This window comes from Bos javanicus, chromosome 8 (assembly GCF_032452875.1).
Source record: "Bos javanicus breed banteng chromosome 8, ARS-OSU_banteng_1.0, whole genome shotgun sequence".
Taxonomy (NCBI): Eukaryota; Metazoa; Chordata; class Mammalia; order Artiodactyla; family Bovidae; genus Bos; species Bos javanicus.
In genome coordinates this window covers 52421630-53575062 of record NC_083875.1, presented here as the reverse complement: position 1 = coordinate 53575062, position 1153433 = coordinate 52421630, and the positions used below count along the sequence as shown (strand labels likewise).

The 1153433-nt window shown below is 40.4% G+C and overlaps 4 protein-coding genes, 1 long non-coding RNA gene, 1 other non-coding gene and 1 pseudogene across 16 annotated transcripts; 3 read left to right on the top strand and 4 right to left on the bottom strand.

The window, feature by feature from the left end:
* Positions 1-46641: 46641 nt before the first annotated feature.
* PRUNE2 (prune homolog 2 with BCH domain) lies at positions 46642-340862 on the top strand. Of its 6 annotated transcripts, none has more exons than XM_061425570.1 (19): positions 46646-46872; positions 100472-100576; positions 104708-104910; positions 107244-107407; positions 124954-125106; positions 127981-128075; positions 239865-240023; positions 244091-250670; positions 251017-251770; positions 294037-294116; positions 297903-298103; positions 304972-305145; positions 318815-318917; positions 319572-319703; positions 320768-320854; positions 325294-325392; positions 329284-329322; positions 333814-333861; positions 340439-340862. In XM_061425570.1, exons 1-19 carry the CDS (start codon positions 46837-46839, stop codon positions 340467-340469), a joined length of 9243 nt encoding a protein of 3080 aa, XP_061281554.1. In that variant the 5' UTR covers positions 46646-46836; the 3' UTR covers positions 340470-340862. The 6 variants fall into 6 exon arrangements, with proteins under 6 accessions (XP_061281560.1, XP_061281554.1, XP_061281556.1 ...); XM_061425572.1 differs by lacking the exon at positions 329284-329322 and adding an exon at positions 328702-328737; XM_061425573.1 differs by lacking the exon at positions 329284-329322.
* LOC133252721 (uncharacterized) lies at positions 315405-340445 on the bottom strand. The gene is made up of 2 exons (XR_009738058.1): positions 326839-340445; positions 315405-325914 (listed from the first exon to the last, which is right to left on the bottom strand). It is a non-coding gene; the product is annotated as an uncharacterized LOC133252721 (long non-coding RNA).
* A 108423-nt stretch (positions 340863-449285) lies between the features above and the next one.
* Positions 449286-495199, bottom strand: GCNT1 (glucosaminyl (N-acetyl) transferase 1). 3 transcript variants are annotated; one of them, XM_061425577.1, is made up of 5 exons: positions 495076-495194; positions 494110-494232; positions 470436-470632; positions 454935-455070; positions 449286-453695 (listed from the first exon to the last, which is right to left on the bottom strand). In XM_061425577.1, exon 5 carries the CDS (start codon positions 453553-453555, stop codon positions 452269-452271), a length of 1287 nt encoding a protein of 428 aa, XP_061281561.1. In that variant the 5' UTR covers positions 453556-453695; positions 454935-455070; positions 470436-470632; positions 494110-494232; positions 495076-495194; the 3' UTR covers positions 449286-452268. The 3 variants fall into 3 exon arrangements, with proteins under 3 accessions (XP_061281561.1, XP_061281562.1, XP_061281563.1); XM_061425578.1 differs by having other exon boundaries at positions 470512-470632; XM_061425579.1 differs by lacking the exon at positions 470436-470632 and having other exon boundaries at positions 495076-495199.
* A 62767-nt stretch (positions 495200-557966) lies between these two features.
* On the top strand, positions 557967-564699 carry RFK (riboflavin kinase; the record flags this gene model as incomplete). The annotated part of the gene is made up of 4 exons (XM_061425569.1): positions 557967-558603; positions 559525-559676; positions 561735-561837; positions 562594-564699. Coding segments are annotated over 4 exons (1023 nt in total), but the record flags the coding sequence as incomplete, so codon positions are not given.
* A 21715-nt stretch (positions 564700-586414) lies between these two features.
* PCSK5 (proprotein convertase subtilisin/kexin type 5) lies at positions 586415-1103047 on the bottom strand. 4 transcript variants are annotated; one of them, XM_061425568.1, is made up of 38 exons: positions 1102393-1103047; positions 1057686-1057790; positions 1006924-1007037; positions 962771-962914; positions 957283-957359; positions 920512-920600; positions 917180-917352; positions 883802-884014; positions 870432-870532; positions 826306-826409; positions 802813-802930; positions 794044-794232; positions 780955-781091; positions 769429-769572; positions 764971-765073; positions 762936-763129; positions 749605-749689; positions 745821-745918; positions 744647-744776; positions 744109-744224; positions 695311-695413; positions 686588-686724; positions 678570-678776; positions 677177-677245; positions 638771-638813; positions 635087-635223; positions 633874-634074; positions 628802-628882; positions 625750-625833; positions 622864-623059; positions 617684-617901; positions 616138-616374; positions 613505-613735; positions 611009-611186; positions 608673-608890; positions 598464-598564; positions 594683-594869; positions 586415-589421 (listed from the first exon to the last, which is right to left on the bottom strand). In XM_061425568.1, the coding sequence occupies exons 1-38, from the start codon at positions 1102582-1102584 to the stop codon at positions 589021-589023; spliced, it is 5655 nt and encodes a 1884-aa protein (XP_061281552.1). In that variant the 5' UTR covers positions 1102585-1103047; the 3' UTR covers positions 586415-589020. The 4 variants fall into 4 exon arrangements, with proteins under 4 accessions (XP_061281552.1, XP_061281549.1, XP_061281550.1 ...); XM_061425565.1 differs by lacking the exon at positions 628802-628882 and having other exon boundaries at positions 1102393-1103046; XM_061425566.1 differs by lacking the exons at positions 586415-589421; positions 594683-594869; positions 598464-598564; ... (13 more) ...; positions 686588-686724; positions 695311-695413 and adding an exon at positions 739768-742383 and having other exon boundaries at positions 1102393-1103007.
* On the top strand, positions 776218-776289 carry TRNAS-GGA (transfer RNA serine (anticodon GGA)). Its single transcript has one exon. It is a non-coding gene; the product is annotated as a tRNA-Ser (tRNA).
* On the bottom strand, positions 924493-924622 carry LOC133253563 (U2 spliceosomal RNA; annotated as a pseudogene).
* Positions 1103048-1153433: the final 50386 nt, after the last annotated feature.

Sequence of the window (1153433 nt, the reverse complement as noted above, 5' to 3'; positions counted from 1 at the left end):
TGGGTCTTAGTTTCCACATGTGGGATCTTTTGTTTACACATAGCTTTTTATTTTGAAATAATTATAGATTCACAGGAAGTTTGAAAAAATGTAAAGTGGAGTCCTATATATCTTTCACCTAGTTTTCTCCCATGGCAACATCTTGCATAATGCTAATAAAATAATAAAATAAAAATAAAGCAAAAATTCATCAACGTCAATACAACCCACAGAACTTATTCAAATCTCACCACTTTCACATGCACTCGTGTGTGTGTGCATGTATGTGTGCCTATATATTTAAAACATTCAAGAAAGTTAATAATGTATTAATAATATAATAGCCTTTTGAAACTGGCTTTTTTTTCACTCAGCATAATTCCCATGAAATCCATTCCAGTTTTTTGTATCAACAGATGTTTTTGCTGAACAGTATTCCATAGTGTGAAAATGCCAGTTTAACCCTTTACCCATGGAAAAACATCTGTTTGCATTTTTGTTTTCTCAGTTTTCCAGGCTATCACAAATAAAGCTGCTATAAACATTCATGGTTTTGTTATGTGGTTTTGTAACTGATATGCAAACATAAGTTTTTCTCTGCGATGAATGCCTAAGTGTCCAAATGCTGGGCTAAATGGTAAGTCTAGAGTAGTTCTGTTAAGAAACTACTTCCCAGAGTGGCTGTACCAATTCACATTTCCACAGCGATTGATGAGTGATCCAGTTTCTCTGTGTCCCAGCCAGCATTTGGTGTTACTACTATTTTTAATTTTAGCCATTTTAATCGGTGTGTAGTGATATCTTACTGTGGTCTTAATTTTCATTTCTCTTTAATTTTTGTAAACATGGTTAATGGTATTGAATAACTTTTCATGTGCTTATTTGGCATATATCCTCTTTGATGAAGTATCTTTTCATGTCTTTGATGAAACATCTCGCCCAGTCTCTATTTGGATTATTTGTTGACTACTGAATTTCAAGAGTTCTTTGTAAAATACAAGGCATGTCTTTTCATACTCTTCACAGAGTCTTTGGTGGAGCAAAAGTTTTGAATTTTGATAGAAGTTTCTCTCCTATATATTTAACTTAAATGTTTAGCCTTTTTTTTAAATCTAGCCTTTTCTATTGCACATTTTCCCTTAGTGCATCATGGTACATCTATCTTGAGAAATGCATCTACCCTGAAGCATGTTTCTTTTCCTGTTGTTATATCAGCTAACACTGCCATAGTTTAGCCCCAAAGAGACACCTGAAAGTCATCCTTGGCTCCTCTGATCCTTTAATTTCTATTCTAACCACCCACCCAAATCCTGTCTAAACTTACTAAACATTTCTCAGTTTCACTCTATATCATATTTTTATCCTCAGTGCTATAGTCTTAATTCAGTGCTGTTGTCTTAAATCCTTATTATTTCTTGTCGGAATCATTGCACTGAGTTTCTAATTATACTGCTGGCTTCCAGTCTTGCCTAACCTAAAGCCGTTTCTATATTGCTACAGAATGATCTATCCCAAATGCAGCCCAACCATGTTATTCTCCTGCTCAGAAAAAATCCTTAAACACCCTTAAATAGCTTACTATCATATCCAGAGTAAGTTTAAATTTTTACACATGATGTACGGTGGCTCTGTGGTAAAGAATTTGCCTGAAATGCAGGAGATAAGGGAGATGCGGGTTTGAATCTTGGGTTGGGAAGATCCCTTGGAAAAGGATTCAGTTATTCAATTGCTGGGCTGAATGGTAAGTCTAGAGTAGTTCTGTTAAGTAACTATTTCCTGGAGTGGCTGTACCACTTCACATTTCCACATCCAGTTTCTCTGTATCCTGACCAGCATTTGGTGTTACTACTGTTTTTAATTTGGAGGAGGAAACAGCAACCCACCCCAGTATTCTTGCCTGGAAAATCCCATGGACAGAGGAGATTGGTGGGCTATAGTTCATTCATAGCATCCCACAGCGTCAGACACAACTGAGCACTTGAATACTGTACTGCCTCATATCCCACTGCTCCCTCACACCTAGACGTTGGCTCCAGCCATTCTGGTTTATTTCAGTTTCTTAAATGCATTGCGATTTCTTGATTCTTATGCTCAGAATGTTTTCCCATGCTTCTTTGCTTGAGGCCTCTGATCTATATTCAAGATTCAACAGATGGGCAGGTCCTCCAAGGAGACTTCCCTGATGACCCTAGGTAGGTTTACCTCCTCTTTGCTCATATCAATCAAGGCAGGGACTGTATCTGTACATATGTATTTATTCCTAGGGTTTAACAATGTACTCGGTATATAGCCTACAAAATTACAGAAGAAATGAGTGAATCTTAGTCATTAGATCTCCTCAGTTTTGAAAGTACCCATTTCTCTATCTTCACTGGATAGTAATCACTTGAGGGCTGGAACTGTCCCTAGTCTCTATTCAGAGCATGTGCAGAATGCCCAGCTCACAGGAAATTCTCAGTATTTGTTGGATAAATCAATGAAGGGCAGTGTGGTAGACTCTAAGTTAATTTTTTTCCCTTTGCTTATCCTCAGAGGTGGGCACTGAGCCTAATAGTAAAATTGTTTTTTACTTTAAAATTGTGTGGAAAAGAACAGAAATTATTGATGGCTTAAATTACTCATATGTCTGAGTGAGTACTTCTGGTTCAGGTACAGTTGTATCTGCCCTGAACAGCTACAGGAAGGCAGAAAGCTACTTTTGTTGTTCATAATTTAACAAGTACATACTGACCTTTCTGCCACTGGACAGCCACTGAGTAACAACAAGGATCTATTCTCATATAGCTTGAAGTCGGATCCTGTTGTGAGATATTGTTGGTACAAAAAGAGAAGTTAACCTTTTGTATAATCCTTTCTGAAATAGATAAGGTTCTTTGTGGTCTTATTAAAAGAACTCATGATGATAAAATAAAATTTATCTGACTAATTTTAGATTATTCTCTCTCTTTGATGCATGCTGAGATTCAGTGTACAGTATGTAAAAATTAGCCAGGGCTGATTCTAAGAGAACACTTAGAAAGCCTCCCTCATTTCCCTCATTCATCCATTTCCTCTATAAACTCTCTTACTGCTCTTGCAGAAGGGCCCCTCACCACCTTCTCACTCCCCAGGTTCCCACTGCCACAACTCAGCAGCACACCTAACCCTAGCATCCTGGATTAAATGGGACCTGTTATGCATTTATATACCGTAGGGGTGTCATCTCATGTCCTAAAAACAGTTCAGTTCAGTTCAGTTGCTCAGCTGTGTCTGACTCTTTGTGACCCTATGGACTGCAGCACGCCAGGCCTCCCTGTCCATCACCAACTCCCAGAGTTTACTCAAAACTGATGTCCACTGAGTCAGTGATGCCAACCAACCATCTCATCCTCTGTCATCCCCTTCTCCCACCATCAATCTTTCCCAGCGTCACAGTCTTTTTAAGAGTCAGTTCTTTGCATCAGGTGGCCAAAGTGTTGCATCAGTCCTTCCAATGAATATTCAGGAGTGATTTCCATTAGGATGGACTGGTTTGATCTCCTTTTAGTCCAAGGGACTCTCAAGAGTCTTCTCTAACACCACAGTTTAAAAGCATCAATTCTTTGGCACTCAGCTTTCTTTATAGTCAAATTCTCACATCTAAACATGACCACTGGAAAAACCATAGCTTTGACTAGATGGACCTTTGTTGGCAAAGTAATGTCTCTGTTTTTTAATATGCTGTCTAGGTTGGTCATAGCTTTTCTTCCAAGGACCAAGCGTCTTTTAATTTCATGGCTGCAGTCACCATCTGCAGCGATTTTGGAGCCCAAGAAAATAAAGTCTGCCACTGTTCCCATTGTTTCCGCAACTATTTGCCATGAAGTGATGGCACTGGATGCCATGATCTTAGTTCTCTGAATGTTGAGTTTTAAGCCAACTTTTTCACTCTCCTCTTTCACTTTCACAAGAGGCTCTTTAGTTCTTCTTTGCTTTCTGCCATAAGGGTAGTGTCATCAGCATATTTGAGGATATTGATATTTCTCCCGGCAATCTTGATTCCAGCTTGTGCTTCTTCCAGCCCAGCATTTCTCATGATGTACTCTGCATATAAGTTAAATAAGCAGGGTAAAAATATACAGCCTTGATGTACTCCTTTTCCGATTTGGAACCAGTCTGTTGTTCCACGTCCAGTTCTGACTGTTGCTTCCTGACCTGCATACAGATTTCTCAAGAGGCAGGTCTGGTGGTCTGGTATTCCCATCTCTTTCAGAATTTTCCACAGTTCGTTGTGATCCACACAATCAAAGGCTTTGGCATAGTCAACAAAGCAGAAATAGATGTGTTTCTGGAACTCTCTTGCTTCTTCAATGACCCAACGGATGTTGGCAATTTGATCTGTACTTCTGCCTTTTCTAAATCCAGCTTGAGCATCTGGAAGTTCATGGTTCATGTACTGTTGAAGCCTGGCTTGGAGAATTTTGAGCATTACTTTACTAGTGTGTGAGATGAGTGCAATTGTGCGATAGTTTGAGCATTCTTTGGCATTACCTTTCTTTGGGATTGGAAAGAAGACTGACCTTTTCCAGTCCTGTGGCCACTGCTGAGTTTTCCAAATTTGCTGGCATATTGAGTGCAACACTTTCACAGCATCATCTTTTAGGATTTGAAATGGCTCAACTGAATTCCATCTCCTCCACTAGTTTTGTTTGTAGTGATGCTTTCTAAGGTCCACTTGACTTCCAGGATGTCTGGCTCTAGGTGAATGATCACACTATTGTGATTATCTGGGTCATGAAGATCTTTTTTGTATAGCTCTTCTCTGTATTCTTGCCACTTCTTAATATCTTCTGCTTCTGTTAGGTCCATACCATTTCTGTCCTTTATTGTGCCCATCTTTGCATGAAATGTTCCCTTGGTATCTCTAATTTTCTTGAAAAGATTTCTAGTCTTTCCCATTCTATTTTTTCCCTCCATTTCTTTGCATTGATCACTGAGGAAGGCTTTTTTTTTTATCTCTCCTTACTATTCTTTGGAACTCTGCATTCAGATGGATATATCTTTCCTGTTCAACTTTTCCTTTCACTTCTCTTCTTTTCACAGCTATTTGTAAGGCCTCCTCATACAGCCATCTTGCCTTTTCACATTTCTTTTCCATGGGGATGGTCTTGATCCCTGTCTCCTGTACAATGTCATGAACCTCTGTCTATAGTTTTTCAGGCACTCTATCAGATCTAATCCCTTGAATTTATTTCTTACTTCCACTGTATAATCATAAGGGATTTGATTTAGGTCATACCTGAATGGTCTAGTGGTTTTCCCCACTTTCTTCAATTTAAGTCTGAATTTCTCAATAAGGAGTTCATGATCTGAGCCACAGTCAGTTCCGTCTTGTTTTTGCTGACTGTATAGAGCTTCTGCATCTTTGGCTGCAAAGAATATAATCGATCTGATTTTGATGTTGACCATCTGGTGATGTCCATGTGTAGAGCCTTCTCTTGTGTTGTTGGAAGAGGGTGTTTGCTATGCCCAGTGCGTTCTCTTGGCGAAACTCTGTTAGCCTTTGCCCTGCTTCCTTTTGTACTCCAAGGTCAAATTTGCCTGTTACTCCAGATATTTCCTGACTTCCTACTTCCTAAAAGCAGTATTCATTTGTTTTTAAGTAAAATGATTGTGGAGCATCTCAGAATGTAAGAACCAAGAAGAGGCTTCATGGTTCTTGCTCTGCCCAGCATACATCAGAACTGCTTTTTTTTCTTTTTCCCCCTCAAAGATGACCAGTTAAGAAGGACAAGCTGTCAGGGTTAACCTTGGGTCTCTTGTGATCATTCACTTTAATGATTAGTAACTTCATTCCTGTCTAGCCACCTAGTCCCACAGTCACACCTTGAACCTTGTCATTGCCAGAAACGCCTCCATCTGAAGTTTCAACTTTGGATATCCTGCTGTCTTACCACAACCTCTGCCTTTCTCCTTTGCTTGCTCAGGTACCAAAGGATATAATCCTTTGATGGTATTTCCATAGCCAATCCACTGATCCCATCTCTTTTCTCTCCTTTTGTTTTCCTCTTCTCCAAGTAGATTCCATCATTCCAGGAATAATCACTCCTTCGCAAATAGTGTCAAATTTCCTGCAGTTTCTCTGTGATACTTATCAAATCCCCAGCCTTGCAAGAATCCTACAGTCTGTCTCTCTGGGTCTCCATTTGAGCAGTTCAGTGCTGCTAGACAGTCACATGAGCTTGTGGACTGGTTTCACTGGAAATACATGATCTTAAGCCTCAAATTGGCATTAATCTAACACTGCTTTCTTCTTCCTGGTAGTCTTTTTTTTTCTTTACATGTCCCATGACCCTTTCCATCATCACTCTCAGCTGGTACCTCACCCTTAAAGTTTCTTATCTTCCCTGTTCATTAAAACTGGCAAAACAACAACAACAATAAGATATAACCATCATTCAGTTTCAAAAATTAACATTTTTATATCTTATTTAATTTACCTCTCTTATTTTTTTAAAAAGAATTCCATACCAAATCTCAAAATCTTATGTTTTTCATTCTTTTGCATGCTTAATTATGCAGCTCTAATCAACAAGGACTTGGGGGAAAAAAACCTGCTCACTGTGCTGTTATCATATCTTCTACAATTAATTGCGTAATATTATCTAATAGTGGGTTTCTCAACCTTGGCACTATTGAAATTTGGGGCAAGATGATTCTCTGTTTTGAGGAAAGCTGTTCTGTGCATTGTAGGATGTCCAGGAGCACTTCTCCTCTCTGTCAATAGATGTTAGTTACCCCCACGGTAACAGCTAAAAGTATCTCCAGACTGGGAGGCAAAGTTAACCCTAGTTGATGAACCATGGATCTAATATGAGTTTATATTTCAGTTTCCATACTTTCTCAACATGTCTTTTGTAGGTTGGTTTATTTGAATGAGGATGCAGAGAACAGTGATCATTATGCTTATCACTACCTTTTATGCAAGAGAAGACGGATGGGAAATAGGCCCAGGAAGAAAGGACTATAAGAGGAGAGGGCAGCAGTGGAGATGCTAAAGTTTTGAAGGTAGAAGAGAAGATATTCTTGGTGTAATTTTAGGGAGATTCTAGTGGTAAAGAGGGTTGACATCTAACAAGACAGCTGTGCCAAGTGCTCAGCAGCAGAGGGACTTGTCCATAGGCTGTGACTGTGACTATCTGGTCAGGAGAGTCAGGGCTGTGCTCTGGAAGACTGGCAGAACTTGGCAGGAATGGGAGCCTTCATTCATCCAGACAGTACACCGTTCTTAGATCCTAACTGGTAGTATGTCCTGCTTCTCTCTCCTAGTCACCAGAAGAAGACTGAGGAAATCAGAAAATATCCACATTTGAGAGAGAATCTCAAATTCAAATCTGAGCCCACCATACAAGATCATTAAATATTTAGAGAAAACAAATGCTATGCAAGAGATCTGATGACTGAAATGAACAAAATAACAAATCTGGAGGAAATAAAAATCAAAAGGAAACTTTGAAAGGTACATACTAAAATGCTTACAAAGAGTCAGAAGTAAATCCAATAATCACAAAAATTGACTCTTGGACAAGGTAAAAATTAAAATGAAATGTAATTGTATGCTGTTAACAAAAAGCATGCCTGAAAACAGCATATAAGATAACATATACAGAGAAAATATGCTGGAAAAGTACAAGTTAAAAAGCAAATATTGTAATAGTAATAGCAGTTCAAATGGAATCTAAGGCCAAAAAACAGCAAATGAGTCAAATAAAAATATTTAATATTGATACCATGTACAACTCACTAACATTTGATACTCTTGAAAACTTTGTTACCCAAAGTAATGATTCACACTATAGGAACACAAACTGTTTAAAATACTAGGATAGATAAATTCCAACTATTAAGGGAGATTCCAGAAACTAACAGATTGAGTAAACAAATAATTAAGATTTGAGTGCTTTTAGTAATAGAGCTAACGAGGTATGTATATATAAATTTATCTATGTATGTATATTTCTGTGTTTATAAGGTTTTGTATCTACTGAAAAAAGCTTTAAAAAAAAAAATCAGATGGGGCATTCACAAATATTTACCAGAAAATATTTATCAGAAAAAACCCCAAATATATATCAATATATATTTCAAGAAATAAAATTATTCCATCTATTTATGATGTAGTTATGTAGTTATGTAGCTACTAGTTATGATGTAAAAAGTTAGAAATGAGTATAAAACAAAAATCTATTCACTTGATAATAATATTGTGCCTCTTTCTCTTATGAAATAATAAATATTGTTTATTTCAGAAAAATAATAAAATGAGTAAAATTTTGGCATATATAATCAAGAAAAAAAGTTCTTGTATAAATAGCCTTGAGAATAAGAAAGAAAATCTGACCACAGATTTGGAGAACATAAAAAATATTTTATGATTCATTTCTTCATTCAGTTAATATCTATCAATCTCCTATATTAATATACTATTTATACAATAAACTTAAGCATTTACACAATTTTTCTAAAAAAAATTAAACAAAATTCACTCAAGCAATATAAAATCTGAATAGCAAAAATTGAAGAAGTTGCAAATATAGCCAAAGATCTATCTCTTAAAATTTTTATCAGTCCCAGAAGTTTTTAAGTATTGATTGATATCTACTAAATTTTTATGGAACAGACAATTCCTATGTTATAAGAACTGCTCTAGAGAATCTATGGGGAGGGAAATGGCAACCCACTCCAGTATTCTTGCCTGGAGAATCCCACGGACAGAGGAGCCTGGCTGGCCATGGTCCATGGGGTCGCAGAGAGTCGGACAGAACTGAAGTGACTAAGCACGTACTAGAGAATCTAAAAGCTGGAAAACAATGCTAACTCATTCTGTGATGCTAAGGTGACCCTTGTGCTAAAATTTAACAAGATTTGTGCACACAGAAGAGAAACCACAGGCAAAGTCACTAATAAAGTTGACATGCAGGACTCCTATATAAAAGCTAACAATCAAAATCATACCTACATTAAAGTGATAGTATATTGTGATCAAGTAGACCTAACCTGACAGTAGAAACACAAGGAAGTTTCAATGTTAAACTACTAATCTAAATCACTAGTTAAAAGTTCAGAGAAAAAAATCATATTATGTCAATAGATGTTGAAAATATATTTGACAAAATTCAACACCAATTCAAGTTTCCCTGGTGGCTCAGTGGCAAAGAATCCACTTCCCAATGTGGAAAACACAGGTTCGATCCCTGGTCATTGAAGATCCCACATGCCGAGGAGCAACTAAGCCTGTGTGCCACAATTACTGAGCCTGTACTCTAGAGCCCAGGAACTGCAGCTGCTGAGCCCGAGCACTCTACAGCCTGTGCTCTGCAACAAGAGAAGCCACCGCAGTGAGAAGCCTGTGCACCACTAGAGAGTGTCCCCCACTCTCTGCAACTAGAGAAAAGCTTGCAAAGCAATGAAGACCCAGCACAGCCAAAAATAATACATAAACAAACATTAAAAAGAAATTCAACACCAGTTCAAGTTAAAAACAAGGAATGAAAGGAAACCTTCTTATAAGGAGTTTCTCTTAGAAACCTACAGCAAAAGTCATATATAATGATGAAGCATTGGAAGCATTCTTTTCATCTATGGATAAAGCACAAGGATACTAATCACTAGTGCTTGTATTGGAGGTTTTGACCCATACAATAACACACAAAAATAAATAGGCAAATGTTTGAAAGGAAGAAAACATTTATTTCATTTGCTGATAACATTGTTATCGTTGACCCAAGGAAATAAAATGGCATGCTGATAGAACTGTACACTGCTACAGACCAACTACCATAGCAGCAATAGAAAAAAGTGTCAAAGAATTAATCCTACTCAAAGCATTTGTTTTCACCACTGCTCCATCTACACCAAGAGCTCAAATTTATGGTCTTTATTGCTCCACCTGGCACAAGGAGAGAATTCCTTGGCTTCTATTTTGTATTATCAACTCCTGACCTGGGTGCATTCTGAGTGACAGAGCCAGGTCACATGCTTGTGCCCTCGCTGCAAGAGAAGCTGGCAAAGTCAGTATCTAGCATTTTCACCTTCTTTACAAAAGATAAGTTCTGCCTTCCATGATTCATAAGGTGGATAGTTCCCTCAACCTAGAAAAGGATTTAGATGCTCTGCACTGAAAACAATGACACGTGTCCACTAGAAGCATCCCTATTCTCACTAATAATGATTCTTCAGTTATTCTGGAATTACCAGTAAGCAAAATGAAAAAAAAAGAAAAAAAGAGGCAAAAATAGACATAGAAATAAAGTTGGAGATTAAATTATTGCTATTATATATGGAGCTGGTTTGATTATTCTCCTAGAAAATACATGAGAAACAACTAAAATGTTTTCACAAACAATAGAATTCATCCAGTTGTCTGGCACAAAATTAATAAATAGATATATCTTTATGTGGCTTGCTAGATTACCTAATATAAAAAAACATGGCACTTACAATAGCAAGAAACATGAGCACTCAATATAAAACTTGAATAGGCTTCTGAGGGATGTAAAAAGAAGACACGAATAGAAAGGCATGCCATGCTTTGGGGCAAGAAATCAAAAATCCTGAGCATGTTATTGATATTTCTCCATAAATTAATCTATACATTTAACATGATCACCCTCCAAAAATTTTCAGTAGCAATTTTATTGGAACTTGATCAGTTCAGTTCAGTTCAGTTCAGTGGCTCAGTCGTGTCCAACTCTTTGTGACCCCATGAACTGCAGCATGCCAGGCCTCCCTGTCCATCACCAACTCCCAGAGTTCATTCAAACCCATGTCCATTGAGTCGGTGATGCCATCCAACAATCTCATCCTCTGTTGTCCCCTTCTCCTGCCTTCAATCTATCCCAGCATCACAGTCTTTTCCAGTGAGTCAGTTCTTTGCATCAGGTGGCCAAAGTGTTGTATCAGTCCTTCCAATGAATATTCAAGAGTGATTTCCATTAGGATGGACTTATTTGATCTCCTTTCAGTCCAAGAGACTCTCAAGAGTCTTCTCTAACACCATAGTTTAAAAACATCAATTCTTGGGCACTCAGCTTTCCTTATAGTCCAACCCTCACATCCATACATGACTACTGGAAAAACCATAGCCTTGACTAGATGGACTTTGTTGGCAAAGTAATGTCTCTGCTTTTTAATATGCTGTCTAGGTTGGTCATAGCTTTTCTTCCAAGGACCAAGCGTCTTTTAATTTCATGGCTGCAGTCACCATCTGCAGTGATTTTGGAGCCCCCAAAAATAAAGTCTGCCACTGTTTCCCCCTCTATTTGCCATGAAGTGATGGGACCGGATGCCATGATCTTAGTTTTCTGAATGTTGAGTTTTAAGCCAAATTTTTCACTCTCCTCTTTCACTTTCACAAGAGGCTCTTTCGTTCTTCTATGCTTTTTGTGATAAGGGTGGTCATCTGCATATATGAGCTTATTGCTGTTTCTCCCGGCAATCTTGATTCCAGCTTGTGCTTCATCCAGCACAACGTTTCTCATGATGTACTCTGCATATAAGTTAAAAAGCAGGGTGACAATATACAGCGTTGACGTACTCCTTTTCTGATTTGGAACCAGTCTGTTGTTCCATGTCCAGTTCTAACTGCTGCTTCCAGATGTGCATACAGATTTCTCAAGAGGCAGATCAGGTGGTCTGGTATTCCCACCTCTTGAAGAATTTTCCACAGTTTGTTGTGATCCACAAAGTCAAAGGCTTTGGCATAGTCAATAAAGCAGAAATAGATGTTTTTCTGGAACTCTCTTGCTTTTTTGATGATCCAGATGATGAACCAGACAATTTGATCTCTGGTTCCTCTGCCTTTTTGAAATCCAGCTTGAACATCTGGAAGTTCATGGTTCACGTATTGCTGAAGCCTGGCTTGGAGAATTTTGAGCATTACTTTACTAGCATGCAAGATGAGTACAATTGTGCGGTAGTTTGAGCATTCTTTGGCATTGCCTTTCTTTGGGATTGGAATGAAAACTGACCTTTTCCAGTCCTGTGGTCACTGCTGAGTTTTCCAAATTTGCTGGCATATTGAGTGCAGCACTTTCACAGCATCATCTTTCAGGATTTGATATAGCTCAACTGGAATTCCGTCACCTCCACTAGCTTTGTTCGTAGTGATACTTCCCAAGGTCCACTTGACTTCACATTCCAGGATGTCAGGCTCTAAGTGAGTGATCACGCCATCGTGATTATCTGGGTTGTGAAGATCTTTTTTGTATAGTTCTTCTGTGTATTCCTGCCACCTCTTCTTAATATCTTCTGCTTCTGTTAGGTCCATACCATTTCTGTCCTTTATCGAGCCCATCTTTGCATGACACGTTCCCTTGGTATCTCTAATTTTCTTGAAGAGATCTCTAGTCTCTCCTGTTCTATTGTTTTCTTCTATTTCTTTGCATTGATCTCTGAGGAAGGCTTTCTTATCTTTCCTTGCTATTCTTTGGAACTCTGCATTCAGATGCTTATATCTTTCCTTTTCTCCTTTGCTTTTTGCTTCTCTTCTTTTCACAGCTATTTGTAAGGCCTCCTCAGATGGCCATTTTGCTTTTTGCATTTCTTTTCCTTGGGGATGGTCTTGATCCCAGTCTCCTGTACAATGTCACGAAGCTCCGTCCATAGTTCACCAGGCACTCTGTCTATCAGATCTAGTCCCTTAAATCTATTTCTCACTTCCACTGTAGAATCATAAGGGATTTGATTTAGGTCATACCTGAATGGTCTAGTGGTTTTCCCCACTTTCTTCAATTTAATTTTGAATTTGGCAATAAGGAGTTCATGATCTGACCCACAGTCAGCTCCCTGTCTTGTTTTTGCTGACTGTATAGAGCTTCTCCATCTTTGGCTGCAAAGAATATAATCAATCTGATTTCAGTGTTGACCATCTGGTGATGTCCATGTGTAGAGTCTTCTCTTGTGTTGTTAGAAGCGGGTGTTTGCTATGACCAGTGCATTCTTTTGGTGAAACTCTGTTAGCCTTTGCCCTGCTTCCTTCTGTACTCCAAGGTCAAATTTGCCTGTTACTCCAGGTGTTTCCTGACTTCCTACTTTTGCATTCCAGTCCCCTATAATGAAAAGGACATCTTTTTTTGGGTGTTAGTTCTAGAAGGTCTTGTAGGTCTTCATAGAACCATTCAACTTCAGCTTCTTGAGCATTACTGGTCGGGGCATAGACTTAAGATTACCATGATACTGAATGGTTTGCCTTGGAAATGAACAGAGATCATTCTGTCATTTTTGAGATTGCATCCAAGTACTGCATTTCAGACGCTTGTTTACTATGGTGGCTACTCCATTTCTTCTCAGGGATTCCTGCCACAGTAGTAGATATAATGGTCATCTGAGTTAAATTCACCCATTCCAGTCCATTTTAGTTCGCTGATTCCTAAAATGTCGATGTTCACTCTTGCCATCTCCTGTTCGACCACTTCCAATTTGCCTTGATTCATGGACCTAACATTCCAGGTTCCTATGCAATATTGCTCTTTATAACATTGGACCTTGCTTCCAACACCAGTCATATCCACAACTGGGTGTTGTTTTTGCTTTGGTTCCGTCCCTTCATTCTTTCTGGAGTTATTTCTCCACTGATCTCCAGTAGCATATTGGGCACCTACCGACCTGGGGAGTTCACCTTTCAGTGTCCTATCTTTTTGCCTTTTCATACTGTTCATGGGGTTCTCAAAGCAAGACTACTGAAGTGGTTTGCCATTCCCTTCTTCAGTGGACCTCATTTTGTCAGACCTCTCCACCATGACCCATCTGTCTTGGTTGGCCCTACATGGCATGGCTCACAGTTTCACTGAGTTAGACAAGGCTGTGGTCCATGTGATTAGATTGGTTAGTTTTCTGTGATTGTAGTTTCAGTTTGTCCTCTGATGCCCTCTCCCAGCGCCTACCATCTTACTGGGGTTTCTCTGACCTTGGACGTGGGGTATCTCCTCTTGGCCGCTTGCTGCTCCAGTGCTGCACAGCTGCTACGGACAATGTGGAAAAATAAATAAGCTAGAATAATTAGCAAAAATTCTAGAAAAGAATGATGGAATGTATTTGTCTTTTCCCCCCAACTTTACCAAGAAAAATTGACCAATATAATTGTGTGACCAATACACAATATAATTGTGTATATTTAACGTGCTTAAGATGTACTCTCAGGGACTTTCAAGTATATAATACTTTATTATTAACTGTAGTCACCATGCTGTGCATTACAGCCTTCAAATTTACTCTTCTTATAACTGAACGTTTGTATTCTTTGACCTATATTTCCCTATTTCCCTCTTCCCAGCCCCTGGCAAGGGAGGGGTTTTTCTTGGTAAGCCTTAAAACAAACAAAAACACCAAAAGGATAAGATACGGCTCTTGAATATATACAGTCATTTGATATGTGGTAAAGATGAAGTTACAGATCATTGGGAAGTTATAGAATTGCTCTTTTGATTGGCAAAGATTAAAGATTACTAATATTCAATGGCGGAGAAGATGTGGATAAATGTATAGATATGTAAATAGGCATGAGGTTTATGGGGAACATTTTCTTAGTATCTCTTTTGGAAATATATGTATGCCTTAACTTAATAATTCCACATTTAGAGATTAATCCCAAATAAATCTTTACATTTGTCCACAGAGGCCTTAGGGAGTCATTTTTAATAGGAGAAAATAGATTATGAGTATTCTTATAAGTAAATTAAAGAATCATGTGTCTATGGGAGCTTCCCTGTGGCTCAGTGGTAAATGAGGAGACACAGTGGTAAATGCAGGAGACGTGGGTTCAGTCCCTGGCTTGGGAAGATCCCCTGGAGAAGGAAATGGCAACCCACTGCAGTATTCTTGCCTGGGAAATCCCATGGACAGAGGAGCCTGGAGGGCCACAGTCCATAGGGTCACGAAAGAGTCAGACATGACTTAGTGACTAAGCAACAAAATATATCTATACTGTACAATATAATGCAGCAGTCAAAACAAATGAGGTAAAAATGAGAAAGTTCACATAAAGTGATATGTGGCATTTCAAAGACTAAAATTTTATCCCTCCCCTGACCCCTTTCATCTTTGGTAACCATAAGTTTGTTTTTTAAGCCTGTAAGACTTTCTGTTTTGTAAATAAGTTCATTTGTATCATATTTTAGATTCTACATATAAGTGATATCATATGGTATTTGGCTTTCTCTAACTTACTTCTCTTAGTATGACAATCTCTAGGTCCATCCACGTTGCTGAAAATGGCATTATTTCATTCTTTTTATGGCTGAGTAGTATTCCAGTGTGTGTGTGTGTGTGTGTGTGTGTGTGTGTGTGTGTTTATTTCAGCCTTCCCAGGTGGCACTAGTGGTAAAGAATCCACCTGCCAATGCAGGAGACCCTGGAAATGCGTGTTTGATCCCTGGGTCGGGAAAATCCTGTGGAGCAAGAAATGGCGATCGACTCCAATATTCTTGCCTGAAAAATTCCATGGACAGAAGAGCCTGGCGGGCTATAGTCCATGGAGTCACAAAGAGATGGACATGAGTGAGCACATACAGGTATATAGGTGTATATATGTGTGTGTGTGTGTGTGTGTATATGTATATAAGTAGACACACACACATATCTACACACGCACACATATACATATGGGCTTCCCATGTGGCTCAGCAATAAAGAATCTGCCTCCAAAGCAGGAAACACAGGTTTGATCCTTGGTGGGGAAGATCCCCTGGAGGAGGGCATGGCAACCCACTCCAGTACTCTTTCCTGGAGATCCCTGGCAAGGGACAGGGGAGCCTGGCAGGATAGTCCATAGTGTTACAGGAGTTGGACATGACTGAAGTGACTGAGCATGCACACATGCACGTGCACACACACACACACACCCACATCTTTATCCATTCATCTGTCCATGGACATTTGGGTTGCTTCCATGTTTTGGCTCTTGTAAATAGTGTTTCTATGAACACAGGGGTGCATTATTATTTCAAATTAGAGTTTTCTCCAGGTATATTCCCAGTAGTGGGATTGCTAGATCATATGGTGACTCTGTTTTAGGTTTTTAAAGGAAATTCTGCACCGTTTCCCATATACATTGGCAATTTATGAAGCTACTCGTCTCTTGCCATTTGTGGAGCTTATTGGAGAACTCTGGTCCTGGAAGGCCTCTGTAAGCCCTCTCTCTACAGCTGTATAAAGATTAAGACAGCACAAGAACTAGGGGAAGGACTGCCTGAGACAGTTCCTGGGGTTGAGTCTTTACTTGATTTTTCTCTCTTTGAAAAGCCTTTGCATGTTTGTATGCTAGTTTTTATTCATTCCTGCCCTGACTCTCCATGACAGTTTTACAGAATAATTATATATTCTTAAAAATAGATCATCTTATTAGATTGAAATAAAGGATCCCTGGATGGCAGTGGGTATGCAAAGCCCATCTCAACATCCATCTTTTGAGATATTAAATCTCTGTGCCCAGTCAAAGCAGGCACTCCATCAAGCTGCTGTCTTCTTTCTCAAGGCCCAGGCTCCTGGGATATCCCAAATCTCAGCCTAAATAAGACACAGAATGAAGACATGTCTTGGCTATTAGAAGGAGCAAATGTATGTATGAAGGTTAGCTCTCATTGATTATAAAAAAGCATAGCTAGTTCTCTTCAGAGGATGTGCTTCTGTGAGAATGAATGGAATTGCCTAAACTGTATGGAAATATTTCTTTGAGCAAAGTTGTCTTCTCCAGAGGAACTGGAGGAGGGGTTTCTGGTTGACAATGAAGCCTAGATCTCAAAAGATGGAGATGGCATTCTGAGGCTCCTGGCATCCTTTGCGCATGTCCTGGATATGCACACAGGCTCCCTGGGGGCATGGAAGGAGGATGACATGGCTATAGTTGTTAATTCTGAGTTTTAAAGATTTTACTGGGATGTCTGTCTCTCTCTCTGATCTGCCTATCTCTGTCTAGAAAATTCGCAATTTGAATTAAAAAAAAAAAGACACGTATTTCTCTGATAAAAAGGTGAGAATTAATATAAAATTATAACCAAGAAAAAAAGAGCACATTTATCACAGGCTTCATTGTAAAGCTGCAAGTAATTCTAATACAGAGTCCAGTTTTAAAAACAGATTTTATGAGGTTTTCATTTCTATGAGTTTAAAGACTGGCTGCTTTGAAATGCCCCACAAAATACCTAAATGATGGATGCATTAGAACAAATGTAGTTTAAATTCAGTAATAAACTCAATCAGTCCTAAATTTTAAAACACAAAAACAGGTAAAATACGGCTGACACTAGAGTGTGAGAAGCACAGTTACTTACTCCAGAGCTGATCTGGGGGTTGGGATCTGGCAGCAACCCATGCTATTCCACCATCTTTCAAGAAGAGAAGCTTCTTTGAATTCTTTTGTGTCTCATTCAACCTGCTGCATGAAAGTACAATCAATGGTCTTTACTATTATTATCAACAAAGTGTTCTATAAATGTATTTCTCTTCAAGGACATCATTCCACTGTATGAAGATTTCATGTTTCTTAAATTCCTAGTGTAGAAGTTCTAGCAGCTGTCTGGCATTATTTTTTCTTGTGGATAAATAAGGCCATCTGAGTAAATATTGTAATTAGGACCATAATGGCTCGTTTTGATTGCTTTTAATAAATAACACCAACCAGAACTGTCTCTTAGATGTGACACTAATGATCATTAATGGACAAGCGGTTAGATTTACATTAGAATTTCTTGGCTGAAAATCTTTCTGAATGCAAACTACAATGCTGTTAAAGGAAAAAATATGCAAAACTTTCTGCAAATGTTTCATTATCTTATAATAATCTGCAGGAACTCAGAATAGAAAAATGCAAGAAACTAGGACCTGGTGTAACTCAGCAGGTGTTTTGTGCAGAAAATATAGGTAAAACTGAGATAAAGAGAGCAGGATTGGACCATTGTAAGCAGGTCTAGGATCTGTTCAGTCTTCATTTTAGAAAAGGTTGGTAAAATTTGGTTAAAAATAAAAAGTCATTTGGTTAAAAATTAAAAAATTAAAAATTTGGTTTAAAAATAAACTGTACAGTGTTAAAATCTGAAATGTTCTAGCCCACTGGAAACCTTAAGATTATAGAATTTTACTTTCTGATTACCTAAATGGTCAGATAAAGATGGCTCACGGTGACATCACAAGCCTGTGATTCTTTTTGCAGTTACATCAAGTTGCAATTATATCTTTATGAAATTTAAAACAGATGACAACACCTTCATTTATTTGAAATTTGCTCTTTCACTCTCCTTCCTAAAAATTAGTCTTTCTATTTCTCTCATCTTCTTAACAGTCATTGATTATAAACAGATTCTTTAGAAACTTAAAGTTTATTTTAGCTTTCTTTAAAAAAGTAAAGAAAAAGGAATTAGGATTTTTTAAATTAAAAATGGCAAAAGTGAGCTCTGTAGGAGTTCCCAAGAAATCGCTGTCGTGACACTGGTAAGCATGTTCCAAGCAGAAGGTGAGTCTGAGCTCCAGATAGCTGCCAGCAGTAGCACACGCCCTGTAGCACCAGAATCTGGGATCTGTCCTTTCTAGTGAGCCAAACTGCTGCCATTCCTTTGGACAAAGTAGGCTTTGGAAATATTGAGAAGGAAGCTACTTGTCGTCAGTACCCTCTCCTCGTCGCCCCATTTCTGTCACCATCACTTTGCAGATGGAGCACCTTATCCTATGTCATAACTCTCTGAAGCCCACTTTCCACCAGCCAGGACACCCCACCTGGGTCTGTGCATTCGTTCACCCGATTGTATGCAGGTTGACTGTGTACCAGTCATTGTCCTCACCCCACAATAAAAATGTGATATTGAACTGGGTCTTGAGAAACAAACAAACAAACAAAAAACCCTATGAGATAGACATGTAGACAGGGTTGTTCTAGTTGGAGAGAAGAGTGTGAAGAAAGTCATGGAGGTTTACAGCTGCCTGACTTATTGAGAGAAAGGCAGGTAGTCCAATGTAACTAGAAGCAGGTTATGTGGCACGTGGAAGCTGGTTTGGGGGTAGAAAGAGGAAGGGGTGTAGGTGTCAGCTAGACTATGAAGGGGTTGAGCACTAGGTAGAGAAGACAACACCAGTTAGCCTGGTGAGAATTTTAGGGTAAGTCGGAGTGGGCATGGTGAGGTTTGCAGTGGGGTTTGGCAAACCAGAGCCTGTGGACCAAATTTAACCTACTGCCTGCTTTTGTACAGCCCAGGAATATTTAGGAATAGTGTTACATTTTAAAATCAAAAGTCAGGCATTGGAATTTCATAAAAACTCAAATTTAAGTATCCACAAAGTTTTATTGGAACACAGCCATGCTCATTTGTTACTCATTGACTACTTTTGTGCTACAAGGATGGGATTGAGTAGTTGGGACAGAAACCATATGACTCACCAACCCTGTAGCATTTGCTAGCTGGCTCTGTTTAGAAAGGGCTTCCCTGATAGCAGTCGGTAAAGAATCCGCCTGCAATGCAGGAGACCCCGGTTTGATTCCTGGGTTGGGAAGATCTGCTGGAGAAGGGATAGGTTACACTCTCCAATATTCTTGGGGTTCCCTGGTGGCTCAGCTGGTAAAGAATCCATCTGCAATGGGGGAGACCTGGGTTCAACCCCTGGGTTGGGAAGATCCCCTGGAGAAGGGAACAGCTACCCACTCCACTATTCTGGCCTGAAGAATTCCATGGACTGTATAGTCCATGGGGTCCCAAAGAGTTGGATATGACTGAGCAATTTTCACTTTCTTTTGCTTAGAAGTTACATTGGGTCCTGTCCTAAGCCTTTCCAAAACAAAAGAGTAGAATATGAGTGAGGAAACCAGAGCAAGATGAGCCCTGCACAGATAGTGGAAGTTTTAGGGGACTTGGTTTAACTCATTTATTAATTCCAGTGATGTGATTTCCCCAGCACTTATTCTCTTGTAACATAGTTGGAAGTTGTAGCACATCATGTTTTCTTTAGTATGAGATACATGGGTTAAATTTTGGAAGAGGGGGTTTAAATTAAAAAAAAAATTCAATATGATTTCTGGGAAATCTGGAAGCCTATGTTGGCAGTTGTGGGTGACATGCATTTTCAGAAGCATTCACATGGTTGAAAAGTCATATGGAAAAGTATCTTTAAGAATCAGGCATCTAAATGAATAAAGGAAATTGCTGAAAGCTTTTCTAACCTTTAAAAAATCCATCTCTCTTTGTGAGAGCAGTAATGCCAATCATATTTCTCCTTCAGTGTGGGTAATTTTTAAATTCTTTTTATAAGGCTAAGAGACATTACCTTATACAATGTCTTTAAATTTTTTTAAAGCAATCCTTACTTGCCAGACCCTCCAAAATTATAATGACATAGTGTTCCAGTTAGAGGAAAAATAATAATTGAGAAAGTCCAGTTAAAGAAAGAGTAAAGCAGCCATAGGAGAGATAAATTGGTAGGTTGTGAGACCAAGGTCAAGCTGCCTGTGGGCTGTCGTACCTGATCTCAGAACATCCAGTGCTCCCAGCTGAGAACTTCTGCCTCCTCTGGGGTGATAAGAATAGAGGTTGTATCAACCGAAGATCAATTATAGCAAAGGAGAAACATTTCTAGTTCTTTTAGGCAGAAGGAGTTGTAATAGTGAGAGCTGCTTAGGAAATAAATGGGAGCCTGAGGAGCAGGGTTTATATGGGCCTTTGGGAAGAATTCTCAAGCACAGAAGAGTTTAGCAGCCAGGGGAACAACTATTTCTTCCACAAAGGTGGGGAGTCAGTAGCCTGAAGTTGGATCAGAAATCTTCATTTGCTTCCTCTGCTACCGACTCTCATGCCTAGTGCTTTATTTGCTTGGGCTCCAAAATCGCTGCAGATGGTGACTGCAGCCATGAAATTAAAAGACACTCATTCCTTGGAAGAAAAGCTATGACAAACCTAGACAGCTTATTAAAAAAAGAGACATCACTTTGCCAACAAAGGTCGTTTAGTAAAAGCAATGGTTTTTCCAGTAGTCATGTATGGATGTGAGAGTTGGACCATAACGAAAGCTGAGCACCGAAGAACTGATAATTTTGAACTGTGGTGTTGGAGAAGACTCTTGTGGTCTCTTGCATGGCAAGAGATTGAACCAGTCAATCCTAAAGGAAATCAACCCTGAGTATTCATTGGAAAGACTGATGCTGAAACTGAAGCGCCAATATTTTGGCCACCTGATGCAAATAGCTGACTCATTGGAAAAGACCCTGATGCTAGGAAAGATTGAGGGCAGGGGGAGAAGGGGATCATAAAGGATGGGGTGGTTGGATGGCATCACCAACTCAATGGACATGAGCTTGAGCAAACTCCGGGAAATAGTAAAGGACAGGGAAGTCTGGTGTGCTACAGTCCCTGTGGTCACAAAGAGTCAGATACGACTGAGCAACTGAACAACAAGCCTGGTCCTGCTGTAGACATACATCTCCACAACTGTCTTCCAGTGACATTTAGCCAAAGCAGCCAAAAACCTCACTTTCATGTTCCAAAGTGTGCCCATTTTGGCTTAAATATTTTGGATTAAGTATGTGATCAGAAGTATGTGATATTAAGAAGAGATGGCAAGAATACACAGAAGAACTGTACAAAAAAGATCTTCATGACTCAGATAATCATGATGGTGTGATCACTGACCTAGAGTCAGACATCCTGGAATGTGCAGTCAAGTGGGCCTTAGAAAGCATCACTACCAACAAAACTAGTGGAGGTGATGGAATTCCAGTTGAGCTATTTCAAATCCTGAAAGATGATGCTGTGAAAGTGCTGCACTCAATATGCCAGCAAATTTGGAAAACTCAGCAGTGGCCACAGGACTGGAAAAGGTCAGTTTTCATTCCAATCCCAAAGAAAGGGAATGTGAAAGAATGCTCAAACTACTGCACAATTGCACTCATCTCACATGCTAGTAAAGTAATGCTCAAAATTCTCCAAGACAGGCTTCAGAAATACGTGAACCATGAACTTCCAGATGTTCAAGCTGGTTTTAGGAAAGGCAGAGGAACCAGAGATCAAATTGCCAACATCCACTGGTTCATCGAAAAAGCAAGAGAGTTCCAGAAAAACATCTATTTCTGCTTTATTGACTACGCCAAAGCCTTTGACTGTGTGGATCACAATAAACTGTGGAAAATTCAATAAACTGTGGAATACGAGACCACCTGATCTGCCTCTTGAGAAACCTATATGCAGGTCAGGAAGCAACAGTTAGAACTGGACATGGAACAACAGACTGGTTCCAAATAGGAAAAGGAGTTCATCAAGGTTGTATATTGTCACCCTGCTTATTTAACTTATATGCAGAGTACATCATGAGAAATGCTGGGCTGGATGAAGCACAAGCTGGAATCAAGATTGCCAGGAGAAATATCAATAACCTCACATATGCAGATGGCACCACCCTTATGGCAGAAAGTGAAGAGGAGCTAAAGAGCCTCTTGATGAAAGTGAAAGAGGAGAGTGAAAAAGTTGGCTTAAAGCTCAACATTCAGAAAACAAAGATCATGGCATCTGGTCCCATCACTTCATGGGAAATAGATGGGGAAACAGTGTCAGACTTTATTTTTGGGGGCTCCAAAATCACTGCAGATGGTGATTGCAGCCATGAAATTAAAAGATGCTTACTCCTTGGAAGAAAAGTTATGACTAACCTAGATAGCATATTCAAAAGCAGAGACATTACTTTGCCAACAAAGGTTCGTCTAGTCAAGGCTATGGTTTTTCCAGTGGTCATGTATGGATGTGAGAGTTGGACTGTGAAGAATGCTGAGTGCTGAAGAATTGATGCTTTTGAACTCTGGTGCTAGAGAAGACTCTTGAGAGTCCACTGGACTGCAAGGAGATCCAACCAGTCCACCCTAAAGGAGACCAGTCCTGGGTGTTCACTGAAGGACTGATGTTGAGGCTGAAACTGCAATACTTTGGATGCTGGGAGGGATTGGGGGCAGGAGGAAAAGGGGACAACAGAGGATGAGATGGCTGGATGGCATCACAGACTCGATGGACATGAGTTTGAGTGAACTCCGGGAGTTTGTGATGGACAAGGAGGCCTGGCGTGCTGCAATTCATGGGGTTGCAAAGAGTCGGACACGACTAAGTGACTGAATTGAATTGAACTGAACTGATATGATCAGAACCCCAGCTGCAAGGAATTCTGGGAAATGTAGGTTTCAGGTTTCTATCCTCTAAGTAGGGAGGCATACTGGAAGGAAGTGAGAGAGAACGTGGAGGCTCATCATTTGTGTTCATTTCCTATTGCTGCTGTAGCAAATTACAGCCAAACAACATAGATTTCAGTTCAGTTCAGTTCAGTTCAGTCACTCAGTCATGTCCGACTCTTTGCGACCCCATGAATCGCAGCACGCCAGGCCTCCCTGTCTATCACCAACTCCCGGAGTTCACCCAGACTCACGTCCATTGAGTCAGTGATGCCATCCAGCCATCTCATCCTCTGTCAACCCCTTCTCCTCCTGCCCCCAATCCCTCCCAGCATCAGAGTCTTTTCCAATGAGTCAACTCTTCACATGAGGTGGCCAAAGTATTGGAGTTTCAGCTTTAGCATCATTCCTTCCAAAGAAATCCCAGGGCTGATCTCCTTCAGAATGGACTGGTTGGATCTCCTTGCAGTCCAAGGGACTCTCAAGAGTCTTCTCCAACACCACAGTTCAAAAGCATCAATTCTTCCGCACTCAGCCTTCTTCACAGTCCAACTCTCACATCCATACATGACCACTGGAAAAACCATAGCCTTGACTAGACGAACCTTTGTGGGCAAAGTAATGTCTCTGCTTTTGAATATGCTATCTAGGTTGGTCATAACTTTTCTTCCAAGGAGTAAGCATCTTTTAATTTCATGGCTGCAATCACCATCTGCAGTGATTTTGGAGCCCCCCCAAATAGTCTGACACTATTTCCACTGTTTCCCCATCTATTTCCCATGAAGTGGTGGGACCAGATGCCATGATCTTTGTTTTCTGAATGTTGAGTTTTAAGCCAACTTTTTCACTCTCCTCTTTCACTTTCATCAAGAGGCTTTTTAGTTCCTCTTCACTTCCTGCCATAAGGGTGGTGTCATCTGCATATGTGAGGTTATCGATATTTCTCCTGGCAATCTTGATTCCAGCTTGTGCTTCATCCAGCCCAGCATTTCTCATGATGTACTCTGCATAGAAGTTAAATAAGCAGGGTGACAATATACAGCCTTGACGTACTCCTTTTCCTATTTGGAACCAGTCTGTTGTCCATGTCCAGTTCTAACTGTTGCTTCCTGACCTGCATATAGGTTTCTCAAGAGGCAGGTCAGGTGGTCTCGTATTCCACAGTTTATTGAATTTTCCACTATTGTGATCCACACAGTCAAAGGCTTTGGCATAGTCAATAAAGCAGAAATAGATGTTTTTTCTGGAACTCTCTTGTTTTTTCAATGATCCAGCAGACGTTCGCAATTTGATCTCTGGATCCTCTGCCTTTTCTAAAACCAGCATACATTTATTATCATACAATTCTGGAGGTCAGAAGTCCGATGTGGGTTTTCTAGGGCTAAGATCAAGGCATCAGTAGAGCTGTGTTCCTTCTGGAGCTCCGGGATAATCCATCCATTCCTTGCCATTCTCAACTTCTAGAGGCTGCCCACTTGGTGGCTCAGTGTTAAAGAATCTTCCTTCCAATGCAGGAGATGTGGGTTTGATCCCTGGGATCCCTGGGTCGGGAAGATGCCCTGCAAAAGGAAATTGCAGCCCACTCCAGTATTCTTGCCTGGGAAATCCTGTGGACAGTGGAGTGGAGCCTGGTGTGTTGCAGTCCATGGGGTCACAAAGACTTGGATGCGATTTCGCAACTAAACAACAGCAAGAGGCTGCCCTTACATCTTGGCTCATGGCCTTTTCACACCATTATCTGCTTTCATCATCACCTTCTCAGTCTCTAACCTGAAAGTATCCTTCTTACAAGGACTCTTGTGAGTATACTGGGCCCACCAAGAGTCTTAATTTAGTCACATCTGCAAAATCCCTTTTTCCATGTAAGGTAACACATTCACAGGAATTAGGATGTCACCATCTTCTGGAGGGGAGAGAATTATTCAGCCTAATTATTCAAATTAGTGAGGAAGGAAAATGATGTTTATTGAGTATCTGCCATGTTCCAAGAATGTTATATATTGTACATTATCTCATCAAACATTCACAACAACCCTTCAAGGTAGGCTCTATTATTCCCACTACAGATGAGAAAATGATATTAATAGAATTTCAGGAACTGGCCCATCATTTAGTTATAAAAAGAAGTGAGCTATGAAAAGACATTGAAGAATTCCAAGTGAATATTACTAATTGAGAGGAGCTAGTCTGAAAATCCTGCATGATTTCAAGTATATGACGTTCTGGAAAAGACAAATTATGGAGACAATAAAAAGATCAGTAGTTGCCTGGAGTTAGAGGAAAGAATGGATGAATAGGCAGAGCACAGATCATTTTTAGGGCAGTGAAACTATTCTGTATGATGCTATAATGGTAGATACATGTCATGATGCATGTGGAAAAGCCCATAGAACTGTACTATACCAAGAGTGAACTCTACATGATAAATTCATTAATAATAATTTATCAGTGTTGATTCATCAACTGTAACAAATATACCAGACTAATGCAAAAATGTTAATAATAGGGGACACTCTGGAACTGGGGAGGGAGTATATGAGAACTGTGTTTTCTCTTCAATTTTTATGTAAACCTAAATTGCTCTAAGAAATCAAACACATTAATTAAATTAACAACAACAAAAATTAGCCCAGCTGGCATGTGGCAGTGCTAGTAGTTAATCTCAGAAATGTTTGGTTCTGAGAATGCATGTGATTCAAGTGATCCTGCGAATTCTGGAGGTCCTGGTGCCCTCAGAATTTCCTAACTGGAGAATCTAGAGGCTGACAGCGATGCTGTCATCACAGGAGTCACAGTGTGCTTCTTCCTTTGTCACTGTCGATAGTTTTGACAGTATTGAGAGTGTCAGTGGGATTTAATGTGTTTCCTGCCTGGTCTTGGCTTACTGATAGGGGACTGTTAATTCCATTGTCTTTAAGTAGTCAGTTACAGGTTTCTCATGGCTATCATACACCATCTACCCATGAAATCTGCTTCTTCCAGAGGTGAATGAAGTGCTCTCCACATAGACTGGTCCTACTTGCCTGATGACATCTTAACAACAAAAAAGCATTGTTTTAAGTCTGAACTTTGGGGGAAACATTTGTTGGTAAGAATAAAAATTTGGCCAGTGGTGGCTCAGATGGTAAAGCGTCTGCCTACAATGCAGGAGACCCGGGTTCAATCCCTGGGTTGGGAAGATCTCCTGGAGAAGGAAATGGCAATCCACTCCAGTACTCTTGCTTGGAAAATCCCATGGATGGAAGAGCCTCGTAGGCTACAGTCCATGGGGTCACAAGGAGTCGGACACGACTGAGTGACTTTAATTCATTCATTCATTAAACTAAGAACTACCCTTTTCACTATTCACTCTTCACCTTCTCTTTGAGAGGAGGGAATGGTGTTGATGCACTGAAGCACTTGAAACTCTAGTTTTTCTGCCCTTTGTATAATGCATGCCCTTTGTATTTATATCTTTAGTGAGATCCTTTTATCAAAAGTCTTAACTATGAATTCTCTCCCTTCCTTTGCATGTGCCTGCGTGCTAAGTCGCCTCAGTCGTATCAGACTCTTTTGTGACCCCATGGACTTAAACCTGCCAGGCTCCTCTGTCCATGGGATTCTCCAGGCAAGAATACTGGAGTGGGTTGCTATGACCTCCTTCAGGGGCTCTTCCTGACTCAGGGATTGAACCCGTGTCTCCTATGTCTCCTGCATTGGCAGGGGAGTTCTTTACCAGCTGAGCCACCTGGGAAGTCCTTTATCCCTTCATCTTGTACCGAGTGAAATATATATATTTTGGTAGAGCATAGAGATTAGAAAATATAGGTGAATAAAAAGACAATAAAACCATGAAACTGTTATCTCTAGAGATAACTACTGTCAACTCAGGTGTATATACTTTTATATCACAATTAGGTTTATCTCATAAACTAACTCTGAAGATAAACTGTCCGGGGACCCAGGATCCCCTGATTTTGTTGTTCCCTTATTCTGTATGCAGGTTTCCAACTAAGTCTATGAAGGATACCTGATCTCAAACCATAATATCTATTCCAGGCTGCAGCAATGGGGAAGGGGATGGGGTGAAGAAAACACACCACTCCTTTTAGCACTTAAGAATCTGCCTACAATGCAGGAGCAGCAGGAGATGTGGATTCAGTCCCTCAGTTAGGAAGATTCCCTGGAGGAGGGCATGGCAACCTACTCCAGTATTCTTGCCTGGAGAATCCCATGGATAAAGGAGCCTGGTGGTCTACAGTCCATAGGGTCACAAAAAGTCGGACATGACTGAAGCGACCTAGAACACACACACACATACAACCTACTGGTCACAATTTAGTCATGTTAGCTACAAGGGAGGTGGGGAAATATTTTCTTTATGTGGCCCTTAGCCCAATTAGCCATCAGAAATAGTATTAACTAAGAAGGAGAGAAAATAGATACTGGTAGATGACAATTTTTGCCAAACACTCATTTATGAAAAAAGCAAACAAAAAATAGAATCATAACATTTTAAAAATTAAATTATTTTTGGCTGTGCTGTATCTCTGTTGCTACTCTGGCTTTCCTCTAGTTGAGGAGTTTGGTGGCTACTCTCTAATTGCAGTACACGGGCTTCTCCTCTTGTGGAGCATGGGCTCTAGAGCACAGGCTCAACAGTTGTGTGCAAGCTTAGTTGTTCTGTTGCATGTGGGAATCTTCCCAGACCAAGGATCAAACCCATGTCTTCTGCATTGGCATGTGGAGGATCATGTTTTTACTATATTCCTAACATGATTTTTTCCTTATTACAGTGTAATGTTCATGTCTTCCAGAGCTCTATGTATGTATATGTGCATGTGTGTACATGCTAAGTCGCTTCAGCCGTGTGCAACTCTGTGCAACCCTATGGAGAGTAGCCTGCTCCCAGTGGGATTCTCCAAGCAAGAATACTGGAGTGGGTTGCCATGCCCTTCTCCAGGGGATCTTCCAGACCCAGGGCTTGAACCTGTCTCTCATATATACCTGCAAATGTTTTTTTTAATGAAATTATTTTACTTTATGAGCAATGAGTTTCTTCAAATTTTTGATGTTATAAACAAGTTTGTGGCAAATATTCCTGCATATACCTCTCTTCAGATTTCTTTTACTCTTTCTGAGAATACATTCCTAAGAGTAGACTTTCTGAGTCAGATAGAAGGCACATTGTAAACATCTTTCATGTACATTTTTAGAAAAGTCTGGTGGCTGGAGCCAGCATGTAGCAACTCCTGACTGTCAATTGTCTGCATTTCTTTCCAACTTCCTGTTCGTTGATGTCATGGTGGTATCTTGAAATTAGCCACAGTGGGAGCATTTACACCATGGAAAATAGCAAGTACTGCACATCAGAGCCATTTTTTTTTTCTTTTGGAGAATCAACTTTTAAACATTTACTAACACACTACTGGAAAGTAGGTATACAAATCTCCAGTCCTCACAGTTTATAAGGATTCATTATTTTCACCTCAAAATCCATACTAGTGCTTAAACAGTAATTATTCTAACTGTAGTATGTATATTCTAATATTGATAATTCAGGATATCTGTTGTTATCTCTGGCTTTTCTATTTATAAGTTGTTTAGAGAGCAAAAACAATTTGGGGTATACTTGGATAAATTTTGTATTCAACCAGATCGGTATGGTCCATTAAGGGCAACCAAGTTTTGCAGAGACTTGGCATAATTGTGTGATAACTCCAAAAAGTGTCTGTACTTTAGAAAGTTGTTATTTCTAAAACCCTTTTAAATAATTGCATTGGCACTCATTGTCGATTTGTAAGGAACATCAAGCTTGGTGACTCATAGAGAGAAAAAGAGGAGAAAGTGATTGGAATTCCAGGAGGGCATTATCTAACTTTCCATGGCCCTCCCCTACCCTCTACTTAAGCCCACAGGTGAGGTTCATCCAGACCTTGACCCCTGCCCCACCTGAGTAGATGGCAAGCCACTCTACTAATGAGGTTATATAACCTATGTTGCAGTGGAATAAAAGTTTGAGTCACTGGGTAATCTAGTCCTAAGAAGCTACTAGAATTCTATGAGAAATTATAAATGAAGGGGAGGCAGCCTAGCATAATGAAAATAGTACTAATTTGAGAGTTAAGGTCTCCAGGATTCTAGGCCCCACTCTGCCATTGGGCCATGCAGAGTCTGATGACTTTCTCTACCATGTTTCTGCTCCACAGATTTCATTTACTTATCTAGCCAACTAGATTGGTGCTTCATTTTTCCTCACCACTCGTACATGTTTCCTGTGCTGCTGTGCTTAGTCACTCAGTGGTGTCTGACTCTTTGTGACCCTATGGACTGTAGCCTGCCAGGCTCTTCTGTCTACGGGAATTCTCCAGGCAAAAATACTGGAGTGGGTTGCCATGCCCTCCTCCAGGGGATCTTCCCAACCCAGGGGTCAAATTCAGGTCTCCTGCCTTGCAGGTGGATTCTTTACCACCTGAGCTACCAGGGAAGCCCATGTGTGTCTGACAAGCACCTACAAGGAGCTACTCAAGAAATTCCCATGTGTAAGCAGAGTAGTTTTCCACCCAATACATGCATGGGGTAATGACTTAACCTCTAGCTGACCATATGGTCTTAGACAAGCCTCAGTTTTCTCATCAGAATGGGATTGTGGGAGGATTGGATTCAATTTGAGATCTGAAGTTTAATGAGTCTATGAAACCAATTAATCTGCATAACAAATGTCGGGGAATCAAAGTAGCCTCACCAATAGAAACTAAACTCCCTTTTAAAGGCATTTGATCTAGCTTCCACAGAGTGCTCTATGATGCTAAGATTGTATTTTATATATGCTATAATTTGGTTCTCACTGGAAGAGTACAGCAGTGATGCAAGAGGCTGTTTGTAAACTTATGCCATTGGGGAATGCTTGTGCCTTGTGATTGTAAGGCCTATAACTCACTTACACACAGACATCAATATTGCTTCAAAGTCATTGGGGAAATTCCAATTATCTTAACAGCCATCTATAAGATATGTATCTTTTACTAAGTAATATGAATATGAAGTAAGATCAGGTTCTGGATCTGAGCTGCCCTCCATAGTGATCACCTATGGAGCATTTCAAATGATATTGTCTCTGCAGTTCTCTCTTTTCTCTTATCAGAGGCAGTAGCCCATCCAATCCAAGTTGGGTGGTGCAAATGAAATTATCATACACTGCCAAATATTTCTTCCACCAACACTTTTGAAATGTTTGTCATTTGAGATGGTATTTCTAGGTTTCTATCTCTACCATTCACTTGGTAAGAATGTTGTAATATACATTGATCACTGACACTTGCCTAAGATGGACAACGCAGTTGCCAAGGGTGTCAGTTTTCTAGGGTTAGTGTAAAAACCTGCCATAAACTTGGCGGCTTAAAACTACAGAAATGTATCCTGTCATGCTTCTGGAGGCCAGAAGTTCAAAACCAAGATGTAGGCAGGATTGCTTCTTCTGAAGGTTCTAAGGGAGAATCCGTCCATGCCTTTCTTCTAGCTTCTGGTGGGTGCCAGAAATTCTTGGTGTTTCTTGATGTGGAGATGCATCACTTCTGTCTCTGTCTTCACATTGCCTTCTTTCTGTCGCTGTATCTCAAATCACCCCCTGCCTTTCTCTTACAAGAACACCTGGTATTAGATTTAGGGCCCGCCCTTAAATCCAGGAGCTTCCCTGGTGGCTCAGACGGGAAAGCGTCTGCCTGCAATGTGGGAGACCCAGGTTCGATCCTTGGGTTGGGAAGATCCCATGGAGAAGGAAATGGCAACCCGCTCCAGTACTCTTGCTTGGAAAAATGATCTCATCTCAAAATCCTTAACGTAATTACATCTGCAGAAACCCTGTTCTCAAATAAAGTCTCCTTCATAGGTTCCAGGAATTCGGACATGAACATACCTTTTGGAGGGAGAGGGGGCACCATTTATCTCACTTTACCAGAGGAAACCATGACAAAAAAAGAACCTAGGATAATAAATTTTGACCGGAAAAGATGGTTAAAAGATTTAAATGGTGGTATTAAGATATTAAGTTGAAATTGGGGATAAGGTTGGGGATGGGAAAAGGAGAAGTAGTTTCCATTTTACCGGATGCACATTCTGAAAAGGGAGCTAATAAAGTATGAAGAAAACCTTGTCTTTGGTCTCTCCCTGCCAACTGAGTTCCTTGGCTGAAAAATCATTGGCTTTCACGCTGCTGGTACCAACTGAGAACCTGGAGGTGTGACTAGGACTGAACCATTATGTGTGTGTTGTTTTTTGGCTCTTTTATAAATTTGTTTATCATTCATCCATTTCACAAACCTTTAATGGGCACTTACTGTGTTCCAGGACATGGTGGCCTACCTCCTTCCCAAGTGCCCTGTTGGCATCTTCTGTCTCTATCTGTTGGCTGGGTTCAGGGTTCTGTGGAGTTGCAAATGTCAAATCAGTCACTAACATTACAGTCAAATACAGTTAAAATTACCCTAAAAAATTCCTTAAGACATCTAGGAAGTATACTCACATGGTTCTCTCTCTGTCTGAATAACTGGTTCAGACATAACAAGCAATCACAATAGGGAGACGAGCTTTCTTCCTCTAACATTATTTCAATTGTTTTATTTTTTCCTTTGCCAAGCTTACAGAATAAAATTTGTGAAAATTATACAGGTATTTCATGTGACTCTAGCTAAAACCACATGAGTAAGCTGGTGGAGATGTAATAATGGAAACTTTCAAAACTGTGTGAGCCAGAGAAAACCATAGGGATATTTTATTTGCTTATTTAGAAGTCATTATTGTGTGGTTGGAAGAGACATGGACTTGGGGGGTCAGACAGGTCTGTGTTTGAGAACTGTTTGATTACTGTTTGATTACTCTTTTCTGTGTGAAACAAAATTCCATAAGAGAGTTATGAAACCTACAAAAAACTTAATTGCCTCATGTTTATTTAATGGTGTCTCAGAAAGGGAACACCAGTCAGGTATCCCCCCAAACACAGAAAACAGCTGAAATCTTTACTGAAGATGTTCCACAGTAGAAGTCTGTCTATGCATATAGTACACTTTCTTAAAATTTCTTCTCTCACACCCTTTTTCCAGTATTTCACACATCACAGATGGCATTTAAAATTCCCATTTTTCATTCACTTAAATTTTGCAGATTCTCCCCAAATTGTCTACTCTGGCTTCTCTCTATTCCCTTCATCTGGCTTTCCTGATCTCAACTTCCTGTCCTTCTAAAGGAATATCTATGAGGTGGTTTTAGCTTTTTTTCAGTTCTCTTGACCACATTTTTCTCCCCAGTTAGATCCAAAAAACACAAAGCAAACCTACGCAGAAAATTTTGGATTAAGTGGGATTTGAACCCAGTAGTCTGATTTTGCTACTTTTTAGCTATGTGACCTTGGACAACTCAACCTGATTCTGATCCTCCTTTTTTTCTTCTCTCTTAATTTTTAAAGTAAAGATTTACCAACTCGGTAAAGGTGATTTGAAGATGAAGTGAAATAAAATTATTTTTAGATTTCCTATCACAATACTATTTCAAATCCTAAAAGATGATGCTGTTAAAGTGCTGCACTCAACATGCCAGCAAAGTTAGAAAACTCAGCAATGGCCACAGGGCTGGAAAAGTTCAGTGTTCATTCTAATCCCAAAGAAAGGCAATGCCAAAGAATGTTCAAACTTCTGTACAATTGTGCTCATTTCACATGCTAGCAAAGTAATGCTCAAAACCCTTCAAGGCTTTAACAGTACATGAACCAAGAACTTCAAGATGTATAAGCTGGATTTAGAACAGGCAGAGGAACCAGAGCTTAAATTGCCAACATCCATTGGATCATAGAAAAAGCAAGGGAATTCCACAAAAACATCTACTTCTGCTTCCTTGACTACGCTAAAGCCTTTGACTGTGTGGATCACAACAAACTGGGAAAATTCTTAAAGAGATGGGAGTACCAGACCACCTTACCTGTCTCTTGAGAAATCTGTATGCAGGTCAAGGAGCAACAGTTAGAACTGGACATGGAACAATGGACTGGTTCAAAATTAGGAAAGGAGTGTGTCAAGGCTGTATATTTCATTAATTGAAAGGAGATCCAACCAGTCCATCCAAAAGGAGATCAGTCCTGGGTGTTCATTGGAAGGACTGACGTTGAAGCTGAAACTCCAATACTTTGGCCACCTGATTCGAAGAGCTGACTCATTTGAAAAGACCCTGATGCTGGGGAAGATTGAGGGCAGGAGGTGAAGGGGACGACAGAGGATAAGATGGTTGGATGGCATCACTGACTCAATGGACATGGGTTTGGGTGGACTCTGGGAGTTGGTGATGGACAGGGAGGCCTGGCGTGCTGTGGTTCATGGGATCGCAAAGAGTCAGACACAACTGAGTGACTGAACTGATATTCAGAGCACATGATGTGAAATGCTGGGCTGGATGAATCACAAGTTGGAATCAAGATTGCTGGGAAAAATATCAACAACCTCAGATATGCAAATGATACCACTCTAATGACCAAAAAGTGAAGAGGAACTAAAGAGTGTCTTGATGAGGATGAAAGAAGAGAGTGAAAAAGCTGGCTTAAAACTCAACATTCAAAAAATGAAGATCATGGCATCCGGTCCCATCACTTTATGGCAAATAGATGGGGAAAAAAATGGAAACAGTGGCAGATTTTATTTTCTTGGCTTCCCAAATCATTGTGGACAGTTACTGAAGCCATGAAATTAAATGATGTTTCCTCCTTGGAAGAAAAGCTATTACAAACCTAGACAGCATCTTAAAAAGCAGAAACCACTTTGCTGATAAAGGTCAGCTTAGTCAAAGCTATGTCTTTTCCAGTAGTCATGTATGGATCTGAGAGTTGGACCATAAGGAAGGCTGAGCACTGAAGAATTGATGCTTTTGAATTGTGGTGCTGAAGAAGACTCTTGACAATGCCTTGGACAACAAGGAAATCAAGCCAGTCAATCCTAAAAGAAATCAACCCTGAATGTTTTTTGTAAGGACTGATGCTAAAGCCGAAGTTCCAATACTTTGGCCACCTGATGCGAAGAGTCGACTCATTGGAAAAGACCCTGATGCTGGGAAAGATTAAGGGCAGGAGGAGAAGGGGGTAACAGAGGACAAGATGGATGGATGGTATCATCAACTCAGTGGACATGAGTTTGAGCAAACTCCATGAGATATTGAAGGACAGGGAAGCTGGGTGCTGTAGTCCATGGGGTCACAAAGAGTTGGATACGACTTAGTGACTAAACAATAAATCACAATGTTAGCTGGTCTTCGGCAATCAAGAATATGCCATCTTTCTCTTTACTCTATAGACAGACCTTTGTGAAGAGACAAATCATAGTCAAAGGCTGCCTGGTCAGTGTGGAATCAGATCCAATGAATGAAAGCTCTGTGCATGTTATATTAATTAACTGATAAATCCATGCCACCACTAGGATTGTTTTGCAATGGCAACTACAGGCCAGGGGTCTGCTTCCGACCAATAATTTGTTTTTGGACAAGTTCCCAAAATAAAGGAAGAATGTTCAAATACTAGCCCATCAAGATATTTCCAATGTCTGCTACATTAAATCATTTTTATTTGGTCTTTTTCTTCTCTTTCTGTAGATTCTTTTTTGTGAAATTAGTTGTAATTACTCTCACTGTTGGTACATTTCACAAGATTGGAAAATGCTCAATTAGTACAATGTATTAGAGCAGTACTAATGTCATAGTAAAGCATTAGAAGTATTTAGTCAATTAATAGGTTTTGGATTTATTCTACTTTCGTCTTGGCTTCACCTTCAAAATATATTATTACTGCTATTGTTATTGTTGTTTTGATCTCCTTTTCTCCTTCCCCACTGCTACATTACTTGATATAAGCCATCACCATCTTCTGTGTAGATGACAGGCTCAATCATTAAGATGTCTGTAACTCTTCCTCCCTATATAGCAGGATTGCTATCCACATAGCATTTGGAGTGGCCATGAGGCCATGTCACTCCTCTGATGGTTATCCACCTGTTATTTTATCTGGAATCAAACTCTAACCTCCTACAATGACCTCCAGTGCCCTAATGAAATGGTTTTGCCTCTGTAAGTCATCTCTTGCTTCTCTATTGATGCTGATGTTGGAGCCATGCTGGCCTGACATCTGCTAACACATTTTCCCTCAGGTTCCCTCTGCCTAGAGTGCCTTCCCTCCATCTTTACATGGCAGCTTCTTATCATTCAGATCTCTGTAGAAACTCCTTGGCCACTTCATGTTGAGTTGACCTGGCCCTCCCCCAATCATATCATTCTACTTTTCCTTCCTGCTATCCACTACCCTCTGATATTTTGAATTGATTATATAATCACTTATTGTCTGTCTTCCTACAACTGAAGTCTCTAAGAGATAACATGCGTACATGTATCTCCAGTGCCTAAGATAGTGCCTGGAACATAATAGGAGCTTGATAAACACTGTCCCTCTCTATACAGAGATTTACCATGGACTTATGTGTGAAAACCAAACAAATCCTTGGTTCTTTTCCCTCCTTGTCAGAGTCTTGTCCTTATTTGGGAGTGTCCCTTTCCAGAGCTGCGGGGGCTCTGGGTCTTCACTAGGCTTCCTTATCACAAAGGGAAGAAATCCAGGTTTTCTGCATCCTCCTCCTCCTCCAGTCAGTTTTCTTTCTCCAGGCTGCTTCTGCTGTGTGTAGAGTTCAACTATCTGCCTCAATTTTAATTATTCAGTGTTGAATGGGCATATTTGCATATGCAAATATTTGAGGAATTGAAAGGGCAATTAACAGATGTATATTTGAGATTATTTAGAAGTATCTTTGTGTCTTCTGCTTTCTTTACTTCAGTGGCCCAGTAGTAATTCTGTTTTTAGTGATTCTGTGTTTCTCCATCCATCATATTTTCAGATCTATGCTAATCTGAGTCAGAGTTCTGGAAGATATTGTCTTAGAGTACAGTTGAAAACTACTGTTTCAATGCCTTTCCAGAACCTAATAAAATATTTCAAAAGTACTTCCATTTTCCCCTATTTCTACCTGGTTAATGATTCTCTCTTCAAACTGATCAATAATTATTATTATAATTATTTAAAGACCTATATAAATGGGCACTATGTTGGATGCAGTGGCAGATACAGAGAGTAATAAGACCAAAGCCTAGCCCTCTGGCACCTTATAGCCCCACAGGAGGCAGGTGACGTGGAGACTAATTACCTTCAAGTTGGTGTTTGGAGGATGACATAGCATCTAGCATAAAACATTTGCCATCCCCCAAAGCTACCAATTGGGACTGGTTTTGGTGATTTCCCTGACATTTCCCGGAAAACAACGACTTCCCTCTTGTGGTTTGTACACAAATTTTTTCAACTAACTACACTATTGAAGGAAAATGGACCTATATCATTTTATTGTTTAAATAAGCAAATGACCAAATTAAGTTCTTATTCTATTTCAGACTCATTAATAGAGCAGGCTTTCCCCAGCTGCTGACTCCACATTCTAAAAAAATTTTTAGAGCTTTTTTTCCCTTTCATTCACAGAAAATAAAGTCTTGGTGGGTGGGGGCATGGGAGAAGGAATCTAGAATCCAGAAAAGGTAGTGTCTGTTCCTGACTGCAATTTCTGAGCTAAGTGTAGTGGAATATTCCCCTGAATCCTTGAGAGGAGACAGAGCACTTAGATGGCAGCAATTCCCAAGGGTACTTAATTGCCCGTGGTATAACCTAGGGAATGGGTGAAGGAGACCTTGAGAGCGTCTGTTGGGAAGCAAGTCCTTTGCTGCAGTGCTCAGGCTGAAGAAAATATAGCCAAGAAGTTGATGCTGCAGCTGGGCACTAGGGCTCCATGTTAATGGGATTGAATTTTATTCTTCCTTTCCTTTTGGAACTCCAGTAGTCTTGTGATGCAGAAATTTAGAGTAGGGAATTGCAGAGTGAATAACTTTTTGCCCTCATTTAAACTGACAGTTTGTAGGACTTCTTAAAATACCAATTTTTATTTTTCTACTCTCTATACATTATTGCTAGAAACACATTGAACACTGAATTTCTTTTTTCTGAGTGACATATCACCACTGTATGAGAACAATCAATAGTCTTTGTTAAACAACAATTTAGCAGCATCCTTTAACCTGAAATTTGAGTCTTTTTCAGGCTTTGTGTCATGAATAGATAATTCTGCTGATATCTGCCTTCGAAGTCTAAGAAACCAGATAACTTTAATCAATCCTGATACTTAATTTTTCTTTTTCCAAACCTTTTGGTTTACATTTCTTCATTATTGAGCTATAAATTGATACTCTTTAAAGCACATTATTATTATTAATTTTTTTTTGCAGGTAAACCTTTTAATGCAATATTAACATAATTCATCTGAGTTTTATACAAATAAATGAAGCTACAAAAATATTCAAAGACTTTTTATTGAGAGTAACACTTAGGTTTTCCTCATGTTTTTTCATGTTCCTAATGGATCTATAGTGATTCTTTGATTTAGTTTTATAACTAGAATTTTAAAGTTGGAGACATCCACTCAAATCTTTCAATTTTCCTAAGAAACAATGACCTGGAGATGCTAAAATCACTATCCAAAGGACTAAACCTCAAGCCTTTGACCATCAGTACATTGTGTTTTCCATTTAATTGAAGGGGGCTGGGTGAAAAAAAATGACTGTTTAGCTGAGTCATAATCCGTGGTAGGAATTTTTAATAATTTATGATTCCCAGGCTTTTGCAACATTTACCTCTTTCCTTCTGGTGAATTTGCTAGTGTATCTGCGAAGAGCAGGTGTGAGAGCTGTGTGGTCAAGTGTATTGGGTGGGTGAGAGTGTGACTTCGAGAAGGCGATGGCACCCCACTCCAGTACTCTTGCCTGGAAAATCCCATGGACGGAGGAGCCTGGTGGGCTGCAGTCCATGAGGTGGCTAAGAGTTGGACATGACTGAGTGATTTCACTTTCACTTTTCACTTTCATGCATTGGAGAAGGAAATGGCAACCCACTCCAGTGTTCTTGCCTGGAGAATCCCAGGGACGGGGGAGCCTGGTGGGCTGCTGTCTGTGGGGTCGCACAGAATCGGACATGACTGAAGCGACTTAGCATCTGCATAGAGTGTGACTAATCTCATTCTTAAGTGTAGTGGAAGAGCAATTGAAATAATAGCAGATGAGTACTTATTTCTTGTCCAGGCTCCATGTTAGTATTTTCAGGTGTACATTTCTGGACATTGTCATTTGAATTGGAGTCCTGGTTTGGCCATGTCCGAATTGGATGACTTTAACCAAATTACATTTTTGTACCACAGTTGGCACATCTTTAGAATGAGTATAATAATAGTTCCTACTTTATACTTTATCCCTCCCCCTAGTCTCCCCACCTGCCCACGTCCCTCCCCTCATAACCATAAGTTCACTCTGTAAGCCTGTGCATTTGTTAATATTTTATAAGTAAGTTCATTCGTATCATTTTTTAAGATTGTACATATAAGCAATATCATATGATATTCATCTTTCTCTGACTTATTTCACTTAGTATGATAATCTCCATGTCCATCCACATGTCCATCCTCCATGTTGCTGCAAATGTCATTATTTCCTTCTTCTTAATGGCTGAGTAATATTCCACGATATGTGTATACATCAGTGGAATATTACATCTATATCCATTCATCTGTTGATAGACATTTAGTTTGTCTTGGCTATTGTAAACAGTGCTGCAATGAACATTGGGATACATTTGTTTAATGAAAAGTAAAATGCTAGTAATATTAGTATAAGATTAAAGTGATATTTCATGCTTGTAAACATTGGCCTTTTAATAAAAAGGGCTTGGAATTTTTAAAGTCTGTTTTTTTATTCTCTATGGTGTACAGTAAGGTTTGGAGATTTTAATTCAGTGTCGGGATTTTGTTGGACATGTTGATAAACAATGTGGGCCTCAGTTTTGCTATCTCTAAAATAGAGTCAGTTGTAGTCTCTGTTTATCTGGACCTTGTAGGATGTTGCAAGGATGAGAGATCATGTAGGTAGATGCTCAAGACTTGGAAATGATTATTACTCATCCCCCTTGCCAAATGCTTTCCCAGTGGAAAGGCATGATCCATCATGCATAAGTTAAAATTTATATTGTAACTTCTGAAACATAAAGGATTGTTTTGAAGGAAACTAAGATATCTATGTGCAGGAGGAGAGTGAGTAAAACTTGAACCACCTGCCCTGAATAGTGTAGGTTGGGAAGAAGTGGTGACAGGAGGACCATCACCCCACGTCTTGCAGCAGCCTACAGATCCAAAAGCTCGGCCACTGCCTCGTTATCCTGATGACTCACAGAGCCAGAGTACTTTCCCTCTCCTCTGCTGTCCTTTTAAATTAAATTCATCGTTCTACAAGATGTCTGCGGTTCCCAGAAATGACGCAAGCTGTATGTGCCCTATTCGAAGTCCGGACATTTGACTCTCAGGACGTTCTCCCAAGAGACCTGGATCCTGCCACTCACCACTCCAGCTGCTGACATTTCCAGTAACTGCTCTTCTTCCTTCACAGAAGCTTAGAGAGGATTATGAATAGATGGATTTCTTTTTAAAAAGTCTTGCAAAGCCTACCTTTAAATTTTTGGATATCTTTGCTAAAATAGAAAGAAAAAAGTCAATTCCTTTGATATTAGTTGCCCAAATGGGTAATATTTGACAGCCTAGAGAGTGCAAAGCAGGCATTTTACAGTAGTTTAAAAGCTAAAGGAGAGGTAATAATTAACACATTAATTAACCAGTTAATGCACATTGGTTCTCGTTCAGCCTCTCGTCCTTGAAACAGGCTCAAAAAGCTTTTAAGTCTTGTAAAAATGGGAGGCACACTTTCTTGAGCATCTTTTGTAACATGGAATAATTTAAAAACAGCAAGCATAACACATCCGCTCTGAGACCACACTTATCGGAAGTGTGGTTGGTCAGTAGGGAAGCTGTCCTGGAAATGTGCCCAAATAGTGAGTCAGCAGCTGCCATTCCAACCACATCCCAACTTTAAAGGATGGCGTTTGCTATGTAGTTCTTTTGTTTTGTTTTGTTTTTAATTTACTTATTTTTAATTGAATGATAATTGTTTTTCAATATTGTGTTGGTTTCTGCTATACATCCACATGAATCAGCCATAGGTATACATACCTATTGTGCCCTCCTTCTCACCTCCCACCCCTCTAGGCTGTCACAGAGAACTGGTTTGAGCTCCCTGAGTCATATAGCAAATTCCCACTGGCTATCTATTTTACATATGGTAGTGTATATGTTTCCATGTTGGGCTTCCCTGGTGGCTCAGATGCCTGCAATGCAGGAGACCTGGGTTTGATTCCTGGGTTGGGAAGATCTCCTGGAGAAGGAAATGGCTACCCACTCCAGTATTCTTGCCTGGGAAAACCATGGACAGAGAAACCTGGTGGGCTATATAGTCCATGGATCACAGAAGAGTTGGACTCGACTGAGTGACTAACACTCTCACTTCACTTTCCACTCCATTGCTGCCCTGCTAATAGGTTCATCAGTACCATCTTTTTTTAACCAAACAAAAAGATTGCCTTGTTATTCTCCCTTCCATTGTTAGCATTTTCCAATATAACCAGGGATGTTAGCATTTGACATTGTACAACAGTCCTGTAAAGTACTAAGGGCAGGCATTATTTTCCCCATTTCACAGATGATCAGAGGGGTCAATGACTTTGACCAAAAGCACACATCCAGCACATAGAACTGGCTCTGACATGGAGGACTTCAGATGCCCTCACCGTGGCACTGAATGCAATCAGAGCCCCTTGAGGTGGATGCAAAACTGTGGTGAGAGGCTGTCAAGGGAAGACCCAGAGCTCTGGGGGGTGGGGAGTGGTAATTTGGGAATATTAAAACGTACACACTCTGCTGTAAGGACCTCCCATTGCATCAGTGAGCAGTGCAGGTGAATGCGTTACTGCAGAGAAGCATCCCTGTATCCGGAGCATCTGCAGTGTCTGTCTCTGAAACAGACAGCTCACTGCATGAAGACCAGGTTTCCAAAAGAGTGTAACCTTTAGAAGGTGGTGCTTGATGTAGAATATACACAAATTGTAGTACAAATTATATTATAAAATATATAATAAATATACATAATAAATACATTATGCTTATATAATATAATAATTTCACATTTTTAGTGACTGCTGATCCATCCGCGGTTGACCCCTCTTTTGAGTTCTCTTCATAGAGGTCTTGTCTCTGCTTCAAGCTAGTGGATTAAGTTTTTCTTTTTTTTGTTAGGCCCTTTGTAAAAACCAGTGGCCGCCCCAGGCCAGGAATAGGGCACTTTGCCTGTATTATTGTGTTTAACTTTCACAATAACTCTACTTTTTAAATCTATTTTATGGATGAAGACACTGAAGCTTGAAAAGATAACTTGCCCAAAGTTACGTATGATGTTACAGGTCAGATGTTCTGGTTATCTATTGCTGTATGACACATTGCCCAGGAATTTGATGGCTTATCATAACAATTGTTCTATTGTGGGTCAAGAATTTGGGCAGGGCTTAACAGAGAGAGCTTAACTCTGTTGCACATGGCATTGGCTGGGTGGTTTGACTGGGGCTAGAAAATCTTATTTCCAGGATGGCTGACCACATGACTGTGCTGTTAGTCAGGGTCCTTAGTCCTTCTCCATGTGGCTGCTATGTGGCTAGGTTCCAAGAGTGTGTACTCCAGAAGACAGAAAATGGAAGCTGTCAGTCTCTTAAAGCCACATCATAGAAACGGTCATGATGATTCTTCTGCTGTATTTTATTGCTGAGAAAGTCATGGAGCTGTCCAAGACTCAGAGAAAGGGAACATAGACCCAACTTCTTATTGGGAGGAATGTCAAAGAATTTGCATGTTCAGTCTACCACAGCAAGGATGAGAATCCAGACTGTAGTCACTAGGCCATATAGCATCTCAACTAGTACAATACCCTATGCTTTTCTCAATCACTGCATCTCTTTGTATGACAGTGACTAGACTGTAAGCTCTTTGAGGGCAGGGATCTTGCCTTATACATTTCAGTTTGGGCATAATATCTACCTGAGCATAGTTAATGATCCATAAATGCTGAAGGAATGAACAATGGAGAACTGAGCTTCAATCCTGGCTCTGCTTCTATGTAGCTCTCTTAGCCCAAGAGGATATTGAACTACTCTAGGACTTGGCTACCTATTCAGTAAAATAAGGGTATGGCATTAGATGATCCTTAAAGCCTTCCTTTTCCCAGCACTACTGCTGTATTAGTCTGCTTGTGCTTCTATACAGAATACCATCAACTGGGCAATTTAAACATCACATGGTTATTTTTCATAGTACTGGAGGCTGGGGACTCCAGTATCAAGATGCTGTTCCATTTGGTTCCTGGTGGGAGCCCTCTTCTTGGCTTGCAGGTGGTCACTTCTTACTATATTCTCACATGGTGGAGAGACAGAGAGAGAGGGAGAGAGTGAGCACTCTGGTCTCTTCCTCTTTTTATAAGGCTACTAATCCTGTCAAGAAGGCTCTACTGTCATGACCTCATCTAAACCTAGTTAACTCCCCAAGGCCCCACATCTTAATGCCTTCACTTTGGGGGTTAAAGCTTCAATATGTGGAAGGCATGCAGTCCATAACAACCATTCTACTAATCTACTCAAATAATTTCAAATGAAGAGTGCTCAGAAACCTGAGCAGGAATCAAGTAACCTGAGAGTGAAAAGAGTATAGGAAATGGGAGTGTTCTACAGACAAGTGCAGAGAGGCCTCTGGAGAGAAGGGCCTTTAGGCTCAGATCTGATACTTGAGTTACAATAATGGCACTTGGAATAGAAAGAAAGTTGGAGGAGGCTTTTTCAAAGGTTGAAGACACTGGACTTGGGAATTAATTGGCCGCGAGGGGTAGGAGAAAGTTGTAAATCAAACTGAGCACCTCATTTTGTACTTGGGTGACTGGGGGAATGCAAATTTATCTAACAGCAGTGGTCCCCACTGAAGTACTCTTGGGCTTCCATTGTGGCTCAGCTAGTAAAGAATCTGCCTACAGTGTGGGAGACCTGGGTTTGATCCCTGGGTTGGGAAGATCCCCTGGAGAAGGAAAGGCTACCTACTCCAGTATTCTGTACAGTCCATGGGATTGCAAAGAGTTGGACACAACTGAGCAACTTTCACTTTCACTGGTCCCCAACTTTGAATATACAGAGGATTACCTGATGTGCCTGGATTCCTCTCAAGACCACTCAGATTAGAATTTCTAGAGATGGGCTGGAACATCAATATTTTTTCAAAGTCCCTCAGATGGTACCATTGTGTAGCCAGGGTCAATGATTTCTAATATAGAGTTAAAGGCACTAGATTTCTAGATGCTATGGAATGATAAGAAACTGAGGATCAAAGACTAATAACTCCCAAATAATTTGGGGAATAAGTTGTATAGTATGTAGAATAATGGCTTCCCAAAGATGACCATGGAGCTTCCCTGGTGGCTCAGTGGCAAAGAATCTGCTTGCCAATGCAGGAGACACAGGTTCAATCCCTGGATCAGGAAGATCTCCTGGAGGAGGGCATGGAAATCCAGTCCAGTATTCTTGTCTGGAGAATCTTATGGATGGAGGGGTCTGGCAGGCTACAGTCCATGGGTTCACAAAAGAGTCAGACATGACTTAGTGACTCAACAACAAAAGATGACTACATACTAATCCTCAGAACCTGTTAATATGTTTTTACATGGCAAAGGGGGGTTTAAGGTAGCTAATCAACTGACCTTAACATGGGGAAATTATCCTGGATTATCTAGGTAGATCCAGTGTAATAAGGGTTCTTTAAAAAGTGGTAGAGAGAGATAGAAGGAGAGAGACAGAGGCATATGTGCCATGGAAAGATAACCAGGGAGAGGCAACATTATTGTCTTTGTACATAGAGGAAGGCAACCATGAATCAATGAATGTGAGCTGCTGCTAGAAACTGGAGAAGGAGAAAAAATCGAGGATATTCTAGAGACTCCAGAAAGGAATGAACTCTGTTGACACCTTGAATTCTTGAATTTGACCTGATGAGACCTGTGTCAAACTAATGGCCCACAGAACTGTAAGATAATAAATTCGTGTAGCTTTGTGCTTTGTGCTCAGTCATGACTGACTCTTTGTGACCCCATGGACTGTAGCCTGCCAGGCTCCTCTGTCCATGGGAATTCTCCAGGCAAGAATATTGGAGTGGGTTGCCATACCCTTCTCCAGGGGATCTTCCCAACCCAGAGATCAAACCCAAGTATCCTGCATTGCAGACAGATTCTTTACTATCTGAGTCACCAGGGTTGTTTTAAGCCACTGGATTTGTGGTAATTTGTTTCATCAGCCTCAGGAAACTAATATAAGTGATTAGTTCAAGAAGGCTTCCTGGAGGAGGTAAATCTTGATAAACTTGTTTTGCAGAAACATTGTTGGTGGAGAAAAACTCAGGGAGATAGGTGTTATACATTTGAGTCCATAAGAAGAAAAAGTCAAGAAAACTCAAGGCTATATAATACCTACCCAAAGTGGTTAAAATAAAAATTCAGAGGAATGAGTGATTGTCACTAAATTCCCCAATGGAGTCAGAGGCAAAGCATTCTCAGGAATTTTTCTCAGGAATGTTACTTGAATTGTGATTAACTTCACAGCTTTAAAGGCTGACAAGACACTTGCTTTACCTGGATGGTTTTAAATTACTTAAGTCAGCAAAGAAAGCTGATAGAATCTGCAGCTTCCATACAGCTCATCGCCTGAATGTAAATCAGAGCTTAACATTCCCATCATTCTCTCTTAATCAGATCTGTAGACTCAACTGATTTCTTTTTATTGGGTCCTCCTGAATAAAACAAAAAACAAAAAACAAACAAACAAAAAAAAACAGTTGGATAATCACATACACACACAAGATGAAAGAGAGAAAGAGAGAAACCTTTCATATGTACATTTATTCATTAAGATATATTTATTGAAATTTATGTATGAAATGAACTGTGTTAGGGATACATCAATGAATGAGATAGGCAATGTCCTTGTTCCCATAGAACTCACAGCCTGGTGGAGAACAGACAAATAATCAGGCAATTTCTAGTATAGTAGGTTGCTGTGAGAGAACATGAAAGGGGCAACTGACTCAGTATGGGGGTGGAAAGGGAGAAGTAGATCAGAGGAGGCTTCCTGGAGGAAGATGACTTCTAAGCAGCATCAGTTAATAGTTAAGATAGTTAAGAATGGAAATTCTCAGGCTTTTTAAACAGATCTATTAAGCCTGAAATTCTCTGAGTGAGGCACAAAATATGTTTTAGTATATCTCTGGGTGGTTCAGATATACACTAAAGTTTGTGTACCAGATGATCATACCTGGCCTGCATGTGGGAATCACTTGGAGCATTTTTATACCAGACTGATGCAGTCTCCCTGCTCTTAGAGCAACTGATTCTATTGGTCTGGAATATAGCCTGTGAAGCAGTATTTTTTTAAAGCCCTGGGTGATATTAATGTGGTTTTGAAGTGTAGTTAGTGTTGAGGTCACTCCTCTAAGCTGACAGCTGAAGCACGAGTTAGCCAGGCAGTGGGGCTGGTGGGAGGGCAGGAAGGACATTACAGGCAAGTGTGCCAAAGCCCAGATATATGTGGGCCCCTGATAAGGCAGGCTAGAGAGTCCACATGACAATATTCTGTGGCTTAAAATAAGGTTCATGGGTATGAGTTTAAGTGTTTATTGCAGTACTTCTTAAACTTTAATGTACAGAGAAATGATCTGAAGATCTTGTACAAACACAGACCCTTATGCAGGAAGGAGGTTCGGTCTCCCTCACTGTTGCTGAGCACACATGTCAGAGTGGATGGGGACTGCGACTGCAGAAGGATGTATGTATCCATAGCCCCAGGGCCAACATAAGGGTACCCAATTAGGGTGAACTGCAGAGGTCTGTTGCTGGGCAGGTATGTTTTGAGAGCAAGGAGGAAAGATGCAACCTACCACAACCTCCTAGCCTGCTCTTCCTATTATTTTCCATCAAGGTCGTACTGCGCTTAGCTGAGCAGTAACCCCCTCCACCCCACAATCTAGCTGAGTGTGTCCCCTGGCCAGGCCAGCAGAGCCGGCTCATTAAGTGACCATTGGAGCTCTCTGTAACTTGCCAGCCAGCCAGGAAGGCGCTGGCCGAGGAGGGGAGCTCTCTGGGGGCCTCTCTTCCCTCTTTCCACCTCCCCTGGCTGATAGCGGCGGTGCCTGCGGCAGAACCTCCCTCTGCAGCAGCCCCTTGCACTTGGCTCGCACTTCTGGGCGCTGTCCATGGTTGCAGCATCTTTCGGCGCGCCACGTCAGGAGGCCGCAGCGGGGCCCTGCGATTGGCGGAGGAGCCCCTCGCCATCCGCCAACACTCCCGCCCCCGCGCCCCAGCCCCGGAGCTCCGGCCCCACAGGCGCGTGCCAGCCAGCGTGCCAGGAGCGCCCTGGGGCTCCCGGGCGTCACACCCACTTTCCTTATTAGGGGAGAGTCGGACGCTCCGAGCGGGCGGCGGGGCTCGGGGTGGGGTGGGGAGCCCTGGGAGGCGACAGCCGAGAGCTCAGCCACAACCTCAGCCGCCTCCGAGCGGTAGGAGGGAGCAGCTGGTCGCTGCGTCCCAGGCGGCCACTTTCCGGGGACCCGGCTCCTCTCGCCCGGGAGCAGATAGTCCTCTGCGCCCTCCGGGTATCTCCGGTCCATACCTTTCTCAACGACATGGAAGAATTTTTGCAGCGCGCCAAGTCTAAATTGGTAAGTTGAGGGCGCAAAGCTGTGTGCGTTGGTTCGCGCGCGCGCGTGTTGATGGGTGGGCATTACAGCAGAGGAGGAAGAAACAACTTTGCCACTTAGTTGTCAGGGAGTGCGGGCTGTCCTCTGGAAAGAATCTCTGCGACTCTGGGGGCTTACACCAGGCAGTCTGTCTCCATAATCCGCCCCCAGAGGCAAAGCGCCGGGTGGGGTGGTGGTGACCTGGTCGAAGCTGGGCGCTGTGTGTCCAGCTCTGATCTCTTTGGCTTGTAGTTGGAGAGACGCATATCCAGTCAAATCAACAGTTTGCCCCAGAAGGCTAGAGGATAAATGGATGTGGTGGTCCTTGCGATAAAAGAGCCCAGACTTCTGCAGATGCAGTACGCTTAAGTGTAAAGGGAAGCTGTGCTTTAGCTGAAGGGGATGACAAAACCTAAATGAGGAAGTGGTAATGCCGACCTAGAGGAATGTGTGAGAATAGCAGTTTACCCGAGCATCCCTTACATGGGGCTTGCTCCTTCCTGGATCGAGTCTCTCTGGGCCCTATCTGTCTCTTGTGGCAGAAGCAGAAGGGGAAAACCTCAACTGTTGCTGTTGCTTTGGGGTTTTCCAGATTATCTGTCTCCTGGAAGCAGACCAGCGTGTTGGCTGACTCTGTTTTACTGTACTGCTGTCCAAACAGTGAAGGGTAATTTCTCAGTGTATACTGACAGTTGCTGTACATTCTGAAACAACAGAGTCTAGCAGTTTCCTGATTCCAAATTGTTTTGGCTCTCCAGCATTGCAGTAATGAGCATAATGGAAATGTTTCTCTTTTGGCACTTAACAAAAAAGCTTTTGCCCATTTGGAAGCAATATCTTTAATGAACACTGAAAGCACCTTTTATAGGCCTGGCATAGGAGGAATTGCATAATTTATGTTGCCTTTAACCTTTAAACCTTCATAAAAGCCAAAATACAAAGTCTGCATTAAGATGACGTCTTAATCACAAGGCACAGTATTTGCAGGGTTTTTTTTTTTTTCTGTAACTCATTTACCCTTGCACAACAAAGGGAGTGAAGATGAATGTGTGATTCTTACAGAGATTTAACTGTAAGTACCCTTTAAAAGACTATTAAAGTTGATTCTTACAGAGATTTAACTGTAAGTATCCTTTAAGAGACCTTTAAAGTTGACTAATGCTAATATAAATACTTTGTTTTCTACCTTAAGCCTCCCAGAGACTGATAATCTGTGGGGATTTCAGAATAGAGGAGGTTTGTGATTGTTTCTGTGTTTACTGCTGACCCTCTTGTGGGTTTACTTGAGCACATGAAGGAAAAAACTGAAATACTTGCATTTCTTTTTTTCTTTTTTTGCATTTCTGATAGTATAACTATGCTCTTTGTTCTTTTTCTAACATTAAGTGAGAAATGATCAAAAAAGATCAATTTTGGCAACTTACTCATTTTTTCCATGGATAAAAAAATGTTGCTCAATCATCACGCAGTTGTAAACTGCACCTGTGTTCCACTCCTGTAACATTTATTTTAATAATAAACATTTAGATTGTGGGGTCTGATGTGAGCAAGCGGTTTGTCTCATTTCCGAAGAGCAATTGCTGAGGTGAAAAATTCCCTGTTTCAGATTAATTAGGTTAAAGTCATGCTTAAGTTTATTTACTGAGTCCTTTCATTAGAGGAACAGTTGCTCTTCATCATTAAAAAAAAGATGACAGGAAAAAGAAGTGATTGTTTGTAATACTATTCCCAGTTTCCTGCTTTAGCTGGAAGACTAATTACTGCTAATTTTATCTTTTTTCTTGTAATAGGTTTTTTGTTAGCGATCACAAGTAATCTTTCATCTTTCGCCACAGTAAAGGTGGTTTGGTCACTTTTAGTGTCACATTTCCCCCCACAAATTATATTTTCTAGATAAATCAAAGTTTTACTTAATATACAACATTCAACTATAGTAGTAGGTAAACCTTTTACTTTAGAGGAGATATATATGTATATATATATTCACTCTTTGTTTAGGAGAAAAAAATTAAGTCAGTAATTATGGCATTCATTTGTGAGAGGTTTATTCACAACAGAATTGTAGGGTTTTAAAAAATTAGGTTAATCCTTTGGGAAACACTTTAGGAAGAAGAAAATTATCATGCTGGTTCTCACCTAGACTTTATTAGACCAGAACTAGATTGAATTTGGTGTTATCTTTAAGCCATTTTCCATCAGAAGTTGATGTAGATTTCTCTCTATGAAACCTAAAAAAATGTCTAATGGGCAGGGATTATTTCCTACCTATTTGACTTCTTTCTTTGATATTCTGTACATATGATATATATCTTTTAATGATTTGAAATAACCAATTCCCTTTTAAAGTCTTAATGTTACCAAACCAAACTTGGGTTGGCTTCCCTGGAAATAGAACTGCATTTTCTTGTACCATAACCCAGTGTCAGTAGATTGGCTTTACTGAGTACAGGGAAGCCAACCCAAGTTTGGTTTGGTAACATTAAGACTTTGAAAGGGAATAAACATGTATAATATCATATAAGAAGTGAATCACCAGTCCAGGTTCGATGCAGGATACAGGAAGCTTGGGGCTGGTGCACTGGGATGACCCAGAGGGATGGTATGGGGAAGGAGGTGGGAGGGGGGTTCAGGATGGGGAACACGTGTACACCAGTGGCGGATCCATGTTGATGTATGGCAAAACCAATACAATATTGTAAAGTAAAAAATAATAATAATAATAATAATTAAAAAAAAAAAACAAATGCAATGTTTATTTCAGGTTCCAAACAAGGAGTCCAGTATTTAGTACTCAAAAGGCCTGAACTCCCCAATAACTTTTAGGGAAAGGTTTTAAAAGTCATGGTGAGGGACAGGGGCATTGTAGGGTACACGATCAACTCATGAGCATTCTTCTGATTGGTTGGTGATGAGGTAATTGGGACCTCACCAGTTTCAGACCTTCTCTGGTTCCAGCCACTCTGGGACCTATGTGCTTGTGGGCAGCATATAGTTAACTTCTACCTGATGGGGGTTTCAGTGTCTGAAAAAGAGCTCAAAGGATATAGCTCAGAATATTATCTATAACTCTTAAGAAGTCCTTGACTTTTTTTAATGGCTAAATTCTTATGATTTTGTCTTGTTTTTCTTTCTTTCTGCATTTTTTTCACTTCCCTGATCAAATTTATTCTTTGGAGCTCAAGGAAGGCCGAGGAGGTTAAAGTTTTTCCTGCAGAGGCAGATGGAGAACGCGGGAGGGGAGGAGTCTGCTCCAGGCAGGCCCTGTAGGGTCTTGTTGTGTTGCATTAACATAACCTCTTCATCACTGGAGCTAGCTAGTTTCAAAGACCAAAGAAATTTTAAATTGTAAAATGGAATTACTGTTAGCCGTAGATAAAATCTCCAATAACCAAAACTTTGGAGAAATTGTTTGTATGCCCTTTCTTCTGACTAGGAGCATTTATTATTCATCTGTCATTGTGAGGAGAGAAGCTCTGCTGTTCTAGGCCAGGCCCTTGGGTGGAGCAGAAATCTTTGAAGTAGAAGGAAGGTTTTTCATTTTTAATCAGGTAGCTTGAAGCTTATTTCTATTGAAATTGGGAGAGTGGTCTCCTAATTCTTTTTTCACCTCAGTTCTGCTAGTCCTCAAACTGAGGCAGATTCAGTTACTTAATCCCATCCGACTTTTCCTTAAATTTACCCTTCTGATACTTCCCCTTCATTCGTGAGAATATGTGGTATTTATGAGAAATGACAAAAGTAAACCTCAAGTATGGCCTAAGAGAGATCACTCTCTTCTGAAGCTCAAATGCTTCTCAAGGGGGCCTGCCTCCTGCCTGGTAAGAACTGGCTTGGGTACCTGCAGTTTCTCTGTAAAACACCTTAGCTGAAGGTGGAGGACAGCAAGGGAAATAGTCACTCCTTCCAAGCACAGTCTCTAGAAGTGGTGCCTTCTTGACAAATAGGGAACTGATTCAGTTATTTTTAAAACAATCAAGACAGTAGAATTAGCACCAGGAGAGCAAGACCCCCCAAGGCAGTAGGGATGGAAATCAAAGGATGATGCTTGTTACCTGGGTTCCCTTCCCCTTAGGAGAACTCAGCTATGTTTCTTTTTCTTTTTTAAAACCAGTATTTATTTTATTATACAGGAGGATGAATATATCTTCCTGTTTTTACTGACCATTTAGAATTTTTTCCCAGTCTATTGAGAATTGTTTTGCAAAGCAAAAGATGATTGTTTTGCAGAGAATTATTTTTCAAAGTGATCCTTCAGTCGCTGTGGTTTATTCCTTTCTAAGTTTCGGCCATCGCAGATCAGCCTGAACAAGTCATTTCTGAGGGATAACCACACATCAGTTCAGTTCAGTCACTCAGTCGTGTCCGACTCTTTGCGACCCCATGAATCGCAGCACGCCAGGCCTCCCTGTCCATCATGCTGCTGCTAAGTCGCTTCAGTCATGTCCAACTCTATGCGACCCCATAGACGGCAGCCCACCAGGCTCCCCCGTCCCTGGGATTCTCCAGGCAAGAACACTGGACTGGGTTGCCATTTCCTTCTCTAATACATGAAAGTGAAAAGTGAAAGTGAAGTCGCTCAGTCGTGTCCAACTCTTCTCGACCCCATGGACTGCAGCCTACCAGGCTCCTCGGTCCATGGGATTTTCCAGGCAAGAGTACTGGAGTGGGGTGCCATTGCCTTAGGTAACCCTTATTTTGAAAAAGTCATTATTTGATCCTCCAGCTATGTTTCTGATCTGGATACTCACTGCTCGAACTAGAAATAAGAGCAAAAACACATTTTCTTTTTCTCCTGCCAGTGCCCTCTTGACTTTTCCACCTGCCCATTCTGAGCTGAAATAGGGACAGGGATCAAATTCCATAGTTCCAGATCTATCTTTACATTTTAGCTGCACTTTCCATTTTCAGTTATACCATTTCTGTAGTGGTATCTTAGTCATTCTTAGACTCTTTCTGTGGTAAGAGAAATTGAAGATGGGGAGGGAATGAGGGCTTTGAGCCCTACCCTGTGATTTGGCAAATGTCCTCCAATGTCATAGTGGTTAGCTCAAAAAAGTGTTCAGGCCAAGACAGCCTTATGATGTCAGTTAATGGTCCAAGTTCCCATGAACTTTGGAGAAAAAGAGGAGCTAAATGAGGAATGAGACCCCTGGAATTCTGACTGGCAGGAAGCCAGGGTCTCTACCCGGGGCAGCCTGGCCGCTGAGCCTCTCCCACTGCCAGACCACACCAGCTGATACAAGTCAAGGGGTGCTCAGGGCTGGGTGTAGCTGCAGCCCTCGTGCCCTAGAGCTGGGTCATGAGCCAGCATTGGGGGAAGTGTCAGCTGCAAGCAGAAGGATACAGGGCACATCAGTATCCCAGAAATGCTGTGGGGAGAGGGTCACTGTCACCGCCAGAGTCTGGGGAATGCATCTGCCCTCGAGCAGTGCCGGCTGCAGGTGAAAGGCTCATTTCTGCAGTGGAAACTGGTCCATATGTGGACTTCTGTAGTAGAAAAATCCTGGGTGACCCTAAATGTCAACTGACACTCTGCTGTGTGGCATAGGGACAAGAAAGCACATTCAGAACTCCAAAGGACCAACCACATCAGAGTTGATAGAGGAGATGAGGTTTCAAAAAAAGAAAAACACTGCAGTGTGTCTGCAGAGGAATCATCTTGATTGGAAATTGAGAAATATATCCTTCCTGACTTCCTTTATAGAAACAAGGTCATATGTATCAATAAAAAGCATCTTTAAAATGAATGTTCCATGCCTTTTAAAGGGCCATGGTGGTAAGGACTAAGAAGGATGGAGATGCTGGTAGAGCAGTTTCATTTGGAAAGCTGAGCTCATTCTGATCACAGACTGCAGGATCAGCTCCCTCCCCATCATAAGCCTGGGCTGGCGCACTTGAGACTGTGCCTCCTGTCAGAGCATTCCCAAGCCTGAAACTCAGGAATCCAAAACACTTTTGCGAATGTGGTGTCACCGCCTTAGGGGCTGATGAGAAAAGAGCCCTTGATTGCCTTAGTCCTAGAGTCAGCTCCATTTCTCACTGCCTGAACTTTCAAATTGGAGAGCTGTGGTTTGTTCTGGCCCCGGGGCCAGAGAATGAGACTTTTTCCGGGTAAATCTCAGAGTAGATTGGTCTTCTCAAAGATAAAGAATTGGTGACTGCTGTTCAGACAGCACCTCGGGTCTGAGAAGGTGCAATCAGGTGAGCAAGGACACTCTTTAATCAGGAATTTGGGGAATATTTTATAACTAGCTAAAAAAGCGACAGCTTTTGTATAACTTGTTTGTTTCTCTGTAGCATTAATTTGGGCAGATATTAGCAATGTTTTAGATTTGGTATATCCCCCTGGGGAGCTCTTGTAAGCAATAGTGGTCTAATGATGGATGGGTCACTCTTCCTTTACATCTACTTCTCCTTAGGGTCCTAGATGAGCAGAGAAAAGGGTGAGGGGTAAACACCTGGGTCTGAGTGAAGGCTGCAAAAGAGGAAAGAAGCTCTGGGACCAGAGAGGTCAAGTGCATGGTGTTGCCTTGGTCACTGATTCTTTTTGAACCCTAGAGTCATGGAGCTTGGAGTCTTTCTTTGAAAAGAAACTGGGAAGGGGCAGGGCTGATGTATTCAGGAGGCAGAATTCACAGGAACTTTGATATGACTGGTGTCCTCTGGGTTTGTGCAATATGCAATCACACATTGCATTATGATTGTAATTGTATTATTACAATATTACATTTGTGCACATTGTAATTATGCACAATCACACATGGCCACCCTGCCACGGGTCCCAGAGTAACCTACTCAAAGTCTCTGGCAACGTTCCAAATCCATTTCTATCTGAGCTCTGTGGCCTTGGGCTTTGGTTTCTAAGGAAAAGTCATCTTTCTTCTTAAGAGCTCTTGGGAGGCTAATTGGGCACTAGATCGCCCTGAAAAATTAGATCCACAAAGGTTGGGTCAGAAAAATTAAGCTGATATTACAGCCTTGGGTTTTTAATCTGAAAAATGAGATAATGATACCAGCTTTGCAGCCTTATCAGAAAGCCAAAATAATGTACCTACAGCCCTCGGCACAGAGCTTGAAACAATGGCTACTTTTGTCCCTTTGCCCCCAAGGTGTCCTTTCCTGCAGTTCCTTGTCTCAGTGAATGTCATTAGTATTTGTCTGGTTTCTCCAACTGGGATCTTCCTTTTCCTCTATCCCTTCCCCACCCACAGTATCTCAGACATCCAGATGATTCCAATGGCCAGCTAGCCAATTGATCCCCTGCAGACTGCTCTCCTTCCCATTGCTGCCAGCCAATGTGAAAGTGTCTTTTATTTCTGTCACATCACTCCCTTAAATCCTTCTTATTACTTCCCATTGCTCTTAGGAGAATAGACAACTCTCTTACCCTGACCCTAGGATCTGACTCATCTGCTGCCCAGCTTCTGCTGGCTCCTTCTCCTGGTTTAAATAACCCCTAACTCTTCTTCAGATCAGGGGAAGATGAAGGGAAAACTTTGCTGAATGACTCCTTTCCACCCAACCTCCCAGTTCATGAGTCTAAGTCAAGGTTTTGGGTGATGTTTTTAGATCATTTATCGTAGCTTGTTATTATATCTCTATTGGGCATGTGTGTTTGATTAATGAGAGTAGGGACCAAGGTCTCTGTATGGATTTGTTCCAGAGACCTGTACTCCAGAACCTGGTGCAGTGCCTGAAGCTCAGTAAATGGCCTTTGTTTGTTTGTGAGAAGCTTTTTTTGGGCAATTAATCATTCCTCATTATCTTTAATTAAGCCCTACGTGAGGGCTAAGTTGCTTCAGTTGTGTCCAACTCTTTGCCACCCTGTGGACTGTAGCCCACCAGGCTCCTCTGTCCCTGGGATTCTCCAGGCAAGAATACTGGAGTGGGTTGACATGCCCTCCTCTAGGGGATCTTCCTGACCCAGGGACTGAATCCATGTCTCTTACATCTCCTGTATTGGCAGATGGATTCTTTACCAATACCACCACCTTGGAAGCCCAGTTAAGCCCAAAGACCTTTCCAATCATATTTCCTAGAGATCATTTGACGCACTGCTCTCTTTAGCTGCCAATCTCTTGTCTCTGTGTTCAGCAATGGTTAGACAGATACTTTTTTCTCAGAAAAGAAATCCATGGTTTGTTGCCTTTGCAATAACAAAAATGTTGGAGAATGGGGAGGCAATGATGCTGCTGTTGGCGTCTTTCACATGAACCACACCAAGAGGACTAGGTTGTCTCTTTCTGTTGGTGATCGCAGCAGAAGATTGTTCAGTTCTTCCCACGGTAGTGACTCTGGTCACCATATACAGGTTACCAGTATCAAACTTGTTGAAATCAGTCATCTTGCCAGATTTGAAATCAATCTCAGTGGAGTCATTCATTTTGGAAGGGAATCAGGATAGTGGATGATACAAGCATCATGGGTCACCAGATGAGGGATTTTTGGTGCTACAAAGATCTTTCTTACTTTGCACAAATTGTACTTGGCTCCTCAGGTATAATTCAGTGAACAACAAAGCCACCCTTGTGTTGCAAATCAGACAGAAGTTTTCCCCTTTCTTGCCAATGCTGGTGACATCCTTAAAGCCAGCAGGTGGGCTGTATCAATTTGGACCTTGCCATCAGTCTTAATGAGCCATTGCATGCAGATCTTCTTTACTTCATTTCCTGTCAGCAAATACTTAATCTGTTCCTTAGTAAAAGATGAGGGGAAGGTACCCTCTCAGCTCGTGGGGACCAGTTGATGGATGAGGAGCAAATGCCCTGGTCAGTTTACTCAGCATTGGATGCTTTGGAGCTGCTCCAGCCTTCAGGGGCTTCTTGGGGCCACGAGTCATGACTGCATGTGTCCCAGTCTTTGAGACCTCATGGACTGTAGCCCATGAGGCTCTTCTGTCCATGGAATTTTCCAGGCAAGAATATTGGAGTGGGTTGTCATTTCTTACTTCAGGGGATCTTCCCAACCCAAGGATCAAATCCTTGTCTCCTGTGTCTCTTGCATTGGCAGGCAGATTCTTTACCACTGAGCCACCAGGGAAGCCCTGAGCCATGACTGTGCTAAGCACAAAAAGGTGGAAGTGTTTTTAGAATGAATGGAACCATAAGATAAAAGCCTTGCAGAACTCATAAGACACTATAGTGGCCAAAAAATGAATAAATGGATAAGCAGATGCAGACTTTTAGAGACCTGAATCTGGAGAAGGGCTGGCCATAGTATATGGGAATTCGGGTTGGTTTACTAGAAGGAGATGAGAAATGTTAAGGTCGAGGAGTGCCATACAGTGATTTTATGTGGTACACACTTTGTACAAAATGTTACTGTAAAATAATGAGCCTAGTTTTTATGCTAATTGCTTGGAATCCGTAAGAATTGGTGGATTAAAGCATGGATGGATTGGAGAGAGGCAAGGAAGGGTATGGGCACTCTGCAAAACCACACTGGGCATCAGTAGACAGAGTGGAACTACTGGAGCCTTAGATCTTCCACTATGTGGTCCAAAGGGGAAAAATTAGACCCCCAATCCCAGCCATTTCACCAAGCTGGCCCAGCTTGTTCTACTGCTTCTGGGCCAGCACTAATGTCATGAGACTAGCAGGGAAGATTTTTCAGTCCTTGATAGGAAAGTTGAAGGCCTTCCAGACTGGCCTCATCAGTCAAATGACATTAAGGCTGTTGCAGGTGTGTATGTACTAAGACAAGAATATCTCTTTCATCCACAGTAATAAAAACACGAAAATGATCACGGTGAATAGGAGAGCCAGGAAGCCCTATTTACATTTTATAGAAACAGGGATGATTTTAATTTGACTGAAATTTGTTGATTATCTGTCTTATCCCTAAGAAATATATTTTTCCGCTTAATACTCAAAACAGCCTTGTGAGGTAGCTATTATTTCCTTTTGCAGTTGAGGAAACTGAGGTTCAGGTGGGCAAGAAGTTTGCCCAAGTTTTCAAGTCAGTAGAGAACAGAGCCAGTGTTTGCTCCCAGGTCATCTGACTACCATTCCAGGACCCACTCCCACATCTGTGTCTTCCCACCAATATCCTGAAACATTTCATTTTCTTTAAATAAAATGCAAGCAACTTGGCAGGTTTATGGGAGTGTTGGGTAGTGAGTTAACTTTGACCCAAGAGAGGTTCATTTCTCTGTTTTTGATTATTTTATATTAAAATATCCTTGGATAATTGACTAATCAATCAATATTATTGAGAACCTACTATGAGAAAGTTATGGTGTGGGACTATCTATGATTTGGTTGAATAAATTGGGAGACTGTTTCACTGTATGCCCAAGTGAAAGAAAAATAAAAGACCAATAAACTACTTGGAAGATAGGGCCTGTGACTAGCTTTTAGAGTGACTGGAAATATTGTGGGTATTTAGTGAATTTTTGATAATGAGAATGGATTTTTTAAAAAGTTAGAATTTGCCCCTTAGTTGCTATCAAAGTTGTGAGTACAATTTTTGGTTTTCCAGATTCCTCATTTTTTTTGAACAAACAACTGAGTTTTTAATGTCCTACAGTAAGCTTCCTTCTGCTTTTTAGATTTCTTATGTTAAGAACTGATACATGAAAATATGTGCAAACATTATTTCAATTTAGAAACTTATTTAGATTTAGTAGTATTATATATAATATTAAAGGACACTTGCTCCTTGGAAGAAAAGCTATGACAAACCTAGACAGAGTATTAAAAAGCAGAGACACCACTTTGCTGACAAAGGTCCATATAGTCAAAGCTATGGCTTTTCCAGCAGTCATGTATGGATGTGAGAGTTGGGCCATAAAGAAGGCTGAGTGCCAAAGAATTGATGCTTTCAAACTGTGCTGCTAGAGAAGACTCTTGAGAGTCCCTTGGACAGCAAGGAGATCAAGTCAGTCAATCCTCAAAATCAAATCAGAAATCAACCCTGAATATTCATTGGAAGGACTGATGCTGATGCTGAAGCTCCAATACTTTGGCCACCCAATGGGAAGAGCTGACTAGTTGGAAAAGATCCTGATGCCGAGAAAGAGTGAGGACAGGAGAAGGGGGTGACAGAGCATGAGATGGTTGAATGGCATCACCGACTCAATGGCCATGAGTCTGAGCAAACTTCAGGAAATAGTGAAGGACAGGGAAGCCTGGCGTGCTGCAGTCCATGGGGCCACAAAGAGTCGGATACGACTGAGTGACGAGCAACAATAACAACAATATAGTGAAGTTCTCAAAAATGCATTTTGAGCCAAACCTTTTTCCTCTGTAATTTTATCATTACCATTTCATTTATGAATAATGTACAATTAAATGTGAGCTCCAGTTCAAATCCCAGGTTCTGAATATAGTCAAAAGAATTCTTTTAAACTCACTATTAACCATAATTTCCATATCATTATTAAACATATTCATACACATTATCTTTTTAATTGGAGTATGGTTGATTCACAGACATTCACAACTTAGTGTTGTGTTTGTTTCAGGTGTATAGCATAGCGATTCCATTTCATAGATATGTGTATATATATTCTTTTTCAGATTCTTTTCTGTTATTGGTTATCAATTATTGAGTATAGTTCTCTATGCTATACAGTAGGTCCTCGCTGGTTATCTATTTTATATATCAGATCAGATCAGATCAGTTGCTCAGTCGTGTCTGACTCTCTGCGACCCCATGAATCGCAGCAGGCCAGGCCTCCCTGTCCATCACCAATTCCCGGAGTTCACTCAGACTCACGTCCATCGAGTCAGTGATGCCATCCAGCCATCTCATCCGCTGTCGTCCCCTTCTCCTCCCACCCTCAATCCCTCCCAGCATCAGAGTCTTTTCCAGTGAGTCAACTCTTCGCATGAGGTGGCCAAAGTACTGGAGTTTCAGCTTTAGCATCATTCCTTCCAAAGAAATCCCAGGGCCGATCTCTTTCAGAATGGACTGGTTGGATCTCCTTGCAGTCCAAGGGACTCTCAAGAGTCTTCTCCAACACCACAGTTCAAAAGCATCAGTTCTTTGGCGCTCAGCCTTCTTCACAGTCCAACTCTCACAAGCATACATGACCACAGGAAAAACCATAGCCTTGACTAGAGGAACCTTTGTTGGCAAAGTAATGTCTCTGCTTTTGAATATGCTATCTAGGTTGGTCATAACTTTCCTTCCAAGGAGTAAGCGTCTTTTAATTTCATGGCTGCAGTCACCATCTGTAGTGATTTTGGAGCCCAGAAAAATAAAGTCTGACACTGTTTCCACTGTTTCCCCATCTATTTCCCATGAAGTGGTGGGATCGGATGCCATGATCTTCGTTTTCTGAATGTTGAGCTTTAAGCCAATTTTTTCACTCTCCACTTTCACTTTCATCAAGAGGCTTTTGAGTTCCTCTTCACTTTCTGCCATAAGGGTGGTGTCATCTGCATATCTGAGGTTATTGATATTTCTCCCGGCAATCTTGATTCCAGTTTGTGTTTCTTCCAGTCCAGCGTTTCTCATGATGTACTCTGCATATAAGTTATGTGGTGTGTATATGTTAATCCCAAACTCCTTATTTGTTTTTCCCCTCCTTTCACTTTTGGTCACCATAAGTTTGTTTTCCATATCTATGGATTTATTTCTGATTTGTAAATAAGGTCATTTGTACCTTTTTTCCCTTCATTATTGTCACTCTCTTGCTGGAGACAGATAAGTTGGATTTGGCTGAGTGAGTAAGTATGGATAGAGTGAGCACAGCCTGGGTGTCACAGCTGGCAAGAAGAGCTGAGGTTAGGAGTTAAGATTTCTGCTATTTGCTTCACTTCTGCTCTCCAGACTGCCAACTTAGCAATGGTGCAGAAGACTACTGGATGTACTAGGGACCCACACATGGGAGTGAAGGAAAAGAGGGAGAAAGGAAAGAAGGGTGGGGATGGAATTGGAAAGGAAGTAGGAGAAAAGCAAAGAAAAACAGCATTCGAGGGGAGGAAAGTTTGAAAAGTGGTGAGACATAGAAGAAAATCTTTCCAAAAGCTCAGGATGAGTTATCTGCAAGAGTAAGAGCTCATTCATGTGTCTGGAGTTCAAAGTTTCCAGAAAACTGAAAATTACACAAAGGCAGCCTTCCTTCAGACAACTGCCATTGAGTATTAAAAACCTACCTTGAGAATTAGTTCTTTTCTCACAGGAAAATCCCCTAAATTGTCTTTCTGAGCTGATTGGTATGATGATATCTGAAAGTCATGAGAATGATGGGAATGCAGCAGACTCACAAATGCTGGCACCGATTTTATGTCATCCTCATTATTTAAGCTGGGCTTTGACAGGATTTGTTTCTCTGAGTGGGGTGTGGGAGGAGTGGGAGCCAGAGGTTGCCATTGCTGGTAACGTACAATAGGGAACTGCACAAACAAAACAGGCAAACAGACTTCCAAGAAGTGGGCCCAGATGCTCAGCAGGTGGCATTCCATCTGATGTAGGGTAAGCAGTCCTGAACACCTGCACAGACTCTGGCGGCCATAACATCAATGGCAGAAAGTTCACAGTAATGACCCTGAATAGTCAAGGAAGAAAAATTATTTAAGCTTGGTGTCCTGTTTAAGAGAAGGTGGGGGTATGTAAGCAATTTCATAAAAAAAATCCAACTCAGATAATTAATGTTAAAAAAAAAAATAGAACAGCAGTTGTTACATGGAGGGTAAGCTTCAGTTGTCTGCAAAAGTCCCTTGCATGGCTGAGCTCGTTCTTAAGTGAAGCCAGATATGTGAAATGTCATGGTTTATAGCAAGTGATCATGAGTCAGGATGGAGAGTGATGATGGTGCTATAAATGTGAGCCTGATGTGGGAAAGCATAAATAGGCCCATGGCACATATGAGATGTGAGAAGCCCCACTCTACACTCCCATTCTGAATCAAGAACTTTACTCTGGTTCTGGGCTCCATAAAGAAGTTGCAGCAATGACCTTGGGCCTGTAAAATAAGATCCCTAAGAACAACTGGAGAGGGAGGGGCTTCCTGCGGATGGATTTTCTATTATTTGGAAAGTTTTAATGAAAGATTTCCCCATTGTAGGACCCATTTCTTTCTTTCAGTTGGAAACAACAGGACTTTAAGAATTAAAGTGGCTTTTTTGGTTTACTGTATAGGACAGGGAACTATATGCAATATTTTATAATAATGGGAAAATAATTTGAAAACAAATTTACATGTGACTGAGTCACTTTGCTGTACACCTGAAAAATAACACATTATAAATCAACTATACTTCAATAAAAATTAAAAAAATAAAGAAGAATAAGTGGCTTATTTTTAAAGAAGACCAACAGTTCAATTAGGTCTTTTTTTGCTGTGAAAAAATGATCTGTTGGAGCTTCCCTGGTGGCTCAGTGGTAAAGAATCTGCCTGCCAATGTAGGAGACACAGGTTTGATTCTTGATCCAGGCAGATCCCACGTGCTGTGCAGCAACTAAGGTCATTCGTCATGACTATTGAGCCAGTGCTCTAGAGCCCAGGAGCTGCAACTACTGAACCCATGTGCCACAACTACCAAAGCCCCAGTGCCCTAGGGCCCGTGCTCTGCAACAAGGGAAACCACCACAATGAGAAGCCTTCGCACCCCAAAGAGAGAGTAGCCCCCGCTCAGTGCAACTAGAGAAGAGCCTGCATAGCAAGACCCAGCACAGCCGTAAATAAATACATTAAATTATCTATTAATTGAAGGGGCAAAAGAGAGATGTACCTGTTTGCTTCTTGCTTTCCACAATGGAAAAGAAGGAAGGGCCCAGGGAAGAAGCTCAGCCTGATGGAGGAGTGTTTTGCTTGTCTCACACTCTTCATACACATTTTCTCTAGCAAGTGGCCCATGTTTCTGGCCAGACCAGCACCTTTCCCTGAGAGGACAGAAGTGTGTGACAGGTGGGGAGATTAGCTGCCCCTGCCACTGGTATGTCTGAGAGGACACGTGCTCAGTTGCTTCTCTGGGACAGCAGTGTCCCCAAGTCCCTCTCCAGGAAGGCTGAGGGCAGGTCGCTCTCTGGCCTCCATCCTCTGCTTTGTTAACACTTTCATCTCTTCTCTGCCCTTAGCAACCTGGTTTGGTTTGCATGCAGCATCTCCCAAATGAAATATCAGGTACAATTCTCTCATCCTTCGGCAGCTACCATATAAATGGACTCCCAAAGCCATTGACTTGGGGAGGCCTGGATTTTTTCAAAGAAAGGTGAACAGAATTTTGACCAATCCTTGTGCTTTAAGATCAAACCAGTCTATCCTAAAGGAAATCAGTCCTGAATATTCATTGGAAGGACTGATGCTGAAGCTGAAGCTCCAATACTTTGGCCACCTGATGTGAAGAACTGACTGATTGGAAAAGACCCTGATGCTGGAAAAGACTGAAGGGAGGAGGAGAAGGGAACAACAGAGGATGAGATGGTTGGATGGTATCACTGATTTGATGAACATGAGTTTGAGCAAGCTCTGGGAGTTGGTGGTAGACAGGGAGGCCTGGCGTGCTACAGTCCATGGGGTCACAGAGAGTCAGACATGACTGAGCGACTGAACTGAACTGACTGTGGTTTAATCTAATATTCATTTTCGATTTTTACTGTGATCATCGGGAGAACTTTTTTTTCTTTTTAGATTGTAGGCAAATTGAAAACATGGTCTTAGGAAATGTATACAGGTCATATATATAGTCTTGGTCACTCAGCTGGTATCCGACTCTTGGCAACCCCATAGACTGTAGCCCACCAGGCTCCTCTGTCCATGGAATTTCCCAGGCAAGAATACTGGAGTGGGTTGCCGTTTCCTTCTCCAGGGGATCTTCCTAACCCAGGAATCAAACTCGAGTCTCCTGCTTGGCAGGTAGTTCTTTTCTGTCTGAGCCACCAGGGAACAGGTCATAGAAAAACATAAACCAGAGGGAGAATTTTATCCTATAGCTGAATTTTTGTGAATCTGACATAAAGCCGTGCAGAAAGCAAAGCCACCTCATTGGTGTGCAACTCGTCATGAGCTTGTCACTTGGCTGCCTACCCTTGGACCTTGGCCTGAAGCTCCATCACTCTTTTTTCCAGTCTCCAAAAAATCCAGACATAAACTCACTGTGGTGGATGCAGACCAAAATGCCATTCCAGAACTGGCTTTTAAAACATTTTGAAAAGTTCATTAGCTCTCCATACTGTTATATCACTCTGAGCCTAATGATGGGGAAATGTATTTTTCACATCTGTGGGATTATTCCATGTCAAAACAGCCTGCTGACCAAGCATGACATCGCTGTAAAAATCAGTTCACACACACACAGGGTTTCATAGACTGGCGTTTACATAGACTGCTCTGATGTATCTCATAAACATGGAGTCATGCTTCTGACTACTGGCCTCTTCATTGGACTTTTGCTCTCAGAAAGATTTATATGCATCCACCCTGATTGCTGTGTTACACTGGACACACCCTGGCCCGTCACTTCTGGGAGTGCTGTGGGAACAGGCATTGAGATTCTGTATGTTTAAACAGCATTCTGTAGCTGTAAACTTTTATTAGTGATTTCTTGCTTTGACACTATGGGTTATTTTAATCACAGACCTTTACATTTGAGACTGTGATACAAGGCTAGATCCTTAACACTGCAATAGGTGACTTTAGACTGTCTATTTTAACCTCCTAATATTATGTTTTATGCTTTGTTTATTTATAAAATTATAAACATTAAAGCAAATTTGGGAAATAGAGGAAAGCTGAAAATGAACTGTAAACAATGGGAAAAAGCTTAAAAATGACTCATTTTCATTGGAGCATGGCTATTGGCAATATTATGGCAAGGAGTTTTCTTATTCTTTCCTGTGTGGATTAAAATAGGATATTAATACATTTTGGGCTTCCCTAGTGGCTCAGCGGTAAAGAAGGTAAAGAACCGTACCCCCCCAACCCCCGCCCCTGGCCCCTGCCAATGCAGGAGACACAGGTTGGACCCCTGGGTTGGAAAGATCCCCTGGAGAAGGAAACGGCAACCCACTCCAGTATTCTTGCCTGGGAAATTCCATGGACAGAGGAGCCTGGTGGGCTACAGTCTATGGGGTTGCCAAGAGTCAGATACCAGCTGAGTGACCAAGACTATATATATGACCTGTATACATTTCCTAAGACCATGTTTTCAATTTGCCTACAATCTAAAAAGAAAAAAAAGTTCTCCCGATGATCACAGTAAAAATCGAAAATGAATATTAGATTAAACCACAGTCAGTTCAGTTCAGTCGCTCAGTCATGTCTGACTCTCTGTGACCCCATGGACTGTAGCACGCCAGGCCTCCCTGTCTACCACCAACTCCCAGAGCTTGCTCAAACTCATGTGGACATTACGTTCTGTCCATGGGGTCATAAAAGAGTCGGTTATGACTTAGCAACTAAACAACATTCATACATTGGGTACCCTGATTTTTATTTTACTTAACATAGCTTATTAAATATTTCCCTATGTAATAACATAGCATTCTGAGTCAACATTTTAAATGATAGCATATATTTTTATAAAAAATATACTGTGGTTGAACATTTTGATTGTCTTCTTTCTGCTGTTAATTATACTATAACAAATATCTTTGTACCTAAACATGTTGTACTGTTTAGGATTAAGTCCTTAAAACAGTTTTTCAAATATGTAATTATTGGAGCAAAAGATATAAACAGTCTCAAGTTTCTTGCTAAATCTTTCCAAATTGATTTCTGAGTGAAACCCACCAAATTTTAAGACTTAGACTCAGAAAGGTTAAATTGTTCCACAGAACATTGTGAAAGAGTCAAATAAAATTTTCAGGTCTCTTGACACCTAGGTCTGTGCTCTTGACAAATTTGAGAGACTGTGCAGTACTACACTAATTTAAAAAACATGAGTCTGATCAAATACTCTGAAGCTGCCATGCTGTTAAATTAAGACAATCATAATACAATCTATGCCGCGTCAGTTACACATGTTGCCTGGGACTAAGAAGCAGAATCTGCCACTTTCTCTTTTTCTTTTGACTTCCTCTCTGAATTATTAGAAGGCAATGGCACCCCACTCCAGTACTCTTGCCTGGAAAATCCCATGGACGGAGGAGCCTGGTAGGCTGCAGTCCATGGGGTCGCGAAGAGTTGGACACGACTGAGCGACTTCCCTTTTACTTTTCACTTTCATGCATTGGAGAAGGAACTGGCAACCCAGTCCAGTGTTCTTGCCTGGAGAATCCCAGGGACGGGGGAGCCTGGTGGGCTGCCGTCTATGGGGTCGCACAGAGTCGGACATGACTGAAGCGACTTAGCAGCACCAGCAGCAGCAGCTGAATTATTAAAAACAAAATAAAACAAGCCTGAGCCTTATGGAGCAGTCAAGCTAGTTGCTGTTATACTTGGTATGGTAATTCAAGCCATAGTATTACACTTCATAACTGCCTCCACCTATGTGATCTTATTTGATAAACCTTTGGTAGGACATGTTATTATATCTACATCACAGAGGAGAAGAAAAAGGCCAGAGGTGAAATCCAGCCTTGCCCAAGGACATGCAGCCAGTTAAGTGGCAGAGCTGAGTAGAGAGTGTCTTCTGAGTTCCATGCCTTTGCTTCCAATCTTATCAGTAGGTACAAAAACTGGTCTACACTTTCAAAAGGTAGTCTAAAGGTTTCAGTTGGAGTTTGCTTGCTTGGTTCCATCTCCATAAGAGAAAATGACTGAGTAAAAACGTAGAGCCCATGTCTAAGAGGGGAATATCCAATGATGAAACACATTCGGACTGAAGTCATGTTGCAGGAAGCAAGGCAATGGCAATGGCACCCCACTCCAGTACTCTTGCCTGGAAAATCCCATGGACGGAGGAGCCTGGTAGGCTGCAGTCCATGGGGTCGCGAAGAGTCGGACACGACTGAGCGACTTCCCTTTTACTTTTCACTTTCATGCAAAGCAAGCCAGCTGAGCTTTGCAGTATTGTGAGATGGCCTCTGATGAACAGTTTGCAGATATGAGATTCGTGGGTGTGTCATTGGTGGAAGTGTGCTGAGCCCCCCAGGCTCTGGAGACCAGGTGTCACCTGTGACAGAAGAGAGGGACCTGAGAGGCAGGTCTCTGGAGGGCCTGTGGACAGCATCCTTCATACCGCGGTGGGGCGCCAGGTGCCTGGATATCGCTTATGTCAATTTTGGCTGAGAGATCTTTGTAATGAGGGGAAGGGAATTTAATTGACTGTAACAGGAGCTCTTTCCTTCTTATGAAGGAAGTGTCATTTTGTCAAATTCTCTCTCTCCATCCACCTTACACTATTTCTCCATTTGGGTCATATTCGTTAACAGGCCAAAAACTTAAGCGCACCCCATATTGATGCAATAGAGTAATTTTGCTGCTGCGGCTGCTCAGTCGCTTCAGTCGTGTCCAACTCTGTGTGACCCCAGAGATGGCAGCCCACCAGGCTCCCCTATCCCTGGGATTCTCCAGGCAAGAACACTGGAGTGGGTTGCCAGTTCCTTCTCCAATGCATGAAAGTGAAAAGTGAAAGGGAAGTTGCTGAGTCGTGTCCGACTCCTAGTGACCCCATGGACTGCAGCCTACCAGGCTCCTCTGTCCATGGGATTTTCCAGGCAAGAGTACTGGAGTGGGTTGCCATTGCCTTCTCCAATAGAGTAATTTTAGTTTACTGCAATTTAATGTAGTTTAAGCTGAATTCTTCTCTTTCAAAAGACTTGCACTAAGAAACACATAGATCTCCAGACTAACATTTCTTATCTCCATTGCATTACAGAGGCCACATGGTTGCTAAATTTAATATGCACAAAGATTAAGATGCATCGGACACATTAGCCCTTGAATAGAGGGCCTGGGTTGCCTGTATCTTTCTTAAGAGTTTGATTCATTGATAGTGGTGAAAAAAATGAAACACCCAAACTGAACTGAAAGGAAATTTAGGGAGATAGAGCTCAAAGTTAGTCTGGGCTTGAAATTCTGTAATTAATGAAATTTTCAGGTTTATAGGACACCAGTTTTACTAAAAACCTAATATGACTTTTTAAAAAGGAGGAATCTATTCTCTAACAGGATGAGTCATATATGGTACAGTACTTTATTTATAGATATTGTGTTGGGAAGCTTTAATATATGCTAGGGAAATATACTTGGGTTGATATTTTCCTGTAAGCGTTGGGATGCAAGTGGAAATCACTGACTCTGAGAGACTTGGCTGTGTAGTTGTTAAATTATGCACATCTGCTAAATAATTAGCATGCCTGTGGGGGAGGAGGTGCTTGAAGTAAATCCTTGTGTGCCATGACTTCTAGCATCCAGCTTCTTTCTGAATACACTACTGTTTTTCTGAAGATAGAGGGCAGAGAACAAGGAGGACCAGATAAGAGTATTCAAGTTAAGCTAGTATCTTCCCATCAACAGTCTCCCTTGCCTGGCCTTCTCTTTGCCCTCATTTCCTCAAAACATCTTTCGCCTGCTTCTTACCCTCACCACTCACCCCTCACCCCTCAGAAAAACCTCCTTATGGCCAGCAAGTAATAGAACTGACATCTATCAGTATTTACTCTGCAGCTTACATATGTTATTTCATTTGGCCTTCACATCAGTCTTTTAAGAAAGGTATCATCAAAGAAAATAAGATTTTGTTTGTAAAAAAAAAACCTCATTAAATCATTATAAAGAACTAAAAAAAAAAAAAAAGGAAAGGTATCATGGTGCTCAGTCTATAGAGGGGGAAACTGAAGCTCAGGGAAAGTCAAGTGACTTGTTTAAGGGTGCATAACTAATGAACATTGGAGCTAAATTTCTGTATGCATACCTGAGAGTCTTAACCTATGTTTCCAGTTTAACATACATCAGGGGCATAATACACTTACTTTGGGAAGAGTGGTCATTATGGCAGCACTTACTAAGCTTTCCTGTGTTGGAAAGTCATCCTGGAATTGTAGTACAGTGCAGATTCTGAGTTACTGCAGATTGGGGTGGGACCTGGGATTCTGCTCTTGTCACAAGCTCAGGTGATGCTGATGCTGCCAGCAGCCCACCCTCCTCCCCACCATAATTTCAGCAGTGAGGTCCCAGGGCGTTGATTCACTGGAGGCAGAAGGCACCATTCATGGCCCCTTTAAAGTGTGTGTCAATCCTGAATATTCATTGGAAGGATGGATGCTGAAACTGAAGCTCCAGTACTTTGGCTACCTGCTGTGAAGAGCCAGCTCATTGGAAAAGAACCAATTGCTGGGAAAGATTGAGGGCAGGAGGAGAAGTGGGTGATAGAGGATTAGATGGTTGGATGGCAATACCAATGGACTTGAGTTTGAGCAAACTCAGGGAGATGGTGAAGGACAGGGAAGCCTGGCATGCTGCAGTCCATGGGGTCACAGAAAGCTGGACACGACTGAGGGACTGAACAACAACAGAAGCTGGAGGTGCCTGCCCCCAGTTGAAATGGAAATGTTTCCCAGAGGACAGGCTGCCTTACTGCACTTTCCCTTAGAGCAGGGGACTTGATGGAGCAAACACAATGTTGGGGTCCAACTTTTTTTTCTCTTAAAACTTCACGGTTCCTCTCACCACTGTTTGGTCCCTCTCTTTTCTAGTCCTTATCTGTCTTTCAGGCAGCCCTTTGGCATCTGGATGCTCTGCTACTTTCTGTTTCTCCCTCCTCCCTGGTGTTAGTGGTGCACGCTTGTATGTGCTGCTTTGCTATGGATGGAGTTCCTTTATTATTTATGCCCTTTTGTTGTTGGCTGTTGCTTTGTCTCTCTGCTTCTCCGATGTGTTCTTTGTTCACAGTTTTGTACAGCCTACTTTGCCCGTTCCAATTCCTTTTCCCTTAAGCACAATTCTGCTTCTCTTGACCCTGTGGGAAGCCCAGAAAGGCTTTCAGGATGTCAGGTTCTGTGGGATGATCAGCAGCCACCTTAGAATTTTTAGGAGTCATTTTAGATACTGCTTTGCATCTGTCAGCTTTCACCAGGTTGTGTTCTGGTGGCAAAAATCCTCAGTGTCAGTGACTTTCAGCAGATAAGGCATATTTCACACTTGGGTTACAAGTTGCTGAGGGTCAGCGGTGACTCCAAGCCCGTCTTCATTCTGGGATGTAGGCTAAAGGAGCAACGGTGGCTTGGGATTGGCTGCTCTTGGGGCAGAAGAAAAGTAAGATTGCTGGTAGGTTCAGCAATGGTTCTAAGAGCTTCCGCTCAGAACTGAAATAAAGTTCTGCTTCTGTTCCATTTATCACGTGAAGCTTTCTTTCTCTGTTGCCCCCTTTATCACACCAGGCTGGAAGATAGTATGCCATCTCATAAAACAACCTCCAAGTTAAAAGAATGGTGGCACAAGTCAGCATTCTTCCCGCTACAGCATTCTATCCCCTTATGGAAATCCTTAATCCCAGTAACACGTGAATCATTTTTACATGTATTTTTAAAACTACTTTGAATGTCATCTGTCTTTAAATAGTTCTTAATTTTTTTCCCCTTTATGTGGTGTCAGAAACTTCTCTTGGAGTAAATAATCACTTAGCCAAAAGGTGTGGCACATACAGAGCAGCTGCTGTGAAGATTTTAAATACATGGTAAACCTCTTCTATGGTTGTTGCCTTAATTCTGTCTCCTGCTGGTGGCTTCGTTCCAAAGTGTCCCTGTAGCTAGGGCATGTTCTAGAGGCAGAATTTTGTATGGAAAATAAAATGGTTACAGGGAATGAGAAGACCTGAATTGTAGTGATTTTCCTTTTACATGGGAGCAGTGTGGCCTTGGCAAATCCTTGATTCTTTCTGAGTTTCTGCTTCTTCAATTGCAAATGAGGAGCTGGGACTAGTTCAACAGTTCCAAACCAGGAGCTTTAGTACTTTGAGATCTCCTAAGTCAAGGATTCATTTTAGCATTTCAAAACTAATACTATTACATGATAAATAAAAACTCTCGAAACATGGAGTCTACAAACGAAAGAGAAGGTTAAAGGGATTCTATTATTAAAAGATTGAGGAACAAGAATCAGTTCTTATTTAACTTTCTTATACCACTTTCCACAAAATTGGGCAAATTATTCATATCTTCAAACCTCAGTTTTCTCATCTGTAAAATGGGGACAATTTACAGTCTGTCCCAGGGGGTTCAGAGGGTTGCTGTGAAGATTAAATGAGACTGTGCATGTGAAGCACTTCGACAGTGACACTCAATAAATTGTTTCTGTTTTCCTGTTTCTTCAATGTAGGTTCAAAATTACCCAACGAGAATATTTTTGATTAAACTAGCCCAACTAGATTATGTTGTAAATGTCTTTACCTTCAGGGTGAACCTGGAGTTGTAGTGAACCCAAGGTTGGCTGGATTGATTACTTTCTTGGAAACTGTAACCCATATGTATTTTGTGTAAGCTCTTTATCTGGTTATGCCATCTATCAACTGATAGCATCTGGACCCAGCCAGAAGATGAGTGGGGAGAGGAGAAAAGACACGAGGGAAACATATGAAAACCAAAATTCCTGGAACAGAGAGCAGCATGCCTGTTATATGCTGTTTATACTATATGTACTCTGAATGATCATTGTTACCACTTAACGATGACTTATGTGCCTGGCCCTGTGCTAAGTACATTGCACACGCTGTCTCTTTTAACTTTCTTACCCACCCTATGAGCTCTTTCATTTTCTGGCTAAAGCAAGTCACAAGGCCAGTCCAGATTCAAGGGTGGGGGAGAGATAGACCCACCTCTCTTCTTGATGGAAGAAGCTGCAATTTTGTAGGTGTGTGGATAAAAAGAGGGACCATTTTTGCAATCAGTTTGCAACAGCCTTTGTAGTATAAATAGTACAGAAGATCATGCATTTCCCTGGAGTAAGATACGTGCCCAAGAAAAGGGGAGTCAGGTGCCAAGGGCCTCCTAGCGTCATTCTCTTCATTACAGATAGTATCCAAGAGGCAAATGAAACTGAAATGTGATCCGATTGTTTGGTGCATTCTGGAGCCTGGGAAATCAGAGATAATAAATATACCCTTAAAAGAATATGTGAAGATGAATAGTTAATTAAAAGTAAATATATAAGGAGTGAAGCACCCGCAATCCATATTACAGTGAGGATGAACCTTGAAAACATTATGTGAAGTAAAAGAAGCCTGTCAAAAAAGGCCACATATTATTGATTCAATCTATATAAAGTGTCTAAGATAGGTAAATCCCTATATACAGACTGCAGATTGGTGGTTGCCAGGGGCTGGGGATACAAGTGGACAAAGAGAAGGATCTGTTTAACGTGTGCTGGGTTTCTTTTTGGGATGATGAAAACGTTTTAAAACTAGGTAGTGTGATGGTTGCCCAACATTCTGAATGTACTGAATGCCATTGAATTGCTCACCTAAAAATAGTTAATGTGTTATTTGAACTTCAATCAAAAAAGTCCCAAATGTAGGGCTTCCCTGGTGGCTCAGTGGTAAAGAATCCACCTGCTGATGCAGGAGACATGGGTTCAATCGCTGATCTGGGAAGATCCCATATGCCACAGGGCAGATGAGCCTGTGCAGCACAACTATTGAGCCTGTGCTGTAGAGCCAGGGAGCTGGAACTACAGAGCTACAGAGCCTGTGTGCCACAACTACTGAAGCCCGAAAGCTCTATAGAGCCTGTGCTCCAAAACAACCGAAACCATTGCAGTGAGAAGCTCACACGCCACAACTAGAGAGGAGCCTCCACTTGCCGCATCTAGAGAAAAGCCCGTGCGGCAACAAAGACCCAGAAGAGCCAAAAAAAAACCTCAAATATATAATACGTGTATGTATTTACTCATATATGTGCCCATGCATGGTAGTTTTGCTCTTTTATTAGTATAATGTTTCTCAGAGTTCCTAGTCTAAGGACCCTTTACACTCTTAAAAATGATTGAAGATGGCAAAAGCTTCTGTTTATGTATGTTACATTTATCAATATTTACCATGTCAGCAATTGAACTGGAAAAAATTTAACATCAATTTATTCATTAAAAATAACATAAATCCACTACATGTTAACAAAATAATGTATTTTATTAAAAATAACTATATTTTCCCAAACAAAAATATATAGTGAGAAGTAGCTAATCAGCTACTTATATGCAGAGTACATCATGCAAAATGCCAGGCTGGATGAAGCACAAGCTGGAATCAAGATTGCCCGGAGAAATATCAATAACCTCAGATATGTAGATGATACCACCCTTATGGCAGAAAGCGAAGAAGAACTATAGAACCTCTTCATGAAAGTGAAAGAGGAGAGTGAAAAAGGTGGCTTAAAACTCAACATTCAGAAAACTAAGATCATGGCATCTGGTCCCATCACTTCATGGCAAATAGATGGGGAAACAATGGAAACAGTGTCAGACTTTATTTTCTTGGGCTCCAAAATCACTGCAGATGGTGACTATACCCATGAAATTAAGAGACACTTGCTCCTTAGAAGAAAAGCTATGACCCATCTAGACAACTTATTAAAAAGCAGAGACGTTACTTTGCCCACAAAGGTCCATCTAGTTAGAACTATGGTTTTTCCAGTAGTCTTGTGTGGATGTGAGTTGGACTATAAAGAAGCTGAGTGCTGAAGAACTGATGCTTTTGAACTGTGGTGTTGGTGAAGACTCTTGAGAGTCCCTTGGACTGAAAAGAGATCAATCCTGAATATTCATTGGAAGGACTGATGCTGAAGCTGAAACTGCAATACTTTGGTCACTTGATGTGAAGAACTGACTCCTTAGAAATGACTCTGATGCTGAGAAAGATTGAAGGCAGGAGGAGAAGGTGTGACAGAGGATGAGATGGTTGGATGGCATCACCGACTCCATGGACATGAGTTTGAGCAAGCTTCAAGTGTTGGTGAAGGATAGGGAAGCCTGGCATGCTGCAGTCCATGGGGTCACAAAGAGTCAGACATGACTGAGCGACTGAACTGAACTGAGTTAATCAGCTCATAATTTAATTGCACAACTCCTTTTCCTTCTTGACAACCATTGGTCTTCAGAATGCATCAGAAATATTTTATGCATATGCCTTATTTTTACCACAGAGTATTAAAAGATGTGTTTACTCCAGGTTTGAGATTTAACTAACTTAGTGTTTTCTTTAACAGTTTCGTCAAGGACATTTGTAAATTAAACCAGTAGTAATTGTCCTGCAGGGTTGTGGCAGGGAAGAATGCAGCGCCTACTGGTCTACCTTAGTGCCACTGCTTTGATTCTTGCTAAGGTCCTGGCAGTTTTACCCACCATTGCTTTTGTTCCACTGTGCCCATGTCTGCTCAGCTAAAAGGGCAAGTAATGTCTTCTCATTAATGAAAATAGATTTGACTTCACAGACTCTCCTGAAAGTGTCCCAAGAATCCCTAGGGAAAGCGTCTGAAAACCCACAAATGCAAGACTCTGGGTCCTTACAGTAAAGTATAAGACTCATGAATTATGTGTACTTAAAACATGCATGGCTTTTATTTTTTATTATTATTATTATTTTAAATTGGAGGATAATTGCTTTACAATGTTGTGTTGGTTTCTGCCAGACAACAATGAGAATCAGTCATAATTATGTATATATCTCCTCCCTCTTGAGACCCCCTCCCTCCAACCCACCTCCCATCCCACCCCTTTAGGTCATCACAGAGTGCCAGGCTGGGATCCCTGTCTTATAGTGCGGCTTCTCACTAGCTGTACACAGTAGTATATATATATATCAATGCTACTTTTTCAATTCATCCCACCCTCTTCTTCCCCTGCATGTGTGGCTTTTAAAAATGTTAGACCTGTTTCTTAAAAGACTGACTAATCTCTACAGTAGAAATAAAAAACAGGGCCATGTTTTAATCAAATTTGAATCTTTCTTTCTGATACAGTCCCGCCTATGGACTTTTCCTGTGCTGTTTGCCCAGACTGCTTCTTTTCCAGATATGTGATAATTCCTCTCTCACCTCCTTTGGGGCTTTACTTAGCTATCACCTCAGAAACCTTCTTTGGCCATTTCCTCCAAAACATTGTCCCTTCCCCAGCATGCAGACAGACAGACAGACACACACAGAGTTATTAATACATTTCCTGTTTTTTTTCTTTTTAATATTTATCCCTATTTTATTTATTATTAATTTTTAAATTTTATTTTCCCCATTAAAATATAGGCTACATAAAAGCAAGGATTTCCTTCTTTGTTAATAGCTCCTAGAGCAGTGTCTGGCACATTGAGGATCAGCAAACCTTTGTCAGATGTTGTTGAATACAAAATAGCTAAAATGCAACTGTAGATATTTACCATGTCTTAGCAAAACGATAATGCAGGGGCAGTCCCAACATGAATTCCATAAGATGTGCAATGGGAAAAGGGTTTTGTGATACAATAAGTTTGTAAAATATTCTCTCGCTCTCTCTCTCCCCTCCCCCACATGGAGATTTGTAATGAACTAACATGAAGAGTCTGAAGGGCGTTATGATACATATGTTTAAACATTGTTAAACTCAGAGTTTTCCAAACTTTTTGCTAGTGTTCTCTGTAGCTCTAGTTCCCTGGGGAATACTTTCCAATACACAGCCTCCCTAACTTTTCAGCATGACTGTGATGGTCAATGGGAATAAAAGCTAGGGATTTGCCTAATATGCCTTGGGGAGTGATTTCAATGTAAGATACTATCATTAGGTCATCCATGTGGAAATAAAATGTTTCATTTCATAATTCTTGATTTTATGTGCTGGTGAAACATTTTGGTGGTACAGAAGACTGAAAGTGAATCTGTATGTATCCATGTATTTTAAAATATATATGTAAGATAAGAGTAATGCCTAGTAGTTCAGATTGCTTTTGGGTGGGTGAGAAGGTGGGGGTTAATTAGAACAAATAGTTGGACTTTTTATAATTTTAGAAGAGAGCTTGAGAAATGCTCTAATCTAATGATGCCTATCATGGAATAAATTAAATTGCTCAGAGGAATGAATACTAAAGGAAGAAAAATCCCTGCAGACTATTTAATAATCTTTTTCCTCATAAGAAATCTTTACTGTGCACCTTATCACTTTTCTTTTTAAACTTTTCTAAAGTCTTTTTATTGAATTTGTTACAACATTGTTTCTGTCCTGTGTTTAGATTTTTTGGCCACAAGGCATGTGTAATCCTAGCTTCCCCACCAGGAATCAAACCTGCACCCTCTGCTTTGGAAGGTGAAGTCTTAACCATTGGATTGCCAGGGAAGCCCCATGCCTTCTTACTTCTCTTTTTTTAAAATATAAATTTATTTCAATTGGAGGCTAATTACTTTACAATATTGTATTGGTTTTGCCATACATCAACATGAATCCACCACAGTGTACACGTGTTCCCCATCCTGAACCCCTCCCACCTTCCTCCCCATACCATCCCTCTGGGTCATCCCAGTGCACCAGCCCCGAGCATCCTGTATCATGCCTCGAACCTGGACTGGCAATTCGTTTCACATATGATATCATACATGTTTCAATGTGATTCTCCCAGATCATCCCACCCTTGCCCTCTCCCACAGAGTCCAATAGACTGTTCTATACATCTGTGTCTCTTTTGCTGTCTCACATACAGGGTTATCATTATCATCTTTCTAAATTCCATATAAATGCGTTAGTATACTGTATTGGTGTTTTTCTTTCTGGCTTACTTCACTCTGTATAATAGGCTCCAGTTTCATCCACCTCATTAGAACTGATTCAAATGTATTCTTTTAAATGGCTGAGTTCCATTGTGTATATGTACCACAGCTTTCTTATCCATTCGTCTGCTGATGAATATCTAGGTTGCTTCCATGTCCTGGCTATTATTTTATTTATTTTTTTTTTATGTCCTGGCTATTATAAACAGTGCTGCAATGAACACTGGGGTACATGTGTCTCTTTCAATTCTAATTTCCTCGGTGTGTATGCCCAGCAGTGGGATTGCTGGGTCGTATGGTAGTTCTATTTCCAGTTTTTTAAGGAATCTCCACACTGTTCTCCGTAGTGGCTGAACTAGTTTGCATTCACACCAACAGTGTAAGAGGGTTCCTTTTTAATCCACACCCTCTCCAGCATTTATTGCTTGTAGACTTTTGGATCGCAGCCATTCTGACCGGCATGAAATGATACCTCATTGTGGTTTTGATTTGCATTTCTCTGATAATGAGTGATGTTGAGCATCTTTTCATGTGTTTGTTAGCCATCTGTATGTCTTCTTTGGAGAAATGTCTGTTTAGTTCTTTGGCCCATTTTTTGATTGGGTCGTTTATTTTTCTGGAATTGAGCTGCAGGAGTTGCTTGTATATTTTTGACATTAGTCACTTGCTTCATTTGCTATTATTTTCTCCCATTCTGAAGGCTGTCTTTTCACCTTTCTTATAGTTTCCTTTGTTATGCAGAAGCTTTTAATTTTAATTAGGTCCCATTTGTTTATTTTTGCATTTATTTCCAATATTCTGGGAGGTGAAGTGGGTGATCTAGTCAACCAAGTGTTGTTCTAGGGGTTCAAGAACCCTAGATACTGGCTCATTTCTGGTCCTCTCTAAGTAACTTTTTATTATGCAGCCAGAAGCTCAACTTGACTGTGAATGAGAAAAACCAAGCTGAGGGGGCAGTGGCTTCTTCTTAAGAATGGTGTGGTTTACTTTCTTGCTCAGGACCATCTTGCTTGGTATTATTTTTCAGTCTCTAAGTTGTGTCTGACTCTTTGCTACCCCGTGGACTACATCATTACAGGCTTCTCTGTCCCTTCACTATCTCCCAGAGTTTGCTCAATCTCATGTCCATTGATTCGGTCATGCCATCCAACCATCTCACCCTCTGTCACCCCCTTCTCCTCCTCCCCTCAATCTTGCTCCTCTCCTCCGAAAGATTGCCACCTTCAAATCTCTTACACGTGCATGTGCTTTAAGAGTAGAGACTGCTCCACTGCTGTTACCTTTCCTTTCTTCTCTTCTTCAGTAGAATTTAAAGAGGAAATTCAGTGCTCTAATTGGCTGCACTGTCCTTGAGGTCAGTCTGCATTCTTGCACTCAGAGTCATTGATGCCTTGCATCTCCAGTGGCCTTGGGGACCATCTGATTGACCATAGTGCTGACCTTTCTTTTGTGGAAAGGTTTTTCTGAGAAATCAGCAGGACCTGGCTTGTCTTGCTAATGTGGCTATTGATTCCTACTCCTGCTTTGCTGAACAGCTTGATCAGCCTCAGAATCTGTCAATAACAGCACCACTCCAAAACCCTCACTTCCTGCTGGGTCTGGATCATACTAAGGGTCATAGTATATCTTTATACTATACCTGAGTGGATTTTATTTTCTGTCTTGAGTAAGTGTATCCTCTAGACAGATATTCTTCCCAAGTCCCAGTGTTTGGAAGTGATATTATAAGAGGTAGCAGTTGCTTGTTCCTCTAAAAGCCTTTAATTGTGCATTATTTATAACCAAAATTTCCTTCCCTAAATACTAGATTATTTATTTGCCCATACTTGGTTTCTATACCCTACTGTACATTTAAGCATTAATCAAACAAACTCAAGAGAAAGTCAGCAGCCAAAGGAGATCTCTTTTGAGCAGTATGATTGGAGGGATCCCTAAAAGGTCACCTTTAAGTCTTGAGTGCAGCCATACTTGGAATTCCCGCATTGGAAAGTCATTCCTTTGATTTTTTAAAATGAAAAATGTGTAAGTTCTCTTTTAAATTGCAAGTGCCTCTTTTACATCTACCTTCTTTTGTAGACTTGTTATAGATCATTAAAACTGAAAGGAATCTTAGCAATCATGTGCTCCAACCTCCTTATGTTGTTGTTGTGGTTCAATCAGTAAGTTGTGTCCGACTCTTTGTGGCCCCATGAACTGCCACGTTCCTTATGTTAGAGATGAAGAATCAGAAGCAGAGAAGACAGGAGTTCTGGAACGAGCATTCCCAGCTAATTAGTAGTAAAGTTAGAATCAGTACCCTGTGTCTCTTGCCTTTTTGCCTGGAAGCGTGTTGTATCCTATGGTATCCTGAGAAGACAAGTTTCTTTTATGTGTCAACCTATATTAAATTCCATTCCTAAAATAATTTCATGTAAAGCAGTTTGATTAGCATTTCTCTGGAGGTCACCATAATTCTAGAGATGGCAGGCATTGGGATAACCGTGTATAAAACTTCCTCTTGGGTTTAAGTCACTTCTGAGATCCAGTGGTTATTTTTAAATAAAGTGGCATGTTTGGGTAGCAGTGATATTAGAAAGGTAAGTGCTAGAAAGATGGGCAGGCACTGAGGGTCTATTTGTCAATTTCACTAAAAATGGTGGGATGGCCACTGGCCCGACCCCCACCCTCCACCACCAAATGTAATTGGTGGTGTCTGTGCGTGAGGGGAGGAGCCCTGGTTAGCACAGAAAGGGGAGATAGAGCAAATGAAGGCGAGTGAAACTTTAAAAGACAGTTGTTCATGTAGGTGTCTCCATGGAATCAGCATCACCCATTGTCTACTGTGGAAAAATCCTGAAAAGTTCAAAGGAAACTGGCCCCAAAGAGGGGCAGTGATGTGTCCAGGAGGAACCTTACCCCTAATCCCTCTGGCAGTGTGGGTCAGGGACATGGAGCGTTCATATTCCTCAGCAGAATAAGCTATTCCTTGCATTTATGAACTATCTTTAACTGTTTTCTGTAATTCACCTTGGCCAAATCCAAATGAGATTTTGAGTTCTGAGTATTAATTGTATATTTCTATTTCTGCTTAACCATTTAAATTGTTTATTTCTAAAACCCAAGACTGCTGCTCTGTGTCCATTGAAACAGGTTTTGCAAGGAGAGTTTTGGAAGTGATTTCTTCTACTTCAGGGAAAGAGGAATTTCTAGTAGTAATGTATCATAGAGCCATGGTTCTTAAATTTCAGTGGGCATCATCTTCACTTGGAGAGCTTGCTGAAAACACAGGCCTGGGCCCCATTTCAGATCTACCTGATGAGACTATAGCAGATGGGACCAAGACTGTGTGTTATTAAAAATCCTTCTTCATGCCTCTGCATGGCCCTGTGATTTTGATGTTCTCCCATTTAGGTATTTGTCAGAGGGATGTGGGGCTTCCTAGGTGGCTCATTGGTAAAGAATCTGCCTGCAATGCAGGAGTTGCAGGAGACACAGGTTTGATCCCTGGGTTGGGAAGATCCCCTGGAGGAGGGCATGGAAACCCACTCCTGTGTTCTTGCTTGGAGAATCATATGGACAGAGGAACCTGGAGGACTACAGTCCATGGGGTTGCAGAGTTGGACATGACTGAAGCGACTTAGCACGCACGCACACACAGAGGGACATAGATAGGAAAGAAGGATGGTTGGCGGTGATACAGTTTTAACTGCTGGGAGAATCCCTGTGCCCAAGTTCCTAATTCATTCATTTATAATATTTATTGATGTGCACACATTTGGGACTTACCCAGATCATAAAAATAAATTTCATGCACATGGAATTAATGTTTTTAAATTGGTTACTAACCTTTTAGTGTTAATTTATTATTAATTAATGCAGCCCCCAGACACTACAGTGCTCCCACAGTCCCTCTTTCTAATCTCATCTTGTGAGAAGAGTTAATACACTCCTTCAGCTATAAGCTCTTTCTACTGTTTTCCTTTATCTCTTCTTTTATATTTCTCATATACACTGATTCTGAGGTATTGCTTGAGTCTGCAGTTCTAGCATTATTCCTGTGATGTTTGAGCCAGTTTATTAGAATTTATATGTCTGGTACCTTTAGACGTTAATTCTAAATTAAGCAATAATGCCAAGTGAGGCTCCAGTGACAGGATAGAAAATGTCGACTGTCTTTTACCAATTAGATTGACCTAGGAGAATAAGTCACATTTAAAAAATCATTTTCATTTCTCTTTAATGTCATAAAAATTTATTAAAGCCCTCTTTAGATTTTTAAAGTAATGACCAGCAGAGTCAGTCTTGATAATTGCTTATTTTGTGTTATATTCATGTGTTCTCTCCATCAGTAACAATAAAAAAAAATACTTGACTCTGGCTCAACACATTATACTTCCCAATGTTCTTTTTATTTATTTGCTTTGAAATTTCGGCTGCACTGGGTCTTTGTTGCAGCCTGTGGACTTTCTCTAGTTGTGGCATGCAAACTCAGTTGCCCTGTGGTTTGTGGGATCTTAGTTCCATGACCAGGGATCGAACCTTCATTCCTTGCATCAGAAGGCAGATTCTTAGCCACTGGACCACCAGGAAAGTACCCTCCAATGTTGTTTTGCCCTCATCCCTGCACTTTGTAAATGGTTTTGCTTGGAATCCTGTGAGTTGCAAAGAACATTATTCTTTTCCTTGTGTAACAGGTGAGACAACCGAGACCCAGCCTGACTAACAATTTGCTGTAGTGATTCAATTTTTGATGTTTAATGTAATTGTTACCACATGTGATTCTGGAGGCAGTAGGCTCTCCTTCCATTTAAAACTCCAAATGATGCCACAACCAAATCAGAAGCTTTATATGCTGGTGTTGCCTTTTGGTAGTCATAATTAAGATAGCATTTATTGGTGCTAATAATTCAGGATTACGTCTCCCTAATAGATGTACTGAGCAAGCACCACGGTGACAAGATAAGTTGCCCTGTTTTGTTCCATATGTCTGTGTTCTAAGTATTCCATAGTTTTAATTGGTTCCCTGCAGAATAACATTTACAAGCATATGGTATGGAAAATGCTGACTGCTTTTGTTACCATGTATTTTAGTACTTGTGGTGGCCCTGGTTCACTGGGCCTTTAAATGTAATTATGAGGTTATTTAATTCACTTCCTGGTATATTTTTTCTTAACCTGTCCACCACGTGTTAAATGCTATCAATATAGTGTATCTGGTAGCCTGTGCACATTTGGGCAGAAAACTAATTCACAAAAGCTTTCTCTGTGGATCTGTGCTGCAAGACGCCTTCTCCCACCTCGCCTCATGTGCGGTTTATAAAGGCACTGCAAGGCTGCCTGCAATTATGCTTCAGCAGAGGATGCGCTGTTTGGAGCCCAGAAGAGCCAGGAGCTCTCTGGCGCCTTGTTTGGGAGATTTACCAGCAATTCGTTGAAAAGGGATTGCAGATGTGAAATTAGACTCAAGGACTGAAGAGGGGACCAGCTGTATTTTTGGATATCTGAGCTCCTTTGGTACTTGGGTGTTTTCCTTAGGGAGTGCTGTAGCAGAGTGCAGCTGAATTATTAATATTTCTGAGACTATGTACAAGCCATCTTTTTTTTCAACCTTTGTATTATGGAAAATTTCAAACATATACAAAAATGGAAAGCATTGCATAATGAACCCTCAGTGGACCTAGGATTTAGTGTGTTTGTTTCCCAGGCTGCCAGCACAGATTACCTACAACTGAGTAGTTTAAACAATAGAAATTTATTGCCTGACAGTTCTGGAGGTTGGAAGTTTGAGATCTAAGTGTCCCAGGGCCACGTTCCCTCTGAGGGCACAAAGGAAGGGTCTGTCTCAGGCCTCTCTTCTAACGTCTCGAGGACTCAGATCTGTTCTTTGACTCATAGATGGCCTTCTCCCTGTGTCTTCATCTTGTCTTCCTTCTATACGTATTTCTGTGCCCAGATTCCCCCTGTGTACAAGGACACAGTCATCTTGGATTAGAGCCCACCCAAATGACCTCATCCAGCTTAACTAATTACATCTGCAACAACTCCGTTTCCAAATAAGTTCAGAGACACTGGAGTTTTAGAACCCCAACATAGGGATTTTGAGTGGGTGAAACTCAACTCATAACACTTATCAGGAATTACCAGTGCTTTGCCAATCTGTTTCATCTCTTTCCACAGCATCTTCCCTTGCTTCTTTTTCAGTTGCTACAGTCATGTCTAACTCTTAGCGACCCTATGGACCGTAGCCCTCCAGGCTCCTCTGTCCATGGGATTTCCCAGGCAAGAATACTGGAGTGGGTTTCCATGCCCTCTTCCAGGGTAGCTTCCCGACCCAGGGATTGAACCCAAGACTCTTATGTCTCCTGCATTGGCAGGCAGGTTCTTTACCACTAGCATCACTGTACATTTTTGCTTCCTGGGGGATTTGAAAGCAAATCACAGACATCATGCCATTTCACCTGTAAACTCTCATTTTACTTGAATCTCCAGCTAGTAAGGAGTTTGTAGGGGTATATGTGTGTGTGTGTGGATTTCCCATAAATATTGTGCCCAGTCATTTTTGACTTATGAGAAGCATGGAAAGAAAGTAGAGGCTTCTGCTGCTTCTCAGTCTGGGAACCTCTCACCTCTCTTTTCTGGAAGAAAGATTTTCTCAAGAAGCTTCTTGACACTTTAGGGAAGCTAATGCTCCTGTTCTCTGTGCTCCCACACTGTTTTTTCAGTGACCTGTGACATATGAATAATCTTATTGTTTTTGTAGCAGGGTGCAGAAGAAATGAAAACAGACTGTTTGCTTATACCTCATTGCTCTGTTCCCCTCCCCTATTCCCTAGAAAGAGAGATTTTCCTAAGAGCTCATGGGGATCAAAGAGCTGAGAAGAAACCCATGGAGGGTGGGCTGAGAGAAGGGTCTAAAATGTGCCACTGAAGCTGTGTTAGTGGTGCGGCTGGCTGATGCTGTGCTCTCAGTGGAGATGATTGCAAGTAAGCATCAGTTCTCCAAAGGACCAATCTTCCAGTTGACAAGGACTCAAATGGGTATGACATGGTGTCCATTGTTTCCAGGTGGGGCCAAACAATGGAAACTTTCTAAATATGCCGTTGTCTGTGCTAATCTGTATAAAAGTTTATAGCTTTTACTTATTACAGTGGAATTACCTATATCATTATTGTTGCTGTTCAGTCACTAAGTCATGTCCGACTCTTTGTGACCCCATGAACTGCAGCACACCAGCTTTCCCTGTCCTTTGCTATCTCCTGGAGTTTGCTCAAACTCATGTCCATTGAGTCGGTGATGCTTTCCAACCATCTCATCCTCTGTTGTCCCCTTCTCCTCCCGCCTTCAGTCTTTCCCAGCATCAGGGTCTTTTCCAATGATTCAGCTCTTCACATCAGGTGGCCAAAGTATTAGAGCTTCAGGTTCAGTTAGCACCTGTCCTTCCAATGAATATTCAGGGTTGATTTCCTTTAGGATTGACTGGTTTGATCTCCTATATTGTAATTACCAAATACCATACTACCATAGTAATTCATGTTTGTTGGGTTTGCCTGAGATAATAAAAAGTTGACCATGATCATTTTAAAACTTAAATGAAACAACCTAGGAGGCAGAGGGAGATAGGGCTGTGCAGAGTCTTGGAGGCACCACATTACTAGAAACAGTCCCCACTGCAGTCAGCCCATGGGCAGGGAAGCTGTCAAATGCATGGCTTTGGAAATACCAGCCCTGGGGCAATTACCTCCTGTGATCTCTGCTCACCAGATTTAACTTGGGAATACTAAAGGATCTTCCATCCAGGATTCTGAGAATTTTGTGAAATGATGCCAGGATCAGAGAAACTGCAGCAGTGGCTCTGCAGTTGTCCTGGAGGCACCATTCACCTTGAATGCATGTGAATGGCGGCGCCTGGGCACAGTTCTGTGAGATGTAAATGGTGCCCCCTGGAGTAGTGAGACAGTGAGGTGCTCTCTGCTGTCACTGTTGTTACTAACTGGTTGTTGCCTCTTGAGTTTTTGTCTCTGGTTAGCTGGGGTTTGCTTACCAAGCAAGTGGAAAGAGAGGACCATCTCCCCCATCCAATGGTCCCACATTCTCTCCATCTTTTCTTGCTCTCATCCCTCATAGTACTGGCACCTTCCTATTACCTCAGCCAGAAGCTTAAAAACATTTTCTCCCCTTTTTTCCACCCTGAGATTTTAAAGATTTTAAGACATGGCTGAATTAAGAAGTCATACACCACACACATGCGTGCACACACACACACACACATTACACGTTGAGGAGTCTCGCTCTCTTTTTTCTTTGATGAAAATTTGTATGTTATATGATCTAAGGGCTCTTAGTTGCTATAGCCTTCTGAAATACAGTCAAACAAACCAACAACAAAAAAGCTTGGGAGGGGAGCATACAGTAGGACTGATTTGTGAAGATAAACAATACTCTATTAAACAGTTGAAGGTCACTGCTAAGATGCAATGACTCCTTTGGGTCTCCAAACCACAGATTCACTTCTCCAGTTGTTGTTCGGTGAGTAATTGACAAGTATTCCTAATAAGACTATTTGTTTTTACATTAGTATCTATACATAGGGCAGTGGGGTTGCAGTTGTCATAAGGCAGAAGTGTTAGCTTATAGTTTCAAATATTTGGAATTTTCAGAGCAGATACCACAGTATTAAGAAACTAAGATGTAATATTCAGATTGTTATTGGAATTTTTAACTTCTGCTAAATACATTACTCAGAAAAAAATACTCTCTTAAGAAAAATAAAATGGTAAGAAAATTCAAGTCTTTAATTAAAAGTTTTACATAATTCATCATTGAATATAGCCAGTAGCCCAAAATGAACAAAGTTATATTTTATAGGATTAGTGAAATATTTTAAAAGCTGATGTCGTCCACTTTACAACTACTTACTATGGTGAAAAGTTTGGTGGTTATTATGTATTGTTAAGGTTGCCAAATATTTTTAAACCTTCATTTGTCATTCTTTGGATATGTATTTTTTGTATTGAAAGTTCAGTGTGACACTTATTTAAAAATTAAATAACAAAATCTTCCTCTAATACAGAAGGTTTCTTTTTTATGACTAATTTATTTAAAACAAGGCAGAAAGCTTTGTTCAAATATTTTATATTAAAGGTAACTTTTTCATAATGAATTTAATTGATGATGCCCCTTAAAATGTCAAAAATAAAATTCAAATGAACATACTGAAATTTTTTCATATTGAGGGGCTATGTTTGGACTCTCCAAACCTCTCAATAGAAGAGAGTTGTTTACTACGGGCAAAATGTATGGGCAACTGAAACACAGGTCATTTAGTACTTAGAATCATAAAAGCATATTATCCTAGGTTTGGAAGGAGCTGATGCTTAGAAAACTGGAAACTTTTCATTGGAAAAGCTTGTTCTCAGAGGGTGATACTTAATTTGTTTCTGCTTTTAAAACATATGAAACAGTACTTATGCACATATTTCTGTATCTATCTCATCTGTATCTATCTCCTATGGCAGTATTCTGTGTCACCAGACAGGTATTTTAATAAATCTTTATTAATACCCAACTACTGTGTGCTGGCTGCAGTTTAATTTTAAAATGAGTTTTGTATTTTGCAAAATATTGAAAGAGTGAATGAGAGGTCCCCGGGAAGGTGAGAGTTCTTCTTTCAATGAAAAACACACAGTGTAATAAATAATGGCATCATTAAAATTGTCATCTTTGCAAAGTACAGTCATTGCCCTGCATATCCCTTGTACACGGTCCCCCCAACCTGCATCACCACATCTTGCTGGAAGTGCAGCCTCTCCTTCTGCCTGCTCCCAGCCGCTGGTCGATTCATTACTGTCATCTCTGAGAGGCTTTCAGACATTCCAGGTGTGTGGTGTCACCTGCTCGACATCCCTTCCAAATACAGACGTTCACTCGCGTGAGTATTAAAGCAATAGATCTTTCTTATGACAACAAATAGCTGACTGCAGCAAAGCAAAGCTTCTGGGAAAAGCCTTCCGAGTACATCTTGGCTTGTTCATGGGGAGAAAAAACCTGACTAATTAGCTTCAGCCCTCCAGTCTGAGGGAGGAGAACTAATGAACAGATCAGAGCAGCCTGTGCCACACAGTGAGAGGCTGACTCTGGAAGAGGCAGCAGGTTAAGAGGACTTGATCTGAGGAAAGACTCACGAAAGAAGGTTCTGAGAACTTAGTGTAGTGAACGAAGCCTTTTGTTCTTTTCCATGAGGACCAACTAAAGAAAAGTTAAAATACTTATGAATCACAATTTTTCCAGTAAAAAAGGAAATACTTTTTTTTCCCCCACATGGCCCAGCGTGTGGGATCCTAGTTCCCTGACCAGGGATTGAGCTCACGTCCCCTGCGCTGGGAATGTGGAGTCTTAACCATTGGACCACCAGGGAAGTCCCAAAGGAAATACTTTTTTTTTTTTTAGGAAATACTTTTTTTTTTTTTTCTTCCAATTTTATTTTATTTTTAAACTTTACATAATTGTATTAGTTTTGCCAAATATCAAAATGAATCCGCCACAGGCATACATGTGTTCCCCATCCCGAACCCTCCTCCCTCCTCCCTCCCCATACCCTCCCTCTGGGCCGTCCCAGTGCACCAGCCCCAAGCATCCAGCATCATACATTGAACCTGGACTGGCAACTCGTTTCCCACATGATTCTTTACATGTTTCATTGCCATTCTCCCACATCTTCCCACCCTCTCCCTCTCCCACAGAGTCCATAAGACTGTTCTATACATCAGTGTCTCTTTTGCTGTCTCGTACACCGGGTTATTGTTACCATCTTTCTAAATTCCATATATATGCGTTAGTATACTGTATTTATGTTTTTCCTTCTGGCTTACTTCACTCTGTATAATAGGCTCCAGTTTCATCCACCTCATTAGAACTGATTCAAATGTATTCTTTTTAATGGCTGAGTAATACTCCATTGTGTATATGTACCAATACTTTTAATCGAGGAAAAAAAGTAAATTCATACAACTTATAAAAACTTTAAAGATGGGAAAAGTAGCAACAAAAATTAGGGCTGTTACTTATTAAATATTACTCTTCAGGGCAAATTTGAGAAGTAGTAGCATAAGAACAGCTTTCTAGTCTTTTATTTTCTGACTAATATTGTGTTTTGAAGCTCATTGGGTTGGGTGTTGCCTGCCTATCCCTGGGGAAAGGCTTTGTCCTAGAGATGCTTCTGCAAGTTGCTCCAGCTTGTATCAATGACCCCTATGGGCAGGCTTTCATTTTATAGAATTCCCTTGGTCCCTATCTATCCTCTGGTGCAGCTACTGGGGAAGAGGGTGGTTAAACTAAAAGGGTTTTAGCTTCTCAGTTTCTACATAGGTGTTAACAGTAATGTCGCTTCCTCATTATTCCCATGTGCTCCTCATTCAAGGGGTTACTCACAGCAATGGACTTGATCAAACTGAGCAGGCCTGGGAGTGTGTGTGTGTGGATATATGCTATAGAACCATCAACACCTGTCTGCACCCAGATATACATCCTATTTTCAGAAGGCTCTGTATTCTTAGCAGAGAGCCTTGAAACTGTGTTTAGATGGGTAGAAAATGACAGGTAAAGTGAAATAGTTCAAAAGTCATCATACCTTTTGTTATTTTGGATCTTCTCCCTCTGTTTTCGTATAAAGTATTTACTACAAAAATTTTGCAGAAACAGTACATGTCATATATTTACTGAGTCAATCTAAGTTTCCCATGATCTATTGATAAAAAACAGTTTATAAAGACCCCCACACTCTTGGCACCCACCTCTTGTTCAAAGTGCGTTTCTTCCTTCGGTAGATGAGGAGAGTAAAAGAGCAGGGAAGCAGATCTGAGTGCTTTAGTGAATCATGATTGAAATCAATTGGGCGCTATTTTTCCACCTCTTAAAAATTATTTTAACTTATTGCAGGCAGGATAAACATTCAGATACGTGCACATAGGAGTGTAGGAATAACATTAGACTGCCAAGATGAAGAGGGAAGAAAAGCAAACCCACAAAAGTAAAGCAAAGTGAAGGCTCTCAGTTCTTTATTTTCCTCCAGTAATTTTCCTGATGCAGATTTAACCTGACAGCCCTTGAAAGTCTCACTGGTTTAGCCCTCTAAATCCTAGTTCCACTGCAAACATTTTCTTTGTTCAATTACATCACAGAAGATTCCATTGGAATTATGTCAGGATCCTCTATGGACTGGCTTTCTCAGGTCTAAGGCAGTTTGGTTTTCCAGTGCTGTGTGTGGATGGTATCATAAAAGCTGCTGTTCTTCTCTACCTCTACCTCTAACACAGAGATGAAAAAGAGTGTCCAAAAGGGCATAGGGTGTGTGTGAGCGCTTGTGAGAGTGAGTGGGATGAGGAAGGTTAAGGGCTGAGGAGCAGGCAGACACATCACCTTCCTGGTCTGCTCTGTTGGTCTCAGTCTAAGCCCATGAGCTCAGAATTTGGGGTTCTTATTTATTGCTTCAGTCCATCCTTTCAACTGATATTTAATTGAATGTTTTTACCAAGTACAATTCTAACTGCTGAGTCACCCCTAAGGATGGAAACCAAGACATACTCTGACTAGCTGCGCAGAGTGTGAACGGCCCAGGCTTTTCCCAAAACCTGATGAAAAGGGGTTTCTCTCCATGCTCCCCTTCTTCCTTCTCTCTCTCTTTCCCTTCCTCCCTCCCTCTCTTTTTTCTTTCCTTTCTCTTCCTTCTTTCCTGAAAACCTCTTTGCTCTCTTGTCTCAGTTTCTCATTTACTTTTAACTATGTTTTTGAACACACACCACAGAGAGGCCAGAGAAAACACAGATTCATCATCCAACTTGAGAAATTATCAACATTTTGTGAAAAGGGCATTCTGAACTTGAACACTTAATCTTCTGCTTTGGGGAAAGCAGATGTATGTCTTATCCTATTTGTGAGTAGACAGTAGGAAGTAACTTGAACTTTATGACACATTTTCCACATTTTGTCAACCAAAAGGAATAGGACATAACTGCAAAATAGAAGTGCACACATGAAGTTTTGAAATTCCTTGGAAAAATAGTGCCTTGGGGCAACAACCTCACTAGCTCTGATTGTTAATACGATAAACACCCCTTTTGTCTTGAAATCACGCAAACTAGAATTTTAAAATTACTCTGCACTGGACATCCATTAACCACTTAAGTGCTGGAGCTGCAGCTGAGTAACACCTGGTAACTAATTATAGTGAAACCTGTCTGTGGGGGTTAATGGATCAGGGCCCAGCATTGGGCCTGCTTCACACACACACACACACACACACACGCACACACACACACACGCACACACACACACACAGATAGCAAGTCATGTTTTCGTAGAATTCCACAGTGTATTATTCTCCCCTGCTTGAGACATTTAAAAACAAAATTACTATAACAGTTATATCTTCAGAATAATGAATAAATTAGAATGTGTAATAGAGTCAGAAGTCAAGTGTTTAAAATCCTAAGAAGAAAAGGGAAATATGTGATAATATGTGATAAATAATAGTCATAAAATCTGTTACTATAAAAAATCAATTTAAAGCATTTTTTGAACGTAACCCCATGAAGTAGACAGAATGAGTATGTCATAGTCTGGAGTGTGTATGTGTGTGTGTGTGTGTGTGTATGTGTATGTGTGTATGTATGTGTGTGTATGTTGTGGGGGAGAAATTCAGAGAGAGACCCCACTATGAAATGAGAGTCTTATACTTGAGAGAAGTATGATTACTTGCAGTCTGTAATATAATTTTTAACTTTGGGGCTATTAACAAAGTGTTAGTCCATACTACTGTTGTTTTACAAGAACATGATAGATATAAAAATTAAAAACCCTCTTCTGCCTAACTGTTATATCCAACCATTGTTTTCACTAACAAATGCTGCTTCGAGCATCTGCTGTGTGCAGAGCACTCACTGCTTTAGGAACTCTGGGGGATACCAAGTTCAAGATGTGGCCAGGGCTTGCAAGGAGCTATTGATCTAGTAAAACTGAATCTCTGATACTTGAATAGCTGACCCCCCAATGCATGGATTACTAGGAACTAAAGATTGCACACACCAACAAATGAAGAGATGTACTGCTTATTTTAATTTGTGTTTTTGACTTTTATTTCTCCATACTCCACAGCAGAAGTAGAATATTGCACCAAAGAGGAAGCCTGGTGGACTTTAGATGGAGGCTGAAGTTATTACTTCCTCTCCTCTTTATTTCTCAGTTCTTAGTTTGTCCTCTATAAAAAATGGTCTATTTTTTTCTTATACAAAAACATTAGTAGAAGTCTTTTGAGTTCATTCTCTCAAGACGTATATTTATTTCTGAATTCTGTTCATGTATTACTAGACTAGGATATGACACATCATAAAATATAGTTTTAATAAAACAGAAAACTTCAAAGGATGAGATAAATAGGAGTTTATGTGGTTTATTTTTTCTCACTTTGGAAACTATTGATGGGTTTCAACTGGGTGAACCCACGTCCTTTTCTAACTATAGCCTTGAGTAAATCTAACTTTAGTAAATCTAACAACACCAGTAGTTCCCTTTGAAACTGTATTTAATCTAGGATAACTCGAGCAGTCCTTTTCAAAACCCAAATGCAGATTTGTTCTGCTGTTGACAAAAGCCAGATGGTCCTTGGGAGCTTAATCTTGGGTCCTCTTTAAGGCCATGGCTTCCAAACATGTCACATTATTCTTAGACTTTCCTGCAGACCTACTAATTCTGAGTATCAGGGACGGGCTCAGTAATCTGCATTACAAACAATGTCCTAGTAGGTGATCCCAGTGCAATCAGCAAGATGTTACTGTCACCATAGCAGCATTCTTTTCTTCTGAGAAGCAGGACCCAGAAAGAAAGAGGCAGCCATGTGAAGTAGTGGGGAAAATATTGGAATACATCTTTGCAGGTCTTTATAGTGATCTAACTCATTTGTCTGATAATAGGTGCTATGGATAGTCTATAATTTATCAAACGATTCCTTGGTTGTTATACATTGATGTTGTTTCTTATTTGTTTGTTTTTTCCTTTTGCTTCTGTTACAAATATCTGCTTCGACAAATATTTCTCAGGATTTTATTGAATATCCATATTTAACAATGGATTTTGAATTACAATGAGGAATTTAAAATACCCATATTTATTGGTGATTTTATTTTTATAGAATAGATACCTAGAAATGAAATAAATGTTGGATCAAGAAGGGTCAACATTCTGCATCTTAAAGGGTACTGTCAAATTAGTCCTACATTGGGGACTAATTGGTTGTAGTATTCCTTACTACTGCCTGCAATCTAACCAGCAGTGGGTGTGAGCATTCCCAATTTTTTTGCCAATTTGATGGGCAAAAAAATTAAATTATTGTTGATCTAATTTGCATTTCCATGACTACTAATGAGACTGAATTTCCTTTCATTTATTCATTTTTTTCTTCTATTAATTGCCTATTCTCACTTCTACTGATAATTTCGTTGGTTGTCTTTTTCTCAATCAACGTGTAGAAACTTTTTTTGTGATAGAAATATTGCCCTTTTAATAGCAAGATGGTACAAATATTATGCAAATATTATCTCCTACTCTTTATTTTTTATCATTTTCCCCACAGAATTAAGTAGCCAAATCACATGTTATATGTATGTATTTTTATTGGGATGTACTTTACATGTAATACTGTGTTATATTATACTGTATTCTCAGGAGTATAACATTGATTCAATATTTGTATTGAATATTTGGGAAAATTTGTATTGATCATGGGGAAATGATCATTACAATAAATCTAATTAACATCCATCACCATAATAATTATAATTTTTTCTTTGTGATGAGAACTTTCAAGATCTAGTCTCTCAGTTCTGTCATTCTTTTAGGCCTATCAAAATTTCACTGCTTTTAAAGATACCTAATAGTGAATGATACATTCAACACCTTAGATTTAAATTTAAATTGCATCATCATTTTTATATGGGTCTAACTATAAGAGAAGTAAATGGATTTCAGTCAAAGCAAGAAACTAAGGCAGAGTCTGACCTGTATTATTGCAACGATTTTCAGAAAACATAGTAGGTAGATTGAGAATAAGATGGTAAGATAGTACAAAATGTATCATTCATTGCTCTTTAGTGCTTGAAAAGATAATGTCATATTAAATAATGTATGCTTATTGCATACTTAATGCAACTTATTGAACAAGCTGTTCCATAGATGCCCGAGGCCAGAGAACAAAGTAATATCTTATTGATGTTTCCAGAGTTGAATTTGTTAATAATACAGTATTTTAATTCAGCAGTGAGGATAGAATAAACATCCTAAAATGATATGCAGTGAAAAATTCACAAAAAAATATGTCCATATGAAGACACCAGTGTCCATAGGAAAAAAATGACCTAAAGCACTTATAAGTATAATAAATATACTATTAAAGTACTATTTTGCCTAGCAATAAGATAATGCTTAAACAGAGCCGAAGATTTGAAAATCAGTTATTTCTGTAGGTGAAAATGTAAATTTCTAGTTTTCTAGTAGGCATTAAAATATTTACATTCTACACTACCTACGTTACCCAGAAATATAAAATTCAGAAGTATATCTTGAAGAAATAACTAGAGATGGGCATAAGAATACTATGTTCCTAATATTCCTTGCAGTCTCTTACTTATATTATCAAAAAATTAAATATTAAGTTAATTTAAGGTTAACTTAGAGCCACCCATAGACTGGGTGACTTAAACACCATAAATTTATTTCTCACAGTTCTGAAGACTGGAAGTCCAAGATCAGGGTACTGGCATGGTTGGGTCCTGGTGAGAACCACCTTCTGGAATTACAGAAAGCCTCCTTCTTCTGATCTCACACAATGGAGAGAGATAGAAAGAGGGAAATAGACAGCACAAACACTCTGCTGTTTTATAAGAGCACTAATTTCATCTTGAGAGCCCTACCCTCATGAATAAATCTATACTCAATTATTTTTCAAAGATCTCGTCTCCAAATACCACCACATTGGGGATTCGGGCTTCGACATTTGAGTTTTGAGGTGTGCAATTCAGTTCACAGCAAGATCTAAGCATAGCAAAGAGGTTAAAGACAGCAGAAGGTCAGAAAGCTGTGTGGACCCAGATGTACATCTACATGAGGCTAGATGGAAAAGACTACAGTTCTAAAGTCTGAAAAGAGGAAGGTTGAGAGATTATTAAAATCTGTGAAACCATGGAGGACAGACTTCTGGGATGGGGCATCTATTTAAGCTGAAAGGAAGCAGTACTGAAAGGAAATTAAAGGGCTACCCCACCAAGTTGGTAATAAATGTATGGACACAGTTCCCCCAAAAGTGGAATGGCTGAAAATGATAAGATGTAGGACAATTCCTAAAGGAGCTCTTTAGAAAAGGTGAGGATTTTGGGGGGATCATCCTTGACCTTTTCTGGTTGAAGCTGTGGAGGAAAAATAATAATGTTTTCCCCCAAAATTGTCCTTTGGGACATTGTCAGTAAGAGGATCTTGAACAAAAATATAAAAAATTAAATGCCTTAAGTAAAATAACAATTACAGCCCAAATCATTATTATGATTGAGGAAGTATGAAAACCATATATGAAGTCATTTCTTTTGAGAACATTGTATTTGCAAGATGGGTAGCAAACAGGTTGAGGAAGACGGATTCAGCTGAGAACAACAATGAATGTTTGAGTCAGTGTCAAATGCCCCAGCTAAAGGGATCCTGACCCCAAGGGCACTGGGGACCCAGATGCCCACCCAAGAAGAAGGGCCTTGTGCAGTAATAGCTGAGTGTAGCTTTTGGCTCCCCCCGTGCCTTCTCACAATGGCCTCTACGTTGGACCATCTAGAAGGGGTACAGATGCGCAGTCTGAGCCACTTATAGCTGAATTTGCTCAGATCGACTCTTGTCCCTTATTTTCCCCAAATGAGAGATAGTAAAAGAGGGCCTTCAGCATGTCAAAGAGAGGCTGAAGGAAAATGTTACTGAGGTCAGGTGGGAGGGCGGTGAGCAGGGAGGTTATAGACTATGCTTCTCAGACTTGATTAAGTTTCAGTTTTGTCAGTACTGACTGAGACAATTCAATTATGTCAAAATCATTTGAGTTTCGTCATTGAAAGCTTTTTGCCTTTTCCTAATTTGCTGGTTTATATTCATCTAGTACGTCACCAATTAAATTTGGACATCTATGAGAAAATCAAATATAAACAGTCTATGTCCTGAATTTGTAGATTCTGGTAAATGTTTTTGTTTTTACACATAACCTGAGGTACAGCTCTCGGAAGAAATCAGTTACAGCCTCCCAGTCACTTATTATTATTTATTAACTAACCGTTAGAATGAAACTGGACTAAATGAGGTAGCCAGTGGGCCAGAGTATCCTATTTGGCAATATCATAGAGATTTTAAAAAAGCACATATGATGATTCAAGGAATTCTATATATATAACCAACTCCCACACCCTTCCTTCATACCTAGAGATGTATCCTCACAATTGATACCATTAAGCCAGAAAGAATGAAGAATATCTGTAGTTTGGATCATGGAAAGAGGTCCATAGTATACTGTTAAGTGAAAATAGGAAGTCTCTAAAGACTGGGAATAGAAGCACTCCATTTAAAAAAAGAAAATATTTTTAGTTGAAGGATAATTGCTTTATAATATTGTGTTGGTTTCTGCCATACATCAACATGAACCAGTTATAAGTATACATATATCCCCTCCCTCTTGAGCTTCCCTCCCATCTCCCACCCCATCCCACCCCTTTAGGTTATTACAGAGCCCTGGTTTGAGGTTTTCTTTTTTTTGTCTTTCTGACTTACTTCACTCTGTATAATAGGCTATAGGTTCATCCACCTCATTAGAACTGACTCAAATGCATTCCTTTTTATGGCTGAGTGATATTCCATTGTATACATGTACCACAGTTTCTTATTTATCTGTTGATGGACATCTGAGTTGCTTTCATGTCCTAGCTATTGTAAGTAGAGAAGAACCCTGTTTTTGTAAAGTATATGTGTCAGTATACTTGTGTAAATTTAAAATGTGGAATATTCAACAATATGTTAACAGTGGTTATCTTTGTTTTAATTTTTGTTGTGTCTGACTTTATAATGACCTGTATTTCTTTCCTTACCAGAAAAAGAAACAAAAATAAAGAATAAAATACAAAAGTTTCAGTTGGTGGAGGAAATTCCTATGTTTTGGGGACTTTGCATAGAGTGATAAGTTTTCTTCTTTGCTTTTTTAAACTTTTAATTAATGTCACGCTGTTCCCTCCAGCCTGTGCTCCCTCTGAGTCCCAACCTTTTCTCAGATAGTGGTAAGATTATGAGATGTTCAGGAGGTCAGAAGTTCTATACATCATCTTAAACCCAAGGCCAATAACACAAGGCATCTTGCTCATTTACCAAACAAACAAAGAATGTGACTTTATCCACATCTGCCAGAGATGATCAGGGGCTTTCGTCCTTGCGTTTGGAGGACCAGGTTGCTCTGGACTCTTTTGTCCCTGCTGCTCATTTGGCTGTGGTTCGTTATGCATCCCTCCCTCCTGGCTTTCCTGGTGACTGTGACTGGCCTGGAGATAGGGACTGAAAGGAACATTAGTAGCATGTAAGATTTCTTCTTGCCCATCTGTGAGTCTCCTGATTTAGAATCATGGCAGCCTTCAGTACACAGGGTTCTTCTGGGGAGAAACTGAGCCCTTTTCTGTGCCACCCGAGCCAGCCTCCAGGAAGGAAGACCCCTCATTGACTTGGAGTTAGAAGTAGTCAACTGCCAACTGTTTCTGTTCCTGGATTTCCTTGGAGATACCATCCAGTAAATTCAAATGACTTCTTTTTCTCTGGCATCTTCGTTTGCTGGTTAAAGATGAGGGACTAAGAAATAGGCTCTGCATCGGTGTGCGATGAGGGGACTCTCCAACTTCTGTAGGCTTTGTCTATAATGATCATTTCAATTCATTATTTTTGAAAACATTTGCCTGGGATTTTTAAGAAAAGAGAGTAGAGTAGGATGGGTATGGAGAAACCATAGTAAAACTGTGTTGCAAGGGCTTGTTGACTAAGGTTAGTTGTGGGGCTGTGGATGTAAAGTACCAGGTGGAACAGCTCTGTTTCTCAGAGGGTGGAGTTATTAAAAAAAAAAAGCGAAAACAATGGAGGGGCCTGAGCTAATGACAGGGCTCTGGAAGCCCTCTCTCTGATCAATGCTGTTTTGATCAGAGTGTGTTTGAAAGTGCTTTTGCCTGACAAGTACAATTTGCTTTCATGGGTGGTTGAATCTTAATGCTTAGATATTTCTGTGCTTTTAAAAAGAGGTAAGAAACTTCATGAAGAAATCTCATTATAGTGATGTATAGGATTACACTTTGAAAGCATATGAAGATTGTGATCTGGAATACTGGCATATTCAATATATTTTCTTTTATATGTTGATTATGAAGAGATTCTGTCCATCTATTCAGAAGTTCAAGGTATAGTATAAGTTGAGTACAGTATCTATTTCAACCCATTATGAAGATTCCATTTTGTTTTGGGCTTGCTCAGCACTGGATGTAGATAGGAGATGATAAATCTCTGTCTCCTGAGATTCCTTAATGCTTGGTGTGCTTATATCAAGATCAGGGGATGGCTGTTTTCCTGCCAAATCTACTCTCTCCTAGCTGGGAGTTTATAAAGTCACATTTTGAAAATGTATATGCTAGGCAATAACTATTTGTTGGAACATTCTGGGCATTGTCTTACTTTGTACCTTGGCCTGAGATAACTGGAGGTCCCTTTTCTTCACTTTAGATCTTTATTAATATCACCTTCTCAATGAACCTCATCCCAGGGCACCCTAGCCTTCTGCTGCTAAGTCACTTCAGTCATGTCCGACTCTGTGCGACCCCATAGACGGCAGCCCACCAGGTGCCCCTGTACCTCAGATTCTCCAGGCAAGAACACTGGAGTGGGTTGCCATTTCCTTCTCCAATGCATGAAAGTGAAAAGTGAAAGTGAAGTCGTTCAGTCATGTCTGACTCTTAGCGACCCCATAGACTGCAGCCCACCAGGCTCCTCCATCCATGGAATTTTCCAGGCAAGAGTACTGGAGTGGGGTGCCATTGCCTTCTCCAAGCCTTCTATTCATCCTTATCTAATTATTGGCTCTTTTTATCTCCTTGCACTAAAATGCAAGTGCCATGGGGGCTGGGATTTTTGTCTGCTTGGTTCAGTGCTGAATCCTTAGAGATTAGTATAGTGCCTGGGACACAAACAGGATTTTATTAGTTGAATGACAATAATTAATTGAATTGGTAAAATTGTACATATGTCACTTTTATTTGGGCATAATTTGTCTGTTTGCAAATACTCTAGACCCCAATTTGAATTGTGTCAAGGGTCATAGACTTTAAGATTGAGCATCTATGAGTCTGTGAATATATGGGGATGTGACACAGGAAGGGCCCACAGGCCTGCTGTGAGGAGTGCAGGGTGTCATTGTGGTCAGGAGACTCTTCTCAGTTCTGTGAACCAGTTTCATGGTTGCCCCTGTGTGGAGCCACTGATGCAAAGTGGACCAAGTACCTTAAGGATACCCTGTTACCAGCCCCAGACGCCTGAACTCAGTCCCAGACTTTTCTGACTTTCTTTGACCCCTGTTTTAACTCTGATCATACGGCCAAGGTCATTTGCGGTAGGAAGCTTGAAAGTGGGACCCGTATTCTCTGGCTGTTGACCTCTGTTTTGAAAAGCCAAATCCTGCACATTCCTTGGGTTCACCTACTGGTTGAATTTATGTAACTAATTTCATGTTTTATTCCTCCAAGCAAGCAGAAATCTGTCTAAGCTTGGTTTCTACAATACTTGACTTTTGCTACCCTTTAATTATATCTTAGTGGGTTTGGGTAGGAATCAGGCTCTTAAGAACATCTGGAATGTTTTTTGAGGTTGAGTCTACTATTTTAAGGGTCACCAAAGGAACCTTCTGATTTTGATGTCCCTTTTCTTTAGTCTAACAATTTTAGCCAGCCTGAAATTTCTAGTCATCCTTTTGGATTGTGGCATAATTCCTGGAAGGTCTCTTTAAAACGAAAGTATGTTACCTTGGTGAGTAACACATTAACCTGGGAGTACTCATTGGCGTGGATTCGCTATGGAATTGCTAGTGAAGGGGCAGATAGATCCCTGGTAGGATGGCCACCAGAATGATGGAGGTGGGAAGATAGTGTTGGAGCCTGGGAACTGGGGCGTTGACTGGAGATGGCAGACATAGTAAATGATGCTGGAAGAAGTCATGACTTTGAAGGAACTTGATACATGGGAAGAAGGGGATTCAGGAAACAAATAAGAAAACATGAAGACAGGGATGTGGGCACCAAAAAAAAAAAAAAAAACAACTCTCGAAGGTTTGTGTTGGGATCTTCTACAGCCTGACCTGCAAGTTGATACATGCTTTTTTCTCTTTAAATGAAGAAGGATGAATAAATCCTAATCTTAGAAGATTCCCCAGTTGTGAGAATTGGCCCATTATGTTTGGGCTAACAATTTTATTTAGCTCCTTTCTCTTTCTAATTAATAATTGGTTTGGACTTGGAAATGCATTGACTCCCAAGTCGTCTTATTTTCCCCCATGTCTTCTTTGATGCAAGCTGAAAGTTGAATGCAGAGCTGTGCTGAGGAATTACCAAACCTAGACAAGGAGGCAGATAGATCAGCTTTGGAGTAATTTTAATGCTATACTTTTATGAAGCCTTGCTGTATTTAACAGGCGTATTTAACATTCTCTTTGCCCCCTCGATCCCCATCCCTGCTCATTTTGTAGATACTGAAGTCATTATGGCATTATTGTGTGATTAGTGCAGGGCAGAAGAGACAGAGCTCTTTGTACCGGGTCATGGGCTCTGAGAACAATCCTAGTCCTCTAACAGCCTCTACTGACCTATAAAAAGTGTTGTGAATCTTCTTACTGTCTGCCTTCCAAGAGATATGGGAGGAGAAATGACGTAATGTCTACTTAGACCTTCGAGCTTCTCGGAAGAACAGTCTACAGTAATATGATTTCTTAATGCATTTATTTGTGTTGTAATGGAGTATAATTGCATTTATCCCAATTTCTTTCTATACCTCTAAATCTGACAGTCTCGCACAGGGGAAGCAGTCTGGCTTTGGGAGTAAGAACTGGGTCTAGACTAGAATCCTCCAAAAGTACAAGTGTACTAGCTATAAAGTTATGAGGTTGAGGGAAGGAGGGTGGGAGAGGAAGGAGTGGGAGCTACAGGTGGTGATGCGGGGGAGGCAGTGGTTATAATTATCTTCAGAGTGTTTATAACATTTTAAAATCCTATTATTTTTCTAAAGATCAACATGTCAATATATTTTAAAATATACCTATTTGTTTTAATTTACAATATTGCATACTGGACAACTTATATGCAATATTGATCCTGCCATCATTCTCTGTGCTCATAGGCTCTTTGATTGAGCCTCCTCCAAGATTTCCCTTATTATGTTCCTCGGGTCACAGTTTGGTTGTTGAATAACTAATTTCTGAGTCTGATATGGTAGTTCTCTACAAATACCAACACGTTTATAGATTCAGTTGTAAGAGGCCTAGTAAGTTACTAAATAATCCTTTTTCTTTGTTCTGTAGAAAAAGGAATAACAAGTGTTTTTTTTTTAATTGAAATAATCAATTAAACAAAATCAAATAACCGATTGAACAGTGGATTTTTTGAGTAGCTTTTTGAGCAGTATTACAATTGAGTTGGCTTTCTAGTAAGTCGTGAAAAGAGAAATTAAAACAAAAGATGAAAAGCTGAGGAAGTATACATAAGCATCATCCCTGACATTCCATAAATATGTCAGTTTAGGTTACCCTTATCGTTATTGGACAGTTTTGTTGTGGAATTTTCTGGTTGTGATTGGTTCTTTAGCACTTCTAATCCAGTGTTTTATAAGGAGGTCAGCCTTATATAAAGAATTTTAAGCAACTGTTGAGTTAACCAGGAAAGAAAACAGTATGTATATCTTCTCTTTCAGAGAGGTGACAGTATACACTCTAATAGCAACTGATTTGTATTTTTGGAGCAATAATACTGATCATATTACTTTCTATGGAGGGAAGAAAAGCATTACAACCATTTTTATTTGTTAAATTATAGAATATAATGCAGAGAGCATATCCTGTCACTCAAAATGTGGCATGAAAAAAATAAATTTCTACCAAATAGTGTTGCACACCAGGGACATATGAAAAAAGTCATTTTTTCTCTCAAAGTGAGAAGAACATCTTGTGTAAAGAAATGATATAAAATACTAGGGAACTGTTCTTTAGACAAAAATAATCTTTTACTAAAAAGTGTTGACTTGGAGATATAGTTCATGTCAGGTTACTTTGTGGATGATCTTAATACAACCACATTTTTGTTGGAGGAGGTCATTGAGAGCAGTGACTACCAGTTGACCTGAGAGCTAGACTCTGGCAATTGGAGGTTCCTCTTCCCCTCCCCATCCTTGAAATGTACAATCTGCCCATCAATCCCACAGCAGGAACTATTTTTACGGACACAGCCTTGAGTGAACAATGTGTTGTTGAGATCATGTGTCACAGAAGCCAGTTAAGGCCTCTACATAAACTTTAAAGATTCTGGTGGGCAGGTGTGGAGATACACCTGTCTTGTGGCTGCCCAAGGCAAGCCTTGTAAGTAGGTTCCCTTGCTTATTGAACCTGCCACCCACCCATCTGGAGTGGGCTGCATCTTCTTCAGTCTCCCCTTGTTCTCTGTATATGGGGGCCAGTTTCAGGTTTCACCCAGGAAAGTTCCCAAGGTTGTGAACCGATAATTTTCTGTTCTTGACAACTAACTAAAATTTTAATGAGCATTTCTGAATGTTAAACATGTTGTACCATTTTAGGCCCTTATATAAAACAGTTATGAGTTTTTGCAATTGTGTCTGAATATAGCTAAGGCATACATACTTTAAAAAGTTGAAAAATATCCACTTATGTTAATCTGTTGTTAAATTGTGATGTTTTATTTGAATTTGTTTCAGAATCGAAGCAAACGTTTGGAGAAGGTCCATGTGGTTATTGGACACAAATCCTGTGATTTGGATTCTCTCATTTCTGCCTTCACATATGCTTACTTTCTAGACAAGGTGAGTGGAAAGAAGGTCATGTATTTTTTAAGAAATTACTTATGTATTTTTTATTTTCAGCTGTGCTGGTCTTTCTCTAGTTGCAGGGAGCAGGGGCTCCTCTAGTTGCGGTGCATGGGCTTCTTACTGTGCTGGCTTCTCTTGTTGAGGAGCACAGGCTCTAGGGTGCTGGCTTCTCTTGTTGAGGAGCACAGGCTCTAGGGTACTTGGGCTTCAGTAGCTGTAGCTCCTGGACTCTAGAGAACAGGCTTAATAGTTGTGGTGCACGGGCTTAGTTGCTCCATGGTATCTTCCCAGATCAGGGATTGAACCTCTGTCTCCTGCACTGGTGGGTGGATTCTTTGCTACTGAGCCACCAGGGAACCCCAAGATTATGCTTTTTATATTTGGATTATGATGTAACTTTTATAAACAGATGTTTTCCAGAAAAACAAGGAAGCTACTAACTTAATTTTTCATGTTCTGGTTTATTGTTGCAAAGAATAATGTATTATAATTAATTAATCAACAAATATTTATTGGTCACTTACTACATGTTAGGCATTGTTCTAATTATTTCTTACTGAGTCTCTGCATAAATATTTATTTCAATAGGATCGATTTTTTTCAAATAAAAAGTTTAAAAATGTTATAATTGTTGATTACTTTTGTGGAAATTCAGAGAACTGACAAAAGTAAGTGTCAGAATTTCTTGTTTGCCTTTGTCATTCTTGTTGGATAATCTTGCCTTTGGGAGTAGAAAAATATGTGCAAAATAATCTGTGAAGATTACATGAAGTATAGAGCACACTGGCTGAAATTTTCAGTAATAGAGGTGTTACCTTCCACATCTGTATTCTGTTTTTGCCTCTTAGCCTGACTTTGTACAGCAAGGTCATTCTCAGTTAACAATAATCTCCCTTGAGTCAGAGTCTTCGTACTCTGTGAAGCCATACTATAACATGCCAGTGGAGGTGGAAAAGACCTTTCTTTAAGTAAATTGTTTAAAAATATCCATTCCATAAATTCATCAACCCATATTGAAGCATCACTTTAAAGCCTAAAAAAGTATATTATGAGTGTCTTGGTGCTATGTCTAATTTGACACAATTTTTAGTTTTCTGGAGTGCAATTTGTTTTACTCCAATTTTGTTTGGATCCTTGACTCTGATGGTGTGCATAGCTGATCTACAATGATTTACATTCCCATGAAACCTAGCCTTCCAGAATGAGCCGTAGGTGGCAAGAATGACTTTAAGGCAGCAGCTGACGAAGTGCCAGGTAAAATATTCCGATGTCGACATATGACTTTCTGTCATATTTATCTTAAAATTTGCTAAACTTTACAAGGGAGATTAATTGGTATGAAGAGAGAAATGTGCCTGTGTCAAGACATGCATTTAAATACTAATCTTATTAACGGGATTTTTTTTCTTATTTATTTTGTATTGACGTATAGTTAATTTTCAGTATTGTGTTCAAGAGTAGAGCAAAGTGATTCAGTTACTTTGCTGTACACTTGATTTTCAGATTCTTTTCCATTATGTCACAAGATATTAAGTATAATTCCCTGTGCTATGCAGTAGGTCCTTGTTGACTACCTATTATATATATATTAATATGTATCTGTTAATCCAAAACTCCTAATTTATCTCCCCCAAGTCCTGCCCACCCTTAAGTGGGTTTTTTGACTTCTAGGAAAAAAGCATTGCTTGTCTTGAGAACATTAGAGTTGCCTGAACCAGACTGGTTTTTAGACTGATCATGGCATGGATTCTTTTTTTTTTTTCCTTAATGGGATCGGAGAGGTTGCTTTAGGTTGTAGAGTTGTTGCTCAAAATCTCACAACTTTGTCCAGAGGAAAGTTTTTTTCTCATTTTCTATGCCACAGTGAACCACTGATACCCTTGTGCAGTCATTAGAATGCGTGTGTGCACACACATACACCTACCCACTAACTCCCCCCACACATAGAATCCTTCGCAGGGACAGATCTTAAGTCTTCAAGGAACTACAGTTTATACCTACTTAAAGGAGGAAAAGTTTTCCTAAATTCATCCTTCTGTCTATGAAATGAACATGTCAGATTACCATGTCATGGACTCTTCGGAAGTCATATAATAGTAATGACAGCACTGCCACTAACTTTGATGTCTTGAATGAATATAATAACATCCAGCAAAAGGAGTGGGCAAAGTAGTTGTCATAGTACAATAAGGAGATGTGTGGCCTCTTTCCTCCTTCCAAGACTCACGACTAAGCATGGGGACAAATATGGAATTACTGAAGAGTCACATACTGGGAGCTTGTTAAGCTCTGTGTCTTCCTCTTAATTTGCTGCACCCTGCTCCCATCACGGGTCTGCATCTTCATTTTAATTTTTCCGAAGAACCTGGCTACTCCCTCTCAAAGTATGAACACATAGAAGGACAGGGTTTGCAGCTTTGCATGTCTGACTCTGTTTAATTACTTTTCACTCTGGTAGGTAAGCCCCATTCTATGGAGGGGAAAACTGAGACTCAGAGAGGAAAATGGCTTTCTCAAAGTCAGACAGAAGAGTTGAGTTAGTTTTTCTGACCCCCACTCCAGAATAGGTCCTGCCAGAACAGGCTCAGACTGCATAGCTCTTGACTTAAGTTTCAGTATCAGGAGTGCAGTATAACTCTCGCAATTAATAAGGAAAAACATCTTGTTGTGCATAAACTGGTAATGATTATTACATGGTTGTGATTCTGTATTAGCCTGATAGGTGGGATAAAACCCATCTTGTTGGAATGTCTTTGTATACCATAGTAGTAGGTGATTCATTTATTTCACTCAACAAATATGTATTGTGCCAATATGTATTTGTGCCAATACAGATTGGCACAAATCTGTTTTGTGCCAGACCATTTTATGCACTTAGAAACATGAACAAAACTGACAAAAATCCCTGCTAGGAAGGGGAGATGGATGATAAAGATGTTAAGACTGTGTAATAAACACTGTGCTTGTGAAAGAGCTAGTGATGATGTGAGAACAAAGGCCATTTAGTTTAGGCAAAAATCCAGTCTTTCCAAACCCCACATTCTCTCAGTGATATTTAGGGTTTATTGCTATAGAGTTAATAGTAATTTTTTAAAGCACCTTCATTTTCAAAATTCTCATGGAAAAATAAGTTTATTATTGTGAATCTGAAATTCTCTAACGTCTACCCATCTCCAGTTTCCCCCATCATTACAGTTTTTTTTAAAAGAGGTTTGTTAACATAATATTTTTTTAAAGATATAAAACATTAATAGAAATCACAATCTGGTAGTCTGTGAGCCAAATCTCGAGTTTTCACTAACCTACACAGTATTTTTAATTAAAAGGTTTATTGTGACATTGTAACAATTAAACATCACAGATAACACCCCCACATCTAGATTTCTAGCTTCTCTTGAGTAATTGAAGGATTTGCCTATCCTGGAATGGAATTTTTTGCATGGAATCAATTGACTGGAGCTGAGTGGGAGGCATCCCATATAGATGTGACATCTGGGTCTTTCTGTGTCAGTGAAGTTTTTACCTGGAGCTTCCCTGTTGGCTCAGCTGGTAAAGAAGCCACCTGCCAAAGAAGAAGACACAAGAGATACCAGTTTGATCTCTGGGTTAGGAAGCTCCCCTGGAGAAGGAAATGGCAACCCACTCCAGTATTCTTGCCTAGAAATTTCCATGGACAGGAGAGCCTGGCGGGCTATGGTCCACAGGGTCACAAAGAGTCGGACATGACAGAGCACACACGCACACACACACAGTCTTCCCCTGCCCTGTGGTCATCATTCTCATTTTTTGCTGATTCCATAAAATGGGCAGATTTGTTTCCTATGAAGAAGAAAATGTATATATTTTAAAATTGTGGAGACGGTGAAATGAGACATAAAAAATTTCAAGAAAGGCAAGAGAAGTTTCATGTGGAGTAACAAGAGATTAACAAAAATTAGGGACCACTTAATCCATGGAAAATGCTCTGCTCATTGGGTTCATGAAAAACTGGTTATGAATGTAAAGTGGTTTAGCGAGACCAAAGGACCTTCATTCCCTTCCCAGTTACCCTCTGGCTTGAGAAAATGTAGTTGTATTTTATCCTCCTGCTGCTGTCAGTGATTCAGCCAACTTTTTTCTTGGTAGGTCAGCCCACCAGGGGTTCTCTGTTTGCCCGTGCTGAACATACCGAGAACTGAATTCAATTACTTCACTGAAACAAGGTTTATTTTAGAAGAGCTAAATATCTCTGAATCATCCCACATATTCCGAGATGAAATTAATCTGCATCAGCTAAATAATGAAGGGAAGTTATCTCTAACACTTGTTGGCAGCAACGTACTGGCAAGGTAAGGCTCTGGAAGGAGGTTTGATATTTTATAAAAGATTTTTCTGTGCCAGGTATTACCTTGTTCAGGTTTTTTGTGATTTGGAAAGATGTATTAAAGGCAGATGACATTTCGAAGAAAGGGAATGTGTTTTTTCTCTTATAGCAAAATTGCACTTTGCCAAGCCTCTGTTTTCACTTTGGCATTTCAGATATGACATCTTTGGGTGGAAAATACTTATAAAATAGACCAAAATTTTAATTTTAAATCATTTCAAACACTTTCTTATAGCAACGCGACAGTCCTTTATACTGATGCTGAAAATGTATAATGAAGATTGAAATTAACACTAAATAAAACTGAAAATTCTTAAGAAAGAAATCTTGGTGGTGAAATGGAAAATTATGTACATGGGCTAGGAAAGCCATTCAATCATTGGCTCCTTTAGTCATAGCATTTACTATAAAAGCAGGATGGATTCTATAAAGTTCATGTAATTTGAACTCCTTATTTTATGGACAAGAAATGTGAAACCCATTCGCAAATGACTTGCCCAAAGTAGCACATGCAGTTAATAGAAGAGTTTGGATGAGAACACAGATCTGTTTCCTTCAGTAAGTACTTAGGAGTTGCTAACTGGTGCATGGATCTACAGATATTATACATAAAGAGGAATAAGACAAATTTCCTGCCTTCACAGTTCTTACAACCCATCACAAAGAGTCCCATTTCAATAAGCTCTCTGTTGCTAGTGAGTGAAGAGTCCCCAGTTAAACATCTCAGCCCTCTGAGGTGATAGTTTTTTGCGACTTTGCCCATTTGCTAATCATTGATATGGCATTCACCCGTGGACATTGACCTTAGTATGCATGAAATAAAATGTACAAGTATCTGATTTTTTATCTAACTTTCTTAAGGAAGCATATTTAGGTATGAATACATTGTATTGTCAGTTGTGAAGTTCATTCAGTTATAAAGAGTTTGGAAAATGATCTGCCTCTGTAGGGTTGTTTTTATCCCCATGATACTCAAAACACTCAAAATTCTTTTGAATAATACTTATTAATTAGTTGTTAACTTGCTGAGAGTTATTCATAGGTTATTTGACTGACTTCCATTATCATTGTTCAGGTTGATCATGTGCTTGACTAAATTTATGTGTTAACTTTTTCAAACTAACTATAACACAAGGAGATACGGAAAGAAGCAATGCAAGATGCCGGAGAAGGGAACTATGAAATTTGTGTCAGTTAAGATTTTAGGAAGAGTTTTGTTACTGATTAAAATGGAAACATTTATTCTGGTTTTGACACTGAAGTTGTGAAGCCTTGCTTTGGGATTGTTTATGAAATAGAATGTTTTTCAAAAATAAACTGCAATTTTCATTTCCTTCATTGCCATTCTTTGAGTTTTGGCAGACAGAATCAGGTCAGTTTTATCAACCTCTGTCTTCCTGCCTTTGATAAAAGCCAACTATATCTCATATAAAAAGAATGATGTAGAAATAAATAAGCTAGAAGTATTTTTTCCAGCAACATAACTGAATGTGTAAGTTTTGGATCCAGATAGTTAAGAGTTTAAATGTAAGTAGTCTACTTACTAGGGCTTCCCAGGTGGCTCAGTGGTAAAAAATCTACACACCAAGCAGGAGATGTGGGTTTGATCCCTGGGTTGGGAAGATCCCCTGGAGAAGGAAATGGCAACCCATGCCAGTTCTTGCCTGGAAAATGCCATGGACAGAAGAGCCTGGCTGGCTATAGTCCATAGGGTTGCAAAGCGTCAGATTAAATAGCAAGAGCAGCAGTAGCAGTCTTACTAGCTGTGTGGCCTTGGTCACTGTTATTTAATTTTATTTTTACACAATATTTAAAGGTTACAATCCATTTACAGTTTTTACAAAGTATTGGCCATATTCCCTGTGTTTGTAATGGTCACAGTTCTTAACCTTTTCGTGCCTTTTTTTCCCACCTACAAAAATAAGAATCTTAATAGAACCCATTGAGTAGAGTCAGTTTATAGTATAAAATGTAATAATATTGAGAAAGTATTTATTACAGTGTCCAGCCTGTAGTGGAAACTCAATAAATGTTAGCTATAGCAATGATTATTATTGTTGTTATTATTATTTTCCAACAGCCAAACAAGAGATGGAAGTGCTAAGGTGTGAAGGTCTTCAAAGACTTTTGGGGATGTAATTAATTAAAATGAAATGTGAAAACACATAAAGAATAAGTCATGTGAACTCATTTTTGGTTATTAAGAGGAAGTCATCTGTGTGGAAACAGAGATTAAATCATTCCAGAAAGTAAGAAAATATGCCCTCTTTCTCCTCCTCTCCTCCATTTGCTTTCCAGTGAGGACAAAACTTTAGAATCAGCAGTTGTCAAGGTCATTAATCCGGTGGAGCAGGGCGACGCCGGCTTAGAGTTCCGAGAGTCTTCGTCGTCTCTGGTGGTGAAAGAGATTCTCCAGGAGGCTCCCGAGCTCATCACCGAGCAGCTGGCTCATCTGCTCAGAGGTAAGAGATGACTCTTTCCATTAAATACTGGAAGGCTTAATGGAGTGTCTCTAGACTCACTCATGCATAAAGAGTGTGATCCATTCTTGGGTTAACAGTCCCTTTCAAGACCACGGGAAGCTTCAGCAGAAAGGCAGGGAGTAAAGAGTTTGTTAAAGAGTAGCATTATATTGAATATTAAAAATGTACATTTAGAAATAGGCATGAAGGATCTTTGCTGTTTCACTAGACAGGAATATTAAATGTTCCCACTCCACAACAGCATGGATATGGGCTGGAATTCCACATTCCTTCATTGAAATGTCTCCTGGTACTGATCCATGCTCGTTTATATAATGCTACCTGGATGGCAAAGTCACCTACCCTCCTTTTGATGATACTGTGCAGGACTTTTATGGTTAAACTGCCACTTCTTTCTCTCCCCATCAGGTAGTGTTTTCCATCTTCACCCAGTTAGCTTTAAGCACTGTGTTCTCAGCACCCTGTCATCAATTACCCTCCTCATCTCTTTTTCATCTTCCTCAGTGGGGTCTATTACTTCTAAACAGTGGTTTATAAGCTGGAAATTGTCCATTGACTTTGGTGCCACAAAATTACCACAAAAATTCCATAATGTCTCATGTAGGACAGTTTGGGGTTTTATATAAAGCTGTTTTTCCTCCTTTCAACAATCCATCTTGAACATGATAGACTAAGTTTTTCTCAGGAGTATTTGACACAGGGAGTGAAAAACAGTGATTAACAGGCTGAAACAACTAAAAAAAGAAAGAGAAGTCCAAGAATATGGTGACAACTCCTTTAAGGCTTTTCCCCCACTTTTTCCTTTGCTTCCTCTGCCTCTACCAGAATTTGGAGGGAAAAGGATCCAGGACTTCTATAGTTCCTATAAATGTCTTAGAACCAATGGCCCCAGTCAACCTGTTTTAAATACTTTTCTGGCTATGGACATCTGTAAAACTGTTCTCTGGGAAACTGTGCCTTCAACTAAACTAAGTAACCACAATCATTTATCTCTGACAGAACAGAAGGGAAATAAAGGCAACTGGGGATCTTGGCCAAAAGGGAAGTTGTTTGACAGTGCAAGTATGTGGTGCAGGCAAACACTAGAGAATATGTTTTTAAATTATTTTGAAACTAAGAAGTTTTGTTTATTGTTCAAAAAGATACATGTGTCATTTAGTAGGGAAAAATGTATTCAATGAACAGTTCAGCATGATTTTCCATAAGTAATAAGGTAATATCAAACTGTAGTACTTGGAACAAAGATATGGCTTTGTTGCTGATGATGACAATGATAACGATGATAATAATAGTGACATTCAGATTTAGGGAATTAGAATATTGTGGCTCAGATGGTAAAGAATCTGCCTGCAATGCAGGAGACACAGGTTCTATCCTTGGGTCAGGAAGATCCTCTGGAGAAGGGAACAGCTACCCACTCTACTATTCTTGTCTGGAGAATTTCACAGACAGAGAAGTGTGGCGGACTACAGTCTGTGGGGTTGCCAAGAATTGGACGTGACATGTCCAACTGACATGAGGAACCAAGCCTTTGATGGATATTACACTTTAGATGCTTCTTGTTAGTTACCTTAGTTTTAGTTTGCAGAGTTGCCAAGAATTAGAACTATGGTAAAGGACCTTGTTTTTTTTTTTTTCATCATCAGAGATTTTTCATAACTTTGGGTTTGAAGGGGCCTTGGGAAGCTGGCAGAATAAGACTGTCACTTCCTTGTTGCTTGGAAATTGGAATTTGGACAGACACAGTCCCTTTCCCTGTGAAGACTGCCAGCACAGACACTGTCATGAGAAAGCCAAGGTTGCTGAAGCCTGGCGGTAGAAGACATGGGTGGTTTAACATAGTAGAAAGAGAGCTCTGGAGACCTTTGACTGAAGTGTGGCACGTGCTTATGCGTGTGTACATTATGTGGAGGGGAGGTGGAGCATTTCGGAATAGTTTGGTCAAGATGAACTGAAGAATGATGATCCCGTGAGTTTGACTTTAAAAGGGTAGCTTAAGTGTTTGGAGCAAGAAGGGCAGTGGCCACTTTTTAAAAGCTCCTGACTTTAATAAATATAGGAAAGAAATCAAGTTGAATTTTGCTATACTCACTAAACTGAAAATTAGATTTTATGGCTTTCTAATCATGTATTAACACCAAACCTAAAGGAGTGTTTTAAAGGGAAGTCTTTTTTATATGCCTATACATAATTTTAGGATTCATTATTTTCATAATGTAATTCTTTCTAAAGTGTTTTCTGTAGAAACAGCTATGATTTATTTTGCATTTTGGGGTGTTCAAGATGATCATTAATTTGACACACATTTCTAGACCATGTATTATGCATTCTTCTAGGTCTTGAAGGGGTGCAAATTTCTACACACACTTTTGCCATAAAGAATTTTGAAAAATGTCTGTTTCCAGATGTCATGATGTTAAATATTTAGTTAAGATTTGACTTGCTATACACTGAAGCAAATACATCGCTGGTTTGGAGACTTGCATGTCATCCATGCCTTCTTAGGGACAGCATGTTTGTATAATATTAGAGGTCCTTTTCTACTGTTTTCATGAGAAAAGTGCCGAGTAACCAAAATATTTTTGCAAACTCTTAAAGTAATCATGAGGCAAAAAAAAATTTTAGTCAAGACTTGAAATAGTCCTTGAAAGCATCATAACTGGACCTCTATGGAAGATATGTTATTATAAACTTTGTGCCAAAAAACCTGAATATACTCCGAACTAAGTACTTTGTCAGTCTAACTGTTCTTTGCCTTTCGTTCTCATGGTCACACCCTAAAATCCATCATGCTGAGGCTGGTGTGCTGTAAATGGATTTCTTGAGCCAAGATATTGATCCTCTCAGTCCTTGGAGAGGACCTTTAGTATGCCTCTTAGCCTGGTATACTGAAAAAAAAACACAAAAAAACCCTGTGATTTTCAGTGTATTCCTTAATGTGCAAAAAGGTTGGGCCTATTCTTTTTTAGTATTGCTTGTTAGTTCCTTCTCTTCTGCTCAACTTCTAAGTATTGCAGTACCCTAGAACTTTGTCCTGGGGGCATTTTTTATCTGTACAGTACTTAGATTGCCTCATTTAGTTCCAAAATCTCACATGTAACACACAGGCTGCGACTCCTGTATCTCTAACCATGACCTCTCTTTAGAAGAGCAGGTTCATTTCCAGTGCCCATTTAACATCTTCACTTGCACGTCTAATTAGCACCACTACTTCAACAGGGCTATCATGGAACCCTTTGGTTCCCTGTACCTCCAAACCTACTTTTATCCCAGTTCCCTAATAGTAGTAAAAGGTACTGACAGCCACCCAATTACTCAAGCCATTCAAGCTAAAAGTGATGCTTGATTCTTTCTTTTACCTTTCCTCCCTCATTGATGCTTGGACAAGTCCTGCTGACTCTACATCTAAAACATAACCTGCATCCATCCACTTTTCTCATGATAACTACTAGTATTTCAATCCAAGTTACTCTCTTTGACTAATGCCATAGCTGCCTGACTGTTGCCCTATTTCCTTCATAAAATCTATTACTTACAAAGTGATCATAAAAGTATAAACCAGTCAAGTCAATCCCCTGCATAATATCCATCATACTCAAAATCCACACATTCCACCCTTACAATCCACAACACAATCTTGCCCCTGCCAATTCCAATATCATCTCATGCTCTTTTCCCATTTTCCCATTGTGTGTTCTAGGAATAGAGGCCTTTCATCCTTTCAAATATGCCAGACTCTTCCACTCTTGAGGATTTACATAAACTGTACCTTCCTTCTGAAATGCTTGTTTCTACCCATCTACTTAGCTTTATCACTGTATCTTCTTCTTCTTCTTGGTCCTTTATTCCAGAATATAAGCTTCATGAATAAGAGACCATACATGTTTTATTCACTGCTCCATTGTAGAAGAAATGGAGTAGCCATCATAGTCAATACTTGGATGCAATCTCAAAAACAACAGAATGCTCTCTGTTCATTTCCAAGGCAAACCATTGAATATCACAGTAATCCAAGTCTATGCCCTGACCAGTAACGCTGAAGAAGCTGAAGTCGAATGGTTCTGTGAAGACCTACAAGACCTTATAGAACTAACACCCAAAAAAGATGTCCTTTTCATTATAGGGGACTGGAATACAAAAGTAGGAAGTCAAGAAATACCTGGAGTAACAGGCAAATTTGGCCTTGGAGTACGGAAGGAAGCAGGGCAAAAGCTAATAGAGTTTTGCCAAGAGAACGCACTGGTCATAGCAAACACCCTCTTCCAACAACACAAGAGAAGACTCTACACATGGACATCACCAGATGGACAACACTGAAATCAGATTGATTATATTCTTTGCAGCCAAATATGGAGATGCTCTAAACAGTCAGCAAAAACAAGACCCAGAGCTGACTGTGGCTCAGATCATGAACTCCTTATTGCCAAATTCAGACTTAGATTGAAGAAAGTAGGGAAAGCCACTAGACCATTCAGGTATGACTTAAATCAAATCACTTATGATTATACAGTGGAAGTGAGAAATAGATTTAAGGGACTAGATCTGATAGACAGAGTGCCTGATGAACTATGGACGGAGGTTCATGACATTGTACAGGAGACAGGGATCAAGACCATCCCCAAGAAAAATAAATGCAAAAAAGCAAAATGGCTGTCTGAGGTGGCCTTACAAATAGCTGTGCAAAGAAGAGAAGCCCAAAAGCAAAGGAGAAAAGGAAAGATATACCCATTTGAATCCAGAGTTCCGAAGAACAGCAAGGAGAAATAAGAAAGCCTTCCTCAGCAATCAATGCAAAGAAATAGAGGAAAACAATAGAACAGGAAAAACTAGAGATCTCTTCAAGAAAATTAGAGATACCAAGGGAACATTTCATGCAAAGATAGGATCGATAAAGGACAGAAATGGTATGGACCTAACAGAAGCAGAAGATACTAAGAAGAGGTGGCAAGAATACACAGAAGAACTGTACAAAAAGATCTTCACAACCCAGATAATCATGATGGCGTGATCACTCACCTAGAGCCAGACATTCTGGAATGTGAAGTCAAGTGAACCTTGGGAAGTATCACTACGAACAAAGCTAGTGGAGGTGATGGAATTCCAGTTGAGCTATTTCAAATCCTAAAAGATGATGCTGTTAAAATGCTGCACTCAATATGCCAGCAAATTTGGAAAACTCAGCAGTGGCCACAGGATTGGAAAAGGTCAGTTTTCATTCCAATCCCAAAGAAAGGCAATGCCAAAGAATGCTCAAACTACCGCACAATCTCGCTCTCATCTCTTGCACTCATCTCCCATGCTAGTAGGGTAATGCTCAAAATTCTCCAAGACAGCCTTCTGCAATACATGCACCATGAACTTCCAGATGTTCAAGCTGGTTTTAAAAAAGGCAGAGGAACCAGAGATCAAATTGCCAACATCTGCTGGATCATCAAAAAAGCAAGAGAGTTCCAGAAAAACATCTATTTCTGCTTTATTGACTATGCCAAAGCCTTTGACCATGTGGATCACAATAAACTGGAAAATTCTGAAAGAGATGGAAATACCAGACCACCTGACCTACCTCTTGAGAAATCTGTATGCAGGTCAGGAAGCAACAGTTAGAACTAGACATGGAACAACAGACTGGTTCCAAATAGGAAAAGGAATACATCAAGGCTGTATATTGTCACCCTGCTTATTTAACTTATATGCAGAGTGCATCATGAGAAACGCTGGGCTGGAAGAAGCACAAGCTGGAATCAAGATTGCCAGGAGAAATATCAATAACCTCAGATATGCAGATAACACCACCCATATGACAGAAAGTGAAGAGGAACTAAAAAGCCTCTTGATGAAAGTGAAAGAGGAGAGGGAAAAAGTTGGCTTAAAGCTCAACATTCAGAAAACGAAGATCATGGCATCTGGTCCCATCACTTCATGGCAAATAGATGGGCAGTGGAAACAGTGGCTGACTTTATTTTTCTAGGCTGAAAAATCACTGCTGATAGTGATTGCAGCCCAAAACTAAAAGACGCTTACTCCTTGGAAGGAAAGTTATGACCAACCTAGATAGCATATTAAAAAGCAGAGACATTACTTTGTCAACAAAGGTCCATCTAGTCAAGGCTATGGTTTTCCAGTGATCATGTATGGATATGAGAGTTGGACTATAAGGAAAGCTGAGCGCCGAAGAATTGATGCTTTTGAACTGTGGTGTTGGAGAAGACTCTTGAGAGTCCCTTAGACTGCAAGGAGATCCAACCAGTCCATCCTAAAGGAGATTAGTCCTGGGTGTTCGTTGGAAGGACTGATGTTGAAGCTGAAACTCCAAATCTTTGGCCACCTGATGCAAAGAGCTGACTCATTTGAAATGACTCTGATGCTGGGAGGGATTGGGGGCAGGAGGAGAAGGGGACGACAGAGGATGAGATAGTTAGATGGCATCACTGCCTCAATGGACATGAGTTTGGGTATACTCTGGGAGTTGGTGATGGACAGGGAGGCCTGGCGTGCTGGGGTTCATGGGGTGGCAAACAGTCGGACTTGACAGAGCCACTGAACTAAACTGAACCACTGTTCTTTTCTCTGGTGCTGCAACAGTGCCTATCATATAATAGACCCTCAGTGAATCCTGTCATGAAATGAATTTTGCAAGATTTTTTTATATCCTTCTGTTTTATGATTATGTTGATTTAGTTGGTACTATGATATTGTATTAATAATTTCCATTTCATTCCAGCCCATCCCTCCAATATTCTTAATGTCCAGAATTTGAACATTGTTCCTTCCAATAATATCCTCACCCCTTTTTTTGCTTTTAGAAATCTTTGTTTTGGTATTTTTCAAGTGTTTGTTTCTGTTTTCATCTTTATATATTATCTTTTATATACATATATATATATATATATATATATATAATATTAGCCTTTCATGGAATATAATACATGTCAGTTCAGTTCAGTCGCTCAGTCGTGTCCGACTCTTTGCGACCCCATGAATCGCAGCACACCAGGCCTCCCTGTCCATCACCAACAAGAATATAAAACATAAATATAAAAATATAAATATACAGCTCAGTGAAATATCAGAAAAGGGACATCTTTTTAACAATTAATCAGGTAAAACGTGGAACAAGATAACCTCCTTGTGCCTCTCCCCATCACAGCTCTCTCCCTCTCTAAGTAAAGATAACCAATATTTTGATCTTTACAGCACATACCTTCCTGCTTTTCTTTAAATTTTACCACCCCTATGTGTTCCCCATAACCCTAGAGATTGGTTTTTGTCTCTTTGGTGTATTATATAAATGGTATCATATAGTGTACACTCGTCATTTTTATCATATCCCTGCTTTTATATTAAATGTAGTATCTATTTGCACAGGTCAGTCATCTATCTATCCATTTATTATTTATATTATTTTTTGTGTCCTTTATTTTTCCATAGAATATTTGAGGTGGCTTACAAAAATGCGTGTAAATATAATAAAGCAGAAAAAAGAGTCAGGGTCAGGAAACATACCAATAAATAAACTTAGAGGAGTAAAAGTGTGTTCTGTTTGAAAGTTTGAATATGAGCCTCCTGGATCAAGAAAAAAATAGGAATATAATTAACTGTGAAATTCATATTATTAGTGAAACAAACACATATACCAGTTCCTTATTAAAAGAATATCTAGGTCTGAAGGTTTTTCATTACATCATCCTTTTTGAAAGGACACCTAATATTCATAGACATTCTCCAACTCTTACATACATAATAGCGTTTTATACAGGTACTGGGCAGTGTATCGCACACTTTTCTGCTCCTCAATCAGCATGTGAGGATTGTTCTAATCAGCTTGACCTTTAGTCTAGTAAAGACTAGACTGTTCCTGTTCCAAGCCTCTTTTTCTATACAGGCTGGTGTTTTTTCTCTAAATATAGGAAATTAATACTTAAAATTAGTCATATTGGAATCTTTTGTAGTCTTAGTCTTATACTCACTGCTCTAGCTATATGTCAGAATGTTTGTATGATGGGATAATATTATATTCAAATATGGGGTAGAACCTGATTAATATGGATGCTGTTAAAGGATCATTTGTATACCAATTAAAAGTAGGTGTCAAGCTGCCAGTGAAGAAATAACCTGCTGTGTTTATCTAATCATCTCCCCTGTCACTCTATCCTCTGGACCTTGGCAGGACAGTTATGGATAAATGCCAACAGGTGACACAGCCATGGCTAATGTGTGTTCAGGCTCTTTAGGGCATTTGACAAAGTTGACATAATTTGCATTTTCTTGAATTAATACTTCTTACAATAGTTAAATCTTGCTGCTGTCTTTTAGTAGGACATATCTCAAACTTAGAAATTTCAGGATGCAGCTCATGAGCATCAGTTTCATCTGAAAAGGCATAGACTGACTTATGGAGATTGCTTTCTAATTACTTGTCTAAGAAATTATCTGAAAAGAGAATGTGCTCATTCAGATGAGATCATAAATGACCTTGATTTTTGGAAATCTGTCCTTTCACTTCTTCATCCCCTCCCCATCAATGTTTTTGCTGTTGTGGTTCTTGTTCTTTGTTTTATTTCTTTTCTCCTGACTTTTCATCTCCTCTTCCTCTTCTTATTTTCTTCCTCCTACTATTTGCTTCTAAGGCTTATTATTATTTTCAAACAAGTTACCATCTGTTCTGTCTAAAAGTCACATACAGTCATGGTGGCCTAAAGTTGGTGTTTGGTTACGCCCTGAGTTTGTACCAAAAGCAAACAATTATAGACCTGTGAGACTCCTCAACCTGTATTCATTTTCTGCAGAAATGTTTACTAGAGGGCTGTTGTCAAATTTAATGTCCATTAAATTGCTGAATCATCGCACTGAGGATTTGTGTGCCCACACGTGTATTTGTGTGCCCACTTGTGTCTTTGTGTGTGTGTGTGTGTGTGTGTGCGCTTTCTAGAACTAGCTGGCAATGATGAGACTGCAATCACTGATTACCAGGCAGGTTTCCATCAAAACCACAGCTCACTGGACCTTTCATGTTTCTTTTCTTTGCACAAGGCCTTGACAGAGCCACAACTTGAATAGTGAAACAAATAACAGCAATTGCTCTTAGCTGAAGAAGTGGAAAAACTATGCCCTAGGTTTTAAAGAAATAATTCTCTCCTTCTGTCGGTTGTTCTATTTGAATGTTAATAAAGAATTGTTGCTTGCTATTTTCGTAGCCTGGATTAACAGCTTCAAAAAGATCCTTTTAAGGAGATCTAATAGGAGAGGAACAGAGCCAGACCTTTTTTTTCCTCTCTTGCCCAAAGAGTGAATCATTCATCTCCCAAAATGGTTACAAAGTCCAGAAGGAATTACACGGCTGTTTTCCTTAGGAAGAGGGATGGCCTGAGTTGGGGGAAGGGGATAGAAATTATTTTTTCTGCTAGATATAAAATCAGAACAATTCCTCAACCTTAGAGTGTTATTTCTTTTGCCTTATAAAGATGAATTTTATTCTTAAATTTAGGCATTTTAAATTTATAAGATTACTAAGCATTTGAATAACTTGTTCCCTCTCCTTTGCAGTCAAAAGTACAAATTGTATTTTCCATTTTTTTCTCCTTCTTTCTCCCGCCCCCTCCCCCTCTCCATTATTTGTCCTTTAATTTTTTTTGTTTCAGCATGAAAAAAATGATCCCAAGTGAAACAGGAAAGAGGTTTAAATCCCTTCTTTTCTGCAAAGAATTTATCATGCAGAATATGCCTTGACTGTGGTGAATGTTTTCCCCAAACAACTTCTGACTTGATTAGTTCATGTTTAATATTAACGCACTGCAATTGCTTTTGGGAAGAGGTCCTTCACTTCTCCATTCTTTTGAACAAAGAATATGTGGTTGATTTTTTTTCTCTAATGGAATGAAATATTTACTATTTTATTATAATTGCTTTCTTTGTTACTCGTTGGTAATTTATCATGGTCTTTGAAGAGCTGGGACACTTTTGTATACATGTATATGAATTTAAGGATTTTTTTAGTTCTGCAGATTTAACTGGAAGTTGTCAACTCCTATGTCAAAAATAGGTTTGATTTTGCTAAGAGGTGCTTTTGGCTACTCTACATCCTGCTACTGATATTTAACTTAAGTATGTTACTAAATGGGCCTCTAGAGTGAAGTAGAAAAATTTGCTATAGATGAATCCCTTGAATAAAGTTGGGCCATAGCCTTTCTTCTGCAGTAAAAACAACTCAGAGTATGGTGAGCATCTTTTTTACTTATTTTTTTTTCCTGCTTACATCAGAACATCATCTCTTTCTTAATTGTCAAGTCAAAATTATAATGTCAGAAGTTCCTTTTCACTGAATTATTCTGTAGGATACTGTTTAGTGCAATACCTGTTAGATTAATTTCTGAATACTGCCTTTTTCTGTATTTTAAAATTAAACTCGTTAAACTGAAGAAATTGGAATCTTGGTTTGACTGTAAGCCAGGCATATTTTTGTGAAATTTATTACTAAATATTTATATTTTGATGCCATTACAGTTTAATTTAGATTTGATTTTCTAATTGCTAAAGATTGTTTATAGAAATACAAGAGTTTGTATTACTGACATTATACCCAGCAGCCTTGCTAAATTTATGTACTGTCTTAAGTTAATTTGCATTATTAATTAGTTAATTCATTTGTTAATGAATAATTAATTTATTTGTATTTTCATTTTTAAGTTGATACACATATCATCTGTGAAGAAGTCAGTTTTTATTTCTTCTTTTTCTTTCTTTACACTTTCACCCTTTTTTGTTCTTGCACTTTTACTTCTTGTACCTGTCTTATTTCTCTGGTTAGGATTCACACTGCAGTGTTAAATAGAAATAGCATGCATCTTTGTCTAATTCCTCATTTGAGGTGGAGGTCTTTCATAATTCACAGTTAAGGATAATGTTTGCTTTTCTTATTTGTTTTTTTTTTTTCCTCTTTCTTTTTAAATTGTTTTATTTTTCAATGTTTACAATATTGTGTTGGTTTCTGCCATACAACAATGTGAATTAGCCATAACCTTACTTGGTTTTTATAAATGCCCTTCATCAAATTAAGAAAGCTGTCTTTTATTTCTACTTAGCTGAGATTGAATAGGATTAAATCTTGGATTTTATCAAGTAGTTTCACAACTAGATCTTTACTGAGGTGGCCATTTGATATTTCTCTTCTACTAGGGCGCTGAATTACGTTAATGTTGGAATGTTAACTTGGGCCTTTAATTCCTAAAAAGTCCCTATTTGGTGACAATTCAATATCCTATTATATATTGCTATCTTGATTTGGGGCTAGCTTTAAAAAATTTTTTTGCAACTATACTTATGAGAAAGATCTGCCTCTGTTTCTTTTCTTGTACTGTTTCTACTGAGTATTGGTATGAAGATTATGCTGGATTTAGAAAATAAATTGGGAAGTATTTTCTCTTTCTAATCTTTGGGAGAATTTGTATAAAATTACTGTATTGTTTTCTTAGATGTGTGGAACTATGGATATTAAACTGTGGATTCATTTTAAAATAAATGGGAAACCATCCCAATTTTAAAGTTCTTTCCTATCAGTTTGGCAAGTTGAGTTTTTCCAGAAATGTCCATTTCCTCTAAAATTTAAAATCTAATAAGATTATATTTATCTTTTAAAAATGTTTATTTATTTGGCTGAGCCAGGTCTTAGTTGGTAAACGCAGGATCTTTAGTTGTGGCATGTGGGACCTAATTCCCTGACCAGGGATTGAACCCTGGCCCCGTGCATTGGGAGTGTGGAGTCTTAACCACTGGATCACTAGGGAAGTCCCCTATACTTATCTTTTAAAGTCATTAGAATCTATACTATGTCACTATTTCATTTTTAATATTGGAAAATTATACCTTCTATCATTTTGTTTTTTTAATCATTTTCAAAAACCATATTAGTTTTTTCCAAGAATCAGTATTTTGTTTTATTTTCCTTATATGTGTTTCTTTTTTATGTTTTTAAGTTTTGCTCTTATCTTTATTATATCCTTCCTTCTACATTTTTTTAGTTGAGGTGTTTTTTTTTTTTTTAACATCTCATGCTTTTGAGGTTATAAAATTTCCTCAGCACAGCTCTAGTTGCATCTTACAAGTTTAAATGTAGTATTTTCATATCATTCAATTAAAATATATTCTAATTTATGTTGTGATTTTTCCTTTTACCGTGATTTGGAAGTATATTGTTTATTTTTCAAACATTTGGAAATTTCCTAGTTTTGTTTTATTATCGATTTTTAGACTATTTTCATGATGGCTATAGATGATAGCTCATTGTAATCCTCTGAAATTTGTTGAAGTTTGTCTTAACAAGTGGCCAATTTTGGTTAATGTCTCATTTGTGTTAGAAGATAAAATATAGTCTGATGTTGTTGATAATGCTAAATTTATGTCAGATCAACTTTTTTACTCATGTTGCTCAAATAATCTATATATTTACTGATTTTTTTTCCTGCTGGTTCTTAGAGTTGCTGAGAGATGTGTACTAAAATTTCCCACTGAGATTGTGTATTTATCTCATTCTTCATCCAGTTCTGTCAATTTTTGCTTTACATATTGGGAAGCTATTAGGTAATGTTATTAGTAATGTTATTAGTTCATGTAAAGTTGGATTGATGTATCTACCTGAAGGTTGATTCTTTAATAATAAGCACATATTTGTCTTAATCTCAAGTAATTCTTCTTGTCTTAGAGTATCTAATATTAGTATAATATACCAATGTTACGTCTTTTTCTACTCTTTTACTTTCAGTCTTTCAATATCATTATTTATCTAAGGTGTGCTCATGTAAAAAGTATATTGCTATTGTAGTTTTAAAATTCAGTTTGATCATTTTTGTCTTTTAGTTGAAGTAGCCCAGCTGGTAAAGAATCTGCCTGCAATGCAGGAGACCCCAGTTCGATTCCTGGGTCGGAAAGATCCACTGGAGAAGGGATAGGCTTCCCACTCTAGTATTCTTGGGCTTCTCTGGTAGCTGAGCTGGGAAAGAAACTTCCTGCAAAGTAGGAGAACTGGGTTTGATCCCTGGGTTGGAAAGATACCCTGGAGTAGGGAACAGCTACCCACTCTGCCATTTTGGCCTGGAGAATTCCATGGACTGTATAGTCCATGGGGTCACAAAGAGTCAAACACAACTTAGTAAATGAAAAACGAGCAACAACAAAAAAACATAACATCAAATTTACCAACTTAAACATTTTTAAGTGTGCAGTTCAATAAAAAGTATACCCACATTGTTGTGCAGCAGAGCTCTAGAACTTGTTCGTCTTGCAACACTGAAACTCTGTACCCACTGAACATTCATTGTCTCTTTCAGTTCAGTTCAATTCAGTCGCTCAGTCGTGTCCAACTCTTTGCGACCCCGTGAATCGCAGCATGCCAGGCCTCCCTGTCCATCACCAACTCCCGGAGTTCACTCAGACTCACGTCCATCGAGTCAGTAATGCCGCCAGCCATCTCATCCTCTGTCGTCCCCTTCTCCTCCTGCCCCCAATCCCTCCCAGCATCACAGTCTTTTCCAATGAGTCAACTCTTCGCATGAGGTGGCCAAAGTACTGGAGTTTCAGCCTCAGCATCATTCCTTCCAAAGAAATCCCAGGGCTGATCTCCTTCAGAATGGACTGGTTGGATCTCCTTGCAGTCCAAGGGACTCTCAAGAGTCTTCTCCAACACCACAGTTCAAACGTATCAATTGTTCGGCGGTCAGCCTTCTTCACAGTCCAACTCTCACATCCATACATGACCACAGGAAAAACCACAGCCTTGACTAGACGGACCTTTGTTGGCAAAGTAATGTCTCTGCTTTTGAATATGCTATCTAGATTGGTCATAACTTTCCTTCTAAGGGGTAAGCGTCTTTTAATTCCATGGCTGCAGTCACCATCTGCAGTGATTTTGGAGCCCAGAAAAATAAAGTCTGACACCGTTCCACTGTTTCCCCATCTATTTCCCATGAAGTGATGGGACTGGATGTCATGATCTTCGTTTTCTGAATGTTGAGCTTTAAGCCAACTTTTTCACTCTCCTCTTTCACTTTCATCAAGAGGCTTTTTAGTTCCTCTTCACTTTCTGCCATAAGGGTGGTGTCATCTGCATATCTGAGGTGATTGATATTTCTCCCGGCAATCTTGATTCCAGCTTGTGTATCTTCCAGCCCAGCGTTTCTCATGATGTACTCTGCATATAAGTTAAATAAGCAGGGTGACAATATACAGCCTTGACACACTCCTTTTCCTATTTGGAACCAGTCTGTTGTTCCATGTCCCGTTCTAACTGTTGCTTCCTGACCTGCATACAGATTTCTTAAGAGGCAGGTCAGGTGGTCTGGTGTTCCCATCTCTTTCAGAATTTTCCACAGTTTATTGTGATGTAATTGCTCTTACATTTGGGCTTAATATGTTGTTTTGCTATTTGTTTTCTACTTGTCTCAGATTTTCCCCTTTTCTCTATCTTTTTTACTGTTATTACACTAAATAAGGATTTTTACTATTACATTTTCCTTCATTAGCTTATTAGTTATGAATTCCTTTTTAGAAAATTATTTTAGTAGTAATTAAGATTACAAAATACCATTAATTTATCTTATAAATCAATATTTTTACCACTTGCCTGATAATCCAAGAACCTTAGAGAAATTTGTTTCTACTTGAAGTTCTAAACTGAAGTTCAATCTTCAATTTGTTACTGTTGAAATGTATTTTAATTACACATATATTTTAAACTCCACATTATAAATGTTTTATACAGTGAACATTTATTTATTCTTACTCTTATATTTATATTCTCCAATACTTTTTCCTTTCTGTTTTTTTTTTTTTGCTACCATCTATAATAATTTTCTTCTCCCTTTAATGTTTTTTGAGTATGAATTCTTCTTTTGACAAATACTTCCAATTTATATTTCTAAAAATGTCTTTATTTTGCCTTCATTTTTTCTTATATTTCAGTATGTATGTATGTGAAAGTCACTCAGTCATATCCAATTCTTTACGACTTCATGGACTATAGAGTCCATGGAATTCTCCAGGCCAGAATACTGGAGTGGGTAGCCTATCTTTTCTCCAGCGGATCTTCCTGACCCAGGAACCAAACCAGAGTCTCCTGCATTGCAGGCAGATTCTTTACCACCTGAGCTATCAGGGAAGAATTCAATATCGGCAATTTTTTTATATCAGCACTTTGAAACTGGAATTTCAGTGTCTTTTGACTTTCATCATTTTAGATAAGATTAGGGCTCAGTTTTATTGTAGTTCCTTTGACAGGAATATATTTCTTTTTCTCTGATATATACTTTTTCCTCTGTGAATTTTAGCAGTTTTACTGTCATGTGCCTAGAGGTAGTTTCTTTGTATTTATTCTGTTTTGGATTCATAATTTACTTTGAATATTAGAATAATCTCCTTCGTTAATTTTGAAAAATTATTTGCTACTCTTTTCAAATATTGTTCCGTCTCCTTTTCTCTCTCCTTTCCAAGGGGAACCCTATTACACTTATCTTAGACCTTTTATCTATGTCATCTATGTTTCTTATGGTCATCTCTGTTTTTTGATCATTTTATTACTGGTTAGTTCTAATCCATTACTTTCCATGCCTTGAACGGGCCAAATCTCCCCTCACCTCAGTGCCTGTACACGTGCTCTGTCTGGGTCACGGTCTCCCTTTACCTTGCCTTTGCCTTAAGTCACTTCTTATTCAAGTCTCGGCTTAGCTTTACTCTCTCTAGGAAACCTTTTATGACCCCTAAATTCTTGTCCAGATTCAGAGTACTGTGTTTTTCCTCAGTGATATTTCTTATCCCCCTCATATTCAAAATGTATGTGGGACTTTCCTGGTGGCCCCGTGGATAGGAGTCCACCTGCCAATGCAGTGGACGTGAACGAGTTCGCTTCTGGTCTGGGAAGATCCCGCATGCCTGAGCGCAGCTAAGCTCGTGCACCACGACTACTGATCCAGCACTCTAGAGTCTGTGAGCCACAACTGCCGAGCCTGCGTGTCGGGACTACTGAAGCTCAGGCACCTAGAGCCTGTGCTCTGCAACAGGAGAAGCCGCCACAAGGAGTGGTGCACTGCAACTAGAGAGTAGCCCCTGCTTGCCACAACTAGAGAAAGGTTTGAGCACCAGCAAAGATCCAGCACAGCCACAAATAAATAAAATAAACTTTTAAAAACCAAAAGAAAATTTATGTGTTTACTTATTTGTAGCCCCTGAACAACTATAAGCTTCAAGCGGCAAGGCTTGCATTATTCCAGCCATGAATCATTAGCATCTAGCACGGCACTTGGCTCATAATAGGTGCTCAGCAGTTCTTTGCTAAAGGAATGAATGAATGAATAAGATGCTTTAAATGTATTTGGCAGTATTTATTTTTCATGATGATGTTTACATTTATTGACATTTTAGTATATGACCTTATACGCTGGTAAAATAGCATTATTTCTGTTTTTAAAATAAGCAAATAGAAACAGAGAGGCCAGATGACTTGCTTGGGGCTTTTCCAGGATTTTCAATGGTGAATGTGTATCTAATCTCTATGTACTGTAGATTTCCAGGTAGATGTCAAGATTATGTACCAAAGTTTTCTCCCACTCACTACTTCATTTCTCCTTTTACATTTTTACCACTGTAATTATCATTTGGGCTACACTGAAAGCTAGAGAGATGTATCACCCTGATTAATCAGTAATTTTGAGGATTTTTAGAGAGTTTAATCATTCATCACTAAGCAAAGCCTCCTTTCCCCCCTGACTCTGTGTTAGTCTGGGCCCAGGGTATAGGAAAAGGGCATGTGACAGGTGGTAGCTCTTCCCTTTTAAGGTGAGATTATGTATAGAAATTCTAGAAGATTGTGAGAGGTTAGTCATTCATATTATCAAAGTGCTTTGTAATAGAAACCTGTGAGTTAGACCCAGCTTATGAATCATTATAGTTAGATGTTAGTAAACAATTTCAAAACTGTGTGTTTTACCTGGAAGATTGGGGATGGATTCAAGATTCACTACTTTATCAGATTCTTCTGCTGCTGACACTTTGGCTAGGAAATCCTTTAATTGTTAAAAGGAGAGAGTTCTTATATAAAATCAGTAACGTGATGAATGAAATGATCTTCTCTGTGATCTCTTAAAGGTATTCTTAAATAGAAATATTAAGTCATATTTAATATTTTTAAATAGTTTATCATTAACTTCTATCCTGAGAAAGTTTAAAACTAATGTGTATCATTTTTGTTTATTTGTGTGGGATGGGGGAAACATTTTATTTCTTTATCTGTAACTGTGCCATAGAGTGTACCATACTCAATTCAGTTGTTGAGATTACTACTCGAAGAACAGTGAGGCAAGACAGACAATATCTGAAGGGTTTTCTAAAAACTGCCTCTTGAATGTTACACAGCGGAGGCCTCTGGTTCAGGCAGGAATCTGGAAGTGGAAGCAGAGTTCGAGAGACCAGAAGACACTGACTTTCCTGAGCCCCATCCTAGCTTGACTAGAAAGTTTAAGGGTGATTTTATTCATGCCTTTCAGGTAGCATCCTTTTTAAGTGGATGGCCATGGAGCCCAAGAAGATCTCAGAAAAGCAGGAGGAAATTCTTTCTATGCTGGAAGAAAAATTTCCCAGCTTACCTCCAAGAGAGGACATTATCAACATCCTGCAGGAGACCCAGTCCAGTGCTCAGGGTGAGTGACTCTGTCCCCCAGCTGTGTCGTAGCTGCCAAGGGGGGTTTGGGGTGTGGATTGTTGCTGGGCCCCAGGAGGTGCACTTGTGTGTGCCTTCACTTTCTTCCCTAATGTTCATGCTTGGGCAAAGTTTTTAGGAACATTGTGTTGGCTCACCTGGAAGCAGACAGTTCGCGCTGCAGGCCTTCCTCTGAGGCCTTCGTACCTGGATGCGTGGTTAATTCATGCATCTAATAGGCACCCCGGATGCATCGTTACAGGAAATCCCTGTGCTGGGAGGGCTGTATTTTGAGAATATGACATGAACAATGTCAAGCGCAATGGGATTTCATAAATGAATTTGAGAAAAAAATAAGAGAAGACTCTTAAGCAGATAAAATTATTCTGTAAGTCTAGGCTTTGTCAAGAGAGTGGATTCCCTGCTTCAGTTGTTTAACAATAGTAATAATAACAGCAACAGTTCATTAAGTGTCTAGTATACATGAGGTTCTGATGGTACAGCTTTGTATGAATTTTCATACTGAGTCCTCATGACAACCCTGCCAGGTGGAATTATTATCCCGAATTTTCAGATGAAAACACTGAAGCACAGAAAGGCATCTTTGCTTTCGCATCATCACACACACAGCTGGCAGGTGGCCAGGCCAGGATTTAAACCCAGGATTTAAACTTTAAAGTGTACAGCTTTCTCCCTTAGTTTGGAATCCTGCAGGGGCAGAGCCTGAAGCAAAGCAATATATCTGGGAGGCGATCCCAGGAAACACTGATAGGGCTTGGAGCACTTTAACCAGCAAGTTATCTTTGTGGGATATCAGGCCTTTATCCCACTAAGGAACTCTGGAAAAGAGTGTAAAATTTCATGGCAGAGTTTTCCTACCCGAGGGGTACAGTGGCGTGTTGGAACTTGTTTATTGGAGCTCCAAGAGCTGACTGTTAAATTTTCAGGTATTTTGTGAGTGGGTTGATGTTGGGTTGGCAGGTTGAAGTCAGCCACAGTAGTATTGACACACAGAAATTAACGCCATGAATCAGGTTTTGTTAGGAGTATACCACTTGGAATGTTGAGGGTTATTAGTTGCAGGGACTGTTAATTTTCCTGGGGTGGGCTTTGATGGCCAGAGAAAGCCCTCAGGAAAAGAGATGCAGGTGCCAGTGGTTGAGTAACTTGCTGGGGCCTGAAAGTCAGAGGAAATGTGGGCGGGGCACCGACACGCCTGACACACCTTCTGTTACATATGCACATGTGCGGATATGTGTGCACGTGTAGCATGGTGATATGCATTTTGTCATTCATTTTCAAAACTAGATCGAACTTTTCATGTCACTATATAGTATATAAATCATTTTATGCTGTAGTATGACAGATGGCAGCTTTTCAATCTTTGAGTGGAAAAGAAATATTTAGTAGCTGTCTGTTTCCCCATACTGCTCTGATTGATAGTGTTATAAGTTGAGAGGGCAAATATTAATAATTGGCAAATAATAGTTGACTCTGCCGACTTAATGTACATCTGAGAAGGAGATACATGCTTTACTGGGCTTTAGTATAGGTCTTCTCAAGAGTTTAGACCTGCTCTGTTGTAAAAATGTAGGGTTAGAATTCAGTATTAAGCCAGATCCTTTCCTGTTTTCCATGATAGATTTTATTGAAGCACATTGGTCTGCTGACTAAAATTATGCAGTTCTAGATAATTTATCCCTTCTGGATTATTCTCCCATCATTTAAGAATCCCATAGCTCCTATTGCCAGAGCCTATTACAAGGGTGGCCAACTTAATTATAATAGATTTATGGGTCATATTTATAAAGTGCATTGTGAGTAAAATTACAATTGAAAACATGGAGGCTTTCCTAAATGCATCCTGAAAGCAAATTTTGGCCTTCCTATTATTTGGTTATTTACATGGTTATGTTGGTTTTTCTTGGAGAAGGCAACGGCACCCCACTCCAGTACTCTTGCCTGGAAAAGTCCATGGATGGAGGAGTCTGGTAGGCTACAGTCCATGGGGTTGCAGAGAGTTGGACACGACTGAGTGACATCACTTTCTTTCTTTTGACAGTTCCTTTTGGAGAAGGACATGGCAACCCACTCCAGTGTTCTTGCCTGGAGAATCCCATGGATAGAGGGGCCTGGTGGGCTGCAGTCTATGGGGTTGCAGAGAGTCAGACACGACTGAGCAACTAACACACACACACACACATTGGTTTTTCTTACCTACTCCGCTTCTCTTCTCTGCTTCTGTCTGTTGTGGGTTTTTAGTCTGACCTCTGAGTATTTAATCTTCTGGGCTCCCCTGAAGATTACTGGTTTCAGCTGGATTTGCTCCACAGAAGAGTTAGAGATATATGGGGCATAGGAGTCAAAAGAAGGGGAAGAGACAGTTGTATTTCTTCCCTGCTCCCTTCCTGTTTTCGTGCTTAGTTTCTGGCAACCCCTCTTCTACCATTTCAGATATCTGTTTCTTTCACTTGAACTTCTGCTAGTATCTGGATGCCTCTTTTATTAATTTTCTCAGTCCCACCCACATCTCTGTAAGTGTCCTTCCATTAAAGAATCTTCTTTGGCATCCGGAGGGGTGAATTCTGTTTCCTGCTGGGATCCTCACTGATGCAAATATCACTATGTGATTTTTTGCCTTCATGTGTGTGTATTATGGTTAAAAGAGATAAGAGAGGGGAAATACTGAAATTAAGAGGGTGACATCTTCAAATAAGGAGGGAGGAGGGTTCAGGATGGGGAACACATGTATACCTGTGGTGGATTCATTTTGATCTATGGCAAAACCAATACAATATTGTAAAGTTAAAAAATAAAATAAAATAAATATTACCAAAAATCTCCCTCAAATATAATGTTTTTTTCTCACCCACAGGTTTAGGTATTGAACAGACAATGCTGAAGAATCTAAAGGAACTTTCAGATGGAGAAATAAAAGTGGCCATTAGCACTGTGAACATGACCCTGGAGGTAAGGGTGGGAAAGCTTTTTTGGCAATGACGGATTTTACACAACTGCATTTTGAGCAACTGGAACTGTTCTCTCTATTGCATAGTTAGTGTTAATCTTTTGCTGCAAATACTTCCTTATGATGTATTTGACTAGAAATGTGCCTTGTTATTTTGGATGAAAACACTGTGCTAAACCAATGAAAGATGCCAAACAAACCTGGACTCCCGAGATGAGTGCCATTTCATTCATCTCAGAATAAAACAAACATCTCAGAAAAACAAAACAGACCCACATGTGTATACATGTATGTGTATTTGTATGTATGTAACCTATTTAGCAACAGTGATTATCTGTGTGTTTGGAGAAGGAAGTTTAGATTCACTTCCTTTATCTGTGCCCCACCCTGCATTATCCGTAGATCTTTTCTAAGAAACTAAGTTGTTCTTTGGATTCTGTAAGCTCTTTGGATCCATGTCATTTTGATAATCAATGATGAGAACTCTAGAATTAATAAGATCCTCCTTCCAATCTGTTAAATGAATGATCCAGAGTGAATATAGCTCTTGATTTTGTGTATTTCCTTGGTAAATTGTCTTTTGTCTACTTTGGGGCTTTTCAGTGACTTGCATGTTAATCCTAACTAGCCTAACTAATGGAATTATATTTTACAGAGGCACATTTGTGTGGTGTAGAAGTCTGAGTTTTGTTTTTTTTTTTTGTTTTTTGTTTTTTTTTACTGTTACATTGCCTTGATCAAGTGATTCATCTTTAATTGAGGCACTGAACTCTCAAGTCAAGTTTATGGGGTTAAAAATGGCTGAATAGGACTTGGTGTTTTAGGTTTTAGAACTGTATATTGCTATTCCTTTTATTTGTTTCATGGTAATGATTACCATATCACTGTGTATATTTCTAGGGCATGTGTAGGGCCATGCCTCAGAAAAACCAAGAACATACCAGGCTCTTTTTTTGTGAGTTCTTTGTAAAATTATTTCTATTGTTTTGATAATGTAGTTTGACTTGTGGATCCATATGAGTACCAGGAGGTAGAGTGTTGTCACTAAAGACACTCACATGTAATGGTGATGTAGTGCCTCATAGTATATAGTACACATTCTCATTGCATGTAGAAACTCAACTGTTTCTATGGACTTTTGCATTGATAAATGCTCCCTATAATTAGACGAAGATGTGATTCAATGCAGGAAATACATGCAATTTGGGATGTAGTAACCAGATAATCACCTTCAATTAGAAATCTGCTTTGTGTCTAGAAATGCAAGGAAGACATGGATCTTGCAAGGGTCAGTAGCTCTGAGAATCATTTCTCCCAGTTCAAGCCTTAGGGTTTGCTTTCTCTTTCCCTCCTCCCCTGTCTCCCTTCATTTAATGGCAACTTATTAGGTTTTAAATGCCTTGTTTGGAATTCCTTTCTAAATTAACATAGAGCATCTTGTAATTGCTTAGGGAACTGTCTATAGTTGGCAAAGTATTTTAAGGCTATTATTATTCTTATACACTTACTGTAGCTTTAAGGTACCTTCATTTATAATATAGGTGTATACAAATAGCTTTGTCAGATATGTTAAACTGTAAATGTTTGTCAAGGTGAGTAAGTGATAAAAAGATCATCTTAATCTTGAGAGTAATTTACATAGAGGTCCAGTAATTAATCAGGCCAATAAATACATCTCTGGAAGAGCTATATGATCTTCTGGGAGGAGGGAGAAAGATTTTATACATATAAGAAGGTACGCAGATTAAACTCTAATCAACTGAATGAGAGCTTTTCACTTTTGCATGGATATTAAGGATGACTGAGCAATGGAGAAGGAACTCCTTAGTATCATAGTGTATCTTCTTTGAAAGGGAAAATGTACACTGTTTATTTAAGCTTTTAGTTGGAAAAATCCCCAAGCTAAGGGCAGAGTTTGGTTTTCTCCATAAATCAAGCTGTGATACAGTGGCGTTTTCACAATCTGTCTGTGTTTGATTATATTTCAGCATTCCTTTCCTATCTGCATTTAAAAAATCATGATAGAATCCCACCATCTTATTTTGTGTATTTTGGAACAACTGTCTAATTGCCCTTTAAATCTAGATATAGTCTCAAAGAAATGTCCTTAGTTGCTATGGATTTCTAAATCTCATTTGTCCTCCAAAACATGGTTGAGACCTAGCTACTTCCTGATGACTCCTGGAAATTCTCCATTTCCTATTACCACTTGCAAAATTGACCAACTTAGGACTTAAAAATATACTGTATCTTCCATTAATTTTGAACTTGTTTTAAATATTTAGTCATAGTTAGACAATATTTTAAGTTAACTGGAGATAAAGATGGTATTGTTGAGTTCTATCTCGCTTTAATTTCCTGGCAAAATGCTGGAGACATAGTAGGTACTTGGTAAACACAAATCCATGTTGATGTCTGCCCTTTGTTCCTTTGATATCTGATTTTTATTTCCTTTTAAATTTAAGTAAGTCAGCTAGGAAAGCAAAGCCATCTATCTCTGCATCGAAAACAACTTACTTTGTTTCCTTCCAGTCAGTTTCAACGATAGCTGAAGGCTGAGATCAGATAGGTAAAATATAGGCCATATATTTGTCAGTAGAACTGCTTCTCCACTTCTTCAAAAATTGGTTACTTGTCCCTGGAAAGAATCACCTAGAAGTTCTGTGTGATACCAGGGCAATAAAAAAGAGGATTCCTTACATTTTCAATGGCCCTTTGCAATGCTGCAGCTCCACAGTTGTATGTGTCATGACCTTTATCTGCCTGGTGACCCAGTTAATTTTTTTGGGTGGAAATATTGAGAAAATGAGAAAAATTTGTCTCCTTGCGACACACATAGCATGTTCGTTGGAGGCAGCACTGGTTTGGGCTTTAGAAACCACTGCCTTTAACAGATGGGTTAATTCTACCACATAAAGAGAAAGCTGCTAAACCTTTTGCCTCTCATTTGTATTGTAGTACATCTCACAAATGATAGTTGTTCTAATTAAGGTTATATAGGTTACTGAAGGGGCTTCCCTGGTAGCTTAGCTGGTAAAGAATCTGCCTGCAATGCAGGAGACCCCATTTTGGTTCCTGGGTCGGGAAGATCCACTAGAGAAGGGATAGGCTACCCACTTCAGTGTTCTTGGGCTTTCCTGGTGACTCAGACGGTAAAGAATCTGCCTGCAATGCGAGAGACCTGGGTTCAACCCCTGGGTTGGGAAGATCCCCTGAAGGAGGGCATGGCAACCCACTCCAGTATTCTTGCCTGGTGAATCCCCATGGACGGAGGAGCCTGGTGTGTCACAATCCATGGGATCACAAAGCATCAGATGTGACTGAATGACTAAGCACAGCACAGCACAGGTTACAGAAAAATCTACCCTTCAAAGTAAATAATTACAATAATACTCTTTCAGTGCTTTGTTCAATATATGAGGTCAGAATGAGTATGACTTTGAAAAGCAGTAGATAAAATGGTCTCATCAGAAGCATGGCCAGAGTGCTGGTTCTTGCAAAGAGTGTTGGAAGCTAGGACAGTGGAAAAGATACTGTTGTCCCATTTCACATGGTTTCCAGTTCATTATGAGTCTGAATACAACACACATCTTGTGGGGTGTATACTCCACATATTGGAATCTATTTCATTCATTATGGTTGTGCCTGATCTTTTGTGACCTTTTCATTGTTTGTCAACTAGATTATCAGAAAAGAGACATGGATGGTTTTGATTTTGTTCCAATCCTTCATTTTAATGGAGGAACCAGTAGAGAGAAATGAAGGTTATCAAAAACAAAAATCTATGTTGAAAACTTTAAATAATAAACCTTAGGGGAAAAAAGAAGGGAATTTATGGATATTAAAGAGTGTGCTTAACTGGGAGAAACTTGGCCTTTATGCTGTTGTCAGCAGAATGGAGTGATTATAAATCTTGGACCTACTTTACTCCTAGTAAAGCAGTATATCTAGATGTTAAGGGAAGGGAACAAAATTTTCCAGTCCAGTCCAGTGCCACTGCAGCAAATGAGATTGCTCATGGCAATACCACATGAATAGTTCCCTTGCCAACACCAAGTATTATTACATCTCCATTAAGCATCTCCCAAAAGGCTGTGAGTCATTACCATGTTTCTTCAGGAAGAACAATAACCAGGCACTGACTTGATCACTTTTGCTATGACTGATCACATTATGAATTATCCCATAAATATACTGTATCAGTCTACTGCCATAACAGAGCACCACAAACTGTGTGACTTAAACAATATAACCTTATTATGTCACGGTCTGGAGGCTAGAAGTCCAAGATCTGCTATTGGCAGAATAAGTTCCTCCTGAAAGCTGAGAGAATCTGATCTAGCTTCTGGTGGTTTGCCGGCAGTCTTTGGTGTCCTTCAGCTTGTAGAGGCATCACTTTGGTCTCTGCCTTTGTTGTCACATTATCGTCCCTCTGTGTATGTCTCCAAATTTTACCTTTTTAAGGCATATTGGATTAGGGCCCAAGTATAATGACCTTATCTTAACTATTATATCAACAATAACTTTATTTCCAAATAAGGTCACGTTCTGAAATGCTGAAGGTCAGGACTTCAACATGTAATAAAACTGTGAATGAACCTACTGTCTGTTAAGCACGTTTCATCTGTCACTCACACGTGTTTTTATCTTAAATCAGTTTCCTTTAAATGAGAAACAGTGGGAATTTCCAATTCTTGAAGTTTTGTCTCCTTTATTTGGAACTGGAGTCCGAGGGAATAGCTCCAACTCGTTTTCTCTCTGGGGCCCCCTCATGACCAGACTCTGTGCTATTTGAAACCTGGAATAGAACACATGGGATGCATTCTGGTAAAGTGACTCAGACCTCTGACTCATTCTGCCCTGCACAGAGATTGCCAGAAGAGCTGCACCTTGGAACACTGCAGAGGGAAAGATAGCAGCCTTTTCCCTTAGCATTCAGAACACAAACCAGAAATTATTCCCAATTCCCAATAAATTCCTTCCTAGTAAAAGTTGAACATCTACTCAGACTGCAGTGAAGTATCTTTGCACCATTGTAACTGGTGATTTCAGACTGAAAGAACCAGTCTGAAACCTGGTTTACCAATTTTAAGCATCAAATATGATTTTTCATTGTTTGAGCTTGGAGTTTTTTTGGAGTTTGGGATGAAATCACCTTGAATATTTACCTACCTTATTCTGTCATAAAATGTGTAGTGATATTTGAGGAAGTAGATATTACTTTTGATTAGCATATTCTTTAAAATGCCAAACACTTATGCTGGAGGTGATTTTTCAAATCTGTTCAGCAAATCAGTGGAACTATGTGTAACCACTGCCTTTGTTTCCTTTTGGGTCCAGGGCTTCCAACTCCTACTTGTTGAGAAGGAGTTGACATTTGATGATGCATGCTCATGATATATCAGGCAGTGAACTTGCAAGCATTGTCCTATTTAATCCTCATAGCAACCCCATGGTAGAGGGGATATGATTACCTCTGTATTGGTTAAGGTAACTCTAACAGCAGCAACAGATGAACCCCACATCTCAATACATAAGACTCAATACATAACTTATCCATTTTTGGTTATGCAGCAAAATCCAGTTTAGTGTTTCGGGTTGGGTGGCCGGGGTGATTCAGATACCATCTTTTAATACGTAGCTCCCAAGGTTGCCTGAGACATCTCCATCCTATCTCTTCAAGATGGAGAAGAACTTGGAGGGCCAAAATTGGAAGGTTTTATGGATCTTGTCAGAACATAGCATCTGTCACTTCTCACATTACATTGGCCCAGTCACGTGGTTACATCTGACTGCAGGGAGGCTGAGAAATGCAGTCTAGTTACTTGCCAAGAAGGAGAACCAGTTTGATGAACAATCAGCCAGTCTCTGCCACAGTCTCCATCTTGGAAGTGAGGGTTTTGGAATCTGGGAAGGTTAAATCATTTGTCTAAAGCAGAGCTGAGACCAAAATCTGGGTCTGTTCTGTCCAAGCACTGTGTTTATTACGTGGGGTATGATGCCCACTCAGGGGCTCACTGGTAAGTCACCAGGTGTCAGTCATTGTCTGAACTCCAGGTGTCAGACAGCCTAGATAGACATCCTCAAGCAATCCTTGGTTGGAACTCTTATTCTCCATACTCTTGGTACCAAGCCTCTTCCTCTTTATGTTCATATCTTTGCTTCTTTAAAAAATCATTTTAATTTTTGACCTTGTGAAGTGAAGTGAATACCATGTGAAGTGAAGTAAAAGTTGCTTAGTCATTTCCGACTCTTTGTGACCCCATGGACCATACTGTCCATGCCATTCTCCAGGCCAGAATACTGGAGTGCGTAGCCTTTCCCTTCTCCAGGGGATCTTCCCAACCCAGGTCTCCTGCATTGCAGGTGGATTTTTTTTTAACAACTGAGCTATCAGGGAATCCACGTAAGTTCTAAGAATTCATAGTAAATATAATTATCAGCTCCTCAGATAGAGGAGATTTGGAAAAATAAGTCAAATAGATAATAATAATAATAATAAATAGTACTATGAGGTGAAGGATAGGACATGATGTAGGAAGGAAGGAATTCTGATGTTTTTTGGCTGCCTGCCTCTAGAATTCAGGGACATGGGTATTCTGGTTTACCTGCTTGAGATATAACTTTTTCAAATCTGTGTTCAAAATAGAGAGCAGCCCAATCAGTGGAAATTTTTAGTGGTAGAGATTAAAAAGAAAATGAAACAGTGTTACTTTTGAGCACTGTTGTAACTCCTAAAAGGAAATTCTGAGCAGTTGAGGTGTTAGGAGTTCTCAGTTCAAATCTGACTGAAGAGTCCAAAGGTGTTTAAAGCAAATGACAAGCACAGTTAGGTGGCTTTCATTGTGTGAATTTAACAATCAGTGTGTGCGTGTCATTTGAAGTGTAAATTACAATATGAAACTAATTCAGAGCTAATAATTCATAGCTTCTTGAGGACAATGGCATAATGAAAAAGTGATACCTGAAATTAGAGTGTGGACGTGTGTTCCTACTCTGAGCTATGAGCAGTTCTTGGTAACCAGACATAACTGAAATGAGGGACTTGAAATTCCCTATTTAAAAAATGGTTTATCGTATCAGTGGCAACAGTACTTTGTCTGAAAAAATGTCCTCAGCACCAGAAGCGTTTAAAATTTAGAATCCTTATAATTTGTAGGTAGGTAGCTCCTTTTACAGATGACCAAAAATATTTCAAGATACCAGATGACATCTACAAACTAGTCTCTCTAGAGTACATTATGAAATTCCTGTTTTATTTCTACAGTAAACTGAAATTAAAAGGCAACTTGATGTTTTCATTGTTTTTACCTATTGTCCACTTTCAGATGGATTCTCAAAACTTGACCTAGCTAACCATACTTCTCTATATTTATTTCTTTCAGTGGTACAAAATAATACTTATCATTTAGAGATCAGACATTTCCTCGTTATGTGCTGTGCTGTCTTTGCTATGGGATGGCATCCTGGACCTTTCTCCTTCTCCTCTGAAATGCTATAGAAATGTATCCATATGGAGGGGGTAGAAAAGAAGGAACATAGAAAACATAGAGCCTGGGGACTTCTCTGGTGGTTCAGTGGTTAAGAATCTGCCTTCAAATGTGGGGGAATTGGGTTTGATCCCTGGTCAGGTAACTAAGATCCCACATGCCATGAGGCAGCTAAGCCTGTTCCTATGTGCCACAACAAAGAGCCAGAGCAGCCAAAAATACTTTCAAAAAGAGAAAGAAAGAAAACAGAGGCTGCTCCAGGCATAAACTCTTCTCAGGACCCAGGAATTCCCACTGACTTCCTGGGCAACTGTGCAGTGGGAATGAGATAATAAGATCAGATGCTCTGAAGACACTGCCCCATCAAGAGGCTGTGTGGAATTTAAGGGATGCTAACTTGGAATACAGAATGAAGCAGGGCAAAGACTAATAGAGTTTTGTCAAGAAAATGCACTGATCATAACAAGGCCTCTTCCAACAACACAAGAGAAGACTCTACACATGGACATCACCAGATGGTCAACACTGAAATCAGATTGATTATATTCTTTGCAGCCAAAGCTGGAGAAGCTCTATACAGTCAGCAAAAACAAGACCAGGAGCTGACTGTGGCTCAGATCATGAACTCCTTATTGCCAAATTCAGACTTAAATTGAAAAAAGTAAGGAAAACCACTAGACCATTCAGGTATGACCTAAATCAAATCCCTTATGATTCTACAGTGGAAGTGAGAAATAGATTTAAGGGCCTAGATCTGATAGATATAGTGCCTGATGAACTATGGACGGAGGTTCGTGACATTGTACAGGAGACAGAGATCAAGACCATCCCCATGGAAAAGAAATGCAAAAAAGCAAAATGGCTGTCTGGGGAGGCCTTACAAATAGCTGTGAAAAGAAGAGAAGCGAAAAGCAAAGGAGAAAAGGAAAGATATAAGCATCTGAATGCAGAGTTCCAAAGAATAGCAAGAAGAGATAAGAAAGCCTTCTTCAGCAACCAATGCAAAGAAATAGAGGAAAACAACAGACTGGGAAAGACTAGAGATCTCTTCAAGAAAATTAGAGATACCAAGGGAACGTTTCATGCAAAGATGGGCTCGATAAAGGACAGAAATGGTATGGACCTAACAGAAGCAGAAGATATTAAGAAGAGATGGCAAGAATACACAGAAGAACTGTACAAAAAAGATCTTCATGACCAAGATAATCACGATGGTGTGATCACTGACCTAGAGCCAGACATCCTGGAATGTGAAGTCAAGTGGGCCTTAGAAAGCATCACTACGAACAAAGTTAGTGGAGGTGATGGAATTACAGGTGAGCTATTTCAAATCCTGAAAGATGATGCTGTGAAAGTGCTGCACTCAATATGCCAGCAAATTTGGAAAACTCAGGAGTGGCCACAGGACTGGAAAAGGTCAGTTTTTGTTCCAATCCCAAAGAAAGGCAATGCCAAAGAATGCTCAAACTACTGCACAGTTGCACTTATCTCACACGCTAGTAAAGTAATGCTCAAAATTCTCCAAGCCAGGCTTCAGCAATACATGAACCGTGATTTCCTTCAAGCTGGTTTTAGAAAAGGCAGAGGAACCAGAGATCAAATTGCCAACATCTGCTGGATCATGGAAAAAGCAAGAGAGTTCCAGAAAAACATCTATTTCTGCTTTATTGACTATGCCAAAGCCTTTGACACTGTGGATCACAATAAACTGTGGAAAATTCTGAAAGAGATGGGAACACCAGACCACCTGATCTGCCTCTTGAGAAATCTGTATGCAGGTCAGGAAGCAACAGTTGGAACTGGACATGGAACAACAGACTGGTTCCAAATAGGAAAAGGAGTTCATCAAGGCTGTATATTGTCACCCTGCTTATTTAACTTATATACAGAGTACATCATGAGAAACGCTGGGCTGGAAGAAGCACAAGCTGGAATCAAGATTGCTGGGAGAAATATCAATCACCTCAGATATGCAGATGACACCACCCTTATGGCAGAAAGTGAAGAGGAACTAAAAAGCTTCTTGATGAAAGTGAAAGAGGAGAGTGAAAAAGTTGGCTTAAAGCTCAACATTCAGAAAACGAAGATCATGGCATCCAGTCCCATCACTTCATGGGAAATAGATGGGGAAACAGTGGAAACAGTGTCAGACTTTATTTTTCTGGGCTCCAAACTCACTGCAGATGGTGACTGCAGCCATGAAATTAAAAGACGCTTACTCCTTGGTAGGAAAGTTATGACCAACCTAGATAGCATATTCAAAAGCAGAGACATTACTTTGCCAACAAAGATCCGTCTAGTCAAGGCTATGGTTTTTCCAGTGGTCATGTATGGGTGTGAGAGTTGGACTGTGAAGGAGGCTGAGCGCCGAAGAACTGATGCATTTGAACTGTGGTGTTGGAGAAGACTCTTGAGAGTCCCTTGGACTGCAAGGAGATCCAACCAGTCTATTCTGAAGGAGATCAGCCCTGGGATTTCTTTGGAAGGAATGATGCTAAAGCTGAAACTCCAGTACTTTGGCCACATCATGCGAAGAGTTGACTCATTGGAAAAGACTCTGATGTTGGGAGGGATTGGGGGCAAAAGGAGAAGGGGACGACAGAGGATGAGATGGCTGGATGGCATCACTGACTCGATGGACGTGAGTCTGAGTGAACTCCGGGAGTTGGTGATGGACAGGGAGGCTTGGCGTGCTGCGATTCATGGGGTCGCAAAGAGTCGAACACAACTGAGCGACTGAACTGAACTGAACTGAACCTCAAACATGACTATTGGACATGGGTGCAGAGGCAGAGAGAAAGAAGGCACTGGGAGGAACTACATGCCACTCCAGGAAGCCCAGGTAAGTTGATTGCTGGTGAATGAACAGGGTAGAGTCAGTGTCCCAATTGTTGGTATTTTACTTGCTGCATCTCTGGTGGATACTTTGATTCAAATTTGTATGAAAATATGTATTATTTATAGCCATTCTTTCTTTTTATTACATCCCCACTCCCAACATATCCATACATCTACTTTGCACCAAGGACATGGAAGAAGAGGGTTGGACACTCCAGCTTAGCATTCCTGAGGTGTTGAGTCCACCTGGCTCCCCACTCACTGGCTTCTTCTTAAAGTAAAATGGTGTTCCAATTATCTACTGCTCTTTAACAAGCCATCACCAGAGCCTAGAGACTTAAAATATTATCTCTTATAGTTCTTTGGGTTTGGGGGGTTCAGATGAGTAGTGTTTACTCAGGGTTTCTCATGCAGTTGTAGTCAGATGGTAATTACCTGTGAGGTTGTTTAGGACTCAGTGGGCATGGGCTTCTCATAGACTGACACTAAGATTCCAAGAGAGAGCCATAGGAGTGAGCTTTCTAAGATGCAGATGGAAGCTCCAATTCTTGTTACGTAATTTGAAATATCTCAGAATATCACTTTTGTCATTTTTTATTGGTCATGCAGTTCCCTAAGGTCAGCCCAGATAGATGATAAAATAGAATTAGCAGTGGTGGCTGGCAAATGTTTAACAGTGGGCTCTCTGCAGGGCGGGGGAGGGGGGGGTAAATATATATATGTGTATGTATATCCACACATATTACTGGTATGCAGGATATATGGCACACAATTTACAAATGATATACTCTTTATTGTAAATTCTATAGTATTAGTTGATTCCTACAGTATGAGTTAATTAATTTTAATGCAACTCTTGTATTACCAATTGATAAACCAGTATAGTTCCAACAAGAATGTGGTTAATGTTTTTGGCTTTTTAACAAAAAAGTGAAACAATGAAGACTGTTTTTCTGAACTGTGCCTGTAACAACATGAATGACCTCTTCGCCAACTTAAAGAATAGTTTTCAAATACTGGAATAACGTGTCCTCAGAATTTTTTTTGTGTGTGTGCTATTCACAATGTGATGGCTAGAAACACAATCCATTTTTTTTTTCACAATCCATTTTTAAGTGTGTAATTATTAACAACTTTTCCTCCATTACTTTCTTAAGACAGGCACAGAAAAGGCACAGCTCTTTTCTGAAAAGAGCTAGATAGTAAATATTTTAAATTTTGCCAAAAAGAAAAATTGAGGACTTTATGTGGGAACTTATATAACAACTGAAAAGCGTTTAGCTCATTGGCATACGGAAACAAGCAGTGGGCTGAGTTTGGCCTGTGGGCTATAATTTGCCAACATCTGCTGTAGAAAATCAATAAAACAATTAAGCTAGCTTTGATTTGTAGTGTTTGCCAATTTTCATAACGTAAATACTCTTACCATGGGCAATTTCAAGGTACCAATGTGATATCGTCAAAACACGGTTAGGGGGACTTCCTTGGTGGTCCAGTGGCTAAGACTCTGACCTCCCAGTGCTGGGGGCCTGGGTTCGATCCCTGGTCAGGGAACTAGATCCCACATGCCGAAACTAAAAGAGGCCATGTGCTGCAACTAAGACCCAGCACAGCCAAATAAATAGATGAATATTTTTTTTAAAAACACGGTTGGCTAAAAGAGCAGATCTGAGGTAGTATCCCAAAAAAGAAAAGAAGAACAGATCATCATGTTATACACTTCCCAATCTGTTTTTTTTTTTTTTTTGCAAATAAAATGGTAATGCAGTTAAAGTGTATAACAGATGCAATAGATGTAAATAATCTCAAGCACATAGATAATGTAGTAGAATAATTAGGAAGCGATGAGTTTTGAGAATTTATGACTTGTTTTTAGTATGATTTATATAATGTGTAATATTTAATTTTTATAATGGCTGTGTTTAATTTATAAATGGTGGGTTTGCAAATTTCCTGAAAATTTTACAGTCATCTGTTACCAACCTGTACAAGTCAGTGAAAGCACACACACCGCTGGGAATTAGACCCCAATTCTTTTTTTGTATATTTTTTTCATTCATTTTATTGAAGTGTAATTGATTTAAAATATTGTGTTAATTTCTACTGTACAGCAAAGTGATTCAGTTTTATACACTTATAAATTCTTTTTCATATAATTTTCCATTATGGTTTTTCATATGATTTATCATTATGGAACTTCCCTGATGCCTCAGATGGTAAAGAATCTGCCTGCAATGCAGGACACCCGGGTTTGATCCCTGGATTGGGAAGATCCCTTAGAGAAGGGAATGGCAATCCACTCCAGTGCTCTTGCCTGGAGAAGTCCATGGACAGAGGAGCCCACCAGGCTACAGTCCATGGGGTCGCAAAGGGCTGAACATGACTGAACGACTAAAGCAACACATTGAATATAGCTCCCTGTGCTATACAGTAGGAACTTGTTGTTTATCCATTCTGTATATACCAGTTTGCATCTGCTAATCCCAAACTCCCAACCCATCCCTCCCCCTTGCCCTTCCTCCTTGGTAACCACAAGTCTGATCTCTATCTATGAGTCTGTTTTACTTTCATAGATAAGTTCATTTGTGTCATATTTTAGATTCCACGTATAAATGATATCATGTGGTATTTGTCTCTGTCTGACCTACCTCACGTAGTATGATAATCTCTAGGTGCATCCATGCTGCTGCAAATGACATCATGCCATTATTTTTTACGGTTTAATATTTCATTGTATATATGTACCACATCTTCATTCTTTCATCTGTTGGTGGACATTTAGTTTGCTTCTACGGCCCAGCTGTTGTAAATAGTGCTGCAGTGAACGTTGGATACATGTAACTTTGGGAATTAGTTTTCTCTGAATATATGCTGAGGAATTGATTTCCAGGATTACATGACAACTCTGTTTTTAGGTTTCTGAGGAAGCTCTATACTGTTTTCCACAGTAAGTGTACCAACTTACATTCTAACTAACACTGTAAGAGGGTTCCCTTTTCTCCACACCCTTTCCAGCATTTATTTGTAGACAGAATGATGGCCATTCTGACTGGTGTAGCTACTACCTCATTGTCGTTTTGATTTATTTCTGTAATAATTAGTCCAACCAGTCCATCCTAAAGGAGATCAGTCTTGGGTGTTCTTTGGAAGGACTGATGCTGAGGCTGAAACTCCAGTATTTTGGCCACCTCATGCGAAGAGTTGACTCATTGGAAAAGACCCTGATGCTGGGAGGGATTGGGGGCAGGAGGAGAAGGGGACAACAGAGGATGAGATGGCTGGATGGCATCACTGACTCGATGGACGTGAGTCTGAGTGAACTCCGGGAGTTGGTGACGGACAGGGAGGCCTGATGTGTTGCGATTCATGGGGTCGCAAAGAGTCGGACATGACTGAGCGACTGAACTGAACTGAATAATTAGTGATGTTGAGCATATTTTCATATGTTTTTTGGCCATCTATATGTCTTCTTTGGAGACATGTCTATTTAGATCTTCTGCCCATTGGGGGCTTTCCAGGTGGCTCTAGTGGTAAAGAACCCATCTGTCAATGCAGGAGACATAAGAGACATGGGTTTAATCCCTGGTTTGGGAAGATCCCCTGGAGGAGGGCATGGCAACCCACTCCAGTGTTCTTGCCTGGAGAATCCCATGGACAGAAGAGCCTGGCGGGTTACAGTCCATAGGGTCACAAAGAGTCACACACGACTGAAATGACCTAGCATGCACACCCATTTTTGATCAAGTTGTTTTTTTTTTTTTTTTTGATATTGAGCTACATGAGCTGTTTATATATTTTGGAGATTAAGCCCTTGTAGGTTATTTCATTTACAAATATTTTTTCCCATTCTGAGGGTTGTCTTTTTGTTTTTTTCTTTGTTTCCTTTGCCTTTTTGGCTTTTATTTATATTGCTTTGGGAGACTGACCTAAGAAAACATTGGTACAGTTTATGTCAGAGAGTATTTTGCCTATGTTCTCTTATAAGAATTTTAAAAAATTATTTGTTTGTTTATTTATTTTTTGGTTGCATGAGGTCTTCATTGCTGTATGTGGACTTTCTAGTTGCAGCAAGCAGGGGCTGCTCTTTGTTGCAGTGCATGGGCTTCTCATTGAGATGGCTTCTCTTGTAGGGAACATGGGTTCTAGGCACTCAGGCTTCAGTAGTTGGGCTCATGCACTCTAGAATGCAGGCTCAGTAGTCGTGGAACATGAGCTTAGTTGATCTTAGGAATGTAGAATCTTCCCAGACCAGGGATTGAACCTATGTTCTCTGCATTGGCTGGCAGATTCTTATCCACTGTACTAACAGGGAAGTCCTTCTTGGAGTTTTGAGGTGTCAAATCCTATATTTAAGTCTTTAAGCCAGGTAGAGTTTATTTTGTGTATAATGTGAGGGTTTGTTCTAATTTCATTGATATACATGCCACTATCCAACTTTCCCAGTACCACCTGCTGAAGAGACTATCTTTTCTCCATTGTATATTCTTGCTTCCTTTGTCAAAGATTAATTAACTTAGGTGTGTGAGTTTGTTTCTGGGTTCTCTGTTCTATTCTGTTGATCCATATGTCTGTTTTTGTGCCAATGCCATGCTGTTTTGATTACTGTAGCTCTGTAGTAGTGTCTGACATCTGGGAGGCTTATGCCTCCTGCTTTGTTCTTTTTCCTCAGGTTTGTTTTAGCAATTTTGGGTCTTCTGTGTTTCCATCTAAAGTTTAGGATTATTTGTTCTTGTTCTGTGAAAAATGTCATGGGTAATTTGCTATGGATCACTTTGGGTAGTATAACCATTTTAACAATGTTAACTATCCCAATTCAAGAGCATTGGACCCCAGTTCTTGATGTGAGGTGAAGTGTACGCCCTTAGGGAGGGAAGGAATTGAACGTGGCCAACTTTGGAGACCATTTACCAAAGAAAGGGATTGCTCCTGGTACCCAAGACTGTGTAATCAGGTTCTAGGCTTTCTTCTGTGAATCAAGAAAAATTAGGATCTCTAGATGGGTAAGATGGGGAGGGAGGTGGGAGTGATGTTCAAGTGGAAAGGGACATGCATAAAACTATGGCCAGTTAATGGTGATGTTTGGTAAAACCAACACTACTGTAAGGCAATTATCCTTCAATTAAAAATAAATGTAAAAAAAAGAAAAAGTAGGATCTTAATTTATGATTCCTTGTTTACTTATCTGATTTTATGCACTTCAGTCAGTTAATAATCTTGGCCTAGTTTAAGAGTGGGTAGGGCCATGCTGCAGCTAGAGATAATGGGTCATGTGCACAGTACTGAACAGCACTGGGTAATTAGTCTTTAGAGTCCTCAGTTCAGTTCAGTTCAGTTGCTTAGTCATGTCTGACTCTTTGCAACCTCACGGACTGCAGAATGCCAGGCTTCCCTATCCATCACCAACTCCCAGAGCTTGCTCAAACTCATGTCCATGGAGTTGGTGATGCCATCCAACCATCTCATCCTCTGTCATCCCCTTCTCCTCCTGCCTTCAATCTTTCCTAGCATCAGGGTCTTTTCCAGTGAGTCAGTTCTTCACATCAGATGGCCAAAGTATTGGAGTTTCAACTTCAGCATCAGTCCTTCCAATGAATATTCAGGATTGATTTCCTTTAGGATTGACTGGTTTTGATTTCCTTGTAGTTCAAGGGACTCTCCTCCAACACCACAGTTCAAAAGCATCAATTCTTCAGTGCTCAGCTTTCTTTACAGTCAAACTCTCACATCCATACATGACTACTGGAAAAATCATAGCTTTGACTAGACAGACCTTTGTTGGCAAAGTAATGTCTCTGCTTTTTAATAGGCTGTCTAATCTGGTCATAGCTTTTCTTCCAAGGTGTAAGCATCTTTTAATTTCAGATGGCTGCAGTCACCATCTGCAGTGATTTTGGAGCCCAAGAAAATAAAGTCTGTCACTGTTTCCATTGTTTCCCCATCTATTTGCCATGAAGTGATGGGACCGGATGCCATGATCTTCGGTTTTTGAATGTTGAGTTTTAAGCCACCCTTTTCACTCTCCTCTTTCACTTTTATCAAGAGGCTGTTTCGTTCCTCTTCACTTTCTGCCATAAGGGTGGTGCCATCTGCATATTTGATATTTTTCCCGGCAATCTTGATTCCAGCTTGTGCTTCATCCAGCCTGGCATTTTGTATGATGTACTCTTCATAGAAGTTAAATAAGCAGGGTGACAATATACAGCCTTGACATACTCCTTTCTTGATTTGGAACTAGTCTGTTGTTCCATTTCTGGTTCTCCTGTTGCTTCTTGACCTGCACACAGATATCTCAGGAAACAGGTAATGTGGTCTGGTATTCTCATCTCTTGAAGAAGTTTCCACAATTTGTTTAGAGTCCTACTTGGATACAAACATCACAGCTACCCCTGCCTCTACTCATTAGTCACCTCCCATGCTGGGGACCAAGGCTCTTGTCCCAAAAGCCTTGTCTTCCCCCTCTGGTCTCTTCTATTCAGCTAAAGACATTCAGTAATGTATCCTGGTTTGTCACCAGTTTCCTCCCAGGTTTTACCATCATGGGCTGAGCTAGTGAGATCTCATAACATTCTTTGAACTACATTTTTCACAAATCTTTTTTTCCCAGTCACTTCCTGTCTTTCCTATTATTTATAGGTTTCATAGTTTTTCCTTTTCCATATGACCCCTGCTCCTTTTCAGAAACCCTGATCCATTCTTCACTGCCACTTCTCCTACCTACATATTACCACACTTTCTTCCAGTAACTTCTTAATTATTTGTAATTAAAAAGTCAATAAAAAATCTTTCTATATATCATCAAAATGTCTAAGGCTCTTCACTTAAATGTGATATTTCTGGTACTCCTGTCACCTTATTTGGGAATCTCTCTTGTAAGTTCATGATCACTTTGGGAAATGGGCATATTACAAGAAGGCATTTTGAATAAATTAATGTATCACTGCAACTTATGATAAATAAAAATTATACATTCTTAGACCTTCAAAAGTAATAAGCAGGCAATTCTGTTTTACTGAAATCCTTCAGTAGGAGCAGTAAGCTGAACCTTGCCTTGTGAAGGAAATGGAGCATCCATGCCCACCTTCCTGAGAAATGAGCTCCATGATATGCTAGAATTCGGCACCTCTCTTCTTAAGACCATTTAATAAATGTTGGTGTTTGGAGAGCTAATAGGTGTGCTTTGGTTCTAGTCCTTGTAACTTCCCATAAAATGACAAAGAATCCAGAACATAGCCTGTTAAATTAATTCATTCTCAACCTCAGCACTGCTGAGGGAATTAAGAAATAGCATTTCACAAAATATATTGGTGACAATTTGAACTTTGTATAGAATAATATCTAATTCTCTTTTGCATGTTTCTTTACAAGAAGGGAAACCCTCAGGACATAGCAATATGCTAGGATGACTGCTCCTTCACTCTGTAAATACATTTTTAAAGTGTACTGTTATGTCATTTTGATGGTTTAGTTTCTGGAAGGATTTGGCTAATTACATTTCTAGGAATGTACTCAGACCAGTTTTAGCTGCCCAGCATTACTTTTAATAGCAGCTGTTACTTACCTTTTCTCTCACTTATTTTCCTCCCTCACCTGCTTTTGAAGTTATTTTGCAGATTTGGAGACCTGACCTTGGTTTAAATTAGTTTGTCTGTAACACTCCTGTGAATCATCTGCAATATTTTAATGGTTAATTACTGCCTTGTATCAACTTGTCAGAGAAAAGCAGGCAGGAAAATTGTTCCTTTTTTTGTGTGACAAAAGAAACTTGTTCAAAAGAGAAGCAGTGAAGTGGGCTGGTGGATGCCCCTTTCCCATCTGTGTAGGTAAATGCTGAATTGATTCCTTAAGTTATAAGACTTGGTACATACTGAGCTGAAATAATAAATTTACACCAAATAGCCAGTGGCAATTTAAATAAATAAGAAGACTCAAACAAAAGAATAATTTAGGATTCTTTCCAGAATAGACACCTTGTTCCTTAATCAACAGTGATTGCAAAGATTTGTTGTGTGGAATTTGTGGGGAAAGAGTGGGTTATGGTAGGTTGGTGGTGTCACCTAGTGGCAGAAAAGGTAAAACAGAATAAGGTGCAAGAACTAGGATTTGGTAATTGTCTTCTTTTAGTCTTTAATGGCACCCCACTCCAGTACTCTTGCCTGGAAAATCCCATGGATGGAGGAGCCTAGTAGGCTACAGTCCATGGGGGTCGCTAAGAGTTGGACACGACTGAGCGACTTCACTTTCACTTTTCACTTTCATGCATTGGAGAAGGAAATGGCAACCCACTCCAGTGTTCTTGCCTGGAGAATCCCAGGGACGGGGGAGCCTGGTGGGCTGCCGTCTATGGGGTCGCACAGAGTCAGACACGACTGAAGTGACTTAGCAGCAGCAGTCCTTCAAAAGAATAATTTAATGCTCCTTGTATTCATAGGGTAGCACTAGTCAATACCTCAAATATTTCAAAATTTAAAAATAGATATAGTAGTATCCAGCATTTGTTGAGTGTTTCAGATCAGTTCAGTCGCTCAGTGTTGTCCAAATCTTTGCAACCACATGGACTGCAGCACGCCAGGCTTCCCTGTCCATCATCAACTCCCAGGGCTTGCTCAAACTCATGTCCATCGAGTTGGTGATGCCATCCAACCATCTCATCGTCTGTCATCCCCTTCTCCTCCTGCCTTCAATCTTTCCTAGCATCAAGGTCTTTTCCAGTGAGGAGTCAGTTCTTCGCATCAGATGGCCAAAGTGTTAGAGCTTCACCTTCAGCATCAGTCCTTCCAATGAATATTCAGGATTGATTTCCTTTAGGATTGACTGGTTTGATCTCCTTGCTGTCTAAGGGACTCTCAAGAGTCTTCTCCAACACCACAGTTCAAAAGCATCAATTCTTTGGAGCTCAGCTTTCTTTATAGTACAACTCTCACATCCATACATGACTACTGGAAAAACCCATAGCTTCGACTAGACAGACCTTTTTTGGCAAAGTAATGTCTCTACTTTTTAATATGCTGTCTAATCTGGTCATAGCTTTTCTTCCAAGGAACAAGTGTCTTAATTTCAGATGGCTGCAGTCACCATCTGCAGTGATTTTGGAGCCCAAGAAAATAAAGTCTGTCACTGTTTCTATTGTTTCCCCATCTATTTGCCATGAAGTGTTGGGACCAGATGCCATGATCTTCGTTTTTTGAATGTTGAGTTTTAAGCCAACTTTTTCACTCTCCTCTTTCACTTTTATCAAGAGGCTGTTTAGTTCCTCTTTGCTTTCCTCAGCTCCCATGGGAGCAGGTATAACGGTGGTGTCACCTGCATATCTGAGGGTATTGATATTTCTCCCAGCAATCTTGATTCCAGGTTGTACTTCATCCAGTCCAGCATTTCTCGTGATGTACTCTGCATATAAGTTAAACAAGCAGGGTGACAATATACAGCCTTGATGAACTCCTTTTCCTATTTGGAACCAGTCTGTTGTTCCATGTCTTACTGTTGCTTCTTGACCTGCATACAGATTTCTCAGGAGGCAGGTAAGGTGGTCTGGGATACCCATGTCTTTAAGAATTTTCCACAGTTTGTTGTGATCCACACAGTCAAAGGATCTGGCATAGTCAATAAAGCAGAAATAGATGTTTTTCTGGAACTCTCTTGCTTTTTTGATGATCCAGTGGATGTTGGTAATTTGATCTCTGGTTCCTCTGCCTTTTCTAAATCCAGCTTGAACATCTGGAAGTTCACGGTTCACGTATTGCTGAAGCCTGGCTTGGAGAATTTTGACATTACTTTACTAGCGTGTGAGATGAGTGCAATTGTGCGGTAGTTTGAGCATTCTTTGGCATTGTCTTTCTTTGGGATTGGAATGAAAACTGACCTTTTCCAGTCCTGTGGTCACTGCTGAGTTTTCCAAACTTGCTGGCATATTGAGTGCAGCACTTTCACAGCATCATCTTTCAGGATTTGGAATAGCTCAACTGGAATTCCATCACCTCCACTAGCTTTGTTGGTAGTGATGCTTTCTAAGACCCACTTGATTTTGCATTCCAAGGTGTCTGGCTCTAGGTGAGTGATCACACCATCATGGTTATCTGGGTCATTAAGATCTTTTTTGTATAGTTCTTCTGGGTATTTTTGCCACTTCTCCTTAATATCTTCTGCTTCTGTTAGGTCTATACCATTTCTGTCCTTTATTGTGCCCATCTTTGCATGAAATGTTCCCTTGGTATCTCTAATTTTCTTGAAGAGATCTCTAGTCTTTCCCATTCTGTTGATGTCCTCTATTTCTTCGCACTAATCGCTGAGGAAGGCTTTCTTATCTCTCTTTGCTATTCTTTGGAACTCTGCATATATATGGGTATATCTTTCTTTTTCTCCTTTGCCTTTAGCTATACCATACATTTTATTTTTATTTTCTCAAACCTCCATGACTGCCCTTTGAAATAGGCCCATTATTATCTTCAGTTTGTAAATTAACTATAAAAGACTACTCTAGAAATGGTAGTTCATGACATGAAGTATTTGTGGCTGTCTTTGGCCTTCCAACATATTAGACTAGCATTCTTTTCATGATGCCATTATGAAATCTAATTTTCAGTGTCTTTATAATGCCTGTTCCAAGAACATCTGCTGGTGATGCTCCATTGTTTTGGTTTCTAAGTGTGCTTTCATTTTAACCAAAACCAAATAGGTCATCTTGTACCTACCCGCCCATGGAGCCCTAACAGTGAGGCTCCCAACCTACACTACAGTAACTGACATACCAGCTCAGCTTATAACACATCAGGCTAGCTGATCTGGATTGAAGAGGAGGGTTTGAAAGCATGTATTCATCTCACCCATTCATTTAATCACCCACTAACATAATTGTTTGTCATCAAACAGTTTTATTGAGTAGCTAGTATATGATGAAATATGGACTAGATACTATAGTAAAAGCTTATGAGTGATTGGTAATTTTAATTGGCTTTAATGGGCCAATACAGACACCAAAGTTTCTGACTCAGTAGCTCTGGATTGAGTCTGATAACTTGTGTGTCCAATAAGTTCCCTAAGATGCTAATGTTGGCTGTTCCAGAGACCACATTTTGAGTACCGTTGACTTAGAGCCACTTGATTCAGGTTCCAACTTTTGGACACGTACTCTTGCCTGGAAAATCCCATGGACGGAGGAGCCTGATAGGCTGCAGTCAATGGGGTTGCTAAGAGTCGGACACGACTAGGCGACTTCACTTTCACTTTTCACTTTCATGCATTGGAGAAGGAAATGGCAACCCACTCCAGTGTTCTTGCCTGGAGAATCCCAGGGACGGGGGAGCCTGGTGGGCTACCGTCTATGGGGTCACACAGAGTCGGACACGACTGAAGTGACTTAGCATAGCATAGCATACACAGATACTGAGGAAGAGAAGTGGCATTCATCAGACTTCTAGCACTATGTTAGCTGCTTTATATTAGTTATCTTTTAAAATCCTGATGCTTTCCTTATGATGTACATCAGTCATTCTTATATTTATTTTACAGGTGATTAAACTGACTCAGAAGAGGGAAATAAACTACAGAGTGGGCATTCCAATCCAGGGACATCTGATTCCAAAGTTCTCAGTCTTTCCTAATTGTTCTTTGTTGGGTCACAAAGGAGGAAGCTAATTGTTAATATCAATGATTACCTCGTCTGTATCTTTCTGGAACTGTCTTACTGAGTTAGCTGGCTGTGGACATAATTCATGAGAGATAAGTTCTGGTATGAGAGATAAGAAAGTTCATGTTTCCCCAAAACTTAGTGGCTTGAAAGAGCAACAATTTATCATTTCACATAATTCTACTGGTCTTGTCTGAACTTACTCCTGTGGTTACAGTCAGCTCATAGCTCTGCTGAACTGGTTGATCTAGGGTGGCCTCGTTCATGTAGGTGGAGTCTCAGCTGGGAAGGCTGGAATGAATAGCTAGATGGCTGAACCTCTCTCTAAATGTGGTTGTTCAGATCAGATTTCTTCACTTGAGAGCAGAAGCCTTCCAAGATGGTAGAAGCAAGAACTTTGGGCTCTTGAAGTTCAACAAGGTCCTGCCACATTCTCTTGATCAAAACAAGTCATGATATGGGGCCAGGCCACACAGAATGAGGAAAGAGACTCCACCTTCAAATGGGAGGAGCTGGAAATAATCTGTTAAGCATTTAAAATCCACCGGAACCTCCAGACAAGACTCTCTTATGTTTCTCAAGTAACATTTTTGTGGTTTTAATTGTCTTAGATTTTATTCAGAAGAAGGCCATCCTATCAGATGTTCTTAATAAGGCCATTGCAAGAGTCAAGTTACCAATGAACATTGGGAGAGGACAGTCAGGAAGTGAAGTTCTTGCTTTATAACTGATCTAGCTGATAAATCTGCTTCCTACAATGTGACTAGGCTTCAGGGCTTCCAGATTTCTTTTCAGGCTTAACGGTCTCCAGTAGTAGAGAAGGTTTTATGAACTTCTTTTTTTTTAAGTTTATAAAGATCTGCTTTGAATTTTCAAGAATTCATAAAAACAGGAAATTTTAAAGAGTAAAAAGACAGGATGATCAGGTTCAGTTCAGTTCAGTTAAGTTCAGTTCAGTCACTCAGTCATGTCCAACTCTTTGCAACCCCATGAATTGCAGCACGCCAGGCCTCCCTGTCCATCACCAACTCCCGGAGTTCACTCAGACTCACGTCCATCGAGTCAGTGATGCCATCCAGCCATCTCATCCTCTGTCGTCCCCTTCTCCTCTTGCCCCCAATCCCTCCCAGCATCAGAGTCTTTTCCAATGAGTCAACTCTTCGCATGAGGTGGCCAAAGTACTGGAGTTTCAGCTTTAGCATCATTCCTTCCAAAGAAATCCCAGGGCTGATCTCCTTCAGAATAGACTGGTTGGATCTCCTTGCAGTCCAAGGGACTCTCAAGAGTCTTCTCCAACACCACAGTTCAAAAGCATTAATTCTTCGGCACTCAGCTTTCTTCATAGTCCAACTCTCACATCCATACATGACCACTGGAAAAACCATAGCCTTGACTAGACAGACTTTTGTTGGCGAAGTAATGTCTCTGTTTTTCAATATGCTATCTAGGTTGGTCATAAAACCCTTAAGCTTAACACAGGGAACCCAGCTTGGCACTCTGTGATGACCTAGAGGGATGGAACAGGGGGAGGGGAAGAAGGCTCAAGAAGGAGGTGATACAGCTTATTTGCATTGTTGTACAGCAGAAACCTGTACAACATTGTAAAGCAATTTTCTTCCGATTAAAAATAAATAAATACTTGGGGGAAAAATCCTAAGCAATATGAAACTGGGCAAGTTCATATTTGTCTATGACATAATTTAGTTTGAAAAATATGTTTGTACATCTCAAGCTTCATACTTGTAACAAAATAGTATCAGGCTCAGCAGAAACAGGTGGCCCATTCAATTAATATAATTTGAGGTCTAATAAAGTGAGTTGTTTTATTAGGTGAAGGCAGAGTGAGGGATACTGCTAGGAAGAGGTTCGTGAGCCTGAAAGGAAAGGGAAGGGAGAAGTTTCTAGAACCTGGAAGGAGAAGGTTGACAAGATAGGGCTATCTCAGAAAGAGCCTTTGGTCAAGGAGTGTCCAAGTTCAAAGTGACTCCAAACGAAAGGAAATAGAAGACTATACTCGCTGCCATCACTCTCCTCCCTCCTTCCCAGCACCTGTTTGGGTTTTCCATTGGCTGAAGCCAACAGGAAACCAGAGTCTAGAGGAGACTCTTGATGCTGTCCAGAAGGTCATTGTGTGAGTACTGGCAGAGAGCAGAGTGGAGCAGGAGGGAGACCCACTCTGCAGGGACCAAAGGAAGATGACTTGCAGGGAAACATTCAATTAAATGTTCAACTGATGGATGGAGACAATAGATAATCCTCTCCAAAGTCATCTGTGAGACCTGTTACAAAATTTTCAAAAGTAGATGAAATCTGATTTTGAGGCTTTTGAGGTTCTTACCGTCTTAGAAGGAATAAAAGGATTTGAATTTGGAAATATAAAAGAGGAGACTTTTGAGATAGGAGTGTCCCATGTGATTGGTGGGGGTCATCAGTCCCTTCCCTGGAGCCTGGGCAGTATGTTTTGAAAGGCCATCCAGAGAGACTCATAGATACCCCTTTCAGTTTGGGAGACATGGTGGGCATGTTTTCATTCTTGCCTGGAAAATCTAAAGGACAAAAATGTGCTGACACCTACGTTGACAGTGGTACATAGAATAGGTGGCCGCATGCAGTCACCTTCACCCCAAGAAAATTGTTGGGAGTAGTGAGTGCAGAGATATTTATGCTAGGCCAGATCTGGGCTATGTGTGCAAGAGAGCCAGCGTGCATTATTTTTAATAGATATTGTACAAGTGGGCTGACTTGCTGGGGTCAGAGCGAGCTTCTTCAGGGCTGGGGGACATGAGAAGTGGATTCCATCCATCCAGGAGCACAGGGAGACAGGAGATGAGCGCAAGTATAGACCCACAGGGAGCCCATGAAGGTGACCCACCTGTGAAGTGCAGAGAACTCTAAAATATAGGTACACAGAAAAGTACTATTAGTCTCCCCAGTCACATCTGACTCTTTGCAACCCTATGGACTATAAACTTCCAGGCTCCTCTGTCCATGGCACTCACTCCTCTGTCCAACTCCTCTGGACTCCTCTGTCCAACCCACTCCAGACAAGAATACTAGAGTGGGTTGCCATTCTCTTCTCCACGGGGATCTCCCGACCCAGGGATTGAACCCTGGTCTCTTGTATTGCAGGCAGATTCTTTACCATCTGAGCCACCAGGGAAGCCCACACTGGAAAGTAACAGCCAAGTAATAACTTTCCTGCTTGTCTGACTTCATCTTACTTTCTTCATGCTCCATTTCCAAAGTGGTCAGAAACTACAGTTGGCAAGATGAATGAGGAGTCGAAGGGAAGGTGGGGAAAGAATGAACTGATCACGCTCCCTCCCACCAGTACCTGGCCTTGCTAGGGGAGGTAGAAATTTAACTCTACTAAAGATTGCAATTTTGGCTTCTCAGCTTAGGCTTCAAATTGCAAGTGAAATGCCTGAGAAGCTTTGTTACCTAAGACCATGCAGAAAAATCTTGAGGTTTGCCTTTTTTTTTTTTTTTTTTTAACATAGGATCAAGGCAAGAACTAACCCCACAGCATGAACTAACTGCATGTTTTTAGTTCTGCTTGCACTGCATATCTATACATATAGAGAAAGCCGAGCTACTGTTTCCTCTAAGATAAGGTGGTCTTGTCCCTCCCCCATTTCATACGTTCCTATATGCCAGGTATTAGTTCCTTTGTGAGTTCTTTCTTCTTAAAAAACCATCTCAATTTTAACTATATGAGAATCTGTTGGGAGTTAGATGGAGAAAGCAGCGAAGGAGGTGGCAAACTGTGTTTTTGCTTATCTTCTAAGGATATCCCTGGGCTTCCCTGGGGGCTCAGCTGGTGAAGAATCTGCCTGCAATGCAGGAGACTCCGGTTCTATTCTTGGGTTGGGAACATACCCCAGAGAAGGGAACGGCTACCCACTCCAGCATTCTGGCTTGGAGAATCCCAGGGATTGTATAGACTGACTGAGAGACTTTCTCTAAGGATATCCCTGGGCCTGCAACATTTTGTGTATATGAACCTGAAGCAAAGTGATTCAAAACTGAACCATACTTGATAGGAAAGTATATTGATGTCAAGATGAATATTAAAAGCTAATATGTGCAGCACCAAGTTGGGGGTCATATTTAACCAAGTGACATAAAGAGAAGAAAAAAAGCTTCTTTCTTTGAAAGAGTAAGAATCCACTGTTAGAACTTTCCGATTATGAGTGTATATATTTGCAGACAAGTTTCAAGTATATGATGCTTTCTCCTTTGCATTTAATTAAGATTTATTTACAAGTGTGAACTTTTGATAGACATCCTTTGTTTGATTTTAGGTTTTGTTGTTTGCCAACTCTTCCATTTTATATTCATGTGTGTGTCAGGCACCACAATGGTACATGAATTTGTTTTTGTTGCTAAAGAAGCAAGTAAACATGTTAACATTTAATCTTCCAGTAATGGAATCGGAAACAAAAATCTCAGCAACTTATAATGCTGTTCAGAGATATTTTTCCGCTGCCTGTTGTGAGAAGTTAGGGTATGTAAAATAAATGATGTATGGAACTGTAGGAATGCGACTTTTCCAGACTACCTTATGTCTAAGGAACATTAAACATAGGGTTCTCGTTTAGCAAATAAATAACCATTCATTTCAATGGCTGCATAGTCTGGACTTTCGTGCATATTTTTGCAAAGATAAGGAGAGGCCATTAGGGATTTAATATAAAATAAATCGCCAAGGGGTCTTCTTGTAGTCCTAGTCTCTCTGCCACATGGTGTGTTACTAATGTGCATAAATGGGCTTAAATGAATTTGTTATCTGTATTACATTTGCAGTATGTATATATTTATATATTATTTTTTAATTGTGTTTAAAAATAAAACATTAAATACATCATTTTGGAGAGTTGAAAACGTAGAATAACGTAAATCAATCAGCTTCAATTAGTATTAAAAATGTCAGTCTATTAGATTTGCCTATGGGTGTATTTACCCCACAGAGTTTAATATATCTTAGTTTTGTCATCCATGAGGTAGTCATATGGTTAATTTGTCACCTTATAAGAATAGACTGTTACAATCTAAGCTCGATTAATGACATAACGTTTATGCACCATTGAAAGGGTCCTTGTCTTGGTTGTTTTATTGATGCCTTAGGTCAGATTCTGAACATCGACTCTACCGGGTTCTGATGGCTTTGACTAACTGAGGAGCTTTACTGGTTTAATCTTATTTCCAGTACCACATTTACAGAAAGAAAGTGGCAGGATATGTTTTGTATCATACTAAATGATTTGATCATATTTATTATTGGATCCATCTGTAACTCACTCCAGTATTCTTGGCTGGAGAATCCCATGGATAAAGAAGCCTGGCAGGCCAGTCCATAAGGTTGCAAAGAGTCGGACGCAACTGAAGCAACTTAGCAGGCAGGCATCCATCTGGTAGTTACTGTAAGAGTTTACCTTTAGACTTTCTCTATTTTTTACATTGGTAAGAGGAAATTGTATTTTAAAGTGATAAATGAAAATTATTTCCATTATGGTTAATAACTTATAATCTGGTGAGATTTAAAAGATAGATATGGTCTTCTTTAGATTAGATTCTGGAATGCTTCCAATTCATTTAAATATTACATGTTTTAAAATGTAGTAACTCATCTCATAAGGAAAGCTTTGATGTCTGCTCAGTAGAAATAGCTCTGATTAAAGAAATCATCATTTTAAGAAATTAGTTACTTAGTGATGCCAATTAGTTTTTATTGCTTTTCATTAATAACCTGCTAAGTGATGGTGAGTTGTATCCATGCTAAAATTTCTATATCTTTTTCATATTGCAAATGTAGACTCTGGTATAAGTATATTCTAGTGTTCTTCTGCTAATCAATTTTATTTGTGACTACTTTTTTCAAAGAAAGCAAAAATTGTTTTCTGAAAGGTATGCAGTTAGTGTTTCCTTTTTAAGCAGTCTTAGTGTAATATTATCATATGTAGAAATGTTCAATTAAAATATTTATTAGCTAACTACTAGAGCTTGGTTAATATCTTTTACTCATGTTTGTTTCTGAATACAAGTGAAATCACTGTTTTATGATCTACTACATGAAGAAAGGCAGTTGGGAGCATGTGCATGTAACCTTTGCATTTGATTCTTGAGGAAAATGCTGCTTATTTTGACTTCTCTAAATTTGACCAATTTATCATGTGAAGATTGTTATCCTTGCTTTTATCACTGCTTTACTGATGATGTTTATGGGGCATGGGCTTTAACAGCAGGAGGTGTTTTTTGAAAAATGTTAAGTGTAAAATATATCTTGTAATTTATTCATATGTTATCCAGTATTGGTTTCCACTCTATGACAATGTATGCACACAATCCAATATTACAAGTAATCTTAAAGAGATTAAAATTGCTCTTGGTTCTCTATCAATCCAGGTGAACAAACAGAGGGCCTGAGGCTCAGTGCAGGGATGAGTCTGTGTGCAGAAGACTTGGGTTCAGTGTCCTCCTTTTTCTGAAGCACTAACGGATACAAAAGTTATTTAACCTCGTAGAGGTTAGCAATCCATTGCCAAAAACATGCTACAGTGCTTTGGGCTAACAATTAAAGGTTAAAAAGATGAATTGGAATTTGGATATTTTAAATTTAAAATAATAACACCCATAAATGACAGTAAAAAAACAAGAACCTCATATGCATTTTGCTCTGCTATTTCCAAATAAATGATCAATCATGTCTCTGATAGTCCTAATCTAAATTGATCTCTTAGCTACTGCTGTTGCACATTTTAGGGGGCTATTTGCCACATAGGGGACATTTCAAGAAAATAAACTTTAGGGCAATGGTTCTCATCTCTTTTGTGGCCATTGAATGCTTTTTAGGTTTTTTGGTTGGTGTCACATGTGAGAATCAATAAATTACAAAGTACTCTAAGTCAATATTGATTTCAACACAATTGTTACTGCACAAAACAGAGTTTATGGTATCAATGAAGGGGTCCAGAGTGATCACACAATTTCCTGTTTGCCCTTGCAATTGTGGACCAGAACTTTTGCCATCCTGACCACTCTGGCTGAATGTGCTCATGGGTCAGAGTTCTTTAATGTTCTGATAGTCTGATACACAGGTGTACTTTGTCTAGGGCCAGCGTGGTGCAACATGACTCCTCCTATTTTTAACTTAGAAAAAGTTACACCTCGCCCTACCCCTACTCTGAATCTCACAGGCTCCCTGTTCACTATTCTATTAAGACTCTGTTGTAGCAATCTGTATGCCCAATTGAGGCAAAAATAAATTTTACACACGGATCAAAATTTGGCAACATACCTCTGGCTTGCTCCTGGTACAGTCATTGAAAGTACTGATCTTAAGTTTTGATATCACCGTCCTGCATATGAAGTCTTCTAGCCTGGTGACGGGGACTGGATCCTGTGTGACGCTCTAAGGAGTTCTTTTGTTGAAGTTAGCTCCAGGCAGGACAATAGAGTGGAGAAGTGCCTTTCCTCAGTGCCTCTCCTGACAGTGGCCTGAATCTTACGATTTTCAGTTTGCAAGAGTCAGAGAAAGTCAAGTCCAAGGAAAGAGAGATTTTCACACCATCCATTTACTACAAAAACCTTTCGCTCCTAGATCTGTAGCCTAGTCGTGTGCTTGAGGACTCTCTCAGGATGGTAGAGATAAAGAGGAAGCCTTGAACTTTCTGTGACTGTTTGAGGTGCCCGGTGTAGGTCCCTGAGAACTTCAGATGCTTAATCTTTAGGCTTTTTCTTCTTGGTAAGAACTTCATACTTAAAAATATGCAATTATTCACCCATGTTCATACTAGCACTATTCACAGTAGCCAAGAGGTAGAAGCAATCCGTGTCCATCCACACAAGCAAAATTGATATCTGCATACAATGGAATATTTTTTCAGCTTAAAAAAATAGGACATTCTGACACAGTTCTTTTACAGAATCGTTTCTGTTTCCTGCCCTCTTACGATGCTTGTTTCTTTGCACATCCTTCACGAGAGTCCCTGTTCTCTGTGGCCACTTCTCCCTGCTGTACCCTGACACTTGGCATCCTTCTCTGCCCTTTATCTCTGATCCTCTTGACCTTCTACCAAGTTCTTTTCGAGCATCCATAAAGTCCTATCACCTCTATCTCCCGAAGACTCACAAAGCCCTCACCTCCTCCTAGGCCCAATGCTTCTACCTTAGTTCACGCTCTTGCTCTTCATCCTTTGAACTGTATTGCAGACGCTCCTTTCTGCTCTGCACCCCCTGCCTTAGATGCACCCCTCTCTAATTCCTCCTCTTCACTTTCTAGATTTCGAGTTGGGTCATACTGTTCATCTGCTCAAAACCCTTCTGTGCCTCTCCATCACCTGCTGAATCAAGTCTTGCTCCCATTTTACTTCGGCTGCACTTTCTACCCTCCTTCCTGCTCTTCATTCCTGCCGCGGGAATGACGCACAGGTGATGTTGAGGGTTCTGTGTCCTCTAGTGGCCTGCGCTCACACCAGAACACATCTCTCACCACCACTGCTTTTCCTCCTCCTGCTTCCCTACGGGGGCTTCCCAGGTGACGCTAGTGGTAAAAAACATGCCTGCCAATGCAGGAGACATAAGAGACGCGGCTTCCATCCCTAGGTCTGGAAGATCCCCTAGAGAAAGCATGGCTATCCACTCCAGTATTCTTGGCTAGAGAATCCTATGGACAGAGGATCCTGGCAGGCTACGGCCTATAGAGTCACAGAGAGTCAGACATGACTGAAGGAATGTAAAGCATACATGCCTGCCTGCTGACTCCTAAGCCCTTGAGACTCAGAACCTGCTTCTCTCGAGATACTTGAGCAAGAATTGGGATACTTAAAAATATGCAATGGGATATGCCTCTTTGCTCTTCCAGTTCTGTTTATATTATTCTATCAGAGTGTTTATCCCTTTGTTGTAAAACTTCTGGTTTGCTTAACTGTCTCCCTCCTCTAGACTGAGACTCTGAGTATGGAAATTTTGTCTTCTTGCTCTTCCTGTGAATTCCCAGCCTATAGCACAGCGCCCGCACTGAGTTGTCCCCTGTGAATTCAGTCCTAGTGAATCCATCAATCTCTTAATCCTCTGCCAGCTCCAGTTCTGTCTTCTAAATTTCCTTATTTTCCTCATTCAGATCCTTTTCCCTGCATTTATTTCTATCATTTTCACCATTCCTTTCCTGCTTTTCCTGAGTGTAAGGGGAGCCATTATAGTGAAGTTTTACTTTATTAATAATAGTCCTTGTCATTCAATGATATTGTTCTTATTTTTGGTCTTTGAGTCAATCAGTCCATGACAGCTTCTGCAGACCCTCTTCTTAGTTGTTTAAAATATTCTTTGGGGGTTGGCAGAATTTGTAGCTTGGGTCACTGTTAGAAGAGTATCATGCTTTCTTTGTCAATGTATGTGGCACAATTTTATTAATGACCCCCATATCTTTTGAATAGGATTTTTACACAAATTATACACATAATATTAGAATCGGGATTAAACAAAATGAGGCATCTATGAAGTGTTGGAATAGTTCTAACCAATAGTTCCAAATAGTTCCAACTTATAAATCAAAGTTCCCTTTGATTTATAATATTCTGCAATTGTTTTACAATAGTTTCTTCATCTCAATATCAATTTATTTGAGAAATTCTCTCAATATGAAAAGTCAGAGTCCAGGCAGAAGTGAGTAATTCAATACCAAATTAGTTCTGGTCATTTAATTAAAAAGTTATATATGATTTTTATGTACTCCCAAGATTTTGAATTAATGGGATATAATCATCATGAGTTATAAAAAATGGGATATATGACTCACTAAAAGTCCCATATTTGGATGGTATTAATGAAAGTCTGGTTTTTAACATGAATGAAATATTTATACTTCTTTGTCTTTCCTTCATCTGCCCTTTTTTGTCCTTCCTCATGCCGTCTCTCTTTCTCAAACTTGTTTACAAGAAATCATAGGATAGAGATAATGGGGACACGTCTCTTCTGGAGAACTTACCCTGGCTCTCTCAGGGGCCATCACAACTCAAAATTAGGTTGGATTACAAACCAAGACAAGTTGAGTCCTGAACTCCCTGTGGATTGAGGGTTGTCTTGTCTGTTTCAAGATCCAGTGGTATCTGATAAGATGTAATTTACAGAATGACCTTGGAGGGACCAGTAAGGCAGAATTTTTTCCAAAGGCAGGAGTTTGTGTCAAGTGCTTGATTCCTCTCAACATTAGTCTGGGTCTTACCAGTTTGGTGACTGTAAAGTTAGGGTGCTTTGATAGTATGCAAATGTCCTTGAAGACCCCCACCATTGATGGTGGCATTATCCAGGAGAACGTAGACTTGATTTTAGGTCACCTGTGTGCCTGTAGCTGAGTCCTACACTGAATACATAAATATTATTTACATAGTTTATATAAATTCGTCATGTAGGTTGGACAGTGCTCCTTCTCTGCATCCAGCAGCTAGAGCCCAGCCACCTGGGCCAGTGTTGTTCACTTACACCCCCATTCACAGGTAAGGACTGTCTGCTGTCCCTGACCATATGTTAGAGCAGCCAGGGTCCATAACCTCCTCCTGCCTTACTTCATGGCAGGCAGAAGAGTGTTAGGGGGATTTTTTCTTTCTGTTAGGTCTAGATCAACATACCAAATCATTTGGGGAATAGTAATAATCATTGGTATCATGTATCAAATGATGTGTGTGTTCCAGACACTGTGTTTCAAACTTAATGTAATTTGTCCCATTTAATTCTTATGGCCACTCAATGAAGTGGTTACTGTTAATAATCCCGTTTTATGGAGCAGATGTCTTAGACTTACAGAGGGTATATGGATGTGTTAGTCGCTCCAGGCTTCTCTCTGTCCATGGGATTTCCCAGCCAAGAATACTGGAGTGGGTAGCCATTCTCTTCTCCAGGGCATCTTCTGGACCCAGGATTTGAACCTGGGTCTCCCGCATTGCAGGCAGAGTCTTTATCATCTGGGCCACCAAGGAGCTAATGAGTACCTTGTTTACAGAGGGTATATGTTAATAATCTCCTCAAGGTTACTCAGCCTCAGGTGGTGGAGGAACTAAAATTTAAGCCCCAGCAATCCATGTCTAGAGGCTGAGCATGTGTTGCCTGTGGTGCCTCCCAAGTGATAAGGCATATGGCCTGAGTCTGAGTTCCTGCCTCTGCCTTTCGCTTTGTGAGCACATTTATTTATTTTCTCAAAACCATGGTATCTCATCTGTGGGAAAGAAATTTTAAAATCTACTTCATATAATTGTTTTGATGATTTAGTATGTGTAAAATATTTGGTAGTTGTGTATATGTATGAAGTGCTCAATGATAGTGACTGTCTTATTTAAAACAAAAAAGAAAGAAACTTGCCTTGCTCTAGACAAAGCAATGCTTGTTAAGAAGCCAGAGGGTATCTGTGGTTGCCTAAGTCCTTACTGGGTAGCTTCATCATGTCTTTAAAGGCTCATTCCTTTTTGAAAGTCAGATTGGAAGGAATATCAGATTTGCTAAAATTCTATATATGGAACAAGGAACTACCAAGTAGAAAGAAAAAGACTGAAATTCTAGACCTAGATTTTCAATATCCTGACTAGGTAAGCTTAAGCTAACCATGTCACCACCTCTGAGCTTTGTTTGTTTTAAGAATAGTCAAGGGCTGTGTGTGGGAATAGGGGATAGTAAATTCGTTGTGCTTTACAGACTTTGAGTAAAAAATTCTATATTCCAAATATAAGCTAATTCAAACTAGTGATATTATAGTGGTTGAATAAATAATACCTAGAGTTCCTGCTCTCTTCTTGTTCTCTTCTTGTCTGAATGGAGCTACATAGAGGTAAGGGACTCACCATCCCAAGCCACTTCCAGGAAGCTCAGAGGTAAGGGATTCACCATCCCAAGGCACTTCCAGGAAGCTCAGAAGTTAGGGATTCACCATCCCAAGGCACTTCCAAGACGCTCACAGACAATATGTATTGCCATCAGAGGTTCTAATGATATGGTCCCTTGATTGGCAGGGATGACCTTACCTTAGCTGGAGTGATTTCATTGTTCTCATTAGTCGTTGAGGACCCTTTCTACCGAACATGTGTCAACCTTCTGCCCTCCTTATAGAACACATTTATAACTTTTGCCTGTATTCCCTCTCTTGGAGTAATAACTATCATGTTTATTGTTTACTGTATGCAGTATGACTTACATTATTTACTTTATTCTTTGTATACCTATCACATTGTGTTTCAACGAGTATCCTTTTAGTCCACTAATTTTCAGCCCCTTCCACTAGTTTTCAACCCCTTCACCCCCTCTCAATGGCCTGAAAGTTCCATCTGCATTCTCCCTTATCTGTATGTTATCCATGCAGATGTAGCAAACCCCGCCTGGTGAAATACCTTGGATTTGAGCAATTCGTTTCACTAACACTTTATCTTTGGACAAGTTACTTAGCCATAGGCATCAGTGTTAATGTCTGTAAAATGAAGAAGATAACTTTTCAGGGACATCATGGGGATTAAAGAGAATGTCACTGCAATGAAGTACAAGCCAGCACACAATGAATGCTAGCATTCCGTGGGTAGCTAACCTAATAATGCCCAAATCTAGAAAGGGGAAAAAACCCTTTACATTAAAAAAGCAAAGTAAAAACAGAGTTGAGGAAATATTTACTAATTATTCACAGATTGTAGTATTATTAATAAAGAGTGATTACAAAGTATTAAGAAAATAGCCAAGTTCCTAATTTAAAAGATGAACTAAGGACCCAAACTAGTAAAGATGCTTAACCTTGTGCTGTGCTAAGTTGCTTCAGTCATGTCCAACTCTGTGTGACCCTATGGACTGTAGCCCACCAGGCTCCTCTGTCCATGGGGCTTTTCAGGCAAGAATACTGGAATAGGTTGCCATTTCCTTCTCCAGGGGATCTTTCCAACCTAGAGTTCAAACCCAAGACTCTTCATTGGCAGTCAGGTTCTTTACCATTAGTGCTACCCTGTGTATTTAAACCCTAATATATACTTTTTCTGATAAGATTATTCTTTTTTTTTTTGGAATAATGATGGCAAGATTCGATTCCAAGCATCAGGCCTATTTCTGTCTGCCCAAACCATGCCCCTTTGGGGAATGTGGGGAAGACTCCTGCTGCCCCTCATCCTTCTCACCTGCTCTCTGTGAGGCTATGGTCCTTATCTCCTCTGCACCCCACATCTGTACAGCCTCTGCCCTTGAGCCATGCAGGGAGTTGGCATCCTGCTCTTGGCTACTTTCTCGCGCCCTCTTCGGGAAGTGGACGCAGGTCAGCGCTGCTCCTGGAGGCTCCAGCCTATCTCAAGTGTTCAACCCGGCTCCTTCCACCTTCCTCCTTCCCAGCCCCAGCTCAGCCCTTTTCCCGGGTCCTGTCCACATCTTCCTTGAGGTCTCCCTGCATTGAAGCTTTCTTCCTTCTCTTTCTGATTCTTTCTGCTTCCTTCAGTTAGATGCTTCAGAGCTCTTCTAGAGGCAGAGCGGTCTGGTTCTTTTTCTTTTTTCCAATCCATCATCTATTCCTTGAGTCCTTTCGCCATTACTTAACAGTATGGATGCCCCATGATCTAACTTCTATGAGATAGAAACCAGAAAGTTAAATGAAATCTTGGGAATGAAAAGCACACTGTTTGCTATACTTAATATTTTGGGGACTTCCCTAACAGTCTAATTTTTAAGGCTTCACTTTCCAATGCAGGGGGTGCTGGTTCAATCCCTGGTCCAGGAGATAGGATTCCATATGTCTTGTGGCCAGAAAACCAAAACATAAAACAGAAGCAATATTGTAACAAATTCAATAAGGATCTTAAAAATAGTCCATGTCAAAAAAAATCTTTTCAAAAATTTATTATCTCCTACTTCTCATGTGTGTACTGTGGGACAAAGACCATATGGAGCAGGGCTTGCCTACATTTGGCTCTAGCTAAAAGGTTTTAGACTAACTCATATTCACAGGTCATCAAGGAGAAATGGGTTTCCTCTTTTCAGGTCAGGCTCACTGGCCAACCTGGGGTAATGGATTTTAGAACCCACAAAATGAAGGCAAGAAACAGTGGCTGTCAAGGACATTTTGACTCCAAAGATGAGTTATGAATATCCACTAATTGAAGAGTGAGGAGAAGGCAGAAGTGAAGAAAGAGAAGATTTAACTGAGCACCTGCCTCTGGCCAGTACTGTGACTGGGTTTTCACGTGGGATCCTGTTGAATCCTTGTGAGGATGCTGGACAGTAGATCCATATTTTCACCCCCATTTTGTGGATAAAGAAATAAAGGCTTGCAAAAGGTCAGGGATTTCTTATGCAGGGAGGAACGTGTCCAAACCAGGATCCAAACCAGGTTCGTGGAAAGCAGAAAAATGGTACTGAAAGGAAACGTATCCAGCATTGCAGTTTGTTGGTCTTGGTTGTGAAGTCTTCGGAGTCTGAACTTTCCACAAAAACAAGGAGCAGTCTCCTGACAGAGGTAAAGGGGCGGGACACTTTTGGCTTCTCTCCTGAGTTGTTCATTTAGAAAAACAACTAAAGCAAAACAAACAAAACCCAAAACAAAAACCCCAAATACCAAGAAAGAAAAAAAACAAAACAAACTATTTTGTGTCAGAGAGAAAAGTCTCTAGATCTAAGACAAAAGAAACCTTGGTTCTCTAAATATTTGTCCTAATAGATTTTGACAGTCTCCTCCCGACCTCTGCTTTCTATTCTACTTCACGGTAATAACAATAGACAAGTGAAAGAATCAGTCTTAAACTTGAACTCCAAATTAAAAAACCGTACTGTTCTTGACCTCAGAAAGTTTGGTCGTGCGCTGTCTTTCACTGGACTTGGGAGCCTTATTGGGTTTCTAACCATGTTGTGTCTTGGATCTTGCTGAATATGATGACACTCAAAATAAACTGAGCAGAATTAATTCGAGGATATGAAAATAATTTCTACTTGTGTGTCTCAGTCTGATATTTGCCATATGGGAAGCTCAGCATCCTTCTCGCAGCAGGCCTAATTTATGGCAAACACAAATCCACAGTCAGTGAACATGGGAAAACATAGCCCTTCTCCTCTTTATTTTTATAAGATCGACTGTGGACTTCTTACTTTGCTTTGCCTGCACTGATTCTGATTTGATTAAATGCAGATTTCCTGGCAATAGGGGTGGGAAGTAGGTTGCTGCTGATGAGTACAAGAATATCAACAACATCATTGCTTAATCAATTCAGGCTGCTGTAACAGAATGCCATAGACTGGGTGGCTTATAATCAACAGAAATTCATTTTTCACAGCTTTAAAGGCTAGGAAGTCCAAATTCAAGGCGCTGGCAGATTTGGTGTTCTCTGAGGGCCTGATTCTTAGTCTTCTTGCTATGTCCTCACGTGCCAGAAGGGGCAAGGGAAGCTCTCCAGGGTCTCTGTTATAACTGTGTTCATCCCATTCATGAGGGCTCAAAACCTTAATCACCTCCCAAAATACCATCACAGTGGGGATTAGGCTTCAACAGATGAATTTTGTGGTGGTTGGGGTTGGGGGGAGGGTGTTGTTGGACACAGACATTTGGTCTGTAACAACCAAAGTTAAGGTGAAGTTTTCTGATTTTTGTATTAGCTCAAGATGGCAATGTACTTATAAAGGGGCTTATCTTGAAGCTGTGCATTCAAAGCATTCCCTGCAGAAATGTAAAAAATTTATTGTCTACCTGAAAATATGAAGATGGAGCCTGAAGGAAATTCTGTGGAAGACTTAAGCTCCTACTTGGCCCTTTTTTGAGTCTTCCCAGGAGAGAATGACTCTCAGGAGTTTTTACTTGCTCTCCCCAGTAAGTCAGGACAGCTACTGTAACTCCATCCTGAGGCTCATGTACACATCTTTTCCTGAGACTCAAAACAACAAAACAGGGACTTAGATTTGGAAACTGACTTGGTCTGATGAACCAGACCTGTCTGAGCCTGCATGCCAGGGACTGATCAGCTCCTCTGTACCTGCAAATCTAAGTTTTGCTCTTTCCTTATAAGATGTGTGATCCCTGCAGTCTCTAATCCCCAGATGGAGGCCCACTCAGGTTATCATCATCTTCAGATGGGGCTTCCCAGGTGACGCTAGTGGTAAAGAACCAGCCTGCCAATGCAGGAGACGTAAGAGACATGAGTTCAATCCCTGGCTGGAAAAGATCCCCTGGAGAAGGAAATGGCAACCCATTCCAGTATTCTTGCCTGGAAAATCCCATGGACATAGGAGCCTGGTGGGCGCAGAGTGGGAGATGACTGAAGTGACTAAGCATAGCAGTCAGAATGGGCAGGTCATAATAACTAATACATCAAAGTGCTTCAGATGTGTGAAACACTGTTCTGAGAGCTTTCTCTGCATTTTTTTAATACAACAGGATATCATCACCATAGTCATCAACATCCCCATTTTACAGATGAGAAAGGTTGAGTTTTATCCCAAGGACGCATGACTAGTCTGGCTCTAAAAACATTTGACCACTTCATCTCTGGAAGGTTTACAAAGGGATAATGAGTGCTTTGTGAGTTGAGTTTAAGGTCCAGTATAATAACTATCAGTTAGATTCACAGAATGTTTTTAATATTTTTTAAAAATACATTTACTTGTGCTAAGTGTACGCATGGTAAGACATGTGTTGCTTTTGATTGGAATAGATCTGGTTAGCAAGTTAATATTGATGACTTCTTCCTGTTCTGATTCTTATACCTTCAGTAGAACTAAGGAAATGATTACTTAGGAAATGCTTTGTCCTTAGAAGACAAAAATTTTCAAAGAGTAGGGTACTGTGAGTTCTGAGGCTCTCGTGGTCTGTTACACAAATATTTTAAAACCAGATGAGGGCACAGAGAACTTAGTTGATGATGCTTTCAGAAGCAAGTGACTCTTGAAAAGACTCAAAGGATGAAGAAAAGACAGGTAGAAGAAGGCATCCTAGACAGAGAATGTTGTGAGGGCACCTATGAAAAAGGAAGCATGGTGACTGGGAATGGCGAGAAGCTGGGTGTAGCTACAGGATAGTGTTGGCCTGAAACCAACAGACTGCCAGTTATTTCTCCAGCAAGGATGGGTTTATTGGGATCAGCAGGGAACTGCAGTTAGGGGTGGAGAAGGCAATGGCACCCCACTCCAGTACTCTTGCCTGGAAAATCCCATGGGTGGAGGAGTCTGGTAGGCTGCAGTTCATGGGGTCGCTAAGAGTCGGACAGACTGAGCGACTCTGCTTTCACTTTTCACTTTCATACATTGGAGGAGGAAATGGCACCCCACTCCAGTGTTCTTGCCTGGAAAATCTCAGGGACAGGGGAGCCTGGTGGGCTGCCGTCTATGGGGTCGCACAGAGTCGGACACCACTGAAGCGACTTAGCAGCAGCAGCAGCAGTTAGGGGTCTGTGGCTACATACAAATCCCTGCATGGAGGGAAGGAGATCACATTTATAGAAGGAAAAGAAGTCTGGGATGGCTAAAATAAGCAAAGTCCATGGCTTTTCATTGGCTGAGTTTTTGCCAGGAAAGAAGAGGAATCTTTCTACTTCCTGATTGGTCCCGCCATCATCACAGGATGTGAGAACTCCTCCTTGGTCTCCCAATTCTATTTAATTGAGGTTTCTATGAATTATTTTTTTATAATAGGAAAAGTAGAAATCTGTAGTCAGAGGTGAATAGATAAGGAGAAGCTGGCCTGTGAAGGACGTTAGGTACCATGTTACTAGATCTGGCTTTCTCTTCTGAGCAGTTGGAGATTAGAGTCCAGGAGAGTCTAATGACCATGGGTGCATTGCAGAGGTTGTTGGCATAAACAGGCCAGGATGGAGCTCCTGAAGTTCTGAATCAAAGAAATGCTTTTGAGTATGGAGAAAAAGGGATGAAAGTATGAAATATGTGGAATTTTCTGCCTCAAAAAAGGAAGGAACAGAAATTAGTAAGAATGAAATATATACAAGTATATACAAAAAAGATAGTAAACGTGGCACGTGATTAAATTCTTTAAAGTCAGCAATAAGGATAAATGTATACTAAATTGAATAAATTGATACTTGAGAATAAAATAGTAATATATATTATAATGATGTAATCTAATAATAGAATAAAAAATACTTTGTTGAGAAGAGAGTAAGAAAAATTTTAACAAAGAATCCAAGTGATCTAGTATACCAAAACATTGTAAGAAAGAGTCATTTGGAATTAGGATTTTTGAAAAAAAAAATTTCAGCAAGTTTAACAAATTAATAGGACAGATAAAAGTATGAGTTCCCAGTGGCAGTTCTCAGATGTAGCAAATTCTGTGACTCCTTGGTAGACCAGGGAGGTAGGGAGGGCTCAAGGGGGCAGGCAGCATCTGAGATCTTTCTCCTGATGGTTGTGAAGGTCCAAGAGAGATCTCCTATCTCCAAACAGTGCAATCAACCATACATCCTGCTTCTGTGACTGTCTCCCCTCAGACCTTGCATGCGAGTACTACAAGGAGCCACTGGGTTTTTAATTTGCATGACTCCATTGAGGATTGTGCTCTTAAGTGCAATCAGTAAAAAAATGAAAAGGAGACCATCTAGGAGGCAAAAGAAAGAGGGGAAGATAATGAGCTTGATTTGGAATGTTTTGAGTTTGAAGTAACCTGAAGTTCAACTAAGGTAATATACTCAGTAAGCATCTGGGCGTTCAGCTTAGTGGTTGGGAGGGAAATCAAGTTGTGTTGTTGTTTAGTTGCTAAGTCATGTCCAACTCTTTTGCGACCCCATGGACTGTAGACTGCCAGGCTCATTTGAGCATGGGACTTTCCAGGCAAAGATATTGGAGTGGATGGCCATTTTCTTCTCCAGGGAATCTTCCTGACCCAGGGATCGAACTCACCTGCTTGGCAGGTGGATTCTTTACCACTGAGCCAGCTGGAAAGCCCATGGAAATCAAGACTTGAGAATTTTTGTTGTTCCTGGGGAGAAGGACCAAGTGACTGAAGAAAGGATTAGTCAGTAATGTGCTGGAAGTAAAGATAAAAACAGGGAAGCAAAAGCTAGAAGCTAACGTACATCAAAAAATAAAAGAAGCCAGAGATGGTCGGAAGCTAGTATCAGTATTAGGAGAATTAAACTCATGACATTGGGCTGATAGACAGAATCCCTGTGCTCGACCCTGCTGTTGACTGGGGCTTATAGAGACAAGGACAGTGATTTCTCAAAGTCCTTTGTACCCTTGTTTCTGTTGACCAGTGTAAGCTTAAATCTAATATTTTTCTGATCTCTGCTGTTGGTATCATTTAAAATTCTTTTTTTTTTTTATTCTTCATGAGCATCAGTTCAAAGATAACCTTTATTCATTGGACCATCAATGAGCAAGGAGGGATGGAAGTTCAGAGCTATCTGTGGGAGCACCTGAGCTGCCTGAATCCTCTCCAAGCCTAGTAAATGAGTCCTAAAAGATGAGAGGATTCAAAATCTGGCTTCCGCTGAGAATTGAATATTCCTCCAAAGTGCCTGATGCACAGCCCCAGCTGGGACCTAATGCAAGTATTTTGCTTAAGAGAACTTGCAAATGCGAGGTGCTTCTAACAATATGTGTCAAGCAGTGTGGAGCCGATGGTAGGAGTTAGATTTATGCATATTGTGGTTGTCCATTTCCAGCTGCTTTTGTGAAGTCAAACTTTTTTTATGTTAACGGATCACATTATTATCACATTTAGTGGAGAATAATGAGATATGATGGTGATACATCATTGGCAGCTCATAACGCCATTTGAAAACATGCTTGTTTTTAAGTCTGCAATAATGGGTCAGAGAGAGAGAGGCAGTCTGACGTGCACACAGTCACAACACAGCTCTGAACAGCTAGTCCTGAGTAGCTCTTTGTAAGTGTTTTTTTTTGCCAGGAGGGAACCTCAATAGTGGCTCACAAGAGCGCCCTATTTCTCTCAATTAAGGGGATAAAGATATCTCAAAGTTGAGATAAGTGACCTATGGGATTTGCTAAAATTCTGGAGAGCACTCCATATAGAATGAAATGGATAGAGGCTACCTCTGGGGATTAGCATTGCATGGATTCTGTAAAAAGTTTGTTTGATTTTGTAAAAAAACAAACATTCAGCTCACCCAGAGGCTACAGGAGTCAGAGGAGAACACAACACTTGCCATCCTGGACTGCCAGAGCCTTCTCTGCAACCAGTAGGCTGTTCTCCCCTCTGTGTCTCTCCTTCTTCATTCTCTGTCTCTGTTTTATCCTTGGAGGAGGAGTATGGACGGAAAGAGAAATGGAGTATATTATATAGAATGATATAAAGTTCTCTGTCTTGGCCCCACTCCCAAAGCCTAGGGGCATGCCCCCACAAAATTCCCTATGTGGCTCTTGTATCCCATCCCATAAATTTAACTAAACCTTTTGGAATCAAGCATTTCCTCCCAGCATTTACTATTTCATTGATAATAAATCCCATAAGTGTCCTTATTTTTTGTGAGGTAAGATAGTCTCGTTATTGGGTTGGCCAAAAAATTCATTCGGATTTTTCCATAGCATCTTATGGAAAAACCCAAATGAAAACCCAAATGAACTTTTTGGCCAGCCCTATATTAAAAACTTTACGTCTTTCAAGATTTAGAAGGCGAGGAAAAGCCTCTTAGAGAGAACAATGTATGACTGATTTGTCTGGAGAATTAAAAATTGGAGAGATTTTGTTTGAGCACGTGAGAGGAGGTGATGGTGATGACTAATGAGGCTGAGATGGAGAGAGGCAAAGACATGGAGAAGCTCAGTGCAAGGCTAAGCATTTGAACTTTATGCTGGAAAGAAACAGAGGGGAGGGATAAAGGACTCAATCATCTTTGGGTTGTAAAATACCAATAGTATACCTCAGGAGTTTTCTAGTTCCAGCAGTGATTATTTAAAACAACATTTGCATAGGGATGTGGAAGAGAGAATATGTAATTAAATTCCCATAGCTTCATGTGGCATAGAATTCTACAGTTTAAAAAAAAAAAAAAGGTTGATTTGATAGGCTTAATTGGAACAACATTTTGAGCTTGGAAATGGACACAAAAGTGAAAAGTTAATTTCATTGTGGACAAAGGCACTTAGGACGTTTGTGCTCAGATAACTCACTCCATATTCATCATCATGTGTGTGCTATTGAATATAGCCTTGGGAAGGGCCTGAGACTCAATGGAAGACAGTTTATCAATGCACTGTGCCAGTACTCTACTTTAGGAAAAACTGTCAATAAAATATTAGTCAACAACATGAACATATTCGGTCTTTGAACCAAATAGAGAATTTTATCCTACCAGTGTAGAAAGGCCACCACATTGCAGACCTGGAAACTAAACCTTGAAAATTAACATGAGTAGATTGACAGAGAATGTTGGAACCAGAAGGGGCCTTAGAGATCAAGTGTTGTCATGCTTTTATTTTGCAGGTTAGGAGATGGAGGCTAGGAAATAGAGATGGCTTGGTCATGGACAGGCAGCGGGGCTAGAACCCTGCCCTTGTAACCTGTGATTATTTCCTTCCCTGCGTGTTCACCTCACTGTCAGCACAGTATTTGGTTTGGTTTGTTACACGTCTTGTGACTCCATCTTGCCTATTTCTCTCATTGGTAATGCTCACTTAGTGACTACATTTCAAATCCTGAATCATTTTTCAAATAAACATGCATAACGGGATCTATTTCCTTGTTTCCGCATTAAGGAGCACATCAATTTATGTTCTAATGTTCTTCCCCGACAAGCAAGGCATAGGGCAAAACTTGTTGATGTCCCAAGACGACGGCAGGGTGCCTCTTTCTGAGATGTGGGAGAGTGAAGAACAAACACCCAAGGATAAGAAAGGAGCCAAAGTAAGGATCTTAGACTCTGTGAGATAAATCCAAGAGCTCCAGACAGACCATAGGAGCCAGGCACAGAGAATGGACAGTACATCCCGGGAGGCCAGCGACTAGGCAGGATAGAAATGAGCAGAGGATGCCGAGGCCGTTAAGAATTTTTGAGGAGGAAATCCCATGCTCAGTGTTGCTTTATAAAGTTGCTTTATAAAGTTGCTATTTCTGTGCTTCCTTTTGTATTTGTGTGTGGAGTATCTAAAAGGGCAGAAAACGTGCAAAATCATGTCTCTTCAGATATTACACTTTCATCTTGCTGTTTTCCGTGACAACAGTTATCTCAGCTGCACCGGATGTGTGGCCTCTGTCAGTTGAGTCATCAGCACCTCTTGTTTTCCTCCTGGAAACGTAGGCCACCGTGAAAGGTGACAAATGACAGATATCAGTACTCCCTGACCTTTTGTTGGGAACTATACATGAGTTGTCAGCCTCTGGGCCTCACCAGCACTCTCTCTGTTGCTTCATAGAGTGCATAGAATGTTATTACCTGTCTCACTGGGTTGTTGGCGGGAACATGAAATAACCTTTGTAAAGCTTCTCTCGCAGTACCTGGCACATATCTGGTGCCCCACGCTTGCCATTCTCCTGAGCTCCCCTCCACAGATCCCACAGGTCATAGGACTTCTGGTTAGAAAATGCACAATCAAATACGGTTGATGTTTGTTAGTGATCTCCTTTGCTTTGGGCTCTGTGCCTCTGTTTAATTGCCATATCTTCTGTATGCACTGCTTTGGGCTTTTAAAAAGAAACTAAGGAAATGTAAGACACATAATGTGAGAGGTTAAGAAAGATGTTGAGGTTCTCTAATTCAAAGTTCTTGTTTCATAGACAGTAATCTAAGACCTAGAATATCTGCTGAGGTTACACAACTAAGTAATTGAAGGACTGTGGCTAAAAGCCATGACTTCTGGCTTCTGGTCTGGTCCTCATTCTGTCGTGTAACTCATGCCAGCCATCAAGACATCCAGTAGTCTTTGGTGCGCTAAGAAAAATAGTGCAATGATTCCAGAAATGCATCACCACTGAGACCCAGAGTGGACTAGCTCTTTGGTTATTGATCTTGGTATTTACTGGTATTTACTTGGTATTCACTAAGTATGTGTTATCAGTCTTGTTGTGGTGAAGGGGTTTGTTTAATTTAGTGAAGCTATGAGCCATGCCATGCATGTGTTATATTTCATTAAGCTATAAAGCATATAGTACCCAAGGAAATATCTCCAAAGATATACTGCTTGTAACTCCAAAATTTTACTTTTATTTGATATATTTATATAGAACTTAACACATGTACTTAACACATGTACTTAACACAGGTACTCTCCTATAGGTTTTACAAAAATTAACTCAGTTAATCCTCATGATGATCCTGGGAAGAAGTTTTATTGTTATGCTCATTTTTCAAATAAAGAGAATAAAGCACAGAGATAATAAGAAATTTCCCAAGGTCATCTAAATATGAGGAAATAGAGTCTGGCTCCAGAGTTCATGGTCTTAACCACTCCACTGTATTGCCTCTCTAAAATGATGTATTGCCTCTCATAAAAATGCAGAATGTTTCTCCCAGCAAAGGCATTCACTCACTCTCTCCCTCTCTGGAAGTTCTGCTGTCTCACTTCTTCTCTAAGGGGTCTGAAGTACATTTGAGCTTTCCCAACACTGTCTAGGTTTCTGTGTCTCCGATTATCTTACCGACCGACATCCTACATCCAACATCCTACCATCCAACATCTCCATGGTAAAACCAAGTAAGCCATTTTAATTGACTCCTTCATCCATTCAGTATGCTGTGTGCTAGGTACTGGGGATAGAAGGAGATCAAAAATACACGGTTTTTATCCTCAGGGAGCTTTCAGTCTAGTGGGAGAGCTAGACATTAAACAAATAAGCACACAAATAAATGTGTATTTCAAACTAATTTAAGTGGTGTGAAGAAAAGCATCCTGGAGAAGGGAATGGCTACCAACTCCAATATTCTTGCCTGGAAAATTCCATGGACACAGGAGCCTTGTGGGCTACAGTCCATGGGATCACATAGAGTCAGACATGACTGAGTGACTAACACTGTTATAAAGAAAAGCATAGGGTGCTGCTGTGAGAAAATGTAACAGCAATATAACCGCCTTTACATTACATGGGGAGGTTGTGTAAAACTTCCTCGAAAAGGTCATTTTTAGGCTTATAAATCAAGGTACACCAGAGTAGGAGATTAGGGTTAACAGCATTGCAGGCAAAGGGAACAGCAGTGCAAAGGCTCTGAAATAGGAGATCAGATCAGATCAGATCATTCAGTCGTGTGAGATAGACCGACACATTCAGAAAATTGACAGAACATCCTTTAGGAACTGAATGGGTCATAGTGCATATGGGGAGGAGAATGGCATGACTTGGCTGGAGAAGTGGTCAAGTCAGATCCTCCAGTGCCTCACAGTAAACAGTGGATTTGTGAGATTTTCTTCTAAGTCCAATGGAAGCTAGTGTAAGACTCTAAGAAGGTAGGGACATGGTGAAGTACAGTGGGAAGGAGGTAAGGACACACACAGATGAAATAGAGGTTTCCATTACAGACCAGGGGGGAGGTGACAATGTTTGGAAGCAGGATGAGGGGCAGTGGAGCTGTGGTAGACGAATTTAAGGTATACTTTTGAGTTATAACTAACAGTATATGTTGATGGACTGAGTACGGTGATTAAAGAGAAATATAATGCCTTAGATAATTCTCAGGTGTGTTGAGGGATACACTGCATTTGCTGAGGTGGGAAACCCTGGAGGTCAAGGTAGCAAGCACAGCCCCAGCTTTGCAGTGCAGTCTGTGTGGCCCTGGGCAAATCCACAGAGATCACCTGATGCCCAAGCCTAAAAAACCATCTTGTTTTAGCCTCATCTTGCTTCTTGGTTTTAAATGAATCTTGAATACAGGTGGCCAAATTGGTCTCACAACTTTTCTTCCAGTTTAGGATTTTTGATATTTGATACTTCTTACTTTTTTCAGTGAAAATTTAAGTCTGAATTAGTGGTCATGGTAGGAGATTATTACTTCATTATTGCTTTGCTGGCTGATAACCAAATAAAGGTAGAAAATATTAATATAATTGGATCTTGTAGTTATTACTAGCTAGTTTAAAAAGACTTTGGAGGGATATTGTATAGGCCTGATGATTTAATTGCACCACTTTGGGAATCTCTTTTTATGCCTCTGTTGAATTAAAAGCTAACAAAGATAATTCCTTAAGAAAATACCATTATTTTTCCTAACTGTGTAACCAACAGTCCTTGTCCCCAAATGGATTTTACAAGTTATGAGAATCTACCTATCCTCTGGATTAGTTTTTGTCCTTTCCTGTAATAAACTTGTATTTTATCACATGATTTCTTTGTGAAAAATATTTCTCTGCATAGAAGAAAGTTTATCATTTGGAATGTTAAATGCAATTATATTGACATATGGTGATAATGGGATAAAGCATACGGGTTAAAGGTTGCAGGAACCATGGCTTGGCAATTAGCGATGTAAATGAAACATTCATTATCCATCATGCTGAGAAGTTGATGAACTGTACAGTAAATCTGAGCCCACAGTCAGGACTGAGATAAGTCATTTCAGACAATACAGTGAGTATTTATGAGCATCAGGGACACTGTTCCAGATTCCTGTTATACAGATTTCTTTACATATTGATTTATATTGAATAAAGACCTTACAAAGTCCAAATCACAGTGCTTTCCTTCCACAAGAATATATATGAGAATCTAAAACCTTCTCTTAAGAGGAAGTATTTTGAGAGCTGAAAGTGACTAGATATTGACAATTAATATTTTCCATAAAAGTCCATTCCAGAAAAAAAAAGATGTTCAGTAGATTACTTGTCTTGAAGTACACCCACGACATATTTCACAATAGAACCTTGATTTTTAAGGAAAATTATACATTTAGAGATCTCAGTCTTTAGAACCTTAATCTTGCAGGTTTGATTATGCACAAGTAACTGCTATTTTTCCATTCTCTACCACATAATTAAAGGACATTAAGATACTTCAAAAAATAATGTTTAAACTTTTTACTTTACCTATTGCCCATTTAATTATCTTGTACACATTCCGAAGTATTTCCTGTGAACATGAGTATTACCCATCCAGAAAGTTTAAATCTGATTTTATATTTTACTGAAATCTATTCTTTCAAAATTTTTATCATATAAAATTGTGCCTTCAAAAGTGAGAAGAAATCACTGAGGAAATATTAAAATATCTTTTATTTAAGATAATTCGTGACTTATCTGAAAAACTCAAGAGGTCATCTAGGAAAAACATATTGTACAGCCATGGTACTTAGTCTTTGCCCAGAACCAGAAATGCCTTTGTTAATAGCTTCACTTTTTTTTTTTTAATTGGAGTATAGTTGCTTTAGGGCTTCACAGGTGGTACTAGTGGTAAAGAACCTCCTGTCAATGCATGAGATATAAGAGGAACAGGTTCAATCCCTGGGTTGGGAAGACCCCCTGGAGGAGGGCATGGCAACCCATTCCAGTATTCTTGCCTGGAGAATCACATGGACAAAGGAGCCTGGTGGCCTACAGTCTATAGGGTCGCAAAGAGGTGGACACGACTGAAGCAATTTAGCACAGCACAGTGCGTAGTTGCTTTAGGGGCTTCCCTGTTGGTTCAGTGGTAGAGAACCCACCTGCCAACGCAGGAGACATGGGTTCAGTCCCGGGGTAGGGAAGATCCCCTGGAGAAGGAAATGGCAACCCACTCCAAAATATTCTTGCTTGGGAAATCCTGTGGACCAAGGAGCCTGGTGGCTATAGTCCATGGAGTTGCAAAAGACCAGACATGACTTAATGACTAAAAAACAACACAGTTGCCTTACAATGTTGTGTTAGTTTCTGTTGTACAGCAAAGTAAATCAGCTGCACATATACAAATACTCCCTCTTCATTGGATCTCCTTCACGTTTAGGTCACCACAGAGCATTAGTAGAGTTTCCTGTGCTACCAGTGTGTTCTCAATAGTTATCTATTTTATATATAGTACCAATAGTGTGTATATGCCAATCCCAATCTCCAATTCATCTCACCCCTCCTTTTCCCCCTTGGATCCATACCATTGTTCTCTATGTCTGTATTTCTCTTTCTAATAACCCAAAGAAGATCGTATTATCACCCCACTTTACAGATGAGGACCCTGAGGCTCAGAAGTGAGAATTGACCATCTAGTGATCCAAGTTCACACAACCAGTAAACATACGGGCTGAGCCTCAGACACCACCCTCTCAACCCCAAGTCTTCATCAAACCACTTTGCTACTGAGCTTACTCTGAACTAATGTCCCCCCACCTCTGACTGTTCCTTCATTCCAGGCTTGCTCCAGTTTGGGAGCCTTCTTCTCGTTATCATCAGGCGTCCAGTGCTTTCCACTTTAATCATCTCCCCGTATCAAACCAGAAACAATTAGCTTTTAAGACTGTAGGAAGGCTTCCCTGGTGGTTCAGTCGTGGAGTCCCCCTGCCAATGCAGGAGACATAGGTTCAATTCCTAATCTTGGAAGGCTCCATGTGCCATGGAGCAAATAAGTCCATGTTCCACGACAATTGAGCCTGTGCTCTAGAGGCCAGGAGCCACAACTGTCGAGCCCACGTGCCACAGCTACTTAAGCCCACGTGGCCTAGAGCCCGTTCTCTGCAAGAAGAGAACCCACCACAGTGAGAAGCCTGTACACCACAACTAGAGAGTAGCCTGTCCAGCAATGAAGACCCAGCACAGACCCCCCAAAAAGAGACTCAGAGAAAATTATCCATGCCAATGAGCTAATTCATTGTTCCATATCTTTCTGGGATGGAAGTCCACATTTCTGCCTCGAGAGAATGTGGGCTGTCTAGAGAAACAAGAGAATGAGAAATATGAGAGTTTTATATGAGGAAAAAAATCTATAAACCCTATGGAAATTATAGATGCTTGTGAAGAACAGAGGAAAAATAAAATTTGACTTACTGGCTAAAATTAGTATCATTTTTTGAGTTACTTAACATTTCTTTTTAACTTCCAGGTGCTCGCTTTATAATTTTCTATTTTGGTAACTATGTTGTATTTGATTACAACAGGGAAATATATTCAGTCATCATAGAATGTGGCTTATTCAGGGGATCTTTGGTCTATCACATAAAAAAACTCACAACAATGACCAGGAAGATGAAGGTCCTAGTATTTTGACCAGTAACCCAGTCTAAACTGAATGTCTGGAAGGGAACACTTATAAGGCCTTACTGATTATACATACCTTTATGCTCCTTGTAAAACAGCCCTAGATATTTGACTGAAATCAAAGTTCACTTGTGTTTACTGAATTATTAATTTTTTCTCATGAGTTGATTACTCTGGAAAACTGAAAATTGGTTTTTATAGTTATAAAGAATGAATATTTAGAAATAAAGTCAGTATTCTTTAACCTGTCTTTTCCAAAATCTGATACCTGAAAACTGATTTGAATTCATTGAAAGCAAACCAGAAACTGTAGAGGGCTTCTCTGGTGGCTCAGTGGTAAAGAATCTGCCTTCCAGTGCAGGAGACATGGGTTTGATGCCTGGTGCGGGAAGCTCCCACATGCCACAAAGCAGGTAAGGCTTTGAGTCTCAACTATTGAGACTGCTCTAGAGCCCATGCTCCACAACAAGAGAAGCCAGTGCCATGAGAAGCCCATGTACTGCAAAGAAGAGTAGCCCCTGCCTGCCGCAACTAGAGAAAAGCCACAGAGCAGCGAAGACCCAGCACAGCCAAAAATAAATAAAATTATTAGGAAAAAAAAGGTAAACTATAGAACCAGGAATGTTCCTTAGGAATGGAGATGATAGGATTGGAGAGTAATGACAGCAGTTACAATAGAAAGGCTAGGACCTGGTGTTGTGTTGAGCCAAGAGCAAGAGAGTTGGGGTCAGAAATATAGTTGTGTCACTGGCCTGAGGACCAGGTGAGCAGTCCCTGTGCATTTTTCAGAGGGTGTAAGACATAGGAGGATTGGGCTGAAATGGGATGTTGTAAAATCAAGTTTACCCTCAAGAAAACTTGAGGAGTTCTAGGACAAACATAAAGAGATAACAGTCTTTCCATACCTGAAATATGGGTAGAGAAAGAAAATGCTTTTTAAAATGAAAAAATAAAACAGCAGTATTGTTCTCCTTTGACATCAATTTCAAAGAGATGTATGTGAGCTGGCTGTTTTCATCTACAGTCCCAGTATCATAAGATTTTTCTGTTTAGTCATTAGATCTTTCACACAAGTGTTTAATGAACAAGGGTGTGTTTTTCCCATGCATACCTGATTTTCTGTCTAATCCTACTCAGCTCAGTTTGGCAAGTGACAGGGAGACTTTTCTTCCTCTTTGGGATTGAAGTATTGTTTTATAATTCACGGAGTGATCCCAGTATGCTAAGAACTTGACATAAATGATCTCTGATTTTTACAACCTCTCTGTGGAGTCAACATTCGGGTTCCCATTTTATAGATGAGGAAATTGAGGCTCGGGGACAAAAGGTTATTCACAGCTGCTAATAGAATTTGCACTTACATTTTGCTGTCCCTAAAATCTGCAACCTCTTCACTGTCCACAGGCTCTAGATCTCAATTGGCCCCTCCATTTTTAACTTAAAAAATTTTTAAATTTCTCTCTGATTTAGAGAAGTGAGCGTATTCCTTTCCCTGTACTCTGCCCAAGGTTTTAAATAGATAATCTAGTTGTTATTTGAAACAATCCAATTAAGTTTAAAAATACCTGTCCTTTCCTAGCCCTGTAGACTTAAAATAGATCTGCTGTCTCCTACACAGTCATTTCATTTTGTTTTCATTTGCTCCTTCTCTTTATAGTTCCCATTTCTCTACTTGTTTTAGTTCATCAATTGCATTCCACCCTCTTTTTGTGGGGTTATATCTGCCAAAACTAATTAACACACAAGGTCTCCTAAGTAAGTTTTCTTATTGTTAAATTCTCTTTGTCAACCAGTTGTAACATAGGAGCAGGCAAGCTAAGATTCAACATGATTATTGTACACATTTGTTTAAGACATATTGAATAGTTTGTATGTGATGTGATGGCAGGATGAGTGCATGACAATTAAAAAAGTCAGGTAACATGAACAAAGACTAGATTGTCCAACATAAATAAATTTTTCTTTCAGTTTGTTCATTCTGGTATCCTCCCAGTGTTTAAAAAGCTTTCTAATTCTTCAATAGAGAAGGTTAGGGAGTACTGTGGCTTGTCTATTTCAATCCTGCCCAATTGGTGCATATATGGATTCCAAGTTTTCCCTTGAGCTGCATGAATTCCAGTGGTAACAGCAAAGTCCACTTTGGTAAAGTAAAAATGTGTTAGGAAAAATAAGTGTGTATAAAGTAATAGGAAATAGAAGAAGTGGTGGAATCTCAGGTAAGAAATTCCAAAGTAAGAAATTGTATTGTTTACTTGCTTTGATTTGTTTTTTATTCTTGCTATAAATTATTCCTTTTCTCAGACAGAAAGATTTTGGAGCAAATATGAACTTTTCCAGTTAACAGAAAAGAGCAAAAAGTGACCTGGTTGTGCTTCTCATCTTTGTTAGACTGCTAGTTTTTGTTTTCTTCTTGAAGTATAATTGATTTACAGTGTTGTATCAGTTTCAAGTATAGGGCAAAGTGATTCAGTTAGACATATATGTATACATATGTGTGTGTATATATATAAGAATATATATTAACATATAAATATATATGTTAAGAAAAGCTATTACCAACCTCTACAGCATATTAAAAAGCAGAGACATTACTTTGCCGAAAAAGGTCCATCTAGTCAAAGCTATGGTTGTTCCAGTAGTCATGTGTGGATATGAGAGTTGGACTACAAAGAAAGCTGAATGCTGAAGAACTGATGCTTTTGAACTGTGATGTTGGAGAAGACTCTTGAGAGTACCTTGGACTACAAGAAGATCAAACCAGTCCATCCTAAAGGAGACCAGTCCTGAATATTCATTGGAAGGACTGATGCTGAAGCTGAAACTCCAATACTTTGGCCACCTGATGTGAACTGACTCATTGGAAAAGACCCTGATGTTGGGAAAGATTGAAGGTGGGAGGAGAAGGGGACGACAGAGGACGAGACGGTTGGATGGCATCACCGACTCGATGGACATGAGTTTGAGTAAACTCCGGGAGTTGATGATGGACAGGAAGGCCTGGCGTGCTGCAGTTCATGGGGTCGCAAAGAGTCGGACACGACTGAGCAACTGAACTGAACTGAACTGAATGTCCTTCTTCAGCTTCTTTTTCATTATGGATTATGACAATAACCCATAGTAACCCAGTTACAAGATATAGAAAATATTCCCCTGTGCTATATTCAGATTCTTTTCAGCATCTTATCCATTACGGGTTATAACAAGATACTGAGTATAGTTCCCTGTGATGTACAGTAGGTCTTTGTTGTTTATTTATTTTATGTATCGTGGTGGTGGTTTAGTTGCTAAGTCATGTCCAACTCTTGCGGCCCTGTGGACTGTAGCCCGCCAGGCTCCTCTGTCCATGGGATTTTCCAGGCAAGAATACTGAAGTAGATTGCCATTTCCTTCTCCAGGGGATTTTCCTGACCCAGGAATCGAACCCGGGTCTCCCGCACTGCAGGCAGATTCTTTACTGATTGAGCTATGAGGGAAGCCCATTTTATATATAGTTGTGTGTATCTGTTAATCTCAAACTCCTAGTTTATCCCTCTGTCCTTTTTCCTTTGATCACCATAAATTTGTTTTCTGTGTCTGTGAGTCTGTTTCTGTTCTGTAAATAAATTCATTTGTATCTTTTGTTTAGATTTCACATATAAGTGATATCATATGATATTTGTCTTTCTCTGACTTACTTCTCTAAGGATGATAATCTCTAGGTCCTCCTGTGTTGCTACAAATGAACTTTTGTTTTAGTTCAATTGCTCAGTCATGTCCGACTTTTTGTGACCCAAAGAATAGCAGCATGCCACGCTTCCCTGTCCTTCACCATGAGCTTGCTCAAACTCATGTCCATTGAGTCAGTGATGCCATCCAACCATCTCCTCCTCTGTCATTCCCTTCTCCTCCTGCCTTCAATCTTTCCCAGCATTGGGATCTTTTCTAATGAGTTGACTCTTTGCATCAGGTGGCCAAAGTATTAGAGCTTCAGCTCAGCTTCAACATCAGTTCTTCTAATGAATATTCGGAATTGATTTCCTTTAGGATTGACAGGTTTGATCTCCTTGCAGTCCAAAGGACTCTCAAGAGTCTTCTCCAAAACCAAAGCTCAAAAGCATCACTTCTTCAGTGTTCAGCTTTCTTTATAGTCTAACTGTCACATCCATACCTGACTACTGGAAAAACCATAGCTTTGACTAGATGGACCTTTGTTAGCAAAGTAATGTCTCTGATTTTTAGTATGCTATCTAGGTTTGTCATACCTTTTCTTCCAAGGAGCAAGCACTTTTTAATTTCATGGTGGCTGAATAATATTCCATTGTATATACAGGTATATATCTCACATCTTTATCCATTTATCTGTCATAGGCCACCTAGTTTTTGAAATCCATGTGTATGACTGCCTATCAATAATTTGAGTGCATGTGTGCTAAGTTGCTTCAGTCATGTCTGACTCTTTGCAACCCCATGGACAATACCTTCCAGGCTCCTCCATTCATGGGATTCTCCAGGCAAGAATACTGGGGTGTGTTCCCATGCCCTTCTCCAAGGGATCTTCCCCACACAGTGATCAAACCTGCATCTCCTGCAGCTCCTGCACTGCAGATGGATTCTTTACCACTGAGCCAATGGGGAAGTCCATCAATAGTTTACGTTGTCAAAACTTGCAGTTAGCCCTTCTCCAGGTAAGAAGACTTTTGCAAAGTCACAGAGGCTGTCCTTGGTTTTTCTTTAAGAATTAGCTAGAGCTTGGAGACAAATAATTCCCAGAGTCTAAAGACATATGTAGGAACCATAACAAGTGATTGGGTAGTATCAGACTATGTCTTGCTGTGTTTGCTGTGGCCCAAAATGACTAGTGTAGGTTTTTTAAACAACTAAATAAGTATTTTTGACAAAATGATTGTGAACATTGAACTGAAAAATCCATCTCTCAGAGAGCCTTTATATATCAATAGCTGAAAAGCCATGGCAACTCTGTAACTTCTGTCTGTAGAAATCCATCTCTCAGAGAGCCTTTATATATCAATAGCTGAAAAGCCATGGCAACTCTGTAACTTCTGTCTGTAGTGGGCAATGGTGTCTGCAAGGGAGAAGCACTGCATTTTGGCACTCAGTTCAGTTCAATTGCTCAGTTGTGTCCGACTCTCTGCGACCCCATGAATCGCAACACATCAGGCCTCCCTGTCCATCACCAACTCCCGGAGTTCACCCAAACTCATGTGCATCGAGTCGGTGATGCCATCCAGCCATCTCATCCTCTGCCGTCCCATTCTCCTCATGCCCCCAGTCGCTCCCAGCATCAGGGTCTTTTCCAATCAGTCAACTCTTCACATCAGGTGGCCAAAGTATTGGAGTTTCAGCCTCAGCATCAGTCCTTCCAATGAACACCCAGGACTGGTCTCCTTTAGGATGGACTGGGTGGATCTCCTTGCAGTCCAAGGGACTCTGAAGAGTCTTCTCCAACACCACAGTTCAAAAGCATCAATTTGTCAGCGCTCAGCTTTCTTCACAGTCCAACTCTCACATCCATACATGACCACTGGAAAAACCATAGCCTTGACTAGACGGACCTTTGTTGGCAAAGTAATATCTCTGCTTTTTAATATGCTATCTAGGTTGGTCATAGCTTTCCTTCCAAGGAGTAAGCATCTTTTAATTTCATGGCTGCAATCACCATCTACAGTGATTTTGGAGCCCCCAAAAATAAAGTCTGACACTGTTTCCACTGTTTCCCCATCTATTTCCCATGAAGTGATGGGACCAGATGCCATGATCTTAGTTTTCTGAATGTTGAGCTTTAAGCCAACTTTTTCACTCTCTTCTTTCACTTTCATCAAAAGGCATTTTAGTTCCTCTTCACTTTCTGCCATAAGGGTGGTGTCATCTGCATATCTGAGTATGCAGAGTTAGGTATGACGTAAATCAAATCCCTTATGATTATACAGTGGAAGTGAGAAATAGATTTAAGGGACTAGATCTGATAGACAGAGTGCCAGATGAACTATGGACGGAGGTTCGTGACATTGTACAGGAGACAGGGATCAAGACTATCCCCATGGAAAAGAAATGCAAAAAAGCAAAATGGCTGTTTGGGGAGGCTTTACAAATAGCTGTGAAAAGAAGAGAAGCAAAAAGCAAAGAAGGAAAGGAAAGATATTCCCATTTGAATCCAGAGTTCCGAAGAATAGCAAGGAGAGATAAGAAAGCTGTCCTCAGCGATCAATGCAAAGAAATAGAGGAAAACAACAGAATGGGAAAGACTAGAGATCTCTTCAAGAAAATTAGAGATACCAAGGGAACATTTAATGCAAAGATGGGCTCGATAAAGGACAGAAATGGTATGGACCTAACTGAAGCAGAAGATATTAAGAAGAGGTGGCAAGATTACACAGAAGAACTATACAAAAAAGATCTTCATGACCCAGATAATCACAATGGTGTGATCACTGACCTAGAGCCAGACATCCTGGAATGTGAAGTCAAGTGGGCCTTAGAAAGCATCACTACGAACAAAGCTAGTGGAGGTGATGGCATTCCAGTTGAGCTATTTCAAATCCTAAAAGATGATGCTGTGAAAGTGCTGCACTCAATATGCCAGCAAGTTTGGAAAACTCAGCAGTGGCCACAGGACTGGAAAAGGTCAGTTTTCATTCCAATCCCAAAGAAAGGCAATGCCAAAGAATACTCACACTACCGCACAATTGCACTCATCTCATACGCTAGTAAAGTAATGCTCAAGCCAGGCTTCAGCAATACATGAACTGTGAACTTCCAGATGTTCAAGTTGGTTTTAGAAAAGGCAGAGGAACCAGAGATCAAATTGCCAACATCTGCTGGATCATCAAAAAAGCAAGAGAGTTCCAGAAAAACATCTATTTCTGCTTTATTGACTATGCCAAAGCCTTTGACTGTGTGGATCACAATAAACTGTGGAAAATTCTGAAAGAGATGGGAATCCCAGACCACCTGACCTGTCTCTTGAGAAACCTATATGCAGGTCAGGAAGCACCAGTTAGAACTGGACATGGAACAACAGACTGGTTCCAAATAGGAAAAGGAGTATGTCAAGGCTGTATATTGTCACGCTGCTTATTTAACTTCTATGCAGAGTACAGCATGAGAAAGGCTGGGCTGGAAGAAGCACAAGCTGGAATAAGATTGCTGGGAGAAATATCAATAACCTCAGATATGCAGATTTTGAAACTAGAATAGGTTAAAAACAAAAACCAAGCAACAAACACAGAAATCTTTTTTCCTTTAGCAGCCTAGGGAGCAGAGGTTTTCTTGTTTTCCTTTGTCTTTGGAGACCTTTTGCAGTTGACTCCATAGTCTAAAAGCCTGGCATGGAGTTCAGGGATTTGTGAATTGAAAGGCAGCTTTGTATGGGAACAAGTATGCTGTTCTCTGACTTGTGTGGCCAGTTTGCTGCAATGTTGCTTTGTATCTGGCATCAGTAATGTGGAAGCATCTTAATGAACCCACTGAGTGGCATGCTGTTCATGTTGGCCTTATCACAAAGGAGCATTTATGTTGTCATTTGATGGAGTAAGCTGGAGTGGTTTTTCCTGCCTCACTCAGCATACTGTCTGCAAAACACACTTGACTGGTCTGTGGTCTTCATGGGCAGTACAAAGATTATGGTGACTTCTTCCTTGGGAAATGCTTGAAAATAAAAGCAGAATGCATTAGCAGATTCTCTGATCTACTCTTCAGCCAGAATGACATTTAGGTTCGGTTTTCCCATTTTCTGGTTCTTGCTGAATTTTCTAAAAATCAATGTGCGGAATGAATATTTAGCAAATTTTTAAAAATGTCAATTACCAAAAACTGTTTTTCATGTATACATTTTACAGTCATTCAGAACTCTGTTCAGTGTTACTAGAACACCATCTTTAAACTCTCTATTTAAACTTACCATTCTCACTCTGCCACCCAGCGAGCCCTCACCCCAACTCCATCTTACTTTTCTTCATTGCACTTATCTTCCCGTGACCTTGTTCTGGTTTGGGTATGTCTCTGGCTAGTATGGAGGATCCTGTGAGCTGGGACTTGGTTCACTTCTACAGTCTCACACCTAAAGAGTGCCCAGCACATAACAGGACTTCAAACAATCTTTATTGACGATTTGAATAAGTAATACATATTTAGCAGCTTTGGAGGATTTGACTTGTTAAAACTTATTACTTCTATAATTAAAATTGTTGATAAAGTTAAATGTTTTTGGTAGTAGGAATTATTCAAAGTGAAGACCTATAAGTTCTTTTTTAAAAACATGTAGCATAAAATAGAGATGTTAGTTCTAATCTAGAGGGTGAGCAGCTTTCTAGGGAAGAAACCCATACCTGTGTGATCCTTCTCTTTAGGCAGCAGTGCTGGGCTGGCAAGGGCAGAGGTGGAGGAGCAGGAGGAGATGGGAACACCTCTGACCTGCTGTGATACATGTAGCTGGAGAGCAACTTCCAAATCATGGAAGGAAGAATGCAGAGGGTCATAAAAATGTGACTGTACAACTCATCACCACCTCTAGCCCCTCTTGCTCTTTTGGGAGCCTGAGCAAGGAGCCCAGAGGATTAAAAGGACAGTGAAGATGAGAATAGCAGACAAGGGACCTGAGAGGTAGATGGGAGAGGCGACTGAATGAATACAGGAGCCAGTGTCTTCTTCCACTAGCTGAGCTTTTAAACCACTGGCAGAATTGTACTGGGAAGGCTGGTTTCATTTAAAGACTCATGATGGAGCATTTAACACATATAGAGGGAGCCGATGAGTCTTTCCTATGTTGCTGCTAAGTCACTTCAGTCGTGTCCAACTCTGTGCGACCCCAGAGATGGCAGCCCACCAGGCTGCCCCGTCTCTGGGATTCTCCAGGCAAGAACACTGGAGTGCGTTGCCATTTCCTTCTCCAATGCATGAAAATGGAAAGTGAAAGTGAAGTCGCTCAGTCGTGTCCGACTCTTAGCGACCCCATGGCCTGCAGCCTTCCAGGCTCCTCCTTCCATGGGATTTTCCAGGCAAGAGTACTGGAGTGGGGTCCCATTGCCTTCTCTTTTCCTATGTTAGGAGAGGAGAAAGAAGAGAAGTCAGCAAAGGAAGCAGGGAAAGAATAACAAGAGTGTTGTCATGCTGTCATAGAAGCTGAGGTTCTGGATAATTGCTTTAGAAAAATAAAAGAGATGATCACTCTATGGCACAGGCAACTAAACTCAGTGCTCTGTGGTGACCTAAATGGGAAGAAAATCTAGAAAAGAGGGGATCTATGCATAGCTGATTTATTATGCTATACAGCAGAAACTAAGACAACATTGTAAAGCAAATATACTCCAATAAAAATTCATTTAAAAAAAAGAGACAATCAATGGGATCAAGAGCAATTAAGCAGTGGAAAATGAGAAGAAAAGCCATACTGTTTGAGTGGGTTGTTAATTACTATAGTCAACAGTTTTAGTAGAGGGGAGGGTTTATGCCTTTGTTCAACAAATATTTATCCATCACCAAGTATGTCTGAACACCAAAGAATATTCAAACTACCACATAATTGTACTCATCTCACACACTAGCAAAGTAATGCTCCAAATTCTCCAAGACAGGCTCCAACAATACATGAACCATGAACTTCCAGATGTTCAAGAGGGATTTCGAAAAGGCAGAAGAAGCAGAGGTCAAATTACCAACATCTGTTGGATCATCAAAAAAGCAAGCGAGTTCCAGAAAAACCTCTGCTTCTGCATTATTGACTATGCCAAAGCCTTTTACTGTGTGGGTCACAATAAACTATGGAAAATTCTTAAAGAGATGGGAATACTAGACCACCTAACCTGCCTCCTGAGAAATCTGTATGCAGCTCAAGAAGCAACAGTCAGAACTGAACATGGAACAACAGACTCGTTCCAAATTGGGAAAAGCGTACATCAAGGCTGTATATTGTCACTCTGCTTATTTAACTTATATGCAGAGTACATTATGCGAAATGCCAGGCTGGATGAAGCACAAGCTGGAATCAAGATTGCTGGGAGAAATATCAATAACCTCAGATACGCAGATGATACCACCCTTATGGCAGACAGTGAAGAAGAACTAAAGAGCCTCTTGATGAAAGTGAAAGAGGAGAGTGAAAAAGCTGGCTTAAAACTCAACATTCAGAAAACTAAGATCATGGCATCTGGTCCCATCACTTCATGGCAAATAGATGGGGAAACAAAGGAAACAGTGACAGACTTTATTTTTGGGGGGCTCCAAAATCACTGCAGATGGTGACTGCAGCCATGAAATTAAAAGACACTTGCTCGTTGAAAGAAAAGCTATGACCAACCTAGACAGCATATTAAAAAAGCAGAGACATTACTTTGCCAAAAAAGGTCCATCTAGTCAAAGCTATGGTTTTTCCAGTAGTCATGTGTGGATATGAGAGTTGGACTACAAAGAAAGCTGAGTGTTGAAGAATTGATGTTTTTGAACTGTGGCGTTAGAGAAGACTCTTGAGCGTACCTTGGACTGCAAGGAGATCAAACCAGTCCATCCTAAAGGAAACCAGTCCTGAATATTCTTTGGAAGGACTAATGCTGAAGCTGAAACTCTGACACTTTGACCACCTGATGTGAAGAATTGACTCACTGGAAAAGACCCTGATGCTGGGAAAGATTGAAGGCAGAAGGAGAAGGGGATGACAGAGGATGAGATGGTTGGATGGCATCACCGACTCGATGGACATGAGTTTGAGTAAACTCCTGGAGTTGGTGATGGACAGGGAGGCCTGGTGTGCTGCAGTCCATGGGGTCACAAAGAGTCGGATACAACTGAGCAACTGAACTGAACTGAAGTATGTCTGAGGGCTTCCCAGGTGTCGCTAGTGGTAAAGAACCTGCCTGCCAGTGTAGGAGACTTAAGAGACACGGGGTCAATCCCTGGGTCAGGAAGATCCCCTGGAGCAGGGCACAACAATGCACTCTAGTATTCTTGCCTGAAGAATCCCATGGGCAGAGGAGCCTATCGGGCTACAGTCCATAGGGTCACAAAGAGTCAGATGTGACTAAAATGACTTAGCATGCATGCAAGTATGTCTGAGACACCATCCTAGATAGTGGGGAATGTGGCCAAGAATAAGACAGATGAGACTATGATTTCATGGAGCTTACTTCTACTTGGAGTAGGGGGTGAAGCAGCTGTGATATTGGTGATGGTGGAGAAGATGATAAATAATAAATAAGGGAAATGAGAGAACTTTAAATACTGATAATTTGAGTGTGTGTATGTGTGGGGGTGGGCATGAACAGATAGTGACAGTGGTAAGATGGTGAAGGATAATACTTCGATTGATTTAGAGAAGAAGTCCTCACAGAAGAAGTGATATCTGAACTCCCTGTAGAACAAGAAGAAGCCCCAAAGAAAAAAGGCTAGGAATAGCACATTTTAGGTTGAAATGGGGCAAATGCAAAGATGCAAAAGCAGGAACAAGAGTGATGTATTCAAGAACAAGAAGGCCGGTGTGACTGGCCATCCGAGAGTGAGGGAAAGTGGTACAAAATGAAATGAGAGAGGTGTGTAGGACCCAAACCATGTGAATGAAAGCAAGATTCCCCAAAGAAATGGATGGGAAGATGCATTGTCTGTGAACACGATCCCATTGTCTAAGAAGTTTCATTTAGCAGAGAGAAATAAAATGTTAACTGGTTCAGATGCAGAACCTAGTAACACGTATTTTATTTTAAATAAAGGAGAATTGAGCATCCTTAAAGACAAAAAGGGAAGAATCCACAAGCAAAGAGAGAATTGACTCCTTTTCCTTCAGTGACCATTAGTAATATATTCTCCCCCCAAAGCACACAGCCACCCACTAAATGTTGGCATTAATCTCATACAGATAGGCTTTGCCTGGAGAGTGAACATATGGCATCCCCTGAAACTTTCAACTCTGCTTAGAGCTCATTTGTAAAATCTAAGAATGACACTGTACTTACATGGGACATTTAAAACTCCTAAAGAATAGACACTGGGAAAAAACAGAAAAGAATAGACACTGGGTCAAGGATTCTAAAGCTAGATGTTAGAAACCATCTAGTCTAACCTCTCTGTTTTGGGTGAAGGAGGAGACTGGGGCACAAAAGTATATTGGTTAGACCACGTTCAGAAAGCTAGACATTGATGGTGGAGACCTGATTCTGTCTCCTAATTCCTGATACAAATGTCTTCTCACTAGATAAGGCTGTGCCTTCAACATTAACGTCTGAAAGTCCAAGGATGGATAGATGGATGGATCCATGCATGGGTTATTCATTTATCTATACAAGAAAGATTGAGCAACCACCCAATCAAGCAGTGTGCTAATGGCTAGAATTGCAAGTATGAGAGCTGTTTATAGTGCCTTTCGCCACTTCATGCCCTTTCTTTCCTCAGTCTATTCTAGGCAGGTTTATAATCCTGCCATTCTATTAGGATTTCTCTGATCAAGGTTATTTAAAACCTCTGTTGTCAAATTTAGGAGTAATTTACCTGTTCATATCTTTCTTGGTATCTCAGCAGCATTCAAACCAATTGATTGCTTCCCGCTTCATGACAACAATTTTGTTTTGGTTTATAAGACATAATTTTGTTCCGCCTTCTTCCTCCCATCTTCTAGAAGTTCCTTTTCTATTTCTTTTGCTGACTTCTACTCTTCAGCTTAACTATTAAATGTTGGAGTTCCCAGCTTGATTCCAGCTCATCTTCTTTTCTGCAACTCCATGCCCACTGTAGGTGATTGTACGTCAGTGATCCCTAAATGAACATCTGCTGCTCACCTCAAAACTTGCATCTCTCACTGGCCTGTTTGGCACCTCCATTTAAATGTCTGATAGGTAACTCACATTTAACATGTCCTAAACAGAACTTTTGACTTTTTCTTTAACTCTGCTTTGCACCATTTTCGTCCCTTTTTCTCATTAAATTCATTTTTAGCAAGTGTTTTCTATGTACCAGATTCTATTCTAGATATTGGGTATAAAGTCATGAGCGAAACAGACAAAACCCCCTGTGGTCCAGTAGTTTATGTGCCAGTGGAGGGAGAATGATCTCAAGGAAGCCAAGCTGATGATGACTTGTTTAGTCCAAAAAGTACCTTATGTTGCTTGTCTGGAGCAAACTAAGTTGCTGGCACCCAAGTGTATCCATTTAGACTCCTCACATGTCAACAGTCAAGTTCATGGAGAAGGGCCCTGCTCTGCAGCTCAGTCTGATTCTGTCTTCAGCTGCTATGTACCCACACACGAGAATGAGGAGTAAAGGATGTGTAATCGGTCATTCTGCATGGCATACATTTTGAAAACATAAAAGAAATGGGGTAAACTTGGAGACTTTGGAAATGGATGGGCAGAGGATGGGATTAAAATTATAACAAATATCTTAAAACCTCTCTCTGATTTTGTTAAGAGATAAAATGAACATTTATGAAACCTGTGGGCTGATACAGAACAACTGGGAAAACTGGAAAAAGTGAATTTTAAAGGTGGGTTTTCTCCAGAAAGCTCAAGCCAAGCAGACAACGTCTTTGCACAGTCAGTCTCTCTCTCCCTATGTTTCTCCACCCAACACTCTTACCTCCTTTATTAACAGGTTATCCAGAGATGGCTTTGAATGACTTTTTCCTATATGAACCCACACTATAATGTGTTTGGAAACACATTAAATCCTTGCAGAACTCAGATGCAACACTGTATGGGTGACCTGAACATAGCACAGTGAATTACAACACCAATATGGCAACCTCCAATTTGGCTAAAAGATCCTTGTTCCAACAGTCCTTTTTGCTTAAAGTTATCTGGTCCCATCACTTCATGGGAAATAGATGGGGAAACAGTGGAAACAGTGTCAGACTTTATTTTTCTGGGCTCCAAAATCACTGCAGATGGTGACTGCAGCCATGAAATTAAAAGACGCCTACTCCTTGGAAGGAAAGTTATGACCAACCTAGATAGCATATTCAAAAGCAGAGACATTACTTTGCCAACAAAGGTTCATCTAGTCAAGGCTATGGTTTTTCCTGTGGTCATGTATGGATGTGAGAGTTGGACCGTGAAGAAGGCTGAGCACTGAAGAATTGATGCTTTTGAACTGTGGTGTTGCAGAAGACTCTTGAGAGTCCCTTGGACTGGAAGGAGATCCAACCAGTCCATTCTGAAGGAGATCAGCCCTGGGATTTCTTTGGAAGGAATGATGCTAAAGCTGAAACTCCAGTACTTTGGCCACCTCATGTGAAGAGTTGACTCATTGGAAAAGACTCTGATGCTGGGAGGGACTGGGGGCAAGAGGAGAAGAGGACGACAGAGGATGAGATAGCTGGATGGCATCACTGACTCGATGGACGTGAGTCTGAGTGAACTCCGGGAGTTGGTGATGGACAGGGAGGCCTGGCGTGCTGGGATTCATGGGGTCGCAAAGAGTCGGACACGACTGAGCGACTGATCTGATCTGATCTGATCAACCTTAAAAATGATCAAGGAATTTGTCCCAGACCTTCCAGGTCTGTTGATGTATAGTTTGGAAATATTTTAAAGCAATGAAAGTTCTACGACAGTATTTTGAAAAATATGATAGACCTGATTGACACAGGTGGTCCCCAACTTACCATGGTTCAACTTACAACTTTTCAACTTTATGAGTGTGAAAGCAATACACATTCAGTAGACATCATACTTCGAATTTTGATATTTTCTCAGGCTAATGGTATGTGGTATGATACTCTCTGGTGATAGTGAGCAGTGGCAGCAAGCCATAGCTCCCAGACAGCCATGAGATCTTGAGAGTAAAGACTGATACACTAATAACCATTCTGCTCCCCCCAAAAGTTCTGTTTTTCTTTTACTGTCCGGTATTCAATAAATTGCATGAGATAGCACCTTATTGTAATAGGTTATGGGTGAGATGATTTTGCCCAACTATAGGCAAGTGTTCTAAGCACTTTTAAGGTAGGCCAGGCTAAGCTATGAGACTCACTAGATTAGGTATACTGAAAGCATTTTCACCTTATGATATTTTCAGTGCATGATGGGATTATCAGGATGTTGAGGAAGATCTGTAACATTATTTGAATCATAATTTATGAGTCATTTAAAAATTGCATGTATAACCAATACAATAGCTCATGCTCAGTCACTAAGTCATGTCCAGCTCTTTGCCTTGTAGCCTACCAGGCTTCTCTGTCCATGGGATTTCCCAGGCAAGAATACTGGACTGGGTTGCCATTTCCTTCTCCAACAATAGCCATAAATGTCATGTAATGCTATAAATAATGTATTCTGAAAGCTAGATAGGGTAAATGAACTAACACATTGCCATTTGGAGCTTATGGTTTCTTTTTTTTTTTTTTTACTTTGATCAGTGTTCTTAAGTAAAAAAAAAAAAATTAAAGACATATTTTTAAATTATTTAGTGAAAATTGTGTATTTTCATCAGTCTTTTAATGACTTGTTTTCCAGTGGAAATTCAGAGCCATCTAGTGACCAAAAATAAAATGTTTAAAATAAACATAACCAAAAAATATATAAATAAATCCTCCCAAGAAGGAGAAAATCAGTTACTTAGCCCTGGTCTTTGAGGCCCAAAGATAAAATTATATCCAGCTCATGCCTACAAAATCAGAGTTCCCAAATTCAATAAAATAAATCTTTGGGTCCTTTGGGGCCCAAAGACTACAAACAAGACTTGGAACATGTCTTACTAATTTGTGCAGTGTTTGAATGCAAATATCACCTTATCAAATGAGATCTGTGTGACCTACACAAATAAAAGTTACTCTTCCTCACAGACTCTTTTGTTTTAAAGAGATTAAAAATTATACATTTATTGTTTTATTTAATTCAAATAATTTATTTTTGGCTGCACTGGGTTTTCATTGCTGCATGAGGGCCTCCTCTAGCTGTGGCAGACGGAGGCAGCGCTCTAGCTGTGGCGCACGGGTTTCCCATTGTGATGGCTTCTCTTGTCGTGGAGTGTGGGTCCTAGGGCTCATGGCCTCAGTAGCTGTGGCATGTGGAATCTTCCCAGACCAGGGATCGAGCCTGTGTCCTCTGCGTTGGCAAGCGGATTCCTAACCACTGGACCACAGGGAAGCCCTCCTCATATATTCTTATCCCTTTTCTTGATGATGTGTTCTACTCTTGAGCAGTTTATGTATTTTCTTTCTGGAGAAAAGAGAAGCTGTGGGTGTCTTTCAGGAGGTGAAGCTGATGGTGGAAGGAGTGAGGAAGTGTGGGGTGGTGCTCAGCTCAGTTCCCAACTGAGGATTCTATTTATAGTCATTTTGACCAGAAGGATTTGGGCAGTTCTGTTCATTCAGTGAAGCTCTGTTGAATCTTGTTAAGTACAGGTTTCTTGCTAGGCACAGATGCGGTAAATCTATGATGTGCTTGGGGAGCCAGCATGTTCAGCTTGGCTGGTGGAGAGCAAGTCTGAAAAGACACAATAGGAGGTGAGGGTGGCGAGGTAAAACATAGCCATGATGTAGAACACTGGGACACTTACATTTTACTTTTGGGGGACTTTGACTAACTTCATGGTAATATTTAAGAAGATTAATGTGATTACCGCATGCTGGGTAAAGAAATGACGGGAAGAGCAGTTAGGTTGTTCTGATAGTCTGGGACAGAAATCATAAGCATACAACCTAGAATTATTACAGTCAGAAACAGTGGTCAGAGAAAAGATGAATCTTTGGTACTGATATGGGGGAAGAATGGGTGGTCCTGTAAAGGGTCAATGCAAAATTTCTGTCCTAGATGATAAGGAAAAGAAAGATAATACCAGTGATAGAAATAAAGACCCCCAGGGAAGTAGCTGATGTGTCATGGGGAGAGTATGAGTTTGGTTCACAGAAAAATGTTCCGTGTACCTGCTATGTGGACACTGTGGCTGCTGTGACAATAGGCTCCAATAGCCAGTGACCCAGGGAAGAGCAAGTTAGTTCCCCTTCTACACCTGGGGGTCAGATTAGATGCAACTGATCAGCTCTTTCCCAGGTGCATCATTTTATTATAACTAATTTATTTAAAATCCAAACAACTCTGAGAGGTAGCTATTAATATGTGAATTATATCAAGGAGACAACAGAAAGTCAAAGAGAGGTAACAATGAATTCACAGTCACACAAGAACGCTGTGACGGAGGTGACTTTGGATGCACCGTTTCCAGGACACCTCCCTAAATTGTCTCCAGCAAGACCCAGACAAAGAGGTGAGCAAGGCCCCTAGGGTTGAGAATGCTGCCTGCACCACTGCCGGTGCCCTCTAGCCAAAGGGCTTGTTTCTTTTGATCTGGAGTCTGTGTCTCCAGCCTTACCTTGCACTGCAGCAAGTTCTTGTCCCATTTGCCACCTTCTGATCTTCTCCTTCCTGAGCCCTCTGAGCCCTCCCAGGCTTCACTGCCTGATCTGGATCCCTGGTCAGGGGTGGCCATGGCACAGAGAAGGGTCAGAGACTTGACTTTGAGTTCTTAGCCATTTGCTGTTTTTTGTTTGTCTGTTTTCTGGACTAGTCACAGAAACTCCTTGGAGCCTCAGTCTTCTCTTCTGTAAAGTGGGAGAAATGCTACCTGCCTATCAGGATGGCAGGGGTTAAATGAGATAACGTAGATATAAGCACTTTTGTGGATTATGAAGTTTGCCAACAAAGGTCCGTCTAGTCAAAGCTATGGTTTTTCCAGTGGTCATGTATGGATGTGAGATTTGGACTGTGAAGAAAGCTGAGCGCTGAAGAATGGATGCTTTTGAACTGTGGTGTTGCAGAAGACTCTTGAGAGTCCCTTGGCCTGCAAGGAGATCCAACCAGTCCATCCTAAAGGAGATCAGTCCTGGGTGTTCATTGGAAGGATTGATGCTGAAGCTGAAACTCCAATACTTTGGCCACCTCATGTGAAGTGTTAACTCATTGGAAAAGACTCTGATGCTGGGAGGGATTGGGGGCAGGAGGAGAAGGGGACAGCAGAGGATGAGATGGCTGGATGGCATCACAGACTCGATGGACATGAGTTTGAGTGAACTCCGGGAGTTGGTGATGGACAGGAAGGCATGGCATGCTGCGATTCATGGGGTCGAAAGAGTCGGACATGACTGAGCGACTGAACTGAACTGAACTGATGACATGTAAGATGCCTGCATTCGTTTTGATACCCCAACTCAACAGGGCCATCATTTCCTCTCCTTGTTATGCTTACTTGATTCTTTGTCAACTCCACAGCACTAACCCAGAAGACCCATCAGAGCCTGCCAGACTGAGATTTATGCATGCAGATGCCTCTGAATCTGAATCACTAGTGGCTAGACAGGACTGAGGGTTCAATCCTACTTCTCAGTTTCAATAATCCAATGTTTAAGTAAGGTCTATACGGTTTGCCCTGAAAGCCTTAGTACAGTTTTACACATTAATAGTGTCAGATGTATATAAACTATAAACTTAAAAAGAACTTCTTTTGGAAGTGTAATTATTTTTCCTTTTTTTACATTTATCTAGTTTTGTAAGTTTTGAGTAATTTTTTATTATTGGAGATTAATTGCTTTACAAATGCTGTGATAGTTTCTGCTGTGCAATAAAGTGAATCAGCTATATGTATATATATATCCCTTCTCTCTTGAACCTCAAGAGTTTTGAGTAATTTTGAAACTTCATATTTTCTTTTAAAATCTCCTGATTGAAGATAACAAATGTTCACTGGAAACAGAAAATTATAGCTGAAAATTATTTTTTTCCAAATTTACAAAACTGAATAAGTAGAAGAAGAATAAAAGTAAGCTTTCAAATCGTGTTTTATGTACTTTTTAAACCATGTATACTTCTGAAGTCATTAAAGCTTAAAACTTCACTAAGACTTTTGGGATAGTTTTATAAACTAATGCTATTTTTCTCAGATTTTCTCAGAGTGTGGTCCGTGGATGACAGGCACCAGAATCTTGTGGAGTGCTTGTTAAAATGTGAATTCCTGGCTCCTGCCTCAAATCTCTGGGGTAGGGGCCAGGAATCCACATTTTAAACGCATTCCTTATGTGATTCCTCATGAACTCATGAACTAATATTTATTTTCATTGCTATAATCTCTTAACCATTCCACAAGAAACAAAGCTTTGGGTTTCATTGATATATTCTTCCTCACCCTGATTATTATCACAATTATTAATACCAATCAGGCCATTTTTGGCCATGATTTATGGGCATTTTCTAATACTAGTCATCTCCAATAGAAAAACTCAGAATAGCTTATGGATCATTTTGTTTCAAAAATCTCAGCCTTGTAAAGTAAATCAGACACAGAGGAAGAAATATCCTATGCCATCCCTTATATGTGGAATCTAAAAAGAAATGATACAAATGAACTTACAAAACAGAAAGAGTCTCACAGACTTAGAAAACACACTTACAGTTGCTGGGGGAGGGATAGTTAGGGAGTTTGGGAAGGTCTTGTCAGTTCAGTTCAGTTCAGTTCAGTTCAGTCGCTCAGTCGTGTCCCACTCTTTGCGACCCCATGAATCGCAGCACACCAGGCCTCCCTGTCCATCGCCAACTCCCGGAGTTCACTCAGACTCACGTCCATCGAGTCAGTGATGCCATCCAGCCATCTCATCCTCTGTCGTCCCCTTCTCCTCCTGCCCCCAATCCCTCCCAGCATCAGAGTCTTTTCCAATAAGTCAACTCTTCGCATGAGGTGGCCAAAGTACTGGAGTTTCAGCTTTAGCATCATTCCTTCCAAAGAAATCCCAGGGCTGATCTCCTTCAGAATGGACTGGTTGGATCTCCTTGCAGTCCAAGGGACTCTCAAGAGTCTTCTCCAACACCACAGTTCAAAAGCATCAATTCTTTGGCGCTCAGCTTTCTTCACAGTCCAACTCTCACATCCATACATGACCACTGGAAAAACCATAGCCTTGACTAGACGGACCTTTGTTGGCAAAGTAATGTCTCTGCTTTTGAATATGCTATCTAGGTTGCTCATAACTTTTCTTCCAAGGAGTAAGCGTCTTTTAATTTCACGGCTGCAGTCACCATCTGCAGTGATTTTGGAGCCCAGAAAATAAAGTCTTACACTGTTTCCACTGTTTCCCCATCTATTTCCTATGAAGTGATGGGACCGGATGCCATGATCTTTGTTTTCTGAATGTTGAGCTTTAAGCCAACTTTTTCACTCTCCTCTTTCACCTTCATCAAGAGGCTTTTTAGTTCCTCTTCACTTTCTGCCATAAGGGTGGTGTCATCTGCATATCTGAGGTTATTGGTATTTCTCCTGGCAATCTTGATTCCAGCTTGTGTTTCTTCCAGCCCAGCCTTTCTCATGATGTACTCTGCATATAAGTTAAATAAGCAGGGTGACAATATATAGCCTTGATGTACTCCTTTTCCTATTTGGAACCAGTCTGTTGTTCCATGTCCAGTTCTAACGGTTGCTTCCTGACCTGCATACAAATTTCTCAAGAGGCAGGTCAGGTGGTCTGGGAAGGTCTTGTACACACTGCTATATCCAAAATGGATAACCAACAAGGACCTACTGTGTAGGACATGGAACTCTACTCAGTGTTATGTGGCAGCCTAGATGGGAGGGGGTTTTGTGGGAGAATGGCTACGTATATATGTATGTATATGAGTCCCTTCACTCTTCACCTGAAACTACCACAACATTGTTAATCAGCTCTACCCCAATAAAAAATAAAAGGTTTAAAGTCTAAAAAAAAAAAAAAAAAGACTCAGACTTAATCCTTCTCTAGAGCCATTACTACTCTACATAAACGACAGTTTTTGACAACTCACATCACTCAGAATGTATCCAAGCAATCAGTGGAAGCTTCTCTTTGATTTGGCCGGTTGACAGTGTTTATTCTGGCAGTAGTTAGTATATCTAAATATTAACTAATTAATCTAGCTTGTAATATTCACTGCTGGTTTCGTTGAATGAGGTGGGAGTAGGTCAAAGCTGCAGACCATTCGCTGTCTCCAAATGCAAACAAAGTAGCATTTGTTTGTAGGTGGAACCAAATGATTATAAATGAACAAGCTGGCCGTCTCCTGGGATTGGACAAAAAGGTCCTGTAAACGGAGAATTGTATCAACAAACAGCTGTTGGGAAAATACTATTATGCTGTAATAGCTGCTATTAAAATCCATTAGCAATCTTGATGGCCTGTTTGAATTTGATGCATCATTTGCTCTGAATAGCATTTTTTTCCTAAAGTTTTCTAGTAGAATTTATGCAGATTGATAGGCAAGTGCAGTGACATTCTGGGAGATTAATACCGATTATACACTTTGCCTGCACTGGCTAATCCAGCTCTGAGAATACTGCAAGTACTACAGTTTAATTATCACTGGGGGAAGAATACACAGCATCCAAAAACATCCCCAGGGTCTACTCACACTTAGTGTGAAGCATCCGATTTGTTTCTATGACAAACGTTTTATCAATAGGCAGGTCCCCTGTTTCCCACTCTTAACAACCCGGCTTTTCCTCATTCTAGACTCTAGGGAGTTCTCCAGGGAGGACGCAGTGCTCTTGGCACACATGCCTGCCCGAAAACATTATATATCTAATGAGATTTTAAAAAGCACATGTGTTGGCAAACAGAAGGCAGCTGTTGGAAGGTGGAGGGCGCGTCTAAAGGTTGGGATGAAACTCAAGGCGGCTGAGCTGCCGGGAAGAGTAGGGAAGTAGCGCCACCTGGCTGGTGAGCGAATCAAAAAGCTTCCAGGTGTTTGATTAACCCAGAGAGGAGAACGGTCAGGCCCTGGTCTGTGCCAAATTCCCGGTTCCGCTGCGTCCCATGGGATCAAGGATATACTTCGCGCAGATTAGAAGAGACACCAGGGTAAATGTCCTATCCATATTGGGAGAATTAAATCACAACGTAATTTTGTATCTGAAAAAGTACTTCTTTCTGACAAATGCATCAATTTGCAAGATCTCTCATCAACTGGAGGATTTCCAGGTTTTCACCCTAAAGGTTCTGTAAAGACCTGCCTTTTAATAAGACTCTGGGTGTTTGAATGCATTTTCAAGTTGAAAAAGCAAGATTGGAGAGGACAGAGCAGTTATCTGGATTACCTTTTCTTCAGTGAAGGTACAAAATCTTAGGTAGGTCCCATATAACTTTTTCTTTAAGCAAACTCTCATATGACTGTCACTTACATTATATTTATCAATGTTTTGTGTGAGGATAGAAAACCATTGATTTAAAATACAGATTTACTTGAAATTCTGTATGATCAATGTTGTAAGTACTTTTAATTAGATCTTATGCACATCTTGAATCAGTTCCTTCCCCAAATTTTGGACTCTGGGACTTCAAGGTTTAGAATCTAATATTTAATAGGTTGAGAATTTTAGTTGGTTTAATGAATGAAAAATTTTAAATGGCCATTTTAGAAGTTCATCCTTTCTGTTCCTAAAAACTGAGTTCTCTTTTTAAAAAATCCCCTTTACCCTATGGTCCAATAATATCTGCTCAGGTTATAAGTGAAACAGCAAGCTGGCAGTTGTGTTATGGGGCTGGAGATAGTGGGAGTTCATTGTTTTTAAATTACGTTTTATATTTAGACTACTATTCAGAGGTACTTTGTTGATTATTCTGGCCTAAGGAATATTGAGTGATAAGAAATGGTCCCAACAACTTGAAGTACCAGCTAGTCCTGGAATTTCATATGTTAGGTTGAAAGGCCACAGGGAGGTAGGAGGGCAAGATATCTCTCTAAATCATTAACTTTGTGTTGTCAGCTGTTTGATACTTCATATTATTGCACTTTAAATATTTTTGTGACAGGTATTTTTTATTGAACACTTATAGTCAGCTCTGCTGTTATGCTGGTTCTGGAAATGTGGATTTATTTCAGTACAACTAATATATTAGGGAACAGCTTCAGCATAATACAAATTTCATATTTAATTGTGCATGATTTTGTCCTTGAGAAATACCAGGCGAATGCAGAAAATACCACCTAACTGAATGGAGCCCAGTAGGAAGATACAAAATACATGTGCATCACACACAGACATCCCTCAAATGTGGACCAGCTCCTTCAGTTCACAGCATGTGTTATAACCCGCACCCATCCTTGTCTGGTGTTAGAACTTTCAGTCTGATTTCAGATGACCCTCCTTCAACCACTTCACAGTAACCCCCCAAGTTATAACTCTTCCCAGTGCCCATTTTGGAAAGCAAACTGTAAGTCTTCTCAAAGTGTTGTATTTATTATAGTATTTATTAGTCACTTACCATGTACAAAACTGCTACTATTTTTACTGGACTCCTTTCTTTTTATTAATGTGTCACTAACGAAGTCTTTGTGGATTGTGCCCCGTCCTTGTGTTTCCAATAACCTCTGTAGTTTTTAATGTGCACTTTCGCATAGGAATTTTTTAGCCGGCTTGTGCCACATTCTAGCAGAACTAACTGTACTGTATGACTAGTGCTTCATATATATTAATGTATTTATTCCTAGCTGTGACTCAATGAAGTAATTACTTTTTTAAATCCTCATTTTACTGATGAGGAAACTGAGGATGAAGTTCAGTAAACTGTTCAAAGTCAGTTACTGGCATTTAAAGTTTCATTTCAACCCACAGTGGGCTTCCCTGGTGGCTCTGGTAAAGAATTGGTCTGCAGTGCAGGAGACTCAGGTTTGATACCTGGGTTGGGAAGATCCCCTGGAGAAGGGAATGGCAACCCACTCCAGTATTCCTGCCTGGAGAATTCCATGGACAGAGGAGCCTGGCGGGCTACAGTCTATGGGGTTGCAAACAGTTGGACACAACAGAGTAAGTTTCACTTTGAAACCACAGTGGGTATTTTCTATTGGCAAACGTTGTTGCTGTTTAGTTGCTAAGCTGTGTCTGACTCTTTTGTGATCCTGTGGACTATAGCCTGACAGGCTCCTCTGTTCATGGGATTTCCAGGCAAGGATACTGGAGTGGGTTGCCAGCATATCCTGGTCATAAGACAGATGAAGTCACTGCTGAGCATCAATCTGTGGGTGAACTCTGTTTGGAATATTATTCTGAACTCTCCAATTCTGTCTGTTCCTCATTGCTCAGAGTCCTGCCCTTTGCTATCTCTTCTTCCCATTGTAAATGTCAGCCCTGCTTGGCCACTGGGTGAATTCCCTACCTCCTTTACATCCCAACTCAAATGCCAGCTTCAGCAGGGATCCTTCCCTGACTTCTCCAGGCAAGCTTGTGGATTCCTTCCCCTCAGTTCCCGACCAGGCTTCCCAGGTGGCGCTAGTGGTAAAGAACCTGCCAGCCAATGCAGGAGTCATAACAGACGCAAGTTTGATCCCTGGGTCTGGAGGAGCCCCTGGAGGAGGGCACGGCAACCCACTCCAGTATTCTTGTCTGGAGAATCCCATGGACAGGGGAGCCTTGTGGGGCTACGGTCCATAGAGCTGCAAAGAGTCAGACACGACTGAGATGACTTGGCACACACACGTGCATTTCCCAATTAATGCTCTTTGTTCATACCTCCATGGAACAACTTAGAATCTACTGTTCTCAGTTGCAGTAGGATTGCAAACTCCTTTAAGGTAGGAAACTTAACACATTTTTTGTATCTCCAGAGTCAGGCACTTGATATTCCCTTCTCGAACCATCTATCCATCCATCCACTTCTTTATTCATTCATCCATCCAATCATTTATTCACTCACTCACTCACTTATTTATTCAGTAAATATTTATTGAACATATACCATGGGCCAGACAGTGCTTTCGCTATCAAGGACACAATATGAACATGATAAAATCTCTGCTGTCATGGACCTAACATTCTGTCAAAGGAAAGGGAGATGAACAATAAAGCAAGCAAGTAAATATAGAGTATGATTTCGGGTCTTGAAAAATGCCTTGAAGAATAAGAAATCAGTGTCAGGGAATATAGCAGACCTTTACTACATATCTGTTTAATAAGTAGTTGAATGAATAAAAAATATTTAACAAGGTAGAAAAGAGTGAAAAGGAAAGCTGTCTTTAACAAAATTTTAAGAACCAAAGTGATGGATTTATGAAATGTCCTATATACTTGATCAAGTGGAAAGCAAGTGCATAAATTGCCAGAATACCTCTGCAAGCATCTGAAGAAAGAAAATCGGAGGAGTTTGGCATGTAAAATCCAGCAAGAAGTTGAGTTAATGTTAGAACTACTTGAAAGTACTTTTATAAAAAATGATGTTCATGCTTACCCATATAAAAAAGTGAATTAGTAGGAGATTTGTTAGGCTATGGTAGAATGTTTTCTGTGGAACTGGTGAGTTTGGGATGTCCTGGAACATTTAAAAAATTTTTTACTTATTTATTTATTTTTGGCTGTGTTCGGTCTTCATTGCTGCATGCGGGCTTTCTCTAGTTGCGATGAATGGACACTACTCTAGCTGTGGTGTGTGGGCTTCTCACTGCTCCCTGGCTTCTCTTGTGGAACACAGGCTCTAGGTGCACAGGCTGTAGCATTGTGCCACTGGGGCTCTGGGGTGGGGGCTCAGTCGTTGTGGTGCACGGGCTCAGTTGTCCCACAGCATGTGTAATCTTCTCAGACTAGGGATTGAACCTGTGTCCCCTGTATTGGCAGGCAGATTCCTAACCACTGGACCATCAGGGAAGTCTGTCCCGGAACATTTTAATTCATGAGAAAGAGAGTAAATGCAGAGATGGGCAGTGCTAACATGTCATAGATTGGCTGGCAAAAATATTTGTTGGAAACGATTCCAGACTGTTGAGTCATGAGACCTGAGGTCTGGTCTTTTGCCTCCTGACAGCCATGTGACCTTTTACAAGTTTACAATCTGAAACATGACAGATTTTGACCAGATCCATGGTTATCAACTTTGAGGACAAATTGGCATCATTTAGGCAACTTTAAAATTATAGTATTAATACTTTGGAGTCAGAATGCCTGACTCCTAATCCTTTTAGAATGTGTGGTCTTGGGAAATTTATTTAATTCTTCTGTGCCTCAGTGTTCCATCTCTGTAAATTGGAAATGATATTAATATCTATATTTACCTATCCAAAAGGATTATCTTGAATAATAAATAAATGAATCTATGTAATATGCTCAGAGCAGTGCCTGCCATGTTGTAAACACTCAACTACTCATTGTTATTATCAATATCCAATTAGGGAGAGTCAAAATAGATAGGAAAAAAGCTTAAGGAGACAATTTTGCCTCCATATAAGGAAAAAAATGTTCTAATGAACCTATTCAGAAATGAAGTGAACCATCTCAAGTGGTCATGACTTTTCCTATCTGTAGAAATGTTCTATCCCAGATTTTATAACCACTTGGCAGAATGAGGTATAAGAAATTCAATATTTAATACTTGGGTGGGTGATTGAACTAAACAACCTTTACAGCCCATCTCAAACCAGCATTCAATCTTATTCTCACTTTAATTTTAAAATTATATGATTTTATGAAGAACGTAACTAATCTGTCTCTCTTGAGAAGAAATTTCGAAGGATAACCCTTTGAAGGATGTCTTGGGTTTTCTTGAGATCTGGATGTGGTAGTTCTCCACATTTAAATCGAGTTGTAGAAAAGTTCACTGCTTTGAAAGTCATCACTAGTTTTGTATAGCATATGATCTGGATATTCCCTATTTCCTTTCTATCACAATAACTAGTCAAATCTATTTAGGTATTCACATTGGCTTGAAGTTGGCTGGATTAGTGAGACTTTCTAGTAATATTTTCTATAAGAATTTTTTTCCAAACTTGATCATTTCAACAAACCAAACAAACATTCTGCCACATTCCATTATGGATTTGTCTGCTCTGCTTCTCAAGAAGATACATATTTAGAGTTCTTGTCCTTCCACCGGCAAGGGCAGAAAGGGATCTGAGATATAGAGAACAGTCATTTAATGATCTGATTGTGATAAAGGATTTCTTATTCTTTAAAAGTGAAGTATAAAATGGAAAGTGGTTTTGTTCATAGCAACTATCCAAAGTGAAAACCTTAATGGAACCTGGAAGAAATGCTAACTTAAGTGTGTTTTTCATTCCAGGACTTTTTCTGACTCTAAGTGTCTCAATTTAAGTAACTTCATTGATGAGTATCAGTGTTATTGAACTTACTGAGGTTTCGTGTGTGTGTGTGTGTGTGTGTGTGTGTGTGTGTGTGTACCCTAGGGAATTGCTGCCATCTGTCAGTGAAGAATATCTAGCATTCTTGCAATGAACAGCTGTTTGTATCCATCCAGACTGCTTAGCAGAGTGTATGAGAAGAGGCAATTTATGAGGCAAAGGCGAGTTCAACTTCTTTTGCATTATTTGTATGTTAACGGTTCAGATTTAGGTGGGCTCATGTGTGGAGCCAAAGAGCTTGGCAAATTGATATAGCAGGGACCTTCTGTTGAACATTAATCATTTCTTTTCTTAAACTTTATACTTGTCTCCTAGTACAGCTCAGTAAATAACAATGCATTTCTATGCCGTTTGCATTTTGCAGCAGAGACCCAATATCAGTCCACATTCCCACCAACTATCCTTTGGTTATACGTTAGCAACTTCCAAATTCTGACTTTAGACATGGCCTTCAATTCATTTGTAGAGAGGGAAACATCTCTCAAGAGATATCATATAGCTCTCTTGGTTTTCATACAAGTACCTCAAACTCACAAGGCAAATGTGAACTTGTTCCCTAGTTTCTAATCCCAATGCTACTACCTTCATTCAAGGCTTCATCGTGTTTCACCCAGAATATAGCGACCAAGACAGCAATGAGCCCATGGGCGCCTTTGTGCAAATTAGGGCAAGATCCTTTTCTTCTATTGACAGTGCCCCAGTCCCCAAAAATGGCTTTGTGAGTGGATCATGGCCTGGATAGTGGAGGTTATTTCAGCCCCGCTCTCCCCTCTTGTTGGATACTTGAGCTCAGAGCACAGCCTACAAGTGGCAGCCCTGCCAGTGAGACTCTTACAGGCCCCATCTCTTTTAATGGCTTTCCTATCTTGAATACAAATCATCTGCAGTCTGCCCTTCACAATGAAATGTAAATCTAACCATATCCTGCTCCCTTCTTACAATGTTCATGGCTCTCCAGACATTCTGACTCAAGTGGAACTGCCCTGCATGGGAGATAAAGACTTTGAGCTTCTGATCCTTGTACCAACCTGCACTCCTTCAAATAATATCAAGATTTCTTTTCATTATCTTTGGAGAAGGAGGCCTTCCTAGGGATGGGAAATGTCTGAACTTTGGCCAGAATTCCTAGTAGAACAAAAGTGGAGAGAACCAAGGGAGAGAGTGGAAATGAAGGAATAAAAGAGCTATTTTCAAAAAGAAGAGATTCCCCAAAGAGATCTGTCGCCATCCTGAAGCAGTATTGCTTCAAAAATTCCTTCAGGGACACATTTCTTAAGGGGACCAGGTGATTTTCATCCTTTGAGTTGTCTTTCCACATCCAGGAAGCAGTTGCTGAACAGAAGTCCAGGTAGTGAAGCAGAGGGCAGAACTTTGGGGTCCAGTAGAACTGGGTGTGAACTGAGGCTCCTCCTCTGACTACCTGTGTGACATTCGGCAAGTCGCTGCCCCTCTGAGCCTCAGTCTCCTTACCACCAAAACGGGTAAGGTAATAGGATTATTGTGGAAGATAAATGAAAATGAGATGATGTGTCTAGACTAGTACAATTGCCGACACAGAGAAGAATCAGTAAATGTCTACTTTTACGTTAGTTGTGTGTGTATTCAGTCACTCAATCATGTCTGACTCTTTGCAACCTTATGGACTGCAGTCTACCAGGCTCCTCTGTCCATGGAATTTTCCAGGCAAGTATACTGGAGTGGGTTGCCATTTCCTCCTCCAGAGGATCTTCCCGACCCAGGGATCGAACCTGTGTCTCCTGTGTCTCCTGCATTGGCAGGCAGATTCATTACCATTGAGCAAAAGACAAAAACCCACTTGACACTAGTTAACCACCCCCTCGCCAAAGCAGGAAGAAAAAAAAAAAAGGAAAGGTTTCACTGGCTCATATTACTAACCAAGGACTCTCCACCTCTTAGCTTTGCTTCCCTCTGCGTCTCTCTTGTTCTGTCCTTCATAGGACAGGGGCTGTCTGAAGTTTCACTGTCAGAGACGACAAGCTTCTCTAAGCTTGGAAGGACATTGACTGATGCTTGTAGGGACACACCCCCCTTCCCGTTACTTGTCCCCAAGGGTACTGAGAGTCAGGTACTATGATTAGTCCCACCTGGACCAGCTGCCCATCCCTCTGGCCAAAGAAAAGGATCTGTTAACAGGAGAGTAAAGTTCTGGTTGGACAAAAGCAATGGGCAGCTACTACTGGTTTTCTTTCTCCTTTGCTGGAAGGTAAAAATCAGGACCCACTGAAGCAATAGCTGCGTGATCTTCGTCAGACAAGACCGTTGTTTTCTTGCCCTCTGTATACCCGCTGCTTGATCAGTCTCTGCTTCACCTACCCCCTCCTCACCTGAATGACCTTCTCACAGCGCCTAATCAGTAAAATGACTCCATACTTGCTCCAGGCCCCAGCTAATGGTTGTTCTAATCTTTAGATCAAAATGTCTCCACTGTGATAGCTTATCAAAGGGGCCTGGTGAGGGGTGTGCTTCTCTGCTGGTTTCCTTGGTAACTGATGAGCCAACCTGATGTCAATTCCCCATATAACTGGTCACTTCCCTCCCCCTACCCAAGCAAAGGCTGCTGCTGTGGCATTCTGGCTGCTGTCTGCTGTCTGCAGTGGGGGTGCCGCCCCAGGACCTGGCTTCAGATGTGTAAGTGCCCCCATCCATGACACATGGATGTCTCTGTAGCTGACTCTGGGCCCTTTCCTCAGTCTTGAGGCTGGGCAAGTACAGGGCTTGCAGGACTCTGGGGTGCAACCCCACAGGCAACTTGGTGCTGAGAGTGCGTTTGACCTGAGGCATCCTGCTGGAGCAGCGGTCCCCCCCTTTTGGACACCCGGGACCAGTTTTGTGGAAAACTGTTCTTCCTTGGACTGGCGGCGGGGGCGACAGGGGGGCAGCGGGGGGTAGGGGAAGTCTGTTCAGGCAGTAATGGGAGCACTGGAGAGCAGTAGATGAAGCTTTCCTTGCTTACTCTTGGCTTACCTCTTGTTGTGCGGCTCGGTCCTAATGGGACAGACCGATAGTGATCTTTCGCTCAGAGGTCGGGGACCCCTGTGCTGAAGAACGGCTACTTCTGGGTAAAGCCTACCCAGCTGTGAGGAGCCAAGTAAAGATGCTCATCAAGGCATGAAATGGTTGACAGTGTCCTTTGATCTGGTCCCTAAAACTAGGTCCAAGATATGGAACCCTGGCAGATAAGTGAGGCACAGCCATGGTGAATGAAGGTGAGAGCTACAGTTTACATTGGCTAAGACTCAGGAGTCAGGGCTTCTGTTTCGAGGAGGATTAAACTAAGGCATTCATGGTGGGGTTAGAAGAGGAAGAGAGAGATTGTCTACCATGGGAGGAACATTGCACAAGCTTGGAAGGCAGTGCTGGGGTATGCCTTTGTAAAGCAGATGAGCAAGTTCGGCAAGTTCATGTTGTCCCACACCCGGATGTTTAGAGTGGGGTGGGTGTGGAGGCTGCCTGGGTTTAAGGCTGAGAATGCAAGAGGGGTGGAGAGGCATGGACATGAGGTGGGAGCAGACAGCTCCACCCTTGGGGTCAACAAAACCTTGGTCTGTGTGGTCCTCCAAGTCTCTGCACACCTTGTCACTGAGCCCCTCATCGGGGAGGTATCTCCCCACTAAAGGAAGTCTTCTGTGATCCACCCTTTATCCTAGAAGGAACTTCCCCTAATCACTCATCTAGTGCTTTAACTTCAACCCCCTTTATTGCTTTGACCTTGGAATGTTTGGTTAGCCTAATTTAAATCTTATAAGGATAGTTGTCAACTGAATAGAGGGTTAAAATAGCACAGACTCAACGTGGCGTAGGAGATGCATCTGCAGAGTATTTTCTTGTTTGGGTGGATAATGACTTGCATTTTGTTCAGAAAGAACTGACTGTTTAACAAATGAGTTGCTGAAGGCGCCTCAGTTAACTCTCATAACCACAAGTGCTTATTAGCGCACTTGGACCAACTTGAGCATTTTACCCCAATGCTCTACAGTCTAAACCAAAGACAAGCTCATGGTTCTTTTTATTAGTCTCTCATTTTCTTTTTATTGTATTTTTAAAATTCCAGATATATACATGTTTGTTTTATTAAGAAAATGAGGTAAGATACATAATGAAACATGTAAATTATCCTGCACTCCCATATCTTCTATTACCTTTCCCCAAGGTAATTAATCTTAACAAATTCTGTTTACACAATTGCATACTGATGAATATACATATATATGGGATTATGGAATATGTAATTATGTTAACAATAAGATCATACTATATATATTATTCTGGAATTTTCTTTTTTCTCTTCGTAGTATGTCAAGTAAAGATCTATACCTAACTCAGTCTTTTAATATTAAGTGATCTTTCTTTCTGTGGTTGAATGGGACATGACTGTCCTTTTAAGGAAGAGAGACTATACTCACAGAGGGACAAACTGTTTCCAACTTTTTGCTGCCACAAAACAATGCTACATTAACTATCCTTGTACATATATCTTTATATCATATTTCTTTTATTAAATAGAATAGTTTTGCAAAACTATTGTTGATTCTTAAGTTATTTTTAATATTAATAATGTCAAGATATTTTCTAAAATTTTGTTGTAATCGAAGTTCTTTCCAGTTATATTAGAGAACTGCTTTCCTGTACCTTGAACACCTCTGGCCTTTTTCTCCCTTTAAAATGTGAGACATCTTGATAGAAAAAATGGTATCACATGTGTGTTTAATTTGCTTTTTCCTTTGTTACTTGTGAGATTGGACTTTTTTTTTCCACATGTTTGTTGACCATTTATTTTTCTTCAATTGTAAGTTTATTGCTTTTGTTTTAAATTGAGTGGTCTGCCTTTATTATTATTATTATTATTGGCATTTTGGAAGGTTCTGTGTGTCAGGGATTAATAGTTGTTTTGTCATAAGTGCTACAGATAATTTTTCCAGTCCATTATTTGTCTTTTATTTTGTGATGTGTTAAAACACCACTTTTAATTTTTTTAAAATTTTATAAAGGAAAAGAGTCTTCTTTCTTTCATGGTCTTTGAGTTGTTGGGTGTTCTTCAAAAGCTCTCCCACGTATAGGGTTATGTAAGTAGTATCCTTGATTTTCTTCAAATAGTTTACTTTTTAACTTTTTATACTTACATCTTTAATCTAGAAAGAATTTAAGTTTAGCATTCTTTCTTCAGATGTGTACCATTTACATTGACATCATTGATAAATCAAAATACTCATTTCCCAATGAGTTTGAAACACCAGCTTTGTTATATAATAGGCTTCCTGGACTTTTTATTCTGGCTCATGAATCTATAGCTGATATTTCAGTCAGTCAGTTCAGCCGCTCAGTCGTGTCCGACTCTTTGCAACACCATAAATTGCAGCACGCCAGGCCTCCCTGTCCATCACCAACTCCCGGAGTTCACAAAGACTCATGTCCATCGAGTCCATGACGCCATCCAGCCATCTCATTCTCTGTCGTCTCCTTCTCTTCCCGCCCCCAATCCCTCCCAGCATCAGAGTCATTTCCAATGAGTCAACTCTTCGCATCAGGTGGCCAAAGTATTGGAGTTTCAGCTTTAGCACCAATCCTTCCAATGAACACCCAGGACTGATCTCCTTTAGAATGGACTGATTGGATCTCCTTGCAGTCCAAGGGACTCTCAAGAGTCTTCTCCAACACCACAGTTCAAAAGCATCAATTCATCAGCACTTAGCTTTCTTCACAGTCCATTGCTCACATCCATACATGACTACTGGAAAAACCCATAGCCTTGACTAGACGGACCTTTGTTGGCAAAGTAATGTCTCTGCTTTTGAATATGCTATCTAGGTTGGTCATAACTTTCCTTCCAAGGAGTAAGTGTTTTTTAATTTCATGGCTGCAATCACAATCTGCAGTGGTTTTGGAGCCCCCTAGAATGAAGTCTGACACTGTTTCCACTGTTTCCCTATCTATTTCCCATGAAGTGATGGGACCAGATGCCATGATCTTTGTTTTCTGAATTTTGAGCTTTAAGCCAACTTTTTCACTCTCCTCTTTCACTTTCATCAAGAGGCTTTTTAGTTCCTCTTCACTTTCTGCCATAAGGGAAGAAGACACACTGGTCATAAGGGAAGAGAATGCACTGGTCATAGCAAACACCCTCTTCCATCAACACAAGAGAAGACTCTACACATGGCCGTCACCAGATGGTCAACACCAAAATCAGATGGATTATATTCTTTGCAGCCAAAGATGGAGAAGCTCTATACAGTCAGCAAAAACAAGACTGGGAGCTGACGGTGGCTCAGATCATGAACTCCTTATTGCCAAATTCAGATTTAAATTGAAGAAAGTAAGGAAAACCACTAGACCATTCAGGTATAACCGAAATCAAGTTCCTTATGATTATACAGTGGAAGTGAGAAATAGATTTAAGAAACTAGATCTGATAGATAAAGTACCTGATGAGCTATGGAATGAGGTTCATGACATTGTACAGGAGACAGAGATCAAGACCATCCCCATGGAAAAGAAATGCAAAAAAGCAAAATGGCTGTCTGGGGAGGCCTTACAAATAGCTGTGAAAAGAAGAGAAGCAAAAAGCAAAGGAGAAAAGGAAAGATATAAGCATCTGAATGCAGAGTTCTGAAGAACAGCAAGGAGAGATAAGAAAGCCTTCCTCAGCAATCAGTGCAAAGAAATAGAGGAAAACAACAGAATGGGAAAGACTAGAGATCTCTTCAAGAAAATTGGAGATTCCAAGCGAACATTCCATGCAAAGATGGGCTCAATTAAGGACAGAAATGGTATGGACCTAACAGAAGCAGAAGATATTAAGAAGAGGTGGCAAAAATACACAGAAGAACTGTACAAAAAAGATCTTCATGACCAAGATAATCACGATGGTGTGATCACTCACCTAGAGCCAGACATCCTGGAATGTGTAGTCAAGTGGGCTTTAGAAAGCATCACTACGAACAAAGCTAGTGGAGGTGATGGAATTCCAGTTGAGCTATTTCAAATCCTGAAAGATGATGCTGTGAAAGTGCTGCACGCAATATGCCAGCAAGTTTGGAAAACTCAGCAGTGACCACAGGACTGGAAAAGGTCAGTTTTCATTCCAATCCCAAAGAAAGGCAATGCCAAAGAATGCTCAAACTACCACACAATTGCACTCTCTCACACACTAATAAAGTAATGCTCAAAATTTTCCAAGCCAGGCTTCAGCAATACATGAACCGTGAACTTCCAGATGTTCAAGCTGGTTTTAGAAAAGGCAGAGGAACCAGAGATCAAATTGCCGACATCTGCTGGATCATGGAAAAAAGCAAGAGAGTTCTAGAAAAACATCTGCTTTATTGATTATGCCAAAGCCTTTGACTGCGTGGATCACAATAAACTGGAAAATTCTGAAAGAGATGGGAATACCAGACCACCTGACCTGCCTCTTGAGAAACCTGTGTGCAGGTCAGGAAGCAACAGTTAGAACTGGACATGGAACAACAGACTGGTTCCAAATAGGAAAAGGAGTACGTCAAGGCTGTATATTGTCACCCTGCTTATTTAACTTCTATGCAGAGTACATCATGGGAAACGCTGGGCTGGAAGAAGCACAAGCTGGAATCAAGATTGCCAGGAGAAATATCAATAACCTCAGCTGATGTTTAGTTGGCATCTATTCCTTGACAGTATTTTCGTGATTATACCAAACATATCTTTAGCATCATGAGAGATCACAACTTAATTTTGTAGTTTAGGGAGGAATCACATAAAAAAAGCTTCCCTGGTAGCTCAGATGGTAAAGTGTCTGCCTATAATGCGAGAGACCTGGGTTCCATCCCTGGGTCTGGAAGATCTGCTGGATAAGGAAATGGCAACCCACTCCAGTACTCTTGCCTGGAAAATCCCCTGGACTGAGAAGGCTGGTAGGCTACAGTCCATGGGGTTACAGAGTCAGACACGACTGAGTGACTTCACTTCACATAAAGAAAAAGAGTCTTCTGATATTTGAGAACACTGTTAGTGTGTTTGATCTAAAAACTCAACTGTTGGAGAAATAAATACTACCTACAGCTACGATGCATCTATAGACCATATTTTTTTATTAATCAGCAAATGTATTATACTTAAGGGAATTTTTTGGTTCATATGCATAAATAAGTTACTTTAAAATTTTTTATGGGTATAACCTGAGCCATTAAGGCTTGGCTAGAAATTCTCTTTGAAATCTTTATTTGGCCCCAACTCTAGGAAAGAATTCATCTGGTATGGAGTTCAAACCTTATTCCTTTAGATAAATGCAAGAAAAGTCAAAATAAATGAGATGTGATTACTTTTTATTTTTGTATAACTCATTGTTTAGTTTTGGTTATGATGGGTCCTTGTTGCTGTGTGTGCGCTTTCTCTAGTTGCTGCAAGCAGGGTTACTCTTCCTTGTGATGAATGGGCTTCTCGTTGCGGTGGCTTCTCTTGTTGCAGAATACAGGTTCTAGGCACATGGGCTTAGTTGCTCTGCAACGTGTGGAATCCTCCTGGACCAGGGATCAAACTCATGTCCCCTGCATTGGCAGTTGGATTCTTAACCCACTGTACCACCAGGGAAGTCCCTAGAAATTATTTTTTAATTAAAAATGTTTTCTAACTTCTGGAAACATAAAAACTTGAGTCAGACAACAGATAACCTAACTAGAGGAAATTTGGCTATCTACCTTAATCACTGAGAAATTTCTACTTAAATATAAAAATTTTAATTTTAAATAAAATGTTGAGTTAAATAGAAAGGTTTTATAAGTTATTCTAAAGCAAGTAAAGCATTTCTCTTGCAGTGTGTGGGAGCCACTAAATGTCTTCATTGAGAAAGTAAATTTGGGACAGTCCATCATTTGAATTAGAGTTTATATTAATGAGATTTCACTTTAATACCTTCTGGCTCTCTCCATTGACTCATGTTGGTGGTCAGTCAGATGACCTCTCAATGGCTAATTCTAAATTTGTCAGCATATAATTGGATTGCTGCTCTTTTTCACTGAGCAATGGATAGTCAATTTTTAACATCAAATTGGTGACTCAAATTAGTAAAGAATCTGCCTTCAATGCGGGAGACCAGGGTTTGATCCCTGGCTTGGGAAGATCCTCTGAAGAAGGGGATGGCTAACCACTTCAGTATTCTTGCCTGGAGTATCCCATGGACAGAGGAGCCTGGCGGGCTACAGTTCACAGTTTTGCAAAGTTGGACATGACTGAGCAACTAACACTTTCACTTTCTTTCTACATCTGTAAGGGCTTCCCTAGTAGCTCAGTTGGTAAAGAATCTGCCTGTAATGCAGGAGTTCCAAGTTTGATCCCTGGTCTGGAAGGATCCCCTGGAGAGGGAAATAGCAACCCACTCCAGTATTCTTGCCTGAGAAATCCCATGGACAGAGGAGCCTGGCAGGCTACAGTCCATGGGGTCACAACAATTGGACACAACTTAGCGACTAAATCACCAACCACCACCATCACCACTACATCTATGATTCCTTATCTGCTATTCTGAAATCCAAAAACTCTTTGGCAGTAAACTCTGACCTGATATTTATAGTCTTTATCCCACTTTATATATTTCATTGCATAAATATTTGTGTGTTTTTAGCAACAAATTGTGCCCTAGCATAATTTCCATTATGTGCTGCATATTACCTTTCTCAAATAAGACATAAATCATGAATTACAAAATACTGGTATTTGGGGAAAGGCTCAGTTACCTATATTAATGAAGGCATTAAAGAATATTAGTAACATCATTTATTGAGTACTTACTGAGTATAAAGGCACTGGTTTAAACTGTGAGCTTGAGTCTTCACATGGAGACACTTAAAGACAGAGTTATGTTGGATACAACTGCTATCCCAATCAGGAATGCTGGCATTTATTCTCACTTCTTCTGTAAATTTGCCCATGAGATATTTCATTTCTGCAAGGTGGTGTTCTGTGTGGAAAATAGGGTTGTAAAAAAGTCACATCTTACCACAGCGACCCACAAGATTCTTGTTAAAGGCAAAGAGATGGATGGCTTGGCTCTTGGTCCCTCAAAGCACTTTGAAGCATTCATTTTCCCCCTGGGTGAGAGTAATGGAATGTGCTAAGGAATCCACTCATCATGTCCTTTGGTCAAGGTCCTTAAACCCTTAGCTCCTCTTTGCCTCAGTTTCCTCACTTATCAAATGAGCTCAAAAGCCACCTTTGCCCATTTCACAGGGTGATTGTGAAGCTCTGATGAGGTAACATATGGAAAGGGCTGTGAAAGGTAAAGAAAAAAAAAAGTGGTCTGTGACACAGTCCCTTTCACTTCATCCTTCTCATCTTCACCAAAGTATCTTGAATTCTAAAATACAACAGTCAGAAGTCCTTATCGTTCAGAGTTCTAAATGTAGGTTACCTCGAGTTGGGTTCTCAATAGAAGGAAAGCAATGAAAACCAGGATGATGCTGAGTACTCACTGAAATACATGCCCCTCAACAGCCATAGTTTTGAGGCTAAAGTTATGTCTTAGAAACCTGCCATCTTCAGAGTGCCAGTGAGCTTGCAGACCCGCAGTGGTTAAATCAATAGTTAATGATGTTCGTCATGTAATTTGAGCCTCTAGTTTGTTTATGCTAGACCAACTTTATCCATACTCCAAACAAATTATCTCTTATAATTACCAGCCCGAAGATAAATCTCTAAATGTTTTTCTGATGATAGTGCTGTGGTTGGCAGGTGTTAAAAGTGCCTCCCAGGGACAAAGATTGAAGATGAGCTTGTTTCCGCAAATCCTTCAGGCGAGGATGTTGCGCTTTCTAGCCTGCCATGTGCAAAGGCGCCTTGTATGGTGCCCTGTTAATGAAATCTAATAGGCAAAGGTCGTATATCTTTACAAAGAAAAATGCAAAGCTGGGATGTGATAAATGGGCTCCGTGGGGCTCAGTGGATGAGGTTTGGTGAGAAAACCCATGTTTGAACAGTCGGCATGGTTTCTCTGTAATGTTTATGCCTTAAATATCACCCTGTAGTGATTCTTCTCACCTGGTAGAATGATTAAAATAAATACAAAAATAAGAAATCTCTGTGTCTTTAGTGCTTTGAACCATAGTGACTGGTCATCCAATGTTAACATTAAACATTATCCACCAGAACAGTTTGCCTTAGAGAAAAGCTGGAGATCTTTAAAGAAATCCTTTTGTAAACCTACCTATTAGTAATGTATCAATGTTTCTTAAATGCAGAAGTCTTATAATCTATATATGTTGATGAGCATTATCAAAATAGTAAGTAATGCAAGCAGGTGTGCAGGGCTATATCCAACAATTTACGCTGTTTGGAAGTAGATTGAAAATCAACATGCTTGATTTTCATCATGCTACAATGCAAGAATAAGTTAAATTTGGAATTATAAAGAGTTAAATAAATCAGATATCATTGAATTGAATCACTGCTGGTTTTAGGAGAAGTTACTAGTTCATTTGCTGTAGTTGTACTGCTGAGCTAAGAGACAGTTCAATAAATCAACTCAAGCTTGATGGATTCTTCAATTCATTGAAATGAGTGCGTGGAAGAGAAAAGAAATCTCTTAGTATTCCCTCTTTGACAAAAGGGTATGCAAAGAGCCTGAATGGATGAATGGTTGATTAATTTTGCCAGAAATTTTCTTGACAGCAGGAAATGTGTTTTTGCATTACTCTGTTTGCCTGGGATTTATTTGGTAGAATATGAATTATTGCATGTAAATTTGTACCTGAGGCTATGTTGCTGAAGTAGATGGCTCCTGGTGAGGTTTCTGACTATGAGACCTATAGTATTTTTTTTATGGTTTTGCACTCTGCCCCCTTAGGGGTTGCCCTATAGCAGTTTGTATAAATGTCTGCTCTCACTGACACTAGTAGTAAAGTCAAGCACTGACAATGATTCAATATTGAGCTTGGTTTGGGTGATCATCTATGGCCCTCCTAAGGAAGGATGGGGCTGGAGGCAACCAACTGCCGATGTTTGATAATTTCTAGACTCATCAACTGGCAGTTTACTTAGGCACTTACCTTTACGGAAGAGAAGACACAGGTATCTCCTTGTGCTTCTGCTTACAGTAAGCCTACAAATAAATATGTTTCTTAGTTTTATCTCATCAAGAAGAGGTACAACCACATATGGAAAGACCTAGGCTGCTATTAATGACACTGAACTTAGTGAGACTAGAACTAGGAGTAGCCTCCTACTTACCGCTTTCATACCCTTCCCATAAAGGTCAGTGTTCTGCTGCACATCATTTTCTGGATCACTGTGGAGGGTAGGAAAGCTTGTGGTTCTTAGGACTCTCCTGGGGATGTAGGTGATGCTATAATTGCTTCCATTGAGAACTCCTCGGCTGCCATATTCAGATGTGGGAATATTGGAAAGCCCAAGGATGAGTCTACTTATGAATTATTTAGCAAATATCCTGTTCATTTTGTCATCCTTCTAGGGGTAATACAGAACTTCCTCTTTCTTTTATGTACTAGACCAGAACTTATCTATAGTACATGGCACATCATATAATGCTTTGCCTAATTTTGCAGTCTGTATATGTTTTGTTTGCATACTGACACCATTTCTCAAATGCCTGTCACCATGGTGCTAATACTATCTCTGAAAATAAATGTATAGAGAAATTCTTTTTTATGGAAGTATAGTTCATTTATAGTGTTGTTAGTTTCAGGTGTACAGCACAGTGATTCAGATATATATATATATAATTATATATATATATATCCTTTTTAAGATTCTTTACCTTTATAGGTTATTACAAAATATGGAATATAGTTCCCTGTGCTATACAGTAGGTCCTTATTGGTTATCTATTTTATATATAGTAGTGTTTGTGTTAATCCCAAACTCCTAATTTATCTGCCCCCTCTACTTTCCCTTTTGGTAACCACAAGTTTTCTGTCTGTGGGTCTATTTCTGTTTCGTAAATAAGTTCGTTTGTATCATTTTTTTAGATTCCACATATAAGTGATATCTTATATTTGTCTTTCTCTGTCTGAACTTCACTTAGTATGAATATCTCTAGGTTCCTTCCATGTTGCTGCAAATGGCATTAGAAAAATTCTCTTAAAATAGGTTTACACACAGACACACACACACACAGATACAAACCCTACTAGACCACGAGGCTGCAAAATAATTTCAACCTACTATCCAAATTTGACTTTTGATATTTTCTGCTTAGATTACAATAAAAGAATGAAAAGTGATTAAAAGACAACTAACTTAAGTTCCCTTTTGTGTCCATATCAGATATGGCACTCAGAGTGAAATAAAGACAGATAGCATATAAAAATGTACTAAAACAAAACTCAAACTTGGGTTTTAGTCACTGCTCTACCATCAATTAACTACATGTGATACTAGGACTATTCCTGAAGCTTCTTGAACCTCATTACTCTTATCTGTTAAGTAACTATGGCTATTTTTTTTCTTGCTACTAGCTAGAGAATTGATAAACATCAACTAAGATTACTTTGATCTTATGTAGAAAATCCAACATTGCTCTATAAACGTAAAAGTTTACTTTCCCTTGAAGTGTCAGTACACCTTTAGGTTTTGATTCCTTTGTTCAGTAATAGGCTGCACCAGCCTAGGAAGCTAATAAGTGACCTAAAATCTCTTGTGGTCAGCCTTCTAGTTACTTTTGCTAATTCCCTGTCCTTGGTTACTAGGAGTCCAGCTGGTAGACTCCCCAAATTCTTTAGATCCCTTGATGACTTAATTTTCAGCCACTGAAGGGCTAGCCACTAGCTGTGATTAATGAGGAGAAAAACCTCTCTTCTTTCTTTCTGAAATGTAAAAGAGTAATGCTTTAGAAGAAAGGATTTTCTCTTGAAGTGGCCTCTCCTCCTGCAAATGTTGACTTCTTTTATTATCATTTATCAGGTTTTCATAAGTTATCGACTCATCTGTCTCTCTCTGTAGTTCTTTGATTGTGACAGAAACTCAACTCAGATTTGCTTTAAGGAAAACAGGGAACTAACTGCTCTAGTAAATGATAATCCCAGGTGGACCAAGCTTCTGGTACTCTTGGACTTGGAGCCAAACTGTGTCATCAGGGCTTGTCTCTTTTTCTCTGCCTCTCGCCTCTTTGTTGGCTTCTGTCTCAGGTAGCTCTCCATGATTCCCCGCGATGGCCGAGGGAGCTTCAAACAAATGTGATCCTTAGATCTCAGAGGAAAGAAGAAAGAGCTTCACATAACTCCTGTGAAGGCTCTGACTGACCAGCTCAGGTCATATATTTTCCTGGAACCAAGTGGGTGATATAGCCAAGTGGGTGAAGTACAGGTTGGCTGGGCCTGAGTCACGCGCCACACCGAGCTCAGTTTAGGAGTAAGGACAGCCCCACACAGCCGCACCGCGTGACAAGAGGTCCTCCCCAAAGGAAGGAATGATGGACAGAAAAAGTGCATGTGTCTATGGCAAACTAAGAGCTTACCTTGTGGCTCAGCTGGTAAAGAATCCACCTGCAACACGGGAGACCTGGGTTTGATCCCTGGGTTGGGAAGATCCCCTGGAGCAGCGAAAGGTTACCCACTCTAGTATTCTGGCCTAGAGAATTCCATGGATTGTATACACCATGAGTTCACAAAGAGTCTGACTCAACTGAGCAACTTTCACTTTCATGGCAAACTGCTGCTGCTGCTGCTGCTGCTGAGTCGCTCCAGTTGTGTCCGACTCTGGGCAGTCCCATAGACGGCAGCTCATCAGGCTCCCCCATCCCTGGGATTCTCCAGGCAAGAATACTGGAGTGGGTTGCCATTTCCTTCTCCAATGCATGAAAGTGAAAAGTGAAAGTGAAGTTGCTCAGTCGTGTCCGACTCTGTGCAACCCCATGGACTGCAGCCTACCAGACTCCTCCATCTATGGGATTTTCCAGGCAAGAGTACTGGAGTGGGTTGCCATTGACTTCTTCATCATGGCAAACTAAATTCCTCTAAAACCTAGTATTTATTATTTATAATATTCTAAGCACTGTGCTAGGATCTTATATTAACTATCTCATTTAGTCCTCTATAAATTATGAATTAGGTATTATTATCCCCATTTTGGATGCAGAAATTAAGGCTTTGAGGCTAAGTAAATGACCCTAAATCATGTAACTATAAATAGCATAGCTCAGAATTAGAGTCTGTCTCATTCACAGCCAAGGGTCTTTATTGCTTCATGTATTATATTTTCTCTTGTAAGTTCAATAATAGTAAAATTTACACATTTTTTTGGTCTTTGTCACCTTCCCCACTGTCCCTGATAACCCCTAGCTTCTGAATACCCTTTCATCTTAGGATTGTTAAATCACTGAATATCAAAACTCGAAGGGAACTTACAAACGCCTGCCCACATCCCATCATTTCAGTGTAAGGAGAACATTTGGGGACAGAGAAAAACCAACTTGTTCTCTTGTTGCCCAGACTTGATATGCCATTCCACCCAATAGTGCTTAACCTGAATCTTCTAAATAAAAGGATTCCAATAAATATTCTTTTTTTGATAATCAAACTATCTTTTAGCTACAGAATTCTTTAAATCATTAATATTATCTACACTTCAGAAAGAGAAAACCTAAAACTTTTTATAAGCAGATCACTTAAAAAATCATTTCATGGATCACAAAATAACAACTCTAAAAGAGCAAAATGATACTGTGTTTTATGGTGTGTCATCGAAAATCATGTCAAAATAAGGACAATTCAATGAAGTCTCTGACCTCTGGTGTTGTAAAGAGTTCATAGGATGTTCTGAAACCTTGTAGGTGAGGATTTTAATTATCTGTTTTATCCACTTTTTTTTAAACCCCCTTTTATCCACTTCAAATCTTAAATATCTAAGGAAATATCTGTGGTTCTAGGATGATTCCCAAGAAACTGCATAGTCAAAGAATGAAGACAGAGGCATCTGGTTTGGAACAAGTTCTGTTGGTCAGGAATGTCATTTATAAGTACAACTTAAGATGCTGCTGTCTGTCTTTCAGACGTTGCTATTGTGTGTATCTGTTGGGATGGGACTGGGGGGAGGTTAAACCCAATGACACAAGGGGTGAGTAACTTGCTTCTTTTCCCCTCTTAAGGACTCACACCTGTGGCAGACTCAGTCGGGTAGCAGAGTGGCCTTTTTCAGCAGCTAAAAAAAATAAATGACTCTACTATTAGTTTCCCAGCTTCCCAGGTGGCTCAGTGGTTAAAAAAAAATCCACCTGCAATGCAGAAGACTATGGTTTGATCTCTGGGTCAGGAAGATCCCCTGGAGAAGGAAATGGCCACCCACTCCAGGATTCCATGGATAGAGAAACCTAGTGGGCTACAAGTCCATGGGGTTGCAAAGACTCAGATGTGACTGTGTGACTAAACAGCAAGGTGATTTCCCCAGCTATCCTGCTGCCTAACCACTTGCAAAATTAAGGTCCTACTGTATAACACAGGGACCTATATTCAATATCTTGTAATAAACCTTAATAGAAAAGAATATTAAAATGTATATGTATAACTGAAGCACTGTATAGCAGAAATTAATACAACGTTGTATTGGGTTGGTCAAAAGGTTTGTTCAGGCCCACCCCAGACCTACTAAATTAGAATCTGCATGTTAACAAGTCTCCAAGGTGATTTGTATTAAAGTTAGGCTCTGGGTTAACATCTTGTGACTCAGAAGTCCTTAGTTTTGTGGGGTGGGGAGGTAGAGTTGTATACCCTGCCTCTCCTAATAAAAGCTCTCTCGATCTTCCTATCCATCTCATGCAGAACTAGACACGTTCTCCGTTTGGCTCCAATATCTAGTAATGATAACCTCGACTGAATGCTCCCCATTCACTGACAAGTCTTTACAATGCATGGGGGCATGTGTACCCTTTAACCGAATCCAATGTTTACCAAGAGTCAGCTGTGTTTGCTCTCAAACCTGTTGGTACCAGTTGTACTAGTTCATATAATTACACAATTTAAAGAAACTGATGAAATAGGAGTGGAAAAAGATAGTTATTTCTCAGATGAATGCTTTGGAAACACTCAGTGAAATGAAATGTGCTCTCTGAAAATATGCTCTCAAATTTGGGTGAAACAGCTATAAAAAATTGAGAGGGGATGATAAAAATGCACAAGGAATCCACATTCAGTTTCACATATGTCTAAGTTTTTATTCCACATTAATGAAACTGAAACTAGAAATGGCAAATTATGTGTATGGTCTTTGCAACAAAGAGAATGGGAAGCTCCTATAGACCCATGCTCATAAAATATCTAAAAGGTCCTGGCTCTATATGAAAAAAAAAATAAACACATGCATAATTTTAAATTCAAAATCATATAAAATTGCTATTTTATTTTATAATAGGACATTATAAATGTTGGTGATGGACAGGGAGGCCTGGCGTGCTTCGATTCATGGGGTCGCAAAGAGTCGGACACGACTGAGCGACTGAACTGAATTGAATATTACACTGTGTATATACTGTATAACTTTATTTTTAAAGAGTTAAGTAGAAGCGAAGAGTGATATTGTCTTCATGGACTCTTCCTTTTTAAGATTAGGAATTTGAGGTCCAGAAAGGTGAAGTATCTTGCTTTGGCTTCCCAGGTGGCACTAGTGGTAAAGAATCTGCCTGCCAAATCGGAGACATAAGAGACGTGAGTTTGATCCCTAGGTCAGGAAGATTCCCTGGAGTCGGAAATGACAACCCCTCTCAAGTATTCTTGCCTGGAGAATCCCATGGACAGAGGAGCCTGGTGGGCTATAGGGTCGCAAAGAGTCAGACACGACTGAAGCAACTTAGCATGCGTGCATGCATGTGGGTCTCAAAGTGTAGTCCCCAGAGCAGCTCTATCAACATCACTCAGGAGCTTACTAGCAATCATGATTCTGGGTGGACCCAAGACCTACCAAACCCTGAGAGTGGGACCCAGGTGTTTGTTTCCAGAAGCTCTCTAGGTGAATCTGATACAGCTTAAGTTTGAGACCCATCGGACTTGAGAAATAGAACCTGGAGAAGAACCTGTTTCTCCATCAGTCTGGCCATTACAGTATCTGGCTGATTTGTCAGGTACTTTCTCTGAACCTGACAGTTCTTTCCCTCAGAAATTTTAGAGTTTATATAGTTTAAACAATGGGCTGCAACAGAAAACTCTCAGACGGAAGAAAGATTCTTTTCAACATACAAAGAGTAAAAAGAAATGCTAAACTGTACCTAAGGATCAGAAATTTCTAATGAACTAATTGACAGATAAACTTACTGTTAATACAGCTGTGGCTGCTTTTCTTGCTGCTGCTGTCATAGGGTTACAACGTTTTGAGGGCTGACTCTGAGAGATACGAGGCTAAGTGTTTTACAGACTGTTTCATTTTGTAAAGGAGATTATTATCTTCATTTTTCCGGATGAAAGAATTGAAGCTTAACATGATCAAGTATCTTGCCTGAAGGTGCAGGGGAAACAGGATGTGGAATTAGGATTTGAATCATGGACTGTCAGATTTCAAAACCCATGCATTTAAGCACTTGCACATTTGGGGAGGAGTTAGAATTGCATTTTTAAAAATGAAGTTGCGAGCATCTGTTTTTGGGATTTGTGTTTTCTCCCTGACTCTGAAAGTTCACTCAATAACTATAGAGTAGAAATAAGAACTATTGATATAGTAACTATGTCTAAACAGCATGAATTAAAAACTGTTTCTTTTATCTGTGTATAACACTGTTCTTCATCTTAGCTGCACATTAGAATAATAGCTGGAATCCTCTGAAAAATATTCTGATGCCCTGGCCCTACCCTTTGCTGTTGCTGTTGTTGCTGCGTCACCTCAGTCCTGTCCGACTCTGTGCGACCCCATGGACTGCAGCCTACCAGGCTTCTCCGTCCATGCGATTCTCCAGGCAAGAACACTGGAGTGGGTTGCCATTTCCTTCTCCAGCCCTGCCCTTAGGCAATCAAATTTAAATTTCATAGTGTGGGGTCTGAGTGTTTTTTTTTTTTTTTAACAGCTCCCTGGGTTATCAGCTCCCTAAGGTATAGCCATGGTTGAGAACCAGTATGATATACAGATTCAGATAATTCAGGCTGAGAAATAAATTTTGATGAGTCTTCCCTTGTAGCCTGTTATCAGTCAAGGATGCTAGCCATTCACCGAAAGCTCAAGATGCCCCAGTCAGATTGCATTGCCCTCCAGTATCTGCTGTTTTCTAGGGTTACTATGTTTGAGCAAATGGCAACCCACTCCAGTATTCTCACCTGGAAAGTTCCATGGAAAGAGGAGCCTTCATGGGGTCACAAAGAGTTGGACACGACAGAGCGCAGCAACAACAACATGCATATTATTGTCAGGAATCTCAAATAGAAAATTCGATTTAAAAAAATCCCCTATTTACCCTTAACTGACCTGGATTAATACAGTTTTTCTAGACTTAAACTCTGGGAAATACCTAGGAAAACATGTTTTTCCTGGCACAGGAAGTAGATGCTTTAGTACAATCCTGGCTCTGACTTTTAAATCATCCTGCTTTTTCTTTTGTTTAAGAGAATGAATATGCTGTTTATTTTATAAGCTTGCCAGTATAAACTCAAAGACAATTGATGAGAATTTAAAAATTTTACCAGCCTAGAAAAGGGAAATATTTGGCCAGTTAGTACAGAGTATTTGTGTAAAAGTTTCCTATCTAATTTTTTTCAAGTCCTCTTGCCTCTTAAACCAGAGAGAATTACTGAGGTATCCTGCTTATGCAATAATATTTCTGAAAGAGTTGAAGGGGATTTGAATTATTTAAGTTTGCAAGATTCTTCTATTATTCTCTGTTTTTCTTAGGTAGGGTGTTTTGGTCCTGCAGGTGACATTTGACAATGTCTGGAAACGTATTTGATTGTCACACCCAGAAGACAGAGTTTAGCTACTGGCATCTAGTGAGTGGAGGCCAGTGATGTGGCTAAACATCCAACAATTCACAGAACAACCCCCACAGCAAAGAATGATCAAGCGAGGTCAAGCGAGAAACCCTGCTCTAAAGTTACTACTTTCTACCTGTTATGAATTTAGATCTCCCACCCCTGCCCTTGGGGTATTTGGCCTGCTTTGAGCCTTTCTATAAATAGCTCTTATATAATATAAAATGATAACATAGAAAACAACTCTTGTCCCACCAGATTTAGCCCAAATACTCGCTGCCTCTTGGGTAGGGCCTGAAGATAATTTCTGACTTGTATTTAAAGCATTTTGATGCCCTGCACATATAGTGCAAATAGCAATGGAAGTTTGACAGTTAAAGGGGAGACTGAGCAGGAGCCAAAAAGAGTATCCCTCACCATGACCTGAAAGAATAGAGATTGAGGAGGCTTGGCCTCTTTATCCTGGATTGCATACATAGTATTATGTATTTTTGATTGATTAAGCATAATTTTCATTTTATAAGTAACAGTTACATGTAATATGTTACATTTTATATGTAACAGTTACATAGATTTTTTTGATCACTCTTTATAATACCTCTCTTAACTGAGATATAAACTTGCATGAAATGAAAGTTAACTAAGGTTATCTCTCCCAGCATCATGTGTCTTCCTATAACTTGTGCTTGGTTGGCTGGAAATAAAACAGGGATTTGGGGAATAATGTGTATCTGTAGGTTTGTACAGATGTGTGTGTATGACAGCGAGAGATTGGGTAGCTCTTTGTGCCTGATATCTAGGGTGCCCACCTAAAGGTTTATCTGCTCACCACCACAGCCCCCACACCCCACACCCCCCTGCCAAGGAAAAGTATTTTATCTTATCACTCTTGCTCTGACAGGTACCATACCTGTATTATGTGGTTTTTCTAATCCACCTCAATTGCTAGGTATCCAGCCCAAGTGGGAGCAACCAGGATTCTTCCAGGGTTTTCAAACTCAAGATCAAGAGGGAGTGAGTCCTGAATAAATTTGAAAGGTCTACCCTGGAGCCGCTACCACCCACGTTTCCTGCCACAAGGAGGATGCTAACTGGTGGCAGGAGAGGAGAATGAAGCCAGGAGAAGAGGATGGAGAAGCTGAGTGGCCCCCACATCCCTAGCAACCCTTTCTCTCTTCCCAGCTTGTCCTCCACTTCTTCCTTTGCTTTTTTAGAACACTCACCATATCTTTGTGAAGTTTGAGTGAAAAACACCAGTTTGAGTGCAGTTTCTGTGACGTGAGGCCAAGAGAGTCACAGCAATACTGTGTTCTTACCTGAAAATGAATTCCTCAAGCTCCCCACACACAGACGTCTCCAAATGAAAATGAAACCACAAACCCTGGAGTGTTATCTGTTTGCAGGAGGGGGTTTCTGGTAATTAGATTAGAATTGCAACAAATGGCACACACAGACTGTTGGCTCTGCATGTGTGCTCTAAGATTGGTGTTTACCCTATTATATTCCAATTTAAGAATGTCATAAAGTTTATCACTGAGCAAATGGAAACTAGCAAGAGCAAATATGGATGGTGAGAGGTGTGTACCTTGATATATAGATATTGCAGACTCCGAAAGAAATCACTTCTGTTGGGTTGATAGCAAAGGGGACACAACCATATTCCCCACTTAAACTTGGTGGTGGTTGGGTATTTTTAGCAAATGAGTTGTCAGCAGAAAGGCTTCATTAGACCCATCAGGATATCTGCCCATGAAGAACGAATCCCAAACTGTACTGACAGTTTCCTTGAGCCAAAATGATGAAGCACCTCTGACAAGAGCCATATTGTGCTCCCCATGTGAGGAGCAGGAGGAACAAAAGAGACAGTTTGATCTTCATTTGGTCAGGTTAATATTGACACAGCTTAGAGAAATCAGACGTGTGTGCAGTGTACATGTGCAGTAACGGCTCTGGGGGCTTGACTGGTGGTGTCTATAAATCAGAAAGGGGTACCCAGAGAGGAAGGAAGGCTTCCTGCTTTCTTGAAATATTGTTCAAACGAGATGATTTATTTTTACCAAGAAAAATAAATAAAGCCGTGTTTAAGCTCATGGTTTAAAACAAGCTAATGGGTTTTTTAAAAAACATCTTTACATAATTATGGAAATAATTTATTATTATTTGGTAGCCAGTGTGTTTCCCAGGTTCTGACATTGTAAAAATAAAGGATGCCTCATGAGTGGATTTCTTTGGAGAAGGAAATGGCAAACACTCCAATATTCTTGCCTAGAAAATCCCATGGACAGAGGAGCCTGGTGGGCTACAGTCCATGGGGTCACAGAGTCAGACATAACTGAGCACACGTGCATGAGTGGATTTTCCATTATGCATAGGTCCTGAGCTGTTCAGTCCCATACAGAAATCCTTATAAACATACAAAATGTGGTCCACTGGAGAAGGCAATGGCAAACCACTTCAGTATTCTTGCCTCCAGAACCCCATGAACAGTATGAAAAGGCAAAAAGATAGGACACTGAAAGATGAACTCCCCAGGTCGGTAGGTACCCAATATGCTACTGGAGATCAGTGCAGAAATAACTCCAGAAAGAATGAAGAGACAGAGCCAAAGCAAAAACAACACCCAGTTGTGGATGTGACTGGTGATAGAAGCAAGGTCTGATGCTGTAAAGAGCAGTATTGCATAGGAACCTAGAATGTTAGATCCATGAAGCAAGGCAAATTGTAAGTGGTCAAACAGGAGATGGCAAGAGTGAACGTCGACATTTTAGGAATCAGCAAAATAAAATGGACTGGAATGAGTGAATTTAACTCAGATGACCATTATATCTACTACTGTGGGCAAGAACCCTTTAGAAGAAATGGAGTAACTATCATAGTCTATGAGAGTCCAAAATGCAGTACTTGGATGCAATCTCAAAAACAACAGAATGATCTCTGTTCATTTCCAAGGCAAGCCATTCAATATCATGGTAATCCAAGTCTATGCCCTGACCAGTAACTGAGGAAGCTCAAGTTGAATGGTTCCATGAAGACCTACAAGACCTTACAGAACTAACACCCAAAAAAAGATGTTCTTTTCATTATAGGGGACTGGAATGCAAGAGTAGGAAGTCAGAAAACACCTGGAGTAACAGGCAAATTTGGCCTTGAAGTACAGAATGAAGCAGGACAAAGGCTAATAGAATTTTGCCAAGAGAGCGCACTGGTCATAGCAAACACTCTCTTCTAAAAACATAAGAGAAGCCTCTACACATGGACATCACCAGATGGTCAATACCAAAATCAGATTGATTATATTCTTTGCAGCCAAAAATGGAGAAGCTCTATACAGTCAGCAAAAACAAGACTGAGTGCTGACTGTGGTTCAGATCATGAACTCCTTATTGCCAAATTCAGATTTAAATTGAAGAAAGCAGAGAAACCACTAGACCATTCATGTATGACCTAAATCAAATCCCTTACAATTATGCAGTGGAAGTGAGAAATAGATTTAAGAAACTAGATCTGATAGAGTGCCTGATAAACTATGGACAGAGGTCCCTGACATTGTACAGGAGACAGGGATCAAGACCATGCCCATGAAAAAGAAATGCAAAAAAGCAAAATGGCTGTCTGGGGAGGCCTTACAAATAGCTGTGAAAAGAAGAGAAACAAAATGCAAAGGAGAAAAGGAAAGATATACCCATTTGAATGCAGAGTTCCAAAGAATAGCAAGGAGAGATAAGAAAGCCTTCCTCAGCAATCAGTGCAAAGAAATAGAGGCAAACAATAGAATGGGAAAGACTAGAGATCTCTTCAAGGAAATTAGAGATACCAAGGGAACATTTCATGCAAAGATGGGCTCAGTTAAGGACAGAAATGGTATGAACCTAACAGAAGCAGAAGATATTAAGAAGAGGTGGCAAGAATACACAGAAGAACTGTACAAAAAAGATCTTCACTACCCAGATAATCACAATGGTGTGATCACTCACCTAGAACCAGACATCCTGGAATGTGAAGTCAAGTGGGCCTTAGAAAGCATCACTATAAACAAAGCTAGTGGAGGTTATGGAATTCCAGTTGAGCTATTTCAAATCGTAAAAGATGATGCTGTAAAAGTGCTGCACTCAGTATGCCAGCAAATTTGGAAAACTCAGCAGTGACCACAGGACTGGAAAAGGTCAGTTTTCATTCCAATCCCAAAGAAAGGCAATGCCAAAGAATGCTCAAACTACCGCACAATTGTACTCATCTCACACGCTAGTAAAGTAATGCTCAAAATTCTCCAAGCCAGGCTTCAGCAATACATGAACCATGAACTTCCAGATGTTCAAGCTGGTTTTAGGAAAGGCAGAGGAACCAGAGATCAAATTGCCAACATCTGCTGGATCTTCAAAAAAGCAAGAGAGTTCCAGAAAAACATCTATTTCTGCTTTATTGATTATGCCAAAGGCTTTGACTGTGTGGATCACAATAAACTGTGGAAAATTCTGAGAGAGATGGGAATACCAGACCACCTGGCCTGCCTCTTGAGAAATTTGTATGCAGGTCAGGAAGCAACAGTTAGAACTGGACATGGAACAACAGACTGGTTCCAAATAGGAAAAGGACATCAAGGCTGTGTATTGTCACCCTGCTTATTTAACTTATATGCAGAGTACATCATGCGAAACTCTGGGCTGGATGAAGCACAAACTGGAATCAAGATTGCCGGGAGAAATATCAATAACCTCAGATATGCAGATGACACCACCCTTATGGCAGAAAGTGAAGAACTAAAAATCCTCTTGATGAAGGTGAAAGAGGAGAGTAAAAAAGTTGGCTTAAAGCTCAACATTCAGAAAACGAAGATCATAGCATCTGGTCCCATCACTTCATGGCAAATAAATGGGGAAACAGTGGCAGACTTTATTTTTTGTGTGTGCTCCAAAATCACTGCAGATGGTGACTGCAGCCATGAAAATTAAAAGATGCTTACTCCTTGGAAGGAAAGTTTTGACCTACCTAGACAGCATATTAAAAAGCAGACATTACTTTGCCAGCAAAGGTCCATCTAGTCAAAGCTATGGTTTTTCCAGTAGTCATGTGTGGATGTGAGAGTTGGACTATAAAGAAAGCTGAGCACCGAAGAATTAATGCTTTTGAACTGTGGTGTTGGAGAAGACTCTTGAGAGTTCCTTGGACTACAAGGAGATCCACCAGTCCATCCTAAAGGAAATCAGTCCTGAGTGTTCACTGGAAGAACTGATGCTGAAGTTGAAACTCCAGTACTTTGGCCACCTGATGCAAAGAGCTGACTCATTTGAAAAGACCCTGATGCTGGCAAAGATTGAAGGTGGGAGCTGAAGGGGACGACAGAGGATGAGAAGGGGATGTCAGAGGATGAGTTGGTTGGATTGCATCACCGACTCAATGGACATGAGTTTGGGTAAACTCCAAGAGTTGGTGATGGACAGGGATGCCTGACGTGCTGCAGCCATGGGGTCACAAAGAATCGGACATGACTGAGTGAACTGAACTGACTAAGTGAAGTGGAGCCACAGTCTAGCTCTTTTCTCACTGAGCCCTTGAATCCATACTGTGTTGAAAGTTTTGATGATTATGGGTATGTCCTTAAAGGAAATGTAAATTATGCTGAGCTTGTAAATAAGGTGATGACATATTCATCTTTAATTGGTTGTGAACCTTCCCACATCCAAGTATTCTATTATTAACTAGCTGTGAGAGACTGCCTAGGACCATCCTTTTATGAAGTAGAGCATATAAGCATCTTTTTCCAGGGCAACTCTGTTGGACTAAGATTGGTTCTCTCCTGATGGGGATGGTGAGCATGAGGCAGGATGCCAGCGTGCTTAGTTTCAGGTTGATCCCGGCTTGTAAAATCCTGTTCTTATTCTTTGAAGCATATTGTATACTTCCCTGATGGGATGGATGGTTTTGTAAATGAAGGGATATGTAAACTTGCTACTATACTTCAACACCATCAGTAGTCACTGTGAACCCTGAAAAAGAGTGTGGCGATTTGTTTGTGCCTTAAAGGAGGAATCAGAACTACAACGTGCAACTTTGTGGGGACCGCATAGGTTCATTAACTGACCTACAGCTAAACTGTGCTGTGCTTGTGCGTCTGTTCATTGTTTCCAGAGTTTCAAGACGTCCGGACACTACTGCCAACACTTTGCTGTGCGTTAACCTCTACATATGAAACCTAACAGTTGCTGAACTTTGTAAATATGTGAAATTTTAAATTTAGGTAGATGCAGTTTTTGTCTGTTTACTGCTCTTCTCAGCTTTATTTGATAAACTTGCATTTTGAGGGTTGTCTTGGCAGTTTTAACTTTAAAAAAAAATCAAGGTTGTGGCTTGCTTGTGTATACTGACAAGGGAGACTTGTTAATAATAATAAACAGAAGTAAATGGAGTAGCAAAACTTTTATGAAATTAAAAGTGGCATTAGTAGTATCTTTGAAGAATTTTCTCACTTGGGGAAAACAAGGGTTAGAACCTGGGCTCTGCAGTCAGATGCGCCTGGGAGCAAGTCCCGTTTTCACATGTGTGAGCGCTGCGAGACATCAGTTACTTGTTTTCTCAGTGCAAAACAGAAACGCTACCCACGTCATCTGGGCACTTTAAAGCTTAAATGAGATGATGCAAAGCACGTAACAGAGCTTAATGCAGAAATGGTCTGATTAAATTGTTTTAGGCAATATACCTTTGGGTTAAATGAAAATTATGTTCATATGTACATGTATATGTTCATTTATATATTGCAGTTAATTTTCACAAAATCTTTTTACAAAAGGGCTCTTTTTTTAATGATAATATGTGCTGTTTGGCTCTATTTTCAAAATATGATGCATAATATAGTTTAAATAGATCAGTGAAGTTTTTACTACTAAAATGAGTTGGCTAGCTTCTGGGAATAAGAACAATAGAGTTTTTTTTTTTTTAATGACATGTGGTAAAAACGTGGTGAATATCTTTGCCTACCAATTAAAGTGTGTACGAAAAACAGAATAAATAAAATCTCTTTAATTTATGCATTTTGTGCTCTCATAAATCATTTTCCTGTCAAAATTATCAGACTTTATTATTGCTGAATATTTTAAACATCATAATGAAATATTGGTAGCATAAATCATGAAGCTTTCAGTAAGAACGTTTGTGTACATACCTCAGCATTTTTCATATATCTTGATTTAAAAAAAAAATAGTCCTCAATCTACAAGTAAATCCACACAGTATAAATGTCAAACCATCCTCTTAAATTTCAGTAACTCAGCAATCCATGCTAACCATTGTGCTTACAAGGTAGTTATGGATTGTCATATTATGTTTCTAAGACTCATTCTTCTCAAAGATGAAACTGTGTGAGCTTGTATTTTAGTCTTGGTAATGATTTCTATATAAGCTTCCTATCTACAGATTCTATCTACTCACTTTTCCTATTTCCTGCAAGAAGAAAAAAAATTCAGACATGATAAATCTATAACTTGTTCTTGACATTAGAAAATGATTTATTTTTATTTTATTTAATAAAAGCATTACTCAGTAAATTTCATCTGTGATTTGCAAGAGAGACAACTGTTTTGGATTAAGTGTGTAGTCTAGAGTATTAGATCTAAATGGAAGGTACTAGCATGAGGAGTGAACTCCATTGAAGGTGATACCAACCAGGGCTCTTGGCCTTCCTTAAGCAATAGAAATTGGTAAGAGGCAAGCTTTTATTGGGGCCCCTGCTGCAGCAGTGGGGGGCAAAAACAAGTAGCAGTTTCCCTTGCTTACTCCCCTGACTGGGGTGTGACGAGCTAGTTCCTTAAAGGAGTGAATGAGGGGTGTATCCAGGGATCCGGGCAAAGCGGTGGCTTAGGTGGTTGGCCCATGCCTTTGGTGGTGAGTGCAGGGGACACTCACTCTTGCCTAGAAAATCCCATGGACGGAGGAGCCTGGTAGGCTGCAGTCCATGAGGTCACTAAGAGTCGGACACGACTGAGCGACTTCACTTTCACTTTTCACTTTCATGCATTGGAGAAGGAAATGGCAACCCACTCCAGTGTTCTTGCCTGGAGAATCCCAGGGACGGGGGAGCCTGGTGGGCTGCCGTCTATGGGGTCACACAGAGTCAGACATGACTGAAACAACTTAGCAGCAGCAGCAGCAACAGGGGGCATGCATGATACCTGATTTTGCTCCCAACACCTTGTTTTTCTCCCTGCTCTTCAGAAGTGGCAATTGAATTTTGTGGTCTTTTTGTGTTGTCTTGTCCATAATTTGCCCCAACTGCCCATAGGTGTATTTATTTTTTAGTCCCTTATCATTTCTTTGTATTTTGTGGCTTAAGGATACATTTGTCCAGGTGCAAGCATGCAGCAATTGGTCCAGGTCCCAGCCTGGCACAAAGGTAGTATGGCACTTGGAACGATGCAAAAGACTCTATCCATGGTGCTTTGGCTGAAGAAAAAATCACTGTACATGTTTTTGTTTTATTTGTGTAGTGGCAAACTGAAGCTCGTTCATTGACTTTAACCTAGAATTAAGATAAAGCATCCATTAATGAGAAACACTGCCTGATCCAGAGTTTTTATGTTATTTTACTTTTTAAAATGACTTTGCTTCAGGTGTAACTTCCTCTGTAATCTCTCATCTAGGAATTTTACATGTGATTCACTTCAGTGACTTGTGTGTGACTATGATTGCGAAGTTCACAGTATTAGAATATAAGGCAAGAAATTGTAATATGAATAATCAGTTGCTGTACCAAGAATTTGTGAAATACTTTCTATGAATCTAATTATTCCCGTGAGTCCTAAGCATGACCTTTGCTGCTGCTGCTGCTGCCAAGTCACTTCAGTTGTGTCCGACTCTGTGCGACCCCATAGACGGCAGCCCACCAGGCTCCCCCATCCCTGGGATTCTCCAGGCAAGAACACTGGAGTGGGTTGCCATTTAGAGATTTAATGTTTATTGTCCATTATATGCCAGGCATTGGGCCTGCTTTTTGATACACATTAAGTTCTTAGTAATCTTAACAGTTTTATGAGGTGAGGGCTTACAGATGAGGACTTTAGAGAAATTAAGTAAACTCACTTAACACACTCAGCTAGTGAATGGCAAAGCCAGTTAGCCTCCAAAGACTTTACCAGGAGCTTCGGAGAAAGTACCCCAAGTTAATAGAGAGACACAATGTCCACTTTAATATCAAGATTCTTAATACCCATTGTATTTTAATTTCAATATATATTATTTGCATACATATAGAAGTGACATTCTAATTTTATATGATTATAGAAATTATTTTCTACTTTACACTATGTCCGATGTTTTCTTGTGTTATTAAGTATTCTTTGATAGTGTGGTTTTTAATACCAACATAACATTCTTTTATGTTACGATTCCATAATTTATTGAACTATTTCTCTATTGTAGGACATTTAGATTGTTTCAAAGTTTTAGTTATTATAGTAATCTAGTGAATAGCTTTGTCCATAAAACTTTCATGTGCATATATAATTATTTCTTTGGAATATATTTCTAACAATGTATAAGAATGCCCATTCAGCCGTATTTACCAATTATAGGAAAAGAGAACATAAAACATTATCAAAGGATTTCTTTGATTATTAATGATTTCAGGTATTTCAGTTGTGAATTATGTTCACCAACTGTTTTTTTTCTATTGCTATGTCTACTTTTTTGCATTGGTTTATAAGAACTCAGTTTCAAGGACATTAAACCTTTCTCTTCCCTGTTTTTTTTTTTTAAAAAAAGAAAAAAATAGTAAATATTTGCATTGAGAAACTCTTGAGTGAGTTTTAAGCTCACAAGTATCATGGTTTTGGCTACATTTTTCAAAGCTCTGTCTTGGTCTTGTGTGAAGAACTAGTCATAGGGAAAGGAGATGAGCCACTTCAGAGAGACCAGTTGGGAGACTGTCACCCAAGTTCAGGGGAGAGATGATGGTGACTGTGGCCATGACAGTAATAGAGATGGAAAGAAGTGAGAGAAGTGTTTGGACTTGAGATATGTTTCAGAGGGAAAGTTAATAAGAGTTGCTGATGGATTATGTGAGGAATGAAGGGGAAAAGAGGATAAAGAATAATTCCTAGATGTTTGATTTGAGGAACTGGGCGAATGGTGGTACCATTTCATGCTATGGAGGAAACTGGGGTGGAGGTAGGTTGTACTTTATTTGAGACACTTATGAGATATTGATGTGATGATATCACATAGGTAAATCAGGTTAGCATTCAGGTGGATGTGATTTGGTTGTCATTGGCAGATAGATGATTTGAAAGCCATGTGACTGGATGAAATCACTAAGGAGAAAGTGTGAACAAGAAAGAGGTTAGAAACATGTAAAAGTTGACTAGGGGAGAAGCAGCAGCAAAGATGACGGAGGAGTAGCCAATGAGTTGAGAGAAAGTGTAATGACGGGGAAGTGAAGGAATTAAGTGTTTCAAGAAAGAGGGAAAATCAACCTCATGAAATTATTGGGAGAAGTCAATTAAAGTAAGAAGAGGAAATAGATTTTTGGATTTGGTGACCTGGAAATGATTGATACTTTTGAGAAGAGCAGTTTCAGTGGAATGATTGGAGGGGCAGAAATCTGACAGGAGGGATTCAGAAGACAATAGAATATGTACATATGGGTGTTGTAAGGAGAGTGGTTTTTCTCTCAAAGAATGTGCACATTTAAGGACTCAGTTGTTTATAAGACATTATTTAGATCACTTATTTCATGTGATGTACTAAAGCTAATAGGCATATAGAATAAAAACTAAAATTTTCAGAGTAATGGGTTAAGAACTAAAATGGGATTTTGTGAGAGAATAGAATTTTCCATTGCATTTGTAATGGGTTAAGAACTAAAATGGGATTTTGTGAGAGAATGGAATTTTCCATTGCATTTTTCCAAGTACTTTCAACTACAAAAGTAGTACGTCTTTTGGACACTATCACTATCTTGGTTTTTATATTAGTTAGAATATAGCCCTGCCATTTCTGTTTGCCTGCCTTTTGTCCTTATGATCTATCACCAACCTCTTCTGAGGGCCCTTGACATCTACACCTTGGCTTTTGGCCAAGAAATAGCAAGACCTTTCTCTCCCTACATTTTCAGGCTTTCTACTAATTTCAAAACCGGGAATTGCTCAAGCAAAATAACTCATGACCTCTAAAAGTCTCTAACGATCTAATCTCTAGATCCATGAGGGACAAAAGACTGCGGCTGGGACCACTTGCCTTTCTTCCTAACTGATATGTTGAAATAGTCTGGGCTTTCACCAATTTTCAGGTTTAACAATTAGTAATATAACTTCCTAAATCTCATGCAACAATCTCAGGCTGGGGTCATATTTCAAATATGGAGGGTTGGATGATGGGTGTAGAGGTGGTAAATGAAGGTTGTATTCCTCTGTTTTCTAAACCTTTGGCAAATTGGGATATATATATGCATATAATTTTAACTTCAGGTGGGGAAAACATTTTGGAGATATTTGAGCAGATTAACAAATAATATTTGTATACATGTAACTAAAACAGTAATTTATCAGGTAGAAGGCAGATGGGGGGAATAAAATGCCAACCTGTATCTACAGTGGGTTGTGTTCATGATGAAGTGGTATTTATTCAGGGCCAGCCTAGCTTGTCAGCAACATAAGAGGTGTCGCAGCACATGACTCCTTGTGTAGCTAGAAGACAATAATAAATTATCTCCTATGCAAACAGCACCAGCATAAAAGCAGAACAAACAAACCCTGCCTCCCGGATTCCTGAAGAATCTTACTCTTTTGCTTGTTTGATTCTGTTTTAAACATGAAATTCCTGGCATTATCCTAAAGCCAGTGAGATTGAATCTGGCTTGGGCGATTTTATTAGGGTGGATAGGACATAGTAGTTGACGATCTCTGTTTTGGGGTTACTGTAAAAGATAAGTATTTTGTTTCTTGGGTTCACATAAGTCTTTGTTTTATCAATACTCTGTGATCCTGTGGAATTCAGGGCCACCCAGAGGAAAACTGGGGAATTATACAAAGGAGCTTGATTCTAAGAATCACTTGAGGTACATAATGAAATTACAGATTCTTGGACCCAATCCTGGGCTGCTAAATGAGAACCTCTGACAAAGTAGCCTAAAAGTACACATCCCATGGTGATGTTAATCATGAGGCTGGAATGAACAGCAGGGAGCTGAGGGCCTGAGTCAGTAAAAGGCCCATGACAGCACTGAGTGCAAAGGGTTGGTTCACAGGAAAATATATAAATTAAAAATGGCTCCCCAGAGCAGTGCTTTTCAGATTTCCATGTGCATTTGAATTGCCTAGGATTTGTGGGAAACACAGATTCTGCTTCAGTAGGTCTGGAGTGTGACCTGAGACCCTTCGTTTCTAACAAGATGCCTGATGGTGCCAGTGCTGCTGGATTAGAGTTTAGCAAGATCTTGGGGCCATCATTTTAATACAAAGTCCAGAGAGATTGGAGCTAAGCCATCTTTTTTGAATAGCACATATTCCACAAGTAGGGCTTTGAACAATGCTGATTCTCTTGAGTGCTAATCTTGCACTCAGGTACCAGGAAAACCTGCTTTCTCTTGTGTGAGGGACCCAGCTAGAAGTGTCATGGTAATTACTATTGTGTGTCAGAATCTTTTAGAAGTGGTGTGTCTTCTTTCAAGGGTTTATAAATATGTTGGGGGAAATGAGTTTATGCACATCATGAAAAAAATATTTTGAAAGGAAAATTCTAAGTCTTTTTATGCCAAAGCCTTTAGTCATTGGAGATAAGATGTACATGGTTGTTGTCCATTATTGTTTTCCTTTAGGACCTCATCTTTTTTTGCAATTCATAATAGCAAGAAGCTCAGCATTGAGATTCTTGATAGTTAACACCAATAATGATTTGAAATAATTTTATCTATTGAATGCCCATTGTGTATAAGGTCCAATTAAAAAAACTCATTCTAAAAATCTACTTTTGTGAGTGAATTAATTTTTGAAGTACTTATTTAAAGATTATTATTATGACACTTGGACAATAAATTAAATGCATGAAAGCTGACTGTGTGCATACTTCCAAAAGCTATTGTATTTGAGCATCATACATTTCATTACCAGGTCCATACGGTAGACCCTTTGTATTCATCAGCAATGTATCCTGAGATCTTTGTGAATTCCCATGTGCACTTCCTTGTAACCAAAAGTGAAAGTAGCCTCATGAGATAGCTAATGAGAGTAGTGGCCACAGGAGTAGACAGCAAGGCTCCTAGAGGCAGGGAAGCCACTGATGGGTTGGATCCACCCAATGGCCAGGTTTCTCGTTTTCTCTCTCGGTGACCTCATCAACCTTGACATTCAGCTCAGCAGAATTACAGAATACATGTATTATGGGATATTTCAAGTGGCTAAATAGTCTAAGCTACGAATATCGAATCCACAAGTGTTAAAGAGCTACCATATACAAACATTCATCTGGACATGAAAAAAGTCTGCACCCAAATGTGCTGCACTGTTTAGCTCTTCATAATGGTTATTTGAGGTGGAGGTGTGTGGTATTTCCACTTCCTATGGGCTGCTTTTCTGTACTGCTTTAATGTTTTACCAGTGCCATGCATAATTCTGATGACTTTGTAATCAGGAAAAAATTAACAGAATTCTTTATATCTCTTGAATGCACATTAAGATGATTTCCATTGAGTAGAGCTATGGATTATCAGGTGAAGATTATGTGATTGTCATTTACAGGTGTTATTAATATTATATATATATATACACACACTATGATAAAGGATTATGTAGCACAGGTTGATTTTCTGTGTCTCTCCATTCATTCAACAAACTTTTCTTGAGCAACTAGTATATGCCAGGCATTATGCTAGGGGGTAACATATGGTATTCAGTGTATTGTTTTAGGGAGAAGGCAATGGCACCCCACTCCAGTACTCTTGCCTGAAAAATCCCATGGACGGAGGAGCCTGGTGGGCTGCAGTCCATGGGGTCGCTAGGAGTCGGACACTACTGAGCTACTTCCCTTTCACTTTTCACTTTCATGCATTGGAGAAGGAAATGGCAACCCACTCCAGTGTTCTTGCCTGGAGAATCCCAGGGATGGGGAAGCCTGGTGGGCTGTGTCTATGGTGTCGCACAGAGTCAGACACGACTGAAGTGACTTAGCAGTATTGTTTTAAGAAAGAGAGATAACCATGCAGACAAAAAGTGGGTCTCATTGTAGTTAATACAATTCAAAAAGGCCAGAACATTCCCACAGATGATGTGAGCCACAGGTCTGGGTATACTCTGATGATGGGTCCCTTTTCCAGTTATTCCTTCCTCTTTAGATATCACATAGAAAGAGCAAGCAGATCTGACATTACATCCCTGACACAAATCTCCTAGATTTCTACGTTGGAATAAAAAGAATTTGGTAAACTCAGCTGAGTATATCCTCAGGAATTCTGCTTGGAGTTAATAATCATTAGAAAATAATTACAGAAAAAAAACAATAACTTCCTCCTACTTTTCTAGTGGGTTGTAATAATAATCTACAGACATTCCTATGTCATGTGAACAATAAAAGGAAAAGTATGTTTTACAAAGTCAAACATTTTAGGGAAAAAATGGTAAGCTATTTGTTCCTCTCTAAACTGTTCTTAATGGTAACAGCAATGATGCCTTCCTTTCTTGGTTTAGGAAAACAAAACAAAACAAGGAATGTATATTTCAAGCCATAGTATGAAAAATTTGCAAACTTTCTCAAAGCAAAATATTTATTTCATTTGTATCTAATAATAAGTATCATTGGTAATACATCTTAAGACTGGACAAATTTGTGGCATGATTCACCAGAGCCGAGCAGCTTGATGTTAATATCAAATTGCCTGTTGTTTCAGAACTGTACATTTCACAGCAATATCACCAGTGATTTGAAAGCATTCACAGACAAGTTTGGTTTTGATGTCCTCATCCTCCTGGCCAGTTACCTGTCAGAGGAGCAGCAGCCCAGACAACAGATCGCTGTGTATTCTGAGAACCTAGAGCTGTGCAGTCAGGTAAGAACTTCCTTGACCCAACGATTTCACGAATCCCCATCTGCTGGCTCTCAGAACATGGGGTAGAAGATGGCAATGGACCGGTGGCTTAGAGAAATTAGCCCAAGAGATAAGGTCCTAGAATTTGAGTTTTAAGAAATGTTGGAGGCTGGGTTTCCCTGGTGGCTCAGTGGTAAAGAATCTACCTGCCAATGCAGGAGACACTGGTTCAATCCCTGATCTGGGAAGATGCCACATGCAGGGGAGAAACGAAGCCTATGTGTTACAACTATTGAGCCTGTGCTCTGGAGCCTGGAAGCTCCAACTACTGAGCTCACGTGTGACAACTACTGCAGCCCATGTGCTCTAGAGCCTGTGCTCCACAACAGGAGAAACCACCACAGTGAGAAGCCCATGCACCGCAACTAGAGAGTAACCCCTGCTTGGTGCAACTAAAGGAAAGCCCAGCGAAGACCCAGCACAGCCCAAAACAAATAAATAAATAAATTGATGGTAGCTTAAATGTTACTTTAAAAGAAGAAATGTTGGGGGCACTTTGCACATTTGGCTAGTTATTTCTCAAATTTTTAGTTTTGATGGTATAAATTAACTAATTAATTAATTAGTGTTAAGTGCTTTAATTCAGTTTTTAAGTTTTTAGCTGTTATGCTCTGTTACTAACCAGAATTGGCAGTGAGGTAAATGTTGGCTTTTTTTTCATTTTTTAATTGAGGTATAATTGACAGATAGCCTTATATTAATTTCAAGTGTACAACATAATGATTCAATGCTTGTATATGTTGCAAAATGATCACCACATTAAGTCTAGTTAACATCCATCATATATATAATGATATTTTTGTATAATTATATATTTTTTATAATATATAATTTTTTTTCTTGCAATGAGAACTACTCTCTACTCTCTTGTGTGCAAGCTAAATCCCTTTAGTTCTGTCCAACTCTGTGCAACCCTATGGATAGTAGCCCGCCAGGCTCCTCTGTCCATGGGACTCTCCAGGCCAGAATACTGGAGTGGGTTGCCATTCTCTTCTCCAGGGGATCTTCCCAACCCAGGGATCAAACCTGAGTCTCTTATGTCTCCTGCATTGGCAGTCAGGTTCTTTATCACTTGTGCCACCTGGGAAGCCCTTCTACTGTCTTGGCAACTTTCAAATATGCAATACAGCGTTGTTAACTATAGTCACCAAGCTGTACATGACATCCTCGTGACTTATTTGTAACTGGAAGTTTGTACCTTTTGACTCCCTTCATCCATATAGGGACTTTAAAAGAGCCCCATAACCATTTCTTTTCTTGGCTGAATCCATAAAGAGAAAGATCATATCTTTTTCACCCAAATAAAAGTCATCATCCTTTGGGTGCTGTTTGCTTTGAGGATTGCTACCTGGTAATAACTAACAAAATTTATTCCCTGACTAAATACCTGTTTGGTTCCCAATGCTTAATAACTGATCTGAAGCTTTAATCAAAGTTAGTATTTTGACACAGCCACTAATCAAATACCTTGGACACCTTGGACATGTCGGAGAAAAACATACATTTTTCAAAAAAAGTTTTCCTCCAGGTACTATAATAAAATTCTGTTTGGGTAATCAGTCAAACCATCTTGGTTGAGAGCTGAGTCTTTTAACCCAACGTTTTCATAATATAAGAAGTAGACAAAATTAGGACTTCCCTGATGGTGCAATGGATAAGAATCTGCCTGTCAATGCAGGGGGCATGGGTTTAATCCCTGGTTTGGGAAGATTCCATGTGCCATTGAGCAACTAAGACCCCCATGCGCTACAGCTACTGAGCCCGTATTCTAGAGCCCATGAGCCACAACTGTTGAGGCTGCATGCTGCAATTACTGAAACCCAAACGCCTAGAGCCTGTGCTCTGCAGCAAAAGAAGCCACCACAGTGAGAAGCCCATGCACCGCCGTGAAGAGTAGTACCCCTGCTCACCACAACTAGAGAAAGCCCACACAGCAACAAGGACCCAGTGCATCCAAAATAAATAAGTAAATTTTTTTAAAAAAACAACATTCCTTTTTTAAAAAGTCAGTGAAAATAGGCCAGTGATATACCAAATCAGGCATATTTAATAACTAATATGGGACTATACATAATTCATTATAATATGGATGACACAGACATAGAACCATTTCATCACTTATCTTTCCTCACTAATGGCTTAGACACCTGGTCTACTCACAGATGGCTAGAGGTGAAGTCTCAACTCCCTTCTTTTCAACATCCTCACTTTCTGTCCCCCAAGAGATCCATTTCTTGACACTCTCCAGGTTCTCTGTGCCCTTAAATCCAAGTGTGAACAAGCCCCCTTCTCTTGCTGCAGATGCATCTGATACCCTTCTGACCCATCTGTGAATTGCATCACCAGCCTGTGGCTTTTTCAGTACTTTGTTCCACACAGTTTCAAAGCTTTTGTTATGTCTTATAAATAAAATTTTATTTTATCTTTGGTCACTGGTTTCCTAGGGACGGGACTAAAGTCTCCTAAGCCTCTAAAACAGTGGTTTCAAATCACTTTTTGTAGCAAACTGATTTAAATGTTGGTTAATCTAAAACAGACAGAAGTAGAAGATAGATGAAGGGATTAGAAGCCCTTGAGTTGACTCCACCCTGTCTCTCCTCACCAGCCCTCCCCATCTATCACTTAAGAGACATCTCCTTGAGATCTTAAGCAACACAAAGTCAGGACTGTTCTAGAGGAATCCTTCTTTGACCATGTGGTCACAATTGGTTAAGGGTCAGCCTCTATAGCTCAGTTGCCTGAGTTCAAAAATGTGGCTCCATCCATTGATACCTGCGTGTTGTTGGTCAAATTATTTAAACTTTCTGTGTCTCTATTTCCTCACTGAAAAAATGGGGATAACAGGAGGGCTACTACGGGGCTTCCCTGGTGGCTCAGTGGTAAAGTATCCACCTGCCAGTGTAAGACACCCAGGTTCGATCCTTGATCCAGGAAGATTTCACATGCTGCAGAGCAAATGAGCTTATTGTGCCATAACTAATGGGCCTGAGTCTGGGAGCCACAACTGTTGAAGCCTGCATGCCCTAGAGCCCCTGCTTTGTAACAAGAGAAGCCACCTCAATGAGAAGCCCACACACCTCGACGAAGAGTACCCTCAGTTGCTGCAACTAGAGAAGAGCCCAAGCAGCAGTGGAACCCCAGTACAGTCAAAAATAAATAAAAAATAATTTTTGGAAAACTTTCTACCTTGTAGAATTATTGTGAGGATTAAAGGAGATATTGCACATAAAATCCTTAGAACTGTGCCTGGCATATGAAAGCAGTCAATGAATGTTAATTATTATTATTATTGTCTATGTGAGCTCTGTATTTATAACTGTTTTTGTTGTTATTACCTCCACTTATCCTCTGGGGCCATTTCAAAGGCCCAGTGTGCAAAATGTCCTCAGCATTTCCCAGGAAGTCATAGAGCTACAGCGCAGTTTTGGCCTCACATCCGCCTACTTTCCACGGAAGCTCTGTCTATTCTGGGCTCTGTCAGTGCTTCTGGGGGCAGGAAGAGAAGGCTGGAGCCTGAGTGCTGTTGAGAAAGCTGCCCCTGGAAACTGCTTCCTCTTCCTACTTTCTCCTTTACCTTAAAGCAGGTCTCAGCTGCCTATGACAAACAGGAGTCTTCCTTCTGCATCATTTTCCCTAGTCCAATATTTTCCCCCCAGTTTTGTCTACAACTAGCATTATCTCTGCCTTTTGCAAAGCTGAATTTTGCTCCTGTTGGATGATGGCATTAAGTTACACTGAGGAAAGGATTTAAGTAGTTTTATCTCTCTTTACCTATAACTTTTTAGAGCCAGCAAAACTGAGCAACTGGATTTGGGGTTCAACAAAAAGCCAGTTTGGTTGGATTAGAGAATGTGGTGGTAAATTAAGTTGAATTTGGTGTGTTTTTCATTCTACTATTCTCAGTTCTGTCTTTTTTTCTAGACAGATGAACACAGATTAATTTTATATTACAAAAAATTAAGAAAGACAAATTGCAAAGGGCAAAAAGAACCTGAGTGCTCACACAAATCCCTGTTCCTCCCCAACAGATCTGCTGTGAACTGGAAGAGTGCCAGAACCCTTGCCTGGAGCTGGAACCCTTTGAGTGTGGCTGTGATGAGATCCTGGTGTACCAGCAGGAGAACCCTTCGGTGACTTGTGATCAGGTGGTTCTCCTTGTCAAGGAAGTCATCAATAGGAGGTGTCCGGAGATGGCCTCCAACAGCCGGACATCCTCCACAGAAGCGGTGGCAGGCAGTGCCCCCCTCTCCCAGGGATCTTCAGGGATTATGGAGTTGTATGGTTCTGATGTAGAGCCACAGCCCAGCTCTGTGAATTTCTTGGAAAATCCTCCTGATCTCGGCGATTCTAACCAGGCCCAGGTGGATGTCAATGCGGACCTGGTGAGCCCAGACAGTGGGCTGGCCACCATCAGGAGCAGCCGCTCATCCAAGGAGAGCTCCGTGTTCCTCAGTGACGACAGCCCTGTGGGAGAAGGGGCGGGGCCTCACCACAGCCTCCTCCCAGGGTTTGACTCCTACAGTCCCATCCCCGAAGGAGCAGTAGCGGAGGAGCATGCCCGCTCTGGAGAACATGGTCAATCATTCGACCTTTTCAACTTTGACCCAGCACCCAGGGTTTCTGGGCAGTCCCAACCATCCTCCCGTTCTGCAGACTACTCCCCAACAGATGACTTCTTCCCCAACAGCGATTCCTCAGAAGGACAGCTCACCATGGGGTCTAAAGAACTTGACAGGAGGGGGATGGACATGCCTAATTATTCATCCAGTTCTCTCTTGTCAGGGGCTGGCAAAGAGAGCCTCGTGGAATTTGATGAGGAGTTTGTCCAGAGACAAGAAAGTCCTGGGGATAATTCTGAAAGAAATTTGAGCCTGACAGGTTTTATGCAAGATGAATCTCCTTCTCCAGAAAGTCTAAAAACTGTTGGAAAGAGGATCCCACCAACACCTATGAACAGCTTTGTGGAAAGTTCACCATCCACTGAAGAACCAGCTCTGCTCTGTTCAGAAGACGTGACCCCCAAGACAGTCAACACAGGCCACCCAGGGCCACCTCTAACCCGGGCGCGATGCAGCAGCTGGTGGGATGGTTTGGAAATCGACTCTAAAAATATCGTGGATGCATGGAGTTCCAGCAAGCAGGAATCTGTCTTCCAGAGCCCTGAGTCCTGGAAAGATCATAAGCCAAGCCCAGCTGATAGAAGAGCCTCAGACTCTATATTTCAACCCAAGAATCTTGACTTCCCAAAGTCAAGTCCCTGGGAGTCAGAATTTGGTCAATCTGGGCTGGGCAACAAGAATATTCAAGACTCAGATGAGAAAAACTTCCAGTTTCAGGACATGCCCCCTGAGAAATCACGTTTGCTGAATGTTTCTCCTCACGGAACAAACCACCTGATAGAAGACTTCGCTGCCCTGTGGCGTTCTGACCGCTCTCCCACAGCCATGCCTGAGCCGTGGGGAAACCCCACAGAGGATGAGGAACCAGCTGCTGCAGCGTCATTCCCAGCCTGGAGTGCATTTGGTGAAGAAGGTGATGCCAAAGCTTTGAAAAATACTTGGAATCTGCACCCAACGAGCAGCGAGACACCTTCTGTGAGAGACCCAAACGAGTGGGCCATGGCCAAAAGTGGGATCGCTTTCCCTTCAGAAGACCTCGTGGACAGTTCACCCAGTGAGGCAAATAATGAAGCGGTTCAAAAAATCTGGGGCAAGAAAAACCATGACCCCAGGGATGATATTCTCATATCTGGAAATCCCACATCTGATCTGGATCATCCATGGAATAGTTCTAAGCCAGCAAAGGACCATCAGAACAGTGTGGTGGACCCAACAATTAGGGGCAAAATGTACAAAAATGTAGATTCTTGGAATCTTTTCGAGGAGAGTAACAAGGAAGGAGGTTCAGATGTCCCAGCACCTTGGGAGGACTCCTTCTTATCCTATAAATGTTCTGACTACAGTGCATCCAATGTCAGGGAAGACTCAATGCCCTCCCCCTTAGATACCAACTACTCCACCTCTGACTCTTATACTTCACCAACATTGGCCAAAGAGGAGAAAGAAACCAAAGACAAGCCACTCACTAAAGAGGAGGGTTTTGAGTCACAAGATGCTAATTGTACTGCAGGGGGCGCTGACATGCCTCCTCAGTCCCCGCAGCAGCCACCAAGAAATAGAATGAGTTCAGGTCCCGGGAACCTGGAAATGTGGGCTTCATCTCAGGCAGATGGTGGCACAGAAATAAATGCCACCCATAGCCCAGATAAAGATCTACTCCAAGTAGAGCCCACGGATGATCAGAATGTCTCCTTTGAGGATGACATGGGGGAAAGCAGCCAGTCCAGTTATGACGACCCCAGCATGATGCAGCTGTACAATGAGACGAACCGACAGCTCACACTTCTGCACAGCAGTGCTGACGCCCGGCAGGCAGCCCCTGACAGCCTCGACACGTGGAACAGAGTGATTCTGGAGGACACTCAGTCTACTGCAACCATCTCGGATATGGACAATGACTTGGACTGGGATGACTGCAGTGCGGGCGTGGCCATCACTGGTGAAGGTCAGGCACAAGGGTACATGGCGGAAGGTAGCGAACCTGAAACCCGATTTTCAGTGAGACAGGTAGAACCCTGGGGCGTGGAGTATCAGGAGGCAAATCAGGCAGACTGGGAACTCCCTGCCTCTTCTGAGCACAGCCTGGACATGGCTCCTGATGAATACCACGTGCTGAATGAGAAAAGTGGGCAGCTGATCGCGAATAGTATTTGGGATTCTGTCATGAGAGATAATGCCATGTCATCATTAATATTACCTAGCCCATCGTATGCTACAGATACAGAACAGAGCAGATCACCTCCTGAAACAACCAGCTCATTAGAAAAAATTCAGGATAGTCACATTGCAGACGTGCTGGAAGCCTCTGAAGCCAGTGAGTCTGAAACAATCGATCCTGACAAGCAGGACACATGCAGAGGAACCCTGCCAAGTGATTCGGCATATTTGGTGACCAGACTTGAGAATCCAGAGCATTTTGCATGCTCAGATTCCTGGAAGGGTCCTAGCTATGGACAAAAGGAAAGTGAGAAGGAATTCCACGGAGCTGCTGATAGGGAGAATTCCAGTGATGAGCTAATGGATGGAACCTCAGAACCTTCTGGAAAAGGGCAAGGTAGCCAGGAATGCCCATCCCCAGCTGCATCTGATCATCAAGAAATCTCCAATGAACCAGGCAAAATCAGAAATTTTTCAGTGACTTCCAGTCCTCAGACCAAGGAACCCCAGGAAGTATTAGAGCAGGAGAAGGGGTCTTACACTCCAGACCCCTGTGATGTGCAAACAGAGGTGTCCGAAGATCACTTGCCAGCAAGAGAGACCTGTGAAGAGCACCTCATAAGCCCCAGAAGAAATTCAAGTGAAACTACTGAAATTCCAGGTAGGCTGAATTCCACAAAAAGTGTGTGTCTACCTCAAGTGGATGTGGAGAAAGCTGAAGAATGTGACATTCTGGAGCCAGAGAAAATTGACCAAGAGCCACCTGATGAATGTCCCCAAGGCCTTGACTCTTGGGATGGCCCTAAAGACAGTGATGTGCTGGTTAGTGGTGCAAGTTCTGAGATAACTATGAATCTCGAAGTTAGGAATACTGAAAACAGCCCTCCAAGAGCCAATTTATCAGGAAATGATGACAGAGATAGTATTTCTAGTGAGTATACACTTTCAAGTGCATCCAGTCCTGACATAAATGATTCTTCGTCTACATTGCCTTCCTGGGACCAAGGACTCAATACTGGGCATCAGAAGGAAAATCAAAATGATTGGAGTACACAGAATCGCCAAGAATCTGAACTAATGACTACTGATGGTCATGCAGAAGTAGTTGCTGAAATGCAGGGTTTGGAGAAAAACAGAATGGACAGGTTTGAAAGGAGCTTAGATCACAAGGTTCCTAAATTTTTAGAGTTTTGGGGTGACTCAATAGATGGTGATTCCTTTTCTTCTTTATCCAGCCCAGAAACAGGTAGATATTCTGAATATTCAGATGCGTATCAGGAAAGAAAGCTAGTGGTCAGCCATCAGGAGAAAAATGAACGTGATCTTCCTGAAACTGTACAGCCAGAGGACACCAGCTTCATTTCAACAAGCTCAGGTTCTGATGATGAAGGTGAAGGCTATGAAGAGTCAGTGGAGAAAGAGATCCATTCGGATACTTGTCAAGTGGCTCTGAGTGAACTCAGAGCTTGGGATTCATTGAATAAATCTAATAAGTCCTTGGCCACAGCAGATCCTGAATCTGAGCAATGTTCTGTCTATAGAGGCAGTCCAGAGCAAGCAGAGAATGAGAATAAGTCAAACCCATCCTGTGATGATCAACAAAGCAGCCCTGATCACTGGAATTTCTCACCAGTAAGGAAGACTGAATTACAGGTAACATCAGTCGATAAGGAGACAAGGTCTTCTCCAGAAATAGGGAGGACAGGAGATGTCATATGGCAAATATCTCCCAAAGCTGAACCAAATAATGAAAATTACTCTAAATTGGAAATGGCTGACTTCTCAACTGAGAGCACGGAGTGGTGGAAGCCCTCCCTACAGGAAGGGCGACCAATCGAGAGTGCATTTGAAGGAGAATTATCTAACTCAAGTGCTGTGCTAGAAATGAATTCCTCAGTGTGCGAAAACATGGGTCCTTGGGGAGTGCCCATTCAGGGTGATACTGAATCCCTGGCACTACATGGTACCAATCCTTTCAATGATAACCATCAGTCACCCTTTCTAGATCATAATGGGGAGAATGCCCACGAGCAGCTTTGGAACATTCAACCAAGGCAGCCAGACCCAGAAGCTGATCAGCTTAACCAACTTGTAATATTGGAACAAATTAAAGACACAGATTCCAGAGAACAAACCTTCATGTCTTCTGCCGGTGACGAACTCTCCTCTGAAGTGCCTACGCAAGAACAGTGTCAGAATTCAGTGCTGTCTGCCTGGGACCAGCCAGACTCGTCTTGTACTTACGCAAATGAAAATGGATGCATTGTATCTGGTGTAGCAACAACTGAGTGTCAAGAAACAAATTGGTGGGAAGAAGAAAAATCACACCCAAGTGAAATGACAAATTCAAACATGACCTCTGAAGATTTCCCTGCTGTCAGTTCTCCCACGCGGATGATGAACAAGTCAGGCTCTGAATGGAGTGACTCTACCCCTACTGAGGGCCCCCAGGGCACGTTTGTTCCAGATATTTTACACGGCAACTTCCAAGAGGGTGGGCACCTGGCCTCATCTTCGCCCGACTTGTGGATGGGTGTGAAACAGCCCTTCAGTGTGAAGACAGATGGTGAGAATCCTGATATACTGACTCACTGTGACCACGACAGCAATTCCCAGGCTTCCAACAGCCCTGATGTTTGTCATGATTATGAAGTAAAGCCAGAGACTAAGCAGCACATGGATGCTGGGCTGGGACCTGAAAGGGAAGCCAGTGAGTTATATCTCACCGAGCCAGAGATAGATGAAGAATCCAGACAGGAGCCTGGGCAGGAATTTGTCCCTTATACTTCAGAACTGTCCTCTGAAAATGTCATTCCACTGCCTCCAGTCAGCGAGCAGACAAACACAAATGACTCATCTCAGCCTTCCTCTCACGAGTGTTTTCCTGAGCCTTCTGAAATTAATGGTGAAAACAATGCAGGCTTAAAAGCATCAGAACAAGGAGCCAACCCAGATATGGCACCAGTTTTGGAACCTGTTGACAGAACAATCTCAATGATTGAAAATGTGGAAACTGGTATTTGTGCAACTTACCAAGAGACAACTGTGGACGACAGTAGATCTTCGATATCAGAAGACTTTCTTCCTCAGAGGCAGACCGATGCAGGGGACTTGTTGGACCGTGAGCAGCCCTCTGTTACTGAGAATCCTGCCACGGTTCCTGATGCTTTGCTAGCCTCGGACACTTGTCTGGATGTCAGTGAAGCTGCCTTCGACCACAGTCTCAGCGATGCCTCGGGTCTCAACACATCCACGGGAACAATAGATGACATGAGTAAGTTGACATTATCAGAAGGCATTCCTGAAACGCCATTTGATGGGGAGACAGGGAAGCATGATATCTGTTCCTCTGAAGCCTCGTGGGGTGACTTTGAGTATGATGTCATGGGCCAAAATATTGATGAAGACTTAATGAAAGAGCCTGAACACTTTGTCTATGGTGTTGACCCTCCCTTGGAAGAAGATGCCCTGAAGCATGAGTTGGTACCTTACACACCTCCCTTTGATTTATCCTATCTCACGGAACCTACTCCTGGCATCAAAACCACAGAGGAATCTGGGACTCCAGAGGATGAGTCTCTGGGGAGCGAAGCAGCAGAGATACTGCTTTCTGCCCTTCCTGATGAAAGAAACCAGGAAAACCATGCTGAGACCACAGACAGACAGCCCGAAGGCCAGCCAGTTGTACTGCACATTCACGAAGACCCTGAGTCTGTTCCTTTGCCTGTCGGAATTGATGCCAACCCTGAGTTGTCTCCATCACACATTGACTGGGAAGTAGAAACAGATCGTTCAGATTCACCAGCAGGTGGAGACATAGGACCACCAAGTGGTAAGAAGCCTTTCATTCCTCCAGGCTTGAGAAATTGAGCTTTCATTCAATTTGTAAAATGTACTCTTCCTACCAATGTTGGTACAGAGGAACTAACTACATTTGCAGTGCATGCTTAACCAAGTCTTGACTTACTGCAGTAATATCTACTGCTTATATAATAACTATCCTTGAGAGTGCATGCAAATTAAACAGCTCTACAAAATAAAAGTATTTTTTTTTTTACAAAATAAAAGTATTTTTTAAACTCTCTCTCTTTAGATAGATCATTTGCAAAGATCACAAGTCACATAATGTGTTAATGAAGCCTTGTTCTCTCCTTCTCACCTTCATTTTTCACTTCTAGGTGCCAGTGAGGGAATATTAGAGTTGGAAGAAGAAAAAATAATTCCTACCAAAGAGCCTGAGCAGGTAAAATCAGAACATGGGGAGGAAAGGAACACTGAGAAGAAAGAAGATCGTCATGCATTGCACATGGATTACATACTTGTAAACCATGAAGAAAATTCACTGCCAGAGCCAGAGGCCTGTGAAGCTAGAGAAATCACATTGGAATTAGAAGAGCTTCACGTAGATTCCGAGGAAAAAGGGCTGCCAGAAACTCAGTTAGCCAGCTCCCCGGACACAGGTCAACCAGCTTCCTTAAATGAAAGAAATCATCTATCTACAGAAAGAATGTCTTCCAAAGATGATAAGAGATCATCTTCTGAAAGCCCTGGGCAAGACCAGAGTTGGATGGTCTTGGGCCGTAGTGAGGTTAGTGATCCATCATCAGAGACCATGGACTCAGGACCTGGATGGTCTGGTGAGGCTGTGGAGCCAGCCTCTGATCACAGCTTGGGCCAGAGCCCCCAAATACAGATTCTGGAAGAAATGAAGCCTCTAGAATCTTTAGCACTAGGGGAAGCCTCTGATCTGGGCAGCCAATCACGGAGGAGCAAGAGCCGAGGCAAAGCTGGCCCTGATGCAGTTATGTTGCAGCCTGTCACCCATGACAATGAATGGGAAATGCTTTCACCACAAAACATAATCCCTGAAATGGAAATGGAGGAGGAGACAGAGTTTCTTGAGCCCAGAACAAGGAAACCAAGACGGAATGGGTAAGCAAAAAAACATTTATTTTTTTCCTGGAAACTATTTTGTTAGGGACTGGGGAACCTGTGAGGGATTATGGAGTATGAAGAATATCTAGATGATAGGAGCTTTGCTTACATGTATTGCAAAGCATAACATCAGTGAAAGCAGCTGCTAGATAACCATAAGGATAATGAGATTTGTGTACATTTTCAGCCAAAAAAGGCACTTTAGTTTCCATCCACAGTCTTACACTTACCTTTCTGATTTCATCTAACTTACCTAACTTCCTTCATCTACTCAATACCTGTTTTACTTTTAAATAGTTAATTGGTACTGGAGGGGAATAGATACACATTTATTCATAGTGCAAGGCAGTTTGCACACATTATCTTACTTAATTCTTACAACAGCCCTCAGGTGGTAGGTTTTAATTTTTATACATACTGGTGGAGGGTGGGGAGTTGGGGCTCAGAAAGTTTCTACAGCTTGCCGAGAATTAAGTAACCAGAGTGGGCGCTCTGAGATTCAGTTTTCCACCCCCAAAACCTGTGTTTTCCAGCATATAGAAAAGGTGATTCTGTTTTTATGTGAGTGGGAATGAGGAGACTCCATAGCAGGCTTAAAATCTTAATGTGAAACGTGCATTCCTTAATTGACTGAAAATTTGCAAATAACCATCAAACCAGTAATTCATTCATTCATTTGCTGTTTGGATTTTGAGAGTCTGCTCTGGCCAAGTTTCTGGGTAGCCAGTGGACATCATTCTTGCTCTCAAGTTTCCAGGCCCTGCTGAAACTGTTTAGGGTGGTTCATTTCTCTTCACTTGCTCTGATAAAGCACCCCTACTTCCAGGGACAAAAGGACATGTTGTGAAAAGTATCTTAAGTTACATGTTTCCTCCTTAAAGTAGTGGAGAAAAAAGTACCTTTTTCTTACTCATTTTTTTAAGTTTAGTTTTTAGCTTATATTGGAGTACAGTTGACTTACAGTGTTATGTTAGTTTCAGTTGTATGCAAAATGATCCACTTATATATACACATAAATCCATTCTTTTCCAGATTCTTTTCCCATATAGGTCATTATGGAGTATTGAGTAGAGTTTCCTGTGCTATACAGTAGTCCTTGTTGATTATCTATTTTTATATACTGTAGCATGTATATGCGGAGAAGGCAATGGCACCCCACTCCAGTGCTCTTGCCTGGAAAATCCCATGGACAGAGGATCCTGGTGGGCTGCAGTCCATGGGGTCACTAAGAGTAGGACATGACTGAGCTACTTCACTTTCACTTTTCATTTTCACTTTTCACTTTCATGCATTGGAGAAGGAAATGGCAACCCACTCCAGTGTTCTTGCCTGGAGAATCCCAGGGATGAGGGAGCCTGGTGGGCTGCTGTCTATGGGGTCACCCAGAGTCGGACATGACTGAAGCGACTTAGCAGCAGCAGCAGCATGTATATGTTAATCCCAAACTTCTAATTTCTTCCCCCACAACATTTCCCTTTTGGTAACCATAAATTTGTTGTTGAAGTCTGTGAGTCGGTTTCTGTTTTATAAATAAGTTCACTTATATAATTTATTTTTAGATTTCACATGTAAGCGATACTATATGATATTTGTCTTTTCTGACTCACCTCATTTCATATGATAATCTCTAGGTGCATCCATGTTGCTGCAAATGGCATTGTTCTTTAATAGCTGAGTAATATTCCATTGTCCGTGTGTACCACATCTTCTTTATCCATTCCTCTGCTGATGGACATTTAGGTATGTTTCTCCTAATTATTTTAGGAGCATAAAGGGCTTTATACACCCATATGCTCTCTGCATGTCAAGGCAGCTGGATTTCAGCCTGGTTCTACCACTGCCAATTACGTGTTTTAATTAACCCTAGATTTAAGTTTCCTCATCCATAAAATTGGTGGGTTGGGCTGGAGGATCTCAAGTCTTCCTTCAATACTGAATCCTGCAACTTTAATTTGTGTATCAATAGAAAATGTCCAGAGAACTTTGACATTCACATTTCTCCATGAAAGGAACAGAGAAATCAGAAAGAACAGTGGAGGAATGTTGAAGGTTAGCAAAGTGCTATCAAGAGTTAAAAGCTGTGCCCTGTTCAAGTGCAGCTTCATAAATCCAGACATTTTCAGTTGGCCTAATCTTTCTTTCTTCCTGTCAAGCTGTTTCCTTCCAGAGAGACCTAAGATCCGTTATCAGAAAGAGAGTAGCAGATGGATCCCAGCGGCCCTGCTGGCACTGTTATAGATTGAGCTCAGAACACAGGCAGCCTTGAGTTGGCTGAGCTATTGTTTGGCTTCTTGTCTGCATTTTGCACATGCCGCTGAAATCCAGCAGATGATAGTGTTCAGTGGTGCCACTTCCCCCTTTTAATGAGATTTCTTTGCTCATCTCTTTCTGCTCAGCCCCTGCAGGAATGAACATTTTCTCACAACTGGGGAAGGGGACAGATTTTCCCACTGGGATTTGTTTCTCCTTTTACCTAAATAATTTACTCTGAAGTATTTGAAAGCTTTTCTCTGTGCTAGATTTTGGAAGGATGTAGAATTATCTAAAACAGTGGTTTTCTGAATGGGGCCCTAAAACCAGCAGGCCCTAGCATCATCTAGTACTTGCTAGGAAGGTATATTACTTGCTCTACCCCATACCTCCTCAATCAGGAACTTCACTCCTCTGTTTCAGTACCTCCTCCAGGGCATTCTGATGCACAGTAGTTTGAGAACTGCTGGTCTGAAACTTAGTCCCATCCCTCTAGGAGTTATTTGATAAAAGAGTTCAATGTAAATGAAAAGGTAGATAATAGTGTGATATTTAAATCAAGATAGTTGATGGCCAGTGTCTGTTTAAATATAATTAGCTACCAGTTATGGATATTTGCCCTGGACCAGGTTCTAAGCATTGTATATGCAGTCACATGTTACCATGGCAACCGCATGAGGTAAGGCTTATACAAGGTAGGAAACTGATGTTTAGGAAGTTTGAATTGCTTTTCTGGTTTATAGTTAAAAAGAGAAGAAGCAAGGATTTGAAAGAGCCTCTTTATGTCTGGAGTATGTGTTAATGCTAGTAAATTAAGAGAGAGGCATTTGTGTAGATACTTTTTTTTTTAATGGGAGGATAATTTATTTACAGTGTTGTGATACAACGTGAATCAGCTATATGTGTACATATATCGCCTCCCTCGCAGCCCCCTCAACCCATCCCATCTGTCTAGGTCATCACAGAGCACAGAGCTGAGCCCCCTGTGCTATGCAGCTCTTCCCACTAGCTAGCTGTTTTACACATGGTAGTGTATTAATGTCAGTGCTCCTCTCTCCATGGGCGCCACCCTCTCCTTCCCCCACTGGGTCCACAAGTCTTTTCTTTATATCTGCATCTCCAGGTTCATCAGTACTATTTTTTAGACTTTATATATATGTGTGTGTGTTAATTGTGTAGAATACTTTTATGGAGGAGGAACAAGGATGGCTTATTATCCAGCTACATCAGGAGGCAGGGTGCCCAGGACCCATGACACTTTAAAAGGCCCATGAGAAGTTTTTAACTTTCTTTTCAAATCAAAAGAAAAAGTGATTGTATTCCTATGTGATTTATATTCTGGTGTGGATTATATTTCTTTATACCAATGCAGATGTGAAACAAAGTTTTAGGGTTTTGTTTTGTTTTAGTAAGAGAAGGAGCCCATGGAAGCAAAATGCAAAAGACCTACAGAAGTCATGTTGCGGTCCTGAGAGGTGCAATTTGAGACAGGCATTAAAGGAAGGTCATAGTCTGGAAAGGTGAAGAAATGGGTGAGAGGCTACTGAGTTAACTGGGGGAGAGCAGCATAAAGGAAATCTGGAGACTGGAAGGCGATCACAGAAGCAATGAGAAGATAGCCATATTTTTCACACCAAAAACCTGGAGATGTCTGACGCATCATCTAATCATAGGCCAAAACCAAGACTATCTAGAAAAAAATATATTAAAATCTGATCTTCAGAAATAAAAGTAGGCTGATAGTATACGTAAGATGATATACCAACTGCAAACTGACTTCTTGCCCTCACATCATCCAGCCACACCCTCTCTGAGCTCCCACACTGTTTGGAGAGCAGTAAACCATATTTTCAGAATCTGAGAGAGCATTGGAAAGATACGTTTTCTCATTATACCCCACCTACTGTCTCTTGTTAACAAAACTTATTGTGAGTGCTGGGAAATAAAAGTCTCCCTTGATATCTTCACCATTGTGTTCTAGTTCCTAGGATTCATCTTCCCAGATGCATTTGCCAACAGCTTGGTCATCTTCCAGTTGTAGACCCACCCGGGATTGCACGCCAGTTCCCCTGAGAGTGAAGCATATGCCTGGTCTTTCCTTTGTGGCCACAGAGAGCATCTGCAGAGTAATCTGTGGCACACAGGCTTTTCTTAAAGCAAAGAACCATGTATATGTTTATTTTAAGGAAGGTGTGGTTGCAAGAATGTCATGTGAAGAAAGGGTAAATGGTATTAGTGTTCTCCAGAGAAACAGAACCTATAGGAGCAATATATATGTATGAGAGAGGGAGAAGGGAGGGAGGGGAACTTGTTCTAAGGAATTGGAATTGGTTCATACTGTTTTAGAGGCTGACAGGTTTGAATTCTGTAGGTCAGGCTAACAGGCTAGAAACTCAGGCAAGAGTTGTTGCAGTCTTGAGTCAGAATTCTGCAGGGCAGCAGGTTGGAAACAGGTAGAGTCTCTTTGTGGTAGATCTGAAGAGTGTTCCTCTCTTTTCAGGAAACTTCAGACTTTGCTCTTAAGGCCTTCAACTGATTAGATGAGGCCCACCCCCATTCCAGAGGGTAATCTCCCTTACTCAAAGTCTACTGACTTCAGTGTTGATCATATCTAAAACATATCTTCACAGCAACATCTGGACTCGTGTTTGACCAAACAACTGGGTACCATAGCCTGTCCAACTTGCCTCCTAGCATTATCAGAGGTTATATTCAGGAATCTGAACTATATACTAACAGCATGGAACTAAGAGAGGATGGAACGTTTGTAAATTCACCATCGGAATTATGTAAAAATGGGATGATTGCTATACAACTCTGTTGGCTTTCTATAGGTGTGGGGCAAGGATATAGCTGTGTGGGATGATAAAAGGAAATAATTTTCAAGAAGACTAGGAAAGCTGATAATACTTGCTGAGTCTTTTGTAGATTAATGCAGCAGAGGGCAGTGGGTGAGAAAGCGAGGAGAGGGATGGAAAAGAGGGGGAGCTGTTGTCACGTGTCCTTTTGAAACAGAATGTTTAGAAGTAACCTAAGAAGGCAATGGCACCCCACTCCAGTACTGTTGCCTGGAAAATCCCATGGACGGAGGAGCCTGGTGGGCCTCAGTCCATGGGGTCGCTAAGAGTCGGACACGACTGAGCGACTTTACTTTCACTTTTCACTTTCATGCATTGGAGAAGGAAATGGCAACCCGCTCCAGTGTTCTTGCGTGGAGAATCCCATGGACGGAGAAGCCTGGTGGGCTGCAGTCCATGGGGTCGCACAGAGTCGGACACGACTGAAGCGACTGAGCAGCAACAGCAGCAATCCTTATATTTATGAAGCTGTATCTTTCAGTTTGGGGTATGGTTGGTTTAGAGTTAATGTTAGTTTCAGGTGTATAGCAAAGTGAATCAATTATACATGTATCCATGCTTTAGATTCTTTTCCCATGTATAATAGAGTATTGAGTAGAGATCCCTCTGTTATATAGTAGGTTCTTATTATCTATTTATATTAATATATAGTAGTATATTTGTCAATCCCATTGTCTCCTAGCCCTGTGAGGTGAGTTATTTGATACTCCCTAAAATAAGAAGGCAATGGCACCCCACTCCAGTACTTTGCCTGGAAAATCCCATGAACGGAGGAGCCTGGTGGGCTGCAGTCCATGGGGTGGCTAAGAGTCGGATACAACTGAGTGACTTCACTTTCACTTTTCACTTTCATGCATTGGAGAAGGAAATGGCAACCCACTCCAGTGTTCTTGCCTGGAGAATCCCAGGGACGGGGGAGCCTGGTGGGCTGCCATCTATGGGGTCACACAGAATCGGACACGACTGAAGTGACTTAGCAGCAGCAAAATAAGAAAAGGACTTCCCTGATAGCTCAGTTGGTAAAGAATCCGCCTGCAATGCAGGAGACCCTGGTTCGATTCCTGGGTCAGGAAGATCCACTGGAGAAGGGATAGGCCTCCCACTTCAGTATTCTTTGGCTTCTCTTGTGGCTCAGCTGATAAAGAATCTGTCTGCAATGTGGGAGACCTGGTTTGATCCCTGGGTTGGGAAGATCCCCTGGTGAAGGGAAAGGCAACCCACTCCAGTATTCTGGCCTGGAGAATTCCATGGACTCTATAGTCCATGGGGTCGCAAAGAGTCAGACACGACTGAGTGACTTTCACTTTTTAAAATAAGAAAGACCTTTTAAATACAATATATTTCATATTCCCCATGACCTGCTTCTTACGGTGATCTCTGTGCTTTCTTTTTTCTTTTTAAACTAGTGCTTTGGGGCCCTTTTTTCCCTAACAAGACTATGGGAAAGAATTTGTCTTTCTCCTTTTAAGTGACACCATTAGATCTTTTTACATTTTTTTCATGAGACCTTCTGAAATAAACATTTTCTGTCTATGACTTCTGGTTGAGAAGTTAGTACATTGGGTCTTACACCCATGTAAATGTTGAAAATGAAAAACGGGCAAAGGAATAATCCGTCCATTCTCTCTCAAGGCTGGTTAATGATCTGTTTGGGCTTTCAGAAGAATCAGGCTCTTTGAGCTCATACTGCCTCCTCTCTAGGTCTTGCTGTTTGAATGGGCTCTATCCCAGTTCTAAACATTTGCCCTTTCTCCAAGGTAAATTGATACTCTGTAAACTACAGTGTTCCCTTGTTTATTTACTGTTTTCTGGTTTTGCCCTGAACCAAACCTGGAAGACCAAAGTTGGCACTGACTCTGTTCATTTATTTTTGTAATTATATTTTATCACTTGGTGTGTTATATTTGGTGACCTGGTGGTGATAATTAAGTGTCATTTAATGTCCTTTAAATTGGCACTTCATTCAGGCCTTAGTCTCTCTCTCTCTCTCTCTTTTTTTTTTTTTTTTTTTAGTTATTTTGGTGTCTCCCCCACCTCCATTCCACTTCTGCCCCAGCCACCTCTGCACTTCTGGCCAGCCCGTCCCAGAGTAGACTTCCAATAAGTGCTGGCAGATAGACAAATATATTTTCTTTAGTCCATCCAGTTTCCATTTGCAATAGACATGGCAAGTTTTATTATCCCAATTTCATAGACAAAAAAATTGATTCAATAAGAGAGCTGTTTAATGTCATCCAGAAATGAGAAAATGGTAAAGTTAAGACTTGAACTTAAGTCTTCTCCCTTCTAGCTCAGTGCTTGTGAAATGAGACAGAGAGTAACCTTTTTCTATAGATTCAATTTCTATAGATTGATGTATTTATTCCTATTCTCCTGTTGTCCCATGGAAAGTTTCAAGTTCAAGAGCCAAAGTTTCCAAAGGGAGAGTTTGAGGATAACTGAGTCAGAACTCACCTCTGACTTTTCACACTGTCATGTGACCAGTTACTGGGCTCTTTTCACACTTGAGCACTTACTTCCTGCCTCAGCAAATCCATCATGGCTACTGCCATGTCAGTGAGCTGCTTCTCATCTGTGAGGTGTGGCACCAACTCCAGTGGCTGGAGGCCAGAGGGAGGTGAGAGAATCAGACCCTTTGGTGTAAATATCTATATCTGTACATATATATATATATATTTAATATTCTATTTATTTGGCTGCACTGGGTCTTAGTTGTGGAACACAGGATCTTTAGTTGTGGCATGCTAATAACTCTTAGTAGCTGGCATGTAGGATCTAATTCCCTGACCAGGGATCGAACTTGGGCCCCCTGCATTAGGGGCGAGGAGTCTTAGCCACTGGACCACCAGGTAAGTCCCAGATGTGGTATTTTGTGGTGAGGAATTTTATAGTGAGAGAAAACCACGGGCACTAAGATGAGGTGATACAACCCAGCTGTCTCGTGGGAGAAACACCCACAGAGGAGCCCTTTTGTGCTGTGTTGGCTTCTAACTTGAGGAGAAATCCAAGGATCCAAGGTACTTCTCTGGCTGAAATGGGCAAAAGGTCAAACCTGAGGTCAGAAAAAAAGACCTCCTCCATGATAATTGATGGCTTTGAGGAAGACAAGAAGTCATGTCTTTTGAAAGCAAAATGTACTAGTGTATCAGGGACTCAGCAGGAAAGAGATGACACATTCGAATAAAGATAATTGAAAAATACTTAATAAAGGGAGTATTTACAAAGACAGTGGCAACTTTTGAGGAACTCACAAGGAATCGTGGGGTAACCCAGGAATAGTAACAGAACAGCTGTTGTTATTCCTAGGCCTCAGGAGTGAGGGGAAGCGGTGAGTCCCAGACCCAGAATGAGAACTTTGGGTAGAAAGGGCCATTCAACAAGGAGCAGGGCATGGTCAGCCTGAGGCATTCTGGAAGAAGGAGGCCTCCTTCCTTCTTCCTCTGATCTCCCTCCAGTGGCCCTCATGGGTCAAAACCAAGTGGAATTTAGAGAGTGAAGGGAGGGAGCCTTCCAGGGAGAAAAGCAAGGTAGAACACGTTGGAAAGTGGACCTGAAGAAGCAAAGAGAAGCTAGGCAGCATAACTGGCTTAATTGGAGAGTGATGGAAGCCTAGGTTCTGAAAAGTGGGCTGAGTTACATATACGTACAGGATCAGTTTGGTATACCTCCAGTGCATTGGAGGATTTGTTTTCAAGATACTTATGGGAGTTCCTTTAAGACAAAGGCTGTCAAAAAGTCACTCTAGGATTAGGTCACCCTTTGTAGAAATCCAGGCTATACCAATGGAGGGAATTAAAATATTTTCCCTTCATTTTAACTGTTGGCTAAAGGATATGGCTTTTTAAAATTGTTGATATAAGAGAGTTTGGTTCTAGGTAATGGCTGGGAGTGGGTTTTTTTTTTAATTTTTAAATGTATTTTATTGAAATATAGTTGATTGATAGGGTTAATTTACAGTATTAACTACTGTATAGTAGAGTGATTCAGTTATACATGTATATACATTCTTTTTTACATTTTCTATTATGGTTTATCATGGGATATTGAATACAGTTCCCTGTGTTACAGTAGGCCCTTCTTGTTTATCCATTCTATATATAAGAGTTTGCATCTGCTAATCCCAAACTCCCAATCCATCCCTCCTACACCCTCTCTCCCCCTTGGCAACGACCGGTCTGTTCTCTATATTCATGAGTCTGCTTCTGTTTCATAGATAGGCTCGTTTGTGTCAAATTTAAACTGTACATATACGTGGTAATATGTCATATTTGTCTTTCTCTTTCTGACTTCGCTTAATACGATAGTCTCTAGGTCCATCCATGCTGCTGTAAGTGGCATTATTTCATTGTTTTTTCATGGCTGAGTAGTACTCCATTATATGTATGTATCACATCTTTATCCATCCGTCGATGGACATTTAGATTGTTTCCGTGTCTTGGCTACTGTGAATAGTACTGCTATTAACAGAGGTGCATGTATCTTTGCAAGTTATAGTTTTGTCCAGATGTATGTCCAGGAGTAGGATTGCTGGATCATATGGCAACCCTATTTTTGTTTTTTTGAGGAAGCTTTGCACTGTTTTCCATGATGACTGTACCAGTTCACACTCCCACCAATAGTGTAGGAGGGTTCCCTTTCCCCTACATCCTCTCTAGAGTTTGGTATTCGAAGACTTTTTAATGATGGCCATTTTGACTGGTGTGAGGTGGCACTTCATTGCAGTGTTGATTTCCATCTCTCTAGTAATTAGCAGGAGAAGGCAATGGCACCCCACTCCAGTACTCTTGCCTGGAAAATCCCATGGACGGAGGAACCTGGTAGGTTGCAGTCCATGGGGTCGCTGAGAGTCAGGCACGACTGAGCGACTTCACTTTCACTTTTCATGCATTGGAGAAGGAAATGGCAACCCACTCCAGTATTCTTGCCTGGCGAATCCCAGGGACAGAGGAGCCTGGTGGGCTGCCGTGTGTGGGGTCGCACAGAGTCGGACATGACTGAAGCGACTTAGAAGCAGCAGCAGCAGTAATTAGCAATGATGAGCATCTTTTCATGTGCCTATTGACCATCTGTATGTTTTCTTTGCAGAAAGGTCTATTTAGGTCTTTTGCTCATTTTTAGATTGATTTGTTTATTTTATTTTCTTTTTTTGAGCTGTATGAACTGTTTGTACATTTTGGAAATTAAGCCCTTCTTGGGAACACCATTGGCAAATATTTTCTTTCAGTCCATAGGTTGTCTTTCATTTTGTTCATGGTTTCTATTGCTGTGAAAAAGCTTATAAGTTTACATTCATTTTGTTTATTTTGCTTTCATTTCTATTGCCATGGGAGACAGATCTAAGAAAACATTGGTATGATTTATGTCAGAGAATGTTTTGCTTGTGTTCTCTTCTAGGAGTTTTATGGTGTCGTGTTTTACATTTAAGACTTTAGGCCACTTTGAGTTTATTTTTACATGATGTGAGGGTGTGTTTTAACTTCACCGATTTACATGTGGCTGTTCAGCTTCCAGGGAGTAAAATTTTTAATTCACTTACTTAAACTATTTGAAATGTTGATCAACTGAGAATTAGAATTTATGTTAGACTGAGTGAAAAATACGTCACGCATATGGTCCTTTATGTGTTCCAAACCATACCCTGGATTAAGCCCAGCCAGCTGAGAACTATGTACCTTATCGTATTTCAGAGGATCACACACAGTTTCTTTATCCTGTTTTTTTTTTTTTTTTTAATTGGAATATAATTGCTTTACAATGCTGTGATACTTTCTGCTGTACAACAAAGTGAATCAGCTATATGTATACATACATCCCCTCTCTCAGACCTCCCTCTCACCTACCCCCACCCCCACCATCCATCTAGGTCATCACAGAGCACTGAGCAGAGCTCCCTGTGCTTTATAGCAAGTTCCTACTAGCTATCTGTCTTACACATAGTAGTGTATTTATGTCAAACCTAACCTTCCAGTTGTCCCACCCTCCACTTCCCCCCTGTATCTATATGTTCACTCATTCGTTCTCTATGTCTGTATCTCTATTCCTGCTCTGGAACTAGGTTCATCTGTACCATTTTTTATAGACTCCACATGCGTTCATTAATAAGTCTCCCAGTTACTGCTTACATCTCTGATCACCAAGACCACTCCCTCCATCAGCCCTCAGTCCTTCACATCACACTCTTCCAGTTTGGTGACTTCGTGCCAGCCCTACTCTCAATCTAGAACTCTCCTAACATGGCTGGCTTATTCTTGTCATTTGTGGTTCTCCAGAGAAACCTCCTATAACTGCTCCATCTAGAGTAGAAATAACTGTATACAACCAAGTTATTCTAGTTCTCAGTCAGGGGCACTTTTGCCCCTCGCACCTAGGGGACACCTAGCAATATCTGGAGACATTTTTGGTTGCCACAACTGGGGCCAGTACTACTGTCATCTAATGAGTAGAGGTCACACATGCTGCTAACTTCCTACAGTGGACAAGAGAGCCCCCCACAACAAGGGTTATCCAACCCCAAGGGCCAGCAGTGCCCGGGTTGAGAGCCATGCTCTATCCCACCGCCCTGCTCTGTTTTCTTCCTACCACTGTTCCTTCTCTGGAAAGGTCTTCTGTTTAGCTAATTGATTTTGTTGTGTCTGTCCCCACCTTGAGAATGGACCCTCTAGAAAAGCACACATTTGATTTGCTTGTTCATTACTATACCCCTGGTGCTTAGAGCAGCACTTGCCACATATTTAGGGGCCCCATAAATACACCCAATGAAAGAATGGAAAAGAAAGTCAAGTCTGTCCAACATAATTTGCTTTTAATGAAGAAGATAATTACTAGTGTTTGCTGCTTCCCTTTCCAAAGGAGACATGCTCAATTTAGTTTGGCAGTGACGTAGTTCAGGTTGCCGTAACAAATTACCATAGATTGACTGGGTGGCTTATAAACAACGCAAATTTCTTTCTCAAAGTCCTAGAGGCTGGAAATTCAAAGTCAGAATGCCAGCGTAGTTGTGTTCTGGTGAGAGCCCTCTTCCAGGTTTCGTACTTCCAACTTCTCATTGAATCCTCATGTAGTAGAAAGAGTGAGAGAGCTCCTACTCATGTCACTCTCATGACCTCACCTAATCCTAATTCCTTTCCGAAAGTCCCTTCTCCTAAAAGCATCATACAGGGCAAGGTTTAGGATTTCAACTGAAGAATATCTAGGAGATATTCAGTTCATAATAGGAATATGCATCTTTTCTAATGTTGCAAAAATCCATCTTTCTTTTGAGACCATAGTTACCTATTTTTGATATTCTCATACTTTTTATTATAGTTCTTCCAAGATTCTTACAGCTTTTCTGTTTGCTTAGAGTCCTGTTACCCATTTCATTCAGTCAGCCTCATGGAGAAAAACAGGTGTGCCTGTTGAGTTTTTGTTTTTGTTTCTGCTTTTGTTATCCATTGCCTATACCAGTTTAAATCTCCAGGGGGAAAATTAGTCTATTTACTTAGTCATCTGTTACATCATCAACTCAAGTAGTACTTGGCAATATATCATCTTCAAAGACCTTTCATATTATTGCTTTTTCAAACTTCAATTCATTAAATAATAATTTGAAAGTGTTAGGCTCTCAAAGAATAACTAAAAGTCCCCAGGATTGACATCTACTATGTCCTTTTCATCTATATAATAATCAGGAAGCTACTTATTACATTTAAGCAGCAATTCTTTTTTTTTTTAAATAATTGTAATTGCTCCAGTGAAGTGAGCAAGACAGTATATATCCTCAGATGCCCAGCGGTCACTGAGCTAGGGCTGTTTTGCCTTGACACAGTCTGAGAGAAGATCCTGCAAGACAAGAGGAAACACTGTTGTTTGTAACAGATGTCCCATACTTCCCCATTTAATGAAGTGCTACTTAATGTTTTAAAGGTATCTATGATGGACCTGATAACAATAACTTAATCATTTTCCATGTCAACTGTTGACTTTTTTTAAATTTACTTTTAATTGGAGAATAATTGCTTTACAATGTTGTGTTGTTTTCTGCCGTACAACAGCATGAATCAGCTATATGTATATATATAGCTCTTGAGACTCCCTCGCACTCCCCTATCCACCCCTTTAGGTTGTCACACAGCACCCAGCTAGCTCCATGTGCTATACAGCAGCTCCCACTACTATCTAGCTACACATGGCAGTGTATATTGTTAGATATTGAGGACAGGTTCACTTACAGTGTCTGTTCTACAACATGAACTCCTCTTTCTGCAGCTCCAACCACTACGTTTTTCCACCTGAGGAGGGGCCCCCCTAATGAGCCAGCACTTCACAAAGCAGAGACCCCATTTTTAGGCCTCACCCTGGATACCCAGGGTACAGCTGGTTCTGGAGCCATCTCTTCTCTGGTGACTTCTGGCTCAGCTTGACTTTGGAAACTGCACTGGTTTTTCGCTGAACCCTGCAAAGTCATGACCCCCTAGGGGCCCCACCTCCAATTCTCCATAACTAAACAATAGAAAGCATATGAGAAATTATTTTCATAACTGCTCATCACTTGGGAGAATTTTTGTAGGCTTTTAGTTTAAGTAGAGGTATAAAAATTCACTTCTTCCTCTTCTGCCTTCCCTACTGCCCTCTTACCGCCCCCAGCAGCTGTGGGAAAGACATGAAATGTCCTTCATTTTTAAGACTAGGAGCTAACATTTCTTAAATATTTACTATGGCCAGGTCTTCCATTGAGTAATTCACTTTCCTCTTTTATTGGAGTTAGCTCAATTGGAGAGGACCCCAAACTGCCCTATTCTACCATAGCACCCTCCCCAACTCACCTACCCACTATCTCCCACAAGAAACAAAAAGATGATGTAAATGGGACTTCTGACAACCTAGTTCTGAAGTAACCTGTAGTTACTTTGCACATTGATATGTTGCCTGATTGTGATCAGAAGTCTTAGTTTGATTTGTCTGACAATATATGTTTCCTTTGAAGATGATACTAATGAATGTATGCTTTTCATTCATATTTCATTTGACATAACTCCATCAAATATTTCTGTTGGCATTTTTAGAATTAATAAATTATTAGTAGCTAATAAATTCTTTTAACCCAGGCTCTCTGAAATCTCTACCTGGATTATCTTGCTTTAAAGTAACAGTACTGTTATTATCCATTTGTGAGTCAGCAGTCTGTAGTTTAGTAACTACTGGTCCAAAGTTGCTAATAAGTAGTGGAAATTAGATTTCAAACTCAGGACCTCTGACTCCAGGGTCTAAGTGCTTACTGGTCACGTGCCTTTGTTTCTCAATAACCAAAGCTGTATTGATCTTGGGCAAACATCCTAACTTTCTCTAGAACCTCTAGTTGGATTTCTTTATGTATCTCACTATGCCTCCATAGTCCATTTTTATTATGGTTTTTTTTTTTTTTTCATTTTTATTATGGTTTTGACCACTGTCTGTGAAATGAAAATAACGACACTATTATCTTACTGTATGTGCTGTGTAGCCGAAGGATTTTTTTTTTTTCTTTTTTTAAGAGGTTTCGGGGGAACTGTATTGCTTCCAGTCTGTGCTCTGAGCCCATTCACATTCAGTCTTATTTAGGAACAGGAGTGACAACAGTATTTCTGAGCAGACACAAAAATCAAGAGAGGGGCATTTCTGACTCCATACCCTGACTGATGTAGTCTATATTCCCAAATGAAACTCATCACAGCCCCAGCTCCTTCCCCTCACAGAAGCAGGCAGCGGTGGTGAGGGCTCACTGGGAGATCTGGCAGACCGGTGATCCTCCGTATTTAGATGTGCCCATGATCACGTGACCAGAAAATGGAGGCGACTCTGTATTCCCAGTTAACTGCTCCAGACAGGGGATGCTGAGGAGCCTTAACCGAGCATCCTTCTCACTCTGCAGCCTCCTCTGTCCTCAGAAGGTAGGTGTGGGTCCTGGTACGGCTTTAGGAGGGTCGTTGAAGGCGGTCGGGTTGCAATGGAGAGTGATACGCTCACAGACTGGGCTATTGCAGCTTGGAAGTTGGAGGGGCAAGAAGGGAGGGAGTGACAGGATGCAGAGCTCTGCCCAGTCCCTTGCAAGTGACAGCTGGCAGCTGTGTTTCATTCCATATCAACTCATACTGGAAGGGCTTATGGTCCTGCACGCTATCTCCTACCCCTCCCTTGACAATCAGGTAATTAGGTAAATAGACTCTGCACAGCTATAAAGATTTTTTATTCGTGTCTGTGATGAAAATGGAGATAGAAAATCAAAAGAAATGACAGTTTGGAAACTGTTTAGGACTCTAACCTAATGGGTATTGAAATGTTATTTGGATTATTTGACAAGCAGAGTGGCCCTGATATGATGGCATTTTAATTTTTTATGTAATTACTAATAGTTATTGAAGCTAGTAACATGCACTTCTTTTTATTTCTGATAGATCTTGTAACCTTTAAATCTTACCCAAGTTCTAAGCTGCAGAAATAGGTCATCTTTAAAAATGGGCTTATGTTGTTCTCTATTGCTTTTTTTCAAAATCAAGACAGAAAATGATACTTAGAGAATATCAGTATTTCACTGAAAAGCTAAGTTATGTTAGAAACTAAAAAAAGTTATCCCCTGGTTAATTTCAAACAAGAAATGCATAGGTTATGAATTTCCTATGTGGAAACCAAAAAACTAGACTCCCATCTAAAAGGAGTGGTTTAAAGTGTGATTCTGCCTGAGATCAGAATACTGGTCATAGTGACTTAAAGGGTGGAGGACATGATTTCTATAAACTGCCACCCCGCCATACCTCGCTTCTTTCATAGGAGCTGTTAATGTTGTGTGGATCTTATGTAAATTGCTATTTGGGCACAGCTTCTGGGCTCATTTCCCACCAGATGGTCCCCCCCACCCCGACCCCCTCCTAGAGAGAAAAATAGAAGGCATCACTGAATGAGTCCATTTCAAAATGTTCATTTGAGAGTTTTCTTAAAATCATGATTGATCACATTCACACATTGTAAAAACTGGAATCATTAGATTAAACTTCCTTGTAATAAAAAAAAAAAACATGACCCATGATCTTTCTCTTAATTTAAAGAGACAGGTTATCTGGCAGGCAGAAAGTGCCTTTCTGGAAGTGTCTGTATCAGTAAATTACACTTATGCGGGCCAGTAGAAGCTCTGTAGTTAAAAGCAGCTTGGACTTCACTCTGCAACTCAAAGACAAATAAATAATATTAGGCTGTTGGCTGTTGTTATTCACAGTCAGCAACACTTGAAACATCCTCAGGAGATTTCTTTGTAATGCAAAGTTACCCTTTGCATCCTAAATAAGATCTGAAGCTTTGTAGGTGCTTAAGGGTAATGAGCCAGTTTCTCCTTCCTATTAACCAGAAGTCAAATTAACTTTTTCCCAATGGTTAGGGCTCTCTTTGGTACTTTCCAGTGAATTTCCATTGGATTTTCATTCTTTAATATTTTTGTACTCAGGGAAGGATTTATCTCATATTAAATAAAGGATCACAGTACTTTTTTTGACCTTTAGACTTCATATTTTCTAGCTAGCTAGAAGACAGTGGAGGGTTTGTACATAAGTTCAGGTACTCAATATAGGTTATGACAAGAAAGCTTGAGTTCACCTATAGCAAATAAAAGCTTGTTTTTTCTTATTACCTAGCCTGGAATTGCTTTGCCTTGCCAAGATTTTGCAGACAGAGGCTTTACTCGAATCAACTTCCTGCTAGAGCAGTATTTGAATTTGGGATGGGTTCTCAATTCCTCATCCAGTCTAGTCAGTAGGGTAGCTGGGGGAGAGGGGAAGGGATAAGAGGGGGCAGACGGAAAAGTAGTGAAGGACAGACTCTGTGCCTGGTATCCTGCCTGCATCAGAATTAACAAACAATATTTGGTTGCAGCTTTGTTTCTGGATTAATAATGGCAGGAATCATAGGGTATGGTGGATAGGTATACAAACATAGCAGGAGAAGAGGCAGGAGTGGACTCCCCTGTCTGAACATGATGATCATGTGAGGGCTCAGTGAAGCCAATTTGCCTGTGATTTTGATGCGTGATTCTCCATATTATTCTTCCCTCCTGAGTTTCGATTGCTAAGATAATATGAGCTGAAAAAAATCATAGAATTCATTTTTTACTCACTTCCTCACTTTATAAGCAAGCAAGTGAGCTCTAGTTGGAGTGAGGGACTGGCTCAAGATCACAGTCAGTGACTGTGCCAGGATCAGAACTCAGGTGGCCTAGCTCTTTTAAATATTCTATTTATTTGGCTGCGCTGGCTGTGGCACTCAGGATCTTTAGTTGCAGCATGCGAAGTCCCAGTTGTGACATGCTGGATCTAGTTCCCTGACCTGGGATGGATCCCGGGCCCCCTGGATTGGGGGCGTGGAGTCTTAGCTACTGGACCACCAGGGAAGCTCCCCGGGGGGCCGGCTCTTGATCTTTCCTTTCATCCCAGGGCCTTTGAGAAGCCCTTAGTTAAATCTGAGTTTACCTGGTAGCTCAGATGGTGAAGAATCTGCCTGCAGTGTAGGAGACCTGTGTTCAATCCCTGGGTTAGGAATATCCCTTAGAGAAGGAAATGGCAACCCACTCCAGTATTCTTGCCTGGAGAATCCCATGGACAGAGAAGTCTGGCGGGCTACAGTCCATGGGGTGGCAAAGAGTCAGACACAACTAAGTGACTAACACTTTGCTAAAGCTCGTCCTTGTATTTACATTTCTCAGAATTAAAAAACAAAACAAAAACAAAAAAATTCTACTGCTCTTCTATTTTAAGGGTAAGGTGGCATTTCCTAATTCCTTTACAATCCTTAGAAATTTGGGAGAAAGGAGACTGAACTCTCTTCTCAGAGCTTGTGCATTTATTATGAACAAGATGCTATCTACCCCTAAAGACTCCATGTGATGCAAAAGCAAAACTAATGGCTCTCAAAGGGTAGTGAATGAATGAGACCTAAGTCACTTCAGTCATGTCCAACTCTGTGTAACCCCATGGCCTGTAGCCCACCTTAAAGTCAATTCCCTAACAGGTGGAACTGAGGGGCCCTGGGCCCTCAAATGAGGGAGAGCCTCACTCCTTCTCTTTGGTTGTGGAGGAACAGATACAGGATTCATGGTGGCTTAGTTGGGGGAAGAAGCATTTCAGCAGAAAGGAATATAAACCATGACAGTTTATATAAATCAAGACAGTTCTTGAGAACTGTCTATAAGACTTGGGAGCCTAGAAGCTCATGTCATCCGAAAGGTAGAACATTTGGAGATGCTAATGGTGGGTTAATCTAAATGGTGGAAAGTCCTGAGGGCCAAAGAAATTTGCATCAAATTGGGAAGCCAGTGCTTTTTTTCTTTTTGAGTAGGGAGTTGTGATTGGCAATAGACTGGCAGTGGTGTGGAAGAGATGGGAGGCAAGATGGGAAGTTGGTAGTCCATGTGAAATAAAATGGACTGAAACTGCCTAGGATGGAAAGAAGATAGGCAATTATAGAACTGCAGACATGGAAGAAAGGCATAGTACTTGAAAATGGAGGAAGATATGAACCTTCTGGTGAGGTGCCTCATGAAGAACCAGCATACCCTGTGATAGGTTATCACGTCATTCCTCGTGATTGAGAATCTGCAGCCTTGCTGCCCTCAGTACAAGTTAATAAAAGTGAGCTGAAGAAAGCGTGAGGCTCTCTCATCTGAACAGTATAGAGTCAACTCTGGCAGAAGCACTTTCAGAAAGCTAAATCTACATCTGATTAGTCAGCCTTAGGTCATGGTCCCAATATTGGGCCGTGGTTTCTATGACAACACTTCCATTGTTAGCAAGAGCAAGCTTCTATCTAGATCTACAGAGGTGGACCGGTTGGAGTGGGATGTAAGGAAGATGGTGCCTTTTGCTTCCAGTTGTCCCCTTCCTTCATGGGCAGTGGCAGTTTGAAGACAGGGATCAGGCCAAATGGTGCCCCTCACAAGCTCCAAGTAGATTCTGACTCCTAGAGTAGAACAGAATAAGTCTTGATAGTGGGCATGGGGGTTGGGGACAAAGAAGGGAGGAAAGAAACAGGAGAGCTCAAATGTCACCTATCACCATTCCATCTCCAGCCTATCCACAAGATCCAGTCCCAATATCTCTTGTGTGGAGACTTCTAGGTTCATCTACTCAGCCCACATGTGGAGGAACTACTCCTGTCTCTGAAATTCCATGATTATTGCGCATGGATTTTACCCTACTGTTTTGTGTGAACTTGCATGTCTTTTCCTTCTTAGTCTCCTAGCTTTTAAATTCTTAGACACACAGAGAATGTGTGTCTGAATCATTCTCTTTGTAATATACCCTCCTCCAGACTAACACGTTCCACGTGGTTCTAGAACTGAAACATTTGTTAAATTCCTACCCCGAAAGAATAATAGCCTGAGAAACAAACAGTGAGGACCAGAGAAGCTATTGTACATCCATCAGGGCTTATGGGAAACTGGTTTGGAAGCCCTACGTGGATAATCAGATTTGGTTAGGGGTAGTTATGCCTTGAGACAGAGATCTTTCCAAGTCCCTCCAATCCAAAAATTCAGAACTGAACATAGGCTTCCTATATGGTGGCCTGTAAAGGCCTGTAAAACAGGTTTTAGTGTTGTCCAAATCTAATATGGAAACCCCATTCATAAAGCTACCATTGCCCATGAAGCAAGAGAAGAATACAAATTTTGCCACTTAAGCAGTTACATTTTTCTATGTTCAACTCCCAAAAATACCCAGGAAAGGTTGATGAAGTTGAAAGTTTATAAATAGCTCTTTCTAAAATAGGAGTAACACCTGTGATCTCAGGAGAGCAGCTGTGCACAAGATCTGTTAGGAGGGCAGGTAAAATGGAGATGAGAGGAGAGCTAGAGAGATTATTGAGTATGGAAATGTCAGTATCGATAACTGAAAGAAGGATAGCTTGGCATGGAGTAAAGCCCCACTCCTGGGCTGAGCGAGGGGAAGTTTTCTTTGTTGATTAGAGTAAGTTCAGGGGTGATCAAAGGCCTTGATATAAGGCCTGAGACTGAATTTCCCAGGAGAAGCCTCTAATCAAAATTTTCATGCACTTAACAGTTCATAGACTCGAGGCTTGCTTTTGACTTGCTTGGTCATAAGTGGCTGGTCTTAAGCTGTTAATTTTATTTCCCAGCACTAACTTATTTATCAGCAGGGACTTGGTAATTAGAAACTGTGAGTCATATACCAGACAGAGTCTTGGAATCCTGTATACTGCTATAAATCTGTGAACAACAATTATTTAAAAACATAAGCACATTTTTTCCCTCTAAATGGGTATCTATATGTATACAATGAAGACATACCCATGTTAAAAAAAAAATAGCTAAAAGAATCAGCTCTCCCCTTGACATTGGCATAGCTATATGATTACTAAATATATCCCTCAGGAGAGTAGGAAATTAATCAAGTCTCATAAATTAGCTTCACAGAATGTGATTATACTGTACAGTGGGACATGTGTAAGTAAAGGTGAAGGCTTTTTTCTCTCAGCCATGAGGGACCTCACGTGGGCTTCTCTCCTCACCTCTAGATCTGTCAGATAGCAGTAGAAGGGCTTTCTAGTTACAGGAAGGACAGAAGGACTGATACACCCCTCCTTGAAACCCATGCTAATAAAGATCAGATACTGTATTCATTTGCTTGAGCTGCCATAACAAATGACCGCAGACTTGTTCAGTCACTCAGTCATGTCCAACTGTTTGCGACCCCATGGACTGCAGCACACCAGACTTCCCTGTCCTTCACCATTTCCCAGAGCTTGCTCACACTCATATCCATTGAATCAGTGATGCCATCCAGCCATCTTATTCTCTGTTGTCCCCTTCTCCTCCTGCCTTTAATCTTTCCCAGCATCAGGGTCTTTTCTAATGAGTCAGTTCTTCACATCAGATGGCCAAAATATTGGCGCTTCAGTTTCAGCATCAGTCTTTCCAATGAATATTCATGGTTGATTTCCTTTAGGATGGACTGGTTTGATCTCCTTGCTGTTCAAGTGACTCAAGAATCTGCTCCAATCTGTTCAAAAGCATTAATTCTTCTGTGCTCAGCCCTTCTTTATGGTCCAACTCTCACATACGTACATGGCTACTGGAAAAACCATAGCTTTGACTAGACGGTCCTTTGTTGGCAAAGTTATTTCTCTGCTTTTTAAAACCCTGTCTAGGTTTGTCATAGCTTTTCTTCCAAGGAGCAAGAGTCCTTTAATTTTATGCCTGCAGTCACCATCTGCAGTGACTTTGGAGGCCAAGAAAATAAAGTCTGTCACTGTTTCCATTGTTTCCCCATCTATTTACCATGAAGTGATGGGACTGGATGCCATGATCTTCATTTTTGAATGTCGAGTTTTAAGCCAACTTTTTTACTCTCCTCTTTCACCTTCATCAAAAGGCTCTTTAGTTCCTCTTTTCTTTCTGCCATAAGGGTGGTGGCATCTGCATATCTGAGGTTATTGATATTTATCCCAGAAATCTTGATTCCAGCTTGTGCTTCATCCAGCCCGACATTTTGCATGATGTACTCTCATATAAGTTAAATAAGCAGGGTGACAATATACAGCCTTGATATACTCCTCTCCCAATTTGGAACCAGTCCATTGTTCCATATTCAGTTCTAACTGTTGCTTCTTCCCTGAATACAGGTTTTGCAGGAGGCAGGTATGGTGGTCTGGTATTCCCATCTCTTTAAGAATTTTCCACAGTTTTTTGTGATCCACACAGTCAAAGGCTTTGGCATAGTCAATGAAGCAGAAGTAGACATATTCCTGGAATTCTCTTGCTTTTTCTGTGATCCAGTGGATATTGGCAATTTGATCTCTGGTTCCTTGGACTTTTCTAAATCCAGCTTGAGCATCTGGAAGTTCTCGGTTCACATACTGTTGAAGCATAGCTTGGAGAATTTTGAGCATTACTTTGCTAGTGTATGAGATGAGTACAATGGTGCGGTAGTTTGAACATTCCTTGGTATTGCCTTTCTCTGGGATTGGAATGAAAATTGACTTTTTCCAGTCCTGTGGCCACTGCTGAGTTTTCCAAATTTCCTGGCATATTGAGTGCAGCACTTTTACAGCATCATCTTTTAGGATTTGAAATAGCTCAGCTGAAATTCTATCACCCCCACTAGCTTTGTTTGTAGTAATACTTCCTAAGACCCACTTGACTTCATGCTCCAGGATGTCTGGTTCTAGGTAAGTGACCACACCATCCTGCTTGTCTGGGTCATTATGATCTTTTTTTTATAGTTCTTCTGTGTATTCTTGCCTCTTCTTAATATCTTCTGCTTCTGTTAGGTCCATAGTATTTCTATCCTTTATTGTGCCCATCTTTGCATGAAATGTTCCCTTGGTATCTCTAATTTTCTTGAAGATATCTCTAGTATTTTCCATTCTATTGTTTTCACAGACTGGATAGCTTAAATAGCAGAAATGTATTTTTTTCCCAAATTCGGAAGGCTAAAATTCCGCTATCAAGGTGTTGGCAGGATTGACTTCCTCTGAGACCTCTTTTCTTGGTTCATAGATGGCTGTCTTTACCTGTGTCTTTATGTGGTCTTTCAATGGGTGTCTCTCTCCTAATCTCCTCTTACAAAGACACTAGTCATATCAGATTAGGGCCCACCTCAATGACCTCACTTTAACTTAATCACCTCTTTAAAGATCTTATCTCCAGTTATGCTCACATTCTGAGGTTAGGATTTCAACACATGAATTTGAGAGAGGGGTGGGCATTCAGCCCATAATGGTTACCTTAGGAACATGGCAGCAGATGGGCCGGGAGTTCCTGCTGGTTCTGTGATTTGTGACTGACCACACACTCGATTTGTCATTCTTCAGTGTTGAGTCAAGGGTCACTTCAGGGGTTCCATAACCACCTTGAAGATTCAATGAATGTGGCAGGCTTAGTTGAGCCCCAAATCTTCTAATAATAATAAGCATAGTATTCAACAATATAATAGAACTTTTACCAAATTCCTTATTCATTATCTCTGAGATCTCACACTAATCCTCCTATCATACTCATTTGGCAGATGAAGAAACTAAGTCTTAGAGTGGTCAACTAACTTTACCACAGTGACACGGTTATTAAGAGGTGGGCATGGAGTGTGTTGATCGTAATAACTCTTCATGATAGATCGCCTCTCTGTGAGCACTGGTTTTTCTGAGTTATCTGTGGGCTGAGAGCCTAAAAAGGAACTCCTTGTAGGAGAATGACTCTGGGGACAGAGGTATGAAGGATCTTTTTACAGCTTTGAGTTGGGGATCTAAAGTAAGGGAGGCCATAGTCCTCAAAGAACACTGAAACCGTAAGTGTGATTCAGAACTTTCCCACTGCTAAGAGATCAGCTAAACCTAGATCTGTTACACCCTAACCCCTGGGAAGATGGAGGAAATGAGAACCAGAGGCAGGGATGGGAATTAGGGACTTTGGACATGGGAGCTCAACCCTGGGGTTGAGCGTGTGTCAGCTTCTCCTCCAATTCGATGTTGTCCTATTTATCCGGTTTCGCTTTTGCTGTCTGTGCTTTTGGTGTCACATTCAAGAAATCATGGCCAAATCCAATGTCGTGAAGCCTTCCCCCTATGTTTTTTTCTAGGAGTTTTATAGTTTTAGGTCTTACTTTTAGGTATTTAATCCATCTTGAGTTAATTTTTATACATGGGGTAAGGTAAACATCCACCCTTGTTCTTTTGCATGTGGATATCTTGTTTGCCCAGTGCCTGTTTCTTGAAGAAACTGTCCTTGCCCCACTGAATGGTCTTGGTATGTTTGTCAAAAGTCGTTTGACCATTTATGTGTGGGTTTATTTTTGGTCTCTCTATTCCGTTGGTCTTTGCTTCTGCCTTTACGCTGGTACCACTCTGTATTGATCTCTATAGCTTTGTAATAAGTTTTGAAGCGAAGAAGTATGAGATTTTAAACTTTGTTCTTTCAAGAATTGTTTTGGTTATTTGAGATTCCTTGACATTCCATATATTTTAGGATGGATTTTTCTATTTCTGCAAAAAATACTCTTGTGATCTGAAGCACCTGCCTTTGTAAACCACTTTTCTATTTTAATTTTTAACAAAATTACTGCAATAATAACCACAGCAACGTCTAACTTTTCTGCAGCATCACCAAAGTTGTGCCAGGCAGTGTTCTCTATCCTTACTTAAACCAACTCATTTAATCCTTACAACAGCCCTTGACATAACTATTGATAATTTCCCCATTTGCAGATGAGAAAACTGAAACGCAAAGGGGAATTCTGCATCTTAACTGAGGTCATGCATTTAAAAAGTTCAGAGTAGGATTCAAGTGCAGGTGGTCTGACTCCAGAGTCTCAGGTGTTAGTCGCTGTTCTGTACTTTCCCTGGAAGAAGAAAAAATAGCATACAGGAGTTCAGGCTGCATTGGCTAGACTCTTGGCAGGTGTAGTCCAATTCGTGCAGATGTATTGAGAGGCCCACACATCTCACTGGGTTATGTCTCACAGCTGTGCTTTCCAAATTTTGTTCTGCATTAACACATTATGAAAAGGTGTGGGGGAGGAAGGGAGGAAGAGAGGGAAGGAGGAGGAAAGGAAGGGAGAGGGAAACAAGAGAAAAGAAAAAAGGTTCCTTGGTAAAAAATCAAGTAAGCAAAATCAAACATTTTATTTTCTATAGAACAGCTCAGACTCTATGACAGGGATCACATGCATTAAAAGTCCCCAAAGTGTTAGTCGCTCAGTCATGTCCCACTCTTTGCAACCCCTTGGACTGTGGCTCACTAGGTTCCTCTGTCCATGGGATTCTCCAGATAAGAATACTGGAGTCAGTTGCCATTTCCTTCTCCAGAGCATCTTCCTGAACCAGGGATCAAACCCGGGTCTCCTGCATTGCAGGCAGATTCGTTACCATCTGAGCTACCAGGGAAGCCCAGTGTCCCCAAAGGAGGCTATAATAGATGGTGTTTCCCAAACTCACTGGGCACAGAGCCCTACAGCAGGGATCTGTAGAACCTCTCCTCTGGGACAGGCTTTGGGAAACGCTGGCTTAAACAAATGTCTGGACGCACCCCTTCTGTGTGTCTTTTGCCAGCAGGACTGTTTGGAAAACTCAGACACAAGTCCTCCTCATGTGTCTGTTTCTGTGTTTATCCCTGTCAGTCACAAGCCTCAGTACATGGGGAGCTGATGGAGAGAGTAGATTTCAGAAATCTGCCCATATCTTGCAGCAGCCTGCTTCCTGGGGTCCCAGGGGTCTGATAGGTGACTCCATTTTCAACCATAGCCAGTGACTCTGTGAGAATAAAAAGATAAAGAAACTTTATGCTAGAGGAAAGCAAGGAACAATTGGGCCACTAGGAAGGAAATACCAAAAATAAAAATAGGGTGGTATTACCAAAGGCATAGAGTGCTCAAGCTTCCACCATGTGTATGTTCAACAAAAGCTCACTGGATACTGGCTGCCAGACATTGCTGCCAGGCCCCCAGGGTCTCTGTGGGGCACAGGATGCCAGCGGACCCTTTAGGACCCAACCATTGGCCCATCCAGATGGAAGTGTTTTTATTTTCGGCCCCAATTTCTTCATCTGGCAAACGAAACAGACAATGATACCCTAAAAGGATGTTATCAAAAAAGTTTTAATTTTAATTATATAAAATATAAAGACAGAGAGATACTACATAAAACCAAGGAGTTGTTTTTTTCTTTAAAGAAAAAAAGAATAGTAAAATTTTCAAAATCCAGAAAAAAAAATTTAAGAACAAAATTCAAAACTGAAAAACAAAAAGCAGCAAATCTAAAAAAATAGGGAGGTAGTAAGAGGAACCAAAATGAAAAGAACAGATAATTGGAAAAGAGAAACGGTTATGAGATAGAGTACAGCTATAGACTGCAAAACAATTAGATAAATTTTAAAACAACCCACTGCAAAAGAGAATCAGCAGTCACCATGTGGAGCAGATAGTGGCTGTGGCTTATTTATTTTAATATCCCCACTGGCTTGCAGAGATCAGACCTTCAGACAGTACTGGTGAGGATGAATGGATATGATAGACAAGTGGCCAGGGGGGCAGCAGGCCCTCTGCCAAAATCAGCTTATCAAAGGCTTGACTTCTCTGCCTTTTTTCAGTCATGTTAATATTCAGTTTTCTATGTGCTTTCTGGGCCTGCTGCGTCGTACTTTAATTTGGAAAACATCAAAACCCTGATAATACGACAGTGGGCTGTGACAGTCTACTATTGATACTGAGACACAACTGAAATTACTACTATCTAAGCACTTATTTCTAATATCAATGAATTTGTTCAAATGAGAATTTCTAGAAACTCTTAGGGAATCTTATTATATTTAAATTCATCTTTAAAGTGTTGCCCATGTTGGTGTTTTAAAAATTGAAACAACATAGAAAAGTAAATAAATAAAAAGTAAGAAGTCCCTTTCTCCCTGTATTACTCCATGTGCATGCTGCTGCTGCTGCTAAGTCGCTTCAGTTGTGTCCAACTCTGTGCGACCCCATAGACAGCAGCCCACCAGGCTCCCCCGTCCCTGGAATTCTCCAGGCAAGAACACTGGAGTGGGTTGCCATTTCCTTCTCCAATGCATGAAAGTGAAAAGTGAAAGGGAAATCACTCAGTCATGTCCGACTCTTAGTGATCCCATGGACTGCAGCCCACCAGGCTCCTCCATCCATGGGATTTTCCAGGCAAGAGTACTGGAGTGGGTGCCATTGCCTTCTCCGACTCCATGTGCATAGCCACTACTAATAGTATATTTCTATTTCTTCTAGATATTGTCTATGCCTAAAAATATGTATAAATGTGCATGACTTTATATAAATTATATCATTCTAAACAAATACCACCTAGTGATTTATTTATTAAATATATCTTAGTTACCATTCCTGTCAGTACATTTAGAAAGTTTTTGCATTGATTTGCAGTGATGACTTTCATGCTATATTTAATCACTCACCTGTTAAATGTTTAGATTATCCTTTATATGTTTTCAAAAAGAACTGAGTAGAAAAATTCCTTTAGTGAAGTACTAATTAGACTATGGGCTTCCCAGGCGGCGCAGTGGTAAAGCATCTGCCTGTCAATGCAGGAGATGCAAGAGATGTGGGATTGATCCCTGGGTCAGGAAGATCCCCTCGAGAAGGAAATGACAACCCACTCCAGTATTCTTGCCTGGAAAATCCCATAGACAGAGGAAGCTTGGCAGCCTACAATCCATGAGGTCACAAAGGGTTGGACATGACTATATTTAGACTTTATTGACTTCAGTCTATTTGGTGGAAAAGACAACTCAGGTTCAAAGCTGAGGGCAAAATGGTACAAAGTACTCAATCTCCCTGAGACAGAAATGGCAAGAAACTCTCCATGATTGGATTAGATACTTCTCCCAAGGTGCCTGTGTGTTTTTCTTTTAGTTGAGGTATAGTTGATTTGTGTATAGCAGAGTGACTCATATATGTGTGTTAGTTGCGCTCAGTTGTGTCCGACTCTTTGCAATCTCATGGCTTGTCCATGGAATCCTCTAGGCAAGAATACTGGAGTTGGTTGCCATTCCCTTCTCTGGGGGGACCTTCCCAACCAAGGGATAGAACTGGGTCTCCTGCATTGCAGGCAGATTCTTTACCATCTGAGCTACCAGGGAGGCCCAAGAGAAGGAAAATGAGTATTCCTTATTAGATTCTTTCCTATTATAGATTATTATAAGATATTGAATATAGTTTGCTGTGCTTGCTATACAGGTCCTTGTTACTTATCTATTTCATATATAGTAATAAGTATCTGTTAACCCAAATTCCTAATTTACCCCAACCCCCTTCCTTTCCTATTTGGTAACCATAAGTCTGTTTTCTATGTCTATTAGGCTGTCTCTGTTTTGAAAGTAAGTTCATTTGTATCATGTTTTAAGATTCCACGTATAAATGATATCGTATGATATTTTTCCTTCTCTGTCTGTCTTCACTTAGTATGATAATCTCTAGCTGCATCCATATTGCTGCAAATGACATTATTTCACTCATTTTTAGTGCTAAGATTCCATTGTTTATATTTATCACATCTTCTTTATCCATTCATCTTTTGATGGGCATTTGAATTGTTTCCATGTCTTAGCATTGTAAACGGTGCTGCTATGAACAGTGGGGTTCATGTATCTTTTTAAATAAGAGTTTCTGTCTTTTCTGGATATATCCCAGGAGTGGGATTGCTGGACCATATGCTAACTCTATTTTAGTTGTTTTTTGGAAATTGAGGTACAGTTTATTTACAGTGTTGTGTTTGTTAGTTACTGCTGCTGCTGCTAAGTCACTTCAGTTGTGTCCAACTCTGTGCAACCCCACAGACAGCAGCCTACCAGGCTCCTCTGTCCCTGGGATTCTCCAGGCAAGAGTAGTAGAGTGGGTTGCCATTTCCTTCTCCTTGTTAGTTACTACTGTATTGCAAATGATTCAATTTTACACTTACATTCAATTTATACATTCTCTTTTATATTCTTTTCATTACGGTTTATCATAGAATGTTGAATATAGTTTTGTACTATACAATAGGACCTTGTTGTTTATCCAGTTTACATGTAAAAGCTTACATCTGCTAACCCCAATCTCCAATTCCACCCCTTCCTCAAGCTCCTCCCCCTTGAAGACTACCAATCTGTTCTCTGTCTGTGATTCTATTTCTCTTTTACAGATATGTTCATTTGTGTCATTATTTTAGATTCCACATATAAATGATATCACATATTATTTGTCTTTTTCTTTCTGACTTGCTTCATTCAGTATGATAATCTCTAGTTGCATCCATGTTACTGCAAATGTTATTATTTTGTCCTTTTATGGCTGAGTAGTATTCCATTATATATGTGTACCACATCTTCTTTATCCCTTCATCTGTTGATGGGCATTTAGATTGTTTCCATGTCTCGGCTATTGTGAATAGTGCGTCTATGAACATAGAAGTGCATGTATCTTTTTGAGTTATAGTTTTGTGTGGATACATGCCCAGGAGTGAGATTGTTGGATCAAGTGGTAATTCTATTTTTAGTTTTCTGAAGAATCTCCATACTTGTTTCCACAGTGGCTGCACCAACTTACCTTCTCACCAACAGTGTAAAGGGTTCCCTTTTCCCCACACCCTCTTTAGCATTTGTTATCTGTAGACTTTTTAATGATGGCCATTCAGACTGGTGTGAGGTGGTACTTCATGGTAGTTTTGATTTGCATTTCTCTAGTAATTAGTGCGGAGAAGGCAATGGCACCCCACTCCAGTACTCTTGCCTGGAAAATCCCATGGATGGAGGAGCCTGGTGGGCTACAGTCCATGGGGTCGCTAAGAATCAGACAAGACTGAGCGACTTCACTTTCACTTTTCACTGTCATGCATTGGAGAAGGAAATGACAACCCACTCCAGTGTTCTTGCCTGGAAAATCCCAGGGACGGGGGAGTCTGGTGGGCTGCCGTCTATGGGGTCGCACAGAGTTGGACATGATTGAAGCGACTTAGCAGCAGCAGCAGCAGTAGTAATTAGTGATGATGAACATCTTTTCATATGCCTTTTGGCCATCTGTAGAAATGTTATTCTTAGTTTTTTAAGAAACCTTCATGCTATTCTCCCTAGTGGCTGCATCGGTTTACATTCCCACCAACAGTGTAGGAGTGTTCCCTTTTGAGAAATGAAATTTTATTCAAGTTGTTTTCATATAGAATGAGGGTCAGCAAACTATGGCCTCCAGGCCAAATCTAGTTGGGCACCTATTTTTCTACCTAGTTTTATTGGAACACAGCCACGCCCCTTCATTTGCATGTTTTATGGCTATTTTTGTGCTACAGCACAGTTGAGTAGTTGTGACACAGACTGTATGACCTGCAAAACCTAACAAATTTAGTATCTGGACCTTGACAGGAATTTTGCTGACCCTAGCTCTGGAGAAGTCAAAGACTTAATTCCCCTGCCACACCCTAGGGATCAACAAATATAACTGCTTGAGCAGCAGTTGAAAGAGTATCTCTTTGGGCTCCTGTTGTTCATATTTCTGGGGCCAGACTGTCCACACTCCTGAGTGACTAAGGGGAAGTAAAACCAAGGCAGTGAGGCCATTGCATTGCACTGCTGGGGAGAGGAATCCTTGTGAACAGGTTTCCTCAAGCGGGAGGGTAGCGTAGGGGAGGCATTTACAGACTCATTTGCACAAACCAGAAATCCCAGGTGGTGCCGAGCTGCTGGTGAGGAGGACGGGCAGGGTTTCTGGAGTCAGTGCTCAGACTCTGGACACTTACTTGGTCAACCTCCAGAAGCTGCTGACTGCATTTCTGAAGACAAACAGAAATTTCCATTTCTCTTCCTCTTCATTTCACAAAACCCTCATCCTTATTTAGCATGCCCGCCCCCCGCCCCAACCTTCCCCCTACCCCAGGGTGCTCCTAATAGCATCAGAGAGGTATTTTTATCACTGTGGGAGAAAGCACTGTAAACTGTACACTGGCTGAGCTTCACCTGATTATGTTTAGAGCAATTGCTCTTCTGCGATCATCACTTTTTTAAGAATCACCCAGATTTCTGAGTTGTGTTTTTGTGTTTAAATTTTTAAAAAATTGCTTTATAATATTGTGTACATCCATTGTACTAGTTATCTAGAGGGGTGAGATGGGGTGGGAGGAAGGCTTAAGAGGAAGGGGATATATGTATACATTTGTCTGAATTATGTTTTGAAGAAAGTTTAACTTGTTATGGAAAGTGATTTGTTGGTAGAGAATTTTGGTGGTCAAGTTCCATTACGTGATAAGACTTTATGAGGAACTCTTTGCTAGAAGAGCAGGGCATCCTCACATCTCTAAATAAGGGTGTTTATTCAGCAGCTAGTTATTCACCTCCACCACATGCTAGGCCCTTTGCCAATTACACATGCTAAGCACTGGGAGAACCTGCCCTCATGGACCTCTGTGTGTAAGTGTGGAGGTGGGGAACAAGAGTGGTCATGAGTGTGGGAGGTAGGGCAGACAAGCTAGGAAGAGATTGTTGTAAATCATGAAGAATATCTATTTGATGTGAGCTCAGGGTACTGTGGAACTTGACCTAACTGTGCAGGTTGGGGATGAGCCCTGTGGCCGAGATGTCTAAGCTGAGTTGTAGATTGTACTTGGCCCTAAGCGAGGGCCAAGTAGGGAATGGGCACTGGCCAACGTAGGGAGTGTCTGAGGGGAGAGTAAGCTTGGGTGTATCCTGGGAAGCCAGACCGTGAAGTCTGGTGAGCCACACTCTGGAGCCAGGCCCCTTCCTTTGGGGCAATGGGGATGTGAAAGGACTGAAACAAGGTTAGATTGAGAAGGTTGGATACTGAGCAATGTGGAGGGGTGGGGAGTGAAAACAGAAACAGGTTTCTGCTAGGAAGAAAATGAACTAAGATCGTAGCAGTGAAAGTAAAGAGGAGAAGATGAGGCCAGTGTATAAGACTGGATTGTCAGGATGGTCAACTGGATTGGGAAGAAATGGTAGAAAAAGAAGGAAAAGAAGAATGAATGCTCATTTTGGGGATTGGGAGCTCAGCGACATTCACCGGGATGGGAAGATGTTAGCTGACTATTACCATGTAATAAATTGTCTCAAAATTTACCTTAAAACAACAAACATTTATACTCTCATGGTTTCTGTATCAGGAACTAAAGAGCAGATTAGATAGTGGTTCTGACTCGGGGTCTCTTACGAAGTTGCTGTTGAGACATCAGTCATCTGAAGACTTGACTGGGGCTGGAAGACCTGCTTCCAAGGTGAGCCCCTCACATGGCTGTTGGCAGGAGGCCTCAGTTTCTGCCTGGATTTTTATAGGAAGCCTCAGTTCCTTACTACATGCTTGAGCATCCTCTGGATGTGGTGGCAGCAGGCTTCTCCCAGGGTGAGTAATCCGAGAGAGACCAAAGAGGAAGCAAGGCACGTGCTTCTTGGGACCTAGTCTTAGAAGTCACACACTGTCACTTCTACCTCATTCCATTCTTTAAAAGCAAGTAACTAAGTTCGGTCTATGCTTAAGGAAAGGAGGATTAGGCTCCAACTTCTGAGGGGAATGTCAGAGAATTCATGGACATTTTTTAAAACCATCGCAGGGAATGTAGGCTGTAGCAGACCTGTGTAAAAGAAAGCGCTGAATTCAGTCTTATACATGTTGAATTCAAAGTGCTTATGAGTCATCCAAGTTGTGAACTGTATATTGGCTTCAGAAACAAGTATATGCCCCTCTGCAATGTGATATTACATCATTTAATTTAATCTTCTTAACAACAAATACATTATTGATGTCTTAAGGTCTTAGAAAAAAATGTGGGACTAATATATACCCTGCAGGCAAGAGGTAGAATTCTCCATGCAGCCCTGTTCACAGCCAAGGATCTAATTATTATCTGAAAAGCAAAGGGTTTAAATGATATTTAGGCTTTCCTTCTATCCCTCCTCAGTGTTCCTTAAATGGTAGTGCTCATAAGGCTACTACAAAGGATTTTATACAGAGCGACATATGCTATCATTCAAGGGTCGTTTGGATGACAAGCGATTTTTGCTACTTGGCTATTCTGAGAATTCAACTCTGAGTAAGGAGACTATATTATGTCTCTCTCCTCTGAGAATCGGAGAACAGATGGCTGTGGTTTGTGGGGTTTTGCAAAATCCCTAGAGAAGGTAGTAACTGGGTGAGTGCCAAGTGCTTATCTTCTATTTGTTTTCTGTCTTCTCCTTTCCCTGTTCTCCCTTCCTTATCTGCCCTCAGCTGACTGGCTTATAGGAGTCACCACACTTATGTGTTCTGGGGTGAGTGAGGTCCCATGGGGTAGCCAGTTGTTGGCAAGAACCTCATTTCATGAGCTCAGACTCAGCTTCCTAAGCTCCCATCCTCTCCTGATATCAGCTTGATTAAGCTGTGTGTGATCCCCAGTACAGCCTGTTTTACCCCCAGTTGAGTAATGTGGTAAGAGCTCTGGAGCTTACAGAGTAGCATGTACCCTTACCTTAAATTGTGCTGCCCACTTTATCAGATTTCCCTGATAATTCAGTTGGTAAAGAAACTGCCTGCAATGGAGGAGACTCTGGTTTGATTCCTGGGTCGGGAAGATTCCCCTGGAGAATGAATAGGCTACCCACTCCAGTATTCCTGGGCTTCCCTTGGCTCTCAGTTGGTAAAGAATCCACCTACAATGCGGGAGACCTGGGTTCAATCCCTGGGTTGGGAAGATCCCCTGGAGAAGGGAAAGGCTACCCACTCCAGTATTCTGGTATGGAGAATTCCATGAACCATATAGTCCATGGAGGCACAAAGAGTTGGACACGACTGAACAACTTTCACTTCACTTCACTTTATCAGACAGGGATCCTAAAATGGAAACTCTCCAACCCTTGGTCTTTAAGGGGCTAATTTATGTATTTAACAAAGGCAGGCAAGCACCTGGTGAAAGATTTTCTTCTTTTTTCATTTTATCTCCATGCCTAGAGGAAGCAACCTTACCAGTCCAGTGTGTCTTATTTGACTAGAAGAAAATCAGGAGAATTTTAGGAACTCTGTCATGAAAGAACTTTCTCTTTATGTAATCATTTCCCAAAATAAATAAGCATAACTATCCAGTATTTTTTTAAGAACAATTAACATGCTTAGCCTGCTACCCTATTTCTATGGAGCTGTATTTCTTAATGGTCAGTCTTATAAAAATGATTATTCCCTGGAAATGGTGTTGTCAGCTGCTGAGTGTGCACACCTGTCAGGAAACATGAGCATCTAGAAGTGCTGTGTGTGTGTGTGTGTGTGTGTGTGTGTGTGTGTCTTGGTTCACTGCTCATTTGCTGTTAAGAAGACCCTGATCCTGGACAGGGCTAATCCTACAACAATTAAATCCCTCCAGCTTCAGAAATGCTGGAAGGATATACAATGTAGAACGGGCTTACCTTTGTACCTGGTCTAAAGGCAAAAGGGTGGATTTAACCAGGTACCAAAGTTTTGCTGTCGTGATTAGTCTTTTACTCTGTGGTGTCAGGACTGCCATGCTACAGCATGCTGGTTTCTTTATGAAGACACGTAAGTACCAGAAACACAAAATCTGGTAATAGAAATTCTTCTAATAGAAATGAGATCCATTCTCAAATGGAAGAATTCCATTTATATCACTGGCCCCCACTTGGTGCTGTTTGTGATGAGATAGGTGCCCACATTTAGTATAAATAGCATGAAGTTACCTAAGGGCATGGTTCTTTTTCTAACTTCCTGGATTGAGTTGAGCCCTAAGCTAATTCATTCATTTTATTTTCTAATATTTGAGTTCAAGGCTATTTATTTTACTCTAGGAATTTCTTTAGCTACTTTCACAAGTTTTGGTATGTCATACTTTATTGTTCAACAACTTACAAATATGTTTTCCAGTTTCCAGTCTTTTTATGATTGATTTCTTATATGTCATCCTGAAGTCAGAAAATAAAGTACATGCAGTATAGTGGCTCAGATGGTAAAGAATCTGCCTACAATGCGGGAGACCTGGGTTTGATCCCTAGGTCAGGAAGATCTGCTGGAGAAGGGAATGGCTACCCACTCCAGTATACTTGCCTGGAGAATTTCATGGGAAGAGGAGCCTAGTAGGCTATAGCCAATGGGCTCACAAAGAGTCAGACATGACTGAGTGACTAACACTAACTAAGATTGACTTTTGGTATTTTACATGACATTTTATACAATTTTCAAGAGTTTAAAAAAAAATGTGTAATTTTCTTGAATGTAGATCTCTCCATTAGATTAAGTTGTGTTAGTACTTTGTTCAGATCTTCTGTATCTTTATGCATTTTTTTTCAGATTTATAAATTCTTGAGACATATTCAAGTTCCCACCCATGAAATCAATTTCTCCTTATAATTGACTTTTTTCCGCCTATGTTGTTAAAAGCATATTGACTCTGGATCAATATACCTTCTGAGAAATTCCTCCTTTTATCATAAAGTATTAACTTTCTTAACCCTTAATAATGCTTTTCTGCCCAAAGTCTATTTTGTTTGATACTAATTTTGTGACACTTGCTTCTTGTGGCTAATGTTTTTCTGATATTTCTTTTTATAACACTTTATCATAAACACTTCTGCATTATTATTTTTAGATGTTCCTTTTTTAAGCAGCATGGCTTCTCAGGGTAAATGACATTACCTGCTATGACCGACAACCCAAATCTCAGTGCTTCAACACCATGAAGATTTTAATTCAGTTCTGTTCAGTCGCTCAGTCATGTCCGACTCTTTGTGACCCCATGAATCGCAGCACGCCAGGCCTCCCTGTCCATCACCAACTCCCGGAGTTCACCCAGACTCACGTCCATCGAGTCAGTGATGCCATCCAGCCATCTCATCCTCTGTCGTCCACTTCTCCTCCTGCCTCCAATCCCTCCCAGCATCAGGGTCTTTTCCAAGGAGTCAGCTCTTCACATGAGGTGGCCAAAGTACTGGAGTTTCAGCTTTAGCATCAGTCCTTCCAAAGAACATCCAGGACTGACCACCTTTAGAATGGACTAGTTGGATCTCCTTGCAGTCCAAGGGACTCTCAAGAGTCTTCTCCAACACCACAGTTCAAAGCATCAGTTCTTTGGCGCTCAGCCTTCTTCACAGTCCAACTCTCACATGCATACATGACCACTGGAAAAACCATAGCCTTGCCTAGATGGACCTTTGTTGGCAAAGTAATGTCTCTGCTTTTCAATATGCTATCTAGGTTGGTCATAACTTTCCTTCCAAGGAGTAAGCATCTTTTAATTTCATGGCTGCAATCACCATCTGCAGTGATTTTGGAGCCCAGAAAAATGAAGTCTGACACTGTTTCCACTGTTTCCCCATCTATTTCCCATGAAGTGATAGGACCGGATGCCACGATCTTCGTTTTCTGAATGTTGAGCTTTAAGCCAACTTTTTCACTCTCCACTTTCACTTTCATCAAGAGGCTTTTTAGTTCCTCTTCACTTTCTGCCATAAGGGTGGTGTCATCTGCATATCTGAGGTTACTGATATTTCTCCCGGCAATCTTGATTCCAGCTTATGCTTCTTCCAGTCCAGCATTTCTCATGATGTATGCTGCATATAAGTTAAATAAGCAGGGTGACAATATACAGCCTTGATGTACTCCTTTTCCTATTTGGAACCAGTCTGTTGTTCCATGTCCAGTTCTAACTGTTGCTTCCTGACCTGCATATAGGTTTCTCAAGAGGCAGATCAGGTGGTCTGGTATTCCCATCTCGTTCAGAATTTTCCACAGTTTATTGTGATCCAGACAGTCAAAGGCTTTGGCATAGTCAATAAAGCAGTAGATGTTTTTTTGGAACTCTCTTTTTCAATGATCCAGCAGATGTTGGCAATTTGATCTCTGGTTCCTCTGCCTTTTCTAAAACCAGCTTGAACATCTGGAAGTTCATGGTTCATGTATTGCTGAAGCTTGGCTTGGAGAATTTTGAGCATTACTCTACTAGCATGGGAGATGAGTGCAATTGTGTGGTAGTTTGAGCATTCTTTGGCATTGCCTTTCTTGGTGATTAGAATGAAAACTGACTTTTTCCAGTCCTGTGGCCACTGCTGAGTTTTCCAAATTTGCTGGCATATTGAGTGCACTTTCACAGCATCATCTTTCAGGATTTGAAATAGCTTGACTGGAATTCCATCACCTCCACTAGCTTTGTTCGTAGTGATGCTTTCTAAGGCCCACTTGACTTCACATTCCAGGATGTCTGGCTCTAGGTAATTATTATAATCTCATATTATTTGTTCATTAAATGGCTTTTATTACCAGTTCTTCTGTTTACAGCATCTGCTGGCAATCTTTCATAATGTTTTTCCCTAGTGTAATTTGTAGCTTAGGGGGTGTGGGTTGGGGGTGTTGGTGTGAGGTCATCTTTTAGAGGGTTTTTAACTTTCTCCTAAGTGGGTTTCCAGTGAATCCTAGTTAGTGCAAGTAGCACTGCCAAGTGGTTTCATATTTGATTCTTCTGGAACCTTGGGAATCTTGGCTTTTAATGGTCCTAGGTGAATTTTAATTTTAATTTCTTGACTTGTGTTTGCTACATCATTCAGGTAATATAAATCAGACACACTTGGCATACAAATAGTGTGTCTAATTCTCACTGGTTGCTTTTTATTTTCTACCCAAGATTCCAGGCAGACTATGCTTTCTGAAGCCAGAGGATAGAGTTTGTTCTCACTCTCTTTTCATTAAGAGGGCGGTTCTTTAGGGACCATGGCCTTATGTGGATGTTCAAATCTAGGTCTTTCTTCTAGCACCTGGAGGTCTCTTCTCCTGTGGGGCCCTAAGGCCTATGTCCAGTCAAGAATGCTCCAGACTACCTTTCTTCAGCTTTCTAGAATAACTGTTCATTTCTGGCACCTGGAATTTCCCTTGGTCTCTCTCAAGTTTGGAAATGTATTGATTACTTTTAGGGTGTTCTGTCTTACATAGCATTTCTTTGCATTTATAACGATAAATGATATTACACCTTGTCAGACACTTTCTAATCTCTTCTTTTCAGCAAATAAAGTCTCAAAGTGACAGCTCAAGGGTTTCTACCTTGAATGTAATAGCATTGTTTTATTTTGATTAAACTTATGCAACTATTTCTTTTAGGCAAGTGATTCTAAGTTTCCATGTATAGTGATACAAATCTTTGAGAGCAAACTTGAAAAAAATAAGTCAATTGAAATAAAAGTATTAAGTAAACTGACAAGGGCTAGGTGACTGTGACAAACCCATAAAGGTAGTATATTAATATTCAAGTTTATAAATACTTGAAAGCCTTTGATGCTCTTCTGAGCTTTGTCCTCATCTTTTAAAGTGTTCTTTTATGTTTTAACAACCTAGACAGGAAGATGTGTACATCAGCCTGAGCCTGGGCTGAGAGTGTAGGAAATCAGCGCATAGTGTGAGTCAGATACTCCCTTCAAAACAAGCAATAAAGATCGGAATATACAGTAGTACTACTCAGAATGGGTTGGATTAGCATGTTTGAACAAAGAAACCCAATATCTCTGGGTAAGACAAAACAAAAAATTCTTTCTTGCTCATATATCCAGTGAGCTTTGTTTAGAAGGCAATGGCACCCCAGTCCAGTACTCTTGCCTGGAAAATCCCATGGATGGAGGAGCCTGGAAGGCTGCAGTCCATGGGGTCGCTGAGGGTCGGACACGACTGAGCGACTTCACTTTCACTTTTCACTTTCATGCATTAGAGAAGGAAATGGCAACCCACTCCAGTGTTCCTGCCTGGAGAATCCCAGGGACGGGGGAGCCTGGTGGGCTGCCGTCTATGGGGTCGCACAGAGTCGGACACGACTGAAGTGACTTAGCAGCTGCTCCCCGTAGCCGTCGGGCTGAGCTCCTCCATAGGCACCAGGGTGGGGAACAACACGTGGCACCCATGCTTTCTCCTAATTCTTCTTCCCAGAAGTGAAACCTGCCACTTCAGCCACCATTTCATTTGTCAAAGCAAGTCGCATGCCCACCTTAATTTCAGAGGAGGACAGGGAGGTACACTTGTACCACGTGTGCAAAAAGTGGAGAGCCAGAACCGTTTGGTGAAGATCAGTGATGTTTATAAAACTGCCCAGCAAACAAACAATTCCAGATCCATCCTCTAGATGGAGATGTGGAGCTAAGCATCTTTTGGAGAGGATGGCCACAGTAGAGTCAGTCTTGTGTTTACAACTCCCCCCAACCTGTTTGGTACCTCCGTGCTGTATACAGAAAACCCCAAATTAAGTAGTGACTACCGATGGATATGGTAAAATACTTACCTTCACGATGGATTGATTAGTTACCCAACCGGTCCTGAGAGGCGTCCATTACTGATGTAAAACTCCATGCTATTTCCTTGCCAATTATTCTGTTTGGCTGCTTTATTTCTACAAATATTTATCGGCCTAATGTATGAATGTGGTAGTATTGACGATGGCTGCAACTTGGGTTTCTCCCAGGTTTGCCTCTGGTCTATTCTGGTTCAGTGTTCCTTCTCTCTTTCCTGGAGTTTCCTAAAAAAGTCCGCATGGCCTTCTGTAATATCTGTGGGTTTGTGGGTCCCTGGCTTCTGATCACTGCCCGATCACAGCTTCAGTTCTTCTCTTCCCTCAGGTATGTCACTTTTGCTTTTCTAGCACCTCCTTAACAGGGTCTCTGCTCTGTGTTGCAAAAAGACATTGAGAGACAAAGGCTCTATTTACTAACTTCAGTGCATCCGGGGCACTTACAGTCTCTACGGAGATCTGTTTAGCGCTGAAACTTACCCTTACCTGGGCTAATACTCAAATTTTAGGAAACTTAATTATGTTTTGTCTAACCACGACACACACTTCAGTTAAATTACTGATCCTGCATTATGTTTAAAGTGAGGGGACATAATACCTTAAACTTACTTAGTCAGTGCTTTATAATTTTCAGAGCACTTCCTTATTCTGTTTATTCTCCACAGTCCCTGTAATGTTGGGTATTTATTATCTTCCTTTAAAATCACAAAGATAATTAATTTTCTCAAGGTTAATCAGCTTGTCAGTACTAACAGTAGAACTATAACCCATAACTAGACCCTCATATCTAGGACTCTTTGAATTACTCCATGATGTTGCCCATAGCTTAGAAACATCAACAAAACCTGCAAAAATTTAAGATGGATACTATCTGTTTTTAAACTTCGTATTGGGCCTATGGCCAGCACCCTTATGTGCTCTCTGAAGCAAGTAGATATGATGCCTTTTTTTTTTTTTAAGGTTGACTTATAGGCAACTAGGGAAAATCATGTATGTGTGCATTTAGGGAAGTTCAAGTTCAGTAATTCAATCCAACACATATTTATCGAGTGTTTATACCAGGTGCTGGAGATGTAATAGTGAAGAAGACAGACATGGTTTCTGTCCTCATGAAGCTTCAAGGCTAATGGAGAAAGCAGTTACAATAGACAGCAAAAGGAACTTCAATAAAGGAGACAGCATTTTTTTCTTTCGATATTATTTTTAGGCATTGCACAGTCTTTTTTTATTGGTGAGGGAATGGAGACAGAAAGATTAGATAATTTGCCATATGACACAGTAAGGGATGGAGCTAGGATTTGAATGTAACTCCTCTCAGCAGCATTTCGCTGTGTCACAGGTACTACAGGGTTGATGTCAAGGAGAACACAGACAGATGACAAGGCATCATTGCAGGGAGATCTGAAAAACTGCAGCAGTATAGGAAACCCAGACAACTATCCCTCTGGGTTCCAAGTCTTTCAAAACTGGGGCCCCTGGAAGGCCTTCTCTTTGCCCACCACTCCCACCTCCACTGCTGGACAGTTCAGTTTGCTGCCTCCCAATGCAGTGTGTCTCTGGCAGGAGTTATCTTATTCCTGCCATTACATTATTGTCTTTGGCTCACATGCTGACCCCTCACTCTTTTCGACTAAGCTGCAGGACTCATTTCAGAGAACATACACAGCAGAAGCCATAGCAAGTGTATGGAGAAAGAAACTCCGTATGTTTTTGAAGAGGTGTGTAGGGTTGACAGGTAAGGATGAAGGCATTTACTTCTCTCAGGAGCAGCTCTGAGTTTTTGGTAACAGTCATTATTATTTTAACTCCATCATCCCATTTTCACGACAAGAATGAGACTGGTCTATTTCAGTCTTCTGTATCCTTAGCACAGAGTAGACACACAGTACATATTTATTGAATAAGTGAAGCAAGTTGTTATCACTAGGGACATAGGATTCTGTTTACATCATAGGCTTTATTGACAGTAAGGGGTTTAACTTGGATCCTGAAAATATTGATCATCCAGGTAAGCAAACTTCAAATGTTTGGTAGACCTGGATTGAGGTGGAGAGGAGTCGCAATAAGAGAGGGAGGGGGAGAGGGAGGGATTAAATTTAGGACTTTAACACAAAGGTTTATAATGTTTAAATTTAGAAGGGTGCCTACATCAGAGGTATTTACCCTAGATGAGAGAAATTACATGAAAGCGCCCAAGAATAAAAATATATAATTGTGACAAATGGGGATGTACTGAATGAAGGTCAGGAGATAAAAATAAGTCAAGGGGAATTTATTGTGAACAGTGGTTCAATTCAGTTCAGTTGCTCAGTCATGTCTGACTCTTTGCAACCCCATGGACTGCAGCATGCCAGGCCTCTATCACCAACTCCCAGAGTTTACTCAAACTCATGTCCATCGAGTTGGTGATGCCATCCAACCATCTCATCCTCTGTTGTCTCCTTTTCCTCCTGCCTTCCATCTTTCCAAGCATCAGGGTCTTTTCAAATGAGTCAGTTCTTTGCATCAGGTGGCCAAAGTATTGGAGTTTCAACTTCAGCATCAGTCCTTCCAATGAATATTCAGGACTGATTTCCTTTAGGATGAACTGGTTGGCACTCCTAGCTGTCCAAGGGACTCTCAAGAGTCTTCTCCACCACCACAGAACAGTGGTTAGCTTCCTACAAAAGCACGTGAATTTGCCACAGTTTCCTCAGTATTTGTCTGTTCCCTTCCACTAGTCTTACCAAGTGGGCTAATATAAACAGTCCCAGGTTCAAAACTGATTAGAAAAGATAGTAACTCATGACCAAAACCATCTTCATCAATGTGTAATTCACAATGAATTTTTAAATATTCAAAGGAAAGAAAATATTAATAGTTGGTACCTCCTCAGGGATGCCAAGCACTTTACATTCATTGCTTAATCTTTCAACAGCTCAGTGAGGTAGGTGGTATATCCCTATTTTACAGAGAGAGACCAGCAGAGTATGCTTTCCTGTACCCATAGTTTAGGTAGTATGCTCAAATTTACACAGAGGAAGAGATACATACAAAGTCAGCTCTGTCCTTACTCCAGAGCATGTATTACATCTCTTGTTGGAAAGAAACAAAGTTACATGTCTCCTTAAATATATTTTATTAATTATTTACTTTTCCTGTTTTTGAATTTCTCGAGGTGTGTTTACTTGTGTGAGCTGACAGAAGTGACTGTCTATGTGCACAGAGTAAAAGCTGTGTCTGTGGTTCTCATTCACAGTAACTGCAGAAAGTCTGTTTTCTAAGTTGGGGCCACTTCCAGTGAATTCAGTACGTGTACTAGGTTTATTGAAAATACTATCCTGGAATCTTGGGGTTTCCTTTTCAAAGAAAATGAAATCCCATGCAGTGTTTTACACCATTTGCTTTTTTTCTTTTTTCCAGACTGCTGTCAGAGGATGTGGGAATGGACATCCACTCTGAGGAGGGGATGCTGAGTCCCACTGCTGCAGACATGAGGCCAGGTGAGAGAGTGTTCGTTCATTTCTTTCAGCGGTGTTCTATATCCAAACGTGTTCATTATTCAGTGAGAGAACCATTTCCTGTGCATCCAACTTGTGATTTCAGTGATAGAGGTGAAGAGAGTGAGGAAGGTGTTAGGCTTGATGTAGTTAATTACAGAGTCGACTTGAATAACCAACAAACGCAGGCTACCCTTTGTCTCCCAAGCCGTGCCTAGATCTGCCAAAATGTTTTCAGTTCCTGTGATAATGGTTGCTTTTTATCATAATACCAAATTCTAACCAACATCTAAGTTCACCAAATTTATACTTAAGTGTGAAAATATTTAAAACTAGTGATTTACAGAGAAATGCAAATCAAAATCACGAGGTACCATCTCACGCTGGTCAGAATGGCTGCTATCCAAAAGTCTACAAACAATAAATACTGGAGAGGGTGTGGAGAAAAGGGAACCTTCTTACACTGTTGGTGGGAATGCAAACTAGTACAGCCACTATGGAGAACAGTGTGGAGATTCCTTAAAAAACTGGAAACAGAACTGCCATACGACCCAGCAATCCCACTGCTGGGCATACACACCAAGGAAACCAGAATTGAAAGAGACACGTGTACCCCAATGTTCATCGCAGCACTGTTTACAATAGCCAGGACATGGAAGCAACCTAGATGTCCATCAGCAGATGAATGGATAAAGAAAGCTGTGGTACATATACACAATGGAGTATTACTCAGCCATTAAAAAGAATACATTTGAATCAGTTCTAATGAGGTGGATGAAACTGGAGCCTATTATACAGAGTGAAGTAAGCCAGAAAGAAAAACACCAATACAGTATACTAACGCATGTATACTGTATACTGTATTGGTGTTTTTCTTTCTGGCTTACTTCACTCTGTATAATAGGCTCCAGTTTCATCCACCTCATTAGAACTGATTGGGAGAAGGCAATGGCACCCCACTCCAGTACTATTGCCCAGAAAATCCCATGGATGGAGGAGCCTGGTAGGCTGCAGTCCATGGGGTCGCTAAGAGTCAGACATGACTGAGAAACTTCACTTTCACTTTCCACTTTCATGCATTGGAGAAGGAAATGGCAACCCACTCCAGTGTTCTTGCCTGGAGAATCCCATGGATGGAGAAGCCTGGTAGGCTGCAGTCCATGGGGTTGCACAGAGTCAGACAAGACTGAAGCGACTTACCAGCAGCAACACATGTATAATGGAATTTAGAAACATGGTAACGATGACCCTGTATGCAAGACAGCAAAAGAGACACAGATGTATAGAACAGTCTTTTGGACTCTGGGAGAAGGCCAGGGTGGGATGACTTGAGAGAATAGCATTGAAACATGTATATTATCATATGTGAAATAGATCTCCAGTCCAGGTTTGATGCATGAGAGAGGGTGCTCAGAGCTGGTGCAGCGGGATGATCCTGAGAGATGGGATGGGGAGGGAAGTGGGAGGGGGGTTTAGGATGGGGAACACATGTACACCCATGGTTGATTCGTGTCAATGTATGGCAAAAACCACTACAATATTGTAAAGTAATTAGCCTCCAGTTAAAATAAATTAATTAATTAAATAATAAAATTAGTGATTTAATATTAAGAATGCTTAGTATCCTGATTATTAAAAAAAAGAAAAACCCTAAACTACACTCTAAGTTATGACCCAAGGCGTACACAAAATGGAATTTAAAGTTTTTAGTTGCAACCTGTATGACTCCCACTTTGTACTAGGCTCTCTCCTTTGCACTATACCAGCTATAGGATCTTACCTAGATCCTGAACTCTTGAGATTATTAGTCGAGCCTAGATTTGAAAAAGAAGGGAGTCAACTTTTTCTGTCCAAGTATTTAAAGTATATTCTTCAAAGTACTAATCACGTGACATAACTATTCTTAAGTGTTCTATGGCAGAGTAAGCATGGTAGCCACTGCTCCACTCTACTCCACTCTTCAGATTCACAGTTCTCTCTCTTTTCTCTTTTTTTAAATTTTGGCCATGCTGTGTGGCTTGTGGGATCTTAGTTCCCTTACCAGGGATCAAATCCTGGTCTCCTTCGGTGGAGGTGCAGAGCCCTAACCACTGGACCATCAAGGAATTCCCACAATTTGCCTTTTAAATTTAATTTTTATTTTATATTAGAGTGTAGTTGATTTACAATGTTGTGTTAGTTTCAGGTATATAGCAAAGTGATTGTTATGCATAAACATAATCCATTCTTTTTCGGATTCTTTTCCCACGTAAGTTATTCAGAATATTGAATAGAATTCCCTGTGCTATATAGTAGATCTTTGTTAATTACCTGTTTTATATATAGTAGTGTGTACATGTTAATCTCAATCCCACAATTCACTTTTGAGTAATAAAGGTGCTAAAGCTTTCATTATCCTGTAGGGTAGCTGTTAGCCACTTGTGGCTATTAAAGTTAATTAAAATTTAAAATCAACTTGAAACGTACAGTTTGTCAATTGCACTGACTTCATTTCAAGTGCCTAGAAGCCACATATATAACATTTCTATCATCATAAAAAATTTTTTTTGGACAGCACACCTCTGAGAATCCCTGTGGAATCCCAATGTTTTACAAACTTACTAGTCAACAAGTGTGTTAATCAGTCAGTCATGTCCGACTTTTTCTGATTCCATGGACTGTAGCTTGTCAGGCTCCTCTCTCCATAGGATTCTTTAGGCAAGAATACTGGAGTGGGTTGCCATTTCCTTCCCCAGGGGATCTTCCCGACCTCGGGATCAAATGCTGTCTCCTGCATTGCAGGCATATTCTTTACCATCTGAGCCACCAGGGAAGCCCCTCAATGTTTTACAAACTTACTGGTCAATAGAAACTTTTTTCCCAAGTAATACATAAAGATAGTACATGCAACACAGTTTGGGTGTTGTTCTATACAGAAAAAAAATCTTAATGACAAAGAAACAGTGTTAGCTTCCTTGGGACAAGACCAGAGTTAGAACTGCAGAATTGATCGGTATACTACATGGCCTTCAAACCTTTTGTTACAGGGAATCCTGAAATGTTTACTGTTACTGTGTCTCTGTACCATTGTTTAGCTGGGATCAACTTGGTTAAAGATTACTTCTCCAGCTCTGCTTCTGATAAGTGAAAGGCACTTGAGCAACAAGATGCATATTACAGGGAGCTAATTCCATGAGCCTTACATGAGGAGACTATCACTATGGTACAAGAACCAGTTTCAGGCAGTATTGTTATAAGAAGTAATGACTGCTTGACCAAGGAATGTAATCTGGGAGGATACCTCAGTTTTTTTGAAAAAACAAAGAATGCCAGCCAAGGAAAGTTCATAACAGAGTTGTCAAGAACTAAAGAGATGTATGTGGGGAGTATCTGTAAACATAACAGATAAAGTTCATATCCTCTCACAGGAATAAAGTCTACTTGAATCATTATGATAAGTTATGTGTAAAGCTTAATTGTATCTCTTAATATGCATCATAAAAAATGTAATCCAATATTGTCAGTGTCAGGTTTTCAAACCCGAACAGGGCAGTTCTAAAGACTAGATCTCTGCCCATTTAGCACTGACTCCCACTTCCTATTTCTGCATGACCAGAACTGATGTGGCTGGAGCAAGCCAGTACTGAGGCCTACTGGTCACGAAGGGGTCCAGACCCTAAGTAAGGACTTTTAGCAGGTGGAGCCTTCACTGAAAGGGCCTTCAAATTGTTTTCCACTGGGGCCACACCCACTGTTGGCAGTCCTGTGTATGATGGTCTAACACTTACTGCTGCTCTTGATCTTCTTTAGAACCGCCTAATTCTCTGGATCTTGATAGCACTCATCCTCGGAAAATCAAACTCACAGCCCCAAATATCAATCTGTCTCTGGATCAAAGTGAAGGGTCTGTTCTCTCTGATGATAACTTGGACAGTCCAGATGAGATTGATATCAATGTGGATGAACTTGAGACTCCCGATGAAGCAGATTCTTTTGAGTACACTGGCCATGGTAAGTTGCCAAGTTGGCAGGCGGAAGTTAAGTGAAAGATTATCTAATCATATCTAATGGCATCTAAGTGGCATTAGGAACAAACCTCCCATTGTGTTGCTGCTGGCTGCTTTCTTGTGCTGTCTAGAAGCTTCTGTTTGTATCTCAGGTCATAAGTGGTCATGATTGATGGTTTAGATCTGGACAGAACAGGTATGGTTCACAGAGGTCATACACAACCATCACGCCTTTGTCAAACCCCTACGCTATGCCAGGCCTTGTGTTTGGCTGAGATTGGAAGTAAACTGTTACATGCTGTGTCATAAGAAAATTGGGACTGGGTTTGCAGAGAAAGAGAATTTAATCTGGAAGATAAAACTTGAAGTGGAAAAATTAGAGCTTACCAATTTCTCTGTACAACCTCTCATGGTCTGGAATGTTCTTTCCCACACATTCTACATGGGTGGTTCCTTGTTTTTATTCGGATCTTTATCAGATGTGACCTCCTCAGAGAGGCCTTCCTTGACCTCTGTAATCAAAGGTATCCACGCCACCCCCACCATCTAGTCACACTCTCCCTCAGTATTAATTTTATTTTCCATGTGTCACACTAATTGAAATCATATAATTTAACTGTTTGCATCTCACTTATCTTTCTCTTCCCATTAGAATGTCTGCTCCATAAGGCCAGAGACTTTCTTATGCTTGGTGCTATATCAGCAATAAAGTAGGAAGGAAGGAGGGATGGGGTAAGGTGTGGTGGAGGGAGAATAAAAAGTCAGAAGATTAAAAACTTGCTTATCAAACCTGGACATTCCTGATATGATTACCAGTCTTATTATATGATTTAATATATTATATCATATTATATGATTACCAGTTCTTTCTCTTGCTCAATGAAATTGCTTTTGTTAAGAAATATATACACAGTATTTGCTTTAAAAAATGGCATCATGTAGTTTCAGCTTTACAGGGTGGCATTCTTTGACTTTATAAGTTTGAATTTGAAAGTAAGAGAATCTACTATATCTATATCTATATCTACTGCTTTGATATATTGTGAAAATTAGTAAAAAGAGAAATACCACAATTGAACAGATGCCCTGACTTTTAGAGCCATACTGATTCCAGCAGTTTCCTTCATAGAAAAACGTAACTAGGAAATTAGGAGAGTAACATCAAATTACTTAATTAACTCAACCAATGGTCATTGAGCAGCCAGGGCTACAGCCACAACCAGCCCTAGACTCAGACCCTGCTTTCACAGTGTGGAAAGCTTTATTTCCTCAAGCTAAGAGAACAGGATGTAGCTAAACTACTTGTATTATAGTTTATTATGTTTAAGTAGAGATTTGATATTGCATTTTATCATGTTCTTAGATTCATATAGTTATCAGGATATCTGTCCCTGTGAGTTGAAATACACGAATAGGAGGTGAAAGGTCTTGACTTCATATTCTTTTCTGCCATCTCAGACACTCTTCCTCAGCCACGCCATCCTTTCCAGCTGCTCCCAGCTGTCCCAGTCCCTTTCGTGCTAATAAACCTTCAAGTGTAAAAATCATGCATTGACTTAAAATCTCAGAGAAGACAGCTGTGGCATGACCCTGCAGGTCCCACCCTCTCCTCCCCCTGTACTTCTCTGTTGCCCTGGAGAACCGTGTCACCCCACATCTGAACCTTTTATTTTTATAAATAGTAAAACTGTCAAGCCAAGTGGTGGTGGCTGAGCGAACTGGTAATTAGAGCTGCCACTTGCTGACATAGTTCTTTTTATTTAGTTGACATAGTTATGTTGAAAGAACCAGTTTAACAGCCACAACCCTGCTTTTAGGTCTTAAGAGAATTTTAGTGTAAGTTGAATTTTAAAGTCCACCTTGATTTTCACATGAAAGGAGTATGTTCAGTCACCATTTTAAGTAAACAACAGCATTAAATGTTGAAAACACTAAGTATATCTGAATAGCTATATTTTATAATGCAGACATAGATAACTTTCTATAAAAGAGTAATGTATATTAGAGTCTCAAAGTATGAAAGTAATGCTTGAAAGCTGCACAGTTTTGTTGTTTTTGTTTCTTATGTGAGTGTTCTAACTAGGCATATACATTCTAAACAAAACTGGAGTTTTTAAGTCACAGGGTTTAAAAAGTGTTTGGTCAGTAATTAATTTTATTTAATGAACACTTCGTAGTGCTTGCTGTGTATCAAGGATCTGTGCTAGCTGCTTTATAAATATTAACTGTATTAATCCTCATGTCAACTCTGTGAACAGGTATTATGTTACCCCCAGAGGTTTAGTGATCCACCTAAAGTCACATAGCTAGTAAATGTCAGAGCCAGCACAAAACCTGAGTTGTTGTCTACAACTCCTGGGCCATGCTCCTTTTCTACAAATACACTGACAGTGAACGGGAGGGTCTCTTTCTGCGTTAGGATAGCATACCTGAAGTCAAGCCTAATGACCCACCTTCACATTTACATGCTCTTTTAATCCCTCCATTTTGGGGTGACTTGAGGGCCCTTAGTTTCCCAAGTGCTTGAAGGATGTTCACACCATTTGCCTGTTTTAGTCAGTAGCTCATGACCAAGCATTGATGCCAGATTATTTGTCCACGGTGTGATTTTGCTTATGGAAAAAATTCCGAAGCTCATTATCAAAAGATGTTAAGTTGGTCATCCCTTCCAAGCAACGTTCTTTAATAATTGTGTCCGAACTGTTGGAAAATACCATTCAAAGGATGATATAATGGAGGCTTGATGTCCTTTGATATGTATAAATGCCAAAGATATCAGAAATATGTAGATAGTGAAGGATTTAACAGATTAGTCTTTTTTTTTTTTTTACTAAGGGAGCTCAGATTTTTTAAAGATACTTTATTTAACTAATTCTATAAACTTAAAAATATCCAAAGGTCATCAAAAATTATGATGACCTATTTCTGTTTTCAAACTGACCACAGAATTATTTTTACCATAATTCAGATCTTAGCAAAGGCATTTTGTAAGGGAAATGGAAAAAATGATAAAGAATTTTAGCCAGAATATTTCTGGTAAGAATGCTGTAAGAAACATTCATGTGCTCATGTATGTTTTCTTCCTAGGCTCCTAGCAGTGTTTAGTGACCTCGTTTATCTTTTCTAAAACTAACCCCTAATGACGGACAGTTTCCTATGTGAATAAGGTAGCCTCACATTTTTTCCAGATAATCAGGTAGTCACTTCATATAACTTCCATTTCTGTGGTCATTATTTTCACAGCCTGTAGGCAACCAGCTTATGAAATCAACTCCCTGTTTTAACTCTGCTTATAAACCAGTCAAGTGTGGAGCTTATTCTGTTTTACCCACAAGCAGCCTTACATGATAATGGTGATGTGGTCTGAAAAGACGATTTTTCCTTATATTTTTGTGTGCTGAGTTTTCACATTCCAATTAACTACATACCTGTTCTAAAGAACTTTAAAGACTTTCTTAATTGTGTATAGGATGTCTTTCTTCTAACCAAAAGTTCAAATGGAGTGGGGGGCAGGGGGTGGAGTATGAAAAGATGAAAGTGGGAAGACCATCAGAAAGTTACTCTTGTCACCTGGGAAAAAGATGTGCTTAGGACTCTAGCCGGAGAAGGCAATGGCACCCCACTCCAGTACTCTTGCCTGGAAAATCCCATGGACGGAGGAGCCTGGTAGGCTGTGGTCCATGGGGTCGCTAAGAGTTGGACACGACTGAGCAACTTCACTTTCACAACTCCAGCAATAGCAAGGAGACTGGAGAAAGCCCATTTGAATCCTAGCTCTGCCCTTTCCAACTGGACTGAAACATACTTCGACAGGAAAAAAGTATTTTCTCAGTTTGTGATACTGACAGAAGATGAAGCTTCATTCTGTCAGGAAAAGTCTGTAGAGATATGTTCATATGCTTTTGAACAATTTGGAAAAAAAAAAAGATTATTTTTCTTAAAAAGCTCCCTCCCCCTAAAATTATATAAGCTTCTAACTCAACAAAACCTGAATACACATTGGATACTAAGTAGCAATAAAAGGGAGAGATGAAAGGTATATTAAGAATGAAAATTAAAAACTAGTTAATAAATCTACTTGAGTATTTAGCATAATATTAAACATGTCTGGAATGATGAAGTGTCATTTAGGAAGCACTCCTACAAATTAAATGAGTAACATTCAACCTATTCTCTAGGTCAACAGTCTAGATTAATACATAGTATGTTCAAGATTTATATATTAATAACTATGGCTATGTTAGTGATCAAATATGTCATGAATAATAATATCTAAACTCATTTTCTTCCTGGGAGTGATTTCTAAAGAGAATACATTTGGGGAGGGGGGGCTCTTTGGCTTAAAAAAATTAGAAGTTCAAACATAATGAATGTCTTTGAAGGCATTTTCAGATTATTCCCATTGTCAGTGCAAGGGCACAGCATAGAGACCAAGTCCCCTTTACAGATCTATGTCCCTACTGGAGGCCACAGCTGACCTCATCTTCCAATGGTTCATATGATCATCGACGGTAGAGTTCTCACTGTGATCTTTCAGCACAGGGTATTCAGAGCCTGTGTACTAAATCATCTCATCAAAGACAAAAGGGAATGTTCAAGTTGACTTCTCCCTTGTGTACCAGTGCTAATTGACTTCAACAGCAAGCAGCAAGGGAGAAAAGCTTGTTATTCAGAAAAGAAGACAAAGAAAATCAAGCATTTCTTAGTGATGAGAGCATGAGACTGAACATTAAATTTGGAGGGCCTAGGGACAGAGATTTAAATGAGACCTGAAACTTTTGCAAATAGTGAGAAAATGATGGCAGGGGGAAAGATGGTAATTTATAGTTGTAGAAAAAGAATTATTAAGATCAGGAAGATACTGTTAATTCAAGGGAGTAGAACAACTTACCTTTACTTCCTACTAGCTTATATTGTTGACTTTTAGAATTCAACACCTTAGGAGAGTGTACTGTACTCCTAGCTATTTCTTTATTTAATTTACATCAATCAAAAGAGGTAGGGAAAGGAGGTCCCAAACAGGGTAAAAGGGTGTTGGCGATGATGCCTACAATGTAGATAAGAGCAGGTGTATACTGGAACCTCAGAAGACAAACCCACATCTGAGCCCAGAGGTCTGAGAGAACAGAGACAAGTGGGAAAACAGGGTCCTGGGAAGGGGAGCTGTGAGGGGCATCCAAGGGCCCTAACTCAAGTGGGAGGGGGAGAGCTGGAAGGGATCTCAGATAGGGAGTCCAGAGCAGATGGATGGATTTGGACAAGTGACACAGTGCTTAATCTGAAGCCAAGGTTGCTAGTTTCCTGTCCTGAGTAAGCAGTGAGCGCTGGTGGGAATACAGAGAAAGGCAGAGTGAGGCCAGGCTCTGTAGGCGGTGGTAGCTACTGGTGTTGGCAGAAGCGGCTAGGACTGCTTCCCAACTGGGCTTCACTTTGCTATTCTAAGTCACAGGTAATTAGACATGTTTGAATCTGTCTTGTGACATCTTCTGGAACATAATTGTCCTGTTGTGGCTCCCTTACAGATTACCTATATTTCCAGGAACTTGTCCAAGCTTTATTTACTCACTCACCTTCCCAAATTCTACTGAAAACTCTGTGCAGGTTTCCAAGCTAAGTGTGAAGTGGGTTGGTGGAGGCAGATATTAAAGATGAAATTGGCATGATTCCTTAGCCCAAGGAACTCACTGCATTATAGTAAAATAAATGAGACCGAGACAATTACACATTCAGGGTGCAGTATGATAGCTTAGAAGAGTAGAAAAGGTAAGGGTTTGATTATATTTCCTTCCTGATTCTGTGATCTGAGGTAATTACTTCAGAGTTTTTGCATTGGTATCACATCTTCCACTACATCTTCTCTGCCTGCTAATTTGGTAGATGCTTAATAAATATTGCTGTTACTGTTATCAAAGTGCCATTAAAAGAATGCAAGTGTGGTGTAAATCAAAGGCAATTTCTTATGAAATGGAAAGTTAAGAATGATAACACCTCACAGAATTATTGTGAAAACTATAAATAAGCCTTTATTACCAAATTACATAAACATACAAAGAATAACCATTGTGAAATTCTACTAGTACTTGAAGTAAAAAGCGAAACAATTATTGCTTATTATTTAAAAAAACTAAATATAGTTGCCTTTTTTTTTTTTTTTTTTGATGCACAAGAGTGAGTAGTAAATTTTTCCCCAAGAATGCTCAGTGGGCTTTTTCATTACCTTGGGCACCCACAAGTAAGAGTCCTGTGAATTTGGGGGCTTGGAGCACTTCTGGTTTATAAGGTTGTTTCTTACTTACTGTAAAATCTTTGTGTAGCATGTTTTGAAAAACTTATAAGAAGTTATATCAAATTAATCTCCAGATGTGCTCCCAATAGAGGAGGTTCAAGCCCATTGTTAGAGTCTTAGAATGCAGGTCTAGGCTGGCAGTATCATCAAGCTACCGAGCTGAGGGGCCCCAGAACACTCTGGGCACTCAGGTTACACCAATATATGTGGCACAAGGAAAATAAGGCCTGATGAATAATAGCTTTTCACACCATCAGAAAGACCACAGACCACAACCCGTATGATCAAGGGAGGAGTTAGCACGCAGTCTATCCCCATCTTGGACCACTACAGACACAAGACAGCTCCAGCCCTTTTACTGTCCCCACCCTCAGCTTAGCCTTACCAATGGATTGGTCATTCAGTCTGTCAATTAGGAAGACCTCACTGAGTGTCCTCGATGAAGTCAGGATGGTGTCAAGCTCGCTCCAAGCTGTACAGAACAAGGAGTTCATCAGGTTGAGCCTGCCGGGAGGTAGCTAGTTGTTGAACTGCCTCACCTGTGGAGGTCCTACCCATTCATCCTTGCTCTGTGCTTCATTTACAGAGGATTCCACAGGCAACAAAGATTCTGGCCAAGAGTCAGAGTCTATTCCAGAATATACGGCAGAAGAGGAGCGGGAGGACAACCGGCTGTGGAGGACCGTGGTGATCGGAGAACAGGAGCAGCGGATTGACATGAAGGTCATCGAGCCCTATAGGAGAGTCATTTCTCACGGAGGTAGTGGAGCTCTGCAAATCTGGGAAGCCGGGGGCCCATATTCTGTTTTTTTTTTTTTTAATTAGAAAACCAAACTAGGGTTCTCTGCAGCATGACATCCCTATCAATGCTGATGCTACTAGACAGTCAACATTCAGGGCACTGTAGAGCTGTGTGTATTATTCATATGCAATTCAGTGAACACCGGAAAGCCTACTATACAAAAGTAACTTTCCAAGGTGAAAGATGCCTTTCACACCACATATGATAGCTGTCATCTGTGCAAAGTTCTTGAAAGCCACAGTTGTCAATTCAATAGCATCTGTATGGAATTCCTATGGATTTCTTGTAGGGTTTTAACTGAATTGTTTTCAAGTCTGTTTTCGACATGGCCTGCAGTAAGAGGTGCTTTTAATTCCAGAACAATCTTTTGAATCCTCTTCAGAAGCTTTAGGAAATCTTTTGAGACTCAGGCTGGTCCCTTCCCCACCCCACCCCACTTAAAGTTTGCTTTTCTATAAACTCCATTACCTTTGTGCCTGACAGTAGCTCGCTCTAGCCACAGCCTCCACCTGCTTCATGAGGGACAAGGGAGAGAAAAAGCTCTGTTTTATATTTTCACTGCTGTCTTGGAACTACAGGAGCCTGAATTTTGGGTTCACAAAAAAATAAATAACATAAGCACAAATGACACATTGAACATTGTCAACTTCAGAAAATATAAGTGGCTTTGGGGGCTTTTTTTTTTTTTTTTTTTTTGCTGCTGCATGCACAACTCTCTTGCAGCCCTAAGGCACCACCCTAACTGTTCTAGGAAAAGTAAGCTGACAAGGCAATTGTTCTGTCTTCCTTAACAAGGACAGGGGAATAAATGTCTTGGCACTGCATTAAACCTCAAGCTTTGGTTTCCTATCAAGCAGAAGGATGTTTTGCTTTTTCCTTCCAAGTCCCCTTCACCACAGATTTCCCACTTTCTGCCCCATGCGTTGCTCCCTCCTTGTAAGTATCAAGACCACCCAGGGCTCCCACCCATGACAGAGAAGGGAAACGCCTATGGGTGTTCCTGGCCCCGACCTTCCTTTTTCCCTATTTGAGCTGAAATGGTAACATGGCTCAGTGAGAGCTCCTCTAAGAAAGATCTTTCCCACAGGCCTTTGGAATGAGAACAGGCTTAATCTTGCTGAAAATGACAGGCAGCTGGCCATAGAGTCAGTCCTGTTGTTGTTCTAATGAAAACAACAATCGGAATTTACCTAGATTTTCCCAGAAGATCCTTTACACCACCCGTCAGGTATTTTTGATTTGTTTGCGTTTTAGAAAAAAAAAAAAAAAAAAAACAAAGGCTAATATAAACTAGCCTGTGTACATTGTAAAAAGTATAAGAAACGTAGAAAAGTCTGTCAAAGTAAACCGAAGTCGCCCAGTGATATGCCCTGTACATTTTTACCATTCAGGTCATAAGTTAGTAGTCCCTTTGTTGTAAAGAAGGCAGGCTCATGGCTCCTGTGCTTTTATAAGGCCAAGTTCTCATTAGCTCAGCAGACTGGCCTGCTTACTCCCTCAACCACAGTGAGGTTGGGTGGATGGAGCCCATGGTTCTATTCCCTGAATCAGGATAGAGTGATTATCGTCAGCACACTGGAGTCCAAAAAAGCGACTGCTTCTGCCCATCATGTTCTTTGCAAAGACACCTGCTAGCTCAGGGATAACCTGGTTTGCTGTGCCCTTCCTCCCTGCCACCCCTCCCACTGGCACTGCCCCTCTCCGTTCTGTTCCGTGTTGTGAGCTCCTTATCTGTCTGTGTGACCGTCTGGTTTGTTGGAGAGAGAAGGCCACCTTCCCTCTCTGCCTGGCTCTGCCTCGGCCTCCTCTAGGCGCCGGCCTGCATGATGTGCCTCTGGCTGCACCCAGCAGATCATGAGCAAGATGCCACCTCTTCCTCCACCCTGACCAGCCTTTTGCTCTGTAGGTAAAGACAGTTCACACGTTACTTCTGAATTTGCCAAAGCTTTGCTGTCTTGGAAACTCATATCACTTTCTTAGACCTTAATGATGACACTCCCTAGTTCTCAGTCTATTGGGTTTGTCACCCTGGCTTCTGATGAGCATTTAAAAAGCAGCACCCAGAGCGAACAGAGATGTCATTTTGGTGTCTGGCACTTTGCTATGAGAACATTTTTCTCACTCAGGCCAGAAAGAAAGTGCCAGCTGTCTGGTGCTCTGGACAGCTAGCTGGGAGTGACTAAAAGCTCTGCTGAGGTCTGCTGCAAAGCCAGGCCCTGCAAGTGTCTGCACCAGTTGGGAACATCTGTGTGTGAGAGCAGTATTTGAACAAATAACTCAGCCTCCAGCTTTGGTGACTTCATATGAGCTGTGGCCGGAGTCCCTGTACACAGTGTAGAAGAACAGAGTTCAAGATCTATCTTGACCACCACTCACACTGTGACCGTGGTCATCACTTGACTCTCTTGGGCCTTGGTTGCTTCCTCAGTAAGAAAAGGGTGAGCTCGAAGCCGGTGTCACCTCCTGCGAGCCCACGAGTAACATTCCCGCTATCTGCTTATACAGAAAAGCAAGGAGAGGTCTGGGTGGTTTGGATTAGCCCACAGTGTGGGGTCACTTTGAGGCTAGAACTGGCATGTTGGAACCTGAAGCAGGGAACACAATGAAATAGCCAAGGGCACTCATGCCAACGCGTTGTAACGAGGAGTGTCCTGTCTTGTGTTTTTACTTCTCATTTCATTATAGGAGACTCAGGTAACCCTCTGCAGTGTTGCTGGACAAATGACCCTGGAAAGGCTGAGGAGAAGAGTTGCAGGCTGGTGTGTGTGTGTGTATGTTTTGGTTGCGCCTGTGGCATCTTTCCTTCTCTCTCCATTCCATTTGCTGGCCAGCAAACTTGTGTTCCGTCCCTTTCATGCCTCTCTGTCCTGCCTCAGGTAAGGTTTGCATCGTTGCTTACGAGGGTCCCAGGAGACACCACGGTGGGATAGCTCACACACCTCAGCACATACACTCTGAACTCAGTTACTGAAAAGAGAGTCTGATAAAATACATGGTCTAAAGAGCCAAACTTCACTTGAACTCTGCACTCACTGACGGGGAACTTCACTTGAGTAAGCTGCATATTTAGCACAGAAACTGGGTTAGCTGACCTCCTTGGAGGCATTGGCAAAGAACAAAATTCAAATGGTCCTATTCATTCACGTTATTACACTTTGCCAGCAGTTGCTGTCTGGAATAGCTCCAAAGCCTGACAGTGACGGCATGGCTCTTGATTTAAAAGGAAAACTTTCATGACAAAATCTATCTTTTTCTCTTTCCTTCCTTACACACTACATCTCTTCATTGCCTTCTCTTTCTTTTGCCTCTTCTCTTCCTACAAATCCTCTGCCCACAAATGCAAAATCCATCATTTGTCAATTTCAGTGATTTCTATAGAAAGAGCCATTCCCAACTTGGTCACTGATCAGGACATGGTAAGTTGACCATTCAATATTCCTTTGGCTAAATAAACTCAAGCAAATGCATTACTACAACATTCCAAGGACAGACAGCAGTGACACAAAGAGATGAATTGACATTTAAGATGACTTCTGAAGTAGTTTATAAACCTGTCTTTCCTTAAAAAAAAAAAAAAAAGACAGACAGACATTCTTAGAAATTCTCTAGAAATAGAAAAAGAAATCAAACAAACTGAGCAGTCATGATCTCGAAATTATCCTGACACTCTGGAGCCTGACATCTACATTTAAAGTTTTTAAATTTAATTTTTATTTTTATTAGAGTATAGTTGATTTACAACGTTGTGTTAATTTCAGGTGTATAGCAAAGTGATTCAGTTATACATATTCTTTTTCAGATTCTTTTCCCATATGGGTACATGGGAATATCTACAGAATATTGAGTAGAGTTCCCTGTGCCAGACAGTAGGTCTTCGTTGGTTGTCTGTTTTAAATATAGCAGTGTGTACATGTCAATTTCTCCTTTTATGGCTGTTGGCATTTGCCTTATATATTGAGTTGCTCATGCATTTGGTGTATATATAGTTACAACTGTTACCTCTTCTTCTTGGATTGATCCCTTGATCATTATGTATTGTCCTTCTTTCTCTCATAACAGTCTATTTTGTCTATCAGTATTGCCGCTCTAGCGTTCTTTTGATTTTCATTTGCATAGAATACCTTTTCCCATCCCCTCATTTTCAGTCTGTCTGTGTCCTCAAGAGCTGAAGTAGCTCTGTTGTAGACAACATTTATACATGTTTTGCTTTTGTATACATTCAGCCAGTCTATGTCTTTGGGTTGGAGCATTTAATCCATTTACATTTAAAATTATTATTGACATGTATGTTCTTATTGCCATCTTGTTAATTGCTTTAGATTTGTTTTTGTAGGTTTTCTTTCCTTTTTTGTTCTCTTGTGATTAGATTACTATCTTTAGTATTGTATTTGGATTACTTTTTCTTTTTTTGTGTGTTAATCTATTGTAGATTTTTGGTTTGCAGTTACTATGAGGTTTTGATATAGCAGTCTCTATATATATACATACATACACAAGATTGGTTTAAGTTGCTAGTCTCTTAATTTCAAATGCATTTCCAATATCCTGCATTTGTACTCTCCTTACAATTGCTGGTTTTGTTATATTATTTGTGTATGGATTATTTCATACCTTTACTGCATGTTTGCCTTTACCAGTGAGCTTTTCCATTTGTAATTTTCTTGTTTCTTGTATTGGCTTTTTCTTTTCTGCCTGGAGAAGTTCCTTTAGCATTTGTTGTAACATGGGTTTGGTGGTGGTGAATTTTCTCAACTTTTGCTTGTCTATAAAACTTCTGATTTCTCTACTCAATCTGAACAAGCCTTGCTGGGTATATTCTTTGTTGTAGATTTTGCCTTATACCACTGCAAATAATCCTGCCAGTTCCTTCTAGATTGCAGTTTCTGCTGAAAGATCAGCTGATAACCTTATGGGGATTCCCTTGTATTTTATTTATTGCTTTTCCCTTGTTGCTTTTAATATTTTCTCTGTCTTTAATTTTTTTTTTTTTTTGGACTGGCAACTCGTTTCCTACATGATATTTTACATGTTTCATTGCCATTCTCCCAAATCTTCCCACCCTCTCCCTCTCCCACAGAGTCCATAAGACTGTTCTATACATCAGTGTCTCTTTTGCTGTCTCGTACACCGGGTTATTGTTACCATCTTTCTAAATTCCATATATATGCGTTAGTATACTGTATTTATGTTTTTCCTTCTGGCTTATTTCACTCTGTATAATAGGCTCCAGTTTTATCCACCTCATCAGAACTGATTCAAATGTATTCTTTTTAATGGCTGAGTAATACTCCATTGTGTATATGTACCACAGCTTTTTTATCCATTCATCTGCTGATGGACATCTAGGTTGCTTCCATGTCTTGGCTATTATAAACAGTGCTGCAATGAACATTGGGGTACACGTGTCTCTTTCCCTTCTGGTTTCCTCAGTGTGTATGCCCAGCAGTGGGGTTGCTGGATCATAAGGCAGTTCTATTTCCAGTTTTTTAAGGAATCTCCACACTGTTCTCCATAGTGGCTGTACTAGTTTGCATTCCCACCAACAGTGTAAAAGGGTTCCCTTTTCTCCACACCCTCTCCAGCATTTATTATTTGCAGACTTTTGGATTGCAGCCATTCTGACTGGTGTGAAATGGTACCTCATAGTGGTTTTGATTTGCATTTCTCTGATAATGAGTGATGTTGAGCATCTTTTCATGTGTTTGTTAGCCATCTGTATGTCTTTGTTGGAGAAATGTCTATTTAGTTCTTTGGCCCATTTTTTGATTGGGTCGTTTATTTTTCTGGAGTTGAGCTGTAGGAGTTGCTTGTATATTTTTGAGATTAGTTGTTTGTCGGTTGCTTCATTTGCTATTATTTTCTCCCATTCTGAAGGCTGTCTTTTCACCTTGCTAATAGTTTCCTTTGATGTGCAGAAGCTTTTAAGGTTAATTAGGTCCCATTTGTTTATTTTTGCTTTTATTTCCAATATTCTGGGCGGTAGGTCATAGAGGATCCTGCTGTGATGTATGTCGGAGAGTGTTTTGCCTATGTTCTCCTCTAGGAGTTTTATAGTTTCTGGTCTTACGTTTAGATCTTTAATCCATTTTGAGTTTATTTTTGTGTATGGTGTTAGAAAGTGGTCCAGTTTCATTCTTTTACAAGTGGTTGACCAGATTTCCCAGCACCACTTGTTAAAGAGATTGTCTTTAGTCCATTGTATATTCTTGCCTCCTTTGTCGAAGATAAGGTGTCCATATGTGCGTGGATTTATCTCTGGGCTTTCTATTTTATTCCATTGATCAATATTTCTGTCTTTGTGCCAGTACCATACTGTCTTGATAACTGTGGCTTTGTAGTAGAGCCTGAAGTCAGGTAGGTTGATTCCTCCAGTTCCATTCTTCTTTCTCAAGATCGCTTTGGCTATTCGAGGTTTTTTGTATTTCCATACAAATTGTGAAATTATTTGTTCTAGCTCTTTGAAGAATACCGTTGGTAGCTTGATAGGGATTGCGTTGAATCTATAAATTGCTTTGGGTAGTATACTCATTTTCACTATATTGATTCTTCCAATCCATGAACATGGTATATTTCTCCATCTATTAGTGTCCTCTTTGATTTCTTTCACCAGTGTTTTATAGTTTTCTATATATAGGTCTTTAGTTTCTTTAGGTAGATATATTCCTAAGTATTTTATTCTTTCCGTTGCAATGGTGAATGGAATTGTTTCCTTAATTTCTCTTTCTGTTTTCTCATTATTAGTGTATAGGAATGCAAGGGATTTCTGTGTGTTGATTTTATATCCTGCAACTTTACTATAGTCATTGATTATTTCTAGTAATTTTCTGGTGGATTCTTTAGGGTTTTCTATGTAGAGGATCATGTCATCTGCAAATAGTGAGAGTTTTACTTCTTCTTTTCCAATTTGGATTCCTTTTATTTCTTTTTCTGCTCTGATTGCTGTGGCCAAAACTTCCAAAACTATGTTGAATAGTAATGGTGAAAGTGGGCACCCTTGTCTTGTTCCTGATTTTAGAGGAAATGCTTTCAATTTTTCACCATTGAGGATAATGTTTGCTGTGGGTTTGTCATATATAGCTTTTATTATGTTGAGGTATGTTCCTTCTATTCCTGCTTTCTGGAGAGTTTTTATCATAAATGGATGTTGAATTTTGTCAAAGGCTTTCTCTGCATCTATTGAGATAATCATATGGTTTTTATTTTTCAATTTGTTAATGTGGTGTATTACATTGATTGATTTGCGGATATTGAAGAATCCTTGCATCCCTGGGATAAAGCCCACTTGATCATGGTGTATGATCTTTTTAATGTGTTGTTGGATTCTGATTGCTAGAATTTTGTTAAGGATTTTTGCATCTATGTTCATCAGTGATATTGGCCTGTAGTTTTCTTTTTTTGTGGGATCTTTGTCAGGTTTTGGTATTAGGGTGATGGTGGCCTCATAGAATGAGTTTGGAAGTTTACCTTCCTCTGCAATTTTCTGGAAGAGTTTGAGCAGGATAGGTGTCAGCTCTTCTCTAAATTTTTGGTAGAATTCAGCTGTGAAGCCGTCTGGACCAGGGCTTTTGTTTGCTGGAAGATTTTTGATTACAGTTTCAATTTCCATGCTTGTGATGGGTCTGTTAAGATTTTCTATTTCTTCCTGGTCCAGTTTTGGAAAGTTGTACTTTTCTAAGAATTTGTCCATTTCTTCCACATTGTCCATTTTATTGGCATATAATTGTTGATAGTAGTCTCTTATGATCCTTTGTATTTCTGTGTTGTCTGTTGTGATCTCTCCATTTTCGTTTCTAATTTTGTTGATTTGATTTTTCTCCCTTTGTTTCTTGATGAGTCTGGCTAATGGTTTGTCAATTTTATTTATCCTTTCAAAGAACCAGCTTTTGGTTTTGTTGATTTTTGCTATGGTCTCTTTTGTTTCTTTTGCATTTATTTCTGCTCTAATTTTTAAGATTTCTTTCCTTCTACTAACCCTGGGGTTCTTCATTTCTTCCTTTTCTAGTTGCTTTAGGTGTAGAGTTAGGTTATTTATTTGACTTTTTTCTTGTTTCTTGAGGTGTGCCTGTATTGCTATGAACTTTCCCCTTAGGACTGCTTTTACCGTGTCCCACAGGTTTTGGGTTGTTGTGTTTTCATTTTCATTCGTTTCTATGCAAATTTTGATTTCTTTTTTGATTTCTTCTGTGATTTGTTGGTTATTCAGCAGCGTGTTGTTCAGCCTCCATATGTTGGAATTTTTAATAGTTTTTCTCCTGTAATTGAGATGTAATCTTACTGCATTGTGGTCAGAAAAAATGCTTGGAATGATTTCTATTTTTTTGAATTTACCAAGGCTAGCTTTATGGCCCAGCATGTGATCTATCCTGGAGAAGGTTCCATGTGCGCTTGAGAAAAAGGTGAAATTCATTGTTTTGGGATGAAATGACCTATAGATATCAATTAGGTCTAACTGGTCTATTGTATCGTTTAAAGTTTGTGTTTCCTTGTTAATTTTCTGTTTAGTTGATCTATCCATAGGTGTAAGTGGGGTATTAAAGTCTCCCACTATTATTGTGTTATTGTTAATTTCTCCTTTCATACTTGTTAGCATTTGTCTTACGTACTGTGGTGCTCCCGTGTTGGGTGCATATATATTTATAATTGTTATATCTTCTTCTTGGATTGATCCTTTGATCATTATGTAGTGACCTTCTTTGTCTCTTTTCACAGCCTTTGTTTTAAAGTCTATTTTATCTGATATGAGTATTGCTACTCCTGCTTTCTTTTGGTCCCTATTTGCATGGAAAATCTTTTTCCAGCCCTTCACTTTCAGTCTGTATGTGTCCCCTGTTTTGAGGTGGGTCTCTTGTAGACAACATATGTAGGGGTCTTGTTTTTGTATCCATTCAGCCAGTCTTTGTCTTTTGGTTGGGGCATTCAACCCATTTACATTTAAGGTAATTACTGATAAGTATGTTCCCGTTGCCATTTACTTTATTGTTTTGGGTTCGAGTTTATACACCGTTTTTGTGTTTCCTGTCTAGAGAATATCCTTTAGTATTTGTTGGAGAGCTGGTTTGGTGGTGCAGAATTCTCTCAGCTTTTGCTTGTCTGAAAAGCTTTTGATTTCTCCTTCATACTTGAATGAGATCCTTGCTGGGTACAATAATCTGGGCTGTAGGTTATTTTCTTTCATCATTTTAAGTATGTCTTGCCATTCCCTCCTGGCTTGAAGAGTTTCTATTGAAAGATCAGCTGTTATCCTTATGGGAATTCCCTTGTGTGTTATTTGTTGTTTTTCCCTTGCTGCTTTTAATATTTGTTCTTTGTGTTTGATCTTTGTTAATTTGATTAATATGTGTCTTGGGGTGTTTCTCCTTGGGTTTATCTTGTTTGGTACTCTCTGGGTTTCTTGGACTTGGGTGATTATTTCCTTCCCCATTTTAGGGAAGTTTTCCACTATTATCTCCTCAAGTATTTTCTCATGGTCTTTCTTTTTGTCTTCTTCTTCTGGAACCCCTATGATTCGAATGTTGTAGCGTTTAATATTGTCCTGGAGGTCTCTGAGATTGTCCTCATTTCTTTTAATTCGTTTTTCTTTTATCCTCTCTGATTCATTTATTTCTACCATTCTATCTTCTAATTCACTAATCCTGTCTTCTGCCTCTGTTATTCTACTATTTGTTGCCTCCAGAGTGTTTTTAATTTCACTTATTGCATTATTCATTATATATTGACTCTTTTTTATTTCTTCTAGGTCCTTGTTAAACCTTTCTTGCATCTTCTCAATCCTTGTCTCCAGGCTATTTATCTGTGATTCCATTTTAGTTTCAAGATTTTGGATCAATTTCACTATCATTATTCGGAATTCTTTATCAGGTAGATTCCCTATCTCTTCCTCTTTTGTTTGGTTTGGTGGGCATTTATCCTGTTCCTTTATCTGCTGAGTATTCCTCTGTCTCTTCATCTTGTTTAAATTGCTGAGTTTGGGGTGTCCTTTCTGTATTCTGGCAGTTTGTGGAGTTCTCTTTATTGTGGCGTTTCCTCACTGTGTGTGGGTTTGTACAGGTGGCTTGTCAAGGTTTCCTGGTTAGGGAAGCTTGTGTCGGTGTTCTGGTGGGTGGAGCTGTATTTCTTCTCTCTCCTTTCGAAGAGTTGGGTTGCTTTTCTGGGTGCCTGATGTCCTCTGCCGGCATTCAGAAGTTGTTTTGTGGAATTTACTCGACGTTTAAATGCTCTTTTTCTCTGTCTTTAATTTTTGTCAATTGGATTAATATGTGTCTTTGAGTGTTCCTTCTTGGGTTTATCATGTATGAGACTCTCTGCACGTCCTGGACTCTAAGTGTTTCCTTTTTCATGTTAGGGAAATTTGGGGTTATTTTCTCTTCAAATATTTTCTCAGGCCCTCTCTCTCTCTCTCTTCTCCTTCTGGGACCCCTGTCATGTGAAAAGTGTTTGTCACTCAATTGTGTCCAACTCTTTGCAACCCCATGGACTGTAGCCTGCTAGGCTTCTCTGTCCATGGAATTCTCTAGGTGAGAATACTGGATTGGGTAGCCATTCCCCCCTTCTCTAGGGAATTTTTCTGAACCAGGGATCAAACCTGGGTCTCCTGCATTGTAGGCAGATTCTTTATCTGAGCCACCAGGGACGCCTAATAATGTGAATGTTGGTGTGTTTAATGAATGGCAACCCACTCCAGTATTCTTGCTTGGAGAATTCCATGGACAAAGGAACCAGGTGGGCTACTGTCCTCATTTCTTTTAATTCTTCTTTCTTTCTTATGTTCCACAGCAGTGATGTCTACCATTCTGTCTTCCAGCTTGCTTATGCGTTCTTCCTCATTTACTCTGCTGTTGATTCCTTCTAGTGAACTTTTCATTTTACTTATTGTTCATCTGTGTTTGTTCTTTAAAGCTTCTAGCTCTTTATTAAACATTTCTTGTATCCTCTCTGTACCTCCATTCTTTTTCCGAGATCTTGGATCATCTTTACTATTACTACTTCAAATTCTTTTTCAGGTAGACTGCCTATCTCCACTTCATTTAGTTGTTCTGGTGTTTTACCTTGTTCCTTTGTTTGGAAGATATTTGTCTGTTTTTGTGGTCATCTCCATTCCTCCATCTGAGCCACCAGGGAAGCCCCTATTCCAGATGCAAGACTGCAATTCTTGGTTCTGGTGTCTGTCCCCTGGTGGGTGAGGTTGGTCCAGGGACTTGTGCAGGCTTCCTGGTGGGAGGGATTGGTGCCTGCCCACTGGTGGGTAGAGTTAGGTTTTGTCCCTCTGGTGGGCAGGGCCATGTTAAGGGGTACATTTTTAGCTCACTACTTGCTGGTGGGAGGGGCTATGTTTCCACTCTGTTGGTTGTTTGGCCTGAGCATGCAGGTTGCTTAGTGGGCCCAGGTCTCAGTTCCAAAATGGTAACCTCCAGGAGCGCTCATACCAATGGGTATTCCCTGGGATGTCCACCACCAGTGTCCTTTCCCACAGTGAGCTACTTCCAACCATGCCTCCCCAGGAGACCCTCCAAGACCTGTAGGTAGGTGCTTTGCCCTGGGCCCCAATGCACATTAAACCATGTGTGTCCTCCCAGAGTGGAGTCTCTGTGTCCCCTAGTACTATGGAACTGCTGTACTGAAGCACCCCTGGCCTTCCAAGCAAAATGCTCTAAAGGCTCCTCCTCCCAATACCAGACCCCAAGCTGGGGAGTCTGATGTGAGGCTCCCACAGGCTACTCTTACTCCTGTGGGAGAACCTCTGCAATATAATTATTTTCTAGTATGTGGTTCACACACCCAGGAGGTCTGACATTTGATTATATTGTGAAAGAGTCCCTTCTACTGTTTCTTGAGGCTTCTTCTTTGTCTTTGGGTATAAAATATCTTTTTTTTGGGGGGGGAGGGTGTAGATAGGCCCTGCTCCAGTACTCTTGGCTGGAAAATCCCATGGACAGAGGAGCCTGGTAGGCTGCAGTCCATGGGGTCGTGAAGAGTCAGACATGACTGAGCGACTTCACTTTCACTTTTCACTTTCATGCGCTGGAGAAGGAAATGGCAACCCACTCCAGTGTTCTTGCCTGGAGAATCCCAGGGCCGGGGGAGCCTGATGGGCTGCCGTCTATGGGGTCGCACAGAGTCGGACACGACTGAAGCGACTTAGCAGCAGCAGCAGCAGCAGATAGGATTGAGTCTTTTTTGTTGATGGTTGTTCAGCAGTTAGTTGTGATTCTGGTGTTTTCATTGAGAGGAGGTGAGCTCAAGTCCTTCTACTCTGCTATCTTGTCTTTGCCTTTCCTGATGTCTTCAAAAGGATGCTTTTGTACTTGTATTTAAGATGGATTCATTATGTCATTTTTTCTTTTAATGAACTCTCTTTTTCATTGCACTGAGCCTTAATTGCATATTTTAGTGGAGTTAGGATTAATGTCATTAAGCCACCCTATCCTTTGTGGATTTCTATTCAGTTATGAATCTTCCTAAATGAAATTATTTGTGGAACAAACACTTCTTGTATGAAAATATATCTCCTTATGCCATTTTCCTTCATACCACCTTCTTTAAAAAGTTGGCAAAATACCTACATATTGGAAAAGATGGGACTAAAGCAAAAAATCCAGAGGGAAGCTACTGCGGTCCTGTTTTGCAAACATGTTGCATCAGGTATACACTTACATAGGTAGCATCTTCTAAGATATGTAGCATTATCTGCAGCAGCCTCAAATTAGTAATATACACAAACCCATAATTTGATGTATTTTTAGTTGGTATCACTTTCTTCCCCCACCTCTTTTGTGGCAGAGTCATACTCTCTATCCTTGTAGAAAACATCTCATTAAACTGCTTTTCGAGAGTTAAGCCCATCCAAATCTATATCTAGCCAGTATTTTACTGCCTTGTAATCACCAGAGGGGTATTTAGAGTTCTGAAAAAGTGAAACACGCCAAATTCTGATCAGGCTTGAGGGTGTGTTCTGTCCTCCTACTCAAAGCTTTGAGGAAATCTCTAATGTTTCTAAAGCCTAGAACTATGTTATATGATACAATCACAAATATTTTTAAATGGATGTTAAAAAATGAAAGTACAGTGCATTGCTTCCATTTTTTAAGTCTGGAAGACACGTGAGATTCTATAGACAAATTTGTAGAGACTTGACCAACGTCTGCCACGTGTTTCAAAGATGAGTTTTCAAGGAACACAGAGTTTACTACAACTAGGAAATACTAAACAGAATCAAATAGAACCTCTCTCTTAGCAATTAAAGGAAAGAGTGTTATACAGATTAGCTTTTTTATTATATAAATTAGAAGCCCTTAAGTCAAAATGTGTTGCCTCACCATCCTTTGTTTTTAAGTTGAATATTTATAACCCACTTACATGACTATGTACAATACATATAATCATCCATAATACTTGGGTGCCCTATATATGCAAATATATTCACACTATGTATTGTATCTTAACCACTGCAAGACAATTATATGTGTATATACTTACAGAAGTATATCGTCTTTATAATAGTCACTTAAAGATATATCTAATACATCCACACACATACACTTGCCAAGGCTTCCAGATTTATCCTTTAGGTTAAATAGTATCTTGTTAAGAGTTTCAGTTGGTTACAAATGTCTTTTTGTTTGTCCCCCAGGATACTATGGGGACGGCCTAAATGCCATCATTGTGTTTGCCGCCTGTTTTCTGCCAGACAGCAGTCGGGCGGACTACCATTATGTCATGGAAAATCTTTTCCTGTGAGTGATGCTTACAATAAAATGTTTTGAGTTAATGTCTGTGGGGATGCAATGGCAGAACATCTTTAATAAAAGGAAACAGATGATGTACAATTTGATGTAGAATTTTCTAAGCCTTTGATTAAAAGTCAATGAAATATGTATCAAGGAAAATTGCTCAAGAGACTGAAAGCTTCAGAGGAGCTGTTTTGTCAGGAGAATGCACTGAAAACAAAATGAACACAGTTTGGCCCATATTTTTAAATTTTGTAACGTTTTTTTTGGGTGAAGTGTTATTTTGGTTTCCTGATAACATGTTCTTAGTCAACTGATAATAACCTGACTTCATTTATATCTGCCTTTATTTAATCTGACTTGTCCTTTAGTGTACAATAGCATTGCTGATATTTTTGAAAGTTGGGTTTCTAACCCACAGACTTTTCAAGTGTACCTGCATTAAAAAAAAAAAAAAAAGATAACTGTGCAAATAAATGAGTAATACTCTCAGAGAAGTGATCTTAGGTAACTGCATTCTTCTCAAGAAGAAGAGGTAATATGTGCAACCATTCTTAAATGTTATGCACCCTGTAATTTAAATATTATATAATTATGGTGAAATAAGATGAACTCTATCATGTGGGAACTTAAAACACTTCTCTTCCTTCCTGTGATCAGATATGTAATAAGTACTTTAGAGTTGATGGTAGCTGAAGACTATATGATTGTGTACTTGAATGGTGCAACCCCAAGACGGAAGATGCCAGGGTTAGGCTGGATGAAGAAATGTTACCAGATGATTGACAGACGGTATGTGGGGCTCTATTAGCTAATCACTATTTTGACTTCCTCAATAACTCCCATCTCCAGTGACCTTTTAGTTTACCAAAAATGCAGTCACAATTTAGGAACATTGAATTAATGCTGATTTGAGATAATAAATTTTAAAATATTAAAGTATCACTCAAATTTTAAATAAAGCGAATCTTCCTCAGATTTTGTTAAATGTTACTAATCTCAAACTTAGTGACAAGCATTTTAAAGTATGCTCATGCTTTTGCCATATGGAGGTGCAATTTGAGCTGATAAATCAAAGTCCACGATTCTTCACTGGTATCATGCGGCCTTACTGCCCTTTTTGTGCACTAGCATTATTGTGACTCAGGCAACCCACGTGCCCTTATTTCAACATTCACTGTTAATTCCAGCCTGTTTGGTGACTGTGTGTGCCCCTTCCTCAAGATACATCACGTCTATTCATACTGGTTTTATTAGAACCAAACACATTGTTGCCATCTACAGGAAAACTCATAATAAGCATACAAATTTATGATGTTTTCTATAGCATGGCTTACTCTCGGATGTGGCTCCCTGCAAAGCAACGTGCGAGTGCCCCGATATAGTAACTAAAATCCGTTCATCATCCAAACATACATACAGTAGCACTGCTAACGCTGAAAAATATGCCAGGATATCCAAAACGTTAATCTGAAGGCCAGATAACCACATGCTTTCATTATACACAGGAAGAAACCCAGGCTCAGTAGAACAGGGTATTCATTTCAAAATATTAAAAATAATGCTGACAAAAATGAATAGCATCGTCAAACAAAAATATGCCATGATGGTTATAGATTTTTGCACTCCAAGAGTATGACCATTCTATTTTACATTTATTTCTGTGGGAAAATTAGGTTTGAATTATGCAAGTTTCAAATTATATCTCATTGCATTCTATACCTGCCTACCAGATGACAGTAACTTACACAAGAATTCCCTAATATTTATATAAATATATATATACACACACACACAAATACTTTAATTCCCATTCAAAATAGGTTATGAGTAATTTTTTTTCTTTTTCAAAATAGGTTGAGGAAGAATTTAAAATCATTCATCATTGTTCATCCATCTTGGTTCATCCGAACAATCCTTGCAGTTACACGACCTTTTATAAGGTATAGTCATTATTACAGTAAAAGTACTAGTTTTTTAAAGTATGTAATTCATTGTTCCTCTACACAAAAATTCATAAACCAAGAGAGTATTTAGGATAATATGTTTTGCCTCTGCCTTTCCTGAAAATATACTTTGGACTGCCCAGCAAGAGACTCTAAGAGTGAGTATATTTTCATAGTGATTATTTTTCCCCTATAATTATAAAACATGATCTCTATATTGCTTGCTGTAAACACAGAAAATGAAATAGTGAGGTTTCTGTATAGATAGTACTATTAAAGCAATAAGGGCTTCCTTGATAGCTCAGTTGGTAAAGAATCCACCTGCAATGCAGGAGACATGGGTTCAATCCCTGGGTTAGGAAGATGCCCTGGAGAAGGGAAAAGCTACCCCACTCCAGTATTCTGGCCTGGAGAATTCCAGGCTGTGTAGTCCACGTATAGTCCATGGGGTCTCAATGAGTCAGACACGACTGAGCGACTTTCACACACATTAAAGAAATATGGTATTTTGTAAAGAATCAAAGAGGTAGAGTATACCATGACAATGGAAATCAAAGACACATCAAGGACAGAAACATAAGTCAGACCTTAATTATTTTGTTTCTTCTGAACAAATACCATGGAGGTCACCTAAAGTGGGTTAAGAGTCTGTGCCGCCATTTTGAGAGCTTTGTTTTGATCATCCATGAGCCTTCTAGGTTTAAATTCACTTCAAATCAGTAAATATTTGTTCATCATCTATTTTATGTTAGATGCTATATAACCTTACATTTTCGGGATGAAAAGAAAAGTAAGATATGCCTCTTACATAGTAAAACTGAGACAGTTAAATGAAAGGGACACTATAGATTTTCTAGAAAGCTTTAAAAAATAGAATAGGGAGGGGCAAGATAGGGGTATCAGATTAAGAGGTACAAACTACTAGGTATAAAATAAATAAGCTACAAAGATATAGTGTACAGCACAGGGAAAATATGCACCATTTTATAATAACTTCAATGGAGGATAGTCTATAAAAATAATGAATCACTAAGTTGTATGCCTGAAACTAATATAATATTGTGAATCAACTATATATCAGCTAACTAGAACTTGCCTAACATCAGAATACAAATTATATAAACTGAAATTTTTGTCTCAGTGTTATTAATGAATCTGTAAGAAAAATTCTGATCACTTTACTTCTGGAGAAAAAATTAAAGGTTAAAATCTTTTATATTTTTGAATTACTATATATATATTTTATTGAAGTATAGTTCGTTAACCATGTTTCAGGTGCACAGCAAGGTGATTCAATTATACATATACACATAATTACTTTACAAATTATTTTCCATTATAGGTTATTGCAAAATATTGACTATAATTCCCTGTGCTATACAGTAAACCTTTGTTGCTTGTTTCATATCTATTTTTTTAAGTTAGAAATTGAGCGTTCTGTGCCTTCCAGAATCTCCTTTTTTTGTCTGTGTTCACTTATATTTATTTAGCATTCCCATCCACTACTTCCAACAACTGGGTAGCAGGATTCAACTAGTTTTCCTCTGGCAGGAGAGCTCTTTAAATTACTTTAAAGCATAATACAAGCCTTTAAGATATATTTTTAAAAAGCTACTAATTTTAAGATTAGCAGAAAATGCTTTGACAGGCACTAGGAATAAATGTACAATGAAGAGCTTATACAAACTTTTAATGAGTAAAAAAGCAAACATTAGAATTGATATTGATTCACTGATGTTTGTTTAATAATTCAGTTTCTATTTTAAAATAAATATATTTCTCCTTGGTAAATATTTATTATGGCAAGAGTATGAGAAAGAATTCTAATTCAACATTTATTGAAGGGAGTTTCAAGATAATAATAATTCCCTTCTCTAGGGGATCTTCCCAATCCAGGGATCAAACCCAGGTCTCCCACATTGCAGGTGAATTCTTTACCAGCTGAGCCACAAGGGAAGCCCCAATAATTAAAACAAAAATAATTAAATTATGGCAAGTAGTGTTGTGGTAAATTACATGTAATAATGGTTTACATTTATTGAGTACTTACATGCATTATTTTATTTAATCCTAATGATGGTCTGAAGGAGGCACTGTTTACCATTTCTGTATTGTAGCAAAAAAACCCTAAGGTTAAATGAGGTCAAATAAATTGTTCAAACCAGGAGCCAGCAAACCATTCTGTAGAGAGTCAGATATTAAATATTTTAAATGTTATGGGCCATACAGTTTCAGTCACCACTACTTAGCTCTGCCATGGTAGGACAAAAGCCATAGATAATGTGTAAATAAATAAGTGTCCCTGTGTTCCAATATAACTTGATTTATGAACACTGAAGTTGAATTTTCTGAAATGTTTTACATGTCACGAAATAGTTTTATTTTAATCATTTTTCAACCATTAAAAAAAATGCAAAACCAGTCTTAGCGCAAAGATATAAAAAACCAGTAATAAGTTGGCTTTGGCTCACAGGCCATAGTTTACCAACCCCAGGTCTGTGGTAACATAGCCAAGAAATGATAAACTCAGGCTCTGAACCCAGTGTCCACCTAATTCTAAAGAACACATATTTCAAGTACTTATGTTCTACAGTTTCAGCATATAAAACCCTTTTGAAAGATCCCTGTGAATCAATCTATGTTAGTGTAACAGATTTTTTGACCTGAAAAAAGAGGTCACTAAAATGTATTATAGGTCTTTTCACTGCTAAAGGGTAACACCTATGACAGAGGTATATAGCAAATTCTTTTTTTTAATTCATGTATTTTTAAACTGAAGTATAATTAATTTACAATGTTGTGTTAATTTCTGGTGTACAGCAAAGTGATTCAGTTTCTTGTATTCAGATACATATTTGTAACTAAATACGAAAAAGAGTATTTTTTTCAGTTACGTATTCTTTTTCATATTCTTTTCCATTATGGTTTATTGCAGGATACTGACTATAGTTCCCGTGCTGTAGAGTAGGACCTTGTTGTTTACCTGTTTATTTTAATATAGTAGTTGGTATCTGCTAATCCCATCCTTCTAATTTATCCCTCCCTCCTCAAGTTCATTTTTTTTAAATGAACTGTCTGTCTGTGTCAAGCACTGGGTTAGGTGCTGCAGGTTGAGAAATTAAATAGCTCAATTGATTTCCTCAAAGAGGTCACAGCCTGACAGCTGACACAGGTAGACAAGAAAGCAGCTGCAATAGAGGGAACAAAGGAAGCTGGAGGGTGATAACTCAGAGTGAGGGTGAGTTTTAAGGTAACAGGTGAAGCGTGAAGACAGAGAGTCTGCATCGAGAGAGGCTTTCCAGAAGAATGCATCCTCAAGGTGAGTTTTGAAGAATAGGATTGGCTAGTTAAAGCCAGGTAGAGGACATAGCAGGTACCAATACACCAAGAAGAAAAAATATTCTTTTTCATATTCAGTTACAAATACATATCTGAATATGAGAAACTGAATCACTTTGCTGTTTAGAAAACTGTACATTCCAGTGTGGAGGTGTCCTCCTGGCATGACTTCTTCTGCCTTCTTATTCTACCCCCTCCATTTTTTAAATCAAAATCTGAATTTAGCTCAGAAATTCCAGAGGAAGGAAGTGGCCTAATGTGGCTTATCGTTAGTAGTGTGTGTTCACCCAAGGCTTATCAGGACTTGAAGTGACTGTTCGCAAGCCACAGCCAGTAGCCCACAGTCAAAACTGCAAGTAAAATGTGAAAGCTGGATGTATGCAGAAGTGACCTTGAGAGCATCTTCTCAGTAGACTGGGGAGGCCTTTTCATTCGAGACCATTCAAGGGAGTTTGATGCCTGATCAAGTTCCCTTTCAAATGGAATGATATATTTTTAGAATTAGTTTGCTATTACACTAGTAATACAAAAATGTCACCTTCTTATAAAACAGCCAATCATTATAGGTAAGTGGCACCTTCTGCCACTGACTGAAGGTGAAATCTGGGCAAATACATAACTCTTTATGTCTAAATTTCCTTATCTTTAAAAAGAGAATGATAACAGTACCTACCTCATTAGGCTATCACAGAAAATGAGTTAATATGTGTCTGTGTTAGTTGCTCAGTTGTGTATGACTCTTTGTGACTCCATGGACTGTAGCCTGCCAGGCTCCTCTGTCCATGTAATTCTCCAGGCAAGAATACTGGAGTGGGTAGCCATTCCCTTCTCCAGGGGATCTTCCCAATTCAGTGAATGAACCTGGGTTTCCTGTATTGCAGGCAGATTCTTTACCATCTGAACCACCAGGAAAATCCCCAGAGTTAATATATATTAACCAATTAGAACAGAGTCTGGCACATAGTAACTACTCAAATAATATAGCTATTCTTCTAAGTCAGAGTGCTGGGGGCAAGGTGATAAGGATTTTCAAGAAGAGGCAGAAGTCTGAGGGATGGAGGAGTGACTGAAATCTTTCTTCTTTTCTTTTTTTCAAGTTCCAAATTCAGCAGTAAAATTAAATACGTTAGTAGTTTAGCAGAACTCAGTGGACTGATCCCAATGGATTGCATCCATATTCCAGAGAGCATCATCAAGTAAGTCCTGATGGTTTTGAAGATTTGGTAAGAAATACTGCATGTCTGGAGAAGGAGATGAGAAAATAACTCACTCCTGGAATATGGGGAAATGCTTATCTTTTGTTTTACATTTAAAACAAATAATAAATATTCTCCAATAAATATATTTCTTTTCTTATAACCTAGAGATAACTGTTCTGTTCTTGTAGATCTACTTTCACATGATCTTCTATGGTGTTATTGAGATTTGCTCACTTTCACCTTGAATTTACTACCATTTTGGGGAAAGCATAAATTTAACACTAATCAGTGTATTTGTTACTTCTGTCTTGCATGCCACACAAAAGGTAGATTTTGTACACAGCCTGGATTTCTTCATTGCCTTATATAAAGTAATTTATCTGCTTGACCCAAGGAAAAGAGACAAAAGTTACCCCTTTCTCTGATTTCTTCATGGTTGCCTCCAGGTGAAAGATAAAGCAGAGTGGTGGGTGGTGCAGTCAGGAATGACTTCCTTACTCGGGACCTGGTAAATAAAGCCTGTAGGTAGAAAGCATGGATACTTAAAATTGTAGGATTATACTGCAAAAATAGTAAAAAGTCAACTGCTTGGAGCTGGGGCTTAAAAATGTGATGCTGGAAAATGAACCCTCCTAACTGGTTAATTGTTGCAAAGAACTATCGTTTATTGTCGATCATGTTTTTCTTTCACTATGTCTAATTTACTGGCTTTCTGTGTGATTAAAAGTGGGAGGAAGGTAACCATCAACTCAAAGAAAACAGTCAAGGATACCCTATCTTCCTCCATAAGATGGAGAGCAGAATGGACCTCCCAATTCAGGCTTCCAAAAAAAGAGTTCCCTCACTTAAAAAAGGCACAGAAACTGGAAGGAAAAGACTCCCATTTAATGCATGTCTCCTGTTCTGGGTACAAGAAATGCTTTATTTATATCCTTTATTTAATCCTCAGAGTAAACGCCCTGTTTACATATAAGAAATGTCACTTAGGAAGGGGATGGTTACTTATGCAAAGTAGAAGCAGGAACAAGGAAGAGATGGAACTAGAATTTAAATCCAGGTGAGCCTGGAATCAAAATTCCCAGATTTCTTTACCTCCTGTAAAATATCCATCTAAATAATGGGTATATTTAGATAAATATAAGGGGTATATTTAGATAAAATATCCATCTAAATAAATACCCATACCCTTCTGGGTCACAGCTCAGAAGTAGCTGCAAGTTTGGTTTTCCTGCATCCCAATATCAGGTGTGAACAGAAGATACAGATTGGGTTGATAACTGCCAGTTGGCTTAGCTGAATCAAGCTGAGCGTGCATAAGCTCCTGATGGTGGATGTAATCCTCACTGGCTTTATAGAGTCCCCAGACCAGCACAACTCACAGCTCTGGCCTGCTGCCTCAAAAAGAAGACACCCCATCTCCAAAAAAAGTACTAGCACACCCACCTCCTATTATGCAAAAGATGACAAGGATATTCCATCTTCAAGTGGACATGACCACTGGCCACTTTCTAAGTGAGTATGCTCCCTGCCAGTGTGGCACTGGGAACAAGAGAAGAGAATGTGCTTTGGAGGATCAGCATTAGATTTGAACCTTCTTCCCACTTTGCCTCTCTGAGACTTCAGGAATCCTATTTAGAACTCTCTGAGTCTCAGCCTCAGCATCTGTGAAATGAGAAAACAAGGAGCAATTAATTCATGGCAAGGTCCTGAGAACAGAATGAGAACCATGAACATAAAGCACTGAGGAGCCACCTGGCACAAAGTTGACAAGCCAGAATGTTATTTATTGTAATTGTGTTGCTTTTCAGTTCAGTTCAGTTCACTCACTCAGTTGAGTCCGACTCTTTGCCATCCCATGAATCGCAGCACGCCAGGCCTCCCTGTTCATCACCAACTCCCGGAGTTTACCCAAACTCATGTCCATCGAGTCGGTGATACCATCCAGCCATCTCATCTTCTGTCATCCCGTTCTCCTCCCGCCCCCAATCCCTCCCAGCAGCAGGGTGTTTTCCAATGAGTCAACTCTTCGCATGAGGTGGCCAAAGTATTGCAGCTTCAGCATCAGTCCTTCCAAATTTACTGTTCACACAGGGAAGTTCAGTTGAGAAGTTAAACTTGCCTGAGGTGCTTTTCATTCATCTACAAGTCAGGTTTTCTATTTGGGAAAAGTTTCCTCCAAAGGAAGGTTCTATTTGGAAAGATTTTCTTCTGGAGGAAGAAACTTACAACCGTGCATATCCTCCCCATGTGTCCTGTCTTTCGTAATCCATCTCCTTTGGCTGTCCTTTCTCTCATTTCTGTAACTGACCCTTGTTGCATCATTTTCATATTATGCCATTTTCAAACTGGTAACAAACCATAACTCTTTCCCATTACACAAGAGCAGGATCTCATCCAATCCCAAGGCCAATATTCAGCTGGGATAGAATGCATCAAAGGGCTTAAAGGAAAGAAAATTGAGCCCAATCTGAAATCAGGTTTATAATCACTGATTACAGTCAGTTCTTGTTATTTGTGGCAGTGATGTTCTTACAGATCTAAATAACATACTGAACCATTGTTTTCAGGGGGAACACGGGGCTAAGTTTCTGTGAGTGCTTGGTCACAGCATTCTCCTTTGCCAATTAGCATACAACCTTGTTTTATGTCCATTTCTGTTTAAAGATACCTTACTTGATCTGTATTGTTGATTCACTAACTTTGAACTCAGGGCCAACAACACTATAACCTGTGCCTGAACAAAGCTTATCTAACACACACATACCTCCCTAAGGCCCATCACAGCCATCCTGTACTCAGGAATACTAGATGATACTTAAGCATAATGTTTGGGGAACATTCTTAAAGAGATCACCAGCAAAAAAAAAGCACAAAAATAATAAAAATAAACATGCCATGACACAGACTGTAAAAGGCCATTTGTTTGCAGCGTGAGAGCTGAGACGAGAAGGCAGAGCCCCACTGGGCTCCACCTCAGCTGGGAACCCACACAGCAGGTGACTGAAATTTCTGGGCACTCTGTTAAAGTCCACAAGTGACCATGAAAGTGCCAAAGTATTGCTTAGGAGGTTGCAACTATGGTTTAGCAAGTAGGTGAGTTTGTGAACACTCCATCTGCAAATCATGAGGATTGGCTGTATATAACTATAAATTCAAAATAATTGATTGTATTGAATATAAATAGGTTTCCTCCCCAAAGGCAATTTGACTATCATTTAGGTTCGTCTCTCACGTTTTGACTGTCCTGTCATTTTTTCCATCTGTCCACTCATTTTCCTCATTGCATTCGTTTTTTTATCCTGTAAGGTACGATGAAGAAAGATCTTATAAGAGAAGTGTGAGGTAAACGTCTCCTGTTCTTCAGTTCACGCTGGATCCTTTGTGTGTGTGTACACCAGTGTCTTACTTGTGGGTGACCTCAACAGGCTACCAGAGGAAGAGGTCCTGGTATCAGTCCCTTGTAGTGTATCATTTCCAGTCTTTGTCGTGTGTCTAAAGCTGTTGAGGTCAACCTAATTTGCAACTGAAACCTACTAAACCAGATACATCCCAGACTTGGCCCAGGCTGCAAGCTAATTTTAACTAGCCCTGACAACTGCTGTGGCTGTTTTCAGCTTTATTTCAGCCAGCATGCTTCCAGTCTCCTTGCAAGTTTTGTATCTCCCTTTATGAAGGACTTTGCAAAGGAAACGTACATAAACACAGACTTGGGAGTTCCTAAAACACCATATGTAATTGAAGGCATGTGTCTTAGGCTCCAAAGGTTGGTTTTTAAAAGCACATACGCTCCACTTTCATTTGGCTCTGCTTTGACTTCTTTTTTGTGACTCTCTCACGCTCTGCTTGCTTCTTGTTTCTTTTCTACACTGATAATTTTTGCTCATGCAGACTGGATGAAGATCTGAGGGAAGCATCTGAAGCAGCTAAGTAAGACTTGGTTTCCATTCAGCAGCTGGCAGTGATGTTGGCTTGCATTTCAGGAATGAATTGGGAGAACCTGCATGCCTGGTGTTTTATTCTTGCATCCTGATAATAGTGCTGCCCTTTTAAAGTTTCCTTTGTTCCATGATAGATGTAATTTCTCTTATTTGTACTACAATCTGTTTGTCCCCCTAATGATCGTGGTTATCTTGTTAAACATTTTTTTAAAATATATATGCAATTTTAGGCACCACAGCAAAAGAAACACATCACAGGCAGTGCCATGAATAGTGTAACAGCCAGATGATCACTTGCATCATCTGACTAAGGCAATAAAACCTCACTAACTCATACTAATGCAGAAAAATGGTAGCAACGTGAAATACTTCTATAGAACCAAATTCCTGAATTTCCAATATTTTTTAAAAAACTACTATTCAGTGACTGGGAAATATAGCTTAACTAACAGCTTCTGACTTATTTGCATGAGTACAAAAAATATTGCTCACTATTATTATAGTTTTAAAAATAGCAAAATCATAACTTTAATGCAAATATAAAATGAATACATGCCAATAATTTTATTCAACTAATTACTTAATCAAGGAACCAGGAAGCTGTTAAAAACCAGTTCAAAGAGTATTTGAAAAGCTAGATATCTATAAGCAATTTATAAAGGAATATTAGGATAAAAATGTTGGTTTAGATACAAAATTGATTAATGTTCAACAGGGCAATAAACTGTACCTCAGGGTGATCTTTTCCACTGGACAGAAACTATTGCATCTCTGCTCAGTAAAAATCTGCAAGTTAATATCTGCCTCTACAGAGCTGTAAGATCAATAGGAAGTCAACTCAACAGTTCTTCTAAAGAACATCCAGTAATTTTATTTCCAGTTCACAAATAATTTTTCTGACACTGTTAAATATAAACAAGAATATTTGCTGCATCAAGCTTCTCCATTGCAAAAGTTGCTTACACTGTTAATTTTTATAACTTGTTCCTATTTTAATAGATAGTGCAAAAGCAGAAAGCCTGGACAATGTCTAAACAACTACAAATTCTGAATAAGTAAGATCTAAGTTAGTGAAGCTTTTCCTATATAGATATAAATGCCAGTTCGTCATGAAAACAATCCATTAAAATATTTTTCCCTACATTTTTGTAGCAGGTAATCTGTAGAATTATTTACCTAAAGCATGGATCTTTTGGGTTAAAAATTCAAGGAAAGGTTTTTGCGTAGAAAGCTTAGCATTAGTGTAGATTACCGTTAAATGTGCCTATATAGTGGTACAGTGTACCCTGTTAGCATTTATCTGTGCTCAAATTGCACTGTCATGAGATTCCCCAAAGAGATAGTGAGCAATTAGTTTCCCTTTCAAATTCTTTTTTTTTTTTTTTTTTTAGGATAACAGATTTATTAAATTAAGAAGCTGTTTTCAAGACAAAAATATAGGGAGGGAACATCAGTAACTTTCCAGCCAAACCCACTATGGAGTCATAGTCATGTGCTCTCATTATTACCCTAAAATCTTGCCTCCTTCAATAGATACCTTCCCTCTATATTTCTACTCTTCCTGCTTAGCTACCATAAGAGAATGTTTATCACTTTTGGCTTAGTTGTGTAGCTTTCTTTTTTCTCTCAAATTCTTCATGGTTTACTTATCTACCTCCACAGACCCTCTCCCCAAAGATCTAAATGGTCTTGGCTGGTCCTGAGATGTCTTGATCGCCTTCCTAAAGGAAGCAGCAAGCTCATGCCTAGTACATAGTAGATGCTCAATAAATTTCTGCTTCATCAATTGGTGAATGTGCATAAGACTAAGATCACTGCTGAGGCAGTGCTTCTCAAACTTAACAGCACATCAGAATCACCTACAGTGTCCTGGGCCTCACCCCCAAAGTTTCTGATCAGCAGGCCTGAAAATCTGTATTGCTAACAAGTTCCCAGTAATGCCAATACTGCCAGTCTCAGGACCTTGCTTGGAGAGTCTGGCTGAATAAAACTAATCAGATTTGTCCTCAGAAGTCGATGCTCTTGCTTTGAATTCAATGGGTAAGCCATCTGTCTGAATTCCCCATTAATTTTACTTCTTCTGATGGTGACATTATAGCTATGAGGAACTGAAAATGTGGAAGGAGAAAGAATTTTACTGTTGACCCCACAGATCGAAATCCCACAGAATCCTACCATTTCCGCACGCTAACTATATCTTCTTAACTACCTTTGAGCCTCTGAAGTGGTCCCCCAATCCTTGGACAGACTGTAGATGATGACTTGCAGTTCAGAAAACATAATCACTGCAGATCTATGGTTACAGGTTCCTCTTATGAACAGATGCCCCCTGACTTTCCACGTGACCTTAACTAGAAAGCTTCAGGCTGTTTCTAACAAAAGCAAACATATACCCTGTCAGGGAACAAAGCCTATCTGTTCAGTGTTTGGCTTTAGTCCTGTTAGTGTTTTTAAACATTCACCCTTTCCCCGTTAGGGATACCACCTTCACCTCTAACTGACTTTCAGAAGGAGATTCCCTCAGCCAGTCTTATTTTTTCCTTAAACCTTAAATTCTGAACAGGAAAGAAAAATATTTTAAAAAGGATAAATTGTACATAGAGAGTCATTCTTATTTTGCAGAAGGGGAGGAATCTATCTGTTGCCTTTGGAGTGACAGTAGTACATGAACTGTAAATTGCTCTTTGCTTTGGAAGGATTGCTGCTGCCGCTAAGTCGCTTCAGTCGTGTCCGACTCTCTGCGACCCCAGAGACGGCAGCCCACCAGGCTGCCCCGTCCCTGGGATTCTCCAGGCAAGAACACTGGAGTGGGTTGCCATTGCCTTCTCCAATGCATGAAAGTGAAAAGTGAAAGTGAAGGCGCTCAGTTCTGTCCAACTCTTAGCGACTCCATGGACTGCAGCCTACCAGGCTCCTCTGTCTATGGGATTTTCCAGGCAAGAGTACTGGAGTGGGTTAGGGTTAGGGTTAGGGTTATGCAAAGTTAAAAAGCAGAAACGCTAGGTTTAGAAGACTGCCTGCCTTTTCTTGATTCCATTTCAGCTTTACTAGGTTTTTCTAGCACACTGTCAATGCTTGCCTGACTGTTCCCGTTCACTAGAGTTGCCAACTATCTTCTATAAAAATACCACCACCAGAGAGAAGGGTAGGGAGTGAGGGGGAAAAGCCTTCTGACTTTCTCAAGGAACTAGCCTTTTGCCATTTGCAAAATACCTAACGTTAATAACCACACCTCTTATGTGTAGACAGAAACCTTTGCTTGTGAAATTATCACATTACAGAAGGAGCTCTCACGTATAAAAAGGAGCGCTATGCTGTGCTGTGCTTAGTCGTTCAGTCCTGTCCAACTCTTTGTGACCCCATGGACTGTAGCCCGCTAGGCTCCTCTGTCCACGGGGATTCTCCAGGCAAGAATACTGGAGTGGGTTGCCATGCCTTCCTCCAGGGGATCCTCCCAAATCAGGGATCAAACCCAGGTCTCCCGCAATACAGGCGAATTCTTTACCGTCTGAGCCACCAGGGAAGTGCAGAATCTCTTAATATAGTGTTTCTTTGCTGAAAATAAAATATTTACCAGAGGGGGGAAAAGTAAAAAGTTGAAGTGTTAAGTATAATTGGAAATTAAAGCAACTTTGAAATTTGCTAACAGAGGAATCTCACAGAATATCAAAAGCAGCTTAATATTACACAAACAAGCATAAACATGTTCATACACAGTAATAAAACTCTCCTTATTTTATGGTTACATGTTTCTTTCTGGACATGATCAGTTTCGGTTAATGTCAGGACTGGCTTGTTTGACCAGAACACAGCTGAGCTGTGTCACATTTTTTGTGACAATACCGAGGAAAGCTGACACTGGCATTTTCCCTTTTAGTGTCTTGGAAAATCTTCATTGTTGTGAAAACTGCAAGTTAACTGGGTTCATATATGAATAAAATTAGAGGGATTGTCCTTTGTGCATAAAATATTATATTATGTGGGTTACAAATAAAAATTTGTAATACTCTGTTCACCAAACACTATAGATTTAAAAGTCAGGAAGAAAATAACAAGGATAGAAGAGACATGGAGGTCTTGGGAGTTTTCAATCTTCCTTTTATGTTTCTGAATCAGGAGCAATTACTGTTTGCAAAACTGACGGTAAAAGAATCAGAGCTTAGTCTCATCGTCTGTTCAGGCGTAGATTAGACGTGTTCAGTAGTAGCAATGGGACCACATTAATCAGTTTCAGTTCAGTTCCATCACTCAGTCGTGTCTGACTCTTTGCAACCCCATGGACTACAGCACGCCAGGCTTCCCTATCCATCACCAACTCCTGGACCTTGCTCAAACTCAAGTCCATCGAGTTGGTGATGCCATCCAACCGTCTTATCCTCTGTTGTCTAACCGGTTTAAAAAGTTCAAATCTGTCCTGTTTATAAAGTGGTAACAGTAGAGAGAATGTTTACTGCTTCCTTTTTTTTCCCCTTGCGCTCAGAACTAGCTGCCTTTACAATGATCCAGAAATGTCTTCTATGGAGAAGGAGTAAGAATTCACCGTCAATAACAATTATGTGGTTACTCATTGTATTGTATGGCTGGGCTCTGAAAGACAAAAATACATTGAGGATTGGGTAAACACCATTTAGATGTTCAGCTTTCACGTTCTCTATGCCTGAAATTATAAACTTAAAAAAAAATGTGTCAGCTTAACACCATCTCATTCATGATCACCCTTAGATGTCTTAAGGAAAACCCAAGTCTTTACTTGGTGTTCTATTTTTCCAGCCCCAAAATGAGGAGAAAATGAATATTAGAGCCAGATGTAAAAGCATTTGGGCAAGAAGAATCCAACTGTTTTCTGAATTACATCATCCATATTTTAATTAGTGAAAGTAGGGACTTCCATTTGAAATTATTATTTTGGTGGGTGGGAGAGAAAACATCCTTATTTAGAAAATTCAAGAGGCAGCTCGGCCTGGATGGAACTTTAGAAATGATCTTGTCCATCTAGTCTCATCCTGTGAGAAATAAAAATTGAGCATGTGTTTACCATGTGCCAAGTTCTAAGTAAAAAGCTGCACCCACCCTATCTCATTTTTATCCTCAAAACAAGCCAAGGAAGTACACTGTACAGATAAGGAAAGAGCAGCATAGAGAGATAAGCTGTTCAACTTGAAGAATGGCCCGGAGCTGGGACTGGAGCCTTTGCAGTGCAGTTCCAGACCCAGTGGTTGTGGTTTTAAAGTCAGAGACAGGTGGCCTTGATGCTGGAATGGGTGTTCAACCTCTGATCTAACCAGGGAGGACAAAATTTAAGCCTAAAACAAAAGGGTTCACTGCTGTCCCGTCAGTTTCAGGGAATAAGCTGTGATCACTATCATGTTCTCAGAGAGAACTTGGCCCTCCAATCACGGGCTCTTAATTGGGTGTGGGTTGTGGAGAATTTAACATTGTCCTCCTCCACAGGAATCCAGAAGGAGGGGCAAAGATCCGCATTTAAATATATCCGCTATTGTCACCTTGTGTTCTCTTGTGACCTCCTTTTCCCTGGAGGAGGTCTGAGGGGAAACTGGAAAATCCCGGTGCACTGGCTCGGGAGTTGCCACGGTGACCTTATAAGGAAGTTTATGCACAAAAACTCAAGGGAAGGTCTTTACTGACAAAGAACAAAAGCCTTAAAGAAGACCTTTGAAATCGCACAGCTACTTTTCTGAAGGTTTTACTGGTCCCACCTTTTTGAGATGAAGACAGCAATTGCTTCGAGCAAACTGCCACTCGAAAATTCTACAAAACAAAAATACCATAGTCCATCTAAAAAAAATATTTTTTTTTGGCAAATCATCCCTCTCTCAGCAAAGCAGCGCCCCCTAGAGCAGAGTCCTGCACCTACAGCTAACGAGCTGCGTGGGCAGAAGGTCCCTCACTAACCTACAGCTGCTACATCTGCGGGCTTACCCACTCCTCTGCTTGCCTTGTCTGTTTTGCTCCCCATCTGTATATGAGGCTGTCTGGGTTGGGAAGAGGGCAAAACACCGCTTCTGGTTGGGCTTCATTCCAGGGCATGGGGATGGGGGTGGGGGGGATGCAAATTGTTAATGTTACTTGCCATTTCTTAGAAAATATTAGTCTCCCTGCTTCCCCTTTCATCAGCCCTCTCTTTCCTAAGCTCTTTCTTACCAGGCACATGATCACAGTGTGGAGGATGAGATCTGGGATGAGGGGCCAGAGTGGCCAAGATTTTTTTTTGCTGACTTCCTGCTCTGGATTTCTGGCTTTATTTAGCATCAGACTAAGAGGCTTCATTTACCTTCTAGTTTCTGAGTGGAAGCATTTTACACCTTCTATAGCTAGTATTAAATGGATAAGCTGAAAAATGGGCAAAGACTCTTCCAAGGAGCTCAATTAGGCCAAGAATAAGACGTACAGTGTGCTGATGCTGTCATGGCCTCTCATTTCCTCAGAGAGAGAAGGGAAGGTTAAGTCCATCTCCCACTTTTCCTATAGAAAACAGGTTTATCATTAAACAATGTTGTCTGATACTTTGTAAAAAACAAAGAACAAAAAAACCTCATTTAACACATATTAGGAGCCAAAAATAGCCTATAGAAAATTATCAAAAAGTTACTATGTCTCACTGGAAAATTAGGTTATAGAAAGTGAAGCCCATCTGCCCAGTGAGGAATGCTCCTTTCATGTTTGAATTCTGATTAAAAGTTAAGTTTTTTTTCCAAAGCATACTATTTTGAAAAGTAATCCAGATGTTTGTCTCCTTCACACTCAGGTTAGGATTTTATTTTTTTCATTCATCTCCTAAAACCTGCAACATGACTTTTTATATTTTTACATAAAAAGTGTACATGGTCCAGAAGTGGGTCTATGCGGGGAGGCTTAAATTAATAGTGTTGTCCATAGCTTCATTAGCTCCACAAGACCACTGCTGCCTTGTCATCTTCAGGTGGTTTCCTGGATTTACTTAAAAAGCATCCACTTTTGACTATCTTCTTGCTCTTTCCATAAACTCGATGATTAAATTTCAGTCTCTCAGCATTTGTGTACCAAAAACTGAAGGGATAAATTAAACCCTAAAAGGTTTACAAAAAAGTCAGTATGAAAAATGAAGTGCTTCAAAATGGTCTGTTGTTTTCAGATTTTTATCAGGTGCCTTGATGGTGAAACAAAGTGACCATGTATACTTTAAACTTTTAAAGATGCTTTCAAGTATTTTGACCCAGATTCTACTTTTCAGACAGTGTGCTCCAAATTTTGATTTAATAAATATTCTCTTGGTCTATGAAAGACACTGAGCCACCACCATGTAAATACCAATAAAATTCCAATCATCAGTCAAACTTAATATATTCTTTTGGGAATAACTGCAGCTGGGAAACACATTTTTGAAGCAAAAACAAAAGGACCTGTTTTTTGGAAAAGCATATTAGAAAAAGATTGATGGGTCAGAGTGGATAAAAAGAAGACAGACACCTTTTTGGTAAAAACCCTGTTGATAAGGAAACAAGTCAGATCCTTGAGGGCATAAAAAAGAGATTAATATGCATGACAACCTGGCCTCTCCTAATAGTCAGTATGGCTGGGTTTGAAAACTCCCAAAGGACAGAAGATTATTGCAAGTAGAGTAATTAAGCAGTGAGATATGGTTTTCTCATTTCAGAGACACTGAACTGCTACTATTACTTACTCTACTGCTGCTGCTACTGCTAAGTTGCTTCAGTCGTGTCCAACTCTGTGCGACCCCATAGACGGCAGCCCACCAGGCTCCCCTGTCCCTGGGATTCTCCAGGCAAGAACACTGGAGGGGGTTGCCATTTCCTTCTCCAATGCATGAAAGTGAAAAGTGAAAGTGAAGTCATTCAGTCATGTCCGACTCTTAGCGACCCCATGGACTACAGCCTACCAGGCTCCTCTGTCCATGGGATTTTCCAGGCAAGAGTACTGGAGTGGGGTGCCATTGCCTTCTCCACTTACTACTGAACTAATATTACTGCTACTAATAATAGACATGTACTGTATGTTCATTATGTATAATTGAAAACACTTTAGACTAATCCTTAGCAAGCTATTCTATTTTGCAGATATAGAAATGGAGACTTAGAAAAGACAGGTAGCCTGGCCAAGGCCCCAGGGCTAAGAAATGGTAGAATTGCTGAGGGTACCTCAAAGGAGTATGCCTTACTGCTGTACTCTGGATGGGTTAGCTTTATTTGCAGAACTATGAGAATGAACAGGGCTCATTTGCTGCAGATTCCACAAGTAAAGCACAGTAACCTTTGCAACATATAAATGTAAGGCCTCCCTCCCTCCAGAGAGAGGAAGGGCAGATCTAAGCGAAATCCGCACATACTTCCCAAATTGCCCGATTCAAACAGAACATTTTTCTTTCGTTTCCTCCTCTGCGTGTTCACTGGCTGTAGTCAGTTTCTCTGGTAGGTGTCAGAAAACTGTGATATGTTCACAAGAGGTAGAAGAAAGACTCAAGTGGCCCAAAGACATTTTCGGCTTATTCCCTAGATATTTGGAAACTCAACAGACATTCTCTTTCCTTTTTTTCATATATTTTTTTTTAATTGAAGTATAGTTGATTTACAATGTTGTGTCAGTGTAAGGTGTATAGTAGTGATTCAGTGTGTGTGTGTGTGTGTGTGTGTGTGTGTATACATATTCAGATTATTTTCACTTGACCTAGAGATTATCATACTAAATCAGATGAATATCATATGATACCACTTATATATGGAGTCTAAAAAAAATGATACAAATGAACTTATATACAAAATAGAAATAGACTCTCAGAGAAAACATTTATTACATTTTGGTCACCAAACTCAGGAGACATTCTTTAAAAACAAGTTTTTCTTAGGTTATAAGAATCCATCTCATTAAGGTAGCTGTGCCCTTTTCAGGCAAATCCTTTGGCTTTAGAAAGTGTTGGAGGGTGAGAGTGAAAACAGTGGAGTCACAGCCAACAAGTCCCCAACATGTACCCTGGAGGTGAAAGCCAGTCCCTCACACCCAGGGACATGTTACACACACTCTTCAGAAGCACGCAGAACCCAGCATGTGCGGTCATGGAAATCACAGATGATTCGGGAGCAAGGTGGCCTCTGCCTGTGGGGAGGGATGGGTGGCCCAGGGTAATGCTTGCACTTGGCTTATTAGGTTTTTTTTTTTTTTCCCTAAAATATGATAAAATACAGCTAACACAAAATATACTATCTTAACCATTTTCAAGTATACAATTCAGTAATATTAAGTACATTCATGTTGGGCAATCAATCTCCATAACTTTTCGGTCTTGCAAAACGAAAACTCTGTTCCCATTACATCACAACTCCCACCCCACTACACACCACCCCTTCTACTGTCTGTCTTTATAAATTTGCTCTAGTGGAATTGCATGATATTTGTCTTTTTACAACTGGCTTCTTTCACTTGCCATAATGTCCTCAAGGTTCATCTATGTTCTAGTTTCCTTCCTTTTAAAGGCTGAATAATATTCATTATCCTGGAGGAGGAAATGGCAACCTATCATTATAGGTATACACCAAATTTTGCTATCCATTCATCCATCAGTGGACACTTAGGTGGCTTCCTCTTTCTAGCTTTTGTGAACATTGCTGTTATGAACGTGGGTGTAAAAATATCTGTTCGAGTCCCCATTTTCCGTTATTTTAAATATATATCTAGAGAAGTAGAATTCTGGGTTATATGGGAGTTCTATTTTTAATTTTTTGAGGAACTTCTATATTATTTCCCTTAATAGCTGCACTAATTTACATTCCTAACAACAGTACACAAGGGTTTCCTTTTCTCAGCATCTTCGTTAGCACTTTTTTCCTATTTTTTTAGATCATAGCCATGTTCATGGCTGTGAGGTAGTACCTCAATGTGATTTTGAGTTGTGCTTTTTAAAAACAGCTTTATTAAGATAAAATTTACTCATTTAAACTACACAGTTCAGTGGCTCAACAGTGTCACTGAGTTGTGCAAGCAACACCACAATCAATTTTAGAACATTTTCCTCACTTGAAAATTACTCTGTCACTCCCATTTCCCTTCACCTCAAGTCCCTGACAACCAGCAGCCTACTTCCTGACTATATCTGCCTGTTCTGGGCCTTTCCTATGAATGCAGTCACATGAGCTTTAGGGCTGGCTTCTTTCGTTTAGCCTCATGTTTCCAGGGTCATACACGTAGTAGCAAGGTTATAACTTTTCACGTTAGAAATGTACTTTTGATGAATTTAACATACAATTTTTAAAACTCCAAGACACTTTATCTGGGAGGAAGCATCAAAGGTGCTACGCATGAAAAAATGTCAACAGTGGTTTTATTTGGATGATGGCCCAACAAGTAACTTTAAAATTTTATTTTTCTTCATCGTTTTCTGTAATTTTCAGAAATAGAAAAATAAACATGTGCTTCTTTTATAATGAGGAAAAAATGTATTATATGTCTTTCAATGTATCCAGTCTTTTGTCTTTGATTTTATCATTTATTTACTTGACTGTGCCAGGTCCTAGCTGCAGCGTGGAATCTAGTTCCCTGACCAGAGGTTGAACCCTGGCTGCCTGCATTGGAAGTGCAGAGTCTTAACCACTGGACCACCAGGAAAGTCCTGGAAAAAAAAATTTTTTTTTTTAAGAAAATACTGGAGGGTTTTTTGCCATTGTTTTATTGTTTACCACTGTCATAATTTAGCACTTGTCATATATTCCTTATATCAGGCAGATCATTTATTTGCCTCTCAAGAAACAGTCATTTACAAAAAAGGAAAGGTGGATTTCCAAAATGCAATAATATTCCTTAACCCATTTAAAAATGAGCTGGCACAAGTCTTTTGCCCTCTAGATCATTTTGAAAGGTGTAAAATGCTTCTAGAAACAGTTTGGCAAAAATAAACAGACTCCATCTTTTAGAGAAAGCCTTGGCAACTCGGGGAAAACTGTGTTTTTACCAGATTGGTCTAGTATAAGAAATGTGCATGAATTATTTTCAATAAGTCCTCAGGAAAAAAAGCAACAAGCACAGGCTCCCTGAATCGTTACTGTTTCTTATTCAGTTTTTCATGTTGCTCATTTTTTTTTCTTCCTTTCTTTTCAAAGTATTAATCTGAAGCTGAAAGAAAAGCCCTAGTTGGCCACATCTGGATGAAGGGGCTGCTTTTCTGCTTCGTGGTTCTGTTGAAACATACCTACCTGGAAGAGAGAGCACTGATGGTACTCTGTTTCCACTTTGCACTACCTGCTGCCATTCTAAATTTCTAAGGGGAAAAACAGTAAGAGAATCTGTTTACTCTTAACATGTTTTATGGAATTGTGTGTATTTTCTTATTTTGCCAATTATGTGCCTCAAAGATTTTAGTTGAACCTTAGCAAGAAAGTAGGACCTTCCATTTCAATATTTCATTAACCCTTGGTACAGTGGTATTTCGTCTCTTTGTTGACTGTTGTTGACCACTGAGGTAACTGCAGTCCGCTATTCACTGTGAGTGGGTTTCTCCTTGGTGATCACTTCAAGTTTAAAATACACAGGACTTAACAGTCCCTAGGAAAGTTGGCCCCACATAAACTCCACCTTTCAAACCCTAAGCTTGCTTAAGACAGCCATACATAGACACAGGTGTGAGACCACGTCAGTTAAGCATCCACTTGGTTCTTGTCCACATTTATTCTAACATCTCCAAAGGAAGCCAGGTTTCCTAATTCACACCAATTTCGTTTTAGTTATCAAAATGGGCATTGTGTTTTCTGTGAATTTGGTTTTTTAAAAAAGTCATTTCTTCAGTGAATGTTGAGGACCTCCAAACTGAGAAACTTAAGGATCAATGTTCACATTTCTGGTAGCTGTCTTTGATTCAAGCCATGAACTTAGTTCAAGATGTCACACTTTAAGTGCTAAGGATACTGTGGAAGGCAGCCCCTCAGAAATTCATTCTTTGGTAACACTGAGTTATCTGAATCTCTCTCATATGCATTATAAAACATAATCTGCTTTAACACACTCACAGGCTTAAAATTAAATATGAGTATGTACTATCCTTTGCAAAATAGTTCTTTATAGTCTTCATATGTTTTTTAAAATACCAGCATGGTTTAGAACTCATGGGCCTCTAGAGGAGGGAGGGGTTGGTAAATCTAGCACCCCGACCTGTTTCCACATGGCCTTCAAGAACGGTTTTCATGCTTTGGGTTGAAAAAAATTTTTTAATATGTCATGACATAAGAAAACTATCAAATTTCAGTCCCCATAAATAATGTCTGATTGAAACATGGCCACACAAATTTGTTGACAGACTCTCTGCAGCTACTTTCGTCTTACAGCAGCAGAATGCAGTAACTGCCACAGACCATGTGGCCCATGGGGCCTAAAACATTGACTCTCTATAGACAGCATTTGCTGAGCCCTGTGCCAGCCCATGCAACCTTCCTCGGCCTCCCATTTATACTCAGATGCTGGTTTCTCTAACAGTACGCACAAATTAGGCTGCAAACTAATTTCCTCTTAAAAAAGTAAACTTTTGGCATCCACAAATCAGTAAGACTCACACCTGCTGACAAAGGCAAGGAGTCCTAGCCATGAACACATGGCTCAGGTTGTGTTTACACAACCCAAAGTGAAACCTGCTTAGAAGGCTTCTGGCTGTTCAGAGGTGTTTCTGAGGTCCTGTCCTTACCCTGGAAACTATTCACAGACTCCACTATCACATATTGTTAACAAGCTCTTCAAAATTAAACTGTAGTGGAGACCAGGGTTCCACCATAGTCTGAGGGTGATAACTGTCTCTGGGAGAGCTTTCAGGGACATGTCGAGCCCTGGGTATCATAAGCTTTGAAGTAGACATCTTTGCACAGGTTTCTGAATTTCACTGCCTTCATCTGCTTCATGTCTGTCCTGCACCCACCTGCCAGACATGCCTTCATACACACAGGTCAGCTCTCTCTCCTCCATAAGCCATAGTTACTATGTCCCCTTCTCAATCCCTTTCCACTTGGTATCCTACTAGATCATTCTTCTGGGTCTCCACCCTCATAACATCTGGCTTGTCTGATAGAAAAACCCTGGAGCACGTCTTCTTCCACAGCCCACCTCCACCTTTGGCAGCCCAAATTGTGCCTTTCCCAGAACTTAGCATGGACATAAGCGCAATGACCTGGTTTCCCAACTTGTTCACCCAGTTTGCTCACTGTTGCCCTGGCATCATTATTAATAATGCTCTCTCACTCAGTAAAGTCCCATTTTGGAAGATGAATTATGTGGGCCCCTTAGCCACAGGAAGTAATGAAGAATTCAGTGTTCAGCTTAGAGGTATGAACTGGAGGACATACAGCTGTCCATAAAAGGTTCTTGTGACAGTCAACCAGACACAACAACAGCCTTAGCATTTACATTGTCTTTGAACTTGTCCAGCCTGTTCATGGAAGGCTACTCAGGTGGTATTCTGTTTGGAGTTTTATCTTCCTATGTGGAAATTATGAGCATCTTTCCTGATCAATGATTTTGTTTGGACTGTTCAATGGGCTGCATAACCATTCTGATAGTTAGGCATCTGCTATTTTATTATCTTAAAAAGAAAATTTAATTGCACGTGCTAGATAAAAGCTACCATGTAAATTCAAATCAAGTGAATAGAAGCCTAGAAGAATTCTGAAAAAAATAACCCTTCAGCAAATAAGTAGACAGATGTAAACATTCACACCATTAGCTATCTAGCTTTTGCATTCTGAGCATTCTTGCTTTGGTTCTGACTTCTGGGAACTGTTTGCACTTTTCCTGTAGATTTGTTGTTAAGGGAACCAAGGGGTCACTGGGGCCAAAGTATTGTTTTCCCAAAGTGTCAACTGCTATTCACTTAGCTCCTTGATTAAGAGAAAGAACAAAAATCTGCACAGAAGATATTGTCAAGGAGTAAGAAAGTCTGTCTGAGGGCAATAGCTAAGGGTGGAAGAAAACCCAGAAGTTCCTGTTGAAGCCATACAATGTTTTACGGGATTATCTTCTAAGACATAATACCGACATATGTGAGGAAGTCACTACTCCAGGCCTTTGTGTTATTAAGGTCTCGTTTTAAGTATTCAGTTATGGTACTGATTTTGCAACTCTCATCTAATTAATCATAATGCCTCTGTAGTTTGCTCCCTTAGAAATATTTAGATGTGCACAAATGAATCTTTTATATGTTTAAAGGTTTTTTTCTACCATGTATTGGATTGCTCAGAATAAAGTATCTATTAGGTCTTTGTTTTAGTAAATAAATTCTATCTAAATAGTGTGAATTGATAATATAAAAATATGTAACAACACTATATATATATATATATATATATATAAAACCTCTCTGTATAATTCAGAAATAAAAAAAAATGATTCCACAAGTGATGGCATTCTTTCTCTGAGTCAGTAAGAATCTATTTCCAGCTTCACTTTGCAGGAGGTCTTATCTGGATGTCAGTCTAGCTGGGCCCTCAGCTACAGGCATTCTAGTCACCCAAACTTTATTCCCTTTTCATTTTTGTTTTCCATGCCTCAAACAGCTACACTTTCAAAATGTGTTGTTTGCTTCCTGAGAAAGCAATTTCTCACTTTGGAAGCATCTCTCAGTTTCATGGTTACTTGATTTTGTCAACTTTTCCTTTCTCTGTCCCTTATCATTCCAGAGCAGAGGTTTATTTTTTAATTAAAATGGATTAAATACCATTTTAAATTTAGGTTCTTTAATTTTTACTTTCACAACCATCAAACAGCACTGGGAATTACCACTGAGATTTTTTTTTTTAACCTTATAAACAAATGTGTGCCTCTGCCTCTCAGAAGGTTGTTGGAATAACCAAATGAGAAGTTGCTTTACAAAAAGTGAGACACTTCATGTCTTCGTGATCTAAGATTTAGTGCTGGTGAATACTGTCCTCTACCTACCTAAGAGAAGAAGGACAAGAGAAGACTGAGAGGTACTGACAGGCAAATGAAGGGCACGATATTACAAGGTGGTGGTTACGTTCATTCTGCTCCCATCACCTAACTATGGTTGTGGGGATGGGAGGCAGGTTAGGCATCCAGCACTAGGGGAAAGGATGGGTGAAATGTGGAGGATACACACATGGTATTGACACAGCTACCAGAAGCAAATTATACACTGAGAGAGCAACACTTCAATCATGGGGCAGAGTGGAAAAATAAGAACTCAGTATTTATAGTCAAGTGTCATTTATGTAAATTCTAACCCCCCCACACACAATATTCTACAAAGCCCGTGCACAGTTAATGACTTGGCATGCTCATTAGAGTGAGTACGGGGGTAAGGGTAGGAGTGGGGACCCAGAATGAAGCTAGAAGTCTAATTAAAAATCAAAAGAAAGAATAAGCTTTTTAATTGGCTGAAGTTAAAGTAACTAAAATGAAAATACCTTAAACTTTCAGCCATAGATCATAGAAAAGCCGTGTTAAGGTGCTTTGGGACATCAAGGGGCTGTTCCCTTCTACTGCTTCTCCTGTGGTTTTAACATTTCTCTGCATTGGCTGCATCAGTGCTCTGCAGCTGCCAGAAGCCTGTCCTGGGCTACCCAACCCTGAACAGTCATGGAGATTTTAATAAAACTGGTGCCTTCTTACACATCAATCCTCACACAGTTGTAGGCTTTATAAAGCAAGGAGATTGCTCTGTGAAGCTAATTTTCCTAGAGTTTCATTCACATCCATTCAAAACAATTCTCTTTAGTCAAGCAAAATTATTTATTTTCAATATATAGCCATTTTAGTGATACTCAGATGACAGACACCAATAATTGCCATCCACTAACTCTTGTCTTACCCTCAGTGAGACACCTACACCCTCGATGCTTAATCATGCCCTCCTTGTGAAACTCTTCTCCCATAGATTGGTGAATTGAATTGTCCTTTCTCTCCCCATATTTGTTATCTATTGGTACTTAACAAATTACAGTGAATTCTCATTATTTGAGGAAGTTACATCCTATTAAGGCAAAGAGAATATTGAATCAGTGCATACTGAACCACCGCTACTACAGGAAAACAGGGTTAGGTTCCTGTGAGCCTCTGGTCACATTTCCATCAAGTGATCAATAACTAATCTTATTTTATATGTGCTTCTTTTTACAGACGCTTTCTTTAATGGTATCTTGTTGAGTCACATTAACATTGAACTCACAGCCACATTGAATTCACAGCCAAATCCTGAATATAACTCACGCCTGAATGAAGATCATCTGTTACATGAATTTTCTCTGTAAGGCACATTTCCTTGCACTTAGGAACATTAGACAGTACTTCAGCTCTATGCTTGGAGACTAAATAGTAAAATTAGCAAGAAAAATCACAAAATTCCAAAAACATTACACTAAATAGACTATGAAAAAGTTGTGTATTTACAGTGTGAGAACTGGAACCAGAAAGGTGAGTTTTGCTTTGTTCAACCTCATCTGGGAACATGTGCATCAGATAAGTCAACTTTCACCTTTCTGTATATGTCTGTAAATGATCATGAAAACAAGATGAACATGGATTTGGGGTTAAAATAAATTTTAGTGAATAGGGGAATTTGCAGTTATGGGAATTCTTAAATAATGAAAATCAACTGTGTATGCCAAGACTTAGCAGCCTGAACATCACACATTTATTATCTCATTTTCTATAAATTGGAAATCCTGATACATCTTAGCTAGGTCCTCTACTTTAAGGCATCTCACAGGCTGGCAACCACAGTGTTGGCTCAAGGTCTCTCACAAGACTGATGTCATCAAGATGCTGACAAAGTTTATGGCTCCCTCTTGCAAGAGGTTCAACTGGGAAAGAATCTGCCAAGTTCATTCACATGGCTGTTGGCAAGATTCAGTTTTTGGAAGGTTGTTGAACTGAGGGCCTCATTCCTTGTTGGCAGTTAGATGGAGGCTACCCTCAGTTCTCTGCCTCACGGACCTCTGCAACATGGCACCTTGTTTCCCTGACAACAAGAAGAGAGAATTTGCTAACAAGAGGGAGGGGGCCATTTTTATAACCTTATCACAGAAGTGACATCCTGCCAATTTTGCTGCATTCCATTGATTAGAAGCAAGTCACCAGATCCAGCCCCACCCAAGGGGAGAGGATTGCACACGATGTGAACCCTGGGGAGCTGGGACCATCGGGCGCCTTCTTTGACGTCATCCTATCACGCCCCCTTAGCCTTCTGCAAGCTCCTCTTTGTGCTCTTCTCACTGTAAATGATGGTGTTTCTCAATGTTTCTCTTCTTTACGGTTCTACCCTTTCCCCAATGACTTCAACTAGCACGTCTTTTCAAATTATTCAAGATCCAGTTTCAATCCCAACCTCCAAACCCCCACCATCATTTTCTCACTCAGTCTCTGGGCTCCCTCCATTCTCTGGGGAAAAAATTAAATTATTCCTCTTCTATAACCTGTTAGGACCATTTCTCTACTATCCCATTCTCACTGAAATTACACATACTGGGATTTAAATCCTGCTTCTGTTACCAGTTATATTATTTTGGACTACTCAACTTCTTTGAACCTTAGTTTATTCATTTAAAAAATGTGGATAAAACTCTTATCTTACAAACTTATGTAAGAGCTAAATGGGATTTAAATGTCCAGCCTAATACTTAATAATAGAAGGCATTCAATAAATATTAGTTTTCCCCCACCCTGTTCTTCATCTTTGCACTCACTCAATCTTTTGTCTGTTAACTTGCCAACTCCTCCCAAACCAGTGCCAACCCCACCTAACCATGTTAGCCTCTTGTTTTCTCTCCCACTTCCTTTTTTAAATAGACTAATTCTCTTTAATCCTCTTCCTCTTCTCTCAGATATAGCCATTTTATGCCACTTCTGTCTTATTCTACCTCTGCTGCTGCTGCTAAGTCGCTTCAGTTGTGTCCAACTCTGTGCGACCCCATAGACGGCAGCCCACCAGGCTCCCCCGTCCCTGGGATTCTCCAGGCAAGAACACTGGAGTGGGTTGCCATTTCCTTCTCCAATGCATGAAAGTGAAAAGTGAAAGTGAAGTCGCTCAGTCGTGTCCAACTCTTTGCGACTCCATGGACTGCAGCCTACCAGGCTCCTCCGTCCATGGGATTTTCCAGGCAAGAATACTGGAGTGGGGTGCCATTGCATGCTACCTCTAGCTCCTTCCAACTTTTCCATCTCTTATTTTTGCTCAGTTTACTTCTGGTTTTTACTTTTTATTTGGAAACCATCTCAAACTTGCAAGAACAGAAGAAAAAAATTACTTTTCCTGAAATATTTGAGAATAAGTTGTCTACATAATGCCTCCTCACCTCTAGATGTTTAGTATACTTCCTACAATCAAGGACATTCTTCTCATAACCTAATACAACTATCAAAGCCAGGAAATTAACACTGAAAAATTACTATGATCTAATGCCATTCAGATGCCATTCAAGTTTCACCTGTTCAAATTTATCCTTTAAAGTAAAAGGATCCAGTTTGTAGGAGACAGGAAGAATAAAAGAAAAGCAGGCCCCAGCAAGGGCCGCAAAAGAAATTTATAATTATTGATAAACTGGATGCTATAAGGTATGAGACTCTTGGAACAAGTCCAGAGGGAACAGTTCATAATCTTGAAAACAAGATATGATCCTGGGGTCGGAAAACTGACCCCAGACTGTTTCTCAACTGGCGTCTCAGAGCCACATGTTTTACGTATCTGATGGAAAATCTATAGATAAGAATATTAGTCTTAGTTACTGATTTGTTATTGATTACTGTTTCCTAATTACTCAATGGTTAATGATCATTTTGTTCTTTGGCCCTGAAGTCCACATGAGTTATAATTTAACTCCCTGCACATTCTTTCATTCACGGCTGGAAGTCTAATAAAGCTGCTTGGATTCAGTTTCGGGACCTTCACCTTGGAGCGGTGTTGGTTCCCTGATCCTCGCTTTTCTCTGAATTCTAGTGTCTCGTTTCTCATTCTCTCGCCGTATCACACTTGCGGAAACCCCGCTTGTCGAGCTGGTCTCGACACCAGTTCAGAACCACATGTGATATTTAGTTGTCACATGTCTCTAGTTTCCTTCAATCTAGAACAATTCTTTAGTCTTTCTTTGACTGGAAAGACTAGTTTTGAAAAACACTGACACTTAAGATCTCTCACAGTATTCTGTAGAATGTGTCTTGATTTGGGATTCTTTGTTGGATTCAGGTTATTCATCTTCTTCGGCATTTATAACTCACAACTGATTTGTATTTTTCTCATTGTATCCTGGTGATATTCATTTGAACACCTGAAGAAGATTCTGTCTATACGGCTTTTGATGGGGATGTGTCAAAAAATACAGAGCTTGAAGGGGCTCCCACTGGTCAGATTTGGGACAGTTTGAGGATCAAAATAAATAATCATGCTAATAGATTATAATCTGTTGAATAAAATACGATTCCATGAATTTATATCATACTGAACAACAAGATAGTTATATACACTCACAGCAACTCCCCAATACTTATTAATTGTGAAAGGAAAAAAAAGTACTTTTTTTGAGCAAAGGACTCATAAAAAGGCTTTCCTATTTGAAAACTCAATAGAGGAGGAATTTCCAATATAAAAAACATCTGTGGGGACTTCCCCGGTGGTCCATTGGCTAAGACTCCTCGCTCCCAATGCAGAGGGTCCTGATTTGGGTTTCCCTGTTGGATTCATGTTATTCCTCTGGCATCCATCCATCCCTGGTCAGGGAAGGAACTACATCCCACACGCCGCAACTTAAGAGTGCGCATGCTTCAACTAAAACGTCCTTTATGCTACAGTGAAGACCTGGTGCAGCTAAATACATACATAAAAACATCTTTACATTCTGTTTAAAATTATTTCCTCACCAGAATAATAATTTCCAAACGTCCATACTGGTTTGCACCCTTTTCTTATAAAGAGAATGAACGAATTTTGTATAGTTTCATATTGGTTATTTGCCATCATTAAAAGTGATTCATGATCATTTTCTAAAAACTGGAAAATACAGAAGAATAGGAAAGGAAAACGGTCTCTCCTGGTATCACCACCGGAATGCAAGCACAAGTAACATCCTGGTAGGAACTCGATGTTTATGTGACATACTCAAGATCACACAGCTGGTGAGTCAGCACTGGAACAAAAACACAGACCAGTGGTCCTTGCATATTGGAATTGTCCTGATGCTGGTCACTGATACCTCTTGTTCTAATTGATTTTCTCAACATATAAAATAAAATAGCTTCATTTTCTGTTTCAGGAAAAATACATGCTTATTGAAAAATAAATAATATAGAAAGTACAGAGTAGAGAGTAAAATCACCCAGTCTTACTTACCATTCAATCACATCACTGTTTATTAATACATGATAATGCATTTATCTGGAAAATCTTTCCATATATATCATCATAAATTTTTTATGTATGTAGGGAGAAGGCAATGGCACCCCACTCCAGTACTCTTGCCTAGAAAATCCCATGGACAGAGGAGCCTGGTGGGCTGCAGTCCATGGGATCACTAAGAGTTGGACACGACTGAGCGATTTCACTTTCACTTTTCACTTTAATGCACTGGAGAAGGAAATGGCAACCCACTCCAGTGTCCTTGCCTGGAGAATCCCAGGGACAGGGGAGCCTGGTGGGCTGCCGTCTGTGGGGTTGCACAGAGTCGGATATAACTGAAGCGACTTAGTAGCAGCAGCAGAGAGAAAGAGAGGCAGAGTTTGTGTTCTGATTATCTCTCCATGTCCAAAATTCTTTTTGATAATTTCCTAGAAGTAGTATACCTCAGCTGAAAAAAATTTAAATTGTTGACAAACACTGCTAAACCACCTAAGGAATAATTACATTAATTTAGACTGTCACTGTATGAGACACTGCATTTCTCCACATGCTGTCAGAGATTAACAGAACTAGATATTAGTTAAAATGGCTAAGGACAGATTTTAACAAGAAATATGTTATTGCAATGGGGAAGGAGGTTCGGTGTAAACTGAAGTCAGCTTTGATCGGTACAGAGGTAACTGGGTATTTTAAAGAGAAAATGAAGGAGAAGAGAGGAAGGTGAACCGGGGCTCAGCAGAGTAAGGGAAGTGAAAAATCAGAGTGTGTCAGTGTCAGTGCTGATTATGACAGCTGTGTTTGCCAGCTGGCAGTTACTGAAACCAGGAGTCACCCCCCTCACAGAGACTGGGAAACAGGCCCCAGCCTTCCTGATGAATGCATTTTAGTGGAATGGGTTTCAGGTCCTTTAGAAAGACACTCCTGAATTGTAGGGGATAGGCTATATCTCAAAGGGACAGAGGTAGGATTCACAGTTGTAAGGCCTTTTTACTAAATGCTCCAAGAAAGGGGGTTCAGGGGTCAAGAGTCAGGTGTTGGCTAGAACCAACAGAAAACTCTTTTGACAGCCTTGACTTTACTCAGGCAGGCAATTTAAGCGGAACTTGGGTCATCCTAGGGATGTGACCTGGAGCAGTTAGAAATTGTCAGTGCTGAAGTCTTTTAATGTGGGGGCAGAGGGGTTGACAAAACCATTTTTGTTGATAATTTGTAGTTTTCATAGGCCAAGGTTGGGAGCTAGTCAAGAAGAGGGCTCAGAGGAGCCTGGCTAGAATCTAGTCAAGGAAACAAAACCTTTGTCAATACTTGTCGATACTAGGCTTTGATATGTTTTTAATTTTGACCATTCTGAAAGCAAGAAAAAGTTACCATTTTTTTTCTTTTTTTGATACCATTGTTTTTATATTTTTTTTATTTTATTTTTAAACTTTACAATATTGTATTGGTTTTGCCAAATATCGAAATGAATCTGCCACAGAAAGATATGGTACATATACACAATGGAGTATTACTCAGCCATTAAAAAGAATACATTTGAATCAGTTCTAATGAGGTGGATGAAACTGGAGCCTATTATATAGAATGAAGTAAGCCAGAAAGAAAAACACCAATACAGTATACTAATGCATATATATGGAATTTAGAAAGATGATACCATTGTTTTTAATTGCATTTTCTTGAAATTAGTAAAACTGAACTCCTTTATATATATATTTATCTTCTGTTATCCATATTTCTTCTTCTGTGGATTGACTGTTTATATCCTTTACCATTTTTTTAAGTTGAGATACTTATTTTTCTACCTACTGATTTGCAAGAGAGTGTTTTAGTTTGAAAATCTGAGAATTTTTCTTAATCCACTTGGCATTTAATAACCTGTCCTAGGCCACACTGCCCTGAAGACACTCAAACACTATTCCTGTGGCTGTAAGGATCAAATCAAGAGATGTTTCACCAATAAACTCAGTCAGTTGCCCTACTATCTACCCCCACGTTTTGTCCCTGAGGTTCTCTGAAAGAAGAAGGCCACGATGGGGCTCCCAGCTCCTGAAGGCATGTATATGTCTCTGGATTGTAGATCAGACTCATAAGTTCAACAAGGTATGCTTCTCTGACCTCTGATAAAGCCTAAAAATCCTGACTACAAGCCTCTTTCTCTCCCTGCACCTTTCCCTCCTCCCAGGCTATACAGGGCACAGAACAATCCATAATATATAGAATGCTGTGATAGAATGCAAGTCCATCTCAAAAAAAAAAAAGCTGTCAACTTCCTGTTTTTCTGGTTGACTAGTTAATAATGTTATGGACGGAATGACCTAGAGTCTGGTTTGCAGATATATTAATTCAATGGATTGACAGCCATGAAGAATAAAGAAAGGATATATTTAAGGACTGATCTGGCCCACTTCTGTCTCATACTAAAGAGATGAGAAGTCTTCAAGCTCATGAGAAGGATGGAGACACCAAAGGCCAGCCTTCTGAAAATGCAGCTCCCTCTAAGGTCACAAGGAATGTTGACATTCTCAAGTCACTCCTGAGGAATACTGGAATGACCAATGGGCTCAGAAGAAAAAGAAGCCTCACTCCCAGATCAGATCAGTCGCTCAGTCATGTCCGATTCTTTGTAACCCCATGAATCGCAGCACACCAGGCTTCCCTGTCCATCACCAACTCCCGGAGTTCACTCAGACTCACATCCATCAAGTCAGTGATGCCATCCAGCCATCTCATCCTCTGTCATCCCCTTCTCCTCTTGCCCCCAATCCCTCCCAGAATCAGAGTCTTTTCCAATGAGTCAACTCTTTGCATGAGGTGGCCAAAGTACTGGAGTTTCAGCTTTAGCATCATTCCTTCCAAAGAAATCCCAGGGCTGATCTCCTTCAGAATGGACTAGTTGGATCTCTTTGCAGTCCAAGGGACTCTCAAGAGTCTTCTCCAACACCACAGTTCAAAAGCATTAATTCTTTGGTGCTCAGCCTTCTTCACAGTCCAACTCTCAAAAACCACAGCCTTGACTAGATGAAACTTTGTTGGCAAAGTAATGTCTCTGCTTTTCAATATGCTATCTAGGTTGGTCATAACTTTCCTTCCAAGAAGTAAGTGTCTTTTAATTTCATGGCTGCAGTCACCATCTGTAGTGATTTTGGAGCCCAGAAAAATAAAGTCTGACACTGTTTCCACTGTTTCCCCATCTATTTCCCATGAAGTGACGGGACCGGATGCCATGATCTTCATTTTCTGAATGTTGAGCTTTAAGCCAACTTTTTCACTCTCCTCTTTCACTTTCATCAAGAGGCTTTTTAGTTCCTCTTCACTTTCTGCCATAAGGGTGGTGTCATCTGCATATCTGAGGTTATTGATATTTCTCCCGGCAATCTTGATTCCAGCTTGTGCTTCCTCCAGTCCAGCGTTTCTCATGATGTACTCTGCATATAAGTTAAATAAGCAGGGTGACAATGTACAGCCTTGATGTACTCCTTTTCCTATTTGGAACCAGTCTGTTGTTCCATGTCCAGTTCTAACTGTTGCTTCCTGACCTGCATACAGATTTCTCAAGAGGCAAGTCAGGTGGTCTGGTATTCCCATTTCTTGAAGATTTTTCCACAGTTTATTGTGATCCACACAGTCAAAGGCTTTGGCATAGTCAATAAAGCAGAAATAGGTGTTTTACTGGAACTCTCTTGCTTTTTCCATGATTCAGCGGATGTTGGCAATTTGATCTCTGGTTCCTCTGCCTTTTCTAAAACCAGCTCGAACATCAGGAAGTTCATGGTTCACATATTGCTGAAGCCTGGCTTGGAGAATTTTGAGCATTACTTTACTAGCGTGTGAGATGAGTGCAATTGTGAGGTAGTTTGAGCATTCTTTGGCATTGCCTTTCTTTGGGATTGGAATGAAAACTGACCTTTTCCAGTCCTGTGGCCACTGCTGAGTTTTCCAAATGTGCTGGCATATTGAGTGCAGCACTTTCACAGCATCATCTTTCAGGATTTGGAATAGCTCAACTGGAATTCCATCACCTCCACTAGCTTTGTTCGTAGTGATGCTTTCTAAGGCCCACTTGACTTCACATTCCAGATGTCTGGCTCTAGGTCAGTGATCACACCATTGTGATTATCTGGGTTGTGAAGATCTTTTTGTACAGTTCTTCTGTGTATTCTTGCCGTCTCTTCTTAATCTCTCTGCTTCTGTTAGGTCCATACCATTTCTGTCCTTTATCGAGCCCATCTTTGCATGAAATGTTCCTTTGGTATCTCTGATTTTCTTGAAGAGATCTCTAGTCTTTCCCATTCTGTTGTTTTCCTCTATTTCTTTGCATTGATCGTTGAAGAAGGCTTTCTTATCTCTTCTTGCTATTCTTTGGAACCCTGCATTCAGATGTTTATATCTTTTCTTTTCTCCTTTGCTTTTTGCTTCTCTTGTTTTCACAGCTATTTGTAAGGCCTCACCAGACAGTCTCCACCTTAAATAAGTAGAGATGCCTCATAAATGAAAAATATTATGCAGGAAAAGACGTTCTCCAAACTAAGAACGGGAGTCAAGGGTCTACCCTTTGGGCCACTGGCCCAAAGTTTAGAGAATGTGGTGTGAGTAGAGAAGCATTGATCAAGCAGGAAAGAAAGTGATCCACAGGTTCAGCACTTGATGTGCTGTGCTTAGTTACTCAGTCATGTCCAAGACCCCAATGACTGTAGCCTGCCAGGCTTCTCTGTCCATGGGGATTCTCCAGGCAAGAATACTGGAGTGGGTTGCCATGCCCTCCTCCAGGGGATCTTCTCAACCCAGGGACTGAACTCAGGTCTCCCACAAGGTAGGAGGATTTTTTACCATCTGAGCCACCAGAGAAGCCCACAGCACTTGCCAGTATTAATATTTACTTTCTTTATAATCTGTATGTGGCTTCCATCTTTCCTTTTCTTTTCTCTCCAGTATGAGAAGATCTAAGAGGTCAAGAGTTACTGTCATAACAGTCTTTGATGAAGAAATGCCTTTTGACCCCTAGATGACGTGGAAATTAGATCTCACATAAGGATATATGTAATGGAAGCACAAACAGAAACTCCTGCTATATTTTTAATTTTAATCTTCCCCCCAAAATTAAAAAAAAAAAAAGGTAACAGCTGTTGTAAAAATTTCAGCAAAGATATATTTAAAGGAATGTCCCCTGTATCATTTATTTTATATTACAAATGACTTCTCTTGTGTTGTTGGAAGACGGTGTTTGCTATGACCAGTGCATTTTCTTGGCAAAATTCTATTAGTCTTTGCCCTGCCCTTGGACTGCAAGGAGATCCAACCAGTCCATTCTAAAGGAGATCAGCCCTGGGATTTCTTTGGAAGGAATGATGCTAAAGCTGAAACTCCAGTACTTTGGCCACCTCATGCAAAGAGTTGACTCATTGGAAAAGACTCTGATGCTGGGAGGGATTGGGGGCAGGAGGAGAAGGGGATGACAGAGGATGAGATGGCTGGATGGCATCACTGACTCGATGGACGTGAGTCTCGGTGAACTCTGGGAGTTGACGGACAGGGAGGCCTGGCGTGCTGCGATTCATGGGATCACAAAGAGGCAGACATGACTGAGCAACTGAACTGAACTGAACAAATGACTTCAAAACAATAATTTACTCACTTTGCTCATTAATCTACACTTTGGGTAGGACTTTGTAGGGATAGCTTATCCCTGTTCCACATAGGATCTGCCAGGGCAGCTTGGCCGGAGGCTGGGGTATCCACTCACAAGTCTGACTCAACTGGATGTCAAGTTGTTTAAAAAGTCAGACAGATTTAAAGCTACAATTCTCATGAGGATATATTACCCAGATGGTTTTTAAAGAAAAATGAGAATCATAAATAAAAAGAACAAAGTAGTCTCCTCCTACTTGTTAAATATTTTGAATTTAATATATATTTAAAATATAATATTTTAAAGTTAAAAACTTGACTTTCACAGAACTATAAAGTGAATAGGTGCCAAAGATTTATTCAACTCATTAATTAATTACATTAATTATTAAATAAGATGTTAAGACTGACTAAATGGATTAAAAACCAGTAATGTATATAGCAAGAAAAAGCAAGAGAGTTCCAGAAAAACATCTATTTCTGCTTTATTGACTATGCCAAAGCCTTTGAGTGTGTGGATCACAATAAACTGCAGAAAATTCGGAGAGATGGGAATACCAGACCACCTGACTTGCCTCTTGCATATGACCATCCATATGCAAGTCAGGAAGCAACAGTTAGAACTGGACATGGAACAACAGACTGGTTCCAAATGGGAAAAGGAGTACGTCAAGGCTGTATATTGTCACCCTGCTTATTTAACTTATATGCAGAGTACATCATGAGAAATGCTGGGCTGGAAGAAGCACAAGCTGGAATCAAGATTGCCAGGAGAAATATCAATAACCTCAGATATGCAGATGACACCATCTTTATGGCAGAAAGTGAAGAAGAACTAAAGAGGCTCTTGATAAAGGTGAAAGAGGAAAGTGAAAAAGTTGACTTAAAGCTCAACAATCAGAAAATTAAGATCATGGCATCCGGTCCTATCACTTTATGGCAAATATATGGGGAAACAGTGGGAACAGTGGCTGACTTTATGTTTTCAGCTCCAAAATCATTGCAGATGGTGACTGCAGCCATGAAATTAAAAGACACTTACTCCTTGGAAGGAATGTTATGACCAACCTAGATAGCATATTCAAAAGCAGAGACATTACTTTGCCAACAAAGGTTCGTCTAGTCAAGGCTATGGTTTTTCCAGTAATCATGTATGGATGTGAGAGTTGGACTGTGAAGAAAGCTGAGCGCCAAAGAATTGATGCTTTTGAACTGTGGTGTTGGAGAAGACTCGAGAGTCCCTTGGACTGCAAGGAGATCCAATCAGTCCATTCTAAAGGAGATCAGTCCTGGGTGTTCATTGGAAGGACTGATGTGGTAGCTGAAACGCCAATACTTTGGCCACCTGATGCCAAGAGCTGACTCATTTGCAAAGACCCTGATGCTGGAAAAGATTGAGGGCAGGAGGAGAAGGGGATGACAAAGGATGAAATGGTTGGATGGCATCATCAACTCGATGGACATGGGTTTGGGTAGACCCCAGGAATTGGTGATGGACAGGGAGGCCTGGCGTGCTGAGGTTCATGGGGTCGCAAAGAGTCGGACATGACTGAGTGACTGAACTGAACTGAACTGAACTGAATGTATAAAGCATATCAGGAATGATCAAATTTATTTTCTAATAGAGTCTTAATCAGTTACTATCCAAAGATGCAACAAAATGACATGTTTGGAGTTATCATTTCTACTGGAAGAGTCAATTGTATCTCTACTGAATAATGCTCATTTCTGGGGAAATGACTTCCATTGCTCAGTCTCGGTTGATGTACAGAACAAACCATCCCTCCAAAATCCCATTGTCCAAGACAGGCATGTGCCCCAGGCCAAGTCAAAAGGAGCATTGCATTCTCTGTGAGAGATGCAGACACAAATGTGTCCCCCAACCGGGGGCTGAAAGACATAGTCAGACTTGGCTGGGACTTTTGTAGGAGCCACTGCATTTTCAGGGGCACTTGATCCTGGAAGGTTTATGGTCTGAACCTGCTGCCAGGTGTCCTGGTATTACATAAAGCCTGAAAGGCAGAAGTACATGAGGATGGAGACAGACAAGAGAGGACAATGGCATCTTGATGACTTGAATTGCACCCTGGATACCTGCTGCCTGACTACAGCCCTAATCCAAGACTTCTCAGTTATAGTCAATATACTTCCATTCTTTGGTTAGTTTAAGCCAAGTAAATGGATTCCTCACAATAGACTTCTCCAGTCCTGGCTTCTCCTTCTATGCTAGCCCCCTAAACATATATTCATATTCACTTCTCTGTGCTTCAATTTCCCTTCTATCAAAAGAATAAACAATACAAAGAATTGTCAAGATTAAATACATAATAAACCCAAATATACTTTTACAAATGCTAAAGCAAAAGAAATATCACATAACTTTTCCTAAATTAAATTCTATCTAGTATTGTTCATTACTACAACATGAACCCTCCCAATATCAGTCATTATTGGGTGTTCTTTAACTCTTGAGTGTTACAGTCTGTCAAAAAATTACCTAGGAAAGACTGTTTGGTCTTTGATATATACCATGGTTGCTACCGGGATGTTTGTTATCCAAGACCATGCATGCTACACCCAGGCAGGTGGCTCCACAACCTCTTTGTCATCTAGGGGATTAAGCAAATTTCACACAGCTCCTGAGACTAAAGTGCCAATCACAGAGCTGTACCAAGTATGTCAGCTCATCCATCAGGAGTCCTACTGGCTGCTAGGACACTTGCATACAAGACATGTATCCTTGTAGATTCCTCTGCCCACTTTTCCTCATGCCCCTGGAGCCACTGCTAATCTTGAGCAATTCCCTCTCTTTCAACCCAGTGACTCCATCTCCAGGTCATCTCTGCCCGCTGAGGAACACCCGGCTAAATTCACCTCCCACATAAGAGCCTGGATCACATTCTATAACAGATGCCCTGTAACTTCTGATCTGGGCAGGGAAACACACAAAGAAATTAACAACCGGTGGTAGGCAGCCTCCAAGAGGACTCCCCGTGGTCCCCACCTCCTGGTCCTCACACACCTGTGTAATCCTCTCCCCTTAAGGGTGGGCTAGACCTAGTGACTCACTCCTAACAAACAGAATACAGCAGAAGTGATAGAATGACGCCTCCAAAATTAGCTTAAAACAGCAAGAACGTCTAGTCTTGTTTGATCTTACTCTCCCTCACTGCTCTGAGGGAAGCCAGAGGCCAAACTATGAACTTCCCCAAAGAGGATCCCACGTGGCAAGGAACTAATATCTAGGACCACAGCCAGAGAGAACCCAAGGCTTGCCAAAAGCCACGTGAATGAACTTGGAAGCAGATGGATTCTCCCCAAGATTCGCCTTGAGATGACTATAACCCTGGCCAAAGCCTGGAGTGCAGCCTCAAGAGGGACCCTGAGCCAGCTACACAGCTGACTCCTGACTGACAGAGACTGTGAGATCAGAAATGGTGCTCGTTTTAAGACTTACTAAGATTTCAGATAATTTGGTACACAGTATCGTATTACTAATACACCACTTTCAGGATCAGAAGTCTAGAATTGCCTAGAAAAGCAAGTGAATTTACATTTTCCTTTCTTTGAAAGTCTATTCAGACAGGGACTAGGGCACAGCAATTAATAGCTTGGTAACTTATCCCATGACAACCACAAGCAAATTACTTGAAATGATACAAGAGGGCTAACAAGAAGCTCTACCAAGGGAAATTACCACCTTCTGGCAATGACAGTCCAAACTTCATCCCACAGTGAAGATAATCAGCACGGTTCTAAGCCCCTCCAATGGAAGGAAGAAACAAGAGCCTGAGGCTCAGGGGAAGGGCAGGGAGGCAGGGGCTACAAGCCCCTTCAGCTGCTCACTGGGATCCCTCAACAAACCCAGACCTTTTCCTGTGTCTGTGAGAAAATAACAAGTTTCAGTCTAGGTGCTCAAGGTTAATGGAATTTCTAGATAAAAGTCCTCAAAGGCTAGAACTCCTATCCCTAAAAGAGAACCCTGTCCTAAATGGGAAGATTCTTGAGCAGTCCTGAGAATAAAAGTCTGCCATGAAGACTGCTTCCAGGAACAGGAGCCCCTTAGACAACTCTGGACACAGAGGGAGTATCTGTGGGTCCAAGAGGTGGGATTATGGGACTTAGCCATGGTGTCCACCACCATGAATCAGAACATTCATGCACAGGGTGTGGGGCAGGCTTGGCTCCCCCACTGCCTTGGTGCTCAATGTCAGGGGTTCCTACAGAAACCCAACCGTATACAAGACTAATCATGGAGCCTAGACTGGCACCACACTTTGAGCCCTGAATGTGGACAGAATGCATCTGAAAAGGTTTTCTGGTCAAATATGTTCTTAGCGCTCCACCATTATTCAGTCAACAGCTTTCCTGCTTGTGTGAGCCCTCCTGTTTATCCACGTGCGCAACAATCAGGATAGGGAAGGGAAACCCAGTGCTGGAAGCAGAACGAGACTGAGGTATCTCTCCTGGATGCTTCTGCCTTGCCACCTGCGACAGGTCTTGTACTGTCCCCTGGAGGATGGAAATCCTGATTGCAGCGAGAAGCAAAGATTGGGATCCAGTAATGACTTCCTCAGGGCCAGCGTCTGAGGTGTTTTAAGCCACTGCCTCACCTTCGGTGAGCATCTGGTATATGAGAAAGATCACCGACATGAGTCACATCCCCTGAGTTCTCCAGTCATGGCTTTTCTACCTAATGGATGGGTGACCGAACATCTCTGAACTTCAACTGAAAAAATCAAATTAAATGAGAACACTTCTGGTTTCTAGTCCAGAATGTAAGAAACTTCAGAGTTGTCTCTCCTGTCTACACACACACACACAAAGATGAACAAACTGCAGACTAGTAACCCTTATCTCCCCAAAGAACTGAGGTCACAGGCCAAACATCTGCCTCCCCAAACTGAAGAGACCAACAAACAGATACAGAAAATCATAATTTTTTGGAACAGAAATCCAAGAGCAGAAACCTTGGAGAGAATCAGAACCCAGGTAGGGAAACCTAAATATAACTAACAAATTTCTGGAGACTCAGTGTGAACAAGTCTGAGAGTTAGAGATCCTCACCTTTTGTAAGTTTTATGTCCAGGAGCCCCACTAACTTTTCACAGTGAAGATCAGAGAAAAATTCCCTAGTGCTTCCAGCAGGAAGGGAAAATGGCTGTTTTTATTTATGCCCAGAACATGTTGTTCTGCAAAGCACTGCCTTTAAGAGTTTTACTAGACCCTAACCTACTGGGATTTTACCAGAGCCTGGAGATGGAAAATATTCAAATCCAGTCCCCTCTAAGCCTTCCTGTCTTAGCTAACAGAGAAAAACAAAATGAAACTGAGAAGCATTGGCAAAGGTCAGCACAGGCTCACTAAAGACTGAGACCTAATCATAGGAGCACAGAGCACTTCCTCCCTCCCCTCATCCACCCTACCCCGACCCCCCTCGCATCACAGGGCTCCTGTACGATAGGGGAACACGATGGAAAGAACTGTGTGTCTCAGGAAAGAGTTAAGAAGTCTCTAGGGAAACTCAGGGACAATGAAGGAGACAAAAATAAGGATGTCAGTGGACAAGGAGCCTCTCACAGCTCCAGCAAACAGTAAACACAGCTTAATGCCTGGCCAGATCAACATAAATTCTAATTCAGCTCGTTTTACTCAGTACATCATGCCCAGTTTTCAACCCAAACTTGTAAAACATCCTAAAAGACAAGTGAAATGATGGATGTGCAGTACTATAGACTAGATTATCTAAAGCAGAAACGAATTTTTCTTTTTTTTTAGAAACGAATTTTTCTATACCTTAAGCTAGTTTGCTCTCTAAGCCTGCCCCACCTGACAGGAACTAAAGGTTGCTTTTCTAGGGGCATTTTGCAGAAGCCAGAGTAGGTGAATAGCCTGGGAGAGCCAGGATGAGCTGTACTGCCCTAACTTCTCCACTCCTCTGGAGCATAAATGGCAGTGTTAGTATACCAGATAGCGCCAGTGGCTTGTTTGTGATACATTCAGGCTATGGACCTGAAGGTTGGCCTTTGGCTTGACCTGGAGCTTGAGACCTAAGTCCACCTGCCCACAACCTGGAATCAGCACCCCAGACTCTAGCCAGCCTGGCTCCAAGAGGCCTCAGTGGTCCTGGTGAGATAGGCCTGGGATCGGGGTTCATGAGTTGGTACTTAGGCCAGGGTGATTTGTTTTGCCCAAGGGTCAGCAGCTAGGTTCATGTTCTTCTACAGCCAAGTCTGCAGCCCTCCAGGTTGGGGAAACAAAGGGAAACCCACGGCAGTACTGGGAGGCTGTCCATGCTGGGCCCTTCCCCTTGCCCTCCTGCTGCTTGCTGAATAATAAATAGAACTGTGTTCTTTAAAAAAGTTTTTTTAGGTGGGAGATTGACAACCTGATAAGATGAAGTAAGATGAGAAGACGCAGTCAGGAACCAAGTTTAACTGGGTAACTCTATGTAGTGTCTGAATGATTTGTGTATAGATAAGAAAGGACATGTCATCAGAGTAGGAAACAGACCACTAAAAAATTGAAACACAGTGGCAGACAGATGCCCCCTTTGGTGAGGGTGAATAAAAGGACACTGATAGGGTGGGTACAACATAAAAGGGTAGTGACCGGAGATGAGAATGTCAAGGTTAGAGAAGAAGCTGGATGTCCCAGGGGGACCCATCAGGAATGGTGTCTTCCACCAGTTTCCACAACACAGGAAGTTTAGCTCCCCTGGGTGTTGGGCGGCACCCCTGGCTGCAGTGAGCTTGATGGAAAGTCTGCATAAAGCTGTCTTCAACAGGGAGTTACCAAGGTGGCCAATGGAAACAGAAAGGACCACCTGCAGCCAGAAGCGCTGCAGGGAGCAAGACAGCAGCCAAATCCACGTGCTCCCACGTCCCCATGCCATTACAGGCCTTCACACTCACCCCAAGGCATTCTTTCACCCCGTCCTCCCTGGAAGTCTCTCTCCTCCGTTCATCCAGGTTCTACTGGATTGTACAAGAGGCCCTGGGTAGCACAAGCTGTGCTGGGAAGAAGGATACAGGAAGGAAGGGAAGAGATTAATCACCATTTCCACAGAGACAGTGAGTCCTGGTTCAGGTCAGCCACTTTCAGGCATGTTTCCAAGATGGGAAATAAGAGCCCAGGTGACATGGGGTGAAGACCAAAACAAAGGGATCCCACAGGAGGCTAAATAGCCCTTTAGGGAAAGATTCTCCAACCCCATGAAGTGCTGACTCACCCAGCTGTCATCTGCACCCCTACCCTCTCCGCTTCACTTCTGACAGCCTCACTTTAACTCAGACTCAATGGGACTTGATTTCAATCCTCCCCAGACAGTCCCAGGTGGCTTCCTCTGTCCCTACAGTCACAGGTGTGATGTTCAGCCTTCCCTGGAGGCGTAGATGTGGTCCACCCCCTTATCCACTGCCTCTTCCTCCAACAGGAGCTTGTTTCTCTCCATTCACCAGAGCCTCTCTTGAGGAGGCCCTACAAGCAGCATGAGGAAGCTTCTAGACTCTCTCCTCCACCTTGATGAACAGGAGCACCTGGAGAGAAGAGTCATCAATGGAGACAGTTTCCAAATTTAGGAGAATGAGACAAGGTCGGGCTGAGGTCAGGCCACCCATTAAGGTCTGGGAACATCTTGGAGACACTTGTTGACAACAGGACACCACAGTCATGTCATCCAGCCCTTTGGGACCAGTGAAGGTAAATGAGTATCCCACCCATAGGCTGCAAGAGCAGCAGGCAAGGAGCCAGTTCTTCCAGGGTGTCCTTGTCTGCTCAGTGAGTCTGGGTGACAACTATCCTGTTCTTTGGTGGTTTTTTCCCATTGGAGTCCCTTCTGTCTTACTCAGGGGGACATCTCATGGCCCCTCAGTCCTAGCACAGGCTAGGGGATTCCCACTCCTTCCCTGCCCAGAGCCTGTCCAACCCCAAGGTCCCAGAAGTCACTGTAGGAAGAGTAGGGAAGAGATGAGAAGAGACACACAAGAGCAGTTCTCCTGAGCCAGGCCACAGATGAACGACAGATCTGTTATAGACAAAGCTATATGGACGGAAAAAGCTAGACAGGGAGACAGAGAAAGACAGAGTATATACCATCAAATATGTAACCTTGTTACTTACATGTTAGAAGTATTGACAGGTTAATAGAAATGGTATAAACAATAGGGATTTTGTTGAGAAGCTGGAAAGTAGGAGGGAAGATTTAGCAAACCCTTTATAGAGAAAGCAACCATAGTGTGAATAAAAACAAACAAAAGATATTTCTGCATACAACTGCAATTACTCCCTTAAGAGGACTGATTATGATAAAAGAAGGTCTCATGTGTCATATTAGGATAGCACAGATGTACAGGTTGATAGTGATTTGGGAGAAATGAATTGTGCTGTAAAAAATGAAAGAGGAATGGGAGTGGTGGTGAGATAGAATTCACAGCACTTAGCCCAAGAGAGAATCTGCAATAAAACAATCACGGACAGAGTTTAAATTTGATTGTGGGGAGGGCTCACACCTCTTTGTTACTGTCTTTGTTACCCTGACAGTTTCTTTAAGAAAGAGCACTTTGCGTAGAAGTGGATTCTTTGGGGTAAACTTACAAAGAGTCCTGTGGCTAGCTTGATGTAAGGTCAAAAAAGGTCACATGGGGAAGTTGTCCTTGAGGACAGCAGAGGATATAAATGTAATTTCCTGGGAATTTTCAAAAAATCCTGGGAAAACGTCAAACTTGAAGACTGTGGAATTCGTAAAGATCACCAATTGGTAAAGCTAGACCCTGATATAATCAGGGTTATATGTGGAATAAGTAGAATACTGCACTAAAGTAAAATGAATATAATGGTGAAAAGTTGAAAGCCTTTCCACTAAGATCTGGAACAAGACAAGGATGCCCACTCTTACCTCTTCTATTCAACACAGTATTTATTGGAAGTCCCAGCCATAGCAATCAGAAAAGAAAAAAATAAATAAATAAAAGGTATCCAAATTGGAAAGGAAAAGGTAAAATTGTTCATGATACTATAGATAGAAAACCTAAAGGTTCTACACAAAACTACTAGAACTGATAAACAAATTTAGCAAAATAGCAGGATACAAGATTAAAATACAGAAATCAGTTGTACTTCTTTAAACTAACAATGAAATACCAGAAAAGGAATGCAAACAGTCTGTTTTAAAACTGAATTCCAAAAAATAAAATACTTAGGAATGAACCTGACCAAGGAGGTGAAAAACATACACACTGAGAACTATAAAACATTAATAAAGGAAATTGAAGATGATTCAAAGAAATGGAAATATATTCCATGCTCTTTGATTAGAAGAATTAATATTGTTAAAATTGTCAAACAACCGAAAGCAATCTACAGATTTAAGGTGATCCCTCTCAAATTACCCAGGACATTTTTCATAGAACTAGAAAAAATAATCCTAAAATTCACATGAAACTAGAAAAGTCCAGAATTGCCAAAGTAATCCTGAGGAGGGAGGAAAAAACAGCAGGAGGCATAACTGTCTCAGACTTCAGACAATATTACAAAGCTACAAAAATCAAAACAGTGTGGTAGTGAAACAAAGCCAAAAATAAGCATGAATGGAATGGAATAGACAACCCAGAAATAATCCCCTGCACTTATGGTCAATTAATCTTCTACAAAGGAGGCAAGAATATACAATGGGAAAAAGTCTCTACCACAAGTGGTGTTGGGAAAGCTGGACAGCCACATGTAAATCAATGAGTTAGAACACAGCCTCACACCATACATAAAAATAAACTCAAAATGGCTTAAAGACTTAAACATAAGACATGACATCGTAAAACTCCTAGAAGAGACCATAGGCAATACATTCTTTGTAATAAATTGTACCAATGTTTTCTCAGATTAGTCTCTCAAGGTAATAGAAATAAAAACAAAAATAAACCATGGGATTTAATCAAACTTACAAGCTTTTGCACAGAAAAGGATACCACAAAGAAAATGAAAAGACAGAATGTGAAAAAATATTTGTAAATGATGTGATAGACAAGGACTTAATTTCCAAAATATACAAGCAGCTCATACAATTGAAGAACAGCAAAAACACAAACAACCCAATCCAAAAATGGGCTGCTGCTGCTGCTGCTAAGTCACTTCAGTCGTGTCCGACTCCTAGAGACCCCATGGACTGCAGCCCACCAGGCTCCTCCATCCATGGGATTTTCCAGGCAAGAGTACTGGAGTGGGGTGCCATTGCCTTCTCCGCAAAAATGGGCAGAAGACCTAAATAGACATTTCTCCAAAGAAGACCAATAGGCTTATGAAAAGATGCTCAATATTGCTAATTATTAGAGGAATGCAAATCAAAACTCAATGAGGTATCATCTCATACCAGTCAGAATGCTCATCATTTAAAAAGTCTACAAATAACAAATGCTGGAGAGGGTGTGGAGAAAAGAGAATCCTCCTACACTGTTGGTAGAAATGTAAGTTGGTAGAGTCACTATGGAAAACAGTACGTAGGTTGCTCGGAAAACTAAAACTAAAATTACCATTTGATCTGCCGATCCCACTCCTGGTCATATATCCAGACAAAACTATAATTCACAAAGATACAAGCACCCCACTATGTTCATAGCAGCACTATTCACAATAGCCCAGACATGGGAGCAACCCAAATGTCCATTGACAGATTAATGGATAAAGAAGATGTGGAACATTGGTTCCCTGGCAGTTCAGGTCAACCTCTAACTACAGCAGAGGAGGGATGGACCACTGGTTCAGCTCCAGCATCTGCAGAGAGCAAGAAGATTTAGAGGAGGGGGTTGCCTTTTGAATTTCTGGCTGGGAAGAACTACCATCCACATTCTATAAGATAAGGAAACTAAAGTATATGAGCAAAAATACCACATATCAAATTAGACAATTATTAAGACATAAAGATAATGTTTCCCTTTCTCTTATGTATTCCTTTAAGGAACCCCTAAGATCACAGAAAGGACTAGCAGGTGGTAGTGTCTGCAATTGAACCCAGATCTGCCTGGCTTCAAAACCTGGCTCCAGACTCTCATTTTCTCAAAATGTGGCCTGGAACATGAGCATCACCTAAGGGCAGGGCCAGCTCTATAATACGTACGGCTCAGTACAAAACCAAAATGTGAGCCCTTTGTTCAAAAAGCAGGAAAAACATACCATGACAGGTACTGAAGATACAGTTTTTTCTTTCCTCCACAGCCCCTCAAATTGTTGCAGTGTTTTATATTTGCTATTTAATGTCATTCTAAGTACAGACACTTTAAGATTTTACATTTCTAGCATGGATTTCCCATTTATCCTTTTATCATGTAATGCCGGTTTTAAATGGAGAAGTAAAGATAATTCATATGTGGAATCATACAATTTGTATTTTGTAATTGTACACACAGATGAATTTTGTTCTTCACAGAACAGTGGAAACACTGAATATATCAACTGTTATTCTACCTCTTAATAAGCACGTATTCTATGAACAATCTGTACCTTCTCTTTCCTGATGAGTAAGGAAGGAGTGAAAGGAAATGAAACTTTCCCTTTCTTTCTGCAGCATCATTTTTAGCATAAGTGGCTGGCTTAATAAAGAGAAGCAACATAAAAGGGTATGAAATGGTTCCTTGGCTATTCATGTATCTTAGCACATCATTTCCTTCTAATTGGTTCACAGCATACTCTGGTTCCAAGCCTGTCAGTGCTCCTAACCTTCCTGTCTTGACATAACACATTCCCCTCTACTTGCTTTGAGACCTGCGGAACTCCCACCAGAATTCATACTCATGGGTCATTTCCCATTGCAGTACCCAATGATGGTGTCATAGCAAGAAGCTGGACAAGCATATTCATACTGCACTGCACGCATCTGCTCCATTCTCACACAGGCCACACTGGACCATCCAGCTTTACCTTCAAAACACAAGTTCAAATTGAAGATTATTAACAATTTCAAGAGGGTGACAGCAGACCATGAAACCAAGCTCAGCTCCCTTCTGAGCACAGGGCCTTGTGAAACTACACAGGTTTCAGCCCTTGATGCTGGCTTTGGCTGGGAGCTTGCTAGAAATGCAGGTTCTCAGGCTTCCCCCAAACTTACTGACTCCACCTGCACTTCAGTAAGATCCTCAGGTGGTCTGTGGGTGTGTGCAAATCTAGTCTAGAAGACTCTGTCTCTCTGGCTGCATGCTGACCTCATGGTAAGTGGAAATGTTTTCTCTGGTCTGCCCCATCCTTCTGTCTTCTCCCCTTTGGGCCAACCTGCAGCTCCCCCAGGATGTTATCAACCTGATGGTCTGCTAGCTCTTCTGAAAACTTATGTATGAGGCTCTGCTGAAATCCCAGGTTTCATCTGCCTTCATCTAAGACCTGTGTACATTCATGAATCCCTGAGGCAAGAAAGAAACCACAAAATCATATTTCAGGGGCTGAGCCGAAGTGGCACTCTCCCAAAAGATGAAAAGTCTTATTAATTTATATCTCAGTGTGTAATTGAGATGTCTTTATTATTGAGAATTCAAAAGTGAAAATCCTGTTTTCTCCCATGTTTGCTATTTCATTCCATTTATTTCCCTACTTTTGCTATTTTTAAATTTTCCTAGAGTGTATGAGGATTTACTATACTTCTCTTTTTACTTTTGCTTGAGATTTCCTCATGATCAAAAGTCAGAGAAATAGTAATAACCTTCCAGAAAATCTTTAAAAGAAGAAAAAAGGGAGAGAAGAGAATGGAAAATGTAATTCTCTTTAACACTGAACGTGTTTCTAAAAATAATAATTTTTAAAAAAGAACTTAAATCAGAATTAGGAAGCTTTATCTTCTTGTTTCACTTTCAACCCCAGAAGTAAAATAGAATCACTCTTCAGCTAAAATAGAATCACCCCTAGGCTTAGGAGCAGAGCTTCACTGCACTTCTGCGTTGTAAACCAATATGGGATTTTCTTACACAACAGTGGCTCCTCTCCATCTGTGTGGGAGAGCAGTTTTTTTGTTTTTTGTTTTTGTTTTTTTAAAAAAGGAAACACAAAAGGAGAAAGAGAAAAGAGAAGAGGGAAAAGGAGAAGTTTTGAAGACATCCATTATTCCTTTGATAGGAATGGCCTCTGATCCCCCCAGAACTTCATAGTTAAGCCCACCAGAAAATATCCTCCAATGGCCAAGCTTGTCAGAAGTCAATACTGGCTCAGTAGCTGCTCATAATCTTTCAGTACCTTTCTGACATCTAGACACCTGAATTTAAAAACCAAGCTTGAGTGTTGCCTGACCAGAACTGGAAAAGGCATACAGAGAGGTGGCACCCCTACCCTAGGGTTAGGAGTGAGGAAGCAGCACAGAGGCAGTGAGGGAGCAAGATCTGGATCCACAGAGAGAGTGGGGAGCATTCCTTGGACTCCTGAAGGCCTTGGGCTTCTCAACAGTGCCACTCCTCCCCTCCCCCCACCCCCAACCAAGGCTGGAGCAACTAAGAAACAGCTCCTTGGAGTTGGATTTTTGCTGTATATGTATGCTATGAAGTATTTCCTTATACACTTTCCTGCTCGCACAATGGTTGCATTCTCTTTTGGATCACTACCTCAGGACATTTAGTAGCATGAGTGACAGGGACATTTTAAATTCATGGGAAATACAAAACCCTCTTTGTGGGCATTGGTTTCAGCTGCCGCCTCAGGTAACAAAGGTTGAGCTAAGTTTTCCTTCGTTTTCTTTCCTTATACACTGATTCCCTAGCCAAGATGCTATCAAGTAGCCTGCTGACCCACAGACCAGGGGAGAGGAGGAGATGGAAAGCAAGTTAATTCACCAGATGGAGAGCTGGATATCTGGATCAGGAGACAGTTGCACTTCCAAAGCCAGATCAAAGTCAAGTTTAAATAGTTAAGTCCTGCTTCAAAAGCTGTAGGCAGAGAAATATGAGTGGATCTGAGCTGGACTCAGAAGTGAGGAACTCTCATTTTCCGTCCTCCATTTTTCCAGGATCTGGAGCTAGCAGGTTCTAGGATGGAAGTCCCCACCATCTGCAGTGCAGGCCCTCCAGTGAGTCAGACCTTGGTTCAGATCTTGTGATTGCTCTTGGGCAAGTTAACTTCTCTGAACTTCATCCATAAGATAGGGACAATACGATCATATATCTCCTTGACTTTCTGGGAGGAACCAATGAAAAAATAGATGCAGCTGCTGAACAGACTACATAGAGCTTAGTAACAAACAAACAACTAGAGGTAGTTGTTGTTTTTAAAGGGAAGCTACTGCCCAGAATCACAGCCTCCTGTGTTTACAAAGAACACAGTGAAAGGCTCATCAGGAGCTGGTAAGGCCCTGAGTTACTCATTTTCCACGTAACTAACCCAAGGTCTGGCGGCAAGCTACAGGCCCAGGTCATAAGCAGGTGGATCCACACCACTGCCTTCATGAGCAACAGCTTCTCTTCCTTTTTGCATGATTTCCTGCTCCCTCTTCTACCCATGTCTATCTCTTTTTTCTTCCCCAAAGGCTCCATCAGTCCCCTCTTTCCTGACAGAGTAGTTGATGGTGCTGAGCCCACCTGCTTTCTCAGAAACAATGGAGACAACGGACCAGATGCTCTTAATCTCTTTGGAAACCCACATTCCACAATTATCCATTCCTCTTCCCTCTTCCCTCTTCATTGCCCTTCAGCCTTCAAACTCCTGTGAGAAAAATTCTAACTGGTTGAGGTTGAGTTAGAAGTTGCTAGGAGGTATAGCAATGTGAGAGAAAGAATTCCCCAGGGATCTCGGGCTTCCTTACTAGGAAAGCAGGACTGGGTTTCCAAGTCCCACCACCACTGCATGATTTGTGGAAGAGGAAGAGGTAATGCCTCGAAAGAAATCAGAAAGGAAAAATAGACATTGGAGCTGGGATGACACAAGAAGAAAGAACTACTATAGACACTGTGGAGAAAGAATAAAATCGGCTGCATGTTTCTTTTCCATTCAAAAGTTTATTTATTAACGAATTCATGTATTCACTTTTGAGAGTCTAGACCACTGGCGAGACAAGCTTAATCTGAATCTCAGGTATTTAGAAAGGGTCATATTGAAAAGTTCATGAAAATATTTTGTGGTAAATGAATAATATAGGATCCCCTCAAAAAGTAGAGTGGATCCCAAGTACTAATTGAATTTATCCTCAAGGTTGACCACATCCTTAAGGGATGGCTATATAAGACCTATGAAGGCATAACATCCAGAGGGCCCCTGGGATATGAACCAGTCCTCTAGTTTTCAACCTGGGGTGATTTTTGCCCCACCCCCGACCCCAGAGATATGGAAGGGGAGGAAGTGCTGCTACTGGCACCTACTCAGTAGAGACCAGGACACTGCTACACATTCTGCAAGACAGCTCTCCACAACAAAGAATGATTCTGCTCCAAACGTCAATAGTGCCAAAGTTGAAAAATCCACAGCAGATAAACAAGGGGCGGGCCTTTCAGCCCAACAATCTTGATGCCTTCTTTTGAGTCTGAGACCCTTCTCTTCATAAGAGCTTTTTGTAGTCATAATCTAGTTTACTCAACCGGTTGGTGACTCTTCAATTGAGGAAGTCAATGGGCCGCTGAAGGATCTTGGCCCCATATCCTTCCTCTTTCCTCTCTTGTATCGTGAAAGAGCAGACAGAACCAAGCTCATCCAATTCAAACTTTCTACAGAACTTTGAATGTTAAGCTAAATATTTCAATATAAAAGAAACAAAGTTTTCTAGCAATTAGGCACGTCTGATGTAAAATTCCTGCTGATGTGAAATTCCTGCTTCTAAGTCTCCCACCAGGGGCTTCCCTGGTGGCTCAGATGGTAAAGAATCATCCAGCAATGCAGGAAACCCAGGCTTGATCCCTGGGTATAGAAGATCCCCTGGAGGAGGAAATGGCAACTTACTCCAGTATTCTTGCCTGGAGAATTCCATGGACAGCGGAGCCTGGTGGGCTAAAGTCCATGGGGTTACAAAGAGTCAGACATGACTGAGTGACTAACACTTTCACTTTTTCACACTTCAAGGCTCCTTTTAGCTGACTCATCAGTTTTAAATCTACTTTCCCAGTTTCTCTTGGATTTTCTGAGCTACACCATATTGTTTCAGTAAATTACCTTTTTGTTTCAATTAGCTAGTCAGTTTATTTTGCCTGCAACTAACTGAGAAAAGAAAATTTCAAATCCCTTTAATGACTTCCAAACTTTACACAAACATCCCAAGGATATCTCATCCAAGAAATACAGGACCCCAAAATATCCTGACACACAACCTGCCTCTCTGGGATCTGCCATTTGATCACTCAACCAACCAAGGATCAATGGGTATTGAATGACACCCATATGTTTTAAACAATGCCAGCCTAAGGAAAAGTCAAATAGAGAAGAGGGACTAATAGTTGTTGGGTGCCTATGTAGCCAGGTACAGTGCTAAGGTCTTTATATCTAGAATCTTAGCCTTGTCACTATACTAGCTGTGGGTTTTACTATCCCATTTTACATTCAAGAGAAATGAGAATTGGAGAGGTTAACTAACCTCCAGAAGACCATGTATCTAGAGTTTCCCTGGTGGCTCAGTAGTAAGGAATCTGCCTGCCAGTGCAGGATCAATGGGTTTGATCCCTGATCTGGGAAATCCCACATGCTATGGAGCAAATAAGCCGGTGCACCACAACTATTGAGCCTGTGCTCTACAGCTGGGGAATGACAACTACTGAGCCCATATGCCACAACTACTGAAGCCCACAGGCCCTAGAGCCCATGCATGGTCCACAACAAGAGAAGATATCTCAATGAGAAGCCCTCACCTCATAAGTACATAGTAGTCCCCGCTCAGCACAACTAAAGAAAAGTCCTTGCAGCAACGAAGACCCAGAGCAGCCAAAAGTAAAAATAACAGATAAATAATTTTTTAAGACCATATATCTAGGAGCCATTAGAGCTAGGACTAGAGTTCATGTGTCTCCCCATAGACTTGAATTTTTTTAACCTCTCTACAACCAGAGTTGACAAACGGTGGCCATAGGCCATATTTTGCCCACCATCACCTATTTTTGTAGGTTAAGTTTTATTCTAACAGCCACAACCATTCTTTGGCTCTATAATGGCAAAAAGCCCTACTGTGTCGCCTGCAGCTGGTCTTCAGGGCTGCCTGGCAGCTCCCTTCCTTCTGTTTATGTCTCTCCAGATCCCCCGTGTCTGGGTGAAGACCTAGGGGTGCCATGAGGACTTCTACCAGCACATCTCTCCCCTGTCACCCTGTGAGGAGTCAGATGTTCTTCCCTTTGATTCACTCTTCGTGCTTTCTAGAAACGCTTCTTGTATAACTGGTTTAAGATGTTGTATAACTTGGGAATAATTCTATGTTAGCCAGGACCAGAGCTTTTGATCCACTGACTCCTCACTGGAAGGGGAACCCAGACAGAATGGTCTCAGGATGAGGAAGGCCTGTCATTCAGCTCCTTGGTGAGAGGCTCTGGGCCAAATGGAGATGCTGCGTGAGAGGAACAAAAATATAGCTATCACTCATGGGTTGAGGGCTGCTTCAGCACAAAGAGCAGACTCCACACAACTGCCAAGCACCCACCCCATCTTCCTCCTGCACCTGGCGCCACAGGCCCATGCACTTTCACTTTCAAAACATACAGATCTCCAAAGACATACAGATGGCCAGCAGGCACATGAAAAGATGCTCGGCACCGCTAATTATTAGAGAAATGAAAATCAAAACTAAATTGAGGTTATCACCTCATACCAGTCAGAATGCCACCACTTAATAAGTCTACAAATACCAAATGCTAGAGAAGTTCGGAAAGAAGGGAAACCTCTCATACCATTCAGTTCAGTTCAGTCGCTCAGTCGTGTCCGACTCTTTGCGACCCCATGAAACGCAGCACGCCAGGCCTCCCTGTCCATCACCAACTCCCGGAGTTCACTCAGACTCACGTCCATCGAGTCAGTGATGCCATCCAGCCATCTCATCCTCTATCGTCCCCTTCTCCTCCTGCCCCCAATCCCTCCCAGCATCAGAGTCTTTTCCAATGAGTCAACTCTTTGCATGAGGTGGCCAAAGTACTGGAGTTTCAGCTTTATTAGTGGGAATATAAATTGGTGTAGCCACTATGGAGAACAGTATGGGGGCCTTGCTTAAAAAAAAAAAAAAAACTAAAAATAGAACTACCATCTGATTCAGCAGTCTCACTCCTGGGCATATACCAGAGAAAACCATAATTCAAAATGACACATGTACCCCAAGGTTCATAGCAGCACTGTTCACAATAGTCAAGACATGGGAACAGCCTAAATGTCCATCAGCAGATCAATGGATAAAGAATATGTGAGATTTATATATATATATATATATAAATATATATATATAATGGAGTATTTCTCAGCCATGCTGCTGCTGCTGCTGCTAAGTCACTTCAGTCGTGTCTGACTCTGTGTGACCCCATAGACGGCAGCCCACCAGGCTCCCCCATCCCTGGGATTCTCCAGGCAAGAACACTGGAGTTGGTTGCCATTTCCTTCTCCAATGCAGGAAAGTGAAAAGTGAAAGTGAAGTCGCTCAGTTGTGCCCGACTCTTAGCGACCCCATGGACTGCAGCCTTCCAGGCTCCTCCATCCATGGGATTTTCCAGGCAAGAGTACTGGAGTGGGGTGCCACTGCCTTCTCCATTCTCAGACATAAAAAGAATGAAATAACGCCATTTGCGGCAACATGGATGGACCCAGATATCTTAAGAGAATGAAGTCAGACAGAGAAAGATAAATATCATATCACTTATACATAGAATCTAAAAAAAAAAATGATACAAATGAACTTATTTACAAAACAGAAATAGACTCACACACATAGAACAATATTATGATTACCAAAGGGGATAGTGGGGGGCAGGGGGTGGTGATAAATGAAGAATTTGGGATTAACATATACACACCACTATATATGAGCTTCCCAGGTGGCACTAGTGGTAAAGAACCTGCCTGCCAATGCAGGAGACATAAAAGATATGGGTTCAATCCCTGGGTCAGGAAGATCCCTTACAGGAGGGCATGGCTACTCACTCCAGTATTCTTGCCTAGGGAATCCCATGGAGAGAGGCGCCTGGAAGGCCTGGAGGGCTACAGTCTACAGGATCGAAAGAGTCGGACATGACCAAAGTGACTTAGCACATACAAGAATTCTGAAGGCCTTGAGCACTTAAGTTGCTATTTTTCAAACAGATGGAAAAACAACCACACTTCATATCAGAATGAGATTAACATATACACACACTACAGTGTGTAAAAGATGTAAACAGCAAAGACCTACTATAAAGCACAGGGAACTGTACTCAATATTGTGTAATAACCTACAATGGAAAAGAAGCTGGAAAAGTGTGTGTGTGTATACATACAATCACTTTGCTGTTTACTTGAAGCTAGCAACACTATAAATTAACTATACTTCAGTTTTTTTAAAAAAGACACAGAGATAGGCAATGGTTGTTTGCCTTTTCTCTACATGGACTATGGAGACCTCTGAAGATATCCTTCTTTAGGTGAAACTGCCCTGAGTCTTTCAATGATGCCTGGGCTCCTGTAGAAAATCATCCGACCTCACTGGCAAGATAAGCCTGGCCTGGGCACCCTTCCAGCCCCATTCCTGGCCCTTTTCCTGCTCACACCCTTTAGTGCAGCCATCTCAGGATATTTTGGTTTCCCCTTTGTGGTCCCGTCCGCTGTTCTTGCTGGAAACGTCCTTCCTTCTGCAGCATCCAGCTGGCCCTCTGCACACGTTTCCTCATGCCCTCTGCCAGCCTGTTTGTTTTAGGGCCACTTGGATGCCCTTACCCTACTGGGCAGAGTCTATCCTGCTCTTTCCCGCTGCACAATAAGCATTTCCCTTCCTGGCTGACTTTTCCCTTGGACTGTATCTCCTTACAACAGCAGGGACTGGCACTAATCCTGTATCCAGTACCCACTGAGTGGCATCTAGTGTAGGTAGGAGCCAGACAGCCCAGTATTTCAGCTTTCTGTTTAGTGAAACAGGCACATACACACACACACACACAAACACACACCCGTTTTGTGCGTTCGGTCTTATTCTTATGGCACAATATTACTTCCATGCATAAGCAGGGCAGAAAAATTACCATAATATAGACTGTAATTAAAAAAAAATGTTGTTTGGCTCTCTGAATCATTAGAGGATTCCCTCTGATGTCTAGTGGCTCAGGCTTCCTGCTCATTTAAAAGTATGCTCTGGAAAGAGCTGAGAGCGTGACTGAGGCCTATCCACAGCAGCTCCCCTGCAGTGAGACACAGCTGGGCTATTTTTCTAAAGAACATCCACTCTCAGAATGGGTCTCAGTTTCAGTTCAGTTCAGTTCAGTCGCTCAGTCGTGTCTGACTCTTTGTGACTCCATGAATCGCAGCATGCCAGGCCTCCCTGTCCATCACCAACTCCCGGAGTTTACTCAAACTCATGTCCATTGAGTCGGTGATGCCATCCAGCCATCTCATCCTCTGTCGTCCCCTTCTCCTCCTGCCCCCAATCCCTCCCAGCATGAGTCTTTTCCAATGAGTCAACTCTTCACATGAGGTGGCCAAAGTACTGGAGTTTCAGCTTTAGCATCAGTCCTTCCAATGAACACCCAGGACTGATCTCCTATAGAATGGACTGGTTGGATCTCCTTGCAGTCTAAGGGACTCGCAAGAGTCTTCTCCAACACCACAGTTCAAAAGCATCAATTCTTTGGTGCTCAGCTTTCTTCACAGTCCAACTTTCATATCCATACATGACTACTGGAAAAACCATAGCCTTGACTAAACGGACCTTTGTTGGCAAAGTAATGTCTGTTCTTTTGAATATGCTATCTAGGTTGGTCCTAACTTTCCTTCCAAGGAGCAAGCATCTTTTAATTTCATGGCTGCAATCACCATCTGCAGTGATTTTGGAGCCCAGAAAAATAAAGTCTGACACTGTTTCCACTGTTTCTCCATCTATTTCCCATGAAGTGATGGGACCAGACCCCATGATCTTCATTTTCTGAATGTTGAGCTTTAAGCCAACTTTTTCACTCTCCTCTTTCACTTTCATCAAGAGGCTTTTTAGTTCCTCTTCACTTTCTGCCATAAGGGTGGTGTCATCTTCATATCTGAGGTTATTGATATTTCTCCCAGCAATCTTGATTCCAGCTTGTGCTTCTTCCATTGCAGCGTTTCTCATGATGTACTCTGCATAGAAGTTAAATAAGCAGGGTGACAATATACATCCTTGACATACTCCTTTTCCTATTTGGAACCAGTCTGTTGTTCCATGTCCAGTTCTAAATGTTGCTTCCTGGGTCTTAGTTTAGGTTCCCCCAAAGGAGACCCAGGGACAAGGAGCTGAGTACAGTAAATGAATTTCAAGGTAATCAGAGGAACATTCAAAAAGTTAAGATCATGGCATCCAGTTTCATCACTCCATGGCAAATAGATGGGGGAAAAGTAGAAGCAGTGACAGATCTTATTTTCTTGGGCTCCAAAAGCACTGCAGATGGTGACTATAGTAACAAAATTAAAAGACACTTGCTTCTTGGAAGAAACACTATAACAAATTTAGACAATGTATTAAAAAGCAGAGACATCACTTAGCAAAGGTCCATTTAGTCAAAGCTATGGTTTTTCCAGTAGTCATGTATGGATGTGAAAGTTGGACCATAAAGAAGGCTGAGCACTGAAGAATTGATGCTTTGAACTGTGGAGCTGGAGAAGACTCTTGAGAGTCCTTTAGACAGCAAGGAGATCAAACCAGTTAACTGAAAGGAAATCAACCCTGAATATTCATTGGAAGGACTGATGCTGAAGCTGAAGCTCTAATACTTTGGCCACCTGATGCAAAGAGCTGACTCATTGGAAAAGACCCTGATGCTGGGAAAGACTGAGGGCAGGAGGAGAAGGGAAGTAACAGAGGATGAGATGGTTGGATTGCATCACTGACTCAGTGGACATGAGTTTGAGCAAACTCCAGCAGACAGTGAGGGGCAAGGAAGCCTGGTGTGCTGCAGTTCATGGGGTCACAGTTGGACAAGACTGAGCGACTGAGCAACAAAGCAGAGAAGTGAGACAGGAGAAGAAGGTCATCCACGGTGAGCAAACTCAGTGTTCTGAGAAACTTGAGTCCCCATGGGTCCTGCAGCTCAGGGTTGTCTACCCAGTGAAAGAGCCAGGCAACTGGGCTCTTTATCCACCAACTGCAAGGACATGGGTTCCCGCATTTCTGGCTGGGATGTGCAGGCTGAGAAGCACATTCTCCCCGAGAGAGTTGCAGGCATTTGCAGGAACCCATCTTCATGCGCAAAAGTGACGTTGGGAGATAGCAGGGTCTGCCAGGGTTTGCCTGGGGCTCTGTAGGTCTTCTCCTAGGCTATCCTGGGCTGAGTGTTCCCCTCTCCAACCTGAGGTTAGCAGACCAGCTGCCATTCTGGGATCTGAGTGAGGGAAGGGACTGGGGTCTGAGTATTTCCTGTTAGCTTTCACTTGGCCATCCTCTTTTCAGTATGGGAACTCCTTGACTGCGCCCTTGCTCCAGAGTCCCCCTTGGTTCACATTCTCTAGAGCAATGCTATGCAACAGAAACATACTGGGAACCATGGAAATCACCTTAAATTTTCTCTCAGCATATAAAAAAAAAGTGTTTTAAAAAGAGGAAAATGAATTTAATCATATGTTTTCTTATGTAACCCAACATATCAAAAGCACTATTGTTTCAGTTGAGCTATTCCAAATCCTGAAAGATGATGCTGTGAAAGTGCTGCACTCAATATGCCAGCACATTTGGAAAACTCAGCAGTGGCCACAGGACTGGAAAAAGTCAGTTTTCATTCCAATCCCAAAGAAAGGCAATGCCAAAGAATGCTCAAACTACCGCACAATTGCACTCATCTCACATGCTAGTAAAGTAATGCTTAAAATTCTCCAAGCCAGGCTTCAGCAATATGTGAACCATGAACTTCCTGATGTTCAAGGTGGTTTTAGAAAAGGCAGAGGAACCAGAGATCAAATTGCCAACATCTGCTGGATCATAGAAAAAGCAAGAGAGTTCCAGAAAAGCATCCATTTCTGCTTTATAGACTATGCCAAAGCCTTTGACTGTGTGGATCACAATAAACCATGGAAAATTCTGAAAGAGATGGGAATACCAGACCACCTGATCTGCCTCTTGAGAAATTTGTATGCAGGTCAGGAAGCAACAGTTAGAACTGGACATGGAACAACAGACTGGTTCCAAATAGGAAAAGGAGTACGTCAAGGCTGTATATTGTCACCCTGCTTATTTAACTTATATGCAGAGTACATCATGAGAAATGCTGCGCTGGAAGAAACACAAGCTGGAATCAAGATTGCCAGGAGAAATATCAATAACCTCAGATATGCAGATGACACCACCCTTATGGCAGAAAGTGAAGAGGAACTAAAAAGCCTCTTGATGAAAGTGAAAGTGGAGAGTGAAAAAGTTGGTTTAAAGCTCAACATGCAGAAAACGAAGATCATGGCATCCAGTCCCACCACTTCATGGGAAATAGATGGGGAAACAGTGGAAACAGTGTCAGACTTTATTTTTCTGGGCTCCAAAATCACTGCAGATGGTGATTGCAGCCATGAAATTAAAAGACACTTACTCCTTGGAAGGAAAGTTAGGACCAACCTAGATAGCATATTGAAAAGCAGAGACATTACTTTGCCAACAAAGGTTCGTCTAGTCAAGGCTATGCTTTTTCCTGTGGTCATGTATGGATGTGAGAGTTGGACTGTGAAGAAGGCTGAGCGCCGAAGAATTGATGCTTTTGAACTGTGGTGTTGGAGAAGACTCTTGAGAGTCCCTTGGACTGCAAGGAGATCCAACCAGTCCATTCTGAAGGAGATCAGCCCTGGGATTTCTTTGGAAGGAATGATGCTAAAGCTGAAACTCCAGTACTTTGGCCACCTCATGCCAAGAGTTGACTCATTGGAAAAGATTCTGATGCTGGGAGGGATTGGGGGCAGGAGGAGAAGGGGACGACAGAGGATGAGATGGCTGGATGGCATCACTGACTCGATGGACGTGAGTCTGGGTGAACTCCGGGAGTTGGTGATGGACAGGGAGGCCTGGCGTGCTGCAATTTATGGGGTCACAAAGAGTTGGACATGACTGAGCGACTGATCTGATCTGATCTGATTGTTTCAATGTGGAATCAACATATTTTTTTAAATATCAAGAGATTATTTCATATTCTTTTTTATTGTGCTAAGTCTTCAAATCCGGTGTATATTTCACACGTACAGCACACCTTGATTCAGAAGAGCCACATTTCAAGCGCTCAGAAAACCACAATGTGCTGAGTGGCCACTGTGTCTGGCCGCACAGCTCTTTAGACGAACCTTCAATCCTGTGCAAAGGTAGGGAAGCAACCCTCGCCTGTAGGACATTGAGAAGGGAGCTGGGGGTCTAATAGCTTCTCAAAAACATTTTCAACCTGTTTTCTTCCCCATTTTAGAGAGACCTGGTGTCACAGATTTCTGAGCATTTCTGGGACCTGTGGTGCAAAACGGAGGACTCCCTTTCCACCACAGTCCCCTTAGGATTTCACTTCTTTGAGTTGGCTACGTCAGTTCCCACTCATCTACTGGCTTTCCATCTTGCCTTCTTTCCTGTGGTTTCTTCTACTCTCTGTTCTGATGCACCTGTGCTTTGAAGTAAAGGTCACTGTTATTTGTAATGGAGTCTTTCAAGAAAACCAAGATAAATATATGTGTCCAGGCCACCACCTCTAACTAATACGTTTTCGATATTATTGGAAGTTTAGGTGTTGCTTTCTTTAAAAATAAAAAAATAATAAAAAAAAAAAACAACAACTTAGTCTATACATTTTTATTGTGTGTCTGGTATTTTTGGTTTAAACCACTTGACAACCCTATGTATGTAATAACTACTCCCTAAAGGAATGAATGGATGAATGAAGAAATATACATGAAATTAGCTTAATGTTCAGAGGTCATCCAATCCAGCTGAAACCAGTGCCATATAGTGAGACCCTCTGGGTCACCCTGTAGAGAGTCTGTTCCTCCTCCCATTCACTCTCCAGCTGTTACCTACATGGCTCTCATCTGCTGAGCTAAGAAATACCTGGCAGTTACAACATACCTACAGAAATAACTAAAAATGTGTAATGACACTTGGCAGCCCACCAAATGAAAGAGAAGCCCATGAGTCAGTGGTTTTCATCTCCTTTCAACCTTGCTGCCCACTCTCTGCTAGAGCTGACCACTTCCTTGCAATGTTTATGCTGTTTTTAGCTTTCTCAAATGAGGGGATTTCTCAACTCTGCCTTTCCTAAAATTTGCCCACATTTCTCCTTTTGAACATACTTAATTTTTCTTGGGGTTTTTCTAGAATCTTAAAAAAATAAAACCCAAGCCCCTCTAACAGAAAGTAACATTAGAAGCCAGTCTTTACTTGTAATCTATACGGGTTGGTGGCCTCAGGGCCCTTTTCTGGTTTAGTTGTATGTATTAATTCATCATCCTAGCATTCAAAACTAAGTGAAAAGTAATTTAAATGTGTATTAGAATCACTTATAAAAATGCCAGAGAGGGGTTCTGTTCATAATATTCTTAAATTCTTTCTTTTTGCATAAATGGAAGCTTTGGGGATCAAGGAATTTTCGGATTCAGAGACCTCCCATTGAGTTGGCTTCTTTTGTTGAAACAGAAGATAGTTCACTTACACACCACACACATGGTAAACAGTAATGAAAACAGGAAGTTGTAGAGGCAACTACAAGAGTATCAGTACACAGGAAATTTCCACAGAAAAGACAGGGAAGTAAACTCGGGGGCTGAAGTATCATTGAAGAAAATAATCTTGCTCTTAGAAAGATTATAATAAAACAACTGATAAATATGCAACTGAATTAAATTGGAAGTTCTTCAAAGCTCTTCCAAAATTTACAAGTTTCTGGTTTCAGCAAGATCTAGCACATGCTGCCTCTACCCCTACCCAGAGTCCCATATTTTATTTCCCCAGCACACATTTCCAGCTCTGCATATTTGGGTATATCAAAGAAAATGGGATATTTCCCTGCTAAAACTTTTGTATTAAATTAGTGTTTCCTGATGAAATATTTTTCTTATAAAAAATATCATATATGCATAGGTTTCTATAGTTTTCAAAACATTTCAGAATGTTTTACCTCAATTCATATTCACACCACTATCTCTACTTCATATGTGCAGAAAAAGGATTCCTACTGGGCATTTTACCTATCGATCATTTTGCTTCTTTATCACCCCATTTATACCAAGGGCTAGAGGTGGAACAGGATTCCCACCCCTGATAAAGTGCAGACTCAGGACTAGAGGCCAGGCCTCCTAACATCTAGCCTGGTGCCCTGTCTGCTGAAGCTCTTAATCACCCAGATTTTCAACTCTGTGCCCAGAGATGGTCTCCAAAATAAACTCGATCAGAAGCATAGAATCTGACAAGTCGACCTGGGGTTTGTCATAGTGATGATTGAGGGCTGTGAGGTTTCTGCACTTAATTCCAATGTGTGGGGGGATTGTGCCCATAACACCAAGCAATTTACAGACACCAGCTGGGTGTTCTACAATTCAATTCAATTCTGACACCATCTACCTAGAGACAGAATGAGATACCACAGGATAAGGGCTCAGTCCCACAAGACTATCCTCCTCTCAGATGCCAATCACAAGTCCAAGTTGCTACCTGTGCTTCTGAGCCACTGGTTCTCAACTGGAGGTCCCACCATCCCCTCCTTGGGTCTGATTCATTTGCTAGAAAGGCTGACAGGACTTAGGAAATCAATCTTATTTACTTATTAGATGCAAGTTTATAATAGAAGATATCAAAGGACACAAATCAACAACCAGAGAAGATGATACAGGGTGAGGTCGCAAACAGAGGAGCCTCTGTCCTTGCAGAGTCTGGGGTCTGGCACAGTGGCATATACAGGCACCTGGTTCAGCAACTGAGAAGCTCTCTGAACCTACTCCTTTCAGGTTTCTATGGAGGCTTCACTACACAGGCATCATAGATAAAATCATTGGTCATAGGTGACTGATTCAATCTCCAGCCCCTCTGCCCTCCTCAGAAATCAGGGGGTTGGACTGAAAGATCTAACCCTCGAGTCATAGTTGATTCCTCTTCTGCCAGTGCCCAGCCTTAGGTGCTTTCCAAAAATTAACATAAGCCCAGTTGTGGTGGAAAGGGATTTGTTTTAACAGATTTCAGGAATTGAGAACAAGAGACCAATATAAAAGTAACGGTCCCTTTACTCTTGTTGCTTGGGAAATTACAAGGATTCGGGCAGCTGTGAGCCAGGAACCATGGATGAAGACCAAATATATATGAGAAAAATATTTTGGTCATCAGAATCACCAAATACACACACACACACACACACACGCACACGCACACATCACAATATTGCAGGCTAAGAAAGACAGTTTCTCGTCTTCTTCTTCCTCTTCTTTCCCCCTTTCCCACTAGAACAATGCAGCCCTAAAACCAATTAGTGAGGCGGAGAAGGTTGAGGACCAGTTCTAGAAGAGGTGGTGGTGGCCCAGAGCAGGGTGGCTAGCCAGAACTCAGTGAGTCATGATCCTTTGGGAGAGTGAGGCACAGGTTCTATCAGGGCCTAGGTAGCCAAGGGGGCCCTCGTGTAAGAGACGCCCATGCTGGGTATGGGATTCCCAGCACAGTGAAGACAGCACTGCCATGCAAAGATGGCTTAGCATAGATGTAGAGTCCAAACAGGGTGAGAAGGGTCAGTGGGGAGAGGGGAGGCGGATTTTTCCTCTACTCTTTTAGGTCCTTGTCTGAGAAACCTCTACTAAAGGACAGATTAACAAGAGAAAAATGGGGCTTCCCTGGTGGCTCAGTGGTAAACGATCTGTATGTAGGAGACATGAGTTTGATTCCTGGTCTAGGAAGATCCACGTACTCCAGAACAACTAAGTCCCTGTGCCACAACTATTGAGCCTGCGCTCCACAGCCTGGGAGTCATAACTACTAGGCCCACATGCCACGAGTACTGAAGCCCGTGCACCCTAGAGCCTGTGCTCTGTCACAAGAGAAGCCACGACAAGGAGAAGCCCAAGCAGTGCAACTAGAGGGCAGCCCCTGCTCACTGCAACTAGAGAAAAGCCCATGCAGCAACAAAGACCCAGTACAGCCAAAATAAATAAAATTTAAAAAATGAAATAAAATTTAGTCCAAAAGACTGTGTACTATAATGGTATAGTTGGCCAATATAAACCACAAGTCCTTAGATTTACATGGCATCTTTTTGAGCATTGCTGCTGCAACAAGAAGCCCATGCAGCAATGAAGATCCAGCACAGCCAAAGTAAATAAATAAAATTATTTTAAAAAATTCATAGGAGACATTAACAGGAGAAATCACATAAAAGTTTAATAACATGTACACATGGGAGAGAGCCAGAAGAACTGAGTAACTCACCAAAATGGCTGAAACCCTCACCTTAAATACCATTTTCAGCTAAGGACAAAAGAGGATGTTGAGGGTTTGGAATTTCAGCGGGAAGGAAGGTAATGCACAGGAAGATGGAAAAGCAAGTGTCTGGTAAACAAATGTTTTATGGGTCTTGCAGAGACCATGAGACACAGTGAGGAATTTTAACAGACTTCACTTGGACCCTCCCTGCATGACACACACAGTTCATACCATAGTTAGCTATGGCGCTAGTTCCTTTCCTGGAATAGGTTCTCTACCTACTTTCTTTTAGGCAACTAAGGGAAAGGGCAAAGTTTCTTTCTGAGTCTTTTGGGCCTTGATTTGTTTTCAGTTCCAAATAATCTACATAGCAGAGAGACACTCTGAGATGGCAATTTTTGTTCCCCTATAATTAATAAATATACAAATATAGGTGAAAATGTATATAAATATATATATAATATTTTATTTATTTATTTTTATATTTATGTGTGTGTATGTAAGTCATTCAGTCATGTCCAATTCCTTGCAACTCCATGAACTATAGCCCACCAGGCTCCTCTGTCCATGGAATTCTCCAGGCAAGAATACTGGAGTGGGTTGCCATTCCCTTCTCCAGGGGATCTTCTCAACCCAGGGATTGACCCAGGTCTCCCATACTGCAGGCAGATTCTTGACTGTCCGAACCATCAAGGAAGCCCATTTTCAGAGAAAGTTATGAAATACATGTACATAAAAATTTATATAGGTATATACATATACCCTGCTAAGATAGCCTTTAAAAGCAATCAACACAGTCTAGATCTTACACTCTTGAAATCATCCTCTACTTCCTGAGAAAATGGCTGATTGCAAGACTGAGGAAAGGAATTTAGAGGATGAACTTTGAACCAGAAAGCAAGGAAATAATAGGGACATATCAAAAGAACACAGATGCTAGCTTCAACATGGAGATATATCATCATTATAATGGATGATAACTTCTTGAATAAAATAGAAAACCATGAGACCTAAGCAATATAAATAGACAGATACACTGAAAGTTTAATGAAGAATGGGATATTTACACAGAAATTTCCTGACAAAATATATATTAATGACAGCAGGAAAAGAGTAACTTCCTAGTGGAAATGGAGGCAGACACTACCTTAATCAAGTGATCAAAATTAATATCATTGGTAACAGAGAAAACTGAAGTTGTATACTCCTGATTGGATGCAATGAGAATAAAGCAGCACTTGAGAAATTCCTGTCAAAGATGCATAAACTAAATTTTGTATCAGAAGGACCCAGATTGAGTGATGTCTATAAAACAATGGGCCTAGATACATGCACCTAAATGTCCATCAACAGACAAATGGATAAAGAACTTGTGGTACATATACACAATGGAATATTACTCAACCATAAAAAAGAATGAAATAAGGCCATTTGCAGCAACATGGATGGACCTTCTTAGATTATCTTACTAAGGGAAGAAAGCTAGAGACAGAAAGACATATACATGATATCACTTTAGGCAGAATCTAAAAAAATGATACAAATGAATTTATTTTCAAAACACAAATAGACTCATAGACATAGAAAACAAACTTATAATTATCAAAGGGGAAAGGAAGGAGAGAGGGTTAAATTAGGAGTCTGGGATTAACAGATACACTCTACTATATATAAAATGGATAAACAACAAAATAATGAGGACCTACTAGATAGCACAGGGAGCTATATTCAATATCTTGTAAAAATCTATTGGAAAAGAATCTGGAAAAGAATATATATAATATATACTATACAAGAATATATATATTATACAAGAATATAATAATATAATTATAAAAGAATATATATATATATATATATATATAAAAGACTGAATCACTTTGCTATATACCTGAAACTAACACAACATTTTAAATCAACTCTACTTCAATTTTTTTTAAATGGGTCTTGAGAAGGTGAAAGAGACTGATAACTAAATGCAACAAAGGGTTCTGAAGTGGATTCTTTTGCTATAATGTACTCAAGAAGATAAACACTTCAGTGGGGTCTGGAGTTGTAATGTAACAATGTTGATCTGCAGCTCTTAATGAACGTATTTGCACTTTTGTAAAAGGATGTCTTTGTTTTTAAGAAATACCTGCTGACACAATGGGGAAGGAGAAGGATACTGTACCACATAGTCAACTTAGCATCTTATGGTTCAAGGGAAAAAAAATTCTTTGTATAGTTCTTGCAGTTTCTGTGAGTTTGAGATTGTTTAAAATAAAATGCATTTGAAACCAAAATTAGTTGTCAGTGTTAGTAAGAACAACAGCAACAGAAGAAAAGACTATATAACATCCAGAGATGCAAGACTATGATGACAGGAAAATGTTAAACTGTAAGATTCCCACGTGGATGCCTTTCCCGGCAAACAGAATGCCCTTTCCAATAAGTTACCCACTCAGGTGGAACAAGGTAAAGTTACGCCCATTCCAAACAAAACAATCCAGAAGCTTTTCTTTTTCCATAACCACAGACAAGCCCCAGAGAGACTATACAAAAGCAAGTTCCAGGAAAAACAAAAGGTCACATTCCCCCTCCCAATATTACCAACAAGGTGATGTGACTTAATTGTTTTTATAAATTCCACATTTTAATTGGTAAAATTAATCTTCTCCTTTAATTCAAAGAAAAATGGCATCCCAATGAAAAGGTCATTTGAAGCAGGACAAAGTTTCTTCCAGCACAGTTTTAGAAAATAGAGAAAAATACAAACTACACCACAGACACAATGACTAGTATGCACTTCATATGCTCCTTTGAATCTTTTTATGTGCCATCTTCCAACAGCTGTAACCCTAGCATACAATTGTTTTCTGAATGTAGAACAGAGATTACGCACAGCCTTTGAAGCTGACTGACCGAGTTCTAGACCTGGCCCCTGGCACTCAGTCTGACTCTGTGTTATTTTCTAAACTGCTATAAGCCCCAGTTTCCTTCTGTATCAAACAGGGTTAATATTCTCCCTTATCTTAGGATTTACGAGAGGAGTAAAGATAACAAATGTAAAGCAGTTTGGTATATTGCACATTTCATGTATTTGGTAAATAACATCAAATTATAAGTACTTTTTGATTTTTAAAATCATCATCATTACAATTATTATTGGCTGATATTAAACAGATACTCACCTTACCTGCTGCTGCTAAGTCGCTTCAGTCGTGTCCGACTCTGTGTGACCCCGTAGACGGCAGTCCACCAGGCTCCCTGTCCCTGGGATTCTCCAGGCAAGAACACTGGAGTGGGTTGCCATTTCCTTCTCCAATGCATGAAAGTGAAAAGTGAAAGTGAAGTCGCTCAGTCGTGTCCAACTCTTAGCGACCCCTACCTCCCGAGAAATCTGTATGCAGGTCAAGAAGCAGACATGAAACACCTGACTGGTTCAAAATTGGGGAAGGAGTATGACAAGGCTGTATACTGTCACCCTGCTTATTTAACTTATACACAGAGCACATCATGCAAAATGCTGGGCTGGATGAAGCACAAGCTGGAATCAAGACTGCTGGGGAAAATAGCAATAACCTCAGACATGCAGATGATACCACTCTAATGGTCAAAGTGAAGAAGAACTAAAGAGCCTCTTGATGAGGGTGAAAGAGGAGAGTGAAAAAGCTGGCTTAAAACTCAACATTAAAGAAACTAAGATCATGGCATAGTCCCATAACTTCATGGCAAAGAGAAGAGGAAAAAGTGGAAGCAGTGACAGATTTTCTTTTCTTGGGCTCCAAAATCACAGCATACAGTGACTGAAGCCATCAGGTTAAAAGACTTGCTCCCTGGAAGGAAAGCTATGACAAACCTAGACAGCATATTGAAAAGCAGAGACATCACTTTGCTGTCATAGGTCTGTATAGTCAAAGCTATAGTTTTTCCAGTAGTTACGTATGGATGTGAGAATTGGACTATAAAGAAGGCTGAGTGCTGAAGAACTTAGGCTTTTGAATTGTGGCATTAATATCTTTTAAATAAAATATTAATAAATACTTTTAATAAAAATATTAATATCTTTTTCAGGGGTTGGTGTGGCAGAGTCCATTAGCTGTCCTGCAAAATAAGTTTTCTTTGCTTCCTGAGCACACAGCTGGATATTTCCCCACACCCCTGCAGTTAGACATGTTCTGTAACTGAGTTCTAGCAAGTAGAATGTGAGTGGAAGCTGTGTGTGCCACTGGCGCTCCCTGAGACTGCAGTACACCATCTCGACAGTGTAGTTTGAGACATACTATTTTGAAAATGACAAAGCCAACATTTGATGAAGTCCTACAAGTCTGCAGAGACCTTCCTCTGACGACCAGAAACCCCATTCTGGACTGTAAATGAACGAGAAGTGAAATTTTACTGTGTTTAAGTTATTACCCATTCTTGTTGACCTTTGTTACAGGAGCCAGTGTTACCCTAATATGAATTGCTTGGGCACAGTTCCAAAAGAAAACACTGAAGGACTCTGAAACATTTTGAACCTCTCCTCTAAATTCTGGGAAAAGAAACAACAGAAAAGACAGTTCCTCTATGGCAGTCCAGAAACCATATGCTCTCTCTGGAGCAGGTTTCTGAAGTGGTTTACTTACAATGCTAAGCTGTGCTTAAGTGATTTTGAAACTTCTTTGAGCAATTTTCAAAAGGTTGGTGGAGAAGCGGTGAAGTGGTGGTATCACAGAACAAGGTCAGATCCTAACTCTGCCATTACTTGGGGTTTCAGCGTCCTAGCGCTATCTGCCTCACAGGACTGAGGTCAAGAAACAGGGAGGTCACGTACACACAGTGCATAATAAAGAGCCTGGTCTGGAGAATGGCATTGAATACACATGTGCTTGTCTCGTTTCACCCCTAAACGTCACAGTTTCTGAAGCATGTTTCAGCAGCAATCATCCCATGATGTATTCTCTTAACTATACCTTAAAAAAAGGGTTCATGGTCAAAAAATACTGCAACTGGTCAGAACTGTGACCAGCTGTTGCAGCGCTCCCATTAGTACTGGAAATTAGAGAAGACGTCCTGCAGTTAACTTCTTTCATTTTTCTTTGAACCAACTAACTATAAAGTCAGCTTTCCCATAACACAACTATTAGTACCCAGTTAACCCAGCTAATGTTCTGCAGGACAAACTGCAAGAAATGGGCACAGTGCTTGGCACATGGGGAATAATCACCAAATGTCTACCCAATGTGAAGTGACTGACAGAAGGAATAAGGGAGCTCCCTGCCTTCTTACCCTCCTCAGCGAAACGGCTGCAGGAGTCTATAGCATATGAGGTGCAAGCAACTTTTAGGGGCTGGGACAAGAAATATACGCAGATGTCTCACCACCATCAGAGGACAGCTGCCTAGACCACAGCGCAAGCACCAGGTGAGGATCAGAAAGGGCATCCTGACCAGAGCCTGGCGGGGGATTGAAACTTGCCACATGAATGTGTCCATTCATCCTGAGGCACAAGATGCTGAAAAATCAGGCCATGCACCAGTTGGGTTTTCTCTGCTCCCAAGTCTGAGCAAATGTAAGAAGATGAAAGGGGTTAAAGAAGTTTCCTCTGGGTTCCTCAGCAGGAACTGGCACCTGCCTGCCTTGAAACAACCATGGAACAGAGATCAGGTTTTCTGTACCCAACTGCGGATACTCAGACTACTAGAGCTCATCCCCAACAGGCAGCAAAAAAAAAAAAAATACAACCCATCTGAAGAGACCAGCAGTAAGAGACATGAAGATGGACACGAACAAGCAGAAGACATACATAGAGAAACAGCACTGCTATAGGAGGAAGATCATATCTTAAATACGAAAATAGTTTAAAGTGCTTAGATTCAAGTGTAGCACACAAAGCACTCTGGTCTCTAAGTGAAATAATTTCAGAACAAACAAAATCAGTAAACAAGCGGAAGGACATCGCTGAGGCCAAACCGGACAAAGCACAAGAACACATCCCCACCCAGGCCTTCACAATGTCCCCACCTTGCTACACGAACGCACTTCCTTTCTTCTGGTTTTTCTGGCTGAAACGTGGGTTCCTTAACTGAGGTCAGCCCTGCCACTTGTGGCTAGATTTCTCAGCTACACAGTGGTGTTGCTCTGGAACTTGGCTCCATCTTGCTGCTGCAGCATCAATTTTTTTCTCTTCCCTGCCTATGCTGTAATATTCCCCCGATTCATAAAAGAAAGATTCTCCATTCACTTCCTCATGTCACTGCCCCATTTCTCTGCTGTTCTTCCCACTAAAACTGCCCACTTTTCTACACAAATATTCCAAAGGGAATCTCAGAGGATCACAGTATGTCTTGTAGTTGGTTCTGTGAAGTGTGTTTGTGGGTGTCTTCAATAGCTGCTTTATTTGTTTGTTTTATTCATAGTTGTTAAATTTAAATTAGCAGAAGTTACCTACCAGGGTATGATTAGGTTTCAGTATTAAGAAATATAACAACCTTTTTATTTGAAGTGCCAATAATAGGAAAAATGCTTAATCCCTTATTCACTTCTCTCTTGAATCAACACCAGCCAAGCTTTCATCACCACCCCTGCAGCCAAACAGTTTTCATCAGCTTCACCAGCGACTTCCATCTCAGCAAATCCAACGGTCCCTTCTCCAATTCAACTTACTCCATCTCAGCTGCCCCTGACCAAACTCAGCATTCCCTCCTTCTGGAGGCGCTGCCTTCACTGGGCTTTAGGTCACCCATCTCTCTCAGTTCTCCTCACATCTCACAGACTGCCTTCTCTCAGCTTCCTTTGCTTTTTCGTTCTCATTTTCCAGCCTTAAATCTCTTCTTATCTATACAGCACTCATTCCTTAGGTAACCTCATTCAGTATCGTGAGTTTTTTTTTTTTTCAGTTTTATTGAGGTATAATCCACAACATTGTAAGATATTTAAAGTGTACATTGTGGTGATTTGACTGAATGTACACCCGTACATCGTGAAAAGATTCCCTCCCTTGAGTTAATTAACACACCTATCACTTCATGTATTTATTTTTCTGTGTGAGAACATTTAACTTCTGCTCTTAGCAAATCTCAGTTATACAATATGGCATTATCAGCTATGGCCACCATAGCACATAGTTCCTCAGACCTTATTCATCTTATAGCTAAAAGTTTCTACCCTTTTACCAACCTCTTCCTATTTCCTCTACCCCCAAGTCCCTGGAAACTACTTTGTACTTTCCGTTTCTTTAAGTCCAACTTTTTTTTTAGATTCCACATATAAGTGATACCATATAGCATTTGTCTTCACTGTCTGGCTTGCTTCACTTAGCACATGCCCTCTATGTTCATCTCTGTTGTTACAAACGACAAAACTTCCATCTTTTTAAATGCTGAATAATATTCCACTGTGTATGTGCTGTGTGTACGTATATATATATACATACATACAGTATCATGATTTTAAGTACTATCTATCTGCTAATAATTCCCAAATTTCTTATTACCAGCCAACACTTTTCCTTTGAATTTCAGCAGAGAGATCCAACTGCTTACTCAATATTCCAATTAGGATAGTTAAAAGAAATTTCACATTTACCATGTTAAAAGTAGAACCCTTAATTTTACTCTCAAACTATGTCTCCTGCAGTCATCTTAATATCAGTAAATGATTCAATTCATCCAATTTCTGAGGATAATGACCTTAGAGTTTTCCTATATTCCTTTTTCTCTTTACCACAGTCAATCTAATGGCAAATTCTCTTCATTCTATTTGTTGACTTACAATTCACCATTATCCCCATGACCCCAAAATGTTCACCATTCACCTAGGTTATTGTACTGATCATAGATTCTTAACTGGACAACTTACTTCAAAGTCTCATTTTCTTATAGTCTATGGATTTGTTAAAAATGTAATTCAGAGTTTTGAGGATTTTTTCATTCTTTCATTCAGTCCTAAATATCTCATTGCCATTGTATATTAAGGTCATAAAGTACATTTTCCAATTCCTGATGAAACATAAAGAACATATTCCTTTGGTGAACATCATTAACCATGATCAATGTGGACCTCATTGTTTGTTGATGTGATGTGATCATTACTGTTGCTAATGTGATCACTGATGAAAAAAGAAATCCAGAAAACACTAGAAAGTCATGGGTTCAAATATCTAACACAAGCATATAGCACACAATAGCCACAATAAAAAGGCAAATAACCCAATTAAAAATATACCACTTGAATAAACATTTCTCCAAAGACATACAAATAGTCAACATATGTATGAAGACATGTTCAACATCATTAGTCATTAAGGAAAGGCAGTATTGTGAGAAAAGACACATTTTAGCCAAATTTCAATGAAAGTCTTGAATTCTAAGGATAAGGAGAAGATTTTGCAAGCTTTCAGGTAGAATGAACACATTACCTACACTCAGAAAATAATCAGAACAGGTATCACATTAGACCACAAAGCTGGAAGCCAGAAAACAGTAAAGTATTATTATATAGAACTGAGAGAAATTCCATACCCAGGCATTATCTCATCAGTCTGTGAGAGTGAAAGGAAATATATACGAGGAAGGACAGGCAAGCTTTCAGAGAGCACATCAGTATACCTCTGAGGTGCCCTGAGGAAAATACTCAGAAAAAGACTAAACAAACATCAAATAAACCAGAATATAAATCTCAATATGGGAAAAGATATTAATAAAAAAAGAAGAGTAACTGGTAAGCAATGCGTTTTTATACATGTATGTATACACATATATCAAATAGATAGAAAGACTCAAAGACTCTACTCTTTGAGTAGAGATAGGTAAGTTCAAATGAGGGCTCTTGAAAGATTTAAAAGATTCATAAGAATAATTCAAATGACAACATAAAATTAAAGCACTAAATTATATCAGAAAAATCTAGGTACTTAAAGTTGGGTGGGAAAGAGAAGGGAAATACAAATGTTTAACAACTTACCAGGCAAGAATTTCTAACTGAATTTTATCTAATCCTTAAAGTAAATATTAATTTTATTTAAACTACTCTGAGCCATAGAAAAGGATACAAAGACTCCAATTCATTTTATAAAGTCAAAATAAACTTAAAGCTGATAAAGATAAAACTAAAAATTAAAGAAAACTTCAAGTATAGATTTGCAAAATCTAAATAAAACATTAACAGGTAGAATAAGTCATATACCAAAAAACAAACAAAAACCAGATCATGACTTCTTCCACGAAGTCAAGGGTGGTTCAGTAACAGGAAGTTTAAACACAATCTACTATATCAGTCTTTTGAAGGCGGAAAACCATATGATCATATTTTTAGATGTTTAAAATGTATTTAGTAAAGTGGCAGCCATTCCCATGAGTAAAATAAGAATTAAAGAAATTAGTTAATATGCAAAGGTTATTTATCAAACTGATGACAGATAATATCCTAATGTGCAAAATGCTAAAACCATTTCAATTAAACAGAAACTACATAGGGATGCTCACCATCATCATTATGACTAAAAACTGCCTTGGAAGAGACCCCAAACTTATTAACACAACAAAATTAAATATAAAATTATATAAATTACATAAAGAAGGAAGGCTTAAATGCAAACTTAAAACAAACAAAAAAAAAATACTACAAGAAAACGTAGGGCATATACCATGTAAAGATGAGCAATATCTTAACTGGGACTGGAATCCCAAAACATATTTTTAAAGACTCAGACATACTTAAACATAAATAAATGAAAAACTCAAATCTCGAAAATGTGCCAAGTAAAAACCAACTGACAAAAAATACAGTTCAAAGAAATGAGTGATGCCAACGCCAGGTATTAGGGTTTCTACCATACAAAGAGCTCTTGCAAATGGGCAGGAATGAGACAAATAACCCATTAAAACCAGAGTGCACTGCTTGGCCGTCAGTGGCTCCATTTTTCCATCTTCGTATCTCTAAGAGAGGTTGGTTCATCCTTGGGCAGAATTTTCAGAGCTCTAAAATACTATTATTTTTATAATTTCATAGCTGTCAGAACCAAGTGAATGATGACTTTGCTGGTGACTAATATGAAAATGGTTATCTGTTCTTGCCAGTAAGAGAATCAAATATTTTTTCACTTCTGTCTGACGCTGTTTAAACTGAAAGAAGAATGTCCTTATTCATTTGGTTTCTTTCTCTTTCTCTCTGCTAGAGATCACCTAAAAGTTTCCATGATGAGCTAAGTTTGGGGGTTGTTTTTAATGAACCTAATGTTATTTTGCTTTGCAGAGTGATTCTCCCCACTGAATTTTAGATTTTAAGGTTGGGTATTTTGTTTGCTGCAATATGTCAACTTTTCCCCTCTTCTTTTATTCAGTAAGCTTATGCTAAACTTGAAAAGAAAGAAAATAATGACCCAAAGTTGGCAAAATGTGAGGAAAATAGAACCTCAGCTTGTGCCTAAGACTGTAGACTCACTTACTTGTTACACCCAAAAAAGAACTTTCTATTTTGAGTCAAACTCTCTCTCCTTCCAAAACATAAATCCAGACTGAAGACATCATGTGTTCATCATGTATTGCAGGCAAATCTCTATTGAAATCACGTCTAGAATCTATAGACATTCTAGATGACATTTGTGGTGACAAGGGTCAGAAAAAGACACAAATATTCTTCAGGGAAACAATATGATGGGAGGAAATATGGAGTTCTATGTAGTGCAGAACATCAGCCCTAAAAAAAAAAAAAGAACATCAGCCCTAGAGTCATACATGCCTCAGTCTGAGTTCTTACTGTTTCATACTAAGCCTCCATTTCCTTATCTGTAAAACTGGAAGGAAAAGAGTATCTGGTGCTCAAGGTTGTTTTAGAAATTAAATTGCACAATTAAGGTAAAAGCCTGGCATACAGTAAGACATCAAATGTTCATCATTATTATTTTGTGTTTAGGTACAGCCCCTGAGCCCTACATTAGGAGGATGGCTGTATGTCCATCTCTCTTCTGGGAGGCACTGGCCTCTGCTAGACAAGGTGGAGGCCAAGGAGCAGAGGTTTTCCAATTCTGCTCCTCACAGCCTTGAAACTCCGGAGGGCCTTTGAGGGTTGTGGAGGCATGCGCAAGAGGCTGTGATAATGTGTGAAACTCCTACCCTAGCTTTGTTTTGTTTTTCTGTTTTATGTAAAAGGAACCTACCTAACATTTCACCTCAAAAACCACTGGTGCTCATAATCTGCAAGGCAATTACAATTCTGTTAGTCAACGGGTTATTCCTCCTTTTAAACGACTTTTCCCGACTTTTTAGTAATCCCTGTCTTCGTTATCCATCTGTAGCTATCTGATCCCTCCTGAGAGAAAGAAAACATTCGAGAAGCCCCATGTGTTTCAGTCTGGGTTGCTTTGATGTATTATGCCTTCTGAAAGGTGCCTGCATTTTCAAAGTCTAAACAAGAAGAGAACAAAAAAAAGATTGCTTTTCTGTTCACAGAAATTCTGGCACTGCAAGGAAGACACTTATGGGGGGAGGCAGATTTTGTAGACTTACTAAAATGCCAGCTCTAACCACTGCCTTAATGAAATAATAATGATGGGCATTTGTGAGGAGAGTCGGGTTTACACAACAATCTCAGCTCCACTCTCTCAGCTGATGAACAACAGCTTCCTGTGATGTGCTACTTTTTTTTCCCATTTGCCTTTCCAAGATGAGGACATAGAGGCTCTGGGTGGCTCAGTGACTGGTCTCAGTTGGCAGAGTCAGACCCTGACTCTGAGTCTTGGGCTGCTCCCCGGGCTTCTCTGACACCTCCGCCCATCAGGGCAGCCAGGCCCACCAATTACCCACAAGGCCCAGACTCTCCAACAATGCCTGTGCAGAATTGGCACAAGCCTGCCAGCTGGTTTTTCTGATGCTTTCTCCATGGGAGTAAAGGAATGGCTGAAGTAGGTCTGTCAGCTCTCAATGAGCTCTTTGTGAAATAAATTCCAGAGTTTTTATGAACGATGATGGCAATGGAGGCCACTTTTCCCCCAAGTAGTCAGAAAGTTGATGCTTCAGCCGTGCTTGGCATCCCTCCAGAAAACTTTTGGCCATATGCACTGCAAGTTGCAGACTCCTGGATGAGTGAACTCAAGAGACTGGATAAAAAGAGACATAAAAAGCTGAGGGCAAACCAAGAAGTCCTCATTTTTAATGGGCAAAATTTTCTTTCTCTGTCAAAATCCCTGGTGACACAACTTTCTAAATTTCAAAAATGTAAGCATGAAAGGCATCAAATCAGTAGAGGAAAAGACTATCTTTTTTCTATCATATTTACACAGAGCACAGTTGTCTGATTTGTATTTATACATTCATATCAGGAATGGCTGATATGAAGGCAGATGTGTAGTAAGATCTTGATACATATTTATTGAATGGCTGAATGAATGAATATGTCCTTTAATTTGGGGCTAAGAAATTATGATAGCAGAAATAATATAACCTCCTCTGATTATCTTTCATTATGACTACTCCTTGGAAATGCCAGCAAATAGCTCTGAAGTCATTTTTTACTGTATTCAGGAAGACTGTCACCTTGATAGAGTCTTAGCAGCATCTCTGGGTTGGGAGAATCAAGTTAAAGTACTGAATATTTATGAGGTGTTGAGGTCCGACTGAAGGCAGGTCTTTCAATGCAGGATTGTGATATAATAGTTTAGGACTGGGAGACACAGCAATGTGAGGGTTTTGCAATACATTTTGAAGAGTCTTAGAAAACCAGCATATGATGCTATTCAATGAAAAGTTCAGCAGTTGAATGTTCACTCAATTGAGTCTTTCCAAAGCTATTTGCAACTTTTATTATCTTGAGCTATTATCTTGAGCAAGAATTTCCTGGAATAGAAAAGTCATGGTGATGAAGACAGTGGAATTGCAAGGTCACGTTAATGAAGATAGCAGAATTTTACAGTCACGGTCATCTAGATCAAACCTGGTCTGTGACCTGTTTTTGAAAATAACATTTTATTGGAATACAGCCATGTTCATTCCTTTAAGTACTGCCTCTGGCTGTTTTCACACTACAAACACAGTTCAAATACTGTGATGCAGATTGTATGGCCATCAAGTCTGGAATAGTTACTGTTTGGCTCTTTACGGGAAAAGTCTGCAACCCCTGATACAGACAGTAAGCTGTGTGGAAATAGATGGCTTCATTTCTCATTGCATCTATTCATTCATCTAGTATTCATTAAGCACCTACTGTGTGCATGCTGCCTTCATAGTGCTGGAAATACAGCACACAAAAGACAAATCTAGCTTTCATGGAAACAAATCTGTAAGTAATGTAAATGAGAGTGATAGTGCCCTAAAGGAAAACAAATATGCAAAGAAGACAGAGAGGTTACAGGGTTGGTAGACGGGATTGAAAGGGACTCTTTGTGATGTGGTAGTCAAGGAAGTCTTCACTTATGAGGTAACATGTGAGTAAGACTCTAAATGAAGTGGACTGACTATGTAAAGATATGGGATAGGGCTTCAGGGAGAGATTTCCACACAGAGGGTACAGAAATGAGAATATCTGGAGCTGGAACAAACTTGGTGTGTTCACAAGAGCAAGCAGACCAGTGCAGCTAGAGAGCCCAAGCAAAAGGCAGAATCAAGAGAGCTGAGATTGGAGAGGCAGTAAGGGCCAGAGGAAGCAGGAAAGCCTCATGGGAGGTGGCAGGGTTTGAATTTTATTCCCAATATGATAAGCTAATGGGGGGGGGTGGTTAAGCAAGGGAATGACCGAATATGATTTCTATCATAAAGACTTACTCTGGCTGCATGTAGAGAACCGACTGCAGAGGAATAGAGTGGAGGCAAGGATGCCACCATAGAGAGAAATCAAGCTTATGTAACAGAGCAGGGATTGGAGATGAACGCACAACAGTGTGATCTGGAAAGAATTTTAAAAACATAGCTAATTAGCCCTGCCAATGAGTTGCATGTGAGGTATAAGAGAAAGAGAGAGTTAGGAATGATTCTGAGGGTTTAGAACTGAGTGACCAGGTGAATGATGATGCCATGTACTGAGATGGTAGACGATGTGAAGGGAAGTGGGGATGAAATCAAATGTACTGTTTTATTCTTGTTAAACTTCACATGCCTATTAGACATCCAAATGAAGATGTCAAGTTGGCAGTTGGATATGAATATGTGCAAATGGATAAACTGGGCATAAGATCTAATTTAGGATTCATCAGCATGGAGGTGGCATTTAAAGACATGGAATGTGAGGAGATCACCTAGGAGATGACTACCAAAAAAAAAAAAAGTTTGATTAAATTCTAAAGCTATGGGTGAGCTGCTGGTGAGAGTTGATTAAGTGCATCTCTTCCCAGATCCTCATTCCGTAACATGATGCAAACAGCCTGAAATCAGCCATCATGGAGATATTTGCATCATGAAAATTGGCAAAAACCACACATCAAGGCTTTTTTTCCCCCATAGAGTCAGATATTAAACATTTACCAGCATATCACTAGGAGAAGGCAATGGCACCCCACTCCAGTACCCTTGCCTGGAAAATCCCATGGATGGAGGAGCCTGGTAGGCTGCAGTCCATGGGATCGCTGAGGGTCGGACACGACTGAGAGACTTCACTTTCACTTTTCACTTTCATGCATTGGAGAAGGAAATGGCAACCCACTCCAGTGTTCTTGCCTGGAGAATCCCAGGGACAGGGGAGCCTGGTGGGCTGCCATCTATGGGGTTGCACACAGTCAGACACAACTGAAGCGACTTAGCAGCAGCAACATATCAATATCTGGAAACCCTCACATTTAGAGGTCAAGAAAATCAAGAAGAAACAATACAAGAGATTGAGAAGGAATGGAGCATGAATTAGGTAGGAGGAAAACCAAAAGAGCATTTTTGCCCTTGTCCAAGATTATCACATAATACTATGTCTTGTCAAAAACTCAAGTAACTACTATATGGTCTTTTTCTCCTCTCCCTTTACAAAAGCTTTCAGTACTTAAGAGTTGCTAGAACATATCAATACAGAATACAAATCTTTTTGCTTAACTCTCCAATCTATTCTTCACCTCATAAATTTAACTCATCCTGTAAACCCTGATGCTCTCAAAGCTATTATATGAAAAAAAAATTTCCATGAATTTTAATGAGAAGAATTATGATGTATTCTAGCTCAAATAACCCAAGCAAGATACATAAGTGATTTCCAAATACAGAAAATAAACAATTGGAGATAACTTTAAATAACAGAGGATAAGTTGAAAGTAAATAAAGACTAACCATAAAACATAAACTAGTGAAAACGTAAACTAGTCATCAACAGAGGAAAACAGTCTTGAGAATGGATGGTGGGTGGTAGAAGAAGGTAAATGGGAAACATCCTTTGGGATGTATGTTTTGTGTTTTTTTACACTGTTTTCAACTTCTGTGGCTTATAGATATCTTACACTCAAATGCACTTAAGACTGTAACATGGAAAAACAATTTAGAGACTGCTTTGAAACATATGCTAATAATATATATGCATAACAGGCATGAAGAGTCTAAGAAGATGCTCCCCATTCATCCTTCTTGCCCATCTCACATATGCAAAGCAAAATATATGAGTTTGTTCACACATGGCACACAATAATGTTCTCTTAGTAGAAACTATTGTGTCAAGTGAATTGGTGAGCATGGCTTTGCCCAAAACCATAACATCAAATTAGTAGTTCTTACAGACTCTATAGCTACTGTGTTTGGGGGTGCCCCCTTGGGCTCTGACACTCTCTACTCTGCCACACTTTCTCTTCCACTTCACCTTTATGTTTTGCCTTAAGAAAGAAAAGCTCAGCCAATTTCAAGAAATCTGCACATTCTGCTCCATGGAATTCTAAACACAGAACTTGAGACTTCACTGGTGGTCCTGTTAAGACTCCAAGCTTCCATTGCAGGGGAACCAAGGTGCGATCCCTGGTCAGGGAACTAAGATCCCACATGCCACAAAGGACTAAAAAGTCGCCTGACTGGGTTCAGAAGTCTCAAACAGGAAGTAGACACCATGGTTCTTTGCCTTTCCCAATCCTATCAACAACACAAATAATATTATCTCTTCCAACAACAAGGATTACTGTTAGTAGTATTATATCTGCTTTAAAAAAAATATATATATATATATATTTAATTTTATCTTTATTTATTTGGCCACACCAGGACTTAGCTGCAGCATGTGGGATCTAGTTCCCTGACCAGGAATTGAACCTGGGCTACAATGGCACCCCACTCCAGTACTCTTGCCTGGAAAATCTCATGGATGGAGGAGCCTGGTAGGCCACAGTCCATGGGGTCGCTAAGAGTTGGACACGACTGAGCGACTTCCCTTTCACTTTTCACTTTCACGCATTGCAGAGGGAAATGGCAACCCACTCCAGTGTTCTTGCCTGGGACGGGGGAGCCTGGTGGGCTGCCGTCTATGAGGTCGCACAGAGTCGGACACGACTGAAGCGACTTAGCAGTAGCCGCAGCAGCACCTGCGTTGGGACTGTGGAGCCCTAGCTACTGGACCACCAGGGAAGTTCCCATCTTCTGCTTTGACAAAAGGGTAATTCAGGCCATCTGAGAGTTAACGTCTTCATTTGCTCTGTATGATTTGCCCTTGTCCTCCCAGCCACTAGTTCTCAGCAAGTGGGGAGAAGTGCTGACAAACAGCAGTTGCACAAGAAAAAGGAAATCTATATGTTCATGTCATTTCAAAAGTTTGTGTGATCTGTGGGTTCCCCTCAGTTTGGGGCTGAGTCTTTATATTTTCTTCTATCCACTCTCACCACCCAGCTTGTTTCCCTGTGCCACAATGCCCAATTTACTGTCTTCTCTACACTAGAAGACTCAGAGGTGGCAACACAAGGCTTTCCAGGACAGAATACCCAGAGGATACCCTAGACAAAATCAAAGTCAGAGTCGGCAGGTGCAAGCTACTGTCCACTGGCCTCAACAGCCTCACCCACTGGGAGAGGAGCCCATAGGAGGGAGCCTTCAGCACAAAACCCATCATGCTGGAAGGACATCCATTCCTACCCTGTGAGGATGCTACGGAATGTGGTGAAGACAGAGTAAGACAATAGACAGTAAGGTCTGAAACACCCACGTTTTAATCCTACCCTTTTCACTTTGATTATTACATTCTTTTGTTTATTCATTCACTCAGTAAATATTTGAGCACCTACTACATGCCAAGCATTGTTTTACATTTCAAAGATATAATGAACAAAAAAATTTCCCTGTTCTTGAGAAGGCTAAGATAAAGAATATACCTGATGTGTGATGTTGGTCAATTCACTTAAACTCTTTGAAGGATAAAAAATACTTACCTCACAGGTAAAGATTAAAGTGAAATAATAGGTGCTGGGGACATGGTAGCAGAAGATAAATTGTAGCTATTATTACTAGGTATATATTTCCTGGCCCCAATCCATTTCCCTGGTGCCCAAGTTCCTCCTTCAATGAAGCCAAATACTTCTTAAAATGCCTTTAACTCTAACAAGCAATAGTATTTCAGATTTAGTGTCTGTGGTCCTGTGATTTTAAAGGCATAAGTACTTACTGGAACTAGGCTGGAAGAATTCTCTAACGTCTGAACCCCAAGTACACTGAGGCCATGCTTCAAATCTCCCATCAGGGTAGAAAATCAACAGTGGAGTAGAGGAAATTGGAAAGGAGTTTAAATTGTCTGGGGTGAAGATTTTGTTACCAAGTAGGGGCCTGTGTGCCTGTCATGCAAAAAGTCAACTCTGACAGCAGGTGTTTGCAGCAAAGTAAGGCTTTATTTGGAGAGTGCAAAACAAGGTTTAAAATTCAACATTCAAAAAAACTAAGATCACGGCATTCGGTCCCATCACTTCATGGCAAATAAATGAGGAAACAATGGAAAAAGTGACAGACTTTATTTTCTTGGGCTCCAAAATCACTGCAGATGGTGACTACAGCCATGAAAGTAAGACACTTGCTCCTTGGAAGAAAAGCTATGACCAACCTAGACAGCATATTAAAAAGCAGAGACATTACTTTGCCAACAAAGGCCCATCTAGTCAAAGGTATGGTTTTTCCAATAGACATGTAAGGATGTGAGAGTTGGACCATAAAGAAAGCTGAGTGCCGAAGAATTGATGCTTTAGAACTGTGGTGTTGGAGAAGACTCTTGAGAGTCCCTTGGACTGCAAGGAGATCAAACCAATCAATCCTAAAGGAAATCAACCCTGAATATTCACTGGAGAGACTGATGCTGAGGCTGAAGCTTCAATACTTTGGCCACCTGATGCGAAGATCCAATTCATTACAAAAGACTCTGATGCTGGGAAAGATCAAAGGCCCAAGGAAAAGGGGATGACAGAGGATGAGATGGTTGGATGGCATCACTGACTCAATGGACATGAGTTTGAGCAAGCTCTGGAAGATGGTGAAGGACAGGGAAGCCTAAGGTGGTGTAGTCCACGGGGTTGCAAAAAGTCAGACATGAGTGAGTGACTGAACAACAACAACAAAGCAAGGAGAATGGGCAGCTCATGCTCAAAAGACCTGAACTCCCCAGTGGCTTTCCGGGAAGGGATTATTAAGACAAGGATTTATTGTATAGCACAGGGAACTCTACTCAATATCTTGTGATAACCTAAATGGGAAAAGAATTTGAAAAAAAGAACAGATATATGTGTATAGATATAAATGAATCACTTGGCTGTACACATGAAACTAACACAACATTGTAAATCAACACTCCAATATACAATAAAAAAAATTTTTTTTAAGTGTTAGGGGAGAGGTTCATAGGGTGGGTGATCAGTTTGTAGACTTTCTGATTGATGAGTGGCAAGATAACAGTGATCTTTTGGGGATCTCAATCATCAACCTTCTGGTTCCAACCAGTTTGGGATCTATGTGCTTGTGGCCTGAAGATAGTCAGCATTTTCTACCATGGGTTGGGGTCTGGGCTCCTGCAGAACAACTCAAGATATGCATCAGATTGCTATATCCCTTCAGGAAGAACCAAAAATATGCGACTCTATTGTTCTAATCATCAACTGCTTGAACCTGCTCTTTGGAACTTGGGACGATCAAGGAGACTAAAGCCTTTTTTTTTTTTTTTTTTAAAACAAACAAGAAACTGGGGACACTAAGCAGCTTTTATACCTTTTAAACCCTGCTTGATTTCAGTGCCCTGTTTTCCTTGATACTCCTCAATCCTGAGGGCAACAGGGGCAGGAAAAGAAAGAGAATAAAGTTTTGGATAGAGAGGTTCATCAGAAGCCCAGTAGGGGAACTTGGTTTCTGGGGGAATTGGTTTCAACATCATGAAATTTAACCACAGTTATACAAAGTTATTCAAATGTCTCAAACGTATAGGGTAATCTAGAAGAGAGACACTATATATTTTTATAATATTCTTATGCTCTGTTTTAAGTCATTTGAAATGAGATGCCTCTCAGACTTACTATAAAATTCAGCAAATGCTTAGCAGCTGTGTCCATCAAAGCTGAAATTTCCCAGTTTCTACTAACTTGTGGCATGACCTTAAGTTTAAGTAAATGTTTATGTGTAAGCTTCCAGAAGTCAGCTGGCATAGAAATAACTCTCGACGTAGAAAAGGGGAATTTTTATTCTAAGCTAAAAAACAGATTGTGGAGTTGGTCTTTTTGTTGTGGGTTGTACCCCTGTCCCCCTCACTACTTCTTCAAATATTCTTGCTGTAGTTGTGAAACAAACATGCCTTTATATCTACCAGTTGAATAATCTGATCCTCAGCCAAAAAAAATGTAACTGGCTCCTAATAAGCAGGTATGATGTAAAGAATGTACCTAAAGGGTTACTCTACACATAGGTTACTCTACACATCAATGGGGTGGTTGTGTGAGTCCCATGAATTTTTCAATAAAGAAAACAACCAAAGGAAAAAGAAGTTTTTGCAGCAGAAACCTCTGACCAAGTTAGAAACAGATCAGTTTGATACTGCATTCATCTGGGGAATTGTCTAGTCAAATCCAGTATATTCTTATTTCATGAGGACCTGCAGAGTATATCACTCGGGACATTCCTACATAAAAAGCAACACAGGGCAGAAGGCAAGACCCTCTTCATGTGCCAAGACACTACACAACCCCACAGACCAGCTGATGACATTAACCTCTGTTTACTTGAGGTAAACTTTTAAAATGCAATTTCTCTTTCTAAGGTGTGTGAAATGTCTTCATTTTCTGATAGTTAGAAGTGTGACTCCTGAACCAAAATTATAAATTGTGAGTTGACAGAAACTGAGTTTGTAAATTGCTTTGGAGGTTTAAGAATCTGGTGAAACAGGGCAAGTGCCAAGAAACAGTATCTGGCAACAAAATTCCTTTCTTATCTTCAAAGATTTTAACTCTGAGAATCCACCAAACTACATTTAGAGACCTTTCGTTTATGGCTGACATAATGAATTAGCTGGGACCATAATGAATTAGCTGAGTACAGTATGTAAAATTTTAAATAGTGTCAGTGTGGTGATACTACATTGGTGATTATAAGCATTCTCTTTGTTTTGTCAGATTAATTATCTATTAATGTCCATCTGAAATACAGAACTGATTTCTTTTTCCTAAGTCAAGTAGTTATTATCAGCGGTTTCTGTTCCTGTTTCCACTGCCTATCTCCAAAAGGAAACCAACAGATTTTCTTTTAGTGCCTCCTAATTGGAGAGCAACAGAAGATTTATGTTTACATGAATATCTGTGTTCCTTCATTCATTTATGTTTACATGAATATCTGTGTTACTTGGGCAAAATGGCATGTTTTCATTAACTAGAACCCCAAAGTATGGAAAGACAAAGAATTCATCATCAAAGAAAAAAATGTCAGGAGATGTAACAAGCTCTGCTGCTTGCTATTTAATAATATTTAGTCTTCCTCCATTCCTAACTAAGAGATCCATATCTTGCTTAGATCTCTATCCATTAGAGAGGGTGGCTCTATTCCTAGCTCAAGATTAAATCTGACACTGCAAACTTTTTAGACTGTAACTCAAAGTAAGAAACAAATATCACACAGCAACCCAGGACACATATGCATTCTATGTGATTTTACAGAAAATTGAAAAGAAAGCTTAATAGAATATCTATTTTTATAATGTGCATTATGCTTTGATATGCTTCTTCAATTATATTTCTTTTCAAATGATAACTCTGACCCACTAAATGTGACTTCTGAACCCGCTAATAAGTCAAGAGGCAAATTTCAAAACACTGGTCTAAGCTGTCATGTCAATCCTACTCCTCTTGACAATGACTGGCTTTGGGCTTAGTGACCCACTCAAGTTCATGAGACAAGAGGAAGTCTTCCAGAAACTTTTCTTGAAAAATTTCCTCACTCTTAGTGTGAATTAGAGTGCATTAATTTGGAAAGTATGCATTATACTGAGTCCATGGATTAGAACTAAATATTGTTAAAATGTCAATTCTCTCCAAATTGATCTATAGCTTCAACATAGTCTTAAGTCTCAGAAAGAAAGATTTTTCTTCTTTTGTAAAGACTGAGAAGCTGACTCTAAAAAATAACAGACTCATACTACTTGACTTTGAGATTTACCATTATAAAGCTACAGTAATCAAGAAAATTTGGTATTGGTGAAAGAACAGACACTCAGGCAAACAGAATAGAGAGTTCAGAAACTAACCCAAACAAACAAAGTCAACAAATTTTGACCAAGGGACACAGGCAATTCAAAAATGAAAAGACAGTGTTTTCAACAAATGGTGTTAAAAAATTGGACATCACTATGTTAAAAAAAAAAAAAAAGAACCTCAATCTGTGCCTCTCACTTGGTACAAAAAATAACTTAAAGTGGATCACAAATATAAATGGGAAACTATAGAATTTTTTTTCACTCTCCTCTTTCACTTTCATCAAGAGGCACATTAGTTCTTCTTCACGTTCTGCCATAAGGGTGGTGTCATCTGCATATCTGAGGTTATTGATATTTCTCCTGGCAATATTGCTTCCAGCTAGTGCTTTATCCAGCCCAGCGTTTCTCATGATGTCCTCTGCATATAAGTTAAATAATCAGGGTGACAATATACAGTCTTGACGTACTCCTTTCCTAAGATCATGGCATCCGGTCCTGTCACTTCATGGGAAATAGATGAGGAAACAGTGAAAACAGTGTCAGACTTTATTTTGGGAGGCTCCAAAATCACTGCAGATGGTGACTGCAGCCATGAAATTAAAAGACACTTACTCCTTGGAAGGAAAGTTATGACCAACCTAGATAGCATATTCAAAAGCAGAGACAGCAACCCAGGACACATATGCATTCTATGTGATTTTACAGAAAATTGAAAAGAAAGCTTAATAGAATATCTATTTTTATAATGTGCATTATGCTTTGATATGCTTCTTCAATTATATTTCTTTTTCAAATGATAACTCTGACCCACTAAATGTGACTTCTGAACCCACTAATAAGTCAAGAGGCAAATTTCAAAACACTGGTCTAAGCTGTCATGTCAATCCTACTCCTCTTGACATATTGAAAAGCAGAGACATTAGTTTGCCAACAAAGGTCCATCTAGTCAAGGCTATGGTTTTTCCAGTAGTCATATATGGGTATGAGAGTTGGACTAGAAAGAAAGCTGAGCGCCAAAGAATTGATGCTTTTGAACTGTGGTGCTGGAGAAGACTCTTGAGTCCCTTGGACTGCAAGGAGGTTCAACCAGTCCATCCTGAGGGAAATCAGTCCTGAGTGTTCAGTCCTCAGTGTTGGAAAGACTGATGTTGAAGCTGAAATTCCAATAACTTTGGCCACCTGATGCAAAGGGCTGACTCACTGGAAAAGACTCTGATGTGGGAAAGATTGAGGGAAGGAGGAGAAGGGGATGATGGAAGATGAGATGGTTGGATGGCATCACTGACTCAATGGACATGAGTTTGGGTGGACTCTGGGAGTTGGTGATGGACAGGGAGGCCTGGTGTGCTGCAGTCCATGGGGTCGCAAAGAGTCAGACACAACTGAGTGACTGAACTGACTGATAGAACTTTTAGAACATAGAAAAATATCTTTGTAAGCCTGGGTTATACAAAGACTTGTTACATATGACACTAAAACTATAATCATTGAAAGAGAAAATTGGTAATTGGACTCCCTCACAATTAAAATCTTTTGCTTCACAAAATAGAGCAGTAGAAGAATTGAAAGACAATCCACAGGCTTTGGAGGATATACCGGCAAAACGTACACAAGAAAGAACTTCTACCTAGAATATATAAAGAACTCTCAAAACTCAATAGTAAGAATAAAAACACAAAAACGTGGACAAAGATTTGAACAGAATCTTCACTATAGAGGATATACAGATGGCAAATAAGCACATGAAAAATTCTAAAATCATTATGCTTTATGGGAATGCAAATAAAAGCCATAATGATACATCACCACACGTATTAGAAAGGCCAGGACAAAGAAGATATCAATCGTTGCCAGATTTAGGGATGGGTACGGCACAGACACATACAAAAGTGGGGGTTAATGAAAGTGTTCTGTATCTTGACTGTGGGCGTGATGACGTGAGTATGTGTTTGTCAAAACTCAAAGAACTGCAATGATAAATAGTGAATTTTATGTAAATTTAACTATTTTGAAAGAAACACAAAGGAAGACATGGTTTCTTTTTGCTCAGTGGAGGGCTGCATGTGACTTGTGGCAGGAGGACAGCCATTTTGTTACCATGGCTGAGCCAGAATGAAGATAAAATTGACACATGCAGGTGGGAGATGGAAAAATGAAAGAAGTCGGGTATTCAGAGATGTTATCAAGCTAACTGTTCATTCAAACCTGAAACCAATCCACCTTGAATCTTATTATATAAAATAATGATAATTTTCTTTGCTTAAGCCATTTTGAATTGGGTTCTCTGTTATTTGAAGCCAAACGTATCCTGCACAGAAAGTCTCGTTAACTTTGTTTCAAACCCTGCATCATCTCCATCATTAAAAAAATAGAATTTAGCAATCTTTTGAATGTTTTGAGTAATCTGAGACTACGTTCCAGATGGAGGCAGGAGATAGATGGGCCCCAGGCTGAGCACCTGGAATTTGTTCCTACGGAACAAACTACGGAATACCAGGAGAGAGGAATCTGGGCCCTGCCCAGATAAGAGATAGAGAGACCACAAATTCCTCATTCCAGAAGTCAAGGAGACATTCCTGACTCCACATGTGCAGAAAGGCTCCTTGAAGGTCAAAAGGGAGGGGGTGCCACCCCATAGTAAGTGGTATCAATACCCATTCTAGCAATGGGTATTTCTAGAATCCATCTTGGCTAAGAGATGCGCGCACACACATGGGACGACCTTGAGACATACCAAATACAGACTCAGTCAGTCAGTTCAGTCGCTCAGTCATGTCCGACTCTTTGTGACCCCATGAATCGCAGCACGCCAGGCCTCCCTGTCCATCACCAACTCCCAGAGTTCACCCAAACCCATGTGCATCAAGTCAGAGATGCCATCCAGCCATCTCATCCTCTGTCATCCCCTTCTCCTCTTGCCCCCAATCCTTCCCAGCATCAGGGTCTTTTCCAATGAGTCAACTCTTTGCATGAGGTGGCCAAAGTACTGAAGTTTCAGCTTTAGCATCATTCCTTCCAAAGAACACCCAGGACTGATCTTTAGGATGGACTGGTAGGATCTCCTTGCAGTCCAAGGGACTCTCAAGAGTCTTCTCCAACACCACAGTTCAAAAGCATCAATTCTTCACAGTCAAACTCTCACATCCACATGACTACTGGAAAAACCATAGCCTTGACTAGATGGACCTTTGTTGGCAAAGTAATATCTCTGCTTTTTAATATGCTATCTAGGTTGGTCATAACTTTCCTTCCAAGGAGTAAGCGTCTTTTAATTTCATGGCTGCAATCACCACTTTGCTCTTGTGACGAGCAACCCTATATCCAAGGAGTGGTGGCTGCATGGGCGCAGGAGGGCTGAGAGGAGCTACCCCATGTTCAAGGTCAGGAGGGATGACCTCATCCAAGGTAAGGAGCAGTGGCTGCACTTTGCTGGAGCAGCTGTGAAGAGACACCCCACATCCAAGGTAAGAGAAATCCAAGTAACACGGTAGGTATTGCAAGAGGTCATCAGAGGGCCAACACGCTGAAACCATAATCACAGAAAACTAGCCAATCTGATCACACAGACCACAGCCTTGTCTAACTCTGAAACTAAGCCATGCTGTGTGGGGCCACCCAAGACGGACAGGTCATGGTGGAGAGGTCTGAAAGCATGTGGTCCACTGGAGAAGGGAATGGTAAACCACCTCAGTATTCCTGCCTTGAGAACCCCATGAACAGTATGAAAAGGCAAAATGATAAGATACTGAAAGAGGAACTCCCCAGGTCGGTAGGTGCCCAATATGCTACAGGAGATCAGTGGAAAAATAACTCCAGAAAGAATGAAGGAATGGAGCCAAAGCAAAAACAATACTCAGTTGTGGATGTGACCAGTGATAGAAGCAAGGCCTGATGCTGTAAAGAGCAATATTGCATAGGAAGCTGGAATGTTAGGTCCATGAATCAAGGCAAATTGGAAGTGGTCAAACAAGAAATAAGAGTGAACATCGACATTCTAGGAATCAGCAAACTAAAATGGACTGGAATGGGTGAATTTAACTCAGATGACCATTATATCTACAACTGTGGGCAGGAATCCCTTAGAAGAAATGGAGTAGCCATCATGGTCAACAAAAGAGTCTGAAATGCAGTACTTGGATGCAATCTCAAAAATGACAGAATGATCTCTGTTTGTTTCCAAGGTAAACCATTCAATGTCACGGTGATCCAAGCCTATGCCCAAACCAGTAACGCTGAAGAAAGCTCAAGTTGAATGGTTCTATGAAGACCTACAAGACCTTTTAGAACTAACACCCAAAAAAGATGTCCTTTTCATTATAGGGGACTGGAATGCAAAAGTAGGAAGTCAAGAAACACATGGAGTAACAGGCAAATTTGGCCTTGGAATATGGAATGAAGCAGGGCAAGGCTAATAGAGTTTTGCCAAGAGAACACACGTAAACACCCTCTTCCAACAACACAGGAGAAGACTGCACATGGACATCACCAGATGGTCAACACCAAAATCAGACTGATTATATTCTTTGCAGCCAAAGATGGAGAAGCTCTACAAAGTCAGCAAAAACAAGACCAGGAGCTGACTGTGGCTCAGATCATGAATTCCTTGTTGCCAAATTCAGACTTAAATTGAAGAAAGTAGGGAAAACCACTAGACCATTCAGGTATGACCTAAAATACAGACTCAGAACTGGGCAAAGCAAGATGACTGGCCAAAGGAAATCTAGAAGAAATACTCCCTGAGAGTGATTCAACCTATGAGTGTGCAACTCTCTCTGAGCCTGTCTGTGTGTCTATCCATACATATTCTTTTTCCTCCTAATAAACACTTTACTTATTTCTCTACTTTCCATCTCTATGTGAAAATTTATTTCTACACAGATGATGCGCAGAGTCTTGTCACTGGCCACTGGTCCCTGGCTGTCTATTGACTAGGATTCCATGCTCTCACTGCCAAGGCCTGATCTCTATTCCTGACCGGGAACTGGAACTCTTGCTTCAAGCTTCTGCAGGCCAAGCCACCCTTGTATATTAACATTTCTACAAGGAAAAAAACACATGAGCTTTCACAGTTATATCTCCCCAACTTATATAAAGAATTCTTAAATCATGTTCTTTATTTAGCATTGTATAAAAGACTATCCTGTGACTTCTGAAAAGAAAAGTGAGTGAAATATGTGTTGGGATTGGCTGGTGCCACAGACTAGGAGGAGGCAGTCAACCCTGACCCGTGGTCATCTATTTCTCTTCACAAGTACCTCAAGCACCTTAACTCTTTTTCACCATAGTTAAAGTGCATTCATCATGATAAAAAAAAAAAAAAAAGAATGTTACATATGAATTTAAGAATGAATAATTTTGGAACCAAAGAGAAAATAAAGTTCAGTATATTTCCTTGGCATATACTTAATGTCAGACACTATGAGTTGTAGTCATCAACACTGGCAGTGAGCCGGACAGGACAAATAGAAATTAAATGGGTAATTCCAAATGTGACAAGTGTTATAAACAAAAGTAAGGACAGGACGTTGTGGGAACATATAACGAAAGTATGGAAATCACCTTGAACATCCCAAGAATGCCCCAGGAAGGCACACTCAGGCTGAGATCTGAGGAAGGAGTCATCAAGACCAAGGGTGGGAGTTTATGTACTCATGAACTTAATTTTAAAATGTAAATAGAGTGGGAAGGGGAAAAATAGAGGGAAGGCTACTTTGATCCAAGTGACCCATAATAACCATGACTAGGATGAAGCAAAGACATTTTGATATGGCTCTTTTCATTTAGGGAATATTTTGAAACTGGAGCTTTGGAAAAAGATATCTTGATTTTAAAATCATTCTTCTTATTACCAGGTATGTGTCCAATAGCATATCCTTACCTAACTCTTTGGTTCTCAGTGAGGAGTTTTGTCCCCCAGGGGACAGGTGGCAAAATCTGGGGGCATTCTGGTTGTCACAACTGGAGGTGGGGAGTTCTACCAGCATCTGGTGGTAGAGGCCAGGGTTGCTGCTCACTGTCCCACAATGCAGTGGGCAGCCCCCACCACAAAAAATTATCCAGTCTCAGGTCATTTGTGCTCAAGTTGAGAAATCCGTCTCTAAGTGCCTTCCCCTGCATAATTTTTCTCTTAGGAACTGAAATGATTATTTCCCACCTTCTTATGTTCTGTGTTGTTTGAATTATTTATGAATGAACATATAGTACTTTCAAAGAATAGTTTGAAAATTTTTTTAATCTAATAGATTCTAAAATTAGCTTCTTCTAAAAGTAGGTTGTTTGTAATCCAGCAATCCTGCTCCTTGGCATATATCTGTGGAAAACCACAATTCAAATAGATACATGTACCTCAATGCTCACTGGAGCACTATTTACAATTGCCTGGACATGGAAGCAACCTAAATGTCCATCAACAAAGGAATGGACAAAAAATATATGCTACATATATACAATCGAATATTAGCCATAAAAAAGAACCAAATAATGCCATTTGCAGCAATGTGGACGGACCTAGAGATTGTCTTACTGAGGGAAGTCAGACACAGAAAACAGGTATCATACAATATCACTCATATGTGGAATCTAAAAAAAAAAAAGGTAAACGAACTTATTTACAAAACATAAGTAAAGTTACAGATGTAGAAAACAACTTATGCTTACCAGGGGATAAAGGCATGATGGGGCAAATTGGGAGATTGGGATTGACATATGCATACTATTTAAAATAGATAACTAATAAGAACCTGCTGTATTACATGGGGAACTCTGCTTAATACTCTATAATGGTCTATATGGGAAAGAGTCCTAAAAAAAAAAAAAAAAAGAGTGGATATATGTATACCTCATTCAATTTGCTATATACCTGAAACTAATATAATATTGTAAATCAACTATACTCCAATAAAGTTTTTTAAAGTAAGTTATTTTTCCCTCAAAACAATTATTTATAAAAGCCTGTAAACAATTTTGATGAATAGACATTACTTAGCTAAAAGAAAATCATAAGAAATTTAGTTGAACATTCTTTTTTTTTCTTATCAGAATGTTATCATTTTTAGCCAAAATTTCCTTCTCTCCTTTTTACCCCTGAAACATTTCTCTGCAGAGCTGAGTATACATCTGACATGCATTATAAGTAAGGCTGCAATAAAAAGTACATGTATGTGTACATGCATACTAACAGAAAGTGAATTGCCATTGTTAAGGACACATATGATTATTTAATGGATGTGCAGTGCATGAAGCTGAAGTGAATTCTCAAAGTCATCACTGGGCTTGACAGTCTTTTCTGAGCCAGTGTGGTGACCCTGCTCTCCTCTACTTGTGATCTTTCCATGGGTGTTTACTGCCCTCCCATCATTCACCCCAGTTCAGTCACATCATGTGAGGTGGGGTGAGTGATGGAAAAAGTCCCTGTGAGAGAGGAAGACTGACTCATCTCCTACATGATAATTAATGGCAGTTTTATTTATTTATCAGGCTGCATCAATTCATAACAAAATCATAATAACTTCATCAACATCACTTTGGACCACTGAGTAAATACTCAAAATAGGATACAAGAATGAGCATGAAAAGACTCTCATTATTCAAATCTAGGATAATTTGAGCATAAAAATAAAAACCTGTGTGTAATAGAACCTACGAGTTCATTAAGATACTTTATTAAAAACTTAAATGGAGTACCAGAGGGGAAAGTGAAAGCTCTTCTTTAGAGAAAAAAAAATGCCAGCTAGAAGTGGCAAGAATATACAGAAGAACTATACAAAAAAGGTCTTAATGACCCAGATAACCACGATTGTATTGTCGCTCACTTAGAGCCAGACACTCTGGAGTATGAAGTCAAGTGGGCCTGAGGAATCATTTCTATGAACAAAGCTAGTGGAGGTGATAGAATTCCAGCTGAGCTATCTCAAATCCTAAAAGATGATGCTGTGAAAGTGCTGCACTCAATATGCCAGCAAATTTGGAAAACAACGATCATAGGACTGGAAAAGGTCAGTTTTCATTCCAATCCCAAAGAAAGGCAATGCCAAAGAATGTGCAAACTACCATACAATTGCCCTCATTTCACATGCTAGCAGGTAATGCTCAAAATCCTTCAAGTTAGGCTTCAATAGTACGTGAATCAACTTCCATATGTACAAGCTAGATTTTGAAAAGGCAGAGGAACCAGAGATCAAACTGCCAACAAACGCTGGATCACAGAAAAAGCTAGGGAGTTTCAGGAAAACATCTACTTTGGCTTCATTGACTACATACACTAAAGCCTTTGACTGTTTGAATCACAACAAACTGTGGAAAATTCTCAGATAGACAGGCATACCAGACCACCTTACCTGCCTCCTGAGAAACCTGTATGCAGATCAAGAAGCAACAGTTAGAACCAGGGATGGAACAATGGACTGGTTCTAAACTGAGAAAGGAGTTCAGTGGGGCTGTATATTCTGCTTATTTAACTTCTATGCAGAGTATATCATGTGAAATGCCAGGCTGGATGAATCATAAGCTGGAATCAAGACTGCCAGGAGAAATATCAACAACCTCAGATATGGAGATGATACCACTCTAATGGCCAAAAGCAAAGAGGAACTAAAGAGTCTCTTGATGTGGGTGAAGAGGTGAGTGAAAAAGCTGGCTTAAAACTCAACATTCAAAAACTAACATCATGGCATCTGGTCAAATCACTTCAAGGTAAATAGAAAGGGAAAAAGTGTCATCAGTGACAGATTTTATTTTCTTGGGCTCCAAACTCACTGTGGCTGGTAATTGCAGCTACAAAATTAAAAGATCCTTGCTCCTTGGCAGAAAAGCTATGACAAACCTAGACAGCATATTAAAAAGCACAGACATCACTTTGCTGACAAAGGCTTGCATAGTGAAACTATGGTTTTTCCAGGAGTCATGTACGGATATGAGACTTGGGCCATAAAAAATGCTGAGGGCTGAAGAATTGATGCTTTCAAATTGTGGTGCTGGAGAAGACTCTTGAGAGTCCCTTGCACAGCAAGGAGATCCAACCAGTCAGTCCTAAAGGAAATCAGTCCTGAATATTCACTGAAAGGACTGATGCTGAAGCTGAAGCTCCAATACTTTGGCCACCTGATGCAAAGAGCTGACTCACTGGAAAAGACCCTGATGCTGGGAAAGCTTGAGGGCAGGAGGAGAAGGGGGTGACAGAGGATGAGATGGTTGGATGGCATCATTGACTCAGTGGACATGAGTTTGAGCAAACTCTGGGAGATGGTGAAGAACAGGGAAGCCTGATGTGCTGCAGTCCATGGGGTCACAAAGAGTCAGACAAGACTTAGCAACTGAACAACAATAAATGTAGATGACATTATGGAATTAGAAAATAACCATTTGGGAACTTTCCTGGTGGTCCAGTGGCTAGGACTCTCCACTTGCGAGGCAGGGGGCCAGGGCTCAATCCCTGGTCAAGGAACTGGATCCCAAATGCACTAAGACTCAGTGCAGCCAAATATAATTAATTTGAAAGAATTGTCAGAAAATAACCATTTTTCAATAGCTGATATAGCCAATAGTCATTAAATGTTAAAACTTCTTCATGAAAAGATTTTGGGAAATTAAATATTCAGAATTTCACACAAAATATTACCTAATTACAAAAGCTAAAATATCTTTATAATGGAGAAATGTGGCATATATTACCAAGCAAAGTGATATTATGTGTCTTATGATATACTGAGAAGGACACAAAATAACCTATATAGCTGTTATATAATAAAGAATTTGTCTGGTCTTTACCCCTGGTTCCTGGTACAGAATTTCTAAAACTCTTGAAATTTCCTGAGTGAAAGAAGAACCTTTGTTTCCCATCAGCCCCTTGGATCACACCTGAGTTTATGTTAAGAAAGTGACTCATGTGGGTGCTCAGCCTGAGGATGAGGGCTGGTTACCAACCACAAGACCAATCACAAGATTAGAGGGCCGGGTCTTTGCACCAGCCCAGTTTCTGGGGAAAGGGTAGGGGCTGGAGATGAGTTCAACCATATGGCCAATGACTCAACCAATCACGTTAATACCATAAAGCTCTAGACACTGTAGCTCAGTGGACTTTCTTGGTTGGTGAACACATTAATGTCCCAGGAAGGTGATATGTTCTCATTCCATAGGAACAGGACACAGAAACTCTGCTCTGCCAGACCTCACCCTCTATGTCTTCTCATTGACTGTTCCTAGGTTGTATTCTTTATAACAAAATAATCAGTATATCGAAGGGAAGCAGAACCCTGTGGCTGTTAGTCACTCTTTGCAACCCCATGGACTGTAGCCCACCAGGCTCCTCTGTCCATGGAATTTTCCAGGCAAGAATACTGGAGTGGGTTACCATTCCCTTCTCCAGGGGATCTTCCCGACCAGCTGAGCCACCAGGGAAGTGCCACCCCAAAATATATTTGTTTGGCATTAGAATTATGTTGAGATGGTCTTAAAAAAAAAAAAAAAACAGTAGACATGAGAGAAACTCTGAAAACCAAATAGATGTTACCTTTTGTAAGAGACACTTACAATTATGAGGGAAACTTGCACGTGTTAAGGGTGTCTCCCTCTCTGTACCAGGAAGAGGATGACTAAAACTCTAGAAATTTTTATCAGTGGAGAAGGCATGGACTTAAATCTGCAATAACAACATACCCTTGTTTACTATGCTTTGCCTGGTAAGCTTCCATAGCTGGTGTCCCCATGCCCTCAAATGTCTAGTTTGTCTTTAATTGGAGATGGTAAAGGTGGTATCTTGGGCCATTTGGGGGAGTTAGTTTTCATGGATCTCTCTCATGTATACAGAAGGTATACACATTATTAAACTTTTATTTTTCTCTTGCTAACCTGTCTTTTAGCCAAGAACCTAGAAGAGTAGAGGGAAATGTATTTTTCCTCCTCTGCAACAGCATTTTTATGAATTCTGTGAGTCATTCTAATAAATTACTGAACTCAAGGCGGGGTGTAATTAGAACCTCTGAATTTTCAGCTTGTCAGTAGATGGGTAGCCTGGGAATCCCCTGAACTTAGAGCTGACATCAGAAGATTGTGGGGTCTGTGCTGACTCCAGAGGTATCCTAGGTATCTGAGCTGCAGTACCCTAGGTGGTATTGAAATAACAACCTTCCTACCCACAAGACTCAACTTGAATCCAAACACAAGGAAATAAACAGCCAAACCAAATCAAAAAATACTCTGTAAAACAACTGACCTGGGCTCTTCAGAGAGCCCCAAGAAAGACACACACACACGCACACACACGAAAAACAGGTATGTGTTCTAGATTCAAGGATACCGAGGAAACATGATGATAACATACAAAGTGATCTTTGGATCCTGAATTTAAAAAAAAACAATACACAACAGTTTGTGTGCCTTGAAAAGAAATGACCTTTGTTTATGGGGTACATGGAGAAAATTTTAACAGTGACTTGTCATCATGATGTCTGTAACTGAATCTCAGATGATTCAGCAAAAAATCAAACTAGTGTACACTGAGAGAGAGAGAGGAAAATCAAAGAAAATGTTAAATGAAGAATCTATTTTTGTCACATCATGTTACTTTTCAGTTTCCTTAAATTCTCTCAGAACAATATTATATATAAATAAAATATTTGAGATTTAAAAAAAAACAAACAAATGGCGAATCTAGGTGAATGGCTATTCACTGTCCTATTCTTTTGAAGTGTTTAAAACAAAGCTGGGGAAAAACGACGGCCTCAAGTGGACTGTCTTCAAATGTTCCCTGCACCAAAAGGCTGTGTCAAGCACAACACTGTGAATGTACTCAATGCCACTGAATTGTACATTTCAAAATGATTAGAATGGTACATTTTATGTTATGTATACTCTACAATTTTTATAAAAATATTATGTCAAAATGTCTGCCTCAGGTCTTGGCCTCCCGCCATGGGGGAGGGGCAAGGCTGGGAGGTGTCCTGTCTGCCCGACACAGGCGGGCCAGGAAGGGAGGCCTGAAGGGAGGCAAGAGTCCGGTCAGGCGGGGCCCCCTCAGGGTGACATGAAGCCCTCAGAGGTTTCAGCCAGCTGACTCTTGGGATGGGGACCCAGCTTCCCAAGACACCTCCGTCTAGCCTAGCTGCAGCACACCCAGCATTCCTTCCCTCCATGGCCTAGAACGTGGACCCTGCCCCCTGCCCCCTCCCCTCCACTGGTGGGCATCTGGCCAGGAGAAGTTTGCTGGGCTAGTTCTAACCCAAGGAACACAGGGGTCTGGGATGTTTTTATTTTGTCTCTATTTTTAATGGGAAAGTGAGTGAAATAACAATGTGGGCACAGCTCCATGTGCCATGGGCTGGGCAGCTCCTGGAAGCAGCCTGGAAGGTCAAATCCAGAGCTGTTCTGTGTGAAGGTGGGTCCGACGGCCCCAGCCGGGGCTGCCCTTAGCCTGAGCATACAGCCAACCTGGAAGAGGGAACGTGATCAAAAATGTGCCCGAATGTTGCTCTTTTCGCCGCTTAGGAGGATAATTTTAGAGCTGCCCAAGTAGCATGCTTTTTCTTTTTAGCACATGTCACATCAAAGACTGAACAATTTCAGTAAAAGTAGAACAATTTTAAACATTCATTTTTAGTCCTATATTTATCAATGGAAGATATCCTTCCCTCTCCTTTCTACCCCTCCTTTCCTCTTTCTCTTTCCCTTTCTTTCATGTTAAAATCTGCATAACATAATATTTACCTTTTTAACCATTTTTAAGTATATAGTTTAGTGGCATTAATAAGGATCTTTCCCCTTTTCTTTTAAACTAGTTTTTACAATTATTACAAAAAGTAATTCACGCATATGATTTTTAAAATGTGAAGGCAACAAAATTGAAAATAAATAAATAAAGTCTCCCTCCCTATCCTTCCACAAAGTACAATTAACAGTTCTTATGAAACCTGTCCCGAATCATTTTAACGGAGCATTGCTTTTTAGTAACACAGGTGTATTTATTTGCTCCTTGGGAATAAGGGACTCAGGTCTTGGAAGCATGATGGCTACTCTTTCTTCCTGGAAATGCAGGTAAGTTTTCCTTATATAGCCTTATGAATATATGCCCACAAGCAGATATGCATATATTTTTATACACATGTACATATATTTTCATAACTGCTACACATATATATGAATTTTATACATATACATTTATATAAAAACAGTAACATTCCTACTGCTTCATGCCTTGATTTTTTTCACTTAATATCTGTCCCACAATGATCCAATCTCAGAGATGCATTTTATTCATTCTCTCCTCTAAAGCTTTAAAAAACACTTTTCACTGCCTTAAAAATACTTCATCATCTCTTTTCCTCCAGGTAATTCTAAAAACCCATCAAGATCTATCTCACATTCTGTATTTTCCAAGTATTTGTTTATATTTTAGTAGGTAATTATAATGATCATAATTCACTGAAAGAATCCTGAGTCAGTCAGTCATAGGTCTTCACCTCAGATCCATCACTAACTAATGTAGAAGGAGTCTATGTAAGTCCCCTTGGACATTTTCCCAAATGCTTCTGGATCTATTTTCTCATATGGAAGCTTTAACTTTTTATAAAAAGAAGTAATTATATTATTATTTTTAGAGATATTATACATGTGTATTAGGTGCAGGGATTAGTCAGGATTCTCTAGAGAAACAGACCAGTAGGATGTATGTATAGATAGACAGAGCCGGGGAGAAAGAGAGAAACTTATTTTAAGCAATTGGCACACATAACTAGGGAGACTGGCAAATCCAAAATTTATGCCAGCAGGCTGGAGACCCAAGAAAGAATTGGCATTCATGTCCAAAGTCAGTCTGCTGGCATAATTCCCTCGTTTGGGAGGGAGGTCAGTCTTTTTTATTGAGGCTTTGAACTGACTGGATGAGGCCCACCCACAATATGGAGGTCAATCTGCTTTACTCAAAATCTACTGATGCTAAAGCTGAAACTCCAGTACTTTGGCCACCTCATGCGAGGAGTTGACTCATTGGAAAAGACTCTGATGCTGGGAGGGATTGGGGGCAGGAGGAGAAGGAGACAACAGAGGATGAGATGGCTGGATGGCATCACTGACTCAATGGATGTAAGTCTGAGTGAACTACGGGAATTGGTGATGGACAGGGAGGCCTGGCGTGCTGCGATTCATGGGGTCGCAAAGAGTCGGACACGACTAAGCGACTGACCTGAACTGAACTGATCATCTAAAAAAATACTTTCACAGAGGTATCTAGAATAATGGTTGACCAAATATCTGACTACTGTAGCCCAGCCAAGCTGACACACAAAATTAACCATCACAGTGCTTTTTAAATTTAAAAAAGCACAAAGAAGAATTTTTATTTCTCTTCATCCCAAATCCAAATGCCTCGCAACAAGAAATCTCAATACATATCTGCTGCTGCTGCTGCTGCTAAGTCACTTCAGTCGTGTCCGACTCTTAGCGACCCCATGGACTGCAGCCTACCAGGCTCCTCTGTCCATGGGATTTTCCATGCAAAAGTACTGGAGTGGGGTGCCAGTGCCTTCTTCAGTGACCTTCAAAACTTCTGTATAGCCAGCTAGGCTACTAGAGAGAGAAATACAGACAAAAGATTAAAAGCATATACAGACGTCACTCTGATATTGTAGGTCTGTTTCCAGACCACTACAACAAAGCAAACATCACAATAAAGTAAGTCATGTGAGTTTTTTGGTTCTTAGTGCATATGAAAGTCACATTTACTCTATATTGTAGTCCACTAAGCGCGTAATATATTACATCTAAAAAGACTATGTGCATAGTATTTTTAATTTAAAAATACTGTATTGCTAAAAAATGCTAACCATAATCTAAGCTTTTAGTGAGTCATAATCTTTTGGCTGGTGGAGGGTCAATGTCGATGGCTGCTGACTGATTAGGGTGGCGACTGATAAAGGGTGGGATGACTGTGGCAATTTCTTGAAAGAAGACAATGAAGTTTGCCACACCATTGACTCTTCCGCTCAGGAATAATTTCTCTGTAGCAGGCAAAGCTGTTTGATAGCATTTTATCTATGACAGAACTTCTTTCAAAATTGGCATCAACCCTTTCAAATCTTGAGGTTGCTTTATCATATAAGTTTATGTAATATTCTAAATGCTTGTCATTTCAACAGTCTTCACAGCATCTTCACCAATAAACTACCTTCTTTGCTTATCCATTAGAAGCAACTCCTCATCCACTCAAGTTTTATCATGAGATTGAAGCAATTCAGTCCCATCTCTAGACTCCACTTCTACTTCTGTGTGTGTGTGTGTGTATGTGTGTGTGTGTATTAATTGCTCAGCCAAGTCCAACTCTGTGACCCCATGGACTATAGCCCGCCAGGCTCCTTTGTCCATGGAATTCTCCAGTCAAGAATACTGCAGTGGGTTGCCATGCCCTTCTCCAGGGGATCTTCCCAACCTAGGGACTGAACCTGGGTCTCCTGCATTGGCAGGCAGATTCTTTACTGTCTGAGCCACTTCCACTTCTAGCTCTTTTGTTATTTCCACTACATCCGCAATTACTTTCTCCACTGAAGTCCTGAACCCCTCAAAATCACCCATGAGGGTTGGAATTAACTTCTTCCAAACTTCTGTCAATGCTGGTATTTTGACCTCTTCCCACAGGGATGGGGGACCCTGGTGGGCTGCCGTCTATGGGGTCGCACAGAGTCGGACACGACTGAAGCGACTTAGCAGCAGCAGCAGCAGAATGATGAATCCTTTCCAGTGGTTTTCAACTGACTTTGCCCAGGTACATCAGAGGAATCATTATCTATAGCAGCCATAGCCTCATGAAGTATATTTCTTCAACAGTAAGACCTGAAAATCAAAATGACTCCTTGCTCCATGGGCTACAGAATGGATTTTGATTTAGCAGGCATGAGAACAACATTAATCTCATTTTATGTCTCCATCAGAGCTCTTGGGTGACCAGATACCTTGTCAATGAGCAGTAATGCTTTGAAAGAAATCTTTTTCTGAGCTGTAAGTGTCCACAGTGGGTTAAAACATTCAGTCAACAATGCTGTAAACAATATGCTGCTACCCAGGCTTTGTTGTTCCTTTTATAGAGCACAGGCAGAGCAGATTTAACATAATTCATAAGGGTCCTCATAATTCATAAGTGGCCACAGGACTGGAAAAGTTCTGCTTTCATTCCAATCCCAAAGAAAGGCAAATGCCAAAGAATGCTCAAACTACCACACAATTGCACTCATCACACACGCTAGCAAAGTAATGCTCAAAATCCTCCAAACCAGGCTTCAACAGCACGTGAACCATGAACTTCCAGGTGTTCAAGCTGGATTTAGAAAAGGCAGAGGAACCAGAGATCAAATTGCCAACATCCACTGGATCATCAAAAAAGCAAGAGAGTTGAAGAAAAACACCTACTTCTGCTTTATTGACTACACCAAAGCCTTTGTGTGGATCACAATAAACTGTGGAAAATTCTGAAAGAGATGGGAATACCAGACCACCTGGCCTGTCTCTTGAGAAATCTGTATGTAGGTCAGGAAGCAAAGGTTAGAACTGGACATGGAACAACAGACTGGTTCCAAATAGGAAAAGGAGTACATCAAGGTTGCATATTGTTACCCTGATTATTTAACTTATATGCAGAGTACATCATGAGAAATGCTGGGCTGGATGAAGCACAAGCTGGAACCAAGATTGCCAGGAGAAATATCAACCTCAGATATGCAGATGACACTACCCTTATGGCAGAAAGTGAAGAGGAACTAAAGAGCCTCTTGATGAAAGTGAAAGAGGAGAGTGAAAAAGTTGGCTTAAAACTCAACATTCAGAAAACTAAGATCATAGCATCTGTTCCCATCACTTCATGGCAAATAGATGGGAAAACAATGGAAACAGTGACAACTTTATTTTGAGGGCTCCAAAATCACTGCAGATGGTGACTGTAGCCATGAAAGTAAAAAAATGCCTGCTCCTTGGAAGAAAAGCTATGACCAACCTAGACAGCATATTGAAAAGCAGAGACATTACTTTGCCATCAAAGGTCCGTCTAGTCAAAGTTATGGTTTTTCCTGTAGTCATGTATGGATGTGAGAGTTGGACTCTGCTGAGCACCAAAGAATTGATGCTTTTGAACTGTGGTGTTGGAGAAGACTCTTCAGAGTCCCTTGGACAGCAAGGAGATCCAACCAGTCCATGCTAAAGGAGATCAGTCCTGAATATTCATTGGAAGGAGTGATGCTGAAGCTGAAGCTCCAACGCTTCGGCCATCTGATGCAAAGAACTGACTCCTCACTGGAAAAGACCTTGATGCTGGGAAAGATTGAAGGCAGGAGGAGAAGGGTACGACAGAGGATGAGATGGTTGGATGGCATCACCGACTCTATGGACATGAATTTGAATAAGCTCTGAGAGTCGGTGATGGACAGGGAAGCCCTGGCGTGCTGTAGTCCATGGGGTCACAAAGAGTTGAACATGACTGAGCAACTGAACTGAATTAGGAAGGGTCCTCGGATTTTCAGAATGGTAAATGAGCACTGACTTCAACCTCAACTCACCAATTCCCTTTGCTCCTAACAAGAGAGTCAGTCTGTCCTTTGAAGACAGGCACTGACTTTTCTTCTCTATGAAAAATCCTAGATGGCATCTTCTTCCAATAGAAGTCTACAATGAAAATCTGTTATTCAGTCACCTTCATTATCTTAGCTAGATCTTCTCGTTAACTTGCTATAGCTTCCACATCAGCACCTGCTGCTTCACCTCGCACTTTTATGTTATGGATATGGCTTATTTTTTTTAACCTCATAAACCAACCTCTGCTAACTTCAAGCTTTTCTTCTGCAGCTTCCTCACCTCTCTGAACTCTTAGAGAATTGAAGAGGGTTAGGGCCTTGCTCTGGATTAGGCTTTGGCTGAAAGGAATGTTGTGGCTGGTTTGATCTTCTATCCACACCATCAAAACTTTCTCCATACTAGCAATAAGGCTATTTCACTTTCTTAAGTCTGGAGTAACACTTTTAATTTCCTGAAAGAATGTTTCCTTTGCATTCACTGCTTGGCTGTTTGGTGCAGGAAGCCTGCCTATCTCGGCTTTTCATGCCTTCCTCACTAAGCTTAATCATCTCTAGCTTTGTGCTTTAAAGTGAAAGACATGTGACTGTTCCTTTTACTTGAATACTTAGAGGCCACTGAGAAGTTATTGGCCTAATTACAGTGTTGCATGTCAGGTAATACAAAGGCCAGAGGAGAGGGAGAGAGATGGGGAAAGGGCAGTCGATAAAGCAGTCAGATAACATTTATTAAGTTCACCGTCTTATACGGGTATGTTCACTCACCCCAAAACAGTTACAACAGTATCAAAAATTACTGATCACAGATCACTATGACAAATATAATAATAATGAAAAGTTTGAAATATGAGAATTACCGAACTGTGACACAGAGACACAATGTGAGCAAATGCTCTTTAAAAAAAAAGGTGCCAACAGACATGCTTGATGCCAGGTTGCAAGAAACATTCAGTCTATTTCAAAAAATGCAATATCTATGAAGCACAATAAAATGAGGTATGCCTGTACTATAAATGCTAGTTTTAAGACAAAATTTTAAAATTTAATACTTCTGTAAAAGGAGAAAAAGGAATTAAAGTGTAACTTCAAATAAATGTTTCCTTACAATAAGGTATGTTCATTCCCCAAAGATCATTTTGAGGCTCAGTAAAGCTTTAATGATGTAAAGCCATTAAGAAGGTAGAGGTCACCGTGGGCTTTTTCCTTTGTCATTTTTTTTCCCCTACTTGTTTCAATTTCAAACAGAATCAAGTTCCTATCATGAAAGAAATTAGCTCAATACAGGACCTCCTGACTCCCTCTCTCTCTCTACTTTTCAACATTTGTTATTTGCATAATTATAGTACCTTGTTAAAATTTATAAAACTTATAAGACATGCTGGCTTATAACCTCCACAGTGGTTTCATTTTAAACACAAATATAATTGGTGCTTATTACCATTTCTTTTACAAAGCCTATCATATTTCTGACCACTTGATTTTGATTGTTTGTTGGCTTGATTTTGCCAACAAATCTTTTTTTTTTTAAATCTCCAAATTATTTTTTTTCATGAAAAGTTCATGACTGCTGTGTGGTTGTTATTGCTTACTCGCTAAGTCACGTCTGACTCTTTGCAACCCCTTGAACGGCAGCATGCCAGACTAACCTGTCCTTCACTATCTCCCAGAGCTTGCTCAAACTCATGTCCATTGAGTCAGTGATGCCATCCAACTATCTCATCCTTTGTCGGCCCCTTCTCCTTCTGCCTTCAATCTTTCCCAGCATCAGGGTCTTTTCCAATGAGTCGGCTCTTCAGATCAGGTAGCCAAAGTATTAACTGCTATGTACATAGTAACAAACTATCCTCATTTGTCTGGGACTATCAGGTTTTAACACTGACAGTCTTGTATCCCAGGTATGCCCTCTGTGCAGGTAAACGGAGACAGGACTTCTGAACAGATAAACTACCATCTTCTTTGGTGGTCCCGAAATAGAAGAGTGAACCAACTCCCATGGGATCACAGAGGCTGGCGAGTCACGCAAGCTGTCTGGAAGGAAGAGGAGAAGGTGGTAGGATGAGGGAGTAAACGTCAAGGGACAGGGCACCCTATAGGGACTCATGCTGCTGAGTTGAAAGCGAGCATATTCTAATGCTTAAGGAATAGTGGAAACTTTGAGGCAGCTGGAGCATAACGCGCAGGGAACAACGTGTGAGACATGCAACTGCAGAGGCAAGTTAGGGCCAAACAATCACTAGAAAAGGGATGATGATGCATTTAAAAGTTCTTGGAAGGCTCATATATACTCAGTTCAAACTTTCTACATACCACCCTACGTCTTATGTCAGTAGTTGGGTTTTTTTTCTGGTTCATCCTTGATATTCCAGTGGATTATAAGAATATAATTCTACTTTTGGTTTTTACATTCAATCTGCCCAAGATCTGCAGATGGGTCATCATTCCCCCTCTCCTAAAGAAGTCAATCTTATCCATTTAACCTCTTTCCAGGGCTTCCCTGGTGGCTCAGTGGTAAAGAATCTGCCTGCCAATGCAGGAGACACAGTTCGATTCCTGGGTCAAGAAGATCCCTTGGAGGAGGAAATGGTAACTCTCCAGGATTTTTGCCTGGGAAAACCCCATGGACCAGGAGCCTGGCAGGCTACAGTTCTTGGGTTCGCAAAGAGTCAGACGTGACTAAGTGACTGAGCACACACAGACATAGTGTGATGTAAGCAACATGGAGAGCAGAAGACAAATATAGAAACCTAAGGAAATACAATAGTTCTTTTCGGGGAACAAGGTGGGGTTTTATTTTGTTTCATTTTTCATCTGACAGCCAACTTTTTGGCAGCACCTTCCCATCAAGGAGAAACTAGTACAAGGGGTTGCCTAAGGGTGGGCTGGCAGGAAAGTTAAGTACACTGACTCAGTTGAATTCAGTGTTTTCTGGATATCAGAGCCCACAGAACTGCAATCCCTGGTTCCTGAACCCACACAAAAAAATTGGATTTGGGATTTGGGGAAAAAACTAAGTTTTTAGGGTTGAGGCACATGTACCCATAGAAAACTACAGCTCTCTGCTTTTAAGAAAATTCTTGTTGAGTGTATAGTTGGTAAAAATTTTTCCAAAATGGCAAATCCATTTTAGAAAACAACAAATTAATAACTTAATGAGTGCTTTTTTTTTAAATTGAAATAGCTGGCAAATGATTAAACATAGCCCACTTACAGGGCAACTTTCCAGTGTCAGTAAAAAGTCTGATTTGGATAGAGTTCAACGAAGTAGTCAGAAGGGGCTGTAAGTGAGAGGAGAGGAGAAAACTGCTGGAAAAAAACAGAGGGAAGTGGTTACCAGGAACACCGTATCCATTAGTCACAGTCGGCAAAGTGCCCGGGGCACACGATACTTTTAGAGACCCACAAAAGTGATTTAACTTTTATTTCAAAATCAAAAGAAAAATATACATATATTATAATGAACCCAGCTTGGGCCATATTAATCTTTATACTAATGCAGCTGTAAAGTGTAATTGTTTAAAAAATTTTTTCATGGAGGAAGGAACCCACAAAGGCAGATGTGCTGAGGGGCCATGGCAGTCTTAATAACAGTGCGGGCGGTTACTAACACGTTGGCTCAAAGGCCTAAGAAAACATAACCCTAATGTCTTCCATTGCATTAATACTGATCATGCTCACATTTTGCCAGCTGGGTGGGCCCCATCCACAGAGCCACACATACTCAAGTTTCCCTATTTCGAGACCCCTTCCACTTGCTCAGGGAAAAGGCTAGATCCCTTTGTGCTGCCCTCCCCCACTCCCCACCTTTTTTAAAAATTTTTCTTGGATTATAGTTGTTTTACAATGTCATATTAGTTTCAGATGTACAACTGAATGAATCAGTTATATGTATACATATAGCCACTCATTTTTAGATTCTTTTCCCATATAGGCCACTACAGAGTATGGAGTAGAGCTCCCTGAGCTATACAGTAAGGCCTTATTTGTTGCCTATTTTATATATAGTGTGTATATGTCAATCCAGTCTCCCAATCTAACCCTCTCCTCCTAGCCCCCTACCTGGTAACCCAAAGTTTGTTCTCTACATCTGTGACTCTATTTCTGTTTCATAAATAAGTCCATATTTACCATTATTTTCGAAACCACATATAAGGATATCATATATTTGCCTTTGACTTACTTCACTCAGTATGACACTCTCTAAGTCCATCCATATTGCTGCAAATGGCAATATTTCATTCCTTTTTATGGCTGAGTAATATTCCATTGTATATATGTACCACATCTTCTTTATCCACTCCTCTCCTGATGGACATTTAGGTTGCTTCCATGTCCTACTATTGTGAATAGTGTTTGTGCAGCCCCTTTATTAACTTTCACTGCCGTAAGCCACCCAGGAGATACCCCACCAATGTTCCTTTATTGGGCACCTCCTTCAGCTTTTCTTTCTAGGTCCTGTTTCCAAAACCTCAACCCGTTCTGTGCCCAATAGTACTATAATGCCATCTATCCTGATACTGTGTTAAAGCTATGCTGTGTCTACCCAGAACAGGGAGACTCCTGAATCCATAAATGTTTTAGGTTGTTTTATTAGAAAATAACTACAAGTTTGAGGAAGTGAGATTTATCTACATCCTCATCATCAGGTTACAGAGAAAGCAACCACAACTCAAATTCTGCCACCCATATAGCTGTCTGTTACATGCATAGTCATCAGCAGTCATCAAAGAGTTGACACTCTCCTGTTAACTCAATAATATTCTAGCTCTGTACCCTTTCAGTGATCCAACCACACTGCAGGAAATGTTCACAGGTGGCAGATGCTTCAGAATCAGGAGTCTATGTCTCCTAATTGGCATCATTCAGAAATCCTCCTACACCAATACCTGGGCAAAGGACCAAGCAGGGATCAAGCCAGATTTTACGTTTCCCTAAATGTTACACTCTATTCATACAAGACTGTGGAGCCTCTCTAAGGTATTTTTAGCCAGTTTTCATATTTTGAATACCTTTAATGTCACCACTGAGACTTCATTTCTAAGAATCATCATGCTAAGTAATTAAGTTTATTAATAAATTAAGCTACTAGTTTCTCCAATAAAATCCCCTTTCTGACATTCACTATGCTGATTAGCAAAGTATTGTTTTGACAGAGCCACCATTTCTGGACTGCAGCCTCTTTTTATTTAATCCTAGCCAATCATTCTTTGACTCTCTTTGACTGTGCATGCTGTACTACTTCTTGGGTTTGGGCTTAACCTAAAAACAGATACAAAAATATCAGAATGTTTATACTGAGTATTTTTAAACAAATTATAACCTCTGTAAGGCTGTGGCATCCCCATGGGCCCCAATGCTGTGATCCACACGTACAGATCTGCCATGACTTAGACACCCTGGGTATCACACAAATGCCAAGTAAACAGTGGGGGCCAAAGGAAAGCAGAGGACCAAGAGAGAGAGAGACTCAGAAGCAAGATGACTCCTTCCTCACTCTCAATTACCGGCAGGGGCTTAAGAATCCAGGAATTTAGAACTAATTGAGAGGGAAGGCAATGAGGAAGAAAAACCCTGGGAAAAGGGCATTCCCCCTAATGGGATAGTTGTTTAACTCTGAAGAATCCAAAAAGCTAAGAACCTGAGTTGTTAATAGAATGAAGAAATTTATTCATAAGTTTAACAAAATTAAATGTTTCTTCCAGATAGAAAATGGAGCCATGATCTTCTACATACAGCTGACTTACTTCAAATTAAAGTTATATTCTTGTGCCTCTGAATTTTGTGGACTGATGTGACTGTGAAGTTATACCTGTTACAGAGCAATTACATATTCATGTGTGTAGAGTCCACACTCTACACACAAATAATAACTCAGAGTCTTGCATGAGGCACAGGCTTATCCACCATGCCTGACATGAGTACCACCAGCCACTTGGAAGGAAATGTAGCCTTCAGATGTGAAGCTGGGTCTGTAGCTTCAGAAGAACTCTGGATGAGGAAGTGTTTATGGGGTAACCTGCCCTCATACCCAGAATACAGAAACATCTCATGCCAAATATGAAACAGGAAAAGGAGCAGGTAACTGTGCTAGGATCTGAAGTTTGTGTTTCTCATATTTTCTGGCTTATTCATCTTCGGTTATCTTTGAGTATGTTTGGCAAGATGTTTTTTAAAATTCCAGCCATACTAAGGAAGTCAAAGCAATTTTGTTGCTGTCTGCTTGAGAGATTTAGAAGGAAACGCTGCTCTCCAGTTACCAGTCTGCTGATGGCAGCAAGAATAAACCTATTTCCCAAGTGGAGAGTGAAACTCGGGGGTACAGATGGGTCCCTCTTGTCTGCCAAATCTATCTGAATGGAGAATATTTATTTTATTCTATCTTAAAATTATGTAAGTAATTTGTATTCACTGAAGAAATGTTTGAAAGCACAAATAAAATGTTTTTAAAAGATCAAGTCACTTGGAACCTCCCTACTCAGTGAGAACTATTGTCAACACTTTACAATCTGGACATCTTTACAGATCCAGTGTTTCTCATACTGGAGCATACTCTTGAAGAGATCCATACAATACAAGGTGTTTGGTCTTCACCCACCCAATCACCTCGTCTCCACTTTAGTAGCTGGGGAGAGGGGACAAGAATTTGCATTTCTAACAATTGATGCTGATGGTACTGTTCTGGGAAGTACAATTTGAAGACTGTGGTCTACATCATCACATTAATGACTGTTTAACATTTCATTATATGGATGAATGAATTTATTTAGCTGTTGCCCTTTATTTGAATATTTAGATTATTTCAAACCCAAATGATGCTGACAGCAACATCCTTATACTGAAACCTATGCTTGTTTTCACGAAAAATCAGTTTCCTTAACACTGAGACCCAACAAAGGTAAAACACTGGGAAGAATTCTCACTACCATGAAGTGAGAGAGGAAGAAAGATTAAAGGGCTCCTGGTTTACAATTATTTAGAGCCCACTATAGAAGGTCAAATTTACAGTGGTTATAGGATTAATGAAACTGCAGATAGAGAAACCTGCCCAGAGAACTCTTTGGCTAACTTCAGTCCATCCCTGACAGCCCTGTTACAAGTGGAACATGGTTATATGAGATGGCATGAGTTAATGAATAAAAAATTTTAAAAGCCAGAAAAGAGAAGAAAAGATGAAAAGTGATTTTGACAGCGATTACAACAAAATGAGTGTGTGTCAAAAAAATTAATGACCTTCATGTGACTGAGAGGTTTCAATTACATTAAAACTTAAAAAAAAAAAAAAAAGGAAAAGTGGCTCAAAATGCATTGCTTTGAGACTTTTCAGATTTTGAACAATTTTCAATTCTATCAGTTCAGTTCAGTCACTCAGTCCTGTTTGATTCTTTGCGACCCCATGAACCGCAGCACGCCAGGCCTCCCTGTCCATCACCAACTCCCAGAGTTCACCCAAACCCATGTCCATTAAGTCGGTGATGCCATCCAACCATCTCATCCTCTGTCAAGCCCCTTCTCCTCCTGCCCTCAATCTTTTCCAGTATCAGAGTCTTTTCAAATGAGTCAGCGCTTCAATAAATAGGAATTTTAGTACATCTCAAAGCTAGATCTCATAAATAAAATAAAATGTGTATGAAGCAATCTGATTTTAAAAAGATCAGAAGCGGGACTTCCCTAGTGGTTCAGTGGTAAAGAATCCACCTGACAATCAAACTTATAACCTAAACTCGTAACAACTAAACTGATGTGCCACAACTACCGAACCTGAGCTCCAGAGCCCAAGAGCCCCAACTACTGAGCCCACACACTGCAACTACTGAAGCCCGTGGGCCCTGGAGCCCATGCTCCACGTCAAGAGAAGCCACCGCAATGAGAAGCCCACGCACCACAGCTAGAGAGGAGCCCCTGCTCGCCGCAACTAGAGAAAAGCCCGCTTAGCAACAAAGACCCAGCACAGCCAAAAAAATTTTTTAAAAGGATGAGACGTTATGAGTGGAGTTTACAGAAGTAATATAAAGTAAAAGAAACCGAAGTCATACTTCATAAAGAAATACAACTCAACATGATGTTAGCTTCTGGTATACAACACAGTGATTTGGCATTTCCATATATTACAAAAAGATTACCAGATAAATTTAGGTACCATCTGTCACCACACAAAGATATTATACTATTACTATTGATAATTACAAAATGATCACCATGATGAGTGTAGTTACCACCTGTCACCATACAAAGATATTATACTTTTATTGACTATATTCCCCACGTTGTATATTTCATCCCATGACTCATTTATTTTAGAACTGAAAGTGTGTATCTCTCAATCTGTCTCATTTATTTGGCTCATTCTCCCAACCCCTCCCCTCTGGCAACCACTTAATGTTCTCTGTATCTATGATTCTATTTCTGTTTTGTTATGTTCATTAGATTTCACATATAAATGAAATAATATGGTATTTGTTTTTCTCTGACTTACTTCACTTAGCATAAATACCCTCTAGGTTCATCCATGTTGTTATAAGGGACAAGATTTTCTTTTTATGGCTGAGTAATATTTCATTATTTGTGTATGTTTGTATATGAATATGTGTGTATCACATTTTTCTTTTATTTTGTATCTATATATGATGAGCATTCCTTATTGTAGTAATCACTCCATGAAGTATGTAAGTCAAAATCACAAGCTATAGGCCTTACATTTACACAGTGTGTGCGTGCATGTTCAGTTGCTCAGTCAGTGTCCAACTCTGCAATCCCATGGTTTGTAGCCCTCCACGCTCCTCTGTCTATGGAATTTCCCAGGCAAGAACACTGGAGTGGATTGCCATTTCCTCCTCCAGGGGACCCTCCCAATCCAGGGATTGAACCCATGTCTCCTGTGTCTCCTGCACTGCAGGCAGATTTTTTACCACTATACCACCTGGGAAGCCCCACTTACACAGGGCTCTGGGTCAATTATATCTCAATAAAACTGAAAGAAAAGAATTTTTAACTATTATCCTCCAAAAATGCAAATTAAATCATCATTATTTTCTCCTCTAGCAGATAGCAAATATTTAAAGTATGATGATGCTCAAGGTTGGCTAGAATATCAGAAACAGGAATTTTCAAATATTTCTGTTAAGAGGTCAAAACAGTACAAATCTTTGGAAAATAATGTGGCATTTTTAACATTTAAAGTAGGTATTATTAAGCCTATAATATTATTGCCAGGAATCCTATGGAGATGCTTTAAACTGTTTCTGAAAACATATAAAGATACTCACTGAAACATCATCTATTACAGAAAAAGACTGAAAACAATCTAAATGTTCTTTAACTGGAGGGTCTCTTTAAATAAATTATCTTCATCTGTGCTATATAATCTTTAAAAACAACAATGCTGGGCCTTCCCTAGTGGTACGGTGGATAGGAATCTGCCTGCCGATACAGAGGACATGGGTTCGATCCCTGCTCCAGGAAGATTCCACATGCCTTGGAACAGCTAAGCCTGTGTGCCACAACTGCTGAGGCTGCACGCTACAGCTACTGAAGGCTGTGTGCCTAGCGCCTGTGCCCCATGAGAAGAGAAGCCACCGCAACAGAAGCCCGTGCACAGCCACAAAGAGCCCCCATGTGCACAACTAGAGAAAGCTCGCATGCAGCAAGAGATCCAGTACAGCCAAAAATAAATAAAGGAAGAAACTTCTAAAAAGCAAAAACAACGATGCTTTATACTGATATCCAACTATAAACAAAGTTGTCGATAAGTCAAAGTACGTAGAACACTTTGTAGAGTATAATTCCTTTTGCATAAACAAACATAAGCATATATGTTTACAGAGAAGTATATATGCAACCATTTTTTCTCAAAGGGAACCTCCAAAATTGTTCATTGCCATTTCCTTTTCCAGATGAGATGATGGGGGAATACCAAATATGGACATGGGTGGGCAGAGGTCAAAATCACTGATACTCACTGGGATGGAAGAAAACTTCTTGGTTCGGGGGACATATTTGATCCAAATCTTAACAGATGAGCCAAATTTCAAAGTCTTCCATAGTGCCTGAGGACATGGTTTCTTTTTTTAACCATTAAAAACTTTTCACGTTTACAAATATGCTTATAGCAGATTTATTCATTATGGTGCCCAAATGGAAACAAGCCAAATGTCCATTAAAGGGAGAGCAGCAGTGTAAAAAGTTGGGTATTCATTCAAAGGATACACAAATACTATGGCATTCACAGCAATTTTTTTTTGAAAAAGAATAAACTACTGCTGCATCAACATGCATATATTCCAAAGACACTGTACTGAGCAAAAGAAGCAAAATACAAAAGAATTCATACGTTTGTGTGTTGAAGAACAGGTAAAAACAAATCTGTAGTGGTTGCCATCAGAACAGAGCCTACTAAGGTTGGGGGGACGTTACTGACTGGCAAGGGTGTGAGGGAGACTTCAGAGATTCTAGACTTGTTTGATATACTGATCTGGGTATGGTTTTACAAATACACACACATAGGCAAAGATACTGAAGGTATGTATATTTTATTATACATTGTTATCAATACTTCAAAAAATGTTTTTACCTCTTTAATATGTTTTGAGGCAACAAAATTTTTAAAAGAAAAATTTTTGGAGCTCAACAAGGAGCATCTGATATGTTACATGTTTCCAGTAATTTTTCACCAATCTAAAATAAATAGCCCCTTGATTCATCATTTCTCCCTTGATTTATACTGTTAATTTAGTAAAAAGGGTGTACTAGGATGAATCATGAATAACAGCTCTCAAAGATGTCCTCATTCTCATCTCCAGATCCCGCAAATGTGCTATCTTCACAGCAAATGACACTGCAGATGTGAGTAAATTAAAGGCCTTGGTGTGGGGGATTGTCTCAGATTACCCTGGGTGGGCTTGATGTGCTCATAAGGCCCTTCCAAGAAGGACGCAGAGGAAATAATCAGAGAAACAGATCTGAGGATGCTACTCTGCTGGTTGTGAAGATGGCTGGGAGCCAAAGAATGCAGGGAACACAGCCCAGGCAGAAACATGATGGAAACCAAACTCCCCTCTTGAGGCTCCGCAGAAAACAGCCCCGTTGACACCTTGACTTAAGCTCAGTGAAACTGGTTGCAGACTTTTGGCTTCCAGAACCATAAGGGAATACACTTTTGTTATTTTAAGCCACTAAGTTTGTGATTATTTGTTACAACAGCAATACAATACAAAGGGGAAGCTAATACAGAGGAGAAAAAAGGTAGGGTGCAAATACTCTTACTCTTTTGAATACTTTGGTTTGTTTTTCATTGAGAGATGCAGAAAATCCTTTTGCTGAGTCATTTTTTATGTCAAAGATGATTTCCATATCAATAAAGGTATTATTCTCTCCTGCTTAAATGATTCAGGCATTTCAGTGAAGAAATCAACACTAACATATTTTAAATTAATACTAAGCATTTTTTCAGCTATAAAACTTCCACGTGATCCTTGCATAAACTAGATAAAGAAACCAAAACTCTCCTTTAACAGCTCAGAATCAAAACTCTCTGGGCTGCCCTGAGCATTCTCACATCATTATCTGGGCTGACAGACCCACATGGAAACTGGACTAAGCACTTTCAGTTTCCAACATGTCACTATTCACAGTATTAATAGTTAGTGAACAAGAAAAGGAAGGTAGGATGGTTTCTTCCCTTCCCTGGCTCACCTGCATTTGGCATGAGAACAGGTCAGCTGGAAGAGCAATGCCCCCTGGGAAATCATCCTGTTCCGCCAACGTCCCCGGGGAATCCAAGTTGCTCAGTGATCACCGTGCTCCCTTCTCCATGCTGGAGATTGAATAGGCTTGAGTGGGCTACGAGGGGAGTAATCTTCCCAGGTAGCACTAGTGGTAAAGAACCAGCCTACCAGTGCAGGACATGTAAGAGACAAGGGTCGATACCTGGGTTGGGAAGACCCCTGGAGAAGGAAATGGCAACCCACTCTAGCATTCTTGCCTGGAGAATCCCATGGACAGAGGAGCCTCACAGGCTACAGTCCATAGGGTCGCAAAGAGTTGGACACGACTGAAGCGACTGAGCATGCATGAGCTGAGAGGGAAGGTTGGGGGCTAAATGCTTCAAAAGTGAGAATCCTCAATCCCAAAGCAGGCAGGTAAAGGCATGTTACTGGAGCCGAGGCTGTGTGCTTTTGAGAAGGCTGATGTGTGTGAGTTGAATTCTCTCTCTGCTACATTCCTTCAAGGGGTGGGGGGGGGGGGTGGGGGGAAGGAGGGGCACGGAGAAAGGTTCATGCTATCTGGCAATCATTAAAGTCAACATCAAGACTTGGGAGTAAATGGGTCTCAACTCTAAAATATGGGTGCAGAAACTCTGCCCATAGTGTCTGCATGGAGTTCTGAAACTGGAAAAAAGCTTGTAAGGGGACACTGTGTGTGTCTGTGTGTTCATTTGGGACCAGTAAGAGACAAGTTTGTGTTCACAAGTTCCCTAGGTATTTATACTGACCACTATTTACACAACATGAACCTAGCAGCCTGGAAAGAAGCCCAGGGAGGATGAGGTAGCTCTTTTCCTTTCTGTCCTAAATACTTTCCTTTAAGATATCCAGCCCCCCTGAACCCAGGTGTGGACACAGAGCTCAGGGTGGGCCAATCATGGTACCCAGCCACAGTGACTGGTCCAGGAAGGCGCATGTGACACAAGACCTTCTCCAGGGTGCTTCTTTAGAAGCCAAAGAACAGTCTCACCTTTCTCGTGGGTGTGCCTCTGATGTGGAAATGGCCGATGACCAGGTTCCAAGCCAAGGAAGGGAACCTGGAGGCATCAAGTTCCAAGCAAAGCCTTCTGGGCTGTTGAGCCTGGATCTGTGTATGAGTTACAGACCACTCTGGGGTTCACTCATGCATGAGGCCCACTCCACCCTTCTTGAGGTTTGGTTATGAGAGCTAGAATTTCATCCTTTACTGTTTCAGTTAATTCACTTTGCATATCTACCCATCAGAATGAAAAAGAAACTGACAAGTGGACTCTTATGGAAACACAAAGCACAGATGCTGCCCTCGGAGAACTTAGGATTCATATGAAAAAATAGGGGCAATTACAGAAGAAAATAAAAGTTAAAACATACTGAAGGGCTTCCCCGGTGGCCCAGTGGTAAAGATTCCACCTGCCAATGCAGGAGATATGCCTTCAATCCCTGGCCTGGGAAGATCCCACATGCCACAGAGCAACTAAACCCATGCGCCACAACTACTGAGCCTGTGCTCTAGAGCCTGGGAGCCACGATACTGAACCCACATGCTGCAACTACTCAAGCCCACGTGCCCTGGAGTCCACGCTCCGCAACAAGAGAATCCACTGAAATAAGAAGCCCACGCAGCACAGCTGAGAGTAGCCCCTGATTACCATAACTAGAGAAAAGCCAAAGCAGCAACAAACACCCAGCAGAGCCAACAAATTAAAAATATATACATATACTTAAGCATCACGTAGTACTTACTTCACATATACCTGTACAGTGAATAATTCTACTGTCAAATGTATGAAGAATGAGCTAGAGTGGACAAGCTGAGTGGTTTACAACAATGCCCATTATTCAGCTCCCCTTGGGACTCAGAAGTTTCTGGCCTTTGTTTTAAACAACTTCACTTTCTGAAAGACAGTGGAGTGGAAAGCACACATCTGAGTGAGAAACAGGAAAAAATCTGGACCTGACACTCCCAGCTACCTATTCATGTCAATCTGGATGTCTTCATCTGAAAATACCACCTTGACTCAAAGTGCATGAAACAATACAGAAATGGATTTTTCCAATCTGACAAGTTCAGGGGTGGAGTGACCTTGAGGTTAGTTAAAGGCTTATTCACATCATCATAGACCCTGGTTCTTCAGCTTCTCCACTTTGCTATTTCAGGTCACAAGATGACTGTATTTATTCCAGGCATCATACCTGGGAAACATCAAATCCAGAGATTCTACATTTTTTAATGTCCCCTTAGGAATTCTACATATTTTTCAGGACATCCAAACCCCAGCATTAGTTTGAACTGAGTCACATGTCAAACCCCAAATTAATCACTTAAAAAAGGAACAACTTCACCCTGATTGTCTTAAATTAGTCAGGACGTACACTTGGAATGTGGGCTAGGAATGCCTTTCTCTAAAGCATGTGAGGGTTAGGGGTAAGGTGGTGTGCAATATACTCAACATAATTCAGGCTCTACCGGCAAGGAAGAAGGGGAGATGCAAGCTAAGCTAGCAACTAAAAATGTCTGATGGAGTGACACAGGTTTCTTACAAAGCCTCTCTGAGCCTTGATTTTCTCATCTATAGAATGGATGCAAAATATCTATGATAAAGGTCTGTGAGGAACAAATGGAATAGTAATTTGCTTAACATATAGTAAGTTCTCAGTAAGTATTCACTTTCGCCTTTCCCTTCTCATTCAAAATACACGCGTTCAACCACACTTTTTTGAACATTTACTATGCACTAGGTATCAGGGACATGGTTGTAAATAAGACAAACACAGTCCCTAGTATATTTACATTCCGCAGGAGAGACAAAACACAGCAAACGGTAAGAAAAGTAACTGTGATCATGGTAACGCTGAAAGAAGTAGAGGGAGATGTCATGTTCCAGGAATCTTTTGATTCCTTTCAATTTGGGGCGGGGGTGGGGTGGGGGGGGTGGAGAATAGTATCTCATTTCTCCTGAGCATCAAATATAAAGAGAAACGTTCACCATATACTGATCTTTGCTCCTTTAGGCTCAGCTGATTTTAAAAACTGAAAGATTATTCCAGTTGTACTTTCCTATCTTAATTCTGCAGTGGTAACTTAAATTTTTGTATACTTCCATCACATAGATTTTTTTTTTTTCATATTTGAAAACTTTATTTTCTCAAATGAGCACCAACACAGATTGGAAATATGACAGAAACAATGCACTTTTCTCTAATACTGAATCACTATGTACAAATACAGGAAATGGTGAAGACAAATTACTTGAAAATAATTTTCTTTGTTATTGAAGCAAAGTGACCTGAAAATGCCACTAAAAAAAAAATAATAATAATAAAGGTAAAAGAAAAACAAAACCCAATACAGTTTGTAAACACAAGCATAAATAGGCAGAGTCTGTATTGAAAGATAGTCTCTGCAGGTTGGAAAAGGGAACTGACTCACTTTCACCCAAATGTTATACAAAAACATATGGGCAGGTAGAATTTGATACTATGAGAACGGCTTGTTTATTCTTGGCTTTATCTTTCACTGCTGGCTGATTTCATGACGTTATCTTAATTTTAAATATTAAATATTAATATATCTCTTTCCTCGACCTAGACCACTAGCATGTTTTCTCATTTGAGGCAGACTCATTTTTTAAAAAAATATCTAAGTTGATTGTGTTCAATATTTGATTTCCCAGCCTCTTCCTGAACCTGAGGCAATGTGACCTTAAAAAAAAAAAAAAAAGCTGTTTACCTACAAAATATGTGTATTATTTTATTGACATTCTTTTCAACCCAAACCGGTTTAATGTTTAACATGATGTGGCTTCCACAACAACTGGAGCCCTGGGTCCATGATGAGTACCCTCACCTCTCAGTGAGGGACACAGCTGTGACTGCTGGGTCTTCACAAACAACAGATTTCCTTTACAGTCTGTAAAAGCTGAGCACACAAAGACGAAGGGGCAAACTCGCAACAGCTCCGTGCTCGGGGAAACAAACTCCTGGAGGGTTGTGCTGTTGGTCCACTCGGAAACAAAACCAGCAGAGAGAAAGAGAAGAAAAATCTTATGTGCCCAGGGTGTAAACTGTAGGTATAGCATCACATAGATTTTTTAAAAATCTCTCTGCTTATCTATGGTTAAAAGAATAAAAATGATTTCCTCAAGGAAAGTTCAACCAATGGTAACAGCCACAGTTGCACCACAAGGCATAGGCATAGCTTTTAACATTTTTTTAAAGTTAGGGCAGGACATTAAATCTAAATGCATTTTGAAATTTTTATAAGTTTTGTACTGTCACAAATAAAAGCACTACCTCACATTCACAAATTATATAATTCAGAGGTTCCTCAATTTGGCTGTGTATCACAGTACCACAGTACCACAGAGAACTTGTTAAAAATATAGATAGCGTCAATCCTCATTATTTGTGGATTCTGTATTTGCAGATTTATACTAACTAAAATGTATTAATGATCCCAAAAGCATCACTCACGGCACTTTTACGATCACTCACCAACAAATACAAAGAGGTAAAAAATCTCAGTCATCCCATATGCACCTTCCTGGCTGAGGCAGAAAAAGGCAAGGCTCTGTTTTCTCGTTTAGGCTTTCATACTTTTTCCACACACTTTCTGGAAAAATTAGTCCTTTTTGCAGTCTAATTAGTGGCCTGATTTTTGCATTTTTGTGCTTTTTGTTCAGCACCCCCCCTCAACCCGTGCAGTCCCCCCAGCAGAGCTGAAATATTGTCTAGCATCCCTTAGCACCAGAAGGCCATGTGCCTTACAGAGGAACATGGGTGACAGGAGCTTGGTTCAGGTACAAGTGCTGTTGGCCATGAGTTCAATATTAAAGAATCAACATCCAAAATAGGAAGAGAAAATGTGCTGATCTCTGTGTAAGGCCTCTCGGGAAAGTGCCAGAGTAACACCTGTAGTGCATAATGAAGCTATGGGAAAGATGGAGAAGTAGCTAAATTTGTGGGTTCATGAGACAACGATAGTTGTTTTGTTTAAGCAGAGTGGGTAGCATTACTGTGAGGGTGAAAGACAAAGAAATTTGTGGTCATGTTACCCAGAGTCAAGAAATTCTAAACCCTACAAAAATAAATAAGATACAAGGATATATTGTACAACACAGGAAATGGAGCCAATTTTATAATAACTATAAGTGGAGTACCTATTGAGACACCCTCCACCCACCTATCCACCTTCTCATCCACCAAATGTAAGCATCAAACGGGCAGCATCCATGAATATTTGTCCACTAGAGTGACTCTAATAACCACTCAGTGATTTTTCACATTATAGTCACTCTTTCCAAGCTGTGAGGGGAACTGAATTCTTCCTATAAATCAGTGGTTCTCAAAACAATGGCGATTTTGCCTCCCAAATGTCCAGGGGATATTTGGCAAATCTAGAGCCATTTCAGTTGCTACTGGCATCTAGAGCATAGGGGACAGGGATGCTGCTAAACATCATACAATCCACAGAACAGACTCCACCCCCAAAATAAAGAATGACCTGGCCCCTAATGTCAATCATGCCCAGGATGAGGCAAATCTGCTTACAAGCATGGATGTAGTAATCACAGTAGGCAATTTCTCACCCTTGGACACTGCACTCCTGCCATATTTTGCTGTTGAAATGACACAGCAGTTTTGAGTCACATTACCTCCCAACAGCATGCCTACCATGCAGTATGTGTTAGTCACTCAGTCGGGTCTGACTCTCTGTGAGGCCATGGGCTATAGCCCACTAGGCTCCTCTGACCATGGAATTCTCCAGGCAAGAATACTGGAGTGGGGTGCTATTTCCTTCTCCAGGGGATCTTCCCAACCCAGGGATCAAACCTGGGTCTCCTGCACTGCAGGCAGATTCTTTACCGTCTGAGTCCCCACTATGGAGTAGTTGTGTGGAAAGGTGCCTGGGGAAGGCGTTTCTCTCTCCTGTCTTACTGGTTTATTGTTACTCATCGTAAGCCAAGAAGCCATAATCTTCAGACATCTATCTTTCCCATCTGCATTACCCATCCCTATTTCCTTCTTTGCATATCATACAAAGTGCAGTCCAGCATCATAGGAAACAGGTGTACCCTGACCCTGTTTGTGAGTTTCCATAAAGGGACTGGGGTGAGGGGAAGTACATCCAGGGGCCCATGACCATGCCCTGTGCCTCCACCTCCCTCTTCTTCCTCCGGAGAATGAAGGGAACCTTGACCTGCCAGAGATGCAAACTCTGTGATAGCCCATGAGATCAGACCTGCTCTCCAGCTACCTCGGTCACATGCTCAGGCAGCGAGCAAAGAACAACAGATTAAAGATCGTATTCCCTGAACAGAAATATCTGTGGGCAGGGCAGAATACTTGAACTCAGGTGCAGCATTTCATTTTCAGTAAGGTCTTATTTCACAATGAATATGGGATCTTCCTGGACCAGGCATCGAAACGCTATCTCCTGCACTGGCAGGCAAATTCTTTACCACTGAGCCACCAGAAAAGCCCCCCAATAGACTATTTTTTAGAGTAAGTTGTAAGTTCATAGCAAAATTGAGTGGAAGGGGCAGTTTTCCTCTGTATCCTGTCCCCTCGTTACATCCCTATCCTTCCCTACTATCAACACCCCAAACCAGAGTGGTTGATTTGTTATAATAGATGAACCTACCTTGACATATCGTCTTCACCCAAATCCATAGTTTGTATTAGGGTCCCTTGTAGTATTGTCCGTGCTGTGGGTTTTGACAGGTGTCCACCGTTTCAGACCATGCAGAAAATAGTTTCACTGCTCTAACAATCCTCTGTGCTCTGCCTGTTTATTCCTCCCCTCCCCATCCCTAACAACCACTGAATTTTTTTTTATGGTCTCCATTCAGGATATATAACCTTTTCAGATTGGTTTCTTTCACTTGGAAATGGGGGGTGGGGCACAAAAAACCCCAGATGAGACCTATTGGAAAAGACATAAAATAGTATCCTGTGTTCAGAAAACCAGGGCTTCCCAGGCGGTGCAGTGGTAAAGAATCTGCCTGCAAGTGAAGGAGAGGCAAGAGATACGGGTTCGATCCCTGGGTCAGGAAGGTCCCCTGAAGTAGGAAATGGCAACTCATTCCAGTATTCCTGCCTGGAAAATTCCATAGAGAGGAGTCTGGCAGGCTACAGTCCATGGGGTCACAAAGTCAGACATAACTGACTGACTGAGCACACAGGCGTGTTCAGAAACCACAGGTGATCCAAACAGAGCATCATGTACAAACAGGAGGACTGGAGAGGTACACAGAGGTCAGATCAGGAAGGGCCTTTGCATCATTTGAAGAAATCAGGCCTTATCTTTTAGGCAACAGGCAGTCATTGAAAGGTTTAAGAAAGAATGTGAAATTACCAAATTTTCACTTCTGACAAATCACTCTGATGGTGAAGGTGATGTGTGACTTGGTCAAGTAACTTGACCTCTCTGAGTGACTTTATTCCTACATTTGTAGAATGTGGACAATTGTGTGCATACCATAAGACTGTTGTGAGGATTAAATGTGCTAATATATTTTGTTATTATTGTTGTTGTTATTGCTGCTGTTATCAGAAGAGTGAGAGGTCAGAGGGAAGGTGGTGAGAAGCAAATTCATCTGCTCCCACGTGGTCTTCATCAACACAACATTATTATTCCAGAAAACGCTTGTCCTGAAAGGTAGAAGTGGCAAATAGCTTCATTTTTAACTGCAGGAACATCCTCTAAGACCAATGAATTTTGCAATAAATAAAAAGCATCAAATGACGGTTTAAACCCCAGGACTGTTTGAACCCTTTCCCTCAAAATCGTCACCTTCGCTGCTTCCTCCAATCTACACTACTCTTCAGTGTCATTATCCAAGACCCTACATCATCAGACCCACCAAGCAGAATTCAAAACCTCTGAAATAGCTGGGCTAAGCCCTCCTCCCTCCAGATGCTACCAGGAGCCTGGAGATGGGGCCTTCCTTCACTGGCCATCAGCAAGAGACTCCGCTCTGTCTTATGACCAGATTGCTGGTGACATTTTCAGGAAGGCAGCATTCAAGAACAGGCGGCCTGGCAAGTAGCAATGCTGCAGGTGAGAGAGGAAGAGAGACTGATGATGATGAGAGAGGAGCGACTGAGGGAAGCATTATTGAGAAACCTTAGGGATAGGCTTACACTTCAGGATGAAAATTGAGTAACTGGGTAGGTCATAGAAGGATTTTCTCAAGTAGAACCTGCAGTTTGGTGGGTATGATCTGGTATGTGCACTGACACCTATCAGAATCAGTTTTGTTGGGCTTATTCTGATTTCTACCCATTCAACAAGATGTAACCCCAAAGACCCCATCAGAGGTGGGAAAGCCTGGATGCAAACAGTTCAGCTGAGGCTTCTCAGGTTCCATAAATGAACATCATCTCCATGCTCCGCTTGGATAGAATTCTCTCCTCAATGAGAAACTCCACCTGTACACGGCTGGGTCTGCTTGTGGGCCCTCTGTTCCTTCTTGGCCTGCCTACAGGCTCTCTCATGTGTGGACGTGAGAGCTGGACCATAAAGAAGGCAGAGCGCCGAGGAATTGATGCTTTTGAGTTTTGGTGTTGGAGAAAACTCTTGAGAGTCCCTTGGACAGCAAGATGATCAAACTTATCAACTAATCAAACAGCAAAGTCAATCTTAAAGGAAATCAACCCTGAATATTCATTGGAAGGACTGATGCTGAAGCTGAAGCTCTAATACTTTGGCCACCTGATGTGAAAAGACCCTGAGACTGGGAAACAGTGAAGTCAGAAGGAGAAGAAGGTGACAGAGGATGAGACGGTTGGATGGCATCACCAATTCAATGGACATGAACTTGGGCAAACTCCAGGTATTGGAGATGGACAGGTAAGCCTGGCGTGCTGCAGTCCATAGGATCACAAAGAGTTGGACTCGACTAAACGACTGGACAACAAAGGCCAATTTCTAAATTGCTAATGCTCAGAAAGCATAAAATCCATTCTCACTGATGCAGATTTTCCTGAAGATTTGGGTGGAAAGACAAAGGGTGAACAACTCCTCCTGGTGTTAGCAATGGAGGTCTGAGGTCCCAAGAACCTCCTCCTCCCCTACCACCCCTGGGCAGAGCAGGATGATGGATCACCTGACCATCAAGGAAAAGGTGAAGGCTCCCTTTGCAATCTCCCTCTGCCCTCAAGTTCCTCTCCGTAGGCTAACCCACTACCCTGCCTCCCCAGTAGTCCTTTCTGGTCTTGCCAACTGATAACTCCTCCGCTCACATTCCTTAGCAAAATCCACGCATTTACATAATTCCCTCAGCAACACAAAAGCAAGCAAATAGGGCTCAGCCAAACAAAAATTATCTCACCTTCCCCAGGCCACCCTTCTTTCTTTGTCTGAAGGTATACTTATTAGTTAGAGAAACAACGCTGACTACAGGAAAAGTATACTTAAATGAAGACTAGTCTCTAGAAACTGGAGGTTGGCACTTGTCATATATTTTATGCCCAAATATTTCCCTGTCCAACCTCCCAAACCTTCTAGTGTGAAGACTGATGGCACTTGTTAAAACTATTCCCCTTTGTGGCTTTAAGACTCCTCTCCCCAACCCTTTCTTCTACCTTTAAGACTATAAGGGCTCAGGATTTCTGGCCCATCTCTCCCTTTCAGTCGCCCTCATCAAAATGAAGTTCACCACACTCCTCTGCTCCTGATCTCAGGTAGCCTTGGTCTGCAACCGTTTGGAGCAGGGCTTGGGTTCCCAGCCAGAGGCTAGGCTGGGTCGCAGCGGTGAAAGCGCCAGATCCTAGCCACTAGACTAGTGGTCAGTCAAGGGCCCTGGTCCTTCAGCTTTGCAGAAAGGAATTCCCACAAAGATGAAAAGTAGTGAAGGTAGTAAAGCAGTTATTAAGACGAAAGAGGACAGTATGTGTAGACAGGCCCATGAGCCGACGCAGAGGGAGAGTCCTTGAGTCACACCCTTGTGGCAGCTTGAATTACTTTTATGGAGTATTTCTTCTGGGTTTCATTTGGCCAATCATTTTGATTTGCCTGGTTCACAGTCCATATTTGATATATCTCAGGAGCCTTCCATGTGTGCGCACACATCTCTTAGCCAAGATGGAACCTACTGCAAAGGCATCTGGGTTGACATTGCTCCCCCTCTGGCCTGCAAGGAACCTGTTCTGTGCATGTGTGCTCGGGGCAGTCTCCTGAACAAGAAATATGTGGTTTTGGTAGGGCCCAAACTCCTCCCTCAATTGTCCTGCTATTCTTGACTCAGTTTCAGTCAATAGGGAATGACTCTCCAATTACTTTACCCTGGGTGGCAGTCGGGGGGGGGGGGGTGGCGGGTGGAAAGGGCATCTACCTCCTGCCTCACTCCCACACACTCTTTTGGGAATAATTTCAGCATGAGTCAAGGGTTCTTTCTGTTTCCATCCTTTGCATTTCTTCTTTTTTAAAGTGCTACAATCAGAGCAGCACAGAGTCTGGGGAATGGATGGGACAGTTGAGATAGAAAGGAGATGAACAGATCAGAAGAAAATCTTTTTTTTTTTTTTTAAGGATGTGCCATTTGTTACAGATTCACATACTTCTTTACCCTCTTTCTAAATTAGGCCAAGAGTAGCTCCCAAGGTTGTTATGAAGTGAGTATTAAAAAGTGCTTAGAACATGCAGAAAGGAAATGCTCAACAAATATTAGCTGTTGTCATTATTCTCTCAAAGGGTTTCAGGGAACATATTTGAAGGGGCATTTTCCTTTAGAAAGAGAGGTAGGGAAAATTTCCCCAAGGGAAAACATGTCTCCTTTGAATAAAGTTAAATGAAGGAACTCTGACTGGGCCAGTGAGAGTTTACTAGTAAGTTTGACAAAGTAAACTGTAAATAGCCAGTAAGTAATGTTTAAGCTCTTGATTAGCTCTGCAGAAATCTTAAAAAAAAAAAATTGTGTGTGTTTTTTAAAGAAAGCATTGGGTTTTGTTTCTTAGCTAATCTTAAAGGTAGTGAAGCCTTCACATGAAATGCAAGAAAACTATGGAGTTAAACAAGATCCTCCTTCTGTACCAAGATTGCTCATCCAAGTGACTCCCACGCTACCCATCTGAATTTTTTCCTGTCCTCCTGCTGAAGAACATTTGTTTTGCCACTGGTATGCAGCTAAAGGAACCAAACTATCCTCACCTAGTAAGCAATTAACATCTGGGATCAGAAAATGAAATTCCATCTATAGAGCACCTGGGATCCTGAAGTCAGGTTGACAGTCCTTTGAGACTGGTTCAATGATTCTTCTGGAAAAAGTTCTCTCCACCCAGGATATACAAATGGAGTATCTTACAGGGTTGCCTAGAGTATAAGGACTCAGGACACACTGAAAATCACCAAAGCTTAAATCTAAAAACATTTCTGTAGGTAAAAGAGGATTGCTCCAGGAAATGAGAGCTCCTTTCCCCCAATCCAGCAAGTAAAGGCCAGGGGTAAGGAGTCTCACTAAGACTCCCTAAGGCAAAGCATACGTGGAAAATGCTCCAAATAAATATTTGGCAAGCATCAATTTTATAGAGCTGGAAGGAATAGTTCTCAAAATATCAAGATGTGATATTTCAGGGAAATTCTGAATGCTCCTTTCCGTTCAGCATCATTTTTTTTTAACATAATTGAGATCACATTATAGGTCCTGTTCAGTTTGTTTACTTCATTTAAACTACAGTAATTTTCCATGGCATAGGTATACTATAAGAATATTTCATATTCCCAACATATGTTTTGTAAAATAATTATTCCTCTATCACTGGAGATTTATGTATTTTTACATTTCACCATAAATAAAGAGCTGATAAAAACTGGGTTTAAATGTGGCTCCACATTTCTGGTTATTAGCCTAGGATATTTTCCAAGAAGTGAATTATTGATCAAAGAATTTGAGTGTTTTTAAAGACACTGAATGATAGGTTTTAACACTGCTCCTGCAGTAAGTGCATGCGTTCCTCAATACAGTCTCATAAATAAAACCAAAACTGATGCCCAGGAATTGGTTTTAGCTTATTGAATTTGAGTTTTCATATTAGCAATTTGTATTCTTATTTCACCCTCTGTGAATACTTCCTGTAGCTCAGATGGTAAAGAATCTGTGTGCAATGTAGGAGACCTGGGTTCAATCCCTGGGTCAGGAAGTTCCACTAGAGAAGGAAATAACAACCCACTCCAGTATCCTTGCCTGGCGAATCCATGGACAGAGGAGACTGGCGGGCTACAGTCCATGGGGTTGCCAAGAGTCGAACATGACTGAAATGACTTAGCACTAACACTCGGTTCATTTTACTCTGGGCATCTTAATACTTTTTAAAAATATATTAATATAAGGGGTTGGGAGGTAATGGTGAGTAACAACTAAAGGGTACAGAGTTTCTTTTTGGAGTGATGGAAATGTTCTAAAATTGACTGATGTTATACTAAAACCCACTAAACTGGAAACTTTAAATGGGTAAATTGTATGGTATATGAATTATATCTCAAAAAGCTGTTTTTAAAATAATATTAGCAAATGGAGGAGGGAGGAAGGTTCAAGGTGGGGAACACGTGTATACCTATGGCAGATTCATGTTGATATATGGCAAAACCAACACAATATTGTAAAGTTAAAAAAAAAATAAAAATAAAACCATTTGCAAAGAGAAAAAAAATAAAAAAATAAAAATAAAATAAAATAATATTAGCAAAAATAACTTCCATATTTCCCTCTTTCAAAATTTGTTGGCAAATTTTCCGAGTCTGTTTTTTGCCTTCTGATATTTGGGAAATACACACTTTGAATTAAATCTATTATCTGTTCCTTAATGAATCTCATTGTTTTTATCTGGAAAATTCCCTTACATGTAAAGACAGTCACCAACAAGTTCTTCCAATTTATTTTCATCCTTAATCCATCTGGATTTTGGTGCACATTACAAAGTTATAATTTAATGTTCTCCAAATAGGTATTTATTGAATAAGTTTATCCCTGTCCCCTCTTCCTCACCATGTTCCGATGCTTGCTATTCAATGTTTTATATATACCAGTATCTATTTCTGGGCTATTACTGTTTTCAGTCTGAGAGTTTAATTATAACTTATAATACTCTCTTAACATTTATCTTTAAAATATGGCTTTATATATAGTATTAGTTGACTTCATTAATCCCTTTCAAAGCATTCTTAGCTATTCTTGCACTTTTTTCCTTCTGGATGAAATTTAGAACAATTTTACCAACCCTTTGAGAATATGACACTGCACTTATATTTGAAGGATGGATTAATCTGGGCAGAAGGGTCATATTTAAAATATTTACCAGCTAGGAGCAAAAATTTTTTTAATCTACTGAAGTATTTTATTCATCAGGTCCCACACATATCTTAAGTTTGTCTATACATTTTACAGAGCTTCTTGCCATGATCAAAGATAACCTATTCCCCTAACATCTTAAAACAACTTTTTTTTTTTTTTGCTTGAATATGGAAAAACCGGTTTTTGCATGTGTGGCGATATTTGCTAATGTCTTATTAATTTCAAGTCCAGATTCCCGAGCATTCAACTTGGACTATCATCTGCACTAATGAAAACAGCCTTTTCTTTCCCAATACTTATAACTCATTTCTAGTTTGGCTTTTATTACACTGAAAAATAGTAAATCAATATTCTGATGACAAGCTCTGAGAACTTTAAGCATATATTAAAATTAAATCCTTGACAAGCAGACTTAAAAAGGATACATAACGCTCTCAAGCTTTCAAGAAAGAGCTGAGGTTAATCAACTGTGCTACATTGTAGAGTCTGTTTCATCTAAAACAAGGCTAAAAATTATGTATACATATAGCTGATTCACTTCATTGTACAGCAGAAACTAACACAACCACTGTAAAGAAATTACACTCCAATTAAATAAATAAAATAAAATGGGGCTAAAGAGCACCCAGAGTCAGCCTGGTGGCTCAGACGGTAAAGAATCTGCCTACAATGCAGGAAGACCCAGAGTTCGATTCCGGCGTCAGGAAGATCCCCTGGAGAAGGGAATGACAACCCACTCCAGTATTCTTGCCTGGAGAATTCCATGGGCAGAGAAGCCTGGTGGGCTACAGTTCCTGGGGTCACCAAGAGTCAGACATGCCTGAGGGACATTCATGAACAGCACACAGAAGGGTTTACCAGATCAGGTGAGGAGACATCTGGAGCTGGCACTCAATACTTGGGGAGGGGGGTTACTTCCCTTTTCCCTCTGGTGTGCTCTCCACATTCAGACCGCATGTAACAACCTGTTAGTATCTACGGTCACTGTTCCTCAGCAGACCTAAGCTTTCTCAGCAGATATAAGCTGAAGCTAGTGACGCCCAGAAAGTAACACTGGCTATTAAACTGCATTCTTCTAAAGTTCCCTGTCTAGCTCTTTTGGCATAAACTGTGTTACACTTTTTACCATGACAATACCCTCTCTCTCAGACATTTCTGCCTAAAGAATAAATTTTTATGTTTTGAATAACTACTCACACAAAACCCTTGTTGGTTACAAACTATCAGATCCAACTACTAAATTTAATATTGGAGTGCTTGTAGCTAACAAAAAAGTAGTAACTTATGTAGCTAACAAAATAAGACTAACTTGTGGAGACAAGGCACTAGTTTCTGAATAGCTGATTTTAATGGTGATATGACTACTTCCAAATGCATTCAGTCATACTCATATTCAAAAGAGTAAAACCCACAGTAACCACACATGTCATGAAAGTCTTGCATTTACTGATTTATTTTTACCATAATGAGAAATGATTTTTACTTTTCTAAGCCAACTAAAAAAGTTCAGGTCAGTTTACTCTACTGGTGAAATGAAGTAAAACATGCCTTCCTCCTCCACCAAATGACTACAAAGGAAAATCCATGTATGTTCTTTCATTTAAGTAAATTGTACTTGAATGACACAAATATCAACACATGTTTAGAGACAATAGTAGTAGATTTTCAAGGCTGAGTGGTGGGTTACCATGCTCTGAGAAAAGCCTAGGTAATCGCCTGTCAAGGAAGAACCATTTTTGTTAACTCTTATTCTTAACATGAATCTTGATCAGCACTTCATTAACTAGAATACTTCCATTTAAAAAACTGCAGTTTCTGTACACTTAAGGATTTATTTGGGAACACAATTTCTAATAATTCCCTATAAAAGACCTTAAATGACAGTAAAAGAAATTAGTGTTTAATAACTGACATATAGAAGTTTAAGTAATTTATATTTGCCAAAGAACTTACATTTCTGCTCCTCCTGAATGTAGTATGGGTTTCCTTTTGAAACCATCTTCTTGACTCTTCCAGTTCTTTGTCCCACTAGTATGAATTTCATTTAAGTTATGTTGAAAAGCATAAAATGAAGAGTCCTAATGGCTATATAATCCCTGTAAAGCTATTAGCAATAGGGTAATATTCAGACACATTTAAGTAAACTTTCTAGAAAGAAAAGGTACCACAGTTTCATAAAAGACGGTGGGTCCAAAGTTTTAGTGTGGGGCTTGGGGAAATGGATTCTAAAATCATTGTTTTTATGTCTATGGGGAGGAAAAAACCCCTCAAAGCTGCCAATTTAAACATTAACAAGATTTAGTCACACTACAATAAGAGCATTGCTCTGAATAAAAACTTTAGATATTTATAAACTTTAACTTTCAATTTTCAATTTTGTTAAATTAAAAAATCCATACAATTGAAAGCACATAGGCACGAGGCTAACAACCAGTGACTCCAGGTGAAGGTTATATAATGTTCACTGTACCATTACTTTTAGCTTTCCTGTAACTTTGCAAATATTCCAAATAAAAAGTGAAAAGGTCTATAGTAGTCAAGACACCACGAGTGAAGTTAAGAAAACACAAGACAGAGACATGAAGTATGTCACTGAAAATCACGAGTTGTAGAGTTTTTTTTTTTTTTAAAGGCCTAACTTACAGGTAAAACTTTTCTTCTAAAAGAGAGCATGAGAGAGATACGCAACATGCATTAAAAGAACAAGATGGTTTAGAAGTCAACAGAGACAGAATGCTATGCATATAACGCCCTCATTGACATCACGTCTTGAATTTTCAATGTGGGTATATTTTTCTTGGTCCAACACTGGCTGCCATGTTAAATCATGCAAACCATAGCAATCCACTGACTTGAATGTTTACAAATGATAGTCTCCCAAAGTGTGAAACTTTCATTCAGGAGGGTTGGTATAACAAATCTCTCCGTAAGATAAAACTGTTTCCTAACTCTATGGAACAAAATGTTTTCTCAGCTGAATGCCTGAACACTGTGTGATATTATGAACTTCCCATATACTATTTAAGTTGGCTAAGTTTTAACAATAAAGTTCATGAATTTAATTCTTTTTTGACATCTCAGGTAATGATAAAAACTTCCTATGTCCTATTAGATCTTTGGCTGAATGCTATCACCTTAGAAAAAGTCCAAGTTGGTGCTTTTTAAAAAATCTTCATTTACTTTTAGAAATGAGATAGCAATACCAACCACAAATCTATCTTTTGGTGAAAAGTAGAGTAAAAACTATATGCTAAAAATATCAACACTGAGACAATCTGTCTCAAACCTAATGCTCCCCTTTAGGATTCCCAGGCCTTCAAGCACACTAGGTGGTACAACAGACATCTTTCCCCTCCTCATAGGTTCTGAGAGAGAAGGGAACTTACAATGCAAAAGCTAAGGACTAACCAGTGGGCCGGTAACTTGAAGAAACAAGCAGTGGGGAAGCCAGTTCCTTTCAAAGGGTGACAGAGTGGCAGCTGGATGCAAAAGTCTGGAGCATGGACACAAGCTGATCCAAAGAGCAATATCCTTAATTTCTGGGGATAGTACAGATTGGTGCTTTTTAACACTCATTAGAAATTGTCTACATATGACTCTTCACCCTTTCTTAGTTCTACAGGCCAATTACTACCAAACATAAGAGAACTGAGGCTGTAATATGGGTCACTATGAAAACTAGTTTATATACAGCTGGATAGCAGGGTGTGGGGAGACTGGAGGAGAAGAGAGACATTTGAAAAAATTGAGTGTTACTCTGTAGACACTATAACAACCCAAGATACCTTAACTTCTTAAGTAACCTGATTCACAGAATCAACTAGAAACTGCTTTTTCTTTTAAAAACACATATACATTGTTAAAAGCAAAAATGAGAAATATTCACATTCAGTCAAGCCCGTTTTTTCAAGTTCCCTGAGATGGCATATATAGATACACAACATAGCTCAAAGTAACAGCAGAAAGTCAATCATTTAAAAAGATCATTTAGAATACAGTCAAATTTCTTTTTCAACAAACATAATCTACAAGATAAATTATATCCCGATTGAGTTATTGCTATAAATCTATTCAAATCAGGAAAATCCCTCATATTTAAAGCTCTCCAAGTAATTTTGGCACAAGTCAAATCTTAGAATTCTGAGTTTAAAGTCCCTGAGCTCTTTAAAAGGCTAGCTTGCCTTCAGCCTCTTCTCCAGCTACCTTCCCCTACAATGCCTTGCAACCTGCCCGAGCCTCTCATTAACTCTAAGTCCAGGCTTAAGGATACAGCCTTTCTAACTGACTCTGCTCTGCAGAAACCATGCAGCTTCTCTGGCTTGAAGAATCCAGTTGGATTCTGGAGGCGGAAGAATCAAATGGGGGTAGATCTCCTGCCTCCTTATTAATATTTCTAAAACTGCCTACAACATTCAGGGTTTTAACGTCTCCAGGGCTTTATGCCTCAGATGCTCGTCCAAACACTGGATGGCAAAGAGGTCAATGTCCGTGTCGAATTTGTTGGCAAACAAGTGGTGCACGTGCAACAGCCAGTTCAAGTCACCAGCTCCGAAAACGCACACAGAGCGAACGTGGACGCCGCTGCACGGCGGGTAGGGGGCGCCCTTGGAAACGTCTCCTTCAAAGTACTGCCATTTAACAAACCTGGCAATCGCTTGCATGTCAGACGTGTCATACTTATAGCTTAAGGACAATGACCCTGGGACTTCGGGGATCCTCTGAATAGTGGCCCAGAGATACTCGTCTGGGCTGTATGTGTCTTTTGCCCACTCCATAAACTTTTGTATATTTTGGTTCTGGAGCACGTACTCCACATATTCCCTACTGACCACAAAATAGGCACTGCCTGAAAACAGAGGTGTTTCAAGAGGTGGATGTATTTTGTCAGTCCCCATGTTTGTCAGCTTTCCATTCACGACTTCATAATGCTTTTTCCACCTTTCTTTCTTATGGGATGGCATTTTCTCTGTTTCTAGGTTGTTCTCGCCCATCAATAGCTTGAGCTTCCTGACAATTTCCAGGTTGGTTTTAATAGGAAAATCCATACCGCAGAGATTTATCAGGTACTTCCAGCCTGCATTCATCTGGTAGAGGTCCTGCATGCAGTTAAGGTCAGCCTGAACCCGGCTCCAGGACGCATACACCACACTCTCCAGCTGACTGGCGACAAAGACATTACTGAAGCAGGATGCGATGCCAACAGCTGCAGCCAAAAAGGATTTCTCTGATTTTGCATCCACGTGAATACAATAGAAATTCTGAGGCATATAGATGGCCCTCAGGAGCCTGTCAAGCATTTCAATTTTGTGATGAACCACTATAGAATATGCTATTGGAAATCCCGCCTCTTCTTTACTAAGTGGTTCTGTAATATATTTGCGCTTCTTAATGAAAGAAGCACAATCACCAGTCATGTTTATGTAGTCATAGTTTGTCCATCGAGCGCGCTTTTTAAATTTCACTGTTAGACTCTCAAGCTTTACCTTTTGGATTTCATCTACATCACCCTGTAGAATTTTGGTGCAATTAATATTACTACTAGGATTCTCTTCAAACAGCTCCAAATGTCCAAAATTTACAAATTCAGTCTTTTGATGAATTCTTAAAACAGTGAATGTGACCACCGAAAAAGCAAGAAATAAGAAGTAGTATTTAGTGGGAAAAGAAAAAAGTTTCCTCCTCCACAACTTCCTCAGCATTTCAACAATTGGGGACTTGGCTTTATTAAGGGTAGTCTTTCAGGCTTCAAGCAGTACTGATTTCCTCTCTGTCGTGGTCTGGAGATTTGTCAGTTTGCATTTATCAAAAGTGCAAAGGCATCTTGAAATGGACGATAGCACTAAGAGAAAAATAGAAAGGGGACACACACATATATAAATAGAATCTTTTACGACATCTTCTCATCAGGTTCGAAAAGTGTCCTCTTTGCTATGAGGTCAGAAGACAAAAACAAAGTGGGTCAATCCGAGAAAAGTGTTAAAGGAAACCCATAATCTCTAGTATTAATGCCAGATTATCTTTTTTTAAAAGTTGAGTACAAGGATATGCTAGAATATCCTATAATCAACACTTTACCTCTGAGGTATATTGAGGTGCAAAATACAGTTGAAGACCTAGGCTGTAATTATTGAATTCTCCATAGGGTGAGTTTTGGTGTTTATTTTGCAGGGGAGGGAGGGGTTATTGTTGCTTTTTGTTTTCTTTGGTTGTACTGCACAGCATGCAGGATCTTAGATTGAACTGCACCCCCTGAGTGGAAGCACAAAGTCTTAACCATTGAACCACCAGGGAAGTCTCAGTTGGTGAGTTTTTGATCCTGGGCCAGTGGTAATTAGCACCCCTTGCCTTGAAATTGTTACTAATCTGGGTTTCTCCAGACACATCCATTAGTGTCCATCAGTTGGCATCAGCAGCCCCAAATATTTGAAGAGATCAGATCCATTCTACTCTTCATCAACTTAGGAGTGGGGTCCACTGAAGGAGACATTCAGAAATGACTGTGGATGCTAAGAATCTCTGAAGGAAAAGCAGGTCAACTGGATTTTCAAAGTGGAACAGAAAAGTTCAGGTGAAACCAGATCAGATTTGGAACTGTTTTGGGTTGACATCACTTTGTTCAGTTCCATACCAGCCACCACAGGAAGAGAAAATATACACGACCCAAAACAGAGAAGCAGCTTTGTATTTCCTGCACTGGTTATACCAGGTTATATTAAGCCTTACTGAAAAACAACACTCGTATGCAAATTGTAACTTATGAAAGACTCTTTGTCTGGATTCAAATTCCAGGAGCCTAACCCACTTTTATTATGGAAAATGTTTACAAACATACAGATGCTGTTTCATTTTCAAAAGTCAATTTTATTACTTGGCAACTGGTTCTAACAAAGAAAGTCAAATACTATCAACTCTCTCAAAACCAGATTTATAGAGATTTGCAAACTTTTTAACACCAGAATTAGCACTAGAATTTTTAAATGCTTATTTAGGAAATAATTTGTGAATATTGATAATACAAATAAAAATAACTGACCATCATTAGTACAGAATAATATTACAAAAAGTACTTAGACTTTACCATTTAAAATCAAGAAAAGTCAGGATCATTTAGTTCTGATTCCAGGTAACATCCTGTGCCCATGTAGAGCGCTTCTTATGCAGTCAGGTTTCTTAAATGTACCAGGCATCCAGCAGTGGTGTTATGTCCCGTGAGTCTTTTTAAAAAAAAACACATGTGAAACAAAAAGAAAAATTTTTGAAGAGATTCATACGCCCACGTAAGTATACATACACACTCATAAAGCATACTGGTCTACTAATTCGACATATTCACTTTTTTCTTCAAAATGATGGCTGGTCATATTCACTTTTTTCTTCAAAATGATGACTACTTGATGTCTCTCTCTTAAAATTTTCTTCTCTCCAGTTTTTTTTTTTTTTTAAGTCTGTATTTGTGGATAAATATTTTAAAGGTTTGAAGACATCCTGCAATTTAGGTTGAACTTTAAAAGAAAACTCTGGTAGCATTTCCCAAAATGTGTGCCAAGGAACAGCTTAATAGTCCTATATGATTGGAAAAGTCAACATACTCTATGCCTGCTGTGAGAATTTACAGTGCTCACTGGCCCAGTGAAGACAATCCTACAGCTGAATTAGCTGCTTATCTCATCTTCTTTCAACTGTCTTGTCTATTACCCCACTCCAAATCTTTAATGGAAAGCAAACATTGAGAGATACGGTTAAAATACTTAAGCATCTTAACCATTAAGACATCCCCAACTATTATGCCCCAATCACTAATGCTGAAGAAGCTAAACAGTTCTATGATGACCTACAAAACCTTCTAGAACTAACACCAAAAAATGATGTCCTTTTCATCATAGGGGACTGGAATGCAAAAGAAGTCAAGAGATACCTGGAGTAACAGGGAAGTTTGGACTTGGAGTACAAAATGAAGCAGGACAAAGGCTAAGAGAATTTTACCAAGAGATTGCAGTGGTCATAGCAAACACCCTCTTACAACAACACAAGAGAAGACTCTATACATGGACATCACCTGATGGTCAATACTGAAATCAGACTGATCATATTCTTTGTAGTTGAAGATGGAGAAGCTCTAAACGGTCAGCAAAAACAAGACCAGGAGTGAACTATGGCTCAGATCATGAACTCCTCATTGTAAAATTCAGACTTTAAATTGAAGAAAGTAGAGAAAACCACTAGGTCATTCAGATATGACTTAAATCAAATCCCTTATGATTATACAGTGGAAGTGACAAAGAGATAAAGGGATTAGATCTCAAAGCCTGAAGAATTATGGACAGAGGTTCATGACACTGTACAGGAGGTAGTGATCAAAACTATCCACAAGAAAAAGAAATGCAAAAAAGGCAAAATAGTTGTCTGAGGAGACCTTACAAATAGCTGAGAAAAGAAGAGAAGTGAAAGGCAAAGGAGAAATGGAAAGATACACCCATCTGAAGGCAGAGTTCCAAAGAATCGCAAAGTAAGGAAACTTAAGAAAACCTTCCTAAGTGAACAATGCAAAGAAATAAAGGAAAACAATAGAATGGGAAGGACTAGAGATCTCTTTAAGAAAATTAGAGATACCAAGGAAACATTTCACGCAAAGATGAGCACAATAAAGGACAGAAATGGTATGGACCTAAAAGAAGCAGAAGATGTTAAGAAGATGTGGCAAGAATACACAGAAGAACTATACAAAAAGAGAGCTTAATGATCTGGATAACCATGATGGTGTGATCACTTGCCTAGAGCCAGACATCCTGGAGTGCGAAGTCCAGTGGACCTTAGAAAGCATCACTACAAACAAAGCTAGCAGGGGTGATGGAATTCTAGTTGAGCTATTTCAAATCCTAAAAGATGATTCTATTAAAGTGCTGCACCAAATTTGGAGAACTCAACATGGCCACAGAACTGGAAAAGGTCAATTTTCATTCCAGTTCCAAAAAAGGGCAATGCCAAAGAATGTTCAAACTACTGCACAATTGCACTCATTTCACATGCTATCAAGGTCATGCTCAAAATCTCCAAGTTAGGCTTCAATAATATATGAACCAAGAACTTCCAGATGTTCAAGCTGGATTTAGAAAAGGCAGAGGAACTAGAGATCAAATTGCCAACATCTTCTGGATCACAGAAAAAGCAAGAGAATTCCAGGAAAATATCTACTTCTGCTTCATTAACTACGCTTTGACTGTGAGGATCACAACAAATCATGGAAAATTCTTAAAGAGATGGGAATGCCAGACCACCTTATCTGCCTCCTAAGAAATCTGTATGCAGGTCAAGAAGCAACAGTTAGAACCGGACATGGAACAACAACTGGTTTGACTTCCCTGTACCTCAGATGGTAAAGAATCTGACTACAATGCAGGAGACCTGGGTTTGATTCCTTGGTTAGGAAGATCCTCTGGAGAAGGGAATGACAATCTACCCCAGTATTCTTGCCTGGAGATTCCCATGGAGAGAGGAGCCTGGTGGGCTACAGTCCAAGGGGTTGCAAAGAGTCAGTCAGTAATGAGCAACTGACATTACTACTACTACGTCAAGACTGTATATGGTCAGCCTGCTTAGTTAACTTCTATGCAGAGTACATCATGAGAAATGCCGGGCTGGATGAAGCACAAGCTGGAATCAAGATTGCCGAGAGAAATACCAAATAACCTCAGATGTGCAGATGACACCACCCTTATGGCAGAACGTGAAGAGGAAGTAAAGAACCTCTTGATGAAGGTGAAAGAGGACAGTGAAAAAGCTGGCTTAAAACAACATTCAAAAAACTAAGATCATGGCATCCAGTCCTATCACTTCATGGCAAATAGATGGGAAAACAATGAAAACAGTGAGAGACTATTTTCTTGGGCTCTAAAATCACTGCAGATAGTGACTGCAGCCATGAAATTAAAAGACACTTGCTCGTTAAAGAAAAGCTATGACCAACCTAGACAGCATATTAAAAAGCAGAGACATTACTTTGCCAACAAAGGTCCGTCTAGTCAAGGCTGTGGTTTTTCCAGCAGCCATGTACAGTATGGTCCAACATGTAAGAGTTGGACCATAAAGAAGGTTGAGCCAAAGAACTGACGCTTTCAAACTATGGTGTTGGAGAAGTACTTAAGTACTCTTAAGAGTACTGCAAGGAGATCAAACCAGTCAATCCTAAAGGAAATCAACCCTGAATATTCATTGGTAGGACTGATGCTGAAGCTGAAGCTCCATTACTCTGGCCACCTGATGCGAAGAACTGACTCACCGGAAAAGACCCTGATATTGGGAAAGATAGAGGATGAAGAAGGGGACAACAGAGGATCAGATAGTTGGATGGCATCACTGACTCGATGGGCATGAGTCTGAGTAAGCTCCAGGAGTTGGTGATGGACAGGGAAGCCTGGCGTGCTGCAATCCATGGGGTCTCAAAGAGTCAGACACGACTGAGCGACTGAACTGAACTCATAGTTCAGGGCTTCCCTGACAGCTCATTGGTAAAGAATCCACCTGCAATGCAGGAGACCCCAGTTCAATTCCAGGGTCAGGAAGATCCACTGGAGAAGGGATAGGCTATCCACTCCAGTATTCTGACCTAGAGAATTCTGAATAGTCCATGGGGTCACAAAGAGTCAGACATGACTAAGCGACTTTCACTTTCAAGATGTACTTATTAAACACTAAATGTCAGAACACTGGGGAAAAAGAGTATCATGTAGGTTTCTGGGGTGGGGGAATGGAGATAAACCACATGAAAAAGATTCAGAAGCAGAATGTCTTCATATTTCATAAAAGCCAAACAAAAAAGCCAGATGATAATGGAGTAATGCCTTCAAAGTGCTAAAAGAAATTAAATTCTAGATGAGAATTCTTAGAACTAGATGAACTATCATGTAAGTTAAGGGTAAAATAAAAACATTTTATATATTGAGAGAGGAAAAGCTTCAAAATACTTACCCTTCTGCATCCTTTTTCAGAAAGCTGCAATGAACTTTGATGAGCTCCATCAAAACTACATTGTAAGCCAAGAAGGAAGACAACATAAGAATCAGAAACTGTATCACAACACCAGAAGTAAGGAAAGGAAATACCACCGGGATGATAGTAAAGGAACCTTAGGCTGTGTGTGTAACAGGCCAACAGACAAACCCCGCATACGGCCGTGGGAGAGATGTTGAATGGAAAGAAAAGGAAATGGAATAACTGATGGCAATAAGCATACTGAAAGCCCATTTGAACAACTGGCAGAGTTTGGGGGTGAATCTGTAATAACTATTTTGAAAACAAAGCAAACAAAGGGGGTTAGGGAGATAATTATTATTGACCCCAAAGAAATTAGAATCACACAATGATGAAAAAAAATATCACAATGCAGTCCATGGGTTGGCTCGGAAAAGCACCAGTCTTAATAATGTAAATGCTGTTTTTCACTTGAGATTCAATAAAACAATATTAGGAGCACAGAGCAATGGGAGAGATGGGTGCTGAAACACAGGGGTTGTGTACTTTGCCCAGCATTACATAACTGGCCACAGCTGTGTGTTTAGAATTACACTGCTGTTCCAAGCAAAGGCCTCCTCCTTCTAACTTTATTCTTCTCCCAAGTGCTCTTTGTCTTCAACATGTCAAAATGGTAAGGAGCTAATCAAAAACATAAAGTAGAGAGAAAGGGTACCACCCAGTGCAAGCTTGTTTACACAGTGATAAACAGATAAGGAGATGCACGTAAGAGAAGTCCACAACTCACTGAGCATCAAATCTAGACTGGAATAATTGGAATAAGTAAGAAACATTAGAAGATTTCACAATGTAAAAGAAAAAAGTGCTAGAGTGGCACTTAAAAATTAAAATCTACTAGATATCACTAGCACATGCCTCTGTATTTTAAAATGAACCCAATTCTAAATGATGATATTCATCTCAATCACACATTAGTTTAATTTAGAGAACTATCACCATATAAATAAGACAACAAGGACTTCTCTTGTGGTGCAATGAATAAGAACCCGCCTGCCAATGTAGGGGACACGGGTGTTCAATCCCCGGTCTGGGAAATTCCACATGCCTCGGAGCAACTGAGCCTGCACGCCGCAACTACCAAAGCCTGTGCTCCACAACAGAGAAGCCACTGCAATGAGAAGCCCGCACCCCACAACAGTAGCCTCTGCTTGCCACAACTAGAGAAAGCCCGCTCACAGCAATGGAGGCCTAGAACAGCCAAAAAGAAAACAAACACACGGTTCAGATGTATAAACTAAAAAAGAGAGAAGATAATGAAAAAAATGTGTAACAAAGTGAGCTAAATGTGGCTCAGGATATAGTCTTAATTTCTTTTTAATAATAAAAAGAAAGGCAAAGCAGGAAGAGGGAGGGAAAAGGGAATAATAAATGTTTCACTATAAATTAATATGATAACATATTCAGAACTTGGAAGCAAAAGGATTTATCATATTTACATGACAATTCACATACATACATACACGCCTTTAAGAATGATCAGAATCTTCTTGTTCAGCCTCTAATTACACCTGTGACTCCTAGTCAGAGATGGTGTCCATCAACAGATAATAAAGATGTGGGGGTGCATTTGTGTGTGATTTCTCAGCCATAAAAAACGAATGAAACCCTGCCATCAGCAACAACATGGATGGGCTTGGATGCCATCATGCTAAGTGAAATAAGTTGAAGACAGACAAATACTGACATCACTTATATGTGGAATCTAAAAAATGCAACAAACTAGTGAATATAACAAAAAAGAAACTCACAAATACAGACAACAAATAAGTGGTTACCAGTGGGAAGAGGTGGAGAAAGGCAATGGCACCCCACTCCAGTACTCTTGCCTGGAAAATCCCATGAGCCCGGTAGGCTGCAGTCCATGGGGTCTCGAAGAGTCGGCCACGACTGAATGACTTCACTTTCACTTTTCACTTTCATGCATTGGAGAAGGAAATGGCAACCCACTCCAGTGTTCTTGCCAGGAGACTTCCAGGGACAGGGGGGCCTGGTGGGCTGCTGTCTATGGGGCCGCACGGAGTCGGACATGACTGAAGCGACTTAGCAGCAGCAGCAGTGGGAAGAGGGGAGAGCCATTATAGGAGTAAGGATTAAGAGATGCATGCAAGCTCATTCAGTCATGTCTGACTCTCTGTGATCCCACGGACTGTAGCCCACGATGTTCCTCTGTCCATGGGATTCTCCCCTCAATACTGGAGTGGGTTGCCATTTCCTCCTCCACGGTATCTTCCCAACCTAAGGATTGAACCCACATTCCTGCAGCTCCTGCTTGACAGATTGTTTATCACTGAGCCATTTGGGAAGCCCCAAGGGATTAAGAAGTACAAACGATTAGGTAAAAAGTAAGCTACAAGGATACACTGTACAACACAGGGCATATAGCCAATATCTTATAATAACTCTAAATAGAGCATAACCTTTAAAAATTGTGGATCACTATATTGCACAACTATAACTTATATAATATCACGCATCAACTATATTTCAATTAAAACATTAAATTAGGGACTTCCCTGGTAGTTCAGTGGCTATGACTCCATGCTGTCAACACTGGGGGTGGGGCGCCCCGGGGTTCAATTGCTCATCAGGAACTAGATCCTGCATGCCGCCACAAAGATTCCTGCGTGCCACAACTAAGACCCAGTGCAGCCAAATACTTTTTTTTTTAATATTAAGTTCAAAAAAGTGAGAAAAAATAAAAAGATAAAAAGAGCTCTGCATTGGTTAGCTTTGTTAACCTTTATGAAGGTTAAAGCTGACAGACATAACTGTCAACTATAATGAAAGAAAGGAATAGAATTTTAAAAGGTAAACTCTTTTTTCAACAATTTCCACCACAGTTAATTCTGGTTTAAGTCCAAATAAAATTATTATAGATAAGAGTAATTCTGCCTGTTGCCTATTGTACCTTTTCAGTAGTGGAAATATTTCACAAAAGAAGTACACACACGTGTGTGTCCACACATGTGTGTGTCTGCATAAACGCATAGCTGGATGGATACATCAGGGTCCATGACCTGATCCTTCTGCATGAAGGTCCATGATCCTTCTGCAGCAGGAAGCTTTCATTCTAGGTTGTCACCCTCGAGCTCCACTGAATACTCCTCTGGAGCTCAATTTCACAGATGCTCCAAGGACCATTGTTCTTGTGGTCTCTGGAGGCTGTGACAGGAGCAAAATACCCACTACTGTGATTGATGCCAAGGTCATGTAAGATCTCAGAGGATTGGGACTCAAGCCAGGGTGCCTAAATGCAACCCTGAAGCATGGCCAAGGGAAGGAGAGGGAAGCAGGTAAGATCCCAAGGCAGAGGGTTTGCCAACTGCAGTTCTTTCTGCCCCCTGCACCCCCATGCTCTCGAATCACCTGGGAGTACCTGATCTCTATCTCTTGCCAGCTGTGCCCTTCCTGGAGGGTGGTCTCCGCTATCTGGCTGTTGTCTGTGACTCACTGCGGTGAGCTCCCTAGCTTCTCTTGAGAGTTCATGTTAAAACGAATTCCTGAGACCCCACAGTGCCTGCCCCTCCAAATTGACCAGGAGAAGCTCTCTGGGTCCCTGGACCTCATCTCCAAGCTCTACAGTTCAGGCTGTTGTCTCGTAGAATCCATCCTAGAGTTTTCTCAGGATCCAGCTAAGGAAACAAGGGCACTAGGGGACCTTCTATAAGACTGGACCACATTTCCTATGCACCTTGGAAAGGGTGCTTTCTACACGAATTAAAACCAGATGATGTGAGGAAGCGGAAAGAGGGCCCATGTCTCCCTTCTTCAGAGCCTCATGTCCTAGAATCAGGCACAGAAGGTGGCACAGAGAATCACAAAGTTATGTTTGTTGAATGAATAAATTCTCTCTCAAGTGAACTAGTTCCTCTGCTAGAAATTAAACACCTATCCTTTCTCCCTTTGGAATATCAGAGAAGAGTTCTGTCTCCAGTTCTCTACACTTGCTGCAAGGACTATCCTGTCTTAGAGAGTACAACCTAAAGAACATACTGTTTAAAGATGAAATGATGATAAATGATTGTGTATGTGTGTTAGTTGCTCAGTAGTGCCCAACTCTTTGCGACCCCATGGTCTGTAGCCCACCAGGCTCCTCTGTCCATGGAATTCTCCAGGCAAGAATACTGGAGTGGGTTGCCATTTCCTATTCTAGGGGATCTTCCCAACCCAGGCATTGAACCCAGGTCTCCAAAATTAAGGCAGATTCTTTATCATCTGAGCTACCAGGGAAGCCCCAGTAAATGACTAAACCCCTCAAAAAATTGAAGAAATGGCACCAAAATTTTGCAAGAGGGACTGAGTGACAGCTGACTTGGGAGATATCAGAAAGCTGACCCCTTGAAGCAGGCAGCAGAGAAAGCTGAGCAGCAACTCAGTCTACAGCACAGTCCCCCCAGCCCTCCCCTCCCACTACCAGCCACTGATTCCTCCCCTCCAAACACTCCAGAGTTGGCAACACAAACTCCTCTGGAAGCAGGACGAAGTGGAATAAAACTCCACTGAGTGGAAATCTACTTAAAAGACTCTTAAGACTCCCAGACCCCTCCCTCTATTCTTCATAATCCAGTAAACACCCTTCCTGACCCCACCAGAAAACTTTGGAAAACATGAAATAAAATATTTGACCTGGAGGGCACAAGGCACAACTGAGGGCAGGAGTACCAACCGGAAAACGAGTGAATTAAGTCAAAAGTCCTCATTTCCAGAATACCGGCAGGCCGGTATACATAGCTCATTCAGCCTCAGAGAACAGAAAACTACTTGATATCCAAGAAAAGCTCATGACACAAAAGAGATCAGAAACAAACAGAAGGGGTTATCAGGTTAACTATTTCCATATAATCAACCACAATCCTTAGTGACAGAAAATAAAAACTACTTATTATTTCTCACTACTTTTGGAATTGGTCGGGCAATCCTTCTGGTGTTACCTGGGCTCACCTAGGCAGTTGCATGCAGATAGAGGACTGTCCAGATTGGAGGGTTCCATACAGCTCGTTCACATCTGCATGCAGTACTCAATGTTAGCTGGGGTGCCTCTCATCATGTATAGGCTGGATGAGATTCCTTATCTGGCAGCCACAGGGCAGCATACCAAAAGAGCCCAGCAGCTCCAAAGCCTCATAAGGGCTAAGCAGCAGAATATACACAACATCACATCTGTTATATTCCATTAGAGAAAGTCACCAGGCCTGCCATGATTCCAGAGGAAATAAGGTTTACTTCTGGATGGGAAGGGATGCAAAATCACACTGCAAGGGGGCACGGATACTGCAATGGGAGGAATTTGTACCCATTAAATATTCTGTCACATGGAGAAATTAAGATCAAGAGATGACAACTGCAATGATGAAAAAATCCTAGAGTTTTTATCAGCAAAGACATAAGACAAACTATTACAATCATGAAACCAGAACAAGAGACTATGAAAACGGAACAGAGAATAAAAATGAGCTCTCAGAATCAAAAGTATGATAGCTAAAATTAAAAATTAAATTGAAGAATCAGAAATTAAAGTTAAGGAAAGCCCCAAGACAATAGAGCAGAAAGATAAATAAATGGAAAATAGGAAAATGAGAAAATTGATACAGAAGATCCAACATTCAAATAACAGGCATTCCACTGAGAAAGAAGATAATGAAGGCAAGAGGGGTGAAAAGGAATGGGATGTGGGAGGGAAGTTCAAGAGGGAGGTGACATGTATACCTATGGCTGATTCATGTTAATATAAGGCAGAAACCAATACAATTTCAACCTAGAATTCTATATAACCTGCTGGGGAATAAAGGCATTTTCATACAGTTGCATGTAACTTTTCTCAGCAGGCTACTGCAAGAAGCACACCACCAAAAGACAAAGCCCATCAGTAATTATAAAAACAGTACCACTATTTTGGAATGCTTAATATGTGCAAGGGGCTCATCTAAAGGATTTACCTAAACAACTCTTAAGATCTTCAGGATATACGTATAATATCATATATGAAATGAGTTGCCAGTCCAGGTTCGATGCACAATACTGGATGCTTGGGGCTGGTGCACTGGGACGACCCAGAGGGATGGTATGGGGAGGGAGGAGGGAGGAGGCTTCAGGATGGGGAACACATGTATACCTGTGGCAGATTCATTTCGATATTTGGCAAAACCAATACAATATTGTAAAGTTTAAAAATAAAATAAAATTAAAAAAAAAAAAAAGATCTTCAGGATAACTCTAAACAGAAGACAATAACTACCAAGGTCACTAAAGGAGTTCTTATCCAAATTCCACTGGAGGAGAATATACCAACAAGTAATTCTCTAGACACCAACCAGGTGTCTTACAAGTCAGCTGAATTCTGACAATATCTAACCAGAGACAGTGTCAATTTCATGGTTTAAGAGTTCAATCTCGCCAAGTCTGACCTTCAGACTATAAAATCAGAAATTTCCACAATCCCTTCCTCAGGTTCAATTAATTTGCTAGAGCATCTCACAGAACTCAAAGAAACATTTTACTAAGTAGATTACTGGTTTATTATAAAAAGATATGATAAAGGATACAGGTGAACATCCAGATGGAAGAGATGCACAGGGCATGGAATGGGAAAAAGATGCAGAGCTTCCATGCTCTGAGAGCCCCATTCTGCAAATCTCCACACTCGCACCAAGCTGTCCTGGGTTTCTATGGAAGTCTCATTACATGAACGTGATTGATTAAATCACTGGCCATTACCCAACCTCCAGACCCTCTCTCCTCCCCAGAGATGAGCGGTAGGGATGTAGGGGGTGGGACTGAAAGTTCCCACCCTCTAATCACTTGGTTGGTCCTCCTGCAACCAACCCCCATCTTCAGGTGGGATCCAAGGGTCACCTCAACAACATAATAGACAATTTTTGTTGCTCTCATCACTTAGGACATTGCAAGGGTTTTACAGGAGCTCTGTGCCAGAAATGGACCAGAAAAACAAATATACATTGATTATAAATCACAGTATCAGTCACAAAGCTAGTAAGTGGAATAGCTAACATTCAAACCTACACAATCTAGCCCCCCAAGTTTATATTATGCAGCTGGCACTCCACATTTATGGACTCTGTATCTGTCAGTTCTGCATCCTTGAATTCAACTAAACTCAAATCAAAACTATTTGGGGAAATTCCCTGGCAATCCAGTGTTTAGGATTCTGCACTTTCACTGCAGGGAGCATGGGTTCAATCCCTGGTTGGGAAACTAAGATCCTGCAAGCCATGAGGGCAAGAAAAAAAAAAAGTGATGTATTAAAAAGAGAGAAAGAAAGAAAAAATTACACGTGGCTCACATCCTATTTTTATTGGACACTGGGATTCTAGGGAGTAGGAAGTTTGGGGGGCACTGAGAAAGGATTATTTTTCATAACTACAACTTTTTGTTAAGAGACAACTGTCCATGGGTCCCTCATATTTCTGCACATCTTGCAGGTGAGGTACTAACTGCCTTTTCATTCTGGACTGTTTTTTTTAAGGCTATTTGTGCAGTGAATAGCCTTGAAAAACAGACAGTGCTTCCCTCACTAGCAAAGGGCCAGTGTGCTTGCTGCTGCTGCTAAGTCACTTCAGTCATGTCTGACTCTGTGAGACCTCATAGACGGCAGCCCACCAGGCTCCCCCGTCCCTGGGATTCTCCAGGCAAGAACACTGGAGTGGGTTGCCATTTCCTTCTCCAATGCAGGAAAGTGAAAAGTGAAAGGGAAGTCGCTCAGTCGTGTCCGACTCTTCGCAACCCCATGGACTGCAGCCCACCAGGCTTCTCCATCCATGGCATTCTCCAGGCAAGAGTACTGGAGTGGGGTGCCATTGCTTACTGTTGGGATAATAAATGCAATACCTCTGGGAGCAAAGGGGAAGCACGTTCAATGGCCCACCATAAAAGATGCAGGTTCCCTAAGCTCAGGGTTCCTTCCCTGTAATGCAACCCACTCTCTGTGCAGATTATCATCTAGCTATGTTCATACTGCCCTGTGGGAACTAGGACTTAAGAACCTACATGAAAAATGCCAATACTCTGCTCTGTTATTGCTATAGGTACTAAACTATGCCTTGTGTTTGGCCCAGGAATCTTAGGTCTTCTGCAAGCATCCATGAAAACTGACAGATCTGCTAGCTTTCAAGTAGGGTAAAATCTAAGCCCTTTGATAGGTCTAAGAGCTTTGATGTTACACTCTTGTGGATATATCTGCTTTTTCAAACAATGTGCATTTATAAACTTTGATTAACATAAAGGCTACATTTTTCTAGTCTTAAAGGTGGTGATAAAATAAGAGCTATAATGATAGTCAATGAGTTTTTAAACATAACTAGTATAAATTAATATTCTCAAGTCTTGGTAAATAAAATAATTATTAAAACATTTTTGCCTTTTTACATCTTCATTAACTGTTTAATCTCACATCAAAACATATTTAATAATTATATAAAATTGTGAAGTACATAGTAAATATAATTAATGGAAGTCTCAATGACCTGTCCCTAATTTAAATGAGATGAAGGTTTCATCCATGTGGTCATTTACAGAAGAAAAATAAATAAAAGGTTCTCCATGCCTGAATTAGAAGTATGAAATGGCAACCCACTCCAGTATTCTTGCCTGGAAATACATGGACAGAGGAGCCTGGTAGGCTACAGCCCATAGGGTCACAAAAGTGTTGGACACGAGTGAGCGACAGAGCACGCGTGCCTGAATCAATAACATGAAAAGTTTTACAGAAAATTTTTTCCATTTACTCATTATACTACTATAGGACAAAATGTCATTTAAATAACTAACTTTTGCATTTCATTCATGCCTGGAAATAGTATTCATTGTTCTCAATTGTCATCATTTTCTCCCCTGAGGCTAGGCAGCTGATGGCCTAAAATAAGAACTAAAACCTACCATTTCTGCACACAGGCTTGGCAGGACCCATGAAATACACCCCAGTGTGCACTATTTCAGAGAGGAAAGCTTTAAGTCCTCCTAGAGGAAAAGAAAGGATCCACAGAGGCTTCCTCAATTACAACCCACCTGAATCCTGAAAATGGGTAGGATTTAGGTACTAGGAAAAAGGAGAGAAAATTTTGCTGACGGAGTGAAAGCCTGAAGCAAAGGAAGCCGGAAAGGAAGACGAGATAGTGATGTGTAACAGAAGCAGCTTTAACAAGAGGAGGAAGGTAAGAAATACTGGCTGTTTACCACTCAGGTTCCTTAACCCTAGGGATGTCCTTTTAAATTCTAGTATGACATGAGGTCTGTTTCTCAGTTATAGTGAACCACAACAATGAATAGATGTTTATATATATACACACACAGAGAGTGGAATATTCTTCACCCTTCAGAAGGAATCAAAATCTGACACATGCTACATTCATCTTTGTTAAGTGAATAAGCCAGTCACAAAAACCCAATACTATATACTTCCACTTAGAAGGAGTACCTAGAGTAATTAAATTCATAGATGTGGAAAGTAAAATAGAGGTTACTACAGCAGTGGGAGGGGGAAAGGAGAAGTTATTGTTTAGTGAGTACAGAGTTTCTGTTTAGGATGATGAGAAGTTCTAGAAACGGACAGTGCAGATGGGTGTACAACACTCTGAATACACTTAACGCCACCAAATTTTCCCCGACTCCATTAGTGACACAGGTTTATACCTGACGGTTATTTTTTTAAGCTCTGTTACGATTTTTAAAAAGATGCCACTGGCTTGTACCTTGACACCTTTGCAGTAGGTGTGTACATTTAGGCAAAAATGTTACTTAGAGGAGGCTTATTAAATTGAGAAATTTGTTAGGAGTATAGGCAGGAGTGTCCCCAGGTGGTTTGAACACACAAAGACAGACCTTTTCAAGTCTCATGCCATGAAAATTTGGACATAAAGAACAAAGATCATCTGTCTGGCTGTCTCTCAAAGACCAGTGTGTTTCCTATTGCATTCGAGGCTAGAGTATTAGCCCAATTTCCTTCAAGTACAAGTAACAGCTAAATGTGAAATGCAAAAAACCTATCCTCTAAGGCACTAAATTCGTTCACAGAGGTGGACCTCATCAGAGTTAAATAGAGATACATCTGTTTATGCACAGACATACACACACACACAGTTTGTTTTCTGAAGGAATCTTCAACCTCCTTACCACTACATGCCAAAATAAGTATAAAAGGTCTCATTGTTCACTTCAAAATTCCAGACTGAAGAGTAATAAACTTTTTTTTCTTTCCTTTTTTAAAGAATGAATAGTAGGTGGTTTATAATACTGAAGAGAGCACTGAATAGAGCATAGTTTCATAGGAACAAAATTTTAGATTTCAAAGGTATCTTAAGGTTCATTTTCCCCACTCTTACTAAATAATTTTAAAGATGAAAAAATCAGCACACAGAGTGTACACACCTGGCAAGGTCGCCCAGCAAGAACAATTCTTAAGCAGAAACATCTTACCAGTGGCTCTGGTTTCTGTCCCACCCAATCATCATGAAGCCCCACAGGTCCCGAATTTTTTGAAATCTCAATTTTAAATACTCTCGGGTTTAAACACTTGCTGGGTTCCAAAAATTCTAATTCTAAAATACTAGATTCTGTCTTGCTTTTAGAAGAATCCCCAAATTTCCAGATCATATCACCTGTCTGGATTTTCAGCTTGCTAAGCAAAATCGTCAGAGCAAATATTCTGAGTCCATACAGAAAAATAAACAACCATCAGCAGGAATAAGAAGTGCTCTCTCTTCCCAGTTTCCTTCAACATGTTAAAATCCAGCTCCACCTCTTGCACATGGTCCCTTCTCTGAACCACAGTGATTGCCCCCTTCTTCGAAATCCAATATCATTCACTATAGGAAGCCACAGATGGAAACAGCGGGGTGAAGTCAAACACAATTGAGAATAAATGCTAACTATGCCAAGTCCTAATGAGTGGCTTCAGTAAGCTACCTAACTTCTCTGAGCCTTAGTTTCCTCATCTGAAAAATGAAGCTTATAATCCCCTATTTGGTTGGTGGCGATTCAAAAAACAAAAACAACCTATAAAGCAACTAACATGGTAATTAGTATGCATCAGTTTGTCAATAAACAAGGGTTATCACCATTGTTGGTCACTTAATTCCACAGATCCCCATCTCTGAACTGATCCAGGCACCTGCTTGGTCAGCTCCTAGTAATCAGTAATCTAGCCTCACCCTTCATTCCCACCCCTCCACCACCACACCACCATCCCCCCCAACACCCTACTCACACTGCCCCATGGGCCTTGCATAGGCTAATGCAACCAGTAAGGACTCAAAGAATGAACAAAACAAGTCTACATATTGCAAAATCCACTCCCTTCCACTCCAAAAAAGGTAGGGTGGTATCTTGGATGCTTCTTGTTAACTGGGCCTTCTACCTCAGTCTTTTCCAGATAAAGAATCTAAAGTACAGTACTTAAATGCTCCAAATTATAGCCTGTGAGTGTAATATGAATTCAAAGCACTCTGTGTTGGATCTCACAAACTGAACATCTACAACAAACCCCAAAGGACTGGCCTCATGCTGGGTGGCTCCCATCCTATCTTCAGGATTGACCTACCTTTCTTAACCTTTCTGCACTTCAGTCTCCTCGCCTGTGCACAAGAGCAGATGAGTTCAGTGAGGGGAACCTACACCTGAGTGATACAGCATTCTGCTGTTCTTCAGCAGATGGATGATGGACAGGACCAGGTGCGAGAAGGCTGAGTTTTGACTGAGTTGAGGGTCAAGAGAGCACAGAATGGTAGGGAAGTCCCACTGCAAGACAAAATCTTAATTAGAATGTATTTCCACAAGTCTGAGATCTTATTTTTCTTCCCACATTGACAGCTTTGAAAATGACAGGCATTTGATGCATTTGTACACTATGTGTTCATTACTATGGTGGTTTCTTTTTTGTAATTTCCTTTGTTGTTGCTCAGTCACCGAGTCATGTCTGACTCTTTGCAACCCCATGGACTGCAGTAATTTCCTTAAGGACTGATATTAAGTGGATGATGCTCATACAAATGAAGTTATTGCAGAATTAAGGACATTTTAAAAAATTGAAAGAAATGTTAGGCAAGTTCTTTTTACATACATGTTCTCTTTAACAGTTAAGGAAACTGAGGCATTCACTGCTCTGATGACCATCTGCTGGTGATCTGCTCCAGCTAACCAGCAGGAAAGAGGTGAGGTGCGGCTCAACCCACAACTGACTCTGGGGAGAGAGGAGAGGGAGCAGAACAGTCTGACTTTCTAGCCAAGAACCACACTGGATCCAGTTACTAACAGCTTTGAATTATACCTTGCCCTACCTCCTCACCTTACAAGGAGCCCCAGAACCTTCCAAGTCTTCCCTCAGGAGTAACTATGACACAATCTCCTCCTAAAGACTTCAGACCAAAGGTACCACAGAACAACTTCTTCAACCCTCAGATACATATATGTGAGCTGAGTCAACATTCCCTTTAAGAAGCTTCATAAACTTGATGGGCAACCTTTATCTATCATTTTATCCAAATGACATTTAGGTCCAGTTGTTGAATTTGAAATTATTGCCCAAGAGTGAAGGAATTCTGTATGTAATGACAGAAAAAATAGTGTTTGAGATGATTCAAAGATGAACTATGGACATGTACGAATATACTTATATCTTTGTTTTCTCTTAGCTTTTCCTTGGAATTCCAGGAGGACTCTTAGATCAAAATTTATCAATTTCTATGGCTCTTGATGCTCTTTCAAATAGACTATAGTATTTACTTAAACTGAGTACCCTAATATCTGAGTATCATTTTCTCTATATTGACTGTATAATTATCTAAATTATGTAGTACATATTCATATACTGTGTAATTATTTTTGACCTATTCCAACTTTTAAAATGATACAGCAGAGAGGCTTCATTTTGTATTTCTTTTGTTGCTAGTGGCTCCATATGAGTATGTCTACATGTGAGAGCAAGAGTCTGGTAGCAATGATTTCTACTCTAGAGCCAGACTATCCAGTTCAAAAACTGGACACAATCATCTACCAACTCAGACTTTCTTAAGCCCTTAACTGCTCCAAGTTTCAGCTCTTTCACTGGTTAAAATAATAATAATTTTAAGCAATTTAATTGGGTTAAGGATCCTACATACATTAGTTTTTAAAGAGAGTAAGTGAGCCAACTGGTAATATGCTTAAACTATACTTGATACAAGTCATGCTCAAAATTCTCCAAGCCAGGCTTCAACAATATGTGAACCGTGAACTTCCAGGTGTTCAAACTGGTTTTAGAAAAGGTAGAGGAACCAGAGATCAAATTGCCAACATCCGCTGGATCTTCAAAAAAGCAAGAGAGTTCAAGAAAAACATCTATTTCTGCTTTATTGACTATGCCAAAGCCTTTGACTGTGTGGATCACCACAAACTGCGGAAAATTCTTCAAGAGCTGGGAATACCAGACCACCTGACCTGCCTCTTGAGAAATCTGTATGCAGGTCAGGAAGCAACAGTTAGAACTGGACATGGAACAACAGACTGGTTCCAAATAGGAAAAGAAGTATCTCAAGGCTGTATATTGTCACCCTGATTATTAAACTTAGATGCAGAGTAAATCATGAGAAACGCTGGGCTGGATGAAGCACAAGCTGGAATCAAGATTGCCAGAAATATCAATAACCTCAGATATGCAGATGACACCACCCTTATGACAGAAAGTGAAGAGAACTAAAAAGGCTCTTGATGAAAGTGAAAGAGGAGAGGGAAAAAGTTAGCTTAAAGCTCAACATTCAGAAAATGAAGATCATGGCATCTGGTCCCATCACTTCATGGCAAATAGATGGGGAAAAAGTGGAAACAATGACAGACTTTATTTTGGGGAGCTCCAAAATCACTGCAGATGGTGACTGCAGCCACGAAATTAAAAGACACTTAATCCTTGGAAGAAAAGTTATGACAAACCTAGACAGCATATTAAAAAGCAGAGACATTATTTTGCCTACAAAGGTCCGTCTAGTCAATCTATGGTTTTTCCAGTAGTCATGTATGGATGTGAGAGTTGGACTATACAGAAAGCTGAGCACTGAAGAATTGACGCTTTTGAACTGTGGTGTTGGAGAAGACTTATTAGAGTCCCTTGGACTGCAAGGAGATCAAACCAGTCCATCTTAAAGGAAATCAGTCCTGATTGGAACGACTGATGTTGAAGCTGAAATTCCAATACTTTGGCCACCTGATGTGAAGAACTGACTCATTTGAAAAGACTCTGATGCTAGGAAAGATTGAAGGCGGGAGGAGAAGGGGACAATAGAATTGGTTGGATGGCATCATCGACTCAATGGACATAAATTTGAGTAAACTCCGGGAGTTGGTGATGGATAGGGAGGCCTGGCGTGCTGCAGTCCATGGGGTTGCAAAGAGTAGAACACAACTGAGCGACTGAACTGAACTGACTGAACTGATACTTGATATATAATGAACCTTCAATGAACATTAGCAGTTTATTATTATTGCTTATATTTCCTCACCTGGACACTGTTCAAATCTTTAACTTATATCTATCCCAGGGATCGAATCTGCGTTGCCTGTGTCTCCTACATTACAAGTGGATTCTTTATCCGCTGGGCCATCAGGGAAACTTGTAACTTTTTTCAGAGGCCCCCAAATAAGAAACTGTATTGAAATTTATTAACAAATACCTAAATATACTTAATTTAACTCCATAGGAGCTATTATACAAAACACTATATTACACAAAAAGCTATTATACAAAGCCTATTATATAGGTTCTGAGGAAAATGCATCTCCCTAATCTCAAAGAATTCACACAAAGGTTATTTGCTGAGCCTTCTGGGGGAAATTATAGGCTTGGCAAAAAAAATATAGTAAAAAACTATTTTGGAAACAATGCATCCATTGTAAAGCTGAAACTTGAGATTGTATCTATTCTGCTAGAAACACCAGCTCTGGGGGCAGTTACTATGTTGTGAAGGTGGGGTAGATTCTGTGGTCCAAAAAATTGTGAGAAATGTGGTCAGAAACAAAGTTAGACAAAATGCTGCATTCCTGGGCTTCTTCCTCCTCATAGCTCTTAAGATGGCAATGCTTACCGTGAATATTTAAAGACAGGTACAAGGGACAAGAGTATTCAGCATTTCCCAAACTTATTTGACCAAGAACAGACTTTAGAGCCACATTACCAGCCCGTAAGGAAAAAACTCAGCTAGTCCCAAGTCCCACCCTCCTCTTTAACTAAACAAGCTGGGCCACAGGGAAACAAGTGACTTTTCTAAGGGTCTACAATGAGAGGAAGGCTGAGCGTTCGCTCTGAACTTCACTGTGTCAGAGTGTGCCTTTTCACACTCTACTGCTTTCCCTCAACCCTGTTTGGTGGGAGAGGGGAGTTGGGGGATAGGAGGGGCCATCCACAGAGGTCCAGAAGGGAAATCTGATTCCTATGTGGTCAATGCCATTAAACATCTTTTTTTCCCATCTGCTTTCAATACAGGTCAAATTTCACAACCAAAAACAGGAGGAAAAAAAAACTCTTTGTGTGAGTCCACCAAGAGATCTGGTGAATGTTTCTTACATCACACTCTATTTTTAACCTCCCCATCCCACCTCACCCTCAACAGTATTAACAAGGAGCACGGTCAAGCTTCCATGTAAGGCTGACTTCCACCATGTTCCAAAATCACATCTACCATCAAACACTGGGCCCTTTGCTAATGGCTCCAATTTAGCCCAGAGGACAATCCTCAAAGTGACCAGAAGCATCTAAGGATGTTACAGAACCAAACTCGGGTCCACGCATCTGTGCCAATCTACTGACACTGGGCTATGGTGAAGGAAAATGCATCCTTTATTGTTAAGTCTGGGGCTGCCAATGCTCAAAAATCCCTGAACTCTTCAATGGTTTGGAGGGAACAGTTTTTATAGGCAAAATTTGGGGACAGGTCTGCAGGGTATGTGGAGAAGGAAATGGCAACCCACTCCAGTACTCTTGCCTGGAGAATTCCGTGGACAGAGGAGCCTGGTGGGCTGCTGTCCATGGGGTCGCACAGAGTCGAACACAACTGAAGCGACTTAGCAGCAGCTGCAGGGTATGTAACCTTCCTCTGATTGGCTGGGGGTGAGGAAGAAACAGGGTGCTGTTCCAACAATCTCAATCATCAACCTCCTGGCTCTAACCAGTCAGGGGCCCACAGACCTGTTCTCAGCCTGAAGTTATCACCCTTCACCCACGTGGGAGGCCGTATTACCGAAGAAGAGCCTCAGAAGGAATGGGGATGGCCGCATCATTGTCTCTTGACTGCTTCTCCTTTGTTTCTGCTTACCTTCAATCCTCTAATGAGTAACTATTTGAATCTGCCCTTTGGAACACAGGGAAGGTCTAGGAGGCTAAAATCTTTTTCCTACAAGCAAGAAGTGGGGGTGAAGAGGAAAAGTTAGAATTTTATATAACCTCCTATTCCTTCTGCCTCTGTAACTCAGCTTGCTCCTTGCAAAGTCTGGATCATGTAGTTCTCAGAAAGTGGGGGCTCACAATACTAGGAACTGGAGCTTATCTCACTCACCCCTGTCCTGCTCTTTGCAGTTGCCTAGCCCATGCAAACCCACAAACCCACTTAATCACACCTGTCCATGTACAAAAACTCTTTTGGGGCTCAGAGCTTGGAGGGTCCGCCAGAATAATAAACCTGAGTTCTCCAACTCTCCAAGCGTGGTGCTTGGTTTCTGGAATACTGGTTTGTGCAACATTTCTGGAGGCCCCAGAGAGATTCCAATCACGCCCGCCCCTTGAGCCTTTGGACTGGTGGCTTGGCTAGGCTGGAGCGAAGGACCCCTGGGGTAAACAAGCAGGACACCACCGGACAGGATTCTGAGTTCTCTTTCGGACTGGTGTCCCGACTCTCTGGACAATCGAGCCCTGACTGGGCTCGTTGGAGGGACAGACCAACTCACCAGGAATGGCCACAGGTTCAGCTAAGGCCCCGAGGCCAGTCCCCAGTCAGGCCTACCCCAGTGGGTAGAAGAGGAGACTGATCACCTCCTTGGAGCTCCCAGGAAGGGAGCAACAGTTAAGGAAACCTGAGGACTTGGGAGAAGGGAGGCGTTGTGATAGACTCCAAATGATTGTGACTGCATAACTGCTGATTGAATGGAGTGAAACTTTTTTTCTTTTTGGAAACTGCAAAACTAATTCTTCTTGTATATACAATTAAAAACTGGCTCGTTGAAAGGCCTGCCTAGGGAAAACCTTGAAGTTAACCCTTTCCATGTCCTTGAAACACACATCCAACTTTGCCTGAGACATCAGTCTTGGGCAAATTAGAACCTCAAGCAAAGAAAAAAAAGGGGGGGGGGGTCAAAGAGGTATTTTAAATCTCAAACAGAAAACTATAAGATCTCTGTCTGTCTGTATTTATGTATGTCTCAGTGTATGTCTTTTTTTTTTTTAATAATATTGTTGAAGTTGTAAATGAATTCTAATTTAATTGGCCTAAAAAAAGTAAGTGCTTAGAAATCAAACAATTCTAAATACAAGAAAAATTAACCTAAATAAATTTCAGGTTCATGTAAACTGGGAAACATTCAATATTAAATATCTAGTATTAATGTTTGTTTGCTAATCTAATAAGGAAGTAGGATGTATGTTTTTAATAAAGAAGATATAAAAAACAAAATTACATTTTATAAAGGGAAAAGAAAGTAGGTTTGACTTATAGGTGGCTGTTATGGAAAGTGATTAAAAACTCTGTGGAAAATTGTGCATGGTTAGAACTAAGAAACCTATATGCAGGTCAGGAAGCAACAGTTAGAACTGGACATGGAACAACAGACTGGTTCCAAATAGGAAAAGGAGTACGTCAAGGCTGTATATTGTCACCCTGCTTATTTAACTTATATGCAGAGTACATCATGAGAAACGCTGGGCTGGAAGAAGCACAAGCTGGAATCAAAATTGCCAGGAGAAATATCAATAACCTCAGATATGCAGATAATACCACCCTTATGGCAGAAAGTGAAGAGGAACTAAAAAACCTCTTGATGAAAGTGAAAGACAGTGAAAAAGTTGGCTTAAAGCTCAACATTCAGAAAATGAAGATCATGGCATCTGGTCCAATCCCTTCATGGGAAATAGATGGGGAAACAATGGAAACAGTGTCAGACTTTATTTTTCGGAGCTCCAAAATCACTGCAGATGGTGATTGCAACCATGAAATTAAAAGACTCTTACCCCTTGGAAGGAAAGTTAGGACCAACCTAGACAGCATATTCAAAAGCAGAGACATTACTTTGCCAACAAAGGTCCGTCTAGTCAAGGCTATGGTTTTTCCAGTAGTCATGTATGGATGTGAGAGTTGGACTGTGAAGAAAGCTGAGCACCAAAGAATTGATGCCTTTGAACTGTGGTTTTGGAGAAGACTCTTGAGAGTCCCTTGGACTGCAAGGAGATCCAACCAGTCCATTCTGAAGGAGATCAGCCCTGGGGTTTCTTTGGAAGGAATGATGCTAAAGCTGAAACTCCAGTACTTTGGCCACCTCATGCGAAGAGTTGACTCATTGGAAAAGACTCTGATGCTGGGAGAGATTGGGGGCAGGAGGAGAAGGGGACGACGGAGGATGAGATGGCTGGATGGCATCACCGACTCAATGGACGTGAGTTTGAGGGAACTCCAGGAGTTGGTTATGGACAAGGAGGCCTGGTGTGCTGCAATTCATGGGGTCGCAAAGAGTCAGACATGACTGAGCAACTGAACTGAACTGAACTGAGAACTAAGTTTAAAATAAATTTAATTAAGTTTACCTAAATGAGTTTAAAGTAAGCTGGTGTAAAAACTTAAATTTGGCCTTTCTCTCTGTTAAGAGGACATACTTTCTTCAGATGATGAACTGCTTTTAATTATAGATTTAACTTTCTTTACCTCTTAATTGATCTGTTCTATATTTACCTTTGAAATCTTCTGTTAAATTTGGCTAAGTAAATAACTTTTATTTCACAGTGACTTATATGATCCTGTTTGACTGAGTGTTATAAACCCTTCTGATATTTATTGACAAAACTTCCTAAATAACTTGACTTCCAGCTAAGTTTGAGATGCTTCAGAGGGCCCCTGAGACATCCCAAAGAGCTATTAAGCTGCCTGGGTTCATTGGACATGTTAAATTACATGGGAAGTACTGTTAAAGGAATGAAAAATCTTTTTAGGTTATACTGCACGGTTGATGTTACTAATATAGATATCCTAAAATTGTATGAAATTCATATAGATCTGACATACCCTGATAAAATATGGTCAATTATAATTCTAGTTATCATATTAAAGTGTTACATATCACAACAATGACCAGGTTTCTTTGCCAATTATAATAGAATCAGATTTTAAACATGCCTTCTATGGTTTTACTCTCATGCCTTTAAAAGAATACTGCTAGTTCTTCAAGATATATGGAAAAGACTTTCTAAGATGAAACAGATAAACAAATTTTGTTATTAACAGTAAGCTGGTACCAGATTGGAATTTGGTCCTCTGTTTAGAGAACAAAGTTTACTTAGAATGCAGATTTTGATAATAGATTATGAATTTCTTTGCCTTTAAGTGATTTATATTTGTTTTAAAATCTTTTTGTTACTTTGGTAAGGTAAATAAAATTATTTAAGATTATGGCACATGTAGACAAAGTTCATTCTGCTTCTACAAAAAAATAACCCCTCACAGTAAGACTTTTGCTATCCTGATGTCCTTAAAACATGGCAATAGTCTGCTCCTAAATCAAGAAATTAAAAATGGATAAACAACAGCTAAAAATCAAAGAGCCAAGGCTATGGGAAATCCAAGACAGCCTCTTGACTTTCCCCAGCTCCCTGACAGACCTCATTTTTATTTGATGTGTTAAAGCCTTCCCTGGCTACAGTGTTAAGGTCCTCACAATGAGTTCTCCAAAAAAAATTATATTTCACTGAATATTAAGTTCTAGTTTTGTTAATTAAGGTCTATGCTTACTAAGACTCACTTCTGAGATAGTTCCTTGTTATGTTATACTGCTAAAAGGTTTAATTAAGTTATTAAAAAGGACACTCTAAGATAGTTTTTAAAGCTTATCTCAGTAACCAATCTTTGGATAAAGGTCAGATGCTCCATGACGCACAACCAGGAGATTAACACTTGCCTAGGAATGATGCTAAAGCTGAAACTCCAGTACTTTGGCCACCTCATGCGAAGAGTTGACTCATTGGAAAAGACTCTGATGCTGGGAGGGATTGGGGGCAGGAGGAGAAGGGGACGACAGAGGATGAGATGGCTGGATGGCATCACCGACTCGATGGACATGAGTCTGAGCGAACTCCGGGAGTTGGTGATGGACAGGGAGGCCTGGCGTGCTGCAATTCATGGGTTTGCAAAGAGTCAGACACGACTGAGCGACTGAACTGAACTGATAATCATTTAACTGAGTCAGATGACCTGGGGTATACCAGGCTACACCCAATGAAAGTTCTGGACTTAAATTCTTGCTTGTGACCTTACTAGTAAGTGCTAGCTATATTATTTTCTATGTAGCTTCTTTCAGAAGATTATTTCTTATGGTACCAAATGTGTGACTGAGCCTGTGATAAAATGCTGATGAACAGTTCCATATGAGAGCAGTAACTGTAATAACATAACTCTAGATATGGGAAGAAGCAACAAGAGGAAATATTTTCCTGGACCAAAAGGCTAGAAAGACAGGTACGGTTCAGAGACTTTGGCTACTTACAAGGCCTGGTCTAGTGACAACTCATTGAGTGGCCTGTCAGTGGAATCTTTGTTAGACCCGGGAATGAGCCTTCCCAGCACTGTGGGACACAATGACCATTAAATGTCCCCAAAACATGGCCAAATATGTGGCTATGAAGGGGTCCTGCTGACTGGAAGTTGGCCCTTGCCAGCTGCCTCTACAAAGATTAAATCATGACCACTACAAGATGCTGACCTTCAACACCCCCTTGAAAGGAGTTCAGGGTGGAGACAAAAAACAAGGCACTCTGTGCTCTGGGAAAAACCCGGAAAAACAGGCCTTCGGATAGTCAAATGTTTTCAGGGAGACATTTTTTATGAGTCCAAATTCTTGCATCTTTTCATACCTAGAGACACAGTAATGTCATGAACCAATGTCTGGACCTGGTTCTCCTGGATAGCCCCACCACAGCTTTCCCTACTTCTGTTAATCTTTGGGCCATGTATCTTTAACTTTCTTAAGCTTGTTTTTCCAAGCAGCAGTACAACAAAAATATCCCCCAGCCAACACCTAGACAATGCTGGAACAAGCTGCCTTATCATTCTGTGGATTCATCTCCCTCCATAAATGCACCCAAGGTCCTCAGGCTACTCTCCCTTTGAGATCTTATATGGGAGACCACCCCCAGTGATAAAAAAAAAAAAAGCTCAAGGGAGACCAACAACAACTAGCCAGCTGGAGATGTCCTGACACCTGGAAAAGTCTTCTGCCATATCATCCAAGAAACCTTAGAAAGGACACCCATTCCTTTGGGCAATTGGGTTCATCCCTATCAGCCAGGAGAAGAGGTATGGGTTAGATTAAAAACAAAACAAACACTTCAGCCAGTTTGGACAGGCCCTCACAGGGTCATCCTGACAACCTCTACTGCTGTTAAAGTTATAGGTGTCATCCTTTGGATCCACCACACCAGAGTCAAGAAGGCAGTGACTTCCTGTGAAGTCACTGGAAAGCAGTTCAGGACCCCAAAAACCTCAAGGTCCAGTCCCAAAGACAACAACCCTCACCCACGAAGGACGCTGAGCCCTGCTCTAGTCATTCCGGAAGCTGACTAGTCAATGCACAGCAGATGCCTGAGGATTCTTCAGCCTTGCTCCAGCCACACTCCGGCAGCTGACTGGTCAACGCATGGCGGAAGCTTGAGGATCCAGCTATCGAATTATTAATGGATTTTCATTGTCAACCCTGGCCTCTATCCCTGAATAGTATTATTGCTGCTCTTCATTACAGGACCAACTAGACTCCCTGGCTGAGGTGGTTTTACAGAATAGGAGAGGGCTAGACCTACTGACAGCTGAAAAGAGAGGACTCTGCCTCTTCTTGAATGAAAAATGCTGCTCTTATGTAAACCAATCAGAAATAGTCAGGGACATGGCCCAACAGCTAAGGGAACAAATCATAAAAAGGAGAGAGAAACTAGCTAATTCCTGGGGTAATTGGAACTATATCTGGAGCTGGGCATCGTGGCTTCTCCCTTTAACAGGTCCTCTCTTCATGCTCTTTGCAGTGCTCTTGTTTGGCCCTTGTAGTCTCAATATGATTACCCAGTTCATATTAAATCCATAAAGTTACAAATGCTAATAGCTCAATATAGCCCCCCAAATGATGGGGAGCTCTGAATGTCTTACCAAAACATGAGATGATGCTTTCTACAATGAGTGATAGGAGCATCAAGGGGAATGAAGAGGAAAAGTTAAAATTTTACATAAACTCCTGCTCCTTTTGCCTCTGTAACTCAGCTTGCTCCTTGCAAAGTCTGGATCATGTAGGTCTTAGAAAATGGGGACTCACAATACTAGGCACTGGAGCTTACCTCACTCACCCTTGTCCTGCTCTTTGCAATTGTCCTGCCCCTGCAAACCCACAAACCTGCTTAATCATGCCTGTCCATGTATAAGAACTCTGTTCGGGGATCAGAGCTTGGAGCGTTAACTCCTCTGGGCCCGCTGGCATAATAAACCTGAGTTCTCCAACGCTCCAAGTGGGGTGCTTGGTTTCTCGAGTACTGGTTTCTGCAAGGGGCACTAAAAGGCTCTGTCCTTGGGAGGGCCCCACAGGACCCTGCTTCATTTCATGAATACTCAAAGGAACTCATTTTGATTTGTGCATGTGTTTGAAAATCTTGGCTTTTTGTTTTTTTGTTTGGCCAGGCTGTGCAATGTGCCCCATCTTAGTTCCCCCACTGGGGCTAGAACCTGTGCCCTCTGCGATCAGAACTTGGAATCTTAACAATCTTAACCAGATGAGATCAGGGTGCTCCGTCTATGTGGATGGATTGGGATAGTCTAGAAGCATGTCCTATGCTTATACCAAAAGGACACATAAGCCTGACAAGTCAAGTAGCCTGGGACGGTGCCTAGGGCGCATTCCTGAGTCCAGCTGCTGATTCCACAAAATTCGTGATTCCTTGACTCCAACACGTTTGTCAGCTGAATCTAACAGTCAGCTGACTCCTGCTGGAATGTTTGATTCCCTGTGCCTCAAGTCAAAGATTCCTGGGAGGGGCAATCAGAGCCCAACACAGGACAGAACTGACCTGAAACTGGCTTTTTAACCTTTACCTGCCTGAAGAACTGCAGCCCTCCACCAATCTCCGCTTGCCAAAACTACCCAAACTGGCTGTGTGGGTTCATGGACAACAGCACTGACATGGTTAGTGAATAAAAGGATGGACAGCCACATGACTGAAAGCATTTACCTGCCCCAGAGCAAAGAACTGATGACAAGATTTCTGGAAATTCCATGGCTTTTTGTGTTTGTATCTTAAAGTGTTCAAACTGGCTTGTTGAAAGGAAGTTTATGTACACATTTCAAGAGAAGACAGTATTCAATACTTTCCAGAGTGTGAACATTTATTTTTACTCTTATAACAATTTCATTTTCCACTGAATGAACTACAGGAGCATGGGGAAGAGGCAGTTTTAGATTAAAGTTTAAAAGGAAGCAAGTTTCCAGACTACTGTGGGGCAGGGGGTAGGGGAGACAGCAGTTTGGCTCAAAGCGTTTAATGATAAGCTTGCAAAATTTTTACTATGAACAGCTAAGAGTAAAAGTTTTCAGTAAGTACATTCAATATATGCATATTTCTTTCAAAATTACAAGTACTACTGTACATATGTATCTTTAAATGATGTGCACTACAAAATAAAAAGATGAAACAGTTAATTCAGTTCAGTTCAGCTTAATTAAGGCAAAAAACTTCTTGCTCACTACAAATTTGTAACTAATACTTGTAATGGAAGCAATAAATTAAATATGGTTCATTATCTTTGAAAACCCCAGTTAATTACTTTGCCATCAAGTGCTTGAATGACTGCTTCCAAGCTCAATGGCCTGTAACATTTTGCTTTAATGGCCGTCTAGGGTGACAAGGATACACTGGAAAAACAGAAGAACACTCTTAGCTCTCCTTCCTAAATCTTGATACTTACTTCTCTATACACCAGTTACACAAAGCTCCTTGATGAGATTCAGCTGGTAAGTTTCAATCAATTGTTCTTGCAAATTAGTCAGGCATCACATTTTTATAAATTCAACAAATAGATTCAAAACTTACTGACACTCTTCACCTAAAACACTTTAACAGGTAGACAATTTTGCTTCCAAGCTTTTTCTTTGTGGAGGGGGAGAGTTTTGGTTTTCTAAAAACTTTTTATTTTATATTATAGCCAATTAACAACACTGTGATAGTTTCAGGTGGACAGCAAAGGGACTCAGTCATACATGTGCCGTTTTCCTCCAAATTCCAAAGTTTCAATGACTCATCTACCATATTTCTTGGCAACATGTTCACATTCAATGCAAACATTTCCAAATGGTTATTTCCAAATGCCTCTGTAGCCTAAATTACTTTTGAAATGTGGTCACTCTCCCTCTCCTTGTGTGAACTTCACATTTATCTTGGATTGTTCCTGCTCTACAAAGTAACAACAACTACTGATGCATGAGGGGTGTGTGTGTGTGTGTGTGTGTGTGTGTGCGCGCGCACGTGCTCAGTCACATCCCATTCTTTCGTGACTCTACGGACTGTAGCCCACTAGGCTCCTCTGTCCATGGGATTCTCCAGGCAGGAATACTGGAGTGGGTTGCCATTTCCTTGTCCTGGGGATCTTTCCGACCCAGGGAGAGAGTCTCCTGCGGCTCCTGCACTGGAAGGCAGATTCTTTACCACCTGGGTGGTCACCTGGGTCACCTGGGAAGACAACTGCAACTACCGACAGGCACAGCAAAACTGGGAAAGGGCATTTGCAAACCTTGTCTTTTGCTAAAGAAAAATGCAGACACCGGTAAACTCAATTACTCTTAGATGTGTGCCTGCAAGAGAACCAGGGAAGATAAGCAGTGGAAAGATGCCCTGCCCACAGCATTACAATGGATGATAAAGCATCTGCCATCTGAAGCTGCGATGCTTTTAGCACACATATCCAAGAAGGTGACTGCTCAACTTCAGCCCCCTGGCTGAAGGGAGATGGATGAGAGAGAATGAATCTCAGGAAACCTGGAACCCACTCACAGGTAAGTCTCCATTCACCGTTTGAGAGGTGCCATGATTTAAAGCCTTTGTGTTCATAAAACCTCATAACTCCATGATACTGTCACTGGCAAATTGCAACACTTCCCAATACACTTAGGGGTCAGGTGAGGATTCCTCACCTCTTCCTCCTGAGAAAATCACACTCCCCATACAAGACACCAAATCTAGAAGGCACCACACAACAGAGACTGGAGATGACATAGCTTGACTTCTTTCTTAAATGTTTACAAAATTATAAATAGAAGGTTTCATATGTTCCTTCAACATCCCATAGAATTGTCATTCACCTCCTTCTTTGGGCGCTAACCTATTTCATTCATAAGGGTCCGGACCTAACTGTTCATACACAACAGGCAAATTCCAGGCAATGGGCTGGAGCTCAATGGGGCAAATGGCTTTAACTGGTCTGGTATCCCAGTGAGCGGCTCTCAGCCTTGGCTGTACACACATTAGAACCACTGGGAGCTTTCAACGAATACCAATTCCCTAACCCGAGAGATTCGATGGAATTAGTCAGGAGTTTGACTTGAGTGCCAGGAATTTTTAAAGCTGCCAGGTGTTCCTATTGTACAGTCAACACTGAGAACCTGGACACGAACCTGCAAACTGACAAAGGAGCTAGGGAATACCCTTCCCCTCCAGAAGCCTTCCCAGCACCCACCCAGGGGCCTTGATGTTCAGCAAAAGCAAGCTCTCAGGTGATGCCTTCAGTCATCAAGTATAAGGTCAAAGGTGGTTTCAAGAAAAGATAGTGAGAGGCTATTTCAGGTGTATAGGGTTGAGCTATTTTTACAACACTTCTGACACCAAACGTGGGTTTTTTTTTCCCTCCAGATACAAGCCAATTCTGACACCAACTGGGTACCCAAATATTCAGTTCAATTCTGTCATAAACTAGCTGGAGTTAGCCCAGATCCCACATATTAAGGGCTTAGTCCCACAAGAATGCCTTCTGCAGGCATCAGCTGCAAATGGGGTGCCCAGGCAAATTATAAATTTGGGGGTTCTGTGAATTCAGGGCCTCTCATGAATCCCAAGGTGTGAAAATTTGCTTGCACAGCTCAGATTCCAGAAAATATTCTACTTACTACTACAGTTTATTAGAAAGAATATGACTTACAAACAGTCAAATGGAAGAGATACAGAGGGTAAGGTATGGAAGGGGTGCCAAGCTTCCTGGCTTCTTCTCTGCACAGGCTGCCTCTATTAGCACCTTGATGTGCCCATCAACCCAGAAGGTCTCCCAACAGCTTCTTCAAGTGTCTGTGTAACTCAGTCCCTAGCACCTCTTTCCCTTCCAAGAGGTCAGCCTGTGGGGCTGAAAAGTCCCAGCCTTCTAATTACTTGGTCTTTCTGGTGACCGTTGATTATACAGTGGAAGTGACAACTAGATCAAGGGACTAGATCTGATAGACAGAGTGCCTGAAAACTATAGTCGGAGGTTCACAACATTGTACAGGAGGCAGTGATCAAGACCATCCCCAAGAGAAAGAAATGCAAAAAGGCAAAATGGTTGTTTGAGAAGGCCTTACAAATAACTGAGAAAAGAAGTGAAAGGCAAAAGAGAAAAGGAAAGATCTACCCATTTGAATGGAGAGTTTCAAAGAATAGCAAGGAGAGATAAGAAAGCCTTCCTCAGTGGTCAAAGGAAGAAACAGAGGAAAACAACAGAATGGGAAAGACTAGAGATCTCATCAAGAAAATTAGAGATACCAAGGGAACATTTCATGCAAAGATGGGCTCAATAAAGGACAGAAATGGTAGGGACCTAACAGAAGCAGAAGATATTAAGAAGTGGCAAGAATACACGAAAGAACTATACAAAAAAGATCTTCATGACCCAGAATACCACGATGGTGTGATCACTCATCTAGAGCCAGACATCCTGGAATGCGAAGTCCAGTGGGCCTTAGAAAGCATCACTATGAACAAAGCTAGTGGAGGTGATGGAATTCCAGTTGAGCTATTTCAAATCCTAAAAGATGATGTTGTGAAAGTTCTGCACTCAATATGCCAGCAAATTAGGAAAACTCAGCAGTGGCCACAGGACTGGAAAAGGTCGGTTTTCATTCCAGTCCCAAAGAAGGGCAGTGCCAAAGAATGCTCAAACTACTGCACAATTGCACTCATGTCACATGCTAGCAAAGTAATGTTCAAAATTCTCCAAGTCAGGTTTCAACAATACATGAACTGTGAACTCCCAGATGTTCCAGCTGGTTTTAGAAAAGGCAGAAGAAACAGAGATCAAATTGCCAACATCTACTGGATCACAGAAAAAGCAAGAGAATTCCAGAATAACATCTACTTCTGCTTTATTGATTATGCTAAAGCCTTTGACTGTGTGGAACACAACTGTGGAAAATTCTTAAAGAGATGGGAATACCAGACCACCTTACCTGTCTCCTGCAAAACCTGTATGCAGATAAAGAAGCAACAGTTAGAACCAGACATGGAACAATGGACTGGTTCCTAATAGGAAAAGGAGTACGTCAAGGCTGTATATTGTCACCCTGCTTATTTAACTTATATGCAGAGTACATCATGAGAAATGCCAGGCTGGATGAAGCACAAGCTGGAATTAAGATTGCCAGGAGAAATTTATCAATAACCTCAGATATGCAGATAATACCACACTTATGGCAGAAAGTGAAAAGGAACTAAAGAGCATTTTGATGAAGATGAAAGAGGAAAGTAAAAAAGCTGGCTTAAAACTCAACATTCAAAAAACTAAGATCACGGCATCCAGTCCCATCATCTCATGGCAAACAGATGAGGAAACAATGGAAACAATGACTGACTTTATTTTTGGGGTCTCCAAAATCACTGCAGATGGTGACCGCAGCCATGAAATTAAAAGACACTTGCTCCTTGGAAGAAAAACAATGACCAATCTAGACAGCATATTAAAGAGACATTACTTTGGCAACAAAGGTCCACCTAGTCAAAGTTACGGTTTTTCCAGTAGTCATGTATGGATGTGAGAGTTGGACTATAAAGAAAGCTGAGCACCAAAGAATTGATGCTTTTGAACTGTGGTGCTGGAGAAGACTCTTGAGAGTCCCTTGGACTGCAAGGAGATCCAACCAGTCCATCCTAAAGGAAATCAGCCCTGAATATTCATTGGAAGGACTGATGCTGAAGCTGAAACTCCAATACTTTGGCCACCTGATGTGAAGAATGGACTCAGTGGAAAAGACCCTGATGCTGGGTAAGACAGAGGATGAGATGGTTGGATGGCATCAGCCACTCAATGGACATGAGCAAGCTCCGGAAACTGGCAATGGACAGGGAAGCCTGGCATGCTGCAGCCCATGGGGTCACAAAGAGTTGGACACAACTGAGCGACTGAACTAACTCTGGTGATCAGTCCCATCCTGAGGCTACCTAGGATCCCTCCCCACCCTCACCTAAGTCACACGTTAGCATAAAATCAGGAGTGGAATAGTGCCCCACTGTGAATAACAAAAGATGTTTTTACCACCCCTATCTCTCTGGACATGCCAAGGGTTCTAGGAGCTGTGGCAGGAACCAGAGACAAACATCGAATATATTGCTTATTATATCACTAGGGCCAAAACTAATGCCAATCAACATCATTCCTGATACTTTTCAGGAAGCCTACCACAATGTCTGGCACTAGAAAATGCTCAGTAAATACTGCGCTGATGAAATATCTGACTTTATACACAAACACACCCACCTTGGCAAATGGTTCTGCCACCTCCTTCAGAGAAAAAGTCCTCACAATTCTGATCCCCAAATCTGAGACTACTTCATCCATCTTCTCCCTCCCACTTTCTATCAAAGCCCAATTTCCCCACCTGGGTTCTCAAAACCATCTTCTTTCACCTTCTCTGAAGCCTGGCCCTAGCATTTCTTTCTCATTCACATATCTGTAGCCTCTCCCTCTGTACCAGAAACTTTCCATCAGCATTAGAATATGTTCAAGTCTCTTCAATCTCAATTTGAAAAAACAAACAAGAGCAGGCCACAGACCCCCCAATTCCTGCCTACCTTGTAGATAGGCCTGGCTTCTCAGTCTTAACCAGCTTCTCCTCTTCCTCTGAGCACAATGATCAAACTCTCCAAGGCCAGCCCCCTCTCCTTCTCATTCTACACCCCTCTTTGGGTGATCTTTTTAAAGCACCTCTTCCTCTTAGGAACTGAGCTAGCGGTGTTCTGGAGATCTTTTTCATATAGTGTGTGCTGTGCTTAGTCACTCAGTCGTGCCTGACTCTTTGTGACCCCATGGACTGTAGCCCAGCAGGTTCCTCTGTCCACGGGATTCTCCAGGCAAGAATACTGGAGTGGGTTGCCATGCCCTCCACCAGGGGATCTTCTCAACGGAGGGATCGAACCCTGGTCTCCCGTACTGCAGGCAAATTCTTTACTGCCTGAGCCACCAGGGATATTCAAGGACTATTTATTTGCAACGGCCTCGAAATATGTATTTCTATCCCAGATCTCTTTCAGGAGTTCCCTCTGCCTACTCCCCGACTCCATCTGGAATGCCTCAAAAGCAAACAGATTCAAGTGGAATTACTTTCCCTCCCCCACCTGTGCCAAACCCACTCCTCCCCTAGTCCCCTTCAACCGAAAATGGTTTCACCATCCTATCCCACTCAGGTATTTATGCCCAACTTTTTTTTTTTTTTAATTTAAATTTATTTATTTTAATTGGAGGCTAATTACAATATTGTATTGGTTTTGCCATACATCAACATGAATCCGCCATGGGTGTACACATGCTCCCCATCCTGAACCCCCCTCCCTCCTCCCTCCCCATACCATCCCTCTGGGTCATCCCTTCATTTCTTATATGATATTATACATGTTTCAATGCCATTCTCCCAAATCATCCACCCTCTCCCTCTCCCACAGAGTCCAAAAGACTGTTCTATACATCTATGTCTCTTTTGCTGTCTTGCATACAGGGTTATTGTTACCATCTTTCTAAATTCAAAATATATGCATTAGTATACTGTACTGGGGTGAAGGCAATGGCACCCCACTCCAGTACTCTTGCCTGGAAAATCCCATGGATGGAGGAGCCTGGTAGGCTGCAGTCCATGGGGTCGCTAAGAGTCAGACACGACTGAGTGACTTCACTTTCACTTTTTCACTTTCATGCACTGGAGAAGAAAATGGCAACCCACTCCAGTGTTCTTGCCTGGAGAATCCCAGGGGCAGGAAAGCCTGGTGGGCTGACGTCTATGGGGTCACACAGAGTCGGACCGACTGAAGTGACTTAGCAGTAGCAGTATACTGTATTGGTGTTTTTCTTTCTGGCTTACTTCACTCTGTATAATAGGCTCCAGTTTCATCCACCTCATTAGAACTCATTCAAATGTATTCTTTTTAATGGCTGAGTAATAATACTCCATTGTGTATATGTACCACAGCTTTCTTATCCATTTGTCTGCCGATGGACATCTAGGTTGCTTCCATGTCCTGGCTATTATAAACAGTGCTGCGATGAACATTGGGAGGTCGTATGGCAGTTCTATTTCCAGTTTTTTAAGGAATCTACACACTGTTCTCCATAGTGGCTGTACTAGTTTGCATTCCCACCAACAGTGTAAGAGGTTCCCTTTTCTCCACACCCTTTCCAGCATTTATTGCTTGTAGACTTTTGGATCGCAGCCATTCTGACTGTATGCCCAACTTTTAAATCATTTTTGATAGCTTCTCTCCAACAACTATACCCAAACAGTAACTACCTTCTTACTGATTTCTAACTACAAACTCATTATCTCTCTCATGCTCTCCATCCGTCCTCCATCTATTCCCCTCTCTACCCCTGGGTGGCTGCAAAAAGCCTTTGCACTATCAGGCCACACCCCATTCTCCCCCTCCCCAGCGTGTGTGGACAGGCTGTGCTCACACAAAGTGACTGGCTCAGGGGACTGCCTCTGACCTGACCTGGTGGGACAAGCAGTACATCTTTTCTAATTGGTCCACCCAGAAGGGAGTCTTTTCCTGGTTGGCACAGATACCATATATGCCAATAGGGCCTACCCCTCCAAACACAGCAGTGAGGATGATCATTTTTAAAACCCAAATCTAATCATCTTATCTCTTATTTAAAAGTTTTCAGTGAGTTCCCTCTACCTTTTCATTAAAGTGCAAAGTCCAAAAGATGGCCCAAGAGGCCTCATCCCAAGCTACATTCCTTCTTTGGTCTCAACCATTTCAGCCTGAACACTAAACCCTAATTCACCTCACTTCTACTCATTTTTAAGGCCTCATTTTAAGTACTTCTTTTCAGAAACACCTATCCTGAGAAATCCCTTCCCCTAATCTGGGTTAGGTCTCCAGGTTAAATGGTCTCCAGACACTTGTGCTTCTCTGAAGTACTACTTATGACTATAATTGCCTATATGACTATGTGCTTGTCTGTCCCCCTGTTCTTGAGACACTAGACTAAATGGTTCGTAAAGGTAGAGCACTTCTATCCCATTCACAGCTGTAGGCCAGAGCTGATAATGCCTAGAATCGAACAGGTGCTCAGTAAATAGTGGTTCAATGAGTAAACAGGTATTTCAAGTTCACAGGACCCTCCCAAACAATCTGGCTCCCTCTTTAGCAAAAGAAAAATTCATCATGGGAGGATGTTCTTAGTAAATTTACTGCACTGATTATCAAATAACACATAGACTCCTGATTGGAAATATTAGTACAATCAATGAATCAGAAATTCTGGGTGCTTAATGGTAGCAGGAGCAGTTCTCTGGATTTGTATTTGTGATTATAATCCTCTTTTAAGCTATCAGGACCAGTTTCCTGTGTGCAATCACACAGGACCCTATGCTCTGCTTAATGCTCAGTTATCTGTTGCCATCTTAAAATTCATAATGTTTAAAGAAGGAGCCCCACAAACTCTGTAGCCAGCCTAGAGCCTTATAAATTAGTCTGATTTCTGCAAGGGGCCAATGAATAGCCAGTCCCTAGCTAAGAATGCATCTTTTATAACCAAGGCAATGTTTTCAACCTCCATAAGGTCTATATTATACTTGCAGGATTATACATGAGGATTATACTTGCAGGACATTTTTTTCTTCTGGTAAGCAAAATCATATATTACTTATAATTCTCTTCCATAAAATTAGTATTTCTCAGACTATAGAAACACACAGTTTTCCTAGTTATTGATGTTAGGCAAAAAAAATTTTAATTTCTTTTAAAACTAAATTCTACTTTAAGCATAATTTACACCAGGTCTCATTGTTAAATTTTTGCTTAGAATTTTGTTTGACGTTCTTATATGAGAGACTGTGTTGATTTTTTCAAATCAACAACCATCATTCATTGATACCCCATCACCTTAAAAGACAACTGAAAGACATCAAGCAATTAAAATGAGAAAAATGAAAACTGCTGTAGGATTCCTTTTTAGCTTCCACATTTTAAACTTTAGAAATTTGACAGCCACATCAAACACTTAAAATTTCTTTGGAAGCAAAGACTTGCAAGATATACATGGCCATTCAGAAAGAACCCTGATTCAGTCATCTTTATTATAAAAATACTTAAAGTGTTAGATAGCTTCTCTAGTCATTAGAAGTTTAAAGTTAATTATGTTCAGTATACACTTTAGTTCATAAATGTCTAAAGCATTTTAAATATTCGCTCATTTTTTTTTGTCAACTAGGTAACTATGCTCCCCAGGGGATATCTAACAACGTCTGGAGACATTTTTGGTTGTTATAACTAGACGGAGGCAGTTAGAACTGGGACCAGTGGCATCCAGTGGGTTGAGCCAGGAACACTGCTGCTACACAGCTCACAATGCACAGGACAATCCCAACAGGAAATCATCTGGCCCAAAATGTCAGAAGTGCCAATAGTGAAGGAACTCTGGTCTAAGCATACATGCATTTGCCACATATAGGCAACAAGGACATGTGACAACCTCAAGCCATGTCTCCTGTGTCAAAGCCACTGTGTTTAAAAATACAGACAGACCCAGGAGAAACACCAGACTTATAAGAACAGTCATTTGGGAACTCCCTTTTTAAGACAGGGAGTAAGGTAGCTGACAGCCTGAACTAGAACTATAAACAAACAGTAACACAATTCCTTGGTTGGCCCATAAAAAGACTACTTTTGTCAGTGCAGGTGACCTAATCTACATGTCACAGAAAACAGAAATTGAGACTGAGATCACTTTCAATAGGATTAATTTGTTTCCTGCCACCTCATTTTAGAAAAATGTACAACATATATATTATAGGTCAGAATTTTTCATTCACTTGAGAATGTGATCACCAGGTGTAGCAGTTTATAAGAGATTTGAAAACACGATGAATAAACCAAATTTGATTTGATTTCTTGTGTTTTAAGAAAGGAAAAAAGCCAACATTTAAAATCACTTTTTACATTTTTTTTTTTTAAATAAAGTTTGTTCAATTATTGGGTAGGGAAGCTCTGGTCACACTGGGCTGGAATTCCTGTACGATTAGAGGGAGAGAATGGCCGATACCTGCCCAGGTGTTGGCAGGTCACCTGGAACCAATTTCAGTCCATTTAGTTCTCCCCATGAATTACCTATTTAGTTCCTGTAGATCTGTAGTGTGTTTTTTTGTTTTTTTTTTCTGGCCAAACCAAACAACATGTGGAGATCTTTGTTTCCCTATCAGGGATTGAACCAGTGGCCCCTGCAATGGAAGCTCACAGAGTCGTAACCACTGGGCCACCAGGGAAGTCCCTAAATTTCATTTTGTACATAGTTGATCCTGCTTGTGCTCAGTCACTAACTCACCTCTGATTTGACAATTTGGACAGTAGCCCACCAGGAGATAGTTCATAATTCTCAAGAGAAACAGTTCTTTAGTGTTAAGCAACAAAATTGCAAATGGAAAAGAGCTAGAGAACTGTTCTGGTGGTCCAGTGGTTAGGAATCCACCTGCCAACGCAGGCGACACGGGTCGGCCTCCTGGTCCAGGAAGATCCCACATGCCTCAGAGCAACTGAGCCTGTGCGCCACGACTACTGAGCCCACGTGCCGCAACCACTGAAGCCACGCTCTCAGCAAGAGAAGCCACCAAAATGAGAAGCCCCTGCTGGTGCCAACTAGAGGAAGTCCCTGCAGCAACAAAGACCCACATGACCAAACAGTAATAAAGAAGAAGTAACTAGTGACTGGAAGCTGTCCTATAATTGAAATCCAGTACATGTTTAGGGCCAAGGCTGAGAAGTTCCTTTCCAACATCAGGCTGAAGGAAAGGCAGAGGCGCTGACTGGAACCTTCCAACTCTCACCATGAGATAGAAGGGGGAAAAAATCAACTTCTTTTATCTACCAATAAAACTCTGTAAAAGTAAATTCACTGTGTGTTGCTGCTGCTGCTAAGTTGCTTCAGTCGTGTCCAACTCTGTGTGACCCCATAGATGGCAACCCACCAGGCTCCCCTGTCCCTGGGATTCTCCAGGCAAGAACACTGGAGTGGGTTGCCATTTCCTTCTTTTTAAACATGGAACGGTGTTTGAGAACTCCAAAGTTTCCCTGAAGGACCATCTTGAAGGTCTGCTAAAAATCCGTGAAGGCTTAATGATTAAGCCACAGCAGAAAGCCATTTTCCTTAATCCGGGGCAGTGGGGTTGGAACTGCCTGGGTTCCTAGCAGGTAATTTACACTGATCTTTAAAAACCATTCAGCCCTCTTCCTCCCTTCTGTAAAACAAATCCGCCCTTCAGAACAGCTCTAAAAGGGGGGCAAGATGCCCAGAGAAGCTTACAAGTAAGTGTCCGGCCAGATGCTCACCTAGACCTCACCAAATGCAGACCACAAAAACCTGTGGCCTTGTTCTCATCTCCAGGCACCAGGCTTTCTCTGAACACTGTATATCCCCTCAATTTGCCTCCTGTCCTACTACTTGTAAAATGAAGACTCTCTTCCCCCTAGAACGAAATAACAAAGCCAACGAGTGTGCAGGATGCCAGGTGACTATAAGACTCACCTCCAACCGGGCAGCCCGCAAGGCCCAGCCTCGATGCACGGGCGACCTATCATCCACTGAGAAAGATGAGAAGTGGGTAGCAGGCTGGGGTGCCTGTGTTTTGCTCGGTATCCAGAAACAGAGCTGCAAGGCAGGGAGGGAAAGAGCTGTGAGGGAGAGCTTCTTCCACCTCAAAAAGCTAATCAACAAAAATTGGAAACATTTGAATCAGAAATTGGGCGCTAGCAACACAAAACCAAAAAGAAACCTAGGAAGGGAATATAATGCGTTCAAGAACAATCACCTGTTTCACCACAGAGCCAGCAGCAGCAGCACGCGTTTTCTAGACGTGGCGTGAAGCATGCAGAGCAAACAGGAAGGTGAGGAAACGCGTGAGGGCTTTGGAGCCCCTAGAGTAGCGTCTCTTTTCCAGTGGTTAGCCCCTAGGATGAGTCATTTAACATCCCGGCGCAGCCTTCTATCTTTATCAGTAAAATGGGGGTAATAAATACCTCTCCGCAGGGCCAAGATTAGGCTTATTCGAAGTTAAAGCCTCTGGACCCCAAAGCACAACAGTGAGTAACTGTTCGCGCCCGGCCTCTCCACGCCCGCAGCCGCCAACTCCCGATTCCTAAACTACTACTCGCTACGTGAACCAGGGGGAAAGACAGCAGAAACAAGTGGCTTCCAGGTGATACTGGGCACCAAAGTCCTAGCCCCAGGCTCCCCGAACCGGACGGAAGAGTTGGGTCGAGGCAGGGCGCTCTGCACCACCCCCGGTCCCGGACGCACAAGCTGGAAGCGGATTCCCACCGCGCATCCTCTTTCTCCTGCCCCGGCTCCGCGTCCTCTTTCCCGGAGGAGCTGAGCCCACTCGCTGCAGCCGGGCCCTGGTTAAGTGGCGGCTTCCTCTTTCCCGCCTATCCTTCCCATTTCCTCCCCTCCAGCCAGGCAGCCAAGCAGGAGACCTGGTGGGGCGTTGGTTACCTGCAGCGAGCGCCTGGCCCGGAAGACGCTGGAGGGTGCTGGGCAGCACGGGGACGCTCTCGCCCGGCGCTGCTCCGCGCTAGGCTGACTGAGCTCTTGGCGCCGGAGGACCGCGCGGCCGGGCCTCGGGCCGCCCACCCTCGCGCCCGTGCGCCACGCCCCTGGGCCCGCCCCGCTAGGCCCCGCCCAGCGCATCCCTGCTTCGCAGACCTCTGCTGCCGTGGGCCTTCTGGCCCAAGTCAGCGCGCCCTCTGGGCATTTCGTTGTCTGGTGGAAGTGCTTGACTCTGCGTGATTCCTCTTTCTCCTTCCTTAGGTTGACTTGGGTTCTTAGTTGGGAGAACCGCTTAGGGACTGAGCACTTGAGTGGGGTCTTCAGAATTTTATACCCCCTTCCTGGGAGGCAGGAACCGCGGGAAGCGCTGTCTTTTCTGATTTTAAAAATAGAGTTTACAACCAAAGGAAAAAAAAAATTCCGGAGGTCTTTATATTGTGTTAAAATTAGGTGTGACCATTGGGTTTGTTTGTTTTCCGTGATGAGAGACGTCTACAGGGTTCTGTGGGTCTCCTGAACACAAGGCCTTTCTGTGTCCCCCAGTTCTTTGATTATAGGAAACAGCCTCCATTCAGCTTCCATGACCTTCCCTGAGTTCCACTGAGCAGATTCAAGCAGTTATTAAGACCAAGGATAAACAATCAAGAGCAGCCCTGGGGCAAGGTCCCTTTTCCTCATCAACAAATACACACACAATATCTTTGAACTGTTCCACAAATACTGAAACACAGTATATTGCCCAGGAGCATTTAGACCCCAGTGCCGTTAGACCTGAAGGCTGATGATGCTGACTTATCTCACCACCAACCCATCAGAAAAATGCTTGCGAGCTAATCACACCATCTTTGAATAGTTAATGCAAAACTTCTCACTATCCTCCCCAAGTTGGGACATACAGTTTTGAGGGCAGTTAATACACTGTGTCCCTTTTTGCCTGGAAAAGTAATAAAGCGATCCTTTTCTACTTCACCCAAAACTCTGTCTCCAAGATTCAATTAGGCAACAGTGTACAGAGAAGCTGAACTTTTGGCATCATGAGGTTTACTTACTAAAAAATTTAGTATTTTAAAAACTCATTACATTCGTGTGTGAGTGTGTGTGCACGCGTGCCAAGTCATGTCTGACTCTTTGGGATTTTAACTCCTGGAGTGCAGGTTATTTATCTTCCTATCACTAATTCACCCAACACATATGCATTGAAATAAATGAAGGAACTAACTGAATACAGTCATTTCCCTACCCACCGGTTCCTGTTGGGGCTGTGGGGTAAAGCTGAGGTGCTGTGAGTGGGTGGGTTTCCCTGTAACAGGAAGTTTGCCTAGTGTTCATCATTCTAATCAAAGGGGGTCACTGCTCAGGGGAGACGCATGAACACAAAGAGAAGGGCTGGTACCCACTGACTCTCTGAGGCTCACCTTCTTGGGCTTTGGACTTGATGGGGTTAGATGCCCTCGGGACAGGGGTGTTTGTATAGATATATCCACACAGAGCAGAAGGTGACAGTTCCAGGTAAGTGGAACATATATTAGCCACTCGGCAGCGCACACAGGTTTCAAGCCAACTCACCTGTCTCTTTTATGGAGACCTGACCTTTTCTCTTCTAGACAATAGAACATTCTGAGAGGACTGCTATGGACTGTCCTCCTCCCCACCCCTGTGCCAGAGCATTGCTAGGCGAAGCAGCAACAAGCAGGCCAGCCATCCTGACAATGGGGGAGTCACTAGTGAGATATTCCTGGGGGGATATAGATCTTGCCTGAGGATATTCCTCCTCCTCCAATAATCTTGGAACATCTTGCTTTAATTTTATTTAGGAATCTTCTTAAAATGCATTATGTGCAAGACCTAGAACAAGGAAAGGGAGCTCCTTGTTCATGAACCTCTAAGCCATGGTTTATATTTTTATCATGGAAACAAAAATCAGAACCCAAAATATCTTCTGCAGATATACACAGCATGTACATATTGGTCAGAGTTAGAGAAAAAGTAATTGCAACTTTTTTTCAATCTATTGCCAATCCAGATGACGTTTTTCACTAAAAGACAAAGTGGTATTTTAAAATTCCTTAAGTCAAGCCATTGTGAAAGCAATTATACTAAAACTCTAATACTGCATTATGAAATTAAATTCATAAATTTTATTAATTCAGTGTTTGAAACTAAGCCTGTCACTTCCACTAGATTAAACATGTTTCCTCCACCCTCACTTGACCAGTTTTTTTCTTACTGTGCTTTCAGCAAGACTATTTTCAGTTTTTTGGGTTTTTTTTTAATTATCAATACTTAGTATTCCTATTTAGGGGAGCAGAATATGCCATCCCAAAACACGTCCCTTTGTCATAAGAGTCATTTTAAACTGGTTATTTTTAAGAAACTTCAAACACAAGAAAAGCTCTAAAACCAAGTTAAAGTTACTCTTGTGTGAAGATATTTTTATATATAAGAGAAATCATATGTGACACCTTTGTAAAGGTATCTCTCTCCCTGTACTAGGAAGAGGTAGTGTGGAAGTGTTAGTCGCTCAGTCGTGCCCAACTCTTTGCAACCCCATGGACTGTAGCCCCGCAGGTTCCTCTGTCAATGGGCTTCTCCAGGCCAGAATACTGGAGTGGATTGCCATTCCCGTCTCCAGGAGAACTTCCCAACCCAGGGACCGAACCCAGGTTTCCCGTGTTGCAGGAGGATTCTTTACCCTCTGAGCCACCAAGGAAGCCCTACTAGGAAGAGAGAGAATGACAAACCTCTAAAAATTCTTATCAAAGCATCACAACACTCCTTTTGTTCACTGTGCTTTTTTTTTTTGATGACTATCTAAAGTGACTATGCCCTACCCCTCCCACATCTTCTTTCATCTTTAGCTGAAGATGGTATTTAAGGTGAGGGCTTAAACCATTTGGGAAAATTACTCAATTTTACCAGGCCTTTCCCAGTAAAGTGTAAGATACACAGCCAATTTTGAAGTCTTAATATGAAAAAAAAATTTAGTATCTCATTTAAATGTATTAAAAAATATTAATTATAGGTTGAAATGACAGTATTTTGGATATATTGTTTATAAAAGTATTTAAACATTTTTAATTAAAAGAGCGGAAGAGTGAATACAATTTGTTGCTAGTGTTACTGAACCAAACTTGAGTCTACTCACCTATTTTGCAGCAAAATCAATTTACTGACACCAGTTTTGGTGAAGGAATGCACAGCATTTATTCTCAGGGTGCCAAGCAAGGAAAACTGGCAGCCCATGATCAAAACTCTCAGACTCCCTGACAGCCTTCAGGGCGGGGCTTTTAAAGAAACCATTTTGGGTGAGGGTTGCAGCTCATGGACTTTTTTCTGACTGGTCAGTGGTGCTGTTTCCAGAATCTTTATCATCAACATTCTGGTTCCCACTAGTCTGGGGTCTACTGTTTCTGGTCAGCTTGTAGACAGCATCCTGGGTGGGTGGGGGTCTTAGAGGTTCTTGACGACAACTCAAAGATATGTATCAGATGGTTCTTTGTATCCCTTGAGGAGGAACTGGGACTTTGTTTTATTGTTGCATGCTGTAGTGTTGCACTATTGCTTTTTGCCTGCTTTCCCTCTGTTTCTGCATTCCCTCACTTTCCTAATTGATAACTGCTTGAGTCTGCTGTTTGGCATACAGGACTAAAGCCTTTTTCTACAAACGAGAAACAAGCAACATGGAAGGGTTTTTGTACCTGGGAAGGTCCCACAGGGTGGTGATCAGTTTCAATCCCCCCTTTGCTTGATACTCTTCGATCTTGAGGGGAACAGGGGCATGACAAGAAAGAGAATAAAGTTTTGAATAGAGAGGTTAGTCATAAATTTGACAAGGGAACTCATTTTTAGGGGGCTTGGTTTCACTAGCATTACAGTTGCAACTTTGAATATATATTGCCAAGCAACGCTAGTTCTGTTGCCTAACACAATTTGCATAGTTTGTTCAGTTATATTGTGAACACTGATGAATTGATCATCTGACTTAATGTGTAGTATTCTTTTGTTAGGAAAATTCATTTCAAGATCCAGATAGTGAATTTATAAATTAATTTTTAGAATATATCTTTGTCAGTTGGATGTGGCATATATCCTATGGATATAATCCACTTATTCTTAATTATCACAATAATTTATAATCCATCATAAATCTATACAAGTTCAGAAAGTATTTCTGGATCTCTTAGGGGTTATAGCCGTTATTTTTATAGAGAATTTAAGAATTTAAGGAATTAAACATATAATGGAGGATTGAAAAAGCAGAAAGGGAAACATGGGCAGTGACAAAGAGATGCCCATAACTGAGGGGAGCAGCCGCCACTGGTGGAGCTGGAGCGAGAAGTGTGGCGTTATCAGAAACTAAGAGCTGGAACAACGTTATGTGGCAGCCTGGATGGGAGGGGAGTCTGGGGAGGAATGGATACATGTGCGTGTATGGCTGAGTGCCTTTGCTGTTCACCTGAAACTGTCACAACGCTGTTAATCGGCTAGACTCCAGTACAAAACAAAACGTGAAACAAGAAGAAACTAAGAGCTGGGAGAATGCCCCTGAGGAGCAGCACTCAGACCTCTGAGGTTGGGGAGGGGAGGACCCAGCTGGGCACGCTACTTCTGAAGGCAAGTGTTGAGGCTGGAAGAGAGGGTAGATTAAAAATTGGAAAATTGGAACCAACTGCCACAGCCAGGTAAAAGAGCCGCTGCTTGGTGACACTGGTGGGAATGATTACCTGAATTGTTTTTCCTCACTGACCAAATATCAAGGAGCAAATCCCTTCTCCCTCCACCAGCTCTCTGCTCTGCTCGAGCGCCCCCTATTGGCAAAACCTTGCAGGAAAAGTCGTTGGCTTTGTCACACCCACAGCATCCCAGAAGAGTACAGAAGAATGGGCTTGAGTCACAAGATAACACCTTAATAACCAGCATGAGGAGTAAACTCATAATTGCAATTTTCAACTATCCTAATGTTATAGATTCAGGGTAGGTAGGTAGGTAGGTAGGTTTAGTCACTCAGTCATGTCCAACTCTTGCAACCCCATGGACTGTAGCCCACCAGGCTCCTCTGTCCCTTGGATTTCCCAGGCAAGAATACTGGAGTGAATTGCCATTTCCTTTTCCAGGGGGTCTTCCTGAGCCAGGGATCAAACCCAAGTCTCCTGACTGAGCCACATCTTAATAACCAGCACGAGGAGTGAACTCATAATTACAAGCTATAACTATTCTAATTATAGATGCAGGGAAGTGCTTATAAACAGAGCTGTTACAGTGATGACACTTCTGATACATTTTTTAAATATAATAAAACTGATTAAAAGCACAACTCAAATAAGGAGACAGTATTAAACTTAACTCAAACCCTGTGCTCTCGAAAGACAGTGGAGGTTTAAAAGAAAAAACAAACCGTCATCCCCACACCATTTTGTGTTCCAGGAAACAGCTTACTGCAAAGAACCACCACCTTTCCTCAAGTAACTTAGATAAAACTCACCCAGAACTCCCTATGATAAGACCAGACACAGAATCCTCCAAATTCCCTTCTTTGTTTCGTAAAATCAGTAGCTGAACTGTTTTTCCTACTTACCTATCTGGACAAAATGCCTGCCCACTTGACTTTAGTTAGGCATTCTTCTTTTCCCAGTTTTTCTTTCATTTACCCTCTACTAAGCTAACATTGAGAGGCAGGAAAAAACCCTAATTGCCCCTACCAAGAAGCCCCTTCCTGGGAATTCCCTACAGGTCCAGGAGTTAGGGCTCCATGCTTCCACTGGAAGGGCATGGGTTACATCCCTGGCTGGGGAGCGAAGAGTCTGCATGCCACCTGATGGACGTTGGGGGATGGAAGGGGAGCCCCTTCCTTTCCTGACCTCAAGGAAAACTTTTCCTGGTCAGTTGCCTGGTCAAGACAGCTGTTGCTCTCACTCTTTCATTCTAGCCCTGTTGACTCTCCCATGAAAGAAAGGCTCTTTGCTGCCTGACCTTTCAAAAGCTTGTAGAGCTTATAAATGGAGTACTCTCCATTATAATCTCCCCTCCCCCTAGTGCAATAAACCCCTTTTCTGAATTGCAATAATCCTTTTGAGTCAAGTCTCCCCTTACCAAACCTGGAATTGGTTTCTGTTTGACAGTATTCTGGTGCTATGACTTGGCTCAAAAACTATGGGCCTCTACCTACAAAGGTAGAGATTCGAGGCAACTTTGGTGAGTTCAGGAAACCTTGGTAAATTCAGGTCTTGAGCCAGCGCTCTGGATTTCTTTGTTGTGCATGCTAAGTCGCTTCAGTTGCATCCAATTCTTTGCAACCCCATATACTGTAGCCCACCCGGCTCCTCTGTCCATAGGATTCTCCATGCAAGGATGCTGGAGTGGGCTGCCATTTCCTTCTCCAAGGGGAGCTTCCTGACCCAGGGATTGAATCCATGCCTCTTTTGTCTCCTGCACTGGCAGGTGGGTTCTTTACCACTAGTGCCACCTGGGAAGCCTCTCTTGTTTGTTTGTTTGTTTTTAATTAATTAATTTTAATTGAAGGCTAATTACTTTACAATATTGTAGTGGTTTTTGCCATACATTTACATGAATCAACCGTGGGTTGAACCACAGTAAAGTTACTTTTATTCTTTCCAACAAAAAGAGAGTCTTTGCTTGTCACAATTCAGTTTAATATCTTCAAAAATGGCAACCTTTACCAAAAGCAATTTAGAACTTCAGAGGCTTCTTTGGCAAACATGGGATCTTGCCAAATTCTCCCTTCCCATCATTCCCCCATTCCCTTTTATCATTGGAACCTTCTCTTCAGCTTCCTTGAATCCTTTGATCCGTCCCCCTTCAACGCCCATATCTCCTCCAACCCCATCCACCATATGGGACCCCTCCCTACCCATCGCAGGCCCTCAAATCCTTACCTCTTAAGAGTTGGGCCCCTTCTGTTCTGCTCACCTCCTCTTCACTCCATTGGTGAAGGAAGGACCTCCTGTCCTAAAGAGAACCAGACGGCCAAAGACATGACACCTGGTATTAGACAGGTGAGACTGATAGAAATTTATTAGTAGGCTCAGCTGGGGAAGGAGAATACAGCATGTCATTCAGGACCTCCTGGGAGTTACACTCACCATCAGAGTGAATCAGCAGGGCCTGTGAGAGGCAGGCTCTGTGGCAGAGACACAAGTGATGGTGACCCTTGGTTTCCGTGGGAATATGTGATATCTTATTTAAGTAATTGTGTGGGCTGGCAGGGAGGTAAGACTCCTCCCTGAGGAGTCAGCAGAGCATCTGGTCTGGCTGATAGGGGAACTAGCTGAGTGGAGACGAAAGCAGGGGAACTCAGGGTGAGGCCCTTGAGTATCAAGGCAGCACAGGGAACGTCAGGCCTTCAAGTACACCCTCCTCCCATCAGGGGCTCTTGAGGGCCTCAGGGAGCCCAACCGTAACACTTGCCTGAAAAAAAGTCATTGGAAACATACTGGATATTTTAGCTACTCATATAGGCTTTGGAGGCACACGGATGACCACTTGATCTTTCCTTGGTCCCTTTCCCCAAATTTAGTCCACAGACTCCATAAGATTACACATCAGGGCAGAGGAAATCTTAAAGGTCTGCTTTACCAACATGCATGGTGATGCTTAAGCCTCATATTGAGCAAGTAATTCTTGGCTAGAAACACAACTGTGGTCAAAATATAGAGGTGGGAAAAAGATGAGAGCTGCACACCCACTTACATGAACCAGTGAGTTGAAACGTTGACATTGAAGCTGTAAACTTTCTATTTGTGCCTGTCTCTATTTGCATGTATATGTGTACATACATAAAAGAATATATGTATTATCTGTGTTAGCTATGTGCTCAGTTGCTTTAGTCATGTCCAGTTCTTTGCAATGCTATGGACTGTAGCCCATTATAGACTACAAGGCCATATCTTGTCTATGGCTTTCTCTAGAAAAGAATCTTGGAGTGGGTTACCCTGCCATCCTCCAGGGGATCTTCCTGACCCAGAAATCAAACCCACATCTCTTGTGTCTCCTGCTTTGTAGGTGGATTCTTTACCAATAGTGCCACCTGGAAAGTCCATGTATGTTTATGCATATACTACTTTCCTAAATACAGATGGTATTACCAAATTAGATGATAAAATCCCTTAAATGTCCTCAGTTCTGACTGACGTAGAAATAAGTTAGTGCTTATGTAAATTAAATATTCCTAAAATTCCCAGAAATTAAAGACATTGAACTTCTAATATATTTATCCCTAATACTTCTAAAATGAAATTTTAATACTCAGGTGACTGCAGCCATGAAATTAAAAGACGCTTACTCCTTGGAAGGAAAGTTATGACCAACCTAGATAGCATATTCAAAAGCAGAGACATTACTTTGCCAACAAAGGTCCATCTAGTCAAGGCTATGGTTTTTCCTGTGGTCATGTATGGATGTGAGAGTTGGACTGTGAAGAAGGCTGAGCGCTGCAGAATTGATGCTTTTCAACTGTGGTTTTGGAGAAGACTCTTGAGAGTCCCTTGGACTGCAAGGAGATCCAACCCGTCCATTCTGAAGGAGATCAGCCCTGGGATTTCTTTGGAAGGAATGATGCTAAAGCTGAAACTCCAGTACTTTGGCCACCTCATGTGAAGAGTTGACTCATTGGAAAAGACTCTGATGCTGGGAGGGATTGGGGGCAGGAGGAGAAGGGGATGACAGAGGATGAGATGGCTGGATGACATCACTGACTCGATGGACGTGAGTCTGAGTGAACTCCGGGAGTTGGTGAGGGACAGGGAGGCCTGGTGTGCTGCGATTCATGGGGTCAGAAAGAGTCGGACACGACTGAGCGACTGATCTGATCTGATCTGATCTGAAGAGTACTTTCAAGGTACTTCTGCAGAAACTATCCCAAATATTTAAAGAATTCATGTTCACATAATTTAGGTAAATATTTGGAAAATAACACTAGCCTGATATTGTCAGTTTAATAAAAGTTTTTAATAAAAACTTGTCTTCTGAGTTATCATCATCAAGCATAAAAAAAGCACACATTTTTTATTCTATTTGGACACATTCTTCCTAAAATTATCTAGATTTTCTGATTAATAAGCTAACATTATTGGAAAAGTCTCTGATGCTGGGAAAGGTTGAGAGCAGAAGAATAAGAGGGCGTCAGAGGATGAGATGGCTGAATGGCATCACTATGGATGTGAACTTGGGCAAACTTCAGAAGATGGGAAGGGACAGGGAGGCCTGGCTTGCTGTAGTCCATGGGGTTGCAAAGAGTTAGACGTGACTGGGGGACTGAAAAACAACAATATCTACTATATGTTTGTGGTAGTGGTGTAGTCACTAAGTCCTTTTCAATTCTTTACAATCCTATGGACTGTAGCCAGCCAGGCTCCTCCTCTCCAGGCAAGAATACTGGAGTGGGTTGCCATGCCCTCCTCCAGAGGATATTCCTGACCCAGGGATCAAAGGAAACATATGGCTATAGAAAAAAGTTTTGAAATGTATATTCTTTAGCTTGGCTAGTCAGCTACAATATGGCAATATATAAGAGTTTGCAGTTTTTACATCATAGTTCTGTCTGTAAGTGTATTATTAAATAGTTTTCTAAGGCTACACTAACCAAGTATCAGAGACTGGCTGGCTTAACCAACAGCACTTTATTTTCTTACAGTTCTGGAGGCTGGAGGCCCCTAGGCTTGACACAAGTCAAAGTGTTAGCAAAGTTGATATCTTCTGAAACCTCTGTCCTTAGCTTGTGGATTATTGTCTTCTCCCTCTGTCTTCCTATAGGGACCCTGTCTGTATCGGATTAGGACCTACTCTAATGACCTCATTTAACTTACTATTTGAAGACCCTATTTCCAAATACAGTCATATATGGGGACACTTAGGTGTTAGGTCTAAAATATATGAATTTTAAAAGAACATAATTCAGCCCATAATTCATGGCATCCGGTCCCATCACTTCATGGCAAATAGATGGGGAAACAGTGGAAACAGTGGCTGACTATATTTTGGGGGGCTCCAAAATCACTGCAGATGGTGACTGCAGCCATGAAATAAAAAGACGCTTACTCCTTGGAAGGAGAGTTATGACCAACCTAGATAGCATATTCAAAAGCAGAGACATTACTTTGTCAATAAAGGTCCATCTAGTCAAGGCTATGGTTTTTCCAGTAGTCATGTATGGATGTGAGAGTTGGACTATAAAGAAAGCTGAGCACCAAAGAATTGATGCTTTTGAACTGTGGTGTTGGAGAAGACTCTTGAGAGTCCCTTGGACTGCAAGGAGATCCAACCAGTCCATCCTAAAGGAAATCAGTCCTGAGTGTTCATTGGAAGGACTGATGTTTAAGCTGAATCTCCAATATTTTGGCCACCTGATATGAAGAGCTGACTCATTTGAAAAGACCCTGATGTTGGGAAAGATTGAAGGCAGGCGGAGAAGGGGACAATAGAGGATGAGATGGTTAGATGGCATCACCAACTCAATGGACATAAGTTTGGGTAAACTCCGGGAGTTGGTGATGGACAGGGAGGCCTGGCATGCTGCAATTCATGGGGTCGCAAAGAATCGGACATGACTGAGCAACTGAACTGAACTGAATTCAGCCCATAACAGTGGGTGAGACTCTACTTGGAGGAATACTACCAGAAAGAGACAACTTTGTATGTAAGGTCTACAGGATATATTTTTTTTAAGAAAGGGAAAGTAATTTTGCCTAGAAGATAAACATTTTAGATCTTATCATAGTAACTTCCTGTGCCTTGGGTTGACTTTATCATGTTCTTGATTATGTAAAAGAAAAACAAAGTTGATTCACTTTTGAAAGAGCCATGGTTCTTTAGAGCCATGTTACCTCCTATATTTACTTTTAAAATCTTCTATTGCTACTGCAGGCAGATAGCATATAGGTCCCCTGGAAGAAGAGAACCAGACATAGCTCTCTTGACATATCGAAGACAATGTATCAGTTGTAAAGACTCCCAGTTCTTTTTTGAAGGTAAAGATTAGTCTGAAAGACATTTTTGAGGAGTTCTGTGGAACCCAACACCCTGGAACACTAAGGGCTAACTGGAACCTAAGAAATGTTATCGTTGACTTCACTGACTCTCCTAGATCTCAATCAACTGGAGCCTGGACTCTGTCAACCTTTACCCCACTCTATGCCGAATTCTCCTGTGTTCAAGACCCTTCATGAATATGCATGTACCCTTAACTTAAAACTTTCCCAATTTTTTAAAAATTTATTTTTGGTTGTGCTGGGTCTTGGTTGATGGGCAGGCGTTTCTCTAGTTGTAATGATTGGGGCCTACCCTCTAGCTGCTGTGTGAGGGTTTCTCATTGTGGTGGCTCCTCTTGTTGGGGAGCACAGGCTCTAGGGCACGTGGAGTTCAGTAGTTGAAGCACATGGGCTCAGTAGCTGAGGCTTCCGGGCTCCACAGCACAGGCTCAATAGTTGTGGTGCATGGGCTTAGTTACTGCACGGCATGTGGGATCTTCCCAGATCAGAGGTCGAACCCATGTCTCTGGCATTGGCAGGTGGATTCTTTACCACTGAGCCACCAGGGAAGCCCTCCTGCTTTTACCGTTCAGGGAGACACTTCTTTGGGAAACATCCTCGGGTTTTCTCCTTACTTGTTGCAAGTAATAAATCCTTCCTTCTGCTCTTGGGCTTGATTGTGTCTTTTGGCTCCACATCCACCAAGAGGCAAACCCTATTTTCAGGTAAAACCCCTTTGATTTTTGGATTGACTTCATTCTTGCATTGCCACATAAACAAATTTTCTTGCTTCTTGCATTATTTTTGTCATGAATTCTCATCAGATCTTCCACTTTTGAAAATTACCAGGTAAAAAAAAAAAAAAAAAAAAAAAGAAAATTACCAGGTATAAGTTAACCCTGGTCATTCTAAGTGTTTCATCATCTACAGATAGTTCTTTTTGTTTTACTTTGATGCTTCTTTAAACGTGCCTACAAATCAGCTACAGGTCAGAGTGTTTTGTCTTCTGCAGAGAAGGACTATCCCAGAGACCCAGGGAAAAGAACTCTGCCAACTGAGCAATCCTGTGCACAGACTTCCAATGGTATCATTTAAGTGCCTTTGAGGATATACTAGTGGAATGAGTCGAGATTTCCAGAACTCTAGAGAAGCAGATGCATTCATGAGATTGCAAACCAAGATCAATCAGAACATTAATTACTTAAGACTGAATGAAGATCTGATAAAAGATGATTCTGAGTTTTATTTAAAATATTACTGATTCCCCAATATTCTATTTTTTCTGGATATACAGAACCTCTTTCTCTTTTCCCTTAAGCTATCTCTAACTCATAACAATTTAGTAGACTACATTTTTATAAACAGAAATGAAATTTAGGGACTTTTCTGGTGCTCTAATGGTTAAGTCTACACACTGCCAATGCAGGAGACAGGGGTTTGATCCCTGGTCAGGAAACTAAAATCCCACATGCCATGCAGCATGGCCAAAATATTAAGTAAATATATAAAAATAAAATTTAGAAAAAGAAAGAAGTTTATCTTTCTTTTCCCTGCTTTCTCCCTCAGAATTAAGAATCTCTTATTGAGCATTCTTATTTTCATGACAATATAATTATTTGTATAGGCTCAGTAAGACTCTCTCCTCTTTGTTAATAGGATATGATAAAACCAAGGCTTTGGCTGGAATGTCAAATTTGAGAATTATGCTCACTTACTTTTATTCACTTTCAAGAAGCTAATGTTGACTTTATTCTAGAGCCAAGGCTTACTAAGCCCCTTTAGAAAAACTGGCCTGGTACCTGCCTTACAGGTTTCCAGCCTTACAGGTGGGCAAGAAAGGCCACTTTGAGAGGTCCAGGAATCTTAGAAAAATTTGGGGACATAGAGAAAGTGAAATCACTCAGTCGCTCAGTCACGTCCAACTCTTTGTGACCCCATAGAATGTAGCCTACCAGGCTCCTTCGTCCATGGGATTTTCCAGGCAAGAGTATTGGAGTGGGTTGCCATTTCCTTCTCCAGAGGATCTTCCTGACCCAGGGATCAAACCCAGGTCTCCTGCATTGTAGGCAGACGCTTTACCGTCTGAGCAACGAGGGAAGCCTAGGGACATAGAGAGAAGAGGGATTTACGCAAATCCATAGATACTGCAGGTGAAATGTGATGGCAAGTTCATGAGTTGGGTTCCTAACCTTCAGATGTCTGTACAAGTCCAACCTGAAATTCCCTATGAAAAAATTCCAGTAAAGCAAACTTTAAAAGGTTTATATGTCAAATTAGCATTCTTGCTGCACCCATGTAAATTATCAGGTTAATCTTAATGAGGCCAGTCTTATTTTGTGATAAAGAATAATCTTTCTTTAAGGCTATTTTTCATCAAAAGAGGAATGAACATAGAAATTTCATGTTTCATAGAAAATAAAATCACATCCTCTGGAGTGATCAAATTCTGGTTCTATTCATTGCTTTTGAGCTATTTTGCATGTCTTTGTAAATTGCAGGTCACTGATGGATGTGCAAACTCATTCGTCAGGTAGGAATTTCATTTGTTTCTTTATTGCTATGGAAAAGCCAATTACATTCCTTACCTGTGACTTGGACTAGATCCTGTCACCTAGTAAAAATTGTCAGCCCTTGCAAATTTTCAATTCTTCCAGTTTCATGCAACATCTGGTTACAACTTCCAGACTAATGTTTCCTTTTTCCTCCCCTCCCTCTTGACCAAGAACTAAAACCTGACTGCCCAGACTGTTATCAGGACTCTGCCTTGTTGTTGTTTTTCAGCCACTCAGTCATGTGCAACTCTTTGCAACCCCATCGATTGCAGCATGGCAGGCTTTCCTGTCCTTCACCATCTCCTAGAGCTTGCTCAAACTCATGTCCATTGAGTTGCTGATGCCATCCAACCATCTCATCGTTTGTCGTCCCCTTCTCCTCCTGCCTTCAATCTTTCCCAGCAGCAGGGTCTTTTCTAATGAGTTGGCTCTTCACATCAGGTGGCCAAAGTATTGGAGTTTCAGCTTCACCATCAGTCCTTCTGTTGAATATTCAGGGCTGATTTCCTTTAGGATGGACTGGTTGGATCTCCTTGCAGTCCAAGGGACTCTCAAGAGTCTTCTCCAATACCACATTTCAAAAGCATCAATTCTTTGGTGCTCACCTTTCTTTATAGTCCAACTCTTACATCCATACATGACTACTGGAAAAACCATAGGTTTGACTAGACAGACCTTTGTAGGCAAAATAGTATCTCTGCTTTTTAGATTTGTCATAACTTTTCTTCCAAGGAGCAAGTATCTTTCAATTTCATGGCTGCAGTCACCATCTGCAGTGATTTTAGTGCTCAAGAAAATAGTCTGTCACTGTTTCCATTGTTTCCCCATCTATTTGCCATGAAGTGATGGGACTGCCATGATCTCAGATTTTTGAATGTTGATCTTTGCTCTCCTCTTTCATCTTCATCAACATCAAGAGACTAGTTCCTTGTTGCTTTCTGCCATGAGAGTGGTGTCATCTGCATATCTGAGGTTATTGATATTTCTCCCGGCAATCTTGATTCCAGGTTGTGCTTCATCCAGCTCAGCATTTTGCATGATGTACTCAGCATGTAAGTTAAATAAGCAGAGTAATGACAATATACAACCTTGCTGTACTCCTTTCCTAGTTTTGAACCAGTCTATTGTTCCATATCTGGTTCTAACTGTTGCCTTTTGACCTGCATATAGGTTTTGCAGGAGGCAGGTAAGGTGGTCTGGTATTCCCAGCTCTTGAAGAATTTTCCAGTTTGTTGTGATACACACAATCAAAGGCTTTAGCCTAGTCAATGAAGCAGAAGTAGATGTTTTTCTGGAATTCTCTTGCTTTTTCTATGATCCAACAGATGTTGGCAATTTGATCTCTGGTTCATCTGCCTTTTCTAAATCCAGCTTGAACATCTGGAAGTTCTTGGTTTACATACTGTTGAAGCCTGGCTTGGAGAATTTTGAGCATTACTTTGCTAGCATGTGAGATGAGTGCAATTGTGCATTAGTTTGAACTTTCTTCAGCATTGCCCTTCTTTGGAACGGAATGAAAACTGACATTTTCCAGTCCTGTGACCACGGCTGAGTTTTCCAAATTTGCTGGCATATTGAGTGCAGCACTTTAATAGCATGGGGACTTAAATCTGCATAACAACCTTTTGGGTTGTCTAAGGGTTGCCTCATAGCTGGACTTTTTCTCCAGGATCTGAGGAAATGGTGGGAACTGAAGATAAGAAAGCCTTCCTCAGCGATCAATGCAAAGAAAGAGAGGAAAACAACAGAATGGGAAAGACTAGAGATCTCTTCAAGAAAATTAGAGATACCAAGGGAACATTTCATGCAAAGATGGGCTCGATAAAGGACAGAAATGGTATGGACCTAACAGAAGCAGAAGATATTAGGAAGAGGTGGCAAGAATACACAGAATAACTGTACAAAAAAGATCTTCATGACCCAGATAATCACAATGGTATGATCACTGACCTAGAGCCAGACATCCTGGAATGTGAAGTCAAGTGGGCCTTAGAAAGCATCACTACAAACAAAGCTAGTGGTGGTGATGGAATTCCAGTTGACCTATTTCAAATCCTGAAAGATGATGCTGTGAAAGTGCTGCACTCAATATGCCAGCAAATCTGGAAAACTCAGCAGTGGCCACAGGACTGGAAAAGGTCAGTTTTCATTCCAGTCCCAAAGAAAGGCAATGCCAAAGAATGCTCAAACTACCGCACAATTGCACTGGCTTGGAGTGCATCTCACATGCTAGTAAAGTAGTGCTTAAAATTCTCCAAGCCAGGCTTCAGCAATATGTGAACTGTGAACTTCCAGATGTTTAAGCTGGATTTAGAAAAGGCAGAGGAACCAGAGTTCAAATTGCCAACATCCGCTGGATCATGGAAAAAGCAAGAGAGTTCCAGAAAAACATCTATTTCTGCTTAATGACTATGCCAAAGCCTTTGACTGTGTGGATCACAATAAACTGTGGAAAATTCTGAAGGAGATGGGAATACCAGACCTGACCTGCCTCTTGAGAAACCTATATGCAGGTCAGGAAGCAACAGTTAGAACTGGACATGGAACAACAGACTGGTTCCAAACAGGAAAAGGAGTACATCAAGGCTGTATACTGTCACCCTGCTTATTTAACTTATATGCAGAGTACATCATGAGAAACGCTGGACTGGAAGAAGCACAAGCTAGAATCAAGATTGCCTGGAGAAATATCAATAACCTCAGATATGCAGATAATACCACCCTTATGGCAGAAAGTGAAGAGGAACTAAAGAGTCTCTTGATGAAAGTGAAAGAGGAGAGTGAAAAAGTTGGCTTAAAGCTCAACATTCAGAAAACGAAGATCATGGCATCTGGTCCCATCACTTCATGGGAAATAGATGGGGAAACAATGGAAACAGTGTCAGACTTTATTTTTGGGGGCTCCAAAATCACTGCAGATGGTGATTGCAACCATGAAATTAAAAGACTCTTACTCCTTGGAAGGAAAGTTATGACCAACCTAGATAGCATATTCAAAAGCAGAGACATTACTTTGCCAACAAAGGTCCGTCTAGTCAAGGCTATGGTTTTTCCTGTGGTCATGTACGGATGTGAGAGTTGGACTGTGAAGAAGGCTGAGCGCTGCAGAATTGATGCTTTTCAATTGTGGTTTTGGAGAAGACTCTTGAGAGTCCCTTGGACTGCAAGGAGATCCAACCCGTCCATTCTGAAGGAGATCAGCCCTGGGATTTCTTTGGAAGGAATGATGCTGAAGCTGAAACTCCAGTACTTTGGCCACCTCATGGGAAGAGTTGACTCATTGGAAAAGACTCTGATGCTGGGAGGGATTGGGGGCAGGAGGAAAAGGGGACGATGGAGGATGAGATGGTTGGATGGCATCACTGACTAGATGGATGTAAGTTTGAGTGAACTCCGGGAGTTGGTGATGGACAGGGAGGCCTGGCGTGCTGCGATTCATGGGGTCGCAAAGAGTCGGACACGACTGAGGGACTGAACCGAACTGAACTGAAACCCAATAACTTTATACATCCCTGAAAGACTCGTCGTCACCACAAACCATGCATACACTGGCTGGAGTCTTCCCACACAAGCCCCTGGTTGGGCCACCAGAAGTCCGACAAAATAATGCTCATGTCATACATGCCCTTCTGTGAGAGGCAATCAAGATCATAGATAACACTGCTAAGGCCACTGACATTTTTGTTTTCAGAAACAATGACCAGTTCTTTCATAATCTAAAGATCTCTTAGACCGTTAACATGTCTTTTTTTCATTGTAAGTATATCTCTTTTTAGAGCCTGACTTATGCTACTATCTCTCTACACATGGTTCAACTGATTTGGCAGGAACAAAACCAATAAGAGACCTCAAGAAATTATTTCTTAGTCCCTGTCTTGCCTTGCTGAAGAGGTTCATGATTGCCTCTGGGTTGCTCAGCCATGATTAATATTCACTCTTCTTAAATCTGAAGGGATACAAAATACACCACCCCAAGGTATGCCTTGTTGGCATATTGATTATTTTAATCTGGTTATTTTTTCTATAAAAGCAGACACAGGTGAAGCTCTGAAAACTGAGTGGCAGTTGCCCTTCTATAAGAAATATTTACATTTATAAGGGAAATCTTCATTTGTAAAGGGTGTCTTCCTCTCTGTACCAGGAAGAGAAGGATATCCAAATTTCTAGAAAACTCTTGTCAATGAGAAGATGAGGACTTAAATCTACATAACAATCTTATACTTGTTTTCTGTGCTTTTCCTGGTAACCTCCCATGACTGACTCCACACCACTATCATCTTTTGTCTTAGCTGCCTATGGTATTTCAGATGGCAGTTTTAGCCATTTCAGAGAGTTACTCAGTTTTCCTGGGTTTCTGGCATGTATATAAGGAGGTATGTGCTCAGTCACTGAGTCAGTATACACATTATTAAACTTTTGCTTGATTTTCTATTAACCTGTCTTGTATTAATTTAATTGTTAGACCAGCCAAAGAATCTAGAAGGGAGGAAGGAACAACTTTTCTACCTCTACAGGTGGCAATGCAGATGGGACTCTGCCCACTGCAGGGTTGCTGCAACTGAGGGATCCCAGGACCTCTGAGACAAGTATGCAGAGAATGAGAATTCTCAGCATGCCAGGCAACACTGTTTTTACTGATTTAACCGGACAGAAATATGGATCGCACCCCATCTGCAGCTAGATCTTTCTTAGGGAGTGGATCTTCTGCATCTTTTGTACTTTCTTATGGACTACCTCTTGCAGCCTTGGTTAAACCATAAAAAGGATCATTTGTTTGAGTTGCTATTGAGGCTAATATTAGATACAACTTGTCAGTGGCTACGTGATGGATCCCTTGAATTGGCTATGTTTAAGAGAGAAAATGGTAGAGGGCACAGCAGCCCGTTCCAGTATTCTTGCCTGGAGTCTCCCACGGGCAGAGCAGCCTGGCAGTCTATGGTCCAGGCTAGGCTTGCAAAGAGTCAGACACAATGGAAGCACGCAACAGAGAAAAGTGGATACCTATGGAAATACCAAATTGAAAAGAAGACGGAAATATAATGCTAGCCACAAGGACTCCCCTAAGAAGAAGGGACAGAAATTATGTCCCTTAACAAGAAGAAAGGACAGAATATCTACATCCAATGTAAATTCCCCTTCTAAAAATCCAGACCCATCTACCTGCTTTAGCTTCTTTTTCCCTATAAGATTTATGGAGAGCATGGCAGGTAATCTCTAGACCCAGAGTATACAGGTTACTCATAAAAATGCCAAAAGTTAGGAATTGAATTTAGCAGAAGCACCTGGTACAGGCAGGAGGGCTCCCTTGCTGTCTCTTAAAATTCCCCCTACTCTGCAGGGCTCTATGAGGCTCTGCCAACTTCAGACCTTCCTATGAAATGTCCTTTGCTGATGTATCCTGGACCTCCATGGCAATGCATTCACGTATCCTGACCAGCAGCAGATCTTCTGATTTATGAAGCCCTTTTATCTCCACCTTCAGAAGATCCTATTAAATTTAGAGAAGAATTGAAAGATTAGTGCATTTCCAACTAAGATGGAAACCAAAAGATCTCTACATTTTTAGAACTTCAGGTTTTAGTATGGTAAGAATACTGGAGTGGGTTGCCATTTCCTTCTCCCAGAGATCTTTCCAACCCAGGGATTGAACTCACATCTCCTGCATTGGCAGGCAGATTCTTTACTACTGAGCCAGCAGAGAAGCCCAACTTAGATGATTTTAGAGGGAAAAATTATGTTTCAGTAGCACATGTTTGTGGATTCGTGTGTGCTTAGTTGCTCAGTCATGGTCTGACTCTTGGTGACCCCACAAACTATAGCCTGCTATGCTCCTCTGTTCATGGGATTTCCCAGACAAGAATACTGGAGTGGGTTCCCATGTCCTTCTCCAGGGCTTCTTCCTGACCCAGGGATCGAACCTACATCTCCTACGTTGGCATGAGGATTCTTTTACTGCTGAGCCACCAGGGAAGCCTTCCATAGAAATGCTTCTTATTAAACCCTGATTCATGTAATACAGACCTGAAAGGAGCATCATTCACCTCCTGTAATGAGACACAACTCTTTAACTGAGTAGACTTACTATCAAGACAGACTGGTTCAATAAGACGTGGAGCAATCTATTAATTTAGCTTTTGAACTGTGAAACTTCTTTAAAGTTTTGAAACTAGTACTGATGAGAAACAAAATATACTACCCCAAATTATGCATATTGATTATTGTAAACTGGTTATTTTTAAAGAACAGTAGTTTCTAGAATTTCTAGAGCTTTAGTCATCCTCCTATTCCTGGTACGGTGAGGAAGACACCCCTTCAAATGGAGATTCCCCTTGTAAATATCCCATACAATAGGGTGGCTTCTATTCTGTTCTCAGAACTTCACCTGTGTCTCTTGTTTCTTAAAAATAACCAACCCAAGATAATCCTTATGCCAGAGAGGTATATCTAGGGGTGGCATATTCTGCTGCTGCTGCTAAGTCCCTTCAGTCCTGTTCAACTCTGTGCGATCCCAGAGATGGCAGCCTACCAGGCTCCTCTGTCCCTGGGATTCTCCAGGCAAGAACACTGGAGTGGGTTGCTATTTCCTTCTCCAATGCATGAGAGTGAAAAGTGAAAGCTCCTCTTCATATATTAACTATACTTCAATAATACTGATTTTTTTTTAATCTGTTTAAGAAAACTAGAAGGTATAAGGAGAAAAGAGAGAGATTTGTTGAGCAGGACACACTGCGTTTGCAATGATGATGAATCTCAAAGAACAGAGGCTCTCTAGGCTCCTAGAAATATACCTGGACTTCATCTGTTTCCCATCTAGAAGTCACCTAGGAAGGGACAAGAGTACTTAAGAGAAGCTGCGAGGAAGTTTCACATTTAGGAAGCGTTAGTACAGCAAACAGAGAAGGCAATGGCAACCCACTCCAGTACTCTTGCCTGGAAACTCCCTTGGACGGAGGAGCGTGGTAGGCTGCAGTCCATGGGGTCGCGAAGAGTCAGATATGACAGCGACTTCACTTTCACTTTTCCTTTCATGCATTGGAGAAGGAAATGGCAACCCACTCCAGTATTCTTGCCTGGAGAATCCCAGGGACGGGGCAGCCTGGTGGGCTGCCGTCTGTGGGGTCACACGGAGTCGACCACAACTGAAGTGACTTAGCAGCAGCAGCAGCAAAGGAAGCGGAAGGGTTGGAGGCAGTGGAGGAAAAACAAATTAACATTATGCTTCCCTGGTGGCTCGGGTTTCCCTGGTGGCTCAGTTGGTAAGGAATCCAAATCCACCTGCAATGAGGGAGAACTGGGTTCTGTCTCTGGGTTGGGAAGATCCCCTGGAGAAGGGAAAGGCTACCCACTCCAGTATTCTGGCCTGGAGAATTCCATGGACTGTATAGTCCATGGGTTTGCGAAGAGTCAGACACAACTGAGCGACTAAGCACAGCCTGGACACCAGGAAGAGTGGGCTGACATGCTAAGGGAAACAGAAGAGCCAGGTAGGCTCACAGAGGATTTTAAGCTGAGGACTAGAGTTCTCTTTCTATATTAGCAGGAACATCCCAAAGATAAATTTGTTTAATTCTGACTTGTAAGTGGTTGAAATATGACTAAAGTGCCCTCTGCTGGTAGTATGCAAAGCCAGATGTGTAAACATAAAATAGTTGAGAAATATGAGGAAAAGCAACTTCAGTTTTTATGTGTATTGAATATAATAAACTTGGAAAATTCACTACAGCTAGCTAATTTTATCTAAAATAAAGGGCTTGATATAATTCAACTAGAAATGGAAGGAGGGAGCTGATTTACATGCTGTTAAAAACAAGACAATAGGCTCAAAATGGAATCACTTATATTAAGCTCCATGTCACCAAACCAAGGCTTAACTATAATTTTTGCTCTCCCAGAAACAGAAATTTCAACTAATCAAACAGGAATCACCTGTTCAGTGTTAGTTAGCCAATCTGCCTCATTGGTCTCTGCCATCCCCTAGAGGGAAAGTAACATTGCAATAACCAATTTGAATTTTTTTTTGCCTAGTATAACTTCCTTGTTCCTGTCTCCTATGAAAGTCTCTCATTTTGTACAGCTCCTTGGAGCTCCTTTCTTATCTGCTAGATTGGAATCCTATTTCTAGAATATTGAATAAAGCCAACAAAAGTTTTAAAACTTACTCAGTTGGGTTTTGTGTTCTAACACTTCCCATCTGAAGCAAATAAGAAATAGTACAAAATATATCAAAATTATTTTTGAAATAATGGTTTTAAGAAATTGGGCATTGGGCAGCACAGGACAGTGATTCTCTCGAAACAGGAAACAAATCAGGTGAGCCATGTGATTGCCCTGGAGAATGCTTCCTCACGTGTGTGAGACTGCACATCTTTTCATAGAATAACAATGAAAGACATATAAGTCTCTAGTGCTACCAAGCCCAACTCTTCTGCTTGAGCACCTGATCCCTATCCTTCCGTGATACTTGAGAACACCACCCAGCAATTTTTTTTTCTGCAACATCAATTTTTATTCTTTCTCCTGAATCTTTTCAGCATACACAAATGTTATTTCATTCTTCTTTTATTTATTCTGCAGCCATGAAATTAAAAGACGCTTACTCCTTGGAAGGAAAGTTATGACCAACATAGATAGCGTATTCAAAAGCAGAGACATTACTTTGCCAACAAAGATCCGTCTAGTCAAGGCTATGGTTTTTCCTGTGGTCATGTATGGATGTGAGAGTTGGACTGTGAAGAAGGCTGAGCACTGCAGAATTGATGCTTTTCAACTGTAGTGTTGGAGAAGACTCTTGAGAGTCCCTTGGACTGCAAGGAGATCCAACCAGTCCATTCTGAAGGAGATCAGCCCTGGGATTTCTTTGGAGGGAATGATGCTGAAGCTGAAACTCCAGTACTTTGGCCACCTCATGCGAAGAGTTGACTCATTGGAAAAGACTCTGATGCTGGGAGGGATTGGGGGCAGGAGGAGAAAGGGACGACAGAGGATGAGATGGCTGGATGGTATCACTGACTCGATGGACGTGGGTCTGGGTGAACTCCGGGACAGGGAGGCCTGGCGTGCTGAGATTCATGGGGTCACAAAGAGTCGGACACGACTGAGTGACTGAACTGAACTGAACTTTTATTTATTTATTTTGGCTCTGCTGGGTCTTCGTTGCTGCACTTGGGCTATCTCTAGTTGTGGCCAGCGGGGGCTACTCTTGGGTTGCGGTGTTCAGACTTCTCACTGCAGAGGCTTCTCTTGTTGCAGAGTTTGGGCTCTAGGGCTTGCAGACACAGTAGTTGTAGTTCTTGGGCCTAGTTGCCCCTTGGCATGTGGGATCTTCCCGAACCAGGGACTGAACCCATGTCCCCTGAGTTGGCAGGCAGATTCTTAACCACTAGACCACCAGGGAAGTCAAGTGGTCCTTAGGAAGCATCACTATGAACAAAGCTAGTGGAGGGGATGGAATTCCAGTTGAGCTATTTCAAATCTTAAAAGATGACGCTGTGAAAGTGCTGCACTTATGCCAGCAAATTTGGAAAACTCAGCAGTGGCCACAGGACTGGAAAAGGTCAGTTTTTATTCCAATCCCAAAGAAAGGCAATGCCAAAGAATGTTCAGACTAACACACAATTGCACTCATGTCACATGCTAGCAAAGTAATGCTCAAAATCCTCCAAGCCAGGCTTCAGCAGTATGTGAACCATAAACTGCCAGATGTTCAAGCTGGTTTTAGAAAAGGCAGAGGAACCAGAGATCAAATTGCCAACATCTGTTGGATCATAGAAAAAGCAAGAGAATTCCAGAAAAACAGCTACTTCTGCTTTACTTACTATCCCAAAGCCTTTGACAGTGTGGATCACAACAAACTGTGGAAAATTCTTCAAGAGCTGGGAATACCAGACCACCTTACCTGCCTCTTGAGAAATCTGTATGCAGGTCAAGAAGCAACAATTAGAACAGGACATGGAATAACAGACTGGTTCCAAATCAGGAAAGGAGTACATCAAGGATGTATATTGCCACCCTGATTATTTAACTTATATGCTGAGTACATCATGTGAAATGCCAGGCTGGATGAAGCACAAGCTGGAATCAAGATTGCTGGGGAAAATATCAATAACCTCAGACACGCAGATGATACCACCCTTATGGCAGAAAGTGAAAAGGAACTAAAGAGCACTCTTGATGAAAGTGAAAGAGGAGAGTAAAAAAGCTGGCTTAAAGCTCAGCATTCAAAACACTAATATCATGGCTTCTGGTCCCATCACTTCATGGCAAATGGAAGCAGTGACAGACTTTATTTTTCTGGGCTCCAAAAATCACTGCAGCTGGTGACTGTAGCCATAAAATTAAGATGCTTGCTACTTGAAAGAAAAGCTATGACCAACCTAGATTGCATATTAAAAAGCAGAGACCAAAAAAAAAAAAAAAAAGCAGAGACATTACTTTGCAGACAAAGGTCCATCTAGTCAAAGTTATGGTTTTGCTAGTAGTTATGTATGGATATGAGAGTTGGACTATAAAGAAAGCTGAGCACCAAAGAATTGATGCTTTTGAACTGTGGTGCTGAAGAAGACTCTTGAGAGTCCCTTGGACTGCAAGGAGATCAAACCAGCCAGTCCTAAAGCAAATCAGCCCTAAATATTCACTGAAAGGACTGATGCTGAAGCTGAAATTCCAATCCTTTGGCCACCTGATGAGAAGAGCTGACTGCATGGAAAAGACCCTGCTGCTGGGAAAGATAGAAGGCGGGAGGAGAACAGGACAACAGAGGATGAGATGATTGGATGGCATCACTGACTCAATGGACATGATTTTAAGCAAGTTCTGGGAGTTGGTGGTGGACAGTAAAGTTGGAGTTCTGCAGTCCATGGGTTTGCAAAGAGTCAGACACGACTGAGCAACTGAATTGAGACCATGAGGGAAGTCCTATTTCATTCTTTTTTAAAGCAAAACAAAACAAAAACCTTTTCTTAAACCCTTTCATCGTTTACTCACTGCCTTAATTCATTCTCTCTCTCTCCCTATTTCCAACAAAGCATGGCGAACTTTTCTGGAAAAGGACAGAGAGCTAGTAAATATTTAAAGCACCATGGGCTCTCTTGTCTCTATCCAAGACAACACATAAATGATTGGGTGTGGCACCCTTTGCATTAGTTTACCCACCCTGCCTTACAGAAAGCAGACCATCATTTCATCCTCCCAGTGACCAGTCAGGAAGTTGTCGTTATTCTATACCTTCCCTTGTGCAGGATTCTAGATGGGAGTTCTAGAACAGAACAGAGGGGCTGGGGACATAAACCTCCCTTTGAGCATGGCAAAGGGAGTTTCTGGAAGAACCTGATTGTTCATGTCTGTTAAATCCTCTCTAATCCAGGGTTTCCTCCTGTGTCCCCAGGGACATCACTCTTGTCAAATTCAACTCCACGTTATCCAGCAGGCATTTATCTGAACTCATCTTATTCGTCATCTTGGCAGCATTTCAGGCAAATCATCACTTTGTCCTTGAAAAGCTTTCTTCAGCTGGGCACTGAACGCTCTCTTCCTCCTGTCACTCCTTCCAAGCCTGCTGGTTCTTTTTCATCTCCCTTCATCTTCCAGGCCTTTTAACACTGCGAAGCCTCAAGACAGGCTTCAGATCTCTTCTCTTTTGTCCCTACAGTCCTTTATTATGACCTCACTGTCTTGTTTGGGGGAGGGGGTGCAGGCAGGGAGAGGCAGCAGGTTATATGAGATTGTCTTTCTTAATGTTTTATTTAACACAGGTCCAATGTGGAAATTACGATAATTTCACAAGTCTAGCATAATGTCTCAATTAGTTGCATTACTGTTCCAAGCAAGGGAAGATGAAAGGAATTGTTGTTTGGTCGCTAAGTCATGTCTGGCTCTTTTACGACCCCATGGGCTATATAGCCCGCCAGGCTCCTCTGTCCATGGAATTTCCCAGGCAAGAATACTGAAGTGGGTCACCATTTCCTTCTCCAGGGGATCTTCCCAACCCAGGGACTGAACCCACATCTCCTGCGTTGGCAGGTGGATTCTTTACCACTGAGCCACTGGGGAAGCCCTTCTCAGTACCATATCCACATTTAAGTCAAGAAGGAGAAACAGAGCAAAGATGGAACCACTAGTCACTTTTGCAAAAAAAAAAAAAAAAGTCTTTTCAAACCATATCCTGCACATATGTACAGACTTCCCTTAATGTCTCAATGACCAGGGCACTATACCCCCAGCTGCAAGAAAGTCTGGGAAAATGAGGAAATGATTACTTTAGACCAATCATGACCTAATGTCTGCTGATGGGCATACTGCTGCCAGAAAGAGAATTTCCATTTGGTTAGCAGAAGGGTTCCAGGTTTAATAAATAAATATACAGGATGCCTTGTTAAATTTTATTTTCTGTGAAAAAAATGTGGTTTTTTTTTTAGCATAGGGATATAATATTGGGGACATATTTATACCAAACATTATTCATTATTTATTTGAAATTCAGATTTAACTGGGCATCCTCTGCTTTATCTGTCAAGAAAAAGGGGAAGATAATGGTCACTGTGGAACTCTCAAGATCTTCCATGAGAGGGATGGCATTTTATTCTAAAGTTTGAATTTATGGTAGAAGAATTTCAGGTCTCATCTGCAGGCTGGTGGGGGAACTCTTCTGTAACAAGTCCTCTAGGAGAATGTTGACCTTCCATTCACATATTCATAGTTGCAGGATATTCTATATAATCTCCAGGTGAGACAAATCTTCAGGGAGGTTGATGGAGTTTTCCACTCTGATAATCCAAAATCAAAGGGCTTCTCCTTTCCAGTGATGTTTTCTGCTCTGCTCATCCCAGTGCAGAAATCGTTCATTTCTGGAAAGCAAAATAGAAAAGTGACAGAAGCAGCTGAAACGCAGTTCTGCTGAAAGTAATCCTGGCCCTTCTTTTGACTGATTCAGCTACTGGTTATGATGAGGTCGAGCTGGGAGGATCCCCTGGAGAAGGGAATGGCTACCCACTGCAGTATTCTTGCCTGGAGAATCCCATGGACAGAGGAGCCTGACAGGCCACAGTCCATGAGGTTGCAGAGAGTCGGACACAGACTGAACGACTTTCACACTAGACGCTAATGATGAGATTAGTAATTTATAACCAGCACTCAATCAGAGAAAAGGATTATTAAAAATATGAAACTAGGGACTTCCCCTGACAGTCCACTAGTTAAGACTCCACATTTCCACTGCTGCAGGGCATGGGTTCAATTCCTGGTTGAGGAATTGAGATCTGCCTGCTGAGGACCAAAAAAAAAAAAAAAAGAAATGAAATTTAAAACTCTAATTTTCAGAATAAAAGCTCTGTCCCTATCAACTCCTTTCCTCTCATTTTTTTCCCCCACTGTAATTTAAATATTCTGTAACCATCCAGGACATGGATTCCATGGCCTGACAAGTCCTTTGGTCTGATATTTTTGACATTTGTTTTGAGCCAGAGCTGATGAAGAGAAGTATCTCCAGAAACACATGGTATGAATTGCTATGGAACACAGTTAAAGTATTTTGATGTTGATTCTGACCACACGTGAGCATTTCCCACAGTTCTTAGTCAGATTTAATATTAAAACCAAAACCATACTGTTAATTTTAAAAATTCATGATCACTTTACTTCTTCAGGGTTCTGGTTTCTCACACAGAAAAGCTTAATTCAGAAATTAATGCATGATGATTCCATTCAAATTGCCTGCCTCCTTCATTTATTGATAGATTCTCCAAACTCTTTTTGGTCTCTGGAAACCTCAAAGACTAATACAGCATTTACCAAGTCTCAGTCCTTGATGAGAGCAGTGACATTTCTATAACCCCTGTAACAGTTCATTTGTGGCCCTCCTTTTGAGTCACATTTTCCTTTTATGTATCAAATTTCCCATCTGTGAAACAGCAAGTGACGACAGTATAACTAATTTAGCTATGTGAAGTGCTTTGAACAAGATGGTTATAATGTCTTAGGGTAGTATATGATTGTGTACACAGTCTGGTCCAGTGGCTCTCAAACTGGCTGCATTTTGGAATTACTCAGGGAGTTTTCTGGTGCCTAGGTCTGTACCAAAGATTCTGATTTAACTGATGTAGAGTATGGCCAGGGTGTCAATAGCGATAATGCTCCCCAGGTGATTCTAATGTGCAATTAAGTCTGAAAGCAGATAACACTGCACCCCAGAAGCTATAAACTGACCTCTTTCAGATGTGCACTTGTTAGACAGAGTCCCTCAGTGACACCCTGTGGATACAACCTTCATTCTGCTCACTGGGCTTGGCTCCCTGTAACCAGGAGGGAGGCCGAACAGTGGGGGCAGGACCCGATCCACACTAAGGGGGCCTCACCCAGGTTGGAACAGCCATGTAAAAGGAGACTCTGGAGTCTGACTGGAACAAACCATATCATGGAAACATGATATGGTTTTAATTCAGGTTTTCTCTGCCAATGTAGGGAAACATCAAGTGATGTCACCCTTGCTCAGGACAGCTTTGGTGAAGCCTGGGAGCTGAGGGAGCTCTTTGTTCACAAGGCAAACAAAGCTTTTGGTCTTAATATAGTTCCTCCAGTTTCCTTGAAGATAGTATTAGCTTGCAGGTGGGTGTGGGATAGAGACTTTTGAAACCTTTATGGGCATTGAACTGAACTTAGAAGAAAATGTCAAAGAGAATGCATGGGGCCAGGAACTAGAAGAGAAAGACCGCCCAAAAGCTGCCAAGCCAAGAAGAGAGGTATGGGAGAAGAGCTATCTCAAGTAGGGGATGGGAGGAGATGGAGGCGTGTTGGGGAACGTGGGCAGAATTAGCTTTTTAAAAATGTTTTTTATTTATTTGGCTGTGTTGGGTCTTAGTTGTGGTGCACGGGCTTAGTCGCCTTGTAGCATGTGGGATCTTTGCTTCCCGCTCAGGGATCAAACCCAGGTCCCCAGCACTGCAAGGTGGATTGTTAACCACTGGCACCAGGGAAGTCCCCAGAATTAATTTTTTCAAAAGCAAAACCCTGAGACCACGCTACTCAGCCCCTCTTCTGGGGCTCTCCTCTAACATCTTGAGTATGTTTCATTTTCCTCACTAATGCACTAGTCCTAGTGCAGAGAGAATGCTGTTTTCAAAGATCTCACAAAAGACAAGAGAAGATCAGAGTATGAGTCACAATATAAAGAAACAGGCTGTCACCTTTTACAAAAAAGTGGTTTGCTCCCATCTCTACTAAGAACATGCAGACAAATATTTAAAGCCTGTCTCCTGGAAGGACTCAAAGGTATTAGTCTGCTAAGGCACCCACCTGTCTCCGTTCTGCACTGGGCAGAAAAATAAAAAGAAGGGTTATAAGGAGGCAGTGGTTTTCAAACCCTAGCAATGCATCAGAGTCCCAAGGAGGGTGGATTAAAACACAGATTGCTACTCCACCCCCACAGTTTCTGATTTAGTAGATAAGGACATTTCTAACAAGTTCTCAGGTGATGCTGACACTGCTGATCTGGGGACCACCCTTTGAGAACCTCTGGTTCCTCATGCTCTCATAGAAATTTATTTCCTAGTGAAGTATTTATTATGATCTGTTTCTTGACATTTTAACGGGTTTTATGAGAGGAGAGTGAAAAAGTTGAGTTGGGGAAACACTGGATTGAAGGAAGTTTTTTAAATTATTTTTTATTTGGAGTATAATTGCTTTACAATGTTGTGTTCATTTCTGATGTACAACAACACGAATCAGCTATAAGTATACATACATCCCCTCCCTCCTGAGCCTTCCTCCCACCCTACAATCCCACCCCTCTAGGTCATCACAGAGCACCAAGTTGACTTCCCTGTGCTATACGGCAGCTTCCCACTAGCTAGTTATTTCACGCATGGTAATGTATGCATGTCAGTGCTCCTCTCCCAATTCATCTCACCCTCTCCTTCCCGCTCTGAGTCCACAAGTCTGTTCTCCACTCTGTGTCTCTATTCCTGCCCTACAAATAGATTCATCAGTATCGTTTTAAAAGATGTTAAAAGAGGTTTCTTTTGAGACACTGAAATAACTTCCTGTCTACACATACACAACTTTATTTGACGTTCCTATTCCAGGAAACTCTTAGAAAGATGAAACGCAAAAGAAGATTATTATTTGTTCTAAGAACTTCCTGAAAATCCATTAATTGGAACTCTAGACTACTCAGTTTATGTTCATAAAGTAAATATGCTTTCCCAGGAAAGTATATACACAGAGGAAAGATCATGTGAGAACACAGTAAGAAAATAGCTGTCTACAATCCAGAAACAGAGATCTCACCAGAAACCAACCCTTCCATGACCTTGATCTTGGACACCTAGCCTCCAGAACTGTGAGGATATAAATTTCTGTTAAGTCACCTAGTCGGTAGTATCTTGCCATGGCATCCCAAGCTGGCTAATATACTTTTCTTAAGGCCGAACTCTAAACCAATGCGTCATGACCATGACCCTGACCTATGGCTCAGAAAACTCCTTGCCCAGCTTATCCCCTGACATTATAGCTGTTTTATTTGTTAATTTATTTCTGGCATATGGAACTTCCTCAATCATGGATTGAACTCATGTCCCCCACATTGGAAGAGTAGAGTCTTAACCTCTGAATCACACGATTATAATCATTGTTTTGATGTTACTCTACAGATTCTTTCAGAGACATGAGCTCAGAGGCCCTTCACAACAATTGAGAGATGTAAGGAGTTTTTAAAAAATATATTTATTTATTTGACTTTATCAGGTCTTAGTCCTGGCATGCTGGATATTTTGTTGTGGTACACAGGCTTAGTTGCCCTGTGGCATGTAGAATCTTAGTTCCCCACATCCCCTACATTACAAGGTAGATTCTTAACCACTGAACCACCAGAGAAGTTCCAGATGAAAGGAATTTTACTGAAAGCCTGGAAACTGAAGACTTACTTAATAGTCACAGCCACTAGAATATAGAAGGGCCAGAACCCTGTGTTGTTCCAAATTTATCTCAAATCATCCTGTCTGGTAATACTAAACTAACTAGATAGTAAACATTTCTAAATTCAATTGCTGGTGTTTTCAATGTGTGTGTGTGTGTGTATGTGTGTGTGTGTGTGTGTAGTCACTCAATTGTGTCCAGCTGTTCATGATCCCATGGAGTGTAGATCACCAGGCTCCTCTGTCCATGGGATTTCCCAGGCAAGAATACTGGAGTGGGTTGCCATTTCCTTCTCCAGGGGATTTTCCCAACCCAGGGATTGAACCCGAGTCTCGTGCACCACCTGCATTGGCAGGTGGATTCTTCACCATTGTGCCAGTTGGGGAGCCCAGTATTTTCAATAGACCATTTTAATTGTCATTGCTCACATATCTTTTGGACTGATGTACTATATTTTATGTTTCATAATAAAGAATTTATTGGGTCTTCATCTCAGGTTTCTGGCACAGAGCTTCTAAAAACCTTGGAATTTTCTCAGGGAAAAGTTATCTTTGTTATGCTAAAGAGATGATTTGTATTGATACTGGCCCAACTTCCTGAAGCTTATAGATGGCTGCAGATTGAGTTCACTTATGTAGGCAATGACTAAACCAGTCATGCCTCCGTATTGAAATCCGAATAAAAATTCTAGACATGGAAGGTGACTGGAGCTTCGTATTTGGTGAATAGATGCACATTGATGTGCAGAGAGGGTGACATGCCTGTTTCTCCAAGAAGAGGGCAAGGATCTTGGTGTTCCCTCCCAGACCTCACTCTGTGTGTACCCTTTATAATAAAACTATAAAAATAAGTATAGCACTTTCCTGAGTTTTATGAGTCAGTCTAGTGAATTATTGAACCTAAGTGAGTCATGGGAACTCCTAAGTCTACAGACAATAGATCAGAAGTATAGGTGGCTTAGGGACCTTACTTAGGGCTGGCATCTGAAATGATGGCTGTCTTGTGAACCACAAAGTCTTTAATTTGTGGAGTCTGATGTTACTCTGTGTGGTTAGTGTCAGAACTAAATTGTTGTACACCCAGTTGGTGTTAGTTCTGTTTGGGATTTTACCAAAATATTTTAAATGAGAAGTTATTTCCCTCCTTCTGACTTACTGCACTCTGTATGACAGGCTCTAGGTTCATCCATATCACTAAAACACAGACTCAATTTCATTCTTCTTTGTGGCTGGGTAATATTCCATTGTATGTATGTGCCACATCTTTATCCATTCATCTGTCAATGGACATCTAGGTGGCTTCCATGTCCTGGCTATTGGAAATAGCACTGCAATGAAATTTGGGTTACATGTGTCTTTTTGAGTTATGGTTTTCTTAGGGCATATACCCAATAGTGGGATTGCTGGGTCATATGGTAGTTCAATGTTTAGTTTTTTAAGGAATCTCCGTTATGTTCTCCACAGTGGCTATACCAATTTACATTCCCACCAGCAATGTAAAGGGATTCCCTTTTCTCCACACCCTCTGGTATCTAGAAAAATGGTACAGACAAAACTATTTGCAGGGCAGGAATAGAGATGCAGACAGAGAGCATGGACTAGTGAATGCAACGGGGGAAGGAGAGGTAGGATGAACTGACAGAGCAGCATGGGCATTCACGCACTATCCTGCATATGGACAGCTAGCGGAAGCTGCTGTGCAGCACAGGGAGCTCAGCTTGGTGCTCCGTCATGACCTAGACAGGTGTGGGGAGGGCTCAAGAGGGGGCGGTGTATGTATATATGTGACTGATTCACCATGTTGTGTAGCGGAAACTAACACAACTGTGTAATGCAATTATATTCCAATAAAAAAAATATGATAGGGCTGCCACAACAAAGTACCACAGACTAGGTGGTTTATACAACAGAAATGTATTTTCTCACAATTCTGGAGGCTGGAAGTCTGAGATAGAAGTGTTAGCGTGGTTGGTTTCTTCTAAGGCCTCCCTCCTCTTATAGATGGCTGTCTTCTCCCTGTGTCTTCACGTGATCTTCCTTACATGTGTGTCTCTGTTCAAATTTTGTCATATAAGGATATCAGTCTCATTGGATGAATGCTTACTCTAACAACATCGTTTAAAAAATTTTTTTTTGTTTGGCTGTATTGAGTTGGGGCACACAAGGTCAGTAGCTGTGGTGCGTGGGCTGAGTTGCTCCACGGCATGTGGGATCTAAGTTCCCCAACTAGGGATCAAACCCATGTCCCCTGCATTGCAAGGTGGATTCTTAACCGCTGGACCAGCAGAGAAGTACCTGACAACATCATTTTAACGTAATTATCTTTCTAAAGACTTTTTCTCCAAATAGTCATATTCTGGGGTACTGAGGCTTAGGTCATCCATACATGAATTTGGGGATAACACAATTCAGTCCATAACAGATAGTGAATGTTTCTTCATAGATTCAGTAACCAACTGAATTGTTCTATTGAAAATTTTTATACTTGTGTCCTTTGTCCTTTTATTGCATCCTCTTACAGGAACACCACCCTTATGGCAGAAAGTGAAGAGGAACTAAAAAGCCTCTTGATGAAAGTGAAAGTGGAGAGTGAAAAAGTTGGCTTAAAGCTCAACATTCAGAAAACAAAGATCATGGCATCTGGTCCCATCACTTCATGGGAAATAGATGGGGAAACAGTGGAAACAGTGTCAGACTTTATTTTTTTGGGCTCCAAAATCACTGCAGATGGTGACTGCAGCCATGAAATTAAAAGACGCTTACTCCTTGGAAGAAAAGTTATGACCAACCTAGATAGCATATTGAAAAGCAGAGACGTTACTTTGCCAACAAAGATCCGTCTAGTCAAGGCTATGGTTTTTCCAGTGGTCATGTATGGATGTGAGAGTTGGACTGTGAAGAAAGCTGAGTGCCAAAGAATTGATGGTTTTGAACTGTGGTGTTGGAGAAGACTCTTGAGAGTCCCTTGGACTGCAAGGAGATCCAACCAGTCCATTCTAAAGGAGATCAGTCCTGGGTGTTCTTTGGAAGGATGATGCTAAAGCTGAAACTCCAGTACTTTGGCCACCTCATGCAAAGAGTTGACTCATTGGAAAAGTCTCTGATGCTGGGAGGGATTTGGGGCAGGAGGAAAAGGGGACGACAGAGGATGAGATGGCTGGATGGCATCACCGACTTGATGGACGTGAGTCTGAGTGAACTCCGGGAGTTGGTGATGGACAAGGAGGCCTGGCGTGCTGCAATTCATAGGGTCGCAAAGAGTCGGACATGACTGAGCGACTGAACTGAACTGAACAGGAACTTTTGCTTATTCATTTATAAGAATTTATTATATATTAAACTACTTGTCACAAAAGTTGCATGTTGTTTAAAAAAATGATTAGAGAAGACAATTTAGGTGATACAAACAAACTTTATTTAATATTTCCTGAAGTGGATGGTCTCCATTTAAAGAACTGCAAGACGGTGCAGAAGACAGGAGCCTTTTTAGTATAAAGAATTAAGAAGAAAGAGGAAAAATGGAAAATAACTGATTGGCAGGAGTCACACAGTCAATCTAGTTTGGACTGAGAAGGAATAAGGAACTAAATAAATAACAACCAGAGTGGTTGACTAGTCATTTCAGGCAGAACATTTACAAGGACAGAAAAATTATTTAAGTTTCAGCTTGCAGACATGGTACCTCATGCCTAGAAAGTTTTTTCAACTATATTTTTTCCCAGTTTTTCATCGGTTATTTGACAGGATTTTGTTTCCAGGTAGAAGAATTTTGTTCCCATTCAGAAGTTTTATGTAGTCAAATGAAACAGTCTTTTCTTTTATAGTTTTCTGCATTAAGAGTACCAAAAGCTTCATCTTTATACAGTTTTTCCTTGGCGTTCACTTAGAATACCATTTCTCAAGAATGGTGGTGGTGGTGGGAATCTCAAAATCTAAGGAAGTTCACCTTTTTTATGTAAAATATCATAATATTTGCATATATCCTTTGCACATCCTCCCATATCTTTAAAATCATCTCTAAATTACTTATAATAACTAACAAAATGTAAATTACATACGCATGAGTGCTGAGTCACTTTAGTCATGTCCTACTCTTTGCGACCCAATGGACCTTAGCCCACCATCCTCTGCTGTCCATAGGATTCTCCAGGCAAGAATACTGGAGTGGGCTGCTATGCCCTTCTCTAGGGAATCTTCCCAACTTAGGGATAGAACCTGAATGTCTTATGTCTCGCATTGGCAGGTGGGTTCTTTACCACTAGCACCACCTGGGAAGCCCAAATTACATGTAAATAGTTGTAAATATAATGTAAATGCATAGCATACAGTTGCTAGCAAAGGGCAAGTTCAAGTTCTGCTTTTTAGAAATTTTAAGATTTTTTTTTCTGAATATTTTCAATCTCCAGTTAACTCCATGGATACAGAAACTGCAGCTATGGAGAGAAGACTATATATTTAACACACATTACAAATCTTTTACTTGTAATTCATAGATAAATTTTACCTATAATTTACATTACTTTTATGGTGTGTTTTTTACATATAAACACTTAAGCATTTTTTACATGTAAGTATTTAATCCAGATGCAATTCATTTAGGGTGCATTATGAAATGTAGAACTAAAATTTTTCCTAGAATAGCCATTTGCCTAAACTTGGTAGTCTTTATTTTTGGTAAATATTAAGTATTTTAAAAGCAAAATAAAAAAAAAAAAAACTACTGTCTCTTCTTTTCACTTCTCTTCTTTTCACAGCTATTTGTAAGGCCTCCCCAGACAGCCATTTTGCTTTTTTGCATTTCTTTTCCATGGGGATGGTCTTCATCCCTGTCTCTTGTACAATGTCACGAACCTCAGTCCATAATTCATCAGTCACTCTATCTATCAGATCTAGTCCCTTAAATCTATTTCTCACTTCCACTGTATAATCATAAGGGATAGCTGTGAAAAGAAGAGAAGTGAAAAGCAAAGGAGGAAAGGAAAGATATAAGCATCTGAATGCAGAGTTCCAAAGAATAGCAAGAAGAGCTAAGAAAGCCTTTCTCAGCGATCAATGCAAAGAAATAGAGGAAAACAACAGAATGGGAAAGACTAGAGATCTCTTCAAGAAAATTAGAGATACCAAGGGAACATTTCATGCAAAGATGGGCTCAATAAAGGACAGAAATGGTAGGGACCTAACAGAAGCAGAAGATATTAAGAAGAGGTGGCAAGAATACACAGAAGAACTGTACAAAAAAGATCTTCATGACCCAGATAATCACGATGGTGTGATCACTGACCTAGAGCCAGACATGGTGGAATGTGAAGTCAAGTGGGCCTTAGAAAGCATCGCTAAGAACAAAGCTAGTGGAGGTAATGGAATTCCAGTTGAGCTCTTTCAAATCCTAGAAGATGATGCTGTGAAAGTGCTGCACTCAATATGCCAGCAAGTTTGGAAAACTCAGCAGTGGCCACAGGACTGGAAAAGGTCAGTTTTCATTCCAATCCCAAAGAAAGGCAATGCCAAAGAATGCTCAAACTACCGTACAATTGCACTCATCTCACACGCTAGTAAAGTAATGCTCAAAATTCTCCAAGCCAGGCTTCAGCAATACGTGAACCGTGAACTTCCAGATGTTCAAGCTGGATTTAGAAAAGACAGAGGAACCAGAGACCAAATTGCCAACATCCGCTGGATCATGGAAAAAGCAAGAGAGTTCCAGAAAAACATCTATTTCTGCTTTATTGACTATGTCAAAGCCTTTGACTGTGTGGGTCACAATCAACTGTGGAAAATTCTGAAAGAGATGGGAATACCAGACCACCTGATCTGCCTCTTGAGAAATTTGTATGCAGGTCAGGAAGCAACAGTTAGAACTGGACATGAAACAACAGGCTGGTTCCAAATAGGAAAAGGAGTACATCAAGGCTGTATATTGTCACCCTGCTTATTTAACTTATATGCAGAGTACATCATGAGAAATGCTGGGCTGGAGGAAGCACAAGCTGGAATCAAGATTGCCAGGAGAAATCTCAATAACCTCAGATATGCAGATGACACCACCCTTATGGCAGAAAGTGAAGAGGAACTAAAAAGCCTCTTGATGAAGGTGAAAGAGGAGAGTGAAAAAGTTGGCTTAAAACTCAACATTCAGAAAACAAAGATCATGGCATCTGGTCCCATCACTTCATGGGTAATAGATGGGGAAACAGTGGAAACAGTGTCAGACTTTATTTTTTTGGGCTCCAAAATCACTGCAGATGGTGACTGCAGCCATGAAATTAAAAGACGCTTACTCCTTGGAAGAAAAGTTATGACCAACCTAGATAGCATATTAAAAGGTGGAGACATTACTTTGCCAGCAAAGGTCCGTCTAGTCAAGGCTATGGTTTTTCCAGTGGTCATGTATGGATGTGAGAGTTGGACTGTGAAGAAAGCTGAGTGCCAAAGAATTGATGGTTTTGAACTGTGGTGTTGGAGAAGACCTCGGAGAGTCCCTTGGACTGCAAGGAGATCCAACCCGTCCATTCTGAAGGAGATCAGCCCTGGGATTTCTTTGGTGGGAATGATGCTGAAGCTGAAACTCCAGTACTTTGGCTACCTCATGCAAAGAGCTGACTCATTGGAAAAGACTCTGATGCTGGGAGGGATTGGGGGCAGGAGGAGAAGGGGATTACAGAGGATGAGATGGCTGGATGGCATCACTGACTCAATGGACGTGAGTCTGGGTGAACTCCGGGAGTTGGTGATGGACAGGGAGGCCTGGCGTTCTGCGATTCATGGGGTCGCAGAGAGTCGGACACGACTGAGCGACTGAACTGAGCTGAACTTAACTGTCTTTTCTTAGCCTTTTGGTAATGTTTTACATATAAACTTATGTGGTGGTTCAATATGCTTTTTCCAGTGGAAGTTCTGGAAAAGTGTATCTGTTTGTTGATTTTAGTTGTAGGTTGACTGATTTCACTTTTACTGTTGCCTGAGGTGGAGTAAAGGAATCATGTTTGCCCTGATGTCAATACATAACTTCTTTCCTTTTCATTTTGAACAGGGTACACAAAGAGATTAGCTACTGTTCATCTCCTAGTTCTATGTTACTGAGATCAGTGTACAAATGCTTCCATTTATAGGTTCGGTTTAGCTTTCAAAAAAAAGAAGGAACTCTAAGTTTGAATTACTGAAGATTTCTCATAACAGTCAACAAGAGAATAAAGACTGATTTTTTTTTTTTTTCTATCAGTGAGGATGAATATCCATTTCACTAGGGGAAAACACACTCTTCAATTCTTCCCCCAGCCTTGGTGTCTCCTTAGAAAGTATCACAGTTCAGAAAATGTTTAAACAGTCAACGCTATCACCTTTTATTCAAAGGTAAACCACTCTTTGAAATCTCTACCACGTAGTAGTGAATGCAAGGTAGATAGAAAAATGTAAAAACATAGTTCTAATAAGGTAAATTTAACTATGAACCAATTCTGTCCGATTTGAGCAAAAGCCAATGTTTGAATTATTTCAGAAATCAAAACAGTATTCTGTCTCAATAAACTCCTTGCCCATTCCACACTGGAAAGGTTAACAATAGCATCACATTGACTCACTTCTATGGATTTCACTCAACTGTATTATAGTGTATGCCATTCTTAGAAGAGTTGTAGAATTCTCACCCATGGAGGCATGAAAAGCATCTGTGATATTCTCCATTTCTTTCTTGTTGCAGAACTGCAAGGGACATGTCATTTTGGGGAACAAATCTAGCCATTCTTTTATTCATAAAGGTTTTGAAATGGGTTACTGTGGTGACCTGGAAAGAGGAAAACTTTGTGGTTAGAGGCAAGACCAGGAGAGGTGGCAGTAGTGGGAATTTACTTCTCATTCTATATCATATATTTGTACCTTTTCAATTCTATATGTTGTGCGTGTATAATATATTTAAATGAGTTCTCTTTGAAGTTATTTTTAAACAGTAATTTTTATGTTAGGGCCCAATTACATTTGGAATAAATGCAAGCCAGAGTGTAACAATAGGATGTACCACTGCTCCAGATAGAAAAAATTGATTTACATTTTAAACAATTTCTTTTTTCTTTCATTCATTCAACAAATATGTAGATAATAACTCTGCCAATAATCATGTAAATAAGCTGATGAAGATCGCGGTGGGGCCGTAAGGGATTCTGCACAGAGAATGGAGAGAGGGGGTTTACTGAGATTATACCATCTGCACACGAACTAATAAAGCCATCATACAGGTGAAGAGAGAGTGAGATTTGCTATAATCTTGCTGAGATTCAATTAGTTGCCAGAAAGTACACTCTGAAAAACACTGAAATGGGTAAAAAAAATGATGACACATTTTGTCAAATATCTGTCATGCTTCTTTCTCTGCTGCTGAGGTGACATTTTTCATCCGTATGCTTCTTGTGCTGTCTTCCTAAATTATGATCCTTGTCTTAAAGTCTGAAGAGGGGGAGTCAAGGGAGGATTCCTTGTATTTTACTAGTACTTATCGAGGCAAATAATTTGAGGAACTTCTAAATAACTTTATAATTGATTCCAAAGAAAATTGTTTCTTATATCATTGTTTAGATATAAAGCAGATAAAAGACAAATTTGTGACCAAATGTGGTTCATAGCTTCTAAACTGCTAAGTATCATAAAAAAAAGCATTCTCATTGTCTTCAACACTTAAAAAAAAGTTATACCTTTGAGTGCAAACAAACAGAAAACAAGCCCTGCAAGGCTTGCTTCAGTTAAATGCGAGGGCATGGCTGTTTGCTCCAGTTCTTACTATTAATTACCAAGATGCAAAGGGTAAGCTTGGCAACAGAGTTCAAAACACTGAATAAACTTGATTTGAGGGCAGAACATAGGAAATCACATAAAAAGATAAATGCAAAATCTTTTAAGTTTTTTTCTGTTTGTCCTTTGTCTTGAGGAGGATGAAGAGAAATACTTTTCTAAAGCACAACTATTAAACTATCTTTCATATCTATTTTCCCCACTCAAATACTGTTAGAGTTACCTTCTACTATTTCTTTTCAAAACCAATATTTCCATTTCATTAAAAACTGCTTGACCTTCTAAGAAAAGCCCAAAGGCTATAAGAGAAATTTAACCACCTTCTTCTCATGTTTGTAGTAAACTTCATAAATTCAGAGAAGTAAACTTTTTATAATATAAATAAATTTTACATCAAAATGACCTTTTGATATCATTATTTAGCATGTTTTTTAAGATATCAGATTTAATAGGGAGTTCTTATTCATTCCAGTAACACAGGGAAGCTAATGCAATTTTCCTATGGATTAGAGTTTTTATTTTGGAACCAGTGACTCACATTATATGCCTAGAGAGGAATGAGAACAGCTTGATGGAACCAAATGAGATAAGAAGGATCAAGTTCTCAACTAAACATCTAGTAATAATGTAATGAGTATTTTCAAATCAGAGCTTTCCTAACTATAAAGTAGAAAAACATTGGAATTGGTGCACTGATCTGTGCAATATTGTTTTGCTAAATATAGCACTCTTTCAATTTCATTCAAAAAGCTTAGCTCACTTCTGTCAAATGACAAAAACAGCACAATTTAGTAATGAGGTTGATGATTTTATTCAAGGGAATATAATTCATGGATTGTGGGGAATACAGTGCCTCATAAACAGTAGAATGCTTCTGGATGGATTTTGAGCCAGAGCAAATTTTATAGAACGTTCATAGAGACAATGAGGAAGTGGACATGAGTGGCTAGGAGATCTGGGATTTCCTTGCAAGGCTGGCAGGTCTTATTTTCTAGGATAAGCTGAGCTGGACGATTGTGACTGGGGGATGTTAGATCTCTTTGATTGGAGTTTCCCATAAAGTGCAGACTGACTTAGGTTTTGATCTGTAACATGGGCCAGGCCACTAGGGTGGCCTGCATTTTGTGGGTCCTGATCCATATATGAGGGATTGGGGTGAATTGGGAGATTGGGATTGACATATATATACACTATTGATAGAAGAAGAAGAAGTAAAAGTCGCTCAGCCATGTCCAACTCTTTGCGACCTCATGGACTATACAGTCCATGGAATTATTAAATAGATAATTAACGAGAAGTTCCTGTACAGGTCAGGCAACTCTACTCAGTGCTCTGTAGTAACCTAAATGGGAAGGAAATCCAAAAATAAGGGAATATATGTGTGTGTATACATATATATATAAATATATATACACAGCTGGTTTACTTTGCTGTACAGCCGAAACTGACACAACATAGAGAACAACTATCCAATAAAAATTAATTAAAAAAACAAATGAAAAACTTCTAAAATGTTTCAGTGAATAAGTTTTAGCAGTTCAACTTTATAACAATTATAAATAAACCTGTTACATTTTTTCTGGACAATGCAGCATTGATATTTTTTAAAACAAGTAAATTTTTTATTGACTGCAAAGTAGAAACTAAAAGAATTAGCTATCACTTCATTGTTGACCTGATAACAACCTACCCTGCGATATTAGCTGTAACATAAAGAGCAAACAGTTTGAGGAACTCACACAAAACTCTGTAACAGTGGGCAAAATTTTATATTACAGAATGTTTACTTTCATGTATTATATATTTAAATACATTCTTAACATAGCTTATTTTTAATGATAACATTTTTAAAGTAGTTTTTAAAATTAGCTTTGATAAGAAACACATGTTGAGTGAACATTCTCTTTCCCACCTCTATTAACTCCTCCCCACCCCGACCTCAGGTTCTCAGGACAATCAGCTTCTTGAGTAAGGAATTCTATACATACCTAAGCATTATGTATGTATGTGACACCTTGGTTACACAGGGGTGTGATTAAACTTTATATTTTCTTCCTCTTGTCCATTTGACATTAATTCAACAGGCTTTATTTTCCTGTTCCTGGATGAACACTCAGCAGCTAACACAGGACACATTCTTAGTTCAGTGATTTGTTCAGTCATGCATTAACAAACTCCAGAACTAACTTAAGGCTTCTTACTGCCACCACCCCATTCCCTTTGGTATTTTTATTATTATAAATTAATTTCTACTGTGGTATAGTTGCTTTACACTCTTGTGTTAGCTTCTACTGCATAGGAAAATGAATCAGCTGTACAAGTAAATATATCCCCTTCCTTTTGTTTTCTTCCGTTTAGGGCACCGCAGTGCATTAAGGAGAGTTTCCTGCACTGTGCAGTATGCTCCCATCAGTCATCTATTTACATAATATCAGTAGTGTATCACTTCTGTTTGAAAGTGGTGGCTTCCTAGAGGACTGCAATAGCCATCTTCAAATAAACCTACTCATAAATCCTCCCTCCTCCCTATACTCTATTTTTAAACCATGATTTTAAACACATGTGTTGTCATTCCCAGACCCACGTAGAATTTTTCTTACCTGATCATCTTTGGTCCCATCTACTACAACAGATTACTCTGTGTTTTGGAATGAAAGATGGGGCAAGAAGAACTAGACAAGGCTTTGATAAAACTTTTTTTCACATTAGCATCACAATTATACTGGCTAGAGGTGAAGGAAAAGTAGATGATGAAATCTTTAAGAGATACTTTCTATAATGTATATTTAGTACTCTCTTTCCTGCACTGCCTTGCACAGTGATGTTAGTATTCAGCACAGTCTTATTATCTGATTAACACTACTTTAGCCACCAACTGATGAGAACAGAGGAAAGGGAGGAAGTAGGTGATTAAACAGTTAATCCCCCTAGGGGATCAGAGAGAAAAAATGTGGGAGCCCTAGTATGTTAATGATCACCCAAGAAATTACCCTTACTTAACAACAAAACCAAACAGGCTTGCCTAGCAACAAAACCAAGCAGATTTGCTTAACAACAAAACCATGCAACGGTAGCATGAGACATGCCCCAAACCATAGAACAGTGGTGAAACGATACATACCTATATCCTGCCCATTGGAGTCAGCAAGTTAGTGATCCTTTCGGTTTAGTTCAGTTCAGTCATTCAGTCATATTTGACTCTTTGCGACCCCATGGGCTGCATCACGCCAGGCTTCCCTGTTCTTCACCAACTCCTGGAGATTGCTCAGATTCATGTCCTTTGAGTTGGTGATGCCATCCAACCACCTCATCCTCTGTCGATCCCTTCTCCTCCTGCCTTCAATCTTTCACAGCATCAGGGTTTTCCACTGAGTCAGTTCTTCACATCAGGTGATTCTTTAGCAGCTTTTTCCACATGTATGAAACAGAAATATAGGGAAAAGGTGACACTGAAACCTGACATGACTTACTACATTCTAGTGTATGTTACTGCCTCATCGAAAAAGCAAGAGCGTTCCAGAAAAACAACTATTTCTGCTTTATTGGCTATGCCAAAGCCTTTGACTATGTGTATCACAATAAACTGTGAAAAATTCTGAAAGAGATGGGAATACCAGACCACCTGACCTGCCTCTTGAGAAACCTGTATGCAGGTCAGGAAGCAACAGTTAGAACTGGACATAGAACAACAGACTGGTTCCAGATAGGGAACGGAGTACACCAAGGCTGTGTATTGTCACCCTGCTTATTTAACTTACATGCAGAGTACATCATGAGAAATGCTGGGCTGGAAGAAGCACAAGCTGGAATCAAGATTGCCGGGAGAAATACCAGTAACCTCAGATATGCAGATGACACCACCCTTATGGCAAAGTGAAGAGGAACTCAAAAGCCTCTTGATGAAAGTGAAAGAGGAGAGTGAAAAAGTTGGCTTAAAGCTCAACATTCAGAAAACGAAGATCATGGCATCTGGTCCCATCACTTCAAGGGAAATTGATGGGGAAACAGTGGAAACAGTGTCAGACTTTATTTTTTGGGACTCCAAAATCACTGCAGATGGTGATTGCAGCCATGAAATTAAAAGACGCTTACTCCTTGGAAGGAAAGTTATGACCAACCTAGATAGCATATTCAAAAGCAGAGACATTACTTTGCCAACAAAGGTTTGTCTAGTCAAGGCTATGGTTTTTCCAGTGGTCATGTATGGATGTGACGGTTGGACTGTGAAGAAAGCTGAGCACCAAAGAATTGATGCTTTTGAACTGTGGTGTTGGAGAAGACTCTTGAGAGTCCCTTGGACTGCAAGGAGATCCAACCAGTCCATTCTAAAGATCAGCCCTGGGTGTTCTTTGGAAGGAATGATGCTAAAGCTGAAACTCTAGTACTTTGACCACCTTGTGCGAAGAGTTGCCTCATTGGAAAAGACTCTGATGCTGGGAGGGATTGGGGGCAGGAGGAGAAGGGGATGACAGAGGATGACATGGCTGGATGGCATCACTGACTCGATGAACGTGAGTCTTAGTGAACTCCAGGAGTTGGTGATGGACAGGGAGGCCTGGCGTGCTGCAATTCATGGGGTCGCAGAGAGTCAGACACGACTGAGCGACTGAACTGAACTGAACTGCCTTTTTGCTTATTTCCGTAGCATCATGACAGTTCTGGTTGGGCCACATAGGGTCAAAAACTCCCCTGCCCAACATGGAGGAAGAACTGATGACAGAAGCTTAGCGTCTACTCAAGAGAGAGGAAGAAGGTGGCTTTCTTCCCTCCCCACTCTTCCTTTGATTACAAAAATGTAGCCCACTAAGCTCTCAGTGCAGCATTCCCTTACCCTCTTGCTTGTATCTCTCACAACTATCCAAAACTAATACAGTTTCTTTCATTTAGTAATATGCATTGAAGTTTCCTCCATGTATTCTTATGACTTGATAGCTTTTTTTTTTTTTTAATGCTGTACTGTATTCCATTGTCTGGATGTACCATAGTTAATTTATCCATTTTCCTACTGAAGGACACCTTGGTTGCTTCCAAATTTTGGCTATTATGAATAAAGATGCTATAACATCCATGTGCTATTTTCTGTATGGAAACAAATTTTGAACTCCTTTGGAGTAAATACCAAGGAGTGTGATTGCTGAATCACATGGTAGAAGTATATTTAGTTTTGTAAGAAACTGACAAACTGTTTTCAAAGTGGCTGTACCATTTTCATTTCCACAAGCGATGAAAAACGAAGTCCTATTGCTCTCCATCCCCAGCAGCATTTGATGTTATCAGTGTTTGGGAGTTTGGCCATACTAACCGTTGTGTGATAATATCTCATTATTTACCTTAATCCGCATTTCCCTGCTGACATATGAAGTGAGCATCTTTTTATGTGCTTCTTTGCCACCTGTATATATCTTTGATGATGTATCCATTTTGATCTTTTGCCCATTTTTAAAGACACTGTTAATTTACTTATCGTTGACTTTGAACTCTTTGTTTGTTTTAGGTAATAGTCCTCTATCAGTTACATCTTTAGCAAATATTTTCTCCTAGTCTGTGGCTTGCCTCCTTATTCTCTTGACAATGTCTTTCAAAGAACAGAAGTTTTAAATTTTAATGGTCTAGCTTATCAATTGGAGAAGGCAATGGCAACCCACTCCAGTACTCTTGCCTGGAAAATCCTATTGACGGAGGAGCCTGGTAGGCTGCAGTCCATGAGGTCGCTAAGAGTCGGGCACGACTGAGCGACTTTACTTTCACTTTTCACTTTCATGCATTGGAGAAGGAAATGGCAACCCACTCCAGTGTTCTTGCCTGGAGAACCCCAGGGACAGAGGAGCCTAGTGGGCTGCCGTCTATAGGGTCGCACAGAGTCGGACACGACTGAAGTGACTTAGCAGCAGTAGCAGCAGCAGCTTATCAATTGTATGTTTTATGAATCACATCTTTGGTGCTGTGTTAAAGTCATCACCATATGCAAGGACATTTAGATTTTCTCCTCCATCATCTTACAGGAATTTTATGGTTTTGCTTTCTTACATTTAGGTCTATAGCTCATTTTGAGTTAACATATTTTGTTGGATCTATATCTAAGTCTTTTATTTTTGGTGATACTAATATAAAGGGTAATGTGTTTTTTGTTTCAAATTCTACTGTTTTTGTATATGTACCATGTATCCTGCAACCTCAGTTTAATCACTCAATTAATTGATTAGTGGACTTTTTTCTCTCAGCACTTTAAATATTTCATTTCACTCCCTTCCAGGTTGTATGCCTCTGAGAAGTGGGATGTAATTTTTATTTTTTCTCCTCTATGGGTAAGATGTTTTTCCCTCTGGCTTCTTTGAAATTTCTTCTTTGTCTTTGATTTTCTGCAACTTGAACATGACCTAGTTCTTTTGACGTTTACTTTGCCTGATGGTCTCAGCTTCCTGGGTCTGTGGTTTGGTGTCTAACATTAATGGAGGGAAATTCTCAATCATGATTGCTTCATGTGTTCTTCTGTTCCTTTCTTTCTTCTCCTCCTGTTAGCCTCATTAGGCACATATTACACCTTTTTAGTTGTCTCACTTGTCTTGTATGTTCTGTTCCAATTTTTTCAGGCTTTTTTCTCTTTACTTCTCAGTTTTTGAAGCTTCTGCATATCTTCAAGCACAGAAATTCTTCCCTCAGCCCATTAAAGGCATTCTTTATTTCTGTTACAGTCTTTTTTTTTTGTTTTTTTTTTGAGCTCTAGCATTTCTTTTTATTTTCAGAATTTCCATCTGTCTGCTTACATTGCCTGCCTATTCTTGCATGCTGTCTACTTTTTATATTAGAGCCCCTAGCGTATGAATGGTAGTTGTTTTATTGATAGATTCACAGTGAGATAATTCTAACATCTCTGCTTTATCTGGGTCCGGTTCTGATGCTTGGTCTAGTTCTTCAAACTGTGTTTTTTGCCTTTTAGTATTCCTTGCAAGTTTTTTGTTGAAAGTTAAGTTTGGTACACTGAATTTTAAAAACTGCTATAAATGAGCCTTTGGGCTTCCCAGGTAGCTCAGTGGTAAAGAACCCACCTGCCAATGCAGGAGATGTGGGTCCGATCCCTGGGTCAGGCAGAATCCCTGAAGAAGTAAATGGCAACCCACTCCAGTCTTCTTGCCTGGGAAATACCATGGTCAGAGGAGCCTGGCAGCTATAGTCCATGGGGTTGCAAAAGAGTCAGACATGATTTAGTGGCTAAACAGCAACTTAAATGAGCCTTTACTGATGTGACGGCAAACTGCGGGGAAGGGGAAGTCCTATGCTTAGGTCTCTGGTCTTTTGATGAGCCAGTACCAATGGTATGTGACCTACACAGGTGCCTCTTAGTTTTTTCCCAACCTTAGGTGGGACAGGATGTCTGGAGGGGGATGGAGCTGAGTATTTTCTTTCACTCAGGTCAGTTAGACTCTGATAAAACTCAGTAAGTTAGGCCTTTGATAAAGTAGTTTCTCTGAAGGGCAGACTTTCTTCAGAAGAATGAAATGCTATGTTGTATTTGAAATGGTTACTTTCCCCTCACCCTGCTGAAAGCCCAAGGATATTTTCTCTGATATTTACTGTGAGCACCTTCCTGGTAGAGCTCCAGGCAGACTGGTAAGTATTGAAGTGAAGAAGAAGAAGTAAAGTCGCTCAGTTGTGTCTGATTCTTTGCGATCCCACGGACTGTAGCCTACCAAGCTCCTCTGTCCATGGGATTTTCCAGGCAATAGTACTGGAGTAGATTGCCATTTCCTTCTCCAGGGGATCTTCCCAACCCAGGGATTGAACCCGGGTCTCCCACATTGTAGACAGACGCTTTACTGTCTGAGCCACCAGAGAAGTCCTTTAAGCATTGAACATCCAGCAATTCACCAATTACAGCTCAGATTTTCCTACCCTGGCAATAATTCCATGGAGGTTTCTGCTCCACTGAGTTGTATCTCCCTAATTCCTCTTTCCATTTTGGGGAGCAGTCATTTGTCCTGTGAACTCAGTTTTCTGACAGATCTAAGAAGACTTGTTTATTTTTCAGTTTGTTCACATTTTTACTTGTTGGTCAAATGGAGTGGTGACTTCTAAACTATTTGCATGCCAGACCAGAACCTAAATTACCTTTCATGGTCCAGTATTCCTATAAACAAAAGGAAAATGTGATTTTGGAACCACAGAATACATCTCAGGACTCAGTAGAGCATGGGTTCTTCTGTCTTGACACAGAAAGCATTCAATGAGAGGCAGAGTGACAGGTGAGGAAAGAGTTTACAGTAATCTAAAGAGACTGCATCGGAGAAGAAAATGGCACCCCACTCCAGTACTCTTGCCTGGAAAATCCCATGGATGGAGGAGCCTGGTGGGCTGCAGTCCATGGGGTCGCTAAGAGTCAGACACGACTGAGCGACTTCACTTTCACTTCTCACTTTCATGCATTGGAGAAGGAAATGGCAACCCATTCCAGTGTTCTTGCCTGGAGAATCCCAGGGACGGGGGAGCCTGGTGGGCTACTGTCTATGGGGTCGCACAGAGTCAGATACGACTGAAGCGACTTAGCAGCAGCAGCAAAGAGACTGCATACTATATAATTTCAACTATATGACATCTGGAAAAGGCAAGCCATGGAGATTATAAAAAAAAAAATCAATTGCAGACTTCCCTGGTGGTCCATTGGTTAAGAATCTATCTGCCAATGCAGGGGACTTGGATTCGATTCCTGTTCTGGGAAGATTCCACATACCACGGGGCCACTAAGCCTATGTGCCCCAACTACTGAGCCCATACTCTAGAGCCCCTTTGCTCTGTGACAAGAGAAGCCACCACAGTGAGAAGCCGGTGCACAGGAACTAGAGAACACCCCGCTGCTTGCTGCAGCTAGAGAAAGTCTGCACACAGAAACGAAAAGCCAGCACAACCAAAAATAAATAAATTAAAAAAATGTTGTTTAAAAAGATCAGTTGCTAGGAAGCACAATATAGGGAGGAATGAATAGATAGAGCACAGAGGATTTTGGGCAGTGAAACTATTCTGTATGACAGTAAAATGGTAGACAACACATCATTACACATTTGTGAAAAAGCACAGAATGCAAAATACCAAGAGTGAACCTGAAAGCAACATGAACTTTGTGTGAAAATTATGTCAGTGCACGTTCATCCATTTTAAGAACTGGACCACTCTGGTGAGGGAGGTTGATTGGGGGGAAGCTGTGCACACAGGGAATCAGGGATATATGAAAACTGCTCAAATTTGCTATGAAACTGAAACCAAAAAAAAAAGTCTTAAAATTAAAGTCTAACTAAAAGAAAAAAAAATGCTGGCAAAACAGAGTTCACTAGCTGGTTAGGCTATCTATTCCTGCAGAACAAATTACCCAAAACTTAATGACAAAACACTTTTAAAAAAATTGTTTGTTTATGGCCACACCAACACATATGGGATCTTAGGTCCCTGACCAGAATCAAGTCTACACCGCATGCATTGGAAGCGCAGAGTCAACCACTAAGCATCAACAAGTCCCAATTTTTTTACTTTCCATGATTCCTTGGGTTGACTGGGGCTCAACTGTATATTTCTTCTTCTGGGATCTCAGTTGTGGCTGAAATGTCCATGACATATTAAGGTCTCTCTTCATACAGCTCTCTCACTGGCAAGGTGGCTGTACTTTTGATATGGTTAGCTTCTAAGAGAACATTCAAAGCATGTGAAGTGAATGCTGTAGATCTCTTTGGGTCTGTTCTGTGAAGTTACAGAGCATCACTTCTACCTAATTCTACTTGTCAAAATTACAGATTCAGGCCAGTTTAAAAGGGAGGGGAAATGGGTTCTGCCTCTCCGTGGAAGGAGCGGCAAAGAATTTGTGAACATTTAAAAACTACCATGCTATCTTTTATTCAACTGGTGACCACTTTTCAATCTGAATCACCCTGCGTATGTATACTTTTTTTGTCTTCAAAGTATAGCTGTCCATGATGAAAACAACATGGTGAATTAGAGAACTTTTCTGTGTAGAAATGTTTCATACTGGGAAGAAAAAAATGGCAGATTTAGAAATTTCATAGGCAGATTTAGGAATTTCATATCTTAATTGTGTAAAAGGAAACACTAGTAATTTTAGAGACAAACTGAAATAATTAAATATGTAATTAGGTTTCATAACATTGATATTTTTAACTTGATTGTCACATGGTGAAGGTATCATGAAGTTGAGAGAAATCAAAATAGGGGGCTCTCATTGAAGAGAGAATGTCCATTTTTATGATGAGTAAATCCTGCCTTAAAAAAGGAAGTTTTCTAGGAATTCCCTGGAGGTCCAGTGGAATTAGGATTCCATGCTTCCACTGCCAGGGCTACAGAGAACTAAGATCCCACAATCTGTGCTGCAGAAATAAAAAGGAAGTTTTCTGAAAAGAAGTGAAAATTTATCTCCACAATCTGAGAAGTATTTACTAATTATTCTGAAAATATTCCAGTGTCCTGGAAATTTTTTCTTACCTTTCTTTTCAGAAATTTTAGCATCTCTTTTACCCCAGGGCTTCTCTGATGGCTCAGATGGTAAAGAATCTGCCTGCAGTGCAGGAGACATGGGTTCGATCCCTGGGTCCAGAAGATCCCCTGGAGGAAGGCTTGGCAACCCACTCCAGTATTCTTGCCTGAAGAATTCCATGGACTGAGGAGCCTGGTGAGCTACAGTCCGTGCGTTGCAAAGACTCAGACATGATTGAGCAACTAACAATTTCATTTTCTCCTATATCATAGTCACACCAAATATATAATTTAAAACATTTTTTTAAATGGGAAAGAAGTCTGTATTCTTCTGTTGAATAATTCTGGCTTCTCTTCCATGTTATTCTTCTTAATGAATTCAAATGGAGCTTCAAAACTTATAAACTTTTCAAATTAGAACAATTGATTCTCAAATACTCTCATGATTGAGGAGAGTTCAAGGATCCTTCCTTAACACAGAACCAAATCCAAGTGCAGGGGACAGTGAGTAAGTCAAAGTCTTCTGCTGAGGGTAGAATTCTCCTGTGACTAGTAGTGTCTGAAATGAACACGATTACTTCACTTTTGATTTTCTGCTGGCATTTCTAATTGTAAGTATCAGAGAAATAATAAAAAACAAAGTGGTAATGTGCCACCTTGTGGATGCACATGGAATGGAACGATTGTAGGATTTTTTTTTTCCCCATGATGAGAATTTAACATTGTATTTTTATGCTTTTTCCAATTATATAAGCAATAATTGTTCGTGGGAAAACTCAGAAAGGGTGATCTTAGGTCCACAACCATCAGAGGTGGATGGCTCCCCAGAATTCTAGAGATTCTTCATGTTCCTCTGGATTTAGCAAGTTTCAGGCTCTCAGTCTGTCTCCTTTTCTGCAAAATAATACTGTTAGACAAGATTAGTAAATTTCAAGCTGTGTGTTTTAGTTTCATTATAAATATATATTTTATGAACTTAGTTCATACAATATTTTTCTTATAATATATTGATACTTTCTGGAAGTAGTATGTTATAAAAATGTATACAGTAATATGAACCAAATTTGGAGGTATTAGAGATTGTTAATGCATTAATGTTTCCTCATTGAAAAAACTTACAATATAAAAGTGGTCAAATAGGAGATGGCAAGAGTGAACGTTGATATTTTAGGAATCAGTGAACTAAAATGGACTGGAAAGGGTGAATTTAACTCAGATGACCATTATATCTACTACTGTGGGCAAGAATCCCTTAGAAGAAACAGAGTAGCCATCACAGTCAACAAAAGAGTGTGAAATGCAGTACTTGGGTGTAATCTCAAAAATGACAGCATGATCTCTGTTCATTTCCAAGGCAAACCATTCAATATCACAGCAATCCAAGTCTATGCCCTGACCAGTAACGCTGAAGAAGCTGAAGTTGAATGGTTCTATGAAAACCCACAAGACCTTTTAGAACTAACACCTAAAACAGATGTTCTTTTCATTATAGGGGACTAGAATGCAAAAGTAGGAAGTCAAGAAACACCTGGAGTAACAGGCAAATTTGGCCTTGGAGTATAGAATGAAGCAGGACAAAGGCTAATAGAGTTTTGTCAAGAGAACTCACTGGACATAGCAAACACCCTCTTCCAACAACACAAGAGAGGACTCTACACATGGACATCACCAGATGGTCAACACCAAAATCGGATTGATTATACTCTTTGCAGCCAAAGATGGAGAAGCTCTATACAGTCAGCAAAAACAAGACCCAGCATTGACTGTGGCACAGATCATAAACTCTTTATTGCCAAATTGACTTAAATTGAAGAAAGTAGGGAAAACCACTAGACCATTCAGGTATGACCTAAATCAAATCCCTTACAATTGTACAGTGGAAGTGATAAATAGATTTAAGGGACTAGATCTGATAGACAGAGTGCCTGATGAACTATGTACAGAGGTTTGTGACATTTTACAGGAGACAGGGATTAAGACCATCCCCAAGAAAAAGAAATGCAAAAAAGCAAAATGGCTGTCTGAGGAGGCCTTACAAATAGCTGTGAAAAAAAGAGAAGCAAAAAGCAAAGGAGAAAAGGAAAGATATACCCATTGAATGCAGAGTTCCAAAGAAGAGCAAGAAGAGAAAAGAAAGCCTTCCTCAGCGATCATTGCAAAGAAATAGAGGAAAACAACAGAATGGGAAAGACCAGAGATCTCTTCAAAAAAATTTTAGAGATACCAAGGGAACATTTCATGCAAAGATGGGCTCAATAAAGGACAGAAATGGTATGGACCTAACAGAAGCAGAGATATTAAGAAGCGGTGGCAAGAATACACAGAAGAACTGTACAAAAAAGATCTTCACGACCCAGATATCACGATGGTGTGATCACTGACCTAGAGCCAGACATCCTGGAATGTGAAGTCAAGTGGGCCTTAGAAAGCATCACTACGAACAAAGCTAGCAGAGGTGATGGAATTCCAGTTGAGTTATTTCAAACCCTGAAAGACGATGCTGTGAAAGTGCTGCACTCCATAAGGCAGCAAATTTGGAAAACTCAGCAGTGGCCACGGGACTGGAAAATAATCAGTTTTCATTCCAACCCCAAAGAAAGACAATGCTCAAACTACTGCACAATTGTACTCATGTTACACGCTAGCAAAGTAATCCTCAAAATTCTCCAAGCCAGGCTTCAATAATACGTGAACCGTGAAATTCCAGATGTTCAAGCTGGTTTTAGAAAAGGCAGAGGAAACAGAGATCAAATTTCCAACATCCACTGGATCATCAAAAAGCAAGAGAGTTCCAGAAAAATATCTATTTCTGCTTTATTGACTATGCCAAAGCCTTTGACTGTGTGAATCATAATAAACTGTGGAAAATTCTGAAAGAGATGGGAATACCAGACCACCTGACTTGCCTCTTGAGAAATCTCTATGCAGGTCAGGAAATAATAGTTAGAACTGGACATGGAACAACAGACTGGTTCCAAATAGGAAAAGGAGTACGTCAAGGCTGTATATTGTCACCCTGCTTATTTAACTTATATGCAGAGTACATCATGGGAAACCCTGGGCTGGATGAAGCATAAGCTGGAATCAAGATTGCCGGGAGAAATATCAATAACCTCAGATATGCAGATGACACCACCCTTATGGCAGAAAGTGAGGAACTAAAGAGCCACTTGATGAAAGTGAAAAAGGAGAGTGAAAAAGTTGGCTTAAAGCTCAACATTCAGAAAACTAAGATCATGGCATCCGGTCCCATCACTTCATGGCAAATAGATGGGGAAACAGTGGGAACAGTGACAAACTTTATTTTGGGGGGCTCCAAAATCATTGCAGATGGTGATTGCAGCCATGAAATTAAAAGATACTTACTCCTTGGTAGGAAAGTTATGACCAACCTAGATAGCATATTCAAAAGCAGAGACATTACTTTGCCAACAAAAGTCCATCTAGTCAAGGCTATGGTTTTTCCGGTAGTCATGTATGGATGTGAGAGTTGGACTATAAAGAAAGCTGAGCACTGAAGAATTGATGCTTTTGAACTGTGGTGTTGCAGAAGACTCTTGAGAGTCCCTTGGACTGCAAGGAGATGAAACCCATCCATCCTAAAGGAAATCAGTCCTGAATATTCATTAGAAGGACTGATGTTGAAGCTGAAACTCTAAATACTTTGGCCACTGATGCGAAGAGCTGATGATTCATTTGAAAAGACCCGGCTGCTGGGAAAGATTGAGGGTGGGGGGAGAAGCAGACGACAGAGAATGAGATGGTTGGATGGCATCATCGATTCAATGGACATGAGTTTGAGTAAACCAGAAGTTAGTGGTGGACAGGGAAGCTTGGCATGCTGCAGTCCATGGGGTCGCAGAGTCGGACAGGCCTGAGAGACTGAACTGAACTGATACTATAGAAAGTGACTTTTCTACATTTAAACTACAAAATACAAGGTGGTGATGCATTTTTTTTTTTTTTTTGCCTCATTTCTCTTTTATATTGGGGTTTCATGTGAGATCTTACACGTCTGTTTTCAAAAATGGCATTCTGAAGACATTTACACCTCAGCCAGCCCCTTTATGTATGATCAGGGCACTCAAGATGGCTGGTCTCTTGGTCTCTGTACATTTCCTGCTCAACCAGTGCCTGCTTCACATATACCCTACTCACGTGACGGGCCTTTTTACACCCAGGCTCAGGCCAGTGATTGTTTTATTAATAGCTTTAGGTTGAATATCTCCACTAGGAGATCAAAGGGGCAGTGAGGGGCATGCCCACTGCTGGTTTCCCTGGTAAACAATGAGCCAACTGTTATCAGTTCCCCTATAACTGGTAACCTCCCTCTCCCTAAAAGGAGTGAAGGCTGGGGTGCTGGCCACTCCAGGACCTTGCTTCAGTCATGCAAGTTTTCCCCATCCATTAAACCATTGAGTCTCTGAGGCTGATTCCAGGCTCTTTCTTTGGTCTTGAAGCTGGGCAAATACAGGGCTTGCAGGCCTGTTGGAGGCAGCCCAACACCTGATTATAATAAATTCACTATAGCACATCAACAGGTATAGAGGAGAATAATAATTTTTTGTTTACATTCAGGTTCTTGGCAGAGACCCCTCTGTAATAAAAGGCAGATTAAAATGAGAAAAACAAACAGAAGTTTACTAACATGGATAACTCCTGTATACATGGGAGTTCTGGGGGTAAAGGGGTAGGAGAGTTTCAGAGAAAAGGAGAAATTTGACAAGAGAATCAGTATGGGGGATTTGAGGGTAGAGTGGAGAGGTAGCTGGCATAGAAGTGAAGGCAGAAGTGGTCCTAAAATCTTATTTTGCAGAGAGTAATTTTAGTTTACTGATGATGTTGGGATGCTTTTAAATAAACGTTCCACTGAACTCTGGAGATTTTTGAGTTATTGTACTCCAGTTCAATTTTAAGAAAATTAAGTTTGGAGATTTCAAAAATTCCCTATAGTGGTCACTGATACTCTAAATTGCCTTTGGTCATATTGGCCCATTTAGTTAGAAATATGCATGAAGAAGGGCCATGGATTTTAAACATAAAATTGGCCTGAGTCCCTATGTGTGGCTGCCCTCAAAATACTTACATAACTGGAAACCCCCATCCTAGAGATTTTCCCTTTAGAACAAAGGACAATTCTCAAATGGCTTAAGCAACTTACAGCACAAATGGCTCAATTTAAACAGCTTGTAAGCTAACCCCAGCCAGTTTTAAGAAGACAGGTTGGTTTGGTGGGAGCCAGGCCAGAGACTTTTTTTCAGCCGTCTCCAAAAGACAGCCATTCCAAAGGAATAGGTCAAATCTGAAAAATCCTGGCCATTCTTCAGAAACAGTTTCAGAGAAACAACCCCTGATTTCCATGAATGGCCAGGACTAGCCAGTTTCAGTGAATCAGTCTGATCGCAAAATCAGAGCAAAGTGCCAAATGAATACTCTAATATAGAACAAGGCCCTAACCAGAACAGAGAAACCTTTGAATATATTCTGAGTAAAACCTGGAGAGGTAAAACCTGAGTAAAGCAAAGAGGGTGCAAACTCAGATCCAGGAGAAAAACCTTCAACTCTAGGGCCTGTGAGAAAGCGGTGAGTGGCAGTGGCTCAATTGTGGTCATCAGAACTGCGTGCTCACCAGCCCCAGAGCTATCAGGAGTCTTTTTTTCTTTGGCTGCATTGGGTCTTCCTTGCTGTGCGCAGGCTTTCTCTAGTTGTGGCCTGGGCTACTCTTCGTTTTGGTGTGAAGGTGTCTCTTTTTGCACAGCACAGGCTCTAGGACACACAGGCTTCAGCTCTGCTGCACACAAGCTCAGTAGCTGAGTTCAAGGGCTCTATAGCACAGACTCAGGAGTTGTGATGCCTGGGGTTAGTTGCCCTGTGGCATGTGGGATCTTCCCAGACCAGGGATTGAACCTGTGTCCCCTGCATTTGGCAGGCAGATTCTTAACCACTGGATGACCAGAGAAGACCCCATCAAAAGTCTTTTGTGGTCTCCTACTAGTCACAAAAATGTTGACTTGAAATGAATAGACTACTAGATATTTCTCCAGCAAAGATGGGTCTATTTGGGATTAGCAGAGAATTGGATTTGGTGTTAGCAACCATTGTAAATCATGTACAAGTCCCCTACATAGAAAGGGAAGAAGAATGCTTTTATAGAGAGGAAAAGGAATTTTGGAAAAATGAAAGTGTTAGTCACTCAGTCATGTCCAACTCTTTGCAACCACATGGACTGTAGCTTACCAGACTCCTCTGTCCATGAAATTCTCCAGGCAAGAATACTGGAGTGGGTTGCCATTCCCTTCTCCAGGGGATCTTCCCTACTCAGGGATCCAACTGGGTCTCCTGCATTGCAGACAGATTCTTTACCGTGCAAGCCACCAAGGAAGCCTATATAGCAAATAAAGAGTCTATGGCTTTTTTTTGGCTGAGTTCTTGCCAGGGAAGGAGTCTTCTTCCAGTTGAGCTCTGCTATCTGCCCAGAGATAAAGAGTTCCCCCTTATGGTCTTCCAACTCTATTTGAGGTTTTTGTTTAATTTTTTATACTTATAAGTTTTGCAATTCTGAATGAAGCTACTATAAACATATAAACATAAATGTGCAGGGTTTGTGTGGATATAAGTTTTCAGCTCATTGGATAAATACCAAAACCGTTGGATCATACAGGAAGATTATGTTCACCTTTGTAGGAAACTGCCGAACTGTCTTCCAAACTGGCTGTACCATTTTGCATTCCTGGCAGCAATGAATGAAAGTTCCTGAAGTTCCACAACCTTGTCAGCATTTAGTATTGTCTGTGTTGGGGTTTTAGCCATTCTAATAGGTAGTGGTATCTCATTGTTGTTTTAATTTGTAATTCATTAATGACATATGATGTTGCATGTCTTCAAATATGTACCTGACATCTTTATAGATTCTTTGGTGAGGTTCTGTCCAGACTATTTGTCCATTTTTAAAAACTGGGTTGTTTTCTTATTGTTGAGTTTTAAGAGTTCTTTAAATTCACTTTTTAATTGTTCATTGTTTAATTATGGTGGGCCCTCTCTTTTTCCTTCACAAGTCTCTCTAGTTCTGCTCCCGCTTGATTCCCCACTGTGCTCTCTCTTCCTGTTGAAAGTAAACTCAACAGCAGAGAAGTATGCTCTTTGCCTACTGCAGAGGCAATGATGCTGCCAGTGGAGCTCATAGGGCAAATCGAAAAGCATATTTCTAACATTTCTTTGGCTAAAAGTTTGGAGCTTCATAAAGACACACAGACATACACACTCTAGATTTACATCTGAAAATGCTATAGCATATTTTTATAGTCAAAGGAGTGGGAAAAGCAATAAATCCATTAGGTCAGGGGTCCCCAGCATCCGTGATCTATTGCCTGATGATCTGAGGTGGAGCTTATGTAATGATAATAGAAATAAAGTGCACAGTAAGTGTTATGTGCTTGAATCATCCTGAAACCATCCCCCATCCCTGGTCTGTGGAAAACGTTTCTTCCACAAAACCAGTCCCTGGTGCCAAAAAGGTTGGGGATCACTGCTTTAGGCTACAGAATAATCACCAGAATTGTTTCAAGCATATTCTTTGGCCACTGAAGTGGGGTGTGTGTGTGTGTAGGGGGGTGTCTCTGACTAGACTAGTCTATAAAGTACTTGAGGGGAGTCCTTAGAGATAAAATCCAGATGGTAAATTGAAGGGGACCCTTGAAAGGCTATTTTATTCTGTTGTACCAGGGAGCCATTGAGGGCTATTGAGTAGCAGTAGAAAAGAGTTAGGCTTTTGCTTTTCATATTCTGTGCTGATAACACAGTATTTAGGCATAGTAATTGACTTGTCAACACACAGTTTAAAAAACTGGAGCCCAAATGCCGCATCTTAGAAATTCTCCAAGTCTCCCTTTCCCTCTTTTTAAATTGGGGTTAATGCTTTACTCCAAAGCTGATATGAGGGTTACGTGAAATACTGTCAGAAGTACTTATTACCCATTTCATTAAGACCACTCCTCCTCATTTATCCCGACTCATTTAATTATTCTACTTCATTTAATTGTCACACTTCTTGTAATGTTGAAGGAGTAGGACCCATCATATATCCTTTCCCAGGCTCTGATCTCTAGGCTTTTCTTTTTTTTTAAATTAATTTATTTTTAACTGAAGGATAATTGCCTTACTACATTGTGCTGGTTTCTACCATGCATCAATAAGAACCAGCCATAGGCATACATATGTCCCCTCCCTTCTGAACTTCTCGCCCACGTTCCATCCCATCCTATCACTCTAGTAGTCACAGAGCCCCAGTTTGAGTTTTCGGAGTCATACAGCAAATTCCCACTGGCTATCTATTTTACATATGGTAATGTATCTCATTGTAAAAGCCCCTGATGCTGGGAGGGATTGGGGGCAGGAGGAAAAGGGGATGACAGAGGATGAGATAGCTGGATTGCATCACCGACTCAATGGATGTGAGTTTGAGTGAACTCCAGGAGTTGGTGATGGACAGGGAGGTCTGGCGTGCTGCGATTCACGGGGTCGCAAAGAGTCGGACATGACTGAGCGACTGAACTGAACTGAATGTATCTGTTTCCATACTACTCTCTCCATTTGTCCCACCCTGTCCTTCTCTGACTGTGTCCGCAAATCTGTTCTCTATGTCTGTATCTCCATTGCCGCCCTGCAGATTTGTTCATCAGTACCATCTTTCTAGATTCCATATATATGTGCTAATATACCATATTTGTTTTCCTCTTTCTGACTTACTGTATTCTGTATACTAGGCTCTAGGTTAATCTACCTTATTAGAACTGACTCAAATGTATTCTTTTATGGTTGAGGAAAAATATCAATAACCTTAGATATGCAGATGACACCACCCTTATGGCAGAAAGTGAAGAAGAACTAAAGAGGCTCTTGATGAAGGTGAAAGAGGAAAGTGAAAAAGTTGACTTAAAGCTCAACATTCAGAAAACTAAGATCATGGCATCTGGTCCCATCACTTCACGGCAAATAGATGGGGAAACAGTGTCAGACTTTATTTTTCTGGGCTCCAAAATCACTGCAGATGGTGATTGCAGCCAGGAAATTAAGAGACACTTACTCCTTGAAAGGAAAGTTATGACCAACCTACATAGCACATTGAAAAGCAGAGACATTACTTTGCCAACAAAGGTCCGTCTAGTCAAGGCTATGGTTTTTCCAGTGGCCATGTATGGATGTGAGAGTTGGACTATAAAGAAAGCTGAGTGCAAAAGAATTGATGCTTTTGAACTGTGGTGTTGGAGAAGACTCTTGAGAGTCCCTTGGACTGCAAGGAGATCCAACCAGTCCATCCTAAAGGAAATGAGTCCTGAATATTCATTGGAAGGACTGATGCTGAAGCTGAAACTCCAATATTTTGGCTACCTGATGCGAAGAGCTGACTCATTAGAAAAGACCTTGATTCTGGGAAAGATTGAGGGCAGGAGGAGAAGGGGACGACAGAGAATGAGACGGTTGGATGGCATCACCAACTCAATGGACATGGGTTTGGGTGAACTCCATGAGTTGGCAATGGACAGGGAGGCCTGGCGTGCTGCAGTTCATGGGGTCACAAAGAGTCGGACATGACTGAGCGACTGAACTGAATTGAATATTGCATTGTATATATGTACCATTCATATTTATCCATTCATCTGTTGATGGACACCTAGGTTGCCTCCAGGTCCTAGCTATTGTAACTAGTGCTGCAATGAACATTGGGCTACATGTATCTTTTTCAATTATGGTTTTCTCAGGTTGCATGCCCAGTAGTGGAATTGTTGGGGTATATGGTAGTTTTATTTCTAGTTTTTAAAGGAATCTCCACACTGTCTTCCATAGTGGCTATATCAATTTACATTCCCACCAACAGTGCAGGAGGAGTCCCTTTTCTCCACACCCTCTCCTGCATTTATTGTTTGCAGGTGTTTTGGTGATGGCCACTTTGACAGACATGAGGTGATATTTCATTGTAGCTTTGACTTGCATTTCTCTGATAATGAGTGATGTTGAGTATCTTTTCATGTGTTTATTAGCCATTTGTATGTCTTCTTTGGAGAAATGTCTGCTTAGGTCTTCTGCCCACTTTTTGATTGGGTTGTTTGTTTTTCTGGTATTGAGTTGCACGAGCTGCTGTGCAACTATCTAGGCTTTTCTTATTTAGTGTATCACTGATAAAGATGCTCCTGCCATTGTTGCTGTTAGGCCAGGCAGTTGTTGTTAACATAGTTTGTTAAGTGCAGTGCACACATTATCTCACTTAAAACCCACAAAATTATTAATATTCCCATTTAGTTGATAAGAACACTGAGACTCAGACAGAGGGTTTTGCCCAAAGTCACCCAGCAATTAAATGAGGCAGAGCCTGCATTCAAACCCTGGCTTATCTAGCTCTAGCTCCTACACACTTCACCATTAACTGCACAAAATGCCTTTTATGTGCAGGCTTCTCCCACTAGCTACTTTCCAAGCACTTTATCAGGACTTCATTGGCCTATTTACAGCATAGAATGCTATGTTATCAGGCTTCCCAATAGGTCTCCCCCACTAAACTGAGTCTTCTGAGGGCTGTCTTTGTCTCAGACACTTTTGTTCCCCAAGCACCCTGTATTGTGCTTGGTGAACACTGGGCTCATTAATTCATTCCTTCTGCAGATACTTACAAAATGTTTGCTATAAAGCAGGTGCTATGCAGGAAGAGGAGAAAGGGACAACAGAGGACGAGATGTTTGAATGGCATTATTGACTCAATGGACATGAGTTTAAGCAAACTCCGGGACATGGTGAAGGACAGGGAAGCCTAGCATGCTGCAGTCCACAGGGTCACAAAGAGTCAGACACAACTGAGTGACTGAACAACAACACAGGTGCTATGCTAGTGTTAGGTAAATAAAACAGTGATACCAACAAAGACCCCTTTGGTACTGTCAACTTAAAGAATATTCAACCTAAAACTTGAGTTATGTTATGTTTGGTGGGAGTTTTTAGGACTTCAAGCCCAAAAGGCAGCATCTCAAGTAACCTTGAGAGAACTGCTCTGTGGAAGTGAGGGGTGGGGGAGTCAAGGTTATACAGAAGTTTTGCAACAAAGGGCAGTTACTCCAAAGGTCAAAAGATTATTGTTAATTAAGGAAAACCAGGTATCTCAAGTTCATAAATTCAGTGCTTTTCTATGTATGAGACTATGCAAGAGTCTGGGCTCACTGAAATCATTCCTTTGATAAGCACCTCAGCTATCTGGGGCCAATATCCTATAGTTTCACATCTTGCATTCGGTCAGCGCTCACCAGTAGGTAGTGGCTACAGTCTGATGGTTACTAGATAGCAGGCATTCTTTCCTTCCAGAGTTCCCTCAGGGCTCACCAGCTCACTTTGGAGGGCTATAATCTCTAATGATGTGACATACTTTGTTTACTGATTTGGCGGGCAATAACCCATTTCTCAGTACCAATATAGGGAGAAGATAATTGGAACACAGGGTAAGCATATTGTCACCCTGCTTATTTAACTTATATGCAGAGTACATGATGAGAAACGCTGGACTGGAAGAAGTCGGAATCAAGATTGCCAGGAGAAATATCAATAACCTCAGATATGCAGATGACACCACCCTATCGCAGAAAGTGAAGAGGAACTAAAAAGCCTCTTGATCAAAGTGAAAGTGGAGAGTGAAAAGTTTGGCTTAAAGCTCAACATTCAGAAAATGAAGATCATGGCATCCGGTCCCATCACTTCATGGGAAACAGATGGGCAAACAGTGGAAACAGTGTCAGACTTTATTTTTGGGACTCCAAAATCACTGCAGATGGTGACTGCAGCCATGAAATTAAAAGACCCTTACTCCTTGGAAGGAAAGTTAGGACCAACCTAGATAGCGTATTCAAAAGCAGAGACATTACTTTGCCAACAAAGGTGTCTAGTCAAGGCTATGGTTTTTCCAGTGGTCATGTATGGATGTGAGAGTTGGACTGTGAAGAAGGCTGAGCGCAGAACAATTGATGAGTTTGAACTGTGGTGTTGGATAAGACTCTTGAGAGTCCCTTGGACTGCAAGGAGATCCAACCAGTCCATTCTGAAGGAGCTCAGCCCTGGGATTTCTTTGGAAGGAATGATGCTAAAGCTGAAACTCCAGTACTTTGGCCACCTCATGGGAAGAGTTGACTCATTGGAAAAGACTCTGATGCTGGGAGGGATTGGGGGCAGGAGGAGAAGGGCATGACAGAGGATGAGATGGCTGGATGGCATCACTGACTCGATGGACGTGGGTCTGGGTGAACTCTGGGAGTTGGTGATGGACAGGGAGGCCTGGTGTGCTGTGATTCATGGGGTCGCAAAGAGTCGGACACGACTGAGCGACTGAACTGAACTGAAAGTAAAATGATGACTATATAAAGTTTGGACAGAATTTCATACACGTTTGTAGAGAAAAGTAAGAGAACAATTAAAACTTCTATCTCAAGAATAAGAGGATGTGTCTTGTGAGCAACCCAGAAACGATTTCCAGAGGTAATGTTTATAGTTCCAAGAGTCTGAAGGCCCAGAAAATTGCAGTTCGGTAGAGATCAAGTCTTTATCAAGCTTTTAAAGTTCCTCAGAGAGACCAGGAGATCAAGAGGGAGAGTGGGTAGACAGCCCTGTCCTTATCAAAAAAATTGCATCGCTGTAACCTTCCGCTAGTCTCTGGGATTGCAGGTTTACAGATCAGGGCACGCTCCCTGGAGCTTGAAGAAGTGAAGTGAAGTGAAGTCGCTCAGTCGTGTCCGACTCTTTGGGACCCCATGGACTGTAGCCTACCAGGCTCCTCTGTCCATGAGATTCCAGGCAATAGTACTGAAGTGGATTGCCTTTTCCTTCTCGAGCTTATCTTCCCGACCCAGGGATGGAACCCAGGTCTCCATGCTGATGGAACCGCATTGTAGACAGACGCTTTACCGTCTGAGCCACCAGGGTAACTTCAGATCGTGGACAAGTGGTCTAGAGAAGAGGATCACTTCCGGTAGGTAATCGTGAAAACCCCAATGAAGAGGTGATTTCCGAGTTGAAATCTTTGAGGTTTATAAAGTGTTTAAAGAGCGACTGATTGATGAAGAGCAATCTAGCAGTTGTCAAGGCGCTAAAGAAAGTTTCTCTTTGGCGTCAAATCATAATGAAAAGGAAAAGGGGGGAAGAAACACTTAGGAGTGTTCGAGAATAGTGCTTTTCACAGCCCTGAGGCTGAAAAAAACGTGTCTCTGCCTCAGATCCCAACGCCAGGGATACACCCGAGGAAGGGCAAAGCAGCCATTCCCCATCTACGGCTGGGGGCGGGGCTACGGAAGCCGAACGGGCGCCGGGGCGCTCTGCCGGAACAGTGTGCGCAGGCCCGGGGCACTCGGTGGGCTGGGGTGCCTCCGGTGCCGGCCCGCCTCTGCCGCGCTCCCCGCCCACACCCGTACTTACTTCCGCAGTCGCCGGCTTCCCGGAGCCCAGACGCAGCCTCTGAGTCGTCCGGTACCTTCTGTTGGGTCAGCGGGCGTGAGACTCTCGCGGCGGCGTGTAGTCCGCACCGCTCGGCCGTTGGGCACCCTTCCGCTCGCCCGCCCGGCGGGCCGGCCGAGCTCCCTCACGTGTCTCCCGGCTGGTCCGGGGGTCAGGGCACCGCCTCCACGGCGGCCCCGCCGGACTCGCGGTCGGGGCCGCAGCCCGAACCTGAAGCGGACGGCGTCATGAGGCAGCTGCCATACTTCTGCCGCGGCCAAGTGGTGCGGGGCTTCGGCCGCGGCTCCAAGCAGTTGGGCATCCCTACAGGTGAGCGCAGGAGAGCGCGGAGTCCCCGACCCGCCCTTGGCTGGGTCACCTGGGAGCGGAGCTGGGACATCAGCCGGGGGAGCTCCAAGCTGGGTCGTGGGACTACGGGCAGGGATGACACTTTCGTCCACCCAGGTACCCCTTTGTTGAGGCAGAAGACCTTTGGTCGGGCTGATGGAGCGCGTCCTTGCTCGTGGCTCAGAGCTCACCCGGCTTGTGGGGTGGTGACCTCAGAAAGCTGAAGCTGAGTTTCAGGATCCCCCTTTCCCGCCTCCCAGTCCAGCTGTGATCAAGCCGCCAGGCGTGGCGCCTGTTTTCCCCTTTAGAAAATGTAATGTGGGCCAGATAGGCTAAATTCTTAAGCCAGCAATATGGTTTTCTTTCTTTAAATACGTTAGTAAATTGTGTCCAAATGACGACACAGGCACTTGAATGAGAACCAGGTATCATTTTGATCTTTCTACCTTAGTTTTCGTAGTTAGGACCTGAAGGTATGCTTAATCATCCTTAAAAGTACATTCCCGGGCTGCCTTTAGGCCTGTTAAAGTAGTCTTTGAGCTTGGGGCCTAGGCATGTGTATTTCAAAAAATAAGAATCTTCTCAAGAGATTCTGAGCCTCTTTAAGAAAGACCAGGGCTAAAAATCCAGCTGTTCCTGTATTTGTTTTCTTCTCCTACTGTGAGACTTTACATTTTTTGATACACTTATATAACCTGGTACCTTACACACTTATAATATGGTACTTTTTTCCTAACCAGTTGGTATGAAGAAGAGAAAGAAATCCTAGCCAGAGTATGAAATGATGGTATTAATAGTCTTAGAGTCCTAGGAATCTTGTTTGATGATTTAGACTAGGCTTGCATGTGACTTATAAATATTGAATATGAAACTCTAAACAGCATATTTTCTTCTATTGTTTAGCTAACTTTCCTGAACAAGTAGTAGATAATCTTCCAGCTGATATATCTACTGGCATTTATTATGGTTGGGCCAGTGTTGGAAATGGAGATGTCCATAAGATGGTGGTGAGCATAGGTTGGAACCCATACTACAAGAATACTAAAAAATCCATGGTAAGAATTGTATTTCACTCCATAAATGAGGATGAGATGATGATTTGGAATAATACACAGGTAGAACTCATCAGTGGTGATCACAACAGTAATCCAGATTCTAGAATTTTGGCAGTGTATCTGAAGGGTTTAAAAGTGAAGTATTTAGTTACTATTTGAATGGAATAACTTTTCCATCCTTTCACTTTCAAGCTGTTTGTGTCTTTGGATCCAAAGTGAGTCTCTTATAAGAGGGTATAGTTGGATTTTGTATTTTTTAACTAGGCTGCTAATCTCTGACTTTTGGTTGGAGAGTTTAATCCATTTACATTTCAAATAATTACTAGTAAGGAGGGACTTATGCTATTTTACTTGTTTTTTTTAATATGCCTTCCAGCTTTTTTGTCCATTGGTTCTTCGATTACGGCCTTGTTTTAGCTGATTTTTTTTTGTAGTAACACGTGTTGATCCCTTCTTATTTCCTTCTGTGTATTTTCTATAGATATTTTCTTTGTGTATACCATGGGGACTGCATTTAACATCCTAAAGTTATAAAAATCCATTTTGAATTTATACCAATTTGGTAGTATACCAAAACTCACAGATTATGTCATTGTGTACCCAATAACATAGATTAATTTTATAAATTACAGAGAAAATAGAAAGTGGAATCACAAACCAAACTACAATAATTAAATTTTATAACTGCCTGTGTATTTACCTTTATTAGAAATAAAAGTGAAATAAAGTTGAGTTTGCCACAGTTAATGTAGGTCATTTACCCTTTAATTATTGCTCACTCTGTTAGGGCTTCCCAGGAGGCACAGTGGTAAAGAATCTGCCTGCAATGCAGGAGACCCAGGTTCAATCCCTGAGTTGGGAAGATTCCCTGGAGAAGGAAATGGCAACCCACTCTAGTATTCTTGCCTGGATAATCTCTTGGACAGAGGAGAATGGCAGGCTATAGTCCATGGGGTCGCAAAGAGTCGGACAGGACTTCAGCGACTGAGCATGCACGCACCCTGTTAAGGTGGAACTGCTCACTCTATGAATGGTGCTTTCTGATAAAATTGCAGAATGATGCTTTTTCTCATCTTTCAGCCCCCTTTGAGGTTATACATATTCTCCTGTTCTTATCATCAAATTTACACAGCTTTAGTGCATAATCTTCTAGATATGGCTGAATCTTTTGGTCATCTAAATTTCTCTTTGAAGGGTTTATAGAAATCTGTCACAGTTGGAAAGCTAGCTGAAAAAGTACTGGCGTAAGCAGTAGAAGTGGTCCAGGACTACTTAACGTTATGCTCAATGGTCCTATTATTTTTCAGGATTAAGGGTGTGTTGGCATAAAGAAAAGAATTGATGAAAGAATACAAAATATTTTTCTGTGGAGTGAGGGAGGAAATGAAAGGAAGGGGAGGCTATCCCATGACTAATTTTTCTTATTTAGCTACTCAGATAACAGAACTGTTATTACAGAGCCAGTTAAGGAGTGCCTTCTGTAGTTAGGAGAAACTTAGTTTTCCATTGGTAGGAGGTTCATTTTAGATTTTTTCTTTTTCCTTTTCTTTGCTGATAACAGATGTACATGATGTACCTGTTGAAGTCTTTACTCCTTTTTTAAAAAATGGGATTGTCCGTCTTACTGACTGAAAGTTCTTAATATATTCTGGATCCAGTTCTTTTGTTGGAACTATGTATGACAAATGTCTACTGTGTTGCTTTTTTTTTTTTAATTTCATTAATGGAATGGTGTCTTTTGAGAAAGAGTTTCTTTGTTCATTACCTCTTTGATGTATTTGCTCAGTTTTTTTGCCTTAAGAGTCTTATTTTGTTGCGTGTTAACTTTTTCTAAAAACAGCAAATCACACCGGATTTGTGAGATAGCATCTACCTTACTCAGTTATAATGTTTACCTGTAAGGTCAGGGTCAAGAACAGGAGCAATGGAAGAGTTTAGAAAAAACTGCATGTATATTTTAACCTGTCTTTAAAAATTTAAGGAAGGTTGATTGTTTCATTTCAGTGACCCCACCGTAAAAATAAAGATACATTCAATTTTAACATCTTTTAACTGTAGGAAACTCATATCATGCATACTTTCAAAGAGGACTTCTATGGGGAAATCCTCAAAGTGGCCATTGTTGGCTACCTCAGACCAGAAAAGAACTTTGATTCTTTAGGTAAGTTCTTTTTTAGATCTTCTTAGATATTGCTGCAGCCCCTTTTACTGCTTCTCCTAATAATAATCACGGCAGGACAGATTGTATTTGAGCATGTAATATGCCAGGCCTTGTTTTAAGAGCCTTACATGAATCAACTCACTTTATCCCCACAACGACCGCATGAAGTATTGTTTAGTCTATTTTGCAGGTGAGGAAATTGTTAGAAAGGTTAAGTAGTTTGCCTGGGGTAACAGTAAGTGATGCAGCCTAGATTCAAACTGACTCTCTCTCTCCAACAGTATGAAGTTAGTGAAATATATTTCCTTTTGTATTTTAAGAACAAGTAAGAATTAATATTGTGAATAATGGGTGCTTAGCAGTACTTGAAGTGTAAGAAACAGTAAATCAGAACATTTAAACTAATTGGTGCTGAGTATCTTATTGTAGTGTGATAGTTTTAATTCTAATGTAGAGTTTCTTTTACAAGTGTAAATATTGAAGAGAACTGATAGTGTTTGTTTCATTTAGTATGTGACTTGTACCTTTTTGCTAATGCCTTTCTCTAAGTAATTGCAAGACGATTAGGGACATCCTTTATGTACCATTGACTTTTACTTAAGTCTAGAAGAAAGGATGAAACAAACATTACTGGGCACCTACCCTGTGCCAGGGACACTGCCAGCTTCTGAGATTTAAGGAGAAGCTGAACAAAGAAGTAGTAAAAAGCACAGCAGCAGTTTTTCATTATCTTTACCTGGTATATTCTCTCCGCAGAGGCACTTATTTCAGCAATTCAAGGTGATATCGAAGAAGCTAAGAAACGACTAGATTTACCAGAACATTTGAAACTCAAAGAAGACAAATTCTTCCAGGTTCCTAAAAGCAAGATAATGAATGGCCACTGATGGAAAAATCATCTTATTTATTCATTCACTGTTTTCTAATATTTTACTGCTCATAACTCTGCAGTCTCATCTTGGTTATATTTTAAAAAACATTTTCCTACAGCTGTGAATTAATTTAAATAGTGCAATGTAGTTACCATATTATGTTCCAACTGTTCAATTAAACCCATCATGTCACAGTACTAAAAAAGTTTATTTTAAAAAAATCAAGATTTTTATGTAATATGTTGATTAAAATATACCACTAGAAAGGTCTTAAGTATCTTATAATGGAAATGAAATATGTATAAATATGGTTAACAGGCAGGTCATTAGTTTGAGATGAGAACAGTAATTCTCATGGTAAAATTCTAGCATGCGTGTACTTGTATAGCATGCTCTGCTCATCAGAAAGCTTATAAAAGTAACTGTATTAAGCAGAGGTTTGACAGTTCATTATAAACCTAAGGGGAAAATCCAGACTTCATATTTTTTATATTTTGGGCATTTATGTATAATTAAAGACATGAAGACTGGTGAAATTTCATTTTAATTAGTCATTTCCTTTAAGGCCTCAAATCATTGTACTGTGTTCCATTTTTCATTGCAGCTGCCTCAGTTCTAATTGGTCTAGACTCCCTGCCTTTTATTTGTTTGTTTTTCTTTTAAAACAGTAAAATGGGTCTTTTTCATATCTCTAGGTCTCATTTTTGTGTTGTATAGCACTTCTCTCTTTTTAGGAGTAGGTATTCTTCAACATTTTTCTTTAACCTTTGTTTCCTGTAAACAATGGTCAACATCAGTTTTTCCATTTACAAAATGTAGAGTTTCATCTGCATCTGTATCTGCCATTCCACCCCTTCACTATATGAACAGTGGTGAAGCTGCATATCTCTTGTATTTAAGAAAAAAACACCCCAAAACTTCATCTTTAGGTTTTCTCAAAGTTTAAATGAACACACAGCTGTTCATTTATATATACCAGTTTCCTAACGTAAGATACTTATTTCCGCCCCTGCCAGAGAAAAAAACTTAATTTAAGAGCCAACTGAACTGTGAAGTAGAAAGTTACTTATTTTTAATGTGATTTTATGTTCCTGAGCAAATACAAACTGTTGTAGTTGTGTGCACACAATGTAATTTAGGGCTAAAGAGTGCTTGTGGTTGGGAGGAAGGCATAAATAATAAAGTTTCAGTTAAATAATGCTCATGCTATGCATTTCTTCCTCTTGCTGACTACTATGAAATGATTCTTAGCCACTTAAGACTTCTGCTTATATCGGCAGAACAAAAACAGATATTTGGGATATTTAGGAAATTGAGACTACAGATTGTTTTGGTTTTTGTAGCACATTGTAATATTGTCCACTTTAACACCAAATTTGGGGAGGGGATTGGGGGCAGAGTATCTAAATGGTAATTTTAAAGATAACTCATCATAAAATCATTTTCTCCTAATCTGTATAAATGAGAGAACTGATTGGAACAAAGCTGTTTATATAATATTTACAGAAACATCTAAAGCTAATGTTGGAGAAGGGGGAAGCATGCGTAAAAGCAGTTGGGTTGTTTTTCATTTTGATGTATGAATTTATGGCAAACAATGTAGTCTGTGTCTTTTTCATTTCTTTATAGAAATACTTAGGAGATGTAATTTAATGTTAGGAATCCTGTACTTGAAAGAAGCCTCAATTATCAGTGGCTCTTTGAAACACAGTTAAAAACAACATGGAAAGTGTAAAAACATTTGTGTTTGAATACCTTGCTGCTGGTTATGTCTTCATTAAGTGTAAAAATTGTTTGATATTGTCACCTTACGTCTTGTTAAATAACTAGCTTTTGAAAATCATATAGTGTGTGGTTTAGAAGTTAGTTAATAGTGTCTACATTTTTTTTAAGTTTTATATTAAGTATTTATACATTATAAGAAATTGCAGTAGGGCCTTTTTCGATTAGTCAATGTTTTCAGGCCTTGAAATAAATCTTGACCAAGTGATGTTTCTTCTTTTTCTCTGTGTCAGTTTGAATCTTTTGGTTTGTCTGTGTGAATTCCTGATTTGTTGGTTGATGGTTATTGGTTACTGTAAGGTGGTTAGAAGCCCTGAATAGTGAGTTACAGGCAACAGTTACAGGGAGAACCTGGTGAGCAGCAGCGGTTCTACAACCAGAGGCCTTGCCTTTAAGGGGCCCTGTAAGTAGGTCTGGATGCTTCCCTGTTGGCTCAGCAGTAAAGGATCTACCTGCAGTGCAGGAGACATGAGTTCGATCCTGGGTTGGAGAAATCCCCTGGAAGAGGAAATGGCAACCCACTCCAGTATTCTTGCCTAGAAAATCCCATGGACAGAGGAGCCTGGTGGGCTACAGTCTGTGGGGTTGGAAAGTCTGACACGACTGAACATACACGCACTCAAGTAGGTCTGAGTATCTTTCCATATCTTCTGCTTCAGAACAGTTCTGTAACCCTCATGACTTGCCATCAACCCCACAGCAGTGAATTGGGACTCTTGCCTATCTCTACTATATGCAGAAATTCACAGATGCTCGTTGAACACTTCATCACCAGTGCTGTCAATTATGGAGGCTTAAAGGCTTGCAGTTAGGGCTGTTTACATGGTTCTGATCAGGGAGATGTAAGCAGTAGTCTACTTGGAATTTATGAGGACAGCTCCGCTTTCCCTGGTGAAAGTGCTAGCCTTTTCCTGTTCTCTTCCTTGGAAAACGGACAGGGGCTGGTAGAGGAGAAGCAATCTGACCTTCAGGGACTGAACTAGGAAAGAAATCTACCTTGTAGAAAGAGATGCCATCATAAGCAAGAGTTTGCAAAAACAAAGTTACAAAATAAGCTCTACAAAGATGATGGATATAGGGATTATCAGATACTGAACTTGAAATCATTGTTAAAGAAGAGTGTCAAAAATGGGGAAATAAAGTTCTATTAAAAACCAGGCAGATTTAAGAATTGTCAAAACAATTTATATTGATGAAAAAATAATTGAAATTTAAAGCTCAGCAGACAGCTTAAGTACAGCATAGATACTGAGCTATGAGATCTGAGTCTGACTGCTCTCATATATTGTATGTACACTCCAAATTCACCTCTCGTGCTCTTTGTGATGTGGCTGGGACTTAACATTTCTTTGAAGTTGGCTTCCTTTTGGGTCAAGTCATACATGGAGGTTGAGCCCAAGCTTGTGTCACAAGTAACTCAGCCCTTGGACCTACAGTCTGCTTACCTCCCCTGTTCCTGAGTATGATTTTGGGATAGACATACATACCTGACCACTGAAAGAATCCCCATTTTGATGCCCTGACCATAACAAGGGCCAAGTAGAAGTTGGAATAGTAAACCACATCTGCTATATCTTGGGAAATTGCCAAGTGCCATCATTAAAAATACAGAAAGATTCAAGATAAAGTCTCCTATCTTCTGAGGACTTCTTGGTGGTCCAGTGAATAAGATCTGTGATCCCCATGCAGGGGGCCCAGGTCTGATCCTTGGTCAGTGAACCAAGATCCCACGTACTGCAACTAAGCTCAAGTGCCACAACTACCGGGTGTGCATACTGCCCCTGGAGAAGCCTGCGTGCCGCAGTGAAAAACCCAGCGCAGGCGAGAGGTTCGCATCTGTTCAGGCTGTGCAGAAACTTGATGGGTCTTGGGAAGTGACTGTATTATCAAAATTGTCAGGTGATGACCTCAGCTGCAGCTGTTGTACAAGATATATAAAACATCTCAACATTTCTAAGGATTGGTGAATGAACACAACACAACATAATGGAGAAAAATCAGTATTTTAAAAATAACAGTGGAGAGCTATGTTGAATGATGGTATGCAACGTACAAAAGTTTATAGGCTGTAACTAATGCTATCAAAATATTACAGCTTTAAGTACAAAGAAAAGAAAGATCAATGACCTAAGCTTTGATGTGTTAATGCAGTTCATCCTCAGTTTAAAAAAAAAAGTACCACTCTGTTGATAATGGCTACGCATGTGAGGGAAGGGAGTATATGGGGAATTTCTGTTCCTTCCTGTCAATTTTGTTGTAAACCTATACTAAGTCATTTCAGTCATGTCCGACTCTGTGCGACCCCATAGATGGCAGCCCATCAGGCTCCCCCATCCCTGGGATTCTCCAGGCAAGAACACTGGAGTGGGTTGCCATTTCCTTCTCCAATGCATGAAAGTAAAAAGTGAAAGTGAAGTCGCTCAGTCGTATCCAACTACTGCTTAAAAAACAGGGAGGGGCCTCAAAAAATTAATATGCAGGGTAGATGTTTTTGGCAAAACTTTTGTTTCAGTTTTATATATGTCTATATATTATATATGTGTGTATGTTTGGTGGATTGTGATGCAAAATGTTATTTTTTAGATCAAAAACTTTGCATATCACTGTAGTTAAATTATACTGGCAAATAAGAACACAGATTAACGTAAATCCGTGGTCTGGGAAGATTTCACATTGCCTCAGCTATTGAGCTTGTGCTCTTGAGCTGATCCATGCTCTGCAACAAGAGAAGCCACTGCAAAGAGAAGCCTCCACACTGCAATTGCAGAGTAGCCCCTATTCGTCACAGAGAAAGCCCACATGCAATAAGGAAGACCCATTGCAACCGCCCCCCCCCCAAAAAAAGGAAAAAAGACCCCAGTGAGCTCTCTCACTGTCTTTCCACTATGTGAGGATATAATGAGAAGTGGACAGTCTGCAAACTGGAAGAGGGTCTCACAGGAGGACTGGACCATACTGGCTCTATGATCTCAGACTTCCAGACTTCAGAACTGTGAGAAATAAATTTCTGTTGTCCCTGAGTCATCCGTCTATGATATTTTGCAGAGTAGCCTGAACAAACTAAGCCAGAAACCCTGATGTGAAACAAAGTAGATGACCTCTTCCCTCCCCTCTCCCTTTCTTCCTCTACCTCTTGTTCAGGCTCTCCTCCTCTCCCGCCTCTGTCTTCCCCCTTCTCTTCTTCTCTTTTCTCTATCTCTAATGGAAACAGGTGTGATGAGTTGAATTGAGAGCAAAGAAGATACAAAGGCATCATCTGTAACATTTCTGTTTGGAACTAGATATGAAATGCCCCAGGGCTTCCCTGGTGGCTCAGACTGTAAAGAATCCACCTGCAATGCAGGAGGCCAGTGTTTGATCCCAGGGTCAGGAAGATCCCCTGGAGAAGGGAATGGCTATCCTCTCCAGTATTGATGCCTGGAGAATCGCAGGGACAGAGGAACCTGGTGGGCTACAGTCTATGGGGTTGCAAGGAGTCAGAGATGACTGAGCGACTAAGCAAGCACACACGCACACATGAAATGACCCCTAGGGTATTAGTCTTAATAGAAGTTATTAAGGTTAATGCTCCAAACCAGTACTAGTTATTCTGGACAATGGGGAGGGCATAGCTGCCGAGGAAAGGGATTGTGCAGGAAAGGGGTTGTTGCTAGTCCCTGTACATTTAAGAGTCTTGTGTGCTTACCATTGCTGTGCAGAGTGGAGCCTCATCTTAGGAAGAAGTTAGGTTGTAAAGTCAGCAAGCATGGCCAAAAGGCGGATACAGAGGTCAAAAGGACCCAAAAAATTTTTTGGCCACATGGCTTGCAGGATCTTGGTTCCCTGACCAGCGACATTTGCAGTGGAAGTGTGGGATCTTAACCACTGGACCATCGGGAAGTCCCAGAAAACTTATCTTTAAATTTCTAAAACCTAAGTTGTTTGGTAATGCAAACCTAATTTAATTCTTTTGTGTCTCTCTGCATTTTGGCCACAGACTCTCTACTCTGGGATAGCAGAGGTTGAGTTTGAACAGGCCCTGGTGGCTTAGAGGGTAAAGAATTCTCCTGTATTGCTAAAGACCTGGGTTGGGAAGATCCCTTGCATGGCAATCCCCTGCAGGCAAGAATACTCCAGCATTCTTACCTGGAGAATCCCCAAGGACAGAAGAGCCTGGCAGGCCACAGTCCATGGGGTCAAAAAGAGTTGGACACAAGTGAGCAACTAAGCACAGCACTGTTCCATCTTTTATATTTCCCATAGCAGACAGCCTCACAGTTACCATCTCAGCTGGGAATCTGTTTGTAAGTAGCAAATGGATTCTGGCTGATTTAGGCTGGAAAGGAATTTATTGGAAGGATGATGGGTAGTTCAGGGAACAGATGGGAAAGCTGGAAACTGGGTGGGAAAAGGGGACCTCTGAGCAAAGGTAACCTCAAAGCAGGGCCAGAATGACCACAAAGAGCTCGTTCACTGAGGGCAGTGCCACTGCTGCTGAGTAGGGAGGTCACAACTTCCCATCAAACGCCAGCAGACCCATGCCCTCCACACTGCTACCTGGCTCTGTTGCCCTAGAAACCAATGTTTATATGTTAGGATCAGATAGGCCGAGCTTCGGCCGCGTGCCCGTGTGTTAGCTGCAAAACGGGCTGGAAAACAGTACTGGCTATTTCAGCTTCTCTGAGGAACTTTGCTAGCAAGCCTCACACAGTGGGAAATAAATTCCCTAATATATTTATCATATATATATATATATATATATTTATCAGAAGGGGTTCTGATGCTGTGCCTGTGTGTGTTCAGTCATGTCCAACTCTTTGCAACCCCGTGGACTGTAGCTTGTCAGGCTCCTCTGTCCACGGAATTCTCCAGGCAAGAATACTGGGGTGGGTTGCCTTGCCCTTCTCCAGGAATCTTCCCAACCCAGGGATTGAACCTGCATCTCCTGCTTTGGCAGGCAGGTTCTTTACCAGCAGCGCCACCTGGGAAGCTTCTGATACTGGGCATTAAAAAAAAAAAAAGACAAATATCCACTACTGTTATCTAATTCTGAAGGAAATGATCTTAGTATATGCCATCCATCCTCTCCTTCAGCCACTCTGAACAGCATTCTTTATATTAAATTAGAATGTTTCAGAGATACTGATGAAAACTTTTGTTTTATTGAAAGAAGAAAAAGTGATCCACAGTATCTCCCTTTTTATCCTGATTTGCAGGCTGCTAGCCCAGGGCTAGTGTTCAATCACAGTACCTATAATTGTCTAGAACCCTAATTTTCAAAATGTTCTCCAAAGAGCTGCAGAGCCTAGTGGAAGTACCCTGGGCAATGGGCAAGCCAGGGGACCTCTGCCCCTTTCTGCTCTCCTTATTTTAAGGCAGCACTCTCAACTGTCTGGTGGAAACTACGGTTGATTAAAGGCCTCCATTGCTAAGAAATAGTTAACTTCTGCTTGGATGGATTAACCTACTCACACCCTCCTCCCTCAGGGTTCACGTCCTCGATTTCCATGTCAACAATTTCATTTGTGTAAAAGACAGCACTGCAAGCACTTTTCTGGAAGCAGATGGATATAAATCCTAGGTGAGTCACTCCTTCTGGGGCTTCGAGAGGATTCCCTGGTGTAGGTTCTGCCTTGGTTCCATGTAAACAAAATACCTGCTTCTAACTAGGAGTCACACATGGGAATTCCAGGTTAATCTCAGGTCTCTTTTAGGCCTCTTTGAGCTTCAAAATATTTTCTACCATTGTCCAGGGAGTTGTTTTGCTTACAGATTTGCTTATATTTCAAATGAATTAAAGGCTTCCCATCCATGAGAGTATGTCTGTCAAATGAAGTGGTTTTTTTTTTTTTCTCACATCTATCTCCTGAATCTGACAAAATGTAATACTGATACTCTGAGATTTCCACCATATTCCAAAAACAGGATTTCCCCCTAGCTCTTCGTCTAACCAGCTAGGCCTATTCTCTGTTGTTTCCTATTGCTTTGGTTTGAATACTTTTTTGAAGTTTTAGAAGATAGAAGGAAGTGTTATCTTGGATTCTCTGCCCCTTTTGAAAGTTTATTTTCTTCATTTTTTTTCAAACAGTCTTGCAAAGGTATGGCTAATGTGAAATATCACTGCAACAATTTAACTACATGAAGGAGATCATGTTCTTTGTAAGAATATACTTTTAAAAGTCAAGCATAGATAACTAAGCACACACTGAACATTCAAAAGAAGAGTAAGGTCCCCACGTTCCTCTGTAGAGATTCAGATGGGAGTGGTTACGTTCTCTCCCATCTCATCTATTGCCCAGTGGTAAACTACAGTGATTGTACCCCCAGGAGCTTCGATGTATCTTAACTCACATCACTTCATTGTTCCTCACAAGAAGTCTGAGGCATCCTGCTAAGTGTTACTATAACTACACTTCAGATGAAGAAATTGGAAGTCAAAAGTAAACTCACACCCACTTGAACTGCGTTGGCAGAAGATTTCAGAGCTGAGTGTGGAACCCAGGTCATCACTCATTACAGGTGGGAATAAGTCTTAGTAGACTCAGGCTTAGCCTCCCAGTCCTGGAGGAGTTGAGTATATAGGAGTCTGGGAGCGATGGATGGTGGAGTGGTAGGTGAGCACAATCCCCAGGCCCATCTGTTAGCAGCTTTATTTTTAAAAAGTTATTTTTTAAATTGGAGTACAATTGCCTTACAATGTTATGTCAGTTTCTGCGGTACCACATCATGAATCAACTACCATGCTCATACTTAGTCATTCAGTTCTATCTGACTCTCTGTGACTGTTTGGAGCCCACCAGGCTCCTTTGTCCATGGGGTTTTTCAGGCAATAATCCTGGAGTAGGTTGCCATTTCCTCCTCCATGGTATCTTCCCAACTCAGGCATCCAACCTGCATCTCCTGGGTCTACTGCATTGCTGGCAGATTCTTTACTGCTGAGCTATTGGGGAAGCCCCTGAATCAGCTATATGTATATATCTATCCCCTCCCTCTTGAGCCTCCCTCCCACCTCCACTCCCATCCCACTCCTGTAAGTCGTCACAGAGCACTGAGCTGAGCTCCCTGTGAGTTTGAGTTTTTGCATGACATGGCAGCTTAGTCTTTGCTTGTCTCTTTCCTCTACTAGCTGGAGTGTTTTAGACACAGGATAGAACTAGCAATGCTGAGATCAACCTTTTAGTTGAGGTAGTAAAAAGGCAGAAAGTTCACAAACACATAAGTCTTCATTCCATCACATATGGACCCTCCATGGCAAGCTCATGTTCCCTAGTAATCCCCAGACTCTGCTTATCCCAGACGCCAAGCCTCTGATAATTCTCTTCCTTTCCCTCCACTTACCCATAGCCCATCCATCTGTAAAATGATGTGAATATGAAGCCTTTCTTTTCATCTTGCTTTTAGAAGAGCTTGCCAAGCAGAAAATCTCTGTAATAGATGATGCTAAATCTCCCATATTTCAATACTAAATCCTAGGAAATCTAGGCCATGCTAAAAGAATGTGAAACTGTTCTGCCCACCACCCGTCTTCTACTTATGGGGGAGTGGAGTTGAAGAGGGGAAGAGGGAATGTTCCTTTGGAGATAAATAGCAGTGTACTCTGTCTGTAGCCCCTTCAAGTGTATCCAATGGAGAGCCTGTGGGCCCTCAGTTAGGAAGTGGGACATAAAAATTGTATGTATGAGAAGCTGTAGCTGGATTGGCCTTAGCCAACAGGGCAGAGAGAAGGGGGCACTTTCTTCCTCAATGGAGGGGAGAGGGTAAGGGGCAAAGGTGCCTGCTTCCCATGGACCAGAAATGCAGATGTGGCTGGTTGTTGTGTTCAGTTGCTCCGTCATGTCCGACTCTGTGATCCCAGGGACTGCAGCACGCCAGGCTTCCCTGTCCTTCACTATCTCCCAGAGCTTACTCAAGCTCATATCCATTGAGTCAGTGGTGCCATCCAACCACCTCATCCTCTGTTGCCCTTTTCTCCTCCTTCCCTCAGTCTTTCCCAGCCCACTCTTTTCCAGTGAGTTGGCTCTTGACCTCAGGCAGCCAAAGTATTGGAGCTTCAGCTTCAGCATTAGTCCTTCCAGTGAATATTCAGGGTTGATTCCCTTGAGGATTGACTGGTTTGACCTCCTTGCTGTCCAACAGACTCTCAAGAATCTTCTCCAGCACCACAATTCAAAAGCATCGGTTCTTCATAACTCAGCCTTCTTTATGGTCCAGCTCTCACATCTGTCCATGACTACTGGAAAAACCATAGCTCTGACTATATGGACCTTTGTCGGCTGGAACCAAATCTAAATGAGACTCTACCCGAGATGGCAGCCTGGAGCACTGATGTAACACAGAAGATGAGCAGAGGAAGGATTTCCTTCCTTCCTCAGGCTCAGGCTCCACGGGGCCTAAAAGGGGCTTGGATGCATGACAAACATTGCAGTATATTTGGATATATTTCCCAATAGAGAAATTTCAGAGAATCCATTTTAAGTACAGCAAGCTCAGTTAGCCAGGTAATCTTGAATTCTTTTCCCTCACCCAGGGTTTTTAAAGCTATGCATTGTGAAATCAAATTAATTGATGGTAGTAAGCTTCAAAAAAAAAATTAGAATATGATGGGGAAAATGTAATTTGTGTAAGTATCTTTTCTTGAAACTTCTGCTTCAGTTTTATACAGGTATTGGTATAAAAAAATTTTTTTAATTGTGGATCATAGTCAAAAGACATTCCAAAGCCCCTGTTTTAATTTGCTCTTCTTGTGCTTGGTTCTGGAAGGATTAGGCAGCTGCAGTTTTGGAGATTAGAAACAAGGCCTGTGGAGCCAGTTTCTATTCAAACTTGGGCAAGTTATTTTACCTTTTTTTTGGTTTAGAGTCTTACCCGTAAAATAAGGATAACAAAAGCGCTTACCTCATCAGGTTATTATGACAAAAGGATTAAACAAGTTGATCCCTGAGTAGTGGTTCCCACAGTACCTTAAAAAGTGTTTACTTGATAAATGCTAATTATTGTTGTAAAGTGGTTATTTTCTCCTCTGGCCAAAGATAACATTGTAACTTTAAGGACACTGAAAACTCTTTTATATATTATATGCAGAATGTCTAGTATTGTTCACTAAAGACAACAACTTCTGTGAGCACAGAGGACCTCCACAAATATTTATAGAGCAATTACTGCGTTTTAGAACTCTGTTGTGCATTAAGGATACAAAGTGGAATAAGACAGTTTTTGAGGAACATACAGTTTCCCAAAGAAATTGCACGTTATTTGACTTGATCTCCATCAGCCCCATGTGGTGCCTGGTATATTTTTGGTCCACAGTAGATATATGTGTGTGTGTGCGCTAAGCTGCCTCAGTCATGTCCGACTATTTGTCACCCTATGGACCGCAGCCCCACCAGGCTCCTCTGTCCATGGGATTCTTCAAACAAGAATACTGGAGTGGGTTGCCATGCCCTCCTCCAGAGGATCTTCCCCACCCAGGGATTGAACCTGTGTCTTTTACGTTCCTGCATTGGCAGGTGGGTTCTTTACCACTAGTGCCTCCTGCGAAGCCCGTATGTTGAATGTATTCTGTGACAGGAATCACGAACTTTCTACCTCACCCAGATGCAGTAAATAAGGGAGCATCACATCCCTTTATTTTTTCCAGTACCTTCAAGATGTGGAGCAAAGAACAGCAGCACTGGAGACTTTTCTGTGGATGCCAAAAATCTACCCTTGAGGAGACATGAGTTTGCTCTCCTAGACATCCTCTGTTGTCTACTTCACTGTGTTTATTGGAAAAGGTTTTCAGAAAAGAAATGAGAGAGGGAACAGATGAAGCCACATGACAGAGAAGTTTACAAATTTCATCTCTCTTTGCCGCTCAAAACAGCTGACAAGTCAGCAGGAAATAAGAGCTGCTGTAGCCTCCTGAATCATCCATGTAGTCTCCTCCCTCCATTCCAACATTCCCAGCACTTCAACTAGGTAAACAGAGCTCTAATGTCACAACCCAAGGAAGGTCAGGCTGGGTAACTATGTCCAGCCCTTCTTCCCGCCCTGACTGCCCTTTGAGCAGCGCAAAGACATCCACGCAGGTTACACATAAAATTAACAAACTGATAGGGTGGTTTGCTTTTCTTTTTAGCTCAGAGGCAGTGGAAACTAGAAAAAAAGAGGGAGAGAGATAGAGGGAGAGGCTGATTTGGGAGACTATAAAGTCCTTCCTGGGGCTTCCTAGGTGACGCTAGTGGTAAAGAACCCACCTGTCAATGCAAGAGACATTAGAGACACAGGTTCAATCCCTGGGTTGGGAAGATGCCCTGGAGGAGGGCATGGCAACCCACTCCAATATTCTTGCCTGAAGAATCCCCATGGACAGTGGAGCCTGGAGGGCTAGTTCATGGGGTCGCAAAGAGTCAGACACGACTAAAGCGACTTAGCACACACGCAAAATCCTCTCTATCTGTTGCCTTGGAAGGAGTATACAGCTGCATTTAGGTGGCAACCAACTCAGAATGTGTGTCTGTCTTTTCTAAAAGGACCAAGAGCTACCCTTAAAAATGGCAATGGTAAAAGTTTACACTTTGTTTCGCAGTTTACAAGCTTACAATATACAAAGCACAGCCTGTGACATCATCTCCAAAGACTCACTCAGCATCTCATAGAGCTACGGTGGAAATGAAGTTATCCTGACTGGAAGATCAGTTGTCTTTCGATTTAGCTTTTCATCCTGAAAAGAAATCCTTCCTCTTCCAATATCTTGAACTCTTCCTTAATGTTGTCTTTACAGCTACATGTTTTGTAGATCTTAACAACCTTCTCATCCACTTCCCCAGAGTCACCACCTTTGGTGTCTAAATACTTGGACCCATTTGCATTAGTGGATGCATTTTGCACACCTCACATTGCTTTGACTATACTGAAGTCATGTTTAGCTTCATGGCTGTGCTACCTGGGAAGATGAACAGGGCCTGATGCTTGCAAGGGCCCCAGGCTTAGTTTCAATGTTCTGCTGCTGCCATCTTGAAATTCTCCATTTTTATTCTGGGTCCCACAACTTACATAGCTGCCTCTGACTGACCCACTTAGTTTTTCTGAGGAAGCACACTCAAATGGTTGGCCTGAGAAACTTGTTTTTCTGTTTTGTTTTTTTGGGTTTCTTTCTTTCAAGCGCACTTGTGGGATCTTAGTTCCCCAATCAGGGATCTAACCCATGGCACCCTGAAATGGAAATAGCGATCTTAACCACTGGACCACCAGGGAATTCCCCAAGAATATTGTTTGATTTCTCAGTTTCCACAGTCTTAGTGGCATGCCTGCCTAGGATGGACTACAGGTGAACAGGGAAAATAACACTGGTATAGCACCGGAGGGTTTACCATAGATATTCACAAGTCTTATCTCCTTTAATGCTCATGTGCGAGTGTTCGCAGGCAGGTCTATTTAAGGCCAACAGAAATCCACCTACAACGGATAAAATTGGGAAACAGCAAACAGCTGTTTAAAATTGAAAATCAACAGAAAAACAGGACAGATAAATTATCCACATGTTATACAGCTGTGCTGCAAAGCATGTTGCAAAGGCAGTAAAGGACTCATGGAGTTTGGCCAAAGGGATCACAGGGAATAAAAATTTCAATCCCAGTCCAAAAGAGAGGGAGGGGGAGAGAGAGACATTGTTCTTAGATAATCCTGGAGCATCCGTCACAAAGATCCCTTCTGATCCCTTACAGCCTAGCGATAAGTATCACAAAGTCTGGCCTTTGTCAATTCTATTGTTGCCCAGTCACTTCTTGATTTGCAATTTGATTAGGTTTCTGTGTTCTTTTGTTTCAGGAACAGATCGATACAGAAAATACTTCCGAAGCCATGGCTGCCGGCCTGAGACCGGGGACTCTGGAACCCAGGCCAACCACCACCTTTTGACAATCTTGCAGCACCCAGACGAGAGTTCTACTTCCACCAAGTTGTCTGACTTGGTGATCTCCTGCCTGCCTGTCCTGTTTGCACAGCTCCCCCTCCAACCTGATGTCTGAAGTCCAGCCGCTGCTGACTGGCTGAGTGGAGCTGTGTCATACCTACATGTTCATCCTCAGCTCAGCCCTTTGGGGCAAAGGAGGCTTTCCTGAGTTTTCTCCTCCACAGTTCAGATGGGCCTGCTTTCCTGACTTTCTTCTCAGGCCATGTTCCAATCCTGTATCTAAGGGTTTTTCTACATGGATTCAAAGTGAAAATGACCTAGAGAGGGTCTAAATTCCTGTTGTCTTTCCTTTTCCAATGTTCTCGGCACATGGCTAAGATCACCTGTGGCTTTGTAGCTAAAACCTTAACATTTGAGGTTTTTAAGACTTGGGGAGAAAGGAGGGTTTTATTGTAGAAACATGGCTTCTCTTGGACAGTCACAGTATAAATAGGACTTCTATTAAGAAACTCTTCTGCTAATTGCTTTGTAGATAATGATAAGTTGTGTGAGGAGAAACAGGTTTCATTAAGGTCAAGCATTTGGCCAGTTATGGAATATATATATGGCCCTTTAACCAGAACGTATCACTTTAGTGAAGAATGAGTGTTTCCTCAGTATTTCTCCCCAGAAAGGTTTTAGGTACATCGATTTGCTTTATCTAACAGTCTCTGTGTTCCAGTGGTTTTGTTGTGGTTTTTTTCCCCCTGGAATTATTGTACTGCTTTCATTCTCCCTCATTTTGTGGTTATTTGTACATGAATTTGTTTTTCCACCTCAGTATTAAGCTCTTTGGGGACAGATAATGTTGTTTATCTTTGCTTTTTACAATTCAGCTTGCATAATCCACATAGCTTTTTAATTTCAGAAATACACATGAATGGTAGTATACATGAATTTCTATATCTTGCTTATTATATGTAACTATTATAGGGTATTTTGTATAGTCTTTGTAAACTTCAGTTCAGTTACTCAGTCATGTCTGACTCTTTGTGACCCCATGAACCCCAGTGCGCCAGGCCTCCCTGTCCATCACCAACTCCCAGAGTTCACCCAAATTCATGTCCATTTAGTCGGTGATGCCATCTAACCATCTCATCCTCTGTCATCCCCTTCTCCTCCTGCCCTCAATCTTTCCCAGCATCAGGGTCTTTTCCAATGAGTCAGCTCTTCGCATCAGGTGGCCAAAATATTGGAGATTCAGCTTCAGCATCAGTCCTTCCAATGAACACCCAGGACTGATCTCTTTTAGGATGGATTGGTTGGATCTCCTTGCGGTCCAAGGGACTCTCAAGAGTCTTATCCAGCACCACAGTTCAAAAGCATCAATTCTTCGGCGCTCAGCCTTCTTCACAGTGCAACTCTCACATCCATACATGACCACTGGAAAAACCATAGCCTTGACTAGACGGACCTTTGTTGGCAAAGTAATGTCTCTGCTTTTGAATATGCTGTCTAGGCTGGTCATAACTTTCCTTCCAAGGAGTAAGCGTCTTTTCATTTCATGGCTGCATTCACCATCTGCAGTGATTCTGGAGCCCAGAAAAATAGTCAGCCACTGTTTCCCCATCTATTTGCCATGAAGTGATGGGATTAGATGCTCATGATCTTTGTTTTCTGAATGTTGAGCTTTAAGCCAACTTTTTCACTCTCCTCTTTCACTTTCATCAAGAGGCTTTTTAGTTTTTCTTCATTTTCTGCCATAAGGGTGGTGTCATCTGCATATCTGATATTTCTCCCAGCAATCTTGATTCCAGCTTGTGCTTCATCCAGCCCAGTGTTTCCCATGATGTACTCTGCATAAAAGTTAAATAAGCAGGGTGACAATATACAGCCTTGACGTATTCCTTTCCTTTTCCTATTTGGAACCAGTCTGTTGTTCCATGTCCAGTTCTAACTGTTACTTCCTGACCTGCATACAGGTTTCTCAAGAGGCAGGTCAGGTGGTCTGGGATTCCCATCTCTTTCAGAATTTTCCAGTTTCTTGTGATCCACACAGTCAAAGGCTTTGGCATAGTCAATAAAGCAGAAATAGATATTTTTCTGGAACTCTCTTGCTTTTTCTATGATCCAGCGAATGTTGGCAATTCTGTAAAGTAGTTTAAAATTATAAACAACGATGATTTTTTAATGCTTTGGTTCTGTTTATAATATTTCCTAGCAGGGAATTGGTGAATTCAAATAGAACACACATCGAAATGACTAACATATTTTGTTAGATTGATTTGTAAAAGAATTTTATTTGTTATAGTAAGAGGAGTCCTAAAATAACACCTCAAGGCTCAAGATTTCTCGCTCTAATCCCCAGTGAATACAATGAGCTATCATGCCTGTGATTATGTTACACTAAAGCCAAAGGGAGGTTCTCCAGGTGGCCCCAATTGAGGAATCATGCTGCTGCTGCTGCTAAGTCGCTTCAGTCGTGTCCGACTCTGTGCGACCCCATAGATGGCAGCCCATCAGGTTCCCCCGTCCCTGGGACTCTCCAGGCAAGAGCACTGGAGTGGGTTGCCATTTCCTTCTCTAATGCATGAAAATGAAAAGTGAAAGTGAAGTCACTCAGTCGTATCCGACTCCCAGCGACCCCATGGACTGCAGCCCACCAGGCTCCTCCATCCATGGGATTTTCCAGGCAAGTGTACTGGAGTGGGGTGCCATCGCCTTCTCCATGAGGAATCATAGGAGCCTTTTAAATGCAAGGTTTTCTCCAGCTGGTAATCAGAGGGATCATCAGATTCAGAGCATGAGAAACATTCAATGCATGGTTGTTGGCTTTGAAGAGGGCCACACTGTGAGGGCATGCATGAGCCCCGAGAGTTACCTCTGGAGCCGAGTGACCTCTGGCCTACAGCCAGAAAAGAAAGCAGGAACCTCAATTCTAGAGCCACAAGAAACTGGATTCTGTCAGCAATCTGAGTACCTGGAAAAACAGTTTTTTTCCAGAGCCTCCAGGTAAGAGCCAGCCTGGCTGACACCTTGGTTTTGACCTTGTTAGACTCAGGCAGAGAACCCAGTCAAGCCCACCTGGACTTCTGACTTATAACATTATGAGATAATAAATGGATGCTAATTTTAAAAATTATTTATTTATTTTTGGCTGTGCTGGGTCTTCGCTGCTGCACACAGGTTTTTTTTTTTTTTTTTCCAGCTGCAGCCAGTGGGGGCTATTCTCTAGTTGCAGTGCATGGGCTTCTCATTGTAAAGGTTTCTCTTGTTACAGAGCACAGGCTCTAGGGTGAGTGGGCTTAGTTGCTCCATAGCAGATGGGATCCTCCCAGACCAGGAATTGAACCCATGCATCCTGCACTTTTAATCACTGCAAGTGGATTCTTAATCTCCAGACCACCAGGGAAGTCCTGAATGTTATCTTAAGATGCTAAATTTGTGGCAGTTTGTGATTCAGGAATAAAAAAATGATGTATTGGCATACCCTACACCAAGTAATACATGAAATTGTCCATGTCACTATCTCTGGCAGTGGGCAGAACTTCAGAATTATATGCTATAATTAAAACAGTTTTTGCTGTGACATTATTGATTACATTTGCTCTTCTTTGATTGCTGGTGGAAATGAGCATAATAATAACAGTTATACTATCACTATTATTACTATTTTTTGTCTTCTGAGAATATTAGAGTGGGGGAACTTGTGGGAAAAAAAGAAAATTTCTTGATGAGATATTTATTATTGAGAGAAAGAAAAAAAAATCATAGAAAAGATTCCACCTAAAAAAGAGCAGAAGAGTGGAATGCTGAAGCTGTCTTGTCCCCAGATTAGAAACCCAGTTGTTAATTTGTCAGGAATCTTGTGAATACTCAGACTCAGCTATGACTAAAAAGATTAAGTCATAAGACTTTCTACTAAAGCTGTATTAAAACTCAGCTAACAAATAAGCAAACCTGATAACTTCCTAATTATTTTACATTCTACTATTAGCTGTGTTCTTGAGGTTATTGAATCTGATGCATCTGTGCAATAGAAATGCTGTATAATGCTTCCCCTCTTTACACTTCTTCCAGTTCAGTTCAGTTCAGTCACTCAGTCGTGTCTGACTCTTTGCAACCCCATGAACTGCAGCATGCCAGGCCTCCCTGTCCATCACCAACTCCCAGAGTCCACCCAAATTCATGTCCATTGAGTCGATGATGCCATCCAACCATCTCATCCTCTGTCATCCCCTTCTCCTCCTGCCCTCAATCTTTCCCAGCATCAGGGTCTTTTCCAATGAGTCAGCTCTTCACATCAGGTGGCCAAAGTATTGGAGTTTCAGCTTCAGCATCAGTCCTTTCAATGAACACCCAGGACTGATTTCCTTCAGGAAGGACTGGTTGGATCTCCTTGCAGTCCAAGGGACTCTCAAGAGTCTTCAACACCACAGTCCAAAATCATCAATTCTTTGGTGCTCAGCTTTCTTTATAGTCCAGCTCTCACATCCATACATGACCACTGAAAAAACCATAGCCTTGACTAGACGGACCTTTGTTGGCAAAGTAATGTCTCTGCTTTTGAATATGCTGTCTAGGTTGGTCATAACTTTCCTTCTAAGGAGTAAGCATCTTTTAATTTCATGGCTGCAATTACCATCTGCAGTGATTTTGGAGCCCCCCAAAATAAAGTCTGACACTGTTTCCACTGTTTCCCCATCTATTTCCCATGAAGTGATGGGACTGGATGCCATGATCTTAGTTTTCTGAATGTTGATCTTTAAGAATTTCTTCCAAATTCACATTAATTGACATTACATTTGAAGCTTGAAATTGGCCACAGGTGGAGTATTTATACCTGGAAACTAGCAAATGCCTTTTCTGAGCCAATGAGATAGCACAGAAGTTTTCCTGAGATGTGATCGGAGGTAGGATCTTTTTCCTACTGGAAGTGGACCAGGTCTGATATTTCAGGCCCTCATTCTGTCAATGTGAGGGAGACTTCCAAGGAGGAGGGAGCCAATATAGCAAAAGACAGGCAAGAGATGGAAAGAAACCTGTACCTGATGCCATTGTCTAAGCCCCATCTCCAGCAGTACTGATTTCACCCTTAGCCCTAGACCTTTTTGATTAAATGAGCCCATAAATTCCTTTTTAGGCTAGTTTGGGTTGACTTTTCTATCATTTAAAACTAAAAGCCTAAAGGATACGGCAGAATTGATAGTTGACCCTTAAAGAACATTAGGGTTTAATCTGGGTGTAATTTACAGTTGGTCCTCCAGGTCTGTGGTTCCTGCGCATCTGAGGATTCAACCAAACACAGCAGTACTATAGTATTTACTGTTGAAAAACATCTGCTTGTAAGTGAGCCCAGGCAATGCCAACCCAGATTGTTCAAGGATCAGCTTATCAAGTCCAGAATCATCCTCCTGGACAACAAAGAGCCTTCCTGGATAACAATAACTTAGTCAGAGGGATGCTAATGCTCCTGACCTCAATCTGGTTCAGCTCCAGTATTAGTTATAATTCTCTGTTGTACAAACATATTTCTTTTTCACTTAATATTTTAGCAAGGCTTATATCATTTCCCTTGCTGGCTAGGATCAGTTCTTATCAATGAACACTTTTGTTAGAGAGGCCTTCTTATCAGGCTACCTAACAGCTACTCTCTCCTACCCTCCTCTTTCTGGATGATGGAAAACTTTCATTCTGGTGGCAAAGCCCTAGAAGATTAGTCATGATTGTACTAAACTCGTCATGGTAATCTCATATCCTTATACCAAAAACTTGTTTTCAAGCCTTCTTTACAGTTAAGCATGGCTGCAGACCTTGTTCTAGCTTCTACCCTTAGCTCCAAAGGCACTCACATGCAATGATTTTCATTCCTGTAAATAAATGAATGGCCTTTCTACCTAGTGTTGGTAACCAAGACTGCGTAAGTGAGTAAAACAGACTTCAATCCTCAACTCTTTCTTTACCTTATAACTTTTTAAAACAGGCTTCCTTTTCCATCACCAACTCCCACAGCTCATTCAAACTCATGTCCATCGAGTCTGTGATTCCATCCAATCATCTCATCCTTTGTCCCCTTCTTTTCCTGCCCTTAGTCTTTCCCAGCATCAGGGTCTTGTCCAATGAGTCAGTTCTTCACATCAGGTGGCCAAAATATTGGAGCTTCAGCTTCAGCATCAGTCCTTCCAATGAATATTCAGGTTTATTTACTTTAGGATTGACTGGTTTGATCTTGCTGTCCAAGGGACTCTTGAGAGTCTTCTCCAACACCACAGTTCAAAAGCATCAGTTCTTTGGCACTCAGCTTTCTTTATCTCACATCCATTCATGACTACTGGAAAAACCATAGCTTTGACTAGATGGACCTTTGTTGGCAAAGTAATGTCTCTGGTTTTTAATATGTTGTCTAGGTTTGTCATAGCTTTTCTTCCAAGGAATGTCTTATAATTTCATGGCTGCAATCACCATCTGCAGTGATTTTGGAGCCCCAAAAAATAAAGCCTGTCACTGTTTCTGTTATTTCCCTACCTATTTACCATGAAGTGATGGGACCAAATGCCATGATCTTAGTTTTCTGAATGTTGAGTTTTAAGCCAGCTTTTTCACTCTCCCAAGGTAGACATAGGAGGCTTTAAAAGTGAAATTCCAAATACAGCCTCAAATTTTTATCTCACTTCTTCAGTATCAGATGTTGTTTCTGTATGGTGATTAATTAGACCCAGAGTATATGCCAAGCATTCACTGATAAAATTAATATATTTCCTTTGGAAACACAATCTATTTACAGTTCTTACATTTCAGTGTAAATTGCAGGCTACTCTTTATTTCAGTTGATGGCATCTGAACTTCAGTCTTCAACTGGGTAGTACCCTAAACAGCTTCTTTTTCATGAGCTCTGAAGTATACCTCCTTAACTCTGAACAGATCTTAAAAGGTCTACTCCAATGTCAAGTGTTTGTGTTCAGCACCTAAAATCTTTATCTCCAGTTTCTCTAAATAGCAGTCTTCTTTCCCCACTTGATGCCCTTCTGATTTCCATGTTTGGAAATTCTTAATGTTTGAATTTTTTTTCTTTTATATGGTAGAATCTCTCATGAATACCTTTTATCTTTTGAAATTGTATTTTATTTTCTCATGAATACTTTTTAATAATTTGACTTATACACAGTTTATGTGCATAATTACCTAAAATTCTTTTCCTCATTACCCCTCAACACTATGCCTCTAGGTGAAATTAGGCACCTGAACCATAGGATCCCATGGGTGCTTCCCTGGCATCACTTTCTGATAATTCAAATTCCATATAGCTAAAAAAAAAAAATCCCCAAATGAAATCCAGGGATTACTGACAAAGGCCATATTCTTTCTTCCCTTAGAAGTAGGGTGGTACAGCAGAAGGAAGATGGACTAAAGTTTTAGGTTCACATCCCAATTGGACCACTCACACCCTGTCTGATGGCACTCATCTGTAAAGAGGGAGCACATTCCTACTCTACAGCATTTGTGCTGTAAGGATTCAATGAGGTCATATGAGAAAAGGGCCCAAGACTGTGGCTGGCACATAGAAGGCATCAAAAATGGTAGTTGTGTTATTATTTATTTCTCCCCCACTAGACTGAAAATTCCTCAAGTCCAAGATTTGATTGATTTCACTCACTGTTATTTCCAAAACAGTGCCTAGAATGTGGTAAATTCTTAATACACAGTGAATAAACATTATAATTATTGTAAAAGCCAGGTCAGCAACTTACTAACTCCACTGCCTTCCTTGAGGAATACACTCTGCATCCTCTTTTCTTTTTCAAATCAAATCCAAGCATGAGTCCTTTTCCCATGAAGCCATCCCTAACAAGGTCTAATTTGTGTTTATCTCATACTTCTCGTATTTAACTGACAGAAGCACCTGCACCACCTGCCTTATCATTTACACTCAAGACTAGGAATGGACTGCATAATATATGCCTATATCATCGCCTGATTACTTCATATTTATGAGTCCTGTCTTCTTAATATTCAATTCCATCAATATTTCTTGGTTGTTTATCAAATGCTGGACACTGTGCTAGGTTCTGGAAAGGAAATAGTAGTTGCCTCAAGAAGTACCCAGTCTCTTAGTAGATAGATGTACCCTGCCTCTTAGTAGATACAGATGTGAATGAAACAGTTATAACAGAGTATGATATGAAAGCACACTACTGTTTGCACATAGCTGTTGCTGCTGCTGCTAAGTCGCTTCAGTCATGTCTGACTCTGTGCAACCCCATAGACGGCAGCCCACCAGGCTCCCCGTCCCTGGGATTCTCAAGGCAAGAACAGTGGAGTGGGTTGCCATTTCCTTCTCGAATGCATGAAAGTGAAAAGTGAAAGTGAAGTTGCTCAGATGTGTCCAACTCTTAGCGACCCCATGGACTGTAGCCCACCAGGCTCCTCCATCCATGGGATTTTCCTTGCAAGAGTACTGGAGTGGGGTGCTATTGCCTTCTCTGATCTAGGTAGCAGAGAAGTGATAAACTGATTAACCTTCTTCAAGAAGGTCAGGGAAGGGCTCCCAAGAGAGGTTATAAGGGAATATGATTTTTAAAGAATGGTTAGAAATTTCCCAAGTCAAAGTAGGGGTGGGGGTAGAATATTCCAAGGAGAGTGAACAATGTATGCCCAAGGACATGAGATAACAAGATATACCCTAGAGAGCTTAGAAACAATTCAGTACTATTGAATGTAAGTAGAGAAGCTAGGAGGAGAAGGCAATGGCACCCCACTCCAGTACCCTTGCCTGGAAAATCCCATGGACAGAGGAGCCCAGTAGGCTGCAATCCATGGGGTCGCTAAGAGTCAGATACTACTGAGCGACTTCCCTTTCACTTTTCACTTTCATGCATTGGAGAAGGAAATGGCAACCCTCTCCAGTGTTCTTGCCTGGAGAATCCCAGGGACGGGGGAGCCTGGTGGGCTGCCGTCTATGGTGTTGCACAGAGTCGGACATGACTGAAGCGACTTAGCAGCAGAGAAGCTAGGAAATGAGGAGGGGCCAAGAACTGCTGGATGTTAAGATTTGAGATACAGGCAGTTGTCACATCTTGCAAAATTTTGAATGTTATAATCAAGGTAGGTGATGGTGAGCCAAATGCGATGATCTGATAGAACTTAGAAATGATCACTGATAGCAGGGTAGATAAATTGGGTGAAAGAGACTGAAGTTAAGTAATAAGTCAGGAGAAGTTTTATAGTAAAGGTCCAGATGAGAGAGACTAAGAGCCTAACTGAGCCAGTGATGATGGGACTGACAGATTGGATTTGATTTTTAAGAAGGTTTATCATTGATATGACTAACTCAGTCATTAGAAGTAGAAAGATAAAAGGGAGGGGAAAGAAGCACTTTCATTGCTTTGTACTCTTACTTGGTAAAGCATAATACTAATCACATAAAAAGTCAGTTCAGTTCAGTCGCTCAGTCGTGTCCGACTCTTTGAGACCCCATGAACCGCAGCACGCCAGGCCTCCCTGTCCATCTCCAACTCCCAGAGTCCACCCAAACCCATGTCCATTGAGTTGGTGATGCTATCCAGCCATCTCATCCTCTGTCATCCCCTTCTCCTCCTGCCATCAATCTTTCCCAGCATCAGGGTCTTTTCAAATGAGTCAGCTCTTCGCATCAGGTGGCCAAAGTATTGGAGTTTCAGCTTCAACATCAGTCCTTCCAATGTACATCCAGGACTGATCTCCTCAGAGGTAATTCATTAATCAGCTAGCTGCTATAGCATTATCTTGTTTTGATTTCATTTTAAATTTTAAAATTACTTTCCATGAACTAGAACTTTCCAAGCTCTTGCCCAGTTTCTTGGTGTATTTCCAGTCTATGAGGATTCTCAGTATTTCCAAGTTATTAGCAAACAGAAAACCAAAAGGTGACTTTGTTTTACAACTACATATTTATGTGTTTAGATAGTTGTTAGTGGAATATTCAGAAGAAGTCTGAGAATAATATGGCCTAACTGTGAACAAAGAAGGAAAGATGTCAAAGTACCCATGTACAGTTTGAGCCTTATTTTTCGGATCACATGGAGTAATGACACAATTTTCTTAGTTTTCAAGGTCATCTTGACCTCATTTAATGCTTAATTGTGTATCCTAAAGACAGAATTTTCTTGGGAAACGATTTCCAGGCTACACAAAGAAATGTCAGACTCAGTTTATCAGAGTTTTGAATTATCAGGGAAGACGCACAACACAATATGAACAAAATCACTTATTTCCATAGGCTACACTCCAATTACACAACAAGAGATGAAGAATTCTTCCATTGATAAAATGGCTGGTGTGTGCATGCTCAGTCACTCAGTCGTGTCTGACTCTTTGCAACCCCACTGACTGTAGTCCACCAGGTTCCTCTGTCCATGAGATTTCCTGGGCAAGAATACTGGAGTGGATTGCCATTTCATTCTCCATGATGAGATGGCTATCTTATATGTATTTCTATTTGTTTCTAAGATTTGCAAAAGGATCCATAAAGGGTTCAAATAGGTTTTCAGGGGGTGATTTTAAATGATCAAAATTTTTTGGAGCATATCATATGTGTCTGTGATATACATGGTCTCTTAGGAATTTCTGTCAACAAATTACAGTCTCTTGACCAAATCTGGCCCATTACCTGTTTCTGTATTTCTTGAGGCAAGAATGGTTTTTCACATTTTTAAGTGATTGAGGAAAAAAATCAAAAGAAGAATACTATTTTATGATATGTGAAAATTATCTTAAACCCAAATTTCAGTGCCCATAAATACAGTTTTCTTGGTGCACAGCCCACCCATTTGTTGTGGGTTGGCTGCACGCATGCCACAATGGCAGAGCTGATAGTTGCACAAAGATCCTAGAGTATTTAGGATCTGGCTCTTTTCGGAGAAAGTTTGCCAATCTTTGTTTTAAGAGCTTTCCCTTAAAGAAACACAGAGGCCTTCAGTAAACCGAAGACTTCTTTACAAAGATTTCCTGTGTCAGTGATATGTTTTTTTAAAAAAAGAAAATGTACACATTCAGCAAAGATAATAGCATTGCCATATCATAAAGTAAGATAGGCCTTTATTAGATTTAGGAGGCTTCTTTTTCTACTTCGTGTCAGTGTAGCATAGTTTTTAGGAACACACACTTTAGAGTCATCCTTTTTTTATTAAATCTTGATAAGCTTTCTGTGACCTTGGGCTATTTAACTTTTCATAAGCTTTGGCTTTCCTATTTAAAAAAAGAGTAATAATGGTACCAACCTCAAGAAGTTACAGTGATATTAAACGGGGTGAGTTTTTAAAAGGAATTATCTAGCTCAGTACCTAGCGCATAGTGTGAAATACATTTTGTGTGTGTGTGTGATTGTCCTCATTATCTGAAAATATCTCTTTCTGGTGGTTCACTCCCAAGACTGCCTATCACTTCTGTTTTGACAAGGAAATCCATAAAACCCTGCTTACTTAATTTCACTTAGTAGGAGCTCTTCCCTCTATTGCCTGCAGAAAAACTGTCCTGTGTGCACAAATCCAAGAGTGTACTGGACAGGAGGATGGAAAAAGGGATGCCTAGGATGTCTAGAAACAGAAATCATAGACATGAAGAGTGTTGGAAGGCTGATCCGCAGCTGGATTAAGCTGGTGAGCAGGATGTTGGAAATTTCCATGTTAGACTCCATCCTAACTTTTTCTGCGAAGAGCCCACAGTTCTGTGATGGGCTGTTCATAAAAGCTCTTTAATTTAGTAACTAAAGCCTTTTTTTAAAAAGAGTATTTCAAGTTTTTGTCATTTTATCCCATTTTACGTTAGGTTAACATTACCAATTTTCTTTCATTACTTGATGTTTTAGCTGATGTTTCTAACCAGAAACACCCTTAGAAAAATCATGAGAGTGTAAGACTGACATTCTCAGAAACAGTGATGTCTTTCCTCCTGGGCTTGCTGCCACCAATCTCCTGCCTGAGCTTGCTCTAGAATCATCATGACTATGGACTATTGCAGAGGAACCAGGGCGTGGAGGACACATGCTTCTTGGCAATGAAGCAACCTCTCATGTCTTTCCTCCTGTCTATAAATAGATCCTGATCAGCCTCAGCAGAGGTGGCCTCTATTACTCAGGGGTGAGCTGGAATAATTGGTATAAATGGCATGAGGAGGAGAACTTTCTTTAGTGGTCCCTTAAGGAACAAATCTCTGCCCAAGAGAACTAAAAGGGGAGGAAAATCCCCTAAGACAAACAGTTCTTTTGTCTCCTCATCCCCCCAAATCAATTACAGAAATATCAGAAATCGAAAAGGTAGCAAATATCTCTACAATGCAGCTGAGAAACAGAATTTCTATAGGTCTATTTCTTTGTTTTTAATCACATGAAACAGTTTGCACAAAAATTTCACTTTTTTTTTTTTTTAACTTCCTATGTTTTGTGTCTTGAGATATTGTTTTGAGAACAATTACTCTGAATTTTATCCTTGTCCCTCAGTCATGGTTGAATAATTATGGTTAATTGAGTTTAACTATCCAAAAGAAGAACAAAATATTTCAGCATCCTCATATACTCTAGCTGGACTCTTGGTTAAGAAGACAAGCACCCTCACGTCAGCCTGGTATGTTGGGATAAAATCCAACTTTGTAATGCTCACATGCATGCCCATGAGTGCAATGTGGTGGGGTGGGCATGGCCTCTGTTTACTGGTAGGAGTAGCTCTCATCATCGTATTCCAGGTCATCTTCATTGTCATCATCCAACAGCCCATATTTAAATTTCCGGTAGACAGTGCCATCTTGGCCCATGTAGACAATGTCATCATCATCATCCTCATCATAGTCCCGGTCTCTGTACTCAATCACTTGATCCTCTTCAAAGCTCTCACGATGGCTGCTCTTATAGGAGGAGTAAGACACGCTAGGTTCAGCCAGCTTTGCATAGCCAGCTTTTCCTGTTGACTTGGCTCTGCTCCGAGATTTCCTCCAGACAATCACAGCTGCCCCAAGCAGAAGCACCAGCATAATGGAGGAAGTGATCAACAGGGCTGTCTTGGAACGCTCACCTGCAGGCTCCACCTTACTTGCTCGAAGGATACACTCATCTGTTGGAAGATGATCCCAAAGGAAGAGGACAGAGGGGAAGGGTGGAAGAGAAGAAATGGAATGGAGAAAAATTAGTTTCTGAAGTAAAGGGTTTCACCTTTATCTTTTGAATCTAAAATAGTAGAACCACTGTCTTTGATTTCCTTAGAGAGCATATCCCTCTACAGAATTGCTGTGTGTACTCCAGGAGAGTTTCAGCCTATCCCAGATGATACCAACAAACTCTTCTAGGGTGAAAGTCAGTCTGAGGACCAAAGGGAGTCCCCCGTCATACCCATACCTCATGGGTCAGTTGTCAAGTGTCCAATGTTACCAAATCGATTCTTCTGTTTCCTTCTTGAGAGAAATATTCCATTTTGGACCAGGTTTCAGTTATTGTTAAATGCTCTATTTCTGTTTCAACTTTAGCTTTTTCTAAGACTGAGTCTTTTCCCCAGCTTTAAATCAGGTTTACATTTAAACCTGATTCAACAGGATTGTCCCATCATTCAAAGACAGGAACAGATTATTTATAAAACCATTGACTTATTGCTGTGTGGGGCCATAGAAATCACAGGTCATTCTGTTACTTGATAATTGAGGAAACTGAGACCCACAGAGAGAAAGTGAATTATCACATCATTAGAGCTTAGAAGTTGTTTGTGGAGTGATCAGAATTCAAACCCAGGAATCCTTACTTCAGGCTACTGTCTGGAGACAGTAGGGCAAAACACCGGCAATGTGTTTTGTTGTTGTTGTTTTACTTTCTGACATCCTGTGGACCTTATCTGGCAGGAAGAAAACTACCATCTTTAAATTCTTTTTTTCCCTCATCTTTAAATTCTGACTGCCAAATTGAGAGATAGATTTCTTCTATCATAACTAAGATTTCCGAAGCTGAGAGCTCTGCCTCTCTCTCATTCATCATCCTTGGTTTTGATGACTTAATTGAGAACATGGAGCAACCAAAACAGTTTCATAACTCAGTGATGAACTTATTTTCACTCATTTATTCAAGTGGTATGATGTACCTAATATTTTTTTCTATTCTTTAACCCACCAAATGGGAGTGTGAGAGTATGAAAGAACTAGAGAGAAAAACTAGCAGGCTTTACTGGATGTACAAGTTGAAATACAACAGTTCATTTTCCATAAATATTTTTTGAACCAACTAGTTCTGCCCTCAGGATGTTTTATGAGATTCTAGGTACATTATGTACACTAGCTTAATGAATGCAATACTGTGGCAGTTATTTTAGGGTCAATTACTTTTGCTTAATATATATTAGCCAATTAGGTGTGACTCATCACCACTCTGTGCTTCTTTCCTTCTCTTTTTGTTAGTGATAAGCAAGTTTTTAAATTTTATTTTATCCTAACTTTCATCCTTGTGGGATTTTGCCCATCAAACAGAATTTCATCTCCTACAGTAATGATACTATCATGACCACTTTTGTCATTAATATACTAGAACAGAATTTTTCCCCTGGAGGAAATATTAAAGCATTAGAGGGAAGGATAAGCAATAAGCAATAAGGACTGCAATCTGTGTGTGGTGTGTGCATGCTAAGTCGTGTTTCGCTTTGTGACCTTATGGATCATAGCCTGCCAGGCTCCTGTGTCCATGGCATTCTCCAGGCAAGAATCCTGGAGTGGGTTACCATGCCCTCCTCCAGGGGATCTTCTGGCCTAGGGATTAAGCCCATGTCTCTTGTGTCTCCTGCATTGGCAAGCAGATTCTTTACCACTGGAGCCACCTGGGAAGCCCTCTGTATGTGGTACTTTGTGATAAATGCTGTCTGAGACAGGAGACTCAATAAAAGACCTTGTGAGGTTCTTTCAATTAATAGGGCATCATATGCAATCCTGTCTTACTATCCTCCAGTCTTAGGTCTGGAGAGTTGGGTCAGCCTCTGTGATATGGGTTCTTCTTTGAAGGAGCAGAGTGTCTCAGTAAAGAATGAGCAGGTAATCAAGAGTATTTAGTCTTTTGAGTATTTAATCTTTAAGAGCTACAGAAAGCCCAGGAAAGCTGAATAAGTAGTTCTTAGTTGTAAAAGGCTTGCTGAAACTCTACATCCAACATGCACACACTTCTGGTTTCATTTAAAGCCATCAATGTAATGAGAGTTATTATTCTTAGCTGACACAGCATGAATATTAGGCAATCAGACCCTGAAGGTGGATGCGTGTGAATAGCTGGGGAAACCAGCTGCTCTGGGAGGCAGGATTGCTGAAAGGAGGAAATAATTAGTTTTTGGAAAGAGGATATTTAGAAGTAAGTGAAAAGGTTGATAAAAAATAAAATAGAAAAGGCTAGTAGTGTTTTGGGGTCTGGGATTTACTTTTTAAATAAATGGACAGACTCCCATAAATATGATGTCTCTTTTTTTTGGTCAAGCCATGATGTAGCTGAACCCCAAAGAAATGATATGCTTTTGCACTATAGAATGTTTTTAGAATTTATATTTTTCTTTTTAGAAGAATGGAACTGGAGGAATCAACCTGCCTGACTTCAGGCTATATTGTAAAGCTACAGTCATCAAGACAGTATGGTACTGGCACAAAGACAGAAATATAGATCAATGGAACAAAATAGAAAACCCAGAGATAAATCCATGTACCTATGGACACCTTATCTTTGACAAAGGAGGCTAGAATATACAATGGAGAAAAGACAATCTCTTTAACAAGTGGTGCTGGGAAAACTGGTCAACCACTTGTAAAATAATGAAACTACAACACTTTCTAACACCATACACAAAAATAAACTTAAAATGGATTAAAGATCTAAACGTAACACCAGAAACTATAAAACTCCTAGAGGAAAACATAGGCAAAACACTCTCCGACATACATCACAGCAGGATCCTCTATGACCTACCTCCCAGAGTAATGGAAATAAAAGCAAAAATAAACAAATGGGACCTAATTAAACTTAAAACCTTTTGCACAACGAAGGAAAGTATAAGCAAAGTGAAAAGACAGCCTTCAGAATGGGAGAAAATAATAGCAAACGAAGTAACTGACAAAGAATTAATCTCAAAAATATACAAGCAACTCCTGCAGCTTAATTCCAGAAAAATAAATGACCCAATCAAACAATGGGCCAAAGAACTAAACAGACATTTTGTCAAAGATGACATACAGATGGATAACAAACATATGAAAAGATGCTCAACATCACTCATTATCAGAGAAATGCAAATCAAAACTACAATGAGGTATCATCTCACGCCGGTCAGAATGGCTGCTATCCAAAAGTCTACAAACAATAAATGCTGGAGAGGGTGTGGAGGAAAGGGGACCATCTTACACTGTTGGAAATGCAAACTAGTACAGCCACTATGGAGAACAGTGTAGAGATTCCTTAAAAAACTGGAAATAGAACTGCCATACGACCCAGCAATCCCACTGCTGGGCATATACACCAAGGAAACCAGAATTGAAAGAGACACATGTACCCTAATGTTCATCGCAGCACTGTTTACAATAGCCAGGCCATGGAAGCAACCTAGATATCCATTGGCAGACGAATGGATAAGAAAGCTGTGGTACATATACACAATGAAATATTACTCAGCCATTAAAAAGAATACATTTGAATCAGTTCTAATGAGGTGGATGAAACTGGAGCCTATTATACAAAGTGAAGTAAGCCAGAAGGAAAAACACCAACATATATATGGAATTTAGAAAGATGGTAATGATAACCCTATATGCAAGACAGCAAAAGAGACACAGATGTATAGAACAGTCTTTTGGACTCTGTAGGAGAAGGCGAGGGTGGGATGATCTGAGAGAATAGCATTGCAACATGTATATTATCATATGTGAAACAGATCGCCAGTCCAGGTTTGATGCATGAGACAGGGTGCTCAGGATTGGTACACTGGGATGACCCAGAGGGATGGGATGGGGAGGGAGGTTGGGGGGTGGTTCAGGATGGGGAACACATGTAAACCCATGGCTGATTCATGTCAATGTATGGCAAAAACCACTGCAATATTGTAAAGTAATTAGCCTCCAATTAAAATAAATAAATAAGAATTTATATTTTTCTTTTTAGATGATATCACTCCATTTTGGGCCTTTCTAAGCTTGTAGCCAATGATAACCAAGTATGTGTACAAGTAGGGTTGGGTGGGGAGACAGTTGGGGGGTTGGAATTGGTAAATTGGGTTTTGTAAGAAAGCTTTCAATAAAAATTCATTTATAAAATGTCTTAAGTCTCTAATGGGAGCCCTGGATTTGAACTGACTTCCACAGAATGATTTTTCAACAGAATCAAGATAATATTGGCATCAGTTTCTGTGATAGATGATTCTTTTCCTTTTTTCCTAAGAAAGGAAAAACCAAAAAAAAAAAAAAAGGAATAAAGTTTATAAATTTATAAAGATGAAACTTTAGACCAGCTTGAGTTTGAATCTGGGAGGCAGCACAGGAATGGAGATAATGCTGGCTTTGAGTCCAAATGATCCATATTCTAATTTCACATGAGCCTTTTAACATTGGTATGGAGTCCTCTGCCCATGGAATTCTCCAGGCAAGAATACTGGAGTGGGCTGCCATTCCCTCCTTCAGGGGGATCTTCTCAACCCAGGGATCAAACCGAGATCTCCTTCATTGCAGACATATTCTTGACCGTTGGAGCCACCAGCGAAACACTTGGGCACACTAATCAAACCCTTTGAACCCAAGTCTTCTCATCAGTAAAATGGGATTGATAATATCTACTTAAATAGTGGACAGAAAGTTCCAAATATACTAGACATATAGTAAGCATTCAATAAAAAGGTAGCTTTATCTTATAATAAACCATACTAGAAAAATATGAAAGACTATATATTATATATATGTATCTTCCCCCATGGCTCAGTGGTAAAGAATCTGCCTGCAATGCAGGAGACATAGGTTCAATCCCTGGGTCAGAATGATCTCTTGGAGGAGGGCATGGTAACTGTTCTAGTATTCTTGCCTGGAAAATCCCATGGACAGAGGAGTCTGGTGGGCTACAGTCCACGCAAAGAGTTGGACACGACTGAAGCAACTGAGGATGCAGACACGCATATATATAACTGAATCACTTTGCTGTACACCAGAAACTAACATTATAAATCAACTATACTTCAATTAAAAAATACACTTAAAAAGTCATTAGGAAAAAAGGTAGCTCTATTGATCCTCTGAAACGTCCCATCCCTCTCTCCCTCATGCTCCTGTGAGCATCCTGAAGACATGTCCTTCCTCTGGTTCTGCAAAACTCTTCCCCTCCCCTCACCTTCGGTGTCATGGCAGTCACAGCACTCCTGGGCATCGGTGGGATCGGAGGCACTGCAGCAACGCAGGCAGCGGCTGTCGTCCATGTGCAGCACCAGGTTGGCAGGACACACGGTACAGTTCCTGGTGCCAGGTCCCTTGCATTCTATGCAGCTCTCGTGGCACTTTTCACAGTTAAATTTCTCCCCCTGTTAAGAACAATCAGATTCATTTTAAGTGTGGAGAAATTAACAAGGCACAGAGAGTTCCCAGATGGGGGTTCCCTCTTCTCTGGATAAAGGAAGGAAGCAGGTTGGGGATAGCAGAAAGGTGATTTGTTCTGGGTCCATTTTAACTCCTCTGGGTGAAAACAGAACCAGCTGTCTGCACTCGGTGGAGCCAGTGTTGAGCTTCTCCTCTGAGATCTGCTGGTAATAATAGTGACAGAACAAGCTTCTAGAATAGCTCAGGTCCCTGACCGCCATGTGCTGTACCTGGTCAGGGACAAGTTTTGTTTGGCCCGTACTCAATTGGATTTCATGGTTTAAAAAAATTTGAACTCATTGCCTACATTTCAAAATTGGGATATTTCACACATAAGTCAGTTCTGAGTTTCTCTTTCAAAACTATCAGACTTATCAACACTGGATTCATCACTCCCATATCACAGATGGAGTTGAGTGGCAGTGGCCCCTTTTTATGCTCTCCTATTGGATACAATCCTCACAATGTGCTCCGATGTCACCAACACATAGATGAAATGTCATATTCTGCCTATGGTCAAGTTTGCAGGTTTTTTTTTTTTTTTTTTTGACCCAGTACTCTTCACTCATTTACATGATCTGCCCTGCATCTGTGGCTATTAAGATTCTTGTGTGCCTCTGCCCTCAGTTCAGTTCAGCCACTCAGTCGTGTCTGACTCTTTGTGACCCCATGAACCGCAGCATGCCAGGCCTCCCTGTCCATCACCAACTCCTGGAGTCCACCCAAACCCATGTCCATTGAGTCGGTGATGCCATCCCACCATCTCATCCTCTGTCGTCCCCTTCTCCTCTTGCCTTCAGTCTTTCCCAGCATCAGAGTGTTTTCCAGTGAGTCACATCGGGTGGCCAAAGTATGGGAGTTTCAGCTTCAACATCAGTCCTTCCAATGAATACCCAGGACTCATCTCCTTTAGGATGGACTGGTTGGATCTTCTTGCAGTCCAAGGGACTTGCAAGAGTCTTCTCCAACACCACAGTTCAAAAGCATCAATTCTTCTGCATCCAGCTTTCTTTATAGTCCAACTCTCACATGCATACATGACCACTGGAAAAACCATAGCCTTGACTAGACAGACCTTTGTTGGCAAAGTAATGTCTCTGCTTTTTAATATGCTGTCTAGGCTGGTCATAACTTTCCTTCCAAGGAGTAAGCGTCTTTTCATTTCATGGTTGCAATCACTATCTGCAGTGATTTTGGAGCCCAGAAAAATAAAGTCTGACACTGTTTCCACTGTTTCCCCATCTATTTCCCATGAAATGATGGGACCAGATGCCATGATCTTCGTTTTCTGAATGTTGAGCTTTAAGCCAACTTTTTCACTCTCCTCTTTCACTTTCATCAAGAGGCTCTTTAGTTCTTCTTCACTTTCTGCCATAAGGGTGGTGTCATCTGCATATCTGAGGTTATTGATATTTCTCCTGGCAATCTTGATTCCAGCTTGTGCTTGATCCAGCCCAGCGTTTCTCATGATGTACTCTGCATATAAATTAAATAAGCAGGGTGACAATATACAGCCTTGATGTACTCCTTTTCTTACTTGGAACCACTCTGTTGTTCCATGTCCAGTTCTAACTGTTGCTTCCTGACCTGCATATAGGTTTCTCAAGAGGCGGATCAGATGGTCTGGTATTGCCATCTCTTTCAGAATTTTCCATAGTTTATTGTGATCCAGACAGTCAAAGGCTTTGGCATAGTCAATAAAGCAGAAATAGTTGTTTTTCTGGAACTCTCTTGCTTTTTCGATGATCCAGTGGATGTTGGCAATTTGATCTCTGGTTCCTCTGACTTTTCTAAAACCAGCTTGAACATCTGGAAGTTCACGGTTCATGTATTGCTGAAGCCTGGCTTGGAGAATTTTAAGCATTACTTAGCTAGTGTGTGAGATGAGTGCAATTGTGCAGTAGTTTGAGCATTCTTTGGCATTGCCTTTCTTTGGGATTGGAATGAAAACTGACCTTTTCCAGTCCTGTGGCCACTGCTGAGTTTTCCAAATCTGCTGGCATATTGAGTGCAGCACTTTCACAGCATCATCTTTTAGGATTTGAAATAGCTCGACTGGAATTCCATCACCTCCGCTAGCTTTGTTTGTAGTGATGTTTCCTAAGGCCCACTTGATTTCACACTTCAGGATGTCAGGCTCTAGGTGAGTGATCACACCATCGTGATTATCTGGGTCATGAAGATCTTTTTTGTCCAGTTCTTCTCTGTATTCTTGCCACCTCTTCTTAATATCGTCTGCTTCTGTTAGGTCCCTACCATTTCTGTCCTTTATTGAGCCCATCTTTGCATAAAATGTTCCCTTGGTATCTCTGATTTTCTTGAAGAGATCCCTAGTCTTTCCCATTCTATTGTTTTCTCTGCATTGATTGCTGAGGAAGGCTTATCTCTCCTTGCTATTCTTTGAAACTCTGCATTCAAATGGGTATATCTTTCCTTTTCTCCTTTGCTTTTCGCTTCCCTTTTTTTTCACAGCCTCTACCCTAGGATAATATAAATTGTGACTGTTTAGCTAACACAGTGAAATATCAGTGGAAAGATTCTTGAGAGATTAGATAAAGTGATTTCCCTCCCAATAGGCTGCTTCGTTTCACTGGTGCTGAAAATGTGGACGAGGGAACATAACTTCTTATTTCACTTCTGCACTTTGGAATGCAGAAAAAGAAGGAATGGAAATTGCCACTGTTTGGCAAGTTCCAGGTGTTGATAAGATGCTTTCTCAGCTGAGATTTCATCAAATCCTGGATTAGGAGTCAGAACCCCTGGGTTTAATCCCAACTTTGTTTTTTACTAGTTGTATAATCTTTATCAGTGTACTGTATTTAACCTCTGAGATTCTCAGTTTCTCCCAAGTGTACTCAGGGCTCTTATCCGAATTTAAAGAGAGTGGCATATGTGAATATGCTGGGTCATGTGAGTTTTACCATTTACTTAATTTCTAAAGTTTGGAAACACAATCATGAAGTTAGTGAACTCAGGTATACCTATGGCTGATTCATGTTGAGGTTGACAGAAGACAGCAAAATTCTGTAAAGCAATTATTCTTCAGTAAAAAAAAAAAAAAAAAAAAAAAAGCCTCGGAATCCATGGTTCCTAGGCTAGCAAGTGAAACATCTCTCTCTCGATAGTCTGTGAAGGGAGGAGGTGAAGGACCAACATGGGTTGTGTAGTTCTACCATTCTTCAGATGTTTCAGGTTAGTCAGCAGAGGGGAAAAGAGAAGACAATTCTTAGTTCTGGCATAATATTCCTGTGTAGACCTGAAACTTCTAGGGTTGTGAGCAGTATATTGTTGTCCTCATTAAATAACTTCCCATTATTTCTCTCAGGTCTTTTCAGCTCCTTTGATTGGAATTAAGGCTACAGATGGGTAGTACCATTATTCCACAATGCAATGGTAGAAGATTTACAAATATTAAACCTGAGCTATAGTGTGTGTAGCAATTTTATGATTTGTTTGGACTTTGCCCAAAATGACAAGCAGAAACTAGCTCACGTCCCTCTGCAGCAACGGTTGAAGGCACACCACACCCAGCTCTGTACCTCTCCCACTCTGTACTCCCCCACAAGACAGTCCGAGGTACAGAGTCCTCCCGCCAGGTGGTAACTCCACACACAGGATAAGCAGTTCAATGCTCCTTTTCCTGAAAAAAAAAAAAAAAATTCCAAGTTATGAGACTGACCTTAGATTTTACCCTCTGTCTTGGATCTGAAACAGGAGCAAGGAACATGTCAAATAACTTGAAATAGAAAGGTGAATTGATTGAGGATATGGAAAAACAAATTCTATGAGATATCAAGTAAAGACCTAAAAATTATCCAGTTAGTCTAATCAACATAAACTCTCAGTTTGGAAAATTATGGGTTAGGAGATGACAGATATTTTATTACAGCAAAAGGAAAGATTTTCAGAGAATGACAAATCATGTAGAAAGTTTGTAATAATTTTTTATCATTCTGCTTATTGTTTAACTAGTAGAGAGGATGAGAATGATTTGGAGGGCTCCAAAACTTTATGAGTAAATCACGAATGGGCAGTTCCTAATTAAGATACAACACCAGACTTGCAATTTAAAATGCTAGGGCTAAAAGAATTTAGCAGATCATTTTGTCCAGTAGTTCTTAATTTTGAACATTGTCATGATAGGTTCCTTTGAAATTCTCTAGAAAGCAGTCAACTCTCTTCTCATAAATTTGACATCCTATTTATTTAATTTTTAAATAAATGTAAACTAATGCCCAGACACGTGAATTCATCACTCAAGGTTACATGGAGAATGGTTGAGCCAAGAGTTAGACCAGGTTTGTTGACGGACAGTGCAGTGCTCTTTGATCATACTACTTGCCTTCACACGTGAACCAAGTAGAGGAAGTCTGCTGCCTGTGGAGGTAATACACTTCTCTCCTAATTCAGAGACCGAAAGAATGACTAACCCAAGCATTTCTTTCTATGTAATTAGCAAGGGATAACTTCTGGAGAGAGTTTGGGAACAGGAGAGCTGAGCTTTAGTTCACTGTGTTAGAAAGAGAAGCAGGAGCAGGGAGATAGATGAGGCATGGAATGTGCCTGATACCATGAGCTGGAACATGATCTATAGATCTTTCCATTAGAAAAATATTGTAAAGGGTGGTTAGTTGAACTTGAAGTAGAACCTTGAGTCCTCATCTTAAATTCACTATGGATTTCAATCTACTTTTCATATCTGATCTATGAACTATCATTTATAATGTTTCTATGAAAAAATGAATTCTGACTTCTGAACAACAGCTCAGATAATAAATCTTTATTACCAAACTTCTTAGATTGGGGGCTGCCTATAATGATAGAAATTCAAAGCCATTCTATTTCTATATTCCCTCCAGCTTCACACAGAATTTCCTACATGTTCCGAACACAACTGTGGTCTCTGATGAAAGAATCAATCTTCTCCTACCTCTTTCCTTCCCCCTCGCCAGTTTTCTAAAATACATCTTCAGTGTTTTACTCCAATTTTAAAATACAAAACTGTGGGGTTTTTTCCTTTATGAAGAGAAATTAAAGGTAGGAGAAATTAACAGAGGGGGGGAAAGGGTGTAAAAGGTTAGATTACAAAATTTGGGTTGTAAGTTTGCTTACATTTACCCAGGAGGCCAGGAGAAATTTGGTTTGGATTCTGGGAAATTCCCAAAGGTACTACCTGTCATTTCTGGGTGACAAGCCAGGACTCCATTTACATCGCCTACACTGATTTGTTACAAAATCTGCATACTTAGGGTACTCTGTGTCTTTTGCAAAAGGTAGTTTGTTAATTTCCAGAATGTTTTCTATTTTTTTTTTTCAAGTTTAACACCTTTCATTTATCATTGCTTTGAAGGATCTGTAGGAAACTTGGGACCTATAAAGACAGCTTTGGTATTTCCCTAAAATTCAGAACAGCTCACCATCTGCTCTCCCTTGGACTGACCCCCATGGGATGAATTCAATAATGCAGAGCCACCCCAGGGTCTGTCTGTGGTGTCATTCCACACTGGAAGAGAGAGGCAGCTTGAGAGAGTTTGGAAGCTTTGGTTAACCAGCCTAGATTTTTATTTAAAACAATTTTGTGTGGAGGATAAATACAAAGTGAAATGCATGAAGGCAAGGAAAGAGCTAATTATAAAGAAACCTGGTGCATAAAAGATACATACTGGTCCTTAGTAGGTTGTCCTTCCCCAACGCCTTTAGTTCTTTTAAGTATTTTGTAACAGCCTAATATTATTGGGCAGTCAAATGTGAATGAAACACAATTTACTTGGTAAGTTACTTATTTAGGGTGGGAAATTTTCCCTGGACCCTTTATGCACCCTCATTTCTTAGTATGACAGCTAATACTTTAAGAAGGAAAGAATTCATCCTTTGTTTTTTCACCCAGTTTACAACCCAGGAGAAAACTTGTCCCCAAATTTTGTAATCTCTATATTGCAAAATCAGAAGGCAGTACAAAGATTCATTAACCAGCAAAGGATGTGTGTGGTAGGTGAAGAAAGGATGGCAGAAGAAATGAACATCAAAGATAGAAGGCATTGACCAGGAATACTCGGGGTTCATGTCAAATACAGGAGGGGAGGCACAAACACTCAGGGTGGCTTTATGATTCACCCAGCTATGCCCTGTCATCCCTGGAATACAATCTTAGGGAGGTTGTGTTGATGAACTTTATCTTTAAGACTTTACTATTATTATTCATTTAGAGCAGTTTTAGGTTTACAACAAAATCTTTGACAGAGAGGTACAAGGATTTCCTGTATACCTCCTGCCTTCACACATGCATAGCCTTCCCCATTAACATAACTCACCAGAATTGAATTTTTTTTTTAAACAAAGATAAACCTTCTTTGACATATTATAATCACCCTAAGTCTGTAGTTTATGTTGGGGTTCCCTCTTTGTGTTGAATATTCTATGGGTTTGAACAAGGGTATAATTACATGTATCCATCATTTTAGTATCATACAGAATATTTTCACTACCCTAAAAATCCTCGCAAGGAGATCCAACCAGTCCATTCTAAAGGAGATCAGTCCTGGGTGTTCTTTGGAAGGAATGATGCTAAAGCTGAAACTCCAGTACTGTGGCCACCTCATGCAAAGAGTTGACTCATTGGAAAAGACTCTGATGCTGGGAGGGATTAGGGGCAGGAGGAGAAGGGGACGACAGAGGATGAGATGGCTGGATGGCATCACCGACTCGATGGACGTGAGTCTCAGTGAACTCCGGGAGTTGGTGATGGACAGGGAGGCCTGGCGTGTTGCGATTCATGGGGTCGCCAAGAGTCAGACATGGCTGAGCTTTGACTAAAGTGAACTGAACTGAACTGAAAAATCCTCTGTGCTCTGCCTATTCTTCTCTCCCTATCCCACACCCCCTGCCCCCCCCACCCCCTCGAAACCACACCATTTCCACAATGTCACATAGTTGAAGTCATACAGTAGGAAGCTTTTTCAGAGCTGCCTCTTTCATTAATAGGTATTTAAGTTTCCTCTGTATCTTTTTATGGCTTGATAGCTCATCTCTCTTTAATACTGGCTAGTATTCCATTATCTGAAGGTATTGGTGAATTTTTGAGCCTGGGAATGCTCCCAACCCATCATCATTAATTCACTCAGGAAATCCCAAATCCAAGTAAAAAAATTTATAGTTTTTTCAAACTGTGCTGACATCACTAAAAATTTTTCCAATCCCTACAAAATTCTTAAAAAGCTGGTGCTGCCCTGTTTTGATTGACTGATGTTAAGAGACATTAACTTACCTAATGATGGTTGCCTGATCCTGATTAGAAACTATTAACAAATGTTTCTCCTCCCCCAAGTAGCACTGCACTGAACTAGGGAGTTAGGACTTGTGTTTTTATATGTAGGAAATTAAAATACAGTATTTTATCTGGCAATCCTAGATGGAATGAAAGCCCCTAGTATCTAGTAACAGTGGCATCAGAGGTACTACCTTCAACTTTCCAAAAAACCTCATAGAAGGTCAATATTTACTATCACAGGGCCAATGACAATGCAAAGTTCCCACTACTCTCCCACTTCACCCCTAATTCACTGTAATCTCTTGTTTGTTATCTGATCCTGATTAGAAGTTCTGAGCAGCAATTATACATGCCTCTGAAATGGAAAAAAAAAAAAAAGAACACAAATTAATGATTAGTTAAATGCAGTTTGTTTGGAAGGTAATTCTTTGAAAGATTAAAATCAATTGTAGATGAGTGAATGGATACCACTGTATGCTATGGATTTATGGAGCTACCTCAAGAACTGCCTGGAAGTGCTTGGGAGGGGACAAATGGGGCATCAGATGGGGCTCTGATATCCTGTTCTGCTTCAATCTGAGCAGCAGCAGCAGCCCTGATTATTTACATAATAGGATTCAGCCAAAGGTTTCATCTGAAGAAGATGGCCTACTGCTAAAATACAATCTGCAACCGCTGTTCTAAATTAGAAATGAGCTGTCCAATATGGTAGCTCCTAGCCATACAGTTGGAGAAGGAAATGGCAACCCACTCCAGTATTCTTGCCTGGAGATTCCCAGGGACAGAGGAGCCTGGTGGGCTGCAGTCCATGGGGTCTCACAGAGTCGGACACAACTGAAGTGACTTAGCAGCAGCAGCAGTCATACAGTGACTATTGGACACTTGTAATGTAGCTACTCCAATTTGAGTTGTGCGTAAATGTAAAATAAACATCAGATTTTGAGACTCAGTACAAAAAAAGAAAGTATAATCTAAATAATTTTCATATTGACAATATGTTAAATATTTTTATATGTTGGTTAATATATTATTAATTTTATTTGTTCATTTTTAAGAATGTGACTATGAAAAAAACTAAGATATCTGCCTTAGATTATCTTTCTATTGATCAGAGGTGACACACCATGCTGTGAGATACATAAAAGAAATTCTAGGACTACTATGAAAAGCACATGACCACTCCTAGGATAGTTGAGGTTGTCCACTAGCCTATAAGCACTTTCTAGCTATGAATAACAGAGAAGGCGATGGCACCCCACTCCAGTACTCTTGCCTGGAAAATCCCATGGACGGCGGAGCCTGGTAGGCTGCAGTCCATGGGGTCGCTAAGAGTCGGACTCGACTGAGCGACTTCCCTTTCACTTTTCACTTTCACGCACTGGAGAAGGAAATGGCAACCCACTCCAGTATTCTTGCCTGGAGAATCCTAGGGACAGGGGAGGCTGGTGGGCTTCCGTCTATGGGGTCGCACAGAGTCGGACACCACTGAAGCGACTTAGCAGCAGCAGCTATGAGTAATGTAATGTTTATGTTACTTAGAGTTACTTTAAAACAATACAAAAACTGTATTGAGCCCTCTCACCAAGTTTTCCCCCACTTCGTGTTAAGACAATTGAGGGGTGGGGGGTGGAGTGTTACGTTGGCAACCAACGAAGAAGGAGAAAGGTCGTGGCTGGGAGTTTCAAAAAAACCCCACAGGTTACATCTTAGCTTAGCTGGAAGAGGTGGTCCCACGCTGGAGATGGAGATCGTGCGCCACGCGGGGCAGTACCTTGGCCTGGCTCAGCACCTTGGCCTGGCTCAGCCGCCCCGCAATTAGCATTATGGGCTGCAGATTCCTCCTGACCTGCTGTGGTTTCCTTTCTCTGTGTGTGTTTTTTTGTTTTTTCCTCGCAGCATTTTGCTCCTTTACTTGCAGCTTCTAGAAAGATTCTGATGGAATTCCCAGCCCTTCTGCTTTAGTTCCCTCATGCGGAAGCTTCTCTGCTTTCTCTCCAATTCCTCTAGTTCTCTAGTTTTTCCTGTTTTCCTTTTGCTCCTCCTGTGCCTCTGCCTCTCTGGTGCTCTTCTGCTCTCTGCTGTTTCAGCTGCAGAAACTTCTGCCGCTTGAGGAACCAGTTCTTAATTGAGGCATCACTCAGGTGTTTGGTCTAATCAAAAGAAACCTGGAGGCCGCAAACCAGGGCTTTGTAAGCCTCGCCTGTGTACGTGAGCGTCACCCCGCGCAAGGCGCCGGCGGCTTGGAAGAAGATCCGTCGTGCTGGACCTCAAAGGTCCAGTGTCCCCCAGATTGAATGTGCGGAAGTTCGGGTCGGGCATCTCCTCCTAGCCTGGGTCACCTGTCGTGTTTCCTCAGACTTAGACTCCTCGAGCAGAACCTCCTCGCCCAGCTTCTCCGAGCCGTACTCCTTCAGGAGGAGCCGTTTTCTGGGCTGCCCTCGCTGCCACGTGAATCGTGTTCAGCCTCTCGCGGCAGCGTTTCCTTCACTCCTTCCATCACAGGTGAAGGAGTCCCAGTCGTGGCGGGTGGTGAAATCCATTTTGAACTCAGCAGTGCTCACCTTAAGGACGTCGGCGAAGCTGCTGAGCTGAATGGTCTTGCCCTGGAGGCAGGTGAGGAAAGAACTGACTATTGTTGTCTCCACCTCACCCTTGAAGTGGAGGAGGCATGTGGTGCTCTTGGAAAGCCGGTGCGTGCGCCATGCCCTCTAGCTTTTCCATCACTTCCCGGTTGGAGATGGACTTCTTGCCTGCCTTAGCTGCGGGGGGAGGGGGGGGGGTTGGGGGAGGGGGGGGGGTTGGGCGGGGTGGGGGGACGCTGATGGTCATGATGGATTGAGGTAGAGATTGTACAGAGCGCAGAGCTCCACTGCCTTAGGTGTGTTGAGGACTGCGGTCAGTTCAGTTCAGTCGCTCAGTCGTGTCCGACTCTTTGCGACCCCATGAATTGCAGCACTCCAGGCCTCCCTGTCCATCACCAACTCCCGGAGTTCACTCAAACTCATGTCCATCGAATCGGTGATGCCATCCAGTCATCTCATCCTCTGTCGTCCCCTTCTCCTCCTGCCCCTAATCCCTCCCAGCATCAGTCTTTTCCAATGAGTCAACTCTTCCCATCAGGTGGCCAAAGTATTGGAGTTTCAGCTTTAGCATCATTCCTTCCAAAGAACACCCAGGACTGATCTCCTTTAGAATGGACTGGTTGGATCTCCTTGCAGTCCAAGGGACTCTCAAGAGTCTTCTCCAACACCGCAGTTCAAAAGCATCAATTCCTTGGTGCTCAGCTTTCTTCACAGTCCAACTTTCACATCCATACATGACCACTGGAAAAACCATAGCCTTGACTAAACTGACATTTGTAGCTGCTACCATAACCTGGGCCTTGGGCAGGTGTGGGGCTCTGCCTGCTAACCAGACCTCTGCGGCCCTGGCTTGAGGTCCCCACCATTGCCTGCAGGAGCCCTTGAAGTAACTCACTGCCACTGCCACCCGTTCCCTTGACCGTGCCAAGTGCTAGAGAAGCCAAGGTAAGCAAGACACATTACTGTGTGCATTTGAGGATCTCAGTCTAGAGGAAGAGAGACAAAAAAGTAAGCAATCAATTATAAAATATGCCCTTTTGACCGCAGGGAACCTGTTTTTCCTGTTCACAGTTGTATTGGCATTATCTGGGTCATAGTGCTCGATGAGTGTTGCATAAATAAAAAGGTGAATGATTGTAGTGTACTTATCAAACACAGATAAGTGGAGACAGGTTACAGGAGGCTTTCTAGAGACAATGCTGACTCTAATGGGCGGAAAAGAGGTAGCCAGACAAAACAGGCTGGAGAAGTACCCCAGAAGGAGAAGCAGCATGGTTGGCTCAGGTTTACAGTAAATAATCGTGTTTGGATAAGAGGATGGTCGGAGAAGGCAATGGCATCCCACTCCAGTACTCTTGCCTGGAAAATCCCATGGACGGAGGAGCCTGGTGGGCTGCAGTCCATGGGATCGCTAAGAGTCAGACACCACTGAGCAACTTCACTTTCACTTTTCACTTTCATGCATTGGATAAGGAAATGGCAACCCACTCCAGTGTTCTTGCCTGGAGAATCCCAGGGACGGAGGAGCCTGGTAGGCTGCAGTCCATGGGGTTGCTATGCAACTGAAGACTGAAGCGACTTAGCAGCAGCAGCAGCAAGAGGATGGTGGTGGAGGAGGAGGAGGGATAAGAGGTGACTATGAGCAGAGTCTCATTATGAAGAACTTCCTATGCAAAGCTACTAAGATTCTACCCTGAAATCAATGGAGAGTCTTATTAGCAGAGAGACGTCCTTACACTATCAGTCAGGTAGAAAAATAAGTCTGAGAGCTTAACAGAGGACTGGTTGGTCACAGAGTGCCTGACATTTTTTGATTTGGAAAAAGACATTAGAATTTATTTGTTTTCTATTCATTCATCCATTTGGAAAACACTTAATGAAAACTTACTATGTATGATACTCTAGACTAGAAATAGGGGCTACAAAATGAATGTGGTCCAGTCCTTGCTTTGAGGGTCTTACAATTAGTAAGCGAGACAGACATGTTTAATTGAAATGTAATGTAAAAACAGCTGTGACTGTAAAATTAGGAAGAAGAAAGATTTCTGGGAAGACTAAGTAAAGCTTCACAGATAAGATGACATTCAAACTGGGTCTTTAACTTGAGAGTTAATAGTGTTGTTCTCCAGGAGGAAGAAATGCACAGATAAAAGTCATGGAGGCATTAAAGTGATGATCTATTTGGTGGCTGCTGAGTGGTTCTGGGTGGTTCCAGGTTCAAGGTATATGGAAGGAGAGTTGAGACCATAAACTAAGAGGACTGACTGAGCAAAGAATTCAGTTACTTTTTAAAGATAGAAAACATTTATTTAAAGTATCAGGAAAAAGAGTGAGTGTGTAGATTGGAGAGAGAGCTATCAGTCAGTCAGTTCAGTTGCTCCTGCTACTGCTAAGTTGCTTCAGTCGTGTCCAACTCTGTGCGACCCCATAGACAGCAGCCCACCAGGCTCCCCCGTCCCTGGGATTCTCCAGGCAAGAACACTGGAGTGGGTTGCCATTTCCTTCTCCAATGCATGAAAGTGAAAAGTGAAAGTGAAGCTGCTCAGTCGTGTCCGACTCTTTGCGACCCCATGAATCACAGCATGCCAGGCCTCCCTGTCCATCACCATCTCCCGGAGTTCACTTAGCCTCACGTTCATTGAGTCAGTGATGCCATCCAGCCATCTCATCCTCTGTCATCCCCTTCTCCTCCTGCCCCCAACCCCTCCCAGCATCAGAGTCTTTTCCAATGAGTCAACTCTTCGCATGAGGTGGCCAAAGTACTGGAGTTTCAGCTTTAGCATCATTCCTTCCAAAGAAATCCCAGGGCTGATCTCCTTCAGAATGGACTGGTTGCTATACCATGTTCATAAACATGATGACTCCAGATTGTAAAGATGGATTTCAGTGCAATGCATTAATATCCAAGGGGTTCTTTAAATGATATGTGACTGATTATAAAATTTATATAGAAAAAGAGCAAGTTATAGCCAAGACGATTGGAATGTATCCTATCAGCTGTCAATATTAATCTAATATATTTTAAGAATAAAAACATCATAGGAGGTATTTCTTTCTTAAATGTTGAGAGGAATTCACCATAATATTCTGTGTCAGACTATGGAGAAAAATGAGTGAAATTAAATTTTAGAAAGATTGCTCTGGGATTACTTATTGTGCAGGATGACCTGGGTATGGAGTAGCAAGACCAGAGTTGGGGTGGTGTGCCGACTATTTCAGAAAATTATCTAAGATGCTAAGAATAAAGAATCAGGATAGTAGGAATTGAGAAAGAAATCTGAACAGAGAAATGTTTAGTGGGGAGAATAAATAGGCCTTGAAGTTTACCACTGTTGGAGGGTATGTGAGTGTACAGGAGGCAAATGAAAGATAACTTCAAGATATCAGACCTGGGCAATTTGTTGGACAGTGGATCCATTAACAGAAGGAGTGAATATCAGAGGAAACCCAGATTGTATTTACTCTGGGACATGTTGATTTTAAGAATCTCTGAGACAGACAAGTAGGTCTCTGGAGAATAAGATGGAGCTTGGAACAATTTTAGGCCAACATAATTGTTGAAATAATGAAATTAATTCTGCCTGGCAGATTCCAAGTTAGGCAGAGAAGGAAGGCAGTAGGTGGAAAACACTTGCTGTAGGGGATGATGTCTGTATCTGGGCCTTGAAGCATGGGAGGATCTGATGAGGCAGCAGTGTGGTGCAGGAGCAGTTAGGGGTAGAGCGCTAATGCACAGAAGCTGAAAGAGAGCATTGGGTGCTGATCTTAGAGAGGATCGGCTATGAGGTTGGCAAGCAAGAGGAACCTCCAAAGGTGATGAAAGGAGAGAAGGAAAAAGCAGAAAGAAAAACTTTGCATTTTTCCATTCACATGTGCAACATGATTAGATGGGTCCTCACCTTTGCATTTATCACAGGTCGGGTGGCATCTCTCACAGGTCTGGGTGCTTGGCTCCATGTAGTAATGCTCTGGACAGGTGCGATGGCACTGTCCTTTGGAGCGGAGCAGAAAGAAGAATGGATCGCAGGACAGGCAGTCTGTGGGCTGCGGGCCCTGGCAGGCCTTGCAGCTCCTGTGGCACCTCTTGCACTGTCCTGTGGAGTTTTCTGCATAATATCTGAACCAAGGAGAGAAGCAAAGGATCAGTACTAAGCTTGCTCAGAGGTTGGGTGTGGTGGGAAAAATCATGGTTACAAACTGAGTGCTTTTAGAATCTACTTATTAGATTCATTACCAATTATACTAATACATCTCTTGAGTCTCAGTTTCTTATCCATAAATTGAACATTACAATCCCTCCCTGGTATCTGTGGGGATTACGTTAGATGACACACTTGGAAAGACCTAGCACAGATCACACCAAGTTGTCGTTCAGTTGCTCAGTCAAGTCCGACTCTTTGAGACTTCATGGACTGTAATCAGCCAGGCTCCTCTATCCATGGAATTCTCCAGGCAAGAATACTGGAGTGGATTGCTGTTCCCTTCTCCAGGGAATCTTCCTAATCCAGGGACTGAAACTGGGTCTCTTGCATTGCAGGCAGATTCTTTACTGTCTGAGTCATCAGGGATGCCCTTTTTTTTTGCATGAGGTGACTACGAGATCACTTGAACCTCATAGCCTGGAAGAGGATCTCATGCATAAGTACAAACAGTAACTGGGCCTTAAAAATGTTCTGAGGTTAAATACCAAAATAATGATGTGCATGGGGTCAGGGTACAGAAGAGTATACACCTGCCTTCCCAAGGGGATTTAACATACAAAGTTTATGCATGTGGATGAGTGATTTTACGAAAGGAACTATTTCAACAAAATAGCCACTTATATCTAATTAATACCCTATTTATTCCCCATTTAAGGGATTTATGGCAACCTGTGCCTCACTTCCAAAAGGGAACTTCACTTACTATGGAGTAATTGTTTTCTTAATTGCATGTTCTGCAATCTTTTTAGATTATTTTGTGTGTGTGTGTGTCTGCATAAGAGTATCTAATGACTTGATTTGAGGAAGATGGAGATTCTTTATATGGGATCCAGATTTTTCAAGCACTTACTAAGATAAAGATGAAGGGCTGAGCCAGGCCACCCCATTCCCTCTCTAGTCTGGCAGGAACCTTTCTTTATTGATTTATGTGACTGGTGTTTTTTGAGAGCTGCTAATGTGTGTGGCTCTGTGCTGAGTGTTGTAGAAACTTGTGTGAAAAATAAGATGTGTTTTTCTTCCAGGAGCTTATAATTTTCTGGGAAAGAGATATATAAGAAGAATAGGCTCTTACAAAGTCTTTGTACTACTCACCTTAACTCTATATTAAGCATGTGTTGAATGAATGAGGTGAATCAAAACACAAGACAAAGAACTGAAGATAAGGATGTGCACATTTGGTCAAGAGCATTTGGGGAAAGTCCAAGATTATAGCCCTGCAATTTGGGTCTGGAAACTCTCAATGCTTTAGGTTACTGACTGGGAAGGAAGAGTTAACAACAGACCTGTAATCAGTCTTTATCTTTTCTGGGGATGCCTGGTGGCAGAAGAGATGACCCAGTCAAATCCTCTTCCAAATGTGCTGGTTACTAGACCTTCTGATAAACACACTCAGTGTTTCCTAGCAGAATAAGCATAGGATGGAGAGCTCTTATCTGTGAGATGCTTTTAAAAGGACACATCTGTGTATCTAGGTTGCTTATGGTAGCTAAACCTGCAATTTGTGGATTAATGGGGGCATGGCAGTTGGAGAATTAGTGGGGTAAAAGTGGGGAGAATTAGTGGGGTAAAAGTGGAGATATTTAATGGAAATTGTGCCCTTTATAAAAATCAATGCTCCACATCCATTGCTTAGACCTCATGTATTAAATATGATCAGAACAGATCCAGAAGAGAAAGAACCTACTTTCATGGTCATGGACTTCTCTAAGAGAAGAATCACCTCTGCCTTGTAATTATTGTGTCCTTCCAATTGGTGATGTTTGGCATGTGGGTCTGACTTGACAGTCTGACTCTGTGTGTTATCTCATTGGGTCCCTCTGCCTTTCCTGTTTACTCTTCCATGACTGTGAACTGGCTGAAATCCTCTAGAGAGCAATTACATTTGGGTTGGACTCTCATCTTTGTTTCTTACTGGCAGTAAGACTTCAGTCTGGCTATCTAAGTGTTCCAGGATTTAGCTTCCTCATTCGCAGAATGGGTTTGCTAACAGTGAAATCTGGAGTGATTATGGGCTAGTGCGTTGAGCATCTTACCCTTCTCTGCACTGGGTCAGGCACTCCTGTCCCAGCTGGAACCAGCCTGGCTGGCAGGAGAGGCATTGCATGCTGTGTCGTCCTTCACATGTCCTACAAGAGCTGTGGCAGGGGGCACACCGGTGGCTGTCCTCATCAGCGTAGTAGCCTTCGGGGCAGTCCTGCACGCAGGTTGTGTCTGCCAAGGGAGGAAAGAGTCTGACCTGATGTCAAGTATGACATGGGTCTTCCAAAGCTCTATATGCTCCCCACTGTTTACCGGGGTTGGGGGTGATGAGAGGGGATGCAGGAGGAATGAGACAGTGACCCTGTGGGCTGATGAGTATCCAAGGAGCTAAGATGAATGTCCAAGTATCAACCATAAGGTCATTAGGAGTTGAGGAAAAACAGAGGTCAGAGTGGATGGACTGTGGTGGGCAGGACAGAAACCACTGTCTGTCAGGGTGTGCAGGAGGAAGTTAAGGGCCTCCAAGGACAGGGAGAACATTTGGGGCAGGGGTGCTGGGATGGCAGGAATCAGGGCTCCATTTAAGAAAACAAAGTGCAGGGCCAGTGCGATGACAAGTTCTTACAATTTCAACTATTTTTAGCCTAAACTATGAGATTTTACCCTCAGCTTTGCTGTGCTGTCCAGACAGTGTGACTCTTGAAATGCAAGTGAACTAAAATGAAATTTTAAACTTTGTTTCCTCAGTGGTAGGAGGACAGACATACAACATTACCATTGAGACACAAAGTTCTCTGGGCAGTGAGACTCTCTTTCTGCCCATGTATTTAAAGAATTAGATTCTAACCATGAATCCTCTGCTCAGCAAGATGAGTTGGAGCTTTGTTGTTCAGCCCCACTTAACCCCAGTCTTTCCTCCACCCATCCTGGTGGAGTCTTGATTCTTGCCTTTTCACCTTCCTTGACAATATTTAGGGGGTGGAAGGCAAGGGTGGATTCCTGATAAAGTTAAAACATGAGATTTTCTGGCTTCACAGTTTAACATGCAGTCTTAGAGGCACCTTCTTCCTGGCTTCTGCTTAACCTCATAGAACAGAAGCCAGGCTCTCCTGCCTTGTTAATATGAGCCACTGGTCACAAACCTCTAGACCAGAAGCCGGTGTGTCTCTGTAACTTCAATCAGCATTTGCACAGGCACTGGTGGGAACAACAACAAAAAACCCCTAAATGATATTAGAGTTGCTGTTAGTGCTGTCGATCCACCCAAACTCTGTCCTGGGAGACTCTGAGCTGCTTAGGGACAGCGGTCATGTCATTCATCTCTGCTTTTCCAGCACCCAGCACAATGCCAGTTTTGGTTCAGTGGCTATTCTGTTAAAGATGGATGTTGACAGTGGTTTATTGTCTAGCTAATGTTATCTAATTAACTCGGGGGGAGGCCTGAATACCCCTAAGTTGAAGCACCTGTGTATTAGGTTCCTCTTACCACAAATGTGTAGGCTTAGAATAGTGCAAATTTATTATTCTGGAAGTCAGAAGTCTAACGTGGGTCTAGGGGATTGTGTTCCTTTTAGAGACTCTGAGGGAAGATCTGTTTCTTTGCTTTTTCTAGCTTCTAAAGGTCATCTGCATGCCTTGGCTTGTAGCCTTCTCCTCCAGTTTCTTCTCAATATTCCAATGGTCTGACGTCACATAGACTTCAACTACTGACTCTGTTTTGTCCTGCCTCCCTCTTAAAAGGACCCTTGTGATAATACAGAATAGTCCTATTAAATTAATTAATCACATCTGCAAATATTTTTTGCCATATAAAGTAACATATTCACGGGGTCTGAGGATTAGGTCATGTACATTTTTAGGGAGAGCCTTATTCAGACTACCACAGCCTCCAGAGGAGTTATCTAGTTTATAAGTAGCCTGACCTTGATGGGGTGGCGGTAAGGGGCAGGGTGGGAGAATACGAGAAGACCAGGTCTTTGACATCCTGCATCCAGCTTTGGCGGGGACCACAAGTACTGAAATCTCGGTCCTAGTCTAATTTATATTTCTAGTTAGAGATACAGTGATAAGATAGCTTCTGTCTGTATGAAGGCACCTGAGGTGGTCTCTGGTAACACTCTATATTGGGGATAATTAGAAAAGAAGTTTTGGGCATTGGGATGAGACAAGAGATCTGGAATGGTCTCAAGAAGCAGCAACTGCTGGGAAGAAGGTTTACTGAGATATATGAAAGAGGCGCTAAGACAGATGGATAAGGAAGACTGAAGTCCTCAAATGTTTTCTATAGGGAGGTGAGTGAGTGAGAGGAAGCATATGTAAGGCCAGTAGGGGTCAGTTGGTACAGGGCACGTGTGCAGAGCTCTTTGTACTATTCTCCCTCTTGCATCTTTTCTGTAGGCGTCAAAATTTCCAAATACAGTGTGAAAAATTGAAAAAGAAAAGAAGAAAAAAAAAAAAGACACCAATTCCTGCAGGGCACCAGGCATTGTACAAGGTAGTCTCCCAGATGGAGGGGAAGACAAGCTCTCCTCTGAGGAGAAGTTACTCACTGAGCAGGAGGCTGTCGCGCAGGCAGGTCTGACACTGGAACTCTGAGGGCCCCGTGCAGTGGAGGCACTTGGCATGACAGGCCTCACATGCCTGTGCCTCCTTGTCCCAGTACTCCGTGGCAGCGCATTCGGTGTGAGGCACACAGCCCCCGTGGTTGTTCACCCTCAGGCCTTCCTGACACGTCGTGCAGGCCCCCGAGGACGAGCAGGTGCGGCAGGACTTTTGACAGTCTGCAGGTGGGATGGGGACAGCACACGAGAGAGAGAGTCAGGTCACCCCTCGAGGGAATCAGTTCCTTGAAAAGTGTGCTCGCTGTCCTTGCTCAGAGATTTCTAGGGCTCTGTGTCAAGGGTGTGGGGCCAGGAGTTGGGCTCTAGGGTGGAGCATTCTTGTTGCAAGACGAGAAAAAAATGTCTGGTTCACTTTCTCTGCAATCCCCAGGCAGTCCCTTCTTGCAGCAGCCACCTCAGAGATGTTAGTAAGAGCTACCATAATTACACAAACTGCAGCATGATAATAACCAGCAGTTCTGTGCTAGCAAAGTCACACACTAGTATGTGGGCTTCTCACCACTGTAACTCCTCCTCTGTGGTCCTCTGCTGACCTCCCAGTAATTTGAGCTTATTACTAACATAAAAATTGCCAATGTGTATTGTAAATACCTCTTGATTAAAAAAAGACATAAACCTCTTTTATAGTCATTTTGAAAACCAGAGTGCCCATTAGAGAGCCTGGAATATAACAGGTTAATTCCCAATAGCTGAGCTGGCCTGAGTTCAGTCATCTGTATTTTTTAAAGCTCCTCTGGTGGTTCTAATGGGCAACCAGGGATGAGAACCAGAGGGCTTTTTCAATAAGAAAATTAAATCAGGAAGATTAAGAACATGTACTCAAAACTTGTAAAGTTATCTATATGGCAGATTACTTTTATTATTGAACACCAGGGAAAGGCCCAGTCGATCCTCAGTTCCTACCCTAGTGCAGGCAGGATGGCCTGCAGGCAGGTGGCCTCTGGCCGAGTCCTTAACCTTCTTGTGGAAACTGACCCATAGGTTTGCAGCCTCCTCATGTGCTCGCTCCCAGCCCCTTTCCTTCAGGTTTATAGAGATAAAAAGAACATACAGCATTGTGTACGTTTAAGGTGTACAATGTGATGATTTGATATATGCATATATTGCAAAGTAGTGACCACGATAAGGTTAGCTACACAGGTACAGCCGCTCATCTTCATGTGCTTTCACAAATGGGGGGAACATTGTCACTAAATAGGGCTTTACGTAAAACACACAGAAAGGTATATCCAGATCGTAAGGTTAGATCAGAAAGACTGTAGGAACGTACTGTATCTTCACGTTTGACCAGACACATTTCCTGAATACGTTCTAGGATGTGGGTGGCCACGAGGTTCTCCTGCCACGTGAGTTCATCCTCTAGCTCTCACTGTGGTTAGGGGGCCTGCGTCTGGATTTGCTTAGTGGCAACATAAGGAGCTAAGCTGATTCCCTGGTGGCTCAGATGATAGAGAATCTGCCTGCAATGCAGAGGACCCAAATTTGATCCTTGGGTTGAGAAGCTGTCCTGGAGAAGGAAATGGCAACTCACTCCAGTATTCTTGCCTGAAGAATTCCATGGACAGAGGAGTGTGCTGGGGTCAGTGGGGTCACAAAGAGTTGGACTGGGCTGAGCGACTAACACTTTCACTTCTTTCGAGGAACTAAATTACCACTAACTGCCTCATTGCAGTGAATCCTGTGATTGTAGTTAACAATAGTATATTGTATACTTGAAAGTTGCTAAGAGTAGAGCTTAAGTGTTCTTACCGGAAACAAACAAACAAACAAAAACAAAACTATGGCTGTATTAGCTGGTCGACCTTATTGTGGTCACCATTTATCAATATATACATATATCAAATCATCACATCATACACCTTAAACTTATACAAGGATATATATGTCAATTATATCTCAATAATAAAACTGGGGGGAAAAGGAAAGTCCTTTCAATCAGAATGCTTCTCTTACTTGCTTTAGAATTCCTCTAGTGGTGGACAGTATATTTAATTAATTTTTCTATTTCCTGACAACTAATAGGAAGCAAAGAATTCATGCCTAGTTAAAATATAAGGAGGCATAATTAATAACAGATCCTTTCTTGAATCTACAGGGGTTGAAATGCCAAATGGGATGTGGAATAGAGGACCCCAGGCAGTAGAGGCTGCCTGCAGGTGATGATGAGGGGGAGGGGGCTTTAGGGAGACAAAAAGCATGGAGAAAACCCTCTGTGGCACAGCTTTCCTTACACTGCTATGATCCTCTAATGAATTAACATTTTAAGAAAAATTTTCTATAATTTGGATGACTTTCAAAGGCTCAGCATCTCTGTTGTAAATTTTCACCCGAGAATCCCTTTTGATCAGGTCAACATTATTCAGTGCTAATAAGTTACATCATGAAGCTAAGGAATGATTCATTTAAAAATAAATAATAAACTAGAGCAGGTATAGTGTTGAGATTGCAGCTCTGGGGCTGGAACTGTACAAACCTCAGACCTGCTTTCTCTCAGTAGAAACCCATCATCCTCGTGGGTTCCCTGGGACGTGGTACTTGGCCACACACCCCGAAATCTTTACCTTTGCAGACCTTAGTCTCTTTTTCCAAGTAAGTTCCTTCTGGACACTCATCTAAACACTGCCCATCGTAGAGAACCAAGGACGCCTCGGCACAGAGGTCGCAGTCATCCGCCCAGGGACCACTGCACTCCAGACAGTCTTCATGGCAGGAGACACAGTGGCGCCCGTCTGCGAAGAAGTGGCTGGGACAGGACTGGTGGCATGCATCCTTGTGCAGGAAGAACTCAGGCATGCACTCTGGGGGAGGGGGAAGCAGCAGAAGGAATTTATTTGTTCTGCAGTGGGCTAGCCCATCCCCTACCACTTTGACCCATTTGACTCCGGGGTACATTTGCCTCACCCCCATCCTCCCAGGGGCTTCCCAGGTGATGCAAGTGGCCAAGAATTTGCCTGCCAATGCAGGAGACACAGGAGATACATGGGTTCAATATCTGGGTCAGAAAGATTTCCTGGAGAAGGAAATGGTAAACTGCTCCAGTATCTTTGCCTGGAGAATCCCATGGACAGAGGAGCCTGGTGGGCTACAGTCCATGGGGTTTCAAAAATCAGATATGGCTGAACACACACACACACACACACACACCCACACCCACACCCACACCCACCCACCCACCCACCCCCTCTCCCAGGGCATGTCATTCTTATCTCACAAGCCCTGCCTTGGGAAAGGAGACCACTTATGGTGGCCCAGTTAGATGGTCCTGGGTTCAAATCCTGAAGCGATCTGCCGTTTGGATTGCAAAAAACCACAGGGAAGTTGAGTCAGGGCTGAGATGCTGGATGTATTGTTCTGAAAGCCCAGAAAGCATTAACAGATTTTTAAACTTCTATTGAACACTTCTGGTTCTATTTAATACAGAAAGCAGTTTCAGAATTAGTGGAATAGTTAATTTTCCATTCACTGATAGGGTAAACTAATGAAATATACATGGTTAATCCATATGAAGAATGCATTGTTAGTTTTTTTGTGCCTATTCTCTTATTCGTGGGGGAATTCCAGAAATCACTTAGGTAACACCAAATCCTTTGGGTTGGACAGATGGAACATTTAAATGAATCTGTCTTATTCTGTAGAGGAAATTAGACAGCCTTTCTCAGGAGATAATCTCAGGGAAAGTTCCTAGCCAGAGGACTACTCTCCGAGTCTTACAGTTGCCTGATCCTTACTTTTGTATCTTTTATAACAGTTGAAATTCTCCAGCCACCTCTGTGTTTTGTTAATATTAGTCTCTCCTATGAAATTTTGTGATCAGAGCAGCAGAAACTTTGGGTTCTTATCTGTATCTCTAGCACTTGGGACAGTGCTTGTCACACCCTAACTGCCCAGGACATGTGTGTGGGAGAAATCTTATAAAAAATGGGCTCTTGTCTGTCTTAATTTGCAGAATCCATCATGGAAAGGCTTTATGTCACCCTCAGTTTTCTCGGTGACCCCCATAGAGGTCAGTTTCAGTAAAGGCATGGAGATGGTTTCCCCAGATCTTGTTGGACATCCCACTCTCAGGTAGTGGGCCCCCACGCTCTCCCCTGTGAGGCTCCCAGGTACCTTTGCATGTTTTCTCATGGATGCAGTCCTGACACATCTCTGGGCAGCGCTTGCACACCCCTTCCATGGCCACATGCCTCTCAGGGCAGGTTTCCCGGCACACCCCCTGGTCTAGGACAAGGCCTCTTTCACAGGACTGACAGTTGGTGGCATTTCCTTCACAAGTTCTGCAGGAAGAGCTGCAGTGCTCACAGGTATCGTTATCTGCGTAGAAGCCCCTATGGGGAGAAGAGGGAGCCACTAGACAAGCTTTCCAACTAGGGAGTTGATTCACACCTGGCAGTCAAGAATTAGGGCTGAAAATGGAAGGACTATGGCTGTTGTCAACTAAAATGAATTCATCAGATTTCCTGGGGAAGGCGCTTAAAAAAAAAAATCAGGTTTAAAAAAAATTAAATGAAAGAGGTAGGTATTATCCTTGTGAATTTAGGGTGTTTGAAAACAACTTTTTAATTTGTGTATAGTTTAGTCATCTTCTGATTTTCTATTTTATCTCCTAATTTTTTTTTTTTTTTGACTCAAGTATCTCCTAATTTTTGTTCTCTTTTTTTTGTTAGAGTAGAAAATGCTTTTTATCCCATTTAATACGGTTTTAATTTAAAAACAGTTTAAAATGTAACAGTTAAAATATTTTTAAAAGGCTCTAAAGGTTTAATGACATATACAGTTTTTGCATATGAAAAGGTGGGGAATGCCCTTGGAGTTAACACCTAGAACACAGGGACCACCTCTGACCCCGTAGGGTACTTGTAGCCAGCAACTGGACCCTGTGGAATGGGGATACCCCTCTTGCCTTAGAGTCATTATAGCCACTACCCTTTCAGTTGAGGCCACTGAGGAAATTGCCGTGGAATCCCCTTTAGCCATTTTTGTTCCTTGTGTAGTAGAGATACTCCTGAATTCTCATCACATTCATTTCTCAGCCAGACAGTTTCTATGAGGTCTTTTTGTTAACTGCTCCTCACCTAATTCCTTTATGTTAGAATAACCGTAACCCGACTACTCTTCTCCCTTCTGTCGCCCATGAAGTAGCTCACCTCTGCTTAGTGCTGATGACCACCTTCTGATTCCTCGTACTGATCTACAGGAGACTCCACTGGGCAGCACTGACTTCTCATGGTTTACTGATGGTCTCATTTAACAAGGTGACAATAGTAAATAGTGTACCGGGTATGTTAGTACCACTCCTTTTGATATTGTTGAGGCAGCGTCTTTAGCTATGGCTACTTTAACTGAACAGGCTGAATCATATGCTCTTTTACAGGTTTGTACTTTAGCCAAGGACAAAACTGCCACTATTTAAATTGCTTTTAGAGTAACTCATGGTTTTGAATATTGTGGAAGCAATGGAAATAAAACTTAAAATGCCCCTTATGTGTAAGAATTAGTGAATATACTTTTTGCCCATCACTTTAGCTATTATGGTTTTGGGGCTTCTCACTTGACTCTCTGGAAGCTAAGGGAAACCATCTTGTTGATATTTTTGCAAGGAATCCTGCTCTTAAAGGGACCAGTTGCAGCCAAATGATATTTTATAATATCTTTTTCCAAATGATTTAGAAAAACTGGCTAGAAAGGTACAACAGCTGGCCTCAGAAAAAGAAAAACAGGTTTGGAAATTCAACAGTTGTTAGTTGGATAAAAAGAGAAAACTCTCATTTGGACTGTATAACAAGCCAGTCCTACTGGAGATTCTGAAACTCCCACTCCCCACCGCTGGTTACATGCATTAAACCTTCAGTCTGTGACGAAATGATAAACTTCATGAATCAGTATTAATGGGGAAACATTAACAAGGCCACAAAAAATATTTACCTTACTTGTCCTGCTTATCCAAACTACAACCCAGGGAAGCCTCTTCCTACTGTTCCCCGACATTTTAAACTGCCCAGACCACTTGAGGTCTGGCAAATGGATTACATAAAATTTCCTCTGTCTAATGGATGTAAATAAGCTTTAGCCATGGTCTGTATGTTTTCACACTGGATTGAAGCCTTCCCTTGCAGGCAGGCTACTGCCTTTTCTGTGACTAAAATTAATCCCTTTAGAAAAGATTATCTTTACCTGGAACTTATTGTGATTGAGGAACCTATTTTATTGGCCATGTACTTAGGTCTGCACTGTATGGCCAGTTTTACAACTTTTCACTTGCTTAACTACCCTCAATCCTCTGGTTTAATCTAATGCACTAATGACATTATTAAGACTCAGTTGGCAAAATTTGTAGAGGCCCTCCCAATACCTTAGGGCTTCCCTGGTGGCTCAGATGGTAAAGAATCTGCTTGCAATGCGGGAGACCCAGATTCGATCCCTGAGCCAGGAGGATTCCATGGAGAAGGGAATGGCTACCCACTTCAGTATTCTTGCCTGGAAAATCCCACTGACAGAGGAGACTGGCGGGCTACAGTCTTTGGGGTTTTAAAGAGTTAGACGTAACTGAGCAACTGACACTTTCCAAATACCTTGGTCAAAAGCATTGCCATTGGTACTTCTGAATCTCATATCCACCCCTTTTGAAATTCATAAACTCTCACCACTTGAGATAGTCATAGGATGCTCATTGTACTTGACTTCTACTTCTTCTGACCCTCAACTGATAAAAGGAGAGAAACTTCAGTGTTGGAAGGGCCTAATTGCTTTTATTAAAAAGAACCATGTTTTAGTACAGCAATCTTTTCATGGTGTGGCCATGGATTACATCCAAACAGGCAATTTTTCACAAAGAGAAACAAAGCTGCCAAGCCAAGCTGGGTATTATATGTCCCTCAGACTTTATCTCCCCTGTTTTTTTGATAAACATAAAAATGGGGGAATCCCATGGTAATCAGACCACCCTACTCAAGACAGGAAAACACATACTTGTGATTTCATAGTCTGCAGATTTTCAGGTCAGTTTAATAGCATCCCTGTTGCTCAAAAAAAGGAAAAAGGCTGCCATGTATCCATGTGTGTGCATTTGGAGGATAAAAATCTCTTCTCCCTGCTGGGTTTTATTACCTTGACCCTTTCACTATTAAGCCTTTTTTAAAATACCCAACTGGGGAGGCAACTTGAAAATATTATGCTGAATAAAATAAGTCACAAAGTTACAAAAAGTTACAATAAGTTACAAAAAGTCACAATCTGTATTATTTATATAAAATGTTCAATAGGCAAATCTCTAGAGACAAGGTAAATTAGTGGTTGCTTAGGGTTGTGGGAAATTAGGAATAACTGCTGAAAGGGTACAGAGTTTTCTTTTGGGGGTGATGGAAAGATTTTAAAATCAATTGTGGTGATAGTTGCACAAGTCTCTCACTATACTAAAAATCATTGAATTGTATACTTTATGTGGGTAAATGGTGTGGCATGTGAGTTATATCTCAACAAAGCTGTTACAAGGAAAAAAGAAACCCTGGTTGAACAAGAAGGTGACATTGTGTAGTGGTTAAGCACATGGATTTCAGTGCTAGAGAGATTTGGTTTGAAATCCTGACCGTGCCATGTATTAGCAGTGTGACTTAGGGCATGCCACCCTTTTTTTCATCTGTGAAGTGAGGGAGATAATGGTATAGTGTCCCTCCATATCTGTAGGAGATTGGTCCAGGACCTGACGTGAGTGCCAAAATCCATGGATGCTCAAGTCCCATAGTTAGCCCTTTATATCTGTGGTTCTGCATCTGTGGGTTTGGCCAACTGTGGATTGTGTAGTACTGTATTTATTGAAAAAAAAATAAAGGGGATGGTGCATTTGAAACTCTTAGCACAGTGCCTAGATATTGCAAGATCTCAGTAAGTATCTGTTTTTAAATGGTTTCTTTTCCCTTGGAATCTCTTAGCTGTTTGTGTATTAAGGACCTGAGAAGTATGACATTGATTGATGTAAACCTTCCCTACTGGATTATAAGCCTGTTGCAAACTCAGACTCCCTTCACTTGACTTTATCTTAGCTTCTAGTATCAATTCTTAACACCCAATAGGTATCTGTAGAATTGAATTGTATATGTTTGCCTTCTATGATAGATTGGATGCTTCTTGAGGGTCAGTTCCTTGACTTATATTTGTATGCTATAGGATCAGTCTCAGTAATGGATATAAACAGGTCATTAGAAAACAGGAGTTGTTTTTATTTGCAGCAGGCAAATAAAATTTCTAGTTCCTTTAGATGTTGGCTGCTTCCTCAAACCCATTTCTTGCCTCCCTCTCTCCACTCTTCCTGGCTGTTAGTGTTGTGATTTTTGTGGGTTTTCAGGGGCAAATCTCGTTCAGCCTACGTCAGTCCTTATATTTCCATTCTCCTTGCCAGGGATCAGTTTAGGAAGGTGTTAGTGATGCATTCTGGCTGATGAGATGTGAAGGGAAGTCTGAGGAAGTTTTGTTTCCTCTTAAAAAGAGATAAACAAGAAGAAAGGCACCCTTTTCTGTCTCTGGTTATTGCAGCTTGGGATGATGATGTTGGGGATGGGCAGGCAACATGAACTCTGGGGAGGACAAGCTATGGAAGATACGAGAGCACAATGGAAAGATTGTGGGTTTCTAATGAAGCATTGGCCACCAAAATAATAAATGCTACACTTCCAAACTTTGTATCATATGCATAAATAAACACCATATTTTGTGCCAGGCCCTTTGACATCTTTGTTTCTTGTTACTGAAATTTTCCTGATGAACTTTTCCACTTGCTATTCCCACTTCCCATTTAGGTAAATCTTGGAGCCAGGACCATTGATAGGAAGAGTAAAGGAATTGTAAACCAGGGGACAGAGGAAGCCATGAGGAATCAATAAATAACTAAGCAGGCATTGCTCTCTATTTATTATCTGTGATTCATACCTCTCTTTCAACATGTAGAAGAGGTTCGTGCCTTCCACAGCTTATCACAACCTCACTTTTGTCATGGGAAAAAAAACCCAAAAACCCTGACAACTATTTGATCATAAATACAAGGTAAAATAAAGAACATATTTTCATAAGAGTAAAAATATATACATCTTGTGGTCAGAAGGGAGAAGCATGCATCTGGTCTTAAGTAAGCTTTGGCTGCTGTGGCTGAGAGTGATGTCAGCCAGTTAGGCAGGGAGGAGGACATAGGTGCTCTAACTAGGCAAGAGAAGAGGTCTTTGGTGAATAGGGAGGAATTGCCCCCAGTGTTGCAGGAGAAGGAACACAGAGTAGCAAGCGAAAGGAAGAGGAAAACTTACTCAGGGCACCTGGTGGAGCACCTGCCTTGGTGGAGAAAGAGGGGGTGGTCTGGCCGCGTTTGGCACTTTTGGCAAAGATTGACTTCAGAGCAAGAGGCGCAGTCCTCTGTGCAGTTCTCGCAGCTGCCGCTCCTCACCGAGGGCCACGTGCCTTGGGGACAGGATGGAACGCAGGTCTGAGCCAGCAGATAGGTGCCTGGAGTCCCAGGGAAGAAGACAGGTCAGATGATCGTCAGGTGTCTCCTCTAACAGTACACGCACCCAAGCAGAGAATTGACACTCCCAACAGCTTTTTTAACTGCTCAGGAGATCCAGGTTTGATCTCTGGGTTGGGAAGATCCTCTAGAGAAGGAAATGACAACCCACTCCAGTATCTTGCCTGGAAAATCTCATGAACAGATGAACCTGGCGGGCTATAGTCCATGGGGTCAGATACAATTTAGCAACTAAACATCAACAACAAAGACCCAAGTATCCGGAACACTTATTTCAGGATTACCAAAACATCTTTAGTGATGCAGATGGTGATTGCAGCCATGAAATTAAAAGACGCTTACTCCTTGGAAGGAAAGTTATGACCAACTTAGATAGTATGTTGAAAAGCAGAGATATTAGTTTGCCAACAAATGTCCATCTAGTCAAGGCTATGGTTTTTCCTGTGGTCGTGTATGGATGTGAGAGTTGGACTGTGAAGAAGGCTGAGCGCCGAAGAATTGATACTTTTGAACTGTGGTGTTGGAGAAGACTCTTGAGAGTCCCTTGGACTGCAAGGAGATCCAACCAGTACATTGTGAAGGAGATCAGCCCTGGGATTTCTTTGAAAGGAATGATACTAATGCTGAAACTCCAATACTTTGGCCACCTAATGCAAAGAGTTGACTCATTGGAAAAGACTCTGATGCTGGGAGGGATTGGGGGCAGGAGGAGAAGGGGACGACAGAGGATGAGATGGATGGATGGCATCACCAACTCGGTGGACATGAGTTTGAGTGAATTCCGGGAGTTGGTGATGGACAGGGAGGCCTGATGTGCTGTGATTCATGGGGTTGCAAAGAGTCGGACACGACTGAGCAACTGAACTGAACTGAAGTCTTCTAGGATGAGTTAAAACTCTAGAAAGGAAATTGACAACAGAAGACTTTTGGCTTGTTTCTTTGACTTTCCTATTGGTATTGCTGCAGGTTACCATGGGGCTTCCCTTTGCCCAAGCGATCTTTCTATTAAGACCTCTGTCTTCCTTGTGTGAGGCAGTTGTGTATACACAGTTCAATGGAGTCTGCTCTGCATCTCAAAGCATATCTGTTGGGTCACTGACACAGTAGCAACCCTTCCACCCAACTGCACCTTTAATGGACAGTCCATCTATTTAGTTTTAATTGAAAAAAATAAGATGCACCATCATTAAAACAACCCAGAAATCACTCTGAACTCCAAAATTCCAAGAAAATTGTCAGGTTTTTTTTTTGTTGTTGACTTTTATATATTGTAGAAGTAGAATTGTGGCAGATTGCACATTCTAACATAATGATCACTTTAATGGGAGTATAATATTCTTAGTTTCTAATGTGCCATATTGATAAACTGTCACCTTAATTCAGGGGAGTTGTTTCTGACTTGATTTTATAGATGATGAAGCCGTTAATTTGTTGAGCTGCTGTTGTGCTTTTTTCCCCTCCCCTAAATTCAGTACCAAAAATAAAGAAAAATACCAGATAGACACTTCATCCCCTTGTAGATTCTCTACCTTAGTTCTTTTCTTTCAGCTATGCTATGCTATGCTAAGTCCCTTCAGTCGTGTCCAACTCTGTGTGACCCCAGAGATGGCAGCATACCAGGCTCCCCCATCCCTGGGATTCTCCAGGCAAGAACACTGGAGTGGGTTGCCATTTCCTTCTCCAATGCATGAAAGTGAAAAGAGAAAGTGAAGTCGCTCAGTCGTGTCTGACTCCTAGCGACACCATGGACTGCAGCCCACCAATGCACTTTATTTATTTATTTTTTTAAATTTTATTTTATTTTAAAATTTTACATAATTGTACTAGTTTTGCCAAATATCAAAATGAATCCATCACCGGTATACATGTGCTCCCCATCCTGAACCCTCCTCCCTCCTCCCTCCCCATACCATCCCTCTGGGTTGTCCCAGTGCACCAGCCCCAAGCATCTAGTATTGTGCATCGAACCTGGACTGGCATCTCGTTTCATACATGATATTTTACATGTTTCAATGCCATTCTCCCAAATCTTCCCACCCTCTCCCTCTCCCACAGAGTCCATAAGACTGTTCTATACATCAGTGTCTCTTTTGCTGTCTCGTACACAGGGTTATTGTTATCATCTTTCTAAATTCCATATATATGTGTTAGTATACTGTATTGGTGTTTTTCCTTCTGGCTTACTTCACTCTGTATAATAGGCTCCAGTTTCATCCACCTCATTAGAACTGATTCAAATGAATTCTTTTTAATGGCTGAGTAATACTCCATTGTGTATATGTACCACAGCTTTCTTATCCATTCATCTGCTGATGGACATCTAGGTTGCTTCCATGTCCTGGCTATTATAAACAGTGCTGTGATGAACATCCACCAATGCACTTTAAAAGAACAATGGAACCTCTAGAAATGTCGGGCAGCCAGAGACCCTAGCAAACTCTGTGGCCAAATTAATCACTAACTTAATCGTGCTGTGGATAAGAACCATTTCTTTTCTTTTTTGTTCTGGTCCCTTGAAAACTAGTTTTTATTATAGGGCAGTGTTTGGGTCCCTGTGTTTCTCCAGAGTTCCTACTGTAACAGCAACATGCGATGGGACTATACCATGAGATGCTGACAAATAACTGAATTGGCTTGGCCACTGCTTCCTCCTGTAACATGCCACACTGACCTTTTGGACATGAAGTGCACAGGGTTGCCGATCCATGGCAGGTTTTACAAGAAGAATGGCATGACTGGTGTCTTCTCAAAAGGTCTGTATAAGGAGAGAAACAAGAAGTCTGCCTCTTTTGAACAGGTGCATAGCACTGTTGGGAAAATCTCATGAGTAATCTTGTTTCCCTTTTCACCCTAAATAGACCCTTCAATTTGATAGTAGTTAAATGTTGGCACCACCCATTGCCTGCCAAGTGGACTTCATTAATTTTATTTTCCTTACTCCTTCATTGACAATTGATGTCAAGACTTTCTTTGCAAATTTCCAGTGACAGGATAGCCTTAAATATAGGGAGATATTTGAACTAACAGATGTTACTTATTTTATATTTTGTAAATGTGTGGTTGTATGTATGTGTGCTGGAGTTTCTGTGTCAAAGGTAATCACTTATTTCTCCAAGATTCTTTGATGATCACTTTTCTTTACTCCAGGATGATAACTGAGAATTCATTGTGCCCCCTCTTTTTGTGTGTGTGTGTGTGTTCTTTAGGACCAGATTTCATAAACTGGTCAGTGTTTGGGTCTCTCTGTTCTTCATAGTAGCCACTGTGGGATGCAGCCTAAATTGATCTTTTAAATTTGTCCAAAATCATCATTAAACATCAGTAGCCATTAGAGAGCTTGCTGGCTGGTCAGTGACAGGAAGGTCATCCCAGGTTAATAAGCCATTAATCTGAGAAACATGCGAGCTGCTTCTCCTTTCTTCCCCCGCAACCATTCGCTGGGCAGGTTTTGTCAGGAAGACAGCAGCAACTCAATGGGACAGTTGTGTAACAAAGAAAACAGCCTCAGTGACGTCACTCACTCAGTACACACAGAGATCTTGACTAAATTCCAGTAATTGCTCAGGAATTAGCATGACTCATACAGGGGAAATTTAGAAAAAGAAGTTCTAGCTCAGAATATGTCACACAAATGGCCCTGAAGTTCAGTTAGTGATTATTGTTGGCATCTTACCATTCCCCTCCCTTCCTTCCTCCCCGTTTTCCTTCTTTCCTCCCTGTCTTCCTCTCTCCCTTCCTTCCTCTCTCGCCTGTCTCTTCCTTCCTTCTCTTCCTGAGAGTCTGGCAGAGTCTAGTCACACCTGTCTTCAGATCCCAGGTGTGCTTTTTCTGGGTAGGGTAACCATGGATACAGTAATTAAACTCTTCCAGTCTTACAATACTTTCCACATCTCTAAAATGAGAGCAAGTGATTCTTTACAGGACTCTTGTGAAACCTGAGTAAGATAACGTGTAAAGTGTGCACACAGTGGCTCAGTAAATGGTGGTTCCTTCTGCTTCATTTCTTCGTTTGTTATCATCCCACCCCATTTCTCAGGCTTCTGTTTTATTTCCCGTTCGCTTTCCTCTGTTCCATACTTGGAGTGGCACCAGGAGCCAGTACTTGATTCCTCTGATAGCACTCCCAGTCAATACACTGCTGAGCCTTGCTGCAGAGAAAGCTCGATAGGTAAGTAGGCAATAGATAGCCAGAGATAGAGGTCTGTGGACATAAATGATTGTCCATGCTGCCATGCTGAGTGGCAATTTCTTTCCAACTGTGAAAGAAAATTTTGTACTGGTTTTCTAGTAGACCGATTAAAATGTACTCTGCTGGGGAGTTCTGTTAAGAGTTCAGCTAGCCAGTGCAGAGCAATGCTAGTCCCTGGATTTTCACAAAAGTGATGATGATGGGTGTGTTAACTAACGTTATTGTAATCATTTTGCAGTATACACGTGTCAAGTCGTCATTTTATACATGATAAACCTATATAATGTTGTATGTCAGTTACATCTCAATTAAGCTGGGAGAAAAAGATGCTTACTTGATGAGAGCAGTTATTCAAGGAATAATAACTAAATATTCATCTGATATTGAGCACCTTGAAGATCTTTATACATCCAGGCCATGGGTTGATTTTGTTTTGATTTTATCACTTTTGTGCTAAAATGTTATATTTTAAAAGCTAGCCATTTTAATTAATTTTCTTACATTTAAAAAATATAATGTAAATATTTACACATAGTATACATACGTTTATAATTACACATACATATCTCACGTTCTGGTAGCTCGATGTATCACTCCAATACACTTGGTATAAAATTCTGTAATGTCCTCACATCTCAACTAGAGGGTGCTCTGCACACACCGTTAGCAGTCAGGCTTGGGCAATGGATAAAGATCCCCAGCAAGACCTCTTTTATCAGAAAAGATTCGATCTCAACAAGTAAAATTTTTGACTTTGATCAGTTTCTCTTTTTCCTACCCCAGAAATTTTAGACTGAACAGGACCTCACCCCCTCCCCTGCAAAAACAAAAAAGTCACCTTGCCCAAGAAAATATAATGTATATCCTTCAAATATGACTAATAAAGTATGGGTTCTTCTTAAATGTTTTAGGTTAAATAAGCAATACTCACAGGTTCACAATATAGACAAGGTATATACTGTGAAGTCTCTCTTACCACCCCCCTCCACCCTTTTTATACCGACTATTCGCAGTGTTTATCATGTTGCTTTTTTTTTTTTTTTTTTGTAGTTCTGTATTTTGGAGACCATTGTTTATCAGTATATAAAGACTCTCATTCTTTTTGGTGGCTCCATAGTATCCCACTGTGTGGCCATGTCATCTTTCATTTTTATATTCTTGTTGGTAGCTGTTTAGTTTTTTCCAACCTTTGTTATTTCAAACAAGGCTGCAGTGACTAGGAAGGCAAAAGTTGCTTTTCTTAAAGACCTGCAAGGACACAGGCTTTTCTTGATAACTTTTCTCAAGAATAACCACTTTGTGCCTCAGGGATGTCCTTACATGTTCTTGAAGTCTCCACTGCTGAAATTCCTGCCAGTCTTTCCCTTTGGATACCCACTTATGTTTTAATCGGAGGTCCCATCCTCTCTCCATTTTTCTCACAACTTCTGCATCCCTGCTTGTTCCTCACTGCCTGATTTCTTGGGTTAGTTTTTACATCACAGAGACTCTGCTGGTATGCTTGATCATCTTCTCCTCCCTATTTCCCTATTACCTCTTTTGATTTGAACCTTCCGCCTTCGTCGATCCTGGAGCAGGCTCTTCACCAAAGATGGGCTTGCAGTGGACACAGCTACTTTTTTTATTAAAAAAAAAGAAATGTTTTATTTTTTTAATGCAAAAAGGATGAAGAAGATAGTTTGCCCCTTAATCTTACCACTCAGAAATGTCTGCTGTGTATACTTTGGCATTTAGATTTCCCATCTTTGTATTGAATGCATGAGTATAATTACATATGTGTATATATATGTAATCATTGACATCTTTTACATATATATACTGATCTTAAATTTTTCATTAGTGTAATGAAGCTTATAGGAATTTTCTTTTGCCATGAAAATTCTTTGTAAAAATATTTATGAATCTTAATTCACTTAATGTTTTTCTTCATTACATTTTTAGATTGCTCTCTTCTTTTTTTTAGGTTATAAATAAAACTGCTGTCAACATCTTTGTACACATTCTTGGTTAAGTCAGGACTCAACTTGGCTATTAGGCATCCCAGCTGACTATCATTTGCCCTTCTTTCTGGGACTCTCTCTTTTTTTTTAAACAGACATGTATTACTCCTTAGGCTTCCAAATTGCTTTATTTCATAAGCTCAAGAAGGCAGTTTTTAAAGTGAACTAGGGTTTCGTGGGTTGAAACTGGATTAGGTTAAAGGGTTAGAGAATAGATTAACGTTTTTTGCGCCATACTATGTGTTGGGGGTTTCATATGTATTCTTCCGTGTAATTCTCAAAATGACATTGTATGAGACATTTCATGTTCTCATTTTATCGCTGAGAAAACTTGAGGCTCGGAGAGGAGGAATATCTTGCTCAAGGTCACAGAGCTGATAAAGAATAGAGCCGGGAATTGAATTCGGGTGTGCTGAATTCTAAACTCCATCTTCCTTAGATGTTTTAGTAATTCATTTAGTTTCAAAATAGTTTGGTAGAGGTCAAAGCAGTGATGTACTGGTAAAATGGTTCTTTGGAAAACAAAACAGCAACAAAGACTTGATTTGTCATGTTTACCAATTTCAGTGGTGTAAATATTCCTGCCATAGCTGATTTCAAGCTGCCAATTGTTTAATAATCCACTCATAAAATTCCTGGATGTTTAATAATCAGTGTAAGCCGATACACATGGCTCCTTCATATCACTAGGCCAGAAGTTCACTTGGCTGCCCAGCCATGATTTTCTGCACTCTGAATTATGATTGATTAGTTAAGTAAATATTGTGTCCTCAGTTGTAAGTGAGGCAACTATACACAAAGTTCTTCTAAAAAAAAAAATCAGATTTTTATGTTTTTTTTTTTTTTTAATTATCTGAAGTTCACTTACTATGAAGTAACATATCTCCCCACTGTTGAGAATTTTTTTTTTCACACATGTGTGGCTTCCAGGGTTTGTAACTGACTCCGGGATTTCAGTCTTTCTTAGAGCATAGGAATTAAAATCAAAAGACAGACCAGTGATAAATTGTTAGGATGTGGTCAAAGATAAAAATTTAATTTACCATGTCTGCGCTTTGTAGATTAGACTACCATCAGAATAAGTAATTGGAACCTGCTACAAACATGGTTTTAATCAATGATGGAAATAGGTGGGTAGGGGAAATGTGCAGGAATTATTCTGAGGACTTTCCAGCACCACCAGGGGGGAAACCATTTAAGAAAACCCAGATGATTTAACAGTAATAAACTGTTTCCACTCCCAACAATGGTTTTAGGAAACCAGCAGAAGCTACTGTTTTCTTTCAAAGCCCATGGCCTGCCACACCTGAGCATTTCCACTGACAGTGGGTCTGCGTGGTGCCTGAGGCCCTGCTGATGCCATTGGCAGCAGTCTGTTTGACATTGGTCATTGCCACACAGGGACATTGGACTAGACAGTCCTCACAAATATATTAGTGACTGAGACAGGCAATCTGGGGATGATCTGTGCTTTTGTGCAGGGACTTTTTGGTAGTAGGAAGAACCTTTGAAGATGACTTAGTCTTGGCTTAGGATTTTCCAGCTGTGGTCTGATGTGTAGGTAAATCTCCATCTTGAACCAGGGTAGGAGGCATTCCTGCTCAGTTGGTAATTTTTTTTTAAAGACTTATTTATTTAACTTTTTTTGGAGTGGGGGCTGTGATGGGTCTTCGTTGCTGCACATGGGCATTCTCTAGTTGGGCTGAGCAGGGGCTACTCTTCGTTGTGGTGACCAGACTTCTCATTGCAGTGGCTTCTTTTGTGTCGAGCACAGACTCTAGGCACATGGGCTTCAGTAGTCACAGCATGTGGCTCACAGCATTTAGTTGTTGTGCAGCATGTGGGATTGTGGGATCTTCCTGGACCAGGGATCGAACAGGTATCCCTTGCTTTGCAAGGTGCATTCTTAAGCACTGGACCACCAGGGAAGCCCTCAAAGGGCTTTGACAAAGGATGATGACCTGTCATCATCAGCACTCTCATTATGAGGAGCCACCTTATTAAAAGAGAAGTCCAGTGGACTCTAGTTGGATTTTTATTTCAAGGCGTTGTTTCTCCAACACATGCTGACATAGACAATGGGGTGGTTTTAGCTTTTGGATATAAGCATGATCTTATTGTTTCCACTGGCAGTAGTGTGGGTGAAGAAATGGGATTGAATTTGTCCCATCTGCTCTGTCCTACGTGTATCTGAGTCTGTGTTTGAAACAACAAAAACAACACAACACCTCGCTGGTACCAGCTGGATGGCTCCATTCTCTCATGAGCACTCTGGTTTGGGCTCCCTCTGAGTTGACCAAGGATGACTGCAGTCTTCTTTCTATCATCTTAAAGGTGCAGCTAATAGTGCTTGTTCTCTGGAATCCTCTACTTTCCTATTACAACCTCAGCCTTGTTTCTTAAGGAAAAAAAATTCAGGAGGAAAAATGTAGGCATTGGTTTAAATACACTCAGGGCCTTGTGGAGTATGTTGCCATTTACTGTCCATTTCAGTGGTGCCTAAACCATTCCAGGGGAGCTGAGCTGTGGCCTCACCTTGCTCAGTGAAGACAGAGTTTTTTTCTCATTGTTCATGGTCTGCATGCATGTATTATTCCCTGAATTGTAGGTGTGGAAAAGTTCTGCTATGTCATTGACTTCATTGCTCTTGTTTGGCCACGAGAAACAGTCTCATCTGCTTTGTGAATCCCTCATTAGAGCTATCTCCTCAAATGGACTAATTCCTTTCTCTCTTCACAGATATTGCGTTTTGATAGTAGAAAAGGAAGAGGGGTAGATATGGTGCCTCGCAAAGTGGGGAGCAGTGAAGCCTTGATTTCTGCTTGCAGAGTGCGTAGTCCAGTTGAAAGGGATGTGTAATCATTTGGGGAATCGAGTCTGCTCTGGCTCTTGGCTCCCTGAACCTTTTCATCATCTGGACGCCAGATAAAATACAGATGTTCTGAGCTAGAAACACAGCACAGACTATTTTCCTCTTGGCTTGCACTGCCTCTTAAATGCCTGCATGCCAGACAAACTCGTTTTCAGCATTTTGGTTCAGCTATAATTCACGGAAGATATCCCAATCTGGAATGAATGATTTTCTTTCCAGCTCTGTCTCTGAAATCAGCCCGCATTCTTGGTGGCCTTTGGCTGCTGGGTTTGTGATGGTGTCTGAGCTGCTTCTTGCGTTAAGTCACGTAGGCGACACTGTCATTGTAGACAGCAGCTGTGGACATCCTTCCTCTGAGACTTAGCAAGAGGCTTTTCTCCTGCCCCAGATCATCCCTCCCTCCAGCTCTTACAAGACTCATCCCAAGCAGACCTGCTTTCAGCTGCTGCTGCTTCTGCACTGAAATGACCTTTTTAAACAAATCCTTGCCTTGAAATCAAGACAGAGAGCATCTCTTGTTTTCATCGGCGTCTCTGCGTGGAGTGTGAGTCAGATTTTTCCAGCAGGAGGAGGATTTTGTTTTTTAACCACCTCAGACATGGAGAGGCCACTGCAAGGTTGTAATTACCTTACCAGGAAGCCCGTGACCAAGGCTTCAGGGTCTGGCGGCCACTTCTGAAGACTCAGGTGGGAATGAATACATGTAGGTCTTTACTGTTAGACTCCAAGCTCCCACACTTTTTCTCCCTCCTGCCCCCTTTCAAGCCCACCTGCTTCCCACATCTGCAACTAGAGAGGGTAAATTTTAAAAGGTAAACTTGAATGATGGCAAGTTCTAATAATCCAGCCAGAAAGACAAGCCATTTTAGCTGAAGTTCCCATGCTTTACAGTGATTCTTTTTTGTCTCGAGGCTTCTCAGGTGGCACAGTGATAAGGAATCCACCTGGCAGTGCAGTAGATACAAGAGACCTGGGTTTGACCCCTGGGTCAGGAAAATTCCCTCAAGTAGGAAATAGCAACCCACTCCAGTATTCTTGCCTGGAAAATTCCGTGGACAAAGGAGCCTGGTGGGATACAGCCCATGGAGTCTCAAAGAGTCAGACATGACTTACTGACTAAGCACTGCCTTGTCTAACCAGACAGGCTGTCCCACTAGTGATTTTCTTTCCTCTTTTTTATAAAGAGATATATGAATGTCATCGAAGCTATTCTGAAATCTTTGAGAAAATGGTAGTCATTTCTCTTTCTCTGTGTGCTCTGCAGCCCACTCCACCCAGCTAGAAACACAAGTGGCCAGATCAGTTGTCAGTTGCCCTTTGGTGTTTCCCTTCTGACCAAGGGCTTCCCAGGTGACTCAGTGGTAAAGAATCCGCCTGCAATTCAGGAGACGTGGGTTTGATCCCTGGATGGGGAAGATCCCCTGGGGGAAGAAATGGCAACCCACTCCAGTATTCTTGCCTGGGAAATCCCACAGAGGAGCCTGTGGGCTACAATCCTTGGGGCCGCAAAGAATCAGACACGACTGAGCGACTAAACAGCAGCAGCTCCTGACCAAATGCCAGCCACACCCTCCTGCCCTTTCCTGTGGTTAGTATCACAGAGGCTCCGGGATACCACACTTTTGTTTCACTGCCTAGCCTGCATCTCTTGGGTATCCTGAAAGCAAGGGTTTGGAGTGAGGGGAGGGGGAGGAGACAGCTGGACACCTGCGATCCCTCTTGGGGGGCACATACCATTCCAGAAGCTGCCTTCCTCCTGGGTCTGGTCGTGACGCACACATGTCCCCCGCAGCAGCTGCAGGCCTTCTCGGCAGCTGCTGCACTGATTGTGGCCAAGGCCGGTGCAGGTTTCGCAGGCTTGGTGGCAGGGCTCACAGTCTCCCATCTCTGGGTCACCGTAGAAGCCAGGGCCACAGTTCCTCACACAGCTGCCCTCTACGTGAGAATATAAGACAGGAAGCCTGAAGTGGAAGCCTGGCTGGCTGAGCCGGGTGCTCTGAGCAGGGCCAAGTTCTAAACAGGCCAAAGGGAGGCTGAGGAACATTTTTTAATCTTTAAAGAAACCGTGATGACATTCGCATATTCCAACCCAAGAATCGTGTCTTAATAAATCCAACACTTTAAGTCCTCTTTCAACTGAAAATTTAAGTTGGCTATCAAGGGTTGGGAGCATAAAAACTTTTATGTTCTCAAGACCTTGAAAAATTGCAGATAAAATGATCTCCACACATACAGAACCCCTGAAGGTCACTGTGTCTGCCCCACTGTCTCTCCCAATGGAAGACTCACAGTGTATTTCCTTCCCAACCATTCATTTCCATCATAGTCAATGAACTGACTTAAATCTAAGACTAAAAGATCTTATTTAACTTTTACAGTGCAGGGAATATAGAACATGAATAAAGTCTCAAGGAAAGAGTCATGTTCTGAATGTTCCAGGTGACTTCAGTTCCAAAGCATTTATTTCTCTTCAGTGTCTGTCCCTCCCCTCCACTCACTCTGCTTTCTGTCAGCTTGGAGATGCTTGAGAGTAATTAGTGAAGTAGGAAATATGCTTCACTAATAAAAGCAGAAGGAAGCAGTTCTGACTAACGATTATTTTCAAACCAAAGTAAAATTCCTCCTTGGACAAGAGGCATAAGAAGACTGTAAAACCTATCCGACGAGCTCTCGTGTTTCTGAATAGTTCTGGAGCCTTGTTCTCACTTTGTACCATGCCTGTTTTCAAGCTTGGGGCTTCCCTGGTGGCTCAGAGGGTAAAGAATCTGCCTGCAATGCAGGAGACTGGGGTTCGATTCCTGGGTTGGGAAGATCCCCTGGAGAAGGGAATGACAACCCACTCCAGTATTTTTGCCTGGAGAATTCCATGGACATAGGAGCATGGCAGGCTACCATCCATAGGGTCGCAAAGAGTTGGACGCGACTGAGCAACTATTTTCAGGCTTACCCAAGAGGAAGAAGCCCTCTTCACACCAGTAACACTCATTCTGGTCACAGTTGCCACAGTTGGTATCACACGCCTTGCATTCAAATTCTTCCCTGTAGGTCTTCTCAGGACAGGTTTTATAACAGTGGTCTTTGAACCTGGGGAGATAAGATGTAGTTTCTTCTGTGAGCTATGTTAACATATTAATATTTCTCTTTATCACCATAATTTAATCTCCTTATGTGTCTACACATCATTTCTTTTGAAGTTATAATCTTTTCTCCCTTAATAACTTAAAATATAAGTGACATACACATTACATTAATTCCAGGTATACAACATAATAATTCAGTATTTGTATATATTGCAAAATGACCACCACAGCAAGTCTAGTTAACATCTGTTATCATAGTTACAGAATTATTTTTCTAATGATAGGAACATTCAGGATCTATTTTCTTAGCAATTTTCAAATATTGCACATCATTAAATTTTTTATTGAGGAATAGTTGATGTACAATATTATATATTTCAAGTGTATCATGTAGTGATTCATAATTTTTAAAGATTATATTACATTTATAGTTATAAAATATTAGCTATATTTCCCATGTGTACAGTGCATTCTTGTAAATTATTTTCTACATATATTGCACATCATTTTTAAATTGAGGTCTATTAATTTACTATATTGTGTTTCAAGTGTAGAGCAAAGTGATATATATATACTGAATATACATACACACACATATATGTACATATATGTACACACATATACATATATATGTACACATATATACTGAATATGCACATACATGTATATACATATGTACATGTATGTGTACATATATACATATATATTGAATGTACGTATACATAATATACATATATATGTATATATCTATATACACATGTGTATCTTCTCCTTTATATTCAGTTTTATATTTATATTCTTTTTAAGCTTCCTTTTCATTATAGGTTATTACAAGATGTTGAGTAGAGTTCCCTTTGCTATAGAGTAGGTCCTTGTTTTCTCTTTTATATATAGTAGTGTGTGTGTGTGTCCAGTCCCTCAGTCATGTCTGACTCTTTGCAGCCCCACAGGACTGTAGCCCACCAGGCTCCTCTGTCCATGGGTTCTCCAGGCAAGAATACTGGAGTGGGTTGCCACTTCCTTCTATAGGAGATCTTCCGACCCAGGGATCAGAATTGTGTCTCTTGCATCTCCTGCACTGGCAGGCAGATTCTTTACCACTAGTACCAGCTGGGAAGCCCCTATATACAGTAATTTGTGTATGTTAATGCCAAACTTCTAATTTATCTCTCTATCTGCATTACACATTGTTTTTAACAGGTGTCCATATTTGGGTTCAAGGGAGAAAACTTGGTCTGGTGTTTGTGTGTGTGTCATTAATCACCTCCCTCTAAACTTCAAGTGCTCTTTATTGGGACTTCAGGGAGGGGCCTAGGAAGAAGGAGAAGGGTGTATTTATTCATGGAGTACTGATTATGTGTCAGGTATTAGCTCACTTAAACCTCTGCACAATCCCCATATGGTAGCTGTTACATATCTTTAATTTCCAGATAAGGGAACTGTAATTCCCTTAAAATTACATAGGTAAATCACATAGGTAAGAGGGGGACTGGGATTCTACCCAAGGTCTGTTTGAACAGACAACTTGTGTGCTTTTGCCGCCTGGCACTCCCCAGGTCTGAAACAAGTCAGTGTTGAGTTCAAGTAGTCTCATGAGTCCATGATGTCTATTACCAGATTATTGGTATTACCCAAGCTTTTCTGTGTTTATCGTTTTATATAGATCATTTCTTATTCTTGTTCTATGGTAAAACATTGTAATTCAGACTCCATTGAGGTTCATTTGAAGGGGGAGTGGAATGAAGTTGACCTTTGCCCTCACACTGTCAAAAAGATATCACAGGGAAGCTTTGTATTTCTTCCTTAACAACATCTATTGTGCAATGTTTAATTAGCTGTATGACTGCATATCATAAAGGGCTATAATATGTATTTCTGGAAACAAATGTCTGATGTTTTATGCTTAGTGATGCTGGCCATGTTCTTTCAGTGTATTTGTTTCTCAGGGGGTTTTATGAAATGTGTTCATTAGTGCGCAATGCTGAAGTGGAGAGGTGGGCTCCAAAGTCCAACAGAGGAAATGGCTCTCAGGTGACAGAGGATGTAGGTGCAGATGAAGGGGTGTGTTCTGGTATCAAAGTGAAGAAGGCAGACAGGGTAGAGCTAGGCTGGAGGGGTGTTGGTTGTTGTTTAGTTACTAAGTTGTGTCCAACTGTTTTGTGACGCCATGGACTGAAGCCCTCTAGACTCCTCTGTCCATGAAATTCTTCCCAGGAAAGAATACTGGAATGGGTTGCTATTTGCTTCAGGGGATCTTCCCTACCCAGGGGTCACACCCATGTCTCCTGCATCGCAGGTGGATTCTTTACCATCTGAGCCACCAGGCAAGACCCAAGGTGGAGGGATGCAGAGCTGTAATAGGGACAAAGAGAATTACCCACCTGCTTCTGCATGGTTGCTATTTTTTTAATTTGAGTCTGAGTTCTCCTTTCTTGGGTCCTAGAGGAACATTTTGTAGCTTCAACCATGTGACCTTGTCAAGAAATGCTTGCATTTCTGCTCTTCATGTCTGCTGTGGGTTCATGTGGTGGACCACATGCCAGCTATGAATGTGCTGACAAAAGACTGGCTGCTCATTGAGTGTCATCTGGTCTACCTTACAATAATCAAGTCTAGACTCCTATTTAAATGGGACAGTAATTTAAATCATTCAATCAGGAGGATGTAGAGACATAGTCAATGTAGAGAATACTAGGCAATTCTGGAAAAGTTGAATTAAAACCATAAGTTTAAGTAATGCTGAGGTTAATAGATTATTTTTAGTATGTCTCAGCTTGTTGGGTTTCCCTTCTCTCCCATTGTCCTCACCCCTTTTAACCTCTTTCTACCCGCCACCACATTTTGAGTTCTTGGAATCTGATGGAGGAGAAAGGCCAGGTGGTGACAGAAGGAGTCAGCCCACCAAAGTGGAGGCGACCCAAACATAGACCACCCCAAAGAGCCTTGTCTCCCTTCTTTTCTTAGTTTTCCTTCCAAGATAGGCACCAATGTATCCTGGAAGGCTGACAAGAATAGGAGGGGGAGGTGATACTGAGACATAACATCCTTGATTTGTGGATTTGTATCAGAGAACTTTGGGGGTGATGGTTATCTGCATTTCATTTAACCTAGTGGTCTTCATCTCTCATTGCCTGTAGGGGGATTAAGAGCTTAACAAACACCTGGCTTCATCCTGGACTGTCTGTCCTTTAGAACGAGGTCTCCACGCAGACATTTGGAAACAACTTGCTTGGGGTCGAGTGTATTATTAAAGTCTGTCCATAAACAGCAAGGTCTGAATCTTGGTAACCCATGGCAAGATTCCTAGACACCAGTGTCACGCTGGGTGACTTCCAGGACCAAGAGAGAGAGGACCTCCTTTCGAGGCAAGAAAACAGCTGGGCTCTTATTGCTAAATCCAAGAATTGTTCATTAATAGCCTGACAAGAGAGAGTTGCTTCAGGCTGCAGGGCCTCTTTGCTTTAATCACTGGATTTAAGATTAAGTCAGTAATGCTTAAACTGTAGAAAAAGTTAGTGCCGTGGAAAAAAAAAAAAAAAGACCAGACTTACATGTAGTACCCTGTAGCGCATGATGTGCAGGTTCCTGGATCATCTGGAAAAAAATTATAATAATCAAAATAATAATCATCGAGTTCATCATTTGAAAAACTGAGTTTTAGAAAAGTTGTGGCTTGAAACACATACTTATGGGATGGTTTCACAAAATGTACTGTCTAGAAATGATGTTTCAGTAGATTGCACCATTTTTAAATTAGTAACAAGATGTACACTATGATTTATCTTTATTAAAGCTAGTAAAATAAGAGTTCTCATAAAAACCTGGCCCTGACTTTCAAGGAGGAATAGGTCCAAGCTACTGGGTCTTCAAATTGTTGCTCATGAATGATCTACATAAAGAAGCTCCTGACCACAACCTGGGTAAAGGCTTCTGGTGTGTCCACACACACATTTGGAAGGGACTGCAAGCTTCCGACCTGAATGGGGGATTTTAATTGAGTTACCCCTTAATGGCAATGTGAGGGAATCTCATCTGGGAGGCTTCTTTGAAATCTGGGTAAGTATTTATTTATTTTTCTAATACAGTATATCCTTTTGTTCTGCTCTTCATTGCCCTCTTAAAGAAACTGTCCTGTTTGCATTAAGTACAGTGATTCATTGTGTCCCTGTTGGCTCAGAGGACTCTTTCCTACAACTTTCAGGTGACTTAATGAGAAAGAAAGGACTTTGCGAATCACTGACTTAGACTGTTTCTCTCACCTGTCCCTCCCTGGAAGATCCCAACTCCAAGGTCCAGTTATTAAGACAATTTGGTGACTTCCTCTGGCCTGAAGTTCTTGTGAGTGACAGAGTTACTTCCAGTAAGTTCTTTCTGTGATCTAACTTATACTCTAAGTTTGCTCTTTTCATTCTAAAAGGAGATAGAAAACAGTTGCTCCTTTCTGAAATGTGCATCTTGGTATATGAGGATTTATGTCCATCTAGTCAAGGCTGTGGTTTTTCCAGTAGTCACGTATGAATGTGAGAGTTGGACTGTGAAGAAAGCTCGCACCGAAGAATTGATGCTTTTGAACTGTGGTGTTGGAGAACACTCTTGAGAGTCCCTTGGACTGCAAGGAGATCCAACCAGTCCATCCTAAAGGAGATCAGTCCTGGGTGTTCTTTGGAAGGACTGATGCTGAAGCTGAAACTCCAATACTTTGGCCACCTCATGCGAAGAGTTGACTCATTGGAAAAGACCCTGATGCTGGGAGAGATTGGGGTCAGGAGGAGAAGGGGATGACAGAGGGTGAGATGGCTGGATGGCATCACCGACTTGGTGGACATGAGTTTGAGTAAACTCCAGAAATTGGTGATGGACAAGGAGGCCTGGTGTGCTGCGATTCATGGGGTTGTGAAGAGTTGGACACAACTGAGTGACTGAACTGAACTGAACTAACTTTATTTAAACTAAATATTGGATTGGCCCAAAAGTTCATTTGAGATGTTATAGAAAAACCCAAACAAACTTTTGGGCCAACCCAATAAAATTATGTCCTTTGAACTTTGTGCTTGGTTTTCCTTTCTAATCTAATTTAGGCTTTATTCTGGTTCTTGAGAAGTCTGCTCCTTGATGGCAGAGTCAACTTCATCTGAGTCAGACTTTCATCTTGGCTCCTCCTAAACACTGCTGTGTATCACGCATACTGTGACTAATACATGTGCCGAAAATTAGTGGAAAAATTTCTAGAAGAGGTTCTACCATGTAAGCAGGCATCCCTAGACCCTTCTGGAAACAATCTAGTGATGATACCATGGAGAGGGCACTGGCCTAGGAACTGGGCTACCTGTGTTTAATTTGAAGTTTTCACCCTGGCTCAACTGTTTTATGAACTTGCATAAGTATCACTCTACTTTCTGGGTGCTGATTTCTGCGGGTATAAAATGATTCCGTTGGATAAGACTGTTGCTAAGCCTCCCCCAAAGTCAAATATTCTGAAGCTAAGTCTAGCAGGAGTAGGCAATCTATGGCCTACTCGGGGGGGGGGGGGGGGCCCTTTGTTTGTATATTGTGTGTGAATTCTTCCATGCCATAGCCTCAGAGTGGTTGAAACAGAGTTAGAAAGTATTTACTGTCTGTCACTTTACATGTGCTGGCCCTTGGCTGTAGCACTGTTGGCTTATGACTTGGTCATGCTCACCTCTGTTAGATAACATGGATGCAAACATTATTATCTTAACAGCTTGTCCCAGAGTTCCTCTAAAGAGCTGTCTATATTTAGGAAAATATCTTGTTAAGCCACTTGGGATACAAGTTTAATCAGAATGATTAAACAAGAGCCAAGACAGTCAAGGAGATAGCCAGGCCCTTCTGCAGGAGGCCATGATTTGCTAATGGGAGGGAAATAGTTTTTGTGTCTGGGTCAGCATGGTTTGCTGTAGGGTGACCAGAGCAGGACAGTAAAGTGAACCATAAACTAGGCGAATTGTGTCATCATGGAAAGGAAAAGCTCACTGGAATTTGTGGAATTCTCAGGAGTGGGCTTTATGCTTCTACAATCCATTGACTGGGGATCTGAGTCCTTTTTAAGAGGGTGCAAAAGTCCCAGTGAGCACTAATGGTTATATTGGGTAAGTTTATTTCCCACTATGAGTCTGTGTTTACATCTGCATTCTTTTTAGTCCTCCTAAAGAAATTGCTACTACTCGGCTTGCATTTGGGCAGCTTTCCTCTTCCCTGCCTGTCCTCAATGAACATATTTGACTCTGACAGTTTTGCTAATTTGGCAAGGGCTGAGGAAATTCTAATCCTGTTCTCTAATGTTCTGGCCATCCCTCCCATCTAGGAACTTAATGAGTTTGCTCTCTGCTCCCTTAAGCAGGTCACTGTTGAAAATGTGAAACAGAATCAAGCCTCAGAAATGTGCATACCAATGTAATCTCCAGTCTAGGGACTTTTCCAGCCCAGTTGCATAGTGAATTTGGTACCCTTACAACAGTTTGCATAAATGAATAATGCATAGAACAAGAACTCTGTCTTATAACAGCTTATGAATGCCCATTAGTCTTGCTCATTATTACCAGTTCTAAAGCATAAGAATTGTTGAGAAAAAATTTTCTACCCCAGAAGATTCACAAGTCAGACATAACCTAAATGGATTTAGCTTGACCACTGGGAGGCAGCTGCTATGGGATTAAGGTAAGGTAACAATCCCAAACCTGGAAGTTGACTCTAAATCAAGTTGGCATTTGGATGGTAAGGAGGGCTTAAGGAAGAAAGAGACATTTTCCTGACTTTGTGTGTGTGTGTGTTGGGGTGGTGGTTGAAGAGTCTAAACAAGCTAGAATTGTTAACTGTCTTGGAAGGTGTCGTCCAGAGTAGGGTATTTAAATAGATCTGGTTATTTGATCTCATCAAACTTGAGCTGCGAGAGCATATTTTGAGAAGGGATGGGGCAAATTCAGACAGAATTCACAGTGAGAGCCTTCTACTTTTGGAAAAAAAATCTTCAGAAACAGCCACTGACTTTCAGCTGCTTACATCCCAGCTAAGGAGAATGTGTGAGCAGATGCCTTGTCAAGACGTCCCTTCTTGCAAAAATTTGTTTTATTGTCTCATTTTTACAGGATGGGCTGGGACGGATAGGACTACAGTGTCCACTCTGTCTGGAGAGAGCTTCGTGATTCTCTGCGTCCCTTTTCCATAGTTTCCTTGGAGACCAGCAGGGCTGGAGCCCAGCATGAGTGCACTGTCCTTGTGGAGACATTGACTTCTGCTGTCAGCGCCACCTTCAGTGGTCAGCTTTCATTCTCTGCCATTTTATTATATTTTCAGTAATACCTATAGCCTTTACCATTGAGTTGGGTGGATCAGGCCACATCAGGAGTTAGTAGTTCTTAATTACCAACTGTATTGGAAAAGGGGTATTTTAAACTTGAGATGGAGCTGAACATTTAAAAATGTCCAGAGAAAAATAATTTATTTTTATGGTTTACATAAACTTTGAGCCACATAATTAAAAATACATACAAGTTAAAATGATTCTAGTTTGCTTTTTCTAAACTTGTTTCTTATTGTGTGTTTATTTTTCATCTGAGGGAGGCAGAGGAAACTTGGTATCCTAAGAATAGCCTTTTATTAATATCATGTAATATCTAGATATGCCAGAATTAGCCAGGAGTTAGAGAGATTGTTTAGGCAGAATTGACTCTCTGCAGAACTGTAGGGAAAAGTTAATGTCAAGGTGCTCCCAACTTAGTTATGGTTGTTTTTCTCAAAATTCATTTTCAGGCTCCTAGGACTTTTATCTACACCCTATGCTAGCCAGGCCTCTATCTTCTACTGGCTATTGAAACCTATCTGGCCCCTGTCCCATCACTGCAAAGACCTACTAGGTTACTGCATAGGATTCTAGACTAATGGGTGTGTTAAACTTGCAGTCTTGGGAGGCTCCTAAACCTCAGTCTCTTCTCGGGTGTCCTAGATTCATTAGGGTCCTTCTACTGTGGCCTCTTAGACCATGTCCGTAAAGATGCCATAAAACAGTGCCCACCTCATTGTAATTCAACATACCCCGGATGCTTGCTTGCTTTTCTCAGATGGTTCCAACTTTTGGACTCAGTCACCTTCTTGGGTCCAGTCACCTATATCCTAGGCTTGAGAAAATCTGGGGCTTTACCTGCCTTCCCAGTGCCTCCTACATTCAGGCAGAGCATTAGACCAAACTGATGCTCCCCCCATATTTTATAGGTTTCTAGTCCCAATAACTTTCCAAAGCTCCATAACAACACAAATCAAAAGCAGTAATCTCCATATTTTTTGAAATGTTTAAAAAAGTTAGCATGTGCCTGCAATGCATATATGTCTGTCTAAATTATTTATATGTACTGGTGCATGAATATTTTACATATGTTAGAAAGGCATGCCAAAGTAGAAGATTTAAGAGGATAACATAATTTTGAATACAAATTCTGTATTTTTATATAGCCCTAATGGATTGTCTTGCATACTTTAGAGACTGCTCACTCAGGCCCACCTAACCAAAAGCTGTATCTGAGCTAATGAATTCATATATTAAACTCCCCAAAATGTGTCTTACATTTGGTTCCTTAAAGTTATAATTGAAAGGAATGGCTTTCCAATGGGTTCACTCGTATGCATATGTCTAAGGACTGCCTGCTCTTGACTTCCAGCCCCTATTTATAGACAGACTATATAATTCTAATCAACTTGTTCATCTAGCACTTTTGGGTTGAAAGAAAAGTTGAAAATACAGATATGAATGAGCATGCTTTAATGATGGGGCTGGGTGCCACTTTCTCTACCTTTCCACCACCCTCTATAGATTTAGTACACAAATTTATTTCTCTAGATGAAAATAACCAGGTCTCATATCCCTGCAAAAGACAGCTTAAAAGTTCTTCTGTTGGGAACAAGTTAAAAAAATATGGCACATTTGTACAAGATGGGCTAGTACAAAACCATTCAAATTCTGTTTTTCGTGAGTGTTTAGAGATATGAAAACATTTTCATGATAGGCTAGGTGAATTAGGACGATAATCCATATCTAGTACATGCATAATCTATCCATCTATATGTATGTATAGATACAACTTTATAAAAAATCAGAAGAAAAAGCTAAAATGTTAATAGTAGTCATCTGTGATTTCATTTGTGTGTCTGTCTATGTTTCTATTTTCCTAATAAATGTGTGTCATGGAATTTGTTAGAATCAGAAATGCTATTACGGGAAGAAAGAAAGTGCTTAGGTTATGAGTCTCTGGCGTCCTTTGGGCCATGTGTCTGGAAACACTCTCTGCCCACAGATCTCCCCTGAGGAAGCTGGCCCTTTGGTTCTGCTCTTCATTTTTTGTCCCTTTCCTGCCCACTTCTGTTCTTTCATCTTTCCATTTTGCTTCTCAGCATTCTCTAATTCTACATCACTGGGACAGGACTGACGTTCTTCCATGGGGTGCAGTTAAAACAGTGGCAGATGTTTGTACAAACTCCCTTGTAAAAATTCACTTTTAATATGAATTGTTTTTCTGATAGGACTCTGTAAAGAAGGTAGTTGACTAGGAAATGGGGTTGTTCTTGGCTCTGTCTCAGACTCCCTGAGTGGACTAGGGCTGTCCCTTGGGCCAGCCATTTTAAAACCACCTCTTTATGAGCAGCTGCAGCCTTCTCGGAGCATCAGTAGGATGTCACCTCCTACTGAGGTGCACTGCTGCTTCCTTTGAGGAAACAGATAGCATTATAAGCAGCCAGTACTTAAATTGTTTATGGAAATAATTAAGCACATTGTCAATAATGCATATTCTCTGAGAGTAAATATGTACTTCATTACCGCACAGTGCTGTACAAATCTGTAGGCAAGTCAGTGACGTTCCTCACCCCACCCCAGGAAAATGAACTGGGTTAAGGGATTTATATGCCAAAAGAGTGCAACTAATTATAAGCCCCAAATAGCACTAGAAAGTACATAATTCAAATATACTTTGCACTTATAATTGCTTCAAATAGTGAACACTCAAATATGAAATGGACCCTCTGACAGCTTTGTCAAAGCAGAAGATTTTTCTGGAAGGTTCAGTGGTGCTGGGATACAAAGTATTTGGTTAGGGGGACTGTTGATGATTTTCAATCGTTTTGTCCTCAATGGTGTCCAAGGACAATGAATAAATATTTGAATTGGCAGTAATGCAAGTAGTGCAGCTGACAGTGGGGCACAACCCACTGGAGGGACACAGTAGTAGAAGAGACATGAATAAATCATCCAAATCATTGTCTACAAATGTTGGCTAAAGAGGGCTCTATTCTATGTTGGATTTTAGTCTTTACCAGGTCTCCTGATTCCAACAATGGAATAGCATAATAGTCAAGCTGTTTATGGATTTTCATCCTTCTCTAAACCAACTAGCAGGTAAAAGTGATGGCTGCATATACACAGCTGAGTTCATGTGAGGATTGCTCTCTACAGCTGTAGGTTCTTTCACTTATTCATTCATTCTAGGACTTACATTTTAGGGGGAAGACAGATGATAAAAGAAAAATTAGATAATTTTTAGAATCTAAATAAAAAATACATATTTTCAATAAATGTGTTAAGTAGCCACTAAAATTCAGGCTCCATGTTTTGTTTGGTTTTTATTTTTCTGTACCTTAATACCAACAGTATTGCCTGACACATAGCAGATACTCCAGAAATAGGCATTGAATGAAGAAGAAAAACATAAATAATATATTCAGATAAAGGGTTAGAAGTGATGAGACTATAATGGAGAAGGGAGGCTTTAACTTAGGCTAGTTGGGAAACAGCCTTTCAAGAACTGACATTTGAATAGAGATTAGAATGATAACACAGAGTTAGCCCTGTGTAGTTCTGAGGGTAGAATGTTCTAGACAGAGACCAAGAAAGTGTGATCTGTTTATGGAATGTCAGGAAGGCCAGTGGGGCTGAAGAGAATAAAGAGAAAGGGAGAGAGTCGGGATATGAGGCCAGGGTCCAGGGCAGGACCAGATAAAATATAGTCTTATAGACCAAGGTAACAGGTTTGCGTTCTAATCTAAGAGTCATGGGAAGACATGAGGTGCTGTATTTAAAAATAACTTATTTTTACTATAGACATGATTACCTTTATTAAATTATAGATAGCAAAACTACTGTTGCATGTAACACATTGAGAAACACCCTTTTAAGAAATATAGTAGAGGAAAAATGATTAGGGATACACTAAAACTCCAGTACTTTGGCCGCCTCATGCGAAGAGTTGACTCATTGGAAAAGACTCTGATGCTTGGAGGGATTGGGGGCAGGAGGAGAAGGGGACAACAGAGATGAGATGGCTGGATGGCATCACCGACTCGATGGATGTGAGTTTGAGTGAACTCCGGGAGTTGGTGATGGACAGGGAGGCCTGGCGTGCTACGATTCATGGAGTCGCAAAGAGTCGGACACAACTGAGCAACTGAACTGAACTGAATACTATAGGTGCAGTCATGAAGAAAAGTCAGATTTAAGAGAAATTGAGAAGATAAAATTGAGAATAGATGTAAGATGTGAGAAATAAAGTCAGATGACTCCCTGACTCTTGCTGGAGCACCTGGATGGATGGAAAAGGAGGAGAATTCAGCAATGAAATAACTTAGGAGCAATAAACACTTAACTGAAAGCAACCCATGCACTGCTTTTCATGTTGTACAGAGTATATGCAGATAAGAAAGGCAACCCCTGCTCTCAGGGAGCTTGCAATCTGGTGAGAGGACAGCAAGTAACAAAGCTGGCTAGAGAAGACATCATGATGTAGTAAAATGTAAAACAGATGTAAAAACCTTTAAACTAGAGCACCACAGAAATATTTGTTTAGGGCCTGAAAGAAACTAAGTTGTGATTCTCCTCTCTTTTCCTTTAAATAGGCTTTTCTTTCTCATTTTGAATGGAAAAATTCAGAGTATTATTATTGTTAGGGTTGCCAGATAAAATATAAGACTAAAATGAGAACCTAAGGACTACAGTTTCAGTGTAAGGCTGAATTAAAAAATAAAGTTGCCTGGAGAAGAGGGCAACAACCACCGAACAAGAACCAAACCATCCTGGTCCTATATTTGGCATTGGGTAGATTAAAACAGTGACGACAACAAACCTCTTCTGGGAATTTGATCTTACGTGGGTTTTTAATTATGTTGCATCTTACATTGGCTCTTACATAGGTTTTTAATCAGAATTCATGTTATCTGTGTGTTCTAAAGTATCTCATAAGGAAAACTTAAACTAGACCCAGGTAGGTAGTATCCCAAAGCAATTGGTAGAGGCAAATGCGAATCCTCTCTAGAGAAATGTAATCTTAACCCAGATCTCAAAGTATTCTCACATTCATCCTTGATGTTAATCTCTCATTTTGATATTAATTTCTCATTTAAATTCTTTCTTTTCTGCAATTACCCTTTGTGTTTTTTCAGTTTTTTAACTTTATTGAGGCTTTTAGTGCTAAGTCAAAGAACTCTCTTGGTAAATGTCCCATTGCACTTGAAAATATGTGGGTTGTTTTCAAGATACCTTTTTTTTTTTTTTTACATTTTAGTATAACATTTTTATTACCACCAGCACCTGTAGTATGTTTTCTTTTTTAATTTTAATTTTTTAATATCAAAAACATTTTGTATTGGCATATAGCTCAAACATCTTTTGACATTGATTTCTAATGTAATTCCATAGTGGTAAGAGAATAGACTCTGTATGATTTCAGTACCTTTAGACCATGACATTTTTGCACTTTGTTTTGTGTCCCTGAATATGTTTCCGTGTCTCCTGGTTTATAGTGTATGGGAACTTGAATAGAATTTGTACTCTACTGTTGTGTGAAAATGGTATAAATCTCAATTATGTTGAGTTGGTTAAAAAAAAATAGAAATATTCTGACATTAAAGGAGAGTGGTCACAGTTTAAAAACATGAGCCATAAGGAAATCAGATGCTCTGAATGCAAGTCAGCAGAAATAATAGACAGCAGAATCAGACCCACAGAGACTACAGATCTTGAAATTATCTGACATAAAAATAAAAATTTAATATTTAAGAGAAATGAAAGAGCATTTTGAGAGTAGAAAAGTAACCAAACAGTTGAAAATAACCATATGTAAACTCTGTAAGTGAAAGACATAAAAATTCAAATTTAAAACTCAATGGATAGATTAAGTAGATTAGGCACAAGAGGAAGAAAACTAGTAAACTCAAACACAAATACAATGAAAGAAAATTCAGTCCAGATAGACAAAAAAGCAAACAGGAAAGAGCAATGAGAGATAGTGGAGGTTAAAATGAGAAGGTCTAATATATGTTAAAGTTCCAAAAAGAGATGATAGAATGTGAAAGAGGCAATGTTCAAAGAGAACAGAATACCTAAGAATTTTCCAGAGTTGTTAAAAGATAACTAGGCTGGGCTGGAAGAAACACAAGCTGGAATCAAGATTGCCGGGAGAAATATCAATAACCTCAGATATGCAGATGACACCACCCTTATGGCAGAAAGTGAAGAGGATCTAAAAAGCCTCTTGATGAAAGTGAAAGAGGAGAGTGAAAAAGTTGGCTTAAAGCTCAACATTCAGAAAACGAAGATCATGGCATCTGGTCCCACCACTTCATGGGAAATAGATGGGGAAACAGTGGAAACAGTGTCAGACTTTATTTTTGGGGGACTCCAAAATCACTGCAGATGGTGATTACAGCCATGAAATTAAAAGACACTTACTCCTTGGAAGAAAAGTTATGACCAACCTAGACAGCATATTAAAAAGTGGAGACATTACTTTGCCCACAAAGGTCTGTCTAGTCAAGGCTATGGTTTTTCCAGTAGTCATGTGTGGATGTGAGAGTCGGACTATAAAGTAAAGCTGAGCGCTGAAGAATTGATGCTTTTGAACTGTGGTGTTGGAGAACACTCTTGAGAGTCCCTTGGACTGCAAGGAGATCCAACCAGTCCATTCTAAAGGAGATCAGTCCTCGGTGTTCTTTGGAAGGATGATGCTAAAGCTGAAACTCCAGTACTTTGACCACCTCATGTGAAGAGATGACTCATTGGAAAAGATTCTGGTGCTGGGAGGGATTGGGGGCATGAGGAGAAGGGGATGACAGAGGATGAGATGGCTGGATGGCATCACCCACTCGATGGATGTGAGTTTGAATGAACTCTGGGAGTAGGTGATGGACAGGGAGGCCTGATGTGCTGCAATTCATTTGGCGGCAAAGAATCGGACATGACTGAGCAACTGAACTGAACTAGGCATTAGTCCCAAGAAACAGCATAAACATATAATTATATCTTTGATCTGAAAGAAGACCTATTATACTAAAATAGAATAATCAAGAAAATGAACAGCTTTTAGACTGTGGAGAAGAATCAAGAGACTTAATAAAGAGAAGGAAAATACCTTGAGAAGCAGTTGTGAAATTTTGGTGTATGAAAGAATATCAGTCATTTCAGAAAGACACTAAAAGAGTTGCAGGAAGTTCTCTGAAATTGTGATGAAAGACTTGGAATAATAAAATATAAGAGCCAGAGGAGAACTTAGGCTCAAAGCCCAGCTTAAATGTTAGAAGAATATGAGGGATTTTTGTTTGTTTCTTTTGAATACTCTGCTTCTTCCAAAAGAATGAGTCTTTTTCTGAGTTTCCAGTGAATTTTGTGTTTATGCTGTCACTCTTATCCAGTGGGGGTGTTGTGAATTATTAATGATCTGCCATATTCAGGGAATATATCTTACTCATCTCTGCAACCCTAGTCCCTAGTGTTATGCCCAGCATTAATTTATCCCTTTTGCAAGTATATTTTGGGTTCTACTATATGCTGTGGCTACAATGTTGACTAATTCCTGATACAATATGGAGCTTATGGTCTATGGATCAATGCAGCAAGTAAAAAGATATTGTAGAATGCTATGTGATCAGTGTTACTAACAGAATTGTGAACAATTTATGAAGAAAAAAGAGTGTGTGTGTGTGTGTGTGTGTGTGTGTGTGGTGGGGGGTTCCTAGAGGAAGTGGAAGCTTAGATGAGATCTGAAAAGTGAGTTTGAGGGGGGGAGAGGGTGGAAACTTTTTAATGTGGAAAAGCCTGGAGGTAGATAAGAGCTGAATTTATGGAGATAATTCCTTTAGTAAATGGGTTCATGAGATTCTCCTTGAAGAAACCATAGAGAGAGTGGCAAAAACCTTGTTAGAATACAGCATAGATGCCCTCACCTTAAAAACATACAGGTTTTTAAATTAAAGAATGGGAAAAGTACAAAAGTGGTTTACAAAGAATTTGAGGTAGCACCTGTAGAGTAGATGTTAGTAAGCATGAAGAGATAGGAGAGAGAAGATGGAAGAAACCAGTGGCTAAATTACGAAGTTTTTATGTCATGCTCAGGAATACAGGTTTTACACAGAGCTGTAGGAAATCATTTTAGATTTGTAGGCAGTTGTCACAACAGGTTTAAGTTTTAGAAAGCACGCCATTTTGCAGGATAGAGCATGAAATTCAGAAGTGAAAGAATAGAAAAAGATTAGAATTAGGGAGACCAGTTAAAAAGACTATTGCAGTATCCAGATGAACTACGTTTATGACCTGAACTATAGTACTGGATGTGGGTTGACGTGGACAGAGTGAACAACGTTTAGAAAGTAGAAATGACTTGGTGACTCTTTGGGTTGAATTATGTCCCCCAAACAATGTGTTCACATGCTAACCCCTGGTGCCTGTGAATGTGACCTTACTTGGAAATAAATTCTTTGCAGATATAACAAAATTAAGATGAGGTTCTACTTGTAGGTCGCTCAATCCTATCCGACTCTTTGCAACCCCATGGAATGTAGCCCACCAGGCTCCTCTGTCCATGGAATTCTCCAGTCTAGAATACTGGAGTGGGTTGGCTTTCCCTTCTCTGGGGGATCTTCCCAACGCAGGGATCGAACCTGAGTCTCCTGCTTTGTAGGCAGGTTCTTTACCATCTGAGCCACCAAGGAAGCCTCACAGTAAATTAGGGTGGCCCCAGTCATTGGATTTAGGGGTCACACACTAGATTAGAGTAGCCCCTAAATCCAGTGATTTATATTTATATAACAAGGCATGTGAAGACAGACATACAGTTTCAGAAGGAAGATGTTAATGAGATCACAAAGGAAGAGATTAGAGTAATGTAGTTGTAAGCCAAGGAAGGCAAGGATGACTAGAAACCACCAGAAGCCAGGAAGAGGTGAGGAAAGAACCTCCCTTGGAGCCTCCAAAAGGAGTCACTTGTGCTGACTCCATGATTTTGGATTTCCAGCTTCCAAAACTGTGAGAAACATAGATTTCTGTTGTTTTAAGCCAGTTCAATTTGTAATTCTTTGTTATAGCAGCCCTTGGAAACGAATGCAGTGATAATAGTGTTTAGTGGCCGTCATTTTTCCTCTGTGTTTCTGCCTTCCTTTTTCAAATATTGGAAAGATCGCTACTAGTTCTTCTTGGTAATTCACCTGTTTCTTTATAAGAGGAAGAGGAATGCTCTGTCTTACGTGATTGAGGAGTTTGGGAGAAGGGACTCAGCATGCTTGAGATGGGAAGTTTAATGGGGGTGGCGGAGTGTTAGGAGGCTCACTTTTTATGGATCTAACATGTATTCTCCACTTTGATCTGTTTCTGTATTCCACCCCCCACCAAATCTTAATGCTCACCTGGTTCTGAATTGTGGAGAGAAGTATTTGTAATAAAGCCCAGAAAGAGGAGGAGAAATAATAGTTTCTGGGAATTTGGGCTTGAGCAGCTGAGTGGTACTCTATTTGGAACCATATACTCAGGAGTAGGGGTCGTTGACACAGGTGGGAGCTGATGACATATAGAAGGTGCTTGATATATTGGCTAAACTGAAGGTGGTCCAAGCCCCTATTTTTTTTCCAATTTTTTTATTTTTTAGAAATTTATTTCTTTTAATTGAAGGATAATTGCTTTACAGAATTTTGTTGTTTTCTATCAAACATCAACATGAATCAGCCATAGTTATACATATCAAGCCCTTCATTTTAAGGATGAGTAAACTGAGCCCCAAGGAATCTCAGCCACTTGTTCAAGATCATACAGAACAAATGAAGACTTGGAAACTTCTGTTCCTATGAATTCCAAGTGACTTTTCTATCTCTTCCACACTGCCTCTATTTAAGATTACATATCCTTGTTTAAAAATATTCCCACAGTCACTCTAAAAGATCTTAATATGCAGGCTTACTGTACTATTCAAGACTGCTGATTCGTCTATCCATTATTAAAAGCCCACATCACATTGTCAGCTAATGAATGTCTGTCCAGGCACAGCCTTGGGACATTCAGCTGGACTTTGCACTAAGTCTACCCGCATCGTGTAACTAAGAGCCTTCCTCCCTCTGCAGAAGGGGTCCCCAGGATATTTCATCATTGCAGTTTTCATGTCCAGACTTTGCTTGGAATCTCCAATCTATTCAGGATACTGTGCCAAAGTTAAACTGCCTGGAGCAAAACAGAACAATCCTTTGGATCCTGAAATAAGTGTCCAGGGCTGCGGGAGCCAAGCTGGAGAAGGCAGAGGGACTGGGTGTGCAGTCTCCCCTAAATCATATGTTTTATTACCTCTCTATTCAGGTAAGAGAAGGTTACAGAAAGCATAACCTTTCATTTCCTGACTCTGTTTAGGTGCACTTCACAACCTCAGCGTCCACGGAAATTCTCCAGCTAAATATATCGTTAGAAAAAAAAGAAAAAACAAGACAACATACGTTGTTCTCCCTTGCTGCCTAAACAGAAACAAAACTGCTGAAAAACAAAATTTACTCTCCAACAGACATATTTTCTGGTCATTACTTTTTGCCCAAATTGCTCGTTTGTGTAAGCAAACTAGAGCTTGTGTAAACAAGTTCTGTTATCTAGAGGGAAAAAAAAAATCTAAGCACCATCCTCTGTGATAGGCTCTTAAAAAAAAAAAGACCAAAAAGGAGCCTCTTTCATTTCTAAGAAGATATTTTGAAAGACTCTGCCTATTCATCATCAGGAATATTTTAAAGAAGTGATGTTTTCTTTTGTGTATCTTCAAGTTGCTATAGCAACTGGATCACTTTCTGCTCGTTAATCAGGTGGCACCAGCCAGAGAATCTATCCTTCCCCCTAGGTTTGGAGCCTTTGCTTCTTACTTTACCTTTTGAAAACTTCACAGAATTTGGAAATAGTTTTCTTCAAAAATGTTTCCCTTGATCTGCAAGTTTTTCTGTGTTCAAGGTCTTCTTCGTCACTACACATTTTCTCTCTCGTCGTATTTGATGGCTTCTGTGGAGTACTGGGTATGTTTCGATTGCTCCTTTTTTCTGTACTTCTGTGCTTTGATTTCTTACAGCCCTGGGAGGTTTTGCTGAGTCTCTAGAGTTGTGTGGTAGATTATATAGAGACCTACTTCCTCTTCATTGTGTAGACTATCAGCCATAAGTACATGTACAGTTAAAAGTGGAGTTTTGTTTCCTTTAATGCTCCTTTTAAGCCCCTCCTCCTTGTCAAAAGTCATCAATCCCATATTGATTTTCATCACAAACACTTGGACCTGCTGAAACAGTGTTGAGTGAGCGATGACCATAGCTCATCATTGTTCAGTGATCTGAGGGATTCAGTGACTGGGTTCCCCAATGTCCATACATTCTTCTGAATACTCAGTTTGCATGCCAGTTCCTGGATGACTCTAAACATACAAAATGGGGCCAGAGGACCTTGGAGGGCAGGTAGTTCAGAAGCTGCTTAACTGGAGTCTGGTTTGCAGAAATGTTTGGTGGACCAGCACAGGGTTGACCTCTATTATGTCTAAAGAAATCAAAAGATTTCTCATGACAGTCTGGATTACACTCAGGTTCTACCTGCAACAACAGATAGCTGAGCAGCAAATGACTCATCTGAACTGTTGGACCCCTGGCCCTAGGCCTGAGCTCCCCAGCTGGCCAACCCAACCGTGGTTCCTGCCTGGCACCTGCAGGGATTTGAAGTTAGGCCCTTGATCTTGTTCGGTTTCCACCCCACCCCCCCTTTTGTACAGATTAAAAAAACTGAAACCTACACTTTTCAGGACTTGACCTAAGCAAGAAGCTAATTAGTGTCAGTTTGAGCTTTCAATGTAGATTTACTGACCACTAGCCCAGGGCTTCAAGTTCTTTGATGATCAAAAGTACATTTTATAGTGTTTCTTGGGTAGAACGGAGTTCACAGGAGATACACACTTGAAACTATGGCTCTTTAAGAACTACACACATCCACACACATGATCAACTGCAACTGGCGATGCTATAACAAATCTTGTCAGCGTGAGCTTTTTGAATAACACTCTGCATGTTATTTAGAGTAAGAATGGCATTTTTTTGTGGTTGTAGAGGAACAAAGTACTGGAGCTGTGCGTGTGCATGTGTATATGTATGGGATGGGTGGGGTGAGACGGGAGAGACCCTCTGAGCACATTCTCCAAAAGTGGTAGTTTTTCAGGGCTTCTTAAGTGTACTGGATTGAGGTGAGGACTAGGATTAGAAAAAAGTGGAAAGAAAGTTAGAAGCAGCACTATGATTTATCTAGAGAAGGTAGTGAAAGAGCAGAAACATTGTTATGTATTTGCTTCCCCACCTGTTCGTGAAGGGCACATGTCCTGTTTCCAGCACAGAGTTAGTCTCTGCACCCCCCAATCACATGTTAGAACACTGATGTGTCTGTGGTGTATGGGGGGGTGTTCCCCAAGCACACATGTGTGTGCATATGAATGTACCCACAGCATGTATACAGGTTTTGTGAGGGTGGGCAATGAATTACTGAATGAAAAGGTAATACTCTTCAGGTTTTTGAGAGCCCTTTCTCCTTGTAGCCATTCCCAAAGATAACAAAGATTAATAAACAAATCCTAGTTGTTTTGGTGCTGCAGTAAATAAAATGAAAAGTTGACCATAAAAGAGAACTCAGGCTATGGCTATACTTAGTCCAAACAGTCCATGGGGAAATGAATCCATTATCATAATAAAAATAAAAACATAGCACCTGCTAATGAGGCAAGCCACCCTGAGATATGACGGCTTGCGGGGCCTTGCAAGGATGGAGATGCGGGACTGCGGAGCCACAGTAGCCCTAACACAGGGGCTTTGTGATGACAGAGAAAACATTCTGTGAAATAGCCGAATGCCCAATCTCTACAAAGCCAAACTCTTCTTAATGAATCTCATGTGACTGCTCTAACAGAATTCCGGTGGTGCTTAGGTCTGAAAACAAGAGGGATTTCACAGTGTCATTAATTCTACACAATAACACATGAAGTAGAGAGCAGGCTAACAATTGTCTGTCGAATTTGCAGAGAGCTTGGCCCCACCATGAAATATCTTTGATTGGCTGTCTATCTTGTAGGATTCTTTGAGGTAATTGCTGGCAGTGTCTTCCCTTCATTTCGTATTTTACGGGCCTGATTATTCTGTGAATGCTCTTCTATTTTCTTTCTCCATGGCATGGGAACACCCCAGGACAAGTTTTCAAAAAGAGCTCTGTTTTATAAGGCAGGCCCCTTTGCAGTCAGCTGAGATTCCTCTCTCAGGAACCATAAGGATTCTGTCTCTAAGGCCATTATTCTTTCTGCTGTTCCTCAGCCCTCCAGGGGCCTTCATTCATATTGGCAGGTGATAAGCTATTTTCAAGTCACGGGCAATCATAGTAATTCGGCATTTTTCCTTATTAGCACCTCTGAATGGAGAAAGTGTGTGGAAACTGCTCATCTGTGCTGTCTCTTTTCTCTAGGCTTGGGGTTTTTATGCTCCAGATGGGCTGTGTTGTTAGTCCAAAGGGATTAAATGGAAGAGCATCCTTCAGTCTTTCTAATGGTCACAAATGACATGGATGAGATGCTCAGCGTTTCTTTCTTCACTTTGAGAGAAGCCACCGACCTGGTAGGAGAGCCATTGCTATTTTCATTCCTGGGTCTTGAGACAGTTTTGAATAAGATGTTGTCAAATGATGGATGCACACGTGGGTGCCTGAGCGCATTTGTGTTTCTTGTCAGTTATGAGAGCAATTTTCCAAAGCTTTGATACATTTTAGGAATCTCCAGTGTTTTCTAAAGAAACTTGGCACTGAGGGAAGTGGGGCTGGCTTGACCGCAGAGGGCTCAAAACCTCATATATTTTGGTGTGTGAATAGAAGGGAAGAGGATTCAGTCTCCATAGCACACCACCCCAAACACCGACATTCTTTACCAACACTGTCAAAGATGAAAGGGCTTATAGTGCAATGAGAATTAAATGGGCAAACATTTAGAATTATTTGGAGGCACCTGTGATTTATCCAACCCACCATGATCCCTTCTGTAGGTGCATTGTTGTCAATAATTCTGTCTATGTGCAGTAAATACATGTAATTATTTTTTATGATGAACTGATTATTTCATTCATTTAACATTTTGGCTGACAGCTGCGCCACCTTTTTGAGGCAGTGCATTTAGTCTTCTGTATGGATATTTCTAAGCAGGTGGCAAGCACTTCAGGGACTAAGAACTATGGTGTCTAAAACTAGTGGATTATTTGAAAATTGTGTTTTCTCTAAGACTCATGTTTAATACATATAATGGAAAGTTTGAGAAAATTTTGTGTCTCGATGCTGGTTTGGGAAGCTGTACATTCTAAATGCCTGGAACATGGACAGGCATGATGAGATAGGGTATCTGATGGAAAGACAAATCAGTAGAAAACATGTGGTTTGCCTTTAATGGACACCAAGAGCTACTCATTCCTTCCCTTTACAGTTTTGCAAACTGGGATTGCTTTTCTTTTAACATTTTACAGGCTTACCTCATTTCATTGCACTTCACAGATATTGCGTATTTTACAAATGGAAGGTTGTGGCAACCCTGTATTGAGCAAGACTGTTGGCATCATTGTCCCAACAGCATTTGCTCACTTCATGTCTCTGTGTCATATTTTGGTAATTCTCACACTATTTCCAGCTTTTTCTTTATTATTGTATGTTTCTCCCTGTTTCCTGAGACACAGTATTGAAATTAGGCCAATTGGGGTTGCAAAGAGTCGGACGTGACTGAGCAACTGACCAACAACACAACAAATAATCCTACAGTGGCCTCTAAGTGTTCAAGTGAAAGCAAGAGTTGCACGTCTTTCACTTTAAATCAGAAGTTAGAAGTGATTATGCTTAGTGAAGAATGCAGGTCAAAAGCTGAGGTAGGCTGAAAGCTAGGCTTCTTGTGCCAACTAGTCAGCCAAGATGTGAATGCAAAGGAAAAGTCCTTGCAGGAAATAAAGAGTGCTACACCAGTGAGCACACAAGTGATAAAGTGAAACAGCCTTATTGCTAATGTGGAGAAAGATTGAGTGGCCTGGAGAGAAGAGAAAACCAGTCAAAAATTTCCCTTAAGCCAAAGCCTAATCCAGAACAAGGCCCTAAGTCTCTTCAGTTCTACAAAGGCTGAGAGAGGTGAGGAAGCTACAGAGAGAAAATGTTGAAACTAGCATAGGTTGATTCATGAAGTTTCAGAAGCCATCTTTATAACATAAAAGTGCAAAGTGAAACAGCAAGTGTTGACATAGAAGCGGCAGCAAGTTATCCAGGTTTAATTAAGACCGTTTATGAAGGTGGCTTCATTAAACAACAGATTTTCAATGTAGACAAACCAGACTTCTGTTGGATGGTACCATTTAGGACTTCCATAGCTAGAAGAGATGTCACTGCCTGGCTTCAGAGCATCTAATGTAATTGGTGACTCGAAGTTGAAGCCAATACTCATTTACCATTTTGAGAATTTTAGGGGCCTTAAGAATTATGCTAACTCTATTCTGCTTGTTCTCTATAAAATGGAACAACAAAGCCTGGATGACAGCACGTGTATTTACAACATGGCTTGCTGTGCTTAGTTGCTCAGTCATGTCCGACTCTTTGTGACCCCATGGACTGTAGCCCACCAGGCTTCTCTTTCCATGGGGATTCTCCAGGCAAGAATACTGGAGTAGGTTGCCGTGCCCTCCTCCAGGGGTTCTTCCTAACCCAGAAATTGAACCCAGGTCTCCAGCAATGCAGGCGAATTCTTTACTGTCTGAGTATCTTAAGGCCACTGTTGAAATCCGATCACAAAAAAGAGTATTAGTATTCACAGACAATGTATCTCGTCACTAAAGAGCTCTGATGGAGATGTTCAATAAGATTAATGTTGTTTTCTTTCTTGATAACACAACATCCTTACAGCACCCCATTGATCAGGGAGTCATTTTGAGTTTCAAGTCTTATTATTTAAGAAATCTCATAAGGCTGTTGCTGCCATAGATAGTGATTCCTCTGAGGATCAGGGTAAAATTAATTGGAAAAGTCAATTGAAAACTTTCTGTACAGGATTCACCATTTTAGATGCCATTAAGAACACTTGTGATTCATGGGAAGAGGTCAAAATATCAGCACTTACAGGAGTTTGGAAGAAATTGATTTCAACCTTTATGAATGACTTTGAGGGGTTCAAGACTTCAGTGGAGGATAGGGCTTCCCAGATGGCTCAGTGGTTAAGAATCTTCCTTCAATGCAGGAGACGTGGGTTTGATCCCTGGGTCAGGAAGATAGCCTGGGGGAGGGCGTGGCAACCCACTCCAGTATTCTTGCCTGGAGACTCCTGTGGACAGAGGAGCCTGGCAGGCTACAGTCCATAGGGTTGCAAAGAGTCAGATATGACCGAAGTGACTTGGTATAAATAGCAAGAGAACTAGAACTCAAGGTAGAGTCTGAAGATGTGGCTGATTTGCTGCAATCTCATAATGAAATTTGAACACATGAAGAGTTGCTTTTTATGGATGAGCAAAGAAAGTAGTTTCTTGAAATGGAATCTACTCCTGATAGAGATGCTATGAAGACTGTTGAAATGACAGCAAAACATTTAGAATATTACATAAACTTAGTTGATAAAGCAGTGGCAGGGTTTTAGAGGATTGACTCCAATTTTGCAAAACGTGTTACTGTGTTAAAATGCCATCAACACATTGATGGCATTGCCTGCTTCAGAAAAATCATTTGTGAAAGGAAGAGTCAATCGATGTGGCAGACTTTACTGTTGTCTAATTTTAAGAAACTGCCAAAGCCATCCCAACTTGCAGCAATCACCACCCTAATCAGTCAGCTTCCATTAACGTTGAAATAAGACCCTCTACCAACAAAAGATTATGACTTGCTGAAAGCTCGGATGAAGGTTAGCATTTTGTAGTTATAATGTGTTTTGAAATTAAGGTACTTATATTGTTTTTTAGATATACCATTGTATACTCAATAGACTTCAGTGTAGTGTAAACGTAGCATTTGTACTGGGTGAAGAGAAACAGATTTTGTTGAGTTGCTTTTTTGTGCTATGTGCTTTACTGTGGTGATCTAGAACTAAACCCACAACATATCCAGGATATGCCTGTAATTTCAAACTTACAAAAAAGTTGCAAGACTAAAACCATTTATCCTTTACTCAGATTTATCTGTTGTTTACACTCTGCTGTATAATTTACTCACTTGGTTTTATGTATATGTATATATATATACCTTACAAATATACATATACATTAGAAACGTATGTGTGTGTTTGCATGTATGTATACACAGGTTTCCTTGGTGGCTCAGACAGTTACGAATCTGCGCACAATGTGAGAGACCCAAGTTCAGTCCCTGGGTTGGGAAGATCCCCTGGAGAAGGGAATGGTTACATATATTTTCCCCTGAACTACTGAAAATAAAATGCATACATTGTGGCCCTTATCTCTAAATATTTCAGTGTATATTTCTTTAAGAATAAATACATTCTTTTATATAACCACAGTATAGTCATTAACTTCAAGAACTTTATCAGTGATAAATACACTGATCTACCCTCTATATTCCACTTTTTTTCAGTTGACTGTCATGTCCAATGGGAATCTGTTCTGGAATTACATATTGCATTTAGTTATCTTGTCTCTTTCATAATCTGGAGCAACTCCTCGGTCTTCTTTGTCCTTTGTGACACATTTTTGAAAGGCAGCAGTTCCTTTTTAATAGCATGTTTCTCATTTTGCTTTTGCCTAATATTTCTTATTGGTTAGACTCAGGTTAAACATTCTCAGCCAAACTGTTGCATAAGTCATGTGGTGTCCCTCTCAAGCCATCCTATCCAGAAATATACAGCATCCATCCATCCGTCTGCCCCTCTTTAGTGATGTTAATTTGCACTGTTGTTTTTTTGCATCTCAAGAAATTTCCTTGAGCTGTAATCCAGCACACCACTCAGCCCCTGAAACTGGTAAACAGTTCCTCTGCAACAGCTACAAAGATGATGTTCCAAGAGAGGCAGGACAAGGGGTTTCAGAATTCAGAGGTCAACATCCAGGCAGGAAGAGATAAAACAATATTAGTAATTATGCCATTAATAATATCTATAAGAAATGCCAGCATTTATTGAGCCCTTACCATATGCGAAGTACTTATGTATTTTAAATGGTGTATTAGGTTTCTATTGCTGTTGTAACACATTACCGTAGCCAGCTGAAAACATTACAGACTGATTATTTTACTGCTCTGTGGGTTAAAAGCTGATATGGGTCTCAGCTAAAATCAGAGTTGTGGCAGGGCTGGCTCCTTTCTGGGGGCTCTACATAGAGAATCCAATTCCTTACTCATCTGGGTCGTTGGCAGAATTCAGTTCTTCACAGTTGTAGGACTGAGATCCATCTCCTTACTGGCTATCTTTGAGGGTTGTATCCAACTTTGAGAGACCACCTACATCCCTCAGCTTGAGCGGTGGTGGGGGGCTTCAACTAGCTTCAGAGCCAGCAGTGACGGCTCTCCCCTTCTCTCTCATTTCTCTCCGACTCTTGATAGAAAGGTTCTCCACTTTTAAGGACTCATGTGCTTAGGTTTTGCCCATATGGATAATCTAGGATAATATCCCCATCTTAAAATCTTCAACATTAATCACATCTTCAAAGTCCCTTTTGCTGCAGAAGGCAACATATTTGTGGGATTCAGGGATTAGGGTGTGGATATCTTTCAGGGAGCTGTTACTCCCCGAAAGAGGGATTGACTCCCAGCAATGCCGCCAGGCAGGTACTGAAATTGCCCCCAGTATGTACAATGATACTGAAGTTTAGAGAAGTTAAATGCTTTTCCCAGAATCAGACAACTGCTAAAGAGGCTGAGCCTGGATTAATTTCAAGCCGAAGGGTTTATCTAATCTGGAGGATTAACATTTTTATTTTAGCAGCAGAATCCTTCATCAAATGGGAACTTATGAAAAATCAAATCCATAAAAAAAGAGGAAAGCAAAGCTGCTCTGGCTAAATTGGGAGAAGTGGACAGTGGGGGAGAGAAAGGCTTCACAGAATAGGAGGCTGACCACTCACAGTCCAGTCTCTGCTTCCACACAAGCACGTGAGGCCCATAGACAAGTGTGTAGTAACTTGGCCGGCACAGTGTGCCCTGGGGCTGGAGTTCGGCTCTTCCACTCCCCACAAGGGCCCTTTCAAACCTGTACCATAGGTTTGCTTGTTAGGAATCTGCTTGTCTGTTTGTTCTAAAACTGTGGATTGAGCATCTACTCAGGGTGGGCAGGATTCAGAAACTGATGAAAGGATAGCAAAGAAAATAACGTCCCTGCCTGCCTGACTGGCAGTTACGTGTTAATGAAGAAATACAGCAAACAAGTTTTAAAACTGCATACAAAATTGAAATAAGAGATCATTGCATGTGATCTGCCAGCATTGAAAAAAGGTAATTGATGTGCGTATGTGTGTTTGTTGAGGATGAGAATGGAGGTGAGGAGTTGGGGCAGGAAGGAGAAAGAGACAGAGCGAGAGAGAGACAGAAAGGAAGGCTGGCTTTAGGTTGAGTGCTGAAGGGAAGCTTCTTAGAGGTGATGTTTAAACTGAGATGTGATGACAGGAAGGAACCAGCCAGGTTAATATCTAAAGTATTCCAGTGGAAGAAACCACAGCTCGGGCAGGGCCTGGGATCAAGAATAGGCCAGAAACAATCATGAGCAGGAGCCCCCAGTGTAGCTGGAGAGTGAGGATGAGGGGAGCGAGGTAGTGTTGAGGTCAGAGTCCTGGAGGAGGCTAAAATTAGTAAGGCTCTTTGGATTTAAAAACACATCTGTCAGTTGCCCAGCGTTTTCTACTAATTCTAACTTGAATCAGGCTTAGAATCCCCAGTGCAGGATCCCTGGCTTCTTGGCTGAGCAGAAGTGTTACACCCTATCAGATGAGGTTTCTGTTCACTGGACAGGGTTCCAATGCTTTTTCCTGATTTCTTGCTAAGTTCCCAGGTGGCCCATCCCAGTAATGCACACTGGGCACATAATGTGCCAGTCAGACAATGGCTCTGGGTAATTGTCGTTAGCCATGTGTGCCATGGTCAGGGTAAGCAGTTACTGATTTCATGGTTCTGATTTCCATTTTAACATTCAAGGGGGGGTAATTATGATACCCAGTCCCCAGAAATAATTGACAGATTTTATGTTTTGAAATCTCAGTAGGTCAAACTTCCCATTTGTAAAACTTTGCAGTTGCTCTTTTGCTGAACACATAAAACAATTTTACTTCTGAACTGAGACCTTTTATGCCAAATTTTTATAGCCTTAAATATAGTATTTTATCACTACTATAAATGGTTCTTGACTCACCTCCCACAGACCCTTCAGTGCTAAAGGCAATAGCCTCCCTAATTCACTTGTTTCAATTCATAGAAGATTTTTAAGTTGAAGTCAGGTCATTTGGATAATATTTCAGATGTACAGACTGCATTTCTGCTAAACATAATAAATCTGCACTTTTACAATTGGTGTGGGCATGCTTGTACTAGGCTTTCCAATAAACACACCTTCTGAACGACCTCTTTTCTCTTTTTACACTCACCTCCAGACCTCACCCAATGGCTCGATGTCATCCTGAAATGTTGGGGACTACATACGGAGACTACATTTTTAGGTTGATTTATTTTTCTAGTGGAGCATCCAGGTTTCTAGCAATTATTTTAGGGCATTAAGTTCCATCATGATGATAAATCAAGCTGTCAGTTCTTTCTGGTCCAAATTAGAGGTTGGAGAGATTGAGAAACTTTTCCGGTCGAATATTCCACCTTTTGCGTCTCCAGATCAGTTTACATGTTTTGGCATTAGTCTGGAGGTAATGCCATGTGTATCCTAGGATTTGCTCTGATCCCGATGAGCTGATTGGATGGGGACTTCACAGGCAGAAATGCTCCTCTCCCAGTGCTCTCATGGGCCTCCCAGTTCCGGGTGGACATGGAACAAGGAAGGGGCTGGGAGGGAAATATCCCTGGGTTGCTTGCTTAGTTCATAACAAAACATTATCTAGTTGTCTCACCTAGGGGTAGATAGTTTATAGACAAAACACACTGTCTTAATGGAAAATATTTGAAAAACAAGTTGGCAGCTACAGATGGCTATAGGCACTGGTGGGAGGAAAAAAGGTTTGATTGACCTGGTAACAGCACCAGTGAGGACACGACTAATGTTTGGAGATGTTGGCATGGTTATCCCCTGCCTTCTAGTACTTCAACTTTGGGTACTTGGCCAAGGGGTGGGAAATGAGGGTCTGTGCTGCCTGGGCCCTGTCCCTGCGCCCCCGGCTGTCTCTGGCTTCCTTGGCCATTTTGTCCCCATTCTGCTGTTTGTGCCCTGGGCTGGCCCACTGTGCTGGATGCTGAGCTAAGGCTGCGTGTCAGGCTGCAGCCAAGGTTCCTCTGGTGGGAGTTGCAGGGAGACTTCATGGAAAGGATGAATCTGGACTCCTACCAAATTACCCTCCTGTTGACTGTTGGAAGGCTGGAATTTCAGACCCATGAGGTGCAGAGGCAATTTACTGACACTCATTGTTGGCCTGAGTCTTAGCTGGAGATCTGCCTGTGGAGCAGCTGGGTATCAACATGCAGATGCTCCTGCATCACCCACATTCAACTTCTCTCGATTCTGGTGTCTGCTCTGTGACTTCAATTAATTTTTTTCCTCCCCTGCCAGTGGAGCTTAAAGCTCTTCTTACCATCTGGCAAAGGACTGTGAAATGGCACTGTAGCAGTGGTCCTGGGAGATGGAGCCCTGGGGGTCAGAAGAGGACAGCTCCTGGTAGGCACAAAAATCACAGGTATTTACTGAGTACCTTCCTGGTGATAAACACTATGCTAAGTGCTTATGACATGATGCCACGCAAGTTAGACATACGGCCTCAGGTATAGCAACAGACCTCTTGATGATAGCAGAGATGATAGGAAAGAAAAAGTATGGAAATGGAGAGAAAGCAAATAGCATTTTATTTTGGTGTTAATAATAGAGCCTCTTGGTTTCACTCCCTTAGGGAGTCCAAGATATGATCATTTTTCTAGTTTTCATTATAATCTCTAGGGCTGTATTGAAAGGTAGAAGGAAATGTATGTTTTCCTTTACGAAACAGGATGGAGTTAGGAAATGAAAAGTGTACCACAAAGATTTTCATTTGTGGTAGGGGAAGGATGGAGACAGATGCTATGATTATAGACTCCATTTTCCACAATCCCACAAAATCAAGTAAGATCTAACCATCCAAGATTCCAGTCACTACTGGTGGTCTCACTTTTACTTTTGTTTTAAAATTAGCAGATAGACGTAAGCTGACCTCTTGGTTACTGAGGGATTTCTGATATCAATAGTCAGAAATACCTTTCACTACAAAAATTAATGTGGCAACATTTTTCCAGTTTGTGTTTCCAATACAGAAGAGGTCCTCTCATTGTTTTCTAGAGAGCTCTGTTAAAGTGAAATCCATCCCCATCCACCCCAAGTGTTCTTTGCCCCTAACTCCTGGCAGTTTAATGTTGCAGACGCCATGGTGCTTTCAGAAATGGCAGCCAGCCTTCTGAACCCCTCCGGCCTGTGTGTTGTGCTCAGCCACACTCTGTGCTTTTGTTTAACTAGGTTTGTTTTGGAAGTAATTGGCTCAGCTCTTCTCTGCAAGCATACGTGATTCAGACAGCCTTGGCTTGCAGCTTGACTTCACAGGTCACTTACACAACAAGTAGGAGGAACTTTGATTATACCCGGCTCTGGGGGAAAATAGTGTAAAGAGCCAATGATGAGCTAGTTGCTCTAGCATTGAACTTAGGATACCTTCCCACTATTTTCTTCTCCCTCATTGCCATAAGAATGTGAACATGAATGTAGGAGGGGAAGGGGGAAACTTCAGGAAACACAACTAATTTAGCATGAGAATATAGCCCAGAGAGAAACAAATATGGCAGATTGACTTAACAACCTTCATTTACATTCTTTAGGAGAATGATGTATGAGTGCAATCTGCTCTGGAAAAAGAGCATATATTTGAATATTCTGTTGGTTTGGAGCCAGAGAGTCCTAAGTTTAAATTTGGTTCTGAAACTTGCTACTTATGTGAATTTGGGCAAGTTGCATACTCTCTGGGCCTTGGTTTTCTCATCTGTAAAGTGGCGATAAGGATTTTGAACAGAGAGGATTGTATTGGGGAGTAGAGATCATGTTTGTAAAGTGCCTACCTAGCTGAGCACCCCATATGGAATGGACTACAAGTTGTAGTTGATAGAATGTATCCGACTCTGCTTTAGCTTCTGTCCTCAACAAAGTGTTTTAAATATGATAGTGAAGTTATCTTTTTATATTCTAATCTTAAATTAATTCTGATTTCACATTAGAATCAGTCCAAGAGTTTTAAAAAAATATGGGTGTCTGAGCCTCACTCAAGACCAATGAAATCAGAGACCTTGGAAATGGGTCTCAGCACCACATTTTTCCATTTCCACCACCTCCCCCCACCACCCCGGGTGATTCTCAGAAGCACCCAGGCCCGAGAATCACCAAGCCTTCCATTTCCACATGAGCCCTTTGAGAGCAGAGAGCATATTTTTCACTTGTGCATGGTGGGCTGCAGTCCATGGGGTTACAAAGAGTTGGACATGACTGAGTGACTAACGGTAACACTATATCCCCAGGCTTAGCCAAATATAGGTGCTCAGTAAATGTTTCTTGAACTAAATTCCAACAAATGGAGAGAAGTTGTCCAGATTTCCAAGGTTGGTCTCATATGGCACATTTCTTGGGCAGCAGATGAAGGCAAGAGATACCAGCATCTTATTATTCTCATAACAGGGATTTAAAAGTGCAAGGTAGAGAAAGATCAAGGTCCTTTCAGCTGCCAGTTTACCTATCATGTCATTTATCATGGGTCCTCTTTTTGACTCTTCTGTTGCCAAGGGATCAGAGAGAAGTGAGATAGTAGAATACTTTGGAAAACTCCATCAGTTAAAAAAAAAATAGCACCTATTTCAGAAGAGTTTTTCCTTGAAAGAAGGAAAAAGTCAGACACTGCCAAGGTAGATAGTGGGCAGTTATCTTGGGTAAGATTCAGAGCTGCAGAAGAGAGAAATCAGTGACACAGATGGGGTGCAGGTTTGGGGCTGTTTCATGCACAAATATATGAGGTGAGACCTCAGCATATACAGTAACAATCTTAGTCATTATCTTGTGAGAATGTCCTTAGGGTATTCACAGTATTAGTTTCTCTTTTGTGGGCAACTGGCAAGATTGCAACTCCCCCAGTCTGCAGGCTCAGGCAGAACCATATGACTTGCTTTGACCAAAAAATATGTGAGCAGGAATTACAAGTGTTAATCCTGGGGAAACCTTTAAGAGCCATTGTATCAGGTTGGCCACAAAGTTCATTTAGGCTTTTCCATATTATCTTAAAACTTTTTGGCCAACCCAGTACGTTGCTTCTGCCACAACAAGATAATTAATGACTGCTCCATCACCCTGGGGCCTGGACTAAGGACCATGAAGAGCAGAGTTCTCAGCTGACCCATGATGGAGATGTAGCATGAGTGAGAAATAAACTCTTCGTTGTTTATTAACTTAAGTTCTTGAGATTTGGGGATCATCTGTTGTCACAGCACAACCTTGCCTATCATAGTGTATACTTAGGACAAACAGTTTTAAAGCCAACTGCTTCCTCTGTGAAAAAGAGTAAGCAAAGTTATGTACAAGATTGCTTGAAACTGACAGCTTAACTCCTCTTTCACTTCCCATATGCAAAAAATCGATCAAGTTTTGGCAATTCTTTAATCCTCATTTTCTCTATCTGTAAAAACCACTGGATTATAGATGTGAAAACACATCATCTACATTAAGTGTTCAGAGGAGGGCCTGGTGAATGAATGATGACGCTAGATAAATATTAGGTTAAACAGTCCAATTATTTGTGGAATAAATAATGGGAAAGCACAAAAGTATGCAATAAATATTTGCTAAGTGAATTCATCAAGAAAGCTAAGATGAATAAGGAACCATGAAACTGCAAAACTTATGCAAATTCTTTCAACAGTGGGTTCTCTTTTCTTAAGGTTTCTTTCCCTCTAACCCACCGCCTTTGAAATAAGGTAGCACTTAGAAAGTGAGGGGAGAAGGAGGCTCTAATAAATGGTAAATATATACACACACACTTTAAGGCAGTACTGTCTGCACTGTCTAATGGAGCTTGCTCGTTTCTCTTTTCTTCAGCGAACTGATGACAGTGCTTTTAGATTCCAGTCCTTTCTCTGAAGATGGCTTGTGTTGGCCTTTTAAAGAAAAGAGGCGTTTTGAACTGCCCCTCCCCACATATCCATGGAAAATGATAGTAGCACACCACCCGGGTCACGCACTAAGGCTGGTCAGACAGAGAGTAATGCAATAGGTCACTAGAAGGCCCTTTGTTTCACTTTTACCGTCAGCAACTTCTTTCCAATTTTAAAGTTGGGGGGGAAAAAAGCACTTCATGCTCTGTCAGCCTGGAAGCAACATCTCAGTAGCAACAAGCACACCTCGTGCCCAGATCTTGATTCCTAACACCGTTCTTCAATAAAAGTTACCAGGGCTCCTTGGAGAATTGGCTGATTCTAGGACTGGGAGAGGAAATACACAAGAGGAAATACACAAGGAGACACCAACCTAGTATACATTTTATTCTGCAAAGCCTTTTCTTTGAAAGGCACCAAAACTGTTTGACACTGTTCTTGTTCCCCTGAGACTTTGTGGAAAAGGTCCAAAGGGAGATCTGGATAAAATTCAAAGAGTGATCTGTGACCATGATGTTTAATTTGAAAAACCCTGTATGTCTGCTCCATTGGAAAACTAAAATGTGAGTGTCATGTCTCAAATGTTTTGATATTATTTCCTCTATGAACAAGATCTCACTCCTTAATAGAAAATAGAGTAGCAGAAGGAAGTGAGGTTGGTTCTTGTAATTCCTAGATCTGAAGCTTGAATTAAACATGGGCTGGGGGAGAGAGCACATCTCATCTTCACATGGAGAAGAGAGGGTTGTCTCTTGTGATGGGCCTACTTTCCAGAAACCAAGAGAATTACTGTGAAACTGAATGAACTGAAGGGATGTCAAGTCACAGAGAGGAATCCAGGGCTAAACAAAAATGTGCCACTTACTCTGAAGGATTGTACTGTCTTCTCTACCCCACCTCAGAACATTCCAGATGCAGGTCCTGAAGGCTAACAGCCTCAGGTGAACTGGGATCCAAGATTAATGTACATGACTATTATGAATAGTTTCATGATTCAGTAAATTTGGTTATGGCATCTGCATAAAGTTGTAGCCAAACAAAGAATCACTACTGTGTGTAGAACTGAGGAAAGGGGCAGATATAAGGATTTTTAAAAAATCTTTTTATAATTCCATAAAGCGTAAGACTCTTTGCTATAGAATCAGAAGGAAAGCACGTTAGATGGTACGGAGATAGTGGTTGTAAAGCGCACGGCTTTTGATCTTGAGCTATCCAGTATCAAGTCCTGGTCCTATGGTCACCAGCCCCGTTACCTTGCATAAGTTGCTTAACTGTTCTGAGCTTAATCTCCTCATCTGAAGAGTGAGAATGATAATTACACTTGCTTCTTAGAATACAAATAAGTGTTCAATAAATGCTAGTAATTAGTTGACTGTCATGGTTTTACTATGTGGAAATGGGAAAGAGGGGCCTTAGTAGGCCCATTGTAATGTTATCCTTTTCTTTCTAAGTCGCATGTATTGAAATACAATTTTTATTGTTTAACATTTGCCCCTTTCAAGTGTGCAGTTCTATGAATTTTGACAAACATACAGTCATGTAATCACCCCTGACAGTCAAGACAGAGAATATTTCCAACACCCTGGATAGTACCTTATGCCCTTTATGATGAAGACAATGAGATTATTAACTGAAATCCATAATAGATTCATATTTCCCGAGTTTTTACCTATTGTCTTTTTCTGTCCCAGGATCCCATCTAGGATACCATATTATATTTAGCTCTCATGTTTCCTTAGGCTCCCCTTGACTATGACAGTTTCCCAGACTTTGTTTTACCACCTTAACAATGTTGAGGAGTACTAATCAGGTATTTCATGAAATATCCCATTATTGAGATTTGTTTGATGTTTTCCTCATGATTAGACTGCCCTTATGAGTTTTGAAGGGGCATCCCTGGTGACTCAGCTGGTGAAGAATCCTCCTGCAATGCAGGAGACCCCGGTTCAATTCCTGGGTCAGAAAGATCTTCTGGAGAAGGGATAGGCTACTCATTCCAGTATACATGGGCTTCCCTGGTGGCTCAGATGGTAAAGAATCTGCCTAATGCGGGAGACCTGGGTTCGATCCTTGGGTTGGGACCCTGGAGGAGGGCATGGCAACCCACTCCAGTATTCTTGCCTGGAGAATCCCCATGGACAGAGGAGCCTGGTGGGCTACAGTCCATGGAGTCACAAAGAGTTGGACACGACTGAATGACTAAGCACATACACACACAAGGGTTTTCGCATGGAAAACTGCAGAGGCAAAGTGCCATTCTGATATTATTACATCAAGGGTACCTGCCTATTAATCTGATATGCCACTGCTGATGTTGACCTTGATCATATGGGTAAGGTAGAACTTGTCAGTTTCCTGCACTGTGAGGCTCTTCTCTCTTCCTCCCTTTCATGCTTCCCTCCTGGAGAGAAATCACTACATGTGACCTACACTTTAGAAGTAGGGGGTTAGGGTTAGGGTTAGGGTTAGAGGGAGGAGTCCTAGGTAGTTATTTGGAATTCTTTTGCACTTAAGGTGTGTCTCCTTTCTTTCATTTACTTATTTATTCTACCATTTATTTATTTGTATCTTACGATCTCAAGGATTCCTATTTCTTTAATTTAATTTTTTTGGCTTCTCACACGCTAGTAAAGTAATGCTCAAAATTCTCTAAGCCAGGCTTCAGCAATATGTGAACCGTGAACTTCCTGATGTTCAAGCGGGTTTTAGAAAGGCAGAGGAACCAGAGATCAAATTGCCAACATCCGCTGGATCATGGAAAAAGCAAGAGAGTTCCAGAAAAACATCTATTTCTGCTTTATTGACTATGCCAAAGCCTTTGACTGTGTGGATCACAATCAACTGTGGAAAATTCTGAAAGAGATGGGAATACCAGACCACCTGATCTGTCTCTTGAGAAATTTGTATGCAGGTCAGGAAGCAACAGTTAGAACTGGACATGGGACAACAGACTGGTTCCAAATAGAAAAAGGAGTACGTCAAGGCTGTATATTGTCACCCTGTTTATTTAACGTATATGCAGAGTACATCATGAGAAACGCTGGACTGGAAGAAACACAAGCTGGAATCAAGATTGCCGGGAGAAATATCAATAACCTCAGATATGCAGATGACACCACCCTTATGGCAGAAAGTGAAGAGGAACTAAAAAGCCTCTTGATGAAAGTGAAAGTGGAGAATGAAAAAGTTGGCTTAAAGCTCAACATTCAGAAAACGAAGATGATGGCATCCAGTCCCACCACTTCATGGGAAATAGATGGGGAAACAGTGGAAACAGTGTCAGACTTTATTTTTCTGGGCTCCAAAATCACTGCAGATGGTGACTGCAGCCATGAAATTAAAAGACACTTACTCCTTGGAAGGAAAGTTATGACCAATCTAGATAGCATATTCAAAAGCAGAGTCATTACTTTGCCAATAAAGGTTCATCTAGTCAAGGCTATGGTTTTTCCTGTGGTCATGTATGGATATGAGAGTTGGACTATGAAGAAGGCTGAGCGCCGAAGAATTGATGCTTTTGAATTGTGGTGTTGGAGAAGACTCTTGAGAGTCCCTTGGACTTCAAGGAGATCCAACCAGTCCATTCTGAAGGAGATCAGCCCTGGGATTTCTTTGGAAGGAATGATGCTAAAGCTGAAACTCCAGTACTTTGGCCACCTCATGCGAAGAGTTGACTCATTGGAAAAGACTCTGATGCTGGGAGGGATTGGGGGCAGGAGGAGAAGGGGACGACAGAGGATGAGATGGCTGGATGGCATCACTGACTCAATGGACGTGAGTCTGAGTGAACTCTGGAAGTTGGTGATGGACAGGGAGGCCTGGCGTGCTGCGATTCATGGGGTCGCGAAGAGTCAAACACTACTGAGCAACTGATCTGATCTGATCTGATGCCTCGAGGCATGTGGGATCTCAGTTCCCCAGCCAGGAATCAAGCCCACACACCCTACACTGGAAGCGCAGTGTCTTAACCACTGGACCGCCAGGGAAGTCCCTTGGATTCTTATTTTATGCTTTAGGCTATAAGCTAATATGACTTTATTTATGTTCCTGCTTCAGCTACTGGGAGCTCTTTCAGGTGTCTCCTCATCCCACTCCATCATGGTGGGGTTTTTCTTTGAGTGCGTTCTTACCTTCTGTCACTACAAGAGGCTGCCCCTCATCTTGTGTATTTCCTGTCCCAGTCCTAGAATCAGCCAATTCTCCAAGGAGCCCTGGTAACTTTTATTGAAGAACGGTGTTAGGAATCAAGATCTGGGCATGAGGTGTGCTTGCTGCTTCTGAGATGTTGCTTCTAGGCTGACAGAGCATGAAGTGCTTTCCCCCCCCCAACTTTAAAATATTTTTTCATGTCTGCAGAAAGCCTGAAATAGTACAAAAAACAATTTTGTATGCTTCACCTCGATCCTTTTTTTCCCCTTAACCATTTGAAAATAAGTTGTAAACATGATGGCATTTCATTCCTAGCTCCTTAGTCATGAAAATTGAAAGTGTCTCAAAACATTGACAAACGTCCCCTGGGGTCACAGTCACCTCTAGCTGAGAATCGTTGGTCTAGACACTTTTATCGGGTCTACTAGGTTATATTGTGTACTTATTAATGTATCATATCAGGAGACACATGGTGTTAGGTTATATGGAACCAACGATGGTGATGTTTAGTGCAATAGCTGGGTTAAGTTGGTAACCAGCAAATCTCTCTATTACGATTAACTAGTAGTTATGGAAGTACTTTGAATCTGTGATTATTCTGTTTGAGAACAATTTTCCACCTAATAACTTTAGCATCCACTGATGGTTCTCCCTTGAGTCAGTACAGTAGGGGGTGTAAAATGATAATTTTCTAATTACTTTCTCACATATATACCAGGTAAAAATTTACTGTAAAGAAGAGCTTTCTGCTTTATTCAATTTTTGTCCTCCCTTCTCTTCATTGCTGTTTTTAAAATACCATTCTTGATGGATGGATTTTTATTTATTTATTTTTGGCTGTACTGGATCTTCATTGCTGCTTGAGCTTTTCTCTAGTTGTGGTGCATGGGCTTCTTATTGCAGCGGCTTCTCTTGTTGTGGAGCACGGGCTCCAGGGCATGTGGACGTCAGCGCAGGCTCAGTAGTTGTGGTGTACGGGCTTATTTGCTCTGCAGCACATGGGATCTTCCTGGACCAGGGATTGAACCCTGTGTCTCCTGCATTGGCAGGCAGATTCTTTACCACTGAGCCACCAGGGAAGCCCCTGGATTTTTATTAATTGAATTGAAATTCTTTATCATCATTTTTTTTTATGTTCAAATTGTCCCAAATTGGCCAGTGGGAACCCATTCACACTAATTACTATGTCATTTGTATGAATACGTAACACGGTTCAAATCAAGAGCATGTAAAAAGGTATACTTAGAGAAGTCTCACTCCCATTCCCTTTACCCTTTTCTCTATGGGTAAGCATTTTCATGGCTTCTCAGGTGATGGAATAGTAAAGAATCTGCCTGCTAATGCAGGAGGTACAAGAGACACGGTTGGATCCCTGGGTCAGGAAGATCCCCTGGCGTGGGAAATGGCAACCCAATCCAGTATTCTTGCCTGGAAAATTCCATGGACAGAGGAGCCTGGGGGGCTACCATCATGGGATCACAAAGAAATGGACATGACTGAGCATACACACGCACAAGCATTTTCATTGGTTTCTGATTTATCTTTTCTGTGTTTCTTATTTTAAACTAAGTAAAAATGTATACTACTACTACTAAGTCACCTCAGTCATGTCCAACTCTGTGTGAGCCCATGGGCTGCAGCCCACCACGTTCTCCATCCATGGGGTTCTCCAGGCATGAACACTGGAGTGGGTTTCCATTTCCTTCTCCAAAAAAATGTATATATATACACAAATATCTTATTTAACCGCCTTATCTTACCAAAAAGATGGCATGCTATGTACGTTCTTTTGTACTTTGCCTTCCACTTAACAGTATATCATAAAATCACTATCAGTTCATATAGTGTTTGCTCTTTTATGGGTGCATAAAAGAGTATATGTCATTTAGTTGATTCAGTGTCCATTAGTTCATTCAGTTTCCATTAGTATGTATCCTTTAGTTGATTCAATGAATTTCTTCCACAAAAAGGCATTTATGCCATTTAAAATAGTTTATAAAATGTTTATACCACAAATGTAGGCTTCCCTGGTGGCTCAAATGGTAAAGAATTTGCCTGCAATGCAGGAGACTCAGGTTTGATCCTTGGGTCAGGAAGATCCCCTGGAGAAAAGAATGGCAACCCACTCTGTTATTCTTGCCTGGAGAATTCTATCAATGGAGGAACTTGGTGGGCTACAATTCATGGAGTCTCAAAGTCAGGTACTTCTGAGTAACTAACACTATACCACAAATAATACCACAGTGAATAACATTGCGAATATGCTGTTTTGAGTTTGTGGATGCATATCCTCAGGACAGATTCCTAGAAGCAGTGTCGTGGGGTCAAGGGATAAATTCATATGTGATTGTGTTATGTACTTCCAGCTGTTCTTCAACAGTAGTTGTACCATCAGTCACAAGTAAGACTGCTTTCTTATAGCCTTGCATGTACAGTGTTATAAGCCTTTGAAATCTTGCCAATCTGATAGGGGAGAAATAGTATGTTACAGTAGTTTTAATTTGCATTTCCCACATAATGACCGAAGCATCTTTTCTTATGCTTAAGGGCCATTTGTTTCATGTGATTTTTAAAACCTGTCTCTCTCTTCATAATTTTCTGGTTCCTGTTACTTCGTACCCAGAATTCTGAAATAGTCATCTAGCTGGTTTCTCGGCCTACAGCCTCACTCCCTGTCAGCTACCCTGAACATATTAATAATTATCGTAGTTACAAAATTAATCTTCTTAAAACACCTCTTTAAAAAGCATTTTTTCCCCTGTAAGAACCTTCAAGTATTCCCTTTTAGCCACAGAATACTTTTAAACTTATGAGTCCAGAATTCAAGTTATGGTTTTCATCCACTTCTCTAAACTTCTCTTTGCTTATTCCCTTGTATTTATAGTCTTACGTTCCTTCTGCAAAATTAGTACACTCAGTGTCTAATCCATGGCAGAAATTCTTCCCTCCAAACCTTTTTTCTTGCAGTTGTCTAGTTCTAAAGCCCCTCCATGGTGCAACCCTGTTCTTTTATCTGTCTTAATTCCATGGAAACTCTTAAGACTTATGTCAAGTCCCATTTTCTTGGAAGCCTTCCTTAATCACTTGGGTGCCTGGGGGTTTCCTGCTTTGCTAAATTCACTTGGTACATATATTTATCCCCTTAATTGGTACTTAGTTTAAATAGTCTTTTTTTTTTTCTTTTTGCAGTTACTTAAAAATTTTCAAATTCATGTATATTTCCCCCCAAGAGTATGAACTACCACTATTTTAGTAAGCAGATATTAATCAGTTTTCATCATCCATTTCTGAGCCAAGATAAAGGCACATTAACCTCTATTTTACTGATAAGATAAGGAAGTAAAGAGATCTTATACAATTTGACTAAAATCAATAATTAAGTCAATGGTAATGTGAGTTTGGGCCCCAAATCTTAGGTTATAGTTAAGTGTCAAGTGTAAAAATGATTCTATTTGCTCATCCTCTCAATTAATGAAGAGATATAATGTAGGACACTTATGTAGATTTATCTTATTTAAAATTTTCATTTAAGGTATTGGTTAGAAAAACAAAGAATTTGGCATTAAATCCTCTTAGAATAAAATGGTATTATGTAAAATACTGTTTTCAGCCTGAAGAAAGGCCCACGAACACAATTTGACTAGAGAAAATATATCTAAATCCCTTTGTGTTCTGAGCCATGCATCTCTGTTTTGAATTTGGGAAACTCTCAAGGGTTTGCACATTTATTGTGCTTTTATTATACCTTAGACAAGCTGCTGGTTCTAGTGGGAGCAGAGTATATAAGTCACAGAGTTTGTTTGCAAGTATTGATAGTTTACTCTCTGAGCAGAAAGATATGTACACACCAGATATTACACAAATCATCAGTAAAAGGTATGATCATTGGCCTGCAAACAAGGAAAGATGAGAAAAAAGAATTCAATTGGAAAGATTAATGAAAGCTTCAGAAATAAGATGATTGATTTCAGCTCAGGCAGTCCAAAAATAAACAAGGTCCAACATTTAGAGATTTTATAAATTAAGAGAAATTTTCAAATTAGAAATTAGCAGATTGTTCTGCGTCACTCTATGCCTCCCTGTCCTGTAGTCCTACTGCACTGTGTAGCTCTCTCTACTCTGGCAGGTTGACTTGGAAAAGACATGGTTCCAGGTGCGCCACTTACAGCAGCCAGAGGGGTCCTTACAGCAGAATCTCAGTCATGCTGCCTTTGAATTCCCTCTGCCATGGCCAACACTCTGCACACAGTAGACAATTAAAGTTTCTTAAAGGGGTGAATGTAGTCTTTTAACAGCACTTTGTAAAGTGAATCAAACTATCTAAGGTACCTCTTTTTTTTTTTTTTCCAGATTGATTCTTTTGGATTTTGAGTCTCTAGATGGCTAGGGTCTTCTGTGGAATTTGTTTCCCAGGGAAGATGGCTCAGTTTCATCTTTAACTGAATCAACTAGGGGAGGGGTGGGTACAATGCATGGTTGTCACTGTTCCCACCCCCATGCCAAGATTCTCATTGATCCTAAATAAGTCCACACACATTCATCCATCCCTTTAAACATTAAGAGTCAAAAATCATAGGTTTGAGGTTTTACACACACGCACATGCATGTACACACACACACAAACATACTCACACACAGGCACACACCCCTCTGCCCATGATGCATAAAGATGTCAGCATGGACACACAACACATGATAGCAAAGGTGTAGAAAGAGACCACAAAATTTAGCTGGGAAAATGAGCAAATGAGCTGGGAATGGGCAAATATGGTCTGAAATGGGCAAAAAAGTGAAATCAAGACTGTCAAAACATTTATCCTTGCTCCCTGCAAGAAAGACCACCTCTTGTCTCTTCATAAGAAACACTGGGAATTGCTCATCTTTTAGATTTTAATACTTTCATTACTTAGTTTAGATCTGTTTTTGCTTTCTAAAAAATTATTATTTTGTCTTTAAATCTCTTGACTCTAAATGCTACTTCCTTCTTGTGTGATTGTCCTTTCCTAAAGTTGAGTTTCATGAAGACAAGGGACCTATCCATTGCCTCAAAAGGGAGTATCTCTCCCGGTAACCACGTTTGTGTCAGAGTTAACCTACATAATGGATATTGATGATGACAACAATGACAAGAGTCCCTGTTGAAGGGGTGACAGGAGAGGATGTGTGAAGGACACAGTTGTTTCAACTCTAAGCAAAAGAGAAGATGACATACCTAGGCTGCATCCCAGACACCCTTCTTCACAAGACACACATTCTTCATAGTCTGGGTCTTGGATTTCACCTACACAGTATAAAGAGAAATAAAAAAGCACAATTTCACTTCACTTTCACTGAGTGGAAACACAAATAATTGCTATAAAAATATGTTGGTGTGTAGCTTATTTTCAAGCAAATTGTAGAGCAGTTAGGAAACCCCAAACCATGCTTTGGAGATAAGTATGTCACCCACATTTTTTATCTCCTTCTATTAATTTAATATTTAGTAGATTGCATTAGCTTGATCGAGTATAAATAGAATAGAGTTAGACTGTATGCCATGCAACTAATTTTGAAGTCAAGTTGGTGTGCTGTATCTATTAAAGAAGTAAGTTCTGTTTTGAAAATGTGGTTGGGTATATAAAATGATGAAGCTCTGTCTCCTTATGTCTGTTGTCGTAAATACTTTTTAAAAAGTTTTAAATTCTATACTACCTTAGTAGGACTTCCCAGATGACACTAGTGGTAAAGAACCCGCCTTGCAATGCAGTAGACTTAAAAGACGCAGGTTTGATCCCTGGGTTGGGAAGATCCTCTGGAGGAGAGCATGGCAGCCCACTCCAGTATTCTTGCTTGGAAAATCCCATGAACAGAGGAGCCTAGTGGGGTACAGTCCATAGGGTTGCAAAGAGTTGGACATGACTGAAGTGACTTAGCACACACACACAACCTTAGTAAGCATTAAGAAGGAAAAAGAGAGAGGTCTTCATTATTCTAGAAATGTGCTAAAGCTCCTTCAGCACCAGACCAGGCATAATTCTTATACAGCAGAGAAAGTCTTCAGCATTTTACATGAACAAGAGCAAAAAATGTACTGTTTTTTAATTCCCTTCTTGCAGTGTAAATAGGAATTGAACAATAACAGTAACACATATATTCCCAGATCATTTTTATATTTCCAGGTCATTTTAAGTAGGCTGACTCTCACTGGCTCCTGCCAGCAAGCAGCACAGAGCATGCTATGCTCTCCCTCTTACAAATGAAGAAACCAAGGCATGGAGAAATTAGATTGATTTTGCCCAGGGTCTCATAACTAGTGATTGGGAAGGAGAAAATTGTTGGCGGGCATTTGAATTCTAATCTGATTTTCTCTCCATTATACCTTTCCCATATACCCTCCACTGGAGTTCACCTTCTATGTATGTGATTAGCTGCATTCCTTAGTCCTTGGATTGTGTCTAAGCAAACGCTTGGGGAAAGAGAGCAGGGTAGGTATCACTGTCCCCACTTGGGGTGTAGAGTCGTGAGAAATCATCCAGGTGCGACCATTGCACCAGGTAGATATTCAAGTCTCTGGGGCATCCAGGGTACAGCCCCTTTTGCCTGCATTGGCTCCAAGGCAGCTTTACCTTGTCCACATTCTAACTTCTGGCAGGTGTGATTGGAGGGCACCATGAAGTAGCCGCGCACACATCGTGTGCAGACGTGTGTGCTGTGACAGAGCTCACAGTTGTCTGGGCAGGGCTGGCAGGTGTGGCCCTCCTCAGGGTAGTAGCCTGGGGGGCAGCTCTCTCGACACTCCCCCCAGTACAGGAACCGCTCTTGGCCATGCTTATCTAAAGAGAAAGGAGCAAAATGAAAAGAGGGAAAATGTACAAAATTAGCTATGAAGATAACAATAGCTGAAGACATTTTGTTTAAATGATGTGACCAAGTGCTTTTACTCCCAGCAGATCAAGGAGATAAGAATGGATTGAATGAAAAATGCAGTATCTTTGAACTTTTAGTTGAAAAGATTTCCTTGAACTCCTTTTGGTATCAGTGGAAGCTCTCAGAGTTGGTGACTATAAAGATCCCATGAGAATAAACAAGTGCTTGATGCATTTCTATGATAGTGCAATCTTTTAGAATGATTTTGAATTCTGTTATCAAAATCACATGCTTGTCTTAATTGTCTAAGGACTGAATTTTTGCACAACTACCAACTCCTGTATTGACAGCCTATTGAAGCTCTCAAACAAACACCCCTCTTTGACTCCTTTGCACGAATTTCTGGAAGTCCTGTCAACATTGGACTCTACAAGGAAAGAATCAACAGTACCCCCAGTATGAGACTGGGAATTTTCTCCTGTGGAGAATCCAATGTTCAGTTCAGTTCAGTTCAGTCGCTCAGTCGTGTCCAACTCTTTGTGACCCCATTAATTGCAGCACGCCAGGCCTCCCTGTCCATCACCAACTCCTGGAGTTCACTCAAACTCATGCCCATTGAGTTGGTGATGCCATCCAGCCATCTCATCCTCTGTCGTCCCCTTCTCCTCCTGCCCCCAATCCCTCCCAGCATCAGGGGCTTTTCCAGTGAGTCAACTCTTTGCATGAGGTGGCCAAAGTACTGGAGTTTCAGCTTTAGCACCATTCCTTCCAAAGAACACCTAGGGCTGATCTCCTTTAGAATGGACTGGTTGGATCTCCTTGCAGTCCAAGGGACTCTCAAGAGTCTTCTCCAACACCACAGTTCAAAAGCATCAATTCTTCTGTGCTCAGCTTTCTTCATAGTTCCACTCTCACGTCCATCCATGACTACTGGAAAAACCATAGCCTTGACTAGATGGACCTTTGTTGGCAAAGTAATGTCTCTGCTTTTGAATATGCTGTCTAGATTGGTCATAACTTTCCTTCCAAGGAGTAAGCGTCTTTTAATTTAATGGCTGCAGTCACCATCTGCAGTGATTTTGGAGCCCAGAAAAATAAAGTCTGACACTGTTTCCACTGTTTCCCCATCTATTTCCCATGAAGTGGTGGGACTGGATGCCATGATCTTCATTTTCTGAATGTTGAGCTTTAAGCCAGCTTTTTCACTCTTTCACTTTCATCAAGAGGCTTTTTAGTTCCTCTTCATTTTCTGGCATAAGGGTGGTGTCATCTGCATATCTGAGGTTATTGATATTTCTCCCGGCAATCTTGATTCCAGCTTGTGCTTCTTCCAGCCCAAAGTTTCTCATGATGTACTCTGCATAGAAGTTAAATAAACAGGGTGACAATATACAGCCTTGACATACTCCTTTCCCTATTTGGAACCAGTCTGTTGTCCCATGTCCAGTTCTAACTGTTGCTTCCTGACCTATAGACAGGTTTCTCAAGAGGCAGGTCAGGTGGTCTGGTATTCCCATCTCTTTCAGAATTTTCCACAGTTGATTGTGATCCACACAGTCAAAGGCTTTGGCATAGTCATTAAAGCAGAAATAGATGTTTTTCTGGAACTCTCTTGCTTTTTGATGATCCAGCGGATGTTGGCAATTTGATCTCTTGTTGCTCTGCCTTTTCTAAAACCAGCTAGAACATCTGGAAGTTCACAGTTCACGTATTGCTGAAGCCTGGCTTGGAGAATTTTGAGCATTACTTTACTAGCGTGTGAGATGAGTGCAATTGTGCGGTAGTTTGAACATTCTTTGGCATTGCCTTTCTTTGGGATTGGAATGAAAACTGACCTTTTCCAGTCCTGTGGCCACTGCTGAGTTTTCCAAATTTGCTGGCATATGGAGTGCAGCACTTTCACAGCATCATCTTTCAGGAGTTGAAATAGCTCAACTGGAGTTCAATCACCTCCACTAGCTTTGATCATAGTGATGCTTTCTAAGGCCCACTTGACTTCACATTCCAGGATGTCTGGCTCTAGGTGAGTGATCACACCATCATGATTATCTGGGTTGTGAAGCTCTTTTTTGTACAGTTCTTCGGTGTATTCTTGCCACCTCTTCCTAATATCTTCTGCTTCTGTTAGGTCCATACCATTTCTGTCCTTTATCGAGCCCATCTTTGCATGGAATGTTCCCTTGGTATCTCTAATTTTCTTGAAGAGATCTCTAGTCTTTCCCATTCTATTGTTTTCCTCTATTTCTTTGCATTGATAGCTGAGGAAGGCTTTCTTATCTCTTCCTGCTATTCTTTGGAACTCTGCATTCAGATGCTTATATCTTTCCTTTTCTCCTTTGCTTTTCATTTCTCTTTTTTTCACAGCTATTTGTAAGGCCTCCTCAGACAGCCATTTTGCTTTTTTGCATTTCTTTTTCTTGGGGATGGTCTTCATACTTGTCACCTGTACAGTGTCACAAACCTCAGTCCATAGTTCATCAGGTACTCTATCTATCAGATCTAGTCCCTTAAATCTATTTCTCACTTCCACTGTATGATCATAAGGGATTTGATTTAGGTCATACCTGAATGGTCTAGTGGTTTTCTCTACTTTCTTCAATTTCAGTCTGAATTTGGCAATAAGGAGTTCATGATCTGAGCCACAGTCAGCTCCTGGTCTTGTTTTTGTTGAATGTATGGAGCTTCTCCATCTTTGGCTGCAAAGAATATAATCAATCTGATTTCGTTGTTGACCATCTGATGATGTCCATGTGTAAAGTCTTCTCTTGTGTTGTTGGAAAAGGGTGTTTGCTATGACCAATGTGTTCTCTTGGCGAAACTCTATTAGCCTTTGCCCTGCTTCATTCTGTATTCCAAGGCCAAATTTGCCTGTTACTCCAGGTGTTTCTTGACTTCCTACTTTTACATTCCAGTCCCCTATAATGAAAAGGACATCTTTTTTGGGTGTTAGTTCTAAAAGATCTTGTAGGTCTTCATAGAACCTTTCAACTTCAGCTTCTTCAGCATTACTGGTTGGGGCATAGACTTGGATTACTGTGATATTGAATGGTTTGCCTTGGAAACAAACAGAGATCATTCTGTCGTTTTTGAGATTGCATCCAAGTACTGCATTTCAGACTCTTTTGTTGACCATGATGGCTACTCCATTTCTTCTAAGGGATTCCTGCCTGCAGTAGTAGATATAATGGTCATCTGAGTTAAAATCACCCATTCCAGTCCATTTTAGTTTGCTGATTCCTAGAATGTCAACGTTCACTCTTGCCATCTCCTGTTTGATCACTTCCAATTTGCCTTGATTCATGGACCTGACGTTCCAGGTTCCTATGCAATATTGCTCTTTACAGCATCGGACCTTGCTTCTATCACCAGTCACATCCACAACTGGGAATTGTTTTTGCTTTGGCTCCATCCCTTCATTCTTTCTGGAGTTATTTCTCCACTGATCTCCAGTAGCATATTAGGCACCTACTGGCCTGGGGAGTTCCTCTTTCAGTATCATATCATTTTGCCTTTTCATACTGTTGCCAATCTAATGTTGCCACTGGAGAAATGGATGCAAACTATCATGATCAATGCAAAAGGATTCTAATCAGTTCTAATCACACACTTAAATGCACACGATTAATGTAGATGCACCTGAAATCCTCTGCCTCCCACCCCCGGCCTCCTGGAGTTTTCACTTGTGCTGCATGTGCCCAGGGCATCTGTCTTCCGTGAATCAGGTCTCCCATGTGCTTCTAGTTTTGAAATACCTGTGTTCCCTAAAACAACTGGGTCTAGAGCTTGCTCATCATGTGATCTACCACATGAAGATCCTGAACCATTGACCTTCGAGAAGCAAGGCTGCCAGATTTCTAAAGATAGTGCTGACCTCATGTTACAAGTGCAAAATCCAAAAGTCAGAATAATATTAAATTGAACCGCATAAATTTGCCAACAATCAGGTGTTTCTTTAACCTGTAAGCTAGACACTTTAAAAAGATTTAACATAATTTTCTTATTTAATTAAAGTCCTATTTGAAATACAATTTAAAAACCACACCGTTGAATTATGAACTCTGAAGCGCCCTTTTTATCTGATGGTATTTTCATGCCAGAAGTCTGCTGGTCCTTATAGGTCAAGGAATATAAAGAGAGCCTCCAAAGAGGTAGTTAAAAAAGAAAAGTGTTTGCAGTTTCCAAGTTAGACCTGGAAGAACATTATCCTCTAAAGGAAGGGAGTGTTTGGGAGGATGCAGCGTGCCTTTGGTGATTCTGCAGCTACAGATCAAGGTTTGGAGCACAGAATCCTAATCTGGTGGGACCTGGAATCTCAAGAGACCACACAAAGGTCAACTTTCCAAGCTGTGTTCTTTTCAGTCCACCATGACTCATTGAGAAAAGATCCTGCTTTACAGAGTGCCAGCCTTCCCACACATAGGTAGTAAGATGTGAAGGCTAGCAGTGGCAAGCCCACCCTATCCTCCACCCTCCTGTCCACCCCCTACACCTTTCCTTGATGTCAACTCAGGATCCGGAGGCTTGGGAACAGCTTGGCATATGGTTATGGGTTTTAAATATATATTTATTGAATGATTGAATGAATGAGTGAGTGAATTCATATTTATCAACATTCCTGTTTTTCAAACATATCCAACTGGATCAAAAATCTTAAAAATGAATGATGATGATTTCAGATATTAGAAGAAATGTTATTCAATTCCATTTTGGTTGTTCAGATATGGCTTTGTTATTTGAACCCCTTTGGGTATTATACTTTGGGCTTAAAGGACAGATATTTAAAGGGTCTTGTTTAAAATACATGGACTGTGCAAAAGGAAGTCACTTAGGCACCTTAAAAATGGCAGGCTTTCCCCACCTGCTTGGGTCAGGATTATGCCAAGATTTGATCATATTTCTAATAGCTTGACAGCATGGCAGCTCACTTAGCCTTGGGTGATAATTTGGATACCTCAGTGATTTGCATATCATACATAAAATTTTGGCTACTTGCCCAGAATCTCAGAATTTAAGTTCCTGTAATGATATGTAGGAGAAGTTGGTTCTGATAGTAGAAGGGCTGATATTTTTGTTAGGTGCCAAATCCTTTCATGTGGCAATGTGAGACAAAAGTTAAAAAGCAAAGAACTCCCAGAGAGGTTCAGGTTGGCTTTCATTTATACTGAAGAGTAATTAATTGTTTTCAGAGTATTTCTTGGCAGCTGATTCTGTTAGAAGGGAGGGTGGACCAATGTGAAGTCATTGGATGTTTGCCAGAGGTAAAGAAGGTTGAAGGTTGCAGGCAGGATGGGAACAGGATTGCTGGGAAGGAAGAAGGAAAGGCTGAGGACTCTGAAAATAAACTTTATAAAGTTTACTTCAACATTTTGCTTACTGCAGCTACTGTATAATTGGTAGAATTTAGCTTAGGGTTCAGTTTAGTAGAGGATAAACTGGGGTGAGAGTCTAGAGTGAATTTTCACCAATAGAGCTAGCCTTCTGCCTTTCCAAAAGGATTCAGACCTAACTTTAACAAAGTTACAATTCAGCAAGAGGTGAAGTTTCTGCAAAGAGTTGGGAGAGGCTTATGTGTGTGGATGGGGCTCCCTAGACAGAGGAATTTCAGCCTTTGAATAAAGCCTCTTGATACAGAACTGCATCCATTCCATCATCTATCTTCTGTAGCACTGCATCATGGATTAGCTGCCCTAATACATGGACTTGGGATATAGCACTCTTAATAGGCAGAAAACCCTGCTAATCAGAATCTGCCCAACCATCCCCTCTTCAGGAAGCCTCTTTTGCTCACTACAGCTGAAATTAGTGACATGTGGTAGGGTTACTGCCATTCATTCAGTCTTTATCTAATATCTTCTCATTTTATAATACACGAGGACAAACCTGTTTGTTAGATTGTTAACTTGAATGTGAGTATCATGCTATCATTTACTGTATCTTCCGAGGCACCTATGTAGAGTAACTTATACACAGGAGTGGCACAATACATTTAAAATTTTTTATTGAAGTCTAGTTGATTTAAATGTTGGGTTTATTGTATGCACTTTTGAGCCTGACACTTCTTCAGTCCTCAAAAACTTTTCTGATGAGATCAGTGGTGATATTAACAAATGTTAAAAAAAAAAAAAAAGTTGTGTTTAATTTCTGCTGTACAGAAACCTAACTCAGCTAGAGACTGAAATACCCATAGAAGTAAGTGGGTACAAACAATAACAGTAGTAGTAATAATAATCATTATTAATATTTTTTGTGTGCTTCCTGTGCAGTTCACCTTGTTCTAAGTGCTTTATTATTTTATCTCATTTCATTTTCATAATAATCCTAAAGGAGGCAGCCATGATCACCATCTTATAGGTGAGGAAGGAAACAGAATAAGCAGGGTAGAGGTAAAATTGAACAGATATACTTTGTTTACAAACACAAATCATTTTAATTTACACAAAGATATGTGTTTTCCCTCATTTTTCTGCAAATGCATGATACTATTGATTTATTCTTCATTTTTCTTTGTTTTATGACAAGCAAGAATAAAGCTAAATAATTCTTTCCCACCAGTAAAACCATGTAAATGTCGTGATGATGGTAACTGACAGCCTCAGGATCAGTGAGACAGCTGGGAGGGGTGGGGACTATGGCAAATGGAGAGCAGCCTGGAGGTCTCTAGTCAATCATTTGAGCACCAGAAGACACAGTGTTGCCAAATCTTCCAGGTTTTCAAGAGAAAAAATTTTTTTAATTTCCCAATTTCATTCAAATTTTTAAAGTGTAGGGCAAATAAAATATAAATCAGTCCCTGAACCTATTTGAAGGACAGCGGTGGAGACTCAGACATAGAGAACAGACTTATGGATATGGGGAGTGGGAGGAAGGAGAAAGTGGAATGAATGGAGAGAGTAACATGGAAACATATTCATTAACATATGTAAAATAGGTAGCCAGTGGGAATTTGTTGTATGACTCGGGGAACTCGAACCAGAGCTCTGTAACAACCTAGAGTGGGGAAGAAGTTGGGAGGGAGGTTCAAGGAGGGAGGGGACATAGATATACCTATGGCTGATTTATACTGATGTTTGGCAGAAACCAACACAGTATTGTAAAGCAATTATCCTTCAATTAAAGATAAGTAAATTTAATTATATAAAATAGAAATCAGCCCCTCATGAAGTCAAATTTGGGGACAGAGTATGTAGGGAGGCTAGAGAGCAGTCAAGGGTCAAACTGCAGAGGACCAGAGTGATCATAGAATATAATTTATTGACAGCAGAAACTTTAGAATTGTGAAGGTCTGGGACAGTAAAGGTCATATTTGTGTTTGGAAAAGATTACCCTGCCATCCCACAGGGCTCTGATAGCTTCTAAATGGCGTCACTCAGGGCTGCAGGGACCCTGACACAACCTCTCTTAGGCTGTTTCTCCTGAAGACTGAATGTGTCTGTCTTAATTTCCTAGCTTTTCACTTTCACTTCAGTGAAGCTTAGCTTTGCTGTCTAGCTCGTGCCTGTCATCATGTTTGCATGCCCTTACTTTCTCCTTCTCTGGAAAAACATCTCTTAGCTTCCCTCTCACCTCCTCAGGGGAAGCAGGTCTGTGTCTCTAGCATTGTGAACTTATGTTCTGACAATATGCAGACACTTCAAGGTTGTACATATTCTTTAATGAACAGCTGTCTAATCTCACCTGCCTCTTCCCCAGAGATGAGGCTTCTGAGTCAAACAAAGTAATGTCCAGTGGGAGAGCAAGTTGAAGAAAGGGGAAGAAATGAGCAACCAGACCCCCTTACCTACTCCACAGGAGGTACAGTTGGAAGGCTCATCTCCTTGGCATTCTTGGCAGGTGAAGTGACATGGATGACATTGGTTCCTGAATTCAAATTTGCCCAAGGAGCAGTTCAAAACACAGCGGCCATCATCCAAAACCCTAGAGGCAAGCAGACGTTTAGTTTGTAAGGGTGGCTTTGTGGGATGGCATTAAGTATTAGAACATGTGGTGTTTGTGTTTTTCTGCACAGACTTGGTTTCATTGTTCCAGAAACAAGGGTGATGCCTGGGACTGATCATCTTAGAACATGGGGAGCATTAGTCACGTACCCATCCTTGGCCAAAGATTTGGACCCAACAGCAGGCATGCCAGGAACCGGCTGTGGATGTAATCTTGATTCTGGTTTCAAATAAATTAACCAGTGCCCTGGGGATTAAACCTGCATGGTAGGCTCTAGCCAAACCCAGTCAACACTGAGATGGGGGTCTTTGAACTTTCAAGGCACTTTAGTGGTCTTTGAATCCAGAGGCTTTGGAGAAAGTATCTTTCTTTAGTTATCAGTGTGCCCACACTTTGCAAGGAAACGTCAAGTCCAAGGGCTCTTGAAGAAGCACCATCCTGTAGTTTAGGTGCTACTTATAAACTTGACGTACACATATGGCGAGTAATCAATGAACTCTGATTTGGGGTGTCATTTTTGCAAGTGTTTCCTGGTGTATAGGGTACCACAGTCTCTATTTTCTGACCATGTTTGCCATCACCTACAAGGGCACCACAGATAAGTTAGTATGTGGGCTTCTAAAACCTTTGGTTTTATACAATGCAGTATATATATATATCATAATGTCATGGTTAATATTTTCAAAGTTTTCTTTCTTCTTTCCCTTGCAAAGTAATCCCATGTGATGAAGTAAATTGTATCCAAGAATTTTGCTCAGAAAAAAAAAAAATACACAGTGTCTAAGATTTTGCTCAGAAAAAAATACACAATGTCTAAGTGCAAGTCGGATGAATAATGTAAATGGATGAAGTGAGCTGGGGAGCTCCAACCCCAGAGTTTCAGATTCAGTCGTGCCTTGGGGGAGAGAGCCAAGAATCTGCATTTTTGACAAGTTCTTGGATTGTACTCATGGTGCTGGTCTAGGGAATTTACTTTGAAAACTTCTCAAAAAACTGGTGGTCTAGGTTACTGTGGAACTTGCTAAATGACTCCTACCTAAGTCATACAGGTGGTGCAAACCAGTGTCTCAGAGATCTTCCTTAGAGCAGTGGTTACTGTGTCAGTCCTGAGGGTGACCGAGTAGTAGCACACACGTGCTCCCCGGGGGGCGTGATGCTGGTATCCATGTCTGGGAGAGCTGAAGGCCTGCAAACACTGCTAGGGGTTCTTCCTCTCTCCACCCAGAACGATGTCACAGCTCATTCCTGGGGTGGCATTGGTTTGTCAGACTTCTTCTGTTTCCATAGCTGGAATCAGCCCTACATGGAGGACTGGCATTTCAATCCTGGGTTTGGTGGAAACTGGGGTGGGGACAAGGCATCCTGAGTATGTGTTGCTTGCAATCTTCCACCTCATCCCTGAAAGTCTGTGTCATTTGCATCTGCTTGGAAACAGAATGGAATTCAGGCCAACCACACAAGAAGGTCGCCTTGTTCTTGGATCCTCAGCCCCTCAGGTTCTGGTCACCCTACCCAGCACAATGGCGTGAATAATACTTTTGGCCACTGCAGTGTGTGGAGTCCCAGCCCTAAAAAAGACACGCACACACATCTGGCTGTCCACGTCAGAATAGATCTCCCGCACCACAACCTGGAATGGGAAGCCTGTGCTCTTATGCCAGACGTTCAGCTGATGGCACTAATGCTAGCTGGGAAATCCTGACCCCACCCTGGCTGTGGTCTCTGAGCTAGAGGATTTGTCAAGGAATAATTTGGATGTGGCTAGTTAAAAAAAAAAGAAACATGAGAAAAACCTCCCTTTATGAAAAAACTATATAAGAGCTTTCTGAGGTTTTTAAACAAGTGAACTACTCTGTTCTTCACTAAGAAGGAGAATGGGGCATGTTTATTTGTGAAGGTTCATTTTCTTGCTAAATTAAGAAAAAGATGGAAAGCACATCATCGTTTTATTTGTTGTGGGAAGAGATGACAGATTGGTTTTGGGGGCAATTATTTCTCTTGAGAGAGTGATCTAATACTGTCAATGGTTGGAACCTTTTAAAACCGTTCAGAAACTTGAGTGGGTGTGGCAGTGAAGCAAAGTGTGTAGTGCTGCCATGTTGATGTAGGGGAAGGGCTGTCTGCATTTACTTGAGAGCCTGAGTTTAAGACAGCCCTAAGCAAATAATTGTGCTTTAAGCCACCTCCCTCTATCCCTACCTTGAAGAAAGCACACGTGACATATGCAGTTTTTGTAAGAACATAATTCTTTATAAAGATTGAATGATAAGGAAACTAGTTGTGTTTGAGTGAAGGACGGAATTACATCATCTCCTGCAAACTCCCCCACCCCAACTTCCTTAAGAAAAATTGTTAAGGAACTTGAAGAAAAGTCCCATCTCAAGTGACACAGATTCCCACAGATACCAACAGATCTCCCCTAGTGGAGGAAAAGAGATTATCTTAGTCTGGGCTTCATGGGGCTGATGAAAATTTTCTTTAAAGCCAACTCCAGCCATCTCTGGGACACCAGTCATCCAGTTTGTGGATTTCTGAGATACCCAAGCAAGCTTATTTGTACTTGGGGAAGCCCTACTGTCCCCAGGTCACATATGCTCTTGGCCCTTTCATTAGCAGTGAACCATTCTGAGTCCCACAGGCCTCATGGAAAGGAAGAAGGTGTAAAACCAAATGCTGGAAGAGCTGCTGGAGGTGAAGTTCTCAACATTGGCACTAAATTTTCCAGAGACCCCAGTGTGTGTGTGTGTAGAGAGAGAGAGAGAGAGAGAGAAGTGAACTGAAACAGAAAAGATGCAAGTTAGGGTTAGCTGGACCTCCCTGTTGACTGTTGGTTTGCCTAACTAAAACCGTCACAAGAGTATTTACTGTAATTTCTTGGTAATGTTGTAACAGAATTAAATCTGACAAAAGGGTTTTTTCCCCCTGAGTTCTCGAAACAGATCAAATAAAACATTTGAGGGTGGGTCAGAAAACTTTTACGTGTTTTTAATTAGTTCATGGGCTCTGCAATTCCTCAGGACTGGGTTGGGAAATTATCTTGGGCAGTGAGGACCATGACATTATAGAGCGATTGAACTGGGCAGAAAGTTCATTCGGATTTTTCCGTACGATATTATGGAAAAACCCAAACAAACATTTTGGCCAACCTGATACATGTTATATAGCCATGACAAAGACTGTACCCCAAGTTTTAAATCATCTCGAAGGAGCAAAATAAACCCAAAGGTTTGTAGAAAATGTAATGGCAACCCAGTCCAGTATTCTTGCCTGGGAAATCCCATGGACAGAGGATCCTGGTGGGCTGTGTATGGTCCCTGGGGTCACAAAAGTCAGACTCAACAAGTGACTAAACCGCCACCACCACCAAAGGGAAAACTAGAAGATAAAGAAAGGGCTTTTCAATTTCCTGTAAAACAACTTCAGAGTTAAATGATTTAAAAAATTTTTATTATGGAAAAACTTAAACATGTAAAATAAACAATACATAACAGAAACCACCACCCCCACCACCACTCAGGTACTCATCTTTCAGCTTCACCAATTATCAGCACATGCACAATCTTATTTCACCTACATTCCCACTGATTTTCTTCTCTCTCATATTAGGAAAACCTCTAAGTTAACATTTCTTTCCCAGATAAAAACTCCTTTAGGGATGACCTTTATTCTGTCAGTACTAGAGATCCTCCCAAAGCGTAAGATTAGAAAGAAACCCAGAGGGCCCTTTAGTCCTGTTTGTCCCGTTTGCCCCACCTTACTGCTACCCCATGTCCATTTTCTGCCAGTCTCTGGCCTGCTGTGCCTACTAGTGCCCACTAGAGACTGCATTCCTAAGCTCACTTTCCTCACTTGTAGGTGGTGTTTTCCTTTGGGATTCAGATGTTTCAGACAAAGAAAGGAAACACCAGCAGGAGATCTGAGGATGGGAGGAGAGAGGTTATGGTAATTATTCCTTCTGGAGCCACAGCTTAGGTTCCTCCTTGCATGTTTCTGGAGTGGTTATGTCCCCTCCAGCTCCAGTTTCTATCAAGCCTCTTTTCTTCTAAGGCTACAGGTTTTGCTTCAGGCCTAGGGTGTAAAAGCTGTCCCAGTGTTCTGGTCCCTGAGTGCATCAGCCCTTGACTTTGACCCACCACCCCCAAGTCACCTATTAAAAAAAAAATGGAGTTTGCACCTAACTCAAAACTGGACATAAAGCAGGTGCTGAAGATTGCCTTGAATAGACCTGATTCCAGTCAAGGAAATACTTTGGAGAACACCTAAAGAAAATACCTTGCTGCCCTTTTGAGAACAAACAAGTCAATGACTATATTTTTCAAAATAGTTTCTGAGATCTACACACTTGCTTTTCTGTCTTCAAAAGCTAAACCATGGGCTGCTGAAGCCAGACTATCCACATGGCCCAGGAGACCTCTGATCTTGTACCAATGAGCTTAGATTTTTAAAAATGGCCATTGATGGTAGTTGAACTTTTTTTCACTCCTGGTGAGCCTGGGACAGTCATGACTTCTGCAGTGTACACTGGATGATGGTAGCTGCCTTATTAAACAAATACTAACAAGTTCCCTTAGTTCAAAGATGTTCAAACATGGTGTAGGGTTTGATTGTTGATATGGTGAGGACTTAAAGGAGAAACAGGAGAAACAGGATGTATTTTCAAAATGGTGTCTGTGTCTAATAATATGCCTCAAAGCTGACTTAACACAAATTCAAGAGTCATAGGTATCTTAAAGAGACATTTAGAAAATGTTATCACAGCATTAAGAATTCCTAGTAAGACACTTCTTTTGTTTCCTTCTTTACCTCCTTCCCTCCTTTCTTTCTTTCTTTCTCCCCCTTTTCTTTCTTTTCCTCCCTCCCTCTCTCCTTCTTTCCCTCCCTCCCTCCCTCCCTCCCTCTTTCTTTTCTTCTTTCTGAGGGAGTTAATTGGAGAGCCAAGCTCATGATGTTAGTTATATACTTTATCAGGATTGGTAAAACATATATTTATTGATTTATTACTGTGTGCTGATCACTAGAGAATAAAGAGACAAATACACAACAGTTTATGCTCAGGGTATTAGAGTCCAGATAAAGAATTAGATGAAATAACTTTTTTTTAAATTTTAATTTTTATTTTATTTTTTAACTTTACAATATTGTATTGGTTTTGCCATATGTCAAAATGAATCCACCACAGGTATACATGTGTTCCCCATCCTGAACCCTCCTCCCTCCCCATACCATCCCTCTGAGTCATCCCAGTGCACCAGCCCTAAGCATCCAGTATCATGCATTGAACCTGGACTGGCAACTCATTTCATATATGATATTATACATGTTTCAATGCCATTCTCCCAAATCATCCCACCCTCTCCCTCTCCCACAGAGTCCAAAAGACTGTTCTATACATCAGTGTCTCTTTTGCTGTCTCGTACACAGGGTTATTGTTACCATCTTTTTAAATTCCATATATATGCATTAGTATACTGTAATGGTGTTTTTCTTTCTGGCTTACTTCACTCTGTATAATAGGCTCAAGTTTCATCCACCTCATTAGAACTGATTCAAATGTATTCTTTTTAATGGCTGAGTAATACTCCATTGTGTATATGTACCACTGCTTTCTTATCCATTCATCTGCTGATGGACATCTAGGTTGCTTCCATGTCCTGGCTATTATAAACAGTGCTGCAGTGAACATTGGGGTACACGTGTCTCTTTCCATTCTGGTTTCCTTAGTGTGTATGCCCAGCAGTGGGATTGCTGGATCATAAGGCAGTTCTATTTCCACACTGTTCTCCACAGTGGCTGTACTAGTTTGCATTCCCACCAACAGTGTAAGAGGGTTCCCTTTTCTCCACACCCTCTCCAGCATTCATTGCTTGTAGACTTTTGGATCGCAGCCATTCTGACTGGTGTGAAATGGTACCTCAGAGTGGTTTTGATTTGCATTTCTCTGATAATGATTGATGTTGAGCATCTTTTCATGTCTTTGTTAGCCATCTGTATGTCTTCTTTGGAGAAATGTCTATTTAGTTTTTTGGCCCATTTTTTGATTGGGTCATTTATTTTTTTGGAATTGAGCTGTAGGAGTTGCTTGTATATTTTTGAGATTAGTTGTTTGTCAGTTGCTTCATTTGCTATTATTTTCTCCCATTCTGAAGGCTATCTTTTCACTTTGCTTATACTTTCCTTTGTTGTGCAGAAGCTTTTAAGTTTAATTAGGTCCCATTTGTTTATTTTTGCTTTTATTTCCAATATTCTGGGAGGTGGGTCATAGAGGATCCTGCTGTGATGTATGTCAGAGAGTGTTTTGCCTATGTTCACCTCTAGGAGTTTTATAGTTTCTGGTCTTACGTTTAGATCTTTAATCCATTTTGAGTTTATTTTTGTGCATGGTGTTAGAAAGTGTTCTAGTTTCATTCTTTTACAAGTGGTTGACCAGTTTTCCCAGCACCACTTGTTGAAGAGACTGTCTTTAATCCATTGTATATTCTTGCCTCCTTTGTCAAAGATAAGGTGTCCATATGTGCGTGGATTTATCTCTGGGCTTTCTATTTTGTTTCATTGATCTATATTTCTGTCTTTGTGCCAGTACCATACTGTCTTGATGACTGTGACTTTGTAGTAGAGCCTGAAGTCAGCCAGGTTGATTCCTCCAGTTCCAGTCTTCTTTCTCAAGATTGCTTTGCCTATTCAAGGTTTTTTGTATTTCCATACAAATTGTGAAATTATTTGTTCTAGCTCTGTGAAGAATACCGTTGGTAGCTTAATAGGCATTGCATTGAATCTATAAATTGCTTTGGGTAGTATACTCATTTTCACTATATTGATTCTTCCAATCCATGAACATGGTATATTTCTCCATCTATTAGTGTCCTCTTTGATTTCTTTGACCAGTGTTTTATAGTTTTCTATATATAGGTCTTTAGTTTCTTTAGGTAGATATATTCCTAAGTATTTTATTCTTTTCGTTGCAATGGTGAATGGAATTGTTTCCTTAATTTCTCTATTTTCTCATTATTAGTGTATAGGAATGCAAGGGATTTCTGTGTGTTGATTTTATATCCTGCAACTTTACTATATTCATTGATTAGTTCTAGTAATTTGCTGGTGGATTCTTTAGGGTTTTCTATGTAGAGGATCATGTAAACTTCCAAACTCATTCTATGAGGCCACCATCACCCTAATGCCAAAACCTGACAAAGATGCCACAAAAAAAGAAAACTACAGGCCAATATCACTGATGAACATAGATGCAAAAATCCTTAACAAAATTCTAGCAATCAGAATCCAGTAACAAATTAAAAAGATCATACACCATGACCAAGTGGGCTTTATCCCAGGGATGCAAGGATTCTTCAATATCCACAAATCAATCAATGTAATACACCACATTAACAAATTGAAAAATAAAAGTCATATGATTATCTCAATAGATGCAGAGAAAGCCTTTGACAAAATTTAACATCCATTTATGATAAAAACTCTCCAGAAAGCAGGAATAGAAGGAACATACCTCAACATAATAAAAGCTATATATGACAAACCCACAGCAAACATTATCCTCAATGGTGAAAAATTGAAAGCATTTCCTCTAAAGTCAGGAACAAGACAAGGGTGCCCACTTTCACCATTACTATTCAACATAGTTTTGGAAATTTTGGCCACAGCAATCAGAGCAGAAAAAGAAACAAAAGGAATCCAAATTGGAAAAGAAGAAGAAATAACTCTTGTGCATGGCAGAGGGGATGTCCATGCTAGAGATTTACTTGCCACTGGAGCAGCCTCATTATATTGATCTTGGGAGAGACCCTGCTTCCTTTGCATTTATCAGAGCAGTGATGAGACCAACAAATATTACATACTAGAATTTATTAATAGAGGAATATTGATTAAAAAATACAGTGTGCTCCCAACTCTCTTCACTAGAGATTCTCAGTGATTAGCAAAGATGCTTGTCCCATTCAGAGATTTGCTATTTCCTCATTCGTTCAGTTACCAAACATTGACTGAGTGCCTATTTTCTTAGCACTGTGATAGATAATGGAGGTACAAAGATGAGTGTTTTAAGGGGCTTACAGTCTAACAAATAGATTTGTGAATCAGTGTCTTAAAATGTCACAAGTGCAATTGTGGAAGTTTGTACAGAGTATAGGGGACATAAAGGTGAGGTTTAATATTGGAAAGAGGTAACAAATGCTTTCATAGAACAGTTCACCCTTGAATTGACTCTAGAAATGTGAGTAGATATTTTATCAGCAGACGGAGATGATGGTTGAAGGATGGGTGTGCAGAAAGGGATGAGATTCTAGGCATCAAAGCCATCACCACCTTCATTGATGAGAAGGCTTATCTAGTGTCCAGGGAACCTATTCTTATGGTGGTTATGGGGTACCATGGCAAGAGGATGCAACAGAAGTGAGCTGTGGCCAGACCACAGTGGTTTTCTATGTCAGGGGAAGGAATCTGATTCTTTTTTTTGTATGCTCAAGGGGTGCCTCCAGGTGGTAAGTACCTCTTCTCTCCATCCTGCCTCTCATGAGCTTGCAACCCCAGGAGCTACTGAGAAAGGTCACTCACCTCGTGACAGGGCAGCCTGTGCAGTCTTCCTGGGTTGGTCCTCGGCACTGGATACACGAGGCTTCGCAGATCTGGCAGTGGCCATGCTCATCGACGTATTCTCCTGGGGAACAAAATCTAGTTGTTTATCTTATTTCTACATGAGAGCAGCCAGATCCCTCTGTGGCTATGAAAAAACAGTGGAGACAATTCAGAGAGAAGAGACATTGAATGACTCAGCAACCAGTCCTAAATCCTGACCTTACGTTGCTGTTGTTCAGTTGCTAAGTCACGTCCGACTCTTTGCAACGCTGTGAACTGCAGCATGCCAGACTTCCCTGTCCTTCACTATCTCCCTGAGTTTGCTCATACTCATGTCCATTGAGTCAGTGATGCCATCCAACCGTCTCATCCTCTGTTGTCCCCTTCTCCTCCTGCCTTCTATCCGTCCCAGTATCAGAGTCTTTCCCAATGAGTCAGCTCTTCGCATCAGGTGGCCAAAGTATTGGAGCTTCAACTTCAGCACCAGTCCTTCCAATGAATATTAAGAGTTGATTTCCTTTATAGTTACAACTATTACTTTCCCACAGGTCCCAGAAGTTAGAATGTCAGAAAGTTACAAGGCAGTGACATTATTCTGAATCTAGTCAACATGTGTTATAGATGTGTTATATAAGTGTTATATGTGTTATATAAGTAGAAAGAGGCTGGGGTGGGGTGTCCTACAGGACCCCCTTACTGAGTTCCTACTAACTTTCCTGTTAAAACCTGAGGGCTCCTGGCCCACAGAGACCCCAGGTATAATCCTGGTTGAGGTCAAGCCACAGGCATGACCTGCCCAGATCTTGTCCCACTGCTCCAGGGTGAGGGGTTGATTGTGATTACTAGCCAGAAATGCCAATTAAATCTTGGCTGACATTGGACAGATGTGAGCTGCATCTCACCCTGAGAGAGTAACAATAAGGAGATAGCCAGAGAAGTTCATCTTTCCCAAGGAAAAACCCATATGAGGCCTTCCCACATGAACGTTTCATAAAAGTTTAACAAACTTGGGGACATTTAAAAATTTTTTCACATGGCAAAGGCAGTGAAGAGAAGCCAGCTTTATTGCTGGTGATAATCCAATAATGGGTCTCCATTCATTGAATTCAACCCTTTATCCACACTACATTGTCATTGTCTTAAAAAGAAAAAAAAAAAGTGGAAAAATATCTCAGTCAGATCCGAAGACCCACTTTGTATGATGTGGAAACTGATTACACTCAGGAAATATAGTTTCAGATTTCAGTCGAGTCACAACTTCTCTTGCCCCTCTACCTCACTTCCAACTTTCACAGCCCTGTAAGCCTTTTGCGTTGTCGGTTTGAGATCCAGCCAGCCAGAAGAGGGATGGGGCAAGACTTGCCCCTGGTTAAGTCAAATGGTCTAACTCAAACTCCAAGGTTCACAGCCTGATTTATTGCAGTTGTCTTGCAAAAAGCCCTGGAAACTTGAACTTTACTGATGAGGAGGGGAGTGAAGTCCACCCCTCTGCCTTTCCCCATAGCTTTACTGAACTAGCAGAATTGGGTAAGGCAGACCTTACTTACATAAATCTTCCACTTGCTAGCACTAAAGCACAGAAGTGAAAATGAAGAGGCAACTAGAATTTGCCTTTACATAGCAGAAAAAGCCTTTCACAGAGACTAAGTCTATTGGTTTTGTTAATTAATGGGGAAGAATATATACTCAGAGCAGAGCAAGAATCTAACAGTGGCCCACCCTGCATATCTTGGATTCTTTTCTTCATTGCCAGGATGCATTGTGGACCAGAAAAGTATAATTTTTAGAGTGGGACTGTGGTTCTTAGCCCAGGAGTGACTCCCAGAAGTCCTAGCCCCGAAAGAGTGAGGAACCAGAGGGGGAAAAGAACGCAGAGGTTGTTCACTGCACTAAAAGCCCAAATCTAGTTGAGGCGGAAAACCACTGCTCCCCCCAGGTTCATCTCACCAAGCCAGGCACTCTGGTGTGGGCAGCCTCTGCCTCTGTAGGGAGCAGCACCCTTTACTAATTCACGCAAAAGTGTTAGAATGGACTAGTTGTACTTTTGGTGATCAGCATCCTGAGGCAGAAAAAGCTGGGATCTCTGTCTAGTAGGAGTGGTGGTTTCAAGATGGGGCTGTCTCACTCAGTTACAATACAGGCATTGTATTTCTGCAGGCTTCTTTTTATTTACTCAGACTCCCCCATTTCACCTCTTTGTTATTACCCTTGCTGAAATCTCTTCCATTTTTGCTGAGGGAGGCACAGTCAGTTGAGCAGTGTGATTTTCAGCCCAGGCATCAGCAGGATAAAGAGCAGAGGAGGACCCAGGGTGGACCAGGTAGGAAGAAGCAGATCATGCCTGCATGGCCAATGAAAATGATCTGTGTTTAGAGTTAGATGACAGCTATGTGTCTTTCAAAAGATGTGTGCTGAGTGCAACAGGAATGGGAGACAGTCACAGAGACTCCTAAACCCAAAGAAAGTGTATTCTAGAGAAATGTAGGATCATGGAGAACACAGCTCACTCATTCATTCATTCCATGGATATTTTTTGAACTTCTGTGTGCCAGGTACTCGGTGAGATTTAGATACACAAATCTTAAGAGGCCCTTTTCTTGGGTTTGCAAAGATTTTGCGGTAGAATGATTTGTAAAGAAATAGTTATAACACAAATGCTGGCCACATGCCTTTGACCTTTTGGACAGTCTAGGTTAAAGTCTTAAACCAAAAAGCAAGGGCATATGCTAGACTCTGCTAGACCTAGAGGCAAAGACCATCCCTTTGCCTTGGCACCCATGCCTGTAGGAACTGGCACAGTGATGTGGGTCTCCCAGCTCCTAGTATCCATCTACCTTAACCTCCATGATATATCAGAGGCAGTGCTAGGGTAGGATTTTAAACTAAGTACACCTTGCTCTGCTAAATCGAATGCTACTTAGCTGGTTCTGAGAGTTATCCCGTATCTATACCCAGAATCTCCTTTGTAATTACAGGTGATGCATGGCTAGGTCAAGCAAGAGTTATCCAGTTATTACTGTGAAAATTTTAAATTCTACTCTGTATCTGATTTGCCTCCTCTTTGGCTTCCGTAAGCCAGTAGGTGGCACTGACAGCTTGGACTTCTACTTCTTGATCTGCTCACCTATTATGGCCTCTGTTGGTGTTCACAGAATGCCAACTTAGATATAATCATCACTTGGAATTGCCCCATCTTGAGTGAGATTTCAAGTACACACTCCAAACACAACCTTCTTATGCCCCACTATGAATCTAGCTTACCGTAGGTGGAGCCCTAGGCCACTTGGTCATCTTTTTCATTCATCTGTCTAGTTCCCTCTTGCATTCCTTATTTGGACTAGGCCAACCTTTCCAAGACCCAAGTCCCACCCATTTTATCCCCACTGTTTCTCAGAATGTGACGTCACTACCTAATTTGCTGTTAAGATACTGAGTATCCCCGGCATCTTTTTTTATTTTCTTTTTCAATGTCAAAATTCCTGTGTTATTGACTGTTCACTTGTCCCCTGTCTTTGAGGAAGTTAATTTTTTTTTTCCTGGCCATTGTCAACTCTCCATCTAATGCTTTTAGTCTTTCCTCAGGGTATTTCCCCACCAGTCTTTCTTTAATGTTTTCTTCACCTCTTCATCCTCTGATCTGTAAAAGTTCTCCCCAACTTAAAACCTTCCCAAGCATTTTTCTTCCCTAATAAGTGACTCTTTAAGCCTTTTCCCTCCTACCATTTGGAAACTAAATGGAGAAAACCTCATATTATGTAAGAGTCAGCGTAGGACAGCTAAACTGTTCATCTCTCTCCTGTCTGCATGCCTCTTAACTTGAGAGCAAGTTCTGGCTTTGGAACAGATGAGAAGAGAGGAACCTGCCCCATTTCTCATATTTATGTAGATGTCTGATTAGTTACATAAACTACTACCCCAAGCCCTTGGAGGCACAAAAGTTCCACTGCACATTTGAAACCAAAAAAAAAAAAAAAAAACCCAGATTCCAACAACGTACTTTTTTTTTTTGATTGTTGGAACAATAAATTCTTGTCATCTGTCTTCATTGCACAATGAAGCTGAATGTTTATGACAGGCGTGATATACAAAATTCTTAGGAAAAATCACTTTTAGCACAGACTTCAGGGGTCAGTATTTTTGTTCTCCACCTCATCCTATAGGCTCTTCCTTCTGGTGTCTTCATTCATTATTATCATGTCCAAATTATCTTTCTTCTGTCATCAGAAAAATTTTCATTCTCCTTTTAGTTTCTTTCTCAACTTCTAATAATTCAAAGGACACTGAGACAGTAGGGTTTCCTGGTTGGGAATGATGTCTCTGCAGACACAGCTTAAAAATTAATACTTGTAAAAGAGGCTTAGTCTGCCTGTTCTACCTGTTGATGACATTGCAGAATGTGTTTGTTTCAACAAGTCTAAGTTATAAATATACTTTATGAAATCATCCAGAATAGGTGAACATTGATTACATCCTCCACAGATACTAAATTTGGTCGAGACTCACATGATAATATTTTTTAGGCTTACATGGGCCAGAAGAGCTTCATGTCTCCCGTGGAAATGCTATGCTTTCTTTTGTACCTTGTAATATTTCTTTAATGATTAGAGCCACATTTATTGTAATATTTAAGCAAATATATAAACTCAGTAAATTAAACATATAAGTAGATTATAATGTGAGTTTAAAACAACTTTTTATCAAGGGTGATTAATTAGAGAAAATCAGGAGGGACACTGGGATAAGAAATCAGTCATTTGGTTTTTGATCCAGTTATTTCAGTGAGCAAACTTCAGTTCAGTTCAGTTCAGTTCAGTTGCTCAGTCGTGTCTGACTCCTTGCGACCTCATGAACCGCAGTACGCCAGGCCTCCCTGTCCATCACCAACTCCTGGAGTCCACCCAAACCCATGTCCATTGTGTTGGTGATGCCATCCTCTGTCGTCCCCTTCTTCTTCTGCCCTCGATCTTACCCAGCATTAGGGTCTTTTCAAATGAGTCAGGTCTCTGCATCAGGTGGCCAAAGTATTGGAGTTTCAGCTTCAACATCTGTCCCTCCAATGAACACCCAGGACTGATCTCCTTTAGGATGGACTGGTTGGATCTCCTTGCAGTCCAACGGACTCTCAAAAGTCTTCTCCAACACCACAGTTCAAAAGCATCAGTTCTTCTGCACTCAGCTTTCTCTCTTGGGGTACCTGAATTATCTGTAGACCTCTGTTTAAGTGCCTTAGCACTCAGATACCAGAAACCATAGAATGTGACCTTCCTGAATGTCTCTACAACCAGAAGTGCTAATCAAATACTACTCTTTCTCTGCAGGGATGTCAGTAACTAGTTTCCAACTTAAGAAACCACTGTGTGAAGATAGTTTTCATGAAAAAAATCTATATATTTATTGTGTTTCACTAGCTTAAATAAATATGCCCAGTAATACTTTCAACTAGTTGTAAGTTATATACTAATGAAATAGTTCAGGTTTTAAGGCCTCGTTAAGTGTGGAGTTTTATAGCAAGACTCAAAATATGAGGCCATCAACTGAGACTGTAATATCTTCACTTAAAAGTCTACACAATTATTCATCCTTAAAAAGGAAGGAAATTTCTTACGCATGCTACAACATGGATGAACCTTGAAGACATATGCTAAGTGAAATATATCAGTCACAAAAGGACAAATATCATATGATTCCATTTATGCGAGGTACCTAGAGTCATCAACTTCAGAGAAACAGAAAGTAAAAGGGAGGTTGCCAGGAGCTGGGGAAATAGAATGGGGGAGTTAACTCCCTAAAGGGTACAGAATTTCAGCTGGGGAATATGAAAAATTCTTGTGATGTATCCTTGGTGGTAAGGGTTGCACTACAGTGTGCATAGTAATTAATGTTGTAGGTCTATACATTAATAATGGTTAAAAAGGTAAATTTTATTTTTAAACTTTTCGTTTTGTATTGGAGCATAGCCAATTAACAATGTTGTGATAGTTTCAGGTGGACAGTGAAGGGACTCAGCCATACAGATACATGTATCCATTCTCCCTGAAACTTCCCTCCCTGTCCAGGCTGCCACATAACCTGGAGCAGAGTTCCCTGTGCTATACAGTGGGTCTTTGTTGGTTATTAAAATGGTAAATTTCATATTATATACATTTTGCCATACACACGAAGTCTACACAATGAGTTTATTTCTTAGCAGGGCAATACTTAATTTTAACCAAAATCTCAGAATTATCAGCCTGTGGAGATGCATTTGAAAAGCACCAGCCATCTTGGAGAGCTAGTTTGTTCCAGAGTCTTGGGAGACCTCTTATACTCATGGAGATAAGTGAGGAAGTGGATAAAGCTTGTGACAGTGGAGAAAGCTGGCAGCTTGCGCACTGTTTCCTTTGCATTAGGATTTACAAAGATAGAGTGAACATCAAGCGACTCAGAGGAGAGGTGTTTCCACAGCCTGGAGGTGTCTGGGGCTACTGCTGCTCTCTCCTGTCCTGCCAATGATTCCCACTTTTACTCTCCCACAGGCTTTTCTAATTGATGAAACTTATCTTTGCTGATCTCATTGCATTTTTATTTTCAGGCTCTAGTGTTCTTCTGTGTGGTTTGTGCAGATGCTCTGAAAGGCTAGTCTGGCACCCACCCCCCACATATCCTGGCACTCCTGCAAAAAGGATAGATCATAAAATGTGGATCTAACACATTGCAAATGTTGTTTCCCTCTACCTGCATGCTGAATGAAGAGTAAGGAATCAAGAGTTGATCCTTTGAGTTTTTCCACTGTTGTTTGGACCCTGACCACAGGCTTCTTTAAAAAAAAAATGTATCCAGTGTATGCACCCCAGTGTTCATTGCAGCACTACTTACAATAGGTAAATAGTCCAGGACATTTAGGTGGCTTCCAGGTCATTGAAGCAACCTAAATGTCCATCAACAGAGGAATGGATAAAGAAGATGTGGTACATATATACAATGGAATATTACTCAGCTATGAAAAGGAATGACAACTGTTTAATTTGCAGAGACATGGATAGACCTAAAGACTGTCATACAGAGTGAAATCAGAAAGGGAAAAACAAGCATCATATAATACCACTTATGTGTAGAATCTAGAAAAATGATACAGATGAACTTGTTTGCAAAGCAGAAATAGAGACACAGATGTAGAAAACAAATATCCAGATACCAAGTGGGGAAGGGGATGGATGGGATGAATTAGGAAATTGGGATTGACATATATACACTGCTTTGTATTATATAAAATAGATAACTAGTGAGAACCTAAAAAAAAATTATCCAGTGTGAAGTCTTGGCCAACATACCTGAATAGAGTGGTGATGTAGCAATAACACAAACTCCCATTCACTGACACCTACCATGTTAGAAATAGTGTTCTAAGCCAATAATGTTTAAGGCAAAGAATAGTTTGTTTTATAAATGAGAAACTGAGGCTCAGAGAGTTGAAAAATTTGCATAAATTCATTCAACTAGGTCAGTCACAGTGTTGGGTTGTGACTCAGATGTGTCTGTGCCCATGCTCTTTCTGCAAGATTTCCCTGGTACAAATTCATTTCCACTTTTGGAGTTCCAAGTAGCTTTGCTATTTATGAAGAGAAAGAACGGAGCACATGCCTGCTCTAAACCACTTGATGAGGTCAGGGTATCAAAAAGGAATTCACTGTGTAAACAAATGAACTTTGAGCAGGCATGGTGCACTAAGCAGATTTACTCAGTGACTGAATATGCCCTCCACATTTATTTTCTCTGATACAATAGCCACCATTTATTAAAAGACAATTCTGTTTATTGAATAGAGATCTTACAGACAGCTTATTCTGTCCACTAGGATAGAAGCTTTTAAGGGAAACCCCCACTTTTTTTAAAATGAATAAAATAATTGATTGGAGCTCTGCAAAGGGATTTTTCTATACCTAACTGCTGTCCAAAACCAAAATAAACTACCTCCTAAGAAATACCTTACAATCAGAATTACAGTAACCTCTCTCTGGTCCCTCAATTTATATGAAAATTTAGTATAGATGGACTGGTTCCTGTATATCTTTTTCTCAATTAAGAGAATTTTGCATAGCCTTTATGTTAGTGAAAAATCACTCTTAAGTCTTAGTTAGGGAAGCTGAAATTAAAAAGACACTGAACAGTTGATTCTAGAATCAGGAACAAGAGAACACAAGAGGCATGAGTGTGATTATTATTTGTAATTAAACAAAATAAATGTACAGAGCCTATTGTTAAATCTGTGGATGAGGGAAACTGTGAGCACTTTCCCACAAGCAGGGTTCAGTGGGTAGGAGCCATTTTTTCACCCATTGGAGGGGTACAAACTGCTGTAATGCTATCTGCTCTCCCTGTAAGCGAACCTAGGCTCACTGCAGGTTCTTCTGGGCACTCCATCCCTCTCTTCCTCGGAGGTAAGATTTTATCCCCCAGTGTTCAGTGTTCCCATCGTTTGTACCAGAGAGACCACTCATGGGAGAAACCGTACAGATTCGGATATGTTCATGGTAAGGGGTTATGTGAGGTTCAGTACCCAGTGCTGGAAGTAAGTGACCATAATTTGGGAGAATGACTTGTTTACCTTTTGGAAAACATGGCTGATTTCCTGGGGCAGGTCACGCTTGGGTGACGCTTGTTGAGACAACCAGTGACCTGAGAGGAGAGGTTGCTGACTAGAGCTTCCTACAAGCCCGAGAGTGATCATGGGCGCTATGAGGCCTTGAGGAATGTATCATCTCCCTGCACCTCAGACCCGATGAAGATGGCAGGTGAAACTATCAGGGCTGTGGCCCACAGAGCCTTCCTGGCACTTTTGAACTAAACTAGCCCATGAATTGGTTGAACCCAAAGTCTTTCCCAAGGATCTAATACAATCTAAATGTGTTCTGTGATGGTGGGAGTCCTGAACACAAGCACAAGATGAGACTTGTTATCATCCACTTTCTTTGCTATAGTGACCAAGAGAGCCTCCCTAAATAACCACTTTTATTGGTTGTTGGTTATTTTATTGGTTAAAAAACTTGCTCTTTCTTTTTTTTTAAACATAAGTTGGTGCAGCCATTGTGGAAAACAGTATGGAAGTTTCTCAAAAAGCTGAAAAATAGGATTACCATATGACCCTGCAATTTCACTCCTGAGTACCTATCCAAAAAAACCCCTAAATGCCAATGTGAATAGATAATGCAGCCCAGTGTTCATAGCAGCATTGTTTACAATTGCCAAGATATGGAAGTAACCTAAGTGTCCATCAACAGATGATTGGATACATGGGATATATATGTGTGTGTGTATAAAACACTACTACTATTCCATAAAAAAGAATAAAATTTTACCATTTTCAACAACATGGATGGACCAGGAGGTTATTATACTAAGTGAAATAAGTCAGAAAGACAAGTACTGTATGGCATCTCTTGTATGTGGAATCTAAACTAGTGACTATAACAAAAAAGAAACAGACTCATGGATACAGAGAGCAAACTAGTGGTTACCAGTGGAAGTGGGAGGGGCAGTACAGTGGTGGGAGAGTGGGTGTTACAAACTACTGGATGCAAGATAGGCTCAAGGATGTATTTTACAACATGGGGACTATAGCCAATATTTTGTAATAGCTGTAAATGCAAAGTCACCTTTAAAAATTATATAAAAATTTTTTAAAAATTAAAAAATAAGATGAACATAAAAGCCCAAACCCATGCTCTTAAGCCCATCAAGGCACCACTACTGTCCCTTCCTCAATGCCAGTGCCCCTGGGAAGGAACATCCTCAAATTATCCTTCTAATCTTGCTCTGCAGTAACACATCCAGTGTACTGTCTTTGTCTTTCCTCTTCCTCTCTTAATCTTTCCTCTCCCTTCCTTAATCTTTCCTTTTCCTTAATATTTCCTCTCCCTTCCTTAGCCTTCCTGCAAGCCCTGCCTGCTAACTCTAAGTTGCAGACTAATTGCTAATTAAGAGAAAGAGAAGCTCCTGGAAAGAGAAAGAAGTTGCCTTCCAAGGCCTAGGGCTCTATCTGTACCTGAGCTGGTAATTGACAACTTAGTCTTTCATTGGGTCATCATTAACTCTCCCCATCCTCAGGCAGGGGATGCTGCCTTCTAAGAGATGGTTTGGTTTGCCTAGTGACAGGTCTGAGTGGAGCATGGCACCCAGCACACCTCAGTCCCTTAGTGACCAGGGAAGCATTTGATGAGTCAGGCTGCCATATGTTTTGTTGAGAGTAACCAGATTGTGCTTTTGAAAAGGCTCAAGTATGGAAATAAGACAGGGAAACAAAGTCTGCCTTGTGCCTACAGTGGAGTGCCAGCCTAGGAAGAATAATTGTCTTGGGTAAATGCACAAATTTCAGAGTTATCCCCACCACCTGGGTTTGATTTTGGCTTCCTTCTCCAGCTGCCTGACATTAATCAAGTCACATATTTCCCTGACATTCCTCTTCTGTGTACTGTGTATTGTGGATAATATTTTCTTTCTCACAGAATGTGGTGGGGATCAAATGAGAAAACGGACCTGAAAGTGCCTTGCATAATGGATAAAAGAATGGTAGCTGCAGTTATCATGTACTTTGGTGTGTTATCTCATTAAACGTCAAATTAATAAGGTAGGGTGAAGTGAAAGTGTTAGTCGCTCAGTTGTGTCCGACTCTTTGCGACCCCATGGACTGTAGCCTGCCTGGCTCCTCTGTCCATGGCCTTCTCCAGGGAAGAATACTGGAGTAGGTAGCCACTCTTTTCTCCAGGGGATCTTCTTGACCCAGAGATTGAACTCGAGTCTGCATTGCAGGCACATTCTTTACTGTGTGAGCCAGGGTAGGAGCTATCAACTTAATTGGGAATTTAAGCATCAAAATGTTAATTCTCTGACCATCACTCATATATCCTGGTCTCACTAGATCCCAAATTGTGCCTTCTTCACTACCCTTGAGGGGACTTGAACGTATTGCCTGCATAGGCCCGTGGCAATGAGGCAACTGAAATTAGCAACCTGTATATCTAGAACATTCCCTTCTCAAAGCAATTCAGCTGCAAGATACAACTTGCACACCTCACGTACCTCATGAAGGCAAGGTCATCTTCATATATAATTAGCAGCCCCTTGGAGCCAGCCTCCCTCTATCAGAGCAGCAGCTTTCCCTGAATTTAGCTGTGGAAACTTCTGAGGCCGTGACTATGCCCTTCTCAGCCTGCTGAGGTAGAAGTTTGGGTAGGCACACGAGACTTTTTCCAAGCGGAGTCTCACTAAGTCAGGCACAGAGCGTGGGATTCTGCGCTGCATGCTGGGGTGGGCACTGCTCTTGGACAGCCCGCTTCTCCTTTAGGTGAGAGGCCCAGGACAGGCCCTAGCTTCTTTCCTTGGCTGTCATTGGGACAGATTACAGTGTTCCCTCTCTATCTCAGTGACGCCGGCACACATACGCAGACGACAGTGGAAGTGGGGGCGGTGTTGTAGGTTATGAGTGTTGTGCGCTCCGTGTGTGGCCAGGGGGATGGGGGGGTGAGGCAAGGGGCCTCAGACTCCCTGGGTGTCAGAGGGAAGAGTCTCAGGTGCGTCCCTGCCCACCAGCCTCCTTCTGCATGGTTTGTATCTGATTAGAGCTTTAGGCTCTGCCCAGAGCATGGGATCCAGGACTAGAAGCTCACTTGGCACCACCATAGAATGCCCTAGCCTCCCTCTCCACTCTTCAGGATTCCTCTCTTTCCCATTGAGCCCCTGGATGACCATGCACTGGCCTTTCCTCACTGAGAGAGGAGAGAGGCTGGAACAGGTGAAGTGCTTGTATATGTTGGAACCAGCTGTCCTAGCTGTGAATCCCAGGGCTCTCTCCTGTGTAAACTTGCACACGTGCTGGAACTTCTCCCCTGGGCCTGACCGCCATTCTTCACAGCCAAGCCCACCTCAAAGCAGACCCTTAGCATCTCCCCAGGGGCCACTGCATCTTCCTGCTTTACTTACATCATTGTCCCGGCTAGGGGAGGGGCTCTTCAGCATCACTGTTGGGGAACAGACCCCATGGTAGGGGGTCCTGGGCCCTCTGGGACCAGCCCCTGGCCCCAGGTCTGCAGCCAGCAGGCAGAGAGGTGGGGCTCATCATCCAGGACTCCAGAAGCCTGGCACTCCCTATAAATTCCCTGAGATCCCCACAGGCAGAGCTGATGAGTCAGGCTCTCCTCCCCTTTTCAAACTCCCTCTGGCGGCTGTCTGACCTGCTTTGACTCCTTTTTCCTTTCAAGGCTGCTCTTGATATTTATCTTAACCAGATTTTACACGGTGCAATGTGCCTGAGGCCCCTAGTCCTCCCAGAGCAGGAGAGGGCCGGTTTCTCTCTCTGCCACTCACTGTTCACCAAAATGGGCAGGGATGGGCTGTGGAAGAGCTGCCTGTGGGCTTGGGAACTTTTGGTTATGCAATCGTCGAGTGTAATTTAGGTTGTAATTTCCTAAATATGAATTTGTAAGAGGCCAGCATTTTCTATGGGATAAATACAAGTGCTCACTACGGTAGCATGAATGATGGGCAGGCAGAACTGCTAAGAGGAACAGGGACAGGAGAAGGATGACACGTGTGTTTTGGGGATTAGAAGTCCAGGTCATGGATCAGGTATAAGGGGACCTTTTCTGGGATAGCTGCTGGGTGCTTTCTCGATGGTTCCACATTTAATTCTCAGAGCCAACTTGTAGATGTAAGCACTGCTCTCATTTTGAAGATGAGGAAACTGAGGCTCAGGAAATTTAATCTGTCAAAGATCACTTAATTAGTGATAATCCAAATAGCTCACACTTACTCACTAATGGCCGAATGCTTGGAATTGTCCTGAGCACTTGGCATGTATTAAATCAGTCCTTATAATAATCCCATGGGGAAAGGAGGACTCTGTGTACAGCTGGTATTTTGTTTTTTAAAAATGATCCTAATTTTTCTGTTGAGAAAGTTGAGTCAATGAGATATGAAGTGACCTATTACAGTCACCCAGCTGGTGGCAGAGCTGGGACTTAAACCTAAGAGGTTAGATTCCAAACTCTGCTTCTTTAATCCTGGTTTTGCAGCACTCCTTTCCCCAGAAGACAGTGGAGATGGTATTTATCCCAGGCCCTGCTCACTTCTCATGCGCCTCTTCCACAATACCGGAAATTCGAATAACTGGTGGGGTGTTTGTGTGTGTGTGTGTGTATGGGGATAAGTTCCGCAATCCTAGGCACCTCAGTTGTGCAACCTGCACTATTCTTTTTTTTTTTTCATTTATTTTTAAATTGGAGTATAATAGCTTTTCAATATTATGCTCGTTTCTGCTGTACAGCAGCATGAATGAGCTATGCTGCTGCTGCTGTTCAGTTGCTAACTTGTATAGAATCAAGTGTTCAAAACTTAATGGTTGCCCAGGGCATCCGGTTCTCATCGTACCCCTCCCTGAAGACAGGGCCATTTCTTGTTTAGTTTTGGGTCCTCGTGGCTTTACCGCATCAGTAGAAGATGTTTTGTGTTTTGGGGGGAGAAATTCAATAAATATTTGTTTGTTGTACTGAAATCAGTGACTTGGGCCTGAAAAATATAGGGGAAATGGAGCATATTTCGGGAGGGGAACACTTAGAAAGCAAAGGATTGGGAGACTGGATGAGGCATGTCTCTGTGACTCAGGAAAATGTTTGGATGGACTGAAGCAAAAACTGAGTTTGGAGAGAGGATACAGATCATGGAACATCAGACAGAGGTGTATCAAATGCGTGGGGTTGGCCAAAGTGAGCTGTGGGAGATCTAGGCATAGTGTCACTGATGAGAATAACTTTGCTGGATGATCACCCTGTTCAGGGGAGACTGACTGAACTGGGGGGCACAGTCTGAAAAGTCAGCTCTGAAGTTGCCTCAGAAATCCTGGAATGAGGGAGTTGGAGCTGTTGCAACCCAAATCATGACGATAAGGTGGTTTGAGGAAACAGAGTCACAGGCTCTCAGGGAGAGGGGGATTTTGGAGCTTATCTACTCTTACTACTCCCCCTCCCTTAGGGATCAGGCTTAATCGTCTCAGTGGTTTCCAGTCTAGTGACTGCCCAGTGTTTGAATGAAAATGAAAAGGGAGAACTCATTCTCCTCCATTTTTGGAAAATCCTGTCAGAAATGTCTTTGTAGTTAGTAGGCCAAAATGGCTTCTGAGTAAATTTCACATATCAGTCATTTCCAAAGAAGAAATAACTACTATGAAAAGAAAAAACATATTTATGAGAATAGTGAAAAGAATCAGATTTGAGTCCAAGACTCAGGCACATGTGGCTTCGAGTAAATAGGTAATTGCTGAGCTTTAGTTACTTCTGTGACAGTGGGGATAAAACATATCCTGCCTGGTTCTCTAGTTTATTTGGAGGATCAAGTGCTATGCTTTGTGACAGTGTTTTGGAAACTTCAAAATGCCTTATAAAGAAGGGGAAGATATGATGATTAATGCTCCACAGGAGGGAATACAGTACAGTTTAGTGACGGACAAAGTTGATCCATATTCTGACTTTACCGCTTTCTGTGTGTGATCTGGGGCTCTACTTCTAACTTCATTTCCATAGCTGCAAAATGGAATACAAATAGCCCTACTGTATAGAGTTGTTGTGACAACTATTTGATAAACGACTCAAAAGCACTTAGCATGGAGTCTGCCTGACATATAATAAGCATTGAATAAATACAATTACTGATTGTTGGTAAATGATGGCTCCAGCACACAGGAGATGACCTGAGAACAAGAAATCAAATCCATGGACTTGAGCTTTAGGGATTAAAGAAGTGGTGGTAGCATTGATAGGGCCTGAGAATGTGAGGGAAGCTGGTTGGGATGAACTGGCACATGTTTTGAAAATGCACAGCTCCCGGGATGGTGCTGTGTGTTTATACAGATGCCCAGGCAGGATTTTGACAGTGGTTGTTTTCTGGGTCTGCTCAACAGTGAGCAGCTGTGTTCCCTATCCGACGCACGTATAACAAGAGTTGATGGAGTAAACTATAGTGCAGGCGTTCACAGCCCATTCCGCCAAGAGCCATGCCATAAGCAATCAGGCGCTCAGTGCATTATTACCAGATAGAGTGTCATGTTTAGATGCCAAGACGTGAAAGAAATGTCATCACCTACATTCCGGTGGAGGGGCCATCCTGTGCTTGGCTGGATGGCTGTTTGGCAGAAAAGTCAAACATCTGTAGACATTCAAATATAAAACCCATGTGGAAGGAAGGTCAGCTGTTACAAAGGGCTCTTATCATAGTGATTTCAGATGCTTACTTGTGCTTCGTGCCCATCCTATAACATGCTTTTCAATCAGTGATGAGTCTCAGGTAAGTGAACTAGCATTAGTAGGTTAAAGGCGCATCACACTGGCAGAGGCTATGCTTGTGGAAGGTGCAGTGAGCAGTGTCCTTATAATCAATGCTAATCAATCTGGCTAAGTGCCTGGTAAGGTGAGAGCATGAGTTTGATATGATTTGTGTTCAGGAGAGCTAGCACTTTGAAAAGTCTATATTTCTCAAGAAAGTTTCATCAGTTAACTATCAGGCAAGCTGATATTCATCTAGGAGATCCCGTTTTTACAGATGAAAAAGCTGAAAATGAGAGTTTACACAGTTTGCCCCAAATCACTCAATTTGCCTGTTGCGTGTCCATATTCAGCTCTGCTGAGGGGAAAAGAAAGAATCATTTGGGAAAACTGTAGAGAGAAATAAAGGCAAAACAATACCCAGAGATGACAGAAGCCGTCCTTTTTCTTGGTTGGCAAAGGACTTGATACCAGAAGGCTGTTGATAGTGACATTCAACTTAGCTCACATATTAAAATTCTAGAGCTCCATGGGGTCACACAGAGTCGAACACGACTCAGTGACTAAACAATGAAAGTTGTCAAAACATTTTGGTAAATAATCTATTTGGAGTCAGGAATGCCCCAAAGTCACCTGGTAGTAGATAGCTCCCTGGAAATGTATGCATTCATTCATTTAACATAATTTTTGATCACCTACTGCATGCCAGGCACGCTTCCAGGGATTTGGGACACAGTGGTGGGCTAGACACAAGTCTCTGCCCTAGTTCAAACACAGGAGGTAGAGAGTAAACCACAAGTACAATGAGCTAGTAAACTTTGTCTAATTAGAAGCTAATCAATGCTACAGGGAAAACAAGGCAAATAGGGCAAGCAAATTGGGGAGTGCTGGCAAGGGATGCAGGTTGCAAATGGAATATAATGAGATCCAGAAACAACAGCTATAGAACCCAAGATGTGAGTGTAGGCATTAAGCTGGAATTGTTCCGAAAGTTAGTTGACAAGGTTAATTACCAACATGCAGTACAGTAATTTTGCTTCCAGTAGGCTAGACAGTTGCACTTCAGAATACACTAGCCCTATTCTATCTAGACTTGTAATATCCGTAGTTAAAAATGACTGCTTTCCTAGACATGTGGTCCCCAGGCAGATTGCCCGCTGTGAGTCCAATTTTTAATGCAAAATGTCTTTCCAGCACAGAAATGTACTGCCAATTTATTGAAGTTCACAGAGAGAATGATACTGGTTGACAAAAGCATGCTAAGTAGGAGTGTTATGTTTCAGGAGGTAAAGTGGAGGGATGAAGCAGACAGGGACCCCACATCCAGGCAATCAGGTATTCCCAACTAAATTCACATCACAGTTTTCATCAACCCACTTTTCAGAGAAACCACCAGGGCTGGAAAAAAGAATAACTGCCTGAGCATTCAGAATTACTGTGAGCTACCTAAGGCACTAATAGTTAATATGGTAGATCTATCTTTTGGACAACCTCATAAAAAGAACCATAAAGAGTAGGGGGTTAAATGTGATCCAGGGGGTTTAACAGTATTTTTAAGAGAAAGTACTTTAAAAATGAAATTGACAGGGAGTCTAAGGGAGATGATGGCTCACTATATGAGGAGGCTCTAAAAGTAAAATTCTTAAAGTATAAATCACAAAGGGTCTCAGTGAGGAAGAAAAGGCAGGAGGTGCTTAAAGAAACCAGTACCACTTCACAGCGAAGTCTGCCAAGTTTGATGCTTAGATGTGGAAAAGGCGGCCAAAGCATCCATGATTTCCTGCTTGGAGCCCTGGTTGCTGTTGGGGGATGGGATATTGAGGAAGGGCTGCTTAAACTTTTCAGTGGCTCTCCAGAGCACATGATGCTGTCTAGATCCTTTACAGGGCACTTGGGGCCATTCACAGCTGGGCCCTGGTCTGCACCGTTAGCTCGTTTCTCTATCTGCTCCCCAGCTTATTGAACCCAAGACTCTAGGCCAGAGAAACTCCTGGCACTTCCGAGCCCCTTTCTCCAACTCTGTCCTTCCACTCCTAACCTCCTGCCCAGAGGACTGACAACTCACTCTACTATATGCATGGATAGTATTTCCTCTCTGTTATATATTTTTTTTTTCTTCATAGTCTATGTTGCTAGGTTAGGTTACTTTCTCTCTAGCATTTATCTGTTTCTGGTGGTGGTTTAGTCACTAAATCATGTCTGACTGTTGCGACCCATGGACTGTAGCCCACCAGGCTCCTCTGTCCATGGGATTTTGCAGGCAAGAATACTGGAGTGGGTTGCCATTTCCTTCTCCAAGGGGATCTTCCTGACTCCAGGATCGAACCCTGGTCTCCAGTACTGCAGGCAGATTCTTTACTGACTGAGCTACCATTGCAGTGTAAAAGCTGTAAAGGCAGGGTTCCTCATTCATTATATTCCCTGTGTCTAGACAGTACTTGGCACATAGTATTAATATTTAGTGAAAAGGTGAGCAAATGAATAGTTTAATTAATTAATGTTAGGTAAATGCTAATAAGAATGAATGTGTATGTTTTAAGCTACCAAGTTGTGGTCATTTGTTATAGCAGCCATAGGAAAGAGATACACCAAAATTCCAAGGGCACGTCAGTGGTAGAAGAGTCTGATGATGTGTTGTCCAAACTCTGGAGTTCCCCATTAGTGCTGTGTGGTTGGGGATGAATTAATAACCTGTCAGTCTCAGGGAAGCAAGCCATGTGGGATACTGATCTTGCAGAAGTGTCAAGACAGTTGCCTGGTTCTCCCTCCTTGTAGACAGGATGCTTCTGGACAGAGGCAGGTGGAGGCTGAATTCACTGTGCCCTGCCCACCAGCCAAATGTCCCACAGCAGCCCTGCCAGGGACAGTCACAGAGAGCATCCTGTATCCTTGAGGGTGGGCAGAGCATGGCATAGGGAAAGGGGTTCCTTCTCTGTAGAGGAAGGGGGTGGTTTATATGCACCCTTGTCTATCACCATACATTATCTTGTGTTATTATTATCTGGTACTATTATTCCTCTTTTTTTTTTTTTTTAATAGATGAAGAAAGTGAGGTTTAGAGGGATTCAGTAATGCATCCATGGTTACATGATAAATGGTCAAGCTGGGACTTGAATCTAGATCTCTCTGGTCTAATGACTGGGTCTGTGACTATCATCAGTGCCAGTGGTTCTCAGGGTGGGACTAGCAGCATCAGCATCACCTGGTTATTACATTATTAGAAACATTATTATTACATTATTAGAGATGTTAATTCTCAGCTTCCACCTTAAAGCTACTAAATCAGAGACCCTGGGGTGGGGCAGCAGTAATCTGTGTTTGAACAAGCTCTTCAGGTGATTCTGATATCTGTTCAAGTTTGATAACAGGTGCTCCCTGCTGTTCTTCTTCTAGTCTTTTGGAAGGACAATCACCATCTTGCTTGCTACTCTGTTAGTATTTAGTACAAGCGGAAGAAAGTGGCCAGTGTGCATGGTACAAGGATATTCCAGACTGTTGTAGAGATTGATGTAAAGTCTTTCAGTAGTGGATATAAGAGAGAAGAGGGGGGATCCAGCACAGAGTCAGAAATTCTGTTTACTGCCTGGAGAGTAACCGTTGTGAAAGTGAAAGTGTAGTTGCTCAGTCATGTCCAATTCTCTGTGACTGCATGGACTATAGCCCACCAGCCTCCTCTGTCCATGGGATTCTCCAGGCAAGAATACTGGAGTCGGTTGACATTCCTTTCTCCAGGGGATTATCCTGACCCAGGGATCGAACCCCAGTCTCCCACTTTGCAGGCAGATTCTTTACCATCTGAGCCACCAGGGAAGCCCTCTGTAACCTTTAGATACAGATATAATTACCCTAAGACAACACCAAGAGAGTGATGTTGCTTCTGTTGACATCATTATCAGCATTTTTAAAGCACCTACTTGCATCCGGAATTCTCAGCACTAGATGTGACTCCTGTGTTCTTAGAGCTTATGAAACCGAAAGTCCAAACTATAATGATCAGAAGCCCAGAGAACACATGTCGCAGAATGGGGCAGGGCCTGAATTAGATTCTGGAGGAAGCCTGACCTTCATATTCTCCCAGTTTCATGAAGAATTTAGTGAGCTTGCCTATTTCATTTAGTTTATGTTTCCAATTTCTCTCTCTCTCTCTTTATTCTTTCTCAGGCCTTTATCAAGTGTAGTAGAAAAGTTTTTGTATATATATATAAATTGGGGGCTTCCCCAATGGCTCAGCGGTAAAGAATCTGCCTGTCATGCAGGAGACATAGGTTTGATCCCTGGGTTAGGAAGATCCCCTAGAGGAGGAAATGGCAACCCACTTCAGTATTCTTGCCTGAAAAATCCCATGGACAGAGGAGCCTGACAAACTACAGTACAAAGAGTTGCAAAGAGTTGGATATAACTGAGCACCATATGTGAATGGTATATGTATGTGTATAATGTAATACATATTTTAAAAACTTATGAATTTTTGCCTAGCTAAAAATTTTGACATTTTGGTTCCACTTGTTTGTCTGAGTATGAATAGAATACTAGAATTCTAATTTATATTCACTCAAAACTTTGATATAGTTCTATTTATTCTGGCATCTAGTATTACTGCTAAAAGTCTAGAAAGCTTATTAGCTTAGTGATTAAAAAAATTTTTTTTGAATGAGGCTTGAAACTTGTAATCCAATTCTGAGAATATAAAGAAATACCATGTGTTGTAAAAAAAAACACAAAACAAACAAAACAGGAATTGAAGATGTGATACAGTATTATTAACTAAAGTACAGATTTTTTTCAAATTTCACAAAATCTTATGCTGGTGTCCATTATTTGTTTTCATACCTTATTCAAGATTCGGCATTGCATTTAATTGCATCTAGCAGCTTCAGCTGCATGCAACAAATTCTGATAAATTCTCTTCATTTTACTCTGTTGCCAATGTTTTCTAATTTTTCTTGTTATGGCTTCTTAGATACACCTATCATTTAAAAATAGACATTTAATTTCCAAATACCTGATGTTTTTAAAGTGTCTTTGATATTAATCTCTCATTTTGATATTAATTGCTCATTTTGAAATGCTTCTCTTCAATCACACTCTGTCTTTTTCAGTCTTTTAACTTTATTGAGGCTTTCAATGGCTAAGTCGAAGTTCTCTCTTGGTAAATGTCACATTGCACTTGAAAATATGTAGGTTATTTTCAAATATCTTTTGATATTGACGTCTAACATAATCCCACAGTAAGACAACAGGCTCTGTATTTTAAATACCTTTAGACCGTGAAATTTTTGCCCCTTGTTTTATGTCTCTGGATATGTTCCAGTGTCTCCTGGTTTATATTCTATGGGAAGTTGAATAGAATTTGTACCCTGATATTATGTAAAAATTGTATAAGTCTTAATTATGTTGAATTGGTACATAGCGCTTTTCAGGTCTACTGTATCCTACTTTTCTATCTATTCTATTATTTTTTGAGAGTTTGGTATTAAAACTCCAGCTAAAAATCTTAATTTATCTACTTAAAAATAATTGCAATGTATAGTAAGACTATATGTAATTTTGTTCTGTATTTGCAAAGTCTCCTGTAAATGTGTTATCATACTTCATAATTTAAAAAATAAAAGGAAGGTAAAATGATGTTTGCAAGAAAAAGGAAAGAAGAGCTTAGTGAGCTTGAACTTTCCCAAATGATATATCTATTAGTCGTCTTCCTTTCTGACATAGATATCAAATGGAAAATTGCTGACCCTAAGAAGCCCTCTGTGGTCTGCAAATGTCTGGCCACTTCCTCACACTGTATTCTGTGGGAACAGCATGGGTGGGTCTTTGCTTTACAGGTCTGGATCATGGCGTTTTACTCCCACAGAGCTGGGAAGGAAATAAGGTCCCACATAGTAGTGAGATAGTAGCAAACTAACATGTATTTTTTTTTTTTTTTTGGTGGGGTTAAGATCTTTCTAGAGAGTCGTCCCTAAAGAAATAATAGGTTTCAAGTAGTGAGAATGTGGAAAGTCTATTTTTCAGCTTCTGTTTTTTATGTAACCCTTAAGACCTGTGTATTTTGAGATGGTGGGATTCCCTGGTAGCTCAGCTGGTAAAGAATCTGCCTGCAATGCAGGAAACCCCAGTTTGATTTCTGGGTCAGGAAGATCCCGTGGAGGAGGGCATGGCAACCCACTCCAGTATTCTTGCCTGGAGAATTCCCACGGACAGAGGAGCCTGGCGGGCCCTAGTCCATGGGGTCACAGAGAGTCGGACACGACTGAGTGACTAAGCACAGCATATTTTGAGATGATACCTTTGCTAAACCAACTTCTGGCTGCATGTCTTGTGCTGGCTCAGCTGCGTCAAACATAGTTTGTGACATGCAGGCAAAGGTTGCATTTACTCAAGTTATCCAGCCAATGACTTGAAGTTTGTTTGTTTGTTTGATGATTTTATTTGCTATGGCTGTGCAGGCCCTTCCTTGCTGTGTGGGCTTTTCTCTAGTTGTGGCAAGCAGGGACTACTTTCTAGTTGTATGTAGTCTTCTCACTGTGGTCGTTTCTCTTGTTCCAGAGCATGGACTCTAGTGCCCACGGACTTCAGTAGTTGCGGCTCCCAGGCTCTAGAGCACCGGCTCAGTGGTTGTGATGAGCAGGCTTAGCTGCTCTGTGCCATGTGGGATCTTCCCAGACCACGGATGGAAGTCGCATCCCCTGCATTGGCAGGTGGGGATTCTTTACCACTGAGCCACTAGGAAAGCCCTCAGGCATATTTTAGATTCTAGTTTCCCATACTCATATCTGGTGAGAGAAGTGAGGATCAAGATGCCTGGGAGCTAGGAGTTCTCAACCACAGTTCTGGCTCTGTCATCAAAAGCTCTGGGGCCTCGTGAGCGCCTGCTACTTCCTTAGTTTTGTCTGACTCTTTGAGACCCCATGGACTGGAGCCCACGAGGCTCCTCTGTCCATGGGATTTCCCAGGCAAGACAGCTGGAGTGGGTTGCCATTTCCTTCTCCGACTTGAAGTTTTGAAGCTAACAAAATTTAATCCTCACCCTCCTTCCCTCCAAGCAGGAGTGAATCCATGAGACACATCAGCCCTTACTGGTCCTGCCTGTACAGTTGTGCCAGTGTTTTCGTTCACTAATTAAAACAAAGTTTATTGAGCAAAATATTATATGCCAGTAACAGTGCTAAGTACAGAGATGCAATGGTGAGGAAAGGTAAATGCACTTCCTGCTTTCAGAGAGCAGCTGGGTTCTGGAATGGTAGACAGTTGTCAGTCAAATAATCACAAAGGCAAGTGTGAAATTGTGGCTGCAGCAGTGCTGACGGAGGAGGTAATTGGACATGGAGGAGGGGAGTGGGAGACACATCTGAAAAGATTCCACATCAGCGGAAGACTGGCCAGCATGAGGAGCTGAAAGGAGGCCAGAGTGAAAGGTGGGGAGACAGGGAGACATTGAGACAGGGAGAGAGAGAGAGAAGAAATTGGGGTGGGGGGCAGAAATTTCGGGATCTTGAAAGACCCCTAATATACCTAAAAATCAGAAAGTTTCAGCAAGATTTGAATATTTTAAATGTCACTTAGGTTTCTTTATAAAGCAACAACTGGAGAGAATGTGGGAGAATAGTTTGCAGATTGCTTTTGGCAAATGATCTTGGTAGCTAACCTCGTGTGGTAGTGGTAGAAATGGAGGGAAGAGGACAGACTCAGGAGGTAGTCAGGAGGTAAGTTAACTAGGTTTAGAGATGGGTCAGATGTAGGCAAGAGGTATCAAGGATGTATCCCAAGTTTCTGGCTCAGGTAAAAATAACAACCAACACATATTTTGTCTAATATATATAAGCACAAGTGCTTTAACCATTTTAAGTGTTTCAATCCTCACAATAACTAATAACATCTCTAGGGGGAGAGAGATGATGATTATCCTCTTTTTATAAATGGGGAGGCAGAGACACAAGAGATTAAGTGGGTTTTTACTAAGATCTCATACCTAGTAAGTAACAGAGCCAAGGTGTGAATCCCGGCATCTTTCCTTCATATTCTGATTGTAATTATGATATTAAACTATCCGTATCCTGAAAAGGATGTATTGGAACTTATTTAGAGATGGATTGTTGTTCAGTTGCTTAGTCATGTCTGGTTCTTTGTGACCTCATGGACTGCAGCACACCAGGCTTCTCTATCCTCCACTATCTCCCGGAGTTTGCTCAGATTCATGCCATAGAGTCGGTGATGCTGTCTAACCATCTCATCCTCTGTTACCTCCTTCTCCTGCTCTCAGTCTTTCCCAGCATCAGGGTCTTTTCCAGGGAGTCGAGTCTTCATATCAGGTGGCCAAATTATTGGAGCTTCAGCATCAGTTCTTCCAGTGACTTATTCAAGGTTTATTTCCTTTAGGATTGAGTGGTTTGATCTCTTGGCAGTCCAAGGGACTCTCAAGAGTCTTTCTGGCACCACAGTTCAAATGCATCAATTCTTCGGCGCTCAGCCTGCTTTATGGTCTGACTCTCACATCTGTACATGACTACTGGAAAAACCATAGCTTTGACTTAGGAACATTTGTCAGCAAAGTGATGTCTCTGCTTTTTAATATGCTGTCTAGGTTTGACATAGTTTTCCTTCCAAGGAGCAAGTGTCTTTTTAATTTCATGGCTGCTGTCACTGTGATATTTTTGGTGCCCAAGAAAATAAAGTCTGTCATTGCTTCCACTTTTTCCCCTTCTGTTTGCCATGAAGTGCTGGGACCAGATGCCATGATCTTATTTTTTTAATGTTGAGTTTCAGGATTTTTCACTCTCTTCTTTCACCCTTATCAAGAGGCTCTTTGGTTCCTTTTCACTTTCTGCCATTAACGTGGTATCATCTGCACATATAAAGTTGTTGATATTTCTTCTGGCAGTCTTGATTCCAGCTTGCGATTCATCCAGCTTGGCATTTCTCATGATGTACTCTGCATGTAAGTTAAATAAGCAGGGTGACAATATGCAGCCTTGATACACTCCTTTCCCAATTTTGAACCAGTCCATTGTTCCATGTCCAGTTCTAACTGTTGCCTCTTGACCTGCATACAGGTTTCTCAGAAGACAGGTAAGGTGGTCTGGTATTCCCATCTCTTTAAGAATTTTCCACAGCTTGTTGTGATCCACACAGTCAAAGGCTTTAGCGTAGTCAATGAAGCAGAAGTAGACGTTTTTCTGGAATTCCCTTTCTTTTTCTGTGATCCCACAGATGTTGGCAACTTGATGTCTGGCTCCTCTACCTCTTCGGAACCCAGCTTGCAAATCTGGAAGTTCTCTGTTTCTGTACTGCTAAAATCTAGCTTGAAAGATTTTGAGCGTTACCTTGCTAGCATGTGAAATGAGCCAATTGTATGGTAGTTTGAGCATTCTTTGGCATTTCCCTTCCTTGGGATTGGAATGAAAACTGACCTTTTCCAGTTCCATGGCCATTGCTGAGTTCTCAAATTTGCTGGCGTATTGAGTGCAGGATGTTAACAGCATCATCTTTAGGATTTGAAATAGTTCAGCTGGAATTCCATCACCTCCCTTACTGTTTGTCCTTTATTGTGCCCATCCTTGTATGAAATGTTGCCTTCATCTCTCTAATTTTCTTCAAGAGATCTCTAGTCTTTTCCATTCTTTTGTTTTCCTCTATTTCTGTGCAGTGTTCATTGAGGAAGGCCTTCTTATCTCTCCTTGCTGTTCTCTGCAGCTCTGCATTCACTTAGGTATATCTTTTCCTTTGTCCCTTGCCTTTCACTTCTCTTTTCTCAGCTGTTTGTAAAGCCTCCTCAGACAACCACTTTGCCTTCTTGCATTTCTTTTGCTTTGGGATGGTTTTGATCACTGCCTCCTGTACAATGTTCTGAACCTCTGTCCTAATTCTTCAAGCACTCTGTCTTCCCAATTTAATCCCTTGAGTCTCTTCATCACCTCCACTGTTTAATCATAAGAGATTTGATTTACATCATACCCAAAAGGCCTAGTGGTTTCCCTTCCTTTCTTCAATTTAAGCCTGGATTTTGCAGTAAGGAGCTGATGATCTGAGCCGCAGTCAGCTCCAGGTCCTGTTTTTGCTGACTGTGTAGAGCTGCTCCATCTTTGTCTGCAAAAAACATAACCAGTCTGATTCCGGTATTGAGCATCTGGTCATGTCCACATGTAGAGTCATCTCTTGTGTTGTTGTAAAAGGGTGTTTGCCTTGGTTAGTGTGTTCTCTTGACAAAACTCTGTTAGTCTTTGCTCTGCTTCATTTGTACTCCAAGGGCAAACTTGCCTGTTACTCAGGGTATCTCTTGACTCCTACTTTTGTACCCCAATCCCCTATGATGAAAAGGACTTTTTTTTTTGGTGTTAGTTCTTTTTTTTTTTTTTTTTGGTGTTAGTTCTAGGTGTTGTGGGTCAATTTCAGCTTCTTCAGCATCAGTGGTTGGGGTATAAACTTGGATTATTGTGATGTTGAATGATTTGCCTTGGAAACAAGCCGAGATCATTCTGTCATATTTGAGATTGTGCCCCAAGTACTGCACTTTGGAGTCTTTTGTTGACTATGAGGGCTACTCCATTTCTTCTAAGGGATTCTTGCCCACAGTAGTAGATATAATGGTAATCTGAATTAAATTTGCCCATTCCTGTCCATTTTCATTCACTTATTCCTAAGATGTCAGTGTTCAGTCTTGCCATCTCCTGCTTGACTACATCCAATTTACCTTGATTCATGGACCTAACATTCCAGATTCCTATGTAATATTGTTCTTTACAGCATCAGACTTTACTTTCACCACCAGATGCAGCCACAACTGAGCATTGTTTCTACTTTGGCCCAGCCACTTCATTCTTTCTGGAGTTATTAGTTATTGCCCTCTGCTCTTCCCCAGTAGCATATTGGACACCTTCTGACCTGTGAGGGCTCATCTTCCAATGTCATATCTTTTTGCCTTTTCATACTGTTCATGGGGCTCTCCAGACAAGACTACTGGAGTGAGTTGCCATTTTCCTCCTCCAATGGACCATGTTGTGTCAGAACTCTTCACTATGACCCATCTGTCTTGGGTGCCCTTGTATGGCATGGCTCATAGCTTAGTAATGCTTGGGGATTTAATAGTATCCTATATAAGGTTCAACCTAGTAACTACTGAAATATGCATAAGTGGGTGGAGGTGGTAGAAGATATGCCATCTGAATAGGAGGACTTTGGAAGGCTGGGATGTGGAAAGAAGAGGAACAGATAGGGGTAGCTGTTGGAAAAAGCACTGGACTAGGAACAGAAGACCTGGCTAATTACATGTCTTTGAGAGAGCAGTCAGCCACTCGAATCTTCTGATTCCTCACCTTGAAATGGGGACAACTGCACTGAGTTGCCAAGTAATGAACACAGAAGGCCCCAGTGCTGTGCCTGACCTAAAGTAGGTTATCAGTAAGCCGGTGATAATTTTGAACCTGTAGTAAGGGAATTAGAGAAGGATAAGTCTTTCACTTGCCTGTTTGCCAAAAATGTAACTGATCATGGAACTCATTTAAGAGGACAGATGTGGAAAATGGTCACAAGGACAGAGTCCTTTATCTCCGTGAGTACAAATGCTATCAAGGCAGAGCTTACTGGTGAACTGACTGGATTGTTAAAGTAGCTATGGACAGACTTTGTTGCTGCATCAACTGCTGAGACCCAGTGTTGGGAGCCTGTAAACAAATTTCCAATTCACAGCTCAAATAGCTGAGTCTTTCAGGCTCCCTGATCAGACTGGGGTTCTAGCTGCCATCTAGTTGTCTGTTTAACCTAAACTGCTGTTAACTCGCCTCATTTCTGATGATTAATGGTGAGTCAAGGACCAGCTGCCTAATTCCTCAGTGTGCATCCTTTAACACTATGAAGTTTGTAGAAGTGACTGTCAATAAATCAAGGGTACACTTCTCACACTCTGGAAAGAAGTGTCCATCTGTGGCAGTGCATTTTAAGCTTTGTGTTTATAGATTATCTGAGAATTTTGCAAAAATATATATTCTTGTTGCATGGTTTTATTCTAATTGTATTAGTTTTTCTTTTTTTTTTAATGTAAAGTATTCTATTTTTGAGGTATAATTGACATTGAACATTAGTTTCAAGTATATGACATAATGATTTCATATTTCTATATACTGAAAAGTAATCTAAGATCTGTTTTCTTAGCAACTTTCAAATATGCAATACAGTATTATTAACTATGGTCGCCACACTGTACATGACATTGCCGTAACATATATCTTATAACTGGAAATTTGTACCTTTTGACTCTGTTAACCTGTTTCACAACTCCACCCCCCACCCCCATCCCTGGCCAACTTCTGGCAATCACTGATCTGTTCTCTGTATATAATCTGTGTGTGTGTGTGTGTGTGTGTGTGTGTGTGTATATATATATATATATATATATATATATATAAAGATTCTACATATAAATGAAGTCATTCAGTTTTGTCTTTCTTTGTCTGACTTATTTCACTTAGTGCCCTCAAGGTCCATTCATGTTATTGGCAAATGGCAAGATTTTCTTCTTTTTTATGGGTGAATAATACCTCATAGTTTTTATCCTTTCATCCCTCAGTGGGTACTTAAGTTGTTTCCATATGTTGACTACTGTAAATAATGCTGCAATTAATACAGGGCTCCACATATGTCTTTGAGGTAGTGATTTCATTTCCTTCAGTTATATGCCCAGAAGTGGAATTACTGGATCATATGATGGAAAGTGAAACTGTTAGTCATTCAGTCGTGTCTGACTCTTTGTGACCCCATGGACAGAATCCTATGATAATTCTATTTTTAATTTCTTAAGACAGCTCTATACTGTTATTCAGTGTCAAGACTTTATTTTTCTGGGCTCCAAAATCTCTGCAGATGGTGACTGCAGCCATGAAATTAAAAGACACTTACTCCTTGGAAGGAAAGTTATGACCAACCTAGATAGCATATTCAAAAGCAGAGACATTACTTTGCCAACAAAGGTTCGTCTAGTCAAGGCTATGGTTTTTCCTGTGGTCATGTATGTGAGAGTTGGACTGTGAAGAAAGCTGAGTGCCAAAGAATTGATGCTTTTGAACTGTGATGTTGGAGAAGACTCTTGAGAGTCCCTTGGACTGCAAGGAGATCCAACCAGTCCATTCTGAAGGAGATCAGCCCTGGGATTTCTTTGGAAGGAATGATGCTAAAGCTGAAACTCCAGTACTGTGGCCACCTCATGCGAAGAGTTGACTCATTGGAAAAGACTCTGATGCTGGGAGGGATTGGGGGCAAGAGGAGAAGGCGACGACAGAGGATGAGATGGCTGGATGGCATCACTGACTCGATGGACATGAGTCTCAGTGAACTCCAGGAGTTGGTGATGGACGGGGGGGCTGGCGTGCTGCGATTCATGGGGTCGCAAAGAGTCGGACACGACTGAGTGACTGATCTGATCTGATCTGATCTGATACTGTTATTCATAATGGCTGCATTCATTTACATTGTCTCCAACAGTGTACTAGGGTTCCCCATTGTCTGTATTCTCCCCAACATTCATAATTTCTTGTCTTTTTGATAAAAATTGCCATTCTAACGGGGTGAGGGTGATATCTCATGTGGTTTTGACTTTCATATCCCTGATAATTAGTGATGTTGAGCACCTTTTGATGTGCTTGTTGACTGTCTGTATGTCTTCTTTGGGAAAATGTTTTTTCAGATCTTCTGCTCATTTTTAATCAGATTGTGTTTTTTTTTTTTTTTTTTTTTTGCTATACAGTTGTGTGAGTTCTCTATATATTTTGGATATTAACTTATCAGATATATGATTTTGCAGAAGGTTCCTTTTTAATTTTGTTGATGGTTTTCTTAGCCATGCAGATCTATTTAGTTTGATGTAGTTCTACTTGTTTTTGCTACCTGACTGAAAAATTATCACCAAGACAGATGACAAGGAGCTCACCACCTATGCTCTCTTCTGGTAGTTTTATGGTTTCATATCTTATGTTCAAATCTTCTATACATTTTAAGTGAGGTTTGTGTATGGTATTCGATAGTGGTCCAGTTTCATTCTTTTGTGCAGCCCAGTTTACCCAAACCATCACTTGAAAAGACTGTTGTATATCCTTGGCTTCTTTGTTATAGTTGACCATATATGAATGGGTCTAGTTCTAAGCTCTCTGTTCTGTTCCACTGATCTGTGTGTCTGGTTTTATGGTGATACCACCATAGTGTTTTGATTATTATAGTTTTGTGATATAATTTGAAATGAGAGAATGATATGCATCTAGCTTTGTTGCTATTTCTCAAGATTCCTTTACTAGTTGGGGTCTTTGGTGGCTCCTACAAATTTTAGGATTGTTTGTTCTGTTTCTGTGAAAATTGCTATTGTAACTTTGGGGATTGCATTGAATCTGTAGATTGCTTTGGTTAGTATGGACATTTAAAAAGTAATTAGTTTTTTCATGATACTGAATATCTTTCCATTTACTAGTCTTCTTCAATTTCTTTTCCATGAGTTTTCAGTGTACAGGTCTCCCATATCCTTGGTTAAATTTATTACTAAGTATTTTATTTTTTTTGATGCAGTTGTAAATGGGATTATTTTCTCAGTTTCTCTTTCTGATTGTTCCTTATTAAAGAGATGGAACAAATTTTTGAATATTGATTTTGTATCTTGCAACTTTACTAAATTTGCTTGTTAGTTTTAACCGTTTTTTGATAGAGTCTGTAGAGTTTTCTATATACACCATCTGCAAATAGTGACAGTTTACTTCTTCCTTTCCAATTTGAATGCTTTTTACTCCTTTTTTTTTGCCTGATTCTCTGGCTAGAATTTCCAGTGCTATGTGGCAAGAGTTGGCATCCCAATCTTAGAGGAAATTCTTTCAGCTTTCATCATTGTGTATGATATTAAAGGCTACCCACTCCAATATTCTGGCCTAGAGAATTCCTTGGACTGTATAGTCCATGGGCTCGCAAAGAGTTGGACACGACTGAGCAACTTTCACTTTGTTGATGTAGTGACTTAAATTGATAGCTTTGTGGATGTCGACACATCTTTGCATTCCTGGAATAAATCTTTCTTGATCATGGTGCATTATGCTTTCAATGTATTATTGAATTCAGTTTGCTAATATTTTATTGAGGACCTTTGCATTTATTTTATTAGGAATATTAGCCTGTAATTTTCTTTTCTTGTGATATCCTTGTCTGGTTTTGGTATCAGGGTGATGCTGGTCTCATAAAATTAATTTGGAAGTGTTCCCTCTTTTTCTGTTTTTTTGGAAGTGTTTGAGAAGTATTGTATTAATTTTTCTTTTAATGTTTGTTAGAATTCACCAGTGAAGTCATATGGGCCTGGAGTTTTCTTGGTAGGAAGGTTTTTGATTACTGACTCAATCTCTTTAATAGTAATTGATCTCGTATTTTCTGTTTCTTCATGATTTGGTAATGCTAGGTTGTGTGTTTCCAGAAACTTATGCATTTCTTCTAGGTTGTCCAACTTGTTGGCATGTAATTGTTTACAATTGTCTCTTATTGTTCTCTGTATGTCTGTGATATCAGTTGTAAGACCTTCTTTAATTTCTGATGTTGAGTCCTCCCTTTTCCTTGGTGAGTCTAAAAGTCAATTTTTTCTTTTAAAAAAAGCTCTTATTGGTCCTTTTCACTGTACTTTTAATTTCTATTTCATTTATTTCTGCTTGGATCTTTGTTTTCTTTCTTCTATTAACTTTGGGCTTTGTTTGTTCTTCTTAGTGCTTTGAGGTGTAAAGTTAGGTCGTCTGAGATTTTTCTGTTTCTTGATGAAGGCATTTATCATTATGAACAACTTTCCAAGAACTGCTTTTATGGCATCCCGTAAGTTTTGGTATGTTGTGTTTCCATTTTCATTTGTCTCAAGGTATGTTTAAAAATTTCTCTCTTGCTTTCTTTTTTGACCCATTGATTTTCAGCAGCATGTTGTTCAATCTCTATATATTTGTAAATTTTCCAGTTTTCTTCTTATAATTGGTTTCTAGTTTTATACCATTATTATTGAAAATGATACTTGATATGATTTCAGTCTTAACTATTTAAGACTAATTTTGTGGCCTACCACATGATTTGTCCTGGGGAATGTTCCATGTATGCTTGAGAAGAATGTGTATTCTGGGTTTTGTTTTGTTTTTGATGAAATGTTCTGTGTATCCGTTAAGTCCATCTGGCCTAATGTGGTGTTTAATACCAGTGTTTCCTTATTGTTTTCCTGTCTTGATGACCTATACATTGATATAAGTGAGGTATTAAAGTCCCATACTATTATTGTGTTATGGTCTATTTTCTCTCTTTAGATCTTTAATATTTGCTCTGTATATTTAGGTATTCCTGTGTTGGGTGCATAAATATTTAAAATGATATATCCTCTTATTGGATTAATCCCTTTATTATTATGCAATGCTCATCTTTGTCTCTTATTATATTCTTTGTTTTACAGTCTATTTAATCTTGTGAATTCCCTCATAGTCCAGTGGTGAGGGCTTGGGTTTCATTACTGGACCTGGGTTCAATTCTGGTCAGGGAACTAAGATCCTGAATACCATGTTGCATGGCCAAAAAAAAAAAAAAAAGTCTGTTTATTCTCAAGTATAGCTACCCTGGCTTTCTTTGGTTTCCATTTGCATAGAATATCTTTTTCAATTCCTTCACTTTCAGTCTTTGTGCACTTTTACAACTGAGGGGAATCTCATATAGGCAGCATATAGATGGGTCTCAGTTTTTAAATCCATTCAGTCATTCTGTCTTTTGACAGAATTTAGTCCACATACATTTAAAGTAATTATTAATAGGTATGTACTTTTGCAATTCTGTTAGTTGCTTTTTGGCTCTTTTGTAGTTTCTCTGTTTCTTCGTTTGCTCTCTTTGTAATTTGATGATTTTCAATAGTGGTATGGTTGCCTTCCTTTTTTCTTATTTTAAATCTTTTGTGTCCTGCTATAGATTTTTGCTTTCATGATGGCTTCCATGAAACTTCCCTATAATAAGTTATACTTATGAAAGTGAAAAAGTGAAAGTCATGCAGTCGTGTCCGACTCTTTGCAATCGCATGGACTATAACCTGCCCAGCTCCTCTGTTTATGGAATTCTCCAGGCAAGGGAGTACTGGGGTGGGTTGCCATTCCTTTTCCAGGGGATCTTCCTGACCCAGGGATCCAACCTGGGTCTCCTGCATTGCAGGCAGATTCTTTACCAACTGAGCCACCAGAGAAGCCTGAAGTTATAACTGTCTATTTTAAATTGATAATAACTTACATTTTAATGTAAGTTTTACATTTTTACTCCCTCTCAACGATTTGTTTTGATGTCACAATTTACATCTTTTTATCCTGTGTATCCCTTTACTATTTTAGTTATAGTTTTTTTTTTTTACTTTTGTCTTTTAGCCTTCTTACTAACTTTATAAGTGATTAATTCACCATCTTTACAACAGTTGATTATTCTAAATTTTACTGTATATTTATCTTTACCAGTGAGGTTAGGTTTTCCTGTTACTAACTAGTACTCTTTCTTTTCAGCCTAAAGAAGTCCTTTTAACACTTCTTATAAGGCCAGTTTAGAGGTGATCAACTCCTTTATGTTGTCTGGAAAACTCTCCTTCAATTCTGAATGACAGCTTTTCTGGATAGAGTATTTTTGATTGGAAGTTTTTTCCTTTCAGGACTTTGGCTAGTACATGCCAGTCCCTTCTAGTCCACAAAGTTTCTGCTAAGAAGCTGCTGATGATCTTATAGGGATTCCCTTTATATAACAAGCTGCTTTTATCTCCTTGTCTTTAATTTTTGATAATTTAATTTTCATGTATCTTGGTGTAGGTGTCTGTTTGGATTCATCTGGATTGGAACTCTCTGGACTTCCTGAATCTGAATGTCTCTTTCCCAAGGTTACAGGAGTTTTCAGTCATTATTTCTGCAAATACATCTTCTGCTCTTTTTTCTCTTTGTCTTCTCCTCCTGGGGCCCTTATAATGTGAATAGCGATCAGCTTGATGGTGTCTCATGGGTCTTTTAAGCTATCTCCACTTTTTTTTGCACTTTCTTTTTTTGATTCTTTGTTTGGATGAGTCCCACTGCCCTGTCTTTGAGCTCACTGGCCTTTTCTCCTGCTCCGTCTTGTCTGCTGTTGTACCCCCTCTTTTGTATTTTTCAGTTAAGTTGTATTCTTCAGCTCCATGACTTGTGTTTGGTAGTCTTATGCTTTCTTTCTTTGTTGAAGTTCTCACTGTGTGCATCCATTTTCCTCCAAGTTTAGTGAGCATATTTATGACCATTATTTTGAACTCTTTATCAGGTCAATCATTTACCTTCATCTCATTAAGGACTTTTTCTGAGGTTTATTCCTTGTTCTTTCATTTGGAACATTTTCCTCTGTTTTTTCATTTTCCTTGACTCTTTGTGTTAGTTTCTATGCATAAGATTAAACAGCCACTTTTCTCATTCTTGAAGGAGTAACTTTGTGTAGGGGATGAACCTTGTCATTCAACCCTGTCTTAGATCTTGGTTGTTTCTCAAATCTTCATGATTTTATTTTAGTGGGTCCCAGTAGTTGAACTGTGCTAAAAACTTTCAATGTCCCAAAGGGGAAGATCTCAGTCAGCACCTAGATTCAGGTTGACTGGAAGCCGGACCCACAGGCAGCAGCTTTTAAGGTGTACAAACACATAGAGTTCTGTGAGACCACAAGTATAAATCCTGCTGGCTGCCAGAGCCAGGTAATCTAGAAGTGTCCCCTGCAAGGTAGTCACAAAAATCAGTGTGCTAGACAAGTGTACAAGATCCTTTCTGGGAGATACCAACCACCTGAAGTGAGATGGAAGGGGAATACAAAGATGTCATCCACTGGCTTCTGTCCCAGGAGTGCATTTTAGTAGAACTGTAGAGGGTGCCAAACCAGAAGCCTGCTATCAGGCCCAAAGCTCCAAGTAAGCAGATAGGCTTCTTTCACAAAGAGACTAGGGGTACATTTCGGTCTTCTCTGCACAGGTTCCCTTGAGATGGTGGTTAGTCACAAACTGTTGGTTGCAATTCCATAGGACCCAGGAATGCAAGCTTTGCTGGCCACCAGAGCTAGGTAATCAAGAAGTATCCCTTGGGTTGCAGCCACAAAAACTGGGGAACCAGACATAAAAGCTCCCCTTGGGGAGATACTGGTTTGTAGCATGCAGAGGGAAAGTGAAAAGATAGCATCTACTTTTCATCTCTTCAGAAGATTAAAGTAGGCCCTTATATATGTATTTAATTAGAAGCCTGCTCTTCAGGTCACAGTTATGAAAATAAGCTAATATGCATTAGTTTTCCATTGCTGCTGTAACAAGTAACCATTACCTTTGTGGCTCAACAAAACATTTATCTTCTCATCATTCTGTAGGTTAGTAGTCTGGTTTCAGTATGGCTCAGCTGCTTCTCTGCTCCTATTTTTACAAGGTTGGAATTAATGTGTCATAGGCTACATTCTTTCTGTAGGCTCTTTCTGTAGCCTTTCTGGAGGCTCTGGGAATGAATCTGCTCCAAGTTTATTCAGGTTGATGACAGAAGTTCAGAACTGAGTTCTCTATTTACTTAACAACCTGTAAGTTGGGGACAGTTCTCAGTTTCTAGAGACTGCATGCATTTCTTGGCACATGGCCCCCTTCTTGCTTCTTCAAAGCCAGTTACTGTGGGACAAATCCTTCTCTTATCTTGAATCTCTCTCTGTGATCCCCTCTTCTGCCTCATGCCTTCTCTGCCTCCTTCTACTGCATCCCTCTGATGTATACCTTGGGCCCATATGGATAATTCAGGAATCATCTCCATATTTTAAAGTCAGTTGATAGTATTCCATCTGTAAAATGTCTTCACAGCAATGAATGGATGGTAATTTTGGGGGGACACTTTATAACTCTGCCACCACACTAACTACCAGCTATACACTTTTAGTGGGAAGATCCTAAAACATTAGCTTTAGTGAGTTTGTGATAAAGGTTTTGTGTATGGTGAGTTTTAGGGCTAGTGATAGAATCTCTATCACTGGGATTTTCCCTTACATTGAATACATGGGCTTAAAAGGTTATGATGGTATGATGCTGTAGATGGGTGGACACATCTCAGTGGAAACTGGGGTGGACGCATAAGGGGCTATACTCAAATTATATGGAATCAAGATTAGAATTTAGTTGTACTGATGTCTGGGCCAGGGCTATTTCTTCCCTGTCATTTATTCAGTTATTTACTTAATTATTCATTTATTAACTTATCTACTGATCAAAGAGTTATCAAGTGTCTATGAGACACATTTTGCTAGAGTCGTGAGATGTAAGCTTCCCTCATGGCTCAGGTGGTAAAGAATCTGCCTACAGTTTGGGAAACCCAGGTTTGATCCCTTGGTAGGAAATATCCTCTGGAGAAGGAAATGGCACCCCACGCCAGTATTCTTGCCTGGAGAATTCCATGGACAGAGAAGCCTGGCAGGCTACAGTCCATGGAGTCACAAAGAGTTGGACATGACTGAGCAACTAACACTAACACGTGAGATGTAAGACATTTACAGACTTTGTCCCCATGGAACAGACTTTGTACTGAGAATACATACATCAAATATTCCTACAACTAAATATATATTAATAGTATAATTGATATGAAAGTAGAGGCTTCCACGAAACCATAGTAAAGAGATCTAATCTTGTCTGTAAGGATCAGGAAATGAAGTGTCATTTAAACTGAGATCCAGATAATAAGATTTAGCTGGGTGTAGATAATTAGGGATGGAATAGTATTAGAGTAGGGGGAATGTCATATGGGAAAGTTATAGGGTCAAGGCAGAGTAGAGGAGTCAGGGGAAGTTAGTGTTGCTGCAAAATATGAAGGGAGGGAGAGAATGGCATGAGATGAGGTTAGAGACATGGAGTGGTCAGATTGACCATAGCCTGATTACCATGGAAAGGAATTTCAGCTTTATCTTAGGTGAAATGGGAAGCCACAGAGGGATTTAAACAGTTGAATCTCATGTGAGTTTTGAATTTAGAGAAATAGCACTCTGGCCTAATCTACTCTGTGTAGAGATTAGGGGAAGAAGATGAGGACATGTGGAGCATGGACATAAGGGGTGTGTTCAGTAGGGAGATGGGAAGCAGCGTGACCCAAGGTGATGTTGACAAGGATGGTGGCAGGTGAAGGACAGAAAATGGATCCAAGATATGTTTTGGAGGTAGAACTGTCTTGACGTGCTGACGGATCAGATATGGGACTGCTCAAGGGAAGATGATCAAGATGATTCAGTTCATTTCAGTTCTGTTCAGTCACTCAGTCATGTCTGACACTTTGCGACCCCATGGACTGCAGCATGCCAGGCCTCCCTGTCTATCACCAGCTCCTGGAGTTTACTCAAACTCATGTCCATTGAGTCAGTGATGCCATCCAACCATCTTATCCTCTACTGTCCCCTTCTCCCACTTTCAATCTTTCCCAGCATCAGGGTCTTTTCCAGTGAGTCAGTTCTTCGCATCAGGTGGCCAAAGTATTGGAGTTTCAGCTTCAGCATCAGTCCTTCCAATGAATATTCAGGACTAATTTCCTTTAGGATGGACTAATTGGATCTCCTTGCAGTCCAAGAGACTGTCAAGAGTCTTCTCCAACACCACAGTTCAAAAACATCAATTCTTCAGTGCTCAGCTTTCTTTATAGTCCAATTCTCATGTCCATACACGACTGCTGGAAAAACCATAGCTTTGACTAGATGGACCTATGTTGGCAAAGTAATGTTTCAGCTATTTAATGTGCTATCTAGGTTGGTCATAACTTTTCTTCCAAGGAGCAAGCGTCTTTTAATTTCGTGGCTGCAATCACCATCTGCAGTGATTTTGGAGCCCCCCAAAATAAAGTCTGTCACTGTTTCAACCATTTTCTGCATCTATTTGCCATGAAGTGATGGGACCAGATGCCATGATCTTAGTTTTCTGAATGTTGAGTTTTAAGCCAACATTTTCACTCTCCCCTTTCACTTTCATCAAGAGGCTCTTTAGTTCTTCAACTTCTGTCATAAGTGTGGTGTCATCTGCATATCTGAGGTTATTGATATTTCTCCTGGCAGTCTTGATTCCAGTTAGTGCTTCATCTAGTCCAGCGTTTCTCATGGTGTACTCTGCATGTAAGTTAAATAAGCAGGGTGGCTATACAGCCTTGATGTACTCATTTTCCAATTTGCAACAAGTCTGTTTTTCCATGTCCAGTTCTAACTGTTGCTTCCTGACCTGCATGTAGATTTCTCAGAAGGCAGGTCAGGTGGTCTTGTATTCCCATCTCTTGAAGAATTTCCCACAGTTTGTTGTGATCCACACAGTCAAAAACTTTGGCATAGTCAGTAAAGCAGAAGATGTTTTTCTTGAACTCTCTTGCTTTTTCGATGATCCAGTGGATGTTGGCAATTTGGTCTCTGGTTCCTCTGCCTTTTCTAAATCCAACTTGAACATCTGGAATTTCATGGTTCACGTACTGTTGAAGCCTGGCTTGGAGAATTTTGAGCATTACTTTGCTAGCGTATGAGATGAGTGCAATTGTGTGGTAGTTTGAACATTCTTTGGCATTGCCTTTCTTTGGGATTGGAATGAAAACTGACCTTTTCCAGTCCTATGGCCACTGCTGAGTTTTCCAAATTTGCTGGCATATTGAGTGCAGCGCTTTCACAGCATCATCATTTAGGATTTGAAATAGCTCAACTGGAATTCCATCACCTCCACTAGCTTTGTTCTTAGTGATGCTTCCTAAGGCCCACTTGACTTCACATTCCAGGATGTCTGGCTCTAGGTCAGCAATCACACCATCGTGATTATCTGGGTTGTGAAGATCTTTTTTGTATAGTTCTTCTGTGTATTCTTTCCACCTCTTCTTAATATCTTCTGCTTCTGTTAGGTCCATACTATTTCTGTCCTTTACTCTGCCCATTTTTGCATGAAAAGTTCCCTTTGGATCTCTAATCTTCTTGAAGAGATCTCTAGTCTTTCCCATTCTATTGTTTTCGCTATTTCTTTGCATTGATCACTGAGGAAGGCTTTCTTATCTCTCCTTGTTTCTAATGATACAAGTCAGTTAAAGATTACAATTCTGTACATAATAAAACTTACATTTTCTTGATAGTTTAGATTTTATTATGTTGCAACAGTTATGGATTTGTGTCAAGAAAATCCTGTTGAATCTCACCTGGAAAGAATTTTTTAAAATGGATTTGTCAAACGAGCTCATGGAATTTGTATTTTGTGATGGTTTTCAGCACTGTAATGTTTCTGTGTTCCCTGTATCTCTGTTCTGTTTCTTCTTCATTTCACTGAGGCTACTGCTGCTGCTAAGTTGCTTCAGTCGTGTCCAACTCTGTGCAGCCCTATAGACGGCATCTCACCAGGCTCCCCCGTCCCTGGATTCTCCAGGCAAGAACACTGGAGTGGGTTGCCATTTCCTTCTCCAACACATGAAAGTGAAAAATGAAAGTGAAGTCGCTCAGTCGTGTCCGACTCTTAGCGACCCCATGGACTGCAGCCTACCAGGCTCCTCCATCCATGGGATTTTCCAGGCAAGAGTACTGGAGTGGGGTGCCATTGCCTTCTCCGTCATTGAGGCTAGAGAATGCAAATGATGACTTCCAAGACAAGGATAAATTAGCATGAAAGGGACATCATGTGCTCATTTCTTATTAGTCACTGCCTCATTTCCTTTAGGTCCTATCTGATTTCCTTTGCCCACATGGCCCATTGGTCACTACTAATTCTCATAGTGATATTGAAATACACTCCTAGCTTGATCCCACAAAACACTATGTGGCCATGCTCAGTAGTCCTGGGTAGAGATTGCTCTAGTCACAAGAGACAGCATGGACCTTGGACCAGACATTGTCAGGTGACCTATATAATCCTGATGTAAGCTTCATGATCACAGCCTGAAGCTTGTTTCAACAGACAACTTCCTTGGCTCTTATATTTTTCTTGGAGACTTTGATATCAGATCGTCTGGATTTAAATTAATTCCCAGATCTTCTATTTAACCACTGGGGTGCTTAAAGCATTTACCTCATCTGCATTCTCATTTGTAGAGAGAATAAAATCAGGCTATTGGCAATATTGAATGAGATAGCTCATATGAAGAATTGAGCACAGTGCTTAGTACATAGGAAGCATTCCATATATGGGAGTTACTCTTTCTGTTGTTCTGTTGTTATGAAGGGTAGTTCCTCACATGTTGTTAATTCTTTCCTTTTAGTCTTCTCTGGTAATGACAGTTTAGAGGACAAAGGGTTTTCTTTTAGAAGGAAAAGAGGATTCTGAGCCAGTCCTTGTCCCCTAGTCTTGCAAACAGGCTTTGCCAGATTTCTTGCTCTAGTCATGGACATCCCAGTGAAGAGAAGCTACAGGCTGCCTCCTCTCATGTGAGCTAATCTAATAGTTGAGCTCTGCTTAGTACCCTGTCCTTTGATTTAGTTGGCTCAATGCAGCCATCAATCCCTTGGGTACTGAAGCAAATACAGCCTTCTCAGCATTCTGCCTGAATGAATGCTTCCTGCATTTGTTGGCAGGAGGCCACAAGTTGACTTCATGGGGTCCTTAAGTAAGTCAGTTAGCCTCTCTGAAAAGAAAGGCTGATGATTCAAAAAATAAAGAGGTTGAAGAGGGCAGTAGCCCATCCTAGGCCCTTTGTGAGTTGAACTCTGGGGTCTTCCCATTCCCTTCCTTCACTTGCTCACCTTGCCCACTCTCTGCCTCTCAGTCCACAAGCCCTTTGATGGTTTTGTCCCTTTGTACCAGTTATCTCTCTCAAGAATCCTTCTCCGACATCCTCACCTTCTTTGACTTACAAATTTCTGCTTATCTTTCAAGACTCATATCTAATGTAACTTCTCACTGAAGTCTTCTTATTCATTCATTCCACAAATATTTACTAAGCAAGACACTGTGTTAGACACTTCCAAGGCACTGTGTTAGACATCTTGTCCACTGTGGACAAGACGGAAAAACCTCAGCTCCTGTGGTGCTGAGGGAGAGACTGACAATAAACAAGGCAATGAACTGTAGAATGTCATGTTTGTGGTGCTAGACCAAAAAGGTGGGCAGGTGGGGTGAATGAAGGAGCTGCTTCTGAGAAAGCTGTTTTTGAACTAAGATCTGTAGGATGAGAAGATATCAGCAATGTGAAGAGCAGGGTTCCGGATCCACAAATACGCTAGTTTTGTTTGGAGAACAAAATGAAGGTTGGTATGATTAGAATATGAACAAGGGAGCATGAGAAGATATCAGAAAGGTCTCAGGTAAGGAGTTCAGATTTTATTCTGAGTGAATAGGGAGAGGTGAAATCAGATTTTGTGTTTATAATGGCACTCTGCCATCTGCGTGGAGCATGGATGGGGGGAGAAGCAGAGAGCCTGATTAGGAGGCTCTGCAGTAGTTTAGGGTAGAGAGGATGGTGTTTTGATCCAGAATTACAGCTACGGAGTGGGGAGAAGTCACTTAGAGATATATCATGGAGGTCAGTGGGATCTTGCCAACAGATTGGGTTTGAGGGTAGCAAAAAGAGAAATCCTAGGGTTTAGGTTTGAGCAACTGGTGGATGGATAGATTTTTAGATGTATTTTAATACCATATGCTGAGATGGGAGACAATCTATGATAATGTTTAGGGGATTAGCAAGTCTAAGGTCTATTTTGGACATGTTAATTTTGAGATGCCTGTTAGCCATCTGAAGGGAAATGGCAGGTAGCTTTTTGGATCTACAGGTGGGAATCTTGAGGGAAGACATCAGAATTATGTATAAATATATCCTCCCCCTACATGAGGAGTGAATTTGTCCCTCCTCTGCAGGGTTAAATTAGAAACCCAACAGATCCTAGGTTCTCCTGTCTCTGCGAGTACCACATCATATCAAACATTAAAATTCACCTTTATCCCACATTAATTATGTGATTCCTTAAGTGTTGAGCTGCAGTTGACTAGTTTGATATGTTGCATTTTGTAGATATTTAATTAAAATATCATTTGATTTTGCACATTTTAAAGGCAAATCTGTTTTGAATGCTTCATGTTATTTTTGGATGCCCTTGGAAAGCTTATCGTGTGAGCTGTGGTACATTTAACCCTTAATTGGTAGAGTGAGTGTGCTTGCTCTTTTCGACTCCCAGCAATATTGTGATGCTTTTTAAAAGGCCTTTCAGTAGCTTCATATTATAACCATGTATTCTGGTTTGTTTACCACTAGACCATAAGCTTGAAGAGGGCACGAAGGACCTCAGTGCTTGGTATATAGACAGAAACTCAAAGATTGTTTACGGAAGCAATTCACTTGGATTAATAAGGAGAAAAAGCCAAGTCCAGGAATATAGTGTGCTTTCTATCCACACTTGGGAAAAGGCTCTTACCCCTGTCTTGCAATGTATGTAATATGGACTTGTTTTCTCCTTGGCACTCATAAAAGGGAGGCAGTGTTGTACAGAAAGTTGATGTTCTGGGCTTGATTTTAATCCATACCCTTGATAGTTGTGAATCTTGCAACCGAAAGTTAGTTTCTGTAGGTCGCTCTGATTTTTGTGGGGGCAAAATTAAATAAAGCCATTGTAGTAAAACTCTGCCGGCTTAAAAACACTGTATTCTTGTAGTATATTCTTTTCTAAAAAGTGTCTTACAATTCCGACCTCAGGGAATGTTTCTGTAAATTTCTAGAAGTGGAGATGCAAAATATCTTTTGTTGCCTGACATCTGACCTGGAAAAAGCCAAGAGCTGCAACAATTATTGTGGTGAGGGACTCAACAATGGCCCTTTAGAGAAGAAATCTTGCAAGAAAATCCTTCAGCAATAAGACAGTTAAACATCTTTCTAAGTCTCTTATAGGAAGAAGGTAGGAAGGAATGGCTGGAGTTCCCAGGTCCCAAACTTGCCCTAGGAGACTCACTGATGCTGTACAGCTGTATCCTTCTTGCCCAAGAATTGACTTTGGGCCAGATCTTTGCCTCTCATGATGAAGAGGAGACATGATTTTATGGTGTATAGCGCCAATGCTATTGCCAAATTACTCCAATGAGCCATAGTGAAATTAAGTCCATCTTGGCTATGCCTTGCTAAATTTGTCAGTGGCTCCAAAATATTCCCCCAAGAATTTCAGATTTTATGGGTTTTAACAAAAATAATTTTGGAAATGGCCATCAGCCAGGGAAGAGAAATGGTTTATACTTTGTCATTGACACATACTGAGTTTGGAGCCCAGGCCCAGCTGGGGACAGGTGAGGTCGAACTGCAGCTGGACTTTGTGTTCCCCTCCCATTTTGTATTAGAAAATTCCTCCAGTTTTCTCTAATTGTCAAATTGCTGTCTGTCACTGCCCCTTGTGTGAAGCTGAATGATCATATGAAAGCAGTTAAGAAGGCATGACCACTTACATTTCAGCTGCATATTTTTTCTACATGAGGGGGATGTTAAATACTTACATACTCAGATGTGCCTATAGTGTTGATCACTTGATGGAGAAATTTTAACTTAGCAGTTACTACAACAGTTACTTTTCCTTCTCTGTGAAGCACTCAGTTTGCAACTTCCTCAAAATGAAGAGTAGACTGCTGTGTGGAAATGAGGAGTCTGATAGAAGAGATGAGTAGCATGATGATGGAGCTCTAATACTGGCTGAAAGGTGAGAGAGTGCTGATCAGTCCAGGGATGGATATTACTGAATAGCAAGGTCTTCCAAGGGTACGGAAATGAAAGGAATGGGCACACTATCCATCTTATGGAAAATGTAAAAATGTTGATTCTTCTTGACTGATCCATCACATCTTGAATTACTGTTTTTTGTAGCAATGGGGTAATTAGTTAAAATCATTAGAACAATCGACTTGCTTCCCTGAACAACTCTTGGGCAGCAGATTTGCTGGTAATGCTCCTCCTGCTTTAGTTCCATCTGCTTAGTTAAGCCTCAGCCATCCTCCAAGATCCAGTACAAGTCTAAACTGCTCTAAGAAACACCTGACTAATCCAATTCAAAAGGATTTCTACCTGTCTGAACTTAACTTACTCATCTGAGATTTAGAAGTCACTCCTTAGGATTAATGGTTTTATTGTTGAATTTTATTTTTATTATTCTGAGTCTGGTTATGCAATCCCAATCAATTTATTTCAAGTCCATATGCCTCAGCTTTCTCATTTATAAACAGAGGATACTACATGTACTTCTGTTCTAGAATTTTTGTGAGACTTAGAAGAGTATATTTATTGGGTTGGCCAAAAAGCTCTTTCAGGTTTTTCTGTACCATCTTAGGGGAAACCTGAATGAACTTCTTGGCCAACCCAATATATCTACACACACACACACTGTATCCCCATATTGTACAGCACATAGTAAATGGTCAATAAAATTAGTTTCTCCCCATCTTCGTAATGGGACTTCATGGCAACAGAAGCTCTTATACCTTTTTGTATCCCCAAATCTTTAAACCTAATCAGAGCTCAATATGTGTGTCACTTCTGTTGATTTCTCATTTCTTTTTTTTTGCAAAAGGCAGGGCATTGAACCTTCAGGGCTAGTGACTATCACAAGCAGGGTTCACAAAGGTCTATGATCCATGGTTGTTTATTTGCTAACTATACAGTTCTACCCTGTAGCATGTACTAGAGACTAGTTTTAGAGTCATCTTCTAGGCATCCAGGGATACAGCCCCAGGGATGTGATACAGCCAGGGATAATGATGCACAGGGTATCAGCCAACTGAATAAGGCCATCTTCTATAACGTCTTTCACACTCCCCACCTCTTTGTGCCCAGCACCATGGTCCCCACCGTTTCATACACCCACAGGCAGGTGTGCAGTAGTCCATGCCCTGGGGGAAGCCAGGGAAAGAGCATGTCCAGATGGCTTTCACTGGACATTGTGTCTGTACAATGCAGTAGCAACTGCACCAAGCTTCTGTAGATTTTTTCACAAGCTGTGTACTAAAAATGGGATTCAACAGTCATTCATGACCAAACCTAAACTGTTCCTTTCTTCTACCGCTGTTACAGTCTCCTTTTTTCAGTTCCCACCTCTGTTCACCCTTTCTTCCCAATCTTATGTATATGCTCCATTCACCTCCACCCTTTCTTCCATATTCAGCTTCTGTATGGAAACACAAGTTTCTCATGACCTCACCCTTTCAGAGATGTTTGCACATGGTTATGAACAGATCAAATAAACAGGAACTTAGGTTAATTTAATAGAAAAAATAAAATATGGAATAACATTGATTTTGGCCAGTATCAATTACAACCATTCTACTATATTTTACAAAAAAACAACTGAACATTTTACACATGTACAGTATTTTTCAGTAAAAGTGAATTTGGATTTAACAATGGATCACTAATGAAAAGACAAAAGAAAACAGAAAATAGGACTTCTGGCTCTAGGTTAGAGTATTTGTTAAGTCTCCAAACTTTGTACTATCCATTACATATATCTCATTATGAATATATATATTTATACATAATATATAACATTAACTTAAACTTTGAAAGCATTATGTTCTAGTTAATAATATTCTGTAGATAAACGAGGCAGTAACCACTAGTAGTTAAACCAGTATTTCCACAATGTGCGCCTGCATGGTCAGTGAGAAATGGAACACATGTTGGTGGACCCCAATGGTTTTGACTGTCAGATTGATGGTTATTTGTCTAAGAACACAGACATCATTTTTATTTTTCCCTTCATAGTAACTCTGTGCCTCAAATATTATGGGCGGGTTCAGTTAAATGGATTCTTCTGCAGGCAGATCTGGTTTCACCATCTACTTGACCTTGCTTTAGGCTCTCACTTTTGTCCACTTAAGAGACTGCGACTTTAAACGTTAAGACTCTACATGCCAGACCCAGGACTAACTTGCTTTCTTCAGGTCAGAAGGGCCTGCAGTGTTACGAAGAGGAAAAATTACTCAACAAAATCAGTTGATCCCCTAGTTGTATATGAATCATTATATGACTTAGTATCACTGCAGTGCTATTAAAAGGGTCATTAGACTTTGTACTCATTATTTACCTTGGGTTAAACATTAACTTTGATGTCTTGGAATACAAAATTTCAAGTTAGGCCTTTTTACTAGCTTGCTTCTTGGATGGGGACCTTAGTTAGCATCCATTTCCCAGGATAACCTATATCATTCCTCCTCTTATCTTGGAAGTGAGGCTGTCCGAAGCCTAAAGCCTGCAAGATGGCTGGTCACTCTGAAAGCAAATGAGGTCACCAATGGAGCTTTGATATGAAACATGAAGAAACTTGATATTAGTCTCTGCTCTCCTAAATAGAGAAACTCAAGAGTTATAATAAGATCTATCAAGCTTCCTCATTTCTGACCACTGATCCAAAGAGTATTCACATAAGTCAATCTGCTAGATTCCAGGATGTGTTTGGGGACTCATAGGAAACCAGTGAATATATTTCCAGGAAAACAGATGGTCTCATTGACATTCAGTGGACAGGTTTATCAGCATGGTTATAGAGAGACAGAGGAGTGGGGAAAGAACAGAACCAGGAGGGTACAATCATGCTGCCCATATTCCATTTCCAGTTTTATTTTCTTAAAATGATAAGATGAAAAACACTTCTAATAAGCACCATTGAAAAATGTTACCCCGCCAACTTGGGCACAGGCTTAAATATTATTTAAATAAATTCCATTTCTTAAAAAATACAGGACCTTTTAGAAACTTTTGACTTTAGGAAGAAATTTCCTTCATCATATCGAAAACACTTTCCACTACAACACATGGAATTTCTGATGGCCTTAAAAAAATGCTATGGGGTAATGGCTGAATAGCACCAAGAGCATGTGCAGGGTTTACGAGTGAACACTCTGGATTTGGGGGGAGCTGGATCAGTCTCAGCTATTCTGTGAATCTTTGCATTCTGTCCATCACCAATTTGACTATGCAGAGCAATCCCATTTGACCAGCTGTATGTAAAATAACCGAATCTACCATGGAAAAGCCAGTAGCAGCAAGTCTATCTGATGAAACCAGTGGAGCAGACTTATCAAGTGGGCATAATGCTAAAACCAGCACATAATGCATGAAGTAAATTATGTGTGGAAAGTATCAATGGCCAGCTGTGAAAAACCAAGACAAATGACACTGAACACAACTCTGTGGGATGTTCTTAATGCCCTTAGGTCCAGTTTTCTGCCATTTCCCCCAACAGTGGACTCAGGCATGAAAAATGATGGATGCAAGAGCTTTCTGTTTCATTTTGATCTATGTCTGCTCTTGTGATGTTTTTGAAAGGGATTTTTAGGCATCTCAAAGAGGGAAGCAAGCAAGTAAATGCAAAAGGAAAAAGAAAAAAAAACAAAACAAAATGGACCTTCAAAAACAGGGCAGGAAATCAAATCATTACTTTAACGTCAAATTTTGGCATCAGATGCTTTGGTCATACAATACTGTCTCTGTGGTTCTGGCTGTTTAGCACTAAACACCCAGTTATAAAAGGTAGGCTTGTTGTAGGTTTATTTCTTTTTCCATTTAAGTTCTGACAAAACAGTTCACCATCTCCCTGCACAAATTGGAGCGAGAGAGAAAAAGAGAGCAAGAAAGAGAGAGGTGGCTTGCTTTTTTTTTTTTTTGCTTGTTTTTTTCTTTTTAATAATAATATGGAGTAATCTATAAGTCTACAGGAACAAAGAAATCTAGGATGGCAGCTCAGCCTTGGAATGTACATGTTTTGCAGCACAGTTGTTGAAGAACCTTCCGTTGGCACAGATTGTTCTTTTTCACTAGCATACAGAAGCCTCCTTCCGCCCAGGACTCTTCCGTTGCTTTTCCAGGAATTCAGCAAGAGACAGGGGAAGTTGAGGACGAGAGCAGCATGATGGACACACATGGAAGAAGGTTGTGATTGGCCAGAGAGGCAGATTGGGGGGATTGGAAGAGATCATTCGGGAGCAGTCAACAGGAGGAAAATTTGGTCCACCCAAAGTGATTTCAGTCAACAGGATTGTTTTTCAAGAAGCATTGTTTTGCAGTCCAGCGGTAAATGTGATTGGTATCCATTTATGAAAAGGAAAAAAGATTAGAAAAAGAATAAATTAGAAATCAATAATAATACAAGCAAGGATTTTTCTTTCTGGAATTACCTACAGCAGAGCATACACAGTCATTTACACTATATTTCATTGAGTCTAAGACACTGGATTTCACATACACCACTTTTTTAAGTAACGCCAAGAAAAATTCTTATTAAATGGTGACACAATAACCTTTTGTCAATTAGCATATTAGTTTTATGCTTATTAAAATATTTGCATAACATGCTGTTTTTTTTCCTGGGCTTATGTAATAACTTTTCCTTTGAATATTGAGACATAGTTTAACTTTTTGAAGCTATTAGGAAGTGCAATTAAATGCCACATAAGTAGGAGTGATCATGTGTCTCAGTTGACTAGATATATCTGTGACTAAGTCACAGGCGATGACAACTATATATCACATCAACCTGTGGATCAAAGCAGTTGTAAGCTGCCACAAATTATAAGTTGCATCTGATTCCAGAGCTATTAAAATATACTAAAAAAGTATGTCTTAGAATCACTGAAATATGACAGTTGGAAGAAAATAATAACACATCCCTAACAGCACATGGTGCGTGTGATTTGAAAAGCCTAGTGAGCTGTCAATGATCTCATTCTTTAACCTACCTGAAAATGGACTCATCACAAATCATGATTCTTCATTTTCTACTTTTGCCCACAATCCTGACACTCCACTTTTACCAAAGTCTATGTGGTATTTTAAAAATCTAGCAAAAAGTACATATGAGGGAAGACTGGAAAACAATACAATATGTAGCCTTTTCTAGTTAGTGTTTGTATAATTCCAACTATATGTCACTCTGGAAAAATCAAATCTGTGATGACAGTGAAAAAAAAATTAGTGGTTTCCAGAGGGAGGGAAGAAGGAAGGGATAGGCAGAGCACAGAGGATTTTCAGGGTAATGAAGGGTGATCTGAATGATATTACAGTGGTGGATATTTGTCTTTATACATTTGTCCAAACTCACAGAACACCAAAAGTGGACTCTAATGTAAACTGTAGATTTTGGTGACAATGATTTGTCAGTGTTGGCTCATCAACTGTAACAAACATATCACTCTGGTGAGGGATACTGATGGTGAGTATGTGTGTATGTGTGTGTGTATGTATGGTCAGCGTGGTCAGAGGATATATGGGAATTCTCTTTACTTTCTGCTGAATTTTGCTCTGAACCCAAAGCTCTAAGAAGTTTTCAAGAACAAGGTCTACTAATTAAGAAAAATTAACTAGTGCCATCTTCGTAAATGGATGCTGTAGTTCTTTTTGCAGTTAAAACAACCAGAAAACTAAACCCATTCAGAGTATAAGTTCAAGGAACACCAACAAGACATCAGCATGTCCTATCTGAGACATGCTTGATAGTTAATATTTTCAAGGGGAAATATATATTAGACCTTAACATGGAAGGATCACATGGTTCTCAGAAGATCAAAATAAGTAGTTGTACTCACCGTCCTTGCAGATGGCCCCCATCTGACACATTCCTAAGTCTAAGAGATACCCACTGGGACAGCTTGTACAGTTCTTGATCCCTGGACCATTGCATGTCAAACAGCTGGCGTCACATCTATGGGGAGAATGTACGATGTATCATCCTTTCACACATCAGGCGAAGGAAAAGATGTGTTTACTGTCAATCTCTTAACATCTTAAATTTAATTCTCCCTTTGAAGATGCCACAAAAATATTTTCTTAAATGAACTGCTTTAATTGACAACATTAAAGAAAACCTAGCAGGTAGACCGATTTTAAAGAGGAGAGAGCATGCACTTGAAACAGAAATACAACTTTAGAGGTTTTAAAGTGCTCCTGAGGCACACACACAAAAATCAGTTGGGTTTAAAGCTGCAGAGTGTTGGTGTCCATAGGTAAATGTTTGCACCTTATTTTTCATTAATAATTGTATGTTTCATATTGTTAATGGAGGCAGTCAAATAAGGAACCCAGTTGCCAAACACTGGAGCTTAAATGGGAGGGGAATCCACTTACTTTTTGCAGGATTTGTATCCATTTTCTGAAGAGTGGTCAAAGTAGTAGCTGATACTACAGCTCTGCACGCATCTCCGCTCCTCCATGAAGTAGCCTCCTGTGCAGTTAATACACCCGTCAGCGCCCGCTCCTTAAAAGCAAGACAAACGCAGGAAACAGAAACAAAGCCTCAGAAAAGGTTGCACAGCGGGCTGCTTTTTGCATAATTGGTGAAAATGGCATTAATAGGTGGCAATTTTGAGAACTGTAACATTTGTACTTTTCCTTATGTTCTCTGGGGGAAAAGGCTTCAGTTTTAGATTGAACCCATTTGCCAAAAAACATCAAACCTCTTTTGAAAGCAAAGGACTTTTTAAGTCCTTAAAACTGGGACGTTTTAAGTTTTCAGTGAGGTTAGGCTGCTGATTACTGACTTTTGAGACCGCATGATGATTGTCAGGAGAGCGCCATACTTCTCCAGCATTTACACTAAAATTATCAAGAGGTTGCCTGCACACATCTTGCGTCTACCCTTGGCCTCCTTGGAACGTATCTTCAACACAGAAGTTTGAGTACTACTGTTACATTTAAAATCGAACCCAGATAAGAAAAGACAAATACCTCATGATCTCACATAAATGTGGAATCTAAAAAAGAAGTCAAACTTATGAAAGCAGAAGTAGAAGAGGAGCTGTCAAGGACCTGGGGTGGGGAAATGAGACCTGGATCCATGGGTGCAGTTTCAGTTATGCAGGATGAATAAGTTCTGGAAATCTAACGTACGCCATGGTAACTATACAATACTATACAATAGTATTGTATAGTATATAGTATTGTATACAGTATATACAATAGTATATTCAATAGTATATACTATATACTATTGTACAGTACTATACAATACTATACTGTATTGTATACTCAAAACTCAACTAAGAGAGTTGATCTTAAGTGTTCTCATCACACACAAACTATGTGAGGTGATTAATATGTTAATTACCTTGTATTATATATATCAAAACATCACACGTACATCTTAAAGTATATAATTTTTGTCAGTTATGCCTCAGTAAAGCTAGAAAAGTAAGTCTAATTAAAAAAATTACCAAGGGTGTGTGCATGACTGATGGATAAAGACAAATGAAAGCCAAACCAGAGCTAGAGGAATAAATAAGAGGAGTGGGGGAGGAGGTACCAGCACAGGTGGCGCAGGAGCGGTGGCAGGGCTGGCAGTCTTGGCCGCTGAAGTACCATCCGTCCTCACAGGTGATGGCACACCGGGACCCCTGCAGGCTGGAAACACAGACGGCTGTGGTCAGGCAAAGAGGTCATGACTCCCCAAGGCCGTATGTAACGCATACAGTTTCCCCCAGAGGTCAGTGGATTTGGGAGAACTTCAGAGCAGGAGAAATAGCCCCTGTACCCTCTGTTTTTCTCCTCCCGATGCCTAGAATGCTTCTCTGTGCCTGTAATAAGTCTGTAGCCTATACATGTGCTACAAGTTTGGAGGACATTCCTCTTAAATTATTAGGCTGGCTGACACATTTTTTCTTTACTCAACATTTTATAACCTGGAGGTTTTTAAAAGTATTTTATGGACCAAAACAATCACCTTCCCTAACAATATGCCTACCAATCCCAGATCTCCTAGACCTACTCCACAATAAATGTGGTGGAGTAACTGTTGTTACTGTAAATGTTAAATGTTGTTCTGTAACTGTATATGTTGTAGGAATACGTGGTAAAATGATTACACCTGAAGAGAAGGGTACAACTATCCTGCCCAACCTTCAGCTCAAAATCCCAGGAATAGCCTTTTTAAAATTTTAAGTGTTTCTGATTTTAGTTCTTCTCTTGGACCAAAGCAAGAGAATCCTAACATACATTTGCTTCTATTGCTTTATTTACTAATTTTAAACTCTAATGAAATATTTGGCAAAATTATTTACTTATATTGCTGCTTCACCAAACATCTCAACTTTTCTTAGTTACACTATCATTTAGTATTTTTAGGTGTTATCTGTGCTATGTTTTATCTAAATAGCACTCTTAGGCATTACCTAATATGTTGCTAGAATGTCGAATGAGGAATGTGTATTTTTTTCTTCTAATTTTTTAACACCTGTAAGGTTTTTCATAGTCTACAGATTGATGCTTAAAAACAAATGTCTAAAATTTACAGCATTTAATATACAAACATTACTCATGGAATAACTCAGTAGTGAGACTGTTACCATAATCCCATGTCACCCAGTAGACAGTTCTAGAAAATGGGTGTCTAAGCAACCGGGTCAAATGCTTTCTGTGTTCTTATAGAAAATGCATTTCTATACATTGCTGCAATTCACGTTACTTGACTGTGCTTTGTATATGGATCATACTATTAAAAACTAACATTTAGTTTTCCCTTTATTTTTTATAATATATGTATATAAGTATTTTTATATATTTGTTTTTCCCTTTAAAGTAATTTGGAAAGAACAAAACCAAAGTAGATGAAAAAGAATCCCAGACAGTCCTGTTCACATTTTAATTCATATCCTTCTAGTATTTTATGCATAGATATTTTTCTGTTTGCTTAGCCACTATTTAAAAATTTACAGGTCTTTTGAGGCAAAATGGTCAACCCTAGAAGCCCCTAAGAAAAACACAGGGAGCCTCAAGAAGACAGAAAGTGTATTTCATTCATAGATCTTCTCTTCTGGACAGAGAGGTGTCATTTAAAAAGCCAATAAAAGAAATTCCCTTTCCTTTTGGTAGAGCTGGAAAAAGGGACAGTGCATCACATGAATCTGTTTGTGGGAGGAAATGGGACCTCTGATAAACTTATCAAAGTTGTTGTTTTTTTTAAAGCTGCCTTGTTTTTCTAACAAAGGAAAACTGCTTCTGAGGCTGGCACTTGCGCAGCTGGAGACAGAGGGTGCCGTGTGTGAGGAGGGAATGCACTAAGTGGGGCGTGCAGCAGAGCGCCGCCGGCAGCCCTGGTGCACTCTGCCGCGTCCAGACTCCAGGGGTGGCGTGGTAAGAGGACCCGGTCCTGGGTTCATGCTGGGGTGAGCCAGCTGAGTTAGACATGTGCCGTCCCATATGCTCTAGCACCTGCGGGCTCGAGAGCACTTGAAATGTGGCTAGCGTGGCCAAGGCACAGAATTTAACATTTTATTTTCATTCATTTCTCTCTCAATCTTACAAAGTGGCACTTGATTCAGTTATCAGAAAACTTTTAAATAAGTGCAGAACAACTTGGCTATCTAAAATCTACTTCAACTAAATTTTTATAAAACCTATATACAGATCAAGTATTTCCCCCAAAATTACTGTCTTAATTGAGATATGCTTTAAGGGTGAAATACACACCAGATTTCGAAGACTGGGCACTACAAACAAAATATAGAATATCTCACTGATTATCTTTCATATTGTCTTATATTGATTACATGTTGAAATAATATTTTGGATATATTTGGTTAAAGATTTCATTAAAATAAATTTCACCTGTATCTTTTTACTCCTTTTAATGTGGCTACTCAGGTATTTAAAATTAATATATATGGCTCTTATTTCTATTAGAGAACATTTTTTACTCTATAAAATGTTCCCTAAGAAATATAGAAAATAATCTTGATCTTTTCTTTTTCATGGGCCAATTCAGTGTCAGATATTGGAATAAGTGCTTTATAGATGTTATCACAATTAATCCTTATCATAATCCACCAATTTTGAGGTTAGTATCACCCTTTTATAGATGAGAAAACTGAAGCTCAGAGGAGTGAACGGACTTGACCAAGATCACACAGCTGATAAATGGCAGAGAAAGATTTAAGCCCACATTTATCTTCCTTTTTAAAAAATTATAACAGTCTGCTCCTTCTCCAAAAAGTAGTAGGATGCTGACTGGACTGATATTTATCAAAACTGAAGTCTTGAGATGAAAGGTACAAAACAAATGGACACTGAATGCATTTATGGGGCAAGAGAGAAAGCCGCAAATAATCAATCAAAATAAAAATGATGTTCCCCTATTAATTAATGTAAAGGATTGCCTGCCTAGACTGCCTGAACCCTGATTATTGTGCCTTTGATCAAAAATGGAAATAGAGGTACTAAGCGAAGTCGCTCAGTTGTGTCCGACTCTTTGCGACCTGGTGGACTGTAGCCTACCAGGCTTCTCTATCCATGGGATTTTCAAGCAAGAATACTGGAGTGGGTTGCCATTTCCTTCTCCAGGGGATCTTCCCAGCCCAGGGATTGAACCCAGGTCTCCTGCATTGCAGGCAGATGCTTTACCCTCTGAGCCATCAGGGAACTCTTAAAAGGGATGGAATGGAGCAGAATTCTAGCTTTATGTAATAAAGCCAGAGTCCAGCCCCTCACTCAGCATGGGATGATCTGACCTTCTTTAAGCATATCAAGAATATCTACTTCACTTTGATTCTCTCAAAGAATCTATCAACTGTCTGGCTTTAGCAATGAGCAAGTCTCATCCATTCAAGGATGACATCCCCTGGTATTAAATCTATGTGCATACCACAGCATAATGGAACCAGCCTGAGGTGCTTAAGATAAGACAATGATTGGCTATATGGAGAGAAATAATAAAGATAAGGAAATAGTTTCGACCATCAGAGGAATGAATCAGGGGGATTAAATATAATTCATTGATGTTAGCTACGCAGTAATCCTTGACTGATACACTGTCGGTCAAAAAGCCCAAAGAAAGCCTCTCAAATGGCCATTTATTTACTTATAGTTGAGCCATCTTTTCTAAAGAGAATTTTATTTGGCTTATAAACCTTCTGAAGCCAAGGTAGCATCCAATTTTTCACATAAAATGATAGAGATAATGCAAATAGCAATCAAGTGTCTGAATGGGAGTCAAACCAAGGGTGACTTATAAGAGAGCTACCTATTTACTTTTTTTCAAATTTATTGAGAAGTCCTTGGGCTATGTTACTTGGTGAAATCTTTCACTCTCTTACCTTAACCCCTCCCTGCATTCTGTACAGTTGTCAGATTCAGTACATGTCTTGCAGTTTTCATTGCATTTCCGGCAAAGACTTTTCTCTGTTTAAAAAAAAAAAAAGGGAACAAGGTTATAAAGTAGTTGGTCAGCTGGATTTCATAAAAGCATATGTTCTAATGTTTGCTAATGTATGCTATAGTATACATGGCCTTGAGTAGGAAATTGTAGGAAAAGCCCCAGACTCAACATTTGCTCTCACTTCTCATCAAATCAAATACAGGTAGGAATATAGAGCATTGCGAAATACCTTAGTAATATCTACCAATTTGTAGACAAGAAAGCAACAGCCCACTTAATTCTTAAATAGTTTATTGGTTTTGTCTTCTTCCTATTCTCTTTCCCAAGCAGAGTTTCCTAACTTCCAATTGTGCAAATCTCACTTATAAAGCTGGGGCACATCAGTAGTAAGTACAGAGAGGCAACACTAGCAGCGGAAGTACGGAATGGTAGACCTCATGCTCACAGCTTTAATGACTACTCCGATGAACTACACTGAAAAGGGCAACCTGCTTTTAAGATTGCAAGGTAAGGGCTGATTATTTCTTGCGTTGTTTTATTAAAGTTTATAGAACTGTGGAATCAATATAAATGTTACTATATTTCAGACAACACTTACATTTCTGGAGAACAAAAACATTTGAATGAACAAATACACTGTGAATACTGGCTTTCTTGTTTAATACTGAGCATTGAGGCGGAGGGGTGGGGGGATGGCAAGTACGTTACTGTCCTGTAGTGGAGAATGGTGATGTTATATTAAGTAAGGCCTTTTACCTCAGGTGACATTTTCCTGGAGACTTTGATCCCTTCTCTGAGATGCCGGTAGATCCTAACTTCAGGTATATATAGAACTGAATGCGGCTTTGTCCATAGGCTTCTCTGTCTGCTCTTTAAACGCTGGTGTTCTTCAGGGATCCAGAGAAGCACTGCTTCACCGGATCCCTCTAAGGACCTCCTAGAGGTCTAGCTCCTTTCAGAATTCTGAGCTCCTCAGCATGAAATACAAAGCTCTTCACCGTCTATGAGCTCCCCATCGTAGGGTCATCGAGAATGCTGGACATGACATAGGACCTGAAGCCAGAGGACCTAGCGTGGCATTCCGCTCTTAGCATTGCTAGTGGACAAGTTCACAATCTCTGTTCATTTGTTAACTAAATATTACAGTGATGACTACCGCTGAGCTGCTCTTGAGGAGTTAATGACCTTATTCAAGGGAACTGGAGATATGTTGGCAGTAATTATTGCTAGTCACATACATATCACTATGCTATATGTAAATGGACTTATTAAAGGAGGAAATTAAGACAAAAGGCAATTGCCTAGAAGGAGAGAGATGCACAGACCACTTGCATCAGTGAGCGAACTGAAAATTGCTCAATCATCTGTGACTCTCTGCAACCCCATGGACTATGCAGTCCACGGAATTCTCTAGGCCAGATACTGGAATGGGTAGCCTTTCCCTTCTTCAGGTTTATCAGTGAAGTAATTGTTTAAATAGCCTTCTTTAATTATCAACCTTCCAGGCTCTGGCAAAAGAACTGATTGTCTCAATTATCATTTTCCTATCCAGTACCACCTAGATTTCTTTTCCAAGGCTCAGTCTTCTTGATAGAATTTTGATTTTTTTCCTCAAGGAATACTACTTTAAAACTTTTTTTAAGTATAGTTGATTTACAGTGTTTATTACTGCTGCACACATAGTGATTCAATTATACATTTTATACACATTCTTTTTAAAGTTTCTTTTTCCACTGTGGTTTATCTTAAGATATTCAATATAGTTCTGTGTGCTATTCAGTACGACCTTGTTGTTTATCCATTCTGTGCATAAAAGCTTACATCTACTAACCTCAAACTCTCAGTCTATCTCTTCTCCAGCCCCTTCCTCCTTGGCAACCACCAGTCTGTTCTCTTTGTCCATGATTCTGTTTGTTCATAAATAAGTTCATTTGCGTCTTATTTTAGATTCCACATGTAAGTGTTATAATATGGTATTTATCTTTCTCTTTCTGACTTACTTCACTTAGTATGATAATCTTTAGTTGCATTCATGTTGCTACAAATGGCATTATTTCCTTTGTTTCTGTGGCTGAGAACTGTTCCATTGTGTGTGTGCGCATGCGTGTGTGTGTGTATGTATACACACCATATCTTCTTTATCCATTCATCTGTCAATGGACATTTAGGTTGTTTCCATGTCTTTGCTGTTGTGAATAGTGCTATTAACATAGGGGTATATGTATCTTTTTGAATTACACTTTTGTCCGGATATATGCCCAGGAGTGGGATTGCTGGATCATATGATAGTTGTATTTTTAGTTTTATAAGGAACCTCTATAATGTTTTCCACAGTGGCTCATCAACTCACATTCCTACCAACAGTGTAGGAGGGTTCTCTTTTCTCCACATCCTCTCCAGCATTTCTTTTGCAAAGTTTTTAATGATGGTTATTCTGACCATTGTGAGGTGTACCTCACTGTAGTTTTGACTTGCATTTCTCTTATAACTAGCCGTGTTGAACATCTTTTCATATGTCTGTTGGCTATCTGTATTTCTTCTTTGGAGAAATGTGTATTTAGGTCTTTTGCCTATTTTTCAGTTGGATTTTTTGTTGTTGTTGTTGAGTTGTACAAACTGTTTGTATATTTTGGAAATTAATCCCTTGTTGGTCAGATCATTTGTAGGTATTTTCTCCCATTCTGTATGTTGTTTTTTCATTTTGTTTATGGTTTCCTTTGCTGTGCAAAAGCTTGTAAATTTGATTAGGTCTTGTTTATTTTTGTTTTTATTTCTATTGTCTTGGGAGTCTAAGAAAACAGTGGTATGATTTATGTCAGAGAATGTTTTGCCTGGGCTCTCTTCTAGGAGCTTTATGGTATTACACCTTATGTTTGAGTCTTCAAGCCGTTTTGAGTTTATTTTTGTGTATGATGTAATGGAATATTCTAATTTCATTGGTTTACATGTGACTGTCCAACTTTCCCAACACCACTTGCTGAAGAGATTGTTTCATTCCACTGAATATATGTGTTTCCTCTGAAGATTAACTGATGATAGGTGTGTGGGTTTATTTCTGGGATCTCTATTCTGTTCTGTTGATCCATATGTCTGTTTTGGTGGCAATATCATAATGTTTTGATTACTGTAGCTTTGTAGTATTGTCTGAAGTCTGGAGGGTTATACTTCTTGATTTGTTTTTCTTCAGGATTGTTTTGGCAATTCTGGGTCTTTTATGGTTCCATATGAATTTTAGAATTATCTGTTCTAGTTCTGGGCTTCCCTGGTAGCTCAGTTGGTAAAGAATCTGTCTGCAATGCAGGAGACCTAATGTTATGGGTAACTTGATTTGTTGTTCAGTAGCTCAGTCATGTCTGACTCTGTGTGACCCCATGGACTGCAGCACACCAGGCTTTCCTGTTCTTCACTATCTCCCAGAGTTTACTCAAACTCACGTCCATTGAGTCGATGATGCCATCCAACCATCTCATCCTTTGTCGCCCCCTTCTCCTTTTGCCCTCAATCTTTCCCAGCATCAGGGTCTTTTCCAATGAGTCAGCTGCTCACATCAGGTGGTCAAAGTATTGGACCTTTGGTAATTTAGGGATCACATTAAACCTATATAGATTGCTTTGGTAAGTATGGCCATTTTAACAATATTAATTATTCCAACCCAAGAGCATGACGTATCTTTCATTTCTTTGAATCATCTTTGGTTTCCTTTATTAACGTTTTATAGTTCTCAGCAAATAAGTCTTTCACCTCCTTGGTCAGGTTTAATCCTAAGTCTTTTATTTTGGGGGTGCAATTTTAAAAAGTTCTTTTTTTTACATTCCCTTTCTTATTTCATTGTTGGTATAAAGAAGTGGAACTGATTTCTGTATGTTAATCTTATATCCTGCTACCTTGCTGAATTCATTCATCACTTCAAGTAGTTTTTGTGTGAAGTCTTCGGGGTTTTATATACATATAGTATCATCATCTGCATATAAGGACAATTTTAATTCTTCCTTTCCAACTTGAATGCCTTTTATTTCTTGTGTGATTGGTGTGACTAGGACTTCCTAGTATGTTGACTAGAAAAGGTAAGAGTAGGCATCCTTGTCTTGTTTCTGAATTTAGCAGGAAGGCTTGCAGCTTTTTAGTATTATATTGGCTGTGGGTTTGTCATTAAGTAGCTTTTATTGTGTTGAGATATGTTCTCTCTGTACCTACTTTGGTAAGGGTTTTTATCATGAATGGATGTTGAATTTTGTGAGATGCTTTTTCTGCATCTATTCAGATGATCATGTGTTTTTTGTCTTTTGCTTATTTGGTGTATCACACTGATTGATTTGCATATGTGGAACCATCCTTGTGAACTTCAGAAGAATCCCACTGGTCGTGGTGTATGATCTTTTTTACGTGTTGTTAGATTCAGTTGCTAATATTTTGTTGAGAATTTTTGCATCTATATTCATCAAAGATACTGGTTTGTAAATTTCTTTTCTGGTGGTATCTTTGTCTGGATTTGGTATCAAGGTGATAGCTTCAAAGAATGGCTTTGAGAGTGTTCCCTCCTCTTCAGTTTTCTGGAAGAGCTTGAGAAGGATCAGTATAAGTTCCTCTTTGTATGTTTGGTAGAATTCACCTGTAAAGTCATCTGGTTCTAGACTTTTGTTTGTAGAGAGGTATTTTTTTTTTCACTCCAGTGGTTACTCAATTTTTTAAAATTAATTTTTATTAGAGTATAGTTGCTTTACAATGTAGTGTTAGTTTCTGCTATACAGCAAAGTGAATCAGCTATATGTATGCATATATCCCCTCTTTTTGAATTTCCTTCCCATTTAGGTCACCACAGAGCATTGAGTAGAGTTCCCCGTGGTATGCAGTAAGTACTCATTAGTTATCTATTTTATACATAGCAGCATATATATGTTAATCCCAATCTCCTAATTCATCCCACTCCCCTCATCCTTCCATTGGTAGCCATACATTGATGAGAGTTTTTAAATTAGATTCTATTTCAGTTCTAGTGATTGGTCTTTTCAAATTATCTTTCTTTTTAATTCAATTTTAGTAGGATGTTTGTTTCCAGAAATTTGTCCACTTCTTCTGGATTGTCAAATTTGTTGGCATATAAGTGTTTATAGCATTCCCTTATGGTTTTTTGAATTTCTCTATCAGTTGTTATGTTTCCTTTTTCATTTATTTTATTTGGATTATCTCTCTTTTCTTTTTGATGAGCCTGGTCTGAGGTTTGTCAATCCTGTTTATACTTTCAAATAACTAGCTCTTGGTTTTATTGACTTTTTTCTATTTTTTTAAAAAAATCTTTTATTTCTTCTCTGATCTTTATTTCTTCCTTTGCTGACTTTAGATTTTGTTTGTTCTTTTTCTTTCTTTTTTAAAAAATATTATTTTTGTCTGTGCTGGGTCTTTGTTGCTTTGTGTGGGCTTTCTCTAGTTGCAGTAAGTGGATGCTACTCTTTAGTGTGGTGCACAGGTTTCTCATTGTGGAGCTTCTCTTGTTGCAGAACATAGACTTAGGCACATGGGATTCAGTAGTAGTTGCAGCACACAGGCTCAGGAGTTGTGGTGCATGGGCCTAGTTGCTCCACGGCCTGTGGAATCCATCCAGCCCAGGAATCGAACCTGTGTCCTCTGCATTGGCAGGGGGACTCCCATCCACAGTGCCACCAGGGAAGTTCCTATTCTTCTTTTTCTAATTTTATTAAGTGGTAGATAAAAGTGTGTTTATTTGAGATTTTTTTTTAAACAGTAAGGAAGCTTTTTAAAAAAATTATCTTATATTGGAACACAATATTGAAGTTGGTTCATAATGTGTTAGTTTCAGGTATACAACAAAGTGATTCAGTTATACATATACATGTATCTATTCTTTTTCAAGTTCTTTTCCCACTTAGGTTATTACAGAATATTGAGCAGAATTCCCTGTGCTTGTTGGTTATCTATTTTAAATACGGTAGTATGTACATGTCAATCCCAAACTCCCAATCTATCTCTGCCCTTCACCCTTCCCTCTGGTAACCATACATTCATTCTCTAAGTCTGTGAGTCTGTTTATGTTGTGTAAATAAGTTCATTTGTATCATTTCTTCTAGATTCTGCATATAAATGATATCATATGATATTTGTCTTTGTCTTGCTTCACTTAGTATGATAATCCCCAGGTCTATCCATGTTGGTGCAAATCGTATTCTCATTCCTTTAAATGACTGAGAGATATTCCATTGTTTATATGTAGCACATCTTCTTTATCCATTCATCTTTTGATTGACATTTAGGTTTCTTCCATATCTTGATTATTGTAAACAGTATTGTAGTGAACATTGGGGTGGCATGTACTCTCTCAAACCATGTTTTTCTATGAATATATGCACAAGAGTAGGATTGCTGGATCATATGGTAGCTGTATTTTTAGTTTTTTAAGGAACCGCCATTCTGTTCTCCATAGAGGCTCTACCAATTTACATTCCCACCAACAATGTAGGAGAGTTCCCTTTTCTCCACACCCTCTGCAGCATTTATTGTCTATAGATTTTTTGATCATGGCCATTCTGACTGGTGTGAGGTGATATGTCTTTGTAGTCTTGATTTGTATTTCTCCAGTAGTGATGTTAAACACCTTTTTATGTGCTCCTTGGCCATCTGTATATCTTCTTTGGAGAAGTGTCTATTTAGGTCTCCTGCCCATTTGTAAATTTTGGAGACTAATCCCTTTCTGGTTGCATTTTTTTTTTTTTTTTACCATTCTGTGAGCTGTCTTTTCATTTTGTTTAGGTTTCCTTCACTGTGCAAGCGCTTTTGAGTTTAATTAGGTAACATTTGTTGGTTTTACTTTCATCTGGGAGATGGATCAGAAAAGATATTGCTGTGATTTATGCCAGGAATGTTCTATGTTTTCCTCTAGGAGTTTTATATTAATAGTACTCAGTCTTACATTAAGGTCTTTAATCCATTTTGAGTTTATTTTTGTGCATCGTGTTAAAGAATGTTCTGATTTCATTTTTTTGGTTTGTTTTTATTTTTTACATATAGCTGTCCAGTATTCCCAGCACCATTTATTGAAAAGTCTTTTGTCCATTGTATAGTCTTGCCTCCTTTTTTGTAGATTAATTGGCCACAGATATGTGGGTTTATTTCTGGGCTTTTTATCCTCTTCCATTGATCTATATTTCTGTTTTTGTGTCAGTATTACACTGTTTTGATGACTATAGATTTGTTATATAGTCTTAAGTCAAGAAGCCTGATTCCTCCAGCTCCGTTTTCCTTTCTCAAGATTGCTTTGGCTATTCAGGGTCTTCTGTATCTCTAAACAAATCTTAACGATTTTTTTTGTTCTAGTTCTGTGCAAAATGCCATTGGTAATTTGACTGAATCTGTAGCTTGCCTTGGGTAGTACAGTCATTTTGACAATATTGATTCTTCCAATCCAAGAACATGGTATATTTCAGTCTGTTTGTCATCTTTGATTTCTTTCATCAGTGTCTTATAGTTTATAGTGTACTTTCCTTAGGTTTCAGTTCAGTTCAGTCGCTCAGTCGTGTCGGACTCTTTGCGACCCCACAAATTGCAGCAGGCCAGGCCTCCCTGTCCATCACCAACTCCCGGAGTTCACTCAGACTCACGTCCATCGAGTCAGTGATGCCATCCAGCTGTCTATCTAATCCTCTGTTGTCCCCTTCTCCTCCTGCCCCCAGTCCCTCCCAGCATCAGAGTCTTTTCCAATGAGTCAACTCTTCGCATGAGGTGGCCAAAGTACTGGAGTTTCAGCTTTAGCATCATTCCCTCCGAAGAAATCCCAGGGCTGATCTCCTTCAGAATGGACTGGTTGGATCTCCTTGCAGTCCAAGAACTCCTAGGTATTTTATTGTTTTTGATATGATGGTAAATAGGATTGTTTTCTTAATTTTACTTTCTGATTTTTGTTGTTAATATATAGAAATGCAACAAATCTCTGTGTACTAATTCTGTATCCTGCAACTCCCTGAATTTATTGATGAGTTTCAGTGGTTTTCTGGTAGCATCTTTAGGATTTTCTATGTGTAGTATCATGTCATTTGCAAACAGTGACAGTTTTATTTCTTTTCCACTTCTTTTACTTCCTTTTCTTTTTCGATTGCCATGGTTAGGACTTCCAAAACTACGTTGAATAAAAGCGGACCTACTTGTCTTGTTCCTGATCTAAGGGAAAATGCTTTCAGCTTTTCACTGTTGAGTTAGCTGTAGGTCTGTCACATATGGCCTTTATTATGTTGACGTATATTCTCTCAATGCTTACTTTCTGGAGAATTTTTATCGTAAATGGATGTTGAATTTTGTCAGAAGCTGTTTCTGCATCTATTGAGATGATCATATGGTTTTTATTCTTTAATTTGTTGATGTGTATATAGTATCCTTCTTTATTTTTCTTTGTGGCCTTTGTTTTAAAGTTTATTTCGTCTAATGAGAGTATTATGACCCCTGCTTTCTTTTCATTTGCATCTGCATGAAATATCTTTTTCCATCCCCTCACTTTCAATCTTTGTGTGTGCTTTGCCCTAAAAATGGGTCTCTCATAAGCAGCATATTGTAGGCTCTTGTATTTTTTTAATCAAGTTGTCACTCTGTGTATTTTGATTAGAGCATTTAGATCATTGACATTTAAGGTAATTATTGATAGATATGTATTTATCACCATTTTAAACCTTGCTTTCTCATTGATTTTAAATTTCTTCTTTGTCACTTTATCTTTTTTGTTGTTGTTGTGGTTTGATTTCTTTTGTATTATACTTAATGTTCTCTTCTCTTTGGTTTCTGTGAATCTATTGTATGTTTTTGATTTGTGGTTATCCTGTTTTTCAATTATGTTAACCCATTCCTATATCTACTTGCCTTAGACTGGTAGTCATATAGGCTTAAACACATTCTAGGAGAAGTGAAAAATCTATACGTTCTTACTCTTCTCCACATTTTATAACTTTGATGTCCTCTTTTATATCTTCATTGTTAGGGAAATTAAAATAGAGGTAGTCTTGTTCAGGCTTCAGAAGCAGGAGAGCAGGCCTCTGACTTCTGACCCTGCCAGGACTATGTGCCTGCCTATAAGTACACCACTTGTTGCTGGAAAGTTAAGGGGCACTTTACATAAGAAAGTTTAGTGGGTCTTGAACTTTTCTTAAGCCGTTGAGGGCCTGGCCAGCCCCCTCTGCTCTCCAGGGTCTAAGAAGTCTTATGACTCACAAGGAGAAACAAATAGTATTGTAAAAGTTAAAGGAAAAAACCAGGGCTGCTGTTTTGCATACAAAGTGATGAATATATCAGTTTTTGGCCTGGGATTATAAGCAGGAGCTCTCAAAACTGCAATTTCAAGTCTTAACCTGTGGAGTGTATACACTTCCTGGGACCGTTTCCCAACTGGGACTCCAGATTGCTGTCATTCAGGACTTTAAAGCACTATTCAAGTCTAGATGTAGGTTGTTGGCCCAATTTGGTGATAATGTATGTTGTTACTTCTCTGTTGCTTCTATTTCTTTTAATGACTATATAATTGAAACTAAGTCAAATAATCCCCTATTAAAATATTAAAATTGTTCATTGTGTGTGCAATGAGTGGTTGCTTTTGTTAACTAATCCTTCTAACTGAAAATGAGGTAAAACTTTCAGCAAAACGATCATGTTCATCCTTTTGCTATTCATTGTAATTATCGTTACTTTCATAGAAATTTTTTGATTTAATTTTAAATTTATGTACTGGCTTATCAGTTTGTGTGCAAAATGGCTGCCCTGGTTTTTTTCCTGATAGCTCAGTTGATAAAGAATCCACCTGCAATGCAGGATACCCTGGTTTGATTCCTGGGTTGGAAAGATCTGCTGGAGAAGGGAAAGGCTACCCACTCCAGTATTCATGGGCTTCCCTGTTGGCTCAGCTGGTAAAGAATCCACCTGCAATGCAGGAGACCTGGGTTTCTGGTTTCCTGGAGAAGGGGAAGGCTACCCACTCCAGTATTCTGGCCTAGAGAATTCCATAGGCTGTATAGTCCATGGGATCACAGAGTCAGACACGACTGAGAAACTATCACTTTACTTTCCAACTGTGATTTTCTCTTACCTATAGATTATTTCTTTTCTATTTGGAGAAGACCTTAATATTTCCTTTAGGATAGGTTTGAAAGTGAAAGTGAAGTCGCTCAGTCGTGTCCGACTCTTTGCGACCCCGTGGACTGTAGCCTACCAGGCTCCTCCATCCATGGGATTTTCCAGGCAAGGATACTGGAGTGGGTTGCCATTTCCTTCTCCAGAAGATCTTCCCCACCCAGGGATTGAAACTGGGTCTCCCACATTGTAGGCAGACACTTTACTGTCTGAGCCACCAGGGAAGTCCTAGGATAGGTTTAGTATTGTTGTATTCTTTTGATTTTTATCTGAGAAATTCTTTATCTCTCTATTCTAAATGGTAATCTTGCTGGGTAGAGTATCCTAGGTTGCAGGTTTTTCCCTTTCAGGACTTTGACTATATCTTGCCACTCCCTCCTAGCCTGCAACATTTCTGTAGAGAAATGAGCTGATAGCCTTATGGGGGTTTTCTTGTCATTAACTCTGATTTTCTCTTGTTGCTTTTAGAATCCTCTCTTTAAATTTTGCCATTTTTATTATAATATGTTTTGATGTAGATCTGTTTGGGTTTTTTCGTATTTTGAATTCTCTGTGCTTCCTGTACCTTGATACCTGTTTCCTTTACGTTTGGGAAGTTTTCTGCCATAATTTCTTAAAATGCATTTTCTATCCCCTTTTCTTTTTCTTCCCCTTCTGGAATCCCTATCATGTTTACATTGGCATGTTTTATACTATCCCATATATCTCTTATATTGTTTCTAGTTTTTTTGTTTTTTCCATTTGGCTTTCTGTCTGCTGTCCTGATAGGATAATGGAAATAATCCAGTCTTCCAGATCACTTATTCATTCTTCTGTTCATTTCCATTAGCTCAGCTTTCATCTCTGTAAATGAATTTTTGTAATTTTTCTGTATAGTTTCTAGTTCCTTTTTACAGCATTCTGCATTTCTGTCAACAGCCTTTCTTAGCTCCTTCAGTTTTTTCATTATCTCCTTTCAAAACCTGGTGTCTGTTAGGCTGAAGAGGTCCGTTTCATTTTCTTCTGGGGGAGTTCTCTTGGTCTTTTAACTGGGAGTGGTTCCTCTCTTCTTCTTTGTCCTTCTCTTACCTTGTGAGTTTAGGAGAAAGAATGACCTATGTGGTCTTGGAGGGCTGTGTGGGGGAGTTCATGTGTAGCTTGTGTGGGTTTAACGTATTTGGTGCAGGGGCTGCTTTAGTACTGGTGCCTGTTGCCTCGTTCCTCAGCGTGTGCTCGTTGTCATTCTCTTGATATAGGGTCTGCCCAGTCCTGGGGTTCTTGGCAGTGGTGGCGGCTCAGACGTGCCCCCCCAGGGCACATGATGGGAGAAGAGCTGGCTCACAACCACTCCGTGGGGCTGGGCGTCTTTTCCAAGATTCAGCCTTCTTGACAGAATGTTGAATTTTTCCTTCAAGGAATACTACCTACTTCTGAGCCCTTAGGTCTGCTCCACATTCTTTTTCTCCTTTTTCCATCAAGTTGCAGATCATGTTCCAAACTTGAGGGAAAATAAAAACTACAGCCGTAACCCCTCCCCATTGCTCTAAGTCTAAGTCAAAAGCCCCATCTCCCTCATAGAGGAGTGCTGCCTGTGTTTGAATAAAAAACTGCTTAAGGAGCAAGGGTATCCACTTTAAAATTTTTGCTGCTTTTGAAAAAAAAAAAACAACTCTTGTTCCTTTAAAGTTGGGTTTTCTTTTTTCTTAGGTTGGGTAGAAACAAGAAATTTCACTGTCATACTGTGGTGTGACACTCTCATTCTGATAAATTATCCAGGGCTCAGAAATAAAGCAAAAAATTCCTGCAGTCCTTACCAGAGCTATAATAGAGCACTCTCTAAAAAGAGGTGTGCCTGAGGATTACTGGATTCTCTAGGGAGTGTGCCTTATCTGTTCACTAATGACATTTGATTAGAGCCCACATTCTGTGAAGTTACATGTTAATTTATAAATTTTTGTTTGATAAAAGTTGCAAGTGAGTTCTGCCCATTTGAAAAAATAACCCTCCAAAATTCTAATTGTATTCCCATGTATGAAATTTATTCAGTTTTTTCTCTAACTCAGCAAATGGAGTTCATTTGCCTTTCCTGGTGGACTGTGATACCTGATAGTCTTTGAACCCACTTATCACCTTTAGGTTCCTTTATTGATGGGTTAAATAACTCTGATAAATTTCCAGTGTCTATTTACACCTTACTGATATCATAAAAGTCTGTTTCCTTTGCTTAATGTGCAGAAAAAAACAGGCCTGGCTGTTATCCTTGTAAGGTTGGCCCATGGCTGACATTTGGAAAGTTGGATTTCATGAAGTTTCCCACTACCTTGACTAGAGTGGCTCATGGTGCCTAAACTGTTCGTAGAAACAATATGGTTTGTATTGAATACGTGCTTTCCTTTGCAGAGTCTGGAATTTTGGTATGGTACAGGCACAGGGTGCCTTCATGTTTTTGTTCAGTCATTAAGTCAGGTCTGACTCTTTTGAGACCCCATGGACTGTAGCCCGCCAGGCAACTCTGTCCATGGGATTTCCCAGGTAAGAATACTAGAGTGGATTGCCAGGGGATCTTCACAACCCAGGGATTGGACCCATGTCTCCTGCATTGGCAAGTGGATTCTTTACCACTGAGCCATCAGAGGAGCTTTCATGACCAGATCCCAGTTACACCTCTGGGTGCTGAAACTCTAGGGAGGTTCCCTGGTAGCTGACATTCACACATAATCACAGATTTTTGATGGGGATGGGATGTATCCTGTGTCACTCCATTGGAAGAAAACTCTTGGAAACTTGCACCTGGTTTCCTCCAGACTGTCCCGCATGCCTTTCCCCTTTGCTGATTCTACTTTGTATCTCTTTACTATAGTAAGTTATAACCATGAGTTCTTGAGTATAATTATATACTGAGTCTTGTGGGTCCTCCTAGCAAGTCAGTGAACCTGAGGGTGAGGCAGAGCACCCCTTGAAGGAGTTAGTTACAGGCATTTTTACACAAAATATTTTTTGCAAAATTTTCTAAAATTCATTTTTACAAAATATTCTAGTGTTCTCCTAAAAACTGACTAGCTCTTTTTTGATATTAAGAAAGGCCTAGATTTCATGAGGACTATCCCTCCCAAGGTCGTTCAAGTGAAAACCTTATATTTCCTCTCTAAAAACCAAATTTGGGAATCAACTCACTGGTGTCCTGATATGATCCATCAGGGCAGTGAGTGACACAGCTGTTGGTTTCTTCATTCAGGAAGTATCCATATTTACAGGACAGGCACTGGTCCCCGTGGCTTCCAAAGCAGGAGTCACAGTTGGGGGCACACTTTCTGCATCGCTTCTTATCAGCGTGGTAGTGGCCAGGAGGGCAGCTGGAGACACAGATTCTGCGTTGTGGGATGATAAAGAAGAGCAGTGTCACCAGAGATTCAGTCCTGAGTGAGTAAGGTGCTGAGCATACAGCTGTCCTCATTCTCAAAATCCTTTTTAAACTGTGATGGTAATACCACATCCAAAGGGCCAAATTCTGTTGGTTAAAGCCTTCTCGTATGTAGGGTGCTGACATAGCACTGCAGTTACATAATACCAAGTCCACCAAGCAAGGAATGTCTTGGTCCAAACCATCTTCCAGTTCGGGTCTAGCTCTTTAAAGGGGATGATGGTTAGAAACTGAGTCTCAACAGGAAGGTTGTCTGTTGGGTTGAAGAGAAGACATGTGAACCATGATTTTATGCAAAAATCCCTATATAAAGGATTAGTTTCTATTGTTGTGTATTGTTATATGAGTTCTGGGATGTGTATGCTATTGTCTAAATTAATATATTTAGGGAGTTCCCTACTGGCTTAGTGGTTAGGATTCTGGGCTTTCACTGATGCGGCTTGGGTTCAGTCCCTGGTTGGGGTACTGAGATCCTGCAAGCTGTGTGGCATAGCCAAGAAAAAAAAATGTATTTGAAAATTTAATGCTGTTTATGATAAAAAAAAAAACAAAACACTTCTTTGTTTGCCCATAACTGAAGATCTGGGCTTTATTTATTCATTTAACAAGTACTTGATGCTGCTGCTAAGTCGCTTCAGTCGTGTCTGACTCTGTGCGACCCCATAGATGGCAGCCCACCAGGCTCCCCCGTCTCTGGGATTCTCCAGGCAAGAACACTGGAGTGGGTTGCCATTGCCTTCTCCAATGCATGAAAGTGAAAAGTGAAAGTGAAGTCGCTCAGTCGTGTCCGACTCTTAGCGACCCCATGGACTGCAGCCTACCAGGCTCCTCCGTTCGTGGGATTTTCCAGGCAAGAGTACTGGAGTGGGGTGCCATTGCCTTCTCCAACAAGTACTTACTGAGTACTAATTAAATGTCAGGCATTTGCCAGTCTAGGAGATAATGAGAGGGGTTGGGGTAGCCAAGGACTTTTCCTTTTAAGAAATTTATTTTTAATTAAAAATTCTTTTTAAATTTAATTTTTGCTTTATATTCCCTTTAAGGAACTGAAATTCCAGCATGGATGTGACAGGAATAGGACCCTCCTGGGTGACTGGAGTGTGGATACCAGGTCGGCTTCCTAGAGTGAGTTTCCTTCTGAAACAGGAGGGAGAGGTGTTAGGGATGTGGGAAACAGCCTGGAAGAACATGGCTTCTGATGAGCAGTGTGTTCCACAGCCTTCCCTGTGGATACATATCCGCTCGAGGCAGAATCCAGGGGCTCAGAAGCATGGGTTCAAGCAGGCCCACCTTACTGTCCAGAGCAGAGTAGTGAGGATGCACAGGGACCAGTAGCTTTGCCACATGGAAAGCTTACACTTTGAGGAATTCAGAAAATCATCCATTTCCTGGAGGCAAAGTGCAGCTGTGGGGCATCAAACATCAGTGGGATGGAAAGGTCTAGAAGGGCAGATCAGGCATGTGCATAACTAGTCCCTCCCCATCATCCTTTGAAATGTGAGAAAAGACCTCTGCAGTTTCCTAGCCTAGATCAAAATCGGGTTGTTTTGTAATTCAGTATCAGTTTGTAGATCAAAAAATTGTAGAACAAAATCGGGTGTTTTGTAATTCAGTATCAGTTTCACTATTCAAATGATGCAGCGAGGTGTAGGGGCCTGTGCAGCAGCATCTGGACTTTGGTTCTGGTGGGAGACCATGGAACACCCTGCCACTGGTGAACTGTGGGAGCTCCCAGGAACTGCCACCAGGGAGTGCGCTTCAGGTATCCTGATGGGGCATCTCTCTTACCTGGTGTTATTTTTCAGCTTGTAGTAGTAGTGCAAACAGTCATTGCAGTGGTCAGGTCCTGGCCCATCACAGCCCACCTCACTGCACTCAGGGTCACAGGGGCCTCCAAAAGAAATCAGAATAACACTTGGAAAAAGTGATTTTAAGCACGTAAGTGTTAACTTGAATTTGGGATAAAAATAGGCTTTTTCTCCCCCTTATGCAGTGAGAGTTTTCCTTAAGAGTTTCTAATGCAGTAAGATGGAATAATGTTTAATGTGGCTATAAGCCGAGATAAATTCTTGCTTTTATGGGGGGGGGAACCTCAATTAGCTAAGTATCAAGCATGTAACTCCTAGTCGGGACCTTGTCTTCAAAGTACATGTATAGTTGCTTTGTGGGAAATGACAACCCAGAATTCAAAGAAAAAAAACCACTGCAGCAACTAAAAAAAAAAAATGATTGCAATTAAATATGCATAATAATTAAAATGCTGGATTTATAGAAAAATGAGAATTTTATGCTGTTAGCAGAAAAGAAAAGAGGGCTGTTATTCAATGTCCTGACCAGACTGCCTCTCTCATCCAAGGTCATTAAAGCCACTGAGTACCTCTGAGATTCTAGAGCCAGAAAGAAACATCATTATGGGGTCTGGCACAATTTTATCAGCATCTCGTCTTGGATTACAAAGCAGGTACTTCAGGCACAGATAATAGATTTAAAATTGCATCCTACCCATAGGCCAATGGGCAACTCAACAAAAGAAAACTATACATAAGTTTTAAAAGATGCAAGCAAGCTTAAAGAATTCCAGACCAAGGATGAATGTTCCTCATCTCTCTTGCTGTATATTCTTTGGTGAAGAACTAGAAAGAATGCACAGGCAGGAAAAAAAAATGCTAAAAAGAGCTATTTTGTGATTGATGAAAAGAGATTTTCTAATGACATGGGCTAGTTATAGATAACTTACTTCTTTGACTCCTTCTTTTTGTTTTCTGTAGTTTGAGACATTTGGTCTCATAATCTTCAAGCTATTTCCCAATGAAAACTCATGATTTTAACTAGCGATTTACATGGTATATGAAATGCACAAAAAGTCAATCAAGGGTACCAGAATTGTCTTGAGCCACACTTATTTTAATCAAAAGGTCTTACTTTTGTTGAAATTTGTTTTCCTTTAGTCACTGTAGGACTATGTTCTACAGTTACTAAATTGAAACATAAAATTGGTAGAAGTAGGGGAGGAATGACCTGGAGAAAAATCTAGTAGCCATACACCCTCATTTTACAGATAAAAATGATTTTCCAAGAGTTATAGTGGCTTGTCTAGTTGATCTCCCTAGGAGAGTTGGGGTCAACAGAGGTCCTGCTTCTTAGTTCAGGTCTCCGACTTAGGGGTAAGTCATGACCTTTGGCTCTGAATAGAAATGAGTCATTTTAAAATGCTACAGACTTGATGTATATTTCTGCTTAATCATAAGAGTCATTTGACACTGTTTATCTCTATTTTCCCAAAAGCCTTAAAATTGATCTTGAAATTAAGTTCCACAGCTATTGCAACTTGCAACATTTTAGCTGACTACTGCAGTCCATGAGGAGAGAGTGCTTCTGCTGCCTAAGAGTTGAAGTTCAGCCAGCTGTGGGTCCCACAGTGCCTGGAATTTGATGAAACAGTACAGGGACCTGGTTATGAGAATGCCATCTGACCCTCTCAAAGGCTGACTTCTTAATGAAAGTGAAAATCATTGTGGTTTAGTAAAGTTGATACCTGGTTATAAATATCATGCCTTTATTTTTGGTTAGAAGAAGAATTATTTTTAGCCTAGATCTAACCATTTTCATACTCTTAACTGACTGAAACAGTTTCAAAGAAGTATCGAGTGCTATGCATTGAAACTTGTTTTTAAATGTTAACTGGCACTATGTATATTAATGTAAAACAGTTGTTAATTTACTCAAGTTTTCAGCTTGTACTGCCTGGTATGTCTGTGTAAGAAGCCAATTTTTGTGTATTGTTACAGTTTCAGGTTATTTATATTTGATGTTTTGTAAAACTCAAATACAACTATACTGTACTTATGGACCAAATAAATGACATTTGCATACTTGTTAAAAAAAAAAAAAAGAAAATCACAGCTCCAAAGAAAAGGAGTTATTGGGTGGCCCTAAATTTTCACCAGATGATTACTACAATTAAAAAAAAAAAACAAACCCCAAACCATTTATTCTTGATATGTGCCAAAGGACTCTGTATGGCAGGGTCACATGCTGTGCTGTTTCTTTCATAATCCTAAACTATCCCAGATGCAGTTTAGCATTTTAGGTTGCTGGGTAATAATGAAATAATTGTCTTTGTTTTCTCACAAGTGCCAATGTGGACATTTTGGAGATGCAGTGAGAAAAACCACAAAATGTATATAACTGTTTAGAATTTTAAGATTACCAAAAATTGAATGGGAAACATACCATAAGACACATAGCAATATATTATTATTATGCTCCATTCATGTTTTTAAATATACTTTCTCCTATCAGAGAAGACAAAATAAATGGTTTGCTGGTTGTAACATGAACAGTAATATTATAAACGCAAAGCAAAAGTTGAACACAATCTAGCTCTGGTTAGTTCAATTGGTCTGAATTCTCTATTGACACTGGGATACTACCTGTTCAGAATAAAAGGAACCAAATGCATATTTCAAATACTCTGTTAAAGTGATTAATGAAAAAGAATCTCAGAGAGCTTAGCTGCAGGAAGACAAGATGGTTCTAGTTTAAAGGTACAATCAACTGCTACTTAAAAACAGTTCTTCATTAGGGAAAGCCTTTTTTGTTAAGTGTTATATCCCAGAAGAACTGCATGCTGCTGGAAGTGGTAAACAATACAATAAGACAGGACTCAGAAACGCACTGGGAAAGAGACAAGATAATTTGCAGAGGATATGGCTATAGTACCTAACTGCTCCAGAAAATCAACTCTAAAATACACAAATAAAGGTAAGTGAAATGGTCAGATGTAAGATAAACATACACTAGCCAATAGATATCTCTGATACCAGAATACAGTAGTTAGAAAATATGGAATATTTTCCATTACAGTAGTAACTAGACCCAAAATATGTAGAAATAACACTACCAAGAAAAACACTTCATAAAATTAAAGGATTTCAGTAAAAAAGTCTGTTTTGGATGGAAAGACTGTAAACTGTAAAAAGAATTCTTCCCATGAGATTGCATGTAAATTCAAACTAAATTTCAATGAGATTTTTAAAGAGGGACTTAAGAATTGCTATGAGAATAAGTAGATATTCAGCATATTAAAATATAGCGTGGGTGCTACTGGATTAAGTATTATTAGATTGATAAATCAGAAAAAGTGGTACCAGAAGAGACCCTGGTATAAGAAATTACTGTGCTGTTATAAAGGAAACAGTAAAAGTAGGGATGACAACTCAGTCATTAGTCTGTTTGGAGGATAAAGACAGAACTTCACTTTACACTGTATATTATAAATGAAAGTAAGTTCTAGATGAGTTAATGGCCAAATGTAAAACCAGATTATAAAAATATGGATATTTATTTTTAAGGAATAAACATTCTGTATAAAAGAAATTATAAATGTTATATGAAACTATAAACTGCCCTCCAAACAAAAACTGCATTTTGGAAGCAGGTGATAACAGAGAAATGGTTTTCAGCAAATATGAGACAATGTGAGAGTCAATAGCATACAAAGAGTTTTTATAAATAAGAAAAATGCTGCCACTTTGAATTGAAAAGTGAGTAAAAGACACAATTCAGAGAACTACAAAGGAAAAAATGGTTTGCTTTACTAAATATTTAGATTTACCAGGAGTCAGAGCTATAAAAATTTAAATCTGTTCTTTTGCTTTTTTCTTTCCACTCAAGGCTGGCAGGAATGAGGGCAGTAACATTCGTGCACTGGTCATGGTGTAGACTGGTACATGTTGTCTGGAAAGCAACATATCCAAGCCCTAAAACTGACGATTCCCTTTGATGCAGTAATTCTTAGAACTCTATTCTAAAGAAACAGTCAAAGATGATATAGTCAAAAACTGATAATGATATTCATTGAGCTCTTATTTAAAATAGTGTAAAATGTAAAGCAAACTACATATCTCAGATTATGGATTAAATATAATACAATCACAGGATGGACGATTATGGTGTCTTTTAAATATGTGTTCTAAGGATCTTTGACAACAGGGAAATATGCTCTTAATAATACCTTTAATGGGAAAAAAGGATATGAATGTTCTATATACAGTGTGATTTTAGTTTTGAAGAAAAAAACATTGATATTTGAATATATGAATGTACACATACAAATATGTTTAAGGGATAGAAAGGAAGATGGATTAAAATAGATCACAATATGAGTAGAAGTGTGTCTCCTTGGGGGAATGACGCATGAGTTTTTTTTTCCTCAGCCTGCCTTCTCACTGGAAGCCAGCTCACCTGCATAATCCTCCGTCCCGTAGTCGTCGGTCGGGTCTTCGACTCGGCTATACCGGACACGTTCCACTTTAGGGAACTCGTTGGTGGGTGAGTATGGCTGCACAGAGGTGCCGTAGAGGACCAGAGACCATTCTTTCAATTTACCTTGGGAAACAATAATAAAAGTATGTCATGAGCAAACATCCTCTCTTGAGCTTTACAATTTCTTTCATTCCTTCTAACTGAAGAAAAAGCGGTAGAAAAATAGAACTGCGGGAAACAGATTCATATGAATCACTGCATCACATACAGGGCTAGAAATGCATTTTCCACTGCTTGCAGAATTAACTATTGAATAAGTCACATACCATGTATTTCCTGAGTAACAATTGCAGCATACATCCTAATTTAATCAGCTCTTTTTTTGGTAAGAAACAACCATCTCAGATTGCTGGATCAAGGGCTGAATTTCAAATTATGAGTATTTAAGAGAATCCTAGAATCTTACAGAAGGCTTTCTTTTTCTAGGTATAAAGGTCTTATTTACATTTAAAAGCAGGATCGACATTCTCTGACTTGTTTATCAAAAATAAAAAGATTATAACAACTACTTTGTTTCACCCAATTCAAGGGCTCAGTCAGTCTTAAGAATATATCACTATATTAACTGATAGACCTGTGCTGTCCAGTGACAGTCACTCGACCCATTTGGCTGTTTCTGTGTAACTACAATTTAAACCTCAGTTCTTCAGTCAGACCACATTTCAAGTGCTCAGTAACCATATATGACTAGTGGCACTACGGTGGACAGCACAGCTATAGGAAACATTTCCACTGCTGGCAGCATGTTCTACTGGGTGGTACTGTCGGAGCATTTCCCTGCCACGGGCACCTTGGGGCACGAGGGAAGTGCTTTTCCTCCTTTGGATGGCAGGCTCTCAAGGAACATTTGCCTAATCCTTATTTAGTCATTCATTTCTCAGCTTTATAAAACTAAAATCTTTAATGCAAAAAGTAAACAGAAAACATGTTTCCCTGACTTACTGTAGTTCTTTTTAATATGAATCTTAAGTAAAAGTGATTAAGACAGACTCATTAAAAACATGGAAATATGCTGGCAGGAAGGCAGGATACTTCCCTCCCATGCCCACACACCTTAGATCTCCTTCTTATCTTGGCATAATACAGAGAATCTAGGTAAGGTTGGGGTTGGGCTCTGTCACAGTCCAGAGAGAGATGAACTTCAGATATCTGGTAATTTATCTGTTAGCATCTATTATCCCCATCAAATTGATGCTTATTTTTTATAAGTACTTACTTTATGCTAAGTACATTTTATTCTATTCAGTGGTCACAAGTGAGAAATAGATATTTTCACTATAAAGATGAGAAGACAGAGGCACAGAGGCTGATAAAGTTCCCCAAAGCAGTAAGAGGACAGACTGATATTAAAACCCATTTGGGGGTTCTGATTTAAGAGTAATATAGGAAGGTCCTGAACTCACTGCTTCTCATACACTCAGTGACTCTACAGCCACACATGGGACAGTTTCCTCCAGAAAAAAAGGCAGCTGAGTGGCCCCAGCTTCTCCCCCAAGGAGTGAAAAGTTTGATCCCTACATTGGGTATCACAACTTTTAAGACCTGCACTCGAGCCCCCAGACCATGTAGCTCTGAAAGCCAGTGGGGCTTGGGTACACTAAAGAGTTCACCAGCGTGGGCTCTCATCCTTGGGTATTGAACAAAGGCGGTTGACTGCATAGCACCCAGACTTTCTGGGAAATAGGCTTATTTGCTTATCTTAAAGCACTGGCTGAGGGGCAGACATGTAATTTAACATACAGATGAGGACCTACTGAATACTGTCCAAAGATGGAGGCTCATGGGAGCCATCTGTATGTTCTCCCTTGGCCTCTCTATCTTGTTGGTACCAAAAGAAAGGGCTTGTACCCTCAGCTGGCACCCAGGGGACACCTCTAGTTTGCTGGCTCTGCTGGTTAGTGGGGCTTAGGTTCACACATTCCCTTAGACTATGAATAAAATTGATAAACCAATTTATCAATTGGCAGATTCACCAAGAAGAAGAGAGAAAGCCTCAAACCAGAAATTAAAAAGGAGACATCTTAATTAATACAAAATAAGGGCTCATAAGACTACTATCAGCAATTATATACTAACAAACTGGAAGACCTACAAGAAATGAATGAATTCCTAGAAATATATATTCTACTAAGACTGAATCATGAAGAAACTGAAATCTGAATAGACCACTTATTGTAAGGAGATTGAATCAGTAATCAAGAACTTCCTAACAAAGGTATGTCCAGGATTAGACACTTCACTAGTGGATTCTACCGAACAGTTAAATAAAAATTATTACCAATCCTTCTTGTGCATGCATGCAAAGTTGCTTTAATCATGTCTAACTCTGTGTGACCCTATGGACTGTAGCCTGCCAATCTCCTCTATCCATGGGATTCACCAGGCAAGAATACTGTTGTGGGTTGCCATGCTCTCCTCCCATGGATCTTCCCAACTCAGGGATCGAACCTGTGTCTCTTAGGTCTCCTGCATTGGCAGGCAAGTTCTTACCACTAGCACCACCTGGGGAGCCCGATCCTTCTCAAATTCTTCCAAAAAATAGGAGAGGAAGGAATACTTCAAAACTCATTTTATGAAGTCAGTATTATTACTCTGATGGGTTTCCAGGGGGCACAGTGGTAAAGAATCTGCCTGCCAAGGGTTTGATCATTGGGTTGGGAAGATTCCCTGGAGTAGAAAATGGCAATCCACTCCAACATTCTTGCCTGAAAAATTCTATGGCCAGAGGAGCCTGAAGGGCTATAGTCCATGTGGTCACAAAGAATAGGATGTGACTGAATTGAGCATACATGTTACTCTGATATCAAAACCAGATGTAAACATAGATGCAAAAATCCTTAACAAAATATTAGCAAACTGAATACATCAATACATTAGAAGGATAATACATCATAATCAAATGGTATTTCAGGGATGAAAGCTTGTTTCAACATCTGAGAATCAATCACTCTCATTTTCCACAGTAACAAAATGAAGGCTTAAAACTCATAATTAGCTCAATGGACGCAAAAAAGCATTGACAGAATTCAACATCCATTTATGAAAAAGACTTTCAACAAAGTGGTTATAGAGGGAACATTTGTCAACGTAGTAAAGATCAGGAACAAGGATGTAGGCAAGAAAAAGAAAGAAAAGGCATATAAATTATAAAGGAAGAAGTAAAACATTTGTAGATAACATATTACATATAGAAACCCCTAGAGACGCTACCAAAAAACTTAGAACTAAGCAACAAAGTCAAAGAAGTTTCAAGATACAAAATTAATGTACAAAAATCTGTTGCATTGCTTTATACAAATGACAGATTATCAGAGAAAGCAATCCTATTTACAATTGCATCAAAAGAACACAATACCTAGGAATAAATATAACCAAGAAGGTGAGATATATGTACATTGGAAACTGTAAGAAATTGATGAAATAAATTGACATGAATAAATGGAAAGATAATCCATGTTCATGAATTATAGGAATATTATAAAAATGTCCCTACTACCTAAAGCAATCTACAGATTCAATGTAATCCTTAGGAAAATTCCAAAGGCATTTTTCACAGAAATAGAACAAAGAATCCTAAAATTTTTATGGACCCCAAAGACCCAAAATAGCCAAAGCAATCTTGAGAAAGAACACAGCTGGAGTTATCATGCTCCCTGATTTCAAACCATATTACAAATAATCAAATAGTAATGGTATTGACATAAAAACAGATAAATGAATGAAACAGAGATGCGCATGTATATAGTCAATTTATGACAGACTAGCCAAGAATATATTGATGCAATAGAGAAAAGGCAGTCTTCAACAAACGGTGTTAGAAAAACTGGACCGCTAACTAACACCATGCACAAAAACTAACTTGTAATGACTTAAAGATCTGAATGTAAGACCTGAAACCATAACACTTCTAGAAGAAAACCAGTGGCACACTCCTTGACACTGATCTTGGGAATGGTTTTTGTGTTTGACAACAAAAGCAAAGGGAACAAATACAAAAATAAACACATGGAGCGATATCAAACTATAGAGCTTCTGCACAGCAAAGGAAACCATCAATTAAATGAGAACGTAACTTGTGGAAAACATTCGCAAATCATATATCTGATAAGCGGCAAATATCCAAAACATATAAAGATCTCATACAACTCAGCAGCAGAAAAGCAATCTGATTAAAACATGGGAAGAGGATCTAAATAAACATTTTTCAAGAGTACATACAGATGGCCAGCATGAAGAGGTGCTCAACATCACTAATCATCCAAGAAATGCAAATTAAAACCACAATGAGCTATTATTTTACACCTGTTAGAATGGCTATTATCAAAAAGACAAGAAACAGCAAATATTGGTGAGGAAGTGGAGAAAAGGGAATCTTTATGCCCTGTTGGTGGGAATGTGAATTTTCAGCCATTCTGGAAAAATTATGGCATTTCCTCAAAAAATTAAAAATAGATCTACCATGTGGTCCAGAAATTCCACTTCTGGAAAAAAAAAAAAAAACACTCTTAAAAGTTATATGTACCCACATGTTCACTGCAGCATTATTTAGATAGCCTAAAAAAGAAGGCAGCCCACATGTCCAATGATGGATGAATGGATAAACACACACACACATAGACACATACACATATAAATGTATATAGATAATATTTGGCCATAAAAGGGAATCTTTCCACTTGGGAAAACGTGAATGGACCTTGCTAAGTGAAGTCAGATAGAAAATGACAGATACTATATGATCTCTGATATGTGGAGTCTTAAAAAATTTTTAAAAAGTAGAAGATTGAACACATAGATACACAGAACAGATTGGTGGTTGCTAGAGGCAGGAGGTGTGTATGAGTGGATGTAATAGATGAAGGGGATCAAATGGTACAAACATCCAGTAAAACATTATTAAGTCCTGGGGGTATAACGTACAGATTGGTGAGTATGTTTAATAATAGTGTATTGTATACAACAAAGTCGTTAAACAGTGTATCTTAAAAGGTCTCATCACAGGAAAAAAATTATGTGAGGTGATGGATGTTCACTAGACTTATTGTGGTTATTGTTTTGTAGTATATACAAATATAAAATTGTACAATTGTACAACTAAAACTAATATGTCAATTACCCCTCAATTAAAAAAAATTCTGTATCCAAATCTTACATTCTTAAACTGTTATATAATTCTGTCTTCCTGGTCGTTTCTAGGAGTATAAGCATATGAAGTTTAAAAATGTATTCTGGGCCACATTCATTGTTTTCTGACATGTGCACTGGGCCAGCAGGCTGGTTTATACTTGGTTTGCCCTCTGCCAGCTTTTCTTTGGACTCACTTGTTAATAACTATGCTAATCATAATTAGGGTGTTATTCAGTCTCAGGATTTCAAGTCGTAGACATTAAGTGCCGTCAAGAAATGAATGACTACCTGAAATTAATGACCTATCTGACTGCCTTTAGGTGGCAATGCAAAAAGAGAACCTCTTTTCCTTATGGCATCTCTCAAGTGCATAACTGGAGCACATGATATAAAAACAGTATGGGAAACCCCATCCATCAGTCACTCTAAAACCTGGTCCATTTAACTTAAGATCATCTTGGATCTAAAAATTTACCCTTGTAAGTGTTTAGAGAGTGCTGACTCATAACTGATTATTTCCCTTGGTGCCATTTCTGAAGTACATCATAAGCCCTCTGGGGACACCCTTGCTGGGCAATTTATCTTTTTATTTTTCACTTATTATGTAATTTTATTTCCTTAGGATCTCTGCCACAATTCACATCAAATGCTGTCATATTTGGGCTGTCAATTTTTTCCTCCCCTACTACTTTTTCCATTTGCTAATTTTTTTTTTTTTTCTGCCTTCCCAACTTTGGTGCACTGGGACGACCCAGAGGGAGGGTATGGGGAGGGAGGAGGGAGGAGGGTTCAGGATGGGGAACACAGGTATACCTGTGGTGGATTCATTTCGATATTTGGCAAAACTAATACAATATTGTAAAGTTTAAAAATAAAATAAAAATTAAAAAAAATAAAAGAAAAAGCAATGATGGTAAATCTTTAGAGGTTTTGCAGTGGAAATGGCAATATCTTGTGAAGAAATAGCAGTATACATGCAGAATAAGAGAAAATCCATTCTGTCTGCTAACACTCAAATGCAATCTGCCCAAGGTAAAAATCAAAGATAGATTTAATATGCAATGGAACAAGAATAAGAAAAAAATGCTCCAAAAACCTTATTATGTTTTAATAATTAACAAGTGGGAAGAAATAATAAATAAATATAAACTCAAGTGTGGAGCCATGTACATATATTTGGAAATGATTCGACTACTTAATTGGGCTAGAAGATTCTACATCTGCAATTGAATTACTAAAGAAATCCCACATTAATTGGAGGACTGTATGCCATAGTAACAATGACAGAAACAGAAAAAAGTGAAACTCCCTTTTCAAAACTGTGTCTAATCCTGACCTGAAAGGTTAGTTGAAGAAGGATACCTGAAGACCATGTGTTTCTATTAAAGCCTTCTGACCCCAGGTTATACAGCATTAGGGTATCTCTTCTGGCACAAAGGAACATCTCTTAAGATGACTGGAGGTGACTGTGGTTGAACATTTAAACAGTATAAGGAGAAGTCAATGATACGAAATAGACAACTCTAGATGATCAGAGCTACTGCAGAGACCTTTTAACACAGATAATCACAGTAGGGGGCTTCCCTGGTGGCTCAGAGGTTAAAGCGTCTGCCTGGAATGCAGGAGACCTGGGTTCAATCCCTGGGTTGGGAAGATTCCCTGGAGAAGGAAATGGCAACCCACTCCAGTACTCTTGCCTGGAGAATCCCATGGAGGGAGGAGCCTGGTAGGCTACAGTCCCTGAGGTCGCAAAGAGTCGGACACGACTGAGCGACTTCACAACACGACAATCACAGTAAACTCTGGATAGACTCTGAACTCCTTGAGGACAGAGAGAGAGATTAATAGCCTCACACCCATGAATGCAAACCCCAGGTCTGTCATCAGTGTGCCCCTAGGGGCAGTCTGCTTGTGGGGAGGAGCATTTTATCACTGAGATGCATTAGAATGGGGATATTAAAGAGTTACTTTTATATATAACTGTCTCAAATCCTCAGTAGATAGTGCACCCCTTATGTCTGTAGGCTGCACCTTTCTTGGCACACAACTGCCACATCTAGACAGTGTTTATTTCGCTTAGGTCTCCTGAGACGTAAGAGTGACACATGCTGATGGATCTAGTGGGAGCTGCCCTTTGGTCAGGGCAGCCCAGTCCAGCTACCATGCCTGCTATTGCCCCTGAGTGCCTTGGCACAGTGCATCTCCATGGCATGAGCAAGAAGCATGGTTTGAAGAGAAGAGGGAAGGAGAGGGGAAGGTCCTGGGAACTGAGATTAGGAACAAGTGAAAGCTTTCCAGTAACTAGGATCTAGTTTATTCAGATGTTTTCTGTCAACCCTGCCTTGTTGACAAAAATCTGGTTTCTGAGTAAGACCTTGGCAATTATTACATATATGGTGGCTGCTGGAGGTGTGCGGGGCTGATATGCTTTCACAAAACTTTTACCCTGATTCATTGTGACCTTGCTACCATGATGGTTTTGATTCCCCTGAGTCTGGGACCACTGTGACAACACAGATGAACCACATCATGGAATAAAGGGAAAGAGATGGCTACACCGTGTGCCCTAAAAATGGACCTCTCAGAATGAGTGACTTCCCCTGACTGGTGGGCAAAAGTGTGGCAAATGTATGCAGCAGGGGGACTTCCTTGGGGGTCCAGTGGCTGACTCTGTGCTCTCAATGCAGGGGGCCTGGATTTGATTCCCCGTGCTGCAACTAAAGATCCTGCATACTCCACTAAGATCCAACACAGTAAAATAAATAAGAAATTAAAAACAATTAAAAAAAATGTATGCTTCACTTTTCACTTTACTGTTTGTTTCTTTTGCCCAATACAACCCACAGTATCCAAATGATACATACCATTACAGTTAACTACAGAATGTTTGGGTTAATCTATTCCGATCAAAAGAGGACTTAGAATTGTACACCAGTCCTATAACGGCCCTCAAGCCTTGTTCTTCTGCAAATGGTCTAGACAAAGGATTAAGAGGCAACAACTTATTAGATGATGGAAGATGTGGCCACAGCTGGGTGGGAACTGGGGTAGTTATCAAACAAAGAGAGCATTTGTTACTAGGCAAGTACTACTCAGGGCTCCGCCACAGGCAAAAAGTTCAGTCAGTCAGTCATGTCTGACTCTATGATCCCATGGACTGCACACGCCAGGCTTCCCTGTCTATCACCAATTCCCAGAGGTTACACAAACTCATGTCCATTGAGTTGGTGATGCCATCCAACCATCTCATCCTCTGTCATCCCCTTCTCCTCCCGCCTTCAATCTTTCCCAGCATCAGGGTCTATTCAAATAAGTCAGTTCTTAGTATCAGGTAGCCAAAGTATTAGAGTTTCAGCTTCAGCATCAGTCCTTCCAATGAATATTCAGGACTGATTTCCTTTAGGATAAACTGGTTGGATCTCTTTGCAGTCCAGGGGACTCTCTAGAGTCTTCTCCAATACCACAATTCAAAAGCATCAATTCTTTGGTGTTCAGCTTTCTTTATAGTCTAACTCTCACATCCACACATGACTACTGGAAAAACCATAGCTTTGATTACACGGACCTTTGTTGGTAAAGTAATGTCTCTGCTTTTTAGTATGTTGTCTTGGTTGGTCATAGCTTTTCTTCCAAGGAGCAAGAAGCGTCTTTTAATTTCATGGCTGCAGTCATCATCTGCAGTGATTTTGGAGCCCAAGAAAATAAAGTCTCTCACTGTTTCTATTGTTTCCCATCTATTTGCCATGAAGTGATGGGACCAGATGCCATGATCTTAGCTTTCTGAAGGTTGAGTTTTAAGCCATCTTTTTCACTCTCTTCTTTCACTTTTATCAAGAAGCTCTTTAGTTCTTTGCTTTCTGCCATAAGGGTGGTATCATCTGCATATCTGAGGTTATTGATATTTCTTCCGGCAATCTTGAGTCCAGTTTGTGCTTCATCCAGCCTGGCATTTCTCATGATGTACTCTGCATGTAAGTTAAATAAGCAGGGTGACAATATACAGCCTTGACGTACTCCTTCCTGATTTGGAACCAGTCTGTTGTTCCATGTCCAGTTCTAACTGTTGCCTCTTGACCTGCTTACAGGTTTTGCAGGAGGCAGGTCAGGTGGTCTAGTATTCCCATCTCTTTAAGAATTTTCCACAGTTTGTTGTGTCCACACAGTCAAAGGCTTTGGTGCAGTTAATAAAACAGAATTTGATGTTTTTCTGGAACTTGCTTGCTTTTTCCATGATCCAGCAGATGTTGGCAATTTGGTCTCTGGTTCCTCTGCCTTTTCTAAAACCAGCTTGAACATCAGGAAGTTCACGGTTCACATATTGCTGAAGCCTGGCTTGGAGAATTTTGAGCATTACTTTACTAGCATGTGAGATGAGTGCAATTGTGCGGTAATTTGAGCATTCTTTGGCATTGCCTTTCTTTGGGATTGGAATGAAAACTGACCTTTTCCAGTCCTGTGGCCACTGCTGAGTTTTCCAAATTTGCTGGCATATGGAGTGCAGCACTTTCACAGCATCATCTTTTAGGATTTGAAATAGCTCAACTGGGATTCCATCACCTCCACTAGCTTTGTTTGTAGTGATGCTTCCTAAGGCCCACTTGACTTCGCATTACAGGATGTCTGGCTTAAGGTGAGTGATCACACTATTGTGATTATCTGGGTCATGAAGATCTTTTTTGTATAGTTCTTCTGTATATTCTTACCACCTCTTAATATCTTCTGCTTCTGTTAGGTCCATACCATTTCTGTCCTTTATTGTGCCCATCTTTGCATGAAATGTTCCCTTGGTATCTCTAATTTTCTTTAAGAGATCTCTAGTCTTTTCCAGTCTATTGGTTTCCTCTATTTCTTTGTGTTGATCACTGAGTAAGGCTTTCTTATCTCTCCTTGCTATTCTTTGGAACTCTGCATTCAAATGGGTGTATCTTTCCTTTTCTCCTTTGCCTTTTGCTTCTTTTCTTTTCTCAGCTATTTGTAAGGCCTCCTCAGACAAACATTTTGCCTTTTTGCATTTCTTTTTCTTGGGGATGGTCTTGAACACTGCCTCCTGTGCAATGTCACAAACCTTAATCCATAGTTCTTCAGGTACTCTGTCTATCAGATCTAATCCCTTGAATCTATTTGTCACTTCCATCATATAATCATAAGGGATTTGATTTAGGTCATACCTAATTTAAGTTTGAATTTTACAATAAGGAGTTCCTGGTCTGAGCCACAGTCAGCTCCTGGTGGTGTTTTTGCTGACTGTATAGAGCTTCTCTATCTTTGGCTGCAAAGAATATAATCAATCTGATTTGGTATTGACCATCTGGTGAGGTCCATGTGTAGAGTCTTCTCTTGTGTTGTTGGAAAAGGGTGTTTGCTATGACCAGTGTGTTCTCTTAGCACAACTCTGTTAGCCTTTGCCCTGCTTCGTTTTGTACTGCAAGGCCAAATTTGCCTGTTACTCCAGGTATCTCTTGACTTCCTACTTTTGCATTCCAGTCCCTGTAATGAAAAGGACATCTTTTTTGGGTGTTAGTTCTAGAAGGTATTGTAGGTCTTCATAGAAATATTCAGCTTCAGCTTCTTCAGCATTACTGGTTGGGGCATAGACTTGGATTACTGATACTGAACACAGGGTGATGCAAAAAACTGTTCAGTCTCCCATCTCACGCTGTATTTGTACTTTTCCTTATTTTATGTTACAAATAAGGTTCATACATTAGCAGGAAGAGGGAAACAGGCCATGTGTGGCAATACAGCCTGAGATGACCTGAAAAGAATTCTGTTGACATCATTACCATGTTTTACATATCAGGAAAGCTTTCTCTTTACTTAGCTCTTGGTCTCATGCAGGGCAGAGTGCTATCACTCATTTTTTTAGGTGGCAACCAGTTTAGCTGGCATAGGCCAAGCTCAAGGTCTTGTCTGCGCTGAAAATTAAATTTAAAGCAAACTCAGAAAAAAGATATCGAAGGAAACCTGTCTGCTCTTATAACTATGTGATTTAACCCGTTGCATGTGGACAAGGCTGGCTTGTTTTTTGATAAAGTAATGGAAGGTGGTTAGAGACATGGCTCATAATTCTGAAATATCAATCAATAGCTGTCATGTTTTATCTTGTCTTTATATTTAAAGGTCTTTTCTTGAATTCTTATCCTAAATTATTACTTTTCTAATGGTAATCTCAAGAATTGGAGTACAGGAGGACAACTTGAGGCGTAGAATTACATAATAAAGGATAAGGTTGATATATGAATGGGAAACACATTTATTGGCCAGAATATACACCGTTTTTCTGTACAATAAATCAAATTATAGAAAGAGAGTTCTTACCTGGAGTCTTGAAGTTCCTCAGCTGAGAGGGAGTGTCATAAACTTCCAGGATCCAGTCACCAGCAGCTCGTTCTCCCCAGCAATGAATGGTCATGAATTCCCAATTTTTAAATCCTTCCATGGAATGATCAAAAAGCCTGAGAGAGAGCCATAAAACATTGCTTTTGTGTGTTGTTTAAAATTTAGCGAGGATCCAGTCAAGACCGTGATCAATGACCTCTCTGTATCCATCACATGTTCAGTTCAGCACTGGAGATTGTCTTCATCCTAGGCATCACTGATTAGTAGATCCAAATACACACACACAAATACATACACACACATAATTATTGGGAAACAGGCATGGGACTTGCCAAGCAGTAACAAATCTGGGAGGGATAATGACGTGGGTATCAGGGAACCAAGGCTAAAACTCTACCCACAAGCCTGGTAGTACCAAGAGTTGGAGATGTGGAGCAACTGAAGCTTGCTTACACTGCTGATAGATATGTAAAATGGTGCAGCTGCTTTTAACAACAGTTAGATAGTTCTGACCATATGACTAAGCTATCCCCCCAAGAGGAGTAAAGACATGTGTCCACATAAAGAACTCAACATGAATGTTCACAGCAGCATCATTCATAATGGTCAAAAACTATCAGCAACTCAGGTCTCCATCATCTGGTGAATGGATAAATAAATTATGCTATATTCATACAAGGAAACACTACCTAGTAATACAAATTTGAACGATTAATAACTTCAACAACATGAATGAATTTCAAAGGCAATAAGCTAAGTGGAAAAAGTCAGACACAAAAGATTATGTACTATCTGATTCAATTTCATATGACATTATAGAAAACACTACTTAAACAGAAACAGATCAGTGGTTGCCACGGGCCAGGAGGGAGGAGGCAGGGGCATGATGGAAGTTTTGGGAGTGGAAGAACAGTTTTATATCTTGAAACTAATGTATAGTTATGCAAGTATATATTTATCAAAACTTCCTCGATTATTTACATTGAAAGTGAATTATATGGAAATTACCCCTAAATGAAAAGACCATGCCCATTAATATTATCCAGTTCATCTAGGCTGGAACTGCAGCCTAGATTCTGTCCTTCCAGTCTGTCCAATAATTTTCTAAGTTCCTAATTCCCTGTATGAAATCTTTTTCTGCTCGAACCATGTCCAGTTACTAGGATATTATCTATCCTTCAGAGCAAATAAATACAAAGGTCATGACAACTGGATGTTGATAGCTATTTATGACATTCAGTCAACTCTCCTTGCTTTAATTTCATGTTCACCAAGGAAACTAGTGGCTCTAATGTGAACTTCTGTGTGGCTCTTCCCATTGGGGGAAAAATATGCCGTTCTAAAAACAAAACCACTTTAATCTCATTGTAACTAATACATAACAACTCTGATTTTTTTTTGTATGTGTGTTATATAAATGTGTTTGAGGCTCCCTCTAAAATACCAGCTGGCTTCTCAAACAGAAGGGTTGGATGGTGTAAATAGGGACTGTGTAAGGTAAGTGGCTGACACTTGGAGAAGAACAATAAACAGGAAAATCACCTGTTACATGTTCCTGAGCTCTTGAAAGAAGAAAAAAGTATTTTAGCAGCATTCTCAGTGTCCCATGTCCAGAAAATTGAGAAGGCTGAGTTAAAGTTGAACAGATCTCTTTAATAGAGAACATTACAGATCTTTGGAGTATTCATACATGTTTTGTGACTTTTTCATATAAGTTTTGAAAATCACTGCCTCCATTCATAATGAAGGAGGCCTTTTCTTTTTTTTTGTAGAATATCTGTACACTATCTGTACAAGGCTACTTCTGAACAGAGGGGTGTGGCATTTCAATGAGGACCATGTTGGATTGGGCAGTTTTCCCTCATGCTAACAGAGATGGAAATGGTGGCTCCTTACATGAATGTCTTTCCATTGTAAATGATCTTCAATAGATCATGGGTGGTACATACATCCAGGAGATTCTACAGTGCATGCACTATCATTGTAGGGCTTGTTTCACAAGTTAACGCTTGAAACTGGACTTGGCCAGGAAGAAATTGCTGGGCCATTAAACAACTGACTTACATATTGAGTCCTTCATGCAAAACCCAGAAAGTGTGTGTTGGCTGCAATGGAGACACAGAGGTAGAGAAGAAGGAATGTTTTCAAATAACCCCTCCTGCCAGAGAGACATTACTGAAGCGAACATGTTGACACAGAAATGGATGGAGGCAGAAAATTGGTCTAGAACCACTTCTCAGCCCTTTTCAGTTCTAATTTAGGTTCCAGTTCATTGAGGCTGTTGTGCCATTTGAGGGCACTGAAACAACAACTTGTCACGGAATACCTTTCCAATAGTGCTGAACTTAAAAGCAATTCCCAAACAGTTTAGACAGAACACTTGGCTCACTGCCTCAGGTCCAGAAACTACAAAGGAGACTTGAGGCTGCCATCACATGAGGGGCGGTCTTGTTTCCACAACCTCAGCCAACTCTTAATTACTCACGGGTCACTTATTTGACTGCTGGATTAGCAGACCCTATGTTTTTTCCCTTACACCCTTTCCTCTCCAACTTTGAAAATCATTCCACTGCGATCAATCATTTTAAAATCACATTTGGAATGAAAATTAAATGTAAACTAGTACCCAGAAGAACTATCCATAATTCACTACTCACAAAAGTATCTTAAAGCCCAAATATAAACGGGCTTTGTCTCTCTGGCTAAATGGTTCCCACCCTGGTCTCTTCATTTTATGCAGGGCTGGAATGCTCATTAATTTCATGTGGACATACAAGTTGAGGAGAGGAATTAAAATGCAGCCAAACACGATCACTGCATTTTGCTAAAAGAGTTGATGAGGAGAGAAATAGACACTGATTGTTGTTGTTTCAACTAGCTGGGCATTGACTTTTCTAATCCCACACTTTTATTTTTATTCCAATTCAATACTTAATCTATTCCCTATCTTTAGTACTGTACTGTTTAAAAACCTTGTGTTGTCTGCATATAACAAAAGGTAACGTAGTTAGCAGATGAGATTCATGTTGCAAAGAATATACTTGCTCAAACCAAGTGTCAAACCATTGGACACCACTATAGAGATTCTAATTGTGCAGTTGTTTATCAGCTAAGAGGTCCAGTGCTCTGTCTGAATGTCTGTGCTCTGCCAACAGTGAAGAAAACAGACACATGTCAGCATTATTAGTGTGGATCAGATGTTAATAAAGCAAGGCCAGTGTGCTGAAAGCTGGAGTAGATTAACTCCATGCCCGTGTCCATATCTCCTATTGCAGTGAAACCTTGTTCTGTCAATTGACTTCATAATCGTGTGCTCACTGAAATGATATATGCATGCGGTGGCACAAATTATGTAGCCAGTTATTAAAAGGGTGCCCCATAGCCCTATCCCTGTGAGCGGTTTTCAAATAAATTGCTTGGATAAAACCCGGTAGAAAGGACTGCCATTAAATGTAGTACATCCTTTTGAGGGTTACTTAACTCAGGAAATAACTCATATAATTACTGTAAGCTTTTTTCCTCCCCTTTCACTTAAAGAGTCAGTCAAAGTGTCAGGGCTACCACGTGCTTCTATGATGTTATGGCAACTAAATAATAAGACATTTTATAGCTATTGACAGCTATGTGTTATCATATTATTATTTCCCAAATGTAAATGGATATTAATTTCAGAATTATCCACAACTTCCTAGATGGTATTTGTGTTCACTACAGAATTAGACATTAATCGAATATTTTGGGAGGTTCTCTTTTTTCTTTTTGTTTTCTTTATTTAGTGCTTCATCACAATTTAACATAAAGCTGATAGAATGCGTAAAGCACTCATTTGGCTCAGTTGAAACTGAACTTTTTATTTTCTTTAGATGTTTGTCTTTTGTAAGTTTTAAATTATTTGCTTATGAAATAGGGTATTTAAAACACACTATTAAGTTTTTTGCTCTCTCCTAAATCGTTTCTTTAAGAAATGTTGAGAGAAAGGTACTGGTTCTAGAAGTTTGGAATACCTGAAAACACGAGTTTCAAAATGAACTTTCAACATGTTCACTATCACTAACTTACCAACCCCCAAAGGCATTGATCCTTGTGGGTACATGATAAGTACCTATAAATAAGTACTCACTTAATCGTCTTGAAGATTTATTCTTTAATAGTAGGCTTTATCTAAATATCTGGTTTACATTATAAATGCCTTTGTAAGTGACTTTCACAGCACCCAGCAGCATATTGCTCACAAGTCTTTTAGTGACACGAAAATAAGAAGAATGTGTTTGAAAAAGTTGGGTGATCTTTTAAATCGGTGCTATTTAAAAATGTGCTCTGCGGCGGGCCAGGAAGCTTCAGCGTCACCTTTGAGCTTATGAGAAATGCAGATCCGTGGGCCTCTCCCAGACCTTTAGAATCAGCCTCTGTGGGAGAAGGAGCCAGTCTTCTCTGTGTGATAGTCATTTGCAAGGTGTTTTGAAAAGCACCGTGTGAGTAAGGGTTAGCACTTCCAAGTGCTTACTATACTAGGAGCTTACTGTATTACCTTATTTACTACTTGTAACACACTTGCGAGGCAGATACAACTACGTCTGTTTTCTAGATGAAAAAAATCACTTTTCCGAAGTTGAACATAAAAACGGGTGACATCAAGACCACCCCAGCTATAACTCCAAAGGCTATACTGTCTTTTGAATAAAGAAAGAAGCTTTTTCTCATGGTGAGGCCTTGTATAACGTGAAACTTCCACAGCAAAAGTGTAATTTTGGCAAGTCATACCTGCATTTATATAGCATGACTTTGCAAAATGTCAGTAGTCTGTCATTGAACACTTGGGCAGTGACAAAAATATTCAGGTAGAAACACGACAGTTAAACACAGTTAATTACAGAAACTATAGGTTGTACAGATGAGAAAGTATACCTTCTTTCCACTTAAGACCATAATTAGAACCAGAGATACACATCTGTAGTCAAATTTAGAAAGAGAGGCAAAGTTTCAGCTTTCAGTCAGAGGCCAAAATCTAGAACAGAGAGCCAATAAAGCTAAACTAAGTCTAAAACTCAATGAGTTGAAGACAGTATGTGGGTATTTAGGGAAGAAAAAAAGCAAGGTTTTTATAATTCTGACAAATGCAGTTGAAGGAAGAATGTGATGGGACAGGCTTTCTGTTGGAAAATTTGTAGGCAGAAGTTGAACATGTGGTCATATAAGGGGTAACATCCAAAGTTGCTTTAGGAATGGACTGTGGACACAGTGGGGGAAGGGGAGGGTGGGAAGTGGGATGAATTGAGAGAGGAGCACTGACATACATACGCTACCATGTGTGAAAGAGATGGCTAGTGGGAAGCAGCTGTGCAGCACAGGGAGCCCAGCTCAGTGCTCTGTGATGACCTAGAGCGGTGGGATGGGGGTGGTGGGAAGGAGGCTCAGGAAGGAGGGCATATATGTATGCACATGGCTGACTCACACTGTTGTACAGCAGATCAACACAACATTGTAAAGCAATTATCCTCCAATTAAAAATAAATTTAAAAAATAAAAAGAAGCTCACTGCAACAATGATGAAATATAGTTGCTCTTGTATCTATCATAAAGGGATCTAAGCCCACCTAGGTCCCCTACCTATGCCAGATCCCCATGGTCTCCCCAGAAGTAAAGCATTTGTGCTGATTATTTGGTTTGATTCTTTGTTAGGCTGGGTAGACAGGCCAGGAGGAGGAGTGGAAGGGTGGGAGGGCAGGAGAAAACAAAGGGGAGAGAAAGCACTAACTGTCCACTCAAGGATGGCTCTGTTTACCCACTAAATCCTCCACCTGACCTGCTAAGGATGGTGCCGGGGCTTGCCTGCTGGGCTGATGGGGCATGCAGCTCGAGTTGGACTAGCTGTGAAGGCTGCCGAGTGCCTTCCAGGGCTCAGCACCTGCAGATGCTCGGGTAAACCCTGCTTCCTGGAACAGATGTTCTCCACAGGAGCTCTAGCAAGTGCCCAGCAGCCAGCATGGGGAGGCACTGAGGGGCTCCAGACGGCCCACATGGGCAACATGTTCAGCGACTGCAAAAAAATCTGTTCCTGAGGAATTCCCATGGTGAAGGGCTGAGCAACACTGAAGACACTTCTTCCCGAAATGTCGAGGAAAATAAGGACTTTCAGAATGCTAACTGTGGCCCCTTTGTTTTTGGAATTGACCGTTAAGGATAGCATTTTCTGGTCCTAAGACTAGAACACAGGTTTTGTCAATACCAAAATGAAGGTAATATGTGGGGGAGGGTTGCTGTCCCCTCAGCTTCCTTCCTAGCTTATTCTCCTGTTCTGCATGTCTAGTTAAGGGGAGATGCATGTCATCATTAAGGGGAGATGACACGGAGTGAGCCGTGGATTCTGAGTCTGAGCTGGACCTCAGTATCCTTCCTTCTCACAGAGGCCAATGCCCAGTCCAATGTCAAGAGTCATGCCTCATGGAGAAACAGGAGAGGTCAAATAGGGATGACTCTGCCACCAGAGCTCTAACTCTTCATCTCAGATGACCCACGAGGAAAGCTTTGTGTTTTAAGCCTTGCAGAATTCCTGTCTTTTAACTGCACAGTGTTCTTTGTTTTACATGGTCCTCCTCAGAAATACTGACTTTTCTGAAAGAAAGATGAGTGTCTAATAGGGGAACTATTTATTGTCCTCAATAATAATCTCTGACACACAAATAAAATACTAGGAATAAACTTGACCAAGGAGGTAAAAGACTTAAATACTGAAAATTATAAAACATTAATAAAGGAAATTGAAGATGAGTCAAAGAAATAGAAAGATATCCCACCTTTTGGATTAGAAGAATTAATATTGTTAAAATGACCATATTCTCCAAAGCAATCTACAGGTTTTATATGGTCCCAATCAAATGGTGGCTCAGACAGTAAAGAATCTGCCTGCAATGCAGGAGACCTGGGTTTGAACCCTGAGTTGGGAAGATTCCCCTGGAGAATGGAATGGCTACTCACTTCAGTATTTTTGCCTGGAGAATTCCATGGACAGAGGAGCCTGGCGGGCTACAGTCCATGGGTCTGCAAAGACTCAGACACAACTGAATGACTAACACTTTCTATCAAATTATCCGTGACATTTTTTTCACAGAACCAGAACAAATAATCCTAAAATTTATATGGAACCATAAAAGGCCCTGAAATGCCAAAGCAGTCCTAAGGAAAAAGATCAAGGCAGAAGGCATAACCCTTCCAGACTTCAGACAATACTACAAAGCTACAGTAATCAAAACAGTGTAGTGTGGGCACAAAAACAGACATATGTATCAACAGACTAGAGAGCCCAAAAATAAGCCCACACATCTACAGTCAATTAATCTTTGACAAAAGAGGCAAAAATATACAATGGAAAAAATCTCTTCAGCAAGTGGGGTTGGGAAAGCTGGACAACTGCATGTAAAAATCAATGAAGTTATAACACACCCTCTCATCATACACAAAAATAAACTCAAAATGGCCTAAAGACTTACACATAAGATGTGATGTCATAAAATTCCTGGAAGAGAACACAGGCAAAACATTCTCTGACATAAACCATACCAATGTTTTCTTAGGTCAGTCTCCCATGGCAGCAGAAATAAAAATAAACAAATGGGACCTAATCAAATTTACAAGCTTTTGCACAGCAAAGGAAACCATAAACAAAATGAAAAGACAACCTACAGAATGGGAGAAAATATTTGTGAATCATGTGACCAAAAGGGCTTAACTTCCAAAATATGTTAACAGCTCATAAATTCAACGACGACAACAACAACAAAAAACAACCCAACTAAAAAATGGGTAGAAGATCTAAATAGACATTCCTCCAAAGAAGACACACAGATGGCCAATGGCATCTACAAAGGCAGATGAAAAGATGCTTAACATCACTAACAGAGAAATGCAAAGCAAAACAACAATGAGGTATCACCTCACATCACTCAGAATGGCCATCATTAAAAAGTCTAGAATAACAAATGCTACAGAGTGTGTGGAGGAAAGGGAACCCTTCTACACTATTGCTGGGAATGCAAGTTGGTGCAGCCACTGTGGAAAACAGTATGGAGGTTCCTGAAACTAAAAATACAATTACCATATGATCTAGCAATTCCATGCCTGGAAAAAACTATAATTATATCCAGAAAAAAACTATAATTCAGAAAGATCATGCACATCCCTATATTTGTAGCACCACTATCCACAGTTGCCAAGTCATGGAAAAAACCTGTATGTCCACTGACAGATGAATGAATCAAGAAGATGTGGTACATATACACAGTGGAACCCTAGTCAGCCATGAAGAAGAACAAAATGATGTCATTTGCAGCAACGTGGATGGACCTAGAGATGATCATACTAAGTGAAGTCAAGTCACAAAAATGACTTCCCTGGTGGCTCAGATGGTAAAGCGTCTGTCTACAATGCGGGAGACCCGGGTTCAATCCCTGGCTTGGGAAGATCCCCTGGAGAAGGAAATGGCAGTCCACTCCAGAACAAAATACTGTCATTTGCAACAACATGGATGGACCTAGAGATTATCATACTAAGTGAAGTCAAGTCACAATGAGAAAGGCAAATACCGTATGATATCACTTATATGTAGAGTCTAAAATATGTCATAAATGAACCTATCTACGAAACAGAAACAGACATAGACTGCCCAGTGGAGAGGGGGACTGGGGAGTTGGGATTAGCAGACGCAAACTATTACATATGGAATGGATAAACAAAGTCCTACTGTGTAGCATAAGGAACTATATGCAATATCCTATGCTAAAACATAATGGAAAAGGATATAAAGAAGAATGTGTACATATGTGTGTGTGTATATATATAACTGAATCACTGTTCCGTACAGCAGAAATTAACACAACATTGTGAATCAACTATACTTCAATTTACAAAAATTAAAAAAATCTCTGACATACAAATTCCTTCTAAACCCTGACCTGGTCACCTTTTCCTTGAGGACAGGTATAGTGCCCAGGCCAGCAGGCCAACTTGAAGGCCACCAGGAGCAAAGCAGACCTTCCCCTCACCACCTGCCCATCCTGTGTTGGTGCTTCTTGCCCTCAGATCCCAATCCTGGGAGTGTGCTTTGAAACAGGGCCAAGGAGAGAGGACACAGATTCCTCTTTGCCAGGAGGTCAGAGACTGGGAAGTTCTGAAGAGAGATTTCCTCATAAAAATAAAGTTTTGGAATATGCCAGAAGGAAAATAATACCTATAGAAACCATCTTGCCTTAGCTACCTCAGTAGGAGGGATTCTACTAGTGTCAAGTACAACAAGAACGGGGGAGCCAGGCCCTGGAAGGTGGCCAGACTGGTTTGGGGACCAAGTGTGGCTGTTTTACATTTAAAAGGTCAGACGTTCATAGCAGTGTTTTGGGGAACTGTGGGCAAATGAATTCATAACATCCTTTTACATCCCTTATCTCCAGTCCCCTCTCTCCACTCCATTTTGTCTGCCATTTTTTTGGGGGGTGGCTACTTATTTTCAGCACTGAGATGGAAGATCGACAAAAGAGCAGCACTTTAAGAAATGCTCCGGACCAAGAGGATGTATTCTGCATGCAGACCTTATTCCCAGGGGGTCCCTATGGGACAGACTAAAGTGAACCATAAGATGGGTCACCGCGCATTGGAAATGCCTGTTACTTTTCTTTGACACAAGTCAGCAGCACTTTGGGGTTCAGCACTTTGCAAAGAGCAAAGCGGATGCCTGCTGTTGAAGAATTCACGAGGAACTGGAGCCAGTGACACTGTAATTCACCAAATGCCTGTCTTGGAATCTTTTGCTCCTCTGCTCACAAGTTTCCTCACTGACGTCATTTCCAGGGAAGCCAACAAGAAATATTGAAATATGCAGAAGATCCCAGAAAGGCTGAAGGGACTGAGTTTTCCAAGCAAACAACTGTGGGTGGACCATTTTTCTACATGGAGGGGCCTCCAGGGAGAAGAGTTACACATGTGTGAAGCCAACCTTTGTACTTCACCAGGGTCACCTGGGTACTCCAAATGCAATGCACATGAACAGCAGTCAAGAAAAGAAAAGAAATCAAGAACAAGGTCTTCCCTGGCTTCGGTAACAGCAGCTGGCATGATGTCCTTTAATCATAGAATTGTGCATCTGAAGGCCTTGCTTGCTGAAGAGAAGCTTCAGGCAGGTAGTAGCAAGACCTGGCAGCAGCTGAGATCCCTGACTGCACAGGGAGGAGGGCGTGTGCAGCGACTGGATGCCAAAGCATCCTTCAGTTTCTCACAGCTGCATATACTGATCCTGGCAAAGTTTCACTTAATAGAATATGAAGCCCAGGTTACCTCATGCTCTAATGAAAGATGTTAGGTTTTAGGGACGAACACAAGAAGACTTCCAAGAACAGAAATAAAATGCAATGAGAGACTCTAGAAATGCTCTTGCTTTCTCTCTTTCTAACTGTCCTACAACAGATGAATTTGAAGATTTTGAAAAGCCACTGAGAGTTCCTCAGTCTCACTTTCGGCCCTGCAGGCCTGCATTGGACTTGGCCCCTCAGCTTGTCTGGGCTGTTGTCAGTGTCCTACCAGAGATCACCACGGCCGCGGACACCTGGCATGTGGACAGGTGGCCCTGTCGACATGAAAGTTTGACTTTCATTTGGACTGTATAGGCCTTTGACAGTAAGGTTTTTGCTCCTATTAAATGTTCCTCTTGGAGAAAAACATCAAATTAAAGAAACTTTTAGGCTTCTCACTGTGGCTTGGAGTTTGGAACCATAATGGGAATGGGGTGTATAAGAAAACCTGGCCTTTCCCCATCTGGTCCCACTTGCTGACAAGTATCCCCCACCCATGATCCCAACCACTCAAAAAGCCAATGGAGCAAAAGAAGACTTGTGCTAGAACATTCTGGCCTTTCAGCAGGGTCCTGGAAATATAATTATCTGCTGGAGAAATGTTTGAAGGGAGTAGAGAGAATGGCAGAGAAGGCAATGGCACCCCACTCCAGTACTCTTGCCTGGAAAATTCCATGGATGGAGGAGTCTGGTAGGCTTCGGTCCATGGGGTCACTAAGAGTTGGACACAACTGAGCGACTTCACTTTCACTTTTCACTTTCATGCACTGGAGAAGGAAATGGCAACCCACTCCAATGTTCTTGCCCGGAGAATCCCAGGGACGGAGGAGCCTGGTGGGCTGACATCTATGGGGTCTCACAGAGTCGGACACGACTGAAGTGACTTAGCAGCAGAGAGAATGGAAGAGGCTACAAAGAGAAAGTGAGTGTTCCCTTGGCCAATAAAGACTAAAGGGCCAACCTTTAAATAGTGGTTAGGAAACTATTGCCAGCCCTCAAACTAAATCCGGTCCTTGGCCTATTTGTATAAATAAAGTTTTATTGGAACACAGCCATGCACATTCATCTATGTTGTTTACAATGACTTTTGCACTCTAATGGCAGAGTTGAGGAGTGGTAACAGACACATGACCTGCAAAGCTTGAAACATTTACTAACTGAATCTTTGTAGAAAAAAATATGCCAAAATCTTTTTTAAAACAAATAGAATTTCCTTTAACTTTGGAAAGTGCTCAGGCAAAAGCATTCAGTTTACCTGCAACAAATGCCAGCAGACATTTAGGGGCCAGGAAGACCATCTCAGAGGCCTGAAGAGTCAGTGTTCTCCATTTCTTTTATAGGATAAAGAACAACAGGTGGCCTTTAACTTTTTTGTGGCATCCTTTTAATATTACACACATCTTAAGTGTTACACTGTTTCATGCCAATAGATTCTAGGCAGCTCATTACTCTGTTTATGTGTGGGCAGTGAGAGCTATGACCATCTCATCATGACATCTAAGTGGCACCCCTCACTGAAGTTCTTAGGGTAGTAAGAAATTAAAGAACAGCTGTATTTTTAATTTTCTTTTTTTTTTAAATCTACACCCAGGAGTGGAATTGCTAGGTCATATGGTAGTTCTATTTTTAGTTTTTTGAAGACCTTCCCTATTGTTTTCCAGTTGGGGCACCAATTGAGATTCCCACCAACAGTGTACAAGAATTTCTTTTACCCCACATCCTTCCCAACATTTTGTTTGTATTCTTTTTGATGATAGCAATTCTGACAGGTGTGAGGTGATAACTCATTGTGGTTTTGATTTGCATTTCTCCTGATGATTAGTGATGTTGAGCATCTTTTCACGTACCTGTTGGCCATCTACATTTCCTCTTTGGAAAAATGTCTATTCAGTTCTTCTGCCTATTTTTTAACCATGTTGTTATTCAAGAAGATAAGTAGACCCCAATGTGCATAGCAAATTATTTACAACAGCTGAGATATGGAAGCAACCTAAGTGTCCGTCGCAAGATGAATGAATAAAGAAACTGTGGTGTAAGTGTATGTGTGTGTGTGTGTGTGTGTGTGTGTGTGTGTATATTGGAGAAGGAAATGGCAACCCCCTCCAATATTCTTGCCTGGAGAATTCTATGGACAGAGGAGTCTGGTGGGCTACAGTTCATGGGGTTGCAAAGAGTAAGCTACGATTGAGCACATATGTGTATATATACATACATCTCTATATAGATACACACATACATACATATATACATGGAATACTACTCAGGCATAAAAACAATTTTTGTCATTTGCAGCAACATGGATGAACTTGGAGAGCATTATACTAAGTGAAATAAGTCAGAGAAAGACAAACACTGTATATCTTACATGTGGAATTTAAAACTACAATAAAGTGAATATAACAAAAAAGTAGCAGACAGATATAGAGAAAAAATTAGTGGATGGGGTTGGGAGTGGTAATATATAGGTGGGGGAGTGGGAGGTACAAATTATTGGGTATAAGACAGGCTCATGGATGTATTGTACCACACAGGGAATATAGTCCATATTTTGTAAAAACTGTTAATGGAAAATAATATTTAAAAATTGTATAAAAATCATGATTTTATAATATTTGTATATGCACAATCTTCAACTTCATAAAAAGTGAAAAAAAAAGAACTGCTGATTCTTCATTCTTTTTCCAGCTTAATGAGTAGCTGAGTGCACACTGCTGGTCAGGGGCCATGACCGTACCTGTTGGCCAAAAGCTGGGACCTGGTTCCTGAGGGCGAGGTCAGGTAGATGGCCAGGTCTCCCCTCCTGGGGTGGGTGATGGTGATACGCACAACTACATGCTCCAGGTAGTTGACGTGATGGTTGGGGTTGTCGGAGCAGCCCGAAGCTTTGTAGATGGAGCGCACTGCACTGTTGGGGCGAATCGTCCTGCAACAGAGAGAAGAAGTTTGAGCAAAGTGCACAGCAGAGCTCAACTGAGTGAACCTGCAGGCCTGGCAGGACTACATGATGTAAGATAAGCAGTGGGTGCTGCTTACTAAAGGACCAGCCCCTCACGCAAATGGTTAGGTTGCTTAAAGGAGTAATCCTGCTTGGACTGTGAGAAAGATGTTAAATGAGAGGAATGGGGAATTTAAGGTGTCTCTGATCTTCATGAAGGTAGTGGATATCGATCTTGTTAAAACAGATTCCTAGGCTCTGGAACTGGAGTTCCTGGGGTGGGTCACGAATGAGCATTTCCAGCAAGTTCTCCAGTGACAGTGATGTTGCTGATCTATGGAATCCACTTTGTGTACCACCAGTATAGGGGACTTGAGGACTACTATGATCTTGGTTCAGATCACTGGTCTACCATTTTCTTGCTCTATAAACTAAAAAGAGCCCACTCTTCTTCTTGCCTACAAGGTCCTGTCTTCTTCCCAAACTCCCTCCTGTACCTCTCTGCCCTCTGAATATTGGGTTCCAGCCACACCAGCACTGGTTTGAGTTCTGGGATAATTCAAGTTTCCCAGCTCAGGGACATTACATATGCTACTCTGCCTCTAGTGCCTTTTTATTGCTGTTCCTATGGCTGACTCTTCTTCTTTCATGATCAAAGTTTAAATTTCACTCTCTAAGCACATCATTGAACCATAGGAAAATCATGTTCCCTACCTTTCATTTTCTACCCTTTTTATTTCACTTATTATAACTTGTAATTATCTATTTATTTTATTGTTTTGGTTTGACTTCCCCAATAGACTGTAAGCTCCATAAATGTGGAAGAATTTCTTATTCCTGTTTCTATCCCTAATATCTAGCCCCATTCTTTTTTTTAAATTTATATTGTATTGAAGGATAATTGCTTTAAAGAATTTTGCTGTTTTCTGTCAAACCTCAACATGAATCAACCATCAGATCAGATCAGTTGTTCAGTCGTGTCCGACTCTTTGCGACCCCATGAATCGCAGCATGCCAGGCCTCCCTGTCCATCACCAACTCCCGGAGTTCACTGAGACTCATGTCCATCGAGTCAGTGATGCCATCCAGCCATCTCATCCTCTGTCGTCCCCTTCTCTTCCTGCCCCCAATCCCTCCCAGCATCAGAGTCTTTTCCAATGAGTCAACTCTTCCCATGAGGTGGCCAAAGTACTGGAGTTTCAGCTTTAGCATCATTCCTTCTAAAGAAATCACAGGGCTAATCTCCTTCAGAATGTACTGGTTGGATCTCCTTGCAGTCCAAGGGACTCTCAAGAGTCTTCTCCAACACCACAGTTCAAAAGCATCAATTCTTCGGTGCTCAGCCTTCTTCACAGTCCAACTCTCACATCCATACATGACCCCTCCCTTTTGAAACTCCCTTCCATCTCCCTCACCATCCCACCCCTCTAGGTTGATACAGAGTCCGTGTTTGATTTCCTGAGCCATACAGCAAATTCCCATTGGCTATCTATTTTACACATGGTAATATAAGTTTCCATGTTACTCTTTCCATACATCTCACCCTCTCCTCCCCTCTCCCCACGTCCATATGACTATTCTCTATGTCTTTTTCTCCAATGTTTCCCTGTAAATAAATTCTTCAGTACCATTTTTCTAGATTCTGTATATATGCATATATTCTAATGTATATATGCATTAGAATACAGTATCTATCTTTATCTTTCTGACTCACTTCACTCTGTATAATAGGTTCTAGGTTCATCCACTTCATTAGAACTGACTCAAATACATTCCTTTTTATGGCTGAGTAATATTCCATCATGTATATGTACCAGAACTTCTTTATCCATTCATCTGTCAATGGACATCTAGGTTGCTTCCATGTTCTAGCTATTGTAAATAGTGCTGCAATGAACAATGGGATACATGTGTCTCTTTCAATTTTGGTTTCCCCAGGGTATATGCCTAGGAGTGGGATTTCTGGGTCATATGGTGGTTTTATGCCTAGTTTTTAAAGGAATCTCCATACAGTCTTCCATAGTGGCTGTATCAATTTACATTCCCACCAACAGTGCAAGAGAGTTCCATTTTCTCCACACCCTCTTCAGGATTTATTGCTGTAGCCTTTTTGATGATGGCCATTCTGACTGGTGTAAAGTGATATCTCATTGTAGTTTTGATTTGCTTTTCTCTAATAATGAGCGATGTTGAGCATCTTTTCATGTGTTTGTTAGCCATCTGTATATCTTCTTTGGAGAAATGTCTGTTAGGTCTTTTTTCCACTTTTTGATTGGGTTGTTTGTATTTCTGGTATTGAGTTGTATGAGCTGCTTGTATATTTTGGAAATTAATCCTTTGTCAGTTGTTTCATTTGCTATTATTTCGTCCCTTTCTCAGGATTGTCTTTTCACCTTGCTTATAGTTTCCTTTGCTGTGCAAAAGCTTTTAAGTTTAATCAGGTCCCACTTGTTTACTTTTGTTTTTATTTCCATTACTCTACTCTTGCCTGGAAAATCCCATGGACGGAGGAGCCTGGTAGGCTGCAGTCCATGGGATCGCTAAGAGTCGGACACGACTGAGTGACTTCACTTTCACTTTTCACTTTCATGCATTGGAGAAGGAAATGGCAACCCACTCCAGTGTTCTTGCCTGGAGAATCCCAGGGATGGGGGAGCCTGGTGGGCTGCCGTCATTGGGGTCTCACAGAGTTGGACACGACTGAAGCGACTTAGCAGCAGCAGCAGCAGGAGGTGGGTCATAGAGGATCTTGCTTTGATTTAGGTCATCGAGTATTCTGCCTATGTTTTCCTCTAAGAGTTTTATAGTTTCTGGTTTTACATTTAGGTCTTTAATCCATTTTGAGTTTATCTTTGTGTACGGTATTAGGAAGTGTTCTAATTTCATTTTTTTACATGTAATTGTCTAGTTTTCCCAGCACCATTTATTGAAGAGGCTGTCTTTGCCACCTTGTATATTTGTGCCTCCTTTGTCAAAAATAAGGTACCCATAGGTGCATGGGTTTATTTCTGGGCTTTCTATCTTGTTACAGTGGTCTATATTTCTGTTTTTGTGCCAGTACCAAACTGTCTTGATGACTATAGCTTTGTAGTATAATATGAAGTCAGGAAGGTTGATTCCTCCAGGTCCATTCTTCTTTCTCAAGACTGCTTTGGCTATTTGGGATCTTTTGTGTTTCCATATGAATTGTGAAATTTTTTGTTCTAGTTCTGTGAAAAATGCCCTCGGTAATTTGATATGGGTCACATTACATCTGGAGATTGCATTTGGTAGTATAGTCAATTTCACAATATTGATTCTTCCTACCCAGGAACATGGAATACCTACCCATCTGTTTATGTGGTCTTAGATTTCTTTCATTAGTGTCTTATAATTTTCTGTGTACAGTTCTTTTGTCTCCTTAGGTAAGTTTATTCTGTGTATTGATTTTGTATCCTGCAACTTTGCTAAATTCACTGATTAGCTCTAGTCATTTTCTGATACTATCTTTAGGGTTTTCTATGAACAGTATCATGTCATCTGCAAACAGTGAGAGTGTTACTTCTTCATTTCCAATCTGGATTCTACTTATTTCTTTTTCTTCTCTGATTGCTGTAGCTAGGACTTCCAGAACTATGTTGAATAATAGTGGTGAAAGTGGACATCTTTGTCTTGTTCCTGATCTTAGGGGGAATGCTTTCAGTTTTTCACCATTGAGAATAATGTTTGCTGTAGGCTTATCATATATGACCTTTACTATGTTGATGTAGGTTCCTTCTATGCCCATTTTTTGAAGAGTTTTCATCATAAATGGGTGCTGAATTTTGTCAAAGGCTTTTTTGACATCTATTGAGATGATCGTATGGTTTTTATCGTTCAATTTGTTTAATATGGGGTAACACATTGAATGATTTGCATATATTGAAGAATCCTTGCATCCTGGAAATAAACCCAACTTGATCATGGTATATGGACTTTTTGATATGTTGCTGAATTCTGTTTGCTAAAATTTTGTTGAGGATTTTTGTATCTATGCTCATCAGATACAATATGCTACAGGTCAATATACTATGATATTGGCCTGTAGTTTTCTTTTTTTGTGTTGTCTTTGTCTGGTTTTGGTATCAGGGTGATGGTGGCTTCACGGAATGAGTTTGGAAGCGTTCCTTCCTCTGCAATTTTTGAAAGAGTTTTAGAAGGATAGGCATTATTTCTTCTCTAAATGTTTGATAGAAGTCTCCTGTGAAGCCATCTGGTCCTGGGCTTTTGTTTTTTGGGAGTTTTTTAAATCACAGCTTTAATTTCAGTGCTTGTAATTGGGTTGTTCATAATTTCTATTTCTTCCTGGTTCAGTCTTGGAAGACTGAACTTTTCTAAGAATCTGTCCACTTCTTCCAGGTTATCTGTTTTATTGCCATATAGTTGTACATAACAGTCTCTTATAATCCTTTGTATTTTTGCACTGTCGTAACCTCTCCTTTTTCATTTCCAATTTTGTGGATTTAATTCTTCTCTCTTTTTCTTGATGAGTCTGGCTAAAGGTTTGTCAATTTTGTTTATTTTCTCAAAGAACCAGCTTTTAGTTTTATTAATCTTTACTATTGTTTCTTTTTCATTTATTTCTGCTTGGATCTTTATGATTTCTTTCCTTCTACTAATTTTGTTTGTTTGTTTGTTTTTAGTTCTTCTTTTTCCAGTTGTTTTAGTTGTAAAGTTAGGTTGTCTACTTGATGTTTCTTTTTGTTTCTTGAGTTTCTAGAACTGTATTGCTATAAACGTCCCTCGTAGAACTGCTTTTGCTGCACCCCATAGGTTTTGAGTTGTCGTCTTTTCATTGTCATTTGTTTCTAGAAATGTTTTGATTTCCTTTTGATTTCTTCAGTAACCTGTTGGTTATTTAGAAACGTGTTGTTTAATCTCCATATGTTGCTGTTTCATACACTTTTATTCTTGTAATTGATATCTAGTCTTATAGCATTGTGGTCAGAGAAGATAGTTGGTACAATTTCAGTTTTCTTAAATTTACTGAGGTTTGATTTGTGACCCAAGATATGGTCTATCCTGGAGAATGTTCCATGTGCACTTGAAAAGAAGGTGTATTCTTCTGCATTTGGATGGAATGTCCTGAAGATATCAATGAGATCCATCTCATCTAATGTATCATTTAAGACTTGTGTTTCCTTATTAATTTTCTGTTTTGATGACCTGTCCATTGGTGTGAGTGGGGTGTTAAAGTCTCCTACTATTATTGTGTTACTGTCAATTTCTCCTTTTATGTCTGTTAGTGTTTCTCTTATGTATTGAGGTGCTCCTATGTTGGGTGCACAGATATTTACAATTGTTATGTTTTCCTCTTAGATTGACCCCTTGATCATTATGTAGTGTCCTTCCTTATCTCTTGTAATCTTCTTTATTTTAAGGTCTATTTGGTCTGATATGAGGATTGCTACTCCAGCTTTCTTTTGCTTCCCATTTGCATAGAATATATTTTTCCATCCTCTCACTTTCCGTCTATGTGTGTCTTGAGGTCTGAAGTGGCTTTCTTGTAGACAGCATATATATGGGTCTTGTTTTTGTATCCATTCAGCTCGTCTGTATCTTTTGGTTGGAGCATTTAATCCATTTATATTTAAAGTAATTATTGATATATATGTTCCTATTGCCATTTTCTTAATTGTTTGGGGATTTTGTAGATCTTTTTTTCTGTTGTATTTCTTGACCATATAAGTTCATTTAACATTTGTTGTAAAGCTGGTTTGGTGGTACTGAATTCTCTTAACTTTTGCTTGTCTGAAAAGCTTTTTATTTCTCCATCATTTTTGAATGAGATCCTTGCTGGGTCCAGTAATCTTGGTTGTAGATTTTCCCCTTTCAGTACTTTAAATATATCCTACCATTCCCTTCTGGCCTGCAGAGTTTTTGCTGAAAGATCAGCTGTTAAGCATACGCAGTTTCCCTTGTATGTTACTTGTTGTTTCTTCCTTGCTGCTTTTAATAATCTTTCTTTGTGTTTAATCCTTGTCAGTTTGATTAGTATGTGTCTTGGCGTGTTTCTCCTTGGATTTATCTGTATGGGACTCTTTGTGCCTCTTGGACTTGATTGACTATTTCCTTTTCCATGTTGGGGAAATTTTCAACTATAATCACTTCTAAAATTTTCTCATACCCTTTCTTTTTATCTTCTTCTTCTGGGACCCCTATAATTCGAATGTTGGTGTGTTTGATATGGTCCCAGAGGTCTCTGAGACTGTTCTCAGATCTTTTCATTCTTTTTACTTTATTCTGTTCTTCAGAAGTTATTTCCACCAATTTATCTTCCAGTTCATTGATTTGTTCTTCTGCTTCAGATATTCTGCTATTGATTCCTTCTAGAGTATTTTTAATTTCAGTAATTGTGTTGTCTCTATATGTTTATTTTTTAATTCTTCTAGGTTTTTGTTAAATGATTCTTGCATTTTCTCCATTTTGTTTTCAAGGTTTTTGATCCTCTTTACTATCATTATTCTGAATTCTTTTTCAGGTAGTTTCCCTATTTCCTCTTCATTTATTTAGACTTCTGTGTTTCTAGTTTGTTCCTTCATTTGTGCAGTATTTCTCTGCCTTTCCATTATTTTTTTTTAAGTTATTGTGTTTGAGGTCTCCTTTCCCAGGCTTCAAGGAAATTTGAATTCTTTCCTTGATGAAGGTTGAATTCTTTCTTTCTTTTGGTTTCTGTTCTCCTAAAATTGGTCCAGTGGTTGGTGTGAGCTTTGTATAGGGTAAGATTTGTGCAGAGTTTTTTTTTGTTTGTTTGTTTTTCCTCTGATGGGCAAGGCTGAGTGAGGTGGTAATCCTGTCTGCTGATGATTTGGTTTGTATTTTTGTTTTGTTTGTTGTTTAGATGAGGCGTCCTGCACAGGGTGCTACTGGTGGTTGGGTGATGCCGGGTCTTGTATTCCAGTGGTTTCCTTTGTATGAGTTCTCACTATTTGATACTCCCTAGTCTTAGAGTCAGTGCTCCTATTCCAAAGGCTCAGGGCTTGATCTCTGGGGCATATGTTCCATGCTGAACAGCCTCAGAAGCTTCAGGCTTAGCATCTTGAAGTTTGGCTGGGAAGACTGGTGGGTGACAGCTGGTCACTGTCACCAGGGCTTGCTCAAAGTTCTGACGTGGCTCTGGGTGCCTCTGGTCAGCTGTGTCTGAGCTACTTCACTGGGCTCTGAGGGTCCTGGGCATCGGGCAGAAAGGGCGCAGAGATGCAGCACATGCAGGAGGAGATCTGGACTCCTCCCAGCTGCATGTGCCACCAGTCCCATTCTTGCTATCCAATAAATGAAAGAAAAATAGATGCTGAATTGGTAAATGAAATATGTGTAGAAATAAACAATTATTCCATTTGATCTCATTTCTTCATTTGTCAAAAGGGAATAAAACCCATGTTGTTATCAAGTTTTAAGAAGAAAACACACTTTAAGTTGCTAAGAACTCAATAAATACTGGTTAACTTTTTACTCCTTTATTTATTTTTTTCATATTCTTTGCCACAAATGGGTAGAATGAGAAAAAATTTAGTCCATTTGTTTCTGCTTCCTAACAGTTTCCTCAAGAATTATAATGGCTTTGTTCTTATTACAAACCAAAGTTCATAAGTATTTTTCTGAGCTAACTCTGTATAAAAAGAAAGCCAAAAGCAAAATACTAATAAAATCATTATGCTGCTGCTGCTGCTAAGTCGCTTCAGTTGTGTCCGACTCTGTGCAACCCCATAGACGGCAGCCCACCAGGCTCCCTCGTCCCTGGGATTCTCCAGGCAAGAACACTGGAGTGGGTTGCCATTTCTTTCTCCAATGCGTGAAAGTGAAAAGTTAAAGCAAAGTTGCTCAGTCGTGTCCGACTCTTCGCGACCCCATGGACCGCAGCCCACCAGGCTCCTCCATCCATGGGATTTTACTGGAGTGGGGTGCATAAATCCTAATTCTTCAAATTCAGTGCCTAGGAGAGACTTCACCATCACTTGGTAAATCCTGTTGCACAGCCTCCAGGTTTGTGTGACTGAAACAGGACACTGGGCCCTGGAATCTGAGTAAAGTGCAATCTCATTTACTGTGCATCCTGCATCACTCTCAGAGAACTACATGGTAAGCAACTAAATTTCCAGAACATAAGGTCGAGTTTTGGGGGTATACCAACTTATGGGAGATACTTCTACCATCAGACAGAAATACTTACAGAGTAGAAACTTGAAGAACATCCTCCTGTAAGGGTTCTCCCATCCCCTTATAAAATATGCTTTTCTTTTAAGGATTCTTGGCTTATACTAGCGGGCTTTCCTGGTGGCTCAGATGGTGAAAAATCTACCTGCAATGTGGGAGACCTGGGTTCTATCCTTAGGTTGAAAAGATCCTCTGGAGTAGAGCATGGCAGGTTATACTAGGACGGATTTAACAGTTTAGGGTCTTAGACATTCTATTAAGATTTTATAATCACGTTAGAAAAAAACTACACAAACTACTAGTTTTCATGTGCAACACAGGGCTGTCTCAAGACATCTGCATAGGCCAGCTCTCTTTTAGGGAATGGTCATGCTGTCTGCTTGCAGCAAACATTACTTGATTTGTCGGTCTGTGCTCTCCACACACACGTGCTGCTGGGGAACAGTGGTCCACTTCTCCGCCTCCATCACCATGGCTTCTGCATCCATCAGTCCAAATCCATAGAGATGGCTCACTACAGAAGGCAAGAAGTTGGTCAGCTTTACCATGGTTGGTAGCAACCTATGCTATATATGTTGACTTATACTTTCACTCTGTAGAAAAGCCAGACACAACCCAATGGGAGCCAAGCTTTCCTTCTAGTAACAATTAAAAAACAAATAAAACAAGTAAATAATCAAAAGAAGAAAATAAGATGAATGCATATTGTTCACTGAATATGTATTGTAACTAGTAACAGAACTACCATTTATGAATTGTTATTACATGGCAAGTATTAGTCCATATTTTTACATTTAATCCTCCTAACAATCTTAAGATGTTAGTGCTATTACTATTATCACTCATGGATGAGGAGAAAGAAATTTGGCTGAGACTGACTAGCAGTTCAGTGGTTGAGCCAAATTCTAACCCACAAAGATTTACTACCAGGCTCCACTGTTAACCACTTGTATTCAAGTGATAACACCATTCCATTTGTAAGATAAAATAATTAGTAGGTTTAAAGAGAAGTGTACACAACTTCTCTTAGTGCAGTCAAAACTAACATGCAAGAAATACCAATTTTCTGACATATCTAGTTTTTTGGTTGAAAATCCTAGAAGACATAAATCATTACCTTTCCTCTAGCATATGAAAAATTTATTAAAGTTTATGCATGAAATATTTGGAGGCTTCTAAACTTTCCTGACACCTTCTTATCCTTGGATGTTGTAAACTTTTAGTTCTCAGTGAGAATATCTATTTATCTAAAGCTAAATTTGACCTAACTTTCTCAGAAACTTTACCTATATATAGGAAAACTTAATGATGATACAGTGATATCTACATTTGCAACTCTTTCTAAAAATACTTTAAAATCCCAGTTGAATACATAAAATCTCCACCTTGCATTAAACTCTTTTATATCTTTAAACACAAAGTCCTACTTTACTCTGCTATGGCAAAGATATATGTAGAATTTTTATACAGGTACTTTTGCAACTTTTATTATAAATATTTTTCTTAATTAAAAAATAATGTATGTTCATTGTAAAAACTTGTAAATACATCCAGAAAAGAATAATTAAAACTCATCAATAATCACATCACAAATTGGTAACTGTTATTAACAAGTCTATTTAGATTTAGTTACATAATATTACATGAGGCAAGCTTGCCTCCTTAATTTGAAGAGATACAGAGTAACACACATATAATAGAGGAGAAATGTCAAATTTGGGATTAAGGAAACCAAATTGTGGAGCTCTTTTGTTAAAGTTCACTGAAATCCTATGTTGTCACTTATCACTTAACCACAGTCTATATCATTTCACCATGGATATTCAAAGGTATTTTCTTGCCCTGGAGGAATTGAAATTATTGATGAAGACACAATGCGAGGCTCTCTAACTCTTCATGGTACCCAAATATCTCCAAGCCAGTGTCAAGTGATTTTAAACCAGTATAATTTATAATTTAATCTCAGTTCAGGGAAATAAGATGAGAGATTTGATTGATATGAAGGGGGCGGGGAAGAGGGTGAGGGGGTGGGTTTGGGGAGGGTAAGGATTTTGAATAGTCTGCAAAATGGGTGTTTCGGCCCCAGCTCAGCTTTGCACACTGCCCTTCCCCACCTCCCTACCCCCAATAATTGTCAACTTAACAACCTTTAGAATAAATTAACACGCAGAGCTGTCAAATACAACAAACACTTCATGGCTGTTAAACAACCACTTGAGTTAAGTAGAAAAGCACCTTGAGTCTTTATGAAGGCTGTAAATTGTTTCCTTTTCCGACTCAATTCCTACCCTCCAGAGACAAGGTCTGTTCATGTAATACTCAAAGGAGGTGTTCAGAACAAAGGCTGAGTAGCTCCCGTTAAACTACAGAATGGCGAGTCAACAGAAAACAAATTTTTATTACTAGAATATTAATAAACAAGGAAATTAGACTAGATCAGTGAAGGCCACCAAATCTCTAATGGAGACTTGCAGCATTTTAAAATATTTTAATATACTGAAATTGAGAATCTGTCCACAATCATGATACACAGCTGAAGGAAAAAAAAATGAAATAAATTTATTTTTTCTTTTTTTGGGAGGAGGGGGGCAATGCCAGCAATGTATCAACTCTCTTCTGAATGGCAGTTATTTGTTTGGTTTTTGGTAAATACTAAAGAGAAAATAATTACACAATAAATGTGTTGGGCAGATAAACTCCTTCAAAATATGGTGTTAACAGGGAAAATAGCCATTAAATGGTTTGAAAGCTCTAGTAGTTTTATGAGATATAAGTGACATGTAATAATTTTTTTATATGACATGAAGTTTCACATTCTAAAATTAACTTATAAATTCAGAACATGTGTTTTATTTTGTTTGCTTGTTTCTGTTTTGGTGACCATTTGAGTCACATCTCGCTCATCACACTGTTACCATTGTTACCATGCCACACGGGGTATGATTTCTCTTCGCAGGGCCTCTGGCTTAGAGAAGAAGTTCCAAATGTATTTGTGAAGTAAATGAATGTAACTGATCTGAGAAACTGTATTTAATTCACCAAGTGGCATAAAATGTTTCCAGGAGAATTGTAAGGGGGAATTAGGAGGCCTGTTCATTTTGTTACAGACTCCTATAAACTCATCATTAATAACTAAAAATGTATCCTAGTGTACCGCCAATATTCCCACTTTCAAAAATTTTACAATTACCTGTATATAATATGCCATGCAAACAACTGGTTGTGATATGACCATTCCGTAACTAAAATAGTTTTATCTATGCACATTTCTCATGCCATGACCTGAGCCTGAAAATAATTTTATGATGATCAAGTGGAATCTCTCCATGCAGGCACTGTGCCAAATGCAAAATTCTATGGATTCAGTATTTAGAAAGACAATGAGGGAATAAAGCATGTATAAAGACTAAATATCTTGAAGCATAGCTATGATAGGTATTTCAGAAACTAAATCTAACTCTTTGAAGAATGTGGTTGAACAAACTTAATAAAAGGAATTTGAAAAACTCGCTTACTAGTATATTTGTTCCATTAGGTGGCATGACTGTTTATGCAGAGAAGTTCCAAAAAGTGGAGCTGCCTTGTGCCAGAAGTATAACTAGCTTTTATTCCAAGTAATCCAAAGGCTTCCCTGCTTGGACAGTTGGGTGGACAAGCAAAGAGAGGAAGATAGATGATGTTCCTGGGAGGTATATTTTCATTTTCTGATGAGACTAGAAGTGCCAAGAGGAGCTAGTCACTAAATACACAAGTAAATAATTGCATAGTTCAAAAGCAGATACAGTTGATTTAGACAGCAGTACTAGCTATGAGACCTAAAAAAGTCAATTCTAAAGAAAAGTTAGAAAACTTAGTAGGCAAAGAAAAATTGGAATTTTGGGGCACAGGAAGTTATAACCAGGGAATTTGATATATCCTTATTGATGCCAGCTATTTTAAACCCTTTAAAAAGAAATATCACACTGATTGGCTATTTCATGATAACTCTAAATGGCTATTAGTAAAGCCCTGTCTAATATAGTAAAGGAATTGATTGGAACAAGTTTGTTTGTTCTTTAACTTTTTTGAGCTCCCTGAAGTAATAAGGCTTTTTGCTACCAGCTGTCAGATATACAGAGAATGCTATGTAGCAACCAGAAGGGCAAACAACAACAAAAATGGCTATGAGAGATTTAAAATTTTGCCTGTGACTGCAAAAAATACCACTAAGTGACTGCTATCCATTCCTAAGCATTTAGTATAAAAGTACAGTCAATTTCTTCCATTGGGGAAATCATTTCTTATGACTAGTTTGACTAAATGTCTAGGTTTACCCAACGTTGTCCTGGTTTGAGCACAGAATTCCTATGTCCTGGAGAAACTCCTTACTCATGGGCAAACCAGGTGAGTGGCCACCGCACGTGGAACTGAGGGAGCATGGAGTGGCGCTGAACTTTCAGGTCTTTTCCTATCAATAGCCTAGTAACTGGGAGGCAGCTGTACAGGAATTCTGAACTTTGTATTTGTTGAGACGTATTCAATCATCAAAATATAAAGTGTGGTTGATAAATTAGGTTCGATTACTCAATTGTTAGAAAGGGACAGTTTCAATACACTTCACTGATATAAGCTAAGAATTTATCCCATTAATTATGATATCACTTGTGCAGTTTGGAGCACCTACTACAGTCAACACAATGAGGCTCTGAAAGAAACAGAAAATGCTGTGAGTTCTCAGACTGCCAGGGGATGAGATAAGAATAGCTCTATGATTTCACTAAGAAACAAAAGTGGTAACTGTGTAATCACTGTAAGTGTGTACAAAAGACTTCAAAAGTCAAGAAAAGAAATCAGTTAAAAAAAAAAGATAATGGATAAAAAGCTTCCAAGAGAGCCTGCTCTATAGAAAGTACTCAATGAATGTTAGCTGAAATTTGGAGTCCGGAAGATGACATAGAGGGGAAGGTGATATCTGGACTGGGCTTTGGAGCTCTCGTTGGATTCAGCGATGTGGAGCCAGAAGCTGGGGCCAGAATGGAGCCTCCTGATTAAAGAATCATCAGGTCTGTGTACCGTTCTTTGGCGCAGTGAGTAACATGGCAGCCCTGGCGTGTGGGGAGAGTGGTCGGCAGGGCATGGGCATTAGCAGTCTACGTGGCCGGAAGTAAGGGGGAGAGAGTGGACTGTGGGGGAACTGGATGCCAACCATGACTGTGGGGTGTCTTCTGCCATCAGTCAGGCTGCTGTTCTTCTACCTAAGGGGAAAGCCACCAGGCTGAGAGATAGTTAGGCAAATGCAAATTACTGGCTTGAGGGGGGCTGCCGATCTGCAGGGTGGGGTTGAAACTTCCACTGAGATCAAAGAGCTCCTGCGGCTGCTGGAGTCCTCGCACCTTTGGGTTCTTTGATCCTCAATGTGCTGAACCACCTGTTCTGAAATAACTGCTCCCACCAGGGACCCTGCACCTCCCGCACCTACTAATCAAACCAGGCAGAGGGCGTGAAACACACCCCATTGCACATGAATAATGTAAATGCTTAAGTACTGCTTCTTTTAAAGTAGAAGTAAACAGCTAAATAGGAAAACATAAAATGTAAGATTCATAAGCATGAAGAAGCAGAAGTAATACTCTTCCGTCTATGTCAGCATTTCTACACCCAAACATCTTGACAAATGAAAACAGGATGCTTGCAGAATTAGCCTTTTCTTCCCTTTTCTTACTCTCTTTCTCAGATATCTATCTCTTTATTATGTATCCTTTAAATTTCAGCATGAAAAGCACATAAGCTTCTTAGAGAAATCAGAACTAGAACTGCAGTGCTTTCTTCTGCCTCCTCCTGCAAAATGCAGACTCCCCGGGGGCAGGAAAAACCCCACATCCAGCACCTGCCTTATTGCCTTACTTTGCATGGTTTGTTTTTAGTTTTCCTTTGCTTTTCCTAAAATTGTAGGCTCTACTAACAACTGCAGCCAGATCCAAAGATGCCAGCCATCACCAGCACTATCAAGGAATTGCATGTGGAAGGTTTCCAGACACTGATACTTGGCTGTCTGCGGGGTCTGCACTTCAAAGCGCCCCTTGGGATATGTTTGGTCAGCAGCTGTAGGTAGTCAGGCAGGCTCATCATTACAGAGATGAAGTAAAAAGAGTTTAGGAAACCACTGCTGAGTTTTTCTCCTCCATGTACAATGTACTTCATTATACTTGGTGCATATGCACACAATTTATTATATATGCATACGCTAGTAAAGTAATGCTCAAAATTCTCCAAGCCAGGCTTCAGCAATATGTGAACCGTGAAATTCCAAATGTTCAAGCTGGTTTTAGAAAAGGCAGAGGAACCAGAGATCAAATTGCCAACATCCACTGGATCATGGAAAAAGCAAGAGAGTTCCAGAAAAACATCTATTTCTGCTTTATTGACTATGCCAAAGCCTTTGACTGTGTGGATCACAATAAACTGTGGAAAATTCTGAAAGAAATGGGAATACCAGACCACCTGACCTGCCTATTGAGAAACCTATATGCAGGTCAGGAAGCAACACTCAGAACTGGACATGGAACAACAGACTGGTTCCAAATAGGAAAAGGAGTACATCAAGGCTATATACTGTCACCCTACTTATTTAACTTATATGCAGAGTACATCATGAGAAACGCCGGAATGGAAGAAGCACAAGCTGGAATCAAGATTGTCGGGAGAAATATCAATAACCTCAGATATGCAGATGACACCACCCTTATGGCAGAAAGTGAAGAGGAACTAAAAAGCCTCTTGATGAAAGTGAAAGAAGAGAGTGAAAAAGTTGGCTTAAGGCTCAACATTCAGAAAACGAAGATCATGGCATCTGGTCCCATCACTTCATGGCAAATAGATGGGGAAACAGTGGAAACAGTGTCAGACTTTACTTTTTTGGGCTCCAAAATCACTGCAGATGATGACTGCAGCCATGAAATTAAAAGACACTTACTCCTTGGAAGAAAAGTTATGACCAACCTAGATAGCATATTCAAAAGCAGAGACATTACTTTGCCAACTAAGTTCCGTCTAGTCAAGGCTATGGTTTTTCCAGTGGTCATGTATGGATGAGAGAGTTGGACTGTGAAGAAAGCTGAGTGCCAAAGAATTGATGCTTTTGAACTGTGGTGTTGGAGAAGACTCTTGAGAGTCCCTTGGACTGCAAGGAGATCCAACCAGTCCATTCTAAAGGAGATCAGCCCTGGATTTTCTTTGGAAGGAATGATGCTAAAGCTGAAACTCCAGTACTTTGGCCACCTCATGTGAAGAGTTGACTCATTGGAAAAGACTCTGATGCTGGGAGGGATTGGGGGCAAGAGGAGAAGGGGACGACAGAGGATGAGATGGCTATATGGCATCACCGACTCAATGGACGTGAGTTTGAGTGAACCCCGGGAGTTTTAGGTGATGGACAGGGGGGCCTGGCGTGCTGCGATTCATGGGGTCGCAAAGAGTCGGACATGATTGAGCGACTGATCTGAACTGAACTGAAGATACATATTTACTGTTATTTTTTAAAATTTACAGAGTTAAGAAGATATGCCTGCCTTCTCTTAAGGGGATTTAAGAAAAGATAAACATGTCAAATTATTTTTTCTTCTTCTCTGGCCATTCTTCCTTTGTTTGCTTCCAAAGTGACTATAATAGGAAAGTAATTTGTTTAAGGTGCTTGACTAGTATTTCTTGACTGGAGGTAGGAAAACTATTTTACTACCTTGGGGAAACTTAGCCATGTATTCCTAGGCATATATAGATCACAACTGGGCTTGTTTTTAGGAAACTATGATTGTTTAGACAGAGATGAGAACAAAATAAAAAATGTTCCACAAGGGTTTTTGGGTGAAAGCTAATTGAAGATTAGATTGACCATATGTCAGCTCCCCAGCCTAGATCTTCTTGTCATATAACCTGGACAAACAATTACCAGACTGGGATCTTAATGAGCCAGCAGTCAAAAATTCATATTTTTGAATTATTCACATGTTATTTATAGATAATGCTTCATTTACCTTTCATTTATGTTTGCCTTTTCCTTAAATTTGCATAAAGGCATAGAAAATCTGACTGATGTTTATATTTTCGTGTGGGACAGCCACGACCTCCAAGGCCTGGTTAGTATATTTTCATACTCAGTAGTTAATAGAGGTTGCAAAGATATGATTATTTTATCCAACTACACCAAACATCCATGGCTCACCTGATATGATGCCATCACCTACTGTTGATATGATGGGTGGCAAACCCCAAAGAGTGATACACAGAAGAGCTTATTCCTTGCAGCTAGGAATGCCGCCTTCTGATTGGGAAGAAAGCCAACACTTATCTTTGTAAGTTTCAAGTGCTATGTAAGGCTTCTCGTGAAAATTCCTTTTCATTTAGATAAAACTCAAATAAGGAACAATAATAAGGACATTTCTGTAAAACTCACAAAAATAGGCCATTATAGAAGACTGCATATTCTCTTAAAAGAAATAATACTTGAGATGGTTCTTATGTCCTGGATTAAGATTTGGATTCATAGAGGTGTAATTCATGGAGTAAATTATGAGACAGGGATATTTGGAATGGTACCTTCCTCAAGAAAGCTATGTGGGCCTGGAATCCCATGAATGGATTTAATCTGCAGGTAATGAAGTAGCCAGCAATCAAAAAATGACATCATTTATTTAATTAATATTTTAGAAAGACTGATCTGGCATTGATGTGTGGGGTATGAAATAGCAGAAGGACTGAGGCAGGGAACTAGTTATTTCAATGGTGCAGGCATGGGAGACCATAAAGAGGGTTATGCAAGAGGTGAATGAAATAAGAAATCACATAAGAAAGGGGCAAAGAAATTTCACATCTCACACTGTAGGATGCTCAGTCAGAGTGAACAGGATCAGAGTGAATGGGGTGATCTAGAGAAGGATATTCCCTGAGGATAGAGGTAACCTTGGGGGAGAAATTGCTTTATAAAAGATGACTGATAGTTCTATTTTGGAAGTTCTGAGTTTTAAATGACACAGGAGAGCCTTGTGCAGAGATTCTAGGTCGGTAATGGATTAAGTCAATGTGGAAGATGGTAGAACTGGGAATCATTAGTCAGGAGGTGATCCTTGTCATTGAATGGAAGGCAGGGATGTGAATGTGGAATTAAGAGAATGTGAAAGGGAGGAAAGGAAGAAGGCAGAGAGGAGTGGAGAAGGAAAGAGAGCCAAGGTGTTCTCCCTCTAGAGCTCTCAAAGCAACAGTCCTTAGGGAATGGCCCAGGGAAAGGGAGAGAAAGGACTCAGGAGAATATCAGAGAAGAACGGGGCTGTATCTCTGCAGCACGAAAGGTAAGGAAAAGTAGTTCTGGACTGTGTAGATCAAAAGTATGAAACCCTGGAGAAAAACAAGGATCCTTCTGATCTGGCAAGCACGAAACGGTTGAACATCTTAAAGAGTAACTGCACTTCAAAGGCGGAAGTGGAAACAAGACTGCAGGAGAATTAAAAGACTGCAGAGTAAGGAAACGGAAGCAGCTAAATCAGACTGATGTGTTAGTCACTCAGTTGTGTCCGATCTTTGCGATCCCATGGACTGTATGTCCATGGGATTCTCCAGGCAAGAGTATTGGAGTGGGTTGCCAGTCCCTTCTCGAAGGGATCTTCCCAACACAGAGATTGAATCCTGGTCTCCTGCATGGCAGGTGGACTCCTGACTATCTGAGCCACTAGGGAAGCCCCTAAATCAGACTACTTGTTGGGAATTTTTAATTGTGTAAGGAAGCACAGAACTAACACAGGACGATAATGTAAAAGTTCCCCCTCCCCCCTGAAGTTTGAAAAGAGAAATGTGATCATCCAATTGACCAAAAGGAGAATGCGTACAGCTGGGAGTACACGCATGCAGTAAGAGACTGACAAGAGATGAGATTTTTTATAGAGCATCTTTCATACATGGGATTCTTTATCCAAGCTACAGAAAAAAATTATTGGAGAGAAATTTTTTTCATTTCTTCTGAGGATACTATTTCAATTAGCAACACTCAAATTTGACTAGGAGAGAAATTAATTCATTACATACAGTGGATAACTTGGGCCGGTGTTTCCAAAACCTCCATGTGCGTCACCCAGAGGACTTGTTAGGGCACTCATTGTGCAACCTCACCAATTAGTAGTTTCAAGGTAAGGCTCAGATTTGCATTTCTACCAAGTTCCTGGGTGATGCTGATATTGTTGGTTCAGGGACCCCACTTTCAGAGTCACTTCTTGAAGCTACTACAATTAGTATCTTTCCTAGAAACCTAGTTTACCAGTGATAAAGCCTGGTTAATTAGGCTTATATCTCCAGCATAGGGCTTGAGTCTCTGCAGGCATGGTTTACAAATATCCTGCCCTCACGCCAGAAGTGCCAGAAGTAAGCTGCTTACACAGAAGATCATGCCAATATCTTTTCATGTGGGCTACCTACCAGAAATGTTTTTGCTTCTCTTACAAAACTACTTTTAGATGATAAAGTTCTCCTAATTAATCTATAGATGCAGATCCCTCGTTGTTCAAGCACAGGTTTGTGTAGATATTTTCTTCTTTGGATGCACATCACTTGAAGAGCTAAGTTCTCTGCATTGTTAGGATAGAATCACTGTTTGATTGAGATATAAAATCATGGTCAATCACAATGTTGAAAATAGTAAATGCAGTGAGGTAGCTATCTCTTAACCCTACTGCCTCTATAACTGAAGTGCACTTATCAAGCATGTTTCAAGTATGCTTCCCAAAAGAAGAGGTCCAGAAGTTTTGTATGGGTGGTAAACATATCTCATACATGCACCTTTTTAATACATTAGCTAATGAAATCTTTAAAATAGTCCTATTAGCCAGATAGTATTATTCACAATTTACAGTTGAAAATACTAAGTCTCATGAACTTAGTATTAAAAAAAAAAAAAAAAACTGTCTTAAACTCACTGGGACTTGATCCCAAGTATTCAAAATCTTCATCTATTATACACATACTCAGTGATCACCACTATACAAAAGACACATAGTATTTCTTTCAACGAAAGTACTCAAATCGAATTCTCAGAATAAGACAGCAAAGGTAGGGGGGACATTTTGGGATTTATCTATGCATCACAAATGAACACTGGAACATTTTATCCTCTCTGCTTTCTGCAAATCAACCGCATTAAAAACTGCTCTCTTCTTCAAAACTCATTAAAATAGTATGTGCAGAAAAAGATATATGTGAAGTTTGGAAGAAAAGTTAACTGGCCCAGAGCCCTTATTCTTGCTGAGAAATGACCTTCTTCAGTCATTTCTATCAGGAGTTTTCCCTGACTGAGAAAATATTATTAATATGGCAAAGTTACTTTATTTTATATTCATGCTGAGGCCATTTTTTTTATTACAGCTAACTAGGCATGCACAGATGGACAGATGGCACTGGGTGGCAAAGAGCAGCTTCCCATTTGTTAACATCCAGCAGTGATCACAATACCCTCTTTTTTTGGCTCTTTCAAAGATGACTCTGGAAACTTCAGGGTGTACCATGGCTTCTGGTAGAACATCATAAAATGAAGCCTGTTGAAACTATTACTGGGATGTGTGATGGAAGTTTAATTGCTTTCAAATGCCTAAGGCTAGCAAGATGTGAACATGTGTAAAGAGTTGAATTGAGATTCTAAGACAAAAAAAAGTCTGGATCTATTTATGTCACAGAAGATGTATTCAGATGGATTCCACAAAGTGATCGCCTGGTGTGTGTAACTGTACCTTCCTAGATGCAGTGGCCCTAGGAAGTTATGCATAAAACTAGGGAGGGATTAATTTTCAGGATTTCTTTTTGAATCCTTGGGTCTGGTTTATATTGTAGACACTAGCATGAATATAAAGATCTCCATGGGTAGAAAAAAAGGATAGAAAAAACCATCTTTACTAAAGTTTAAAAAGAGAGGAACAATGTTTCCTTTCGTTCATTTGGCTTATCTTATTGATCTTGAGGGCTTCCTATGTAGCAAAAGTGGTAAAGAATCTGCCTGCCAATGCAGGAGACTTAAGAGATATGGGTTCAATCCTTGGGTCAGGAAGATCCTCTGGAGGAGGGCATGGCAATCCACTCCAGTATTTTTGCCTGGAGAACCCCACGGACAGAGTCTGGGGGGAAGTCCACAGGGTCTCACAGAGTCAGACACAACTGAAACAACTTAGCATGGCACAGCATGTACATTGATCTTGAACCGATTTTCACAGCTGGAGCACTGCCCATTTGGCATGGTCTCAGTGTGGTCATAGCAAGTTAGAGCCTCCTGTCCTTCCCGGGGGACAGGGAATTGGTGCCGTAGTCTGTTCTGGGAAAGCTGATGCCAGAGTCCAAAACTGATAGGCAAGGACTAATTTCAATGACAGAGTTCCTCCTGTGCACCTCAATCACATCTCTCTCTCTCTCTCACATTTAAAGCTCTATTCCTTTGTAGAAAAGAAGGTCTGTTGGGAGTACCTTCACAAGACAGCTTGTTAATAATCATGAAAGCATCTCATATAGCTTTTTCACCACTGCCTTATGCCTGTGCTCATGTATCCTGCATATGTCAATTTTTAATCACCCCACATAAGAATCTCCTACTGACTCCACGTGAAACAAGCATACATTTGAATGCATGAAGCTTCAATCATTTTTGGTCCAAAAATCAGGCAGAATAGAGAAAGAATAAGAAGAGAAAACTAGATTTGTGCTTAAACTCATTCACTCAAAATTCTAAGATTTTACATCAAACTATGTCTAGAAGCTGGGGATGATGAAAAAGACACTGGAAAACTCTATCTGACTGCAATAACTTTGCAAATGAAGGTCCTGTGAATGTCAAGCTTGAACCAATAGATGAAGGTTAAAATGATCAAAACCATCTCTGGAAAGATACCTTTTAAAAGATACCTAGGCCTTTTTGACAATTGTGGGAGAAATTACAACCAAATTCCATGCGACATGGTTGCCTATATGGGACCCATGTGAATTAGATGCCTCTTGCTTTAAGGGAACGTCATCCCACTCTGGGGGCTTTCCTCTTGGCTCAGTGGTAAAGGATCCACCTGTCGATGCAGGAGACACAGGCTTGATCCCTGGGTCAGAAAGGTCTCCTGGAGAAGGAAGTGAAAACCCACTCCAGTATTCTTGCCTGGAGAATCCCATGGAGAGAGGAGCCTGGTGGGATACAACTCCTGGGATCACAAAAGAGTCAGACACACCTTAGCAACTAAACAACAATATCCCACTCTGCGGCACATGACTTGTTGAGTCAATCATAGGCTAGATTTGTCTCCACTCAATTTCCTTATTTGATTCCCTAGTTCAGTTAAATAATCTGTGCAAAAAACTATGGTACACCCTAACATGTAATCATAGACATTTCATGCATTTTTAGGTATATCCTCTGATTGTTTAATCATATATAGTTGGAATTTAGTGCAAATTTTAGGCTTGTAAGATGCACAATACTGAACTCTGGAACAAAGCTGGACACATATCTTTTACCTTGGTTCTAAAGACAATTCTGAGGGCAAAACATATAAAGAGAAGCAAAGGATTTCCAGACAAAACCATCCCATACAGTATATTAAGAAAGCATAGATGCTGTCGCCTCTGGCAGGTTCAAAAAATTTATGCAGCTTCCTAGGACTACAGATGATTCTAAGTTTGCTTCACGCTAAGAAAAAGAATACTGATGTAAAACTTAAGAAAGGGAAAAAGTTACTTATAAACTGTAAATGAATCTTCACTCTACCTGCAAGAGACTCACAGTGACTCCAGAAGCTAACCGGAATTGTGTCACTCGCTTTCTTTAAATGTCTGCAAACTGACATGGCAAATTCAAAGACCAAAGCTGTATGTGCAAATAATTCAAATATTGGAAGTTAAGTGGCTTTCTGAACAATAATAAGCAACAAAAAGACTGGTTTGAAGGAAATTTGTGAAGTCTTCTTAAAGTACAGGTTCTGGCCTGACACTTTTCAAGAAGCAATCTCTTCACCACACCCTTTGCCCTGGGTTTATTAAAGAGCCATTTCCAAAAGCATTTCTTTGTCGTCACTTAAAAAAAAAGAATTTAGCAAAGATGATTATATATACCACCTCTGTAACTCTCCTCTTAGAAGGAGACCAAGAGATGATGAAAAATTCCACTGAATGTCACAACCTTTGAGGTGAGGAATATACAATTGCATGCTAAGATGAGAGAAAACATCATTGCAAGAGCATTTTCACCCATTTTAGCAAGTCAGTTTCTTCTATCCGTGTCATTTTGTAGCACATATCATAGGACCCATGGATTTACACAATCAGCTTAAAAAAGAAAACTTTGACATCAAAGCAACTGGAATTGACTTTCTTGAAAGTCATTACTGTTATCCAGCTCACTTTCTCAAATCACTGCAGTGGCTCCAAAATGTTTTTCAAATCAAATAAGAACTTTTTACTCTAAGATTCAGGTAGCTTTGTTCTCAGTTTCTTTTAAATTACTTCACTCATCACATGATACCTACCCTTTTTGCATACTGGGCTCTCTTTCTCCTCCCTTATCCTGACCAATGCTTTTAGCACAGCTGTTTCCTCCAGTTTTAATCCCCAAATCCTCCAAGAGATACGAAGAAAAAATAATGCATCTATTTAAAATAACTGCTTTATAAACTATTTCATACAAGTTTTGGTTCCCAGGAGTAGCTCTCAGACTGAGAGTTCAACAGTCTCTTTATACTCATGTATGCCTCTCATCTAGGTTATATACATACCATTAACTCAAATCACTCAGGATCAGCAGATTATGCTTTTTTTCAAAACTTCTGACTCTACCTATTGTTTCTTGAAATCCAAGTAGTCTTCCAGAAAAGCAGAGAACACAAATAAGGAAATTAATCCTTCATCCAGAACCATCAACTAAAATCTTGGCAAATGGAAACAAGAACCCAAATCAGATAAAATAGGCTACAGAGAGCGGGACAGAATTACAAGAAATACGTGACTATAGTAGTGAAAGACATATTTGCAAGGGAGAGTGGAGCTAGTTTCATTCCTAAGCTACATTCTGTGTGTGTGTGTGTGTGTATGCATATATATAATGCATGCTCCATTTTTATCATACAAAATTCTAACAATATTAACCGTTTATTAATTCAATATTAAATGCCATATGAGAAAGATGCATAACATGTAGACGATCAAGTTCCCTGAGTGTCTACCAAGAAGGAAGAGCTGTGCTCAACTCTGTATATGATACTGTTTTCCTTCTTCTTCCCTTTGCCACACACTGCAGCTAGGATGAATGGTCTTCCAGCTTTTCCTTGATTGAGTCTTAGTATGTGCTATATACCTGGCCTGAAATGTTCTTTACATCTGGTTAGTCTTTTGGACCATCCCCTTACTCCTCAAAGTCTCTCCTTAAATTAGGTCTTTTGCCTAGTGTGTAAAGTTTAAAAAGTTGTAATTTGTCCACACAGAGGCTTGTCCATGAATATTCATACCAGCTTTACTCACAACACCCCCAAATTAGAAACAGTAAAATTAACCATGGAAAGGGGAATCTTCGTGCACTGTTAGTGGAAATGTAAATTGGCATAGCCACTATAGAGTATGGAGGTTTCTCAAAAAAACTGAAACTAGAACCATATGATCCAGTAATTCCACCCTTGGGTACATATCCAAAGAAACCAAAGCACTAATTTGGAAAGGTACATGCACCCCACTGCTCACAGTGACATTATTTATAATTGGTAAAATACGGAAGTAACCTAAGGGTCCATCAACAGATGAATAGATTAAGTAGACATGGTATATATACACAACAGAACACTACTCAGCCATAAAAAAGTATAACAGTTTGCATTTGCAACAACATGGATGGACCAGGAGGCTATCATGCAAGTAAAATAAGTTAGAGAGAAAGACAAATACGGTATGATACCACATATATGTAGAACTTAAAAACTAAAACAAACTAGTGGATATAACAAAAAAGAAACAGATGCACAGATACAGAGAACAAACTCACAGCTATCAGTGGGGAGAGGGAAACAGGAAGAGGTAAGATACTATATACAAAATAAAAAAGCTATATTGTACAACACAGGGAATATAGCCAATATTTTATAACTATAAATGGAGTACAGCTTTTAAAAGTTGTGAATCACTGTCATATACCTGGCATTTGCATAATATTATAGATCAAATATACCTCAATAAAAAATAAAAATGAAAATAATCTATGAAATAGTGAATGATAATACAAATTGTGGTACATTCTTACAATAGAATACAGGTCAGTAATAAATAGAATAAACCCCTCATATACTTAATGATATGGATGAACCTCAAAAAATATATGGAGAGAAAGAAGCCAGTTTCAAATAATCCTATCTGTATGAAAGTCTACCAAAGACAATCTAATCTATAGTAATAGTAAACATATCCGGTTGCACAGGGCAGGATTGAGGGGGTGGCGGGGGATAAGAAAGAATGCAAAAGAACTTTTTGGGGTGATGGGAATGTTTTACACCTTGGCTGTGGTGATGGTTATATAGATGTATACATCTGTACATTTAAAATGGTACTTCTTATAATATGTAAACTCACTCCAATAAAGTTAAGAATGTATGTGGATTTCCAGATGTACTGTGTATTTGTTTATAAAGCTGGGATTCAATCCCAGGTTATTTGACTTTGGAGCCCATGCTCCAAACTACTATGATAAGTGAGTTTTTTTTTTGTTTTAAATAACATAAGAAAATCACTGTTGAATTTTAAAAATCTCTGTAAGAGAATGTGCATGTACATGTAGGTAAGTGTTTTCCGATAAGACAGCCTTGGCTTAAGTCTTTCAGGCATCTTATTTTACAACTGGATTCAGAATCCAATTATTAGTGATTCACATGAATCCATTTCCCTACTACATGGTTAACAACACACTTTTGGTCTCAAGTAGCACTGGCCCTGGTTTATCACTCCCTGTAATTACCAAGTTTACAGCTTGATGATTTTTATCTTTTTCTAAAATATCAGTTGTAACCACAAAATATTAAGCTTTGTTAACATGAAGGATAGCCAAACTCATTTGCTGAAAGAAGAGTTTTAAAAATACCTAAGGAAGTCCAGTCTCATTAGAATTAGCAAAATTGAGTTTCATCAGGTGATAACACAAAGAGAGACATCAACTCTCTCTTAAGTATACAAATTTTGCATATTGTTAAAAAATCAAATTTTATGCTTGTAGCTTTTATACTGTACATTAATGGCTAAAGAGTTGACAGGACATTTATAACTACAATTTGTTCAGATTTGTCATTAGTTCCTATGCTAAAACAAATTTTCAAGGTTTAGTAGGTTGAAGTCAAGGTGATATTTAAACATTAAAATTAATTTGCAAGACAGTAGAGCTGTGTTTATATATGATTATAGTATAGTCATTGATAAGCAATTATGGAAAAAAAGGAAGACCTATTGTGCTAATTTCATTACAAAAGCCTTAATGCATTTTGTCTTGCTCACTCATATAATTTAATTAACTTCACCCCCAAAACAGTATTCTAATTCACAACGTAGTTCTGTATCTTTATCCTCATTTTTCAGTAGAAAGCTGTGACATATGAAAATACTCTTTAAGAGTCTTATCTTTGTCAAGACTCTTTTTATGTTTGATATTTTCCAATTTCAAAGCACTTTTCCTTCAACTCAGCCTTCTCATTACGTTTGGTATTTTGTTACCCACATTCTAAAAACCCAAGATACAAAAACTTTAATTGGTTTCTTCAAAGGCCAAAGAAAATATCAATAACAGACTCTCTACTAAATAAGGTTCTTAAGACTGTGGCAAAACCACAAAACTACTCTAAACATAATTCCCTTCATTAACTAATTATATCTGGTAAAGAGGTAACAGTCATATAGTACAACCATCATTTTAATTCTATTTTGAAGATGGATTTTAAGTGTGAAACCACATACATTTAAAACTTTTGTGTGCAGGGGTATAAAACAAAATTACCCCCAAAGTCTAACAAACCTAACGCTACCATTCAAAGACCAGCAATGAGAAAACAACATTTTGTTTGCATTTTCATTAGCAGAAAATATTTTTAAATCTCACTTATTTAGTATGTATGAATAGAACACTCTGATGGGGCAAGTGAGCATTGTGAATGCAAGACTCCAGATTGAGCAGTGACCAGGCAGATGGCTGTCAGGGGTCCTATATTGCTGTTTCCAGGTAGATATTTAGGTATATCATCCGAGAGATAAAAGAATAAAAGTAAAATCCCTAAATTATGTGTGATTCATATCTTTTTTTTATAAATGAGCAAGAAGGTAAGCTCATATATTAATGATCAATAAATGCAAAATGAAAGGTTTTAAATTAATATATTAAATAAATAGAGTTCATAGAGTACAATGGAATAAAACTCAGAATCTTGAAAGAAACTCAGGTAGCATTTCTAGGGAGCAAATTTTATTAGGTAGGATCAAATGTATTTATATAGCTCTCTGCATTTTAAAAGAACTAAATGTTTTATTTCTGAAAACAGGATTGGGACCAAAGTCAAGCATCTGATTCAAATATCCCCTCCGACACTGACCAGATGAATAACATTTCACTTTGACCTTTTTTTGAAAACTTGATGTGCACATTTCCAATTACGGTACATTATGGACTTTAATCATAGCTACCAACATCACATCAGCATGCTAGGTGGCAAAGATAAAATATTATTTGTACAGTGAAATAATATGATAACAATATAGCTTTACTCTTTCAAATGGTAACACATCAGATATCACTTTATATACGCAAAAATAGCCGCACACATTTCAAAACCTTTAGTTTCAATTCAACACATGGCATGCTTAATGGTTTCAGCACTTCTAAATTCTTTTTAAATAAGCGTTACAAACTGAAAGCAAGACAAGTAGGTATTAAAAATATATTGGAACATCTTAAAATTACCAGCCCTACCAGTGGAAATAAAATGATGGCAATTAAAAGTAATAAAGGTTATTAAAAGTTAAGGGCCTCTGAGGCTAAGAAGTCATGTTAGACTGTCAATTGTTTTCCCCACAGTGGGAAATCAGTTAGAAATAAAAATTTAAAAATCTAGTAGTTTAGTTGTGGTCAAAGAAAGAGTCAGTGGGGGATGGGGAGGTTTCAGCAACATGCTGGTAGAAAAAAAGAGACTTACATAGTCTGGGAGGGCAGTGAAATGGAAGGCGTGGTAACCTCGCTCACTTAGTTGTCATTTTGATTTTCAATGACATTTTTTTCTTTCTTTCGCCTAGTAAAGATGACAGAAGTTCCTAATTTATTATCTGACGTCTATTCCTGTTCCTAGATTTAAGAGAGTTTAACTGTATAATATCAAGTTATCATATCCAAATACAGACACTTTGAAAAAAAACTACAGCATTGATGTTGCATGCATTCAGTTAGACTTCTCATAGCTGCATCAGCAAACCAAGGCTATGGATGCAGGGGAAAGATTCAGTGAGCACAGCCCAGGAGACTGGGGGAAGAGATGGGTAGGAAATAGGTAGGGTCCTCAAATTAAAGCAGAAAGAGGGAGGGGTTCTTCCTGAAAGGCTCTGAGCCATGGATTCTAGAAGAATGCAGAACTCAAGCAGGCCCTCTCTAGGGCCCTAGGATCCATATACCTTCTATGCAAAAACAGAGCTCATCAAAATGTATGTGGCATGCCACAGGAGAGATTCTTTCATTAGCTGCCTTCTGCTGCTCAGGCTGGGCTGCTTTTTAGATGGTGAGAGAAGGGTCACTGACACTTTTATAAACATGAATCTGAAAGACTGATTGGATTTGACTGGAGGGAGAAAAAAGTACAGCGTAAACTTCTGTTTCTGTAGGTAAATCACAGTGCAGCCAGATCACAGGAGGCAAAGTCATAGGACCTGGACATTTCCTTCTGCTTCTGCTCTTTGGGTGTGCTTCATCATGTGTTGGGCTGGCCTGCTGACAGTGTGCAGGAAATATTTGTGAATAAGTAAATCAGGAGACTACGTAAATTAAATTCCTTGAAGAAAGTCACCCAGATGGCAAAACCCTCACTTCTATGGTTGATTTGCACATTTTAAGGAGCACGAGGGGGTTATTAAAAAGAAAGGAAAAAAATAGAAAAGACATTTCATAAGAGCAAAGGGAAAAAAGGAGAAAGAAATACTAAAGAAACTCCCAAACAAACAATTGAATGCCAAAGTTGTCTCCAGGCATTGCAAATGTTGGTCAGTAGCAAAAATACTGGAATTTGGATTTTAGTTCTCTAGTGGCAGATAACACATCTGGTGATGTGGTTGCATGCACATACTTTCCTATTTTCATGCATAATCTCAGATTATTTGATAGATGCATCATATTTATTCCATTTATTATTAAACTATCTTAGAAGAGGTTTAAAATCAAAAGGTATTATCTGAAACTTAGCTTGGATTATTCACAGGATGAACATATCAAAATAACATCCAGTTAGTTTTCATAGGTATGTATTCATTGAATTATGTTTATTTTAAAAAACAGATCTTCTACAAAAGGTATTTTATCTATATTAGATTATTATTATTATAAAGAAGCAGCAAGATAGAATCATTTTAGTTCAGTTAACATTGTTAAAAGTTAAGCTACCATAACGTAAAAATGTTGATGAGTGGCTTCCAGGTTTGGGGCTGCCTTTACTGTGAACGAATCTCATGACAGGACTGTTTATAAATTGATCTCACTGTAAGGAGAGTGCAGAGAAAGGGGAAGAAAGTTCTCTGCATCCAGCTTATCTGTAACTCTGCTCTCAGAGAAATGCACAGAGGAGTCAGTCCTCCCTAGGCAACTTCCTTGCCTGAATGCAATCTGTCCGTGCCAGTTAATGGAAGCCAGCAGTTGCTTCTGGAAGGAATGTCCTTCCAGGGGCCAGGAATCCAGGCCCATAACACATGTAGGTAAGAGTGGATCAACTGCCTTGAACGGAGACCCACATCAGTTTAGATCTGATAGCATCTAGGTCTGTTCTCTAACTTAGATGGACCACACGTGGGTAGGTTCAAAGATATGTAAGGACGCTGTATGAAAGGCACTTGGCAGGGTTTGGGGAAAGACTGATCTGTACGGTGCTGGCTTCTTCCAAGTTATCAGTGAGAACTAAGACTATCAAGACTATTGATGGAGAGACCCCCAAACCTAACTGGTTGTTACACTGAGCTGTCTGCTTTACCAGGTAAGAAAGAGGAAATCTGGACATTAATACTGACAGCCCCATTGCAGAAGAATACCTGCCAACCAGTTTATGAAATTCTAGTGATTTGAAAAAAAAAAAAAAAACCCCAACACCTCACTCTTCATACAAGTTAAATCACTCAACATGAGGCCATAGGAGCAAGCCCAGGGAAGCACAGGTGTTTTCAGATTCGTTTCGTACCTACATCTCACTCAGCATTAGGACCAAGCCCAGTGGTAAGGGCGCACACCCAGGGTTGCAGGCTTCTGTTTGCAGGCAACTTCTGTTGCCTAAGGAGAAACACTTGGCCATGTGTTCCCACTAAGTAAGGCCTGCAAAAGCTGGCTGACCTAATTTAAAATATGAGCTCTCATTGCATGAACATTTTCCAAGCCTTCCCTATTTTTTGTTCATTCAGTTCTTATTCCATAAAGTCAGCCCATCTTTCTCCAGTCCTAGTGACCTGCATTCCCCAACCCCTGCCTGCCAGAGCACGACTCCTCTCCTGCTAGCCTCTGCCTTCATCGCTTTTATTTGTGGGATGCTAGGGAGGGGATGGGCATGCTTAGAGAAGGGACGAAAACGTCAAAAATTCTTCTTATTATGATCATGTTTAGATAAAATATGGGGCTTGCCATCAACAAAATTACAAAACAATTCCGCTGGGAGTCCAGACCATTCAGGGTAATTCATCTATGAAAAAGCGAACTTTAATTGTTACTCTTGGCAGTAATCTAAGAGAAGAGTGAAATATTATACTAAATATTGCCACGTGCAATAGTAAAACGCTCTTTGCCCCCTGCCAGAAGCAGTGGATAGCCCCCTTCAGACTCAGGTTTGGATCTGGTGAGATTCAGTCTAAAGCCTCTGCTTCCCCCTCTCCAAAACCAACAGAGGTTTTCAAAAGAGTTGCGTTTTTTATTAGAACCATTTGCTCTTTTTAAGTTGCCAAAAAGGAATAAGTAAAACTAAGACTTTTATTTGGGTTAAAGTTGATTCCTCAACTTCATGGAGGTCAATGTACTTAGTGTATGAACCTTCTACTAAGAAGTTCATTGCAGTGTTGAACCAACCAAGGTTATGTTTCCATCCCTTCCCCCACCCCATCTTGCTCCCCAAACTCAACCCCTTGACTGCCTGAATTTATAGTAGGGGTTGGAAGCATGTGGAAGCTAATCAAAAGGAAGCATACACATGGCAAATTACATCCTGGATTTTCTCGAACAACTGAACTTTCAAATGTTTTTTATGCTGCACATAGCATTTACTATTTTGGGACTGTGTCTTGATTTGGGCTTCAGAAAATATGATCTCAACTGGTATTTACAATGCTTTCGATTAAAAGCTCATTGAACACTGCTGCATTATATAGTTTACAAGCATGGAAAGGTGTTTGATAATACTCAAAAGAAGAGGGCTAGTCTTTATCTTTTCTAAAAGTGAAGTCTTCAGGCAAGATGTTAGTCAAAGAACTCTTTTATATAGCACTGGTTAACTGGCATATTGAAAGGTTTGGGCAAAGCATGAGACTCTAGTAAGCTACTTGCAAATAATTTTTAAAATTACACGTTACATTTTCACCATGAATATTCATATACATTGAGTATAATATACTATGGATATATGGAAACCATACATAAGATATTCTCTGTAGTTAATATTCAGCTTCTAAACTAAGTTGGGGAAGTTAGGGCCTGGAAAAATTAAATGACTTGCCCAGGATTATTCAGCTTATTACCAGTGATCTGAGGACCAGAACTGCAATTTGTAAGTAGTTATTCCTTCTGTTATGGAATACTGTTTTTCATCTATAGGGATATATAATGATACAAATATTATTTGGGAATAAATGTAACTCTGCAGATATGACAAAAAGTAATCTTTGTTATAACTTAAATTAATGGTTTAAAATCTAGGTTATCTGAAACCTGAGTAAAGACACTAAACTGTAGGACATCCACTTTATATAATTATTTTCTTTTGATTATAGCATATGTTATGGATGACAACAAACAAAATAAGTAAGATAGTTTGAGGAAGATAGTTTGAGGAAACTATAAACCTTATCAGCCATGGGAAAAATAGTTAGCACTTATTATAGCCTGTGTACACTTGCATAAGACTGCATTATGAAGCTTCATAAGAATTATTAGTTTATGTAAAGTAATGTCATAGAATTAGGCCTGTTTTCCTATTTGCGGAAGTTTGGGGAAAACAAAAACAAAATATATAGAAAGCATAGCCTACCAACTAACAGTGCTACCCTCAAAGGAACAAAAGATACCAGCTGTTATTAATCGGAAGTAGTCACTCCAGAAGGTAAGGAATTTTTAAATTCATTGTTACAAATATCACTCAGATAATCAAGGACAGCAAATAGTAAGCTAACAAAGAGCCTCATAGGTCGACAATACTTGGGAGATGGTTACCTTTAAAAAATCTGACCTATGATATGGGAAGCCAAGGAAATCTGCCATAAATATGTTGTTTTAATTTTTTTTAAAGAGGAATCTGCCTTTAAAATTTTTTAATTTTTTTACTAAGAGATCAACCTCTTCCTGTGTCAGTACAAAATTTAAAGTTTCTGTGGACGGGTTCTGTTTCCTGCTCTCCATTTAAAATGGGGGAAAATAAAAATATTTTGCCTGTGACAGAAGATGAAAGAAGTTCTCACCCTTAAAACCAGCAGCATTGGTTTTCCAGTCATTAGCGTTCAAATGTCCTGCACGGGAAGTCCTGACAATAACATGCTGCACGTCTCTCCAGGTCAGAAACGGACTGGGGAAAGACAAGGTAAGAATCATTGTACCAAAAAAAAAGATGGGGGAAGCAGAGAGTCACAAGCAAGTTAAAAAAGCAAAAGCAAAAGGGCAAAGTACTAAAAACAAAGGGTCAGCGATTTGGGTTTGGGATAAACGAATGCCAAATGCCGCTCTTGTTTTCCACTTGGAGAGGTGACATTAGTCTTAGGGAGGCAGAAAATGTAACCTTTAATTTGAGAAATAATGTGATACTAGTGGATGTAAGGTTTTAAAAGGGTGAGGATTTTCAGTTTCCTCAAAAAGGCTCCCGATTCTGGCCCTGTCATCCTGTGTGTAGAATCTTGCATCATCAGTAGAAAATTACAACAAGCTAAAGTCAAAACCGAAGGGCTCTTGAACATTGCTTGTTCACTTGTTTAGCCAGGCAGTAGACTTGTAATTTAACAAAGAACTTAGCAATGTTAACCATTCTGGATGGATGTGTGGGATATGAAAATAGTCTAAGCTGAAACTGAGTCTCCATTTTCAGTGTTCTGAAGGCAAGAGGATGTGGTACAGAGCCCAACACTGGGCACCAAGGCACAGACACCTATGGGAGTGATCTTAATTCGCAATAAACAGTTATTAAATTATTGAATATCTATTTCTAACAGCTGCTGGCACTGAAGATCACAGACACTACTGAATGGAAGATACTTTCATCAGAGAGCTGCAAAACTAATAAACACACAGAAAACAAATCCGAGTATAAATTCACAGTCTTTCATTCTCTTTCAAAGAACATGCTATTTTCTAGACAGCATTTGACTCACTGCCTGCAAGAAATTCGAACCAGGATACTTATTCAATTCAATCTTGAATGTGAGCTATGACTTTTTTCTTATACTTAACTTGGAAATATGGCAACTTATCATGAAGCTTGTGTGGTTATTTTCTTTGCTTCTCGTCTACCACTTTCATTTTAGAAGGATATTTGCAAAGGATGGGTCAGAACATTTGGGGGAGGAGAGAGAATGATTGCTACCTCCCTTGAGGTATGACAGGGGCAGGTGGTGATCTCTGCACCCCCTCATACGGGCACGTATGTACTCTGGTGTGTCTCCATGCAGACAGAGAACCCGCTATCTTTATAGCTAACTTTCAATGATGAAACTGCACACTGCTTCCCTTGATACTACATTTTCTTATCATACTCACCACATCCATGTTTTTGAGGGTGGCCTCCTAATGAGAGGGGGCCCAGCGACCATTTTCTGGCTCCTTCATTTTCTATCTATGTGAAACTGACTTTTCAAAGAGTCAGTTTCCCCACTTAGAATGTGGATACTAATATCTACTCTACTTTGTTGTACCAACTGAATCAAAGTATGGTTGCCCTTTGAACAATGTGGAGGTTAGGGGTACCAGTCCCTGAACAGTCAAAAGTCTGAATATAACTTATAGCTGGGTCTCCATACCCAGGGTTCTGCACCCATATATCCAACCAACAGCAGGCTGTGTGGTACACAATTAGTGAAAAAAAATCTGCATATAAACGGAACTGTGCAGTTCAAATCTATGTTGTTCGAGAGTCAGCTGTCATGCCGAGTATTTAACCTAGTTCCTGGTGCATAATAAGGCATTAGAAGTGGTAGACAGTACATCATTTTACTAAAATTAATAGCCATAGTTCCTATTTATGATCTGAAAATGAAGGAGATGGGGATAGAAAAGTACTACAGAGTTCTTATACCTTTTTGCTATGTTCTCAGATGAAAAATAAGAGAGAGAGATTACTGTCATTTCCAAGGTTTCCATAGGGAACAAGATAGGATCCTGACTATTTTGTAAAACTGCATTAACAAAAGAATGTACACTAAGGAATTAAAACCCAGGCATATGAATTTTAAAGATATGAGAATAATGAAAGCAGACTTATTTTTGCTTTGTTTTGATACAATATTTGTTAGGAGCCAACTTCAGAACCAGACAAGGTACAATAACTCTCAAGAAAGGGAGGGAGGTTGTGTGACGGATCCCAGGAAGCAGAAGAGTTCCAGTTCCAAAACAATTAGCATATTTGTCTTAGCTAACTAATACTGAATCCACAAAAACACAACAACAACAACAACAAAAACCCTTGGTAGATTCAATGCGTTACAGTCAGGAAAATCAGAAGAATGAGTCCGTGGATAATTCTGAACACTACTCTCAAGATGTTTTAGTTCTGCCTGAAATGCAATGTTACTCTCCTTTCCCTTTTCCAGTCTAGTTACTTGGATGAGGGGCGAAAAGAACAACAATAAGTTCAGTGTGGAAAGACATTCTAGTCACTTATTTATGGGAAAGCAAAATCCACTTAAGTGAACATGTATGCTTTTATTTTTTTCATGAGCAAACAGATACCTAGAAGTACACTTGGATTTGATAAATATGTCTAAATCAACCTTGTAATTTTAAAATAACATTTAACACACAGTTGAAACTTTCACATAAATGTTACCCTTCCGGGGAAAAAAAAAAAAAAGAAATCACTGAAGTTTTCTTGATACCTATCACCAGGGTAACATTCCTTTAGAAATACCAAACACGCAGTTCTGACCATTGGGAAATCATTTCCCCAGTGACCCTTAGCATTAAAAATAGAATAATAATAACAGAACAGGAAACACTTATCGTGTACCTTAGGCACTTGTATTCAGGCACATTCAGGAAGTCTCCTGCATTCAACTCAGCCTGAAGAAATAAGAGTTACTTGCTCTCATGCTGAGTTGCAAAAACTAATTCTTCTTGGAGTGCTCATAATTAGAAGGGAAAAATTAGCTTCAGGAAATTGAAACTACACGTGGAAATAAGGAGGCATTCATATAATTTTACTGTGACATTTGATAATGCACAACTTCAGAAATGATTTAATTTCAAAATTTCCTGAATTTCACCAAAATGAAGTGAGAAAGATAATATGGGAAACCAATGTGTTTTTGAAGCAGTGGTGTTCCTACCTGGGAGGGTAATTGATCAGCTCGGGAAATAGCCATAGGTTAAGTGACTAGTATCCTGAGAGAACTCTTATTTATGAGAAAGTCTGAGTCACAGTTTATGACCTACTTGTTTCATGCTCACAGGGATGATGTAGGAGTGAAGAAGTCATCAAACATGGAATAAGCCACATACAGAGTGAAAGCAGGCTGCCCTGTACAGTGAACCCACAGTACCTGACAGTAACAGAGGACCCCCTGAAACTTACCCTATTCTGCCAATTACCCTGGACTCACACTCCACTGGCCTCTGACAACCAGCATGCCTCTCACAGCCAAAGCCTCAAAAGCTTTAGGGCAAATAACAATCAAAAAAGCCCAAAATCTAACCAATCTGGAGAAAAAGAGTGGTACGTCTCAACTCTGAGCCCAGTGACCACCAATCTCATAGTAAGCCACCAGGATAAAAAAAAAAAAAAGAAACAACACCAGGAGTTATGCCACATACCCCTTGGGTTTCTTCTTAGAATCATTAACAATTACCCTTGGCCAACAATATACACATAAAGGTCACATGCATAAATGTCTGCAAAATGTGGCTAACTAGTGATGACCTTTCAAGACTACATGATTTTCTGAGGAGTCCTGTACGTGTCATCTTTCCCCGTAAGGGATTTTGCATCACTTGATGACTTCAAAATAGTAACCAACATTTACTGAACACTTGGCCAGGGGCAGGTACTGAATGCTGTATGTGTACGTGTACTGTGTAATCTTAAAAAAGCATATGATAGAGGTAAAGTTTTGATTCCCATTTCACAGATGACAAAAGTGAGACTGAGTTACACATAGTAACTCAAGGACATACATACAGGTAGGTTGTGGTAGAGCTACAATTCCAACCAGCTGCACTCGGCTGCAGAGTGTGCAGTCAATTGCTATTTAACACCATCTACAGATAGATCCGTGAAGCTGAAACCAAAGTACACACAGTGGTTTGTCAGGTGGTTCTCTAACAGCTGGGTAAGGAAGCCAAAGATGGCACACCCTGTCCTCATGGCCACACAACTTTGTGCCCACTCTGTCAATCTCAACCCAGTTGGCTAAGTTTTATTTGCAACAGAATTCAGGAGATTCTTGAGCCTTCATTGAGTTTTCAGGTTCCAAAGGCCAAACTTTGGCACACTCTATCAAAGGTGAACAGAAAGGTACTGAGCTAGGAAAAGCCATATTCCGTTTCTAAAATAATATTTTATCCTAGATGTCATAACATCCTATCATTCCTCAGCATTTGTTATGAACTGGTTGCCTTGCCTGACACACACTCACTTTGATGTGGTTTAAAGCCTGATTAGGTAACGCCTCCCCAGTTAGGGAGCCTCGGCTGAACCTCGTCCCAAACACTTCCAGTGGCCAGCTGCAAAAACAGGATCGGGAACAACACTATCACTACCTCGTGCTTGTGCTGCATTTTTGTTCTGAGCTGTTCAAAGCATTTCGTGCACCCAACAACAGGTTTAGAAGAAGTAGGACAAATCCCGGGAGAGACATTCTGTCTAGTGCTTCTAGTTGGACGTCTAAGTGCAATTGTTGCTTTGGCTAAGTCACTTCAGTTGTGTCCCACTCTGTGCGATCCCATAGATGGCAGCCCACCAGGCTCCCCCGTCCCTGGGATTCTCCAGGCAAGAACACTGGAATGGTCTAAATGCAACTGCTAGCATTAAAACAAAAAAATCTCTCCCGAAGAGTTTCCCAGATAATTCTGCAAACATGTGAATAAATCTGTACTTGGTGGTCCTTAAAAATAAGAATTTTAAATCCCGAATGACCGATTCACTTGCATTTATTAAAAAGAAAAAATAACTCACCTTTCCCTCAAACCCCCCGATGGATCTAGCATTAGAGGCAGTTTAAGGACAACTGATAAAAGGAACAACAAATGCACATCTTATTACAGAAAGAGACTAGATCAACAAGAGGAACAACAGCAAATGCAAATAATGAAAACCGTTTCCTAAACAGGACGTGTATGTGTGTGCTAAGTTGCTTCAGTCGTATCTGACTCTTTGCGACCCCATGGACTGTAGCCCGCCAGGCTCCTCTGTCCATGGGATTCTCCAGGAAAGAATGCTGGCACCGGTTGCCATGCCCTCTTCCAGGAGATCTTTCCAATGCAGGGATCGAACCTGCATCTCTTATGTCTCCTGCATTAGCATGCAGGTTCTTTACTACTAGTACCACCTGGGAAGCCCCTAAACAGGACAATCTTCTTTAAACTCAAGAGTGAGTCCATCTATTGCAATGATGAGACAGCACGTGGACCAGACCTATAGGGAAACAGCGTGAGCAATCACCATCATCAATTATCTGACTTACTAGTCAACCCAAAATCTGAGACCAAAGCAGTCTCTTTTTATGTTTCCTAAGAGTGTGTAAAAGAAAAACGGGAATAAGTAGCCAAAAATGAATGTCATTGTACAGATGCTAAATAAGCCAGCAATTATGCAAAAGGATTTATTGTGAGTTGGAATAACTAAGATGTGGCAGAAGTGTTTAAAGCATGCAGAGATTGGGAAAAACATTACTCTGACTGCAGCCTATGTGTGCCAAAAATGATTCAACAGAACTTTCAACAAAGGGCACCAATCTTCTTTTGTCAGGTAATGAAGGCTCCAAGGGGGTCAACAGGTGGTGAGTCCCACTCTGAGCAGGAGTATATCACAAAAGGGCATGTATTTGTTTTGTGTTCTAAATTTATTCAAAAGTTCTAGGGCTAATGTTGGGTTGTAGTAACAGAAAACACAGTTAATAATACCTCCAGATTTAGAAATATGACTTGTATTGGTATCACTTGGACCCCTGCTTCTGATCCATCCACACGTGAACCAAAGCAGAAAAGATAAAACAACAACAACAACAAAAAAACCCGTGTGAGATCAACTAAGTAAAATTTTTATTTTACTCTTTTGTGAAACTACTCACTGATTCCCTGAATTTAGTCTAAACCAAAGGTATGGAAACTTGGTGTCTAAACATATTTAAGACAGCCCCTAATTTACAAAGAAAATTTCTGTCATTTAAACTGAAGTGCTTTCTTTCCATTTTAAGTCCTGGCTTATCTGTAGGATTTGTCGTTACACCTTAAAGACATTGATTAAGTTCCCTGTAGCCTTACAAATGATGTTTTGTTTGTAAGCTCAATAATCATTTCCTTGAAGTGCTTTGCTATGTAAATGCTTATGGAATAAAATCTGATGAGAGGTCAGGCACAGGTACTCTAAGCTGAGATCACATGCACCGAAATCAATTCATAGTCATGGAACTTTCTTTCCCACTTTCTCTGTGGTATCCTCAATTTTCTCCAAAAATATTACCCTGAGATCACAAATTCTGGCCATTCTAAAGGCCTCTCTCCTAAAAAGGAACCATCTTACCCTGTTGGTGGGAATGTAAATTGGTACAGCCACTATGGAAAATAATAAGGAAACTCCTTAAAAAACTAAAAATAGAGTTCCCATATGATCTAGTAAGTGCACTCATGGACATATAGCTGGAGAAAACTCAAATTCAAAAAGCTACATGTACCCCTACGTTCATAGCAGCACTGGTCACAATAGCCAAAACATGGAAGCAACCTAAGTGTCCACTGACCAAAGAAAAGGTATGTCGGGAGCCGGCGTGAGGAGCTCCACCTGTGGCAAAGGTCATAAGGAAGGAGGCTCGGCATGCGCAAAGGTGGGATCGAACCTCAGCAGTCCCCCCGGAAATTTTCGAGCATCTACCCCCAAAACAAGAGTCTGTCTACTTTCTGTTTTGTGCTCTCACTTACACCTCTGACTTTAGGGGGGGGCTGTCCTCCACTACCTCTCTCTGAAAAAAGAGTTAACTTACAGCTCCAGTTAATAAAGTTTCTGGGTGTGATAGTGTTTCAACCTACAAACTCCTTTGGAAGTCCTCTAGCCTGCCTGAATAGGTTTTTTCGGCCACATGTGATTGCTCAGAGCCTCCCAACTGTGAGAGGCATGAGATGTTCTAAACTGTCTAAATACAGATTCCTTTGAGCAGTTAAACGATTGATTAGAAATTGTATGGGTGAAGGGTTTTTCACTTGTTGGGCCAATGTTTGCTGCTAAGTCTCCATATCCCTTACCTGCTGTGTCCCTGGCAGTGTATTGATTAATATAATTGTTATAAGTAGTAGCTTTAATGTTTGTAACCTTGGACCCTTGAGTTAATTCTTTTTCTTGTTATAGCCCACCACACCTTTGCCCTGTAGGAATGCAACTTTATCTAATGTTTTGAGAGGGTGGCGCCTGACTAATCACCTTTAGAAAAAAATAAGTTTTCTGAAGAAAGGGTCTTAAAATGTTAACAGGCCTCTGGGCCAGAAGATGATGTAAATCACCTAAACTTTTACATATGATAAGTTTGCAAGAAGAAAGCCTGGCTTACTGCATGACTCTACCCCTTCCCCCATTATCCTCTATGCATAACTTAGGGTATAAAAACTACTTTGGAAAATAAAGTGTGGGCCTTGTTCACCAAAACTTGGTCTCCTCGTTCTTTTTCTCACCTTCTGGCTGAATTATTCAGCCTCTTTTCTCCACTAAATTTCCTCACTGAGCTATTTGTATTTCAGCCTCTGTTCTCCGCTGAATTTCCTCACTGAGCTATCCTTATTTAACCACTCTTTATATCCTTAATTAACGTTTAATTAAGCAATTGTTTCCTGATCTTTGCGGACGCCATCCCTGCTTCGAATTTCCTGGATCCACTGGGGTTGGACCCGGGCAAGTGGCGCCTGGAACAGGCTACTAAAAATCCAAATTCAAAAAATTAAAGGAAGGAGAATTTAAGTATAGTTCTCCCCATCAAATCTTGCAACATGCTCTTTCCGTAATGAATATTTTAAATACTGATTCAGCCGGAACTACTGCAATGCTTCGCCATTGGTGCCCTGAGCAATTGAATGCAAAACCATTAGTCAAATGCAAGGACCTCCTCTCAAGACAATGGAAGGGTCCTGACCCATTATTAACTAGCGGTCGAGGATGTGACTGTATTTTTCCACAGGATGCAGATTCTCCAATTTAGATCCGGGACAGGCTGATTTGCCATGTTGCAGTCCCCCAGACACCCGGTTCCCCCATTGCTTCGATCACAAAAGAGGAGGGGCACTCCTCTGCACAGAACAGCCATGCATCGGGAGCCGCGGGCTGGACCAGCCTGGCTGCCAGGACCCAGCACTCGCAGCCGGTAGCCCCGCCAGCGTTGGTCTGCGCTCGCTTGGCTGCCGCTGAGCCCAAAGCCGGTTCAGCGAGAGAGCGGGGGCAGCGTCCGCCCACAGGGGAGGCAAGATAAACATCGAGATCCTGGCGAGACTGACAAGGCTGCTGCAGCACGAATTCCAACCAAAAAATAATTCTACTTATTCTGTTTTGGCTTGTGTACCCTCTCCTTAAGTTTTTCTCTTTACCAACAATTCTAGAAAACTTAGTGTACATATGACTTTCACTGGTGGACCCAATGTAGTGACTTGTGAACAATACATGCTCTCATCATGTTTAAACCCTCAATATAATGTTTGCTCCTTTGTAGTGTTACAACGTCCACCTTGTCTTATGATATAACCACTTATTGATATGATAATTTTGGTCTTGCTGTATTACAACTACAGGATTTAATGCGATTGCAACGGTTTGTGGGCTTGCTTATCCTGGAAATAGCAGCTTTAATAACCACCATTACTTCTGTTACTGTGGCAGCAATATCATTGACTCAACAAGTGCATACTGCCCAATTTGTTGATACCATGTCTAAAAATGTCTCTTTAACTTTAGCAACACAAGAAACTATAAATAGGAAATTCAGATCAGATCAGATCATCAGTCACTCAGTCGTGTCTGACTCTTTGCGACCCCATGAATGGTAGCATGCCAGGCCTCCCTGTGCATCACCAACTCCCAGAGTTCACTCAGACTCACGTCCATTGAGTCAGTGATGCCATCTAACCATCTCATCCTCTGTCGTCCCCTTCTCCTCTTGCCCCCAATCCCTCCCAGCATCAGAGTCTTTTCCAATAAGTCAACTCTTCGCATGAGGTGGCCAAAGTACTGGAGTTTCAGCTTTAGCATCATTCCTTTCAAAGAAATCCCAGGGCTGATCTCCTTCAGAATGGACTGGTTGGATCTCCTTGCAGTCCAAGGGAGGATGAGAATAAATGCCTTGGAAGAGGCAATAATGCATATTGAGACTGAGTTACAGGCTTTAAAAGTGAAAATGGCTCTGTCATGCCACGCTGATTACCGGTGGATATGCATGACATCTTTAAAGATAAACGAGACAGATTATAAATTTAAAAAAAAATCAAAAATCATATCTCAGGTGTTTGGAACAGCTCTGACATTGGCCTGGACTTAGGGAAACTTCATAATCAAATACAGACCCTGGAACACTCTCGACTGTATTTTACCGCCGCTGGAGCAGCTAATGACTTTTTTTCACACTTTCTCTAACTTCATTTCAGGGAAAAACATTCTGTCTAATATCCTTTGTTATGTCGCTGCTGGTGCTTTAATTTTGCTTCTCATAATCATTCTTCCTTGTATTGTCAGGATTCTTTGGCAGAACATTCAGAGGCTCGTGACTGAGCTGCATCTGGCTGTTTTAAGAAATAAAAAGGGGGAGATGCCGGGAGACGGCGTGAAGAGCTCCACCTGTGGCAAAGGTCATTAGGAAGGAGGCTTGGCGTGCGCAAAGGTAGGATCGAGCCTCAGGAGTACCCCTGGAAATTCTCTAGCATCTACCCCCAAAACCAGAGTCCGCCTACTTTCTGCTTTGTGCTCTCACCTACACCTCTAACTTTATGGGGCGGGGGGCTGTCCCCCACTACCTCTCTCTGAAAAAAAGAGTTAACTTACAGCTCCAGTTAATAAAGTTTCTGGGTGTGATAGTGTTTCAACCTACAAACTCCTTTGGAAGTCCTCTAGCCTGCCTGAATAGGTTTTTTCGGCCACATGTGATTGCTCAGAGCCTCCCAACTGTGAGAGGCATGAGATGTTCTAAACTGTCTAAATACAGATTCCTTTGAGCAGTTAAACGATTGATTAGAAATTGTATGGGTGAAGGGTTTTTCACTTGTTGAGCCAATGTTTGCTGCTAAGTCTCCATATCCCTTACCTGCTGTGTCCCTGGCAGTGTATTGATTAATATAATTGGTATAAATAGTAGCTTTAATGTTTGTAACCTTGGACCCTTGAGTTAATTCTTTTTCTTGTTATAGCCCACCACACCTTTGCCCTGTAGGAATGCAACTTTATTTAATGTTTTGAGAGGGTGGCGCCTGACTAATCAATCACCTTTAGAAAAAAATAAGTCTTCTGAAGAAAGGGTCTTAAAATGTTAACAGGCCTCTGGGCCAGAAGATGATGTAAATCACCTAAACTTTTACATATGATAAGTTTGCAAGAAGAAAGCCTGGCTTACTGCATGATTCTACCCCTTCCCCCATTATCCTCTATGCATAACTTAAGGTATAAAAACTACTTTGGAAAATAAAGTGCAGGCCTTGTTCACCAAAACTTGGTCTCCCCTTGTTATTCTTTCTCTCACCTTCTGGCTGAATTATTTAGCCTTGTTTCTCCACTAAATTTCCTCATTGAGCTATCCTTATTTCAGCCTCTTTTCTCCACTGAATTTCCTCACTGAGCTATCCTTATTTAACCACTCTTTATATCCTTAATTAACGTTTAATTAAGCAATTGTTTCCTGATCCTCACCGACACCGTCCCTGCTTCGAATTCCCTGGATCCACCGGGGCTGGACCCCGGCAAGGTATATATGTGTACACACACACACACACACACACACACACAATGAAATATTACATGTCTATAAAAAAGAAATGAAATAAATAATGCCATTTTGCAGTGATACTGATGAACCTAGAGATTATCATGCTAAGTGAAGTCAGACAGAGAAAGACAAATATCATATAATATCACTCATATACAAGAATCTAAAAAAAAATGATGCAAATGAACTTGCAAAACAGAAAAAGACCCACAGACATAGAAAACAAACTTACGGTTACCAAAGGGCAAAGGCGTGGATGGAGAGGGGGCATAAATTAGGAGTTTGGGATTAACATACACACACTATTATAACCGAATCACTTTGCTGTACACCTGAAACTAATACAACATTGTTAATCAACTATGCTTCAATTAAAAAAAAAGGGGGGGGGGAGTCCTCTCTATGCAACCACAATAGGGAATTTAAATATGATTCTCATTTTTGTCACCAAACTTTGAAATTGGTTGAAGTAGACAGAATATATTAGTATGAAAGCTTCCTTCCTAAGTTTTTCCTGGTCAAGCTAGGAGAAACTCTAGTCTGGGACAGAAGCTGGAGGACACAGCTCACTCTTACCTACCTGCTAATGTTGTAGGCTACCTAGCGCTGGGCATAAATAAATACATTAATTCTAAGCTAATTGTTCCTGTCCCATTGGAAGACACTATGACTCCCATTATGTATTTCTCATTTAAATTTGTTCTCAAAATAATATGAACATAGCTTTCAATCACATGTGATTTATATCAATCTGAATATTGGTATGTTTATACCAACCACATGAGATTTATACCAATCTCAATGTTGACACATGTGTTTTGGAGTCAGAAAGACTTGTAGTTAATGATGACCTACTGCTTAATAGGTCTGTCACCCTAGATCATTTACTAAAACCTTCTGGACTCAGTTTCCCACCCAAAATGCGGAAACAAATTCACCACCTCAATTCTTGGTTGCAAGAATTTGAAGTAATGAATATGAAGAGCCTGGCATATAACGGGCTCTCAACAACTGTAGTCATTATGATTATTTGAGAGGAACAACTTATTATGTTAGAGAAAAATTTAGAAGGACCACTTTTTGAATTTATACTAACATTTGATGAACTTCCATTCAATTAAGCTGTTTTCCTCTATCCATGGGTTTGCAAAGAGTTGGACATGACTGAGCAACTAACACTTTCCTCTATGCTCCTAAATTTTAATATTATGTTTTTAGTTGCTATAATAGTTGAGCAAAATACCATTTCCAACACCTTGACATATTTGTTTTTAGCAAAATAATGCTGCTGCTGCTGCTAAGTCACTTCAGTCGTGTCCAACTCTATGCGACCCCCTAGACGGCAGCCCACCAGGCTCCCCCATCCCTGGGATTCTCCAGGCAAGAATACTGGAGTGGGTTGCCATTTTCTTCTCCAATGCATGAAAGTGAAAAGTGAAAATGAAGTTACTCAGTCGTGTCCGACTCTTAGCGACCCCATGGACTGCACCCTTCCAGGCTCCTCCATCCATGGGACTTTCCAGGCAAGAGTACTGGAGTGGGTTGCCATTGCCTTCTCTGAATAATAATGCTAAGATATGACAAAAGTTCTGGTTTTAAAAAATGATGTTGGAGGCAGCAAGCTGACTGGTTGGGAAAGAACTGCTTGTTCCCCTTGTGATTGTAATGAATCCTATTTGTGGAAAGATCTCTTCTGATGGCTGGACACTGATGTAACATTGTAGAAAATGTTAAAAAAAGTTCTTTGATTTGATATCCTAGTGCTTTTTAAGTACCGATGTTAGAATGAAGACTGAACATACTTATTCGCTTAACTGAACTGCCAGACTGAAGTGTTTTTGAAGCTTTTCTATGTAGTTTAAGGATTTGCAGAGTTCTCACCTCAAAAGCCAGCAGGTGAACCCATGGACAGGCAGCAAAAATATTTACTGCATCTCTGTTATTACTATTATTTTAAATTATAGAATTTTTCTCTCATTATTTTTTCCTGTTAAACACAAAATTAAAATGATCATTTTTTATATGCTTTTTGACAAAGTATGTTTTTAAATGGAGGCTTTCAACATTCAGCTTTAATTTTAAACTTAAAATTTCTAAGCATTTTGGATTCTAGAATTTTAAGTAAATGTTATTCTATTTTAGACACTCTTGGTTTATTATGTCAACTCCTAACAACTTTTCTAATTATTAGACTTCAATAGGAACAGAAAATATTTTTCAAAAATTTCATGCTACACACACACACCAAGGAAAAGATCAACTAAGATGAACAGAAATCTATTAAACTAATTTTGAGGTATTTCAAATAACACTATGGCAGACATGATTGGATTGAAAAAAATAATGTTTTAACTTTCCCATATTTCACATTAAGAAAACAAAGCTGACTTGTCACCTAAAGGAAAGTAGATGAACAAAAAGTAACAAATTCCCCAAACCTCAGCCCTGTCTTCCTATCTGTCTCCCAAATTAAAGAACCAAGATATTAATGGACTGAAAAATCAGGTAGGTAATTCCCTACTATACAAGTACTCCTTTTTAAATTTTAAGGCAGTCCATGTACTAACTCTGATATCTCTCCTGTCTTTATTATCAGTGTTTCAAATTTCCAGAAACTATGACAGAAAATAAAGGATAAATTTCAACTTTCTTTTTTATTGCTTCCTCTATTCTATATGGTGGGATGCCAAAATCTTTCCAGTGAGGAAAGACAGAGCTCTGACTAATAAAACATAGGTGGGAGTCAACTGAGCATTTCTGAGATAGTCTCTGCTTTCCTGCTGCAGGCAATGCCTGATCCTCCTCCTTTCTTTCCTCCCTCTTTTTACCTGAATGCAGACGTGGTGGCTGGCACTGCAGCAGTCATTAAGGGAAGGTCAAGAGATAACACAGATTTGGCCTTGGTCGCCTTGAGCTTCTGAACTAACATCTTGACTTGAGGATATCCTGTTGTACTAGCCACACTTAGCTACTAAATAAAATTCCTAAAATATGTATCTCCAAAACTATGGAATATTAGACAGCATTTATTGAGTACTCACTATGCACCAGGAACATTGTGAAAAGCACTCAATATTTATTATTCATTTCTTTCTCACAGGTACTATTTTTATTACTGAAATAAAGGCATCCAAATAGAAAAAGTTTAACAGTCCTGTTCAGGGTCACATGGTTAGCAAGAGCTGAAATTGGCTACAGGCAGTCTAACTCCAGAGCTCTAGATCTGACCTACTTCATGTCTTGTCCTGGATGAGGGGCCACAAGGGGTAGAGTCAGCGTAACAATGCTTGTAGAGACTGGCTAGCAAGCCTCCAGTTTGATAGCAGGGGTAGGAAATGATCCTGCGCTCTGTCAGCATCCTTACTTTGGATGGATCTCTGCCAGCATCTCAGAGCTGACTGAGGATTTTGTCCCTCATCCCACAATTTAATGGCAGATTGGATTAGATCCATGCCTGGATGCTAGCCAGAGCAGTTCAGCATAATACCCTTTTTGAAGCCAGAGTTTCTTATAGAGAAAAAAAAATTTTTTTTTAAGCAAAGAATGGAAACAAAGAAAGTAAGGAAGGAAAAAATTTAAAGGTAAAAGAAACATAAGAGGAGACTGCAAAGGACAGGAAAGAAAAGGAAGAGAGAGAAGAAAGTAGTAGAAGAAAAACAATAATATGGAGCCCATGGAAAAGATAGTGCAGAAAAAAGCAATCAGTCAAGAAAGCAAGCTGAGATGTCAAAACAGAAGCTGAGAGAAAGATTACAAAAGAGTATAAAGTGGTATTAGCAAAAGCAGAGTTTGCATTGGAGGGAACAACTTGATACAGGTATGGATATTGGGGAGCTGATGTGGAGAACTGAAATAATGATGTGGTATACGAATGTAAGAATTTTCCACAATGCTTTTTTTTTTTTTTTTAAGGAAAATAGTGCAGAGATGACAAGGACAGAAAAAAATGATAGATTCAAAAGACAGAAAACAGAAACCTACATCAGGATACTAGCTTTGTCTTCCTCTGAGGACTGACATCTACTAGTCTTTACTATTAATTCATCAGATATTCTATTGTGTATTTTGTATACATTACTTCACTTAATGCATACATAACTCCACGAGGTAGACAGTATCATTTCTCTCTCCATTTTCACAGATGGTACTGAAAAACCCAAATGTTGTGGCTAACCTATAGGAATTGAGGTTTCCAATAGTTGAGTATCTTTCTCAAAATCGTAACAGTGACAACCAGAATGGGACTTTGAAGCCAGGTCTCTTAGACTGCAATCTTTGAAGGCCTATGGCAGACTCTATCAGGAATCAAAATCACACTTGATTAAAGATGTCCAAGAGAAGCCAAAAGGACACAATATGTTTCAGGAAATATTAAGAGCTGTATCTCCGAGACTCCCACCAAATAAAATGTAACTCTCAACTTCTAGGTTGTGACTACTATTTTATATCAACACACGTCAGAATTCGTGGATCACCTAAGGAGTTTTGGAAGAAAAACTGAAGATACACTAGGCCATCTCAACAACTGCCCTGATGAAAAAGCAATACTTCTTAAAACACTGCCATTGCTTATCTGACTTTATTACCTGACCACAAAGCAGTGAAAAAAAACCAAAACAGTCAATAGTAAATCTCAACAGAAACAGTTTGTTAAACGATTAACACTACTATTCTCAACTGTCATTCTATCAAACAGGAAGACATTCTTAGAAAATAATGACATGCAGCTAAAAGTATGTTCAGAGGTAAATGTCCATTTCTAAAAATTGTATTAATGTAAAAGGAAAAATAAATGAACCATGATTCATCCAGTAAGATTCATAAAATAACAAAGAGTGATCTTAAGGAAAACAAGAAACAACAACAAAATAAAAATGGAACAAAGGAAAAACAGCATTACTGAAAACTAAATCTAAGAACTGACCTTTTAAAAAACAAGAACACAAACATCTAATAAAAAAAATAATATATATATGCATATTAATACAATGATACTATATAATAAATATCTTCTATTGTGAGAACACCAAAATCACAACTAGCTGCTGAACACCATTGACAGGAGGATGTTGGAAAACAACAAAAAAGATAACCCACATGCAACGACAAAGGAAAAGATGCAAGGAGATGGCTTTCTGTATGCAGGACAAGAAGCAACGGTTCAAATTCGACATGGAACAATGGGCTGGTTCAAAATTGGAAAGGGAGTACCTCAAGGCTGTATATTGTCACTCTGCTTATTTAACTTCTATGCAGAGTTCAGTTCAGTCACTCAGTCATGTCTGACTCTTTGAGATCCTATGGACTACAGCATGCCAGGCCTCCCTGTCCATCACCAACTCCCAGAGTTTACTCAAACTCATGTCCATTGAGTCAGTGATGCCATCCAACCATCTCATCCTCTGTCATCCCCTTCTCCTCTTGCCTTCAAACTTTCCCAGCATCAGGGTCTTTTCAAATGAGTCAGTTCTTCGCATCAGGTGGCAAAAGTCAGTCCTTCCAATGAAGATTCAGGACTGATTTCCTTTAGGATGGGCTGGTTGGATCTCCTTGCAGCCTAAGGGACTCTCAAGAGTCTTCTCCAACACCACAGATCAAAAGCATCAATTCTTCGGCACTCAGCTTTCTTTATAGTCCAACTCTCATATCCATACATGACTACTGGAAAAACCATAGCTTTGACTAGACAGACCTCTGTTGGCAAAGTAATGTCTCTACTTTTTAATATGCTGTCTAGGTTGGTCATAACTTTTAACTATAGCATATACATAAGTATAACATAATATGAAGAGTACATCATGTGAAATGCTGAGTTTGATGGCTCACAAGCTGGACTCAAGATTGCCAGAAGAAATATCAACAACTTCAGATATGCAGATGATACCACTCTAATGGCAGAAAGTGACGAGGAACTAAAGAGTCTCTTGGTGAGGGTGAAAGAAGAGTTAAAAAGCTGGCTTGAAACTCAACATTCAAAAAACTAAGATCATGGCATCCAGTCTCATCAGTTCATGGCAAATAAATGGGGAAAAAGTGGAAACAGTGACAGACTTTATTTTCTTGGGCTCCAAAATCACTGTGGACAGTAACTGCAGCCATGAAATTAAAAGACACTTGCTCCTTGGAAGAAAAGCTATGACAAACCTAGACAGTGTATTAAAAAGCAGAGACATCATTTTGATGACAAAGGTCCATCTAGTCAAAGTTATGGTTTTTCCAGTAGTCACGCACAGATGTGAGAGTTGGACTATAAAGAAAGCTGAGCACTGAAGTATTGATGCTTTTGCATTGTGGTGCTAGAGAAGACATTGGACAGCAAAAATATCAAAACAGTCAATCCTAAAGGAAATCAGTACTGAATATTCATTGGAAGGACTGAAGCTGAAGCTCCAATACTTTGGCCACCTGATGTAAAGAGCAACTCAGTGGGAAAAACCCTGATGCTGGGAAAGATTGAGAGCAAGAGAAAAGGGCGACAGAGGATGAGATGGTTGGATGGCATCACTGACTTAATTGACATGAGTTTGAGCAAACTTTGGGAAATAGTGAAAGACAGGGAAGCCTGGAATGCTGTAGTTGATGTGGTCACAAAGAGTCAAACATGACTTAGTGACTGAACAACAAATATAATAATGTTGTGAACAAAAAATATTGCCTGCCATATCAGTCAGTAATCACAGGTTTCTCTCGTGGCTCAGTGGTAAAGAATACACTTGTCAATGCAGGAGATGCAGGTTCAATCCCTGGGTTGGGAAGATTCCCTGGAGAAGGAAATGGCAATCCACTCTAGTATTCTTGCCTGGGAAATCCATGGACAGAGGAGCCTGGGAGGCTATGGTCCATACTGCAGCAAAAGAGTCATACAGGACTAAATGACTAAATAACAACAAATCAGTAATCAAAGGATATTGCAGCCATCAAGCCATCACATTACTGCCACCCCCATGGTGAGCCCTGAGGAATTCAGGACAGAAACATAATGTCCATCATCAACAGACACTGCAGCTGATCCCCTCCCCTTTCTGCCCCCAGGTAGCTAAGGAATGATTTCAAAGGAATATCAAAGGAATGATTTCAGTGAGCCCAGACTCTTGCATCTTCTCATATATAGAAAAGCACTAAATTCCTTAACTTGAAATATCTGATTTTCTTTAATTAGTCATAATTGTTTGATATTCCAACTACTTGGTCTTTGTTGCAAAAACTCCTATATCCTGGCTCCCCACCTTGCCTCTTTGGAGCAGTCTTTCAGAGCTATCTGAGATGCTATGTCCTGCGCTTATGTCCTCAGTTTTGTCCACTGAATAAAACATTAACTCTCAACTTTTAGACTGTGCTTTTTCAGTCGACAATATACAATCTGTCTGTCTGTCTATCTATCTATATATACATACATATAATGGTATCACATACAATTGAATTACAGTTTTATATAGATATATATATATACATATATATACACACACACACACACATGCATATATATATGTGTGTGTGTGTGTGTGTGTGTGTGTGTGTGCGTGTGCATGTGTGCATCAGAGAAGGCAATGGTACCCCACTCCAGTACTCTTGCCTGGAAAATCCCATGGATGGAGGAGCCTGGTAGGCTACAGTCCATGGGGTCGCTAAGAGTTGGACACAACTGAGCGACTTCACTTTCACTTTTCACTTTCATGCATTGGAGAAGGAAATGGCAACCCACTCCAGTGTTCTTGCCTGGAGAATCCCAGGGCCGGGGGAGCCTGGTGGGCTGCTGTCTATGGGGTCGCACAGAGTCGGACACGACTGAAGCGACTTAGCAGCAGCAGCAGCATGTGTGCATGCACGCTCAGTCCCTTCAGTTGTGTCCAGCTCTTTGCAGTCCTTTGTAGTGTAGCCCACCAGGTTCCTCCGTTTATAGGATTCTCCAGGCAAGAATGCCGGAGTGGGATGTCATGCCCTGCTCCAGGGGATCGTCTCGATATACATAATTCTCTATCTATATATATATCATTGGCTAAAATTTTTAAAAACTCATATAAAATGGACATCACTCTGGAGAATATAAATGAAGAAATTAAAATTGAGAAAATTTACCAGAGACATGCCTTTCAAAGAGGCTTTAGAACCAGATGATTTCCTTTAAACTTATAAGGACAGCAATCCTAAGTGTCTCCAGAGGAAAAAATAAATTGCAAAATTGCACAATTTATCTTGTGAATTTTACATTGCTTGGTATCAAAAACTGGCAGAGACAGAGGCCAGCTTCAAGGTCAAATAAATCTGGGTTAGGAAGCCTGGCTCTTCATTTATTACCTGTGTTACCTTTAACAACAGGAATGAAAAAAAAAAAAAGAATACTTTAAAAGATTCTGTTTATCTGCTGCAAGTACACAATTATTATTACCAAGCTACTAACAAGAACACACACACATTATTCATTAAAAGAAAATTATAAATTTCTACAAAGAAAAATACACACAAAAGCATAAAATATTGTAAAGCCAAACCAAGAGCATATTAAAGAACTAAATTTAATTCATGAATATAAGAATAAAATATATTAAGAAATCTATTATCCTAGTAAGTCACATGAACAATTCTAGATGAGACACTATATATTAATCTCAACAGATACTGAGAAAAAAATCCAAATTCTATTCTTAACAAAATCTTTATAACATTGTGCTGCTATACAATTTGCTTTCTTTTTCTGACTTACCACAAACAAACATCAATAAAAAGTGAAAAAAAAGGTAACTAAAATTACCCCCCAAAATCTAGTGAAAATCAGGACCAAGACATGAAAGCCTACTGTCATTCTTGATATTTAACATTTTAGATGGTTAGTTAATAAAAATATTGTTATGGTATCAGCTTCCATATACCTAAATTCATTTAATTCTAGTCACAATCTCGGAGAAAGCAATGGCACCCCACTCCAGTACTCTTGCCTGGAAAATCCCATGGACAGAGGAGCCTGGTGGGCTGCAATCCATGGGGTCCCTAAGAGTAAGACACGATTTCACTTTCAATTTTCACTTTCATGCATTGGAGAAGGAAATGGCAACCCACTCCAGTGTTCTTGCCTGGAGAATCCCAGGGATGGGGGAGCCTGGTGGGCTTCCGTCTTTGGGGTCGCACAGAGTTGGACACGACTGAAGCGACTTAGCAGCAGCAGCAGTCACAATCTGGTGATTCTAGGTTATTAACTCAAGTTTCAGATGAAGAAACTAAAACTGTAGATTAAGAAACTTAGTTTTCACTCGTTCAAGGCTACACAGGTAAAACTGATGTAGAGACTGGTTTGAAACTGAAATCAACCTGATTCCAAAACTGAACTTACAGCGACCAATTTATACAATAAGAACAAACATTAAAAATACTTTAAAGAACAGAGCTAAGTATTACTATCAGATGCTATGTATTGGAAAAAAAAAAAAAAACAACCTCAAGGTAATCAGTTACAGTGTAATGTAATTAGAGAGGCAAGAGATAAGCAACATAGAAAAATAATAGCTCTGTAAGCAACCATCAATTAAAGGCATAACGAAAGTGAAAGTGAAGTCGTTCAGTTGTGTCTGACTCTTTGTGACCCCATGGACTGTAGCCTACCAGGCTCCTCCATCCATATGATTTTCCAGGCAAGAATAATGGAGTGGGTTGTCATTTCCTTCTCTAGCCTATGTTAATAGCAAAAACAAATACTTACTATTCCAAAAATATCTAATTCTCAAAGTATGGAACTAAAGACAAGTCTAAAACTTTGGAAAATCAATTTCTATAAAGGGATCAGGCTTCATATAACTTTCATAAATTATCACTGGTATTATTTTTGGAACATAGCAAAATGATGCTAAATTTTATCTGGAAAGATGAACAGAGTAAGAGTGGTCAAAAAGTAGGGTGACAAACAGACTATGGAGACCACTATGGAGATTCCTTAAAAAATGAGGAATAAAACTCCCATATGGCCTAATGATTCCACTACTGGGCATATACCTAAGGAAATCATAACTGAAAAAGACACATGTACCACAATGTTCATTACAGCACTATTTACAGTAGTTAGGACATGGAAAAGGAAAGATATACCCATTTGAATGCAGAGTTCCGAAGAATAGCAAGGAGAGATAAGAAAGCCTTTCTCAGTGATCAGTGCAAAGAAATAGAGGAAAACAATAGAATGGGAAAGACTAGAGATCTCTTCAAGAAAATTAGAGATACCAAAGGAACATTTCATGCAAAGATGGGCTCAATAAAGGACAGAAATGGTATGGACCTAAGAGAAGCAGAAGATATTAAGAAGAGGTGGCAAGAATACACAGAAGAACTGCACAAAAATGATCTTCACGACCCAGATAATCACGATGGTGTGATCACTCACCTTGAGCCAGACATCCTGTAATGCGAAGTCAAGTGGGCCTTAGGAAGCATCACTACAAACAAAGCTAGTGGAGGTGATGGAATTCCAGTTGAGCTATTTCAAATCCTAAAAGATGATGCTATGAAAGTGCTGCACTCAATATGCCAGCACATTTGGAAAACTCAGCAGTGGCCACAGGACTGGAAAAGGTCAGTTTTCATTCCAATCCCAAAGAAACGCAATGCCAAAGAATGCTCAAACTACCACACAATTGCACTCATCTCACATGCTAGTAAAGTAATGCTCAAAATTCTCCAAGCCAGGCTTCAGCAGTACGTGAACCGTGAACTTCCAGATGTTCAAGCTGGTTTTAGAAAAGGCAGAGGAACCAGAGATCAAGTTGCCAACATCTGCTGGATCATGGAAAAAGCAAGAGAGTTCCAGAAAAACATCGAACTCTGCTTTATTGACTATGCCAAAGCCTTTGACTGTGTGGATCACAATAAACTGTGGAAAATTCTGAAAGAGATGGGAATACCAGACCACCTGACCTGCCTCTTGAGAAACCTGTATGCAGGTCAGGAAGCAACAGTTAGAACTGGACATGGAACAACAGATGGGTTCCAAATAGGAAAAGGAGTACGTCAAGGCTGTATATTGTCACCCTACTTATTTAACTTATATGCAGAGTACATCTGGAGAAGGTGATGGCACCCCACTCCAGTACTCCTGCATGGAAAATCCCATTGATGGAGGAGCCTGGTAGGCTATAGTCCATGGGGTTGCTAAGAGTCAGATACAACTGAGCGACTTCCCTTTCACTTTTCACTTTCATGCATTGGAGAAGGAAATGGCAACCCACTCCAGTGTTCTTGCCTGGAGAATCCCAGGGATGGGGGAGCTTGGTGGGCCTCCGTCTATGGGGTCACACAGAGTCGCACATGACTGAAGTGACTTAGCAGCAGCAGCAGCAGCAGAGTACATCATGAGAAACACTGGGCTGGATGAAGCACAAGCTGGAAATAAGATTGCCAGGACAAATATCAATAACCTCAGATATGCAGATGACACCACTCTTATGGCAGAAAGTAAAGAAGAACTAGAGAGCCACTTGATGAAAGTGAAAGAGGAGAGCGAAAAAGTTGGATTAAAGCTCAACATTCAGAAAACTAAGATCATGGCATCTGGTCCCATTGCTTCATGGCTAATGGATGGGGAAACAGTGGAAACAGTGTCAGACTTTATTTTTTGGGCTCCAAAATCACTGCAGATGGTGACTGCAGCCATGAAATTAAAAGACACTTACTCCTTGGAAGGAAAATCATGACCAACCTAGACAGCATATTCAAAAGCAGAGACATTACTTTGCCAACAAAGGTCCATCTAGTCAAGGCTATGTTTTTTCCAGTGGTCATGTATGGATGTGAGAGTCGGAGTGTAAAGAAAGCTGAGTGCCGAAGAATTGATGCTTTTGAACTATGGTGTTAGAGAAGACTCTTTGAGAGTCCATTGGACTGCAAGGAGATCCAAACAGTCCATCCTAAAGGAGATCAGTCCTGGGTGTTCATTGGTAGGACTGATGTTGAAGCTGAAACTCCAATACTTTGGCCACCTCATGCGAAGAGCTGACTCATTTGAAAAGACCCTGATGCTGGGAAAGATTGAGGGCAGGAGGAGAAGGGGACAACAGAGGATGAGATGGTTGGATGGCATGAGCAACTCAATGGACATGGGTTTGGGTGGACTCCGGGAGTTGCTGATGGACAGGGAGGCCTGCCGTGCTGCGGTTCATGGGGCACATGAGTTCATGGGGCACAAAGAGTCGGATACAACTGAGCAACTGAACTGAACTGAGGACGTGGAATCAACCTAGATGTTTACTGACAGATGAATGGCTAAAAAAGTTGTGGTATGGACAACACAATGGAATGTTACTCAACCACAAAAAGAAACACATTTGAGTCAGTTCTAAAGAGGTGGATGAACCTAGAACCTATTATACAGAGTGAAATAAGTCAGAAAGAGAAAGACAGGTATTGTCTGTCTTAACGCATATGTACGGAATCTAGAAAGATGGTACTTGTGAACTGTCTGCAAGGCAGTGATGGAGATGTAGATATAGAGAATGGACTGATGGACACAGGAAAGGAAGGAGAGGGTGCGAAGAACTGTGAGAGTAGCACTGAAACCTGTGCATTCTCATGTGTAAAATTAGACAGCTGGTGGGAATTTGCTGCATGATGCACAGAGCTGAAATCTGACGCTCTATGAACCTACAGGGCTGGAGGGATGGCGTGGGAAGTGGGAGGGAGGTTCAAGAGGGAGGGTACCTGTGTATACCTATAGCTGATTCATGTTGATATGTGGCAGAAATCAACCAATATTATAGAGATATTATCCTCTAATTAAAAATAAATAATTTTAAAAAATAGGGTAAAAATAAAAGGTTATTGGAAAATTTTTGTAGGTTGATGTAATTCAGCTATGAACTTGTGAAACTTAAAAATATGTAAGGTGATACTATAATGTCAAAAAAGTTGTCAGAATAATAGAACAGGAAGCTCTAAAACAGGCCTTCATAAATGCAGCAATTTGAATGGAAAACAAATTGTTTTGGGAGGAGGTAGATTACTTAACAAATGACACTGGATCAATGGAGAACTCTATAAAAATTCAATCTAGGTGCTCACACTGAACAGCAAGATAAGCTCTAGTTGATTAGATACTAACACTGAAAAAAGAAAAAAATTGATTAGATTTTAACATTGAATTGCATCAAGAAAACACTATATGCAAATGGAAATTGGTAATTAATAGATTTTGAGATGGGAAAGGACTAACCTAAGAGTTATTAACCTGGGGTACACGGATGAACCTGTGCAACAGCAAATCCCCTGCTATGTACGTTTGGGCTTATTCTAGGGGGAAAGCATACATAGCTTTCATCAGCATGCAGAAACTTCTCCAGGAGGTACCAAAAGATGAGGTGTGATGAACTGAAGAACTTGTAGAGAACACAAATATTTGACTAAATAATAGCTAAAAAATAAAGATATAAACTCTCTACATCAAAACAGTATGAAGAAACCTCGAAAGCAAACCACAAATCAATAAAATATTTGTAATAACTATGGTCAGGGGGTAATATATTGAGTAGATAACTGTAAGAAAAGTATTAATAACATGAAAGATTAGGTGATATATAGAGAATTCACAGCATTCTTACCCATCTGAGTGATAATGAAAAACATTGCTGAAATTCAATTTGAATATTAATTCTTACAATTTAGGAATTTCTAATACCCAGTTTCCAACAGGAGAAGACATAACCCACAAAAACTTGAAATCTTCTTTAATCTTCCTTGATTGCACAATAGAGAAAGCACTACTTGGTTAAAAAGTATGGTAAAAAAGCTAATGAAGAGATGACAAAATACACAACAAAATCTGAAAAGAAAGCAACATGCAGATTTATATTCTTTTTTTAATGAAGAGTATGTATTCTTTTAGTGATAATCTAGTTATAAAAATGGTCCTGCTGCTGATAATATTAGTGGCTATGGTGTTGCTCTTCCTAGGATCTTTCAATATTAAATATTTATTTGCTTCAAAGAAGTTAGTGGCAGAGGAATCAGTGGATGATTGGTAACTTCTAATTTTGCCCAATAGAGGTAGCCTTATTTCACATAATTAAGAAAATTTTATATAAAAGTAGTATATAGTTTCCTAATAAATCATTTAAACATTTTTTAAATAAAAAACCCCACAACTTTATTTTTAAAATAAGCTACCTTACATTATTAGTCTTCTCCTTTGCCTAGTGATCTTCAAACACTCTCACTAAATAGCATCTCTACAGACCAGATGGTCTCTGGGCAACCTTCCAATGTTATGATGTCTCACACAAACTGATAACAATTATTTTATGTTCCAGGTATGGTATCACATGTAATTGAGAGTTTTAGCACAATGAAAATTATAAAATTGAATACATCTGTTATGGAAAACAAGGCTATGAGATGTCAACTCCAATGGCACCAAAATTCAGAGCAATGAATAAAAATTCAGCGTGACTAATATGATCACTTCCATAACATGCTCTCTCCAGGAAGCTCTCTACAACATTCTTTCAAGTCAGCTGTAAAGGTTTCCAACAGCTAAATAACAAGCAGCCTCTTCTGAAAGCCTATCTTAAATTTCACTCAAATTCTCCTTTCTCTTCCCCAAATTCCTTAATTGTGGACCAAGTTTTTCAGATGTACTGGTGATACACATCAAAGACAAATGTTAAGGTTTTGCTGTATTCTTTCTGACTGGATGAACAATTGTAATCTTTGAAGTGATACTCACCAGCTTCATATACAGGCATATTTTTAAGTTTGGTTGTAGGAATTTTAAAAAGTTATAGATCATACAGGCTTTTCTCCCTTTTATTTGGCCTTCTGTTGCCTTCTTGGTCATGACTGCAGCACCATTGCAGGAAAAATGTGAAACCCGGTTAATTTTGCAATTAAACAGTAACTCATTAAAACTCATAAAACCCAGGTATAAGTTGGATCACTTTAAGGACACTTGTCATTGATGGCCTTGCCTTATCTTTATTTGCTATTATTGATCTTTTTCTACTCTTAGTCTATTTTCTGTCATAGTGTTATGTTTTATTTTTTCTTTCAAAGCACTTAATGTTAGTGTAATTGTCTTTAATCTATGGAATGTATGCTTTACTGGAGCCAGGTCCAAAGGATCCCATACACTTGTACTCAATCTGGTCCACCATGCCTGGTATCTCTGGCATGGAACATACATGTTTTGCTTATAGGTATATTCTAGTTTCAAGCATATTACCAGGCACATATTGTGACTATGGTGCTAAAGATTATAACTATGACTGTAAGATGCAATACAATTTCAGAATATGGAAAAAATGCTTATTTCAAAATAAAGAAATGATGGTAACAAGTATGACTCAATAAACATTTCTTCTTTTTTTTTTGCTGTCAAAGTGAGGAAAAACAAGATAATAATTAGGGGAAAGGTAGAGGTTGAGAAAGACCTTAAAAATGGAAGAGGCTTGGACACATTTAAAATACTGATGAAAAAACTCAGGATAGAGACAGGGACTTTAAATACAGAGATGAGATCAACAATAGAGCAAAATTCCTGAGAGCAGGGAGGAGTTGGGAGCAAGATAAGAAGCTAAGGAATTTGTCAATAAATGGATCTATGACAATCTACAAGACCTTTCAGAATTAACACCAAAAAAAGATGTCCTTTTCATCATAGGGAAGTGGAATGTAATAGTAGGAAGTCAAGAGATACCTGGAGTAACAGGGAAATTTGGCCTTGGAGTACAAAATGAAGCAGGGCAAAGGCTAACAGAATTTTGCCAAGAGAATGCAATGGTCATAGCAAACACCCTCTTCCAACAACACAAGAGATGACTCTATATATGGACCTCACCAGATGGTCAATACTAAATCAGATTGATTATATTCTTTGCAGCCAAAGATGGAGAAGCTCTATACAGTCAGCAAAAACAACATCAGGAGCTGACTGTGGCTCAGATCATGAACTCTTTATTACCAAATTCAGACTTAAACTGAAGAAAGTAAAATCACTAGGCCAATCAGGTTTGACCTAAATCAAATTCCTTATGATTATACAGTGGAAGTGACAAATAGATTCAAGGGATTAGATCTGATAGAGTGCCTGAAGAACTATGGACAGAAGTTCTTGACATTGTACAGGAGGTGGTAATCAAGACCATCCCCAAGAAAAAGAAATGCAAAAACGCAAAATGGTTGTCTGAGGAGGCCTTACAAATAGCTGAGAAATGAAGAGAAGCTAAAGGCAAAGGAGAAAAGGAAAGATATACTGAATTCAATGCAGAGTTCCAAAGAATAGCAAGGAGAGATAAGAAAGCCTTCTTAAGTGAACAATGCAAAGAAATAGAGGAAAATAATAGAATGGGAAGGACTAGGGATTTCTTCAAGTAATTTAGAGATACCAGTGAACACTTCATTCAAAGATGGGCAGAATAAAGGACAGAAATGGTATGGATCTCAGAGAAGCAGAAGATATTAAAAAGAGGTGGCAAGAATACACAGAAGAACTATACAAAAAAGTTCTTAATGACCAGGTAACCATGATGATTAATCATTCACTTAGAGCCAGATATCCTGGAGTGTGAAGTCAAGTGGACCTTAGGAAGCATTACCACGAACAAAGCTAGTGGAAGTGATAGACTTCCAGGTGAGCTATTTCAAATCCTAAGAGATGATGCTGTTAACGTGTTCCACTCAATATGCCAAGTTTGGAAAACTCAGCAGTGGCCACAGGACAGGAAAAGGTCACTTTTCATTCCAATCCCAAAGAATGGCAAAGCCAAAGAATGTTCATACTACTACACAACTGCACTCATTTCCCACGCTAGCAAGGTAATGCTCAAAATCCTTCAGGCTAGACTTCAACAGTACATGAACCAAGAACTTCAAGATGTTCAAGCTGGATTTAGAAAAGGCAGAGGAACCAGACATCAAATTGCAACATCCATTGGGTCATAGAAAAAGCAAGGGAATTCCACAAAAACATCTGCTTCATTGACTACACTAAAGCCTTTGACTGTGTGGATCAGAACAAACTGTGGAAAATTCTTAAAGAGATGGGAATACTAAACCACCTTACCTGCTTCCTGAGAAGCAACAGTTAGAACCAATCATGGAACCATAAACTGGTTCAAAATTGGGAAAGGATTACATCAAAGCTATATATTGTCACCCCGCTTATTTAACTTATATGCAGAGTACGTCATGTGAACTGCTGGGCTGGATGTAGTTGGAATCAAGATTGCTGGGAGAAATATCAATAACCTCAGATATGCAGATGATACCACCATTATGGCAGAAAGTGAAGAGGAACTAAAGAGTCTCTTGATGAGGCTAACAGAAGAGTGAAAAAGCTGGCTTAAAACTCAACATTCCGAAAACTATCACCATGGCATCCAGTCCCACTACTTCATGGCCAAACAGATGGGGAAAAAATGGAAACAGTAACAGATTTTATTTTCTTGGGGTCCACAATCACTGCAGATGGTGACTGCAGCCATGAAATTAAAAGACACTTGCTCTTTGGAAGAAAAGTTATGACAAATCTAGATATTGAAAAGCAGAGACATTACTTTAATGACAAAGGTATGTATAGTCTAAGCTATGGTTTTTTTAGTAGTCATATATGTATGTGAGAGTTGGACCATAAAGAAAGCTGAGCACCAAAGAATTGATGCTTTCAAACTGTGGTGCTGGAGAAGACTCTTGAGAGTCCCTTGGACAGCAAGGAGATCAAACCAGTTAATCCTAAAGGAAATCAATCCAGAATTTTCACTGGAAGGATTGACGCTGAAGCTAAAGCTCCAATACTTTTCCACCTGATGCAAAGAGCTGACTCACTGGAAAAGACCCTAATACTGGGAAAGATTGAGAAGGGGGAGACAGAGGATGAGATGGTTGGATGGCATCGTTGACTCAATGGACATGAGTCTGAGCAAACTCTGGGAGACAATGAAGGACAGGAAAGCCTGGTGTGTTGCACTGCATGGGGTTGCAGAATCAGACATGACTGAGGGACTGAACGACAATAATTTTCTTAAATGAATTAATCAATACTTAGAGTTAAGAATGGGGCTTCCAAGGTAGCTCAGTGATAAAGAGTCCACCTGCCAATGCAGGACATGTGGGTTCCATCCCTGGGTCAAGAAGATCCCTTGGAGAAGGAAATGGCAACCCATTCAGTATTCTTGCCTGGGAAATCCCATGGACAGAGGAACTCAGTGGACTACACTCCATGGGGTCAGAAAGAGTTGGACATGACTAAACAACAACAAAAAGAGAGTTAAGGCTAAACTTGTTGTCATTACACCCTACTGACTCCAGCTACTTGAATAGGTATCTTTCTATACTTTTGAAAAACCAAAGGGAGAGGTTCCTCCTAGCCTGCTTCCTTCATTCCCTTCCTTCATTTCTTTATTATACAAGTATTTGATTGCCTACCATGTGTCAGACACTGATTTTCTTGCTGGGTCTACAGCAGAATACCCAGTTTCAAGAGAGCTTACAGTCAGGTGGGGGTGTTCTTATGATCCATGGGTCACTTGCAGTTGAATCACCCAAAGTATTTTGAGGACTTCAAAATCTGCATTTTTAAACAAGATTCCATATGACTCACATGCACATTAAAGCTGAGAAAGCTTTCTTCAGATAAACAGGTTCCTACTGTATAGCACTGGGAACTATACTTAACATCCTGTGACAAACCATAATAGAAAAGAATATGAAAAATGCATATATAACTTAATTACTCAGCTGTATAGCAGAATTAACACAACACTGTGAATCCACTACAAAAAAAAATGTTTTTCAACGTATAGATCAAGTCGCTCTTCTTTTGTAAAGCCTTCCTAAATCATCTTTGTTCAAAATTTCATCACCCTTCTCCATAGTCTCAGCCCTTATACTCCAAAGCAGCCATTTGTAAATCATGTCTTATTATGGCTCTTAAAATAGATAGATGATGTAATGTAATGGTGGCCTCTGGTGTCACACCACTTTGAGCTCAACTTCTTACCTGTGCAAGTTTCTGGGCCTCAGTTTCCACATCTGAAACACTGTGGTATTGTCTACCTTACAAGCACTGCTTTGAGGATTAAATGGGATGACCAATGACAATACTGAGCACAATGTTTGGCAAAGAGTAAGAATTCAATAAAAGCTGACAGCTATTTTTATTTTCTTTTCTTGTATTTGTATGCACTACTTTCACACTCAGTTGGGGCCAGTGGCAAGAAGAATCTTTTGCCTGTACACAGTATGTCACAGGCAGATGTGCTATGACCTTTACTGGTTATGATGGCAGTACCAACTTTTGCAGGCATACTGGGGTTTTTCCCTATAATATGCAAAGAACATAAAACTTTACTTCATCTCACACATATGGTTACTCAATAAGATTCAGAATCAGAATGAAGAGAGAAATGAAAATTTAATCCAAGATGATAAGGAACTAATCTTCCAAAAACAAAATGTCTTTCTGTTTTCTTGCATGCTTTATTTCAGGTATCATAGTTTATTTCACTACAAACTTGTTGCTTTGAACTTTTGACATATCAAATGCACAAATGACTTGTGGATGTCAGGATGAATAAGTCTTATATGTTAGTGAAATGACATGCCTTTTAATCAGTCATGTGTATTTCTCTTATTTATTTGTCTCTCATATTGATGATGGCAAAATGTATTAAAACTAAAATTCTTTACAAAGAGAGAAAGTCTGCTGAAACCAGTTCAGTTCAGTCGCTCAACTGTGTCTGACTCTTTGCGACCCCATGGACTGCAGCACGCCAGGCCTCCCTGTCCATCACCAACTCCCGGAGTCCACCCAAACCCATGTCCATTGAGTCGGTGATGCCATCCAACCATCTCATCCTCTGTCGTCCCCTTCTCCTCCTGCCCTCAATCTTTCCCAGCATCAGAGTCTTTTCAAATGAGTCAGCTCTCTGCATCAGGTAGCCAAAGTGCTGGAGTTTCAGCTTCAACACCAGTCCTTCCAGTGAACACCCAGGGCTGATCTCCTTTAGGATGGACTGGTTGGATCTCCTTCCAGTCCAAGGGACTCTCAAGAGTCTTCTCCAACACCACAGTTCAAAAGCATCAATTCTTCGGCGCTCAGATTTCTTTATAGTCCGACTCTCACATCCATACATGACCACTGGAAAAACCATAGCCTTGACTAGACGGACCTTTGTTGACAAAGTAATGTCTCTGCTTTTTAATATGCTGTCTAGGTTGGTCATAACTTTCCTTCCAAGGAGTAAGCATCTTTTAATTTCATGGCTGCAGTCACCATCTGCAGTTATCACTTAAATACAAAAACTAGATGCTAGTGTCACTAGGAACAAGTATGCTCTTCTGAAAAAAATGACACAAAATGTCTGAGAAGTAAAAACTGTAGGTCAAGACAATGTGGGCATAGGCAAGACTGATTCAAAATGCAGCCCAAGAACAATTGGTATAAAAATAGATTTGAATTTTAACTGGGTTTCAATATAGAGCTAAGAAACTTCAAATACAAAGTGGTATTTGAGGAAGCCATAATGACAATAAGTCATTTTGCAGAATGTACTGAAATATGCTGTGATTAAAGTTATTAAGTACCAGATTATGATGTGAAACTATAATGAACCCTGGAAAAAAGTCAGCTTCTTTTATTCCTAGCAAGTTAAATTATATTTGCTAGTATTTGGAGTGTTACCATAGACACTATCAAGAACAAAAATTTCCTGGCAATGAATATAATCCACAAACCCTCATGAGACTAAATATAAATACTGAATTTTACATACTTCTTATAAACCCAATAATACATCAGTAGATTTGCTAAGCAATTTTATGGTGTAAATGCATAAAAATTAATTTGTTATTAAGACTCTACTTATATTAAAGAATATGGCAGCAGATGAGCAATTTATAATATAAATTAATCTATTCTCTTTATTTTCTTTCTCTTTTTTAAAATGTAAATTTTCTTAGACATTTATAGCCATCATGGTCTCAGTGAAGTATTTCCTGAGGATTAATTAATAAACTTTGAGGGAGCTGATACACCAAAGCACAGTCAGTAATTGCAGGAGAAATTTGCTACAGGTCTTGTCACAAGACCTGTAAACCTAGGTATTTTATTCCATTGGGCATTTCTGCTTCTTCTAATTCTCAGGATCCTATTTGAGGAATAAAGGGTATTTATTTCAATAAACGGTATGTAATCCACCCAAGAGCTCAGCTGAGAAACTAGAACTCAGACTTGAATTTTTCCTTTCCCCAAACACATGATCTAATTCCCTGTTTGCTGTACCTGCAAAATGTACAGCAGATCTATCCACTTCTCTCTGTCTGCGTTACCATCACCTAGACCAGGCTATCCTAACCTCTCCTGAACTATGGCTCTAACTTCCAAAATGGTTTACCTGTCTTGTTCCCACACTAGGACTTCTCTGAGGAGAATCTGGAATGATCTTTAAAAAATTTAATCAAAGTAAGTCTGCCTCCTTAGAAGATTCCATAGATCTCTATCATGGTTACCTACTATGATGCCATATGTAAACTGGACTTTTCCAACCCTCTCCTCAAACTAGCCATATAGATCTTACTACTCAAAACTAGAAACCTTGTTCTAAACACATGGTCTTCCTAGCTGGCTCCTCCCTCTCCCTGAAATGCACAGGCCAGTTCTTTACAAGACAGGGTTCTTCTCCTGTTTTAGGAATCAGCTGCAATGTTGCTTCCTCCCAGAGATCTGTCCTTAACCACTGTATGCAAAAATACCTGCTACTCTCTGTTATCCTACTCTGTTTTTCTTAGTGCTTATGATTTGCTTTTTTTTTTTTTTTTTAATAGACTGCCTCACCAAATAGGATGAAAGTTCCACCTCTGTCAATCTACCAATCAATTCACAACACCTAGCATAGGAACGGATAACTAGCAGACCATTAATACATGTTTGCTGAATGAATGAATGGATGAATGATTCCATCTAAGGTCTATGTTCAGTTCAGTTCAGCCGCTTAGTCATGTCCAACTCTTTGCAACCCCACGGACAGCAGCATGCCAGGAGTTATCCAGCACCAACTGCCGGAGTTTACTCGGACTCATGTCCATTGAGTTGGTGATGCCATCCAACCATCTCATCCTCTGTCGTCCCATTCTCCTCCCGCCTTCAATCCTTCCCAGTATCAAGGTCTTTTCAAATGAGTCAGCTCTTCGAATCAGGTGGCCAAAGTGTTGGAGTTTCAGCTTCAACATCAGTCCTTCCAATGAACACCCAGGACTGATCTCCTTGCAGTCCAAGGGACTCTTGAGAGTCTCCAACACCACAGTTCAAAAGCATTAATTCCTCAGCGCTCAGCTTTCTCTATAGTCCTACTCTCACATCCATACATGACTACTGGAAAAACCATAGCCTTGACTAGACGGACCTTTGTTGACAAAGTAATGTCTCTGCTTTTGAATATGCTATCTAGGTTGGTCATAACTTTCCTTCCAAGGAGTAAGCGTCTTTTAATTTCATGGCTGCAGTCACCATCTACAGTGATTTTGGAGCCCCACAAAATAAAGTCTGACACTGTTTCTACTGTTTCCCCATCTATTTCCCACGAAGTGATGGGACTGGATGACATGTTCTTAGTTTTCTGAATGTTGAGCTTTAAGCCAACTTTTTCACTCTCCTTTTTCACTTTCATCAAGAGGCTGTTTAGTTCTTCACTTTCTGCCATAAGCGTGGTGTCATCTGCATATCTGAAGTTATTGATATTTCTCCTTGCAATCTTGAAGCTTGTGCTTCATCCAGCCCAGTGTTTCTCATGATATAGTCTGCATATAAGTTAAATAAGCAGGGTGATAATATACAGCCTTGATGTACTCCTTTTCCTATTTGGAAACAGTCTGTTGTTCCATATCCAGTTCTAACTGTTGCTTCCTGACCTGCATACAGATATCTCAGGAGGCAGGTCAGGTGGTCTGGTATTCCCATCTCTTTCAGAATTTTCCACAGTTGATTGTGATCCACACAGACAAAGGCTTTGGCATAGTCAATAAAGCAGAAATAGATGTTTTTCTGGAACTCTCTTGCTTTTTCCATGATCCAGCAGATGTTGGCAAGTTGATCTCTGGTTCCTCTGCCTTTTCTAAAACCAGCTTGAACATCTGGAAGTTCACAGTTCATGTATTGCTGAAGCCTGGCTTGGAGAATTTTGAGCATTACTTTACTAGCATTTGAGATGAGTGCAATTGTGCGGTAGTTTGAGCATTCTTTGGCATTGCCTTTCTTTGGGATTGGAATGAAAACTGACCTTTTCCAGTCCTGTGGACACTGCTGAGTTTTCCAGATTTGCTGGCATATTGAGTGCAGCACTTTCACAGCATCATCTTTCAGGATTTGAAATAGCTCACTGGAATTCCATCACTCCACTAGCTTTGTTCATAGTGATGCTTTCTAAGGCCCACTTGACTTCACATTCCAGGATGTCTGGCTCTAGGTGAGTGATCACACCATCATGATTATCTGGATCATGAAGATCATTTTTGAACAGTTCTGTGTATTCTTGCCACCTCTTCTTAATACCTTCTGCTTCTCTTAGGTCCATATCATTTCTATCCTTTATTGTGCCCATCTTTGCATGAAAAGTTCCTCTGGTATCTCTAATTTTCTTAAAGAGATCTCTAGTCTTTCCCATTCTATTGTTTTCCTTTATTTTTTTGCATTGATAGCTGAGGAAGGCTTTCTTATCTCTCCTTGCTATTCTTTGGAACTCTGCATTCAAATGGTATATCTTTCCTTTCTCCTTTACTGTTCACTTCTCTTCTTTTCACAGCTATTTATAAGGCCTTCTCAGACAGCCATTTTGCTTTTTGGCATTTCTTTTTCTTGGGGATGATCTTGATCCCTGTCTCCTGTACACTGTCATGAAACTCCATCCATAGTTCATCAGGCACTCTATCAGATCTAGTCCCTTATATCTATTTCTCACTTCCACTGTATAATCATAAGGGATTTGATTTAGGTCATACCTGAATGGTCTAGTGGTTTTCCCTACTTTCTTCAATTTAAGTCTGAATTTGGCAATAAGGAGTTCATGGTCTGAGCCACAGTCAGCTCCTGGTCTTGTTTTTGCTGACTGTACAGAGCTTCTCTGTCTTTGGCTGCAAAGAACATATCAATCTGCTTTTGGTGTTAGCCATCTGGTGATGTCCTTGTGTAGAGTTACCAATACCCATCGTCCCTTTATACAACTTTCAGAGGTAAGAAAAATGAGAAATTTCCTTCCGAACTCCTTTCTTCTATACCTCCTCTTTTTTGTGTGGACTTAAACTGGGAGAAACTTCTTAACGTGTATTTTTTCAGAGTGGTGTCATTACTTATAGAATTCTCAGATATAGTGTCCTTTCAGACAGTTTTCTGTCAAGGTGGTGGAGAGGATCGCATATCACAGATAATGGTATCAGTGCTATCAAATCAGTCAAATCCCAGAGGACACTGTAAAGACCTTTCCCACCCCCGATCTTTCAGCATTACTGCTTATGTTAAATCAGAATTTGAATATTTAGAACTTGAGACATTTTTATATATGACACTTGCAAATGACATTTGATCAGCTATATGTGAAAAACTCTGGGGATTGCAACAAGACTGAGAACTATTATTAAGAAATAACCTTTATTATAAGAAATAATCTTTATTATTACAGTATTAAGAGCAACATACTTTCAGTGAATAATAACCTAAGAGCTTCTCTGTTCTCAGTTGAGTCTCTGAGCAACTCAATCATCCATCAAGTTTTTTAGTTTCCTTATCTTAGGAAGGAGATGGAAAACACTGGCTAAATCTCAAGAGAATACAAGGTGACTAAGCCTAATGACCAGGACCTTTCTAGCAGTAAAGGATAACTTTGAAAGGTCCATTGTTTTAAACCACTGACCATCAGTTAAGCTACAAAGTTGAGTTCAATGAAAATTGGCTCTACAATATTTGAACTTGAAAAGTGCTAGAGGACAGTGTATTGTCTGTGTGTGTGTAGACATAACAAAGCTATTTTCAAGCACAGTCCTGGCAGAAGGCCCGTGGTAACTGCTCTGTGGGTCTGGTTACAATTATTTCACTATAGGGAACAACCCAGGGCAGTACATCCCTTTTCTGTCTGCTCAGCCTCATATGGAAATATGTGCTGTTTTTACCTCACAAACCCCTTTTTTTCAGCCCTCCTCCTTGACTACGTTTTCATTTTCTGTCCCCTTGTTGCAGAATATAGCCCAGCCATTCATGCCAGAAATCTCAGCTCAGTTCTACGCCAGAACTACAACACTACATGAGAAACATTAAGAGTATGTGAAAGGAAGGGCATGTGTAATACCTCCTTCTTTACCCTGTAATTACACAGATCATGGGCATACAGGCCTGTATACTCACTATCTGTGCATGTGCTAAGTTCTCGTTGAAATAAATAAAACCCTCCTAAAATGAAAGAACTGGTATATCCACTGTTATTTTACCTCAATAACCAAATGCATTCATGCTCTCCACCCACTGCAGCATTTCATATAGCTGAATGTGGCCCTTGGGAGAATTGTTAATGGAACATTTTATCCTGAAATGTGGTTCTAATTAAAACAAAACAAAGAAGATAAGAACAGTTTACAAGGTATCAGGCCTAAGATGCTCACTCCAATATTTAGAAATGTTTATGCCCATCACATACTTCCTATGTGGTCTCCCTTCAAGACGGTTGGTTTGAGAACTTTGAACCCCTCAATGAGTTACTTTAACTTGTTTGTTAAAAACTCCAGACTCCCTTTCAATTGTCTTATGTATTAACTTCTCAAAATAATTGCATTTCAAATTTTTTTGGCAGTGGCCCATATTTTTCCTGCATTGGAAGTATACACGAGTAAGGGAGAGATTACAGTGAAAGGTAAAACAGACAAGAAGTGGCTGATAAATGGGAACTGCATACAATTTATACAGATGGACATTTGGGGCTCATAAGACATGCAGATGGTAGGTTTAATTACCTAAGAAAAGAATGTTGGGGATAGTATTTTGAAACCAACAGCATATGGTGTGAATCATCCTGTGGCCCAACACGTCTTTAATTCTTTGCGTGTAGATCTTTCTATGTCTCACATTATCCCTTTCACCGAAGATCTAAGCTAAAGGAACTTCTTTTAGAAGCTAAAAGAGGGCATAACATCATGTCTTTATTTTACCCAGATTAAGCCCAGTTCTAAAGAATCATAAATAAACTGGGTAGGATGAACTGGAACAGTGCATGGGAGAAGTTGCTAGGCAGTATCAAGGAGAGAAACTGAAAAGTAAAAATATATGAAATTGAGCAATTCCGTTAATTTCATTTCCTTTGTACAAAAAACAAGAAGGTTGAAATACATGGATATTTAATGTTTATTTAGAATTGACCTTGTTTAAAACATTGTACTTAAGGTGTCACGACACAAAGGTTCCAATTTGGATCAAGTCTGGTATAGATTTTCATCCAAATCCTGCACCCTCCACCACCCTTCCACCAAAACTACTTCAATGACTTTCTTAAACTGTTCAGACATGAATGTTAGTGTCCATTTGCACCCCTAATGAGATTAAAAGATCCTCTGAAAACAAATGGCATATTTTACAAATATTTATATTATGCCCTGCCTAATTCACTTAGCTCCTATCATGATGCTTTAAAAAATTATTTTTAAAATACAATAGATATTGATTACATATATATTAATAAAGACTGTAAGGCACAATCTTTACTCTCAAAGAATTTAAGCCTTGTTGGAAGCTAATATATACAAAAACATCTTCTGTACAAGAATAGAAATTGTCTAAGTTATCGAGAAGTATATTCTTCCTATATACATTCTACAATCTTGTTCTAGATATATCTATATGGTATATTCTGTAAACCAATGGTCATAGGACAATTTAAATAAGAGAGAACAGACAGATAAGACAAAGAAAGTAGCTGAGCCTACCTAGGAATGTGTGTGTATGTATGCATGCATATATGTGGCATACCAAGGGCAGCAAGCTTCCCAGGCGATTCTAGTAGTAAAGAACCCGCCTGCCAATGCAGGAGACATAAGAGACCCTGGATTGCGAAGATCCTCTGGAGGAAGGCATAGCAACCCACTCCAGTATTCTTGCCTGGAGAATCCCATGGACAGAGGAGCCTGGCAAGCTATGATCCATAGGGTCACAAAAAGTCAGACAGGAAAGAAGTGAATTAGCAGATACCAAGGAGAGCTAACATTCAATGTACTGGATCTATTTTTAGTATACACAGAATACATACATGCAGATATTGGATATATGTATAGAATGGAAAACATATTATAGAATACAGAGTAGAACAGAATAGTAGGTACCACCCCAATTTATTTATTTAGATCTAGATATATTATGTGTTCTCAAAGGGCACTCTCCCTCTGGTCCCTGAGATATGAAATCTGAGGAAAAGGCTTTAGGTCACTTAAAACAAGAATTCATGGCAGATTCCTTGTATCAGTCCTAAATAATTTCAGATGTTTCTACCCAACTCTGTCCCTTTTATTTACCATTCACTGTGCAACATTTCTAGTTTGCCAAGTTCATATTATTCAAATTTCCAATGAGAGACCACTTGCAATTCAAGGCAAAAAGGTTTCTTTGGTGAACTTATATTTTGAATTTCTTGAGCTAATGCTGATAATTTAACATATAAAACATTCTACGAAAATGGCTTTCCTCTGCTAATAGTTGCAGACTCAAGGCAGGAAAACTTTCAGTAAAACAGAGTTTATGATTGTGAACACTATGTTTTTATGAATATCAGTTATTTCAACTCTATTTTATAAACCATTTTATATAAAACATCATTTGCTAGCAACATAGTTTTTCTTTCTACTTGTCTGGAATACTGGTAATATATACTAGCACTGAGATACAAAGCACCTTACAAATGTGACCTGATGTTTTTCTAGGTTGTTCACTCGAAACTATTAGTCATGTTTCACTACTTTCTTCATTTAAGAAACCTGCTCCCAGGTTCCTCAGAAAACTAAAAACAGAATGCCCATATGATCCAGCAATCTCAGTCCTGGGCATATATCCAAACAAAACTCTAAACCAAAAAGATACACATACCTTTATGTTCAGAGCAGCACTATGCACAACAGTTAAGACATGTAAACAACTTAAATATTCATTAACAGATGAGTGGATCAGGAAGAGGTGGTATACACACATACACAATGAAATACTACTCAGCCACAAAGAAGAATGAAATAAAGTCATTTGCAGTGACATTGATACAACTAGATTATTATTCTTAAGTGAAGCAAGTCAGAAAGAGAAAGACAAGTACCATATGATATCACTTACACGTGGAATCTAAAACATGGCACAAAGGAACTTATCCATGAAACAGAGACAGACTCAACAGTCAGAGAAAAGACTAGTGGTCGCCAAGGTGGAGGGGTGTGGGGGAGGCATGAGTGGGAGGTTGGGGTTAGCCAACCTAAATCATTGTACATGGAGTGGATAAACAAGGTCCTACTGTACAGCACAGAGAACTATGTTCAGCATCCTATGATTAACCATAATGGAAAATAATATTTCAAAAATAATGTGTGTATATACATATGTATATATATATAAAACTGAGCCACTTTGTTGTACAGCAGCAATTAACAGAAAATTGTAAATCAACTACACTTCAATAAAAAATAAAGAAACCTGCTTCCAGGACACATTTTACTTAAATGTTTTCAGTTATACTATTTAAAAAGACATCGTTTTAAGTAGCGATGACCCAAATGATAATTTATTTGTAGTCACTGATTACATATTCCCCATTCACTCGGAAAAAAACAAAAACAGAAAACTACTCCCCAATGCACAAAATCCAAATTAGAGAAATATTGTAAGTCTCTGAATCAATACATATGTGATGAGGGTACCCCAACACAGAAACAGTTTTCTCTCCTTTAAGATACCAGTGATTCCTCTTCTTCTGAAATTGCTCATAATTTTTAGAAGGGAAAATATTTAGAGCTTCTTTCACCCAGGGAGCATCCTTGGGAACAGGGGGAAGTTGCCTAGTAATTAGAGAGGTAAAGTTATGATCAGACTGTCAGAGGTGGCTGTAGAGCTTAAAGAGGATCAGACTCAGAGCAAAAAAGGAAGGAAGGCAGCTTTTTGGAGGATCTGAGAATCCTTTCAGTCTGGGGAATGGCGCACTCTTACCAGTGTCCAGCAGTGTGTTACAGTGGAGACTGTTGCAACACATGTTCTTACAAACCCTATAGGATAAGGATGGCCTACAAGTCCTATTACAGCAGAGTTAATGATCAAACTTTTTTTTTTGCATTCAGATAAGAGATCAGAACACTTTTAACTTATTTGTCTCTATGTCTTATATTTATTTTCTCTTCCCTTAATTTCCCAAGAATATTTTTCAGAAAAGCTCCAACCTTAGGGCAACAAGAAGACTCAGAAGGCAAAGGGGTCAATGGTTGGAGTAGCATCCAGAGTAAGAGCCATAATCCTACTGATCCAGGCAAATCTGCTGATGCAGGCAAGCACTTGCGGATGTAAAGGAAGCAGGCTGTAAGGAAGCTGGGAGGTGAGAGTTTTCCCCAAGTGAATACTACTCGAAACTAGTGACACTGTGAGAGATGACGCATTTCTCCTCGTCGGACAGGAAGAGCTAAGACATGCAGCTGAATGGGGACTGGCAGTCAATGACTGCAGTTTTTCACCAGAACACTCAGCCTCATTCAGGGACTCATCAGACCTGAGCAGGCGGTGTGTATCCGAAGTGTTGGCCAGAGTTCTGGGCCAGAATTCTGCCCAGCTCTGGGTCTCTCTCTTCCCTCCTTTTATAAGGGAGTATAGTGGTCCACCTCCCCACCCCAATCATTGTTTTCTCTTTCTGTGGTTTCAATTACCCATCAAGCCTGGTCCAAAAATATTAAGTGGAAAATTTCAGAAACAACTCATAAGTTTAAATTGCACACCATTCTGAGTAGTGTGATGAAATTTCATACAGTCCAGCTCCGTCTCTCCTGGGATCCCCAACCATGGCGTGATGATCCAAATCACCCAAGGATGACCCTCCTTCTTATGCACCATCAGAAGGGCAACAGTAACCTAACACTACATCACAATGTCTATGCCATTCACTTCACTTCCTCTCATCATGGAGGCATTTCATCATCTCACAGCATCACAAGAAAAGTAAGTACAGTTTTACGGTTCTAAAAGATACTTTGAAAGAGACCACACTCATATAACTGTTAGTACAGTGTTTTATTATAATTGTTCTATTTTCACTTATTGTTGTTCACTTCTTACTGTGCCTAATCTATAAATTAAACTTTGTTACAGGTATGTACTTATGGGAAAAACATAGTACTATAGGACTTGGTACTATCCGTAGTTAAAGGCATCTACTGTGGGTCTTGGAACATGGATAAGGGGGAACTACTATCAGGCTCTTCAACGTGTGATAGTAAAGGCTGAATCTCAAAATATTACCAGTGTTGAAGTGTTGCTAAGAAGTACTGGTGGTAGAGGCTGAGTGATTGGGTGACGTACACTTGCCAGGGTTAAACTTAGCTTTAGAACTGCAATCATGGTACACTGTTACCTGAATTCCTCACTACAATTTCTTAGCTTCAGATCCTTTTTCTCCTGTGGGAGGCCTATTGCTTATTGAAGCTAGTTTATCCATGTTTGACCCACTCTTTAGGTACTCAGACCTCTTTCCCCTAACGTTCAGCTTCACTTACAAGCAGAGATTGGCCTGTAGAACAAACTGATGGAGATGTATGGAAAGATTTATTCTTTCTCATATGATCAGGTTGTTTACTATATACCGTGGCCAAATCATTGGACTAGACCATTAAAAACCTTAAAATATAGTGGATTTTCTACCTAAGCTGTATTTTACGAACTTAACTTCCACCTATCACAGTTTTGGCAAAGATCAATCTTAAAAAAATACTCAAAATTTGCTCAAAATGCAAGGGAAAAGAAAACAGGCAGCTTTCCAGTGTGTTCCCTGGACCCAAAGCAACTTTATCCAACTGAGTGTGTTGTTTTGAGGCATAAAATTAAGGATTTTTCATTTGAACTTGAATAGTGGTTAAAGGAATTATTGCTGAAAATATTAGTGTTATAGTAATATTTTAAGTAACTAAGTAGCATGTGGTTGTATAGCCATAGTTATAGTACTTGGTTGCCACGTTTGAGATTATTTCTCTCTTTTTGGTGGGGGTATAAGGGGAACAGGGAGATGCAGGAAGAATTCCTGATTTTCTTTCAGTATTTTGTGGACAGAAAAATATTCCAGAGAAACAACCCAGATTTCAGAATGAAGATGATATATTCTTCAAAAGCCAATTTAGTCACCAAATTAGAAACACATACACTTAATGTGCTGTCACAACAGTCCAGAGAAAGGTTATAAAGTGAGAACAGGATAAGTGCCAGTTCCTTGCTAAACTTTAAGCACTTTAAAAGATATAATACGTTGAGATGATTTAACACTTAGCTAACACTGTCCAAAAAACCCAAACATTCAATGTCAATGCTAAGGGGCAGGAGGCCACCTAAAGATATGGTACCTGCTGTGGTCTGAATATCTGTGTCCCCTCAAAAGCTTTATGTTGACACCTAACACCTAACGTGATAGGATTAGGAGGGGATCAGGTGACAAGGTTGGAGCCCTCTAGAATGGGACCAGTGCACTTATAAGAGATGTCAGAGATCTCCCTTGCCCTCTCCTTCTACCACGTAAGGCCAAATAGGAAGTGGGTCCATGCCAGACACTGCATCTGCTGGCACCTTGAGCTTGGCTGTTCCAGCTTCTCGAGCTATGAGAAATAAGTGTTGTTCATACACTACTCAGCTTATGGTATTTTGTCACAGCAGCTCAAATGTGCTAATAGAGCACCATCCCCCGAGTCTGTGTTCTTCTGCCTGTCTCAGTCCAAGGAATTACACATGACTTAGCAATTGACTGAATCCACATTACATTGAGGCCCAACTGCCTTACAGAGGCTGTTTGCCTTACAAAGAATCAGCTGTAAATGTTGGGAAGTCATCTGCATACTGAGAATGAAACTGTACTGTTCTTATTAATGCCCAAGTCTCGTCATGATTCTTATATTCTTTTCCTGTCACCTGCTATTGTTCTACATCAGATTTAGATGAAAGAATCTTTCCAGTCCTCCCTAGGGCAGTGGTGCAAAGCTATTTTTGGAAAAACACTTAACGTCATTACTTCAGTTCTTTTTTGTCATGACCCTCTTGTACGATGGCCTCAGTGTGCAGGTTCACAATCCCTTCTACAAAATTCTTGGACCAGAGGTGTTTGGAATTCAAGATTTTTTCAGGTACGGTGTCCTTAGCATGTAGTACACAAAATTTCCAGTGAGGTCCAAGCCAGCACCTCGTAATCAAATACATTAACGTTTCTGCAGGAAAATGTATGAATTTTCACAATAAAGAAAAACTGTAAATAGCCTCAAATTAGTTTAGGGCAAGCTTTGCCATCAAATGAGTTTTGGTGTCAGATCTGCAAAAACAACTGTCAGTTTGGGGGGCATTTTGGCTTTTGAAATTGAGGATAAGAAAGTGTCGATCTCTACTGGGTTTTCAAAGAGTTAAGACAAACTAAACTATTGGTGCTTAGAGAAAGAAGAGACGAAAACTACCACCATACAAATCTAATCCAAGAACCTAAAATAACCTGAGGGGGGCCTTTAAAAGGGGTCTTTGAAACACCAGATTTGACTACATTAAACAGGGCTTTATGGTAAGCGGGTTGCCTTTCTTCCTGGGCTCCCATCATATGACCCTTGACATACGTTATTCTCCAGAGTGAGTCTGTGATGATTCTATTGTCATGGAATCTGAGCTGCATTGCTGACCTGCAGGGAAAGGGCCCAGAAGTAGGCAGACCTAAGTGTTCTGAGACTCACAGAACATTCCCAGACTAGAATAAAAACCTCAACAAGGCAAGAAGAGTGTTGCAGCCAACTGGCAAGCTTACACTATGACTCCACAATAAAGTAATTACACTGTTTGATTTTTTAAGAAGATAACCCCAAAAGTTGCCTTTTCCCTTAATATAGGGGAACAGTTTGTTAAGCCCTATTCTTTGAAGTTTTAAAGGTGGAATTGTGAAGATTATATCCTGGCTTGTGCTAGGGATTATATACTAACGAAGGGATAAAGTGTCCTTGAGCTGAGGGGCTGTCACCAGTGGAGACTAATGGAGGTAAAGGCTTACTTGGCTTCCAGGGCCAGTGCGATGATGCCTGCAGCCATGGGGGCTGAGGCTGATGTCCCTGTGTGGTTGTCTGTGCAACGCTGCCTCAGGTCCGTAGTGATCTAGAAGACAAAAGTGGAAAATTTAGGGCTCTGGAGTCAATGTGAGTCACATGCAAGTAGAAAGAAATGTACTCATAAAACTGGAATGGAGGGGTGTTAAAATAGTTGTTTTAAATTCCTGGTTCCTGTGCTCCTGTGACCGTATCACTTCCAGAGAATTGCCTGTGTAAATCAACTTTGCAAAGGGAAGGGTCTGGAAATTGGATTCCACTTGTGTTACAACTGGGGTCAAGACTAAGGTGAGCCTTTGGCTAGAAACACACAGGTTGTGCGAGTTTATCCTTAAAATCTACACCTAGCCACCTCACGTGCCTCACTCTGGTCCCAGCTCTAGCTAATATCAATGTACTTTTATTACTCCAACATTTTAAATAATCAAACATGTTGAGCCAATCACCAGACACTGAGTTAAGCATGATCAGCGTAAGGAATAAAAGTACAGGGTCTTGTTTCTGCCCTCCTAGAACTATCACCTTGGAAAAGCTGCAGGTGCAAGCAAAAGATTTGTTCTGTTTTAGAAGGAACATTTGCTTACAGACTGATTTTTAGGATACACAGAAATGTGACTCGGATGAACCAAGATTTAAATCCTGACACATTTAACACAAACACTGAAAACAAGGTTGAAGCCAGTATAATTGATGTGAAATTAACAGCCCTAAGTACATGCTTGAACACTAGAGGAGATTAGCCATTTTCCATTTTTTTGAAAACCAAAATGTAAGAATCAGATCATTGTCTCCTCTTGGTTTGAAGCCAGTTCACTTTAGCTGTGGTTGAATAACATGCCCATCAGCAAGGGCAGGATTTCTCAACCTGTGTTTCATGATCATTTCCTGAAGGAAGAAAAATAAAATGCAGATTCTTCATAACCAGCAAAAGGAAGCATCAGGGTAAAAGATTTTGCAAACCATATAACAGCTAAGATTTAAAAATCCTTCCTCCCTGATAAGAATCCATTTTTGCGCTCCCTCCTTGGGACTAACAGCCCTCCTGTTGGGAGGGTATAAGGCTTATGAGATGAACTTAGTAGGACTCACATCGCAGCTATTGAAAGACACTGGTAAAGCTTTCTCAGGCATCAAGATAAGCACATTGCCCATATTTTACAGATAAGAAAACTGAAGTGAGGACATATCTGGTGGCTCAGTGGTAAAGAATGTGCCTGCCAATGCAGGAGACATGGGTTCCATCCCTGATCTGGGAAGATTCCACATGCTGCAGAGAAACTAAGCCTGTGCCCTAGAGCCCAGGAGCCGCAACCACTGAGTCCTTCTGTCACAACTGCCGAAGCCCATGCACCTGAGAGCCTGTGCTCCCCAACAAGAGAAGCCACCATAATGAGAAGCCTGGGCGCTCAAACTAGAGATAGCCCTGCTCGCTGCAACTAGAGAAAAGCCCACGCAGAATGAAGACCCAGCACAGCCATAAATAAACAAATAAAATTATAAGAAAAATTAAGAAGAAAGGAAAACAGGTGAAAGATCAGCAGAAAGGTGCAGGGAGACAGAGGCGGCGAAAACAAAGCCCTGCTTTTCTAAGGTGCATCCTTCAAGAGAAGTATGCAGATAAGCTGATTCGGAAAGAAATTTGATCATCACCAAAAGAAACGAATGCATAACTGCTTAGAAATGAATCCTCCCCTAAGAGTTTCCTTGGTGTCGGGTGAGGATGTCTGAAGGGACTCTCTAATTATCAGTTATAAAACGAGATGGACATCTTGGTGATTTCATTTCACACGACACCATCAGTGCTCACTGTCTGTTCCTAATGCCTTTTGACACCTCTAATATTACCAGCTGGGGCTTCCAAGGTGGCGATAGTGGTAAAGAACCCGCCTGGCAACACAGGAGATTTAAGAGACACAGGTTCAATCCCTGGGTCAGGAAGATACCCTGGAGGAGGAAATGGCAACCCACTCCAGTATTCTTGCCTGGAGAATTCCATGGACAGAGAAGCCTGGTGGGCTACAGTCCATAGAGTCGCACAGAGTTGGACACGACTGAAGTGAGTTAGAACGCACACACACAATGTTACCAGCTTAGCCATCCTAGAGAGGTGCTGATACAAAAGAAGTAGGAGAAAGAACAAAAATATAGATAACTACATAGATATGGTGGCAGTAGAGAAGAGAAGAGTCTTGTACTCTTCTCTGGACTAACTGATTGCTGGGCAAGAGGCTGACAGTGTGTTTGGCAAGCAGCGAGAGTTGTTTCTAGATTCACAGATTTGATTAGCCGGCCATCCATGGAGCCTCCACACTGTGGATGTTCAAGAGATATCTGGGTAAAAAGAGCCCTACCTGTTTCTCCATTAAGAAACCCTCTTGCACTGTTGGTGGGAAGGTAAATTGATGCTGCTACTATGAGAATATGAAGGTTCCTTAAAAATCTAAAACTAGAACTACCATATGAGTCAGCAATCCCACTACTTGGCATATACTCTGGGAAAGTCACAATTCAAAGAGACACATGTACACCAATGTTCACTGCAGAGCTATTTACACTAGCCAGGACACAGAAGAACCTAAATGTTCATCGACAGGTGAATGGGTCAAGAAGATGTGGTATATGTATGCAATAGAATACTACTTAGTCACAAAAATGAATGAAATTGGGTCATTTGTAGTGATGTGGATGGACCTAATAAAGTCTGTCATACACAGTGAAGTAAGTCAAAAAGAGAAAAAAATACTATATACTAATGCATACACATTAAAAATACTGTATACATTATGCATAATGCATAATATATGGATGTGAGAGTTGGACTATAAGGTAAGCTGAGTGCTGAAGAATTGATGCTTTTGAACTATGGTGTTGGAGAAGACTCTTGAGAGTCTCTTGGACTACAAGGAGATCAAATCAGTCAGTCCTAAAGGAAATCAATCCTGAATATGCATTGGAAGGACAGATGCTGAAGCTGAAGCTCCAATACTTTGGCCACCTGATGCAATGAACTGACTTATTTAGAAAGACCCTGATGCTGGGAAAGATCGAAGGCAGGAGGAGAAGGGGACGACAGAGGATGAGATGGTTGGATGGAATCACCGACTCAATGGACATGAGTTTGAGCAAGCTCCAGGAGTTGGTGATGGATAGGGAAGCCTGGCGTGCTGCAGTCCATGGGGTCACAAAGAGTCAGACACGACCGAGTGACTGAACTGAAAGTATAGACATGAAATCTAGCAACATGGTACAGATGAACCTGTTTGCAGGGCAAGAAAAGAAATGTGATGTAGAGAAGGGATATGGGGACATGATGTGGGGAGAGGAGGGTGGGATGAATTAGGAGAGAAGCATTAAAATATATACACTAACATGTAAAATAGATAGCTAGTGGAAAGCTGCTGCATAGCACAGGAAGCTCAGTCCAGTGCTGTGATGACCTAGGAGGGTGGTTTGGGGGTAGGGTGGGAGGGAGGCTGAAGAGGGAGGGGTTATATGTTACTTACAGCTGATTCACTTTGCTGTACAGCAAAAACCAACACAACATTATAAAGCACCTGTGTTGTCATTTGTTTAGTTCCAAGTTACATCTGACTTATTTGAGACCCCACGGACTGTAGCCCTTCAGGCTCCTCTGTCTATGAGATTTTCCAGGAAAGAGTACTAGAGTGGGTTGCCATTTTCTTTTCCAGGGGATCTTACTAACCCAGGGATCGAACCCGCGTCTCCTGCATTGTCAGGAGGATTCTTTACCACTGAACCACCTGGGAAGCCCTTAAAGCTATGATATGCCAATAATAAAATGTTTAAAAATTAAAAAAGAAACTTCCGAGATATTCAATTGTTGACTTTAAAAAGGTATTTCTTTTTGTGGGGGGTGTGGGTAAAAAAAAAACACAGATTTACTATTTTAATAATTTTTAAGAACATATACTACAGTATTGCTAATTACATGCACACTGTTGTGCAATTCTAGAGCCCTGTGACATTTTCATCTTGCAGGACTGAACTTCTACCCATTAATCAACTCCCCACCCCCTCTCCCTGGCAACCACCATTCTACTGTCTGCTTCTACGCGTGTCACTGCTCTAGGTACCTCATGTCAGTGGAATTACCCAGCATTTTTTGTGTGAGTGCGTGTGTGTGACTAGCTTATTTCACTTAGAATAATGTCCTCAAGGCTCATCCATGTTGTAGACTATGGCAGGATTTCCTTCTTTTTAGGCTGTATAATATTCCACTGTATTACTCCATTGTGTTATATAGTATATTTTCTTTACTGAGTTATCTGTCAATGGGCAAATGACAGATGAATGGATGTGTTGCTTCCACCTCTTGCTTACTGTGAATAATGCTGCAATAAACATGGGTGTGTAAATGTCTCTTCCAGATCCTGTTTTCAATTCTTTTGGATATATACCCAGAAGTGTGACGGATGGACTATCCAAAAGTGATTTCTATCTCATTCGAATATATGGGTGAATCTGCAGCCTTATTTTCCAAAGGCCTGGTCCTTAAGTCAGTGCATAAACACCACAGGCACAGCCTTTTTCCAGGTCTCTAGATACACTGCTGTTGAGAGATGGCCTTGCCTGCATTCTTCTCATTTTACCTCACCCTCATGGCCACATTCCTTTGCCAAGTTCTATTTTTTTTCAATGACTTGTGCCTGAATTCAAGATTTTTCATGATGTTTTCCCACTTGGCTCACTTTGCTTATTCTTCAGCTGCACCAGAATGCACCGCTTTCAATGCACAGAAATGAATCCAGAATAAACACTCCAAGTGTGTGTATGTAGTGTTTTTGAATCTAATAAATAACCACCTCCAGCCAATCTCAAACGTGAACAATAAAAGTTTTATAATGTTGGATTTGCCAAATACCCCATCCAAAATAGAGTCAGCAGGCACAGACACACACGATATGTATGTAAATAAAAAGCTACTCAGTACCTTTATATATAAACACCAATTTACTGTTAAATGCTATTAATATAGGTTTGTAGAATTCGACAACATCTTTGTCGTGCTTTTATATTTTTCTCCCAATCAATTTCACTAAATGAAACTTGAGCAGTGAGTAGCGGTGTTAAGGGATTAGAACAGGAAGGTGATGGAAAGAAGGGAGGTTAAAAGGAATGAAGAAAAAAGAAACAAAAACATCCTCACTCCCTTCTCATCTTGCTTTAAGTGAAAATTCCAGCTGGGTCATTTCAAGAGGAAGTTACTGTCAGTGGTGGAGATATTTAGGTGTAAATTACCAGAAAGATCTAAAGCAGGGTTTTCATCATTAAGAGAAGCCACAGTATCAGGATATTTTTATGTCCATCTTTAGAAGGAAAAGGCAAAGACCACCAAGAAGCAATCTTGAAGAAAAACGATGTTGCCCAAACTGGAACCACATGGGGTAACCCCATTAATCACAATGCATACATACAAGTTCTGACAGTGTAATTTAAAGGAGAAGCTGCATTCAAGGGTCAGCCCACATCATGGGGCTGGGAGTTCAGAGATTTGATACGTGAAAACGGAACAACAAAGCACTTTAAGTTTCGATTCCATTTCAGAGAGTGTCTCAGAATTTGGTTTTGGTCCCGCTGGCGCATCTTGCATGCTCCAAATTCCCTAAATTCACTACCCAAATCAGAAACAGTATTTTTCTCCACAGAACTTCTCATGTTGCTCAAGAAAATATCATTTCTGTCCATCAGAGTGAAGGAAACAGGAGATGACACCGGGCCCCATGCCAGATCAAAGCTGTCTTGATCAGCAAATTAGATTTTCAGCCTGTCCCAGGATGGGTAGCAGATGGCTTTTGGAGTCTGCAAAGTTAGGGATGTTGTCCTGATCTGGTGAGAAGGGGTGGGTATTGTTCAGGTTGAGTCAGGCTCCCTCTGAGAAGAACCATCCCTTTTTCTCATCCTAAGCTCTTATTTCCTAATATTTCACATTTCATTACTTGGGCTGATTGGATCTTTTATTCTAGCCTGTTGATGTAATTCTCCAGGGAATCTCAGTTCAGACTGAGTCTGGCTATAAATGACAAGTCTTTATAGCAACCCTACAGTTAAGAGTTTCTATCTCCCTGAGACCCTGTGATCTGTTTTATTTTGAAGGTGCCATATTGTCTCATATCTGTTAAAAGAACAGCTGAAGAGATATTTTTAAAACATGAAATGATTCTGTCTGTTAGGTTGAATTTATTTCTGGTGTCGATTTGGATTTAGATTAGAAATGTGCTCCAAGGACAGAAACAAAGGCTTAAATGTGCTAATGAATAAAATAGGAGATGCTGATTTATTAAGCCGGCAAAATAAAAAGGAACTGAAGACCAACTAAAAGCTTTCTGTGTTCACTGAAGTCACAAAGACTGGTGTAGAATTCATTCATGACTGACAAGGCCACACAAAATTCCACTCCCATGCTGCAATGAGAATCTGTAACGGTAGAGTGCAAATGTAAGGTTTTGCTTATATATGTGAGATTGCTATCACTAAAGAAGGATGCCATCTTATATCTTTTTTTTTTTTTTTGCATCTCTATAATGTTCAGTTCAGTGCTGAGTACAGAGCAAAGGTGCAGTATTGGCTACGTTGAATTACTAGTGTCAAGCTACTTAACACTCATTTTGTTCTATATTTTAAACTCTCCCACTTGTTAGGAAAGACTTCAAGGTTATTTTTTTTATCGATTTCTAAATAAGACTCATATAAACTTATAAGCAGCCTACAAAAATTATGTGTGTATGTGTATATATACAATTCCGGGGCTAAAGCAGACCCTTCCTCTTACTAGATGCACTGCTAACACTAGATCCACTGCTTTGAAAATGACTCACACAGCAAGTGCAGAGACTGAGGGCAATGAACAACAGGTGTGTAGGTGTATGCACACATCGGTGTATATAAAATTACCTTTGATTCCCTCAAGAACTCTACAAGGGAGATATACTATTTATTAACTAAGGAAATGGAGGCTCAGAAAGACTCATGAGCCCAAGGACATGCAGTCACTAAAGAGCTAGTAAGGGGTGAAGTATTAAATTCTGAAATGGCAGCAAAATAAAAAGTTGAGCTATGGAGTGTAGTCACCAATCTGAGCAAAGGCGGCAGTTTCAGACTATCACCGGCAACCTCAGGGGAACCACCCTAGGGCTCCTTCCCTGTCAGCAGGTGGATATCTCCATTCTCCCTCAGGCCACAATCAAAATTAGAACTTTTCAGGAATAAATTCCCCCCCCCTTCTATTTAACATTCTTGAGAGAATATGGATCAAATGTCCATACAAACTAAACACATCTGGATTTGCTAGCTTTGACTCATGAAAAATCATGACATTTCCCAAATCAAAAGGAGAAACAGAAAGATGATAGTCATGACTGCTTCTGAATAAAGAATTGGGTAGTGAGAGAGGGTACTTTCTGCAAAAAGGAAATGTGTAGCTGCTTAGGAATATTAAAAGCAATAAGATAATTCCTCCACGTGGAATTGGTCTTTCAGGCCAACCCTGAGATACCCCAGGCAGCAAGTCTGACATGAACACAAATGAATAAAATGACATCAGAAGAGGGCTGAGCAGAGCATACATTCTCTAAACCTTGGCTCACAAAACCCCTCTGAGAAGGAATACAATGGCCTCCATATTCCAAACACTGAGACAAATTACTAGAGAAAAAAAAGGTAAAAGGCTGAACTAGTTCCAAAAGAAGCAGATAATTTAATGATGGAATGACTGGAGGAAGAGGAAAGCTTTATCTCTAACACAGAACTTGGGAGAAATTCAGGAGGTAGTGAAGGGTTACATAAAGACAGGACCTTTAATGATCCTTGACACTAAGAATGGTTGGATGTACAGTTTTATGTAGCAGGATTCCTGCAGGCAATTTCCTATGTGAAATATATTGTCAAATACCCTTTGCCTTTCACCAACCTTTCTACCAGTAGAAGGAGATTCTCTGAAAGAGAGAGAATACCCACCTGTCTCCTGTCGCAATATGAACCCCCTGCGATGCTTCTACCTTTTCCAATGTCTGAGAGTCAGTTATGCCTCAACATTTATGGAGCTCAGGTTCTGGGAAGGTACAAAATAAACTCTTCAACCTCAAGTGGTTTCCAGTCTAGTATGGAAAATGGATAGTCAATAAGCAAATGTGTAACATCACATTAAGTAGCTCTAAGGACACTAGAAAGAAAATTGAACAGGATAAAAGAGGAGAGTGTAGGGGAGGGTCACACCATTCTTTCAAGGGATGGTGAGGAGGAACAGTCCTCCTGAAGAAAAATTTGAGAAGAGGCATAAAAAAAGTGGTTTCTGGAGAAACAGTATTCCTGCCAGATGTCATGTCTCACAGGAGAGGGTCCTGGTTTGAAATCACACAAAAGGCATGGTAACTTTGGAGAGCTCAATGCCAGGCCATAGGAATTAGCAACTCAGACTGGCAAAGGGCTTAGGTGTTTTGCAAGAGGACTGATTGTCTGAGGCAATTAAGAAGAGGTCAAAGGCATGAAATTCAAAATTAGTGAGCCATGAAAATAAAAATATGCTGCTTGATGTAATTACCACTAGTCCCATGTGGATATTTAATTTTAAATCAGTTAAAACTTAACAAATTAAAATTAAAGTTCCTCCATTGGACTGGCCACATTTCACAATAACATATGTCTGGTGACTACCAGTTTGGCAGCACAAGTGGAGAACCTTTCCATTACAGCAGAAAGTTCTACCGGACAACGCTGATATAAAGGACAAAGGAACAAATTGTTCATTGTATTCGGAGTGTATAAAACTTGAATATACTGTTGCCAAGAATATAAATGAAAGTAAATGTACTAAACTTAAAAATTAAGATTACCTTCCATATTAAAAAAAATACTGGGCCAAGGAGTACAAAACAATGGATGCCTATATATTCCACAAACGTTTTCATTTTTTGGATCACTGTGAATGAACCTCAAACAGGCAAGAAAAACGCCATTCCTTCATACAGCCCCATGCTGGACGTCCTTGGACTGGACATGACAGCACGTTGGTCACAAGGTGGGCTGGGGGTTCAACCCAAATTTGGTTGGAATTCAGACTCTACTACTTACTAGCTGTGTTTCTTTTAATCCTTACTTTCCTCATCAGTAAAATGGGTACAATACCTGATTTCCTGCATAGGGTTCTGAGGATACAAAGAGATGGTACATTGACTGTGTACAGCATGCTGCCAAGTATACATTACAAGGGCAAAAAATGTTACATTTACAACATGTCAATATAATTACAAAAGGACTACATGCCCAGCATGGAATAAAATGGATATGGTGTTATTAAGAAAAACATTATTTCATAATAGCCAGTCATTTCCACTGATTTCTATTTAGCTTATAGGGGAGCTTCTTATCATAGTAATCTTGACACTCTGGATGCTTCGCTTGCTGTAGTGAGGTTCAAGGCCAACACTGATCTCAATCTATTAAAGCATGAGTGGAATACTAAGGTCCACAACTGTATCGATAGTGACGGCAGGAAAACGAGGGATGGAGACTGGGCTACATTCTGAAACTCAGGGCAAGGTTCTCCTGCTTGAACACCATTAAAAAGACAAGTAAAATTTATTTAACAAAAGTGCTTTCCCAGAAGCAGTGAGACCTTTCCTCTCTCCTGGATCCTCAGCGGCTGCCTCAGTTCAACTCACAAAGGTGCTCTATGAATGAAGAATGACAACTGTGCTCTTCTCGAGAAGGTACAAATTACAAAAGGAAATGGATGGCCTGGGGAGGGGAGCCCCAGAACAAAGGGAGACACTGTTCCTGTAACACTCAATCACAGATGCCACTAACAGGATGCGGGCATCTCTGAGGGACCAGAGGCAGCTTTTTCAAAGCCTGGTGGAGAACAGGCCCCAAGTGCAGAGCTGGATTATCTGTCATTCTGACATCTAGAAGGGAAAGGGGCAGCTGGACCCCCAAAGGCTGATGCTGCCGCCAACTCATGTTCAAACTGTTAGTCAACATTGTTCACCTTCAAAGCGCCTTTCTTTACGGGGTGGATGGAGCAGATCATGGTTCTACAGATTGGAAAAATGAAGCACCTCCATTAACAACATCTGGAATAATGACCAGCCTCAGTTCCCATGATGCAGAAAGCTACCCTGACTTACGGAACAAGGATACCAGCCACTTACTAGGTGGCTTGCTGCCATAGGAGCTATGCAAATATCTTACGCTCAGTATCTTGTTATCTTCATGAAAATCCATGAGGTTGGTACTGGCTTTACCTCCATTTTACAGATAAGGAAACCAAGATTCCAGGAAAGTTACTTAGCCACTGAGTGGTTTGTCTGCAGCTAGAGATTTTAATTTGAAACAGCTACAGCACTCCTGTCCAATGAAGGGTAATTTGAAGATTAAGGCAAAATAAGAGATTCTGAGAATTGGTTACAGAAGAATTACTAACAAATGGCTGCCATGAGAATGGGAGAGGTTAAACAGAAGGTAGAGCCAAGTAAAAGTTACATAGATAACTTTATACATTGAGTGACTCAGTAAAGGTCTTGATATCAGTAGCAACTAGGGAAAAGTGAAATATGACCGAATCAAGGATATTGACATTATTTCATGGTGTCCATTTTTTCTCTCAAGCCCTATTTTTCATCACAGAATGATTGATTTGTCCATCCGTGGGAGAATCCTAAATGACCACCCAGTCAATCGGGGACATAGCAGCTGCCACACAATCACAGGAGACACGGATGAAAGGCCCTAGGAGGTCGAGTGTAAGCAGTAGATCTCTGGGCAGTGATTCCGAGGTCCCTCTATCTGCACTGTGCTCTTCCACCTGGATCTAGGCAACCCTTTTCCTTCTTCCTGGATATTTTGCCCACTGGACTATAAGCTTCTCTAAAGGAAGGTATTTATGGAACTTAAAAACACCTTTCTCACAACCATCTCACAGGAAATAATAGCACTAGATAGGCATGTTTACTTTGAGGCAATGGTGAGATACCTTAAGATGCATTCAGACTCCGGAAGTTTGAGAAGAAAATTCTTATTCCAGAGAGTTTCATCAGGATTTCCATGATGCAGAACTGATAGATGCCACTCAGTATTAGTGGGCCTTGAAAACGAGTTCTGCTGCTGCTGCTGCTGCTAAGTCGCTTCAGTCGTGTCCGACTCTGTGCGACCCCATAGACGGCAGCCCACCAGGCTCCCCTGTCCCTGGGATTCTCCAGGCAAGAACACTGGAGTGGGTTGCCATTTCCTTCTCCAATGCATGAAAGTGAAAAGTGAAAGGGAAGTTGCTCAGTCATGTCCGACTCTTAGCAACCCCATGGACTGCAGCCCACCAGGCTCCTCCGTCCATGGGATTTTCCAGGCAAGAGTACTGGAGTGGGGTGCCATTGCCTTCTCCAACGAGTTCTGAAAGATAAGCAAATTTGGAAGCCAAAGAAATATTCCTAGATGAAAGCATTTCCATTATGAAGGTAAAATATCATAGAGCATCATTTCCCATGAAAAAAGCCATGATATTTCAAAACTTGTCATCTCTGTATTTTCTCCTTTCATATTTTACTTTGTATTGTGGAATATGTTTATTGATGAATGATGGAAGTACTTTCAGGGGAATTTATATGAATATGTTTAATCCAGTTGTTATGAAGGTATTAGAGAAAGAATGTATTATATCCATATTGGTAGGCAGCTTTTATTTAAATCAATCTGCAAATGTAACTAAAGCAGATAGTAAAAGGGGACTCCCTGGTTGTCCCATGGTTAAGAACCCACCTTGTAATGTAGGGGACGTGGGCTTGATCCCTGATTGGGGAACTGAGATCCCATATGCCACGGGGAAACTAAGTCTGTGTGCCACAACTGGTGAGCCTGTGTGCCACAACTAGTGAGCCCATGTGCCACAACTAAAGAGTCCATGTGCCACAAGGAAAGATCCTGTATGATGCAATGAAGACCCTTCATGCCACAAATAAGACCCAACTCAACCAAACAAATAAATAAAATAAGAGGATAGGCAAAGGTAGCTGAGAAATCAAATATGAAGCCTATAATAATCAGGAGTCAAGAGGAACCAAATGGATATGGATGAAGAATTACATGTAGACATAGTAGCCTATCACCTCTATTTCTAGCACTGTATAAAGCAAGAGGGAGCATCACAGAGTGACTCAAACCTATATGAATCCTGGGATCTAAAAGCAGGGTATTGGCTAAATGCTAAAAAGATTCAGACATAGCAGCTCAGCTTCACTTTAGAAGACAAATCCTGAGACATTTTGCAAAATCATGATCGGGAAAAGAAGACAGTGCAAAGGTGTCTGAAATTCAGAGTCGGCTATACTGAGTGGGGACATCCCCAAAGTCAGATCTTTCTTGAGCACCAATGGATCAGTGTACAAAGCACTTTTTATCTACTTCCTCATAATCACTGAAATAAATCTTGTGAACTACATATTATCAAATGTCCCCATTTGACAGTTAAGGATGTTGAGACAGAAAAATTAAGTAATTTGTCCAAAGGTACCAGCTAGCAAACGGTTCAACAGTCAATGAAACCTAAGCAGGCTGGTTCTGCAAACATGAGCTCTTAACTATTTTACCATCTGCATAATAAGGAGGGCATCTTGGTAAGCAGATCACACAGGATTACTGTGCTTTTTGTTCAGGCAAACTTTGTGCTGGTGTTAGAGAAACACTTTTGATATAGGTTTAGGTCACACTGAATTCGTTGTATCTACATTGAAACCAAAGATCTGAAACTGAAATTCAAAGACAGTATGGGGACAGAGTAATAGGGAACTGGGCTGAGAATTCCACCCAGTCTCTTCTCTACCACTAACTCACAGGGTGAATGTGGTCCACTCATTTGTCTTTGAGAAAACTGAGGCTTAATCATGTCTAAGGCCACATTCAATGCTGGATTGTAAATGACCCAGAAAGGCTTTTCAATGACTTGGTAACAGAATGGTTACATTTACAAATACTTGTGTTGAAAGAAAGTGAAAGTGAAGTTGCTCAGTCGAATCTGACTCTTTGAGACCCCATGTACTATAGCCCGCCAGGCTCCTCCATCCATGGGATTTTCTAGGCAAGAATACTGGAGTGGGCTGCCATTTCCTTCTCCAGGGGGTCTTCCTTACCCAGGGATTGAACCTGGGTCTCCTACATTGCAGGCAGACTCTTTACCGTCTGAGTCACCAGGGAAGTAATTAGCTAATTTAACATTCTATTTCCATATATTACTTGTGCATATAAATGTATGCATTCTCCCTTTGTGTTTCAAGATAAATAAACCAATCATGCCAGAGAAGCAAATGGTACATACTATTTTCTTATCATAGGACTCTCCACTGCTGTAGGTTGTGGCCAGTGTAGATGAACACTCTTCCAGGTACCAAGGCTTCTTTCCACTTTCAGCTGTGCTGCTGATGGAGATAGTATAGATGCTGTTGGTGTAGCCATCGCAGGAGCAGTGGTCTTTGCTCCTTCCACCATTTCCTGACGCCCAGACAAAAACTGAGCCGAGGCCTCTCCGCCCCTGCGCACAAACAGAAATAGGTCACAGATTCCGCATGAAGACAAGATCAATATCAACACAGCAGAATCAAGCATTTGCAGGAGGGGTATGATACTTCCCAGGTGGCTCAGTGGATAAAGAACCTGCCTGCAATACAGGCGACGTCAGAGATATGGGTTCAATTCCTGGGTCAGGAAGATCCCCTGGGTGGGCACTCCAGTATTTTTTCCTGGAGAATCCCATGGACAGAAGAGCCTGGCTGGCTACAGTCCATAGGCTGCAAACTGTTGGACATAACTGAAATGACTGAGCACAGCACATGATGCTCTATTAATAATATGCTGGATCTGAGCTGCTTTCTGAGGTTAGAGGGCTTGCTTTTAATGAAAATAATCCAAATGCAATGTACAGCCTGATGACTATAGTTAATACTATTATATTGCACATTTGAAAGTTGCTAAGAAAGTATATCTTAAAATTTCTTATCACAAAGAAAAATACTGCAACTATGTATGGTGATGGATGTCAACCAGACTCACTGTGCTGATCACTTCACAACTGTATGCAAATATTGAATCAATAATGTTGAATACTTAAAACTAATGTCAACTATATCGCAACTAAACAAAAAGAAACAAAAATAATCCCCTTTACCTGATACAGTCCTAGAAGTAACAAGAGCACCAACAATGACAATAATAAGGGCTAACATTTGCTAGATACCTACCGTGGGCCAGGCACCATTCTAAATATTTTACATGAATTGGACTGAATTCCTCCAGTGACTGTGAGAATGGTACAAAGTTTGTCCCCCTCATCGAGATAAAGAATTGAGATACAGAAATAACGTTAAGGTCACAAGCCAGTAAATGGTAGGACAAAATTTGAACCCAGACAGCCAGACCTCAGAGGTGGCATATTATTAGTCACATTTTATAGTCATATGATATTCCTATAAATCTACATCCACATGAAGTGGGTGCTATTATGTACCCTCATTTGATATATTAGCAATGCGAGGTGTACAGAAGTAATGTAACGTATTTACTCTGAGATCACACTGTCAATAAAGGGCAGAATTTGGGACAATGTCTTTCATTCGAGAGCTGTGTCTCCTCTATGTATGGCAGGGACATTAATTATGAAGGATGCTAATAGATGCTACCAGAAATATAAGAATTTCAAGATCAAATATCTTTGGGAAACTGAATTAAGCAAATTAAACAGGTTTCCTTTTTGCAGAACTTCATAGTCTTTAGGTGAGTGACCATTCATTGCAAAGCCCTAAAAGGGTGGCACGACTTGTAATTTCCAAACATATTTGCTTGTGGATATCTTCTTCAACTAGATCCAAGAAGTTTTTGGTTTTTCTTACAAAACTTGGCATAAACTCAAAGACTTTCCTAGGGTCATAACATAAGTAAGGAGAACAAGCAAAGAACATAGATGTATTGATTATTTTTCTATATGAGATGAGATCTTCCAGAGAAAAGAGATAAATAAGCCAATTTGAAGATCTCTCAGAACAGTTATAGCTCAATCCTTCAGAAATTTTACCATATCAAATCTACAAGGCATGCTGGAGGAACCTAGGCCAAACCTATCATTTTGTAGTTAGGAATACAACAGTGTGTTCTAAGTTGTGGCTGACTCTTTGTGACTCCATGAACTGTAGCCTGCCTGCTTCCTCTGTCCATGGGGTTTCCTAGGCAAGAATATTGGAGTGGGTGGCCATTTCCTCCTCCAGGGCATCTTCCCAAGCCAGGGATCAAACCTGTATCTCTTATGTTTCCTGCACTGGCAGGCAGATTCTTTACCACTAGTGCCACGTGGGAAGCTAGTTTGTAATTAGGAAGTGAGAACCAAAGTCACAAAGCTAGTGATGGTTAAATTTCTTTCCAGGCCCCAAGTCTTCTGGTCTCAGAGTATTTAGTGTGTTATCCTGGAATTTCTAGAAAAAGAGCCAAAGAAAGAGAGACAACAAAGAATCTGGAGTATCTTTGATAAACTCTCCCTGACCTTGAATTTTCAAGGAATAGAATATTTATGACAGGATTTGACTTGACCTGAGCATAGATTTCTTTCTGTCCTTCAATGTGGAAAAATGCAATATGACTACAGAGGAATGGGAAAAATTCATGAAGAGAGGGGGGAGAGACTTCTGGATGTTACTGCCACTAGACAGCTGGGCCCGGTTTACCATCCTTCAATTTCCCATCCAAATATTCATGAAACGTAGAGAAAGATGCAAAAATCACACAGATATCATAAATGAAGGATTTTGTTCAATGCTTCTAATTCTCTAGAGGGAATTACTCCTCACTGTGATATGGACGGCAATATTGAGAAACTCTGGTGACTGACCCGTATCTGTATCTCAGATACATTACACTGCAGCCAGAGAAGAAGAAGAAAGTCCCATTTCATCACCAACATCTGTCCTTTCCATCACACACTGAGGAGCTCTGTCATCAGGAAAAAGCATGGTCATGTGGGAGCTTTACCTGACCAGTCAACAGAATGCTTGAGATGATGCCAAAACTTACCTGGTTTAAAGAGCCCCATAACAGATGATGGCTTAAAACCCACAAAATGATGGAAAAGCACATATGGCACAATCACATTTATATATCTATATAAAATTATGACTGCGTGCTTATGTATAAACGTCAACAAAAACATCTTGAAAAACATATTCGATTTACTCCAATTTAAAAGAACTAATAAAATAAAAAGCATTGTTATTATGTGACTCAAAAAAAAAAAAAACTATTTTGTAAGACAATATTTGGAAGATACTTTTGTGTTGTAATATCATTACAAATGTAGGATACAAAATGATTTTGTACAATCTCAGTTTAGAAGTGTATGTGCTTGTGTATGCCATGAAGTTAATGTGCAATACAGTGATATGCTTAAAGCTACCATCAGGTGACAATGTAATAGAATTTCTCCTGCTCAATAAGGTTGGAAAGGAATTTTATTTTATTAATACCATCCTACTGTGACCACGTAGGATTTTTATAAACAGAAATAAACACATTTATTTCTCCATTAAGACTGACAATCCAGGGCTAATTCTTAAGAGATAATTTCTGTTTTATGATCAACAGGAATTTTATACATAGAAGGTTCATTGTGCCCTAAAAACCACAGAGGCTAACACTTACAGAGGCTTTCTATACGTCAAGCACTGTACAAACATTTTTCTGTTTGTACACAATCAGTTCAGTTCAGTCACTCAGTCGTATTCGACACTTTGCGACTCCATGGACTGCAGCACTCCAGGGCTCCCTGTTCATCACCAACTCCCAGAGTTTAGTCAAACTCATGTCCATCGAGTTGGTGATGCCATCCAACCATCTCATTCTCTGTTGTCCCCTTCTCCTCCTGCTTTCAATCTTTCCCAGCATCAGGGTCTTTTCAAATGATCAGTTCTTGGCATCAGGTGGCCAAAGTTTCAGCTTCAGCATCAGTCGTTCCAATGAACACCCAGGACTGATCTCCTTTAGGATGGACTAGTTGGATCTCTTTGCTGTCCAAGGGACTCTCAAGAGTCTTCTCCAACACCACAGTTCAAAAGCATCAGTTCTTTGACACTCAGCTTTCTTTATAGTCCAACTCTCACACCCATACCTGACTACTGGAAAAACCATAGCTTTGACTAGACAGACCTTTGTTGACAGAGTAATGTCTCTGCTTTTTATTATTATTGTACACAATAACTCTGCACAATTCAAGTCTGTATCATTTTTTTTTTTAACGGATGAGCAAATTGGGACTCAGAAATGCTCACTAATGCCAGACCCAAAGCTTAAATCCAGCTGAGCATGGTAAAGACAAACTCCAGAGGAGGAGGGTATGGAGTCTGTAGTCACCTCACAACCACATCCCTGGGCCTGAAGGGAGCGAGATAGAGAGGGAGTCACAAAAACTGGAGACTGTGGGGTTAAACGGAGCTGAAAACTGGTCAAGGGATGTGCCAGCCCATGTTGGTCCTGCAGGGAAGGAGCCCGGGGACTATGCACTGAGCAAGACCCCGTCTTTTCCTCCCTCTCCCCCATTTTCCACTAATGTACCCATTGGCTGGACGCCACCAGAAGCCAGAGGACCTGGAGCCCATAGAGATCAGTATCCCAGAGCAGGAAGCTTGTGGAAAGAAGGGGAGAGGAGAGCTGGAGGGTCTATTGAAAGACGTAGCTTCCTCTTTAAGCTGTGCTAGGGTCTGGACTGTGTCCTCTCAAATTCATATGTTGATGTTCTAACCCCTGAGGAGACTGTATTTGAAACAAGAGCCTTTAAAGAGGTAATTAAAGTTAAATGAGGTCAGAAGAGTCGGCGGGATGACAGGATGGTGTCCTTTTAAGAAGATGAGACAACCAAAGTGTGTGAACAGAGAAAAGACCTCCTAACAACACAGCAAGAAGGCAGCTGTTTGCAAGCTGAGGAGAGAGGCATTCCTAGAACTGAACTCTGCCAGCACCCTGATCATGGACTTCCAGATTTCTAGCCTCCAGACTGTGAGAACATCCATTTGTGCTGTTTCAGGCCCCCAGGCTGTGGTATTCTCTGCTGGCAGTCTGGCAGTGAATGACACAGGTGAGAGGAGGAGATAAAGGGTGCGTAGACCCCCCCTCCCCACCCCCAGGCTACAGCACGTTCAGACGCTGCCCTCACTTTGTCTACAAGGCAGCCAGACCTCTCTGCCTGTGTGTATGGCTGATGATTAAAGTCCCAGAAATAAACAGACTGAATTTGTGGGCTGAAAATGCCATAAAGACAGCTGCTAAAGATCTAGGGGGCTAATCTGAAACAATTAGTAATTCAAAGGTTTATTTACTACAGATGCACAGGGAATTTTCATTAGTGTGCAATATTTGGAAAACCAAAACATATGGGGTAAAAAAGAAATCTGGACATTTCTCCGAAATTCAGAGTAATTTAAGAATTAAATCTTAATGTGGATATAAGGAGAAAGGAAGGTGGGCAGAAGATTTTAAAGAGAAAAATATATTGAGACATATTTTCCCAAAGTATAGGAAATAACATTATTTTATACTGTGGTAAAGTATTATGATTACAACTGGTAACTCTGAATGAGAGAGAAAAAAAGAAAAGTCCTCCAATATGAGTGCCAAGTCAAAAGATAGTAAATTTACAGTAAAATATACTGTGAAATCCATGCAGGACCCATTTGATCAAATGCTAAATATTCTCTTTCATTGTGTATCTAATTGTGTATGTGTTTCTGGATCAAATCTGGGTCTCTTTACCATATAGTATTTACATTAGTAAATACTATAGTATTTACTATTGAAAAAACATCCATGTCAAAGTGGACCTGTGTTGTCCAAGGGTCAGCTGCATTCTTCAGGAGCATGACTAAATGACCAGAGCCTTCCGGCAATACAGAAGACGTGCCAGGACACTGTGCTGGATGCTTTCACATCTATCAGTTAATTTCAAGCCAATTAGATATGCATTTTTACAGGTAAAAACGTGAGTAACATTAAGTAAAGGGCACACTATAATGTAAGGAGAGTGGGATGGAGACAGGAAAGGGAGACTAACAAGTCTGATCAGAACCTCCATATCTGTATGTGTTGACAAGAAGAGACATAGACACAATAAAACAACTGGAGGAGGAGGAACTCTCATTGAAGGGCCATGTCTTTCAAGTACAGCCTGATACCCAATTTTACCAAAGCCCCTCAGTGCTCTGCTGCCTGCCCTTTTCTGATCTTTGCACATCAGTGAGAGCAGACTGCAGAAGACTTCCCTTTACGGAAGCTCTTCCATCCATGATTCACCAGGAAGGGGTTTCAGGTTGGAAGAGGCTGGAGAAAGACAAGGACGCCTATGACTATTCAGTACCTAAGATATGAAGAGAGAACTTCATCTTTTTGAAAGCTCAAAAGTATTCTGACAAACATTTCCAAAATAAATCCTGTTCCTTAACAGAGCTAGGTTCACTGAAAAATTAGTTTTGGTTTAGAATCATGATGTAAAGGCAACACAGCAGCAACAACAAAGAAGATGCTTGTTTCAGAATTTAAAATACATACATATTGCATTTTAAAGTCATACTTAATAAATCTTTGAGTCACGATCATCACTAGGACAGATGAGTCACATCGAAATGAAGTTTTCTTAAATGTTATCTGAAAAGAAATCTAACCCACAATTCAAAACAAATCAGGAGAACACAGCTTCTGGTGCCTCGGAGACTACATTGATGTAACTTGGTGGGAGGAAGCCTTCTCTGGGAAGACACCAAGAGAACATAGTCATGGGACAGATGCGCGAGTAGATGTCTTTGGGAAAGACTAAAGCCCGAGACTTGTTTCTTCAATCAGTGAATCTGGGCAAGGTGAGGATGGGGAAATTAATTATATGAGATGGAATAAGACCCAGGGAATAAGGTGGGTCAAGCCCCACAAATGCCCAAGGGAAGTAAATGAGGCAGATATATATGAGATGTTTTTAAATGAGTAAAAGAAGGAGACGTGGCCTCTGACGGTGAGGAATCTAGGGATTAAGTGCTGCTTTTGTTGGGAACAATCCTATGCTGAGGTACTACCTGTGCCAGCCACAGCATCCTCCCCTGGGAAATAAGCACACTGGACTGATTTTATGATCTACTTCATAATGGTATAGCGCCCGATGTACAAAGTATACAGGTTTCTCTTGATTCTGCTCTGTGTTCAGAATGTTTAGTTATCGTGTTCTCAGGATTATTAACGCAAACAGAGGAATGACTCTAAGCATTTTAAAATAAAACTGTCAGACTTCCCTGGTGATCCAATGACTAAGACAGTATTGTTCCACTCCAGGGGTGCAGGTTTGATCCCTGGTCAAGGAACTAAAATCCCACATGCCATGAGTTGCAGACAAAAAAACAAAATAACACTGTCATTAATTGTGATTTATCTCAGCAAGACTCAGGCTGTTACCCACTGGTTTTCAAGCAAAAACTCTAGGATTAAAAAAGCTTAAAAATGGACAGCAACAGCTTCTCAAAGACAATTTCACCAGGCAGCCAACAAACAACAGAGTGTTCTCCACCAGCACCTGCAGGGGTTCAGCCCTCCATGGCTCCAAAGCCTTCTCCTGCTGCTGTTCTCAATCTTTCCATCCCCACTTTCATGTGTCCACTTTCAGAACAGCTCCTGTAGCAGGAAATTGGATTTGGTGGAAGGACCATCTAAATATTCACAGACTGACTTACAAAAAACACTCTGTGGGAGTGTCTTTACCAATCTCATTTTATGCTACTTAGCCTATCAAAGAATGGTTGATGAGAGAAAAAGTCTGAAAATACAAATGCAGTTAAAGAAGGCTTTTGTGAATGATAACCTATTTCTCTGCAATTCTATCTTTTCTCCCTTTTCTCAATCGATAGTACTTCATTGTCTTCTCTTCCTCTCCATCTCAACCTCACCCATCTTTTCTGCCCCACATCAGTTTTCCATATTCTGATTTGCTGTATACATAATAGGTCACTAAGCCATATATATTAAGCACTTTTAAATGTCCTATTGGCTCTTTAATAACACACTGAAAATATCAGATACAGTTCTTGTTGCTGTTGTTTAGTCACTTAGTCGCTAAGTCATGTCCGACTCTTTTGTGACCCTTGGGCTGTTCATAGGATTTTCCAGGCAAGAATACTGGAGTGGGTTGCCATTTCCTGTTGCAGGGGATCTTCCCCACCCAGGAATTGAACCTGAGCTCAGTGGTAAAGAACCCGCCTGCAGTGCAGGAGACCAAGCGGGAACCATGGGTTCAATTCCTGGGTGGGGAAGATCCCCTAGGGAAGGAAATGGCAACCCACTCCAGTATTCTTGCCTGGAAAATCCCATGGACAGCCCAGCAGTCTCAAAAGAGTCGGCATGACTTAGCGACTAAACAACAGATGTAATTATTAGCGATCATATACATTTTACCATGCACAAAAGAAAATCCATTTTATATGATTCCTGAGCATACCACACGCAGCTGACTTTCCTTTCAAAGAAACAGAAAGCCTGATGATGATGACTGTAGTATCAGATGCTGGTGACGAGAACTGCAAGCATTTCTGGTAAAATGCCACCACTTTAAATTCTACTTAAGTATCTACATTTAGGGTCTTTCCACCATATTCTTTGTGTTCGAGTACATGAAGGAGCAGCATGATGCATTGAGTTCAGGGAACCTCAAGGGGACTTTAGCTCAGTTTTCTAAAAGGACGCTTATAGTTATATAGTCAAAGACTAGCGTAAAGAATAATCAATCAATGCTGCAAATACAGAATTCTTCCAGTCTCAGGTTCCTGATAAAAAGCTACTATTATATTTACCAAGTGCATATAAAAGAAAAAACCAAAACAAAACAACTGAATTGCTTATTCACCATATCTGCCAGAATATAAATTCTGTAAAGCATCAGCTCACCAAAGACGTATAGAATCAATCCTGTTACCAGAGCTGCCCTTTCTTCGAAGGGCTGACCAAGGACTTGAACACACAATACAGCTTCTGCACTTTATCACCAAGTGCACAATGGGGTGACCCTTGGGTCCCGAGAATAGTATGACATCAGAGTAGATTTATTTAACCTTGTTTATTTTTAACTGGAAGAAGAAAATCAGTCTTTCAGGGAGAAAGGATAGTAGAAGATCTAGGAGTAAATAAAAACCAGGTGTGTTCACTAATGGAAATAAGTATGCTTTCAAGCAAGGAATTCTATTCCTGTTAACCTGTGGATTTTCTGTACATTTAAAAACTCCAGATAATTAAAACGTGGAGCCCAAGAATGTGCTACGAATATTACTTAAAACTGGACACAGAAGGTTCATACAGCAAATTTTTACATTTCTACATAAGGAAATTAAGGGAATAAAGTGAGCAGAGCCAATCAGTGGCAGGGCGAGGACCAGGTAATCCAGTCCCACCTCAACCAATGCTGTCCTGCACTGACTCTTACTGACACTAGGTATAGCTAAAAATGCTTAACAACATGGTTTAGAGAAACACTGTTTAACAACGGTGCATTCGAGGAGAGGGAAAAAAAAACAAAAAACAGAAACAACCCCCCAAATCCTTCTTTTCCTTCTTTATCTCATTTACCAAGTCAATAATCTCCAAGTAATTGTCTGCCTTTCATGTTTTAACTATGGTCAATTCAGACTGATCAATGCCCCCCCGCCCCTTTTTTTCTCAGCTCCTGTCTTCCTCATTTGACTCACGGAAGCCTAAGTAATACTCAGGTTTATTACCAATATCAACTTCTGCTCATTTCCACAGTCCAGCAAGCTCTAAGCCCTGTTCCAGTGGTTCTCTCAGGGCCTGGGGAAGGCTAACACTGGTCGTAGGGGAGGAGGAGGCAATTTGGGTTTGTCAGTTTCTCATTCCAAGCAACTGAAAAAGTACATGCGAATCTCTGCCCTCAGAAATAATCACAAGAATGATTACATTCACCATCCCAGCACTCCCCTTTTGAGGGAAAAAGAGAAACACCTCCCAAAGGTTTCAGGTTTCTCCATCCTGGGTCATCACAGAGCAAATGCAGTGTCATGCTCAGACTTTGCGGAGAGCCAGACTTATGAAATGGAAAAGGATATTTTCAATATTAACATTAATTCTCTATTTTGAAACTGCCCAGAAAGATACCATCACCTTTCAATTATACTGAAGGAGTAGAACTTGAAAATGTCCTTTCACAGAGAATGAGAACATTTATTATCAACAGGAATTGTGGTGCTGGAAAAGCCTCTTAAGAGTCCCTTGGAATACAAGATCAAACCAGTCAATCTTAAAAGGAAATCAACGTTGAATATTCATTGGAAGGACTGATGCTGAAGCTGAAGCTCTAATACTTAGGCCAGCTGATGTGAAGAGCAGACTTATTGGTAAAGACCCTGATGCTGGGGAAGATGGAGGGCAGAAGGAGAAGGGGACGACAGAGGATGAGATGGTTGGATGGCATCATCGACTCAATGAACTCAAGTTTGAGCAAACTTCAGGAGATAGTGGAAGACGAGGGAGCCTGGCGTGCTGCAGTCCATGGAGTTGCAAAGATTCGGACATGACTTCGCGACTCAGCAACAACAATGAAAGGAATTTATTGTAAATGTTTGAAAAGGCATTTGGAAAGAAGGATAGAGGATGATCCGGTAATAATGAAAAACTGATCGCCTTCTCTCAGGTAGCTCTGGAGAACTGAATATCTCCTGCCGGCTAGTTCCAACTCCCAGTTCAGCCTTGAAGGGGTGAGCAAAGCTGCCCTTCTCTGAAGCCCACCATGAGCAATGACTTTGACCTTCTGTGGGGCAGCTCATAACATTTCTGAAAGGGTGTACATCGGTCTTTCACATTTTCTTCCCATAATAATACTGATTCAAATGAAAGCAAATCACACTTCTGAAAAAAATTACGACTGATATTACACCTATATTATTCACAAGATTGTGAAAGATACTCTAGGGTCCTTAAAGATGCACCGAATGTTGGCCTTCCTCTTGGGAGAAGACCAGCAATTGGTCTGACAGGTGTGTACGTGGGACCTCAGTCAGTTTTCATGATGGCGCCATAAAATGAGTGTCATCATAGCTCTGCCTCAGGGAAATGTAAACTCTGATAACTTAGTAACTTTTTAGAACTCTAGACAGAAACCAAACTGAGGTTTCAACTCTGGTCTTTGTGACGTTAAAGCCAATACTTTCTACATCATCCTGGGCTGCATCCCGGGATGAAGGGAAGAGACAATATACTGAAGTGTAGGATATGGCAAATCAGTTGCCTAAGTGATAAATTCACCAGGAGTTCAGAGGAGAGAGAGATCCCTGTTGCAGTGTTCACTTTCACACCCAGAATTAAAGCTACTGTTCACCGAGAGCTGGGTATGCAGAGACAGGCCCAGGAGATGCGATTCATAAAAGCAGACATCACACAGAGCATGGGGACCGAGAGAACCGGATTTGTGGCTTGAGTCTGACTCACAGTCATGCTTCTTAATGGCCAGGTTACCTATTTTGCCAAGACTTAGTTTCCAAATCTATAAACTGGGGGAGGTTCCATGAGGATTATCTCTATGCCTAACTCAAGAGGCCATCAGAGGTAATAATCATAATAATGTTTACAACCCTGAATATTAAATTTGGTTGTTTTCATCTTAAAGATGAGGAACACAGGCCCAGGGAAAGTGAAAAAAAAGTCTTCCGTGGAAGTCATATATACTTCTAAATCATTTGATATTATCAACTCAGTTCAACTTATCCTTGTTTGTTACAATGGTGGCCTGTCTTTTCTGATTGCTGACATGTTTTGTTGAAGGAAACTGATGTATCTGTCCTCCCCATCAGCTTTCTCAAATCTATGTTTAGAATCACAGAAGCTCAGAATTGGTATGAACCTGAACTTGACCCAAGCTAATCCTTGTATGATGTTGTATCTTCCCTATGACACAGACATCCAGACTATACTAGAATGACTTCTGTGATAAGGACTTCATTTATTCCCAAGGCGGCCCAGTAGTCACTAAAAATAGAACAAAACAAACTAAAAGAAAAGAGGACTATTCTTGATATCTGGTTAATCCACAAGAAGAATGAAGGGAATTAGAGTGGAATTTGCAAAAGTTAATAAAAACTACTCACAGTGTTAATAACAAATCTCTAAACTAAAAACAAGGTGACAAAAGATTCTAGACATGTGCATTATACAAGGCAGGATAAACATGTGCTCCTTTCAATATAAATGCAGCACAATTCACAATGATACAGCAATCCAAATCTGATACTCAGATACCAGATAATTTTCAACTACAGAATGCGAAACCACCTATGTATTTATGAAAACATATTTCTTTGTTTCTAAAATGGATAATGATCTTCTGGGTTCATTTGGCAAGTAACTTCTTAGCTCTGTTAATGTTCTAAAAACACAGAATTCCATCAGGACATAGTTCAATTCTAGGGGAGGATTTTTTAAAACAAACTCCAGTTAAAGTCAATTTTCCTGAAGTGGAACCGATATAAAAAAAAGCTCCCCTGTCTATCTTTACCTACCCATATTTTATTTCAAAGTTTTTCATCATTTGCCAACTAATTTCACAGCAATCTGTCATTTATTAAAATGCAAACTGGTACCAAGTTTGCTACAGCTGGGTGTGTACTGGATAAAAACATATCCTTTCCAAGAGGAATTAATTAATTTTATCATGATTATTGGGCTTCCCTGGTGGCTCAGCTGCTAAAGAATCCACTTGCAATGCAGGAGACCTGGGTTCAATCCCTGCATTTGGAAGATCCCCTGTAGAAGGGAACGGCTACCCACTCCAGTATTCTGGCCTGGAGACTTCCATGGACTATATACTCCATGGGGTCACAAAGAGTCAGACACAACTGAGTGATTATTACTGCTTTATTGTATAAGCTCATTATATCTCTTCTCTCCTGTTCTGGTGAACATATTCCTTTAAGGGTGAAGAAATGTGTGTGTGTGCACATGTGCACATGTGTGTAAATGAGACAATGTGTGATAATAAAGCAAGCTTGTGCTTTCAGCAAGTATTCCAAATATTCAATCAGTTGTAAAATCTAGTGAATTGAAAACAAAATTGATGATAGAAAGGAGATACACTAATCAGAGATGTCACAGGAGACTCAACAACCTGACATACGCCAATAGATGTTCATCAAATGTCCTGTTTTCCCTCTGGACTCCTGAGAGCAGAGTGAGGATGGGATGAAGGCCACCAGTCCAACAGGGAGACTACAGACCACTGATGCTGATTTCACCTACTTGTGTTCCTCATCCTCGACACTGGTTCTGTATGAAATCATTACAATGTTTTAAGTGATAATCCCAAAGCCTAAAAAGATCAAATAAGAAGAACCTGGTATTGAAAGTATACTTGTATAGATAAAATGGCAAAGCAAACACTGTAAGTCATACTTCTACAATATCTACAGTGAAGTACATGGTTTCTCCAGATGAAAGATTAAGCTAAATATCAAATCAGTGCTTGATATATAGTGAACAATGAAGAAACAGTTCTTCAGTAAAATAATCAGGGAAGTATTGGTAACCCCAGTATAGGGTTTTATGATTATGGGGAAAGAAAAAGATTTAATTCCAGGCTTTCTTGCTTGTTTTCTAGAGGATATTATTACAAACATTTGTCAGGAAATTGCAAAACTGTCAATGCATTAGATGCCTGCTGATGAATATCAAATGTATTGTTATAGTTTAATAACCCAAATAGAGCAAAAAAGATGACTGCAAGGCAGTAAGTTTTATTAGGTGTTTTTATCCTGTCTTTATTGTTTAATAGATCTGAGAGTCTGTCGGCACTCAATTTAGAACTTTTATTCATCTTTATATGCTGAGCTCCCCAAAGACAAGTCCTGACTGTTATTCACCTTTCACTAGCACCTAGCAAAGTGCTTGGAGCCAAAACACCAGTGAGTGTTTCCTGAATACAGTAAGAAATAAATGAATAGTCAATTGAAGACAACTTTAGGCAATTAGCTCCTTATTCTGACACAAATCTTGGGTCACCTATCCCTGAAACACTGTCAATCAATTCACTCATTTTATAAAATCATTTCTTATTTAGAACTGTCTGGGCAGATGAAGCCAAGAGTTTTCCCTGAGAGAAGTCTTTGCCAGTCATACCAAGGAGCCAAATCAAAGGATCCCATGGTAAGTGAAATAGTATCCATTTGAATGAGAGCAAATTTTTAAAAAACTATCCTTTCTCAAGATTTTGATTCTGGGACTCCTGCAAAAATTGAAAGAGACCGTATGTGCCCTCCTAAGAAGCTTAGAGGGAGAAGGCAATGGCACCCCACTCCAGTACTCTTGCCCGGAAAATCCCATGGATGGAGGAGCCTGGTAGGCTGCAGTCCATGGGGTCGCTAAGAGTCAGACACGACTGAGCGACTTCCCTTTCACTTTCCACTTTCATGCACTGGAGAAGGAAATGGCAACCCACTCCAGTGTTCTTGCCTGGAGAATCCCAGGGACGGCGGAGCCTGGTGGGCTGCAGTCCGTGGGGTCGCACAGAGTCGGACACGACTGAAGCGACTTAGCAGCAGCAGCAATAAGAAGCTTAGAATGCTCCTTGTTGGTCACAGGGAGAAGTGATGAGTTCTATAAACAAAGGACAAATGTAAAGATGTACATGTAGAAGTACTTCAACTTCGGTGTTCATGCTGAATTGAAAGTTGACGCTCAAGCTGGGAGGATGGAAGTTTTAAAATCATGCTATTGCCAAAGCCTGTAGGAGAAATGTTGGTTCTAAGGACAAGAGGCCCGATTCCACGGACTTTTCAGAAGTAGGACAGGAAAGAAAGACTTATTACATGACTAGAATGAAGGAAAGAGGAAATGACAAGTTTCAGGAAGGGAGATTGGGTGAATGGCAGTAACATAAAGTAAACACATACATAAATGTTGGTAAAAGCAACTCAATCACTAAAATTATTTCCATTCTAACATTCTGACTCTAAATATCTAATAAGATTAGTTGAATTTTCACAAAGCAGTTCTAAAGAATTCAAAATGAAATTTAATAGCAAGTCAAAAGAGGTCATGAAAAGAAAAGCTTCCTTGTGGTTAGAGTTTAGAACGCTGATTAAATAAACAAACATACCTTTCTATTGGAGGACTTCTCAAAGCTTTTAATAAGCTTTTAAATTTATAAAGGAAGCATACAGTAAGTGGTATTACTTACGTGTATTTGATAGCAAAATCCCTCTATTGGTTCCCCTTTTTAGCATTTTATTAGTGGTTTTTGGAAAAGCTTTAGAAAATATCCTCCCATTTTCTTCCATTTGTTTTGGTCATTTCCTAATAACAATCTCAGGATTATATATTTACCTTCCCTAAGGATCATTCAGCAAAACGAAACCGATTAAACCCAGAAATTTGGAACAATAAAAACTTTTTATAATATTTCACATGATTAACTGGTATTTTACTTTTATTACTCTTGCCATTTTACTAATGATAACGATTAAGATTCATAACATAATTCAGAGACTTTTATGTTCCAGAACTCTGCTGAGTAGTTTACAGGCATTAATCCTATAATCCTCATAATAGTTCTACAAAGTAATTACTAGCATTTAGCTCCATTGTATAGAGGAACAAACTGATACTCAGAGTGGCTAATTGACTTGAAAAGGGCAAGGTATCAGAACTCACTAGAGAGTCTGAATGCAGAGTCTGGGTCCAGTAATCACTAGACTATAGCATGTATAATAACTCACTTCCAAAATATTAGCCAAAAACAATTCAAGTGTTATCCTTAAGCAAATTAACTCAATATATGCAGCAAGTGGGCATGGAAGTCATTCATACATTCATTCACTAAACACCTACTGAGTGCAAGACACTGTTTTGGGTACTTGAGATACACTACAGAACAAAACAGTCAAACTCTGGATCTTTATGGAAGAGACAATCAACACAGTAAGTAAATCTATTACACGGAAGAAGAATAAAAATTGCCACGAAGGGGTTCTGATGGGTTGGAGTGCATGTGTGTTATACTGTGGATAGAAAGAACCAGGCAGGCCTCCTTGTCAGGACATTAGATAATAACTCAGGGAATAGTACTGGGTTTAACTGTGACCTTGACAAGGAGAGTGAAAAAGCTGCCTCAACATTAAAAAAACGAAGATCATGGCATATTGTCCCATCACTCCATGGCAAATAGATGGAGAAAAAATGGAAACAGTGACAGACTTTAATTTCTTGGGCTCCAAAATCACTGCAGATGGTGACTGCAGCCATGAAATTAAAAGACGCTTGCTCCTTGGAAGAAAAGCTATAACAAACCTAGAAAGCATATTAAAAAGCAGAGACACTGCTTTGTCGACACATTACTTTGTCAATAAAGGTCCATCTAGTCAAAGCTACGGTTTTTCCACTATTCATGTATGGATGTGACAGTTGGACCATAAAGCAAGTTGAGCATCAAAGAATTGATGCTTTTGAACTATGGTGTTGGAGAAGACTCTTGAGAGTCCCTTGGACAGCAAAGAGATCCAACCAGTCCATCCGAAAGGAAATTCGTCCTGAATATTCATTGGAAGGACTGATGTTGAAGCTGAAACTCCAATACTTTGGCCACCTGATGTGAAGAAGTGACTCATTTAAAAAGACCCTGATGCTGGGAAAGATTGGAGGCAAGTGGAGAAGGGGACAACAAAGGATAAGATGGTTGGATGGCATCACCGACTCAATGGACATGAGTGTGAGCAAACTGCAGGAGTTGATAATGGACAGCGAGGCCTGGCATGCTGCAGTCCATGGGGTCGCAAAGAGTCGGACACAACTGAGTGACTGAACTGACTTGACAAGAATAGCTTTAGTGGAAGGATAGGGCAGAGTCCAGATCCCATGGCTTCCCAGATAACAGGAAAAATGAGATTGTAGAGGGCAAGTATGGACTACAGTTTCAAGGAATTTTGCTTTAAAGTGGAAAAAAAAGGGAGTAATTGGAAGGGTTTCCCTGGTGGCTTAGATGGTAAAGAATCCACCTGCAGTGTAGGAGACATGGGTTTGATCTCTGGGTTGGGAAGATCCCCTGAAGAAAGGAATTGCTACCCACTCCAGTATTATTGTCTGTAGAATTCCATGGACAGAGGAGCCTGATGGGCTACAGTACATGGGTCGCAGAGTTGGACACAACTGAGTGACTGAACACGCACGTGTGCACAAGGAGACCAGAGATGGCTTTTCCTCTTTCCTTTTAGCAGTATGAATGAATGTGGATGGCAATAATAAAGTTGAGAGAGAAGTTCTGAAGATGAAAGAAAAGATAATTGAGCCATGTCACTGATGAGGTGAGAAGGAATGGGGTTTAGTGAAGAAATAGAGGAAGCAGACTAAGGTAGAAGAGCAGTTAATTTGCCATGGTAACAGGAGAAAAGCTTGAATATGTGGTCACAGGTGAAGGGAGAAGATTAGATGCACCAAACAGTATAAAAATGACACAAAAAGATATTAGTTTGTTGAGGCCCACATTCTAACTTCTTTATTGTTGTTCAGTCACTAAGTTGCATCTGACTCTTTGGAACCCCATGAACTGCAGCACGCCAGGCTTCCTTGTCCTTTACTATCTCCCAGAATTGGCTCAAATTCATGTCTGAGTCAGCGATGCTATCTAACCATCTCATCCTCTGCCGCTCCCTTCTCCTTTTGCCTTCAATCTTTCCCAGCATTGGGGTCTTTTCCAATGATTCAGCTCTTTGCATCAGGTGGCCAAAAGTATTGGAGCTTTAGCATCTATCCTTCCAATGAACATTAAGGGTTGATTTCCTTTAGGATTGACTGGTTTAATCTCCTTGGAGTCCATGGAACAAAGCCATGTCTCTGCTTTTTAATACTTTGTCTAGGTTTGTCATAGCTTTCTTTCCAAGGAACAAGCGTCTTTTAATTTCATGGCTGCAGTCACCATCCACAGTGATTTTGGAGCCCAAGAAAATAAAATGTGTCATTGTTTCCACTTTTCCCCCTTCTGTTTGCCATGAACTGTTGGGACTGGATGCCATGATCTTAGTTTTTTGAAAGTTCAGTTTCAAGCCAGCTTTTTCACTCTCCTCTTTCACCCCCAGCAAGAGGCTCTTTAGCTCCTCTTAGCTTTCTGCCAGTACAGTGATATCATCTGCATATCTGAGGTTGTTGATATTTCTCCTAGCAATCTTGGGTCCAGCTTGTGACTTATCCAGCCTGGTATTTTGCGTGATATACTCTGCATATAAGTTAAAAAGCAGGGTGACAATACATAGCCTTGACATTCTCCTTTTTCATTCTTGAACCAGTCCACTGTTGCATGTTCAGTTCTAACTGTTGCTTCTTGACCTGCATACAAGTGCCTCAGGAGACAGGTAAGGTGGTCTGGTATTCCCATCTCTTAAAGAATTTCCCACAGTTTGTTGTGATCCACAGAGTCAAAGGCTTTAGTGCAGTCAATGAAAGAGCAGTAGATGTTTTCTGGAATTCCCTGGGTTTCTCTATGATCCAAAGACAGTTGGTAATTTCATCTCTGGTTCCTCTGCCTTTTCTAAGCCCAGCTTGTTTATCTGCAAGTTCTCAGTTCACAGACTGCTGAAGCCTATCTTGATGGATTTTGAACATAACTTTGCTACCATGTGAAATGAGTGCAACTGTATGGTAGTTTGTACATTCTTTGGCATTTGCCCCTCTTTGGGATTGGAATGAGAACTGACCTTTCTCTGTCCTGTGGCCATTGCTAAGTTTTCCAAATTTGCTGACATACTGAGTGCAGCACTTTACAGCAAAAATATTAGTGCATCAAAGCCTGCATTCTGACTTCTTTAGCTACGCTATGTTCTACAAAATTGAGAAGAATATATATCTTATGAGATTATTGTGAAGATTAAAAGCTATCTATTTTAGGGCTTAGGAGAGTGTGTAAAGTATAATAGACTGGCAAATGTTAAATATATTACTATTATTATTATTTTCATGCAGCCCAAATTATATAATTCTAATTCTTACATTTAATTTTATGGCCCCTTAGCATCAAATAAAGTGCTATTAACATCTTTAAGAGAAAGAGTAAGTTGTCACCTGTGACATGGTTTCTCTTAAGCAGTTCTGGCACATTAATTCTAAAGGGGTGATAAATTGAATCAATTCTGATTTTGTTAAAGTCTTTGAAAACAGTGTTCCATTTTACCAGGTCAAATACTTAGAGTAAACAAACAGAGAGCACTTTGAAATTCAATACTTGCTATATTTTTTGATTAGCAAGCAGAAGTAAAGAATGCAATCAATACCTGGACTCCCTGAGCAAAATTTATTTCCTTTGTGAAAAATCTTTCTTGATCCTTAGTCTTCTCTCTCTTGCCACCAGGCTCTCCAGATGTCTTGGTATTGCTGTCATTCTAGTCTACCTCATTAACAACTCCTTCTTGGACCATTTCAACCTTCCTCTCTTGCCTTCCCATCCCTTACCCCACCTGCAGTCCATTCTCTACACAGCAGTGATGTTTTCAAATTGTGTATTCCATCAGGCTGCTACTCTGCTGAAAACCTCCACTGGCTTTCTCTATGGGTTTAAAAGCAAACGCCCTCCATGGTTTAGGAGGGCCTGCTGAGCTGCCTCCTGCCTACATCTGTGGCCGCCTCCTACTGCGTACTATCTGTTCCTGTTGCTCCCACCACCCAAATAAACATTCTGTTATGGAAATACACCCTAATCATTCTCCATTCGGGGTGCTTTTTTTGCTTTTGCTGTCCCTTCTGCAGAGAACATTCCTTTTATATTTATCGACCTGACTGGCTTCTTATCATGTAGGTCTCCATTCATATATTGCCTCCTCCTCAAAGATGACTTGCTGTCCTCCCTAACTAAAACATTCTTCCCCAGCCCCCCACCCGTAGTCATCAGTTTAACTTCATTCATAACTCTTAGCCTTAGCTCAACAGTCTTGATAGTGTGGGGAAACTTTTAGGCATTACATAAAAAACTTAGATGTCATCTTCTCTCTTTTATCTACAGTGTGGAAGTTCACTAAGCTTAATAAAAAGAAGAAATTCCAATTTCTGTACTTTGTAGATGATGTAGGTAAAACTGTAATAAGTTACAGCGACTTTAAATTGCCACATGGGCTTTCAACTGGTTCCTTGAAGGAATTATTTTATTACTCATTTATTCCCTTATTCCTTATATCACTCAGCCAATATATCACTTATTTCTTTTGTTATTGTGCTCTCTAATAATTTTACATGAAGTAATTATCCAATTATTTTCCATATATTTGACAATGTTATATAAAGAGCACAAATTAAAATAATCTCAAAGAATATAAATTTTACTATTTCATTTGATGCCTGATAATGGAAGAAAGAATGAGTTCTTTTACTTGGAAAAGACTGTCTAATATATGACTTTCAAAGTAATAAATTATATAGTCACAGATATTTAGAGAAACAGCCCTTGGAAAATAATTCAAGCCACAGTCATAGATAACTGAAATGAATCTGTATACTGATAGGCTATCTTAATGAAATTAAAGATGAGCTATTATAAGACAAGTAAAATTGAAGATGAGTATAGACACAGGAAGAACAAAATAAATGACATTACAGACCTCAAAAAGTCTATACTGACTTTTATCATATTATTTTAATCTACCACTATAAGTAACTAAACAGAATCATCTAGAACTCCACAGTGTGGAAATGGTATGGGAGAGAAGAAGGAGGGATTGAGAATATATACAAAGTTTTATGGAAGGACAAGATCTACTTCCTGAAAAAAAAAGAAAAACATATATATGGTATTTCTTGAGCACCTGTTATGTCCCAGGCATTGTGTCAATTGCTCTATATGCATTATCATCTCACTTAGTACTCATAACATCTTTGTAAGTAAATGCCATTATTGCCCTACTGTAGATGAGGAAATGGAAGCAGAGAGGTACTTTGATGTAAATAAGGTCAGAGAGCAGTAAATGACAAATCCTAGACTCAACTCTAGCCTAAGTCCCAAACCCCATGTGTATTAAACACATGAAAACCCTTTCATGCTGATCCTATCACATTTTTAAATTTTTTAAAAACTTTATTTTAATTGGAGGCTAATTACTTTACAATATTGTGTTGGTTTTGCCATACATCAACATGTATACCGCCATGGATGTACACGTGTTCCCCATCCTGAACCCTCCTCCCACCTCCCTCCCCATACCATCCCTCTGGGTCGTCCCAGTGCACCAGCCCCAAGCTTCCTGTACCCTGCATCGAACCTGGACTGGTGATTCGTTTCTTATATGATATTGTACATGTTTTAATGTCATTCTCCCAAATCAGCTCCCCCACTCCCTCTCCCACAGAGTCCAAAAGGCTGTTCAGTACATCTGTGTTTCTTTTGCTGTCTCGCATACAGGGTTGTCGTTACCATCTTTCTAAATTCCATATATATGCGTTAGTATACTGTATTGGTGTTTTTCCTTCTGGCTTACTTCACTCTGTATAATAGGCTCCAGTTTCATCCACCTCATTAGAACTGATTCAAATGTATTCTTTTTAATGGCTGAGTAATACTCCATTATTTATATGTGCCACAGCTTTCTTATCCATTTATCTGCTGATGGACATCTAGGTTGCTTCCATGTCCTGGATATTATAAACAGTGCTGCGATGAACATTGGGGTACACGTGTCTCTTTCCCTTCTGGTTTCCTCAGTGTGTATGCCCAGCAGTGGGATTGTTGGATCATAAGGCAGTTCTATTTCCAGTTTTTTAAGGAATCTCCACACTGTTCTCCACAGTGGCTGTACTAGTTTGCATTCCCACCAACAGTGTAAGAGGGTTCCCTTTTCTCCATACCCTTTCCAGCATCAAAAAATGGGCCAGAGAACTAAATAGACATTTCTCCAAAGAAGACATACAGATGGCTAACAAACACATGAAAAGATGCTCAACATCACTCATTATCAGAGAAATGCAAATCAAAACCACAATGAGGTACCATTTCACGCCAGTCAGAATGGCTGTGATCCAAAAATGATCTTATCACATTTAAATGAGTCACCACTGCCTTTCCATAATTAGATATGCAATGCTGAGAGTTAGAATAATTTTTTCTTTATAAGAATTCTTTTGTTACTATCTTAACTCTAAAAGTATAATAAATGGTTTGTTTTAAAACTAAACTCCTTGTTTTTCCAGATTAAAACCTTGAAAGATCCTCTATGTAAAGTAGAATAAACTATGGGATTTCCATACTCCAAAAATTTTAAAAAATGAAAATAAATGAGTCCTACCCTATGGAATGCCCCAGATAGATACCCATGCTGCACTGTTAGGGGAAAACAGCAACATGTATAGACATATGACCCCCATTTGGCACATGAATGTGGATAGAGTATGGAAAGATACAGCCCATACTCTTCGCAATAATATTCTAGTTGGATAGGAAATCGATTTCAATTTGATTGTTACAGTAATGATTATTGTAACAGGCATGGGTTACTTTTATAAGTAATGAGTATAGAATATTTTTTCAAATTATTCATTTCTGAATATAATCTTCCTATATGTTTGCTAGTTTTCTCAGATCATCTTGTTTATAATCTTAGCTCTTTTCTTCTTCAATCAACATACCACATTCGTGTTTGTTTTTTATATTAGACTTCCAGTTAAGACTTTCAATGAATGAAAGATTCACTAGCAAAAATAAAATTGAAAACTATGGGTCCACACCATGTGATTCAGTGATAGCTACTGAATACAGGACATTCTCTCCATATATGGACATATTCATGAGGCTTTGTGCATTACTGACATAAGTAGATCCATTTTCATGAGAAATTTCAGATTGTTCTTTATTGTGTTAAATGCTAGATACAAACAGTTGAAAATGAAATATGAACTAAACATGATTTATTTAACTTGAATAACCATTCCATTAATGACACACACAGAGAATGATAATGTGCAGTCCAGAGCTTTGGTAATAATATCACCAGATTACTTAGAGTACATTTATTTAGTCTTTAGGCAACGCTGAAAGGAAAAGTCTATGTAACAACTTAGAACATTATCCTATTGTTTCAAAGGGTTCTAATGTAGCTGGAAATTGACAGACCTAGGAAAGTCTGAACCAAACCTGAATTACATGTAGAAAGTGCGTACAGAACAAGTACAGAAGCTTTTCCTCCAGGCTGTTTCAGAATAACCAGGAAATGGCTTAGTCCAGTCTTCTGATTAAAACCCTAACATCAATCCCACAAAAGTGAAAGAATGATAATTATTTGTATTCCAGTGGCAACATTAACTGCATGCACTTCACTGCTTCAAATTAGGGCTGGATTTATAACAACCCTATGGTTAACATAATTCTCAGTGATTAAATTAGATTCAACAAACATTGGCTGAGTATTCACTAGAATTCAATGTACTTTATGGGAAATGGCAACCCACTCCAGTATTCTTGCCTGGAAAATCCTATGGACGGAGAACCTGGTAGGCTACAGTCCATGGGGTCGCACAGAGTTGGACACAACTGAGCCACTTCACTTTCTTTCTTATGGGTTTGGAAAGCCCATAAGGTACATAGAGTACAAGCTCTGCTCTTCAAGAACTTATTCTTTAGTGAGAAAGATACATGCAAAACTAACTGATACAGAGTGAAATATGATAAAAACTATACAAACCACCAGGAAGAATACAAAGTACAGGGAAAACAGAGTAGAGATCACATGTTCTTAATTCTAGTTTGGGCAGTGAAAAGGCTTCTGGGAAGAGGTAACAGGTTAGCTGCAGTTCGCTAGTCAAATAGGATTTGTCTGTATAGCTGTAGGTCATCAGAAAGAGGGAAGGACCACATACTGCAGAGAAAGCACTATATGCTACTGGGCAGTGAGAGTGGAGTAAGCTTCACGGACACAGAAAACAAACCTATGGTAACCAAAGGGGAAAGGGAGGGGCAGGGATAAATCAGGAGTACGAGATAAATAGACTTGTTGGTGTTGTTTAGTTGCTAAATCATATCTGACTCTTCTGTGACCCCATGGACTGTAGCCCGCCAGCCGCTCTGTCCATGGGATTTCCCAGGCAACAATACTGGAATGGGTTGCCATTTCCTTCTCCAGGGAACCTTCCTGACCCAGGGACTGAACTCACATCTTCTGCATTAGCAGGTGGATTTTTTACCACTCTACCACCAGGGAAGTAGACTACTATACATAAAATAGGTAAGCAATAAGGATTTACTATATAGCACCACCTGACCTGCCTCTTGAGAAACCTATATGCAGGTCAGGAAGCAACAGTTAGAACTGGACATGGAACAACAGACTGGTTCCAAATAGGAAAAGGAGTACATCAAGGCTGTATATTGTCACGCTGCTTATTTAACTTATATGCAGAGTACATCATGAGAAATGCTGGGCTGGAAGAAGCACAAGCTGGAATCAAGATTGCCAGGAGAAATATCAATAACCAGATATGCAGATGACACCACCCTTATGGCAGAAAGTGAAGAGGAACTAAAAAGCCTCTTGATGAAAGTGAAAGAGGAGAGTGAAAAAGTTGGCTTAAAGCTCAACATTCAGAAAATGAAGATCATGGCATCTGGTCCCAACACTTCATGAGAAATAGATGGGGAAACAGTGGAAACAGTGTCAGACTTTATTTTTTGGGGCTCTAAAATCACTGCAGATGGTGATTGCAGCCATAAAATTAAAAGACGCTTACTCAGTGGAAGGAAAGTTATGACCAACCTAGGTAGTATATTTGGAGAAGGCAATGGCAACCCACTCCAGTACTCTTGCCTGGAAAATCCCATGGACGGAGGGGCCTGGTGGGCTGCAGTCCATGGGGTCGCTAGGAGTCGGACACGACTGAGCGACTTCACTTTCACTTTTCACTATCATGCATTGGAGAAAGAAATGGCAACCCACTCCAGTGTTCTTGCCTGGAGAATCCCAGGGACGGGGGAGCCTGGTGGGCTTCTGTCTATGGGGTTGCACAGAGTTGGAAACGACTGAAGCGACTTAGCAGCAGCAGCAGCAGGTAGTATATTGAAAAGCAGAGATATTGCTTTGCCAACAAAGGTCCGTGTAGTCAAGGCTATGGTATTCCCAGTGATCATATATGGATGTGAGAGTTGGACTGTGAAGAAAGCTGAGCGCCGAAGAATTGATGTTTTTGAACTCTGGTGTTGGAGGAGACTCTTGAGAGTCCCTTGAACTGCGAGGAGATCCAACCAGTCCATCCTAAAGGAGATCAGTCCTGGGTGTTCATTGGAAGGACTGATGCTGAAGCTGAAACTCCAATACTCTGGTCACTTCATGCGAAGAGTTGACTCATTGGAAAAGACTGATTCTGGGAGGGATTGGGGGCAGGAGGAGAATGGGATGACAGAGGATGAGATGGCTGGATGGCATCACCGACTCAATGGACATGAGTTTGAGTGAACTCCGGGAGTTGGTGATGGACAGGGAGGCCTGGCGTGCTGCGATTGATTCATGGGGTCGCAAAGAGTTGGACATGACTGAGTAACTGAACTGAACTGATGGGAAACTATGTTCAATATCTTGTAATAATCTATAATAGAAGATTAAACTAAAAAATATATATGTAGTTGAATCAGTTTGGTGTACACCCGAATAACACAATATGGTAAATCAAATATATTTCAATAATAGTAATAAAAGAGTGGTGAATGATGAAATTCCAAAAAAAGTAAACAGAGATGAGGAAGCAAAAAGAGGTCAGGCCCAGGTCAACAATGGCCTACATGAACATGATTAAAATGTGTGCTTTAAACTCACACATATAGAGAACAAACTAGTGGTTACCAGTCAGGAGAGGGAAGAGGGGAGGGCCAATATAGGGGAAAGGAATTAAGAGGTACAAACTATTAAGTATAAAATAAGCCACAAGGATATACTGCACAACATGGGGAAGACAGCCAATGTTTTGCAATAGCCATTAATGAGTATAACCTTTAAAAACTGTGAATCACTATATTATATACTTGCAACTTATATAATATTATTTATCAACTATACTTCAATAATTTTTTTAAAATAATAAAAAAAATGTATGCTTTAAGTTACCCAATGGTCCATTCACAAGTGAGAAAGAGAAAGGAGTTGCTTTTGATGGAATATTACATGTATCTATCCCTTAATCTTTATTTAATTTAAATAAGATAGTATTTCTTAAGATCTATAATTTGAAACAGATATTGTATTAAATTTTATGGTTCTAGTTACATTAGAATTAGGGGAGGCATGGTCAGTGAATTCTTTAGTGAAATCAAGAAAATGATGATGAGTTAAGCTGCCCAGTTAGGGAATGTCGGAAGAGCATAAAAATAATTTTGTTCTAGGAAAGAGGTAAAGCTCTGTCCTGGGATAGAGGGAGAGGACTACACAAAGGAAACGCACAGAAGGGTGTTGTGGGACAATCCATCAACACCACCTGGAGGGTTTCAACATCTCTAATTCTCAATATCATGGTTTCAAGAATTTGTCCAAATTAAAAATTAACATATTGATGAGTACTACTACACAGACAGCAAAAACAAGACCTGATGCTGATTGTGGCTCAAAGGCTCCTTAGCGCAAAATTCAGGCTTAAATTGAAGAAAGTAGGGAAAACAACTAGGCCATTCAGGTATGACCTAAGTCAAATCCAATATGATTATACTGTGAAGGTGATGAATTGATTCCAAGTGATTAGATCTGATACAGTGCCTGAAGAACTACGGACAGAGGTTCATAACATTGTACAGGAGGTGGTGACCAAAACCATCCACAAGAAAAAGAAATGCAAGAAGGCAAAGTGGTTGTCTGAGGAGGCCTAACAAATAGCTGAGAAAAGAAGAGAAACGAAAGGCAAAGGAGACAGGGAAAGATACACCCAACTGAATGCAGAGTTCCAAAGAATAGTAAGATGAGATAAAAAAGCTCTCTAAGTGAACGATGTAAACAAAGAGAGGAAAACAATTGAATGGGAAAGACTAAAGATCTCTTCAAGAAAATTGGAGATACCAGGGAACATTTAAGACTAAAGAAGCACAATAAAGAAGAGAAATGGTAAGGACCTAACAGAAGCAGAAGATATTAAGAAGATATGGCAAGAATACACAGAAGAACTATACAAAAAAGGTCTTAATGATCCAGATAACCATGATGGTGTGGTCACTCACCTAGAGCCAGTCATCCTGGAGTGTGAAGTCAACTGGGCCTTAGGAAGCATTGCTACTTAACAAGGCTAGCAGAGGTGACGGAATTCCAGCTGAGCTATTTCAAATCCTAAAAGATGATGCTTTGAAAGTGCTGCACTCAATATGCCAACAAATATGGAAAACTCAGCAGTGGCCACAGGACTGGAAAAAAGTTTTCATTCTAATCCCAAAGGAAGGCAATGCCAAAGAATGTTCAAACTACCACACAATTGCACTCATTTCACATGCTAGCAATATTATGCTAAAAATCCTTCAAGCTAGGCTTCAGCAGTATGTGAACCAAGAACTACCAGATGTACAAGATGGATTTAGAAAAGGCAGAGGAACCAGAGATCAAGATGCTGACATCTACTGGATCATAGAGAAAGAAAGAGAATTCCAAAAACACATCTACTTCTGCTTCATTGACTACGCTAAAGCCTTTGACTGTGTGGATCTCAATAATCTGTGAAAAATTCTTATAGAGATGGGAATACCAACCAAATTACCTGCCTCCTGAGAAACGTGTATGCAGGTCAAAAAGCAACAAGTTAGAACCATACATGGAACAATGGACTGTTTCAAAATAGGCAAAGGAGTACATCAAGACTGTATATTGTCACATTGTTTATTTAACTTTGACGCAGAGTACACCATGCAGAATGCCAAGCTGGATGACTCACAAGCTGGAATCAAGATTGCCAGGAGAAATATCATCAACTTCAAATATTCAGATGATGCCACTCTAATGGCAGAAAGTGAAGAGAAATTAGAGTCTCTTGATGAAAGTCAAAGAGGAGAGTCAAAAAACTGCCTTAAAATTCAACATTCAAAAATGAAGATTATAGCATCTTGTCCCATCACTTCATTGCAAGCAGATGGGGCAACAGTGGAAACACTGACAGATTTTATTTTCTTGGGCTCCAGAATCACTGCATATGGTGACTGCAGCCACAGTATTACAAGACCCTTGCTCCTTGGAAGAAAAGCTATGACAAATCTAGACAGTGTATGAAAAAGCAGAAACATCATTTTACCAACAACAGTCTGTATAGTCAAAACTATGGTGTTTGCAGTATCATGTACCGATAGGAGGGTTGGACCATAAAGAAGGCTGAGTGCTGAAGAATTGAGGCTTTCAAACTGTGGTGCTGGAGAAGACTCTTGAGAGTCTCTTGGACAGCAAAGAAATCAAACCAGTAAATCCTAAAGGAAATCAACCCTGAATATTCATTGGAAGGACTGATCCTGAAGCTGAAGCTCCAATACTTTGGCCACCTGATATGAAGAGCTGACTCAAGTCTGATGCTGGGAAGGATTGAGGGGAAAAGTAGAAGGGGGCAACAGAGGATGAGATAGTTGGATGGCATCACTGATTTAATAGACATTAACCCAAGCAAATTGCAGGAGATAAAAAGGACAAGGGAGCCTGGTGTGCTGCAATCCATGGGGTCACCGAGTCATACACAACTTAAGCAACTGAACAACAACAATGATGATGCTAATATTCATATTAATAAATGTTTCCCTTGAACAAATCTAAGCATCCAAATATACCTCTGTTCTTATCAGAGGCAACTCTTTAACCCTTAGCTTATTTGCAGGACAGATATGACACACAATCCTGTCTACTGACTCAGCGTAGAACTCCATCCATTCCTCTAGCTGGGAGAACTGGAAACCCATTTCAGAGGTGGCTTCATGATCACCAAGCAACACAGTTTGAACTGAGGTCTTTTAAAAATACACAAAGAGCTCATGCAGCTCTATGTCAAAAAAACCCAAACAACCCAATCCAAAAATGAGCAGAAGATCTAAAAAAGACACTTCTCCAAAGAAGACATACAGATGGCCAAAAAGCATATCAAAAGATGCTCAACATCACTAACTGTCAGAGAACGAGGTACCACCTCATACCAGTCACAATGCCACCATTAAAAAGTCTACAAACAGGAAAACAAGATGGCAGAGGAGTAGGTAGACGCAGAGCACATCTCTCTCCACAGATACATTAGGAATATGCTTTCAGACACAGAAGTGCATGCAGAACACCAGTTAAGAACAGACAGGAGTACTTGACCAGTGGAAAAGAATATATAGACCCACGCAAAACTCAGTAGGACAAAGGAACTAGGGGGAAAAACAGGAGTGTTAGTAGGACTGGACCGCCCTTGGCGGGTGGGGGAACTGAAGCAGGGGTCTGATCCCTACACTGGGGCAGCAGTCTGAGTCAGAGGAGAAACATTTAAGGCTGAGAGTGAAACAGCTGATCTGTGGCAGCCTAAATGGAATGAGAATCAGACAGGCATTGCCACAGCCATACATATCCTGGACAGGGATGTGGGTCCTCTGGAAGGCACAGCGGCTAGAAGCTGGAATTTAGGGATTGTGGAGCAATCCCAGGGCAAGGACCGCTGTTAACTGTGGAGAGACAGATTGAGGAGATGTGAGGGAGGAGACTGTGGTGCAAAATGCCTGTGGAGGAAAGCCAGGCAGCCATGGAAGCAAGGCGATACTGCTGAGTCACATATAGGGGGTGGAGTCATCACCATAGCCTCTCTCCTGACTCACCAGCATCCGCAGCTGAACAATTGAGAGGCTGGCCCATCAAATGCATGATGCACTGAACTAGAGTAGGGCCCCACCTAGGGTACACCTTTAAATGCCTGATGCACCAATCTACAGAGTAGGATCCCAGCCACGGGAGCCCCTCTATGTGCCTGAGGCTCTGAACAACAGAGAAAGACCCCAGGAAAGGGAGAGCTCTAAGTGCCTGAATGGGCACAGCTACGGAGAAGACTGGACAAAGAGGCCTTTTGATCCCCAGCTACAAGAGGCTCGAAAAAAGACTCAGATAGGGCCATAATTCCTGGGACGGAGGCAGTCCGTGTCCCTGAACACTTTGCATTGCCAGGGTTCCCGCAAGCCAAGCAGCTGCGCCACCTTCATGCACAACTCTCACTGGGGCAGAGCTGCCACAGGGAAAAAAATCTTGCATCTATACGTGCAGGGTAGCTTCAGTTGTGTCCAACATTTTGCATCCCCATAGACTGTGGTCTGCCAGTCTTCTCTGTCGGGGGGTCTCCAGGCAAGAATACTGGAGCGTACTGGCCAATTCTGGTTGCCATCCCCTTCTCAGTTCAGTCGCTCAGTCATGTCCAACTCTTTGCAACCCCATGAACCACAGCACGCCAGGCCTCCCTGCCCATCACCAATTCCCAGAGTCCACCCAAACCCATGTCCATCGAGTCGGTGATGCCATCCAACCATCTCATCCTCTGTCGTCCCCTTCTCCTCCTGCCCCCAATCTCTCCCAGCATCAGAGTCTTTTCAAATGAGTCAGTTCTTCGCATCAGATGGCCAAAGTATTGGAGTTTCAGCTTCAACATCAGTCCTTCCAATGAATACCCAGGACTGATTTCCTTTAGGATGGACTGGTTGGATCTCCTTGCAGTCCAAGGGACTCTCAAGAGTCTTCAATACCACAGTTCAAAAGCATCAATTCTTCGGCACTCAGCTTTCTTCACAGTCCAACTCTCACATCCATACATGACCACTGGAAAAACCATAGCCTTGACTAGACAGACCTTTGTCGGCAAAGTAATGTCTCTGCTTTTTAATATGCATACCCTTCTAGAGCACTATATTTCCTGCTTCCCTAGCCGCCAATTTCCCTGAGTACCTGGTGCTGCCAGAACCCCTGTGACCCAAGCAGCTGCACCACCTCCACACCTGGCCTTCATAGGGGCAAACCCAAGTCCTCCAAGGCAGCCTCAGGAGCAAACCCCAGTGGACAACCCACATGCAAAGGTAGAAATAAAACCACAACTGAAATCTAGGGGCAGTGTGGCTAAGGAAGAAGACCCCAAACCTTCCCACCAGGTATACAAGCTGCAGATTAAATCCATATGATCAACTGGGCAGGCTCTGTGTCTATGGAATATATAAAAGGACATTGAGAGCTCCCACAAAAGAAAACACCCTAGTTCTGACAGCTGTAGACATTGGAGGCAAGAACACACAGGAGTAGGATCAGATTGGAGTCTGAGCTGCCCCCACAACAGGTCCAGAGATCAGCACAGTGTTGGAGGGCATCCTAGGGAGGTGAGGTGGACTGTGACTCCCAGCGAGGGAGAGGACTCTGACAGCAGTGACTCAAGAAAAACATTTATTATTCCTATGTCTTCACTTGTTCTGTAGATTCTTTTGGATATTTTTTTTTCTTTCCTTTTTTTTCCCCCTGTGTTGTAGTTGTCAATTTTAATGGCATTATACAATCTAATTAAGCTTTTGAGCTTTTTTTTTTTATCAGTCACACTTTTAATTATTGTCATAAACCTCTGCCTCTACATTGGGTTTTTGAAGTTCTGTGGGGTTTTCCCTTTTTTTTCTTTACTCTTTTTTTAATTTTAATATTTTTAAATCTATTATTTTTCCTACACTTATTCCTTCATTTGTTTTTCCTACTGTTCTTTTCCTCTTGCAGCTAATCTTTAATGTATATAAATATTCTTTATCTACCTCTATTTAACTTTGCATATCTATTCTTCCTTTCTTTCCTCTAAACATATTTGTTAGTTTTATTTTCATTGCCTTATTCCCCAATTGGCACCTTGCTTTAGTTGTGTTTTCCAGTTTGTGCTTTTGTGCTTTTTAGTTCGTTTTGTTCGTAACTGGTACATATAATTTTTGGTTTCCTTTGTTCACTGGGTCAATCTATTGTACTTTATTTTTATTGGACTGTTTTGATTTGGTTATGGGTGTATATGTATATGTGTATATTCAGTCACACTTTTTATTTTTGTGATAAACCTCTGCCTCTATGTTGGGCTTTTGCAGTTCTATGGAGTTTTCCCTTTTTTTTTTTCTTTTCTTTCTTTTTCCTTTTTTTCTTTTCTCTTCTTTATAATTTTAACTTTTAACTTTTTTAAACCTGTTATATTTTCTCTACATTTATTCCTTGTTTGCCTTTCCTACTGTTCTTTTCTCCTTGCAGTTAATCTTTAATGTATATAAATCTTCTTTATCTCTCTCTATTTAACTCTGCATATCTATTTTCTTTCCTTTTCTAGGAATAAAACCACCATATGACCATATGAAATTCACCATATGAATAAAACTAGGAATAAAACCACCATATGACCCAGCAATCCCACTCCTAGGCATATAACCTAAGGAAACCAAAACTGAAAAAGATACATGCATCCCATTGTTCATTGCAGGACTATTGACAATAGCTAGAACATGGAAGCAACCTAGATGTCCACTGACAGATGAATGTATTAAGAAGTTGTGGTATATATACACAATGGAATATTACTCAGCCGTAAAAAGAATGCCTTTGAGTCAGTTCTAATGAGGTGGATGAACCTAGGACCTATTACACAGAGTGAAGTCAGAAAGAGAAAGATAAATATCATAAAATCTAGAAAAATGGTACTGAAGAATTTATTTCCAGGGCAGCAATGGAGAAACAGACATAGAGAATAGACTTATGGACATCAGGAGAGGGGAGGAGAGGGTGAGATGTATGGAAAGAGTGGAAACTTACATTACCATATGTAAAATAGATAGCCAACGGGAATTTGCTGTATGGCTCAGGAAACCAAATAGGGGCTCTGTATCAACCTAGAGGGGCGGGATGGGGAGGGAGATGGGAGGGAGTTTCAAAAGGGAGGGGATATATGTATACCTATGGCTGATTCATGTTGAGGTTTGAGAGAAAACAAAAAAATCCTGTGAAGCAATTATCCTTCAATAAAAATAAATTAATTTTTAAAAAGGTCTACAAACAATAAATTATGGAGAGGGTATGGAAAAGAGAGAACCCCACACACTGTGGGTGGGAATATAAATTGACACAACCACTGTGGATGAGATCATGGAGGTTCCCAAAACAACTAAATACTGAACTGTCATATGATCCAGCAATCCCACTTCTGGGAAAAACTCTCTGGAGAAAAAATATAATCTGAAAGGATATGTGCATCCCAGTATTCATTGCAGAACTGTTTACTAGAGCCAAGACACAGAAACAAGTTAAATGTCCACCAAGAAAGGAAAGGATAAAGAAAATGTGGCACATATATATAATAGAATATTACTGAACCATCAGAAAAAATGAAATAATGCCATTTGCAACAACAGGGATAGACCTGGAGATTATCATACTAAATGAAACAAGTCAGAGAAAGACAAATATCATATAATCTCACTCATATGTGGAATCTAATTTTTTAAAAAATGAAACAAATGAGCTTATTGACAAAACAGAAACAGACTTATAGATACTGAAAACAACCTATGGTTACCAGGGAACTCTACTCAGTATTCTGGGATAACTTACATGAGAAAATAATCTAAAAAATAATGAATATATGTACATGTATAGCTGAATCACTTTGCTGTACACCTGGAACTAACATAGCATTGTAAATAAACAATACTCCAATAAAATTAAAATGAAAAAAAACTTACCATTCTAACACCATTTTCGAAGGCTTGCCGGGTGAGTGGCGCTGGTCCATCCACCGTCTTGCCATCATCATCTGGACCCCAGCTTGCACTGTAAATATGCACATGCTGGGGATTGAAGCTAACAGATTTTGCTTCAACCATATCTGTGACATCTCCATCCAGCATTCTAACTCCTTCAAGACAGAAAGGAGAAGCAACTCTATTAGAAGCTTTATCCAAATAGACCAAGATATATTTCAATTGCAGCATTTTTAAATGGAAACTACATTGTATGTAAAAGATCAAAACTTCTTTACCAATTGTTCTCTTTTTCTAAGTTTCCACATTCTCTCCCTTCTCTTTATCCCTGTCTTAAATGAGTACTTGACAAAGAGAGCCTCAAGCAATCCATCTTCCCTAAACTTTTCTTCATGAGGTTCCTAGTACTCATAATTGGTATAAAACATTCTAACCTAAGCAGGCTTCGAAAATTTGGAGAGCTGCCAAGTTAGAGTGCTCCAATTTCCTCCATATTTAATATTATCTCCTAATCTGAAATACTGATGTGAACTTAATATATTACTTCTTTGCCAAGTTATTTATTAAGTAAAATAATAAATGAGAATGCCCTCTGCACATGTAACACATCAAATAATTCTCAAAGGGTTTTGGCAATGTTTAGTCATTAATCTTCATGTAAGTATTCCCACCACACAGATAGGAATTTATTATTAACCTTAATTTGCTAAAATAGACTAAAATCTTAAAAATAAATTTTATGTCAGAGCTTTCTTTCTTCTTTTACTTTTATAGACTCACAATAGCAATGAAACATCTAATTGTTAAGTAAACATATCTTTCCTTCAGCTGAAGCTATATACCATCACTGAGACATCATAGTATTTTAAAATTGTATCTTTATAGCCCAAACTTACTCCTTAGGAAAATGTTGTTATCTAGTAGGATTTCAAGTTTTATTGGTTACCAATAAATGAGGATTAAATAACAAAACTCTAAATCAGGCAGCTTTAGAGACAATGTGGCTTGAGGAACTCTGGTGGAATATAAAAATATTCTTGAAGGACATATATATTTTTTGTGCTTTTAAAAATGTTTAACTTAAAATTACAAACATAGAAAAATACAAAGAATGACAATGAACCCAGATATAACCAGGGCTCAACAACTGTTAACATTTTGCCACATTTTCTTCATCTAAAAATATAAATATTAAGCTAAACCATTTAAAATTACATGACAGACATGACACTATCCTTTAATATTGTTTCCAAAAAAGGGAAGAAATAAACATCCACTCAACCTTAAATCTCCCCAAAGCATCCCTAAAGATTTTGGCTACTATATCTCATGACTATCTTTTCCTCTAGACTTGCATATTTTTAAAGGAGATGTAGTATATATAAACAGGTAGGTTTCCCAGGGGCTCTGTGGTAACGAATTCACCTGCCAATACAGGAGATACGGGAGACAGGGGTTCGATCCCTGGGTCAGGAAGATCCCTTGGGAGAGGAAATGGCAACCCATTCTGGTATTGTTGCCTGGAAAATCCCATGGACAGAGGAGTCTGGTGGGCCACAGACCATCCAGTCACAAAGAGTTGGACCCAACTGAGCACACGTGCATGAAAAATAGGTGATGTGAAAAACAAAGGTTTTGAACATACCCCTTTAAAAATTACCGGAATGGAAAAGATACTTTGAAAACTCTTCAGCAGTTTATTCTGTGGGAGAAAATTACCCAGCAGGATGCTCTGCACACACTGGGTCCTCAGCAACTATCAGTTTGTTTTGATTTGACATGAATATTCAAAACTCGTCTGCATGGCTTTCACCAAGGAAGACGAACTACTTCATATTCTTACTTTCTATTTAAAAGCATAAAACTGAACTATTTCACCACTACAGGGAGGTCTGAAATAATCTAACCAGTATGTCTAAACATGGGAGTGTCTACACATCTGAATTTGGTTTCTACATCATGAAATTCATGTGAAGTCCATGAAAACATGCTTTATAAAATTGTATCTACAGGGTAATATTAATTTTCTGACCAGAAATTGATAAGAATTTTATTTTTGCAAGTTTAAAGATGAATGATAACTTATTTTTCATTTAAGTGCGAGACTTCATGCCTTGGATCTGGAGGGGTTACATTTATAATTTAGAAGCTTCTTGTTTTCAGGATGACTGAACATTTGTCAGGCATCGCGATACATTCATTTTTTTAGAGGTCTTATCAGCTAGGTGAGCAGCTTATCTGTGAGGTTCAGAAGTTCATGCCTTCATTCCCTCAAGGTCAGAAGTGCTGGGTTAGCTCTGAAGAGTAATGACAGGGACCTGAGAGTATCTCCCTGGAGGAGGAAATGGCAACCCACTCCAGTATTTTTGCCAAGAGAATCCCATGGACAGAGGAGCCAGGCAGGCTATGGTCCATGGGGTTGCAAAAACTTGGACACGACTGAGCAACTAATACTGAGAATGTTTCTACATGTATGAGTGTGTGTGTGCTGGACTGCAAGGAGGGTTGACTGGACAGCCATTGTAGTTATCTGATTATCTTGAAGAGAGAGCAGGGGCCTCTAGCACCCTCACGATTCTTCAGAGGACGTCTGTCTCCTTTCCATAACTCCTCTAGGAACGTTTCACTTTGACACACAGCAGATGCTCTCAGAGTACAGCTAATTACTGGTTAATAAGCTGCCATACTCTAAGAAACCCAGGTGAAATAAAGAGAAGAAAGAAGTTGGATTTACTGACAACTGACATACAAGACATACTGCTTGGGTTAGGTCCCTGTGGTAAGTATAGGTATATTTGAATTTGTGTGTGTATATATACTATCTATAATTTGCAATTACTAATGGTAATAGTATTACTATACTCTTTGAAAATGAGATCTTACTATTTAAACTGAAATGAAAAGAAGCTTTTTGTAAATCCTAAGGGAAAAGAAAAAAAATATTTTCTGTTTGACAGAATTTCAAAACGCTTTTTTCTGTAGAGATATTCTGGCCTGGTGTTTATCTTTTTAGTTCTTTCTGACCTAGGTATCAATTTTACAGTTACATATAGATGCTAATGACCCCATTTTTGCTATTGGACAAGCTTCTTTCATTTTTATCTAAAGAAAGATTTCTGTGTTTGCAACACTTCAGGGGGCTGCTTCAAAGTCTTTGTTTTAATAACACAGGTTAACACAGTCATTTTGCTGTTGGCAGTAGTTGAGCACTGTTATGCAAACATACGCTTGTCTTTAGTTCAAAAAGGGTTCTGAAAACGAGTTAGCAGAACTCTTGGCTCATTTCTACATCCACAGGAGTCTGGGTCCCATACCTCCGATCTTGGCGTTGAAAGCAATGCCGACTGTACAGTGAGAGTTGTTTGCTGCGGCGGCCACTTCTCCAGCACAGCGGGTCCCGTGCCTGTAGGGAGAACACACACACACACCTCATTCTCCCAACCTCAGCAAGTCCTTGCCACCACTCAGACCTCAAAGTGGTGAAGAATGTAGCAAGCTGTGGGTATTTCTGGAACTTCCTACCCATGTAGCACTTAGTCTGTCCATAGCAAATTTTAGCACTTAATTATATTCTATTTTGGGTTATATTTTTATATGCTTATTTTTTGATATCTTGCTTTCTCAACTAGAAAATCTCCTTGAAGGCTAAAATCAAATTGTATGTTTCTTTGTATTTTTTGAACTTTCAACATCCAACATGGTAACCACTAGCCGCACAGGCTAATGGATACCTGAAATATGGCAAGTGTGACTGCATATTAATTTTAGTTAAATTTAAAAACTAGTACTCAATTATTAGAAAACTCAAGAATTGTGAATATAAGAAGTACTTTGTAGACTGGAAATTTAGATACACATCAAGGATCTCCAATGAAAATTTATCTTCTAAAATGGGACTGCTGTAAATACACAGAATTTCAAAGACCTTGAGTGAAAAGACACCATAAAATAATGCATTAGCACTTATTTCATATCAATTACATGTCAAAATATCATACTCAATACAATATATTATCAAAACCTATTTCACCTGTTTGTTTTCACCTTTTTCCTGCTTTTTCAAGATGTGACTGACAGTAAAGTAAAAAAATTTTCTGAAAGATATTCTGTTAATTCTTACCACGATAACAGTTCTTTGATCAGAAAAGTCATTTAGCTGAAAGGACTTCTAAGATCTTACTCAAGGATTGCAAAGAAGTGTCAAGTGCAAAGGACAAGCTCTTTAAAAATGGTGGCCTAATACAGTGTGTGCTGAGAATAATTCTAAGGCATGGTTGAGCCTAGAGAAAGAAGGTGAAGACTGATGACTAATGCCTCCCCTGGGTGCAGGAAGGGGGTGACAACCATTGTGGTGTAGTTCTATGATGATGAAATCCAAAGCTCACCTTCTTTCCTACATTTTGAGAAATGAGTTAAGGAGGCCCTGCGATATAAAGAGGTCTGTCAAAAATAGCTCAACAGTGACTAAAACTCAGGACCCCAAATTCTGTTTTAGTACTATTTATTTTATAGTATATTCTATACTGTCATCATGGGATATAACTACTGTCTGTGCAACTATAAACAAGTTGCTGCTTACAACTGATAGGTACACATCAGTTTATACAAGAGATATACTGCTTTTATCACTTAGTAAATAGATGGGGAAACAGTGGAAGCAGTGTTAGACTATTTTTGAGGGGCTCCAAAATCACTGCAGATGGTGATTGCAGCTATGAAATTAAAAGACGCTTACTCCTTGGAAGGAAAGTTATGACCAACCTAGATAGCATATTCAAAAGCAGAGACATTACTTTGCCAACAAAGGTCCGTCTAGTCAAGGCTATGGTTTTTCCAGTGGTCAGGTATGGATGTGAGAGTTGGACTGTGAAGAAAGCTGAGCGCCAAAGAATTGATGCTTTTGAACTGTGGTGTTGGAGAAGACTCTTGAGAGTCCCTTGGACTGCAAGGAGATCCAACCAGTCCATCCTAAAGGAGACTAGTCCTGGGTGTTCATTGGAAGGACTGATGCTGAGGCTGAAACTCCAATACTTTGGCCATCTCATGCGAAGAGTTGACTCATTGGAAAAGACCCTGATGCTGGGAGGGATTGGGGGCAGGAAGAGAAGGGGACGACAGAGGATGAGATGGGCTGCATGGCATCACCAACTTGATGCACATGAGTTTGAGTGAACTCTGGGAGTTGGTGATGAGTTGAGTGAACTCAGGGAGGCCTGGCATGCTGCGGTCCATGGGGTCGCAAAGAGTTGGACACGACTGAGCAACTGAACTGAACTGAATGTCATCTATTCTTCCTACGTAAATATTAATCTATATATCATTTAAATGGTTATAATTATTCTTTACAATCTTTTAAATTTATATAAAATGGCATAAACCTATATACATATACCTATATATATGTGTGTGTACATATACACACACATGCATCATAATTTTATTCCTAGAAATTTACCTATTTTTCGCTAGTATTAATGAAATATAAAAATAATAGCTTGTATATACATTTTAAATATCTTGGGATAAATTTCTAGAAGTGGAATTACTGGATCAAAGAGTACAGAATATACTGTCATAATGTCAACAAAAGATGAAAGCGGTTTAATCGAACCTCATAAAAATGGCAAGACTGATAAATATTACTACAAAATACCAAGTTGTTATGCATGACAAAACGAAAAGATAGGCCATAAGCCAAGTTGGATGATAATAGGGAGAATGGAGAAAATATCTAGACAAACCTCTGTGTACATAAAGCCCTATATATAAGTTTTTCAATCTTTTTCATCCTTGCCAAACTGAGTTGAAAAATATTATCTCATCGTCATTTCCCTCTTTATCCCTTATGATTACATTTGTTGCTATGCATCTTTTCAAATATTTATTAGCTATTTCTATGTCTTGCCTTGTGAATAACCTCTTCATGCTTTTTGCCCAAATCACTCATTGCCTTTCCATCATATCTGTTATAAATATGTTTCCAAATGTTTTATTTGGAACATGAAAATCTTGTTTATGGAATTTTTAGGTTGTCACACACAATATTTAATCTTAATATACTCATAATTATCTTGCCCCCTGATACTGGGTTATACCACTTTAATCATTACAAAAAATGATCTCTTTTTCAAAAAATACTTCTGGAAGCCCCAAGCTAAACTACTAATTTTCCCCTGAGCATAGCAATTATTTACTATGATTTTTTATTAGCCTCTTGTTGCATATTACTTCCTGGTGTAGGTTATTTTTATTCAAATGTCAAATTCCCTTTATGGGTTTACTGTTTTTATACTACATTGCATCTATTATTAATTAATGCAGTTCTACAGGAGCATAAGGACATCTGTTTTTAATTCTGCCCTGGTTTATTCTTAGGCCCATGGGTTATTGAGAAGTAGGATTTAAATTTTTTGAATGTTTGCAGCTGTTATATTTTTTATAATCAATAACTTCATTAACTTATGATAAAATAATTTTTATGAAGCAATCATTTGAATTTTGTGAGTGCACAAAATGGTGAAGTATGTGATCTATTTTTATAAATGTTCTATGTGGTTGAAAAGATATATATTTTCCAATTATTCTAGATAAGTCCATCATGTCAAGCTTGTTCATTATTTTGTGGATTTGTTAATATTCTTTGTGGTTCTATCCATTTTTATTGCCTTTAGAATGGAACTATCAAATCTTTCTAGTGAAACAAATTGTTTATGTATATGTAATAACACTTTCTGTTTCTTAAATAAAATTAAAGATATCTTGTTAGTACTTAAATTATAAACCACTTGATCCTTTTACTTTCAAATATTCTGTTTATATTATTTATACCTCATAAATAGAATATAATTTTTTTAAACCCTGGAAATCTTTATTTTTGACTCAAGAGTTAGTCCATTTATATTATCTAAGTATTCATATACACATAATCATTTCTGTATTTTTCCCCTGTACTAGTTTGGATATTATACATTCTATTATTTAGTGCTTATCCTAGATATTTGATCATGGGTACCTAAGATCACAAAGTTACTGATATTTTTTTCAACTTTTCCCAAACAGTACAGATGTCAGAATGTTGTAAGTCTGATTATCCAGCTCTTGACTTGATCCTCCCATAATTATAGTTACACACTGGATGTTTTTTTAACACTAGAAATCACCCATCACTGTTCTACTTTGAACAATCAGTGTTTGTTTAGACTTACATTTCTTGCTTTGTTTACTTTTGTAGCACTTATTTCCTTCTGGGATCACTGGTTTCTTTCTGAAGAACATTCTATAAATTTACCCATCAGAGAGGCTTTTGATAGCCTCAGAAAATGACTTTATTTTACTGCTCTTCTTAAAAACTAATTTCAATGGATATAGTTAAAATAGTAAGAACAGATACTATACTCAATCTTAGCCAAAAGGTAGAGAAGCATTTTTTCAATGGGTATAGAATTCTAGACTAATAGCACTTCAAAGATGCCATCCCACCATTTTTTAGCTTCCCTTCTTTCTGGTGAGAAGTCAGCCATCTGGATGACTTTTCAGATCTTTGCCTTTTCTATTCTGCAGGTTCATTAAGATATTGTATGTGTGGATTTTAAAAACCTCTTTCTTGGAATTCCTAAACCTATAGTTTAACATTTAAATTTTCAGAAGTCTCAGCTAGTACCTTGATGTATCCCTTTATATCATTCTATGGTTCTTCTTATCAGAATCCCAATTAAGCATACATTAGACCTTTTCACACTTTTCAAATCTTTATCTCATCTTCAGGCTTCCCACATACATTGCTCTCTTGGCTGTCTTCTCTGTAACTTGCTCAGTTCTATATTTCACTTATCCTGACTTTAGCCATGACTAACCTGATATTTAATCCATTCACTGAATTATTCTTTTCAGGTACTATACACTTTATTTTTGAAGTTCTTTTTTCAAATTTGGTTAATTTGGATAGTCAATTTTTCTTAAAAATGCTTTTCAATATTTATTTGATACAAATAAATTATATATAAATAATAATTCTAAGTAGGTGAATCTATTTCTACTATTTGTGTTTTTTACTGGCTTGTCTTTATGGCAATGTTTACTCCATGTAGTTGGTGAACTGTCCATTTAGAAGATTGTGCTATTTAGGCTTTTTTCTTTGTGAAATCTTTGAGGATGGTATGGAAAACTCATTAAGAACTGTGAGTTATTCTCAAAAGTAGTTATTTGTTTATCCCTTTGTCCCATCTATTAACCAGGGAGAGAAAGTCAAATACATCCTTTCACTTCCCATGTAGGATTTCTTTTTCTGTGTTTATTGCACTGAAGACAGTAACTTAGGGGTTCCATTTTATGCAGGTCTCAGCCCTTTGGACCAAAGCCTTGTCTCCTGCTATCTCTGGACTTTTAAAATTCAGTTCCAGGCTGGTTGGGATTGGTTAGTCATCCTGGGAAATGCCTGGTGTTGCCCACCTAGTTTATAGATTTGAGGTTTCTCAGAGAAATACCCTAGCACCCCATAAGCTCAACCATGCACTAAGAAGTTCTTTAATATTTTCCCATGATTTTTAGATATACTGTGGGAGGAAAGATTTAACTGAATATCTGTTCTACCATATTACTAAAACAATAGAAGTGACTTGGTTCTGTATTTCTAAAAGCCCTGTACATATTATGTGCGTCATTCATGTACAGTGAATGTTTGTAAGTGAAGAACACAGTGAATATTCTCCTTATAAAAACATTTCTTCTGTACAGGGCTCTACATCATGATATGTGGACTATTTTGAGGACACAGGCAAGTTATACTCTACTGCTGACACATATATTTTAAATATCAGTTAAATCATGTATTTCAGCATACTGTAATTGAGGGTCCAAATTGCAGCTCAACTACATTTAAACAGCCCACTCTTCAGATGACAATGATCATTATTCCAAGTAAAGTACTAGTCATCTTTTTTATTTTTATATCTTAGTTAGACTCTGTTTTGACATGAATTTTAAATAGATCATAGAACAATGGATATATCATCATGACCTATTCAAGTATGTGATCATGACTCAATTTCTTCCTTCTCCCAAACAACAAAGGGTGGTCAACAAAAAGTATATTCATGATGTCAGTAAATATGCAAGTCACAAAACAAACAAAACTGTTTTTCAGATGTAGTTTTCTTCAGAGATGATTGAGTGTGAGCATTTAAAGTATTTTTAGCATAAGAAGAAAGACTTAGTAGATTTTAGTCTAGAAAACAATATACTCATTAGATTAAGCTCGGACGCACATGGTACCTAAATAAAAATTTTAATATCCAAGTCCCATACAATGTTCTTTGGAAAGAAAATGAGTCACCTGTTTAACTTTCTTACATATGTTCACAATATTACTAAGAAACATATTTTCTGAGACCTTTAAAAGATAACCCAATTATGTAAATTATAAGGATATATAAATCAAGGACTTAAATTGAATAGCATCTAAAATAAAGTACATCCAGAGAAACTAGGAATTAAAAATGCATCAGTTCTCTGAATCCCTTAAGGATATGGTTATGTCTGCCCTGCTGCTGCTGCTGCTAAGTCACTTCAGTCATGTCTGACTCTGTGTGACCCCATAGACATTTCTCCAAAGAAGACATACGGATGGCTAACAAACACATGAAAAGATGCTCAACATCACTCACTATCAGAGAAATGCAAATCAAAACCACAATGAGGTACCATTTCACGCCAGTTAGAATGGCTGCTATCCAAAAGTCTACAATCAATAAATGCTGGAGAGGGTGTGGAGAAAAGGGAACCCTCTTACACTGTTGGTGGGAATGCAAACTAGTAAAGCCACTGTGGAGAACAGTGTGGAGATTCCTTAAAAAACTGGAAACAGAACTGCTTTATGACCCAGCAATCCCACTGCTGGGCATACACACTGAGGAAACCAGAAGGGAAAGAGACACGTGTGCCCCAATGTTCATCGCAGCACTGTTTATAATAGCCAGGACATGGAAGCAACCTAGATGCCCATCAGCAGATGAATGGATAAGAAAGCTGTGGTACATATACACAATGGAGTATTACTCAGCCATTAAAAAGAATACATTTGAATCAGTTCTAATGAGGTGGATGAAACTGGAGCCTATTATACAGAGTGAAGTAAGCCAGAAGGAAAAACACCAATACAGTATACTAACACATATATATGGAATTTAGAAAGATGGTAACAATAACCCTGTGTACGAGACAGCAAAAGAGACACTGATGTATAGAACAGTCTTATGGACTCTGTGGGAGAGGGAGAGGGTGGGAAGATTTGGGAGAATGGCATTGAAACATGTAAAATATCATGTATGAAACGACATGCCAGTCCAGGTTCGATGTACGATACTGGATGCTTGGGGCTGGTGCACTGGGACGACCCAGAGGGATGGTGTGGGGAGGAAGGAGGGAGGAGGGTTCAGGATGGGGAGCATGTGTATACCTGTGGCGGATTCATTTTGATATTTGGCAAAACTAATACAATTATGTAAAGTTTAAAAATAAAATAAAATTTAAAAAAATAAACTACAAAAAAAAATACATTTGAATCAGTTCTAATGAGGTGGATGAAACTGGAGCCGATTATACAGAGTGAAGTAAGCCAGAAAGAAAAACACCAGTACAGTATACTAACGCATATATATAGAATTTAGAAAGATAGTAACTATAACCCTGTATGCGAGACAGCAAAAGAAACACAGATGTATAAAATAGTCTTTTGGACTCTGTGGGAGAGGAAGAGGGTGGGATGATTTGGGAGAATGGCATTGAAACATGTATAATATCATATATGAAACGAAAAGATGGAAAATCAGATCAGAGAGTGCCTGTTAACTCCTTTCTATAATATTGTGAACTCATGCAAGTGAAGTGAGAGTAGAATATAAATTTTGGGGTCCATTACATCTTGCTACATAGTAAAGTACTGCCTTCACTCCTTTGTTTGCTTTCTCCTACTCTAGTCACACTGCTTTATAAACTTTTTTTAATTTCATATGAGTTAGTAGGGATGGAAATATTAACTCACTTGAGATTTACCATGAATCTGAAGGTAAGACGTGAACAAGCTCAGCAATGAATCAGAAACATCAGGACACACGCAAGAGGTCTCCGGTTAGTGATCACTACATTGCTTGAAATTATACTTGTATGGAATCAAGCAATGGCAAGTTGGAGAAAGACTGCTTTCTACGTCTTTTCTTTCTTAGGACAAACATCTTCAGCTGTTCATGGATTCTGTCTCCAGGCTCCCGCCCCCACTGTTTCTAGTCCCTTTGACATCTGATGTGTCCATTCTCCTTGGCATGTTTTGATTTTGTTTAAATCTGAGTGAAAACCTTCCATCTGAGCTTACTTCAAAAGCCCCCTTAGAAAGGGACAGGAGAGCAAGAATAGTGATATGTTTGAGGTATTCTCCAATATATCACGCAGAGCTTTTCTTTCTGATTGGTTTTGTAGCTCTTGATATTACCACTTGGTTTATATCACCCTCTCCACTTCTCAAAGTACTTTAACCTCATCTGGTTCTCACTTCAACTCTGCAAAATAAGCAAAACAGACACTACTACTCTTATTGAGAGAAATGTAGTCAGTCATATAGTGATTAGTAGGTATAAACTGTGATGGGGCAATGACTAGATCTGGGTCTCCTGGGCATAGATAAATTAATGCTTTTTACTCTTGCAGCAAGACTCACAGGGGCCCATATTCCTAAGTATTTGAATGATGGCCAAGATTTCTTGACTTCCTTGCCACAACCCTACTTATTCTGTGAGGCAGAGGCAACTACTTCCTCATTAGTATTGATGACAACATATTTGACAATATATTTTATAGAATCTCCAAACTAAATTATTCAACTTGAGGTATAAGTAGCAAATGCTGAGAATCTTAAAAATGAAAACTTCAGAAGAATGGGAAATAGCTGAAAATAGATTTTCACTCCATCTCCAGCGAAAAGCTTAAGGAACATGTTGGCAGCAGGGAGGTGGGGGGCAGGGGTGGAAGGGTAAATGAAAATTTTTAGGGAGGAAAAAAACCACACAGTCAACTTTCTGATGATTCGTTTTTGTGAGAATATTAAGATAATAGTTTCTGATGTGATGACAGTTAAACATAGTCGCTGGGGCTTCCATAATACTAAATTTTTTTAATATACTAGGAAGAAATTCAAGAAAATTCATTCACAATAACTGCTATGGATTGAATGTTTCTGTCCATCCTATCCCAAGCCACATATGGAAACCCTAATCCCAGTGTGATGATATTTGGAGCACAGGCCTTGTGGACACGACTAGGTGATGAATGGTAGTTTCATGATGGAAAGAGTGCCTGTATAGGAAAAGACACGAGAGAGCTGACTTCTCTCCTCTGCCATGGAAGAAGGCAGCCATCTACAAGCCAAAAGCCAAATCTGCCGGCACCTTAATATCAGAATTCCCAGCCTCTAGAACTGTGAAAAATAAATGTTTGTTGTCTAAGCCACCCAGCCTACTCTGTTAGAGTAGCCTGAATTAAGACAGTGAAGGGCACATAAGATATGATCATATTCACAGGCCTTTTGATAGCCTAATATTCAAAGAAATTTAAACATGAACTTAAATTATGACAGTTTTTATACCTAGCAATACACATTATGAATCCTCCTTTTGGCTCTCAGGAGTAATATATACAATATTTGAAGAGATTAATAAAAGCATTCATCAATTGCTCCAAAGCCTAACAGATACATTGCAGGCAAGGAAAGAAAATGAAAAAATACTGTATTAGAGCATTATGTAGTAACAGAATACTACTAAGAATTAGCATCAGAAATATAATATGCAAATGACTAATAAGTCTTTTTAAAAAGGTACAGAATATTTCTCTTGGATGGTTAAAATTATTGTCAATCTCACACACACACACACACACACACAGGAATACACCTAAAAACTTGAAAAATATGAATAATGTGTGTAAATTGCATTAATGTAATTTTCCTGGCTTTGATATTTTGCTATAATTACACATGTTGCTACCACTGGGGGAATTCAGGTGAAGGATATGGGGGACCTCTACTATTTCTTAAACTTGCTGTGAGTTTATAATTACTTTAAAGTTTAAAAATCATTGTAGGTTTGAAGAATTTGTACAGTTATTTATAATATTGACTGTAATCCAAGAAGATTTCAGTCAGAACCTAAAATACTGAAAATAAATAAATCTCAAGTGGTCAAACTGTTTTAGAATTTTTTTCTCACCTCTGCCATTTTCCTTCCTCCTTAACTTCCCCAGCCTAGGAAAATTACTTATTCATTGTTAAATAAATTAACTGTTAAACATACTAGCTCACATTTAAAGGAAAGAGTAAATAGCTTGGTTTATTAGAAAACCTAGTTCTTTACCTCACTTCTGTTGCTTTCCCAACTATAACGTTGTATGGAATGATGAAGTACAATAAAATCCACAGCAGCTTAACTCACACACACTTCTATATATATAACAGATAACCCTACTGTATAGCAAAGGGAACGATATTCAGTATTTTGTAATCATCTATAAGGGGAAAGAATTTGCAACACAGACACACTGCATGGAGTAAAAACTTGTTTGTGTATATATATGTGGGCTTTTCTGGTGGCTCAGACTGTAAAGAATCTGCTTGCAATGCAGGAGACACAGGTTTGATCCCTGGGTCAGGAGGATCTCCTTGAGAAGAGAATGGCTGCTCCAGCATTCTTGCCTGGAGAATTTCATGACAAAAGAGGCTGGTGGGCTATAGTCCATGGGATTCAAAGAGCTGGATACAACTCAGGGGCCAACACTACATATGTATGTATGTGTGTGTGTGTTTATGTATGAGTCACTTTGCTGTATATCTGAAACTAACAGAACATGGTAAATCAACCATTGTTTGTTTGTTGTTTAGTTAGTAAGCCATGTCTGACTTTTTTGTGATCCCACAGACTGTAGCCTGCCAGGCTCCCGATCCATGGGATTTCCCATGCAAGAATATTGGAGTGGGTTGCCATTTCCTTCTCTAGGGAATCTTCCCAGCCCAGGGATCAAACCCACATCTCCCACTTGGCAGGCAGAATCTTTACCACTGAGCCACCTGGGAAGTCCAAAAACAACAATACTTCAATTTTTTTAAAAAACCTACAGTCGGCATTTTTATACATGTTTTTGTATATAGTGGCTGACCAAGAGGTAGGCTTTTCATCAGCCTCCCTCTCTTCCTACCCTTATCTTATACATCAACGACAATGTCAAAGCACTGGGTACGAGAGATCCCTTTGATGAAACTCATTAATCACGATGATTAAATTAGGCCCTTTTGCTTGGCTCCCTGGTTGATATTCTAAATTTACCCAACCATGCTTTTCAACTTTTTTTTGCTTTACTGATTAATATTTTGATTTACTGATTTCCACATGTTACTTGAGCTTATTTCTATGAATTCACATTGCCATGCCTGTCTATGCTGCTGCTAAGCCACTTCAGCCGTGTCTGACTCTGTGTGACCTGATAGATGGCAGCCTACCAGGCTCCCGCGTCCCTGGGATTTTCCAGGCAAGAGTACTGGAGTGGGGTGCCATTGCCTTCTCCGATGCCTGACTATATCCCCTAGTAATTCTGTGATGCTATTCCTTCCCCACTGGATCTATTAAGAGCCCATCGCCCTGCTCTTCCAGCTCCTTAAGCTCTTATCAGAGGGTTCTGTTCGGTCTCTGAAAATTACACAAACTAGATTTTACTCCATGTAGTCAAAGCTTTGGGAACACTCTGATATTTTTCACCACAAATTGGGGCCTGAGACATTATCTCCCTTACCCCTTGACTACAAATATTCAGAAATTAGTCATTTCTGTTGATTCTTTTTAGATGTGTTTTTAGTGAGCTGAGAGTCAAGTGTCCTCTCTTGAAAGTTCATAAATGTGGATCTGGAGGCTCCAACTCGTCCCTGGAGCTGGAGGAACAACATGATGCCCATCTTTTCTACTGGACATCTGTCTGCTTTACTAGGATAATTACTACCTACAGTTCCAGCACAGAGAAATGTAAAGTTACTTTTTAGGTAAGCAATGAACTCTGTCAGGAATGCTATTTTATTTTTATTTTTTTGAAAATTATTCAAGTACTTACCAAGAATTCTTTTAGTTAACAATATTACTCCCTCCAAGCTCTTCCTTCCTCCTTCCTTCCATTTGTCCCTTCTCCCTTGCTCAAGTCCAGATAATCTACATCCTGTGTTCCAGACATCTTCTTAACAAGGGGCATATAGAGTTGAAGTATCCAAAGCTATGGCACTCACAGTCTTGGTGGGGAAAAGTCTGAGTAAAGGATTAACAAAAGATTTTCTCTTTATCTATGGAAAAATCACTTTAAGATTCTAGCTTTATTTCCCTTGGTATCTGAAAAAGGTGGAATGTCAGCTACCAAACAACACCATTTATGGTTAAAAAAAAAAAAAAAAAAAAAACAAAACACTGAACTTTAATTAGTGAGTGACCATGAGCTGGGAGGTCTGTGGCCAGAGCAATAAACACATGGTGAGGAGTCGTGGCTTTGGGCTTCTGAGAGAGGACACTGGAAACTGAGTGTGACCTTTCCTGTGTGGCCGCGGAAGCTCTGTTCGTAGGTAACTGCAAGAAATACTGTTCCTAAGAGCATGAGGCTTCTAGGGCAAAGGGACTCTCACGCTTTTCTTTCTAGCACACCAGCAGTGTCACTTGGGTGTCACTTGGGTCATGGTGGGGGGACAGGGGAAGAGTAAAAAGTAGTCCTGGAGCTGGTGAGCACTCCTCCTGAAGAAATGTAGCCGATACTGTCTTACTAAAACGTATTTCTATCCATCTAATTACCACTTGTGGCCTAAAGAGTCCTGTGATTTCAACTAACCAATGAACTAAGATCACTGACAGGGGTGTTGTAAGATGTATGCAAATAATTACCAATTATTGAGGTACACACTAATCAAGGTTTATGTATAAGGTGTTACAGAAATTTTGGCTCCAAGAGTTCTGACTTCAGGTTGGTGTTTATGAAAATGCTTGGTATGCAGCCTAAACAACTCTTCCTTACACCTGAACTGATTTTTCCTGTAATTCTGCATCCTCATAATTATAAGAAAATTTCATAATTAGAACTCATGAAAGCATGAAATATGAAGAATATATTGAGTATGTATACCAGGAGACTGGAAAAAGATCTATAAAGATAATGAAAGAAATAATGACCTGTATCAAATTATAATTTTGATTTTTCTGGTCTATTTCTTTCCATACATACTTCTCTTCTACAAATGTATACTGAAAACCACTTCATATAAATATTTCTAAAGTAGCAAAAATAAGAGACCAGGATGCTAGAATGTACCTTACACAGAGAATACTTCAATTTTACCCATGGTCCTGTATATAGGTAAATTCTCATTTTATAAATATTATAATGACCTAGTTAAATGTGTGTATTGAGACAACTCCCATGTCCTGGTTCATAATTAATTAACTTTTCTGTGTCATTCATTCAGCAAATATTTATTGAGTACCTAATACATCCTACAGAATGTATTAGTCACTAAGGATTCAAATAGTGGGAAAAGTAGCCATGATATAATGTATTTTCAATGAATTCTGTTGGCTTAGAAATCCTGAATAATAGGTAATAATTCACAAGTCTCTGTTCATTTAGCAGTAAACTATTTAACATTCTGCTTCTATTTGCTTTAGCTAAAATATTCAGGTAAAGATATCTTTCAGTGATACATTCAGTGGTACATACATTGTGAAATAGGCTAAAAATATTTGTTTTGCTCAAAAATCTGTTAACGATTGACTGATGAAGAAATGTGATCTTATAAACACTTGACTTCAATTTGCTTGAAACTGCTTCAATATCATGAATGAACTGTCAAAACACTTTTAAAGATGTGAGTTGTACTTTTCAGGGAATAATCATCTAAAATAGGTGACTATTACAGAACCCCGATTGTTTGCAATACAGGAGGTAAACCGTGGCCCCGAGGTCTAAGGAGCTGGGTGGCGCTTAGTCCCAGGGTCCCTCTGAACTCGAGAAAGAGGTCCTAAAGTATAGATGAGTAACTCAAACACCTCTATTCACTGGGTGATCCTCACTTCAGCTCAGCTCCGCCAAGCACCTGCCAGCCCTTCTGTTTATTGACAGCTATTCTTGGTTGTCTCTGTAGAGTCCATCAGAATCATTTCCTTACATATTGGAATGTTCTCAACATTATGGAGGTATGAAACCAACAATTAAGGAAGGCCTCCCTCCAAAACATATAATTTATCATAATTCCTAATTATCAGTTCAGCATTTTAGCACAGAAATAATACTTCATTTAGAAACAACATAAGGAATGGGTCTCTGTTATGATGGTATTTGCATGAGTTTATGAGCAGGGGTTGGCAAACATTTTCTGGAATGGGCCAAATAGTAAATATCTCAGGCTTTATAGGGCCACATAAAGTCTCTGTCACATATCCTTTTTTTTTTTTTTTAACCCTTTGAAAATGTAAAAAATATTTTTAGCTAGAAAATTAACAGATTTACCTGCATTGTACAGTTTGATAAATTTCTGGTTTCTAGGTATGCAGGGTAAATACAGCCATAGCCATTTATGTCTTTTTGGTAACCAAAAACACATGCTTCTATGTTTTCTATCTCCCCTTCCTATGATTTGATACTAATACTGAATACTTTTAAATATAAATTCATCAACTCAATAGCTATTATGTATCATTCATATCCAATGGTTAATTTCCATTTGAAAGAATGCTTAATGTAATTTGCAGTTTAGACATCAAATCAACAAACGGTAAGGTTCATTTATTTATTATTAGATAATCTCACCTAAATTCTCATAAATTTAATTTAATTTGATCTCTCTGATAATCTTGCACTGCATGTACTTTTATCCCTCTTATAGCGAAGGAAATGGAGATTGCTATGGGCTAAGTGACTTCACCAAGGTAATCCAGCCAGTTTACTGCAAAAGAACTTGAAACCAGATCTCCTGACATCAAGTCCTAGTGTTTCCACAACAGCAAATGCATAATCAATTTGTGAAAAAACATGTATCTATCTTCAGGCGCACACACACTCAGCAGAGCCAATAAAGTCATGATGACTTGAGACTTTTTCTGAGAGGAACGCTCACAAGTACACCTTTGAAGCTATTTGGATCACTGCCCACAGGTTCTTTTTAAATTGGGTATCATAATGATTAGGATTCCTAACTAAGCAAGTAAAAATGATATTCACGAATGATCCTACCTCTAACAAAATCACTGTGGACTCAAGCAGCCCCACCCTTTTCAGTGCTAGAAATTTTTATCTCTGCATAAATATAAAAGGCAAACAATACAAGGCAAATCAAGCAAACAACTGCCTAATGAACTTGCAAAAGACACAGGATTTCATACAATCAATGAAAATAATATTCGAGAATAGCTTTAATCACTCTGAAAGCTTTTGTTGAAAGAGGATCCAGAAGAGCGAGATTTAGTGAAACTGGAACAAGGCTGGCGACGTGACAGTGGCTTTAAATGAGAATGATTTGTCAATAAAATGATTCCAAATGGCCCTTGGAAAAACCGATAAAGATTTTTATAAACTGAGTCTGTTTATTACTCTACTAAAATTCAAATTTCGTAATATTACATAAAAACTACAACTTTAAACATGATTCATTTTTGTTTGATGTAAGAATGGCTATAGCTGCCTGTTCTACTAGATAATAAACTACATGTATTTTTCATCATTTTAGTTTTATTGTTTAAAATAAAACACCATTTGTATCGTTCATTACAAGACTCTGGCCCCAATTTAAGGGGATTCATTTTTAATGTTTTCTCCTCCCCACACCCATTTATTTCAGTAATAAGTCCCTCATGCACAGCTTCTCTAAACCAGGAAGGCTGTTGATTAAGTAAGAGAGTAAGGAACTTGCTCTCCTCTCTTGAGAGTGCAGAAGCAGTCACAGAGTTTGAGTCACTGCCATGCCAGAATTGGCTTGTTATCTTGACCTTCACTCTATATTCTATGCAAGTCCCTTTCCATAGCCTAAGTGCTTTTTTCTTGTCACTGGAATACACAAGCTGTTTACACCAAAATAATCATGAGAAGGCTACTCCCCCATGAACACAATGTGATAACAGAAAATGTCAGGCCCTAAATCGCATGATCAGCAACAGTAAGATTTCCCTTGAAGCAGTCATGCAGTTTCTTAAGTTTGGGGTGAGGTTCTTATTTCCTCAGTTCACACATTACTTGCTTTGGCTTAGGTGTGAGACCACACTGACAGACACAGGGAAGGTCTGTGGCTGGATGTTATTATGTCTGGTTTTCTTTATTAAAATTAGACACTGTGACACTCTTTATGTCCCACAAGAAGTGAGTTCATAGAACTCCACTGGGTGATATTTAAGAACTTCTTGGTCTAGTATCTAAACATCTTAGAATATAAAAGAAAACAGCATGTATTAATGCTACTACTAGGTTCTTTTCCAGCATTCAGATCTATTCAACTCTTTAGACTCAAAAAAAAAAAAAAAAACAAGATAAAAGAAAACAACTATATTGAGAAAGATATTCGGGGTTAAAGCATTTATTTATAGTATTCTTCATTATCTTCCCTACATAATAGTTTTAGAAAATGTAGCAACTGGAGGTGACAATCTCAGAAATAGGAAATCTTTGTGGCAAAATTAACAAACATTCTCTCAAGAGTGATCATTTTCTAACTTGCCCCCATGTACTCCCTTCTTCAACAGATTTTTTTTTCCCCTTCAAGACTCAGTGAAATCACTCAGTTTAGTGAAATCACTCAGTTTAGTGAAATCACTAAACTGTCTCTTTCCAACATTTCTGACAACATTTTTCTGTTCAGTGACCATCACTGGGACAGCAGGTGGACAACCAGGAAGGCAATCACAGGCCAGTTAAATCTCAATGAGGTAAGAAACTTTGTGAAGGGTGGAAAAGAGATTTAAACAGATTAGTCAGAAGAGGCACTCTTGGGCATAGTATGTGTTCGATAACCATCAGTCAATAGCTCAGACAATCATAAAACTGTGTCCTTTTCAAAGGGAGAAAAGCAAAATGACTTGGCAAACATTTTCTATTCCTCTCTCTCTGCCACTTTAAAATGGAAGAATTCTGGATCCTTGCTGTTAACCAAATGGCATTTACAGCTCTCAGTTGGCATGGGGCAGCTGAGAATCTAAAACGAGGAATGCTTATTCCATTTCCATTTCCATGGAAACCAGTCACCAACTGGTGAAAACAAGGTAGATCAAATTTTTGAACAAGAATGTTGAAATAATCACTGTTTTAAAACTTTTCTCTTGCCTTGGGATGGAGAGCATATTGTAATCTTAGGAACACACTGAGATGCGTGTTCACCACTGTTTTGTCATAATTCTTTTCATAATCACAGTAATGATTGTATCCATAGGAGTTTTTTGGGTCATTCTTTGAAGGCAAGATTGCTGTAAATCCAATAAATAAATCATTTAATAAAATGCAAAATTAAATGATCTTTTAAGGGTTTTTTTTAAAAATCAAAATAAACTTATAGCAATTAAGTAAACCTAAGGCAACCCACTCCAGTACTATTGCCTGGAAAATCCCGTGGACAGAGGAGCCTGGTAGGCTACAGTCTATGGGGTCGCAAAGAGTCAGACACGACTGAGCAACTTCACTTTCACATTTCACTTTCACTTTCAAGAATGCCTTTCAAAATTTATGATCATGTTCCTCTTCTTCCATGTCCTCTGAGCAAATGCATGAGGCAAGAAATGTGGTAATTTCCATAGAATGGCTTGACTCTGATCAGTTTTCTTGAACAGATTCAGAAGTGATATTCAATATTTTATTGACACTTGACTATGAAAATCTGACTTTGAAAAGACTCTTGAAACAACCAATTGTTACAGAGTGCAGATGAACTCCTTAAGCTCTGGGATCCATTTAGTTTTTCCAAGAGAATTTGACTTGCACCCTCCCCTGGTCCCACTAAAATCCATATACCACTCCCACTGTTTCCACTTTTAGAATATAAACATTCCAAACTGGGTAGAAGTGATTTCCCCTGGAGAAATAGGAGGAAAAGTGTCAGTGATTCACTTCATTCACAGCTACATTGCTAAGTGTTCCTGATGATAAAACCTCTAAAGCAGTGCTAATACCCTGCATTATCACATGGGCTAGTAGGGCCTATAGTATCCTGAACATTAAGAATGCATTATCTGTAATTCTCACAGCAAACTTCAAGGAGCTATTTTTGTCTCCATTTTATATATGAGAGAAAATTAAGTCCCCCAGTGGCAAAAAGATTTGTCCCAAGTTATTCCTATAACCATTTAGCGTGTCTCCCCATGTCAGACTTTTACAATCACCAGTCACACTGCTCAGACACTATTCCCTAATTCCAGCTTGTATTCCTAGTTCAAAAACATCACCATGTCTTAATTCCTAATCTCTAGATTAATTCTAATCTCCTCATATCAGTAAAATATAAACATAATTGGAAATGTCTGACCTCAATCCTTATTATTTTTTGAGTATGAAGAACTCATGTATGATTATTATTTTTAATTTTTCAGCTAAATTCTAAATCTGAAGCTGTTCCTTAAGTTGGTCCAATTATTTCTGATTTGCTTCTTTCCAAGGTATGCTAAATATTTAAGCAGTTTGACCTTAATTTTTAATATCAACATTGTAGTTAATATATGAGAACACAATAAAAAGAAGGATATTTAAGTGTAATGAGATGGAAAGATAGATTTTCACTAGATTTCAAATCTCTAAAGGAATTACCTCAAAAGTTCCATCAATCAGTAATAAATGTACACAGTCTATTTTTACCATTTCATACTAAAATTACTCTGTGAAAACAATTTTTTAGGCTTATACTACTTGATTTAACTCCCTGTTTAAAGAAAAGCCAGGACATAATATCTGAAAGAAAAAAAAAAAACTTAAATAAAAGTTTAATTAATTTATAATTGTTCTGATGGCTAAGAATTAATGATCAAGTGATATTAATGAACATGGTTCCACATAACTTGCAATATTTTCTTTCCATGTAAATTTTACTCTGCTATTCAGAGTTGAAATGAAGCTCCTTAATTTTATCTAAGGAAAACACTAACAAGTATGCATATAAAGGGAAGATTTCCTCCTGTTACTGAAACTGTTAGTTAGTTATAGTCACTTAAGGCAGGAGAAGATTGAGGGCAGGAGGAGAAGGGGATGACATAGGACGAGATGGTTGGATGGCATCACTGACTCAATGGACATGAGTCTGAGCAAACTCCAGGAGATAGTGAAAGATAGGGAAACCTGGCATGCTTGGGGTCAATGGGGTCACAAAAAGTAGGACAGGACTTAGCAACTGAACGATAAAGACCAATAGAAACAAAAATGGCTGTTAGGGCAATTTACTCAATAACTTAGAATATTAGAATAAGGACGGATTAAAATAAATTTAAATCTTTTATTTCTGACACTGGTTTTAAATTCTTCACCACATTTCATGGTCTTTTTTCCTCCTCTGGTTTTCTCAAGGAAAAAAAAGGGCAATGATCTTGCCACAGAGCAGAGATATAGGGAAACTCAGCTTTCATTTGTGTTAAATTAGTAATAATTATAATGCATATCAAGATTACACCTTATAGTTAACAACTACAAAGCATGGCAGAATGATAATCACTTATTGCATGTCTATTATTCACCAGTGTCCAACACAAATGAAGCATGCTGTTTTCAGAGAGCTGTAAAAAAAATTCAGTTAAAACTAGAGTATAATGCAATATAAGTTAAAAATAGAGGACACATTATGAATTCTTTGCATATATCTAAAGAGTTTGGACTTGGTCACAAAGGGCTTGAAGAAAGAGTAAAAACATGTTCAGATTTGTAATTTAGATAAGAGGCTCTAGGAAAAATAAGAAATTTATGACTTCTCTTAACAAAAAAGAAAAAAACAACATGGGTAAACAGGAAGATGCTTTTTATTTCAAAGCTTGCAAGGAGCTCACTGATACCAAGGCACTTCCAGCCACCATACATTCTCTTTGTAATGATTATTCCCTCTCATCAGTCATTTTTCAAGACTCAGGTCAAATGCCACAGCTCCAGAAGACTTCACTATAATGTCTACCTACCTCCAGTGACAGCTCTTCTAAACCTTATTTCTCTGGTCTGTAGCACTGATTTACAATGGCTTATTTGGTTCTGTATAAACAGAACTCTTTATTTCAAATCTGATTTTAGGAGGAATGTTGTTGTTCCCACTCTTTTGCCAATCCATGGACTGCAGCTCATCAGGTTCCTCTGTCCATGGGATTTCCCAGGCAAGAATACTGGAGTGGCTTGCCATTTCCTTCTCCAGGGGAGATCGAACCTGTGTCTCCTGCATTGGCAGGTGGATTCTTTACCTCTGAGCCACCAGGGAAGCCCTTTAGGAGTAACTGCTACTGCTAAGTCGCTTCAGTCGCGTCCAACTCTGTGCGACCCCAGAGATGGCAGCCCACCAGGCTCCCCTGTCCCTGGGATTCTCCAAGCAAGAACACTGGAGTGGGTTGCCATTTCCTTCTCCAACGCATGAAAGTGAAAAAGTGAAAGTGAAATCGCTCAGTCGTGTCCAACTCTTAGCGACCCCATGGACTGCAGCCTACCAGGTTCATCCACCCATGGGATTTTCCAGGCAAGAGTACTGGAGTGGGTTGCCATTGCCTTCTCCTTTTAGGAGTAAAACTACCCGTAAAATAGATTTTAATGAGGTTTTTAAAAAGGAGAGTGGTTTAGTTGAGGAAGAAGGAACTACACCCATTCCACACAGCCTCCTGACTGACAGAGAGCCTATTAAGATTGATCAACAGACTCCAGGCTTCCATGAAACACAAAAAACAAAATGTCTCCAAACTGCATCTTGCCTAATGGCTTGTTTTTACTGTATCAGTTTAGTAACCGATCACTGTATTAGTTAAACGGTGGATTAAATCTTAAATTTCTACACACTCTAAGTATATCACTAGTTCGATTTTTAAGTGCTATTCTCCTAGTAAGTATTCAGAAGGTCTTTTCTGAATGAAACTATATGTCATAATATAAGCACTAGATTCTCAAAAATAACTACAATTACTGCCACGAACTAAAAGTGCTCATTATTTATCAACACTGTATTCAAAAATAGCACCTAGTATCATGTTCCAAATTAAAGTGCACGAAGTGATACAAAGAGCACAAATTTGGAAGATTCACTTTCATAAGCTATGTGAACCTGCCTTGAATTGTATTTTCCCCCCCTGGAAAAACAGGGACACCAGTGTTACTTCATTTCAGTTTCTTTGCTGCAACCGAGTTGAGCAGAAAAGCAGTTTGTTCAAAAGCCACTGTGAAGCTGAGAATCAGAATGGTTGGGAGCTCAGAATTAACAAGATGGAGGCGAAGGATAAAGAAAAACACCTGGCTGTTCTATGAGGAAGGACCTGCTGGGAGAAAGAGGGGCTGCGCAGAAAGAACACAAGCGAGGGAGAGCTTACTTGGCCTTTTCTTTCGCCAGCTTGCACATGTGCTACTGATCTTTAGCATCTAGACTACATGGCCCCTGACCAAGACTAGAGCAGGGGAGGATGAGCAAGTCACTATTGAATCTGGCAATTCTAGCCACTATACTGGAGAGCAGTCTTGGCTCTCCATCAAGATTCAAAAGACAGAACATTCCTTACACATAAAAAACAACGCAGACACTGGGGGCCCAAAACACCACCTACTACCTATCTGATATGAATTTTTACAAGTCAGAGAATTATGTAAAAATGCTTTGTGAACTGTAAAGTTCTAAATAAATTATTATCCTTGGTAGATGGTGCCTCTGTATTTGAGAAGATGAAATCTGAAATGTCTTGGAAGGACTAATGCCAGGTGAGGGAATCAGAAAATCTGTTCTATTTTCTTATCCCTCTTGGAAAACATATACTGACCCTGATGAACTCTATTTAGACTTTGCTGAGTTTATAGCCCAAGGGAAAAACAGCCAAGGTTTCTTTACAGGACAAAGTTGTTCCCTGCTCCCCCACGTAAATCATGTACCAAGCTCATCAAAGCTATAGAACTGTTCAAAGGAAAACCAAATAAGCAGGTTGTATATACTGGGCTTCAAAAATTATAATTACTTAGCCGTGAATTTTCAAGTATGAACAACATGTAGTGTTTGTCCATGTATCAGCACAGCTTTTGGAGGGTATGGCTCAAAACATCCTCTCAGTGTACAAAAGGATCATTCAATTTTATTTAGCAACTTATCTAACAGTTACTTGGGCTTCCCTCCTCCATTCACATTGTCCTGGCTTACTACAAATACATGTGTGGGGAATCTATGTGTATTATATTCATAAAGATTTCAGAAGCTTCTGCATTTAAAAACATGTGAATTTAAAATGAGTACCATTGTTCTAACAAAGTCTATTTTCTGAGCATCAGAAAAAACATTTCCCTAATAAGAAACAAGGGAAGAACATTAACAGATATGAAGTTGCTGTGGGTATTTTGTTTCAACCAAGATGAATTAAACAAGGGTTAGTAGACCTTCCAGTTGAAATAAGTTTTACAATGGAGATTCTAACAGAAGCTCATAGAAACATTATTAGAAAATTGGATGATAATAAATGGCATCAACTGATATAAAAACAGTACATACGATCATAAAATCTGAAAGAAAGAATATCTATATAACTTGTAATGGCATACCTGAATAATTGCTCAGATTTGCATTTGAGTTACAAACATTTCAACAAATATGAATAAACACTCCTAAACATGAATGAACACCAGCAAAATGGGTCTCGTCTCCATACTTCCATGTTGTAGAATGTGGTTCTACCACTATAATGTCACCAGCATTACTCTCTGTAGAGCAATTTGATACAAATTCAGTGCCCTGAAAAATTAAGCCACAGTTGCTATGGCACCTCTGTATTAGGGACAACTACTGCCACAATAACTGGGGCCTCTCAGATCAGATCAGATTAGTCGCTCAGTCATGTCCGACTCTTTGCGACCCCATGAATCGCAGCACACCATGCCTCCCTGTCCATCACCAACTCCCGGAGTTCACTCAGACTCACGTCCATCGAGTCAGTGATGCCTGCCAGCCATCTCATCCTCTGTCGTCCCCTTCTCCTCCTGCCCCCAATCCCTTCCAGCATCAGTCTTTTCCAATGGGTCAACTCTTCGCATGAGGTGGCCAAAGTACTGGAGTTTCAGCTTTAGCATCATTCCTTCCAAAGAAATCCCAGGGCTGATCTCCTTCAGAATGGGTTGGTTGGATCTCCTTGCAGTCCAAGGGACTCTCAAGAGTCTTCTCCAACACCACAGTTCAAAAGCATCAATACTGGGGCCTCTATTGTCCCGTAAATGGTAATACTTCAAAGTGCAGATGAGATGAGGCAAATGCATGGTTGTTCATGGAGCTACTTCTGAGACTGTCCTTCACTTAGGGACTCCTTTTGCTCCCTTTGAATTAAATTTCAATCAAATCAAGACCTCTAATTCTTTTCCATTCAAATTCCAGTTCTTTCTCAGATGCTCCATTATCCAGTCTCCCACAACACTACTTACATGATGTGTGAGATGGGTGGATAAGAGAAAGAAAAAAATAATCAAGGGTTTTTGTTTCAAATATTCCTTTTTCCTTTGAGAAGCATGAAAGGGATCTGTCGTTCCTTTAGGAAGGAATTAAATTGTATGAATGTTGTATGAATGTAAATTGTATCAATTGTATGAAAATTGTGAATTTCAGCCAATGAAATTAACAACACAAGTCACAGTTAAAACTGCTTGAATCACTCAAGTTCTAGCCAGATTCACCCAGTACAAACTATATAAACTGGTGCCAAGACCAGGAGATTGTGAGTGACAAATGCATTCTTCTGCATAATGGCAATATAATGCCAGAGCCTATGGGAAGGTTAAGCAACCAGAATGGGTGGGGGCGGGGTGGGGGAGGTTGGAGGAAGAGAGAGATCTGTGATATGAGGAGGGGAGATGCTAGAGGGTTGGGGAGAAAATAAAAGTCTATATTTGGTCATCAGGACAGGTGTATGAGGGAGGTAAGTGAGTGAGACTCAACCTCAGAAAGAGGGAAAATCAACCAAGAGCATAAAGGTCATACAAAATCTTTAGTAGTCAGCTACTCTCAGCCCAGGATCTAGCCATAGGTACTTTATCTGCAATTCATGCAAATTTAAATGCATTTACTAGCATATGTAAATGATATGCAGATGGTGTAAGGATATCTAAAAATGGAAGAGGTAAACTCTTCTAGCAAAGGTCAGTCTTTTCTGAAATTCATGAGATGGCAGCTTGTGATGAGAACATGAGGCAGAGAAAGTGGGAATTCAGGGAAATCTGCTGGAAAATCACGAGTAGTCAACTGTTTTTCTCAATTTATTCAAGTTATTTTAGGTGTTCTATAGGCAAGATAATTCACAATTTTCCAAAGCAGGACACATCTTTAAGACCCTACACCTTCTGTACCCTAAACCTTCTCCACGCAGGAGAAGGTTTCTGATTCCCACTGGCTCTTATTGGTCTCATTTTCTTCCTCCTAAAGAGATTCTTTCACAACCCACGTTTTCAGAGCACTCTCAAGGGCTGTCAATTACGTGTAAAAACATTGGGAAAGTGTCTCTTAGGTTTTGTGATTCCAACTTCAAACAGTCCCTATATCCATACAGAGAAAATTAACTACCTGCCACCTGAGAATCAGACTAAAACTTTATCTTATTACTCTTTTATCACCCTTAATAATATTAACAGAATCCATATCTGTGGCAATTTTATATAGTTTACCAAAACATTTATTTACATTAACAATATGACCAACCTGGTAATCATTCAAAAAATTTAAAAGCTATTAATATATACTAGTAGAATTATTTAAGAGCAGAGACCCAAGCTCTAACTTCCACATGGCACCCTCTGATCAGACCATAGCTGAAGCCATCCTTTAAAAAGAAAAACCAAAATCTATAAAGCTTTTCGGAGTATCATTTGGGTGGCCTTCATTGATTTCCACAGAATAAATGCCACTGTGAGGTCAGACCTGTACAGTCATTCTCTGTAATAAAGGATTTTTTGTTATTTGGTCAAAGTCATGGGTACGTAAGGTGTGGGCAATCTTTGTGGACCAACCTCCTCTCTCTGGAGAAGCAAGGCTCTAAGCACCAGCACTTGGTTCTTTCCTGAATACAGCAGTAAGGCATTCTGGTAATTGCAGTTCTTTCAAGGTAGTAAACTTACCGAAGCATGTGATCAGCATAGGAATTAATTTCTCATCTACTTGACCACAGGTTAATTAACTATGCAGGTGAATAGATGACATGGGAACAAATGAGCTCAAATTGCGATTCTGCCACATGGTGACAATAGCCACTTTAATTCACCTCTCCAGTCTCTGTCTCCGACAGTGGGTTGTTGTGAGCAGTAGATGAGAGGACCCACTGACGTGCTCACTGTATTAGCAGCTGTTTACACTGCATTCAAATGCAGCTGAGTAGCAACCCCACAGACATATAGATTATTTGTTTTTGTTTAAGTCAAACAGGGTCACAAAGATATTGATGTGGCGGGGGGAGGCTTTGCCAAGAACGCTTCTCCCCAAAGTCAAAAAATGAACAGCAAGGTGGAGACTGTTAACCAGGTCTCACCCAAAATCAGGACCGTTTTCTTTCTATCACCTTGCATTCTTTGGTGACCTATTTTATGAGAAGAGAAATCAGCATGTATGTCCTGATCTAAGACATATTTTCTACCTCTCTATCTTTTATTAAGGATTATAATGGAAAAGGACAGCTACATGGATATTACACACACACACACACATTTATTTATCTTCAGTACACTGGAACAACAGGCTTCTACTGTAATTAACTGAATTGCTAAAACAAAAACATCATAACATCTCTTCTAGCTTGTAGAAACAAAATTCTAACTTCAGTCCCTTATCTTACAAGGCATTTTATTTGAATAAGAAAGCAACCAATATCTAAATATTAATAATATCTTAATACTAAAATAAGCCCTTAGTTTGCAGTTTGATTATATTTTCAGCATATTCTTCTTCAGGGATCTATATATGGAGTGAAATAAACAAAACAACAGTGCTTTTCTCTTCAGTTTGTTTCCTGCTCAGCCTGTGGACACTGGCTGATCACACATGAATGGTGCTGGACGCCTTGTCCACCTCTCTGTAATAATAATACAAATAACACAGTGCTAGCACTGACCTCTCAAGGTCTCTGTGCTCTCAACTGTACATATTTCTGGATATAAGGAAACAAGAGAAATAGAAGGAGCCAAGGTGGAGGTTAGAGGAGAAGATGAAAAGAGAAAGATAAATAAATATACCTGTCTGGAAACCCTGCTCAAATGCTTAATCCATTATTTAAAAAGGATACTTATGTCTTTCTCTTACTGCAATTTCCATCTGCTTTAGAGGCTTTAGGAATTTGTGAGTTTGTTTTTTAAATAAGAAATTTAAATGGAAGCCACTATCAATTATTCATGTCAATAGTGCACTGTTTAGCATAAATTAAACCCAAACTTCATTGTAACCTATAGCATCAATCAGACCCTTTATCAGAACTGGTACTGTGAGCCCCAAGAAACTATGTCCCCAAGTCCTTGAAGAGAACACACTGAAACCGACAGAGGGAACAAAGGGCCTGAAAACTGTGCCGTTTAATCATGCTTATGAGCCTTGGAGAAGGCAATGGCACCCCACTCCAGTACTCTTGCCTGGAAAATCCCATGGACAGAGGAGCCTGGTGGGCTGCAGTCCATGGGGTCGCTAAGAGTCGGACACGACTGAGTGACTTCACTTTCACTTTTCACTTTCATTCATTGGAGAAGGAAATGGCAACCCACTCCAGTGTTCTTTCCTGGAGAATCCCAGCAATGGGGGAGCCTGGTGCGTGGCCATCTATGGGGTCGTTCAGAGTCGGACACGACTGAAGCGACTTAGCAGCAGCAGCAGCATGAGCCCTGGAATCATTCATACTGTAGTTTATTAAAGAAATACACTTCAGGTGTTAGGCTTACAGGAATTTGAGGTTAGACAACCACTTTCTGTATTTACTCAGCTCTCATTAAAGAATAAATAAACAGCCACCAAGACAACTCTTACAGGCGTAGTTATTTTCTTTCTTAGAGGTATATGAGCTCTTTAATATTGGGTATAAAAATTTATTCCAGGGACTTATATCTTACTGTTAAAAAGTATATTCAAAGGACTTATATAGAGAAGCAGACAGGATTTGGGAAAATCAATGAGGAAGAATACAACATTCTAGACTAGCAACACTGGGAAGTCAGCCTTAGGGCCACCTAAGGGGAAATATGATCATCTGGGACACAGCTAACCCCCAAGGGCTCGGCAAGGAGGGAGCAGAAAGTAAATACCCTTTCTTTACTCTTCTGCATCCCACTGATGTCTTGCTTGAATGTTCCACTGGCCAAACCCAGTGGAAAGCCAGAGGGCCAGGGAGTCCCTTAATGCAGTCCTCAGAGGTCAGCTTTCTGGGTGGAGGGTAAAAACTATCCAACACAAGGTTCATTATATATAACACCCTTTAATAGTTACTACTTTGGGATACATTTTGCTAATTCATCTAGATGAGCCAGTCAAGGTTGATACTTTTGCAACTTTTGTAGGACCAAACAGACATTTCACATCCCAAACATTGGAACTCACCTCAGAATCTGTTTTTGCCTCTCTATTCCCTATCTTGGTATGTGTGACCCCATTTACAATAGCAAAGGTTTTATTCACTAAAAGAAGTAAGTTCACAGATGCTGTGAAAACTCACTGGAGGGCATCCAACTCGGATGCAGGAGGTGAGAGAAGGCTTCCCAGGAGAAGTGATGCGCATGGAAGGGAAAGGAGGAATTACACGGATGCAGATGGTGGAAGGCTGAAAGAGTGTGGCGCTTCAGGGAACTGTGCAAGTCCTGCGGGGTTGATAAAGTGGGGGGAGGGGTGGGCACACAAAGCAGAACAGACTTAATAATGAGGGAAGAGGCGGGTCAGGAAGGATCTTGCATTTCAATAAAATTTCAAGGTATTAAATCTCCCTGACGGCTCAGATGGTAAAGAACCTGCCTGCAAAGTAGGACACCTGGTTAGATTCCCTGAGTCAAGAAGATCCCCTGGAGAAAGGAACGGCTAACCACTCCAGTATTCTTGCTTGGAGAATTCCACGGACAGAGGAACCTAGTGGGCCACAGTCCATGGGGTCGCAAAGAGTCGGACGTGACTGAGTGACTAATACTATCTTTGATTGAATATCTAAAAGATTTTTTAGTATTCTTATTTTGGTTCTAAAATACCACTTGAGCAGCAGGATGAGGTGAGACTGGAGACAGGGAGACCATCTAGGAGATTTTCCAAGGATGCAGGTGAGAAGAAGGGATTAGACTAACAGAAGGCTAGTGTGGATGACGGACAGGGGAGACGAGCATCGGTCTTTGGAGAGCTATAAAGAGGGGGACTTAAATGGTGAGGATGGTCAGGACTTGTGACTAATGGCTGGTGAGGGAAGGGATGGGAAGGCTGGCTTCTGGCCTGAGAGCAGACTTTTCCTACTGTTAATCAGTTTTCTGTGAGGCCCCAGACATGGACCACTTCCCAGAATCTAGAAGATGATCCCAAATGTTTCTTATTTCAACATACTGCATCATGAACCTATGTGATAGAAACAAATTTTATACAATGTTTGTTTTAGGTTCTCTCATGGACAAAAAATCTATAGATGTATACGGAAAGTATCAAGGTTATTTTTCACAACCATCTCTTTTGAACACATTTGGACTCTGGTATGTACATTTGTAGTCAACTTTACATAAATTCCTGGAGAAGGAAATGGCAACCCACTTCAGTATTCTTGCTTGGAAAATCCCATCAATGGAGGAGCCTGGTAGGCTATAGTCCATGGGGCTGCAAACAGTCGGACACAACTGAGCAACTTCACTTACTTAAATTCATGTGCTAATCATTGATCAAGTATATAGTAGGATTGTTGTGATTTTTGTTGTTTAGTTTCTAAGTCATGTCTGACTCTTTTGTGACCCCATAGACTGTAGCCTACCAGTCTCCTCTGTCCATGGGCTTTCCCAGGCAAGAGTATTGGAACGGGTTGCCATTTCCTTCTCCATATAGAAGTATGAAAGTGAAAGTTTCTTAGTCATGTCTGACTCTTTGCAACCCCATGGACTGTACAGTCCATGGAATTCTCCAGGTCAGAATGCTGGAGTGGGTAGCTGTTCCCTTCTCTAGGGATCTTCCCAGCCCAGAGATCGAACCCAGGTCTCCCGCATTGCAGGCAGATTCTTTACCAGCTGAGCCACCAGGAAAGCCCAAGAATACTGAGTGGGTAGCTTATCCCTTCTCCAGCGGATCATCCTGATCCAGGAATCAAACTGGGGCCTCCTGCATTGCAGGTGGATTCTTTACCAGCTGAGCTACCAGGGAATCCTACATAGGAGTATATCACAATGTTATTCTGTGAAAGGATAAGAGGAAATTTTTCAAAAATATTTGGAAAAAAACCAATCAGCCTCTGTTAATGGCCCCACTTCTTTTGGTCTTTTTGTCTGACCTACTTAGCTACAGGATAATTTTATCTGAACATGAGTGGCTAAATCCTGGGTATCAAGAAATGATGCTTCTACAGGCTAAGATTGTAGATTTCAAGTGTGGTCTTCTCTCCAGTGCCGAGATAAAATACTTGCTGTAACGGTAGACAGCACGGCCTACCTTCACCAGGTCTGCTTTTGAATACCATCTCTTGACAACAGTCCTCATCTGCAGGGATGAGAACACAAAGGCCACACAACACGGTGACATTCTTAAAACCAGAAATGATGTGTGAAAAGGACACTAGAGAACCAGAAGAAATGTACTTCCATCCACCCTGGCTAAACCTTCCTGGGAATAGAGATAAGGGACAAAGATGAGAACTCCATTCCTTTTGGAAAATGAGTCTTTAACCTATGCATTGGTTTGTTTTGAAAGGAAATTAGATTCTGGGCTCACAAAGCACATATTCAAGATTCAACGTGTGGTCTCATCTCCCACTAAATATGTTGCTATGACTCTTCAGCAGAGGGAACATTTAAAAAGAAGCAACCTAGGGAAGGAAAAATCTAACTCAGACATCCATAATTCATTTATCAGAAATGGGAGTAGTGGCATGAAATGCCAGGAGGCTGTTTCATTTACAGGGAGGCATTTTCTATTTTAAGCCTAGAACAATGCAGTCAGCTTTATTCTGCAAGTTCATATGAATGGAGGGAAAGTGAAATGGGAGAACAGGTTTAATGGTCTCTCTCAACCATGCTATTTCTTTAGTATCTGGTATTTAGGTTTGACACACCACTGTTTGGGGACTTGAAAAAAGTGATAAGAAAAGGACTTTGATAACTTTTTTTACTTCAGAGGTGATTTTCTTTACCCCAAAGCTTCAGTGCTAGAAATGTAATCAGGTAAATCTGAGACAGATGATTTGCATATAGTTTTGAGGGTACATTGTCTGTTAGTACAGTCGTCCCTTGGTATCCTCTGGACATTGGTTTCAGGGACTCCCTGCAGATACCAAACTCCAAGGATGCTCAAGTCCTTTACATAAAATGACACAGTGCAGTCAGTCCTCCACACCCTCAGGCTCCACAGCACAGTTAGGAAGAGCCCACGACAGGACTAAAACTCTTCAGGTAACAGATTCTAAGTCATTTCCTAATTAGTTAGTAGCTTAGATTATTGCCTCATTGTATCCCCAAAGCACGTAACAGAGCCACTCAACAGGTAGTGTTTCAATCATTATCCACTGAATGAATGAACACACACAGCTAGGTGTCAAATAATTCCAAATATTCTCTGCAGCCTACCAGTCAGATTGTAAAACGAGAAGGTACTTGCACAACATATGCTTCAACTGCATTCAGGTGATGTTTAAAAATTCCTCCCCCTCACTCAGTTCAATTCAGTTGCTCAGTTGTGTCAGATTCTTTGCGACTCCCATGGATTGCAGCACACGAGGCCTCCCTGTCCATCATCAACTCCCACAGTTTATTCAAACTCATGTCCATTGAGTCAGTGATGCCATCCAACCATCTCATCCTCTGTCGTCCCCTTCTCCCACCTTCAATCTTTTCCAGAATCAGGGTCTTTTTAAATGAGTCAGTTCTTCGCATCAGGTGGCCAAAGTATTGGAGTTTCAGCTTCAGCATTAGTCCTTCCAATGAATATTCAGGACTGAGTGGATCCTTTAGGATGGACTGGTTTGATCTCCTTGCTGTCCAAGGGACTCTCAAGAGTCTTCTCCAACACCACAGTTCAAAAGCATCAATTCTTCAGCGCTCAGCTTTCTTTATAGTCCAACTTTCACATCCATACATAACTACTGGAAAAACCATAGCTTCACTTTAAATTTAAGGCACCGTGATTGAGTAAAGGGAAATGGAATATTGGATGGAATTAAAGAGAAGCAGATTTGGCGACCTCCGTGGTCCCAAGTGACTCAGTGGTAAAGAATCTGCTTGTCAACACAGGAGATGCAGGAGATATGGGTTCAATCCCTGGGTTGGGATGATCCCCTGGAAAGGAAATGGCAACCCACTCCAGTATTCTTGCCTGGGAAATTCCATGGACAGGGGAGCCTGGCTGGTTACAATCCATGGGGTCATAAAGGAGTCACATATGACTTAGTGACTGAGCATGCACACACAAACTCTCTACCTAATGCTCACCATCAGCAAATAGTTCATGGTCCTGCACCCATCCACAGACCACACTGAGTAGCACTGCCCTAGATTAACATTCCTCCTAACTGGTGGTCAAGTGGCTAAGATTCTGTGCTCCCAATATAGGGAGCCCAGGTTCATTCACTGGTCAGAGAGCTAGATCCCACATGCCTCAACTAAAGATTCCACACGCTGCAATGAAGAAAAGACTCGGCACAGCCAAATAAATAAATATTATTTTTTCAAAAAAGCAGATTTACTGTCTACCAAATGAGTCATGGTTCCCAGCCCCAATAGAATCATAAAGCACATCTAAACCTCTACCATGGAAATAAACAAAGGCTTCCAAGTCTTAATTGAAATTTATAATGTTCATATGGACATGTATTTTGAGACAATTATAATTTTAACTGATTATTTATTGAGAACTGGATGTAGGAACTGAATAATTACAATAAGTTATAATTATCTAGTACCTATTATATAGTCAGCCCTACGCCTGCTGTTTTACATATTTTCTTGCTAATCTTTGGAAGTATTATTATGCCCATTTCAGAGATTTCTAAAAATACTAACGCTCAGAATAGTTAAGCCTAAAGTCTTAGAAAAGACTCTTGAGAGTCCCTTGGACTGCAAGGAGATTCAACCAGTCCATCCTAAAGGAAATCAGTCCTGGGTGTTCATTGGAAGGATTGATGTTGAAGCTGAAATTCCAATACTTTGGCCACCTGATCCAAAGAGCTGACTCATTTGAAAAGACCCTGATGCTGGGAAAGATTGAGGGCAGGAGGAGAAGGGGATGGCAGAAGATGAGATGGTTGGATGGCATCACCAACTCGATGGACATGGATTTGGGTGGACTCCGGGAGTTGGTGATGGACAGGGAGGCCTGGTGTGCTGCGGTTCATGGGGTCACAAAGAGTTGAACTTTGCTGAGAGACTGAACTGAAAGACCATAAAGCTATTAGGGTGAACCAAAGCTAAAAGTCAAGTCTCAAACTACAAACCACTCTTTATTTTCTGATGTCAAGTGACTTCTACTAATACAGAATTATCTAAGGACCCACTCTTAAAAGACAGATCCATCAATTATATTTATAATTATGGTCTAGTGAACAGAGATGATATTTTAACCCAAAATGCCTAAATTTGGCCAAAAAGTTCATTTGGGTTTAGCCAACCCAATACATGCTTGTGGTTAGCCAAGAAAAATTGGGCAGCACTAGTGAGCTTCCCCGGAGAAAGCAACGGCAACCCACTCCAGTGTTCTTGCCACGAGAATCCCAGGGACGGGGAGCCTGGTGGGCTGCTGTCTATGGGCTCACACAGAGTTGGACATGACTAAAGTGACTTAGCAGCAGCAGCAGCGAGCTTCCCGAGTGGGCAGTGATAGAGAATATGCCTGCCAATGTAGGAGACACAAGAGACGTGGGTTCGATCCCTGGATCAGGAAGATCCCCTGGAATAAGAAATGACAACCCATTCCAGTATCGCTGCCTAGAAAATTCCATGGGCAAAGGAGCCTCACGGGCTACAGTCCATGGGGTTGCAAAAGAGTCAGACACGACCAAGCATGCACACATGTGTCTTGGATGTGCATGGATTGATAGGGCCATCTGATGCCCCAGGTGACTGATGGTTTTCATAAAACAGAGGCAGGAGTGTGGGTGCTGCACTCTGGAAAATGTCGTATTTCACTGTCAAGGCTACAAACCTAAGCACACATCCAGAACATGCCTGTGTCCTCTAACACTCATACCCACATTACACGAAAGAGCACTACTTAGAACGGGTCAAAACAGCACACACTAGGATATACCAGTGTGACCAGGAAGATAGCTACTCTTCTTGAGCAAAGGTCTTGGCAAGCAACCAAGTTTGAAAGGTGTCCTCACAAAGGATACAGTTTTTAAAAGACAGCCAGTAAAAAAGCCATCAAAGCCAACACTCAAAGAATTGTCTTCACATACACACTTTGTGGCCAGCACCATTAGCCACAGGACTGATTCACCTTAGGAGAATAGTTTTGATACAAAACTCACCACATCTAGATTCAGACAGAACTGGCTACAGGGCACTACACACTTGCAGTTCCCACCTACAGCACCCCTGTCCCTTCACACTCTGTACAAGGATTCTTTGGGTGTTAACTGCATCTTGACTTTCCTCGAGCTTTCCTGTTTCTCTTTTCTCTATACACACAAATGTTGATGAGATAACTTTAGCCAATGGATATGGTATAATCAGTTCTACTATAATGCTTGCCTTGAAAACAAAACAAAAATTTGCAATAACATTGACATATTACAGAATGATCTGAATATAATGTGAAATTTGCATTTGTTTATGAACAGTTTTGTATCAGAAACTCTAGGTGAATGTAGAGAACATACCAAGTTGCAATGAGCACGATAGAAATACAGGAAACACACAGAACTACACACCTCAGGAACACAATGTGTCTACATCTGATGCTGTTGTTTCCTCTCTGACCTCGAATAACCCTCCTTCCACTTCATAATAACTTGCAAGCTTCCATGCTTCCAAAGACCATCCTGGAGGGTATCCTCCACTCTAGTGAATTGTACTCCTTCCTCCCAGCCTATTTCATTATTTTCCTATTTTCTCTTCTTCAAATTTTTCATCTTTATCTCATTTTTTCTTCCTCTTTTTCTCTTGCACACAGAGTGGCAAGCATGTGAGTAGAAGCAGATGCAATGGGCACACACTTCTATAAGCCAATTTCAGGTCTTAATCAAGATAAAGTGACAGGAGGGGCAGAATAGGGGTGGGGGAGTGGGAGGTTCAAACTACTGGGTGTAAAATAAGCTACAAAGATGTTTTATATAACACAGGAAATACTTCATAATAAATATTTTGTAATAACTGTAAATGGAGTATAACTTCTATAAATTGTATAAAAATAAAACAGTACAGCTTAAGAAGTCAGTGTCACAACAGAATTATAAACAAACTAGTTAGAATTTAATTGCATAATGATAAGACCACAGATTAAGTATAAAACTGATGGAAAGGGACTCTGAACCCAACCTAGCTCTCTGAATTATATTCTTTCCATTTTGAAGTACCAGACTGGCACACACTTTTTTTTTAGCCTTCTTTATGACAAGATGTCAAAGGTCAGCTCAGCACTCTGTATTATCAAACTATTTTGGTCAATAATTCAATCTTTCATTCTCTCAAACTTACTGTTATTGAAACCAATTATCTCTAGTCACAACTCATTGAAATGAAAGGTACTTGGATCATTTTCCTTTTCAATACCTTAAGAACTTAGCCTTGTGTATAATATACAGAGCAAGAGCTTATAAACAAACCACTTGAGTTGGATTCTTTGCTTCCTAACATCTCCATCTCTTACTACCTGTTTAATCCTTGTCCACTTGACCTATCTGGGCCTTTTTCTTTTTGCTTCACATCTAAGGATTGCTGGGAGAGTTTTTATATAAGATAAAGTGCCACATTGATTAGTTTTATATATTTCTTAATCACTTAAAATGAATAAAACTGGGCTATTATTTTTAATAGGTGCCTACCATTTTTCTGTGCATGTCATTGATGAAGTTTCTGAGTGTGAGCTCCAACCACATTTTCCTATTACTCTGTGGTTTTAGACTTTGCAGAGCGCGAGTATTTTTAGGAGCGTATATGTTGCACTAGGGGAGAAGGCAATGGCACCCCACTCCAGTGCTCTTGCCTGGAAAATCCCATGGATGGAGGAGCCTGGTAGGCTGCAGTCCATGGGGTCGCAGAGAGTCGGACATGACTGAGCGACTTCACTTTCACTTTTCACTTTCATGCACTGGAGAAGGAAATGGCAACCCACTCCAGTGTTCTTGCCTGGAGAATCCCAGGGACGGGGAGCCTGGTGGGCTGCCGTCTATGGGGTCGCACAGAGTCGGACATGACTGACGCGACTTAGCAGCAGCAGCAGAAGCAGCATGTTGCACTAGAGTACACTGCACTAGAGAGTGAAATTTATCACAGGTGACCTTTTAAATATGGAAGCTTCAAGTTTCTTTTTCAGTGTTTCATGTTAGTTTGCTAATTAGGTTAAGTAAATTAGCTCACGTTGTCTCAAATTATTGATCATAACTTTAAACAGTGTAATCTAGACAGTAATGACCAGGCTTGATGGAAAACTATCCAGTTTACTTCAGGGCCCTTTCTTTTGTTTCAAAAGTTCTGGAAAATTCTATCTACATCAATTTGTATATTAATGCTTTCACCACCGAATCTGATTTATAACATTGATTCAATTGCTAATATTATCAAATAGCATATTTTTCACGGTAACTTTTTCAAGGCTTCTTTGTAAATGGTTAAGAAGGGGGAAGGGAACACCCCATGCATAGTCACAATTATCGAGGCTGCATGATTTTATCTAAATTTATCGACTTAATCAAATAATACCAGGTGAGAAAATTTTCCCTTAGGAAAAATGCAGGGTAGAAACTGTACATAATAAATGAACAAAACACCTCTCTTTATAACTTTTGTGATCCCAAACAAAAATAGGTAAGTAAAAATTCAGATGATAGTATCTAAATCACAATATTATCCTGAAAAAACTTTGAAGTAAAAGCCCAAATTTTAATGTGATCTAGAGATTAGAAACATTCTACTAATCTTTGAAAAATACCTGGGTCATCATAAGCAAGAAATGATTGTGCATTTCATTTGCTTTCCAAAAACTACTGTACTAACTGGAAAGTGTAAATGTGGCTACATGGGCTCTTACCTTGGAGAATAAGAGTGATAATGTGCTCCATACATGAAAAGCCATATAGGTATCGCAGGCATGTTAGTAAAGAATATAATTACTGCAGAGTAGAAGACAGGAAAAAGAAGCAAACCAGAAAGCCCTGGCAGAGACCTCAGGTACAACATTCAATTCAATATGTTGAACTGGACAGAGTAAAGTCCAGGGGACACTTTGTTTTGCCTCTCCCTTGAGCATCCCTATTCTTAAACAAGTGGGTCACAGGCCAGTGACCACATGAGGAGCAATATTCCCCAGGCACATCCTCAAGTTATTCCCCTGGATTCTTTCTGCAACCATTCTTACCATGGGGACCACCCGGTTTTATATCCAGAAACTTTAGCAGAAAGACACTTGTTTATCTTACAGCAAAGTAGGGATCATTTGTTACCAAAGATTTCCAAGGAAAGATTTCCCTTGGCAAGAGCAGAAAACAAAGCTCTGTACGGGCCGCACACCAGCCACCCCACCGGCGTCTTACTTGTTCTCATTGCTTGCGTCGTAACGGGGCATAGGGTCTAGGTCATTCCCATTCACGTCACAGCTTGCCAGAGCATCCTGGGCCACAGAGGAGAGAGAGAAAGGATACAGATGTTCATTAATTAGCCATGGACCTGAAGGCTCATGACTCCTTAAACACATTTCTGCAAGAGAGTAATTAGATTAAATAAAACACTCATGGTCCAGTGGCGTCAGAATGCCTTGTTCGATAATGATCAGTGTCATATTTTGTCCCATAAAGGTGAAGAAATACTCTCTACAGACCAAAGATGTGCTCAGTCCATCCTTCTAGCACTGTTCCCCCATACCTCGCATTGACCCTTCACCCCAAAACCACCTACTCCGCAAAGTATTACTAGACCACCTAGAAGCAAAGTGATTTATTCTTCATAGACTCTCCCTCTATTGCTTACTTCATTTCTTGAGTGTGCAAATACATTATCACAATTCAGAGATTTCTGGAGACAAAGATTATTAAAGATGAGTATTAGAAATCTACTGTATCAGGTTATCTTATGACCTCTATGAGGGAATATTTGTCTGGTTTCAGATGTTTTATCTACTATGAAAGGGTCTACAATTCAAGACTTCTTATTTATACCCAATGGGCTTTTGCCCCAACTAAAACAATAGTTTTACTTTATGTCAAGGTTTCAAATGAAACAGAGGTTTCTCTGAAACCAAAGCTGCATTTATTTGCTTTTTTAAATAATTTTGAAAAATATTCAAATTTCTAAGAAAAAAAAATTAGTGGATTATTCCATCATTCAAATTTATATCACAGTAGACAGAACTAATTTAAGATGTTTTGAATTTTCTTATGCTTTATGATTTCTGTTATCAGTTTTAATAAAAGTAAATGCTCTTTGCTTTCTGCTTTCTTATCAAAGACTCTTGTTTCTGAAAATAACTTATAGGTACAGGGAGTTTGAAATGTTTGGGGGAAGTAAGTAAAATACACATGACATATAAAGATAGTAAGTCCTGCTTCCCATACAGAGAAACACAAAGCAGCCCAGCTTAGTGTTCATTCAAGCATGAAGGGTGATATCATCTAATTTTACTCATAAGAAAACAGAGGCCTGGGACAGATTACGTAACTTGGCCACAGGCGTGAAATGAATTGCCTATGGAATGAAGACTGGAACCCAGGCATCCCATCCAATCCAATGTGCTCTTCTCTACTTTCACCAGCTCTAACCTTAGGAGAACCAAAAGGGTACCCGTAACTGCACAGGTAAATTCTAGAGAATTTTCTTTCAAGGGAGGAAAAAAAATGAAAAAAGGTAAAGAATGCAATCACATTTAGGTTAAGGCTCTTTGTATTTAATCAGATGCATTTCAATGCAGTGGAGAATAGGAATGCTCTATAAAAACTGCACTGCATATGGTGAGAAGTCTTTCTTATCATGGACAGCCATAGTTCTGTTCTTTATATGACCTGGGCTAACTCATTTTAGTGTTCAGGCCTCAGTGTCTACCCTGTAAATGAGGAGTCTGAACTGAAGTTCCTTTGTAAGTTCTAAAGTCTGTTCTGTGAAGACCACGCTTACCTGTGTGTGCTTGGAGGCAGGGTGAGGGCAGCCACTCAAATGTTTGGTTCAAATGAGAACTAAATGAATTTGCAGTTCCTCCTCTCTCTCTCTTTTTCAACCTTAGGGAAAATCATCTAATTTAGGAGAAACTGTTTCAAAATTTCATTGTAGAAATTGACTTGTGAGGTTTCTTGGCTGAATTTTTGAAATGAAAAGGGCAACAGGATTGAATACTGAGACGAAAAGCTAAAGTTGATAAAGTATCAGGTGATATTGGGTGACCCTGAGGGAAGGAAGGTCTTCATAGGTTAGGAATTGGGGTGGCTGTGTGAGCCAGCGGTAGTTTCTGATGTGTCTAGGAAGTGACTTGGAAGTGTCTTATCTGCAAAGATAAAAAGAATCTTTTCAGGTTTATCTGACAAAAGGAAAACTAATCTGAGATTAAGGGTCATGCAATAAGTAATATTAAGCAAATGAGAAAGAAACACTGGAGAAAATATATGGACATTTCTACCTAAATGGTTTCATGTGAAGTTGAAGCAGTATTTGAGAGAGAGGGCAGAGGAGAGATGGCAACAGAGACAAACTGATTCTACTGTGAGGAGAAACCAAGCCTTCCCAGGCTGAAGATAAACGGTGAGAGAGAGAGAGAGAGAGAGAGAGAGAGAGAAATAGCAGATTTCAAGAGGACATTATGTTCTTTTCTTGGAATCTCAGCCTTAAAGAAAAGGCCACGTCCATTCTGAGTGCATCCACTACAAGGCTCCTCAGGGCCGCTGCTGTGTCCACCAGTTACTGAGGAGCAATGAGGAGAGAAAGCAGCAGGCCTGTGAGAATGGCGAATCCTCTGTACTGATGTGTTTGGGGAACCTACGGGCCAAGCCTCTCTCAGGACTCCCACCAGCTCAGGGCACAGTGAGATAGGCTGGCCTTGCTGACGTTGCTCCTTTAACGACCATGAATATATTCAGTTCAGTTCAGTTCAGTTGCTCAGTCGTGTCCGACTCTTTGCGACCCCATGAATGGCAGCACGCCAGGCCTCCCTGTCCATCACCAACTCCCGGAGTTCACTCAGACTCACGTCCATTGAGTCAGTGATGCCTGCCAGCCATCTCATCCTCTGTCGTCCCCTTTTCCTCCTGCCCTCAATCCCTCCCAGCATCAGAGTCTTTTCCAATGAGTCAACTCTTCGCATAAGGTGGCCAAAGTACTGGAGTTTCAGCTTTAGCATCATTCCTTCCAAAGAAATCCCAGGGCTGATCTCCTTCAGAATGGACTGGTTGGATATATTGGGTTGACCCAAAAGTTCATCCAGGTTTTTCAATACAATATTACATGAAAACTTGAGGAAACTTTTGGCCAACCCAATAGGAGACAAGAAAAAAATCTGGAAGTGTAGTCCTCTGAGTTATAGCTTAGAATTTTCTGTGGGGCTCTTCTGTAAACACAGGGCAAACCCTGGCCCCTGACTTTCCTCCTTAAGGGTCAATATGAGTCCTGATTTCATCATGATTTAGAGCTGCTTGTCTTTTCAAGGCTGTGAAAGGAAATTCATAAGCTGATAGAAAATCACCAACTTCATTTTTTTTTTCAATAACAACATGAAAACAATATAGGGAAACTCACACAACCAAAGTTTTGGAATTAAAAGAAGTCATGAAGTATAGAGAGGGACATGGGTAAAAGTGACTGAAGTCTTGATAGGTTTGCAGCAATACCAGTGTTCTAGTGGAAATAGTCATCAACAGGAAAGAGATCAGAAGGCAATGTGGAAGGCACTGCTATGAGTGGGCTCCACCAGGAGTTTCTGCAGGGTCCTGACAGCAATCAGAGAGTTACATCTGCAGATACTAGGGAGTCACTGGAGGCTCTTCAGCAACAAAATGAATATTTTAGGGAGAACACTGAGGTATCAGGAAACACACATTTGGAGCAGAGAATGGCATATTAGGAGATACTTACGGACTTCTAACCAAACTTCCAGACCACCTGACTGCCTCTTGAGAAACCTATATGCAGGTCAGGAGGCAACACTTAGAACTGGACATGGAACAAGAGATTGGTTCCAAATAGGAAAAGGAGTACGTCAAGGATGTATACTGTCACCCTGCTTATTTAACTTCTATGCAGAGTACATCATGAGAAACGCTGGGCTGGAAGAAGCACAAGCTGGAATCAAGATTGCCAGGAGAAATATCAATAACCTCAGATATGCAGATGACACCACCCTTATGGCAGAAAGTGAAGAGGAACTAAAAAGCCTCTTGATGAAAGTGAAAGAGGAGAGTGAAAAAGTTGGCTTAAAGCTCAACATTCAGAAAATGAAGATCATGGCATCTGGTCCCATCACTTCATGGGAAATAGATGCGGAAACAGTGGAAACAGTGTCAGAGTTTATTTTGGGGGGCTCCAAAATCACTGCAGATGGTGACTGCAGCCATGAAATTAAAAGACACTTACTCCTTGGAAGGAAAGTTATGACCAACCTAGATAGCATATTCAAAAGCAGAGACATTACTTTGCCAACAAAGGTCCGTCTAGTCAAGGCTATGGTTTTTCCATTGGTCATGTACGGATGTGAGAGTTGGACTGTGAAGAAAGCTGAGCGCCGAAGAATTGATGCTTTTGAACTGTGGTGTTGGAGAAGACTCTTGAGAGTCCCTTGGACTGCAAGGAGATCCAACCAGTCCATTCTGAAGGAAATCAGTCCTGGGTGTTCTTTGGAAGGAATGATGCTAAAGCTGAAACTCCAGTACTTTGGCCACCTCATGCGAAGAGTTGACTCATTGGAAAAGACTCCCTCTGCTGGGAGGGATTAGGGGCAAGAGGAGAAGGGGACGACAGAGGATGAGATGGCTGGATGGCATCACTGACTCGATGGACGTGAGTTTGAGTGAACTCCGGGAGATGGTGATGGACAGGGAGGCCTGGCGTGCTGCAATTCACAGGGTTGCAAAGAGTCAGACACGACTAAGAGACTGAACTGAACTGAACCGAACTGAACCAAACTTAGGGAGAAGCTGGTGGAAAGGATATGTTTGGAGAGTAGGGGACAGAAGGGTCACTGACCTATTTACAGGCAGGAAATATCACAGAGGTAAAGGGGACTGAGAAACCCCAGGGACAGAAACCGACCTGTGTCCACTGAGCACTGGGCATCAGGGCTGTGGTTTTCAGTGAAAGTACTGAGTCTCAGCCCTTTCACTTGCTCTGTGATCTCAGGCTTACCATATGTTCTGAGTCCTGGAATCATGGTTCTTTCTTAAACAAGGGAATTGGCTGATTCCTGAGGACTATGGGGAGAATATTCATTATTGTCCTTTAATAGGGGTAGAGGCAGAGAGAGAAAGAGACTCACAGAACAACTTGAGAAGAGTTATAAGTACCCTTTCTCCATAAAGGAAAGTAGGAGTGTTATCTGGCTGCATGGATGAATTGTTGAGAGGAGCAGCTGTTGGCAGCAGCAGCTGGGGTTTCTGCTACCTTATCACCTGCTTTTTGTCATCACAACATCAAAGGCACAGGAAAGTGGATAGCATTATCTCCTGATTCCTGTCCTCTGAGAGAATCTTCTGTAAGATGGGAGCAATACATAACAGCTATTTTTCAGTGACTTTCCTCCTTCTGTTGTTGTTTAGTCACTAAGTTGTGTCTGACTCTTTTGTGACCCCGTGGACTGTAGATGGACTGTGGACTGTCAGGCTCCTCTGTCCATGGGACTTCCCAGGCAAGAATACTGGAGTTGGTTACCATTTCCTTCTCTAGGGGATCTTCCTAACCCAGGGATGGCACCTGCATCTCCTGCATTGGCAGGTGGAATATTTACCCCTGAGCCACCTGGGAAAGCTCCATGCTTTCCCCCATTTTGATCATCCTCACGTGAGTTCCATTGTTTCCCAGGAGGGAGGCATTGTGACCACAGTAACCACTCACATAGTTTTGCATCAGATCTGGATGGGTCCTCTCGATGCCGTCGTCCAGGATAGTGACCACGATGTTCTTTCCCGTGTAGCCTCTCTTCCAGGCTCCTTCGATGTTCATGTCTGACTGGCAGGGATGCGTGTTGTCACTGCAGTGCTAAAGGAGGAAGAGGGAGAATTGGACATTGCAGGTTACAAAAACAGAGAGGAGATGCGAGAATTACCTACTTAAGACAATACATTAATTTGGTGGATTGCCTGTTCAAGTAGAAGCACAGATCTCCAACATGACAACAGGGGAAGGGGGGAAGGAGAGATGTGGGTAAGGCAAGAGAAACAGAAATCTCTTCTGCCAGGTCTGCCTTAGATCCTTTGGGAAAACACGATAAGGTATCTCAACAGCAGAGCAATGAGTGCACCATTTTATTGTTAGCATTTATTAATGACACATAAAAAAGGCCTTGTAGCATTTCATTTATAAACCCAAACTAGATAACAGAAGAACATTATAATTTCTTAACCAGGCACCTAGTAAAGCCTGGCTACAAATGAGAAAAACCTCAGCAGCTTCTGTACAGTGTCAGCCAGAGGTGTGCCACTGCTGTGAGAAACCCGAAAAGAGAAAAAAATAACAATCTCCTCAAACTTCTTTCAGTAAATTAACAATGAGCATTGCACCATAATTTGCAGGGGGTGAACAGAGTCATTCAGCACTACTTTGAGAAGGGAGGGAAGAGGAGTGCACAGTCCAGACGGGGGACAGACACAGGAAAATGTGTGTGAGGGCTTTGAAGGGCAGGCTGAAGAGCCAGTGAACCTTAGCTCATTATGCGTAGTGATTTCATTCCACAATGGCTACAACATACAAACACATCAAGAGATGAATTAAACCAGCAGTTCTTCCCAATATAATTGACTAGCATTCATCCAACCCACACAATTATTCCTTCAAAGTCCATCTCTGTGAAATATCCCTCTGAGTGGTATTGTTTTCCAGGTTCTTAAGGCTCAGTTAGAGGAACAAAGGAAAAGGGATGTGCCACTCTAGCCTACTGCCATGGCAACGCAAGCCACCCCAGGTCCACACCATTCACTATCTTCCTCCGGCTTTGTAACCGTTCAGCACTTCAGGAGGGGAGGAGAACGTGTGCTCTGTAGGCTCGAGGAATAATGACGACCCCACTGACACGGATTCATCTAACACATACTTTGCTGAGCGCTTATTGCACGCGGGGGAATAGCAGTGAACAAGGACAATGAGGTCCCCTGTCCTCGTGACCTCTCTAAATGGGAAACCCAGGTGCTAAAGAAAACAAAGAAGACTATTTGTAGCACTCCTTATGTTTTAAAGGAATTGAAGAGGGTAATATGGCAGTCAATACTGAGGGGACTGAGTACACACCTCTCTCGGAAGGATGGTCAAAAAAAGACCCCAGTTTTTGAGAAAGTGAAATGTGAGTTGAGATATGTCTGAAGAGAAAGAGCTGGCTTGCCCAAGAGCTCAGAGCTCATCTTGGTAGTGCTTGTGCTTAGTAGCTCAGCTGTGTCCAACTCTTTGCAACCCCATGGACTGCAGCTCGCCAAGCTCCTCCGTCCATGGGATTTTCCAGGCAAGATTAGTGGATGTGAGGGGAAATGGCACAGAAAGTAGCAGGTTAGAAGGGATAACAGAAGTCAGGTCATCCTGAGCTTTGTAGCCATGACTTGACTTCTATTTTAAATACAACCTAAATGAAAGTCCTTGAGAGTCCCTTAGACAGCAAGATCAAACCAGTCAATTCTAAAGGAAATCAACCCTGAATATTCACTGGAAGGTCTAACGCTGAAGCTCCAATACTTTGGCCACCTGAGGCGAAGAGCCAACTCATTGGAAAAGACTCTGATGCTGGTAAAGACTGAAGGCAGGAGGAGAAGGGGGCGACAGAGGATGAAATGGCATCATCAACTCAATGGACATGAGTTTGAGCAAACTCTGGGAGACAGTGAAGGACAGGAAAGCCTGCAGTCCATGGGGTGACAAACAGCCGGACATGACTCAGAGACTGAACAACAACAAAATGGAAGCTTACCTCTTTCCAAATTTCATCCCTCAATGTCACATGGTAACAAGTGGCAGACACCTCTAGTATCTCCTGACACGAATTTGTTAATTTATTCTCCAAAGGAGATTGCCTTTTGTTGAACATTATAAGCACACTTGAGTAGTTTTATGGATTCATTCTAACAAATGGTATACCCATCTTTCAACACAGATAATATCAATTATGTTGAAAATAGAGGCTTATATATTTTATGAACATTTGCAACTTTCTGTTACTTTCTTGATTCCTTCTGGCACTTGAGGCCCTGCACACACTGACCCAAATTCCATTCTCCCCTTGCTCCCCAGTTTTTGGAGTACAGCTTGGGAACAACTTCTTCCCAAAAAGCTTTCCTTCATTCTTCAGCCTAGTTGGCTATCTCTTCTCTTAGGAATGAAGACAGACAGACACATACATATATTTTGTTCTACACAATCTAACCCCTACACACTGAATTCTGCTTCACTATGGTTGACTGTTGAAACGTGTATGTAAATTTTGTCTCCTTTGACTGTAAGCCCCTAGAAGACTATGCATTAAACCAATTCTAATCTAGGATTTCAGTCAATATTAGCTGATCAATTACACCCCAAAAGTGAGGGCATATTGTCACTTTATATCCAAGTTCACAACTGCCAAATACTTGCTCCTTTGACCTCGTCAGAGATAGCCCAGCCAGCTAATGCTTGGTTAATAGATCACGAAAGAAATAGTGCAGGTTTCCAAAATGCCAATGTTTTTCGGAAGTATCATTCTGGCCAACAGTTTGGGCCGCACCTAATCAAATATTTTAATTTAACAGAAAGCAACTCTGACAGGTTTCTATTTCATTTTTTCCTTTTTCAAAACCTGTTCTGGCCACCTGTGGTATCATTTGTGACATGAAGTAATGTTAATGTAGCCAAGAAGTGGGCCGGAGGAAGGAAGTGTACAGGAAATGGGTCACCCACACATGGGATGACCGTCCTGGAGTGGAAGGATGCTGCCTGAAATTGCAATTATGAAAACTGAAGAAAACCAGCCGTGTATGGAAAACATGTGTGTTCAAAGTGGAGCAATTAGGCTTCTTTCTTCCACCTCTGCTTTTGTTGAATCTGACTTCACCATTAAATATTTTTGTACCACTTTTTCTTTTCATCTGCCAACATGATACAGGAGAAAGAGGCAGGAGGGGAAATATCCAATTGATACTTTCATATGGATAATTTACTATTGCAGGTGGCTGAAATGTCAAAGAAAAAAAGATAATGAGAGCCAGGGGTGTTTCTGCAAGTCATAAGATTAGCGGACCCTTAAATCAGGACCCTTTAACCTGAATGTGACCTTTAGATTTTTAATACCTATTTCAAGTGGTCCAGGCTTCTGAACGTGTTTCTAATGTTGTTTCATATGCCCAAGATACCCAAAGAGCAAAGACTGAAGAGAATATCGATTCCAGTCAACATGGCCCAAGTGAAAAGGAATTAATCATTTCCTTAACTGCCTGATCAAAATGGTCTTTAAATTGGACTCTATTTATTTGACAGCAATCTATGTTAGAGCATCACCCAAAGGCCAAAGGAGCACATATTAACTATGACTTCCTCATACTCAGTCCGCCATGTTGAGAACTGGAGGAACTAATAAAACTAGTTTCTGGAATTCTGTTACCACATATGCAGTCCCCAGACTGGTATTCAAAAAAGGGATGGGTCAGAAACTTCCAGCTTATTTGAAGCAGATGAAAAACACATATTTGCGCTGTATAGGTACAATAAATATTCACAGTAAATTTAGGTACCTTCAGCTTTGAAAAATGTCTTGTGTTTCAATGATGGTCTACACGTAGATGACAAAGTATTTAGAAAGGACACAAAGCAGCAAATATCTGCAGAAACAATGGTTACTACATGGTCTCTCAGTGTTCTTATCTGTAAAACCTTTTATTCTTTTCAGGAATGAAATTTTAGGGAGATTGTTCTGTGAGTTCTAGAAACAGCCTCTTCCATACCAGGGCTATGAGCTATTTTGCTTATAAACCACTCTGGGTGTGTCCACTTCTCTTGTGTCTTTATAAACATATCACAGTGCTTGCTCAATGAAAGAACAGTTTGTACCCAAAATAAACACCTTTGTTATGCTCTCACCATCATTTTCTTCAGACTGGGGGGTGGGGAGGAACCCTCAGTGTCATTGTTTTTAAACTTTTCCAGGTTCTTAAGGTCTCTAATGAACTGCCAATTTATATGCTGCCAATAGCCTGTTAACATTGAAAACATCTGTTGTTCATTGTCATTGATACAGTGGTTCATAAGACTGCATCTCTGACTATACAATGATAATAAAAGAGTAGAATTAAATATAAATATCTGCTTTAAGAAACAGACTCAAAGACCCAGGAAATAAATTTATGGTTACCAAATGGGGGAAGCAAGGGAGGGATAAATTAGGATCTTGGGATTAATAGATACACACTAATTATATAAAATCGATAAACAACAAAGTCCTACTGGATAGCATAGGACACAATGTTCAATGTCTTATAATTATCTATAATGGAAAATAATCGGAAAAAAGAAAATATATATTCTGAATACCAGAAACTAACACAACATTGTAAATCAACTATACTTCAATAAAAATAATTAAAATGTAAAAATCTATTTTATAGACAAACTCAGAAACATATCTAGTTAACTTATTAAGGTGTAAATATGCCTGGAATTCTTTGTAAAATCTGGAGTCTAAGGTTCTAAGAAATGGAAAAAAATAGAATCATTACTCCTTTAAGTGGACATAGAACTGACATCTAGATTCTTACCATAGCCAAGCATTGTACTAATCCCTTTATATGAACTAGCTTTATGTAAGACTCAGAACAGCTGGAGGGAGGTACTTTTATTATCTCCTTTTAACAGCTAAAGAACACAGGACTTAATCAGCCTTTAACCTTCTAGAGGTCAAACAGCTGGTCAGTAGCAGAATTAGGATTCAAAACCAAGCAGTCCTATGTTCTAAGGAGAAATAGATTACTATGAAATGATGATTCTCTTCATTATTTTGAGATTTAGGTTAGGCAAACTTGAAAGGACAACTGATCTTTGTAAGGATAGCTAAGATGATCAGAATAGTTTTTATTTGTGGCTGGGGCCTCAGCTGGTGGTTGGAGATTACAAACGGGGTGTAGGAAGAGAGAATGGTGTCCAACTATTTTCTAGTACATTGGTCAAATGACCCCCTATGAATCATCATGTTTTACTTCACATATTTACACTAGTATGCCAACTCTGCTGGAACCATGAATTACATCTACCATCATATGGGTTGAGGCTTCCCTGGTGGCTCAGACAGTAAAGAATCTGCCTGCAATGTGGGAGACCTGGATTCAATCCCTGGGTTGGGAAGATCCCCTGGAGAAGAGAACAGCTACCCACTCCAGTATTCTGACCTAGAGAATTCCAAGGACACAGGAGCCTGGCAGGCTACAGTCCATGGGGTTGCAAAGAGCTGGACATGACTTAGTGACTAAGCACACATAATATGGGTTGACCAAATGAACTTTTTGGCCAACACAATTTAACTGGTGGAAAATTATATCTCACTCACAAAATTTTAAGAGTGTCCCACTTAATACCAAAAAAAAATTTTTTTAATAAAAAAAATTAGAAGAAATGTTGTATAAAAATGCCAAATAGAGGATAATGAAAATAAACCTAGCTCCTAAAACTCCACTCATAAATGAGAATCAAAAAAACTGAGGCAGCATAGTCAGTAGATCTTTGACAAAGGAGTGAAGGCAATATAATGGACCTAAGATAGTCCCTTCAACAAATGGTGATGGAACAACTAGACGTCCACATGCAAAAAAACAAAAGTGGGGGGACTTCCCTGGCAGTCCATGGGTTAAGAATCCACTTGCCAATGCAGGGGATGTGGGTTCAAGCTCTGGTCTGGGAAGATCCCACATACCACGAAGTAACTAAGCCCACACGCCAAGTGCTACTGAGCCCGTGTTCTAGATTCCATGTGTCACTACTGAAGCCTGGGCACCCTATAAGGCAGTGATCTGCAACAAGAGAAAGTGAGAGTGAAGTCGCTCAGTCGTGTCTGATTCTTTGCGACCCCAGGGACTGTAGCCTACCAGGCTCCTCCATCCATGTGATTTTCCAGGCAAGAATACTGGAGTGGTTTGCCATTGCCTTCTCCAAGAGAAGGCACCACAATGAGTAGCCCACTGTTGCAGAAGACACAGAAAGCCTGTGAGCAGTAACGAAGACCCACCACATCCAAATAAATGAATAAATAAAATTTAAAAAAAGAATCACATCTTTTGTGACAATTAACTCAAAACAGCTCATAGACTTTAATATGAAATGCAAAACTAAAATGAAATCCTAGAAGATAACATAGGAGAAAAATCTAGATGATCTTGTGTATGTTGATGACTTTTTAGATACAACACTAAGGACATAATGCATGAAAGAAATTACTGAAGAGACGGAAACTTCTGCTCCATGAAAGACAATGTCAAGAGAAGGAGAGGACAAGCCATAGGACAGGAAAAAATAGTTGCAAAAGGACTGTTGTTCGAAATGTACAAAGTACTCTCAAACTCAACGGGAAGAAAAAAAAGTCAATTAAAAAATGAGCCAGGGACCTTTATAGACACCTCACTGAAAAAGATGATACACATAAAGTAAATAAGCATATGAAAAGATGTTCCAAATCATATGTCACCAGAGAAATGCAGATTAAAACACCTATTAGAATGGCTAAAATCCAGAATATGACACCACCAAATGTTGGTGAAGACGTAGAGCAACAGGAACTCTCTCATTCATTGCTGGCAGAAATTAAAATCATATAGTCACTTCAGAAGATTGCTTGGAAGTTTCTTAGAAAACTAAATATACTCTTAACCATATGGATCCAGCAACTGTGTTCCTTGGCATTTACCTAAAGTAGCCGAAAATTTAGTTCCACATAAAAACCTGCAAAGGGATACTACAGCAGCTTTATTCATAATTGCCCAAACTTGGCAGCAACCAAGATGTCTGAGGATGAATAGATAGATAAACTGTGGTGCCATGGAAAATGAAATATTATTTGGTGCTTAAAAAGAGATGAGCTAGCAAGCCATGAAAAGACTGGGAGGAAACTTAAATGCATATGACTGAGTGAAAGAAGTCAATCTGAAAAGGCTAAAAAATGTATGTTTCCAACTATATGGCATTCTGGAAAAGGCAAAACTATGGAGGAAGTAAAAAGATCAGTGGTTGATAGGGACTGAGGATCAGGGGACAAACAGGAGAGCACTAAGGATTTTTAGTGCAGTGGAAGTGCTCTGTATGAAACTATAATGATGAATACACGTCACTGTACATTTGTCTAAACCCACAGAATGAACACCACGAAGAGTTAATCTTAATGTAAACTACAGATCTAGGATATAAGATGTGTCAATGCAGGTTCATCAACTGCAACAAATGTATCGCTCTAGAGGGAGATGTTGATATTGAGGGAGGCTGTGTATGTGTCAGGGTAGGCAGCATATGGGAAATCTCTGTACTTTCCTCTCCATTTGTTGTGAAGTTAAAACTTCTCTTTAAAAATTAGTCTTTTAGAAGAAAAGAAGATGAATTTCACAGAGCAGCCAAAGGGTAACTGGATGATCTATGAATTTAGTTTAGTGGACAAGCTTTCTCTCATTTGTAAATTTTGTGATCCTCTTTGAATCTTTCCAAGCCTGATACATCTTGAATTAGAAACTTTCAGTACTAAAAACATTTAAGAAAGTAAAAACAATAAGCCAACAACAATAGCAATAACAAATCTTGTTTTCTTTAAGGAATTTCAACATGTCTTGTCTTATTGTTTGGAGACCCGGTTTCAGCTACATTACCTGACCATGATGATAAAGGGTAACCAGTCTCTGAAACTTACTGGATATTTTTGAAACACTAAGACTGAGCTTACCTTTACATATATGGTCCTCTGCATGTGCTATGGTTCTCACTATTCTCAAATAGCTCAGATTAAAAAACCAGATCCAGATTTCAGATCTGGAAATCTGGATCTTAAACCACACCTCCTTCTCTCCTGTTTCCTTTGATTTTCACAGCACCTTGCAGTTCAGGTCATTGGTTCTGATCCACTACTTTTAATCTTTAACTCAGTTTAGATTTTCAATCTATCCTCCTGGCATTAAAACAATTTTATCAATCCCCTACTACATTCTGGCCACTATATGGTCAAAGCAACGTTATTACACTCAAGTCCTTGAAGTCCAGTTTGTATGACAAACAAGGAGCTTACTTTTCTTTTTTTTTTTTTTCCAAAAACAACACAAGTATTGTAACAGGAGTTCTCAGGGTATTGTGGGAACATGGAACCCAGTCAGGGGAATGTGTGGGAAGGCTGAGACCACTTCTGAGAGAAAATGACATTTAAGCCCCCAAATATGAGTTGACTAGCCAGAGGGCAAGCAAGGGACAAGGAGAATGTGTTCACAGAGCTCAACCTGATGCTCTGTGACAATCTAGAGGAGTAGGGAGGGAGGGAGGTTCAAGAGGGAGGGAACATGTATATACTTATGGCTACTTCACATTGTATGGCAGAAACCAGCACGACTTTGTAAAGCAATTATCCTCCAATTAAAAATAAATTTTTAAAAAATGGATGTGTTTATTTTTTATGAGGGTATAGAATAATCCAAGAGAGACTGGAATGCTCAAAAAATGGAAAAAAATTCAGTACCGCTGAAGGATACAGATGTGAGAGGTGGGGGGAAGATGAGAAAAATGGAGAGAGATGAAACTGGAGAGGCCAGACTGCAAACGTTCCTACAAGCCATGTTTTTTTTCCCCCCCTAATTTTTGAACTTTATCATAATTTGATGAAAAGACCATTCAAGAGTTGTAAGATAGGGACAGACATGGTTTGAATGCCTAAAGTGCATCTTAAACTTAATTCTCAAGAAAAACACTTGATCTCCACCCTCTCTGACCTCTCCAAAGCTGCTTAGGCCCAGGCTTCTCGCCTCTCCTACAACAGTGCATGGCATCTACAGCTGCTCTCCTCTATAGACACCCATCAGCAAATCCTTCCCAACAGCTATAGAACCTGACCTCTTCCCACTATTTTCATGGCTACAAACCAACTTTAGCTACTATCATCTCTTATTCCTCTAAGGTCTATTTTGCATACAGTAGTAATAGTGATCTTTATAAACTGTGTCAGAGTTATTCTCAATAAATATTCCAATAATTCCCAGTGACTTTACCTCACACTTCCAATATACTCCCTGTCTATTCTACAGCCTATAAAGTGCTCGTGACCTGATCTGGAGCTGTCTCCCTGACCTTCTGACGCATCCCTCTCATTCCCATTCACTCCATTCCACCACACTGTCCTCTCCCTCTCCAACCCTACTCCCACCTCAGAGCCTTGACACTTACTATTCTCCCACATGCGGATGTTCTTCCTCAGAGTCTGCGAGGCTCTCTCTTGTGCCCCAATATCACCTCCTAAGAGAGGCTCTTCCTAGTAAACCTATCTGAGATAGCATTCTGTGTCACTCTCTGCCCTTGACTCTGATTTCCCTTTCTTCATAGCACTCCTGCCTACCACATTATCTATCGATTTGAATCTTTACTGTTTGTCTCCCACACTGGATTGTAAACTCCATGAAGGCAGTCACTCTGCCTTGTTTATTTCTGTATTTGCATTGTCTAACACACAGAAGTTCAATAATTATATACCAACTGAAAGAACAGATTGAGTTTTAAGAAGTCATTATGGGTCTTCTCGAACATATAGGAAAGCATGGAGACCAAACCTGAAGAGAGAACTAGTGATTGAGAGATGACAGAGGTCTAGATTAGTGGAACCGTAGAAACCATAGTATTTGATATACAACAGGCATTCTACATAAAATCATGAGTTTTCATGGCAACATGTGTATCCATTGCAAGTTTTGCCTAAAGAAACAATAGTGGGGAGTAACCTGAAACATCAGGTGATCTAAATTCTTAATCGTTTGACAACATTCCCAGCCGGTGGTAATCCTCCTTCTACCTTGATTTGTCCAACCCCAGAGAGCTCACTGCCTTAAAGAGCTGGGTAGCACTAAGACTGGAGAAGGCGATGGCACTCCACTCCAGTACTCTTGCCTGGAAAACCCCATGGACGGAGGAGCCTGATAGGCTGCAGTCCATGGGGTCGCTAAGAGTCGGATACAACTGGGTGACTTCACTTTCACTTTCAGGCATTCTACAGATTTGTTGATAACAACAGTGAATGAATATGGTGAGAGAAGAGAGAGGAATCAAGAAAGATCAAATATCTGGCTTGGACTACAGAGCAAACGATCACTTATTGAGAAAAGAAACACAGGAAGAGGGGAAAATTTGGCTGGAGAATGAAAATAGTGAGTTCAGTTTTAGAGACACGGAAATTTAAATAACATCCAACAGGAGTAGCCTATATAGTGATTGGATATGTGGATCTAAAGTTTCTTTCTGCCCAGATCCACAAGTGAATTCTTCCTAAAATATTGGCATCGTGCTGTCATTTCCCACCTCAAATCTATTTCACATCCATAAAGCACGAACATCTTGGCCTCTGAGCTGCTTCACAAGCTGGCAATGAGCACACACTGTCTAGTGCCATTTGTTGCCTCAAAGTGCAAATTCCCTAAGGGCCATATATATATATATAGTGTATACATTTGACGGTCTTAGCAAATTCAAGGTCATCACCACCTGTGGCTGACAGCAAACACGGACCCAATTTCCACCATTCCCTGTGCCTATAGCACATGAACTCCTCATGAAGCAAGAGGGTTTTTCTTCACCTTTTGATTCTGGGTGGGCCTGGTGACTTGCTTTGGCCAAAAGAGTATATCAGAAGTAACAGTGCTCCATTTCCATACTTCTACATTCTTCCTGGCTGCCATGTGTACAAGCCAAGGTAGCCTGCTAGCAGCTGGGAGACTATATGGAACAGATAAAACTGTCCCAGCTGAACTCACACCAAACAAGTTAGCCCCCAGCTGACCTAGAATGGCTCACAGATGCATCTGTGAGTCAAATTCAGCTCCAATTTCAGACATGCAGAATCATAAATCTAACAAACAGCTGTTGCCTTAAACTACAAAATTTCGGGAGTGGTCTTTATACAGCAAAAACCAACTAACACATAAAGTTATAAGTCTGAGGAAACTAAGCCAAGCCAGAAAGAAAGGGTGAGAAATCAGCAAATCAAGGTGAACTATTGATAGCTTATCTAGAAGCAAAAAAGAATTGATTTTGTAGTTGAGGAGGAAGCACAGTAAGAATGCTTAATGTATCAGATATACAATTTGAAAGCAAATTCAAAGTTCCCTGGGATTAATTCCCTTCACGGGAAGCTCAGTGCTTTCCTGCTCATCCCACGCAGCCCTCATATCAGCAATTTCTAATTTTATATAGGTTTTATCTTCTCAATGAAATTTCAAGCTTCTTGTAGTAATGAAGTCGTCATTACAAATTTTAATAACCTCTGGAGTTCCTAGTAAAAGTGCTCAACAATTTATAAATTGATATTCAATGGAGAAGGCAGAAGTAAATTCTGAGATAAAATGCAGAAGAAAATTTACATAGGTAAGACGTAAATGGAGGTAATAGAAAAGGTTCAAATAAGATCTAGAAATCTTTTCTTTTGCTCATGGCCCATAATAGGGCATCTAGTTATTCAACTTTACCAACAAAAGATTTAAAAAATACCAAAAGATTCAAGAAATAATAGGAAATGTGCAAGGACTAAAGCCTTCACCAGGAATTATACAAGAAAAAAGGACCATCAATGAAATATTTCCTCATTCATAAAAAGCAACAAAATTGAGTCACCCATGATGTGGCTGAACCTAGAACCTGTCATACAGAGTGAAATAAGTCAGAAAGAGAAAAACAAATATTGTATATGGAACTGAAAGTCGCTCAGTCATGTCCGACTCTTTGTGACCCCATGGACTATACAGTCCATGGAATTCTCCAGGCCAGAATGCTGGAATCCCTTCTCCAAGGGATCTTCCCAACCCAGGGATCAAACCCAGGTCTCCTGCATTGAAGGTGGATTCTTTACCATCTGAGCCACCAGGGAAGCCCTTGGGATAAATTAATATATATTAACACATATATATGTAATCTAGAAAAATGGTACTGATGAACCTATTTGCAGAGCAGGAATAGAAATGCAGATGGAGGGAACAGATTTATGGACTCAGGGATGGGGGAAAGGAGGGAGTGGGACGAACTGAGATGGTAGCATTGACATACGTACACTACCATGCGTAAAATAGCTAGCTAGTGGGAGCCACAGTATAGCATAGGGAGCTCAGTGCAGTGCTCTATGATGACCTAGAAGGGTGGGATAGGGGTGGGGGGAGGGAGATTCAAGAGGAGGGGACATGTATATACATATGACTGATTCACATTGTTGTACAGCAGAAGCTAACAACTACATTCCAATAAAAAAGGACATTCATTTGGGGGTACTGAGTATACTAATGCCCCGCTAATGATGTTCAACACTCTTGGCAGATGTCAGAAGAGACGCAACACTGTGACACATGAGCCATTATCCCCTTACAGGCTGTTTGGAAGATTCTCCTGGCCAGAGAAGAATTTGGGGATGCAAGTCTGTTTCCTCTGGAACAGTACAGGGTATGATGCTTCAAAGTAAACACTTCTTGACCCTTCTCTGGTATCCAGTCAATGGCTTAATGTTAATACTATTTTTCTTCTATGTCATGCAGTAAATTCTTCCATGAGTTGAGGAGACATTTGGTGTTACCAAATGACTTTTCCTGATTATGAATCAAGCACCAAATATTCATAATACACTATTCTTTGTCCAAACTGTGCAATTAGTAAATTAGTAATTTGTCTTTGCTTAGGGATAATATCAATTGAAATGTTTTCCTCAAGAGTCTATAAAGCCAAGAAATAATTCCTACACTGGAGTTCAAGAAAATGAATTTGAGAAGCGACTCAGCATTATTTAATAATTATGCAAACATTAGCAAATAACAAACCTCATTCATTTCTAAAATGTAACTTCTTTACATAGTTTACAAAATTCTGCTTGCATAGAACTCTCTTACTCTCTTGTCTCCTTTATGTAGAAATCTTACTCAGAAACTCCTGTCTCTTCTTTTTTCAAGATCTCAGGAAGAAAAGCCAATAGATTGGAGGACTTTGCCTTTTCTTTACAGTGAGTAGGATGCAGCATACTTCAGATAGTTGGTTAGCAACTGACTTTAGAATTCAGTTGCTCCGCTATTTCTATTTTTCAATAGAAGTTTTCACAGAAGTTCCGAAAAGAAATGACAGATAACATTAAAAAAAATAATATTAGAGACCTTTAAGGTCAAGGAGGAAAAATCTGAATATCATTTGAAAATATGGGATATCTTCAAATACCCTAATATGTCATATTTCTTCATTTATATTGTTTCATAAATGGCAATATTCTTCTGAAACATAATAGTAGAGGCAGCTATTTTTCAGGCAAGGAAAAAAATCCATTTTACAGTTAGAAAAATAATGAAGAACTACTATAAACCTATTCCAGAATTTCCCAACCTTCAAGCATTCTGCCATCAGGTTTTGACCACATAATCATTTTCTCTTAGATGGTGGATGGACAGATGAATGGACAGAGGGACAAGAGTGGATAGACAGTGAAGGAAACAGACAACACATGCAGGTTTACCTTCCAAGGCTTATTATATTTTAATGTTCTTTTTTTCCAAATTTCTATTGAAGGAGGTGTACCTTTCCAGGATCCTGCAGAGCTTATGAACACTTCCACGCCCCTAAGTCAATTCTTTGAAAGGATATTTTCAATCAAGACCAAGTCAAAAAATGAAACATATGTATAAGGGAGAGGACACAGAAGGATGGAAGAGGAAGAGAGGGTCAAATCTGCATGACAGTGGAGCTACGCACAGTCAAGTGATGTCCAGAGCTGTTAGACAGCTCATACCTTTCCAGAAGAACCACTGGAACTTTCCTAATAGAACATAAACTTCAGTTTCTCTATGTATTTAAAGTTAACATAGAGAGCAGCATAAATCTGGTCTTAAATAGTGGTTTCCTTAATTTTCACCTCAAGAAAGATGAAAGTAGATACTTGAAAAGGACAAAAAAGGCATGTTAGTCTGTTGGACTTATATATATAAATTAATGGATATGGAATTTCAAAGTCTTTTAAGATTTTAGGTTTGCTTCTCTCTGGATATATGAGATTACTGACTCAACTTCCTGAAGGTTTGGAAGAATTTTCACTATGCTGTTTAACATGTCATTATCTCAAATATATTAGTTCTATAAGGAATCTATAATAATTGTGGTATAGAAACACTGAGAAGAGGGAGTAATATTATCAGTGTGTCAAAATTCTTATTCTTAAAATTAAGTGATTAAGTGATTATGTCACGAGAGGCAGGGTGGTCAAAGCTCACATGATCACGATTAGTTACAGACAAAATTTGAGTTCACCTTTGCTTTCCTGTCAATACAATAGCCCACTTGGGCACCCATGAATCTTTCCTTTTTCCTGATGACATTAATTCTTCAGATATAATCTAGTCTTTATGTTTTTATAGAATCAAAGAAGAGATCTGATATTTATAATGAATAAAAAAATAATTGTACTACTTGGAGAGAAATTCCTTAGTATCCACAAATGTGGTTTATATTGTTAACTTTTTCTTTTTCCTGTATAGTACAAACCAATAATCCCAAAATTGAATGGCTGAAAAAATTATTATGGCACATAGTTCAATGGGTTGGCAGGGCTCAGCTGGGTGGCTCTCCCTTGGGGTCTCTATGTTGCTGCAGTCAGATGTTCACTGAGGCTACATGCATCTGAAGGCTTGACTGACATGGAAGTTTAAGATGGCTCATTCATTCACATGAACAGCTGGAGAATTTTCAACCTTCTGTGTAAGATTCAGTAATTAATTCAAACTTGTCCCAGTTGAGTTATCTGCAAGTCCTTCAGAAGGACATATTATCTATTATATAATGATTTTGTCCCATAATAGCTAGATGAATGGCAGATCCATTAACATTTCTCTACATTGGTTAACTGTCAAAACATTTCATTCATTCACTTATGTTTTATTAGTTTGTTTTTAATTTTCCAATGCTAATTAAATGATTTCTAGATGCTGAGCTTACATCAGGGAATGAGAAAACACATGGTGTGGACTTCAAAAAGTCTACATTCAAGTTAGAGTAGACAGATAATAGACAAATGAGATAAACAATATAATTAGAGATTATGGTAATAGATGTGAGGAGTCGACTCATTAGAAAAGACCCTGATGTTGGGAAAGATTGAAGGTGGGAGGAGAAGGGGACGACAGAGGATGCAACAGTTGGATGGCATCACCAACTCAGTAGACATGAGTTTGAGCAAGCTCCGGGAGATGGTGAAGGATTAGGGAAGCCTGGTGTTCTGCAGTCCATGGGGTTGCAAAGAGTTGGACACAACTGAGCAACTGAACAACATAAAGAAAATAAAAAAGAGCACTTGGATAGCAACAAGTGAAATGTGTTATTCAATTTATACCTTAAGTTCTTTACAATTTTACAGTTAATAGGTATCAGACAATAAACCCTAGCCTTAGAAAAGCAAGTTAGAGCAAAATTGAAATTTCAGGCCTATTATCATTTAAAGTTTAAAAAGTAAAACAAAAAATATTATCACATTTCAAAGACAAAGTAAAATCAAAACATTTTCTAAGACAAACCTACAACAATAAAGAGTGTGACACATGCTACTACTGTGAGGCATCTACAGAAAAATAAATCTATGCAGCAAAGCAAAAAAAAAAAAAAAAATCTCACCTCTGACAATCAATCAGCCAAATCAATTCAGATTGCTACTAAAAAGCCTGCTTTAATATTGGTCCTTCTAGACTAAGTAAAAATCATCATCGGAATCTCCCCGACATCTTTGCTTTCATTGCCCACTTGAAGACATAAACAAGTATAAAATCTACAAAGTGGCTTGAAAGGACAATGAAACATTTTGCTTGGACAGACCAATATGTCTAGTGCTTCTTCTCCTGTAACAAGTATAGATACTTCAGAAAAGATTAGGATTCCATAATGCATTTGATTAGCTACTCAATAAAGGAACCTACAGAGAAGATTGCCTCTTCGACTGGTGAGACTCTCCAGAGCCTAAAGTATAATGAGTAAGAAAACCAAGTCATTTGAAGTCATTTGTATCCTACACTAGTAAGCGTAATTGCTAACGTTTCCTTATTAATAAAAAATGTTGACTCCTTTAAAGAATTTAACCAAGCAACTAGCTTTAAAAGTATCCTACAGAATTCCTTCTGTTAAAGAAAAACAATAATTTCAGAAAAGTAGCTATACAAACACAGCTGAACTTTATAGTAGCTCTTATAACGGCATATTCAGGGTAAACTGGAATAGGACTCTTGTAACACAAGTCACATCGTTTTCCATTCGCTAATGAAAGCACTAATGTTAACACAATTAAATCCAACACTAATGTTTCAGCATTCCACAGACACATTCACAGGACTACACACATATTTTAGAACATAGTTTTCCAAGCATCTGTAGTCCTTCCTATCGAATTAGCAAGCTCTTTACGAGTAACTAATATAAATACTTCACAGACAACCATGGCCCAAAACATTCCCACATCTGACAGTGGTATGTTTACACCTTTGGATAGGAATTTCCAAAGTGGAAAAAGTAGAGAAAAAAGTAGAGAAAGATGTTGAAAGATGGAGACTTCATGTTGGACAGATCCAAAGAGCTGCTCATCCACCATGGCAGGAACACCTACGCACTTTCCATTCATTCAGCAGCACCTTACTTTCAGTAAAAGGGAAGAAAGCACGGGATGAACTACAAAGTGACAGATCACTGTATCCAAAAGACTAAGGAGAGCAAACAGGCAAAAAACGAACTGCCTTTAAAAAGATGGGATTCATCTATAAATCCTAAAGTTACTTTTCAGTGAGAAAGGGATAGTCTGGGATGTTTTTAGCTACAAAAAAGGAAGCCCAGTGAACCACAGTCACAAAGCTAATTATCACTTAAGAAATCAGGAAGCAGGGATTTCCAGTTTGGTGCAGTAGCTTAATGACATCAAGGAACCAGATTCTTTGTATTTGCTCAGCCACCATGCTTAGCTGACCTCTGTCCTCTGAAAGTGCCTCTTGGTTGCAAGATAATTGCCACCACTGCCCTTAGTATATTCCTCACCAGTATCCCAACTGGGAACGAAGGAAGGAAGAAGAAGTCACAAAAAGGCTTTTCCTCACAGAGGAAGAAGCCTCTCGATATTAGTATTAGATGTTTACTTGACAAACAGTAAAAAGTTATTTATTGTTTATCTGAAATTCAAATTTAACTGGACACTTTGTATTTTTATTTACTAACTCTGGCAATCCTTAGTACCACTAATCTAACAAAAGGTAATTTTATCAAGTGAAGAGGAACTAAAGAGCTTCTTGATGAAGGTGAAGGAGGAGAGTGCAAGAGCCAGCTTAAGACTAAATATTAAAAAATCTAAGATCATGGCATCTGGCCCCATTACTGCATGGCAAATAGAAGGGGGAAAAGTAGAAGTAGTGACAGATTTCCTCTTCTTGGACTCTAAAATCACTGTGGACAATGACTGCAGCCATGAAGTTAGAAGACTATTGTTTCTTGGGAGGAAGCATTGACAAACCTAGACAGTGTGTTGAAAAACAGAGACATTACTCTGCCAACAAAGCTTCGTGTAGTCAAGGCTATGGTTCTTCCCAGTGGTCACTCAGAGGTGGACTGTAAAGAAGGCAGAACGCCAAAGAATTGATACCTTCAAACTGTGGTGTGGGAGAAGACTCCTGAAATTCCCTTGGACAGCAAGGAGATCAAGCCAGTTAATCTTAAGGGAGATCAACCCTGAATATTCACTGGAAGGACTGATGCTGAAGCGTAAGTTACAGTATTTTGGTCATCTGATGCGAACAGGTGACTCCTTGGAAAAATCCCTTATGCTAAGAAAGACTGAGGGCAGAAGGAGAAAATGGCATCAGAGGAGGAGATGGCTGGATGGCATCACCGATGCAATGAACATGAACTTGAGCAAACTCCAGGGGATGGTGAGGGACAGGGAGGCCTGGCAGTGTTGCAAAGAGCTGGATACAACTGGGCAACAGAATAACAACTTCTTTATAAAATGATAATAATTTGTCTTGTAGTTTAGCCAACTGCATCTATGTTTCTCAAGGAAGAATTAAGATTGCTATAGTAGAGATTTAAAGAGAAGGAAATATGCAGTGTTCACTGTTCTTCATATCCAGCATAGACTCTGAAGAATCTAATCCTGGCTCCAGTAGGATAATGAAAACCACCTAAATCTCAATTTCTGCAAAAAAAAAAAAAAATACACATACACAAATATAGATCAAATAGGAAAAAATATTAAAATACTGATAATATATCTACATCATCAGGTCAGATCAGATCAGTCGCTCAGTCATGTCCGACTCTTTGCGATCCCATGAATCGCAGCACGCCAGGCCTCCCCGTCCAACACCAACTCCCGGAGTTCACTCAGACTCACATCCATCGAGTAAGTGATGCCATCCAGCCATCTCACCCTCTGTCGTCCCCTTCTCCTCCTGCCCCCAATCCCTCCCAGCATCAGAGTCTTTTCCAATGAGTCAACTCTTCGCATGAGGTGGCCAAAGTACTGGAGTTTCAGCTTTAGCATCATTCCTTCCAAAGAAATCCCAGGGCTGATCTCCTTCAGAATGGACTGGTTGGATCTCCTTGCAGTCCAAGGGACTCTCAAGAGTCTTCTCCAACACCACAGTTCAAAAGCATCAATTCTTCGGCGCTCAGCCTTCTTCACAGTCCAACTCTCACATCCATACATGACCACAGGAAAAACCACAGCCTTGACCAGATGAACCTTTGTTGGCAAAGTAATGTCTCTGCTTTTGAATATGCTATCTAGGTTGGTCATAAGCTTCCTTCCAAGGAGTAACCGTCTTCTAATTTCATAGCTGCAGTCACCATCTGCAGTGATTTTCGAGCCCCCCAAAATAAAGTCTGACACTGTTTCCACTGTTTCCGCATCTATTTCCCATGAAGTGGTGGGACCGGATGCCATGATCTTCGTTTTCTGAATGTTGAGCTTTAAGCCAACTTTTTCACTCTCCACTTTCACTTTCATCAAGAGGCCTTTGAGTTCCTCTTCACTTTCTGCCATAAGGGTGGTGTCATCTGCATATCTGAGGTTATTGATATTTCTCCTGGCAATCTTGATTCCAGTTTGTGCTTCTTCCAGTCCAGCGTTTCTCATGATGTACTCTGCATATAAGTTAAATAAACAGGGTGACAATATACAGCCTTGACGAACTCCTTTTCCTATTTGGAACCAGTCTGTTGTTCTACGTCCAGTTCTAACTGTTGCTTCCTGACCTGCATACAAATTTCTCAAGAGGCAGATCAGGTTAGCTGGGAGAAAAAAATTATAACAAACCTAAAGTTACACATTAGCAGGAGAAAAACACACAAATCCTACAGAAGCAGCTCTGGAGATGACATGGGGCAAAAAAAAGTCAGGTGAAGACTGAGCAGAGATAAAGAGAGCAGAATCCCAGTGGTGATAGAACAGATAAAATAATCATGTACTGCAAAGGAGCAGAGATTCTGGGGAGGGGGGCAACTTGAAAGGAACACTCCTTGAAGAGGTGATAGAGAAGGATATAAGAAAGAGATGAACAGTAGAAGTAAAGAAAGAAAATAAAAAGAAAATCACAAAATCAAGACAAACTATCTTCCTTCAACTCCTTCCAAAAACATTGATCAAAACAAATAAACTTTACCAAAATACTAGCACTACTGAACTCTGGAACTTATTAAAAAGTCATCCAAATTCCCACAGCTTTCTATATACAACTGCTACTAATGGGCTAAGAAAATAAAACATTTCAAAGTGAATGGAAACCAGTATAAAAATATTCATTCACTATTTCTACAAGAATATGATATACAGTGAATCTAAGTACTCCAGTTTGTAGAAATTCTGCTCAAAAATGCAAGAGGAAAAAAACTGCAACATAACACCTGAAGCGAAGTGAAATACACTAAAATAAATATCTGTAGATATGAAACTATAGCTCATATAAAACATTTAAAAACATACATGGACAGAAAACATAGATGTGAAACTAGAGTTGACTAATCTTGCAAATAAAGTAGAAATTAAAAATTGAGAGAGTTGATTCAACTGAAAGTATAATCAAGAACACTGAGAAAAGGCATAAATACATGAAAAGGACAAAAAGAAGTAGAAGTCAAAATGACCCAAAAGCAAGTAACTAATAAAGAAAATGGCATAAAGATCTAATTTTTAACAATACTCGTTAAAGAAAATTGATTGGAAAAAAAGAAGAGTCACTTTCAAGGAAAGAAAAATCAACCAAGATATTCTTCAAGTATCAAGGCTTTACAATTACATTAATACAATTAAGATCTCAGTTCAGTTCAGTTGCTCAGTTGTGTCTGACTCTTTGTGACCTCATGGACTGCAGCACTCCAGGCTTCCCTGTCCATCACCAACTCCTGGAACTTACTCATGTCCATTGAGTCAGTGATGCCATCCAACCATCTTATACTCTCGTCCCCTTCTCCTCCTGCCTTCAATCATTCTCAGCATCAGGGTCTTTTCAAATGAGTCAGTTCTTCACATCAGAAGATCTCAGGGAAAACCACTATTGCAAGCCCCTCCTAGGTAGTCTGGTAGAGAATGTGCTTTATTCAATCAAGATGTGGCTTAGTCACTAGGTCGTGTCTGACTCTTGTGACCCCATAAGCTGTAGCCCTCCAGGCTCTTCTGTCCACGGGATTTCCCTGACAAGAATACTGGAGTGAGTTGCCATTTCCTTCTCCAGGGGATCTTTCTGACCCAGAGATTGAACCCAGGTCTCCTGAACTGCACGTAGATTCTTTACTGACTTAGCCACCAGGGAAGCCTATCCAATCAAGATATGACCTGCAAAATAACTGAGAGTGCACATGAAATATATATTTAATTGTAAGTTTAAGAATAAAAGCAAAGGTGGGAACAAGGATGGAAGAAGGGTAAGTATAAGGTATGTGTTCTGACAAAGAAAAATGAACATAAAATGGACGGGGAAAAGAAATAGAAATGATAAAACTGAATAAGCTAATGAATAGTGAGGTAAGAGTTAAAGGATATGTTTTAAAGTTGATATATCAAATATAGAAGCCTAAGTGAGAAAACAAACTGAGAGGATTTAAGTTATTTTTAATGGTCACTCAAATAATGATATAAATCCTCCCAAAAGCCAGAAGAAATTATTTTAATAGAGCCAAAACAACCACATAATGAAACACAGTAAATGTAACACAATACAAATCATATATGTAGCATAATGTGACAATAACATGACAAAATTGAGACTTTTTTATTATATCTATAAATGTAAATGATCTTAAGTCTCTCCAAAAAATGCATTAAAACTGGCTCACAAGGCAGAATCTAACTCCTAAAATACAGTAATTCAAATGCCCAGGAATAAAGGGTTATTTGAATGCCAATAATACAAAAGCAGGCATTGTGATTCTGACATCAGCTAAAACACACAGAAATATAATTTCTCACATATCAAACTAGCCAAAAATGAAGCAACTGACAAGCAAGGTGAAGGGGGCAGGTCCTCTTGAGCATGGCTGATGGGAATATATCTGGCCTAGCCCCTACAGAGGGGGGTCTAACATTAAAAATATATATGCATCTACCTTGTGACTGAGCAATCCCACACATAGGAATTCACTGTAAAAATACACCTCCAACAACATAAAATCATAGCACAAGATTATTCAATGAGAAGTTATTTGTAAAAACAAAACATTGAAAACAAGCTAACTGTACATTCACTGATGTCTAATCAAATAAATTATGGTAAGTCTACCAGAACACAGCTGTAAACAAAGAATAAGGATCTCTATGAACTAACAAGGAGTAATTTCCAGGGTATATTAAGTGATAAAGGCAAAAAATAAAAAAATGCATTTATAGTATTTTATGTATCTCACTTTGATATATATGTTTTACATATTCCAAAATAAAATTAAATAACAGAGTTAAATATATAATGATGGGAGAGGGAGCTCTAAAACTGAACAGGACAGAAACAAACTAATCTGTGTATTGATAATGACATAATCATAGAAGAAAAATGCATTTATTAAAGCAACTTTCGATTCAAGTAGTCTGACTGTATTGCCTCAGAGGGATACATTTTAAAAATAAAAAGAAATATTGAATTTCACCGGAGTACGTTTGTGGATGGTGGTGGTATTGGTATTGTAATTCCAATACATTTTTGTAAGTGCAGTACTACATTAGTGATATTGATGAGAAGTATGGTTCTCACTGCTGGTGGGGGGAGGGGGTAGAGAAATATGAAATGGGCTAAGAGGAGGAATCAGTGAACTAACATGGATGGGAATGGGCAAATTTAATTCAGATGACTATTATATCTACTACTGTGGACAAGAATCCCTTAGAAGAAATAGAGTAGCCCTAATAGCCAACAAAAGAATCCGAAATGCAGTACTTGGGAGCAATCTCAAAAATGACACAATGGTCTAGGTTCATTTCCAAGGCAAACCATTCAACATCACAATAATCCAGTCTATGCCTCAACTATTGATGCCGAAGAAACTAAAGTTAAACAGTTCTATGAAGACCTACAAGATCTTTTAGAACTAACACCAAAAAAAAAAAAAAAGATGCACTTTTAATCATAGGAGATTGGAATGCAAAAGTAGGCAGTCAAGCAATATCTGGAGTAAAAGATAAGTTTGGTCTTGGTATACAAAATGAAGCAGGACAAAGGCTAACAGAGTTTTGCCAAGAGAACACTCTAGTCATAGCAAACACCTCTTTCAGTAACACAAAAGATAACTCTACACACGGACATCACCAGATGGTCAATAACAAAATCAGACTGATTATGTTCTTTGCAGCCCAAGGTGGAGAAGCTCTATACAGTTAACAAAAACAAGACCGGGAGCTGACTGTGGCTCAGATCATGAACTCCTTATTGCAAAATTTCAGGCTTAAATTGAAGAAAGCAGGGAAAACCACTAGGCCATTCAGGTATGCCCTAAGTAAATTCTCTTATGATTATACAGTGGAGGCTATGAATAGAGTCAAGGAATGAGCTCTGGTAGACAGTGTCTGAAGAACTATGGATGGAGGTGCGTAACACTGTACATGAGGCAATGACCAAAACCATCCTAAAGCAAAGGAAATGCAAGAAGGCAAAGTGGTTGTCTGAGGTAGCTTTACAAAGAGCTGAGGAAAGAAGAGAAGCAAAAGGCAAGGGAGAAAGGGAAAGATACACCCAAATGAACTCAGAGTTTCAGAGACTAGCAAGAAGAGATAAGAAAGTCTTCTTAAATGAACAGTGCAAAGAAGTAGAGGAAAACAATAGAATGGGAAAGATTAGAGATCTCTTCAAGAAAATTAGAGATAACAAAGGAATATTTCATGAAAGGATGGGCATGATATAGGACAGAAATGGTAAGGACCTAACATTCCTTAGGTCCTTAGAAGCAGAAGAGATTAAAAAGAGATGACAAGAATACACAGAACTGTATAAAAAAGGTCTTAATGACCCAGATAATCACGATAATGTGGTCACTCTCCTAAAGCCTGACATCCTGGAGTGTGAAGTCAAGTGAACCTTAGGAAGAATTACTATAAACAAGGCTAGTGGAGATGATGCAATTCCAGCTGAGCTATTTCAAATTCTTAAAGATGATGCTGTTAAAGTGTTGCACTCAGTATGTTCAGCAAATCTGGAAAACTCAGCAGTGGCCACAGGACTGGAAAAGGACAGTTTTCATTCAAATCCTAAAGACGGGCAGTGCCAAAGAAGGTACAAACTACCATACAATTGCACTCATTTCACATGCTAGTAAGGTTATGCTCAAAATCCTTCAAGCTAGGCTTCAGCAGTACATGAACTGAAAAATTCCAGCAGAATACATGATGTGAAATATCAGGCTGGAAGACTCACAACCTGGAATCAAGATGGTCCACAGAAATAGCAACAACTTCAGATAAACAGATGATACTACTCTATCGGCAGTAAGCAAAGAGAGAACTAAACAGCCTTTTGATGAGGGTGAAAGAAGAGAGTGAAAAGCTGACTTAAAACTCAACATTCAAAAAACTAAGATCATGGCATCTGGTCCCATCACTTCATGGCAAATGGATGGTGAAAAAGTAGAAACAGTGACTGATTTTATTTTCTTGGGCTCCAAAATCAATGTGGATGGTGACCGCAGCCATCAAATTAAAAGATGCCTGCTCCTTGGAAGGAAAGCTATGACAAACCTTAAACAGTTTATTAAAAAGCAGAGACATCACTTTGCTGACCAAGGTCCATATAATCAAAGCTACAGTTTTTCCAGTAGTCATGTGTGGATGTGAGAGTTGGACCATAAAGAAGGTTGAGTGCCAAAAAATTGATGTCTTCAAACTGTGGTGCTGGAGTACAGTATTGATATTCCCTTGGACTGCAAGGAGCTCAAACTAGCCAATCCTAAAGGAAATCAGTCCTGAATATTCATTGGAAGGACTGATATTGAAGCTGAAGCTCTGATACTTTGGCCACTTGGTGCAAAGAGCCAACTTACTGGAAAAGGCCCTGATGCTGGGAAAGATGGAAGGCCAAAGGAGAAGAGGGTGGCAGGAGATGAGATGGTTAGATAGCATCACCGAGTCAACGGACATGCATTTGAGCAAATTCCAGGAGATGGTGAAGGATAGGGAAGCCTGGCAGGCTGCAGTCCATGGGGTTGCAAAGAGACATGACTTGGCGACTCAAGAACAGCAGCATATTATGGGATTAGAATTGGAGGTAACACTAATAGATATACAACCCTTGTCACTGTCCACTGAAATAGCACCTACAACCAAGGATGCCCTTGCTACCAGAATCCTGACTTTTAAGTATCACTCCTCAATAAAAGAAACCATCTACTTGGAGAAATTGATTATTTCTAGGTCTGAGGTAGAGAAAATACAAGGTGAACACTTTGTTGTGCCATTGAGGAGGCCCTAAGCACTAAAAAAGTGATTGCGGTCTTCTCAAAAGGACTCAGGGGCAATGTGAAAAGTTGCTCACTCACCAAACTTGGGGCAATGTAAGAATCAAAAAACAAATAATGTCAGTAATGAATCATAACATTTTAGAAGAATTCATGAGCTCATAATGGTATTAAAAGATAAGAGGAGTGAAGAAGGGATTGCAGAATTAGACAATCATTGTCTTGTAATCACTAATCTAATGATTAATTTAGGTAAGCATCATCAATAGATGCCAAAACCTTGGGGGAGAGTTGACAGGAAACAAGATAATTCATGAGACTCAAACTATTACATCCCAAATTTCTTATTAATTAGAAAGCTAATTATTTCTCCTTTACAATGGAGAAATCTAGTAGATACCTCAACCAACCAAGGAGAAAAAATTAACATCACTAAAAACGAGACTTCTAACAATCTACCTCTTAATATGAATCACTGAAAATGTATAATCTCATCTGGGTAGTTCTTGCACCAGAAATGTTTAATCCCTCTAAAGTCCTGAAAAACCATCAAACAAACCAAAATAGTGAGTTATTTTACAAACTACCAGCCTGGACTCATCAAAATCATCAACATGAAAAACCACTCCTCACAACTCTCCCCCTGCCCCCCACCCCACCACCCAATAGGGAGACTCTTCTAAATTAAAGGAGATAAAAAGATCGAACAAATGTCAATGTAGGATTCTAGGTTCTGAATCAAAAGACACAAATCTATTATAAATATTTTTGTGACCACTGGGGAAGTTTGAGTATGGACAGTAAACTGGATAAGACCATTGTTAACTTTCTTAGAAGTATGAATGGTACTTTGGTTGTATAGAAAAATACCATTCTTAGGAGAGGCATCCTGCAATATTTAGAGGTGTATTTTTATACTGTCCGTGATTTTCTTTCAATATTCAGGGGGTAAACTGTGTGTGTGCAAAGAGGCAAAATATTAATTTTGGCTAAATCCAGGTGAACGGAATGTATGTGTTCCTGCTATTCTTTTCATGTGTCTATAGATTTCAAATTTATCAAAACAAAACACTGGGGGTGAAAAAATTTCTGGCACAATTAAAAAAGAAAAAATCAAAATGTTAGTTTCCCAAGGGCATACAGCACAGAGCTCATGCCATAATGACAGACTTCAAGAGGATCCAGCAAGAGGCAGTTGCCATCTAGTCACACTAGGAGCCAAGTGGAAGCCAAGCCAGTGTCTACAGACCACCCACTACCCTGGTCTTGGACACCGCACGTTGCCCTTGCTGAGGCGGTGAGCCAACTACCTCTTCTTCAGGCTATCTGGTGAGGGCTTCTCAACAGCTGTCTTCACTCACTCTGACAAGGAACCTGCGTGACAAGGATACTCAGCCATACCCCTGGATTTCTGTTGGGGTGGGGTGACCTCCATTCCCAAGCCTCATGCTGTTCTATGCATTCCAACTACCTCTTAGTACGCACTCTCCCTAGAAATCACTTCATTCCAAAGGTATTCAACACGCAGATGAGGTTCAGTGTTCAGAAAACAAAAATAGACTAGGGAAGGAAGAGAGCAGAGATGGAAAAGGTGTAGTCTCCCAAGGATTTTTCTCAGCATACTAAAGGAAAGGCTATTTTTTTTTAACCCATTAGATTTCAACTAGAAATTACTGCCAGCTGTTATCTTGCAACCATGAATGGAAAGCTTGTTTGAGAATGAAACCACTATTTGGAGAGATAGAGCTACCCTGAGTGGTGGAAAGAATTGGGTTCGTGGAGACCTGCTGTACCTCCTGGATCAAGTCTGGCATGCCCATCTGGAGTTACATGAGCCAATAAATTCCCTCCACAGACTGAATTTTCTGATCACTTACAACTCAATGTCAATTGAAACAATATTTCACTTAAAGACATATTCTCTTGGACAAATAGATCAACTATGAGTTTCCATTTATAGCCCCCCTATCAACTCACAAAGATAATAAAGGCTCTGAAAAGTCCAGCAATTAAAAAAAAAAAAAAACTTTTTAAATTCTGTTCATATCAGCATGTCCCAAATCACTTGACTTTGGAGACGCCTATGAACAATCCTTAGAAGTAATGTTCCATGGGAAATAATTTTTGTAATAACTGTGTGGAAATCATTCATTTGCCTGCCAAGAAATCCTGTCATGTATCACCATTTAATTTCAATATCACTTCAATTTCCATGTTAGGAATTTAAAGTCCAGGTACTCAAACCAAAGATTATAACTCAACGTCAAAATTCTTAAACACACTGTTAGATATTACAGAAAGCTAGCTATTTCCTAGCTTGCCTATGACACAATCTTTTTATATTTGTATCTCCAGCAGTTTGAATTATGCCTGATATGTAGGAGGAGCTCAATACATGTTGCTGAATAAATAAAATCATTACCAATTTACTTTTTTTTCTGTGGGAATTACATTCCCTGTTGCTTTCTGACATTTTCCCTCCTGTTACATGTTGAATTAATGCTTTTATTGAGCAGTCTGTGGTAACTCCTAGTTCTTAAGTCCTGGGAGGATAGAACTAATTCAATGTTCATTAGTGTGTACAACTAGTTTAAACGATTTGCTCACTGCACATTTCTTTTACGTGTCCAGAGTGCATCCAGTTTGATCATTACAGATGTCTTTAATCTTTCATTTTCTTGGACAAACTTTCACAATTAGAAATGTTTCTAGTCCTGTTTTATCTCATCTTTTTTATCAATAAAGAACAGCAAGTTTGACACATTCTTTTCTAAACTGGCACAGTAGGAGAAATGATCATATGCTATTGTGCACAGACCTAGTAGCATTAATGTCATCCCTCCAAAACAGAATATGAATTTCCAGGTTCCTAGCACAGTGATTTGGCTCCTCTGCATCTCTATCTTCCTACACAAGCCAGAAGACTGCTTATCTCTGTAATGTCTTTTATCTGTCATCAACAGCACAGAATGTGAAATAAACTACAACATGCTGATAAAACAGCAACTATGATGGTAGAATAGACTTGAAACCACATAACATGTAATATAAGGATTTTATTTTTAAGGAACTGAGGATGGTTAACCTTGAGAAGATTCTGGATCACCACAAGAGTCACTTAAACTTTTCATAGAAAGAGAAACATTTCAAAGTAATTTCAAACGAGTAATCTGATCATGTGACATGTGTGTAGTTTTCATTGTCTATAGTGACCATAGTCCTGGTTAATCTGTTAATCTGAGGTACTGTTAATCCGAGCTACTGTTGCATATAGTGGGAGATAAAACCAAGGAGGAATTCTGTTGGCATTACTGTGATTTTCAGCATGGAAAAAGTTACAGATATAAGACTGATGAAGGTAAATAACTCTGCTGAATTTATTCTAAACTGGAAATATCTATATAAATTCATTGTGCATTTTATATGTAAAATGCATATTTCCAACTCTGTTCCATAAAAAGGCCTGAAGAATAACCCAATAGTAATGAGTCTCAGCATTCATATAGTAGTCTTTCAGTATCAATTTTTAAAAAAGGGAACTAGGGGGTCTTTGGGGAAATGGTTGATTCCATATCTGGAACAGAAAATAGACAAGAGTATGGAATAGCTTGTCAAGCCAGAAAAATAGAATGCTGAAGTCATATCAAAAGACTTATGAGATAAATTGAATGATTTCTCACTGACCAAAGATGGGTCAATTTAAGAATAAGATTTATAATTTCAATGAAATAAAATACATCAAATATATTTAAATCCATGAACTTGTAATGAAGCAAGTGGAAAAAAAACTCATTGGTAGCATTCAGTGAATGCTAGAGAAGTAACCCCTAGTAAACATTGTTCCTGCAGGGACTGTACCTCACTGTACCAAGTAATGTACAGCAAAGTTTCTTCAAGTATTTCTGCCAGTAAGTGAAGAAGAAATCACAGATAGAGAAGATTACTACTTTGCAAATCCCAACGAATAATTAAAGGATCTATACAATGGTGGGCTTCCCTTGTAGTTCAGCTGGTAAAGAATCCGCCTGCAATGCAGGAGACCCTGGTTCGATTCCTGGGTTGGGAAGATCTCCTGGAAAAGGGATAGACTACCCACTCCAGTATTCTTGGGCTTTCCTCATGGCTCAGATGGTAAACAATCCGCCTGCAATGCAGAAGACCTAGGTTCAATTCCTGGATTGGAAACATTCCCTGGAGAAGGGCATGGCAACCCACTCCAGTTTGGGCTTCCCTCATAGCTCAGTTGGTAAAGAATCTGCCTGCAGTGCAGGATACCCTGGTATGATTCCTGGGTCGGGATCCACTGGAGAAGGGACAGGCTACCTGCTCCAGTATTCTTGGGCTTCCCTTGTGGCTCAGCTGGTAAAGAATCTGCCTGCAATATGGGAGACCTGGGTTGGGAAGATCCCTTGGAGGAGGGAAAAGCTACCCACTGCAGTATTCTGGCCTAGAGAATTCCATAGACTGTACAGTCCATGGGATCACAAAGAGTCGGACATGACTGAGCGATTTTCACTTTCACACAATGGTAGATCCTTTGTAATATCACAGAGTGACAAGCAGATTTGTTGTACCTCCTGATACAACATATCTGCATACACGTAACAACTAGATAGTAAGTGGTCACACACTCAGCAAAATGAAAATTGAACTTGAATCTGATCATGCCTCTAGTTTTTACTACCTACTAATTTATTGATGACATTGGGACTAGAATGCAGTTAGTAAAATCTAGACCACATGAAGCTCTAAATAACCTAGATTCTTAAACTGAACATTTTCAAAGGAAAAAATAAAGATTTATAGGATAAAAGAGATTGAAGAGGTATACAACCAATCAACATATGAGACTTACTTGGATCTTGACTCAAATTACAAAGAAAAGATTATAAGCCAATAGGGAAAATTTGAAAATGTACTGGATATTTGATAATATAAAGAAGCTATCATTAATTTTTTTTATATGTGGTAATTATATTATGGCTTTCTTGTTAGTTTTTTTCCTTACAGAGCTACATATTGGGTTGACTAGAATGTTCATTTGGGTTTTTCTGTAATATGTTATGGAAAAACCGAAACAAACTTTTTTGACCAACCCAATACTATAATACTCAAGGCTGAAATGAAATAAAATGTGTGATTGTCTTGAGATAATCAGAGTCGGGGGGGGTGGGCAATAAATGAATGAATACTGGCCTTGAGTTGGTAACTATTTGAAGTTGGTAATGGGAAAGGAGTGTTCGTTCTATTTCATCTCTACTTTGTTTCAAAATTTCAAAAAGTTTCTGTAATATCTGTAGTTATGACCAAACTAGATAGCACATTCAAAAGCAGAGACATTACTTTGCCAACAAAGGTCCGTCTAGTCAAGACTATGGTTTTTCCAGTGGTCATGTATGGATGTGAGAGTGGGCCTGTGAAGAAGGCTGAGCACTGAAGAATTGATGCTTTTGAACTGTGGTGTTGGAGAAGACTCTTGAGAGTCCCTTGGGCTGCAAGGGGGATTTCTTTGGAGGGAATGATGCTGAAGCTGAAACTCCAGTACTTTGGCCACCTCATGCGAAGAGTTGACTCATTGGAAAAGATTCTGATGCTGCGAGGGATTGGGGGCAGGAGAAGAAGGGGATAACAGAGGACGAGATGGCTGGATGGCATCACTGACTCGATGGACGTGAGTCTGAGTGAACTCCGGGAGTTGATGATGGACAGGGAGGCCTGGCATGCTGCAATTCATGGGGTCACAAAGAGTTGGACATGACTGAGCGACTGAACTGAACTGAGTATCTGTAGTGAGAGCTGGTGAAAGTAAGATCAGATGTAATCCTTAATCGGGAATCTAAACCATCGGGTGTGTGTGGAGTGACAAGGACCCACGTTTCTGATAAACTGCAAGGAGGTGTTTTTGAACTGAACTGTTCATTATGGAAAGAAAGGGCTGCCCAAGTAGCGTATTTTCCTGGTAACTGAAAATACACAAGGTGGGGACTGAGCACGAGCTGAGGGCTTGAATGAAGTTATTATTTAGGCCCATCCCAATCTGGTGGTCTACAAGAGAGGGTTTCTTTTTCTTTTTTTTTTTAATTTCTTTTTCTTAAAGACCACCTGATTCAAGGTGCTAATTGCAGAAACACACACAGCACTGTTTCTAGGTGCTTCCGTATAGTTCATGGATGTGAAGCAGAAGGGTCTGGGCTACAGAGCAGGCATGAAAGCAAAATGAGAATGGTCAAATAAAACATTTTAGCAGAAGAGGAATGATTTAAAAAAATACGTATACCTGCTATGTTTAACCTACTACTGCTGCACTTGAGTTCACTAAAACATAAGGATGGTTTCTCTATCACTAGGTAACAAACCCAGACATCAAGTTTTAAGACACTAATTTAACTAATCTTCAGGAAACCATGCAAAGAGATCATTAGGAGAGCACAGTCTTGTTACCTGGGCATAATTTTCTTTTCTTGGCTTCAGACATGTTAATTTGGTATGTCTGGATCAGAATGTCTATCCTGGGAGGCTTTTACAAGAGACAAAATTCACCTCACCAGAAAATTGAGAGAGAAAAGAAAGCCCTCCAAAGCTACATTTCTTCCAAGCAGTCTTTGAGATTATTCCGTAAATGTTGTACTAAATATCTGAATAGCTATCATCCAAATGGAATAGTTTTTTATTTTTTTTTCTTAACGTAAGGGAAGAAATTAGGTTTCTTATCAGGTTCTTAGTTTCTTATCAGGTTCTTCTCCTTTTAATCAAGGAAAGAATAATCAGTGAATGTATTTTGTACTTTGTCCACATTGTCTACCACCAAGAATAGCATTCTTGCATTGTGAACCCAATCTGATTCTGACCTACTCAATTAAGTAATCAAATCCTGTTTCTGGAACTTAAAGTTTTATCCTACTTGCCTCAGTATAATTTCATCTCATCTGGTATGGTGCAGTTCTTGGTGCCCACGTGATTTGCATACCAGATTATCTATCACTGGCCTACAATCCCATACCCAAGGCTGAGATAGTCTACAAAGGAATTTTTTTTACATTTGAGAAACTGGGGAAAAAAAACACACCGAAGTGCATTCAATAAAAGATGACTATTTCTTTCTCCTTCCCAGACGAATTAGATGTTTTCTCCTTTCTTATTCTTCTCATCATTGGATTGCTAAGAATTATTTCTTTTACTCCATTAATTTCCCAGTCAACTCACTGCCAACCAAAATTAAGGAAAAAACAGCATTCCAGCTGTCGCTGTCTCAGACAACTTTAGAATTTGAATTCTCAACACAGGATATTTGAATATGTACCATCATCTTTCAGGAAGAGCCAGCTCAGTTCTGTGAATCTGGAAAATGAAGATGTCTAAATGACCAACTCTCTCCTCATTTTATATCTATAAATATTTATGAAGTACTTACTAAGAGAACCCTACTTATTGGCAGAGAAATGTATAAAAAATAAGCCAAAAAATGTGTCTTGATCACTAGAACTAATCCCAACACAGGGTGAGAAGTAAATAAGAAATGAGGAATTCAGAGAAACTTTGATAAAGGAACTTGAATCAACATGTTAAGAAGTCAAGGACAGATTAAGTGAGCTCAAGGGTCAATCCCATCAGCTCTCCAACAGAAAATGAGTTACTAATTAAAGAAAAATCTTACTAAAATCTTGATAAAAACAACTCTGTTAACAGACCTTCATCATATTAGAGTCAGGGCCAAAGGACCAGACTATGGACATACTTTTACTCTTTTAAGTAAAGCTGAGAAGATGAACTACCAGTATGGAATAAGTTATATTTTGCTCAAGGAAATTAATAAAGGTTGTAATAATTTGTCCCAGGCAGGAATGAATATTATCCGAAGTGATTTTTCACTAGCCTCTTCTAAAAGTACTTTGACTAGTTAATTATAGGTTAACTTAATACCTCTAATGTATTTCCTGGTGACTCAGATAGTAAAGACTCTTCCTGCAATGCAGGAGACCCAGGTTTGATCCCTGGATAGGGAAGATCCCCTGGAGAAGGGAATGGCTACCCACTCTAGAATTCTTGCCTGGGGAATTCCATGGACAGAGGAACCTGGTGGGCTACAGTCCATGGGGTCACAAAGAGTCAGACATGACTGAGTGACTAACACTAATACGTCTAATATACTGACTTCCACCACAACCGTCTCATGGTCAGTTTGTCTAGTCAGTTGAGGTTAGTCCATTGAGGCTACCAATAGCAGAACTCTAATTGGATCTTGCTAATTAACTCATGATAATAATGATGACTTCATGTCATTCCATTATCCTTCATGAAGAGATTTTTCAGGCTGTAAAACAAATATGGACTTAGGATTCAAGTTTGCTTTTTCTTGGAGTTATCACTTATGAGCATTTTTCTTTGGGGTTAATTTATTCATTCAGTGAACACAAGTTCTAATAAAGGAGGAGCATAATTTCAACTCAGCCATTCATGTGTTTGGCTGCCCAAATACTCTTGGCGGGCATCTGAGAATTTGGGTTTGGGGAGAGTTTTCACCATTCCTTCATAAAACTGTCTCACTGTGTCTAAGCTGGTTACACAAACAATATGGTTGTGCTGAATGCCTCCGAGAGAATGGAATTTGGGTACATAGAAGGCCCTGGGTACCGACACGACCAACTCCCAGTAAAAACCCTGAGTACCAAGTCCCTCACGAGCTCCCTGGCAGCCAGCATGTCACACACGGCACAATTCATGCTGGAGGAGTTAAGTGCTTTCTGTGTTACTCCACTGAGAGAAGTCTCTTGGAAGCTTCAGCCTGGTTTCCCCTGGACTTTGCCCCTTGTGGCTTTTAATTTTGCTGATTTCACATTATATCCTTTCACCAAAATAAATCATAGCTGTATGACTCTTTGCTGAATTATGTGACTCCTCCCAGTGAATCACCTAATCTGGGGGTGGTCTCAGGGACCCCAACACGGGGACACGCTGAGATTGAAGCAGTAATGAAACAAAAGCATGGGGTACAGCAGTCAGGAACAGGGTAGGTCTGAGCTGGAAATCAGGATGTGGTGGTATATGTCTCCCTAAGATTCCATCTCTAGTTCAACTTGCCATGTGGACCTAGAGGAGGTTCAAGCGGGAATGACCTCTAGAAAGCATCTAGTCTAGATTCCACATTTGTTCAGATGAGCTAAGGGTGAGAGAGCTAAAATACCTTTCCACAGGACACAGAGTTAGTCTGAAGTAAAACATCAGTGCACCAAAACCACATCTCAACCCCCAGTAGTTCTTACCAGGAAATCATTTGCTGCCTGGCTGGAGTCCGTCCTTTCTCAGAAGGCCTCCTGCTTGCGTCAAGATGGACCACATGGCTGCAGATTTACACCATGTTGCATTTTCAATTAAAACAGTTAAATGGGGTGCCATAAAAGGGTGATCTCCAAGCTGCCAGGACAATAATGCCACAAACCCCACCAGATTTTATTAGAGTCAAATGACAGTATAAGTCATTAGGAAAATGTGTGCCAACCACAGAAACAGCAATGCCTCACACTCTTGGAGAACTGAATACCATCCAGTTGGCTAAGAACGAACCATGTGGCTTACAATCATTTTTCACAATTACTATCCTAGCTAGTTCATAGTTTCTGGCAGATATGCCTCACACGCACAGCCGAACTCAGTTAATTTTCACTACACTGATCGACAAATATGATTTTTTTCCCTTAAAAAAAAAAAAACACCCAGAGAGTTTTCATGAAATTTGAGGTAGTGCATCAAAAAGTGAGCCCATTTGTTAAATCCTGGCTTTAAAAATGCATATTAAGTAGGCCACCCAATATTCATCACAAAAAATTATGTGTTAAGGATGCCAGTCATACTCAACTACTCCAGTCTGAGAGTCAAATAGCAAGATTTCACAGGGCCTTCTTTACTTTTCCCTTTGGAATTGAGCTTGCCTTCTAAAAGGCAGGAAAAAAACTTTTTTTTTTTTTTAATACTTCACTATGGGCTTCTTCAAAATCAGTATTAGTTCTTAACAGTTAGACAAGAAATACTGTACAATGCTATAACATGTTTCTAAGGAAATAAAATATTTACATGACTAAAGGAATAAAAGAGCTATTTGGCTAAACTTATAGCTTCCTCCAAGTTTCACTTCCAAGTTGCCTTCTTGGGACTCGTTGTCAATAGCCTGAGTACAAATTTCATGTATAAATGCTTTAGGATGATTTCAGAAAATATAAAATCTACTATAAATTGAATAATCTGTCCCATAAAGAGAACCATCCTGCCAACAAAGGAGAATTCCCATCTCCTCCTGTATTTCAAATGTGGCATCTGCCATAACTGTGTAAGGGATCAACAGGTACTATAAAGACATGGCCCACAAGGGACTTCAACGGTATAGATAACATTCTATTCTTCAGATTGGGGGTGGGTGGACAGGCATTTATGGTTCTCTTTCAAATTTCTGTATGTCTTAAGTATTTTGTAACAAAAAATATTTAACTCCCTGAATTTGCTCAATTGGCTTTCTCAGATCCTTGAAGGGGCATCTTACTTAGCCATGCTCTTTCTAGAGCCAAAGTGAATTTTCTTCAGGGGATCAAAATGGCCCATTATACCAGCTTTGTATGTTAAAAACATGTCTATTACACCAAGTTCATGCAGACTTGGTCAGATTTTCACAATCTTTCCCATCAGATATCCTTTGTCTGTGGAACATCTTGAAAGACTGTTTTAGGCAAGGGCACTTTTCAATCAGTGCCAGTAAAGTGAAAATATCTTTTTAATTAAAGCTGTCGGCTTCCCAGATAGAAAATTTTGTCAGTAAGAAAAATGTATAAGATCAAGAGAAACAAGCTAAATTGACCAAGGGCACTTTAAAGTGTCTCTAAGTTTTTTGAAAGCTCTTCTTCCTCCAACTGATAATGGGGAGGTGGAGGCCAGCTGTGTTCACATAAACCCCGTGGTGAAAATATGTTAGAGCAAGGATATCTCTAAGTGGTCCTGAGAGTCAAATAAAATCAGCATCAATTGGGAACTTGTTCAGTTCAGTCACTCAGCCGTGTCCAACTCTTTGTGACCCCATGGACTGCAGCACGCCAGGCTTCCCTGTCCATCACCAACTTCTGAAGCCTACTCAAACTCGTGTCCATTGAGTTGGTAAAGCCATCCAACCATCTTGTACTCTATTGTCCCCTTCTCTTCCTGCCTTCAGTCTTTCCCAGCATCAGGGTCCTTTCTAATGAGTCAGTTCTTCTCATCAGGTGGCCAAAGTATTAGAGTTTCAGCTTCAGCATCAGTCCTTCCAATGAACATTCATGGCTGATTTCCTTTAGGATGGACTGGTTGGATCTCCTTGCAGTCCAAAAGACTCTCAAGAGTCTTCTCCAACACCACAGTTCAAAAGCATCAATTCTTTGGCACTCAGCTTTCTTTATAGTCTGACTCTCACATCCATACATGACTACTGGAAAAACCATAGCTTTGACTAGACAGACCATTGTTGGTAAAGTAATGTCTCTGCTTTTGAATATGCTGTCTAGATTGGTCATAGCATTTCTTTCAAGGAGCAAGCATCTTTTAATTTCATGGCTGTAGTCACCATCTGCAGTGATTTTGGAGCCCGAGAAAACAAAGTCTCTCATTGTTTCCACTGTTTCCCCATCTATTTGCCATAAAGTGATGGGACTGGATGTCATGATCTTAGTTTTCTGGATGTTGAGTTTTAAGCCAACTTTTTCACTTTCTTTCACTTTCATCAAGAGGCTCTTTAGTTCTTCTTTGCTTTCTGTCATAAGGGTGGTATCATCTGCACATCTGAGGTTATTGATATTTCTCCTAGCAGTCTTAATTCCAGGTTGTGTTTCCTCCAGCCTGGCGTTTCTCATGATGTACTCTGCATATAAATTAAATAAACAGGGTGACAGTATACAGCCTTGATGTACTCCTTTCCCAATTTGGAACAAGTCTGTTCTTCCATGTCCAGTTCTAACTGTTGCTTCTTGACCTGCATACAGATTTCTCAGGAGGCAGGTCAGGTGATCTGCTTTCCCATCTCTTTCAGAATTTTCCACAGTTGATTGTGATCCACACAGTCAAAGGCTTTGGCATAGTCAATAAAGCAGAGTTTGATGTTTTTCTGGAACTCTCTTGCTTTTTCTATGATCCAGCAGATGTTGGCAATTTGATCTCTGGTTCCTCTGGCTTTTCCAAATCCAGCTTGAACACCTGGAAGTTCACAGTTCATGTACTGTTGAAGTCTGGCTTGGAGAGTTTTGAGTGTTACTTTGCTAGTGTGTGAGATGAGTACAATTGTACGGTAGTTTAAACATTCCTTGGCATTGCCTTTCTTTAGGAGTGGAATGAAAACTGACCTTTTCCAGTCCTGTGGCTACTGATGAGTTTTACAGATTTACTGGCATATTGAGTGCAGCCCTTTCACAGCATCATCTTTTAGGATTTCAGTTCAGTTCAGTTGCTCAGTCGTGTCCAACTCTTTGCAACCCCATGACCGCAGCACACCAGGCCTCCTTATCCATCACCAACTGCCGGAGTCTACCCAAACCCATGACCACTGAGTCGGTGATGCCATCCAACCATCTTGTACTCTGTTGTCCCCTTCTCCTCCTGCCCTCAATCTTTCCCAGCATCAGGGTCTTTTCAAATGAGTCAGCTCTTCGCATCAGGTGGCCAAAGTATTGGAGTTTCAGCTTTAACGTCAGTCCTTCCGATGAACACCCAGGACTGATTTTCTTTAGGATGTACTGGTTGGATCTTCTTGTATTCCAAGGGACTCTCAAGAGTCTTCCCCAACACCACAGTTCAAAAGCATCAATTTTTCGGTGCTCAGCTTTCTTTATAGTCCAACTCTCACATCCATGCATGACTACTGGAAAAACCATAGCCTTGACTAGACAGAGCTTTGTTGACAACGTAATGTCTCTGCTTTATAGCTCAACTAAAATTGCATCACCTGCACTAGCTTGTCAGAAATGCAAATTCCCAAATTTCCACTGGGGGGCATGAGAGAGGTGGGCAGTAATCCTTTCAGGTGATTTGTGATGCCATTCATATGAAGTCCAGTGACACAACAGTTGGAAGTCTAACCTCTGGAGTCAGAGTGACTGGGTTCGAATAACAGGATCTGCCCACTGGTAAACAGTGCGATTCTGGACAAGTTACTTGTCTCTTCTATAATTTCTTCAGTGTAAAATGAAGACAATGCATGTGTGTGTGCTAACTCACTTCAGTTATGTCTGACTCTATGCAACCCTGTGGACTGTAGCCCGCCAGGCTCCTCTGTCCACGGGATTCTCCCAGCCAAGAATACTGGAGTGGGTTTTCATGCCCTCCTCCAGGGGATCTTCTTAACCCAGGGATCAAACCCACATCTCTTGCATTACCTGCACTGGCAGGCAGGTTCTCCACCTCTTGCGCCACCTGGGAAGCCCTAAAATGAGATAGTAATAGGTCCCAACTCACTGGAATACTGGCAATAATATAATACACATGAAAGTTTGGCAAAATGTTTGACACAGCCAATTATTTCCTCAACTATGAAGATGATCACTGATATCCAGTTTACTCGTCTATTTATTTCATTAGCATTCATTGAGCATTTATCCCAGATGTGGGCAGTGAATAAATAACTCAGGATTCCTGGCTGCCTATTAGACTTACCAGGGGATTCTTATGAAATCTTGCTGCCTGAGCCCTCCTCTATACCAAAAATAAAAATCTCTTATAGGGGGACCCAAGCTTGGGCATCCATTACTACTCAGGACATTTTAACAGAAGAAGCAAATCTATGAGCAAAAATTAGAACCCAAAGCCCATGGAGCTGGGTGTATGCACATGATCCCGGAGACACTTTCAGGGCAGAACTGTTGGTCCAGCAAACTCATTGGCACTTATATATTCCTCTTCTGCCTTACTGATCTTCGAAGGAAGTACAGATCATGTTTTCCTAAATCCTCGGGACTTGCCACCATGCTCACAAACAGGAGATGCTGGAGTCTGTCAATACAATGAGAAGCGAGTTCTGTTTCTAGGACTGGACCCTGCAAGCTCCTGGAAGCCCGAGCACAGCGTTCCAGGTCAGAGGAGTAATTAGCTAGCCATCGTCTCCATAACAAACTCTTGTAAATGCACCTTTCCTTGAATATACTGCCCAGGCCTCAGGCTGGACATAATGGTTTCACATACCAGTTTCCAAGGGGAGGAGCGACAGGGGTAAAGCTTTTAAATTAATTAAAAGAGACACTCAGGCACACTTCATGCCATTCTTTAATCTCTGTTCTCCTGTGATAAATATAGACTGACAGGATCAGGCCTAGGCTAACGAGCTGAAGGCAGGACCCTATGCAGGTTCGCCAAGTAACCCTCAAAAAACACTGCAGCAGGGCCCAGGGCTCAGAAAAAGGAAGGAGGAAATCAGCAGTGTGTCTCAACAGTGTCAATGACATGTCACTGAGCCCTCTGAAGGATGTCCACTGCACATATAATCATACTCTTCTTCAACTGTAGCAATGAAAACAGATAAAAGGAAGATAGCATGTATTGTAATTCAAAAGAAGAACAATTATAATTTACTTTAAAGAGTCTTCTACTGCCAGGCACTGTGCTAAAGCTTTCCCACGTAGTATTTCATTTAATTATGGTAACCAGCTTCTTAACCATTCTCGCCTCCTAGTACACACACCCTTGTGTAGTCCCCTCATACACTGAATTAGAGTTCAAACATGTGGTCAACAGAAAATTACAGAAGTAACTTCTGAGATTAGATCATAAAAAGACATCACCACCTCTGACACAATCTCTTAAATCATTTGCCCTGGGGGAGGACAGAGCCATGTCAAGGGGCCACTCAAGCAGCCCTCTAGTGAGGCCCAGGTGGAGAAGAACCAGCCATGTGACCTTGTCAGTGGATCCTCCAACTCCAGTCACAATTCTGAGTCTTCCAACTGAAGCCCCAGACATCACTGAACAGAGAAGTCATCAGCACTGGGCCCTCTCTGCATGCCTGACCCACAGAACTCAGGAGATCTCTGTCTTAAAAACTAAGTTCTGTGATTTGTTACATAGCAGTCACTAATTCAACTTAAGAGGTAGGTACTCTTATTTTCTGCCTCTTGAGAAATTCGTATGCAGGTCAGGAAGCAACAGTTAGAACTGGACATAGAACAACAGACTGGTTCCAAATAGGAAAAGGAGTACGTCAAGGCTGTATATTGTCACCCTGCTTATTTAACTTATATGCAGAGTACATCATGAGAAACGCTGGACTGGAAGAAACACAAACTGGAATCAAGATTGCCGGGAGAAATATCAATAACCTCAGATATGCAGATGACACCACCCTTACGGCAGAAAGTGAAGAGGAACTAAAAAGCCTCTTGATGAAAGTGAAAGTGGAGAGTGAAAAAGTGGGCTTTTAAGCTCAACATTCAGAAAATGAAGATCATGGCATCCGATCCCATCACTTCATGGGAAATAGATGGGGTAACGGTGGAAACAGTGTCAGACTTTATTTTTCTGGGCTCCAAAATCACTGCAGATGGTGACTGCAGCCATGAAATTAAAACATGCTTACTCCTTGGAAGGAAAGTTATGACCAACCTAGATAGCATATTCAAAAGCAGAGACATTACTTTGCCAAGGCTATGGTTTTTCCCGTGGTCACGTATGGATGCGAGAGTTGGACTGTGGAATAGGCTGAGCGCTGAAGAATTGATGCTTTTGAACTGTGGTGTTGGAGAAGACTCTTGAGAGTCCCTTGGACTGCAAGGAGATCCAACCAGTCCATTCTGAAGGAGATCAGTCTTGGGTGTTCTTTGGAAGGAATGATGCTAAAGCTGAAACTCCAGTACTTTGGCCACCTCATGCGAAGAGTTGACTCACTGGAAAAGACTCTGATGCTGGGAGGGATTGGGGGCAGGAGGAGAAGGGGACGACAGAGGATGAGATGGCTGGATGGCATCACCGACTCGATGGACGTGAGTCTGAGTGAACTCCGGGAGTTGGTGATGGACAGGGAGGCCTGGCGTGCTGCGATTCATGGGGTCGCAGAGTCAGACATGACTGAGCGACTGATCTGATCTGACTCTTATTTTCTAGTTGACAAGAGTTTAAGTGATTCAATCATGGCCATATAAGCGAAGTAATGGGGAACTGAATCCATGTTTGCAGACTTGAAGTTCTGACTCCAATTCTGTCACTACTACTGACATAAACATAGGTATGTAATCAATTTCCCATTGCTTTCATTAAGGAAAAAGTATGCCTTTAATAGGAAGCTTTGAAGTGCTTTGGCTGCTCCCAAGACACTTTGCTCATCCTACATGGCACCCATGATTCTTCCTTGAACTTCAGTCGTTTCTCCATAGACAGATTAGAAGTTTCTGGAGAGCTGTAGTGTCTCGCTTACAGCTGTTTGTGAATAGTAGAAGGGTGGGGATACGATGCCATGTTCATCCTGTGGACTCCCATCAACCTACCTGGCTTGGCATCTCTGTTTCATCACTTTCAGGTTGGGTGATCTTAGACAAGTGATGTAAATTTTATAAGCCTTGGATTCCTAACTCTTATAACACAGGGCCAATATTAAACACACATCTCTATTTAAACTACATTAGAAAAATATAAGAATAAAGTATAAGCACCTTATACTTTAGCATGTGCTAAGTGCTCAATGAACGTGATCTATTTGAATTATTACTGTCAAGTATGTGTTGAAAAACATCCAGTATTTTAAAGAGCCAAACAAAAGCTCTTCCCTCTTAACCTTTCCTCACATCAAAAAGAGAATTTCTGAAGAAATGGCAGAGGTTCTCAGGTGTAAGGAGATCTTCCCCTATACACACTGAAATCTTTGGAGTCACCTTGCCATGGCTCCTGCAACAGCCCAACCTGCCCTGCTCGAGTGATGAGAGGGTCAGGGAGAGCTGCTGTCCACCTGCACTGTTGAGTGGGACATGTGCAGATAGCAATGTGTTTCTTTCTTGCAAAAAAGAAATGCAAGTCAAAGAGGGTCTCACTGCCCCTGGGCCTTAAGAAGAGAGGTGTTACGGGCATGTTGCTTCCATTCTACTTCTTAATCCTATTACATCCTTATCATCTTGTCAGCATAGACAAATGCTCCTGAGCTCCTGCTAACACTCCCTCTAATGCCTTCCCTTGTGGTTCATTCTTTCTTGGTCTTGGAGCTAATAAGCTGGCAAGCGTCTCACTGTCCCCTCATTGTTGTTTAGTCACTAAGTCATGTCTGACTATTTGTGACCCCGCGGATTGTAGCATGCCAGGCCCCCCTGTCCTCCACTATCTCCCAGAGTTTGCTCAAACTCGTCTATTAAGTCGGTAATGGTATCCAACCATCTCATCTTCTGCCGCCCCCTTCTCCTTTTGCCTTCAATCTTTCCCAGCATCAGGGTCCCCTCAGGTGATTTCTACTCAAATGATGCTTTGAGTCTCATCTCCCTTTGAACTTAGCTTCATGGCTCCTTTATTTCCCCTTATGCATGAAAGAGTTTTCTGTGTAAAACTCTGGTTGGGGTCCAGAATCTTTCCACAACCTTCCACTTCTGGGTAAGACTAAGAGGAGGGAAACTGGGAGAAATGCCAGCCACATTCACCCATCTCCAAATGAACACAGATTCCTAGTGTTGCTAGGTGCTAGGCTACATTCTCAGATGGGAGGATGTAAGTGACCCCCACACACAAAGTAACAGAGGATATTTAAAACTACAATAAAAACTATAAAACAAAGCGCCAAGGGGAGGATGTCACGAATGGCAGAGACAGCGGGCCCAGGAGAGCAGAGGAAGGACCGTGACAGACGAGGACATGGGAGACATGAAACACTCAGCCTCAGGTGTGGGCTCTGAGCGATGCAGAATTCTGACCTGAGGAGGCGGGACAGGACAGAAGGCCACTCTGGGAAGGAATGAAGTGCAAGGAGGCAGAAAAGCATGAGCCACGTATTTGGAATGCAATGGATGTATAGAGAAGCAGGGTCAGGGACTGCAAAAAAACAAGGTAGACTGGGGAAAATAATTCTGGCAATAATTTACCATAAAGATTTTCAAAAAAATTTAAAAAAAGTTAAGGTCTTTTTGCAGATTATAGAGCAAATTGATAACATATAAATTTCATGATAAAGTATCATATTCTAGTCAATTTTTTAGGGATCACAAACATAAAACCCTAAGGTTAGAGAAGTACATTTTCAAAGGAGGCAACATCAAGTGAATTTCTAGATCATTCTTCCCAACACATTAAGTTTCCCTTGCTGAAAGTTTTTGCTTGAACCACTGTGTGCGTGCTCAGTCACATACGATTCTTTGTGATACTTTGGACTGTAGTCCACTAGGTAAGTTCCTCTGTCCATGGGATTTTTCAGGCAAGAATACTGCAGTGGGCTTGAACCACTGAACTAGCTACAAGTCAAACACTTTTCAACTATTTTTTTCCTAGTCTAGTTTTTAAAAAATTGTTACCCAAAGTGAGAAGGTACATTTAGATAACTCAAGTTAGGAATCTGTTACCTACCAGCAGAGTCATTTCAATGATTTCCAAGAGCCAGTATTCATTAACCAGACTGGTTTCAGAGTAGAGTTGATGTGTACCAGAGGTGAACACAACTATTGCTAAGTCTCAGGGTGTCTGCCCTTTATGTTATTTTCCCATCTTCTGACCCAAACTTACAAAACTACTACACAGAGTAAGATCTCAAGTAGAAACACCTTCAGGATCAGAATTTCTCTCTTTCTCCTTAGAACCAGAGAGTTAACTTCAAAAAAGATCCAGAAAATAGCACGGGCCATTAACCCACCAGTGGCGGGTCCTGAAACAGGAAAAAGTCCTTGCTCACTGTTTCTCTGTCTTCCTCATCCCAACATTGCTGAACAACACACAACAGGATGCCACGGGCCCTGGCCAGCAGAACTCACCATATACCACATGCTTGGCCACTTGGGATCATTGAAGTAAGTGGACTGGGCGCGGCTGAAGTCATAATCCCTCTTGGTCCGTTTTTTTACCACTTGCTGTTGGATCCACTCCACCTGCCAAGAAGGACATTTGGTGAATGTTCAAGTTCTATCCAATGACAGTCTGAGACAGTTCCCATCCTGTGTCAGTCACAGGTTTCATTCTGGAGACTAGAATCCTAAGTCCAGGAGCTTCAAGGGTCCCTAGAAACCCTGGTTCTATTTTTTAAGGTAGATAGGTTTTGCATTCTTTTATGAAAGATCATTCATATTTCTCAACAATGTGCCAACCCCTTAAAGCTTTTTCAGAAAGCACATTTAACTCCCAATTTATTTTAAATCGATAGTGTTAGTTTTAAAAACTGATTTATTCATCCTAAGGGCTGGCAAACTTCTTCTCTGAAGGTCCAGATAATAAATATCTTCAGCTCTGCAGGTCATACAATCTCTGCTATAACTACTCATTCTGCCATTGTAGCACCATAGACAGTAAATAAATAAATGGGTGTAACTATGTTAAAAGATGCTTACTCCTTGGAAGGCAAGTTATGACCAACCTAGACAGCATATTAAAAAGTAGAGACATTACTTTGTCAACAAAGGTCTGTCTAGTCAAGGCTATGGTATTTCCAGTGGTCATGTATGGATATGAGAGTTGGACTATAAAGAAAGCTGAGCACTGAAGAATTGATGCTTTTGAACTGTGGTGTTGGAGAATACTCTTGAGAGTCCCTTGGACTGCAAGGAGATCCAACCAGCCCATCCTAAAGGAGATCAGTCCTGGGTGTTCATTGGTAGGACTGATTTTGAAGCTAAAACTCCAATACTTTGGCCACCTGATGCGAAGAGCTGACTCATTTGAAAAGACCCTGATGCTGGGAAAGATTGAGGGCAGGAGGAGAAGGGGACGACAGAGGATGAGATGGTTGGTGGCCTCACTGACTCAATGGACATGGGTTTGGGTGGACTCTGGGAGTTGGTGATAGACAGGGAGGCCTCACGTGCTGCGGTTCATGGGGTCGCAAAGAGTTGGACATGACTGAGCAACTGAACTGATGTTCCAATAAAACAGTGAATAAAAACACATGGGAGGCTGGATTTGACCCATAGGCCAAATTTTGTATAAAAATTTTCAATGTTCTAGGATTACACATCAAACTATCCAGGGATCAAATGCTCTAGGATCACAAATTTTTTTTTAAATGTCTATCCACACAGAGTGGTGGGAAAAGCACTATTTGGGTAATCAGAAAATCAAAGCTCTACTAGGCCTGTTTCTGGAATAAAGTGGGAATCGTCACTCAATTTCCTGAGTCACAGGTTCTCTGCCAGCTCCAAAATTCAAAACCTCTACGTTTGAGAAACGTCTTAACATTTAGCCTCAGCTTATGCTTAAACATAATGGAACTTCTGAGTTTGATACAGATTTGTAACCTAAATGATATGGGTATGAATGGGGGTATTTTTAAAAATAGGAAATCATTATGGCAACATAAAAATAAGCATATTTCATTTTGAACAAAGCATCTCAAATGTAATATCAGCCCAGGTGGCATTCTACAATTTGTTCCTAAATTCTCTTTTGTTGATTTCTTCTTTCCATAGCTAATTTAATCATACTATTCTAAAATGCTTCCTTCCACCATTTATCTGTATTCTCCATAAAGGAATTAAAAACAGAGTGACAGAGATGTTATTGTCCACTACTGTGATTCTATACCCATACCATTCAATAATGACTTCCTTCCTATTTCAAAGATTACTGGAGGAGAAGAAATATTAAAGGAGAAATGAATACGCTCAAAATGCACGGCTATAAACAAGGTTTGTTGTTGTTTAGTCATTAAGTTGTGTCTGACTCTTTTGTGACCCCATGGACTGTAGCCCACCAGCCTCTGTCCATGGGATTTTCCAGGCAAGAACACTGGATTTGGTTGCCATTTCCTCCTCCAGGGGATCTTCCCAACCCAGGGATACTAGGGCCAAAAGCCCAACTAATAAATTTCTATGATTCTCATATTGGAAAATATTATTCAACAAAATATCGGAGGGCTTCCCTGGTGGCTCAGTGGTAAAGACTCCACCTGTTAATGCAGGAGATGGAGGAGATGCAGGTTCGATCTCTGGGTTGGGAGGATCCCCTGGAGAAGGAAATAGTAACCCACTCCATTATTCTTGCCTGAAAAACTCCATGAACAGAGAAGCCTGGCAGGCTACATTCCATTGGGTTGCAAAGGGTCAGACATGACTCAGTGACTGAATAACAATTTGGTGTGCAAGATGAATTTAAATAGTGAATTCTTAGTTATATCACTAACAAGGCAAACAGAATCACATAGCCTCCCAAATAAATATAAGATCTATTTATGATTAGGATCAACAGCTCAACATCATATAAGTACCTTCTCTGATAGGTTATTTAAGCAAAATTATGAGTACAAAGTCAATAAATGAAAATAATATTCTGGAAAATGAAAGTTTTCTGTTACTGTTTTAATTAATCTATACCAAGTGACTCTCTGGCACTGAATCATTCTACATCACTTACACACATGCACATACACACAGACACACGTGTATACACTAAATAAAAAAAGATGTGTTGTGTTAGTTGCTCAGTCGTGTATGATTCTTTGCAACCCCTTGAGCTGTAGCCCCGTAGGCTCCTCTGTCCCTAGAAGTTTTCCAGGCAAGAATACTGGAGTGGATTGCTGTTCTCTTCTCCAGGGGATCTTCCTGACCCAGGGACTGAACCCAGGTCTCCTGTATTGCAGACAGATTCTTTACAATCTGAGCCACTAGGGAAGCCCAAATAAAAGGTATTACAAATTATTTCTTTAAAGTATTGAACAATAGTTCCAAGGCAAGCTAACAGGGATTTTGTTTTTGCTTTATTTCAAGAGACTGCTATTCAGAAATCACATTGAAACTAATGTGTCATTAAAAATGTGTATAACTTTTTTAATGAAGAGACTAATTTCCAAAGTGACCATGTTTCCAAAACCACAGAACAAAATCAACTTCCTTCTTAAAGTAGAGCAGCAAGCATGGGCATGCATGTATTTTGTCTATTTCAAGGAAACATTTTAATCTATTTCAGACAATCTAAGAAATGAGTTTCTTTCACTCATTTATTCATTCAATATGCAGTAAGTGCCTATTCAATACCAGACACTGGGCTGGGAATACAAAGATGACTAAGAATAATCTTTGCCTCTGAAGGACTTAATTTTACCAAAGAATATTTAGCAAGTATTCTACAGTTCTTCACTTCATAAAAATGTTATCTTCATAAATGACATCTGATGCAGGATCTATCACTATACTAAACAGATCATTCATGAAAATTTTGACTATGCAAATAATATTTATAATTCTTATAAATGTCTATAAGACATTTATTATAACATTTATTATAAATGTTTATAATATATAACATTTATTATTATGTATTATACTAATATAATTATTATTTATTAATTTAACAGTTATAAATTCTTATAACTGTCTATAAGATTTACCCCAACAAGATTGAACTAGTTCATATTTGAACACTTGGTAAGATCCATTTGGACAGAATGGTTTTCAAACTAACCCTATATTGGTGGTGGTCTTTCCTAAGAGAGCCTCCATAAATTCTGAACTGCCAATGTCTATTTACAAATCAGACATTAAATCTCGTGTGGACCCAATAATGAAATGACTCAAGCTCAGGACAAGTCTACAGTGGAGTAGGGGTGAATAGCTGTCTCTACAATGACACTGTATGTATTTCTCCTTATGTATACACACACAGAGAAATGGATAAATAGGATAAGTATGTGAGAAAAGTAAGTGACAGTCATTTTCCTAAATGAACTATAGGTATGAAAATAGAACAAAATATCTCACCAAGCACCGTCTCTTCTGTAATTTTACCAAACAAAAACGCTTAGTTACAGGATTCAGTGGCTAGAAGGTAACACAGTAAGTTGGCCTCTACATTTGACTATAAGTCACACTGCCTGATCACAGGGCTGCAAAACTCAAGAAAAGCACAGTTGGGTTTTTTTTTTAGTGTCAAATACCATGTATTTTGCTTTGGTGCTTTATGAGTCCTGAGCCCTACATTTTTGGGAAAGCAGGAAAAGCACCTCTTGGGGCAGAAGATTTCTATGACTGGAAAGACCATATTTATATTTTTAAACCATTATCCATATGTCTGTCCTTGAGACCTTAAAAAAAAAAAAAGAAACTCAGATGTAATGCGTTATACAGGTTTCACCTCTTGACAAGAAGCCCAACGCAAAGAAAAGCCACTTAGAAATTTATTTTCATAAAACTACAGCCAGCCGAGGAAAAAAGGAAAACAGTGTGCTTTCCCTCACTGGTTTAACTTCTAAATGTTCTATTTCCTATATATTATGAATCTACATTAAAGTCAGAATTAAAAAAAAAAAAACTTCAGTCCTGATCAGTGTAGCCTCCAGTAATTTCACCACATGTGTGGTACATGGTGTTAAAGGCACTCCCTCCCTCTATGCAGAGCTTACTGCTGACGTGGTGCACATGAACAGTGGACATTTGCCACTCCAGGATCTTTGGTGAAACATGTTTGCTTTTGTTAGTTTGATATGCCACACGAAGCACGCTAATGGATGATTATGGGAAGCCTACCTACACAGTCTCAGCTGAACTCATATCTCATGATTTTGGAATTTACCAACTTTCTGATACTATATACATGAGGAAGGAAATCTGTCACCTATCAGAGAAAAGGATGTTATCCTACGAATCTGTATTATCTAAGTATGGACAGTATGTGTGTGCTCAGTCAAGTCCGACTCTGAGACCCCAAGGACTGTAGCCCTCCTGGCTCCTCTGTCCATGGAATTTTCCAGGCAAGAATACTGGAGTGGGGTACCATTTCCTACTCCAGGTTCTATTCCTGACCCATGGATCAAACCCATGTCTCTTGCATCTCCTGCATTGGCAGGTGGATTCTTTACCACTAGTGCCACCTGGGAAGCCCATTATATAGCTAATCACAAAATAGAAACAGAAAATCAATGGTGGTATTACAAGAAAGACAAATATGGCATGTATTATTCACATGTGGAATCTAAATAAAAGTCAAACTGATAAAAAATATAGAAAAAGTGGCTGCCAGGGGCTGGGGGTAATGGGGGAAATAGGGAGAAGCTGGTAAAAGATATAAACTTTCAATTGTAAGATGAATAAGGTCTGAGGATCTAAGGAATAATATGGTGACCATTGCTGATAACACTATATTGTACAATAGAAATTTGTTAATAGCGAGTAGAACTTAAATGTTCTCACCAAAAAAAGATAAATATGGGCAGTGATGGATGTGTTAGTTATAAATAACTAGAAGGGAGAAATCCTTTCAATAGATCAAATATATCAAATCACAATGATGTACAATTTTATAGTTTTAAAAGTCAATTATGCCTCAACTGAAAAAATATGTAGTGTCACTTTAAAAATGCATCCCATAGTGAGAAAAATCTTCTCTTTAGATATTAAAGCTAATGACTGAAATAAATACCGACATAAATATCTGTATCAATTGAATGGGATGGAAAGTCAACAAACTGACTGAAAATATGCAAGACTAGACTATGTCATAAGGTTGCTATCACAAATCAATGGGGAAAAACAGAGTACTTTATAAATGATGTTGAAACACCAAACAACTGGGGGAAAAATAAGATTTAAACCATTCCCACATCTTAATCATTAGGATCAATTCCAAATGAATCATATTAAAAGTAAACAAATAAACCTATAAAAGTACCATAAGAAACCCAGATTTTTTTAGGAGATTTTAAGAAATAACCTGAGAGTGAATGATGTTTATGTATAATACAAATCAAAAAAGTGATTTGGAAAAATTGATAAATTCAACTAAATCATAAATATGGCATGGCAAAAATTACTTCATAAACAAGGTAAAGACAAATTAGAAAAACATATAGCAAAGAGGAACTAAAGAGCCTCTTGGTGAAGGTGAAAGAGGAGTGAAAAGCTGACCTAAAACTCAACATTTGGGCTTCCCTGGTGGCTCGGTGGTAAAGACTGCATCTAACAATGCAGGAGACGAGGGTTTGATTCCTGTTCGGGAAGATCCCAATTGCCAAGAGCAACTAAGCTCATCACCACAACTACTGAGCCCATGTGCTGCAACTACCGAAGCCCCCATGCCCTAGAGCCCATGCTCCACAACAGCAGAAGCCACCACAAGTAAAAGCCCATGCATCACAACTAGAGAGTACCCCTGTTCACTGCACCTAGAGCAATGAGACCCAGCACAGCCAAAACTAAATATTAAAACACACACACACACACACAGAAAAACTCCACATTCAAAAAACGAAGATCATGGCATCTGGTCCCATCACTTCATGGCAAATAGATGGGGAAACAGTGGAAACAGCGACAGACTTTACTTTCTTGGGCTCCAAAATCACTGCAGATGGTGACTGCAGCCATGAAATTAAAAGACGTTTGATCCTTGGAAGAAAAGCTATGACAAACCTAGACAGCATACTAAACAGCAGAGATGTTAATTTGCTGACAAAGGTCCGTCTAATCAAAGCTATGGTTTTTCAGTAGTCATGGATGGATGTGAGAGTTAGACCATAAAGAAGGCTGATCATCAAAGAATTGATGCCTTTAAACTGTGGTGCTGGAGAAGACTCGTGATATTGCAAGAGATCAAACCAGACAATCCTAAAGGAAATCAACTCTGAATATTCATTGGAAAGACTGATGCTGAAGCTGAAGCTCCAATACTTTGGCCACTTGTTTGGAAGAGCTGACTCTTTAGAAAAGATCCTGATGCTGGGAAAGATTGAAGGCAGGCAAAGAAGGGGATGACAGAAGATGAGATGGTTGAATGGCATCACTGACTCAATGGACATGAGTTTGAGCAAGCTCCAGGAGATGGTAAAGGACAGGGAAGCCTGACCTGCTATAGTCCATGGGGTCACAAAGAGCCGGACACAACTGACTGAACAACAGCACCAACAACCATAGAGAAAATGCTCTTTCCCTTAGATGTAAAGAGTTCCTACATTCAATAAGAGAAAAAGCAGTAGGAAAACAGGTAAAGAGAATAATACAATAATAGCTGAAAATATAAATCAAGTTTCTTTAACATATAAAAAGATGCCTAACCTCATGAATATAAATACAAAAAAGCAAATCAAACCCACACCAAGGTAAAGCTTTTCACATCTCACCTTTTGGATATAAACACTCTAAATACTGAAGACATTCTACCAGTGAGGAATGTTAAACAGTCATCCTCACATAATGGGACAGGAATGTAAATCTATCCAACTCTGTGGAGAGTAACTGGACATGACCTACAGAAATCCTAAGATGTCATTCAGTTTTTAGAAATTTACCATACATTAAAAAAAATATTTTATTTAAGTATAGTTCATTTACAATGTTACATTAATTTCTGCTCTCCTCCATTTTTATTAACACATGTCAAAATGCAAGGCTATTTACTGAAGCACTTCTAGTAATAACTGAAGTAGTAAACAACCTGAATATATACTGATAGAGATTAATTAACTAAATAACAACACACCAACATAGTGAAGTACAATGCAACCATGAAAGATGATGAAATGGGCTTTGTATCTTGACAGAGAATAGTCTCCATGATGTAGCCTAAGATGAAAAAAAAAAAAAAAAGGAAAAGTACCACAGACTATAAAAGATACAAGTTTTGCACCTCTCTGAGGTCATTGCTATACACAGAGAACTCTGATAACACTGGCTGCTTGGGGGCTGGGGGTGGGGGTTGAACTAGGTGGTTGGGTTGAGGTCCGGGAACAGGAGGGAAACCTTTTACTGCTGACCCTTCAATATCTTGTTACTTTTGACCTATGCAAGTATGTTATATATACAAATGATTTTAAATTTCCTTTAACATGTTCCATTGGTTACTATTATATAACCCTATAATATGAAATGTGACAAATGCCTAAATTAGAACATATTTTAAAAGCAATAATGATAAACATAGTATATAAAAAGTACCTTAGGTGGTTTTAATGTATGTTATAACACAGACTATATAGAGAAAGATGGGTAAATAAGAGAAGATGGGTTGGAATTTGGGGAACTTGGTTTATAATCTCAGATTCTCTACCAGCCACCTGTGTGACCTTGTAAAATCTTTATGGGCCTCTTTTATCTATAATAATAGAAGACAGACTAAATACGTTCTCCACTCTCTCTCTTCTGGCTTTGAAATATTTATCTGTGTGTATGGTCTATCCCTGATTTGTCTGAAAATAAAAAGTTCGTGTTAAATGCAATACAGAGGTGAGGCAGGTGCTCCTGTGGACAGATGACCTTAAGTCATTCTGTGCAGATGCAAGATGAATATTTAGAAAGGAATACAGTAAATTATATTACTACTTCTATGACTCGATGAAGCAGATGCCAGGAAATAAATATGTGTGCTTCCATATTTCACAATATTTATTAGCTTTGACAAAACAGGGAAACGGAGCACAAAGGGATTTCTCTCCTCAGTTTTCTTCTGACTTTGAAAACAAACAAACAAAAAGTCCTACTTAAGGGAATATTGGCTATGCACTTTTTTCCTTTGGACATAAGGGACTGATGGAGACGATTTAGCACTGACAAGCTACTTCTAAACCTTAAAATCTGAAGCCAACATATCCCCAAAGTTTTCTCAAATATTGATTAAGAAATCAGAGTTAATTAGTGAAAAGAATCAGAGAATTCAGTGAAAGTCTGCATTCAGGTAAGGATGCTACAGTCTTTAAATCTTCCTCTATCTCAGTTCAGTTCAGTCACTCAGTCGTGTCCGACTCTTTGCGACCCCATGAATCGCAGCACACCATGCCTCCCTGTCCCCATCACCATCTCCCGGAGTTCACTCAAACTCACGTCCATCGAGTCGGTGATGCCATCCAGCCATCTCATCCTCTGTCATCCCCTTCTCCTCCTGCCCCCCAATCCCTCCCAGCATCAGAGTCTTTTCCAATGAGTCAACTCTTCACATGAGGTGGCCAAAGTACTGGAATTTCAGCTTCAGCATCAGTCCTTCCAAAGAACACCCAGGGCTATCTAGTCACTAACAAATAATCAAGGTGTTACTAAATACTGACACTGTTATTTGATGTGAGTCACTCTTTTTGTTGAAAAAACCATAATCAAATTCTGCCATTTAAAAGAACTATATTTGTAACAAAATAAGCATTACTGTTTATCTGCAGGAGAATTTTCACTTGATTTCTTTGAGATAGGCACATTGAATTCTATTTAATGACTGTATGCATCAGAAGCTTATATTAGAGAATCGTCAGGTTAGGACTATGAGGAATCATACAGTTTTGAAAGGTAACTGAGAAGAAAGTTGTGAAATAAACATTGCACATATGTTTACTGCTACTGCTAAATCACTTTAGTCATGTCCGACTCTGTGTGACCCCATAGACGGCAGCCCACCAGGCTCCCCCGTCCCTGGGATTCTCCAGGCAAGAACACTGGAGTGGATTGCCATTTCCTTCTCCAATGCATGAAAGTGAGAAGTGAAAGTGAAGTCCCTCAGTCGTGTCCGACTCTTCTCGACCCCATGGACTGCAGCCTACCAGGCTCCTCTGCCCATGAGATTTTCTAGGCAAGAGTACTGGAGTGGGGTGCCATTGCCTTCTCGGCACATGTGTTTAGAACAGGGTAAAAGAAGACAACACAGGCCACAGTAAAAAACCTCAACCGTCCTAAAACTCTATAATTAGCTGGCTTTCTCCAAGAGAATCCCAAATTTTTAAATGTGTCATTAATTTAATCATGCTTTATTTAGTTTTGTGAAAAACTCATGGCATTATGTTTGTAACTGTATCACTCACTTTGAGAGAATTAGAGTCATATTTATTCCCTCAAATTATTCCACTCTTATTTGCACACTTAATTTCCTAGACTGTTGTCTGTTTTTTCCCCTCCCCATTCCTGGTAAAATGATGTGTGAGAGGGAAAAAGGAAAATGGTTACATCCAATTAAAGCAGCAAAATTTATTCCCCACCTTCAAGGCCTTTTCTTTCATTCATCTAATCACTCCAAAAATATTATATTGAGTGCCTACTATGTGGCAGATATTGTTTTGAATGCTACAGAATGGCAGTGAGCAAAATAACCAATTTCCTGCCTTCAGGCGCTTTCCATTCTCCTTGAAGTTAGGCCGTAATAATGGAAATAAATAAAAGATTATGTAATAGATTTTCATAATGTTAAATGGTGCAAAAAGTAAATAACATAAGGTAGTCCAGAGTGATTATGGAGGAAGAAGCTATTTTAGGTAAGACAGTCAAGAAAGGTCTTTGAAAGATGTGATATTTTAACAGAATCCTGAATAAGAAGTTAGTCATATAAATGTCTCAAGGAAGATGTGAATAACTAATGCAAAGGTCCTAAAACACTATGCGTCTCTATTTTGGCTTATCCATGGGCCACAGATGCCCATGGCAATCCCTTGAGGCCTAGAGGTGGGTATACCAGGAGTGCATTTCACCCTGCAGTGGATGGATAAGGAAAGAAATTGACACAGATCATGCAAACTGGTTCCCAGTCATCTGGTCAACTAACTCTGGGCTCCAGCTTACCAGGGAAAATGGTCTAGAAGAAGACATAGGTTCAGGGTGGGTATGTTTCCTAGACCCCAACAACTCCTCAGCTGACAGGGACAAAAACTCAGCTGAAAAAAATGTTCAACGAGGCCTCTAAAGCATGAGGCCCTCTAAAGCATGAGGCCCTCTAAAGCATGAGGCCCTCTAAAGCATGAGGCCCTCTAAAGCATGAGGCCCTCTAAAGCATGAGGCCCTCTAAAGCATGAGGCCCTCTAAAGCATGAGGCCCTCTAAAGCATGAGGCCCTCTAAAGCATGAGGCCCTCTAAAGCATGAGGCCCTCTAAAGCATGAGGCCCTCTAAAGCATGAGGCCCTCTAAAGCATAAGGCCCTCTAAAGCATAAGGCCCTCTAAAGCATGAGGCCCTCTAAAGCATGAGGCCCTCTAAAGCATGAGGCCCTCTAAAGCATGAGGCCCTCTAAAGCATAAGGCCCTCTAAAGCATAAGGCCCTCTAAAGCATGAGGCCCTCTAAAGCATGAGGCCTTGGGCAGAACACCATTTTGACAATGCTCTTGTGATTCTAGCCACTACAAACTGGTCCAGTAAGGAGCTTTGAGGAAGACTCTCTTCTTTCAACTATACTGATATAAAAACCACAGGTTCAATGTCATCTAAATAGAGGAGAAATTATAAAATGACTCCTAGGATAGAAAGGAAACCAAGTATGAAGCATTCAAGCATAAGACAAGGGTAATGACATAAAAGACACTTGCTCCTTGGAAGAAAAGCTATGACAAAGCTAGACAGCATATTAAAGAGCAGAGACATCACTTAGCCAAGAAAGGTCCATATAGTCAAAGCTACGGTTTTTCCATGGTCATGTACGGGTGTGTTGGACCACAAAGAAGGCTGAGCACTGAAGAATTGATGCTTTTGAACTGTGGTGCTGAAGAAGACTCTTGAGAGTCCCTTGGACTGCAAAGAGATCAAACCAGTCAATCCTAAACGAAATTAACTCTGAATATTCATTGGAAGGTCCAATGCTGAAACTCCAATACTTTGGCCACCTGATGTGCAAAGCTGACTCATTGAAAAGACTCTGATGCTGGGAAAGACTGACGGCAGGAGAAGAGGTGACAGAGAATGAGATGGTTGGATGGCATCACCGAATCAATGGACATGAGTTTGAGCAAACTCTGCGAGATAGTGAAGGACAGGGAAGTCTGACATGCTGCAGCCATGGGGTTGCAGAGAGTCAGATACAACTTAGCGGCTGAACAACAACAAAGGGCATAAAACGCTATTCAGTGTAACAGCAGGTGTGGAACACTGTATTAGAAAACAGCAGATATAGTTAATCCAGCTATCTAGGACATATCAATTACCACCTCTGCAACTCCATGAAAAAAAGGATAGCATATTGGAACAAATTTTGAAAAACAATTTCACATTAAATTAGTTTATATTAGAAAAGCAAGGAGCGTATTTCTGGAGCTATATGTAAAAGTATCTAGCATGTATTCTTCATACAAGCAAACAGACAAGAGTTAGGCTAGACTATGTCACAGACAGGCAGTGCAGAATAATGAACTGGGAACATATGCTGCCTGAGTTCTTGATAGAATGTCACCAATCACTAGCCTGGCTGCCTTGAGCAAACCATGTACATCTTAACTTTCTATATTCTCATCTGTAGACAACATTGCTGTGAAGCTCCAAATATATTGTGCTATATAAATGCATGCAGGCTCATACAGGATTTAACACCTTGAATTTGAATTGCATGTTTTTTCCCCACTTTCTTGAAAGAAAGAAACTAAGTTTTAGTGTTCCTAGTATCAAGGGCAATGCTTGACAATAGGCCCTCAATAAATAGGTGTAGAGGGGTAGATAATATTTTTACATTGAATTAATATATTTTCTATTAGGTATGTTTTATTGGAGAAGGCAATGGCAACCCACTCCAGTACTCTTGCCTGGAAAATCCCATGGACGGAGGAGCCTGGTAGGCTGCAGTCCATGGGGTCGCTAAGAGTCAGACACGACTGAGCGACTTCACTTTCACTTAGGTCTAGCTATTAAAAAAAATTGCAGGAAATTTTAAACAGGAGAGAGTGCTAAGAAGGGAATATGCTTAACTCCATCAAACGTAATATGGTATTTCAGAGTTCAACAAAAGGAAGATGACAGCACAAGAGTTTTTACTTTACTAGCAATGAATAGGATGGTTCTTTCTACATACTTTAAGGTATCATGGAACCCTTCTTGGTTTAATCCCCGACTTGAAATCTATTGCTATACAGACTTTTATCTTCTGAGATGGGGCCATTTCTTCCACAATACCAATCTAACTCTTGGAAGGAACAAAAGACAGTGTCTAAATTGAAATGGATAAACATACATGAATGAAGTAGTGGTTGACACAGGACAAGAACCTGGAATATTATCGCAGAAACTAGCAGTCTTTCATAAACTACAAGGGCCCAGGGTTAAATAAAGTCAATGATTCCCACAATGCTAAAGGAAGCATTCTCTCAGATTAATAAAGAGCATCTCCGATATTTAAATGGTCAACAACTTGTCCACAAGCAAAGCACACAGTAGAAGCAGGGTTTTAAAAGCAGTTACAGAGGGGGAATATAAGAACAAGAAAATGATTTAAACCAACTCAAAGCAAAATGAGAAAAGGCGCCAAACTGATAAGAAAAAAACAAGCTGGGGCATACTCCTTTAAGGAACACTTATCTTCTAAACTCCAGACCACCCATCCTAGGCACTAGTAATAATACCCACAAGCAATAGTATTTTCCCCTATGTTCAATAAAAACATATTGTTGTTGGCCAAAAAGTTAAAGAAAAACTCGAATGGACTTTTTGGCCAACCCAATATATATTTTGCTTTACCTTTCCAGGAAAGATAATTTCAGAAGATGTCACTTCCTAAACTTTCTTAAAATCCCTTGAGGGCATAACACATTATATTTGATTCAAATATAAGATATCTGTCTTTTGAGACCAGTGTAATTTGTCCTTTTGGGAAAAAAATAACTCCCTATTCCTGGGCATGCCAAATTGCTTTCCAGTGCATAAAAACAGAATTCAATTTTTATTTAAAAAAAAAAAAAAAGAAGAAGAAGAAAAGTGTGTGTTTGTGTATGCAAGCACATAGATGCACCTAGCACATGGACTAGAGGTGGTAGAAAGAAAAGCCAGTGATATACATTCACTAGATACTTAAATGGCAAAGAATCTTACATTTTTTATGCTGGGTTTCAGGTTCTTCTATTTTAAACTTTAGGACAAGTAGTGCAAGCAATGAGAGGAAATTCGAAAACAATTTTGATTGCTTAAAAGTATTAAAAGGAAATGGAATTCTAAAGTACCTAAAACTAATTCTACTGTCTGCATGCCACCTGGAGTTAAATTTACACTTTTGATTAAATGCAATCTTAAGGCAGGGATTAAATTGGGACAGCACAAAATTCCCTCCAGCTTCACTCTGGGATCAAGATTATCACAGCATTAAAAACATCATGGCATGACTTCATTCTACATGTATTTGTCTTTTGAATAATTGTCCTCTAAGCAATTTGAAAGCCAAGGCAAGATAATTAATAAAATCCATTGAGCATTTAAAATTACACCTCATTCTGCCCTTAATAGAGCTGAAGTTTTAGATAACTACCAAAATGACAATTTTACCTTAAAACAAAGTGTTAATCACTTAATAGATTCTGATTCTCTTTGACCAATCCTGCAACTCTGTGTATAAATCATTAAAGATATTCCCAGATCTGTATTTGCAAAAATTGGATGCCCTCAAGTTGTATATCAAGTGAATACAAAGACGAGCATTATTTTTTACAGAGTGGAGAAATTGTTCAATTCAGCTGAGATTAATATAAAAAGAGGCAAAGGCTGGCAAAGGAAAAGGGCAGTCATTCTCATTATTTCTCCAAGCAGAGGACATGGGGCGATATGCTAAATATCAAAAGTATGTCAGCATCTTACTTCTTTATATAATGTACCACTTAATTCCACAGCTCATGAGCAATGATTGTGAAAGTTGTAGTCATACAAGAAGAAACACTTCTCCAGTGACTATTCAGCTCCACTGCACACATTGTCTTATTCTCTAAGCTATTTAAATATAAATGGCAATAGCTTTTGTTTCTAATTTCCATGGACCCTAATGTTATGAGTTGATCACAGTGGAAAAAACCTGAGGGGGAAGGGTGAGTACATAAAAATTCAGAATTGGGTATGCAAAGTTTTAATTTCATCCATTTTATTCTTTTTTCAATTTGAGGTCTTCTCAATACTTTGGTAGCTTCTGTTTTTAATCTTTCCAGCATCTGTAAACCTCTTTATTGTCAAGGTCTCAAATCCTGGAAATCAAGAAACTGCTGCTTGTTAGGTTGGTAAGCTTGAGCACTATGAATCAAATGGGGTTGGGCTAAAAATCAGTGTCTTCTCTTCCTCCTATTACCAAAAGATAAATGTACAACTTCAGGAGTGAATGCATGAAGTCTGCACAAGTGTTCTATGCTCTATTGAGGCTACCTGACATTTTTAAACCTAAAATGAGCTCAAAATGGGTTAAGTCAGCGAGCAGTAGGACATCTCTGATGAGGAGAGGTCTGGATGAAGACCCCCCACTGCTGGGTCCCCAGAAGGTCGAGAGAAATGAGAAAGGTAGGCCTTTGGGAAAATTGTCTAACTTGGGTTTCCACTCTTTTCCCTTTCTCTCCCTGAACTCTAACCTTACATTTGGCAGGGAGGGCAGGGATGTTTTGCAACAAAAACACTGGAATTGCGGCAGCTCTTAAACACCATCATCACCCTCTGAAATATTCAGCAAACAGCTACTCTGGTCAGGATAGGGGAAAAGCATGCCTTTCAGCCTCCGGGAAAAATATGGTCCAAAATCCCTGGGCCAACGGGAATGGGACTGGCATTTTTTCACCTAAATCCAGTTGCCTGAGGCAAACCAAATGTTTTCTCAATTTCACTGCTGTTCTTTCACCTCAGAAACCACTGACAAGGCTTCCAGCAAGGTGGTACTTGACCAAACTTGCAGGTCAGAGCACATAAAAGTCTGGAGCGGGGCCTGATGAGTGAGTGCACCCAACGGAGCTTCCGCCTGCCCTCCGTGAAGGCCAGGCAGTGCCTGGCTCCCAGCTTCCTGGTGGCTTCTGTGTCACCGCGGAGGAGTGCCAAGTCACTCCACTGGGCCTCCCTCTCCCTGAACTCGTAACTCATACCCACCACAGTCAATTATGGGAGCCCTGGGGCTGAGGCTCAGGGGAGGAGAGAGAAAGCACGTTCTCATCACTGTCATCAAATCTGACACTTGTTCAGTGGGAAGACCCAGGAGCCGCAGCTCTCCCCCATCCAGCTTCCTTTTTCCCTGCTGTGTCTTTTGGATAGCTTACCCAGTCTGATGTGTCAGTGTTCATGGGGTTGCGAGGCCCTTATTGCACCCGAGCACTGTCAGCAATTCTATGCCCCACTCTCCTCCTCCAACGTGTCCCACTCTGGCACATTCGGGCTCTCAGCAATGGAGTGAGAGCCTGGCCTGGACCATAGTTCCCACTGAGTCTTGGCTACTTGAGAAAGGGCCATCAAAACTGTAGCACCTGCTGAGTCTACTTCCTAGAGACTTGGTTCATTATAACACTTGGTAGCACAGAATCTAGGGAGGGAAGGCAGAGGAAGAAAAGCAAAGCAACAGGCTTAAAGATGATAGCTAGAATTCATGAAGGTTTGGGGCCAAAAGCAGCATCTCAGGCTTTCTCAGCCCCCATAGCAGCCATTCCATGCCTTGTCTGGAGCAGGCACCCCGAAAGGATTTACAGAATGAATGACTGTTTTAATTACTCTTTCAGTAAAGGAATAAAAGGTAGGTCAGTCACTTTTCAGCCCCCAGTGTGTTAGAGAAAGCCAAAAAACAAATTCTCGTAGGATAGGAGTTCTCAGTCTCTGGCAAGAGGAGGGGAAATGATCTTCTGTCATTTTCAGATCAGAGCCTCTGGATTTAGGCTCAAAATATACCAATGAGGTCACTGCTGCTGGGCAAAGGAAGAAATCACATAGGTGGTGGTAGTAGTGGTGGTTTTCTCTAGTACTTGGATTTCCAAAGGGTAAAGAACTCACTGGTTACTGCTTTTGAAAGTAAAACTGAATTTTCTCATGTTTTGTGCAAAATCAAATCTACTTATTGTTTCTTTAACACCATCAAACTGTCCCATGATCATCCTTTCCCCAGTGGGGAGCACCTGGCACAAGGAGATTAAGTGACTTGATCAAGTCACAGAATTGTAAGGCACCTGAAACAAGAATCCTGATCAAGTAAATCTATGCCCAAGTTTCTTTCTATAGAACACGGTGGCTCCCTTCTGCAATCTCTTCTCAGCTGATGGAGTGGGTTGAGGGAACATACTTTTCTCTTCCCCTTTGTGTCATTATAACATTTCTATGCCTGGAGATTAGTCAAATCTGATCACTTTATTAGAAGTTTTAGTGGGTGAAAGGTGAGAGAAAGAAGAAAATAAGACAGGAAATGGCATAATGCTGGAGTTTTTATCATCAATGTAAGGAATGTCGCAGAGGTCCTCCATTACTCAGCTGGAAGCATTTTAAGACCGTTAAGACACTCAGTCTGCAAATGGCAGGAGAGAATTGTCTGATGAATGAAAAATAGAAATATCAATCAGTAAAAGAATTCTCAGCACAGCCCTGGCAGTGATGAAAGAAATCCTTTTTCCCCTCAAGGGCACCTTCTGACTTGTAACTTAGAGTCCATGAAGTTCAATGTCTAAATATTTCCCAAATTAAAAAACAACAACAAAAATTAAAACCCACTAACTCACTGTAACCAAATCCCTGGTTACCCAGCTCCTCTGAACTACACTGAACGGACAAGATGAGACAAAAGAAAACATGATGGTCACTAATTAAAAGTGAGGTTTCTGAAGTCCAGGCAACCTGTGTTTGAGAATGCTTGCCTGTCCACTGCAAAGCACGCTGACCTCAGACAAGTTACTTAACCTCTGAATGTGAAATGGGGCAGACAAATGAAACTGAAGACTAAAGGAAGTGATTCATGTCAGATACTTAGCAGAGTTCCTGCCACCAGACTACCCACCACGCAGCCATGGCAATGTGCTGGTGTGCCCAACTATGCCCACCAAGGAGTTTACTGCTCTCATTAGCCCAAAGGCTGCAAGCTTGAGTTCAGTCCCCATAGACCAGAATGTGACACTGAAGGCCAAAGTTTTATACAGGCACACTGGACTGGAAATCAGGAGATCTGTAGTCCAGCCTTCTTACCTCTTTGGTTTCAATTTCTCTCTCTACAAGCTCAAGGGGTTAGGCCAGGAGAGTGAGCCGGCCTTAGGGATTCAGAGAGTAACCTCAAAGGCCAAGGAGGTGGGGTTAAACAGTAGGGCCAATGGATATCCCTTCCTCCCCACCCTCCCCAGTAGGCCATTTCTTGAATAAAGTATTTATTTCACACCAGAAAAGAGACCCTCACCGGTTCCGAGATACCACCTGGTGAGTAAAATTCCACTGAACCTCTAAAATTTTTAGACCTACTTTTTGTCTAGTGTGAGGACAATCTGCATTAACCTCTGAGAATTAAGATTTTTTTTTTCTTTTTTTTGTCTGTGTGTGCACACAAACTTTCCAACTGTTTTTTCCTTATGGACTAATCAGCAGTAGCCTGGGATTGAAGACTAGAACCAAGGAAAGCTACATTGATGCCAGAATTCCACTGAGGGCAGTCATGATGTTTCCCCACTCAAGACGGTTTCCAGACCTTCCAAGGAACAATTCTAATGAACGCATATGTCTTAGAGTTTACCAAAGTAAAGTTTAGAAAAGAAGTAAGGTATATGATGACTTCTAAGATAATATAAATGATTAAATAAGCTCACGATAAAGAAGGTCACAAAAAGATTCCACAAACTGTATCAAATGTTCCTCATCATTGATGGATCAGATCTGACCACTTTTCAGCATTTCCACAGCCATCACCCTAGCTCAGATCCTCATTCTCTCATATCTTTCTCACTGAGCTCCCTAATAATTTCCTGGTTGGATTTCTATAACGTTTGGTCCTCATTTCTTTCCTCTTCCAAACTCTTGGCAGAGGACTCCAGTGGATAAATTCTTTTATCCTAACATCTTGGTGAAGGTGTCTTTCCTCCTCTGGTGTATTCTGAGAAACCTATGTTTATCTCTACTACAACCATTATTACAAACCTTTGAACTATTGATTTGCTGGGTTTCCCAATGAAAGCTTACATTCCTAGAAGGAAGAGACTGTACTTCTCATGTCAGTGTCCTTGGCATTTAGCAGATTACCTGGCTGACAAAGGACTTACCGAAAGTGATTGCTAAATGAATCAATTTGCCTGTAAACGCAGAAAGAATAAAACAGAACTTTTAACAGACTTGCCTAGACTCAGCTGGCCTAGTTCCTGAGACTGACCTCATGTTTGTTTGACACAGGTGGTCCTTGCTAATAAGTTGTCATATCAACCCAGTTGGAGGCCTCTTTTCTGAGCACCTACCAGAGGCCAGGCATTGGTGTTTCATCAGTGAATCCACCCACAGGCCTTTGACTTCCCAGAGTAGGCAAGACAATTTAGTTAATTGCTGGCAATTAAGGATCAGGCTGGTCTGCCCTCTAGGAGATTACAGCCCAGGAGGTGCAGTTATTACAACACCAAGGCGTGTAGGTCTTAGCAAAAGAGGATTCTCCTTGGTCCCTTGTTCTAAAATGTTCTATGTTGGCACCTTTAGAAAGCTGCAGTACACTCTTCCTGCTACACTATGTCTTGTGAAGTGGACCAACGACAAAGAAAATAGGAACCCTCACCCAAAGGAGTGGTGAAAACTGAACATCTGAAGCACATCACGGCTCCTTCCAGGCCCTGGCTAAAAACTATCACCTTGTATTGGCAGCGAGGCTCCAGAGGAATGGATCACCTCCTTCCCCCTAGACGCTCTGTTTACTGAGGCTGGCTGTGCCCTGCGTGGAGAGAACCAGAAGCCATGAAGAGGCAGAAGTAGTTTTCCAAAACTAAATGGCTCTAGATTTAATTCTAGAGAGCAACACTTCCTATACATTCTTGCTCAAGTGAGCTGACCTATCTAATTTAGGTTACCTTGGCTTGCTGAGAGCCAAGGCACATAGCAGTATGTATTTGTAGAAAATAGTACCTTTCCAATCCCCTCACCATCTTGAGACCAAACTGTCAAATATGTTTATTAACATACTAGCCGGACACTCTGGGGGTTCAAACATGGAGTTACTGAATTTAATTGAAGTTCATAGGACTATATAACAAGAGGAGAGATTTTTTTCAAGAGCACATTCCCACAGGCTGGGGTGGTAAGTTGGTCTCTTTTGGGGTGGAATATTCAATAAATACTCTATTTGTAAGTGGCTACTAAAAAAAGAATTGGCAAGGGAAGCACTTCAGGTAACAAGCATGAAGTCATTTTTCACTCTCAAGCTACCTTACATCAAGAATAGGATGAAACTGTCAGAGTTTTCATTTCCCAATCACCAGTCTAAGCAATCTCTGAGAGGCATTTTGGCCAGTTCCTAGCCAATAAACAGCCCACTGAAACTGACTCTTGCCAGGACTTCTGCAGAGATTTCTCCTTTCTCTGACCTACCTCCAGGGCCCCTTCCAGCCCTGCCTCAGTACAAGCTGATATGCATCTGAGGCATTAACCCTGGAGTTAACTTCTAGACGCACTTACTGATACAGGGGCTGAGAGGCAAAAGCAGTCAAGATGGCATTACAGGGCAAACCCCCTGTGGGCAGGGACGGGCTCCTTGTTTGTGCATCTGCACACTGTACTGGGCATGTCATCCACGCTCTGCTGCCTTTCGCTAATGTGCTCACCACAGCTCACAGGCTGGAGTCTCCTTCCTGACTGGGAACCTGTGGCCCTCGGGTGGCAGGTGCAGAGCGCAGGATGTTGTTCTCCCCAAGAATCCCTTCCTATTCTGGAATCAGTGACTAAACAAGCAAAAAGCTAGCTAGCTTTCTGCATCGATTAGTCTTTGCTTCATACACCTAAGAAAGGGGGACACACCCTCACCACAAAAAGTCACCAATGAACATGGGATCCAGGCCCATGGCATGCTCAGTTAGCAGACTCATGTTCGGCCATGGATCCTTGGCCTTTTGGCTAGGGATCTTAGAAATCATCTAGCTCAAACCTTTCATTTTACAAATGAGGAACCTGAATCCAAATGAGGTTAGAGTTTATTTGTGATAAGGAAGGTCTTTCTTCCTCCTCTGAGGCCTGCCCTTTGACCACCATTACACAGTCCAGTACTTGATACTTGGCTTTTACGTGCAACAGAATCAATACAGATAATGACCCCTCTACACGGGCAGGAAGAGACAAAGGTGCAATTTAGGACAAACTTGGCTTTCTAAATTTTGAAAATAAACTGACTTAAAATATGAGCCTAGGGAAAAATAAAATAAAATAAAACAGCAAATAAAATGTGAGCCTAAGCCTGGATAGGAGGGGAGTTTGAGAATGGATACATGTTCGTATGCAGCTGAGTCCCTTCACAGTTCCCCTGAAACTATCACAACATTGTTTGTTAATCAGCTATAACCCAATACAAAACACAAAGTTTGAAGAAAAAATGTGAGCCTACAAGGAAATAGCCTTGTAAACATATAGAGCAGATATGAAGGGAGGAGTTAACATGTGAATTGGAAATGAACCATGAATAATTAATAATGACACTCATCAAACTGAAATTATGCTGTTATTACTCATGCATTGGCATTTGTGGACTTTATTCCCTCAGTCATATGTAAAACACGCACGACACACACCTAGTAACCATCAAATACGACGGACAAACAACCCCGGCATGAAGGAAGCCTTGCTTGGTGGACGCAGCCTCTCTCTGGTGAGGCTGAGCTGACCACCCCATAGCTCATCCCACTGTTGGCATTTTTTACAACTGTGTTGTAAACACAAGTTTTGTTTCATTGATTCTAAGCCAAGGTGTGTGTAAAAGTATTCAAGTACATTGTGATGTCAGGAAGAGAGTTCTGAGAGTACTCTCAAAGTTCCAAACATATTAGTCAAGCAATGTAAATATTCACTGTCTTGAGGTAAAAATTAAAAAAAGAAGAAGAAAGAAAAAATGGTGATATAAGAAACTCTTGGAACACTCACTCGTTTGTATTCTGGCCAAAGAACTTTTACCGTTACGATATGACCTACCTAAGCGTGGAATTTACATTTTCCCAGTGTCCTGGCCTGAGCCATCTCAACCCTCCACACGTAAACGTGCTCTCTTGAGACAGAACAATTCAGCCACCAGCGCCAACAGCTCCGCTCACCAAGAACCACACTATCAGTTCCGGGTACTCTACCTAGACCGTCTCTAATCTCCAACAAAAGGTTGGATGTTCTCTCCATTTCCCAGATAAAGAAACCGAGATTCAAAGAGCTAAGCAAAGGTCAAGGTTACCCATGAGACCACGCAGAGCTGGGATGCAAACCCACAGCTCTGTCGGTGCTTTTCCACTACATTGTAAGCCATCATTCAATGATTCTTTAGCCAAAGTTAAAATGAACTTGAATAAACACTCTGATACTACCTGTACTTCCTTGCCTGGCACGGAGTCCACGACTCTCTGAATTGGCTGAGAACCTCACGAACACTAAATGTCAGAATGCAGCGGGGCAATCATTGCCAACAAAATGATTCAGGTGAAGATGCCTCCCTGTAATTCTACTTCCAAGTTGCTTATTTTAGACACAAAAGCTCCTTAGATTTTCACTGTAAATTGTGAGAACTGGAAATGTGAGAATAATGTCAGAGGAAAGCTGTGATTTCCATAGGTTTGCCAGAGCCTGCAGCCCATGAGAGCCAAGACTATGTTATTTCCCCCCAGAGTGGTGATAGTAGTGATCTCTTGATTTCAGATAAAGTATCCCCAAAAGACTAACCAGTGAGCCATGGGCCTGAGCTGATCCTTTAACTCTGCTGTTATATGGTATTTAAAATGAATAAAAGAAAGAAAAAAGGGAATAATGAAAATGATACCAATAATAATAACAGCTATAATTTATCAAGCACTTTCTATAAGCAAGACTCTATGTATATATCTTATTGCTTAATCCCCATAACAGTCCTAGGAGGTCAGTTAGCATTATGTAAAGGGTGTGATCAACAAAGAAGAAGCTGGGACTCTGATAGGTTTAGCTTTCTGCCCATGTTCTCACAGCTAGGAACTGGCAAGGCAGGATTAAGACAAGACCTGCCTCAAGAACCCATGCGATTGATTATTACACACACCGTTTCTTAAGAAGCAAGACAGGACCAGTGCTGAGTCCCTGGAGAAGCCCTAAGGACTCTGCCACCACTCATCATTTTTGTTGGTTCCATTTCAGTCTAATCTACCCAGTTGGGGGTGATGTCTTACCAGTTCCACAGCACCTGCTGACAGAGCCATTCTATACAGATGGGCCTATGATGTGTGTCCATCACAAATGCTGGTTCTCAGTCCACTTCCCAATCTCTGCTGAGACTTCAGAGAGCAGAGCACAATAACTATCAATCCCAGTGCGTTCCACCCCTTTCCAAGGTTAGGCAGAACAACCAAGCCAGGCACAAACCACAGTTTAAAAATCTACTGCATATAATATCATATATGAAACAAGTCGCCAGTCCAGGTTCGATGCACGATACTGGATGCTTGGGGCTGGTGCACTGGGACAACCCAGAAGGATGGTATGGGGAGGGAGGAGGGAGGTGGGTTCAGGATGGGGAACACATGTATACCTGTGGCAGATTCATTTTGATATATGGCAAAACCAATACAATATTGTAAAGTTAAATAAAATAAAATTTAAAAAAATAATTAAAAAAAAATCTACTGCATATTCTGCTGTGAATACGCGGCTGTCAAAACTGAAAGCGTCTGGAGTTTTATGGAAGGGCCACCCTGTCACATTCCTAGCTTGAACATCCCGCTGGCTGCAGGAGGGTGAATCTGCCAACAGACTCTCTCATGTGCTGGCTGATGGCCTGGCCCCTGGCCCAGCTGGAGCTGAGCCTTCCGAGTTGCCAAGCCTGGTCTCAAGCCAGGCGCTTTCTCTACATCCTCCTTTTGACCCAGTAGCCCAAGAAGTCTTTCTGAATGAACTAAAGAAGCACAGTTTACCCACCCTTCAGGGCTCAGCTCAAAGATCTTCTCTTCCAAGAAACCTTCTATGATCCCTCCAGCAATTCCTCATCCTCCAAGGTCTCAGGCCAATTCATCCCTTATCCCAGGAGGCTTCCCCCGACCACACTCTCTAAACGTGGCCTCCCTCCACCAATCAGTCCAGCATCATCCTGCATAACTGCTTTGCAGCACCACAATCTGAATCATGCTGCTTATTTGTGTGTATCTGTTTATTTTCCACCCTCCGTACAGGGACCCTAGGCTCTACCAGGGCAGGAACCTCACTGCTTCCAAGCCTGTTTGTGGGAAGCTCTGAGCTGGAGACACTGCAGGTAATCAACACCTGAATCAGAGCTACCCATTAAAAGGAGAAAGCAACCATGTGCATCGTTTTAAATTTGCTAGAGGCCCCACCCATTAAAAAGCAAAAATAAACAGGTGAAATGAGTTTTAATAATTTTTAACACTACTCCAAAATATTCTCATTTCATCATGTAAGCAATATAAGACATTATTAACAAGCTATTTTAAATACTAATGAGATACATTCTGTTTTCTGGTCCTAAGTCTCTAAAATCAGGTATGTACTTTACCCTTACAACAAATCTCAATTAGGACATCAAATTTTCATTGGTAATACTTGGTCTGTACTTAGATGCCATAAAATTGGCAGTAGAAATAGTAGATTCACATATCCAAATTGTATCAAAGATCCCTAAATCCAGTTTCCAATAACTGGATCAAGGATAAGTTTTAAAATTTAAAGTTAATTGAGTACATTTAAAAATTGAGGTCCACAGCTGTAGTAGCTATGGGCTTCCCAGGTCGTGCTAGTGGTAAAGAACCTGCTTGCAAATGCAAGAGACTTGAGATGTAGGTTAGATCCCTGAGTTGGGAAGATTTTCTGGAGAGGGGCTTGGCAACCTACTCCGGTATTCTTGCCTAGGGAATCCCTTGAACAGAGGAGCCTGGCAGGCTATAGTCCATGGAGTTGCAGAGTTGGACAGGACTGAGCACACACTCCACTGTACTAGCTACATGCCAAGTACACAATGGCCACCTGTGGCTGCCATTTTGGAGACTCATTTAAATGATTTAATGAGAGAATGAATTCTAAAATATTAACCAATTGCTCAATTAAACTGTTAAGAAAATGCCACTAGTTGACTAAAAAGCTCTAAATCTCTTGGATGTTCTCTGGAGCTAAGTCACTTTGTATCAAGTCAGTGCACCCCTGAATCATTTCCCTGCAGCTGTACATCAGCCCCACCATCTGTGCCTTGCCAGGGACATAAGGCTACATAGTAAGAGAAACCTGAACTTCCAGCTCAGTCCAATTATATAAGACTCAGTTCAGCTGGGGTGACAGTAACTGGTGGAATCAGAGACTAAGACAGAGCTCTTCTCTTAGATTAGCAAGAAACTGTCCTTGCTGGTACTTGCTGCCTGACCCAGTCCTTCAGCACGCCACCATTCCACTTTTCATTGTGATTGGATGCAGATTGCAGTTTGATCTATAAGGCAGTCAATAACTTAAGCCTGTGGAGCGCCTTAATCATCATGGACAGAGTGATCAGATGTCCCCATTGGACCAGGACATCTGCAGTTCAAGCCTGTTGTCCTGGCGTCATCTGCACCCCTTTTCACTCTCAAAATTCTGAAAGATTAGAATTCATCATGGAACCTCACGGAGATCTGAGGTGCTAGCATGCACTTGGCAAACAGCTGTTAGATATAAGCAAACAGCATGGCGGGAGTCCTGAGGATGCCTGATGCTCACTCTGTCCTTCCTCTCTTCCACGCACATGATTTGGGGGAGTAACAAACAAAGGCAAACTTGTGAAAAATAAAACGAATAAACTCGACTTTAGACCTACAAGATGGAATTTGCATCTTCAGTATTTCAAATATCCTTTTGCTCTCTCCTTAATCATGCTTTTTCCCCATGATCACTGCCTTGCCTTCCCTGAATATTACAAATTAGTTTTTTCTGTGACAGTTTCTCTCTATGGCTTTGCTTCCCCCACCCCCACTTCCCTTCAATGATTAGCTGCCCACAGAGCTTTCTCAGACTTCTCACTCCTTCCAAAGTCTAGCCTGTTGAGTTTCCCTTATCTTTGGTTCTTTCAAACTAATATTCCTCCCCATTCTTTCATTTCTCCTTCAATTCATAAGCCTGTTAGAATCTGACATCTGCCCTGATTGATTCTTCTGACTTATGATTCAAGAAATGTAAGCAAAAGAAAGATTTTTTTTTATTTTTATGTTTTATTTAATACCCTGTAATAAACATTTTATTTTCATTTCCCAGTTGAAAATGGAACCTAATTCTAGTCTACATTATTTCCTACAATTTCCTTTACTCTCAAGTCTCCATCTTCCATTCATTTAGTCATGTATACATCTGTCTCCATCACATGCCACAAGCAGGCACTGGAGCATGGATTCTCGGTCCTGAGCACCTGAGTCTGAGAGCCCAGCTCCTCTACAGACTAGGTGTGTATGCAACACTGCTCATTCTGAGCTATGAGGAAAAGGGATTATTACACCACCATCTCAGAGGAGTGTTTAAAGGAGTTAACCCAAGTAGAGTACATACAACCATGCCAAAGCCACACCGAGGCCTTGATGAGAGGCAGCTACTGTCATTACTTGTCTTTATTTCTCCTTTGCACCTAGCACAGTGCTGAGCCGTGTACACAGTAGTGCCCAGTAAATGCTCTTTAAACTTGGATGTTTATTGTTGCAGATGAGACCAATGTGAGTTGACCCTCAGAAGGTTTCTTAAGCTTAACCTGGCAAATATCTCTACTTTTGCCAGAGCCTCAGAGTTGGCCCCAAGCCCAGCCACCCTGGGATGTGATGGACTGCTTAGGTAAGAAGCTCATTGGGTTAGTGAAAATCCTTCTCTCATCTTGGAAGGAGTGATGAGGAGTATCAGACTGCATGTGCAGCTCACGGTAGCTCTGCAACATCCTCTTTTAATAAGTACATGCTATTTTGTAGTCTCACATGTAGAACATGACACTCCAACATAAGCAAGCTGAAGCCTACATGCTTGGGTATGACATAAGCAGTACATCAAGACCCGGTTCCTAGGGTTCCTCCTTATCAGACTCTTCCTCTGTACCTCCCATCTTACCTGCCTCCTGGCCCACATACACCCCTAAGCTCCAGCCAAAATCAATGTACCATCATTTCCTGTCACAGGCCAGAAAGCCTCGCCAGTCTTCTCCTTTAGAAACCCTTGTCCCATGTCAGTTTTCTTGCCTGCAGTCCAACTTCTATTCCATAAAGTTTGGTTTATGGGTCACCACTCCTCTGGGAAGATATTTCAGATTCCTCAAATAATTACACTTTTTTCCTCAGTGTGCCCTCCATGTCATGGGCACACTTCCATCACGGGCACACTTCCATTGTGCTGTAATTGTCAGTTTCTCTGTGTCTGCCTCTAGATTGCTAACGCTTTATGGGCAAAAATTCAAAGTAGATGTGTAGTGTTGACTGAATGAATAAATGAATGAATACACTGTTTTCAATTTTATAACATGTCTTCTGCATAAATCAACCTCTGTAACCTTTACATGAGTTCTTATCATAATTTCCATTTCATAGAGAAGGAAACCTTTGCCCATAGAGCTAAAAATCATTTGCCCAAATATTCACTGTCAATGAAGAATAAAAACAGAAATGTTTTTTCTGACTTCAAATCAAGGGCCCAGCCTTCCATGGAAAGAAAATTCCATGTGCATTATCTCAATTAATCTCTAAAACAACCCTGCCACATAAATAAACTGAGTCCCAAAGTGTTTTAAGTTCATGACTCTCGCAAAGGTAGTGGCTTTGTTCCTGCACACAGTTTTTTGGCTTTTTTTAAGCCTCTACAGTTCAAGCCTTTCCCCTGAACTCCAAGCTGCACAATCCATGGATACACATGGGGACTCAGCAGAATGTCTTCCAGCTGCTGTTTACAGTCAGGTTGGACAAATCACTGTGGAATACACAGAATGTCCTAATAAACTTGCTTCATTCTCCACTCCTGAACTCCACTCTATTCCAACTGGGACAGGAGCTCAAAAAGTCAAGTCCTGACCATGGTTGAGCCTGAACTGGGTCAAAGGCTGAGTTTTTTCTTGGCCCAATAAACTCAGGGGCCGTTCTCACCCAGGCATCATAAATAGTTAGCTAGTTTTACCCCAATTTCAATCTTATACTTGCTATGGCTAATGTGTCACTTTTACAGATCTTTTCAAGTTTACAAAGCATCTTCAAATGTCATTGGAGCTTAAAGACGACTAGTTAGATAGACAAGACAGATATCATTTCCCCCAGTAAATGATGGCACACTGCATGGGATACATCTTAAGATCTGGGATTCAGGGCAGAAAGCTGCTGTCCTTTTCTCTGTTTCTTAAACTATCACTCTCAGGTGAGAAAGGAAGGATCTGTGTGCCCACTTATGGATCCTTGGAGGGGTGGAGAAGGGATGTGAAATGGACACAGAATCTCTCAGAACAGAATCACCTAAAACAGTAATGCCATTCAACCACCAGCAAGCACCACTTTCTATACGTGCGCGATTGTCTCCATAAGGAAGCTAGACTATCACAACCGAGACATTCTCAGCTCTTTGCGCCTAACAGGAAATGTCAATCTTAATACAGCAACATATTTCAACAGGATATTTTAAATTAAAAAAAAAATGAGATTTGTAAAAATTAGAAAACCGAAAAGCTAGAGACACAGGTTAGAACACTTGAGGCAGATCGCAACAAGCCAGCTCATTAAGAGAATGCTAGACTCCACTGCTGGAGAAGGCAATGGCAACCCACTCCAGTACTCTTGCCTGGGAAATCCCATGGACGGAGGAGCCTGGTAGGCTGCAGTCCCTGGGGTCACTAAGAGTCAGATACGACTGAGCGTCTTCACTTTCATTTTTCACTTTCATGCATTGGAGAAGGAAATGGCAACCCACTCCAGTGTTCTTGCCTGGAGAATCCCAGGGCAGGGGAGCCTGGTGGGCTGCCGTCTATGGGGTCGCACAGAGTCAGACACGACTGAAGCGACTTAGCAGCAGCAGCAGACTCCACTGCAGCCCCCCTTCCAGCCTTCCACTGGGAGAGGCAGAATTGAGTCTCTCAACAGATGGTAGCCAAAATCCTCAAATTCTGTTTTTGTCAGAAAATAGGAGGAAGGAAATTTTTTTTTTCCTAGTGACAATTTCTGATTCTTTGGTCCACCCACAAGTCCTCAAGTGTAGGAAATTCAAGCTAGAGTCACTAATTTGCTATTTATTGTAACAACATTGCCTTGTGTTTACACAGCACATTCCGTTCTGGGATCTCCTACAATGTTAAGATCCTTTCCACTAAAACAGATGGAGAAACTAAGGCAAGCAAGACCACCCACACGGCCACCGGGAGGAGCCAAGAGCCGAATCCATCTCACTCATCACTGGGCCCATAGCCTTCTCCCAGGACCAAGTCAAGACATGGTTTCATAACAAGACACAATAGCCAGGAGAAGGTAGGCTTCACTTAGCACGGAGTTCACATCTTGGAAAAGGTGGATACATAGGAAATCGCATGAAACCAACACTCAATTCTATTTGGAACCTGAGAAACAGGTCTATGGGTGAATCTGCAATCTACAGCCATCTGGGGAGGCTTCCAGGAGCGCATCAGTAAAGCCCTCCTGTGAATTTCCTCACCCTGAGTTGAAATTGTCACCCTTAATGTCTAAGCTTCAATTTCTGCCAAATTGCAAATCCTCTGGGAAGGAATAATACTTGAAGCAATTATTGGTCTTTTATAACTTGTTGTGAATTAAAGGCTTTGAGAGTCAGTCTCAGAACTGCTGAGGAAGAGAATATTGAGGATGCTGAGAACAAAAAATGTAAAGATACAGGGGAGAGAGAAGATTTCAGTGAGAGGCAAGTCACCAAGGAAAAACTGCATCTGTTTTATAATCCTGCCCAGGTTCCAAAATATTTTATCTTCGTCTCTAATTGATCTTCAGGCAGCAGTGCCTTCCAGCTATCATTTCAATATTTCTGTCTAGTTTGCACCTTAAGTTACATACAAATCATTCTATTAATCTCTTAGGTTTCACAGAAGGTGGTACATCTGACTCACTGTTTTGTCCATGAATCTAGAATTATTTCAAAGAAACATTTAAATGATATTAATAGATTTTCAAAAGTGTGATGAGATGTTGAACACCCACCCAGAATTTATGCTGCCATGGGAGATTATCTGGGAAGTGACTCAGGACATGCACGCACTTTGGAATATATGGATTGCTTGCTGAGTTCAGTAGTAGGTTATCTAAAGGATTAAAGTTGATAAAATAATAAAGTGTTGAGACAGGGGACAGAGTAAAGGGCTCAGGCTGAGACTTACAAAGTATGCCAAGGCCAGAACTCAAATGTATGTTAACCAGGAGGTAACAAACAGGACAGACTCAACCATGTTGCTAACAAAGATTACTGTTTGAGACAGTGTAAAGTGTATTTATAGAAAGGCATCCACTTGTATGAATGACTAAAGAGTCAGAAGCAATGCAGCACAAAACGGTTAAGACAGTACAGCCTGGAAACTTTAGCTACTTAAACAATTTACTTAACCTCTCAAGGTCTTTGTTTTCTCATCTGTAAAGTGGGTAGACTAATCACAGGACCTCACTCTTAGGGCTGACGTCACTTTTGGGTTAGCATCAAATAACTGGAGTTAGTATATGTATTCTCACCAAGAGGACTATCTTTGGAGGGTGAAAAGATCTTAGACGTTAGAATGGTTTGTGGTGCTCTCAGCTCAATTCTGCATGACAAAAACTTATTCCTTACTTATTTAATGTTTAAAAAAAACTTAATGTTTCTCATTATAGTAAAATTGAAGTTAATTCAAATTCAAATTAATAAGGTTAATTGAATTTCACCCCTGAGGAGGACAATAACAAGAAAAAAAAGTTGCAAAGCACCAAGTTAGTATATATTAATACAGAGCTACTACTACAGAGCCTGACACATAATAAGCAGGCTATCAGTATTTACGATGATGATTTTTTTTCTTACTTTTAGACATAACAGTAGTTTCCTGACTTCAGTTAAGTGTAACTGGATTAATTGGAAGTTACTGTTTAAAACTGAAGTTCAAATGTTTTAAGCTATTTAAAATTACTTAAATCATTAGAAATGACTAGAGTGTTGGTGAGAAGGGATTTAAAGAGTTGGGAGAAGGGAAGCTGATTTGTCAGCCTAAGTAATGTTAAACTTTCTTAACTGCTATTTCTTACCCTCCTGCTTTTTATCTTTGTCAAAGGCAGGAGTAAGCATGGTGGAGTGAAAACAGCACATGCTTTAACAAAACCACCTAACCTCTCTAAGTCTTTCTCCTGGAAAGAAATGCCCCTTCTTCCAAAGTTTGTCTAAAACATTAAATGACAACATTCATGAATTGCATAGCACAGGGATTCAGCATATAGTAGGGGCTTGATGAATGCTAATTTTTCTTTCAAAGTATCTATTTTGAATGACTGTGATCCACACAAATGGAGTTTTTATTAGGATGCAGTCAATATTTAGTGTCAATTAGAAAACATTTCCAAAACAGTTTTTGAGAAAGATGTGTATTCAAGAAAAGAAAGATGTTTCATAGTTTAGATAGAATGTCAACAGACAGCATTACAGAGGCCTGTATGCCACCACTAGTAAGGAAGGTCTTAGCATGCGTTTTTATCATTTTCCTTTCTCACTGGCAAGTGCTGCACAGACTTGGTCTCCTGTTGAGAAAGCCCTACAGCGAAACAGTAAGGCAGTTTTTCAGGCCACGCTCCTGTCTGTCGGCGGACTTGAGTGGTTGGAGGCTTCCATGGGATATGTATGTATTTATTTCCCTTTGGTTTTCCTCAGGTCTAAATCCACTTGATCCAGGCAGCCAAACTCCCTCTTCACTCGCCTTAATAGTGATGTTTGGAGAGCCAAGCATTTTAAGTGTAACAAATTGCCATTGTAACAGCTGCAATTATGAATAAATTTGATCTTGAAAGATGCCATGGCACTGTAACTCAATAACTTTGTAACACAGCTATCATTATAATAAGGATAAAGTACCACAGAGTCTTCCTGGTGAGACATGAGCTTTCTTGAGCAGAAGAAGGAGAGGGAGCTAGACAAGGATGCCTTCCCCTCCCTCCCGGGAGGATCATTAGCCAACTTGTACACTTGTAAATTCAGAAGCTGCATCCAGGTCTACAGACACAAAGACAGATTATTGATGTTCCTTGAGTGTTACAATGACTGATGAACTTAATCTTAACAATAATATACCTACAAAGAAAAAGTGCTTCCCTGATGACAGTCTCAGAAATCATGGACAAACTACACAGGCGGCAGGTGGCAGAGGGGCGGGGGGTGAACATGCCTGTTTCTAGAAACAAAATTCCAAGTATGTTCAAAATCACTTGGTTTTCTCTGTTTCCATGTACTGTTTAGTCACACAATTACCAATTATTAATCTTATTAATTATTAGTTCAGATGGCCTCCTGTCCTTTTATTCCTATTTGAAGTGTATCCGTTTAGCACCTTTTGGTGCAATGCTAAGTCCAAAGTTTTCTATATCACTGTTTCCTTCTTGATTCTTAGCTCAGAGAAAAGAGAGAAGCTTATCATCCCCACAGGATTTTACTGAGGCAAATAAGCCTAATTTCACTTCTGCTTTAATTCTTACAATAATGACAAAACTACATAGAAATCTTTTTTCTTTTACTAAGGTCTGGTTATTTTGACTTAAAATTTCAAAAGTGTGGGGATTTGATAGCTGCTTAATACGTTTCTAGTGAATATTGAGCAAATGAACAAAGCAAGCTCTTTGTTTTGCTATTTCCAACTCTATTATGAATGCACACACACACACACGCATGTAAGTAAAACGACCAAATTGTTTCTGCTTTCACAGAAAATGCAAGAAGCAAGAAGAGACAAGCAGGTTTCATCCCAGTAGGCACCTGGCAGCTTCTCACATTTGGCACTGGATGTCTGACCAAAACAAAAGCACAATCTTCTGGTGAAATTCATCCCTTCATCAGTCGCTCAGCTCACTAAAAACCGGCATCAAGCAGACTTACTGTTAGGCAACTTGACCTGGTGTAACCGCTGCCACATAGCAACCCAGTGAAATATTTATTGGTGATTCTTACTGCTCTGTGGAGCCCTCTCCTCTCCCATATCCTTTCTTCCCAATCTCACTTTTCTTGCTCCTTTACCATCAAATCTTTGCCCTTGGTACTCAGTACATCAGGGTGAATTATACATACTTGCTTCTGAAATGAGACTAGAAAATCAAAATATTTGTCCTGCCAAGGAGAGAAAAATGCTCCAAACCCACATGAAAAAAATCACCCGTAAGACAGACACTTTAAACTATGAAATTCAAACAGTTGATGATATTTTTTTTCAGGCTTCCAAAGTCAAAATGAAAAATGTCATGTAACACATACTGACATCTTGGATTTACAAGCTGCAAATTTCATATGAGTGAAATAACTAAACACTTTTTTTCCAGATCATATAATTCACACTTCTAGCAACTCCTGACTATGCATTTGTCCCATGTCTGATAGAGGACTGGGGATTTACAAATAAACACCAAAACCTGAGTAGGGCAAATCCACCTCATAGCAGACTTAAAAATCTATTACACTTGGTGTATAGCAGCTTTATACATATTTGCCAAAATCTGATATGATCCAAATGTCCTTCAACCAGTGAATGGATAAACTGTGATCTAGCCACACAACAGAACACTACTCAACAATAAAAGAGCTTCCCTGGTGGCTCAGATGGTAAAGAATTTGCTTGCAATGTAGGAGACCTGGGTTTGAGCCCTGCGTTGAGAATATCCCCTTGGGAAGGAAATGGCAACACATTCCAGTATTCTTGCCTTGAGAACTACATGGACAGAGGAGCCTGGTGGGCTACAGTCCATGGGATCCCAAAGAGTTGGACATGACTGAGTGACTAACACTTTTCTTTCAGCAATAAAAAGGAACAAACCACTGATACACATACAACCTTGTGCATGAAATCTCAAATGCATTCTACTAGGTGAAAGAATCCAGACTCAAAAGGCTACAAACTATAGGGATGGAAAACAGATCAGTGGTTGCCAGAAGCTGGGTGTGGAGGAAGGGGGATGACTACGATGCAGAAGAATTTCCAATGGTGATGGGACTGATCTATATATTGTGGTGGTGGTTACACAGCTGTCTACATTTATCAAAATTAACAGAACTATACACTAAAAAGGACAAATTTTACTCTGTAAATTAGACCTTAATTTAAAAAAATCAATTTACGGTAGGAAAAAATTAAACAGTGATTTTCTTTGGGGGGAGACTATTGACTGGGGAAGAGGCTTGGGTGGTGATGGGAACAATCTATATCCTGAAAGGGTTTTAGGCTGCACATATGTATGCATTTGTCAGATCTCCAAGACTATACATTTAACATTTGTGAGTTTCACTGTATATGAAGTTTACATTAAAAAAAAAAAAAAACAAACCAGAAAGCAAATATATTAATGGCATGCATGCTAAAGTACTTGAAAGGGAATAGACTGATGCTTGCAATTTATTTTTAAATACATCAAAAACCAGACGGATAAATGGATAAATGATCACAGACAGGTGCATAGATATGCAAATTAAATGGACTAATAGATGAGTCAAGATGGATAGGTACATAGATAGGAGATAAAAAAGCATGTAAATGCTAATGGTGGACTCTAGACAGCAAGTATAATGGTGATCACTTTAAATTCTTTAATTTTGCTGTATGTCTGAAAATCATAATGAAATGGGGAAAACCAACTATAAAGAATTAAAATATATACATAACACAGTGAAGATTTTAAAGGATTTAATAAAAACATATCCAAGCTTAAAAAGCTGTTAGGTACCATTTTCCCCATGACTATTCTTTCTAGTCATGTAACATATCAGATTCAAAACTTGTAAATTATGCCACAAATGCGGAGAGCTGTGCTTGTCACTTCACAGTTTGCACAACTACAAATTTGAATTAGACACATAAGGCTAAACATGGGCTCTACTTACACTTCTGATAAGAGAAAACTGACTCTTAAAGAATGGCTTCCTAATTTCCCTACCACTGTTATTAACTCATATGCAGGATGTTAGAACTGATGCAAAAGGGAGAAACACTCTAAATTTTATTCCCAGTGAGATAATCGCAATGCCCCCCAAAGGTGGAGCTGGTGAGTCAAGGAATTGGAAAAGTCCAGCTCTCTGTACTAATGATTCATCTTGTTATCTTCCTTTAGAGCCACACGGGGAGCCTTTGCCCTCTCAGGGGTAATTTAGCAGTCTCAGGTTCTGTTCCAGGCTGGACTTCCAACCTGTTCCTGCTGCTACTGCTGCTGCTGCTGCTAAGTCGCTTCAGTCGTGTCCGACTCTGTGTGACCCCATAGATGGCAGCCCACCAGGCTCTGCCATCCCTGGGATTCTCCAGGCAAGAACACTGGAGTGGGTTGCCATTTCCTTCTCCAATGCATGAAAGTAAAAAGTGAAAGTGAAGTCGCTCAGTTGTGTCCGACTCTTAGCGACCCCATGGACTGCAGCCCACAAGGCTCCTCCATCCATGGGATTTTCCAGGCAAGAGCACTGGAGTGGGGTACCACTGCCTTCTCCGAACCTGTTCCTATCAGTTAATAACAACTACTGGTTAGAACTCATGTCTAAGGAGTTGGAACTTTCTCTTGTGAAGGGACACCGTTACAATGACACTGCTTTAAAATCTACAAAACCTACAAATCTGCACAGCTGATCAGAAGGCTGATAAATAGATGCTTTCATTTCAAATGCCCTTGTTGTGGCTGCTTTCAGGTTAGCTGTAGTGACCCCCACCCCACCCTCCCACCCACACCCCCCCCTCCCCCCCCGCCGCCACACACACACAGAGTCAGGTATACAGAGCTCAGCCACTGAGAAAATTGGCTTTGTCTCTTGGAATCAAGAAGAACAGTCTGTAAAATGTTTTACTAGGGGCTGAAAGAGATTTTCTACCAAACAACAAAGAAGCAATTATCATGGGTGGGGACAGGTGAACTTTAATGGCATTACTATAAGCTAGGGAATCAATCTAAACGTCCCAACATACATATATGGTAAATAAATAATGGTTACTCTAAGCAGGTTCTTATATAATGATAACGAACACTTCATGACATAGGAAACATGGGAAATCTCCTGATTTACTGTGGTCATGGTAGAAGGTGGTTTTGATCCATTTTTACCCTTAGCTGTGCCTTACGGTAGTTACATGTACTAATGTCTCAGTATCAGTATGCTTTTTCATAACTGTAGTCTCAAAACAATTTGCCTATAAATTAGCATTGTCAGACATACAAAACAATAACAGAGAACACTCAGTTAACTTTCCATTTCAGGTGAAAACATATTATTTTAATAGAAGTATGGCCCATACAATATTTGGGACATGCTGCTATTAAGAATATATTCTGTTACTTGGAAGCCTAAATATAAATAAAAACTTGAAAGTGTTCGTGAAAAGCTTTTAAAACTTTATTAAGGGGAACTTCCCTGGTGGTTCAGTGGTGAAGGCATTGTGCTTCCAATGTAGGGGGGCACAGGTGTGAGCCCTGGTCAGGTAACAAGGGTCCCACATGGAACTAGGACCCGACATGCCACATAGTGTGGCCAAAAAAACCAAAACCAAAACCCAAGAAGTATTAATTGATGTTTTCAAAAGTCTCAGTTTTCCAGTGTTGTTGGAATTGTATTTGAGGATAGGAACTAATGCTAAGAACTGGGTTTTCTGGCTTCCAGCCTGGACTTTAGGTTTACTAGGTGGTAAGCTCTATGGGTAAGCTCCACAGGGAAAAAGCTCTGGTGTCTAGCCCAGTATTTTGCACAAGATAAGCTCTCAAAATTATACCTGGAGAAAGTAAATGAAAGAATGGCTGAACCCCAGACAGTCCTTGCATGCTATCTCATTTCTGGGAGAATTCAGTTTTCCCTGTATTGGGTAATGACCCCATTTTTCCCCCCAAGTCTCCATGGAGTCTCCATCTTTCTTATATTGTCTTGTGAATAGATGGATCTGAAAAGGGGCTTCCTGCTGGTCCAAAGAGTAAGTCTGCAAAGCTTGTCCATATCTTCAGGGACATTACTGGAACATTCTTTCTAGAGCAAAGGCTGACAGCTTGATCTGGGGCCAAGTAAATTTGCACTAAGACACAGTCCTGCCCTTCATCTGCTCACTCTGCTCGCCCTTTGCCCTTTTTATTTCTGGGGTGTGGCATCACTGCCTAGGCTTGAAAATTCGAACCTGAAAACACTTGTTTAGCTTTGTCAACAAATTAAAGAAGAATCTATATCCCACCAACAGTTTCCATGAATTGTGCCCACCCTTATTCAATCTGATTTTATTTTGGGCCTCTTCTATTTCTACTTCCTACCTACCATTCTCACTACCCTCCCAATATATTTCTAATTTCCAAGGCAAGCTTTTAAAAATTTGTTCCCTTGTTGTTGTCTGTTCAGAAGGTATTATTTCTCCAAAAACCACATAAAATATTAAATTCCTTAGAAGAACTTGTGTTAACTATGTCTTGCTATACAAAACTGACTTTTGGAATTCATGATCATCAGTAATAATAACTACCATTCTTTTTATCATACTTTTGTATCAGTGAGAGACAGGTACTGTGAAAACAAAGAAGCAATGTTACCTGTTCCTCATTTATCATACGCATTGCTGAATAGGTAAGGTCTGCATCTGTCTCAAGACTAACCAGATTATTCTCAAGTCTAATTGCAAAATTCACTCTTTCGGGTAGAACAGGGTCCAGGGGGAGAGCTGAATGTGCTAAGAAATATTCTAAGTACTGGGAGAAAGAGAAGGAGGAAGTGTGGAAAGACATTAGAACAGGAAGATGAAAAGGGAACATGTGATGGGCAATGTGGACCAACAGCAAAATCACAAGTGACATTGGTTCAAGATGGTAATTAATGGCTCGGAATTAAAGTCAGAAAATAGATCACCTGCTCCATGATTTTACAAATGAAATAAGCCCAGTGAGGAGTGACCTGCTAATAGCAAGTTGAGCTAGGAGAATTGCTAAGACCAGAATCCAAATATCTCAACTCTATTCAACACTTCTTTCATTTTATGAAACAGTCTCTCCAACTGGCTGCCCCAAAATGAGATAGGACTGTGTATGTCACCATAAAATGATGATTTCTAAGCAAATTGAGAGACAGTTATAGCCCCTATGTTTATTATTTCCTCCATCATTTATTTTCCTATAAAAGTTAATTTGTAAATATCATTTATTCATTCATTTATTCTCCTATTGATGGTCCTTATGTGCCAGATGCAAAGAAATAGAGGAAAACAATAGAATGGGAAAGACTAGGGATCTCTTCAAGAAAATCAGAGATACCAAAGGAATATTTCATGCAAAGATGAGCTCGATAAAGGACAGAAATGGTATGGACCTAACAGAAGCAGAAGATATTAAAAAGAGATGGCAAGAATACACAGAAGAACTGTACAAAAAGATCTTCACGACCCAGATAATCACGATGGTGTGATCACTCACCTAGAGCCAGACTTCCTGGAATGTGAAGTCAAGTGGGCCTTAGAAAGCATCACTATGAACAAAGCTAGTGGAGGTGACGGAATTCCAGTTGAGCTATTCCAAATCCTGAAAGATGATGCTGTGAAAGTGCTGCACTCAATATGCCAGCAAATTTGGAAAACTCAGCAGTGGCCACAGGACTGGAAAAGGTCAGTTTTCATTCCAATCCCAAAGAAAGGCAATGCCAAAGAATGTTCAAACTACCACACAACTGCACTCATCTCACACGCTAGTAAAGTAATGCTCAAAATTCTCCAAGCCAGGCTTCAGCAATATGTGAACCGTGAACTTCCTCATGTTCGAGCTGGTTTTAGAAAAGGCAGAGGAACCAGAGATCAAATTGCCAACATCCGCTGGATCACAAAAAAAGCAAGAGAGTTCCAGAAAAACATCTATTTCTGCTTTATTGACTATGCCAAAGCCTTTGACTGTGTGGATCACAATAAACTGTGGAAAATTCTGAAAGAGATGGGAATACCAGACCACCTGATCTGCCTCTTGAGAAATTTGTATGCAGCTTAGGAAGCAACAGTTAGAACTGGACATGGAACAACAGACTGGTTCCAAATAGGAAAAGGAGTACGTCAAGGCTGTATATTGTCACCCTGCTTATTTAACTTATATGCAGAGTACATCATGAGAAACGCTGGACTGGAAGAAACACAAACTGGAATCAAGATTGCCGGGAGAAATATCAATAACCTCAGATATGCAGATGACACCACCCTTATGGCAGAAAGTGAAGAGGAACTAAAAAGCCTCTTGATGAAAGTGAAAGTGGAGAGTGAAAAAGTTGGCTTAAAGCTCAACATTCAGGAAACAAAGATCACGGCATCTGGTCCCACCACTTCATGGGAAACAGATGGAGAAACAGTGGAAACAGTGTCAGACTTTATTTTTGGGGCTCGAAAATCACTGCAGATGGTGACTGCAGCCATAAAATTAAAAGACGCTTACTCCTTGGAAGGAAAGTTATGACCAACCTAGACAGCATATTCAGAGGCAGAGACATTACTTTGCCAACAAAGGTCCGTCTGGTCAAAGCTATGGTTTTTGCAGTGGTCATGTATGGATGTGAGAGTTGGACTGTGAAGAAGGCTGAGCACCGAAGAATTGATGCTTTTGAACTGTGGTGTTGGAGAAGACTCTTGAGAGTCCCTTGGACTGCAAGGAGATCCAACCAGTCCATTCTGAAGGCGATCAGCCCTGGGTGTTCTTTGGATGGAATGATGCTAAAGCTGAAGCTCCAGTACTTTGGCCATCTCATGCGAAGAGTTGACTCATTGGAAAAGACTCTGATGCTGGGAGGGATTGGGAGCAGGAGGAGAAGGGGATGACAGAGGATGAGATGGCTGGATGGCATCATTGACTCGATGGATGTGAGTCTCAGTGAACTCCGGGAGTTGGTATGGACAGGGAGGCCTGGCGTGCTGCGATTCATGGGGTCGCAAAGAGTCAGACACAACTGAGTGACTGATCTGATCTGATCTGATGTGCCAGATATTACTCCAGGTCAAGGGTATACTACAGTTAATTAGATGGTGCTCCTACTCTTACTGAGTCTTATCCTGGAAGGGAAAACCCATAATAATCAAATAAAGAAACAATGTGATTTCAAATTCAGATAGGTATCAAAGAGGAAATTAATATGTAAAGCTAGACAGGAGCTGGGCAGATGAGCTTAAGGATGTATATTAGCAAGAATGACTCCTGAAGGACCTTCAAAGTAGGTGACATTTGCTTTGATATGTGAATGGTGAGAAGAAACCTTTGTGCAAAGACCAAAGGAAATTTGTTCCAGCCAAAGGGAAAGAGTTTGGTGTTTATAGAAAGAGGTCAATGTGACTGCAAGTGATAAACAAGAAAGAGGCATTTCAAAGCCTAGCTCATGGAGGTAGGAAGAGGCCAGATCATGATGGCCCTGAAAGATCATTAAGAAAAAGGATTTTACTCCAAAGTCCATGGAAAGTCTTTACAAGACTTGATCTCTGTACAGTTTAAGAAGTTTACTCTCTGTGGAGAATGACTGCAGAAGAACAAGAGTGGAAGTGGAAGCAATTGCTGTGGTCCAAGTCAAAGACAAGGGTGGGTTAACCAGGCTGGTGGCAGTGCAGGAGAGGAAAGCCCAGATTCACAGCTTCAAGATAAATTTTAGTGGTGGAGCCAGCAGGATCTCTTACTGGTTCCAAGAGGGGAAACGAGGAAAAGGGAGAGAATCAAGAATAGATTGCTCTATTTTTGGCTAGGATATCTAGATAAATTACAGTGCCATTTACTTGAAAGGAAAAGTGCCATGGTGATGGATGGAAATTTAAAGTATTGTATATGTCATATAATTGTTTTGATGATTACTAGATATCTAATTGGAGATGTCAGGGAGGTGAGAGAAGGAGATACAAATTAGAAGCAAGGACACCAGCATAAAGCTGAGCCCTGAGCTCTCTAAAATTTATAGGTGAGGTGGTGGAGAACCACCCAGAAAGAGTTGTTTTTCAAGAAGGAGCAAATGATCAATCCCCATATCAAGTGAAAGAAACAGGCAGATGAGAAAAGAAATTAACTCACCAGATATGAAATATCAAAACATTGTTGATATCAACAAAGACAGGGTCAGTAGAAACAGTTTTTTAAAAGTCATACAGTGTGGAAAGGTAATTATTAAGAGTTATTTTTATGTGTTTGTATTTCCTTCCAAACCTATACTGCATATAACTGCACACACATATACACAGGTCTTTTTGTTTGTTTGTTTTTAAACATAAAACATAAACAGGATAGGCCCTTCTATACCGTTTTATTTTTTTTTTTACTTTACATATTATTTTCAAGATTTTTCCTTACCAGTATGTATAGATTTATAACACCATTTTAATGGAGAACTTACTATTTTATTATAAGAATTTAACCTATGCTTTTGATCTTTTCTTATATATACAAATCGTTATACTGTACTATACATCAATATTTCCCTGAGTACATGCATGAACAATGATGAGTCTTCAAATGAAGGGAGAATCAATGGTCAGAGGAAACTAAGTGCTCACTCCCCAGAGATCAGAGCAAGAATAAGGATCCAAAGGTTCTTTATGCTGTACCATATTGTCTCTTTTTTATGTCATAGAATTGATTGACATTTGGTAGAATTGAGCACAGAAACAAAATTCACAAGGGCTTTTTAACAAATCATGCCTTTTCAATGGTGATGTTTTAGTTGGATCTCTTATTTACTCTCACATTCATTAAAATAAAGACATAAATCAGTATGTTTCTCTTCAAAGTCAGACAAATAAAACAGCTTTGAGTTTTGTTGTTGTTGCTGGCTTTTGTTGTTTTTTTGCTGTTTTTGCTTATTGCTTACTTATTATATCCTAACTTGCCCAAGAGTTCAACAGAATCTGTGGCTCTAAAGTTCCCTTCTTAAGACATGTTACAGACCAAATGTTTGTGTTTCTGCAAAATTCATATGCTGAAACCTAATACTCAACATGATGGCATCTAGAGGTCTGGCCTTTGGAAGGTAATTAGGTCATGAGGGTGGAGCTCCTATAAATGGGATTAGTGCTGTTATAAAAGAGATCCCAGAGTGCTCCCCTGCCTCTTCTGCCAGGTGATATTACAGTAAGAGGATGACTGTCTATGAACCAGGAAGTGGGCTCTCGCCAGACATGAAATCTGCCAGCACCTTGATCTTGAACTTGATCAAGTTCATCACCTTGAACTTCCCAGCCTCTAAGACAAGAAGAAATAAATTTCTGTTGTTTACAAGCTACCTTGTCTATGATATCTTGTCCTAAGCAACCTGAACTAAGACCAGACCTATCTAGAAATTCAGAATGTTGTTTTCATTCCATTTTCATTTCATCACCCCCTGTTGTAAAAGCTGATACCTTAGAAATACTACATAAACTAAGAAAGTAATAAAGATTTTACATCTGACATTTCCTTCAAGTGACTGAAGCGGCAAAAATCCATAATCTACCCTGCTGCTGCTAAATCACTTCAGTCGTGTCCGACTCTGTGCGACCCCATAGATGGCAGCCCACCAGGCTCCCCCGTCCCTGGGATTCTCCAGGCAAGAACACTGGAGTGCGTTGCCATTTCCTTCTCCAATGCGTGAAAGTGAAGTCGCTCAGTTGTGTCCAACTCTTAGCGACCCCATGGACTGCAGCCTACCAGGCTCCTTCGTCCATGGGATTTTCCAGGCAAGAGTACTGGAGTGGGGTGCCATTGGTTTCTCCATAATCTACCCTATGCCTGTCCTATCTAATTCCTCTTCCTCTTTTTACATCGTCATTACTTTATTTCTTGTTTGTTCTTTTCTTCAACTTATCCTGTTTCCTCCAGGCTTCATTTCCTGTTGAGACTGTTGTCAGTGGAAAACTGGTCAAAAACATAAGAAGAGCTGGAATGAACATTCCCCACACCACCACCACTGTGTCCTCACCTGCAGCAGCCCCTTCCTCAAAACTCAAGAGCCCTGAGCTTATTATTTATCCTTAAAAATCTTGATATTTTGGTTTAGAGACTAAGACATAGAGAAAAATCATGCTTGATCCACCCAGAGGAGCGTGACTGACACAATGAAACCAGCGTTCAGGTCAGGATAAGACCGAGGCCAAATTATGAAGGTGCCTGCCTTCCCACCTTGCCCATCTCAGGGATGACAACCTGGGGTGCCCTTCGGATGCTTTTTTGTTGGCCCCATGCATATGTTTAAACTTTTAAATCATTGGCCAACATTTCAAATTGAGAAATGTCCTATGAAAGTCCAGACTTGCCGGTTCTGAAGTGGCAAGCCCAGGCCAGCTCGCCAACACGATGCTGCTGGGCAGTGGCTACTCCCGCACACATGGCAGGGGCTCTCCCCTCTGTCCTACGCCCACTGATTTTCCATCTGGCCCATCATACTTTTTTCTTATCTCCAATCCACTGTGGGCATATGAGTTTATAACTTTCGAAATGAAATGCTGCCAAGTGCTCTCTAATAAAGATTTGGCAACTTTTCCAAAGTAGCTTAAAAAACTACTTTTTGAATTCACTCCTGTCTATAAGGGATTTGGGTCATGACCCAAACTTTCCCATCAGAGAACCTGGCAGTGTACAATCTGACTCTCTGGTTTCCGATCATTCTGACATCTAGGAGATGTGAAAACAAGACAGAAAAGAAGGGAAGGTGGAGGACTTAGTGGCATCTGTACCCACACACTCCTCTGTCTCTGCTATACTCCCAGCCATCCTGCCATTATACCTGCATCACAGGTTGCAAACTTACAGCTGAAATGCTTCTCCCAGGAGTCTACACAGTCTAATAGGATTTGCAAAGGCACAGAAATGCTATCAAAAGTTGAAGCCAGGACTTTGCTATAGCAGTCACATTTCATAACTGGTGAAAGGTGGTTAAAGGAGGTCATCCAGAACAAGAAAGCCCCCCAACACGCCTGTTGAGCACTACATCCACATCCTCTCTGCTTATCATCAGACCCAAGTCTACCCTTCTTCCAGAAGAACACAAGGCATTCTCAAGATATCTGGTAACTACTTTCATTCACTGGTGAGATCCTGTGAGGCAAGCGTGCAGTCATCAGGGTTATGACACATGCTGAGAACACACAGCCTCAGGTTCCTGCCCCAGAGGAGACAGCCCTTCTCGTCCAAATGAACATACCCAGAATCTGCCCATACAGTCACTGAGCACAAGCCCAGGAATGTTGTTATAAAACTGCACTTCACAAAACAAAGTGAAATCATGAAGTTAGCATCAATTTCAGACCAGAGAGCAGAAAACTAACCTACCAGAGAAAGCAGTCCAGGGGAGCCCCAATTGCAATGAGGGCACGTGAGGTGAGAGGAAGTGGGGCAGCAGCCGGAACAGGAAGCACTTGTACTCAGGGTAGAAGGAATGTGGAAGAGGCAAAGCTGCGGTTCATGCCTGGGAATAGGGCAAGATGCAGCGCAGACATTCCTGAGCATCTATTTCTAACTGAATAAGGTTTCTTTACTTTCAAAAGTCCCCTGGGCAGATCAGGTGTGTGCCAACAACTTATAAATGGTTTGCTTCAGAGTTAAGAAAAAGAGTAAACTAATGCACTGGTTGTCTCCATAGATCAGTGATATGTCAATCTACAGTGAAGATAAACTGATTCTGAAATTATAAAGTGAATCCATGGGAAATGGGGTTTGCCTGATAAATAGGTGTATACAACTTTTCAGGAACATGACGACTATGTACAACAAAGTACTCCTGTACTCTCACTTTACTCCATCACATGGCCTTTTTAAAAATTAGTTTTTATTGGAATATAGCACACACACATGCACAATTGCTTTACAATGTTGTATTCATTTCTGCTGTACAGCAAAGTGCATCAGCTACATGTATACATGTGCAAAAGTGCTAAGTCACTCAACTGCATCCAACTCTGCAACCCCATGGACTGTAGACCACCAGGCTCCACAATCCATGGATTCTCCAGGCAAGGATACTGGAGGGGGTTGCCATACCCTCGTCTAGGGGATCTTCCCAATCCAGGGATCAAACCTGCATCTCTTATGTCTTCTGCATTGGCAAATGGGTTCTTTACCTCTAGTGCCACAAGGCCATGTGTACATACATCCCCTCTTTTCTGGATTTCCTTCCCATTTAGGTCACCAGAGAGCACTGCGTACAGCTCCCTGAGCTATACAGTAGGTTCTCATTAGCTATCTAGTTTATACATGGTATCAATAGTGTGTGTGTGTATACACACACACATATATACACACACACACACACACACAATGGAATATTACTCAGCCATAAGAAGGAATAAAATTGGATCATTTGCAAAGATGTGGATGGACCTAGAAACTGTCATACAGAGTGAAATAAGTCAGAAAGAGCAAAACAAATATCATATATTAATACATATATGTGGAATCTAGAAAAATGGTATAGATGATCTTGTCTGCAAAACAGAAATAGAGACACAGACCCAGAGAACAAGCATATAGACACTAAGAGGGGAAGAGGGTAGTGAGATGAACTGGGACATCACATGGTCTTCACCCTTGAGGCAAAAAGAAAAATTCCTATCATCTGAAAATCAAATCCTGGATACAACGGGTGCCAACTGGGATTAGCAAGGAATTTGAACTTACCTTTCTTCCTTCACAGGTTTGATTTCATCTGATCTTGCCAACTATCTCTAATTACTTCATTCTCCCTTCTTGTCTTTTTCCTACACTCCTTTAGCTCATTGTACAAAGTTTGAATGCCCTGCTCTAAAATTCCCTTCAGAGGAAATGGCTTATGTGTAAATGTAACAAATGAGCAATTTCTCTGTAAACTAAAGCTTTGAACTTAATTCTGGGCCACACCGACAGAGGACCAATTGCAGTTCTATATGACTAAGTGATGCACTCCAAATATATAAAGAGCTGTTATGTATAAATCTAAGTAAAAGTAGATCCTACAGGTAGAAGTTACAGGCAAGCAGATTTTAGCTCAACACATTAAATCTCTTCAATTTTAGAAATGTTTGCCTTGTCCATTACTCAGCTTTCTGTCATTGGGCATGTTTAACAGATCTGAAAATGATCCTCATAGGAATATGATGGAGGGTATGCCAGCTATTGAATAAGAAAGAGAGAAGTCTTACTCTAAGGAGCCTATGCTGCTGCTGCTGCTACTAAGTCGCTTCAGTCGTATCCAACTCTGTGCGACCCCATAGACGGCAGCCCACCAGGCTGCCCCGTCCCTGGGTCTCCAGGCAAGAACACTGGAGTGGGTTGCCATTTCCTTCTCCAATGCATGAAAGTGAAAAGTGAAAGTGAAGTCGCTCAGTCATGTCTGACTCTTTGTGACCCCATGGACTACAGCCTACCAGGCTCCTCCATCCACGGGATTTTCCGGACAAGAGTACTGGAGTGGGCTGCCATTGCCTTCTCCAAGGAGCCTATGACTGCACAGTAAATAAAACAATGTGAATAGTTTTTCCGTATTTGAGATACACAGCTATACAACACCCATACAACACCATGGGTTGATAAGATGAACTTTAGGAAAAACTAAGACAGGATAAATTGCTCATCCCTGAGACCAGAGCAGAAGGTAATACTATCCTAGATTTGGATTAAAAATTGATCTTTATATCTGAAGACAGAAAAGGGATTAGAAAAGATAAGAGATTGAAAGGCCAATATCTTCAAGATAAAATCTAATGGGCAAAGGCAGAAGTTGTGTTTGTATATTAACTATACATGGAGAGGTCATGGGGGCTCACTAACAGTTTATATTTTTTGTTTTTAAAAGCCTGCTCTAATGGGAAATGTAGGATTCTGACTTTCTGTTCTGGGAAAGGAGGAGAAGAATGAAAGAAAAGTATCTCCTCTGCCCCCGCCTGTATCTGCATGGGCAGCTAAAGAGCTGTAAAGAACTTTTATTCCCAAGAGCTCCTGTAGATAACACCCTCTTTGACCAAAATGCCAAAGGGCTGGCAAAGATTTCTAAGCAGATTAATGAGAGGCTTCTGGGAATGTTAACTCAAGACTGCTGTTTCTCAAATTTAACCTAGGTCTCTTGGAGAAAAGTTGATGAGTCAAGAACATTATGAGACTCACCCTTCCAACTGCTGTAACACTGTACCAACACTTTTCGGGGAACTGTGTTATTATTGTATAGTGATGCTATCTTAGAAGTCTGTGGATCCCTGTCATTTGAAAGCTAATCATAACATACTGTTAACATATGGGAATCCAGTCTATTCTTGTTCTCTGCACTCATGTGCCCCAACTGACCACAGCATTTTCTTAGCACCAAGCGGGTTATTCTTACAACATTGCTACTTTTGCATATCCTTCTTTAGAACCCTCTAAGTAAAAACGATAGCAGGGAGAAGAAGGAGCCATGCAATTTACTCCAGCAAGTAAAAGCTAGGATCTGTTGAGTGTATGTATTCCTTGCAATTCACCCATGTGTGTTTTCCTATTCTGGAGACGATGATGAACAAAAATAACTTCATGCATCACCAATGTTTTCCACCAAGCCATTTCACATGGTCCATCCCCTAATCATAAAAGTGCTTCCAACTCTGGCACACAAAGCACCCACCACACACACACCCAAGATTAAAGAAAAGGAGATCTGCCTAGAAAACAAGTCACACTGACACTTTATACTCCCCATGAGGTCTGCTGGGAGTGAAAAAATATAAAGTCAGCCAATAGAAATTTACATAGTCTCCAAGTCTTTCCCCACAAAACAGTTATTAATTAGGTGGGAGGAAAACTTTATTTAAAAAAAAAAAAAAAAACTGGCAGACACCACCTTCATCAAGTAACCGAAGTTAAAATCAAGGAAAATGAAACACATCAATGTCATGTACCTCTGATCTGATACACTGGGAAGAACACAGCACTTCTCGGGTTCTTACCAAGCCTGAATCTAATCTCAAACAACCAGACAAGCCCAACTTGAGAGATTTGCCAAAATAATTGGTCAGTACTCTGCAAAAGTTCTAGATCGTGAAAGAAAAGAGAGGGGAAGACAAGGGAAAGGAAGGAAAAAGAAAACAAAAAGAAGATGAAGATGAAGTATGACAGTGTTTATACCGAGGGGGCTTGGGGAACATGACAACTGATGTGCTCCTGGCTCAGAAAAGGGAGAACTGGCAAGATATGAATAAAATCTGTAAATTAGATAGTAATACTGAATCGATGTTAATATCCAGATTTTACCAAAATGTGAGCCAATGTATATCTGGTTATGTGTCCAAAATGTCCATGGTTTTAGTAAATACACAGTGAAGTATTTAAAGGGGCATTGTGTCTGCAATTTGCACCCATATTTTCAAAAAGAAACTTATATACATACCTGGGACTGCGTGTGTATAGAGAGGAGAGAGAGAAAACGATCAAGTAAGCATGATAAAATGTAAAGAATGTTAACATTTGGGGAATCTGGAAAGCAAACATAGGAATTCTTCATAATGCTTTTGCAACTTCTCTGTAATAAAGTTTTGTTTTTTTTTTTAATTAAAAAGGAAACAGCCTCAGCAGGCCTGAGCTTTTTGAGGAGGAAACTGAGAAGGAGGAAGAATATAGTAGACCCCATCTCCTTTGCTCCTCCATCCCCAACACTGAGAAGCACTGTAACATCTTGTAATTAAAAAAAGCTATATCTGAAAGCTACTGTGGGAGGCTGCCGCAAGCTCGCTAAGGGGACCACCCTAGCCACAAATCCTCAAAGCCTAACACGGGGGCTGGCATATCCCAGAGGCTCAAGAAATGACCAGTTGAAGGAATGATCGGACTTTAAGAAATATCTGAAAAAAACTGTGGGCAATTGCCCATTTGGGGCCCTCCATCTGCAAAGTTGGTAGAGCTGTGGCATGTCTTGTATAAACAGCTGGGTGGGAAAGAGGGGCAGGCGTGTCAGAATGAGGAGGAAGGTACAGTCCTACCCTGGGCTGTTCCTGGCGCTGAGGAGGAGGAGGAGGAGGAACTGAGTGTGTACCCTGAGGCTGGCATGAACCAGCCCTGCTTCTCTGCGCTGGGTGGGGAAGGATGAACACATCGAGCACTGTGTGTTCAGCATCCGAGGTCTCGGTTGGGTCCTGCACGCGCAATCTGATACATTGAGATAGGAAGGGGAGACAGCGTCCCCAAGAAAACATTAAGGATTGAAACAGCTCTATGTTTTCTTCTGTTCTAACCTCCCAAACCAATTAGTACTCGGATTTTCAAATTCACATTGGCTATGCACATGAGGTCTGAAATTAAAATCATTTAAATTACTGAAGTTCAAGAAAGCTTTGGAAAAGTTAACAGATGAAAAACGTGACTCCGCTTCAAAAACTTTGCTAATTCAAGAACGTCCTAACAGATTGCTTTTCCAGTAACATTTAATTCTGAATAGAGATGAAGGGGAAATATATATATTTATATAATCCACAGGCTGCCAGAGTATTAAGTATCAGGGGATGTTCCTCTAACCCATGGAAAATTGGGCCCTATGACAAAAGTGTTTTTTCTAACCACCAAGATATAATTTTACAATCATGAACACTGTGTGATAATATTCCAGAAAAAAATTAAACAAGGCAAACTGTGGCACATAACCGAGGGCAGGACTCCAAACTGCAAACCTGATTTGCATATTAATTCAAATAGGGACCTTGTTGCTTTAATAAGGAATATAATTTTCGAGGAATCTCGAGGTGAAATTGTTATGCTCACTGGTAGGGACTTGCTGACCAATTTATTTGAAAATGAGCTCATACGGTAAACCCTAATCATAACGAGGAAAAATCAACGCTTCCTAACGAGTAAACAGCAAACATGAGCCCACAGGTGACCAGGTTGGTACCCCTGTCCTCTCTTCCTCCTTACTTACCGTATCTGGGAGGCCAAGTGGTTCTCTGTCAGAGACAATCCCTTCCTCCAACTTAATAAGGACAGACAGTTAACTCATCCCCAGAGCTTTAGTTGCCAGTTAACTAGCCTCTTTGTCCCTAATACAACCCCACCACTTACTATCTCTCATGTCAAAGCTGAACTGCCACCAACATGGACTGGGAGAATCTAGACATAGACACAGATGTCCTCCTAGCTTCTCCTAGGATTATGCTTTCTGTACAGCCCAACAGGATTGGGGTCAAGAGAACGTGTAAGAAAGGTCTCTGATGAGCCCCCAAGAGAAGTAGCTTCTATCCATTCTGTGCTCAGAATTCCTCCTGTCTCAGACATGGTCTAGGCCATGGTCTGGTCTTTGGGCTCCCAATGGACTGGCTGTATTAATGCCAACTGAAACTACAAGGATCACAGTGACCTGAAGCTTCTGGAAGAGACCCCTCTATGGAGCTCAGATAGAACTTCAGATTTATATGCAAATACACAGAAGGTATGGTCTCCTTAACACTTCACTATTTCTGAATACATCCTTATCTGCCCTCACATATATACCCTTTTCATTTCTCTATGACAACTCCTACTTCTGATAGCCCTGGGCTGTTCTACAACTAGGATGATACAGGCACTTCAATAAGAAATCAAACCATCGCCTATTTTTGGTCTGAAAAGGAAACAATGATACTGGATAGTACGATTGCTCTTGAAATTTAAGCCTTCGTGCTAGTTACCAGCTCCTAGTGTGAGATTACCAATGAAAAATGCAGAAGATCTATCTCTTGGTCCCCACCCAGCTGGTTCTTCTTACCTTTGGTTCCATTGAAATGAAACTGTGGGTTCCTCTGCTTGAGAGAACTGACCTTTTAATCGTCCTGCTGTGATAGAAGTGGTAGTAATCCTTCAGGGCCCCGATCTGCAAAGGTAGGAGGGAAGGAACAAAAGAGAGTTAATGTATGAAAAATCTTCGTTTTCCTTGTTTTTCATTAAAATAAGAACACTAAACCCAAAAAAACACACAAAAAACCCATTAATTATGCAGTTGCTGGCCATGCTTAAATGTTACTTGAACCTTGGTGATCACTTTTCAAAAGAAAGACATGTGATATGAAATGAGTGTCCTTGAGGCAGTGACTGCAGAACTAAAGATTATAATGGGGCAGCCTAGGCTCTCCCTATCTCCTTTTTAATGTTTAATTTATATGCAGCATTTTAAGTAATTCTATATCAATCTATATCCAAATGTGGGAAAGAAAAAAAAAATCGAATAGCTATCTGGTTATAAAAACACATTGCATTTTGTTTGCTCTGATAAATGTACAATGAAAGACCTTGTTAGATTACTTATATCATTAATTTGAAACAAGTCCTAAGCAGTTTATCATTTGCAAAGAAAACACTACTTAGTTTGTTTCCTGACTTCAGTAGACAGTATAAATACATAGCCTTTATTCATGCGTTGCAAAACTAAAAGCAGAATTTCTAAAACAAAAGATTGTATGTCTTATCAGCTAAGCTTCCTGTGTGAAAATAGCTTAATTGCCCTTATCTTAACCATTTCTTTAACAGATTAGTCTTCTCATTTATGCACCCCTTTCTTTAGTTAAAAACAATTAGGTTTAGGATAGCTGTAAAAATAAATCCCTGTACATTCTAAAAAAAAACACAATCCTAAACAAGCATATTCTTTCAGTAGATCATGAAATATGGATCACATAATGGACATTAAATCATGCAACGAGCTAATGCAGGAGAGCTTGGTTCTAGATTTGGCTTACAGTCACCAAAAATGTCTTCTTGAATAAATTGCATATACTTACTATGCCTCGGTTTCATTGTCTATAAAATTGGACTTCAGGCTAGTTCATGTCTAAGATCACTACAGCTCTCAGATTCCATTCTTTAACACTTATATTTCCTTGCTTTTGGGCAAATATATTAAGGGTCTATTTCTCCACTGCTAGAACAGCACTGCTCTACTGTAAAAGAATGACTATGATCAGGATATTTTCCAATTAGGACAATTCCAAAGTTAGGCCTTCTTAATTTAAAAAAACAGAAGTCATTGGCTCAGCTTACTTTTTTCAGATAAAGGGTTTATTTTTATTCCCATCTTTTCATCACATTCTCAAACATCGTCCCACCCTTCCAATAGGGATGATTTACCAAATTTCTGTGCCATTTAAGAGTCATCTCCTCACTGAGACTTCATGCTTTAATGAATGTTTTTTATCTTCATTAAATATGAATGTCTGCAGTCTCCCACTTCTGATTTAAGTGGAAACTGCCCAGATATACACAGAAGAGATCCTGGACTCTGCAAACAAGTGGGAAATGAGGAAATCTAGCTAAAACTTATAATCTCCGTGATCCTGAACTCTGAAGTAATAGAAAACAATAAGGAAGAGGGCACAGCTGCCAGTCCCAGTCTGTAAGGGTGTTTTAAGAAGGATTTACAGGCCAATTTTAAAATTCCAAAGGACTAAGGGTAGAATTCAGGAGGGGCTGCTTAATCCTTTATCAGAAAATCTTAAAATCCCAAGAAGCTTAGAGCTTTCATCTCATGGAGCTTCTGTCAAGAATGCTCCTTGGGTAAATATAGTAGTTTTTGTGAAAAGGAACAGAGAATCTCTGAGGAAGAATTTATTACTAACATGAAAAATATTAGTGTGTTTAAGATCATGTCCACTCAACTATTACAGAAATTCTCCTACTATAGGAAACGACTGAATTCAACTCAACTATTAAACCATGGATGAAATACACCCTGAAAATATATTCAGATCCTTTGCTGCTTCAATGGTACAGGCCAGAATCCTGACCTAATGCAATGTGTACATGGAGCTGGAAAGTGGAACCCTTATCTTGACTTAACTTCACTGAAATCTGGGATACATCACTTAACCTCTTTGGGCCTTAGTTTCCTCAACTGTGAAATAAGGACACAGGAAGTGTAGTGCACAGAAATTGGGCATCAGAGTGAAAAGGGGGATGACAGTGTTTATGAGTTCACATGGCTATAAAGATCGAATATAACAGCAGGTGCATTGCCTTGTCAGGTCACTGCCTGTCACACAGTAAGTGGCAGAAGGTTATGAGTTTCCTTTCTAAATTTATATTTAAATCCTACCTTCTCTCACCTCTTATCTTCGAATTAATCCCTCACCTCTGTCTCTTGGTCAGGATTCCTCTTGATCTACTCTGGTATCACCTCCCTTACTTCACTGGCAAAAATCAAAAGGGTTGATGATACACTGTTGACAAGATGTAGGCACAAATGCAGCTTCTACAGGATCGGTAAAGCTCTGGTACAAGTGTTTGGAGAGTAATTTGGTCATATCAGTAAAATTATACACAGTACTTAACCTTTGACTTAGCCTTTCTACGTCTTAAAATTAATTCTACAGATATAATAGTCACTTATGAACAAGAATGGGTGTTCGACAGAGCAAATTTTGTAAAAGCAAAAGAAGCCAAACAACTGGCTGCCATCAATGGGTGATTGGTTCTACATGAACTGAAATGGATTGATCTTCAAGGGAGGGGGTAAATAAATAAATATAAGTGCAGAGAGGCATATATTATGACCCAATTTTTTCAGGAGAAAAAGGAAGAATGTAGAGGGCATGTGTGTTCATATGCATGGGGTATTTCAAGAAGGAAACTTGACAAACTGAAGAAGAAGGATTTTCTTTTCATTATTTATGTGGATGCATTATTTTTTTAAACTTAACACAAACACATATCTGAAACAGTACACAACCAAATCCCATCTACTTTTCCAGGGGAAAATATGCTCATCCAATCCCATAGGACTGATACAGGGGGCCACATCTATTGGGGCCATTAAGTCTTTTTAGCAGTAATCTTTATTTAATATCCATCTTTAAGGGATTCCATTTCCTCCATAGCAGGGGTCCCCAACCTTTGGGATCTAATGCCTGATGATCTGAGGGGGAGCTGATGTAATAATAGAAACAAAGTGCAGGGTAAATACAATGCTCTTGAATCATCCTGAAACCATCACCACCCCCTAGTCCATGGAAAAATTGTCTTCCACCAAACAGGCCCTGTTGCCATCAAGGTTGGGGACCACTGCTCTATAGGTTGCAGAATGGTGTTCACTGATTGGCTGATGCTTCAATTACTGAACGCCTGTCATGTCATGTTATTTAACTTCATCTCCCCAAGAGCTTTTGAAGACAAATATCATTATCTCCAATTTGATAAAGGAGAGTGTTGAGGCTCTAGTAGTGTCCAAATGCACACAGCTGGTATTGTGACGTGATAAAATGTATACCTTTATTGACTGTCTCACATCGGGGTGAATTTAGTTAAGTTTCATGGATGGGTTCACAAGAAGCATTCCAACATCCTTCTAGTGAGTCTTCCTATACTGCAGAGCTAAATTCTATGCAACCAGAGTTCTGAATGTGATTAAGGTTCTACCAAAAAAAAAGGCAGACTATAGCATTGTGAGGCATGCTCTTGGAGACATTTATGTTTCTTAACGATAGTGGTGGTAGAGGTCTTAGTACCTGCTTGCCAGCTTTCTGGGCATTGATTTGCACATTCTGTTTTGTCAGTCAGTGGGAAAGAGATTTGAGAAGAACTACAGGGGTATCATGAGCTTCCCTGGTGGCTCAGATGGTAAAGCGTCTGCCTGCAATGTGGGAGACCCGGGTTCAATCCCTGGGTCAGGAAGATCCCCTGGAGAAGGTAATGGCAACCCACTCCAGTACTCGTGCCTGGAAAATCCCATGGACAGAGAAGCCTGGTAGGCTACAGTCCATGGGGTCGCAAAGAGTTGGACACGACTGAGCGACTTCACTTCACTTCACAGGGGTATCATAGGGTAGCTTCCTCCCTCCTCAGCTGCCTCACTGAAGCAGAAGCAGCTGTTCTGTGGGGGCCCATTCTGTAGTGGCTTTGGGGCCCTTTTCTGAAACTTGGCCTTCCTGATGAATTCTCCAAGCTATTTAATAGTCAATAGTGAATGTCTTCCAAAACAGACCAAGCACTGGATTCAGCAGTTGGCTCCACTGAACATTCCAAATTGGATAGACGACAACTTCTGAAAAAGTAATTTTACACATATACAATCTCACGTGACTTAGAGACCCTCCAAGTTACGTACCTCTGAAGTCATGGGCTACAGGCAAAACCAAGCTCCAGGCTACAGATGAGCCACAGTGTCTGCTCTGATATCCTGTCTGTTAAAGATCTACCCTGGTTTCTAGGCTTCTCACAGCTGCTCGCACCAAACTCCTCTCTCCAGTCTTTCTATACAGTGGCTAGAGTTAGGTATAAAATGTACATTTGGATGTCATATGTCATACCCCTGCTCCAAATCATTGAATGGCTTCCCTTTGCTCTTAAAATAAATAGTAAGATTTGATATTATGTAATAATACAGTTTTTAAAGTAAATAATAATAATATCATATCAACATTTATGTTGTACCAGGAAGCAGTCTATGTGCTTTACCTAAACTCATGGAGTAAAGAGCACGATCCACCTTCGACCTGCAGGGCCTATGGGATCGGGTGCTGCCTCCCTCTTGCCTCACGTCAAGTCACATTTGCGGGCAATTCCTTCAGTTCCTGGACCATATGGTGCCGATATACACCCTCTCCCTGTTGCACCCTTCCCTACCAGCAGCCCCCACCTTGCTTTCTCTTCCTTACCCTTTAGGTCTCACCACAAGAAGGAAGCCTGCAAACTCCCAGACCTGGTCAGCTTTCTTAATTACATCATCTTACAGAGTCCTAAGATTATATACCTTTAGTCATAGCTGGATTAGTGCAATTATTCTTTGAATAGCTGTGTCCCCACCTGCATGCCTGTAAGTTCCTATGAGGTAGAGGTGCCTCTGTTTGTTCCCAGTTCCTGGTACATGGCTCACCACACAGTGTGTTCTCAGGAGAGAAAAGACTCTTGAATGAACAATGTGAAAATCAGAATACTTATATTGCTAAAGCTACAGATGTTAGAGCTATATCTGATTCAAAATCTTCAGGATGAGAATCACAGAGCTATTAAATTAAGGCCCCCAAAAAAGAAAAAAAAAGGGGGGGGGGTTATTTCTACCCTAACTGAAGTCCCAAGTCTGCTGGGATTATGGTTCTGAAGGTGGTAGGTGAGACATCTCTACGTTTTTTGGCAAGCCAAGAGCTAAGGAACAGTGTGCATTAGTTCAATTATTCTACCTCATCCAAACAAAGTAATCTGTATTAAATTTTTTCATATCTTTCTTATATGTTTAAGATAAATATAAAAATAATATCTGTATATAAAAACATCTAAAAGCATCATTATGCCTCTCATCTAATAATATGTCTCTTATTGGCAAGAGTTGTGTCTTTTATATTCTTTCAACAGCACTGTGCATGTGGAGGGCATTTAATAAACACTAAAAAGAAAAATGTCATAACATGTTGGAAGTGATTCAAAAGAAAGACAGTGTATGAAAACACAGCAGTAATATTATCTATAAGGAGGAATTTCATTTAGATCCTCTGGGGTAATGTAAAAGAAAACATGACTGTGTTTATATGTTATGCAATAGCAACAAGGGCTAAAACAAGGAACAATACATAACTAACACTGGGACATCTTATAAATAAATCAAGAACTAAAGGAGTAGATGAAGTATATGATCAATAGCAGATCAAAGCGCACACTTTTCCTTAATACCACATAAAGGAACGAGAATAATTCCTTCCCATTTGATCTTCTGAAACTCCTCTTTTATATAGCTACTCTATTCCTTGCCTAGCAACACAACTTGTATACACAACACTAAGTCGATGAAATTCATCTCTCATTCTCAATTCTGTCAAGCATTTGTGCTTTTTCTTCCTTAGTCGCAGCCCTTCATCCTTGCACTCAGAATTTTCCTATCACTACTTTTACTCAAACTAGATTATGTTCTTAGGAAAGGCTTTTTATAAATTCTTTTTACTAAGGTGTAAATGACTAGTAAGACACTGTCCTGGTTCTTCCATGGACAAGTGAATTTGATCAGAAAATTAAAACATAAGCCAAATAACTGAGTTCATAGTGCTTGCAATTTAAAAAAATCACTTTTTTTATCATTAAAAAAAATGATAAAAAAGAATCATCAGAGGGTTTTTTCCCCCTCTTGTTCTATCAGTAGGAGATAACTTTTCCAGTGTTCCTAAACTCCCATGTCACAGGTGAGCTGTTAACTTCTGAGCAGAGAGCTGGAAGCCAGAAGACCTATATTATGCACTGGCTTTACCCCTGATGAGGAGCTTGTGGCCTGTCAGAATTCATTCACTACTAACAGACTTACCTGTGCTGGCAGCTAAAACCCTCACCAGCCTAATGACTTATACTCATTACACACATAGAGTTTGCAAATTTCTTCTAGACAGTTCTATAGGGTGCCCAATCATGCCGTTTGCTCAGTACAGACATGTTTCTAGGGACACAGGACTCTTCAGTGCTTAAATTGGATCAGTCCCCGGCAAACTGGGAGAGTCGGTCACCTTGGTTATGAAGTGCCGAGATCACGGGCCCCTCAATGAACTGGCAGCTCTTTAAGGCTGCTTGTCTGCCTTATTTTCCTTCCCATCCTCTCCAACTTACATATATCCCCAAATTCTGTACTCTTTTTTGATAAGTTTTTTTTTTTTTTTTTTACCACTAGTCAACAACTAGATTTTTTTTTTAATGAGCAAAAGTTTGAACAGACATTTCACAAAAGATATACAAATGGCCACTAAGCATGTGAAAAGATGCTCAAATGAAAATTAAAATAATAGCAGCACTATACACATACCAAAATGGCTGAAATTTAAAAGGCAGACAATATCAATTTTTTTTTTAGACAATATCAATTTTTAATGAGATTGCAAAGCATCAGAATTCTTATACATTGCTAGTATAAGAGAGGAGAAAATGATTCAACATCTTTGGAAAATCATGTGGTAATTTCTTAGGAAACATATATCATCCTATTGATCCAGCTATTTCATTTATAGTATTTACGCAAAAGAAATGAAGACCTATTTTCAGACAAAAAAATGTTTTTTTTTTGTTTGTTTATAGTACACACAGATGTTTATAGCAGCTTTCTTAATAACAGCCCCAAACTGGAAACAATGCAAATATCCATCAACAGGTGAATGGATAAATAAACTATGGTATATCTATAGAATGGAATGCCCAGCAATAAGAAGGAACAAACCTCTGATGATGTATGCAGCAACATGGATGAAGGTCAAAACAGCACGCTGACACCAAGAGTACATACTGTATGATTCTACTGATAAGAAATTCTAGGACAGTTACTCTATCACAACAAACAGATCAGTGATAACCTTGGGGAAAGCCTAGAGAAACTTCGGAGTCTGGGGAATTTCTGTATCACGACTGTGGTGGTAATTCCATCAGTGATAAGTGCTCCTGGACGCTGGAACTAGCTCAATGAAGGTTTGCAAAATCCAAATGCATCTTTTTCCAACACATTCTTCAGGGACATCATCACATCAGGATAACCTGACATCAACAATGGCAGAAGTTTTTAGCACATCAGAAAAAATTGGTAAAGGTTACAATTAAGGTTTCTTTTTTTCTCTGAAAGTCTCTTGTTTAGTGTTTATCAGCACACCTCGGGCTATGTATGTTTGTCAAAGCTCAACTAATCTTAGTTAAAAATGGCTGCCTTAGGGAATATTTAAATTATACCTCAATAATGGTGAATTCAAAAGTTGTAGCTCTTCTAATGACTTCTGGTTCTCTTTCCCATCTGTAGAATGATTCAGAGACTGGGAAATGCGAGAACCCAGTGACATGGGGCTCTTCAGTCCAGATTTTCTCCCATCCTCTCAGGTGAGGTGGGGAGAAACCAAGTCAGTAAGATTATTCTTCTTGCAGGTCAACATCTTTCTAATACCCACAATTAACGTTTGAAACTCCTGCTTGCTAAATTCCATTCAGACAGAAAGCTCCAGAAGCAGTGCCAGGGTACACTGATTTCCCTTCATTAAAATGTTGACTGTGGTGACTCCTTTGTACTTCCCTGAAAGTATTCAAACCATTGTTATTATTTGCCTTCTGTGCTCCAGACTTTGTAACATTCAAAGGAGACTCAAAGAGAGGGTGGCCATGATCGCTTTCTCCAAAGTCACCAAGAACTCTCCAAATTTAGAGCCTTTACACCTGCTTTTCCTCTGCCAAAAAATGCTCTTCTAGAAATCTCTATGACTCACATCTTCTCTTCTTTCAAATGTTTGCTAAAATGCCCCCTTCACAGGGAGGATTTCTGAGACCACTCCACTTGAAATTATCATCTCCCTCTTCAGCATACTCCATTGCCCCTTCCCTGATTTAATTTTCCCCTTCACACTTATCACCTCTTAACATTATATATTCTCTGTATTTGTCCCATTTATTGTTGGTCTTCCTCTACCAGAATGTTAGCTTCAGAGAATGTGAATTTTTGTTTTATTCACTGCTGGATCAGCCCTAGCTCTTATTAGCAGTGTCAGGTATCCCAATAAATAATTGAATGAATGAATGGCCCATGCTTTTGAGGTAATCAAAGCAACAGTGAGCATGTCTCTAAACTTTATGGAAGGCTTCCTGGAAATCTCTTTATAATCCTTTCTGTGATATAACATTAACACATAACATAACACAGACTTTACTCTTATTAAATGTTGAATGAATGAATGACATTATCATATGCAAACATGCTCAAAAGTTAACAATTTATTATGAACAACCGCATGATCACCAAAATCTGCCTTTATATTTCCCTCTCCTATTTTATCATAATCAATGACCTCTTAGAATTACTGAACCAAAGTGGTATGTATAACAAGGCTGTTGAATTCATTAAATGTTAAATTAGAAGGCAAGTAACTTCAGAAATCTGATGAACTGCTAATATTTATGAAGTACAAATGAACTGCCCAGCATCACTGCCCTGTATCCTCACAACAGCATGAGGTAGATATCACGGTTTCCATTTCATATGCACAAAAGTAGAAGCTCACAAAATTTAAGAACTTGCCTAGAGCCACACAGTTAGGAAAGGGCCGAGCTCAGGTTGACTCCAGATAGCCTAACTCCATGGCAAATGTTAACTACTCTAAAAGATGTTTAAAATAAAAGGTTTCTAAGGGTGAATTTAAAACAATTACCCATAAGACGGTGCTCCTAAGAGTTGTATGCAGAGGGGATGTTTTTAGGGACATTTCTGTCTACTTTGAGCAGATACAGAAAAGAAAGTGTTGAAAAGCATCCCTGAGAGTAATGAGAGCCCATCCCTGTCCTCTATGCAGACAGGAAGCCTGGTCTCTATTTCCTATTCTACCACTGACCCCAAGACACTTAAAACAGTGTCTTCATGTAGATGAGAAAGTATCTTTAAGGCACACCTTCACCTTGAAGTTCAAGGGGCATTCTAAGTTAAATTAGTATAATACCTGGTACCAAGCACCTTGGATGCTATTTCACTGGGCCATGAAGTGCCACAAAATGATATGAAAAATGTCTTATTTAGACTTGAAGTTTCAAGTCAATCACTCAGATCTTCAGAGAACCAACTGTATTAGAATACATGAAATCAGAGCAAAAGCATTACAATCATTTTTTAAAAATCAGGATACTCAAGTGAAAATCTATTACCTCTATGATTTTAGAGAAACTTTCTAAAACATGCATACATGTGACAGGCTCAATTATGGTGCCCTAAAAATGTTCATATCCTAATCCTCAGAACCGGTGGCTATGTCACCCTCTATGGGAAAAAGGACAATGCAGCTGTGATTAAGAGTTTTGAGATGGGGAGATTATCCTGGATTATCTGGGTAGGCCCAATGAGATCACAAGGGTTCTTATAAGAAGGAGGTAGCAAAATCAGAGAGGTTATGGCAGAAGCACAGGTCAGAGAGAGAGAGATGGAAACAGAGATCAGAGATGGGGAGACAGGGAGAAAGAAAAAGAGGTCAAAGAGAGAGACCTAGAGATTTGAAGATGCTATGTTGCTGGCTCTGATGATGAAGGAAGGGGTGACAGATGAGTCAAGGAATTCAAGTGGCCTCTAGAAGGAAAAGACAAGGAGATGCGTCTAGAATCTCATCTTGTCTAGAATCTCCAGAAGGAAGACAACTCTGATGACATCCTCATTTTAGGTTAGGACCTCTGACCTTAAGAACTGAAAGGTAATAATTTTATGTTGTTTTAAGCCATTAAGTTTGTGATCATTTGTTACATACAGCAGCAATAAGAAACTAATACAATATATAACTAGTATCTCAGTAGACATGCATGAGAAGCAAAGAAAATGAAACTAGACTATTTGTATTTGGAGTTTGTTTATTTTTCATAATTTTCAGGACTCTGGGTATTCAGTTATCAATTTCTATGTAGCTATGAAAGTGAAGTCACTTAGCCATGTCCGACTCTTTGCAACCCCATGGACTATAGCCTACCAGGCTCATCTGTCCATGGAATTTTCCAGGGAAGAGTACTGGAGTGGGTTGCCATTTCCTTCTCAAGGAGATCTTCCCGACCCAGGGATCGAATGCCGGTCTCCTGCATTGCAGACAGATGCTTTACCATCTGAGCCACCAGGGAAGCCAGAGAGTGATGAGTATCAGCCCTGTACTCTGCTCAGCACCTCTGTTAGCACTCTCTTGCTTAATCTTCAAGCAAACTGAAAAGTAAGATAAAGCAACTTGCCCAGCAAAAGAGGAGTAAGTCACTTGTTTGTTCAAAGCCATTATGTAATTAATACTACTAACAACAATAGCCACCACTTGCTGATGCGTTCCTACATAATACCCAATCTTTCCAACAGCCCTGCAAAAGAAGGAGAATTATTCTAATTTTATGGAGAAGAAAACAGCCCAAGTGAGAAAATGTCTGAGTCTGATCTCAAAAAATCTAAGCTTTTTCTAGTCACAGCACTTTGCTTTTTATTTAAAATTTATTCAAAGGGTTTTTTCTATCACCACATTGGATTCAATGTGCACACTCAAATATCCACTCCTCATCCTACCCTTTTGCCCTCACCAAGATGAGGCCTCATTATTTTATTCTAAAGCTATCTGATCAGCTCAGCATAGCAGAATCTATATCCCTATAGTTCATCATAAAAGTGGGTGATCAAAAACATCTTGACTACAAATACCAAGCAAGCAAGAAACAGGTATGACAATTTCACCAGGGAAATGTAAGACAGAGAATATACAGTAAGCACCAGATTTTCCCAGGTTCAAGTGAGAAAACTACAATCTACCCCACTATTCACACAGGACAGGAGATCTGCCTCAAAACAAATCAGAGAGTAACAGAGTTGGAAAAGACTTATACAGAATTTTGATCTGCCTTTCCTCCACTGAGTGCAGGAATCTATTCTTCAACCTTTATACACAGAGCACTGCATTTTCTGGGGCAGCACATTTGTTACAAAGTTATTCCAGATAATCAGTCTAAATCCACTCCTCAATCCTGGTTCTAGCTTGTGATGGCAACCCATAGGGTCATCCTTCTTGCGTGTGCCAGACAACCAACACGTCCCGACTGGGTCTTCCTTGTTCTTGGCTGAACATCTGAGTTTTTCCATTTCTTCCCTCATGAGACAAGCCATCGCAAAGTTGCTTCCCCTAGACATGCCAACATCTGCTATGCCTCCCCAGAAAACTTGGAGCCCAGAACATAACACGTCTCAATTCTAGGTATGGTGGAGCCAGAATGGAATCATGATCCTGTGACCTCCCTGGGTGATGTCCTGCTACTAGAAGTAGCTTAGAGTTGAAATATTTTTAGCAGAATGCACTTGGCCAACTAAAAAATCCTCAGATGCCCTTTTTATTTGGTTCTCCTCCAGTCTGTATTTTAACTTCTTAAATGTAAATGATAGAAATTTACATTTCTGTTGAATATAGAATGTCATTTTCTATATTTTGCTCTATATATTCACAGCATGCCTAAACATCTGGTTCTTTACTGAGAACACACTCTAGGTCAAGCACTGATCCAAAGATACTGAAGACAGAGTGAACAAAACAAAGACCCTGTTAAGATGCAGGTAACATTCTGACCTGACTCAGACAACCGCATTGCGTCAATTGCAAGTTGGAAATTTACATCTTCTCTATTGAATCAGAATATTTCTCCCAAGAGCACTGAAATAATTTTTTATATTAGTCTATTATACAAAAGAATGGGATTTCACATTCAATGTATAATATGTTTGTAACAGTTATGTAAGAATGAACTGTAAATAGTGTTAGGCTTTTACTTTCTTCTATCCATTTTTTTCCAAAATGAATAATTATGCCCTTCATGTAATATATTACATTATTACTGAGGAACCATACTATATTCCTCAGATAAAAACATTTATGACTGCTGTTTATAGTTAGCTATTCTTTTAAAAAGTTTTTAAAAACCCATATGTAAGTAATTTCTGGAGAAACTACAAGAAATTATTGTTTAATATTTAATCTATTCCACCTGCTTGTAATACACATATCACACAAATAAACACACACACACACACACAAAGTAGAGAGTCCAAGAGAGGTTGAGAGAGAAAGAGCACACACAGCCTACATTATTCTTTTCATTCCTGATTACCTTTGCAACTTGAAAGCATTTCCACATACTACACGGAAACAAACACATTCTGATAGGTGGCCACATTTCTAGAATTACATCAGGAACACTAAATTTTCTCTTTATATTCAATGACTCTCAACCCCTGCTATACATTAGAATTATATGGAGGCTAAAAAAAAATACTAAATATTAGTTTCCCTCTACATTCAGCCCAGAGATTCTGATGTAAGGATATGAGTTAAAGCCAGGGCATGAGTATTTTCTTTGAAAAAGCATTCTAAATGATTCTACAGGTGAACAACCACTGTTCTAATCTATTCATCTAATTCTGCAGAAATAGGACAATTTAAAAAAAAAAAAAAAGAAATAGGACAATTTACTCTGAATTCTATCATCCTTGCTCAATTATTCCTATCTAATTCATTAAAGTAAGTTTAAATGAGAAAGTATCTAATCAATTTGATTTCAGCACTAATGTAACTGGTATGTTTTGTTCTTTTATTCATCCTTTTAATTATTTCAAAAGCCATCTTCCCCCCAAAAAATATTTTTAGAAAAATGTATTTAGTATAACCAGATTCAGAATTTCCTATATTTTATCATACTGGTAAACAGAAGCTATGTTGAGCTCTACAGAATTTTAAATGACACAGTTTATTTGTAAAAGGGAAGACTCTGAGGGAAAAGCTGTGAGCATTAAGAACACATGACAGAAACAATGTGTGCTTAAGACAGTTGATGGTCTCATCACCCTCAGTTAAAAAACCTTAGGAGGAGAAGCTCTGTCTCTTTCTAATGGCTGTTCAGAGATGCCCTGTTCTTTTGTCCCTATCTTGGTCCTTCCTGGAGACTGGCCGTGTTAACACTTGCAGGAAAGTGACCTTAAACACAGAACCCAGAGCAGGGAAAAAGCAATAGCATCTGTGTGTATGAGAGGTGGGAGAGGTGTCCAGTCAGGTGTTCAGTTCTCCATCTAAGCAGATGTGAGGTTGGGTCCCATTTTTATAGCTCCTGAAGCTCTGCCACTGGACACAGCTATTGGCCATTTGTATTAAAGATGTCACAGATGCGTACCTATTAATAATAGTGGTTTAATCACTAAGTCGTGTCCGACTCTTTTGACCCCATGGATTACAGCCCGCCAGGCTTCTCTGTCCATAAGATTCTCCAGGCAAGAATACTGGAGTGTGTTGCCGTTTCCTTCTCCAGGAGATCTTCCTGACTCAGGAATCAAACCTGGATCTCCTGAATTGCAGGCAGATTCTTTCCCAACTGAGCTATAAGGGACGCCCTATTAGAATGGGTTAAATAAAAGAAAAACAACAAAACCAAATGATGGTGAGGATGCAGGTAAATGGAAGGTCACATAGCATTGGGAATATTTGGAAAATTGTTTGGCAGTTTCCTATAAAAATAAATATTCATGTATGATATGACCCCAAAATCCCCCTCCTAAATATGTTCTCCAAGAAAAATAAGAACTTACGTTCATACAAAAACTTGTACATGAGTATTTACAGCAGCTTTACTCATAATCACCAACAACTGGAAACAACCCTTTGTCCTACAACTGGTGAATGAATACACAAACTGGTGTACCCACAATGGAATACCACTCAATGATTAAAAGGAATGCATTTACTCATTAATTAATTAGGAATGAATCTCACATGTGTTGTAACAAGGCAAAGAAACCAGGTTCAAAATGTTGTATAAAAATGCATATTCCACTAATATGACATTGTGGAAGAGGTAATATCGACCAGAAAATACATTAGTGGTTGCCAAGAATTGGGGTGCAGCAAGAGACTGATTGGCTTCCCTGGTAGCTCAGCTGGTAAAGAATCTGTCTGCAATGCAGGAAACTTTGGTTCGATTCCTGGATCAGGAGAAGGATCCCCTGGAGAAGGGACAGGATACCCACTCCAGTATTCTTGGGCTTCCCTGGTGGCTCAGATGGTAAAGAATCCGCCTGCAATGCATGAGACCTGGGTTTGATCCCTGGGTTGGGGAGATCCCCTGGAGGGCATGGCAACCCACTCCAGTATTCTTGACTGGAGAATCCCCGTGGACAGAGGAGCCTGGTGGACTGCAGTCCATGTGGTTGCAAAGAGTCTGATAGAACTGAGCAACTAAGCACAGCAGCAGCAAGAGGCTGATTACAAAGGAGCACTAGAGAGTTCTTTTCAGGTGACAGAATTGTTCTGTACCTTTATTTTGAAGGTGGTCACATGACTATATGCATTTGTCAAAACCTACAGAACTATACAGAGATTTTTAATATATGCAAATAATACCTCAAATAAACCTGATCCCCAAAAATGTGTATAGGGAAAGGTCCGGGAATAAAAGTGAATTAGTTGGAAAGGTGATGTAAATGGAAAAGCAAAAAGTTAAGGAGTTGTTTGGATTAAAATATATTACCAAATTGGCTTTATTCAATTAAAGAGCTTCCCTAAAGCCATAGCAACCACTTCAACATTTGGAATTACACAGTACAAACAGAAACCCTGAGAACCATTCACAATATGTAAAGCTTTCTTTTCATCAAAAAAATGAGGTCTTGCAACATCTCTTAGTAAAGGACTATTTTCCACGAACACGACCACCTGAGTCACAACAAAATACATGATTATGCTAAAAAATGGGGTCACATGAAGCTACTGTAAACTATGAAAATATGGCTGGTGACTTTGAAACAAAAATGAAAAAGCATAAATGTCTCGGTCTCCTAAATATTGTTAACGACATCTAACATAACTGCCTTGAAAATAAGCAAAAATCTATAAATTGGTGGTTCTCAAAGTATGGCCCCAGGATTAGAGGCATCAGACCAGCAGTATTGACAGCTCCCAGGAGCTTAGCAGAAGTGCACACTCCCGTGCCCAGCCCCAACCTGAATCGGAATCTAGTCATTTCCCTCTTGGCCAACTCTAAGTTCAAGAAGTGAGGACACGGCCATCATGAATGACTGATGAAAAAAACATCCAGAAAAGGACGTGAGTATGTTGCTATCTTCACCTGTGCAGCCAAGGTGAAGTACAAACCTACCCCCACCATATTCCCATACAATCTATATAGTTTTAGGGTTTTAATTATAGGCTTTGCCCTTTTAAAATGCTACGAGCCCAATCTATATTTAAAATAAAATTGGATTTCAAGTAGAATTTTATGCAAACTCAATTCTAGGAGATAATTAAAAACATTAATAATGTTCATAGTACTAAGAGAGGTATAGTTATCTGTGATGGATCAGTTCATTCCATAACCAAGTGAATAAAGTTTCAGAACTAAAACTTCACAAGTGATATATGTACTAATAATTGAAACTATTAAAAATTAAAAGTTGTCTCACAATAACCATTAGGTCTTGCCATATTCTACTTAATGTGGACTATATCTTCTTAGTTTCTGCTTTCTGTGTAGAGGATCAATAATGATTTCTAAATTTTCAATAACTATCTCAAGCCGTAAAGATCAGAACATGTTTTTCTTCCTCTTTTCAAGTAAACTGTTTTGGTATTTCAACAGATGTCTTAGTAGAAAAATGTTATTTTCATCCATCTGAGAGTTTATCAAGCACTGAGAAGATGTATAAAGTAGCCCCATATATCATCATAATTATACCATCAGATATACAAGGCTTTATTTGCATTATCAATATCTCCTCTGGAGTCCTTCTTTATTGACACTATCAGTCTATGATATCCAAGGGCTAGGACTTCATGATTGAGCACAAATGGAATACCTACTCTTTCAATCATGGGGGGCACGTGTTTAATCCAATGCCAGTTCCCAGGTGACACCTAGTTCTGTGGATAAATTCCCTTCTCCAGTGGATCTTCCCAACCCAGGGATCAAATCCAGGACTCCTGTATTACAGGAAGATTCTTTACCATCTGAGCCACCAGGGAAGTTCCTGTGGATAAATACTCAGAGGCAACAACATCTAAACATCAGTCTAAGCAAAATACCAACAAGGTAGATCTGTTGCCCCTCATATCCATGCATAAACTTGGCCCAAAATACTTGCAAGAACTTGCAGTGTTCACAGACTTAGAGAACAAACTTATGGTTGCCACGAGGGAAGAATGGGAGAAAGAGATAGTTAGGGAGTTTGGGATCGATATGTACACACTGCTATATTTAAAATGGATAACCAACAAGGACCTATTGTATACCACAGGGAACTCTGCTCAATGTTATGTGGGAGCTTGGATGGGAGGGGAGTCTGGGGAAGAATGGATACGCATGTATGTATGGCTAAATCCCTTCGCTCTTCACCTGAAACTATCACGACATTATTAATCAGCTATATTCCAATATAATTTTTTTTAAATGCCAGGGTTTTGGATGATCTGCATGTTTTAGCACCATTGCCCAATTTAAGAATTCTGCACTTTTGTAAACAGGATTAATAGTTTATCAGGTTTTTGTCTTGTTTTATCCCAGAAAATGGCAATATTAATTTCCATCTTCACATTGTTCTACATGAGTAATTAAGATAATACCATGCTCCTTTGTAAAACTAGCCAACTACTTCCTGTTACTTTTATAATAAAATTAAAAATTGGTAATCTGGCCCACAAGGAGATCTGGCTTACCAGATCTGGCTCCTACGTATCTTTCTATCGTCATCTTGTAACACTTTTCCCTTTCATTCACTATGCGCCAACCCCACTGGCCACCTTTCTCAGGACCTTTGCAGTTGTGGTCCCATTTGAATTAGCATTCCCTTTTTCCAATTTCCGATTGCCTAATTCCTTCTCATCTTGTACATCTTAACTCAAATATCACTTCCTCGGAAAGTGTTCTCTAATCTTCTTCAGTTACTCTCTATCTGATCAAACTGTTTTCTTACTGTTTTTAAATATTGCTCCATTGGCTGCACCTGGCACAGAGTGGTTGCCCATTAAGCATTTATAAAATGAATAAATGAATGAGTACTGTGAAATAAGTGAAGAATTATTACCCCAGTTTTCCAAAGAATAAAACTGAAGCCCAGCTAAATCCAGCAATTTACCCAACTGTATACTATGAGTGGTAACAGAAACAAGATTTTTCTGACACTAAGCTCAGGGGTAGTTTCACTATTCAATATAAATCCTAAATAGACTTTAAAAAAAAATCATAATCTGTGCTTGGAGCCCTATTTTCAATTATTTTTAAAGCTTCAACTCCTACCTGATTAACTGTAGGATTAATATCTTTATCTCAGCAATTCCTGAGCCAGCTGAAGTTTTAATTTTTTTTTCTTAACATAAAAAGTCCATTGACCTTTATCTCAGCAGCTTGTTTGATCTTAAATACATGTCAAATAAACCCAAAATGAGGGTTTAAAAAACCATTATGCCTACCAAGTAAATGTTTGTATCTATAAAATAGAAAGTCAAAAGTGATGTTTAAGAAAATGTTCTTGGGAGGTAAGTATTTCCCTTCTGTCAGTCCTAAGTACTTACTGTTGACATAAAAGATAAACCCAATACAGTGTTTTACCAAAAGAATCATTGCCATGTTTACAGTTTTTTGCAGTAACTGAAGACACAGACTTACCTGGACAAATACCTCATATCTGGATTTAAAAAAAAAAAAAGGAAGGGAATTTAATATATATTAATTTTGTGAGGTGTTCACAAGACTAAAAATTAACCAATGAATTATTTTAATACTCCAAACACTGGATATTGCCTGATTGCGATGTTTGCATCACTTAGATAGAGGCAGGCAATTTAGCAGAAAAACAGGGCTTCACAAGTTTTCCTCCCTCTTAGTTCAAACATGCCAACCTTTTGTAGCTAAATTGTGAAATAGGTTTAAAGCTGCAATAAACTAAAGTGATAAAGACCAGGGCGGAGAATGGTTTGGACAGTCACAAGCATTTACTCCCATATCTCAAATGTATCATATTAATTTGAATTCTTACAGTGATATGCTGAAATGTCTCTATTTTGTTATTTTAGTTACTGCCTAACTTCCATAGACCCTTAAAGGGAATGTGTATGTGCTCAATGTAATGGCTACAACAATTTACCCCTCATCATACAGATTAACAAATCCAAGGAAAACAGAGTTCAGGTTACAGTCATGGGAACAAGCACCCCCATGATAACATGGTCATATTCCTATTTGTAAAAGTGACCACTACTCCTTCCTTTCCCAAAATGGGCCTTGTGACCTTCCCCAGAAAACAGCTCTCTGGTTCAAGAGATCAAGCAAGGTGTTCATGCTTCAGCCATTAGATCAATCATTTACCTCATTACTAAACAGCCACCGCCATAAAAACGACCTTTCGATGTACCAAAATCAGGAAGAAAAAAAAACACTAACATTTCTTTTCAAGGTAGTTCAACAACAAAAGGTATAGATGTGAGATTTTTCACAGAAATAGGGAAAAGAATATTGCCTCCAAAATAGAGATACTTTTTCATACACTACAAACCTATCCATGCAAATGCCTTTGATAAATTTTCCCCACTCACAGATCTCCTAAAGTAACATAGGTCTTGATAAATACAAAAATTATTAGCAATACTTATTAAAGAAATATATGTCCTTCCTATAAAGGATTAAGATGGCCAGAAAAACTTCTCTCTATTATTAATAAGACAGTTCTCAGGAGACACTTTTAAAATCAGAGCTTAAAGATACTATAACTCAGGTCTGCTAAATGCCCATTCATTGCTCTAACTATACCTCTTCTCTTGAGGCCTCAGATTTCTTCATCTTTATAACGAAGATCTAGGTGACACAATTGCTAGCAACTCTGAAACCCGATGAGTCTTGCTACCTAATGGGGCATTTACATTTTAGGAGACATTATTAGGAATCTTCCAAAGCCACAGATTGTTGAAAGTGGCATTTGTCTTTCAAGACAAATTACCATTAATTAAAATACCCCCCCCACACCCTTTCTTTCCAATAAGGAATAGCCAAATCTGATGTGATAATGCACAAGGTGGTGCCTTAATGGAATGCTGGATCCAGCAAAACTCAAAGCAATAAATGTTATGGAACTTGATCATACTCTCACATCACAAAGCCCTTTATGATAACACTTGAGTAAACCCATCTGGTTGAGTTAATAATTAGTGTAAATCTGTTACAAGTTAATAACGCACAGACAAGTCATTTCGGGTAGATGATGATACAGCAAATTTGTGACACATGTTTCAGATAATATTTTGCACTGGCCTTTCATTTTTCTTTACTTCCTACTCTGATTAGAAAACAAAAAGGCATTAAAGAATAAGACCTTCAAATAAGACCTATATACTTACAGACTAGATGAAAAGGAAAAAGATAAAAGCACTTTCCTAAGGAATTTTTTCAGAAGGACTTCTCAAAGGTTGAGACAGACTCCAGGCCCCTTCTATATTTTGCACTGCCTGGTGGATTGTAAAATAAAGAAATGTTTAAGTAAGCAGCATATTTATTTAAGTGCTTATGTGTAATACAAAAATATATCTGCTGTCCACCAGTGTTCCAGAATGCACAATGTATATTCATTTCTAGTGTTCTTATTATAAATTGTGAAATGTAGTAATGAGACATGAGATGAAAGTAAGCAGACATTGTATTCAGGGTATGAAACTACATCTATAAGCAACTTGGGCGATATTTCATAAACATGAAACCAGGAGCCAAATGATTTTCAGCCCATGCTCCTGGTATTCCATCCACTGGGTAAAGATCCTGGAGTTCACTTAACAATTTATTATGTGGCCAGGGCCTTTAAACAGAAATTGCACACAAAAAGCAGAAATCTGTGAACCTCAACATCAACAAACATTTATATACATGTAGCTATCCAAAGATGACCCCCACCCCACTCCAAAAGCAAACAGATTGTAATTTAGCAAAACTTGACTACTGAGGCTGAAATTGTCAAAGTGCAACAGAGTTGAAAACAAGCTAATAATTCCAGTGTTTTGATGGTAATGAAAAGAGAGAGAAGGCTGAGACCAGAGTAGAGGACAGGTGGCCTCCTCGGGGAGAGAGAAGCTCTGAGCGCTGGGGACACAGCCAGGCCATCAGGTGCTGAGGAAGAACTGAGCACAGTGGTGGCTGTCAACCCCGGCTGCACATTTAAGACGACTGATGCCCACACCCCACTCAAGGTCCGTTCATCAGAAGCACTGAAGTTATCGTTAAAGGCTCCCAGGTGGCTGGAATGTGAGCCAGGGGCTGACAGCCACTTAGTCAGGGTCCCTGAAGCTGGGGGAAAGAAAAAGGCTGAGTCCAGCCCAGCTCTATTAACCAAGACTTGGGTGACTGCAAGGAGATGGAGCCAGTTTACTCTAGAGCAAATCCCATATGGGAGTGGGGTTGGGGAGAGGATGTTCAGAGACAGGTCTCTTTCATGTTCACCAACAAAGAAGAAAACAGCCCTGTAGAGGAAAGGCCACTCAGATGACTGAAGTCTCAGCAGGCTAAATCCAGACCAAGTTCCACTCCACATCAGATGGCACGATGTTTCCACCTCCTGTACTTTGTGGATGTCAACATTCTAAACAATTAATAAATCAGCACGTAACAGAGACCAGGTCACACCTCTGCTCAAAACTATCAAATGGCCTTCCTCTTCCCTCAGAGAAAGTCCAGTCCTTACTGGGCATGGCCTACAGAGACCTAAGGCTTGTGCCAAAGTGTGGTCCCAGCACCAGTAGCAGTGGTGTCGCTGGAGAGCTTGTTAGAACCACAGAAACTTTGGCCCCATTGACCTAATCAGAATCTCCATTTTGACAAAGTTCCCCAAGTGACTCTGTGCATATTAAAATGTGAGAAGTCATAAAATAAACAAGGTCCTACTGTTACATAGCACAGATAACTGTATATTCAATACCTTGTAAAAACCTACAGTGAAAAGAATCTGAAAAAGAATATACATATGCATAACTGAATCACTTTGATGTACACCTGAAACACCATAAATCAAATGTACTTCAAATATTCTTTTAAATGCGAGAAACACTGATCTACAGAATCTCCCTCACCTCTCTTTCCCATCCCCACTGCCTCTCCAGCCCCTCTGTTACCTGACTTGTTCCCTTAACATCTTACCATTGCTCCATTCTATCAAGCTCTCTCCTGTTCAGGGCCTCAACACTGGCTGCTTCCACTACTAGAATGTGTCTCCTCAACATTTCTGGAAGGTCCATTTCTTTAGCTCACCTTCTTCAGATCTTTACCCATGTCACCTCCTCCATGAAAACTTCTCCAGTCGTCCTGTTTACAACTGAAAAACTGTTCCAGACATTTCCCCTTCCCTGCTTTCTATCCACTGCATCTACCACCAGTCGACACGCTTCTGGTTCATCATTCAATTATTTATTAACAGTCTCCCTGTGATAGACTGCAAAATAGACCACAAACTCTTTGCCTCTCTTCTTATGGAGCTGTGAAGTTTACGTCACTGCCTCTTGAAGCTGGGCTTGGTCATGTGACTTGCTTTGACTTAGGAGATGTTCATATACTTTATTGTTGCTCAGTCACTCAGTCTTGTCTGACTCTTTGATACCCCATGGACTGCAGCACACCAGGCTTCCCTGTCCTTCACTATCTAGCAGAGCTTGTTCAAACTCATGTCCATTGAGTCAGTGATGCCATCCAACCATCTCCTCTCATCCCCTTCACGTCCTGCTTTCAATCTTCCCCAGTACCAGTTCAGTTCAGTTGTTCAGTTGTGTCTGACTCTTTGTGACCCCATGGACTGCAGCATGCCAGGCCTCCCTGTCCATCACCAACTCCTGGAGTTCACCCAAACTCATGTCCATTGAGTCAGTGATGTCATACAACCATCTCATCCTCTGTCAAGCCCTTCTCTTCCCACCTTCAGTCTTTCCCAGCATCAGGGTCTTTTCTAATGAGTCAGTTCTTCACATCAGATGGCCAAAGTATTGGAGTCTCAGCTTCAACAGCAGTCCTCCCAATGAACACTCAGGACTGATCTCCTTTAGGATGGACTGGTTGGATCTCCTTGCAGTTCAAGGGACTCTCAAGAGTCTTCTCCAACACCACAGTCCAAAAGCATCAATTCATTGATGCTCAGCCTTCTTTATATTCCAACTCTCACATTCATATATGACTACTGGAAAAACCATAGCCTTGACTAGACAGACCTTGGCTGGCAAAGTAATGTCTCTGCTTTTTAATATGCTGTCTAGGCTGGTCATAACTTTCCTTCCAAGGAGTAAGTGTCTTTTAATTTCATGGCTGCAGTCACCTTCTGCAGTGATTCTTGACTGCAAAAAAATAAAAGTCTGACACTGTTTCCACTGTTTCCTCATCTATTTGTCACAAAATGATGGGACTGGATGCCATGATCTTAGTTTTCTGAATGTTGAGTTTTAAGCCAACTTTTTCACTCTCCTCTTTCACTTTCATCAAGAGGCTCTTTAGTTCTTCTTTGCTTTCTGCCATAAGGGTGGTGTCATCTGCATATCTGATTGATATTTCTCCTGGCAATCTTGTTTCCAGCTTGTGCTTCATCCAGCCCAGTGTTTCTCATGATGTACTCTGCATACAAGTTAAATAAGCAGGGTGACAATATACAGCGTTGATGTACTCCTTTCCCAATTTGGAACCAGTCTGTTGTTCCATGTCCACTTCTAACTGTTGCTTCCTGACCTGCATACAGATTTCTCAAGAGGCAGGTCAGGTGGCCTGGTATTCCCATCTCTTTCAGAATTTTCCACAATCTATTGTGATCCACACAGTCAAAGACTTCCGGCGTAGTCAATAAAGCAGAAACAGACGTTTTTCTGGAACTCTCCTGCTTTTTCCATGATCCAGCTGATGTTGGCAATTTGATCTCTGGTTCCTCTGCCTTTTCTAAAATCAGCTTGAACATTTGGAAGTTCACCATTCATGTATTGTTGAAGCCTGGCTTGGAGAATTTTGAGCATTACTTTACTAGCGTGTGAGATGAGTGCAATTGTACGGTAGTCTGAGCATTCTTTGGCATTGCCTTTCTTTGGGTTTGGAATGAAAACTGACCTTTTCCAGTCCTGTGGCCACTGCTGAGTTTTCCAAATTTGCTGGCATATTGAGTGCAGCACTTTCACAGCATCATCTTTCTGGATTTGAAATAGCTCAACTGGAATTCCATCACCTCCAGTAGCTTTGTTTGTAGTGGTACTTTCAAAGGCCCACTTTACTTTATATTCCATGATGTCTGGCTCTAGGTGAGTGATCACACCATTGTGATTATCTGGGTCGTGAAGATCTTTTTTGTACAGTTCTTCTGTGTGTTCTTGCCACCTCTTCTTAATATCTTCTGCTTCTGTTAGGTCCATACCATTTCTGTCCTTTATTGAACCCATCTTTGCATGAAATGTTCCCTTCATATCTCTAATTTTCTTGAAGAGATCTCTAGTCTTTCCCATTCTATTGTTTTCCTCTATTTCTTTGCACTGATCACTGAGGAAGGCTTTCTTATCTCTTCCTGCTGTTCTTTGGAACTCTGCATTCAGATGCTTATATCTTTCCTTTTCTCCTTTGCTTTTCATTTCTCTTCTTTTCACAGCTATTTGTAAGGCCTCCCTAGACAGCCATTTTGCTTTTTTGCATTTCTTTTTCTTGGGGATGGTCTTGATTCCTATCTCCTGTACAATGTCACAAACCTCTGTCCGTGGTTCATCAGGCACTCTCTCTATCAGATCTAGTCCCTTAAATCTATTTCTCTCTTCCACTGTATAACTGTAAGGGATTTGATTTAGGTCATACCTGAATGGTCTAGTGGTTTTCCCTACTTTCTTCAATTTCAGTTTGAACTTGGCAATAAGGAGTTAATGATCTGAGCCATAGTCAGGTCCCAGTCTTGTTTTTGCTGACTGTATAGAGCTTCTCCATCTTTGGCTGCAAAGAATATAATTGCAAAGAATATATTTTGGTGTTGACCATCTGGTGATGTCCGTGTGTAGAATCTTCTCTTGTGTTGTTGGAAGTGGGTGTTTTCTATGACCAGTGCAAAGATCCAGTATCAGGGTCTTTGCTAATGAGTCATCTCTTCCCACTGGCAACCCACTCCAGTATTCTCGCCTAGAGATCCCGTGGTCAGAGGAGCCTGGTGGGCTGCTGTACATAGGGTCGCACAGAGTTGGACACAACTGAAGTGACTCAGCATGCATGCACACATTGGAGAAGGAAATGGCAACCCACTCCAGTATTCTTACTTGGAGAATCCCAGAGCCTGGTGGGCTGCCATCTATAGGGTCGCACAGTCAGACACGACTGAAGCGACTTAGCAGCAGCAGCTCTTCCCAACAGGTGGCCAAAGTATTGGAGCTTCCGCATCAGTCCTTCCAATGAATATTCAGGATTGATTTCCTTTAAGATTGACTGGTTTGATCTCCTTGAAGTCCAAGGGACTCTCAAGTCTTCTCCAACACCACAGCTCAAAAGCATCAATTCTTTAGCATTCAGCCTTCTTTATGGTCCAACTCTCATATCCATACATGAGTACTGAAAAAACCACAGCTCTAACTAGATGATCCTTCATTGGCAAAGTAATGTCTCTGGCTTTTAATACACTGTCTAGGTTTATATATGGGACACAAGCAAAAATTTGAGAAGAGCTTGCACATTGAGGATTTCTCTCTGGCCACTAAGATACCTTCTTGTCACTATGGGAAGAAACCCAACCAGCTTGCTGGAAGATGAGAGATCCATGGCCAGTTGCCCCCATAATCTAAGCCAGCAGCCAGGACCAACCACTGGAACATGAGTGAAGCCATCCCAGACCAGCCAGGCCCTACTTGACCCAACAGATGGCTGAAGAATCTAACAGTCGACTCACAGCCTCATAGTAGTTAACGACTATCATGTTAAGCCATAGGGGTTTTGGGTGATTTATTTTGAAGCAAGCTTGTAAACCCTTGTAAGTTCAAAGAAGGTAGAGATTTTTGTGCTCTGATGCATTTACAGAGTTCAGTAGTGTATTTAGTATTGGGTAAATATTTTAAGATATTTGCAGTGTATGTTGAAGGACAGAGTGATAGCAAAGGAAAAAAAAAAAAAAAAAAGCCACAGTGGGGGAAAAAAAAAAAAAAGTCCAGAAATGGCTCCATTGCTGCAGGACTAAAAGGCAGAATCAGAGCCTCCTTGGGTTCATTAGAACCTTTGTCTCTTCAGATTTTCAGATTTAGGGTGAACTAAATAAGATTTTGACTTCTTTGGTAACAATATTTTAGCAGTGAAAAAAATATCCACATGTTCATTCACATGCAGTTTCAAATTTATTCAAAATAGTTCTAGTTTCATGGTGCTTAACTTGTCTAAGGCTGCACAGCCATGTGACCTTTAGAATATTTTTCACATTATGCAGCGCTTACTCTCCTCATTCTAAGTTATTCCGATTTTTAACAGCTCACAAATTGGCGAACCAAATCACTGCATGTTGCTTCAATTCTGTCTTGCCAAAGAAGAAAAATCTGCTGCTTTGGATTCATGTCAACAGTTGGAAATTCAGCTCATAACATTTTAAATCTCAGATGTTCTCCACTGTGTCCACCTCACAGAAATCAGTAAGAACATGCATAGCCACACGTTTGGGAGGCCAGTTCACTGACAATGAAGACACGATGGCCCATGGAATGCAGCGGCAAATTTAAGTGGATTCTGTAGCAGTGGTGTTATAATCTGAGAGTATGGTGTGGTCCTTAGCCAAGGCACAAACAAACAAGTACAGTTGGCAAGCAGAAAGCAGGTTCGCTATTAAACAATTAATTGAGGTACAAAGCTAACATTTATCTTCATTTGATGGGAAAAAAATAAGACAAACTGTAATACATGGTTTCTGTCCCCTTGGAAAAGGAAATAACCCTCAATTTTCCCTGGTCTTTTGAATGTATATCTGAACTCACGAAACAAATCTCCAGTCGGCTGGCAAGCCTGGAGAGAAGCAATGAGGTGCAATTAAGCTCTGGGATCTTCAGGGTTTCTTTCAAGAAATGCAAATCTCTAAGGAATAGAATCCTATACACACATTTGGAAATACCTAATATCTGGTTTCTGATTTTTTTAACACATATAATTATCACTTGCATAATGAGCAAAATGCATACCTGAGATCCCTGAGGTCTTCCTATTAAGTCACAGGGGTCTTATCCAGAATATCACATAATCTTTCTCCCTCTTCAATAACAGATCTCCACGTAAACTCTGTGCAAGGCTAAGGAGAAAACTATTGTACTTTTGTATTAGTGGGAACTGGCCAGGTTCCCCAGCAGAAACAAATGAACCCATGAATCTCAGTGACTGAAAACAACAAAAGCGTGTTTCTAGCTCATGTTACATGTCCATTGTGCGTTGGCTGGGAGCGCTGCTCAGCATGGCCCGCAAGGACCCAGGCCAATGGAGCACCCAGCACCTGGAGCTTGCAGATCACAGTGGGGCAGATGGAGAGCACTGACAATTAAAGAGGGGGTGTGTGTCACTTCTGCTCACATTTCATTGCCCCACAGAAGTTAGAGGAGCACACTCATACCCCAAATGCGGAAATACAATCCTATCACATGGCGAGGAGGAGAACCAAAAATATTCAGGGGCCAGTACTAATGATGCTATGGTTTCTGTTTCCTTTTCACCTTCACTTACTCACAACCATTTCTCCATTTCAGAATATTTTTCCGAGGCCCTCTGAATGACAGAGCACACTCTTCTAGGTACCATTTGTGATACAAAGATGAACCAGACAGAAAATCCTGTCTTTAGGGGGATTAATATCTATTAAAGGAAAGAAGATAGACAAATAAATGGAATACAAACTGAAAACGTCAAATGCCAGGAAAAAGAAGCTTACAAGTTCAATAAGAGTTTAAACAAAAAAAGTTTTATCCACAGGCAGTCTCATCTGAGGAAATGACATCTGAGAAGGGCTTTGCTGAACAAGTAAGAACTGGACATGAGGCTGTCCACGCAGTGGGAGCCACATGATCAGGGGAAGGAAGGCAGGGCCTGGCAGTACATGCACAAAGAACAGCAAAAGATTTAGGCTGAAAGATATCCAGAATAGATGGTGGGAGCGGGGCAGGGGCGTGGGAAGGGGAAGGGGAGGTGGGAAGAGGGATCAAGAGCAGGGGAGAAAGAGGAAGTCTCTTTGACCAGAGTGGTTGCTGAAAAAACTAAACTGCCTTACGTGACATGTTTTGCATAGGAAGACATAAGGACAGGGCAGGACTGGTACGATAGTCCACACAAGAAGTAACAGGGGGCTAACATACAGCAGGGGCTTCTCAGGTGGCACTATTGGTAGGGACCCCACCTCCCAATGCAAGAGACATAAGAGACATGGGTTTGGTCCCTGGGTCAGGAAGATCCCCTGGAGGAGGGCATGGGAACCCACTCTAGTATTCTTGCCTGAAGAATCCCATGGACAGAGGAGCCTGGCAGGCTACAGTCCAAAAGGTCACAAAGAGTCAGACAGGACTGAAGCGACTTAGCACACATGCACAGCAGATCCATCGCAATGGAGAGAAAGGAACAGCTCGCTTCAGAACCGTATACAGCACAAGAACACTCAGCTTTCCCATCTCCCTTTCATCTGACCCAGAAAATATAACTCACCTTCCTCTATCTGGTTATTTGAGGCTTAGATCTGATCAAAGTGAAAAGGTCAGATGGGGAGACCCATCTTGATTGAGAGACTGGCTTCTGGCCATGTCACCCAACTAAGAGAGCATTCCATTCATAATTAAGTGGAGCTAACTCCCAATGGATAGTTTCTCTATTTGTCCTGAGTTTATTTCCTATCTCCAAGGATATTTCTGAAGCTACTCCTTAAGGACTGGCTGCAGGGCTTAATTTATGTCTGTTTGTCCTGGAGCCTTAATTCCTCCTCTCATGCAGATTTAACTTGAGAACTTCAGCCTTTCAAAATGGCCCATCCAGGTAAGCTCCGCCACGGCTGATCCAGGTAGGCCAGCCATGGGCCTCTGACTATCACAAGACTCTCTGGCTTATATTATACAGAGTTTTAAGATCTGTCACATGCACCAAATCTGCTTATTTTTGCTACTCCCATGATTCCACACAGACTAAAATTTGCCTGCCATCTGAAACCTCCTCTTACTACTGACCAATTCCATCACTGGGGGTCCCTCTGTGCTGTTATTCCTCCCAGTCCGAAAGACACAAAGCTTGCACTGTTACCCCCAGAGAGATGAGCACAGACAGTAGAGCCCTCAGGGTTCCCTGGGATCCTTGGAAAAGCCATCCCAGTGCTAGGATGATCTGGGACTTGGCTCTCGGGGTGGAAGATGTCTCACTGTGTACTCTGACTCTCCCACTAAGAATTCTCATGAAGTTAAAGCCAGGAAGAACAACCCTGTTGACGATGCCAAGATCTGAAATAGCCAAAGATAAGGATTAGGCTATTTCCCAGGAATCCATGGACTTTAGAATACACACACACATATGACTCATCAATCCTGGATGTCTTCTTTATATCCTTTAAATACTCCCCTATAGAATTTACTATACACTGTTAGCCTTCCCTTTTGACTGGGTAGTAGAATTTTTTGTCATTTTTCTCCAGCGTTCAGATTTAATCTTATATACATTACTGGCTCATAATATACTTTAGGATTTGATCAATATTTAATGATAATTTATATACAGCCAACACCATGTTATGTGCTACAGAATAATTAAGCCTTTTACAAGGAGAAAAAAGAAGGAAAAACTTAACTACACTCAGCCTCTTAGGATTTGGGGCAAAATACAATTGGAGTCAACAAACTGAAATATCAGAGTGACTATGCCTATACCTGTATTTCCAGAGTGAGGTACTGTGCAAGTGACATCTGAGATGTACCTTGAAGAAGAGAATTTCCAGAAGAGCAAGGAGTCAGGTGAATATTCCAGGTGGAAAGACTGGCACAGAAACAGGAAAGGATTGCGTATAGGATCTGGGGAATAATGGGAAGTCCAGTTTGGCTTTGTTAAGGGACAGAGCAAAGAAAAAAAAAAGGGACGGGAAAAGTATTTTGAGAAAAGTAGATAGGAGCATTTAAAAGCCCAGACGCAGAATCTGTTTAAATGCAGAAGGTCAATGGGGGCTACTGTTGACTTCTGAACAGGTAAATGGCATCATCAAAATTAAGCTTTAAGACCATCCTCTTCAATCGCAAGCTCAACCCCTTCATCCTTGGTAACTAGACTTCATTTACACCAGCTGGTTTCTGTTCCTCTAGGGACTTTGCACTGTTGTCGCCTCTGTGTGGACCTCACCCCACCCTAGACCTCCAGATAGCCAGCTCCTTATTCAGATCTCTGCTCAAGTGCTCCCTACTTAATGAGGCTCCCTAACTAGCCTATCTAAAGGAGTCCTCCCATCCTCAGGCACTTGAGACTCTACCAATGTATTCTGCTTTCCAATAGCAACTTATCATTTGAAATTATTTTATGTCATAACTGCCTCATAGGTTGGCTCCTTCCACTAAATATAAGCTCCATGTGAGCAGCTGCTGCTGCTAAGTCACGTCAGTCATGTCCGACTCTGTGCAACCCCATAGACGGCAGCCCACCAGGCTTCCCCATCCCTGGGATTCTCCAGGCAAGAACACTGGAGTGGGTTGCCATTTCCTTCTCCAATGCATGAAAGTGAAAAGTCAAAGTGAAGTCGCTCAGCCATGTCCGACTCTTTGCGACCCCATGGACTGTAGCCCACCAGGCTCCTCCATCCATGGGATTTCCCAGGCAAGAGTACTGGAGTGGGGTGCCACTGCCATCTCCCATGTGAGCAGACATCTTACTAAAGACAGATATAGTGGGACTGGATCTATTAAAATGGCTGTTAAACAATAGGTACTCAATAACTATTTTTTAGCAGCTTTATTGGGATAAAATTCAAATACCATACATTCATCAAAGTATACTATTCAATGATTTTTAGTACAGTTATATAGCTGTGTAAAAATCACCACATTCAATTTTAGAACATTTTCATCACCCCAAAAGAAACCCCAAACCCATTAGTAGTACCCCACCACCACCAATTCCTCGCTGCTCCAGTCCTAGATGACCACTAATCTACTTTCTTTCTCTGTAGATTTGTCTACTCTGGAAATTTCATATAAACAGAATCCTACATGCATGGCCTTTTGTGACTGGCTCTTTTCACTTAGCCAGGGAAAATGTTTTCAAGGTTCATCCACGTTGTAGCTGTATTCGTTCTTAGTCACTCAGTCATATCAGACTCCTTGCTAATCCATGGACTGGAGCCCACCAGGATTCTCTGTCCATGGGGTTTCCCATGCAAGAATACTGGAGTGGGTTGCCATTTCCAACTACAGGGGATCTTCCAGGTCCAGGGATCGAACCTGTGTCTCCTGTGTTTCCTATATTGCAGATGGATTCTTTACCCAATGAGCCAACAAGGAAGCTGTATTAGTACTTCATTCATTTTTATTGCAGAATATTCCATGTAAGGAAACACTATATTTTGTTTGTCCATTCATCAGTTGATAGACATTTGGGTTGTTTCCATTTTTCTGGCTCCAGTGAATAATGCTGCCATAGACTTTTGTCTATAAGTTTTTGTGTGAACAAATGTTTCATTTCCCCTGAATGTATACTTAGGGGTGGAATTGTTGGATCATATGGTACGTCTACTAATACATGTAACCTTTTAAGAAACTGCTAGATTGTCTTCCCACAGTGGTTGCAACACTTTGCATTTCTACCAATAGCATATGAGAGTTCCAATTTTTCCATATCCTTGCCAACACTTGTGATTATCTGTCTTTCTGATTATAGCAGTCCAATTGAGTATGATGCGAATTAGTATCTCATTGTGGTTTTGATTTGCATTTCCCTAATGACTAATGATGCTGAGCATCTTCTCATGTGCTTATTGGAGACGTGTCTATTCACATCTTTTGTGCCCATTTTTAACTGGGGTATTTGTTTTTTAGTATTGAGTGTAGGTGTTCCTTATATATTCTGGATACAAGTCTCATCAGATGTGATTTGCAAATATTTTCTCCCATCCTGTGGGTTGTCTTTTGATTTTCTCGATGGTATCCTTCAATGAATATTTTTAAAATAAAACAATGAATAAAACTAATCCTTTAAGACAGGAAAAAATCAACAACAACAACCTGTAACCAGTTCATGAGAATGTAGAAAATTTGTGGCAGGGCAGGACCTAGAGGAGAATTCAAGTCACCTGTTTTCATCCCTGAGTTTTGTTTACTGATTCTCAGCATCATCCAACCAGCCCAGAAGCAATGACATCATCCTATCGTGAGTCAAACAATGCAGCATTTGGTAAACTGGCTCATGAGCACCAAACAAGTAGAAAGACACCCCAAGGTTAAAAAAAAATAAAGAGAAAAGGTTTTGCTGGAAACTAGGCTATAATAAATCTTAAATGGCCTACAATTTAGTTTTCTCTTGAAAAACTGAAATTGATGAATGGGTCCCACACACATACAGGGGAAAAAAAAACAAAAAACATTAAATGCACCTAGAATAGGCCCAGGATGAGTAAGTGGCAAACTTCTAAACTTGTAGTTACGGATATACACTTACAAGATTAAAGGTCCTGAAACTGTCTTCCCCGCCTGCACTGCATTCAAACTCGTGAGCACTGCCCAGTTTTATTATGGTTGAGAAACTTCAACTAGTGAAAACAAGGTACAAGCCTGGGAACATTGATATGGAGAGAACTGGTATATTTTTACAGCTGTAAGAGCTTCTCAGAGTAGAAAAATACCAGGCCTTAAGTACTTATTACAAAAATATCAGCCCTTAAGTACTCAGGGAAAATATATATGAGATATATATTTGTGTGTGTGTACACATACATGCACACTGGGAAAGGCAGCGGGGAAGGACTTGTTTTTAATAAATCTTAACCAGTTTCAATGATGGCAGGGTATCCACAAAGCAATTTGCCCAGGACAGAATTAACCCCTTAGATGACGCACAGACAGGGCTTCCCAAGTGACTCAGCAGTAAAGAATCTGCCTGCCAATGCAAAAGCCACAGGAGACATGGGTTCAATCCCTGGGTTAGGAATATCTCCTGGAGCAAGAGATGGCAACCCACTCAGGTATTCTTGCTGGGATAATCCCATGGACAGAGGAGCCTCGTGGGGTACAGTCCTTGGGGTCACAGAGTCGGACACAACTGAGCATGCACGCATAATGCACAGAACATTCAACTAGAAATTCATGCTTCTTGTATGATGCTAACCCTAACCTAACAATCTGATTCACATTAAATGCAAACAAGATTAATCTAAGATTGTAGAGAGCAATCTAAAAATATTATACATTATACGAGAGCAAATTATAAATAAGTTTAAAAACACATTTCAAAATACATCCATATTCTTATAAGGCAGTAAAGTTAAACTAAGAATACATAAAAGATACATAGTTTCATTATACTATATAATTATGTAAAGGGCAGACCACATGATGTGAATAAATTATAGGTATAATTATTTATTATAATGGAAAGTAGTGTACATGACAACTAAAAGGTAAAGGCAAGCATAAAATGTGGCATCGTATAAAACATTTTAAAATCACCCTTAAATATTATTCCTGGCTTCACATTCTTTGTCTACAACTTTCCTTCCATATTCAGTGCTCAACACAATCTTCAGTTTTTAAATCAAATATGGAAAGGTTCATTTGAGAGTTGAAAGCAATCACTCATGTGTCTGTCTTTATCCCTTAAGTTGACACAGGACCTGCAGTGCAAATAGTAATGCACACATGTGTAAAGTAGAGATAATACCTAAATTTACCAAAGGAGAACTGAAGTATGGGGCAGACTTCATGTTTATCTGCTTAGTGGGTACACCAGCACGAAATACTTGGAAACCTTATCTTAACCAAGCTGATAACCCTGCTAATATCAGTCTCACAGTTTCCTGATTCCATCCAAGTCACTGGCCTTCACCTGTTCTCTACCTGGTCATCCCACCTTGGACCTTATCTTTATGCAGAACAGTTCTAGTCTATATAAACAAAATTACCCTCTGGGATGACTTCCATCTTTCCACCTCTATTCCTCTTACCAAACTGGCTTTCCATTTTCATTTTGAACTACAGCCTTTATAACTGCCCTATGCCTTTGGTTCACCAGTCCTATTTTGGCCCTGCCTGGACACTGTGGTCTATCATTTCAAAGATGGAATCCTTTGCATTCAAGAACCATTCATCCTCATCACCCCCAGCTTCCCACAGTCTCTTGTTCCTTTCTCTCTCACCCTAACTCACATTCTAACTCCCTGTTTTGTCCTTATCTAACCTCGGGTTCCGGAGAAGGCACTGGCACCCCACTCCAGTACTCTTGCCTGGAAAATCTCACGGACGGAGGAGCCTGGTAGGCTGCAGTCCATGGGGTCGCAAAGAGTCGAACACGACTGAGCAACTTCACTTTCACTTTTCACTTTCATGCATTGGAGAAGGAAATGGCAACCCACTCCAGTGTTCTTGCCTGGAGAATCCCAGGGACGGGGAGCCTGGTGGGCTGCCGTCTATGGGGTCGCACAGAGTCGGACACGACTGAAGTGACTTAGCAGCAGCAGCAACCTCAGGTTCCTGAGTATTAGTGACAAAAGCACAAAACAATGGAGGCTGGTTCATTTTCTCACCCTTTCTGTTAACCACTACTTACTGAGCAATAACTACATAAAAGCAGCTATTGCCATCACTATTTGGCAACTCTTCTCACTGGCATTGGTCATTATCTCTTATCAGAATTTCCTAACAATGTTCCCAAACACTGAAGCACTGGGCCACTAATTTCACCCAGTTCCCCCTCTCTCTGCCGGTGGCCTTCACCTCTGAACTGATAATGAGATCCAGGCCATTGTCCACACACGCTCGCTTCCTTTCCTCCCCAACGTGAACTCCCTGTATTTCCATTCACCCTCATTCCTCTTTAGTCTCAAGGCACCCATGTTCCTCTTGCTTTCCAGATCCATGCCTCTCTAGGTATACCCATTACGCTTGCTGCCCCAAGTGCCCACTGTGCTTCTATGCCACCCACTGTGCTTGGTGCTGAGGACACAAATAGGAATGAGGCACAGCCCAGCTTTCCCAGCTAATGGAAGAACAGATATGCAATTACACACCCACACACAAACACACACATTCAATCAGGCTGACCGTATCATTTCTCTGCCAAACTCAGATATGTTTGAAAGTGAAGGGGATATTAAAAAAAAAAAAAATACTGAATGGAGATAAACTGATTTACTACAGGCATAAACCAGTGCTCTCCCTTGCAAACTGTGGAATCAGTTCAGTTCAGTCCAGTCATTCAGTCATATCCAACTCTTTGCGACCCCATGGACTATAGAACGCCAGGCTTCCCTATCCATCACCAACTCCCGGAGCTTACTCAAACTCATGTCCCTCGAGGTGGTGATGCAATCCAACCATCTCATCCTCTGTCATCCCCTTCTGCTCCTGCCTCAATCTTTCCCAACATCAGGGTCTTTTCAAATGAGTCAGTTCTTTGAATCAGGTGGTCAAAGTATTGGAGTTTCAGCTTCAGCATCAGTCCTTCCAATGAATATTCAGGACCAATTTCCTTTAGGACTGACTGGTGTATGGTCACACTAACTGCAACTTAGTATGGTACCTTCAATCATGCAGCCATTAAAGTGTGTGTAAAAGTATTCAGTAACATTGGAAAAGCCTCACGATATAATGGTAAGTATATAGAAACTGAGCATAACTTGGCTTATAAAAACAAGATAAAACAATTGAGATTCACTGGGTATGTAATATGTGCCAGGCACCATTCTAACTACTTTTAACTAATCCTCACAGCAATTTTAGGAGGGAAATACTATTAGATCTTTTTCACACATGAAGAAAGTAAGACAAATGGGTGCCTCTTTAAGCATCTTTAAGATGCTTGCCTAGGGTGCCTCAGCTAGGAAGTGGCAGTATTAGGATTCAAACTCTTTTAGTTCTATACCTATGATCCTAAATACTCCAGGACATTGATGAGAAAGAGATGAAGGGAGATGACGTAGGAGGGAGGGCAGATGCGCAGTGAAACGTCCCCTCACTATTCGGTCAGGCACTGGTGTTAAGAGCACGGGCACCATGTTTCAATTCTCATCACCTAGATTCTCTCTAGTGTAGCCCTCCGTGGCTTCATGACTGTGTCTTCAGGGCCTCCCCACCCTCTTCATCTACTCCCTATATCCCTTGCCCTCTACATGGAGACATTCCTTCAGGTTGTATTCTCAGCCCTCCTATCTTGTTTGCCTCACATCTTAGCATCCTGCATCCTTTCACAGCTTTACTTACACTGAGATGGCCGAGCGGCAGTCCTCACTTCTCTCCTGCCCTAAATTCTCTTCTGGCTACTATACATTTCCATCTGTATGACTCTCTACCTGCTGACAACACTACATCTGGACCTCCCAAGTCGTTCCCCGAAAGGCTCCTGCAGGCTGTCCTCATGCCGCAGATGACCCCCATGTTCCTGGCCCCAAGCTATAAACTCTTTCCTCTTCATCTTCTCACTCTTTCTCATCGTTCCCTTCCACTGGATTACTGAGCCACATTGAATCCACCTATACTAGAGCTTCCGAATCTATTCCTTCAGTTTTCCCAAGTTCTGTGTTTATAACAATAACTTTGCCCAACACAATACCTTCTCTACCTCCTCCAGTTCATTATGCACACAGCTACCAGCGAATTCCCCACCAGGCAAGGCTGAACCATACTGCACTGCCTGAGACTCCATCAGTACTTGCCTTCCTTAGTACTGGTTATGGATAAAAACATCCTAGGTCCCTGACAGCAGAAAGTATAGTATGGATTACATGGTAGATTCTCATGTGTTTTGAATCAGTAGGGTGTTGCCTCCTTCTCAGGGATCTTCAATGTAATTCTTTATCTTCCTTGATCATGTTGAAACTCCCTAACCTAGGCATTTCAGGCTTTATATAATCTGATTTGTGGTGGGTATTTTTCTTGTCCTACATGTCCTTTCCTTTATTCTAGTGGTGGCATCCTCTCTTCTTTTAGGAAACTGTCCTTCCTCAGTTGGTAGGGTGCCCACCCAATGTCAACATCTCCCTCACTTCAAGGGTGGACAAGTGACCCAAGCTAACTCACCAAAACACCACCACCCCCACAAACAAAGTGACTGGCCTGAAAATAGGGATATGACCCAATTGGGGAAGAACTGAAATCTTTTTCAGGGGTTAATTTCAAGACTGCATGAGAGAGGTACTATGAATCAAAAGAGCTCTACTGCTCATGGAAAGGGCCCAACTGAAAATGAAGCAAATACAGGGAAACAGATAAGAATCGAATGTTAGTACTGCTTCTGACTTTTGAGCTGGATAGACCCACAATCACTTTTCTGAAACTTGAATCTATATGTGTTTCAGAAATTCATAATTCTTCAGATGAGAAAAGTACAGTGGAATGTAATATACACTCTATGTGGATCAAGGACAACATCCTCAAAATCAAACTCAGTCATAGATTTCTGCAATCAAACACATTAATGTCCTAATTGATGTCAGTTTAGGTCAGGGTAGGTTTTTGCCTTGAAGAAAGTACAGATAAGTGAGGCTTGGCTGCAAAAAGTTTCAGCTTCTGCCTTTAGAACTTCACATAAAGGCATGTGGATCTGTTTAAACCAACAGATTCCCTGCTCCCTTATCTGCCTGTTTATCGGTTTTATTTGAGCACTATGAGTTGGGTTTTTCACACATGTACTCAAAAGAGTCCCGTCTGTATTCTTTATGGGCCTCTCTGTATTTCAGTTTTATTTCCACTACTCTCCTACACATAACTCATATTTGAGTCAATCTTAAAAGACTATGTTTGATTGTCTATATAAAAATAAAAAATCATGCAACCTCCACATCGCATATGCCTTATAAACCAAAGCTGTTCAACCAAGAGATGCGGAGCCCTGGCTGCTTGATGCTCTGGTCAGCTGTCCCAGCCCTATACCACCCTCCAAGGCTCTCAGGGGAAATGTGAGACTTGCCATGCAAAATGCTGGGCTGGATGAAGCACAAGCTGGAAACAAGATTGCCGAGAGAAATATCAATAACCTCAGATATGCAGATAACACCACCGTTATGGCAGAAAGCAAAGAATAATTAAGAGCCTCTTGTTGAAGGTGAAAGAGGAGAGTGAAAAAGGTGGCTTAAAACTCAACATTCAAAAAATGAAGATCATGGCATATGGTCCCATCACTTCATGGCAAATAGATGGGGAAACAATGGAAACAGTGACTTTATTTTCTTGGGCTCCAAAATCACTGTAGATGGTGACTGCTGTCATGAAATTAAAAGACACTTGTTCCTCGGAAGAAAAGCTATGATAAACCTAGACAGCGTATTAAAAAGCAGAGACACTGCCAACAAAGCCCCGTCTAGTCAAAGCTGTGGTTTTTCCAGTAGTCATCTGTGGATGTGAGAATTGGACCATAAAGAAGGCTGAGCACTGAAGAATTGATGCTTTTGAACTGTGGTGTTAGAGAAGACTCTTGAGAGTCCCTGGACTGCAAGGAGATCAAACCAGTCAATCCTAAAGGAAATCAATCCTGAATATTCATTGGAAGGACTGGTTCTGAAGCTCCAATACTTTGGCCAACTGTTGCAAAGAGCCAACTATTAGAAAAGACCCTGATGCTGGGAAAGATTGAGGGCAGGAGGAGAAGGGGATGACAGAGGATGAGATGGTTGGATGGCATCACTGACTCATTGGACATGAGTTTGAGCAAGTTCCGGGAGATGGTGGAGGACAGGGAAGCCTAGCGTGCTGCAGTCAACTCTCAAAGAGTTGGACACGACTGAGAGACTGAACAACAACAATGGGAGAGTCAGATGCCACACTGACTCCTCCCCATTTCTGTTTCCAGTAGATCCCCAGGGGCAATTACGAGAACCTGGAAATTCACCAGTGCTCCACTAGAGAAACTCCTAGTAACTCCTGCATTCTCTTACTTTTCCTCTGGAGCAGCCTCCATCTCCTTGGAGCCCTTATAGATCATATAATACTTCCTATGTCTGTCTTTATTTATATGTTCATATTTGTTCTTAGGGCACTCGATAACACAGCAATTCTGAGAGGTAGATGGGGCAGGTGCTCAGGTCCCCAACTTGAGGGTCAGGTTGATAAATAAAAGGGAAAACCCTAGAGTTTCACTCAAACCTTCTGACTTAGTTTAGTTTTCTTTCTAGTCTCTTTTTCCTCCTAGGGTTAACTCAAATAGAAGAGTTTATTGGTCTGGATAGTTCCTTCTTGGTACACTTAGGTGGAGAGATGTAATCTGTTGAACTAGTGAGAATGTTGCACGCGCAACTGCACTCTAGTCAGTTCAGTTGCTCAGTCATGTCTGACCCTTTGCAACCCTAAACTACGTGCAAATTTAATCCTGATAAAAATAAAAATTCATATATATAGCATATTCATAACATGAGCATCTATACGTGTTCATTTTTACTACCCAGGAAGTCAAAGTCAGCTTCTTTGTCATTTAATCCAACCTGAATTAGACAAGTGATCAAATCCCGAGGCACAGAGATATCTGCAGATACTTCAGCCTTGGGGAAAACCCAGACACTGCTTCGCATAACTTGAACCGACAACACAAATACCCCTCCCTGCCCAGGGGATGTTTCTGGGTCAGGACTCCCTCCCTTAACCAAAGAGTCAGACATGGCTGGACACTTTCCCAGCGCACTACCCTGCTTCTCTGGCTGACCTTTAAGGTTAGGACCTCTGGATATAAACTTATTAAAGATAGTCATAAGGCAAATTCAACTGCCTTGGGGCTCACAAAAATGCAGTGTTTCATTTCAAATAGACCCCGAAAATCCCAATGGCCACATACAGCCATTCCTAGCCTATGAGGTTAAAGCAACAGACCCACCATCAGCAGGCCAAGAGCTCTGAACTGCTTTTTCTTCTGAAAGGTTCTCCCACTCATGAGAACGACACATGTGAGGGTGGATAGCAGAGGTCAGAGCTAAGGTTCTTGGGTGTGGAAATCAGAGCCGAGGTCCTTGCCGGGTGCAAAGCCAGATGCATCACACAGGGATCACTCTGGGACTCCCACATCCATTTACAAAGGCCTAAGGATATAACTCGGAGAAGGCAATGGCACCCCACTCCAGTACTCTTGCCTGGAAAATCCCATGGACGGAGGAGCCTGGTAGGCTGTAGTCCATGGGGTCACTAAGAGTCGGACAAGACTGAGCGACTTCCCTTTCACTTTTCATTTCATGCATTGGAGAAGGACATGGCAACCCACTCCAGTGTTCTTGCCTGGAGAATCCCAGGGACAGGAGAGCCTGGTGGGCTTCCATCAATGGGGTCGCACAGAGTCAGACACGACTGAAGCGACTTAGCAGCAGCAGCAGCAAGGATATAACTAGGGGAGCACAGTGCACTCCCATACAACCCACCAGACTATCCCTGTCCCCTATTTCTGATGCCATCCATAAGCACTGGGCACTCACCCTCCACTGTTTAGCCTCCCACATTATTCACAGGTCAAAACTAACCAAGAAAGTGAGAGACCTTCAGGACATTGCTGAAGAAGGTTCTTCCTGCTAAAGCATCCTGTCCTGCTGATTTGGAAAATGGTTCTTATCACCTTTCTCATGCAAACCACATTCAGAATTAAGTGAAATAGGAATTCATATATGATCTCTCATAATGTACCAAGGCAAGGTGCTTTATAAAATAATCAGTCTTCAGATTATTTTTTTTCCCTTTCTTCCATGCCCAGTGAGCTTATCCTACATTATTTAATGGATTATAGCAAAGATCAACCAGGGAGGGGAGCACTGCCATGGGAAATCAGCCAGAATTGTTTAGAACCCAGCAGAAAACTATTTTAAACTATTTCAAATTGTTAGTTGAAATGGAAAACCCATTTCCGTGTCTATAGAGCTCTGATTTAGCTTTTTTGACTCAGTCATCAAACATATTTTCCTGATCTTCAGTGTGTTGCATTTTCCATTATAAAAATGTCTTCCTTTTATCATACCTAAATAAAGTCTGAATCTCACTTATTTCAGATCCAGATTCAACAAACCTTCCAAAGCTACTTAACTATGTGCTGAGCAGTACAGAGCCGACTCCCTCTATTATCTCATTTATTCTTTTACAGATGAAGGAACAGGGGCTCCATTAAGTTCACTGACTTTCCTGCTTTCCTAGACCTTGCAAATGGCATCTGTAGAGTTTCCAAGTCTCTGCTCTCAATGGGACTGCCAGGTAAAACATTCTCCCCAGTATTACTCTCAGCTGGCTTTATCTTTCTGGAATCTTGCTCAACATAAGTCACATTTTTTTTTTTTTTTGGCAGGGGGGGTGGTAATCTGGTAATCTCAGTTTGGAATCAAGGATTAAAAGCACCTCACAGATGGATAAATGCAGCTGGTGCACAGAGCAAACAATCTTTATGGAGGACCTTCTCTCTGGGTTTGAATACCCAGAAGTTAATTCCTCCAGGTTTGTAGACTGCAGCCAAACAAAGGTTCACAATTAACATTATGTTGGGTCTTATTCCTTCATGTCTTTTTCATCCTCTCACCACTACACTGCTAGCTAAAAACTAGGCCTCTTTTTTCCACCCCCGTGTGGGCCAACAGACAGATGTACCTACCCTCAGCCAGCTTAGCAGTGCTCATTATGATAAATATTGAGACTGCTTGGTGTTGGGTCTTATAGGGGAAGAAATGCAGGACTTTCTAGGGCTGATGGTAATGCCAAGCAAAATATGATATATAATGACATGAAAACTACCACTAGTTACAGCATCATTTTAGAGTTTCGAGACATAACCATTCACAAAATACAAACATTATGTGAAAACCTACCCAAACAACTGCTATCTCTAGAACCAAAGCCAAGAAAAGCTTCATTATTGTTCCCTTCCAGGATGTCAAGCATGTTCTTTTTGCCTGTTTGCTTACTTCTCCTGTGTTACTCTCCACGTACCATCTTTCTTGAAGATGACAGGCCAGGTTTAGGCCAGGTTTTCTGTAGAAATCTCCAGGCCAGAAATTTACCTGTGGTGGCTTTTAAATGCTAAGATGCTACACAAAACATGACACTGAACAGATATTCAAAATCAGATTGTTACTGTGGTACAAAGTCACTACCTTATTCACCTAAAATATTACTCAGAAAGACCTCAAAAATACTACCAGGATATTAAATGACTATAGAAACAATAAAAGACCTCAGTTCCAATCTGTGACACATGAGGTGGGACCCCAAGCCCAAATGCTTAAAAACAGGGGCACATTCTAGAGACATTTGCAAATTAGTTACTGCCCTCAACTGAACAACAGCTGGCTTACTGATATAAAGAAAGGACAACAAAAGGATGGCCCTTACAGTGCAATGATATTGCTTGTGTGAACTCAATTTACCACCTTCAAGACTTAGCCCTTTGATCTACAGAGGAAATGCTTTTCACTGTAAGAATTGTTTTTACACTGGTTAGGGTATCAGTTCAAGGAGTCCTCTGTCACCCCTGTAAGCTCTCAATTTCCTCATTGGCATTGTAAAAACCACAATAAACCACATTTGGTGTTACTTGAATGTAAATTTTCTTAGTATTACCTTTTAAATGAAAATCCACAGATCTTCACTATAAAGCCCTTTGTAAAAAGTCAGGCAAGGTTGCAGGATACTGAAATGTTTGGTTATTCAAAAATGAGTTCTGTGACAATTTCTTCTCCCCCATTCTGCCAGGTTCCAAATGTGTAAGTTCTACTGAATGAGTTTATTTTGATACAGATCTTTCCACTTCATAATTCCTGAAGCTGCTTAGGTTCAAGAAGTCCAGGTCGGTTGAAATTAAGTATCTGTGTATTAAGCCTGGACATTTGCTTTCCGTCTACTGAGTCACTAAATCAGAATTCAGGGAAATGGGGAGTTTACTTTCTTCCGCTTCCTTTCATCCTCACAGGCAAGCGTAGGCCTGGACCAGACAGTCCTAGATCTGATTCACACCCTTGTACTGTCTAGATAGGTGATCTGTATGGGTAACTTCTCCAGAATATTGGTTTCCCTGTTGCTGTAAGTGACGTAATATCCAACAAAAATGGTTGTTCTGTGGATTATGAAGTAAGTGTATGGTCAAGAACTATTCTTCCAAATATGCCTTTTTTATGGGAGATGCCCAGTGTTAGCTGAACCTGAAAGATGCATCTGGAAAGATTATTAACATGACTACTTTTATTATTAGCCTTTCCTTTTAAATTCCCCAGGTCACATGCAGCACCCCCCAACTTCAAGCTTATGTAAAAAAGATTTGAATAGACTTAATGTTTTCTTCCAGAAGAAGAAGATAGAAGAAGCAGGTAGAATCCCAACAAGCCATTAGGATGAAACTCTCCTGAAAATGACAAGCACTCAGACAAAAAAATCTGGCTGGCTGTGGCTTCCTTTCCGGTATGTGTTAGACCGGGGTACGAGAAATACAGACCATGCCCCTTGCCTTGGTCTCAGCCCTCCACCAGAATGGTTTCTCCAGAATATGTCCACTCTCTGGCACCTCAAACAGCAGCAAGATCCCCCCACCTGGCCCCCTCCTGCTCCTCCGAAGCCCCAATGCTCCTGTTAGATGCAGTAACAGCAGCTCTGCCTGCTCTGGATGTTGCGTCCCCCAGGCAGCCCAGAGTACCCATGCTGGAGGACATGTTCCTGGCCATGGAGTTCCATAGCATCAGAAACCAACAGTCTGTGCTCTTCTGCTCCAGTGGCCCCAGCCGGCATCTTCCTCTCCCCTCATCCAGGCAGAGCACGCGGGGCGCGTGCAGCCAGAGCAGTCCCAGCAGCGCGTCTGCTGTAAGGGCGCCTCTATCACCCTCGCCTCCCTCCCCCATTAGAGTCTCATCAGAGTCAGACCAGCGCCACTCCTCGGGCCAGGCCAGGGGAAGCGAGTGGGAGGGGTGTAAGGATGCGGGAGCACTTTCTGGGACCTGCTTCCACTGCCCCTTCCACCCATTTCTTGCAGGAAAGAGAGCGAGGAAGCCAAGCCCGGAGGTACCTCCAAATCTGTAGTGCTTCCAATCATTCCCATAACATCCCTCAATTCTGAGTCCCCAGCGGGGCAACTCCTTCCAAAGCACCTCACGAAAACCCCGCGCCACCGCCGCCTCTGGGTCCCGCACGTAACTCCCAGAGGGAAGACCCACTGTTTTCCAAAGCAGAACCAGGTCAGTGGTCTCGGAAGTTTGACACCTCCCACTCCGACTCTCCATCTAGAAGCCCCCACGCTTATCCAGTTTGAGAGGGGAAGCCAGGAGGTCTCCCCACAAGTCTTCGCTCACGCCGGGTCCGGCCGCCTCCTCTCTCTCCTTTCTCGAGTCTAGCTCCAGCCCTCCACGCCTCTGGCGCCTTCACTGAGTGACCAGAGGTTCTCTCGCTCCTAAAAGAGGAAACTTCTTTTCAGGGCTAAATTCAGGTCCGAGCAGGAAAGGCTTTCCCTTCTTTGCCTCCCCTCTTATCCCGGCTCTCAGAAACCACAGGGAGCCGGCACCAGGGGCGTGCTTACCCTTTAACCCCTAAAAGAGTCCACTGCTCCCCGACTTTCCACTGCAAAAGTCCAGTCGGGTCTGAAACTACTTATGTACACTCGTGATCCTTCCAGAGACCCTACCTGTCCCTCCTGATTTGCAAGAAACAAGTAAACAAAACACAAATCGTAGCAACTTTGGAGAGCGAGTGTGTGTGTGTGTGTGTGTGTGTGTGTATGAGTGAGTGAGAAAGAGGAGAGAGAGCGCATCGCAGAAGAGTTAGGGCAACAGCTGCAAGAACACATCTGGAAGAGGGGGAGGGGACAGACGAGGAAGGGACAAGCGCGAGGTCGTGGGGGACTCCCCCCATTCCCCCGCCCTCGCAGCTTCAGGGCCGAGAACCCGGCCAGCTAGTGGTTACCTGTCCTATGTTGATGAATCCGTACTTGCTGGCTATGCGGTTGGCCTCCGGGAAGCCGCCGGAGATTTTGACTGCCCAGTGGTTGGTGTAGACGCGCGTCCGGCACACGGGGAGCAGGCAGCCCCCGAGCAGCGCCAGTACGCAGAGCAGGTCCAGCCGTCCCGGGCAGCAGCAGCGGCTCCCCCAGCCCATGGCCCCGGCGCTTGGCTGCTGCTTCGATCGCTCGCTTGCTCCGCTCTCTAAGCTGAGCGCACAACTAACTTCTTCGGCCTGGGCCGCCCGAGCGCGCAGCCCCCGGCCGCCGCGGCTCGCAGCCCTGGGAGATCGACAGGAGGCGGCGAGCCCCGGCAGGGAGCTGAGCAGCGAGCCTCGCACCCACTCCTAGACCATCCCTGGGGCTCCGGGGACCTGTGCTTCCAGCTCTACGGCCCGCGGGGCGGTCGGCCGGCGCTCCCCGGCTCCGGCGCAGGAGGCGGCTGAGTGGGGCGGGCGCCCTCCCGCAGTTGGGTCTCGCCGGGCTCGGCTCCCGGACTCTCCGACTCGCCCTCGCTCCTCCCGGGGCCCCCGAGCGCGGCGGAGGCGGCGGTGCAGGCAGCGGCTGGGCGCCCCCTCTGCTGGCCCGGGCTCCGAGCGCTCGCTAGCTCGCTCCCCGCGCTCCCTCCGGCTCCGAGCAGCGCGCTGGGAGTGTAAGTGGCAATGGCAGCAGCGCCTGCTCTGCATAAATGACTCCCCCCGCCCCCCTCTATACCCCTCCTTTTCCACATCTCCCTCCTCCTCTCCCTCCTCCGCCCGCCCGAAAGCGGCCACGGTGAGGCGCCAACCAGGTCCTAGCGCCGCTGGGTTCTTCGGGCTGTAACCTACAGGGTCCAGAGCCGCAAAAGCGAGTCTTTCCAAAGGGCTGAGAGCAGAGCTCCGGTGTGGGGGTTTTACCCTCTTCTCTCCTCTCCCTTCTGGATTTGTATTAATTTACCGCCACTTCCCGAAAGACTAAAGAGATTTACAAGCTGGTTCTGGTCAAGCGGCCCCAAGATTCATTCATCCTAGCTCTGAACCTCCTTAAACAAGTAAGTATTTAAGGAGGTCACTTGCGTGTCAATTGCCGAACAAATAGCCCGAGATTTTCACTTCATTAATTCTTCAACCTTTTCAACAACTGTTTATTTCACAAAATCTGCTCCCGGGAGAAGCTACCACACAGGACGGTAAGGCGCATCGACCCTTGCAAAAGCCAATCACTGGCAATTCCAAAGCCGAGTGTGTTGCCTGCTGACTTTCGAAATCCGTGCTTCCTATACTAGGCAACACCACGGGAGAGTAAAATTCCAGTCGCGGAATTGGGGAAAGATGTTTCTGTGACTATTTGGTATGAAAGTGGATGGGCCAAGGGAATAACTTCATTCATTCGTTCCACTGAGTCTAATGAGAACTTCTTTTTCTCCACCAAGGGAAAAGTTTTGCAACTTTTCCAAGAACGGCCCTGTAACAGTGTTGAGTTCGATATAAACAGGACCACAGAGGAATTTCGAATGAAATAAATGTGTGGCTGCGCCGCCTTCATTACTGTATCTTGCACTGTGACTGCAGCAGGCAGGAAGAAGCTCGGATTTACCCGCTTCTGCTGAAGAACCTCCCCGCCTTTTCTGGCACAGAACGACTTCTTGTGAAAAGAAAATATACTCCTTATGAAATAATTCAACTGACCTTTGAAGTATTCACTATACCTCTAACCCGCTCCCCGCCGCCCCCCCCCCCCACCCCTGCCTTCACCCTAGCTCTCTCCTCTTCCCATCCCCCATTGTCTTTCTTAACTGTATTTGAAGGTAATTAACACATCACACTTTGGGTAATGATTCTTTTATCTGCCTAGGGCTTCACTTTTCTTCCTCCTCCCCTCAGCGGAACCAAAGCTGCAGAATCAAAACATGCAAATTTTATAAAACTCATAGTTAAAATCATAAAAATATCATTTTATGATTTTACATATCGTATAAAGTATGCCATATTAAATATTTAATCTTGAAAATAAACCCACCAAATGACTTTATTCCCACTCTACTGAAGAAGTGGAAGATCAGAAGAACTAAATCACTTGCAGAAAGGCATGTATTTTAGTTATTTACTGGTTAGACACATATCTTTTCAACACCTAGAATGTGCCAGGCATTGTGCTGGATACCGGAGAAAGAGGAGGAAGGGGAAGATGGGGGGGCAACAAGGACTAGTGCATTTCAGACTCTGACTAACTCTAGCCTAGATGTGGTTTGTTGCTGTTGTTTATAGGTGGTAAAGCATAAGTACTATGCTTGGGCTTTAGAGTTCTGATACAGCCTCCTTACTGGCTAGCCCCTTTGCATGTTCCCTCTTCAACCTGGAGCTTAGAAAGTTTACAAACTGTTAGTTCAGTTCAGTAGCTCAGTCACGTCCTACTCTTTGCGACCCCATGAATCGCAGCACGCCAGGCCTCCCTGTCCATCACCAACTCCCGGAGTTCACTCAGACTTACGTCCATCGAGTCAGTGATGCCATCCAGCCATCTCATCCTCTGTCGTCCCCTTCTCCTCCTGCCCCCAATCCCTCCTAGCATCAGAGTGTTTTCCAATGAGTCAACTCTTCACATGAGGTGGCCAAAGTACTGGAGTTTCAGCTTTAGCATCATTCCTTCCAAAGAAATCCCAGGGCTGATCTCCTTCAGAATGGACTGGTTGGATCTCCTTGCAGTCCAAGGGACTCTCAAGAGTCTTCTCCAACACCACAGTTCAAAAGCATCAGTTCTTCGGTGCTCAGCCTTCTTCACAGTCCAACTCTCGCATCCATACATGACCACAGGAAAAACCATAGCCTTGACTAGACGAACCTTTGTTGGCAAAGAAATGTCTCTGCTTTTGAATATGCTATCTAGGTTGGTCATAACTTTCCTTCCAAGGAGTAAGCGTCTTTTAATTTCATGGCTGCAATCACCATCTGCAGTGATTTTCGAGCCCCCAAAAATAAAGTCTGACACTGTTTCCACTGTTTCTGCATCTATTTCCCATGAAGTGATGGGACCAGATGCCATGATCTTCGTTTTCTGAATGTTGAGCTTTAAGCCAACTTTTTCACTCTCCACTTTCACTTTCATCAAGAGGCTTTTTAGTTCCTCTTCACTTTCTGCCATAAGGGTGGTGTCATCTGCATATCTGAGGTTATTGATATTTCTCCCAGCAATTTTGATTCCAGCTTGTGTTTCTTCCAGCCCAGAGTTTCTCATGATGTACTCTGCATATAAGTTAAATAAGCAGGGTGACAATATACAGCCTTGACATACTCCTTTTCTTATTTGGAACCAGTCTGTTGTTCCATGTCTAGTTCTAACTGTTGCTTCCTGACCTGCATACAGATTTCTCAAGAGGCGGATCAGGTGGTCTGGTATTCCCATCTCTCAGAATTTTCCAGTTTATTGTGATCCACACAGTCAAAGGCTTTGGCATAGTCAATAAAACAGAAATAGATGTTTTTCTGGAACTCTCTTGCTTTTTCCATGATCCAGAGGATGCTGGCAATTTGATCTCTGGTTCCTCTGCCTTTTCTAAAACCAGCTTGAACATCTGGAAGTTCACGGTTCACATATTGCTGAAGCCTAGCTTGGAGAATTTTGAGCATTACTTTACTAGCGTGTGAGATGAGTGCAATTGTGCGATAGTTTGAGCATTCTTTGGCATTGCCTTTCTTTGGGATTGGAATGAAAACTGACCTTTTCCAGTCCTGTGGCCACTGCTGAGTTTTCCAAATTTGCTGGCATATTGAATGCAGCACTTTCACAGCATCATCTTTCTGGATTTGAAATAGCTCAACTGGAATTCCATCACCTCCACTAGCTTTGTTCGTAGTGATGCTTTCTAAGGCCCACTTGACTTCACATTCCAGGATGTCTGGCTCTAGGTCAGTGATCACACCATGGTGATTATCTGGGTCGTGAAGATCTTTTTTGTACAGTTCTTCTGTGTATTCTTGCCATCTCTTCTTAATATCTTCTGCTTCTGTTAGGTCCATACCATTTGCCACCCAGACCACCTGTATCTATTCATAAGGACATTGGATTATTCCTCTAGAAAACTGATGGGTTTCACATGGGATGGGAAGACCTCAGTCAAAATCCAATATATGCCAGTCAGCCTTTCTTTCTTTCAGAAAGGAAGGCATTTGCTGTTGGATGGACTGAGAGCCTGTCTGGCGATGACCCAGAGGAGGGTGGCCACTGTGGGGACAATATAAACTACTTCAGGACTTGAGTTTGTAGCATGGGCTGTAGGTTTCTCTGGGACTCTGGCGCCATTATTGTTTAGAACAGCAAAGGCCGCCCCCAAATGCTGCTCTTTGTAAGTTGTGTTGCCTCTGGGCTTCACCTTCTGAAGATAATGGGGAGCCACTTCTGCACCAAGTCTCCTGAGGCCTGGAGGGTGTTTCCTAAGAGGGGCAAATTACTCATTGACATTTTTTTCTCCATGTTGTGTTTCTCTTTTTCTTTCCATTAACACCCTTGCCTTCTGTGAGTGTGCCCTGCCTGGCACACACACACACAGCATTCACTGCACCAAGCATGAGAGAGAATTGGAAAGGCAGGTAGGAAATGGGTAAACCACTTTTCTGCTTTGTAAACCAATCCCTGGGCCAGCATTTAGCTTACTCATAGGGTATACTCTTCCATTTGGATGCATATATACTTAGAAGGGAAAACTCTAGCTCTGTTTTAAAAAAATAAAGACTTGGAGCCCCCATTCATCTGTCAAATCAAGCGTATGAATGTAGATTCATTCATCTTGCTGTCCATGGCTTTCATGGTTATGTTCCACTTCAGTTATGTGTGTTTTCTCAGAGAGTAGGATTCTCAAACCTAAATAATATTGAAGAAGCCCCTTTCCTACTGGTGTACAAGCACACACCGCTTCCTGCTTTGGGGTCTACCTTAATGAACTCATTAGCTTCCTTGATTAGAGCCAGTTGGCCAGAATGAAGCTTCCAAATAAGGATCAATAGCTGCAGCAAAAAAAGAAAATCGCCTTCTCTGATGACCTTCAGCTCTGCTCGTTATCCAACTCAGCCCTATTTTCAATGCCTCAGTAGCCAAAAGAACAAGGTACCAATGAAATAGTAGTGGTTAGAGTACAACCGGAGAAGGCAATGGCAACCCACTCCAGTGTTCTTGCTTGGAGAATCCGAGGGACGGGGAGCCTGGTGGGCTGCCGTCTATGGGGTCGCGCAGAGTCGGACACGACTGAAGTGACTTAGCAGCAGCAGAGTACAACCAGCACTAACACTGGAAAAAAAGCTGAAATCCAAGTCTTCCCCAAATGCTTCCTTTTTGTATGCTAAGAGTAGCACTCACTATCTGACCCTCCTCTCTCCCTCTGTAACATGCCATATGGCAGGAAACCTGGCAGTTTTAAGTTCTACTCTGCCTGATACTTAGCAACATATTACTTGATAATGAGGCCCCACTAGTGTTTGGCCTCTCTGCCAAGGTCCTTCACAGCTCTTAACAGAAAAATTCAGTGAAATGAGATGAAGAGAAACCCAGGCATTTTAGCACAAGGAGAAGTGAAAAAGTACTCCATGGGACTCATCTTGAAACTCTACAAATGGGAATTATTCTGAGAGGAGTCTGCCTTTTGAGACATCTCATTTCTTCCTCTGCTACCTCTTTTGTTGGAAAATGACCTTTAAGATCTCTTCCAACCTGAGATTCTGTGAATCAATGATAAATTGGTAATGGGCAGTTTGGAGCTGCCAAGAGGGAAAACTGTTCCTAGAAATTTCACTGTCCAGTAGAGGAGTCAGTAAATTTATGGGGATTCTAATCACTTTTCTAGTCGATCAAATTCAGAATCGGCAGTCAAAATTTGTCAAATTTCATAATGATAATAATAATAAATGGTAGTTATTACTACCATTTATTAAGAACTAGTTATATGCCAGGCACTGAGCCAAATACATTTCAGGCCTTAATCTAATTCACAGAATATCAAAACTGAAAGAGACCTTAGGTATTGTAGACTCTAACTTTTTTATATAATAGAGAAGAAAACTGAGGCCTATACTCTACCCTATGTGGGGGAAGAATCTGAAAAAGAATAGATGATATGAATATGTATAACGAAATCACTCTGCTGTACACCTGAACTAACACAGCACTGTAAATCGACTGTGTCTTTGTGTGTTGCTCAGTTGCTCAGTCATGTCTGACACTTTGCAGTCCCATGGACTGTAGCCTGCCAGGCTGCTCTGTTCATGGAATTTTCCAGGCAAGAATACTGGAGCGTGTTGCCATTTCCTACTCCAGGGGATCTTCTTGATCTAGGAATCAAACCCACGTCTCCTGCATTGGCAGGCAGATTCTTTATCACTGCACCACCTGGGAAGCCAGGATAATCAACTCTACTCCAATATAAAATAAAAAAAGTTAATTACATTGGCTTTCATGTTAAAAAACTAATTTGGAAGACATTAATCCTATCATGGAAAAATAAGTTAAGAAATAGGTGAATAATATAAATAAAGGAAGGGCTACATGGTGCACTATGAACCAAGGATTAACACTAATCTAATTTGCAAATTTGTGTTAAATTCAATCAGAAGAATGGAAACTTGAATTAACATTTCAGATTCTTTGGATGTTTAACCACCACCATTTAAAAATATGACCTTTGACACATATAAGCCCAGGAAAAAAGTTAATTCAAGGCTTGATATTCCTTTTATTGTTATAATATTTAAATAGTGGGATACAGACAGGTGACTTATATCTTGTAGATTTCGGGAAGCTTTAGCTCCTTCTTTGAGCTGCTTAAAGTTGATTTAGATTGACATAGTGCCTTCCTCTGTGGACATTCAAATCCTACACCGACAGGCTAGTTCTCAGAAAGCTTTCCAGTCAGAAGCGAAGTATAAAGGTCGTGGGTGACCTGCTTCCGTGAAGTGAAGAAGTGACACCAACCGTCTGTTCTATCCCTCATCTCAGAGCAGTATACCCATCAGGATAGATATGGTGAATGGATGCGATGTTCTCCTCTCCCTAGCTTAGACTCTAATTCAGGGAAAAGCAGGTAGAGAAGAAGTGGGAGAAATCAAAGCAATAAACTTGGGTCTTGGAGCCTCACCCACCAAAAGGAACGAATCCTATGACAATGGCAGCAGCCCTTCCCCAGGAGTCAAGTCTTGCTCTTTTTGTAATGGCATTGGACCCTTTCTTCAAGACATTTTGTAATGCCACTGCACCCTTTCTCCAAGACTCTTAAGCCTCTCAGAGAGTCGGGGGTTTAATAACTACTGACTCAACTTGATCTTGCTTAGAAAGACCAAGTTGAACTGACACTTGAAATTAAAATATTTTTTGAGTTTAGGCTGTGTAGATCTCATTCAGTAATGCCAAATGATGCACTGTAATTCAAAATATATCTGGGAAGACTAACTTGTTTATCTGAAGCAAGATAAATTATGACAAACAGGCTTCCCTGGTGGTAGAGTGGTTAAGAATCCGCCTTGCAATTGCAGGGGACACCAATTTGATACCTGGTCTGGGAAGATCCACATGCTGTGGGGCAAGCAAGCCCATGGGCCACAACTACTGAGCCCAGGCACCACAACTTCTGAAGCCCAGCCCATATAACCTAGAGCCTGTGTTCCACAAAAGAAGCCACTGCAACAAGAAGCCATAACACTGTAACTAGAGAGTAAGCCACTGCTTGGCACAGCTAGAAAAAGGCCACACATAGCAATGAAGACCCAGCATAGCCAAAAATAAATAAATAAATGAAAAAATTTTAAATTAAGACAAAATTATTTCACAGATACCTGGTGTGAGTACATCCTTTATGCTTGTTACATTTCACCATTTCCAGAAATGGTGTCTCTAGATCACTCAGCACCCACATGCATGATGTCATTTCATTCTTCTGATAGTGTATTCTGGGTGTAGTTATTACATAACAATTGTAAAGCTTCTGCTCCCTACCATCCTTCCCTACACCCGCTTCAGATTTTAGGAATGCATGAAAAAAAGGTTCATCTTTTGTTGTACTTTAAACACATGGTAACAGTATTTCTCAGTAAGGTACTCCAGAGCTGAACCTCACTGCAATAGTTTGCCTGGAAGAAAAAGTGTTTAAACATGACAATAAGCAGCTACTATTCTTTACTGTTCTGTATAGAGAATGGCAGCAATGTTCTGTTTTCAAAAAGGTATCCCATGCTTACAAATAATTCATTGATAAAATTTTATCTAAAGGCAGTGAAAATACAATTCACCAGGAAGCTTTTTTGGGGCTTTCCAATTTTTAAAAAGTATAATATTTCCCTGGCTTTTTATTTACAGGTTTCCTGTGATGGCGTAAAACCAGATACTGACTGAAAAAAGGAAAACTGACTATGATTTGAACTCTGGCAGTGCCACCCTTTTAAGTCCTATGACTTAGTTGGCTCTCCCAGAATATCAAGGACTGAGAGTTCCATAAACCATTGGAGACCCTGAGGAAGGCTTCTCTCTTTAATTTTCTCCAAATATGAACAGGGGAACCAGATTCATAGATGTGCTAAATAAGGCTATAATATAAATAGGCTTATAAATGCTAAACACTGCCTTCTGTGAGTGAAGATGAGACTAAGTTTTATGAAAATACGGTGCATTGTAATCAGAGTATGGATAAGGACATCCTTCTCTAGTACTGCTCTTCATTTATTTAAAAAATAATTAGAGCATTGTTTTGAGATCTGGTGGCATAGTGAGCCATGAGAGGTGAACATAGATTAAATCTGGTGCAGAAAGAATAGGCAATATAGTTGGTATCATTAATCATTTCTTATTCTAGTCTTTGTCGTACATTTTTCGCGTGTGTCCATACAGATACAAGTTGGCAAACTCATAGGATATTTGCATGTTGACATTTTGGCAGTGAAATGAAAAATGAAAAGAATTTTGCAGAAAATGTCAGCAATGCAAAACTTAGTGACAGTCTATAAAACTTGGCTAAGCATTATTAGGGAAAAATCCCAAGGTATCGTGGAAGTGAAGATTTCTAGGCTCAAAGGGGTTGGATGCTAGATGTTAGACGAAAAACTTAACAACTATAAAGCTGATCACCCAAAGGTCAGCAAAATATTCAAGGCCACACCATTGACTAGACGACAGAATTGGATGCACGTGGAATTGATTTTGCATTTAATACCCTGGACATTTTGGAAAACACTGTTTCTGCCCAATTGTGTTGTGTGGAGGTGAGCTCTAGGTTGAGCAGATGGAGTCTCACGATTTGAAAGATGTGAGGCTCCAGAAGTGGTTCATTTATGTGTGGAAACTAATGACTCTGAAACAAATGATCTAATCAATATTCTATTATCCAATAGCCTTTTGACTTACATTGGGCCTGGAATGCTGCAATTTCTCCTGTGTTAGTCATGCCTTCTGTATGTTTAATGATAAACTCTCTGCCAAATGGAATCTCGGTGGGAACAGGACTTTTCCATTCTACAAATTCAAAGTAAAATTCCCCGAAAACATCTGGATCAAAGTAAAGAGAGGAAACTGAAATCTCTATAGCCAAGGTGAAAGTCAACCCTGCCTCCTTGATTGGATAAAAAATGACCCCAAGTGCTCTTGAGGACTATTTCTGATAGAGCACTGAGAGAGCATTTCTTTAGACTTTTCAACATAATTTCAGGTTATTATTATATTTACTCCTCGGAGTGATAGCCAAATAAGTGGAGACTTCGTCATTACTTTAACACTGTCACAACCATCAGGGTTACTTTACAGATATGAAAAGAGAGTGCTGAAATGATGTTTTCAGCTGCACACAGCTAGTGAGTGAGAGGACTTGGCCTGGAACTCAGGTTTTCTGAATTCTGTGTTTGTGCTAATTCTACCATACCAGAGTTGCAACAAAGTCTCTACAAAGATAAGTCCCCTAAAATATATACTTCCATCCTATTCCTGTGCATTTACCAAGTCACTCACTATAAAGTTTTTGTGTTGTTGGTTGAGGAGAGAGACTGGAGCACTCACAGCTAAGGGCCTTCCTTCAGGGATTTCCAAGTCGGTCATCAAGTAGCAGCTACCCCTCCCCTCATCTTTCTTCACCTCGAAGTCCAATCATTTCTCAGCTCTGTCCCCAGATGAATACCCAAATCAACACGCTTTCAAAAGTTTCTAGGAAGAAAGCAGATGTGGGATTCATTGTGCCTCAAGTGCTTTTTCTCCTTTCTGATTGAATTCAGAGCTTTCCTTTTCATTTGCTAAGTTTCCAGGTCCTGCAAACTTCGGAATGTGATTAATTGCAGTGTGCCCATATGATGAAACTCCACTAGTTTTAGGAGAAGCGATTGTGAAATCTCGTTGAAACTCATTACAATGGACACTCTCCATAAAGAATGGTTTTAAGGTTCTCAGTTACAGGTGTCTTTTATAGGTGCTCCAATTATCACAGCTGTTCTTACTTGATGGCCCAGGTACGTTTCTAAAGTTGGACTTTCTCCTTATATCAATTATACCTCAATAGAGCCATTTTAAAAACTGTGTTCTCCCATAACACACACACACACACACTCCACATAATTATCAGTAGAACTTTGAGAACAACAGAAAGTTTCACACAAAAGTATACAGGTAAGTAGCAGATGTCACAGTAAGCTTTATCAGGAGCGAGGCAGCATTAACTAAATCTCCTTCCCTTTATAGTAAATTTAACTCCTTTACCTTATATCCCCATTTTCTTCCTTGTTCCAAGTTTTCTGTCAATTTGTCTATTTATCACATGTTGTCCTTCATCACCCTGATCTTCATAAATAATAATAAATAAGAGAATATGTTTAGAATATTTTATAAAAAAAAGAAAATATCTAATAATATGTCCACTACTGAAACACAGCTATTTTCATATTTATGTACTCTCTCCTAGTACTGGTATGAAATCAACTATATATTTATTAAGTTATAAACACAACACACATATACTTTTATATTCTGCAGTTTTTACATAATATATACTATAAAAATGTCTGTGTGGTCTTTGTAATTATCATTTTAATGACCATATTCTATTGGGTTGATGTATCATAATTTACTAAGCTCTACTGTAAGACATTTAAATTGTTTCCAATTTTTTCATCATTGTAAATAATACCACAGAGAATATCTTCATGGATAAAAGTTGTATGTATTTTAGATTTTTTTCCTTAGATGCATCAATGCGTTTTCTTTAGATCCTTTTGGATCTCTCAGACTCCAAGAATTAGAGAGACTTTACAGGGATTAGGTATGTGTAATTTAAATAAGAGAAGTGGGACAATAAATACGGTAAATGAATCAGCTCTTATCTCAACTCTGATAGCATTCCCCAAATCTACTTCTCTGACTACCAGTATTACTACATCCATCCATCCGTCAATCAAAAGTAGTATTAAAGACAACAGGCCCAAAATGGAGTCCCTTATGCCAAGCCCCACATCAACAGACTGAGACTTTACTTTCACAGTTTTGACTTTCCCAGAAATGGACTCTTAAAGCAGTCAGTGAGGAATCACTTAATCACAGCAGTTAGGCAATCTACCTGATAAGCCCTTCCCATTTCCTATTGTAAAGTAACTGCAATAATCAATCTGCTTTTTTTTTTTTTTTTTTTGGTCTAATATAACTTTCTTTTACTTGCTCATTTTTGTCTATAAATATCTTTCATTTTGTACAGCTCCTCAAAGCTCCTTTTAATCTGCTAGATTGGATGCTTCCTAATTCATTAATTGTTGAATAGTCAACAAACTCTTTAAAATTATTATTTATTAACCCTAGACTAAGGGCCATGATCAATGACTAAAAAGCCATCTGGTGAAACTCTTGAATTGTTATATTGTTATTTAGTGTGTCTAACTGTAATGCTAAGTGATGACACTAAGAAAGAAGGTGAGGGGATGAAGATCTGCTGATGTGGTCTAGGCAACAATTTTCATGGAGAAAATAGAGCTTGGGATAAATGTTTAAAGATGAGTTAGGGGTTGAATTTAAATAGAATGAAAATATCATATGATTTTAATATTTGGTACACTTCTCAGTGCAAATCTTAGGGACCTTAAAATTTTAAGAATTTGTTTTTTAATGCTTTTAATCAAAGTTCTCTAACTCTTCAGGATGAAAAATATGAAGGAATTCCTCTTCAACCAGTGAAAATCTTTATGACTCTCTGTTTTCTCTTAAGATTTAAAGTCAATTTCTGAGCAAAGTAGGAGGATTTGAGCTCTTGATTAGATTAGGGGAAAGTGCTCTGTTCTCTGAGATATTTAAAATCCATTCAAAATAATCTCCTAGCCTTCAACATATGGAGAAAACCAGGCAGGGGCAGGAAAGTGGAATATCATTAACCTTCCCCATAAAGATTGCCAGTCTGCTAACATGATCCACAAAATGCAGCTTTTGACTTCTCCAGTAACCAGGGCACAGAGGCTTGTTTCCAATAAGTTCAACCATTGTGAAGGATGCTTGATGGGTCTATAAAGTAATTTAAAATTTACCTGAAACTCTGCAATCTAATCAATAACACCAGAGGCCTTACTCAAATGAGACCATCAACAAAAATCACCAATTTCCTGTTCTAACAAAGAATGAATGGCCATTTCCCCTCTCCCTCCAGGTCTCAATCATGTGGATTTTCTCATTAAATATCAAATATAGTAAGGGTTCAAGCATTTTCTCTAAAAACGTTCATGTTTTTCCTTTCATTCTTCCCCTCTTTTTGGCTTAAAGTTTTAATACTTATTTTTAATTATTTAATTTCTTTACTTCATTATTTAAAGAAAAGACAACTCTGAGCATGCAGTATTCATGAAAGATGTGTGACTCCATGTAGAATCGAAGAAAATTATGCAACACCACACTGCAGTAGGTTATTTAGTACAGAATATTTTGCAAACTCTGATTATCTTTTTCCTTAATGTATCCTCTTGCAAATATGGACTAAATGACCATTTTGCTTACTGTGTCAGATAAATACCAGTGAAGAAAAAGATTTTCAGGGGCTTGAAGAAAGGTGATATAAGTAAAGGTATATCCCTCTTTTCTGTTAAAAGCATTTAGAAATGGGTCGAGATAAAGATCTGGTAAAGAATCCGCCTGCAATGTGGGAGACTTGGGTTCGATCTCCAGGTTGGGAAGATCCCCTGAAGAAGGGAATGGCTACCCACTCCAGTATTCTGGCCTGGAGAATTCCATGGACTGTATAGTCCATGGGGTCACAAAGGGTTGGATATGACTGAGCGACTTTCACTTTCACTTTCAAAGATAAGACTAGAAATATTCATCACAGTATTTAACTATAGTTTTCATTGAATCTCTCCCAACATAAAATGGGATAGCAGTAGCATTGGAAACAAGTACAATTGTAAAACTGCATGGTTAGCTTATGCATTCTTTAACTAAAAGTTTAATTTCCTCAAAGCTCAAGATAGCTGTACTTTAAAAACAAACAAAAAGTTCTTTTTTGATTGGATGAGTATACATGACTGCAGAAAACAATAAAATAGATAAAAATATTTCATAATTTCCCCTAATACTTTTAACCTCTAATCATTATCTGGGCTTTTGTTTTTAATCCCCTCTATTCTCTCCTCTTCCATTCTCTCTCTTTTATTATACATTAAGCAAATTAAGGCAATGGCACCCCACTCCAGTACTCTTGCCTGGAAAATCCCCTGGACGGAGGAGCCTGGTGGGCTGCAGTCCATGGGGTCGCTGAGGGTCGGACATGACTGAGCGACTTCACTTTCACTTTTCACTTTCATGCATTGGAGAAGGAAATGGCAACCCACCCCAGTGTTCTTGCCTGGAGAATACCAGGGACGGGGGAGCCTAGTGGGCTGCCATCTACGGGGTCACACAGAGTTGGACACGACTGAAGTGACTTAGCAGCAAGCAAATTAAACATGTGTATATGAGTAATATATGTACATATACATATATACTTTTTATCCTAATTTAATGTTTCATTTTCATTTACATATTCCAAATAGACTCCATTTCCCTATTTATTTTTTAAATGGCTGCAAAAGAGTGTATCAGATGAATGTACTGCACACACACACACATTGTATAGATGCACATATGAAAGTGAAAAAGTGTTAGGTGCTCAGTTGTGTCCAACTCTTTGTGATCCCATGTACTGTAGCACACCAGGCTCCTCTATCCCTGGAATTTTCCAGGCAAGAAAACTGAAGTGGGTAGCCATTCCCTTCTCCAGGGTGATCTTCCCAACTCAGGGATTGAACCAGGGTCTCCTACATTGCAGGCAGATTCTTTACCATCTGAGCCACCAAGGAAGCCCATACACATATAACCATTATTCTACTGTGGACAATACAAGCAATTTCCGACTTGGGGGGAGTATGTTATAGATTATAGATAATACTGTACTGACATCTGCATAGAGGCATATTTTCTAGGTTCAATGATTTTCACAAAGCAAGGTTCATAGTCTCAAAATAACATATGATATAGCCTGACTATACATGGAAGTCACAAAATATCAAAAACTCTATAAATGAAGCTATACTACATGGTGTAAATACTACAGATGACCTGGGTTTAAACACCAGACTTAGCACTTGTAGGATATTGGGAAAGTTCCTTAAACCGTTTTTGTGTGTGTGTGTGTGTGTGTGCGTGTATCTTTATCTGTAAAGGGTATAATTCTAGGGCCTACTTCATAAATCTGTAGTGAAGATTCAATAAAATAATTTCTGAAAAGAGATTTAATATGTTACTTCATATAGTAGTTTCTTACTAAGAACTAGCAGTGAATATTATGAACGGTCTATGAACTATGTATTACAAAACACTTCTGAATGCTCTAAAGTGGTATTTCAATTTCTCCTTGCAAACATTTTAACAGTTTTTCAATGGAACACATGTGAGAAAAGAACAACTCAACCTTCAGAGTTGATTTCATTGATTTTGTTAGCATCCTGGCTATATCATTTATCTACTTTTTCATTTTATGCTGCAAACACTCAAATCCAACAGCCTTGTGGGTAGCACAGAGAAAGGATGGCACAAAGTCACTCTGTAGATGGTGCCTTCTGATTCCCCCAGATCCATGTACATCTCCTTCCATGCTGGACCGAACTTCTCCAGGTGGGTCAGGGGATGCAGGGACTTCCCTGGTGGCTCAGTGGTAAAGAATCCACCTGCCAATGCAGGAGATACAGGTCTGATACCTAGGTCAGGAAGATCCCCTGGAGAAGGGAATGGCAGCTCACTACAGTATTCTTGCCTGGAGAATCCCATGGACAGAGTAGCCTAGTGGGCTATAGTCCATGGGGTCTCAAAGAGTCAGACATGATTTAGCGACTAAACAACAGGAGATCCAAGGCAAAAATGCTGGTACAAGCTGTCAAAGCAGTCATAGATGAATAGACTTGTTCTCTTTTAGTGACTAGATTCATTTTGGAGGTTCTGTCTGGAAAAAGAATCTGAAGGTGAGCAAGTGTCTAAGTGCTGCTAAATGACTCCTCTGGGAAAACTGGAAAGAGCAATTTCAATGCTGGGCAGATAGGCACTTAACAGACAGCAGAGGTGGGGAGTTTCAGATGGTTTTTTCCACTGCCCAGAACATCTTTTAACCTTCATGTCATCATTTGGTGATGAATCTTCAAAGATTCACTCAAGATATTGGCAAAGAACTCTTCCCAAAGCTTGTGCCTCTCTGTCTACAACAATCACAAATTGCACTGTTGCCAACTTTATGCATTTCTTTCCTTTCTCCCCCTCCAAATACCTGCCTACCCGCACCCCCCACACACTCCTCTACATACGCACCACACACAAAGAACTTAAAGCTCCTGAAGGCAAATACCGTTTCCAGTACTATTTTCTGTTCCAAGTAACAAGCATGTAATAGGGTGCTTAATCTGTCTGTTGAATGAATAATTCCGGAGTCTTCCATCTTTGATCTAGACTGATGGCTCACATCAATACCAGGAGATGTGCTGATAAATTAGTAATATTGATAGGGACTAAAGAGTATGTCTCTTCTGAATTATCTATGAATGGAATGATATATCTGGGGTTTGCCTAAAACAAATCAGGTTTTATTAGAGTGGGAGTGGAGAAGGGGGTGGCAGAAATTATAGGTATTAGTGGAAAAATTGGCCACAATACTAGTAACTATTGAAGCTAGGTAATAAATAAAGAGGAATCGAATATGTCATACTTCCTACATTTCTATTTGAAAATTTCCATTGTTATATTTGAAAATTCCCATAATACAAATAAATGTATATATACACACAACACAAACACAAAACATAACATATAAAAGCACAGCATCAGAAGAGTGACTTTATAATGACAGCATCTTAGAGAAGGGCCTCTTTGATGGAACTTCTGATTTTACATCACATGTCTATTATGTTTTAGGGGACATGATTTGAACGAGGCTCATGGATAGTTTGGTCTTCTCTGAAAGGCAACTACTACTGTACCTCAGCCCAAACTGGTGGGACTGTAAGAGCTATAAAGTCTCTTTTATACAAAGACCCAAAGACAGACATTGAACCAAAAATAAGAAGAAAGAGAAACAAACTACAAGCTAGAAAAAGAAAAAGAAACAAACTATAAGCTCTAAACACTGAAAATCTAGCCAATAAAACTCATCTGCAAAGTCCCGGGAGGCAGCAGCATGACTGAGGTGGTGGTATATATGTTTATGTTGGCTGTTTCATTCCCCTAAATGCATTTGACATCTCTAATTAATCCCTTTGGAGCAGTGGCTGCTGGAATTCTCAGCTCAGAACCTTGGCTCATGCCCACCAAATGGAATCCTGAGATGCTGCACATACACGGTAAGAGATACTATCGTCTTTCAGATTCAAGAATAACTATCTGATCTATTAGATAGAGAGATATCAAGCCTGGCTGCACACTGAAATCAATTCAATCAGAGAGCAGATATTGGGTGTTCATACTTTTTAAAGTTGCCCCAGATGATTCTACTTTGTTAGACAAATACTCCCAAACCGAAAGCCAGCAGCCCCAAGATGTCAATGGTATAGAGGAGCAAGAAGAGAAAATTGTGCAATTGGTCACTGAAGTGGCTGCTATGGTTTGGTACCCAGATAGTTCCCCTCTATGAGAGGGGGGACACAAAGGCTCTCATTCCCTGAGTGTTCTTTCTAAAACTGTTGACAGCTGTAGGTGCCCTTCATACCTGATTCCTGCCTGGGACTTGCCTCAACCCAAAGAAGCACCTCATCCAAGCTTGCACTCCTCCCAGGAGCTGTCCCTATCCAATGACTGCACAGGTAAAGATGCATGGCCCCCAGCTTCAACCTGGGGCCTATCTGAATGGTGTCCCTCCTTCAGAGTTCCCCATGGGATCTACTGAGCACTGTAAATCAATTCTCCCTCTAGCCAATCCTTTCTGGAAAAACCAGCTTCCTGACAGGTATGGTTCTGCATCATGCTTCCCAGTAAACCAGCTTCCTGGAAATCTCCAATTCAGAGGCTGTTTCTCAGGGCTTCTGACCAAACTAACATTGGAGGCTCACTAGAATGCTGCTTGGGCTCAGTACTTACCCATCTGTATCAAGCAGGGACATGAAATCTTCATATTTGCTTTGCTAAGAGTGATTATTTATAAAATCAATTCCAAACTGGACTAGAGCTGCTTTTCCAAAAGTCTCATCATTTCTACTAGCCGTAACAGATGAGAAACTTGAGGCTATGATGCATAATTAATGTACCCAAAATATTACAACTATGAGAAACATTTATCTATATGCTACAAATCAGTCAAAGCAATCACGAACAACCATCAGTGTTATTTTTCTCAGATGTCACCAGAATCACTGGGCGATTGGGGTATTTTTTTAGACTGTTCAGCTTCTTCGTTCCCCAGTTCAGTTCAGTTCGATTCAGTTGCTCAGTTGTGTCCGACTGTTTGCAACCCCAGGGACTGCAGCACTGTCAGGCCTCCCTGTCCATCACCAACTCCTGGAGTCTACCCAAACTCATGTCCATTGAGTCAATGATGCCATCCAACCATCTCATCCTCTGTCGTGCCCTTCTCCTCCTGCCCTCAATCTTTCCCAGCATCAGGGTCTTTTCCAAGGAGTCAGTTCTTTGCATCAGGTGGCCAAAGTATTGGAGATTCAGCTTCAGCATTAGTCCGTCCAATGAACATTCAGGTGGATTTCTTTTAGGGTTGACTGGTTTGATCGCCTTGCAGTCCAAGGGATGCTCAAGAGTCTTCTCCAACACCACAGTTCACAAGCATCAATTCTTTGGCTGTCAGCTTTCTTTATGGTCCAACTCTCACATCCATACATGACTACTGGAAAAACCATAGCTTTGACTAGACAGACCTTTGTTGGCAAGATAACGTCTGTTTTTTAATACTCCCCCTCTCCCTCTCCGCCCCACCAACCTGGCATCCCTTAAGGCTCTCTGATGCTGCTTTGTTCTTTTTCCAAATGCCCTCACTTCCTGGCTTTTCCTTGCCTCGTGGTCAAAGTAGCCAAAGACAGATGTATGTTTCTATGGGAAAGTTTTTTAGGAATAGATCTTTTGGTTCATAGAAATCCACTGAGTTATTCACAGATAGCAGAGGCTCAGTATGTGGATCTGCTGGACTTGAGTGATATTCTAAACAGAAACTCTCTATTTGAAGTTCTATGATAGACTTAGAGGTAAGAAGCCTGAACAGTCTAAGTGTTCTGGCAATCCAAGAATGAATGTCTTTCTTTCTACTCTCTGGTGATTAAACTCGATGTGGAGTGAAGCACAATTTGTTAGGCTGTGTCAGTGGTCGCTCCCTTCACAAGCTTATGAGATTAAGAGCTTGTAATTATCTTCACTTTGATAAGTAACTTTCAAGTTATAAACAGTTACAGAACAAATAGAACTGTGCGATTTGGTAACTTAAATTTACTCTTGCCTGTTAATGTGTGGTTTATGAACCAGCAGTATTGACATCACCTGAGAGCTTGTGAGAAACGCAGAATTTCAGCCCCTAGATCTACTAAATCAGATTATGCTTTTTAACAACACAATTCTGTATTTCTGGAAGGTGAAATTGTTGCTGCTACTGGATCACAGAGCACATTTTGAGGGGTAAGGCTTTAGAGAGTTCCATCACATTCCTAGTACTTAAAATTCTTACTCTTTATAGGAAGCCAGTTGTCAGTGTGTCCTTCTATATCTCAGTACTGTGGGTACCATTTGGGTTCGATCCCTGGTTGGGAAGATCCCCTGGAGGAGGGCATGGCAACCCACTCCAGTTTTCTTGCCTGGAGAATTCCCATGGACAGAGGAGCCTGGAGGGCTACTGTCCATGGGGTTGCAAAGAGTCAGACACAACTGAGAAACTAAGCACAGCATAGCATTGCCCCAATAAGCCAAAACCTATGAAAGAGAATTAGACAGGAAGCAGCATCTAAGTGATGCTAGATGGCAGCTATCCCCAAAGAGATGAACAGAATCCTTGTCTTCTGGGCCAAACTGCTCTCAGGTGTAAGGCATGTAGCTTACAGCCCAGTGTTGAGAAATGGTTAATTGTGTCATAGGGAAAGCTCACCGAGAATCAGCTTTCATGTGGGAAAGAACATTGCCTATTCAGCATGAGGACATCTCTATCAGCTCTGCTTTCAGTGGCAGCAGAAAGCAGGACCTTGGGGGGAAAAAAATCACATCAGTGAGATTTCTGAAATACAGAGAAATAGCACCTGACTAGTAGACAGCAACCCTGGGTACTGAATCTGGCTCAGTCACCAACCAGATATAAACACTGAAAACTTACTTCTTGTCCTCTTTGGGTTTCAGTTACCTCCTCTGTAAAACAAGGGGATTTCTAAGATCTTACCCAGTTCTTTAGCATCAGAAACTCAGATTCTCTAGAATTAGCTGCAAAAACTGCTCTTGCCACAAGAGGGAGTTCTCTTTCTGAAATCATAGAAATTCTGTGCATTGTCTTAATGAAAAGACTTGGGTAAACCATAACATTTGAACATCCCGAACTAAATGGTCTTTCGTAAATAGTTAAAACAAGTTCAAGGGCTCATTAACATTTTAAAACTTAGATTAAATTGTGACTAATTCCTTGCTTGAACAAAGCAGAAAAGTAGATTAGTTAGACTGATGGGGGACAGTAAACAAAAACAAAGATTGAGAATTTATAAATTTAATGAAGGTGAATGGTTCTAACTTTCCTCCTCAGCTTTGTTAAGAATTTCAGGCCCTTTTAGTGCTTTTCTCCTTCTTCACAAATCAGCAAGTCTTGGGAGTGTCCTGACCTTATATTAGAATTTTGTGTGTCTGTGTATTAAATACGGGACTCAAGGTGTGTAAATGACAACAAATAATTCTGGCAGGGAATAGACTGGCACAGAGGGTGATAAGAGGAGCTGTTTATAGGATTCCATATTTGCATGAAAAGAGACATATTCCATCAAGATTCAACATACTGTCTCCATAAGAGATGTTTTCAAATACCCTGATGTCAGGTGATCTGGGGATTCCCAGATGGCACTAGTTGTAAAGAATCTGCCTGCCAGTGGAGACCTAAGAGACAAGGGTTTGATCCCTGGGTTGGGAAGATCCCCTGGAGGAGGGCACAGCAGCCCCCTCCAGTACTCTTGCCTGGAGAAACCCATGGACAGGCTCCTCTGTCCTGGGCTAAGGTCCATAGGGTCACAAAGAGTGGGACATGACTGAAGTGACTTAGCACAGCACAGCAGGTGACATGTGGGTACACACTTGGTTGAGGAGCTAAGAGTTTCCTCCATTCCTCCTGGATCACCCGGATGCCTAGTTCTGTAACTGCTGCTGCTGCTAAGTTGCTTCAGTTGTGTCCGACTCTGTGCGACCCCATAGACCACAGCCCACCAGGTTCCGCTGTCCCTGGGATTTTCCAGGCAAGAACACTGGAGTGGGTTGCCATTTCCTTCTCCAGTTCATGAAAGTGAAAAGTGAAAGTGAAGTCTCTCAGTCTTGTCTGACTCTTCTCGACCCCATGGACTGCAGCCCACCAAGCTCCTCCATCCATGGGATTTTCCAGGCAAGAGTACTGGAGTGGGGTGCCATCGCCTTATCCGAGTTCTGTAACTGATCTACCTTTTTTTCTTTCGTCTATTTTGCTGTGTTGTTAAAGAGAGATTTCCAGGCTGAAGTCATTTGACTTGCCTCCAACAGGTGGAAGGCAGAAAATGGGACGTGATATTTTGGCTAGGGCTGGGAGAAGGGGAAGCACTAGCTGACTCTTGGTGGGCTTCAAATGGCATCTCTCCTCATGCCCCGACCAAGCGTGTGTCTCAGAGTGTGGTGCCATTCAGCATCAGCCATCTAGTCCAGTGTTTCCCAAAGTGTAGAGAGTCTTCCGTCCCTAGAACAGTATGTGACTTTCACTTATGCATGGGCATGATAATTATGCTAGATCACACACTGAGAAATGTTATTCCCTTTTCAGTTCTCGGCCATCCCTCCTCACAGTCTCAAGGAGATACCTCATTCTCATACTGGAATGTCTCAAAAACCCCTCTAACAGTTGTCAACTTCTCTTTTTAACAAAAAGAGAGAAGACCTCAAAAACCAGAGCCTTTAGCAGACATCATTATCTAGCTCTAATACAATAGTATTACTTGATTTATTGTATTGATTTTCAGGGCTGTGTTCTATTTACGGCAATTATACTGGTTCTTCTATCCAGATGACATCAAATTTGTTTTTGAAGTAAAAGAATGAATCAACATAAAGAAGAACAGTGTGTAAGTAACAGTACAGGGGGCACATAGGTAAGTCAAAGACTGCAGAGGGTGGCAGGAAGTAGAGTGACTTGACAATAGACACCAGTTCTATCTTCTGATTCTGTGATAAATTCTCACACATGTTGTGCCTCTGGTTCTATGATGGAATTGACCACTGATGAGTGACTTGAGTCAGGCTGACAGAAAAACAAACGTGCCCCAATTTTCCTGCAACTAGTCAAGTTTTTACTTTATTACATACATTAAATACCTCATATTGTTCCTTGGAGACAAACAGGAGAAAGAGGAAAATTCCTTTTGTGCCACATAATACAGTTCTATGTGAAATCCCACCATGGCCCATAGGCAAAATCCCAGAGCTGCCAATGCCATTTCAAAGGAAGCTCTCTATTTCCATATCCCTAGCTCAGAGTTAATAGTACTTGCTTTACCTAATTACAACAAATTCTTTCCAATAATAATCCTTACAAATAGCGCTTTTTCTGGCCCTGAGCCAGTGACTCAACAAAGCAAAACCCTGTTATTTCCTTTAGGCAGGAAATCCTTTTGCTATTACCTCGGATATATTTTATAAATTATAATTTTATTTGTATGTTTACCGCCAATCGCTATAATCACACTTGACCTGTGTGAGCTCCTTGAAGGCAGGGCTCTCTGTGTTGTTCCCTGCTGTATTCTCAGTGCTTGGAACAGTGCCTGCTCTTCAATAAACATTTGTTGATTAACTGGTAGATTCATTAACTGCACTGGTGGGAACAAGTCTTGATTTGGGGGAATGACTCATTTATGTAAAGCCAACTGGAACATCTGTTCAGTGGAGATGCATGTCACATAAGCAGCTTTCGTCTTCAAGAGGGAGATAAAGAAATATACTAGCAATGCAGGGTATACTCAGCTTGGGAAATTACCTCTTCCAAAAAGTGCCAGAGATTATTCATCATATTGAAGAGTGGAATCATCCTAGATGGGGAAACGACAAGTGATTATCCAAGGCCATCAGGGAAGCAGACTGGTTGACCACTCATTGTACACTGCCAACAGCAAAGGGTACTTCTTGAGAAAGAATACAGATTTACATAGTATTCTGAGGTTATTTTGATTTGGGCTTTGATTTTGTTTTAGCTAAACATTCTGTTGGTTTCACGTATACTTTGGATTTCATACTGCCAACAAAAATAGTTTCCTTTAATTCAGTGGGAAATATAAAGTCAACGGGAAATTTCAGGATCACAGAATTATTGGTTTAGAAGAGACTGATCCCTTGAATCCTACCTGTTGTCACAACATTTTGTTTTCTCAACAGGTGTTTATTTCCAAATTGGAGAGCATCAGTGATACAGTGTATAGGCCCTTCTTGCAAGAAATGTAATCACTGCTGTGTGGAGAAGACAGACAGGCAAGCCAGTAACCACAATTCATATGTGCTATAGATCCTATAAGAGGAGAAAGTACCTGGTCCTGTTGGAGCATGTGGGAGAGGCATGTACCCCGTCTCTATGTGCAGAGTGGGGGCCAGTAGGAGCCTTTGGGATGATACTAACAACCTAAGTACCAGTGCTTAGCCAGTTCAGTTCAGTTCAGTCGCTCCGTCGTGTCTGACTCTTTGTGACCCCATGGACTGCAGCACACCAGGCCTCTCTGTCCATCACCAACTCCTTGAGCTTACCCAAACTCATCTCTATTGAGTTGGTGATGCCATCCAACCATCTCATCCTCTGTCGTGCCCTTCTCTTCCCACCTTCAATCTTTCCCAGCATCAGAGTCTTTTCCAAGGAGTTAGTTCTTTGCATCAGGTGGCCAAAGTATTGGAGTTTCAGCTTCAGCATCATTCCTTCCAATGTATATTCAGGACTGATAGCAAGAAGGCAGCCATCTGCAAACTAAGAAGCAGGCCTTTACGAGACATTGAAGGTGCAGGCACCTTGATCTTGGATTTCCCAGCCTCCAGAACTATGAGAAAGGAATGTTTGTGATTTCAACTACCCATTCTATGGTATTTGTTGTAGCAGCCCAAGCTAAGACAATGATGATGAACTTCAGCCCATTACTACGTAAGTATAATCTGACCTGCTGCTTCCAGCCTGAAAGAGTCAGAGTGCCTTCTCTGTTATCCCAGGAAAACCTTTTCAAACCCAAAGTAAAGTCTGGCCAGGGACTCTGATGCAGTGCTTGGGCCAGACACCGAGTGATACAAAGAAAAATTGCAAATACTCCCGTCCTCTAGATAGCATCAGAATTCATGCTGCTGTCAACTGTTTGCACAGCACTTTGCAATGATCAGTGTTTAGAGTTCACATACTTTTTAAACCTGGTTCTTATTCTCAGATGAAAAGAGAGAGAAATCTTTTTGCATCACAGGCTGTCTTTGAACAAAACACTGGTAGTGGGGAGGGGAGGAGAAGGAGACATAACCAAAATATGCCTTCTGCGTTTTCCTAAGAAATTCTTGGAAGACTCCATCCATTCTTCTTTAGGAGAAAATAGAACAACTGATTTTAATTTTTTAGAAGCATGTTGATTTTTGAGTAATTTATAGGAAATTAATTGCTACATGGAGTATTCTTTTCCTTAGATTAAAAAAATACGTTATATTTCAAATAGTTTAAGACTCACAGGATGCTGCAAAAATAGTACAAAGGATTCCCAAATACCCTTCACGCAGCTTCCCCAATTACATTATGTACACAACTATACAAAACTGCCAAAACAGTTTTCCTTAGATTTTAATAGGTAACTTTATAAACGAGGAAAGTTTCTTTATTGTACATTTGTTCATTTCTAAATGCATTAATTTCCCAGGCTTAGTGATTGAAATTTGACTGAAACGTGGTTCATTCCCTCAAGGAATTCATTATCTGGTGGGGAAAACAGACGAGGGTGCCATGTAAGTTCTAGGACACAGTTCTACCAGAAACTGGAGGACATTTCCAAAGACTCTGTGACCACACAGACTCCTTGAATACAAGCCTGAGTTGACCTGAGTTACACAAAAAGACCAGAGAATATTTCAGGCCCAGGAACTGCATATGCTCAGTCCCACCAATATAAGATAGCACGACTCCTCCAGAGAACCAAACTAAATCAGTTTGGAAGGATCAAAGAGCAAAGAGCATGTGTGTGCTTTGGGGAAGAGGAGGAGGGGAAGGGGAAACAAGGACAGCAGATAAGGCGAGGCAGGCTCAAGCAGGAGGTGATATAATTATGCCTGATTTGCAGTGTCGTATGGTAGAAACCAACACATTGTATACCTATTTCCCCCAATTAAATTAAAAAAAAAAAAACAACCCACAATTTTTTTTTTTTTTTAAGTTACAACAGGCTGTCAGGGGCCATATAATGAAAGGTCCTGCTTGCTACTACCATTGAAAGTTAACCTAAAATTCAAGGTGAGCCACTCGGGGCTTTGAGCAGAGAAGTAAGTAATATGTAGTAATATCTGCATTTTAGAATGATTGCTCTGACAACATTGTGGAAGATGGAGTGAGAAAGAGATCCAAAGGCCGAGAGATGAGAGGTGGAGATTTGGGAGGAAATTTAGTCTTAAATACATTAAAATAAGGTGGAATTATCCAGTTGACTATATAAAGACACACACACACACACACACACACACACACACACACATATGACAGCAAGGAGATCAAACCAGTTAATCCTAAAAGAAATCAGCCCTGGATATTCATTGGAAGAACTGATGCTGAAGCTGAATCTCCAATACTTTGGCCACCTGACATGAAGAGCCAACTCATTGGAAAAGACCCTGATGTTGGGAAAGATTGAAGGCAGGAAGAGAAGGGGGCAACAGAGGATGAGATGGTTGGATGGCATCATCAACTCAAGGAACATTAGTTTGATCAAACTCTGGGAAATCGAAGAGGACAAGGAAGCTTGGCATGCTGCAGTGCATCGGGTTGGAAAGAGTTGAACACAACTGAGCAACTGAACAACAAAAAAATGTATATATATACATGTAGCTGGGCTTCCCAGGTGGCTCAGTGGTAAAGAATCTGCCTGTCAATGCAAGAAGCACAAGATAAACGGGTTCAATCCCTGTTGGGAATGGCAGCTTGCTCCAGTATTTTTGCCTGAAAAATTCCATGGGCAGAGGAGCCTTGCAGGCTACAGTCCATGAGGTAGCAAAGAGTCAGACATGACTGAGGGACTGAGCATACACACATACATATAGCTAATTATAGTGATAAAATTATTATTATATAATAGTTTTTTATATGATATATATAATAGTTTAAACCTTCCATACCCGGTTAGAGCTGCAACTTTGTTTGATATGAGAAAACCAAGCTAAAGTAAGTTCTCATCTTTCAATTCAGTTTGTTCCTTTGACAACATGAAGTCTCCACCAAAACATCAACTTGGGCGATCACCTTTGCTCCCCCAGAGTCATGCAGATATTAGGGGCTCAGTATATCCTAAATGAATGCATGACCACTCTGTTGGTTTCCTAGGTTATTTAAGTTTTTCCCATTTTGATCTCTTTCTTCTCACTAGCTGATGTCCCATCTATATGACCCCAACCCCCATTTATTTCCTTTTCCTCTTTATTCTTGGTCATGTGACAACACCTACTTAAGTAGCTTGACAGAGACAGCCCTCCTCATCCAGCAGAAGTTAGAATGGCAGAGGACACCCAGCACCCAACTTGTCTGCTGAGAGAAGAGGGAGGTAGTGTTTCCTGGAGGCAAAGCACACAGTCGTCAGCCCATGGCTGCTGCCATTGCACCTCAGAAGTAAGAAACTTCACACCTCTCGCCTCTGACTTCTCCCCCATAGATGGGAACACAGTATTTGTCTTTGCTCACCATTTCTAGTTTTATGTAGTTTCTATTACATAATATCTCTACTCCAATAAAAACAGAATATGACAAACAGTAATTTTTGAAAAGTGCACTCAAAGAAATTGAGTTACACACTGCCTGGGGAATCCCACCAACAGAAGAGCCTGGCGGGCTATAATCCATAGGGTTGCAGAGTTGGACATGATTGAAGTGACGTAGCACGCACGTGTGCACGTGCGCGCGCGCGCACACACACACACACACACACACACACACACACACACACAAGGTGTTTCAACTGAATTTTCAACTGAATTCATTAGGATTTTGGCTAATGAAATTCCTTTATGCTATTGTTATCTAATAATAAGCAAACACACACAAAATACTTGGCAGCATACACGAACCATTAATTCATTCTTCTGTTTATTAAACAAATACTCCTTGGGTACCTGGGGATACTACAGCAAAATAAAGAGCTTGCTTTTCTGGAACTTACATTCTGATGGAGTGAGGAGTTGGGGAAACAAACACAGCTTGTAAGAGGGTGCCGAGCTCCAAGGGGGTAAAGCGTCTAGAGCCACACGCTAGTAGTAATCACTATCGCTGTCCTCATCCCCGTGTGTGCAGCACACTTGACAGCCCCTAAAGTGTTCTCTCACTCGTTATTTCATTCTTTACATTAGAGGGAGGGCAGATGTTTTGGTAGAAAGGAAAACGAAGTTCAGAGCATGCAACATCATGTGGCCAGGGTATTTAGTGATTAAACTCTAGAGTTTGGCTTTAGAAACACTCTTAACCCAAGAAAAATCTTAACCCAAGACAACCCAAGGAGATGTCTTGATCACTTGTGGGCTGACAAACTGATTGCATTTAAAGTAACACCCATGCAACCATCAAACAACTATTTGCATTTTTTCCAAACTGATAAGAAGGACTTTGCTCACAATGAAAGGAGCTATAGGAATGAAAAGCAGGTAAAGACAGGGTGGCCACAAACTTGGCCTCTGAGCCTAGAGGGACACTCCCACGTACATTCTCAGGGGTGGGGTGGCCCAGAGAGATGCATAGGTGGGCTTCTCACTCTACATCCCCAAGCTCCTTCCCTACCTTGGGAAGCTCCTTCCTTACCTTGGGAAGCCCCCTTAAAAGGGCTTCCATTTGATTCTGAAATTTCTAGATTTGGAAGAGCCTGTATTACCCTTCAGAAAGGGTTAATCGGTAGATGAATATTCATTAACCAGCTAAATAAAGGGATGATTTTAATAACCTAAAAATCATTTTGCTTTAGGATGCAACCCTATGCTGTGTTATTTTTGCACTCATTTGTCAGGTTTCTGTCAATAAAAAGGTGTTTCACTAGAGCACATCCTTTTTGTTAACAGAAAGTTAGCCCTTTATTTTTGGAAAACAAATAGAGCTTGGTGACTGCAGGGAAGCTCCTTGCTACTGACTAATTTATGTGTGTGCCCAACTGTTCACTGAGGTAGATAATGCAACTCCTTGAAAATGCTGACACGGGAACTCTGCTGGCCCCTTGCATTTCTTTGGTTTAACAAGAGAGCAGAGTTATTGAGTTTAAAGGTGACACCTTCTGACCCCCAAAGTCTGTCTGAAGTCCAGAACCAGATGTGCTATAATACCAATAAACTCTATTCCTGCAAATGTAACAAATACACTTCAGCTTGATTCAGGTAATAGTATCTCTACACGTCAGGCATGTTGGAAAAGTTGGCTTTGTTTGGAAACGTAATCCTGGAAGTTTTTGTGAGCACGATTCTCAGGATGAGAAAATAGATGAGGATCTCAACACTCAGGCCATCTTTGCTTTTCTTTGGTCACGTGATATGAGAAGGCGCATGGCTCCCTGGGTAGCTGTTCTACTACTTTTCATTTGTAAAATGTTGAGTTTTCTGCTGCTTATGTTTTGTACTGTTTGAGTCAGTAAAAAATAAATACAGGAAGAAAATTATATTTGGCAAAGGGATCCCAGCAAGAGGATGCAAAGGCAATATCTGCTGTTGTCTCTTTAATACAGAGCTGTGTCAAGGATGAAGAAAACCTATCTCCTCTGACACGTATCTATGCTTATTTTTATTGTGGCAAATATGATTAAAATTATGACATGTTTCTATCTTTTCAGACATCTCTCAAGGAGATGACAATGTATTTTGAGTAGTTTTAGAGCAGCTGAGCCATGGTTTAGGAAAATGATTTTCTCAGGGGACTGAGGGCATGATTGAATGGATGGCAGTGGGGCTACTGATTTTTAGAAGTTGGCCCTACCCTTCCAGCTGGCATGTTTCAGACTGGTTATTATCAGGAGAAACCCATTCATTCGATGAAAGAGTGAGGTCATTGAGATGTCCCCACCCTTCCTACACTTACAATGCTGAGACCTTTTCTACCAGTGTCAGATGCCAAAAGCTGGCAATGGGTGGAGTCTCCCAACCAAACTGAACCAGGAGACTTGTCTTCTGGAGAAAGCTGATTTCATGCTCCACATGCAAAGAACTAAAGACACTATGTAGGAGACAGGCTTGGATAAGGGAAACTGCAAATACATAGAATTTTCAAATAATCGAGAAAATCAGAGATCACCTAAATCAACAAATTGTGTACCAGTGGAAAAAAACCCTTGAAATTACATCACCTTTTTTTCCCCACCCATACTCTACAATGGTGAAAAATAGATTGTTTTAAGGAAGCATTACATGCAATAATCTTGAGCATTATCTGATAGAGCAATTTCCTATTCTGGCTCAAATTCTGTAAGTAAGTGCTTTTCTCAAATTCTAATTCCCAAATCCTGCTTTTTATATCTCTAAAAAGAGAAAAAAATAAATTTAAGGTTAGTATTTTTCCCCTGTTCCTATTTAGTGTCAACAGTTCGTGATATATCACTCATGATAGAAGAGTACTTGGTGATCAAAGCAGATGATCAATATATGTTTTTGCATGAATGAATGAATTACAGTTGATGTCTTCTTTGTGCCAGGTGTTTGAGGACCATTGAAATTAACCCACCAGAGTATTTATTTCCAATGAAGCTACAGGTAAAAAGAAGGAACAATATACGAAAATAAATTAGAAGCATACAAAGTAGAAAGTAACTTATGCTTATATACATCAGCTCATTTAAGCTGCACAACAACCAAATAGGTAAATATGATTATTATTATTATTATTCCTATTTTACAGATACAAGCAAAAACCAACCAGGACATCTTTATGAAGAAGAGATATTTGAAGTATACTTAATGATAAACAAGATCTTGGTTTCTTAGGCATAAAAAAGTGCAAGGAACTGTTAGGGTTTGAGATTTTCCCTACACACAAACTAACAAGTTAATCTGCTCTAGTATAGATTCCGGTAGAAGACATGAGACTCTGGGGATGAGGAACAAAGAACAGTTTATTATTCACACTGATAGCTTGCTTTCGTGCCAGGATCCCCGTTATTAGCTGTCACCTATTTCCGGGGTGCCATCTGCAGGTGTCAGTGGTGAAGATGTACAACTTCATTTGCCTTGCACATATCTTGTTATCTTTCACAGTTGTCTCCAAATGGGAAAGCCAGAAAAATGGACCTAGTTATATGTCACTGTGGCACTTGGAAGAAAGTATGCTAGCAGAAGTATGTTTCTAGTGGTGAGGAAAATACTTTGGGCTAATTCTAAGCTAGTCCAGAAGTGAGCTAAATTCCTAATCATTTTATTGTTCTCTTTATTTGAGTAGGGGAGAAAAGTAAAGGAGAAAGAGAATGTTTTTAAAGCCCTAGTGGGGTTTTGCACACATTTCATTATGATATTGTATTAGTCTGATATGTTGGGTCACCATAACAGAATACCAAAGACTGGCTAGCTTAAGCAACAGAAGTTTATTTTCTCATCGTTCTGGAGACTGGAAATAAAAAAATCAATGCATGAGCAGGGTTGATGTCTGGTGAAAGTTTTCCCCTTGGGTTGCATATGGCTGCCTCCTGTCTGCTCATAGGGGTTTTTCCTTGGTGCAAATGCACAGAGCAAAGGGAGGGAAAGAGAGAGCAAGAGAGAGACAGCATGCTTTCTATTATCTTTTCTTATGATGACACTAATCCTATTGGGTCAGGGCCCCAACTTTCTGACCTCACTTAACTTTACCTGCTAAAAATTTAACTTTACTCCGGGGAGTTCCCTGCTGGTCCAGTGCCTCAGACTCCATGCCCCCAATGCAGGAGGCCTGAGTTCCATCCATGATCAGGGAACAAGCTTCCATATCCCACAACTAAAGATCCCACATATCATAAAGAAGATCAAAGATTCTGCCTGCTGCAACTCAAACCCAGGGCAGCCAAATAAATAAATGAATAAATAAATATTGTTTTAAAAAGACTCTACCTCCAAGCACAGTCACCTCAGGGGTAAAGGCTTAAACACAGGAACTAGAGGTAGGGAGTGGGTGGAGGCAGACAAAATTTGGTCCAGAGCAATATCATGTAATCTTTAATCAGTTCCAGAAGGTCTTGGTTTCCATTATACAGATGGGGAAACTGGCTCAAAAAGGTTCAGTGAATTGTGCCAGGTCATGAAACTGATAAGTGGAACAGATAAGAATGAAACATTGTTCTGGTTTAAAACTCATTTGGTTTTCAGCGTCACAGGCTACCTTGCAGCGGTCATTTGCTAATATCTCCAGTATACTAAACACTCACAAGTGTCAGCAACTTTGCCATAGACTTTACAAGGTAAAAATTTTGATCGCTCAACAACAAACACAGAGAAGTTAAATGACTTGCCAAAAAACAGAGTTAGAAAATAGAATAGTCAAAAACTTAAATCCAGGTTAATTACACTCTAAAGCTGACATTTTTGTTCTTTTCCTCTACTGTGCACTTCTGGGGTTGGTCAGTTACTCAATAATCAATATTTTAATTAGAATGTATTATAAACCAGCATAATTCAAACTTTCTATAACCATGTTAATTTCATAACATGAAAAAAAAATTCACAGAACAATGATCAGGCTGTGAAGTTTCAATATATATAAAAGGCAAAAGACATCAAAATCAAATTTATATTGGTTTGTACCTGAAATTCTGTGTTAAAGGGAAGTCAGTATGAATTGCAATCATATGGAAGAAACATTAATTGGTATTGGGGCTGCAGGCCATGACTCTCAGTATAATATCTTTCATTTCAAAGTTTTGTCTGGTCCAGTTAAAGTTATGTTTTCCACCCAAAGGTGGCAGCACATGTACTGTAGCTTTTTGGTGTGCTTTTGACTGCATTTAACACAGCAGAGTCTTTGTGAGCTTCAAGGATCTTAAAGATCATCTAGAACAGTCCCATCATTTTGAAGTAGAGGAACCTGAGGCTGAGAAAGATTCTATGACCTGCTGAACACCCCACACCTTTCAGAACCATACCCCAAACTAGAATGCAAGTTACCCAACCTTAGACCTGTCTTCACTATACTAAGCTCTCCTTAGCTCTGTAACACATTCACAGCTGACAGGTAAAGATGAGAGAGTACGCTTGAGTTTGAAAGAGGAAAGGTAGAAAGAAAGGAAAGAGGAAGAAAAGCAAGAAAAATAGATATCAGACTCAGGAAAAAATATTTGATGCAAACTTAAAGTCTTTAAGCAAGCTGTAACTTCACAACAACTTCAGAAGCTTACTTCCATTTGTAAAACAGGTCTCCTGTTCTAGAGAACAGTTTGGAATCCCTTATTGTACACAACATCAAACGTACACGGGCCAGATATACTGAACTGGCAAGCTCTGGGAGCTTGTTGGATACATAGGGCTTCAGCCCTCTTTCCTCCAGAATTGCTGAATCAGAATCTGTATTTTACAAGATCCCCAAGAGATTCACAGTCACATCACAGTTGGAGAAATACTGGCTCAGAGTTCACCATGGTTCTCAAGTGTGATAACTGGACCAGCGGCATCAGCATCACCAACTAAATCAGAAACTGGGCGGAGCCCAGCAATCTGTTTATTACAGGCCCTCCCGGTGATTCAGATGCATGATGAAATTTGAGAAGCCCTGTTCTGAACTTTCTGACTCCTTTGCCCTCAAAAGTCCTCCATCTCTGTAAATACAACTGTTGGACTTGGTCTACATTGTTTTTTATCCAGATACCATCTCTCGTTTTCCTCCCTTTGGCCTGAGTGCTTTATAAAAGTCCTACTCAAATAAATGGCTTAGCTTCTGTTTGTTGGCTTAATTATGCGCACACACACACACACGTGCACACACACATCTACAGATCTATATAATTGCTGCTAAGTAACTAATTTCCTGGTTAAGGTACCAGTAGGAGCCATTAACTAGTTAGGCAGAATGACAGTGCCTGAAATGGGAACATTCAAACTTTCAGGATTTACTGAAGAGGAGATTGCGATGAAACTTGTCATTACTTTGCTCTGGCCCCAGTCCACAGGGATGCACGCGTGGGGACTCTTGGATTCCCTTCAGGAACCTATGAAATGACCAAAAGTCAGAAACCTTCTGTAACAAAATATTGAATTGGGGTGCATTTATAGAAGCGCATGAAAGAACACAGCACTACTTATTCTCCCGATAGAAGAATATTGAGATGCAGATGTTACTCCGGGAAACAAAGGTCTTCACAACCCTGTTTTTATGCTACAAGTATTTTCTGCAGCAAAGGCAGTGCTCTTTCAGAATATGGGGCTCAGAAAAATTTAAATGCAGTAAAACCTTATCTCTGTAATAGAACCATGGTGCCTCCAGCATGGGGAATTTTATGAAGCAACATTCTTCAAGGCTCAACGCTGGACATTTTCAGGCACCGGCTTAGTGGTAAAAGAGGAATAAGGTTATAAGGTGAAATTATTATTATTTTGTTTTTGTTCAATGACTGGGTATTAGGGAAAGACCCAACTGGAAATCAAATTTTTAAAAACAATTTATCCCCTACAGCAAGTAGTTTATTTCCTCATTTGTAAAACAAGGATATAATTTCCCTGTCTACCTCTTCTAAATGTTAATAGAATCAAATGAGACTACATATACAAAAGAATTTATATATGTAGGTATGTTATGTATAGCCATTATCATAAAACTATCATTAAATATTATTATTTTCTTTACTGGGGAATTTTCAAGGCTTCTTTTCCTGTTCATAACTAATACACAAGAAGAGATACTATGGTTTTGTAATTAAAATGAGCAAGGCAAGCAAGGAAAAGGCAAGCTTTTCCTCTGAATTGCCAGATAGGAAAGGTTTTTGGCTTTATAGACCATATGATTGCAACTGCATCATAGTCGCTGGAGAATAGTAGCTATAGGTACACACTCATGGGCATGGCTGTGTTTCTGTAAAACTTTATTTAAAAAGACCAGTGGCAGGTGGAATTTGACACTATAGTCTGCCTACTCCTCACCTAGAGTGTTGGCTTGAGTCTTAACATTCTGATAAATTTCTGTCACGCTTGGAAGTCCAGAAACAAATGAAAGTAAAGTTCCTTTACTTTTGATTGAAACTTCCTATCAATGTGGTGTTTTGGAAGGAGAAAGGCAAGCTTTAAGTAAAGGTAATGGTGAGAATTCTATTCAAATTAACAATTATTTATTGCATGTCTGCTGTAGCAACCACTGTCCTGGGCTATGGGATTGTAATGTTGAATAAGCCTGCCCCTAACCCCCTCACTTGTGTGCTAAATCACTTCAGTCATGTCTGACTCTTTGTGACCCTAGGGACTGTAGCCCTCCAGGCTCCTCTGTCCATGGGATTCTCCAGGCAAGAACTGAATACTGGAGTGAGTTGCCATGCCCTCTTCCAGGGGATCTTCTTGACTCGAGTCTTTTGTGTCTCCTGACTCCCTCACAGTGTTTGTCATCTAGACCATAGCAGAGATTCCACAGGTGGAGACATGTGGGTTGGGCTGAGAAAAGGCATAGTTTTGAACAGTAAGCTGAGATGTCAGAATAGATCAGCTTGAGCATTTACTATAGGTTCAGGGCTGTGCTGGTCACCATGGGGAGAGACATGATTGTGTTACCCATGGTGATCAACACAGCCCACAATCTACAGCTTACTAGTTGTTGGAATTAAAAAGCAATGCAGACCAAATATTAAAGACAATACGTAAGGACTAGACTGAGTATGAGACAGAGAAGGCTGCGTCAAGGAGGAGGGACTAACTTCGAGGGTCTGGGAAAGGCTCAGGTTGACCTTCCTCTGAAGGTTGGCAGTTTGGAAGCAGAATGGATCATGCAGCACATCCAATTCCACCTAGTATCAGAGTTCTTGGCCAATAAGCAGAGAGAAACCAGGTACCTCCTTTTTGATCTGCCAATTTTCCCAAAGAAAGATAGACTGAAAACTACCTTCCCTTGCCGCCCCCACAAAGAATAATCTGGGAATTGTTGAAAACTTTCTGGTTTGGCAATTTTTTGGGGACAAAAGAAAAATCCATTTGAACCATTTTGAGACTCAAAACAAAGCCAACTTCACATGGCCTTAAGCCTATTATAGCAACAGTAAAACCAGATTTCTTATAGTTGGAAAGCTAAAGTCATTGACAGATAGTGCTGGGCCACCTTACTTTGTGGGAGAAACAATAGCCTTTCTTCAGATGCCTGTGATACCACTGAAAAAACTAAGGTTAGAAATAGAACCTTGACATACTAAAGAACTGATCACTCATCTGTGCTCTGTAGTACAAAATACATTCTTATGTGGTCCAATTCAACTATCAAGGTGGCAAATGTGACAAGTAACAGACACATTTCCTGAAACCTTGCTCAACAAATACACACTTAAATATTTTATTTTCAAGTTAGAAACAAAAATGTTACCTCATATTCCTAACACATTGGTCAAGCTGTGAGAGTATTAATAAAGTCATAAGAAAAGAGAAATTACAAGAAATACTTTGGAAAATAATATTAATCATCAGTTCAGTTCAGTCACTCAGTCGTGTCCAACTCTTTGCAACCCCATGAATTGCAGCATGCCAAACCTCCCTGTCCATCACCAACTCCTGGAGTCCATCGAGTTGGTAATACCATCTGGCCATCTCATCCTCTGTTGTCCCCTTCTCCTCCTGCCCCTAATTGTTCCCAGCATCAGAGTCTTTTCCAATGAGTCAACTCTTCGCATGAGGTGGCCAAAGTACTGGAGTTTCAGCTTTAGCATCATTCCTTCCAAAGAACACCCAGACTGATTCTAAAGGACTGTCTCCTTTAGAATGGACAGGTTGGATCTCCTTGCAGTCCAAGGGACTCTCAAGAGTCTTCTCCAACACCACAGTTCAAAAGCATCAATTCTTTGGTGCTCAGCCTTCTTCACAGTCCAACTCTCACATCCATACATGACCACTGGAAAAACCATAGTCTTGACTAGATGAACCTTTGTTGGCAAAGTAATGTCTCTGCTTTCGAATATGCTATCTAGGTTGGTGATAACTTTCCTTCCAAGGAGTAAGCGTCTTTTAATTTCATGGCTGCAGACACCTTCTGCAGTGATTTTCGAGCCCCCAAAAATAAAGTCTGACACCGTTTCCACTGTTTCCCCATCTATTTCCCATGAAATGATGGGACCAGATGCCATGATCTTCGTTTTCTGAATGTTGAGCTTTAAGCCAACTTTTTCACTCTCCACTTTCACTTTGATCAAGAGGCTTTTGAATTCCTCTTCACTTTCTGCCATAAGAGTGGTGTCATCTGCATATCTGAGGTTACTGATATTTCTCCCGGCAATCTTGATTCCAGCTTGTGCTTCTTCCAGCCCAACGTTTCTCATGATGTACTCTGCATATAAGTTAAATAAGCAGGGTGACAATATACAGCCTTGACATACTCCTTTTCCTATTTGGAACCAGTCTGTAGTTCCATGTCCACTTCTAACTGTTGCTTCCTGACCTGCATATAGGTTTCTCAAGAGGCAGGTCAGGTGGTCTGGTATTCCCGTCTCTTTCAGAATTTTCCACAGTTTATTGTGATCCATACAGTCAAAGGCTTTGGCATAGTCAATAAAGCAGAAATAGGTGTTTTTCTGGAACTCTCTTGCTTTTTCCATGATCCAGCAGATGTTGGCAACTTGATCTCTGGTTCCTCTGCCTTTTCTAAAACCAGCTTGAACATGAGGAAGTTCATGGTTCACATATTGCTGACACCTGGCTTGGAGAATTTTGAGCATTACTTTACTAGCGTGTGAGATGAGCAATTGTGCAGTAGTTTGAGCATTCTTTGGCATTGCCTTTCTTTGGGGTTGGAATGAAAACTGACCTTTTCCAGTCCTGTAGCCACTGCTGAGTTTTCCTAATTTGCTGGCATATTGAGTGCAGCACTTTCACAGCATCATCTTTCAGGATTTGAAATAGCTCAACTGGAATTCCGTCACCTCCACTAGCTTTGTTCATAGAGATGCTTTCTAAGGCCCACTTGACTTCACATTCCAGGATGTCTGGCTCTAGGTGAGTGATCACACCATCGTGATTATCTGGGTCATGAAGATCCTTTTTGTACAGTTCTTCTGTGTATTCTTGCCACATCTTCTTAATGTCTTCTGCTTCTGTTAGGTCCATATCATTTCTGTCTTTTATCGAGCCCATCTTTGCATGAAATGTTCCCTTTGTATCTCTAATTTTCTTTTTTTTTTCTTTTTTTTTTCTAATTTTATTTTATTTTTAAACTTTACATAATTGTATTAGTTTTGCCAAATATCAAAATGAATCCGCCACAGGTGTACATGTGTTCCCCATCCCGAACCCTCCTCCCTCCTCCCTCCTCCCTCCCCATACCATCCCTCTGGGCCATCCCAGTGCACCAGCCCCAAGCATCCAGCATCGTGCGTCGAACCTGGACTGGCAACTCGTTTCCTACATGATATTTTACATGTTTCAATGCCATTCTCCCAAATCTTCCCCCCCTCTCCCTCTCCCACAGAGTCCATAAGACTGTTCTATACATCAGTGTCTCTTTTGCTGTCTCATACACCGGGTTATTGTTACCATCTTTCTAAATTCCATATATATGTGTTAGTATACTGTATTTATGTTTTTCCTTCTGGCTTACTTCACTCTGTATAATAGGCTCCAGTTTCATCCACCTCATTAGAACTGATTCAAATGTATTCTTTTTAATGGCTGAGTAATACTCCATTGTGTATATGTACCACAGCTTTCTTATCCATTCATCTGCTGATGGACATCTAGGTTGCTTCCATGTCTTGGCTATTATAAACAGTGCTGCGATGAACATTGGGGTACACGTGTCTCTTTCCCTTCTGGTTTCCTCAGTGTGTATGCCCAGCAGTGGGATTGCTGGCTCATAAGGCAGTTCTATTTCCAGTTTTTTAAGGAATCTCCACACTGTTCTCCATAGTGGCTGTACTAGTTTGCATTCCCACCAACAGTGTAAGAGGGTTCCCTTTTCTCCACACCCTCTCCAGCATTTATTATTTGTAGACTTTTGGATCGCAGCCATTCTGACTGGTGTGATCTCTAATTTTCTTGAAGAGATCTCTAGTCTTTCCCATTCTGTTGTTTTCCTCTATTTCTTTGCATTGATTGCTGAAGAAGGCTTTCTTATCTCTTCTTGCTATTCTTTGGAACTCTGCATTCAGATGCTTATATCTTTCCTTTTCTCCTTTGCTTTTTGCTTCTCTTCTTTTCACAGCTATTTGTAAGGCCTCCCCAGACAGCCATTTTGCTTTTAGCATTTATTTTCCATGGGGATGGTCTTGATCCCTGTCTCCTGTACAATGTCACGAACCTCTGTCCACAGTTCATCAGGCACTCTATCTATCAGATCTAGTCCCTTAAATCTATTTCTCACTTCCACTGTATAATCATAAGGGATTTGATTTAGGTCATATCTGAATGGTCTAGTGGTTTTCCCTACTTTCTTCAATTTAAGTCTGAATTTGGCAATCAGGTGTTCATGATCTGAGCCACAGTCAGCTCCCAGTCATTTTTGCTGACTGTATAGAGCTTCTCCATCTTTGGCTATAAAGAATATAATCAATCTGATTTTGGTATTGACCATATGGTGACGTCCATGTGTAGAGTCTTCTCTTGTGTTGTTGGAAGAGGGTGTTTGCTATGACCAGTGCATTCTCTTGGCAAAACTCTATTAGCCTTTAGCCCTGTTTCATTCTGTATTCCAAGGCCAGATTTAACTAACTCAATATTAATTATCAGATCAGGTCAGTCAGTCATGTCCGACTAACAATAGCTAATATTTATTTACTATTTGCCATGCATCAGGTAGGGCTTGTGCTTCTCTGGTGGCTCAGACAGTAAAGAGTCTGCCTTCAACGTGGGAGACCTGGGTTGAATCCATGGGTTGGGAAGATCCCCTGGAGGAGAGCATGGCAACCCACTCCAGTATTCTAGCCTGGAGAAGCCTCATAGACAGAGGAGCTTGGTGGGCTACAGTCCATGGGGTTGCAAATCATGACCAGACATGACTAAGTGACTAAGCACAACACAGGTAGGGCTTTATATTAACTAACTTATTAAACTTTATACTTCCTCTGTGAACCCTATGATCCTATATTAGAGGTGATATTAGTCTTGCTATATTAGAGGTGATAAAACAGACTAAGAAGGACTACATAATTTTCCAAGGTCTCCCAGATGGTAATTCCTTTCCAAGCCAAAGTTTAAATCATAGAATAAGACTTCCTTGGGTGTAATCAAGGCAAGATATGGGAAGGACCCTCCAAAGAGAGAATTTTTAAAGGGAATGATGAAAACAGGATCTACCTATCTTTGAATCTACAAGTTGGAGAGTCCTTATTGTCATGGCTGGTTAAGAAAATTGTGGCCCAGTGAAACATAACATGTCAATGTCCACCGCCTGGGTCTCCTGACTCCATTTCCTGGTTTCACATTTCCTTAATTGACTACTCTAAAGCCTTTGACTGTGTGGATCACAACAAACTGTGGAAAATTCTTAAAATGATGGGAATTCTAGACCACCTTACCTGCCTCCTGTGAAACCTGTATGCAGGTCAAGAAGCAACTGTTATAACAGGACATGGAACAACAGACCGGTTCAAAATTGGGAAAGGAGTATGAAAAGGCTGTATCTTGTCACCCTGCTTATTTACCTTATATGAAGAGTACATCATGTGAAATTCCAGGCTGGATGAAGCACAAGCTGGAATTAAAGATTGCTGGGAGAAATATCAATAACCTTAGATATGCAGATGACACCACCCTTATGGCAGAAAGCCAAGAGGAACTAAAGAGCCTCTTGATGAAGGTGAAAGAAGAGACTGAAAATGCTGACTTAAAGCTCAACATTCAAAAAACTAAGATCATGGCATCTGGTCCTATCACCTCATGGCAAATAGATGGCGAAAAGATGGAAACAGTGACAGACTTTATTTTCTTGGGCTCCAAAATCATTGCAGATGGTGACTGCAGCCATGAAATTAAAAGATGCTTCCTCCTTGGAAGAAAAGCTATGACTAACCTAGACAGCTCATTAAAAAGCAGAGACGTTACTTTGCCAACAAAGGTCTGTCTAGTCAAGGCTATGATTTTTCCAGTAGTCATGTATGGATGTGAGAGTTGGACTATAAAGAAAGCTGCACAGAAGAATTGATGCTTTTGAACTGTGGTGTTGGAGAAGACTCTTGAGAGTCCCTTGGACTGCAAGGAGATCAAACCAGTCCACCCTAAAGGAGATCAGTCCTGGGTGTTTATTGGAAGGACTAATATTGAAGCTGAAACTCCAATACTTTGGCCACCTGATGAGAAGAGCTGATTCATTTGAAAAGACCCTGATGCTGGGAAAGACTGAGGGTAGGAGGAAAAGGGGAAAACAGAGGATGAGGTGGTTGGATGGCATCACGGACTCAATGGACATGAGTGAGTAAACTCCAGGAGTTGGTGATGGATAGGGAGGCCTGTCATGCTGTGGTCCATGGGGTTGCAAAGAGTCAGATAGGACTGAGTGACTGAACTGAACTGAACTGAATTCGAAAAGGTGACTCATTAGAAAAGACCCTGATGTTGGGAAAGATTGAAGGCAGGAGGAGACAACAGAGGGGACAACAGAGGACAAGATGGTTGGATGGCATCACCAACTCAATAGACATGAGTTTCAGCAAGCTCCAGGAGATCGTAAAGGACAGGGAAGCCTGGCATGCTGCAGTCCATGAGGTCGCAGAGTCAGACACAAATGAGCGACTGAACAATAACAACAATGTTTCCTTGAATCATCTGAAAGATCTGAGAAGAAATATACATACTAGCTGGCAATGCCTGCTAGGTTCATTCATTCTACATTTAACAAATACTGTTTGATATGATTTGGTGTGGGAAGAGGGAAAGCTCCTAATTCTTCTTTTTTTTTTTTTTTAATGTATTTCTACTTCTTTAAAAATCTTTCTTAGTCCCCATATTGGAGATGTATAGCTTTTTCTTCTAAAAGAATGGACCTGGTATTTGTTTACTGCATATTTTAAAGGAGAGTCACAGTTGCACATAATTAAATTAAGGGAGATAGAGTGCTTTGTCCAAAAGGGAAAAGCCTTCTTGAAAGCTGTTAATGCTGTTCTCCATAACATCTCTCATCCTTCATCATTCTAGCTTGCATTCAGCACACTGAATGCTGCTCTGAAGCCACTGTTGCAACGCATGTTTGCTTTCCTATGATTGTTTTAAGAAGCTCCCTAAGTCATTTGTGCTTTTTTGAGGGTGAGATCAAATTCTTAAGCAGGGAAGGAAAGAAACATTTTCTAGGTTCTGACTGCATTTTATACTTTCTTGCCTCATGAATCTTTAAAATGCCACTCTAATACGGCTGCTGTGATTCAAGGTGAGTTGTCTAGAACTACCTAACCAGACAAAACAAGGATTTGAACCCAAAGCCTTTCAGCTCCCAAATTGCACTCTCTTCCTACTGCACTGGATAGCAGCCTATATTGTTGGCCCTTCACCTTAAGGGATAAAAAATAATGTCTTCAAACATTTTTAAACTTTATCTTATTCCAAAAAAATCATATGAATACCAGGCTTAGGTTACAAAGTTCCATAGAGAATAACAACATTTAAAACAATTACAACTACAGTGAGTGGAAAATGAGGTTAACATTCATTTTTAACACATTACAGAATACTTCAGTATGTGCAGTGTGACTCAGCTACTTGATCCTATTCATTTCCCTTTAACAGATGTGTAAGGAAAGAAGGAGAGGTAGACTGGTTTGGTCTAAATTCACAAAGCTTAGTGGAGCCAAGCAATCTCTCACTCCACCTCCATCTCATCCCTCCCGGGTTTTCTGACCTCACCCCCGTACTTTCCTTATTAGAATGATTACGATCTGTAAGTTGACTATAAACTGACTGGATTCCAACATGAATTGACTGCATTGACGTTAGAAGGTAAGTTGTAGTTCTTGCATTGCTTTTGATTTTGTAGGGGTCAATGCTGACCTTTTATTTCCTTTTTTGGTAGACACAACATATCAGTCTCTTGAATGGAATAAACCTACCTCAGTTCAGTTGAGTTGCTCAGTTGTGTCTGACTCTTTATGACCCCATGGACTGCAGCATGACAGGCCTCCCTGTCTATCACCAACTCTAGGAGTTTACTAAAATTCATGTTTTTTGTGTCGGTGATGCCATCCAACCATCTCATTCTCTGTTGTCCCCTTATCCTCCTGCCTTCAATCTTTCCCAACATTACAGTTTGTTCTAATAAGTCAACTCTTCGCATCAGGTGGCCAAAGTATTGGAGTTTCAGCTTCAACATCAGTCCTTCCAATGAATATTCAGGACTGATTTCCTTTAGAATGGACTGATTGGATCTCCTTGCAGTCCAAGGGACTCTCAAGAGTCTTCTCCAACACCACAGTTCAAAAGCATTAATTCTTTGGTGCTCGGCCTTCTTTATAGCCCAACTCTCACATCCATACATGACTACTGGAAAAACCATAGCCTTGACTAGCTGGAATCAAGACTGCCAAGAGTAATATCAACAACCTCAGATATGCAGTTGACACAAGCTTGTGCTTCATCCAGCCCAGCGTTTCTTATGGTGTACTCTGCATATAAGTTAAATAATCAGGGTGACAATATACAGCCTTGATGTGCTCTGTTTCCTATTTGGAACCAATCTGTTGTTCCATGTCCACTTTCAACTGTTGCTTCCTGACCTGCATACAGATTTCTCAAGAGGCAGGTCAGGTGGTCTGATATTCCCTTCTCTTTAAGAATTTTCCACAGTTTGTGGTGATCCACACAGTGAAAGGTTTTGGCATAGTCAATAAAGCAGAAATAGATGTTTTTTTGGAACTCTCTTGCTTTTTCAATAATCCAACAGATGCTGGCAATTTGATCTCTGGTTCCTCTGCCTTTTCTAAAACCAGCTTGAACATCTGAAAGTTTACAGTACATGTACTGTTGAAGCCTGGCTTGGAGAATTTTGAGCATTAAAACCTACCTATGGATCTCTAATCTGAAAACTATAAGATACTGATGAAAGAAATTCATGACATAAATAGACGGAAGGATATACCATGTTCTTGGATTAGAAGAATCAATATTGTTGAAATGAGTATACTGCCCAAAGCAATCTACAGATTCAATGCAATCCCTCTCAAATTACCAATGGCACTTTTCACAGAACTAGAAAAAGACAAATCCCAGATCTTACATGGAAACAAAAAATATCCCAAATAGCCAAGTGAAGTCACTCAGTTGTGTCCAACTCTTTGCAACCCCATGAACTGCAGCCCACCAGGCTCCTCTGTCCATGGGATTCTCAAAGCAATCCTGAAAAAGAAAACTGGAGCTGGTGTAATCAGGTTCCCTGACTTCAGACTATACTACAAAATTACAGTCATCAAAACAGTAACAGTTCAGTTCAGTTGGGTCACTCAGTTGTGTCGTGACTCTTTGTGACCTCATGGACAGCAGCACACCAGGCTTCCCTGTCCATCACCAACTCCTGGAGATTGCTCAAACTCATGTCCATTGAGTCAGTAATGCCATTCAACCATCTCATCTTCTGTCATACCCTTCTCCTTCCACCTTTGATCTTTCCCAGTATCAGGGTCTTTTCCAATGAGTCAGCTCTTTGCATCAGGTGGCCAAAGTATTGGAGTTTCAGCTTCAGCATCAGTCCTTCCAATGAATATTTGGGGCTGATTTCCTTTAGGATTGACTGCTTTGATCTCTCTGCAGTCCAAGGGACTCTCAAGAGTCTTCTCCAACACCACAGCTCAAAAGCATCAGTTCTTCTGCACTCAACCTCTTTATGGTCCAACTGTCACACTCATACATGACTACTGGAAGAATTATAGATTTGATTATACAGACCTTTGTTGGCAAAGTAAAGTCTCTACTTTTTAATGCTCTGTCAGTGTGGTACCAAAACAGCTGGCATAAAAATAGAAATATAGGTCAATGGAACAGGACAGAAAGCCCAGAAGTAAACTCATGCACTTCTGGTCAATTAATCTAAAATAAAGGAGGCAAGAATGTACAACATGGAAAATACAGTTTCTTCAATAAGTGGTGCTAGGAAAACTGAACAGCAACATGTAAAAGAATGAAATTAGAATACTCTTTAACACCACACACAAAAATTAACTCAAAATGGATCAAAAACATAACTGTAAGACTGGACATTATAAAACTTTCAGAGGAAGACATTGGCAGAACACTCTTTGACATAAATCACAGCAATATGTTTTTGATCCACCTCCTAATGAAAATAAAAACAAAACTGAAAAAAATGGGCCCTTATTAAATTTAAAAGCTTCTGCACAGCAAAGGAAACTATAAACAAATGAAAAGATAACCCACAGAATTGGAGGAAATATTTGCAAATGACTAAAAAGGGATTCATCTCCAAAATATACAAACAGTTCATGCAGCTCCATGTTAAAAAAAAAAAAACAACAACAAAAAACACAACAAAGAAATCAAAAAATGGGCAGAAGGGTTAGGAGGTTGGAGGTAGGTTCAAGAAGGGAGGGGACAGAAGTATATCTATGATTGATTCCTGTTGATGTATGAAAGAAGCCAACATAATATTGTAAAGCAATTATCCTCCAATTAAAAATAAATAGAAAATTTTTAATGGGCAGAATATCTAAATAGACATTTATTCAGAGAAGACAGACAGATGGCCAAGAAGCACATGAAAAGATTCTCAACATCATTAATTATCAGAGAAGTGCAAGTCAAAACTACAATGAGATATCACCTCATACCACCCAGAATGACCATTATCAAAATGTCTACAAACAATAAATGCTGAAGAGGGTGTGGAGAAAAAGGAATTCCCTGTTGGTGGGAATATAAATTGGTACAACCACTATGGGGAAGAGTACAGAGGTTCCTTAAAAAACTAAAAATAGAACTACCATATGATCTAGCAAACCCACTCCCATGGGCATATATCTGGAGAAAACCATAATCAGAAAGGATACATGTACCCAAGTGTTCACTGAGGCACTATTTACAATAGCCAAGACATGGAAGCAACTGAAATGTCCATTACCAGAGAAATGGATAAAGAAGATGTGGTACATATATACAATATTACTAAGCCATTAAAAAATGAAATAATGCCATTTTCAGCAACATAGATGCACCTGGAGACTATCACACCAAGTGACATAAGTCAGACAGAGAAGGACAAATATCATATGATATCACTCATATATGGAGTCTAATCAAAAAAAAAAAAGGAAAAGAAAGAAACAAATGAATTTACTTACAAAACAGAAACATACTTACAGATGTCAAAAACAAACTTACAGTTACTAAAGGGGGAATGTGGGGGTGGGGGGGGGGAGAGTAGGATAAATCAGGAGCTGGGTATGAATGCACACACACTACTATATATAAGATAGATAACCAACAAGGACCTCTGTCAGTACAGGGAACTCTACTCAATATTCTGTGATAACCTATATGAGAAAAGAATCTAGAAAAGAATGAATATACTGAATCACTTTGTTGTACACCTGAAGCTAATACATTGTAAATCAACTATACTCCAATAAAATTTTAAAAGAAATAAAAATAATACTTAGAATGAACAACAATAAAATGAAGTAAAATAAAATAAATGTCTCTCTTCCAGAATACACTGCCTGAAGTCAACAAAAACTTCACTATAACGTTATATTATATTACATGTAATGTAATATATCCTATGTAATATATGCTATAGTTACCTTGTGAAGTTAAGAATCTTACAATTATATCTTATATATTTTAATTACATATGTATAGATAAGATATATCCCATAGTTATCCCATGAAAATAAGAATATTATAACCCTTTTAAAAAATATTAAGCTGTTACTTTGATGTCAGCCTACAGGATATCCTATAATTTTTGTGATTCTGCTTTCAGAGCTCTTCATTTATTAGTAAACCAGGAGCTTCAAGAAATGCAGATTGCCTCTGCAAAGCACTGGTTTGGGAAGCAGTCTGTGGCTCTGCTTTTGTTAGTGATGCTATAGACCAGCAAATGAGACCTGGGCCCATCACAGAGAGAAGTGTCTCTGATCTTGTTTTTAGAAGGAGGTGGCTGATTGGCAAAGTTCACACTTGATCGAAAGTACCGACCAGGACCTGTGACAGACTTGACCAGGCTGCCTCTCTCCTTGGCCAGGCTGCTCTTCCCTCCACTCCCCATGGTCTGTCTGCTGCCTGCCCTCCTTTCCTCTACAGGAGTCAGGGTACATGTGAAGGAGGAGAGTGCAGGTGATAACACGGTAGAAGTGTGTGAGAGAGCTTACACTGGAGGCACCTAAGGGGGATGGTTGTTACAGGCAAAATCTCCAAACAGCAAAATAACCTGCTCATTCCTATAGTTGCACATCTAACCATATATCACATTTCCAGAAGTTTGAAAATACCCAAGGGGCCTTTATAGGTCTGTGATCTTAGACTACTTTCTGCACTTTGATTTTTTTCATCTATAAAATGAGAGGACTAGATTCATTAGAAAACTTCTGAGTCACACACTTCTCCCATTTTATATGAAGCAAATATTTATTGCTTGCCTGTTATGTTCAAAGCCATGCGTATACTTTATATTCAGGCAGTCTCAGCCTTCTTTCCTAGTCATCTGCTAAAGTTTGCCTGAGTCAATGTTATTCTCATATGAATATCTAAAACATCTCAAATGGCATGACATTTCTCAACCTGCAAAATTATCCAATTTATTAAGATAATTTGCACCTTTTTACTAACAAAAAGTCATTTCACCCACAAATGAGGAAAATTGGTTGCATTTTGCAAGAGAAAGAATGACAGCTTTTGCCACCTTGCCTGGTTGTTGAAAAATTAAACCCCAGTACATGAGAAAATTAGATTACTCCTGGAAAAAATATCATTTGCTCTGGAAACTGTCCATGCCACTAGTTTCAAATTCTGTCAAATTGCCACCTTCTCTATATAGCACAGAGAGAAATGGATCAACAATTGTATCATTAAATGGGAAGTTAGAAGCTATGTAATAATATCCATTAAATTGGTGACATTTTTGGGGTGGTATTTATTTGTGGCAAGCTGAAAAATGGCTCCCAGAGAGTTGTTGTTTAGTTTCTAACATGACTGACGTACGCTTTTGTGACCCCATAGACTGTAGCTCACCAGGCTCCTCTATCCATGGGCTTTCCCAGACAAGATGATAGGGTGGGTTGCCATTTCCTTCTCCAGGGGATATTCCTGACCCAGGGACTGAACCTTATTTTTCATGCATTGGAGGGTGTGTCTTTTACCACTGAGCCCCCAGGAAAGCCTAGAGTATCCAGATCCTAATCCCCAGAATCTGTGAATGTTACCTTATATGGCAAACGGTATTTTGCAGATGTGATTAATCTTGTGATGGCGAGATTGTCCTGAATGATCCAGGTAGTCACAAGTGTCCTTATAAAAGGTGGGCGGAGGAGGTTTGACTACAGAAGTAGGAGGTGTAATGATGGCAGTGAGAGGTTAGAGTTACGTGGCTGCAAGCCCAGGAAAGATAAGTAATACCAAGGAATGCAGGCAACCTCTAGAAGCTGAAATAGGTAAGGAACAGACTCCAGAAGGAACCAACTGTGCCAGCACCTTGATTTTAATCCTATAAAACTAATTTTGGACATCTGACATGTAAGAATAAATTTGTGTTGTTTTAAGTAGTTAGTTTGTAGTAGTTTGTTACAGCAGAAAAAACAACAAATAGATTCTTTTTCAGGCTTTCTTATTTACTTAACAGTTTGATTTCAGGAGAAAGAGTGACAAGAATCTTTAGGAGCAAAAGTAGCCATTTGCCTGAATATTCTTGGAATTCCTTTGGTTGGCAAGGTTTGTCATGGAAATCTCTTTCTGATACAGTGCAGAAGGAAACACAGATGATAATTCAGTTCAGTTCACTTCAGTCGCTCAGTCGTGTCCGACTCTTTGTGACCCCATGAATCACGGCATGCCAGGTCTCCCTGTCCATCACCAACTCCCGGAGTTCACCCAAACTCATGTCCATCGAGTCGGTGATGCCATCCAGCCATCTCATCCTCTGTCGTCCCCTTCTCCCCGTGCCCCCAATCCCTCCCAGCATCAGGGTCTTTTCCAATGAGTCAACTCTTCGCATGAGGTGGCCAAAGTATTGGAGTTTCAGCTTCAGCATAAGTCCTTTCAATGAACACCCAGGGCTGATCTCCTTCAGAATGGACTGGTTGGATCTCCTTGCAGTCCAAGGGACTCTCAAGAGTCTTCTCCAACACCACACTTCAAAAGCATCAACTCTTTGGCACTCAGCTTTCTTCACAGTCCAACTCTCGATTACCCACTCATAGAAACAAGAAGAAGAGGATGGAGAGACCAACAAGATTCCATTGGCTGAGTGGCTTAAACAATAGAAACTTATTTTCTCCAGTTTTTAAGGCTAGGAAGTCCAATATCAGGGATCTGACCAATTCAATTCCTGGGGAGGACTCTTCCTGGCTTGTAGTTGGCTGCCATCTTTCTGTATGTTTCCATGACCTGGTCTTTATGAATATAGGGAATGACACTCTCTCTGGGTCTTTTCTTAAATTGACACTCATGCCATGTGAAGAATCCCACCCTTATGATGTCATCTAACCCTAATTACTTTCCAAAGATCCCATCTACAAATACCACTGCATTGCTGTTAGGGCTTCAACATATGAATTTAGGAGTAGGTGCTCACAATTCAATTTGTAGCAACAGATAAGTGTAATAACTATGAAAGTCCTCTCTTTCTGGAAATGTTTATAATGTGGACTGGAAAATATTATGTAGTTTATACTGGCATCTGAGTTTGAGAAGTCTTCCCTCCAAAGATGAAAAATGGAAAATATTTCTTTGTATTTAGACAGTGTATTTAGAGATACAGCACTACTTGACCCACAGCCCTTGTCCACTTAACATCAACATGTTAGGAGTGTGAATGCTTAACCTCTCTTTGTAAATGAAATTGGTTTGGTTACTGCCTTCTGTAAATGCATATGTTCTTCTTTGGACATAACACATAAATGTGAAGATGTTCATAGAGTGCTATGTTCCAAAATGATTAACTTGGTCACTGAAGTAGTTCTTTAGACCTCAAGAATCCCATGGTTAAAGAAAAGATTATGTTAGTAGCTCCTGGTAAAAGAATCATCTATCCCATAAGTGCATGAGTAAAGGTGGTAAGAAGGCTTGGATCATTGCTTCCTGCACAATGGTCATTGTCAGTAGTATCTCCAGTCAGTTTATAGACATATATGAATATACATTGTTGTCAAATGAGAGTAACACATGAAGCTGTCTTCAAAAACCAGGAGTCCCAGAGATCCTTTCTTTTATCTAATAATCTCCAGTCACAAGACCTTTCATTGGAGTTGAAACCTCCTGAGAGAAGACAAAATTGTATGTAGATTCTTACAGGAACAAGCAAGCAAGAAAGAAGTGTCAAGTATTCCCTAAGGCTTGCTTTTTCCCAAATAGTCTATAAATTAAGGCTATGCAATCTGTGTGAGTTGCATGTGTGAATACATATATTTCAAGTATAAAGATAATATGTATGTGTGTGTATATATATATATATATATATATATATATATGTTTCAATGGATCAAAGAAACTGTCTAGCCTTAGGGAAAGGGATATTAGGAAAGATTCCATTTCAGAGATTATAGGGAATCCAGTCAAGCTGGAAAGACTTGACTGAGAGGGTTCTTTTGCAGCAAGAATATACTTCTTCATGAAATGTGGGTCTTTTGATGGCATTTATTAAATCTCTTTCTCAGAGAGGCTCCACTTGACAACTCCTGCTGCAGACATTTTTCAGGGCTCATCCTTCTCACAGGTATATTGGTACCCAACGCTATGTGCAAATATTCACAGTAAGAGTTCAGGCAAGCCTTAGACCACTTTCAGCTGGGTTGACTCAAAATCAATACTACTCAATAGAAATATAATGTAAGCTATATATGCCAAACAACCATCTTGTCCTCTGTTGTCCCCTTCTCCTCCTGCCTTCAATCTTTCCCAGCATCAGGGTCTTTTCTAATGAATTGGCTCTTTGCATCAGGTGGCCAAAGTATTGCAACTTTAGCTTCAGCATCAATCCTTCCAATGAATATTCAGGATTGATTTCCTTTAGGATTGACTGGTTTGATCTCTCTGAAGTCTGAGGGACTCTCAAGCATCTTCTCCAACATCACAGTTCAAAAGTGTCAATTCTTTGGTGCTCAGCCTTCTTTATCGTCCAACTCTTGCATCCAAACATGACTACTGGAAAAACCATAGCCTTGACTATACAGACCTTGTTGGCAAAGTGAGGTCTCTGCTTTTTAATATGCTGTCTAGGTTTGTCATAGCTTTTCTTCCAAGGAGTAAGCATCTTTCAATTTCATGGCCGCAGTCACCATCTGCAGTGACTTTGGAGTCCAAGAAAAGTAAAGTCTGTCACTGTTTCCATTGCTTCCCCATTTATTTGCCATGAAGTGATGGGACTGGATGCCATGATCTTAGTTTTTTGAATGTCGAGCTTTAAGCCAGCTTTTTTACTCTCCTCTTTCACCTTCATCAAGAGGCTGTTTAGTGTCTCTTCACTTTTTGCCATAAGGGTGGTGTCATCTGCATATCTGAGGTTTTTGACATTTCTCCCAGCAATCTTGATTCCAGCTTATGCTTTATCTAGCCCGGCATTTCTCATGATGTACTCTGTACCTAAGCCAGGATACTGAGCTAACCTAAATATCCATCAACAGATGAATGACTAAAGATGCAGTATATACGCACAATGGAATATTTGTATGCCACTTCAATTGTGTCTGATTCTTTGCAACCCAATGGACTGTAGCCTGCCAGGCTCCTCCATCTGTGGAATTCTCCAGGCAAGAATACTGGAGTGGGTTGCCAAGCCCTCCTCCAGGGGATCTTCCCAACCCAGAGATCAAACATGTGTCTCTTAAGTCTCCTGCATTGGCAGGCAGGTTCTTTACCAATAGCACCACCTGGGAAGTCCCATGGAATATTCCCGGTGGAA

Coding starts and splice junctions, on each gene's coding strand:
- PRUNE2 (XM_061425570.1), top strand. CDS start 46,837: ATGGAAGAATTTTTGCAGCGCGCCAAGTCTAAATTG. Junction 251,771..294,036: donor AGGAAACCAAGACGGAATGG/GTAAGCAAAAAA, acceptor TCTTTTTTCCAG/ACTGCTGTCAGAGGATGTGG. Junction 294,117..297,902: donor TGCTGCAGACATGAGGCCAG/GTGAGAGAGTGT, acceptor GATCTTCTTTAG/AACCGCCTAATTCTCTGGAT.
- GCNT1 (XM_061425579.1), bottom strand. CDS start 453,555: ATGCTGAGGAAGTTGTGGAGGAGGAAACTTTTTTCTTTTCCCACTAAA.
- PCSK5 (XM_061425568.1), bottom strand. CDS start 1,102,584: ATGGGCTGGGGGAGCCGCTGCTGCTGCCCGGGACGGCTGGACCTGCTC. Junction 763,130..764,970: donor AAGCTGAAAAATAACACCAG/GTAAGAGAGATG, acceptor CCCACAACGCAG/AATCTGTGTCTCCAGCTGCC. Junction 623,060..625,749: donor GTGCACTTCATGTCCAAAAG/GTCAGTGTGGCA, acceptor CTGGGACTCCAG/GCACCTATCTGCTGGCTCAG.